The 1,101,449-nt window shown below is 41.3% G+C and overlaps 4 protein-coding genes, 1 long non-coding RNA gene and 1 pseudogene across 38 annotated transcripts; 4 read left to right on the top strand and 2 right to left on the bottom strand.

Moving 5' to 3' along the window:
• Positions 1-67,385: 67,385 nt before the first annotated feature.
• Positions 67,386-333,549, top strand: CAMK2D (calcium/calmodulin dependent protein kinase II delta; the record flags this gene model as incomplete). 22 transcript variants are annotated; one of them, XM_084626080.1, is made up of 21 exons in its annotated part: positions 67,389-68,260; positions 69,583-69,677; positions 180,940-180,999; positions 227,754-227,808; positions 251,952-252,017; positions 255,782-255,854; positions 261,869-261,971; positions 267,258-267,341; positions 268,359-268,453; positions 270,494-270,616; positions 271,966-272,049; positions 272,851-272,893; positions 277,954-277,988; positions 279,446-279,478; positions 283,938-283,997; positions 285,592-285,633; positions 288,337-288,385; positions 316,275-316,350; positions 322,590-322,684; positions 326,960-327,188; positions 331,544-333,549. In XM_084626080.1, exons 1-21 carry the CDS (start codon positions 68,193-68,195, stop codon positions 331,545-331,547), a joined length of 1,572 nt encoding a protein of 523 aa, XP_084482206.1. In that variant the 5' UTR covers positions 67,389-68,192. The 22 variants fall into 22 exon arrangements, with proteins under 22 accessions (XP_084482210.1, XP_084482206.1, XP_084482201.1 ...); XM_084626075.1 differs by having other exon boundaries at positions 277,951-277,988; XM_084626079.1 differs by lacking the exon at positions 255,782-255,854 and adding an exon at positions 254,721-254,793 and having other exon boundaries at positions 67,391-68,260.
• Positions 333,550-339,055: 5,506 nt separating this feature from the next.
• LOC311520210 lies at positions 339,056-350,202 on the top strand. Its single transcript, XR_014711518.1, has 4 exons — positions 339,056-339,125; positions 344,349-344,483; positions 348,167-348,275; positions 349,837-350,202. It is a non-coding gene; the product is annotated as an uncharacterized lncRNA (long non-coding RNA).
• Positions 350,203-390,704: 40,502 nt separating this feature from the next.
• ANK2 (ankyrin 2) lies at positions 390,705-980,480 on the bottom strand. Of its 9 annotated transcripts, XM_084626829.1 has the most exons (50): positions 925,727-925,803; positions 893,864-893,924; positions 631,207-631,308; positions 607,606-607,704; positions 605,024-605,122; positions 570,344-570,442; positions 563,027-563,212; positions 562,526-562,549; positions 560,216-560,314; positions 558,892-558,990; positions 543,533-543,631; positions 540,089-540,286; positions 537,339-537,437; positions 537,086-537,184; positions 534,107-534,205; positions 530,118-530,315; positions 511,536-511,634; positions 510,757-510,855; positions 506,606-506,803; positions 505,011-505,109; positions 504,805-504,903; positions 502,212-502,310; positions 499,453-499,551; positions 490,939-491,011; positions 472,577-472,721; positions 466,557-466,659; positions 465,769-465,872; positions 461,177-461,218; positions 446,081-446,305; positions 444,251-444,349; positions 442,972-443,126; positions 441,068-441,279; positions 440,404-440,608; positions 438,034-438,130; positions 433,011-433,239; positions 429,690-429,815; positions 427,108-427,230; positions 423,792-423,824; positions 421,440-421,461; positions 412,278-418,100; positions 410,765-410,839; positions 407,359-407,490; positions 406,564-406,710; positions 405,115-405,391; positions 402,893-403,187; positions 397,540-397,632; positions 396,948-397,031; positions 395,842-396,006; positions 395,029-395,211; positions 390,705-390,864 (listed from the first exon to the last, which is right to left on the bottom strand). In XM_084626829.1, the coding sequence occupies exons 2-50, from the start codon at positions 893,882-893,884 to the stop codon at positions 390,850-390,852; spliced, it is 11,694 nt and encodes a 3,897-aa protein (XP_084482955.1). In that variant the 5' UTR covers positions 893,885-893,924; positions 925,727-925,803; the 3' UTR covers positions 390,705-390,849. The 9 variants fall into 9 exon arrangements, with proteins under 9 accessions (XP_084482955.1, XP_084482953.1, XP_084482952.1 ...); XM_084626827.1 differs by lacking the exons at positions 893,864-893,924; positions 925,727-925,803 and adding an exon at positions 980,054-980,480; XM_084626826.1 differs by lacking the exons at positions 893,864-893,924; positions 925,727-925,803 and adding an exon at positions 777,376-777,549.
• A 30,096-nt stretch (positions 980,481-1,010,576) lies between these two features.
• Positions 1,010,577-1,011,689, top strand: LOC311519194 (NADH dehydrogenase [ubiquinone] iron-sulfur protein 3, mitochondrial pseudogene; annotated as a pseudogene). The gene has a single exon. The product of its transcript is annotated as an NADH dehydrogenase [ubiquinone] iron-sulfur protein 3, mitochondrial pseudogene (transcript).
• A 1,263-nt stretch (positions 1,011,690-1,012,952) lies between these two features.
• LARP7 (La ribonucleoprotein 7, transcriptional regulator) lies at positions 1,012,953-1,049,140 on the bottom strand. Of its 4 annotated transcripts, none has more exons than XM_084626673.1 (14): positions 1,048,870-1,049,140; positions 1,046,829-1,046,932; positions 1,044,748-1,044,963; positions 1,043,205-1,043,305; positions 1,043,018-1,043,101; positions 1,038,211-1,038,375; positions 1,036,879-1,036,987; positions 1,034,703-1,035,077; positions 1,032,421-1,032,556; positions 1,026,931-1,027,088; positions 1,025,714-1,025,832; positions 1,022,567-1,022,726; positions 1,020,164-1,020,255; positions 1,012,953-1,013,362 (listed from the first exon to the last, which is right to left on the bottom strand). In XM_084626673.1, the coding sequence occupies exons 3-14, from the start codon at positions 1,044,953-1,044,955 to the stop codon at positions 1,013,282-1,013,284; spliced, it is 1,788 nt and encodes a 595-aa protein (XP_084482799.1). In that variant the 5' UTR covers positions 1,044,956-1,044,963; positions 1,046,829-1,046,932; positions 1,048,870-1,049,140; the 3' UTR covers positions 1,012,953-1,013,281. The 4 variants fall into 4 exon arrangements, with proteins under 4 accessions (XP_084482799.1, XP_084482800.1, XP_084482798.1 ...); XM_084626674.1 differs by having other exon boundaries at positions 1,048,895-1,049,140; XM_084626672.1 differs by lacking the exon at positions 1,046,829-1,046,932.
• A 174-nt stretch (positions 1,049,141-1,049,314) lies between these two features.
• Positions 1,049,315-1,100,968, top strand: ZGRF1 (zinc finger GRF-type containing 1; the record flags this gene model as incomplete). The annotated part of the gene is made up of 30 exons (XM_084627481.1): positions 1,049,315-1,049,620; positions 1,051,416-1,051,526; positions 1,052,253-1,052,329; positions 1,052,424-1,052,504; positions 1,052,644-1,052,700; positions 1,053,615-1,053,800; positions 1,054,864-1,057,231; positions 1,059,788-1,059,867; positions 1,063,558-1,063,647; positions 1,065,031-1,065,136; positions 1,065,225-1,065,304; positions 1,065,525-1,065,678; positions 1,066,581-1,067,257; positions 1,069,274-1,069,412; positions 1,070,173-1,070,357; positions 1,070,758-1,070,945; positions 1,072,735-1,072,874; positions 1,074,954-1,075,100; positions 1,078,460-1,078,574; positions 1,079,871-1,080,124; positions 1,081,389-1,081,548; positions 1,083,051-1,083,128; positions 1,083,798-1,083,945; positions 1,084,457-1,084,584; positions 1,085,481-1,085,604; positions 1,086,373-1,086,549; positions 1,086,701-1,086,835; positions 1,090,038-1,090,299; positions 1,093,859-1,093,990; positions 1,100,913-1,100,968. The coding sequence occupies exons 3-30, from the start codon at positions 1,052,309-1,052,311 to the stop codon at positions 1,100,966-1,100,968; spliced, it is 6,468 nt and encodes a 2,155-aa protein (XP_084483607.1). The 5' UTR covers positions 1,049,315-1,049,620; positions 1,051,416-1,051,526; positions 1,052,253-1,052,308.
• Positions 1,100,969-1,101,449: the final 481 nt, after the last annotated feature.

Below are 1,101,449 nucleotides of genomic sequence, written 5' to 3'. Positions count from 1 at the left end.
GCCTTTTAGCAAAGCATGTTGCCCTCGTGCATCGGAAACCTTAGCCAATAGACAAACCCTTCCCTTATCTACCACCTATCCCTGCTAGGTACAAAGGGTCTGTGTGTAAGGAGCTTGTGCACATCACAGACTGGTTCCCCACTTTGATCACATTGGCAGAAGGGCAGATTGATGAGGACATCCAGTTGGATGGCTATGATATATGGGAGACTATAAGTGAAGGCAGACGTTCCCCAAGGGTGGACATTTCCGTGTTAAACCATTACTTCAACTACACAACATGGTCCTAAAGCAATGCACCAGTAGCCTTTTTTATTAGGATGGGAGGCTCACATCAAGGCCAGGAGACAGGGAGTTAGGAACAGACAAAGAACAGAAACCCGGAGTTGAGAGGCTGGAAACAAGGGGGAGGGTTTTCACAGGAATGCAGTATCTAAGGAACACTCCTCCTGGTGCATGATGTGCTTGCTTTTAGACAATGGTGGGCCCCAAACCAAAATGGAGTCACATATGCTAACTTTTCCTTAACAGTCTTAATATAACATATAGCAAATTAAATTAATGCCAGCTGATTAACATACTAGATAGCCATCACCTAACTTATGGTAAAAATTTAAATGAGAATACCATTTCAACAATTAGAAACAGAGGGCCTGACATCTGTGTAAAGCCATGGCAGTCGATGGAGTTACACCAGTTTAAAATCAGTGTAAACTGAAATCAGACACAGGTCCAGCATACTGATAAAAGTACAATCTATTTTTTGAAATTGTATCTCTGTAGATAATATAACTGCTAATATCGTCTAACAAAAATCATTAGAGTGCAAATTTATAAAATTTCATCAAAATCAAACCATCATCAATACAGCATTGGAAGCAAGTGTAGTTTGTTTTCTGCCTTCAGGGATAGATCTGAAATATTTTTAAGGCAAACCTGAGAAGTTCTCATAACATATGTCCAATATGTAAACTTGAATGACGATGTGGACATTTAAAAAATAAAGAGAGTAAAATATTGGCCAATGAAGTGAGCTGTAGCTCACGAAAGCTTATGCTCAAAGAAATTTGTTAGTCTCTAAGGTGCCACAAGTATTCCTTTTCTTTTTACATGTACTGAGAGAATCTGGATTTGGGTAATCAAAATTATAAGGTAAATCAGGAAAGAAGATGATTTTGAAACACTGTCATGCCAGGGAGATTTCTTAACACACACAAATCACTCTTTGGTTTCATATGGAATACCCCTGCATTGTGACCTGAGCCCAGCATTAGAGAAAACAGGTTTCTCAGTGTTCCTGTAGAAAGGACCACAAATATGTAATCTATAGGGACAGTTTGTATATTTGGCAGGACTGAGATGAGCTTATCTCTGAATGGCTAAAGCACATAAGTTATTCTCTCAATTGCTTAGAACACAGCTCTTCAATAATAGTGCAGCGGCTAATTCATTTTATCACACCAACTTCTAGCAGACAGAAAGGACGGCTCCATCAATTTCCTTGGCTAATATAAATAAAGTCCATGGTAGTAAAATGCCATCATCATACAATCAATGACTTCCCCTTTGAAAATAAGTTTTGTGGTTGCCTTGACATTTACTGGTCAGAAGAAACCAGAGACCATTATTATATGACAATGTTTTATTCCATTATTATTTCTTTTTGTTCAATTACAGAGCAAAGAAAGAAATCCTTGAATGTAATCAGCATAAAGTATAATGGTGGATCAGAAGTCTCTATATTCCTATATATATTCTACATATGCCACAGGAGAAAACATTTATAAAACCAGAGGATGCATACTTTCTAAAGATTGCATTAGATTTTAGTTCTGCTGTCCTATTAAAGTCAAGAGGTGAGGTACAGTTAAACTAGTGGGCAAAGCTCAGCAGGATTGGAAGTTAGGTTTTAAAAAGCCTTGAAAATTTTGGAAGCATATCTGAATGTTTTATCGAACATTTCAAAACCTTTACAATCCTATCACTTCTAGATTTTACTGTCTTTACTCACAGTCCAGCTTGGTTCTTCTCATTTTCCCAAGCATAGAGCTTATTTTCCAACCTGCAATAGACTCTTTCAGCCACAGCTCCCTCTCAATGTTCTTCAACCACACGTGTGTTCAATAGGACATTCTCTTTACTGAGCTGTTGTGTGATCGTGAGTGAATGAGCATTGAATACACTAAGTCGTATGTGCCTCAGAATGTATTGCTGATACTTTCGGAAGTCATTAGAGTTGAACACAGCAGCCAGCTCAGCAGAGGTAACCACAGTTGCTTAGACAACAATGCCATATTCCAAAGCAAAATTGGAAGGCTGGTTGGATATTGTACAAGAATAAGGAGAAAGGGCATTACTTTTTTGAAGCTGAAAAATGTGTGCAAAGAAAGGCCTGCATTAACATTTTCAGGAAAGAAAGTCTTGCACCCTCTCACCCTTCAAAACAGTTTCATTACCCATTTTTGAAGTGTTTAAAGGAACAATAGGGGTTTTTTTTAATATAGGCTGCTGTGCACCATATCCTATCATGGGCACATGGAGAAAATAGGGCTGGCATCATCTATGTGGGCTGGTCCTGATGTCCTCACATGGCATCAGCACTGTCTGCAGGAGCCTTGGAAACACCATACTGAACACAGGTGCTTCTTTTCTTCCTCTTCCCATATACTGTTGGTGACTGTTTTTGTGAGAGATGAAAGCTACTCTCCTTCCTTAGCCCCAACTCCGCAGTTCAGTACTTCCTCACTGCAACACTGCAGAAGGAAAAGCAGAACCGGCGAGTAGGAGAAAAGAGAGGAATCTAAGGGAAGGAAAATAACTGGAGGGAAAACACCCCCTGCCTCCTGACACATCACCTTTAGACACCCTCATTTTCACTGGAAAAGCTGGCAGATATGAAGAAGCTTAATCCTGTCCTTTTCTGTATTTTGTTTCTCAACCTTCATCAATCCTTACCTAAAACCCCATTCAATGCTTTTAAAATTGCTAAATGGTTTTATTATCCACTATTGAGAGTTAGTTTTTTTGGATTTAGCATGACTAAATTTAGCATGGAACTGGAGGCATAAGTTTCCTTGCTGCAGATAAAACAAAAGTAAGTGGAAGTGCATGTTATGAATGGTAAATGATTCTAAAATGACAGTCTCTGTATGTGACTCATTCTGTGGGATGAGGGGAAAAGACCATCGTGTACGGAAGCTCAGGATCTGAAGATTATTTGTCATCACTAATGGATGCATTAACAGCCAAAGCAATTCAACAGATCTCTTTGGGACATGAGCCTTTTTCAAAAGGGGACTATGCCAGTAAAGCAAGCAACTTTTCCCTTTCATATTGAGAGAGTAGATTTGAGATCAAGTTGGTAAAGAACACTCATGTTTCTATCTGTACAGAACTAAACTTCATGAGGAATTTGAGGCATTGTCTAAACAACACCAAGCATTGAAACTTAATTATTTTGTGGTTTTGCTGCATGTTTCTAACTTCCCCCTTCTTTTTCTCTCCCTCACACACTCCATATACAAACACCCTCAGGAACCCCATGTATATTTGGATAGTTGCCCTTTAAAGCCAAAATTTAAAAAAGCCTGGCTGTTGTTCAATTTTAAAAAGAGCTAGAAACAACCACGTTACATTTTTGCAATAAAATTTTCATGCATGGAGATCTTGTTATGAGCCAGGGGACCACACTTTGATTTAACATTATTGTCCTTTATATTGAATTCTTGAAAACACTCCCTGCACCTGCTTTGTAATTTTCATAGTTTGTTACATTCACAGAACAATACAGGCTCCAAAAAATAAAGGGGTAACAATTGTTTTATAGCAATTGATAATTTGTCTAAAAACTTTTTAACAAATGTTTTGATTTGTTTTCCCATTTTCTTTTGTTAATTTTAATGTTTATAGTTTGTAAATGGTAATAACGTCAAAGTTTTAATGTAAAGAATTTTAAAAAAAAGCAAAAGTAGCAAAAAAGATATGTTTTAAATTGTTGAAGATTAAGGTGCTAAAGCAAACTTTTATTGAAAGAACATCTTGGGTAATTCCCCATGTGAGCAAAATGCCAGCTTAATTCAGGGCTGCTACTGAAGTGACTCTGAATTGAATTTCAAGGCACCTGAACCAAGAGCTGTTGCAGTACCAAACATTTTGTGATTATTATTTTTTGGGGGGTATCTTTTAATAAAAGGTTAAAAAGTGTGTTTGCCATGGTATTACACAGGCTGATATCTCTGTATACCAAACCCAAATCTTGTTTAAAACTGTTTAATATTGGAAAGTTAGGATCTTCTTACCACTTTTGATTTTTTGGGTCCATTTAAACCATCTGAAATAATACAACAGGCTATATGATTCCCTTTTTTTTAATTAAGATTTGCTTCTGCAGGGGAAAAGTAGCTAATACTTAACTGCACCCTGAAGAAATTCAGTCTTTAAATATATGAATATTTTTCTAGTACAAGTATGTGAAGCGCCATTTTAAAAGAATATAAATAGAAGCACAGTTCAGTGCATTCACTGAGAATTGCCAGAGTCCTCTGTAGTGTAATTTATTCTATTATCTAATTGCAAAAAAAAAAAAGTCATCCTCTTTGATGTGTTTGATTTGAAGACCACTTGAGGACTTTAAACCTATTCTTATAAACTGTTTGATAAAGGGCCAAAAGCAGAGCTTTTATTTACTGAAGGCCCTCTCTAACATTAAGTGAGCTATTAGGTATATACTGGGGGACCTCTTTACAAATGTTAAATTTTATGGATAGACAGAAGTGAGCCACCTTTGAGTTGATACTTCATTCAAAGGAGGGTTTTGCACTTAATTTTCAGGAGAGGGAGGTACCAGAGATGAAAGAATGATCCAGGTGGCCACAAAGCCAACATCTATCTGTTCTTACTAATGTGTGTCTACTTATGGAGAGTTGGTGAAACCTTGTTGAAGTTGTATGTGACAGCTGCCCTTCATTCAGGATAAAGGTAAGAAGCAGTTAAACTCCTTTTTGGAGTAAAATTAGCTGAGATAATAGGAGCCAACTTTGCTAAACCCAGGAGGGTTTTCACTGGGTATTGTTTGATGGAGATGTGTGTGTGTGTGTGTGAGAGAGAGAGAGAGAGAGAGAGAGAGAGAGAAGAAGAAGAAGAAGAAGCAGCGCTGCCAAAAAAACCAAACCCCAAAACAAGCAGACAGCAAGAGCACTGAGAAAAAGTGAAGAGAGGGAGCTTTGGGGGCAGAGTGTGGGCTGGAAAGAGGCTTGGAACTGTGAGCAAAGAAACTGCCTCCTGTTCTTTGATTCCTGCTGTGTTCAGAGAAATGGAACTTTCCACATTCTTTGTAAATAAACAGGATTGCATCAAAGAAATACCTGACTCCATCATCCATTTCTCCTAACGGAAACACCCCGCAAGACCCCAGATAGCGTCTAATTGGGCTAACAATATGAACCAGTTATCTCTGTGCTCTCACAACCTATTGAAGTCATTCAAACTTTGAATGCCTGTTTCTCTCATATTCATTGCTTTCCTGCATTTGTTTCATTAGAGGATTTTGTCACATTTTACCACATTTCCTTCTAAACTATTAGAGTGAATATAGGCTCTGAGAGAGAGCCTAGTGGCACTTTATTGATTACCTCCACCCATCTCAGACTGCTTATGCCTTCATGCAAACCCTATTAACCAAGCCAGTATTTTATGCACACAAGTAACTAACCTCCTGCACTTTACATGTAAATATCATAGATTTGAAAGTTTTAGATCTCTGTGACCCACACCCACAGTAAAACCTAAAGGACAGAGGGGGAAAGTAATCAAAAATCCCCCTGGCTTGAAAGCCATAATGCAATAAATTCTACCCTCTAGAGGAAGAGTTAGTGGAAGCAGGAAGGGGGGCACAAGGTATGGCTGTGAACTCTATGGGCCTCAAGGATCTGCAAGGAATCGGGTTATGACCCTACAGAGCTCCAATTATTCAGCAGTCTCCTCCTCTTGTCAGCACAGTTTCCATGGGAGTTGACCTGTCGTTAACTATTTACCCTCCTTCTGAAAAGAATCAGTTTTGAAGCCACAGGGTTAATTCTGTTTCCAACATTATTAATAACTGTGGCTTTCTGCTTGAAAATCCTCTTATGTGATAGGTCACTGCTTCCATCTTAGGTTGCCCCAGCAAACACCAGGCTCCCAAGAAAGGAGAACATGCAATGTTGACTCTATTCCCACCTCCTTTTCTGAGAGGTGGGCTTTCTACCACTTCATAAGCCTGGGTGTCAGGTGACTGGTCTGGAAGAAAGAGGTTAATCTATAAAGTTTGTGTTTAGCCACTGAAAATGCCCAATCTGCAAACTCACTGTACAAGCCATAAAGAAATTCAAGAAAGTGCTTTACATTATCTTATCATAAATTCATGCCTAGCATCCATCAATAGGGTGCTGTTCTTGTGTTCCTGTCAGTGTTTATAGTATTTTCACCATTGCTAAAAGACAAGGAGGTTTATCAGGCTGCAATTTCCGGTACCTTTCTTTGATTCCTTTTAAATTATAAGTGCTAGCTTCTCTCAAGTGTGTCCATATCTTCCCCATTTCCAAGGTTTTAAATATGTAGTAGAGAATCTGATCATCAATAGATTATCTGATCTGCACATCATCATCTGCTCTTCACAAATGATAATTAGTGTTCAGGTAACAACAAATATGCCCAGATATTTGGGAATCAGTAGACAGAGAGTCAAGAGATGTGGAAGGTATGAGCAGTGTGTGAAAAAAGGGATATTAAGGACTTGGGTAATCAATTTTATGTTACCTGCTAGAGGTGACACTCTCTTTTGCTACAATGATCTATGCATGTGACCTGAATTTGTGTGCACAAATCAGATGAACATGCATCTAACTACAGTGCCTGATACTTGGTTAGGGTGTCGGGCTGCGACTTGGGACAGTTGGGTTCAAGTCCGTGCTTTGCCAAAAATTTCCTTTGAGACCTTGGGCAAGTCATTTATCCTCTCTGTGCCACAGCTCCCATTTGGAAAAAAAAAATGGGATAACAGTAATTCCCTCTACCTGACAGGATTGTTGTGAAAATAAATGAGGTATCATGAGGTAACTGGGGACCACAGAAGTACCTATGAGAGATATAGAATTAAATACGTTACATATATGTGGGCAAATGCATTTTGTGTGCATGCATATCAAAGCCCTTTGAAAACATGGCCTTTGACATTTCTCTGGCAACGTCATGATGACCATGTTTAAGACTGGTTTTGGGAGGCGGGAGATGACTTTCCTTCCTGTTTCACTTGGCCTCCTGCTTACCCATAGAGAAGCTGTGACATCCAATGCAAGTACATTTTTAAGAATCCATTGGTTTTGATGGAACAAAGCTGACTCTTGCACTGCAGCAGCTTGGGGCTGAGCTTTCAGACACAGGAGAACATGACTGAACACCTGGTGCAAGTGCAGGTCCCTGCTAATATGTGAAAGTGGCCCAGAATAAATTTACTTTTCTTCATAAGAAAATGCACCCAGGGCAGCAACAGGTTGGGGAGAATTTAACAATGGGAAAACTATACAATATTTCTGATACATTTTGAAAACTCAGCTTGTCACAGTTAGGTTGTAACTAACCAGAAAGCAACCTTGTCTGCCCATAACCAGCTTAATGGTGGTATTGATTATCGTCATCAAGCTCACACTTCATTTGAGAGTTGATAGTGAAGTAAAAGCCTGATCCTGTGAGATGAGGGAGCCCTGAGTTGGTGTGCTGAGTCCCCTGCACTCTTATTGGCAAGTGTTCAGTCCCTCATTAAACAAAGACCTTTTCCATCTTGCAGCATGTTGTTAAACCCACTGCGTTATAACCATTCAGAAATGCCAGAGCTCAAAAAAAGTTGTATAATCTCTGAAACAAGACACTTCTTTTCCTAAATATTGTTGTTGGGTCTCTTTTGAAATGTGTACAAGGTCAGTCTCCAAGAGAGCTTCTTTCCTCATCGATTCATAGAACGTAAGACCAGAAGGAACCACTAGATCATCTAGTCTGACTTTCCGTATATCACAGGCCATCATCGCATTTTACCCAGTTTCCTCTGTATCGAGCCCAATAGCTTGTGTTTGATTAAAGCATATCTTCCAGAAAGGCATCCTGTCTTGACGTAAAGACATCAAGAGATGGAGAATCCACCACTTTCCTTGACAGTTTAGTTTGTTTACATTGTTAAAAAATTGTGCCTTATTTCTAATTTGAATTTGTCTGGTTTCCAGCCATCGATTCTTGTTATGCCTTTCTCCCGAGATTAAAAAGCCCTTTAGTACTTGAAATTTTCTCCATGGGAAGGCACACATATACTGTAATCCAGTCACCTGTCAATCTTCTTTGTGATAAACTAAATGGATTGAGCTCTTTAAATCTCTCTCTGTAAGGCATTTTCTCCAGCCATCAGATAATATTTCTGGCTTTCTGCATCCTCTCCAAAAAAGAAAAGGAGTACTAGTGGCACCTTAGAGACTAACCAATTTATTTGAGCATAAGCTTTTGTGAGCTACAGCTCACTTCATCGGATGCATTAAGTGAGCTGTAGCTCACGAAAGCTTATGCTCAAATAAATTGGTTAGTCTCTAAGGTGCCACTAGTACTCCTTTTCTTTTTGCGAATACAGACTAACACGGCTGCTACTCTGAAACCTGCATCCTCTCCTGTTTTTCAACATCCTTTTTTAAAATTGGACACCAGAATTGGATGCAGTATTCCAGTATCAGTCTCACCAATGCTGTATAACTACTCCTATTCACTACTCCCCTGGTTATACATCCAAAGATTGCATTAGTCCTCTTTCCCACAGCATAACACTGGGAACTCATATTCAGTTGCTTGTCTAGTATGACCCTTAAGTCCTTGTCAGAGTCACTGCTTTCCAGGATACAGTTGCCCCCTCCGTCTCCCTCCACTCCTCCCTCCCCCCCCCCCCCCCGCCCACCTTTCTACGGCTATGGCCTGCATTTCTTGTTGCTAGGTGCACAACTTTGCATTTGGGTCTATTAAAACATATATTTTGTTTGAATGGGCCCAGGTTGCAAAGTGATTCAAATCGCTCTCTATGCCTGCCCTGACCTCTTCATTATTTACCACTCTGCTGATCTTTGTCTTAGCTACAGATGTTATCTACATTGATTTTATATTTGCTTTCAGAAATTGAGGAAAAATTTGAATACTGTCAGGTCTAGTATTGATCTCTTTGGATTCCCAGTGGAAACAACCTCATTTGATGGTTCCCTACTGACAGCTACTTTTTGAGATCTGTCAGTTAGCCAGATCTTTATCCATTTAACATGTCCTCTCCTGATATTGCATAGGACTAATTTTCTAATAACTGTCACGTGGTTATACTTCAGCCTGTTGACTGCCTGGTTTAGCAGCAATTCAGTGCCCTGGAGAATGAAGCTGGAGTTCAGCAGAAGACTTGGGAGCCTTAATTGTGGTCTGAATGAATTGAAGAGGCATTGCTCAAATGCTGAGAACTACTGGCAGCATGGAGCTCAGAGCACCCCCTGCTGCTTGAGTCTTGCAATGGCATTGGTGTCACTGACATTAGCTGTGCAGGAGACCTTCCACTCTCCCTTCTAGAGGTAAGGAGCCAATACAATGGGGAAAGTGGGAGGCCTGATCTACTTAGTGTGGTGTGTCCTTTTGCTGCTGCTATGTCAGACAATTTCTTACCTTAGGATCAGGTTTGTGTATATAGATACAATTTGTTTTTATGCGAAAGAATATCAAAATCTTATTTGAAACAGTCCAGTTTCAATGTACTGCAATGAACACTTTGGGCCAAATTCAGAAGACTTTGGGTCAGGAATGAAAAGGAAAGGTATGTCTACACTGCAGTTAGACACCCATGCCTGGCCCGGACCAGCTGACTCGGCCTCCTGGGGCTTGGTTTAAGAGGCTGTTTAACTGTGGTGTAGACAACCAGGCTTGGGCTGGAGCCTGAGCTCTGGGACCCTCCCATCTTGCCCCTTAGCTCAAGCCTCAGGAGCCGGAGTCTGGTAGTATGGGCCAGCCACAGGTGTCTAATTGTAGTGTGGATGTACCCTTCGAGGCTGATCCTGCCACTCTAATTCAGAGTGGCAGAATCAAGCCCTTTGTTATTGTTCCTTACCTAAGGAATCCAAGGATCGCATCCAACATATATTGATCCCATCAGTGAAATGTGCCAGAGCAGATTTAAATAAAGCCCTTGTAGTAGTTTACATAATTGGAGAGTTTTAGTGGTTATCTTTCCCCAGGAGGGTTTGTTCAACATTGTGAGATGGGACACCAAGATCTTAAAATAACAATAAAGAACTACTGGAAATAGAATAGTTAACTCTTTAGACAAATGAGGTGTCCAAATTTTCCATGGTTGTGAAAATGGTTCTAAGTATGAAATAGTGGTTTATAATCAATTACAGATGAAATTCGTCCCACACTAAGCCTCCCCACCCCCCACTCAGAAACTACTGTGATGAACATAGCATATATGGCTAGATATTTAATTATTTATAAGCTTTTCTTAGTGCTTACAAACATTTACTGAATCTATCCTCACAACTCTGTGAGGCAGGATAGCATTCTTATCTCAGTTTTACAGATGGGCAGATGTGGCAGGGCAGACATGATCTCACCTACTTTCTAGCCCACAAATGGCTCAGAGACCTTCTTTGGGTAAAACACCTTGTGTGGTTTATTTACAGGGTTCTTTTCCACCACCTTCACATATTATATAGCCTTATACCAACAGTAACATGGAGCCCTCAGCACTTGAGGCAAGAAAAGGAAAGATCTCTTGTGGCTCTGACTCTACAAGACTAAGACTGACACTGACAATCCCTTCCTGCCTTCCTATGCCTTTTGTACCTTCTGGTAATGAGTTAATTTGTCTTTGAACTCTCTCCAGCCCAGCCCAATCAAACTGTTAGGTGCAGTTCCCATAGTCAGGTGTGCTCTGGGCAACTAATTGGAGTTGCAGGGGTCAGAGTGTTGCTGGTGCCCCGTACTCTGTCATAGCAACTAAGACACAGATTGGTCCAAAGCTACCTGGAAAGTTAGTGGCAGAGATAGGCAAAGAACCCAGGTGTCCTGAATCCTAGCCTCATGCCTTAACCTCAAGATCATCCTTCCTCAAACACTTAATGCCCACTTTTAGGGTGCAAGGAGTACAGAGGGATTTGCAGGGGCTTCTACACTTGAGTAAATTTCACACTGAAAACCTTCTTTTGCACCAAAAATTTAGTTAGTAGTATTTTTTGTCTGAGAATAAAATACTTGTCACTTGTATAGCACAAGCTGTCTTCTACTTTAAAAAAAATCTTTGCAGACATGAATGAGTTCAGTCTCTCAACATCCTCTGAGATTAAAAAAAAATCATTATTCCCATTTTCCACCTGGGGAGACTGAGGTAAGAATTGCCTATGGTCACACAAGAAGACTGTGGAAGAGCTGTGAATAGAATGCCAGAGTCCAGACTCCCATTCAGAAGACCCTCCCTCCTCCTCTTCCTCTTGCAAAAGTGACAGCTACATAAATAAATAAGGAGAGATGTATATATAACAGAAAAGGGGGGGTGTTGTCAATTTTAAAAATTAATTTAGTGTTGGTGAGAGTGGGGCTGATAGTCTGTCTTCCAATACACAGACAAGGTATGAAATATGCTCCAGAGAATCATAGAAATGTAAGGCCAGAAGCGATTTTGAGAGTTCATCTAGTCCAGCTCCTTGCTCTGAGGCAGAACCAAGTATACCTAGACCATCTCTGACAAGTGTTTGTCTAACCTGTTCTTAAAAACCTCCAGTGATGGAGATTCCACAACCGCCCCTGGAAGCATACTCAAACGGTTAAGTTTCAGAGTAGCAGCCATGTTAGTCTGTATTCGCAAAAAGAAAAGGAGGACTTGTGGCACCTTAGAGACTAACCAATTTATTTGAGCATAAGCTTTTGTGAGCTACAGCTCACTTCATTGGATGCAAGTGAGCTGTAGCCCATGAAAGCTAATGCTCAAATAAATTTGTTAGTCTCTAAGGTGCCACAAGTCCTCCTTTTCTTTTTTCAAATGGTTAACTATCCTCATAGTTTAAAAGTTTTCCCTGATATCTAGCCTAAATCTCCCTTGCTGCAGATTAAGCCTGAATTCAACTCATCAGTTTAGGCCTGGCCTACGCCACTGGTTTTTACCAGTATAACTGTCAGTTAGCAGTGTGATCTTATACTGATATAGTTGTACCAATACAACCACAAGTGTCAAAATAGTTATAACGGTATGAAGTGGCCTGATAACTGTCTAGCTTAGGCCAGGTCTACAAATGGACTTTTTCCAGTATAGCTATGTTGGTCAGGGGTGTCTGACTGACAGAGAGGTGCTCACAGAAGCCCTTAGTATAGACGCAGTCATGCTGGCAAAACTTTGTTTTTAAGAATATAACTTGTTCAGTCTGGCAGTCCCTCTGCAGTGAGTGGGCCTGCAGTTTGACGCATAGGATCACAGTACCGCTCGATTTGGGGGCCCATTCAAATGGGGCCCAGGGCAAACTGGCCCTTTGCATCCACTCCCATTGGGACGGCTGTGTGTACTTATGTCCATTAAATCTGCAGTGAGTGGAAGCTGTTCTTGTGGGTTACGCCACAGCCAGCAGTGCATGTGAGACCAGAATGCTGCACTACTCTGTTTCTGGCACTGATCCAGAATGGCTTCTAACACATCCCCTGTTTTTCAGCTGCTGACTAAAAGGTAGATTTTTGGAAAGGTCAGAAGTTGAGCGAAAGCCCTTGGAGAAGCTAAAGATGGAAATACTTCTCAAATGAGACATTTCACACATGCCGAGCTAAGACTGCTCTAGGCAGGTTCCTCAGAAGAACAGCAACCCCTCCTGGTGAGGGGGGGCGCGAGCTGCTTAGCATTTTTTAACTTTGTGTTTTAGGGGCCAAACATGATACAATTGCTTGATGTTGAATGACAAGAACACAATGTAAATAAAAACCCAAGGGGCTGACTTTCCCAGTGTAGGAGAGCATAGTACTTTTAAAATCATGAATATGAAAGCTATGCTAGTGTATCACTCCTAATTGCCTTCCTGAGGAGTTACTGAGCTACAAACACAAATCTAAAGGGCTATTTAAAAGAAATCCAGCTCTACTCTTACACATTTTTTTCAGAGAGATTAAGCTGAGATTGCCAGCAACTGGCAAAGCAGTAATGGTTTACAAATGCTAAGGGAACCCTCACTGTGAGACCAAGCAGAATGCTGGGCGAAAGGAAGGATGTATGGGATACAGAATGATTGGTTGGTAGAGGGAGGAAAAAATAATTCCTTTCCCTTTCTTGAAACTTGCTAATTTCTAGAACTCAACAGAACCTCTCTGAAGGTTCTGATACGTTCTGTTGATCTTTTTTCTCACTCTGCTTTCCCTTTCCATTTGCCTCTGTACTTCTAGACTTCATCTAGAGGTGGTAAGTCCCAAGTTACTCTGAGAAAAGCTGATCTGGAAGTATTTTTGGCACTAGCAGAAGCGGGAAATACATGAAACCTCGTGAGTTCATTCTTGCAAGATTTCCAGCCAAATTTTGCAGCCTCAAGGGTATTCAAGCCAACCATGAACTCTATACCTCCACTTAAATAGAACTGTTCCAAGATGAGAGTGTAGAGAAATGCAAAAATCATGACCCAAAAAGTAAAAGAAAGTCATCCTGTCAGCTTCCTGCACTGATCTCTGATTCTTCATTAGAGAGTCAAGCTTCACAAAACAGGATGAAATGTACAGTCCATAGACTGTGTAAATGTTCAGATTCTTGACTGAATAGCTCCCACATAGTATTGTGAAGGACCTCTTGAGGAGACTGGCTGAAGGGTTATAACATGGCACGTTGCCAGTATTAGACCATTAGGCAAAACAAGAAAACCAATGGAAAGGAACACTATTGGCTATTGCTTTCCGCCTCCTCCCGTACTTTCCAGCCAGATTTTGCAAACATTTTAAAGTGCGGGAGAATAGAGAAGTCGATGAATTGTTGGAGACGAAGGGAAGTTATTAACTTTTAATTTGCCTGGCTTACTAGCTTGGGTCATGTTAGAGGGTATAACTATTGTTCAGTAGTGTTGGAGAAATTTTTTAAAATGTATTTGTAAGAAATAACAAGGCCTCCTAGATCAAAAGGATAAGAACCATTTTGAAGGCATATAAATCTAAAGAAATAAAGGGAATACATTTGTGCTCTTTTTAACCCTTCCACTTCTCAACTGGGGGTGGGGGGGGTGATTTGGCCCTTAAACAATTGCTGTACTTCAACCCAGGGATGTCTGCACTTCATCAGTGGGTGAAATAAGTTCTATATATGTGTGAGAATCTCAACCCCACTTTGACTCCTTAATGCCATGTAAAAGGGTCAGAGTGATGTAAAGGTGCTCTAAAAGCCCCATATCTGGTCCAGGGAGGATTCCCTTGATACAGGCACTATGGGAGATAACAGCCTCCCAAGGAACACTCGCATGCCCGATTCCAGGCAGCGCTGTTCCCCATAGGCAGTCTGGCTCTCATAACTTAGACAGGCCCTCAGGGCTATCTAAGTTGCACTATCTCAGTTATGCTGGGGACGTCTCCAGCCCCTTTAATAGCCCAGGATCAGGAGGGCAAAAGGTGTCTTTAAAGCTGCCTTATCTCCTCCTTTCCCATGACTATGAGGTCTGCACTGCACCTCTTAGGGTTTGTCTACATTGCAGCTGGGAGGGTACTTCCCAGCCCAGGTAGACAGACATGCACTAGCGCTGCTTGAGCAAGTGCACTAAAAATAGCAGTATAGCCAAGGCTAGCATGGGTGGCAGCTCAGGCTAGTGGCCTGAGTCCAAACCTGACTGGGACCCCGCTTACGTACTTGGGCAGCTAGCCCAAGCCCAGGGCCAGGCTACCCCCGGCGACACTGCTATTTTTAGCACAGTCACTTGAGTAGAACTAGCATGTCTGTCTACTCAGGCTAGGAAACACACTCCCAGCTGCAGTGTAGACATACCATTAGAGAGACAGCACAGCATTTCATCCCGGGATTGTTAATCCACAAGTAAAGTTTGTAAAGCTCTTTAGGATGGCTCTGAATGAGAAGGTGCTACATGGCAATAATATTATTGGCAATAATAATGGCACAATTGCTCCTCGGTATGACATTAACCTCAATTGTGTTTTTCTTTAAATTGACCATGTAAACGGTTAACCCTTTTCTAAGTTTACTATTTTTATAACAATTGTGTTCTTATGCAGCTCATATGGCTGTTTATCAGTTGTATTGAATATTTTCAGTAGTATGGAATTGCTGTCTAGTGGAATCAGCAGACCCTCATTTTGTAATTCTGGCTCTGCCACTGTACTGCCATGTAACCATGGACATATCATTTAACCTCTTTGTATCCATTTCCTATCTGTAAAGTTGAGATATCACATGAGAGATGTTGTGAAGTATAATTCATTAATGATTGAATAGCAGTTTGCAGATAATGAACAAAATCATGAAATCCTTAATCAGCATTTCACAGGGAAAACTCCCACTGAAATACCTCCATAAAGGAATCAGTGTGTCAGTCTTTTGAGTAATCAATTGGGACAGGTTTCGTCAATGGGCATTTTCCTTGATTAAGGACTGAGTAAAAAAAAAAAAAAAACTCAGTAAAGACTTCAACACTTGGCCCAGTAAACACAGAATGCTCTATTAGCCCTTTTTTGAGCATTAGTCTAGTATCATTCTGTGGTGTGTTAACAGGAGTGTTGTATGTCAGACATGGGAGGTAATTATTCTGCTCTGCTTGGTACAGGTGAGGTCTGACTTGGAGTACTGATGCAGCGTTAGCTGCTACAATAAGAAGGATGTGGCAAAACTGGAGACAGTCTAGAGGAGATCTATAACACTGATAAAAGGTTTAGAAAATCTGACCTTTAAGGAAAAATTAAAGAAACGGGTGTGTTTATTCTTGAGAAAAGAAGACTGAGGGAGGATTGATAACAGTCTTCAAATATGTTAAGGGCTGTTATAAAGAGGACATTGATTAATTGTTCCCCATGTCCACTAACAGTAGGTCAATAAGTAATCCGCTTAATATGCAGCAAGGAAGATATTATGAAAACTTTCTATAAGGATAGTTAAATACTGGAATAAGTTACCAATGGAGGTAGTGGAATCCCTGTCATGGGAGGTTTTTAAGAACAGGTTAGTTAGACAAACACCTGTCAGGGATATGCTAGGTATCCTTGGTCCAGCCTCAGTGCAGGAGGCTGAACTAGATGACTTTTTTCAGGCCTACATTTCTATGATTCCTTGTCAAAAAGGAAAAATACATGGCTTGCAAATGCAGACATTTGGGTAGGTGCATTTCATATAAGTGGGCTGGAGGGCTCTGAGATTCAGAGTGTTTCTGATTGACTGGAGTTTAATGGGGGTGGGGTTCAGGAGCTATGAAGCCTGCCCCAGTATTACAATAGTGAGCCTAGTCTGGGAACTTGACTCAGCTACAGGTCCGCTCTAGCTTTGGGAGACTTAGTCAGCCTGGCTTAGGCAGATGCTCTGCCCAGTTTGAAAGATTTGCTCCAGCTAGAAAGACTTTAAACTAACTTCCCAATCTAGATAGACTCCAGCTTTGGAAGACTTAGTTAGCTGAGGTTAGGTAGAAGCTTGTTCCAGGCTTGAAAGACTGAGTTTAGCCCTGAAGCCTGACAGAGAGCTGTATCAGATTTTTGTTCAGCCTAGACAAAGGCTTTATCTAGTTCTAGAAGTTTTTACCTTAGCTGAGAGCTATATTGTTATGAATTTGCTCTGGCAATTTTTGTAACTGGATTTATTTAATTTCCTATGGGGCCTAAATGTAAAGATGTCTATATTTTTTGCTATATGTTTGCTATATGCTCCAAAGTCATTTTCTTCCTCTTTCCTCTTCACAGTCCCTAAGTCTATGACTCACAGCTCACATGTCTCAGAATTCTGTGATAACAAGTCAAAGAAGGGGAAAAATGAATTAATGCCATTCTAGTATCAAATTTCTAAATATATACGCCTCACCAGAAGTAATGAATACTTTCTCAGAGTATAAGATATTTATTAACAACAAATTTTGCAGGAATATCATACTTTTCGTTCAAAGAATGATTTTCAAACAGAAATGTTAATTGTACAGCATGTAAAGGGAAGTCATTAACAAATGAGAATTGTGCTTGATTACACTAAATAATCATCTCAAATAAATTCTCTGATTGTCTTAACCTTTCCTTTCTTCGCACTTAGCTCATCTGCATGTGATAAGTGTTAGTAGTTGAACTGTTCATATAAAAATGATGAGAGTCAATTCATCCACAGTGACATAAATAAAAACAGATAATAGATGAAATCTACTGGAAACCAACCATATCTGTATTACAACAACAGCATTCTATAACAGGCTATACAGGACACTGGGTGATATGTTGGCATGAGGCGTAAGAACTTTTTACTTGTTATATTATCCACCAGAGGGGACCAGGCAGTCACATTAATATTTGAATATTATTTAAATAATAAATATTTTAAATAATAAAATCTTTGAATAAAGATTCAAAGAAACTTGCAAAGAAAAAAACATTAAAGGTTTTCTGTAAGGGCTACAATACTCAAAGAAAATGTATTTCCTCATTCATGACAACCTCTGCATGCATACAGAATCTCATTTAAAAATCACACTTTTTACTGGCTGCAGTAATTTTCTTTTCTCATAAGGTTCTTACTATAACAACAACGACAATAATAAATTAATTATGAAATCTTTGATCTGTATAATAGTGTTTTAATAGCTATTCAATTCATACTGACAGGTTTCAGAGTAACAGCCATGTTAGTCTGTATTCGCAAAAAGAAAAGGAGTACTTGTGGCACCTTAGAGACTAACCAATTTATTTGAGCATAAGCTTTCGTGAGCTACAGCTCACTTCATCGGATGCATACTGTGGAAAATACAGAAGATGTTCTTATACATACAAACCATGAAAAAATGGGTGTTTATCACTACAAAAGGTTTTCTCTCCCCCCACCCCACTCTCCTGCTGGTAATAGCTTATGTAAAGTGATCACTCTCCTTACAATGTGTATGATAATCAAGGTGGGCCATTTCCAGCACAAATCCAGGTTTTCTCCCCATCCCCCCCACAAACCCAGGCATGTAGTCCGTCAAGAACACTATCCCCGATAATGTCACGGCTAACCTGGTGGCTGAATTTTGTGACTTTGTCCTTACCCATAACTATTTTACATTTGGGGACAATGTATACCTTCACAAATAAATTGCAATGATTTGGACATATATATGTGCATATTTATTTTGTTTTTCCTAAAGATAATTAGGTATTTTAGGAAAAATTGTCAGCGTGGCCACCAGCAAGAGTTGGTGGCTGAACTCTGAGGCCACCCAAAAAATTTGTTGTGAGAATCCCTGCTTTAGACCATTCATTACTGTATATACTTTTATGAGGTATTTGCCTCCTTTCTGAGGTAAACAATCCCAACCTCTTCAATCTCCCTTTTTATAAGAGTTTTTCTAGGCCCTTAATCATTCTTGCTGTTCTGTGAACTTCTGCTAGTCCTACAGTATATTTTTTGGGATAGCGTGACCAGTACTGCACACACACTTGTTCCAGCTGAGGCTGTACCATTAATTTAGGTAAATTTAGGTATACTGTTCTCTGTATGATTCACTATCCAGTTTCTATCCAGCCTAGTATCTTGTTAGCTTTGTTGACTGCAGCTGCACATTGTACAAAGGTCTTTATTGAGCTGTCTACAGTGACACAGTGAGCTGACAGTAGGCAAGTGCAACAACAGTGATTTGCAGAGAAGGGGATATCATTTACAAAAGACTTTCAAGATAAATTGAAAACACAGCATTTTTGACTGTCTTCCAGAAATAGTGGAAACCAGGAAATCCATATATTTATATGGAGCTTTCAATTAAACAGGTAAATTTCTAGCATTTCTTTACGGGCCAGTAGGTGACTGAAAAGAGCTGGTAGAATCCACACAAGAGATAGTCAATATCAACTTTATCAAAATAACAACTTTATTTGGTGAATTTAACCACTTTACTTTTTGCGAATTGTTTGTGAATAAACTGAATTTAAGGAATGTGCTAGCTATTAAATTGTTCATGTGTTTTTATGTATCAGCCTACAGATTGCTCACAAACTGTTTGCTGCAAGAATTCCCTTGAGAGAAAATACATAATGCTTTTGATCTTAGAGTTGAACTGTGCGATTGGTCACACAGATCATATGGTACAGTTTCTGTTTTCTGATTGGATGACTTAAGCTTTATAAATTATTTCTGCCAGGAAAAAAATATAGTATTCACTGAGGAAACTTCACATAGGGCCTGAAATAACTCCATATCATGAACCAAACTGATCACAAGCATGTTCATGAAAAATGAATGAAAAGGGATGCAAAAGAACCCAAAGTGAATTTTTATATAGAAATCACCAGAATATTCATGATTTTTTTCTCACTATTTGCCAAGTGATAGTCAGCACTTTCCTGTTGATGAAATCAGAAGAGCAAGAAAATAGGGGGAAAGGAAAAATTGAAGGAGAGAGAAAATATAGGAAGACATGGAAGAGGAAAGGGTGCAGGGGAACAAACACAGCAGAAAAGAAATAGGCAGTGCTACTGTGGGATCCCCCCATTAAACAAAAGGAAGTCTGCAAAGAGCACAGAGATAAAAAATAAGATAGACATTGAATTGCAGTGTACGTAGCTATGGAAATGTGATGCCCTTATTTATTGAGTGCTACATTTTTTACATGTCTAAGAACCCTAAAAACTAGGAGCAGAAACGGCAGTCATTTTGTTTGCAGAATATGTAGAAGAAAACACACAGTTTGCGCTCTCACATGGAGACTTTTACTTTTGCACTTGTTGTTGTTTTGTTTTCCTGTATCTAAAATAAGTCAGACTGAAAGTACATGGTTGCTCTGAGAGTATAGAAAAACATACTGTATAGTAGACAAAATGCGGTAAAAAAGATAGTGGTTATTATCCTCAGCTATCACATATATCCAGATTATTTACTTTTTCTTTTAAGATGTTTTTAGAAAACTGTTTCTGTATCAGTTTAAGAGTCTTATATCAATGTAATTGTCATGCCTAATAAATGCTTGGATACCAAAGTGATCAACATAGTGTAAAACCTTAGAGAGATTAAATAGATGCCTGATACTTATCCCGGCAGCCTATATCACTATGATTTTGAGAGGTAGAAAAAGTGTGCATGGCAAATGGGGAACTTGGGCATGGCATATCAAACTGCTGGAGGGAATACTATTCATTACCCACAGCTGGCTATTTCAGTTCAAAATTGGGCAGTTGGTAAGCACATAGGAAGGCAGAGCCCAACTGCAAAGTGCCTTAGAGCAGCAGGAATTGGACACAATGAGGGGAGATTTGATATACATAAATGAAATGTTCCAGGCAGAGGAAATAAACAGCACATGTAAGAGAAAAAAGGGAAAAGAGGAAATAACCAAGCGTCCACAACCATCACATAAGGCAAGTTTATTCTCATCTTGTCTCCTTAATACTGCCCTAATATTATATTTTAATGTAATCAAGTCCTGTGGCTGCCATAGGGAAGGTGTGGCGTCAGGACTGGCACTATGTAGGAAGGAGAGATGGCCTGTGAAAGGGGTGAGGTGATTCACAGTATGAAATAATTTGAAATAGGACTGGCATATCCAATTGAAACTACCAGGGAACTGTTAGGTAGTGGTGTGTAATTACCCGTATAGGAATGTGGTCAGGATTTCAAGCTTAGAACCCCCTAGCTTTTCAAAGAGTGTTATGGAATCTTCTGTTACAGGGCTACAGGTATGGGCAGAACCTCAGTATTCATCTTATCTGAAAGAGCACATAGTGCTCCCACTAGCAATATGGTGACTCCTAACACGAGGCTGCGGCATGGGTTTGGTACTGACTCAAAAAGTTGTTGCATACTCAGGCCAAGATTCAAAGCCAGCTGAAATAAGCAGAACATCTCCCATTGACTTCTACAGGCTTTGGAGCAAGCTCCAAAACACTACTTTGCTACCAAGACATTTTCAGGAAAGATTGCATGAACTCCACTTCCTTTTCATTGGGAAACTGGTAAGTATCTACCAAAACATGCAAGTCCTTCATTATTTTTTAACAGGCATTGCTATGCTCGCTGTACTAGTGCTTTTTTTTTTTTCTGTCTTGACTGGAGGCATCATAATGACTTTCAGTATGTAATAACATTTTCCCCTCAGAGTTTAGACATTATGAGTTAAGAGAGCTCAAATCCTTTATTATTCTGGGCAGTTGTAAAGGAAAGTATTTTGTACTTTTTTTAAGGGAAATTACTTGAGCATGTGTTTTGAACTGAAAGTGTTCACAGAACAGAGGAGCCTAAATTGACAATACAGTGATTACTTGCTGGCTTAAATGTTTGTTTTAGTTATTTAGGATAGTTATATTATTTAAAGAAATATACAGGTGATCATAGTCCTATATTTTTTGTAAGGAAGCTACTTTGTTTATTGCATATTTTTGGTTATGAAACGGAAACTTTATTTATAGAAAAAAGAAAAGGAGTACTTGTGGCACCTTAGAGACTAACCAATTTATTTAAGTACTCCTTTTCTTTTTGCGAATACAGACTAACACGGCTGTTACTCTGAAACCTTTATTTATAGAAAGTGAATTAAACTGCTATTAATTTTAAGCATTCAGGTAAATGATCTGAATACTGTGACTGCAACAATCACTACAGGATTTCAGTGGAACAACTATTGAATTTATGTAAACTGACAAGGAACATTAGGCTTTCTGTTTGTGGGTAGTTGAATTGTTGAAGCCTAAAGCTAAAGAGGAGTTATGCATGTAGCTTGGGAGACAATGTTCGGAAACATTTATTGCAAAAGGTAACGCTATAAGGAATCAAACAATAAAGGAGAGTAAATAAATAAAACAAATGTTGGGTTTAACACATTTGTGGCAAGATCATGTTCCTGTTAAAGTCAATGGCCAAATTTTAATTGACTAAAAGGGATCAAAATTGGGCCATTTTATTTATGTATTTCACAGGCACAGTAAATGAAATCATCAAGCCATAGTGCAAATTTAAGTGTAAAACTCATGTTTTTAAATTCTAAGAAAACACAAAGAAGAAACTGTCATAAATTGGTAAAAACAAATAATTATATAAACAGTAAAAATGGTGATGCATGCTCTAATTCAACAATCACCTAGACACATGCTTAAACCCAAGTACATACCCAAGAGCTCTGCTGAATTGGGGCCTTGAACCACATGAGTAACTTTAATCATGTAAATAGTTCTACCAAAGTCACTTTTTTTTATTTTGGGTTGTAATTTTTTTCTTTGTGGTTTGTGTTGAGAGCAACACTTTTGCAAAATGATTGCTATTATAGCAGTTGTGATACCACATCTTTTGTTCTGGACGCCTTTGTGCTGTGATTGCTTCCACACTTATTGCAAAAAAATAAATCTGGTCTCTGCCATTTGTTCACTCTCGAAATTTTGTCTTTATGCTTTGGTAGGAAATCTTAATTAGATGTACTTCTGTTCTTTCACTGCTTGTTAACTCTTTCAAATGGAAGCATTGTTTTCACTATCCTGCAAATACCCAAGGTTCTTTGTAAAGTCAAGTCCATTTCTTGCAATAACCTTGCTCTCTGATCTGTTTATTTGTTATACCAGAATTAGTTACAAATAACAGTTAACTATTGAATATAACATTGTTATATAGGTCTGTAACACAGCAGTCAATGGTCTTGTCAGGCAGCTAGTTTCTTGTAAAGAAAACATGCCTTACTGTGACATTCTAGAGTGGATCACAGTATTCCTGAGACTGCTGAATAACTGTGGCAGTTTCCAGTCATCTTTATGATTGTACTGGAACACATTGTAGCTCTCCAATGCCTTTGGGCCAGCCACACACAGCATTTGGAGAATTTTACTCCAATTGCTCTGCAATACCCCTTGCTTCCAGAACTGAGACATCTAAGTGGCTTCATTTATTTCATTTTTGCCAACACTTAAGTTTTCTTCTGACACTATGTCATAAGAGTGTGACACACAGGAGTACTTATGTTTATTTTCTGGCCCAATCATAGGATGTGGACCAGGGTCACTTGTCAAATCACAGAGGTCAGCATCAGTCTCTCTAGTGATTACAAAACCACAATCATAACTGAAAACTTTGTAATTTCAGCACAGTGGCTCAGCACACTTACCCTCATCACAGACAGACAGGCTCTGTTTACCATCTGTCCTACAGTGTGACACACACTGATTAAATTTTCAGTTTTGCCTTTATGTAACCTACTCAACAGAAAAAATATCTAGTGCAATGCAACACAATCTGCAATAAATTTATGCGTAAAAGAATTTTTGAGGTGGGGAAGGAGGAGAAAAAACAAAAGAAAAGCTACTTTGAAGCTGCTGAGGAAAAGTCACACTTATCTGATATATACTAAAGTGAGTTTGTTTATCAAAGTCTTTTCTTTTCTTTTTTCTTTCATAGATTAATAAATAAAAGGCACAATGGCTTAAATATACCCTAACCAGGAACAAATAAAAATAAATTGGAGAAAAGCTTTGTTTAGGTATCTACTTATCTTTGTATAGCTTTTATAGTTTTATATTCATCTGGGCTGAGCAGGGAAGGACTCCATGTTTCATGATTCTCATTAGTGGCAGCTGCCATGTGTTTGTTAGTTTAGCCAATGCTACCTGATGCCCAAGGAAATTAAATAAACAAGCCTGCTCACCCACTGACACACCAGATATTACTAGTTCCATTACATACTTTCTGTTATGATCACATTTGCCCATTTTCCAACTTTCCCATTCTCCCTGCTTATTAGGTTCAAGTGCTAAATAAGGAAAATCAGAAATAATGATACATGAATATTTAAAGGTAATAAAATATTGATGAATATACCTACAACAATGTTCTGACTTCAATAGTGTGTAAATGTGCACACCCTTAAATGTCACAGCTATTCAAATACTGCAGTCTTTGTTATATTTCCGATTGAAGCATGCTCTGTCAGGGAAAGGAGGTAAGGGAATAAGTACAAAAACATTATCTATGTCCATTCTGTCTGCCTATATTAGATGCCCATCATCAATTTGCCTATTTTGAAAACTAGGGATCATTTAGGGTATGTCTTCCTGGTTTGAGTAGACAGATGCGCTAGCTCAAAGAGAGCTAGCATGCTAAAAATAGCAGGCTAGCCAGAGGTAGCATCAGTGGCAGATTGAGCTGGTTGCCTGTGTAAATACTCAGGGGATCCGGGAAGGTTTGTACTCCGGCAGTGAGTCCAAGCTGCTGCTTATGCTACCTCTGCTACACGGCTATTTTTAGCACACTCCCAGCTGCAATGGATACATACTGTTAAATTGTATTTGTTCTCCTACTGACTCCACATTGTTAGATTTCAATAGACGATCTCCCACCGCTACACAAAAAACCAGACACAAACATAGCAAAGGCAGGATCTCCACAGCAGTATTGATTTATATATTGTCTTTTTTAGGGCTGTCAAGCAATTAAAAACATTAGTCGCGATTAATTGCACTGTTAAACAATAACAGAATACCATTTATTTAAATTTTTTGGCTGTTTTCTACATTTTCAAATATATTGGTTTCAATCATAACACAGAATACAAAGTGTACAGTGCTCATTTTATATTTATTTTTATTACAAATTTTGCACTGTAAAAAACAAAAGAAATTGTATTTTTCAATTTACCTAGTACAAGTACTGTAGTGCAATCTCTTTATCGTGAAAGTTGAACTTACAAATGTAGAATTATGTACAAAAAAACCCCTGCATTCAAAAATAAAACAATGTAAAACTTTAGAGCCTACCAGTCCACTTAGTTCTATTTCTTGTTCAGCCAATCGCTCATACAAACAAGTTTGTTTACATTTGCAGGAGATAATGCTGCCTGCTTCTTGTTCACAATGTCACCTGAAAGAGAGAACAAGTGTTCTCAAGGCACTGTTGAAGCTGGCAATTCTCCCCCAAGGAGTTCAGTCACAAATTTAATTAACACATCATTTTTTTAACAAGTCATCCGCATGGAAGCATGCCCCCTGGAATGGTGACTGAAGCATGAAGGGGCATACAAATGGCACGTAAATACCTTGCAATGTTGGCTACAAAAGTCCCATGCGAACACCTGTTCTAACTTTCTGGTGACACTGTAAATAAGAAGTGGGCAGTATTATCTCCTGTAAATATAAACAAACTTGTTTGTCTTAGCGATTGGCTGAACAAGAAGTCTGACTGAGTGGACTTGTAGGCTCTAAAGTTTTGCATTGTTTTGTTTTTGAGTACAGTTATCTAACAAAAAAAATTTACATTTGTAAGTTGCACGATAAAGAGATTGCACTATAGTACTTGTATGAGGTGAATTGAAAAATACTGTTTCTTTTGTTTATCATTTTACAGAGCAAATATTTGTAATAAAAATAATATAGAGTGAGCAGTGTACACTTTGTATTCTGTGTTGTAATTGAAATCACAATATTTTTAAAATATAGAAAAACATCCAAAAATATTTAATAAATTGCAATTGGTATTCTATTGTTTAACAGTGCGATTAAAACTGCGATTAACTGTGATTTTTAATTTTGTTTAATTTTTTTGAGTTAATCGTGTGAGTTAACTGCGATTAACTGACCGTCCTAGTCATTTTTAATAATCAGATTTTTGTTGCATATTTATTTAGTACACAGTCTATGTATCTTTGTGTATATGTCTGTACAGATATTGAAGTTGTTTTCATAATATTTTTCTAACCAGAACTTTGATAAGTTTGTCTTTGTGTTTTGTGAATTATTTGTTAATCATTCCTGCTTTCTGCCAGTTAGTCATAAAATATTGGTTAGTCGTAAGTATTAACTGAATAATTTTCAGATTAAAGGTGGTTCAAAAACCGTTCACTGCAAATGTTCACTATTCCACATTTGCAGTTTGTGATGCCTGGCTGTTCATATTGTATTATTTTGGCTCCCTGATCAGATGGCTGACCCTTTCTAATGGAAGAAGATGAACAACAACAAATAATAATGCACTTCCAGGACAAACTGGTGAAATTTTGTGATTCACATATAACTTCAAAAATACTGGCAGTTGTACAAATATCTGCAATTCACAAATAATGTCACTCCATGACATCAGCAAACCAGATTCAAATAATGTATTCATTATCAGTCTAACAAATTTGTTATTATTCAACCACCACCACCACAAAGAATCTGTTTGAATCAAAACTCGGTTTTTTATCTCATGTTTTTAAAATTCAGAAAGTCCGTGCATTTATTTCCTCCATGTTTCTAATACCTTACAGCAAAAACCAATTAAGTACTTACTACTATGTTGTTCAACATTTTAGTCAGTGAAGAGAAAATGGTATTTCAAGCTAATAATTTTCTCTGAGGACAAAGACTGCTAGAAAATAAATACTGAGGTGGTAGCTTTCAGCTATTTACCAAGAACCATATTCTCATTTGGAAAGTTAACAAACATTAAACTTGTTAGAATCAAGGAGGGACACAGGGGCTGTCAAAAGTAATTGTATTGTAGTAAAAACTGTTGAAAAATAAAATTTCTTCAGGCAAGGATTTGTGAAACTGTGAAATTCTTCAGGAAGTCATGGAAATCTGCATTGCAATACCCTGTTTCCTAAGGTTTCCAGAGGGATCTCACAGAATGTATAGTAAAGCTGCATTTTTTTCTTTTTGTAATTACTCTGTTCATACTATCTGTGCAATATTCCCTCTTGTATGGATACATTCCATACAAATAATTGTAGAAAATGATGTTTTCATTTCCTTTGGTGATGATAGGCCCTGTTGCACACAGTTATTAAAACAAATAACCAGTGAATAAGCATGCATTGACAGCGAATTTTATATAATATGCCTATTTCATACATTGATGGAATTTGAATAATTTTAATACATACACGCACCATGTTATGTTAAAAATTGCAGTAGCAAGCACAATCCCTATTGGGAATACTGAAAACAGAATCATTAGAACGATGCTATTGTAGGTCTATGTTTTGTGTGTGACACCTAGGATGAAATCCTGCAGCCCTTTGGTACAATTATAGAAGCCCCCACCCACTGTGAAGGGATCAGGAAACAGAACTCTACAGCCTGTGTGCTACAGATTCATTTTCTACTGCTGCCTTTTCCAGTAGGGCCACTTGGGAGTATGACATTGTTATCCATGCAGAGGGAAACCTTTTCTTACTAGGCAACAGCTCAGTTAAAAAGATCTGGATAGCAGTTGGAGGAATTAACATGTGAAGCTGTGGTAGCAATGTATGCTCTGTAGTGTTGATCTAATCCTCCAACTCTATGACAGTCTGCTGAAATTTTACCACTTTGTTTTCCCCAGTGCAGGATTATAGTCCCTCTAAGGTTAGCAAGGAGAAATGTCCCCTTCCCCTGAAGGGAACAAACTAACAATACAAATAAATGAATTTATGCTAACAAACAGAGACAGGGCTGGTGATCAATTGGCCAAACTAATTTGTAAGTTTCAAGTTAACATTAACATAAACATAGATATTAATACAATCATCAAAATTCCACTCATTCCAGTGAGTTTCTTTGTGTATAGGCTGCACTCTATGTGGAAAAAGATCCAAATAAGTAATATAAAATCAAGGCTATGTGCCCAACATTCCTCACACATGGAGTCAATGTTGGAGCAATACATTGTCCACCAATTACCTCTGAAGTAGATCAGTCTATCTGCCTGGAGGCGCTGTATTGCTGATCTCTGCCTAATGAGACTCCTGGCCCCAATGGCTATAGGAGTATGAAATATACCCTTTGTTGGTGCTTCTCCTCTGTTGTTTTTTCCCCCTCCCTGTATGTGTTTTAAAAACACAAAGCAAGCCAGCCCCAGACATCAATGACCATAAGTGTTCAGAATGTCAATAAATCAAATTCAAAAATGGTTAGGACCAGACCCCTAGTTGGGGTAAACTGGTATTAGCTCCATTTAGGTCAATTTAAGGTCCATTTAAATCAATGAAGCTAGGCTGATTTACATCAGATAAGGATCTGAAATTTATAATCTATTAGAACAATATATTTATACCAATTACTCCAATCCAGCACAACTCTCTTTTCTCTTTATTGTTGATTTCCAAATCAACCTGCATCACTGAAAAAATAATGCATAGTGTGTAAATTCTTAACATTTTCCCCCAGGTCCACTTCCCTTAATATGATTTCAATCACTTCTTCAAAAATAGTAAATTCCCATCATACTTGTTTAAAATAACAAAATAATCTAACTCATACAAAATCACTCCACTAAATACTCTATCTGCATATTCTTATAAAAGCACAATTCACCTGAATTACCACATAAAACAATATGTACAACACTCAGATATTTTTGACTGCTAGTCAGCACTCAGTATTGCCAAACCCAAGTACTCAAGAGTCATGAGGCAGGCCCCTCAAAAAACATGAGATTGGCTCAGAAATTGAGATTTTTATAATATAATAAATTTGGCTTTTTACTTGCCTTCTGGTTTTTGAGTCTTTAGATTCGCATTTGCAATCTTTTCTCCAAAGCCATGAGAACTAATAAAAACTTACTTAAAAAAATAAAGTAAAAGCCAATATTTTCATGTAATCACATGACTCCAGGAGCTAAGGCTTTAAGAAAAATGACAAATATTGTGAGACTGAAAAAAATCTCAAGCACTGCAACACTTAAATCTCTCGCTTCAGCAAGAAATAACATTTACTCACAAGACACAATCCATTTAGATTTCTTTGCATTCATATCTCTTGGTTTCCCTTTTCCTCCAACTTTATGGAAAGTTATTTTCTTCTTTGCTCACATATCCTCTTAGTGGCACCGGATCAAATAAAATAGCTGTTTTACATATGTTCTTAGAATCATAGAATATCAGGGTTGGAAGGGACCCCAGAAGGTCATCTAGTCCTAGTCTTCTCCTGTCCCTCCCCACTGTCCCCCTCCCACCTACCCACACCTAATTTAATGGTATAGGCATTGTCCATGAAGTTCAAAAAGTCCACTTAGGAATCACTTTTAAAGAGTGAAACTCTTTTAAGGGTTACACAAACCTATGAATTCACACAAGGATAAAAAAAAGTAACCTCTAACTTAAATTCATTTTTGTTAGCAGCCTCATTTGTTTTGGTTTTTATTCCTCTATGAATTCATTACATTTTGCTCTGAGGGCAATGGTATTAGATGCAGTTTCAAGGAAGACATTTATGGCTACATCCCTGGAGGGCTGACACAAGCTAAGCATCTGCTAGCATCAGCAAAATATGCAGGGGAGAATAAAGTGTTTGGAGAAACATTAGGGAAGTTTGTATCAGAGAAAGCTGAGAAAGCTAATATTTTGCTACTTTTATTTAGGAAAGTTACTTTACTATCTTAATTCTTTTCATGTTTCTTCCCATCACCAGGATAACAAAGAATAGACTCAGATTCTGCTAGATAGATCTTGCCACAGATTTTAAGAGGAAAGATTTTTAATTGCTCCTATGGAATGTCTATGAAGAACCAGCAACAGGTGGGTACATTAGAAGTGATGAGATGGTTCTGCTTTGGAAATGGCAGTGCACACAAATTTCCAATATTAACTATCAAAATAGTGGTATGTCATCATTTAAACAAAGGAACCACAGAAATAGTCTCTGAACCAAAGAAATATTGAGGCGTCATATACTCTTCCTTATATATAGATCTCACGCAGAGTGGACATTGGAGGAATACAAATAGTGTTAGATCTTAAACAGTTGAGGAAATTCACCATAATTAGCAAATCCTACATTCAATCCTATCTCCAATCACTGGGGAAAGTCATTCGTCATTGGGTCATCCGTTACAGTATGTGTCTTTTAGAAAGGGAAAAGAAAATCCTAACTTTTTTCATTGTATTATGTGAAAGCTGTAATATGATTTTCCAAAATTACTACATGTTCTTTTACATATATAAATTTCTTTGCAAGGACAAAAGTCACATGCATCAAGGCACTGCTACTTTCTACATCAAGAAAGGGAATCACTAATTACTGAAAAAGAAAAGGAGTACTTGTGGCACCTTAGAGACTAACCAATTTATTTGAGCATGAGCTTTCGTGAGCTACAGCTCACTTCATCGGATGCATACCGTGGAAACTGCAGCAGACTTTATGTACACACAGAGAATATGAAACAATACCTCCTCCCACCCCACTGTCCTGCTGGTAATAGCTTATCTAAAGTGATCATCAGGTTGGGCCATTTCCAGCACAAATCCAGGTTTTCTCACCCTCCACCCCCCCACACAAATTCACTCTCCTGCTGGTGATAGCCCATCCAAAGTGACAACTCTTTACACAATGTGCATGATAATCAAGTTGGGCCATTTCCTGCACAAATCCAGGTTCTCTCACCCCCTCACCCCCCTCCCAAAAACCACACACACAAACTCACTATCCTGCTGGTAATAGCTCATCCAAAGTGACCACTCTCCCTACAATGTGCATGATAATCAAGGTGGGCCATTTCCAGCACAAATCCAGGTTTTCTCACCACCCCCCCCCCCATACACACACAAACTCACTCTCCTGCTGGTAATAGCTCATCCAAACTGACCACTCTCCAAGTTTAAATCCAAGTTAAACCAGAACATCTGGGGGGGAGGGTAGGAAAAAACAAGGGGAAATAGGCTACCTTGCATAATGACTTAGCCACTCCCAGTCTCTATTTAAGCCTAAATTAATAGTATCCAAATGCAGGTAGGAGACTTCCTACATGCATGCCTCCAGCTTTCACCCTGACCACACCACACGATCCATCGTCTACAGCCAAGCTCTGCGATACAACCGCATTTGCTCCAACCCCTCAGACAAGAGACAAACACCTACAAGATCTCTGTCAAGCTTTCTTACAACTACAATACCCACCTGCGGAAGTAAAGAAACAGATTGATAGAGCCAGAAGAGTTCCCAGAAGTTACCTACTACAGGACAGGCCTAACAAAGAAAATAACAGAACGCCACTAGCCGTCACCTTCAGCCCCCAACTAAAACCCCTCCAACGCATTATTAAGGATCTACAACCTATTCTAAAGGATGACCCAACACTCTCACAAATCTTGGGAGACAGGCCAGTCCTTGCCTACAGACAGCCCCCCAACCTGAAGCAAATACTCACCAACAACCACATACCACACAACAGAACCACTAACCCAGGAACTTATCCTTGCAACAAAGCCCGTTGCCAGTTGTGCCCACATATCTATTCAGGGGACACCATCACAGGGCCTAATAACATCAGCCACACTATCAGAGGCTCGTTCACCTGCACATCCACCAATGTGATATATGCCATCATGTGCCAGCAATGCCCCTCTGCCATTTACATTGGTCAAACTGGACAGTCTCTACGTAAAAGAATAAATGGACACAAATCAGATGTCAAGAATTATAACATTCATAAACCAGTCGGAGAACACTTCAATCTCTCTGGTCACGCAATCACAGACATGAAGGTCGCTATCTTAAAACAAAAAAACTTCAAATCCAGACGCCAGCAAGAAACTGCTGAATTGGAATTCATTTGCAAATTGGATACTATTAATTTAGGCTTAAATAGAGACTGGGAGTGGCTAAGTCATTATGCAAGGTAGCCTATTTCCCCTTGTTTTTTCCTACCCTCCCCCCCAGATGTTCTGGTTTAACTTGGATTTAAACTTGGAGAGTGGTCAGTTTGGATGAGCTATTACCAGCAGGAGAGTGAGTTTGTGTGTGTATGGGGGGGGAGGGTGAGAAAACCTGGATTTGTGCTGGAAATGGCCCACCTTGATTATCATGCACATTGTAGGGAGAGTGGTCACTTTGGATGAGCTATTACCAGCAGGATAGTGAGTTTGTGTGTGTGGTTTTTGGGAGGGGGGTGAGGGGGTGAGAGAACCTGGATTTGTGCAGGAAATGGCCCAACTTGATTATCATGCACATTGTGTAAAGAGTTGTCACTTTGGATGGGCTATCACCAGCAGGAGAGTGAATTTGTGTGGGGGGGTGGAGGGTGAGAAAACCTGGATTTGTGCTGGAAATGGCCCAACCTGATGATCACTTTAGATAAGCTATTACCAGCAGGACAGTGGGGTGGGAGGAGGTATTGTTTCATATTCTCTGTGTGTATATAAAGTCTGCTGCAGTTTCCACGGTATGCATCCGATGAAGTGAGCTGTAGCTCACGAAAGCTCATGCTCAAATAAATTGGTTAGTCTCTAAGGTGCCACAATTACTCCTTTTCTTTCTGTGAATACAGACTAACACGGCTGTTACTCTGAAACTAATTACTGAAATCTCCATATAGAAAGCAACATTCTCAATACAAAATGCCTACACTTTGGCCAATGCCAAGACAATTCTTAAAGATCTAATCCTTATTCAGTCCTTACTAGAGTAAAATTCCCAAAAACTTCAAGAAGAGTTTTGTCAAGGAAAGAATTCAAGACTGCAGGATTTGGCCTAACTATTTCAGTAATAGTTTCACTGAGATTTCAGGAAGCTCACATTTATCCACACCTAAATGATCTGATAGTTAAAGAAAGCTGAAAGGAATTCACAATATGGTCACTGAACAGATAATAATGTCAGTCACTCTGCATTCCCTGTGGTCAACAGATGTCTACATCCTGTGAAAGACTGTTTCATTTTCACAGAAAGTACTACGAAATCATCAAAATTGTGGCTAAGAGGAAGGATGTTTGGGGAGAAAGTATCTCTTCAAAGTTCAGCCTCTCAAAGGAAATGGTATTTGTTAGTCAATTCTTAAATCAAATTCCCTGCATCATCCTTTAATCTTGATTAGAAAGTGTACACTTTCTAGAACACTGTAAGGTGGGGGAAAATTGTTTGAACAGCAACATAATGTTATGGAGAGTTTAATTTATACACATCTTCTATGAAGTTAATGTTTTAATCGTTAGATCGTGTTTCCAGAATTATATATAAAAACCAAGAGTTATGAGAGGCAACTTTGACTGACAAGTTTCCTGCTGTCCCCAATATTTTAAGAGAATAGTTCAACCCTGTCTGGTGGATTAGTGGGAATAATAATCCTAAGAAAAGAAAATGAGGTAAGCAAAATTTTCCTTTTTGCAGCATACAGTCTAATAATCAGTTTTATGATTTAACACTGATTATGTCAGTAAATTATAGTAATACAATATAATGATGACTTTGAGAAATGAGAGGAAATGCAATATGTAAAACTAAATTTTTCTAATTTCAAAATTTTAGTGAAGTTAGAAATTTTGATGAACAGAGGTGGGAAATGCTGTAAACATTTTTATGAAAAAATGCTCACTTTTCATCTAACTATAAAGCTAATCTAAATGTTAAATTTCAAATTTTGATTTGAAAAAACATATGGGGAAATATTTTAATTTTTTTTTTTTGCAATATTTCCTCTCCTCTTCTATTTTTCTACTAACTCTAAGGCTAAATCTTCACTAAAGGGAAACAAAATAATTTGTTTGACTTCGCCAGCTGTGATATAATACAGAAAAAATCACTGCACAACCCCAGTAATTTAAACAGTCAGCAGCACTTGGGCTGTAAATGGAATAGGGCTAGAGCCTGTGACCCGGCCCTATGTGGTACCAGTTTCAAAGTGTTGCAACACTGTTATATTTTCAAAGACAAAACAGATAATGTCTTATATTAAAATGGCGGCATAGTCCAAAATATTGTGCCTCGCCCAGAAATTGAGGCCATCTTTACACTTACTGGGGATTGACGCTGCTGTGATCGATGCAGCAGGGATCAATTTAGTGGGTCTAGTGAAGACCTGCTAAATTGACTGCAGAGAACTCTCCGGTGGACTCTGGTACTCTACCAGAATGAGAGAAGTAAGGTAAGTCAACAGGAGAGCGTCTTCCGTCAGTGCAGCGCACTGTAGACACCGCAGTAAGTCAACCTAAGCTACATCATAGAATCATAGAATATCAGGGTTGGAAGGGACCTCAGGAGGTCATCTAGTCCACCCCCCTGCTCAAAGCAGGACCAATCCCCAATTAAATCATCCCAGCCAGGGCTTTGTCAAGCCTGACCTTAAAAATTTCTAAGGAAGGAGATTCCACCACCTCCCTAGGTAACGCATTCCAGTGTTTCACCACCCTCCTAGTGAAAAAGTTTTTCCAAATATCCAACCTAAATCTCCCACACTGCAACTTGAGACCATTACTCCTTGTTCTGTCATCTGCTACCACTGAGAACAGTCTAGATCCATCCTCTTTGGAACCCCCTTTCAGGTAGTTGGAAGCAGCTATCAAATCCCTCCTCATTCTTCTCTTCCGTAGACTAAACATCCCCAGTTCCCTCAGCCTCTCCTCATAACTCATATGTTCCAGTCCCCTAATCATTTTTGTTGCCCTCCGCTGGACTCTTTCCGATTTTTCCACATCCTTCTTGTAGTGTGGGGCCCAAAACTGGACACAGTACTCCAGATGAGGCCTCACCAATGTCGAATAGAGGGGAACGATCACGTCCGTTGATCTGCTGGCAATGCCCCTACTTATACATCCCAAAATGCCATTGGCCTTCTTGGCAATAAGGGCACACTGTTGACTCCTATCCAGCTTCTCATCCACTGTAACCCCTAGGTCCTTTTCTGCAGAACTGCTGCCTAGCCATTCGGTCCCTAGTCTGTAGCGGTGCATTGGATTCTTCTGTCCTAAGTGCAGGACTCTGCACTTGTCCTTGTTGAACCTCATCAGATTTCTTTTGGCCCAATCCTCCAATTTGTCTAGGTCCCTCTGTATCCTATCTCTACCCTCCAGCGTATCTACCTCTCCTCCCAGTTTAGTGTCATCCGCAAACTTGCTGAGGGTGCATTCCACACCATCCTCCAGGCCATTTATGAAGATATTGAACAAAACCGGCCCCAGGACCGACCCTTGGGGCAACCGGCTGCCAACTAGACATGGCGCCATTGATCACTACCAGTTGAGCCCGACAATCTAGCCAGCTTTCTATCCACTTTATAGTCCATTCATCCAGCCCATACTTCTTTAACTTGCTGGCAAGAATACTGTGGGAGACAGTGTCAAAAACATCGACCCCAGCTACATTGTTCATGTGGCTGGAGTAGCTTAACTTAGATCAACTTACCCCAATAGTGTAGACAAGGCTGAAGACAAACTCAAAACATATTGATGAAACATTTCCAGGAAACACACATAAAAATATTCATTATGAAATATAAGTAAAGAAATATCTGCAAGCTCCACAGGCCCATAGAATGGCCAAAAGATTATTTTTGCCTAAACTCAACAAAAGATACAGCTATGAAGAAAAAGGATCTCCTAACACAACAACTAATCAGGAAATAACATATACTAGCACAGGATTATCCTAGAGAAATGAAAATTGAAAGGATTTGCCTGGAAAACTCCAACTTTCTACCTAAGACGTGGTTGAGCAAAATAACTCAAAATATCTCTGACAACTTTACAAAATCATTGCAAACAAACTACATGTATCCTGTGGGAGACAGACTTCATGGGAAAATGTACATTCAACCTGCCAAATTTTTAGATATCCTTTGTTTAGATATCCTGTGTTACTCATCTCTGACCTCAGCACTATAAGGCTGAGTTCTGGGGTTATAAGAGCTTTGACTCCATTTTGTTGCAAGAAATGAATCCATTGAGGGTTCAGTCATTGCAAAAGAAATTCAGATTTAATTGGGTGTAAATCAAATTGCTAACATGATTTTTATTTCAGTTTCAGTATTCAGTTTCCCTTGCTAGTGTTTTTTATTTGTTGGTTTGTTTTTTAAGACATTATAATTTGTCATGACATTTTCTGAATGTGTGAACTACATAGACATAGATTCTGAAGGCTGTGCAGTTGAGTTTTAAGTCCACAGCTTCAAGAGAATTAATCCATCCATTGTGGCCTCTCTTCCCCAAAAAGATGCTCTAAGGCAGATGTATAATATAACTCCCAAGTGTTGGTAATTAGGACTCTATAGTATATAATTCACTGCTGGTACTTTATGAACAAAGTTCAATGGTGGAGAATTATATGCCTGCTTATTTAGATGATAACACATTTTAAATACAGATATTTTTCCTTCAGTGACTGTACTTGCTAAAATGACCACTGCAGTATCATAACAGCAAAGAGAATGCACAGGTTAGAATCATAGAATATCAGGGTTGGGAGGGAGGTCATCTAGTCCAACCCCCTGCTCAAAGCAGTACCAATCCCCAATTTTTGCCCCAGATCCCCTAAATGGTGCCCTCAAGGATTGAACTCACAACCCTGAGTTTATTAGCAGGCTGATGCTCAAACCACTGAGCTATCCCTCCCACAAGGTTCTAGTAGCTTTATTTTTCATTTGTATTTTAAGTATTGTTTTTCCTAAAGGAGCTACTTATTTCAGTTACTTTATTTGCTCCCTCTGCCTAGACTCCAGCATCTCTCATGCAACTTACAAACCTTGCTTCCTTCCTCATTCTCATGCTACCAGGAAGGCTCCACAGCTAGTCTCATTATGGTTCTTGTGTGTGAAAGGGGTTTATTTATCATGAAAAATATGTCCATTTGGAGAGCCACAACTAGGAGCTACTGTAAAGAAAATACTGAAATTGGAGCCTCTGAGCTGGGAGGAAATGCAAAGGTTTGAAAGAAGGGGATCTAGCAGAATCACTGAAGTAAAACATCAAGTTCAGATCAAATTTATGGCCTTGTGATCCTGCTCTGACTGTGATTTCTTTCTTGGTGGAGAAGAAGTAAGCCCAAAGTGAGAGAGAACTAGCACAGACAGACATCAGTGAGTGAGACAGGAACAGAGGGGGGTAGATGGCAAGGAAAGTATTTCAAACCATTGTTTAAAGAAAGGTGACAGAGGAGCAAAAAGGAAAGAGAAGCTTAAGTCACAGAAGAACACTCGAAGTTTTTTTCATTATTGTATTTATTTAAAAAGCTGAAAGACAAGTGTGGAGCAAGCGCTGTATGCAACACTTTTCAGCTCACCCTGCACTTGAGAACGTGGTAAACAGTCTTTTACAGCTCATGTTGAAGCTCATCCCATGGCTCTCATTTCATAGACTCGTAGAAATATAGGACAGGAAGGCATTTTCCCCTCAGACGCAAATCAATCCACCATTTCCTCCCCTCCCCTCCCCAAAAAAGGAGGGGGATTCACAGTCATGCGGTTTGCAGGTCACATATACCAGTCCTAGGTGGCTGTTGTGATGACATAAATATGCCATTTTATTGTAGGATTGATCACTGTGACAAGCATTTAGCCCCAGCAATCAGTTTCTATTACGAAGGCTCCTGAAATCATGAAACCAGCCAGACACTTCCTCTTTTTTTAAATTATAAATTGAGATTACACTTGAACTTGACATTTGTAGGATCCCAAACATCTAGAAGCTTGTGGCTGGAGGGCCTCTATAGGCCTCCAAGGCCAACCCTGATAAAGGTTTGGAAAGGTTCCAAACTAGCAAGAATCTAATGCTTTCATTATGCATGGCTAATTGTCTTCTTTGCAAGAAAATCTAACAAGTGTTGGCAGCTAACCCTGTAGCAAGGAGATAGTGTGGACCATAAATCCCGGCATCGCTAATATTTCATTATCAGTTTTTGTAATTCATATATATTGCCTCCATAAATCCATGAATATAGGGTTGAAGTGAGAAGAACCGGACTTGGGCCAAACTGATATTTTGTTACAAACCAGCTTTTGTCACAAGCTTTCAGGCCCTATTTTTTTTTTTTTTTTTAAGAACTATTGGTTGTGAATCTCTCTCTGACTGTTGATCATGAACTCCTTAAAGGAAGACCCAACATCCTGTTCCATTCAGCCAAGCAATCTCAAAGTGCATAGGGTAAGAAGTAATTATCTCCATGAATAAACAGTGAAATAGAATGTTTAATTAAAATTTACATTGCTGGAACCAGGCATCTTAGAGAAAAGTATTTCTTCATGTCACTAGCCGTGCATGAGTCCAGTGGAAGGAAAATGTAGATGGATGGGTAGCTGGAAGGAAAGGAAATTCTTGATGGGTAGAAAGCTTGTCTGGTTTTGCTCCATTTGTTCCACACAGCTGGCTTCACCTGGCTTCTGGGATTCCCCTGTGTGAGGGAAGTCTCCAGGATCCCCCAAGTGGGAAGGACTACACAGCTATTTTAGCCCTGTGAGCCTGAATCAGTTGACCTGGGCTCTGAGATTTGCTGCTGTGGTTTGCTTGTTTGATTTACAGTGTATATGTACCCACAGTCACCCTCTGCTGACTAGGGGCTGGAAACATCCCCACACCCTGACTGCTTTTCTGTCTTCACAGTTCACTTCTGGGATGACAAAGATGTATTCCTTTTTACTACAGGTTGTTATATTAACAGCTTTGGACACTGAAAATATATCATTACCACAATTCACACATCTGCTGGAATGCTATCCAGTATCCTAACATTTAAAGTGCCGTTTAAACCTCCCCATTCCAACTGTACTGCACTAAAGGCACAATGGTTTCAAATTGTCCCAATGCAAGGAGTTGTACATTTTCCCCAGTGAGCATATCAGATTCCCTAACCATGCCTTTTCGGACCAGAGAAATCTGGGTGCCACTGTGGTGTAACTTGCTGTTCAACATGGGAACTTTAATAAACTCTTTATCAACCTCCAGTGAGTGGGTCCTTGCAAAATTCACCAGGGTCTTCTCAGGAAGCCCCTTGGGTCCTGAGTCTGAGGTAGTTGTATTAACCTGGGCCAGCCTGGGTTTGTATTTGGATTCTCCTCGCTTAGGATCATCTTTTCTCATGTGCTCAGTGGGACCATATGAGGAACCCTGCCTTGGGCCATTCTCCTGTGATAGAGGCCTGTAATTATGATTACATGGAGGGAATTGGTTCTGTGGTTGTAGGTGCCTAGACTCTGCGCCATTCTCCCTTTTTCCAGGGATAAAATGTGCCCTCCCATTACCCCAGCCTTCTGCCCTTCTTTCTGGGGTTAGAGCTCACTAGACACTCTAACATCCTAGTTTGTATGTAGGAATCAGCAAAATCGTCTTCCTCTTGAATATTGCCAAGGGATTTAGCCCAAATGGCCACTCTGATCTCCTCAAGCATATACTCAGGAAATGTTCCTGTGCAAAGAGGTCAAATAAAGGCTCATAATTCTCTACCTCTTTTCCATTTGTCCATTTTTCATTAAATCACGCATCGTATGCACGCATTCTCCGTGACTCATCTTATGCTTTATGAGACTTCTGAATCTTAACCTATACACCTCAGGGGTGAGTTGAAAGTTTCACAACACAGCTTTTTAAAATTCATCATATTTCAAAGCCTCCTTCATGTCCATTTCATTAAATACTTACTCTGCTCTTCCTGAGAGTTTGGAGATAAGCATGGGAGCTCTCTTGTCTTCTGTAATCTTATACAGTTTGCAAATTCTTTCAAAAGTGGTGAGAGAAATCCATTTCTCTGTATGCAGGGCACAGTTTTTCCCAGCTGGACGACTTTTGGAGGGGACTGATTGCTGCTTGAGAGTTTTGTGTCTGCATCACCAGCATCTTGTGTTTGTGTTCACTAGCCTCATGCTTCCACTATTCTGGTTCCATGGCTCACTGGGGGCAGCCTTTCTGCTGCTTCTTTCTGCTGCTCAGTTTCCAGAGCTCTTTGGTGTGCTTACTTTCTGCCTTCCAGATCCATTTCTTTTTCCTTCTCTGCTATTTCCAGCTTTTGTAACTCTAACTCAGTCAGTCTGAGTTGTGTGACTGTCTCACACTGTGGGCTGTGTCTTTGCCCTCAAGTCCTCTTGGTGGATCAGGTTGTTCTTTTTTGCTGTTTATGATGCTTGCTGCTTTTATTTTACTTCCTTTCTCTGAAATACAGAAAATAAAAAATGTAACCTTTCTTTGTCTGTTCCCAACCATCTCTCTTGTGAATCTCTCTGAACCCAATTTGCTTGGAGTGTGAACCTTAGTTAACCAGCAAACTGTATGTAAAACCTGCCGGCTCTGCCATTCTGACACTTTCTTGGTATATCCAGGACTGTGGGTCATCCTATTACCACCTGCCTCTGTGAGAAAGAGAGACTTGCCTATGTTTAACTGGTCATCAGCTCCCTAATGTCCCCAGTTTGTTAGCCACCCAAACAATCTACTCAGGGCTCTGCCAGTCCTTATTTTGCCTTGCAGGTTAACACTTGGTGTACCCTGGCACCTGAGTTCCCCTGAAGTGTCCAGCCCCTGTCACTGGACACTCACAGTAATTACCAGCTTTGCTGTTCCCAGAGGAACAGTACACTTACACTGTGACTGGTACACCACAAGATCACGTTCTTTATAGCATTACAGCACTGAAATATATTTATAGTGAATCAAACATGATTTTATGATCAAAGTTAAGTTTTAAGAGATAGATAGTAAAGATAACCAATGGAAACAAAAATGGCTACACATATAAAACAAAGCATAAAATGCATTCCTAGGTCTATAATAATTCATGGCTACCTTTCCTATTTAATAAAGTACATTTTCTATTGAAGATTCAGTCTGACAGAGCTTCAGGTTTCAGTCAAAACCAGGATCCAAGTTTTCATGAACACTCCATGCTCTTCAAGGGGTTTCCTCAGTAAATGGATACTAAAATGGCTTTCTCATCCTTCAGTTATAGTCAGTAAATGTTTGAAGTGCTCTCCACTGAGTGTTCTCTGGTGTGCTCATCCCCATGTTGACTTTACATCCTCGTGCTGATTTGGAATGCAAATATAGTTCCCATTGTGTTGGGCTTACAATGCTTACTTTTGGGGATAAGTGAAAGTCATTCTTTGTCTGGGAGAAAACTTATTTGTCAGTTCTGCCTTTTTACATAGATAAAACACCTTTTTAGTAGGTACATATAATTCTTTAAATATCAACAGTGCATACATTTCACAATGATATTAATGACCAGCATGACACCAGCTTTTATTTGACACTACTGATGGATAAATACCATGAAATTGGTGTGTTAGGCCTATTAGGAGTTGCTGACACTGAGTAGTGAACCCTTTGCCAGTTGGCATTGGAGGGGTTCTTAGGTTCACAGCCTCCAGTCTTGACCTGAATATGTCAAGAGATAGAGAATCCACCACTTCCCTGGAGAGTCTGTTCCAGTGGTTAATCATCCTCACTGTGAAAAATGTATGCCTTATTTCTCATTTAAATTTGTCTGGCTTTAGCCTCCAGCTATTGGTTCTTGTTATGCTTTCTCAGCTAGATTAAAGAGCTGTTTAGTACTTGGTATTTTTTTCCTGTGAGGGTTCATATACAGCTGCCCCAGGAATGGCCCCAGGATCAAGGAGTCCAAACCAGCTTTCTGATGTCCCACCCTCTCTGCTGTGTTTAGTCTCTGGGACAACATGTCATCTTTACATATTAGAGGGCTTTCTATCATTAAATCAGGCTGGAAACTGCTTTACAGTTTCTTCCCTAGGGATCTCACACTGCTAGTATCACAAAAGATATAATTTTTCAACCAGATGGCTGTCTCTATCTCTAAGCTTACATATACCACTAATAATTAAAATGTCACAGTTATTTATGGTGACAAATACTTCCTATCCTGTGAACTCTTATACTACTGTACTGAGCAATATGTGTGCAGTTTTCCTTTAAGTAATGAAGCAGTTACATTTCTTTAACATCAAATATCATTTCCTTCAGATCCTGGTTTTGAGGTCTCACATACAAGCCAGGAATCTTCAGAGGAACAGGATTTAAAGATTGGCTGCAAAAAAGGCATAACACAGTTAGGACATCTGCCTCAAGAAGGCACATAGGAGGCGATTCACAGTGGGACTCAGGCTGAGCATTGCAGTGGCAACTTTTAGGTGCCCTGCTGCCAAATGGAATCCTCTGCCTTGAGTTAGGTGCCTGGGTTCCCTAAACAATGCATTGGGAGAATTAGGTGCCTCAAAAGGGATTAGGTGCCTCAAATGGTCTCAAGTTGCAGTGGGGGAGGTTTAGGTTGGATATTAGGAAGAACGTTTTCACTAGGAGGGTGGTGAAACACTGGAATGCGTTACCTAGGGAGGTGGTGGAATCTCCTTCCTTAGAAGTTTTTAAGGTCAGGCTTGACGAAGCCCTGGCTGGGATGATTTAGTTGGGGGTTGGTCCTGCTTTGAGCAGGGGGTTGGACTCCTGAGGTGACCTTTCAACCCTGATATTCTATGATTTGATGATTCTATGATTTATTGAAGCCAGCATACTGAGCAAGAAGCCACCTAAGTTAGCCAGTAGGAAATGCTGAGGCAAGCAGGGTGAACAAAGCCCCACCCCTCAAAGCGAGTTGGGTACCTTGTCATAAATATAAAGGGAAGGGTAAACACCTTTAAATCCCTCCTGGCCAGAGGAAAAACCCTTTCACCTGTAAAGGGTTAAGAAGCTAAGATAACCTCGCTGGCACCTGACCAAAATGACCAATGAGGAGACAAGATACTTTCAAAGATGGAGGGGGGTGGAAACAAAGGGTTCTCTCTGTCTGTGTGATGCTTTTGCCAGAACCAGAGCAGGAATGCAGGTCAGAACTCCTGAAAAGAGTTAATAAGCAATCTAGTTAGATATGTGTTAGATTCTGTTTTGTTTAAATGGCTGATAAAATAAGTTGTGCTGAATGGAATGTATATTCCTGTTTTTGTGTCTTTTTGTAACTTAAGGTTTTGCCTAGGGGGATTCTCTATGTTTTGAATCTGATTACCCTGTAAGGTATTTACCATCCTGATTTTACAGAGGTGATTCTTTTACTTTAATTAAAATTCTCTTTTAAGAACCTGATTGCTTTTTCATTGTTCTTAAGATCCAAGGGTTTGGGTCTGTGTTCACCTATGCAAATTGGTGAGGATTTTTATTAAGTCTTCCCCAGGAAAGGGGGTGTAGGACTTGGGGGGATATTTTGGGGGGGGGAGACGTTTCCAAGTGGGCACTTCCCCTGTTCTTTGTGTAACACTTTGGTGGTGGCAGCATTTAACCTAAGCTGGTAAGAATAAGCAAAGGGGGTCTTTCATGCAGGTCCCCACATCTGTACCCTAGAGTTCAGAGAGGGGAAGGAACCTTAACATACCTAAATCCAGGTTGGAGGGAAGTACCTTCCTGCACTCAGGATTCACAGCCGTGAACCCTCTCCTGGAGTTGGGCATCTAAGCCAGCTCAGCTCTTTTTAAAGAAAAAAAAAAACAAGGAGAGGAGGTGGAGGAGCAGGAACTTGCATCCATGCTTCCTAAATCCCAGGTGAGTGCCCTAACCACTGAGATAAGGAGTATACGCGGTGGTATCACCACTACCACCACCACCACCACTGCTTCTGGCTGTGCAGAGCGCGCCCTGGTAAACATGCTGTCATAAATATAAAGGGAAGGGTAAAGCCCTTTGAAATCCCTCCTGGCCAGGGGAAAGCTCCTCTCACCTGTAAAGGGTTAAGAAGCTAAAGGTAACCTCGCTGGCACCTGACCAAAATGACCAATGAGGAGACAAGATACTTTCAAAAGCTGGGAGGAGGGAGAGAAACAAGGGGTCTGTGTCTGTCTGTAGTCGTCTTGGCCGGGGACAGAACAGGAATGGAGTCTTAGAACTTTTAGTAAGTAATCTAGCTAGGTATGTGTTAGATTATGATTTCTTTAAATGGCTGAGAAAAGAATTGTGCTGAATAGAATAACTATTTCTGTCTGTGTATCTTTTTTGTAACTTAAGGTTTTGCCTAGAGGGGTTCTCTATGTTTTTGAATCTAATTACCCTGTAAGATATATACCATCCTGATTTTACAGGGGGGATTTCTTTATTTCTATTTACTTCTATTTTTTATTAAAAGTCTTCTTGTAAAACACTGAATGCTTTTTCATTGTTCTCAGATCCAAGGGTTTGGGTTTGTGGTCACCTATGCAAATTGGTGAGGCTTTTTATCCAACATTTCCCAGGAAAGGGGGAGTGCAAGCGTTGGGAGGATTGTTCATTGTTCTTAAGATCCAAGGGTCTGGGTCTGTAGTCACCTAGGCAAATTGGTGAGACTTTTTACCAAATCTTGTCCAGGAAGTGGGGTGCAAGGTTTTGGGAAGTATTTTGGGGGGAAGGACGCGTCCAAACAGCTCTTCCCCAGTAACCAGTATTAGTTTGGTGGTGGTAGCGGCCTGTCCAAGGTGTAATATTTTGTACCTTGGGGAAGTTTTGACCTAAGCTGGTAAAGATAAGCTTAGGAGGTTTTTCATGCAGGTCCCCACATCTGTACCCTAGAGTTCAGAGTGGGGGAGGAACCTTGACACATGCTCTCAGGTGGCCCCTGCTCATGCCTACCAGACTGGGAACCTCAGATGACAGAGAGGAGAACACCTAGTTCTTGCATCCTGCTGAGGCTTAGGCATGAGTTATGTGCTAGTGTCAGGAATGAGGCAGTTGTGCACACGCCTATCCACAGGAATTTAGGTACCTGTGGAAAGTTAGGCATTAGGGACTTTTGGTGCCTACAGGGTTGGGCAGCAGCTGAGCAGGGGTTTTGGGGAGCTACATTTAGGACTTTAGGTGCCTCAATTGGCAATTAGGCACCTATGTCCCCCTTGTGTGTCCTACCCTTAAGACTTGATTCTCATTTCACTTACACCAGTGTAGCACTACTGAAATCAATGGAGTCATACCAGTGTAAACACAGTGAAAGAAGAAGGAGGTTCAACAAAAACATGCCTACCCAGGGCCAGATTCTGATAGCTTTACTCATATTTAGCAATCATTTCGATGGGACTACTCCCAGAGTAATCCAGCCCTCAGTGATTTAAGCTGATTTTCAACTACCAGACTAACATGACTGCTAATTTGCTATAGCTCCATCTATGACACTTGTTTACAAATACTTTCCATAAAGGTTACCCTCACCCTCTACACACACCTCTTAGAGAATTACCATTGTATCCGATGAAGTGAGCTGTAGCTCACCAAAGCTTATGCTCAAATAAATTGGTTAGTCTCTAAGGTGCCACAAGTACTCCTTTCCTTCCAAACAGAATTTCACCCATTAAATGTATCCATCCCTCTAGCATACCAAACTATACAAATGATAGTTTGAAAGCACGCAGACCAAACCTAAACATACTGGGAGATCTAGCCAGTGATTGAAATACTACCCAGGTTGTTAAGACGCAATACACTGCCAGATAGAAAACATCCACATTGCATTAAATATTGCCTTTCTCAATACTATCTTGCATTTATTTCACAACAGTTTCATACAACATTTTTGAGCTTGCAGAATCACTTATCTGGGTCTATAGTCATCACTGCAACTGACTACATACCTGCGGTACACTTGCCTTGATTCATCATTTTAATTCAAGAAGAAATAGATTAACCTTGAGGGTGGGGGAAGGAAAGGGAACTCCATAGAACTATTTTGTTTTAATACTCTGAAAAATGTTTTCCCTCAGACTCATAGGCATGGGAACTAATGGGGTGTGGGGTGCTGCAGCACCCCCAGGTTTTATGCGGGGCTGCTGGCCCTGCATCCAAGCTTCCACTCCCCAGAACAGGGCTTGGGTCCTGGCTGTTGGCCCCGCTTCCCAGCTGCTGGCCCTGTGCCTGGGGCTCCACACTTGGGGGCCCCCCCTCAGTCCTGCACCCGTGGCTCTGCTCTTGGGGCGCTGGCCTCGCTCCCTGGCCACTGGCCCCGTGCTTGGGGCCCTGCAGCTGGCCTCCCTGCTCACAAGGTTTTGCTCCCAGGGTCCCAGCCACTGACCCTGCAGCTGGGGCTCCGCTCCCAGCCCCGTTTCTGCTCCCAGCCTTTGCCTCCTTACCTCTGTGTGGGTTCCGCCCCCCTGGAGACACAGCACTATCCACTGCTCCCAGCGACGCACGGGGTGGGGTGTGCGAACAAGGGTTAGGGGGTTGGCTTTCAGCACCCCCACTATTAAAAGGGTTCCATTGCCACTGCTCAGACTGGAGATTTCAAGGCCAGATAAGTCTCTGATTATTTTTCAGCTGAGATCAGGAAGGTAAATGAAAGAAGCAGAGCAGAGCACAGTGTACCAATATCCCCTCCTTCCATTCTGAAGTAATGAAAATGCTCTTTTCATCATGAGTGAACTGAGACTGATAGTTTTATTCTGTAGTACATGAGAGGTAACTTTACTGGTAGGGTATTGCAATTCATCCTTCCTACTGATCTTAAATCATAAATGCAGAAAGTTGCCTTTCCAAGTGGTTTTGCAACGATGAATGTCTCTTGAAACAAATACAAAGCTTTTATTTCTCAGGATTTCCTGGGGTATACTAATTCCTCACCTTCTGGTTTGTCAGATGAAAAAGAGCTTAAACTATTTTTGTAATTGCCCCTCGAATACTATCAGTGTTTTACAGCAATGATCAGCATCAAAGGCACCGAACTGCAAACACTATGCCTGCTTCATTTGCAAAATACCCAGCTGAGCTACTGCTGCTCAGGAAACTGCTGTTTGAGAATGAGAAACAGCCCATCATTTGTACTTTGCACTAACAAGCCCATAGTCATACTTGACAAAAAAGGCCACTGTGAAATAACAAATTGGATTGTCTGAAACCACAGGTAGGAGAATTAGATGCACATACATGTTGGCTAGTGTGGTATATATAAACTAGTGTTTTACTAAATTGGCAGACATAACAATGGCTAAAGTTATCTTGTTGTAAAAAGACTTCGGTAAAATTACCTAATGGGCTATTTGTGAATGATTTGGAGATTTTTTCCTTTCGAAGTCATCTTCTAGGGCCCAATCCTGCTATCACTGAAGTGAATGGAAAACCCTCATAGGCTCATTCCCTCACTAACCTTGTATATTTGAAACATAAATTTCTTCTTGTTGGGTTGGTTTTTTTAAAAAAATATTTCAAGGGCCTGATTTGCACTGCTTACTCTGTCACAATTCAGATTGTAGTATCAGGTTCCTATGGTTATAAGATCTGATTCTGCAAATCCTTACTTACAACAGCAATCTTTACTCATGTAAGTAGCCCCATATACTCATGTAAGAAAGGACTCTCAATTTCACTAAGGGTTTGTAGGATCAGATCCACAGTTTGCCAAAACAAAAAGGATCAAATTCACCCCTGTTGTAACTCCATTTAAAGTTAAGAAAGTTACACTAGGGGTGAATCTGGCCCAGTGGATTAGAACAGGAAGCTTGCATGTATGATCCCAAGTACTTTGCCAGTAATCTTTGAAGCTTAACATACGAAGGCATTCTGGATACAAATTACAGGCATTCATTTAGGCAAAATGGAAGAATAATAGAATGATTTGATGTAATCGCTGTAATATCCCTTTCAAAACTCAAATGGGATTGAGAATTGCAGAGATTGCTTTAGTTCACTTAGAAAACTGAATGACAAATTCTTGAGTTTTGCTTTTGGAAATATGTTATTCAAACTGTATTTTAGAACATTTCCATTTGGTATTTATTTAGTTTAGTTTGTCTCTTGTTATTTCATTGCCATCCAAAGGCCCTTAGGCCCACATGAAACTGACTGCAAAATTGGCATCTAAATTATTACAAGTAGAATTCTCTGGTCTCTCACATTTTCACTTTACAGAATTGGGATTGACAAGTAGTTTCAGTCCTACAGGGTTGAGGTAAAAGCATACATGTGCTTGGTTTTTAGCTTAGCCTCCAAGAAGCTTGCAGCATTCAGCCTTCCAATGTAGCTCTTTTTCAGTGTAAGCTTTTTCAGTGTAATCAATAGGAATGTTGTCTGAGGAGGAATGCAGATTGGATTATCCTTGCAGAATCTGGGGTACTGCTTTGCAATACCAACCACTGAAATTATTCTTTCGTTTGAAGTTTTTACACCTCCCCTCTCTTCCCGCATCCTCAACTATGGGTCCAGGCAGATTGGTAACGAAAATCTGTCACACTGGATCAGATTGTGTGGGCCTACACCAGATTATTTTAAATCAAGCAGAACTTCAAGGGAGCTTTGCCATAATACAGAGCTCAGGTTCAGGCTGTGTGAGTGCAAGTGTGTATAGAAGTAAAGCAAGGAAAATGTCAACACAAAAGGAATTAGTGTAATAAAGTTTGGAGAAGCTGAAATACAAGACAGTAAAATTCTACTTTATACTATGAGCTAGATGTTAAGCTGGTCAATATAACAGATCACCAGCTGAAGTTGTGACCTTTTCAGTTAGTCAATGGAGCTTACACCATCTGAGGAGTTGGCTTGCAAAATGATTTATGTTTTGTTGTATTTATATCTCTCTATACAGATGAAACATAATATTAGAAGATATAAGGAGACCCCATTTTAAAGCATATGCAGAAGGAGGGAAGAATTCGTTTGAGAGTTTAACCTTAACTTTCAGAATTTCCTGACTTCTGAGAGTTTATCTCAACCGTAGTCCTATCTTTTGTGTGGAATGTTTACAAAATTAGGCAGACTCATATGCATTTAAGATACTGGTTAAGGTGTTGGCAAATGTGAACATTAGTCAGACCTTGGCCCAGGATATAATCAAGGTTTCAGTGTTCATAGTGCAAGGTCATACTCTGTTTACAAAAACTGCATGCCTTCCAGCCCCAGCTGTCCTGCCACTTCTCTAAAGGACCCTGAGACAATGTTTTCAGTCTGTCACATGTAACTGTTACTGGGTAGCTTGTCAGCATATATGTGTACACTGACAAATAAACGGCAACAAATAAAATCTCCTGAGAGTCTGGAAAGGTAAAAGAGCAACACAACCCCCTGGCAACCAATAAATAATACATCACTCAGCATCTCATAAATCTGGTACTCTTTTCTGAGGTGGAATAACTAATATACTGCCTATTATTGCCATTCATTGTTGTACTACACAGTAACAATTTAAATGTGGAAGCTGCAGACCAGGACCTGCTATTAATAGCTTTGTATAGCGCTACTAATAGGGCAGTGAGGCAGTGGCATTGCTATGAAACCTAATTTGGGTTGGACACCTTCTCTTTTCCAAAAATAACACAAAAAAGCCCAAAATAAATCCATGGCTAACAGTATACAATATTAAACAAAGATTAAAGGCTAAAGAAGTACTGATTTTTTAAAACACAAATAGGATAATGAAAGGAATATTCTTGGGGGGGGGGGAACTAACCAATTCAGTCATTATAATTCTAGTTAGAAATAGGCTAGAAGTGAGTCACTCAATTGATCAGTTGTTCCAAAGATAACTTAATGTAACTTCTTACAACCCAGTCCCAAGTGTATTGTACCAGAGCTCAGAATGGGCTTGATTCAAACCCTAGTGAAGTCAATGGAAAGTCAGTGACTTCTATGGGCTTTGGATCAGAGCCAGTATCTCCCAGTCATGCTTTGGGGTGAAAGGACTACCAAAAAAAGGTACTCTGTTAAAAATCAAACATTAAAATCAGGCATGAAGTTGAACAGTTAGAGGCTTCTTTATTGGTGTGCACATATTTCATTACATTTTAAAGAGTGTCATATAGAAAAGACAAAGAAATAGAGGTTGAAATTCTCTCTGGTGCCTCTAAGAGGCATGGCTCAGAAGGGTGCAGCCTAGGGGAAGGGTAACTTTAAGATACTCTTGCACCTCCCCTGCCCTCCACTATTCTGTGCTGCTCCAGAGGTTGGTAGCATAATTTACAGCAGCCTCTAGCATAATTTACAGAAGCATAACAGCCCCTAGACAGACAGAATGTGGGTAGGGATGGGAGTGGGCACCATAACTTAGAGCAGCTCCCACTTGCTTTAAAGTATTCTAGGAGCTCCCATCCCTACCCACATATTCCTAGCTCTGGGCCCTACCCTGGGGCGTGCAAAGGTGTCTATGTACAGCTCTCCTAGAACTCTCCCCTAGATGGCTAAAGGGCTTTTTTTGGCTTCTATGTACCACTGCAGTAGCATACAGAAGCCATAACCGGAGAGAGAATTCCTCCAAGAGTGTGTAGTTATATGGACATAATAATTTATTAAGAGTTGAAAATTCCCAGTATACACAGCATAACTCAAGTGTCTCCTGGTTTAATTGTTAACTAGTCTCTCAACTTATGCTGCCAAGCATTTTAGTTAGATCACTGTTATCTATAATTTTTTTGTTGCAGAAGTAAATCAAGATCGTGGCATTAATTTTTTAACTTGGAATGCCCCAAACGAGAAACTAGATGAATGCCCGGTTGCTTTGCCCTGAAATAAAGTAACTAGATCTCCAATTCATTCAGCTCTTAAATTTGAGGAATGCATAGCAACATCTTCAAGCCAAGTACTTATACATTATAATGTACACTAAATTCTGATCAAACTATTCCTTTCACACAGTCTTCATTCCATTTACACAAAATTAAAGGACCCTATAAAATAGAGTGTTTTTTAAAATGAATTCCATTCCATTCTGGATATGCACATTCACCCTTCCAAAGAGATGTATGCAGTAGGAAGATCTGATCAGGTCATTTTCAGTTCTGATGCTGGCAAAATGCGCCTTATTTGCAACGGGAGTTTTCCCTCGGCTGGAAATGCAAGATTGACAATATTTTATATTCAGGAAGTCTATAAAATCTAAAAGTAGTTCCTCCTTTCTCTGAGTTCTTTGGCCAATTTTTTGATAGTGCAGAATCCAGTTTTTATATTCTTAGCATGTTTTTCTTTTGGTGCACAAAAGCAACAGGGGAAACTAACTGTTTAGACACAGATCAATGTCCAATGCACAATGCAAAAGAACCTCAGGATTTTATTATTTTTTACCTATGATTTGACAATCCAAAGCTGCTTCATCATTGTGGCAAATCCCTAAGTGATATGGTCTCCTTGCAGACTGAGCGCCACCTGGATCCATTGCTCGCTACATCCTTAAGGTAATCTGGCTGGATATTCAGTTTCTTACCATCACTGGCAATCTTACTGTGCCACCAAAGCTTTAGCACCATGCGATCGCCAGCCATGCAGAAGCATCATTGGTACACATGCTTCAGAATCCGTTGGTCCTCCAGGCATACGACCATATCAAGAAAGCTGCCAAAACCAGACCAATGCAGATGGAGGTGATTGCCTGATGCAGCTTTGAACATCATCTGCTTTTCGAGGAAAATGGGTTTAGCTATTTCAGTTAATGTTTGAATGTTCCATTCACCAATTCTACACTTGACACGAATGCACAGGATACTGGAAATGCCCTTTTGCAAGGCTTCATTGGTCATTTTTTGCCTCAGCAGCAGAGAAACTCGTGGCCATTCAAACTACAAGAACAATTGACCAGATTGTTGCAGATGGTCAGCTTCAGCATAAACACCTTCATGACGTGAAAATACCGATCTTTGAGGGACAAAGTTCTTGGTGAACAATATATACAATTTCCCTAAAGTATTGGTGTCTATCACTGTTTTCTCCAGAGTTTATGTTCTTCAGTCTATGTGCTCAAGTCAGTGTTTAAATCCATTAACACCCCACCTACAGACTTCTGAGATCTGACATCAGGGTTCAAAATTTCCAAGGGATTGGAAGGATCCCAACTATAATCTGTAGTCCAGTTTTTCAAAAATAAAGCATTTGCACATGTAACTGTGTAATCTGAATGCACAATTATCTGTTTATGACATCACATTTATATTTTGTTAGCACAGTTTAAGGAATTTAATTTGGCCCTATGAATCCTGGGATTTCATAAATGAAGAAGGAGACATTTGGCAAAGCGATGACTTCAGGGCTGACTGAAGCTGTGATGGATGAGTCCTTAAGGGAGTTTTATTTTGTTAATCTTTTCTCCTTTTGGGGTATGTAGGCTGGAAAGGAGTAATCATAAATGCAAAAAGCAGTCAGGTATAGATTAGTTCAATGAAAACACTGCAAAGCATCTTTTTCATTAGGATCTCACTGAGGAAAGATCTTTTCCACTTGCATTCTAGCTTTACCTGTGTCATTTTGAAAATTGAAAGCAAATTCCCCACTCGTCTGAACTACCATGATTTACCGGGTTGAAGTCAGCAGACTGGATTGTCTTTCTCGGTACTCATATCAGCTTGAAAATGGAATCCTCAGTATTAGGCAGCATATTTCCAGATCCTAGCATACTGGGAGAGTGGGCTGCTCCACACTGGGATTGATGCCAAGTGAAGGTAAAAGCAGGATGAATCAAAGCAAGTCTTGCTGATCTTAAACTGGCATATGCTGATGGAAAGCAAAGAAAAGGCTTTGCTGAAGTGAAGCCTGTAGCTGGCATCATACTCTTTGGTACATATATATGCCAACATTTAGTTCTGTGAAGAGTAGCCAGATGCAACTGAGGAAAAAAATCCTAACAAAACCATAAACTAGCAAGAATTTATGGTTGGTTAACTTTATCTGTCATTGTAATGTTTCTATAATTATAGATAAAATGCATAATTGCTGTCACATGCATAATGTACAATAGGTATGAAATATTCAATATATCTGTCCTTTCTTTGAGTATGAATTACTTTGTATTTCATCATGATAGAAAATTGCTCACTTTAACCAAAGCTTGCACACTATTAAGGAGCTGATAGTTTACTTCAACAGGCTTCTTCTGTCTTTCTTTACTTTGGCAATCACTGCCAGTGAAAGTTAAAAGTATGCAAACCCAGCAGTCAGATCTTGAAAGTTCCAAGAAAGAGAGAAGATCAGTGTCCAAAGGGGAGAAGGGCCTTTAATTTTGTATATTCTCTTTTGGAGCAAACAGGTTCAAAGTAGAATGGTGCCACTTTTTTCATAAATAACAGTCTGATTTAAAGATTTTTCCTCTTGTAAATTGTAGTACTGTATTTTCAAAAGGTGTTTGCAACACTTTCCTTTCCTAGAACCTGAAAAGCCAGGAATGTCAAACTCAGCCAACATAGAAAGGAAAAGCAGGCCCAAATTAGTATGAAGTGGATGCATCATCTCTGAAATGGGGTAACTAATCCTGGCAGCCGTGACACCTTTTGAGACAAAAATATACTCTCACTGGCTGTGGGCGCTCTCACCTGATCCCTCAAAACTCTACTCATTGGATAGCTTTTGAGCTAGGAATCAAGAAAGCATTTAGCAAGTCTTAAGAAAGCATTTAGCAAGTCTTTTTTTCCAAGTAGTTTCATTTGAAATTGGGATGAATAATTTCCATTATTCTTCTCACAGATTTTTGTCCCAGTGAACTGATTCAGATACTTTTTATTAAATTCAAAGTATCAGTATTTTACCTGACGATTTTTGGACAGTGAATAAAAAATGTTTTTCTATTGCTTTGAGTATGGTGGCGAAGACATAAGTAATTTATAAGCCCTGAAGGTATTTGCATTCTGAAAATGTTAAGCTTGTCAGAAGGTAAGCCCTCTGGAAAACTGTGCTTTGCAAATGAGATGAAAATTGAGCTTATCATCATTCTTCCCTTCTCTCACTGTTCTCTCTCACTGTCAGTACACCATCTGCCATGCTCCCTGATTTCATTATTGCATTCCTTCTCCATTTTCATCCAGGTGCTCACCACGTGTTACTGCTGCTTCTTCCATAATAATACGTGCAAAAGTCAGCCCCCATCTCCATCTCCACTGTCAAAACACTAGCCCATGATCTAGTTATTTCTAGAACCTCCTGCTTTCTGGCTTATCCTTCTCTTCTATCTCCTGTTCCTTCTATCAACAATACTGACATCAAGAATAATCCCTTTCCTATCATTCTGATCATGTCCCCCAACTTCTTGACTCTCAGTACAGTACCCTGTACTTCCCCATACAAGTTCAAACTTTTTCTCATTCAAAACTTTAAATAACCTCACTATCATTTACTTTGACCTCATCTCCTCTTATCAACACCACCTGATTCCCAATGTTTCTTTCCTGACTGCATCCTTAGTCTTCTTCATTCATGCTCCCCTATATGCCTATAATAGCTTTCCAGTACATGTACTTCAAGTCCCTTCTCTCTTCTGTATCAGAAAGTGCATGAAAACCTATGAGTTCCACAGAGCATTCAGAGTCAAGATTCTGAGGTAGTTTATTTGCTGTGCTTAGTCTCCTCTGAGTGCAACCAAGCTGTAAGGGATCCCACTATAGTTCTTTGATTTTCTAACCCACAGAAATTTTTCTGAGCACAGGTTAGACCAGTCTGGGCACTGCTCTAAATTGCACCCATTGGCAATGGTCTCCAAGGGATTGTCTGCAAGCTGTGAGTTAACTGGAGCACATCACACTCTAACCACTCCTCTTCTCTATCTCTTCATGGTCCTGGTATCATTGGGAGCTGCAGTGAGCAGGTTATAGGAGCCAGCTGTAATGTCTCTTTTTGTGCAATGCTTCCCCTGCATTAGACTTACGTGCAATCACTGATCCATTTTCATGGCCTGATTAGCACAAAGGAAGTGGAAAAGGCCAGAGAATCTGGATCACTATTCTTTGGTACCTTCTATTTAGTTTGAAGCACTGTGAACATTTGTGGAACTTTGTCAGTAGTGCATATGGTTAATACATAACGCTTGATGATGTTGAGAGTCTCAGCCAACTTTTCCAAATTTGTGTATTTTCCATAGGATTGCTAAAATACAATAAAATAAAATCTTCTGCTTTACTGGGAAAATATATTTATTTCTCATCCAGCATTAGCATTTAACATCCAGCATGTAGCTTTAGCTCCTCCCTTACACGTGCCAACCCAGCCATAGCTGCTAGACATGTGCTCAGGAGAAGAATTAATGAGCTCTGGATCTAGCTCTTCTTCTTATGAGATTCAGATTGGAGCGAATGAAAGAAATTTCAAGGTGGATTTGGATGATCAACTAGTAAAAATAAAAACAGAGAAACAACAGCAAAACATAGCTGCAGAAATAAGTCAGATGTACACTCTTTTGGAAACTCTTCAGATAAACACTGAAGATATAAAGTGGCTGTAATACATAAAATGAGAAGATATAGGCACCATCCATGAAGAAACATAATGATCCTGTTTTGTTTTTTTTTACCACTAGATGACATAACAGGATGGGAAGTGTCCAAATACTAACATATTCCTTTAGGTATTTCTCATTGACTTCGAAGTTCAGTCTCACCTTGCTTTCAGATAATCTGAATTTATTCACCATGCCCAATATTGGTAATTATAGAATCTATAATGGTCCTTTTAACATATTGTCATTTCTCTTGTAGGAAGAAATTCCACATCTCCTCAAAGCCTGCCAATTATTAATTATTATTATTTATTTATATTACCTTTTTACCTAAAAATAATTTCCACTTCAAAATATTAGAGCTAGATCCTCAGCTAGTGTATTGAAGTCAATCAGTTTATACTACCAAGGATCTGGCCCAGTATTATTAAATAACTCCTATTTTATTTAAAAGCAAAAGAGCTACAAACCTAGGGCCAGATCCTCAGCTAGAGCTACACTGATTTACACTAGTTGAGGGTCTGATTTTATATAATGTCAGTTTCATTTGCTTATTGGCATGCCTAGGTATATACGTACTGCCAAAGTTAGTATCAAGTATCTCTATAGGGTGGGTTTTCAAAGTGGTTTTGGGATTAGATTCATTCTTAGATCTGTGTACCTAAGGATTCTACTTTCATTGGGATTTCTAGGCCTTTGTGTGTTTCTGTATGACCTCTGCCTCTCTCTACATTCTTCTTTTACATCCCCATTCACACTAAACTCTCCAGTCCCTCATCTCCACCTGCAGTGAAATGAGATAAATTAGGTTGAAATGCTGGTCAAACCTCTTCTAAATGTATAGTTTAGGAGGCATATGGTATGAAGGCCAGGATGACTCAACATGGGACCTAATGTTTTTGTGTAAACACTTAACCCTTTAGTCCTGATGTGTTTCACTGAGAACTGCTCAGAGATCAGAGGGTTATAATGCACTTCAACCTTTTCTTCCACAGAGTGAGCTCTGCATCTCTTCCCTTCCAACCCTGTTGCTTCTTTTAGTGCCCACACTCAAGGTTCTAGTGTTCCTTTCTTCCACTCTGCCAGCCAGCATGCTGTATCTCCACTGTGCATGGCCAGCTAGTTTTAGCTCTTTCCTTAGACCTGCCAACCCAGCCACAGCTGCTAGACATGTGCTAATCAGGATACCCTTTCCAGCCGAGCAGCTTCAGGCCATTGGCCTACGTCTCTGAAACAGCACCTCCAAAACTGCTATGCTATCGGCTCAAGTCTCGGAGACCTGCTGTTTAGCACAACCCTACACATTAGTGAGAGATTACCCTAAAACCTTGTCTCACCTAAGAAACTAACACATGAATAATTATCACCATTGGCTCCCCTGAATGCTGGCTGATGTGGTTTAATGGATATTGCTCATGAAATAACAGGCATTGTCAGCAACAGGTCAATTTCACTGTGTGGACAGGGTCGCATAGCCAGTTTTACATAGGTGTTTTGGCTCACAGGGATTTTTATGTCTGTGTAGGTGAGACATGCTGTTTATTCTTCTTTCTCTTTACTTGGAGTCACTTTGTCCATCTGGTAAATCTTCTTATTTTATCTAGATTTGATTTTTCTGTGCAGTGGAGTTCTCCTTTATTCCTCCTTAAGGGAGAGTGGGGAGGAATTTGATGAAGTCTGGGAGTGTCTGATTTTCAGAGACATTTGTAACAGATATGCCTATATTTGTCACCATACATATTTCATACCAGAGCATTTTTGTGTTGATGCTGGAAATACTGAATAAAGAAAGTCTGAAAGTTATTAAATGAAAACGATAACATTAGCCAGATGATTAGTCCTGAAATTCAGCTTTTAGTGGCATCTTGGAACCATTTAATGTTAATTTCATGACTAAAAATTAAAGGTATGATTGAAAGATGTAATATTTTTCTCATTTTATTCCTCCCTCCTACTTGTACCTTCTCTCCACTGTACCTCTTAAATGTAAAATATATATTCCAATACATAGTTACTGAGATTACTGCTATCTGGGTGTGATTAGATTAGCTCTTGGATATTATACATAATAAACATATATAAGCAACTTATGATGTAGCCAGGTTGTTCAATCTCAGAATGTCTGTTTAGGTGAAATTTCTGGCTTTACTGCCTGAAACCTATTTGCAGTTCAGGAGAAATCCCACTCACAATAGATTCCAACTTCAGGAGGTCTGTTGCCAGCACTGATATCAGTGAAATGACCCCAGTGATCCACAAGCGCCTACAATACCACAGAAAAGTAGCCCACTGTATTGATGTACTCTGACTGGGGCCAAAATTGGAATATGCATGCCATCTATCATCCCACAGTGGTAAGGGAACCCCCCTGCTGCAAAGCCACTCACTATTTCACACACATTTCCCAGAGTCACAGTCCTTCATAGCAGGATACAATTAATGGCCCTGCAGTCTGGCTAGTTAAGAAAATTCGCAGCTGGGAATATCCAAACTGTTGTCCTCACCAGGTTTAGGACCTGATCCATTATCCACCAAAACTGATATAAAGATTCCCATTGATTTCAGTAGGCACATTCTTACTCACTTAAGAGGAGTGATTCAGCTGTAGTTAATGGTGGGTGATGATGGCTCAACCTACAGGGATCCAGCCCTTTGCTGGATTAAGCTGCAAACAGAGGACAGGCAAACAGAGGAAGTTTGCCGGGGAGTTCCCACAGAGTGTTTTTGCTTTTCAGGCGTCTGTGAGCAATAAATACAACATCTGAAGAGGCTCTTAGAAGGAAGACATTATGGACAGTTAGCGATCAGCTGTTGTGACCTGCAGAGAATGTGCCATGTTTGCCTTTCTCCCAGAGGATAGAAGCAATTCGTCTGTATGAAGTGCAAGCTGGTCCCCATATTGGAAGAGAAGGTTAAAGGACTAGAGACCCAAGTATCAACCCTGCGTTGCATCAGAAAACATGAAGACTTTCTGGATAGAAGTCAGCATTTGGTACTGCAGTCACAGCATGCTGAAGAATCAGAGAGAACACTGCAGAACGGGGAAGAAAATTGGCAGCATGTGACCTCCAGGAGAAGAAAGAGGAGAACCGAGGTACCCCCAGTACAGATAAAGGTAAGAAACCATTTTCAGGCTCTCTGCACAGGTACTACAATGGAGAATGGTTTGTAGAGTCATCTGAGGGAAGGGATCAGAAGGAGACCCCATCGACTGCAAGGCATGGGACGCATTGTCCTAGGGATTGGGGTTCCACGACCACCACTCCCAAGAGGAGGAGATGGGTGGTGGTGGTTGGGAACTCCCTCCTAAGAGGGATGGAGTCATCCATCTGCTGTCCAGACCCAGAAACTTGAGAAGTGTGCTGCTTGCCTGGAGCTAGAATTCAGGATGTGACAGAGTGTCTGCTGAGACTGATCAAGCCCTTGGACCGCTACCCCTTCCTACTTCTCCACGTGGGCACTAATGATACTGCCAAGAATGACCTTGAGCGGGTCAGTGCAGACTACATGGCTCTGGGAAGAAGGATAAAGGAGTTTGAGGTGCAAGTCGTGTTCTCGTCCATCCTCCCTGTTTAAGGAAAAGGCCCAGGTAGGAACCATCGAATTGTGGAGGTAAATGTGTGGTTCTGCAGGTAGTGTCGGAGAGAGGGCTTTGGATTCTTCGACCATGGGACACTGTTCAGGAAGAAGGATTGCTAGGAAGAGATGGGATCCATCTAACGAAGAGAGGGAAGAACATTTTCGCACGCAGGCTTGCTAACCTAGTGAGGAGGGCTTTAAACTAGGTTTGCCAGGGGATGGTGACCTAAGCCCAGAGGTAGGTGGGGAAGTAGGATACCGGGAGGAAACATAAGGAGGAGGGTGCAACAGGGGAGGCCTCCTGATTCATAATGAGAAAGTAGGGCAGTCGACTAGTTATCTTAGGTGCTTGTACATGAACGCAAGAAGCCTGGGAAACAAGGAAGAATTGGAAGTCCTGGCACAGTCAAGGAACTATGATGTGATTAGAATAACAGAAACTTGGTGGGACACATGACTTACGAGGCAAGGCTGAGGGAACTGGCCTTATTTAGTCTGCAGAAAAGAACAGTGAGGGGGGATTTGATAGCAGCCTTCAACTACCTAAAGAGGGGTTCCAAAGAAGATGGAGTTAGGCTATTCTCAGTGGTGGCAGATGACAGAACAAGAAGCAATGGTCTGAAGTTGCAGTGGGGGAAGAGATCTAGATATAGGAAAAACTATTTCATTAGGAGGGTGGTGAAGCACTGGAATGGGTTACCTAGAGAGGTGGTGGAATCTCCATCCTTAGAGGTTTTTAAGGCCTGGCTTGACAAAGCCCTGGCTGGGATGATTTAGTTGGGGTTGGTCCTGCTTTGAGCAGGGGGTTGGACTAGATGACCTCTTGAGGTCTCTTCCAACCCTAATATTCTATGATTCTAAGGGAAAAAAGAAAATGGCTTTTCTTATGAAAGTTATGCTACATTAATGTTCTAACACGTAACAGTTTACAATAGTGTTTTGGATCCCTTTTTAAATAAAGATCTCTGTGTTCAAAAGGTAGCATGGCCTAGAGCAGTGGTATTCGCTAACTTTACTGCTGGAGTCCAAATTCCTGTATTTGGGGCATTGCTTTGAGCTGCATCACTTATCCTCAGGATTTAAAATGTAAGACTAAACCACCTACATTCTTTCCCTCTTTCCATTCTTCCCTTTCACCTTTCACTCCCCATTGCAGAATTGAGGAATTTACACAGGAACCAGGGGTATCCTCTCTGAGAATTATTTTTAAAAAATGTCTGTCATTTAGTACAATCCCAAGCACTTCAGTCATCTCGGGCTATAATCCAGAGTGATGCTGGCTCTTACAGTTCACATGTAGCACCCCCTGGGGATGGAGGGCACAGCTAGCAAAGACCCCAAAGTGGGCAGCACTGATATGAGAGAGAGAGAGAGAGAGAGAGAGAGAGAGAGAGAGAGAGTAGCCAAGACAATCTCTTCTTAAGGGGCTGTTATGGAACTCCAATCACAGCTTCAAGCTGCACTCCACCAGCAGAACTCCTGAGGAAGGGCAAAGAGTGTTAGGGCATCGACTGCCTGCTTTCCCTTAAGGAGGAATTGTACCTCTCTGCTCCTGTGGAAGTGAATCAAGTTCCAAAATATTGCTCCTCAGAAGTGTCTTCAATGAGCCAATGATAAAAGGCATCTCAAGCAGGGATGGCTTGGTATTTAAGATTGAGGGTGAAAGGGCAGAACCCCCACTTCCTCCTGCACACGTACAGCCTCCTCACAGGCAGTGGAAATGCTGTCTATAATAGAAAACAGAATGCCAAAATGTTGCAATAAAATGCATATCAATATATCTTTATAAGCATACATATGTCTTTATAGTTGTGTTCTGTGTATCCAGGATATAGGGTTTATATAGCAATGCAATGCATCACTACTGAAATTGATTTTATTGCAATATTTTGGTATTCAGCTTTCTATGATATAAATGTCTAAAAATGCAACTTATTGCCATGTGCCTCCCTGGCTTTTGTTCTTCCTTCTTTTTCCTGCCCTCCACTTCACTTCTTCATTCCTTTTGTTGTATATTTTTGTCTGTATTTTCAACAATGATTTTTGCTGTGTTCTCTCCTTCCTTTCCCCAGGTTTGTTCCATCTCTTCTTCCTCCTTTTTTCTTACACCCAATCCTCTCTTCCTCCATCCTTCATTTATACTTCTTCCTATATGCCATCATTTTCAAGCTTTTTAATCTTACAGTAACTCCTTGCTTAACGTTGTAGTTATGTTCCTGAAAAATGCTACTTTAAGCAAAACAATGTTAAGTGAATCCAATTTCCACATAAGAATTAATGTAAATGGGCGGCGAGGGGTGTTAGGTTCCAGGTAAAAAAATTACACCAGACAAAAAATTATATTTTTGTATATACACACACACATATACACACTATAAGTTTTAAACAAACAATTTAATACTGTACACAGCAATGATGATTGTGAAGCTTGGTTGAGGTGGTGAAGTCAGAGGGTGGAAGAGGATGGGATATTTCCCAGGGAATGCCTTACTGCTAAATGATGAACTAGCACTCGGCTAAGCCCTCAAGGGTTAAAACATTTTTGTTAATGTAGCCTCACGCTCCACAAGGCAGCACGGAATGGAGGGAGGGGAGACAATATGGCAGAGAGAGACAAAGACATACATGGTGTGTGAGAGAGAGACGCGCATTGCCCCTTTAAGTATGCTGACTGCACTCTAAGTACACTGCCCTTTTAAGTAGATCAGCAAGTTGAGACAGCAGCTGCTGCCAGCAAGCTTCCTCCGTCCTGAGCCCTGTCATGTCCTGTCCCCTCCTGCTCTATGGAGATGGGGTAAGTGGGGGGCAGGAGTGGAGGGGGGCACCCTGACATTAGCACCCCTCTTCCCCTGCCCCTTGCACAGGAAGCAGGAGGCTCCCGGGAACAGTTTCAAGGCAGAGGGCAGGAGCAGCACATGGCAATGGGGGGAGGGACAGCTGAACTGGCCGGCAATTAATAGCCTGCTGGACAGCTGCCGCACAGCACAGGGAACTTAGGAGAGCGGGAAGCTGATAGGGGGCTGCCAGCCCCCACTGGTTCCAAGCCCCCACCAGCTAGCTGCACCGGGCTGCTCTTTCTGCAAGCAGTGGACAAAGCAGGCGGCTGCCAAACAACATTATAAGGGAGCACTGCGCAACTTTAAACAAGCATGTTCTCTAATTGATCAGTGACATAACAAAACAACGTTAACCGGGATGTCATTAAGTGAGGAGTTACTGTACTTCTCACCCTCAATCTTTCTCTCTCTCCCCGCTCTTCAGTATCACAACTTTCCCTTTTCTAAACAAATTCTATTCTTCTATCTCCTGTCCTCTTCATTCATCACATCTCTCTCTAATTCTCCACCAGTTAGCAAAAAAGTCATTCATTCTCTCTATATGTACACCAGGTACATGTCCTTGCTCAGATTCCCTCCAGTCTAATCTCTCCTTTCCCTGCAGCATCCAGTCTGTCTCCTCTTTCCCTTTTCCATCTAAAATCAAATTAGTCTCCTCTTCCCCCCTACCTTTTACACAATGTGCTCGCTTTCTCTATTCTTTCCTTTCCATCCACTGTCTTCCCTTTCCTCCTTTTCATTTCCAGTCGCCTCTCTCTCCTCTAAACTTTACATTCAGCCTCTTGTTTCCTCATAGAACATAGGGCTTCCACGAGAACTTTCCAAACACGACCATATATAAACCAGTCAGTGATGTCTTTCTTCATCATTCTAACAGAGAAACAAACTGCCCTCATTCAGTCAAACAAACTGTTAACTCTAAAACCTAATGGTAGCTCTTTAAATGACAATGTTGCTAACCATTTCACAGATGATCATTTTAGTAGAAATGTTCAGCTAATGTTTTTATCTCACAAGGTCAAACTACCTCCTACACTTTGATAGTTAACCAAATGCCCCTGCTGCCAATATCTCCAGCTACTCTCTTGACAATTTCTGTAACATAGTCATGCACTGTCAGTACTAACATCTGAGGAACCATTAGGAGGACACTACAATAAACTGAATCTAACAGTAAAAGGACTAAAGCCTGTTAAGTCAATGGGAATCTTTTAATTCAATGGGCTTTGGATCAAACCCCAAATGAATAACACAAGGAATATTTTATTGATTAACTTATTCATTTTCATATTTAATTCAATAACACACCTCAAGCTCCTTCAGAATTTCCAGTCTGCTGCCCTAGGGTGCTCGGGAATTTTGCCACAAGAGAACATGACGCCTTGGAGATGACTAAGTATTGCAGTTCAAGACCATCTGGTCATACAAATAAATATATCTAACACCAAATAAAACTGCTCCATTGTCCAGGCCATTTTGTGTCTAGACCTTTGTTCTAAATTGGTTGCTGAATTTGTTCATGATATATATATATATATATATCTCCTTAGCAGTGCTCATAATGAGAAGTCTACACAAATAACCTTTTAAAAGCTCAGTAACTCTTTCACATGCATCACTGGCAAATTGAAAGCCTGTGTTTGCAAGTATCACAAATAACAAGAGAACCTCACTCTCACTATCTAAAAATAAAACTATATAGCTAAAGAGCTCACTGAATAGTAAAACCTTTAAAATAAATGCCACTTCTTTTTCCACAGTGAATGGCTTTATCACAGTTTACAGTTAAATTCATTCCACTGAATTGCAAGATTTTGTTAAATTACAGACTCTTTAGAGGAACTAGCTATCTGGTTTTTCATATATTTTATCTATATACAATCCTCTCTTGAATTTTTCTGTTTCAGGGTTTTTTAAAGAGACTTTTTGTTCTCCATTTATATCTGACTTTCTTCATCCAATATAAGATCCACAAATTAAAGATCTGTTTCCTTAGCCTTAGTAGCATACTGAACAATTTTTTTCAAAAGTGAATTTAGTGGGTCAGATCCTTGGTTGCCTTTTTTTGCTGCTTTGACTCTCATCCAATTTTGAGGGCTTATGTGGGACTTAAATGTCAGGAATTATGCTCCTCCCTGCCATCTGCAGAGGGATGAATTTTATCCAGAGTGAATGGTGTGTTTTAAGAAATATCCCAGCCTTTAAGACGTTTCAGAGTTGTGTTTGATTTCTTTCATAATGTAAATTTTCTGAATCCAGATTTCCCAGCTTTTCTCACTATAAAGAAGTGTAAGTAAATATTTCCCTTTTTCAAATGCCCAATTTTCTCATGTTTTGCCAATTCCAGTTTAAGATTTCCTATGAAAACTCCTTGGACCTATTTTGGATTTTATTCAGATTGCTCCATGAGGGAGGAAAAGGGTGAGAGGAATGATTTTTTTTGGATTCTTGTCTTTCCAGTGTGCAGCTACATGATGTCATAACCATAAGAGCACTATACAGAGCTGATGAAAATGACTTGACTTTCTTCATTTCCTTTTGACATTTTGTGTTAATTAAATGAGAAGCATGGGGTACTACTACTAATTTCTCCTGCGGGAATTCTGTGTCACTGCGCAAGTGTAGTTTAAATGAATTATTACTCAAAGTTTTATATTAATATGCCTAGTAAGGAATCTATTTGTCAAAAAACATTTTTTGTTGTCTTATTGTTACAGACATACTTGCTGACAGGTATTTTGAAGTAAATTACCAAAATAAGTGAAACTGGCATGATTATATTGTTATTTTGATAAATAAAATATACAGAATTTTAAAATATTGTACACAGAATTTTTAATTTTTTGGAACATAATTTTTAACTTTTTGATGCAGAATTCCCCCAGGAGTATACTAATAGGTGCTTCCCCCAAATACTTGTTATTAGGACATATCACCATGAAAATGAGATAAGAACAGTGTTGGAAACATAACATGGGAATATGTTTATTTTTAGAATATATATACATAACACCTACCAAACATGTCCCTAAAGTGCATGCAGTTATCAAGATGCACTGGGGTTTTAAAACTACTGATTTATTGTGCCTTATTTATGGAAATGTATGTACATTTATGCACAACTTGCATCCTATTTTACAGCTCTAAGATGTTGGAAGGCACGCTGACAAGCTGGCTGCTTGCTTTTTATTTGCACCATGTCCTCCCCATCTGCCTGTAATTTCTTTCCTCCCTCTGTGGTGCATGCTGTTGCCTGTGTTAATGCATCCTCCAGTTGTTTACACTCTTTGCTGAATATGCAATGTTGGGGTGGAACATATGGTGTAAATGTTTTGTACCTGGTCATGACTTTGTTTACAAAACCCACACCCTCTTTCTTTCCGGTATGCACACAATGAGCCTGGGATGTCTGCATCCATGCCGCACATGTGTTTCATCCAGTGGGAACTTATCTTTAAAGAGGGTTATGTGCTTTTTGCCTCACTGGAGACAAAAGTTACTACATTCTTAACTCTCTCCTGTGGTGAATAGTCAAGATCAGGCTTGTAGGCCCTGATTTTGTAACTTGGCTGCCTAAAGTCAGTGGGAGTTGTGGGTACCTATTACATATGTAAACTCTTATTTAGGTGCCAAAATGTAGATTTAAGTGGTTAACTTTTAGACACCGTACTTGAAACATTTTGGCCTCAATGTGCAAATTGAATTTTACAGTAAACATCTAATGTGAATTTATGAGAATTTAAATTGTGCTGTTTTAAGTACTGTGTAGATATTAATTTCACTGATTAATTATTACACCATTGCTTTTAGGCATATGGGAAAGAACTGAGAAAGAAAGGTGAAATGACCTCTGATAATGTGAGAGTTTGTCATCCCATTTCAAAAGTACTTCTATGTTAATGTACATTAGGGAACTTGTAGCGCACACCAGCAGGGCCACAAGAGCCAGCTAGTGCAGACTAAAACTTACACACTTCTGTTGTGCACTACTACTCTGTGTAGGCAAGCCCTACATTTACAGGGATCCCAGCAATGAGACATAATTGTCGCTGGGATGGGGACATATCAGCGAATGAATTAACAGAAATACTGCAAAGTCTGAGACAAGATAATGAAAAAAAATATCTGCATCTGATTAAAGGAACCCCTCTCATCCCAGTCTCAGTAAGACAGAGAAGAATTGCCCTGCTTGATATTTGGCCAGGATACTCAGGTTAACATTTTGGTATTTTTAATGACCCTGAGTGGGCAGGGAGATTCATAGATTCACAGGTTTTAGGGCCAGAAGGAACCATGAGAACATTTATTTTAACCTCCTGTATAGCACATGCCATTATATTTCACCTTGTTACCCCAGTAACTATGTCTCTATTAATACCTATCATTAACTAGATCTCTATTCTATTATTATTTGTACTGAAGTAATACTTAAGACCTTTGATTGTAAATAAGGATGTTAGTCATAGACCAGTACCTCATTCTTCTGTGCCCTGTATAAACACATAACAAAACCAACTTTAATTGTGACATATCCTAACTTTGAGTACTTAACTTTGTAACCTGAATAATGTTCCTTAAATGTACACACGTGCAGTCCTGCTACACGTAGAAGTTGAGAGCATATAGCACATGCTCAGTCACTCTGTGGAGCTAAACGGGCCGCATAGTCTGGTTAGCACAAGCAGCTAGGAGGGGGTGGAACATGCTGAATGAGGATAGAATCTTCAGTGATTTTTGCTACTAAAATTAAAGAAGTCTCTACTGACCATGCACAAACTGCAATTGGGGCAGATTGTCATGGGGATGGCAAAAGGGATATCCTTGACACAAAGGCCACCTTCCTGCCAAATATCAAGTCCCTTTTCCAAAGCACAAGGGCACTACAGCTGTTAGAAGAAAAGGTCAGCAGAATTTTTAAACATTGGCAAAGAACATATTTTCCCTTAGCCTCCTGCTTGGAAAGTGGCTGAACTATTTTTTTGCTGAAATTTTAAAAGAAATAGAATAAAAATTAAATGCCTAAATTAATCGGCCCGAGGTAGAAACCTATCATGTAAAATTTAAGATTAAAAGATGAAAGGCTGGCAAAGTGATAAGCCACTGAAAACAGGGTGTTGTGCAAATGTAACCATACTGCTACCAGCCCTGTCGACAAGACACCAGATGATAAACCAGATTCCCAGTGTCGGGGGAGTCGCTGGGAAAACTACAAAGAAGCGTCCAGGGGACTGTGTAGGCGACAGCAGTGGGGAAAGGTACTGTGTCTATATGCACAGACCTCTCCCTGCACGTAGACACTCCGCCACCAGCTTTCCCGCTGCGCTAAACCCGCAGCTTCGGCGACACTGGGGAGCAGCTCCTAACCTCGTGAGGCAGCTCACTCGCTCCTGCCCCGCCCCAACCAGAAGAGAAATCTCGCGAGAAGCTGCACGCCTCTCTTGGCTGCAAGGAGGCTGCCTGGAACGTAACGCAGAGAGTGCGTCGCTGATGACGCTACAGAACGGAACTCAGCGAAGGGCGGATGCAGTGATGGGCGGGGGGGAGGCAGCGTTCGCTGCTCCGAAGGGGCGCTGCAGCCGCGCGCGCGGGCGTTGGGGCGGGAGGGGAACCGTGCGCTGGCAGCGCGCAGCTGTCACCCCGTAGGCGGGGGCCAGGCAGATAGTCCCTCGGCTCTTGAGTGGACCCACGTGCCTCTTCGCTGGCTGGCTGAGGCTGAGCAGCCGGCGTAGCGTGCAGCTGTGCAGCTTGCAGCGGGCTTTACTCCAGTCCTGGCACACAAAGCAGAACTGCACCCGCCCTCCCCGATTCTCGGCCTTCTGGGTTAGGCTGATGCCCAGCCTCTGCCGCGGGGAGGGGAGGGTTGCTGTTTGAATGAGAAATTCACCCGTCTCCCCGCTGCTTGTGCACAAAACGGGCCCGGCTCCCACGGTGGGAGCCCTGAAAAGCAAAACAAACAAAAAACAAAAGAGAGAGCGAGAGGGGCGGGAAGGGGAGGGGGGTGCCGCGGCCGCCCGCTGGTTTGAGCAAGCAGGCGGCCGCAGAGACCGTCTTCCGTGGGAGGCCGCGCGAGCGCCGCTTTCCGCCGCGTGTGCGCGGCCGCCGCTAGAGGGAGCTGCGCTACAGAGAGCGGGAGGGGGAAGGCAGAGGCGCCGCCGCAGGAGGCGAAAGACCCCTCCCCAGCTCTTTCTTCAACTCAGGCTGCCCCCTTCCCCCTCAGCTCTGCGCTGCCGCTGTCAGCAGCAGCGGCGGCCGGACGAGCCGCGGAGCCCCCCCTACCGCCCGGCTGCCGCCCGGGCTAGCGCACAGCCCCGCCGCGGAGCCCCCCCTACCGCCCGGCTGCCGCCCGGGCTAGCGCACAGCCCCGCCGCGGAGCAGAGGCGGCGGGGACCGGGCTGCTGCTGGGTTCCAGTGCTGCTCCTCCTCCTCCTCCTCCGTCCACCCACCCACCCAGCTGTGTTAGTCGTCTTCACGGCTGGCTTTGCTGCCGCTCGCCTCCCCGCGGGTTTTGGTTTCCCTCTTGCCGTCAGTTTCCCCTTGGGCACTGACCGGTGGGGTGCCACTCTGAACGAACCCACGAGCGGAGGGGGGGAGCAGCTGCGCGCGGCGGAAGAGCGGCAAGGTAGCTCGCGGGGAGGCGTGGAGATCCCCTCCCGACCAGCCCCATCAAACCATCCGGTGAGAAAGTAAAGAAGCCAGCGAGGGTGACAGCGACTCGCCGGGAGGCGGCGGAGGAGGAGAAGCAGCGCGTCTTCTCTCCCGTCTCGCCTCCTTTCCGTCCCCGCTCTTCCCAGCCCCTCTCTTCCTCCGAGGTACCGGCAGGAGCAGCCTGGACTCATGATGGCTTCAACCCCTACCTGCACCAGGTTCACCGACGAGTACCAGCTCTTCGAGGAGCTTGGAAAGTAAGAGACCTGGCGGCCGCTGCACATTGTGCCGGGAAAGGGTCTTTCGGCTGGGGGCAGGGGAGGTGGTTTGACAGATCAAGGCTGGGCAAAGAGGGGGCTATTGTTTGGGTGTAAAATGAAGGGGGAGGGGGGGTGTCAGGCCGGCTGTTGTCTCAGATCCTTTGCAAAGGAGACTTAGTGCATTGCTGATCTCTGCAGTTGGAGCTGTCATGGGGGAGGGAGGATTCAGCTCTATGCACGTATCTAGATAATAAATTCATATTTTTTCCAACACAGCTGCTTCTCTGTTTTGCATGGGTGACTGTTTTATACTTGATACAATTCGGTGCCACGTTTATTGATGGGGAAAGTTCAGCTGGGTATACAGTATAGTTTGCAACCAGCACTTTTAATCGGGAGGGAGGGCGACCCTGCGTGAATGTAGCTTGCCCCCTCCCCTGCCCTCCTCTTATTATTTATGAAAGATTGTTGTTTTCGATCTTAATGTCAGAGAAAGCTCTGCCCAGAGCAGAGTGTGCTTTTGTGTTTTTCATGTCCACGATCAGAAAAGCTGTGCGGTTTATTTAGACACTCGAAAATACACCCAGACGTTCATAGATCCATTGTTTACAAAGAAGCTGGCTGGCTGTGTATTGTTCAGACCTGAAATTAATTATTGCTCAGTCTCCAGTTTCTCTCTGATTTTTTTTTTAATTTGTGAATTCATTGCTGTGTCATTTCTTTATGTAAATGACTTGAAAAGGCTTGTGGGGATGCCATTTGGTATTAAAAACATGGAGAATATGTCGTGAACAGCTATCTAATTCAAATGCTCCTTTTCTGCAAGGAGTAGGAATGTCCCCGTGTAGCGCTGTATTCATTAAGATGTACTTCCTAGTCACACAAATGGGCTCAGTGTTTAAATTTAATTAAATACAATCGCCATGTTGACAGAGCTGGAGGTGAAATTTTTACACAGAGTTTGTTTCGTTTTTCACACTTTTTTGCTGCCTGTAAGGTAGTCACAGAGCATTTGAGGCTTTTGAGGCAGGGAACTGTAAAAATGTTCACGTTTCCGGTGTGTAAATACCATTTGCTTATAATTTGCTGTGTACATATATTTAAACTGTTTAATGATATGACTTGTGCTCACTTGTATTTTAAATCCAGTGTACTGTTATCATCTATAAAATGAGTAATGATTGCCATTTTGTACTCATTTTCCTGTCTCCTGTATTGACGTTATGCGTTTCAATCAAATCAGTTAAACTCAAATTATTAGAACCATTATCCAGTATTACAACCCTTGTATTGATGTTTGTCTGGTTATTGGTTTTCAGGGGGGCGTTCTCAGTGGTGAGAAGATGTGTGAAAATTCCTACAGGACAGGAGTATGCTGCCAAAATTATCAACACCAAAAAGCTGTCTGCTAGAGGTGGGTATTTTCAACCCAATATTTTCAGTGTCTCTCTCTCGATTCCTCTACCCTCTTCTTTTTTCTTGTTTAAAATAGTACTATATCTAAGCTTTTGTACACTGAGTAGATATTTTATTTTTTCTCCGTATATTTTCCATTTTCCTAAAATACTGGTTAGATTTTCCATGTTGTAAAGTAATCTTTCACTGACCGACAGTGCTTAGATATGAGATTACTGCTCTACCATGCTAAAAGGAAAGATGTACAAATTCTAGAGCATTTTTTTAAAGATGCAAATCTGCTTTTCAGCTTTGTGTGTGAGAGAGTTAGAATAACAGCCTGGAATGTCATTTTCTTTTATTATTTTTTGAGAAAATGCTCTCTCACTCTAATTTTTATGAAGAAAAATTTGCTCAAATCTTAATTGAATAACATTCTTCCATTATATTTAAATATCAACATAATTAATCAAGCCATATTTAACAGTGAACACCTTTAGAAAAAAATCTGATCTGCTGCACATACAGTTTTTCAAATGAAAATGTAGTGTAATAGGGTAGACATTTTATAAAGTAACTATTTGTGTACCAAGTAGTGATGTTTAAGTGAAGCATTTGTACTGTTATTTCTATCATGCACACATTTTCTTTTCCTTTTATTTATATTTTCCTTATGTGGTATATATCTGAGTATGTATTTTACAGCTGTTTGTATCTATATCTAGATATTCACTGGTTGTGTGTTTACACTACATTAAAGAAACTATATATTTACTGTGTGTTAGGACTGCTGAAAATAGGCCTTATACTTATTGTTTGGTAAATCCACACTAACATGCTTGTACGAGGATGTTAGGGATTAAGGATTATTCTCTGTTGACATTATCTTTACTTTCATGTGAATTTATGGTATTGTGATGAGCATGGAAATGAGTAAACAGTGTCAGTGTGTAAACCTGCCTTTGTGGCTTGGTTTATGTTTTATACAAGGGGAGCATTGTATATAAACAGCACTCTGATTTCATTAATTCATTTAATAAATATATAAAAGAATACTTCTAATATATGGTGGCATAGCTGTAACTTTTCATGCTGCTCTAACAGCTGGGGATCATTCAACATTTTGCGTTATATAACCTTATTTTCAGCTCAGTAACAGGATTGTAAAAGTTTACTTTTCACTACCTCTTGTCTTCAGGCTCTTAATGTATGAGAGAGTTATTTTTTTCCTTTTTAGTTTTATAAAACCATATTTCTAATGAGTCTGTTCATTTTTAGGATTTGGCTTTTTTTTTTTTAATGGAGGGGTGAGGAAAGTAAATAAAATGGAAGTTTGTGATTTGAGAACTTTTTCTTACTTAAAAATACATTTTGATTTTCAGTTATTTTTTCTATATCAGTTGAAAATGTTGATCTGTTAGTTTGGATATTTAAAAGAAAATTAGCCAAAATATTGACATTTAAAACAGATAAATATTTAAAAAATTAAGTCCCTCTTGACACGAGAGACTGTAATGGAATCAACACTGGATTGTTAATGAATTATGGTTTGAATGTATCACATATATATTACAATTTTAAATATATGTGTTACAGTGAAGAAACTATAACATTTATTAAAGTAAATTTTAAGAGTCTGCCTTAAACTCCTAAAAGCAGCACAGGACACAGTAAATGCTTCTACTTTGCACTTTTCTTACACAGTTTTATCTAGACATTGCAGCACATACATGACCAAATTCATCTTTGGTGTAGTCTTTTAATTTGTGGAATTTCACCAAAGAAATTGAGAACGCAGTATGCAGTATAAAATCATGCACAGATCTCGGATTTCTGCATTCATGGTACCCAAGAATTCAACTCGGAGTTCCCTTACTTTTGTGGATTTAAACTTTAAACCTGAATAATAGATTGTGGGCGTGTCATTTTCCTTACATACACATGTGTGTATACATGATATGTTGTCAGTGGATTTAAGTGAGTATTATAGGGGTAGGGAATACTAACTGTCCAGCTCTGCCTGTACAAATTTGCACAAATAGTTTGGTCATGATCAGGCAACTTTCACAGAGCTAGTTTTTACAGAACTCTTCAAAAATTGCTAGTAGGAAGTTTTGCTTTCTTTTCTATTGCAGTTATATGGTCCATATAGTGAGGGTATTAACATACATAAGAAATTGTTTTGTATTGAGTGTGTATGTATGTGTATATCTACACATACACACAGTATACATATAATTACATAGACTCAGTGTACTGAGGTATTTTGTCAGGTAAATAGCTCCAGATATGAAACAGTAATCAATAAGCATGCATCAAGTTAGAAAAAATGTACTTATGACCCTAACCATTTGTAGTTTATTTAAAAGCATGCTTCCAATTTCTCTGTCTTCAGATATTTCTTACGATATAGGAGCTATATGTTATATAGCATCAAACTGTGATACATTTTCATTTGGATAACTGATAATGGGTTTACAGATTGTAGGTTAGATAGTATTTGAAATCACACCATTATTTTAATTCTTTCACATCTTGACATGTTTTTCATTGTGAGATGGAGCCATTGACTTTCATGGGTTCATACGATAATTCACCGGTGTATTAAATCATACAGAATATGCTATTGTTGTAATTCTAATGGACAGTTCATAAAGTGAACTTCATCCCAGTGCACGGGGTACATACAAGGTACTCTGTGCTGAGGTGAATTTCATGTATGGTGACTGGCTCTCTTTGGTGTAGTTCACTAAATTCACATAGTGTTCAGTAAGACTTTTGCTTGAAATATTGAAGAGGTATTTTAACAAATGATATGGAATAATCAAAACTTTGATTATATTTTACTAAGTTTATTTCAAACAGTATTAATATTCTTAGTTCTGGGTTTCAGTTAGTGTTGCCTAGTCAAACAGCTCTTTCCCATGTATGTTTTCTTTGAGTATATTTGAACACTTAGGTTCATAGTCCTCCCAATGTGAAATATTGATCTGGTCATACAAAGCTGTCTGGATTTGCACTTTCTTCCCTGCATGATTAAATCTTTACAAAGGAGTTTCAAAACACTGTTGTGTTTAAAGTGCTGCATGTTCTTTTTCATTTGTTTGTTTGTTTTTGGGGGTCTTCTGCACAACACTTTGCATTTCTACTGCTCTCATTTTCAAAACTAAGTTTGTGTTTTAAATTGATGACAAATTTCATATATTTGGAATGTGGTCACATACCTAACTAATCCAAATTACAATAGGAAAAAGTACTATTGTTTAAAGTTAGATTTTTTTTTAAATAAAGAAGTTGATTTTAAATGCATGGTTTTCTATAATATTGGTAACAGGTAGGTAGAAATGTCATCAGTTCCATGGTTGATTTGTTGTTCTTAAACAATAATAGAAGTATAGCCTTTCATTGTAGAGATGCCTTTTATGAACAATTTTTGTGTTAGTTAACTAACATTTCTGTAGGAACATATAGAAGTTCCTCTTTTCATTTAAAAATAATGTCACGCTTCATATACAAATTGTGGTTTTTGTAAGTTCTTAAACTTTAATGAAGAATGAAGAGATAATTAATTCAGATTGGTATTGTTAGAAAATAAACAGTTGGTCATTTGTATCAGAAGAACACGTTCGTAATAAACTAGGAGCATGAACATACTGCAGGAAAGTAGAGCCCTGAAAGAAAGTGGAAGAGTTGGCAAGTGTATGGAAAAGTAATAGCATAAAGCAATATATCTGTGCTGCTTTTACATTGTACTAGGCTTAATCTTATATATATTCTGTTACTTTTTATTAAGCCTTGGTTTTGTTATTTGCAGAGGCTGTCCTATTTATGGGTATATAGTTAGGAAGAATAAAGTTTGCTATTCTAAAATATTATTTTATTCAGCCTTGACCTATTATGCATCAAACTTTAAAAAAAAAAGAAGACAAAACTTAATAGCGTTTATTTTTATCTTTCAACCTCTTCTTTTTTTCTTTTTTGAAAGAATTGTGGCTTTAACCCTACCATGAGCTCTGTGTGGATGGATCCTCTGCCTATGCAGATCCCATTGCAGGATCGAGGTCTTAATCTTCAGTTACAGTGTATGTGTTTCACGGACAATAAGAAAATATGAAAGATTTTTGCAACCATTGTACTTTTGACATATTCTCTCTAATTAGATTGAAAAGGAACAGAAATCGGTGTGCTCAGCAGATTGTTCATTATATGCAGTCATTTAACTCATCTGAACTTGCACCAGATCTGTAGTGACCAAAAGTACTTGCCTTCTGATGATCACTCGATGGTACTGTCCAGTTCCTAGTGTGTCTTTGTCCATGTTGCCAAAAAATACCCCAGCCAACCCTTTGGTCATTGCAGCAGAAAGGTGAGCAACTATCTGTGGCAAGTATACATATTTGTAGGGCAGATACAGGAACCCATAGGAGTTATCCATTCCAATCTTTCCATACCCGTCACCTGATCCAAAGTCCACTGACATCAGTGAGAGACTTGCAATTAGTTTCACAGGGCTTTGGGTCAGATCCTTGGAGGTTTCTGCTGGTTACTTATTGTCTTCTCATTTGGCTTCCTCTCCACTCTTAGTATCTTGCTATTTTATGAAAGAGAGAAGTGCTTCACTGATATTTCCTGTACTGTATTCACTGAAGGGTCCCCATGTGCAAGGAAATGTCACAGGTGACCACACCAATTGCAGATTCTTTCAGCTACCTGTGATTTGCACGGAGACTGAAGAGGCACTCTCACCCTTTTGGAACAATATTTTGTTCGGAGACTCTGAGGAATTTTGCTGTGTGGCTAGGGTATTTCCATCTATAAATCTATCCATGTGGAACATTTCATGAACCATAAAGTTGTTTAAAATACTGTAGGGAGATAAATGGAAATGTGAACCATATAAGATGGTATTTTTCAGCATATTTTTTTATGGCAAAGAGAGAAAAATTACCATGCCACTACAGACTAGTGGTCCGTTTAGTCATGGTGCCATAGGACTCTTTGCCGCTTTTACAGATCTAGACTAACACGGCTACCCCTCTGATATCTTGTCTCTATTAATGCTGTATGCTTTGCAGGAATCCAGAAAACTGCAGTAATGCACCCAACAGTGCAATACTATGTACCTTAGGGAAAATTTCGTTCTGACCCTAGCAGGTGATGAGCGTAACCCTGAAGCACAAGAATTAATAAAATTTAGACTTCTATCTTTGTAATTTTAGGATAACTGGATGCTATTCTTATTCATAATGTTGTCTATAATTAAACAAACAGAAAACCCCTCTGGGCCTGCTCTTGTGAAGCAAATGTCAGTTTTGTATGTGCAGGGTCCATAGAATTGAGCTCTAAGCCATTTGCTTCAGTAAAGTCTTGTGGAGGTCTGTTTCTCACCTTAATTATATGTTGATTGGTAACATGTTTTCTCTTATGTATTAAATGTGTTTCCCTTTAAGTGTTTTCTTTAAGATGACAGGAAATGATAATCAGTTACACCTTGTTGCTTGAAGAACTTTTGGGGAGAGAAGGAACATTGTCTGGGATCTCCCTGTTTTTTCATTCTGTTCCATTACTTCCTGGGGCTTGAACTGGGCCTCTGACCCATCTTCTCATGAGTAGGTTCCTTCCACTAATGAGTCAGCCAGAGGGAGTTATTCAAGGGTGACTTGTTCTTTCTTTCCTTCCTCTCCACTGTAGACTTTGCTGGTTTTATGTCAAATTAACTCCAGTTACTTCACTGGAGTTACTTCAGATTCACTCAACATAAGAGGGAAGAGAGCTAGGCACTGAGGTCTTCATCTTGAATTCCCCATACTGTACAGTTTCTAAATCTCCATGTTGATTTTGTAACATAAATATATTTTTTCTGTCTTCTGTTTTTGTCGAGAATTTGTTCACTGAATGTATTTTGCTTAAATTCAAATCAAATTTCAAAGCAAAAGCTATTCTTAAAACAAAACAAAACACTTTTTTAAGAGGAAAAAAAATTAAGTGCCCAATCCTGTTCACAGTTGCTCCTGCACATATATGTACTCCCATGCATAATCCCCAATGACTTCAGTAGGGCTACAAGCAGGAATAAAGAAATATAGTCAATAGTAACTATTTTCACAATGGGGCCATTAGTTAGTAATCTTTTAATAGTATTCTGAAAACCAGGAATCAAAGCAACCATGTTACTTGCTCTTCCACAGTCTCTTGGTGTTCTCCCCGTTACTTTTTTTTAAACCTTTTTTCCTTGTTTTTTTATTTTTTATATCAAGTCTGCAAACCTCTCTAATATGTTCTGCGTATCTGAAGTATTACTTGTGTGTGTTTACAATATGTTCATATGAATATGATGTACTGTAATATGTTAATTATTGTCTTAAAATGTGAAAATAAGGGCACAAGAACAATATTAAACATTTTCAATTTTATTGTATGTTTATTTTATTTGCTTCTTTAGTATACAAAATAATGTACAGTATTTTATGCCTATTGTGATTTGAGGTCCCAGTTCAGTAAGGTACTTAAATACATTGCCTATCTTTAACATGTTAATTCTCCTATTGATTTAAAATTAGGCAGACGCTTATGTGATCGTTATCCATCTGATTAGGTTTTAAAATGAACAAGTTGATTGAAAATGAAAAATAAAAGCAATCGTCTAATGAGACAAGAAGAGGTATTAGGTGTGCAGATAAGAGGTAGTGATACATTACTCTTTCCCAGTCATGATTGGCATGTAGTAGCCATTCTTACTACTCTTATTTCATGCTTATTATTCCAAGTCCTTCCACGTTAGCTGCTTTTCTGATGCACTGTGGCTTGAAGGGCAGGGTAAAAACATATCCTCTTCCTGTAACCTAAAAACACCTGCTTTGACAGCCTGGTGATTCTGACAGATTAAAAAAATGTAAACCAAATTATGTTATTTGCACAGGCAAACATAAGCAAAATGATGTAATCATTTACCTACCTTTATTTGAGCACCCTCAGATATATAGGATAGGTATCTTGAGTGGATCTTACTGGTACCTCTGGGTTTTATTTCGTCAGGGTCCTATATCCTTCTTCATATGCAGTTACTTATCAGTTGTGGGATACTTTGTAAGGACAATTTGTGGATTGTAAAGTATTATAGAAAAGCATAACCACTTCCTAACTTTATTGGATGAAGGACACGTACAATACATACTCATGTTGAAGGTGATAGCTCTTTTGTTTAAATGTTTATTTTAAATTAATCATGCTTTGAAGGTGAATGGAACATCTGCTTCCTATTGGAGAGCTACATAAACCCAATCCGTCTGTTTATTCGTGTAAATGTTTTAGTTTGTGTGTGTGTGAGAATATATATAATATCTGTTCCTCTCACTCTAATCTGAGTATTACTAGAAATGTTTTGTGCACCAGAACCTTTATTTATGTAATACCAGCCTGAGCAGATGTTGCCTTTTGTGAGAGGGTTTTTTTACAGTAGTCCCACCCACTCTGCAACTTGTTTTTTTTCCATTGTAGTGTTACCCGTCCATTCTCCTATGTTTGAGGTTCAGTAGCTTTGTCTACCTCTTCATATGAGACTTGTAACTCTGCTATTTCGTGTTATATTTGATTGGAAGTTACTAAAGAAGTTGTCAGCTCCAGTGCAAGGTATTTAACATCTGAGTGAATTTGGTGCTCATGAAAGTGATACTGGCTGAAAGCACTGGCTCCTGCCAAGTATAGTTAAGACCTGTGCATATTTCCTCCGTGCAGCTTTGCGAATCCACCTCAGCCTTGACTTGTAATGCTTCTGTTATTCCAGTCTTGAGCCTCTCTTGAGTGGAAACTGCCAAACATAGTGAATTGTGCTATGTTCTGTGGTAGTTTTTTATGAGAAAATGAGGTGACAAAGCTTGTTTCCACCTGTTGACTAAGTCTAGCTTAGAACTTGGGTCTCTGGAGCAGAAAAGCTAGTGCCTGCAGAGCTGTGATACTTAGTGTCCTAATTAAAAAAAAATGTTTTCATCTGTTCAGCCTTTTTTGGCTAGTTGCAAACATTTAAAGTAACTTCAAACTCATTTTCTCTTTCATTTAAAGGAAAATTAAAGAATGTGGTTAGAATTACAACTAAAATCAGACTAGGAAAAACAACTCAACATTAGGATTAGAAATTACCTTGTCATTATTTTAAAGTAATAGAAGGCTGTCTAAATGTGAAGGCCTACTCAGCTCATTAGAGATCTGTCCATACAACAGTGCATCTGTTTTGTATTTGGTAGAAATCTCCTTTGCTTTAGCTGGTGGTCTGAGGCAACCTATGAAACTTCTGCTTTCAGTATTACCTTTCTTGAATATTAAGTATTTCACAGAGAACTGTGATGATAACTTAAAGTATTAGGCAAGTTTGGTTAAAAAATTATCAAATTAAAAAGAATTTTAAATAAAATAAAGCTTATTAATAATAGAAAAGTAACAGTATTGATATTTTGATGGCAACCATAAAGGAAATTTCTCTTTGTATGAGGTGTAATTTTATTTTCATAACACTGCACCGAGACGTTATACTGACTCTAACTTCCCAGCAGAAGTATCTTTCATCCATTTGATACGAATTTCTGTATATTTGTGCAGTCACTTTGAAATTGGAGCCAGGCTTGCTCTTGAAGTTGATGAGGTCCAGTCTGCCATGTATCTTTTGCTGATCAGTTCTAGACAAATCAACAATAATTTGGCTTGAGGTTTGACCAAAAACCAAGTGTTTGGTTTGACCAAAAACCAAGTGTACCAAGATAGGAAGCTGATAATTCTTTTCCTTTTTGTAACACTGTTTTTTGTCTGTTTTGTTTCCATGTTCAGATCCATCATCTATCTGCCTTGTTACATCTGTAGGCAGAAGTCAGGTTAAAATTATCAGCTAGCATTACTGTGCTATCTATCTAGCTTTGATGCAAAACCAAAAATTTTAGGGTGCATTGGAAATTCATTTTCAGACAGATATTAACTATGACCAAGATGTAGACTGTATTGAAATTAGCTCTCAAAATCACTCCATTTAATGTAATTGATAAGCACAGCACATGCACACTGTAAAATTATTCCATCCCAAAGCTTAAAGGATGGAAAATGTGAACTGTCAATGTATGGAGTTCATAAGCAAACAATTTGTAGCAAGGAGTCTGTTTTAGATGCTTTCAAAACTTTTTTCCTGATTTAATTATAATTAGAAACAGCTTACTCGTAATATTCCGCAACGTGAATGCAGGTGCTGCAGTGTCAGTCACGTTGCATAGTCATATAGCTGCAGGAACAAATGGAGTACCTACATAATATCCATATTTGACAATCCGATGGGATTTGCCAAGCCTAAGCTTTCATTTACATTTTAACCTCTTCAGGAGATGGGTTTGTGATTTAATTAGGCAAGGGAGGCCTATGAGTTATTTGTATTGCATGTAAAACCTCACACCAGTGCTTAGCTATCTTGTGGTTTGGGAGATTTCTTGCAGGAATGTTTTTTTTTTTTTACTGGATGTCACTCTTTTGAGTTTGGTGTCTTTAATTGGTCTGTTTCTCTTATAGTTTTGTTCTTTTGACTGATTTTATTCAAATCCTTCAATGTAAGAAGCAGTCTTATTTTTATCAGTACTCTAAACCAAAATGTAATGTATCACTGAGAAGTTCTTGGTTACTGTGGTACTGCATTGCAGTGAAGATTTTGTACTGTAGTGTAGATTATCTTGATTTGCTGCAAGGCAGCTAAGTTAGCACTGAACTTTTGTGATTATGATACCCAGCTTTGACAGCAGCATATGATGATTCGCTTTCTGCCTTTTCTAGAAAGGTTCTCAAGATATTACATACCTTAAGGCTTGAGTAAATTTCAGTGGAGAAAACACCTTTCAATAAATGTTTTGACTGTTTGTAGGACACCTTATCCATGAAAAGACAAAGAATCATTTCATCATGGAAACATAATGATTGCCCTTTGGATGTGAGGATATTACAACCACACTGTCTTTTTGCATTTTTTTAATTAAAGTTTACCTGTTCAGCTGCTTATGTTCAAAAGTTTATTGAAACAGGCTAAGCTAAGTCAAGATATTTTTCTTTTGCTGTTTATCTTTTCTAAAGTGGAATGTTATTAGCCTACAGTACTTTTTTTTGCCTGTTAAATATCTTTTTTAAAAAAAACTTTTCCTTAAAAGAATGTCAAATATTTTTAGACCCCCCCCACACACACACATAAAGAAAATGAAAAGAAATAAATAATTATAATACCTAACAAATGATTGAGAAATATTTTTTAAAAATCTAATTACCTTTAAAAAACCTTCAATGAAAAGCTTTTAATTAAATTTAAATGTTCTTCTGTAATATTTTGATACCATGAAAGCAGAACTGAGTGACTATAATATGTGACATTGACAAGACTGTTTCTTTGGTCCAAAATGTGTGAAATGGAAATAAGTAAATGACATAAATGGTGAAAAACACAATAATTAGTATTGAGTAAAATAAAAATCTTAAATGAATCCCCATCTATCCATAGAATCTCTATGGATAGTAATTCCATGCTCTAATAAGAATATAACAGTAGGGATCTATTATCGACCACCTGACCAGAACAGTGATAGTGACGATGAAATGCTAAGGGAGATTAGAGAGCCTATCAAAATAAAGAATTCAATAATAGTGGGGGATTTCAATTATCCCCATATTGACTGGGTACATGTCACCTCAGGACGAAATGCAGAGACAAAATTTCTTGATACTTTAAATGACTGCTTCTTGGAGCAGCTGGTACAGGAACCCACAAGGGGAGAAGCAACTTATCTGGCCCAAGAGGTAACTATAACAGGACCGCTTGGAAATAGTGACCATAATATAATAACGTTTAACATTCCTGTGGGGGGAAGAACACCTCAACAGCTCAACAATGTGGCATTTAATTTCAGAAAGGGGAACTATGCAAAAATGAGGAGGTTAGTTAAACAGAATTTAAAGGGTACAGTGACTAGAGTGAAATCCCTGCAAGCTGCATGGACATTTTTCAGAGACGCCATAATAGAGGCTCAACTTAAATGTATACCCCAAATTAAAGAACACAGTAAAAGAATAAAAAAAGAGCCACTGTGGCTTAACAACTATGTAAAAGAAGCAGTGAGAGATTAAAAGATGCCTTTTTAAAAGTGGAAGTCAAATCCTAGTGAGGTAAATAGAAAGGAGCATAAACACTGCCAAATTAAATATAAAAATGTAATAAGAAAAGCCAAACAGGAATTTGAAGAACAGCTAGCCAAAAACTCAAAAGGTAGTAAGAAACATTTTATTAAGTACATCACAAGCAGGAAGCCTGCTAAACAACCAGTGAGGCCCCTGGATGATCGAGACACAAAAGGATAAAGTCATCACAGAAAAACTAAATGAATTCTTTGCTTCAGTCTTCACGGTTGAGGATGTTAGGGAGATTCCCAAACCTGAGCTGTCTTTTGTAGGTGACAAATCTGAGGAATTGTCACAGGTTGAAGTGTCACCAGAGGAGGTTTTGGAATTAATTGAGAAACTTAACAGTAACAAGTCACTGGGACCAGATTGCATTCACCCAAGAGTTCTGAAAGAACTCAGATGTGAAATTGCAGAACTATTAACTATGGTTTGTAACCTGTCCTTTAAATCAGCTACTGTACCCAATAACTGGAAGATAGCTAATGTAATGCCAGTATTTAAGAAGGACACAAGAGGTGAGCCTGACAGTTACAGACTGGTAAGTCTGACGTCCGTACCGGGAAAATTAGTTGAAACAACAGTAAAGAATAAAATTGTCAGACACATAGAAGAACATAAATTGTTGGGCAAAAGTCAACATGGTTTCTGTAAAGGGCGATGATGTCTTACTAATCTATTAGAGTTCTTTGAGGGGGGTCAACAAACATGTGGACAAGGGGGATCCAGTGGGCATAGTGTACTTAGATTTCCAGAAAGCCTTTGATAAGGTCCCTCACCAAAGGCTCTTACGTAAATTAAGTTGTCATGGGATAAGAGGGAAGATCCTTTCATGGATTGAGAACTGGTTAAAAGACAGGGAACAAAGGGTGGAATAAATGGTAAATTTTCAGAATGGAGATGGGTTACTAGTGGTGTTCCCCAAGGGTCAGTCCTAGGACCAATCCTATTCAACTTATTCATAAATGATCTGGAGAAAGGGGTAAACAGTGAGGTGGCAAAGTTTGCAGATGATACTAAACTGCTCAAGATAGTTAAGACCAAAGCAGACTGTGAAGAACTTCAAAAAGATCTCACAAAACTAAGTGATTGGGCAACAAAATGGCAAATGAAATTTAACGTGGATAAATGTAAAGTAATGCACATTGGAAAAAAATAACCCCACTATACATACAATATGATGGGGGCTAATTTAGCTCCAACTAATCAGGAGAAAGATCTTGGAGTCATCGTGGATAGTTCTCTGAAGACATCCACAAAGTGTGCAGCGGCAGTCAAAAAAGCAAACAGGATGTTAGGAATCATTAAAAAAGGGATAGGGAATAAGGCGGAGAATATCTTATTGCCCTTATATAAATCCATGGGATGCCTACATCTTGAATACTGCGTACAGATGTGGTCCCCTCATCTAAAAAAGATATACTAACATTAGAAAAGGTTCAGAAAAGGGCAACTAAAATGATTAGGAGTTTGGAATGGGTCCCATATGGGGAGAGATTAAAGAGGCTAGGACTTTTCAGTTTGGAAAAGAGGAGACTAAGGGGGGATATGATAGAGATATGTAAAATCATGAGTGTTGTGGAGAAAGTGAATAAAGAAAAGTTATTTACTTGTTCCCATAATATAAGAACTAGGGGCCACCAAATGAAATTGATGTGTAGCAGGTTTAAAACAAATAAAAGGAAGTTCTTCTTCACACAGCGCACAGTCAACCTGTGGAACTCCTTGCCTGAGGAGGTTGTGAAGGCTAGGACTATAACAGGGTTTAAAAGAGAACTGGATACATTCATGGAGGTTAAGTCCATTAATGGCTATTAGCCAGGATGGGTAAGGAATGGTGTCCCTAGCCTCTGTTTGTCAGAGGGTGGAGATGGATGGCAGGAGAGAGATCACTTTGTCATTACCTGTTAGGTTCACTCCCCCTGGAGCACCTGGCATTGGCAACTGTTGGTAGAGAGGGTACGGGGCTGGATGGACCTTTGGTCTGATGCAGTATGGCTGTTCTTATGAGTATGGCTGCTATTTGCTTTGTTCAGACAGTACAGACATCTGTATAGTTAAGCATAGAGACTGAATCTAGATTTGTACCTGGGGAAGATTTTCCTTCCAGAGTATAGCAACAGTAAGCACCTGATCCATTGCCTATTGAAGTCATTTGGGTGTTTTTCAAGTGACTTAACTAAAATCCATGGAGTTAGACCAGTATAAAAGTCTACTGAGAGGAGAATCAGGCCCAGAATCATCTTCTCCTTCTCCTCCCCATCCTGCTCTTGGGCTGGGGGGAATAACAATGAGTAGGGCCCTACCAAATTCACGGCCATGAAAAAAGCGTCACAGACCGTGAAATCTGGTCTTTTGTGTGCTTTTACCCTGTACCATACAGATTTCATGGGAGAGACCAGCATTTCTCAGATTGGGGGTCCTGACCCAAAAGGGTGTTGCAGGGGGTCACAAGGTTATTTGGGGGGGGGGCGTGGTATTGCCACTCTTATTTCTGCGCTGCCTTCAGAGCTAGGTGGCTGGAGAGCGGTGGCTGTTGGCCGGGCACTCAGCTCTGAAGGCAGCGCCACCGCCATGCCAGCAGCAGTGCTGAAGTAAGGGTGGCAACACCATACTGTGCCACTCTGACTCCTGCGCTCATGCCTTCAAAGCTGGACGGCCAGAGAATGGCGGCAGCTGACTGAGGGCCCAGCTCTGCAGGCAGCAGCGCAGAAGTGAGGATGGCATGGTATGGTATTGCCACCCTTACTTCTGGGCTGCTGCTGGCAGTGGTTTTGCCTTCAGAGCTGGTCTCCTGGCCAGCAGCCACCACTCTCCAGCTGCCCAGCTCTGAAAACGGCACCACCGCCAGCAACAGCCCAGAAGTAAGGATAACAGTACTGCAACCCCCGCTACAATGTGGGCCTTGTGACCCTCCCACAACTCCTTTCTGGGTCAGGACCCCTACAATGACATGAAATTTCAGATTTAAATAGCTGAAATCATGAAATTTACGATTTTAAAAATCCTGCAGCCATGAAATGGACCAAAATGGACCGTGGGTTTGATAGGGCCCTAACAGTGAGCCATTGACCATCAGCACCCCTGTAAGAGCTTGCCTGTGTTTGGCTGTAACCCAGCTCCTTCACTACTGAGTGCCACTACTGAGCATTGGGGCACGCAGCCCTCACGAATCAGAACTCTACCAGATGGAAAGATGGCAGACTCCGTGTGTTGGAACCCTAATCTTTCTTCCATTCACTTGAATGTAAGGTTGCTGCCACTTCTTGCTCTGTCACATTAAGGCTGAAAAAGAGTAGAAGGGAGTGGGCAACGGGGTTGGGTTACTGGAGACAGATTAGTGTGGGATAGAAATTCTGTGGGGAAGAATGGAGGCAGCAGAAAGGGCCTAGGCTTTCTGCCTTTATTGAACGTAGAGGGAAGGAAGAAAGGTGGAACTTTTGTGCTATGGAGATTGTAGGAAGGAGCTGGAGTCTGTTTTAGTCTTAACTTTCACTTAGAGCTTTCACTGGATATGCAGCTTGGAATCAGTTGTGCTCTCTCCACCCTGTCGGGCCATCATTCCTGTTTGTTTATACTATGGTAATGTGCAGAGGCCTCAGTCACTTCAGAACCCATTATCCCAGGTGCTATAGAACAACATAGGAAGACTTAGTCCCTGCCACACAGAATTATTCAGAATAATTATTTGAAAGGCTTGATCTACACAACCAGTAACTGATGTGTGTAAGTGCTTTTTTCCCCTATACTGCATCTAAAGCTCCTGAGCATATGTTTGAGGAGAGGTGAGACGTAAGCATTTGCTTCCATTGCAAAAATGTAATTCAAGATTTGATATGATAGCTTCCTGTAGCCTGCTGCCACTGTCAGCTCTACCATGCAAGGCCAAGTTGGAATGTGCTCTGAAATAAAGCTAAATGATGAATAGTTTCTGTTGAATATTAGGGTTCAGTTCTGCAAGGGTCGCATACTTTTGTGTGTAAGAAAATTGATAAAGAAAGTGACAACAAAAGCACACATGCTTACAGTAGACTAATTCACTGTTCATTTAAAGGAAAGCTGAATCCATTTGAGACTCTCTTCACTTTGAATAAATTGAAGCATAATTAAAAGTGAAGTATTTAATTTGCAGTTGTTACTTCTGAGCCTTCTAATGGTTGGTGGCTGGTTTGGTAAATAAAATGACACGTACAAATGCACAACAAAGCTTGTGTTGATTTTGTTTTGTATTCTCAGGCTAAATTTTTCAAAGATGGTGCCTAACGTAAGGCTCCCACAGGTGCTTTAAGATGTGACCTGATTTTCAAAAGTGCTGAGCATCTAGAAGCTCCTATTTGAGGTGTGAAGTATTCCAAAGCACAAATTGCGGTTGAGTGCCTAACTCCCATTGACTTCAACTGCGGGGTGCTCAGCACTTTTGAAAATCAGATAATTTATTTAAGTGCTTCAGTGTGGACATGGGAACCTTATTTTCTGTCTCTGTGTTTGAAAAACTTGGCCTCACTGAATGTGTCTTGCTGGTGTTGGAAGGTTAATTATAAGCAATATTAATTCTTTAGGTTTTGATCTGAAAGACATGGTATAGGTCAACAACTCAGCATGTGAAAAGTTCAGTGGGATTACAGTACTAATGTGCATAAAGCTACACATGCGTAAGTGTTTGTGAGATCAGGCCTTGGTTTGCATTGGATAGTGAGTAGAACAGATTCAGAAAATAAATAAATGTACACTGAAGCCTGGGATCGTGTATCTATCTGGGATCATGTTTTAGAATACAGCTTACATGGATAAGTATTTTAAATGTTAAATGATTAAATGTTCAACAGAAAACCAATTACTGTACAACTTAACATTTTGCAATTTATTTAATTTCGAAGTTGTCAGGGGAGAAACTTACATATGGGAGGTATGCATTTATAGATGTAATTTCATGCTGTCTTGTTTTCATATAGGACATTTCGATTGATTGGATTCAGTTTTCTGATAATACTTAGAAGCTTCTCTTCTGCTGGTGGGGAAAATAATGTAAAACTTTTTGCTCTTTTAATATTGTGAATATTAATACAATACACGAAAAAAATACCACCCCCCACCGCACATACCAGATTTTAGAAAATAGGCTGCCATTCTCTCCAATAAATTCTTAAGACATCAGTTGTCGTAGAGAGAATTCCTCTTCACAGAGCAATTCAGATATATAGATAATTTGTGCAGGGATGGCAGAGAACATTATACTAACTATTGTATAGCAGAAAGAAAACATCTGAAAATAGCTTGTTCCCAGTATTGAAATAGAAAAGGAAGATATAAAGTAAGTCAACACTTTAATACAAAAATAGCATGGCTCCCTTAGTTTTAAATATAATTATACAATAAAGCCACGCTATATTCTGTTACTATCAGACTTAAAAATCAAAACTGGATTCACCAGTTGTAACACATATATGGTAAAGTGACAGAATATTGCCTACTAACACTACTTTCTGCATCTTCAGCTATTAGACCTAAATATAAAGAATAAACTTCAATATATTACTCCAGTTACCTAGTTGCTTGGTCGGGAATATGTGACCATACAATTTATATAAACAAGATTATGGAGCCATGGTTTAGCTCCGACTTATAAAACTCAGACTTATAAAACTTTACTAAAATTTTCAACTTTAGATGCCTAAAGTTAAGCATAAAAATGTGTGGCCTATTTTTTAGAGTTGATGAACATCTAAAGTTCCCACTGATTTTGTATTTCTTTTATTTCTTTATAGAAATATTTTTATCGTGCACATTCATTGACGCCTCCTTCTACCCATCCAGTGCTAACCAATAGCCAAAAAAGTAATTAATTAAAGTTAGAAACCCTATCTCAAGCAGAGCTTTTACCCTCAAAAAGTAGGCATACTAGAGAATCTGTGACCTCCATTAGTGATTTCACTATTGATTTTATGTAGAAGGTACTCAGATACTTCTGTAATGGGCTGCAGTATAAAACTCAGGTAAATGCTGAACACTTCTGATCTGCTTCCAAAATCCCACTCTACATTGATAAAAACACAGTGTATTCATTTGTATTTCATGCCTTTTCTTTTGGTTGTTATGTTAATAGTTTTCATGTTCCTAATTGGCCAGTTATAATTTTTTTTTTCTTGATGTAAAAGCCACAAAGGGAGAATTAAGGTTGAAGTTATTGTAAGAAACTACACAACAGCTTGAGTCTTACTCTTTCTATTTATCCCCAAATCCCCTTCTAATAGAGATGACATAGACACTAGAGTCCAAAAATTTTAAAGGTATTTAGGCATTGATGCACTCAGTGTTGCAATGCCTTACTTGTTTAGGAGGACAAATTTCATTTTTAAAAGTGATTTAGGCACTTTGGAGCCTAAATCCCATTGATTGTGTGCCTAAATCACTTATGAAAATGAGATTGTATGCTCCTAAATCAGTTAAATGTTACAGCAATGACTAAATATATTTTAAAATCTGGGCCTTGGGCCCTGATTTAGCAAGGTTTTTAGCTACATGCCTCACTTTAAGCATGAGTCACTGAAATAATTAGAATTACTTAGATGCTTAAAATTAGTTAGTTGGTCTAATTTAGTGTTTCTGTGTGCACAGCTGGTCTGAACCTTCAGATTTAGTGATCTTTGATGATGATACAGGAGAATATGGACAACCTTAGCTCCATACCCCCTTTCCTAGAGACTTATTTGGAAGTCCAAGTTGTTCCCACTCAGAATCCTTCCATGACTCATGGTGAGCTAGAACTCACCCTCTTCAGTTTGGGGCCAGTCTCCATCTTAACTGTGTCACTTAGGTACATTTGTAAAAGATGCATTTGGAATTGACAATCCTGGTTTCTGTGTTGAGACTGGTGCCACCATTCCCTGTTCCCCAACGCACCTTTAAAACTCCGTCACAAGAGAAAAATGATTGCATATGGTCTGAGTAAGCCTTTTCTGATACATCAGAATTTTGGCTCTATCTAAGTTATCTTCTCACATAAATTGCCATGATATCTACGTTCTTGAAATTCTCTTTATTAGATACATTAACACAAGTTGTACAGTTTTCTTGTCTGAATCCACAAATGCTTAACTGAATTTGAAATTGCTACATTTTTTATTCTATCCAGATTTTTGGCTATCTCAGATTCAGCTCAGCTTCAGTATTAACACACACATTTTCAACATGTGACAGTGTTTTCCAAACTGGTTACTTTTCATTCATGTTACACACATCCATCCCCTGTTATGTATTGGTCATATTCCTACACAGAGTCCAGACTCTTGTGAATTAAATCTGAAATGTGACAGGTTTAATTTTAATTTGTCATTCATTCATACTTGATATAATATAGAATGTAGTTCTCAACCTGAGGATGGGGTCTTGACCACCCAGTCCCTCCCATGGTGATAAATGGAAATTGAGGTACTTGTTAGATCCCAGGATGATTGAAAGGGTATGGCTGGGGTCCCATTATGGAAAAGAGGTTCCCAGTATGGATATAGGTTACCATGAAGGAATGTTCCATGGCAGTTGGGAAGGAGGTTAAAAATCTAGATAGTTCTCTGTAAACTTTAGAGTAAAAGGTTTTCTTTTATGTAACACCCCATATCCTGCAGTTCTAACACAGTAACCAGTGGAAAGTTTATTAAAAAAATTGATAAAACTATTGAGTATGGGTTTGTAGTAATAAGGAGTTAAGTCAATCTTGAAACCAAATGAATACAAATCAAATTAAAAGACAGAATCAAGTCTGTCTTTCTGTCTTCTAATCTTGAAAGTTATCTATTGCTAATCGTGTATTTATAAAGGGCTTTTGTTGTTGTAACTTATCAATGTAGGAAGGTTTTTCATGTTCTGATGAGACTTTCTATGGAAATCTGAACAAAATGCTCCATCACTTACTCCAGCATGACTTTAATTAGGTAAATCAGTGTCGTGTGATGAATTGCTGAGTGATGAGCATTGCTGGCCCACTTTAAGCTTTCATAAGTGACTATGCTTTACTTATTTAAAAGTGAAAGGCTGCTCAGGAAAGAGGGATGTGTCAAAGCTGTCATCAAATTCTCAGAATTGCTTTGAGTGGTTGTAATGTTCTCCCTTTAGTGCTGACTTTGGAGACTTGAAAAAGGTTACCACAGAAGGGCGAAAAAGTATTTCAGAGGTGAAAAAAAGTTAGTTTCTTTTTGACTATGCAAAGAAGGCTTAAAAGTAGGTGTGTTTGTTTGTTTGTTTCATTCCTTACTTGTTTTTTGTTTTACTCGGTGTAACTGGAGTATTAAGCCTTGTCATCTCTATTTTATTGGGATGGCTCCTTGGAGAACTGTATAATTGGGATGAGAAATTTTATAGCCAATGAGGGTGTGTTGGGATGAATCTTTCACAAAAAAAGTAGTTCTCCCAAGTCAGCAGTTTGAATTAAATAGATGTCAACAAAAACAAATATGAGAGGCAGATTCTCAGGTGACATATATAGTCAATGGGACAGTGCCAGTTTATACAAGCTGAAGATCTGGCCCACGCTTTTAAATAGTTTAACTAAAAATCTTTCCCCTCTTATTTGCTCTGGTTTCAGTCTCTTGTGATACCCTAATCTCACTGGATTGCTAATTTTCCAAAGAGCCCTCTAACAACAATGAAAGTCAAGATGATATTTTCAGTGCTTAAAAAGAACTAGAAGAAAAGTTCACCTTTATGGGTGAGCTTGGGGAGAAAAAATGTTTACTCTTTGATGTAACACAGAACCAAGACAAATCTGGAAATTCTAGTCCAATAACTCTTGTTTGTTTACTGTAGAGCCGGTAGTTAGAAAGCTAGAGAGTGCTGCCATTTAGTAGGAATCACATATTTTTTTGTACTACCAAGCTTCTCAGTTGATTGGTTACTAATTCAAAGTGGTGGTTGTTCAGCCTGTTTCAAGTACGGTCTCTTCCTGTTGCGCCTTGTCCCATATCTTGCCTCCCATTCATGTACTAGCAAATTATTGTAAATCCAATATCTTTACTGATTTGTCACTGTTTGTTGGTGAGTCTGTTTGGCATACTCCTTAAAATATACTTTATTTAATTGCTTTTAGTATTACACTGGTGTTAGCTGTATTTTCCAGCTTTTAGGGTCTGATTCAAAGATCGCTGAATTCCGTGGAAAGACTCAGTGGTATTTGCATCAGGTTTTTAGCCTAGAAGTCACTTACATTCATTTTTTTCTGTGCAGCTGCTTTTTATGCTAGCTGTCTGCCAAACCCACTATGTAAGGGAGGGAGGGGGCACTTTGGGAGCAAAGTGAGATGTGGGCAGGGAAGGGGCCATGTTGAAGCAGAGTTCCACTGTGTCTTACCCTCCACTGGTCTAAGGCTTTTTCTACACTACGCACCTTTTAGCGACACAGCTGTGCTGCTACAGCCGTGCGGCTAAAAGGCGTAAAGCTGCTGTTTGTCAGCAGGAGACAGCTCTCCTGCTGACAAAAAACTTTCACCCCCAAGGAGCGGCAGCAGCTTTGTTGGCAGGAGAATGCTCCTGCCAACAACGTGCTGTTCATATAGGTGCTTTTTGTTGGTAAAACTTTTGTCGTTCGCGGGTGTCGTTTTTTAACACCCCCGAATGACAAAAGTTTTGCTGATGAAGTTCCAGTGTAGACAAAGCCTCAGTTAGAATAGGCCCCCTGCTGCTTTCTCTTCTGACAGGGCCAAGGATTGGGGAGCCCCAGTTGTCTCCCCGCAGTTGCAGTTTTTCACCACATCCGTCCACAGTTTGGACGCAGTGGAGAATCAGGGTCATAGCTTTTAACCTATAAGATAACTCCTATAGTGCTACTTCTGTACTTCACAGTTTTTGGAAGTATTCTTGAAGGCAAGTAATTTTGCCTCTGAATTCTTCTGATTCACATTCATTCTCTGGCAGAATGAACTATGGAGAAGAGAGAACAGTAACTGCTGGGCTCTGTAATGTACCACAGTGCCAAGGACAGATGGAGGAAGCAATGATATTGCAGTGGCAAATGGCTGTCTTGTACGCCCTCTGACAAGGAAATTGTAATCTGAGGCCAAGTGTTTCATTTAATTATTGATTCTGATGTTTCATCAGAAATAGGAAGTTATTTCCCTAGAGTAATTCATTTTAGTTTCCTGATATTTAAATGGGAGGGTGAAGAGAAGGTAGTTGCAGTGCAGAAAAAGAGAGCTTGTGATTTAAAAAGTATAAATTTTCAAGGTGAATTGAAAAACATTGCTCCCACCGAGGACTGATATCAGAGTTCTGTGTTTTACCTTTAGTAACAGAGGACAGAATCAATTCAAGCTGTATCAGAAATTTCACTCCACCTGTTTTAGGTGTTTGTGACATTCCCTTGTATGGTGAGGGAAACACATAGGGCCTTGTATTACAGGGTCCAGCACTTCCCCCCAACTTTGAGCCCAGAATCCTGATCTCAAGTTTTTGCAGCTAAGGAAGTATGAAATTGATATTTCCATTTTGTTTTAAAATTACTGTAATTTTAAAATATATATGCTTTTTACAGATTTGGCATCTGAAGCAAAGCATTGTATTGACATTAAAAGTGACACTGTTCAAACAGTGTTAGCAACAGAGCTGGTGGAAAACCAAGGAAAAGTAATCAGCAACCCCTGAGTGGATCATCATCATCATCACAAATTGAACTTGGGATCTCTAGATCTTAATATATGAGCCTCTGCTGCCTGAGCTAGAAGACCCTGGTGCGTTAGCCATGGCTGCAGTAGGCTCATCAGTCTCTAGATGGCCTACCCACCCCTAGAGGAGGATAGCGTGCCACACCAAGTAGGCATAGCTTACATACTTCCCCTGGCCAGGGAAGCATGTCTTGAGCTTCAGAAGTTCCCTAGTTCCCCAAAAGGGCCACTGCTTGTAATGCTGGTGCCCCTCAGTGGGTCGTTGGCCTTGGGGATTGATCATGAGATCTCTGGATCTCAATACATGAGCTGCAATAGTGTGAACTAAAAGACCCAGCTCTCTTAACCAAGCCTGTTGTAGGCTCATCCATCTCTAGTTGGCCTAGCCACCACAGAATGCCGCACCAAGTAGGGGTAGCTACATATAATAGACAAGTGCCTTGAGGAGAGAGTGTTGCTTGTTCACTAAAACCGTGAACTGTGTATGAACCAGTCATCTAGAGACGAAAGAATTACTGTTTCCAATTTCTTAAATCATTGTGTTTCCCACAGGGTTTATCATCTTTAAATATCTGCTACCAGTCTATTTGATGAATAATTTACTCAAAGCTTTCTGATGCGAAGTTTGACTTTCTCTGTGAAGAACTAGGACAAAGTCTCTCTCCATCTTTAGAGAAGTTATAAAATAGCAAACCTGCCTATCACAAAGAACATCTTTCTTTCATAGTATTAGTTTTGAACTGGGAAGTGCAAGCCCCTCATCCTGAAAAGGCTTATGCACAATCTGAATTTAGCATTGATTTAGTTGGGGCTACTTACAATAAATTAAGTTTAGCACAGGCCTTTGTAGGATCAGGGTTCAAATTACTAAAAACCCGTTTTAAAAAGTTTAGGCCCTGATTCAACAAGATATGTAAAGTACATATCTGTACCGTATAGAAAGTGAGTAATCCATGGGAATACTTGCATGCCTTAAGTTATGTATGTGCTTCGGTACCTTGCTGAATTTTAATGTTTTCATCCATATTTAATTAGACTAATGGTACCTTGTTTGAATTACAGAAAATAACTGTGCCTATGGTGTTAGTACATGTTCAGTTAGTGCAAATGTAACCCCCACACCACCTGGGTGTGGTGTTCTGTTCCCTCTAGTGGCCCTGAGACCACTTAAAGAGAGAGCTAAGATGAGTCTTCTCTACAGCCTTAGCTAATAGCCACTTGGCTTCCAGTTCATGCAGTAGAGCTCATGTACTAAGTTCCAAAGGTCTCCAGTTCAATCCTGCCTGCTGACAGCCGGGGTCTGTGGGCATTACACAAGTAAACACAAAGATGTACTGACAACATAGGCAATTACAGTGTATGAATGAGATATAACAGATAATGTCAGATCAGTTTTTCTTTAATTTGTAATTGACATTTTATATATTAAATTAATGTCATTTAATTTTACATGTGGAACAAGAGTAATTTCAAGGGTGATTAACTCTCAATAGATATTCACTTATGTATTATGTTTACTACAAGATGCAGAGGCAAAAAATATAAGGATATATTGATTGCTGGTACTGCTGCTAAAACCTTATTAGCCTTAATCTTATTAAAAACTGCAGGAAAAGACAAAACATGGAACACAGGAAATTAATAAGGCTGAATTTATGGGGGTAGGGAGGAATGAAAACAAAAGTTTGACTATTCATAGTTAAGATCCCATGAACAACTTTCTTTGTGACTGTACCATGGGTTTGGTGTACATTACCCACACGGTAGATTAATACCTACCTTCACTATTTCAGATTCTTTTCAAACTTTTGTAAACTCTGTTTTTCCTTTGGTGTTGAATCACTCACCATGTAATGGGCTGAAGTGAAAGAAGGATGTGTTTAGGCTGTACTGATAGAGCAGACTGGCTAGAGATTCTGGACATATGGGAAAGAAATTATTAAATAAACAAAATTAATGTAAGTAACAAGATGTTCACTTTTTTTTATCATTTTGCTTCTCTGTTGTGTGCCTATTACTGTTTGTGTTCTCTAAGGTCTTCAGTACATAGACAGGTTTCAGAGTAGTAGCCGTGTTAGTCTGTATTCGCAAAAAGAAAAGGAGTACTTGTGGCACCTTAGAGACTAACCAATTTATTTGAGCATAAGCTTTCGTGAGCTACAGCTCACTTCAGTAGCTCACGAAAGCTTATGCTCAAATAAATTGGTTAGTCTCTAAGGTGCCACAAGTACTCCTTTTCTTAGTACGTAGACTGTCTCTATGTATTTATACAGAACTGAGCGCAGTGTTGCCCTACTCTCAACTGGGCCCTTTGCGTACTGTTGGGATACAAACAATAAATACTCCTCTTTGTCCTTGATGTGGCACTAATAAGGTCACGTTTTGGTATTTTTGGGAATTATCGTCTCTGAGCACCAGTGCAGCAGGGAAAGGGAGGGGCTAGTGTAACCCGCATGCCTCCTGGGTGTGGTGTTCTGTCCCATCTAGAGAAATACATAAAGAATTCTGCTTTACTGCTATTGTTTGTAGACTACATTGGGTCATGGTGGGAATCTTCTGTGGCTAGCTGGGTCTTTGGTTGTTAGTGTTTGTACTCTTATGGAGAGCAGAGCGGAGCAGCAATTATGGGTTTTTAAAGATATTGTATTGATGAAAAGTGAAAATACTGTAATTTCTGGACTATAGGGAGAATATGCAAGAGACAGTTCTTTGATCTGTCTTGTATACAAGAAGGAACTCGTTGTAGTGGTCGTCTTTGGAAGGGAGAGTTTTAAGGAGGATCTGTGGCTGAGTAGAAGGTTCCTGTAAAGTTAGAATGTAATTTGTACATTTTTAGGTAGAATATAGGCTACTATCAAGGGAATATGTAGCTCATGTTGGAAGTGTATCAAAAAGTGTGGTACATAAGATTTAGTATGCTTCTGTAAGACTGAAGTAGTTGTTCAGGATAACGGGCAGTGTGCTAGTGTAATGCCAAGAGACTCTGGTCATCAGCAGACGGGATTGAACCTGGGACCTCTGGAGTTTAGTGCATGAGCCTTTACCGCATGAGCTAAAAGCCAATTGGCTATTAGCTAAGGCTGTAGCGCAAACTCATTTTATCTCTCTCTCTTTATGTGGTCTTGGTGCCACTAGATGGGACAGAACACCACACCCAGGAGGTGGTGGGTTACACTAGCCTCTCCCTTTCCCTGCTGCATTGGTGCTCAGAGATGTTAATTCCCATAAATTCCACCTGCAGACATTGTATTACATCAGAGTCCGTGAAAATTAAAAGGTCCTAAGGCTTCCATGTGTAATTGATAATGTTTATTGATGATGATTGGGGAAATAGGATAACTAAAGATTTATAGGGAAAATTAGACCTACTGATTAGGGTAAAATTTTCACAACAATTTAAGTGACTTTGGAGCTTAAGTCCCAGTTTTAAAAGTGACTTGGGCATGGGTTGCCTATGTCAGAATGAGAATTAGGCTCCTAAGTGCCCAAGTCACTTTTAAAACTGGGACTTAAGTTCCAAAGTACTTAGGTGGTTTTGAAAATTTATCTTATATATTTAACTGGTACTAATGTGTAAAAGATTTCTAGAGTCTTTAGGTGGAGCCATTTTGAGGTATTAGTGGAGCAAAACATTTTAGAACAATTTTTAAAATGTAAAAATATTTGTTCTAAGGCCCGTAACTTGAAAATACTTTGTCTGAACAGTATCAGAATTTCACCCAAAACTAAGACTAAGCATACACATTTTTCAGTCCGAAAGGATGGATGTTTTTGTGAGAAAGTTAGGGTGTCAAATTTGGGCTTAGAAAGGAAACGGTCTCCAAACCATAACTGTGGAATGGCAACTGCAACTCTCTAATGTTTTACAAACAACGTTCTGACAAAACATTTTAAACTGTCATGGTAAAATATTCTGTAACTTTATTGGCATTTTAAATAATTGTCAAAGAAATTCACGAAAGTGTTCTTCCCTGACCAGAAGTTCCTCCATTACACTGTGATCTGTAAATGCCAAAATGTTATGTTAATGAAAAATTTCTATAAATCATGTACAGAAGTTTAGAATATGGAAGGATGTCTTAATCTGAAAACCTTAAATATACTACTCTAGAAACTTCCTGGCCTTACACACCCCTTGATACTGGTTTGTACTGTACCTTCCGGCTGAAGTTTAGCTATTGTATTACTTGTTCACCTTTCTCAACATCTTTGCATGTTGTTGTAAAGGGTTATCTCTGACTGATAAGCTCCTTAGTTACTCTGCACAGGGCTTTTCTTTCATAATTATTCCCGGAAGATATTTATAGATACAGCCTTTACTTGTATGCTTTCTTGTTGGACTAAAATGACTGTATATGAATGTTTGGGTTTTTTTGCATCTTCATGTGGCTGCTGAAGAAGAAATACATTGCAAGATATCTATGTAGAGTCCTGTGAGGTATATTCCATTGTTCATATATAACATAATAGCCTTGCCAGCTCCTCCTCTCTTTCTGGCACCCTGTAATCTTTTTTTGGGGGGCGTTGGGGTGGGGGTGGTGGCTATCAGGGAGGTAAAGGAAAGAGTGCAACATTAGACGAGAGTGAATGATGGTTGGAAGTGGCAGGATGAAACAAGAATGTACAGTCACTTGTGCTGTTAAAAAGCTGTGGAAGTGTTGTATTAGCCATTTTGCTTTCTTTATGATGTTTTAGCACTAATTCTTCTTACCAGCCCATGATCAAAAATTCCTCTTTGCAGCATGCAATCTCCTACAAGCACATACTTTGTTTCCTAGCTGGCAGCATTGAAATGATTTTTTTTTCCTATTTTACCTACCTCATAAACATATTTGTAGAAATTTTGTTGGCTGAAATCTGATAAATCATAGAATATCAGGGTTGGAAGGGACCTTAGGAGGTCATCTAGTCCAATCGCCTGCTCAAAGCAGGACCAATCTCCAATTTTTGCCCCAGATCCCTAAATGGCCCCCTCAAGGATTGAGCTGACAACCCTGGGTTTAGCAGGCCAATGCTCAAACCACTGAGCTATACCTCTCCCCATGAAAGGAGGAACTCATGACCTCAGATTTTAATTTCTTCATTTCATATCCAGCACCATTTGTTCAGGGAAGACGATGATGTATTTTTCCATAAACATTTCTTTATTTGCAAATAATAACACTTGAACTGATGACCTTTTGGTGACCTTTAATGGAAAGGAAAATTTCAGTGTAAAATTTCAGTATTTCAGTATGTGTGAGCCCTGGCCCCATCCCGGAGCCCTCACCCCCTTCTGCAATCCAGCCCACTGCCTTAGCCCGGTGAAAATGAGCAAGTGAGCAAGGGTGGGGGAAGAGCGAGAGACGGGGTGGGGCCTTGGAGAAGGGGCCGGGCAGGGGCAGGACCTAGGGGAGGGGTAGAGGTTGGGGTAAGGGTGTTCAGTTTTCTGCAATCAGAAAGTTGGCAACCCTACATTATAGACAAGAGGAGGGAGTCCCCTTTTTAAAACCAGATCAATTCCTCCAAAGGAAAAATGGTCAACTACAACTACCCCAAGAAACTTTGAATAAAGTCTTCTGCACACATTATGCACGCAAGTCCTGCTGAACTGTGTTCTATTGGGGAAGCTGGCTTGGCACCTAATTCTGTCCTCCAGATTATATGGTGGAAACGAATGTATTTTTAAAGGGGAACATTCCTCTGCTCTGTTTTGTATTAATAAGTTTTAGATAAACAGAGTTCCTCTTTCCATGCTTTCCTTTATATATTATAGAACAACTTTAAGCTTAGCTAAAAACAGTAGAATAATGTGAGTCTGCCTAGTCAGCCCACCTTTTCTTTTATCTTTTGTTAAATAAATGCTTAAGGTAGTGAAGACTGTAGTGAAATATTTGAGTTTTAGAAGTTTTGGTTTTCTTTCATCAGGATGTCTATCTAGCTTTGACATCCCTGTAAAGAAACATCATCCAAATCTAAAATAGATGTGTCAAGCTGAAGAGTAGTCCGACAGCTATACAATATTAATGTTTAATTGAGAAAAGTACCTCTGTGTTATGAACTTAAGTCCCATCTCAATGCTGTTTAATTTGCATGTACAACAATGATATTTAGTGTTTTATGAGCCAGTTGTCTATGTTTTCACTGGAGCTGAGCAAATAATTTAGTGATTAACTTACTTAATGAACTAATGAATTCCACTTCCGTTTCTGCTTATGGATTATCAACCAGAAGATTGTCTTTCATAAATGTATTTGTAAATATTTTGAATATACCCAAACGTTTTTGAGATTTTTTTTAAACAATAGTGATTGATCACATACTATTTGCTGTCAGTATTTGATATCCAGTATTCAACAATGATGGTAAACAATATATGATCAATTAATATTTTAAAAAAGAAACCCCACAAAGAAAAGTTTGGGTACAATCAAATAATGAATTAAAATAAAAAAAATGATAGTGCTCAAGATACAATAGATCAGAAATGTACTCTACGCCATCTTTTGAAGCGGTTTTCTCATGGACATGACTGTAGTAGCATAACTTTCACTGTGACAGTTTTCTTTGCTGGCACATAAACAATATTTTGGAGATTTGGGAAAGCATCCTGGAAGCTGTCTTCAGTTATTGTACTGTGTTTGATGTGCTAATCTGTATCTAGTGTCGTTTAGAGCTCGGCAGAATTTGAGCTCTCTGAGCTTATACCAGATGATTTGGGTCAGCAGATCAAAGGTTAACTCAGTTTCTGTTAAACATTTCTGTAACATGGCCTCATTCATGTATTTGTTTTTCAGCCTAGAAGACCAATTTGCGTACTGTTGGTCTAAGGTCTTGGCTGAGCTCCTGACCCCACTGAAGTCCATAGTAAAACTCCCATAGCCTTTAATGGGGCCAGGATTTTAACCCCTTGTTTTTAGTAATACTTGAATGCTCTTGAATTCCTTTGTCTTAGTATTCTCTTCTCCAGTTGGGCACTACACCTTAGGCCACGTATACACTACCCGCCGGATTGGCGTGTAGTGATCGATCTATCGGGGATCAATTTATCGCGTCTAGTGTAGATCCCCGATTGCTCTGTTGTTGACTCCGGAACTCTACCACGGCGAGAGGCAGAAGCAGAGTCAACAGGGGAGCGACGGCCATTGATCCCACACCGCGAGGACGCGAAGTAAGTGATTCCAAGTCGATCTAAGATACGTCGACTTCAGCTACGCTATTCTCGTAGCTGAAGTTGCATATCTTAGATCGATTTCCCTCCCCCCTCCCAGTGTAGACCAGGCCTTATTCTTTTTCTTAGATTCAGTAGATTTTTTTTTTCTTTCAGTTCAGTTTTTTACCAGGTAATATTATCTCTCTTTGTTTCCTGACTTCATCTCCCTTTCAGGCTTTTCCCTATTTACTTATGTCTTTTCTCTCTTTCATGAAGTTTGTCATTCACTCTGTCCACTGAACTGTTATGTGCAAGTTCCTTAGATATTATACCAGTTGGGAAAATTTGGTGACAGCATTTACAGATTTCACTTTTCACATAAAAGAGCGAGTCTGGGTAGCTGCTACTGCACCAATAGTCTGATTTGTTTTTTCTTTTATGTTGGAGCCACTGACACTGCAGTTTTCCTCCTTAATTTATTAGAATATTTCTAAACATTATGCATCCCAGATTACTGAATTTGGAAGTTCGGGCTGCTCATTTTCTTATCTGAAAATTTTGGTTCTTGTTGTTTGGATCTGTCAGGCAAAGAGTCCTCCACACTTTAGTCTCTGGAATGTCTTGCACTTTGAAAAAGAGAATTGTTGTCCATTTTATTCCTAACTTGTCAAAGAAATTATGAGTTAAACTGTTCATGTTAGGCTATGTAACTGGCAATCTTCCCCTTTAATAGCCCTGGAAGAGGGAAAGGGGAGGGAGAAGCTGACCCTACCCCAGAGAGAAGCCCAGCAGAGTTGCTGGGAATCAGCTATCAGTACCTTATGATTGGCCCACACTTCCCGCTGGAATATAAAGGAGAGCTCAGTAAATGGTGAGAATAATTGATCATTGGAGCAGTTTACCAAGGTTCATGGTGGATTCTCCATCACTGACAATTTTTAAATCAACACTGGATGTTTTTCGAGAAGATCTGCTCTAGGAACTCTTTCGGGGAAGTTCTGTGTCCTGTGTTATACAGGAAGTCAGATTAGATGATCACAGTGGTCCCTTCTGGCCTTGGAATCTATAAGTCTATGGTGATGGGTGAGGATGCTTTCTGGGAAACAGAGCAGGAGGCTGCAGGCTGGTCTTGTGGAACCCTTTCCCCTGGGGTTAAAAAGAACCCTATTCTGTAGCTACCAGAAGCCAGAGGACCCCAGTCTTCATGTCTAACCAGAATGTTGTTAGTGTTGCTTTTTGTATAATTTTCTTCCTTTGGGAAAACAATGAACAGACCCTTGAAGAAAGGGACAGAAACCTAATCTGGGTGTGGATGTCTGTCTATCTCCAGTGTCCCCAGCTGGTGACTAAGGGTACAGGACTACAGACTATTTATAGGAAGTTTATTTTAATGTTTTCTACCTTTGCTGCAACGCCAGACACTGTTTTATTTTAAACTGTCTTTTTGCAAGTGAAAGTTGATCAATCTATATTCCCTAATTGCAGAGGAATATTTGATATGACACCAAAATTCTAAGCACTGTTGGTTTACATTCTTAATCGCTCCTTGCCTGTCACAGTAGGGTTGGAAACCCATCAATGTGGATTGATGGAACCAACACATCTCCTCCCTAGCTCACCAATTATCAAATAAGAAAAGAACTCTTTGTATAGCTTTTTCACTTCACATGTGTATAGTTTCAAAACTTCCAATGTAATGATTAAAACAATACTCCTTTCTCTTTTGTAATATATTTAGATTAGATTTGGAATGGTGGGAGTCCAGGCTGTTTTTTCAAAGCATTAAAAGAGGGAAGAAATATAGGAAGTGAAGCCTGTTTGTACTGAAAAATGGCAAGAACTGAAATACTTTATTCTGAGTCCCCTGCCTGAGTCCCCTCTACTGTGGCCTCTTAAACCTTTGAACTATCTAGTCTGATTTCTAAGCAGATGATTAATGCATGACTGATAACTCTATCTAACATATCTACAGTTATTAGTGAGCCATTTAAAAAAGCATCTTTAAATAGAAGTGCTGTCTGTACAGCATCCAGCCTATTAAACTGTCACAATGTAGACTAGAATCTTTTTGCTTAGTGGTATCAGAAATTAAAGAAAAATTCTTTAAACTGTTTAACATCTCGACTTGCAAAGTAAAATGGAGCAGGAAAAATGGGAGGTACAATTTTGAAAAACCTAAGGGTGTTCAAATTTAATTGTGATTTTGAGGGTACATCAGTTACAGTCATTTAGAGTAGGAGGCTGAGGAAGCTAATTTTAGACATTACTCTGATGAGAGATGGTGGACACATCACTACAAATAAATATTTAAAGCATAATGCTCCAAAGTGGGGAGGGAAATGATTTCTCTTTAATTGGACACCAGTTAAACCAAAGAACAGTGGCTTTATATTAACCCCTTCTCTGCTGGTCTCAATCACATCATTCATTGATGTTTTGACATTCCATGGCACTGTTTGCACGTCAGAGATGGTTCAGCAATCAAAGTGTAGTTTTGTCACACATACCTCATATTAGGCAGCATTTATGTGGTTAGTAAAAAGAAACAAAATCATAACTTGGAAATTAGTAAAAACTATGTTAGTGAAGTCAGTTTGTCAGTGGAAGAGTTTACCCTGTGAGGTGGGATGACAAACCTGGAGTCATTCAAGATGAGATTACATTTGTGACGCAGTGAAGTGGGTTTACCCAAGATGTCATCTTTGATTATCTGAAGCCTAACTTGTTCTAACATGTTATCAAACTAAAACCATAGAGTTTACATTGTACAGATGTTTTGCCTTCATTTGTTTGCAAAAGACTTGTTTTTAGTCACCCCAATTCAGGGCCATGCTTTTTCTTTGTTTGGACAACATGGGAGAAGTGAAATGTGATACTTGGATCTTCATGAGAAATGAATGTGTGAGGATTTGTACAGCTTTATTAACTTATCTATATTGATGCAACCAATTCCTGTGAAAAGTATCTAGTTCTTGCTTAGTTGACCTATCTTTAAGTTAAAGTAATGCACTGCTCATCTCTCCACTTTTAAAAAATATAAAGCTAATAAAGTCAGGACTCCTTACTGGAGAGCAAATTAATGCACATGGATATAGAGCTGTTACAGGTATGATGTTTGTGGGAGGAAAAAACTGTTTCTTTCATACGTCCTCTGTTCCATCTTTTGCACAGCATGATATGTTGAATTACAATAAGTTGTCACTGTTTCTTTTTAGATGTGATGACAGATTCTTACTAGGAGTGCCTAGATTGCTTTCATCTGTAGAATGTTTCTTCTAAAGTGAAAGAAATGAAGTACAAATGCAGAAAGAATTCTTAACCTAGACTTGCTTTGTGGGAACTATCTAATTGAGCCCTATCTCTTGATAGTAGCATGCAAAGCCCCTTTGCGCAAGGTTTAAAGCTATTTGAGGATTTGACTCATTGATCATGCTTTCTGCTAAGGCAGGTTGGGCAATTAATTGGCTGAAGAAACCTGATAAACTTCCAGTTGCTTAACAACGTCAAAGCAAACAATAACTACCATGCGTCTTCTCTAAGCTCATTTGTATTTAAAATCGCCATGAATTGTCATTTGGGGACATGACTAAAACACTGTCCAGATAAACTATTTAGATAATTAAAATTTGATTCATCCTTCATCCTGATGTTATTAAATTACAAACATATATTGATAATTTCTTTTGGTAGCGTTAATTTGTTAGTGATAATAGAATTTCATTTCTAGAGTGTTGAGCAATGTTTACATTGCTACTGTGGAATGTGTTTTCTTTGTACAGTAAATATGTAATGAGAACTGATAATCAGTTAAAGGAACAAGCTGGGGCAATAGTGACTAATGGCTGTAAAGATGTTTGGGAGATGCAGAATATTCTAATCGTGTATTTCTGTGGTTTTGTGGGTCACTCAAACGGAAATAATAAGAATGGCAGTTGATCAATCTAGTCAAGTAAAGTTTGCATTAGTAGTTCACAGGAAAGAATGTTGGAGAATCAGTTCAAAGATCTTTCTTTTAGCTACATGAATTAAAGTAGTTAGGACAAATATTGGCCTACCTGTTGGGAATGAGTGATAAATAATGTCTTTAGGTGGGTATAGCATAATATGTAAAAAAAACAAAACAAAAAACAAGCTTTGAGTTTCTGGTTAAATAAATAAATAAGCTTAACCCATACTGTGTGTATATGTGAGTAACAATGTTTTAGTTAAATAGATGTGAGTTTGCATGCAGGATTGTAGCTATCAGATTGAAATTTGTGGGTGGGTGGGGATGATGTTGAGCTTCACCTGGTTATCACACAAAATTAATCGTTTCTTGTATTTTGGGAATAGTTTTCAGCTAGACCCCAAGCTAACTATAATTTTGTGCCCAATTTTATACTCAGAATGAATTTTTGGCACATTAACACCAATTTCCTGTTTTGTGCAAACAGGTAGTTTAATGTCCAATTGCTACCATTTTTGTTTCCAAATTTTTGCTTAAGGAAGTATTTTCAGGATGAAAATTGCACCTACAGAATTATAGGTCTAAATTTACTGAAGTGGCCTCTTCTTGAAAGATCTGTAAAAGGGTAGATTAATCTTTGCGACAAACTTAGGCAGGATTAGGATAAAAAAAACCCTCCATTATATAGATTGGGCAACTGTGATATGGAGGGCCAAATGTAGAAAAAGGAGGCCTTGGGTCTATGTATAAAAATGAGTGCACAGTTACAGCTTTGTACGTACAAACAAATGAGTGTTTAGATGAATAAACATCATAATAAGAAAATAAGACCATAAGAACTGTCATACTTTATCAGACTAAATGCCCATCTAGTTCAGTATCCTGTCTCTTATAATGGCCTGCTTCAGGGAGAGTGCACAGAACAGGGAAATTTTGGAGTGAGCCATCTCTGTCTTCCACTCCCAGCTTCTGGCAGTCAGATGTTTAGGGTTTAATCCATGACCATCTTGGCTAACAGCCATTGATGGATCTATGCTCTGTGAACTTACCTAGTTCTTTTTTTGAACCCAGTTATACTTTTGGCCATCACAACAACTCCCAATGAGTTCCACAGGTTAATTGTGCTTTGTGTGGAAAAAGTGCTTACTCTTGTTTGTGTTAAACATGCTGCCTATTAATTTCATCTGATGACCCCCTGTTTTTTGTATTGTGTGAGAGAGTAAATAACACTTCTCTATTCACTGTGTTCATGCCTTTCGTGATTTTGTAGACCTCTGTCATACCCCCCATTAGTCTTCTCTTTTTCCAAGCTGAATAGCCCTAATCTTTTTAGTCTCTCCTTGTACAATGTACAGCTCACATCCAATGAAGTGAGCTGTAGCTCACGAAAGCTTATGCTCAAATAAATTGGTTAGTCTCTAAGGTGCCACAAGTACTCCTTTTCTTTTTGCCTTGTACAAAAGCTATTCAATATCGTTGATTATCTTTGTTGCCCTTCTCTGAACCTTTTCCAGTTCCACTGTATCCTTTCTGAGTTGGGGTGACCAGAACTTGACACAGTGTTCAAGGTGTGGGTGCACCCTGGATTTATATAGTGGCATTACGATATTTTCTGTCTAATTTTCTCTGTCTTTCCTAATAGTTTCTGACATTCCCTTAGCCTTTTTGACTGCTGCTGTGGATTGAGCAGAGGTTTTCAGAGAACAATCTGTGGTGACTCCAAGATCTCTTTCTTGAGTGAGAACAGCCAATTTAGACTCTATCATTTTGTATGTATAGTTGGAATTACATTTTCCAATGTGCATTACTTTGCACTTATCAATGTTGAATTTCATCTGCCATTTTGCTGCCCAAACACCCGGTTTTGAGACTTGCTGTAACTCTTCGCAGTCAGCTTTGGACTTTAATTATCTTGAATAATTTTGTATGATCTGCAGACTTTGCCACTTCACTGTTCACTCCCTTTTTGAGATCTTTAGTGAATGTGTTGGACAGCACAGGTCCCAGTACAGATCCTTGGGGGATCCTGCTGTTTACCTCTCTCCATTGTGAAAACTGACAATTTATTCATACCCTTTCCTTCCTAGCTTTTAATCAGTTACTCATCCGTGAGAGGACCGTCCCCTGACGTTTGTCAGTTTTTGCATGACTGCTTAGTTTTCTGAAGAGCCTTTTGGTGAGAGTTGACTAGGTCACCCTTGTCCACAACACTTGTTGACCCCCTCAAAGAGTTCTAATTGGCTGGTGAGGCATGACTTCTCTTTACAAAAGCCATGTTGACTCTTCCCCAACATATTGTGTTTAACTGTGTGCCTGATAATTCTGTTCTTTTCTATAATTTCAACCCATTTGTCTGGTACTGAAGTTTGGCTTGCAAACATGTAGTTGCCAGTATCACCTCTGGAGCCCTTTTTAAAAATCAGTGTTACGTTAGCTACCCTCATTAAGTATTATCTCTGCACAAATGCTTAATTTGCATGTGCAATTGCAATCACTATGTGTAAATGTGGGCACAAAATTACATAGGAAACTTTGTGCTCCTAAACCATGTGTCCTTTTTCTAAAAAATGGCAGAGGAAATTGAAATTAATTGCCCAATACCATGCAGTTAGTTTTAATTAATATGGGGTCTTGTTACAAAGGCAAACATTTATCCAAGTTCTGTATTAGATTGGGCAGGTGATTTTGGTATCAGTCTAGACCTGTGGATCTTTGACTATAGATTCTTATTTACTTCCTATGAAGATAATACGAATTTATGGGACTATTTGTGTCAGTTCAACCAAACGATTTTAAGTAGTATTTAGAAATTTAGACAGGCTACTTAATTATCAAAGAATGTCAGTTCAGTTCAGATGATACTCACAGCCAAGCTTGGACACTTGTACATTAATATTAAACCCAAATATAGTATGCCGGTAAGTATTTTGAAGCTATTCTAATTTATTTGGAGTTTCAGCAATACTGTGAGCTCTTATGTCAATTTAACCAAAGGTTCGGATAGAGACAAAAGCTATAGTTTACATCATAATTCAAAGCTTCTTCCTCTTTTTATTTGAGAAACTATCAATTCTCTTGACCACAAAAATCTCTGTGATTTCTCGATAAACTCTTTGAAACCACCAGGATGTCTCACAGCTAACTTCTGCTATGGGAAAGCACAGTTTCCTGCTATAGATGTACAGTATTAAACTTAATTAGCGTAATGAATTTCTCCAGTCTCTCAATACTCTAAACTGAGTTAGCGATTCGGTGTATTTTTTTGATAACTAAAACGAAACTTGTTAGTGAAATGCTAGTGTACATTGTCCATTGAAATCATTCAGAGGGTTTTAACTCGGGTTCCTACTTCTTATAAACATTTAGTTTTATGTAATCAAATGATCACTTGGGTAAATACATGTATACAATTCATTTTGCTTATCAGTAGGAACTGGCATGAAGGTGAGTTCTCTGCAGCTCAGCTTCGAAATTTCAATTACTGGTTTCTCAAGACAAGTGACAACCATATTCCTGTTCTCTTTCTGAATTTCACAGCAGTCTCCCTAGATAGGTGTTAGAAAGACAAGAGTTTAGTGTTTCCAACCATGGGGTGGTCTCCTGGCCAGGCAGAGACCGTCAGTCTTCCTTGTCCAGATGTTTCAGTTTCAGGGAACAATGTGTTGATAGATATAGTGCACTTTCTGCTGGGTGGTGTGGCCTTGTTCTCTTCTTTGCAAAGTTGCCCTGGGCCAATCAGAAAGTGACCCATGCTTCTGGCAAATATTTGAAATAACCATCCAGGATATGATTTGTGTCCGTTCTCACGATCTAATGAAAAAAAGAGGCATCTCCTTTATGGATTCTTGCAACTGTGTCTGGAAAATTCTAGTAGCGTCATGCAAAACATCTTGTGCCCCATTCCATTTTGTGTAAGTCTGGCCATACGTTGAACTCTCTCTGGTTTAGCTCTGGTCAGCAACCTACTTTGGCAAGTTACTTTCTATGTTGTGTGGTCCTCTGGCCAACTTTGCACAATTCCATGTTCTTTCCATCAGCACTTTTAGCTGTTTTTCAGAAATGACCATTTTGAAGTTAGAAGAAAGTTTTTATGTCAAATCTCTTCATACTAGTTGATGGTTCTGACCTTGTGTAGGAGTTCATCATGCAGCAGTTAAAATCATTTGATTTATTTGCTTGATCAGTCACCAATGGGAGATCACAATTTAATTTAACCATGCAAAAAAGCTCTACACACCTTTGGACCAGTACTTAGTTGTTCTCTACAACTCAGTGATAGAGTTAGCAGAAACGCTTCATATGCAAAATTCTCTCTGTGCAACTGCCAATCATACAATTGATCAGGCTGTATAGCATTATAACATGTTGGTTGGTTCACCTTAAAGATTTGCACTTCATGTTGCCTTTTCAACATGCCATTTGAATGCACTGGCTTCTTGAATACAAATACTTGATTTGCTTACATCTTTATTAAAGATCAGTTATATATATATCGTATTGATCACATTTCAATTTAAAATAGACAACATGGTGTGAACTATTTGCAATATTTTGTGATAAGGTTGACTAGGTCATAAAACTTCCTCAAACTGAAAGGGCCTGTTACAGAATGCCTTGAGACAGCTTTAACGTACTGATATGGTTTCTTAAATCATAAATGACACCTGTTTAGATTTCTTTATCTAGTAATAACATTTTACCTTACCAGACTACATCAAATAATATAGCTTGATCTGCTGGCTCTCTCTCACAACTTTATAGGCATAACATATAGAAGAAAAAAGGTAAAAGAGAAAGTTACTTCAGAGCTCTAGCAAGAGTTTGTGGTTAAATCTAGCAAGTTAGCAACTCAGTCTGTCTGCTCTGTGTGAAACACAGAAGCAGCATCTGGTGTTGGACATGTTTTAAAGGCTTAGGCTTAAGTTATGCCAAGATATGCAGATGTCTGCCATGTTAATAAGCTCCATATTTTGTGTCATCATTGCATTGGGTTTACTAGACTGTCGCCTTTCTGAGAAAGATATCATTTAGTTGCACTCTTAAATCTCTGAGTATTCATCTAAGAGGTAAAGAAGGACAAAGACCCTACCAGTCTGGTATGAGAAATGCCACCCACCTACATCAGTGGGTAGTGCAACTTGATGGGGCCAGTGGTGAAAGGGGGACAGTCCCAGTAGCAAGGGAGGGAGACACTTGCCAAGGGACAATACATAGCTCCTCCTGGAAGTCTCTAGCACCCATTGACCAGCTAGGGAAGAGGGGGACTGATTACTCAGGATTCCCCAGCTCCCAGGATTTAGCCCAGCACACGGGCCATGTGGAGACTCTTTTGGCTCTGTTCCAGCAGCCCAGCCTGAACTAGGAATGGGAACCCGGCCTGACAGATGCTGCGGGTGTTTACGCCAGCCTGTTTACGGCATCAGGAAGGAATTTTTTGCATCAAGGAGTTTTTTCCTTCTTTGCAGCATCTTCAAGTCACAGAGGGTTGAGTAGGATCATGCTTAGTACCTAACGGAGGTACTGAGGTGGAGATGTTTATTCGTTGCAACATGTGGCCAGTTTCCAGTGTAGATAAGGAATAAAATTAACAGCTCCCAGTGGTAAAAGGCCTCAAATTTTGGTGTTGGGCCTTGACTTCATGTGATAGAGTGAAACTTTGTGGCCCTCGCGGGCAGAGGTTCCCACCTGCTACACCCTCTGTCCTGTGGGAGAAGGATTCTAGGACTCAGAGAGAGAGAGAGAGCTGAGTCCTGGGAGGGGGAGGGGCGTAGGTTGGTGAGAGCCTAACCCGCATTATGGGCTATATGATCAGGAGCCCTCTAACCCTGGTGCCAGTAATGGGTTATATGGTAAGGAGCCCTGTAACACTCAAAATGGAATCAATTCATAGAATCATCGAATCATAGAACATCAGGGTTGGAAGGGACCTCAGGAGATCATCTAGTCCAACCCCCTGCTCAAAGCAGGACCAATCCCCAATTAAATCATCCCAGCCAGGGCTTTGTTAAGCCTGACCTTAAAAATTTCTAAGGAAGGAGATTCCACCACCTCCCTAGGTAACACATTCCAGTGTTTCACCACCCTCCTAGTGAAAACATTTTTCCAAATATCCAACCTAAAACTCCCCCACTGCAACTTAAGACCATTACGCCTCGTTCTATCATCTCGTACCACTGAGAACAGTCTAGATCCATCCTCTTTGGAACTCCCTTTCAGGTAGTTGAAAGCAGCTATCAAATACCCCCTCATTCTTCTCTTCCGCAATCTAAACAATCCCAGTTCCCTCAGCCTCTCCTCAGAAGTCATGGGTTCCAGTCCTCTAATCATTTTTGTTGCTCTCCGCTGGACGTTTTCCAATTTTTCCACATCCTTCTTGTAGTGTGGGGCCCAAAACTGGACACAGTACTCCAGATGAGGCCTCACCAATGTCAAACAGAGGGGAACAATCACGTCCGTCGATCTGCTGGCAATGCCCCTACTTATACATCCCCAAATGCCATTGGCCTTCTTGGCAATCAGGGGCACACTGTTGACTCATATCTTGTCCACTGTAACCCCAGGTCCTTTTCTGCAGAACTGCTGCCTAGCCATTCGGTCCCTAGTCTGTAGCGGTGCATGGGATTCTTCCATCCTAAGTGCAGGACTCTGCACTTGTCCTTGTTGAACCTCATCAGATTTCTTTTGGTCCAATTCTCTAATTTGTCTAAGGCCTTCTGTATCCTATCGCTACCCTCCAGCGTATTTAACGCTCCTCCCAGTTGAGAGTCACCTGCAAACTTGCTGAGGGTGCAATCCACACCGTCCTCCAGATCATTAATGAAGATATTGAACAAAACCGACCCCAGGACCGACCCTTGGGGCACTCCACTTGATACCTGCTGCCAACTAGACATGGAGCCATTGGTCACTACCCGTTGAGCCCAATGATCTAGCCAGCTTTCTATCCACCATAACGTCCATTCATCCAACCCATACTTCTTTAACTTACTGGTAAGAATACTGTGGGAGACCATGTCAAAAGCTTTGCTAAAGTCAAGGAACAACACGTCCACTGCTTTCCCCTCATTCACAGAGCCAGTTATCTCGTCATAGAAGGCAATTAGATTAGTCAGGCATGACTTGCCCTTGGTGAATCCATGCTGACTGTTCCTGATCACTTTCCTCTAAGTGCTTCAGAATTGATTCCTTGAGGACCTGCTCCATGATTTTTCCAGGGACTGAGGTGAGGCTGACTGGCCTGTAATTCCCCGGATCCTCCTCCTTCCTTTTTTTAAAGATGGGCACTACATTAGCCCTTTTCCAGTCATCCGGGACCTCCCCTGATCGCCATGAGTTTTCAAAGATAATGGCCAATGGCTCTGCAATCATATCCGCCAACTCTTTTAGCACTCTCGGATGCAGCGCATCCAGCCCCATGGAATTGTGCTTGTCCAGCTTTTCTTAATAGTCCTGAACCACTTCTTTCTTCACAGAAGGCTGGTCACCTCGTCCTCATGCTGTGCTGCCCAGTGCAGTAGTCTGGGAGCTGAGGTTGTTGGTGAAGACAGAGGCAAAAAAAGCCTTGAGTACATTAGCTTTTTCCACATCCTCTGTCACTAGGTTGCCTCCCCCATTCAGAACAGGGCCCACACTTTCCTTGACTTTCTTCTTGTTGCTAACATACCTGAAGAAACCCTTCTTGTTACTCTTAACATCTCTTGCTAGCTGCACCTCCAGGTGTGATTTGGCCTTCCTGATTTCACTCCTGCATGCCCGAGCAATATTTTTATATTCTTCCCTGGTCATTTGTCCAATCTTCCACTTCTTGTAAGCTTCTTTTTTGTGTTTAAGATCAGCAAGGATTTCACTGTTAAGCCAAGCTGGTCACCTGCCATATTTACGATTCTTTCTACACATCAGGATGCTTTGTCCATGTAACCTCAATAAGGATTCTTTAAAATACAGCCAGCTCTCCTGGACTCCTTTCCCCCTCAAGTTATTCTCCTAGGGGATCTTGCCCATCACTTCCCTGAGGTTGTCAAAGTCTGCTTTTCTGAAGTCCAGGGTCTGTATTCTGCTGCTCTCCTTTCTTCCCTGTGTCAGGATCCTGAACTCTACCATCTCATGGTCACTGCCTCCCAGGTTCCCATCCACTTTTGCCTCCCTTACTAATTCTTCCCAGTTTGGTCAAGAAGAGCTCTGCCCCTACTTGGTTCCTCCAGCACTTGCACCAGGATATTGTCCCCTACACTTTTCAAAACTTCCTGGATTGTCTATGCCCCGCTGTATTGATCTCCCAGCAGATATCAGGCTGATTGAAGTCTCCCGTGAGAACCGGGGCCTGCAATCTCGTAACTTCCATTAGTTCCCAGAAGAAAGCCTCGTCCACCTCATCCCCCTGATCCGGTGGTCTATAGCAGACTCCCACCATGACATCACCCTTCTTGCTCACGCTTCTAAACTTAATCCAGAGACACTCAGGTTTTTCTGCAGTTTCATACCGGAGCTCTGAGCAGTCATACTGCTCTCTTACATACAGTGCAACTCCCCAACCTTTTCTGCCCTGCCTGTCCTTCCTGAACAGTTTATATCCATCCATGACAGTACTCCAGTCATGTGAGTTATCCCACCAAGTCTCTTTTATTCCAATCACATCATAATTCCTTGACTGTGCCAGGACTTCCAGTTCTCCTTGCTTGTTTCCCAGGCTTCTTGCATTTGTGTATAGGTACTTGAGATAACTTGCTGTTTGTCCTGCTCTCTTAGTATGAGGCAGGAGCCGTCCCCTTTCGCGTTCTCCTGCTCATGCTTCCTCCTGGTATCCCACTTCCCCACTTACCTCAGGGCTTTGGTCTCCTTCCCCCGGGGAACCTAGTTTAAAGCCTTCCTCACTAGGTTAGTCAGCCTGCTTGCGAAGATGTTCTTCCCTCTCTTCGTTAGGTGGAGCCCGTCTCTGCCTAGCACTCCTCCTTCTTGGAACACCATCCCATGATTAAAGAATCCAAAGCCTTCTCTCTGACACTACCTTCGTAGCCATTTGTTGACTTCCACGATTTGATGGTCTCTACCCAGGCCTTTTCCTTCCACGGGGAGGATGGATGAGAACACCACTTGCGCCTCAAACTCCTTTATCCTTCTTCCCAGAGCCATGTAGTCTGCAGTGATCCGCTCAAGGTCATTCTTGGCGGTATCATTGGTGCCCACGTAGAGAAGTGTAAGTGATCTGAGGGCTTGATGAGTCTTGGCAGTCTCTCCGTCACATCGTGAATCCTAGCTCCTGGCAAGCAGCAGACTTCTCGGTTTTCCCGGTCGCGGCAGCAGATAGATGACTCAGTCCCCCTGAGGAGGGAGTCCCCGACCACCACCACCCGCCGCCTCCTCTTCGGAGCGGTGGTCGTGGAACCCCCATCCCAAGGACAGTACATCTCATGCCTTCCAATCGGCGGAGTCTCCTTCTGCTCCCTTCCCTCAGATGTATCATCTAGTCCACTCTCCGCATTAGTACCTGTGGAGAGAATATGAAAACGGTTGCCTACCTTTATCTGCGCTGCTGGTACGTGGACTCTCCCCTTTCTTCTTCTGGAGGTCACATGCCGCCAAATTTCTTTACCGTCCTCCTGTCCCCGCTGCGCAACCTGCTCTGAATCTTCAGAACATTGTGCCCGTAGAAGCGTATCCTGACGTCTGTCCAGGAAATCTTCAGTTTCTCTTATGCAATGCAGGGTTGATACTTGTTTCTCCAGATCTTGAACCGTCTCTTCCAGTATGGAGACCAGCTTGCACTTTGTACAGACCAAGTCGCTTCTGTCCTGTGGAAGAAAGACAAACATGGCACATCCAGTGCAGGTCACAACAGCTGAACACTCCCCATCCATACTACCTTCCTTCTACGAGCTTCCTCAGCAGTTGTAGTAACTACTCAGAGAAGCTGGCAAGATGTAAGCCTCAGTGGGCTCTCCCCAGGTGAACTTCCTGGCAAACTCCCTCTGTTAGCCTCTCTGCAGTTCGCCACTCAGCTGGTTCACAGCTGACTGGCTTTTTATAACAGTCAGGCCCACTCAAGGTTCACCTGGAACAAAGCACTCCCAATTCACACTTTTCAAACAACCAGTCAAGCACACTGTCAAACTGTCCCCACAACAGACACTCAGATACTCACCAACATAGCCTCCCTAAAGCAGCCCTTAGTGTACCTCCTCTCAGACGGATCCCAGGCAAACTCCCTCTGTTAGCCTCTGTGTTGTTCGCCGCTCAGCTGGTTTGCAATTAATTAAATGCCTGGTGTAGGAGAGTATGGGTGATGGGCAGGTAGTGCCCCTCCCCTGTGTTTAATAAAAATTGTGGCCTGCTGCTTAATACCATTCATGTGTCTGTCCTCATTTGGCCACTATGTCCGCATCAAATAACATCAAGAAATTAAAATTGTAAACCATGGCATATTGCTTCCTAATCTCTTGCTTACATTTGTCTGTTGATCCACACCTGACTTGCAGCATTTTTTACAGATTAGTTAGGAAGGTCATTAGAATGGCTTTTAAAATCTATGGCATACTGTAAATTGAATGGAATGCTTAGAGAGAATTCAAGCAATCTAATTACAGTATACCAGAAGGTCATGAATTATTGAAACTGTATCACCTGTTAAACAAATCTGAAAACTGTTTTATTTTTCATTTTCAGCTTTTATAATGGTAATAAGAGTCAAGGGGGCCATCTTCGACTGTGATCTTGTGGGATTTCATTTGGAGTTGTGCTTAATACTTGCAGGGGAGACCTCTAAGGAAAACCTAGGTTCTTTCAGGAAGGATGAGACTGATTTAGCTGTTCCTTCCCCACTCTGAACTCTAGGGTACAGATGTGGGGACCTGCATGAAAGACCCCTTAAGCTTTTTCTTACCTGCTTAGGTTAAAAACTTCCCCAAGGTACAAACTTTGCCTTGTCCTTGGAACCTATGCTGCCACCACCAAGCGTGTTAAACAAAGAACAGAGAAAGAGCCCACTTGGAGACGTCTTCCCCCCAAGCCCTACACCCCCTTTCCTGGGGAAGGCTTGATAAAAATCCTCACCAATTTGCATAGGTGAACACAGACCCAAATCCTTGGATTTTAAGAACAATGAAAAAGCAATCAGGATCTTAAAAGAAGAGTTTTAATGAAAGAAAAAGTAAAAGAATAACCTCTGTAAAACCAGGATGGTAAATACCTTACAGGGTAATCAGATTCAAAACACAGAGAATCCCTCTAGCTGTGAGACTATTCCAACCACTGCCTTAGCATAATGTCAGGGGGCACCTCTGGTCATCAAGTATCCAGTGAAATATTTTGTAAGGGTACCAGTGTTAGCCCAAATAGTCTGTTTAAATTTCAATTTGGGAGACTATATTCTGCCTACCTAAGTACCTCCATCAATTCCAGTTAGATCATGTTTTCTTCTGCATGTCCCATTCTAAGGGCTTGTCTACACTACCGCCTAAGTCAATGTAAGTTATGTCGCTTAGGGGTGTGAAAAAAACTTCCCCCTTGAGCAACATGACTTACATCAACTTAAAGCGGTGTCTACACCACACTGTGTCGGTGGGAGACGTTCTCTTGCCAGCATAGCGTCTGCCTCTCGTTAGGGGGGAGTAATTACATCGACGGGAGAATGCTCTCCCCTTGACTTAATGAGTCTTCACCAGACACACTAAATCGGCACCTCTGCATCGATACTACCACGCTAAATCAGCACTGCTGAAAAGACAAGCCCTAAGTGATTGAGTATGCTGTGAGCTGTTAAACAGTTGCAGCATTCCACCCAGAGAGGTAGGTGCATTTCAGTGGTAGGTGAAAGGATTCCTCTGTGTGGCACGCGTACACACCTCCCGCACCAACCCGCCTTCCTGGCAAAATCCAAGCCATATCCCAGTAGCAGAAAGCCCTCCTGAAGGGTAAGAGTACAAGCTGCTCATCCCATGTCACAGGTATGGTCTGATCCCAGCAGAGCCCACAACGTTGTTTGGGCCAGAAACAAGGGTGATGTGATGATTCAGTTAATCTCACAGATAACCTCTGCTGGGAGGGCTTTTAAAGCGTTTAAAACTTTCCCCTTCTTGCATTTTCCCTGGGGGAAGGTGGCACCCTTTGTATGAATCAGGTTAGCTGCCTCCAGTAGCACACAGGGATTTTGCAAATTTTGTCTGCTCTGCATTTGTGGGGGTTGACTGAAGCTCATAATATTTAAAAAGCACTTTGAAATGAAGGGCCCTACATTAGAGACTATTATCAGTAATAATTGGTTGTGATTATCTGCTCATTAATCTCCAGGAGAGACTCCTTAACTCATTCATTATTGCCTAAATATCTTCTGTCTTTACAATTCTGACCGTTTAAAGCTTGGAACAGTCTCTAGTCAATCATTTTTATAAGCAAAAGGTTATTTTCTCTTTATAGTGACAAACAGAATCTGTAACCTAGAGAACGTTGTCATTTGGGAAGGTTGCAAGAGGAAATCAATGACACTCTGCCTGTCCCATTTCATCAAATTCATGTCCCTGTATTTTTACATGGGCTCCTTTCCAACCAAATCCACAGTATCCTTAATAACCCAGGCAGGACCCTTACTTCTTTCACTGTGGTCTTCAACTACTGTCTTTGGGTGCTTTGTGTTTTTAACATCTCCAGTTACTCTTCTTAAAAACCTATTTCTCTCTTGCTGTTTTAACATGGCTTTAGAAAATTTCAAAATTAATCACAAGCTCTGTCCCTCATGCACATACATCTCCTTGAACTGAGATGTGCAGGAGGAACATCCTTGGGAGCTGGATGAGAAAGAAATTCTCCCCTTAGACTCTAGCATGAAGAAGCAACAGAGCTGCCTTGTAGCTATTGTATTTCCTTCTCAAAGCTGGGGGAGTAGATAGTGGTTCCATATAGTTTTGAGCCCCAGTGCAAAATCATATTGATTTTGTGCAGTGAGAGCCCTCCATGAATGCAAGAGTCTGATGGGAGACAGGGTTTGCTGTTGTGTCTCGTGTATTTGATATATGTATCCTCTGGGAAATGTTTGCAGTCTTTGAAACCTTTGTCTAATAATGGTGGTTTGAAAGCAAATCACTTTCTAAAAGAAAATACAAAACACAAACCAACCAACCCAAACAACTCCCTGGTTATGGAAAATATCCCCTTTTAAGAAACCAGTCAGATTACCAAATCACTTAGTGTTTGCTGTGTTGTTGTAGCTTGTTGGTCTCAGTACATTAGAGAGACAAGGTGGGTGAGAAGAAGAGTTCTGCGAAAGCTCAAAAATTTGTCTTTCACTAGCACCAAAACAAGTTGGTCCAGTAAAAGCTATTATCTCACCCACCTTGTCTTTCAAATCATTTAGATCAGTTAACATTTTCCAGGCTTTAGCTATTTATCCTTAATCAGATAATCTCCTTGATACTGCTTTTGTTCTGAAAGTAAATCTCTCTGGTGAAAGAGCAGTCCTCCTGTGCTAACGCTGTTAAAACTTAGTTTGATCTGTTTTTTCTAATACTGTAACAATACATGTCTTTATTTTTCTTGGTGGTACGTTTAGAAGCCTCAGTGACAGGCACCACTCTAACACATGCTGTATGTATAGGGAAAAACTACTCATCTTAATTTTAACCGTTTAAAAAGCCTATGGGCATAGATAATACATATGTCCGAGTAACTGTCATATGACTTTATATACATGCACATTTGTATTTTCTCCCTTGAAGATTAAGGTTGGCCCATTTAAATGGTCCTTGGATGAGGAACATATCTCAACATTAATAGCGTCCTGTCACCAAAGGAATCTGATCAGAGGGAATAGCCATGATCCTACAGCTACTGGGAAACAGTGGTAACTTTTTCTGAATGAAAGGTGAACACAAGACAAATAATCTCAAACCTGCTGTACCCTTAAAAGGACAGATTCAGAAATCAGTTCAGAGTCTGTCAATACAACTTTTTTTTTTTAAAGGAAGAGGCCCATTTTTTGCAGTTGAAATCCTTTTTGTAGTTTAAAATAAATTTGCACAAAATACAACAAACTTACATACAGTAAAATGCAAATATTGCAGTTTAAGTATATTTATCCTCTATGATAGACAAGAACAAGTGATCTGCATTTTCACTTGTATTGTGTTTGGGGCTAATACAGTTCAGTGGTATCGCCTAGGCTTGTGATGTTAGCTCTGAGATGTGGTATTGAATTATTTGTACCTAATTTGAATTCTAGATGCTCAAAATACAGGAAAAAAGTTCTGTGAACGTCGGACCAACTATCTTCCTGCAGTATCTTGTCACTGTCTTTAAGCTGTTAATGATAAATTCTGCAGCAATTAATAATGCAGAGATTTCAGGCATTGAAACAACTCTGTAGAGTAAGTACAGTTATTGATTTAATTTCTTTTAATTGGTTGTGGTTGAGTGAGGAAGAAGAGGGTCATCATATTTTTGCTCTGCGCAAATGCAACTGTAGGACTAAAGAGGAAATGTTAGTAAATTGCACTGAAAGTAATGGAGGGATATGGGGTTTATTGTTTTTGTATTTTGTGAGGTCATATGTCTTCACAGCATTGTAAGGTTTAGATCAGGGGTCGGCAACCTATGGCAAGCAAGCCAGTTTTTAATGGCACGCTGCTGTTTGCCGGACCTGGGCAGACAGCAGCATACACTAAAAATCCTGCCCGGTCCAGCCCGCTCTTTTCTGCCCACTGCTCTGTCCTTGCAGGGCAGGCAAGCTTCCCTCTTCCCCCCGCCTCTTCCCCCAGCGTGCTGGGTTCCTACCCCTCCTCCCCTCCCTCCCTGCGGCCAATCTGCTGACGGCTCTTGTTACGCGAAACCTTAAATTAAAGTGAAGAACAAATGAAGACTCAGCAACCACTTCTAAAAGGTTGCCGACCCCTGGTTTAGATCAAGCTGTTCAAACAAAAATATAAACCTCTAGTGCATAAATGAGAAAAACTTTATATGCTTATAACTGAAAAACTGCTAAAACAAATTATTTCAAACAAGTCTTGGTCACGAACAGATCTGCAAGACTAGGTATATCTGCATCAGGTCAATTCAGTGGTTGAGTTCTGTGTGTGCAAAATTCTTGGCAGGGGACTTTCAGTCTTCTGTGTGGGGTTTTTTCAGTCTAAAAAAGGATTTTGCTAGGCAAGGTATCTGAGGAACTGAAAAAGGATATTATAAAAGAAGTGGAAACTTGACCTTAACTACTGCAGTTGCTACCATTTCTGCTTTGGAAAAAAAGTGTGTATATAATATATATTTTAATGTACACTACACCTCGAGTGGAAGTGAATTGCAGAGGAATGTTCTACAAAGAACTAAATTAAAATGGTCACTGACCAATCTCCAGTGTTACACTAGTTACATGAAGTCATGCTGAGAATAGATATGAATGCTTTAAAAAACTGAAGAATGATGAAACCTCTGACTGGCTGGTGGGAAGGGTGAAAAACAATATGGGTCTGTTTTTGTTTCTGTTTTCAGATTTTCAGAATGGTTTAATTGCTTTTCATTTTCACTGTTCTTAAACATTCAGAAAAGTAGATCTTTATGAGAAAGCAACACATGAACTGATGATTTTGTGTACAGAATTCTGCCTGCAGTAAGTTTAACTCAGTAATGTAGTTAAATGCCTGTGGCTGTGGACTCTGATTAGGCACAGCAAAATTTAATGTATAATTTGCATCACCTTAACTGACTGCCTCCTGGAGTTTCAAATATTGACATAAGCACTGTGCATAGATTATCAAAGTTAAATAAAACCCAGGGGCTGAACTGAAGAAGGAGATTCTGATGTGGAACTGCAGTAATTATTGTATAAAACAGTGATTCTCAAACTTTTTTACTGGTAATCCCTTTCACATAGAAAGCCTCTGAGTGCGACACCCCCCACCCCCCAATTAAAATGCTTTTGTATATATTTAACACCATTATAAATGCTGGAGGCAAACCAGGTTTGGGGTGGAGGCTGACCACTCACGACCTCCCATGTATGAGCCTTGCGACCCCCTGAAGGGTCACAACCTCCAGTTTGAGAACCCCTGGTATAAAATGGCTTTTCTTAGTTTAACATTTAAAAAAATGTTCCTTCTTCTACCTCCCCAACACTCATTCTGCCTTTCTCAAATCACATTTTCTGGAGTCTTGTAACTTTCATAAACTTCACGTGGAGCCTGACATTTGTAACCTTTGGGCAGGCTGAATCATCAAACACATCAAAGTGTGATGAAATGATGCAGATTCCAGTTTGCCAATTCCTTGAGTTGTGTCATGTCATTATTTTGATCTGTTGCCGAGTTGTGATTCACTGTTGTGATGTAGCATCTCAAAACTCAACGTATTTACTGTATTTGTATATGCAAATCAGTAAGTTGTTCAGTAAATGTGTGTAGTAAGGGCCTGACTTCCAAAGTTAGGCATGTGCAAACAGATGCATGCAATTGTATGTACCTCACTTGGAAAATCTGGTTCTGGTATATAATTCACATTTTAAAATGATTCCTCTGTAGAATTCCATGGTAGAGAACACTGCTTGAGCTTCTGCATTTAGCACTTCTCCAGTAGTACTGGCAATAGCAGAATTAGACATTCTGTGATAGAGTGCAAAAAGAAAAGGAGTACTTGTGGCACCTTGGAGACTAACCAATTTATTTGAGCATAAGCTTTCGTGAGCTACAGCTCACTTCATTGGATGCATACAAGGAAGTGAGCTGTAGCTCACGAAAGCTTATGCTCAGGTAAATTGGTTAGTCTCTAAGGTGCCACAAGTACTCCTTTCCTTTTTGCGAATACAGACTAACATGGCCGTTACTCTGAAACCTGTGATAGAGTGACCAACTCTAGTGTATTTCACTCTTCTCTGCCAGCACATCTGGAGAAAATCTCTGTGTTGGAGTTCAAGCATGAATTGTGATCAGTTGCTGGTACTATACCATGTATGTGGTGGGATTGCAAGAAAGGGAAGGATGATTAAAAAGAAGGGGCTGGTGGGGTGGAACGGGGACACACATCCACACACACACGGAATGGGAAGGGAAGAGATGACTCAGTTTTGCAGGCGTGTTTTCCTAATGCATCAGCATTCAGAACCAATCTCAATACATCACTGCAGTGTCAACAAGGGCATCGAGTGCTTAGCCTCAGACTGGGAAGTTTCACATCACTGACTAGTGACTTCATATGGCCAACCGGAAGAGAAACATACAATTTGGTGAAAGCTATGTCCATCCCTTCTTAGCTGGAGGACACAAAAATGGAGACCTGGATCAGGCTTGATTAAAAGCTTGGCTCTGCATGTCAGTGCTCATCTTAACTTTCAATCTTTAAAGAAAATGTAAATTTCCACCCCTTTTAATGGGTAACATTGGCTTCAAACTTTTAAGCGATATTCTTTGTTCAAGTTCATTATGATGATTCTTCCTAAAAGTGACTTCTTATTAACAGTCCCTACTATTCTCATCCAAAACTTGCAGGTTAACATTTTCTAAATTGACTAAGTTCCATTTTCAAAAGTGACTGAAATGTGTAGCAGCCAAAGTCCCATTGACTCAGTCCCATTTGGCTCTGCCCCACAGGGAGCAGAATCATTGAGTAAGGAAGTGCCAGGATTTTTTTACCTAATTACTTTTCAGACACAAACTGCAGTTCCATGGTTGGGAACTTCCAGGGCCTTGAAGGCTGTCGGCAAAATTTTCAAAATTGTCTAAGTAACAGAGGACCCTAAGTCCCATTTCCAAAAGTGACTTAACCGTATAGGGTATGTCTACACTGCAGATTGACACCCGTGGCTGGCCTGTGCCAGCTGACTTGGGTTTGTAGAGCTCAGGCTTCAGGGCTGTTTAGTAGCAGTGTAGACATTCGGGCTCAGGCTGCAGAGCAGACTCTGGGACCTTCCCACCTCGCACTTTCCCACCTAGCTGGAGTCCCATGAACCTGTGTCAGCTGTCACAGGGCAGCTGTGGGTTTTCAGTTGCAGTGTAGACATACGCTCTATGGATAAGTCAAATGTGGGTGCCTAAAGTTAGGCTCCTAAAAACTATATTTAGGTTCCTAAATATAAGTAGCCTGATGTTGCAAAGATGCAGCGCTTCTGCAAGTCTCATTTTTATTGGCAGTAGTCAAATCAAAGTACACATGCTTGTGTGTATGTTCACCACAGTTGCATGCATAAATCAGAATAAATATGTGCACAGTTAAGCTCCTGATTACTTTGTGAACAACTTACTGATTTGCATATACAAATACAGTAAATACTTATGCAGCTACCCTTCTGTGTACGAACCTGGGTTTCTACTTTCCAAAAAATTGGTTCTGAATATCTATGAACATAACCTAATCTTGGTCTCTCACAAGTTCTGGAATGAATTATGTACTGTATAGACTACTACTTCTTTGTAAATGAAACTTACAATGAAAACTGTGTTGTGTGTGTGTGTGTAGCTATATAGATAGTTGGTTATTGTGAAGGTTTAGTACATGTCTGTATGTATCTCTCTCAAATTAAACTCCAATTTGTTTTGTAATTGGTTTTGTCAGATTGTCTTGCGCCCTTCCTGTTGTCTTTTTATCTCCCGTGTTGGACTGAAGTTCCGAGGGGTGGTTGACACAGGGGACATAATGCTGAGCAATGAAGGGTTGTTACCATTGAATGACTTTGACCTGGCAATGCTGTAGGTATACTAAAGAGCGTAGCCAAATCTGCAAATACGTTTTTCATTCTGGAATCCAAATGGGCAGTAACCAAGCAACTTATCACCTGGTGGGAACTTGATCACCTGATGGGGGCTTTGAGGCTGACTAGGAGGGTCACATGATGGAGGAGAAAGAGAAGGTCTGTTTTAAGTGCCTTTGCCAACCAGGACAAGAAGGTGAGAGTGGGCAGGAGGAAGGAAGGAAGAGAGGACGGTTCTGGGAACTAGAAAGGACACGTACCAAATCCCCAAGGATACTGGTGGTGGTGAGGAAACTGAGGCAGAGTTTTGTGTGCCTTTGTGTGTTGTTTTGCCTAGATTGGTGTATCTTTTGTAATTTATCTATGAGTAAAGCATATTTAGTTTAGAAATCCCTCTGCAAAATCTCTGTGTTACTTGCTTCAACTATCACATGTCCCTGAAGGGTTAAACTATAAATTGGATTATCCATGTAGATGGAGCTCCAGGAAGGGGGTGCATAAGTTAATGAGGAGACTTGGGGAGTTCAGCATTAGGTCCGGGGATCCAGGGCAGTTGGATTATAGGATCGTATTTCTTACAAGTGATGCCAAAGAAGGGAGTCTGTGTTTGAGAAATGTGTCCAAGAGGCCAGAACCTGTCCAGACCTGGGCACAGAAGCACACAGATCCAGTGTGTGGGTTCAAACTGCTGTCTGGTGAGAATCCATTAGGGAATTTCAGCCTGCAGTGTAACAGATAGATAGATTTAACCCTTGTACCTAGTATAACAGTCCAAAACACAAGTGATCAGGCTCCAACCACAAGGGACAGTAAGAACACTCTAAGTATTGGGAAAGGATTTCTACCAGGGTATTACCATTGGGCTCTGCTCATGCTGGTATGGCAGATGTCTTAAAACCTGCAGCTGCCTGAAGGGAGAGTTTTCTGTAACTCTGTCCTTCTTCCAGGACCCTCTGAGTTTAAGGACATAGGGTACAGAGTACACTGTTATGCTACCTCTCCTCTGTTTTTTGGGGGTCCTCCACCCTGGTAATAACTCATGTAACCTCCTCTCTTGGCTGCTGTTCATAGCTTTCCCAAACATGCAGTTGTATGAAATTGACATGCTTATTTTCAGTATAACTTGCTGCCCCTGGGGTTTAGCATAGCAGTGTTGAAACTGTTCTGAGTCATGTTAATTTCATTCTTAGAATTCTTACTGCCTTCTTGGAGCTAGTCAACTATAGGTACAGAAAACGACTCTAAATTAGTTTATATTTGATTCACCTTTGGAAGGTTCTCTGTGCCTGATTTTGAAATTAGAAATCTGATGAGGTTCAATAAGGATAAGTGCAGGGTCCTGCACTTAGGATGGAAGAATCCATTACACCGCTACAGACTAGGGACCGAATGGCTAGGCAGCAGTTCTGCGGAAAAGGACCTAGGGGTGACAGTGGACGAGAAGCTGGATATGAGTCAGCAGTGTGCCCTTGTTGCCAAGAAGGCCAATGGCATTTTGGGATGTATAAGTAGGGGCATAGCGAGCAGACCGAGGGACGTGATCGTTCCCCTCTATTCGACATTGGTGAGGCCTCATCTGGAGTACTGTATCCAGTTTTGGGCCCCACACTACAAGAAGGATGTGGATAAATTGAAGAGAGTTCAGCGAAGGGCAACAAAAATGATTAGGGGTCTAGAACACATGACTTATGAGGAGAGGCTGAGGGAGCTGGGATTGTTTAGCCTGCAGAAGAGAAGAATGAGGGGGGATTTGATAGCTGCTTTCAACTACCTGAAAGGGGGTTCCAAAGAGGATGGCTCTAGACTGTTCTCAATGGTAGCAGATGACAGAACGAGGAGTAATGGTCTCAAGTTGCAGTGGGGGAGGTTTAGATTGGATATTAGGAAAAACTTTTTCACTAAGAGGGTGGTGAAACACTGGAATGCGTTACCTAGGGAGGTGGTAGAATCTCCTTCCTTAGAAGTTTTTAAGGTCAGGCTTGACAAAGCCCTGGCTGGGATGATTTAACTGGGAATTGGTCCTGCTTCGAGCAGGGGGTTGGACTAGATGACCTTCTGGGTTCCCTTCCAACCCTGATATTCTATGATTCTATGATTGTGTGTGTGTGTGAGAGAGAGCGATGGGGCATGCCTCCCTGTAGTGCCCCCTGATGGCCAAGTCTGGCACTGCTGGTCTCAGTGCCCCATCCCTCAGCCCAAGATTTGCTGTCCCTTCCAAGGATTCACATGGCTCTGCCCTCCAGCTTGGTCACTCTCCACACCTAACCCCCTTTGGAGTAGCGAAAGTTCAAACTTAAAAGTCCCAAGAAACAAAAAAGTTTCTTGGAGTGATTGCACATATGCATTCCAAACCTAGTGTCTGTGCACCCAGTGCACGGCTGTCGGAAATTTTTCCCTCAGCAGTACCTGTGCTGTTGGCTCGAGTGCTCTCTGGTGTCACATGCCTGAAAGTGCCTGAAACTGGAAGCGGCGCGGGCCAGAGGACGTACTGTCCGCCGCTTCCAGCAGCTCCCATTGGCCTGGAGCAGCGAACTGCGGCCACTGGGAGCCACGATCAGCCAAACCTATGGATGCAGCAGGTAAACGAACTGGCCCGGCCCGCCAGGGGCTTTGCCCGCACAAGTGGCAGAACAAGTTTGGGAACCATTGATCTAGACTGTTCTCAGTGGTACCAGATGACAGAACAAGGAGTAATGGTCTCAAGTTGCAGTGGGGGGGGGGGGTTAGGTTGGATATTAGGAAAAACTTTTTCACTAAGAGGGTGGTGAAACACTGGAATGCGTTACCTAGGGAGGTGGTGGAATCTCCTTCCATCGAGGTTTTTAAGGTCAGGGTTGACAAAGCCCTGGCTGGGATGATTTAGTTGGGGATTGGTCCTGGTTTGAGTAGGAGGTTGGACTAGATGACCTCCTGAGGTCCCTTCCAACCCTGATATTCTATGATTCTATTCTATGCCAGTGAGTGCTGGTTTAAAGGGTAGAGCCACCCCATCCCCCCTCAGTTTCTTCCTACTGCTTCTGAGGGTACACAATAGAATTGCTTTTTATTGCATTAGCAATATCTCTCAGCCTTTTGTATAGGTAGTTCTGTATTTAGATGTAAATAGTTTTAGAAATTTTAATGAGTTATTTAGTAGCTGTTACTTAAAAGAACCCCAAACCTGCCCCTTCAAGACCTGTGCTTCTAGAAGAAAAAACCCACATCCATGCCCATGAGCAACCTGCAGTACTCTTATCTCAAGTGCTTGGGCAAGACTCGCGCAAGGGACCGCTGCCAAATTTGTCAGGATTTTAAGCCAAAGACAAAGAAAGACAGGGAGCCTAGGCTGAAGTTCCAGCTATGGCGGTGGCACTGAGATCACCATTGGAACCATCCCAGTCTGAGTAGGTGCTGAGTGCTGCAGTTTCAGTCAGAAGTTCACTTCTGAGATTGTCTCATTCCCAGCACTGATTTCTTTCTCCAGTGCCTAGGAAGAGGCTTCAAAGCCTTCCAAAGGGGCTTCAAGAAGAGGAAGATTATCACCCTCCAAGCCAATTAAGCGGGAGGAAAGGAGTCAAGTACATGCTGATTCAAAGCACTCCTCCTCTAGGTCTGTGGCAGCACTGGAACCATTGACTCGGGCGACGTACAGGCTCCATCAAGACATATATGCCAGAAATGGGACTCTTGACTTCAGTGGCACTAAAGCCATCAAAGACAATCTCAGTGCCGACTACATCTGAGGCGTTTGCAGCAAGACACCTTCTAAGCCTGCCGGTGCTGGTATAGTTCTCCCAATGCCATCAGACCACTCGGCACCAACTCCTGCGCTGCAGTGTTCAATGTTGCACCACTCTTTGGGTTCTGTGTCTGTCTACCCATCGGTACCAGCAAGGGGGAAGCCTGCTATGGTGGTGAATCTTCAGAAGACTTAACGATCCCAGCACAGATCCATGGCTTTGATGGGGTCAGTCCTTCCATGGTCAGTGGAAGGGAAAGTACTCCAAGTAGTCGTCTCCAAACTCTGATTTGAGACCATACATCTCCCAGCCACCGAACAAGACTTGCCGTTCTCCCCCAGTTCTTACCTGTTCTGGGGTCACTGGTGGTTGAAGCAGCTAATGAACATATCTGGCCTCCTACAGACTTCCACACCCATGCACTCAGTCCTTTTATAAGGCCCAGGAATCCATTAAATTGTTACTTGACCCCTCACCACCCTTATTCCTGCCCCCTTGGGCTTGGAAGCACATATTAATTATTGGCCCACATGGAGCTGGCCCCATCTTTCCTTAAAGGGAGCAGTTACTCCGAAACAGTCTGATTTTTCAAGCTGTGTGTGTGTGTAAATATAAATTTTAATCTTAAATTTATTCAGCTGCCTATGATGTGTTTTCTGTGTGTGTGCATTGTGTGTGCGCATAGTATTCCTGTTCTAGCTTTTTAATGATTTAAAGCAACAAGGCTGTATGCATGAAATCCAAGCGTATTCATTGTTTTATATTTTGTTTTTCTTTTACTGAAGTTAGTGCAGTTGCAGCTTTCAGTAGCACATTACCCACAGCTATCCTACTTATTTTCATAATGTATTGAAAATGCTAACTGGGGAGGATGAAACATTTCTATTAATAAAATGTTAAAGGACGAGTTGTTAAAATTATATGCAAAATTATATTACCAGTTGTTTTAAAAATGTGTTTTATATAAGCCGGTATTTGTGAATTTGTGACATTGCTCTTGTCATTAATGACCTATTTTGGCATCACACCTGTGAATCACAGCTTTTTTACAAAAAGAAAAGGAGTACTTGTGGCACCTTAGAGACTAACCAATTTATTTGAGCATAAGCTTTCGTGAGCTACAGCTCACTTCATCGGATGCATACCTTGGAAACTGCAGCAGACTTTATATATACACAGAGAATATGAAACAATACCTCCTCCCACCCCACTGTCCTGCTGGTAATAGCTTAGAGTGGTCAGTTTGGATGAGCTATTACCAGCAGGAGAGTGAGTTTGTGTGTGTATGGGGGTTGGGGGGATGTGAGAAAACCTGGATTTGTGCAGGAAATAGCCCAACTTGATTGTCATGCACATTGTGTAAAGAGTTGTCACTTTGGATGGGCTATCACCAGCAGGAGAGTGAATTTGTGTGGGGGGGTGGAGGGTGAGAAAACCTGGATTTGTGCTGGAAATGGCCCACCTGATGATCACTTTAGATAAGCTATTACCAGCAGGACAGTGGGGTGGGAGGAGGTATTGTTTCATATTCTCTGTGTATATATAAAGTCTGCTGCAGTTTCCACGGTATGCATCCGATGAAGTGAGCTGTAGCTCACGAAAGCTCATGCTCAAATAAATTGGTTATACATCTATAGTATCTATAGTAGCGATCTTACTATATGAGACTGTAGCTATAACCATTAGTAAAGCTCTTAACAAAAGATGTTCTCTAAGGAAAGCTATTCACATCAGTGAAGAGCAGTAGGGGAAAAAATACAACCAATCCTGAAAACTTCATTTATAACAGGATTGGCCTTAGATTCAGTGTATTGGTACCTGTCTCTTTTCTTAGAGAACAAACTCTCTCAGTGCCACAGCCAGCCCTAGTTGACTCTAGGAGTGAAGTAATTTAATTTTGCACTTGGCACATTTCTCTTCATTCTTTCTCTACATTGTTTTTGTCCTTTTTGTAGAACAATTCCATGAAAAAGTAACTTCGTATGAGAGAGAGTTTCAGATGACCAGGTGTTTTTGTGTTAATCAGGTGGTAGCAGTACACAGTTGCATACAATACAGTGGCAGGTCTGGATTTAGGGGCAGGGGACCCAGGGAACCACTTGGGATATCGGGCTTGGGGGGGTGCCGGGCTTGGAGTAATTTTTGTTAGCAGCAAAAGAGAAAAGAGCATATTTGAAGTATCATACTGCAGGTATTCCGTATGTGGTTTCATTTTTCACTAATTAGTTAAAAACTCTTAAAATTTAAAAAGTTTCTGTAAGTTTAGAGGAAACTACCATATATACTCATCCATAAGCTGAATATTTTTGGTAAAAAAGTGACGCATCAAACAGCGGGGGTCTGCACCAAAATTTGATGATTTTAAACTCTATGAAATCATTGAATTGGTTATCTAATACATTGTCATTTTGTTTACCTGGAGCGTCTGCAGTCATGGAGCCCCTCAGTTCCCTGTGGCCGCGGTTCACCGTTCCCAGCCAATGGGAGATGCGCGAAGTGCTGGGAACGGCAAACTGTGGCCACAGGGAGCTGAGGGGCTCCATGCCTGCAGACGCTCCAGGTAAACAAAATGTTCCAACCCGCCAGCGGCTTACTCTGACGGGCCGGGAACCAAAGTTTGCCAATCCCTGATATATAGGGTTGGCTTATGAAAGGATCATACAGTTTTTACCTATCCATCTTGGGGAGGTTGGTTTATAAACGAATGGGCTAATGAACGAGTATATACGGTAATCTTTTTATTTGCTTATATATGCATGAATAAATACAGATTCACAGATCCTAGCGTGCAAATTTATCATCTTGTATGATGGGTAGATCATGCATCCAAATCGTGCATCAAAGTTGTGAAATGGGTTACAAATGCAATAAAAATAAGGTGTTCAAAAGTTTAACAAATTGGGACGGGGGAGCAGTGCTGAAGACGCTCCTTGCCTGGGGAGTCATTTGATCTAGGGCTCACCCTGTACAGTAGGCACAGCATGTTGATATATTTAGAGCTGTGGCTCTTTTTATTTTTCTCTTGAACTTCACTGAACAATTTGCATACTCTCTTGACACTCTGCCAGTGAAGTGAGTCAAAAGTCGGTGCAGTCATTTAAAAATCACAGAATCGTAAGACTGGAAGAGACCTTGAGAGGTCATCTTGTCCAGTCCCCTGCACTCATAGTAGGACAAAAAATTATCTAAACCATCCCTGACAGATTTTTGTCTAACCTGCTCTTAAAAGTCTCCAATAATGGAGGCTCCACAACCTCCCTAGGCAATTTATTCCAGTGCTTAACTACCCTGGCAGGAAGCTTTTCCTAATGTCCAACCTAAACCACTATGCTGCAATTTAAGCCCATTGCTTGTCGTCTTATCCTCACAGGTTGAGGAGAACAATTTTCTCCCTCTTCATTGTAACAACCTTTTATGTACTTGAAAACTCTTATCATGTCCCCTCTCAGTCTTCTCTTCAGACAAAGATACATAATTGCAAGAATGTGTCAGTACATGCTATCTACCTGAAGAAACAGATACTTTCTACTAATTTTTTAGCTTAGTGAAGCTTTCCTTTGAAAGATTCAAAGAATGGAAGGGTAGTTTAGGTAGAACTTTTTAAAAATATAAAAATGGTTAATAAAATCATCTTGAACTAATATTCTGGAACTTTCCTGTTGGAAACTTATTGTTTAATTGTGTGTGTTTTGCTGTAGCGTGTTGCTTAGACAAATTCTCTGGTTTTATCTCCTTTGGGACTCATTTAGCAGTGCAGACTAAGTTGGAAAAGATTGTTCAGCACTTCACTGTGGACTGGCACACCAAGACAACCAGCTTTGCTAAAACTGGAAAGCTTTCTCTACTAGCTGATGAAAACTGAATGATATTGGTTTGCTCAGTCCAACTAAGCTGATTTATTGAATTTCCTAAATGTAGGCTCTAAGTTGTAATTTCATTTGACTAGTCCTCAAAGTCTAACACTATATAATGCAACAGATCTTCTCCGTTAGAAGTCGTGAGAGTTTTTAACCTTTCATGGCAAATGGTCTTCACATGAACTCTTATGACGGTGAAAATAGGTGTTTTTACAGCAAAGTGTAAATATGTAGCACTACCTTCTAATGTCTAGGAGTGCCTTATTGACCAAGGCCTTGCAAGTGGGTGAGGTGTGTTTTTTAAGTCAGTGGAGGTGAAATGGAAACTAAATATGAAGTGCCACTGTAGCACCACAATAAGACATCATTCATACTCCCTCTGCTCTTACCAATTTTTTTGATGTTTGTCCTCTTCAATTTGCTCCCCCTGCCCCTCCCCCCCATGCAATCCTCCTTTTGCGCTTTACTTTTAGGACAGTACGTATCTCTTTACAAAGTATCTCTTTGACTTATGCCACTTTACAAGTCACATGGAGTAATGATAAGCAATGAGCACAGCAGCCTTTCCTGAGATGCAGTAGGCCTTGAATTTTCTAGTATACTGCATTAACACAGGGATCGGCAACCTTTGGCATGCAGCCAGCCAGGGAAAGCCCCCTGGCGGACTGGGACGGTTTGTTCTGCCGCGTCTACAGGTTCGGCCGATCGCAGCTCCCACTGGCTGTGGTTCACCGCTCCGGGCCAATGGGGGCTGCGGGAAGCAGCAGCCAGCATATCCCTTGGCCCATGCTGCTTCCTGCAGCCCTGGAGCGGCGAACTGCAGCCAGTGGGAGCTGCGATCAGCCAAACCTGCAGATGTGGTAGGTAAACAAGCCAGCCCAGCCCACCAGGGGGCTTACACTGGTGGGCCGTGTGCCAAAGGTTGCTGATCCCTGCATTAACATGCTAGCACTCTGGGTATTTAAATCTTTAAAGTTGCCTGTGTTTTGGTGCCTGCAGCAGAGCCATTGACTTCATGGTACACGTCTACCACTGTCATTGTTCTGTTTTAAAATGCATTTAAATAGGAAGGTGTTTTCTAGAGTCAAACCCATGTTCCCTTTCCTTTTACTGGAATAGTTATCTGTAATACCTGCAGGTCTGCTTGACAGGTGGTCATAAATGTGCTTAATTTTGCAGATGATAATTTTATGAGCACATCTAATTAATAATAATAATAAATAATAATAATAGTTTGGGTGTGGGAATGGGTTAGAGGCCATGTGGTTTATGCAGCATTAGTTTTCTGTGTAGTTATAATCAGAAAGGGAGAGAGAACTCTGATTTAGGAAGATTTGCTCTATCTGTGTAGTGAATGTTTTGTTGTCTTGTTCCTCTGCTGGAAAAAAATTGACGACTGTCAGCACTGCAGATCCAAAAACATCTATGGAGCTATTCTCTGTCTTGATAGATTAGCTAGCCAAGTTTTAGTAGTAGATTCTTTATTACTCGCAGTGAAGAGCAAGACAGAAAGGGTACTACTTGACATGTAGATGTTAGACTCCCCCACAAACTCAACCTATTAGATAAAACGTATTTTTACTTGTAAACTGAACAAATTTGATATAGAAATCAGAGTCACAGTCAGCTGGAAACCTATAATGCCACTTGTATCTTGGTACAAGGTCACCTTTTTGGTATAAATTCACTTCAAGTAGATATGTGGTATCTGCAATATGGTCTAATGGTTAGAACATTGGACTGGAACTCAGGAGACCTGGGTTGTTTTCTCCACTCTGCCACTGCCTTGCTAAGTGAGTTGGGCAAATCACTTGACCTCTCTGCTGCAGTTTCCCCATTTGTAAAATGGGGATAAGATACTGACCTTTTTTATAAAGCACTTAGAAATCTACTTATAAAAAGAGCAATATAAGAGCTAGGCATTATTTATTATTATTATTAACAAAGGAAATCTGTACTCATCTGTTTTTGTTGTTTTGTTTTTTGGAGCAGAGGAGGCGGTAGTTACTCTTGAAAGCATGCATACTGATTTTTATGGTAGTTTAACCGATAACTAAAGTGGCATAAAATTTAGGCTACTTAACCCTCCACCCCTTCCACTCTTCCTCCCAGAGCTGTAGTTTAATTCATACCACCAGTATTTTCAATGATCATGCAGCATATTAGGTACAGGAATTCCAAAGTGTTATCTATAAGGATGTGCTCCTGTAATGTTGTAATCTGAAAACTTCTGGTAATTAGTATGGAATAAAAGCTGTTTGAAGGCACAGCACAGCAGCTCTGCTAATAAATCTTAAAGCTGTATGTGTACCTGGATTTATCTTCTACAAGACAGTGCAGTACAGTGTTCAAGTGTCTCTTCTCTGGATATACGTTGTTCATCCTGCGGCAGTGAAATGGACTGAATCCAGGTCATTCGTATTTAATGTTTAGTTTTCCATATGGTAGTCACATGCGGGACCCATTTACAAATATAGAGGGGAGATTTTTAGTGGCACAAGTGGGCTGCAAGCCCACATTGTGTTTCAGTGCTAGTCAGGTACCCGACTGCTCTTTGTGACTTTGAAATCTCACTCACAATCCCTAACCTGTGAGAGATCTCTGAATGCAAAATCTCCCACTGTAATCGAGAATTCTCTTATCTGTCTAGTCAGAGATTCTGAGAATCCTGGTAGTATTTTCATACTTTATTTTGAGAGACTGAAGTTGTCTAAACAACAACTTTTTTTCAGGAGCTATAGAAATAGCTCTTCTCTTTTCCTGAATATTTTTTGTAACTAAATTATGTATGGCCCATGTGTCACAATAATATTCAGCTTCTCTTAAGAAAAATATAGACTGTGCACACAAAGAGAATAAAGTCAGTTTGGTTACCAATAAATAATATGGTAATGTTGTCACAATGGAAATGTGTGAACTTCCTGTTTTGGTAGTGAAAATCAACTGACTGTAGTATGTAGATGTATGTGTTTAGAACTGGTTTCACTATGAAACTGCACAGTGAGTTTTAGTGGTTGTCTCAAAGGGCTTTGTATAGTTTCTCTTCTGTATGTGGCAGCACGCTTTGCAACAGGCACAGAAAACCATTTCACTGGACAGTGATATAAATAGAACAGTGCTGCTGAAAGTCCCTTTGAAAACTTTTAATGTGCCTCTTTTTCTGTGATGAAAAAGCTCTAAGGTCTTGCTCATACAGTGAAAATACTTAGACATTTTGCATGCTGGGATAGTTTCACTGCAGTTCTGTCAAGTGGTCACAGTGTGATGGGAAATCTGGTTGCTAGACAACAGGTGGCATGGTGGATGACTGACTGATGCGATTGCTACTTTTCCCTTAGCTTTAACATAGTGTCCATGGGAGACCTCCACAGTGCTGCAATCCTATTTACTTAGAATCCATTAGCTTACGATACTTAAAATTAAGTAGATTCACAACCTGATTCACCTCTGTGTCTTACCCGTCATAGACTTGAATTAATCCTTGTTGCTTATATGGAAATGTGACTAGACTACTCCCTATTGCCTTTTCTACACCAGAAACTTTTCCAGTAGCTGCAAATGGGTATCACCAATGGGTGCAGATGAACTGGTGCTGAACATGATTTAACTGCAAGTCTAAATTAGGACAAATCATGATTAGCACTCTTCCAGAAAATATGATTTTCCTGCTCCATGACTTCTGAATTGGAGCTGAACATGTTAATCCTGGTCTACACTTGGAGTTAAACCATGTTCAACGCTAGGTAAGCCGCACCCTTGTCACATCAGATAATTTTCCTAGTTAGACAAGGCTTATGTTAGACTTCCGAGCAGGTCCAGTCCAGTTTCCACAAACCAGCGAAGAGTCAGTTGTAGTAAGCACTCGGTCAGCCTTTCTTTAACCAGCCTGCCTGTTGGGTGCTTGCTAAAGATAATGAGCATCGTGGACTTAAGTGAGGCACCCAAAACTTGTATGTAATTTACCAGTGACCACATCCTATAGAGTTGAATCAGATGCATAATTTGAGTATCATAAAGTGTCCTGACAATCACAGAATGATAGAACTTTGTCTCAGTAAGTAGATACATAGTATGCAGTCTATGACTTGCCTAGGTATTTCTCACACCCTATGTCTAATTGTTTGTATGTGAAACATAGCCTTCTTTTGTTTCACGCCAACGCATTTTGATCCCATTTCTGGAGGGTACTTAAGCATATGGGTAATTTTAAACATATGATAGTCCTGTTGACTTCAAAACCTTGTATGTCCTTAAGTACCTTCTTGAATTGGGGCCTTTAAAAGGAGAAACTGAAAAATAACACTGCAGAAAGAGCGAAACATTTTACCCAAAGCTGAAATTATCACAGTACATCACCGCAAATATCCCCCTCCCCCTGCATAGGCAGGCCTGACTCCTCCTCCCCTTCCACACTCCAGTTTTAAAGTCTTAGAGAAGATAGACAGACTCTTACTACTTCATGGAAAAAGAGATTCTGTGCGTATTCCTTGTTGACTAGTGAAACATCCCCACTGTAACATGTATTTAAGGCTGGCAATCCTCTGCTGGAGTCACTTGTTCCTGTCTTGTTATCCTGGGATAGCTGCCACTGGTGGCTACTCATTGCAAAGATTTCACAAACAAGACTCAGCTCAGATGAATGTTCATCAAATGTGTTTACCAAAGGATTTCTAATAAGGAAGAATTTGTAAACAGTGATCTGTTTACAGACAACTTGAGACCAGATTGTAGGGTTAAATTCCTCAAATAAATTGTCTGCAAAGACTAGCTCATCCAGCTCTAATGCACTGGATATATCAGTGTTTTGGTATCAGACTGGCAGCCTGCGAATAGGCCTGTAATAATTATGCAGGATAATATAAGGTTAAAATATAGCCATTTGTTCTATTCGTTTATGCTCCAGAATTAGAGATTTAATTAATTAGTGTTGTCAAATTCCAGCCAGAGGCTTTAGTGGATTTTCATAGTGCTGGTGAAAGTGTACAGGTGGAGGAGGAGATTTGGATTTTTCTCTCTTCTTTAGGTTTCAGAGTAACAGCCATGTTAGTCTGTCTTTGCAAAAAGAAAAGGAGTACTTGTGGCACCTTAGAGACTAACCAATTTATTTGAGCATGAGCTTTCATGAGCTACAGCTCACTTCATCGGATGCATACCGTGGAAACTGCAGTAGACATTATATACACACACAGACCATGAAACAATACCCCCTCCCACCCCACTGTCCTGCTGGTAATAGCTTATCTAAAGTGATAAGCTATTACCAGCAGGAGATTGAGTTTGTGTGTGTGGTTTTTGGAGGGGGGTGAGGGGGTGAGGGAACCTGGATTTGTGCAGGAAATGGCCCACCTTGATTATCATACACATTGTGAAGAGTGGTCACTTTGGATGGGCTATTACCAGCAGGAGAGTGAGTTTGTGTGGTGGGGGGGGGCAGAGGGTGAGAAAACCTGGATTTGTGCTGGAAGTGGCTCAACTTGATGATCACTTTAGATAAGCTATTACCAGCAGGACAGTGGGGTGGGAGGGGGTATTGTTTCATGGTCTCTGTGTGTATATAATGTCTACTGCAGTTTCCATGGTATGCATCCGATGAAGTGAGCTGTAGCTCACGAAAGCTCATGCTCAAATAAATTGGTTAGTCTCTAAGGTGCCACAAGTACTCCTTTTCTCTCTTCTTTAGTATCCTATCCTTTTGTCCCCTTTGTTTTGTCTCTTCGTTGCCCTCCCTTCTCTTCTGGTAATGTGGGTGTGGTGCATGTCTGTAAACTGTCAGCCCACTCCTCCCTTCCAGTCAGTCCAGTCACCTGCATTCTTTGCTGTGCAGCGCATATGTCTGTGTCAAGGAGGTGAGATCTAAGTGAGAGGTTTTGGTGTATTAGAGAAGTTTCCCTTGCTGACTGTCAGTGCTTATCCCCCATACTCAGGCCATGTGTTTCAGAAGTAAGGGAGGGAAAGGAACAGACTAGCAGACTGGTCTGAACCAGTAATGAGGGCAGGAAGCTGCAAAGAGGCTGGTAATGAAGCGGGTCCATAGTCCTAAATCTTTTGTTTCAGGCAGTCTTGGCGGACATTAGCACTACACTTGTATGTGGGAGGACTGGAGGCCATGGCCAGGCACCGAAGGGAAACCAATGTCAATCTATTATGTTCTGTAAAATGCTTTGTTCCTCATTTAAAACAGCAAATACCCTTGTTAGACACGCATAGCAGCTACTGGCTGTTGTTTTTCAACTATATTAAGCAGTGAGCCTGAATGGATAGTGAATTTAATTAGTATTTGTCAGTAACTCTTGCTCTGATAGCATGGAAAATTGATTTAAAGTAACAGAAGACATGAATGTGGTCCGAGTCTGTCATCTGAGTAAGGTTTATGAAGGTATCAACTCTGCCACATGAAAAACATGGTCCTGAAAAGCTACATACAGGAGTTGGCAGCACCTGCGGTTTAGAGTGAAGAGAGTTTTTCAATTTTTTTTCTCAATTTTGCTTTACATTTTGCAGTAATTATATTAGAGGCAAATATAATGCGTTTTTCTCCATGGGAATGTTCCATTTCATTTTTTTTTTTTTTTAGTTTATTCATTTGTACTAATGGCATTTGGATGTTTATCTTCAGTTAGCAAAGCAGGAATATTGTATATTTATAACTCTCTCTGGAGATTTACATCTATGGAAAAATTACATGTGTCTAAAAATAAGACTTTGAGGCTTAGCTAAATGCTCCTTCTGTCATAATGGTGACCCACCTGACAATCTTCAAATAATGTCTCTTTCTGTTGATTACAGGCGACTCTGTAGCCCCCCATCCTGCAAAGAGAACCACATAGGTGCAGGCTCTGCCCACAGATTTCTCACTGCAGAATTGGCTTTTTTGTATACTCCTCAGGGCAGGGACCGTATCTTTTTACATTTCTCCACTGCAACTGTTAAAGATACTTAGTAAGAAAAAAACATATTGCTTGTAACCATCCAATTAAAAATAAAGAGTAAGGAAGGGATATTACATGGGATTTTACCATGTAAGAAAAGTAAAGGCAAAGTGTGTTTTAATGTGTTCTGTAAGCATTAGGTTAGGCTATAAAAGATGGGGATGTTTGACAGTGTTGCTGCTGTTTAATTGACTTTTAGAAGCAGCTCAATTTCTGGCTCTCTTTAACTAGATCCTGTGAAAGAAAAGGCAGCAAAAGAGCTAATTTTTAATGGCCCTTTCAGTATAAGGTGTACATACTATCCCAGGAGACACTTTGTGGTACTGAACTGTCTTTTGGCTGTAGATATAGATACTGTTATGGTAAAAGCCAGAATGTAGGATGTCAGAGTAAATTTGAATTAGACTTGAAAATAACAGTATAGCCAAGTTTCTGTAGCGTGACTCATAATTTACTAGATGTGGACCAGATACTTCAGTGACAGTTCTCCCGGAGTAATGACTGAAGTCACTAGCAGTTTTTTTTGCCCGAATAATAGCTGCAGAGTTTGTCTTAGTGTTTTTATGATTGAGTCTCCCATTAGGTTTACTCTGAGTATGAGTTGGTCTGCAGTCTGTGTGTAAAGATCTTGTTTTGAAGGATGGCTGTTTTTTCTCCATGTTATCAAAATGCAAATTCAGGCAGATGCATACTTTAGTGGCTAGTGTGGTAGAAGAGAGAATTGCTTTATTAAATATTTACTGTAGCAAACAAGACTCTGCAAATGTAACGTTTCCAGGTCATGTCAGATACTCTTGACTTACCTTTTCATTACTTTCAGTTTTATTTAAATAAATACATATCTAAAATGTGCTCTATGACATAGTATTTATAGATTGGGGGGAAGGGGCACTGTTATTAATATGTATAAACTTAACATCCATACAACTTATTAATAAAGATTTTAAGCACATAGAATTCAGGAAATTCACAGTAATACTTTCCACAGACAGTAACTAAACCCCATTGTCAAGTAGATTCTCTCCTGCTTTATGTGGTGCTGGAACGGGAGCGTTGTGTGAAGGAGCGGATTACTGCTCCCTACTCTTGAGAGCTGCTTCAACCCTGACATGCATTAGAGCTGCTGCCAGTTAGCTGCCAGTAACGCAGGTTTGTTGTCGCGTGTTGGAGATCTGTTTTGCTATTTCCCCACCCCTTGATACCACTCACTATACTTTTATGCTAGGATTAGACCTGGATCTGGGACAGTTGGAACAGCACTGAATTCCCTTCCAGCAGGAGAAATCTCTGCTGGTAATTTGCTGCCAGAATCCATCTCCTTTATGCCACAGAAGTGGCTAGTAGGGGGTGGATTCCAGAAGAGAATCTAGCTCATTCTGCAGGACTGTTTGATATTACTGTATGTGGTATTCACTCTACTGCCTTAATATGTTCTGATCCATCTTCAAAGTTGGGAAGTTATGTGCTGACTTTACCAATCTTCAGGAATAATCTAGTTTACTTGGCTGACCCCTGGTTGGGACCAACAAAGACCCAAGAGAAAGCAGGTGGCTCATGCAGATAAGTTCACGGTTCCATGCACCTGATCTCTGTGGATTCAATCCGATGTGCTGACCATGAGGGGTTACTATTTTCCTGCAGTTGTCTAGTGCAGTTGTCTAAAGACCAGCCTCTGTGGCAGAGAGAGGAGGCTTGGTGACTGGAAGCTCAGGCAGAGTCCGTAGCCTAGAGCATTATGTAGTGGTGAGTTGGGAGAGTACAGGCTCTCTTGCCCTTACCCCCGATTCTGAATGCCTTGGCAATGAAACTCTTTAAACTGTCTTGCTAGTTGACAGCAAGGTTTCCTTTTATTTATAGTTTATCTAAGTTTGTAGAAAGTAGCATGATGCATGACTATAAGTTGTTATACATTTGTTTGGAAAGCTGATGGTACTAGTTCTCATTAAAAGATTCAAAATACATTTAAACACCTCAAATAATTTTTTTGTTATCAGAGTACAAAAAAGGTACATAAAAAACATTTCCTAAGGTGTCAGGTTTCAGAGTGGTAGCCGTGTTAGTCTATATGAGCAAAAACAACAAGGAGTCCTTGTGGCACCTTAGAGACTAACAAATTTATTTGGCCATAAGCTTTCGTAGGCTAAAACCCGCTTCATCAGATGCATGGAGTAAAAAATAGAAAGCAGTGTATATATATTACAGCACATGAAAAGATGCATGGAGCGAAAAATAGTAAGCAGTGTATATATATTACAGCACATGAAAAGATCGGAGTTGCCTTACCGAGTGGGGGGGTAGCTTGGCCCTTTATAGAGCAGGATATAAGCGGTATTGTGCCCTTTTAGATAAATGGGTAGGTTACATTGATTCTGCTGTGCTTTGAGGTGGCAGATGAAGAATTTGGTTCACTGTCAATTCAGAGACTTTTAGCTGTTTTTGTCTTAGCGAAGGGTTTTCCACTCACTATTTATTTATTATTTTGCTGAAATGTAAGTTACAAAGGTTTGGGCTAGAAGAATTCAGTTTTCTATGCTGATCTCAGAATTTTCACTGTTCTGACTTGCAAAGTCACAACTGTGGACGTGTTTGGTTGGTACATCCTTTTGACAATCAACCACAGCAATGTTTGGAACATCAGCCATGGGAGATGCAGATCGTTGACAGAGTGCAAACAACATTTATGCTTCTTCCCAGCAGCATGCTGGAGGAGGAATTTCTGGTCAGGAAGAAATATCACCATACATTTTCTACTCCTGAGGGCATTCTGTGCCAAAAAATTAAAAATTCTGCACACAATATTTTAAAATTCTGAAAATTTTATTTTTCAAATAAATGTGGAGACTCCAGCATGACATTGGGAAGCACAGGCCACTGACTGCACAAAGGTTGGAGATCACTGTGCAGTTTCCTCTGGGACACGGACTCATCAGTGGGGCTGCACCCAACCCTGACACAGTGCAAGGACCAGGCCTACCTCAGAAATACCCCAGGGCCCTGCCCCAATGTGCCAGGTGCACCAGGGGTGGGCAGGCAGGCTCAGCAATACAGGATCCAAGTGTGGAGGGGCTCTGCGTTGGGCAATCTGGGTGCGGGCAGCTCAGTGGGGGATTTGGATGCAATGGTAATGGCACTTTGCGTGGGTGGGGGGTCCAGGTGAAGGTGGTTGGAGCTCAGCACAGGGAGAGGGGTCTGGGTGTGGGAGGGCTAGAGCTTGTCAGGGGGGGTCTGGTAGGTTCAGTGAGGGGGTTCCAGATGCTGGGGGAGTGGTTCTCAGTGGGGTGGAGATCTGGGTGCAGATGGCTTGTCGGGGTGGTCCAGGTGCATAGGGAGTGGGAGGGGCTAGGTATGAGAGGGTCTGAATGCATGGGGGATTGGGTGGATGGGGGAGCAGCTCCCTGTACAGGGATCCCTCCCCCTCCAGTTGAGAAGCAATGGGTGCAAGAAGCACAGCGGACATGGAGGAGAGAGTTTGCAAAGCTTCCTACAGCCAGGGGAGAAATCTGGGGGTGGGTCTGACAGTGTCCTGGATGCCGTGCAGGGGAAGAGGAAGTCCTGTCCTCTCCAGCCCAGCCAGGACTAGCAGCTGAGCGCAGGGTAGGAGCCACCAGATGGGTCTTCTCCAGTCCCACCCCCTGCCCCACAGTGATTTACCTCTCTGCCAGCTGTCCTGGGCACCCAAAACGTACTGCTGGGGAGAGTCGTAGGATCGTTCTTGTGGCTTCCCTTTGCTTCCCTATCAGTACATCATTTTTCTGTGGGGAAGCAAAGACATCTGTGAGGGACATACACTCTGCACATGTACAGTGGCACAGAATTCCTCCCCGAAGTAATTTTATGCCTATTGATTGAGAACAGAGCAGCATTTAGCTGAAAGAAGATTTAACATTAATATCAAAAGACCAATTGTTTTTCAGTTCCTATAAGAGCATCATAAACAATAGAGAAAACAAACCACAGAGTAATTTGACAATGTCCATTTTTCATTTTCCTTCAGTGGCTGATCTTTTCAGCACCCTGAGAAACACTTAGTTTTAATACTACTATTAAATATAGAGACATGAGATGCTTAGTAACTGTCTAATCCATCTGTATCAGGAGTTCTCATTCTGAGGGTCACAACCAACTGCGTTTCCCAATTGCTTATTATAAGTGCGGGGTCTTGGCCAGAAAAGAGGAGAGGTTCCGAGATAGATAGTGATATGCAAAAAGAGGTTTCAGTGTGGTAAAGTGTTAGAACCCCTGATCTATGTCAACCATAGAGTGTGAATCATCAGTCTCTCGTCTTTATGTAGCTATATAGTGTGTAACTGTGGTCAAGTAACATTTTACATTGAATTTTAACTAATAAATTCAGTTCAGAGTTAAAGGTGAACTGTTCTTAACGGAATGAGCCCATTTAAGCCTCCAGTATTGCCAGGGAATTTTTCAAACGGTAGGTGATTTGTACATACTGTAGGCATGCTGAGGTGTACCTTCTAACTCTTACATATTAGTTTAAAGTCTGTCTCTGTTTCCATCCTTGTGGGGTTTTTTTGTTTTGTTTTTTCCTCTTGAGATAGGCTTGAATAATGTTGTGTTTAAGATTATGGTCAGGATCACTGTTTCCATCTTCATCTCCAAGAATGACTCCACACATTTGGCTTTTACCAACATTCCTCTGTGGCAATCATCAGATCTATTGGGTGGGATAAATCTGCTACAGACACTGAAAAACAACTGGTTATCTTATAAGCTACTTTCCTTTCACAGTATGCTTTAATGACAGTTATGCTCTTCTGAACAACACAGGCAGCTGAAATAGGCTGCAGTGTGCCTCTCAAAGCTGAAAAATTAAAAACATTCCAGCAGTGTGATAGATAATGAATGACATTGAAATATAGTTTTATATTTTCTTTTCTTTCAAATCTTGAAGAGCCATGCTGAGGTAAAGCAGAAATAGTCATACTCTGCTCTGTTATTTTATAAAACTCTTTGCAGACCTGGCTATAGAAATTTAAGGGCAAAGCAAGAATGTTGCTATGTGCTTTTCCATACATGTACCTAGAATCCTTTTCCAGCTCACACAGCTGTGTTATGTGTACTACTGGATGTGAGTTCCTGGAATTAACAGAAAATTTTGTGGTCATGTACAGTATATGAGCAATGAATCTTTACTCTGTGAACTTAGAGTTACATTGCTACTTTCTCCATGGTTTTGTGCCAGAGATTTAATTAAATCTGGAGGTTAAATTCTCTACCCCTCCACCCTCCTGAGGTTCAAGAGAAGACTTTTTTCTCTATAATAGATTCAGCCAATATGAATGAGGATTTGGTGGATAGAATATTGAAAAAAATTAAACTGCTGTGTGGGGAAACAAAACAGATTTCTTTTGGTTGCCTAATACAGTGGTTCTCAGCCTTTCCAGACTACTGTACCCCTTTCAGGAGTCTGATTTTGTCCTGAGTATCCCAAGTTTCTCCTCATTTAAAAACTACTTGCTTACAAAATCAAACATAACAATAAAAAAGTGTCATAGCACACTGTTTCTGAAAAATTGCTTACTTTCTCATTTTGACCATATAATTATAAAATAAATCATATTTACATTTCAGTGTGATACTTGAGCCTGTTTTTCACTTGTGAGCCTTGTCATTCTAAATTGGTTAGTCTCTAAGGTGCCACAAGTACTCCTTTTCTTTTTGTCATTCTGGGAGGCAGTTAATTTTTTCTCCCCATCCTACTCTTAGGGCTGGCTTTATGGGGTGATAAGCAGGGCAATTGCTGGGGGCTCCACAAAGCTAAGTTGCTCAGGCTTGGGCTTTAGTCCCATATGACAAGACTCCGGCTTCAGCTTTCTCCCATGGGCCCCAGCAAGTCTAACATCTACCACCTGCGGCTGAAGCCGAAGCTTGAGCCCCAGTGCCTGGGGCTGAAGCCCTTGGGCTTTTGCTTCAGCGGAGGCAGCAGGTCTTGGGCTTTGGCATTCTGCCATGGACCCCAGCGAATCTAACACTGCCCCTATCAAAACCAAAACCAAACTCGTAATCCACAGTTTGAGAACTGCTGATATACTATAGAGAGCTGCATAAACAAGTCATTGTCTGTATGAAATCTTAGTTTGTAATGATTTTGCTAGTGATTTCTATATAGCCTGTTGTAAAACTAGGCAGATACCTAGGAGACCTCTGGTTGAGAACCACTGGCCTAATAAATATCTTTATAGTAGCACAAAACTATTCAGAAGCGACAGTATTTCTGTGAAATACCCTTTTTTATTTATGCAGCAGGTCCTGAGGAAAAAACATTATTGGGCAATTAGGACCTGATATTCAGTGGAGAAGGATTGGGCCCTAAAACCATTTTTCTTTCATAAGTGTATCTGCATGTTTAATGTAGGGACTTTTTTTCAGTATAATAATTCAGAGTGGAGAAACTCTTTCCCTTGATTCAGAGTTCATCTTCTTTCTTTCCACCTTCATGATGCAAGATTCTGGAACAGAATTGAACTCCGTGAGGTCTAGTGGCTGAATCCCAACTTTCTTCAATAAATAGGATTTGGTAGTATAAAAATACCTTACATTTATAATCTTTAACCAGAGCATTAAATATTCATTTCTTAAAATAGTGTCTTTGATCTTCTGAACCATTCATATTAGAATATACTTTTAGCAACATAGGTAAGAAAGTCTGTAAATATAATCAGTGTTCAGAGTTGCATAAGTTGTAGTATGAGCCCTGAATTTTCATCTGTTAGGCCAGTTAACTGCCTGTTTTCAATTTGAAATGTTGTTTTTTAAGATTTTGAAATAGTGTATAGTGGTTGTCTTTTAAATCTTGTGGTTTTACCTTTTCAGCTAGATAACATTATAATGGTTTTCAGTGTTCCATACATTTCCCTATACGTAGTATAGAGACTATTGCCTAGATGCTAAACATCTTATTACATACATATTATTGGAAAGGTAACTGAAATTTAGTTTTTCATATAATACTGCATATCAGTGTGTACTTCAGCTTTATTCCTGAATGCCGCAGGACCAGAGAGCTGCATGTTGTTTTAAAAGACTGAATATATATTTAATCATAGATAAGAATTAGGGCCTGTCTATCTGGTGGGGTAGCGCACTCCACTGGGGTGTGATTAGGCACTAGTGTTTTATGAATTAATTGGTATATGTAGACCCTGCTGGTGAGCTTGAGGGCAATACAGGCACTCACCCATTAAGGAGAGAGATGAAATGGGAGACTCATAGATTCACAAATTCCAAGGCCAGAAGGGACCAGCATGACCATCTAATCCAACCCTCCCCCGCAGGTGATAGAATTTCTCCCCGAAGCTGGATTAAAGAATTGGGCTTTTCCATTGTCTTAATGAACAGAGAGACTAAGTGTCATTCTTCAATACATCTTTTCATTTTTTTGGCATTTTAGATTTTGTAATCTACTTCTACAAGCACATGTGCAGAATTAATACATGCTAATTTAAATGACAAAATATTGATTGACCAATTCACTCAATCCACTGACTTCAGACAGAACCTCTACAACTCAATGAAAAGTGCAATAATGGGTACCCTCTCTTAAAAAACTACAACAGTATTGGTCAGCATGACACGTTGTGGTCTCAGCACAGCAAGCAGCCTGACCATTGTCAACTTTTTAGTGGGCTTCTCAAGAGAGAAGAATTTGAAGGGGAGATTTGAAGGAGGACAGTCAGTTAGTTTTGACACTGTTTTACTGGGGAGCTGTTACCTCAAGTGTCTCAGCTCATATCTACCGTTAGGATAGTGCATGAGGAAAGATAAGCGCCGGGTGGGGGGAGGGTGTCCCTGAAGTAGACAGGACCAACCCATTAAGGGCTTATATGTTAAAAACTAATAACTAGATATGTTTTCAGAAGTGAAATGGAAGCCAGTACAGGCTCTGAAGCGTGTGTTTCAAAAAAACACCACTAAGCAGCAGTTGTATTCTGCAATAGTAGAAGCTCTCAAGCATCGAATTAAAGAGCATTTCAGTAATTTAACCTAGAAGTTCACTGTGCATGAATAACTGTGACCTTTCTTCTCAGGTGAGGGCCTCACTGCTATCTCCTTGACAAACAGTCTTGGTAAAATGGACAAAGTATCCTAAAAAATTACCAATTTAGATGAGCAAATTGAACTGCCTGAGAAACATGGACTAGGATTTGGGCACCACGTAGGAAAAATGGCAGAGGATTTTAAACTATTTGAAAACTTAATCATGTATCAAGCTGCTTCTTATGACTAAGTCAATAAGCAGTATATCTCCTCCCCACCCCCCAGTTGCTGCCACACATAAGAGGTTAATGAGCCTGCTACAGCTGCCAGCTAAGGGACTTATTCTTTTTGTTTAAATGGTGGAGGCTCATGCTTTTAGATCACGAGGTTCAATTCCTTAAGGTGAACTGACTGTTAAAATAGAAAATCAGATGAAGAATACAGGAAGATTTATCCAAATCCTAGGCATCTCTGCAGATAAAGACAAATCTGGCCATGAGTTTTTGAATAAGCTTGCACCATTTTAACTGAGAGTATTATCTAAAGACTTTGGAGTTGCCTTGGTAGCACAATGATGACATGATTTAGCCAACAGTTTCTTTACTACTGATCATGATTTTAGAAGGTGAAACAAACCAGCTTGAGTTTCTGATCCTACACCAAGTTTGCAAAGCTGGCTATTAACAAAATTTCTTTTTAAAAAAATTGTAAATTCAGCAATCTAATGTGGGATTAATGAGATACAATCAATATGGATCATCATAATGTTATTTTTAGAGTTACTTTTCGTAATAGGAGTATCCTTAGGTAGCTCGGGAGGTTATGACTCCAGAATCCTTATATCAAAGACTGCTGTAATGTAAAGCCCATAATCCTTGTGAAGTAATTGTTTAAGTACCATCTCTTAGGAATAGAATAAAGCCTTAGGTAGTTGAACTGCAGTTTGTGTTCATGAATAGATTTTTGGAGATTTTTCTATATTTAAGAGCAAAGATTTAGCATCCTGGCAATGTAGCAAAAATATGATAAAGCGAGTTAGCCATAATATACTTCATTTTAAAAGGAAAGATCATAGAATTATTATTCAATATGGAAGTCTGTTTGATCTGATTGTCATGATTGCTGAAGAACAGTTTTATGTGGAAATCAATACCTGTTCCTGTGTGGGTTTTTTTAATCTGCTATTCAGTAAATATTGAGATTAAGTCAAATGATCTTTTAGTAATTCATTTTCATAGTGCATGAATATCTCTGTTCCTGTAGCACTATCAACATATTAAAAGGAAACACCTTATGTATTTAAGTACTTAGACAGTTTTTAAAAAAAACAAACGCTTGGTTGACACACACTTTAATATTCCCAGTTTTTGGCCTTTGTATGAAAATTCAGACTTTGATAGTGTCAACAAATTTCCTTTTAAAGCCAGAATAAAATCACCAAACCTATGTTTTTGTTCTTATCAGACCTGTTCCTTGTTCTGTTATTTTCCCCCCATAAAGGTTAAAGTCTACTGTTCTGTCTGAGATAATCATCACTGAGTTGAGAGAGGTTTGCATAAGGAAACAAAAGTCTCTTAGTTTCTGCATGTTTTATCTCTGGCCTCTGCTGGAATAATATTTGTCATTGTGCATTTTATTTTTAAAGTAACAGTGACTACAGAAAAGGTGGTGGAGTTGGCTTATTTCTTGGAGCAATCCCAGGGAAGTAGTTGTACTAGGTTCTCTGGGCTTTATTCTCATTTATACTAAGACCACACTTTACACTGCTGTAGTCAAGTGGAGAAGCCTAAAAGTTGGGTGTAAAATATACTTTATTCCCTTTAATGCCTCTTTATAATGCCAGAGGAGTATAAAGTGACTTTGAGGACATTAAGATTCATTTTGTTGATTTACAGGTTGGGTAATCTAGCTCTTTTGAGAATGAAAGAACACCATCTATGAACAGATTTGGGTCAGATAGATAATGTAGATTTCCTTTGCTGCTTCCCAGAGGGCAGGAATCAGATGACTTTTGTTTCTTTAAGACTTTGGCTTTCACATCTGGAAACAGATTTCAAGAAAAGCAATTTATTGCCAATATAGCTAAGACTTCCTCAGGCTTTTGTTTTCAGTGGTTACAATCAAAGAAGAAATAAAGGGTACTGTCCTGACATGTCTTTCTGGGACCCACCCAAAAGAGAGCCGTTAAACCTAGAAGAAAACATTTGGCATTTTGGTAATACTCTGTCCATTCTCCACTTGCCTGGACAATGAGATTACTGAGATCATCTTTTGACTCAGCTCTATCGGGTCTCTCTTTTCTTTTGTTACATTTGTGCACTCAAAGCTACCAGTGCTGCTACCAGTAGGCTGCCAGTGAATTGAATAAAAACTCACACATCATAAAGAAAGTGCACAAATATTAAATAATGTATGGCAGACCAAATGTATCACTATTAATTCAGTGAATTAATTTAGCCACAAATGACAAAAATGTGTTTTTAGAGTGCTAATCTAAAGCATGAAAATCTTTCCTATCCCAATGACCTTTAACAGGAATATCTGCAGGTGAACATTTTTCAACTGTTTCCAAAACCAATTCCCTGTAAAGGTGATAATGCATTGAGAAATATGAAGGAGAGTTGGCCATCGCGGTAGAAGAGTTTAGAACACATACTTGCACCAACTCAAAATAGCTTCATTATTTCAGTTCTTTGTATCCTCTTTTAACTGTGTTCTCCTTTTGCTTCTATGGTGACTTCTTAGGATGGTCCCTAATGATGATTCCTCATTCCCCAAAGTAAGATCCAAGTTCCCCCTCACAAATGACTAATACAATTCCTAGTTCTGGAAATAACATCTGCTCAAAAGATGCAGCTTAGTGACACACTGATATTTATTTTTAGAACCAGAAATGAAAAACTTGAGGTCAGATTTCCAGATTATTTCCTGAAGCAGGTTCAAAACCAGAGATTTTGCTCATGTTCTATTTTAGTAAAGTGATTCTTGGTGACTGTTTTAAATATAATGATGATTCACTTCAGTCATCACTGGCTAACAGTCAGTGGGTCATGACTCATTTCAAGGTATAAAATAACCTGCTACTGTAAATCATGTACAAATGTGGCTACTGGTATTCTTGACTGATATGGTGAGCTGCAGGTTTTTTTGTTGATGAATTATTGCTTCATCAGGATTTGGAAGGAAAACACACAGTTCCTTTTAACTGTAGACATACTGGGGAATATTCATACCTAAGTATCAGTGTGTGTTTATTAGCCAGCCATGTACTGGAGTCACATATCAGACGAAGGGAAGTATAATTTTGGAGCAGGGAACAACTGGGTCCTATTGAGCCCAGCAACAGTTTCCATAAGAGTGGTCAGGATCTACTTCCGGAGCCCAGAAAGCAGGATGAGCAAGGCTGTCTTTTTCCCTCCAAGATCAGAAAGGAATTGGTTGCGTTCCATGCTGAAACATCACCCTTTCCCTTTCCTAACAGACTTCTTGTGGGTAGGTGAGGTGATTTTGGAAGAGGCTACTTTGTTTAGAGTCTTTGGAACAGAGCTGTTGACATGCTGTTGGGTAGGAACTCCTCTTATCTCTTCCTGATCACCAGAACATGACCCTTGCCACGTGCCAAACTAAGCCAGAGTGAAGCTCTTGGTGCCGGGGGGAGCTATCTGGGAATGAAGTGAGTTCTTTCAGAATGAGACATGGCATTTATCAATTCAGTAAAATTCAAATGCTAATCTAGGCTTTGACAATGAATTCCAACATGGCCTTGGGAAAACCACTAAGGGTAAATATGGCATGCAGTGTGCAGTAACTGGATTGTGCACCTGGGAGGGCTGCAAGGGTCTAAATGAAGAAGGTGGGGAGAATCTTCCCCTCTTCATCACAGAGTAAAAGCTGATAGTAAATCCATGTAGCTCTAGAGAGGTGCTAACCCTTACCACACCTACTGTGCAAGTTCTGTAGTCCTGGATCCACCACTCCATTTCTTTTCCAGTCTGCCCAAAACTCTTCTGTGTGCCAGATATGCCAGAGCTCCTATGGAACTCAGCTCTGTGAGACAGAGGGGATGTAAACGCCTCTAAGTCACAGAATCCTGTCCTCCAATTCCTGTGCAAGCAGAATCTGCCCTGTTCACCTGCAGTTGTGGGCCCCCTATGGATATAGAGAAGGAGGGAGAGTTACACTCTACAAGGGTGTGGGTTGTGGGTGGGTAGCGGAAGAGGCCACAGAGAGGAGTGTCCTCACTGGGGAGGCCTGTACTCCTTGTACACTTCAGAGCTGTACTCTCTGGAAGCTTCATCTCTGTGGAGGTGGTTGCACAGAGTACAGATGGGATGGGAGAAGTTGCAGGGGATAGCCCTTTGATCTGCAGCTGAGCAGATCCACTGGCCAGACTCTTCTGTGTGAGGAGGATTGGGTGGCTGTGGAGGTTATTGAAGCAGCTGCAGAGTGCTTCTTGAGTGCTCTGCAACCTGTGGAGGATGATTCCTCCTGTGCCCCTGTTGGAGAAGCCCTGTTTACTAGGATGGATGATTTGGGCATTAATCTCTAACTCCTCTTCCCCCACCTGTTAAATTGATACTCATGCTTCCTTATATCACAGGGGTGTTGGGAGGATTAATTAGTTAATGTTTGTTCCAGGCTTTGAAGATGAGATGTGCTGAATATTACTGCTGTTCATCTTCTCTGGTATGACTGTAATGATTGTCCTTTTGCCATATTCTCCCACTGTTTGGAAATTGCTGTTAATGTATCTTGATTTATACAGCTCCTACACATGGCCATAAATGCATAGGACATATGTTTAAGACTTATTCATATAAAAAAGAATAACATTAACACCTCTCGTCCTTCCTAAAATAACCAACCCCAAATGGCAAATCAAGACCACCCATTTTACCCTCCCCTCGAAGGCCTGGGGAAATATGTGGCTTTGTACTGTGATCTAAAGATTCATCAGCTTCAGTTTCCATTCACATCCAAACAGGCAAGGAAAGGGTTGCAGTTCCATCACAAATTGCAGTGTTGGCCTGTGCTGTGCTTGTAATGTTTCAGTTGCTCAACATATATTTTATACTTCTATATTTTTGAAATAAAACAGTCATTAAAAGCTTGAATGTCGAGAAATGGCTATACTTGCCCTATATAAAGCAATGAGTATATGAAAGTATAAGCAGGTAGGTGCATTTGGTAGTAAATAAAGCATTCGGCTTTTGTGCTGTATAGCACTTTTGAAGTAGGTGCATTATCTATAAGGGTATGTGTACACTACGAAATTAGGTGGAATTTATAGAAGTCGGTTTTTTTGAAATCGGTTTTATATATTCGAGTGTGTGTGTCCCCACAGAAAATGCTCTAAGTGCATTAAGTGCATTAACTCGGCGGAGCGCTTCCACAGTACCGAGGCAAGCGTCGACTTCCGGAGCGTTGCACTGTGGGTAGCTATCCCACAGTTCCCGCAGTCTCCGCTGCCCATTGGAATTCTGGGTTGATATCCCAATGCCTGATGGGGCTAAAACATTGTCGCGGGTGGTTCTGGGTACATATCGTCAGGACCCCGTTCCCACCCTCCCTCCCCCCGTGAAAGCAAGGGCAGACAATCATTTCGCGCCTTTTTTGTCTGCTGCCAGCCAAAGATGTAAAGGATAGATGGAGTGGGTCAGAACAAGAAATAGACCAGATTTGTTTTGTACTCATTTTCCTCCTCCCCTGTCTAGATCACACTGCAGTCAGTCACAGAGAAGGCGCAGCGAGGTTAATCTAGCCATGTATCAATCAGAGGCCAGGCTAACCTCCTTGTTCCAATAACAACGATAACTTTGGTGCACCATTTCTTATTGGAACCCTCCGTGCAGTCCTGCCTGAAATACTCCTTGATGTACAGGCACACCCTTTGTTGATTTTAGATCCCTGAAGCCAACCCTGTAAGCCGTGTCGTCAGTCGCCCCTCCCTCCGTCAGAGCAATGGCAGACAATCGTTCTGCGCCTTTTTTCTGTGCGGACGCCATACCAAGGCAAGCATGGAGGCCGCTGAGCTCATTTTGGCAATTAGGAGCACATCAACCACCACACGCATTATCCAGCAGTATATGCAGCACCAGAACATGGCAACGCGATACCGGGCGAGGAGGCGACGTCAGCGCGGTCCCGTGAGTGATCAGGACATGGACACAGATTTCTCTGAAAGCATGGGCCCTGCCAATGCATGCATCATGGTGCTAATGGGGCAGGTTCATGCTGTGGAACGCCGATTCTGGGCTCGGGAAACAAGCACAGACTGGTGGGACCGCATAGTGTTGCAGGTCTGGGACGATTCCCAGTGGCTGCGAAACTTTCGCATGCGTAAGGGCACTTTCATGGAACTTTGTGACTTGCTTTCCCCTGCCCTGAAGCGCATGAATACCAGGATGAGAGCAGCCCTCACAGTTGAGAAGCGAGTGGCGATAGCCCTGTGGAAGCTTGCAACGCCAGACAGCTACCGGTCAGTTGGGAATCAATTTGGAGTGGGCAAATCTACTGTGGGGGCTGCTGTGATGCAAGTAGCTCACGCAATCAAAGATCTGCTGATATCAAGGGTAGTGACCCTGGGAAATGTGCAGGTCATAGTGGATGGCTTTGCTGCAATGGGATTCCCTAACTGTGGTGGGGCTATAGACGGAACCCATATCCCTATCTTGGCACCAGAGCACCAAGCCGGCGAGTACATAAACCGCAAGGGGTACTTTTCGATAGTGCTGCAAGCTCTGGTGGATCACAAGGGACGTTTCACCAACATCAACGTGGGATGGCCGGGAAAGGTGCATGACGCTCGCATCTTCAGGAACTCTGGTCTGTTTCAAAAGCTGCAGGAAGGGACTTTCTTCCCAGACCAGAAAATAACTGTTGGGGATGTTGAAATGCCTATATGTATCCTTGGGGACCCAGCCTACCCCTTAATGCCATGGCTCATGAAGCCGTACACAGGCAGCCTGGACAGTGGTCAGGAGCTGTTCAACTACAGGCTGAGCAAGTGCAGAATGGTGGTAGAATGTGCATTTGGACGTTTAAAGGCGCGCTGGCGCAGTTTACTGACTCGCTTAGACCTCAGCGAAACCAATATTCCCACTGTTATTACTGCTTGCTGTGTGCTCCACAATATCTGTGAGAGTAAGGGGGAGACGTTTATGGCGGGGTGGGAGGTTGAGGCAAATCGCCTAGCTGCTGGTTACGCGCAGCCAGACACCAGGGCGGTTAGAAGAGCTCAGGAGGGTGCGGTACGCATCAGAGAAGCTTTGAAAACCAGTTTCATGACTGGCCAGGCTACAGTGTGAAAGTTCTGTTTGTTTCTCCTTGATGAAACCCCCCGCCCCTTGGTTCACTCTACTTCCCTGTAAGCTAACCACCCTCCCCTCCTCCCTTTAATCACCGCTTGCAGAGGCAATAAAGTCATTGCTGCTTCACAGTCATGCATTCGTTATTCATTCATCACACAAATAGGGAGATGACTACCAAGGTATCCCAGGAGGGGTGGTGGAGGAGGGAAGGAAAATGCCACACAGCACTTTAAGCACAGCACTTTAAAAGTTTACAACTTTAAAATTTATTGAATGACAGCCTTCTTTTTTTTGGGCAATCCTCTGTTGTGGAGTGGCTGGTTGGCCGGAGGCCCCCCCACCGCGTTCTTGGGCGTCTGGGTGTGGAGGCTATGGAACTTGGGGAGGAGATCGGTTGGTTACAGAGGGGCAGCAGTGGCAGTCTGTGCTCCAGCTGCCTTTGCTGCAGCTCAACCATACACTGGAGCATTCTGGTTTGGTCCTGCAGCAGCCTCAGCATTGAATCCTGCCTCCTCTCATCACGCTGCCGCCACATTTGAGCTTCAGCCCTGTCTTCAGCCCGCCACTTACTCTCTTCAGCCCGCCACTTACTCTCTTCAGCCCTCCACCTCTCCTCCCGGTCATTTTGTGCTTTCCTGCACTCTGACATTATTTGCCTCCACGCATTCGTCTGTGCTCTGTCAGTGTGGGAGGACAGCATGAGCTCAGAGAACATTTCATCGCGAGTGCGTTTTTTTTTCTTTCTAAGCTTCACTAGCCTCTGGGAAGGAGAAGATCCTGTGATCATTGAAACACATGCAGCTGGTGGAGAAAAAAAAAAGGGACAGCGGTATTTAAAAAGACACATTTTATAAAACAGTCGCTACACTCTTTCAGGGTAAACCTTGCTGTTAACATTACATACATAGCACATGTGCTTTCGTTACAAGGTCGCATTTTGCCTCCTCCCACCGCGTGACTACCCCCTCAACCTTCCCCCCTCCCTGTGGCTAACAGCGGGGAACATTTCTGTTCAGCCACAGGCAAACAGCCCAGCAGGAATGGGCTATACTGAGTGTCCCTGAAGAAAAGCACCCTATTTCAACCAGGTGACCATGAATTATATCTCTCTCTCTTGAGGATAACACAGAGAGAGAAAGAACGGATTTTGGTTGAATGCCAGCAAACATACACTGCAATGCTTTGTTCTACAGTGATTCCCGAGTATGTGTTACTGGCCTGGAGTGATAAAAGTGTCCTACCATGAAGGACGAAATAAGGCTGCCCTCCCCAGAAACCTTTTGCAAAGGCTTTAGGACTACATCTAGGAGAACCGCAAATGCCAGGGCAAAGTAATCCTTTCACATGCTTGCTTTTAAACCATGTATAGCATTTTAAAAGGTACACTCACCAGAGGTCCCTTCTCCGCCTGCTGGGTCCAGGAGGCAGCCTTGGGTGGGTTCGGGGGGTACTGGCTCCAGGTCTAGGGTGAGAAACAGTTCCTGGCTGTCGGGAAAACCGGTTTCTCCGCTTGCTTGCTGTGAGCTATCTACAACCTCCTCCTCCTCCTCATCATCTTCGTCCCCAAAACCTGCTTCCGTATTGCCTTCATCTCCATTGAAGGAGTCAAACAACACGGCTGGGGTAGTGGTGGCTGAACCCCCTAAAATGGCATGCAGCTCATCATAGAAGCGGCATGTTTGGGGCTCTGACCCAGAGCGGCTGTTCGCCTCTCTGGTTTTCTGGTAGGCTTGCCTCAGCTCCTTCAGTTTCACGCGGCACTGCTTCGGGTCCCTGTTATGGCCTCTGTCCTTCATGCCCTGGGAGATTTTCACAAAGGTTTTGGCATTTCGAAAACTGGAACGGAGTTCTGATAGCACGGATTCCTCTCCCCAAACAGCGATCAGATCCCGTACCTCCCGTTCGGTCCATGCTGGAGCTCTTTTGCGATTCTGGGACTCCATCATGGTCACCTGTGCTGATGAGCTCTGCATGGTCACCTGCAGCTTGCCACGCTGGCCAAACAGGAAATGAGATTCAAAAGTTCGCGGTTCTTTTCCTGTCTACCTGGCCAGTGCATCTGAGTTGAGAGTGCTGTCCAGAGCGGTCAGAATGGAGCACTCTGGGATAGCTCCCGGAGGCCAATACCATCGAATTGTGTCCACAGTACCCCAAATTCGAGCTGGGAACGTCGATTTAAGCACTAATCCACTTGTCAGGGGTGGAGTAAGGAAATCGATTTTAAAAGCCCTTTAAGTCGAAATAAAGGGCTTCACTGTGTGGACGGATGCAGGTTTAAATCTATTTAACGTTGCTAAATTCGACCTAAAGTCCTAGTGTAGACCAGGGCTAAGATTTATGGATCGATGGAGTTCTTTCTAATTTATCACACATTCTCACAGCATCCATTTTAATTACACAATGGTTAATTTGCTAATTCAGTGTGCCCTCATGAGCATACAAGTGCTAGCTCGGATTTTTGCTCAGTGACTCAGTGAAAAAAATGGTGAGGACAGCACCTGCTCCAAATGCCTCTAGAGAATAATAAAACATTACTGTTTCTTTAAGATGGTATAACTAGTGTTCACTTCTTGGGCGCATGTTCTCACTTCAGATTTGTTATTGTTCCAATCATTTATCTAAAATATAATACAAATGACGTCAGTACCAGTGCCCTAAAATACTACAATATATAGCATTACCCTTCTCGTATTAGCATTTAAAATATTTATTATTTTAGTGAGAGTTGATTGTAAATCAATTCCACTATGTGTGGGTGGGATGCTGTATGCAGGCATTTGGGTTGTAGTGAGAGGATTTTTTTTTTTTTCAAACAAGGAAACTGGTACCTTTTTGTCTGAAAATATACATTCCAATAAATGAAATTCTCTAGTTTAGCCTTGTGCGTATTGGTTTTAGCACCTCATCTTTATTTCTATGTAACACACCTCAACAATTTATTGAGTAAGTCAAGTGGTTGCTCAGTAGCAGGATTCCGCAAACACATACTATTTTGCAGACTAGACTAGAGGAAACAAAAGTGAGTCTCAAGGGTTTTGGTTTTCATTTAATTTCCTCTTATCCCACAAGAAAACCTTAACAAAAACAACAACAACCACGCCCAACCCCCAAATGGATAAAATAACTACAATAGAACCTCAGAGTTACAAACTGACGGGTCAACCACACACCTCATTTGGAACCAGAAGTACACAATCAGGCAGCAACAGAGACCCCCCCCCCAAAAGCAAATCCAGTACATCACAGCACATAATTTTTGCACTCATTATTCCTATATGGGGACACGTAAAAAGGCTCAGAGTCAGAATCTTGTTAAGAAATGAAGTACAGTTTCAGCAGAAAATACTAACTGCAATTACAGACTATATAGAGAATCATAGAATATCAGGTTTGGAAGGGACCTCAGGAGGTCATCTAGTCCAATCCCCTGCTCAAAGCAGGACCAATTCCCAGTTTTTGGCTCAGATCCCTAAATGGCCGCCTCTAGGATTGAGCTCACAACCCTGGGTTTAGCAGGCCAATGCTCAAACCACTGAGCTATCCCTCCTCCCTGTACTAGGATGGCTTCAAAAATTAAATCTGGGAGACATGATTTTGGACTTTCCTTCATATTATCCAAAGGGCCTTTTTCAATCTTAGGTCTTTTCTTAATCCTTCTTCCAAAATCTTAAATCTGCTCAAACCAGGTATGCAAACTGAAACCTGAATTATTGACCTTTCCATATTCCTTCGTAAAACTTGAACAATGAAATCCACTAATCTGTCTCCCCACCATGCATCATTGATGTTGTAGGAGTCAATTATCCAATCTTCGTCCCCCCGCCCACCTCCCATTCCAATATAATCACTTATAAGAGCACTGAAAACACTAGCACAGATTTCATATGGTTACAGTATCTAGTGCAGTAAATACTGAGCCCTGGTGTAAGTGAAAACAACTCTCATTGATAATCTCCAGAGAATTCCAAATAGATATGTTACAATTGTTTCACCCACTTCTGAGTCTGAATCTTTACTGGATTATACTAGTCATATATCAGTGTAACCCCACTAAAGTGGAGTAACACTGGTTCAAAAGTGATGTAGCGCCGTGGAGACTCAGGCTCATTGAATGCCAAATGCAAGTGAAAGTATTTAGTCAGTTACACTTGTTTTCTGATGAAATTACACCAAATACTTAACTTTGTGTATAATGGTCTCTCTCATCACCTCAACGTACATCTCCATTTCTGACTTCTTACTCTCTGTACAGGCCTGCATCTCTTCCTATTTTTCCAATATTTCCTCATGGAAGACCTAGCCCTTCCTTAGTCTAAACATGGCAAAAACTGAGCCCATTTTTCCTCCTAAACCTTTTCCCTTAGTTCCTTTCTCATCTCACCTTTGCCAATTTTATCATTCTGCCTGTCACTCAAGCTTGCAGCCTTGGAGTTATCTTTGACTTCTCCTGAGCCTTTTCTCCTCACAACTATGCTTTTGCCAAATATTGCCACTGCTGCTTCTTTTTAGACTATGAGCTTTTCTATGAGTTGGTGTTTTTGCATGTGTTTGTACAACAATGGCTTTAACATAGCCATTTCTAAAACACACCCCATGTCCTTTCTACTGCCAAAACTCTGGCTCCTCATTGTTCTTTCTTGCTTGGATTACTGTAACCTCCTTCCATAAAGCATCCCTGAGTCTCTCCTCTATTCCTTCTTCAGGCAACATTCAGCAGCTAAAACAGTCATTTTGTCCTAACACTTAAACCATGTCATCTCTCCTCAAGTCCCTTCACTGGGTCCATCTTTTTTTCATTTTGAAAGCAGAGCACAAGGAGTTCTTTTCTTTTGTTTGTTTGTTTGTTTTTAAATATTCCTCTCAGTTCTGCATCACTGGTTCAAATCCAGCCCAAGTCAGTATTTAGATAATAGGCTCTTTGGTGATCCTAATTAGAGGCCTGTTAAAAACCTAACACAATTTTGGGCACTGCCAAAGAAAATGTAAATATAATAATAGGAATCACTTTTGGTTACTATTTTCTCTTTGCTCAGTGCTCTGTGTCAAATGTGCTTGTTGTCTCTATCCAATTTTTAGAGGACATATATATTTAAAAAGAAATAAATATATATATATATATATATATATATATATTTCTCAGCAGAAATGCCAAAAACTGAACAGAGACTGAACTACCCTTTTGCCCCTTCGAATTAGTGAGTTGAAATCAGGGTTGAAGTCAGGTTGCTTTGTAGGGTGGTTTGGATAAGCCTCTGCCTGTGTCACACCTGCTTTGTAGATAAATAGAGGTTCAGTCTCCAAGTCTATTAATGTGGCACCTTTTGTGAAAGCTAAATATTAAAATAGAAGATGGGAATAAAGCCCTAAAGAAGCACTAGCTATCTGAGAATGTGTTTTCTTGTCTGTTCCTATTGTTGGAAGCTTCTACAGCTGAGCACAAATTTGCTTTTTTTGTCTTTATGCCTTAAAGGTGAATATTGAAAGTCAACGGGTGTTTGTTATCTACTCAGTGATTACAAAGCTTCTTGAATTAATATTGTACATTTTGTTTGCCCTTCTTATTCAAAAGTCTGACTGAATCAACGCTCGTATGCAGAACATACCTACAGATATAACTGAGGGCAAACTGCATACTCTAATTTCTTGTCTGATGCTTTAGACCAATGGCCCAGTAACGAGATTAGACTCTGCTGTTTCCCATTATTGCAGACTGGCATCCATTATGGTTTGGAGTACCCATGGAAAAGCTGTTTTTACAATAATGGCCACTTGGCAAGTGCTTACAGTCAGGAAGTATTAGGAAATTTGGGTTCAGTTAAATGCCTTTTTCTTAATGTCTGTAGTAGTTTATTTAGTATATATAGTTATATTTTATTATATATTCTATTGTGTCCCACTTTTGAGTGTAAACACCAGTGAGAGAAGAGAAAATAAAGATGGAATTTCAAACGTTTTTCCAGGAATAGGGAGTCAATGCTAAATAATTTGATTTGAAAAGAGCACTATTTATGAGAATTCTAAGAACCAATATTCTGCTGCATTTGCTGCCGTTTTAATGATAGATTGGGTGAGGGTTGTGGGTCTGTCTGTTTTTAATCATTTGGGTATTTGAAATCCACTAATGGAAAACTCAGAGGTTTGCGAGCTGTTATGTAAATTACTGTGTTGTTTTTGAATTCTCATATAGTCTACAAATGACTGTACTGCAACATGTAAAAGGTACTTTAAATTATTGTCTCTTCCAAATTAACAAGCTCAGGCAGTGGCTTGGTAGCATAGATGCTCTATTAGTGAGTTCAGCTCATGTAAATTATTGGTCCTAATTTTAGAAGTGGAATTAGACCATTTTTCAGAGAGTACTGTGGCTGAGAAGAGCCTTCAAAATATATTTAATTGATGCTCTTAAATTACATATAAACCACATTCCTTGGTTTTGTTCAGGGGCAAAGCAGATGAAGGTGATAGCAATTTCAGTCTTACACAATAGACCCGCAGGCCATAAGTATTTACATTTAACGCTGCCCACAGTGATTCTCTCTGGGTTAACTCCTAGTTAACTCCTTCTGTGCCATTGCTGTAGAGTATCTTTTGTAGGCAGATCTCTTATTCTATATTGTTTAGTGAGAAGACGGGATATTGGCGTGCTCCCTCGCATAAGTGCTAGATGTCACAGACTGATGCTGAACTATTCTACTATAAGGTGTTTTTCTCATTTCTTACAATATGGCTGTGGGGGGGGGGGAAGGTTCTCTTCACCCACCATAACATTAGTAAAGTCTTATTCAATTGATGTTTCAAGTGATGGACAGCTAAATTAATAATTTACCTCTACAATGAGCAACAGCTTTGTGACTGCATGGTTAGAATATTGCAGTGTACCCTAAAAGGGACTATTCCATAAATCAACCAAGAAAATAAAGCTTATTTAGAAATAGCTGCCAAATTATTAAGTGGTGTTACTTGCTTTGAGTGCATGACACTGGTACTCTGGGATCTGCACTGTCTGGATGATGGATTGTGGATGGAATTTAAGGTGTTGGTTCCGACCTATAAAATCCTAAGAGCCCTGGGACTTGCCTGTTGAGCCATCCCATTTTTTCCAGTGCAATATTGCAGAAGTTGTGGCAGGGTGAATTTGATTTAAATCATGATGTCGTCAGGAAGACTCGATGTAATCATGGATTTCTACATAAAAGTGCATTCTTGTTGGTTGTTATAACCTTAATGCATATTCTTCACAACTCAGAGATAGATGTAGGTTTCATTTTTAGAAGGTAATTTTAAAGTGATTAATCTGAAAAGTTTTCAAAATAAGTTTTACAGCTATATCAGAAAATGAATGATTGTTTGGTTATTTCATTTACCAAAGGTAATTAAAACAGATATTTATGAAGTCATTGGGAGGTAAACTGTCTCCAATTCAATATTCATTAATATTTGGAGGATTTTCTTGCCATGCTGTATTAGGAGGAGAACATCACCAGACAGATGTTTAAAATTGTTTTATTTAACTAAAAAAGCAACGTGTTATTTTCTGGATTTTTTTCTTCAACAGCAAACATACAATATTTTAACAAAACAAGCATATGAATTTTTGAATGTAAACATTCATGTTTTTTTTAAAATCAGGTTTGTTTTTGTAAAATTGTTTTTAACTAAAATAGTTAAATGAAATATTTAAAAAAATAAAAAACAAAAATTAAATCGACAATGTCAGCCAGGTCAACATGAGAAATTTAAAATATTGGCTTCTGCAGCTAACTCGGTCGTCTTCACCTTCATTTTCATTTGTTCATAATCTGGAAAAGGAAAAATAAGCTTTCCTTCTTTTTCAGGTCCCAAACGATTTCTCAGTTTGGAATTAATAAGTCCAAAGGAAGAAAATATTCTTTCTACACAGGCAGAAGAAGCTACTGCTGTTAAAAAATGAGATTCACTTCAACAGTCTCTGAATCCAAGTGCTTAAGTGACTTCCACCAGTTCACTGGTGTGACTTTCTTTAAAACATAATCAGCAAACCTATATTTCTTGAATGGTTCACACTTAGCTCTGAAGTTTATTATAGTTGGCATTATAGAGGGATGATTGCACTGCAACTGTATGTTGTTAGCTTGGGACTCTCTTCTAAATTTCTTCTCATCTTGGATACATTTGCAGCATTGTCTGTGACCAAGCTGCGTACTAGACATTTGAATTTCTTTTCCCAGTTTGTTGTAGCTTTTACTGCTCCTTCTTGTAAGTATTCTGTTGTGTGTGCATTTCCCGATGTATCAATTGTTTCTCTAAGGAAGACATTCCCTTCTTCTGTTGTCACACAAGCACATACAACACAATCGTTGTGGACATCGCTCCACCCATCAAGACTCAAGTTAACAATTTTAGTCTCTAGACCTTTTGAACACTGCTCAATTCCTCTTTCATACGCTTTATCCAGCAATTTGCTTGCGACATCTGCTCTGTTGGGTGGACTGTATCCTGGTCTTAATGACTGAACCATGTTAATGAAGTGTGGGTTCTCAATCATGCGGAAAGAAGTTTATTGCATAAACAAACTGGGCAGTTTTTTCATCAATTACCTCTTTTTTGTAATCTGCTAGTTCTTATCACAAAGTTATCTATGGTTGTTTCTGGATGATAAAGATTTTTTTTTCTTTTTGCTATGGGTGATATACTGTGGCTATGTGACATACATGATGTGACTGAAATACTATCATTGGTAGATAACTCTGAAGCCATAGAAAATTATGGTGATCTTGAAGATGGATAGTCTTCAGAATCCTGTATGTTGAGGATGGATTCTGCCAAACAAAAATAAGTCAATGCAGTTATTTAATTATTATTACCATACTGCTCATTTAGTATTACTCATTGAATTCACGGACACTCAGTACTACTTTAAAGGTGAAATTGTAAAAGGAAGATCTGCCTATTTCAGCTATTTATTTTTTATCACAACTGCATCTAAAATGATAGTACCATAGAGTAACATCTATATTTTTTGCTGAAACATGAGCATTCAAGAATAGTCCAGAAGGAAGACAGGCAGACCTTAGGAAAGAGGTATGAAATAAAAAAGTTTACCAACCTGAAGATCCTGCATGTTCAGACATGTTCTGTTCATCATCTTCAACGCAGCTTCATCCTGAGAAGGAACACTTCTCATGATGTTGTTTCATTTGGGCAACCAGGCTTTGTTCCATTTTTTTGTTGCACCGTTTGCATTTTGCACACATGCCTCTCTTACCCACAGGTAGAGGAACTTCATTAACATATTCCCAACCTGGGTCTCTCTTACGGTCTGCTGCCACTATAGGTTTTCCCTTCTAGTGAGACAATGGTGTGGCAGATCTCAAATCAGTGAAGGCTGCACTCAGAAAGACCTCAAGACTTACAGAATATGCTGCTCAAAAAGTTTCACTTTTGTTTCTACTGCCTGTCCCTCCCTTCTTACATTTATCTCCAGACTTCTTCTCCTTGTCCAGATCTATTTCGCCCCCAACACTCTTCTATTCATTGAACTCTTTGAAACTTTGCACTTTTAGAGAGAGGTAAGGGGTTGACTCCGTGTACCCAAATTTGCAGAGGGACAGTAGGGTTGAGGTCTGTTATTTCTCACCTCTGTATATTTACTTATTTATTTGTTTATTTAAAAACATTTTGCTGTTAACAAGCATGTTGTCTCTGGAGACACAAATGCACAGTTGGAGAACTGCAAAAACATCTCTGATGGTATCTTCTAGACTGAGCTCTGAGTCCCATCGTGTAGATAGAAAGATTAACCTAAATAATCTATACAGAAGCCCCTGGAACCCTGTATGATTGGGTCCCTAATCCATGAACTATTGGAACTCATTTACAAAACTTTTCTTAAATATTATATATTGTCTCATTCTATAGAATTAGAATTTATAATCGCTATTCCATGATGAGATATGTTTGAGCTATAAAGTTTCTTAATTAAAACTATCTTTAGATAGGTTTTGTCCTCAAAAAGCATTTTATCCAAAATAATCCGATTTTAAATAAAAAATATCTTTGATTTTTATCCACCCTGAGTTGTGGTCATTGGAGGTGCTTATGTTGGAGTTCCCTCAACATAAAAGAGAAGGAACAGTTGGTATGGTGTTCCACATTAGGGTCCTTAACATTGGAATTTACAAGTCCCTCTGGCTTAAAAATAACCTAAATTAGTTGACCTCTGAATGGAACTAAGCTGATTTATACTAGCTGAGTATCTGGCTCTGGTTTTCCCAAGAGTATATTATTCAGCAGATCTCAAAACTATTAAAAACTAATAAATAGAAAGTCATTTTCCTGTTTCTGGATACTACATAGGTCCTTTTTTACTCTTTACATGCTCTGAGACACATACTGTTAAAGAAACAACCTTTTTTTCTTCAAAGGAACTTGTGAATATAGTTTAAAAATTAGAATTTTAAACATTTATGAATTTGTATAAGCATTGAAAATATTATGGCAAAGCTTTGTCTCATTTGAAGAAACATTAGTAAGGTAAAAAGTTTTGTGTAACATTTTTGAAAAAATAGGTGTTCTGTTTAATAGAATCGGAATCTTATTTCTAGAAAGGAAAAAAATATATGCTGAGTGACATGTAGCTAATGCTAATCAAAAGAACCTAAAATTAGAACTAGAACAGTATAATTATATTCTAGCACTTCTGCTTTCAAATTTTAGTGACTGCATCCTCTGATTTCAGTAGAAGAACCCAGTATCCTATATTACAAAGTAAGACATAAGCTCTGTTGTGTCCTTTAAGATGCTCATATACTTCAGTTCTGTACAATGAATGTAGGAGGCATAGGTTATGTAAACCTAGTCTGCCATTAGAGGTGTGGGGGCCTTAAAGTGAACTACAAGGAAACTGAGCACCAAGTGTTTTGTTAATCCTGAGAGAAGCGTTGATATCAGGGAATCAAGTCTGTATGACAACCTCATGCTGCTTCTGTGCAGTTGGCCAAACCTATATGGCAAGGAATAAGGAGCAGTCCAAAGGTTTAGAGCAGAAACTGTGAAATAACTTCAGGAGAGACCGTATAGTGCTTTTGTGTTTTTACTGTCCAAGGAGTTGAAGATTAAGGGACAGTGAAGTTAGTGGATTTACTATAGTGTTGTTTGTTAATCTAAGATAAAATAAGTTCATGAGCTTTCAGCTGTGTTTTGTTTTTAGCTATCAATGACATGTATAAACAACTCACCCCTAACTGTTGTACCTAGATGGTTGGAACAATAAAGGTATTCTATATAGGCAGATGTTGGAAGAGTACTGAGCATGTGTGAAAGAGTGGCTTCAGTGAGAAGCATACTGGTCTTCAGTGGGAAATTGATAAGCTTGAGGGTTTTCCTCTTGGCTGCCCCATGGACTCTGCCGCCTTCCTTCCCTCCACCCGAATCTGGTTTCTCTCATGCTCAAAAGACCTGACTTCAAGGTTGACTTTCAAAAGTTACTTTTAGTGGGACTTGTGCTAATATATTAGTTAGTTTTGAAAATCCCAACCTAATGGTTTTTGTTTGTTTTTACTTTGTTTTAGTTTTAAGTCAGGAAAATAAATTTATCTCAAACTTAGATCGGTTTTGAAAACAATGATGCTCAAAGATTCAAGATCCGCTTTCTCCGTAGCTTGTCTTGGAAAGGCATATCTCATTCTTTCTTCTCTCCCTGATGCAGCTGTGTCACTGGTAACAATGGCTGTATCCAAAGTCCTGAGATTTTGGAAGCAGTCCTGGGTGTTACAACTCCCAATCACTGGGTATGGTGAGATACAGCAGAGTGAATGGTGTAGAAGCTTTTTCTGGTTGCAGATGTATTACCTACCAAAAATAGCTTGCACTCTTAAAACTGTCATAGAAAAGAAGATGATCTCTCATTCAGGTGGGATAACTCACATGACTGGAGTACTGTCGTGGATGATTATAAACTGTTCAGGAAGGACAGGCAGAGCAGAAAAGGTGGGGGAGTAGCACTGTATGTAAGGGAGCAGTATGACTGCTCAGAGCTCCAGTACGAAACTGCAGAAAAACCTGAGTGTCTCTGGACTAAGTTTAGAAGTGTGAGCAACAAGAGTGATGTAATGGTGGGAGTCTGCTATAGACCACTGGACCAGGGGGATGAGGTGGATGAGGCTTTCTTCCGGCAGCTCGCAGAAGCTACTAGATCACACGCCCTGGTTCTCATGGGTGACTTTAATTTTCCTGATATCTGCTGGAAGAGCAATACAGCGGTGCATAGACAATCCAGGAAGGTTTTTGGAAAGCGTAGGGGACAATTTCCTGGTGCAAGTGCTAGAGGAGCCAACTGGGGGAGAGCTTTTCTTGACCTGCTGCTCACAAACCGGGACGAATTAATGGGGGAAGCAAAAGTGGATGGGAATCTGGGAGGCAGTGACCATGAGTTGGTTGAGTTCAGGATCCTGACACAGGGAAGAAAGGTAAGCAGCAGGATACGGACCCTGGACTTCAGGAAAGCAGACTTCAACTCCCTCAGGGAACAGATGGGTAAGATCCCCTGGGGGACTAACATGAAAGGGAAAGGAGTCCAGGAGAGCTGGCTGTATTTCAAGGAATCCCTGTTGAGGTTACAGGGACAAACCACCCCGATGTGTCGAAAGAATAGTAAATATGGCAGGCAACCAGCTTGGCTTAACGGTGAAATCCTAGCGGATCTTAAACATAAAAAAGAAGCTTACAAGAAGTGGAAGGTTGGACATATGACCAGGGAAGAGTATAAAAATATTGCTCGGGCATGTAGGAATGAAATCAAGAGGGCCAAATCGCACCTGGAGCTGCAGCTAGCAAGAGATGTCAAGAGTAACAAGAAGGGTTTCTTCAGGTATGTTGACAACAAGAAGAAAGCCAAGGAAAGTGTGGGCCCCTTAATGAATGAGGGAGGCAACCTAGTGACAGAGGATGTGGAAAAAGCTAATGTACTCAATGCTTTTTTGCCTCTGTCTTCACTAACAAGGTCAGCTCCCAGACTGCTGCACTGGGCATCACAACATGGGGAATAGATGACCAGCCCTCTGTGGAGAAAGACGTGGTTAGGGACTATTTGGAAAAGCTGGACGTGCACAAGTCCATGGGGCCGGACGAGTTGCATCCGAGAGTGCTAAAGGAATTGGCGGCTGTGATTGCAGAGCCATTGGCCATTATCTTTGAAAACTCGTGGCGAACAGGGGAAGTCCCGGATGACTGGAAAAAGGCTAATGTACTGCCAATCTTTAAAAAAGGGAAGAAGGAGGATCCTGGGAACTACAGGCCAGTCAGCCTCACCTCAGTCCCCGGAAAAATCATGGAGCAGGTCCTCAAAGAATCAATCATGAAGCACTTACATGAGATGAAAGTGATCAGGAACAGTCAGCATGGATTCACCAAGGGAAGGTCATGCCTGACTAATCTAATTGCCTTCTATGATGAGATTACTGGTTCTGTGGATGAAGGGAAAGCAGTGGATGTATTGTTTCTTGACTTTAGCAAAGCTTTTGGCACGGTCTCCCCCAGTATTCTTGTCAGCAAGTTAAAGAAGTATGGGCTGGATGAATGCACTATAAGGTGGGTAGAAAGTTGGCTAGATTGTCAGGCTCAACGGGTAGTGATTAATGGCTCCATGTCTAGTTGGCAGCCGGTGTCAAGTGGAGTGCCCCAGGGGTCGGTCCTGGGGCTGGTTTTGTTCAATATCTTCATAAATGATCTGGAGGATGGTGTGGATTGCACTCTCAGCAAATTTGCAGATGATACTAAACTAGGAGGAGTGGTAGATACGCTGGAGGGCAGGGATAGGATACAGAGGGACCTAGACAAATTGGAGGATTGGGCCAAAAGAAATCTGAGGAGGTTCAATAAGGATAAGTGCAGGGTCCTGCACTTAGGACGGAAGAATCCAATGCACCGCTACAGACTAGGGACTGAATGGCTAGGCAGCAGTTCTGCGGAAAAGGACCTAGGGGTGACAGTGGACGAGAAGCTGGATATGAGTCAGCAGTGTGCCCTTGTTGCCAAGAAGGCCAGTGGCATTTTGGGATGTATAAGTAGGGGCATAGCGAGCAGATCGAGGGACGTGATCGTCCCCCTCTATTCGACATTGGTGAGGCATCATCTGGAGTACTGTGTCCAGTTTTGGGCCCCACACTACAAGAAGGATGTGGATAAATTGGAGAATGTCCAGCGAAGGGCAACAAAAATGATTAGGGGTCTGGAACACATGACTTATGAGGAGAGGCTGAGGGAACTGGGATTGTTTAGTCTGCAGAAGAGAAGAGTGAGGTGGGATTTGATAGCTGCTTTCAACTACCTGAGAGGTGGTTCCAGAGAGGATGGTTCTAGACTATTCTCAGTGGTAGAAGAGGACAGGACAAGGAGTAAAGGTCTCACATTGCAGTGGGGGAGGTTTAGGTTGGATATTAGGAAAAACGTTTTCACTAGGGAGGGTGGTGAAACACTGGAATGTGTTACCTAGGGAGGTGGTAGAATCTCCTTCCTTAGAAGTTTTTAAGGTCAGGCTTGACAAAGCCCTGGCTGGGATGATTTAATTGGGGATTGGTCCTGCTTTGAGCAGTGGGTTGGACTAGATGACCTCCTGAGGTCCCTTCCAACCCTGATATTCTATGATTCAACCCACATGGTATGAAGAAAGCCAAACCAGGATCAAACGGTTGGGTTTCTTAGTCCAGTTGATCTAAAAGTTTTTGGAGTCTTTCAGTCCTGCAGTTGGTTACAGTTAAAAGAAAGTGTCAAATACAGATTATCTTTAGAAAGATGAGTGGTCTGTGAACTGCCTGGTTGATTTTAACTTGAGCAAATATAAATTTTTCTCAATAAGTGGCGTGCCTACTGTTGGCTAGGGCTCTGGAATGTAATAACCATGAAAAGTGGGAGGGAATTATAGTTGAGAGCCTCATGATGATGGAAACGTATTGTTCAGTTGCCTCAAAGAATACCAGTAAGATCAAGTCATTTTATTTAATAAATAAAAAAAAATAAAAATAAAAAAAAGGGCAAGGGAAGAATAGTGCTATTTGCGTAATGCAAGGTGAAGCTACATTTGTAGTACTTTATTCAGTTTTGGGCACACTGGTTGCACTGGGGTGTAGGTGCATTCCAGGATGAACCACTAAATTTATCAAAGATCCAGAGGTCTTAGCAATGTTGAGGATGAAGAATTTAGGTTCTCAGACTGTGTCCACTGACCATGATGTTGGTGTTCTGCATAGCTGCTTGGTACAATGGGGACACATCCACACCTGAAATAAGAGGAGTTCTTATCATTCTGGAAAGTTTTATTTTGTGCATTCGTATTATGATGGCAGTTTGGGATTTGAAGTGTAGGATACCATATTAAAAGGAAATTTGGGCTAGGACAGCAGTTCTAATAGCTCTTACAAAATGTGATATGGCTTCATCCAAGGAACTCATATATTCAGTATAAATAAGTTAAATACTTCCAAAACATTAACCTCTCCCCTCAAATTTCTCCATTTATTTGCCCATTTATTACCAAACATATATGGAGATTCTTTAAACCGTTTGCCACAGAAATCATATATCAAGTTCAAGATATTTCCTATCTGGAGGAAATAACTACTGGAAAAATCTACTGTCAAGGATACATGGTAATGGTACAACCTTCAGTTCCTAGTAATCCACGATGAGTTCAAGTCTGACCATTCATACAATCAGTTTCTCAAATTCAGTGTTTCATATTGTATATTTTTCCAGGTTTCAGTGAGCTTCATTAGTCGTTGAAGAATCTGAACTTGTTGTCATATACTTCAATATGTTCTTTAGCTACATGTTCCATTAAAATTATCTACATCGAGCCTCAGGAAATAGTATTTTCAAAGAAAACCTTTTCCATTTATAAAATCTTATTATTCCCATTGCTTCTTTCCTCTAAATCGTTTCAGACCCCATGCCCTTTCTCCCATCATGTATACAATAACAGAAGGAAGAGATTTGCTTTAATAAAATAGTTTAGAACACAGGAAAGAGGGCTGGATTTACCTTACTGATGTTTAAGCTCCTTGCTTGCATTTTGAGGGTTTTTTTTTTAAAATGAAACTCAAAACAAATAACCGTCCTGACTGTTTTCTTGAGTTTGAGTTTCTCTTATCTCTGTGTATGTGTTAAGTTTTGCCATTCTATCTGTTTTTTAGCTTCTCACGTGGAAAAAATATAAAGGTGGTAGACAATTATTTTATAATTGGCATATAGACAGCTAAATAAGAGAGAGAGAGATAAATAAGTATGTAACTCTTTCTTGACATGCTACATTTTTGATTATATGTTTGGCATTAAAGCCTGATTTTTCTCTTGCTGCTCAGCTCCCCTTCTTCCTCATTTTGGGATGTGTACACTGTCTTAGCACTAATGCTTTATATACTGTCAACATGAGATTAATTCCTTTTTTAGTTTGCAGTAATTTGGGCCTTCAACTAAATTTCATTCTTTTGATATATTTTATGCAAAGATTTTCTTCTCAGTATGGATTAAGCTTAAACATTTTATAGCCACTTTATATTTGAAATCTAACATTCTGCTCCACTCTTAATAGGAGTTTGGCATTCTTGTTGTTCTTGTTGGCATTCTTCTATTCTAGGTTCCTTTTGTAAATCCAGCAGGTTTATTTGTCTTTAGCTTAATGTCTGGCCAGAAAAGAGCATTTCAGGCTGTTTCTTACACTTCTCACTATCCATATGTGCCTTGTGGATTATGCTTAGCATTCCAACCTCATGCTGTGTGGCATTATGACACTTGTCCAATGTCTATAATCCCATCATATTCAGTAATCCACTGGGTTTTTAAGAACTTTTTTTTATCAGCACAAACAAATGATGTATAAGAGGTTCAATATTTCTCTCACAGGGTTTGTCCAAGCTTTTCCATTATTGTGGTAATTCTAAGGAGCCCCCATGCATGTCTCATTTTCATTTACATTCTCTGTTTCTAATTACCTTTTTGAAATTGCAGCCATAAACTGGTTTCTGATACAGTAAAACCTGTCCAGAGTGACCACTCGTGGGAGTTAGCAAAAGTGGTTGCTTGTAAGAGGTGGTCTCTCTTCAAAGGTTTGCATCCCAGAGAGTGGTAGTGTTCTGTGTGACCTGTGCAAGTAGGTTGTCACATTTACAAAAGCATGTTGTTCTGGGAAGTGTTGTACACAGGTCATTGATGGATGTGTAAGCCTGTGATGTCCCTTCCTCTTTCATAGAATCTATATAAAATCACCCCTCCTTGGGGTCTGGCTTGTAACAAATTGCTAGTTCCAAAACTACATCCATGAAACCGCAGGCAAAGTCGTCTTCTCAGGTTTCAATCCCCCTATTTCTCCCAGTCAAAGGCATCTTCCCTGATTTGCCTGCACTTGGGGTTTCTTCTGTCAGGAGCCATCTTCTCCAGCCCTAAATTTGTCTCTGCCTGAGGGCCACGCCCACCTTCTTTATAGCTGAACCAATGAGTCAGCAAAACCCTATTAACACTTTACAGCAAGATGATGACCTGCTTATATGTTGTGGTTCTTCTTCAAGTGCGGATCCCTATGTGTATTCCACTGTGGGGCACTGTCAACACATCTGGGTGTGGCCTATGTAGGAGTCTCAGCTTCTCTTAAGTGGCCCTCCACACTTTGTTTCCAATCTTATCAGTTCCTGAACACACACCTTAAACTGAGTCCATCAGCCCTTGAATTCCAGAGTTGCAATCTCCGTTAGCCTCCTGGTTGCTTTCTCAGAGGCAGCCTGGTGCAGGGTTGTAGTGCCTTTGGTGTGTCATTCCTCCCTGCCTCCCTCTCCCACTTTGTTCTCTCCCCTTTATAGCAGGTCTTGTTTTCTCTGTTGACCACAGCTGTAGGTGCCTGTCTCAAGGATTGGCAGTTCTGGCAGCTGTGTGGGGGTGTGATCAAGCTGCTTGCTTGTGTAACCCTTCTGCCCATCAGAGTTGGCAGCAACAAGGGCCGGGTTCAATATCTAGGGGATCCATTCCAATAACACAATGCAAACCGGCTCGAGCCCCCACCCAGTGACCTGGGACAAATGTATACCACCCCCGCTGGGCGCCTCCAAGAGACAATACTTCCCCTCTCGCAAGCACATAGTCTGAGTGTAGCAAAAAGCCTTTTAATAACAGAGAGAAACAATGTGGCATTATGTTGGGGAAACACCACCAACAGGATTCATAACACAACCCATGAGAAAAAAACCCACCCCAAGCAAATTGGGGCATGCCCTTTCCCTTTGGTTCTTGAGTCCAGCAACCCCAAATCACCCAAAGTCCCAAAAGTCCAGTGACCCAAAAGTCTCTGTCCCTGGTCAGGGCAGTCCCAGAGTTTGAAAGTTTATCTGCAGAGCTTTACCTCCCAACCTGGGTGGAGATGGCGGGGGGGAGAGAGAGAGGTAAGGGGCACCTTACATGATCTGAAGCTGACCGCCCCACAGCTCCATAGGCCCTCGCTCCACTCCGCCAGCCGCCCCACGAACTGCTTTGCTCGGCTCTGCTCTGCGGCCCACAAGCAGCTCCCGCCATCCTATGAACTGCTCCACCAGCCTGTCCACAAGGCACTCCAGCCGTCCCGCAAACTGCTCCACAATATATCTTCACGCTCCCCCACTACTTAACACAACACACTGTGATTTCAGCTCTTAGTCAGTTCAGCTCTTTGGTGAATTCAGCTTGTAGTAGGGGAGCCTCAGTGCTGGTGCACCATTAGCCCAAAGTGAGCTCAGCAGCCTGTAACTAGACTCCTAATGGAATCAAAATTAGCTCTGATATTCCACAGTGGAGAGAGGAGGAAGTGCAATTAGCACGTAAGGCCCTCACCAAGGGGCCCATGCCACCAAGTATTAATACTTGTCCCCAGCCTCTCTCAGTTCACAGAGTTTTAGAATCCATGACCCTTGCCTAGCAAGTGCTACTTAGTTGATGGTGAGTCCCTCCATCATAACAAAAGGCCAAGTACAGTTCCCAGCACAGTTCCCATAATCAGGGTAATAACAATTTATTCTTCCTGCCCCAATAACAGAGACACTGGGGATCCCACAGCAGCCAAAGTGACCATTTGGGCAGCTATGGCCTCATTCTAGGTGGGGTGGGTGTGCCTATGCAAATGAGATCGGCCCCTGAAGTTCTTTTCCACAACTTGCCACACCTCACCACCAGACGTCAGGGTGGAGCTCATCTTGACACTGCTTACGCTTGTAAACAGGAAAAGACTCTCCTCTCCCTTCTGCCTATGCTCAGTATGGGGTTTGTAAACCCCTTTACAGGTACACACGTGCTCCATAGGTCTGGGACCAGAAGGATCTTGCAAGCAGTGTCAGTTGGTCCACACCTATGCCCTTTCTCTCCTCATGTGTCATACCTAGGACATAAAGGATAGTGCAGAACACCCCCCTCTCCAGTTCCTATTTACCGCTACATGGTTTGAGAGAAAACCCTCCAGTGTCTGGAGCTGATTCTTTCTCCTCATTTATTTTTTAAAATGTTTAAAGTTTGTATATAGTTTATAGAGTTTTATCAGGATAGTTAGTTGTCGGTAATCTTCATTGCAGGTAATTCTCCCTGCCTCCCTGGTGCAGGGTTTAGATTTATGCCCCAGTTATCAAGGTTTGAAAACTGCGTCTTCTGTCCTTGCTCCTTCCAATCAGTGGTGACCACAAATGCTGCCTTTGCTGTCGCGGAGATTCCTGAATCTCTTCTATGTGCAGTATCTACTGCTCTTTTCCCAGCTGAACCCAGCAGGCATGAGAACCCTGTTTAGAAACACCAATCCTCATTAGGAAGACTCTGCGACCATCAGGTGTCAGGGACTCTGAAAGAAGTCCGCCCCATCCCATGTGCTAGCAACAGTATGGACTGCACCGCGGATGAAAATGGACCCAACTTTTTCATTGTCGGGGGAATTGGCTGTACTGGAAGATGGGTCCATCGATGGTATTAGCTGGGATGGTGTCCCTAGCATCTGTTTGCCAGAAGCTGGGAATGGACAACAGGGGATGGATCACTTGATGATTGTCTGTTCCGTTAATTCCCTCTGAAGCTCCAGGCATTGTATCATGTTGGAAGACAGGATACCGGGCTAGGTGGACCTTTGCTCTGACTCAGTATGGCTGTTTTTATATTCTAAGTCTCCTGCAAATGTTAACCCATCTGCTTAAATCAGACAATACACTTTCCTTTGTTTCCTTTGTTTTTCTCAAAGCCTCACATCTCTGATGAACGAAATCTTTTCTGCTCCTTCTGTGTGAGATGTGCATTAGCTTTTTACCTGCAAAAAATGAAAATAAGAAAGTCACCAACATTATTAATTGCTATAGCAGAACAAATGAGAGGACAACCTTCGTCCTTTCAGAAGACCTCTCAGTGCTGTATCCTACTTTATCAGTTGGTGCATCGCCACCACACAGGGCGAGAGCTCACCCCGCCTGAGCAAAAGAAGCTTCGGTAGCTTCACTTCATGAGTGGCCTTACTTGACATTTGCAGAGCAGAAATGTGGAGCTCTATCCATATGTTCATGAGGTTTTACAGCTGAGTTAAAGCCTCCACAGATGATGCATCCTTTAGGGTGGTGATCCTACATGTATCTATATTGCCTGCACCTTCACACCCTCCTCCTTATCTGAGCACTGCTTGTCAGTCACACACGTACTCAACTACTTGAGTAAGTAAGCTACTCAACTTATTGTAACTGGAGTCTTCGAGATGTGTGGTCTCTATCTGTATTCTATTACACACCCCTCTTTCCCCTCAGTTTCGGATCTTTAAGGCCATGTCTACACTAGGAAAGTACTCGGATTTTACAAAAGTCGATTTTTGGGAACAGATTATATAAAGTCGAGATCATGCATCCACACTAAGCACATTAATTCGGCGGTATGCATCCACAGTACTGTGGCAAGCATCCACATTCCAAGCGGTGCACTGTGGGTAGCTATCCCACAGTGTCCGCAGTCCCCGGACTGAGCTCCCAGTCTGGGCTGAGCTCCCAATGCCTGATGGGGCCAAAAATTTGTCACGGGTGGTTATGGGTAAATGTTGTCAGTCAACCCTCCCTCCCTCCGTGAAAGCAACAGCAGACAATCATTTCACGCCGTTTTCCCTGGATTGCCCGAGCAGACCCATAGCGCAGCATGGAGCCCGTTCAGCTCACCGCAGCAGTTATGACCATTGTAAACACCTCGCGCATTATTATGCAGTTTATGCAGAACCAGCACCTGAAAAACCAGGCAAGGAGGCAACAGCAGCGCGGTGATGAGGATATGAACACAGATTTCTCTAAAACTGCAGTCCCCGGCAATTTGGAGATCATGGTTTACTAGGGCAGACTCATGCTGTGGAACGCCCATTTTGGGCCTGGGAAACAAACACAGAGTGGTGGGACCGCATAGTGTTGAGGGTTTGGGATGATTCTCAGTGGATCCGAAACTTTCGCATTCGTAAGGGCACTTTCATGGAACTTTGTGACTTGCTTTCCCCTACCCTGAAGCGCAAGAATACCAAGATGAGAGCAGCCCTCACAGTTCACAAGCGAGTGGCAATAGCCCTATAGAAGCTTGCAACGCCAGACAGCTACCGGTCAGTCGGTAATCAATTTGGAGTGGGCAAGTCTACTGTGGGGGTTGCTGTGATGTAAGTAGCCAATGCAATCATTGAGCTGCTGCTATCAAAGGTAGTGACTCTGGGAAATGTGCAGGTCATACTAGATGGCTTTGTTGCAATGGGATTCCCTAACTGTGGTGGGACTATAGACGGAACGCTTATCCCTATCTTGGGACCGGACCACCAGGGCAGTCAGTACATAAACCGCAAGGGGTACTTTTCAATGGTGCTGCAAGCATTGGTGGATCACAAGGGACATTTCACCAACATCAATGTGGGATGGCCGGGAAAGGTTCATGACGCTCGCGTCTTCAGGAACTCTGGTCTGTTTAAATGGCTGCAGGAAGGCATTTACTTCCCAGACCAGAAAATAACTGTTGGGGATGTTGAAATGCCTACAGTTATCCTTGGGGACCCAGCCTACCCCTCAATGAAGCCATACACAGGCACCTTGGACAGTAGTCAGGAGCTGTTCAGCTATAGGCTGAGCAAGTGCAGAATGGTGGTAGAATGTGCATTTGGACATTTAAAGGGTCGCTGGCACAGTTTACTGAGTCGCTCAGATCTCAGCGAAACCAATATTCCCACTGTTATTGCTGCTTGCTGTGTGCTCCACAATCTCTGTGAGAGTAAGGGGGAGACGTTTATGGCAGGGTGGGAGATTGAGGCAAATTGCCTGGCCACTGAATACGCACAGCCAGACACCAGGGCAGTTAGAAGAGCACAGCAGGAAGCAGTGCACATCAGAGAAGCTTTGAAAACCAGTTTCATGACTGGCTGGGGTACTGTGTGACACTTCTGTTTGTTTCTCCTTGATGAAAACCCGCCCTCTTGGTTGCTTCTAAATTCCCTGTAAGCCACCCACCCTCCCCCCTTCGATCACAGCTTGCTTGCAAAGGAAATAAAGTTACTATCGTTTAAAAAACGTGTTCTTTATTAATTGATTACAAAAATAGGGAGAGAACTCACAAAGTAGCCCAGGTGGGGTGTGGGAGGAGGTTAGGAGGGAAGGAAAAGGCTACTTTAAAACTTCTTGAATGACAGCCTTCTGTTGCTTGGGCTGTCCACTGGGGTGGAGTGGTTGGGTGCCCAGAGCCTCCCCCGCCCGCATTCTTGGGTATCTGGGTAAGGAGGCTATGGAAATTGGGGAGGAGGGAGAGTGGTTAAAGAGGGGCTGCAGCGACAGTCTGTGATCCTGCTGCCGTTCATAAACCTCCACCAGACGTCGGAGCATGTCCGTTTGATCCCGCAGTAGCCCCAGTGTTGCCTCATACCTCCTCTGATCGTCCAGCCACCACCTCTCCTTACGTTTATCGGTCACTTTCCTGTACTCTGTACTCTGTCCCTCCACACATTCTGCTGAGCTCTGTCAGTGCCGGACAACTGCATGAGCTCAGAGAACATTTCATCGCACATGCTTTTTTTTTTTTTTTTGGCCACCTTATCTGAGATAGCCTTTGGTATGGAGGAGGGAGGCTTGAAACATTTGCAACTGCTGGAGGAAAAAAAGGAGTGAAGTATTTAAAAAGATACATTTTACAGAACAATGGCTATACTCTCTCATGGTGAACTACGCTATTCACCTACATAGCACATGTGATTTTGGTACAAGGTTGCATTTTGTATCTTATATTGAGTGCTTGCGGCTTTGGTGTTAGGTCACACACGCAGTGCCAGGCAACAGAATTCAGCTTGCAGGTGGCCATGGTAAGCCACAGTCTTTCAGCTTCTGCAACCTTCGTAATAGCAGCACTCTCCTCTCCCATACCAGGCAAAGCACGTTGAGTTGGCCATTTAGTGCTGCAGTTTTCCTGTTAACGTGCAGCAGCAGAAACCAAACTAACCCCCACACCATCCAGTTCTCTAGGATGATTGCTTTACCCCTCACCCCACCACGTGGCTGGTATCAGGGAAGATCCCTGCTAGCCAAATGCAAACAGCTCAGCACCAATGCCCCCCCCTCCACCTCCCACTGCGTGGCTAACAGCGGGAAGGATTTCTTTTCAGCCACAAGCAAACAGCCCAGTAGGAACGGCCACCTCTGAATGTCCCCTTAATTAAATTCCCCTATTTCAACCAGGTTACCATGAACAATATCACTCTCCTGAGGATAACACAGAGAGATAAAGAACGGATGTTGCTTGAATGCCAGCAAACACCGGGACCATACGCTGCCAGGCTTTGTCATGCAATGATACCAAATTACTTGCTACTAGCATGGCGTGGTAAAGTGTTCTACCATGGAGGACAGAATAAGGCTGCTCTCCCCAGAAACCTTCTGCAAAGGCTTTTAGAGTACCTCCAGGAGAGCTTCATGGAGATGTCCCTGGAGGATTTCCGCTCCACCTCCAGACATGTTAACAGACTTTTCCAGTAGCAGTACTGGCCACGAATGCATCCCAAGTTCTCAGGGCTACTTAATCATTAAAAAACACTTGTTTTTAGAAACATGTATTATATTTTAAAAGGTACAATCACCAGAGGTCCCTTCTTCAGCTTTGTTGGGTAGGGAGGGTATTTCAGTCAGGATGATAACAAGATCCTGGCTGTCGGGGAGAACGGTGTGCTCTGTGCTCTCGTCAAGCTCCTCCTCCTCCTCATGTTCCCCATCCTCAAAATCCTCAGGCATGGTGGAGAGTACCCCATCATCGGAATCTATGGACAGGGGTGGGATAGTGGTGGCGCCCCCCCCCCAGAATTGCATGCAGCTCAGCGTAGAATCGGCATGTCTGGAGCTCTGTCCCGGAGCGTCCATTTGGTCACTCAATTACAGACCTAAAAGTTGCAATTCTTCAGCAAAAAAACTTCAAAAACAGACTCCAACGAGAGACTGCTGAATTGGGATTAATTTGCAAACTGCATACAATTAACTTAGGGTATGTCTACACTACGAAATTAGGTCGAATTTATAGAAGTCGGTTTTTTAGAAATCGGTTTTATATATTCGAGTGTGTGTGTCCCCACAGAAAATGCATTAAGTGCATTAACTCGGTGGAGTGCTTCCACAGTACCAAGGCTAGAGTCGACTTCCGGAGTGTTGCACTGTGGGTAGCTATCCCACGGTTCCCGCAGTCTCTGCTGCCCATTGGAATTCTGGGTTGAGATACCAATGCCTGATGGGGCTAAAACATTGTCGCGGGTGGTGCTGGGTACATATCGTCAGGCTCCTGTTCCCTCCCTCCCTCCGTGAAAGCAAGGGCAGACAATCGTTTTGCGCCTTTTTTCCTGAGTTACATGGATGGAGCCCGCTCAGCTCACTGTCGCCGTATGTCTCCTGGGTGCTGGCAGACGCGGTACTGCATTGCTACACAGCAGCAGCAACCCATTGCCTTGTGGCAGCAGACGGTGCAATAGGACTGGTAGCTGTCATCGTCATGTCCGAGGTGCTCCTGGTCGCCTGTGTGAGGTCGATCAGGAGCGCCTGGGCAGACATGGGCGCAGGGACTAAATTTGGAGTGACTTGATCAAGTCATTCTCTTTAGTCCTGCAGTCAGGCCTATTGAACCATCTTATGGTGAGCAGGCAGGTGATACGGATTGCTAGCAGTCCTATTGCATCATCTTCTGCCGGGCAGGCAAGAGATGAGGATGGCTAGCAGTCCTATTGTACCATCTTCTGCTGAGCAGCTATGAGATGTGGATGGCATGCAGTCCTTCTGCACCGTCTACTGCCAGCCAAAGATGTAAAAGATAGATGGAGTGTATCAAAACAAGAAATAGACCAGATTTGTTTTGTACTCATTTGCAACCCCCCCCACCCCTGCCCCCTGTCTAGGGGACTCATTCCTCTAGGTCACACTGCAGTCACTCACAGAGAAGGTGCAGCGAGGTAAATCTAACCATGTATCAATCAGAGGCCAGACTAACGTCCTTGTTCCAATAAGAACAATAACTTAGGTGCACCATTTCTTATTGGAACCCTCCGTGAAGTCCTGCCTGAAGTACTCCTTGATGTAAAGCCACCCCCTTTGTTGATTTTAGCTCCCTGTAAGCCAACCCTGTAAGCTGTGTCGTCAGTCGTCCCTCCCTGCGTCAGAGCAATGGCAAACAATCATGCATCTGAGTTGAGAGTGCTGTCCAGAGCAGTCACAATGGAACACTCTGGGATAGCTCCCGGAGCCCAATACCGTCGAATTGTGTCCACAGTACCCCAAATTCGACCCAGCAAGGCCGATTTAAGCACTAATCCACTTGTCAGGGGTGGAGTAAGGAAATCTATTTTAAGAGCCCTTTAAGTCGAAATAAAGGGCTTCATCGTGTGGACAGGTGCAGGTTTATATCAATTTAACGCTGCTAAATTCGACCTAAAGTCCTAGTGTAGACCAGGGTTTAGGCTTGAATAAAGACTGGGAGTGGATGGGTCATTACACAAAGTAAAACTATTTCCCCATGTTTATTCCCCCCGCATCCCCCACTGTTCATAGAATCATAGAATATCAGGGTTGGAAAGGACCTCAGGAGGTCATCTAGTCCAACCCCCTGCTCAAAGCAGGACAAATCCCCAGTTTTTGCCACAGATCCCTAAATGGCCCCCTCAAGGATTGAACTCACAACCCTGGGTTTAGCAGGCCAATGCTCAAAGCACTGAGCTATCCCTCCCCTCTCCTGTTCCTCAGACGTTTTTGTCAGCTGCTGGAAATGGCTCACCTTGATTATCACTACAAAAGGTTTCCCCCCCCCCCGCTCTCCTGCTGGTAATAGCTCACCTTAAGTGATCATTCTCGTTACAGTGTGTATGGTAACACCCATTGTTTCATGTTCTCTATGTATATAAATCTCTCCACTGTATTTTCCACTGAATGCATCCGATGAAGTGAGCTGTAGCTCACGAAAGCTTATGCTCAAATAAATTTGTTAGTCTCTAAGGTGCCACAAGTACTCCTTTTCTTTTTGCGGATACAGACTAACACGGCTGCTACTCTGAAATCTCCTCATACAGCGATCAGATCCAGTACCTCCCATTCAGTCCATGCTGGAGCTCTTTTTCGATTCTGGGACTGCATGGTCACCTGTGCTGATGAGCTCGCCTGGCCAAACAGGAAATGAGAGGAAAAGTTCCTGGGGCTTTTCCTGTACACCTGGCCAGTGCATCAGAGTTCAGAGCGCTGTCCAGAGCAATCACTATGGTGCACTGTGGGATAGCTCCCGGAGGCCAATACCTTTCAAATTGCATCCACACTAACCCTAATTTGAAATGGCAATGTCGATTTCAGCGCTAATCCCCTCGTTGGGGAGGAGTACAGAAATCAGTTTTAAGAGTTCTTTATGTCAAAAAAATGGCTTCGTTGTGTGGACGGGTGCAGGGTTAATTCGATTTAACGCGGCTAAATCCAACATAAACTCGTAGTGTAGACCAGACCTAAATGATTTGTGGTAGAGAAGGAACTAGAGAGGTGGTCAGTCCACACCATCTCTTACATCCTTGTGAAGGAGAAGAGCAAGAGTGCAGGTGCAGACCAATGGACACTTCTTGGAAGAGTCTTCTGGTTCTTGGTGCACATGTGTACTGCACAGTGAAATACAGATAGGGACTACACATTTCGAAGATCTTGTTACAGTAAGGTCAGTAACTTGAGGCCTTACAGGACCTCAGATTGAAAAACACAGAGGACAAAAACCACTGGAAGCAAAGAATAATTAACTAAGTGCCTGCGGAAGGGCCCTGTTCAAATGCTAGGCAGCATCATGTCACAAATAGGAGCATGTCCAACAGGTTCTGGAGCTACGGCTATAGTGGAGACAGCCTGCAGGACTGTCGGGATTTTCCCAAAGCTACAAGAAGAATCAACCAAAGCTATGGCCACAGAGAGGGTCGATAGATATCTGCCAGCTACCATTGTTGTGTCTGCCCATAAAGACACTTCTCTGTACTGGAAGGTGAAGAGTGATATGTGGCCAGCCCTGTTTCATGTAGCTATTTAACACTTAAGCTGTCTCCCCGTAAGTGTTTACTTCAGCTGTCTTTTTAGCACATAAGGTGCTTTATTCTGTTACAGGCATACCTCTCTCCCTGCAGACACTGTCTTCGTTAAAATACACACATGCTTGAATCCATGTGATTACTAAAGCTAGGCCATTCAGCTGGTGCTAGTGGTGTTGAAGAACAGGACATGGAGGAGAGGGATAATATGAAGAAACACTTTGAGCACGAATAACAAATATGGTGCATCTTGTTCAGCCCTATACAGAAAACCTTTCAGTGAAAATCTTCATGTACACACAGCAGGCATTGTATTTTTTGGTCACCATTTTAGTTGATTAGTAAGTGGGGGCCAAAGAGAGAGAGAGAGAGCTAGCCTCAGTAGTCGGGAGTTGATTCCACTTGGCAGACAGACAATATCAAAGACAACCTAGAACTAGTGTCAGTCAACAGCTGTTTCTATCTTACTTTTTTCTGGCTCATTTGACTGTACTGCAGTTGATTTTCCTTTTTCTGCATATGAGATCAGCAAAGGGGAGCTTGGAGTGATTCCATTTTCCAGTTTACTGTTTATCTATTATACTCATTATATTTTCCTTTGTATGCATTTTCATATTCCCTTGAACATCTGCACACTGGCTTATGAGGCCAAGCAACAGTGAGACTGCTGCTAAAGTGGACTCTGCTCTGGAAGAAAGAGGAGGCCATAACACTTTGTAAACATGATGATGATGACATTAAAAGATCTATAGTTTAATTTATGGGCCTTAGTTTATATAGCAACATAGTTGCCCTTGAGCAGCAGCATACTGTGTGTAAGATGCTGTTGGTATGACATCCAGTCTTTGTGAGACAGATGTTGATGCTCTTCTGTTACTGATCCTGTTGCTGTTGTCAGAGGTGGATAATTTAATTTGTTGACCTCAAGTTGTGTTCAAAGATGTGGTCATATATCATGTCATCTTGTTACTCCACAGCTATAAAACAATTGTGCTTTACATCATTCTACTACAAAAACACAAACAAGTAGAGGAGGAGGGATTATGACGAGGAATTGGTCCACATCAATTAAAAGGAACAAATGAAGGGAATTTCCTTCCATTTGTCTCTTTGGAAGTTTTTCCCTTCAGGACCCTGAAAGCAAGATTACAAGGTCCATCAGAAAAATATATTTCTCCAGCCATCTGAAATCTATAACTTTTTATGAACCAGTTCTTTGTTTGTTTGTTAGGCTGTGTTGGCCCACAGGGACCACATTAGAGCAGGGATCGGCAACCTTTGGTATGCGGCCCGTCAGGGAAATCCGCAGGCAAGCCGGGACGGTTTGTTTACCTTCAGTGTCTGCAGGTTCGGCTGATCGCAGCTCCCACTGGCCATGGTTCGCTGTTCCAGGCCAATGGGGGCTGCGGGAAGTGGTGGCCAGCACATCCCTTGGCCCGTGCGACTTCCCACAGGCCCCATGGGTCTGGAATGGCGAACCACGCAGCCAGTGGGAGCTGCGATCGGCCGAAACTGCGGACGCTGCAGGTAAACAAACAATCCTGGCCCGCCAGCGGATTTCCCTGATGGGCTGCATGCCAAAGATTTCCAACCCTGCATTAGAGCAACCCATAACAAAGAAACACCTTTTAGCCATTTATTCTTAAGAGGCTAACAGGTAATCAGCTTAATTGAGAAGTAGTGTAATGTAGGCATTGTGGGGGGGATGCTGCTGTTGGTCATTTAGCTACTGAATCCTCCTACGGCATCATTGTGTTAGTAAAAAGAAAAGGAGCTCTTGTGGCACCTTAGAGACTAACCAATTTATTAGAGCTTAAGCTTTCGTGAGCTACAGCTCACTTCATCGGATGCATGCAGTGGAAAATATAGTGGGGAGATTTTATATGCATTTTATATGTTGGTAGAATGCCCTAGCATGTTGAAAAGTGTTCTCTTTACAATGGAATATTAGCACTTCATTGGTGATGTACTGAGTACCTTAGGCAGCACTGAAACACATCATAGTCTAGGATTAGAATCCTCCTAAAGATTCAGGGCTGTCTTCATTCTGATTAATTCTATAATCATAGTTTATTATCTGATAATTATAGGTCATGGTGTGAATACGTCCCATTTCCCACTGAGTAGGCAGCTTGATTTTCTAAAACCACTATAGGTTGAGCAGCTAGGCAAAGCAAGGGGTGGATGTAGTACCTTGATTCAGTGTGACATACAACTTAAATGTACAATCATGGTGATTCTAAGTAGGAGAAGGAGGATACATTTTAACCACCATGTCGCATACTGTACCATATGTGTTTCAACACTCAGTACCATATAGAATGATGTGCCTTTTCATGATTAAACAAAAAAATTATGGTTGTGTTTCTCTTTCTTGCAGATCACCAGAAATTGGAAAGGGAAGCTAGAATCTGTCGCCTTTTGAAGCACCCTAATATTGGTAAGAGAATGTAATCACTTTATATGGTGTGTGTCAGTACAGAAATTAAAAGAGAAAATACAGAATAGCTTCATAGAGGTAGAAAGTTGGGGGAAGTTAAATGAAACAGGTGGCAAAGAAGGTTCCTTTATACAGCGGAGTTCCTTCCAAACTCATAATGCTCCCCTGAGATGTGGTGTCCTATGAGGTGGTCACTCCCAACCATCCATACTGACTTCATCTCCTTGAGCTCGTGTTTGGTGCTTTTATGATTTGTGTCACTGTGTTGAGGATGTATATAGAAGAGTAAACCCCTTCCTCTCCTCACTGTTGTGTCCCTGCATTCAGGCATTCACAGTAGAGGCTGCCAAAGATTTTGATTTGGGTTGCTTGTTGTCTTGAAAGTGTGAACCAATAGGAACTGATGATAACTTTGTAGGCCATGAGGAATCACACTCTGAGGATGACTGAGACCCTGGTTTATCTGCCAGCAGTTTCAGTGCACATCTATGAATCTTCACCTGAGCCAACTTTAGGCTACCTCAGTAGTCCAGCAGCAAAAGTATGATTTTGTGTCATACTCAGTAATGTCTCCTCCCCTTTAATGGCAATGACAAAGTGTAAAAAACAAAACATACAAACAAAAAAACTCAGAAACCACAGCTCAAAATGGAGATTGGAATCACTCAAAAATCCCTATCAAAATTTCAAACAAAAAACAGGAAGCTCAAAGATACGGAGACAGGAGGACTCCCTTGAACTTGCAACTCCTCTGAACAGTTTAAAACTTTTTAAAAAGTTTTGGTTAGATACAGTTTGTTGTTTCTTTACTGTTCCCAAACCAGTTTGCCCATCCCTTGCTATAGTAAAGCAATGTTGAAGCCAAGGAAGATGATTAAGAAGAAAATGTAAACAGTAATTGCTATGAAATAAGAAGAGCTAAAATCCACAAAGGACTGTTGAAATATATGATTGCATGTGATTAAATTATTTTGTTCCATTGAATAGTTTGAACCAATATTATTATTGTATGCTGTCCAGCTGTTCTATTAGAGTTATTACAGCAAGTAAACATACAGCTGGAAAACACAGAAGGGTTGTAGTTGTTGAGGAGACACTGTTGATGTTCAATAAGATGGCACAGAAGAAATTCCATGCTGTGCAACCTACTCTGAAATAGGTAATTCAGTCAATGAATCACATAATAGAGTACACTTTTTCTTCTAATTGGCTGTTCAGTTTGAGAAAGAATATCAGGATTCAGAATCTTATGAGAGAGGCTGTTTGTTTTCATGTTGTAGAATCTCCATGAACACTATCAAGTCACTGAAACGTATCTACTCCCCTTTCCCTATAACAGAATATCCTGCTGAGCATGGAGAGTGTGTGTCTGCCAGAGAACTAGTTTTATATCCATCCTAAAAGCTCTCAAGTATTAAAGTACCTTGTTTGTACAGCTGAATGAAGAAGTTTGCTTTTAGTTCTGGTCTCTATCTTGGAGTAAGATCATAGAGGCAGTTTCAAGAGTAGAAAAAAATTCTGTACATTTACAAAGACTCTGATTTTCAAAAGTGGGAGCCTAAAATTAGGCTTCTAAATCCACATTTAGGCATCTAAACTAGAGGTTTGCAAACTTCATTGCTAAAGCAGGCCAAACTGTAAACCCAGCTGGACCCCATGTCCCCTCCCCATAAGTATTTTGAGTACCTGTTTGGCAAGGGGCCTACTAATGGGAGAGAGAGGCCTGGCTGGGGGGGACTGGCCAAAAATAGGAAGGGACGAGGGATCCTGTGAGGGTCAAGCAGACTGGAGTGGGTTGAGGATTTTCTGGTTTTCCAGTTTTCAACAAAATCAATAGGATTCTGCCCAATGAAGCCTAGAATATTCCCTGAAATTTTGGAATTGATCAGATAGAAAGTTCAAAAGTCATTGTACGACATGCAGACAGAAAGGCCATCAAGCTGAAAGCAAGGCTTGCCTCCCTTGACAAATACACAACCTCATTCTCATATGTGCTCAGCAGCCAGCAGCTCCCATGGACGTCAGTCTCTGGGGAGCTGTTCAAATCTTTTGCAAATCAGGCCACTTATTTGGGTGCCTAAATGGAGAACTAGGAGCCTAACTTTAGGGTCCTACTTTTGAAAACTTCGGTGCAAAGTTTCCAGAAATCATAATATGTGGAAATCCTTTTTCTGCTCCTGCTTTTTTGGTTTAGCAGCTGTTGATTTAAACATTGTTATCCACATTACTTAAAAGTAAATTAAATACTCTGAAAAGTGGGAGTTTCAAAGGCATCTGAAGGACTTGGGCATCCAACTCCCACTGACTTTCAATGTGTGCCTTACTCCTTAGGTACTTTTGAAAATTCCATTCAAAGTTGTAATGTGGATGTGACAAACAAACACTGTAAAATTGGAGAAGTCTCACTTATGTTTATATTGGCAGCCAATCTTATTTTTGGGCCTATTGTTGACTGAGGTGGGATTTCCAAAAATGCTAAATGTTAGCCTTATTCTGATCCAATTGAAGTTAATGGTAAAACTTCAGTGGAAAGCAGAGTTAGATCAATGCTGAGTGCATGATCTTGTAAGTTAGACTAGACTTATGTCCGTAACTGAATATGTCCGACTTATGTAACTGAAGCTGCGTCATGCTTAGAATGTAAAAAGATATGTTAATAACATATAACAAGACATATATTGTATGTATGCTAGACTGAATCTTTTAGTTTAAAAGGAAAAACTGCTGCCCTATGTACTTATAAATATAAAATATAATGGGCAACAGTCCCTTCAGCCTATAGCTTTGGACATTACAGCATGCTACCAGTGAAGTTCTCCTTATAAACAGTATAAAAATTCAGTTTAAACACTTCTACTCCTAAAATTCTCTCTTGATCAGGAAGAATATGTGATAGTATCACAATAAAATTTAATTTCTGAAAATGTTTTCAGAACTTATTTTTAGCAGGCTTTGTCATGACTATGAAATCTGGTAGTAATGTGTTAACATTTACATATGGAAAGGAGTATATTGATGAGTATGAATACATTGTTTTTTTTATGAGCTCTAGCCCATTTAATCTGTGAAGGGCGATGGCTATATTAAATTTTATATTTTCTTCTGCCCTTCATTTTTCTCTGAGTGATGTACAGCTCCTGAATTGATCGGAGCCCAGACAATAATGGGTTCTTCTGAAAAAGAAAAATTGCTGCTACAGCAAATATCTAAATTAAGGTGCTGAAATGATTCTTGAAAATGCAGTCTGCAGAGAAAAGCAGACTTCTATTTTAATATATTATTTCCCTTCTCATAAGACTGCAAACATGGTGGGGGTCTTTTTGTGTTTTTTTTTTTAGTTAGGTTGGTTTTTCATAACTTGCAGTTTTTTTGTGAATTAGTATATGTCCCTGTCTTTCCCTTGTTAGAATTAAATTATCCTTTCTCTTCTCTTTCAGTCCTGGGTAAGCGAGTGGCCTGGTTTTACAGCCTCAAAACTTAAAAACTTCAAGAAACAGTTCAGAACAAAAATCCCTTTTATTATTTTTTTAAGTTGCTTTTGCCTGTTCTTAACTGACAGTAACTGAAGTGCCATTTTTTATTGTTCATAGTTCATTTCATTAAATCTCCCTTCTGAAATTGAGCTTTTTTGTCATAAATGTCAACATTTGATTTGTCTATTTTTCTAAAACAATATCTAGACTATATTAAGGTCTGTACAATTTATTTTCTTTCATATTTGTGAACAGAGCCTTATCGATTTATTTTCTGACCAGACATATGTTAAAAAAAAACAACATGCCCTTCTTAATTCCCTTTCATGATATTTTTCTTTATAATCAGATCAAAATAGCGGGCGTTGATAAAGCAGCTTTTAAAATTCCAGCCTAACTGTAACCTAGAAATACATTCATCATTTTTTTTTTAGTTACAAACAAATGGTATTTCTCTTAAAAGGGAACTGATGCAGGAAACCAAAATGTAGACCACTGGCAACATACGAGAGAACCTTTATTTTTTGCTTATGTCTTTTCACAAAAAATAATTACTGGTGTGGAACCTTTGTAGGAGCATTTAATTGTCCTACATTACACTTCCAAGCAGATGTCCACCAAGAAGCTATCTGGAGAAGTCTATTAATTAGTTTAAATTCTGTGACAATAGAGAAGGGTCTAGAACAGGGTTTCTCAAACTTCACTGCACCGCGACTCCCTTCTGACAACTACAATTACTAGAAGACCCCAGAAGGGAGGACCGAAGCTTGAGCACCCCCACCATGTGGGGTGCCGAAGCTTGAGGGCTTCAGCCCTGGGTGGTGGGGCTTGGACTTTGGCTTTAGGACCGGGCCCCAGTAAGTTTAACGACAGCCTTTGGGGTCCGACCCACAGTTTGAGAACCGCCAGTCTAGATGTGTAGTTTTGATTTCCTGAAAATGTGCGTCTCCCCTGCCTCTACACGAGGCTGTGTTCATATAAGGATTGTCTCTGGCTACCGACAGGAGCTACATCTGAGTGCTGCACTACTGCAGACATCCCGATCTATTCACTGCACAGCTAGCCGTATCTGTTCTTCAAGTGCTGGCCTTTATGTGTATTCGACTGTAGGTAGGCATGCGCTTGATGCATGTGGAGCTGGAGAATTTTGGAAGCAGTGCCTTTTGGTCCACACATTGCCTCAGTCTCCTTGTGCATCTGACTGAGGAGATAAAGGGTAGTTTGGACCAACCACCTCTCCAGTTCCTTCTCGCTGCCACTGAGGAGATAAAGGGTGGGTCGGAACCTTCATTGTCCAAAGCTTCGTCTTTATTCCTTTATCTGTAAATAGTTTTAAAAATATTGTGTTCTGATGCAGTACAGAGCATCTTTTCTGGGAAGGAGTCCACTAGAAAATGCTATTTTGCCAAGTGGAGACATTTTTCTGTATGGGCCATCAAAGACTTGTAGCCCCCCAAGTTTTCTTCTTTTGGACTATATGCTTTCCCGAAGATAGCAGGCTTGTCCATGAGCTCCTTATGGGTCCACTTTGCAGCAATCGGTGCATACCATTCACCTTAAGAGGGTTACTCAATCTTCACCCAGTCACTGACTAACAGATTCTGGAAAGGCCTAATTGGAACCTTTCTGCCAATAGAAAAGCAAGCTCCTCAATGGGACTTAAATTTTCTTATTTCAGTACTCACTATGCCTCCCTTTGTACCATTAGCTTCTTGCTCCATGTCTCTCCTATCCATTAAAGTTGCATTCCTGGTAACAATCATCTCAGCCACGAGGGTTGGTGAGCTTGGAGCGCTGATGGAGGATCTTTCTTCTACTATATTCCATAGGGACAAAGTTTCATTATATGTGCACCCTCAGTTCACCTCCACAGTAGTTTCAGAGTTTCACCTAAACCAGTGAATTCACTTATCTGTGTTTTTCCAAAAATGTCACCCATCCTCATGCTCAGGCTCCATTCCTTTAGCGTTCAGCGAGCTTTTTGGCCTTTTACCTGTAGAGAACAAAACCCATCAGAAAGTCTCCTGGGCTATTTGTCACCATAGTGGAAAGAATTCAGGGTCAAGCTATATCCTCTCAAAGAATCTCAAGATGGATTTTGGGCTGTATTTTGCTCTATCAGATGTTTATTCTTCCTCCCCTTCATGGGGTAAGGGCTCATTCCATGAGGGCACAGGCTATGTGTATGGCATTGCTTCAAGAAGTGCCTCTACTTGATATTGGCAAAGCAGCTGTGAAGATCTATCTACACATTTGTAAGGCATTATGCTTTAGTTCAGGACCATATCACTGATGCATCCTTTGGAATGGTGTTCCTTCATTCAGCTCTGCCACCTGCATCCTCGGACCCTCCTCCTACTTGAGTACTGCGTGTTAGTCACCCACAGTGGAATATACATAGGGACCAGCACTCAAAGAAGAGGAAGTTACTTACCTTATTTATAGTAACTGGAGGTTCTTCAAAATGTAGTCCGTATGTGTATTCTACTACCTGCCCTCCTTCCCCGCTGCTTTGGATCATCTTGTGGTTCACAGCAGAGAAGGAAATGGAGAGGTGGTGTTTCCGCCCCACCCTTTATCTCCTCAGTCAGGGGCACAAGGTGAGCCAAGTTACATGTGCAGACCAGTGGACACTGCTTTTAAAATGCTCAGGCTTCAGGGTCATGGAGCGCATGCATAGCCACAGTGGAATACAGATAGGAATCACTCATCTCCTGTTACTGTACTTTAAGGTAAGTAACTTCCTATTCTTTGGGGCTCTAAGCCCCTTCTCCCGCACCAGTCCACCAAAGATATTCTTTGGTGCTCCCAGTGTCCTCTACTCCCCTCCATAGCTGCTCTTTTAGGGCTCCAGGTTCCTTCTAACCTCTTGTCCCCCACCCCACCACATCATTTTAAGGGCTTCAGGCCTCCCTTACAGTGTCTTGCAGAAGAAAATCAGATAAAGGGTTAATTCTCTTTTATTAGCAGAGCTCCGGCAGTTTGCTTTATACATGAATAGGTTGTACACTAGACTGATCTACAGCAGTGCTGGTTTCTCACCACAATATGATGGCCTGAGTCAACAGATCCTGGTGAATTTAAAGTGACTTTGAGTATCTCAGATCAAGGCCTCAAAACGTTGAGGGTTCTACTAACTAGCGGAACCCATGGAGATCCCACAGCTCCCCAAACAGTTACCTCTCCCCCTGTAGTGTCCTCACTCTTACTGCAGATGTATTATTTGGGGAAAGCCCAGAAGCCAAGAACCAGTAGAGTTTCTGCTCTGCAGCCAGATCTCTTTCTGTGACTGCCCTTTTGTGCAATAACTTAACGAGGACCCCACATTGCCTCAGAACTTTCTAAAAAAATAGTCCAGCTGGCTGGCTGGCTGGCAGGCAGGCAGAAAATCTTGCTAAACCTAGGACTGTCCCAGACAAATCAGGACCACACGCTCCTTCAGAACCCCCCCTAGTTTATGAAACTGGCATATGCTGTTTAATCAGCTAACAGCAAGCCAAACCAAGTTGGACAGGACATTGTTTGAAACATTTGCTTAACAGATTTCTCGTCATTGACCTTTTACTTCGAAATTTCTACTGTAGATCCAGTTTATACCACTAGCCAGACCACATTCTTCAAGTGCTTCATGTACAGTGGAGCCAGGGAAAAAACAGCTTGTGTTGGTGTTCTGCGAAGCAAAAGATTTCCAATTAATATGTCATGAAATTCATTGGTCTTAAGTAGTAGAAATAAATCCTGACTATGAAAAATGTTAATTGGGTGAGAGATAAGCTCTGGATATTCAAAATTCTCATGCACATGTGAACCATGAAACTTTTTAGTTTAAGGTATAAATTGCCAAGGTTGTAAATTTTCAGTGAAGAAAGTCTCAGAGCAGGCAGTTGCACTGTTTTGAAAAAGAAGCAAGTCATAGATGCTGAAAAATTAAATGATCTTCAGATCATTTGGGAATACTGGTTAGTTTTAGCTGGGATTAAAGCTATGTAATAACTAATTTTTTCATATCACTGGCAGTTCTGACAAACTGAAAGAAAATATTGGCGAACCAAAAAGTAAAAAAACCAAACAAACGTGTTTTGGTTTGGTTAACAAACATTTAATTTGACCCAAAACAAAACCCTTTGTTTTGATTTTGATATTTTTTAAAGATTTTTTTTAAATAAATTTGAAGGAAATTTTGGAATTGTCATTTTGAATTAAAAAATTTAAATGTCACTTTGAAAATGTCTAAATAAAACAACTCAGTTTTTTCAGATTCTTTTTCAACTAAGATAACTTGGCAAATTTTAAACAAATTTGAGAAATGTTTTGGTCAACTTGAATCTGCATTTTTCTTCAAAATAAGTTTTGGTGGAAACATTTATCTCAGTGCTAGCTGGGATTAATTTAGTAGGGATGCCTTTTTTTTTTTTAAACCATATTGATAAAATAAAAAAAAAGTCTGTTTTCCAAATCTTTTATTAGGATTCACCTCCAGGTATAAGAACAGAACATTATCCATTGAGCCCACTGGTTATTAGGGATGATTTGTAATATTTATTTATAAAAACCTGGGAATCCACTTAAGTGTTGGTGTCTCATACTGTTCATTTCAGCACCTAGCTGATAAGTGCTGAGAGATGCATTAGGGCTTGTCCACACAGAGACTTAATGCACAGCAAGCTGGAGTGTGTATGAACAGTGCACTAGTCTGACGTGCACTAGCTAGCCATGTACTGAAAGTTCCATAGTGTGTTTTGACTTACTGCTGTTTCAAACTGCACTACAGAACTTACAGTGCATGGTAACAGGGTCCACATGGCAACTTAGTGCAGTACAACAGGCTAATACACTAGATTTACTCCCCGTCTTGATAAGGACTAAGTGCCTGTGTGGACAAGCCCTTAGAAATGCCTAGATAGATTTCTTTGCAATATCAAAATGTTGTGTACGGTGCGATGAAAGTTTAACAGCATTCAACACTATCATTTCATCTGCCTTTATCTGCAGGTTCCAAGCAGCTTTATAATGTCACCTACAGAAAAAATTAAATCATGTTCTTTTTAGTGAGTTAAAAGTAGTATCAATTCCGCCTCCATCCCGCCAACCCCCACCCCCATGTCCCTCAGTCCCATTACCATTTCATGTGGTTTTACAGCCACATTTTCCTATTAAAAAAAGGGCCTGTGTCTTCTGTTGTATGAAGGACCCATAGAAATCAAAGGAGAAATGGACTATGGTGAAAAAAAAAATCACAAACTGTACACAAAATAAATTAGAAGGGAAACTGCAGGAATTAGGAATTTAGGAATTGCATAGCCTACCTCAATATTTTCTCCTTTCTATGGCTCTGTTTTAAGGCAACCTGTCACCTCTGCAGCTATGGGCGGAGTATAAATCTTTCTGCAGTCAAAGAGTATAGCCACTTGGTCAATGTGAAAGGAAAACTCTCATTTCAGAACTCTTTCTCATTCCTCTTTCCTTTCTGTCTCTGATAAAATAAATTAATCTGAGCAGATTATCTCTGTAGCACTCTCAGATGCATTCTCATTTCCCAGTTGAAGTTGGGAAACATAGTCCTGGAAGCATTACGTGACAGCATGAAACACAGATAGACGAGCAGCAAAACCACAGTTTTATTTGTTTTTATTATACTTTCTCAAAAATGCCACCAAGGATATTATTGCATATTCTAATGGTTGAAAATTTATGATATTATCAGTGAAATTCAACAAATCTGGGATCATAAACCAGTGTGTGGCAGCTTTCCATTACAGCAGTTATTATGTACCAGAAATCTTTGAATTGGTTGTAGGACTGGACAGTGCAGGACGAGGTGTTATGTTTATTGTGTTAATCTGTCCCCTCACTTGTATGCTCAATCCTGTGAGGTGCTGAACTCTTCCTACAAAGTGACTTTGGAAGATCATGTTCTGCGTGATCTTGCTAAACTGTCATTGGATATGTTTGAGAGGAGTAAAATGTTTTCTTGAACAGATGTTCAAGAGGACTGAATTGGTCAGGAGGCTTTTAAGAAGATAAAAAACCTTTCACTGCTAGATCACTGGTTCAAATTCAGCCCATACAGGCAAAGAAATGAACATCTGTACACTCAGTAGTCTATGTGAAATTAGAATAGTTGCTCAGGGCTAGGAAGCAACATCCCAAACCCCATGACCCTTATTGATAGTATTGGGGCATCTTTGGTGGGAGTTTCAGGAAAATGAAAGATCAGCAAATAAACAATTGTTAACTATCTTCTTATACCTAAAGTTGGTCCCTCTAGGTCATGGTAACAGATGCTCCAGATCACAGTAACAGACACAGTGGCTTCCATCTGACACATTTCACAATCACTAACATTCTTCTGTAACAGAGTGGTGAGACCCAGCACCTATTGAAGTCAGGGAGGTGGTCGATGGATGGGCGCAAGCCCGCCTATATCTGAAGGCCCTTTCTCCTACTGGACCTGGGATTCAAATAATGATGGAGGACAACTAATGAATAACAGAGTCAGGAGTGAGTGTCACAGGTACTGAATCAGGGATCCAGAGGGGGACACTGAGCAGAGAACCCAGAACAGCGCCCAGTGCTCCTCAAAGGTGTCTAGGAACCAAGTGGACACTGCCCAGAGGAACTCTGCCAGGATGCGTGAAACAAGGGAGGAACGGAAGTAGGCCCCACATTTGTATGAGAAGACAGGAGTCCTGTCACATATTCATACAATAAAAAGGAGGTGTGATTATTCCTCTGTACAAGAAATGTGTCCACAACTCTCAAAAGTACAGCACCCCTACAAACTATTAAAGGAAGTATACTACTGTATACTATAGTATTATTGTTTTCTTCCTACAAACTACTATAGGAATACTATAGTATACAATGTTTTTTATTGTTTGTTACAGCTAGCTAATGTGATTGTAAACTTCCAGAAGAGACTCTATAATATAGATTAAGACAGCTGTTGGGGGGGATGCTATTTTTTAATTTTTATATACAGTTACACTTCATACATTAAAAGCAGACCCATTATTGAGCAGAAAGCCCACAAAGGACGTGTAACAGTTACATTAAATGGCACATTTTTAGCTGTTGCATATACCAATGCTTCCAATTCTGGAGGAGAATAGGACCTGTAGCAGAAATTCGGAAAGGAGAATAATCCGCTCTTAATAATGAAGGCTACATCTTACCTTTCTGTTTTCTGGTCTTTAACCTTTCCGTAAGTTCTGAATACCCAACCCTTGCTTTGCAATCACAGAGAGCTCAAATCATGCTGTGCCTCTGATTGCTAATCTGCATCTCCTGAGACTTTTGCTGGTATAACATTCTGCTGGTACTCAACTCTTTGTTTCTTTTGGTGGTGATTTAGAATCCTGTGGCTCCCTTAATTATTCAGAAGTATCTTCATCCTTGTCTGCTCTTTTTAATTTTGATAAGGCTTAGCTTACACATCACAGTAACTAGTTGCAGCACAGAACCTGTTAAATGCTGCATGAGGGAAGAAGAAAAAATCATTTATTTTTACCTCATTATGTCCCTTCAATTGAGAAAAAACAATATTGTGTTAACAGGGGTTTTTTTTTAGGAGATAGACCTTTACTTTTAAATTCAGAATGTCTGTGGTTACTATTTGTATGAAATTGTGCATATCACTACATTCAAATACACATTGGTAATATAAAATAAATGTAACAGATTTTGTAAGCCCTACAGCAACTGATAGAAAATATCTGACAGAAATTGACTTTTCAAAAAAGAGCCTAATTCTGATTTTACACTAGCATAAATTAGGAGTAGTTTGACTGATCTCATAAAGTCTATGTGTAAAACTGATATGAGATTTAAATCAGGTCGTGTGTGTGTGTGTGTGTTTTGACTTGAAATCTCACATTTCCTTGTTTTCCAATTTGTTACAAATAAAACAAGTACTGACTTTAGGAATCAAATGCATTATCCCCCTTCCCTCTATAAAACAAAATCAAACAAGTTATTTAGATATATACTATATATGCTGGTTTCAGGAATATGTGAGAGCATTTACTGTTTTACAGGGCAGTTTTAAACCATGGGCTTCGGGCATCCATGAGATTCTAGTTTCACCTCCAGTTGCCTCCTATGAGTACCTACAGCAGTTAGATGGGATGGTCATTTTAGTAATTCTAGATCGCCTTAATTCTAATAAATTAACAAAATACTGTAGCTTCCTTGATAAATAAAATGGATAATTTTCTTCTGGTGATTTTTTAAAATAGTGTAATATGTTAAATTTCCTAGTTAATGTAAAAGCCAGTTAAATATATGGTCAGAATAGTGCAGCCGGTGTTTGAGTTGCTGGTTAAGGGGTGGAGAATAGAAGGAGGATTTGACTTCAGATGCTTGAGACAGGAAATTACTTTGGCCAAACATATTAAACAGTAGCTGTGCGCTTTCCCTTCTGTAATAGCAGCCTTGTAAATGTGGCAGAGAGAGCGAGCGAGTAGGAGAAATGTGAGAAGGATCAGGCCTCATCTGAAATGAAAAGATAGTCCATAATAAGAATGTTTTACACTTCTTTTATTTAGTGCCTAGATATTACTGCTTTGAGCAGGGGATTGGACTACATGACCTCCTCAGGTCTCTTCCAACCCTAATCTTCTGTGATTCTATGAAATCAAGAAAATAATAATTAAATAATTATTTTGAACAATTCTGTGCTTATCAGTTTGTCTTTTATTTTTAACACTGTCCCTACCAAGTATGATATGCAGTTGTACAGTGGTAATGCTGTGCTCTGCCTCTCTCTAATTACTTCTGGGGGTAATGTGTAGAGTGCACAATACAGTAATATCTAGGCACTAAATAAAAGAAGTGTAAAACATTCTTATTGTGGACTTTCTTCATTTCAGATAGGGCCTGATCCTTCTCCCATTTACTTAAATAGGAGCAGGATTGGGCCTTTGGATTGCACTACAAAGGGTTATTCCAGGAAAAAAGTATCTAGGAGGAGAGACAAGCCATTTATAGCCTCTTTTATAGTGAGAGAAGATGTGTGCAAAAAGGAGCATCCTGCCTGTAAATCCAAAAAAACCACTGTTATTGTTGTCTTCAATAATATAGAGATTTATGGAGGCCCTTGAAGCCCTCTATAAAAAAGAAAATAGCCTATCCTGAGCTCACAACACTTGTGCCCTTAGCTGTTAGCCGCAAGATCCCTGGAGATCACCACGGTATTCTTTGTGTGGTATAGAAGGTAAGGTGCCCTAAGGTTTGCTACCAGCTGTGTCTTTTTTTTCCCCTGCACAGCACCATGCATACCGTGGTCATATGTATCTGATGATAAAATATAAACCCCCATGAACTAAACTTTGGAGGGTTTACACAGCCTACTTGTAGCTACTTACTGTAGATACTTTTAATTTCAGAAACTGTTTTCATAACATTTTTCTCATTTCTTCTGCAAAGTTGTTTTTTTCTTTCCATAAAGCCAGAATAAAATTGTATTTCTGTAGCCACTGATTTTAAATGTGAAATAGACTAACCCAATGTACATAACTGTCTTAGAGACCCTGCTGCAGTTGTGTAAGATCAGGAGACTATGAAAGCTGTTGCACTTCACTTATAATTTGATTTATTGTTTTGTTTACCTGGTATATTCTCTTTAAAAAAAAAAAAAAAGCAAACCCCTCATATTGCCAATTGCATTGCAAATTTGAGAGTGATAAAAAAATAATTTAGTTCAATATTAATTGCATACTTCTTTAACATGCAAGAAATAAATCTTTACTTTTGAAACTTTGTATGAAGTTTTATTTGAAAACGGTTCATAGTGAATTTGTGACTACATGTTCTACATATACATAGACATCATGGCTCCTAGCTAAACCACAAACATGCAGTTTTCCTCTGGACCTTTTCCTCCCAAAACACGGGTCTCTAATACTCTAACTAAAAGGAGATTTTTCTTTCAACTCATTCGGTGTAACGGGTTATGTTTTGGAGCAGAAGGTTCTGAGTATTATATCAGATTGGTACCCAACTGTTAGAGTGAAATTTTATGTACCCTACATGCTTTCTATTAAGGCGGAGGACAAGCTGTATCCAGCTAGCTAGCATGGATGTGTATGAGTGCTATCGGCTTAAATAAAATTGGGGCACGTCAAATATTTGTGACTAAGTTGCCCTCTAGTAGCCATCCCACAAAAATATAAGCCCCAGTACTACTTTAAAGATAATGAAGAGTCTCTGCTATCTCAAATGGTAGAAACCTCTGCTTTTTGGAGAAGAAAGCTCTGAGTTCTATTCACTATAAAGCTTTAGAGTGGTTTTCTGGGTACTTTGGTGTCTGTATGTATCGTCATTTCATGATTTATGTATGTTTTGTATTAGCTTTCAGTGGCCCTTCTGAAAACAGTGCAGGCCCATAAAATCTAGTGAGAAAGAATTTCAGGTACTGTGTTACCTGCATGGAATCTTTGTTGAGCAAATCTTGCTTTCTGCATGCAGTGGGAACTATAGTTAGATGGTTTATAAAATGTTAAGATTGTAATGAACAGATAATTAATGGCACTCATTATTTTGAATGCAGAAGATACGGGTTATGGCAAGGAGTTGTTTGTGTGCTATGAATTACAAATTTGAAAAATAAATTTCCTACATCAGTCATTTTTCATAATAGATATCTCTGTAAAAGCTTCTGCAGACACAAATTATTTTGAATGCTGTCTTGTTGATAAAATATTCTTTCCTTAAAAGATGCAGAATGGCATTCTTACAATAACTGGACATGAGCAGCTATATCATTTTGAGGTGTTTTATTTAGCACAATCTATTTTTTTGCTAACCAGTGGAAGAGGAGGTGGAAACAGTGAAATAAAGAGTCTTGACTACAGCTGTAGCATCCTGGCATTCTTTTCTTTGTTTGTTTGTCAGTGGTAATTGTAATGATAAAATATTGTGACATTAATTCTTGGTGGAAGTATAATTTAATTAGAATTTGTAAACAGAATGCCTGGCGTCTCTGAATGTACTTTCCAACTGATTCACAAATGGCTTTTTTGTGTGTGTGGAAGTTTACAGCCTATGGAGTAACTTTATTTTGGTTTGTGCCATACACAGAACTCCCTTTTTTCTCTTTTTAAAAAATTAATATTACCCTTTCAATTAGGCTTTCTGTCCCACAGAGTACACATTTCATAAGAGGAATTAATGGGGGACTCTAGTGTATTTGGAAGCCAGCATACTGGGTATAAAAAAGAAATATACACAGAAACTAGTGAATGAAGCACAGTGCTTTTACAATTATGAAAGTGGAAAAAATATTTTGGAAGGGAACATTTCCCCCTGCCTTATTTTCTCTATTTCTCCGACCCTAAACAGGCTAGGAAATCCCATTTCATTATGAAGTGACTTGTATAAAAGCAAGTGTGTTTTGGTTTCTTAAGAGATTTTTGTTTTGCACTGTTGGATTTGTATTAGAATTTAGTATAAGCAAAATAATCTAACTCTTTTATCTTGGTCTTCAGCTCTGCTATACTCTAGGCTTTTGAGCACAAGCCTCCCAATGCAACATAATTGTTGGTTGCAATTTTCTGCATACATAACACATACTTTAGTGGTAATTTTATCTCCATCAAACACAGTAAATTATAATCTACTGCCTTTTTTTCTTATTTTGAAAAGCTAATCTCACTCATTTGAGGATAATCTGTGTTTCCCCAAAGGCCTGCCATTGTGCTCCAGGTCATCTGGATGGACCACCTCTAGGGAGAAAAAGCATAGTACAGTTTCCATGCCCACTCAGCCTGTGACAAATGTGGTGGTGGTTTTTTGTGATGTGGACACCTGTTCACTAGAAACTGCAATACATTTCAAAAAAGTCACCAAGCAGTGGTTGGATTTTGAAGACCACCTTATCCAAATCTACGTTCACACACCAGCAACCATCCTTAGGCTATTATTTTTTTTAACAACTAAATGAAAATCATGAATGAGATCTCATCCCAAACTACTTCTGAAGGAATATCATCTTTCTCATTCTGTTTGGAAGTTGAGCAGTTGTAGTGAGTGTTCCTATTTCTGTACTTTCTGAGATAATATTTTTGTGTAGCTGAGCTTGTTTCATATATCGCATATACGGTAATAAGGAATCCATGCTTGTAAAACTAAACAGGCTCTTTGAGACTGGCTAATGGAACTCTGTTTCAGTAGCTTAACAGGCTGCATGTCTGGGGGGGGGGAAGGGTCTATTTCTAACTTCACCTTGCCCTCTAGTTCCTTGCAGTATGCCCTTATATTCTGGTTAGAATGCTGGACAAGTCTCATAGTGACTGTTCTCCCTCCTTTTTCATGTTAAGGATATTCTGGTGTTCTACTGTGATACCATGGCAGCAGGCTCCACGTTCCAGCTGGAATCAAACTGTTTATCATTCTAAGATCATAGTTACAAATCTGGCAGTTTGTATAGCTGGCAGACTTTTGCAGTGCATGAATACTTTGGGTCTTTGGATCTGCCCAAATCCCATAGCAGATATCCTTCTCCTCATTGGAAGCTTCTGTGTCCTCAGTCCTTAAATGTACCGCTGCATTTTTCTTCCTGGGGAAACTGTTGCATTGGGACATAAAGTGGTTATGTTGCCTACATTTCTTGGATGACAGCTAATTGAATGTACATTTTTCTTTCCGTCTTTCATACTGCACACTGGACCATGTATGCCTACATTTTTGGTCAACCTATCTCTGTCCTATTTCCTGGATTGCTTGAGCTAGTGTACTTATTTTACGCTAATGGCTATCATTGTTTTGATGCATTACCTGGACAGCTGAGCTGTCCTTCATATTTGGAGGCATTTCTTTAGGGTTAGATCTGTTTTCTCTATGATCTCTCCTATAAACTGGAATCACAGGATCCTTTGTGGAATACATATTTAATTTGGGAATCTTTAATGTCTTCAAAATTACATGTGGGTGCCAGAATTCCCAGCTTTGTCACGTAAGTATCTAGTCTTCCTTTTGCTTCTTGGTTTGGGTTATTTAAAAAAAGGCTCATTCTGTCTGGGATCATAGTACTCATCAGAACCTTTCATCTGCTTTTTCAGCGTTTGGGCATTATACTTGGCACCAGTATCACACTCACTTCATATCCCTTTTAACCAATGAGATAATAAAAAACCTTGGCCTTTATTTATCTTATTCCCCATGATCAGCTCCATATACAGACTCAATTCTTCCTTCTACCTTTTTCATGCCCATGCAAAGTTTTTGTCTGTAAATCCAGCTCTCTCAGGAATCTGAGTCCCTCCATGCTGCCTGTTTGCTCTGATTCTGAATGCTACTTTGTTTGCCTGTTAATCTTCCTTGTTGTCTCTCACCACTGACCCACTCACCACTGACCCATGGGTAATAACATGAAAGGACTCCATGTTTCTAAAACTGAACTGGCGTTTAATGAAGAGAACTGTGTACAGAGATTCTGAAGCCGCAACTAGCATTTAGGCCTTGTGCATACAGACTGGCTTCTTGGTGCCTTCTTCATACTCTTCTCAACTGCAGCTTCTTCCCTCCAAGTTCCATATAGGTTGCTACAGAGATAATTAATTACCAGCCCCCACAGTGAACAGAAGTTAAAATACGATAATTTTTCATCACAAGCCTGCAGTTTGTCATCTGTTAGATTAATATGCCTTTCCTGTCCCCATTTTAAAACAAACTTTTTCGGTCACTTGGAATCATCACTCATTTTCACACTGCCATGCCATAAAAATCAAGTCATTTATAGTTGTTTTTGGTTCTGGACACTGGTGGCAGAGAATTGTTATGATAGTTCATTGATACAGAGGGAACTTTAACAGATGGGTCTGAGTCCCAGCCCAATGGGCAGTGCTGGAATGACACCATTATGGAAATATTCCAGCTGACCCACAGTCTTATGCTTTATTAAGTTATTGAATCTGCTTAGATGTCATTTTGATTGATTCTAGAAGCATTTGGTTATCTAGGTTAGGGGAAATTTTCTGTTCACTATTTTTGACATTGTTGTATGGCACTTGGCTGCATAGCACTGATAGCTGGAAGTAGGAGACCAAATATAGAAACTATCCTGTTTTTGGTCTCTTAAACCTTTCAGACAGGCATTCTGCTACCTTCAAAGACATATAGAATATATGCATAACATTCTAAGAAATATCACATTGTAAAGGACTATGAAGTAAACCGTTTTTATTGCAGGTATTGTTTACTGGTTAAAGGGAAAGGAGAGCAGAGATTCTGCCCAGTTCAATCTCTACAAAAGAATTCTTGCTGGGTAAAGCCACTCACCTTGGGAATCATTGTGTGCTAGTCAAAGTGTTAGCTAGAACCACCTCCTTGTGCAGTTCTGGATGCTGTGTAGAGACCTTGCCCTGCTGCTTGCACAGAGGAAAGAGGCTCCCTGTTTCTCCATCACTTTCCCCTCCCGTTGTGCACTAAAGCAACTTTTCTCAAATGTGACCACTAGGGGATTTCCCTGCAGCCACAACAGTTTCCTGAGCGGTGATGGAGGGGAAGCCTTGGCCCCTCCCTCCCTGTTCCTCCTGGATGCGCACCCCTGCATGTCCCCTGGAGACAGGTGGGGCACAATGCTGTAGGACCACTGAGTTCTCTGCTGGTAGAGAATGAGGATCGGGCTTCAGCTCCGGGGTGGTTGGGAGGTGAGCTCCAGCACCGGGACTTAGGGAGTCTGGCTGCGCGGACCAGGACTCCAGCCTTGGGACTTCAGACACCAGCACCCAGCTCTGGCTGCAGGCTTTCGGGTGCTGACCCCCAGCTCTGGCCATGAGACCCTGGCCTTCGGCCATAGGGCTTCAGTTCAGGCTCCAATCCCTATCTCTGGCCATGAGATGCCAGCTACGTGGCACTAACCCCCAACCCCGGCGGCAGCCGCTGGCCTCACACACCAACATCCAGTCATGTGCTCCAACCTTCAATCCTAGCTGCTGGCCCCGGGCGCAGATCCCTGGCCCCAGGCAAGTGGCAGCAGGCGCCAATCCCCGGGTGCACAGCAGCAGGAGCCAATCCCCGGCCCTGTGTCTGTGCCGATTCCCAGGTGTGTAGCAGCGGATGCTGGCTTTGGCCCCATGGCAGCAAGCACTGACCCTCAGATCCGGCCACGCGGTCCCAGGATCCAGCTCCAAGCTCTGCCTGCATGGTGGTGGGCATTAGCCCTGGGCTTCAACTCCCTGCCCTGGCCATGCAGCTCCTGCTCCAGGTGCATGCACTGACCCTCTCCCTGGCCATGCAGCGCCTACCCCTAACTCTGGGCTCTGGCTATGGGCACTGACCACAGTTGCCAACTTTCACGCAGTAAATAAGCACCCTGACTTTCACAATAAGCCAAAAATCAAGCTAATCCCATTTCAAAACAAGGCCTAAACAAGCCAATCCTTAAGAACCCCAACAGTCCATGTGACTAGATCCCCCCGGTGTGCAGTCTGGGACTGTGGTGGGCCCACTGTGCACCCAGATTCTCTCCCACCCTTGCCCCTGCTTTCCAGGAGCCGATCAAAAAAAAAAGAAGAAGCAACAAGCTATAAGCCAAACAAGCTACAAGCCAAAAACTAGACAACAAGCAATTTACAAGCCAGTTAAGCCAAAAACAAGCCACTTTTTCCCCACTCCCCCCAGCGGGTTTGGCATGTCTGGCACTGAGCCCTGGCTGCATGGCAGCAGGCGCCAACCCCTGGTTCCTGCTGCACAGCTGCGGGGCTCACCACTCACCCTCTCTCTCGGCCCTGCATCCACCCCCCCATCGCCCCTGGACTCCACTGCATTCCTGGTTCCGCATCCACCCCTCCATCCCACCATGTCCCCCACTGCTTCTGCCCCCTCTTTAATCAATATTTTAAGTTTATATTATTTCATAGAATCAGAGGATTAGAAGGGACCATATGGGTCATCTTGTCTAACCCTCTGCCAAGATACAGGATTTGTTGTGTCTAAACCATCCAAGACAGATGGCTATCCAGCCTCTCTCTGAAAACCTCCAGTTTACTATTATTTATTAGAACTCTTTGTTAGCGGGTATTGCAGGTTACTGGAGGATTAATGTGGAGTTAATATCTCTGGTCATTTTCCTGTTTTTTTCCCCCTGTTTCTTTAAAATCCTATTACTAAGGGACAGAGTAGGTCAAGTGATTTACTGAAGGTACACAGTAAGATTTGGCTAAGCTGTGAATTGAACCTAGTTGTCCTGAGTCCCTGTGCACAGTCCTCACCTCTAGACTATCCCTCCTATCTCTGGAGGTTGTAAAATGAATACAGCAGAATCCTGCTGAGTGATATCTGAATGCATGATCTATATTGTGAGTTGCTGTGATCTTACAATATGCCAGATTCCTGTTCACTAAATCCATTTTATTACTCTTTTGTAACCTTCCAGCCTGGGCCAGCCAGGGACTTGCCCAGACATGCCTTAGCAATTCTTATGGGGAGTTGTTACATTACAGCAATTAATCCAATTTATCAGCACAGTAAATTTTACTGTAGCGCACTGTGGAAACAGTGAAGTCTCAGGGCTTGTCTGCATAAAAAATTGCATCAGGTTTAACTAAAGGTGTGACTTTATAAGTACAAACAGCACAAAAAGTTGTGTGGATGCTTATTTCTGTTTAAGCCAGGCTTATATTCATTTAGTTTAAGGTGATAGGGAATTTGTTTAAGATAAAGTGAAAAATCACTCTTAAATTGAAATTAGAGTGTACATTCAGGAATTACACTTGTTTAACAGGGGCAACTTTCTTAAGTAGACAAAGATGCAATGGCTTACCTATTGCTTATATAAATGTATTAACACCATGGAGCAGACAGACAAGAAAAATGCAGATCATGGTTTTCATTGCTCATAGCAAACATCACTGTAAAAGACACAGGATAAGAGATTAAAATAGCCCTTTGTACAAGTCAGTTTATTCGTAATATTGTTTTTAGAATTTGGTGGTACTTTTAATCTAGGATCTCTACATACTTTAGAAACCTCATAACACGTAGAGCTTTGGAATCTGGTATGTAATGAATTAAAAGAGTAGCCTGTTTCAAGGCTTAGATGTTCTGTATTAGAGCTGGTAGGAAAAACTTCAAATTTTGAAATGTTTTGACAAACAATTTTTTTCTCTGACATATTTCCCATTTTCTAATGGCTGTATTGTGCACACCCTTCATAGGCCCAAATCCTGCAAGCATGTACTTTAGCTTTAGACGCATACAAGTAGTTCCTCTGAAGCCATTCAGACTATTCCATGATTAGTTACATCTTATTTTTAAGGATGTGTTTAAAGGATGTGTTCAGGGTCACAATCTATGAAAGATATGCCAAAGCAGATCTCCTTGACTGGCTCTGCAGCTTCTCCTGCAGCTCACTTCTACCTTTTCCAAACTTTGCCATAAAAAAGGGCTAGTTTGATGGAGTGCCTTTTAAAAAATTTTGCAAAAATACATACAAAGAGGAAAATACCATATTTTTAAGGTCTTATTCTAAAATGGATGCGTTAAATGAGATTTTATTTGATTTTATAATGTCCCTAGCAAATTGTTCCACACTGGTCTATCTCGTATGGCGGTTTTGTATTCCTAACCATTTAGTCTCTTCGTGTACACTTAACTTTGTTGTTCTGATGACTTAGACATTCATTTACTCTGATTGGAAAATTCATTAAGTTTCATATTGATTTTTGAGGCATACCTTGCTTATAGAATTCCACAGTCCATGAACTATTCCACTCAAGTTTTGATTTTTAAAGTCTGTTTTCCTCAGACTGGATGAATAAAACTCTAGGCTGATTTTTATTTTATTTATTTATTTATTTATTTTTACTGCTTTGTTAAAAATGTATCTGTAATAAATGCAGAAGGTGTATGTGCTGTCTTTTCAAGAAGCAAATCACAAAAACGATAATTTCTGAGCTTTTCTCCCCTCCAGGAGTATGATAGTATGGTAATGAGGTTTCTAGGAGACTGATAGAATGCTGCTGTCTCTGTTCATAATAATTTTTTACCTTAATAGTTACAGTTAACCTACTTCTTGCAAACCCTGTAAATGACAAATATAGGGCCTGATACTGAGAAGTGCTTGCTTACCTCATTTCCCACGAGAATCAGTGGGAGATGAGGGTCCTCAGCACCTCAGAGGCAGTGCTAAGTATCTGCAGGACTGGCAAAAAATCCCCCTCTTCAGTTGAAAGGCTGCAACAAGAAGCTGCTGCTCTGGCACTAATTGCTGTTGAAGTTGCTGCAGCTCTCCTCTCTTTGTCTTGGATAAAAGGTTGTGGAATGGGAGGTCACTGGAGTATTTTCTTCTGCCAGGCTAATTTCTGAGATAGAATTTTCCTGTTCGCTTTAGACTGCAGCCCTCTAAGATTCTACCCCTCCCTTCCCATACATGTCAGAAATGCTGCCCCAGGAAATAGGGCTGAGGCTGTGGAAAACAGAAAATTCAAGGACTTCCATTGACAAAAAGCTGAGGAAGCTAACTTCATTCTGGATTGCATCCTAACTTTGGCTGAGGATGATCACTGGAAGGTGAATGAGGCAATATCAAGGTCTGTCTGTTTTCCTCAGGGATTGGAGAAGAGGGGTACAGTAGGGCCAATTCTCCACTAAAATAGCATCCCTTTGCATTGTTCAGGATATTTAAAGGGGAGAAAAGAGCCCCCGTGATGTAAGTGGACTCCTCCGCCAACATAATGCTGTTGGCATGGGGCTGTATTGCGGGCAAGGTGTGGAAAGAAGAGGGCAGGCATTGGGCAAGGGGCCTGGAGCCATCTTTTCCCTACTCCATTGTTATAGGATAGAATCGGCATCATAGATTGTGCAGAGGTTATCATCATGGGTGGAAAATGGCTTACGAGGGGCAGTCTAGTTTTAAGTAAATTTTGGTAATGTAATATTATGGTGAGAGTTACTAAATGGCGCTGTTACACAGAGTCTTGCAAGTTCTTTTTCTTGGCAGGGGAGCAGTGTAGTCTTTGAAGAAATGCTGTATTGTTGTTAGTTTTGTGAAGCAGTTTCTTGTTAGAAAAAGCTGTTGCAAACAGCGGAATAATTTGTTCTCTACCTTAACATTTCTAACAAGAGCCATTTTGGGGGGCATAATTGCTTCCTGGAAAGCAAGCCGTGGGTGTTAGGGCTGAGATTTCTGAAAGAGGGATTTTCCTGTGTACTTCCTGTGGTCACCTCTGTTCAAGGACTGTGTGTGTGGTAAATAAAATGAGCTACTCTAAGCAAATCGCTGGACTGTGTGCCATGGATTTCTCTTCCAGTGAGAAACTGACTTGCAAGGCCTCAAAGTTGGCTACTATTTGGCAGACAGGCGACACTGATAAATTAAATGTAAATGATGCAAAGGCCCACAGTTAATGAGGTGGCTGGTTCTTGTTTTACAAATCAAACTATATAAATAAATAAGGTTGCTAACCTTAAAAAAAGAAAACAACATAGTTGTCATATATTGTAGATAGCTTCAACATTCTGGTCATCTCTCTCTCTCTCTCTCTTTTTTTTTTTTTTTTTTTTAACCGTCGCTGGAATGAAAACTGCCTGAATTCACTGATCCCAATGTGTTAGGGAATTGTTTCCATAGAAATAATTAGTGATCCTTCTTATTTTTGTTTTTTTAAAAGCTAATTCACATAACAATTGTAACAGCTAGATGGAGAATAGAATAACAGAACGGAGGGACTGGGTAAAAGATGGTACAAAGTCCAGAATTGTGGGCACAGACTCTGGAGTTCCAGCACTTGCTGTGATCAAAGCAGTAATGCAGGTTACTCATAAACACTCTTCCTGTTAGGATTATTACTGTGTGTGCAGGGGTGAACTTTTTTTAACTTGAAATCAAGTTGCTGGCAAGAATCTTAATATTATTCATTTATTTCACTAAATAATTTATAAATTACCTGCCAGAAATGTCAGTAGAGCTTTGTTTTTTAACAAAGGTTCTAACTGTTCGATCTAACTGTTCTTTCCTTGCAGTACTACAGCTTATAGTTGTGTCTATTACAAATCATGGTGTGTTTTTTTTTAAATCTGTCTTTAACTCAGAAATTGAAACGCCTTTCAGTCTTTCCGTGTGCATCTTGAAATGTAAAAAAGTATAAGCATATTTAGCAGGAGCATGTTGAAAGGAACCCCTGTTCAAATACAGACCCATTGCTTTTGCTTGTGATACTTTGAAAAATTAGAAAGTTAATTGTACTTCTTCTGATTTGTGATAAACTAATGAGAAAGAAACTAAATTACGAGGTTGAATGGCTCTAAAAAGGAAATGTCACAGGAAATTTATTTTATCTAATTGCTGATATTGGCTAGAAGTATACTTTGGCCAAGATTTTTCAAACATGACTAGTGATTTAAGGTCTCTCAAATGTTGAGTTACTCATTTTTGAAAATATTGCACTAGATGGTTTAACGCCTGCCATACATCTTTTGAAAAGATCCGGTGGAGTGGGGAACACTTCATTCTGAGTTTCATTTACATTTACACCATAGGGTTAAAATTAGCCTCTCTCTTTTTGTGAGTAATTAAATCCAACTTTTCTTTTTTCATGAGCTTTTAAGATACCCTGAAAACCTATTTACAAGGTAGAACACACTTCTCACTGGCAATGATAAGTAAGTAAAGCTGTTCTGTTTCTCTTTCTAAGATATTTCAGTTGAGAAGAGAAGACAAGAGGAAATCCTAAGCATGCTTGGCTGATTAGTGCCACAGTAAACCAATTTTCTAGACTTAGAAGGTCATACACTTGATTATCAAAAATAGATCTGGATTTAGTGCTGAAACCTTCCACTCGCAAGCTTTAAAGTAGTGTGGGGGCGGTCCCTTCTAGACAGGAAATACTATCTGATTTTGTGTAGTTCTGAGGCCAGGATCTAGTTGAAGTCTGTTTTGGATTACTCCAAGGAGTTCCTGGACAGAGAAAGTTATTAAATATATTTTAAGTATAGTTATACACAAAGTGATATATTTTAAGGGCTGGTGTTTCCAGTCTGTTTCTTTATTTTTGTCGTACAGGTGTGTGACGCTATACCCCATATTCTTCATAGGATATTGTTATGATATTATTATGGCATAACTATGACCTATTTTATACAAAATAGGTCATGTGAGATATCATATGATTATCCTATTTGTATGCATGTATCATTTTGGTATCTGCAATTAGGAATATTGTCTATGCATCTGTTACAAATGTGTTTACACCTGGGAAACGCCCACTAGACAGAATGCAATCAGCCTGGATGGCTGGCTGGGAAGGGCCATTAGGAAGAACAATAGGTCTAAGAAGATGCTAATCTCCCACCAGGAGCACAAACAGCCTCTGACTCATGGCTGCTATGGCCCTACAGAGACATGTGGCCAAGTCACCTGGTACTGGACTCCATCATAGAATACCAGTGTTTTTCCACTGAAAGGTGTGGGAACTAAAAAGTTGGAGACAAAGGGTTCCCACCATATGCAAAAGCTATTTAAGGCAGGGGAGTGACATCATGGTGGTTCTTTACTGACTCCCCGCCCAAGATTACTTCTGGAAACACCTAAGAAACAAGGAATGACCTGGGGGAGATGGGCTGAACCCAGGCTAGAGAGATTTCTAACCTGTGAAATCTATACCTGGGGTTTTAAGCTGCAAATAAATGCAGCTTGCCCTCCAGCAGGCTGGATTTAATTTAAATCAAATTGATTTATTCATGGATTTCTACATAAAAGTGTATACTTGTTGGTTGTTATAACCTTAATACGTATTCTTCACAACTCAGAGATGAATGTAGGTTTCATTTTTAGAAGGTACATACTATACTTTTTTTAAATGATTTATTTTGAAAACTTTTCAGATTAGTTTTACAGTTATATCAGAAAATGAATGATGGTTTGCTTCAATTACCTTTGGTAAATGAAATAACCAGATATTTATGAAGTCATTGGGAGGTGAACTATTTCCAATTTAACAGGTTAATCATTAATATTTGGAGGATTTTCTTGCCATGCTGTATTGGGAGGAGAACATCATCAGACAGACATTTAAATTGTTTTATTTAACTAAAACGACGATGTTCTATATTCTGGATTTTTTTCTTCAGCAGCAAACATATAATATTTTAACAAAACAAGCATATAAATTTTTGAATTTAGTTAAACATTCAGGTTTTTTTTTATAATCAGGTTTGGTGTTTTTTTTTAACTAAAATAGTTAATTAAAAAACAAAAAAACAAAAATTAAATCGACCAGGTCAACATGAGAAACTTAAAATATTGGCTTCTGCAGCTTACTCGGTCATCTTCACCTTCATTTTCATGTTTTTTCATAATCTGGAAAAGAAAAATGAGCTTTCCTGCTTTTTCAGGTCCCAAACGATTTCTCAATTTGGAATGAATTAGTCCAAAGGAAGAAAATATTCTTTCTATACAGGCAGAAGAAAGAAGCTACTGCTGTTAAAAGTGAGATTATAACTTCAACAGTCTCTGAATCCAAGTGCTTAAGTGACTTCCACCAGTTCACTGGTGTGCCTTTCTTTAAAACATGGTCAGCAAACATATATTTCTTGAATGGTTCACCCTTAGCTCTGAAGTTTTATTATAGTTGGCATTATGGAGGGATGATTGCACTGCAACTGTATGTTAAACAAAGAACAGGGAAAGAGCCCACTTGGAGATGTCTTACCCCCAAAATATCCCCCCAAACCCTACACCCCCTTTCCTGGGGAAGGCTTGATAAAAATCCTCACCAATTTGTACAGGTGAACACAGACCCAAACCCTTGGATCTTAAGAACAATGGAAAAGCAATCAGGTTCTTAAAAGAAGACTTTTAATTAAAGAAAAAGTAAAAGAATCACCTCTGTAAAAATCAGGTTGCTAAACACCTTACAGGGTAATCAGATTCAAAACACAGAGAATCCCTCTAGGCAAAACCTTAAGTTACAAAAAGACACAAAAACAGGAATGTACATCCCATTCAGCACAGCTGTTTTACCAGCCATTAAACAAAAAAAACCTAATGCACTTCTAGGTAGATTACTTACTAACTTTTTACAGGAGTTCTGAGCTGCATTCCTGATCTGTTTCCGGCAAAAGCATCACACAGACCGACAGACCCTTTCTTCCCCCCCTCTCCAGCTTTGAAAGTATCTTGTCTCCTCATTGCTCATTTTGGTAAGGTGCCAGCGAGGTTATCTTAGCTTCTTAACCCTTTACAGGTGAAAGAGTTTTGCCTCTGGCCAGGAGGGATTTTATAACACTGTGGAAAAAAAGATGGTTACCCTTCCCTTTATATTTATGATAGTAACGCTATTCGTTGCTCCGGATTTTGCTCTGCCATCTTTCTTTGTACTAGTGCTACCAATCCATTTTTTTGACCAATGATTGCTGGGTCCCTCGTCAGTGGTTAAGCCTGCTAACAAGTGCCATGGCAGACTGCGTTGTTCCAGTGCTTCTGTGAGGCAGTGAAAAATTTCACTGGCTGTTGTTCTACTGCGCATTCTTGACAAGCTGAGCAATTCTTCAATTACTGCAAAGTTTTCATCAACGCCTCTCACAAATATGGCAAGCTATGCATTGTCAACCAAGTTGGTACTCTCATCAATTGCGATTGAATATGCGTGAAAAGCTGTGCTTTTCTTGATGAGCTGCCCATCGATATCTTTAGAGAGCTCAAAAATACGCTCTGCTACTGTATTTGGAGATAGGAGAGATGTTTTCAGCAATATCAGCCTATCTCACTGACTTTAATAATGAATTGTTTAATAAATTCACCATCAGTAAATGGTTTCCCACACTTAGCCATTTTCTCGCTTTCTGAAAAAGCTGCTGCTGCCTCTCTAATTCTTTTTTCAATTCTGAGCCCATCTTCTCTCTCTCTCCTCTCTGATATTTATCATATTGCTGTGCATGTTTTGTCGTGTAAGGTTGTTTGATATTCTAGTCTTTTAAAACAGCAACTTCGTGTTTGCGGATCAAGCATGAGGCAGTCTGTTGGTACTCAGTGACGAAATAATGAACAGTCCGCTTATGTCAGAATTGGCGATGTTGAGACATCTCTCTGTAAGGCTGTTTTTTAGGTTGAGATATCTCTCTGTAAGATGCTTACAAGCAATCTCTGTGTGTGTGTGTGTGAGAGAGAGAGAGAGAGATGGGTTATTATCCCTGTGTGACAGCTGGGGAACAGAGGCCTTGCCGAAGGCCACACTGGATATCACTGGCAAAGGCAGCTCCAAGAATAGAAACCTGGTCTCTTAGGGACCACCAAGATCATCCTACCACGAGGCAGTTCCTGCTTTGCTTTCGCACACTCCATGCTCTGCTGAGAGGAGGACCTTGCTGGGCTGAGCCTCCTTGGGCACAAAAGCGGCTGAAGAGGAAGCACAGTCATGGTCTGCCCACTGGTCAGATGCAGGGGGTGAGGAGCATGGCTACTACCCTAAAGAGATGGGGCAGTGGGTGGTTCTATCCCTTCACGGGATTATGCTCCCATCAGGTTCTGTGCCTCCTGGTACTCCTGCTGAGATGGCCTCTCCTACACAACCTACCAACATTACATGGGACAGTGGGTAAAAAAGTAAATAAAGGGCCACATTTCATTACACAGACTTGCAGTGCCAACAGCTAGAAAGAACCTCTTTCCTTCTTATCTTCACCTTATCTTATCTGTAGGCACCAGGCACATTGCCTCCATGCAGGTGCCATCCCCCAGAGCTCCCATTGGCCACGGAGTTAGCGCTTGGAGAGGGGAGATGGAGGCAGCGTGCCCCCTCACGCTGTCATTGGAGCCTCATGAGTCATGCCACCTCCCAGCCCGTTTCCCACTCTTTTCCCTCGCTCCCTTGTCCTCATGCAGCAGCAGCTGACTCTGCCCGGCAACTAATGATGCTGCCTCCATGGCTGACTCTGCCTGCTGACTAGTGATGGTATCTCTGTCCCTCTCCCCCAGCCAATGGGAGCTGTGGGGGGTGGCGCCTGCAGCAGACAGAGCCAGCAATGTGGCTGCATGGGTCTCTCCTCCGGGGCTCGGCCAGCAACAGCAGGGATAGGGAACCACTTGCAGGGAGCTGGGCTGCCCAAGGTGAATGTCCCACAGGCCACAGACCTCAAAAGTTTTATGAATGACAGGCTGCCGAGTGCAACCTCTGGGAGGGTCCCAGGAGCAGCATGATGGAGTGATGTTGTGGGGAGGGGCATGTGAATCTCTCCTGCCCACTCCCCTCCCAGCCCCCTCAGCCAGCAGCCACAATGGCAAAATGAAAGAACTTTTTTAAAAGTTTCCCCGGGCTGCAGTGGGGAGGTTCTCGGGCTGCAGATGGCCCATGGGCCGGGACTTTGAGACCCCTAGACTGAGCACTAAGTCCCATTGGGTAGATAGAAAGATTAACCTAAATAATCTATACAGAAGCCCCTGTAACACCATAAGATTAGGACCCTAATCCATGAACTATTGGAATTCATTTACAAAACATTTCTTAAACATTACATGAATATATTGTCTCATACTATAGAATTAGAATTTTTAATCCCTGTTCCGTGATGAGATATAATGTATCTTAATTAAAAGTATCTTTAGATAGGATTTTTCCTCAAAAAACATTTTATCAAAAAAATCTGATTTAAATAAAAAAAATCCCAATTTTTTATTTATTTATTTTTTTAAATCATTGATTTTTATCCACCCTGAAACTGAAAAAAAAATTATATAGAAATCAGAGTCGCAGTCAGCCTGGAAACCTATAATGCCACTTGTATCTTTATCCACCCTGCCCTCAAGAATCTCTGCAAACTGCTTGTATCATCACTTAGAGTGAGACTCTGCTATTCTTATCCAATCTATTTCGTATATTAAGCTTAGATAGTGTTTTTGTTTATTTGCTAAGTAAGCTTCTTTGATCTCTTTGCTATCCCTTAAAATCACTTAAAATCTATCTTTTGTAGTTAATAGAATTATTTTTGTTTTTTCTAAAACCAGTGTGTGGAAATCATAACTTGGGGGGAAAGCTGTATGTATTCCTCTCCACCTTGAGGGAGGGGGCAGATTTCATGAGCTTATGCTGTACAGACCTCTGTGCAGCCCAAGATGGTATAATTGTGTACACTTCCTTAGCTGAGCCATCCCATACAGAGCTGATCTCAGCATCTATGTTCTGCTGCAGCTGAGTGTGTCCCTACCTGTATGTGTACTGGAGGGGGCTTGAGAGCCGGTCAAAGCAGTACAGTGTAAAGGGAGCCCAGGCTGGTGGGTTAGGCGGGCTCAGTGATACTCCAGTTCCAGGTGGCACCCTGCGGGGACCCCCTCACAAGGTGTTCCAACTTTTTCACCCCATATGGACATAGTAAAAATGTACAATGGGAGGAGAGAGAATCTTATCTTCCCATTGCAGTATTTAATGGGTAGATTTGGTCTTTCTGAGTATCATATGCAGGAGAACTTGTCTATTGCAGTAGATTTCATCCAGTTTTTCATTCTGTCTTTTGCCCCCTTCTTCAGTGAGCTTTAGTTGTCGGTTCTGTGCTCTCACTCTTCATAATGGGTCTCTGCAGCTGATAAACCCCAGGCCATCATGATGATTCCATACTATCCAACCTGAAAAGCAAGGGTCATAAGGTTCCTTCCAAATCCATATTTTCTATACCCTAGAAAATAGAGCTATCCAGCAGGCCATCAAGACAGACAAAGCAATGCACCTTTAATTAGTGAAGGATATAAAGTCTGTCCTTGCATATGGATTTTTAGTTTTCAATGTGGTGCGAGAAATCAGTGCAAGAAGATATTTGAACATTTTTATCCAAATATAAAGGCCTTTTTATGAGAAGGCATGAGGGGGAGACCAGACATGTTGAATGGAGATGGTAATGTGGTAAGAAGGGGTGATCTAAGCCAGTCTTACTCGAACTTGAAAGCTGAACCCTGCCTTCAGTAAAGTGAAACCAACTGCATTCCCTCTCTTTAGTTTTGCCATGTGGTGTTCAAAATCTGTTAATCTTAATTTATACATTTTCCTTGTCCTGTACTTTCCTTGCCCTTCACTGGTTAACACTTCTAGAAATTCTAGTATAGACCATTATATTATGACACATCCTCACTTTGCTTACATACTTTCATGAGCAATGAAATAGTTTAAAATGTTGATATTTAAAGTATCAATATTGGCATCTGAGTTAGCAGTTTACACCTCAAAGTTATTGTTTCAGGCTCTCTGCAATCTCAGGCAGACATCTTTGATTTCGTTACATTCTATTCAAATTTTGAAGGTTTTCATTGTAATTGTCGCAGCTAGAGACTTTTTATTTTTCTCTGCGAGCATCAATCTTGGAGATCACTGGTCTAAGTAGTCTTCAAGATTCACACAAGGGAAAATCTGGACCCATGGAAGTCAATAACAAAGCTCCCATAATCTTCAGGAAATTATTGGACCATATTAAAACCTCAGATTGAGTATATTTTGGCTTTAATGCAAAAGGTGTACATATCGCTACTTACCGTTTTGTCTGCTAGGCAATCAGATTAATCTTGATTAGAAAAGAGAAATAAATAAATGCAACAGTGAAGGAAGTGAAAAGGTAAGGCATATTTAAGCACATAGAGAGAGACTGATTTTATACATAAAAAGGACAAATTCTGCGTGTTATACTCATGCAACTTTTGATTTCGTTGGGGTTGCAAGGATGTAATTAAGATCACTAGGTGGCTCTCAATGTCTCGTTAATTGTAGGGTAAAATTTTGCCCTCCGTTATACTTGTAAAAGTTCATTGAAGTTGGTGGGTCCCATGGGAATAATGGAAAACAGAATTTGGTCCAATGTTTAGAAATCAATCAAAAATATAGTATATAAGTAATTATTCAAATACTTGTTCAAAAAATAAAATGCTGCCCAAATAGAATACTCTGACTTCCATGCATGTAAAAGTGCAGTTATGAAACACAGTAGGCCAAATTCTGATGTTCTTACAGTGAGTAGTACCTTACTTCTCGAGTATTCCCATTCAGAGTGGATTCATTTAAATCAGCAAGGAAATCTTGTTTTAAATAATCAATTTTAATCTTAGTAGTTTTCCTAAAGAGAGGCTGATTCTCATTGATTGGTAACCATTAAAATACAGTATGTTGATTTGCAACTCAATATAGTAAATTTTATGCTTTTTGCTGATCAGAATACACTATATTTATACATATATTCAGATCTTAATTTTTACAATTTTTATGTTAGAAAATGGTAAATGATGAATTTCTTTTTTATTAAGTGATTTTTTGTTTACTTGTGCTTTGAGTAAAACTCTGTTTGGATTGAAATTGAAATTCAATTAAAAATACCTAAAACCAGCATTTTCAAATTCTTTATTTGTTAAATAAAACTACCTTAAATGTGATGGATGCATAAGAACAATAGCTTATCAAAAAATCTGTAAGAACATGTTTTGCTTTTAAAAGTAACTGATTTATTAAACAGAAAGAGTATCTGTAGTTTATGAATTGAACGGATTGTTTCTGGTCACCAGGTCCTTCAAGATATTAGAACTAGTAGAGCTTGTGCACTCACACCTAGTTATTATACATAGACGGGAAGAAGACAACAAACTTTCCTACTTTTTCAACTCCCATTGGTTTCTTAATGTTGGCTGAACTAGACATTGAGCTGAACCAGTTGAATAAACTTAAGTGAAGAAAATATTCTCTCCACATCTGTATAAAAGGCTACTGCTGTCAAAAGCTGGTTTAGCCTTCAACAAACTCAGGTTCTTAGCCAATGACTTCCGCCAGTTCAGTGGTTTGACTTTCTTTTAAATATGGCACCCAACATATACTGCTTAATTTTTTAAAATGTATTTACTTTAAATGATTTTAATAGATTGTAGTAAATTTAGGCCTGAACTCAGATTATCATTTCAAATTTAATTTTAAATAGTTTTATTTTAAAAAACATGTATTTAATTTAAATGAAAATCTGATTTATATTTTAAAAACTGTATTTTTAATTTGTTTTTAAACAATTGATTTTATGCCCTCTGTTTCCACTGACTTCAGTGGGATTTCTAATGAAATAAGGTACTACTCAACATGAGTAAGGGTTTAAGAATGCAGTTCTCTCAGAAGCTATGTGAGTATCTATATGATGTAGACTGAACGTACTGAACAAAATGAAGAAAAAAATGTCTGGGTAGTCGCAGCTATTCTCCCTGAAAACTTCTCACGTACCATAAGACATCCCACAATGTCTGTCTGTATTTCATAATTTATTTGTTATGTCTTCCCAAATCAAATTAAATTTTAGCAGATCGTTTTGCAGCTTGTGGATCAGGTCAGATGAGGTCCTATGGCCAAGCTCCACTCAGTGCAGACAAGAGTGCCAGGGAGCTGGTCATGGCTCCCTGATCTTAGGAAGAGTAGAGGTGTGGGGCTGCTTTAACTTGCACCATTAATGTAGCATCTCAGAGGGTTCCAGGCCACACAACCGATTTGCTCTTTCCTCTGTTTTCTGATGTGCACCCTACATTTCAGAGGTGGTCTGATGCAGGCTTTCCATTTGTCAGCTTTATGGCAGCAGAGACTTCTCATGCACCTGGGAAATTCCTGGCCAGAATTCAGCAGTGACTCTCAGTTGGGTATCTGGCCCAACATTGTTTTCATGAGTTCAATTCCACTAATTCTATGTGCCGGGATAATTTTGTATTTCCGTCTGCATCACAGGAGTCTCTTGCCCATGTTAATGTAGTGAAAAACTATTTTTGTTTAAAAGTGGTATAATTCTGTTATTGTTGAGTAACAGTTTAAAATTTGAGTGCAGAATTTGCTGGAGACTAAGTAGAAATATTTCTGTCATTTACTCAGGATACAGAAATTTAGCCCTATGTCCCCCAAGACTTGGCTGTTAGTCACAATTGAGTATTTTTAGAATAGGTGGAATTTTGTTCATACAAGTTATCATTTACTGATACAGTACCTCTAGGACAAATGCATTCTGCCCAATTATTAAAATGCCCAATTATTTTTTGCTGCCTTTTCTTAATTATGCTAGTGAATATGCATCTTAAGAGGGTTGTTATCCAATTGTGAACACAAATGACTGTGAACTGGTGCTGTAATAAAAAGTTGTTTATCTTTTGAATGAATTTGAATGCTGTACAATTCTCATACATCAGTGCTGAAGATAGGTTCATTTGCAGCGCTGCAGAATAAATGGCTTTTTGCAAACAATAGTAAATATTTTAGTATACAATATGTGTACCTTTTCAGCATGGTGGAAGATTATTTTAGATACACAAAATATCACCATATTTTACACCATCAACGTGTAAATATCTTCCAAAAATCAGTTGTTCCTGAACGTTTGTACCATAGCTAATCTCTAAATTTAGATTAGCCTCTAAATATCTCAAATCCCTTAGACAAGGGCCCTCATTAACTAATGCTTGTAAAGCGCTATCTACTGTAAATGCTAAGTAGTATTATTAGAAAGCAGCAAACCTTAGTGGACTCAGATGAGTGGAATTACAGGATGTGGCAGTAAAAAAGACATTGTAAAGGGCAAATCCCTATTTTAACAGTATTGCCAAGTTTCTCAACTGTACTCACTGGGTTTCAGAAGCTTGAGCTGAGGAAGGAATCCTCCCCTACACACAGTGGAGTAGTGCCAGTCAGTCGTGCTGGAACAATTTTTATAGTGAGGTTGCTGAGATCCATTGAACCCAACTCTAAACCCTGTATTTGATGGGAACCACTTCAAGCCAGGGAGTGTGGCAGCACCCCCCAGTTTCAGCACCCATAGTGCCAGTCACCAGTGAAACCCAGAGGATACTGATCTGTGATTAATGCACTTCCCCTCCCCTTCCCCCAGTTTTGTGGTGTAAGGAAGTTGCCAGATATCTTACCTCAACTATACAACAGTAACCTGGAGAGCTGCCACCTCTGTTCCACAGCACACATGCTGCTATGTGTTTGCATCTTGGCTGTGTCTGATCCCGACCAAAATTGGGGCCTCCGTATGCTAGGCACTGTATTGCCCTACAGTTGTGTTAGGAGGCTTTAGCTGAGCTGAAAGACAAAGGAAGGAAAAGATGATATTGAAGGAAAAAGTGGAGCACATAGGGCAGGAGTGAGGCTGAAGTGAAGTGACTGTGTCAAAGGGGAGGCAGGAGGTGGCTGGGTGCAGCAAACAGTCAATTAGCACAGAGGCGAGAACTCTAGAGTGAAAACTGTCTAAAGCAGTCTGATGTCATCATCTGTTTCAGAGGTCCTGTCTACACTGCCAAGTTGTTGACAGAACTTTTGTCTTTCACAAGTACTTGAAAAAGCCCCCCCCCACACACGCACACCTGAAATATAAAAGTTTTGCCACAGCAAAGTGGCAGCGTGAACGCAGCTTTGTCAGCAGCGCTTGCGGGGCTGGAAGTATTTTGTCGGCAAAAGTGCCGACAAAGAGCATTTACACATGCTGACATTGTGACAAGGCTGTCACTAAAAGCTTCGTGGTGTAGACAAGCCCTGGCATTGCTGCAACTGCTGCTGTGTTGTTTCATGCTGGCTGTGCTGAGGAGACTTTCTCTTCCCAAATGCATTTGGTAGGGAGAAGAGTCATGCCATGGTGATTCTAGAGAGGAGTCTCCATGGTACAGTTTTGAGTCCTGGGGGCATAGAGACACACCAAAGCTTTCCTTCCCTAGCAAAACCAGATCCACTGAATCTGGATCAATCTTTGTCTGTGGACTAGGGGACCTGAAATTGTTTTTAAGCAACTATTTGAAATGTAACAGACCAAGTGATATAGGCCAGGTAATGCCCCAGAATACTGATCTTAGGTTTTGAAACGATTTCAAAAGCCAAATCTCTGATGAATGAGAGGAGTATTGCACTGGCTTATCTCATAATTCCAAATCCAACAGCTTGTTACTTGCTCGTTGATTGAAAGGTGGTCATTTGTGGAATGATTTGAGCTTATATTAATAGTGACAAGTATCAGGGGGTAGCTGTGTTAATCTGTATCCACAAAAACAACAAGGAGTCCGGTGGCACCTTAAAACTAAAAGATTTATTTGAGCATAAGGTTTCATGAGTAAAACCTCCACTTCTTCAGATGCATGATGCCTGTATCTATAATTTTCACTCCATGCATACTTGTCACCATGCAAGGCACTAAATTTAGCCGTTTGGAGTGGAAGTCCATCAACCTCAACAAAAAACTTGCACAGATACAGACAGACATCATCTTCCTCTCTAAGTGCAAACAGATGGACATCATAGCAAATGGACTGAAGGTAAAAAATCCATTGCAATTGACATACTACACTGACTATGGTGAGAGACACACACTCTCAAAGAAACTGAGGAACCACCTGATCAGCATCATGTACAGCAGAGGAGAAGATCAAGAATGAGCTCTCAAAACAGGAGACTCTCACACAAAACCAACCTTCAAAACAACTTACACGTGGCTGGACTTTACAAAAACGAGACAAGCCATTTACAATGCACACTTCACTTCTCTACAGAGGAAAAAGGACAGTAAACTATGTAAACTCCTACATGCCACAGGGGGCTACAACAGTGGTACCCTCAACTCACCTCACAATATTGTTAATCTATCCAACCACACACTTAGCCCCGTGGAAGTGTCTGTCCTATCTGGGGACTCTTTCTGCCCCACCACCCCCACGAACATGAAACAGTTCTGTGGTGATCTGGAAGCCTACTTTCGTCGTCTCCAACTTAAGGAATATTTTCAACACACCACTGAACAGTGCACTGACCCACAGGAACCCTCCTACCAACACTACAAGAAGAAGAAGAATTCTGCATGGACACCTCCTGATGGTCAAAATGACAGACTGGACTTCTACACAGAGTGCTTCCACAGACGTGCACAGGCTGAAATTGTAAACAAACAGCATCACTTGCCCCATAACCTCAGCCATACAGAATGCAACACCATCCACAGCCTCAGAAACAACTCTGACATTATAATCAAAGGGGCTGACAAAGGAGGTGCTGTAGTCATAATGAACAGGTCAGATTATGAACAGGAGGCTGCCAGGCAACTCTCCAACACCACATTCTACAGGCCACTATCCTCTGACCCCACTGAGGAGTACCAAAAGAAACTACGCCATCTGCTCAAGAAACCCCCTGCTACAGCACGGGAACAAATCTACACAGACACACCCTCAGAGCCCCGACCAGGGGTATTCTATCTGCTACCCAAGATCCATAAACCTGGAAACCCTGGATGCCCCATCATCTCAGGCATCGGCACTCTTACAGCAGGATTATCTGGTTATTTGAACTCTCCTCAGACCCTATGCAACCAGCACTCCTAGCTATCTTCGAGACACCACCGACTTTCTGAGGAAACTACAATGCCCTAAGATACAACCGAATTTGCTCCAATCCCTCAGACAGAGACAAACACCTACAAGATCTTTATCAAGCATTCTTAAAACTGCAATACCCACCTGGGGAAGTGAGGAAACATTGACAGAGCGAGACGGGTACCCAGAAATCACCTACTACAGGACAGGCCCAACAAGGAAAATAACAGAACACCAATGGCCATCACATACAGCCTGCAGCTAAAACCTCTCCAGCACATTATCAACAATCTACAACCTATCCTGAAAAATGATCCCTCACTCTCCCAGATCTTGGGAGGCACACCAGTCCTCGCTTATAGACTGCTCTCCAACCTGAAGCAAATACACACCAGCAACTACACACCACAACACAGAAACACTAACCCAGGAACCAATCCCTGTAGCAAACCTTGTTGCCTACTCTGTCCCCATATCTACTCTAGCGACACCATCAGAGGACCCAACCACATCTGCCAGACCATCAGAGGCCCATTCACCTGCACGTCTACTAATGTTATATATGCCATCATGTGCCAGCAGTGCCCCTCTGCCATGTACATTGGCCAAATCGGACAGTCTGTACTCAAAAGAATAAATGGACACAAATCGGACATCAGGAATGATAACATATAAAAACCAGTAGGAGAAGACTTCAATCTTCCTGGACATTCTATAACAGATTTGAAAGTAGCTATACTTGAACAAAAAAAACTTCAGAAACAGACTTCAAAGAGAAACAGCAAAACTAAAATTCATTTGCAAATTTAACACCATTAATTTTGGCTTGAATAGGAACTGGGAGTGGCTGGCTCATTACAAAAGCAGTTTTGCCTCTCCTGGAATTGACACCTCCTCATCTATTATTGGGAGTGGACTACATCCACCCTGATCAAATTGTCCCTGTCAACACTGGTTCTTCACTTGTGAGGTAACTCCCTTCTCTTCATGTGTTAGTATATTTATGTCTGCATCTGTAATTTTCATTCCATGCATCTGAAGAAGTGGGGTTTTTACCCACGAAAGCTTATGCTCAAATAAATCTGTTAGTCTTTAAGGTGCCGCCGGACTCCTTGTTATTATATTCCTTATATTAAGAGTGCAACCCTGAAAAAAATTAAAAAGAAATTAAGTTATTAGACAGTAGAAATCTCTGGGTTTGGGTTTTTGTATGTTTATTTTCCCTGGCATGCTGTTGGGAATGGTGAAAAAGGAGAGCATTGGTAGCTTTAAAAAAAAAACGTATATCACACTTCCTAGATCGGGGTGGACAAACTTTTTGGCCCAAGGACCACATCTGTGTATGGAAATTGTATGGCGAGCCATGAATGTTCACGAAATTGGGGGTTGGGGTGCGGGAGGGGGTGAGGGCTCCAGCTGGGGATGCAAGCTCTGGGGTGGGGCTGGAGATGAGGAGTTCAGGGTGCAGGAAGGTGCTCCAGGCTGGGACCAAGGGGTTCGGAGGGCGGGAGGGGGATCAGGGCTGGGGTAGCGGGTTGTGGTGCATGAGGAGATCAGGGATACAGGTGCTGGGTGGCGCTTACCTCAAGCAGCTCCTGCAAGCAGTGGCATGTCCCTCTCTGGCTCCTAGGCGGAGGCGCGACCAGGCACCTTTGTATTCTGCCTTGTCCACAGGTGCTGGCCCTGCAGCTCCCATTGGCCGAAGTTCGTAGCCAATTGGAGCTGCGGGGCCGGCGATTGGGGCAGGGGCAGCGTGCAGAACCCCCTGGCTGCCCCTACATGTACGAGCCGGAAGGAGGACATGCCACTGTTTCTGGGAGCCGTGCGGAGCATGGCAAGCCCCCACCCCACTCCCTGGTGGGAGCTCGAGGGCCAGATTAAAACATCTGGAGGGCCGGATGTGGCCCCCAGGCTGTAGTTTGCCCACCCCTGTCCTAGATACAGGAAGGAATGTACAATACTCTTTAAGGAAATGGCTGGGGGTTTCCAACAAACATACTTTGCCTTCTTGGTCTTTTACAGCTCCATGTTCATTACTGATGAATGTGCGTGTGCCTTTCTAGTAATACACTAATTCAAGTTAGAGCTTTAATTTCACTGATCTACGCTCATGGCTGGTAAGCGACACACCCTGGGATGGGCAACAGCGGGGACTCCAGGGATCCTGATTCTTATTTTTTTATCTCCACATTTAAAATAAGGCTGGAAGTATTGCAATGTAATTGAACTACTATTAATTCCCTTCCATGCTGTATTAATAAACAAGGTGACTGGAGAAGTTTTAGAGCATCTTCTTTAGTAGGAGGGGCCTCTGCAGTTTCACTGACACACTTTCATTGTCTATGGCACATAGTATATATTTCATTCAGTCTTAACAAGTGCTGCTCCTCTCTGTGATGTGTTTGGCAAACTGACAATATCCTGAATGAACTTTATTGAATTAAGTTAAAATCTTATTGAATTAGGGTTAATACCTTTGGAGTACATTGAATTATAAATGCAAATGTTTATGTACTATTGTGAGAGTGTATGGAACTTCTTTAGCAGGAAGACAAGATTAATGCAATCTCTGAAAGATATTAAGACCTTCAAAGGTCTTTTTGGAACAATATGTCTGAAGTACCTTGGGGTAAAGGGAATGCAAATTCTCCCCTCCAAAGCCAACCTTTTGAAGATAAGTGCTGGAGAAGGAGAGACCCGTTGTGTACCAATTACCTGCTTCTGGAAACTCCAGATCAGAAACCCCTGGATCTGTATAAAAGGGTCAACTAAACATGTTCTGAGTGTGCTTTTTTTGAGCTGAAGCTGTGATGAACTGGAAATCACAAAGACTCCACTAGGTTGGAGGGTGGAATGACTTGTCCTGCCAGAAACCATGTTAGGGTTAGTGTTCTTCTGGTAAGCTTATGTAGGATACATGTGTAGGATACTTGTGTAGGATATTTAATATTTTTACTGTTTTTTCTCTGTAATGCTTTGTACCTTAATAATAAAGTAGGCTTGCATAGGAAGTCTGTGCACTAACATATCTGTAGCAATTGCACCCGTTATATCCCTCTCTAAAGAGAAAGTAAGCATATATCCTTGAGCAACCTGCCTGTGCGGGGAAATACACAGTGAAGACAAGGTTGGGAACTGTGCAGCCTGGAAATACCCCAGTCAGAAGGCACAGGGACACTAGTCTCCACTCAAGAGAAGCAATAGCTGAGGAACGTAGCGGGTACCCTTGCTGGGCCACTGATAGGGAATGCAGGCACAATTGCCCTGACCTGTGACAGTGTGCATGCATTTTAGTGTTCTGGATGTCTGAAGTCTGTTACAGAGAACTAACTGTAGCACATACTAGGTTTAAAATAAAGTCGTTCAGGTGAAGGTTGAGTTCAAATTTCTTTTATGTGGGGCACTAGTTTCTTATCTTAGTGATTTTTGGCTAACAAAAATGAATTTTGATAAGCAGTTATCAGAAGAGAGGTCTGGCTTGGATATAGGAGACTGGAATATAGGAGATAATTAGCTATCAATTTAAAATACAAGAAGAATGTGACTCACAAAGCACCTTTTTAGTCTCTCAATTTGTGAGGCAAATCAAAGTATTTCTTTCATTGTTATTGGTATTATCAGAAGCTAAAAATGAATGGATTTTTTTTCAAAGTGATTGTCTTTCAGATATGCACTTTATCACTGTTCTCTGTTCCACATACTCTGATAATTTTGTTTAACAGTATGACAAAAATAAATCTAGGCACCACTTTTTAGATGTGATTATTTTTCTTTATAGAAGGGAACTTTTTGGTGAACTAATCTACTGTCTGACTTTATTGTTCCTATCAAATTGTGAATTCTTGAAGGATGTGATTGTCCATTGAAAGAATAAACTCCTCATTTCAGTAACACATTTGTTTGGGGGTAATTTAGGGTAATTTATTAAGAGAAAAAACGAGGAGTCCTTATGGCACCTTAGAGACTAACAAATTTTTTTGGGCTTAACCTTTCATAGGTTAGAACCCACTTCATCAGATGCATGGAGTGAAAATACAGGAGAAGGTATAAATACATGAAAGGATGGGGGTTGCTTTACCAAGTGTGAGGTCAGAAAATAAAGACTCCAAATTCTTCTTTGTGTGCTCCCAGAAAGCCCCTTTTTCTCAGCAGGTTCCCACCAGTTCTCCTTCCGGGGGACTCTGGAAATCTCTCCGAAGAAACCTCCAACTGCTCCTGCTTTCTCCTTCCTTACTGACAGCCCAGTTCTTTAGAGACAATACCTGTCTCCTCTTCAGTTGCTTCAGATAAACAAACAATGATGGCTGGCCCCAGGTCCCTGGCTCTTAAAGAGGCAGAGCATTGGGTCACAGTAAATAACAAACAGAAATAACTATGGGCCATAAAGGTACTTTGAAAAACTCAAGCCGATGTGAGGAGCTGGAAGATGAAAAATAAGCAGACTTTAATATCCAAACTATGTTTCCTCCTGTTTTTTGTACTGTTGGTGTTATAATGGATATTAAAAATATTTAGTTTTATAATTTACGTTCTTTACGTAATTTACGTTTATAATTTTAGTTCTTATGTTCTTGCATTGGCTATGAATGAATAGATGTGTGTTACTGGAGCATCTTCTGTGTATACACCGTTCATGGCAAGCAATGCATCTGGAGCAAGAAACACTTAGTTTGCAGAACCAGCCAAACTATCCATTCATTCTGATTTGGACCTACAGACTTGGCTTTTCTGATTCAGCAGAAGTTCTGGGCAGAGAGTCAGCCAACAACTGGTTTTCTCTTTAGTATTGTATAAACACAAGATGTTTCCTAAAGCAAAATGTTACTAAGGAAAAAGTCATGTTTATTTGATTTCTCTATTTAAAAATTTCTTATATGCATGGAAATATTATTTAATATATTAAGCTATCATCTGGGGAAATCTGAAAATCCTCCTTCTCGTGGTTGCTCAATAAATTTAGGCCTGGGCTACACTGGGGGGGGGGGGTGTTCGAACTAAGATACACAACTTCCACTACACTATTCGCATAGCTGAAGTCGAAGTATCTTGGTTCAAGTTACCTGGCTGTCCTCACGGCGGCGAATCGACTGCGATGGCTCTCCCGTCGACTCCGCTTACCCCTCCTGCTGAGGTGGAGTATAGGTGTCGATTCAGGGATCGATTTATCACGTCTAGACGAGACGCAATAAATTGATCCCCGATAGATCACTACCCGCCGAGCCGGTGGGTAGTGAAGACGTACCCTTAGTCTCTGAATCCAAAGTGGTTTTGGGGTAGCCTGAGTCTATATTTGGTTCTGTGAACAATGTTGTCATTGTTCATTGAACCATTAAAGCCAATACAGTTTATTGTAGAGAAATTAGCTTTGGAAATTGTCACATCATTTTAAGTAATAATAATAATAATTAATAATTAAAAACACGTAATTGTTTCACAGTTCTTCTGCAATGTGATTTAGATGGTAACACAATTTAAAAGATTCTGCAGTTGACTAGCTGTGACATTACCCAGGGTACGATCTGTGTAGCTCACGAAAGCTTATGCTCTAATAAATTGGTTAGTCTCTAAGGTGCCACAAGTCCTCCTTTTCTTTTTGTTGAACAGTTGTGTCCCCTCAGTTCTCCAACATGGGATGCCTTTTACACTGCTTTGCTGTGAGAGCAACCACTCCTGGCCTGCTCTCATACAGCCTCCAGCGTGTAAGTTACTCCCAGCTATACTTCAAGAGTGTTTCAGCCAGCCATCTTTAATTATATTATAGAACGATTCCAGCAAATTCCCAGTCCCATATTTTCCCCCAGAAATGTGCATCTTGTACTGCCCAGCACCTTCCTGGACAACACAAGTGCATATAAAGTCTGTCATTTCATTAATAGAAAATGGTATGCACACACCTTGCTATCTCAAATAGAGTTTCCCAAACACTTGAGTCCAAATACACACTGGTTTAGATAAACTTTACATACAATGTTGCCCCACACATTTTACCAGGACAATAATGTTCAGCAGATTGAGTTTTAAAACGATACCTCACAAGGCATACTTTGTACAAAATTTATCATAGTCTTGTAGAAAGGGTGAACATAAGGGTACAGACTGTCACACTAGTTCATTCTTCTAGAAATCCTTTCTAAGGTATTTTGGCAGAAATTAATGAAAAATAGTATTTGGTGGACCCATGTGTGTCTTCAAATTAATTTGAAGGAAGGTAAATGGTTTTGGAAGGGTTCCTGAACAGAAAAAAAATAATATAAAATTTTACATGCACCTCTTTAACCAGTAGAGTACTGTGGATTAGTGAATAGCATGAAGGAAATTAGAAGTATACTCTCATTCCCAGGCTCCTCATCCCTCCACTCTCCTCTGGTCCTATCTAGTCTTTTAGGAATCTCAAAGTTTTCAGGATTTCACTCCTCAAGGTGATTTTATGGGAGGGTTGTCCTGCTGACCCATCATTTCCCCAGACATTGCTGAAACTAATCCTCTTGGTTGTCCTGGCTGTCTGATCTGTAGATGCCTGGAAATCTGCCTGAGCTCTGGTGGGTACAGTTGGTGTGTACTTCCTTCCCTTTTACTTCCTCTACTGCTACATTCCTCCACTGCTACTATTGAGTCCTGGAATAGATTTGAACTCCATGATCTGCCAGTACTTTGCCTACTCACTTGTAGCCCTTCATCACTTGTGTCTGAGGCGGAAAACAGGTAGGAGGAATAGACAATATGAGAGAGACAGACTGAGAAGTCTAAGTGGGGATATTGGGAGCCAGTGGAGGGATACAGGTTTGTTTATTTTCAGGGGAAGCGGGAAGAAACTGGAACAAAGGACAGTAACTACAGGGGATGTGAGTGATTGCTGGACCAAGGCTAGAAGGAGACTAGTCTGTAAAAGGAAGCTTACTGGGTGAGGATTTTATCTGTATTCAGTTTTATTACTGTACTAGACTTGGACTTGCATGTTTTGTTTTATTTTGCTTTGTAATTCACTTTGTTCTGTCTGTTACTACCTGGAACCACTTTAAATCCTACTTTTTGTATTTAATAAAATCACTTTTTACTTAATACATACTCTGGGTTAATTAATAATACCTGGGGGTGGAGGCAAACAGCTGTGCATATCTCTCTATAGAGGGTGAACAATTTGAGTTTACCCTGTATAAGCTTTATACAGGGTAAAACAGATTTATTTAGGGTTTGGACCGCATTGGGAGTTGGGCATCTGAGTGTCAAGGACAGGAACACTTCTTAAGTTGCTTTCAATCAAGGCTGTAGCTTTCGGGTCCATGGATCAGACCCTGGGTCTGTGCTGGAGCAAACTGGCGTGTCTGGCTCAGCAAGACAGGGTGCTGGAGTCCTAAGCTGGCAGGGAAAGCAGGGGCAGAAGTAGTCTTGGCGCATGAGGTGGCAGCTCCCAGGGGGTGTCTGTGATCCAACCCGTCACAATGTGCATAAGGCTGCACTGCAACTGTATGACTGACCACATTTGTGGTCTTTATGCATTTGCACCCCATCTACTGCCTACTTGTCACCCTTGCTAGTCCCAGCTAAGAATCCTGCAAATACTTTTGCACATAAATAACTTTACTTGTGTGAAGGGTTCCAGTAAGTTCAGTGGGATTCTTCGTGTGTGTGTAAAGTTGTTAATCTGTATAGGTGTTTGTAGAATCCTTCGAATGTAAACACTTTTCTGGCACAGATCACGTCTCTTTTTGTCTGCTGTGAAGCACCTAGCACAATTTTGGGTGCAGTAAAATAAATAAATAATAGTATCATAGAGAAAACATGACAGAATAGGGTAAATATAATATATTGAAGGATGCTCCATATCCAAAATCCTTCCTCTTACTGTAGCAACTTTTCCTCATCCCCTAACCCCTTCCACACACAAAAGGACAGCCTGTCAGCAAAATATAATATTGATTTCTATGAAAACGGAGAGAACACGTTATACTTATATACTCTATAATTATTAGGGGGGATAACATTATAATCAGATCATGTTATAATTCTACCAATTATCTTTCTTTTTTGTATGCTTGTCTTAGTATTATGGCTAAAGAGTCTTTGTAGGGCACGTGAACTAGCTTTGAACCAGATGTATTTCTGAGGAACTACAGCATATCCTCAGCTACCTGATTTGTTGTCACAAGTTTGTTCTTGTTTCCTGTTAACTTACAGGAGGAGAATGCACACATAAAATTATAGCTTAAGAGGATATCAGCTTTTTTGCAGGATAGTTCTTCAAATATAATTTTTCACCCACTTTGCCTAGTAATCACTGCTTTATAAAAAATAATTCATTTGAACCCAACATAAAGTGAAAAATTATTCATAAACCTCATTAGTTAGAATTTGGCTTATACTCTGAAGCATCTGTACCTTCCAAAATTTTATTTTGTTTTGTTTGTTAATCTTTACCAATAAATAACACGTCTGGGTGTTCTGGGATCCATAGATCTAATCCCTTTTTTAATCCAACAAAGCTCTTGTTCTGAATCATACTTGGTAGCAGTGAGTTCTGAAGATTAGCTGTGCTGCTCTATGTTGCAAATATCATTTGGGGGACTTCAGGTTCAGTGTCTTTTGGGTGGCAGTGTCAGCCTGTGAAAAGCTGCGATATGTATCACAGGGTATGCCTGCACTGCAATTAAAAAAAACATGGCGCTGAGTCTTTGAGCCCAGGTCAACCGAGACCCAACCCCCTTGCGGGGTCTCAGAGCCCGGGCTTCATCCCAAGTTCAAAGGTTTACACTGATTTTATAGCCTCACAGCCCAAGCCCCATGAGCCCAAGTCAGCTAACTTGGGCCAACTGTGGCCATGCCTCAGGTCTTTTATTGCATTAAGACGTACCCACCAATGTTGCAGAGTCTTCAGTGGCAGTGGTGATCTCTGTAGTCTCTTCGCTTTTCTGTTTAGAAAGGCAGAGAGAAAATGAGTTCAAACCAAGCCGTACCCTTTTCATTCAGAAGAGTGCTCCATTAGTACCTCAAGAGCAAAAATATTTATACTGAACAAAAATGTGGCTTTGGAAAGGAAAATGTGTTGTATTTCTATTTGGTAGGATTGGTGTGTTGTAGAGTGCAATTACTTATTTCTTAAATCAGATCATTTGTTTGGACATTTTAAATGAGGGTTGGGCTGAAACTGTTGGCAGTTAATTTAGCTAGACTTTGAGAAACTGACAAGAACAACACAATAAATTATCTGCATAGGCAACAGTTTTGTTTTTAACATTGGCTACTTTCTACTTCCATAAAGCCAGTGCTTCAAAATATTAACTGAAGTGTGTGGGTTTGTTTTTTTTTTAAATTCATCTCTCTCTTATGTAGTCAAATGCTGTTGATTTAGTCACAATGAAGCCTGCAAAAGAATGCTTTCTTGTTTCTCAGCCGGTTATAGTCCCCTAGCATATATTTGTGTCTGCTTATTGAACATTTTAATTGTTAAAACAATGTTAGAATAATTTGTTCTTCTGAAATCTAGCATTAGTTGACACTTAACTATTTTTACAGTACATTCCTGGTTAATGGTTTTGAGAAAATAACCCTTATTACTAATACCATGTATCTAACACAGTTGAAGTTCAGCAGTTGGGAACCTTTGTACACTCTTATTTCAAAGACTGGTGGTCAGAGAGTATTTGTCAAGGGAAAGGAACTAGTTGGTTGGCATTAATATTAATGTAATATATTTTCAGATGGTGTTTGCAGAAATTCTATCGCACACTAAGGGCAGAGGCAAAGTGGGGAGGGAGGATAGGAATTGATCACAGAGTGCTTCTCTGCCATAACACGGACACCCCTAGAAATAAGTACAGAATTATATAGATGGTTTTGTTTGTTATCGCCTCAAAAAGAAAAGCCCTAAGCAAAAAAGAACAACTCGAGAAAGGGTTGGGGGGAGAGGGTGGAAGAACAACACAACACTAGCCAACCAAAAAACCTGGGGTAGAGTGGAAAAAACAGAGAGCCATGTGAGATAAATCTGTTTCTTTTTTTTCTTCTTTTAATAGTGCGGCTTCATGACAGCATATCAGAAGAAGGATTCCATTACTTAGTCTTTGATTTGTAAGTATATGCCTTGTGTATGCTTGTATAACAAAAAACACACCGGAGACCTGATGTTCAAAATTTTTAGGGGCAAAAATAAACTCATAAAATGATGTGCATGCACATGGCCAGGATGATGCATAACTGATCAGTTGTGTGTACACATCTGACTTGTATATGTCACTGTGATAACAGCATGTGCAAAGCTTTGCATATCCAAATGTTGAAAAACCCTCCTCAGTGTATTTTGAATATCAGCTTAAACTAACACCAAACTGCTATACGTTTTGAAGTTATTAATCACAGTTGTGATTTTTTTCCCCATAGTGGTAGCTGCTTAAAGTTCTGTTTATTTTAAATTTGACTTTTAGCAAGTTTACTAAAGGATTTACTTCTTGAAATTTAGTAAAGGATTTTCTCATTATCTCAGAGCAAACTAGCCCATCCTGTGATTACTATCTGTGGATTTTACAATTACTATAAATGTATAATGTGTAATATACTAGTCATATAATAAATGTTATTGGTTCTGTACATTGTGTCAAAGTCAGATTCAAGACTCACAAATTTGTCAGACCACTCTGTTTATTAGCAAAGCGCTTTGCCAATGCACCCAGATATGTGCGAGCCTCCTGCCAAAGCTCAAGCTAACTTATTTAGACAGATAAGGGAAAGCCAATTTAACATAAGAGACAAAAGGAAGAAGAAACTGACAAATATACATACATATCTTATTTGCATACTAATCTTTACCAATCTCCTAGCTCAGTAGGAGCTCTAAGTTAATTAGTTTGAGGACCCATTGTCTCACACTCCTTAATGTTTCTCTTCCTGACAACTATATTTCAACAAACCTTTCAAGCAGCATTTCTTTAATGAATTATAATTTCAATATAATTCATTCTACTTTCACAATCCCTCCTTTTGGTCAAGCTACACAATGACCAACAATGACTGGGTTCCACATATCAATCGTTCTTTATCTCTTTGTTCATCAGTGATATTTAAAACCATCAAAGTAGCACTATGGTTTGGGGCAGCTATCTGTGTAGCATGCCTGACACAATTTTGGATACAACAGGAAAGTAACTGAAAACATACAAAAATTATTAAGATTCCAAACAAGAGAGTTAGGGCTCCCTGAAACAACCAGTTTCCTACGCCAGAGAAATTGAAAAGGTTACTTAGCCACTTCCATAAAGAACTTGGCTCTTCGTGGGGAATTTGTTCTAAGTGGCTAGCATGATCCATTGGTGTTGTCTGGTTTATACACACAGCAGTCTTTTCCAGTGAGAGCACAAGTCCCTCCTTTTGCCGCCAGCACTATGTCCAATGCGTGATGGTTTTGGAGGGCCATCTGTCGGATTGCCCCCATTTCTTTGGCCAGGGCTCTTAAACTTTCTCCGGTTTCATTTGCCATTATTTCAACTACTGCTTGTAACCTTAGGAGCCTTTTTGCATGGTGTATTACTCCCCCTAATGGTATTAAGGAACCGCCAATGGCCTCTTCCCAGGTTAAGGGGCTTATGTTATTTACATACCATTGGGCATCTGTTAAGTCCCTTCTTTTTCGCCTGAAATTGCGGAGGCGTTCTCGAGGGAAGGTTCCTAGCACTCGGAATTGTGGGAAGAGTTGGGCGGGATAACAGATTCCTGACCAATTAGCTGGTAGTGTGGTATAAGCTCTGTTCCCACACACCCAATGATGGCCTATTAAGGCCGGGAAGGGTCGGTTGCACCCATTTGTCACATAGGTGTTTGCAAAGGAGGAGTAGTATCCCCCAAAGGGTACAGGGTAATTCTTCTTACAAGGAGTGGTGTTATTTGCATGATATTGAAAGATTGTATTGTTTTCACTAAGGTTACTGTAGGGGGAACATGAGATTGATTTCTCTGTTTGATCCCAGGTTGAGAAAAAATTCACATCTCCATACCCGGCCCGCCACTTTTTAGTTTTGTTTGAATAATCCCATACACCATTAGCCACAATATGCTGAAGGCAACGGCTTTTCCCCAGATCCAGCCCTGTCCCATTACACACCCAACACCAATGACCTTTTCCCTCCACCACACTTATCCATTTAGATGCATTTATTCCCACCGCTTCCCAAGTGTCATTGCTGTTCCATATTTTGTTAAACGGATGAGGCCCTCCAGTGAGTTCTGGAGACTTGAGTGGGATAGCCAGGACAGGAACACCAGTTTGAGAGTGGGCTGGGATGTGGCTGCAGACCCAGCAATTAGAAATATTAAGGGTCTGAGCTATCCACACCTGCTGCTGGATAAAAGAATTGTCATCGTGGTCTCCCCAGACCGTAAGATACCAGCAGCCGAGGAACAGGCAGAGGCGCATGTTGGAGGCAAGGCTCTTCTGGTTCTGACAACCTCAACTGAGGGAACCGCAGTCATGGTTTTATGCCCACCAGGCAGTAGGCACTAGGGTCGCTACTGCTTTTTTGTTGTTGTTGTTGTTCGTCTGCTTCTGGCAACCCTTACGAGAGCGTAGATTGTAAGGTATTGCAGACTGTTCCTCTACGTCTTCTTCGAGTCAAAATTGACTCTGCGTTATCCTGAGGTGATGACTGGTTCTCTGGGGATGGTGCCTTCTTACACCGTGAAGCATGTATCCATGCTGCGATGCCAGATAGTTTAACAGCTGTCTGTGTAGTAAGCAGTACCTGATGAGGACCCTTCCACCGGGGCTCCAAGGCATGCTTTCGATGATGGCGCCGTACATAGACCCAGTCACCTGGCTCGAGGTTGTGGCACGCGTCGGAGGTGGGTTCCGTGGGCCAGGCGGCTCGAACCTGTGAATGGAAGTGACTTACAGCTTGCATTAGTCCCTTGCAATGCTGAAGGAGCACACTGTGAGTCAAGTTCAAATCTGGAACGGGAATAATGGTAGTAGTAGCTCTCATAGGGCGTCCCATAACAATTTCAAAGGGACTTAATTTATGCCTTTGGGATGGAGTGGATCTCATGTCCATAAAGGCTAATGGTAAGGCTACTGGCCAGCTTAATCCTGTAGAGTCACAAATTTTAGCAAGCTTATTCTTAAGTACACCATTTCGTCTTTCAACTGCACCTGCACTCTGTGGGTGGTAGGGACAGTGCAACAGGTGTTTGATATGCAATATAAGGTCCAGGTGTTGAACAAGTTGTCCAGTAAAATGTGTACCCCGATCACTGGACAGAGTAGCAGGAATTCCCTTGGCAGGCATAATATGATTTAACAAACATTTGGCAACAGACAGTGAGTCAGCCTTGCGACAAGGAAAGGCTTCAATCCAACCAGAGAATAAACATACCATAACCAATATAAATTCATATTGTTGACACTTAGGCATTTGTACAAAATCAAGTTGCCAATGCAAGAACGGTGCTTGAGGCAGGCCCCGGAACCCCTGGGCCACTTTTACAGGTTTACCAATATTATGGCTTTGGCAAATGGTACAGGCTGCACAGTGGCGGGCTGCAAAAGAGCTAAAATGGGGGGCCCACCATCCTGTCTTAGTTACAGCAGAGACCATCCCCTCCTTTCCGACATGCGAAATACCGTGTAGCAGGGCGGCCAGAGACGGGTAGAGTGAAAAGGGGGCTATAAAGGCGCCAGTAGGCGAGCGCCAAAGAGAATCGGAATGTAGAAAGCAACCTTGGGCAACCCAGGATTCTTTCTCAGTTACGGGGGCAGAGTCTTGGAGCAGGGTGAGGTCAGTGAGGGACGGCAGTAGTATAGAAACAGAAAGGGAACCTAGAAATGCATCTGGGGAAGGTTCTATGGCAGCAGCATGTTTAGCAGAGGCGTCAGCAAATGCGTTACCCTTAGCAACATCAGTATCCGCCATTGAGTGGCCAGGACACTTAACAATAGCTAGGGCAGACGGAAGTAAAACTGCATACAGGAGGGCAGTGATGTAGGGCCCATTTTTAATAGGGGTACCGGCAGAGGTAAGGAAACCCTGAGTTTGCCAGAGGGTACCAAAGTCATGTACAACCCCAAAAGCATAGCGGAAGTCAGTGTAAATGGTGGCGGAGTGTCCCCCCGCCAAAAAGCAGGCACGGGTGAGTGCAACTAATTCAGCGACTTGTGCTGAGGTTACAGAAGGTAAAGGCGCAGCTTCCAGGGTTTCAGAGACTGAAACTACAGTGTATCCTGCAAGGAGACGACCTTGGTCATCTCGAAAACAGGAACCATCTAGTAAATAAAACGAGGTCAGAGTTAGGGAGAGGGACATCAGAAAGGTCAGAGCGTGGGACGGTGACATCAGAGACAGTTGCAAGGCAGTCGTGGGGATCACCGTCATTAGACAAAGGAAGGAGAGTGGCAGGGTTTAACTGAGAACAACACTTTACGGTGATATATGAAGCTGATAGTAGTAAAAGTTCGTACCTGGTAAGGTGGGCGGAGGAGAGATGGCCTGTGTTACGTTGTAGCAGGAGAGTTTCTACAGAGTGAGGGACCAGGAGGGTAAGAGGAGAGCGGAGAACAAGGGAATCAGATATTTCGACTAGGCGCGCTGCAGCAGCCACAGCACGCAGGCAGGGGGGTAAGCCTTGGGCAACAGGGTCTAAAGTGGCAGAGAAATAAGCCACTGGGCGGTTCTTTTCTCCGTGCATCTGAGTGAGAACTCCAAGTGCACACCCAGATTGTTCGTGGCAGAAAAGGGTAAAAGGCTTAGAATAGTCAGGCAGCCCTAAGGCAGGGGCAGAAGCCAAACCCTGTTTGAGGGAAACAAAGGCAGAATTGGCCTCGGGGGGGCCACGGCATGGGGTCAGGCACAGAGAATCGAGTGAGTTTCTGGAGAGGTTTTGCAAGGGAGGCATATTGGGGAATCCATTGTCTGCAAAATCCAGCCATGCCTAAAATCTTCCGGACCTGGCGTGGGGAGCGGGGTCAGGGAAACCTAAGGATAGCTTGGACGCGGGTGGGAGAAAGTGCACGGGAACCGTGGGAGAGGAGAAAGCCAAGGTATGTGACAGAAGCTTGACAGAGTTTAGAGCGAGAAGCTTTGTGACCCTTATTTGCTAGGGCAGTAAGGAGCACTAAAGAGTCAGTTTCAGAGGCAGACAATGAAGGGGAACAGAGGAGTAGATCATCTACATATTGGACTAGTGTGGACCTGGACGGGAAAACAAGGTCAGCAAGGTCTCGGGCTAAAGCTTGGGAAAAATATGACGGGCTTTCAGTATACCCCTGGGGCAGTGTGGTCCATATGTACTGTTGCCCCTTGTAAGAAAAGGCAAACAGGAACTGGGAGTTAGGGTGAACCGGGACAGAAAAGAAAGCAGAGCACAAATCAACAACAGTAAAATGAGTTGCATCTGGTGGGATAGAAGCCAGAATCGTAGCTGGGTTAGGGACAACGGGAAAGGCGGGTATGACAATGCGGTTAATGGCCCGAAGATCCTGAACAAACCACCACAATTTACCATCAGCTTTTCGAACTGGGAGGATAGGGGTGTTACAGGGGCTTGAGCAGGGGATAATAATGTCTTGTTCCCACAGGGCGGTCATGACTGGAGCAATTTCAGCCTCTGCTTCGGGGTTTAAAGGGTATTGAGACAGGCGAGGCAGAGGTTTGGAGGAATCAACAATAATGCAGACGGGGTCAGTATGTAAACAGCCCACTTCAGACGGGTCGGTTGGCCACAGAGAGGATGGGACCTGTGAAATTAGGTGTTCAAGGGACGGGACCAATGGGCAGCAGGGGACCGGAGCGGAAAGGGGAGTTTCAGACAGCAGGGAGGCTACAGAATCACTCAGAGAGGACTGGGGGATTTGTAAGTAGACACCATCTGGGGAACAGTAGATGGTACAGCCAAGTTTACATAACAGGTCCCGACCCAAAAGGTTCACCAGAGTGGAATCTGAGAGGAGGAATGCATGGTCCGCGGAAAGGGGACCAACCTGGACTGGTAGAGGTTTTGAAAGGGGATAAGGGGTTGGGACTCCCGTAATGCCCACAGCGGATATGGTTTTTTCGGAGCGGGAAACCTCAGGCAGGTCGGCAGTACGAACTGCAGAGAGCGAAGCTCCCGTATCAACAAGGAAAGGGAGAGAAAGATCATTAATAGCCCAAACACATTCACCCGTGGGAGTGAGAGGTAGTAAAGGAACTAAAATTTCCTGAGGTTCCCTGGTGTTCTGTCATTGCTGTGGGACAAAGTAAGTCTGGGGACTGTCGGGCTGTGCCGACAGGGGGGTCTAGCTGGTTGTTTACAGAGCTATTAGGCCAACGCGGACACTTGTTTTTCCAATTTCCGGGTTGTTTACAGTAATTATAAACACCTCCAAAACCTGAAAATCCTGTTCCACGGCCCCTCCCGTGACCACATCCACCTCCCCGGTACTGTTTACCTTTCCCTGAATAATGCTGTATTTGCAGGGCCATTAACTTTTGGGAAGATTGTTCCTCCTTTCCCTTTACAGTGCGATGGCAGTGTTCTGCCACTGATTGTAATTTATCCATGGTTTCAGTTTCCCACCCAACACTTATTCGCTTTAGCATATTGCCAATAGCAGGTAGGAGGCCATTAACATACGCATGAGCCAGGGCGCCCTTCCCATTTTCACCCGGTTGCTGTATACCAGAATGTTGCAGAAAAACATCAGTCAGTCAGGTGCAATAGTCACCCGGACTTTCTCCCTGTCGCTGTTTACAGCAATGTGTGGCTGTCCAGTTTGTTTTTGAAGTCCATACTCGAGGGATGGCCTCATGTAGGTTTTTAGCTCAGTCTTTACACTTTTTCCGGTATTCAGTGTCAGGACCGTGTCTGGTAAAGTTGAATGGCGCTCACTGATGGGCCAGTTGGCTGCTGTGAGCCATTTTTCATGCTCGCTAGGGGTTACAAGTAGCTTGCACAGCTGCAGGAGGTCTGCCTCAGAGGGTTCATAGGTGTCGCACACTAACACAAATTCCTCTGCAAATGTGGTAGGATTTTCCAGGGGCTTTGGAAAGCCTTTTACAATTGAAAGGAGCTCTGTACGAGTCCAGGGTTTATAGCTCCAAGTGGGACCCTCTTGTTGGCCCCCAGTAGGCAGGATTTGGAGGGGAGCCTGGATAGGTTTAGAGCCAGAGCGTAAGCGTTGGGCCCAGTCAGTGTCCAGGCTATCTTCGTATGTATGGGGAAAAACAGAGAGGTCAGGCAGACTGGAGGGTTTCGGGGGAATGGGGGGTTTTTCTTTACGGGTCTGAGTGGTACCGGAGGAATGGGCCTGGGTGGTATTGGACGATCTGGACTGGTCTGAACTGGAGACCCTTGGGAGTTGTTGTGACCGCCTATTGATCCGATACAAAGATGCCAGGCCAATTAATGCATCTTCCTCATCTTCATCCCCGGAATTTAATAAGGGGTTTTCTTCGTCCTTTCCCACAATGAGATGGGAGTATGAAGGGAGATGGGATCAATCCTGGTTTTCTCGGAGAATGGGATAAAGGGGAGCGCTCGGTCTGGCAGCGAGAGAGAAGGCTTCTAATAAAGCTTTTGACTTATCGTTTGAATCTTTGAGAGAGGCAAGTTTTGATTCTGTCCACCTATGATTTGCCTCTTCCCACCACTGCATGAAACAATCGACCTCTCCTTTTGCCAGTTTAGTTTTAGGTTGGCCGAGTTTGTCTTTTAAGACGTCTACTCGGTCTGTGTCCCAAGATCCTAACAGTGGCCACTGAATTTTGGGATTCTCCTGAGTTAGCCTAGACCATTTTTCCAGAAATTTACAGGAGTCCGGACCCTTCCTAAAATACATAAAATGAGCCGGTGTTCCTTTAGGGAACTGTCCCGACTTGGATGTCTGGTTACCCATACAGGAGGACTTCACACACCAATCACACAAGAAGGAAAGTCGGGTTCCTCAGAGTGATGCCCGGTGCAAAACACAAAGGGAGCCCACAGGCTACTGCCTCAATCGCCCTTGCTTTCTCACCAAGGGTTTTACCCAAGGCGCGGTGCAGCTGCGATTGTTCAGATTTCACTCACTCAGACCGTGGGGACAGAAACCCTTTGGTCAGCCGATCCCCGGATGGAGACGGTGCCCAGACTCAAACACACCACAGGGAGGACAGATAGACACAGAGACAAGACAGTCCTCAGTCCGGACAAAACACAGAAATAATTACCTGACCAGATTCCTGATGTCCGATCCCAGGATCCCTACCAGAACAGAGTGGAAACCAACAGGTTCGATGGCATAGACTTCACTGTGGTCATGCACCCTTCCGTTCTGGCGGAGGACTGCTTGGGCCAAATGCCCAGCTGCCGGCTTGCCACGGCATCCTAAGAATGGTCAGGAGTCACACGGCCCCAGTGAAGACGGTTGCCATCTCAGTGGAACCTCCAAATTGTCAAAGTCAGATTCAAGACTCACAAATTTATCAGACCACTCTGTTTATTAGCAAAGTGCTTTGCCAATGCACCCAGATATGTGTGAGCCTCTTGCCAAAGCTCAAGCTAACTTATTTAAACAGATAAGGGAAAGCCAATTTAACATAAGAGACAAAAGGAAGAAGAAACTGACAAATATATATACATATCTTATTTGCAAACTAACATTTACCAATCTCCTAGCTCAGTAGGAGCTCTAAGTTAATTAGTATGAGGACCCATTGTCTCACACTCCTTAATGTTTCTCTTCCTGACAACTATATTTCAACAAACCTTTCAAGCAGCATTTCTTTAATTAATTATAATTTCAATATAATTCATTCTACTTTTACAATTGAATACTGTGTTATAGATGGGACTGGAAGTGTCACCTGTCATTAAGGTTGCCCGACACTTCAAGTTAAAAGATCCTGTTTTCAGTTGCTGATAATTTTGCCAAACTTGAACCATTCAGGCTGAAATTTTCCATGCTGGGAGTCTACCTCAAGATGAATTTTGAGGGAGAATTTTAGACAAAACAGTTCAGATATTTCTGAAAATGAGACTAGGGGAAAATATGTTGTGGTGTTCATGTTTAAAAAATTCTGGCAACCTTTTATTTTTGTTTGAGAAACTCTAGTGCCTCCATGCTTTGAAGCAGATACTTGACATTTTGAAGGAATGAGGGCCTTAGTGGTAGGGATGTGTCTTTTGCCATCCCTGTGGCAATCCAGGCAAGTTTGGCCATAGTATTCGCCTTTGAAAAATTTCAGTTTGCACATGCTCAGTAGACACTTGCTAGAGCTTTTTAATTAATTTCCCTGAATCCATGCTTGTTGGATATGCTCCAGCCAGGGCTGCTGCTGGCCAGGCTGGGACCATGCACCAGAACTGAGTGCAGTGAGACTCTCTCTCCTGTATTTTCACTCTCCTGTATTTTCACTGATGCCCCTGGTGAACCCAGGCAGCGTGGAGGAGGAAGCTGCCTGGCTCAAATGCAGAGGGGACAGACCAACTGGATTTGAGGGTGGGTCTGGAGATCCTGGGACTTAGAGGCTGGCCTGGGGGAGGGAAACTGGGACTTGTCATTGAGAATTGTTGAAACTGAGCTTGGATGGGCAAGGAGACTAGGACAAGGAGTTGGGGGAAGTACACTGAGGTTGGATGAGGAGCCCAGGGATGGATGTTGGAGTGGAAGCCAGTGGGGATGAGATTCATGGGGACAGGCATTGGAGGCAGGTGGGAGAGAGAGAGATCAGATGAGGAGCTGGGAAGTGGGATGGGATCTGAGAATGGCTGGACAAGAAAACTGGAAGTGAGGGAGGTTGGAATCAGAACAGGGAGTTCAGATGGGTGAAAATAGGGCTTCCTCAGCAAGGCGACTGGGGCTGGGATGACAAACCTTACCAGTGGAGACTAGGACTAGTTAAGTTAGGAGAATGGCACTGGGTGAGGAGCCAGGAGCAGGGAAGAAACAGGACTCAGACAGGAACTGGTTGGAGAGGACAGGATAGAAGGAACCAATCTTGAGGGGAATGGGTAGAAGGATCTGTGCCCACTAGAGCACATGCCCCACCAGAATCTGGAATGGAACCCAAGATGCCTGAGTCTCACTATTCCTCTGCTGTTGACAAATGTCTGTGAAACCACTGGCAAAGCGCATGTCTCGTCCCCCTCTAGTGCTGATCCACATAAAGTAATACAGCCTGCTACTGCTATCGGTTACTCTATTACCTTTAAGTGGCACAGCTCTGTGCAGCGGAAGCTACTGATGTCCATATACTATATGATGGAATTTCTGTATTTTCAGTTCGTGTTTTTAAAACGTGGGAAATTATACCCAAAAAACCTGTGTTAATAGAATGTTAACATTGCAAAGTCAAGCACTCAAAAGTTAGGAAATGCCAAAATTAAGGTTGCCTGTGGAACTCTACCTAATTCAGCCACCTTGTGTGTGTACATTATATGAGGTCGTGCTTAATTACATGATCATGTACTATTTTTTTCCACAAGACCACAGCCTCATTCAGTGCACACAATGGACATGCTCTGGAGGCAAATCAGTCTTGTTCAGTGAATGAGGCTGTGGTCTGTGGGACCCCCAGCTTCATCTGTTGCAGAAGTTGGAAGGTTTCTAGTGAGTGAGGCAGGGATTGCAGGAAGAGAAAGAGTGGTCTCATGGTTAAAGCAGTTCAGTGCTGCCCTGGAGAACTGCATTCTATCCTTGCCTCTTCAGAGAGTTCCTGTGTGAATCATAGAATATCAGGGTTGGAAGGGACCTCAGGAGGTCATCTAGTCCAACCCCCTGCTCAAAGCAGGACCAATCACAAATGCAATATCAAGCTAATGTGAATGCCAAGCTGAAGTTCACAGTGTTGTATACTTTGTAACTATCATTACATTTCTATTTTTGTCATACTGATACGCTTTAAAAAAAACCAAAACCTCTCATGACATGAGTTTCTGCTGAGGAATTGACTGAAAAACAGTTATACCCATTTTTTACCCATTAATATTTTGTGTTCGAGAATATTAATCGTTGTGGAAAACAAAAACCATTTAAATAAGGACTTTAACACTGTAGCAAATTACATAGAACAGGACATTTTAATACAGGAAACTTACATTGCCAATAATTTTCTATATCTCCTTTGCAACTGCTGTAGATATTTATATCTAAATAAAGATTTCCACACTATCAACTCTTCCTTCTGCTTAATCTTGGAATGAAATCAATATAATGTATTTATGACCACAATCCAGGTTTAGCCTAAGTTTACCTCCACGTTTTTTGCCTTGGAAAAAGGCTCTGTAAGATTCTTGGGTGCGGTGAATGTCAAGACCAAATTTTATTCTAAAAGGGGTAATTACCTCTCTAGAAACAGGTGTGCAATGCTGGTTTCAGCCTTGAACAGCTTTGCCAACTTCCGCCTTTCCCAAGGGCAGAGTAACTCCACTGAACGTCACTGCCATTAGTGCACATTTTTATTTCCATTATTGTGATTTAATTAACAGACACACAATTTATACAAATGAGATATTTAGGAAGTCAAATGAATATATCATTCTGAAATGTAAATTTGCTGGGAGGAAATTGTCAGCAAAAGGAAACACCAAAGTAAATAGGTAGAGCTTTTGCTATTTACAGGAAAGCTCTCTGTTTGCTAGGCTGAATGATAAACCTGATTTCCTGAAAAAGACGAAGAATTCTCTTTATGTTTTATTCCTAATGTATAGCTTTTACAGACTGGAGAAGCAGCTTCATTTGAACATTGTTCCAGTGGAATTCAGAACGCACAGCATGTATCAAGGAACTCTCTTATTATAGCAACACTAGTCCTCCTTCAGATTGCCATTTCATTTCAGTAATTGCAAAGCTGAAAATCCTGTGCACCCTCTAAAAAGAAAGGTTTCAGAGTAACAGCCGTGTTAGTCTGTATTCGCAAAAAGAAAAGGAGGACTTGTGGCACCTTAGAGACTAACCAATTTATTAGAGCATAAGCTTTCGTGATGCATCTGAGGAAGTGAGCTGTAGCTCACGAAAGCTTATGCTCTAATAAATTGGTTAGTCTCTAAGGTGCCACAAGTCCTCCTTTTCTTTTTTCTAAAAAGAAAGTTTACTCTTTGAGGCCATACACCTCCCTGTTGATATTCTTTTTGCATCTATATATTTATTTCATTATCATGTATTGTACTATTAAGAAATAAAGTAATTCTAACACTAACAAATTGTGTACATTACAACTAGTAGAGACAAAAGCTATTGCCAAAAGGTTGTTGTCACAGAGACTAAGGGTAACATTAGCCAAAAGCAGCTGTTTATATCCTCTGCCCATGCTGAGCCTATATTGTTCTCCTAAATGCTCCTAGATTTCTCTAACTAGTAAAGGGGGAGTGCTTGGTAACTTGATCTATGTGAAAACAAAATGAAGTATACTGATGTCACACATTTTTTCTCTGGGAAGGACAGATTTTTCCACCCATGTGAAATGTTATTTCTGTCAGTTCATGGGTGCAGACAGATATGCTACAGTATAGAGATTTAGTTCCATGGGGTCATCTCTGGCAGAGGGGCTTTTTTGTGTTTAGCCCTTTTATTAATGTATTTTTAGAAGCTATATCTACTGTAGTTGCAGTTGCTGTGTTTGTGCAGTATATTGGGTGTATAACAGGAGTATCTCAGCAAAGTATAGGTACCATGTGGCCAGGACAGTTGATTAGTATACAAATGTCAAATAGCTCTTTGCTCCCCATATCTATAACTTGGTAGGGATAGCACAAAAAGAGAATCAGATTCTGCTGTTACACCACTGCAAATGTATATTAATTCTGTTGACTTCAAAGTCAGAGACACTCTCTTGCAGAGACAGACAAGCCTTCTGCAGTGTGCAGAGCCTGTGTGTGTTATATAGGGGACCAGACAATCAGAATCAGCCTGTGAATAGCCTAAGGGGCTTGCAGCTCACCTCAGGGAAATAGTTGGCAATGTGTGTTTCAGTTTATGTGGTCCTCTTTAAGAAGACTGGATTGCAACATGTCTTTATATGTTTGTGAAATATGCCATCTGAGAGTCAGAGAGAGTAACAAAAGAAAAGAAATCCTGCAAGGTGGGGAGGTAGGTTGATTGTGAGGTCTCTTGGAAGGTGGGAGCAGTATGTGTTGCATTCTTGGTTTTAGTGGGGATGGAGTTATTTTTATTTTTACTTTACAACTAAAAAATAACTATTTCTTTAGAGGTGCTCTAAATCCACTGATGACATGAAACATTACATCATTTGCAGCAGTTATAAATGTCTACTTTTAAATGCATTTTGGTGACTTGTTAGAAAAATTAATGGAGGTAAAAGATTTATAATGTTTTATATCACACAAAAATGTCCTTTCTATGTTTCTATAGTATGGAAACTACGTACTTGGTTTTTTTTAAAGTGATCTCTGATTGTGGCATAACACTGCCATACCCTACCCCAACCCGAATCATTCATTTATCTTAATAGTTGCTTTCAGACTGTGTAGGATTAAATACTACCATATCTTTATAAATTCCCTTAAAATTGCATCCTACCCAAGGAACTGGGGGGGGGTTCTATTAATAGAAAAGGGATAATTTTCACAATCTGATCATTTCTTTACAATGACTGTTCTAGATAAATTTGCTATTTGCAAGGAGAGTTTGCTGGTTCATTTATATACCCTAATTCCGGTCGTGCTTTGATCTGAACCATTTTGGGTGGTATATCTTTGGCATAAGCTTGCATGTGATGTAGTATAATTTAAAAATGAGAAAGAGCCCTTCTGCCTAAAGATTTTATATTAAATCTTCACATTTAAGCATGAAATTGTAAAAAAAAAAAAAAAAAATCACTTTTATTCTATTGTGTTACATGAAACAGTACCCCAATAGATATTTTACTGTAATTCACTGGTTGAGATTTTAATTGCACAGAAATCCAGGAATTCAAAGTGACAGTTCTTCCAAGTGTAACTCCTCCTACTTGCATTTATGCAGAAATGTGAAGGACCCCTTGTAAATCGTGCTGCAGATCCCTGCTAGATGTACTAATGTAACATAATAATGTGCCCTATTTATTTTTGCTATGTTGAGTGTTCAAATCTGAGCACAGGGATTTAAACATTTTGGTGACCATGTGTTTTTGGATATTTTTCTCTACCAGTGCATAGTTGAGTGATTGCCTTGTGCCATGGGTAAGGAATTGAATTTTTATTCTCCTAGGAACATGGGTCCTACATCTATCAAAAAATAATATTGAGTAGGTTGTGGTTGCTGCTGTGATACTTTTCCCAATGGAGATATTGTTCCAGGGCTGCTCCTCCCTAAAAGTATAGCTTTCATGGGGAGGTGTGTCAACAGACCTGGAACTGACAAAAAACACTTAAGAATACATGCTAGCTCTAACTATGCAGGCATTCACTACTGTTCACTGCTAAATTTAAGGTTGGAGGTCTGAGCCTCCTCTTGCTGAAGTCAGTTTTATACCACTGAAACTCCACGGACTTTATTGAAGTCATGATTTATACTGATGTATGTCAGAGGAGGATCACTGTCTTGTGCGGGTAAGTTGAATATTGTTTACAACCCTTGTCCTTCTCTGTCTCCTACATGCCCTTGCACACATGTGCACATGCAGGGTGTCAAGGTTCCTCCCCCACTCTGAACTCTAGGGTACAGATGTGGGGACCTGCATGAAAAACCTCCTAAGCTTATCTTTACCAGCTTAGGTCAAAACTTCCCCAAGGTACAAAATATTTCACCCGTTGTCCTTGGACTGGCCGCTACCACCACCAAACTAATACTGGTTACTGGGGAAGAGCTGTTTGGACGCGTCCTTCCCCCCAAAATACTTCCCAAAACCTTGCACCCCACTTCCTGGACAAGGTTTGGTAAAAAGCCTCACCAATTTGCCTAGGTGACTACAGACCCAAATCCTTGGATCTGAGAACAATGAAAAAGCATTCAGTTTTCTTACAAGAAGACTTTTAATAAAAATAGACGTAAACAGAAATAAAGAAATCCCCCCTGTAAAATCAGGGTGGTAGATATCTTACAGGGTAATTAGATTCAAAAACATAGAGAACCCCTCTAGGCAAAACCTTAAGTTACAAAAAAGATACACAGACAGAAATAGTTATTCTATTCAGCACAATTCTTTTCTCAGCCATTTAAAGAAATCATAATCTAACACATACCTAGCTAGATTACTTACTAAAAGTTCTAAGACTCCATTCCTGGACTATCCCCGGTAAAGACCAGCATATAGACAGACACAGACCCTTTGTTTCTCTCCCTCCTCCCAGCTTTTGAAAGTATCTTGTCTCCTCATTGGTCATTTTGGTCAGGTGCCAGCGAGGTTACCTTTAGCTTCTTAACCCTTTACAGGTGAGAGGAGCTTTCCCCTGGCCAGGAGGGATTTCAAAGGGGTTTACCCTTCCCTTTATATTTATGACACAGGGCATTCTAGATTACGTGATAGTTGCATGAGCCAAGGTGCAAAGTAATACCAGGTCACTGAAATTACTTTTGTTCCCTTCCACCTCACATATACATATGCTTACATGCATACAAATGAACATTTATTTCTGAGTTATTCTATATGTAGGTAGCTCTTTTTCAGCCTCCTAACATTTTTTTGTTGCTCTTCTTTGAATGCACTCAAAGTTTTCAATGTTGTTGAAAGCGTATGCAGAAAACTGAATACAATAGTCACATTATGGTTGAACTGAAGCAGCGTAGAGATCAGAGCTGGTAACAAGTTTTTGAAGGAAAAGTGTTTTCAACAAAAATAGTCCTTTTTCAAAATATTTTTTCACAATATTGTCAACATAGTCAAAAGTGTTTACTCAATGAAAAAAAATTATTTGCAAATTTGATCAAAAACACTATTGTAGACATTATTAAAATAGTTATAAAAATTTGCATTTACAGAAAACAGTTTCTAGTAAACAAAAAAGTTCAGTAACCATTTTGATATTTTTGATAAAAATTTCCAAAAAAGTATTGAAATGTTTAAAAACCAGAAATACGTCAAATCTTTCAAAATTAAAACAATTTCAGTTTTTTTCATGAAACTAGTTTTTTATTTTTTGACCATTTGTAATAGATAAAAAAAAGGAACAGAAAAGTAATTATTTTTATCTCCTTGCTTACACTTGTTATTTACTAAAATAGATTTCATTGACAGATACAAAGGGGGGGATAATAGCCTTCAAATTACCATATGTATGTGAGATGAGAGAGGTGGGTAGATGCAGAGAAACATCACATAGGGCAATCTAATGCAAGGAGAAATGGTGGAAGGGGAACAGACTCATATCTGGCTTTCTTAGAGCTTTTATGTTACCAGTTCCCTTAGTGTATCAGTGATTCCCAGATAAATAAAACCTATGATGTCCCTAGTGGACTTCATGAAGTTTTCTGCTTTTCCACCCATTTTTAGCTAAAGAGGCTCGACTTATGAAATAAAGGTTGTTCAAGATCATTTAGCACCTGCATGCTACAGTGGAAAAAAACATGAACAAGTCACCTTTCCGTATTAGTGAGGCAGATTAGTTCAAATCCTGTTACCAACATGTGCACTGGCAGAGTTATGGTACCTGAATGGAAACAGCTGAACCACTTGAAGGTTCTTTTATATTAGTCAATTAGATCCTTTTTCATAGAGTTCAGTGTGCCCTGTCTTAAAACAGAGAGCACTTGTTGGAATACAATTGTTACATTCAGAATTGGCATTGCTGTAGAATTTCAAGAGAAGGGTGTGTGTAAAAGAAAGACAAATACAAAAAAGACTAATTTGCCTAGGGTAAATGTCTGAACCTTCATGTTGCCACAGAAAGAAAAATGGTCACAAACAAATGTAAAAATATACAGCCATGGTAATTCGAAGGCTATTCCCCCCCCCCCCCCCTTGTATCTGTTTTAGTAAATAACAAGTGTAAGCAAGGAGATTTAAAAAAAAACCTAAATGTTTATTTTGTGGAGATTTTTTATTGGTGTTAACAATTCGAGAGCCTGCCTTTTCCTGTTATAGACTCGTTGATATGCATAAGCTTTTCTAAGCATTTACATTCTATACATGAGGTAAATGTGCTCTCATAAATGATCACAACAAAAGACAATATTGGAAGCTACTTTAACACTAGCAAATGTTAGAAATTGACTTACTGATTATAAAATTCATTGCACTGAATACAAATGCCCTCAAACTGAACAATGAAAAACTGCTAACTGCTGTTGCTCTTTTAAGGTGAAATGGAAGTAACTGAGCTTTATGTGAGAAGTCCTCCCTCTTGTTCCCACATATGCATTCCCACGAAAAGATGCACATGGTGTAGAGAGTCTTGACAATTCTGTATGATACTAATACTCTTGTTTTGTTTTTAAAGTAAACGTTTAATATGTCATCCCTGCGATGCGCTCTTTAGAAAGTTATATACAGAGGACGGGAACAGAAAAGCTATCACTGGCATGTGCAGAATGTATTGGGAACAGAACAATCAAATCAAACCCAGTGTAAAGAAATAACTCATGACACATGCCTGCTTAGAAAGTGTATGCTACCTGGTGCCACAGCAGGATAGTGTAACTTGCAAATCCTTACAAATAAGAATCCAGCAATTTCCATATTGACCATTGTTCCCTTCATTGACACTTCGTTAGGAGGAAACAGACAGAAGTGCCTAACTGGTGAGCAAACATAGCACACCATTTTTCAATCATATCTGTCTGTAAAAGAACATTAAAGCGTTTTCTGGATGAAAGTAATATATAGGTCTTAGCTCTGGTGAATATCTAACCATGAATGAAAACAAGCTCTACCTTACAGAAATCATCCATAAGAAGTGCTTGGTTTGGTTTGGTTCTTTTGTATTTTTTTTTAAATCTAGAAGATAATTTTCAGTTGGTTTGCTGCCACCAACCCCCTACTTTGTAGAGTTACTCAGGAAAAAGTGATGACCTCCATGTTATTGAAGGTTGAACAATGTTAAGGTCATCCTCCTCCCTGGTTACTGATTCCTTATATAGTTGTTATCAAACACACATCAGAAGGTTATGGAAATTATGACAGGTTTATTACTTTTACTAACACCTATGACTATTGTCAAAGTAACAAAGGGGAGGAATAAGATTTATATATGGAATATATACATGTATACACTTAGAGCACTTTTTATAAAGAGCTCAATGTAAATAAATACTGAATGCTCTTTCTCTAAATCAGTGGTTCTCAACCAGGGGTACATCAATTCATCTAGAAATTTGCCTAGTTTTACAATAGGCTACATAAAAAGCACTAGCAAAGTCAGTACAAACTAAAATTTCACAGACAATGATTTGTTTATACTGCTCTGTATACAATACACTGAAATGTAAGTACAATATTTATATTCCAATTGATTTATTTTATGAATGTATTTTAAAAATGAGAAAGTGAGCAATTTTTATGTCTGATTTTGTAAGTTTTTAAGTGAGATGACACTTGGGGGTACACAAGACGAATCAGACTCTTGAAAGGGATACTGTACTCTGGAAAGGTTGAGAGCCACAGCTCTAAATGAACAATAACTATTAACTTAAATATACTCACACAGTCTCTCAGATTACCCAAAAGCCTTCATCCAGTATGTCTACATAGATGATTTGGAAACCCCAATAGTCACCTTACTTTTCCCGATATGGAAGAGGAGATGTTCACCATAAGACCCCAGTACACCCTTCTTGAAAGGTGACCATGTTCTAACCACACAGTATTCATTCACAATATCCAAGGAGCACAACTTCTTGGCTCAAAGCCATGTTAACTGCAGTGGTGCATACCAGCTCAGCTTGTTGCCATGTCTTTCTGAGTCATCTAAATAGAGACCCCTTGATGCCAGGACTGCAATGACTGAATTCCAAGGCGACTCAATGGTATCACCCTTTTAATGTCACCAGCCTGAAGCGAACAATCTAAATCAATCACAACGCCTATCTGTAATTTTCTACAGGTTCCACAAAATATAGGACCTGATGCTGCTCTCACTAAATCACAATAAAACTGACCTCTGTGTGTTCAGGATATGGCTTATAGCTTGTGATATAATATGTGATTACTTCCCTTTTCCTGCATTCACTGCCATTGGAGCAGTTTTTATAGTGGGGGTGCTGAGCGTCATTGTACAAACCTGTAAACCCTGTACATGATGGAAAGCACATCAGCACTTCTAGTTCCAGTGCTCCTGCCACCATTTCAGCCCGCTCCTCTGCAGAAGTTCAGGCCACAGCTCAGTCCTTTCCGTACAAAGATTTAACATTACACAGAGTTACAGTTCTGAGAGAGAAAGTGTGACCCGCAATTTGTCAAGAAGTAACGGTTAATAAGCATGAACAACCTGCAAGCAATATTTGAAATGGTTGTGACTATTGCAGCTCATCAGCAGCAACAGTCTTCAACTCTCACAACCAGTGATAACTACCAGTCTCCTTCTCTGGTTTACAGTGAGATAGGTTGCACACTGTGTGGATCCAAAGGATTTGCCACAGTCTTGAGACAGTGAACAGCTCTTATCCCTGCATCGTTTAGCTGTTGAGTTCTCCCTGGCTCGCTCCAACTTTCCCTATTTTGTAGTCTTCTCACTGAGCTCCAGTTGTTTGAGCCTTCAGATGGTGACTATGGGTATGTCCTGCAATGAAAGCTTTTTATATATCTTTGAAATGGTTACTGAGAATGTTTAGCAATGGCTACACCCATGATTTCTGGCTCCTACAAGGGAGTATCGCACCTGGCTCTGGTAAATCTGTACACACACACAGCCCCCAAAACAAGAAATGGTGTATCCACCCTACTTTGTTTTCCCTTACTTATGCAACTAAATGGAGCAGTGTATGCATGTGGGTTACACTTGTGCTTCCAAAGTGACTGAATAACCATTTATAGATACACTGCGAAAAGAGAAGTTGTTTCCATCCAATTCACTTAAACAAAACTAATTTAGCGGCAATAATAACACCAGAAAATACAGCTGCTTGGGCATGAACAGTGTACCCAGTTTTCAGAAGGAGGGCTTCAATGAAATCCCAGTGGCGTGCTTATTCTTTTCACAGCTCCTTTAACAAAAAGAGAATGTCAATGCGTAGGTTTATGATACAGTAGGATTGTCAGCATAAGGAGGTAGTTTCTTTCCATTAATATTGTGGGTTCAGAATTAGGAACAGAACTGGAACGTAACCCTGGGAGACACTTCACTCCTTTCTCCACATCCTCATGACTGACCACACCCCCTGCACCTAAAGATCCTGCTGACATCCATGCCTGTCTAATTGCTGTGGGAAGTGAAGAGAGAAATCCTCTGTGTCTCCCCTTTCCTGGCCTTCATAGTAATATAAAAGCCTTTGGCCCTTATGTGGGAAAGGTGAAGAAATATAGCTGCCCTTCCCTGCCAGATTCCTTCCCTCTAAAGCTCTCTGCACTGCATTCTCCCCACGACTGTTAACCATAGTCATTTCTCAGGGGGACTGTGGAGGCACATGCAAGATTTCAGGCAGATTGGTTTGATTTTGTGCAATTATGAAGGGAGGAGGAAGTCAAAATATGTTTTGTAGGCCTTGATGCTGCAGTCCTTATGTACCATGCAGTATGAAGTTCAAGGTTATTGTGTTTCAGTGCGAGCGCAGTGCAAATGAAACAGAGGCACAAGTAAGGTCGAGGGCTATGCATAGTCATCCACACTGAAAGGCAATAAATATCAAGCACCCAGCACCAAAAATAAGGATGAAATTAGTAATACAGTAGGTATGTCTGAGGAGAGTGGTTTAAGTGTGAACTCTATTATGAGGCACTGATTTTTATTAGTAGAAGTAATAGTATTTGTATAGTATTGTATTGCTCCTTGGATCAGGGCCTCCTTGTGCTGGGCACTGTCCACACAACAAAAATGCAGACCCTTGCCCCTAGCCATGTGTTTCCCTCCTAGGTCTCAATTGCTGCAGGGAGTGACTTGGCAGCCATTCAGCAGCTTTCTAGCGCAGAGTGAGAATCACGTTTGCTCCCTTTTTACAGTTTGCTTATGCGTGCCACACTCTGCACCTTCACAGAGTGAGGCCTAGTCCGTATCGGGAAGCTAGCTTCAACCTCACGCACATAACCTCATGTCTATACATGATGTATTTCCTTTCTCCACAGTGCTTTGCAGTACTTTCAGTTTTTCTCTATTCAAGCCCTAAGGAATTGTTAAACAGAAGATCCTAATATTAGTAAGTTAATGTTTTAGATATGGGCTGCCTTAATTTTCCTCTGTATAAATTGGTTTTAGAAATCAACCTTAATTATTTCTGCAGTTGATCAGCAGCACTTTGGAGAGCTGATTTCACCCGGTATTCCTGTATAAGACAGTTGGAAGTTTTCTACCGTAACAAAACAATGTCAGTGAAGCAGCCAGATGTATAAACAGTGGATCATGGTTCAAGTTCATGTTATTGCTTTAGAGATGCAACCAGAACCTCAGAACCAAACACTCCCGATCTTTGGGAAAGCTTAATTCCATGCGTGGCAGCTCAGACCCCTCTCAGTTATACATACTTGTTTTGCAACTGAAAATACATGAAATAAGACTTACTTTGCAAAAAAGTTATCCACACATTGGTAGGAATACATTGTGTCCACTTTGGTACTAAATTGCCAGGGTGAGAGGAAGGGAGCGATTAATGTTAATTGTTCTGCTTATTATTGTCCTATCAATGGCCAGTTATACTGCTGATGATGTTGAGGGTTCCCTAAGAGTCTAATTCTTTAAGACGAAGGAATGCAGGAATTTCTGGCTATTTGTTTGCTGTCAGTAAAATTTCACCTGTATTTTTGTTGCTTTTGTTTTTCATCTCATAGCACTAGCTAGGGATGCCATGTAAACATCCAGTGTCAGTAAATATGTTGCCGTTTTCTCCTTTTCTTCAATTTTGATTAGAACAAGCAACATTTTGGTGTACTTTTTAATTAAAAACTGCTTTGATTAAAAGCTTTTTCTTTTCTTTTCTGCTTGGATCTAAAGAGTTTGTTCTAGTGAGGCACAAGATCAAAGGATTTTTTGTTTTTATTCATTTATATTACAGTGAAAATTAAACCTTTTCTTTTTACCAAAGACAAAGCAAACAAAAATATATGTAACAGGAGCTACCAAAGAACATATGCATTTATTAAGTATTTTTGTGCCTTAACAACCAACACAAACACCTGGAGGGTAGAAGACGAAGAGAAATGAGAATTAGGCAACCTGTCTGTGAATGTAATGTAACTCCTACAGTTTTTGGTACAGACTGTGCTATGAAATAATATTCTGTTATATGAAGTAGATTGCTCTCCAGAGTCCCTAATATGTTAGCCTCGAATATGGGGGATTTATTCCAACCAGCAAATGGACTTTGGAAAATAAAAATACAATTGGCAACAAACTGCCCCAACAAAGGGGGCTTTACTCCTTGCTGAGTAGTTCATTCCTGTATCTCAGCTAATTGCTTTTATTGTACTGAATAACTAATGTTTAGCCACAAGCAACTACTACAGCAATAGAGAAATAAATATGCAGTTTTGTAGAATTCAGCCCCCACTACCTGCTTACTTTTTCACATAAAATACAATTAGGTTCTGCAAATAGAAAAATGCAGTTCAGTATACTTAAGTGGCTTGAAAAACCATCATTTTAATACAAGTGTCTTATATTCCACTGCTGCTTAAGAGGGCTTGTTTACACAGTGCGTTAGTTTGCACAAGAGGGATTTAAATTCTAGTGAGCATTGGCGTGTTGCACACTAACTGGCCTGTCTGGACACTGCTGGTGCACACTAAAAGTTCCCTAATGTGCATTAATATAGTACCCAGGACTACATTAATGGTCACTAGGGGAACTTTTAGTGTGCACAAGCAGTGTCCATGCAGGTCAGGTTGTGCACAACATGTTCAAATCAGGTGGTGCACTGGAGTTTACACTGCTCTAGTGCAGTCTAACACAACATGGAGACAAGCCCAGAGCTAAAATTTCTACTTTGACAATTTACTAACACAGTATGCTATAAGAGGCTTCACTTGATTCATATACTATGATGAAATGTGACCTCTTTGAAGACTTGGCATCCTGGAATCACCTTATATGCATAGATCACTGGAGGCAAGACTTTCCAAAAATCCAACAGAAAGGGCATACACTTAACTCAGACTTCTTGCAAGGAGTCCTTTTAGGCTCTATACAGAGATGCAAACTGAGGTGGGATTTTATGGTGGAAAGGGCAGAAGCAAGTAAAAGTAAGTAGGTTTCTTGTAAAATTTAAAATAAATTATTCTAAATACTCCTTTGGATTACAGTAGTGTATTTATAACAGAATAACAATCAATTCAGGATATCTGTTTGTGCTGGCAAAGGACCTTTTACGGATGCAGTGGGGAAGGCAGCACATCTTTGGACTTCTGTGTCATTCAGGACTGCAACTGGAGGGAGAACAGAACTTCTCTCAAGTGTGGTGACTGGGGCAGAACTCACCAAGACTGAGAGAGCCTGCCAATTTAGTAGTTATGGCTTAGTGAGAAGTCAGTAAACTTTTTTTGATAATTAAGGCTCTGATTCTGGAGGGCATTTAACTGCATGTTTAACTTTAAACACCCTGACTCTAATAGGACTATTCATGTGCTTAAAGTTAAACACTATCGTAAGTGTTCTGTTGAACTGGTGGCCATTAAAGTATATTGTGAATGTTTGTTCGTGTTACCTGTTGGTGCATTCCCTGATTTGATAAGTTGGCTCTTTTTCCTAGAACATACTTGACATCATTGTTCATACGTATTTTTGATGAATTTACATGTCCTTACTCTCATGGGTTTTTGGTGAATGGCTGGATTTAAACTTTTTTTTTTTTAAAGAACTCTATGACAAAATTAAGATGATCTTATTTGTGCTTATATATACTTTGTATTAGTTACATTTTATATATTTATCCTATGTCAGTTTCTACCGCAAGATAAATACACAAACATTATTGCAGCCTGTACATGTTCATATTTTATGTGGTTTTTTTCCGGCATGGCATGAGTCATAGATCAAATTCACCCCAATGTAAGCTGTTGTAGCTCCTTGAAATAAATAGGGTTGTATGTGCTTTATACCAGCTGTGAACTTAGCTGGGAAAGTCTGGCATTGTAATAAGGATGACCGCCTGTTCCACACACAGACAAAAAAGAATAATGGCTAGATCCATAATAATAATTTAAGATACTCTTTTTGCCACATTGCTTCTGGCCCTAATGAATCGTTTGTTTTCACAGAGTCACTGGAGGTGAACTGTTTGAGGATATAGTTGCAAGGGAATATTACAGTGAAGCAGATGCCAGGTAAGTGCTTGATTTCTAAAATGTTGTTTATTGCTAGATTTTAACAATTAGCTTTAATTATGCTAGCATATTTACTTATTTTGATGTTTACTTATGGTGTTTGGCATCAGTTAGAACAGAGCAATTCAGCCTTCATCTATAGTTCCCATCAAGGCTTTGTTAGATTTGGAAGATAGACATGGTCTAGTGGCTTGAGCTCAGTTTGGGTGATGGTAAATTTCACATTGCCTTCAATAGAACCATGATTTCACCCCTGTTATCATAACATGATTCTGACACTCACTGTGTCCTTAGTAAAGATACTTTCTGCCTCAATTTTCCCATCTGTAGAATGGAAATAATACTTCAATGTGACATAAAGCTTCTAATACACATTAATTTTGGAAAGCTCTACATATTTAATATTACTAGTGTTCTGAATCCAAAAAACTTTTCATTCCTTTGAGATACATTTTTTCCCCATTAACAAACAGTAGTAGTGACTGCATGTCTCTGTCAGTGCTCAAACTGTGGAGCTGCAGTTATTAGCTGTAACTGCAACTGCTTATTGAAAAAAGAGAAGAAAAGGCTGAATCTTAACATGATTCTTTAGAGATAGGGGCATCCAGGGTACCATAGCCTTTTCCCAATTCAGTGTTCTGCTGACCTCGTGACGTTTCCAAATCTGCAAACACTCTGGTCCATTAGGTTCCCTAATGCACCTCTTCATATTTGTCCCATTGCTAACTTTGTAGGAAAACTCCTTTTAAAATAAATTTAACGAGATATTTTGCTTCTGTATATTTATAATATCCAAATCACATAGAGATGCCATGTAGTAATATAACATTCAATCAGTCCTTTACAATGGTAAGGGTTGTTCTTTTAAACCACAGTCACTTTATGTAAAACACATTTTTGGGAGAGTTTAAAATAACAGCACAAATATTCTGTCCTTTAAATTTCATTTAGCAGATGGAGAGAAAACATTAGCAGTGTCCCAAGTGTGTATAACAAGTAGTAATGGGATGATGGTGAGCAAAGGAAAATCTGGGCAGGATGTTAGGAAACTTCCTGACACTGAAATTGATTAGACTGAAAAATAATCTCCTAAGGAAACCTGATCGCTCAGGACATTTAAAACTAAGCTGGACAAAACATGCTGCAGAGGAGAAAATTGGATTAGCAGTTGTGGAGGGCTGACTGAATAATTTTTGCATACTCTAATTTCTTTAGTTCTGTGGAAACAGTCACATTTTCTAATGCTGATGCCAAATGCCACAAAGTGGTTATGCTTTTTTTTAAAGAAAAGAAAAACTGAGGTGATTATTCTGGTTTAAAAGTTGTTATTATCTGATGCAAAGGGGTGCATACAAATATATACTGTATTAAACAAGTGGAGTGTTTAGGAATATTATACATCTATGTATATGTTTGTGTGTGTCCTTAGAAATAGCTAATGAGCTTTATAGATGCATGATCTATAATAAAAATAGGTCTTGTTCCTGCAAACCCTTACCTAAGTAGTCCTTATTCATGCAAGCAGTTTGTTTAATGTCAATAGGACTACTTAAGTGAGTTAATGACTACTCATGTAAGAAAGGGTTTTCAGAACTGGGCTCTACTTACTGATTTATGACTGTCCCTAACTACTGAATTTCATGGCAAAAACATTTAATATGATCAGCATCAAATCCATGGCCCTTTGACAAGTACAGTACATATAGTCCCAGATTTTCGACCCAATGAGAAGTAAAAATGAGCCCTTCTCATTGGCTATAACAGTGCTAAAAATGTCTGAAAATCATTCCATTGCTGTAGAAAACCAAAGTTTTCCGCTGTGTTTTTTGGCACTATAGATTGGCCAAAAATTTTAAATTGCATGTATAAAAAACCATGCTGCTAATTCCATATTTTAAGCACCTAAATAAAAGTGGCCTGATTTTTCAGTGGTAATTATTTCAATGCAAACTATGGGTTCTCAGCATTTAGTTATACACTTACGCATTTAGAAACCTATATTCATACACCCGTGTTTGAAGATTTTGGTTCAGGACCTTTAATGCTGATTTCCATTTTACACGTGGCTACTAACCAAATTATTGTTGTCACTGCTGTTTTAAATGAAAATGTATACTTCCTTATTGAAACATTTACATTTATTTTCCCATTAATACTTTCTACAAGAAACCATTATATTCAAAATGATAAATGTTTTGTTTTTTCTTGTTTATTTTTTTAAATTCTTTACTCTTGTTTCTTCTGTATCTTTTCATTTTTGTTCATTTCCTTATTTCAACACTTGTGTGTTAATATTGATGTCAGAATATAAACTTTCTCAGAAAGTATATCAGAAACCATTTAAGGATTTCACTGCCCTCCCAAATTTTTTCTGTTTTTTTTAAGATTTGTTATGTTCTTTAAAAATCTCCGTGCTGCTGAATGAAAACACTACACAAATTGTTCTGTCTGATGATATCACACTTTAGATGCTAAATGTTTTTTTTGTTTGTTTGTTTTTTTATTTTTGTTTGTTTTAGATCTGGAAATATTTTTATATTCAGCATTGTTTTGTTCCAATTCCATGTGCAATTAAGATTTGTCAGGAAATGTAACTCTGTTTTTGTTCCTTATATTTTTTTTAATTTTATTTTATTTTGCATTTGATGTGATTATGTGCCTTTAAAATGTTCTCCCTTCCATTCTGCCCTTGTATCTTTGCAGTCATTGTATACAGCAGATTCTAGAAAGTGTTAATCATTGTCACCTAAATGGCATAGTTCACAGAGACCTGAAGGTCAGTATCTGGTGCCCATAAATTGGATAAGAGTTTTTTTTTACTTTGAAAGGGCAGAGGGTGGGTTGGCTGAGATGTTCCCTTGCTTATCCTCCTCACCCTCAAAATGACTAATTGAATAAATAATGCATGAACCTCTTTCCAGTTTGCAAGTCTACAGGCCTAACATACATCATGGCAAAAGGGGAAGTAATTACTTTAAGATTGAAACCTGTAAGCTTCCAAGGTGTTGGATTTATCCCACCTAGTTGAACGTGGTTGGTATGATACTATATTTTGGAAGGAATTTCATTAATCATTCTGTATGCATCTGGAGTTGCACTTTGGCTGTGATGTATGTCAGCCTGCAGATTTAAACACCACTTCTGTTCTGAGACCATGGGTTGCAGTAGCAGAACAACTGGTCACACATTGCTCCATTAGAGTATGACGAACTCTCAGGCAAGAGATGATTGTCAACTAAATTAAAACATGAGAAGTTAATAATTTATCTAAAATACATTACTTATAGTAATTTTACCTTAATGGCTGCTATGATTTTTAATGCAACAGAGAGCTCTCAGGAAGTAAGGGAGGAAAAGGAACAAATGCCACTAAATATTTAACATAACTTTTTAAAAAATGATGTTATCAACACATTTTCAGTATCAGTACTTGTTGCATTTTTAAAATACAGTAATCTCCGAAATAGCATATCCCCATTAACAGGACTTCTCCATTAAATCAAGTGGAGTCCACGTTGACCTTCCTTCTTCCAAATGCCAAGTACAGATCAAAATGGGTTAAAATAAGGTAAAGCCTTCACCTGGCATGGTATTTCTGAGATAGTAGCTGCTCTGTGTGAGTGATGTGTGTACATTTCTGAAGGTTGTGTAAAAACATCTTCAGTTGTTTGCTAGTTTTGCACTTTAACCCAGTCTCGCTGAGGGTATACAGACAGTGAGTGTAAGCTTGGAACTAACACACGCCCCCTGGTGTTTGCATGCAGTCATTGCATTCAGCAGATCCTGGAGGCTGTGCTACACTGTCATCAGATGGGAGTAGTCCATCGGGACTTGAAGGTGAGTAATACAGTTGGAGCAGATCTCACACCACACAGCTCCTACTTACTGTTCAGCTGCAGATGTGCATGTAAAGGCAGAAGAAATGAGCATGTCTTTTTGCATAAACTTGCTTGTAGACTTTACCGAACTGGAATAGCTAACCTAATTGAACAAATTGTTGCTGTTTAATAGAATTTCAATTTAAAAAGCAATTATGGTTACCAAACTTGTCCAGTGAAACTTCTTTTCCCTCCTCAGTGGCAAAAATAGGAGTGAACCTCTAAAATCCTCTCAACCTACTAAGGGATTGTCATTATCTATACATCTGTTAGTAACAGAGAAGAAAAGGAAAAAAGTTATTTTTCAAGTATTTGAGCACGTAATGTAATTACATAAACAGTATGCCACTCTGTCGTCCCAGAGCTGTCTGGGGTGGTAGGGGGGCAGCAGAGGTAACATGAATATGACTTTCAAACCATTTTTAGAAAGAGCTGCCTGAGAAGCATATTAATACATGCAGGCCACATGGCCTAGTGGTAAATGGCCATCCTGAGATCGCTGCTACCAAGGCCTACCCTTTTCTATTTCCTGTTGTGGCTGATGACTGTGCTACAGGCCACCTTTGTTTAAAGCTGGAATTGCTGCAGTTTTCTGACCAGAAAGTTCTTTAAGGTTAGAGTTCTTCCCAGAGTGGTGGTACTATTTAGAATAGAATTTTGGAAAAGAAGTTCCCTTTGCTAAGAGGAATATTACCCGTCTTAACTACATATATTTCCAAATGACTGGAGATAACTGCTACATCAAATTCCTCTCACATCTGGTGCAAGTTTGAGATGGAACTAAAGAGGTTGAAGTTTCTGCTCCTGGATGGCTCATAGATATGTCTACACTGCAGTTAAAAACCCATGGCTGGCTTATGCCATCTAACTCAGATTGACGGGGCTCGGGCTAAGAGGCTGTTTAATTGCAGTGTAGACACTTGGCTGGAGTCCAGGTTCTAGGACCCTACACGATGGGATGGTCCCAGAGCTCAGGCTATAGCCCAAGCCAAAATGTCTACCCTGCAATTAAACAGCCACACAGCCCAAGCCCTGCGAGCCTCAGTCAGTTCGTACAGGCCAGCCGCAAGTGTCTAGTTGCAATGTAGACATACTCTTAGAGACAAGCTAGATTGTCTGTCTATAAAAACACAGGTACTAACTTCTCATTCTTCATACAAAAGAAGAGAAAAACTAAACTCAGACAACACTCAGTCTCCAAGATCCTAGATGCAGTTAGTCTGTTTATATAGAAGGCTAATGGAAACTATCTGAATAATGGGTTCCCCTTGAAAAGGAAATAAAAAGGTGGCATCCTTATAGCCGAAGGCAGTTGTAGGTCTCACCCAATCCTTCATTTGAGTACACTCACTCTCTGTCTCTGTTTTCCCCGTACTGCCAACTGCCTTTCTCTTTGATCAAGGAATTTTATTATAAGGAGGTGGAATTTCCTTTCCAGATTGAGATTTTTCATCACCAATGATAGAACCAGGATCAAAATGTTGTCTTCCCTCTCCTCGTCTCTGACCCCCAGCAAAGAGCTGTATAGTTACTTTATTTTATTTATAGATTTCCTTAATGTTACACTAGATAAATCTAAGGAGTTGTAATGCAGGAAAACACGAATCAGAAAACCTAGGGGACGTGGTGGATTCCGAAAGCATAGTCAGCATCCTCCATTTTGCTCTTATGGAGCTCCATATTTCATATTTTGGACAACATTACAATGCCAAGTCTCTGTCCAGTCTACAAATCCTTCTCAGCAGCTGGATAACACATGTCTCAGTCAGCACCAGCTTTAAATGAAAGGATATGAAATTTGACCAGCTGCTTTAAAGATGCCTGTTCACACTGTATATACTGTACAATCCACTGTTAAAGAAACTGGTGTGTAGCTATATATACTGAGAGGATAAGGAATGGTTTGGTGTACCGTTCATATAAAGTGACATTTTCTTAGAGATGCATGAAAAAAGAATAATCCCTTATGTAACCCAACTGTGCTCTCTCCACCCCAGCCCACTTGTGGATTTTTTTTTATTTTGGCAAATCCTGAATGAATTGGAAGCAGTAGAGAGACTTTGTTCCTATCACCCATTAGTGCTTAATTTTGAAATAATTTCATTTTCAAGATGAAAACTTGAGGAAACTGAAAATCAGCCCCCTACTGCCCTCATGGAAGTGACACAGAGAAGGGAATATGTTCCAGGGCCATATTGAGTTTTCTACAACTCTCTCCACACAAGGATCTCGTGAAACTCCAGCAAGGAAGCCTGGAGAGGCTACTTAGAACTGTAGGAGGCCAGGCAACTAGGGGGGATGGTCTTGGCCTTGTGAGGGTTTGGAAGTATCTTTTCCTCAAACCCTATCCATATCCTAACAGCATACTTGCAAAATGTCCTTTCCCATTTGGTGTGAGAGGGATGATCTAGCTTCATTTTAGGGAAGTATATATATATATTTCTAGCTCTTTTTTAATGCAGTTGAGCAGCTAGAAATGAAGACGTGATCTGGCACTATATGACCACCAGGAAGTGCTCCATGGAACACTGTTTGGGAACCTTGGTGTATTGGAATGGATCTAGAACCCAATCCAGAAAAAACTGTCTCATAGGATTTTTAAAATTGCTGGTAAAAACACTTACTAATGGCTGTCTTCTTTCACATAGTTCACAGAACTCTTGCATGTAGAAATTTCAAGATCTAAGTTACATTGGCTCTGGCAATCAGCGGCCATGTTTCTTTTGAGAATCTAAGGTGATTAACAACCCCCACAGACTCCCATTGTGAAAAAAATATTCGAGATCAGGCTCCAGATATATTAAACCCCACACAAAACCTTTATGAATAAAGACATTTCCACACACAAGCCATAAACTCAGCTCTGTGTTAATTTATTTACAAGTAACTTTTAAAATCATCACTGCTTTTCTACATGCATGACTGCAGCCAGACTTTCTTCGTGCAGAGTGCAACTTTTTGATCCAGACTGATTTGTTAGTTTCATGGATGATACACAAGATTATGCTGTAAAATCTCCCAGTTCCTCTCCAGTTATGCATATATGACTTAGTCATTTGAAGTTCATGCATGATAAATATCTAGTGTGTTTCTTGTTATTCTGAACTGGCAGGTGCATGTTCTTTAAGGACATAGTCCCACACTATACTGCCTGGAAGGCTGTTGCTCTTATCATAGGAGTAAATGTGCTCCTTCTTTTTTTATTGAAACATACTTATTATCTTATGACAATGGTATTTGCTTACCGTACTTTAATCCCATTTAATAGGGAGATTACAGATTTCTAATTGTATAAAAAGGGGGGGGGAAGAGTTATGCCATTTCACAATGTGATCCCATTCAAAATAGGGTATGTGCTTCATGAATTAGGACTTGTGTGTCAACTGGTAGTGCATGAAATTTCACTGTGTTGGATTGTTGAAGATCACAAACAAATAGGACCATCAATTGCCTTAAGTTGTTTACTGCAAATTTCTCTCTGTTTGATTGAAAATCTCTAAGAATGTTAGCTATACATTGAAATAGGTATGAGGAAATAACAGACAATGTGACATTGTTTATATTAATATTTATAAAACATGTCAAAGTTAAAGAAACATTTAACATTATTTTTTAAATATTGGGGGTACTGTGATTTAAATAGATGGAAATAATTCAAGTGAAAAATAGATTACATTTTATTCTGGGAAACCTTAATCTTTATTTTAAATAAATGTATTGACTGAATCTCGTGTATGTCACAGTTTTTAACATAATAATTGGTAAGATTTAGCATATATGGGGCGAACGTTTAGATGACTTTCTCATATTTCTTTTGGAAGTTAACTGTTTCCATAACAAATGCCAGAGGGTGGGTGGTAACTCTGCTGAAGAGCTCCAGTTATATTATAGTTTTCATTATTACTAGACCAGTTTTCATATAATCCCCATCCCTTGTTTTCAGTGCTTAGTAATTGCTTAAAAATGACTAATTCCTTTAGGACTGAATTTCCATGTTTGGTCTCAACCCAATGTTGATTTTTTGCCGGGGATAGAGAGAAGATGAGAAGTCAAGGAAGTTTCATTCAACCATTTTTAAATTCAGTGAGGGTGAAAAAATACTTTTTGATTAAACCTTTTTAGATACAGCTACCGCAAAAATAGCAAGAAGGAAAAAGAAAAATACCTGTTGGTGTAAATAACATTCAATGAATAGGTAGTTCTTTGCTAGGTTTTTGGTTCATAAAAGTTGTGTGTGACAGGAAAATAATAAACTTCTGAACAAGATTTTAGAAGAACCTTGTTAGAAGCCATTGTTATTTATCATCATAATAATCACTGCAATGCCTAAAGGCCCTATTCACATTATGGTCCTTTTGTGCTAGGCACTGTACAGCCATATACTAAAAGACAGCCTCTCCCAAAAAGCTTACAGCCTTAGGCCCTGATCTCGCAAACATTATTAACCTTGAGCATGTGTATAGTCCAGCTGAAGCCAATGAAGGTGCTCACATGCTTAAAATAAAGCTCACATTGAAGACTTGGCAGCATTGGGGCCTCACTTTAAGACAAGATGTAATGATTTGGTGTACTGTTTTTAACATCCCTACACAAGAAATGCTTCAGGTAATTAGTGGGATACATTTGTAGGAGGGAGATAGTAATTAAAGCCAACATAGGGCATGTCCTCTCTTTTTTTTAAAGAAAATGTATTAATGTCAGGGCGAAAAAGAAAATGTCAGGGGAAGAATATTGGGTCCTACAGTTAGTGTCTCTGCTATATTTTTTCTGAATTCTACAATATTCTGCAAATTCTAACAAAACTTAACTTTGCTCTAGCAGCCTTATCTTTGCAAAGATTGATGTCCTGTATATTCTAAGGGGTGTGTTTAACAGCATACACAGACGCATTTTAAACTAAACACACTATTTGGAATGCTAACTTTTGCATTTCCTTAGCGTCTGTTTTAAATATGTAAAGTTAATGTTGCATTTGAATTCATATTAGAAACAAATCCAAGTACCTTACTTACAAAATACCTCATCAAAATACTTCAGCCATTCTTTTCCGGTTTCTTCTGAAACTCATAAGCATGCATTAATAGTGTTCTGTCTAAATGAATGATCATTTCCAATAGTAGTAGATATACCCATACAAAAAGACTCTCATATTCAGTGTACAGCAATTGTTCAAAACCATTTATTTGGTTAAAAATAGTCATTTCTTGCTGTTTCCTAGAATCTAACTTGTAATTGAAAAGTGATGACAAATAGCAACAACAATAACAGTAGCTATTATTACTATCCTTGCCGTTGCTATTTTTGGTAACACAGACCATGCGAGGCACTGTGCAAACACAGAAGGTACAGTTCCCATGCTGAAGAGATTGCACTATATAATCTATTTAATATCCATTCTCTATATATATATATATATATATATATATATATATATATATATATATATATATATATATATATATAAAAAAATCATGACTCTTACTGTTATTGCTGTATGACGCAAAGCACATTTATGATGTTGCAGCGAGTAATATACTGATCCTGCAAAAATTCTGCATGCAGATCAGACGCAACCTATATTTTCCCCAGCAACATTTTTGTAGGTAAATTGTGATTGCCAGCTTTGTGTCACAAAGGCAGATGCCAAACACAAAGTTTGATCACACAGATCCCCATAATCTCTTCAGTAGGTCTACACATCTCTTTTCGTCTTGCTATCATGCAGGATTGGGAAGGCCATTTGCAGGCCAGGTGGTCCTTTAGAATGAATGAAAGACATAGGTTTCTGTAATATTCAAGGGGAAATGCATGGTTTGTTTTCTTCACTCTATAAATAGTTTTGTACTTTTCAGTATTGCCAATCATTGAATACTGGACTGGAAAATGTAACTGTTGAAAAAAGTTACTTACGATGTGTTCTCATCTCATTTCCCCTCTCTCCCCCTTTCCTCTTTGCTCTCTCTCTGAATAAAGCCTGAGAATTTACTTTTAGCTAGCAAATCCAAGGGAGCAGCTGTAAAATTGGCAGACTTCGGATTGGCTATAGAAGTTCAAGGAGAACAACAGGCTTGGTTTGGTAAGTGAACCTTCTTCTATTTTTTGTTTCTTTAACCTCACATTTCTGCCCATCCTCCCAACCCTTCCTGTTCCCACCCTCATAATAATAATGGACAATCATACATAGTAGAGTTGAATATGTGGTGGTTGGCTGTTTTGTTTGTACTGTAATTCAGTTTCTACATCTTACTTCACTTTGGGCTTCTTCCTGCACAGTGTTGAGCATCCTGAATTCTTATTACCTCGGCAGAGTCTGGGGAGCTCAGCATCTTGCTAAAAACTCAGTAGGTAAAATTTTTAAAAGCACTTATGTGACATAGGAGCCTAAGTCCCATTTGCAGACATCACTTAGGGACTAAGAAACCTAAGTCCCATTGACTTTCAGTAGGAGGCACAAAGATATATCGAAGGGTGGAGTCAAATGCATCGATTATGACTTCAAAAAGAGAAATTTCTTACTTCAAATCATCTCCTAAATCCTTCCCCCCCCCAACCCCCCCGAAGGAAGATATACACTGTCAAATTGTATCCTCTAGATCATGCAAGAAGGGGTCAGGCAGAGCTCTTTACACACATTCTGAGATCCACGGTAAGGGTAGTAGGTGGACACACAGTGTGCGAGGGGAGTAGGATCACTAGGGATGGGGGACATGCATTGTCCCCTTCATGCTTCAGAAAAGATAATACAGCCCCCAGATAACTAATCAATCAGTTCATCCAGGCCTGATTTAATGTAGAAAACATCTGCAGATTGCAAATTCATTATTGTCATTACCTGAAGGTCAAAATAAATAAAAGCGAGAAAAAGAGTTTATTCTCAGTTTTTAAAAAAATACTAAGGTATGTATGAATAAGGTGTTTTTAACTCAACATATGTCGAGCATAAACCAAAAATAATTAGGACTCCAAAGGAACAATATAGCACAAAATGGTTGTCGCAGATACCATTCACATGTACAGTAGCTGGAAAACTATGTTTAAAAATTAAGTAAAAAACCTGGAGTTTGCTGTCAGAGTAACAGAACAAAAGCAGTAGGTTAGCCATGCTGAGTGTCTGAAGAGTTGGGTACATATGTACACATTTGTGCATAACAGTGTCCTTATTAACTAGTCCAGTGTTTTAAATCCCACTCTGTTTTATAGTGGATTTCCAAAATCCAGAAGACACAGAGTTGCATTGGGGACCTAAATATCACCACTGCATATAACTGGTCAAGCCAGCACAACAGGACTTGATCAAAAATAATACAGAATGAAGTTGTGTATTAATGGCAAAAACAACTGGCAAATCAGGAAAAAAAAATAATCAGGGTGAGTTTTAATCCTGAGATATTTTAAATGGTATTTCAGTAATAGGGTGAATTCAGAAGAGTGCCCAGGATTTTGCTGTTCCTGTGGGTCTCTATAAAAATAAATTCTGCACTTGATCCTATGCAGCTGTGATGCATTTAAAGTAAATGTTTTGGGCTACAAGTAATTCAGCGGGGGCTGACGCAAAAAACTTTTAAGAAGGGTATAATGTAAGAAATTCTGTACATTGCTGCGTAGGTTAGTGAAAAATGAACATTATTATATAATTTAAAAATGGAACCAAAGTGGTAAGTGTCCAAGGCCTCTGGTGCCAAGGCAGTAAGAATAGGATAGGCCCAGTATTACCCTTTAATCAAACAACACTGTGGTGCTGTTGAAATTAGGGAAGGGCAAAGTGGTTCTGAATTACAAAAAGAACCAATTCAAACCTTCATCCAGCTGTTAAAAACTTCCCCATCTTGGTAAAGGAAGTGTGGGGGAGTTGTAGGGAAGATCACAAGGAGAGGGAAGAGAGTGTGAATGGATTTGTTTTCAAATATCTTTGGTATGGATTCAGCTGTTAGCAGTGGAATGAGGAAAGCAGCATGTTGTAACAAAGCAATTTTTATTTGTTTTTCTATTTGGAGATGAAGGGTTCTGTGCCTGTTTTGTAATTTTTTTCCCCCATCCCTTTCTAATAATGTTTTAAATCCCCTCTTTTTCCACCTACAAAGCCCTTGCGTAGTATATAATTTGGGCTTAATTTTCCATTGACTTTCATGGAGTTACTTTTGACTTACACCGCTATGAGTTCAGAGTTAGGCCCTAGTCTGCTACTTTATACTGGTAAAAGTCCAAAGCCCATGATGCAAGGAGTGTTTGTTCAGGTTTTTGCAAGGAACATGCATGGATCATGCCTGATTAAATGCAGTGTTGAATATTTGTGCATGATGTATGAGCCTTTGAAGAAGCAACTCCTTCTGATGCATGTCAAGTGCCATTCTTCCTATAGGGTATGTCTACGCTGCAATCGAAAGTGGGGGGACTGATTACAGCTCAGATAAGCATACCCATGCCAGCTTTAATTTAGTGAACATGACTAAAAATAGCAGTGAAGTTGCAGCAGCATATGTCTCAGTGTGGGCTAGCAATGCAAGTAGGTACCCAAGGTTCTGGGCAGGCTTGTACAGCCCATGCTGAAGCCTGTGCTGTTGTAACGTCACTGCATTTTAGCCATGCTAGGTTGATTAAAGCTAGCACGGGTGCGTCTATCTAAGCTACAGTCACATCTTTGGTTTTACTGTAGATCTACCCATAGCTAGCCCTACAATGAAGAACTTGAACTTGCAGGGCTCTGCATAGTAATAATATGTTGAACTTTCTCTCTCTCCCAATTTCCAGTGGAACTTTTGTTATCTGGTGGATTTTCCAGCACTTAGTGACTCACAAATACTACTTATAGCTCTGAACCCATCAGGATCTTTTTCTGTGTATTGTGAGGGACAAATTCTCTCCTGGCAGAGTTGCACTGAAGTCAGTAGATTTATGCCAGCAGAGAATATGGTCCAGAATATATTATATCCTGTTTGGAGAATGCAAGATATTTTCCTGTTTTGCACATTTGTTAATCAAATAAGCTTCATTTCTGTGTAGCTGTTTGTAAAAAGCTTGGCAACGTTTTCCCAAAACACCCCACCCAGTTAGCAGGTGTTTAATCTACTGGAAACCCATCAAGTGGGCTCTGCTGACTCACTGAAGCAGGTGACTCATTACCCCACATTAAAGTCCATGGAAAGATCCTGTTAACTCATTGGGAGCTGGATTGAGCCCTAGTTGCACCTTGTCTTAAATTTAGGGTTACCATATTTCAGGTTCCCCAAAAGAGGACACTGCTGTGGAGGGAGGGGAAGGGGGCACAGTGGGTGGGGGCGGGGAGGATGCTGGAAAGATTACCAGCTGAGGCTCTAGGCACATAGACACTATTCAGTTAAATGGTCTTAACTGGTCTTTGTAGGCTCAATTGCATCTTTTTTCAATTATAGATAGATTAAAATATTCTAGCCAAGTTTGCATAATACAGTAACAGTCACCAAATCAATATTCTGGTCATTCAGGCAGTCTTATAGGCAATAGTACTTCATGGCCATTGGCGAACAGGACAGTTTCCATTAAAACTGTGTTTTAGAAAAAGTCTGAGATTATTCATCTGTCAGTGTACCAGCATTCATTCATTCTAGTCATCAATTACTTTCATTTTTACATAATGCTTGGCATGTTTTGGTGTCTTCCATGCCTCCATTTTGTGTTTCTCCTAAGAGGAAAACAACATTGTCTAGTATTTAAAGAATGAGGAGGAACTTGTAAATTCCATGAACCAAATTCACTACAGAGTTTGGACCAGCTTTTACCTGGAACATCCACAGGGGACACAGGTGTGGTAGTAGAAAACTCCCACAATGTCACTTATATCAGAGGTGGCCTGTAAAGAGCTGGCACAATCTGAAAAATGAATGGCAGTGTTTGGAAAGAGGCTGCAGCCTGATTTGATTTCTACTATGAGCAACTGGCACTATGATGCTCCGGTGGGAGCAAAAACTTCTACTCCCCTCAGCTCAATTTCCAAAGGAGGGCAGTGAGAGTACCACAACCTGGCATTAACTGGGATGAATCCCCAGTTTGGGAGAAAGGGTTTGGATAACATTTTGTAATATACACTGGTCTACACTAGTTTTCTAATTCTGGCCCTACTTATTGCTTATACATTGAGAAAACTTTCCATGGGATCCAGCTGCATTTTATTCATGGAGTATTTTCACTTTTTTAATATGAACATGAGACTGTAGCTTTACTCTTACTGTATTCTGTTTGGACAATAAGTGCACTTGATACCACCGAAGTATAAAATATGTGATAACATTCGTAACAAATTTACGTGGATGTCAGTCTGACAATCCACAGAATGGATAGATGGCTGAATTAAAGGATCCACAGGAGATGATTTGTGATTCCTAGATGAGCTCTACTGACATAATTTCTATAGTTTAGGGCTTATCTTATGCTAACTCTGATCAGTCTAATAACAAACAACCAGCAAAAATGTTCATATGATCAGGTACACCTTCTTTTTCCTCTCTGTAAGACACTCACGGGCTAAGTACATCACTTAGGGCAGGTCTTCACTACCTGCCGGATTGGCGGGTAGTGATCGATCTGTCGGGGATCGATTTATCAAGTCTTGTCTAGACACGATAAATGGATCCCCGAACACGCTCCCCATCAGCTCCGGAACTCCAGCTCACGAGAGGCGGAAGCAGAGTTGACGGGGGAGCGGCAGCTGTCAACTCGCCGCCATCCTCACGGCCAGGTAAGTCGACCTAAGATACGCCGACTTCAGCTACGCTATTTGTGTAGCTGAAGTTGCGTATCTTAGGTCGACATCTCCCTCCCTCCCCCCCAGCGTAGACCAGGGCTTAGGCGCTGACCTGGATAAAATAGAAAAGATACTGCATTTACTGGGAGATGGACAGGAAGATATAGTAGAATTTTCCCCTCTGTAACTTTTATGACTCTGTGACACCAAATAAATGCACTGCTTGTCATTGCTGGAGGCCTACAATAGATTTACTGTAGTACATAAATCATGAGAGTGTCTGCACTGAATCTTTATGTGAAATCTCCCACTCTTGCTCTTTCATCAGTGTAGCTCCACCAGTAGTAACAACAATTGGATTGCAGATGTAGGCAGATGTCCAACGTTATTTTTACTGTCATACCTCTACACTGGACATGGTGGTGTCCTGTCTACACCAACACTCCCATTGTCACTACTACCTGATGAGCTGAGCTAAAGGTGTCCCAAAGGTAGGAGATTTTAAAACTAAATAGCTAATATAGACACAGTCTGCAGAAGAGGGTGTTATTTAAGAAATTCTTTGTTATACTGTATATTCAGTTATGGAGAACACAACTGTTCTCATGACTGACTGGCTAACTCTCTCATCATGCTTTCTGACAGGTTTTGCTGGTACACCAGGATATCTTTCACCAGAAGTGCTACGAAAAGATCCTTATGGGAAGCCAGTGGACATGTGGGCATGTGGTAAGAAACAATTTTGAAGAATTGTATTTAGCCCACTACATTGTGATCTGTCCGTTAGGAGCCTCTGTTTCATGTATTTCAGAGTTAATTTTAAATGTTTCCTTATCTCATATTTACCTTTTCAGTAGTTGTTTATTTGAATAGTAGTTATTATTTGAATGTTACAGTTAAGCAAATGTGCTGTCAGAGCACTCTTGACCCTGTCTACACTACAGGTGTAACAGTGTCCTAGAACCTAGCAACAACACAATTTTTCCTTAACATGGTTACAAACATGGTTCCAGTTTGTGTTATAGACTGGGCCTTAATTATATTTCATTACCCGGCTAAATACCAATCTCTCTCCATTGCTTTAGCTGCCCAGTTAAAATGTTTGAATTGCCCTGAAATCATATTTGTAACCAGGTTAAGGGACAACCATTTTGTAATCTGGTTCTTTAACAGGTACTATTTGTAGCATAGACAGATTGATTAGGCCATATCTGTGAATGCACTTGCGTCTTGTAGTTATCCCAAAACCACGGCCGAATAAATGACAAATCAGATAGGCTTGTCTATGGTAGACTCTTTTCTTAAAATTTTCCATCATCTTTACCATCAGTACACTAATGAGAGCACTTACATTAGCAGGCTGGTTTTAATCTCTGTGCTGTCTAAGACTGTTCCGAGTAGGACTAGAGGAGATATCCCTGTCTGTCTCTAGAGCTAACTAGACATTTCCAATGTGCCCATCCCCATAGTATCTAGGCACCATTTCCAGGCACGTAGTCTTCACCTGCACTCCCCATAATTTCTTCCAGGATGTCATCATGTGAACTCTACAGCTGCCTCAGAGCATTGTCAGGATGTTTATTTTCCAACATGTGGAAGATTTCTATTCAGCTGTACTACCAAATAAGTCATTTGCCTTATTTGTTTGTTCCTGTTTTGTGCAGCCTTGAGGCATGATTCAGTTCATGTTCACTGTGGCTAGTTTACATGAATGGCTTAATTAGTGCTACTTTGGACTTCCTCCAGGTGTCATTCTCTATATTCTCCTTGTGGGATACCCTCCTTTCTGGGATGAAGACCAGCACAGACTCTATCAGCAGATCAAGGCTGGTGCTTATGACGTATGTATTATGAGCTACTCTTATAATTGTTTTTAATTCGAGCTTTCAGTATGAGTTTGCTAGACTAAGAAGGGAGTGAAAACTAAGGAGGAATTAGTTCCTAAATATTTCTGTTCTTATCAGCATTTTTATGATCCACTCTCTTTATATGAGTAAACATCTCTTTGGCCTGTACAATATATAATATATACCATTATGCAGTATATTTCTATCTGCCTGTTTAAACAGTACCTATATTTCTACTACTGTGTACCTTTGCCCACAATCCTACAACTGTTGCTTTTTAGGGATGGTATTGAGAGAGCACAAGGTTTTTCTTTCTGTTGGTTATTGTTACTGATTTTACATTTCAGTTAGATTAGTTACAGAGTATCACAGCTGTGATCTCAGTTGATTCACTTATAAGTTTGCATATGTGTGTCTGGCTGGGACAAATGTGTGCAAAAGGAGCCTTACAAATACGAATACCTCCTACAGTATGTTTTTTATCAAATTCCTTTACTGCTCAAAGTCTGAGTCTGGTAGTTACATTAGTCTAAAATCCTTTATGAATGATGGTTACTTTTGCTTTGTTCAGATCTTCAGTAGTATTTCTAAATTGACAAAACTTTAAATTCTTCAATGTACCACTGGTACCAACCTAAATAACTTTTTCCTGTGCATTATCTTTCATAAAGTTGTAGCCTGGCTAAATAGGCATAGCAGTAGCGTTATAGAGCCCAGTTCTGCAAACACTTATGTGGGAATAGTCCCATTGACTGTCAGTGCCCAGCAGTGAACGTTGGAAGGATTAGAGTAGTAGTTCAGAAGTGTTATAGATTTTATAGTATAGTACATTTATTTTAGACACAGTGAAATTGGAGTCTATTGGTGCTCAACTGATAAGCAATTTAAAGACTGAATGACTCAAAAAATTGTAAGGCATACAGAGCTTTCTATCTTTTAAGCCATTCATGTAAGCCTTGTAGTGGAAATGAGTTTATGGTCTCAGTCTTGTTCTTAGTGGTCAAGCGCCCATATTGCAAAACATACCATTCCAGTTGGCACTGCAGTCACAGCTGAGAAGGCAGTGATTAAATACATATGGAGACTGGACTGATCTTCCATAGAGGTGGTCCCTGCAGAAGAAGGTAGCACTCTCACTCTCCCTAGGTACCTGTTCTCTGGATCAGCAGTGACTCGAGCGCTATTAGATTCATAGACTTTAAGGCCGGAAGGGACCATCATGATCATCTAGTCTGACCTCCTGCACATTGCAGGCCAAAGAACCTCAACCACCCACTTCTGCAGTAGACCCCTAACCTCTGGTTGAGTTACTGAAGTCCACAAATCATGTTTTAAAGACTTCAAGTTATAGAGAATCCACCATTTATACTAGTTTAAAACTACAAGCAACCCGTGCCCCATTCTCAATTTCCACAAGCTCTAAATTCATTAATTTATAAAGTGAAAAACACAAGTTGCTTATGGCTGTGTTTCAGGAAAGCACTTGAGCACACACTTAAGTCCCATTCCAATGGGACTTAAGCACAAGCTTAAATGTTTTGCTGATCAGGGATGGGCTTAAGTACCTGATAAAGTGGTTTCATAAATCAGAGTTTAAACATTAAGATGTCATATACACTGTTTAACATTCAAGAAGACAAATAAGTCTATATGATAATTTTGTTTATTATTTTTATTGCAGTACTGTATTAGGCCGTGTACAAACACACAGAAAAGCACACTCCCTGATCTGAATTTCTTAGCCAACTGTATTCCCCTTGAATTTGTAATTTCATCCTCTAAGTGTCAGTTTGCATCATGTTGCACCACAAAATAAGTTAATATCTGAAACAAGCCTGTTAGAAGTCATCAAAACAATAAAGAAGAAAAAACATGTTTACATAAAAGGTTGTTTGAAATTATTTTCTTTATAACAGGCTTCTTTAGTCTTCGAATTTTTAAGCTGTGTTATCCATTCATGTGACATACTGTGTGTGTGTGTGTGTGTGTATACACACATACAGAGAGAGAATTACATATATATTTTTCCTTAAGTTTCCCTCACCAGAGTGGGATACAGTGACTCCTGAAGCCAAAGACCTCATCAATAAAATGCTTACCATCAACCCTGCCAAACGAATCACAGCATCAGAGGCACTGAAGCATCCATGGATATGTGTAAGTAGTTTCCACTTGCATGCCTAAAAAATTGTACATGCAAAATAGTTGATAGCATTTTCCAAAATCTAGTGCACAAATTCAGAAGGTTAATGATTATTTTTTTCCTTCCTTAGAGCTGTTTCATTGCAATGTAGTTAAATAGAGGAGATAAAACTGTAATTATCTAGACTCTGTGAATCTAGAAATAATTACCGTAACTGAGGTTCCAGCCTAAGAAACTGCCCTGTGCAGGCAGACCTGTGTGCCCAGAGACTTCACTGGGGCTCTTGAGTGGATACAGACATCCACTTGCACTGAGAATGGAGGATCATGGCCTTTAATGACAGGTTTCAGAGTAGCAGCCATGTTAGTCTGTATTCACAAAAAGAAAAGGAGTACTTGTGGCACCTTAGAGACTAACAAATTTATTTGAGCATAAGCTTTCTTGAGCTTTCATGCGATGAAGTGAGCTGTAGCTCACGAAAGCTTATGCTCAAATAGATTTGTTAGTCTCTAAGGTGCCACAAGTACTCCTTTTCTCATGGTCTTTAAGACATCATTATTATGTGCATGCTCAGGGAATACAGTATGGAGCTGTATCAAGAAAAATTCTCTCATATCGTGCTTTGCATCTTCAGAACAATTAATTCTCAAAACACTGGGAGATAGGTAAATGATACTGCCCCCATTGTGCAGGTAGGGTAAAACACGGAAACAGGAAATTAGGGATTTGCCTAAGGATACTCTGCAAGTCACTAACAGAGCCACAATCAGAACTGATGTGGTCCTGGTGCCCAGCCCTGCACTCATTCTAGTAGGCTGCAGTGTCTTCTCTATCATAGAACAATACAAGTGATAATGAGTTTCAGAAGAAATAAGGAGGATGTTGAATATTTCCTTTTTACACATTTCATGTTCCCATGCATCACACAATACTGGTAATGTTAAATAAAATTCCATTCATTTTTTTAAAAGAGAACTTTACAGGACACCACAATTCAGGATGCTATTACTGATTTTTTATTTTTATAATTATATATGGCCAGAATGGTTTGGTTTTAGTCAGTCTCTACACAGGTGTAAACCCCACTGATTTAAGTTGGAGTTTTTCATAGGTAAGGACTGAGTATAAACTGAGTCTCTAGTTTTGTATCAGGTTCCATTGGCATGCATTCCTGCACCCAGGCAAAATCTTGGAGACTTCACTGGTGCATTGAGGTTTGCTTGAGTAGATACCAGTGAGGGATAGGAGCTTAAGACTTAGGAATTTGGCCCATGCAGGTTATGATATGTTTGTTCTCCAGTAAATACAACATAACTCATATATTTGTGTGTATTGAATATATTGTTCTTTTCTTCTTCCTCAGCAACGTTCTACTGTGGCCTCTATGATGCACAGGCAGGAGACTGTAGATTGCTTGAAGAAATTCAATGCAAGAAGAAAACTAAAGGTAAGAAAGACAATTTCTTCAGGGGCATTTTAGTAGCAGGTAATTTTTGAAGGGTAAAAGGATACAGTGACATATATTCCATGTAGAGGATAACCATTCCTTAAAGGGATTTTATGGAGAATATTAACTATCTTGCGAACACTTAAAAACAAGTTTATATAAACAAACATCAGGCTTGGATCTTTAAATAAGTACAGCCATGTGAACTGTGCTGCAGTGCTTAATAAACAACATACGATTGAGCTCTGCATGCATTTCCAGCAGCATTTGTACTGCTTTTAAGATACAATTAATATAAATATCATCTACATACCTCTTTGGAATCAGGATGATAGTGATGACCCTCCATTTTAAAATCATGGGCATTTCTCCCTTTAGATAAAGGAAAACCTCCCTTAGTTGGTTGTGGTCATGTATGTTACATATAAACCACCAGTTGAACACAACTCATCCCAAGCAACTGAAGTAAGGGTCTGGGTTCTATTTCCAGTGTCATATGTGTGCAATTTAATTGATGACAAATATCCCTGTGTGTGCACATACATTTGTGGCAAGACTTGTTCTGACAGCTCAGTAACTATTCGGGGATTTATGATAGGTAATAGCTTTAAGAATAAGCTACAGTTTCTCCATTCCCAATGTACTCCACCTTATGCCAAATAATTCATAGAAAATCTATCATTCCGGAGTTGACCTCGATAGTCAAATGATTTATGATTAAGCATATTTGCCTTTTTGGTCTATTCATGCTCAGAGCTATGCGTAAATAATGCTAATTTGAGTTAACATATGTGTACACAGGGGGCCATTCTGACAACTATGCTGGCTACCAGAAATTTCTCAGGTATGTTTATTGAGCTCCAAATCCTTATGTTCTTTACATTTTGGTATCTGCTTAATGCAACCAGGCCTAATGAGAATTAGTTTAGTACAGTAAAGCTCTTTGCTACTGTGGAGTATGTAAAGTATAGTGTATTAAAGTTATTTCTTTTTTGGAGTGATCAGAGCAAAAATTACTCGCTGCTGTAGATTAAACTGAAAGGGTCATATTGAGCCTTTTGTAAGGTACAGGTGGTAGTTAGAATAATTTGGTGCACTGTCTGTTTGTTTCCCTTATTGTGAAGGGGGACGTTTTTTTCCTTCTTATTTGTAGAATCCTATCAAAGAGACCAGAAAATATTCCAGGTAGGAAGAGAAAAATAGCAAATGCTAAGGATAAATGTGCAAATTGAAATATGGTCAAAGAATAATATTTTAAAAGTTAAATTACATAGTAGAAGAGCATTTGAATACGCAAATCTAAAATACATTTTTAAACTTTACAGACATAAGTTTTTATGTTCTTACCTTATATAAAAAGCGACCTTATAGTACATATTTTACTACTTTTCTAGTAATATATCAAGTTTACCTCTAATACCATTCCTATGTGTTTGGGTTTCTTAATACTAATAAACACATGAAAGTTCTTCACTCTTTTACTTCTGCCTCATTCTCAAGCATCGTGTTATAGTAACATAAGAGTACATTTCTGCCTATGAAATAACAGCTGTGCTCTTGGTGTTTACAGTAATCAAACTCTAATGCTGAAGACCCAAGGTGTTTATTAGCCCAGGGCACCGTTATAATTATGTCTTAATTAGGAACGCGCTCAAAATATTGTGATGCTTAAATTTATAGTTACATATTTAAAGTTTTTCAATGAAGGAGAAAAGAAAAAATACCAAAATTAAAATAGCTATAAATTTCTGAAAGGGAAATTTGTAAAAGTGTTAAAGCCTTTCTTTCCCTTCATTCCTCCGATTTCCTAAACTTCTCTGCCTTCTCATTTTCTTCCTTCCTCTGACCATCTACTCCCCTCCCTGCTGATTAGCCAAACGCTTGTCCCCCAAATAGCTATGATATATTTTTGTTTACATTGTGTTTCAATTCTTATTTGGAAGGGAGGAGCTGGGAATCTCCCAATGTAAACCTCAATATTTGAGAATTATTCTGACAACCTTTATCCTAACCAGACATTGATAATGCATATAAGACACCCACAAACAAGAATTCAGGCAATTGAATAACGTAGGGTGAATTCTGCAGTGACTTTGCAGCATCCTGTCTTTGTCTGAGATAATTCTGTTGCAATATATTTAATTAACAGGTAAAAATGCTATAGTGCATTGGGCATGTTTTGAAGAATAATAAGTGTCAAAGCATCCGAAATAAACAAGCTACAGCAGGATGCAAGTGAGACCAATTGGTCCAATCTGTTTGGTGCTTGGAATATACCGTGCCCTTCTTTGTTAGGTTCCCCTATTTAATATACAATTGTAACATGTAAAACCATCTTTAGGGATTGTAAATTATATTTGGTTAATGTTTAATGAATTGCCAGTAACTTTCAATTTCCTTTAAGAGTTGAACAGAAATGCTGTAGTCGAAGACTGAGTATCTTGTCAAAAATGGATTATCTTAAAACATGAAGCACGTGTATCATTTGTAATCATTCTCCATAATCATTGTTTCACATACATCATATGTAAGGTCTAACACCTCTGAAGAACAAGAATGTCATCGTCCTTTAAAAATATTATTTCAGAATGTCTCAGCATGGTGATCAAAGGCTTTTTCATCCATCATTTCAGTGGTTAATTTAAGACATACCTGCACTTGAGATGACATTTTAGTTTTTGAGTTATTTATTCATTGAATTTCATTGAAAGCATGCTTTTCAAGGTTATTTGTCCATAACAATGTGTTTATAAAAGTGTTTTATTTTTCCTTTTCTTTCTTCCTTTTATGTGGAATGTGTGTTTCTTGTGAGGTAAGACCCTCAGCAACTGAAAGAAACATCTTTTTTGTATCTCCTAAGCAAAATTGCCATCTGACCTGAACCACACTAATCTCTGCATGTTGTCACAATTCCATTTCTTCTCAGTTTGCTTTCTGGCTTATTAGCAGTGCCTTAGGATTTATTTATAACAATTGCTTTTTAGTTGTGGGAAATCAGCATGGTCAAATTCTTCATTGTTAGCTTACTTTAGAATATGCTTTGCTACTGTAGTTTTTGATTCGCATACAGTGTCCTTGCTTACACAAAATGCTTTTAAATAGTATTAGAATTATATCACAAGCCAACAAAAAAGGCAAAAGATTCATAGCTAAAGATGGTGCTAACACTTCTTTAAATAGTTGTGTGTGGTTATTGCAGTATGCAAAGTACAGGGTATATACTACGCTTGTTCTGGGCACGGAGCTCCTGTTAATGTACAGGACTGAAGTATAGAATATGTCCCATAATATGAGATATCACATACCAGTCTCATGCAAGAAACCGTTCAAGGGACACATCCCCTTACACCCTAGCAATCCTACAGGCACAATGGGAGGAGTAATGGCTGTTACAACCTTCATTATGACTCTTTTGTTGTTTGTTTTATTTAATTTTTATTTTAAAAAATTAATGTTTCAGAAACATGTAAAAGATTTTAAACATAAAACAACATTGGAAGGATGTAGTTCATATTATGACAAGCAACTTATAAGAATTAATATTTTTCAGTAGGTGTTTTTTTTTTAGTTCTAGGAGAATAAAATAACCTGTAAAGCCAATAAACTTCTAATTTTCTTTGCTTTCCTGTAGCTTGAAAACAGCCATTTTCTGCTAAATTAGTTTAAGAATTTGATGCTCCTTCTATCTGATTAATTGTACCGTGGTAGAGCCTCAAACTCAATCAAGACTCAAGGCCGATTGTGCTAGGTGCTGTGCCTACATTTAACAAAAAGGCAGTCTTTAGTCCAAAGAGTTTAAAGTAAAACAGCAGCATAGTTTAAATATAACATATGCTTTTCACATATAAAAATGTTCTGCGTTACTCTTCCTTAGCACAGGTGGAAATATTTTGTGTCAACTTTAGCTTGAAATAAATTTTTATGAATGAAATTTTTCTGCTCCTGAAAAATAGGGGTTTATGATGGGCAGCAGAGACACAGTCTTAACAGAGGTCTGAGTGGATCTGCTATCCTAATTGATAAAGTGCTTTTTGAGGAGTTTTACTAGATTATAGAAGATAACCTTAACTTCAGCTCTAGCTGAAGTTCTAGTATCCTTTTAACAAATGTGAAAGACACTTTAATGAAGATCTGTTCTTTTCTGCACAGTTTCTATGGTTATATAGTCCATCATGTCTACAGTAGAACCATAATAATATGAGCACTTGACGCAGACACAGCAGGTGAATAAGACATGGACACAGAAATGTAGATGAAGCAGAAGCTTTATCTTCATTAACTTAACCCAGGGAAATGGTGGTACCCTAGAAAACAGGCTGAAACTAGACTAATGCAGTTCCCAACAGAATAAGCCCTCCTTCCGCCAGTCAAATAAAGGGGCCTGTGATCCCTGCTATCCTTCTTCATGTTCAGGATAAGGGTCCAGATGAGTAATGCTTCGAGCTGTGTAAGACAGCGAAGCCAACTTCCATGCCCATCAACACCAAGAGTCAGGTCCAAAGTCTTCCAAACCCTCCATTCTTTGCACTTTTGTCCTCAGCAACTGCCTCTCTGTGTAACAAGGAGAAATGGCTGCAAACTGCCCTTTAAATGTTTGTGGACAAATGAAAGCCCAATGGCTTACCCACAGCCATTTAGTCACTTGATGTCACCACCAGCTATAACAGCATGGACAAGACCTAGAGGTTGCGACTCCCAACTCATCTCTGCAGCCTTCAGCTCTTCTTCTGTTCCTCCTCGTCGGTATCCTGCTATGTGAAGAGGGCACTAAGAGTTGATCACCTGGCTCCAGAAGTAGTACTAAATACTCCAAATCAAAGGAACAGGGGAGTCAGTAATGTGTCTTTGTATCCACTGAACTAGGTGAACAGCTACAGGCTGGGGTTCATGGCCAGTTCCAACCCCTATATTCCTCTCCACTCCACCATAACCCTGCATAGGTCACAGGCTAACCCTAGGAGTCAAGGCGGTCTAGGGTCTCTCTCCGCTGGTTTGGCTTGGCCACAGCCCCAACAGCAAAGTGGGCATTTGTATCTATCACAAAAAAGCTAATCTATCCCCATTTCTGAGCAAAAATGTAATAGTAAAATGCTATCATTTTTACAAAATACAGTGGAATCACAATTAGCCGATCTACCTGCGACCAGGGCCAGATTGGATAACCAAAAATCTAGATAAACTGGGGAATGGGTGGCAGGGCTCCAGCTGTGATCCCTGGGCAGCAGGGCTCTGACTGTCAGCACAACAGGCAGGAGCCCCAGCCTCCCAGGGCTCCAGCCCAAGTCCTACCGCTGTCAGCGCTGGGCAACTGGTGGTTCGGTTAATACAGAGAGCCGCATAATGGAGGCTCGGTTAAATGGGGTTCTGCTGTATTCTACAATGTATTTTCTAGGAGTCCATATTCACTTATAAATAAAGCAAAATAGTAAATGACAGTGATTTGTTGTTCTTGATATTTTTGGCTGTGACCCTGCAAGCATTTACCCATGTGAATAATTCACTTGAATTCAGTTCATCTACTCATACAGTTAGAGTTATATGCATACACCTTTGCCAATTCAGGGCTTTTGTGTGTTTGCTTACACGCTAATGCACACATTTGAGAAACTTGTAGTAGGTCTCTCAATGTGAAATAATGAGATTCTACTGGATGTGGCAGTGTTTAGTGCCTAATGCAGCTCAGTATAGATCTTGACAAAATCCAGGTAGCAAATCTAAGAAAAGTGGTACTGCAGCCTTATGTCCAGTAGTTTGGAATTTCTCAAATGCTGTAAATATTCCATTTCCTAAATGTAAAGCAGCAGAGGGAGGAACTAAAAACAGAAAGTGCTTGCTTTGCTTCAAACCTGATGGAGTTTATTGATAACCAGCTGACATTGAATTTATTCTCTCATTTTACAGCAGCAAAAAGTTTACTGAAAAAACCTGATGGAGTCAAGGTAAGTTAAACAAATGCACCAAACGATACATCTTATTCAGCTTTCTTTTCCTTGTACTCTTCTAACGTCTATTGACTTTGCGTTTGGAAATAACTACATCTCTTCTTCATAGGTTGTGTTAAGAAATGGTTCTCACTGTATATTTGAAGAAGTTGAAGTTAGTTTAAGTTCAAAATAATGTGTCAGAAAAGAAATAGCTGAAAAACTGTACCATGTTTTAAATAAGGTTCTGAAAAATGCTGACAAGGGAATATATTCCTTGCTTTTTAATAAAAGCTAGTCCAGTCATTAGTGACTCACTGTATTTTTAGCTGCTTAATATAAATGAGACTTTGGTCGTGGGTATGTAAGCTTGATGGAACGTCAGAAGCTTACTAGAAGCCCCACATGAGGTACATTCCACCAGGTGTACTTGGTGTGTTTGGCAGAAGTCCGGGTGTTTAAGATTTCACTGAATAAGCTCATCCTGACTAATAGACCTTGGTAAGAATGGGAACATTCTGGCAACTTTCATAGATTATTTAGAGTTCCTATTTTCATATCACCAGGTCCCGCAGGAGGAGAGATGCTTCACAAATGAATATTCTAGACAGATACTTTGAAAAATAGCCAGGAAAAAAATCACTGAGCATTGAAAAATGTTGTATTTCTTTTTCTCAGAGATTCCTGAAGACTAAATAAAGCACCCCAGCTTTCCGTAGATAATGCAAAGTTTCTTCTCTTCTCAGTTCTGCCTCTTTCTCAGGAGCGTCTTTGACCTGAATTTTAGTTTTCTGCTTAAACTTTCTTTTCTTTAACAGAGTGCTACTTACTGAAATACTCAGTTCACAGCAGATTTGTTCTTTACTTATTCTCGCACACGTATTCTTTCACACTTAAAAATGTTAAGGCTCTTAAAATGAATTCAGTATACTCTAACCTGAATGTTACCCAAAGTCAAATAATGGACATCTTAAAGAGGATGAAGAAGCACATCATTCTGTATTATTCGGTCATTGCAATACAGATTCCTTAACACGTCTTTGTGGAATGCGGGAATTTTATGTGTTCGGGTCAGGCTAGTATTTTTATAAATACCATTCTTCCTACAGGTTTATAATGGCATCTGCTGTATCTCCATTTTGATAGCAACGTTGCTGAGAATTTTCGTCAATGGTTTGCTAATATTACACTCGTTGGGATCTCATACTTCCGGTTTTCAGGATATTTCAGTTTTTTACCATTTTCCTGCTCAGTTATGTGAAGCAAGGGGGGAAATGTTTACCTGCGTGGGAGTCTTTGTTTTCAGCATTTTTCTCATGTAGAAACTTCCCCGCACAAAAAAAGTATTTCCTTCTCTACCGCAGCTTATGCTGTCTTTTTGAAAACAAAAATATGCTGTACTCCATGCATTGATATTTTCAATCCAACCAGTCACATTTTCTTCTTTTCCTTTTCTCTCTGACTGGTCAATTCAGAAAAGGAAGTCCAGTTCGAGTGTTCAAATGATGGTGAGGATCTTTATCTGCCAGATTTTTCCTCCTGTGAAACATTCACACTTAGAAATCAAATAAATGCATTTAATCTGTTAACATAACTTGAGAAGCTACAAGACCTTTAACATGAAAACTTGTGACTTCTAAACCAAGAAGTGCTACGTGCCATCTGTAATGAATTGTTCCGCAATTCTTTAAAGCAAGATTTTTAGCTATAGAAATATAAATACAAAAAAGTAGATGTAACATTGGCCAATGCAGCTGTCTTTAGTACACTTAAAAAAAAAAAGTATTCGTTTAAACAGTCTTCTATTAATTTCTTAATCTCCTTGTATTAAAAATTAATAACATTAAAATAATAAATGGATAATAATAAGTGTAATGGAGACATTACCCTCTGTGTAGTTACTTACATAGAAACTTAAAAAAAATTAAAAATTTCAATACTTGGGAAATCGCTAGAGCTTTTACCATATAGTATGAATACGGTTCAACATCAGGAATCCATTAAGAGACACCTCTGTACTCCTGCTGCCCCCTCTGTAAAAAATAAATAAATAAATAAATTCACTGCAAGATCCACTTTTATTGATTCCAGCTATAACTGAGCAGATATCCAGTATTTAGGACATTTTAAGGTGATTTTCAAAACCCCGCTTTGTATATTTTTATTATCCCTTGAAATCAAATAACAAATGGAAGGATGGCTGTTTATTTTCTTTTTGGGGATGTTGTACTTTTAGAATCAAATAATAAGGTTTTTCTAAGCGTCTTAGTGTCATTTGACTCACATCAGGATGTCAAGCTACAACCACAGGCCACAGCAGACATGCCGCCTTCCTTCTCTTCTCCAGACCCCCAACCAGTCCCATTCCTAGTCCAAGACCTTCTCAACCTCTAACTCAGATCCCCCATTTGAGAACCAATACATAGACTCCCTTCCCCCAGCACCAGGGTCCTCAGGCAGGCAGTGACCATCCTCCTGTTTAACTGGCATTGATCCTGAATTCTGGGATGATGGTGGTGATCCTGGCAAGGCAGCTTACTCAACGGTGACACTTCACCATGCCTCTGTACTGCTGATCCAGGTAGAGCAGAGCAAATGTTCCACTTTCTCCAACTGGTCACTCTGTCACGGGCAAGCAGACCTCCCCTTGAAAATACCTGTCTGGTAAATGGCCTATATCATCTAGCTGGATTCAGTGTTTCATGCAAGAGAACAGTTCATTTTAATACAAAAGTACAGGCCATTTACCAGATATGTTGGGATATTTTCAGCATCCCAAACACACCACGTGCCAGCTCTTAGTCTGCTGAAACACTACATAGGATGCTTGGAGGATTTAGATCCCGAGAGACAGTTTTGTACAATTTTTATAAAATATATAAAAAACATTAATACTTAGGACAGTGTGGCACTGCCCAACTGTTTGCTCTGAGAGAGAGAGAGAAAGAGATGCTATAAAGTTAAAAGCTGTTTCACAGCAACCACAATTTTAGTAGAAAAAGTTTTCCTTCCTGACAACAAATAGAAGTACACCAATTTAGAATAATTTTCCATTATCACTTAATCATTTGGTATGAAAATGCTGAATTTGTTTTTAATAGTTTCCCCTTTCTGTTAAAATAAACGCAGTAAATGTGATTTAAAACCTACCATTTTTCTTTAAGTTTGGAAGTATTTAGCCAAGCTGTGCTCATACCGACGAAATAACTTGACTATGCAATATATTCTCTTTTTCATTTGTACTAATGTAAATTCTGTATTCTTGATGTACCATTAATAAGTTTGAGTATATATTCTTTAGTTCTTGATGGTAGTGGAATGAATGTTGTTTATTTTTTATAGGATTTTGACGAGGGGAGTGTGGGCTCAATGCTGCTCTCCTTACTCAGGCAAAATTCTCTCTGAAATTTGGTTATCCTTTGTCTGTTACATGTTCCATGACAAGCACTTCTATGGTGTGTTGTTTGATTTCTGATGTTGCTGATTAGGACTGTAAGAAGTCTGTTGAAACTTTCATTCCCTCTCTCATATATGCTTTGTATGTGTTCATTTCTTCTTTCTTTTGCTCTTTGAATACTTCTCTCTTGATGGCCAAACTGTTAATGAATATTCATTTTTAGTTGTAAAACTTGGGAGAGTGATTTTTCTCTTGTTACAAGAGAAAAAGAATATGATTGTCCATGGTTGTCTGTATTGTTGTTGTTCCCATAATCTATGTAGTCTTATTTTAAAAAAATAACATTTCCTTGAATTCAGTGGGTTTTTTTCCCTGAGTAAGGAATGCAGGTAGTACATTTTCTATCATTAATTGTTCCTTACTAAACCCCTGTAAGGTAGTTAAGTGCTGGCCGAGATTGTCCCTAACGTAGATACACTGCCCTGCTTGGCATGTGTCTTTCAATATCTTAGAGGATAAATTGAAATCCAGTGCAAGCCCATTTTGCACCAGAGCAATGTGTCCGTGTTAGGGATTTCCATCATCTTAACTACATGGATGTAGTTACAGTAGAACAGAGTTCCCCAGTCTAGACATGTCCTAACTAAGACATTGGCTATGCTTCAGATTTGCTCTGATTCCAGCAACTGATGGGCAGCCACCAATGCAAACATCTCAGGTGAAATCCTGGCACAATTAAAATCAATGCTACAGCAGCTTCCGTTGATTTCAGTGGGGTCATGATTTCGCCCCTAGGGCACATTTGCCCAGATAAAGCTTACTCAGCAGCTTTATCAGTCTGTACTAGGGATTGCACCAGTGAAGAGGTAGAATTGGGGAAAATCTGAAGTGTAGACATGACCTAAATATCATTATCCCCATCTCACAAAGAGGTTAAGTGATTTACCTAAGGCCATGGAGGAATTGATGAGCTCAAATTAGAACTCGGAAATTCCTGGCTCTCAGTCCAGTGCTTAAACCATTAGGCTAGGGCTAGGCCAATATATGTCATTACACACTCTGGTAAATATTATTCAGGTCTTCAACATTTAGATTTCCTAAAGGCTTTTATATAAAAAATATCAACAGCCTGACTGACACAAAGGGCTTGACTTTTGGTTTTTAAATGTGGTAGTTAATTTTACTTTAATATTGACAAAATGTCCATCAGTGAAAGAAGAGAAGTCTGAATTTGCATTATTGCATTTCTTTCCCATGTAATGTTTACATTTTCAGTACCAGAGTACTAACACAGCAGAGCCGTAGAGATTCTATACCACTGATGGGTAGAAATGATGCCAACCCTGTGTGCAGACAGCCCACCTTACATTTTGCTTCTTTGACCTGCTGCTGTTATAAGTAGAACTGGTCAAAAATATTTTTAAAAAATCCTAGTAATTTTAATTGAAAATAGTTTGACAGCATCAGAGTCCAACAAGCTTTCGTTATAATTGAAACCAGCTTTCCAGTGGGTATGAAATTGGGGCTTGATTTTTAAAATCTTTCCAGTTTTACAACCACAGTGATATTTACCTGGTTTAGTTATGGAAGGTGGGTTTTAAAAATGGGTATAAGAATCAGAGAAATTTAAATTAATTGCTAAAGTCTTACTTAAAGAGAGAATAATATTTTTTAAACAAATAAAAGCCCAGTTCTTCAAAGACTTGCGTTTTTGTAGTCATTGAGACTACTCCCATAGATAACTTTGCAGGATCAGGGCCAAAAGTAGTAATGTTGAGAAGCTACAGTACAGGAAGTTACACTCTTAATTTGGGTTCTGTGGACTGAAAGGCCAATGTACAGTAAACGAAAGGTATTACTGCAGGTTCAGCCAGATTGGAAAGGTTTTTCAAAACAAGCAAATTAGTTTATTTCATTAAATGAAAACGAAACATATACGTTTTTCATTTGAAATACTAAACGCTTGTTTGAAAAAAATCTCAAAGTGAATGTACCTGTACATATTCTGACCTCAATGACACCCATATAAATCTCGAGTTACCAATTACAGATTTATATAGGTGTAAATGACACATAAATTTGAACCACTGAAGCTTCCTTCCGTGAAAAACAAAATGACGTTTAACCTAGTGACACCCTCCTAGAAATAAAGTGAAATGATGGTATATTACTTAACACTGTTGCATGATCTAAACTGGCAAATAAATCACAATGGAAATACAGGCATTTTCTTTCTAAAATCCATATTAATTGTGAATTCCTATTATTTGGTTGTAGCCACTATTAAAAAATTCTTCATTCATTTACGTGTCAGAGCTGAAACTGCCTATGCTCTATATAGGACTTCCTTGAACAAGTCCAAAATACTGTCACTAGCGTCTTTGGGAGAAGCTATAGCCAGTTATCAAATCTGTTGTCAGTGTTTTTTTCAAGTTCATAAGTTGACCTTTCTGTGATTCTTTATTTCCCTATCTATATCTGTATATAGATATTCTATATAGAGAGATATAGATATGCTAGCTACCAAGAATTCTAAGGCTTGTCTATTTCTATTTTCTGCATACCTACAGATAAACAACAAAACCAACGTGGTAACCAGCCCCAAAGAAAATATTCCTACCCCGGCGCTGGTATACCTGGAATCTTCCTTTTCACCCTATCTTTAAGTTCTTTACTGTTTTCTTTGGGTTTTTTTGTTTGTTTTTGCTTTTATTCTTTGTTTGCTTTATAAAAATTTTTCTCTTTCTTGTTGTTTGTACTTTTTGTTTTCTTTTTGTGAGGAAGTCCATTGTGAAGCAACATTTTTATAAATAGAAAACGTGACACAAAAGCTGGATGTGGTGGTGTAGTAGCATTAGTAGCGATAGTTTAATTTTTTGCATGCCGTGTAAGAAAGTGAATAGAATGCGCTTGATGTTGCCCTTAGCTCTTCACCTGATGGTTGTTTCCATGCTTTTAAGTGCTGACTTATTTTTTAAATTGTACCTGTTATCTTTTCTTTTGCCTTAACACAAGTTTTGATATCAAGGAGAGCTAACAGGACTATTGCTAGGCAACAACAATATAGACCTTATTCAGATTTTCATTCCCCCTATTCTCTGACAACCCAGCAGGACTTTGCAAGGCTTCACTTACTGGTATCAAAAGGCACCTTAGTCCTATAAAGCTTTTTGAATAGTGCCACTTTAAATCTACAGTAAGCATTACTCTGTAATAAGTTCTGCTAGGGGAATATTACTAAACAGTAGGACAGCGTACATGAAAATTCTATGTCAGAATCTTCCTTCTGTTATTAAGTCACATTTCTTAAGATGGAGGAAGGCTTACGAACACAAATGCTGCTATTTAATTACCTAAATTTAAGCAGTATTACTTCTCATGTATTTTGGTACATAGCTCTGAAGAAATGCTTCTGCTCTTTAATATAAACATAAGGACAAATTCTGCCATAGATTTGCATGCGCAGCTCCCATGGAAGCCTGCATTAAGTCAAGTCATTTCAGAGCAGTAGTTTAAAGGTTTCATGGTATGTACATGAGTCCTCAACTCCATCAGGTTCCCAGGCCTCTGTGAGTACGTTAAAAAGCTACACTTGCTGCAGCTTGTTCTGGGCCAGCTAACTGACATTTTAAGGGAAGCAAGAGGGGAGTTAACCTTTGAAATGGCATCAAGAACTTCCATCATAATTGGTATCTATGCTGTTCAAATGGGCAACAGACTGGAAATAACCCCTGTACATCCAAACAACGTTTGTGTTTAGAGGTACGCAAATCTTTCAGAATCTGTTCAGCCCATCTTTATTTTGATTTGTGTTCATTTTTGCTTTAGTAATAAGCATACAGTATTTTTTTAATTAAAATAGTTCACCATTTTTGAGCTAAAGCAGGGTCAGACAAAAAGGGACAATGTATCTGATATGAGACATTGTGAAACAGAGTGCCTCTTCAGCTGACCTCCCCAGAGCTTCAAAGCCCTGTGTGTGTGTTGATCATGAATAAGGTCTTTGCATGCCGCTGCAGTAGGTGAGGTAACCTCCCTTGCTGGGTTGCCAGTCGAAGAATCTTTATTAGAGACATTGTTTCATCTTTTGGCAGCAGTTAACATTTGCTTTAGCTCTTGTCACTGTTTAGCATTTGTCTGCTGGCTCTTCTCGCGCTCCCTCACACTAATGTGAATGTATTTACCAATGAGAACTGTTTTTCTCTTTATTTTGTTCTCACTCAGGAGCCCCAAACTACAGTAATCCACAACCCTGATGGAAATAAGGTATTCAGAAAGAATTAGCTCCATCTTGCTTCTCCAAAGTGCACATTTCATCCACTATTCTAAGCCAGAATGTGCCCATTACCCAGAGCTTAGCAAGGAAAATCTCATTCCTGTATCTGTTGCACCTGGTGCCTCTTGGGCCTAATTCATCTGTGGCTTGTTCCCACTGAATGCTTTCTGCCTGGCTGCTGGCTCCCTCAGCTCCTGTGGATGTCTGTAGGCGGTGAGGGCGCTCAGCACCCTGAGGAACCAGGTTTATGGTGTGTTGTACATCTCTTGCTTCAGGCAAGAACTTTCAGTTCTCAGAAAAATAAAGGAACATTGTATTCAGACACAGAGTATAGTAAGGTTATTTTTACGATTCTAGTGAAAGCTTCATACACAAGATGAAGGCATATTTTGAGCTCTTTCCATCAGCTGTTTCTCAGCATGCTTATGCATCATACTGTGACATGTCTTCTGCATGGAACTTTTGACTTATTCCATAACATCATCTTGCAGTTTGAAAAGAAGCTAACACTTGAAGTGGCAAGAAGCTCTTTTGAATTCATAAATCTTGGTTTGATTTTTCTCATTTATTTTCTTCTGTGTGCTGTGATGGTTGTGTTTGATGTCTGGTTTCTATAACGTGTGGTAATTTTTTCTCCCTATGTGGACTTGAAAGGGGCTAGGGAATATTGTTGTTTGTGATTCATGTTCCTAGTTTTCATATGCAGATTTCACTTATTTAAACAGATTTTAATGTGTGTGCTGAGAATTTAAAGTTTCCAAAGGATTGTTACATTTATCTAGTGTAATTACTTGTGGTCGCTCAATACTGTATTTGCAAAGGATAGAGTCTGAGTGGAAAATATCAGATGCAGGCATTTCACAAGCATGGAAAAAGTGTTAATTGTGCATATTGTAGTCATCTCGCTTCTTCGTTTGATTATTTATTTTATAGTTTGTGGGTAAGAATAAGTTGTGATGTTCATTTCACTACTGTACCAACTACTCTCTGCACCCATGGTCCATATTTCATCTCCCATGTTTTATTAATAGGCAGTGTACCGCCAGCATTTTAATTTTAGTCAAATCTTTACTAAAGCCCAGCAAAGGGAAACAAAAAAACAAAACACTGGAGCTCTTTGGCATGACTACATCTACTTGACATTATTATATATTCATAACAATTTAGATATTTTATGTCCCAAAAAGTTATAACATGGACAGGAAAACTACTTATGGGGAAAGTTACTGTTAAATTTCATTATCTAAAAAAACAAATATTTTAGCATGACAACTGGAGTGGATGCTTCCATATTACTGGCCACATCTCTCTTGTGAGCTTGTGCATGACGTTTCCTGCTTGTATGTGTGTGGTTTTTATTTTCTTCTAGGTACTATATATGATAGAGCATGGTATGTCCCTTATGTGGAGTGAATAGTCTAATACCATTCACAATAGGAAAAGCATGATGGTTTATTAAGCTTGGTTTGTATGTGTGGATTGATTAGTGTAGTTGATTTATTGCTGCATATAATTTTGTTCTTTTACATTTGAATAATGCATTAACCATTCTGAAACTTTTCTTTGACTTGTCTTGTGAAATTGTAGTAGACAAAAGGACACTGTCAGGGTATTTTGGAATTTTTATTTAATTAATGTGGATAGTAACCCTTCGGAAGCTTGAAATAAATCTTATGTTTTTCCCTTCTGTCTCAGAGGTAAACTGGCTTGTTATGGATATTTTTACTCTTGAGTATTTTGCTTCTGACTTTTTCTTTTTCTTTTTTTTTTATTTGCAACAAAGCATTTATTTTTAAAAATCATAAAAAGTATATCTTCTGCAAAAAAAAAAATTAGGAGAAAAAGAGTAGGTCAAATTTTTTGCCTACTGCCTTTGACATTGTCCTTTGAAGTGTGCTCCCTAATTTTTCACATTTCTAATATCTTATAAAAATTGTGATAAGAGCCTTGCCTTTTAACATTGCAAAGATTTCAATACAACTGTCTGATGGACAAGTCATTCCTCTGTGTGGCTGGTTGGTTAAAGAATATTTCTTCAAAGATATCTTAGATTATCTAGGAGCATTGTTGTGGGCCTCTCCAGTAACTTGCTCTCTCTTTCAAATTTTTTAGCACAAGGAGAGTATAAAAATGCAATCATGGATTTGATTCAATTCTTATTGAAATCAAGGGGAGCCTTTCAGTTTATTGCATGAGTTCTTATATGAGCAGAAGAAGTGCTTTAAATTGTGAAATACAACATTCTGCTTACTTTATACTTAAAAGCTCAAATGGAATGACTTATTTTACACAGTTGATATTCACGAAGCTTAAAATGGTGAGTTCTAATATTTGGCTGACGTAATTCATATAACAGTTCAGACATACTCTGTCTAGTAGAATGTAAAAAAACCCAACAAGTTAACTCATTTTCATGAAGATATTTATTTCCCCATACATCTGTGTGACATTCAAAAACTGGACAGCCAGAAATACCTTTAATAAAAATGTTCTCTTTTGAAATGGATGAAAATTGACATTTAGTTTCAGGTACAAACATCTCAATCCCTGTGGCCATTTGTTTGTGAATTACATCCACATAGCCTGCTTCAAGGCTTTGCATGATCTGTACAATACCAAGTGTAATTTTCATAGGTGCATGAATAATATGCTGGGTCACTTTATGCATTTCACTTGTATTTACTTCTTAACAGGAGTCAACAGAAAGTTCCAATACGACTATTGAAGACGAAGATGTGAAAGGTATGATTGACAGTTGGAAAGGCAAAACCATGGCTACATGCATATATTTCAGTAGGTTTTATTAACTTTTGTTGATCTGTCAGATGGAGGGAGTTCCTAAGTAATCCAAGGAGAACATACAATTATTTTTGAAAATTATGTTCATTGCTGAAGTTCTATATGTTAAGTTCTGACTTGGATAATCTGACTTCGATAGTCTAAATTTTACATGTACCGTTTCTGTAGTATTTTACAATTAAGGAAGTTTGTCATTTAAAATTATAATTATGGCAGTAGTAGGTGTAGATTTAAAAACTAATGACATTTAATATTATTTTAAATTTCATTTTGTATATGGTACTTTGAATTTTTTTGTTTGCTTGCTTTATTTCATGTGTTTTTAATGCATTTTTTCAGATCAGCATTTATAAAACATTTCTGTTCAGATGCCAGTGTTTTTTTGTGCTTCTGTTGTATTCTGGCCCTATAATTGTCTTAACCTCAGTCACCTTTTTCTTTTCTTTTTGATTTTCTGCACAATAACCTTCTTAACTTTGCAATCTTTTTGATTATTTTTTAAGGTTTTTTTTCTTTTTTAAATTCTATGCTGTGACATTATTCATTCTTATTTTAATAACATTTTGTGGGTTTAAAACCAGTGTATTCAGCTTGTGTATTATATGTTTCATATAAGACATTGGTTTTTAGCTTTAAGTACAAAATTTTAGTTATAGTGGATTCACAAAACAGAAACAGGAATAAGAAGGGACATGTTGAAAAATAAGAGGTGAAGTACTAAGAAAAAGAGAGATTTCTCAGTTAATTAACCATTAGAGTGTTGGGCTGGTTTTGCACTGTATTATTCTAGAAGTGTTATGTCTGTGGGTGTCACTATTAAAGTGCTGGAGTTTTCAATAGCTACAAGACCGTGAGAGAACATTTTAGAATATGAAACTGATTCAGTGGATGCAGTTGCTCAAATCGTGTTTAGTCAACTGTTATTTTATTTCTGGATAATGGAGCAGGCAGTATCCTTGTCTGATAAGGTAATTGATGTTGCCAGAGTAAGGGACTGATAATGTAATGGTTTAGGACTCATGAGTATTTCCAAGTCAGAAATGTAATAAGAAATGCAAGATAAGATAATTCTTTAGTAGGACATTCCATTGTTTATGAGCTGGCATTCAAATGAACATCAGTAACCTGGTGATATCCTATATATTGTCTTTTTTAGACAGTTATTTTGCTTAATGAGGTGTATAGCTTCTGTTTCACTTTTATTTTGTGTGTTATAAAACCTTATCCCAGGATTCAAGTAACAATGTTCTCCTGCTAAGCAGTGTTTGTATGGTTTGGTATATTATCACTTCAACAAGATCATTTATTTCAAACAGACAGATAGAAAAACCTATGTAGTCTCCAGAGAAAAACTTAGTTATAAAAAAAGAGGATGATGACAGGTCCATCTGTACCCAGTGCCCCCACCCCTCCAGGTGCTCCAACCTTTGGGAAAAACTATTTTATCTGGATTCAAAACACACCTTCCTTAAAAATGTAATTGGAACTATCCAGCATTCACAGTTACCTGAATATATTAGGCTGAACTCAGTGAGTTACCACCCGCTGTGCAAAGCAGATGGAACTATCCAAGTTTAAGGATGCTTCTTGTCCTATCCTTTAGAACTCCCTGTTTACTTCTCCTTCCTACCACCAACACTCAGTTCACACATTCCAAAATTTCTAAGTAAATCCCAGAGAATGTGTGTGGTGCTATTATATAACTACTCCTCTACAAGTCCCATGAAATATTTGACACTTACCTGGTGATTCCAAGGTATTTTGGTCCCTGGAAGTTCATGTGACTATGAACTCACCAGCCCAGTTCCTTTCAAACAGGTATTACCGAAAGCCTCATCAGACAGGCCTAATAAACAAATGGGCAATGAAGCAGTCAAACCTTTATTTAATTTTTTCTTTTATTTAAGTAAAAGGCTATCAGAAAAACACCCAGCACAGTGTACCATCACATCTTTTGCAGCATAATCTCATTAATAATAATATTTTTGTTCCCAATTACTAAGCAAAAGAATAATGGGGAAACTATTTTTAAACAGCCAGTTAACCTTGACATTTCAAAATCAGGCACTGGAGATGATCACAATTAAATAGCTCTATGTAACTTTGTGCAAATTCAAAAATAAGCCATTTTGCAAGCTTTCATCCACATATTAATGTAGCTAAATATTTCACATTCTCTGCTTTGAAAGACAGCTAAACAAATTTCTCTGAAAAATACTGGTTAGTTCCAACAAACCATGCATTGCTTTTTCCTCCAAAGCAGCAGAGAGTGGAAAATTGAGATTTAGAATTTCTTCTCAAATTTAATTGAAATTTAATTTAATGAAATGTAATTTTAGAAAGCATTGCTATTTGCAGTAAGATAAGGTTGGGGTGTTTTTGTTTTTTGATGCATGGTGGACTGTTGCTGCAGTTCCTTTGATTCCCCATTACTATAAAAAAATGAATAAATTTGGAAAATATTTAGAACACTGTGGCAATGTAAATGCTTCCATTATTTCCTGCAGGTGCTTTGGATCCATTTATTGTAGTTATTTACAGGTAAATGAGCCATTAGATATGTTTAGGATTGTAAACCTTTAGAGCAGGGATTTTCTCTAGTGTGTTTGTACAGCAGTCAGCACAACAGGACTCCAATCCCAACTGGAGCTTTTGGATGCTACTGTAGTATGGATATTTGCTATTAATATAATGTGGGTGGGGGAAAATAAACTATTCAGAATTAACCACAGATGCTGTAGAAGCTCAAAATCATATTCATAAGTGTTAGTTCCCTGCTGTGTTAGTTCCACTGAACAAGTTGACACTTGAAGAAACCTTTTCAGACTCAAAATGTGTGCATTAAAATGCAGTTCATTTTGCTCTTTGCCTGTGTTCAACACTTCATTGACTTTCATTTTGCTGTGCACTATTCATGGGGATGTCACAAGAAGGCAGTCCCCCAGAAACCTGGATAATACTCACATGAGTTCCTTCTTCACCTAGGCCCAAAAGCTTGCTGTTCAAGTTCCTTAATTGATGATTCCAGGACAACTGCATCCCAAAAATGTGGCACGGGGCAAAGATCATAGGCATTCCAAGACCAGGAAAAACCACTGGAAGATTTTAAGAGCTATCGACACATCTCTTTCTGTTGTGTTACATACAAGCTTATGATTCTGAGAGAGACTGATTCTGATGCACATCAGTGAGGTTATCAGGCCACAACTGCTCTTTGTTCAGGCTGACTTCACGCAAGGAGAATGTCAGGCAAACCTGTAGACAGACCAGGGCTGTTCACTCAGCTACAAAAACTCACCCCTTCAACAGAGCCTTCAGTGACTCATCTTAGGGGCATGCTGGGGCAACTCAGCTACACTGACTTATCCCTCAAAGCCAAGCCTGCAGTGACTCATTGCTCAGGCATGCCTATCCCTGAGCAGGGCCTAGGTCAAATTACCCCCAAGGCACAGGTGTTTCCCTCTCACTGCAAGTTAGGGTATGTCTACACTGCCCACTTTACAGCGCGGCCGCAGCAGTGCTGCCAAGGCAGCACTGTGACCTGGGGAGTGTAGACACACTTTATCACCGGGGGAGAACTCTCCCAGCAATTTAAAAAAAACAAAAAAAACAAAAAAGCACCCTGAACCAACGGTAGTAGCTTTATCGCCAGGAGCCAGGCTCCCGGCAATAAAGCGCTGTCTGTACTGACGCTTTTCAGCACTAAAACTTTTGTCGCTCGGGGGTGTTTTTTCACACCCCTGAACAACTAAAGTTTTAGCGCTGAAAGTGGCAGTGTAGACACAGCCTTAATCTGTGCAACAGCACCGCTCAGCTAGGAATTCTCCTGCTGCCTCACAGTGTTACAGGCGCCCTGAGGTTCAAGCGTGCCTTCAATCCTATCCCTGTTTCTGCCTCAGTCTTGCCCAAGCCTTGTTCCAGCACACTTCAGACTTGTCTGTACCCTATTCCAACCTTGCTCCAGCCCTGTTTCTGACCTGCTCCAGCCATGCATCCGCCTTCTCCCTCCCAGACCGTTGGACTGACTCCAGCCCCGCTTCGACCCGCATCTGGATTCCACTATCATCCTGATTTGGCTTATCTACAGACTCTGACCCCAGTTCTTATCCATGGCCTATCCCCGGATCCTGGTTTAAGCATTGCCCTCAGCCCTATCCTGAATCTGCATCCAGCTTTGACTCTTGGTACCTGTCCTCGACCACCACTCCAACCACCAGGCCTGACTGCCTAAAACCTAAAGCCTGACAAATGGTGCACCTAAGATCAAGTCAGTCACCTAACACATTCTGGCAGACTTGTCAACTGCAAACAACACTGTCTAGCATGTGGGGCTGACCACTAAGGTTCTGCAGACTATTTCCTGTAAGCCTATGGTGTGGTTCAAAATGGAAATGCCTCTCCTTGTCACCATAGATACTTATGACCTACCAACATGGATAGTAATCTACAAAATATTGAAGAGTGATTCAGCAAGGACATGAACTCTCTGGCTACTTAGCTCCATCAGTGGAGACTTGCACTTAGTGAGTCTTAAGAAGGTGGCCGCAACCCTCCATCTGAATAATTTCCTGGCCAATCAGCCCCTTACAGTTTGTGCTGAGGATCATTCACTCCCTTTCCAGCCAGATGTCACTAACTTAGGAGTCAAATTGGACCTCAGCCTAACATACCAGCCCCATTTAGAACATGTAAAGTAAAAGATGACTTTCTGCACTGCCTTGATCCAGAGACTAGCAGGAACCTCCTGGAAGTGAGGCAAATGTTTTACTCACCTCAGTCCTGGGGCTGGTATTCTTGCATCAGTAGAGCAGTACGCAACAGTTTGGGGCAGAAGTTGGCAAATGCATCTCATTGTTTCAGAGATGAACACAACCACTCATATCGTTAGTGGTTGTCTTTGACGTACTTTAACATCTGATTTATATGTGATGGCACATATAGCTTCCATAAAACTGCATGGAGGGTTATGATGGATGAAAACAACCTGCTGAATACAAATCTGACAACAGGTGCAAATAAGCAACCCATACTTCCTATCAGAAGATCTGCCCACTTCCAGAAGAAATCACCTATACCTGCATTTCCTGTTGACTTGCCATGATTGTCTTCACAACATCCTCCTGCCATTCATGCACTTCTGTCTCATGCTGCCAGCCCAGTGCCAATCTCAGATGAACAATGGCACATTAAGGCCAAGTGCTATTTCTTTGTAGAGTGGCAGCTACTCTGGAACAGAAAGGCAGGAGTGCTGGCAAACTTCAGAAGCCCTGATTTACATCTACTTATTTGCGACCTTGGATGTAGATCATGGACTTAACAGACTGCTGAGAGGAAAAGGCAGAGTGGCTGCCACAGTGCAGACATTTGATTTAGCCCAATCTTCACAGTGTGACTGTGGTGTAGTGTCTTAGCGCAATCTTCACCATCTGATTGTGTGGTAGGGATGCAGATGGTCACGAATGTGGTGGAGAAGAGCACAGTTAGAAGATTGGAGGATGGACTGCAACGTCATACTACCCTTGATGCAGTAGTCAGAGTTGGCTGAACAATCTAGTTATTGACATGTAATGCAGAGTAAAGAAGTTCCTTTTGCCCTGTTATTTCAGGAACCAGTATAGCTACAGAAAATTCCCAGTGTAGTTTTGCTTAGTGTGTCACTGTCCACTTGAAAATAAAGAAGTAGTACTGTATTTAAGAACTTTTTTGCTTTGATTTTGCTTTGATACTCTCACTGTTTTCAAAAGAGAGAAATCCCTGAAAAAAGTTGTTGGGCTAATACAGCTAACACAAGTTGGTCATCACATGACATTAAGTGTGAATAAAACACAAAGTCCCATGTTTTTCTGTGTTGGTCTCAGGGTGTTTCAGTTGTCTGTAGCACACACAACAAGTGTCGAGGGCATGGTAGGTATGTAGGAAAGAGCTGGCAGAAGGAAGTGCAGTATGTGAAAGGCCATAAAAATACTTTTGAACTTCAGCAGAAGGCATGATCAAAAAAGGAAAATTCTCACTTCCATGATGTCACTTATCAAATTGTTCTCCCGGCCCATGTAGTTCTATTGTTTTTGCTGCAGTCATGATAAAAATAATACCTGCAGAGAATATGGGAATTATAGTGGATACTCCAATAGAAGAGTTTTTAGAGATTTTAGCCAAAATTAACACTTAATGTGGGAATAGGTTAGATCAATTTTCTTGAAGTGTGGTTTGATTCTGTAAAAAGAATATTATGGCGTCCACATTTTCCATTTCTCATTTACTTCCATGCCAAATATGTCTGCAATGTTGTTATAGCTGTGTTGGTCACAGGATATTAGAGAGACAAAGTGGGTCTCTAATATCCACCTTGCCTCTCTAATACCAAAGATGTTCATTTTACAAATAAAAAAGATGCATTTTTCTAACTCTCAGCCTTGCAAAATGAACCGTAGGCCTGAAAATCAAGGTTGGTTATTTCCTTCTCAAGCAACATCACCAGTAAGAAAATTATCTCATTGATTATGCATGTGGAACATCATTGTCTTCAAGAAGACAAACTTGTTAGTGCTAGAACTGGAACTTAAAAACAATTGTGCTGATAATGTGTGAGAAGGAGTATAATCCAGTCTCTCCTAGCTGAATCAGTAGCTCACTCTTTCTTAGCTGTGTTGACTTTGCAAGTAAAACACAGGAAACAAAGTACTAAGAAGTTGTTAGTCATTGAAGGCAACAGATACGATTCTGCATGCACATGGAGCAGTTGTAGAACCTAACAAGATGTGCCTTTTTCATATAGCGACTTTTCAGACTAAAATGCAGATGACTTGATACTAGCTGTACCAGTAAATGGGATCTTGGGAGATTTGTTACAGTTAACCCCTCACTTGTCAAGGGAGTGATAGTCCTAATCAAAACCAAGGCCAATGTCCTCAGAGTTTCACTGAATATTAGATTGTGACTGTAAAGCCACAACCTGTCAGTAGGAGAGGCAGAGATGTACATTGCCCTACCATGAGGCATTGTGGACTTTGTTGAGTACACATGGGAGGATGGTCCCTGCTACTATCTTGGAAAGGTTTCATCATGTGTACTCCTTATGCCTGTTCAGCTGTGTTAACACTGCCTACTGTTCTCTCCACTCCTTTTCCCATTACATCTGGAGAGACTAGTGGTTCATAGGGCTTACGCTGGCCCTCTGCACTTGGGTAAATTTTTTCACTTGTTGTACGAGGTGTAATGAGGAGATTTCCTGTGCGCTCTTCCCCTCAGTTTCACACTCATGCATAGCTAGTTACAATCTAATAGTAGATTATGCTTTTTAGTAGTATATGATCTAGAACTAACTTTAATTAAGTCACAGATGTTGCCTTCTGTTCTCAAAGTTTCAGTGTATGATTTACCTTGACTTGAGCATGCTTCAGGTATATTAGCAACCAATAATTTCTCAGTTTAAATAACAGCATAATAAAAATAATTTCAGTTAATGGAAAGCAATAGTTTGAAGAACAATTAAGTTTATCTGCAATTGATGTGAAGAAAAATAGTTGCAGTGCAATTTACTTTTATTCGTAATATCCTCCTTCAAACCATTCTGTGTAGTTTAGCAACTACAGTTATATATTATATATATATATTAACTATATAATTTAATTCTAGCTGAGCCTCTGCACTATTAGAGATAATGCTATGTTGATGATTAGAGATAATACCATATTTGTAAGCCCATATTTTCTTGGGTTTATAATTTAGCTAAAAAGTTTGTTTGAAATTTAGCTCATCCAGTAGTGCGCTTATAAGAGAACGTAAATTAAAAAAAATGTTTTTCTTAAGATTGTTTATTTGGTTGTTTAATATCAAAATTAACAAAGGTTTATATACCGTTTATACTCACTGTTTCCTGATAGGAAAGATAATAACAATACATGTCTGAGTTAGAAGAGAGAGTGGTCCTGCTCCTGGTTCTGCTACGGAGCAGTTAACAAATGCAATAGAAACTAAGCAGCAAAACTGTAGGGCAGAGCAGCAAGGGCTTGACAGTTGTTTATTTTCTAAGCTGTCCTGTTATTGGAAAGGTCTCCATTGCTCCTGCTCCCATAGAAATCAAGCCCTAGATGCCTATCTTCTGTGTCCTGGTTAAATTAAAGAGAAAAGTGGAAAATTGGCGGAAGGACATAAGAGAACTCCTGTTAATGACCTTAATTGCAAAACTGTTATCAGGAATCACAAAGCAGTCTTCTCAAGGGAGAACAATAAACATCTGAAACAACTCAATAATGCTGCTGTTTTGTACAGTCTACACAAAGTCCAGTCAGTTCCATTACATGAGGTGGAGAGAGCACAAGATGACTGTGCCTACAGACACTGGCAGGCCCCTTTGCTATTCCTGAGTTCCCCTGCCCAAAGTTTGGAGGCTCCTCCTTCCTTGTGCCCTTGCAGGTGTAACACCACATAGTAGGCAGGAAGGAGGTGAGTGTGTAGGGAGACTGGAAGCTGTACCCATGAAGAGACAAGCCCCTTTGCATGTTGGGGAGCTCCAGGAAGCATTGTGCCTCTCTGAGTCACAATTCTTCCCCAGATTCCCACTTCAGCACCACCCTTTGCTCAGAGTTGTCCCTGTTAGGCACTATTGGTTCCTACATTTTATTGACCCTTTTGTGGACCCACTTATCCCTCTAGCCCCAAAGGATAATGAAGAATATTATTGTCACTGAGGCTGTTGAGATACAAAATATCATTTTAATAATAACTTTGTGGAGAATAAATATGTGGAATAGCTCATCTGGCTGGAGCTGATGAATTGTTGATTGAAAATGAAGAATTGTGAAATGTCCCTGTTTCATTAACATTGCTGCTGGAGGGACTCTCTAACATTTGGCCAGTTAATTACAGTGCAGCAATAAAAGTTTGCTTGTGTGTTCAAGTGGAATACCTGATAAGATACGTATATATTGGGGCAGATTGTGAAGAGTTCCTGAATGGAAGCAATGACTTGAGGAACCCTCTTCTGATGTTGTTTTTCTCATTGTTTAGCATCTCTGTGTTCAGGAATACTGTACAAGTTCCTATTAGACTCAACAAGTACCACTCCCATCCTGCTCCTAACACAGTACACAAACTTAATCCAAAATAGGGAGTAGTATTATTATTTATTATTCATTTAAATAACAAATATAAACTTCCAGCCAGTTTGAGTACATTTATGTGTTTGCCTGTCCCTAGGGTTGCTCCTGGCAGCACCTCTGTCTGTGCCCGTTGTTCCTTCTACCTCAGAGTGATATTCAAACTATTTTATATCATGGATTAAAGCAGATAGGACCCACTTGTTCTGACTGCTAGAATGAGTCAGGGGAATAGCAGCTCTGCATTATGCAAGGTCCCATAACCTGGCATATCTTGCTTATATATTGTGACTTTTGTAGTCACTGCCACTTTAAGAGATTTGTAGAGGCTGACCACAATAGAGGCAAAGGCTGGAAACTTTCTACCTGTGGAGAAGAGAAGAAGTTAGGATGCCTTCAGGGATTCTGGGAAGAGCACTCAGAGAAGTTACACCCAGCTTATTTTTAGAGATGCAGCATATGTACAAATGTTCTGGACCCACTCCTAACCTGGAATGCCCCCTTTAGGGTGTTACAAGTGCTTGAAGGTACTTAACATACCCCCATTCTTTTTACATTGTGCACAAACTGAACAAGCAGCAGGATTGTGGCTTTCTCTTGTGCACATATACATAGGTCTTCCCCTACCACACCCATTTGCACACCTATGGAGCAGCAACCAAAATGCAGTGGGACATACTCAATTTCTGATGTGCACAAATCTTTTTATTTGTCATCAGTTAATTTGTTTATTTCGTAGGTTATTGATTTGAGTGTTTACAGACAGCATTACAGATATGTGGGCACTATGAATCTGTGTGAGACTTAAAATTTTCCTGCCCGATTCTTTTTATGCTGAGCATGTGTGTGCATGTGCGTGTGTGAATGTATATAGGCATTGTGGCTAGTTAAGAGGTTTGAATATTTTAAAAGGCAGCCATGAATTCTGCTTTCACAAATCTGTCTTCAAGCACAGATTCTTACTCCTTGACTTCATCAGAGACCTGCAGGACGTATTCTAACGTTGTGTGTCAGGGCCTTGTGCTATTATTTTGTATTGGAAGGGAGGTATTTCTGTAATTTGGAGGCAGTGAAACCAGAGCAAGAGTTCATTTTTCATACATTTTAATGTAATAGTTTCCATTTAAAAATAATACTGCAAGTAAATGTGGGTCAGCAAATCATATCCATGTACCATTTGTAGGTATGTATTTTTAAAAGTGGAATTTTAATAGAAACTTTCTTTATAAGACAGTGGTACAGCACAAGACTTTTAAAAATATATACCGAGACAAATGTTGTGCATGAAATCCTTTCTACCAGTTTAGGGCACTTGGACACCTAAGAACATGGCTGTAACCATAGACTATGTTGACATCCAAGTGGTAGTAAAGGGACCTGGAAATAATTGCAGCTGTGGAAATGAAGATGAGTCTGAAAATTTAATCCACAGTAAAGGGCATCTGAGAGGAATATCTGTGGGATTTCTCCTCCTTTATGAAGGTAGATTGTGAGGCCCAAACACATCAATAGCATCTCTCCAGTGTAAGAATGGTAGATATGTTTTCTCACTAATGTTGTAGAATACCTTCTTTATTTTTTTGCCAGTAATACACCTAAGCTTTAGAGAGGTGATTTGTTGAATACAAAATGGTCTTGATATCTAGATTTCTCATGGTGGTGTGTCCCTGAAGATGGATCGATGTAAACAATAGTAAGAGTGATGATTTCCCACGGGCAAAAGGGCTGAGCTTTAGGGCATTTTCAAAGCAGATAAACTCCGGTTCATCTGTGCTGCTCAATTTGTCCATATGGTGGGTACCTTTTATATGTAATCCATTCAGGAAACACATGCTTACATATGATTTGTTTATTTGACTTCATTTTATTCTGGGTTAAAATTCTATGAATAAACCAATTTAAATTAAGCAGGTTGAATTATATATTGTTTGTTGCTTGGCTTACTTATTATTTTCCCAAAACTGGTCTTTTAAGACCCAAAGACTATAAGAGTATGGCTCTTTTCAAACCCATCATATCAGAGTATCTGATTAAAGGGCTTGACACTTAGCACTGGCATCTGAACAGAGACATTTGTTGATACCACTGTCTTTTTCCTTGACCTCAGCCCTCATTTTCCTAAAATGCATTGTTAGTGTTATTTTTGTGTTCAGAGATTTTATCCATTTGATTGTGATTAAATTACCATTTTTTTTGGCCTTTTTTTCTTTCCTCACATCTCCATGCCCCACATACAGCTTTCAAAAAGGAGGGTGACATGGAGAGGTTATGTTCTGCTCACCAGTCCTCTTCTTCCATTGCTTCTTCATCTCACTGGTCACCATCTTTGCTGTGCCCCAGCAGCCGCTCCTGCTGTCAGTGTCTACTGAGGATTCTGATCATGCTCTACCTCTTCATCTTTGTTTGTTCATATGTTGTGTTTCTTTCCATCAATTCAGCGGCCAAGTCCTTGGAAAATGTAAACTCACAGAGTCACTGGCATGAGTCTGAGCCTTTCCAATCCATTCCTTCCTTTGTGCTGTGTAAGTTGAGAGAAACCATCAGTTGAGATGGCCCCCCCATCTCACAGTCCGACAAAAGACCTTTGCGATCTGGCCTAGACTAACCATTATTTTTGTTGTTGTTTAAAATACTATGGTTTGGGTGGGTTTGCATTTGATTGTTTTGTTCCTTAGTTAAATCAGCACCATTTTACTATAGTAAATCGCTATTAATATTTCTGGAAAAGAGTAGGTCATCTGTGTGGCAGCTTAATGCTCCAAGGAAGTCATTCCTGAAATCTGTCTTCAAGGCCGGGTAAAATCCAATTCCATTGCGCAAAATGTCTGTGTTGAAGAATAGAATGGAAAAACTTGTGTGATGAGCCTGACATAAGAAAAAAAGAATTATTTCATGTGAATTAGGGTGAATTAGAATTTCTGGTGACATGGATGGAATGATCAGTCTTGAGGTCTTTGCATATACCCTGTATAGCTCCTCTCTTTAAAGCTGTACAAATCAACTTGAACAGCATAGGGCAGGATGGAACAGCATCCGGGCAATAACCCACCAAATTAATTATTTGTTATGTTTATGAATGTCACTAAAGCACCTGCCTTGGCTTCAGTTGTTAGAGATGTTTTGAACTCCTGGACCTAGGCTACAAGGGTGTATGGGGGAAATGAGGTTTTTACATTACAAAACCTAGTTTCCCCCATACTTATTTCGCCCTACTGTTACTCACACCTTCTTGTCAACTGTTTGAAATGGGCCATTCTCATTACCACTACAAACGTGATTTTTTCCTCCCTAAATAGGTTACCTTGCATAATGACTTAGCCACTCCCAGTCTCATTATGCAAGGTAACCTATTTCCCCTTGTTTTTTCCTACCCCCCCCCCCACCAGACGTTCTTGTTAAACCCTGGATTTGTGCTGGAAATGGCCCACCTTGATTATCATACGCATTGTAAGGAGAGTGGTCACTTTAGATAAGCTATTACCAGCAGGAGAGTGGGTTTGTGTGGGGGGGGGGATGAGAAAACCTGGCTTTGTGCTGGAAATGGCCCAACTTGATTATCATACACATTGTAAGGAGAGTGATCACTTTAGAAAAGCTATTACCAGCAGGAGAGTGGGGTGGGAGGAGGTATTTTTTCATGCTTTGTGTGTATATAAAAAGATCTTCTACACTTTCCACAGTATGCATCCGATGAAGTGAGCTGTAGCTCACGAAAGCTTATGCTCAAATAAATTGGTTAATCTCTAAGGTGCCACAAGTACTCCTTTTCTTTTTGCGAATACAGACTAACACGGCTGTTGCTCTGAAACCTGTAGTGTGTAGGGATATAGTATTAACAATCTCAACAAATCTGTACTACTTCGGTCCATTCCTCCTTTCGCCCCAGCAACACAAAACACACAAGCTCCCTAACTCCTTCTCCCCTCACAAAAAAACTTCTCACCGTGCTTATATAAGACAGCAGATATTTTCTTTAAGAAATGGCATAATGCTATTAAACAGCCATCTGCTGTATGCAAAATAATTTCATAATGATAGCCTGCTATAACTGATCTGATTGCTCACAACACAAAATGTATTAGTTTAAATCCCTATGTTGGCAATGATTCTTAAAAACATGGTTAATCATCATGGTAGTATATCAGATTGGTAGTTAGTCTCCAGTCCTGAGCTTTGTGTAAAGTATTGTAAGTCTGTGGAGAACACATGCTGGTTCTACAGAGTTGTGTATTCAAGAGTTCCTGGGGTTTATGTCTTGCATAATTCAAGATACATACATTGATTACCCTTAAGGACTTTCCAGAATTACAGCAGACAAAATAGCTAAGTGTCTGCAATTATCTCAGTATCTGTAGTATTCATTTGTACTTTCTAAATCAGTAGTTCTCAAACTTTTGTACCGGTGACCCCTTTCACATAGCAAACCTCTGAGTGCGACCCTCCTTTTAAATTAAAAACACTTTATTATATATTTAACACAATTATAAATGCTGGATGCAAAGCGGGGTTTGGGGTGGAGGCTGACAGCTTGTGACCCCCCATGTAATAACGTCTTGACCCCCTCAGGGGTCCCAACCCCCAGTTTGAGAATCCCTATTCTATACTTACTGTAGGAAATACCTGGAATACTACAGTTACTGGGGTAAAGTGAAGATATCTAAAGCATTTTCTAAGACAGTTGCAGGTCTTTAAGGGTGACCATTGTGATGGGTTCGGACACAGAGACCCCTTGGGACTGTCACCTGAAGTGATGAAATTACCTCTGAGCCCATTTCCCCTGCCAGCTTGGGACTCCAGAACCCTGCCTTGTTGAGCCAGACATGCTATCCTGCTGCAACACAGACCCAGGTCTGGTCCACAACCCCAAAGCTGCAGATTTTAACTAAAAACTGCTCAGCAGGTAACCTGCCTCCAGCACCTAGCTCCCAATGGGATCCAAAACCAAATAAGTCAATTTTACTCTGTATAAAGCTTATACAGGGTAAACTGATAAATTGTCCACCCTCTGATAGAGAGATATGCACAGCTGTTTTCTCCCCCCGGTATTAAACACTTACTCTGGGTTTTCTAATGAACAAAAGTGATTTTATTAGGTATAAAAAGTAGGATTTAAGTGGTTTCAAGTAATAACAGACAGAACAAAGTAAGTCACAAGCAAAATAAAGCAAAAACACACAAGTCCAAGCCTAATACATTAAGAAACTGAATCAGGTAAAATCTCACCCTCAGAGATGTTCCAATAAGCTTGTTTCACAAACTAGACTCCTTCCTAGTCCAGGCCCAATCCTTTCCCCTGGTACAGTCCTTGTTAGTTCCTGCAGACATCTTAGCTGGAAACTAGGGGTTTTCTTATGATTGGCAGCCCCACCCCTCCTTCTAAATGGAAAAGCACCAGGTTTAAGATGGATTCCAGTGTCAAATGACATGTTCACATGTCCTGTGAGACCCCAGCCTCCAGTCTTCCAGGGCTGGCCCGCACATTCACCGGAAGGTTTGCAAGTAAACAGTCCATTTACAACCAACTGTCCTAGTCAATGGAAGCCATCAAGCTTTCAAACCACCATTAATGGCCGACACTTTGCATAATTACAATAGGACCTCAGAGTTATACTTCATGTTCCTAATTTCAGATAAAAGAATGATACATTCATACAAATAGGATGAACACACTCAGTAGATTATAAACTTTGTAATGATACCTTACAAGAGACCTTTTGTATAAAGCATATTCCAGTTACATTAAATTCACACTCATAAGCATATTTCCGCAAAACATTATGCAGTGCAACATCACAACCATTATACTACATAATCTTCCCTTCTGAAATGTGGCATAAAAAAAGTATGGACATAAAAGAGTATAATGTGGTGGTGATTAGGCTAGTGTTCAGTTTACAGTATATGTCGTATATGGTCATTTCCCAGCATCTAATCTTGAATTAAAATAAGGGCAAATGGAAGCACACGTGTTCCAGTTCAGTGAGTTTCTGCTCTGAACCTTCAGTCTGCACCAGTGAATTCATTTTTATAAATTTAAGGACCTGAGTTCACCTCTGCATTTGTACAGTTGTTTTGCAAATGTAACTCCATTTAAGTTATAGTAGTGTCAAACTGAAGTACTACAGCAGTGAATCAGGCTCTTTCCTTTGTATGGTAGATCATGTCAGTGTTGACGTTTGGGTTGGTGTGGCATATCAGTCATGCTTCAAAATATCTTTTTCTTTTCTTTCAAAACAGTGACAAAAAGGCAGCACTATAAGCAATATGAATTCATACATTTCTACTTGATTGATTTTAAGGTCTATAGTATGGATCATAAGGTTAAGATTAGCTAATATGAAGTGTAAAATGAACTGTGTCTCAGCATGTAAATTAAAACTACCCGTTTTAGTCCCCGTCACTCCCCACAGGAATTGCCACGATACATAGCTTTGTTTATTGACACAGATACAGTCTATCGGAAATTAACCTAAAATTTTCATCTAAGGTTTGAATCAGACATTAAAGAAGACATTGCAGGCCCAACCCCTTTGGTGTGCTTTCTGTTCCATACTTTTAGAGCAGACAGACTTAGCGGAGAAAACCATTCAATCCCAATCCTTCCGTATGTCCCATATCATTATTGTGCCAGCATCATGAACTGGAGATTAAAGGAGGGGACTGGAAATCAAGAGACCTTGATTTATTCCTGATATTGATTCACTCTGTGACCTTGGACAAACCATTTAAACTCTCTGTGCTTCCATTTCCTATCCTTTAAAATGGCAATAGTAATACATACCCATAATTGTTAAACAATTGAGGTTCTCTGAGTAAAGATGCTATATAAATGCAAAGTGTTCTTGTCATTTGGTAGACAGCATTGTTTTATATAAACAAGGACTTATTTTGTTGATTGGTGTGATCAGTTCCTAATTCCATGCATTTTGTTGTGTTGTATGATTCCAAAATAAAAATAATATACAATTTTAAATATCATAATGTAATATAATTATAAAAAGTTTTTGCTGTTTACTCGTATAGGAAATTAAAAGATATTTTTAAAAATCCTCTTTTTCCTTTAAATATCAAGGAGACAGAAGGGAAGAGCAACAAGTTAAAACAATTTATCTTGTTTGGTCCTTTGAATCAATTCTGCAGACATTAATACATCACGTCTAGTCATTTCCATTACAGAAATGAGCAAATAATTCCTTCAGGATTCAGAGTTATTCCTGATTTCCTCCTCCTAACTCCATTTATTAAACTGGAGAATAGCACATCACAAATTGTTACTTTTTAAAAAGAATCTATGCATTACTTGATATGATTTACATAATGTACCACTGATTGCTTTTACTGATGTAATTTTCATATTTGCTTCTCATATCAGTTTGTATTATTCAACTACACTGTAGTTATAAAAAACATTAAACCACGTGGGGGGAAATAGTTGGCATTCTGATGGAATATGCTGATTTTAGAGACAAAGCTGTGATATTCTGTGTTCATCTTCGTCATATATTTTTTCCTGGTTTTACTTTTTGTTAAGCTCTCAATATGACTCCTGCCCTCAGATAACCCGCCAACAAGTGTACATGAAGGGTAAAAGTGGCCAATAGTGCCTCTTAGAGCCATGTTAGTGCACTTCTCAGAATCTCTCACTTACTATGTTTGTGGGACAAACAAGCTCAATCCTGTAGGTGCTCAAAAGAGGCAGTCCTGCCGAGTTAATATGATATTGTTATGCTCTGTTAGCAGTAAAGGCTACTCACAGACACAACAGTAGCTATTCTGAATTAACTGGAGGCTTTTATGGTATGAGAAAATCCTCTCCCCCATCTTATTTAGATGCAGAAAATACTGTGGTATCTAATCCTTTGATGCACCGTGGACCCTGTTGAAAAATTAAAAAGCATGATGACCTTGCACAAGTTGCAGGAATTTGCACCACAGGATTTGCAGGAACATAACAAAAGCTTGCAAGTTATCACAGGATCATATAAATTTCTGGGGCGAAATCATGGCCCCACTGAAGTCAATGGGAGTTTTACCATTGATTTCAGTGTGGCTATGATTTCACCCCAATAAATTGACAGTGATAATACAGTAGCAGGTAGGCTAGAACAGTGTACTCTGTTGTCTGGACCAGCCCATGCATACAGGTAAGGATAATAGTGTGGGTTTCTTTATAACCTACAGTTTCCATCTAATAGATAGGAAGGATGCTAGAGGAGTATGGTATGGTAAAACTTGTTAGGATCTCATCTACCGTTACATACAAGACCAGGGTAGATAGCATTATGAATGGTAGTGGGGTTGGAAAAAAAGAAAATGGAGAGGAAGGATTGACCTGTGGCTAAAGCATAGCTCTGGAAATTAAAAGTTCTGGCTTCTAGTCTTGGCTTTTCTTGCACCACACTTCAGTTTTCCCATCTGTAAAAATGGGGCAAACACCTCATTTCATGGGAATATTGGTTATTTTTATTACAGCATACATTTCATTGTTGTTTTTAAAGCATTTTGAGATATTTAAAAGGAAGGCATAATAGAAGCAAAGAGTATTATCATTTATTCTATTATAAAACTGAGACCAAAGATACAGTTCAGAGTGAACTTAGAGAGTCATAAGATGGGAGTACAATTTATATAAAAAGTGTATACAAATCATATTAATGTCTCAGTTACCATAAGATGCTTTGACATTGTTAATGCATTTAAACATTATTTCTTGAGACAGTAAGCCAGGTCTGTGGTTAATATAACACATTAAGGAATCTCAGTAGAAACTTAGTGTTAACTCGCTATAGCTGCAATTCACCATTATACGTTTCCTTTTGAGACTATAGAGTGGTTGCCATTCAAAAAAAAAAGTTTCCACATAAGAGAGAGATTAACTTAACTGTGTGGTAACTGTTAGCAGATAGACTTTTCAAAAGTGACTACAGTAACGTGTACAAAGTGACATCATATTTGCTGAATTTGACAAAAAGTTTAACATAATGATAGAGGTTAGAGATATGAGATCTGATATGAGATATGAGAGATAAAGATAGATATGAGAGATAAAGCATTCATTGTATTGGATCTTGTATGTCATTATTAAATGGAAAAATGATTAGCTGGCATAACTTTTTCAGATATATGTCTATTATGAAATGATGCATTGGATTTTCATTAGACAAGCAATGAGACTTGTAGATTTTTATTTATTTATTTATTTATTTCCCCTGAAGGGTGATGGGGAAGGCTGAGAAGAATCAGCAATCTCAGAAACCAATCAATTCATAAGATGGTGAATCGGAGTGAATCGTTAGGAACAGCAGGTGCTAGAAAGGAGTATTATTCTTAAGATGACAGCTTAAGTGTTTAGAATGGGCATACAGTAAATCAAAACAACTTTTAGAATGTTTAAGGCTTCATGGTCTCTGTGTGTATATAATGTCTTCTGCAGTTTCCACGGTATGCATCTGATGAAGTGAGCTGTAGCTCACGAAAGCTCATGCTCAAATAAATTGGTTAGTCTCTAAGGTGCCACAAGTACTCCTTTTCTTTTTGCGAATACAGACTAACACGGCTGTTACTCTGAAACCTAAGGCTACAGTGTAAACTTTTAAAATCTTTTTTAAAATAAGTTCCAGAGTTTTAACTACAATATTTTTCACAATTTGTGGTAAAGGACACATTACTGATCAATTTAAGTTGTCACCAGAAAGGTTCTAGAAATAAGGAATTTAATACAAGATTCTTTTAGATCCTGATACAAATACCATTGAAGATAATGGAAGTCTTTCCATTAATTTCTTTGGGCTTTGGATGAGGTCCTTAGGCTCTGATCCAGACAAGCACTTACACACCTACTTACTTATGTGCTTAAGTGCTTTGCTGAATCAGGGCCTTCTTCTTTGAGGGATGGTCCCTATGTGGATTACAAACGTGGGTATGCATGGTCTTTGTACAATATTTTGCAAATATGTTTCTTATACAGCTGAGCAATAATTGATACTGAGTAGATGTTCACCTATCACATCTTTTTTCTTTCTTGTAAATAATTTGCAGAAATTAACCTTAAAAGCAGTATAAAACAGCCAGAGCAACTTAAAATTTGAACGGTTAGCCCCTGAAAATGCTTTGTAGCACTTGACTATTGATCTGTCTCTAGATCTGTGGCAGTAATGCATGCTGCACAACAGAATGACATCTGATGTGTTTTTCTATACCTATTCTTTTCAGTGAATGATACTAGAGTGTTTTCTCTCTTTTGCCTCCAATTTCATTTGTGTTTTCAAAATCGGTAGTATTTTGTTCCAGCAAACTCTGCAGTGTACTGTACAAAAGTACTATTAACTGTACATTTTAACTGTTCAAATTGCTGGTTGTTGCGATCCAGTTTTTATTACAAATTAACCTAGACCACATCATTCCATCTATTTTTAAGCAGAACTCCCCACTGAGCTCAATGAAGAGTGTTCTGCTTTAAAATGGATAGCACAGAGTGTCCCAAGGTCTATTGTAAAGAGCACTGGGATAAGTCATTTTCAAAGTTTTATCTTCATAAGAATATTGGAGGCAAGTGAGTGTGATATACTGCCCCCGATTTTGTTCATAGGGCACAGACTGTTTGCTTGCTAATTTGATAATCTGAAATGGATCCCTCAGGTATTAATGTGAATTAACAAGCTGCCTCTGCATGGCACATAACTGATACGCAGCTATTTTCTATAAGACTAGAAAGTACATGACGATGACCTTTATTTTTGGCTTCATAATAATTACTGCTCTCAGAGGTACTTTACGTTAACAGGAGTATGCCAAGGAACAATAAAACCACAGGACACCCAGTTATGTGAAATCAGGGTAATAACAGTTCCAGCACAGTAATTATATAGTCAGTCATCTGGAGTATTAATAAAAAAATAAGTGTTATTAACCTGTGAGGGAGCATGTTTTAAGAGTTTTTTTGTTTTGTTTTTATTACTGTTGCAGCACAAAGCACATTGTCCACAATTTTAAACCATTGCATCAGCAGTGTTGTGCTCATCCAATTAGCAAGGGTTCTGCATGCATTTCTCATTAATCGGTTTGAACAGGTACCCCATTGTGGGTAAACTAGCAGTCTTCATTTTTACATGTCAACGGGTATTTTTTATGCTTAACTCTTCTTAGATTTTTCTCTCCATTCCTTTTTGTTGTGATTAGCATACTAAAATATTGATTATTTCTATAGAGTGACCTTAATATGTATTCACATTTCCTTAGTTTGATGCAAAAATAGTGTGTTCTTGCGTGGGGCTCTGTAGGCCTGATTTATTTCTGCATTACCTTGTTCCATTAGTACATAAATTTCATTAATCTGAAAGATTCCGGTGCGGTGCTCTCCAAGACCCTCTTTGCATAGCTTGTATACCAGTAGATTGTCAAACATGGAGTAGATGTAAAATACATCCCTGTAAAATGTGGCCAGAGTCTAATAAATCAACAAGAATTGATGCATGTACTGGGATTAATGTTTTTATAATGCTAAATGCTCTAATAATTTCAGCCAAAATTGTAACATATTCCCTTCATTCCGTTGTATTAGATATCCATTTTAGCTTGACTTCAAAATATTTTTGTTAGAAATGTCTTTGTAATCATCATATGCCTGCCCACGCGCTAAAATAAAGGTCACGTTTGTGTGAAATACTGTTACCACAATCCCTTAACTGACTATGCTTTATATTATATACTGTGTAGATTATATATTGAAGTCAGATCACAGGTCTGCAGTCAGCCGACACTCAGCCTTGGCTCGGTCTTAGTCTCTTTTTGAGTCTCTTGCCCTGAGTCTCCTACAGGAGCCCCCACTCTTGGGCAATTTCTCTGTTACTGGTGAGAGTTCAACTTATTCCCATGGTCCTTCTTGAGTCCAATTACTTCTAGTCCCTGGCAGCACTCCCGGTCCCACCACAGATCACTGTCTGGGAGCAGCCCTCCGGGGCCCCTTGCCTATAGTGTCAGTCTGTCCCCACACAAGGTGTGGGGGATGGACAGAAAGGCTAGCCACTGCCTCAGGCTCCTTGTTACTGGACCTCACTAGCAGTCCTTAGTAGCCTCTCCTCCTGGGAAAACTTTCCCTTTCTCTGTGGTAGGTCTCAACTTTTTAAGCCATACCACTGATATATTATACGATTGATCTTTACAAAAAATAAAAGCCTATTACATATGTTAGGCATTGCACGATACAGTGAATATAATTTAAGCACTTTCAAGGTCAGTACACTTATATAACCTCACAGCACCTTATGATCAACACTCTGCATAACACCAAAGAGCTCATCCATTCCAGTTCTGTGCATAAAAGCATTCTTCTACTCCTTCAGCATATTGTACTGAGAGAATTTATAAAACTCCAACATGACTTAATATATCGTGGATTATACTTTTTCTGAAATCTTTACTGCACATTTCCCCAAAAATATACAGATATAAAATCATCAGTGTGCAGCAAATCGTATATTTCGATTAGAAAACAAAACAAAAGAATGAAGTTAAATTAAAGTTTGGTAGGGAGCATAAACTGAGTATGGTGATAGAGTGATGAAGAATTATATGGCAGAGGGGAATTTGTTAGCTGTCTTACTGCCTTATCTGTTCATTTACAGGTTTTTTACTATTTGTTTTTTGAAGTGTATTTGAATGTTAAAAAAAAATTGGAGGGTCATGGAGAGCACATGTTAGGTAGTCTCCACTAAAATGCAACCTTAACTTTTTAATGAAATTTTATTTCAGAATTTCTCTGACTTTTAATGAGTGCCAAAAGTTAAAATCAGGTTGATTCATAAGGTCTGCAAGAGTAAAACCATGCTCCAACCAATATCCACATCAGCTAGTTCTCTGCACTCTCACTGATAACTCATCTCGTCTTCTATGCCACTACATCTCCTTCTCCACATCTATCAAATCTCCTGCCTTCCCCAACTCTGAGGTGAAGCACAGCTCCATGACATGTTTCCTGTACCTCCCCCAAGTCTATATCCCTCCCAGTCTCCTATTTTCCCCTGCTTCCCAAACTGCCTCTGCCCACCCTGGATTCTGGTTATATTATAAACAATTTTAAACATTTATATGTATATACTCTGAACCAGTTCTTATATCTATTATTCCCTTCTTACACACGCATACACACGTAAGATTTGTGATATTTCAAAAATTACTATTGTCTGCTGTTTGTGTAGAATTCCATGAGCTGTGGAGATTTTTTTTTCTTATGTTTCAGTTTAATTACTAAACACTTCATGTTGCTTACATTTGTTCTTAGCTGTAGTTTTTTCATAATGTTTATTCCAGCTTTCAGATAAGTAAGGCATGAGAATCTGAGTTTTTTTCATACAGGAAGAAGCACTGCTGGAACAAATTTTGCTACTCTGAATTGTATTGCACTTTTGTCTTAGGAACATTTGATAGAGAGCCAGTAGATGCTGCATTTCAATAAGCTCACTGAATAGAAATAAATCTAACTTTTTTTTGTACGTGTACAATTGTATGTGTAAAAAGAAAAGGAGTACTTGTGGCACCTTAGAGACGAACACATTTATTTGAGCATAATCTTTCGTGAGCTACAGCTCACTTCATCAGATGCATACAGTGGAAAATATAGTGAGGAGATTTTATATACACAGAGAACATGAAACAGTGGGTGTTACCATACAGACTGTAACAAGAGTGCTCAGGAAAGATGACCTATTTACCAGCAGGAGAGCGGGGAGTATGTCCATTTATTCTTTTACGTAGAGACTGTCCAGTTTGGCCAATGTACATGGCAGAGGGGCATTGCTGACATATATCACATTGGTAGATGCGCAGGTGAACAAGCCTCTGATAGTGTGGCTGATGTGATTAGGCCCTATGATGGTGTCCCCTGAATAGATATGTGGACACAGTTGGCAACGGGCTTTGTTGCAAGGATAGGTTCCTGGGTTAGTGTTTTTGTTGTGTGGACACAAATCAGACGTCAAGAATTATAACGTTCAAAAACCAGTTGGAGAACACTTCAGTCTCTTTGGTCACTCGATTACGGACCTAAAAGTGGCAATTCTTCAACAAAAAAATTTCAAAAACAGACTCCAATGAGAGACTGCTGAATTGAAATTAATTTGCAAACTGGATACAATTAACTTAGGCTTGAATAAAGACTGGGAGTGGATGTGTCATTACACAAATTAAAACTATTTCCCCTCCTACTGTCCTTGTAAACTTCTGGAAATGGCCCACCTTGATTATCACTACAAAAGCACCCACCCCCACCCCCCCACTCTCCTGCTGGTCATAGCTCACCTTTTCTGAACACTCTTGTTACAGTCTGTAAGGTAACACCCACTGTTTCATGTTCTCTGTGTATATAAAATCTCCCACTATATTTTCCACTGAATGCATCCGATGAAGTGAGCTGTAGCTCACGAAAGCTTATGCTCTAATAAATTTGTTAGTCTCTAAGGTGCCACAAGTACTCCTTTTCTTTTTATGGATACAGACTAACACGGCTGCTACTCTGAAACCAATTATATTTGTGTGTAACCAACATATATAGTATAGCAATATAGTATAGAATTGTGAATTTCTTACAGTGAGTTTTATTTGCTGAAAAGTCTTTCCACAAGTGCGAAGAGCACTAGAAGGATTGATACTAGTACTGAAATACATAAAGCAGTTGTGCTGTTTGAGCCAACAATGTTTCCGTAATCTCGTTTGCTGGCCTGTGGAGCTTGCTGGTTGGACATGCTTTGTGCTCAGAGGGCAGATCAGCTGATGCGTAGTTTTGCCAAATGTTCATACTAGAGCGGGACAGAGAAACTTCAACTGAATTATATTCCTTCAGAATGTGCAGTTCCATTGAAATCAAAATGCTTCACAAAATCATTTCAGTTTAAGCAGAATTTTATTTTGGAAAGTTGGGGAGGGGGAAATGTTTTGACATTTTTGGAACAAAATGTTTCAGTTTTTCATTTTGAAAAGTCTCTTTTTTAAACATTTTGTGTTTCTTCACAGAGAATTTTCACATTTTGTGGTTTATTTTTGTAACAGGATGGGCCACCTACCCTGGCCAGCGGTGGATCTGTGGCAATCTGCCTCAATTTTCCCTTCTGCTCAGGGCTTTTTAAATCACTAACTCCACTAGAGGCTCTCTTGTGACCAATAATTATCCCTCTTTGGGGGCTGAGTTTATTACCAAACAATTCAAACTGTCTTCAAAGTCTCAAAAGTTCATCTCTGGCATCTTCTGCCAGTCCCCAAGTTCCTCTTCTGTCCAGCCCACTTTTTATCAAGGAGCCACTCCATCCCTTCCAGCTAGAGTCCTTCTCTGCTTTTCACAGCAGGAAATCCCTGGGCTTCCTACCTGGAGTCCTTTCTTCCCCAGGACAGAGTTCATCACTCTCCCAGTGCTGTCTATTCTCCCTCTTTGAGAGATCAGCAGGCAATCCCGCCCCATTCCTCCCCTGCCCCCAAGGCCCTCTAGCTTCTAAGCCCAAATCTTCCCTCCTGCTAACTGCAATTTCTGCCACAGCTTCATCTTCCTATTTCCAGTTCCTTCTCTGGCTCTTTATGGAAACCAGCTGTCTTCTATTAGGCCCCATTGTGATGCTGTTAATGAGGCAAAGGTGGGACATACCAGTTCCCTTTTAAAGGGCCCGGTCCACCCTGTGACACATTTCTCTGAAGAATGAAGCCAGTTTTCAAAATCTGAAAATCCTTTGTGAAACTGAGCTTCTGTCTTTTGCACAGCTCTAGATTGTGCTATTGAAGCCACAGACAGATGAGAATGAGTTAAGCATTGCGAAAGTGAATTATGCTAAGACATACCATTGACAGTGCTCCCCACTTGAAAAACCATCTCCTGAAGCCCCCTGTGATCACTTAGTAGTATATTATGATGCAGAGTATATTCAGATGTTCACCACTTAATTTGCATGACTTTGTATATACATGACCTTGTATCCAGCTGTGGGCATGTTTTGGTAAAATCAAATGTGATATTAATTAATTGTGAAACAAAGAATAATATCAACATACACAAAATTATCACTAAATTATTACCAACCAGCTGAGTATAAATTATGATCTGTCCTTGGGGTTTACTGTAAATTGCATCTGGGAAATACCATATATCATTAGATCTTGGCCTTATTTACAGTGATCCACCAATTATATTCTATCCAACAACAGAAAACTATATTGTTTTCTATTGCCTAATTTAACAATTTGTAATTATTTACATTTCTTAATGTATTGTTAAATCTCTAGTTCAATTACTTTTACACTAGGCATGGCATACAAGATTTCTGATTCCAGGCATCATCTTCCTTCCTCTCTCAACTCACCATGTTATCCTCCCTCCTCGAGTCCTTCCCCTCACTCCCCTTTCTTCATCACATCAGGTTTAAACTTCTTGGTCCTTCAGTTTCTAGACCCTTCCTCATTCTACTGCTCTTGTTTCTTCTCTCATCACCCCACCATCATCTTTGCTCTGCTGATGATGCCAGCCTCAGTGCCCCATTTTTATGCTTCTCCCGCAGCTGCCTCCACACTTTCTTCTGCATCATTCAGTATACGTGGAGCACCCTGCCAGTGCTGGTCAGCAAAGCCAGGGTTCTCGCCCCATACAAATTCATCCATGCTACCTGCAAGAAATCAGGCAACTGAAACCTCTCTTTATTTTTAAAAATCTTCCGTATCCCACCATGCTACCCACTAGCCCTGCTAGCTGAGTGACCATTTAGTCTTACTGGGGCTTCCATCATTGATCAAAGAAAATACACACGTGCACACACATACACACAACCGTTTTAATACTGGTCTTTTATAAAGCATTTTTATTATTTTAATATTTGTTTATGATAGCATCAAAAGATCTGCTGTAACTCTGCTGTGCTAGATGTTTACAAACATAATAATAGACATACTCACTGTGCCACAGAGCTTACAGCTGAAGGACTCTTTGCTGCAGTTAGATCTGTGTTGAATCCATATAGATCCTACTGTAATCAATGCGACTCTGCAGAGGAAGATCTGGATATGGTATCAGGACTAAATTTCTCTTAAATAGTGGTTTGGGCTTATTTCAGGAGTGGTTGCAGACAATATAAAATTACTCAAGATAGTTCAGTCAAAGCTGGCTGTGAAGAGTTACAAATGGCTCTCACTAAACTGGGCAATAAAATGGCAGATACAATTCAGTGTTGATAAATGCAAAGTAATGCACTCTGAAAAATAATCCCAGCTATACATACAAAATAATGGGGTCTAAATTCGCTGTTACCACTCAAGAAAAAGATCTTGGAGTCCTCACCAACAGTTCTCTGAAAATATCAAGTCAGTGTGCAGTGGCAGTCAAAAAGCTAACAGAATGTTAGGAACCATTAGGAAAGAGAGAGAGAGTAAAACGGCAAATATAATGCCACTATATAAATCCATGGTATGCCCACACCTTGTATACTGTGTGCAGTTCTGGTTGCCCCATCTCAAAAAAGATGTATTAGAATTGAAAAACGTGCAGAAAATGGCAACAAACATGATTAGGGGTATAGAACAGCTTCCTTACAAGGAGAGATTAAAAAGAGTAGGACTGCTCAAGCTTCAAAAAGAGATGACGAAGGGGAGGATATGATGGAGGTCTATTAAATCATGAACGGTATGGAGCAAGTAAATAGGAAAGTTTATTTACCCCTTCACATAACACAAGAACTAGAGGTCAGCTGATGAAATTAATAGGCAGCAGGTTTAAAACAAACAAAAGGAAGTGCTTCTTCACTCAGTGCAGTCAATCTGTGGAACACATTGCTGTGAGATGTCGTGAAGGCCAAAAGTAAAACTGGTTTCAAAAAAGAATTAAATAAGTTCATAGAGGATAGGTTCATCAATGGCTATTAACCAAGATGGTCAGGGACTCAACCCCATGCTCTGGGTGTCTGCAAACCTCCAACTGCCAGAAGCTGGGACTAAACAAGGGATGGATGATTCAGAATTGCCCTGTTCTGTTCATTCCTTCTGAAGCATCTGGCACTGGCCACTGTCAGAGACAGGATACTAGGCAAGATGGATAATTTGTCTGACCTAGTCTGGCTGTTCTTACGTTCTTAATTTCTCATGGTTCAATCTCTACTATTAAAGGCAGTGTGCCATTTAAGGAAGTGCTGGCACCCTGCCTTTTTGTGTTTGGCCAAAACAAAGGCTAAGTGGAGAAAAATTCATTGTAAACATAAAAAGAAAAGGAGTACTTGTGGCACCTTAGAGACTAACCAATTAGTCCTCCTTTTCTTTTTGCGAATACAGACTAACACGGTTGTTACTCTGGAACATTGTAAACATAGATTTCTGAGATCAGGTTGACACACTTACAAGCTCCAGATTCCAGATAGGTGAATCATTACAATATTGCTCATAATATGACAATTGGCTGCTTTTACACATCTATAGATCCTTCAGTGAGAGAAAGTGGATCAGAACCGAGGTCGAAAATGTATCATGTGCTTTATTTCCTTATGAATACAGAAATACACTAAGGCCAATATATTGTAAAGTGAGTAATTTAACACTTCTGGCTATGGTACTAGAAAAGAAAGTGGAATCATGGAATGAATGGCAGTCACACTGATCAGGGAAATATGTAAATGTCCTTGTCTTTGTTATTTAGTCTGACAGTCTTTTGTGCTGTCACTTTCCACTTTTGTTCCCATCTCATGTTTTGTTGTATTTTTGTCTGTTTATCCTTTCTTTAGCTCGTAAGCAGGAGATTATCAAGGTTACTGAGCAGCTGATTGAAGCTATCAACAATGGGGACTTTGAAGCTTACACGTAAGTTGACTCATTTTGCAAGAGACAAGATGAGATAAAAGTATAAAAATGTTCATGCTTGTAGGCCCTGAGGAAACAGAACCTGATTCACGGCTGTAATGCACAAGTCACACACTGGTATAACAGTAGATTTCAGTAGCGTTATATTACGATAAACATGGAATAACACCATAGTGAATCAGACCCATTATCGCTACATAACATATGCAGTGATCTCTTTCATCAGGCAGAGAGGAGAGAATGCTCATGATTTAAAATCTAAGAATCAAGATCAAAATATACTGGAAAGTTGTTTTGTCAGAAAGATTTCAGTATAAGCAGAGGTTCACAATCACCAGAATTCATCTGTTGCACTGTAATACATTAACGCCACTTGGGACTTTTGGCTCATTTACATGGAGAGCTAGTACATAGCAAGCCCGGGTGTGAATTTGCAAGACCCAAGCACTTACTTTGGCCTTCTCCTACCTCTCTCCGGCTGTGTGTTGCACTCTCTCGCTTCCCATTGTGTGTTGCACCAATCTTACTTCAGAAATTCTGTTCAGGACCCCAAAAAATTCTGCTTAAATAACTCATTTTAGGTATTCCGTTTTTCAATTAACCTTATAGCTAGTTCTGTTATTTTTTTACTCCAACCCATTAAAATGTATTTGGAACAAAAACGAATTATATTTTGTTTAAAGTTAAAGGTCTAGAGCTAAAGACACTATTTCAGCTCATGAAAAGCTAAAGGTTCTAGAATAGTTGAAATAGGGAAGTAATACGCCTATGAGACAGTGACAGATTACCAGTAATGTGCCTTTACCTGGTCTGAGCACTTTATATCCTTTGACTGTTACATAAACTGTTGTACAAAAATGTCAAATGGAACTTTGCTCAAAACTTTTCTGTTTTGCAGCATGGCAAAACTCAAGCCTTAGAAACATCTAACCAAAATTAAATTACCATTTAAACATTGGGAGCAACATTGGTTTCAGACTTAACAGATCGTGGGGGAGATTTTCAAAGGCACAAGTAACAGCTGAATATCTAAGTCCTATGACTTCCAGTAGGATTTAGATGCCCTAACTTCCATTTATGACTTTGAAAATTTATCTTCTGGTCAAACACTGAAAGAAAATTTTAGGTGAAATGCTGACCATTGAAATCCCACTGATTTCATTGGGACCAAGATTTCATCCTTCATGCTTATATGTGTTGTGTTTCATTCCAGCATGATGCAGTTTATAATTTATGTTCCCTGTTGGAATGACACATAGGAAAGCAAGGCAGACAGAAATGTTAATGCCCATGTTTATCGATGGATCACAGAATTTCACATACATCATATTTCTGCTTCGCAGGCTGATTTGCATGAGGTCATATGCCTTTGAGGTCAAGCATGCTCTGCAGTAGGGCAAACTGGATGGAGGATAAGGAACCTTTGTTCTGGGTTATCATGAAAGAAATAGAATGCCACCTCATTTAAATCTCAGAGTGGGAGGGCTGTTTTATTGTTTGTGTTAATTGTCAAAACAGTGGACATTAAAATGACAAATAGTAATTTTGTGGGAAAAGTCTCCAATTAGAAGTTTTCCATCATTCATGGAAAACAAGACCCATGGGAATAAATCAGCTTTATGAACTCAGCTCTACTTGCCATAAGAGAGGAAAATCTGGAAAGGAAAAAAAAAGGTTGGCAGGAATGGGTGGTTCTTCTTTGAGTAGTGTCCCCATGGGTGCTCTACTTCAGGTGCATGTGCACCCTATGCACCTTTGATCAGAGATTTTCATTAGCAGTGTCCATTCAGCCCACGCATGCACCGCTGATATCTTCATGCCCTTTATTGAGTATGGGCGAACCGCCCTCAGTTCCTTCTCAATTGCCTCAGCTTGAGATGGAGTTTAGCATCTTTGCATTGTGCATGCCTCACCTGTTCGCTGAGTTTGTTCTACTTAGTTTAGCTAGTTAAGTTGTTAGTAGCAGTATTTAGTTATTGGCTATTGAAACATCATTTTATTTCCTCTGGGGAAATCCTCCTTGTGAGGGGCATGCCCAGTTCATCAGGGTTTAAACGTTGCCTCATGTAGAGAGGCTGTATCACTCAGCGATGGACACTCTAACTGTGTTTGCTCCCTGGAAGCGTCACACATTCCACAGAAGCGTAACTTCGTTTAGCCCTCAAATCCAAGGCTTGGAAGAACTGGGAAATCGAGCTGCAATTGTTAATGATGGATTGCTCTCTTCACTCCCCTTTGAAACTAGGTCAGGAGAACTCCGCTGTACATCAGTTCCTGGGGATCTCTTGTGCCCCTTCAACCTCAGAGCAACACTCTTCTAGAAAGGGAAAGCCTGAATCCTCCTCTGAATATCCTCAGAGGAGCTCTAATTTTCCTCTTAAGGAACCCACCTCAAAGAGACTTCACTTTTTGACAAGGTAAACGGCCTCAGAGACTTAATCCTCAAAGCTTGGTACCATTGAGACGAAGGGCTTCTCCAGTACCAGTGAAGCGGGAAAGTTCCACAGCTCTAAGAGTAAACATGGATCCTCTTCTCTCTATGCCAAAGCAATAAGGTTATGGAACTGGTATATAAAACATTGCATAAGAATTTCAGCAACGTATCTCTTGGGCAGGTAAAATGTCACAGCTGATGCTCTCAGCAGGTTTTTTCCCCCACGATTACAAATGGGAGTTGGATTCCCAGGTTCTTGTTGGCATACTTGAAACTTGGGGATTTCCAGAAGTGGAGCTCTCTATCACAGCTTCGAACAAAAAGTTCCATCTGCTCTTTTCAAGGGGAGGTTTAGGTCCCATTGGGAGATGCCTTTCTCCTCACTTGGATGAAGAAGCTGTTTAATGGTGTTTTCCCCCGATGCCTCTGATTCTCAGAGTGGTGAAGAAAATTAGACAGGACAACACCAGAGTTATTCTAATAGCCCAAATGTGGTCAAGGCAGGCATGGTTTCCTTTAGCCTAGCTCTTTGTCCAGCAACAGATATTCTAATGATTCCTTAGCTTCTCTTCCAGAGTGCGAGTCAACTGCTTCATCCCAATCTGAGCATTCTCTGCCTCAAGGTGTAGCTCCTTGATAGTTTGCGGGGTTAGAATCTGTCTGTTCTGCAGAAGTACAGCAGATATTATTAAATAGTAAGACAGATTCTACAAGATATACCTTCAGAAGTGGAGAAGATTCAGTCACTAGTGTGAACTCCAGAATGCTGCCCTTGCATTGAATATTACTTGGTTCTCTCAAGATTCATTTGGCTGCCTTACTGGGTTTTCCACCACTATTGAGGGGATCTATCTGTTTGCTCACCCTACAACCATAAGGTTCATATGAAGAGTCTGGGCAATCTCTCTTCCCACTGATGGAAAGTCCCCACCCCAATTTGGGAGCTAAGTTTGGTTCCTAAAAGTCTCCTGAAATCTCCTTTTGAACTGATGGTAACTTGCTCCTTACTGTATTTGTTTATGAAAATAGTTTCCTTAGTGGCTATTACATCAACTGCAGAGTCAGAGAGACTGAAGCCTTAATAGCAGACCCTCCTTTTACGGTGTTCTATAAGGAAAAAGTTTCCTTATGACTACACTCCAGGTTTCTTCCTAAAGTGTCTTCTGAGTTTCATTGGAACCAAATCATTCACCTACAAGTTTTCTTTCCAAAAACCATAATTCCAACGTGGAAACTACCTTCCTCACTCAGTGTCAGGAGGGCATTAGCCTTCTATCTACACAGGACTAAATCATTTTCTAAATCTCCTAGACTATTCTTTTTGTTTGCAGACAGATAAAGGTTCTGCTTTTTCTACCCAAAGACCATCAAAATGGATTTCTGGGTGTATTATAGTTTGTTACAGTCCTGCCAGCATTCCAATCCCTGCTTGATGAGGTCACAATCTACATCTTTGGCTCTACTTAAAAATGTCCCAGTATTTGAGATCTGCAGAGTTGCTACATGGTCTTTGGTGTACATACCTTCTCCAGGTACTGCGCTTTACTTGATGCCTCTAGATCTGATGTGGCAGTTGGCAATGCAGTTCTTTCCTCTGTGCTGGACTCAATTCCAAAGCTCCCTCCTCTTTATGGGGATATTGCTCAGGAGTCACCTGAAGTGGAGCACCCACAGGGACACTACTCGAAGAAGAAAGAGAGATTACTCACCCTGAGCGGTAACTGTAGTTCTTTGAGATGTGTCCCCCTATGGATAAGGCTAAGATTTAGTCACGGGTATTTTTGGTAAAAGTCATAGACAGGTCACGGGCAATAAATAAAAATTCACGGCCCGTGACCTGTCCATGACTTTTACCAAAAATACTTCTGAGGCCCTGCTGCTCTGGGAGGACCTTGTGGTGGGGGGGCCTACTCCAGTGCTGGGGGGTTGACTACCCCCCGACCGCTGCTCCCAGGGACCAACATCCAGGCGCCCCTAGGGCCGCTGCTGCTCAGGCAGTCTCCAGGGCACCCCCAGGACCTCTGTGTGGGCACTCTCTGGTGCCACTGTAGCCAGCTGCCTGGGACAGCCTGAGCAGTGGCCAGTGAGGCTGGCTGCGGAGCAGCCCCAAGGACCGCTGCTCGTGCGCTCCCTAGGGCCGTCCCCAGAACCACTGCTCAGGCGGTCTGCAGGACAAGCCACACCAGCTGCTGCTTGGGTGGTCCCCGGAGCCAGCTGCCTGGGGCCTCCTGAGCAGTGGCCAATGCGGCTGGCCCCAGGGACTGCCGGAGCAGCTGGTCCTGGGTCACTCCAGCAGTGGCCAGTGTGGCTAGTCATGGGGCACCTGAACATCTGGCCCTAGGGCCAGTTGCTCAGGCAGCTTGAAGTCAGCCGCACCAGCTGCTGCAGAAGTCACCAAATCCGTGACCTCTATGAAAGAATTGCAGCCTTACCTAGGTGTGCCCCACTACCCGCCCTCCTTCCTCTCCGCTTCAGAGTTTCCTTTTGAGACTCGGCAGTGGAGAAGGAACTGAGGGCAGTTTGCCCACGCAGTCTGACATAACCTCGGTGCAGGGCACAAGTTATTAACAGTGCATGCGAGGGCCAACAGACACTGCCAATGAAAATCTCCCATGAAAGGCGCACACCGAAGTGGAGCACCCATAGGGACACACATCTTGAAGAACTACAGCTACTGCATACAGTGAGTAACCTCTCTGTCTATTCTGGACCTTAATATTCGAGTTGATAGACTGCATTTCTTCAAGCTTTCTTTTCCACATGACTAGGTATAGCACTCATTTTACCATTCCTGCCCCTTCTGAAGTCTTTCCTCAGACATCGTCAGACATAGTCTCTCCTTTCCTGTTAAACTTTCTGCTCCATAGTTGCCTCTGATATAAAGATCCTCCAATTTTCCCTCAACGCCATCAGAATCATCACTTAGAGCAGGGGTTCTCAGGACACATTTTTCCTAAAATACTTAATTAGCTTTAGGAAAACCAAATAAATATGCACATATACATGTCCAAATCATTGTAATTTATTTATTGCTAGCTAGTAAGTCTGTTGTGAAAAGTGATATTTACAAACATACAAGTATCACTTTTCACAACAGACTTACTCAGCCCTGGCAAGCCTGGGGACAAATTAAGCCCTGGATGGAGGGTCACGGTAGGCAGTGGGGGTCAAGAGAAAGGGGGTAGGGGACTGGGGAAGGCAGTGGGGGGACTGGAACCTGAAGCCCTGCTGTCAGAGCCCGAAGCCTCACGGCTGGAGGATGGGACCCAGGGACGGAGCCTGAAGCCTGCCATTGGAGCCTGAGGCCTGCTGACGCGCAACCAGAGCTCAGGGCTGGAGCCCGAAGCCCAGTGTCCAGGGCTGAAGCCCAAAGCCTGAGCCCCACCGCCCCAGGGAAAGTGGGGAACTCAATGGCTGCCTGTTCCTACAGCATTGTGCCCCAGGTGACTCCAGAGAGGAGCAGGGCCTAATCCCTGCTGGTGGCCACAGCACCAGCACTAAGGGGGTGCATTCAGGAGCAACAGGGAGGAGAAGAGAGAGCTACTCCCGTGTGCCACCCCCCCCCAAAATCACAGCCCAGGAGGCTGTGGCCGCAAGAAAAGCCCCTGGTGGCTGCATGTGGCCGCATTTGAGAAACACTGACTTAGCCAGAATTCCCTCATATGGTGAATTGTATATATTAGGGATGGAAAATCCCAATCTGAGGATTCCTTTGGTTTCAAAGACATCAAGAAGAAAGCAGTCCTGTGCTGCATCTGAAACTGACTATACATTTGTCATAACTGTTTCATTTTCTCTTCCACAGAAAGATCTGTGATCCAGGCCTTACATGTTTTGAACCTGAAGCTTTGGGGAATCTAGTGGAAGGGATGGACTTTCACAGGTTCTACTTTGAAAATGGTGTGTTTTCCTATTTGATCACATTTAAAATACTTCCAAGTGTGCTTCTCAAATCCAGCTCTTTTTTGTAGCTGCAAATGATGTTTTTGAAATTTAATTTTGAGTTATGCAGTATGAAATATTTTTTCATGTTTTTGCTAAACTTGCTTAGAAACCATGGGGAACTTTTGATTGTGGAGGAACTGTCAAGTTCGTGTAATATCTTTTGGGGGACGGGGGTGTGGAGGGATGGCTGAAAGGTAGATAGGGTTGGAAGGCAAGTGATTCCCACTCTTTATTTTTCAGAGCTAGAGGGGCTGAACCACAGCATTGGGCACATTTGAAAAGTCTGCAGTGATGGACAAACTGATCACCATTAAAAAGTCAGCATTTCCTAACAGTTGATCATTATTCTTTCTTACTGTAAGTCTAAGGAAAAACTGTAGTCACTACGTTGATTCATACTAGCTGAAGCACTGGACTCATGACTTTTTTAATGGTGATCACAGCACATCAGTTGGTGGATTTAATACAACCATGTCAGCTTCAGAAAATAAAGGCTACACTGCTTACTTGTTCATACCATAGACTATCCGGTACTATAGATGACACAGTTTCAGAACAGATTTGAAACTTAAAGAGAGACTGATCGTGTTATAAATTAACTAATGAAACTGATTTTCTCATCCAGCAATTTCTGAGTGAGAAATATCAGGGCACAAGACTAGCTCCAGGGACTCCTAAATTATAATCTCAATTCTGAGGTAGACTCCCATTCTCTTTTGTGAACCCATCATTGACTTTCAATGCCTCAGTTTCCCCATCTGTATAGATATTAATAAAATGTAACATCTCACAAATGATGTGAGAACTAAAGAATATGATATGAATGGATAGTAAAATGAAAACTACTAAATGCAAAATGTTATTCTTCTACTAACTCAGATGGGAGATGTTGGATGGGCATCTAGAAGCGTAAGAGTTGGCATTGGTGATGGTTGTTTATGTAGTAAAATGTCCTGGGTAAGGATTCAGGTTACTTAGAATCATAGAATATCAGGGTTGGAAGAGACCTCAGGAGGTCATCTAGTCCAACCCCCTGCTCAAAGCAGGACCAATCCCCAACTAAAGGATGGAGATTCTACCACCTCCCTAGGTAACCTATTCAAGTGGGTTACTGTCTAACTTACTTGGAAATGAGAATTGCAAGCATTTAGCATTTTCTCCTTAGTGCTAAGGTCTATAGGCCCTTTACATCAGCCTGCTTGCAGCTTGGGGCAGAATCAGACCTGTCAGTCACTGGTGACAGGGATGAATGTCCTGCCCCTGAAGTTGCCTCTAGTTTCCTCCCTCCACTCCCCCATGGCCAATGGCTCAGCTAGACACGCCCTGTTGTAGGGCTTTTTTTTGGAAGGAAATTCCAAACTTGATTTCAAGTTTATAGACTAACAGTGCAGCTCAATAATGTATCCATCAAATTCCCAGCTGTGTCCCAGGGCTATCTTTGAGTCTGAACTCAGTGTGGATAAGATAGGGAGCCCTCCTGCTTTGTCTTTCCTCCCGCCCTTTTCTTCTGACATGCAGCAGGAGACTAACCCTTTGCTCAGAGTAGCAACTAGCTTTTAATAACCGCCAGGGCCGGATTAACTTTTTGTGGGCCTGGCGTGAAACGTATTTGTGGGGAATGAAGGTGCCAGGGGCAAGGGCAGGGTAGATTTGATTTAAATCATGATTTAAATCACTAGTCAGGAAGACTTGATTTAATCATGATTTTCTACATAAAAGTACATTCTTGTTGTTTGTTATAACCTTAATACATATTCTTCACAACTCAGATAGATGTAGGTTTCATTTTTAGAAGGTTCACACTATACATTTTTAAACAGTGATTTATTTTGAAAACTTTTCAGATGAGTTTTACAGCTATATCAGAAAATGAATAATTATTTGGTTATTTCATTTACCAAAGGTAATTGAAGCAGATATTTATGAAATCATTGGGAGGTGACCTATCTCCAATTCAACAGGTTAATCATTAATATTTGGAGGATTTTCTTTCCATGCTGTATTAGGAGGAGAACATCACCAGACGGACGTTTAAATTGTTTTATTTAACTAAAACAACGTTAAGTATTCTGGATTTGTTTCTTCAACAGCAAACATAATATTTTAACAAAAAAACCTATGTCCCTCGCTTCTCACATTTATCAGATTTCTTCTCCTTGTCCAAATCTATTCTGCCCCCCAACAATCTTCTATTCATTGAACTTTTTGAAACGTTTCACTTTTAGAGAGAGGTAAGGGATTGACTCTGAGTACACAAATTTGCAGAGGGACAATAGAGTTGAGGTCTGTTATTTCTCACCTCTATATATTATTTATTTATTTTAAAACATTCTGGAGACACAAATCCACAGTTTGAGAACTGCAAAACTAAGCATCTCTAATGGTATCTTCTAGACTGAGCACTGAGTCCCATTGGGTAGATAGAAAGATTAACCTAAATAATCTATATAGAAGCCCGTGGATCCCCATAAGATTGGGTCCCTAATCCATGAACTATTAGAACTCATTTACAAAACTTTTCTTAAACATTACACGAATATATTGTCTCCTACTATAGAATTAGAATTTATAAACCCTATTCCATGATAAGATTTAATGTATCTTAATTAAAACTATCTTTAGATAGGTTTTTTCCCTCAAAAAGCATTTTATCAAAAAAAAATCCGATTTAAATACAAAAAATCTGATTTTTTGATTTTTTTAAAAAAAAAATAATTGATTTTTATTCACCCTCACAACTGGGCAACGTGGGGGCGGGGGGAAAGATTGATCCCCAGATGGAGGGAGGCAGGGGCCAGGGGCAAGATCATAGAATATCAGGGTTGGAAGGGCCCTCAGGAGGTCATCTAGTCCAACCCCCTGCTCAAATCAGGGCCAGTCCCCAAAGATGAGCACAGTGTGGCATGGGGGGAGGATTAGTCCCTGCGGACTGGAGCAAGGCAGGGGCCGGGAGCAAAAGCACAGCGGGGCAGGAACTAGGGTTGGTCCCGGCACGCTCCGGGGAAGAGGCGAGGGGAGGGAGCTTGGCTGCCGGCAGGACCAAGCTTCTGCCTGCTGCCCCCACAGGAGAGAACAGGGGGTGGAGAAGAGTGGGCCAGGCCGGGGCCCCTTTGGAGCATGGCACCATGGTAAACCTGGTATTGATAACCACCTCTGTCCCCCTGTGTGCATGTGTCTTTCCACTGAAGAAATTCCATGTTCCACCCCCTACTCTCCCCACATCAACTTCCGTATAGAGAGACCTTCAAAGACAGTGGCCTTACCAGTAGAAAATCCATTGTTCCATAGAGAAAAGTCATTCAACATTGATGGCTGTCGATTGCTTTGTCTCTGCTTCTTAGACATAGTCTTTCTATTAGGAGTCAAGTCCCTATTGCAAAATGGATGTTCTAATCCACAAAGGCTGCTACAGAGCGAAGTAGAGCCCTGAAACAAAACTGGGTCACAAAACAACATGGAGTTCACAGTACAACATGCACAGATCCCAAATCACAGAAAGTAATTCTATTTTTAAATGTCTTTTTACTACATTTTCTAAAGTACAGAGAAGTATAACCACATAAATAAAGCATTTGGTAACCGCTTTTACTACAGCGCTAGAACCATCAAACGATACATACAAAACAATTTAAGATCACTGGATAATAATCATGTTGAAATCTGGCCAAAGACTTCGGTGAGATCATTTCAACAAAGACAGCACATCAGAAATAAGAAATGTCAACTAAAAAAAAATAAAAGGAAATTTATAGCCAACAGGGATCAGAGATAGGAATAATGCAAATATATTACTAAGAGCAGAGCTCAGGTGCTAACTCATGAGATTCATCCTGTGACCTCACTTCTAAGAGTGAACAAAGGAAAGGGAACAACATAATTACACATCCTTCTTTTATGTCTTTATTATGGCAAGAAATCTTGAAACTGATCAGGGTTGAAAAGCAGACAATTATTGTAACTTATTTGGCACATTCATATAGACCACTATTATTTTAGAATGATTTTCTGATAGAAGAGAGGAGTACATGCTTCATCTCTGTCGTCCCACTCCCTTCCCACTGCTCCAACTTTATTTGTGCTAGCTTTGCTTGCTTATCAGTAAAACAGTGTTTAGTATTTAGCATCTGCTAATCTTGATATATTTACACACCATTTTCAGTACTGAGAGACATGGCTAACTCTGTTGGTTTACTTGGGAAAAACTGATTTTGTGTGTGTTCCCTCCCATAGCTTTGTCCAAGAGTAATAAGCCAATCCACACCATTATCCTCAATCCCCATGTCCATCTTGTGGGTGATGATGCTGCCTGCATTGCATACATACGGCTGACGCAGTACATGGATGGAAGTGGAATGCCAAAGACTATGCAGTCCGAGGAGACCCGGGTCTGGCACCGCCGTGATGGCAAATGGCAGAATGTTCATTTTCACCGTTCAGGGTCACCAACAGTACCGATCAAGTAAGAAATCTATCCAAACAGTATTATCTACGGGGGTAAGAGTGTCCTGTGTTATGCAGGAGGTCAGACTAGATGATCTAAACGTCCCTTCTGGCCTTACTCTATAAAACTTTCATTCTCTTGAAAGCAGCATTGCAGTGTAACTTCTGCACTGTCAATTCTACACAGTCCATTTAATAATTCAGTATGCTGCATACAGTATTAGTGCAAATATTTGTAATAATTTTTGTTGTTATTTGTTTACAAGCAGGCCCATTTCAGTTTAGGGCTTCACTGTGCTGGGTGTTGTACGTACACATAGTAAGGACACATACAAGTACATACACACAGACAGTTTCTGCCCTGAAGAGTTTAAATTGTTTTCATTTTAGGCCTCCTCTTCTCTAGGGAAGTTTGCCCCAGTGTAACTCAGCTGATGTGGTTACACTACCATTAACATAGACGCGCTGGCTCAATACAAAGTCGGGCTTCCACCAGTGCAGGTTACTTCAGTAAATCTCTGGGTTGAGTGTCATAGGTGTCAGCAGCACTTTCTACTTGTGCAGCATGTCTACATGAAGGGGTTTACAATGGTGTAATCACACTGATGTGAAGCGGAAGCTTCTTTAATGTAGACAGGCCTGAGACCAGATACAAAAGTGGGCATAATAAATACAGTCCAAGGGGACTGGGAGGAAGTGAAGAGAGAGAAGTGATAGGAAAGATAATTATTTAGATCTGGCTGGAAAATTTCAACAAAAACAAAATTTTGATGAAAAATGAAAATGTTAGCAATTTTCCTGTTTTCCAGCTAGCCCTAGTGCTTACACAGACTAGCCATGTACACAGCTAGATGATTTAGAGTCAGATTATTTACTTTATAAATTATAAGATACAAATAAGTGTCATCAATTCTTCTCTCTCCCTCTCCCCCTTTATACTTTCCCATTGAGTGACCTCCTCAGTTCTCACTGCTTCAGTTACTATGTCTGTGTGGTTGACTCTCAAATCTCTCTCTCTATTCATGGTCTGTCCTACTGTGTTCGGGCATCTCTAAGTACCTTCTGATATTGCATCCTTGGAATCATAGCAGCTTAGACTCAGCATGCAAAATACTGAATTCCTCCGGCTAAATCCTCAGTTGTGTAAATCATGTACTTCCATTGATCCCATAGCTACATCAGGTTGTACCAGCTGAGGTTCTGGCCCCTCATCTTTCCTCTCAACCCTCTGCTTTTCCCCCACTTATTACTGTCAGTTACACCACTGCTCTCCCCATGATGCAGGCTTGCAAACTACAGCCTTATCTACATTAAGAAAATTCGCATTGGTGCAACAGCATCAGTCTGCCAACTCCTCATGTAGACATGCTTTACCATTGCAGCTTACTTTGGTATATTCCCAAATTAAGCTGTACTGTTGCAGTACATCTACATTTGAGGATTGCACATCAACGTACTTACACCAGTGTGAATTTCCTTAGTGGAGGAAGTTCCTGAGATTTCAAACTTGGATGACAAAGCCTTAGCGTTACTTTAGACTGCTCTTTCTTCCTCCAGGATGTCACTTAATCCTCTCTCTCCTCTACCACATCTTGAAAATCCATCCTTTCCATCCTCACACCTAAAAAGTGCTTGTATGCATTTCCTTTGGTGATCTCCTGCCTTGACGACAACAATGTCCTCCCCCCCATAGCCTCCCTCTTTTCCGCATTGCCCCACCTAGTCTATCCAAAATATTGCTCTAGTAATAGTCAATTTTGCCTGCTCCCTTCACAACTTTGATTTCCTCACCTGTCTTCCTGTCATCTCTGGCATCATGTTCCAACTTCTTGTCATCACTCTCAAGGCTCTGAGTCCATTCATGTCTACAGCTCTGCTCTCATTTCTTTATTTTTTACTCTTTCCAATTTTCCTTTCCCATGTAACTTCACTATTATGTTTCTCCCACTTCTGCCTTTGTGCTATTCTTTATACCTGGCATTCCCACCTTGCCTTGTTGCATCAATTATCTTCCCTCCTTACAACATGCTTCTTCCACAAAGCCTTGCAATGTCAATCTGTCAACCAATGAATTATAGTGATTGAACAAAGTGGTGTTAAACTTTAAAAGGAATGAAATGCTGTTTTTAGAGAAACCCATCGCCTGGCTTTATAATATGTTAATCTGTATGTTTGTACCATAGTGTTTGTTTTAAAATGTAAGCCCATTGGCGGCAGGGGCCTTGTCTTCCTCTGTTTTGCACAGCTCCAAGCACACTGCCAATGCTTAACAAAGTACATTTAGTGTAACAGAACAGGAGAGATTGTGATGGTTGTAAGACACAGGTTTTCCATTGGAGGGATATGTGGAACAGGTCTGCCCCATCTCATGGTGGGGGCTGAAAGCATAAATGACAAAATCCAGAAAGGATTAATATCTAAGAATCAATATTTCATCCTGATACTCACTGAAAAACAAGGGTTCATACCAGGATGACAGGAACTAGATTAGGGAAAATTTTAGTTCTTTTCATTTTAATTTTTCTGCTTGCATGTATTTTGTTAAGTACTGAGAGAGAACCAAGTAGTTTCATACATCCACACATTCGTAGAATTAAGGCCAAAAGGAAGAATAATGACCATCTAGTTTGACTACCTGCATAACATATGATATAGAATTTTGCCTAGTAATTCCTGCAACCAGGTTTTGGGAGTAAATTGATCAATGTGGGGTTTAGTATTTTAATGAGGCTCACCATTTTTAACTTATGCAATATGAGTAACACATAGAAGTCACTTTCTACAAACCTTCCTGATTATCTTTTATAATGAATTCACCATCAGCTCTTACAGAGAATATAGCAATGCAAAAATATCTCCATTCTGGAGCTTCACAAAAGTGGAATTCCACAGTACCATATCCTTATTATTTCTTTCTTTCTTGGATTTAGAATACTTGTACTCCATCAGGTATAGATCTGTCATTATAAGAATACTTATTAATGTTATATTTTCCATTCATTAACACACTTTTGTAATACATAGTAAGTCTTATTCACACTGGCTAAAGAAAAAGATTTCAAATACAATAAAATTACAAAAGCAATCATAGCTATTATCTTCCGTCTTTGCGGGAATATGTTTCTCTGGATCGTGTCAAATCAGTTTGGGCAAGCACAGTAGCTGATTTGTCAAGACTGCAGTGATGAATGCACATAAATCTGAGGCCAGAACTGAGCCCCGAGGCTGCTGTATATACACAGAGATATTTCCCTTTCACATGAATTTATTTGGCTCATAAAATGGCCACAAACTTAGATTATTTTTTAACTAAGTCAAGAAAATTATGGAAAAACTTTGGTTTCCATCTGTTACACAGCTTGTATCTACTTAACTGATACGTTTGATGAGCGATTATCTCTGTTAACTTGCTCTTTGTTCAGTATTCTTTTGAATTTGTTCTTTTAGCTTATTTTTGCAAAACTACTGAACACACACGCGCACGCGCACACACATGGAAGAGTTGTCTCCTGGTCTCAGCATGGAATTAGCAGCCATGGAACTACTGGGTCTGAAACTCAATCCCAAGGCCAAATTCAGACATGATGTAATACTTCACTAGATTCCCCTGTACCCACTTATCAGTGTATAAGGGGATCTTAGTTGTTATATGTTACATACTGAGGAGCCAAAAGAAGGCCTAGGTAAGGATTTTGTTTTGTGATTGTACAGCACCTAGCTCAGTGGAACCATGGTGCATGACTAGGGCTCCTAGGCACTATAGTAATACAAATAATAATGATATTAATAGTGAGTGGCCTACTTTAAATATTCTTACACGTTCCTGTTAGGTTCTTTTCCTCTTACCCACCTCTTCTGGTCCCCTCTGCATGCAAATGATGACATCAGCTCAAACTCTCTGATTTTCACAACTTACTTACAAAGGCAGTGTGTAAAGTGGGGATGTAAATGATATATTGTAAGTTGTATGTGAATCTGTCAGTCAGTATAAGTTTGTGTACTATGCGCATGAGGGGACCATAAAGTGGTGTAAAATAAATCAACTTAGATGCCCTTTGGATTGACAGATGCTCAGTTCTGAACTTGGTCCCATCTGTGGACTTAGGCAAATCAGTAAAGCTTTCTGCCTGAGTTGCCCATTCTCTAAAGTAAGGATACTATTAACCAACCTCCTGGCATGCAGTGAAGGTTAATTGGTGTTTATAAAGTGATTTGAAGAGGGAAAGAGCAGCACAAGTGCTTGTTTGCTTTTCGAAGCAGTATCCTGCAAGGTTGTAGACTGGGGAAGACTTTATCGTCCAACACTTGTAGTGTTTATAAAGTGGTGATATTGCTAAGGGAATAACAGCAATATTGGGGTTTTTTCTCCTCCAGCTAAAATTCAACGATGCCACTCTTGCATTCTCCGTACTCAAAGCACCTGATTGGTTACCATGTGGGCCATCCTGTTCTTCTCTTCATGCATGTTTATGAGTGCATGAAGCTGTGACGGTTCTACATGTAATGCATTTGTGATGCATCATTTTGTTGTATATTTCATCTGTATATTTTGTTTACACTTCAGTGAAGAGGATGTTCCAAGAAAATTGAAAATGACAAAACAAACAAAAAAAACAAAAATCAGAGTACAGTAGTGGATACACAATCCACTTGTCATTTTTCTCTATTAATGCGAAATTTTAACAAATAACTTTAAAATTACTATGTTTGTAAAAAATAAAACTTTGGCTTGTTTGTTTTCAAAACCACTGGGTTTTGCTTTGGTCATAGTAGAAATCAATGAGCTTTCCAATTACAGCTTTGCTACTGCAGAATAGTTTTGTTGGAACACAAAAATGAATAAAATCACTGATGAATGTGAAAGCAAAAATATGTTGGATTTGTACCAGCTGAAGCCATTTTAGTTATTAAACTGGAAAAATTGTATCATTTTCTGGCTTGAACACGTTAGAATTAACTTCTGCTGTTCTGGCCAGTCAGTAACATTTTTTGTCTTTCTATTTTGAGTCTTTACCTTTACTTTTTTATGCTAACTGAAAATTTATATTGGGTGATAGAAGAGCAAAATTAAAATTTGTGGGGAACGAAGACTGAGTGGAGATAGTTTTTGATGATTAAAGTGAAAGGGTAAAACAAACTAGATTATCATCACTTTCCGGGTGTACAGTAAATTTATGAAGGAAGCTTTAGAGGATTATTTTATTTTGTTTATGCTCTATTCCAGATATGTGGTTAGTTTAAACGAGTACTATTAGGCCTTACAAGGTTAGTGTAAAGAGTTTGTCTACTTTCCGTTGTAGTGACTCCTACTCTGGAAAACTATCATGAATATACCAATTTTCTAATAATACTGTAACACTTTACAATGGTGTTACCCCTCCCCCCCATTTTCTCTTGGCTTATTAAAATCCTTACACAGTGCATAATATTAGGGACAACAACTATTGCAGCATAACTTAGTAACTGTTTTGAGGGTTTTTTTCTTTTGCTGCATACACCTGTACAGTAAGCAGGGAATGCTCTCAGTGTCAATTTAATACATATACTTTGTGACCTGGACTGTTTTTGCTTCTATTTTATAGCTGTGAAAGTATATTCCTGCAAACATTTAGATTTTGTCTCCCTCCTTTCCCCCCACCCATTTTTAATAGAAGAATAGAGGGGTTGTCTGTTTCTTTTTTGTTTTGTTCATTGTTTTATTATCAGTGGGGCTAACTGTTTTCTGCAGCGCTGTATAGTGCATGATATCTCAATCAGTGTTCTTTTTAGCAATCACAATTTACAGCTCTCAGCAGCCTGAAATTTTTAAAATGGGAAGACTTCCTAATTTGTATAATTTTACTTTCTGTGTTGATTATAAATCAGAAGCGTTCCTTTACACTTTGATGTTGTTGTTAGTGGATGTACAGTAGATGGATTTAAGCTTCTCTGATAATTATTACATGACTTAAAACAATGTATATTTAAAATAAGCATTTACAGTAAATGTGTTGAGCCATATTAACTTGACAATGGGATCTGTGAAAAATAAAAAAGTAATGGCCTAATTTTTTTCTCATTAATTTCTTTACCTTTTTTGTGAAGCAGCTATAAGTAGTATAAATGTATTTAAATTTAACAAAATTAGGTGTAGGGTGGGGGGGGTTACACTTTTAACATAGCATGTGGTGTCGATGTATTACTGTAGATCAAGTTTGTCTTCCACACCAAGACGTGAGGAAATTGTGACTCGTTCTCTCCACCACAATCAAATTATACACTTGTCTTCTGTCATTTTGGAACACTGCAGTTTACCATGGGACACAGTGTACATATTTCTTGCCATAATGGTAAATGACTGACATATATTTAAGGATTAATAAATTTGTGATTTCTGCTGATACTGTGTTTGTGGTTTTATTTCACAATAAGTTGTGTTGTGCAAAGCATGGGGGGGAAAAGCACAATGTAATATAAAATATCTGTTTCTGTTTTTCCAAACTATTAGTTGAAAGGATTGGATGAGTTGGATTACATTTTAACCCTAGTCTTCAACGTAGCCTTTGCTTGTATCTTAGCATTTACACTATGAAGCCAGCATAGGAACTACATAATAATGCAAATAAGAATGTGGAAGAGCGAAGGTCTGTTTATTACAGGAATAGTTATTACTGTGAACTATCTGTATTTTGGTAGAGCTGAAACACCCCAGTCAAAATCAGAGGCCAATTATGCTAGGCTCTGTACATAGACATAGGAAGATAGTCCTTGCCTTCGGACTGATAACAGAAAAGGAGCACAAGCTTCTATGTGAGTATAGCAGCAGCAAACAATATGTCACAAACCCCAACTGGTCTTAAGGGAAAAATGTTTGAGATATGATATGTTTAGGATGAAATACTGGGATTTCAAGATTATCTTCCTGAAATGGTCAGTGTTTTCAGTTTTAACGATATTATTTAGGGTAAGTTCTATCCAACAACTTTAATGTACAAAACTCTTCAAGATAAATTAAGTGCATAGGACTTTGGATCTCTTGTGAAATATAGGAAATACATGGAACTAACTCAATCCCTTCAACAAAATTAAAAAACATGGAGATAAATTTTCAAAAGCCCCTAAGTAATTTAAAAGTGTAAACCACATTTTCAAAAGTGAGTAGGCAAATCGGATTTAAGGGTTTGTCTTCACTGAAGCAGTTGCCTCATTCAAGTTACTCCACTCGAGACAGCCTAACTTGAGTAAGAGTAGCCACACTGTGAAACAGCACTTGAGCTGTAAAGAGAAATTTTACTAGTAGCTGGTGGGTTTGTTACTTAAAGTGCGGCATCACCACTGCATTGCTAGCTCAAGCATCAGTAGCACTCAAACCTCAATCTTCCTTCCCTGCAACTGGCCAACTAGCTCAAGTTTAAAGTACCATTTAACTAAGTTACAGATTTGTATGTGTGGATGGGTGTTGGGTTAGGCACAAAACTCAAGTTATAGCTAGAGCTAACAGTGCAGTAAAAAAATGGTTTCCTGCCAATTCACCTATCCAGGTCCTTGGCAGTCCACCTACGGGGCTACTGGGGAGCCCAGAGTGTGAAAGCCTTGGGAGTCTTAGCTCCCAGGCTCATGACTTCTTGGCTTCCTGTAGAGCAGCTTACATGCTGGGCTGTTACATGATGGGCTGGTGGGGTGCTGCCTTTTGCCATCCCCCCAGCTCTGAAAGCAGCACAGAAGTAAGGGTGGCAATACCTCAACCACCCTAAAATAACTTTGTGACTCCCCTGCAATTCCCTTTGGTGTCAGGACCCCCAATTTGAGAAACACTGGTCTTCCCCATGAAATCTGTATTGTATAGGGTAAAAGCACACAAAAGACCAAATATCACAGGGCGAGACCAGATTTCATGGTGTTTGACACTTTTATCATGGCCGTGAATTTGGTAGGGCTCTACAGATAATGGACTAGATTACAATCTTAACTACCCTGATGTAAATTTGCAGTAGCTCCTTTGAAGCCAGTGGATTTACCATGCATTTACAGTGGGGTAGACAGATTGGAATATAGTCCAGTGTATAAAATTAACTAGTTGATGAGAGAGAAAAAAACAAAAATCAGGTTAGATTTTTGAAAAATGTTTTTAACATCACTTTGAGCATCTCTTTGTGGTACCATACAATAAATATTTTAGTATGCTGCCACCTGGTGGATTTTTATGTTTCCATGTTTTCTATTTGGGTCTGCCCAAACAGATCCAATGTGTTTCACAATGGAAAGTATGGTACTTTTCATGAAACTCTTTCTACTACCAACAAGCAACACAGGTTGTTTCATGGTTGGAAGATCTGTTTTTTTAACAAGAGCTCATAATTACATTACACTGCTGACAAACATGATGGAAACAAATTGAATCCATTATCCAAAGACTGATTTCAAAGAGATTAGTGAAGAAAATAACTCTTTTCCCTTCGAACTTAAAATTGTCTACAGAACTCTGTTCCAGAGACTGTCCTTTACTATTTCCTCAAGTGCTGTAAATCTCTCACAAATATAGTATTTCCATTCTCAGAAAGATGCGGGGGGGTCTTGTTTTGTTTTGTTTCGTCTTTGGAGATCTCCCTGGACCCTGGTTATTGTAAGCTCTCACTTCTTGGATCCTTATGATCATATTTTATATTCAATAACTTTCCAATTTATTCCAGCAAAAGATCTTTAGTCCCCAAAATTAGCTGTATTAACTATCAGGGAAATGGTTCAAATGGCTTCAAGAGGACACTAAGATTTCAGCTTCCCTATTTTTAACAATTATTAGTTGGAAGGAAACATATCAATTAACAGTGAGGACTTAATCTTGCCATTGTCTGCATAGTTCCCACTGAAGTCAAGGGGAGTTTTGCATGTGAAAGGACTGCATGACTGGGACGTTACACCTACATTTTCAGAAGGGCAGCCTTGCCTTTGTGGTTGCAATGAGAGGTGGCAAATTTTACATTTTAAAAAGTACCTAAGTCATTAGGAACTTATATAATGGACTATTTTCTTAGGCACCTAAGTCCCATTTTCAAAAGTTTTTGAATATGGGACTCAGTCTCCTGAGTCCCTTAGGGCTTTTCTAGACTGGTGGTTAATTCACTCTATGGGGGGTGTGATTTCTAAAGTGCACTAACATTTTGCACATTAATTGGTCCACGTAGACCTTGCTGGTGCACTTCAATGTAATGTTGTGTGAAACAATACTCCCTTAAAGTGCACTAGGGAAACTTTAGTGTACACCAGCAAGGTCTACAAGGACCAATTAGTCTGCAACACCTTAGTGTGCTTTAGAAATCACACCCGTTGTAGAGTGGATTACTGCTCCGTGTAGACAAGCCCTTAGGTGCATGTGCAAATTTTATCCAGCTGCCTGTGACGTACCTGTCAACATCTTAATGGGTGCCCAAAATCCAAGTGCATTTTATATTTATATAATTTCACATAAAGCAGTGTCTGCCTGTGTTTTCTTCCAGCTCCCACCTATTGGTGTGAGGGAGTCCCAAAGAAAACCCAACACAAACACCAAATAATTCTGTCTCCTACTACCACCTGACCCACGAATTAATATTGCCCATTAGTGATCCCCAGCACTTGGATTAATAACACGCCCTGCCCACTCAAGTACCTGGAGTAATACTGTGTCCAGCCTCCTAGCACACAAATTAATACAGCCCCTTCCCCCCGTACCTTAGCACACAGTAGTGTCTTCCCAGTATTGATTTGAAGGGCTAATTATGCTGGTGCTGGTCTCTGCTTTTCTAGGCCAGTGACCCCCTTATCAACACTGGGAGAGAGTTGGCAGCTCCAGGTGGGATTTCTTTGTCCCCTTGCCTCCCAGGCTTGGTGGTGGGATAGTAGCAGAGTTTAAAATTTATCAGACTATTCATTGTCAAAAGCATAGGGTTACCATACGTCCAGGTTTTCCCTACCATGTTCTCTTCTTTGAGCTTCCTTTCTCTTTCTGGGCAGATTTTTCAAGTAACAGGAAATGGCCAGGTTTTTGCATCACAGACAATTGCAGCTCAGAAAGAGCCCCAATTGGTCCATTTACTGATTGGTCCTCCCCTTCATGCGCAACTAATTGGTCCATTCCCCTGCAAGCCATAGCTGAAGGATTCTGCTCCCAGCCCTGACTGACGACCATCACTGTATCCTGGGCTTGCGCCTCTCATTGTAATAAGGAGCGACACTGCTAGGGTTGCCAGGTGTCTGGTTTTCGACCGGCATGCCTGGTCAAAAAGGGACCCTGGCAGCTCAGCTCAGCACCACTGACCAGGCTGTGAAAAGTCCAGTCGGCAGCGCAGTGGGGCTAAGGCAGGCCTGCGGCTCCCGGAAGCAGCAGCATGTCCTGTCTCTGGCTCCTATGCTCAGGGGCAGCCAGGGGGCTGCACACGCTGCCCCCCCACCCCAAGGGCTGGCTCCCCCTCCGAACCCCCCTGCCGCAGCCGAGAGCCCCCTCCTGCACCCCAAATCTCTCATTCCTGGCCCCACACCAGAGCCTGCACCCGCAGCTGGAGCCCTCACCCGCGCACTCCAAACCACTGCCTCAGCCCAGAGCCTTCTCCTACACCCTGAACCCCTCATTTCTGGCCCCACCCTGGAACCCACACCCCCAGTCCAGATCCTGTACCCTCCTTCCACACCCCAACCCCCTGCCTCAGCCTGGAGCCCCCTCCCATACTCCAAACCACTAATTCCTGGCCCCACCCCAGAGCCCTAACCCCCCCCATACCCCAACCCCGTGACCCAGCCCAGTGAAAATGAGCGAGTGAGGTGGAGAAAACAAGCAACAGAGGGAAGGGGGATGGAGTGAGTGGGGGTGGGGCCTTGGAGGAGAGGCATGGGGGCGGGGCAAGGGTGTTCAGTTTTGTGCAAGTAGAAAGCTGGCAACCGTAGTTGCTGTGCTCCCACCTCCAGTGAGTACCCCTGCCGCAAGTACACCCCCCCCCCCCCACACACAGCTCCCTCTCATCTCTCCGTGTCTTCTTTTTGGGAACCTAATATATGGTACCCTGAGAAGGGACTGTTGCATTTTGGGATTATTGTTGAAAGACTTCTTGTGCCAGAACAGATACATTTGCTTTCATACTGGCACTGTGCTGATATAACTATATTGGCAAAGAACTACTAGAGGTTTGAGAAAGGGAAGAGCTATGACAGCAAAAATGGAGGCTTTTTGCCAAATTAAGTGTGTTCACATGCCAGGCTGTGCCAGCAGAAGGCAAGTTTTGCTGAACAAACTTTCTAGTATAGAGCAGGCTGAAGGTTGCAGGACCAGGAAGGAGCTGCTGCCTTCCCCCCCACATTCTGACTGCTCAGCGCTGAGTGCTTCAGGAACTCCCCAGCCCTGTGCTCGCAAGGGGAGAGGAAGAAAGCATGGCTTGCTTTATGGACTGGGGCTATTCCTTAGCGCATGCTGCAGCTCTGATTGTCTGTCCTTCCTCCAGCAGCAGGAGAATTGGGAAGGGAAACCAATCAGGCAGATATTTTCCCATAGGCTTTCCACATAGGAGGATTTGAAGACCCAAAAGTTGCAAATATAAGATTCTCCAACAGTATCTAGCCTGCATCCTGCATATACCATATTGTGATGTTTAAGGATGGATACATAATGCAAAAGTGATTATAAGTATTGGTGAGTGCCTTTAATTGTGCAACCTAAACAGAAATAATAACATTCATACGCAATTTTTAATTTTTTTTAAAGGAGCAACAGTACAAAGAGAAACATGGAGTGTTCATGAGTTTACACAATTTTATCAAATCCCTGTATATTTCATGGCTGTTTTTCTGAAGGGCTGTGCTATGTTAATATAGAACAGTGTTCTGATAACATTCAGCAGAGTGTTTTGTAGCCATTGACCCTCTTGTGCAGATAGCTAACATTGCAAAACGTCCACTAACGTCAGTGGGGCCAGAAGTTCACCCTCTGTGCATGGCTGGGATCACCTGAAAAGTATGTGTATAGTATGCACGTGTTGGATTGTCTGTGTGATGTTTATGTCATGGGAATATAAGTATGTGCAAGCAATGGGGAGGAGACTATCTACCTCCTCAATGCATGCGTGGGTGAATATGTATCAACGGTGTGTATGTGCACAGAAATTGAGACAGTGTGTGTATGTGACTCTGTGACAGCAGCCAGGGTATCTGCAAGTAGAAAGTTGGCAATCATGTGGAATGATTTGTATTCAGGCAGTGGGGTTGCCAATTTTGGTTCAGTGCATTCCTGTACATTTCATCACATGATATAGTCTTTAATTAAAGATTAATCTTTAATTTCTGGAGACTTCAGGACACCCCTGGAGGGCTGGCAACCCTGTCAGGTAGGTGTATAAGTTTGAGCAGCACCATGTAAGATGTGGGGAAAGATGGGTTTATATCTAGATTTTTTTTTTTTTACTGAGTTTCTGAGGTTCGATATTCAGCTAAAGCCTGATAGTGGTCACCATTAAAAGTCACTGTTTGTGTGGTAACTGTGGATAATGATGCCAAGCTACTGCAGCCATTTCTTAGCCTAAAACCAGGAAAATATGGTCATAGCTCTGTTACGACATTGTAGTACATGTGGGTAAACAGTGGGCCCCATAAATTGTATATGATTTTTTTATTGCAGCAGAGCATTAGTGATAAATCAGTACCAATATTTGCTCATACTCATAACCTCACACAACTTTTCCAGTAATATTCCACTGAGAACTGCTATCAGTTCTCTTCATGGTGGGGAAAAAATCAGCACTGTTTTAGAACTCAAGTCTGATCAGGTGCACCCAGAAGATCAAATGGAGGGAGACTCTTATAGTGATAGACTCAAGAGGTCAATCTAATCATCTTATTAAAGAGATAGTGAAGGGGTGACTCATTACATTTCTGTTCCCTCTGAGGGTGCTTTGCAGAGGGCTTTTTAATCCAGCAGTCAGAAATTCAAGGGCTAGAAGTTGAAGCTAGACAAATGCAGACTAGAAATAAGGAATACATTTTTAACAGTGAGGGTAATTAACCATTGGAACAACTTAGCAAGAGCTGTGGTGAATTCTCCATCACTGGACATTAGGATTGGATGCTTTTCTAAAAGATCTGCTCAAAAGGGAATCAGTTCAAGACAGTGCTATTGTCTGTGTTATAGAGGGAGTTAGACTAGAGAGAAAATCTTTAAAATCAAGATTGGATGTTTATCAATGAGGAGGAATCTTTGTCCTGAGGGGGAAAGTGCTGATTGTTTCAGGAAGTGGAAGTGCTGTTGGTGTGGGAGCAGAGAGGGGAGAGCTCCAGAGAGAAGGGCTGCAGCAAGCAGGCCCTCACAGAGTGAAGCAGGCAAGAACCTGCCCAAAACCTGGGAGGGAAAGAGTGGCTGATTGGGGACACCCCGGGCAGGAAGCAGGAGGAGCACTGTGCCACGGAGGAATCACCCAAGGACAACCCAGACCTGGATCCAGTATCACTGCTGCCCAGAGCTGTATAGCACCATAAGTACTGGTGCTGGTGACTTTGCTTTGGGAATAAATGGGGGAAGCTGAAGCTCCTTAAGTGAGGAGGTTGTCATTCTGTGTGGTTTGGCAGAGAGCTCCAGAAGAGGACACTGGAGGGGTTTGTTGGGGAACGTTTACTGGCACCGAAGACAACCAGGAGCACCCAAGGCTCACTGGACTGGAACTTTCCCACATCTCTTGAACTCTGAGTGCAGACGCATTGCTCAGTGTCTGTCCTTTCACACTGTGGTACCACTGGGCCTGTGGGCCTTGTGTTGAATGCAATCCTGATTTATTGCTCCCCCTATCTTTTCCCCTGTTTTTTTTTTCTCCTTTCATCCCTATGGAAATAAATATTTCCCTTTCCTATATTCTTCCAGTGTGAAGTGTTCACTCTGGGGGGTTTGGAACAGATGCCCCTGGGCAGTGATGAGCTGCCAAAATCTTAACAACCGGTTCCCTCCTCACACCACGAGAGGGTCATGGCCTGTCCGTCCCCCCCTCGACCCCTGCCCCATCCACCCCCCTCCCCGTCCCCTGACTGCCCCCAGATCTGGGCAGGATGGTCTCGTGGGCCACCGTAGGGGGTGCCCACCCTGCCCTGCCCCTAAGAGCCAGAGGGACCTGCCGGGGGGCAAGGTGGGGAGTCCCAGCAGTGCTTACCTGGGGCGACTCCTGGGAAGCATCAGGCAGGTCCCTCTGGCTCCTAGGGGCAGGGTAGTGTAGCTGCGGGGGAGCAGGGGGAGCGGCTGCTCCACACACTGATCACATCAAAAGTGGCACCTTAAGCGCCTACTCCGTGGGTGCTTCGGGGCTGGAGCACCCCTGGGGAAAATTTGGAGAGTTCAGAGCACCCACTGGCAGCTCCCCGCCCCGTGCCCAGCCCCAGCTCACCGCCGCTCCGCCTCCACCCCTGAACCCACCGTCCCGCTCTGCTTCACCGCCCCCCGTTCCCGCTTCCCACGAATCAGCTGTTCACGCAGGAAGCCTGGGAGGGCTGAGAAGCGAGCGGCGGCTTTGAACACAGGCCCAGGGAGGTGGAGGTGAGCTGGGGCAGGGAGCGGCTCCCCTGCGTGCCCCTGCACCCCAGGGTTACCTGCTGTGGCACCGGAGGCCCTCCTCGCACCCCCGCACCCGAGCTCATCTCTGCTCCACCTCCTTGGGCCTGAGCATGAAGCCGCCACTTGCTTCTCAGCCCTCCCAGACTTCCTGCACAAACAGCTGATTCGCGGGAAGCGGGGGAGTGGGGCGTAACTTGGAGCAGAGGTAAGCTGGGGCGGGGAGGGGAGCACCCACGGAGTCAGCACCTAAGGCAGGACAACTGGTTCTAAAAGGGCTTCTAAATTTAACAACTGGTTCCAGCGAACCGGTGCAAACCGGCTCCAGCTCACCACTGCCCCTGGGGTAGAAGGATCTTTCCCTGCTGCGTTCCTGCGCGTGCCTTTTCTTGGCCAGAGCTGCATGCAGAGCAGACTCCATCTTAGCCATGAGGGCACTAAAGTTGCACACACACATACACGTATGTTCTCTTAAATACTTATTCCCTGCTATCTACTGTGATTATTATTGCTAAAGATTCACACACACCTGAAAACCCTGTATATTATATTTCTTCAGGAGGAATACACAACAGAATATAATTATAAATTACAAGCTCTTCATTTTTGTATACTATAAAACACATCCATATAATTAAATCAAGTTTGAAAGTCCTTTGCCTGATGTGTAGATAGCACCTCAGCACATCTCAGTGAGCAGGTCATTTCCTTTCTGATGTCTGGGCCTGAGCTCTCTCTCTACATTAGAAGCTTTTGCTGTATCTTCTTTACATATTGGCCCAGATCCGCCAAGGTATTTAGCCATTATGGGAGTGAGGGGCCTAAAGACCTTTGAGGATCCTCTCTCACTTGGTTTCTGTTTCCCATCAGTAGAGTCGGGCAGTGCAAATGGGAAGTCGCTACCTAAGGCTGGGAGAGGCCCAACTCCTCCCTGCGCTGGTGGTGGGCTCTGCCAAAGTGCCTGGGATGGCACCACGCTGCTGGGGATGAGGGAAGCCAGGGTGGGCTTGGTGCTAGAGCGTGAGCTGCAGGGATGGGGCCAGGTTTGGCACCGTGGGGAAGCAAGTGGCGGCAGGCTCTGTGCACTGCTGAGGGACAGCAGGGGATGGTTTGGTTCCCCCTACCCCATGGGAGAAGGCCAGGGCAGGCTCAGGGCAGGGACTGCCATGTGAAGTGGCCTGGAAGTGGGCTTTACCCCTCAAACCTCTGGAGGCAGCTCTGTGCATCGCTGCCCTGCTGCCACCATGGCACCAGGACTCCAAAACCTAGCCCCAGCCACAAGGGCTGGATGGAGCCCACAAAGGGCTCCACCAGGGGGCAGGGCTCAGACTGGGCGAGTATTGGTTCAGGAGGGAGGGCGTTTGGTGTGAGAGAGAGGCTGAGTCAGCGTGAGACTTCAGGTTAGAGGACAGCGGGCGCCGACTGTGAGGTGGGCCTGAGTGAACCTCTGAGGCGGCACGAGCGGGGGGCAGGGCTTAGGAGCAGAGGGCCACATGCCCTGGTCTTCGAAATGCTAACGCTCCTCCAGGCCCCAAGGGAAAGGGGGGGCTCAACAGGGAGAAGCAGCAAAGGGGAGTGGGTGGCCGGGTTGTGAGGTGGCAGGAGGGGCAAAGGCGAGGCTGGAGCACCGTGATGAGATGGCGGGAAGCAGCTGGCTCTGGTGGGAAGTCTGAGGTGGTGGTAGACTGGGTGGGAAACTGCAACACAAGGCAGGCAGAAGGCGCAGAGGTTGCTGTGGAGCGGGAAAAGGCGATGCCAAGAGGGTAGGAGGAAGCTGGGGGCAAACCCCCACAGAAGGGGCATGAGCAGAGGGAAGGGTTGGGCTTGAGGCAGGAAGCGCTGAGGGAAGGGTTCAAGTTCAGAAGGGAAATGCTGACGTCGCACAAGGGGGTGAGGAACGCGATTTGAGGCAGCAGGCTGGGCAAAGAGATGAGGTGGCACGAGTTGGTCTATGGGGCTTGGGCTGAGGCAGGAAATGTCTGAGGTAGATCAAATGAGGTAGGGGGAAGTGCTGAAGTGACGCCAGAGGAGTGGGCTAGGCACCTGGGCGGGAAAGCCTGAGGTGACGCCAGAAGAGGAACTCAGCGTCTGGGCGGGAAAGGCTGAGGTGCTACCAGGGGAGGGGCTCAGAAACTGGGCAGGAATAGCTGAGGTGACTCTGAAGGGCGGGGTGGGGATTGGAGACTGGGCGGGAAAAGCTGAGGTGACTCTCAAGGGGCAGTTTCAGAGCCTGGGCGGGAAAGGCTAAGGTGTCTCTGACGCGGGGAGGTCAGAGCCTGGGTAATGCCAGAGGAGGAGCCCGGCCTCTGGGCAGGAAAGTCTGAGGTGGCAGAGGAGGAGGAGTCTGACACGTGTGCGGGAAAAGCTGAGGTGACTCTCAAGGGGGGTGTTGCAGCCTGGGTGGGAAACGCTGAAGTGACTCTGAAGGTGCAGGGTTGGAGCCTGGACGGGAAATTTTGGCTGAGGTGACTCTGAAGGGGGTGGGTCGGAGCCTGGGCGGCAAAGGCTGAGATGATGCAGGAGGAGGAGCTTAGCGCAAAAGATTTGGTACTTTTCTCACTCAGGAGGGGAAAATCCTCATCTGAGGTATGTGGAGTTGTTGTAAGGGCCTCTGACTAACACATGCCTCTTTGCTCCCTCTCTCTGTTTCAGGCAGCTTAAGCACAAGTGAACAAGAAGAAAGGTTCAGGAATGTCAAGCAAAGGGGAAGAAAGAAGACAGTCACTGAAGATGGAAGCAAAGGAAAGGGACTCTGGGCACAGTAACCTGCCTGTAATCAGGCCTCCGGTAATCTAATTACACTATATGGGGATCTCAAGCCTTTTAATCCCTTGAACAGTGTGACTGCCCCGTAAGCAGGGTCCAGGTTTTATGCCTTTTCCCTTTCTTTTTGTAGGGGAGGAAGATTGGTCAAGTTTAACACTGTGGGTCAAGTGACCTATTGCAATGAGCTTTCTTTCTGTTCTGGGAAGTCCCCCTTTGTTTTGTATGTATGTGTATGTGAGAGCACGTGATACAAATGGGTATGAACTTCTTTATTTATTATTTATTTTGAGTTCTTTAAGTTAAATCACTGCAGTGCTTTTTATTTACTCTCCTCAGAATTGGAAAAAGAGCTGAAAATGTATTAATATATTTATCCTCCTCCTCCCCACAAAAGGGAAGAGTAAGAGCTCAGATATCATCTTTTAGTGCAAAGGACAGTCTCTCTCCACTTCTGCTTTCTTCGGGTTTAGTTCCTTTTAGTGGGCTGATGGCAATGATTGGCCTATAATGAGGGTGATTTAGGTCAAAGGAAATAGAGCAGCTCCTAACACTTGGGTAATGTGACCACTCTGTATCGAGGGGTTTGGTCTCTGCCCTTCATTCTTTTGACACCATACCACATCAGCAGGTTGGTGGGAGTCCTGATTTTGTAATTAGGGGAGAGACCAAGTCTCTCTGTCTTCTGGGGGATATTGAGCTCTGTGGAAACCTAAGTAAACTGACCGCCCTATAAGCAGGGTCCTGGTCTCTGCCATTGTGTCCTTTTCACACTATGCTGTGTTAGTTGGCTAGTGTGAGTAACCACCCTGTAATCAGGTCCAAGTCACCTCCCCATGTCTTTGGAGGGGCATTGAGCTCTTTGTTAAACTGAGCAATGTGACTGCCCTGTAACTAGGATCTGGGTCTCTGCCCACTTGCTCATTTGGCATTATGCCGTGCTCTACCCCACGAGTCAGCGTGACAACCCTGTAATTAGGGTACATGTCACAAGTCTCTCTAGAATGGGACATATCGAGCTCTTTTGTACTTTGACAGCTTGTCCTTCCTGTAATTCTGGTTACGATCTTTGCTGCAAGCGACTGCCCTGTAATCAGCGATCGGGTCTTTGCCCTCTAGTCTCTTGGCAGTAGGCCAAATGCAGCCCGCTGGCCTGAATGAGCACCCTGTAAACAGAGTACAGGTCTCATCAGCTACTATTTATGGTGCCCCCATGAGACTGTGTCCAGAGTTCTGGCCCTTTGAGCAGTGGTTCCAACTTCCCTGGAATTCTGCAGCCAAGTCTCCTGCTTTATATTCACTTGCTGTTCTCTTGGAGGCCTTGCACGCTATTGGTGGTAAGTTCCGAAAGGGAGTGTCCTGTGGCGGTTCTGGACTATGTCAATCCAGGCAGTATACCTTGTCACATTCATTTAGGAATACTTGTCAATTAATTCCTTACTTCCCGTAATCATTTAATGCCTTTTGATTTTGTGTGGAGATTGCCTCGTGTAATAGTTGTCAAGGGGAATCTAGACATTGTGGCTTTACAGAAGGATGGGTTCAGTACTTTCCTCACCCAGTGTGGCTTGGAAGGAGGGGGAAATCGTTGTGGAGGTTTCTGAGTACCACCTAGAACTGTCTGGGACCTAAATATCCAGGGTATCTGCAGACCCGGAAAAGAACACTGAATCAATAGTGTACACTGAGTTTGCTTCCGGGACGTAGAGTTGTCAAAAGGGGTTCTCACTTACAAGCGCCTTGTACTCCCTCTCTCTGTTTCAGGCATCTTGAAGCACAAGTAGAGAGGAAGGAAATGTCAGGAATGCCACACACAGATGAGAAAAGAAGATGGAGGAAAAGGAAAGGGACTCTGGGCACAGTAACCTCCCTTTAAATCAGGCCTCAGGTCATGTAATTAGAGTGTATGGGAATCTCGAGCCTTTTAATGCCTTGAGCAGCATGACAGACCTATAAGTTTGGTCCTTGTCTGTGCCGTTGTGTCTTTTTGAAACTATGCTCTGTTAGTTGGCTAATGAGTGTGACTGCCCTGTACTCAGGGTGCAGGTCACCTCCCCCTGTCTTTGGAGGGGCATTGTGTTCTTTGTTAAATAGAGCAATGTGACCGCCCTGTAACTAGGATCCGGGTCTCTGACCACTTGCTCATTTGGCATTACGCCGTGCTCTACCCCACTAGTCAGCATGACAACCCTGTAATTAGGGTACATGTGACAAGTCTCTATGAAATGGGATGTACTGAACTCTTTGTTCAGAGAGTGGTCAGTTTGGATGAGCTATTACCAGCAGGAGAGTGAGTTTGTGTGTGTATGGGGGTGGGGGGGATGTGAGAAAACCTGGATTTGTGCAGGAAATAGCCCAACTTGATTGTCATGCACATTGTGTAAAGAATTGTCACTTTGGATGGGCTATCACCAGCAGGAGAGTGAATTTGTGTGGGGGGGGTGGAGGGTGAGAAAACCTGGATTTGTGCTGGAAATGGCCCACCTGATGATCACTTTAGATAAGCTATTACCAGCAGGACAGTGGGGTGGGAGGAGGTATTGTTTCATATTCTCTGTGTATATATAAAGTCTGCTGCAGTTTCCACGGTATGCATCCGATGAAGTGAGCTGTAGCTCACGAAAGCTTATGCTCAAATAAATTGGTTCGTCTCTAAGGTGCCACAAGTACTCCTTTTCTTTTTGCGAATACAGACTAACACGGCTGTTACTCTGAAACCTGAACTCTTTGTACTGAAACTCAATGTACAGATTGACCTTCCTGTAATTCAGGTTATGGTCTCTGCTATATGCCTAATGCCAGCGAGTACCCTGTAATCAGGGTACAGGTTGCATCTCGCTTTTGAAATCTGGGGGAGTAGCATCATTTCCGTAACATAGGCAGCTTGACCTCCCTGTAACTAGGATTTGTGTCTCCGAGGCCCTTTGGGTCTCCATTAGCTGGCTAGTGAGTGTGAGTGCCCTGTATCAAGGCATAACTGTGAATCTGAAATTCAGAGACCTTAAACACACAAGTTCTATAGAATTATAGCTTACTTTTATTAATAAATCATCATTTCCTACTGGAAGTGCAAAGATGTGACTTAAGGGAAGGCATGCATTTCTATTCTCCACTCACCCTCAATTCCCCCCAAAAAACTCTTTAAATAAAGTTAAGATTCACAAGATTAACATTTACTACTGGTAACACCTACCTTGTATATTTCTCACACATTTCTAAAAACAAGCAAACAAAACTAAATGTTCTTGAAACTGGCAGTTACTCCCCCCATTTCACAAATTTCAAACACCTACTCTACTTAAACAGTCACACCAACCAAAGTGTACCACACATTCAATTTTAACTGCGCACCTATTGTGTCAGAAGTTAGAGTATTTTTAGCAGTTGTGTCTCTTGAAGTAAGTGGCAATAGTGGTGTTTTAATAGTTTTTTATGCTTGTTGAATTCAGAGGATGATGATGTGGATGTTTTAGGTAGGTATTTTTCTGTTAAGTCTTGGTATTTGGGTAGAGGTGCAGTATTTTGTGATTATGACTGTTTTTCAGGTACTGAATTGTTGGCAATTTTAGATGTTTTGTATACGTACGTTAGTAGATGTATTTAGAGGGCAAAGCTGAGGTTGCCTGTTTGGTGCAATTTGATTGGCGTGAAAGTTAATTTAGGGTAGGTGTTTGAAAGCACTGAGGTTTGAATTTTAATTTCAACAGGGTCAGAGGACTCACCTGGCTACCTCAGTTCTTACTGTCATTCCTAATTCCAAAATCTTGGATGAAGATGACCAGGCAGAATAAAGATATCTCCAGAGACTTTCAAGAGGTTAGCATTTCTGAAGCTTTAGGGGATCCCTTAAACCTTATTGAGCTTTTCAACGTGTAATAATTGTGGAAAACTTCTACTTCTGCCACTTAAGTGTTGAACAATGACCTGTATTAAAAGATTTTACACTGGTAGTTAATTCTGTTCTGTATTAAGATGATTTTGCTAAAATCGCCACTTTATGATGTGTGAAATGAATTAACTAGGTCTGATTATACCTACTTGATAAAAGTTGGACTACTCCATGTTAAATGCATGGATTGAACTTTGACTGTCATATCACCTTGTTTTGCTTTCTGTAACTCCTTATTTATGAATGTATTTATTACTATTTATGTAATTCAATTAATAAAATGTATACATTCAAGTATAGTCTCAGTTCTTTCTTTGGCTAAACAAAAAGGAATCTGGTAAATTTGTGAAGAATTTTGGTATTGTTACTTTTAAGTTAATTAACATCTTTTTACCCTTTTCATGTGGTCATTGAAAGTAACTACCCTGTAGTGGTGCAGTTTGATTTTTCTCTTGACTCACACATTTTTGGCAGACTGCAGTGTGACCTTGAGGATGAAAATCTTACTGCCACTTAAGTGCATAAAGTTGCCCTCCTAAAGCATCTAAGGTGCACAAGAATAGGACTTCGTTTGGTTCCTTCAATGTTCACAAGCTTTTAGATTGCTTGAGATCTGCAGGCCCTAGAGCTCACTTCCTGAGCACAATATATGATCGTGGCTATGATAAGATTGGCCTAAAACTAGCAAGGTCCTCTGGTTTCTGCACCTTTCCAGTTCAGAAATTTTTAAAAAAGTAGATTAATGTAATATTTTTACATTTAATTCAATTTCATGTTTCTCAGAAATTTACTTTTACAGTGTACTAAATTTTCAGTATGCTAATATATGTGAGGTAGTGTGGTCTAGCAGTTTAAAGCACTGGCCTGAGATTCAGGAGACCTGGTTTCTATTCCTGGCTCTGCTGCTGGTCCACTGCCTGTCCCTGGGTCACTTGGCTGTCACTTCACCTCCCTGTGCCAGTATCCCCATCCATATAAAAAGAAAGAGGGGAGGGGAGATGATTGTACTGACCTCATTTGTAAAGTGTTTTGAGCTCTACTAAAGAAAAGCATTAAACAGAATTTTTACTAAAAATGAGATTCTATAGGGGTGGGGGAGAACCAGAGATTAACTTTGGTAAGGGTGCATGAACATATAATTCACTATGTAGGTATTAATTTTGCTAATGCTGTGAAGAAAACTGTCTTGTGAATAATTAATTGAAACAGCCTGTCTCTCTTTGCATTTGTTAATTCATTGCTACTATATCAGATACTTTTTGTTCCATTGAAATATGCATGTGGATGAGCTTTTTATTTATTACCCTTGCCCTATGATTTATTATTCAAAAGAGGGCAACTTGGAAAGCAAATATACAATATTAGGTGATTGTTCACCTGCTGTTGAAAAAGCGGATGAACAAAGTCTAAGTGTGCAGCAGCTGCAGTTACACTAGGGGAACTCCATGACTTCAATAGATTCAATAGATGTCTTTTCTCTGTTTACAGGTACTCTGACTTGCCCCTTTCCACCTTCACTTAAACCCAATTCAGAGGCAGCTGATGAGTCGCAGGTGCACTGGCCTCTTCCTTCTTAGAGGATGAATGTCATGCTGTGAGAGACCTGAAACCTGATGGCATGATGATGAGGGCTCTAATTCAGCAAAGTACCATTCTAGAATACCTCAGCCAGTGTCGTCATGCGTACCTGGAAAAAGAAAGGGTTTCTACAGCTAAACAAAAGATCTGCCAGGACTGACTATTCAACAGAATAGGTTGCTGCTAGTTAACCTGGTGTAAAGTTAGCTAAACTTCTCAAAGACTTGTGATAAAACATCTGGGGCCTTGTGATGAATGCAACCCTCTTTTACCACTTCTTTCATCCCTGTGGAAATAAATATTTCCTTTTCCTACATTCTTCCAGTGTGTGCGTGTTCACGATGGGGGGTTTGGAACAGATGCCCCTGGGGTAGAAGGATCTTTCCCTGCTGCGTTCCTGCGCAGCCCTTTTCTTGGCCAGAGCTGCCTGCAGAGTAGACTCCATGTTGGCCACGAGGGTGCCAACATTACATAAACAAATCTACACATGTCCTCTGCAAACACTTCTTCCCAGCTATCTACTGGGATAATCATCACTAAAGATTCAAACACACATACAAACCCTTTATACTCTATTTCTTCAGGGGGAATAAAGAACAGAATTCCCTTGTAACTCTAGTATGGTTTAAAGCAGTGGTTTCCAAACTTGTTCCACCGCTTGTGCAGGGAAAGCTCCTGATGGGCCGGGCTGGTTTGTTTACCTGCTGCATCCACAGGTTCAGACTATCGTGGCTCCCAGTGGCTGCGGTTCACTGCTCCAGGCCAATGGGAGCTGCTGGAAGCAGTGGCCAGTATGTCCCTCGGCCCGTGCATGGAGGAAGTAAATGTGGGAGCAAAGGGTTAGGCATCCCCAAAATATTGGCAAATCTCAACTTTAACCATTTCCTCCAATTTAGAAGGCACATTTAAAATGTAGACAGCAGAAACCATTGGTATCTTCCTTCTGTGAAACCACAGGAGAGAAAGTGCTCTGAGAAAATGAAACCTTAACTCATTGGTTATTTCCATGTCTTTACATACATCCTGGAGATGAGTAATAGATGCCATTGAAAGGTGTGAACATCATGTCCTGTTGATCACTCCAAGTAGCTGACAGTAGTGAAAAATTGAGAATAATTCCTAAAACAGGATGAGCAATTAGTATAGTAACACATGCTAGAGAGGTAGCCACACGGATGACTATGATTTACAATGTGGTCAGATGGAGGTTATGCAGAGAAGTCACATTATGTATTTTTTTACCAAGTGTGTCCTGGGATGAAAGAATTCAAATATTTTTTTTAAATGAAATTCAGCGTTCACCAGTTTTGCTGGTTCCTTCTCTTTTAACATTTGCCTTCCCCTCGGCTGGGCAGGGAAATTCTTCTGGTTTGTTTAATTCTCTTCACTTCCTGTGGTCATGTTTCATTTTCTGGTTCTCAAGCCCTAGCGTAGACGGTTGTGCTGGAGTTTCCATCATGGCAGGGAAATGTGGTTTTAATTCAAAAAGAAAACTATTTTCACTGAAATTAAAAAACAAAAATCACCTGAAGAAACCATGAAAACATTTTGTGCTTATTAATTTGGTTAGAGTCTCCCAAGTCTTCCTGCACTTTTATAAGAAATTTGAGATTTTTGCTTCACATTTTTGAAAGACACTCTGCAAAGCAGAGAAAGCAGACTTACCAGAGCCCCCAGATTGTCATGGGCTACGCTCCCCATTCTCCCATGACTTTCTAGGGATGTTGGGCTTCTGTATTCCACACCAGGGTGAAATCCCAGGGGAAGATGTTGCAGGGTACTGAAAGCAAATGGACAAAACTGCAAATGCAGAATATGAATGAGAGCATGCTTTTGGTCTCTCTTATTACTTGAAGCTTCCAGCACCCATTGTTCCAGCCTGGGGCAGCCCTGGCAGGGTGGCTGTAATGGAACCACGCTGATAGGGACTGGAAGGCAGGTCTGACAAAGCCCTAGAAGTGATGCAGACATTCAGGTGCTCTATGTGGAAAGATTTTGTGTTCTGTGCAGAAGCCATTGGTCATCTATTTCTACGATGAAAGTGGGGCAAACTATTTCCTCCTGCCTGCTACTGGGATGATAATGGTGAGCTTATATGGGGATGTATTAGTGGTCTTTTCCTCCTTTTTTATCCACCTGTGGTTGGCTTTCCCACAGGAAGACCTGAATACATAGATGATGGATAACATCAAATGGCTCTTAAGCAGATTAAAAGATTCTTCCACGTAGCACAGCTTAAAAACAATGCGATGGAATGATTTTCAGGAGGTTCTCCTCTGCACTATAGGGGTAATGAAGAAGTTAGACTTTGAGGAAGAGTTTGTATGGCTCCCAGGTGCAATATGACCAGGTCAAGGCCCCTGTCCAGCCACTCCCAATAACTGAGGTTCCATTTCAGCATGTAGCTGTGGATATTCTGTGTCCTTTCCCTAAGAAGACACCCAGAGGAAAGCTGTACATACTGACTTGCTTGGCTGCAAGGCCAGGGCCGGTGCCGTCTCTGGCCTCAAGTTTCCTAAAGATGTGTTCCGCTATTGAGGATCTAATCATCCCAGAAGAAATGTAACATTTTCATGGACTCTCATTGGGCTGGTGTCGACTGTGGCTGCAAGGCCAGGGCCAGCACCAACTGTGGCCTCGAGTTTCATAAAGATGTGTTCAGCTATTGAGGATCTAATCATCCCAGAAGAAATGTAACATTTTCATGGTGTGACGTTCTGTACCTCCACCATTGAGGCAGTGCAGTTCCCCCTCCCACTCTTAGAGCCGTAACTAAGTACTACAAGTATATATTTGTTATAACATTGCAGTGGCCAGGAAGCATCACTTTATATTGCACATGCTACACTGTACATGGACATTATACATAAGATCATATTTCCTCTTGCAAAGTTGTAACCACCTTATGTAAAAGTGAGCAAAATGCTTAAAACAGTTCAAACCCATTATGTGAGGAAAATATACACACTGAACATGTGTTGTGGTTAGGGAAGTATTTCCCAGGCCTATCTCCTTCAGTTCTGCATCTCAGGATAAAAGACACTCTAGACCGGCTGTAAGCTGTACAAAGGGAGACTGTCTCTACAATGTAAATAGGTGAAGTGGTCTAAGACATACTTGCTTTTCTTGGGCAAGACCTCATAAGATCAGATGACATGTCCTTCAATTTTGCTCACTTTTGCTGTGTAAAAGACTGAAAGCTGGCACCTCCTAGAGTAGAAAACCTCCCAAACGTTTTAGAAACTAATCAGTCGCTATATTAAGTCACACGTGGTGCCCTACCCTCTGTTTATATACCAAACCACAATACAAGCAGAATAGCTGTACTGTGCTGAGAGCAGGATGTGTGCTGGGAAGTCTCTGTGCCCCTTGGACTCTGTCCGGCCTTTCTTTACAACAGAATGGAGGGCTGCGGGTAGCCACTAGACAGGTCTGTGCTGCAGTAGCGACAACCAGTGTATGAGGTGTATAGGAACCCCATTTGTCTCTTCCACTAGAGCACCAGTGCAGCTATTCCATGCCAACCCAGTAGGCTAGGGGGCAAAATAGTCCACCCAAAGCCAGATTTTTGAGCTTTGATGAGAGGTGGCACCATTTGGCCCCACGTGTTCTGTGTTTCTTGCCTCATTTTCTTGCTAACGATATTTGCATACCATAATCTTCCCTTTTCTGTGACCTCCTAACTTCCATAGCAAGTTGTTTCTAATGTCATAAGCAGTGGTAATATGTGGTGGATAAGCAGCAGTAGATAAACTTAAGATGTACAATGTATAGTATAAAGAAAAGGAGTACTTGTGGCACCTTAGAGACTAACCAATTTATTTGAGCATAAGCTTTCGTGAGCTACAGTTAGTCTCTAAGGTGCCACAAGTACTCCTTTTCTTTTTGCGAATACAGACTAACACAGCTGTTACTCTGAAATGTATAGCATGTCCTCAAGCTTAAGGGAAAAAAAGCCAGAGTACTGAATTGTTCTTAATCCTCATTTACAACCTTCTACCAATTTTTTCAAATTTATTTGAACACATTGGATTAGAATGAACAATCCTGGATCCTTAGATAATTAGGTAGTTTAATGACTAATAGTAATGGAAACCAAGTGCTCCACCTAACAAAAAGCAATAACCTGGAAGTTCTCAGGACTAGGCAGATACAGGGCCAGAATAAGGTGTAGTGATCCTTTCCCCAAGTACAGCACTCAAGATAATGTTAAAAGGTGCAGTCCAGGTACCTCACCCTACTATATTGCCCAAGGAAATGTGGTTCACCAACAAGGGGGCAAAGCTATGCACCAGCTAGTGCATTCCAAGTTGCTAATACATAGTTGTCATCTTCTGCACAGAAGCACAATGTATGTTCATGGCTATGAACAAAAGGATGCTTGTTTGACTTACAGCAAAATTGTCAATTCCATATCCAAGTCATCTTATTTTATCCTTTTGTCTAACCACATTTCCTTGCCAAATTCTAAAGCAAAGATCAAGCAGAGTGCACACTAGCTGTTCTGAAGCACCAAGGTAAATCAGTTTGATGTCACAATTGCAAAACAGATATGGAGTGAGGCTAATCCAGATATGATCCCATACTTTATTGCATTCGATTACGTGCCACACAGAATTGAAAATGGTGGTATATTACGCTATAATACAAACAAGTAGCATCATGGTTTTTCTAGATTTCCCAAACTTGGATGACCTGCTGAGGAGGAAAATTGCTCTAATGACAACAGTAGAGATTAGCATATAAAGTGTAGACACTTTACTTTGACAGAATCGGAAGAAAAATATTGGCCCAGCCAAAGGATAGAAGCAACTTGATGTAACCTCTCTTCAAGCAGGCCATTTTAACTCTTCACTTTTACATACTGTCTTCAGAGGCTTTATGTAAACTCCCCATCAGTAATGACTAACCTGGGAAAAGCACAGGATAGAAACAGCAGATGTAGATCATACAAATAGACTGTTGTTGCCAGTTCTGTTGGCATCTACAGGAAACCCAAGAAAGTCAGCAAGACCAGGGCTGACACTGACTCTTTCCATGGGGGGGCAAATCCCATTTTTAGACCCACTCATGAGATTTTGGCTACTTTATAACCAGACCTGGAAGAAGCACACCGACTGATTTTTGGATCTGTTTTCGATTCTTCACTGTGGACCAAATTCATATCCCACCTGTCAAAAACACAGAAAGCGAGATACATATTTTTCCTGTGGTGGTTTCTTTTCACAATTTTTAGTGTCTTTTTTATTCATGTTCATCCCTGTCTATTTATGCAAGACACCCAGTTTACTGTTCCATCATTTTTGTTTTGGGGAGGATGTTTTCTCCATTCTACTAGACACTTTTATGTTTGTTGTCCTGCCACCATTATAAAAACTGTTTCACAAAGCTAGAGGTTTTATAAAATGCCAAACGCTGTTGGGCTGTCCAGTCCGTAAATACCTTTTGGAAAATAACAGATCTTCCAATTAGGTCTAAATAATTTTCTTCTGTATTTCCCTTACTCCTACTGTTCATCTAACAATTACGACACGACAACAAAATTCACGGCTGATTTCCCACATCATTTCTCCTCCTTTTCCTCTCTCTTGGTCTGCGTCAAGCTTGCCTGTACTTTTCCTTTTATGGACAGCTTCATCTCCCTGTTAGACCAAAACGGTGCTAGATAACCAGTAAGGGTCATCAACTAAACCCCTAAACTAAACTAAACCAAGCCACAGGAATGATGTTTTTCATGCTCATAGTCACAGAGTAAAACATACTCTTCAGTCTAGATTTGTTTTCATTTCAGGTCAAGGAAAAACATCAAAGAAAGGTGTCACGGTTCCTCCCCCACTCTGAACTCTAGGGTACAGATGTGGGGACCTGCATGAAAAACCTCCTAAGCTTATCTTTACCAGCTTAGGTCAAAACTTCCCCAAGGTACAAAATATTACACCTTGGACTGGCCGCTACCACCACCAAACTAATACTGGTTACTGGGGAAGAGCTGTTTGGACGCGTCCTTCCCCCCAAAATACTTCCCAAAACCTTGCACCCCACTTCCTGGACAAGGTTTGGTAAAAAGCCTCACCAATTTGCCTAGGTGACTACAGACCCAGACCCTTGGATCTTAAGAATACTGAACAATCCTCCCAACACTTGCACCCCCCCTTTCCTGGGAAATGTTGGATAAAAAGCCTCACCAATTTGCATAGGTGACCACAGACCCAAACCCTTGGATCTGAGAACAATGAAAAAGCATTCAGTGTTTTACAAGAAGACTTTTAATAAAAAATAAAAGTAAATAGAAATAAAGAAATCCCCCCTGTAAAATCAGGATGGTAGATATCTTACAGGGTAATTAGATTCAAAAACATAGAGAACCCCTCTAGGCAAAACCTTAAGTTACAAAAAAGATACACAGACAGAAATAGTTATTCTATTCAGCACAATTCTTTTCTCAGCCATTTAAAGAAATCATAATCTAACACATACCTAGCTAGATTACTTACTAAAAGTTCTAAGACTCCATTCCTGTTCTGTCCCCGGCCAAAACGACTACAGACAGACACAGACCCTTTGTTTCTCTCCCTCCTCCCAGCTTTTGAAAGTATCTTGTCTCCTCATTGGTCATTTTGGTCAGGTGCCAGCGAGGTTACCTTTAGCTTCTTAACCCTTTACAGGTGAGAGGAGCTTTCCCCTGGCCAGGAGGGATTTCAAAGGGGTTTACCCTTCCCTTTATATTTATGACAAAAGGGCTTAACCCTAAGAGGCACTAACCGCTTCCTCCAAGGTACTGAGCACCCTGAACTCCCACTGAACTAGTGGGTGCTCAGCACTTCTCAGAATTGGGCCCAAAGACTGAACAAATAGAAATTTTCCATGACAGAGAAAACACAGTGACTGCAACATGCTGCATCTTAAGGACAAGATGGCAGCTGCATTAGGCAGGAAGAAAATCTACTTTTAAAAGTGTAGTATTTAGAAAACAGCCTTTAATTTACATTAAAGAAAGAATAGTTAGACATAATAGGCAAGATTCTTCCACTCCTACTCACACTGAGTAATACCTCACTCTACGAACACTGATTTCAACGGGGCTTGTTTGTGGGGTATTATGCTAGTGAACATAAGGGTGGCAGAATCTGGCCCAACATGAGAACAATGGGCCAGATCTTCAGCTCATGGAATTCAGCATGGCACCATTGGCTGGCCCAATCTCATTAGAAGAAAACAGATAACCCAGAGTAGAAGTCAGTTACAGGATTGGTGTAAGAGGGTCAGAGCCAGAGCCTGACAATAAAATTGATAAATATATATATATATATATATATATATACAGAGAGAGATCAACACTCAGAGATCATCCAGAGCTCTGAGATAATAATAGAGAGCCCCTGACTAAGCCAGCCCTGATTACAGAATGGGCCCCACCTGAGAGAAATTAGGTGATTTCAGGTTTAACTACTGACTGGGCCCAGCTGAGGAAGGGCTGGAGGAAAGAGAATGCAGGGAGTCAAAAGGTGCCTGCAGGGTCTTGAGTGAGCACCCAGGGAGCAGATTGGGAGATTGAGAAGGCAAGTAAAGAGGTGAGGAAGGAAATGGTGCAGGGAACACTGCACTATGGGTAGAGGATTTGACTTAGCTGTGCTGGGCTAGGCCGGGCCCGGCTGGAACCCAGAATTGAGATTGGGACTGGATTCCCCTACCAGCCTCAAGGAAGTGGTGTACAAGGGTAGGTGAGCCCAGTGTGGGGGCTGCAGGCTGACTGTGACTGTGCTGAAGAAGAGCTGTGGAGAGGGTGGAAGCTTTTGATTTCTGTTAAGATAGTTTTGAACTTTAGTTTGGGTAGCTGACCCTGGAAGGAACAGGCTAAAGACTGTGCCCTGGCTGGAGGGATATGAGTTCTCTGAAAGAAACTGTTGACAAGGGCTGTTACCCCACAAGGACACTGTGATGCTATGCCTGGCCATGAGGAAGTACAGAGTGGTGAGTTAACCCTGTTACAATGCTTTTTCTTACATGACTTTAACTGCAGCATGTCTGAAATGACTACACTTTTGTAGTTTTGCTTGTCCACTCTCTCTTTTCCTACACCTCATGGCAAGCACCGTATCTCAGCCCTAGTCTACATCCAGCTGATAATAGCGCCTTTGGCAAGCAGTACATGACTGACTGTCCTTTGGAAGAAATTTCCTACAAAATGAAATCCAAGATTGCCTAATTGAACCTTCTTTTTTGGATGAGATAAGTATTGCTGGTAAGTTATATAAATAACTGTGCTGCTTAGATTTGAATTTACTTAACTCCTGGCTGAGCCCAAATTTGGTTGTGGGTGGTTTTGTTTTGTTCTAAATAGATTGTGCTGCCTTGGAACAATAACTAAACTCCAAACTAGAAAATGCACATTCTGTGCATTAAGAGCTGGCTTCCTCTCTCCTTTACTTTCACTGAGCAGTACTCTCATTCCATGAGTCATCCCACTGAAATCAGCGGGAACTTTACTTCTGTACTTTTAGTATCTTATTAGTAACTTTTTTTGGTGAGGTGTGGGGTTTTTTGTTTTTTCATGTGCCATACCTGTAATGTTTGATTCTCCAGGGTTCAGTGTTATCCAGCCTTCCCCCCCCCCCCCAACTCCAACAACCAAAACCAATATTTGCATATGTAACCCACACACATTCTGGGTGTGGTGTTCTGTCCCATGTAGTGGCGCTGAGATCACTTAGAGAAAGAGATAAAATGAGTCTGCTCTACAGTGTTAGCAAACAGCCAGTTGGCTTTTAGCTTATGCTGTAGATGCTCATGCAATAAGCTACAGAGGTCTCCAGTTTAATCCCGGCTGGGGTATGTCAGCATTACACATGCAGTTGAGTACTATGGTATTTATGGTACCACAAGAGGTGCTGGCTGTGTCAAGTTTTTCAGACAGGTCAGGGAGCTGGCTTACATTAATACCTTATGCCTGATGTTAATGTGCAACTCTGTGAGACGTAAGAAGACTGGAATCTGTCACTGAATAATTGGCAAGTCACTTAGCTAAAGCTTGACAAACTATTAACAGAAAACAATTTCTCAGATGAATTGAATCCTCTAGTTTCTGATGATAAACTAGTCATGGACAAACCTTGACTTTGATAAATCTGTTCATTATTAAAAATTCTTCAGTGGGCACTTACGTGAATATATTTCAGCGTATGGGTTGTTTGTGAACTACAGTATTAAGAATGTACTCTATTGAGTGTCAAACTTTTCTTTCTTTTTGACACCATGACTGGATGTCTCGGTCAATTTATACTCCAGAGGAGGGCAAAGTGATTTGAAGGTAGCTGCTTGACTATTTCTGGAGATGAAGTTCTGTTCATATAGATGTAGTGCCCCATCTCTACCCGGTTACTGTCTTTAATGCCAATCTGTTTACAGGGTTTGATGGACAGGTCTGGGTTCTTCTGGATCCTGCCACCCACTCAGCAGGATGTATCTCTATTTTTTTCCTACAAATTTATTTGGTGGTGTTTCCACTCCCCCTCGCTCCTTCCTGGCAGGGTCACCAGGGCAGCTTGGGAGGAAAATTCTAACCACAGGGTTAAAAAAAAAAAAAAAGGAAAAAAAACAAACCCCACTTACTTTCCAGATAATTGGAGATTTCCAAGAAATAACACTAACACATTCAATATATTAACACAATTTTATTAAAGAGGAGACAAATATAACATAACAGAGTAAAACACTATCTTTAGGTCCACCGGTGCCCACTCTGCAAATACCTGCAACTTTCCCCAGTCATGTGACTTGATGTAGCAAATGTAAAATTAGTGTCTTGTTGGTACGTGTACTTTGTTGCGGCCCTTGATGACCGATGACCAAAAATTCTTCTCTGCAGTGGTTTAGCAGTGTGGCTAAAAGACTCTCAAGTGCAGCCCAAAGGACTCACAAGTGGAAGAAGGTGGTAAATCCCTCCACAGGTTTAATATGCAGCAGGTTATAAAATCCCCAAACCTTACTCCCTGGCTTGAGGACTCAGTTCAGGGAGTAGGGGTCTCCAAAACAAATTCCCTGACTAATAGATGGTGCACTCACAAACTCCATGAATGATCCTCCAGTTCCGAGATGACTCTGGACTCCTCAGTCACTGCAAAGGGGCTGATCTCTGCTGGCAGGGATCCTCTTCAGGCAGAAGTCAGGCTGCTTCGGTCTCAGGATTTCCCGTCACCACAAAGGGGTGCAGGGCTCAAGGTGCAGATTACACAACATGTACTAAAATCCAAACGGTAGCCTCCAAGCCCAGCATCCCCACACACACACACACCAGGCAGCAGCCCTGAACTAGCAGACAGAGCAGAGCTGAGCATGTGGTGACTGGCCTCGCCTAGGGAGCTGGAGGGTTAACTCAGCCTGGCTGGGAAAAATTCCCCACAAAACTCTACAAACTGGGAATCCTCAGTGGAGAAGGAAAAGCCCAGCTGAGGGATCTTGCTTTCAAGTCCCTATGGGCCAGTTCTCAGGGAGAACCCTGCATGCAGGCCTGGGACACACCAGCTTCTCACACAGCCAGTCCTGCCCTTCTCCTGGCTGGCTCCAGACTGATTAAAAAAATGGCTTCTCCCTTTTCCTGAACTCTGGGGAGGGGCATCTTACTCCCTATTGGTTGCTGGGCAGACTCTGAGTTTGCCTTGGTACCCCTTCCCTACCAGGGACAGTGTGCCAGCAGACAGAGCCCCAGGAATCTAGGTAATCTCCTTGGGGGTTACATACACAATGCCCAGAATGCCTTCTGTGAACAAACTAATTTCTTGGACAGATGTTCATGAAACATTTATTTAAAAGGTTGAGAGTTGCATTGGTGCAAGTTCATGGTTTTTATTTGAACTGATGGCCTAAGCTGCCTTCTCCACTCAGACTCTGCTCTGAGAGGAGTTTGGCCCTATGCCTGGAAGGTAATCCAGCGACAATTGGGAAAACACATGTAGTAATTTTAGGGATCATGTAGAAAAAACATGTATCTACACACTTCATTTTCACCAGATGTATCTTGCCACCCACACAATCAATACACACTTTTTTCTTCTATATTATTAAATGGTTTAACTAATTTGTACTTGTTTGAGATTGTGTTTGTGGATTCAGCCTACATTAAATTATTTTAGATATAATGGTGACCATTTAAAAATCTGAAGTTTACTCAGAGTTGAGATATCACAACTGGACTGAACTCCTTAATCTTGAGTGGGAATGTACTTGTACCTATGGCTGACTACTATTTTGGTTAGATGTTAAGTAGTGTGGAAGTATAACATTGTATAAGGGGACATGCTGGATACTTTGTAACATGTTTTGGCATGCCCTCTCATATACAATGTATCTGAGGGAGCACACGTAGGGACAGTTAGCTTTTGAATGGAAGGTGTGAAGGGCAATTAGCTAACTTAACTGGAAGCTGTTAAAGGTGGCAGGTAATTGAAGATACATGACTGGTCTCGGGGATCTCGAAGGGTGGCGACTAAAATCTTTTTTCTTTTGTCTGTAACTTCTCTGTAACTTGTTCTCCAAAATACTGTATAAATTAAAAGACACAAGCCCCACTCAGGGGGGGGCTCACTCCTAAATGTATTAGGAGAGCAGCTTTGCTAATAAAACAGAGTGGTCTGATAGATTGTGAGTCTGAGTCAAACTTTGACAATTTGGAGGTCCTACCGAGATGGCAAGCGGCTTCACTGTGGCTGTGTGATCCCTGACTGCCTTGCAGGACAATCGTGGCAGCCGGCGCCTGGATGCTTAATCCAAGCGATCCTCCATGAGACAGAAAGGTACACAGCAGCAGCGCAGTCTACACCATTGAACTTGTTGGTTCCCACCCTGTTCGGGTAGGGGTCTTTGGATCCAGCTTCTGGAATCAGACTTCTCAGGTAATTATTATTTTTGTGCTTTAACCAGTTTGAGGACTGTCTTGTCTTTGTGTCTATCTGTCTTCCCTGTGGTGTGTGTCTGAATCTGGGAACCATCTCTGTCCGGAGACTGGCTGACCAAGGGGTCCCCATCCCCATGGTCTGAATAAGTGGAATCTGCACAGCTGCAGCCGCACCACACCTTGGGTATAACCCCTGGCATGAAAGCAAGGGCAGTTGAGGCAGTAGCCTATGGGCTCCTTTCTGTGTGTTGCACCGGGTACCGCTCTGCTGAGCCTGAATTTCCTTCTTGTGTGAGTGCTGTGTGAAGTCCTCCTGGATGGGTAATCAGAAGTCTAAGGTAGAACAGTTCCCTAAGGGAACTCCAGCTTATTTTATGTATTTTAGGAGGGGTCCGGACTCTTGTAGGTTTCTTGAAAAATGGTCCAAATTAGCTCTAGAGAACCCCAAATTACAGTGGCCACTGTTAGGTTCTTGGGACAAGGATCAAGTGGACGCTTTAAAAAGCAAACTCGTCCTCCCAAAAACCAAATTGGAGAGAGGAGAAGTAGACTGCTTCATGCAGTGGTGGGAAGAGGCAAATTGTAGATGGACTGAGTCAAAACTCACCTCTCAAAAATTCTAAAAAAAAAACCCTAACAGTTCAATTGGATGCAGTCTCTCCCACCACTAGTCCGAGCGCTCCCCTTTGCCTAGTCCTGTGCAATGATCCGGATCAAACCCGACCCCCACCATACTCCTGCGCAAATAAGAAATCAGAAAAGAGAAAATCTTCAGTGACTACAGATAATGAAAGTGAAGAAGATACCCTCATTGGCCTCGCAGCTCTGCAAAATATTATGAAGAAGAAATCCAAAGCAGTCTGCAAAGATTCTCTTCTCTTCTCCTCTCAGAAAAGAGAACCTGATGGGAAGTTAATGAGAGACTCTGATCAAATTGTTGTGGCACCCTTACGAGTCCTTATGATGGGAGAAAGTGAGTCCATATGGGATTATAAGCCCTGGACTCGTACGGAACTTTTAACTATAGATAAAAGTTTTCCCAAACCACAGGAAAACTCTGTCAAATTTGCTGAGGAGTTTCTGTTCATCTGTGAAACCTATGAACCCTCTGAGACAGATCTCCTCCAACTGTGTAAATTGTTAGCTCCTGCCAGTTATTATGAAAAATGGTTGGCTGCCACAGACTGGCCAACCTGAGGCATGCCACTCAACCATAAAAAGTACTGGCCCAGATTTGGCATACAGAGACCGGTGTATGGCTCTTTGGAAGCGCCTGCATCAAGCCATTCCCAAAGTGTGGTCTCCTAAAACAAACTGGACAGCAATACGTTGTCATAAGTGTAACCCTTCTGCCCGTCAGAGTTGGCAGCAACAAGGGCCGGGTTCAATATCTAGGGGTTCCATTCCAATAACACAATGCAAACCGGCTCGAGCCCCCACCCAGTGACCTGGGACAAATATATACCACCCCCGCTGGGCGCCTCCAAGAGGCAATACTTCCCCTCTCGCAAGCACATAGTCTGAGTGTAGCAAAAGTCTTTTAATAACAGAGAGAAACAATGTGGCATTATGTTGGGGAAACACCACCAACCGGATTCATAGCACAACCCATGAGCAAAAACAACCCCACCCCAGGCAAATTGGGGCATGCCCTTTTCCCTTTGGTTCTTGAGTCCAGCAACCCCAAAAGTCCCATGCCCCAAAAGTCTCTGTCCCTGGTCAGGGCAGCCCCAGAGTTCGAAAGCTTATCGGCGGAGCTTTACCTCCCAACCTGGGTGGAAATGGGACGGGGGTAAGAGGCACCTTACGTGATCTGAAGCTGACCGCCCCATAGCTCCATAGCGGCGCTCCGCTCCGCCAGCTGCCCCACAAAACTCCTTCGCTCAGCTGCGCTCCGCTCCGCCAGCTGCCCCACGAACTCCTTCGCTCAGCTGCGCTCCGCTCCGCCAGCTGCCCCACGAACTCCTTCGCTCAGCTGCGCTCCGCTCCGCCAGCTGCCCCACGAACTCCTTCGCTCAGCTGCGCTCCGCTCCGCCAGCCGCCCCACGAACTCCTTCACTCAGCTCCACGGCCCACAAGCAGCTCCTGCCATCCACACACTGCGCCGTGTCGAACTGCTTCACCAGCCGTCCCACAAACTGCTCCACAATATATGTTCAGGCTCCCCCACTACTTAACACAACACTCAGTGATTTCAGCTCTTAGGTGAATTCAGCTTGTAGTAGGGGAGCCCCAGTGCTGGTGCACTGTCAGCCCAAAGTGAGCTCAGCAGCCTATAACTAGACTTCTAATGAAATCAAAATTAGCTCTGATATTCCACAGTGGAGAGAGGAGGAAGTGCAATCAGCATGTAAGGCCCTCACCAAGGGGCCCATGCCACCAAGTATTAATACTTGTCCCCAGCCTCTCTCCATTCACACAGTTTTGGAACCCATGACCCTTGCCTAGCGAGTGCTACTTAGATGATGGTGAATCCCTCCCTCGTAACAAAAGGCCATGTGCAGTTCCAAGCACAGTTCCCATAATCAGGGTAATAACAATTTATTCTTCCTGCCCCAATAACAGAGACACTGGGGATCCCACAGCAGCCAAAGTGACCATTTGGGCAGCTATGGTCTCATTCTAGGCGTGGTGGGTGTGCCTATGCAAATGAGATTGGCCCCTGAAGTTCTTTTCCACAACTTGCCACACCTCACCACCAGATGTCAGGGTGGAGCTCATCCTGACACTGCTTACATCCTCCCCCCAGCCGAGACTTTGTCGTCCCGACAAATCACACTCCCTTTATACCAACTCATTGGTTTCCTCCAAAGGGCCTCAGGAAGCCCACTTTAGCTTCCACAAGCCTGTGTGCTAAATGTATTGGCTCCTCACTAGTCACCCCAGGTGCATCATAAGTTAACCGTTTCACTGGTCTTATCACCCTGTCTCGTCTATTGAGAATCTCTGTTGCCGAAGTAAGGGGAACATCCTCTTGAGTGGCGGATGGAGAGGCTTCCCCGGAGGGTCCCTCGGCTACTGGCGTAGGCCCCTGCACTCCTAGTTCTAACGCTGGAGGGTCCAAGGTGCCCAGGACATCCTCTACCTGTCTGTCCCCATTGTCCAATAACCTGTGTGTGTCATCACAGGGGGGTCTCATCAGCAGCACCGGGGTATCAGAAAGGGGCCTAAATAGTTCCGCCATTGGGTTTAGGGCAGAAGAGGGAAAACTCTCGTTTGGTTCAGCTGATCGAGACTGAAATCTTGTCTCCATCCCAGGATACACCAGGGTTGTGTCTTCCTCCTCAGACTCACTCTCAGATGTGCACAATAGGGGTAAGTTAGCTGCAGGGGGCCCACTGTCTGTGTTGGATGGCGGCTTTGGTCTAGCACCTCTGTTCTGCCCGGCGGCCCTGCCGTGGCCCATCTCACAAGGGGTGCTTACCAATTCCCCCACAGGGAGCAAAAGGTTTCTATGCACCGTCTTTATTTGCCCTGGACCGTCTTCAGGTTTGATCTTGTAGACCGGCAGATCTCCCAGCTTTTCCATCACCAGGTAAGGTATTGCCTTCCATCTGTCAGCTATCTTGTGTTTGCCAGCAATACCCAAATTTCGCAGCAGGACTCTGTCCCCCGGCTGGAGCTCCTGTGAACGCACTCTAGCATCATATCGATGTTTGTTGCGGTCTGCGTTCTTCCGAGCCGCAGCGGTAGCTAATCGATAAGCATCCCGCAGCTTTTCTCTTAGTCGGGATACATATTGCTGATGAGTTTCATAGCTATCTCCATCCTCTGATACACCAAAGCACAAGTCTATGGGTAATCTTGGTTCTCGCCCAAACATCAAGAGATATGGGGTGACTCCCGTAGCATCGTTCTTTGTGGCATTGTAGGCATGCACCAGAAATGCGACATGCTGGCTCCAGGTTGCCTTCTGCTCTGGTCGCAAAGTTCCCAACATATCTAATAGGGTTCGATTGAACCTCTCTGGCTGAGGATCACCTTGGGGGTGATAAGGCGTTGTCCTAGACTTTTTAATTCCTGCTATCTTCAGCACCTCCTTCAGAAGGTGACTCTCAAAATCCCGCCCCTGATCAGAGTGTATCCGAGCCGGGAATCCATAGACTGAGAAATATTTGTCCCACAATACTCGAGCAACGGTGGTGGCCCTCTGATCACGTGTGGGATATGCTTGTGCATACCGTGTAAAATGGTCAGTCACTACTAGAATGTTTCCAACATTCCTCTTGTCTACCTCTACAGACAAGAAATCAATGCATACCAACTCCAAAGGTTTGTTGCTGGTGATGTTCTTGAGATATGCAGCCCTCGTGGGCAGAGTTTTCCTTTGAACACATCGAGCGCAAGTCTCACATTTCCTGCGAACATCTTCAGCCATTCGGGGCCAATAGAACCTACTACGAATAAGTTCCAGGGTCCTCTCCATCCCTAAATGCCCAAAGTCATCATGCAGGGCCCTCATGGCCAGGGCTCTGTACTTTTTTGGCAGTACTAGTTGTGCTCGTTGTTTTTGTAAAGGGTCAGTGGTCATTCGGTGTAGCACTCCCTGAATCAGTTTTAGTTTGGTCCATTCTCTCAATAGTAGTTTACCCTCCGGGTTAGGTGGGACAACCGCAGTTGGGCTTCGCCCCTCCCTTTTGGCAAGTAGTGTATCACGAATGTCAATATCTTGCCGCTGGGCTTCTTGCCAGTCAGCTGCATTGAGCATGGGCAAAGGAGATTGGTCTAATGCAATATAGTTCACCGAAGCAGAAGGCATGCATTCAGGGGGCAGGCCCAAAGCTTCTGCAACACATCCCTGAAAGTCTTCACGGGCCTCTGGCTCTCGGCGACTCACACTGCAAATATCTCTCACTCCATCTGTGGGTATCACAGCAACTTCTGGAGCCTGCGGACGCCTGGACAATGCATCTGCATCTACATTGCTTCTCCCTGATCGGTACTGAATGCTGAACTCATAGCTAGCCAAGGCGGCCACCCATCTCTGCCCTGTAGCATCCAGCTTAGCACTTGTTAACACATAAGTCAGTGGATTGTTGTCTGTCCACACCTGGAACTGAGCACCATACAAGTAGTCTCGAAATTTCTCAGTGATGGCCCATTTCAAGGCCAAAAACTCCAGCTTGTGGGTGGGATAGCGAGTTTCACTATCAGACAATCCTCGGCTGGCAAAGGCTACAGGTTTACATTTGCCTTCCACTTCCTGGTACAGGACTGCTCCCAGACCCTCCAAACTGGCATCAGTATGCAGGATAAATGGTTTGCTTGGGTCAGCAAAAACTAGGACTGGAGCATGAGTTAGGCAAGTAATGATTTCTCGAAAAGCCCTTTCACATCTCTCATCCCACCGTGGCCCAAATGGTGCAAAGGGGCCATTGTGTCTCTGCACAGGAGGCTTTGGGGACCTCCCCTTATTCTTGGACTTAGATTTGTTCTTGCTGGACTGATGTCCCCTGGTAAGATCATTCAGAGGCTTTACAATCGTAGCATAGTTTTTCACAAATCTGCGGTAGTAGCCACTAAATCCAAGGAAGGTCTTGAGTTCTCTGTAGTTACTTGGACGTGGCCATGTAGTGAGTGCTTCTATTTTATCAGGATCAGTACTCACACCTTCTTGGGACACAATGTGACCCACATACTTCACTGAGGTTCTGCAGAACTGGCATTTGTCAATTGAAAGCTTCAGACCATAATCCTCCAACCTATCAAGCACTTTAAGAAGTCTTTCTTCATGCTCCTCTAAGGTTCTTCCAAACACAATCAGGTCATCCAAATAAACTAACACTTGCAGTAAATTCATGTCTCCCACAACTTTCTCCATGAGACGTTGAAAGGTGGCAGGTGCTCCAGAAATCCCTTGGGGCATGCGTTCGAACTGATAAAACCCTAATGGGCAGATGAAGGCTGTCTTCTCCTTATCTTCTTCTCCCAGAGGGATCTGGTAGTATCCACTTCGAAGATCCAACACAGAGAACCACTGGCTTCCCAGCAAACAGTCTAAGGCGTCTTGCACTCGAGGCATAGTGTACTGGTCGACCACCGTACGGCTGTTTAGGGTGCGGTAGTCAATACACATCCGGATTTTCCCATTCTTTTTGCGGACTACCACAATGGGTGAGGCGTATGGGCTGCGGGACTCTGTAATGATGCCATTCGCAGCCAGCTCCTGAAGATGATGTCGCACATCTTCCATCTCAGAGAGAGCAATCTTCCTAGATCTCTCCCTGAAAGGTTGAGAGTCATGTAGTCTGATATTGTGCTCTACTCCTTTTGCACATCCCACATCCCACTCATGCAGTGAGAACACCTTGGATCTTTCACAAAGTTTCTTCCTCAGGCGATCTTTCCAGTCCTCGGACACTGGTGAATCTCCAAAGTCAAACTTTGCTGGGTCTATTGCCGGAACTGGAGTTTCATACTGGGGTTTTACAATCGACTCAGGCTCAAAGAGGTCTGCTATCTTTTGTCCTTGCTTCACAAAAATATCACGACTCGTTTCATTAGCAATCAGTATAGTCACCCTTTCCTGGGCTTCAGCAGGTAGGGTTATGACTCCACTGGGGCCCAGCACTCCTTCAGGGAGCTCTCCTCCCATCGGCTGCTCTATCATTGCTAACGTCCCTTTACTGCCTTTCAGACAGGTACTCATGACAAGCACTTCTTGCTCCGTCCTTGCAGGCACTACTAAGGGGGTTGTGCCCACGTACTTCAGTGCCCCAAGCGGTAGCTCAGATGTGTCCCTTTTAGCGCTCTCAATTTTCCTATAGGCTTCAGCACAAAGCGTATGGATCATCAGGGTATTCAGGTACTGGTCCCCAGCCCGCCTTCTGCAGTAATCCGCGAGTACCTTGAAGAGACTGGAGTTGGTCCCTATCAGCACAGACACATCAGAAGTCCCTTTAGGGTCAGGGCATATTAAGGCAGCTGTGTCTACCTCTTCTCTTACCCCAGCAACCTCCTCTGGGAATTCCAGGTGCACTATGACATACCCTTGATAGGGGTATTCATCCATGCTGAGGCCACATAGGCCAAGGCCAGTCAGTGGCTATATAGGCAGGTGCCTAAGCATCTGTTGGTAGAATGACTGAAATATAATAGTCACTTGAGATCCAGTGTCAAGCACTGCTTTACACTCCACCCCTTCAATCCTCACCATGACCTCTGCTCAAGGCCCTATCAGTCCTGCAGGGATCCCAGCTGGACAGTCTTTTCTGGGGGAATCTTCAAATCCTGCAGACCTGGGGGGTCCCCGTCCCCAGACCCTCTGGCAGCTACTGGATCTCTCCCAACTGATCCTCAGCTTTCCATACACTAAGGAGGGGTTTTCTTCATTACGGCACTTGGCAGCACTGTGTCCATCCTGACCACATCGGTAGCAGAAGAATTGACCTTTCCCCCTTCGCCTGGGGGGGATGGTGGCTCTAAGTGCGGGCTTCTCAATCGCCACAGTTTGAGGCTTCTTATTCCTAGAAGTCTTAACTCGGTCAACGGTACTTTGCAGCTCAGCTATCCGTTCCGTCAGGACCTGCATTTGTTGGGCAAGTTCCTCTCTGGTGCTCACCATCAGTACACTGGCCATTTGCAGTGGTGTTGTGCTGGCTGGCTCCGATGTTTGGGCTTCCCAAAACTCACTGGCAGCCTGCCTTTCTTCCTCCTCTCGGACCTCTTTTATCAGCTGGGAGTAACTTGGGGGATGTTCCCGTCGTTCTCTTAGCCGGAGATGAAGTAGAATCGGGTTCTGATACTGAGTTCCTCTTACAATTTGAGCCAGTCTGGTCTGATCCATCTGCTCAGCAGTCACTGCTCCCCTCATGACAGCTCTCTGAAGCAGTCTCTCCAGTCTCTGTATGTAGGCTGAAACCTTCTCGCCCTTTTGTTGTCGGGAATTAAGGAACTTACAGTAGCTGTCTTCAGGGCCCTCTACGCTCCCAAAGTTGTGTTCAAGGGCCTCTAGGCAGTCCTTCACACTGACCCCAGGGTCAATGAGCTTCAGGGTGCGAATCACATCTAATGCTGGGCCGCCAAGGCTCTCTATAAGGCATCTTCGCTTTTCTGCATCTGGTACGGCCCACTCTTGCAGCATTTCAGTGGTATGCTCTAACCAGGGTTCAAACTCCTCCTCCCCAGCAAATAATCTTAACTTATGACAAGAGTCTGACTCAGCATGGGGCAGCACAACCTTTTCCAATATTTGCCCCAGAGCTTTTGTCCAATCATCAGCCGAGGCTGCAGCCTCCGAGCTAGAAGCTGCTGAGCCAGGGCCCAACAAACCTGACATATTAGCCATTATACAAACAGTAATTTCCTCAAAATATAAGCACAAACAAAAAAAAATATAAATTGTTTCCCAATGTAGTGGATCACTCAACAGGTGCTTGCGAGGGGTACTGACCCAGGCGATCCCGGACGAGCCCCCAAAAATGTAACCCTTCTGCCCGTCAGAGTTGGCAGCAACAAGGGCCGGGTTCAATATCTAGGGGTTCCATTCCAATAACACAATGCAAACCGGCTCGAGCCCCCACCCAGTGACCTGGGACAAATATATACCACCCCCGCTGGGCGCCTCCAAGAGGCAATACTTCCCCTCTCGCAAGCACATAGTCTGAGTGTAGCAAAAGTCTTTTAATAACAGAGAGAAACAATGTGGCATTATGTTGGGGAAACACCACCAACCGGATTCATAGCACAACCCATGAGCAAAAACAACCCCACCCCAGGCAAATTGGGGCATGCCCTTTTCCCTTTGGTTCTTGAGTCCAGCAACCCCAAAAGTCCCATGCCCCAAAAGTCTCTGTCCCTGGTCAGGGCAGCCCCAGAGTTCGAAAGCTTATCGGCGGAGCTTTACCTCCCAACCTGGGTGGAAATGGGACGGGGGTAAGAGGCACCTTACGTGATCTGAAGCTGACCGCCCCATAGCTCCATAGCGGTGCTCCGCTCCGCCAGCCGCCCCACAAAACTCCTTCGCGCAGCTGCACTCCGCTCCGCCAGCCGCCCCACGAACTCCTTCGCACAGCTGCACTCCGCTCCGCCAGCTGCCCCATGAACTCCTTCGCTCAGCTGCGCTCCGCTCCGCCAGCTGCCCCACGAACTCCTTCGCTCAGCTGCGCTCCGCTCCGCCAGCCGCCCCACGAACTCCTTCACTCAGCTCCACGGCCCACAAGCAGCTCCTGCCATCCACACACTGCGCCGTGTCAAACTGCTTCACCAGCCGTCCCGCAAACTGCTCCACAATATATGTTCAGGCTCCCCCACTACTTAACACAACACTCAGTGATTTCAGCTCTTAGGTGAATTCAGCTTGTAGTAGGGGAGCCCCAGTGCTGGTGCACTGTCAGCCCAAAGTGAGCTCAGCAGCCTATAACTAGACTTCTAATGAAATCAAAATTAGCTCTGATATTCCACAGTGGAGAGAGGAGGAAGTGCAATCAGCATGTAAGGCCCTCACCAAGGGGCCCATGCCACCAAGTATTAATACTTGTCCCCAGCCTCTCTCCATTCACACAGTTTTGGAACCCATGACCCTTGCCTAGCGAGTGCTACTTAGATGATGGTGAATCCCTCCATCGTAACAAAAGGCCATGTGCAGTTCCAAGCACAGTTCCCATAATCAGGGTAATAACAATTTATTCTTCCTGCCCCAATAACAGAGACACTGGGGATCCCACAGCAGCCAAAGTGACCATTTGGGCAGCTATGGTCTCATTCTAGGCGTGGTGGGTGTGCCTATGCAAATGAGATCGGCCCCTGAAGTTCTTTTCCACAACTTGCCACACCTCACCACCAGATGTCAGGGTGGAGCTCATCCTGACACTGCTTACATCAGCAAGGGCAAGGAGAAAGCCCAGGCGACTATAGGTCCCGGCTAACTGATATTTTCCTACAACATTCAGCAATACAAGAGCCCGATGTAAATGGGCAGGGGGCCTTGGCACATGCATTTGTTGATGGTCTTCTCCCTGCCACAGGCATCATGTTAAAACGAATAAGTGTGGGATGGGAGACTGAAACCATGGACAAATTGCTGGCAGTAGCAGAGCATTGCCACCACACTTTAAAAGGAAAGGAGGAACAGTCCTCCCAAAAGTTAATGGCTCTGCAGATACAGCATTATTCAGGACTAAGCAGACCACACAAGGGACAGGGACGGGGTTGCAGAAAGGAGCGGGGGGGGCTGGATTAACTGGGGTTTGTAACTACTGTAAACAGCCTGGACACTGAAAAAAGAGTGTCCAAGACAACCTAATAATTGTATGGGAAATCAAGTGAACCCCCCCGCTGGTTCCTCCAGCTGATCCCCCCCCCAACCCTATTTGCACCCCAACAATGATGGGATGCTGGGGAACCTCACAAAGTTTTTTAGCTCCCTTATTACCTCTGTCCCCTACTGGAGAATGTGTCCTGACTGTAAATGATCGCGCTCGCTCTCTCTCTCTCCCTTTCCTTGTTGATACTGGGAGCTTCTCTTTCTACAATCCGCACCACTGACTTGCCTGAGGTTCCCCGATCTGGAAAATCTGTGTCTGCTGTTCGCATTACAGGGATCCCTACCTCTCTTCCCCGCTCAAAACCTTTGTCTGTTCAGGTCGGTCCCCTCTCTGAGGAGCATGCATTCCTCCTCTCTGATTCCACCCCTGCAAACCTTCTGGGACTGGACTTGCTATGCAAACTTGGCTGTTCTATTTACTGCTCACCTCTCCTCTGCTCGCCTCACTAGGTATGAACTTTTGCTGCTTTCAGCCTCACATATCACTATTAAGCGCTGCTCCTGGTTAAACCTTGCTACCCTCCTTCCTTTACCTAGTGATGGTGAACCCCATGACTGCCTTGCAACTGTCTCCGCTATCACTGTCCCATGCCCCGACCTTTCAGATGTACCTCTCCCTAACTCTGACCTGGTATTATTCACTGATGGGTCCTGTTATAGAAATGACCAAGGCCACCTTCTTGCAGGGTACACTGTGGTCTCTCTGAGACCATAGAAGCTGCGCCCTTACCCTCTGTGACCTCTGCCCAGGTGGCTGAACTAATTGCTCTAACCCGTGCCTGCTTTCTAGCCGAGGGGCTCTCTGCCACTATTTGTACTGATTCTCGGTATGCCTTTGGGGTTGTGCATAACTTTGGCACCCTCTGGCAGGCTCGACGTTTTCTTACCTCTACTGGTACCCCTATCAAGAATGGCCCCTACATTGCCACCCTCCTGTATGCAGTTTTACTACCGTCTGCCTTGGCAATTGTTAAGTGTACTGGCCACTCAGCAGCAGACACCCAGGTGGCAAAAGGTAATGCACTTGCTGATGCGGCATGTTTTGCAGCAGCCACTATAAAACCTTCACCAGAAGCATTTCTTGGTCCCCTCTCTGTCTCTAATGCCACCATCCCTGTCTCATATCACTCAGCTCCAGGATTCTGCCCCAGAAACGGACTCCTGGAGTGCTTTGGATTGCTCTTTGCATTCTGATTCCCTTTGGTGATCGCCCACCGGTAACTTTGTAGCCCCCCCTCTCACTCTAGCCGCCCTGCTACATGGTATTTTGCATGTCGGCAAGGAGGGGATGGTCTCTGCTATGAGTAAGGCTGGGTGGTGGGCTCCCCATTTCAGCTCCTTTGCAACCTGCCACTGTGCCGCTTCTGTTACTTGTCAAAGCCACAATGTAGGCAAATCTGGAAAAGTAACACACGGGTTCCGGGGTTTGCCTTAAGCACCTTTCCTACACTGGCAACTTGATTTTGTACAAATGCCAAAGTGTCAGAAACATGAATTTATTTTAGTTATGTCTGTTTTCGGGTTGGATTGAAGCCTTTCCCTGTCGCAAAGCTGATTCATTGTCCATTGCAAAATGTCTGTTAAACCACATTATCCCTACCAAGGGAATTCCTGCCACTTTGTCTAGTGACTGGGGAACACGTTTTACTGGAAAAATTGTTCAACATCTAAACCAGGTATTACATGTCCCCCACCTGTTGCACTGCCCTTACCATCCACAGAGTGCAGGAGCAGTTGAAAGGCGAAATGGTGTGCTTAAAAATAAGCTGGCAAAAATCTGTAGTTCCACAGGGTTAAACTGGCTAGCTGCTCTACCACTGGCCCTTATGGAAATTCGGTCATCCCCATCCCAGAGACACAAATTGAGTCCATTTGAAATCATCATGGGACGCCCTGTGCGAACAATGGCTACTATTACCCCAGCCCCAGACCTAAACCTAACTCACAGCACGCTCCTCCAGTACTGCAAAGGGTTAATGCAAGCTGTGAGCTCCTTCCATTCGCAGGTGCGAGCAGCTTGGCCTACGGAACCCACCTCTGCTGCCTGTCACACTCTTGAGCCTGGTGATTGGGTCGACCTGCGGCGCCACCTTCGGAAGCACGTCTTGGAACCCCGGTGGAAGGGTCCATACCAGGTACTGCTCACCACCCAGACAGCAGTGAAATTATCCGGCATCACTGCATGGATCCACGCCTCAGTGTAAGCTAGTGCCACCTCAAGGGGACCAAGCACCTCTGCAAGACCACACAGAACCAGCTTCAACCCCAGAAGACAAAGAGGAACAGCCTGCAATACCTTACAATCGGCACTCTTGTAAGGGTTGCCAGAAGCAGAAGGTAAGCAGACAGCAGGACCCAACAAACAAGAAGCAGTAGTGAGCCTAGCGCCTGCTGCCTGGTGGACGTAAAACCATGACTGCGGTTCCCTCGAAAGGGGTTGTCGGAACCAGAAAGGGTCCTGCTTCCAACATGTGTCCTTTGAGAAGCTTAATCCTCAGCTACTGTGTCCTGAGGGTCTGGGGAATCCAGAGTGACTATCCTATTTGGAATTCTAATAATCTTTGTGTGTTCAATTGACTTCTTGTTGTATCCAAAACTGCACAAGACACACCATCCATCAGGTTACCCCTAACCAGGGTGCTAATCTAATGTTAAATGTCACCAGTGAAAGTAATGAAAAAAAACAATTGATGTATGGAATCCACTAAGTCATTGGTCATGGGCATAGCCTTGACCAAAAGGGGGGATTGTGGAAGTATAACATTGTATAAGGGGACATGCTGGATACATTGTATATGAGAGGGCATGCCAAAACATGTTACAAAGTATCTGAGGGAGCACACCTAGGGGGCCAGTTTCTCAAGGGCTTGGACAGACTTTATCCCCAGGTATGACAGCCTGTTCCCCAGTGGGACCTCCACCTGGTTCTGCCCGTACTCACGGGGCTCCCTTTTGAGCTCTGGTAACCTGCCCTCTGACCTACCTTTCCTGGAACATGGCCTTTCTGGTGGCCATAACCTCAGCCAGAAGGATATCTGAGCTTAGAGCACTGACCTCCTATATGGTCTTTTATAAAGACAAGGTGCAGCTATGCCCTCACCCTGCATTTCTGCCAAAGGTAGTCTCCCAGTTTCATGTGAACCAAGACATATTTTTACCTGTGTTCTTCCCTAAGCCCCATGCCAGTAACAGAGAACACATGTGCCATTCCCTGGATGTTAGGCATGCCCTAGAATTCTACACTGAGTGCACAAAGCCATTTTGTAAATTACCACAGCTCTTTATTGCAATCACAGAAAGGATGAGGGGGCTCCTGATCTCATCCCGTTTTTCATCACGGTTCATGTCCTGTATCAGGACTTGCTACAACCTGGCAAAAATTCCAGCCCCTCCCCTTACAGTACACGCCATGAGAGCATAGGCATCATCTGCAGCATTCCTGGCACAGGTCCCTATCCACTACATATGCAAGACAGCAATGTGGTCTTCCATCCACACCTTCATGTCACACTACATGGCAAGGGACAGTGCAGCCTTTGGCAGGGCAGTCCTGCATTCAGCAACCAGGTGAACTCCATCATCTTCCCCAGGGAAACTTCTTGGAAGGCACCTATTGGAATGCACATGAGCAATCACTCGAGGAAGAAAAAAGTTACCTATCTCTCGTAACCGTTGTTCTTCAGGATGTGGTGTTCATGTCCATTCCAAATCCCACCCCGCCTCCCCGCTGTAGAAGTATTCCGGCAAGAAGGAATTGAGCAGGCAGTGACCTATATACACTGCCATGAAGACGCCACTCCAGGGGTCTCCACAGTCGACCCAACGGGTACCGCTAGGGGGGAAAAAAAATCTTCCGACAATCATGCACATGGCACGCGCTTACACCTATTGCAATGGACATGAGCAACGCATCTCGAACAACAGTTATGAGAGGTAGGTTACTGTTTTTTGTCATGCACTCCTCATGAAGGCGTAGAAATATTTTAGAATATAGTAGAAATATTGACAAATGGATACAACCCCATCTGCAATGACTCTATTACAAAAGTGAAAACAAGCATAGCTTTTAGGGGCAGGTCAAGCCTGGAGGTGAACCGGTCCCAGGTGTAGAAGGGCAGCCCTGTGAACAGAGGAGGTGAGGTAATCTGGCCACAAAGAAAAGGAATTAATCAGGTGTCAATAGTATAGCTGGCTGGAATTTTTTCTGCTGAACCATTTTTCCATTGGAAAATCACAAACTTCCATGGAAACATGTTGACGTGGATGAAATTTTATGGAGTTAGGTTTTTTTTGAGGGGGGGTGGGGTGGAGAGGGCTGCGGGAGAGTATTTCAATAAGGTTGAAACATAACACTTTTTGAATTTTTGCATTAAATGGATTTTCATATTGAAATGTCTTTTTTTGTGAAATGTTCTATTAAGTCTATGGAGCAATTAAGAAAAAAGAATTTCAAAATTGCAGAATTTCTTGTAAAACCTGAATTCTACTTTCCACACAGCTGTAATCATGAAACAAAATGGCCAAGTGAAGTATGACTATGAACTACTTTGTTAGTCATATGAGTAATATCATAGTGCAAATCATGTAGGCAGGGGCATCTCTAAAGGCAGTAGAACAGGTACTTTGCATATCTGCAGTGTGCAGAATAAAATGAAAGGCAAGATATACTGAGCTCATACATCCTACAGCACTGCTCTGTTGTTGGAGTTCAACCCACTATAACATGGAGGTTTGGCAAGAGGGGCAATTGCAGATGTGGCTAGGGGTGCCAGGCATCCAGTTTTTGACCAGAACACCCAGTCAAAAAGGGCACTGAAATCCAGTTGGCTGCAGCAGGACTGGTAGGCTCTGTGCCTGGCTTTGAACGGCCTCAGGAAGCAGCTGGCAGTCCCTCCATCTCCTAGGCGAAGGAGCATCCAGGGAGGCTCCGTGTGCTGCCCCTGCAGCTCCCATTGTCCAGGAACTGCAGCCTAGGAGGTGGAGGGACATAACACCACTTCCCAGGAGCCACCTGAGGTCGGCACCACCCAGAGCCCGCACCCTGAACCCACACCCCAACCCTCTGCCCAGGTTGGGACCCCCCTCCCGCACGCGAACTCTGCATCCCCAGCCAGAGCCCTCGTCCCCTCCTGCGCTCCAAACCCCTCAGCCCCAGCCCAGAGCCCTGTCCTGCACCCCAAATCCCTCATCCCAGGCCCCATCCCAGAGCCCGCACCCCCAGCTGGGAGCCCTCACCCCCTTCCACACCCCAACCCCTCACCCCAGCCCAGTGAAAATGAGCCAGTGAGTGAGGGTGCGGGAGAGCAAGCGATAGAGGGAGGAAGGGTGGAGTGGGTGGGGCAAGGGTGTTCAGTGTTCTGCAATTACAAAGTTGGCAACCCTAAATGTGGCTAATGATCAGTGACCACACATCCAATCCAAAGGTGTAACTTGCTTCCCTCAGCCCATGTGCAGAAAACCTTGGACTGCAATTGTGCTCAACATCTGTGTGAGGGTATAAAGTACCTTCCCACCTTCCATGAATGCACAGGCCTGGGCACAGTCTGCTCCATATGTACCATGTTTAATATTCAGTTCTGTTACATAAATGATATAGGTTTTTCAAGGTCGGTGTCTTTACCTACTGATATATATCCTTCGAGTCAGTGTGAAAAAGAAAAGGCTAGTACTAGTAAATATTATACTGTTTGCAAGTCAATATTTTAACAATTTTGTAGCACTTGTATAGAAAAAAAATTATTTGCAAAGATAATCACAGGACCAGTCATATTCTCTGGTTTAAGTCACAGGATTGGGACTTGGGAGACCTGGCTTAAATTCCTGTTACTGAAACCGACATCGCTCATGCTCCTCAAGAAAGGGAATGTCCCTTTCCAAGTGCATGAACAGCTCCTAGCAAAACAGGTACCCAATTGCAGTTGGTGCACTCTAGGTGATATTGTAAATACCCCTAATACTATACAAATACTATAATATAATATATTAAGGCCACATTGGAGGTAAATTCTGTGACCGTCCACCAAAAAAGCTTACAAAATGTTATAGTAGAGGGACCCTGACACTCTGTACAATGGTTACCAATTAATGACTTTTTGGTTCCGGATTTAAATCTGTCATGTCAACATTAGAACTACTACATAAGTCTCAGGAAATGAAAGTGACTGTAAACTTACACATAACTGCCCAGTCTGTTCTTAGAAAGACAAGGGGAGTGAGGTAATAACTTTTATTGGATCAACTTCTGTTAGCATGAGCGACAAGCTCTCGAGCTTAACTCTTCTTCAGGTCACCTCTGTGTAAGCGTGAAAGCTTGTCTCTCATGCCAGCAAGTCACCCACCTTCTCGCTAACATCCTGGGATGGACACGGCTACACTAACATAATTTGGTCTTATCATTCAACCTGAATACAAGGTAAAGAGCTAGTTGCACGAATGGTGAAAATCAAATAAAGGGTCTGAATCTACTCTGATTCAGTACCCACTGAAGAATATGGAAACCTTTTTAAGCAGTACTGGCTTTACCATGGGACCAGACCCATGCTCCAAAGAGGCCCTGGCCCGGCCCACTCTTCTCTGCCCACCGCCGTCTTCGGGGGTGGGGGTGGGGGGAGGGGCAGAGCTTGGTCCTGCAGGCTCCTGCAACCGTGCTTCCCCTGCTGCTGAACAGCTGTTTGCTGGCGCCAAGGAGGGGAGAAGCGGGGCAGCAGCCTGCTCGGGGGAGGAGGCAGAGATGAAGCAGTGGTGGGGCCTTGGGAAGGGGGTGGAATCGAGGCATACCTCCTCCAGCCTCCTGCCATGAGGTTTATTAGATGACTGGAATACAGTCCAAAACAGAGCTTGTAGGCACAGAAAACAGGACCCCTCAGTCAGTTCCATCTTGGGGGAGGAGGGGTGTTGGGAGTCCAGACCCTGGTGCTGGGCCTCCCTCTGTTTCCCCAGCCAGCGCCAAACTGCAACCCTCTCCAGCCCCTCCTCTCGCCTTTGTCTGAATAAGACTTGGCTGCTGAATGGCTCCTGTGGCAGTGTAGGGAGCCCAAGGTAGCCCCACTGGCATGGCAGGGAAGGAGCATGCCCCAAAGAGCTTGGCTTGTTAAGCCTAACCCAAGGAAGGCTGAGGGGAGATATGAGTGCTCTCTATAAATACCAGGGAGAGAGAGGAGTGCCAATGTGGACACAAGAACAAATTGAAACTAGATGAACCATCGAAGGAGTGGAGTTCTGGAACAGCCTTCCAAGGAGAGCAGTGGGGACAACAAACCTAACTGGTTTTAAAACTGAACATAAGTTTTATGGACAGGATGGTATGGTGAGATTGCTTACAATGGCATGTAGCAGATCTACAACTGCTAGCAGCAAATATTTCCAGTGGTCAGTGATGGGACATTAGATGGGGAGAGCTCCGAGTTACTACAGAGAATTCTTTGCCAGGTATCTGACTGGGGGGTCTTGCCCACATGCTCGGGGTCTGATTGCCACATTTAGGGCCTGGAGGGAATTTTCCCGTGGGGTCAGATTGACAGAGACCCTGGGGATTTTTTCACCTTCCTCTGCAGTATGGGGCACTGGTCACTTGCAGGTTTAAAAGAGTGTAAAAGGTGGATTCTCTGTAACTTGAAGTCCTTAGCCATGATTTGAGGACTTCAGAAACTCAGCCAGAGGTTATGGCTCTATTAGAGGAGTGGGTGGGTGAGGTTCTCTGGCCTGCAATGTGCAGATCAGAATAAATCAGTGGCTCTCAACCAGAGGTCTTCCATCAACTCCTCTAAATATTTGCCTAGTTTTACAACAGGCTACATAAAAAGCAAAGTCAGTACAAACTACAATTTCATGCAGACTTGTTTATACTGCTCTATATAGTATACACTGAAATATAAATACAATATTTATATTCCACATGAGTTATAATTATATGGTAAAAATGAGGACTTAAGCATCTTTCAGTAACAATGGGTTGTGACACTTGTATTTTGGCTGATTTTGTAAGCAAGTAGTTTTTAAATGAGGTGAAACTTGGGGGTATGGAAGACCAATCAGACTGTTGAAAGGGGTATAGTAATCTCGAAAGGTTGAGAGCCACTGCACTAGATGAGCATGACGGTCCCTTCTGGCCTTAAAGTCTATAAGTGGTGCCATGACGGTGGAGCTGAAGAGGGCTCCCTGCAGAAATGAGGTGCAGGGAAGGCTGCAGTCTTGGTGGGACAGAGCAGACTCATGGTCTGGGTTCTCTGCTCTGCCCCACCTGGAATGCAGCTTCCCCTTCTCTCCCTCCTTCACCATTCCTTGTACATGCAGGGATTGGGTGTCATTGGGCTTGTGGACCTGAGGAGAAGGAAGAAGCACTTGGCCAGGGTGAGGAGGACACCCTGCTGCTGAATGACTCCTGCCCTGCCAATTAGCTGAATAACCTCTGTGTCCCCTCTGCTATTTGGATAATCAGATGTATACTGTACTTACAAGGGTTGTGGAACCCCTGTCATTGGGGCATTTTAGAAGAGGTTAGAAAAGCATCTGTCAGGGATGACCTAGGTATACTTGTCCTTCCTGCTGCACTGAGGCAGAACTTCGATAACCTCTTGAGGTCCTTTCCAGACCTATATTTCTATGCTTAATCTCTTACAAACCAAATATCAAATATGAATTGATAATACTGAAACATTTAGCTCCTAGAGAACAGTAATCTGATCTATTCAGCTGTTCTGTTTAAAGTTTGTGAACTGCTCCCCTCTAGTGGCTGACAAGTAAAACTGAAGTTTTCACAGAATCCTGGCCAGTCTCCAATTAAGGCTGACTTTTTGTCCCCAGAATGGCATAATTTGTGGGTGTGGGTTTTTGTTTTGGTTTGGTTTTTTATTTTGTAAAATAACATTACTTAGTTTTCAGTTGTGTAGATCTGTTTCCTATGGTACAATCAGTGATCTGTAAGAGTAACAACTTTAGCTCTTTTCCCTTAATAATGGTGGTCACAATAGGTTAGATGCTAGTAGTCTGGGTGCAACCGCAATCTGCCTATGTTTGTGTTTGGTATTTTTCAAGTGACTTTGGAGCTTCTGAAAGTTGTTGCATTGACAGAAGTGTAGACCATAATCTAGCATTGGTACAGCCTCAGCCCTGTATAGAAGGAATCACAGTAATTCTTCCTGCCTCTTCAAGTCCTTAGGCTATGCATTTTTGTTTTTCATGAGACTTCCAGCAGGGTTGAGACTATTACCAGTCGAGATGTTGGTTTTGTATGACGCAAGCAGTTGGCCAATAGGAAGTGGGGTGGTACTGACTACTTTCTGGAATGAGGAAACATCAAAAATTCTACAATGAGAAGGTGAAGGCTCTCCCACGTCCCTCAAAGAGTCCTCTGGTTGCATTTCTTGTGTGTGTTTCACTGCCTCTCCTCCATCTAATGTCCCGCCTCAAGGCTCTACGTTTTGTCCTCTCTAGACTGAAATATGTGGTCAGCTTTCCCAGTGATCTGGGGCTTCTTGTGTCCCTGCTGGTCAGGAAATTTACAGTAGTAGATCCTGTTTCCTGGAAAGATTCAGGGAGAAATTAACTGAAATCCTGGCCTCACTGAAGTCAATATCATTCCAGGGTTGATCTCAATAGAATCAAGATGTCACCTTGGATGTTTTCTTTTTCCCATCTTAGCAAGCTGGGAGGAGAATTGGATTCCCCTTTGGTTCTTCACACCAATGGAGGGGAGTGTTCAGCAAGGTTCTTAGTATGCTCTGTGCTGCATCCTCCTCCAGACTCTTTCACTGTCCCAAGATGATCCCCTGGCAGCCTGAAATAGCAGTGGGAGGAGGAGAATTTTCAGTTCAGTTTGATACCACTGGTGTTGCCAAAGTGGAACAAAAATGATAGACACCCCCCCCCCTCAGCTGCATCAGAAGAAGGTATGATCTGGTCAGGTGAAGGATGTTGGACTAGGGGGTTGATCCCTGCATCCACTTGTCATCATGACTGCCCATTCCTGATCTGGTGGCAGGCTCTTATGCAGCACAGAGCTGTCTCTGTGGCTTTCTAGTTTCTTCTGGGCACAGTTTTTCCTCATTGCTTTGAATGAGAAATCTTTTAGGATTCCTGATAATTTGAGGAAGTACCTCCCTTGTATTCCCTCATGTTCCTGGGCAGTGAAGCAGAAAAAGGCACTTTCTGGAGTTGCTACTGGTAGTTGGGTTCAAGCACCTTTTCTTTTCTTTTTTTTTAAAAGTACTCCAGCCTGGCAATTTTGGGTCTCCTTGCTAAGCCATGACCAAGGAAAGGACAATATTAGCCATTAGGCCCAGTGGTGAGCTGGAGCTGGTTCACACGAACCAGTCATTAACCCGCTTCCCTGCAGGGGGCGCTGAGGCTTTGATGGGCTCCGGCAGAGAAATGATGTAATTCCTCCTCCGGCCGCTGGGGGCGCTGCGCTGAGGAGCCATGTGGGCTGCCGCCTGGCCCTAGGCACAAGCCCTGGTGTTGCTGCTCCTCCCCTGGCCTTGTGGGTCCCCAGCTGCTCTGCTGGGTTGCGTCCTTCTGTTCGGGCTGCTCCGAGCCGCTCTCCCCATGAGCACCCACCACCCTGCCCACAGCCAACCACCCCCCCACCCCCTGTCTCCAGCCAGCCCCTGCCGCACGTACCCCCCTGCCCGAAGCTAGCCAGCCCCACACACCCCCGTCTCCAACCAATGCCTGCCTCACTCCCCCACCCCCGCAGCACTGCCTTGCCTCCAGTCAGCCCCATCCTGCCTCCAGCCAGCCCCGCACCCCCCTACCCTGCCTCCAGCTAGCCTTGCCCCACTCCCCTATATGGCCCCACGTGCACTGGTGCCCTGCAGTTGCTAGGGCAGTAACCCTGCACACCTGATTCAATGAGGGGGGCAGGGAGCAGCTGGGACCCACACATGTGCACACCCCAGGGTGACCAGACAGCAAGTGTGAAAAATCAGGACGGGGGTGGGGGTAATAGGCGCCTATATAAGAAAAAGACCCCCCATAATCAGAACTGTTCCTAATAAAATCAGGCCATCTGGTCACCCTAGCACACCCCCAGGGAGTGGCGGGGACCCCAACATGTGAAACGGAGGTCATTTCTAGTTTTAAAAAAGAACTTTAGGTAGAGTTAACATACATCCTTATTTTCCCGGACAGGTCATACTTTTTGGTTCTTAAGTCGCTGTCTGTGAGGAAAATACAGATGTATGGTAACCCTACTGGTACGAAAAATACATACTGTGGCACATCCCTTAAACCAGAACTTTTTATCAGGAACCGGTTAAGATTTTGGCAGCTCATCACTGATTAGGCCCACCCTCCAGCCCTACTAACGCTATGTGAGACCATGGTTCTACGTAGTCCACTGTTCACTAGTAATCTGCAAATGCTTTCCCAGAGGTCGACAGTGTAAAATATTTTTGGAGAAGCAAGGAATGGACGGAGGGAGTAAGGTATTGGAGGGGCCTGATTCTCTTTTATACAAGGGCCACATACCACCTTTTTAAGGCCCACTGTGCTTCCAGAGTGACGATGGTTAGGGGCCTTAGTACAAATGTGAATCAAGTTGTCTCTGTGAGGAATGCCAGCCAGATAATTCAGTCTGATAACATACAAGGATGGCAGGAAGGGAGTGCATGCTAATAGGTTTCACTTTGCCGTTCCCTTATTTAACTCAGTTTGTTTAAATTGTTGCTGAAACAGACCAAGGGGTTTGTGTTGTATCTTTCAGGTGCCATCTTTGTATGCCTTGTCTAATCTGCTTGATGCCCTTAAGGCCAGATTTGTCAGAAATGCAGATTGGGTTTGACTCCAGCTGAGATCAGTGGGACCTGTGGGTGCTCAATGGTCTGCCCTTCACTGTGCAGTAGCTGTCCAGTGTGTGTTTTAATTTCAACACTATCAAGTACTGTCTCCTGGGTCCATATTTATATGCAGAACACAGCTATCTGAGGAACCCAGCCTATGCATGACTCTCATTCCTGACCATGTAAAATTATAAAGAGAAAATTAAGGTTTTGATCAGGAACTCACTGGAAAATTAGAAAAAAGGAGGGGGCGGGGAACACGCTTCTTTTCATTTTTAAAATCACTTCTCATTTCCTGATCTCTTTGCAGTGATGTCTGCCCTCCTACTCCTTGACAGTATGGGCATGGTGCTGATTAACCAGACTACGGGCTTCTACACACTACCTCTTATATTGGTATAATTTATGCTGCTCGGGGGGCGGGAGGGAGGGTGAATAAGCCATTCCCCCTCCCCCGAGTGACATAAGTTTCTCTGACCTAACTGCTGATGTGGACACTGTTACGTCAGGGGGAAAGCTTCTCCCACAAATATAACTGCCACATGTGTGAGGGGCGGTAGCTTTTATTATGCCATCTGGAGCGCTTGCTCAGCATTGAGCATCTTTGCTAAATGCTCTAAAATTAAGCAGCTGCAGCACTTTCAGTGTCGACTAGCCCTGACAGGTTTTCCTCCAGGGGAGCCATATACTCAAATCAGCTGTGTAAAATGCCTTTAAGTACAGACACCTTCCATTCTGGCAGGCTGGTCAGGGCCCTTATGAAAGGCAGCCTCTTACATCTTGGGAGTTCAGCCAGTTATTTACAGTTTATATGTTGTCTTTTTTTAGCTGTGTAACCCATCTCTCCTCACTTAGAGGTAGATGGCGGAATGCATGAACTAGCAGCCTGATAACAGCAAAGTTTGTGCTCTAGTAGTGGGGAGGAGGAGTGGGTTGGGCTGATTTAGTAGGAACTGAAAGTGGCATCAAAGAAAGTTTTATCAACCAGTGCGTAAACTGCCCCAGGAAAGACAGACTTGAATTCCTCATCCATCCTAGAATGTCTTCCTTAAATCTTGGACAGCAAATCAGTGATAGTGTTGCTTATCCACTTGCTAAAATGTTTCTCAAATATACCCCATTACAGCAATGACTAGAAAATAACTCTGCTGGAGGGAGGGGCCTTGGAGCAGAGCAATTTGAGAACCATAAGTCATGTTTCCTTGCTCTTCAGAGCCCAGAAAGGCCTGGATAAATAATTATATTAAGAGTCATGTCACAGCTAAGATCATGTAGGTCTCTGCAGTGAATTTTATTACTGTTGCTGATTTCTAGGTCTCCCTGATCAATTGGGAATGAATAATTTATTCAGTGGATTTAGTCCCCTTATGTTATGAATGAACAGCTCATTAATTTGTTTTCTGTAAACGTTCAATAGATTGTGAGTAAACTTTCTGCTATGAGTATTCATTATTTAGAATTTACACTATGATTGAAGTCAGAATCTCTGCTCTCTGATTGGATGACCTATGTTTTATAAAACATACTGAGCACCTGAAGAAATGAGTGGGTGGTGATCCTCATGAGGAGATGAATGGTAAGCCATTTAAGGAGGAGAGAAAACAAGGCTTGGGGAAACATTTCCTTTCCTTATTTGACACACACAAGAGAACATTATATATGTTATTGGAGCCCAAACTTTTATATAGCTGGGTTCCTTCCTGACTGAGAGAAGCATAAAACAGATTATGTAGCTACAGTGTAAAATTGAGCTTTTAGTCAATTTTCTCTAATGCTAAGCACATGTGTAGTGGTCATAGGATATGCCTACACTGCAATGGAAGCCCAGGCTTTGAACTGCTTCTGTTCTCATACAAATTGTGCTAACCCAAGGGGATGGAGGATCGGACCTTGAGTTGAACTGGGACACAGGGTTCAAGCGCTATTGCTTTGCAGTGTGGACACAACCCCACTGAACTCATGTTCTAAGAGTCTACCAAAAGTATCCTGTGGGCTGACTGTTTTTTGGAGTGTAAAGTTAGGTGGTCATTCAAGTTTTTCCACATAGTACTGCGAACAAAGGGCTAGAGCAGCCACATTTTGGGAGCATGCTAGGAAGTCTTGGATATGAGTGGTTGGACTCAGGCCCACAAAATGCAGTGTAGACGCTCAAGTCCTAGGTTAACAAACCCAAGGTCTGCTAACTTGAGTTCTGCTAACTGTGGACTGCAGTGTGTATACACCCACATCCTTTTCCATTTAATTGCTTAAAATTAACCAGGGAGCTTGGAAAGATGCTAGATGTCCAGCAATACACACTCTACTTCGTGAATCGGTGAAGGTCTGGGGAACTGGTGTGTTTTGTTAAATGTTTGCTCACTGGCTGAATGCATGAAGTAAACTTACAAGTCTACGCTTTTAGTAAGAAGTACAAGCTGATGAATGTGAGGGGCAAGGATTCACAGTCGCAAGTACTGTTGATCTGGGTCAATTGTTGTCTACTAGTTCTTGTATAACCAGTTGCTGATGTCAGAACTCCTTCTCTAGTGGCAATGTACTGTATATACTCGATCATAAGCCGGTTCATTTATAAGCTGACCCCCCCAAGATGGATAAGTAAAAATGGAAAATTTTTATGACTTATTCATAAGCTGACCCTATAATTCAGGGGTCAGCAAACTTTGGCTCCTGGGCCATCAGAATAAGTTTTGGAGGGCCGAGATGGTTTGTTTACCTCAAGCGTCCACAGGCACGGAGGTAAACCTACGTAAACAAAGTGTCCTGGCGCACCAGCTGCTTACCCTGACTGGCCAGGACAGCAACTGGTGGGGAAACTTTTTTTGGGATCCCCACACTCTCCCCATCCCATCCCATCCCTTCCCACCTTATCTGGGGAGGGCCAGGGGAGGATGTCTCTGGCCTGGCTGGAGCTGCTTCCAGGAACAATTTCAGGATATAGCATAACCTACAATCTGCTTTCACTAGTCTATAAACCAGTCAGGTTGCATACATCAGTGGTATTTAGACTTTAGAGCAAGGCATGGGGAGGTGAAAAGGAGAATTTAGGAGTCTGTCCGCACTCTGTTCCTTCCAAAACACTTCTGCTGTGTTCTTGCTCGCTCTGTCTCTGACTACTTAAAGGGTACAAGCAACAGGTTGCTTGAGCAAATGTTTCCTCTTCCAATGAACATTTTGTGCTTGTTCAGAGTTAGTTATAAAAGGATTGTGAACACCTGAAAGCTTTAGTCACCATGGACATATTTTTTTCCTGTATTTGATGAGATCTAGTAAGGTCAGGATTTTATATTCTGTAAAACATAACAGCATGCTAATGTTATTTCTAGCACCCAGGTTAGACCTCCCCCAATAGCCTCCTTATAACCAAATGATGCCACAACAATATAAAGTACTCACACCAATAAGAATCTGCATTTTGCTTAACTATGGGCTGCTTCATGGACTTCTAGGTAACTTACACTGACTTCTTGTTTTGGAATTGTACTGAAGATAGAGGACACCTTGTAAACAAGTGGCTCTAAATACAGGTGAGTAAAAGGGTACATTAATCTCATTCACAGTCTTTTTAAAATAAACAGTGGCATAAAAAAAGGATAAGAGTACAAAGCCTACATTTAATCACTTGACAATGAAAGCATGTAACATGAATGGGGAAGGAATAAGACTGTTTAACAAGTATATTTAATCCTTTAAATGAATCTTCTGTGAGAAACTTTTCTGTTTAAAATTGACAGATATAAACTAAGAAGTCAGTACATTCAAGGGCTAAATTTCTGGTTGGTTGTAATAGGTGACCAGAGGGGCACGAGTAGTAGCTCCATAGTGAAGACTTTTTATTTTTTTTTAAGCACTTACAGCATGGATTCCACTTCTTCGTGTATGTGTTTTTGTTTTTTTTTTAAAAAACCTTATCCTCCCTAAAATTACAGCACATATTCTCTTCTCTCAAAGAACATTGAGCAGATTTGCTTGTAGTTCACTAATTTAGGAGTTAAATTATTTAAACTGGATCCTTTAAGAAACTTAGACCCTGGTGGCAGACTTTTTCTCTTATCTCAGCAAAGGAATTTACAGAAATCGTGCACAAGCTGCGCTCACAGAATTTGTTTTGAGATCACTAGTCACTTTTCCCCAGAACAAAACTCCTTTGCATGCATCAGAAAATTGTGTGTTTAACCAAGTAGTTAGCACTGTAATTACCTGAGCTGCATTGGCCAGTCCTGCATTCTTTATGTAAACTAATTCTCTATGGCATCAGTCAGGCGTGAGGGCTGAAGTTTCAGGCTCGGGTCTGGTCTGTTACACTGGTCTAACATCAATACAGTTACTCCAGATATAGTCCTTAGCAGACTTGGACTCTGTGTCCATGTTGTTATGGGCCAAATTCTGCACCAACTCAGCCACACCCTATATTTTCAATGGGTGGCAGGGGAATAAGATGGGACAGAATCTTTTAAGGGTAAGTCACTTGGGCCAATACTTGCTACAATTCCATATGTAATGTCAGTGGGACTCAAGGGCATACTTTGGCCCACATCTGTACATATTAAAGATAAATGTTGCACAGTTTAAGGGCAAATTGTGCCCTCAGATGCTCAGTGAAGTTAATACGGTAAAATGGTCACTCTTAAAGCCAACATTTACCATCGTTTCCTGTACTTATTTTAGGAAATAGTGATAATTGCATTGCATATTATGGTAACAGGCTCACCACTAAGGGCTGCAACCATACAGTTTTATAAAATAAATGAACTTAAAAGGGGAAAAATACTCCTCATGTGACTTTTGTGGTGGTCAAACCAGAAAATCAAGATAGAGAATGTCAAATCAGTAGTAAAAAAACCCAAGCCATTATTGCTACATTTAACACTTGTACATTTTATTTAATTAAATCAGCCATTGTACACATTGCAGCTATGTATTGTTAGTGCTGTAGGTTTATTTAACTAATACATGCCCTCATAGATATATTCAATTAGTGTTATCACCATGGGAACAAGATGCTGATTCATCAACTTAAAAATCACTTCTTCTCACAGTATTCAAGTTCTTTGATAACACAGCAAAAAACCAAAAGGTGAATAACCATTATGTTGTTACACTGAACATCATCTGCACCGCAAATAACACAACAGAAATGCATTTCTTTACAGCCCTGTTCCTGAATGTCATTCAGTGCTGTCCTTGACAATTAGAAAGCCATGGTGTGTCTTGAAATGTTGCATCATGGGTTTCTTTTATTTTGGCTGCCAGCAATGCTTGTTTCCCATCTGACTGCCAAAAAACTATTAGCACGGTGCCCTGGGTTGCTTTGCTTGCAGGAAGCCAAATCTCCCAAGATGTTTTCTCTCTAATGAGGAAGTACCATTGTTTGATGGGTGGGGGTTTTTTTTTTTTTTTTGGACGTTCTGAGCACTGAGTGAGTCATTTTTCTACAAGAGTAAAAGGTCAGATACGTTTGGAAAAATATCAATCCGAGGAGGACTTGACTCATTTTCATCTTCTGTGAATATACTTTTTCTTTATCAAATAACAGATTCAAAATGTACATTTATGTGTGTGTGTATATATTATATATGTTAAAATGCTATAGCAATCCAACCACTAGTAGAATAAAGAATAGGGCACACAATATTTCGGATTTTTATATTCCCTTCTTTCAAAATAAAAGTGCAGGGATGCTGTTAATCTCAGATGGTTAGTTTAGAAATATAAATCAAATAACAAAATTTAATGTTTCAAGCATTTTTAGGCCCTAGTCAGTGACTTTTTTTTGAAAAAAAGAAAAGTTAATTGGAAGATAAAAATTGCTCGCTCAGTGCTAAGAGGGTTAACAAGTCTCTGACATGATTACAAGAGGATTTGATTTTTAAATGCCACATGCATGTATCAGATAAGAGGCAATTTTGATAAAATGTGGTGCATTAGTCTAAGCTTTTTTTCTTTTGTATAGTGGGTAAGTCTTTTCTCCAGAATTATCTACAGTGCAGTGGCCAGCAGGAAGTACCACCAGTAAGACAATGTGGTTTGCTAAAGCAGTGATGAAAACAGGAAACTATTGTAGTTGTAGCTGTTTAATACACCCTGCCACATGTCCAGATCTAAAAGATTCTAATACCATATGCAAATTAGCCATAGATATAGCTGCTAGCAAGTTGATTACCTAATTGGGTATTTTTTCCTTCTTTAAGTGGCTGTCCAAGAATCTTAGAAGTATTGATAGCCACAGTCAGCTGTAATCAGACTGACTTTTAGAGTCTTTTCCAAAGAGCTCACTAAACTGGAAGTCCTATGGATGCAGAAGGTCTGCAGTGCTTCCTCCCCAGAGTATCTTTAGTCGATTGTGTTAGCAATATTTGTTGTTACTTGCTGTTCAGCAGTTTCAAATAGACCTTGTAATCCACGATGCTAAAAGTAGTCCTAATGGGCAGTGGGGTTTTTTGAGGTCTTTAAGTCCAAGCACTTTAGCTATGTACAGTTTACATGTTAATAGCCTTTTTTTTATGATGCATGTACATAGTCACTTGAAGAGGCCTGTGGATGAAATTGGAGCTAGTGCAGAAGCAAAGGAACAGCAACGTGGCAAAGTTCACAAGTTCCCAGTACAGCACAAAGGTGATGAATTAGTGGATAAACCATCCTGAACGAAGGATGCTATCTTTGGTCACAAATTAGCTTACAGGTACAAAAAGAAAAGAAAGGAAAATTGAATTCATTGTAGGTGCTTGAAGAAGAAATGTCAGTGACTTCCAGAGATTATGTAAGTCTATATCGATGAGAGTGAATGCCGCATATTGGATAGGTGGTGGGGGTAGTGAGATGTGGCAGCTTCTCATTTGGCCTCTTGCTTCTGGTTCTCTTTGCAGAAATGTCTAAGAAGTTGCTGGAGGTCATGCTGGAGGTCATCCTGTGCTTCTGGTCTATTCTCCAGCTGTTCTACAAGAACATGTTTTCCATACTGGTCCTTCACCACGGTCCTCTTCTGTGAGCTGCATTTATTCATTGTTGTCCTAAAGATGAGAGTAAGTAAATGAATGTGGCATTTCTGCCCCCCTCCCCCCCAAAGCATTAGAAACTCCTCCTGAAGTGCTAAAATTCCCCCTTTCCTGCAGAATTAATTATTACATAGCATGGAATTTCTGTAAAAGGCATTCTGCCTTTTGAGTAGGACTGGTGGAATTTTAAGGCAGCAAGACGGTAAAGAACTGTAACTGACGACCCCAAATACTGAGCTCAGAGTTTCTAAACAAACAGTGACTGGAAACTTAAATAGTTGAGAAACAAAACCAGATTGCTTTTTAAATTTAATCTTGTATAGTTGTGAAAAAACAGCTCAAAACAGTTGTTGGATTTTTTTTCACAAGGATTACATCATACAGTTTTATAACAAATGCCTGAAAAAATATATGCTCTAATGCACCAACATGCAACAGCTTTTGAAATCCATGCAGGACTCTCCTACTTAGCTCTGTATGCTGAAGTTAAGCCCACTATAAGTTTTGTTTATCCTTCTTACAACTGTTCCATCTTTCACTGACTACTTCAGACAGGCACTCACTACTAAATGAATGACCTGCTACAAAAAGATTATAAAACATTATAATGGTATTTTACAATCTCAGTTGTTGGGCTCAGCGAGCGGGTGCTGTTGTAGACCTGGGAGTCCCTCTGGCCTTAAATTAATTTTCCTTCTCAAACAGAACAAATAAACTTAGCTCTCAATGCTTGCATCTTCTAGCATCAACTTAGCTGCTTGTGAGATATATGTGTATTTATCAGCAGTCTCCAAAAGGACAGTGATTTGCCCTAGGCTATAAATCATGTTCACTGATGTCCCCACCCATTCAAAAGTAAGCAAACATTTGGGAGACACTTTATGCATAAACTGCATTTATACTTTGGAAATATTATGTGGCCACTCTTAACAGAAGCAGGGACAGTGTGCTTTGCAAAGAGGAGAGAGAAATTTACAGTAAAAGTAAATCAGCCTACACGAGCCTGCCAGACTTATTAAGCTGGCATTTGAAGTTCATGGTCTTGTGGTTCTCCTTCCCTCCCCACACCCTCTCTTCAGTATCCATCTGCTTTTGTGGTTATCTGGTAAATATTTCAGACTTAGTGTCACTTGTTTGGGCCAGACCCGTTAGTACTATCATCTATTCCTCTAAGCCCAGTCAACCTACTTGCTCCCTCTCATACACATGTTCTGTGTAATTTTAAATAACTCCAAACCTTTTTGTCAAACCCCAGGTGGAGCCAAATTCACTGCTAGCATCAGTAAGCATCTAGTGAAATTGGACCTCTGGATGTAACAGTGGGCATAATGTCTCTTAGGGGATAGGGGAAGTGTCACAAAGCAAGACAATTCATTATGACTTTTCTCTAAAATTTTGAATATGCTGTATAAAATGCTTTTAAAAACACATTTTGCTCTCAATATACTTGTCAAAAATATATAATAGGATTACTTTCTAGAACTGAAGATTCTATTTCTTTTATGGGAATATCACAATATTAACCTATTCCAAAAAATAGTCACAAGGAGACTGGTGTATATACAAAGACTGCCTTATGCAGTAAAAACCTCCATATGATACTTTCTAGAGATGACATCTACCTGGAACTTCAGAACAAGGTACTATAACCCCTCAGTTAAAAAATCAGATCCAGGTTTGGATTCCAAATACTTCTGAACAGCTCATCTCTGCACCTGATTTACATAGTAGAGTAACAACTCTAATCATGCTCAGAAACCAGCTCATTCTTGCGCACACACAATCAAATGTTTGAAAATACTCATCAAACTAAATGGTTAAAAAGGAAGGAATATGGAATCTGAGTTTTCAGCTGCTGTGTAAATTAATTTCAAAATGACTAATTACAATCCATTATTCCTCATCTCCTGTAAAATCAGCTATACATTGTCTTAGAGGGGAGCTTTTCAATGCCTGATTATTTTTTTTCTTCACTGTACTCCGTATATTAGCTTACATCATTTAGTATGTCAGTTCTACTTTTGGCCAGGGGTCTGTTCAAAAGTGTCTGGATTTGGTCTGTGGTCAACCTATTGACTACCCTTGCTTTAGACACTGCCAGCCAAGGGTCTTGCTCAAGACATTTTAATCTCCCGTCCACTTTTTTCAGTGTTAGTTTGTTAAAAGTTCACTGCCATGCCAACTCAAACCTTTTAATAACTGATCCATCCTCTTTCATGATCTCTTTCTCTACTAAAGTGGGGAGTTGGACTTTCATTTGGTTACCTGTAAAACTCAAAGCCTAAAGTGAAACACATAACACAACCTTAGGTAATTAATTGTACTGCACACTTTAATACTTCTGCATTAGGTTGTTTTTGTAAGGGGTATCAGAGGCAAGGCATGACAAGCATTGAACTGCCACATGCCTGTTGACTTTGAGTGGGAGTGAGGGGCCCTTTGTGCCCTTAAAAATCTCTCTAGTTAATCATTACAGATGTATGGCAGTGTACCCTTTTAACTTTGAAATGGCATTGGTTGATTCTCAGGTGAGAGTCCTAACTACAAGGCTAAGGAATATTCTGGGGCGGGGGACTCCCACCATTTCTCCTCCTGCAGTTGTTCCACTCTGAATAAAGAACAGAATAATTAAGTAGGCCAGTGAAAGACTTACTCATTAGGTGTAGCATCACTCTAAAACACTCACCTAATGCAGGGAGACCACTGTTAAACTCCCCCCTCAGGAAAAGGGGGAACTTGCACTAGGGGTCGCCCATACTGTGGCTGGTTATAAGGGAGGTAGTATGCCCTCATTTTATTTCAGGCCCTGCAGAGAGTGCCACTGCTTTGTAGCCTGGACTGAAGCACCCATCCCCACAAGAGGGGGCAGGGCTTAGGACACACTGATGGGCAGCTTCCTGCCTAATGTGCTGGCTTTGTGGATTGCAGTTGAAGGTGCGTAACTCTCCTTGTCCATGCTCAGCATTACAGAGCCTACGTCTCTGTGTGGATCCCACCCTTGGCCTTATAGAATATTAGGAGACAACCATACGGGAAACAATTTTCTAAATGGCTGCATGGAATTTTCCTGTTTTTCTAATGTCCCCAAGGGCTTTCAACATATTAATTTGTTCCGTAGTTTTTTTTTTTTTAATAGGATCACTTCTGTGGTTGTCCTGGATTTTGGTAGAAGACACCAGCTTTCCATTTTTAATTTATTTTTTTTTTTTGGTAGGTATAGATTGCTATAGCGATGTGGCTGTCTAGCAGTCTTCATTCCTAACTAGCCAGAGCTAATGTTTCCTGTTCCTATAAACAATGACCTATCCCTAGGAATAGCCACATGTGACTATGGATAACTCTCCATAGCTGTAGCTACAGGTAGAAGCTAGCTACAGATACCTATTTGTACCCTATGCTGTAGCGGTTGGTAGCTGTCTCTTGCTATTCATCAATATGCATAGTAACTGGGAGCTATCAGCAAGGAACAATATCTACCTGTAGCTTAGGATGCTATCCATAGAGTTACCTAGCTGTAGATCAGGGGAGGGCAAACTATGACCTGTCAGGGCTTTCAATCCAGCCCACGGGGCTAAGGCAGGCCCCCTGCCTGCCGCGGGTTGGCAAAGGGCTGTGTGTACTGCCCTTGCCTGGAGGCACCGCTCCCCCACAGCTGCCATTGCCTGGGAATGGGGAACCCGGGCTGTGGTGCTGTCCCCTTCTGGGAGCAGCGCAGGGCCAGGGCAGGCAGGGGAGCCTGCCTTCACACCGCTGGCACCCTGAACCCCCTCCCACACCCTGCGCTGCCTTCTGCCCCCCAGCCCTACATTCATGACCCTGCATACAATTTCCGTATCCAGATGTGGCCCTTGGGCCAAAAAGTTTGCTCACCCCTGCTGTAGATGGATATCGATAGCTATACTTACCTAGCTGTAGCAACTGGTGGTGGTAGGCAGGTATAGCTTGATATCCACGGTTAGCTACAGCTCATTAGGAAACGGTAACTATAGCCCACTAGCTATCCCTAGCGGTTGGTAGCTATTTTCAAGCATTTAGCAGCAAATTCCCTAACAGTGGGGGCTTGATACTGCCAGGTGTTAGTTTGTTGACTGCAATGGGGGTAGATTTTGTCCGTATATGCTCTGCCACAGTGCCAGATTTAAATTTCTTTTCTGTGAATTCCAAATGAAGGCACTTTACCTCTTCAAAGTCCTCTTTGGCTGATGGAAGATCAGTGGCTAAACTAGCATCACCCAGGTGCTTCTCCATTCTCTCTCCTTGTACCACTGTGGTCTTTACAACTTTACTGACCTTCCGGCCTTCCACTGGTTCAGCCTGAAATTCTGAGGCACCCGTCAGAACACTGGGTTCAGAGAATGTCACCTGGTAAGAAGATATGGATTGCAGATCATCATTTCAGCCTAGGGAAATCCTTAACACAATCTACATACTCTTATTTAATCACTTTCTACTTAGATAGATCGCTCAGGGCATCCATAAAAGGAGACTGAAAATCAATATAATTCATAGGTGAATTGAATAGGTCTTTGACAGACATCTTTGTTAGAAATCAAGGATTGCAGGGGAATGGAAATGTATTTGTCACTACCCACAGTGTGTTTGGACTATGGATAAACACAAGAATTCCTTCTCCAGGAAAGCGCTGCATTTACTTTATTTAAAAACAAAACATAGAGCATGGATTGATAAGAGATTATTTTACAGAAGCTCCACCTATAAAAAGTTGCTTTATTGAATTCATTTTGGGGCTCAAGCCAGAAAAATGTAATCTTCATTTGTATCACAAGGTTGAAAGTCTGCCTCTGGTTTTTACTGATGCCCTTTAAAGTACTTTTTTTTTAAAAACAGTACACCGAAAGCCAAGATAAACACCTAGTCAAGCACTTTCAGTCATAGACTGTGGTGACACAGAATAGGTTGCGGGGGGAGGGATAAGAGAACTGTTCTTCTAGCTCTCTTCCTTCCATGAAAAGAAATCTTAGAAAGTATCACCTCAGACTGTTCAATGTCACTTTTCAGCACAACCCGCTTTACGACTTTGGAATACCCATCTCCTTCTTCAATCATAACAGGTTCTTGTGGTGCTCCGTGCATTAGGACTTCCTCTTTTTCTGTGCCATCTGGTGAAATATATCGCCTGATAATCTTTCTGGTGACCTAAGGGGATAAACTTACTTCTGTCTTTGGTTCACTTCAACATTTAGGTACAGAATTATCTTAACAATAAAAAACAGACCTTAAACTTCTATACTATGTGTAGTACCTTCCCATTCAAGGATCTCAAAGCACTTCGCAAACATTAATAAGCTGAGGGTGAAATCCTGGCCTCATTGAACTCAATAGCAGTTTTGCTATTAGCACATACACTCTTATCATCTATTTCTAAAGTGCCTATCTCAGTAGTATCTAAGTGCTGAAAAATGATAAAGCAGATGCAAAACCAAATCTGTCACCTCAAGCATTTTGATTGCCCAGTTCCCATGGGGACAGATTCTGACATCCATATTGACACCTGAATAGTATCATGCTCCCATTGGTGCTACTCATTGTGAATAAAAGGTATCAATATCTAGCCCACAGTGATTAATGACCCTTAGGTGATGAAAGTGCTGTACAAAAATAACCACACGATGGTGCTTTCTCCACTAAGACAAGTAAAATATTTCAAAAGCACCTTAAAGTGATTTAAGAGCCTAAGTCCCATTTTGAAAAATCTTAGATACTTAGGAGCCTACGTCTCACGGAAACTGAATTGGCATTATGCTCCTCCATAGAGCATTTTCCAACAGAACATTCTTCTGTTGGAAAATGAAGATTCCTGAAAATTGTTGATTGCAATAAAATGTCAGTGAAATTACAAAAAAAAAAACCCGCCAACCCCAAACATAAAATAAAGATATAACAAATAAATATAGCTGTGCTTTTGGAATGACAACAAACTTTGAATTAGTGGAATTTTCTGCAAAACAGACATTCCAGTTCCTTCACAGCTGAAATTACTTTTGAAAATAGAACTTCAGCTCCTAAGTACCTTAGGCAGTTTTGAACATTTTACCTAAGGACAGTAAGAATGCACCAGAGTGTATGACTGACAATACCTTCTTCACCACAATGTGGCCATGTTCATCTGTGTACTGCTCCTCTGTCACCGTTTCCGGTGGTATTTCTGGCATATCATTGGCCTGCATGACAAGAAAACAGAACTTTATTAAGCAATGCCTTAATATAAGTGGATGCTTTAAATAAACAGTATAAAAATTATTAGTTAGTTAAAGTAAGAATTTGAAAAGCAGTCAAGATGCATCAATGCTGAGGAGTTAAACTCCATACAATATTCAGCAAATTAATATTTAAAGACATGCACAGGAAAGTTATACCACAACCAACAGGCAAATAAATATTAGTTCACCTGGCCATGTGTGGGCCTAAAAAAAAAGCAAAACAAAGTCCTTGTTCCCTTACTGAGGCATCTCCACAATATAGGCTATAGCTGACAGTCTTACTGTAATTCTCCTCCGCCCTAAAACGTATTAGAATAATATTATTGAAGTTATTTAATGGCCATGCATTATTCAGGAGCTTGGCAACTTCATAGGTGGTTGCCTTAGCAGCAGACCTTATGAAGGTTTTCTACAGATGTAACCAGGACATAATTGCCAGTGGCACGTGCAGTAGTTCAACACTCAGTACCTGAATAATCACCCGGCGGCGAATGACCCTGGTAGTTACCATCTCTTCTTCATCTGAGCTGGTCTCTAGCTCACCTAATTCCTCTGCTAGCTCCTAGTAGAAGCATGGAAGCATTGCTCTATTTATCAAACTGATGTATTTATGACTTTTCCACCATAGTTATAATCTATTCTGAAAGTTTTGATTCAAGGTTTTTGACTACTATATTTCCTTTTTGAGAAACATATATGTGGACAATGAACAGCATATCACCACTTTCCTTTCGCCGTCTCTCTTTTATCTTAATAAAATTCACTGTTTGGTTAGAGTGGATGACAAATCTTAGGTGAACATATTTAACCTACTCTAACTTACTGGAGGTTGCGATAACCTGGCTAGCAGCAGTGTTGCTGTATAAAACTGCTGAATCTAGGACATAAGGTACCATTCATATCAGTGCTGAATACAGATCTCTTTTGTATGACACATTACAAAACCAATAATATAAGAATAAGTTTCCTATCCTCTGACAGCTGCACAGCACAGCACGGCACGGCATATATATTCTGGGCCTAACTCATTTAGCTAGGGGGAAAACAACCATCTATTTAATTCCTAGCACTGCCACCTGGATTTGGGAATGTCAAAAACAACATTTAGTGGCCTGTCTTGAAGTTTTCTCTCCTGCATAAGACAGCACTTCTAAATGCAGAGAGAGTACATGTGCATGGTGTGCTGGGAGTTCTACTGGGAAATTGTTGCAGTCTCCCATAGTCCTACCAATCATCAACTATATCAGTGCATATGGAAACAATTAATATGATGGTAAAAAAGAAAAGATTAAAGAACAATAGGAATGATGGAAAGCAGGTTTTAATTTCCTTTAGTGCTTAGCAAGTATGTTAAATATTTTAATGATTTCTAGGTGAAGACATCCATTTATTAAAAAATCCTTATTTAATCTTGAATAAACCAAGCATAAAGAGAACAAAAGCCTTTTCATGAAGTCAGAAATGTCTCTTATGACACATGGATCAGTTAAAATTAGATATGGAACTGAAATGCCAAGCTCAGCCCTCTATCTAGTGGCATCCGCAATAAACCCAGGAACAACTAGGTAGTCAAACTGATAGATGATACACAACATATGACACCAGAAATTAATGCTCACTAAAAATTCCCACAGAAATGTGTGGTGCTATTAATTCCAAAGACGCCCTCACTTTGGAAATGCTCCCGCCCATTTATGTACATTGTTCAGCATTGCTCTTACTCATGGCCCCCACGTGTGACTTCCTCACTGTGTAACCTACCAGGCATGGCATTCTTTTCTTCTCCTCCACCGTCTTCAGTGGGGGAAGGGGTGTAGTCGGCAAGACTATGCCATCACTTACACCTCCACTCAACACCCCAGAAGTTCACACAGTTGCAGAAGCTGAAAACGAGGGCAGACTTTGGCTCAGTGAGCCAGATGCTGGTGTAGCTCCACTGAGATAACTGACATCAAGCACATTTATATTAGCTGATCTGGCCCTGTGTGTTCAGTTTTTTCAAACTGAAAAAATGGCATTCAGGCCAAGGTACGCCAAATTAATTCTGCACTGCAATAATTCTGCACTAATTAATTCTGCACTGCAAGTTAGCTATACACCCATCCAAGTGTGCTCTAACTTGCTTTTAGGTTGCCTTTTGACACATTGGTAATGCATTTAGTAGTGCTGGATGTATTACTCCAAGCCAAATAAGCATAGTGCCAAACCTTTGAATCGTTGATGACTCATACCTTTTTAGGCTGTTCAGAAAAGGTTTGGTAAATCTGATCTTATGAACACTCACTAATTATTTTCCAGTGCAAGACTGTCTTTGAGGAGAGCCAGGAAGGCTATTCCTCCTCCTCTTGGTATAGTGGCAGGCGAGAGGCGGGGCCTACTTTCCCTTATGCTGAGCCCTCTCACTGCTACCCTACTTAATGTCTGTTATCTTGAGTCTGAGACTTCCCAGCCCTAGCTGGATGTGAAAATGCAAAATACATTATTAGCTTAAGACAACAAATCCAGAGCTGTATTTCCCTCCTTCAACTATACTGATGAGATCTGTCCTCTGCCCCATTATCATTCTTTTCTCCTCCTCCTCTGACTTTGATGGCTTTCTCACCTGTTCTCCCCTAACCCTCTGGTCTCAATGCCTCCAGACCCTACTGACAGCTCTCCTCCCACCCTTACCATGTCCCTCAACCTGTCTCACTCTCATTCTTCCTCATGCTCCTGGCAACACATGTTGGGTTTGGGGGGGGGGGCGCTCCCTATATTAACAAATGAACAAAAACACACCAATGAGCCATCTGCCTCTCAGACTCCCACCAACCTTCACTTCTCCCCCATACCTCTAACCTTATTGAACACACCACCTACCATCACTGCCCTGAGATTCTCTCCAACCCATCCTAAACCTACTCTCATCTGCCCTCCATGGCCTCGTCTCCACTCATAGATTCATAGATATTTAGGTCAGAAGGGACCATTATGATCATCTAGTCTGACCTCCCGCACAATGCAGGCCACAGAATTTCATCCACCACTCCTACAAAAAAAACCTCACACCTATATCTGTGCTATTGAAGTCCTCAAATCATAGTTTAAAGACTTCAAGGAGCAGAGAATCCTCCAGCAAGTGACCCGTGCCCCATGCTACAGAGGAAGGCAAAAAACCTCCAGGCCCTCTTCCAATCTGCCCTGGAGGAAAATTCCTTCCTGACCCCAAATATGGCGATCAGCTAAACCCTGAGCATACGGGCAAGATTCATCAGCCAGATACTACAGAAAATTCTTTCCTGGGTAACTCGGATCTCACCCCATCTAATAGCCCATCACAGGCCATTGGGCCCATTTACCATGAATATTTAATTACCAAAACCATGTTATTCCATCATACCATCTCCTCCATAAACTTATTGAGTTTAATCTTAAAGCCAGATAGATCTTTTGCCCCCCACTGCTTCCCTTGGAAGGCTATTCCAAAACTTCACTCCTCTGATGGTTAAAAACCTTTATCTAATTTCTATTCTAAATTTCCTAGTGGCCAGTTTATATCCATTTGTTCTTGTGTCCACATTGGTACTGAGCTTAAATAATTCCTCTCCCTCTCCAGTATTTATCCCTCTGATATATTTATAGAGAGCAATCATATCTCCCCTCAACCTTCTTTTAGTTAGGCTAAACAAGCCAAGCTCCCTGAGTCTCCTTTCATAAGGAGAAAAGGAGTACTTGTGGCACCTTAGAGACTAACCAATTTATTTGAGCATAAGCTTTAGTGAGCTACAGCTCACTTCATCGGATGCATACCATGGAAACTGCAGCAGACTTTATGTATACACAGAGAATATGAAACAATACCTCCTCCCACCCCACTGTCCTGCTGGTAACTTGGAGAGTGGTCAGTTTGGATGAGCTATTACCAGCAGGAGAGTGAGTTTGTGTGTGTATGGGGGTGGGGGGATGTGAGAAAACCTGGATTTGTGCAGGAAATAGCCCAACTTGATTGTCATGCACATTGTGTAAAGAGTTGTCACTTTGGATGGGCTATCACCAGCAGGAGAGTGAATTTGTGTGGGGGGGTGGAGGGTGAGAAAACCTGGATTTGTGCTGGAAATGGCCCACCTGATGATCACTTTAGATAAGCTATTACCAGCAGGACAGTGGGGTGGGAGGAGGTATTGTTTCATATTCTCTGTGTATACATAAAGTCTGCTGCAGTTTCCACGGTATGCATCCGATGAAGTGAGCTGTAGCTCACGAAAGCTTATGCTCAAATAAATTGGTTAGTCTCTAAGGTGCCACAAGTACTCCTTTTCTTTTTGTGAATACAGACTAACATGGCTGTTACTCTGAATCCTTTCATAAGGCAAGTTTTCCATTCTTCGGATCATCCTAGTAGCCCTTCTCTGTACCTGTTCCAGTTTGACTTCATCCTTCTTTAAACATGGGAGACCAGAACTGCACACAGTATTCCAGGTGAGGTCTCACCAGTGCCTTGTATAATGTACTAACACCTCCTTATCTCTACTGAAAATACCTCGCCTGATGCATCCCAAGACCGCATTAGCTTTTTTCACAGCCATATCACATTGGCGGCTCATAGTCATCCTATGATCAACCAATACTCCAAGGTCCTTTTCCTCCTCCGTTACTTCTAATTGATGCGTCCCTAGCTTATAACTAAAATTCTTGTTATTAATCCCTAAATGCATGACCTTACACTTCTCACTATTAAATTTCATCCTATTACTATTACTCCAGTTTACAAGGTCATCCAGATCCTCATGTAGGGTATCCCGGTCTCTCTCTAAATTGGCAATACCTTCCAGCTTTGTATCATCCACAAACTTTATTAACACACTCCCACTTGTTGTGCCAAGGTCAGTAATAAAAAGATTAAATAAGATTGGTCCCAAAACCGATCCTTGAGGAACTGGTAACCTCCCTCCAGCCTGACAGTTCACCTTTCAGTAGGACCCGTTGTAGTCTCCCCTTTAACCAATTCCTTATCCACCTTTCAATTTTCCTATTGATCCCCATCTTTTCCAATTTAACTAATAATTCCCCATGTGGCACGGTATCAAACGCCTTACTGAAATCTAGGTAAATTAGATCCACTGCGTTTCCTTTGTCTAATCACCTAACAACCTTTTCTTGGTCAAATTTCAGAGTCACTACGGCCCTTTTACCTCTTTACTGCTTTTGACACTGTCAGTGACACTTTCCTTTGGATTTCATGACTGTCTTCTCTTTTTCAGCTCCCCCCTGTGCAGGGCCTATTTCTGCAACCCTTATTGAGGTAGAGCAGTTCTCACTCAAATGAGCAGTCCGATTGACTTTAGTGGCACCACTTGCATAAGTGCTGAACAAGAATAAGCACTGCATAATCAGATCAGTGCTTCTCATCTTCAAAATATCCATATAGATTAATCCTTGTAACAACCATGTGAAAGGATCATTTAACTCATGGGGAAACTGAGTCAAAACAATTAAGTGACTTTCCCAAGGCTACAGAGTGAGTCACCGCAGAGCTGGAGTTAGAACACAGGAGTTCCTATCTCACAGGCCTGCACTCAGACAATGCGTCTTATTCTAAAGATCATATTGAATTCTGATGTAAGTGGGCACAGCTCCCATTGTCATCAATGCAAGTTGTTGATGCTTACATCTGCGCTAAATTTGTCACATCATGCTGAAAGATACCCATGAGAGCTGATTGTGTCAGCATCTGCTTAAGACAAAATAAAACAAACATAAAATAATCCAAAGACTCCAGACAAAGGAATTTTGCTCTTCCTAACAAATATTTTATGATGTGGGGGGCGGAGGTTGGTATTTACCTTTTCAAAAGATTCATCATCATAATGTCTTTCAAACTTTGCTGGCTGTTCATCAGTTGACTCCACTATAACCAGACTAGTTCTCCTTGGGGAAAGTTCTTCTTGGGAGAGCTGGAGGTCTTCAAGTTCTTGTGCAATGGGAGAGTCACCTCGCTCACTGGATGATGGCGTCTGAAGATATGGCCTCTCGTGCTCTTCAGATCCTGTGGTGGAGCCTTTAGATTTTTCCTTTGCAAAGCCTGCTGCTTTTTCAGCCTTTGGTGCTATGGATTCTTCTGTTCCTGGAGTTGTGACACTGTGGATTACAGATTCAAGGGAGCTAACTGCAAAGCATTTTATGAGGTTACATGCTCCGTGAACTAATTTCTCTGCTGTTGTTTAGTTGCTAGTATAAACCATTTAAAACAAAGAACTAAAAAGAGTTAACAATAAAACTGAAACCTACACATATGCAAATTGTGCTGTCGTATACTTGGGAATAATGGTGACTTCGGAGGTTTAGTTCTGCTTGTCATCTAGTGAATATTTATCATGAAACATTATGGAAACAGTTCAAGTCTGAGTCTCCTCCCATTCCCCCCAATTTTACTCCACACACATCTATGGGACTCACTCACTTGGAAAGCAGGATCAGGCACTTTATTTTCTAGAATGTTACTCTGGGGCTGACTCTCCTCATTTGCATCCATATAAATCAAGAGCAACTCCATCAGTGTCAGTGAAGTTACACAGGGGAGAAAAGGTCAGAGCAGAATCCAATCCTTTGCTACTAAGATGTTCGGGAGCGAACACCCATAGACTACTTTTATTTGTGAGTTTTCTCCTTAAAACTTAATCATTTCTGGGTTTGGAAAAATAAGATTATGAAAAATTACAAATCAAGTCCCAGAGTTTAAGCTCCCTACTCACCATTGTGAGTAGTTACATATGAACAGTCCGAGTGAAGTCAATGGGACTATTTGTATGAGTAAACATTTATGAGTATTGGTAAAGGTTACACAATTTGGCTCCAAATGGCTATGCTTTAACAAAATACTGTCCCAATATAACTTACAGATGAGTGTGGTTAATTCAAAGTATTTTTTTTCCCTTTCAGTACCATTTGTACCGTTACATGATTCCTATACCCCTGGTTCTCTTATTTTTTTTCATACTCTATTTAGGTCAAGTCTGGTCAATCTTTCTTCCACATTCATGCATCAAAGGCTGGAATAATTTCTCCCTGGCCATTGCTACATCTATTCAATCTCAATACTATCCTCTCCAAAATATGATGACTGGCACTGAACACAATATTTAAAATCATCTTAGGCAGCACCAAAATAACTTCAACAAATCTACGCTTCATACTCCGTATGTACAGAAAATGTAAGATCTTACTGACATTTTGTATACTGTAAGTATTTGTACTTGAGCATTTTGTCTTCTGCAAATGTTTCCAGTCTACTATCTCTAAGCAAATCCAAGTCCTTTTTTTTTGGTCCTTCTCAGCATAAGTTAGAGCAGCCCTCCTAGCACAGAGCCAGACCAAGATCGAAGGAGTGTGAATGTGAGTCAAAGCTACCTTTACACACTACCAACCGGTGCTGTGCACTCCCTCTGGGCCTATAATTTTAAAGTGTATTGTTACTTTAAGTAGTCCTGAAACATCTTTTTCTCTTTAACTATTTGAAGTATACCTTTCACATACAGTTCCTGTTACTCATATATAGTTCTGAGTTTAGCGAATAAAGATTTTGGAAGAGCGGTTAGCGTTCTGAATTAAAATTCCTGTCTGAAAGTAAAAGATACAATGTGCAAATAACCAATGTCACCCCTCTGTCACTGACTCTTTCCATTAAGGAAATTATTACTATTAGTTTTAACATCAAAAATATAACTCAACTGTATTAAGTGTTGCAAAATTGTCATTTAAAAATTGCTGGCACCCCAATCAATAAAACAGCCCTCCAAAATAATTCCACCCATTCATGCCTACATCTTCTTTTCTTTTGTAATTACTGAGACAAAATTATTCCTTATTACTAATAATGAGCCAATCCGTCACTGAGTTTTCTCTCCTGTATAAGAACCCCACATAGATTTCATCCTGTTCTCAAATAATGAGAGATTAACGTTAAGCCCTGAAACATATTCTTAAAGATATACAAAATAAATAAAAGTGCATTTCTGTTCAACATGCTATCGGTTATGGATTTGACCAGCCATCTTTTGATGCTTACAAGTACTCCTGTTGTGCAGCTGATGAATCTTCTGGCAGATCCTGTAGTTTCCCTGAGAACTCAGCTTGCACTCGCTCTTTGTGTGCTTGTCGCAGGAGCTCTGCAACTGATATGTCTGTCTCAGTCCTGGGAGTGCCCTCCTGAAAGGAAGAGTAACTGACAGAAGTGTCTTCTTCGGAGACAATGGGAGGGTGATCAGATGGCTCACTCTCTTTATAATGCTCCTCTTCCTTCTTGTGTCTTGGACTGTACAGTTCCTCCTGCAGTGCAGAAAATCCTAGGAATGAGTTAAAAAAACACAATTAGAATGCTCCCTGGGAAACAAGATGATCTTGCCACTCTAAGTCAGAGGTTCAATAGGCAGAAGAAACACATTTTCTCAAAGCCTCAATGTATTGTAGGCTGTGGATGGTTTATCGTGCACAATTTGGGTGGAAGATGAAGAAATTGATGAACGTAGTTGGTGAAATGTTAGACTTATCTCTAGGATTGCCACACAGCTGGCTTTACAGTAACCTGCAAAACAAATGAGCTCCCTATCTAAAATATCAGCCATTGAACGAGCTGAAAGCACTTCAGAAATTTTAATTCAGACCCACAATAGCCCTTTGCAGTACATCAGGGATATATAGATTATTGCTTCACTCACCAAGTCCTATAGTGCTCAGTATCAATGTTTTGAAGACTGAAGAATACTCTAGCCAACTAAAACTGCAGGAGGAATTTAGGTGAGAAGAATGTAATTACCTGAATTGGAATTTTATCAAGACATTGTAGTTAACATCTTGAATTGGAATTTGATCAAGACATTGTAGTTAACATCCTTACTCTAATGAAAAGTGGAATAGTGGAATAATATAAGGACCTTATATTCATATTTTACCCAAAGAATGGTCAGAGAAAACCACTTTGTGTAACATCTTGGTGTTTCTTAAATGTCTTTCCATCTAATGACTGCAACTCTTTATGAAATCCAACAGAATCACAGTACCAAATGCAGTTTTTACCATGGCCACTTGTATTCAGAGGCCTTCCAAGCTATGGGACAAATATAGTTTTAATATTCTACATAAAGTATTTTTTTAAATGTGAGATAAACTTTTCTCTCATTTAAATGGGCACAACCTCATTGATTTCATGGAATCACCTATATAACTGTGAGCAGATTGGCCCACAGTGTACAATAATTTCTGCAAAGGTTAATTTACTTACATTATAAGAACTGGCTATGGCAGGTGTTTGATAAAACATATTATTTCATCTACGTTCTTCATTATTAAATTGTCCTGTTTTTAAAGTTAGATGCCACTACTACACAAGTACAATGATAGAGTTAGGTGAGTCTCCTAACTACCCATTTGAGAATGGAATCTGGTGCACAGATGAGATCACTCTGTCAGTAAGTAACTTGCTGGAAAAGGTAAAGGGTTAACATCAGGAAGCATCTACCTTCACTATGATCCAGTCCAATTGTCTGTTCAATTTCTGCATAGGTGCGAGTGCCATGGCCCTGCACAGAGTCCATATGGCTGGTCTCCATTAGATGAACAATATCCATTCGGTTGATTTTTGTTAGACACTGGGTAAGACTTGTATCTGTGATGTTAGAAAGAGACCATTTAGTTGAGCTGAGAGCTCTGTCTTGAATACACTCCTGGGCCACCGATGCCCCAAATCACAGAAATGCATAAGATATTCAAACAGCATTATCATACATACAATGCAAATACCTCATATGTGAAAAGAACCAAGGGACAGAATGAAAAAATCGTTATTATAGACAACCTGATATTTTGGAAAGGTTTCATGCATGAATTATTCTAACCTCATCGGCTGGAAAGCTGCCTCAGCTAATGCACATTTTTCTGCTTGGCTGGGTAATGTAGGATTTAAGGCCTAGATGCTCAGAGATATTTAGGTGCCTAACTCCCAATGAAATCAATGGCAGGTGCATAAATACCTTTGCAAATCTAGGCCAAGGTACTTACAAAGTGGGATTTCTGCCTTCTGTGAGATGTTATGCTTTTGCCTTCCAAATGCGCTGTGATAAATAACTTAAACACAAAATCCTGTGCTATTCCTCATTATGCAGATTCTATTGCTTAAAAGAAAGTACATTCTTTGGTCAGTTGCCTTCGTACTCTTCTAAACTCTATCTATATTTCCTTTGTGTGACTGTGGGTGAGCACGTGTCTAGCCTACTAGTCTGGGAAAGTACAGTTCATGCAATAACAGAAAATTTACCTGTAGCATGTTTCCCATCCCTTTCAAGCCAGTATTTCAGAAGTGCATGGCTCTGGTCCTGCAGTGAATTTGGATTTTCAATTCGGATCTGGTGAATTTGCTCTTCCGTGAAATCCAGTTCTCTTGCTAATTCTGTGAACAAGAAGCCATTTTTTGTAAAGACTTTCACATTTGTCGTTAGTGGGCCCCTTTTCAGGCTGGCAGCTGCAACCACAGAGATTACTTTCCCTGACACCAAACTTCTCTTCAGTTTATGTGCCATACCTACAGACATTAGGGTGAGACATTTTTATTTAGAGACCACCAAATCCTCCAGAATCCATCGTTCCCAATTTCCATTTAGTATCTGAAGCTTTTTGAATCTAGTTGAAGAACTGGTTAATTTTAAATAATGGCACATTTTGCAGGCACTGAATCCAGGGCTGGATTAAGGTGTAAGTGCTAGAGGCCTCTACGGACATGTGATGGTCAGAATCTTAGCATTCCGATTTTTTTAAAAAAAAGTTTCTAGGGCTTACAGTTTGGAAGCAAAGTTTGAACATGTGAACTGAGAGTAATCAGTGTAGCCAGGACTGCTTGTGTTGACAGATAGCCTCAAATAATAGTTCTGAGAGAGGGAACTACTCCTTTCTTCTCAATGAAACATGAACTACACCCAGAATTAGTGGGAGGCTCCTGTCAATACCACTTCAACATAAGACAGTGTGTAGCAGAAGAAGGCATGGGTTTCAGCCAACTCATCCAAGCTGATATAACTCAGCTGTTGGAGTAAATACTGGGGAACCTCTACTGCCATTCCTGGCAGGAAAACTGGGGCCTTTATCAATGCCCCTGTCTCTTTGGGAGGACCTCCTGCCACTGCAATTCTGAATGGCAGGGCTATAGGGGGTCCCATGAAGTGATGTGCCAAAGGCCCCAGATTGGGTAATCTAGCCCTGAATGAATCCATTTTGAAAATTCAGGCCTTCTTGGAATTTTGAAACAAAATGTAAGCAGCTAGAATACATATTGAAAAACAAATTTTACAAATGCAGTTTAGCTACAAATTAGACTTAGAGCTGTGAGTCATGCAGAACTTTTTTCTAAAAACAATTTCCTTGTACCCCCAAAGTAAAATAGGGAAGAAGAACCTTTGCCACTATCTGTGTGTGTACCTCCAGGTTTCAGGCAGGCATTCTGCTCTGCTGCCATCATTAGAATATTCTAACCACTCAGGATTCAGGTTTGTCACTGCTGTGTATAGCTAAAACAAAGTTTGTGATGAGAAAAAGACCAAATTAAAGGCAAGATGGTGAGCTGCCCTTACAATACCAAGCTGGGATACGAAGTGTCCCTTTTCCTCTCTGTGCAGCAGGAGGGCAAGGATTGTGCAGAACACTGGGTCTGGTCTACACTATAAAGTTGCATGCGCCTATACTCAGATTTGTCTCTGGCCTATGTAAGATCCCTATTATGACAATGCAGTAAAACCACCTCCCTAAATGGCACTGAGCCATGATCGACCCATTGAAGTCGATGCAGTGTGAGTGTAGACACTGCTAGACTTCTGTTGACCCTAGCTGTCCCACAATGCCCCAGTCCCTCTGACAGTGACTGCTCTGGTCACAATTGTAAACTCTACTGCCCAGAGGTCGTATAGACTGGAAGCCACCTACCCTTTAAACTGTTTTTGAAATGCCTTTTTCTGATTGTCCAGCTTGGTGAGCACGCACCTAGGAAATGCGTCTGCATATTCACAAGCCCAGGGAGGCCAACAATAGATCTGGTGCAGAGTCACAGGCCTCCTGCTTTTACAATAAGCTACATGCTGTACTCGGCAGAGGCCCCACCAGCACCCCAGAGACCACCGTGGATACAACAGAGGGCCTGAGACAGAAACTTAGCCATGAACAGTGAGGAGGAAGAGGAAGGGGAAAGCCATGGCAGTAGCTCTAGCAATGTGTAGGCGGGGGCATGGAGGGTCCAGTGCCCCGCCCCAGATTGGCCTGCTGGGACAGGGAGGGAGAGAGGCTGCTCTCCCTGGCAGCCTGGCACGGAGGGGGGCAACGCTGCCTCCCAGCCAGGCTCTCTCAAGCAGAAGTGACTCCATCCCACTCCCCACCCAGATGCCAGGGAGAGCGGCCCAATGTGCAGGGGGGGGGAGGCACAGGGAGAGAAGGACAGAGTCCCGTCCGTCCCCCCACAAGTAACATGGGACGGGGAGAGGTCTCTGGGCAGAGGACACACATGGGGCGGTCACATGTCCTCCCCTTTAGATTGTTCTCCCTCAGTATGGGGAGGCACGAGTCATCTACTTACCTGCAGGTTCAAAGTAGAGGGATAGGGGATATTTGTTGAAACAAAAGCATCTCTGATGTTTTGCAAATATGGTGAGGAAAATTATGAAACACCCACTACAGAAGATTAACTTCATTTTGTTTGTATGATGGATTTTAAAATTTTCTCCAGTTTGTAACTCCCTTTTCAACCCTATTGTCAGGGATTTCATACTGCCCTAGGGGGTTACAGCAAAATGGGACTTCTTTGGAATTCCTCCATCAAGGACCATGGTAAATTTGCCTACCCTCTGGAAGTGATTGAGGATTCTATTCTCTAAATTCATGGGGAAATGACTAGAGGTATGACAAGAGGGGAGTGGGGTTGCATGGCATAGGGCCAGGGAGGATGGTCCACGTACAGTGGACTGAGTGAGAAAAGGTGCAGAGTTCATTGCAAACATAGATATCAAGGGAAGCTGAGTTTGAAGTTTTTGTTGGACAATGTGCAACCAAATGCAGGACAGAGAACTATGCACAGCTCATTCTCTTTAAATTCCTCTTGTTGTCAGCTGATTTCCAGCAGTAGAATTACTAATTTCACTCAGTTCCAATTTGGCCTCTCCACCAATGATGTATCTGTCTCACCCTGGTGTGGGTTTCTGCAGATAAAATCACTGTTGCAAATATGGTCCCTTTCATCCCCTCCAACTCTGCCATCAGTTCTGAAAAAAAAAAAGGGGTTGCTCTCATTTATGGAAGACTTACTCAGCTGCCTGTGGCTGCTTTGCAGCCCAGAATTGCCAGCGTACAGGCAGCTCTGGCCACACACCCACCTTCCTGATATGGCCTCTAACCAGAGTCCTCGGGGGCTGCAAGGAGGAGAGATATTGTTTTATGTATGTTGGTTCTGTGTCATTCTTATGCTGGCCATAGAGTGAGGGGCCATAGAGTCTAGTATCTGGCCCATACTCTTCCTTTTCTTTACTGCAAGGTCGTAAGTTCATCAATATCCTGAGAAAACTAGTTTCTATAAGCTATTGGAGAATTGTCTTTCATTAATAAAGACATCTGGCAGAAGCATAGAAATGGAAGAAAAACCCAATTCTGAATAAACATACTTTATCTGAAAGAGATTACATGCAGTTTACCTGTCCAGCTGAATCCAAGATGATCAGCAATGTGTGCCAGTCTTTCCTCTGTTCTTCCTTGATCATCCTGTTGATCTAAATAAGGTCAAACAGAACAGCCACAAGTTGTCTACGAACAAGTCAAGGAGAAGCTACAAAACTGATGTATCTCAAGAAAGGAAAGCATTCTTCTTCTAACTGCTCTGGAGCTCCATAAACTGTGGGTGTTTAAAAATAGATACCTAACATTAGGCTTTTACAGCCCTATTTAGGTGCCCCAAAAGGCCTGATTTTCAAATTGGAGCTTTTGGCTGGTCAGCATTTTTGAAAATCAGACTACTTATGTACATGCCAAAATAGGATATAAATGTCTACTGTACCCATTTCATCCAAAAAAGTTATTCTTAGGCTTCTATTTAACAATAAGCCCCCTTATATCTAGAACTAAAGAGGAGAGGGCAAACTGTTACTGGGATAAAAACTGTGTTTTCCAAGCTCTCTTTAGTCAATGCCAAAGAGAAGTCAAAAATGTACTGCAATTTGTTCTTTTTGATATATTATTATTTTAAAGAAATGTTATTCAATCACAAGGAATTTCAAATTACAGTTTGTATTTGTTATTTAGCAATATATTTTATTTGATTATTTCATAAAAGATTACTACAACTGAATTCAAAGAATAACCCAGGATATTTACAAAGAAAGCCTGGGAAAGACAAGATTCCACTTGTCAGTGTTTATATATTTCAGTGATAAAAGTATAAAGACCCATCCCCACATCCAATTTGAGACCAGCAGAGTTTAAGTTTTGGTTTTCCCATGGATTTCATGAAGTTACCATCTGAATATTTAGTTACAGGAATACAGATGTATGTATATGTTCATAAGTTTTAACTATTGGATTTTCTTTGAGGCTACTCAATGATATTATATAAACGTTAACATTTCTTGGGGGAAAACAACACCACCAATCACTATGCACTATATTAAGTTACTGGTGATATGTGGAGCATTCTTGAGAAATTTGCTGTCAAAAAACAAAAGGAGTTTAATGATTTTTAAGATGTGAAACAGTATTGAGGCCTCAAACTGCAAAAGAAAAAAAATACACCTATCCCAGTTTCAACAACAGTGCGTGTTTATTTGCAAAATAGTTTACTAATTTTATTTTATTAGTAAAAATAGGAGGTCAAGGAAAGCAAAAGGAAAACCAAAAGTCAAAACTCACATGGCCTGAAGAATCAGTTGTGTTAAAGCAAAATATCATGTTTTTAGCAAAGGATTTTCTGCTTATTGTGTTAACACTTTCCATAAGCATTCGCAGTGTGCAATCTTGAGACTGTTTCCAAGATAAGAAAATATAGACACAATACAATAACAAACACAGCTTACACAAACACATTAACAATCACAGAAAGCTCAAAGAAAATGATGCACAAATCACACACACACACACACGCGCGCGCACACACACAAAAGAATTATAAAATTCATGACATGCGTAGCACTAGGAATCCCAGTGGCTGGCAAATACCTTCAGCACGGTCATGGACATTTTCATCAGGAATACGCTCAATCTGAGTCTCAATGGACTCATCCCAAATGGGCCTGGTGTCAAAGATGTCTTCGGAAATTGAATGCTGGGTCTCAATGGATGGCACATTTTCAATAACAGAAACTTCTAGGGCGCTACTACTTTCATCATCTGAAATTAATTCTTGCTCTCTTTCTGACTGGGTAAGTCTATCCACTAACTTGGAAGCTTCATCACTAATCTCTTCAAAGAACTCTATGGAGTTTTTGTAAAGGTCAAAAAAATGGTCCTTATGTTCTTTTGTGGGACTACCAGTACTGTGGGAAGCTGGAGTGCTTCTGCCTTTAACTGGCAGTCTTGATGAAAATATCTTTGATCTTGCTGTTGTCACATCATCTGATTCTAGCTCAAGCTTCATCTCATCCACCCTCTCTCTGGTCTCTGCTTCCACCTCAGCATAACTCCTAGCTTTTATTGAACGCCTAGTCTTTGGATCTATGGGAACACTTGCATCAGATTCAGATTTGCTTCGACTATCTTGTTTCATAGATAGTTTGCATGTCATATCAAGAGCTTTGGGTGACTGTGGCTTCTTGATAGATGTTTCTGTGTATGCACACTGTTGCTCGGCTCTTTGGAAAGCTGCCTTGACAGGAATTTTAGACTTTGGTTTTGTTTGGTCATCCTTTATTTCATCTTGCAAGCTGTCCAGAAAGCCATCTGAGGGCAGGATCTCATATTCTGATTGTTGCAATGACTGCGGTGCAGCAGGAGTTGTTCTGACAGGAATTTTGGATTTGCTTTCAGAAGAAGGCACGCTGCTCTCCAGGACAGCAGTAGGGATTTCAATCACGGATCTCTGTTCCTCTGGTGAAGAGTCTGGGGACTCATCATCCTGTTCAGAATACACAGACCTAGTGACTGTGGAAAAATCTAACTGCACATCTATCACAGACTTCTCTGGAGAGATAGGGCAAGGCACCTGACTGCTGTCAAATGTATCATCAGTTTCCACTTTGGAGAAGGGATCTACTTCAGAAACTTCAGAGGCAGCAATCTCTTTCTTTGGTGATTTTGAAGAAACTGAAATACCCATTTTAATGGGAATTCTAGATTTAAGTTCAGCTTTTGTAGTACCCACACTCACACCTGTGCTCCTCATTTCCTCTGATTTATCAGAAAGCTCAGATACTGGTGATGCTAGTGTAAGTGCATCTTTTTCCTCTATATCAGTTTCATCTGATTCTGAAGGTGCAAATGGATCCGGTGATCTCTCTAGTTTAGCAGATTCCATCTCTGTGGCCTCTTTCATTTCTTCAGATAAAGAAACTTCTTCTTGAGACTGCTGCCCCACTTGGAAAAAGTGAAAGCTTTCATCTGCATAGTTCCTTTTGGTCATGTCAATGGCTCCACTTCGAGTCATTTCAAACAACTTTCCTTCCTGGAAGAGAAAAGGGTTTTGTTCACTAGTTGGTGTCCCTTCTTCTGTGGGTGTCCTGGCTGGTGTGGTATCAGGTGTTGTACCCTGTGACCGCCTGTCCACCATTAAACCAAAAATCTTTTGCTCCTCCTCTTTTACTCGAGCCTCAAAAGCTTCATCGTCTTCACGTATTTCACTCCACCTGTCAGAATCCACATCTGTTTTGGTGATGACCACTTGGCTGATCAGTTTTTCAGCTTCATCTTTTATATACTGAAGGGAAGTTTGATCTAATGCTATGGGGTCTGCTGCTGAAGGCACTGAAGTTGATATTTTCTGTTTTGACTCTATTTCCATATATACCTCTTCTGAAGTTTGATCTTCACCTGGAGGAGCATGTCTGTTAAGGGAACCTGCCACTAATGTGTCCTCAATCATTGTTTTTACTTCAACAGAATGAGCATCTCTGGGTGATGGACTGGTCATCTGCCTTGTATCAGTTTCTATCCTACTTTCACAGCTAGTGAAAAATTGTTCAGAAGGGACATTTTCATATGGGCTTGTTATATGTGGAGCACCACTTTCATCAGTATCTGCTGCATAGCCTTCAAATTCATCCTTTTTAGTGGTAAGGGATGAATATTCTTTGGAAGGTGTCTCACTATAAGAAACACTTTGGCATGTCTCAAAATCTTTGTCTGATTTTGTCAAAGCACTTCCCAAAGCAGAGCTTGCAGGGGAAACATCTTCAGCCAATGCATCATCTTGTGATGCAGGACTCTGAGAAGTATCATGTCCAAAGGGACCAAATACTTTCCCAGACACATCCCCTGAAGCACTGAGGTCTTCATGTGTTAACTTTCCAGCTGCATCAGTCTGTTTCTGAGAAGCATAGTGTTGCTGTTGTGCTGGGGATGGCTGATGAACCCAAACTTCTTTTTGAGCATCATCACCAACTGCATGATAGAAAGCACCATCAAGTCGTGTCATTGGGCCATTAGGGCTAATTGTCTCACTTTCATCTGTACTATAACAACACTTTGATTCATCTGTTTCTGCTATGATACCAGTATCAGAGTGAAAAATGTTTGATTCTTCAGTGTAAGCTTTACAGCTATCACCAAACGCAGGTGGTTCCTCCTTGTCTCCTTTTGTGGGCTTATCGGATTCTCCTTTGTACTCCTCCATCCTGAAAACATGTTGTTTGGGGTCAATAGGTTGAAATCCTGCTTCTTCAGGGCTGGAACTGGAGTCTACCCCAGATAGATGTGGTGAAGGAGGTTGCACTCTAATTACAGGTTCCATTAAGAGGCCTGAGTCAGCTTCTTTTTTCAGCTGAGTCAATTCTGGCTCACTTTCAGAAGAGGAAGAACTTTTCCTAATGTCTGCAGAAGACATCACTACTGTAGGTATATGTTTTTCTTCAATGGCTGTTGGCTCTGTTGCTTCATTTTCATATGCAGCACCTGAATCAGGAATTGAAGAAGATTCCTCTTGCTTTTTATCCTTTATGTATTCTCTTTTCTGTTTTGCTTCTTGTTCCAATTCATCAAACATTTTGACTTTGGTCACCATTTTAAACATCTCCTCTTCCGGAGTGAACCTCTTCTTTGGTTCACTTTCTGAATCATCCTCTGGCTCTTCACTGACTTCAGTGATTGTGGCTGACTTAGATATATTTGACAGTGCCTGCGAGTCTGCAGTTTTGGGTGTAATTTCATAGCTAATTTCTTCAGAGCTAGGAGTGTCAGGTGAAAGAGGACTTTTCCCAGAACTTTCCATGAGGGATGTTTGTTCTAAACTGTCATCTTCAGCACTTCCATCAGGGTCGCGGAGAATTCTGGAACGCATAGATGCCAGCTCTGGAAACATTTCTGCTCTGGTAGGGAAAGACTGAAGGGGAACCTGTCCTGCAAGAATGCCAGCCTTTGCTTTTTGTTCTACAGGGCTGCTTTCAAGTGAATCACGGCATGGCGACTCTTTCATAGGGCTAGGCTCCAGGGAATCAGGTGTTTTGTGTGATGAGTTATCTTCCAGCACTGGGCTTGCTTCCAATGAGTCTTTATGACTTATAGCCAGGGATTCATCTGCCACTGGGCTAAAGCTTTCACTGTGATGACTAGGAAGGGAAAGTTCCAACCCTTGGGGACTTCTAACAACAACATGATGTTCACAGGTCATCTCTTTCTCTAAACAGCTGTCATACATTTCAGAAGATTTAGTTACGTGTGTGTGTTCAGTGCTTTTGGATTCTTTTGCACTGCTAACATCTTTCATGATGGAAGCTGAGCTACTATCCGTAAGTTTGCCTGCCCCTTTCTCAGGGGCTGAAGGTACCTGTTCTGATAAATGATCGGGATGAGATTTGATAGCTTCAATATCTGCAGTTAGCTGTTCTGCAGCAATACCTCTTTCACCTTTCATTGGAGAGAGTTCCTTTGGAGAACATGTCTCTGCTGCTCTATGCACTGTAGTGGATTCTTTTGTTTCTCCAATTTCCTCATCAGTTTTCTTTGGTGAGAAAGACAGACTTTCAGGGCTTGTTTCTGGAGTCTCTGCCAGACCCTCATGCTTATAACTTTCCTCAGAGCTGATCTGAGGGGTTCCATCAAGCAGGCTACCAGGAGAATCTGCTACACCTTCATGTTTAAGGCTTTCTGAGCTTCCATCAAAAGCACCACTTTGCAAAGAGAGAGCAGGTAGGAAGCCATCTTTCACATATTCTGAGGGGATGGTAACACTGAAAGGACTGGTCAGTACTTGCTCTAAGTGAAGCTCTCCCTCCTCAGTGACTGAAAGGTGTCGGAACTGCTGGTACTTGTCATTACTCTCAAGCTCTTCTTTAATGACATCGGAAAAGTCGGTTGAAGTTTTTCTGTCCGGGCTGATCTGGAAGTCAGTATCTCCTTGGTCATCCTCAGCTGTACTTTCCTTCACAACTGCTGGCTCCTTGGAACTTTCTTCATCAAATACTGGAGAGAAAGGTTCAGTTCTTTTATAGCTTTGTTCTTGTACCTGGCCTCTATCTACAGGTTCCTCTTTAGCGTAATCAGAAGAAGCTTTTGGTCCTTTTTTTGATGGGGAATCTTTATCTATCTTAAGGACTTTGGTTTGTTTGACTGTCAGCCTCTCTTTTTTGTTTGTTTTCCTAGGTGGTGGTACCTGTCCTGTTTCACTTTCTAAATAAACTGCTTCTCTCTTAGTTGGTTCTTTGTCAGAGAGCTGCTGCTTTTGTTTGATAGCTTTGTGCTCAAACAGTCCAGATTTATTCTTGGATGGATCTTGCCCTGACTGGAAGGCTTTCATCAGCTCCCGGACTGACATAGTCTCTTCAAGTCTTTCTGTTTTAGCTGAGGGTGAAACAGGTGGCTGTGCTTTGTGCACTATTTTTTTAGCTTGCACTGGCCTTGTAACAGGCCTCTCAGTAGTGATTTCTTTTGGTTGGATTCTGACAGGCAGTTTTGAACGTACTTTCTGTTCATCTTCCACTCGCTTCTGAAGAGCTTTTACTTTGTCTTTTATAGAGCCAATAGGCGTTTCTTCTATTACAGGGGATACAGCGCTAACATCAGGAACAGCTGCAGGTGTTAAACCTGGCTCATCATCTAATGACTCCTCAGAACTGAACTTTGTTAGTCCTGATTGTTCTTCACTGCTTTGTGTCTCTCCCTCTCCTTCCTTTTGCCTTTGTTTATCTTTTAGTTTCCTCCTAACTGGTTTTTTAATTTCCAAGGCTGGTTTGCGTTGTTCCTGTGTACCTTGAGTTTCAGCTGTTGGAGAGCCCTGTTCTCCTTTTTCAGAACCCCTGCTTATAACAACAGCTTCAAATCTCTCTCCTACTAAATCTTCTTGGAATGTTTGTGGCTCCACCTCATGAAGAGACACATACGTTTTTAAGTCCTCGATAAGATAGTCTACCATTCCTGTCATGTCTGTCTTTCTTATCTCTGTTGTTCCTTTTCCTATCCTAAGTTCTATACAGGCAGGTTCAATGACTTCTAAAGGAACATTTTGTCTGGCCTCTTCAATTTCTTCATCACTGACAATAACCCATTCCTCTTCCACTAGCTCTCGTCCAGAATGGGACCTCGGCAGTATGTGGTCTTCTCTTGTGTAGGTTCCACATCTGAGAATTTCATTTACTTTCTCTAAGTCCTCTTTCACTCTTTCCACAATTTCAAAAGGCTCCCCTGGCTCTTCTTCAGGGGCTTTCCCAAGATCTTTCACCTTAATGGAACCTGACTGATCAGAAGGGTCAGTTGTCAAGATGGCAGTCATTTTGATCAAATCTTGTTTCATCTCAGAAACTTCAGATAGCAAGTCTGGACTGGCTAGTACTGGGACTTCATTAACCAGGTGGCTTTTCAGGATAGATGTTTCTGTAGATTCTGTCTCGTCATCATCTTTGATGTGAATGAAAAACATTGAAAGTAAAATGGAAATCAAAAATAGAGATTGAAAAATGTAATCAGGACTGAAAATGACAGTCTTTGGTTGCATTGGTAGGAAGGTCAACAAAATGGGCTGGGCATGGTGGATCCACAAGATCTGAGGATACAAGAGCAAAGCAAAGCTAACAGGAAAAAAAAACTGAAAAGGAAAATGGGCAGGAAATAACTTGCTTAATTTTCCCACTATTGCACATCCACACATACAACACCACCAAAGCTTAACAAACCAAATTATCAGGACAACATAAAAATTACAACAACAAAAATTAAAAATAAAAAACAATGCGGGAACACAGTGAAATTACACAGATAGACATCTCAAGATTGTTTGATGTTATAGATCAATGTAAAAAAAAAACCAAGAAAAAGGAAAAAAAAAAAGGGGGGGGGGGCAAGCAAACAAACAAAAAACCCATTAAAATTCGATTTCCTCTAAGTGAAAGCCAGTGGTAGCAAACTGTCAGAGTAACATTTGGGTAGAAGTAGGCATTTGTTTTTCTTAATGATCAAAATAAAAAATATTTATGTGTATTTAATTCTGCAGTAATCTAAAGTATGATCAAATATAGAGAGATCTGAATCAGCTGCAAACCGGCATTTCATCTAAGGGGATCTCACACCTAAACAATGAAACAAACATTCTTCTGCTTCAAGAGGTATGGTCCTTTCCTTGGAACATCCTCATTGACAAATAACATATAGATAGAGGATAAAAAAAGAGAAGGAAAAAAAAGAAGGGGAAATAAAAATAACCTTGAATCAACTTAAATGTGAATTTAAAGGTTCAAAAAATGTAATGTATGGCAACCAAAAATCAGACATTCACACTGGACACACATACAGTTTATGTAAGCCAAGTTATTTCCATGCAAAGCAAAGGTGTTGGGTATGTAGCCTTACTTAAAAGCAATAGGTGGAGAATGGTTATAAATTAAAATAATACATGAAAATAAAACACAACATACTGTGGTGAAGTATTGAAGTATTAGCTATTCTCCACAACCAATATACAAAGTATAGGATTGTAGGCAGCTCAGGATATGGCACAGTTGCTTGTGGAGAATATTTTGTGACAGGGCCCAATTCGAACAAGGATTATTAAGAAATCTGCATCTGATTGAATAAAATAGTACAGGATTAATGTCAGTTATGTCCAGAGCACCACTGTTATTTGTAATGTAATGAATTTTTCTTGCTTTTAAAAATATTACAGTATACTAAGAGTGATATGTTTCGGTATCATAAGGTATTAATTGAAGATGGAGTAAACCAAAATGAAAGATTCTGTGCAACCAAATATCTGCATTTGTTTAAAAAAATATTCACCCTGTTGCAATACTTTTTTTGTATTTCATGAATTCAGAGTATTCCTCCACTGGGGAAGTAGGCACAGTAAAACTGGACTTTTTTGTTTCCCAGACTAACAGGTCATTTCTGTGTTGTTTTATAGTATTACCAAACGCCCATTATGGTAAACGAGAGGGCTAACAGAGCAACTAAGGTTTGATGGGAAATAAAGGAAAGCTTGTGAAATCTCCAGAACTGCTGGGAGACATTTGAGACAAATTCAACATTGTGCACGCTTCATAATACTTGACAAATTGTCAGTTCATGGGAAATACTGGCATTAAGCCCACTACCAATGTGAATAGGTAGTGTGGACCCCTTTATCTATGTAGAGCAGCCACAATTCTTATGGATTTCCACATAGGTCCAGGGATCCAGGTTAGTGGGTACTGATACAGGTTGGGAGGTCTAGTTAGCTGCTTCTGACTGGTATGGAATTTTATTGGGATTTTAAGAATCCAGGCTCTTTGAAAAGCCTATTTGTTCTAATGAAAATCACTCCGTTTCAGCAACAAAAGAAGAGGGTTGGTACATCAGGGATGGGTTTTTTCTTGTTTTTTGTTTTCAAAATCCTTTAAGTTAGGATTTCCAAATGCTTCATTTCTTTCTAGTAACCTTTTAATCTAGTAAATAAAAACAAAATTTGCGATGCACTGTGTCTGCATGGAACCCCACTAACTTCAGTGTAACTCCGCATGGGCACAGGAGCCTGACCTTTTGGCAGGGTCAGGGCCTCGGCTATGAACCCCAAAAGAGAAAAGATCGGTTTGCCATTGTGCAAATAATTACCATTAAATCCTGTAAAACCCTCACACTAGAAAGGAGTTTATTACACAGTGGCACCATGCGCTAAATAAATAATTTTTTAAAAAATGGGGAAATGGGGAAGATTAATGTCTCAGGAATTTGGTGCTAAAAATAACTAATTCTAATTTGGTGTGTAGTGCCACATGGATCAATAGCAAAACTTCCAAAGACAGTATGCAGAAATGAACTTTTTCCTCTGTATTAAATTGTATTCACTTTTAAAGATGGCTGCAACCCCGAAACAAGTCAAAAGTCATTTTTTCCCCCAAAATGCAGTTAGTAAGAAAAATTGCTGCATACAAAAGCTCTCAGCTCTCCTCACAGGATTGTTCAAATTGAGCAGATAAATTTGTCTGGGTTTGCATCTTCATTAAAGGGAGACATTTAGCAGAGCACTTGTTTGTTATAGTGCAGCTGAAGAAACATCTGAAGAAGTGGTGTTTTACCCACAAAAGCTTATGCCCAAATAAATGTTAGTCTTTAAGGTGCCACCAGACTCCGTGTTGTTTTTGTTTGTTATGGGTTAGGACCAAGCCAGTCCACTCTCACTAGTCCACCATTAATCCCTATCACTCCAACTAATAACTGTCAGGCTCCAGTAATAATGGCGGAGGGGGGGGACCTAATTAAAGCCATATAGCCAATCATATTTCACCACAGTAATGGGGATTACACAGCCTGATTACTTTGGACAGTATCACTTTTACATATGCCTGTGTTTCTTGTAATCAAGGTAATGAAGTATATTGGGGAGTTTAGTGATGCTTTTATTAAAAAGTGATACTGTCATTTCTCTGATAAAAATGAGGTGACAATACTATGCCAACAAACATACAAAAACATAAAAATGGAGGGATGGATATTTATACAAGCATAACAGCAATAGCAGGATTTCTAGGGATGTTGAAGGAAAGTGAATGCTTAGATGAATTGTCTTAATATGGTATTATTTATAAATTTATAAGTTAAAAATGTATTTAATTGAATAGCTGCATTCCTATTATATTGCTTACTATTACATTTTTAAACTATTATAATTATTAGTAATGTCAATTAGAGCTTGCGGTCTCTTTCATGCTTTTCTTTATTCTTAATCAGCTTTCACACAAACAGTTGTTATAATTTTTTTAATCTTACTTTTTTCTGAGGTCATGTCAACCTGAAAGAGAACACACAAAGTGAAATGGTTACAATATCACACTTGTGCATGTATATATATGTATATATAAGGTCTTATGGGGTAAATTTTCAAAGTTCGCCTTTGGTTTTGTCTTCACAGTTTTGTCTGTGGAATTCTGACAGCACTATTATTTGTGCACAAATAAAAGAATCTCACATGTAAATGGAATTTACACATCCAAAATGGTGTGAACAAAATTAGGGGTTACATTCTGAACATTTAACCCTGAGAGTCAACTCTACTGGTAGAATGAATGGAAAGAAAGGAATTGGGTAATGCTAAAACTATATTGCATATAACCCTGGGGCCCACCGTTTGTCTTCAGTAAGTGTGAAGAATTCCCATATCCGCCAATAAGAATTCTATATGTGGATAAATGCAAGATGTTGCCCCAAACTATTATCTTTATCTTCTATCTCTTGCTTTTCAAGGGAGTGATCAGAACAGAAATACATTATTACGAATTGTGACACACACCTGCCTTATGATCACTTGTAGGTTACATTACTATTGGTAAACCTTAGGTGAACAACTACAGATTAATGTAAGCAACTATTTTAATGTCAATGTCCTTGTGTAATTACTGCACTGCTAGTGGAAATCCCACAGATGAACAAAGGGAAATACAGACTCCCTAAAATTGGTCTAATTTTTGGACAATTCACCTCACAATAGTTCCCCAAGTGTTCTTCTATGTCTGTATAATAATGAATTTTAGTAATACAAAATCAGTAAAAACTACTATTTTAATTCTATGTTGGGATATTGACCCAGGCAGGTCATTTTTAAAACTGAAACAATTAGCCTCATGGTTCAGGGTCTAACACTGTTGGGTGTTGGGAAGGGAGTTGTAACTCCTATGTGTATCAGCAATTGACAGAAGCAGGATATCAGATTAGATAGATAAATGGAAACAGATTTTCAGAAATGTTCCACACCCATAACTGGGCCAGATTTCCAAAAGAGCTCAGCCGCTATTAGGCTCTTCAAAAATATGGCCATACTTTTACTTGCCACCTGCCAAGTGCTGAGCACTTCTGAAAATACGGCCCAATTATTTAAATGTCTATGGCCTAAGGTGTGTTCTATTATAATCATTCCAATCCCTAATATTTAGTTTTTTAAATGGCAACCTGAATAATTGTGTTATCTAAAATTCTTGCAATAGTAGTTTCCAAACTCCGTTCTGTGATTCGTGGAGAATATGTTAATAGTTCATAGGGTGCTGGCTGGTCATATGATTCTAGCTCTCTCTTTCTGTTTCCAGCTGGTAACCGTCAATACAACACAACTAAAAATACATAAATATTTTTCTGATGTTACTTCACCATGTAAGGCTCAGAGCCTAAGAAATATCTGTAATTGCCAGAAGAATATAATGTGATTGCAAATATAAGAGGAGCTGACCCATCAGACAAATACATGGACTTTGTCATAAAAGGTACAGATTCTCAAGTGGGTTACAGCCCCTTTGTGCAATTCAGGTGGCACAAAGGGCCATAATCTGGCTTCAATTCCTCACCAAGAATTTCCCTGGTGTAGTGGAACTGTCTGCTGGATGTAACTATGCTGGATCTGGGTTTGTGCCTGTGTTGTAGAGCATGTCAGGGTTGTTCCAAAGGGGTCAGAGCACAGCTCTGCTATGCCATGCTCCATTGGCACTTGGGGTCTTGTAGAATTGCCTAGTAGCAATTCTAAACTGTATGAGAATCAGGAAGGTGTAACTAGCACCTAGACACCATCCTTTATCTTCTGCACTGAGTAGCTCTGAGACAAGAGAGAATCAGGCCACATGTTTTTGAGACATAGGTGCTGGAACTAGAAGTGCTGGGGGTGCAGCAGCACCCCGTGGCTTGAAGTGGTTTCCATCATATGCAGAGTGTACAGTTTGGTTCAATGGCTCTCAGCACCCCCACTATACAAATTGTTCCAGCACCACTGCTTTGAGACTACAAAAAACTATTGAAATCTTTTCAATACCGAAAAAAAAAAGGTCCTTTGTATTTATTGTTGGATAAAACACCATTTTTTCCCTAGGTAAAAACAACAAACCTTTGCACCCTTCTACCCATCAATTTTGCAAGCAACCATGAATCTCACTGAACTTCATAAAATGGAACTTAAACAGGACTAACCTATAAGGAATGGTGCTCCTAACTGAACCATCTCATTAGCACTAGGTCAGTGGACAATATAATATGCCCCAAAGGACAAAACATTCAGTCTTCTAAGACCTATGCTAGTGCTCACTTGTTAGTAGAAATAACCAATAGCAGAGCCATGATGAAGTGGCATTATAACACAATTACCTCTTCTTCCTGCTCTTGGTCTGATTCCGATTCCTTTCAGCCCCAAAATGCCATGCAACAAGAGAGGGGAAAAAGAGAGGAGAAAAAATACGGACTATTGAGAAGAAAAGGATAGGAAAAGTATTGTTTCTGACAAAATTCAACAGGCAAAGAGTAGGTAAAAAGCACAGTTTTTGCAAGTCAGTTGTCACGAATCAAAAATGGCAGAGGGTCAGTTTAAATATAAAAGGTGGCAGTGTCAAGCAAATTATAAACAGAAAAGCTGCTTGTGGGATATTAGGCTTCTAATGTGTCCTAAATCCTGTGATGGAATGTAGGTATACACCATAGAACTCGTACATACTGTGTATATTAAGGGAGCATGGGTAAATACTTAAAAATACTTAATAATTACTTAATAATTAATAACCCTTTCAAAACTAAAGTGTTACGAGCAGTGTTAAGGCATATGATAGAGACATGCAGCATATACATAAAAGTATGGTGCTCTAGTTGACTATTACAAGGCACCTTCTACAGCAGGTTACAACACATCTCACAATAACGTAATGTATTTCTTCTAATCATGTTTAATCAAGGGTGAAATTCACCCCTGGGCAGGGGGCTGCCCATCTGGTAAGAAAGAATGGCAACAAGACAGACGTTAGTCTCGCTTAATGCACTCTTGGAAGGCACTCAAGTACTGTGGTTATTAGAGAGGTACAAGGAGGATAGAATAGAATTGTGCTGGCCCTCTGCACAGGTGAATTCCTCTTAGTGCCTGAACCAGCTCTCATTGAAATGAATGAAAAGACTTATGGACTTCAGTGGAACCCCAATTGGGCTCAAATATACTATTTATAAATATTAGCAAATACTGACTTGTTCCTACTTGCCTTTGCTATTAGCTGCTTTCCTTCACCAGGTATATCAATATGCCCTTTGAGAAGGTTCTGATTAGAGAGCAGTTGCAAAGTATGATGTTGTTAAGCACACTGTGGCAGATTTTTGACAGCTTTGAACAGATGGCAAAAAATGTTCCTGCTGTATTAGAATCCTATTTAGGATTTGATTCTGTTAGCTTTGATGCTGTTATAACTACTGTAACTTGTAGAGCACATTAACTATTGCAACTTCACTTCTGTCCAACGATATGAATGAACAATGAAATTGTTCTGTCAGTGACATGGAAATGCCATTGCAAGATACTTTGATTTTCAAGCCTCTTATGGCCAGGTAATAAATAATAAAAATATATTTGGAACTTCTTTGGCACTTTATATATGAGGAATGTGCATTATAGATATTAACAAATTTATTCTTATATAACCCTGTGAGAGGTGGGCTTGAATGGGAACTCCATTTCTATAGAGAAGGCATTAGGGCACAAAGTGGTCAAGCAATTTACTCGAGATCACATAGGAAGTCTTTGGCAAAGATGAGAATGGAACCTAAGTCTACTCACTGATTTCCAGTTCTGTGTTTTAACACTGTACAGAATTGTCATTAGCTTCAATATAATTTTGGCATGGAGATCAAGCTTAGCCTAGGCCCATTCCAAAATCAACTGAAGTCCATGGTAGTCTTTCCACTAACTTCAATGGGCTTCACATCACACTTTGCATATCCCTTGTGACCCAGATTTTGTTTTTTGGACTATTCCATCTCCAGAATGAAGGGTATGTTTAAAAACTTAAAGAATGGAAATAATGTCATTTGAAATTCAGTCAGAAAGATATATTGCCTCAAATCTGATATATTCCCCCCATGCAAAGTGATATGTCAAATATGCATTGTGTGTTCTCAAAAGAATGGTTGTGCCAATATTCAAATAAACTGATAGATTCTGAATACTATTTATTTTTCCCTTGCTAATACTAAAACCCTTAGGCCTGGTTGACACTACAGCATTAAGTCAACTAAGGCAGCATATGTCGACCTAATTATGTCAGTGTACACACTATCGCCTTGCTCCCACCAATGTAAGGGCAGGTCTACACTATAGCTGAGATCGATTCACCAGCGGTCCATTTAGCAGGTTTAGTGAAGACCCACCAATTTCACAGCAGATTGCTCTCCAGTCGACTCCTGTACTCTACCCCGGATGAGAAGAGTAAGGTAAGTCGACGGGAGAGTTTCTCCCGTTGACTCACCGCGGTGTATACCTGTGATAACTCGACCTAAGGTATGTTGACTCCAGCTACGTTATTCACGTAGCTGGAGTTGCGTAGCATAGGTCGACTTACCGCAGTAGTGTAGACATAGCTTAATTGTCCTACTGCTCCAACATAGAAACTCCACCTCCACGAGAGACAAAGGGCTTATGGCAGTATAGTTAGGGTGATGCAGTGTCCCTGTAGACACTGCGTTACTTATATCTACTGGCTATCATTCTGTCCACTGGAGCCATGAAATTGACAAGAAGCCAGCTCCTGGCTCCCCAGCCAGGCTGCTACCCGATCTCCGCTACAAGCTGGGCTGCCACCCAGGCTCCTGGCTCAGGCTGCTGCCCAGTCTCCCCATTCCCCATGGGCAGCCGTGCTGCCCCCTCAGGGTCCCGGCTCCCCACTCCAAGTCAGGCTGCTGCCCAGGCTCCCAGCTCCATGCTCTGATCTGGGCTGCTGCCTGGGCTCTCAGCTTCCTGCTCCCTGCTGAGAGCATGGCAGATGACCGGACTCCGGGTGCAGATCACCCCGCTGGAAGCACGGATGCCCCCCTGGGTTTCTAATTTCCCCACCAGGAAGAGAGCAGCCACACCGGGCTTCTTGGCTCCCCACTCCCTGCCAGGAATGGGGCAGTCGACTGGACACCAAGCATAGATCTCCCCACGAGGAGCCTGGCTGCCTTCCCTGGTCTCTTGGCTCCGTACTCCCCACGGGGAGTATGGCTGTGCCCGGCAGGAAGCTCCGCGCCTGGAGTCTGGTCAGCTGCCGTGCTACTGGTGTGGAGCGGGGAATCGAGAAACCCAGTGCGGCTGTCCCATTCCTGATGGGGAGAAGGGAGCCAGGAGGCGGGCAGCCAGGCTCCCAGTGAGGAGCAGGGAGCCGCATATCGAGCTGAAAGCCCTGGCTTTCAGTCCCCCACGCTGCCCCTCTTAAATCAGTGAAAGCGCTCCTGGTGAGGATGCGCACTAACGACAGAAGGGCAGTGTGGACATGAACCACTGCAGCTGTATGTCAGCCTAACATAGATTGACTTGAGTTTATAGAAAACATGCCCTAAATTATAAGTCTTTAACAATCTTTTGCCCTCCTGCCTATTTCCTGGTTGTGCTGTGATACTGATGATCCTAAACAAAAACTTCTATAAAGCTCTGATATAGTACAGTTAACATTACCTTTGTGTAAAGTGGCAATGTGATATTTAAGTTGCAGATGGCTTGATGGACTAGCCCTCTTGTAGATTTTGGCTCCTTCATAAATGATAGTCGCCCACAAGGTTCTTGTGTGGAGTCTCGTACCTAATGCAGCAAAGATATAAAAGTTTAATCTGTACTTTAGCTGCACTCTGTATTCCATATGCAGTGTCAAAACTAGTTACAGGAAGAGATTAGCTTTGGAAAAAAGCTTCTTCATGTATGTGGATGTATGTTTATGGTCTTGTTGTTTCTGTTTGTTATATATTTGAGTATGTGTATATATGTGAAAAACAGGAGAGATCAGCTAAACAATTTAGACACTTTGAAGTCAGTAATAACGATTTATTCACACAATGCAGTTTGAGACAGTAATTGCACTGTGACTATGCTCTCATGGTAACCGGCACTAACTCTGTTTTTCATTGACATATTGATGCTAGGTCATTTTAAAATTAATCTATAAAATAAAAACTTTCAAAATTCACACATACTACCACCATAATCTATACATGCCTTTGTATCTTCCTAGGTAGATTATCATCAATTGCTGCTTCTTTGACTTCATTAGTAACAAGAGACAGTAATTGATCATTTAGCCTCTGCTATAGGCAGAGAGTGACAAAGGTCACACTTAAAAGTTTTCTTCCATTTCAAAATACCTTATCAATTAAAGCCATAATCAGTGCACTTAACATTGAGAATACTGCTGGAATATCTCTGAAAAACTGCAAGTTATTTAAGTGTGACCATGTATAACCCCTGAAACAAAACAAAATGATTATGAGATCATGAGATGTTCTGAGACTTCGAAGTAAACCTTGGAAGATCCCCATGTATCACATCTGTAAGGCAGAACTGGACATGCAACATTTAGGACTTCAAATATGAAGTGTTTTTAGGTTCTGTAAATAGTCTTGGGAAGTACATACAAATAAAAGAATTATACCTAATTACGGGTTTCCTCACCAAGGCCAAATGATAAAAATTCATCTTAAATATAGCCATGTGGTTACACGCGTCTATTAACCTGAATCTACAGGACGGAGAGCCACACGACATACTTTCAGGACTGTATTAGAAAATTCAGGATGGGTCACAACCATGTGAAGCCAGCAGTATGTGACAAACACAGCTGAATCGGTTCTATAGAAAGAAGTCACATTCCTCCAATAGTGGGCTGGGTTGGAGGGCGGGGGGAGGTGACACACGAGGGCGTTCCTTGGTTATGACTAACCTATCTAGAATTGTAGGTGCTTTCTCAAAATTCACTTCTCAAGTAATCCCCTTTTGTATCGCTGACTAGCTAAATTAATTTTACATCACAGAGATCATTAAACGTTTTTAAGTTAAACAAGGACGTGAAATGACTGGTTTAGCAATCTCAGCCCCAGTAGGCCCTGGCACCACTGTTGGTGATACAGAATTACCCCAATACTCCGAGGCACAGTCACTTAGGGATGGCTTTGAAACCCATTGTCAGAGAATTGGGGGAAAATCTGCTCTGCACTGCCTATGAAAGTGCTTTTCTATGGGCTGTTTCTAGTGCCACTGATATGACAATTTTCAAAAGTAATTGAGTCACCTTATAACTGCACCTGAAGCCCTCTGAACCTCTCCCTCTAAAAGGAGAGAAGTGCATTTGTCAGAGGTAGGTGTAAGCACAGCAGATCCATGCCAGTAGGTCTACAGCTGTTATCACAATCAGCTTGCTCCTCCACTTGAGACCCTATGAAGGCAGTGGATGAGCAGCATAATTTGAAATACACATAAAGGACTCATTCCTGCTCACATTAAAGTCAAAGGACGTTTTGCATTGCCTTCAGTCGGAGTAAGTTTGGGCCCAGAGATGAAGAATACCTATGGCACAATTGAAGAACTACACCTGTATTTATATGATTTTGGTGTGATAAGTAGTAAGGCCAGCACAGTACAATTCAGCCAACCTGTCTGTGATGCAGACCAGTACTTGTAGCTTTCTCGTGAACCACAGTCAAACCACTTAGTATCAGCGCTCCGGAGGCTTATCTGCTACTATAAATAGCAGAGTTCGAATACAGGAGTATTAAGAGGATTTTCCCAATTATGTAAATCCACTTGCTGCCTTGCACAAGTGTTTCCTTCTGTCACAATGTATTTCTGTAAAACAGAGGACTGCACTTGCAAATGGACCAATCAAAGGATGAAAAATAAAACATAAGGACTAAAGGAGCTGTTCCTTCATCTCATTAGATAGAGAGCAGTCTTCCAAAAGAGACAACATTAACGACTGAAATGCATCACTGTAAGTATGCCATGCACTGATGAGAGTGATATAGCCACAGATTAGTACGCATACCGTGCATTTTTACCCAGATTTGGGACCATTCAATAAAGTCTGGTTTGCCCTACCAGACAACAGGAGGCAGTGGTTGCTCATATCAACAAAATACTTATTTCAGAATTTCTTACATGTGAAGGTGGGGAATCTGTGGGATGGACATTTTCCAGACTGACAAGTGTATTGAAAACCCAGAGCCAGCCCTGAATAAAACCACAGTCCATAACTGAAGTTATTCCATTACCTTGACGAACAGTGGAAGTCTATTTTCTTTGAAGGCATAAAAACTGAATATATGATGTTGCCCACTTTTTGTTAGTGGCACCAGATTGCCAAAGCAGTCAACGTAGATAGGCTTTCCTTCTAATACCTATGTGGAGTTAAAAAAAGAAACCCCCCCAAATCATATGAATGGCCATATTCAATATTCATTTCTACCACATTTTGATTTATCCTTACGAAAGCACAATTCTGCATTGATTTGAACCAATCTTAAAATTTTCAGAATACAATGATCTCAACGCTCAGCATTAGTGTTGCCATCTATAATTTTCCAGAATGTGTGAAGACACATTTCAGATGATTAACTTCAATTCTAATTTTGAATATCATACTAGTTTCATCTACTAAGAGTAGTGAGAAGTGCTTATTAATGAGAACGATGCCTTGTGTTCCGTAAATCTGTGCAGATTTTCCATTTACAAGAACGTGTGCATTTTTCAGCATACTGCACTAAACTGGTTACCATACAGTGGCCCTCACCCAGGGCACCCGCTAGCATCATGCCACAGCACGACAAGTGCACCTACCCCAGTTTTCTTTTCAGCTCTCACCTGCCCTTTTCTGACTAACTCTGTTCCCTCTTCAAGCAGTCAGTCACTCTGTGTTCACCACTACAGTTGAAGGAAAGATCTTAGTACATGAGCAAACTCAGGATCCCAATTTTGAGCTAGCATGTAGCAAATTTGGCTGAGAGTATCGTGAGGTTACACGTTTTACCTTCTTGGTCAATTCAAATAATTCCATAGTTTGTGTATTCTGCAGCAGGGTGACCGTAACGGTCCAATCTACTTGGAATAGTCTTAGAGCTGAGGCTTTTGCCTTGGGCTCCATAGGCCCAGTTTTCAGAGGGGTTGTGCACTTGCAGATCCCACTGGCTCCCACTAAAGTTATGAGCCTTCAGTACCTCTGAAAACCAGGCCTCAAGTGAATGTCTAGGATGCCTCTAGGATACTGCTTCTATCTCCTGGTAGTTATTTATATGACCCTTCCTCAGTCCCAGGGAACTCATCTCATCACAGTTTTTGGAGTCACCCCACACAAACTATCAGCACATTCAAAGAGCACTTCTTACCTCTACCTCCCCAGAATTTAGCCTTGCCAATGTAATGAGTATCTATTTTATCTGTCTTCTCTGCAAAAGATTGCCTATCACCGCCTTTAGCACCAGATGCTGAACCTGAGAAATCATTTATGGATGTTGGGATTTAGAGTAGAAAAATGTGTTTGTAAGGAGGCAGAATGCACTGTGCTTTATCCATTTCCCGCTTGTCATCAAATTTGAAGGAATTGACTCAGCCAGTAAAAGAGCATTTAACAAACAGCGCTAATATCCACACAGAAAGGCTTTTCTGTGTTCAATACGAAACATGAATATTTATCAAACCTGCTAATTTAACTTCTTGGTGTTGGTGGATGAACACGGCTTTTCTCACTGATGTCAACAGTAAACATGCTGACAAAATCCAACTACTGCTGTCAAGGTGTTGACGATCTTTGTGATTATTAATAGGTATTCGGTGGAAAGTGGCAGGTGGGCACCTAACTGCTCTTAGAGCCTTTGAAAATCCAGAGCGCCATCCTCTATAAAATTTGATGTGCCTTACAAAGCTTAAATCATTTAAACATCAAAAACATGACTAATAAGTGCAAAAGAATGAATCCTGAGGTGGTTACTTGGCTTTTTCGAGTTCCTTCCTCAGGCAAACTTCTAAAGGAGTCAGTGGGAGATTATCTGAATAACAAGGAATTTAAGATTTTGTCTTGACAGGTTACATCGCAAAGCTAATTAAAATTAAATCGCTCTCCTGTGACCACCACAGAAAGGGTCACTGTGCGCTTTTCCTAGTGTTGAACAAAGCTTGCAGCTCCCATGTCTACTGGCAGTGCACAGCTGCCTTCATCCCGCCATTCCACTGAAGGTCTTGGAGTCAGAAAGCACAGGCTACAAAGTGAGCAGCCCTGGGTTGGAAGGAAGTGGGTGAGGCAGGCTGGTAGATGCATTGATTTATAACATCTTCCAGGTAGATTCCACAGACAGGGTTCCTACAGAGTGCGCAGGTGGGTTTAAAACTGCTTCTTCCTCTGAGAAAATTGTAAGGTGTGTGCATCGGTGTGCAATACTGCTACACCTGCCCTTGGGGTGATCTCCCTCCATTGTAGCTGCCCAGTGACCTAATTTCTCTGTTTTTGTGTACCAAATTCTGCGGTCCTTCATAGCCAACGTTCCTACCAACTTCAGTGACAGTTTTGCCTGTCTAAGGGCCACAGGAAATAGCCCACTGTAATCTTTCCTCCTCCCCCCAAAACTAGCATTACTCTTGCTTGACAAGAAACAAAGCGAGCCTTTCAGCAGGAGTATTCCTGTCTCCCTCAGCATTGTTTGTACACCACAGCAGAGTTCGTTTGATGAAGGCAGGACCCATTACCTTTCTGTATTGCTGTTTTGCATAGGAGTGATCATCACAGTATCCTGAGGACTCCCCTCCCCTGGATTCAATAGAGAGTGCCACCTATATAATACTCTCTAACCCTATTGGCATGAGGAGTAAAGGAATGAGTTTAGAGATTATTTTTTTCAAAAATGCCTCAAAAGAGACTTAGGAGCCTGAGTCTCATTGAATGTCAATAATATTTAGGTTTCTAGGTGCCTAAGTCAATTTTAAAAATGGAATCTAGGCTCCCAAAGCCACTTAGATGTTTTTTTAAAATTTTACTCGAGGGCTTGGAACTCTGAGCCTCCAGAATGAAGCATCTACAGGCCACTCATTCCAGCACCGTCCCAATGCTTTCTTTTAATCTAAAGATTACAACTGGGATTTTCCAAAGAACTCAGTGATGGCCTACCTTAGCTCCCATTGATATGACATGAGAGTTTCATATCAATTCAGAGCTGGCCTGAAACTTGGTGCTTGTTTTGAATTATCTTACACCTTGGTCTGAGATCAGAGTATTCTGCTTACAAAACATAACCAACTCGGTATGTAAACTATGCATACAACTTGAAAGTATAAAAAGAGTTTTCTGCAATTGCTGTTCATTTTTATGAACAGAAAAGCAGACTCAAAAGGCCAGTATACATTTCCACACACAAAAATATACCATCACATTCTTTGGTTTGGAGGATGTAAGCTTGATTTTGAATCCAATTACAAAACATTTCTTAAATACTAATGTCTGCCTCCTATATCAGATAGCATGCAGAATTTGTGATTTTAGAAATAGATGTGGCAAGACACTGTGAATGAAGACAAAAAAAATGATACTCTATAGTCTTGTATTGTACCTCTACATCCCTGCTTCTGGCAACTTCTGCAAAGTTTTCCTGTTGTTCTAGCGTTTTATCCACCTTGTCATCTGTCATGCAGAAGCACCTTAATCGAGCTTCAATGGGATCATGTGATTTGGCAAACACAACAAATTTGGCCATGTAGGGCACACAGATAATCTCTCTGTACACTTGGGAGGCAAAAGTAACAGATTCCTGTATCTGTCGACAGTCTACCAACCAAAACCTGTGAAGGAACATGAAGAGCAGTTATTGAAACTGGCCATCTAGCAAGATGTAAGCAATGCAAATCTCCATGCTGGTAGTGTAGACACTGTCCTGGAACCATTCCCCTCTGACATCAAGTAACACAGCCACAGTTATTCATGAAAAAACCAGAAAAAAATAGAAAATTAAAACTCATCAATTTTGGGAGATGAGGGTCAGGCTACCCACAATGCATTTTTTCTTGGTGAAAGGAAATTTTAACAAATGATATAGATCCTAATCCAGCAAAGATTTCAAGTTTGGGTGAAGTATATGTGGAAGTCTTTGCAGGTTCAGGACAATAAACAGTAACTTGCTGAATTAAAGCCCTGCTCACCTAACCTGTTGTCATTAAGGCTTAGCTGTAAACCAAAATATGCCCTACTAATCTCCATGTCAACTAGACAAGAAACTGCATTTTACAGCAGTGAACAGAACATACGATCTGCTGATAGGACATGAAAGGAAACTCTTTTCCTAGAGAACATCCCCCAGTACTAACCAGCTCCTGCACTATGGCCAGGCAGATTTACCCGAGCAAGAAATGAAAGCCTGGAACCTCAGGTATTATCTGGATTTTACAAACGATACAGCCCATACTGCCTGACATAGTTTCTTAGATAATATGCCTGCCTATAAACTGATTAAATCAATGAGAGGCCATCGTTTATCTGGCTTCACTTATTCAACAACCACTTACTTTAAACTGCTTACAAGAGAATACCAACTTCTAGCACTTTCCTCCAGCAGAGTTCATTGAAAACATTCCTCACTATTTCTCACTAAGCAACTTTCATTCATGTGATGTTGCAACAGACCCATGTATCGCAGACAGTAGACACAGATCACTATATAAATTGCATGCAAACCTCAGAAACCAGGACTAGTACTACAGCTCCAAAAACAGGCCTCTACCAGTTGAGCAGAAGGAAAACTTCCCTTACTTCCCAACTACCTTACCTTCCACCTGCTCTTTTGGCTAGTCAGTAGACAGCAACATTACCCCTTCTCAAAATGCAAGAACATAAATATTACCATTTTTGATTACAACTGCCATACACTTTGTTGAGACAAATAGACTGCTCTTTGTGTAATAAAGGCAGTGAAAAAAAAATCCTATCTTGTACAGTTCTGAGCTGAAGCAGCATAAATGCCCTGTTATATATTTTAAAATGAAAGGAATAAAAGCTGTTATTTTCATTTAGTTTATCTCTGGAGCTGATGGAATTTCATTTAAATAAAATTTGATGAGTGGGTGGAAAACGTGGTTGAGTTTGACACCCGTAGGAAGGAGGAGGAATTCACGAGGGGTCAAAGACTCCTCAGAGTTGATACAATCTACAGGGGGCTTATTACTTACTGTAGATCACATGGTACAGCGTCCCACAAACCATGCACTTTGAAACGTGATTACTCTGGTCTTACTCAACTGAAGATGAACAATAATGGATATTCATTCTGTGCCTTTCTTTACAACATTGAATGTGTTCATTGATTAAACAGTGGAAACTGATGACATCTGAACATGGGGAAGCAAATCTGATACTCAAAGGTCCTTAATTTACAGAAGTGGGGAAAGACTGTACTGTATCTGACTCAAACCAGGGAGGCAAACCTACCTTGAGAAGCCTCCACAGTGCTCAAACAGAGGAACATTTAAAAATTTGATTGCATGTACAGCAGACAAAAAGTACATCTGAGACTAAATTTGTGTCTGATGGAATGGAAATTGGCCAAGACTCCAATCAACTTCTTCAGTATTCTAGAGAAATGTAGTGATTTCCCAAACATTGCCTGGAAGGACTTAATCCTGTGAATGGGAGTGTGATTCTTGTAAAACCATTTTAAGACCTCAATTCAGAAAGGTACATATGCCTGTGGCTAACTTTAAAGCACATGCAGTACTGCTCACTGACTTCATGGATTTTACTTTAGGCACAGGTTTAAATATCTTGCTGAGTGAAAAGAGAGCAGGTGGAGCTTATAGAACAGTGGATTTCAAACTGCGGGTCATGACCCAGTACTGGGTCATGGAATGTAAGGCCCTGAGTCGCGGTGGCTGTGGTCAGCACCGCTGACCGGGCCGTTAAAAGTCCCGTCGGCAGTGCTGCCCGGCTAAGGCAGGTTCCTGCCTGTTCTGACACCGCGCTGCACCCCGAAAGTGGCCAGGAGCAGGTCCGTCTCCTAGGCGGGGGAGCTACGGGGGTCTGCGCGCTGCGCCCACCTGAACACTGGCTCTGCACTACCATAGGCTGGTTCCCGGTCAATGGGACCTTAGGGGAGTGGTGCTTGCGCGCCTCCACCTCGGAGCCAGACCTCCTGCTGGCCGCTTCCGGGGCACAGCACGGTTTGCGGTGCCGGGACATGGAGGAAGCCTGCCTTAGCACCCCTGCTGTGCAGCTGACTGGGAGCTGTCTGAGGTAAGCCTGCGCCACAATCCTCTACCCAGCCCTGAGCCCCCCCAAACCTGGAGCCCCTTCCTGCACCCCAAACCCCTCATCCCCAGCCCCACCCCAGAGCCTGCACCCCCCCAGCCTAGAGCCCTGACCCCCTCCTGCATCCCTACCCCAGCCCTGAGCCGCACACACACACACCAAACCCCTAATCCCCAGCTCTGTTGGGTCACGGGCATCAACAATTTTCTTCAACTGGGTCACCAGAAAAAAAGTTTGAAAACCCCTGTTTAAGAAGGCCTATACGTCAAACAATTGTGACTCATTGTTCACACACTAACAGCTTCCACATCTGGGCTTGCTGTTGATGCCATAACCCTAGTGCAGCTCTAGACCTGGATCTCTCAAATACAGTGTCTAATCTGCAATGCTGACTATTGAATGAAGTCTTTAATGTATGGCCTTTAACATAACTAATGCTGCATACAGCTGTTGAGACACAAAATACAGCTGAAGAGGTCTCTCTTTTGGTCTCTAGTGAAAAGTGTTTATTCCCCATCCATTTGAGACTGAGCATTTTGGGTACTTACCTTTTTAAAGCTTTACTGCTGGGCTTTCATTGCAAGTGGGGCTGTCTACACTGGGGAAATGTCTCACCAGTTCTACCAACAGAGCCCTTGTCTAGACAAGGTTCCAGAAGCTTGACTCAATTTTACCATTGTTTTGCTTAGACTTGCTTGTCAGTAGATTCATTTAATTAAAATAGTAGTAGTACCTGGTCTGGCTACCAAATGTTTGTCTATATCATCCACCAATTTTAACACTGGTTCAGTAGAAAGGGTGTTAGATCCTGAGAGCTCTGTACGGCCCTCTGCTGGTGAAAAGCAGACATTTTGTTTTGCTCCCTTGTCATCCCCCCTTTCCCTAGCCATGTGCTATATATATATATGCCTTTATACTGCGGGATGGAAGCAAGGATGGCTCTATTAGCTCTATTCATACAAATGTTTCTATTGAACCTGATGGGACAAGTTGCATGAGTGAAGTTACTCACAAGAATTTGAAGGACCGGGCTCATAGATTAAAAAGTCTTTAGGGAAGGAACTGTATCTTCCTAGATGTGTGTCTGGGCCTCAAAGGCGTGGGAACTAGGGATGCAGGGGGATGCTGCTGGCCCCGGGCCTGTGTCCCGGCTGCCAGCCTCAACTCTGGGCGGGGGGGACGGGGGAGGCGGTGGTGGACAAAGGTAAGGGGGCTGGCTTTCAACACCCTCACTATTAAAAATGTTCCACTGCTGGGCCTACCAGATTTTGATTCAGTGCCACTGTAATATAAATATCAGATAATAATAAACACCATATGTTAATAAAAAATATAGATTCTTTTGAAGATTCTGTTTATAGTTATTCAGAAGGATGAATCTGATCAGGAAAGTATTTCATCTCGGTGACACTGAACAGCTGCTAAAATCATGTCTCTGTTGTATCTGCAATGCAGCAAAATCTGCAGATAGGCAGATACTCTAGCTGAATTAATTTAGAATGAGTTAATGTGCAATTGCTTTGTTTGCAAATGGAAGGATGTGTTACTGCGGTTCGTTTTCATGTAAGCTTCACTCAGTTTGTTGACTGTGTCTCATGTTGTGATTTACATACAGGACCACTTCCAGGTCATTATACAAGTTCTCCCTCTCCGATTTCTGATTCTTTGGAGCTTGCTGGAAGTAACATATTATTTTATAAATTATAAACCAAGTACAGAAGCAACCTCTTTCCCCTGGTGGGTTTTCCCTGGATGAATCTTCAATTAACTGTTTAAACAAAAGACTTTTGGCTGCCCAGTCGAGGAGCACCTATCAGGCAAAACCATGGTGAGGTTTTCAAAGGGGTTCATTGATACTGCAACTCTGCACCCACTGAAATCTACAATAAAATTCCCATTTAATTCAGCAAGTACAACATTGAAAATCCCACATATGTCTGTAAAAAAAACATCTTCAGGCATAAAAGATCATATGAATGCAGTTGGGCCAATTATAAAATCTCCTCTCACATCCCAGTTGGATGGATGCACTCTGGGTCTAATCATTCATGCTATAGCAATGTTCTTAAGAGCGTCCATACTTTTAAACATTTGAGTAGTCTCATTGACTTCAATGGGTAAAATTACACATATGCTTAAGTACCTTGCTGAACTGTGGCTATCTTTTGCCACTAAACAGTTTAAAATAATCAGTTTATTCTGCTATATAGAAGATAATGGTTAAACTAAACTAAACCCCTTCCAAAAGAGATGTTAGATATAAGTGAGAAATGCATGGAAGAAAAAAGGACCAGATTTAAAGGGTTCAGTTTAACAGAGATGTTTTGCTGTGTGTGTACCTGGCAGACACATTTGTTGTGAAGGAAACACATTCATTGACAAACGTTAATGGTGTTGTTCCTGTAATATCTTCCCATTGAGCAGGGGTAGTTCCACCTGAAAGAATAAATAAATAAATAAATAAATAAAAATAATAGTTTAAAAACAAGCAAAATCCCAGCCCTCTTTTTTGTAGGAAATTTGTAGCATGTTTCAAATTGTTGTAAACAATAGGCCCAGTTTTTCCTTCAGTTACACCTGATGTTACGCCACTAATGTTAACAGGATTGCATGGATTTAGCCAAGGAGAGAGTTTGCCCAAATAAACCAATATTCATTTTCTCAAACGATGAGTGCTGAAGCACAGCTCTGGAAACAATCTTTTCAAACTGCATCTGAAACTGTATGGGACTTACAGCTAAATGCAAACCTCTGACATAGTAAAGCAAAAAGATGAGGCTAAAATTTTCTGTACAGTAACTCCTCGCTTAACGTTGTAGTTATGTTCCTGAAAAATGCGACCTTAAGTGAAACGGTGTTAAGCGAATCCAATTTCCCCATAAGAATTAATGTAAATAGGGGGGGTTAGGTTCCAGAGAATTTTTTTTCACCAAACAAAAAACTAGATTATATATATGCGTATATATATATATATATACACACACACACACACACAGAGTATAAGTTTTAAACAAACAATTTAATACTGTACACAGCAATGATGACTGTGAAGCTTGGTTGAGGTGGTGAAGTTAGAGGGCGTAAGATATTTCCCAGGGAATGCCTTATGGCTAAATGATGAACTAGCATTCGGCTGAGCCCTCAAGGGTTAACACATTGTTGTTAATGTAGCCTCACACTCTACAAGGCAGCATGAATGGAGGGAGGAGAGACAGCATGGCAGACAGAGACACACACCCTTTGTGTGGGAGAGAGAGAGAGACGTGCATTGCCCCTTTAAGTATGTTGACATCACTCTAAGTACATTGCCTTTTGAAGTATATCAGGAAGTTGAGACAGCAGCTGCGGCCAGCAAGCTCTCTCCCTCCTGAGCCCTGTCATGTCCCCATCCTGCTCTATATGGAGAAGGGGTAAGCGGGGGACAGGAGCGGGAGGAGATGGGACACCGTAACATTAGTTCCCCTCTGTCCCCCCATCCTGCACAGCAAGCAGGAGTCTCCCGGGAGCAGCTCCAAGGCACAGGGCAGGAGCAGCACATGGCAGTGGGCTGAGGGACAGCTGAACTGCCGACAATTGATAGCATGATGGGCAGCTGCCGCACAGGGAACTTAGGGGAGCAGGAAGCTGATAGGGCAGCTGCTCGCCCCCCCTGGTTCCAAGCCCCCACCAGCTAGCTCCAGTGGGCTGCTCCTCCTGCAAGCAGTGGACAAAGCAGGCGGCTGCCAAACAATGTTATAAGGGAGCATTGTGCAACTTTAAACGAGCATGTTCCCTAATTGATCAGCAACATACCAACGAAACGTTAACCAGGGCAACTTTAAGTGAGGAGTTACTCTATGTCATAACTAAACATAACGGGGGCATGGATCAGCATTCATGTCACACTTCCTGTCAGTACCCAGCCCAAGCCAGGAAAGCTAATGATCTAACCAGCAGACCAAATTCAGTAATGAATCCTGATCACGTGCCACCTGAGGCATGTTGTGCAAATGCTAAGAAGGAGAAAAACGTAACTTCTGCTCATTCCAGATTCTTTACCCATATAGTGGGAAATTATCCCAGTAACAACTCTGCTGAAGTTGTACTTGGGAGGAAGAAATTATCATAATAAATTTGTGATTTCTAGTGTATAGAACTTCCTTTTCCAATTATTCTGATTAGACTCAAGTTAAAGTTTTGCTATTTATTTCAGCAGAATTAATTCTGCAGAAGAATATTTTGCACATATAGAAAAATCTGTCGTATTATATTTTATATGCCAGTTGGGGAACCCCTCACTCATATTAATGAGCAGTTACTCATAACTGATTTCAATAGGACGAGCTGACCAAAGAAAATCAGGGGTTCCAAATTTGGCCCTAAACTCTCTGGGACATTGATTGTGTTTCCTTATGTGTCATGAACGTTTGGACATCATTGACCAGAATATGGTGCTCCATAAACAGAACCAATGAAGAAAATGCTAAGAAGTGAAAAGCATGGGGCTATACAGCATGGAGAAAAATATACAATACTGCTGCTGTTCTCCCAAGTGGTGAAATATCAGTTCCACTCCAGTGGAATGAATGCAGTTTATTTTCATATCACAGCCCCCAGTAAAGATTTTACAGAGATTTATGTCAATGTAATCTTTTAATACATTTGACCAACAACACTTTGTGATCTCAAGAGTCTGCATCACATACAAAACTCTAGTGCACTAAGCCTACCTGTTATGCTGCACAGTAATCTTAAAGTGGGTGTTTCTCCCCCATAACCATTCATCATCCCATCACTCGAGGCTTTGGGGACAGGAATAGTCATTGTGATTGGCTTGTGGAATTTCCTCCTTCTTGGCTCCAGGGTGACTATAGGACTGAAGGTTGCCTTGTTCCCTAAAATCTTCCTTACAAGTTCATTGTGCATAGGTTGGGCCTTTCCAAAGTAACAAGACAAAAATGAATAAACAATATGGAAATGTAGCTTAATGAAGATGTAAATGAATGTATCTGACCCCTGCCAGTGTTATATAGCAAGTCGTAATTAAATCCCACAACTCCTTTGTGAACTACGTTAGCATTACCATTGTAGCACAGAGAGATTAAGTGACTTGCCCAATATCCGACAGTCAGTCAGTTACAGAGTCATGAATAAAACTCAAGAAATCTGACTCTCACTATCTTGCTCTAGCTTCTAGACCTGACTCTCTCTCCCACAATTTTTATTTTGCTGTAGTGGCATTTTAGATAGCAGTGGGCAAATGGTGAGCTGATGTAATTGTTCAGCTGTCTGCTGACTATGCAATATAGAAAATGTATTGTTTTACCAGGGTCATGGCTCAAATGAAAAGCCAATGAGGAAGGTGTAATAAGCCTTGTCACTGCTTCTCTGTACCTGGAGGCCAACACGAATTCGCTTGGTTAGTGCGCCCTCTGGAAAGACTGCCTGCACTTGTGGTACTACAGTGCTGCTAAGCACACCTCCCTCAGGTCCAATGAGGTTGCTGTCCTGTTTGATCCGGGACACCACTGCAAAGTACTGTGGGAAATCCCTGGTGATGATACGGCAGATACGCTTCTTCTCAAGCTCCTCTGGAGTGTCAAGTACTAAGTGAAAAATGAGTCAGGTTCACACAACGAGAATTTCATAGAGCCAACACAGCAATTTCCAGACAAGAAAAGCTATACATACATAGCAAATAAAGGTGAAAAGCTTTAAAGACCTTTGAAATTTAAAGCAAAAACAGTAAAAGTCAGAATTCTGAAGGGAGTGGGGAATTAGAGATAGCCCAAAACACCTAATTCAGAACAAGATCTTTACTTTCCTGTAATGTGGGGGACATATAAATCAAGAACTTTGATTTGAGCTGATCTTTACACTATGTACCTACTTGAAGGCCAAGGATAACATCAACAGCACAAAGCTCCAAACAGTGAGTTACTTAAGTATGTGATTTAAGCACATAGGCAGTCCCATTCAGTTCAATAGTATTACTCACAAGCTTAATGTTAGGCACATGCTCAAGTACCACACTGAATGAAGATCTAAGTATAGCCTTTCTAAAAACTAAAATGCATCCTTAAGGTACATCCTCAACTACAGCACAAAGCCCATCTCCCTGCCGTAGATCATGGTCAGTGCCACTATGGAGTTATTACTATCCCCTCAAGTTGCAATAGTATCTGTGATTACTCAGCCCCTCCAAACAAGCAGCCTTCCATAAAGGTAATAAAATACAGCATGGTGAGATATTTGCGAAGGAAGCTCTTAGTTTAGTATTGTGAAAAGGGCATGGGAATTCATGTACCAAAAGGGAGTTAAACACTAAGAAGTTTTATATATGGAGGTTACTTACTGTCACTGGAAGTTTTTCGAGATGTGTGGTCCCTATGTGTATTCCACATGTGGGTATGCATGCACCCGAATCCAGAAATTCTTACAAGTAGTGTCCATTGGCCACCACATATGCAGTAGGTGTCTCCTCATGCTTGTGACTGAAGATATAAGAGCCAGCGCAGGCTGAAATCTCTCCAGTCCCTCTTCTTACCACAAATCCAACAGGTTTCGAAGCAGCGGGACAGAGGGTGGGAAGTGGAATCCAGAGATAGAGACCACACATCTCAAAGAACCTCCAGTTACAGGAAGTAACCTCCATTTCTTCTTCAAGTGCTGATTCTTATGTCCATTCCACATTGGGGTTATTGGCAAGCAGCGCTCAGACTGGAGGTGGGAGTGAGCCAGGAAGCCGGAGGCAAAGATGCTTGTGGTACTGCAGATACCATTGCTGCATCCACAGCAGAAGCGTGAACTGAGAAAGAGGGTCTGAAGAGGCATCGGCCCACACTGGCTCTTATTCCATCGGTTGGGAGCATGAGGAGACCTACTGCGCATATGTGGTGGCCAACCTCTGGACTCAGGCGCATGGCACACATGTATTCACGTGCACACATGTAGAATACACTTAAGGACCAGCACCCAAAGAAGAACTGCTCTTTACCAGATAATACCAGACATATTTTGCCTCTTTGATGCTTGTAAATGTGCTAGGATGTCAGCACACATATACCCCCAGCACTGCCATGTATACTAAGCATGTTATGATGTTCCACTGTGACTCCTGTGAAACATCAGCAGAATGTGGCAACATGGCCTCTGGAGAGAAGGTCAGTAGTGAGGCAGTCAATCAGAGAGGAGATAAACTAGGTCTTCCCCAGATACAGAAATAATACAAAGGATCATTTTAATTCCTCTGTTTTCTTCTTCAACCCCCACCTCACCCTTGTCCCAGCACTGAGTACCTTCATCCATTCCATTGAGGATTTCATTCAGTTCATCCTCGGTATATTCACAGAAATGCTCCTTCCAGCTGTCCCCATTCTCACTGCGCAGGATTACCAGCTCTCTCTCTTTCCCACGCAGAGCTGCAAAATGGGGGATCTCCACGATCACAGGCCTGACACAGCAACACAGCACATTAAATGTATATGGGTGAGAAAGGAAGAAACAGAAGTAACAGCAATCCATTCAGTCTGTTACAAAGTAACCTGGAATTCTACCCACTTCTCCAGCATAGTTGGGTGCAATCCTGAACAGCATATCAGTGGGTCACTAGAGCATCTTCGCTTTTTATAAGGACTCAGTATGTACGGTAGGACAGTTTAGATGTGCATACATCTCTTTACACACTGAAGGTACACACTGACAGCACTCAGTAAGGAAGCAGTAGTTTGAACAGAGATTTTAGAGTGTTGTTACAAACTGATAAAATTACTAAAACTCGTGCTCATTTTAGCTGTCGCCACCACGTGTGTTAACCTGTCCAATCTCATTTCAAAGAGAATCCACTGCAGTATATACAGACAGTGGGACAAATTCTAATCTGGTATACTAGTGAAAATCAGAATAATGTCACTGAAGTCAATGGGCTTGATTAATCTCTCACTTATGCTGATTTTATACCAACATTAATCTGGATTTCTACTAGTGTAGAGGAGATAAGAATTTGTTTCATTATGAACACACGTAAATATATATGTGTGTGTACACACACTCATAACTCTGGTATTTTCTACACTCTGTAAGAAAATATAAATATGCACTATACATATACCTCACGAGTGCATAATGATATAGGCCATCATGTACTTGATAAGTGTCATGCTTATTCATACTATGTTATATTATATCCAACATATAACATATTATTATTGGTTTGGTAGCAATGGGTGCAAAATAGACACACGCACAGAAGATTCTTTTTAGTTCCAATCCAGGTTGCTTTGCTACAGACATCAAGCACAAAACAGCTGGCACATTTTACAGCTAGGAAGATCTCATGCTAAAACAAAAATGAAGGTCACAGAACTTTACAAAAAAGATATAAACATACCACCAAAACAAAAACCACATACCACAAGGATTGGAAAATGGTCCACTAAAGGTTAGATATACAAAATTTCAAATCATAGAAAGGGACAATGTCATGGGCACAATGACATAAAAAAATAAATCATATTGCAGGAGAAGGAGAAGAAAGGGGAGGCCAGCATCCATCAATTTGTTTTAAGTCTCTCCTACCCAAGGAATTTGGTCCCAGGAGGCCCCAGCTGAAGGATTCGGCTGACCAAGCTTTCTCCCTCATTAAGTGGGGGAGGAGCCGTAGGCAGATGAAGTTTACTGAGTACATCCAAAGCAGCAGTGAAAGAAAGAACATAAATAAGCTTTATGTATGTTTTTTTCAGAACCCCAGTGCCACTGTCTGGTCAACAGAGTAGAATTAGGTGAAACACTGAATAAGGTTCTGCCCTAGTTGTGTCCCACTGCTGATAGAAATTAATGAAATGCTTCCATTAATGTTAATGGAATTTTTGTCATTGAACTTAATGGGAGCAGAATCCGGCTCTTAGAATGGATGTGTCAGTGTAGTACAGTAATATTTGTGTTGGCAGGTACAGTACACAATACCTGATTTCACTGCCAGGACGCCACCCAGAAAAATGCCCATTAGTAGGGGATAAACCTATCAGGAGCGACACAAAAACTCTGACTAACGTATGCATGTGTGTTATTCAGATGAATTTTTATTGAGATTCCTCATTGGATGGAGGGACCATTTAAAAAAATAAAAGGTACTGCATGTTAGTGTGAATGTGGGGAAGGAGAGAAGATTAGAGAAATAATGATTGTGACAGCAGAGGTATTCTGCTGGTATTTTAAATTTGGTTTTTGATAAGAACTGACCTAGATTAGAAGAGAATATCAAATTAGTATTTTGTTTGGCAGCTTTTCTGCTGATGCATCTGAAACCTAGGAGCACCCTATTTGTCACAGAAGAGGACTGGCCTCTAGCTTTATGTTCCCAGTGTTTCATAACCCTTCCTGATCCATTATTAAAGAACAGCATCAATAAAATATTGGGAACAAGCATGGATACTTTCCCCTCTCATACTTGATTCAATGTATTTTTAAAAAACATCAAACCACCTCTCACTCTTCCTCAAGCTCATTCCTCCAGATATAATTTCAGAAGGTGGCTCTGCTGATTACCTTTACATGACAGGACTTAACTACAATTGAATTGTCTCAAAATGGATTTAAACTGTTGCCTTTCATAACTTCATTCGTCAGTTTCCAACTGAAGCCATTCACTCTATTGGAGGGGTTCCTTCAATCATCCATTTTTGGATGCTACAGTTGATAAGGAGAGTAGCTGGTAAAACAAACAAAAGTGTGGAGAACGGCTGGTTTCAGCAGAAAATTGCTAAAACAAGCACAGCAGTAGTTGCAGTTCTGATCTTTCTATTGGGTATTGCAACATAGGACAAAATAAACTGCTAAAGAATTCCTGAGTTGTCCTATTGTTTGAACTTGCAATTTTAACCCCAGAAAAATCAAAAGCTTGTGCTTCCCAGATAGTCCAAATTATTGACAGCAGGCCTATAGACAAAACACAAGTTTCTACTATAAGTAGCTTTAACTTGTGCTGTATCTGTAGCAGGCTTTAAATTTGGTTTTAGATCAGTGCTGTGCTATTTGTTATTCATGCCTTAACTGTGGATGATATAAATAGAGTATGAATTGCCTAACACTGACAGCAATGCGATTTCCATTTTACTAGCACGGCACTGATTAATAAACTTATTCGAGGAAGCACACTAAACCTTAGTGTTAGTGGTTAAAAAAATCAGTGTTTTCAAATGAAAAGGCATACAAGCTAAGTGAATTGCTGACAAACTAATAGCTGATTTGCACTAGGGGCCCTATAATGTTATGATCAATATGTAACAGTATACTAAACAGACATTTTCCATTTAAATCTTGAAGCAGGGGCTACGCTACCCCAGTGCAATCTGCAAACAGATGGAGCTATACCTATCATTTTCATTTCGGTCAAACAGAAAGTCTTACCCAAGAAACTGAGCACCAGAAGGTCCAACTTCAATCAGGCGGCTGGCCAGACCTTCTCCTTCCACCATCGGCGGCATGGTGGCCAGTCTATGGCGTTTGACCAATCTGCAGGTTACTCGTGTTGGGGCAGTGCATTTCCGAGGAGGAATAATGATCCTTAACCCGTTGTGTCTGCAACCTCGCATGGCACCACCACGGGCATCCACCATGAAGCTAACCAGGAAGCTGAAAATAAATTTATATTAGATATGACTGGAAAGTGTATTAGCCAAAGCAAAATCACTTCAGTTCTGTTCCAAAAGGTTTTCTTCCAAAATGTAACAAACTATATATCTAGGGCACTTTCTTAATCCGTACAGTTAAAAAAACCAACTCCCCTTTTGTATATGTAGCACTAATTCATGCTAACATCCCTGATGGCTTGCACTAAAAATATTTATCTTAAGAGCTTTTCATAGCAACACTCTTATTTTGCAATGCAACTGCTGGAAGAAATATACCATATATAAAATATAGCGTCATGACCAAGTGTCTTTATTTTATACATATATATATCGATATACACATTTTCATATTATATATTTTTCCGCAATGCTATCTGGCATATTTCTACCACTAGTGTCATTGCAATGTAAGATGGGCATGATACACACACATGTATAGTATACAATTTTAATATATATTATTAAAGGAAAATGGCTTACTAATGCAATAATATAAAGGCAATTCTGATTTTTTGAAAGATCAGTATAATTTTTTTAGTAGTCTGATGTAACTAAAACTCCTAAAATTATGTAATTCACAGATTATGAGCCAAATTTTGTTCTGGAGTAAGCAGTTACAACTCCTATTAAAACCAGTGGGAGTTGTAGCTCTTTATATCAAGTATGAATGTCTCCCTATCTCTTTAACATTTAGCATTTCTTAAAAACTTTTCACTATATGATATCATGACAAACTGACTAGAGAGAAGAAAAATAATCTTCAAGATTTCAATTCACTTTTTTTTAAAAAGTGACTATATTGACTTTTAACAAGATAAACACTACTTCTTACTACATTTCAGATGCCCACTTTTCTCCTTACCCTTTCCAAAGACAAAACAGGACAGGAGAAAATAAGGATGGGATTCTTCTACTAAAATCATTTCCTTATACAGAGAGAATGGCATATAATCGAATGTGAGATGGGCTTGTTGTCAATTAGGATACTGTCCCAGTGTGCCTCTGTTATATAAGGATAAGACAACTACAGAAAGATGTGGAGATGTGAGCAGGTGGTAACCATTCTGTAATGGGTTTATTTATAAATTTCTGCTTTTTCTCTCTTACTATATATACACGATGTTAATACGTCTCTGTAGGACACCCTACAGTGGCAGGAAGACATCTGTGGCAAGGAGGTCCCTCATGGCTTGAGATAAATTGCCTTTATTTTTTTCCTTTCTCCTACCTATAGCCCACTTTGTTCAGTCATGACTAGACAATGTGCTGATTTTGATAGTTGTGCTGCGATCTGGGACACAGCTTAATTAAAGCCATTTCTGTGAAACATACAAAACCCTAGAAAAAATGGCTACTTTAAATTTTATATTGTTTAGTTTCATGACTTATCATCATCACTGCCCTGGGGGTGGAGAGGCCGGCTTGCTGCAGCGAGAGTAGGGAAAGTACATGAGGCAGGATAATACCAGACCTACTTTTAGGACTACACTAGTCATCAGACGGGGATTCACACAAATACTAACATCTGCACGGAGAGACCTGCAATAAAAAAATCTTACCACATGAGAGACAAATACAGATATTTTTCACTCTCTGGGGTCACTCGGTATTACAAATATTTGAATCCATTCATTATCAAAACATTTACAATTCATTCCACATGCTGTTAAAACAGAACACCCAACACTCCGTGCAAGTCACGTCATAAAAATGAATGAGAGGAAGGAGCCACAACCTGCCAATCTAAAGCACGCCATGCACCATGGATGCCATATGAAGAGACTTCCCACTCCTTCCCACACATGCAGTCTCCTAGTCTACCACCATTCATATACCTCTAGATTTTGTTTAGTGTAATACCCTATGGAGTACAACTATTATCTCATTCCTCAGGGGACTGATGGTTTCTGTGGTTTTAACAAAAAACAAACAAAAATGAACAAGTATTTACAGCTTTAATTCCTTAGGGTTCATTTTTGAAGAAAGGACTCTACCTATCTTAATCCATTCTAGATATAGTTTAGTGTTATATATATATATATATATATATATATTTATGAATAGGGATGAAAGAGGAAATCAAGGATGCTAGTTGCTCAACTTTTACAATAATGCTATGTGATTGTCTTTCCAAGATAAAACAAAGTCATTATCTAGATGCAGTTTTTGTGTCACCTTTATAATAAATGAATGAAAATGTTTGTGACTTTTGTCTCTGAGAATCAGCCTAAAATTCAATGATGAAGAATGCTTTAGAAATGTATTTAACAACAGCCTAAGTTCTGGGACGGCATAAGGAGTTCACAATCTGGTGTTAATATTGTGAACAACTACAGAAACTGCTACCACTGTTATTAGAGCTGGCTGAATTATTTGGTGCAAATAATTTACTGAATTAATTTTGGCATTTTTTTTCAAGTGAACTAATCATTAATACAATTTTTTTCATTATTCAACAAGTGCTCAAGATGGTCAACTAATAGTAAATGATAATGGAGTCAACAATTTTTTTCCTTTCATTCAGGGAATACTTTATTCCCAATGAAAATCTTTTTCTTAGAAATTAAGCAATTCATCGCACATTGTGTGTCAACATCACTGTGCACACTGGGGCTGCTACTGAAATACAAATAAATAGATAATAATATCCATAAATAATAATTCAACATCCCTAATAATGCATATGGCATAGTACCCAATCAAGGAATCCCTGCTACAATAGCAATACTGGCCTCTGCTATTTTCACAGGTGGTACTTTCTTTTTAAGTGAAGCTTTCTAAGGAGTGAAAGTTTTCAGATAAGCTAAAAAATGAGAAATGAACTGAAATTATGGTGCTTTCCCATGAAACAGACAGCCTGTATACCTGTGAAGTAGCCCTGGAAGAGGATATTTGTTTAGACAACAAATCAGTGGTGTAAAAGTGAAGTTAGAAATAGGACAAATATCTCTTTTTTCAACATTCTTATTTATACTGGAATTTTGCAGCATGTTCACAAGTAATATAGTAGCAGCCCCTGTGTTCCATCCACTGGAACATCCAAGATCTACTGAAGGTCAACTTACAATTCTAGTATGGTCTGTGTCTCTAATGAGCGTCACAGGTGCAAAATACTAGCTATTTAACTTCAACCCTTCTCAGCCAAAGACATAAAAGCATGAAGCAAACTAACTTGTCAGTCTTCCGTTTATTTAGGGTATCTAGCAGCTGGAATAAGCAAGAGAAAGATCCCAAATATTTATTAGTAAGGCCAGCTACTATCCTCAAAAACAGAAATAGGCCAAGAAAGGCACATTTGAGAGAGGATATAAAGATAACGAGATTAAAAAAGCATCAGCGGACTAGGGACATTGACAATTCAGAAGTAATAGCTGATTTTGTTAATACAGCCATTAATAAAATGCTTAATCCTGCTTTCACTGACAGGGCCGGCCCACAACATTTTGGCACCTGAGGCGGGGAGCTCAAATGATGCCCCCATGCTCCCTCGCTTGGGCCAAAACTTTGAAAGGACTCAATTCTGCCTTCTTCCTGTTCTGCTTCTCTCATGGTACTGCTCTGCTACCTACCCCAATAAAGGAAAACGAACAACTTAAAACGCCTTGTTCAAAAACATTAAGTAACACTTAACTTTCAAACACCTGAACAGCAAATGTAACTTTTCTTGTCTGCGTAGTAAACACTGGCATTTTTATCTGTTTGAATGATCAAAGTGGTGCTTTCCGTGCCTTCTTGGTTGCAAAGATTTGAACTGCTTCCTGAAAGTCCACAGTCTGGTCCAGCTCATGCTCTACTGAGATGGTTGCAAGGCCGAACAGCCTCTCCTGTGTCACTGTGGAGCGTAGATGTGTTTTTATTAACTTCAGCTTGGAGAAGCTGCGTTCTCCACTGGCAACTGTTACAGGAACGTTAGAAGTATGTGCAGAGCAACAAAAGCATTTGGAAAGAGGGTGGTCACCTTATTTGTGCACATATATTCCAGAACAGCCTTTGGAGTTGATCCTGCTGAAATGTATCTTGAAAGGGCTTTCAGTTCATCACCTAAATCACTCGCATCAATATCGCGCATGTCATCATGTGTCAACACTGTCTCTAGTGCCCTGCATTGCTGGTGTAGGTCTTCTTCAGGTATAGCGAGGAGTTTTGGAATATCATACAACTTCCCAAATATACTGCTGTGTTCCTTGAGCTGCATGAAAAGTTCTTCAACTGACTGTATTGCACAACCTAGCACCTGGTTAAAGAATTCAACTTTGAATTGTTGTTTGGGGTCTCTTATGGGATTATCCCGTGCCTCGTAATCAAAATGTCTTCTTCTTCGGTGACTCTTGTATTCTTGAATGGGTGGGAAAACAGCCTCAGTGTGAAGTTCTTCTGCCAACTTCTGTGCACTCTTCAGAATGTTTTGAAATCCTTCGTCTGACCGGTAAGACTGTAGGTATGACTTTGCTTTGTCCAGTTGTTCCATTGCTCCAGACATATCAAGGTCAACACCTTGGAGTCTTTTGCTTACAACATTTATTTCAAACAGTATGTCATGCCACAACACTAAACCACACAGAAATTCGAAGTTATGTATGTTTCTGGTGATTCCATTTCCCTCTACCACTGTTCTCTCATGAACAGTTCCTGTCATAGCATTATCCTCCATAATGGCAACTCTGGCATCATCCATTCTTCCCAATTTGGTGTTGGATAGGCTTTTTCGCCTCCACTCGACTTTCCCATCGTGTGGCACTCAGTGGTTTCAGTGTCAGAGAGGATGTTCCCAAATGTTGCTTCAAAATTTGCCATCGATGAGTTGATGCAGAGAAAAATACATAGATGCTTTGAATTACATTAAAATATTTAGCAGCCTCACTAGATGCTGATGCTGCATCACTGACCACCAAGTTTAATGAATGAGAACTGCATGGGACAAAAAAAGCTCGAGGGTTTAACTCTCGGATCCGTGTCGGCACTCCTCTGTTCTTTCCTCCCATGTTGGCACCATTATCATAGCCCTGACCTGTCATGTCAGCTATCGCAATTCCCGTATCTTCCAGCTTTTTAAGAAGCACATTTGTCATACCAGCTCCTGTAGTATCATCAACATCTAGAAAATGCTCTCTGACAGTCACCATTGCAGGGACATTTTCACTAGGTTCTGTTGTTACAAAACGCACCATTGAAGTCATTTGATCCGTATGGCTGATGTCAGGTGTGCAGTCCAGAATAACAGAACATAAGAAAGGTCATACTGGGTCAGACCAAACGTTCATCCCGCCCAGTATCCTGTCTACCAACAGTGGCCAATACCAGGTGCCCCAGAGGGAGTGAATCTAACAGGTAATGATTTTGTGATCTCTCTCCTGCCATCCATCGCCACCCTCTGACAAACAGAGGCTAGGCACAACATTCCTTAGCTAATAGCGATTAATGGACTTAACCTCCATGAATTTATCCAGTTCTCTTTTAAACCCTGTTATAGTCCTAGCCTTCACAACCTCCTCAGGCAAGGAGTTCCACAGGTTGACTGTGCGCTGAGTGAAGAAGGACTTCCTTTTATTTGTTTTAAACCTGCTACCCATTAATTTCATTTGGTGGTCTCGAGGTCTTATATTATGGGAAAAAGTAAATAGCTTTTCCTTATTCATTTTCTCCACACCACTCATGATTTTATATACTGTTACCCGGGGTTCTTTCAACCCAAAGCTCTTGGTAACGTTTACTCTGTGCGAGGTGGTGTCAGGAAATAAATCAGGGGAGACATGGCCGTCCGACCAATAGCCGGCTGGTACAAACAGGACAATGCAAAAGTGCTTTCACTTAAAGCTAAACTTTACTTAGTCTCAAGCACTTACACACTTCCGCAAAAGGTTAGTAAAACACCCCCAACCTTTGATAATTACCAAAGCTGAGTGTGGCTCTCGAGTGGCACAGCGGCCAGCTTCCAGTGGCCAAATCTTTCGTCTGCCAATGGGGACTGCAAGATGTATCCAGAGGGAGAGTCCAAAAAGAGTCCAACTACCTCAAACTTTTTCCCCTTATTTATACATTAGACATGCCCCTTAAAGAAAACTTGTTACAAGCAGTTTCAGTGGTCCAACAAAAGGTTCCTTCTGATTATTGATTAACCAGGTGTGGGTTTTTCCAGAGTTTGCAGCCTTGAGGCCCCCAATAGATATTCCTGGGGCACATCCTGCTCCTCTATGCATGTATCAGCCACTTCAACACAATTCTTATCAGGAAGGACACGGGGTCAAGCTGCCCTCTCTGTGGCACCTAAAGACCCCCCTCCCCTCCTGCCTTGGTTAAGCTAAGCCTGCTGACTTGGTCAATTTACAGCCTGCTGACTTGGCTGCTTTTAGCAATAAGCCATAGTGGTTTCAGGCACTTTACTGGTTTGTCAAAGTCTTCCCGTACAATACCTCTATCATATCCCCCCCTAGTCTCCTCTTTTCCAAGCTGAAAGGTCCTAGCCTCTTTAATCTCTCCTCATATGGGACCCATTCCAAACCCCTAATCATTTTAGTTGCCCTTTTCTGAACCTTTTCTAATACCAGTATATATCTCTTTTTTGAGATGAGGGGACCACATCTGTATGCAGTATTCAAGATGTGGGCATACCATGGATTTATATAAGGGCAATAAGATATTCTCCATCTTATTCTCTATCCCTTTTTTAATGATTCCAAAAATCTCATTTGCTTTTTTGACTGCTGCTGCATACTGCGTGGACGTCTTCAGAGAACTATCCACGATGACTCCAAGATCTTTTTCCTGATTAGTTGGAGCTAAATTAGCCCCCATCATATTGTATGTATAGTGGGGTTATTTTTTCCAGTGTGCATTACTTTACATTTATCCACATTAAATTTCATTTGCCATTTTGTTGCGCAATCACTTAGTTTTGTGAGATCTTTTTGAAGTTCTTCACAGTCTGCTTTGGTTTGAACTATCTTGAGCAGTTTAGTAACATCTGCAAACTTCACCACCTCCCTGTTTACTCCTTTCTCCAGATCACTTATGAATAAGTTGAACAGGATTGGGTCCTAGGACTGACCCTTGGGGAACACAACTAGTTACCTCTCTCCATTCTGAAAATTTACCATTTATTCCTACCCTTTGTTCCCTGTCTTTTAACCAGTTCTCAATATGAAAGGATCTTCCCTCTTATTCCATGACAACTTAATTTACGTAAGAGCCTTTGGTGAGGGACCTTATCAAAGGCTTTCTGGAAATCTAAGTACGCTATGTCCACTGGATCCTCCTTGTCCACATGTTTGTTGATCCCCTCAAAGAACTCTAATAGATTAGTAAGACATGATCTCCCTTTACAGAAACCATGTTGACTTTTGCACAACAATTTATGTTCTTCTATGTGTCTGACAATTTTATTCTTTACTATTGTTTCAACAGAGTAATATCTTGCTGACTTCAGATCTGCCACAATCTTCTGTTTGACTTTTATTGCCAGCAACTGTATGATCTCATTTTGAATTGTTTTTCCAAGGTAGTGGTGTGTGTACATTTCTTGGGTGGTGACTCTTCTTAGATGCTCCTGGAGTACAGCATCAAAATCAGCCATCAGCTCCACAATTTTAAGGAAGTTTCCATTGTTTGGCACATACAGCTGATCTGAAGTGCCACGAAGTGCTAGGTTTCGGGTAGCAAGTATTCTTACCATGGCAATAAGCCTTTTCAGAACACTTTGCCAGTCAAGAGCAATCTTCTCTTGATGCTGATCATCTATGGTGGCCTTTAACCTTAGTCTCATCTCAAGCTCTTTCCATCTATGGAATGCTTTCTGGTGATTTGCTGCCTTCTCATGGCATGCCAGGTTTCTAGCCAGATTTTTCCAGTCCTTTGTTCCTGTAGAACCCAATGTGGCTGGAGCATTAGACTGGAAGAGTTTGCAACACAAACAGTATGCAGCATTCTGGGTTTTTGAGTACATAGGCCATGGCCTCTCCACTTTGTCACCATTGTGGTTTTCACGCCAGTAATGTGTTGGATGGAAACTTCTATTTTCATTGTTTTTGGGGAACATGAAGTTTTTCACTTGCTGTGGCCCATGCAGTACATGGAAGTCCCTCAGGCTACTGCTCAAGTGGGTCCACAGTCCTGGATCATCTAGACTTAAGGAACTAAACTCAGCAGCAGCTGTTTCTTGCGCCTCCACCACACTCTTCTCTGATCTACACTTTTCTTCAGGAATGTGCATGGCTACATCCATTTGAGATGGAGATATGGATGCTGCAGTAGCTGCCAGGTCACCTGCACTCTTGACTAACTGGAAGATCAGGCATCTCCTCACCACTTACTTACTCACTGGGGCTGGAAGGCTCACCGTGAACATTTGTGTCTACGTAGCCCAGGACCTCCTTCCTGCTTAGATAGGAGATAGCTCATTCCTGCTTTGATAGAAAAGCTTCCTTTGCTTTCTTTCTTTTTCTGAACACCAGAGGGGCGTTTTCTTCTTTCACTCATGACTGCTGTTCTGTGCCAGCTATAGTGGCTCTCAACACTCAATTGAAGGGGACAAATAAGCAGGCTGGTAGCAGGGTCTGAGTGAGGGAAGATATCCGCGTCTTAAGGGCCTAACTGGCTCCTACTACTTCAGTTGACTGCCTGTTCTCCTCAAGTGGGTTCAGGGAAGCAGCAGGAAACAGGAAGCTCCCTGAGAAGCTGGTGTTAATCAGTCCAGGCTCCTTGTGGTGCTAGAAAGGTACATAAAAGGCTCCTCCTCCTCCTCTCTCCCTGCAGCTCCTGCTGCTTTTTGTTATTCCCTCTCACCTTTTCTCCTGCCTGCCTGTTATGTCTCTTGTGCCCTCCTTCCTCCAGCACAGCACTCCACCATCCCTAAGAGCAGAGAGAATACACATGCACCAGCAGCAGACACAATTTTCTACACTCTGGGTCCTAGTGGCGCCCCTCCCCCCTTCCAGTCTGGCACCTGGCGGCTGCCTCAGTTCACCTCATGGTAAGGCCAGCCCTGTTCACTGAAGTCGATGAGAAACATTTCACTTATTTCAATGGTGAAGGATCAGGCCTAAAATGGTCCAAGAATACATGGTAAGTGGAATATATGCAAATCAGCAAGTGTGGATGATATTTCTATTGATTTCAATAGGGCCAGGATTTCACCCTACATGGCTTAAGAGTTTTAAAGTAATGAAACAATGAATTTATTAAATCACTGGTAAATAATTTTGAAAAAAAAAATCCTGGAGAACGAAGGAGGCAGCAGATGTATATCAAAAATCAAATGTCATACCAGTCTTCTAAAAATGGGAATAAAATAAGCAACCCTGACAATTACATCCAATAAGGCTAACCTCTATCCAGAGTATAATCATGGAAAAAATATTAAGAGGAAGAAAACCCAGTAACCTTCTAGATTATAATAGTCATAAGCAATTATGGGTTTGGTAAAAACAAAGGCATGGGGGTTGAATAAAAACAAATCATGATGGAAAATTAATTGCTTTTCAAAATCTAATTACTTTACAGCTTCACCCACTAGTTTGTAACAGATTTTAATAATGTGTTCAATGTTCTGATTCAGAAACTTTTACATAAAAAGTCAAACGGTGTCATACTGAGTAAACATTTTCTGAGGGACTGTGAACAAAAGTTAATGATCAACAGCAATGTATTGAGTTGGAGGAAGATGCTGCAGGGACGGTGCTTAATTTGATATTTTATTAGTGATCTAGAGGATGAGAAAACGGCATATTATTTACATTCATAGATGATTCTAGATTGGAAGGTGATTCAAACACCAGTGAAGACATAAGAATAAAATAAGGGTTAAGACTGTGAGCAAGAAATAACAAAATTAGATAAATGCAAGCTAATGATCAGTGTATCTATGGAAGAGTAATCTGAAACTGATATTGAGTAGGAAGGAAGAAACTGGAATACTGTACACCAAAGGAGAATTATGAGTAATAGAGAACAGCTAATTATGTATGACTTTGCTATTTGTTATCGCAGCAAAATAAAAAGCCTTTGCAAATTTAGACATATGCATGCATTATTTCACAGACTAGAGAGTTAATAGTACCTTTCTGTATGATTCTGGTGAGATCATACCTAAAATATTATGCACAGTTCTGGACACTTAGTACTAGAGATGGGCTAGAGTCCTAAGTTTTGAAGTGGGCAGAGCTATCAAAATCTGGATCAAACTTAAGATCCACATTTAGTAATCTCTCTCTCTCTCTCTGCACAATGGTACCCCAATTCCAAGCTTACAGAACTTGAAAGGAGTTGGGTCAAAATTCATACCCAAACCTGAATTTCATGGCTGGGGTCCATGCCTATTCAGTACCATAGATATGTTGTAAAAGGGAAGTCAGAGAATATCTGGAGAGATTGATTTATGGGGAAAGGTCAAAAGAACTAAACTAATTTACAGAAACTGATGAATATGGGAGATATAATATCTATAGTCATTTTAAGGGTGTAAAAACAGTAAAGAAGAGGTATTAGGATGGTATTGGGGGTATAGCCGGGGCAATGGGATGAAATTGAATGGCGTCAAGTTAATACAAATATAAGAGAAACTTCTAACCATGAAGACTCTTTCAGAAAGATCTCTCTCAAGTGAGTGATGGGAATGCCTTCTTTTGAGCCCTAGAGTACACAAAACACTGAAAGAAACATACCTGTATCAACACAGCAATGGGCTAGATGAATCTTTTCTAGTTTTACATCTCTATATATAGCTGAAGAAATCTGTCACACACCATGTTTTAAAGGTCCCTCCTGTAATAAATACATCTCATGGAACTGTATTTCTTAAGTGCGGGTAGATGTATTTGTTTTATTAGAATTATGTTCTATTTAAACTTTAATTGAGTCCTGATCCAAGATGGCAGCAATTCAGGAGTTAAAGCAATGAAGTCAAAATATACATGTGTCAAGAGTGACTGCACTAACAAGAAGGTAAACTTTCCTGGAGGTAGGGATGGACAATTTTTGAATATGTTTCATTTTCTGGCAAAGTTTTAAAGAAAAAAGCTGGAAATGAAGCTTAGCAAACGTAGGCTATGACCCTAACGTCTATATAGTCTTGCAGGACTGGATCAACCAGCACAGTTACTAAGCTGTGCTTCCTAGAGTTTAGGATTAATCATGCTTGCAAACAAATGTCAAGTGCTTGTTATGGCCCAAATCAGAGCGAAAAGGAAGTTTCAGGGCAAGATAGTGAAATTCTCCTTATTAGGGGGAGTTGTAGTAGATGAAAAGATGAAGAGAAGATGAAAAGCAATTAAAGGGACGAAAAGCAAATACTCTTCAGGAAATATGATATAAGTTGGGTATTCCATGGGAGGAGGCTAAGACATACTGTTCTGGCAAGAACAGTTACAGGTGAGACCAACCAATGTCCACTCTACTTAATGTATCAAATTCAGCCCATTGACATCAGTGAAGTTGCCCTCACTTATACAGGGGTTTAACTGCTAAATTTTGTCCACTATGTAGGTCCTAATTGACTGGAACTATATTTGGGAGGAGTTGATATGTGAGATGCATGAAAGCCATAAAGGTAATTTTATATACTTCATGGAGGTAGGTCATAGTATTGTGTAAATATAATATTCAAGCTTTATGGTCCAGATCATTAAAGCTGCCTCAATGAAGCTTCCATCTTTGTGCTTGCAACTCTGCACACACCATTTTCAAACACTATCACTCAGGCAAATGTGACAGAATTTACATACAAAACTCTTTGGGACTAATGGGATTTCTGTATGTAAATTCTGTCCCCTACCTATAAACCGTGCTTTAAAAAGGCACAAATAATGGTCTATGTAAACAAAATTATGCAAATACAAATGTAGGCCAAAATTTTATAATCAAATGTTAACGTGGTGTAAGGAAGAGATAGTAGTTACCAGTTACATAAGGCCTTTTATTCCAAAGGATCCTATAGCAATTCACAAATATATACATATTACCCCACTGAGGAAGAGCAGTCATTTTGGCTAAGCCCATGAGAGCAAGCCCATTACTCTTACAAGATGTCTGCAAAGCTTTCCACACAAAACAGACCAAACCTTTGTCAGCTTGTTGGTTTTTTTTATAGTCTCATTTGCAAGAAACATACAAAATGCATGGTGTTCAATGTATCTACCTTGCGAACATGAAGAGCTGAGATGCGGTTCCAAGGAATCTTTGTATTGCGCACCTTCTGCTGTGACACTAAGGGCTTGTCTACAGGAACATTTAGTTTGGAGCAAGCTCAGGGGTAAATCTACCCTGCACTAGCCTCCTACACAAGAACTACCCACGTGGACCCTACTGACATGCACTAACAATTTCAAAGCAGGGTAGGTCAAAACACACTAAGGAACTGTTAGTGTCCATCAGCATGGTCTGCATGGCAGACTAGTGTGGGGTAAGATTCACAGCCTGGCTTGCTGCAAATTAAATGTTCACGTAAACAACCCCTAAGTTATTTCCTGGTCTGATTTTCTTGGTATGACAATAACATGTAAACAAACTATTTCTGTGCCCACTTAAAAATACAGCAGAGAAATAAACAACGAAATAAAGAATGGCTAGACCTTTATTTGGGGGAAGAGAAGACATTATTTTGGGGCTTTGCTAAGTGTCATTGTTTTGTAAACTGTTTGCTAAGAGTTAGTCTCTTCAGATAGCAATGAATACCAGATTGCTGGGGCTCAGCCGCACATCTCTGTCTGCAGAACCATTTGAACAGCCATGCAAACACAGCTCCCTGAAGAGTCTTTCTAAAACAGGCTGTGGTTAATGTTAAAACGAACATAAAAACTGAAAATGCAAAAGCAATACACCCTCATTATACAGTCAGTTCAGAAATGATTCTTCAATTGAGTTAGTAAGGCACATGCTTCTCATCATATAGCATGAAACAATAACAGTCATCACTGAACTATATCCACCATAGGTACATTTAAGAAATTTTCTAAGGCATCTTAACTAATATAAGAAACAGGGAAACAAGGAGATAGCAGCATTCAGAGTTAGTCAGAGCATGAAAAAAGTAGAAACAAATAGTTTTATCAGGCTGCTTCAGCAATTCTCAAGTTTAAAACTGGACAAGAAAACTGATCCAAAGGTCACATTCAAAGATACTAAGAATCAAGGCCTTGATCCCCAATGCCTGCTGAAGTTAACGGGAGACTTTTCAATTTCTTCAGTGAGTGCTGAATCAGGTCAAAACTGAGCTATATATAGTATGGGGGGAAAATACATTCTGGGAGGACAAAAAACATGGCTCTAGCTGCAAGGCATCTGGAAACAATTGGAATTTGCATACAGTAATGTACCCTTCACTGATGATAATACTTTTATTATGCTAAACAAAGAGCAGGACTGTTGGTGTGCATCCTTTAAAAATGATTTTGTGATTCATTACTTTCCTAATAATTTTATTCATCTGAGAATTTAGAAGTATCTTTCAACTGCCATTACAGTGATGTTTTAAAAAAAATGAAGGGAATATATCTCCAATGAATATACCAGACCTCAGTTTATTAATAGATTACAATCTCCTTCAGGTAGAGATTGCATCATTTGCTATTCTCTGTGCAGCACCAAACACATCAGTGGCTCAGCAAAATTTAATCAGTCACCTAGTGCAGCACTTGGCACCAACATGAAGGATTCAATTTAAATCAATAAAATCAAACAAGAATTAAGAATATAGGACCAATTTTACCCTTTTTGTATCAAGCATTTTTCTTATGAAGGGGAGTAACGCCGTTGGGAGAAAAGGGACACATTGTAGGTGGGGAAAATAGGGCTCTGTTTAACTGCCATTCCGAGGGTGAGTGGACAAACATACTAAAGCATCCTGAAGTGAGGTAAATAAGGAGAAGGATGAAAAAGGTGGGGGGGAGCCACATATTAACAGAATTATGCAGACATTCACCTGCTGTTGTCATGATCAAGACATGGAGAGGAGCGGCTGCAACAGAATAGATCATTTAGCATAAAAAAAAGAATGGATTAAGTGAAATATAAGAAGAAAACAGAAGAGGTTTTTGACTTAAATATATAACTTTGTATATATATCTATATATAGTATATATGAGGAGAGGATAAAGTAAGTTTGGGATATAAGCATAAACAAACACCACGGGTTACTACAACAGCAAAATTAGAATGATTTAGGATGTCATCAGATCCTCTGTACATGTGTGCCTTAATCCCAGTTTTGAATTGGAGTGTTCAGGTTGGCACTCACGTGCCTAAATTGGGCATTTGGAGTCCTGAATACTTATCTGAAACCCAGATAAGGGACTGTGCTCCCTAGTTCAGGTGTTCAAATTTGAAAATTGGGCCCACATCATAACATGAGTAACTCTGTATCTACATGTCTCAAATATAATTTCATCAAGAGATTCTGGTGACATCAATTCCATAGGAGCTAAGATTCCATCGCAACCCTCTCTTCTCAAGTCTCCTATCATGAACCTTCTGTCCTCCAGCTTACCCCAACTTAGCATGTTTCTGGTCCTCCTTTCATTCCCCCTCCAGAGTGATACATTTTAAACTTATTCTTCTAACCATTTATGTTCCCGATAATACATTATATGGTCAATTATGTACTTTTCTGACATCACTTTCTTATTATGGATGTCTCCAGTGTCATTTACTTCTTTTGACATCAGCAAAACTTTGCCTATAATGAAACACACCTGAGTTTTGTTTTAAATAACCTGTTAAAGGCATCAGTGTATTCTGATATCATTTAATTTTGTACATTTGAAAAAGACTCTCAGCTGCTACCTGCCATGTCCTGTTTTCACAACTATTTCCAGGAAGTGAATGTCACACTAGGGAAACAATTTAAGGGATTCAAAATACAACACTTTAAATTTATTTAGTTTACCTTGTTAGCAATGATCCAATCTCCTTTTTTGCAGACAGGCAGCTAAGAATGATAACGCTAATTATTTGTCAATTTCAGCTGGTGATTCTCTATTGTTTTTTAGTCCCACTGATGGAAGTAATGTTTCCAGGAGGGTAAACTCACCAACACAACCCCACACATGCATTTGGATTGTCTATTAACCAATCAGACTTCTATTTCCAGAATATCTATTTAATAAATGTATGTGTATATGTAATAATAAAAATAATACATTGCACTTACTTATGCAGTGCATTTCATCTGAGGATCTGCTTTTTTATATATAAAATGTAAGCGTTATCATCTCAATTTTACAGAGAGGAAACTGAAGCACAAAGGGGTTATGGGCTTGTCTACACAGTGATTCAATGTGTGGCAAGTCTGGGTGTGAATCTAGTGTGCACTAGCTTGCCATGAACTAACTGGCCATGTAGAGCTTGCTACCATGTCCTAAAAGTTCTATAATGTGCTTTACCGTACTACTATTTGAAATGGGAGTAGACCAAAGTGCACTAGGGAATTTTTAGTGCACTGTAACAGGGTCCACATGGTCAGTTTGTGCACCGTAGATTCGCACCCTGGCTTGCAGTGCACTAAATTGCTGGGTAGAAAAACCCTAAGTGGAAATTTGCCATAGATCACAGGGGCAAGTTAATAACAAAGTAGGTAATAGAATCCAGGTTTCTTGGATCTAACCACATGCTCTAACCACTTGATCACATTGCCTCTTTGTTTGTTTGTAATATAAATTTAACTAAATTTAACAGACAACTGTTAAATACACATTTGTCTTGAAGATTTTTGGTAATCACTTAATTCAGAAGAGTAAAGCTGGAGTTGCTTGCATGTCACCAAAACCCAACAAAACAAGTACAATGTAACAATTTTGCATATGTACCATGCCTTAAAACTGTACCAGTTGCATTCACTGCTACAAACCACATTGATAGATGAAAAAGATACAAAAATGTGCTATTGACAAGCAATATCTAAAAACTGCAAATGGAAAGAGATCTTCAAATTCAGTGTTTCACTTTCCAACCTAATGAAAACATTATGCCCCTTTCACAATGAGATTACAAACTCACTGTAAACTGTGTGACTAAAACTCTTTAAAGAGACCTGCATAAACCTGTCCAAAACCTTTATCTCTCCTAACACAGAGACAGGAAGTTAAAAAAAATAAAGACTATATTTTCTGGCATTTCCAGAAAAGTGATAGGTCTTTGCCTTCTCATTGGTTACAGCATCCAAGAGTCTCTAACATATTGAAACAATCTTAACTTTGCTGAGCATGTCATCTCATGCATGTCTCCTAATGAGAAGGACACTCTGATTGTCTCCAATGGAGGTTAGATGTCCTTCTGCCGTAAAATTATAATGTGGCAATATTTTTCCCTTTTAAGCCGGTTTATTAAGATATAAAGAGAATACTAACTCTGCAAAATAATTGGGAAATGTTCTACACTAAATTATTGCACACTATTGGGGTGTCAGCTCCCAGAGGAGGAGGAGGTTTTCTTGTTTCCAAGGTGGCTATCAGAATCTCTGACCTTTGTTTTGTTGTTCTTCACTCATATGATTGATGAGCCTATAAAAGGACAGAGTTGGGTAAATGTACCCCAAATGTATGGTTAAAATACATACACACACCCTCCACAGCCTAAGTTGTGAGATACATTATCAGGGCCAGGAGGGAAAAAACCTTTTGCTATTTAAGGAATGCCCCACACCCCCTTTTCCTCTCCTTGCTGTGAGCATTCAGCCTCTCATCTTGAGGAGGGGGGCTTCTTGGCTGACTGGCTAGACAGAAGGGCCCAATATAAACCTATTGTCTCGTATGCACCCAAAGTAGGGCTTATAAGCCCTTCCTCTTGCTAAAGAGTACCATTCTGCACCCTCAGGACAGCTCTCCCTCCTTTGGGTTGTGGATTTTGAGGCTTGTGTGGGCAGCATACCAGTCATCTTTTTGGTGTTCAGAAGGAATCTTTCCCTCACTTCCATATTGGGCTGGGCAATGTGATGGGCTTTTTGCCTTCCCCACTGCAGCCCAGGGATCTGGTGGGTAGGGTAAGTTTTAAAATTCACATTGTCACAATTTGACAGATAGCCAGTACAGGTGCTTGTTAATAGGAGTTCGGTTTTCACGATTACAAGCAGAATAGGAGAATGTGGGAATGAGATTGGGGCTCCTAATGTCCCGGACAGCAAGGACAGAACAACTCTTCACACCCCCTTAATCCTCATATGAAAGGAGGGTGGAATCCCATCACCTGAGTCTACGTTCACTGTGTGTGTGTGTGTGTGTGTGTGTGTGTGTCGGGGGGGAGGGGAGTAGAAGGCTGACCGCAGTCCTCCCTCACATACAAAGCAGGAAGAACCTGCACTGGACAAGTTATTGACAGATAATTCCCAGTGTGTTATTTAATAAAGTTATAGCCTAATTAAATCACACTCCTGGTGTCTTGTCTTTCTTTCTGTGGTGTCTTGGGACAAAGCCCCATGCTTTAAACAACCTAAAATCAATGCTTCCATAACACTTGTTTTCCAATTGCAAACAAAAAGTTTTTTTGAGTGATTTACACATTTCCCTGTAGTGTTCGCAAGCCATATATTGCAGCAATCAGCCAGTGTATGATAGCCTAATAATGACTTCAGGTAGTGGGAAAATCATGTAAATGCCAAATTTGTTTTCATTGTTCCAACTAAGTGAAATGCAATAATTAAACAAACAGCATTAAGAGAGAAAAGCAGAGTTTTAAATTTGCTTCAGTTTTAAAATAAGATGTTAATCCTAGAACTCAGTTAAGCACACATGGTTCTTAAACGCTATGATTTAATCCAATGTGTCCCTTTAACATACAAAAGATAAGTTAATTCTTTCGATAAGTCAGTGGAAGGTAAGAATATACTTTCATGGGACATTTTTCAAGGGTTGGATTTTGGTTCTTGAAGGCTCCTTTAGTATTATATTTTATTGGTATATTAACAGTATAAATCAAAAACAGAATAGTAATACCAAATATTACCTCTGTCTTTTGTTAAATACAATTATTTTCCCCATGGCTTTACAGAGGCAGTTGCTTCTATTACATTTAATTGCCTGACCCTGGAACTCAGACTTGGTCATACAAAAGATCTAAGGAATCACTGATTAATCTTTGAACAAAAGTGTGAAATGATCAAGCCCCAGAGAATGTGAAAACACTGTAAAAAAGATAAGATAAAAGATAAAAAGTAAATAACTTATCACCTGCAATCACTGGACAGTCCAATTGTAGTGTAGCGAAAAGTAATATACATCATCTGGAAAAAAGACCTTTACTTATCTGGCACCAATTCCTAGAATTATCTACCAAAATAATTTTCAAATCTAAATCTTGACACACTCTCTTTCTAGATATAAGTGTTCAGAGTTACTCATTTTTGATTCCAAAATGCAAATAAGCAAACAAGCCCCCAATTTTTTGCCCACACAGGATAACATTTATAAACCCTGATTTGGTCAGGTCTGGTTTATTTAGTTTCTGTCTTGTTCATGTTTCACCAAACTGGTGCCAATAAAAATGCTAACAAAAAATACTCAGTTGTGGGGATAGCTGAAGGCAACTGGTCAGGAACGTATAAACCAAAACGTTCATAAGGCTGCTTGAATATTACTTGGAGGACATTAATTGATTAGCAATAAACATAACTTACTGTGCTGGATTTTTGCATCACACAAACAACCACTATTCACTTTATTTATTAGAAAGATAATCTTCATTAGAAGAGACAGTCTCTCAAGATTCTGGTTGTAGCACTGGTGATTTCTAGAATTTTTTCACAGCTTTCATTACATATTGCTGTTCTGGGGCATAGTTTACTATATTTGTAAAAAGCACTTGCACAGTTCACTCAGCCTCCCTTCTCTCACTTTGCAATTTCATTCTGTCAAGGCCTGACACAGTGAAGTGCTGAGGGCTCAAAGTTGCTCAAACTCTGATGTCAAATGACCTCACAAGAGGTGCTCATCATGTGGCAGGATCAGGCCCTTGCTCTCCATTATTAGTGAAAACAAAAAAGGCATGATATGTTTTTCTCTCCAAAAACCCCAAGCATTTTTTGGGGTGAGGGTGGGGATGGGGTATTAATAGTTTGTCAAAAGCTAGGAATGGGCGACAGGGGATGATCAGTTGATGATTACCTGCTCTGTTCATTCCCTCTGAAGCATCTGGCATTGGCCACTGTCAGAAGACAGGATACTGGGCTAGATGGACCTTTGGTCTGACCATGTATGGCCGTTCTTATGTAGTAATCGGTCAAAATCCCTCATGTAAAGCCTGATTCAATGCTTGCTGAAGTCAATGGAAAGATTCTCAGTGACTTCAGTGGTCAATGGATCGGACCCATATTCATATTCTTCTGACTGGCTGAATTTGAATGGTTATAACAATTTTTTTAAATACTAGACTGTAATGAAGTATTATTCAACTCCAAGTTAAGCATTAGCTCAAGCAGCTGGGACCTCAGTTATTCTCTCTCTGTTTTTCTGACCCTCATAGTACATATCAATGGATTAGGTTACTCACCCTGAATGAATAGGGCTTGAAGAAAGCGCCACATTGTCCAAATTTTCAGTGCCCCAGCTTAAGCGATACGAATTCCTTTCAGCTTCCTTGGCCAGAGTTGATACCTGGGAATGCGAAAGAACTCTTATTTAATTTGTATTTTCATATTTAAAAGCAATGAGCCAAACGAACCATAAGTAAGAGTTATTTTTGTATAGCAGGGCTGCAAATGATTAACACTTTAAAAAAGGCAACAAATAAAAATGAGCAATAATGACATCAAAGTATTACAAGCATCTTATTGTAACATCTTGTGCTTTTTCTAAACAACCACAAATATTACTGGCCCCAGTGAACAGGAATACTGGGAGAGACCAGATTTACCCCTCTTTCAATGACTTGATTGTCTCTTCAAAAATCTTCCCTCTGAATAGTGGACCAGATCCTCAGCTGGTGTAAATCAGCAAAGCTCCTTCGATTTCATTTACAGCAATTCAACATTTGACCCCATGCCTATTAACATTGCTAAAAAATCAGATACAATGGAAAGCCCTATAAAGATGTACTGTAGATGCATTCACACATTTCTGGTTCATACAGAATATACTTTAGTATTATACAATAAGCTAGTTCATTTAATAGCAGTTTGAAATTAGACAAGTTTATGGTACAGTTAATACTGCAGCACACATTACGTCGTACAGTTAACAGAATCCACACAGGGATTCTTTTTCATATTTCCAAAATTGAATGTTTAAAATAAATGCATATTGTGCAACTGATCAGTAACATAAAGAGAAAGGTCTTACCTGGTGGCTGGGTATTATGACTGTATCATCAATCATGGCACTGTCCCTCAGGTAGGAGGCATGGCTCAACGTGTGGGACCTGTCTGAACTGAAGGACCGCAGGCTGGTAGGTTGGCAGGATGCCATGGCAATATATCAGCAGTAGAGAAGGTATTGTGAAAATGGGATGAAGGACCAAGCGGAAGAGTGAAAAAAGCATGCTATTAGCAAATATAATGCAACTTCCAGGGGGAGTATAAAATAGAGTCTTGTGGGTCTCTGATTGAGCACTGAACCAAAGTCTTTTGACTGACTCCTCTCATTTAATTAAAAGGAGAACGCAAGAGACTAAACTATATCACAATCTACTTTATTTTCTATCCACCAATGCTTTAAATTAGCTATGTTACTTAATTGCTTCCTTTATACTAAACAGTTACTCCTGCTGAGGCTCTTTGAACAAGTTCTCTCTTCTGCTCCATAATACAAGTGAATTGTCTAGGAAAAAATAGATGCAAATATCTGACAAGAAGCAAAATGAGTCCCTCTGAAGTTTCATTCTGATCCATTCTTTCTGACTCAAATTATAAATGAGTAAGGTTCAGTTTTGTCCCCTGGAAGGTACACAGCAAGGTGAACTGTGGCCAGCCACATGCTTCCTGTGTAAAACAAAGTGCCTCCTGCATGCCTGCAGCATCTCTAAAACAACAATTCAAAATGTGAGCACAGGTTCCTTTGTACGTACACACAGCAATATAGAAAACTGGTTGCTGTAGCAATGAGAGATGCAAGGCAATAATAAGCTGCTTCCAAGCGCCCAGCTCAGAACTTAATTGCAATATCTGCTAGCTCAAAACAAAATCCAAAAAAGCAAAACAAAACAAAGATACCCTAGCACACAAAGACATATCGAGCTAATATGGAGTTTCTGCCTCACAGTACTATTAATTTTGCCCTTTACATATTAAAAACCCTGTGATGGGTTTTTAGATGGGGTAAGATCCAAGTTACCCGGGAAAGAATTTTCTGTAGTATCTGGCTGATGAATCTTGCCCATATGCTCAGGGTTTAGCTGATCGCCATATTTGGGGTCAGGAAGGAATTTTCCTCCAGGGAAGATTGGAAGGCCCTGGAGGTTTTTCGCCTTCCTCTGTAGCATGGGGCACGGGTCACTTGCTGGAGGATTCTCTGCTCCTTGAGGTCTTCAAACTACAATTTGAGGACTTCAATAGCACAGATATAGGTGTGAGGTCTTTTTTAGGAGTGGTGGGTGAAATTCTGTGGCCTGCATTGTGCAGGAGGTCAGACTAGATGATCATAATGGTCCCTTCTGCCCTAAATATCTATGAATCTATGAATCTATGAAAAACAACAGTAAATACAGGATTTTTGGGGGGATTATTTTTTTTCCAAAAAATCAACAGCTCACACCCCTTCGGATTTTACAGGTATCACTGTACATTCATGTAGGTGTACTTCTTGTTATTATTCTATGTAGCTAAGGACACATTACATGTAAGTTTAGGAACTAGCTATGTTCTCATGGATTGCACTTGCGTGGGTACTGTCCATGATAATGTAGAAACATTAGAACACTGGAACTGCCGAACTGGATTAGACCAGTGGGCCACTTAGCCCAATAAACTTTCTGACAATGGTTAGTACCAGATGCTTCAGAGGAAGATGGAAGAAACCCCATAACAGATAGTTTTGAAATAACATGCCCGTACGGGAAGCTTCCTTCTACTCCTGGTTGGTTAGTGGTTAATTTACATCTGTCTCTATTAATCAGAGCTCTACTCTAATTAATTGTGGATGTACCATAAGAATTCAATATATTTGTAGGTTTAAAATGGGATAATTTATTTTCAAGTATTTTAAATATTAAGTGTGCATTATATACATCAGATTGAAGTAAGTACTATTAAATGTAAACGTATTGGAAGTCAGACAAAAATAGTGCAGCAACAGCTCCTGTTCAATGACACTGTATATAATTACATTCATCCAATCGGTTCTTGCAGTATCTGTATTTTACAAATAAATGGCCTGGCGCATTTACATTAGAGATACATAAAATTAAAAGAGCTACCAATGCCCTTCCTTTGCATGCCTGCCATATTGAATGGATTGTACAAAATTGATCATAACAAAGATGATGAAAATATTACATGAATATCAGCCTTGGAAAACTGCCATGAAAATTAGTGCAGAATACCTTCTCACCCACTCTGACCAGGATAATGATGGTGAAAAAACGAATGATATTTCATTTGCACGTCATCAAATATTACTCACCCCGATGAGTGGGCAAACAGAATTGAGCAAGGATGATATATGGCATTTTGTGGATATTATATGTTCCCTGGATGAAATTCTGACTCCACCAAAGGCAGTGGCAATGGCAAAACATCCATTGACTCCAATGGGGTTAGGATTTCATGCATTTTAGTCCATGTATAACTTGTTTTAAATAAAATGTACTGTATAAAGCCTTGGTTGTAGGTCATTTTGAATAGACAAAGTATGTTACTTTGGCAGATATTTTGTAGTGCTACACCTTGTTTTCCATAATAACATTACTTCAGTAAATATTCATTCTTATATCAGAAATTAAACATCAGTAGCAGACCCCATTTTTTACCACTATCCTTTACTTGCTTTAATGCTTGAAACATTCACAGCTTTTTTACAGTGCCATCCAGATCATAGGTCCTGCTGTTCAGCTAACGTGAGGTTTCACCAGACCACTACTGAGTGAAAAGAAACATGTACTAGGCTCTACTGCTAGTCTCTAAGGTTATGTCTACACTGTGGCTTGGATTTAGCCTCCCAGCCTGGGTAGATCGACTTCCGCTAGTGGGGCTCGAAGTAGCATACAAAAATAACAACATAGATGTTGCCGCTCAGCTGGCAGCTTGAGCTCTCAAGCCCTGCCAACCCCTGAGTCTGAGCTTGGTTGACTAGCCCGAGTCTCCACTGGAGCTGCAATGTCCACACTTTTATTTTTAGAGCATTTGCCCAAGCCCCACTAGTGTGAGTCTGTCTACCTGGGTTGGGAGGCTCCTAGCTGCAGCAGAGACATATCCTGCAGTGATTTGGTCCTCTTTCTCCTGTGGTTAGGAGACATTACTATTACAAGCACTACCATTTGCCCACAACATGCCCAGTGAATGGTACATGTTCATAAATACATGCCCAGTACATTGAAGGTATGGACATTATTAAGAGACATGATAGTTACAAAAATGTGACTGAGGTCTGTGATGAATTAGGAGTATAACATTTCCATTAAAATTTTGTTTAAGACAAACACTGAAATGGCATTCCTCATTTTCTCTGGATTATATCAGTTGCATACATAAGGAACAACCTGATTGCTAAAGCATCTGGTGCTGAAGTACACTAAGTGGTGTAAACCTAGAACCAAGGGTGCTTTTGGGAACCAAGACCTCATTATTAATGGGAAGCGGTGTTGAACAGAACTGATTAAGAGACACGTACACTAATTATTATTTTTGCTAGGCTTTTAGGAATATTGTCACATAAAGTTACACTAAGTAAGAGGCAAGATACTCTAGGAAATCTACTAAAACATAGATTCTCTGCATGGGTTGTTCAGATAATGTTGCCAAATTCACAATTGCAGGATGCACTGGATCACTGGGACTCCATTCACCCCGCTAGTGACCAATTGAGAGGATAAACGTAGCACTTACCACTGGTGACACCTGGTGTGGGAAATACAAAATGTTTTCTGTTGCCTGAGCACTCTGTGAAAATTACTGGAGCCCCCTGCAACTTTATATAAACCAGTTTTGGAAACATTCCCTAATAGATCCCCACTTATGGATAGAAATCTTTCCCATCTGACATGGCAGATACGTTTGAGTTAAGTTGAGGAGTGGAGGTCATACACCAAATCTCAAACCTGAGCCTTTCCTGAACCTAGGTTAGCTGACAGATCATTATATGCTACTATATACCAGGTCATCTCTCTTGTCTGAGAATATACCTAACTCCAATAGCAATGCCATTCATTTGGCCCTGTGAAAAACAACAACTCCAGTACATATGTCATCAGCAGGCCTGCAAAATGGATGGATAGTGATCGGTGTTGCACGAGTGTACTGGGGATGACACTGTTTACAGGCTGTGTAATACCTACCTGGGCATAGTGCTAATGAAAGCATATTAAAAAGAATGATGGGGAGAGAGAAATAATAAACAGGGAATAAGGTTACAAAAGAAAAGTATAAGCTTTTTAAATATAATTTTAAATGCATAATAATACATGAAAATGGGCAGCTTAAATGATTTGCTGTGCTGCATTTGTTAGAGCAGAAAAAAAATGAAATCTCTATTGCATTGCATCGTCTCTGATTCAGGTACTGCAGCAAAGCAACTTTATTTGGGCAGTGTTAGTGGTAATTCCCATGAATATGACCTTACTGTATTCGTGAAAGAGCAGCATAAAGATGGACATGGGAAAATGCACATTTTTGTTTGATTCTTCTTCCTGGATGTCCTTTTGCTGCATTTCAGTTTAAACAGATCTGCTACAGGACCAGGAAATAATTTTCATATTGCAAACAGTGGGCCAGATTTTTGTCTCAACTATGCTAGTGTAAATCCCCTGAGATCTATGCATGTACTCAAGATTAACACTGACATAAATGAGAACTGAATCTAGCCCAGCATCAATCTATGTGAGCCTTCTTATACAACTCATTGAAAATCAAAAAGAAAAAAAATCATCACCACCAGCAGATTATTATTAACGCTTTTTGATTTTTTTAACCACTGTGTTGTAGGATTCATTGGATTTACTGGAGCAGCAAAGGTTCCAAGTTTGGAAGGCCTAAATGCTTAGGGGTTTAGATATCTTATGACACAATCTGAGTCATTTCCTGGCTTCTTTTGTTCCAAGAGTGATCCTAAGACCATTTAAGTCAACTGAAACAACTCTACTGATTTTCCTGGGCTTTGGATCAGAACCTGTTTGGTGCTGGAATAACATACTACATTGGACAGTGGCATGGGTTGCAATTTGTGTGGCCAAATTCTTGACGCAGACAGTATTGAAGGAAATACCACCTCTGAATGCACTAGATTTGGAAATGACATGAACAATTTATACTAGACACTGTAATTTTCAAACCTAAATGCCTAATCTTGGACACCCATTTCCCTCTTTGGGCACTTAACTCTGAATTAGAAATGTGGATGTCTGTCTGTCAGTTTGGGGACCTGATTATGCATTGATGCTCACTAGTTAAATACCGAAGTTTGAAAACTGGGCCCTGTATTGTAATGTAGACTACACTGACTTGATGTGAATTACAATAAACCCTTTCAAAGTGTAAAGGGCTATTGCTCTTTTTGATTTTGGTTTTACAATATAATGCTACACTTCCCTAAGCACTAGTACACCCCAGGTACAACACCCGTTTGTGCAAGATAGCCCCAGTGAGGTTTCTCCTTCTGTGCTGTGGCTGGTAACACAGGCTAGAGCATCCTACTGAGGCACTAAAATATCTCAGCCGACTATCCCCTAACGCTGAGCCATCTGTTCTGTGCCAACTGGAGGTTAGGATAACTCTATGACCCTGCCACATAGCCAATATCACTTCTCCTTTCCGTGGGTAAAACAAGGAAGGATGGTACATTGCTTTTATTCTCAAACCATGCCTTTGGTTAACATCCTACCATGAATCATGGACAGACTTTTCCTTAAGCCCTCTGGGCTTTTAGGACCATGTACAGTATTAGCGTACAAGAAAATTAGGTCACTGCCAGTTGTAAACTTTTTTCCCCAGTACCAAATATATTTGGTTCCTGGTAGTTTTCTTCTCATGACTTCCTTTTGACTACTCCTTTCTTCTAAGAAGTAACAATAATTATAGAAATGAGAGAGAATAGGCGTATCACATAGCTATTTTGAATTAAAGACATTGAGAAGGTCTGTGCAGAGAGCTTAACTATTCAAGAAACTTATGCTCTAACTCATCATACAAGCATATAATCTTCAGGTAAAATACCTGTCAGATCGGCCTCCCTCCAAGCTGTACCTCAGATAGTTCATACCATCTAGGAACTGGCTGCTGGGCAAAGAGTCATCACCTAGTTCTTTCAAGTCCTCTGGCCTAAGGTATTCTCCTCCATCTCCAGTCATTGTGTCATCACCTTGAAACAAAACACAAACACAATCCACACAGATCAGTAAACTCACAAGTCCCACATTATTTACAGATTGGGGTAGCATGTCAGCGGGATGGCACAAATAACTGGAAGGTAATTCCCACACGCACCACACTGCAAATTACGAGCAATTAATATACACTGACAAAACCGGCACATCAAGCAGGATAAAGCCCACATCAAAATCAAGATGAGTAAGCAATCAGTTTTTGTCGTCCATCTTTTGCCATTTTACAGATTTTCTGAAGGACTAATTTCTGTATCATTCTGTAGATTATCTTTTAGTTTGGTTCCTGTAACGCTGATGCCAGCCAGCTACCAAGGTGGTAGGTGTCAGCTACAAACTGACACGCTCACAGCTGGAAGCCAGGCCAATTCACTTGTGTATTGGTATAGGTCAGAGGTGGGCAAACTACGGACTGCAAGCCACATCCAGCCTGCGGGACTATCCTGCCCGGCCCCTGAGCTCCCGGCTGGGGAGGCTAGCCCCTGGTCCCTCCCCTGCAGAGATGCTGCCATGCCGCGCTGCCAGCACTCTGGCCCGCCGCTCCTCCCGGTCAGTGCGGGCGGTGTGGCTGGCTCCAGCGGGGCTGCGAGCTCCTGCTGCTCTGAGCAGCTTGGTAAGGGGGTGGGGGGAGGGGTTTGGATAAGGGGTAGGGAGTCCCAGGGGGCAGTCAGGGGACAGGGGATGGTCGGATGGGGTAGAGGTTCTGGGGGGGGCAGTCAGGGGACAGGGAGGGTTGGATAGGCATGGGAGTCCCGGAGCGGGGCTGGTGGGGGTGTGGATGGGGTCAGGGTACTCAGGGAGCAGGGCAGGTTGGATATGGGGTGGGGTTCTGGGGGGGCCTGTCAGGGAACGGGGGTGTGGATAGGGGTCAGGGCACTCAGGGAACAGGGCAGGCTGGATACTGGGTGGGGTTCCGGGGGGCCTGTCAGGGGGCGGGGATGTGGATAGGGGTCGGGGCAGTGAGGGAATGGGGAACAGGGGGGTTGGACAGGGAGTGGGGTCCCGGGGGGGGCAGTTAGGGGCGGGAGGTCCCAGGAGGGGGCAGTCAGGGGACAAGGAGCAGGGGGGTTGGATGGGTTGGAGGTTCTGAGGGGGCAGTCAGGGGGCAGATAGGGGGCGGGGTCCAGGCTGTTTGGGGAGGCTCAGCCTTCCTCACCCGGCCCTCCATACAGTTTTGCAAACCCAGTGTGGCCCTCGGGCCAAAAAGTTTGCCCACCCCTGGTATAGATCAAAGTGGTTGTTAAATAGATTCAAATGTGTTTGGTGTTTAAACCTCATGAAAACTAATGGGATGTTGCATGCGTAGTTATCACTTATCTGAATACTGTTAGAATGTAGTATCACACATTGACGTTGTATATCCCTATATCTAAGTGACTCACCAAACAGAAAGAAGCCGTGTAATGCAAATGAAGGACAGTAACAGGAAGGTGCTAATTATTGCGCTTTGCAAAGCAAATGGTCATTATGTATCATGATCAGAGATCAAAGACCCTAAATGCATTCCCTTCTCTCCATCATCGAAGAAAGAGAACACTTGGTTAGAACTGTCAAGTTGTTTTTCTATGAGACACAGGAAAAAATTAGAAAAGGAGTATTTGTGGCACCTTAGAGACGAACCAATTTATTTGAGCATAAGCTCATCCAATGAAGTGAGCTACAGCTACATTGGATGAGCTTATGCTCAAATAAATTGGTTCGTCTCTAAGGTGCCACAAGTCCTCCTTTTCTTTTTGCGAATACAGACTAACACGGCTGCTACTCTGAAACCTGTCAGGAAAAAATTATTCATCTCTGAACTGTTTGGATTCTAACAGGGCAGAATAACTGAACAAGACGACAGATATTCCAGAATTCCTTGATGTAGTCCTAATAGACTTTTGGGAAACTGGGAGACTACTACATCTCCGAGACCTTTTGAAATTATAGACCAATGGCGCTCAAACTTTTGCACCCTCCCTTACCAGTAATGGAATCCATCCATGCCCACCTCCCCCATGACTGAACAGCCAAGGCTTCCTCAGCAGCTGAAGGCAGAGCTGGGGGTGGAACTGGAGATGGGGGAGGAGCTGGGATGAGAGGCAGAACAGGACTGGGACTGACCAGGGTTAGCGGAGGAGCGAGGCTAGGGGCATAGCTGATCTGAGGGCAGAGAAGAGCTGGAACCGAGGTGCTTCTTTCCTGCCCTCCCCCACCGTGGGGGCTGGCCCTGACCCTCTTGTGTGCCCCCCATGGGGGTGCCCCACAGTTTGGGGACTACTGTTACAGACTATGACTCACCTGTACATATATTTTTACCTGCTTTAACCTCTCAGTAACTCTCATTCCTTTTTCTTATCTAACTTTTAGTTAGTTTACTATATAATGTGTTACCAGCATTGTCTTTGGAGTGAGGTCTAGGATGCAAATCTACCCAGGTGAGTGATTTGTCTCTTGGGACTGGATGAAACCAAAATATTTTGTGATTTTTGGTGTAAGTGACCATTTATCACATAGTCCAGGTTCCCTGGGTGGCCAGATAGACTGGCGTGTTTAAGGGGACTGTCTGTGACTCCATTATAAGACTACTGCAGTACTCTGGGAGTTCACATTGGTTACTGGCTTGGTGAAGTCTAATCATAGAACATACCACTAGTTTGGGTTGTCGGCCCTGCTTCTGACAGTCTGGTCTGAAATAGGCACTCAGGGTCGTAAGCCACTCCAGACAGCGTGACAGTTCCTTTATCCACAGCTACATTAGATGCTTGGACTGACAGTGGATGCTGAGACAATTTCTCTTTTGATTGCAAACTGTTGGTTTCAACTCAGAAAGGTACATTTTTTGGCCCTGTGCCTGACAGGTACAAGTCAGTCCTCATTTGAATTCTCAGACATTCAAACTGCACTCCAAAGGACATTGTGTCAGTCCTGACAACAAGCATCCTTGCATGGTCACCCGTAAGATTCAAATTTTTAAAACACGGTAACTGATACTCAGAAGCTCCATGCCCATTTGCCATAAATTGGAAATACAATCACACAGGCGGTGGAAAAATGAACCAGGAGCGACTACTCATCATAAAAAATAGTTCACCGAAGGTGAAATCAAAACCTAAATTAGCCCCCATTAACACAAGTATTGGCCATTACCATGCCCATTTCTCTCCCAAAGGCTGGGTAAACAGATGGACCTTACAACATGTCCTGAAGGTGAACACATTTGTGCTTTTGGGACCAAATGAGATGTAGAAAGTAGGGTCCCTCACACAGAATGCATGCATGAAGGAATAACTTCTTTTTCTCAGGAGAATCACCATAACTGAACTTACAGTGCTATGTGACACATGGAAGTTTCCCCCCCATTTTTTTATAAATTTCCAGTGTGATCCATCTCCATACTGGAGAGAATGGTTTCTGCCAGCCTCAGTGAAGATACTCATTTAACCTGACATCTTTCCATCCTCTTTCCCAACTCCTTAGTGCGGTATTCCATGACTACATTGTGTCTCTGTGTGTTAAATGCAGGCCACAGAGATCCACCATGTTGCCCTCACCAGTAATACCAGTCTACAAATTGCAGAAGTTTCCAAGTTTTCTCATTTCAGAGCTGCACTGGCATCAAATGAAGCAGACGGCAACTCTAATGCCGAGAAAGGACCTGCAAAAATTGCCAGTCCTAGCTGTGATACTCCACCTTAATTTGCTCAGCTCGAGAAGCAGCACTGCAACATTCCAGAGACTACAACTTAATACCAAAGGAGACAGCACTCTTATGCGCTCTGTATTCTGCACATTTTCTTTGAGCTCAGTGAAGTTGCCATGTGGCCTTAGTTTGGATGCCTCTATGATATGCAGTCCAAATATGCAAATCTGATTAGTTTAACAAAGGCAAAGAAGAGAGGAAAATATAGTGACAATGTATTATTGTTAACATCTATACTTGAGATAATGTGTCATCTTTTCTGCTCAATTTAACTAGGACAGCAGGCTAAATGAACACTGCTTAATCATAAATACAGAAATGCTGGTATTTGTTTTCATAAAGAGCTTAACGTTTGATTTCAGTTGAACTTTTCTAGCTTGGTCAAGCATTATTTCCAGCTGTTAAATAAAAACATTTGAAAATTTGACATCCAAAAACAAATAAAATCAGCTTTTTTATAATCTGTCTGTCTCCATCTAATCTATATGCACACCTAAATCTTTAAAGGGTAACTACAAAGTCTTTTAAAACGCCATCTGTAATACTGAAAGAAAAAGAGTCTGGGCATTGTTTCACAGAAAACAAGAGAATGCATTTAATTGTTGCATATTTCCGGTCTTTTGTCAAACAATGCTTCCTGAGAATGTGACAATATAAACCACAAGACTTATTTAAACCTTGGAAGATATCAAGGGAAAGCTGTTTAAAAGGAATTTCAAATGATTTTTCAAATAAACTAAAAACTTACAATCATGCCAAGCATTCCATCCATAATGGAAACAAAGGCAAAACCTTACCAGCTTTCATCCCCCTAGCATCCTTTCCAAAATATGACCCATCTCCGTACTCATTCAAACTTTGGTGTCTGAGCTGCAACTGCCAATAGTGGTACCAATTAGTTCTAATTGTTTAGGGTGGACATTTGTACACTGTGAACTGTAATGAGACCATTAACACATTTCACAATCGCCAATGAACAGTCATAACACAGCTGACCTAGCCTATCCTTGAAGCAGTGACCTTGAGGGGCAAGGCACCATGATCAATCCCTTGAGTCATCCCATCTCTTTTATCACAACACCAAGGGCATGTCTACTGTGTTCCAGTGTTCCAACAGCCAGACTATGGGTGTGTGAATAGCAATAGAAACCAAAGTTCTGTGCTGTAATTCCCCTGTGTGGATGTTGCGGGTATGAAAGAAAAGGTTCTTAATTCGCATTAAAGTAGTTCTCTTCAAACAGGACTACATTAATGAGAAGTAGGAACCTTTTTGTTTATGCCCACAGCACCATATGGGGGAGCTACTGCACAGTATTTTAGTGCGTATTGCTATTCACACACCCCATAGTCTGGCTGTTGGAACTGTGGGACAGTGTAGACATGCCCTTAATAACAATGAAAGAATACTGTGGCCTAGAGTATAAGCAAATAAAAATTATTTAATTTATCATATCTAACTACAGTCTACAGATTAACTTAAAGCAACTTCTCATACAGTTGAGATTACCTGAATGTGTTAATTCATGGCAGAAGGATTACAGGTATGCAAAGAGAGTTACTTAATTGTATGTAATAAACAGACATTCCATCTTACACATCAGTATTATTAATATATATAACACCACCCGTGGGCCATGATAGGACTGATGTCTAATTGTGATACACAAAAACATACAAAAAGACAGACTCAGGAGAGCTTGATGTTCAGGTGACCATGAGTGCATTTCCACAGAAAAATCACCTCAGATGGTAGTTTTGTAGTCATATAAAAACTGCCCTCTTTTATCATGTTAGAAGTGATTAATCTGACCTACCAGCATTTTCTATTAAGTTGTGCCATCATATTACCTGTCAAATTAACGACATTTAATTTATACCACTTATTAAGCAAATCATGATGCACTGACCAGTTGACACAGGTGCTTCATGATCTCTGCTGGCTCCCTATTAACTTGTAGGAGGAGTTCAGTGGGTCAGCTTTCACAGCTGAAGCCCTAAACTGTGGCCCTGATTACTTGAGAGATTCTCTCTCCGCACATGAGATCAATACTGTTACAATCAGCAGATGCACTTGATCATGACTAATCCAGTAAGACCCCATTCTGACTGAGGCCTCTGAACACTATTTAATTACATATTAATAAAATAATACATAATTATAATAATACTAGTGGTCTGATGAACTCCCCCCAGGACTTGCAGAGAGACACCCTACCACAGTGGAGGAGTAGGAGGGTAGCTGGCTTAGCCTATGAAGAGAAGCCAGCAGTAGATACTTCTGCTGGTGTGCTTAGTGTTATTAAAAGTGGTGAAGAGTTGACATCATGGTGATAAAGGGGCATGTCACATTAGGTGCAAAGGTCAGCTCTGAAAATGCAGTTCCTAGGAGATTTCTGTCTGTCCAGAGCCTGATGGTGGTGGAGGAATGAGGGGAAATCCCATTGCCAACCATTGTTATAGCCCAGGGGAGAGCAAACTACCGCCCAGCCCCTCACCGCTTCCTGCCTGCCCTGGCCCCTCACCGCTCCCAGAAGCAGCCGGCACCATGTCCCTGGGGCCCGTGGGGAGGCGGGGCACAGGGCTCCATGCATGGCCTTTGCCTGCAGGCACCACCCCCCACAGCTCCCATTGGCCGGGAATAGGGAACCACGGCCAATGGGAGCTTCAGGGGTGGTACCCATAGGTGAGGGCAGCGCACAGCGGAGCCGCCTGCCCTACCACACCACAAGGAGCCACTGTCGGACATGCTGGCCACTTCCGAACCCCTCCTGCACCCCACCCTCTGCACTGAGCCCCCTTCTACACTCCAAACCGCTCCAGCCCCTTGCCCTGAGCCTCTTCCTGCACACTGGACCCTCTCCCACACCTCGCACTCCCTCCCACACACCAACCCCCTGCCCCAGCCCTAGATTCATAACTGCATACAATTTTGCTACCCAGATGTGTCTCTCGGGCCAGAAAGTTTGCCCACCCCTGTTACAGCCACATGAAACTGCTTTCAAACAGGAGTTAAGTAAAAAAGTAATCTCTTTGCCTAAGCCAATAATACTCTGTCATAATCATTCTGATAGTTCTGTGTTTTGTGAACATATATTCAATTTCCTATTTTCAACATTTTTGAATAACCCTATAACAACAGGAGTGTAAACCCGCAATATCACAATTCTTTTTAAAAAATAAGGCAACAGATTTCAATTTCAAATTGCTAAGGCAGTTTCTATAAACAGTAGGGGAAACATCTTGACAGTGCTTTGGGACTAGATTTGGTGCTTGGTTGCAAAGAGAGAGAATAAAAAGTAAAATGTTTGCTAATAACTTGTGGGTCTTATTAAAACAAAAATAATTTTTATTCTGGTGATTTCACATGTTCAGACACCATTATAATGTGGTTATCAGTGAACAGACTGAAAAAGAGGCTGGCCATGTGTAGAGACCATAGTTCTCTGTCCTTCTCTGGCAAGCCCGGCTGAACATGGAGGCAATACTGCCTAACTGTTAGAGTAGGAGACTGGGAATGGGCTCCTATATTCTAATTCCTAATTCTTCTAATGACTTACTGAGTGATAGGGCAAATTACCTAATTACACTGACCCTCCTTATATGTAACTCTAAAATGGGGGTGGATACTTTCCTACCTCGAAGTGTGGCTTAAATCAGTTAACCAACAAAAAAGCACTTTGAGATCCTCAAATGAAAGACACTAAGTACAACATATCATTATACAGAGAGCAGAATTTGGGAAGCCACATACAGTTCTTAGTTTGGGAATTATGGCTCTGGGAGAAGCATTTAATTATGGCTTTTAAAACAAGCCGGATCAGCTTGGAATGCATTTTCATTATGGTACTCTGGTCATTATGCCCACATCTTCAGCCAGGATTGGGGCTCTGTGAAATTTTCTCCATGCTACCCTGGAAATTCACTCTATAAATCAGCTGATTTGGGGGATATGGTATTACTTTTAATGCAATAGGAAAGCTCTAACTCATCACAGTCCCCTTCCAGCAACATAACTGTACTGTGGAAAACAACTGCAGAAGAACTGTTCTTCCAGTCTTTTTCCCATAATATTTTCGTCAAAGAAGGCCAAAGGGATAAATTAAAAAAGAGAAAGGGGGCTGTGCAAAAAGCTGCCAAAAACTGTTTTTAATGTAAGCTCTTAAAGCTGAATACACTTATGTTAGTTTGCCAAAAACATTGTCTTCCCTTGCTATATGTTGGTAAGGTCCACAGGATGCTGTACAGTTCCCTATGTGGGCTGTGCATCTTAGAAGTAACAGGTGGAGACGAGGCACCTAAGGCAAGTATGAATTTTTTATTCAACTCTGAAGTATCTTTAATGGCAAATATATTAAAGATCACCCCCTGAGAATCTGTTTGGAAACCTTTGATTCCCCAGAGTCAATGCTCCACTCAGTGTATTACACCCATTAAACAATTATCTGCACTACAATGGGTTTAGCTAATGAATATAACTGCCATAACACAGCTGTAGATTTTTGCATCTTCAGCCAGTTGAAACCCCAAATATTCTATAGCTACTTGATTGTGGATGCACATCACATCATGTCAGCTATATGTCACTCAGAAAAGCACTTACAAAAAGATAGGAAATGGAGCAAATGGAAGTCTGCACATGCCCCTACTGTCTGGTGAGAAGAGGGTAATCAAGTGCACTAGCCCTAATCTGCCCTCCCGGGATTCTGGGACGAGGAGGATGACTGAAATGTGTCTTCTCCTGAATTAGACCACTGTAAAGTGAATTCTAGTATTTGGCAGGTGGCCAAGCAGTCACCTGACAGAGAATAAACATTGCCTCTTTAGGATGTGAACCAGAATAAAATATTCACAACCCTCCATGCCACAGAAGCTTTGATAAGTAATGGATGCTGACTGAATGGCAGGCTGACAAATCCAAAGTAGGTCTACTGTACAATGCCAAAAAAGGGAATAAAGTGCTACAGCAGGGGGCTGCCAACAGAAGAAAGCTCATGTAAGTTGCTCCCAAGCACCAAAAGTTTCTGTTCTACAAGTTTGATCCCACGCCTGTTCCATGCCTCTCCTCCCCTTGGGCCATTCAGTCAGTAGAAGCCTCAGGTGTTAGTAACTCCTTTGCGTGACTCCCAGCAGAGAGATAGAACAGATCCTAAACATAGATTTTTGGGCAGGGAATGTCTTAAAAAGAAACTCACCTGGGGAAAAGGGTCACTGCGAGAAGATACGTCCCACCAGAATGTTGCTCTGCCCATATAGATGTAAACAGCTCACTCCAAATCTCATTGATTTTATCCACAAAACAAGAAATTTTATCATAACATGAGGAACTCATGCCAGCCACTGAGTGGAGACAGCTTGGATTAACCAGGCCATCTATAACCCAAATACTTTCACTGACAGAGATTTTGTGGGTACTAGGGTGGAAGGAAAGAAATGGTTCTTTGCCTTGAGCTCAGTGGTACAAAGTATTGCATCATTTGTCCTTCTAAGTTCAAGAGGATAGATAAATGCATGTCTGTCTTTCACTCAACCCCTTTCTTTAAGTACTACACAAGAGAAGCACCAAAAAAGGAATAGGTATTTAGAAATGTGGTCACCCTTTTTAGTGTATTCAAAGGAAGAGAGCTCCCCAGCCAGCAAGCCAATATTTTTAGCCAGCTTCTTTGAATATGAACCTGATCCTGAATAAGTAATGTGTGATGTAGTATGTTAATGTCTTATTGTAACTTTGCCTTAATAAAAAAAAAATGTTACATGCTAATATGTGATCTAAAAGCTTCATTCACAGGAGAGTTTAAAGGAAAAACATCCATGACACTCTATTTCAACACAGGGACCATGTTCTAATGACTTGTGGGATTTACATTAACTGTTAATGACTTATGGCACTGTTAGCATCCAGAGAACCTGCCATTAATTAAGATGATTAATGTCAATGAAAAAACAACATGTGAATAGCCATGCAGGAAAGATAAGAAAGTACACTCTAAAGCTTGTGGAGAGTGGAAATAATTTCGGACAGCTACTGTTCTTTAAAGATGGGTTTCAAACATGTTGTTCAGATGGGTAAGACTCAACAGAAATCATGCCCCTTCCTGTAATGTTCTGATCTTGGTTTAGAAAGAAAAAGAACTAGGCCAACTATAAGCAGTTGCTTCAATAAACAGTTATGTTAATATATAATCAGGTCCTGCTAGATCCTGTGAAAAAAAGAATTCCATTTCCAGAATTGCTGGTAAGGTCATCTGTTACAATGATTTTAAATGTATATGTCATAAGTGCCTCTTAATCATTCTCCAGCCTTTTCTTATTGCTACCTTTTCCACTGAGAGAAGATGCAGTGAGACCATTTGCGAAAGAGTAGAGTAATCATTCTTGGCTTGAAAGTGAGTTTTTGCTCTGCAAAACAGCTATGGAAAACAGACACTTTCTTATGCAATCAATGTGTTTCTTGTGTTTTGAGTCATGCCTGCTGATTTTACTGGCCAACATATATGGTTATTACTAAAGACGGTCAGGGAAGGTTTCTATTTTCCTGAGAAATGTCATTTTCTGTCAGAAAAAAAAGTTTCAATTGAAATTTTTCAACCAGATCTAGTTGTTATTTTTGGCTTGTCTTAGCAATGCAGAGCCAATGCAACTATGGAAGAGAGAGAGATCATCTGCTTCACATGTCAAAAAAAATTCTGACGGCAGAATCTTTATCGCTGACAGTGCGTCATCCAGAAAGAATCCATCCTGACTTTCAAATTTACAACTGAGTTTGTTCTGGCACTTAGAAAAAAATATCATTTTACTTGGAAGTCATTAAGAGACTACAAACATGGAACCCAACAACGCCATTTATACAGAGTACTGCACTTTAACACAAATAGCTCTGTCTCAATAGGCCCAAGCAAGAGATCATTTAATAGCTAACCATTTTTTCTTTCACAGCTAGAGTGTGAAATCTAGAGTATGGAGATCATTTTGAAATGAGGGGGAGATATTGGCTAAATTTCTCTGCTGGTTTCCAATGCCTATCACAGCATGCACAGAAGAAAGGTATTATTGTATTATTGTTCCCTTTCTGTCAATAAGATTTTAGGAATTAGCTTTGGTATACTTACCAAATACTTCCTATGAATGTACATTTCTCTCTCTCTTTCTCATTGAGGCTTTTGACCTGCTTCTGTAAGTCATCCATACTTGGCTACATACAGAAAGCCAAATCTTGTTTTCAGTTATAAAATAGTAAATCCAGGGTAAGTGCATTCATTTCAGTGCAGGTTTTCTGGATTTACACTGGTGTAATGCGACAGCAGAATTTGGCCATGTGGCTTTAAAGTATAATAAAGTATTTATAAATTGTGTTTCTTCATTCTAACCAAGATTTTACATCCTCCACCTCCTGCTATTAGATAATTTTGGAAGGCCCTATGTTTTCCACTACGTAATACACAACGGCTCTTATGTCAGCAGTGAATTTAGCCCTGACTAGTCTGCTCAACCTTTTTCTCACACACATTAACTAGGCTTGGAAAGATTAGATTTTTATTAGTACATGTCATTTCTCCACACACACAAAAATGGTTGAAAAAATATTTCCAGTACTGATAATCAACATTTACAGACAGGCAAACTAAGAAAAATACTGCTTGAGAACTCATCAGAGTTTAAAGATATGTATTCTGTATATTTTGATGTGAGATGTTGAGAAGTTGTGTTTTAAAGCTTTAATTATTTGAATCTCAGTATCTACGGTCTTTAAGCAATTTTTGTCTGACCCTCCCCAATGTCTGACCCATTCCACAATTTCTCACAACTGTGAAAATTTAAATCAGTAATAGAAAAAACTGCTTAAAATAAATACTATGATAAAAAAGTAAAAATCTAATTCTGCCAAGCCTACACATAATCAAATAATACTCCCATTACTTTAATGCTGCTATAGAAGGCACTTGAATATCTGATGTGATTCAGTGAGGAACATTCTTGAGAAGAAGCTACAAAGCAGCATTTTAGCATTGTTTACAGAAAAGGTCATAGAAGGTACTAGGCAACCTTTCAATATGTTTATCACAACGCAATTCCAGGCAGGTGCAGCCATAATGTATTTTGAACAAAGAATATACCTACAGCATTATATAATTACAATAATCATGTCATAATCAAACTAACATTTGATTATTTCAATTTCTGATGTGAATATAAGTTTGATATATAAAGGTAATTGTGTTGATGAAATATACTTAGATTTCTGCAAGGCATTTGACTTGGATACCACAGACATTTTGATAAAAAAACTAAAACACAAAATTAACATGGCATACATTAATTGGATTAAAAATTGGCTAACTAATAGGTCTCAAAACGTAATTGTACAGGGAATCATCACTGAGCTTTGAGTGGGTTCCCACAGGGATTAGTTCTTGATCCTCGGACATTTAACATTTTTATCAATGACCTGCAAGAGTACATAAAATCATCATTGATAAAGTTTGCAGATGACACAAAGATTGGAGGACTGGTAAATAATGAAAAGTATACATCATTGATACAGAGCTATCTGGATCACTTGGTAAATTGGGCTAAAGTAAACAATGTGTTTTACTATGGTTAACTGTAAATGTATACATCTGGGAACAGAGAGTGTAGGCTATACTTGCAGGATGAGGGACTCTATCCTGGGAAGTAGTGACTCAGAAAAAGATTTGGATGTCATGGTGGATAATCAGCTCAATATGAGTTCCCAGTGCAACACTGTAGACAAATTGGCTAATGCAATCCTTGAATGGGATTGCCTTAAATAGGGCAATCTTGAGTAAGGGAAGAGAAGTTATTTCACCTCCATATTTGGCACTGGTGTGACTACTGCTGGAATACTGCATCCAGTTCTGGTGTTCACAATTCAAGAACGATGTTGATAAATTGGAGAGAGCTCAGAGAAGGGCTACAAGAATGATTACAGGACTAGAAAATATGTCTTATAGTAATAGACTCAAGGAGCTCAATCTATTTAGTTTAACAAAGAGAAAGTTTAGGGGTGACCAGATCACAGTTTATAAATGGGGGACAAATATTTGGTAATGGTCTCTTCAGTCTAGCAGACCAAGATATAACAAAATCCAATGGCTGGACGTTGAAGCTAGACAAATTCAGAGTGGAAATACAATGAAAATTTTTAACATTGAGAGTAATCAACCATTTGAACAATCTACCAAGGGTTGTGGTGGATTCTCTATCACTAGCAATTTTTAAATCAAGATTTTTTTTTAATAATATGCTTCGTTTGAAAAGGAATTATTTTGGGGAAGTTCTATGGCCTGTATTATAGAGGAGGTCAGACTAGAAACTAGAGGATCATAATGGTCCCTTCTGTCCTTGAAATATATGAATCTATGAATAATAATATTGCTCTTACATAGAACTTTCAATCCATAGATCTATAAGTGCCATACAAAGGAATATATCACTATTCCCAATTTACAGATGGGGAAACCGAGGCACAAGAAAGTGAAGTGACTTCCCTAAGGTCACACAAATAGGTCAGTGGCAGATCCTGTAATAGAACCCAGGGTTGTTGATTCCCACTTCAGTGCCTAAACAAAACAGTAATACCTCATTAGCTCTTGTCAACTCTTCTTGCATATGGCAATATTATGGCCACGTTCATTAAATGGTTTCAATATTTCGCATACTCAAGTTTAGTGTATGCTACAAAAACGAATGAAGAAACCTTTTTATTGGTGCATTTCTCTTATGAGAAATAGGATTTTCAGTTTATAAATTCCTAGTAAGCCACTTTTCTTTTAATCAGGAATCTGGCGGAATAGGTTATGGATTAACTCTGAGCTTTTATGAAATCTAAAGTCACATTTTTCTTGTGCTTCAATGATGAGTTACTTCTACAGATTACATGAAATCACTTTATCACTAATCCATGTTCATGAAGGGATATGAAACCCCACTCTCCCATGGTTATTATTACTTTGAGTAAGTATGAAATCCATAGGACTCCTTGAGAGTAAGGGACTACTCTGTGTGCGTACAGATGGAACAATTTGGCCTTTAGTGATTAAAACATGTAGCGATTTAATGCATATTACGGTACTTATAGATGTAGAGGACATATGTTACTTTCAGCCTATATGATTAAGCTATTTCTGTTTTTAGCAATGCTTTAGCAAATTCATTATTCTAATGATCCTCTTCTTTAGATGACTAGTATTTGTTGATGTTTAAAAGAATGACACAATGACAACACAAATTTATTTCTAAAGCAAAGATGGGATAGAATCTTTTGTAATTTGTTAGACAGTAAACACTAGGGGTTTATTTTATAATGGTTATTCCTCTTTGAGTGCTGTTATTCTAAGGCTGATTTCTGGGACTATTTCTTCTACACATAAAAAATCATACCCTGGCATTTTATATTTTCTTATCCCCTTTCCTCAAACAAAAATGAACTTTATTTAATCAATGTCAAAATACAAAATGATGCCATGATCTAGTCCAATGGAAACAGAATTGAGAATTAGGAGTTGCTTTCTCTGACATAAACTCACTGCAGTTCCTTGGTTTAAGTTCTTTTACTTTTCCGCCTCAGTTCCCCTATCTATACAATAGGGATGACAACAGTTAAAATCTCTGTCTTGAGGGAGTTTTGAGCAAAAATTAATTACTGTCCGTAGAAACATTTAAACATGTATAGCATTAAAATAAGTGCTAAGTATTTTATTATAATTATTATTACTTTAAGTGGGGCAAAAATAACATATAAGTAATGGCTGCATAGTAATAATGACATTACTCATCAATTATCTGAAGGGAAAAAAAGTTCTCTCTTCTCAGTTGTCTAGAATGTCTTGCCTCATCAACATTCATCTTCAAGGACCCAGTCCTGCAAAAGCTTATGCACATGGTTCACTTTACAGCTATGAGTAGCCCCATTGATTACACATAACATTAAGCACATGTGTAAGTCTTTCCAGGATCAGGGCCTTGATCTGTCTGAACTTCTAGAAAGTCTCTCTCTATTTCTGTAGTATGTACAGCACTGATCATATTGCTGGTGCTAAACAAATAGTAATGATAATAAATATGGAGCAACTAATATTAGTCTTTAAGAAGCATTCCTTATTTTAGATTACAATTCAATTATGCAACATACTTGATTTCAACCTGGGTTGTAACAAAAAGTCTTAGGTCCTGATATCAAGCTTGTGAGGCAGGTAAACACTCACTGATGCCAATGGATATTTTGCCTGTGTAGGTCTATGTAACGGGGCCCTTTGTGGTAATGTAGTGGGATTTGTTCTTTGATGTAATAGTGTTATCAACTGCAAAAGTTTCCATCTGTCACTCCCTTTGCTCCTTCAGTGCCTCCCTCTCACTGCTCCCTTTCTATCCATTCCACTTTCTATCTTCCACTCATGACTTCACTTTCTGCCATGCTAGCCTGACTTTGGAACTCCCTGGCCTTCTGATGCAAAAGATGACTACCTTTCTTCATTCAAATCTTGCCTAACATTCACTCTTTCTGCCAAACCTATTGATGGCGACCCATCTGAGAGTCATCACACCACACGTGTCTGCATTTCCATCTTTCGCTCTGTTTTATACAACACCAACCACATATTTCCGGTGCTTAAAAATACATGATACAAACCATGATGTTTATTTAAAAATAAACAGAAACCAATTTAACATACAAACACAAAATACCTAGCCTACTGCCTCTATGTGAATAACAATGCTGCCCTCAGCACTAAACTCTTGCAGATATTCTCAAGAGCAAAAGATCCCCAGTAGACTCTTGCTGCTAAACGTACAAACTACTGGGTGAAAATTACCAAAGACCAAGTGGGAGCCCAATGGACCCACATACAGTGGAAGCCTCGCCCCATCACTGAGACATTTAAAACCTGAACAATAGCAAACATCCTCCAGGAAACAATCCAGGGAGATGAATGGACTAGATGGCTTTTTTGATTTTACATCATTGACATTGGATATTGCATCTGAATTATTATTCATAAATGAATATTATATTGTTAATATAGTATTACAGTCATAAACAAAACCACTGCTTCACAGGAAAAATACCGAATAACAAACTCCTCCCATAAATAGGCTCCACAGTGGGGCTCTGAAATATTAACTTGCTCAAGTATTCCTGTCATGTTCAACTTTTTAACTATATGATTAAAGTTAGAAGGTTTAGTGTGTCACATTTATTTATTCAGAAATATATCTTGTCAGTGTAATACAACTAAGGGTAAGATCTGCAAGAACCTTACTGCTAGTCTCTTACAGACAATCCACAATTATGAAAAGCCTGAGTCTCTGTAATAAAAGGTCTCTGTCTTTTGGCCTCCAGCGACTTTAATTTCCTCTTATAGTCACCACCCACAACAACAAGTTTGCATACCCCCAAAATGCTTTTGCCCCCAAGAATGGATTTTATAAGCAGGGTGACATGAAGTGCAATCATTGTGATCATTCTGCTCAGTGATCAGCAGTATGATCACAGAGGCAGCATTGGCATAAATGCTTAGTATAGCGCCTATGCCCTGAGAGGATATGTAGAAGAGGGCTGATTTCCAGTCTGCTAGCTTTTTGATAAACTCTGTTTGTTGGCTGGTGACAAGAAAACCCAGAATGTTAAGATAATAATCTGGAGGGAATTAGTCATGCCAAAAGGCCACAATAAGTGCTGTCAAATAATGAATGGTACAGTTAAAATTGCCTTCGGATTTTCTGGCTTCTCCATACAGAAAAATACACACAGACATGCTCTCAAAAGTAACAACATGCATCCGATGAAGTGAGCTGTAGCTCATGAAAGCTTATGCTCAGATAAATTGGTTAGTCTCTAAGGGCCACAAGAACTCCTTTTCTTTTAACATGGATCAGTATTAGGCACCCAGATTATGCAGATGCAGATCGTCTCAGCACAAAAATAAATACATAAAACCAAATTAAACAGAAACAGAAAAGTTTTTGTGTCTTACTCCAAGAACTCCTTCTAACAGCACCTGTGCCACTATATGCTTCCCCATCACTGAGGCGTTCATCATCAGAGTGTTTAAAGGCTGCACAACATACAAGTTAGCTTGAGAAAAGGGGATAGCCAGTAACTAGCTCCTCCAGATACAGCAGTGGAAAGCCATGCTGTGCTTTGCAGATTAAAAGAGGACTGAATGGTAGCTTACATGAACAAAGGGGATAGAAAAATATAAACATAATGCTGTAATTGTTAAAGGCCTTATTTTGTCACTCATGAGTAGTCCCATTCGGATTGTTCAAGGAGTAAAGTGCTGCTCAAAGGGAATAGAGGTGGCAGAGTCAGGCCTTAGAGATATAATTGCATTGATTACATTGCAGAGAAGCCTAACATATTCTTGACTGCATATAGATTTGAATGCTTGTTGATTTATGGCCTGCTGTCTTGTTAAGCATGGGCAAATTGACAAAAGAAATCAAATATCTGTAGTTCAACACACAAATTAGACACAGGATAAATTTTAAAAATTGCCTAAGTAATTTAGCAGCCTAACAGCCATCTCAAAAGGGTATCTAGGCACTTAGGAACCCAAATCCTATTGACTTTCTATGAGACTTAATCTTTCAAGTCACTTTTAAAATTGTAATTTAGGTTCCTAAATCTCTTAGGCACTCACAATCAGGACAATTCCCATCAGACAATAAGAATCAGCAGATATGCCATGCATAAAATATCATTACTATAGAATTATTCAGCATTTCAGATAGAAAAAGAATCTATAAGTATCATCTGTAAGTATATCCACCATTAGTCCAGAAGTCACAGTATTTTAAATTTGTCAACTATTCTTTCATAAACTATTAAAAATGTATCCCCCAAAGCTAGCTTGCTTATTTCTATTCAGTATAAACTGCCCAAAGGTAATAATCCCAGATCAATTTCACAGATGTTTTCTTGGGACTAAGCTAAGTGATATAACATACACCTTCAGTCAGCAGATGGGGTTAAATCTGAAAGGGTGCCAATGGCCTCAGTGTGTTGTTACTTTATGTCATGCTCTATGAATCTGTGGTCAGCAAGTGCCAAAAGGCCTTCAAGGTAACAGTTTAGTCTCCTTCAGACATATGCATCTTTACCTAATGTTTCCAATTAAACAAAGATCCCTGTCTATTTCTCTGATATGCATATCTGATACAGGTGGACCTGATCCAAAATGTTCAGCGCCTCAAACCTCTCTTTATAGTGGGTAAGTGCACCTTTGGAAAAGCTTTATATATGAATTTTAAACTCCCATGTTTGAAAGTGTTTAGACTTCAGAATTTGGTTCTGACCATTACAAACATACAAGACATTTGGATCTAGAGTTTTTGGATTGGGGTCATCTTTAATGCCTCTATTCAAATCTTGTAGCCAAAAAGGCATTAAATCAAGGACTTTAAACAGCACACGATTTCAAGAATTGAAGCAGCTTAATTCTATACTGTAGGTGGCGTAAAAGACACTAAACAAGGAAATTTAAGTTGCTCACCTTCCTCATCTGAAACATCCAGGACCTCGGTCATCGTCTCAGGTACATTCAGCTTGTGTTTCTCAGTCACAGTCTGCAGAAACAGAATAATCATCTCTCAAGTTAAGCATCAAGAAAAATAGCAGGCATTTATCAGGGTATTTTCAACAACAGCTGCAGTTCAATCTGTTCAGACATTTTACAATGCTGTCTCTTCCCTCTGATTTTATTTTTCAGGGTGTAATCTTTACCATTGTTGCTCTTGCTTTCTATTTGTGCTACAGCAAATGATAATTTATTCTGAAAAAAAATACAAAAAGCACATATATAAATAGATGATGTATGTAGAGTAACTCAGATCAGTGCTTCCAGGATGGTTCTAAATTGAATTAGGTAACGTCTAGAATTAGGTAACGTCTACAGAAGAACCATAGAAAGTTGTATGGGACATATGGAAATTATTGTAAAGCATTTGGAAATTAAGCTATGAATGATGTGAAATATTTAAACTGAAAAAGATGAAGAGTATTTAGAAAGAGCATATGATGCATTTCTTACTTGAAATAGCAATGTGTATTAATGTTACTCTTTTCATAATTATTACAAATCACCCTATATCTTGGAGTGAATGTACATGGTGATTTACACACACACAAATTCAGACATATCACCTGCACCAAATAGCTTACAAGATTAGTTATACAAGGCAAAACCACCAGAGACAATACATGATAGCAACAGTTCCGGTAAGGGTGAGCATGGGGGTTATTAGAAAACAGATTTTTAGAATCAGTGACTTTGCATGAAGGACTCAAAGAGGAAGATAGAAGGTACTTGGCCATGCAGTGAGACTGGGAGAGTGAGGGAGACTGATTCAACAAAGGGAGCATCACCTTAGCATAAGGTCATGTGTGGGTCAAGGACATGAAGAAAGCAATAAGAAGAGAGCGTTGTGAGGAGAGTGGGGCATGAAAGGGTTCTGTGGAGAAATGACAGCAGGTATGTTCTATGAGACAAGACGACAAGTCAATGAATTCAAGAGGAATTCCATGGTCAGAACAGCACTAGCTAATATACAACCACTCCATGGCCACAATCCACTCTGCAACCAGCCTGTAGAACTGGATATCTGTGAAGGAGGGTTTACACTTCATGTCTTAAGGTGTGTAACAGTGGATGTAACCCAGAGGTGGGCAAACTATGGCCTGTGGGCCACATCCGGCCCATGGAACCGTCCTGCCTAGCCCCTGAGCTCCTGGCTGGGGAGGCTAGCCCTCGGCCCCTCCCCTGCTGTCCTCCTTCCCCGCAGCCTCACCTTGCTGCCAGTGCTCTGGCCCGCTGCTCCTCCCGGGCAGCGCATTGGCGTGGCTGCGAGCTCCTGCTGATCTGAGCAGCATAGTAAGGGGGGTTGGTTACGGTGAAGGAGGTCTCGGGGGGCAGTCAGCAGGGAACAGGGGGCAGAGGTTCTGGGGGGGGGCCGTCACGGGACGGGGAACAGGGCTGGGTTGGATAAGTGTGGGAGTCCCGCGGGGCCTGTCAGGGGGCAGGGGTGTGATGATAGGGGTTGGGAGAGTCGGGGACAGGGAGCCTGGGGCGGCTGGATGGGGATGAGGTCCCAGGGGGATGTTAGGGGCGGGCGTGTGGATAGGGGTCAGGGCAGTCAGGGGACAGGGAGCAGCAGGGTTGGATAAGGGGTGGGGTCAGAGGTGAAAGTAAGCCGGTACGCCCCAGTATGGCGTACCGGCAAGAGCTGGTGCACCGTAGTGGGGCAGCCTGGCTTCCCCAGGGGGAAATTTAAAGGGCCTGGGGCACCCAGCAGTGGCTGGAGCCCCAGGCCCTTTAAGTTGCCTCCAGAGCCCTGCTGCTGGAGCCCTGGGGTAGCGGCTGTGGGGCTCCGGTGGCTATTTAAAGGGCTCGGGGCTCCCCTGCTTCTACCACCCGGCCCTTTAAATAGCCACTGGAGCCCCGCTGCCACTACTCCAGAGCTCCGGGGACTATTTAAAGGACCAGGACAGTAGAAGCAGGGGAGCCGCAGGCCCTTTAAATAGCCCCCAGAGCCCTAGGGTAGCGGGGGCTCCGGGGGCTATTTAAAGGGTTGGGGCTCCAGCTGCCTCTGCCGCCCTGGTCCTCTAAATAGCCCCCGGAGCCCTGCACTGCTGCTGCTACCCTGGTGGGGGGGAGGATGAGAAAGAGGGGGTGCATTTACCTTACAGGGTGGGCTAGGGCTGGCTCTGACCCCCTCAGACCTGCCCCTTCCAGGGGCGAGCTGGCCCCAGTGTACCGGTAAGTCACTTGACTTACTTTCACCCCGGGTGGGGTCCTGGGAGGGGGTGGTCAGGGGACAAGGAGCGGGGGGGTTGGATGGGTAGGGGGTTCTGAGGTGGGCAGTCAGGGGGTGGGAAGTGGGAAGGGTGGATAGGGGGCAGGAGTCAGGCTCTTTGGGGAGGCACAGCCTTCCCTACCCGGCCCTCCAGACAATATCATAACCCTAATGTGGCCCTGGGACCAAAAAGTTTGCCCACCCCAATGTAACCCCTTTGTACACAGGGGAGTGTCAGGAGACAGTATGTCTGTTGAAGCTCTCACAGGAATAGTTCACCACTGCTCCACTCTCAGTTCTGGCCAGTACCCTAAAAAGCATAAATGAACCCCAGACGTGGAAGTAGCAAAACAACATATAACTCTTGTAATATTTATTGAGGGATGAACCTTGAAGCCCCTACTCAATTCATGCTCAGGCAAAACTCCCACTGAGGTCAATGGCGATTTTGCCTGAGTAAAAACTGAGTGAGGACTTCCAGATCTGGTGCTGTATTTCCATACTTCTAGCAAGCCAGTGAAGAAGACAGCACTATTCATTATTATGATGCTTTTCTATACATATCAACACGTCTCATCATTGCTGAATCTGTGAATACTGGTAATTTGTCTAAGTTTAAGTGTCTAAAATGCATTAACTGCAGACAATCCGTTTCAATTTACCTTCCTACAGTTTGTACGTGGGCAGGACAGAGAGTGGGCAAAACTGGTTGCCTGCAATCTCAGTTATTCATCTTTAATTACATCTTAACCATGATTCAAGGAATTAACAAGTATGGTTTTCAATGCATGTGTTACGTGTTCCAAGCTCTTTTGTACTCATTACATTCCTCAGCCAATTCTTCGACTCTTTTTATCACTCCCCTAGAAAGGTCAGACAGCAGTAGGGAATCTGAGCCAGCTGAAGCAGACTGAACTCAAACAGCAGTGCAGGTGACCTCAACCTCCTTCTTTGTAGCAATAAAAGCAATGAATTAAGAACTAAGTGCTAAATAAACAAAAAGACTGACACTCTACAAATGGAATAAGGTGAGAAGGAGGACAGTATATTCTTCAAGTGATGGGCAAAGCACTGTGTGTGTACCTCAGTTGTTAAAAAGACGAGAAAGTAACCCAAATGCTGTACTGCTGCTGTGTATGAGCACTGAATAAAATAGCCAAGAACTCAACAAACAAACAGAGAGGGAGAGCTCTGAGGAAAAGAGAAAAAATGGAATTGCCTAGAAAAAAATTAAGTAAGAGTCAGATATGAAAACTCTTAAGAAGTTTATCTCTGTCTACAATAAATGCAACAGACCATTCATTCATTGGGCCCAAATCCCAGTTCTCATACTGAACTCAGGAATAAGAGACAAGCACAGGAGAACAACACAGAGGTGAGAGTTAGAATTCTCTGGCCAACAGCTTCTGGATCTCAGCACTTCAGTAGTGTCAACATTAATTGGAGAAGGAATCATAATTCAAGATGGGATTTAATCTATTTAAACAAAATGCCCCCCATTTGGGGTAGGGCCAGTGGTGTTTGTAGGACGACAACTAATTAAAATACCAAAATAGAATCAGTATGTTAATATACAGTATAAGAGTAATAGCATACTGTATACATGGTACCCCTGCCAATATCTAGTTATATCAGATAAGTGGACACAAAATATGGTGACAGCCTATTGGGGCTCTAAAATTTGTTTTACTTAGGAAAAAATCCCATCAGATCAATGTTAAGTTTATCAATATATAGTCTGAGACATAGGCCATGGTGCATAAACATGATCAATACCTATATATTTGTCTGTTTATTACTCTTACACAACACCAGCATTAGCACTCACAACCACATTTATACTTAGTAGGTTTGCCAGGCGTCTGGTTTTCGACTGGAAAGCCCAGTCAAAAGGGGACCCTGGTGACTTTGGTCAGTTCTGCTGATCGGGCCGTTACAAGTCCAGTAGGCGGTGCAGCATGGCTAAGACAGGCTCTGCCTGTCCTGGCTCTGCAAAGCTCTGCGAAAGCGGCCGGCTTGTCCAGCCCCTAGGTGCTGGGGTGATCAGGGAAGCTCCGTGTGCTTTCCCTGCCCCCACTGGCCAGGAACTGCGGCGAATGGGAGCCTGTGGGTGCGGGTAGCGCTCACCATGCAGAGTCACCTGGCCGCGTCTCCACCTAGGGGCTAGACATGGAAGCTGCTTCCAGGAGCAGTGCTGAGCCAGGGCAGGCAAGGATCCTGCCTTAGCCACGCTGTACCGCCGACCGTGAGCCGCCTGAGGTAAGTGCTGCCCAGCCAGAGCCTGCAACCCGAGCCTCCTGCCCCATGTCAGAACCCGCTCCCACACCCTAACTCTCTCCCAGAACCCACACCCCAACCCCCTCCCCCAGCCTGGAACCCCCTCCTGCAGCCTGAACTGCACATTTCTGGCCCCACCCCGGAACCCAGCTACAGCCCTCACCCCCTCCCACACCCCAACCCCCTGTCCCAGCCCAGTGAAAACGCTTGAGGGTGGGGGAGAGCAAGCGACAGTGGGAGGGGGGCTGGAGTGAGTGAGTGGGGGCGAGGCCTCAGGGCAGGGTGTTCGGTTTTGTGCCATTAGAAAGTTGGCAGCCCTAATGCTTAGTGAGACATATAAGCTCAAAGAACCTATAGCTAGGCACCCAAATCCATATTTAGCATCCTCAGTGACCTGATATTTTAGAGTTGTTGAACACATTCCACTCCCTCTAAAACTCATTGGGTGCTTAGTACCTGTGAAAATCTGGCCACTTGTGTATGCACTTAACATTAGACATCTGCATTTGAAAATCTGGCTGTAAGACCAGATTTTCAGAAGCTTCACCACAGACATACATGTATATATTTGTGCGCCTGCTTTGCATATTCAACAGGAATACAGATCAAATGTTCTAGATACTGTGTGTAAATGATCATTTGTCCATACACAGACTGTACTTACCGGTACATGTGCCTCCAAACTTCACTGTAGAGTTAAACATCTGAAAATCAGGTTTATTTTTTTATACACTGCATGTCGCAATTGGTTATTTTAAATGTAAACCCCTAAGTTTGAGCATTGCACAATATCTCAAATATTGAGCCAAATCCTGCCTTTGATGTGTAGACGGAGTATCAGTATTGCACAGCAATGCCCCCTTTGAGTTTCTGGGTCTCCTTGGCACAAACATATTAGTTAATTCTGACATCCTACAACGTATCAATTATAGCTCCCCTGACTCTAACTCTTCTACCTGGAGTTGCCACTATATTTAACAATGGAATGAAGAACCATTAATTACCACCCAGTTTTAAAAAGGATGAGGATCTGTGGACAGTTTAATGGCCCCAGTAAAACATGGAGTTTAAAATGCTGAGGCATATGTGGTCTCTGCGGTAGTTGCACTGATATGGTATTGCTCTGGTAAATCATACACTACCTAAAGCTAATTTATGTATCACAAAATATTTGTTTCTACCAACTACATTGAAATGTGTACACAAATTAACTGTTGCTCTGAAGCAGCTTAACAATTTAAATTTGTCACTTTGGGACCTGCAAAGTATAAATCAGAAGGCAGGACAAACATTTTTTTTAAAAGAAATCACAAGTGTTCTGTAGCATAAGAACCAACCGTGCTTCCATGCTACCTGCTTTCCATTATATATGTCAATCCTTCTCTACACAGGGGACTTGACTCTCTTCTCGGTATCATTGCTTTATATTCTGGGAGCCCCACTCACGTCAGTAGTGTTATTCTGATGTAAACGAGAGGGAAATGAGACTCTGCACATTTACAGTAGGCCAAGGGCCTTTGGAAGCAATTGTTCCATATATAAACCAGGATTGGAGATTCCTCTTCTTTGGGAATGTCAGTGACTTGCATATTAATAGAGCATTGGATTGTCTAACATTCTCCGTGCAGCACTCAGTTGTATCACTGATCTTAGTCAGGGCCTTGAAGAATAAAATACCTATTGTGACTGTAATGGCAATGTATCTTTTTCAGTGTTGAATGTTATATTGTATTAGCAATATCAACCTCACCACCTGGAAAACTCAATTGCAGGGGGCAACCACAATTTATCCTTCCTTTTTGGCAATAGTTCCAAAAGCTCTTTAACCAACCAAATAATCTCTTTAAGACGATGCAGAGACCACATTACCTGCATACACCAAAGCGGCATTTGAGGGCCGAGTCAAATTCATCTCTGGCAAACTCTATCTATGTCAGGCGTAGTTCACCAGGGATGAATTTGCCCACAAGACTTTTTAAACACTGTTTCTCTCTTGTTTGAATTTGCATATTGCGTATGCAGATACACTAAAAGAAATAGGATTTCTTGTACAGAAACCTTTAGGTTCAACAAATGTTTGATTCAGCCCAAAGATAAATGCCTCAAGCATCTGCCACGTCTGGAGGAAAAGTCCACTGCTCACATATATATTATACGGTTTTTTAAAAATCTTTTATCCAAAATAACTAAATCAAAGTTATGTATTTCAAAAGTGTTTATAAATTTCCTTTTTCATACTGCAATTCATATTATTTAATATTTACTTTGTTGTGGTACCTGGACAGCCACTGATAGCAGGGTGTTGCTGGGTGTTATATAAATACAATGGAAGATTCAACAAGTGGATGTAAAAGACATGAAAGGGAAATGAGAAAAGGAAGATGAGGAAAACAGAAGGGGGGGGTTACACAGGCTACATAAGTCAGTTTTGAAAATGGACTTAATTACTTTTGACAAATGTTACCCAGAGAGAGGGAGAATAAACTCACACACCATACAAATATGTACTTGTATGTCTGTTACAAGAGTAAATAAATAAATATCAGCAAAAGCAAATACTCCATATTTATTAAGATTCTTCTGGAAATTGACTCAAATTTGGAGAAGAAAACTAAGCCTGTTTCTCATAGTTCATTAATAAACCATAGCTCACTCTATTTATAACATCATGTCAAGCCAATTTTGTTCCATCTTACTCTGTTTATTTCAACAGGGACTTGCTGTCAGCATGTGATGTAAAAGCAAAATTGTTTTCCTCGCTCTTGTTCATTGCCCGCCCTCCCCCCCCCCCGCCCAATCCCCATTGTGGTGCGTGTTCTTGGCTTATAACATATGGTAGCATCTTTTCACTAATTTTTGGATTTATCATTATGGGGCCTGTATGGGGTGCCTAATGCTTATAGCCTTTCTATTTTTATAATGTTTTATGCTTTAAAAAATAAACATTGTCCTTATAAGTTTTCACGGTAAAAGACAGTAAAGCAAATTCATGCATAAAATGGTACCATTACTGCGTTCAGTGATACACAGCTTTTTGAAGGCCTCTTTTCTGACTTACTAAAACAGTGGCAGGCTGTAGCAATATGTGACCAGTGAGAGAGACCACCCCTCCCCCTTGTGTCTTGGCATCAGAATATAGCTGTCTTTCTGGTTAAAAACAACAGTTTGCATCTATTCTGACCAGGTAACTAAGTGGCTGGTTACCACTGTCCTCCCGAAAATTAAATTATTTTTTTAAAAAAAGAGTAAACAGAGTTTTGAAAAATGAAACTATTCCACAGGCATCAACTTGGCTCAACTCATGAGCCCCGAGAATCAAAATCCTGATTCCAGACAGTTTGAGGGCTGAGGAAGTGAGCTGGGATTTTTTTACACTACAATAAAACTGGATCTATTTGTTCTGGAAGTGATTTGAGCAACCTGAGGATTTATGTGCTTCAGAGCTGCTAGTGAGCACCACTAAGTCTGGCACCCATTCATGGACTGCCATAGCCTGATTGCTAAGAAGCCTGCTGTGGTGGTTCTGCATCAGCAGGTGTCACAGAGGAAAGCGTATAAGTATAAGGAGAGACAGAAAAGAAGGAACTAGGATAATGGAAAAGAAAAATAGAGAAATGGGCCAGAACCTATACAAAGACTCCCAAACTTCAGGAAAGTTTAGATTTGCCGCTCAGGCCCTTCTCTAAAAAGTATATTCTGGTTTGAATACCTGTTATTTCAACAGTGTAAACTCAGATTTATAGAGCTATTTATATTAATTCTGTGTACTGTATGCACATCTATATGCACATCAATATATTTGCAACAACCAAGCAAAGGAGGGCCTTAAAAACTTAAACTAAAAAGAGGAAGAGAGAGGCAGAGGGAGTCTGAAGCAGTACAGCAGAGACAACATTATGAATAGAGAATGGAAGCATTAAAACACATCTAGTACTCACAGTTGTGGTGGTGGTGACCTCCTCTGTTACCACCTTCAGAGTATCGACCACTGAGATGTATCCCAAACGCCTTGCAATCGCTAAAGCAGTGTTACCATTCTGGAGAGAGGGAGAGAGAAATGAGAGGGAGGACTGTGATTTGAATCAGTGAGATCACTCTCAGCACTGCATGAGCCAGCATTTCCATCCAAAACAAGGCACAGCTTAGGAAAATCACTGAGTTTTACCATTACATCTGAATCTGTCTTTGTAACTTCTTTAAGACTATAGCCCTGATTACCATGGTAACACAACACACTTACATCTGCCTGCAATTCCTCATAAAAAATGTGTTGCATGCTTTAACCCTAAAGTTGTCAAATTTCACTACACATTATGTGCCTTGACTGCATTTTTTCCAAAAGCTCTATTATTTGGGAGGTTATTCAAAAACCATTAAAAAGTTTTAGGGTCTAACATCTGACAGACACAGTTCACATCTGCAGCAGGTACAATGCTCTCTCTGGGAATATATAACTTATGCAAAACCTCATGATGCAACAGGAAACAAAACAAAACAAGCTTCAAGTTTAGGACCTGGGGAGAATTCTTTTAATTTCAATGCCTATCTAAGCCATAAAAATAATTAGTATTTAGATAGCCCTTTTAATCTTCAAATAAAGAATTAATTAGCTAGTTAAACCCCAGAACACCCTTGTGATGTGGATAGGTATTATTTATTTATATAGGGCTAGACTGTTATATTCTCATTCACACTGAACCATATCTTACATCAGGAGCTGCGCCACTGAAGTTAATGAAGCTACTCAATAGGAGTATCAAAATCTGATCTGTGTTTATTTATTTCAAAAGTGCTCAGCAGCACAGCATAAATCCATCCACAACGTGTAGCCAAAAATCAGTGCTTTTTGTCAGGAGAAGCAGAAAAAAAAATCAGACACAAGCTACATCAGGTAAGAATGTCTGAGGGTATGTCTTCACTGCAGAGTTAACCTGGGTGATCAGCCCCAGGTATCAGCCCACACTGCAAAGCATTATCCAAGTTACTGTGTCCTTATTGCTGCTGTATGCACCTGTGTGTATCACTAGGACTTCTGAGGACATATCCCATGGTTCTTTGTACAGCAGTAATAATGGGAGTACTTGTCTGTCCTTCTGGGGACTTGGTGAAAATTGTGGGAAGACATGGACGGACTATAAGCACTCAAGTGTTTTAGCGACTGCAAAGTGGGTGACTTTCCAGCCCAAAGCCTTGGCTTCACTTGAGTGTTAACTCCTCTTGAGTTAGGCTCTCTTGACTGAGAGCAGCCATACTGCAAAATGACACTCTGAGCTGCACTGTGTTTGGATTAGCAGCACAGAATACCTTTATTGCATTATTTACTCAACCGTCAGATGCACTTGAGCTTCAACCTACATCCCCTGATGGTCCAGCTAGCTCAAGTTTAAAGCATCACTTACTCCAAGTGAGAGATTTTTGTGTGTAGACAGGAATCAGGCTCGGGTAACTCTTGAATTACATATACCTCTAGCTAACACTGCAACTCAGGCAAGTCCCAAATGAAAGCTGAACTGGGGCTCTAACCCAGACCAAACTCCCAACCTCCCCAAACTGTGCCAGATAGTCCCACTTGAATGCACCACTCAACCTGGATGAGATGTTTTTGTGTGGATGGTAACGCCAGAGTAAGAGCCCAGGCTACCTCTGGAGTGACTGTGCTTTGAGGTATGATGGACCCAGGCTGTGACGGCTCTACAAGGTGATTGAAATCAAATGAACATACCCTCAAACTAAGTAAGCCCTGAGGGGGTGTTTAGCCCCAGGAACTGACCATAAAAGCCTCCCAGCTGATGATGTAGGATATAAACTAAGACATGGATTCTTGGATAACTCAATCCCAGAGTATTGTTCCAGGGACTGAGTGAGAAGCCAGTGCAGATTTAAGCAGTTGTATTATGCACTCATGGCAAGTCTGACCCACTCAGGAGCTAGGCTGAGGCCTGTTTTTTTCTTTTTTTTTTTTAACCAGCTGGAACCTCTGGGTACACAGAGCTCACTGGAGTTGTCAGTGGTATAGATGGCTATTACAACAATGGCATTAAAGAAAAACAGTTGCAGACTCCTGGCTGTCTGTAGAGGTTAGAAGCTACAGGCTATAACTGCTACCTAAGAATCCAGGAGTGGCAGTGAACTCAATCCAGGAGGTGGCAAACAAATGGGTAGAAGGATAGTGTAAATTGGGTCTGGACTAAGTGCTTCATCCTGGGCAGTAAGCCTCCCTTTCATTTTATACACAATAGGGTTGCAGTCCGTTTGCCTTCGTCCAGATCCTCATCTTGGCCAGGCACCGGGAGAATAATAAGACTTCCATGTTTATTGCCACCCTTGTTTTACACATGGAGAAACTGAGATGCAGAGTGCCTGTGACACAACCAGTCAGTGGCCAACCCGGAATTATAATTCAGGAATTACTGTTTCCAAATCCCATGCTCAACTCACTATTCAAACGAACTCTCCATCTGGAAAGAGCTTTGCAACTAAACAGAGCTACCTTAAGGGGCTAGAAAGGAGGCAGGAAGTCACACACACAAACATCTGATGACCAGCTGTATGAGAAGCACATTCACCACGGCAAAAGGCTAGAGAGGAGAGGAATCAAATGAGTCAATCAGACTCAGGAAAGAAAGGAGCCATCCGGGGAACAAGCTGCATGCAGGTGGCAGATTGCAGTAGTACTACAGACAGTTTCCAGACTTACAGCAGTGATGGCATTGGGCTTGGCCCCATGCTGGAGTAGAACATTGATGATATGAGTGTGACCCTGTTGAGCAGCTTGGTGCAGAGGGGTGTAGCCATTCTGTTATTAGTGGTAATTACCGTATTTTTAAGGAGAGAAAAATACAGTGATTAGAAAATACATTTCAATTTACTTCCTCTAATCAAGACATTTAATTTATTTAAAACCACATTTATGCCAGCTTTTCACCCACATACAATAATTCTTAGCAACCTTCTCTAAACCCTCTAGGGATTAATGAAATAATAAATCATGATAATATTTTGACTTGCGGAGCATTTTTCATAGGACAATATTAATAGTCTTTATAAAGGTGGGCAAACATTACCGTCCCCATTTCACAGATGGAAATAATGAAGCACAGAAAACATAATGCTCATGCCCAAGGTCACAGAGCAATTGTGGGAGGGGGACAGAGCCAGGTCTTCTGACTCCCAGCCCTCTGTTTTTAATGGGTACCTGAAGAGTTTGTCTTTAAAACACTTGGGCTAATTTCTAAAGCCATGTAAATTCTAACAGCACTGATTGAGTCCATTCTAAATGAAACAGCTGTTTGACTTCGAGTCTCACTGATTATGAATGTCAGTGCAGTTCATCTTCTGTTGGTCTACAAAAGGTCCCAACTGTGTCACAGATACAGTGAGAAATGTCTGCATGTTCTGCGTACCAATAAATATATTTTAATTCTGTATATTTATCTACTCCAATGATCCATTCATGATATGCTACAATACAAAAGCAGAGCCAGACTGCACTTCAGCAAGCTGATCTGAGGGGGAATTGTATGGATCTAGTCAGGCAACTAATTTACAAAATTATCTGCACTTGACTTTGAAAGCAGGCAGAGAATAAACTGGGGGAAAATAGCAATTTGATTTCACTGTACCATTTATGTATGTATAAGAGAGCCTAAGGGACTCTTACTGATCTCTTGGAATTGTGTGTGCCTTAAACTATGACTATGACGTATCTTTCATATGGACAGATGGGTGAGAATGAGCTTGGTATGCTAGTTGCCCTTGTGACATTTAGGCTACGCATTCATCTATCTGGTAGGATACAGAGCAGGGGTTTATTATAGGTTGTGGTGTTTTATACTGACAATCACATTATTTCCATTACTTTAATATCAGTGCTGTCCCTTGGGATTGAGTCCAGACACAGCACCTTTCTGCTGGACATGGCATACAATATCCTGAAGGTTCAGGATATTGCATGTTGTTCAGCTTCTAACATGTTCTGTCAGCTATAAATCTGTCCAGGAGGGACTTGCTCTTTAAACTGAGTGAATCCACAATGCTGGTTATCTGTTAGGCTGCCAAGATTTATGATGTTTTCAAAAAGCCAATGAGCCAGATACTGATTTCAGGTACTCTGGTGTTACTCTAAACTAACTTTAAATGGAATTATTTCAGATAACTAGAATAACCAGGGAAACTGAAGTCAGAACCTGACCCAATGAGTTCAACACACATTTAGATACAGAGTGACACCTAACAGATATGGGGCAATTAGGACATTCCTTTCAATTCCATCTTGGTAACACACAGTTTCTAGCTGTCTGCTTTTATTATGGGTTTCAACTTTTTTCTTGTGTTATACCTACCAGCTCTTTGAACAATCCTATCTATGGTTTTAACCTACTGAGTCTGGGCTACGTCTTCTCTGGAAATGTCCTGACACTACCCCTGCCTCTGTGTTTTTTTGTGCATTGGAGTTCACGCTATTTAGTTGGGCTCATTTTCATGATGCTGTCCCACTTTGAGGAGTGGATTGACCAAATAAGTAAGCAGCTGGAGACAGAGGAGTCAGCAGGAATGATCAGTGAATTACAAATTTGTGTGATTCTGATCAGTTGTCAAGGACACCAGAGGTGTTGTTGGAGCCATCAACGGAGCTTAGCTGTTTGCACTGACACCAAAACACCAGGGAAACTGTGTGAGTCTGAAGGTGAACAGTAGTGCTATGACTACAGGCCACCAACAAGAAGCCAGTTTGAATTGGAGCCAGGGAGTGCTGGGCCCTTGTGGGCTGGCCTTCTCCTGGTGCAGGTGATGTGAAGGCATCTGTGATGCAACAAGGCTTTGTGGTCACAGATCCCTCAGTGTAAGCATATACTCTGAAGATTCAGAAACCACTGGTTGAGAGAGGCAGAGTTGTCTCCACATAGCACACCTTGGAGGGCTTTATTCTGGTATAATTCAGAAGTAACTTTGCTGAAGTCAATGGAATTACACTAATGTGATCAAAATCAGGCTCAGATGTGTTACCAGTACAAATAAAATAAAGGATAAACTCAAGAGAACAGATCTCCCTTCTCACACACAGAGTTAATATACCAGACTTCAGTTTAGTGAGTAAGGCATCCTGAAGCAGAACAGAGGGAACTCATTCCACCACAGCCACAAATCAGCAGATATTGACACCTAGCGTGCATGCGTAATTTGTAAAAAGATCTACTTGGAAAACAATCCTATAGCTGTCCATATGGAGTATGAATTAGTGTCATTTGGTCACTGAAGAAAAAAACCAGAAGTGATGAAAAATTCTTTACCTTTGTTTTAGCATTGACATTGGCTCCCTGTTTCAGGAGGAAATTCACCATCTTGATGTTTCCATAGTGACAAGCTACAATTAAAGGAGTGTAGCCCAGCTACAATAAAATAACACAAAAAAGTAAACCTATGCAGTCAATGGGATGTTCCATTATAACAATAACATCCTTGTTCACATGGAAAGCAGTAGCATTATGTGGTTTACCTTTGTCTGAGCATCTTGGTTTGCACCATGCTTTGTCAGTATATCAGCTACGTTCACTTTATCTTCCTGAGCTGCAAGGTGCAAGGATGTCAATCCACTCTACAAATGAAATGGAAAGAGAACTATAATGTTACCAAAAACAAAGAAATGGGACTTGCAAGTTTATCATTTTTTAAATATAGCAAGATCCTGTCTGTAATTTCAAAAATAGAGATTTTTAAGCAAAGATGGGAATTGGTCTCTATCCATGTAAAACTAGCAAATAGCTCATCACAGCAAACTGTAATCGTAACTATAGATTGGTGCTTTCAGCTAGTGATTACCACACCTGGACTTTACACAGTAATGTCACTGGAGAAATTGAAGTGCCAGCTAATGAAGTAGGATGACCCCTGGAAGCCATATGTAGCCTTCCTCAACTGGGAGGAATGGGCCTTAACAATTATGGGTGGGAGTCAAAATAAAGGAAACTGTAGACGAGAATTGAGGCCCAAAAAGAGAATTTAAGCAAACCTTTAAAAAAGCATACATGGATAGCGCATGGATAGGAAATAGGTAACAGCTTATATAAATAAATTATATAAATATATACATTGAGTATGAGAATGGAAAAGCAGTTTGTTTCCCATTTCTTAGAATGGCGCATTACACTATTCTCATACATCAAGAGCCTCATCATGCAGCTTTTACTCCTGAGCAAAGGCTGCAGAACCAGGGCCTGTGAGAGTAAATTTTGTTCAGCATCTTTTGGCTGGATAAAACTGCATCACAGAAAGTCTTATGCAATGTTTTTGGGAGGGAATCAAGGTACTTCTAGGAAAGATTTGGCACACTTCCAATAGAAAACCTGATGGATCAGAATGGTTTTCATTAGGATTATTTTATTATTTTCGCAACTAGTAAAGCTGCATTATTCTCTGCCAAACATTACTAGTTTCTTCCATCCCAGCAAGGAAGCTGGATGGCACAATATATTGGGATAAGTGCCATAAGCACTCCACTAGTTCATCTCTCAAGCTATTGTTCTCTGACATGTGTCACACAGGGCTGGATCAACCTAATGACCCACAGAACCTAGAGCTTTGTGCAACCTCCCTTCTATTATTTCTTAATCCTTTAGACAGGATGTACAACTTTCGTATTATGTTGGAAACAGCTCAGAGATTACAAGACTGCAGGACTGTGGAAACACTACAACCCTTTCTCCACGGCTGGTTCTGCAGCAACTTCCCCTGGCTTGCCTGCTTCTCCAAGCCCACCTTTCAGTCAGAGCTTGCACACATCGTTTTCCACTGAACATGGCACACCACTGAAGATCCTCCTTAGATTACCCAACACAGCTGTTAATGATATGCTTTTAAGACAGCCTCTGATCAGGGTCACTCTCTCTGCCAGCCCCAGCTACCTTCACTACTGCTGTTCACCCACCTGCCTTTGCTTCCTAACACTTCTCATATCTTGAGCTTTTGCATGTGTATAGGGATGTATAGTTTGGACTCTATTTCTGAGCAGCTGGCTCTCTTCTTGTATTGCACCTTGCAAGTCATTGGATGTCCTCCCCGTGATGCCCTTCACCACTGGGGATAAACTATTACCTTAGTTGCCACATGGATATTGGATCCTTTGTCCAGGAGCAAGGTAACCATGTCAGCATGACCTTCTTGAGAGGCCAGGTGCAGCGGGGTCACTCCCTGTTTGGTCAGAATGTTGGTCTCGGCTCCGTAGCTCAGCAGCGTGGTAGCTATCTGCATCTGATTCTTCTTGGCAGCAATGTGCAGAGGGGTATATCCATTCTAAAACCAGGCTCCACATGTTAATAGCCTTTTCTGATGTTTACAAATCCATCACACAGTAAATAGTGCTCCATTTTATTTCATAGAAATATTTGGAACAATCTGTCTCTAGACCCTGTGTCGTTATTTTTCCCATTCTTAACAATCCTACAGTCAGTTTCCAGTGGAAATAATTATGGAGGAATAGAAAATGTCCACTTTTCAGATTATGGTGGCAAAGAGAAATATGAAGGAATGTTGAAAAGAAAAACCATTAAAAACTAACTATTGCGACATTTCTTTATCTTAAGAATTATTTTACATAGGAATTCTTATATCAGATGAGATCAACTGTCCACTTAGATTGGTATTCTGCCTCCAACAGCGGACAATGCCAGATACTTCAAAGGAAGGTGGAAAATTATGAAATAGCCTATGCATTTGGAAATCTCTTCCTAAGTCCTGCCATTTAGTAGTTACTTTATGCCCCAAACTAGCATAAAGAGGATATAGACCCTCATGCTATCTGGTGTATTGTGGCTGTTTTCAATATCCACATACATATCTAGTCCTTTTTCTAAACCTCTGGGCTCCTTGCCTCAATGCTATCTGGTGGGAATGAGTGCCATTTTAATTTTTCCAATTGCAAACTGCACATTATAAAGTAATATGTTAAAATCTATGTTTAGTAGAGCTTGTCAAAAATGTTCAGACAGACATTTTTCTGTCAGAAAATGCTGAACTAACAGAAACTAAAGATTCAGCTGGATCTGTCAACTCCATGGACACTTTCGACAGAAACCAGGAAAGCAGGACAAAGTGCTTTCCTGCCAGGTTTCCTGAGAGCCTGAGTTTCCCTGGCTGCCCAGCATCCTGGGTAGCTGCCTCCTGGGGAAGCCAGCTCCCTGGGGAGCTGAACAACATGAAGAGGCTCCCTGGGCAGCTATCTCCCTATAGTGCCTGATTCCCCAAGGGAGTTGGCTGCCTGAGAAGTTGGGCACCCCTTGGAGGCAGCTGGAAAGTTAACTGTTTTGGTTATTCCAAAATGGAATTTTTCAGATATTTTCCTCCTGTGAAAAAGTTTGAAATTTTGGATGAAAAGTCATTCCAAAAAAATCAAAATTTTCTCATGAGGGAAATTCCATTTTCCATCAGTTCTAATGTTTAACTCAAAGGCATATCCTACAATGAGTTTGGTTTTAGTTCTCTAAATCCAATTTTTCTTTTCAGTGTGTGAAACTGTAATCATGCAAAAAAAGTGCATCTTGTCCTCCACATACCAAAGTGGTAGTTGATTAATAAATGAAGACTGAGAGACTGCAACAAACTCTAAATTTTGGAAATTTTGAGTATTGTAATATATAGAAGAACATATTCTACAAGAATAAGATGTCCCAAGGAATATAGAGACAGAAATGCAATGATTTGGAAATGCATGCATGTAGCGGCTGACCCATATGGATGCTGACAAGAATACTGTAGTCAGCAGATGTCAATAGAACTTAGATCCAGATCCCCAGCTAATACAAATTGACACTGAACTATTCAGATTTACACAAGCTGAGGATCTAGTCCTAGAGCGTGGGTGGAGAGAGAAAAGAGAGGGAAGTTACACAAAAATGAGGAAAAGCCAGTACACTGTAAAATAAGGTGCCTGGAAACAGTATTATTTTCTACTCTCACAGATTAGAGTTAATTGTATTTTGGAGCTTACTAGGACCTGCTCTGCAACTGCTTTGTCTTATCCACCTTCTCCTCCACCCAAGCTGGAATTTAACTATGCCTTAGCCTTCACACATTAGAATTTTCCTGTCACTGGCTCCAGTTCATGCAATTTCCCCCCGCTAAATGAGTAAATACCCTGCTTCTGACTGATGAGCTATAACTTTTTGGTGCTTGATGGGTGCATGGTCTGCACTGCACTCTGCTCTTTGGATGTAAAAGTATAGAGGTGGATGTATGTTTGCACTTGTGACTTTGATAGCTGTGTCAGTTATGCAACTGGCTGCAAATACAGTCAGAGGGAGGAGTTCTTTCATGAGCAAATAACCATAATGTACAGTCTCAGTGCACTGACATACTGTCTTATTTGGAAAGAAGAGGATGGTGTTCCACTTAATTCCCTGTATTTCATTTCCAAAGACATAATTAGGGGTAGGGCAAACAGAATCCTTGTTAAGTTTGTAGTATTTGTGTTTGGGGGGAGGGTTGGTAAAATTTCTTACTGCAGCAATGCTTCTGCTTCCACACCAGCAAAAGCAGCGCCTCCTGTACATCAATGAAAAGAAGGGCCACTTCTTGAAGGAAAGTTTGAGCAGAGTGTAGGAGCCAGAAAATTTTAAATCAATAAAAACGTGTGTGGGTGTTTTCATAGAATATCAGGGTTGGAAGGGATCTCAGGAGGTCATCTAGTCCAACCCCCTGCTCAAAGCAGGACCAATCCCCAATTTTTGCCTCAGATCCCTAAATGGCCCCCTCAAGGATTGAACTCACAACCCTGGGTTTAGCAGGCCAATACTCAAACCACTGAGATATCCCTCCCCCCTTTTCCTTTTTCAGTCTCCTGTAACATATCAGAGAATGATACAAGCCCTAATCCTGCCACACAGGCAAACCTCTTTACACGCACAGTTTCAAATACAGGTTTCTTGCTATGCAGTACTAAAGTAAGCTCTAAATTATGCTTCTTTTTCATTAAAATTGAGTTGGACTCAGACAGTCATATATGCAATATATTTAAAGAATGACTGAGAGAAGCTTAGCACAGCTCCTTCTACTCAGTCACAAGGAATGTCACCATGGGTTTACCTGGTAGAGCCAAAGCATTTAGACTGTATGGGGTCTACTCTGAGTCTGTAATAATATATTGGACACACACTGAGCCTAGCTATCAGATGGAGATGCCACTCTAATTGGCTGTGTACTCTTTGGCCAGATTTTTCTTGCATGTTGATTTTACACTGGTGTAATTTCACTGACTTTAATGGAGTTACTCTTGACTGATATCTGTAAAAGGAAAATCAGTCTTTTTGCATCTGGTCACTAACTGGAACAGGCAACAGGGCAGCTTCAGTAAGATCAGAATAGGGTCTCTTTTAGGACAATAGACAAGTGAGTGATCCATAAAGTTTACTCAGGAACTCAATCACACAAGGACATCCTGATCTGGTGTCCTCATGGACTGAAGTTCCTCATATTTCTCAATACATTGGATAATCAGCAGTCCTTACATTTCAGTAACAAGGTTTGACTATAAGTGGCTATGCTATAAAGCAAATATGCACCTAAAACGCTCTACAGTGACTTTAAAAAACAACTCTTACAGTCTCTATTGAAAAAAACAGCACTATTTTTAAGAATGAGCAGGGAGAGGAGACAGAGTATCAAAAAGACAAAAACCCTGAGCATAGAAGATACAATTCATAGGCTTGAGCATAGTCTCAGAAGTGCTATTCAGAATTCGTGCATAGCTTCAAAAATCCTGAAAACTACAGATACAAAACTAGCTATGAGGTTGTAAAATATATCTAAGAGAATTCTAATGATGGGGACAATTATAAGCAAAAGGAGAGGCATCTCTCCTCCAGCTTTTATCTGGGGAGGAGAACTCCTTTCCCTCCAAACTGTGGCTGGCTGTGAAGGGCAAGAAGAGGAGGCAGCAGAGGAGGCAGAAGAAAAAGTATGAGGCTTCTTTGTGCATCAACTCCCAAGCATTCTTTCTCCCTTTCCCCTGCTGGTCACCCACCAACTCTTTATCTGAGAGGCTCAAGAACAAGCAGGAGTCAGCTACAATTGTAGCCTCCTACCAGCAGAGGCCTCTATATCCACCTTCTGGGGTGCCAGGAATTCGCAACTGTGGCTCCAGCCTTCAGCTGACTCAGCTCCTTCATTGCTTTGTTTCTTGTTGTGGTTTTAAAATTATTCCCCTGGTTCTCAGAGCGGAACGTTGCCAGTGCTTGGCTGTGAAATCTCACCTTGGCAGTAGCATGGGGAGAGGCACCTTTCTCCAGCAACAGCAGAGCCACCTTCTGGTTGTCATAGTGAGCAGCTACATGGAGTGGGGTGAGGCCATTCTGTAAAGGGCGTGTTACCGAATTAAGTTGTTAGCTGGGCATAAGCAACCATTAAGTCACAAATCAATATATATTAAATGTATTAATTGATTAGCCAATAAATACATAAACAAAATGACATTTAACTCAGTCTGGATTATTTTCATTTTAGAAACTTTACTGAAACTGAAAATAATAGTAAGCCAACAGTTAGTATGATGTACTTTGCTTAAAACAGGGCAAGCAACTGAGGATGAATTTTATTTGGTCAGTATTTATTATTTATCATGAACCAAGTTCTGAAATCGCCAAGTCAGAGAAACATCAGTATGAGCAACCTTTGCAACATGGGAAAAAGTAATAGTTCTGGTCTTGCCCCATTATTTCTGCATAGTTTTATGACCTGAATAATTTAACAGAATGGGCACTTCTTGTTCCACAGTAACGTATCAGTCTTTATAATTGTGCACCAACATGTCCTGCTGCAATAAAAGTAAAAAATTAAACACACTGCAAGGTAACCTCAATTACATGTATATGTAAAAATCATTCCAGAGAGACGTTTTTTTTTTTAATATAGTTAAGTTGGACAGTGAATGCAACTTCTTCCTTCTTTTACATTATTTTTTCACCAAATTACCAAGCATAATTGCTTTTTGCTATTCAATCACCCAGTGATTCCCTGTAGTGGAGGACTGTACCTTGCCAGCTGAATCAGGAGAAGCACGACGCTGCAAGAGGAGTTTTGCCACATCCAATCTTCCATACTTGGCTGCCACATGCAGTGGTGTGAATCCCTTCTGAAAAATTTTTAGGAAACAAACATTTTAGTGTAAGTCTCTGGGATCTTTCACGTAATGATCTTTTTTTCTCTACCAACCTTTGAATGTTTTAGCAGGTTACAATTCAAATTACAGCCACCTGCCATTTTTATTCATTAATAACTAATAAGACTTAACAAGTAGTAATGGCACTACTCACTCTGAAATATTTTGATAGGAGTGTGTCATATAAGAAAATATCCTCTCTTTCAGTCTTCCATATGTCCACAGTATGACATTTTACCACATAAAAAGTTTACTAAGCAATATCCATTGCATGGGTGGTGAGGCTCCAATTCAAATTTTATCCAAAACTTAGCTTTTCACTAGCTCAATTTTTTATTTCGTTTTATGGTGTGTGACAGGGTCGGGTCAGATGGCTACAGGAGAGTGATAGAAGGCAGATATATTAGCCCCAGGTTAAGTAGGTCCCTTTTCCCTGGGTAAGGTAACAGGGAAGGTTTTTTTTTTGTTTTTTTTTTTAAACAGAAAGAAAGTTTATTGGTAACGCTTACAGAATTACCAAAGGAAACAAAACAACTATGCAACAAAACAACGCAATCAGAAGGTATAACACAGCAGCTTTCAGAAGGGAGAAGTGTTCAGGTTAGCCTGGGCCCAGAGCGGGGGGGCTCTCTCGACACTCATGGTCTTCCACCCCCTCGAGTTACCTAGTGCCGCGCCCAGTGTCACCGATCCTCCCTCTCCTGAGAGTGCCCGGTAAGATGGGCAAGGCTGCGGGGTGGGCGGTTTAGGGGTGGGGGGGGTAGACACCCATGTATTATAGGACCCCTCCTAGATGACAGGAATGATGGTATCCACAGCGGCAACGGCTGGGGCTGGCGACTCTCGCTCTTCCCCTCAATCAAAGGGTCAGACGGAGGGAACCGGATGGGGTCACCGAGCAGAGAACCCCAGACAGCGCCCACCGCTCCTCGAAGGCGTCAAGGGAGTCAGTGGACGCCGCCCAGAGGAACTCCGCCCGGATACGTGAATGTACTGAGGACGGAAAAAGGCCCCACAATCGCAGGACGTTTCATGGGCCAACCTCCTCTCTCTGGTTTTATAAATGGCTGTTTTAGCCAAGGCTAGGAGGAGGTTGACCAGAAGATCCCGCGACTTTGTGGGGCCACGGATGGGAAGTGTATAGATAAAAAGGTGAGGGGAGAAATGAAGCCAGAAGCGTAATAGAATATTTGTGAGGAGCCGGAAAAGGGGCTGCAATCTGGCACACTCTAAGTATACATGCGCCAGGGTTTCCCTCACATTACAGAAAGGACAAGTGTCTGGGATGGGGGTAAACCATGTCAGAAACATGCCCGTGCTCACAGCTCCGTGAAGGAGCCGCCAACTGATGTCCCCGATGGGCCTTGGGGTCAAGGTGGAATACAGGCTGGCCCACCGAGGTTGCTCACCCTCCAAAGGTGGCAGGAGGTCCCGCCACTTTGTATCGGGGTGGGACACCAGGGTGTGGGCGTGAAGGGTGTGAAGCATAAGTGTATATAAATATTTCCGTGGTGCAATTTGAAAGCTAACTGGCTGCAGTTCGTGCAGCCGGCTTGCAGTGAAAGGGTGAGGGGTTTGTTGGGATCTACGGGGTAGGGGCCTGATGGAAAGGTCCGGCGGGCCTGGGGTAAGGGATGGGCAGGGTGCGCCCTCGCACAAGGCTCGGCTAACATAAGCCCGAGCTGCGGGGGTCAAGGCGGCCTTCACCTCCTGAAGTACGCGCCGGGGGGTACGGAGGCTGGAGAGCCCCATGCGCCGAGCGAGCGTCAGGGGATCCAGCCAGTCTCTCCGGTCGTAGTCCAGGAGGTCTCCGACCCTCGTGACTTCCGCCAGGACCAACCTCTGGCGCACCGAGCGAGACTCCGCCACCTGCACACGGAGCTGGGGGTTGTGTAGCAGTGGCTCCGTGAGGAGATCTGCTCCCACGGTGGCCGCCACGGACCTGGTTGTTAGAAACAGTTACCAGGTCCGGAGGAGGTCCTGGTAGAAGACCGGAAGCCCGGAGAGGTCTCGCGGAAAACCCCTCGGAGAAAGATAAAAGAGCTGCCGGTTGTATCGAAACCCTTGGAAGCGGCGCAGGAAGGCGTGCGCCAGTATGCTCCACGCCGAACTACGTGCACTATAAAAGAGCCTCTGCAGGGCCTGGAGGCGGAAAACGCGGACCTGAGTGTACAGACACTTCAGGCCCTGCCCTCCTTCCTTCAGGGGTAGATGAAGAACTCCAACAGGGGCCCAGTGCATTCCTGACCAGAAGAACTCTAGAATCAATCTCCGGAGGTGAGTCAGGAAACCCGGGGCCGGGGCCAGGGTGTTGAGCCGGTACCAGAACGTGGACAGGACTAGTTGATTAAGCACCAGTGCTCTCCCTCGGAGGGAGAGACATCGGAGTAGCCTCATCCATCTCCTGATCCGCTCTATCACCCCGCCCTCTAAGTTTTGCCAGTTCTCCAGCGGGGAAGGATGCGTGGCGGAAAGGTAAACGCCGAGATAGAGCAGTGGACCCGCACTCCACCGTATGGTCTGAAGTGCGGATGGGAGGGAGCTCACCTGCCGCCAGTCCCCCACCGCCAAGCCAGAGCTCTTGACCCAGTTGACTCGGGTGGAGGAGGCTGCCGAATAGATGGCTTGGCATGCCTCCACTCGCGCCAAGTCGCCCGGGTCCTGGACCACGAGGAGTATGTCATCGGCGTATGCCGACAGGACCAGCCGCAGCTCCGGCTCCCGCAGCACCAACCCTGTCATCCTCCTGCGGAGGAGACAGAGGAAAGGCTCGATCGCCAGAGTGTACAACTGGCCCGAGAGGGGGCACCCCTGCCGCACTTCTTGCCCGAAGCTGACCGGTTCAGTCAGGGTCCAGTTGAACCTAACCAAACACTCCGCGAAGGCATACAGCACCCGGAGAAAACTCACAAACTGAGGTCCGAATCCAAACGCCTGCAGAGTGCTCAGGAGGTACCCATGGTCTACTCTATCGAACGCCTTCTCCTGATCAAGAGACAGGAGGGCGAACGATAGGCCATCTCTCCGCCCGAGTTCCAAAAGGTCTCGGACTAGAAAGAGGTTATCAAAAATGCTGCGACCCGGGACAGTATAGGTCTGGTCTGGGTGGATCACGTCCGCCATCACGGACCCTAGCCGCAGCGAAATTGCTTTCGCTACAATTTTGTAATCCGTGCTAAGGAGTGAGACGGGACGCCAGTTTCGTAGATCGTGGAGGTCCCCCTTCTTCGGCAGCAAAGTGAGCACCACTCGCCTGCATGACAGAGGGAGGACCCCGCTCTGCAAGGACTCAGCCCAGACAGTGACTAAGTCTGGGCCGAGAATGTCCCAGAACGCACGGTAAAACTCCACGGTCAGCCCGTCCATGCCCGGAGATTTATTGGTGGGCATGCGACGGAGGGCTTCCGAGAACTCGGCCAGGGTGAGAGGCAGCCCTAGTTGGTCTCGGTCGCCCACGCTGACCGTGGGGAGTTCCTCCCAGAGCACCTCGCAAGCGTCAGGATCGGTCGGGTCTGGGGAGAAAAGGCTTGTGTAGAAGTCACGGGCCCTCCCACACATCTCCTCCGGATCCGTGAGGGGGGTGCCGTCTTCCGCAAGAAGGCAGGTGACGTGTTTCTTGGCCCCCCTCGTTTTCTCCAGGGCATAGAAGAAGCGGGAGCCGCGGTCCATCTCCCGAAGGAGGCAGATGCGGGACCGAACGAAGGCACCTCGGGCCCGGTGGTCCTCAAGGGCCCGGAGCTCCTCCCGCTTCTCCCGGCACGCTCCGCAGAGGGACGGGTCCTTGGGATCGGCGGCCAGGCGCCTCTCCATCTCTAAGACCTCCCGTTCCAACTGCTCAATCGCCGCATTTCGCCGTCGGCTGGTGCCCCGAGTGTAGTCACAGCAGAAGAGCTTGGCGCGCACCTTCCCGAGATCCCACCATCGCCGCACAGAGGGAAAGGCACGCCACTGCTCTCGCCAGGCCAGCCAAAACTCCCGGAAGGACATCACAAAGCTCTCGTCCTCCAACAGGCTGTTATTAAAGTGCCAATAGGCCGGCCCCGGTCTCTCTGCACGGAGGGAGACCTTTACGGTGACTAAATGATGATCGGAGAATGGGGCCGGCCAAATGGCGGAGGAGTGGGCCTGTGAAAGATGGAAACGGGATAAGTAAATACGGTCCAACCGAGAGTGGTGTGACCGATGGGCCTCCACCTGGACAAAGGTGAACGTGGAGGTGTCATCTGGGTGATGGTCACGCCAGACGTCCACTAGGGAGTGATGGTCAACTATCCCTTGGAGAATATTCGCAGCGGCCGGACTCGGTTCGGCCCCTGAGCGGTCCCGTTCCTCGAGGGTGGTGTTAAAGTCCCCTCCCAGGACCAGGCACTCGTGCGAATCCAGGGTGCCGAGAAAGTCGGACACCTGCTGATAAAATTGTGGCCGCCTGGAGCTCAGTTGCGGGGCATAGATGTTAAAAAGATTAACCACGAGCCCTTCCATATGGGCTCGAAGGTGCAGCAGGTGGCCCGGCACGGCCTCGTTGACCCCTAGCACCTCAGGCCGTAGGTTGGGGGAGAACAGGGTCGCCACTCCAGCTTGCCAGGTCGCAAAGTGGCTAAAGTATACCCTGTCCCCCCACTCCAGCCACCACCTGTCCTCCGCGGCCGGGTCCGTATGGGTCTCCTGCAGGAAAACTACAGAGTACCTCTCTTCCCGAAGGTCAGAGAGCACCTGGGACCTGCGGAGAGCCATCCTACAGCCCCTGGTATTCAGGGTCTCAATAATAAGAGGCGTCATGCGGAGGGCTGGGGAGGTGGGGGCCTCGTATTGGTGGGGGTGTTCAGGGCTCCCAGCGGGTTGCACAGCAACCTGTGACCCATCCCGTAGGTGAGTACATCGCGTCGGAAGCTGCGGGCTTGCTCGTAGGCTGCAGCACCGCGCCTTCCTTGCCCCCTGCCCTCCTTTATAAGGGCCCTTGTGGCCTGGAGGATTTGATCAAAGTCCCCCCATAGCTGAAGAGCCAGCTGTGCCCTATCGCGGGTGCCACGGGTGTGCTCTAGGAACTTCCGTAGCGCATGCCGCAGCTCATGGGGGGGTGGGATTACAATTCCCGAGGTGTTCCCTGATGGGCCTCTTAATACAGCCTCGTGGTCCGCTAAGGCGGGTAGACAGGGTGCGGACCACCGACGGGGCGTCTGACAGGCTGGGGTTATTAAATTCATTTCACGCCTTGGGGTGGAGGGGGATGGCAGTGGAAAAATTGCCACTCCTAATGGGTCGCGGCTAGAAAGTGCAAAGACTGCTCCCTGGGGGGAATCTGCGAAAGGCGGAAAGGAAATAACCCCGGGGCGGCATTAACATTGCAGGAGGAGGGAACTTGGGCAGGGGCAGGGGTGGGGGCAGGGGTAAGGCTCTGGGGTGCAGGAGGCAAGCAGCTAAAGGAAAGTGCCTCCTGAGCAGAGTCAAGGGTTAAGGGGTAAGGGAGGGGGCTCCCAATAATGCTAGGTGCTGGCTCCATGGTGGTCTTAGCGGCCATGGCATCAGGTGGTGGACCACCTTCTGCAGGGTGCTCACCCGGGAAGGCAATTAGGGGGAGGGAGCATGGGGAAAGGGAGGCTGGGGTAAGGCTGCCCAGCTCTAGGCCAGCCGGCAACAGATCATCCCCTCCCTGGGTGACCGGGGTCAAATCTAGGGCCTCAATCTCCGCGTACACGGGGGAGAGGCCAACTCCTGCCACCCCGGGGGCCTCTCCTCTAGGGCCCGCCTCAACGGTCGCCTCGGGGTCATGGGGGGTTTGGGTAGTGTCCAGGCAGAAGGGGCGTCCTCAGAAGTCTCGGAGGGGAGGGTCTCCCGTGGAGGGAGGATTCTGCCCTCCAATGCCAGTCCGTCTTCCCCTCCCGACACCAGCGGATGGATCTCGCTCATGGCCGTGGCGGGAGGCTCGATAGCAGTGCCTCCTTTCCTGGTCTTCTGGGGGGGCTTCCGTGTCGGGTGGATGCAGCGGAGCTCGAGCCTTCCGCTTGCCTCGCTTCCCCTGGACTAGGGTCCAGCCCTCCATAGCGTCATCTGGGGGCTGGTTAGCAGGGGTCGTGTCGGGGGGCGGAGGCGATGGTTTAGGGGTTCGGGGAGGTAGCGGTGAGGCAACATGAGGGGAGGGGGTTTCTCCTTGGGGAGGGCCCTCTCCTATACCCGATAATATCCTTGCCACACCCTCCTCCATAGGCTCTGTTGGATTGGTACTAGCAAGGGTGGAACTCCCTTGCTCGTCCGGGCGTTGTAGGGAAGGTATCTCTTGGGACCGGACGGGAGCAGCGACGGGTCGAGTAGGAGGAGGGTTGGTTTCAGGTGCTGGGCAGCCAGGGGCGTCGGCAGCGACGGGACCGATGTCCTGCTGGGTCTCGGGGGTTTCGGGTGCCCCTCCCCCCTGGGCCAAAGGGCAGTCTCTGCGGACATGCCCCGCTGAACGGCAGAGGTAGCACTGGGCCTCTCCGGTAGAATAAAAGACCCGATAGCGGGCTCCCTCGTAGGGGACTAGAAAGGACCCCTCGAGCGCCTCTTCGTCATGCGCCCCTGCCGGTGGTAAAAGCTGCACTTGCTGGCGGAACGAAAAAATGTGACGGAGGGTGGGGTCCTTGCAGCCCAACGGGAGAGGGCTGATGACAGAGACAAGTTTCCCCAGGGTGGAAAGAGCGGGTAACAGGGCAGCATTGGGTAAGAAGGGAGGAACGGAGGTAAGGACGAGGCGAACGCCCAGGTCTTCTAACGGTTCTAGGGGGACAAACACCCCCCCCCACCGTCAGGCCCCTCTCTACCGCCTCCTGGGCGGCATCCTCCAAGGCTAAGAAGAAAACGACCTTCCCATACATCTTGGAGGCCGCCACAATAGCCGTGGGTCCTACCACCTTTGCCAACGCCTGCACGTATGTCTCCACGTGGGGCGAGGCGGGCACCAGGAGGCAACAGACGCCGTGCCTCCTGGTCAAGGCGGGGAAAGGGCCTCGGCCGCTGGTGATGATGGCGGAGGCGGGGGGGGCGAGATGACGAGGCGGCAGGCAGGGGGGAGCCCGCTGCCGCCCAGGCATACGTCCTGGGGGCCGGGGGAGGGACAATCGCAGAGCTGGTGGAGGGAAACGCAGGGAGGGGCGCCACTGTTGATGACGAGGCTGCAGCGGTGGGGGCAGCCCCTGCCATGGAGGGCTCAGTGGTTTTAGCGGGGCCCTTTCCTTTCCACCCGCCCTGGCCCTTCCGGCGAACCGGGGGGGTTCCTAGAATCTGGGGGGGCGGTGGGTGCAGCAGCAGCAGCAATCACCCTGGTGCCTCCTGCTACCGGTGCCCCAGCAGGGGGGGTGGCAAGTATCTTAACAATAGTGGTGGGGGGGGACCTTGGGGGTCGGGCAGGGGTGGTGGGGGGGAGGGACAACTAATTTTATTGAAGCAGTCTCGCCCCTCTCGTTCCCCGCCATTGTGAGCAGGGAGAGACAGGGAGACACCGGAAGGAGGAGGGGAGAAGCAGAGTAGCCCCTCCTTCCGCTAGGCTGCGGGCGGGGAGGGGAGGAATGCCGAGGGGATTAGACTGGGGGAGGGGGGGAAGAAACAAAATCGGGGTCCGGTAATAGGGGCAAGTTGTGGGATAAGCAATCCGGGGGGCGGGGGGTGCAGACCCACACACGTTTGTCCAAAGAGTCTCGGTTGGTCGGCTGTTATGTCCAGTCCGGAAGGCAAAGTTCAAAGCAAACAGCTGGATCCGAAGGGAGACAGCAGGTTGCCAGCAGGGACAGACGGCGGGGGGGCCGTGACAGCTGTAATAACGATGGGGGGGTAGGGGCACCAATGGATCGGGGGTGGGGGTCTCCATGCCACACCCCCTGTGCCGCCACAAACGCAAGTAATCACAGTCAAACTCCCCCCCACGAGAGTATAATTCAGAAAATGACTCAGTCTTACGGCCCCCTTCACGATGATTTATAGCTCTCCTGAATTATTTCTTCTGTCTGCTGAAATCTTCTTCTCCGGCTGCGTTGGCTGTGTTCCAAGGCTTCCGGCATGTTAAGAATGTTGTAAAGTCCGAGCTGCTGGCAAAACGGCTGGGTCTGGGGGTTTCCACTCCCCCCTCCGGACAGCAAATCGGCAATCTTCCCCCCCCTCCTCCGGGGGCTCAGCTGAGGCAAGTAGCTGCGCCCGAAAGCAGGTGTGGGGGGGCGGGTGCTGGCAAGCTAAGGGCCGAAGTATGTAGATGGGAAAAAAAACACGAAAAATGAAAAGAAAACAAAAAAAGCGTCTGGCCCGGTCGGGGGGGGGAATAAGACAGGTGCAAAAAGTAAGAAAAATCCGGGCCAGGGGGCTTTAGGAAAGAATAGAAAGCAGATAGCTGAGGAGCAAGCAAAAGACGTTCCGTTTCCCAACAGGGAAGGTTTTTTTTTTTTTTTTTTTTTTTTTTTTAAAACAGAAAGGAAATTTATTTGTAACAATTACAGAGAATACAAAGGGATAAAGAAAAACTTAGCAACAAAACAACGCAATCAAAAGGTATAACACAACAGCTTTCAGGAGGGAGAGGTGTTCAGGTTAGCCCGGGCCCAGAGCGGGGGGGCTTCCTCGACACTCGTGGTCTTCCACCCTCCTGAGTTACCTGGTGGCCTAGAGCGGGGGGGCTTCCTCGACACTCGTGGTCTTCCACCCTCTCGAGTTACCTAGTGCCGCGCCCAGGGTCACCGACCCTCCCTCTCCTGAGAGTGCCCGACAAGATGGGCACGGCTGCGGGGTGGGTGGTTGGGAGGGAGGGGGGTACACCCATGTATTATAGGACCCCTCCTAGAAGACAATAATGATGGTATTCACAGCAACTAACGGCTGTGACTGGCGGCTCTCGCTCTTTCCCTCAATCAGAGGGTCAGACGGAGGGAACCGGACGGGGTCACCGAGCAGAGAACCCTGGACAGCGCCCACCGCTCCTCGAAGGTGTCAAGGGAGTCGGTGGACGCTGCCCAGAGGAACTCCGCCCGGATACGTGAATGTACTGAGAGTCGGAAAACGGCCTCGCAAGCGCAGGACGCCTCATGAGCCAACCTCCGCTCTCTGGTCTTATAAATGGCTGTTTTAGCCAAGGCTAGGAGGAGGCTAACCAGGAGATCCCGCGACTTGGTGGGGCCACGGACGGGGAGTGTATAGATAAAGAGGTGGGGGGAGAAATGAAGCCAAAAGCGCAAAAGAATATTTGTGAGGAGCCGAAAAAGAGGCTGCAATCTGGCACACTCTAAATAGACGTGCGCCAGGGTTTCCCTCACATTGCAAAAAGGGCAAGTCTCCGGAAGGGAGGTAAAACGTGTCAAAAACACGCCCGTGCTCACAGCCCCGTGAAGGAGCCGCCAACTGATGTCCCCGACGGGCCTCGGGACCAAGGTGGAGTACAGGCTGGCCCACCGAGGTTGCTCGCCCTCCAAAGGTGGTAAGAGATCTCGCCACTTTGTATCGGGGCGGGACACCAGGGTGCGGGCATGAAGGGTATGGAGCGTGAGTGTATATAAATATTTCCGTGATGCAACTTGAAAACCGACCGGTTGCAGTTCATGCAGCCGGCTCGCAGTGAAAGGATGAGGGGTGTGTTGGGATCGGCAGGGTAGGGGCCCGATGGAAAGGTCCGGCGGGCCTGGGGTAAGGGATGGGCGGGGCGCGCCCTCGCACAAGGCTCGGCTAACATAAGCCCGAGCGGCGGGGGTCAAAGCGGCCTCCACCTCCTGAAGCACGCGCCGGGGGGTGCGAAGGCTGGAGAGCCCCATGCGTCGAGCGAGCGTCAGGGGATCCAGCCAGTCCCCCCGGTCGTAGTCCAGGAGGTCCCCGACCCTCGTAACTCCCGCCAGGACCAACCTCTGGCGCACCGTGCGGGACTCCGCCGCCTGCACACAAAGTTGGGGGTTGTGTAGCAGGGGCTCCGTGAGGAGATCTGCCCCCACGATGGCCGCCACGGACCTGGTCGTTGAGAACAGTTTCCAGGCCCGGAGGAGGTCCTGGTAGAAATCCGGTAGCCCAGAGAGGTCTCGCGGAAAACCTCTCGGACAAAGATAAAAGAGCTGTCGGTCATATCGGAGCCCATGGAAGCGGCGTAAAAAGGCATGCGCCAATATGCTCCACGGCGAACTACCTGCACTATAAAGGAGCCTCTGCAGGGCCTGGAGGCGGAAAACGCGGACCTGAGTGTACAGACACTTCAGGCCCTGCCCTCCTTCCTTCAGGGGCAAGTGGAGAACCCCGACAGGGGCCCAGTGCAATCCTGACCAAAAGAACTCCAGAATCAATCTCCGGAGGTGGGACAGGAAACCCGGGGCCGGGGCTAGGGTGTTGAGCCGGTACCAGAGCGTGGACAGGACTAGTTGGTTAAGCACCAGTGCTCTCCCCCGAAGGGAGAGACATCGGAGTAGCCTCGTCCATTTCCTGATCCGCTCAATCACGCCGCCTTCCAAATTTTGCCAGTTCTCCGGCGGAGAAGGGTGCGTGGCAGAAAGGTAAACGCCGAGATAGAGCAGAGGGCCGGCACTCCACCGGATGGTCTGAAGCGCGGGTGGGAGGGGGCTTACCTGCCGCCAGCCCCCCACCGCCAAGCCAGAGCTCTTGACCCAGTTGACTCGGGCGGAGGAGGCTGCCGAAAAGATGGCTTGGCATGCCTCCACTCGCGCCAAGTCGCCCGGGTCCTGGACCACGAGGAGGACGTCATCGGCGTACGCCGACAGGACCAGCCGCAGCTCCGGCTCCCGCAGCACCAACCCCGTCAACCTCCTGCGGAGGAGACATAGGAAAGGCTCGATCGCCAGAGCGTACAGCTGGCCTGAGAGGGGACACCCCTGCCGCACCCCTCGCCCGAAGCTGACCGGTTCGGTCAGGGTCCAGTTGAGCCTAACCAGACACTCCGCGGAGGCGTACAGCACCCGGAGAAAACTCACAAACTGAGGTCCGAATCCAAACGCTCGCAGGGTGCTCAGGAGGTACCCATGATCTACCCTATCGAACGCCTTCTCCTGATCGAGAGACAGGAGGGCGAACGACAGACCGTCTCTCCGCCCGAGTTCCAAAAGGTCTCGGACTAAAAAGAGGTTGTCAAAAATGCTGCGACCCGGGACAGTATAGGTCTGGTCTGGGTGAATCACATCCGCCATCACGGACCCTAGCCGCAGCGAGATTGCTTTCGCTACGATTTTATAATCCGTGCTAAGGAGTGAGAGGGGACGCCAGTTTCGTAAGTCGCGGAGGTCCCCCTTCTTCGGCAGCAAGGCGAGCACCGCTCGTCTGCACGAGAGAGGGAGGACCCCGCCCTGCAAGGACTCAGCCCAGACAGTGACTAGGTCTGGGCCAAGGATGTCCCAGAACGCGCGGTAAAACTCCACGGTCAGCCCGTCCATGCCCGGAGATTTATTGGTGGGCATGCGACGGAGGGCTTCCGAGAACTCGGCCAGGGTGAGAGGCAGCTCTAGCCGGTCTCGGTCGCCCACGCTGACCGTGGGGAGTTCCTCCCAGAGCACCCCGCAAGCGCCAGGATCGGTCGGATCCGGGGAGAAAAGGTTTGCGTAGAAGTCACGGGCCCTCCCACACATCTCCTCCGGATCCGTGAGGGGGGTGCCGTCTTCCGCTAGAAGGCAGGTGACGTGTTTTTTGGCCCCCCTCGTTTTCTCCAGGGCGTAGAAGAAGCGGGAGCCGCGGTCCATCTGCTGAAGGAGGCGGATGCGGGACCGGACAAAGGCACCTCGGGCCCGGTGGTCCTCGAGGGCTCGAAGTTCCTCCCGCTTCTCCCGGCACGCTCCGCAGAGGGACGGGTCCCCGGGGCTGGCGGCCAGGCGCCTCTCCAGCTCTAAGACCTCCCGTTCCAACTGCTCTATCGCCGCATTTCTCCGTCGGCTGGTGCCCCGAGTGTAGTTGCGGCAGAAGAGCTTGGCGCGCACCTTCCCTAAATCCCACCATCGCCGCACCGAGGGAAAGGCACGCCACTGCTCCCGCCAGGCCAGCCAAAACTCCCGGAAGGACATCACAAAGCTCTCGTCCTCCAACAGGCTGTTATTAAAGTGCCAGTAAGCCGGCCCCGGTCCCTCTGCACGGAGGGAGACCGTGACGGCAACCAAATGATGGTCGGAAAAAGGGGCCGGCCGAATGGTGGAGGAGTGGGCCTGTGAAAGATGGAGACGGGATAGATAAATACGGTCTAACCGAGAGCGGTGCGACCGACGGGCCTCCACCCGAACGAAGGTAAACGTGGAAGTATCATCTGGGTGATGGTCACGCCAGACGTCCACTAGGGAGTGATAGTCGACTATGTCTCGAAGAATGGTCGCGGCGGCCGGGCTCGGCTCGGCCCCCGAGCGGTCCCGTTCCTCGAGGGTGGTGTTAAAGTCCCCTCCCAGGATCAGGCACTCGTGTGAATCCAGGGTGTCGAGAAATTCGGACACCTGCTGGTAAAATTGCGGCCGCTGTGAGCTCACTTGCGGGGCATAGATATTAACAAAATTGACCACGAGCCCCTCCAAACGAACTCGGAGGTGCAACAAGTGGCCCGGCACAGCCTCAGTGACTCCGAGCACCTCGGGCCGCAGGGTGGGGGAGAACAGGGTCGCCACTCCAGCTTGCCAAGCCGTGCAGTGGCTAAAGTATACCCCGTCCCCCCATTCCAGCCGCCACCTATCCTCGGCGGTTGGGTCCGTGTGGGTCTCCTGCAGGAAAACCACAGAGTACCTCCCCTCCCGAAGGTAGGAGAGCACCTGGGACCTGCGGAGAGCCATCCTACAGCCCCTGGTGTTCAGGGTTACAATGATGAGAGGTGTCATGCGGAGGGCTGGGGGGGTGGGGAGTTCTCAGGGGTGGGGGTACTCATGGCCCCCGGCGGGTCGCGTAGCAACCCGTGTCCCATCCCGTGAGTAAGTAACTCTTTCCGGAAGCTGCGGGCCCGCTCGTAGGCCGCGGCACCGCCCTTCCCTTGCCCTCTACCCTCCCTCATAAGGGCTCTCGCGGCCCGAAGGAGTCGATCAAAGTCCCCCCATTGCTGGAGAGCCAGCTGTGCCCTATCGCGGGTACCACGGCACTGTTTCAAGAACTCCCGTAATGCATGCTGCAGCTCATGGGGGGGTAGGGTTACAACTCCCAGAGCAGTCCCTGGTGGGGCTTTTGATGCAGCTTCGTGGTCCGCTAAGGCGGGTAGGCAGGGTGCGGACCGCCGACGGGGTGTCTGACAGGCTGGGGTTATTAACTCCATCTCGTGCCTTGGGGCGGACGGGGATGGCAGGGGGAAAGGTGCAACTCCTGGGGAGTCGCAACTAGAAAACATAAAGACTGCTCCCTGGGGGGAATCTGCAAAAGGCGGAAAAGAAATAACCCCAGGGGCGGCGGTAGCCTTGCAGGAGGAGGGAGACTGAACCGGAATAGGGGTGGGGGCAGGGGCAGAGGTAAGGCCCTGGGCTTCAGGAGGCGCACAGCGAAAAGAAGGCGCCTCCCGAGCAGGGTCGGGGGTGAAGGGGCAAGGGAGGGGGCTCCGAGGAATGCTAGGTACTGGCTCCGGGGTGGTCGTGGCAGCCATGGCCCCAGGCGGTAAACCACTTTCCGTGGGGTGCTCACCCGGAAAGGCAGTCAGGGGGAAAGGGCATGGGGAGAGGGGGCCTGGGGTGAGATTGCCCAAATCGAGGCCGGCCGGCAGTAAATCATCCCCTCCCTGGGTGACCGGGGTCAAATCCAGGGCTTCAATCTCTGCGTACACAGAGGAGAGGCCAACTCCCACCACCCCAGGGGCCTCTCCGCTAGGGCCCGCCTCGGCGGTCACGTCGGGGTTCGTTGGGAGTTCAGGTGGTATCTGGTTAGAAGGGGCTTCCCCCGGGGCTTCGGAGGGGAGGGTCCCCCGCGGAGGGGGGATTCCACCCTCCAATGCTGGTCTATCTTCACCTCCCGACACCAGCGAATGGATCTCACTCGTGGCCGAGGCGGGAGGCTCAGGGTCGGTACCTCCCTTCCTGGTCTTCCGGGGGGCTTCCGCGTCAGATGAATGCAGCGGAGCTCGAGCCCTCCGCTTGCCTCGCTTCCCCTGGACTACAGTCCAGCCCTCCATGGCGTCGTCCGGGGGTTGAGTAGCAGGGGACGGAGCGGGGCGCGGAGGCAGAGATTCAGGGGTTTGGGGGGGTAGCGGTAAGGCAGCATTAGGGGCGGGGGGTTCTCCTTGGGGCGAGCCCTCTCCTGCACCCGGTAAAAGCTTTGCCACACACCCCTCCATAGGCTCTGCCGAGGTGGTTACGGCAAGAGTGGGACTCCCGTGGTCGCCCGGGCGTTGTTGGAGGGGTGCCTCTTGGGCCCGGACGGGGGCAGCGGTGGATCGGGTGGGAGGGGGGGTGGTGTCGGGTGCCGGGTGGCCAGGGGTGTCGGCAACAACAGGGCCGATATCCCGCCGGGTCTCGGGGGTCTCAGGTGCCCCTCTCCCCCGGGCCAAAGGGCAGTCCCTGCGGACATGCCCTGCCGAGCGGCAGAGGTAGCACCGGGCCTCTCCGGTGGAATAAAAGACCCTATAGCGGGCTCCCTGGTAGGGAACTAGGAAGGACCCCTCGAGCGCCTCTCCGTCACGCACCCCCGCCGGCAGTAAAATCTGCACTTGCCGGCGGAACGATAGGACGTGACGGAGGGCGGGGTCCTTGCAGCCTAACGGGAGAGGGCTAATAACAGAAACAAGCTTCCCCAGGGCAGAAAGAGCAGGTAACAGGGCAACATTAGGTAAAAAGGGAGGAACGGAGGTGAGGACGAAGCGAACGCCCAGATCTTCTAGCGGTTCTAGGGGGAGAAACACCCCCCCCACCACTAGGCCCTTCTCCACCGCCTCCTGGGCGGCAGTCTCCGAGGCCAGAAAGAGAACGACCTTCCCATACATCTTGGAGGCCGCCACAATGGCCATGGGTCCTACCACTTTCGCCAACGCCTGCACGTATGCCTCCACGTGGGGCGAGGCGGGTACTAGGAGGCAACGGACACCGTGCTTCCTGGTCAGGGCGGGAAGAGGGCCCCGACTACTAGTAATGGCAGCGGAGGCAGTGGGAGGGCGAGATGAGGAGGCGGCAGGTGAGGGGGGGCCTGTCGCCACCCGGGCATACGTCCTGGGGGCCGGGGGAGGGATGGTCGCAGAGCTGGTGGAGGGAACAGCTGGGAGGGGTGCCGCGATCGATGACGAGGCCACTGTGGTGGGGGCGGCCTCTGCCACGGAGGGTCCAGCGGCATTAGCAGGGCCCTTCCCTTTTGGCCCGCTTCGATGTTTCCGTCTAACTGGGGGGGGGTTCCTAGAATCTAGTGGGGCAGGAACCAGAGCAGCAGTAGTAATCGCCCCGGTGCCTCCCACTGCCGATGCCCCAGCGGGGGCGGTGGCAGGGGTTCTAACAATGGAGGCGGTGGGGAAATCTTGAGGGGTGGGCAGGAGGGTAGATGGGGAAGGGGCAACCAATTTCGGTGGAGGGGCCTTGCGTCCCTCCTTCTCTGCCATTGTGAGCAGGGAGAGACAGGGAGACACTGGGAGGGGGGGGGGCAAAAATCGGGGTCCGGTAGTAGGGGTAGGCTATGGGGTAAACAATCCGGGGGGGGGGTGGGGGGAGGACAACCCACCACAAGTGTCCAAAGAGTCTCGCTTGGTTGGTTATTATGCCTGGGCCAAAAGGCGAAGTCCAAAGCAAACAGCTGGATCCGAAGGCAGATGGCAGATTGCCAGCAGGGACGAAGCAGCGGGGGCCGTGATAGTTGTAATAGTGGTGGGGGGGTTGGGGGCACCGATGGATCTGGGGGTAGCTCCCTGCTACACCCCTGTGCCGCCGCAGGCGCAGCTGAAATGCAGTCAACTCCCCCCCCCGAGGGTAGAAATTCAAAAGAAATCCCTCAGTCTTACGGCCTCTCTCCACGATGATTCATAGCTGCCCGGGAGTACTCCGGCCTCTGGCGTCTGCTACAGCTGTTGGCTCTGTCCCAAGGCTCTCGGAAAAGGTCCAGGCAAAAAACAAAACAGCTGGGTCTGGGGGGGTCCACTCCCCTCCCCGGACAGCAGGTTGGCAGTCCTCCCCCCCTCCTCCGGGGGTTTCAAGTAAGCAAGGAGCAAAGTCCAAAAGCAGGCATCGGGGGGGGGGTGGGTGCTGGCGACCGGCCAGCACACTGACGCAGCTCGAAAAAACGAAACCAAAAAAACAAAGCGTCCGGCCCAAACGCGGGGGGGGAAACTAAGCAAAAGGAAAAGTGTGAAAAATCCGGGCCGGGGGGCTTTAGGAAAGAAAGGAAAGCAAATAGCTCAGGAGCGAGTGAAGAACGATTCCGGCTCCTTAACAGGGAAGGGTCCAGAACAATCAGGAACCTTCAGGACACAATTAAGACAGACAGGCTGATTAGAACACCTGCAGCCATTCAAGAAGCTGCTAGAATCAATTAAGGAAGGCTAATCAGGGCACGTGGGTTTAAAAAGGAGCTCACTTCAGTTTGTGGTGCACGTGTGAGGAGCTGGGAGCAAGAGGCGCTAGGAGCTGAGAGTGAGAACGTGGACTGTTGGAGGACTGAGGTGTACAAGCATTATCAGACACCAAGAGGAAGGTCCTACGGTGAGGATAAAGAAGGTGTTGGGAAGAGGCCATGGGGAAGTAGCCCAGGGAGTTGTAGCTGTCGCACAGCTGTTCCAGGAGCCACTCTAGACAGCTGCATTCCACAGGGCCCTGGGCTGGAACCCAGAGTAGAGGGCGGGCCCAGGTTCCCCCAAACCTCCCAACTCCTGGTCAGACACAGGAGAAGTTGACCTGGACTGTGGGTTCACGAAAACAGCCAAACTGAGGGCTGCCGTGAATCTCTGAGGTGAGCAAATCTGCCAATAAGTGCAAGACCCACCAAGGTAGTGGAGGAACTTTGTCACAGGTGACAGAGTTTTTAATTATTTATCCACTACATTGATTTGTCCCTGGAAGCAAATGAAAGGCCAAACAATCTGCAAGAAACTAAATCCAATGAGAACAGCTCTGAACTTGGTGTTACCATTGCAGCAGCTCCCCAGAAGCATGATACTATGTTAAGACACACGTTCCTATATAGCCACTACATTCAGATACAGCTTCTGCAGCTCTACTGAAATAGATATTGTCTAACCGGAGGACTGTATCAAGTTAATTTTTGTAAACACATACATTTGTGGAGGTAGGGGTGAAAAGTTGTCTTATTAAAAACACCTTTTCTATTAAGTGTTAATATGGATTCACTAGATCTTTGACAAAATGTCTATCTTAAAAAGAAACTACTGAGGAAATAATTTGTTAAAGTCAGGTTGATAAGAAAATCTTAAGGGTTAAGGACAGCAGGTGGCAGATGATCTGCAACTGTTGTCCTGGAAACATCACCAAGGAGCCACCATCACATATTTGCCTGACATTTTGACAATGTGTGGTGTTTATTCTAGTTGCCATCAAGTTATGTTACGCTACCTGCATAGAGTTTGGACCAGGGGTTCCCCAAGTTTTCCATAGCATGGATCACATGTTAACAAAGAAAGATTACTTTCCAGATTGCCTCTTCTCTTAGCGATGATTACACAACATCCCTGCAGCAATTGCTTACATGGAAAATTAGGAAAGTATTTAGTATAGTTTTAGCTTTGTTTTAATTGATTTAGCATCTGGAAACAGCCAGCACCACCAGTAATCCAGGTCTTCTCATTTGAGAACCACTGGTTTAGAATTTTCTAAACCCTGGAAGATATAAGGTTTAAGCTCCAACTATAAAATAAGGAGCTCTTCTTTCCACCTGATACCATATTTGCAATCGTATAATCACAGATGATGGGTTTGGAAAAGACCTCTTGATTCATCGCTCTATCCCCCATATCCCTTTTCCTTTATATTACTTCTGTTAGGAATCTGTTAACACTTTAATAGGCAGGCAAACAAAATTAGTACTGTAGAACATTTTAGGACAATCTTTGACATAATCAACTATGCCATGACGTGATATAAGACCTTACTAATTTACTAAGACGCTGAATGTCAATCTGGTTGTAGAATACTCTGATTTGTACGCAATGTCTATTTTGAGAATTTCATTTCAGCTGTTAGATACCAGAGTTCTTTCATTAATTTAAACAATTAAAAGAAATACGGCCTTTAAGGAGGCTTGTTTGTTTAAAGAATGCTAGGGATGATGATTTTACGTGTTTATCTGGATACACAGAGGGCACCTTGTAGGCAAGAGAGGTTCCTTTGTCATAGGAACCTAGTACTTTCTAAATTTGTTAAGATCATTTGTTGATCAAGTCCAGTATTTTGTCTCCAGTTTAAACCAAAACCTGAGGCTTCAGAGAAAGACAAAAGCTTTAATCTGTTTTACTATTATTTATAATAAAACCAGGTCAGTTTCTCAGTGAAAATGCTTCCCTCACTATACAGCTGCCTCCCTGCTTGGTAACCACATCACAGTCTTCTCTCTCCTATTGGGAGACTAGCACAATGCATCTCATCTTACCTTGGTGGCCAAAGAGTGTGCAGCACCTGCCTCCAAGAGAACCGACGCTACGTCAACTTGCCCCTCTCTGGCAGAGATGTGCAGTGGAGTGTACCCATTAGTGGTTGCAGCATCAGGGTGAGCCATGTGTTGTAGCAGCAGTTGGACAATCTCTGTTTTACCCAACCGAGAGGCAATGTGCAGTGGAGTCTGTTCCTCCTACAACTCAAATCAGGTGAACAGTTAATGCCGGTAGAAGCAACCTGAATACCCCATCCTAATGGATTCCAGTGGAAGACTCTACACATTCACCATATATAAAAGAATAAGGGACACAGTGGAATGCTCAGTACCAATGCAGCGATTAAACAATCTGCTATTAGATCAAATGGAGGGGAAATGTAGGGAGGAACATTGTTTTTCTTTTCTTCTTTAAATATGACTGTAGATCATTTGCACCATAGTCTACTTGTCTGTCTTTGTATTACTACTTTATGAAACCCTTACTCACCTTCAGTAGCACCTTACTCCACAAGTAGTTTCAGAGTCTGGCCCTATGGAAGCAATTTCTAGATACTTGCTATTCCTGCTCTTCTTGCTGCTTTCCAGGTGTATTTTAAAATGTAAACTAACTACATGCAACTCTTCAATCATTTGTCATCATAAAATGAAGTCCTTGGATATTTAATAATCCCAGAAGCACTGCAGTGATACACTCACATGCTGTCCATCCATAGATCTGGGTCCAACATTTGAGCAGAGGAAACATAAAAAGTCCTCAATCTGGTAACTGAAGCCTTCCCTATAACAGCCAAATTCTTCAGAGGAGCTGTGCCAAATTTGAGGATTCTGCTGTACAGAACAGTTTCCAATGAAACATCTCAGAAACATTTGCTGTTGTTTTTACCTCAATTTTCTGACTGTATTTTTCTAAAGCCCACAAACTTATAGCGAAAAATTCTATTCTTGGTGCAAAATTTGCCTTTTACTGGCATGAAAAATATGCACAAAACTGCCCTGGTGAAAAGCAAATGTTTCACATTTGTATGAGTTTGGCTCTCAGAGACATTATATTTTGCTTTTATTGTATAATATTCTTTCAGTTTGATTTCCAAAAGATATATTTTGTATAGACTGAGGTTAAATGTGCACTAATGATACACCCAAAAAAAATCACAATATTTGAGTGCCCTAAACCATCCAAAGATATTTCTGCTTTTGCATGAAGGGTTTAATGTCAGAGTAGGAATCTTAACCCCAGGAATCCTCTGCTCCCATCATTTAAAGCACAACCCAGTCTTAATATTTTCACCTGATATATACCAAGCATTTTGCATGTGGCCAACTACAGTTGATTTTTCAATATTGTCAAAAATATGCATCATCTAATATAGAAATCAAACAAAAAGATGTCCCTGGGACTTGTTGAATTGATTGTGGCCACAGAAACTGCTTTAATGTGTTTCTGTGGTAGGAATTTTAATTTTTGTAGGAACATCTAGGCTAAAAATAGATGCTCTTTTAAACACGGAGGGACAGATTTTCCAAGTGTTCAGTACTGATAATTGGGGCTAGATTTTTACAAAGATCAGCTTCCATTTTGGCACCTAAATGAAGTGGCCAGATTTTCAAAATATTAAGCACAGAGAGAACTGTTGGGTGCTGAGCTCTTTTGAAAGACCTGCCTGTGAAAGAATATATAACTAATGTTGGTAGCGGTAATGAATAACCAGTAAAAGTACAGTATTGTTGTTGTCTGCTTGCAGTTTTCCAAATAATGGCAACAGAACACAATTCCCCAATAACCAAAGACAAAGTTCTTAAGGCGTGATCACATATATTCAGATATATTGCATGTTCAGATATATTTTCCACTGCCTTGCACATCTCTCTACCTACATCAGGTACTTATATGGCCCTCATCCCTATAGTATCTAAGTGCCTCACAATCTTTAATGTATTTATCTTTACAACACCGCTTTGAGGAAAAGCAGCACTATTAGTCCCATTTTACTGATGGGGAACTGAGGCACAGAAAGGTTAAGTAACTTGCCCAAGGTCACACAGGAAGAGCAGGGAATGGAACTTAGGTCTCTCAAGTCCTAGGCCAGTGCCCTAACCATTGGACCATTCTTTCTCTCAGTATAGTCATTTATACTGTGCAAAGTGGGTGTAAAATTCTACTAAACCAGAATTTTCCACTCATCCTGGTTGCAAATGGTTTACACTCATTTTGCATGCATCTTACACACCTATGCAACTTCCATTAAAGCCAATGAAAAAATATTCACAAAACCTTGTAAGTGATTACATAAGGAGCATCTGGCTCATAATTCTTTTAAGTGCCAGTGGTTAGACAGCTTGGTCTTTTGTGTGTTAACTGGTTCCATCTAGATCTTATAATGCATTGTCAGGATTAAATGTTTAAAACCACATTACACATATACAAATCAGGACTATGTGATTGATTTTAGTGTACAGTGGGAGAATTGCACTTGATATATAACAATGGTGGAAGTTCAGCTGTTAGATTAGACAGAATCCTCTGATGTTTTGTTTCAGCATTTACATTATTGTACTTTTTTAAACTCAAGAGTTTAAATGTCTTTTAGAACTGGAGCCCTGAAGGGAGCTGGGGAGAAAGCACAGTGTGAGGTTACAGAGCTAAACAAACAGACAGTACAGAAATTCTGCCTGATGTGCTAGAATCATTCCCTTGACAACCTGCATTTTTTTCTATCTATTCTTTCTGTAAACTTCAGATAATACAAGCTATCTCCAATAATTATCTTGCACATTTACTATTCAAAAGTAAATATTGCGACATGGAATTACAGGTATTCCCTTTACTAGGTAAACTGAAAACTAACTATCATTCCACAACAGAATGTAGTGTTGCAGAATCCAATAATGGTGCAGAAATAGGTCCCGGGGCATGCTGTAGGGTGTGTGCGCACTGGAGTTGGAGGTGTAATTTCCATCTTGGGCAGACACACCCATCCTAGCTCTGATTAAACAAAAATGATTAGGGGGCTGGAGCACATGACTTATGAGGAGAGGCTGAGTGAACTGGAATTGTTTACTCTGTGGAAGAGAAGAATGAGGAGGGATTGATAGCTGCTTTCAACTATCTGAAGGGGGTTCCAAAGAGGATGGATCTAGACTGTTCTCAGTGGTAGCAGATGAAGGAACAAGGAGTAATGGTCTCAAGTTGCAGTGGGGGAGGTTTAGATTGGATATTAGGAAAAACTTCTTCACTAGGAGGGTGGTGAAACACTGGAATGCGTTACCTAGGGAGGTGATGGAATCTCCTTCCTTAGAGGTTTTTAAGGTCAGGCTTGACAAAGCCCTGGCTGGGATGATTTAGTTGGGGATTGGTCGTGCTTTGAGCAGGGGGTTGGACTAGATGACCTCCTGAGGTCCCTTCCAACCCTGATAGTCTATGAGTCTATGCTAAACATAGAAGTGTATCCAGTGAGAGCAGCAAGACAGACTAGCCGCCCTGAGTACATACCCAGGGTTTCAGATGGGATTGTACTTGGGGTAGCTAGCCCATCCTGCCACTCACGTCGCCATGGCTACACTGATATTTTTAGTACACTAGCTCGATCAGAGTTAGAGCAGGTATGTCTACCCGAGCTAGAAATTACACCTTCAGCTCCAGTGCAAACAGAGCTAAAGACCCTGCCTGTAATAGAATTGCCTCACAGCAGCAGGCTATAAATCTACAGCATGGGGCTCTGGAATCTGTTATTGAGTTAGAACCTGGGCGCTCCAATTCTAAGTCAGACCTGCTCTATTTAGACGAGAGTAATAATACAACTAAACAAGTGACATTACAGGACTGTATTAAGAACTGGTTAGGGTGGAGCCCCAAAAACAGATAAATACGCAACATGTGGCCTTTTATTGTCTATTGAAGAAAAAACATCCTTCCTTAGTAAACCCATTGTTTTGATTGTGGTTTACATGTAAAAGAGAAGGTATGGAAGTTGCAATGAAACACTTACCCTGGCTCGGGCATCGACCAGGGCACCGTTTCTCAAGAGGCAGCGGACCACTTCCACCTGCCCAGCACGTGCCGCCATGTGTAGGGCAGTCTCCCCACGCTGCAGAAAAGCAGAGATTTTAGAGTCCCAAGTCATGAGAAATAAGCCATTTCCAGTTCGTGTAAATGCCTATGACGTCAGTAGAGTGAAGATCACTTAGACTAGCTGAGGCTCTGACTATAATAACAAATTCAGAAGAGTGTGTATATACATGTCTTTTTTTGGGGGTGGCGGAGGGACTGGAGACTGTATTTCACTTGGCACCCCAGTGACCACAGACAACGGTAACCGCATCATTGAGGGTCAGAGTGAAATCCTAGCCCCATTGTCGTCAATGGGAGTTTTGCCATTGACTTGAATGGAATCAAGAGTTGACACTTAGAGTCTTACAACATGTTAAATAAATCTCAACCCACCAGTGCTGCCTGGGAATATTCACCAAACAATTATTTTATATGGCATTCCACATGAAATTCCCTCCTGATCATAGGTATTCCCTGGTTTTCTACATAATGGTGCTTTAGCTTGAACTTCAAAATAGCCAGGGGATAAGAACATACTGAGCCTAGGATTCTCAAGGGATTGCTGAGCACCTGAGCTTCAAAATGGAAGGGGACATTTTTCCAGATGGTCTCTTCCTATGCATTGTGTGGAGCTGACAGCTTTAGAGGGCATTGTAAAGGCAATATATCAATCCCTGGATATTGTTCTAAAAACTGTGGTCCCTGGCACTGGGTGTGCAATGAATGCTAGCTAGTCCCTCTCAATCCTTTTATAGCCCACACAATTTGAGATGGATACATGAATTTCAGGAAGTCCAAGTGTTTTAGAGTATAAAGAGCTGGGTAAGAAAGTGAATATGAAAAGCTCTGGATGTTACTTTTCTTTCCCTGTGTTTGCAAAGCAACATTAGAAATTAATAAATAATCCCTGCTGTTGGAGATGTTGGCTTAATCTTGCACTGTACCATCTTCTTTATGGACAGTACTGTAAAATATACCAAGAGAGTCTCTATGTGGCTAGTCTGGGACATACCAGGTATTGGCATAGTGCAGCAATAGACAGACCTATTTTGTCTTCTCTGTTATGACAGCACAGCAGGATAAATCGCAGTCTAACATTTTTCGTCCTACATACACATGAACTCTTGCTGATGACAGAGTATCATTTGATTTGCCACCTACTTGTATAATCTTGTATAAAGAGAAGAGCCTCATCTTTTTACCATGGATGGACCATACCTACCAGCTGAAGGCTCTTATTGTTGACACTCTGTCAGATTAAACTGTAATTACTATACCACTGGCTTTCTCTCCTCTCACCTAGGAGCTGAGTCTATGTATCAAGCCCAGAAAAGGACCAATTTTTGTTGTTGTTTACTGAGATAGTTAAAAAGTAACCCAAATCCACTCACAGTGATGATCGTATATGGTAATTAAACCCTCCTTATTGGGAGTTAATTTATTTATATAAACCCATCAGTTTATATAAATTTTGAAATCTACATAAGGTCAACAGTTATGTTTAGTAAAGAGATAATGGGCAAATTCTTGCAGTCCTAATGGATTTGATTGCAGGATTTGATCATATAAAAATCTTATCATCATTTGAAGAATGTACGGTTAAAAAGTTTTAATTCTGTTTGTGAATAAGCCTTTCATTTTGCAAATTATCAGGTTTAGATTTCTATAAAGACCATTCTATACTTGTATTAGTGAAGCAATTTAACTTTTGAAAACAATTAGTGAGATTTGCTAAGTAAAAGCGAAGACACCTGCCAAGCACAAACAATTGTAAAATGTTAAACTTTGTATCCAAATATTTATTAATATCTGTTATCAGTTCAGATCCTTTCTTGACTTAGTTTCTTTTCCAAAATTTCTTGTTAGCTTTTTTACAGTTAATAAAATAGTTATATAAATATTGCTTCCATATAAAAAGTATAAAAGCAGAGACCATTTGTGTCATGAATAATTTGTCTTATTAAACAAATAAAAAAAGAAATATCGTACAGTATGTATACTTAATGGAACCTCCTGGTAGATTTGTTTACCTTTCTAGTAGAGAAAAGGTGGTGAGTCCAGAGTACATGGATTACTAACTAATTTAGCTCAGAACCTCTATTTAGCATTTTAAAATATTATTTACTGGTAAAATTCTGCTTTAAAAAGCAGACACTTGCAAGTAACTATTGTTTGAGTTTGTTATATTAACAAACTCAAACAATAAGAAACACATGTAATATAACCCCAGGAAATGTCCCTGGTCTCATTTATTCTAGAATAGCTGGATGTTTGGTACACAAAACACTCATTTCCATGGCAAATCAGGTCCTGCATTTGGTGTTACCTCTCAAAGGTCGTATTTTAAGGACTTTAAAAATAAAAGTGATGTTCTCTAGAATTGTAAATCCATTACTTCCAAATGGGAAATACATCCGTGGTCTGGTAAAGGAAAAGTTTTAGTTTAAAACTTCTAGGTTTTAGTTTCAACTGCTATGTTTACATTTTTAAAAATTCCCTGCCAGTTTATATGGCGCTGCTCTGTTGAAGTCAATGTAGCTGTGCCCATTGACACCAGCAAAATGTTTACCCTTTTGGATTTAACCTGCAGTATTCAAAATGGAAACACAAACTCTTCCCTGCAGCGTGCCCCTGATAAACCTTGGTAAGGGTCATTTTCAGAGGAAACTATTCAGAGTCCCAGAGCTGCTGAGAAACCCACTAAATCTATTGTTACCACAAAAGGGTTAAAGTGCCTGTTATATAGCCAACTTCCGCCTTTTATGGGTGTTTGAGAAATATGTGAGGTTATTTTTCAGAGAAGTTCAGTTAGTAATAAATAACCATGAAAATGTGACCTTTGGCTGGGCTACATGGCAGCTCAGTCCTGTGGTGTATGAGCTGATGCAGTGATTATTCTAATCCAAGCCATACTCACAATGTTAGTGACATCTGGAGAGGCTCCATTCTGCAGCAGGAGGAGGACTATATTCAAGTGGCCCATAAATGCAGCCACATGTATTGGTGTGAGGCCAGACTGTGAAACAAAGCAATAGCAGTTTTACTCCTCTGCACAGGGGCTGACGGGCTTCTTCATTTAAATAAAACATGAATAAGAAGACACGGAGAGAGGAAGAAGAAGAAAAGGGAGAACAGAAGGAAATTTTTTTGTAGTTGAAACACTGTTCTACCTCTGTTATAGCCTGGATTGAAGCCCCATATTTCACCAGGAGTTCCATGACTTTGATGCGGTTTTTCTTGCAGGCAATGTGCAGTGGAGTAAAACCATTCTGTGCAAAAAACAATTCTGTTAGCTAAAAGCATGCAGCTACCGTTCCCACACAGCTCCAGGCTGGCACACTGCAAGCAGTAGTGTTAGAATATCAGATGCCATTGTTCCTCATTCATAGTAGGGTATGAGACATAGATAAAAAACCCAAGTTATCTTAATGGGCTGCTATTTCCTTAATATACGACAGCGTGCTAGGCTTTCTGCCCATATATCAGAGACAAACATATAACTAACAAAACATAGACTTTCTCCTTTTGACAGTCAAGAACATACTAGAAAGCAAATATAAAACCATCCATTTGGGAACAGCTTACATATATTGTGGAGCCTGCCTCACGTGAAAAAAAAAAACATACATTAAAAAATGATGGTGATAAAAACCAACAGATGCTTTCAAAATTATCTGCAGTAATTTAAAAAATATGGGGCAAGATATTTAACTGTTCACCTTTCTCCTAGATCACATCTGATTTTTCTATTCTTCTTCAAAAAAAGACACTCTGACCTATGTGTCTATATCTATGTATGTCCATATTTATGCAGTATATCTACCGTATATTTTATATGCGGTTTCCTACGTGCATTCACTAAGAGGCAGCTTGGACTAACACTTTCTACTAAGCATAGTCCTTACTACCATTAAGAGATCTATTCACTTCCATGGAACTACTCCTGGTAATAGGATCTAGGACCCCAGGTTTAACAAAGCATTTCTGCATGTGCTTGAGTACATCCCTATTTGACTTAAGCATATCCTTAACTTCAAGCCTGTGTTTAAGCCCCTTTAAAGTCTATGGGGCATAAGCATGTGCCTAACATTAAGCAAATGCTTACGGTCTTTGCTGAGTAGTGATAGATGCTGTATTGGGACCTAGGCTGGACGACAAAGCCTTGAAAAATCAGGACTACAGTGTTTACATTTTTAAGTAGACACTTGCTGAAAAATACAAATACGAATTTTTTTTAATGCAAAGCAAGAACTTGTTAGATAATTATTGTTTTTTTCTAATGAAAATGGTCAGAATTGCGAGTGCTCAACTAGAAGTATAGCTGGTTAAACACAGAGAGAGAAGGAGAGCAGCTGCTAGAGTGGCATCTTACTCCATGGCTAGTCTCTGTTAAAATAAATGTTACTTATAGGTTGACATTAATATGTTTTACAACACAATAATTAAAACAACTGAGAATATATGTGGGGCTTTATATTTTCAAAGTGTTGCACAAACATTAATTAAGTGCTTCAAGAATATATATTTCAAAATGAATTATTCATAAAGCTTATTCCATCACTTTACTTGCTAGAGATACTGTGTAGAATAGTAAATTAACTAGTCCAGATAGCTTTAAATGTTAGCCTGCAATAGCTAGGCTTAGATATAGCTCAACACAAGCTTTGTCGGTGCTTCTAGCAGGCATTGCTCAGATATCCTGAAGTTGCCCTCTAGTCTGGTGGTTGACAAATTTGAGTTATAAAATTATGTCTCCCTGTTAAATGTACACCTTGCCTACAACATCCCAATGGTTATTTCTGTCAACATCACCACCCCTGCAAATGGGCATCTCTAACTGTTAGAATTCTATAGTATGTCATTTAACCAGGCTCCGATCAGTTGCTTTTCTGCTGTTCTTCTTAAAGGACGGGGAAGCTTTATAAATGAAATTAATTATGATGACCAATGTTTATTGTGATGAATATTATGGAGGAACAATCGTCACTCCATAGTTAAGGGTGATAGTAGCTTCCCATTGTAAAGCCCAACAATTAAGCCTCCCAACTTCCCCAAAAAGAAATCTATACCCTTCAAATTTCACATACTGTATCAAATTACTGGATACATTTTCCAGGAAGCTGTAGTGTTTCAGAAATTTCCATTGTTAATTTTATTGTATTTAGTTCATTTTACTTCATCTTGTTGACCTTGCTGCAGTGAGGTGCCTTTTAGTGGAGGGATTATTAAAATATAAAGTGTTCTTGACAGGCTCTTTGTAAAGTCTTAAAGACCTTAGAAATTCATAAAGTCAAAGATGCATTTTTTTCTTCCTGTTTAAGGGATAATGGTCAGGTTCTGAGCACAAGGAATTATTTATAATATTTTTATTTATGCTTCAGAAAAATTAAAAAATGGATATGCTATGATTAATGATATTTGATAAATGGAAGTTCAATAAGTGTAAAAGACTAATTTTCTGCCATCTAGCAAAAATGTTGGACAATTTATTTTAAAAAGCCTACCACACCAATCGGCCTTTTACAGTGGTAACAAATACGAACTGCACCACCATGCAGTAAATGGTGAAAGGCCAAATGGAAAATGCATTAAAACACTGGAACGTGTAATAGTGTCAGCTAGCAATGACTGTGATTCCGAGAACGGTTGCATAGCCTCAGGAACTGAACATGCAAACACTTGCTAGTGAACACAGTGCTTACTACCACAAGTAGACCCATTGAAGTGGAAGTCCTACATCCAACAGTAACTGCCATTTACAACAGTAAGCACTACATCCTACTGACATATGACTACTCAAAGAAGTAAGCACTATGCTCAGTAGTATTTGCAGGATGGGGTTTTCAGTCAGTTTTATTACACAGTGACACACATCTACCGTCTGCAGCAGTGTTGCATTAGAGGGGTGAGGCAAGTTTACCAGCGCTCGAGCGTTGGGATTTGCTCTCTTGTCCAGCAGAAGCTTGGTGACACGATAATGGCCACAGTGTGCAGCAACATGTAGGGCAGTCAGGTAATCCAGTGTGACATCATCAACGGGAGCTTTGTGCTGCAGTAGATGTTTGACACATTCCACGTGGTCACCTTGAGCAGCCATGTGAAGCGGAGAGAGTCCATTCTGTGCCAGCAGAAAATAAAAGTGTATCAAACTTCCAGTAAAAATAACTCATGATTATATAGTGCCATTTATTCAGAAGAATCCCAATGTGCTTTACAAAACGTATAGGACTAACTTCATCAAGCACTGAAAAGCAGCCACCTATGGGACACAACACTAACAGTTCACAGCAACATCACAGATTGTAAAAGGGAGTGAAAAAGAATGCCATAAACTCATGGCAAACCCGTGGAAAATGTAGGCAGGCAGAATACAGTTATCCAAATATGGAATTTAGCTATAGTGCGTTGTCTTGAGAAAAGTCTCATGGTATCTTTAACATCAGGACTGTGCTTTCCTAGGCTATGGCAAACCTATGCTAGGCAATGTATTCATTCAGAGGGAAAAGCATCTACTTAATCACCAACACACATACTGTAGAACATGTTATTTTTCCTCAAGGTCCCCAACAACAAATACTGACTAAACCAAACTCTTTTTAGTTTATGAGACCTGATACTCTCACAGCCCAACGTGGCAAGATGTCATGGACCCTGTGTTACAACTGTCAACAAGGAGTTATACAATACAGTTGTAATCATATTTAGGTTCTTGGTTAAAAGAAATACATAAAGTACACTATTATACATTAATAGTATGGAACTCAACTACAAACCTTCTATAGGCCTTTTAGGAATTAAACACAAATGATTTATGCTTTCCCGCATAGTTTACAGAAAAAAGGCTTGTTGAGTATTATTAATAAACTCTGCCCTAACATTGTAAATGGTACTGTACACACAAGTTACAGTACACACAAAAGACATGTGGGCTGATTTTCAGAGGTGCTGACCACCCACAGTTCCCAGTAAAGTCAATACAGCTGAGTGTACCTCGTACCTCTGAAAATAAGGGCAAGGGTACTTAAGAAAGAGTTTACAAATGTAGGGCTGATCCTGAAAACATTTACTAGCAAGTGTAGTGCTCACAACCAGGAAAAATCCTGCTGCATTTCCTAGTGTTTACTTAATCAGGCTCTAGTATCTGAATATGGTAACACTTTGATGTGCTTAGTTTTTAGGAAATTATTATCAAGTGGCTTGGATGAAAGCTCCAGCCTGATCAGCTGCTGGGGATTTTGACCCATCTCTTGACAAATGTATACAGTGGGGTCTCGGTGGAGCTTCGCCAGGCAGGCTGCTGTACCACTCTCAGCATTATATATGTCATTTTAAAATAAGAGAAAATGTTATAAAATACTGACGTTCCTGGGAAGGAACTGAAGCAATATGACTTATTTCTATTTTTCATTCTGTCTCCACTCTGGAACAGCTCCACTGGGGCTGGGGGACTAGAAGGGAAGCTGTCTAACACAGATTTCAATTTACAGGTGAGGTATGATTTTGGCAGTGGGGAAGAAGAGTGTCTCTCAGTTCAGATGGTTGAAAGTTACTTTTAATTAAAATATAATTAAAAGGCTACAAAATATCTTCTTGAATTGGTTGCTTCTTTGTCCTTTACTTTTCCTGAAGAGAGTCCCAAAAGGGAGGAAGGAATTGTTTATTGATGATAGGAGAATGGAGCCCTCTGATTATCACCAAAATATTTAACATGTAGGATCCATTCGCTGTGCAGATCTTCCCTGCCACACCTGTGGCTATGCTTCAGACCAATTGCCCAAGTGATCTCTGGAAGACCCTGAACCAGCTCCTGCCATAATGGAGGGCTCTGACTCAGTGGAACATATATGTTCAAAATTTGGGAATCCAGCAATCGAAGTGTGGACTTCTTTTGTACCACAGACATTGGCTCCATTGGGGGCCCCCTGCTCCTCAGTGCAAGAGAGTTTTTGGGAGAGGGGCAGTGGAGTCACAAAGATGTTTATTATTTAATATTTATTTATATTTACTATTTTATTAGCACTGCATGTATCTTCCAGCCATTCTTTCCAGCAGACGAAGAGCACACCAGCCAAAGGAACCAGTGCAGCCATAAGGATTCCTTTGCACACCCCCTCCCAGCTTCTATACAGACACCCTTTGTATAACCTGCCCACACAGGATGCTCACAGGGATCCAAAGTTACACAGTGCAAATATGTCCATGGCACAGCCCACAGACCGAGAGCAGTGAAGGAAGGAAGCTATTTTTAATGTAAAATAGCCAAGACTCGTATTGATTTAAAATAGATCACAAGACTGATATCTTCAAACTTAGGTGTCTACAATTAGTCTCCTAAATCCACGTGTAGGAACCTAAAAAAAAGTGACCTGCTTTTCAAAGGTGCTGATTAGAGCTGGTCAAAATTTTTCGAACAGTAACTGTTAGTATTAGTTACTAGTTAACTGAACTTTAACTAAGGAACATTAATAGTAATTAATTTTAATACATTAATTTTAGACTTAACTCTTTGGTGCTCTGTTTAGCTCTGTCAGCAAAGTGCTTAGCATATTTAGGATGCAATATGTTATGACCATATCAATCTCTTAAGAACACAAAGGCAAAGTGACATTCTCCATTTCTATTCAGATACTGGATAGGCCGGAGCGCCACATCATTTAATAAGTATGCTTGTCCAGCACCTGTTTCCATCTGCCTTTGATGCAGTATGTAGGATGAGAAATATATCCTCTGATTGGCAGAGAGAATTTTACTGAAGGGAAGAGGGAATACCCAAAATAAAGAAAGATTTTATATTAAATGGCTTTACCTTAATTACACAAATTTAAAAAACAATCTGGTGGTTGTATAGTTATGCATTAATGGGAATACTCCGGAATTGTTTAGTCTACTAAAGGAAGTGAAAAAAGCTTCATGAGATATAACAAGAGTAGATAAAAGATCAGAAAATATAAAGGGAATGATCTTACCCTGACTGAAGGAATGGGATACATGACCCATCTTTCCCATCTCTAACTTCTATGATTCCATGAAACCACAATAGTAAATTCCTGTGGTATGGGATGAGAACAGGTCACTTGTCCTGAAAAAGTACTGTCTATATCACACATGTAACCTGTCTCCTAAGAGAAAATGGAATGCTTTTGTTCATGTATGCCAATTCTCCTTATGTGGTAGGTTCAGTCCCTACTTTCAAGAGAAAAACCTTACTTTTGGATCACTCTATCCAAAATATTTATTCAGTCTAAAGCGTTTCCAGGGGGTTACTGACATGTCCCTATATCCCTCCTCACCCTTCCAGCGTACCTAGTAATTGCTTTGAAGCATTGTCATGGATATTAATTTGTTCTGTGAATGAGATACTCACCTTGGTCCTTGCAAGTAGTGGGGCACCCCGTTCCAGGAGGAGCTCTACAACCTGGTCATGGCCACTTCGTGCGGCACAGTGGAGTGGAGTCAGTCCATCCTTTAAGCAAAAGAAAAGTGTTAAGCATATATCCAGACTGTCCATCTTACTGCTTTCTATGGAACAAACATTCAGAAATCTAGCCCACACGTTCCTGATACTGAGTGGGTGCTGAGCACCTGCAAATCTTGCAAACCTCCAGCAAAAGCTGTCCCTTTTATTAATGTCTAGATGAAACTGACTTAGTAGAATGAAGCTTTAACCCCAGCTCACGCTTGCATCAGTGAAGAACATTCTGAGGTTACACTCTGAGAATGGTGGAACGGAAACATATTGTGTGTGCAAAACCATTATCAAAGAAGAGATTGTATGCATGCATCTCCTGCCCTCTCTCACTCCCTGCATGGCTTTGAAACTGTGCTGCCTCTCCCTGAATACTGTGTGATGGCCGAAGGATGCTCAGCTATCCACAGAGCTTCAATTGCTTTTGATACAGGGATGAAATAGGAGATGTCCATGCCAGGAAACGTATTCCAAAAAATTTCTAACAAGCAGGAGGAGAGGAAAGACTTTGAGCGGAAGAGAGAAACTAACAGAGAAAAGACTCTTCTTTCTGAGGCTCAATGACAAGTAAGATCTAATAATCTTTTGCTAAACTTGCACTGACTCTGAAATTCTCTCTCCATTGCAGAAGAACATTCTGTCCCAAAACACTTGCTCAGGCTGCTCAGTCACTGAACAAAGCAGTGTTAGAGAAAGATGTGTCAATGAAATACTTAGAAAGGGAAGTGCATTCTAGATAACGCTGCAACAGTCTGGTCCTTCCCTTAGAGAGAAAGAGATAGCAAATGCAAGAGAGGGGGAAAAAATGATGAAAAAGAATAAAATATCAGTGCTGAATGACAGAAGAAAGGAAAACACATAAGATATACAAAGAATCATAGACTATCAGGGTTGGAAGGGACCTCAGGAGGTCATCTAGTCCAACTCCCTGCTCAAAGCAGGACCAATCCCCAATTAAATCATCCCAGCCAGGGCTTTGTCAAGCCTGACCTTAAAAACTTCTAAGGAAGGAGATTCTACCACCTCCCTAGGTAACGCAGTCCAGTGTTTCACCACCCTCCTAGTAAAAAAATTTTTCCTAATATCCAACCTAAACCTCCCCCACTGCAACTTGAGACCATTACTCCTTGTCCTGTCCTCTTCTACCACTGAGAATAGTCTAGAATCATCCTCTCTGGAACCACATCTCAGGTAGTTGAAAGCAGCTATCAAATCCCCCCTCATTCTTCTCTTCTGCAGACTAAACAATCCCAGTTCCCTCAGCCTCTCCTCATAAGTCATGTGTTCCAGACCCCTAATCATTTTTGTTGCCCTTCGCTGGACTCTCTCCAATTTATCCACATCCTTCTTGTAGTGTGGGGCCCAAAACTGGACACAGTACTCCAGATGAGGCCTCACCAATGTCGAATAGAGGGGGACGATCACGTCCCTCGCTCTGCTCGCTATGCCCCTACTTATACATCCCAAAATGCCATTGGCCTTCTTGGCAACAAGGGCACACTGCTGACTCATATCCAGCTTCTCATCCACTGTCACCCCTAGGTCCTTTTCCGCAGAACTGCTGCCTAGCCATTCGCGCCCTAGTCTGTAGCGGTGCATTGGGTTCTTCCGTCCTAAGTGCAGGACCCTGCACTTATCCTTACTGAACCTCATCAGATTTCTTTTGGCCCAATCCTCCAATTTGTCTAGGTCCCTCTCTATCATAATCCCTGCCCTCCAGCGTATCTACCACTCCTCCTAGTTTAGTATCATCCGCAAATTTGCTGAGAGTGCAATCCACACCATCCTCCAGATCATTTATGAAGATATTGAACAAAACTGTCCCCAGGACCGGCCCCACTTGACACCGGCTGCCAGCTAGACGTGGAGCCATTGATCAGTACCCGTTGAGCCCGACAATCTAGCCATCTTTCTACCCACCTTATAGTGCATTCATCCAGCCCATACTTCTTTAACTTGCTGACAAGAATACTGTGGGAGACCGTGTCAAAAGCTTTGCTAAAGTCAAGAAACAATACATCCACTGCTTTCCCTTCATCCACAGAACCAGTAATCTCATCATAGAAGGCGATTACATTAGTCAGGCATGACCTTCCCTTGGTGAATCCATGCTGACTGTTCCTGATCACTTTCCTCCCATGTAAGTGCTTCAGGATTGATTCCTTGAGGACCTGCTCCATGATTTTTCTGGGGACTGAGGTGAGGCTGACTGGCCTGTAGTTCCCAGGATCCTCCTTCTTTCCTTTTTTAAAGATTGGCACTACATTAGCCTTTTTCCAGTCATCTGGGACTTCCCCCATTCGCCACGAGTTTTCAAAGATAATGGCCAATGGCTCTGCAATCACAGCCGCCAATTCCTTTAGCACTCTCGGATGCAATGTGTCCGGCCCCATGGACTTGTGCACGTCCAGCTTTTCTAAATAGTCCCTAACCACCTCTTTCTCCACAGAGGGCTGGCCATCTACTCCCCATGCTGTGATGCCCAGTGCAGCAGTCTGGGAGCTGACCTTATTCGTGAAGACAGAGGCAAAAAAAGCATTGATTACATTAGTTTTTTCCACATCCTCTGTCACTAGGTTGCCTCCCTCATTCAGTAAGGGGCCCACACTTTCCTTGTAAACCCAAATATAGAGAATTTTAACCTTAACAGACCACAATGCTGTATTACCATACATGTACTCAGAAGAGCACTGAATGCCTGCTCAATATAGATGTGTAATTGAGATTGAGATGTTATCTTTGACTTTAAAGTAACAGAAAACGCCATTGTGACACCAATTGACTTGTTCGATATATTCACTTCTGAGGGAATTCTGCACCAAAAATTAAAAATTCTGCACACAATATTTTAAATTCCGCAAAATTCTGCAAATACTATTTGTCAAATAAATGTGCCTCCAGCATGGCAGGCCATTGGCTGCACTGAGGTGGGAGATCACCCTGAAGCCCACACCTCCCCCAATATAGAAACTCGGCAGTGAGGTTGCACCCAACCCTGACACGGTGTAAGGGCTGGGCCTGCCCCAGAAACACCCGGGGCCCTGCCCCTCTTTGCCAGGTGCACCAGGTTTGGGTGGGCAGGCAGCCCAGCAGGATCCAAGTATAGAGGGGCTTAGTGTGGGGGATCAAGGTGTGGGGTGAGAGGTTTCTGTGTGGGAGGCTCAGTGGGAGATCTGGATGCACACGGGCTTTTTGCGGGGTTCGGGTGCAGGGGCAATGGGACTCTCCAGGGAATCCAGGTGAAGGTGGTTGGGACTCAGCAGAGGGGGTCGAGGTGTGAGGAGATGAGACTCAGCGGGAGGGGTTGGATGTGGGGGGCTCAGTTATGGGGTCCACATGCTGCAGGAGTGGGGCTTGATAGGGTGGGGTTCCAGGTGCAGTTGGTTGGGGCTCAGTGCGGTGGGGGCTTGGGTGTGGGGAACTCATCAGGGGGGTCTAGGTGTAGGGCTTGTCAGTGTGAGGGTTCAATGGGCCTGCTTAATGGGAGAGCCCCAGCTGCTGCTGAGGGGACACCGCATGCCGGACTCCCACTTCCCCTCGCACCTTTTCTTCCACATTCCATCCGCCACCCCCTCCCCTCACTCCCATATTCCTCTCCCACCCCCTTCCTTCCCCACTGCCTCTTCCCCCCACTCTCCCTTCCCTCATTTCCCACGCCCCCTCTTACCCAGCCCCACTGCAGGCACTCACTGTTGCACAGAAAACAGGAAAGCTCCCATTACACTAAAGGGAAGCCCAACTGGCACTAGGACCCAGGAGGCAGTGTTCAACTGCAGAGTCAGTAGAGCTGAGCCTCCTTCAGCTGGGCAGCTCTGTGCTTGCAGAAATGGGGGGGGGGGCGCGCTGTGGTACATAACCCTGTGTGTCTCACCTCTGTTGGGGGCAATCCCCCTAAAAACTGCAGCCAATGTCAGCCCCCCCACCCGTACCCCCACATAGCTTCCTTTTGCTTCCCTGCCATTTTCTGCAGGGAAACATAGGAATTCTGTGGGGAGAGGGTGTTTTCTGCAAGCGTGCAGTCCCGCAGAATTCCCCCAGGAATAAATATATGGTAAACCACTGCACCTTATTATTCCAGTTATAACCTGATGGGGGCAGTGGTGGATTCTGGAATATACTTTAAAATTATTTTGTTTCTCCCAGCCCTCAATTTTAAATATCACAAAATACAGAACAGTTCAGCTGGAGTCAGGAGCTGAAATATGCATGGTAGAATTCTTGCTCTAGTATTCAGCTGCTAGCTTCCAGAGATTTTTCCAGATCCCATGAAATGCTAAGTGTACCTCAACTCCCACCAATTAAGGTACTGATCCTGCACCATTAAAGTCAATGGAAGCTTTGCCATTAATTTCAAAAGGTGCAGGATCAATTCTTTAAATGGATTTTGTGGGTGCTCAGCATCTCACAAAATTGTATCCTTACAAATTTCAGAGTAACAGCCGTGTTAGTCTGTATTCGCAAAAAGAAAAGGAGTACTTGTGGCACCTTAGAGACTAACCAATTTATTTGAGCATAAGCTTTCGTGAGCTACAGCTCACTTCATCGGATGCATTCTGTGGAAAATACAGAAGATATTTTTATACACACAGACCATGAAAAAAAATGGGTGTTTATCACTACAAAAGGTTTTCTCTCCCCGTACCCCACTCTCCTGTTGGTAATAGCTTATCTAAAGTGATCACTCTCCTTACAACGTGTATGATAATCAAGGTGGGCCATTTCCAGCACAAATCCAGGGTTTAACAAGAACGTCTGAGGAACAGTGGGGGGTGGGGGGGAAGAAATAAACAAGGGGAAATAGGTTACTTTTTATAATGAATCAACCATTCCCAGTCTCTATTCAAGCCTAAGTTAATTGTATCCAATTTGCAAATTAATTCCAATTCAGCAGTCTCGCGTTGGAGTCTGTTTTGAAAGTTTTTTTGTTGAAGGATAGTCACTTTGAGATATCACTCTGAGATCAGAAATCGAGTGACCAGAGAGATTGAAGCGTTCTCCGACTGGTTTATGAATGTTATAATTCTTGACATCTGATTTGTGTCCATTTATTCTTTTACGTAGAGACTGTCCAGTTTGCCCAATGTACATGGCAGAGGGGCATTGCTGGCACATGATGGCATATATCACATTGGTAGATGTGCAGGTGAATGAGCCTCTGATAGTGTGGCTGATGTTATTAGGCCCTGTGATGGTGTCCCCTGAATAGATATGTGGGCACAGTTGGCAACGGGCTTTGTTGCAAGGATAGGTTCCTGGGTTAGTGGTTCTGTTGTGTGGTATGTGGTTGCTGGTGAGTATTCGCTTCAGGTTGGGGGGCTGTCTGTAGGCAAGGACTGGCCTGTCTCCCAAGATTTGTGAGAGTGTTGGGTCGTCCTTCAGGATACAACCTACAGCCTATCCTGAAGGACGACCCTATACTGGATTTGTGCTCGAAATGGCCCACCTTGATTATCATACACATTGTAAGGACAGTGATCACTTTAGATAAGCTATTACCAGCAGGAGAGTGGGGTGGAGGGAGAGAAAACCTTTTGTAGTGATAAACACCCATTTTTTTCATGGTCTGTGTGTATAAAAACATCTTCTGTATTTTCCACAGAATGCATCCGATGAAGTGAGCTGTAGCTCACGAAAGCTTATGCTCAAATAAATTGGTTAGTCTCTAAGGTGCCACTAGTACTCCTTTTCCTTATCCTTACAAAGGAATGCAGCGTAACTGGGTTAGCTGGGTTTTTATTGCTCCGAAGTTCCAGTGTATCCTACTGCAGCTGCATATATGGAGATATATTCTTATCTCAGTGCCAGAGGGATTTACACACCTAACGCCCATTAGCAGTACTGAAGTGAAAATACATCCCTGAGGGATTCAGGAGAAAGGTGTGTATTTGGTACTGCTCTCCCATGTCTGGATTTTTGTGCTCTATTTTTTAATCAGAATGGGTGGTTCACATTTGTTGCTTGCCTACCAACTTCAATATTGTTCTAGTTTGTAAAATAGCAAAACAAAGGTAATGATTGGTGTGAAGCATTCAAGAAAGCAAGACAAATCCCCAGAGGGAAGAAAAGGAGAGCAACTCAAACCAAAGAGATGAATAATTTGTAGATATGTTCACAAAACGATGCTCAATTCCATAGCTAAAAAGGTTCAATTTTAGTGAAAAGAAAAATAGGAACAAATCTGAGCCTTTAAAAAAATCCTTTTTTGTCTTTTATCCAGGATCTAACCTCTTGGGAAAAATAATTACAAATAAAAGATTGGTATCTCTATCCTACCCTGTTTCTTATACTGCTCTCATTACTGTAGTATCTGAGCGCCTTCCATATGCATTAAGATTAAGCAATGTAACTAGAATCCATTTCTATGTTGCTTTTTCCTCAATTCTTTCTTCCTCTTGCAGAGGGAAAACTGCATGTGGATTTTTTAAATTGATATTTTATTATTTTAAAAAATTAACTATATTTTTATTTATGTTTTGTTGAAAAGTGAGGAGAACTGAACCGGGAAAAGCACACTGCACTAGAGAAACTAGTATATAGTGCAATTAGGACTACCACAGTCAATTGAACTGTCCTGTTTATTTCAGGAACTTCTAACCAAGAAGTGGATTGTAATTAAAATAGACACAATAGCCTATAATATATATGTATGCCATAGCACCATGTAGCAAGCTACGGTGGTTCTGAACACTCTACAGTGTAGCGTGGGAGTTCACCTGTTATATCTTTCTTAATCATTCTACCACTATATAGTGTACCTGGTACATTGGGAAAACACATGAAGGTGCTGCCCAAAATACTAAGCATGTCATTTTGACACACCATGTCTTGGCTGAAACATCATGGCTTTGAAATAAAGCCAGCGGGTTCTCCAGCAGCACAAAAGCTCCCATAAAACGGTTAATAGAAGTGAAGAAATACAATGCATCTGTCTCTATTAAAGGATTGATACTCATCTCATCACCCAATAATGTATGTTATGATGAATTTAAGGCCTATTGTATATATTGTTCTCATGAGAGTAACGGAGTAACGTGCATAAATATATTAACATCCATGAACTATTTGTTCTATCAGTCCCATATTCTATTTGTGGATTTTTTGTAACCAAGCAAACAGGACAGGTTCACTTTCAGAAATGACATCAAGATTGATCACATCAGTCTAACAGCCACAAAATTCCAGAACTTCTCCATTCCCTTTTAATTGGCTGTCTAAACTGAAAATGAACTTCAGAGAGCCTCTCTCTCCCTCGCTGATATTGCTGCCCATTATTTAACCCGTAAATGAATTATGGATCGTTTGCATTAGCTTTTCACTGCAGGCTCACTATGACAAATTATTCTGTCATTTCATAGTTATTTAAATGCTTTACTCCCACGCAACAGCAAGACTGGAAATAAGAAATTGTGACTACAAAGCATTTACATAGGGAATCGGGGGGGAGAGGGATCGTATTGGGGGAAAAGAAGCACCATTTTGTTAAAAGAAGTAGAGCACATTTCATCCCATACATATGAAGTGTTGATGATATTGTATGAATATTATAGGCCAAATTATCACAGAAGTCTTCTAAATTGCACCTGCAAAACTCTCATTAGCACATGAGTGAACTCATATTTGCATGTTGCATATGGCATTTTTTATTCAATGTCAATTTTTTGCCTGAAATAAAACGTTTGCATATGGAAATTTGGAAAAATTTAGAAGATCCCTTTGAAAATTCAGTTCTGTGACTTGAAGGGCACAATCTTGCTAGGTTTTGAATGCCTTCAGCTTCTAAGATCTCAGCATTCTAGGAGCCACTCAGCATCTTGCCGATCATACTCCAAATGAGAAAGAAGCAAGAAGAATAGATGAACTCCTCCAAACAGAAAGATCAGGCTCTCACACAGATGTCTACAATAGTAAAAAAAGAGAGAAGGAAAACACCAAAAACCTGTGGTGGATGAATAGGCTTATATGGCAACAAAGGGTCATGCTTTCTGCAGCTGTAAGTCAAGTTGGTTCAATGACCTACATTGATTTACACTAGCTAAAGATCTAACCCAGATTTCTTAATTGTATGTGAAGCATCAGGAACTCTTTATGCATTTTCCTTGACAGATAAGGGAAAGCAATACATCTGAACACATTAATTTTTAAAAAAAATCATATTATAGGTATTCCAAAACATCTTACCAATTTAAATAATTTTGGAAATCAACAAAACTATTAGCATTTATGAAGATGCATACTAAGCTCAATACTGCAAATTGCTGAGCACTCTTTTTCTTTTTAATTCAATGGGAGTTCAGCACACTTCACATCTCACAAGATTAGGCCCATTATACAGATTCTATGCTAAAATACAATCTAACAAACAATAGCAAAAATGTGCTATGCATTAAGAGCATGGAGTCTTAAGATATCCACTGGAATACATTTGTATAGGTCCTCTTTTATTTATCAGTCAATCTCTTTCAGTATTAAAATTAAGTGCTAATCCAGATTTGTGGAGTAAATATTAGGTGCAGCTATTTATAAGGCATCAGTCACCATATTTTCATGTATTATTAATTCTGCAACAGATTTAACTCAGCACTGTGGAATAAATAATTCAAATTTCTTCTAAATTTACTTTGCATTAAACAGATTACTCTGTTCTTTGAAAGTGGTATTAATATTTTTAATTGTCATTTATTATGCTTTGTGTGGGACATCTTAATTTGCTTAAACTTTATCTTTTCTGGCTGTAAACCAGTTATTTTATTTATTACTGCCAATTTTCATCTCATTAAAAACAGTCAATGTAACTTCAGCCTCTAGCTTTAAGCCTTCATTCTCTTGTTGTAATTAAATACACTCTAATGTAATCGACAGTGTATGCTCTTCAAAACACAGATCTAAAAGATAAAGAAAAAAACCTTATCTGGGGTTGCCCAACCAATATGACACAATATATTATACTTAAATAATTGTAGAATTATATCAAAGTATTATTTATGTTGTATGCAGTACTAGCTATGTCACCCTACATATATTTTTTCTTTTCCTTTTTCAAAAAATTATTTAAATATCCTAAGAAGGTCTTTGGATGGATGGATGGATGGATGGATGGATGGATGGATGGATGGATAAATAAATGTCAGGTATTCATAGTTTGTCACTGTTTTCAAAATGGTAACAGCCACTCAATGAGTTAGTGCTGTTACTCTGTTCTGAGATTATATTGGGAGAATGTGTCATGGTACCATTATTGCAGAAAATCCACCATACTCCTAGTATAGTGGAGAGAAATTGTGTGGAGATCCCATCACAATGGTTTTATGATAGGAAACCCATATAATCCTGCTATGTTGGAAACCCTTTTCTTATCTATCAAGATGCTCTATGCTTATGAAAGGAAATGTTATTATGAATGATGGAATCTAAACAGGTTCTAAGGACAGGAACCAAGGAAAGTGTGAATGACAGTCTGAAGCTTATTCACTCTAAATTCAAACTGTACAAGTTCCTTTCACTATGTTTTCTTCAGCGTGTGGATTCTTCCTTGCTCCTCCTCTCCTCACAGTCTCATAGCTCTCTGTGACCAGCCTGTCAATTTTCCCAGTTCCATCTCAGTCTCTTTTCCCTTCCACAATCTCCCTCCACTTCAAATGAGTCGCAGCAATTTTCCCCTCTCATTTAAACTGCTCTCAGTCTATTACGGTCGGTCGTCACTTCTACCTCCCGCCCCCATATCTAGATATGGAGTCCCATGGTATCATTCGTATTCTCCATTATAACAGGCTTCCAATCCCTGCTATCTTTCAGTTGCAAGTCCCAGAACCTGCGGTTGCCTTTCTGTTACACAAAGGTGACTCTAAAAAAGTGTTTTCCTGTTTGAAATTACTTCATTTAGACATTTAAGCTAATTAGATTTTTTTTAAAGTTTTTTAAAAGGTCAAAATCAAAATGAACCATTTCAAAATTATCAAAGCAAAATGTTTTAGTGCCTAAATTGAAAACAATTGTTTTTTAGGTTCATGAAAATTTTTAAGATTTTGACTTTTCATCACAATTTGGGATATGAAAAAATGTTGAACTCTTGAAACTATTCAGTATGAGGCAACCATTTCCCACTCAGATCCAACCAGTCTTACCAAACTCTTTACTAACAATACAGTGACATTTCACTGTAGTAAATATATCATTTGCATATCTCCAATGTCACTATTCTTTTATATAAGAGAAATGCATTTTAATAGAAATATCCTTTCTGATATGCCAAATATTGCCTCCTTTTTAATGCTAGGATTATTTCCTCTGTAAACAGTCATTGAGGGAAAGGTTACAAAGTCTTTTTATAACAAAATTGGAATTAAGTGTTGCCACCTGATTCTTCCCTTACCCTCCCAGATCACATGACCCCCCTGTAATCATAAATTTGAATTGCCATGGACTTTTAGATAATCATCATGTGCCCATCAGATCCAAGAATAACCCACTATCTGTCCAATCATTTCTGAAACCAATATACTCATATATCATTAGATCTTTTCATTATATGATATTTTAGAAGTCCTAAGTTTTGTTATCTAAAACTTTGTCATCTAAAATGTTAGGTGACAATCTGATGTCATTGCAACCATTATTTATGTAAGGTTTAGAGACAATCCATTCTGTCATGTAATGTTCTAGTCATACAATTTTTACGATATGAAGTTTTATCATCTAGATAACAGATCTTTAGATAACAGATCTCATGACAAACATCATGATCTAAAGAGAACTGCTTATGACTAATTATATTAATTAACAAAAATATTCCTGTTAGTAAGCTTTGCAAGTAGGCTATATTTTAGATTTTGGAATTATCTGTAGGTGGGTTAAGTATCCAAATCACATTTTTTAAAGAATTTATTTTCTAGAGAGGTCTGGAAAATGGTAAGATTCACTATAAAATTCAAAAAGGGATTGTTTTTAAATGAGTATAACTAAGGATACAATTTGGTCATGGAGGGTACAGATTCCGTGACTTTAACAGACCTCTGTAACTTCTGCTTCAGTTTCAGCCCCGGCCGGTGGGGCTCCAGCTGCCAGCCCACACCGCAGGGCTCCGGCTTCCGTGATTTAACGTTCATTACCCAAGTCCTGTGAATTTTAATACCCCCCCACCCCAGTGCCAAAATCTTAACCTTAATTATAACTCATACTTGTAACCAGCAGATTTACTTGCAAATTCTCAGATGGTTCTAAACTCTAGGAATAAATGCTTTAAGCTTGGATAGGACACCTTATATTAGCCATATATAGGGTGACCAGATGTTCCAATTTTATAGGGACAGTCACGATATTTGGGGCTTTGTCTTATATAGGCACCTAATACGCCCCCCCCCCATCCTAATTTTTCACCTTGCTGTCTGGTCACCCTAGCCATACAAAACTAAGAGGTTTAATCCCTGCTTTAAATAGAAATGCCAGTGCAACTTTAACTATAGAGCTGTGAGTGCGCACCCATAATTTACTATTTTTTTGAGAACTGGGGTTTGTCCATTTATTTAAGACAGAAGGTGAAAAAACTCCCAGAGGGATCAATCCTAGAGAACATTTCCAAACATATAAAGCTCTAATGAGATGATTATAATGTGTCTATTGCACAGCGTATAGAGTTCTTAAGACTCATTCAAAATACATTAAACTATTATTTAAAATACATTAAAGTACATTGTCCTGATGTATGCATCATCAAATGCCACATAGTGAAGAGGGTTAAAAATAAAAAGAATGACATCAATGAATACTTCCTTGGCCCAAGTGCTGATTCTAATGTGACAAAGAAATAAAGTATAAAGGTCAGAGCTGCCAGAATACAGAACAAACATCCTAATGTATTTCATTCTGTTGCTTCCCATTTTTACCCTGCATTGCTGGAGAAAGATAAGCTTTCCCCAGGAGAAACAGAAAGGAAAGTATGGACAGAGAAGTGTGTTAGTATCAAGTAGGAGACAGAAGTCTTTCCTTTAAAATGCAAAACACATGTATGCATGGCATGCGACACACAACCTACCTCTTCATTACCCTACACACTCACAGCCACAGCAAAACACAAGGCATGCAGACAAAGTAAAGGAAAAATAAAAAGACACCAAGACTATATAAAATGCTGGCATGAAGACATCATCACAGCGAGACATCAACAGATAAAATCAAAGCTCTGGAATCTCCCACACTGTCAAGTGCACACAGCTGCCCTCAACAGTGTGTCTTTTAGCAGAGAGAATGTAGAATATTAAAGCAAGAAGAAGCTGTTGAGTCTGTGCAAATCAGAATGTGCATACTTTTTGTGATACTTTGCAGGTTCCATCTTTGTCTCTGATAGCTTTGAGCTAATCTACCACCTGATGAGGGGTGATAAACAGAGACAATGGGTGGTCTCCTAAAATTAGATCTTTTGATACAAACAGTATGTGGTCCTGTTCCTCTAGTTTGGTTTAGAACTATGCTTTGATCTGGCTTGCAGAACTGTACTTTGAGTCCACAAAATATGAGATATAACTCTCAAAGAGATCATAAGTTTCTTTTTACATCTATTTTGGGCCAACTTTTCTAAAACAGATGCCTGAATTTTTAACACAAAATGTCCAGGGGTCTGTACCTTTAATGCAAAACTATAATTGCATGCACAAAACGGGCCACCTACGCACAACTTCCCAACTTGTGCATGTACATGAATATCTTGTGTACGGTGCACAATTAGCTGTTTGTGCCTTCATTTGCATATTGTACGCATGTATTTTAGCCACTACTTTTGGAGAATTTGGCCTTTGGTGACTTAGTGCTCGCTTCATGAAAGGCAGCATTTTCCCATATAAGGTGTAGTAAAAAAACAGATTTCAGAGTAGCAGCCATGTTCGTCTGTATTCGCAAAAAGAAAAGGAGTACTTGTGGCACCTTAGAGACTAACAGAGATGATTGTATTTCTCTTCCCTGCACAATCAGAAATCAAATGCTAATCATACAATCATATGATTGATTCAATTAAGGGATCATCTCTACAGCCTTTGTAGCATATGAAGCAATAGAAAGCTGATTTAGTTAATTAATAGCCAAACTGAAGCAGAAGGGTTGAGTCAATCTCAAGAGCTGTTTACTGTGTGTACTACATGCTAAAAAGCAAGAGAGATGATTAGGACTATACAGGTTTTGAAATGTACTGTCACGGCCACTTTCTCAGACTTTCCAGTGCTATCACACTATTGATGAGATAGACCCAAATCAAATACCAGTATCCAAACACCCTCTAAACTTTCAGATGGTGTTGGAAATACAACCCTGGAACTGAATGCAAATATCCCCTATCTCTGCAACAGGTCAAACCAAAACCTCAAATTCAAACACTCTAACTGCTGTCATTTCAAAACCTAGAGCCATGTATGAACATTGCAGTTTGAACCAGTTTTTAATTGTGGGCATGGCTAAGATTAATAACTAAGTGGATCAAGGCTTAAAAATGAACAGCTCTTTAAGAACAGGTCAATTGTCTCAAGGAGCAACTTGTGTGAGAAAGGAGTGATCAGTTAGCACAAGGAGGCACATCTTCAGAGGTCATTCCAAAAATGCAACTTAAAAAAAAAATCCCATCATACACACATAAGCTGGTTCATATGTATTTTAGATCTCATATAGGTAACTCCAATCAACTAAGGGGCAGAGGTAAGCCATGTGAGTGGATCAGGAAAGAAATTGTGATTTAGAGTCACATTTACCTCTGTGATTCCTCCATACTCTGTTGGGAAGCAACCTGTTGCTGGTACAGACCAACAATAAATTATTTGCTTCTCCAATGCTGACTCACCTTTGCTGGCTAGCATTTTGGGAGCTGAGCCAATACTTCAAACCATTCCTCACCCTTTCCCACCTACCCCTTGCCCACCTGCACAGAAAGAGAAGTGTAGTGGTCCCACAGCATCTGTTTTCTCCTTCCCCTGGGGTGACACACAATGTGGGTAGACTGCAAAATGGAATAAGTGGTCGTCTTGTGCCCCCAGTCCCTTTTATGGCATCATAACTAAGGGCTGCGTACAATCCTAGCCCTAGGGTGAATAATTTTCTATAAACACAGAAGTGTTGTTATAACTATGTCAGTCTCAGGATATTAGAGAGACAAGGCGGATTCGATAATATCTTTTATATAACCAACTTCTGTTGGTGAGAGAGACAAGCTTTTGAGCTTACACAGAGCTCTTCTTCAGGTCTGGTAAATGTCCTGAGTGTAAAGCTAAATACAAGGTGGAACAGATTATTTAGCATTATTTACCATAAGTAGTTAACACATATTTCAAGGGACCATTCAAGGTGAAGTGGCCTGTTAACAGCCCTCCAATCAGAGGGGGAAAGGCAGCTGAGGGCAGGGGTTGTTAATGAGTTATAAATTGTTGTAATAATCCATAAATCCAGTGTCTCTGTTCAATTCTCTGTGATTTTTAGTGTACACCTCTATGAATTTAAGCTCCCAGGCTCTTCTTTTGAAAGTGTTGTGCAGGTTTCCTTTGAGGATGAGGACTGACAGGTCAGATATAAAGTGACTGCTTTGTGAAAAGTGTTTACCCACGTCTTTTATCATTTTCCTATGTGAACTCATTCATGAGGGTAGTGATTGTCTAGTTTCACCCACATAATTGCTATTGGGGCATTTAGTACACTGGATGAGGTACACCACACTTTGTGATAGGCATGTGTAGGACCTCTGGATCTTGAAAGGGGTGTTGTGGGGGTGCTGATCATTGTAGCAGTGGAGATATGTCTGCAGGTTTTACATCTGTTGTTTTGGCAGGGTCTGGTGCACTGAGTTGGTGTGTCGTGGTCTGTGGGGAGCTTGCTTCTGATAAGCTTGGAGAGTTATTTGAAGGCTTGAACCCACTCACCAACAGAAACTGGTCCAATAAAAATATGACCTCATCTATCTTGTCTCCCTATAAACATAGAAGATTCTACATGTGCAAATAGCTGCGTGGAATAGTTTTATGGAATTGCGTTTGAAAAATTGACCCACAGTATCAAAAATGGCTTTAGTGTTATTTGTGAGGGGAGAATGCTCAATGTTTTGGGATCGTGTTCAGCTGAGCATTTTCTCTCCTGTGATATGCAGTAGCTGCACTCACTTTCAGAAGGGAAGACAGGAAAGAGACAATCTCTGAAGCTGAGTTTTCCCGTCTATGAACATTGACATTCCAAGCCTCCAGCTAAAAAAAAAACCAAGAAGTGATAACACAATATTCAGGGATAGAAACACTCACCCTGGTTTTGGCATCGATCTGCCCTCCACGATCCAACAAAAGCTTCACCATGTTTGTGTTTCCCCTTTTGGAAGCCACATGCAGTGGGGTGATTCCATTCTACACCATGAAAAGAACAAACAAAGAGCATGATGGACTTGAAAGTGTATAATGGTGATGCCTTTGCGTTTGGATCACAAAAAGAGGAACATCAATACAGTATAGAAGATAAACAAGCATGTTTTTGAGCATCAGAGCTAGGTGCACTTGTCATTTGAGATACAGAACTTCTGGTGTTTTGGTTTTCTTATAGACATGTATCTTGATTTACTCTTAAGTAACAAAGAAGCACATTCGCCAAAACACCAAACATCACGATCACATAGTAAGACAAAACATATATCAGAGCCCAAGTTAGTCAATATTCACAGCAAACTTATGTATTTAAATCACTGCAACATACACACAACATACACAGCATGGTGGTTCGGACACAAAGGAAGCTCATTAGCATAACAGAAGTCAGTGTCAAAAACCAGGCCCTAATTAGGCTGGAAGATGGTGTTTAAAATTTCATTTTCAGCAAGGATGCCCTTGTCGGCACATCAGGTGGAAAACTCTCAAGGAAAATCAGTATACATTAGTGAGGATAATAGTGTCAGCATGAACATGAAATCCTCTGAAAGGCAGTTCCTCATAAAGCAATTCAGCAAGGCTCTGGCAATGAAAAAATGAAACAAAAAAATTCCTAATCCAGTGGAGATAGCTATAGCAATGCACACAATCAGTTGTTAAGTGACAAAAAATAGTAAATGGACTGTATTAGCTAGCCCTGTGGTTGCGGTTTTTCATGCAAAGATGGCTTTCAGGTAATCAGAACCCCTATTCTGTTTTATATATTCACAACATATGTTAATATATTGATATTTTCACATATAATAATATTCTGGAAAGATAAATAAACTTATTTGGGTAAATCTTAAAAACTAAGGAGAAAGAGCAAAGCCAAATAATAATAATACTTGTTTTTATAGTATGCCTGACTGTGGCAAGGACTCTTAAATGACTTGGCACATGAGAGTGTTTGCATTCTGGACATCTTCAAAGGGGCCTGTTACTTTCTAATTGGGAATAATAATTATTTGCTTCTAAGCTCACAAGGAATGTTCTGAGTTGCCTTGAAGCATGCTTTAGAGATTTGTGCAAAAAGATATCTTTGGGCAAATGCTGAAATTTCCTCAGGACTTTGCTTTCCACTCTGCTTTTGATTAGGAATTTTAAGCAAAGATACACTCCCACATCCACTGACTATCCCATCTAAGAAGAAAAAAGGATTCATCCATACCCTGGCTGTGAAGTCCACCGCAGCTCCTCGGTTGAGCAGAAGTGTCGCCACGTTGACATTTCCGTAGTGTGCAGCTATGTGCAAAGGCGTGAAGCCACTCTACAAAAGGAAACAGTCCTAGTTAAGGAATGAATTTCTTCAATGCTATATGATCAGTCTCCTCAGAGAGCTTCTGATTTTAACAGCTTTTGGCAAACAAATGTCTTACGTTACTCTAACCTCGCACACCTACAATATAGCATAGGGTCTTGAACAGAGAATGAATGCAGTTTTTCCCTACTGTGGATTACAAAAAGCTCTTTTTTCCCATTCAGTTCTTGGTCATTTGTGTTATTTGCTATTCCTCATGAATCTATGTCACTAACGTGAAAGAGCTGGCCAGACACTGTCAGAGAAAACATTCAAACAAACGGTGTTCTCCTCCTTTCCACAACACTGAAACAGGGCGTTCAACCTATCATGTTTTGTTGTTGGGCTCTTACTTGCTGATCTTTTCTAAGAATGGCAAATTTCAGCATGAGAATTCCATTTTTTTTTTTTTTTTTGGTTTGGGAAAGCAACAAATGTTCATATTGTATTGCAAGTATCTTCAAGGTTCATCAAAATACTTTAGTTATTAGACAGAGTTTAATGACCACAACATTCTATATTTATATTAAACCCTGTATCCTGATGGATCCCAAAGCACTTCCCAAACCGTATACTGACCGAAAAACAAAAACAAAAAAACCCCACTAAAATGTAGTCACAATGCTGTGGCCTAGAGTGTGACACCTGCTTCTGCCACAGGGTACAGAAAGCTGCACAACAGTGTAAGACAAGGTAATTTATTTGAAATACTGATAATGAACAAACTTCTAGCCTTATAAAAAGTTCCATGGAATCTTTAATGTTCACGAGAAGCCGATCAAATCTTGGTGTTTTAAGCTCTCCTCTGAAAGGCCTTAATGTTGTATATATTATGTCCTTACAACACTGCATCAATTATGGAAGGAACAGTGAAATATTTTCTGTTTCTGAACATACTGTATTCTAAACCTGATTCCATTTTTTTTGCATTGGGATCAGCACAGTAAACTGTTCATCCATTAGCAAATCATACTCAGATGTTACATATTGGAAACAACTTTTTTCCCAAAAGACTGTTCCCCAAAGCACTCAGCCTGTTATTTGAATCTCATTCCATTTACGTCAATGTCAGCCCCAAGATGAAAAAGGTCTAAGTAGAATCAAACACTCATTAAATTCGTGGCCTTGTTGCTAGACTTAGGCTACCAAGAAAATACCTAACAACGGCAGACACTCTTGCACACATATGCATCCAAAATCCATCTGCTCCACCTTGTAAAATCCCCAACTGACTAAACAAAGGCATTTGATAACACTACTTAATGATTTGATTCTTCGAAACAATCTCTTCCCTCAAGGATGGTGATACTTTTAGGGTTGATATCTGAGTTATAGCCAGTTGCATGCCCTACAGTACTGTTTTCAGGGTTGGTACTTCCAGAATTAACATGAAAAACATGATGGGGCCCCACCATGGGTACGTTTTGATTATGCAAGAATATACCCACACACTGCCCTGCATGGATTTCTGAACATTCTGTTAAAACAAACTGTCCCATTCTACTGGTTACTCCAAATAAAAATATGATTTGAACAAATATTCATCTTGGAGGATGCTATTTTATGTATTAAATGTTTGGCTTTGATAAGCTGAAAATGCATACATGTGACAGATTAATTATCTATTGTATTTTACTTTTTGGTGCATGAGGAATTTATCCCCTTAATGGGTTTAGATTTTTTAAACAGATTCAAAACACTTTGGGCCAAGTTACACCTATGCAATCTCACTACAGCTAATGGGGTGGCATGGATATAACTGAAGACAGAATCTTTATGGTCTTATCATTTGACTTTTGCCAGGATTTTGGATTAGCCTGTCACCCTAGTAGTTTTCATTTAGTTTTGACTAATGAGTGCTTTTGCATAATTAATTTTACTGAGTTCAAAAATATATCCATCCACCTACCCCCATCTCTAGTCCTTAACTCTTTTTGACCACATGGGAAGTCTCTAGTTTACCTCAGTACAATGACACTCACAAGCTGGAGGAAATTACAAGACAAAGGGAGAACAAAAAAAGGGTTGCAGCTTTACTGTCACTGGCAGGTATTTAAAAAAGTTCCTTAAGTTTCACTTCTACTGCTAAATAATACAGAAAGTAAATACAGTAGCATACGGAAGAGCAGTAACCACTAATTAGCAGAAAAAGTTAATTAAAAAAAATGTTGCTCTCGGTACCTCAGTTGTTCTATTCACCATCATCTGATGCAGCGTGGTTTGGAAAAAAGAGGAAAAATATTACAGATCACCCAAGAAAAGGAAAACTACGTTGCTTGTTGAAATGAGTTATGTCGCTATTATGGGAAAAGCCACTCAAGCATACATTAAACATTAAATACAACCCATGCACGCATGGGCCACACCAGTATCCTATTTAATTGAGAGAACTCAGTAACTCTGCTTCCATTCTTGTTTCTTTGTGATCATAAATAATGAAAGAGAACAGATTTTAAAAGGGTTTACAAGATGTGTCAAAAAGTACACAGCCCGTATTTATTGTGTCCTGCAGCTATACACTGCAAAAGCAGATGTTTTATTGGTGATACTGGTTTTAGTAACTTATCATACACCACAGAAGTTACTTTCAATTATTATTTTTAAATTATGGAATTAATGTCCATTTCCCAGAGGCACCCAGTCACATGACTACCCCAGGCCTCCAAAACAAAGCCTTTTTACCTTGGACTGAACATCAGCATTGTGGTCATTTTGGAGCAGGAGTGCTGCTGATTTTGTATCATCTTTCCTGGCAGCGATGTGCAAAGCTGGCAGTCTCACTTTCCCCTTGGTGTCATTCTCCAAGAGGATGGCCACTGCCTGATTGTGTCCCTGCTGTAGTGCAACAGCTAGTGGGGTGAAACCATCCTGATAAAGTGGAAAACAAAATACACTTCATAAGGAGAAGGGCACATATCATCAATCCCATAAGTACTGTACACACATAAGCATATGTTAAATGTATATAGCAGTCAACTTCAGCCTGTGGGTTGTGACCACCAACCTAATGGCCAGCAATTGTCAATGGCACAGGAGTCACAAACTTTATCTCAGACATGTCTTCAAATATCTGTGACATGCACTTACTTAGTCACTTCAAACTGGTCCTTTTCCAATGTCAAGTACATTTCATATAGGTCATTGCACTGACTCCTATGGTATCTCCTTTAATGCTTACCATATTTAAAAGCATTGTGCATCATATGATTCTGGAGATATACTTGCAAGAACTGGTAACAAATGGTCAGTTGTTGGTATTGGCATGAATAAGATGGAGAGCCCCTGTTGGGGTGCATCTCACAATATACCATTTTTAGAGAGAGTGTCTCAAATTTTTTCATCTCCAGATACATTTACTATTGTTCCTTCTAATTCTCCCAAGTTACTTGCTGCCTGTGTGATTCTGTCAGGTAGCTGGGTGTCATTTATTGACTCTGATCCTAGGTAGCAAAGCATCACAATAGCTGTTCTTTCTGGAAACAAAATTTCAGAAATAAATCTTTTTTTTTCTTTCAAGTACATTTCTAGTTTTACTTTACATTCAGTTAAAGATGGAAATGTTCAGGCACTAAAAGGTGTCCTGTTCTGCTAATGCTGAAATGTAATCAAGTCTGACTATTACAAATATTGGTGCTGCAGGCATTCCTCCAAGTGGAAATAATTTAACTTCATTACATAAGCAAGCAGAGAGAGGGGAAGGGGTATCCAGCAAGTGTGGAACTTTATGTTTTTTTTTCTAACCTGGTCATATATATAATTTTCAAAAGCGTCCAGCCTTGGCCAAACTTTGCTCCCATTGACGTCAGTGGTGAAATGTCATTGTCCTCAATGAGGAAACTTCCATTAACATCAGTGGGTACAGACTTAGGCTAATGCTGAGTAATTTTGAAAATCCCACTCTTAGGAAGGCACTAACGGACAAAAGAGACCGTGATTTGGGTCATGGATGGATGGATGAGGGGATAGGAAGGAAGATAGACAAGGATTAACTGAAAACAAAAGCACTGGGAAAGGCATGGAGAACAGGACGTTACCATGCCCAGGCGAGAAGGTTCAACTAGAGAGTTATTTCTGATAGTGTGGAAAACAAACTACGCTTCATAAGGAGTGAGGGAGGGAAGCAGACTGATAGATTTGAGAGAAACAGAGTAATGGGGTCAGGAAAGTGAAGAATTTGGTTGGGTTGGGAGCAGGGAAAGAGAAAGATGGAATAGTGAGAAAGGGGAACATCAGAGACGGTAAAGACCTGAACCTGTTCAGATATTGGAGGTGTTGCCCAGACTCACCAAACCAAGCTTGCACCTCACTAAACTAATACCTTTCAATCCCTTTTGTGTAAAATTATGAGTAGACTTTGCAATAGCTACACTATTATAGCAGCTTACTCTCAAGAGACTACATTCTGTACTGGTAAGTAAAATGGGAGACCAGCTGAAGAAACAGCTGAACCAGAAAGATAAGTCTAATACTGGGGCTACATCTGGTAGTGAGATGGCTTAGCGCAGGAACCTTTCCCCTCTGGAAACTTGAGAGCAAATCCTGGATTGGGGGACACATCTGAAACTGAGTTTGGTGGTCACATCCTTGTTCCTAAATATCACAAAAACACTGCATATTTCATGTATACATATTGCTGTATCTACTCAAGTGAGCCTCTGGACTGGAAGAACAGAAATTTCAGAATAGTGGATTTTTTTTATTTTAACCCGAGTTTAACATCAAATAGATAGAAAGCGAACAACTACTGAAAAAAAAAAAGAGAAAAATTAATGTCTAAATGAAGGGTTGAAAACTGACAAGAACTAGAAATTCCTGAAAGTTTGGATGAAGGGGTGATCATCCTTAATTATAAAATGAGCATGTGTCCAGTTCTATCATATAAAGCCAGATTTTTTAGCCAGACACCTGATTTTTTAAAAAACTGAAGTTTCATGCAGGTCATCACAGAAAGAGATTTGTTTGTATTTTTCTATAGTAGCGAAGTACTAATCCCATCTCTTATTTAACTGTTCAAAACCCATGTGGACAAAAAATACAGTCAATCACAAATATATTTTCTTATCCATCAACCAGAGCCAACCCTCTGATAGAGCTCCTTCGGTACAGTCGAATCCCCAAGTGACATAGAGCCAACTTAGGGGATGCGTTGGAGGGATGGAGGGCTCTGACTAAGACGTCGCTCTGCTCTGGCAGTTTCCAGCTAAAAGAAAGCCCTTTAGGGGCTGTTACCATAAATTGGAGCAATTCGGAGGTTGGTCTAAATAAAGCCCGGGGCCAAACCAGCCTTAGGTCACCATTAGGATTGGGGAAGAGCAAGGTGATATAACAGCTACCTCACTCCTCCTTCGGGTCCTGATCTGAGGAGAGTTTGACTGGTCCTGTGGACTGGATCCCGTATCTTTAAAAATACTTATTTGTGAGTTGTGTGTCTCCCTCCCTGAAACATTTAAAGCTATAGGGACAAATTTGGTCCTGGGTTGACTACACGCAATGTTACTGAATCATTAGGCTTTTAAGTAATTGAAGGCAATGGGCAACATGGTTATAACCAACAACAGAATTTGGCACTTTAAATATGTATACACCTCACTTGCTGATCTAGATCTGGATGGCATCGTGTCAAAGTTAGTATCCAGGATTACAGTGTTTAATTAAACCTCATTGTGGCCTGGATTCAAATTTGAATCCTGAACCTGAAACAAAACTATGGCAATCCACCCTTCTGCCTCTGCCTCTTCCCTAGCACTTCCCCTCTGTGTTGCTTCTTCTTACAACATCCTCCCAGTCTTGGGGTTCTCATTCTGTCTCAGAAGAGAGCATTACTAAGCACCACAGTGCTCTACTTAATACCAGTTGCTGATTGCTTCCAAGTGCTATTTCAATGGGACTACCAGGACAGACTACCATCTCTCTTCCCTCCTCCCCCGCCCCCCCCCCCCCGCATTAATTGCGCTATTAGACAATACTAGAATACCATTTATTTAAATAGTTTTGGATGTTTTCTACATTTTCAAATATATTGATTTCAATTACAACACGGAATACAAAGTGTACAGTGCTCACTTTATACTTATTTTTATTACAAATATTTGCAATGACAAAAACAAAAAAAATAGTATTTTTCAATTCACCTAGTACAAGTACTGTAGTGCAATCTCTTTATCATGAAAGTTGAACTTACAAATGTAGAATTATGTACCAAAAAAACCTGCATCCAAAAATAAAACAATATAAAACTTTAAAGCCTACAAGTCCACTCAGTCCTACTTCAGCCAATCGCTCAGATAAACAAGTTTGGTTACAATTTTCAGGAGATACTGCTGCCTGCTTTCTTGTTTACAATGGCACCTGAAAGTGAGAACAGGCGTTCACATGGCACTGTTGTAGTTGGCATCGCAAGTTATTTATGTGCCAGATGCGCTAAAGATTCATATGTCCCTTCATGCTTCAACCACCATTCCAGAGGACATGCATCTATGGTGATGATGGGTTCTGCTCAATAACGATCCAAAGCAGAGCGGACCGATGCATGTTTATTTTCATCGTCTGAGTCAGATGCCATCAGCAGAAGGTTGATTTTCTTTTTTGGTGGTGCAGTTTCTGTAGTTTCCACATCTGAGTGTTGCTCTTTTAAGACTTCTGCAAACATGCGCCACACCTCATCCCTCTCAGATTCTTGACGGCACTTCAGATTCTTAAACCTGTAGCTATCTTTAGAAATTTCACACTGGTAACTTCTTTGTGTTTTGTCAAATCTGCAGTGAAAGTGTTCTTAAAATGAACAACATGTGTTGGGTCATCATCTGAGACTGCTATAACATGAAATATATGGCAGAATGCAGGTAAAACAGAGCAGGAGACATACAATTCTCCCCCAAGGAGTTCAGTCACAAATTTAATTCATGCATTATTTTTTTAATGAGCATCATCAATATGGAAGCATGTCCTCTGGAATGGTGGCTGAAGCATAAAGAGGCATACAAAATGTTTAGCATATCTGGCACGTAAATACCTTGCTACGGTGGCTACAAAAGTGCCATGCGAATGCCTGTTCTCACTTTCAGGTGACATTGTAAATACGAAGCAGGCAGCACTATCTTCTGTAAATGTAAACAAACTTGTTTGTCTTAGCTGAACAAGAAGTAGGACTGAGTGGACTTGTAGGCTCTAAAGTTTTACATTGTTTTGTTTTTGAGTGCAGTTATGTAATAAAATACATCTACATTTGTAAATCTACATTTCTCACAATAAAGAGATTACACTACGGTACTTGTATGAGGTGAACTGAAAAATACTATTTTATCATTTTAAAAGTGCTAATATTTGTAATAAAAAATAATTATATAAAGTGAGCACTGTACACTTTGTATTCTGTGTTGTAATAGAAATCAATATATTTGAAAGTGTAGAAAAACATCCAAAAATATTTTATAAAATTCAATTGGTATTCTATTGTTTAACAGTGCAATTCATCGCAATTAATTTTTTAAATATGATTACTTTTTTTTAGTTAATCGGGTGAGTTAACTGTGATTAATCGACAGCCCTAGTTTTTTTCCATTGGTGGTCACCAGCCAGAATCAACACACATGAGGGAGCAGGCGGGAACTCAGTCCACTCCCTGGGTGAACTAGCCTTCTCTGCTGGAACTAAATATCTTGGGAACCTTTCCACGGGATTGAACTGAGCATGACTTCACCTTCCAAACTCCAGAAGATGAAATTGGCATTTACCAGGTTTAGAATGCAAAAGCCAGAAGAGAGTCAGATATGAAACCCTGGATAAAAACCTATCTATGATTTCCAAGGATATTTTGATCCACAGCTTGAGTTCAGGCCCATCTGTAGATTAATTGTAACGGTACTGGCCTCCAGATTCCCTAAGGTAATGAATTTACAACAAACCTGATCACAGAAAATACAAAGCAGTTCTGTGGAGGACTGAAAGCAGGTCATTAGGAACTTTTAGCTAGGCTTAGATCTTGAGAGTCCCAAAACTCTGTTGTGATTTGGAAACACTGTTTCTGCCAAGTTGCCTGGCAATCGCACAGGATTTCATATTTCAGAAAAGCTGCAATGGTAACATGATCTCAATCAATGCAGGTCACAGAAAAGATAATTTTAGGAGCCATCGTCAAGTGATACAGTATCCGTTGAATGAAGGGATAGTAAGGCAGCTGTTTGGCTATAGCGCAAAGTAAGCAAGCATAAATGCAACACTATTTCAAATCAGTTCATTGGCCAAGGTAACCCAGAGTGGGTGAGTTTCCATACTGATTGGAAGAAAGGTAACAAGTGCAAGCAAAAGAAGGAATGGGTGAGAAAAGCAATGAAAATGGGGGAAGGGAAGGTTTCCTTTTACTGTTTCACACTGCACAATAGTTATATATGAAAGAGCAGTAATAAAGTTGACAGGCTTTACAGAACAGCTGTCCACTTAGTTTTCTGAGACAGAGGAAAGTGGTATTTGGTATCAAGAGAACAATGGGAAATAGAGTGAACACAAAGTGTGTTATATATGAGTTTTGCTCATTGCCTAAAACTTCTCTGATTTACAGATCTTGGGGAAAGAAGTGAAGGGTCCCATGGTTCAATTTCTATATTCTTAGGGCCAGATTCTGATCTCAGTTGCACTGGTGTCAATCTGCAGTAACTGTACGGAAATCAGTGGAGTTTATCCAGATTTACACCCCTTTAACTGAGCTCAGAACCAGGGCTCGAGTATCAGACTTTTGTGTACTTATACTTGTGATCTGTAGGCAAATATGTATTATCTGAAGATGAAGCAGCATGCTGCTTGGTGAGTCTGTATCCTCATTAGAGTTGTGTATCTGGTTTCCCAGTTATATTAAATCACACCTAGAAACACTGACTACTTCAACAAGCCAGGCACAAACCTCAGAATCAGAGAACCCTGATCGGCTCAGTGAGGCCCATTCTGCACTATCCTTCCCCGAGCAGAGCTAACTCACAGGAGATAATCTGTCTCATAATGTTATTTTTCTGTATATTTGTTTGTTTTTCTCGGTTTCATTTTGTGAGACCCCATTAGAACCCAAGATGAGCACATGCTGAACTCAGGAGACTCCTAACACAAGGAGAACTAGCTCTGAGAGGCAGGATCTGACAGCCTAGGTGCAATGCTATTCTTTGTCAACACAAGACTTGCTATATATATTTCAAGACATGTTTCTCATAGTCCTAGTTATGGAACACACAAAACATTCACACATTTTGCTCTAGCTCAGAAAGGGACTGAATCAAGGTTCCAGACCACTCCATCCCAATGAAAACCCACTACATGGTATAGTGGAAGGAAAACTTTGCAAAGTTCCCCTTGCTGATTCTTCCCCAGATCACACCATGTGGTCATTAGGGTAGAAAAGCATGCATGGCATTTTTGCCTTGGTGAAGAGGGTGGGCATGTCACAGAATCTGCTGGAGGCACAAAGTTTCACCAAAAACCTTGTACTTCTGCATTATGTACTCTTCAGACCAGCCCTCTTGCTGTGCAGCTCCAGTGAAGCCAAGCTGCCACATCTTCCTCTCCTAGATGCTGCTGTAGGAACATCCCCAAAATGGCTAATTAACTTTTCTGTATTTTCCCTCTGGGGCTGGTGGGTGGACAGTACACTGCATGACCAATATATAGATTCTAGGGTGAAATCCTGGCCCCATGGAAGTCAGAGGGAATTTTTCTATTGACTTCAATTGGGCCATAATTTCACACCTAGATTCAAAGAGGGTTTTTCATGACTCCAAGCATGGGGAAGAAGGAACTGCACTGTGAAGACAACTGATTCTCCTCCACCACCACCACCCCCCCCTCGCCCTTCCCCACACACGGAAAGAGAAAAAATCACATACAGATCACAATGGCACAATCTGGTCCAAAGTTTGGAAATATTTGGTTTGAAAATCATGCTCATTCTAAAACCATCTGGGTCATGAGGGAAAGAAAAATAACAGAAAGTCTCTAGAAAAGAAGTATGTGCTTTACCTCGGTAGCAGTGCTCTGGTTGGCTCCATTTTCCAGCAGATATTTTACCACATCAATGTGGTTCTCTTGAGCTGCCATGTATAAAGGAGTGAAGCCATTCTAGGAAAAAGCACAACAGGAAACATTGTAGTGAGCTTTGTACATAAAACAAGTTAAAGACCCCACACAGCAAAAGTATCTTTTGAGAACAGCACTTTTTTCTACTGATAAAAAGAAACAAGGTTGCATTTTCTGCACTAATGGCATATACAGAGGGCACAGAATGCATTGTCTAGGTCACTTAAAAAGTCAAAAGGCTTCACTGTCAGGACTGCAAAAAACAAGTATTTAGAAAGAATTTTAAAACATCAAAGTATCTGCTGCTTTGCAATGATTTTGAAAATCTATACATCCTTTTACAGCTGGCATACTTTGGAATATTTTCCCATACTCTTAAATCAACTCAGTACACATTGGGAATCTTCATTATTACCACAACTATTTCGCCCCTCTTACGGAACAGGAATGTAACATTAGCAATAAAGTTCTATGAAAGCTGACAAGGAAGCAAGAATATTCCTTTATTTACTACTTTTTTTTTAACAAAAGGCTTCCCACCAGAGACCATAAAACCCCTCCCTCAAAAGAAGACAAGCAGAGATGGCAGAGCTTTAAAATAATACATATAATTTCACAGTATATAAAATAATGCAAACCACCAAACATAAATAACCCAACACTGCAGAGCCCCGATTGACTACACAGTAAGACTGCCCAGGTATAAAGTCATCTAGAAATGCCCTAATGTACTCAGAAGAAACCACGATGGCTAATAGCATGTCTTTTTGATGGCTTTTTCCAGTTGGTAGCTAAGGCGGCCACATAATTGTAGGCTGATATACCAGAAATATATGCTTTGTCTCCACTTTAAAATATCTCAGGGCTTGTCTAAACTTAAAACGCTACAGTGTACACACTCCCATTAGCATAGAACCACCTCCTGAGAGGCAGTAGCTACTTTGACAGATGAATTCTTCTGACAGGGACTTAGGTCAGCTTAATTATGCCATTCAGGGGTGTGGATTTTTCATACCCCGACCGATATAGTTAAACTGACCTAATTTTCTAGTTAGACCAGGCCTCCATATAAACAAAATACATTGAATGTTAATATTCAGCATAGTTTCAAAATTCATATGAGTGAAAAGTGCATTTATATTATTGTTTGAGGATCATTAAATAGGCCAAACGCTCGTTTCAAGTTCTGTAAATTACAGTGTAATTTAAGAGGACCTGATCACCTACTTTTCATAAATCATTCCATCATCCTTCTATAACACTTTTAACTAGAATATAAAACATAAATCAGATTTCAGCCACAAGACTTTTGCTGTGATATTCATTACCTTAGATTATAGACTTATGCATGTGTACAATGAATTAGAAGTACCACAAATATTGTGATATTCAGAATCCTGTATCAGAACCTATCATTATTCTTTCCAGTAAACCTCATATGGAAATATTCCAAAAAAATCTCTGCAAAATACATGCCCATCCCACTGAGCAGGCAATAGTACAGTTGATTCTGGAATTGATGGCTTTCAATCTCCCCCTATGCTTTTTCTATTGGAGAAGAACAAGGATTCTTATCTGCTTGATCCGTTACCAGATCCCCAAAAGAGCTACTTTTTTCTGCTCAGTATGAGGTATAAAAAAGGGAATGGAAAACCTTGTAAAAAGTCATGTCTCTACAGGAAAGTTTTCGCCATCTAACTAAAGTTGTGAATTTAAACCAATACAACTATACACATATAAACACTATGTGAACATTTTTATTCCATTAGAAGGGTGTTTTCCCAATTTATTTTATGTTGCTTGGGAAGAGGGTTAAAAAACAAACAAATTAAATCTGTACAACTATATCAGTACCACTGGTAAAACCTTCCCATGTAGACAAAGCAAAGAGATTCAAGATGGCATAATTCACTAGAAATGTGATAGAGTTAAGAGCAGACAACTATGACTCAGGGTCTTCTCAGTTGGCCATCCTCTCTTTTATATTTCTACTTTTCTATTGTTTTCTCTCCTAGTTATACTCTGGGTCCGTTAACATGGCCACTGTGAAACAGATCCCTATTTCAGCTGATATCCTGGAAGATTTTTTTAGTGAAATGCTACTTGCCTTTCAGTTGCTTCATTTAAAGTTTGTATCTTTGTGACCTACACGGTAAAAGCATTCAGCCAAGGATACCACAATCCAATCTGCTGATTTGCAATCAAGTTAAATGTAGTTATGGCTAGTGCCTTAAAGAAGTGCACGGTAGCAAATGATGTTGTCACTGCTACCTGAAATTTCTGTGAACATTGCTCTGCAAAGCACACTGACTGCCTGAAAGCAGCTCAGGATAATTTAGGTGCTGAACATTATATGATCTAAGATGTGATTACATAGTGGAATTTGCTCTTTCATAAAATGAAACATTTAGCTCTAAAATACAGGATCTCTAGGAACTGTCCAACAATGATGATGTCTTAGAGACATATAAGCTTTGTCTGGACTAGGAAAATTACCTATTGCTGGCAATGGTTTCAGTGATGGTATAGCTAAACTGATACTGATCAGAGTATAAATGAGAAGTTTTTCAGCACTTCCAAAACCATGATGAAAACATCCTCCATCCGGGTAAGCTTCCTACTGCAGACAAGACTCAAGATTTACATAGCTGCTGGGGAAAACCATGGTGACAGTGGTTTCAATTTTTTGAGCTAAGCATTAAAAATCTGGATGTCAGATCAGTATTAGTACTAAGTACTGACCACCATTGGAAAAGAATACCATAATCGGTGTGCTCTTGGTTTGATCAGTTATGGCAAATCCTGTGACCAGTCCATATTCTGAAAATGGTCATATAGCAGTTTATATCTTTGGATGCCATATGGTTAGGTGAGTCAAAGGATAAAAAACGCTTGCAAAGGGAAGCATGATTTGAGAGCTCTTCTAAAAAATCTGTGTTAGATTGTGAGCCACATTTCACCCTTATTACAGCCCTATATTTCCTATTGTTTTTAGGAAAGTTTCTTGGGGCTAACCACAGGTATACTTGGTTTAACTGTCTTGCAGCTATGCTGCACCTTTCTCCATGGTTAGTGATTTAACAGAAACTCATTCAAAAAATAAAGGACACCTCTCTTGATACTGAACATAGTGTTCTTCTTTGAAGTCCCACCTGGCATCAGAAGCTCCGGATCAAGCAACCAACAGTGACAGCGCTTCTAGGTCAAATTCTCCACTCACTTACATCCATGTATCATCATTCACTTAACTGATGTTTCCAGGGGGTAATGAAGGGGAGAATTCAGCCCAGTAACAAGAAACAAGTCTACAGCTCTCTATTTTCTGAACAAAGGCAGAGGCTAAAGATAAATAATTTTGAGTGAACAGTTTACAACATACTTTGAAGAGACCCTAGGGTATTTCCTGGCTGACCTTTTCATCTCCTATTTTGCAAGTGTCCATCCTGACCTCTGCACCATAACAAACATGTATACTTTTTGTCCACCAACTAGCAAAGCTGGGGATATGGTCATTCTTCATTAGGTCAAGCCAAACTATGAAGATATGCAATCCCTTATGCTTATAAATCACAGCTGGATTTCAAACAATAATCTATAGAAGATGCCCTGCAACTCAGCAGCCTCTTCTGCTCCTGGCTTCTATTGTTTGACAATCCTATTCCACCATACAGAGCCTGCTCTGAACCTCACAGAGTAAAATGAAGTCATTCCTATTGGTGCATTCATTTAGTATGACACAATGGGCCTTGATTAGAGTTGGAGTGAGCAGGCAACGGGGACTAAAACAGTTTTTAAAAACTTATATTTGGCAAAACAGCAAAAGAAAGCAGCAGGGGATTATACTGTGTAAGCATTTTGGTTGTCCCCACAGACCTGGATAAACGCACAGCATCAACTTATTAGGTGTAACTAATGGAAATTTACCACACCCTAGGATCAGTGTCTAATATTTATTAAAGCCCCACACAGTACAATTATACTCTTGCCTTTTTATTTTCATGGATTTTATGCCATTTGTAAAATCCTACTGTTACGGAATACTAATAAATATGTACACCAGCATCATGCACATTCCTAGAAATGTGTGGAGATAGAGGATTTTAAAGTGAGAGTGAAACGATTTGCCCAAAAGCTCAGCAGAAGGGTTTTGCCAACTAAGTTTCCAAGCTCTGGACTAGAACCAGGATAATAAAACTCTGGATTAGAGGAGGCTATAGTCATCCCATACACGACCCGGTCATTTAGCACCAGGAGGTATATAATACATCTCCACATACTGCTGCTGATGACCTACAGAGTTTCCATCACACTGAGGAAACCCATCATTCATAGCAGTAAGTTTGCTATAATCATAGCTAAAACCACAGGGATTGTGGGGAAGGAAATACTTACACATTAAATTATGTTTATTAGTTTTTTCCTTAAGCTTCCATTGAATAAGATGAATCGACAGTCCTAGTGTCATTCACCCTCAATACCTTAAATATGATTAAAGTTCAGAGCTTCTTAGAGAAACATTTAGTGCTAACTTCTGTGGTCATTATTTCTAGCCACTTCTCTGTGCATATAGACATGGCAGTGGACTACAATGGTGCCTTAATATGATATAAAATATTTCATTTTACAGTTTTATAAATTCACTTGGAAAAAACACTGGCCAGTAAAGAGTTTATGAAAAATGTTTCACAGCTCCAATATGTAAAAGGGAGTACTTGCTTTGAAAGCTATTATCTGAGCTTGCAGAGATAATATGCAGTAAGTAAAATACAAGACAGAGTTATATACATTATATATGGGTATCCCCTTGTGCAAATTTTGCCTTACTCTGGTTCTGCTGGTAGGGGGCCCTTAGCTCACTTAAGGTCAGGATTTGCACTTCAGGGCTTGATCATCAGAGGTGCTGAGTACCTATAACTCCCATTGAGTTTTGAAAACTGGTTTGTCACATTTAAACATTCAAAATTTTAGAACTATTGCACTGATTTTCTTCTAAACCTGGCTTGTTTAGAGATCACACAGAGGCTAGGTGTGATTTGCCATCTCACAGAAGAAATTGAGGGATCTCACCCTAAACCCTGTGGATCTTGAGGTTCCGCTGGGTGGCTATATTCCTCTATATTATCTGAGTCTCTTGCATCTCTGCCCTAAATCCCTAGCACCACAGTTCTGTTGTATCCCTGCAAGGGGTTCCCCTGTAAGGAAGTTCCACAGCAAGAATGGACCTCTATAGGAAAGTTGGTATAGTCCCTTGATAGATTCATTTTCCTCTGCAGTTTCAGATAGGTGCAAGGGTAATGAAATAGGTCTGCCCCAACCTCCAATCCACAGAGCCACCAGGGAGAGTTATACATGGAGGTTGGGGGGTGGGGAGGAGGATGGTGTTGTGGACCTCATTTTTTGTATGTGGTATGGGAGATCTGTGTGTGGATTCTAAAAGACCAATGTCTTATTAAGCCTTAGAAATAAAGCCATATTTTAAGAAACTTGTCTCTGGTTTATGAGGCCCTTAATCTGGCATAATCTATATCAAGATTTAGCCCCCAAACTGGATAACCATTTAAAAATGACCCAGAAAGGGGGAAAATGCACTTCATTTTGTGTCTTTGTGAAGGCCTGAAATGTGGTCTTGTGTTTTGTAAATTTAGTTTTGGTATTTGAAAAAACAGCCTGTGATCTTGAAATGAAATACTGAATCATAATGCCTACGCATAAGGTGACAGAGCTAAGGTTTCACTTTAACTCTGGTATATCTGGATGTTTTACTCTTTATCCATGAAGCTTTAAATCTTAATGTAGGGGTTTTCCCATTTAAAGTCAGGACATGCCACAGTAAAAGTAGCATGCACAAACTTATCTACTTCCCTTTGTCATATATCACAAGGTCACACACTATTTCTCAAACAGTACAATAAAACATCATACTACATTTTCTACAATATTAATAGATGCATATGTAGCAAAACTACAACAGTCAACAGGGACAGATCCCTGACCTCCTGCAGCAAAAGCACAAGGCAGTACCACTTGAACAAAGGACTCTCTCCCCTAGGTTTGAATTGTATTCTCTGATGGCTTGATCCTGCACCAATGAAGTCAATGGGAGTTTTGCCATTGATTTCAATGATACCAGGATTCAGGCTACCATTTCTATGTGGGCCAGCCATTTGGCAATGTGTTACATGCAATAACAGGTGGGGATGTGGTGTCTAGACCCTGTGGTAATGAGATAATTAGAAAGGTCTGTGACAGACACGCACACAAACGTAACAGAATCCTGCTAATCTGCATACCCTATAATTCCAGTTCAAAAATTAATGGTATCCCTGAACTTCTTAGAATACAGGTAATGTGGTCTCATATTGCGTTGACATTATCATTACAAAGACAGTAAAGATAGGACATTTACTAGTATAACATGAAGTTATGATGAAGAATTAAAACTATATAAATGAAGTACATTTTGTTATACATTATGCTTGGATGATTCCCTCCCTCTCCCCCTAATATTTGCTTGCTTGCTCATTTGAGAAAATCAGTAGTTCCCTACAGCTCTCTAAGTCACTCATGGAAATTACTGAGGCTTTATATTTATGTCTCTAAATTTGCACCATTAAACCTGCCCCATGCCTTTGATGAAGAACACCAATGTTCAAGCAATCTGAGTAAACATGGATTTTAGAGCACTTAGGAAAACTGGCTGTTAACCAGAAAGCTTGTCTCAATTGTAATTATAGAGGAGTTACCACCTCATTATAACTATATACGTGATAATATGAGAGAGAGAGAGAGAGAGGGAAAGTCTATTTCTTCTGTGCTAATTCTGATGTTTCCTTTAAGATGAGATATTATATTAGAGTTAATAACATTTCTCATAATAAAATATCCAATGCTGTCAGCACTAATGAATGTATCTGATGTACTTTAAAAGCCTACAGACTCTGTATGAGATGGTAACAGCAGATCAATGGCATCACTGGGGGAGTGGGAGATGACTGTTGTCTAATGCAGTTGTTTGCCTACAATGAACGCTCTTCTCCTCAATTAATGCTCAAAAAGTAATTACCCATTTGCAGGTCAATGTGATCATCGGATTGCCCTTTACAGACTAGCTGCAATTCAAACAAATAAAACAGAATTCCTGCTGTGTAATATGTTTCGGCTTAGTCTTATTCTCTGCCTCTCCAGTTTACTGCATATTTTTTCCAGTTCTTTGCTCAATATCAAACTAATGACAGGTCTTTGAGACAAACTCTCAAATGAAAATGAATGATATCCTTTCCGTAGAAAAACCTTTACCACATCTGTTTAACTCTATTTTAAAACAATTTTCAAAGAAGGATGCAATCCACATAATACTGCCTATGGAAAAGGCATGTCTGATGTATTCTGATGGTCTGCACTAGGAGTCAGGAGACTGGAGTTTTACTCCTGGCTTTTCCACAGACCTGATGTGTGAAGTTGGGCACTTCACCTCTGTGTGCCTATTTCCCTTCCTATACTTGTCGTATCTATATGAGAGCTTGTCTACACTACCGCACAAGGTCAATCTAAGATATGCAATTTCAACTATGTGAATAGCATAGCTGAAGTCGACGTACTTAGATCTACTTACCATGGTGTCTTCACTGCTGACTGTCTCCCATCGACTCCGCTTGCGCGTCTTGTTCTGGTGGAGTATCGGAGAAGATGGGAGAGTGCTCAGCGGTCGACTTATCATGTCTATACTAGATGCGATAAATTGATTCACAATGGATCCATTGGTGCCCGCCGATCCGGCGGGTAGTGTAGACAAGCCCTAAATTACAATGTTGTCCAGGTAGAGACTCTCAGTATGGGTTTCGGATGGTATCTAGCCTGACAGGGCCCTGATCTTGTTTGGGGCCTGTAACTGCTACTGTGACAATTTTGTTAGGGTTTTGCTGCACCTCACAATGTAAGTTACTTTCCTGACTGGCACCGTTCTTCAATATATCACAATTTTCTCCCTGGCACCTCACTGGTACACTGTGATAGGTAGGGCCATACCAAATTCACGGCTGTGAAAAACGTGTCATGGACTGTGAAATCTGCTCTCCCCCATGAAATCTGGCTGGGAGGGGGGAGGGGTCGCAGTATTGCCACCCTTACTTTTGCATTGCCTTCTGAGCTGGGTAGCCAGAGAGCAGTGGCTGCTGGCCAGGCACCCAGCTCTGAAGGCAATGCCACCGCCAGCAGCAGCACAGAAGTGACTGTGGCACGGGGGGTTGTCACTTTTCAGGGGGTCACAGCTGGACTTACTGGTGTGTGATGTGGGCGACTGTCCAGGGCACTGTGGTCAGGGGGGTGCTGTGATTACACACACACACACACACACACCAGCCCAAGGCCCCTTTAACTCCCAAGCACTAGGGAGAGGCAGGACTGGGGGCGCCCCAGGGCTGGGTCAGATCCCCACCTCCGCTGGTGGCGCAGAAGAAAGAATGGCAATACCACACAATGCCACCCTCACGTCTGCAGTGCTGATGGCAGTGGTGCTACATTCAGAGCTTGGTGCCCACCTGGCAGCTGCCACTCCTGATGTCCATCTCGGAAGGCGCAGAGCCGCCACCAGCATCAGTGCAGAAAGAAGACTGGCAGTATCGTGACCCCCCTACAATAGCCTCGTGTCCCGTCCCCCCACACCACCGCGATCTCCTTTTGGGTCAGGAGCCCCACGGTTATCACACTGTGAAATTTCAGATTTAAATATCTGAAGCTGTGAAATTTAAGGTTTTAAAAATCCTATGACCATGAAATTTACTAAAATGGACCATGAATTTGGTAGGGCCCTAGTTACAGGATGAAGAAATCTGCTCTGGTCGTATACTAGTGGCAGCTACTCCCACACCGTGTGTTGGCTCAACTGTGCTGGCTGGCGGGTGTGTATGTGTGTGTAGGGAGAGGGCAGAACCAAGGCTTAGCCATTTCCCAATGCCTTCCTGCCCATTTCCTGTCCACCTGCATGGGAGGGAGTGTAGCATCCCAATGAAGGGATTATATGCTAATGACGTAGGGCCAAACCCTGCATCCATTCAACTCCATGGCATCACTGATAGAAAAACTGAGTGCACGATTTGACCTATAAACACAAGTCCTACAGATGTTATGTCACCATAAGCCAAATGAAGAGTCCGTTCTTTAATAGACTCAGGGGATTGGTGGTGGATGGCTCCATGAAAGAATCAAAATGCTCAGAATTCTGATAACTTTTGTTTTGCATTATACTTAGGGCATTATTCTCAGCCAATCTAAAAATAAATTCCTCATAAGAAGATTTTATCTCAACAGGACAGATTCTCTTTCTCTTAAAGGATGAATTAAGGACAGATAACCCACTTTATCTTTCAATTTCCTGGGTTTTATTAGTTTATGTCAAAATCTGGATATCTGATACACCAGGGGTTTTACTGTTCTATTTCCTTGCTTTTTCCATAATTAAAAAGGCATTTTTTTCATAAAATGTTATATTACCTACATTATTTTTCAAGAGAATGATCTCCCAGGCAAATATTCATTTTGACTAGTGGATATGTATTTAGATTCAAACCAATATATAATTGGTGAATTTGTGAATACACATTATCTCTATGGATAAATATGCATTTAAGATCACCAGTCATATTTACTGTCAGAGTTCTGCACACAGATTAACACTACAGTAAATTATATAAATTAAGGAAATATTTTTCAGTCCCTGAAATTAGGCAGCTAAATCCACACTTAGCTATTTAGATAAGTGGACAGATTTTCAAGAGTTCTGAGCACCAGCAACTCCCATTAACCTACAAATACAGGAGGAGAGAAACAATGTGTTGGGAGGGACAGAGCGTGTCAGCATGCTATCATGTAAGTTCAGACAGCAGCAGGAAGCAACCAATCCTGAGGTAGGGGGAGGGGAAACACCGACATCAGCCCCCGCCTCCCTCCCTGGGCTCTCTGCACAGCAATCTCTCTTTCTCACACACACATTCAGACTCACACACACACACACACCCCTGCCTCTGTGTTCAACAGCATAAGCATTCCACATTAATGGTTTGCTTTGCATCCCAGAGCAGATCAGCACAGCATGCAATGGCTGTCAGAAAGGGAGCTTTGACAGTAGAGGGGTGCATGTCTTCAATGAGCAGAGAGGTCACTTGAGGCATTATGGGACGGCTCCAGAGGCCAATTACAGTGCAGAAAGCAATCAAGTGTCTACACTGGCAAAGGAGCGATGGAGCTTCTGTGCAAATAGCCTTATGACTCTCATTGAGGTGGGTTTTTTTTTTTGCAGTACTGCAACTGAGGAGTTTCTGTGCACAAAGTGGCGTGGCAGTGTGTACAATCTGAGTGCAAAAAAGCTGCTTTACTGTGCAGAAACTTGCCCATATAGACAAGCCGTTAGTCAGCTTCTCTCAACCTCAAGGAATGCAAATCATTTGCTATGATAAAGCAAGAGATGAGATGTGGAAAAGATGTTTTCCTATACATTCTGTTACCATGCCAGGTAAAAAGAATGAAGGACATGCAAATAAAAAACACATTTAGATCATAACATCTTACATTTATAGGGTGACCACATTTCCCTATGCTGAATACAGGACACCTGGTAAAATTACTCATATTCAAGTGAGTTCAACGGCAATCAATCAGAACTATGCAATACAAAACTATGCAGTTCAAATTAACATCAAGTTGACTGAGCCCCCGTTAAAAAGAAATACTGCATAGTTGGATTTTTGATTTACCTTCTGATCTTTAAAGCTTTAGGGTTCACACAGGGAGGGGTGATACCCGCCCATACCCCCACACACACCTGGGGAGAGGTGACACATACAATCGTACATCTCTCTCACATGGGGAGGGGTGACCGACCAATCCCACCCTCCCTGCCGGCGTTCTCCACCCACCATACCTGGCTGCGCCCTCGGGACAACTGACCCGTCTGTCCCGGTACCTGGCACCACATCTTCCTGAGGCAACATAGGGTGGGGCACACAGGGTCACATACCCTCCCTCCCCAGATTTCTGCCAGGGTTCACACCAGAACGTGGCCAGCAGCCTTTTGGCACTATGCGGGAGGGAAGGGACAGGAGCTGCTTCCACCTGTGGGAGTATGGAGGAAGGGATGACATGGCCCGTGTCTTCGCAGAGCTCATCTCTTCCCCCCGCCCCTCTGTGGCTGGAAGCAGCTTGCTCCTTCGTGCCCTCCCAGTGTCAAAAGGCAGCTAACACCTCCAGGCTGCTGCTGGCCACTGGCACTGACATAACCCAGCTGCCTCCTCTCCCTTCCTTCCCCCAACCCCGGCTACAGCGCAGGCAGGAAGGGGTTAAGCCCTAAGGATGCATGTGCACCAGGGCCCAGGGAACTTGACTACAGGGGCTTCAGCAAACCTGGCCAGAGAGATGGCTCAGCAGAGGAGGGTGTCATGGGGACAGAGCAGCCCCATGCTCTGTGCGGGTAGGAGTCACGGCCTAGCTGAGGAGCAGAAGTGGCTGCGCGGGGCTTTGGCACATGCAGGGCTCAGCTCCTCCTGGCCAGTGCCCCGGGCTGGAGAGGAAGGAACCTGCCGGCCAGGCTGTTGGTGAGCTGAGCACTCTGACCAGCTGCTGGTGTCTGCACAGCATTGGGAGCAGGATGCATCCCGCCGGTGGGGATATGGAGAAGCAGCCGGTCTGTGGGGCGTCGGGGGGAGGGGGTGCGAAGGGGCAAAGCAGGGAGAGGTCAGCAAGAGTGGGAGCAGGTAACGGGCTGATGTGTGGCAGAAGAGGTGACATGTAACTGGCAGCCGCCTGGTGCCTGCCCACACTCACCAGCCACAGCAGCACGCAGCCAGTGCTGGCTGGAAATGGGACAGGGCCCTGCTGGCCGAGAGCTGGCATGCAGTGGGGGTTGCATTGACGGACCAGCGGGGGGCAGTGGCCTGCCCCTCATGCTGCATCTTCACCCTGCCACCAGCCTTGCACACCCATCCCCATCGTCGGCGTCTGGACCCACCCCTCCACTCAGCACTGCTGGGTGGGCAGCAGGGGAGCAGGGATCTGGCTAGCAGCAAGACCAGCCAGTACTCTGAGGGGAGGGGGAGAAAGACACAAAATATGGCACAATTTGCCTGTTTTTAAGAAGAAGTTAGGACACCTACAGGAGGGCTTAAATACGGGACTGTCCCTTTAAAAACAGGACAGCTGGTCACCCTATACATTTATATAGCTAACGCCTTCCACCACGAGGGCCACAAAGCATTCCACAGACTTATATGTCATTGTGTACAATGTAACAGATGGTTAACAGAGTACCCTAACACAGTTTTTTTTAAGACACGATTGAAGCAAACCAGAATTCCTTATCTGACTGAAACAACAGAAAGGTGTTTCAGATAAGGAGAATGTAATTGTTTAAATTGAAATTCAGGCATAACACTTGGGCTAGCATGACCATGCCTGTGAAATGCACTGGGGGTTCTCTGATGATGAGAAAAGGTCTGGACCTCAGTATTAAAACTCATCTGAAAGACCCTCTTTTTAGCAGCATTAAACTCACTAAACAGCATATTGGGTCACTGCTTCAGTACTAAGCCAGAAAAAAGAATGTACATATTGAATCACCTATGCCACCATTTCCTGCAGCATACTGGGTTTTATTTCAGAAGTCCCCCAAATCAAGTACTGACCAGGTCTTATCCTGTTTAGTTTACAAGACATGATTAAATCACAGTCCGAGTATGACAGGAGGGCATACTGACACTGTAATAACCAGCACTTCTCATTCTTCCTGGAGTTTCTCTGCTCTAAACATGTATAATTTTATTTCCTTAGGCTACCATATTCCACAAGTTAAATTAACATTTGATAAGCTATAGGCTGGCATTTGGGAAATAAAAAGTGAGAACTCAAATACGTATTTTGAATTTTAGAGGGGATGTGAGGAGAGCTAAATACAAGAATCAGTGCATGCACTCTCAGCAACTAATTAAAAATTAGTGACAGTCGTGGATTTAAAAAAATTAGAGAGTGTGTGGAAGATTCACAAAAATTTCAAAGTTGATCAAATTTGGAGAAAAAATATTTCACACATTCACTTATATTGTTGTTGTTTAAAAGCATCATATAGAAACATACAATTGTGTTTTCTTTTAAGTTCATTTCAACATCTATTAATTACAAACGAACTATGACCAAAATTGACTATAGAGACGGCCTTCTGGTCTTACACACCAAAACTAATGGAATAATTTGCTCCTTGGAATAAGTACTCACATTGTCTGATTTTAACTTTTAATCCTTTATTTTAAGACCCTGTTGGGGTTCAATGACCTGAAATTGCAGCTGCTGGAAGTTCTGTGTGATTTTTGATCCAGTGACCTACTTTATCTTGTGGGCGTTAAGTCTGTATGGATTTCTCACTGCCGCAAGAGCAGAGTAATGGGATGTGTGTAGCTAAGCGGCCCCAGCACAGACCAGGAACCAGACTGCGTCTTTGAGAGGCACAATCTGATTCCTGGCTCTATCCTTGCTCCAGGTGAAGTAATATGCATCAGCCTATTTTTGGCCTTTACCCTTCTCACATATCTGTACAGGAGTGGAACTAGCAGATGCATAAAGGCTCTCCCCTCTCTCTCCTTTGCACTTCCATTGTGGTATGGATAGGACAGATAGGGAAGTAAGTGGGCTTGCTACACGTTTTTCTCCCCCCATGTGGGAGCACACCTGAAGTCATGATCCGTCCCTAAGAATGGTGCAGTTTTGGCCTCTCTACTGAACAGTCAGAAGATTTTAAATGAGCTCTGAATTTTAAACACATCACCTGATGCAACACTTCAGATAAAGGACAAATTATACTTAAAAATTAGGTAACAAATTCTCATATCCTTATTCATGTTGAGCAATACCTAAAACCTCAGGGAGTCCCACTAATTTCAAACAATTACTTGAGGACTAAGAAGGTACCACTCAGTGTAAGACTATGGGAATCTATTCCATAGCTTCCAACCTAAGAAGCTAGTGCTGAAGTATTGCTTATCGTTATTCTGTGATTTATGTTCTGAGTGGTGAGTCTTCATAAATTCAAGACTAGATTTTCATAACCAAACTCACAAAGAGTAATACCCTACTCATTCGCATTGTACTGCTGACAGAATTCATATGATCCACATATTTTGTGCCCCCTCCCCCCACAGAAAAATGCGAAAGAAATCTACGGGGCGGAGGGGACATGCCTCTTCCCCGGCAGCAAGTCTGTTCCAGTGTGCCTGGAGCAGACTCAGAGATGCAAATCACTGCAGAGGGAGAGGGGCTGGGCATGTGTGCCTGCATGGGAGATGTTGATCACCGTCAGGGGGTGGAGGAGCTGGGCGTGTGCGAGTTCCAGCAAGCGAGAGAGAGACTGTCCCTCTGACTTACTATTCTGGCTCGGTGGAGGGGGTAGGGCTTTTTATTATTTTATTATGCAAGAGGCAGGCTCTGTCAGTGAGGCAGAAATGTAGCAGCCTGCCTAGTAACATTGTTAATGTTCCTATTGTTAGTTAACTGTTTCCATTCTCAATCAATTCCCCCAGGAACATAAAACCTGTAAAAGTTTTAAGGCCCCTACAGTGCCAGAGTGATGTAAAGCCTTATAAATTACAGTAAGGGATTCAGCTAGGAAGATCTATGTGCTCTCTCACTTTTTTCCCAGTGGTTAGATTACAGCTCAGGATTTATTTTACTTAGCCATTAAAAAAAAATTAAGGGTAAATAAAACATTTACCAAGCAGTCAATAAAATGTCAGGACAATCTGAACCAAGCACGTCCCAAAGTACCCAGCCAGGTCCAGAACAATGATTAGCGAAACTGTCTGACTGTCATGTGTGCAAGTCTGAGCAATTTAAAATGACTTTTTTTGTGGGTGTGGCTATTTGGTGTTCTGTAATGTAATTTAAATGAAAATTCAGGATAATAACTGGAATGCGGGTATTGGTTACCAAGTGTTTGTAACTTAACTTTCATGTGTTTAGGAAATGCTGAATAGTTACTGTGACTTTTTTTCTGTTTTGTAGTTTAAATAAATTACCAAAACAGTTGAAACCAGTGTGATTATATTGCATTATCTGACAAATAAAATATGCAGAATTTTTAATTTTTTGGTGTAGAATCCCCCCCGTAATAGCAGGTTTCAGAATAGCAGCCGTGTTAGTCTGTATTCGCAAAAAGAAAAGGAGTACTTGTGGCACCTTAGAGACTAACAAATTTATTTGAGCATAAGCTTTCGTGAGCTACAGTCCAACAGAAGGTGAAGTATGGTATCATATGGTATCATACTGGTCATCAGTTAATTAGAGGAAAATTGGATTGTTGGATAGCCAATTGTGGAAGTTGGAAGACACTGACATTATATAAAAAAAAAAGGAATACTTGTGGCACCTTAGAGACTAACAAATTTATATGAGCATAAGCTTTCGTGAGCTACAGCTCACTTCATCGGATGCATGCAGTGGAAAATACAGTAGGGGGATTTTATATACACAGAGGACTTGAAACAGTGGCTGTTACCATTCACACTGTAATGAGAGCGATCAGGTAAGGTGAGCTATTACTAGTAGGAGAGAAAAAAACCTTTTGTAGTGATAATCAAGGTGGACCATTTCCAGCAGTTGACAAAAAATGTGTGAGGAACAGTAGGGGGGAAAAATAAACATGGGGAAATAGTTTTACTTTGTGTAATGACCCATCCACTCCCAGTCTTTATTCAAGCCTAAGTTAATGGTGTCCAGTTTGCAAATTAATTCCAATTCAGCAGTCTCTCGTTGGAGTCTGTTTTTGAAGTTTTTTTCTTGTAATATTGCCACGTTTAGGTCTGTAATTGAGTGACCAGAGAGATTGAAGTGTTCGACTGGTTTTTGAATGTTATAATTCCTGACGTCTGATTTGTGTCCACTTATTCTTTTATGTAGAGACTGTCTGGTTTGGCCAATGTACATGGCAGAGGGGCATTGCTGGCACATAATGACATATATCACATTGGTAGATGTGCTGGTGAACGAGCTTCTGATAGTGTGACTAATGTGATTAGGCCCTGTATTTTCCACTGCATGCATCCAATGAAGTGAGCTGTAGCTCACAAAAGCTTATGCTCATATAAATTTGTTAGTCTCTAAGGTGCCACGAGTACTCCTTTTCTTCTTCTTATGTTGGATACAGATCAACATGGGTGCTACTCTGAAACCTGACATTATACACAGATTCAGTTCCAACGGTTAGAAGCACGTGTGCAATACTTGCAATTGCAGGAATTTAAATAGACAGTGGAATAGAAAACATTTACATAACTATGCACTGGCAGTTTATTTTTTTGTGCAGTGTAATTCCCTAAAATGAGGCATCACTGTACTGACACACCAAGGACTCGGCCTTGGTTATTCTGAATGCACAATCCAGTATTCCAAATGCATTTATTGGGTAATATTGTCTATCAAGTTGCTTATCCTTACAACACATGGAAGACCTGGCACTATCCACCTGATAAAATGATATAAGTGGAAGCTTCTACTTAAATGTTCTTACAGAGGCAATTTTTGTTCAATCTTTGATCAAAAATTATTTCTCAAAAATGTACTTGCAGAATGATCTCTTTTCTCCATCAACCTTCAGTTTCTTTAAATACTATGAATGAAAGGATTCTTAAATCCTGGAGTGCTACTGGATACTGCTACTCATTAAGAATTTAGCCTCCAATCCTCTAATTCATTGCACCCAGATGCACTACCCATATGGAGCTCCATTGATTCAGGATTCGGTCTTACAGGTCAGGAAAATGTATTGCATGTAGGAAAAGTTGCAGAGGATTTAGTAAGGGAAGAGTTTCTAAATCACTAGAGCTTAATGTTGTTGGGTTATTAAAAGAAAAAAATAAAAGGAATATTGCTCTTTTTAAGATGACAGATCATGTAAATAACGTTATACTGTAATAAATTAAATAAGCCATGACAGAGAAAGTTATATAGAAAATACCATTCTTCAATGGTCTCACAAATTTACTGATAAAATGAGCATCCTGTGCACTTACGCTCCATTTTTATACCATATTAATAAATATAAAAGTCTACACAAACTAGATTTAGTGTATGATATATTCACTGACCTCACTCCTCACGGCTTATAGGGAACCTTAAAAGTGGTACAAGCAGCACTACTTAGAAGACAGCTGCTACTCTTTGGTTATAAGAACCCTTCTCCAGGAAACTGATCACTTTTTAAAAAGTGTTCAACAGTATCAGAGCTTTCTGGCTTATAAAGAACAGTTTGAAATGTGCAAGCATCAATTTTAGCAGCTTCAAATATCACAACTGCATCCCCCTCCTACTTCCCCCAGAACAGCCGATTAAAGAGAGACACTAAAATAGAGCCAACCAGAAATCAAGATATTCCACTCCTTGAAAACATGTTGTTTTTACTAGATTGAACCTTTTAGCAGAAATTCAGTTGATGGGGGTGGGCACTAGGAAGAGAATGGATTAGTCATGCACAAAGAAGCAGGCCCTGGGTACTGGCTTTTCCCCTCTGCAACTCAGAGGCCCAAAGAAGTTGGCAGGAACAGGATTTTCAGGCTGGACAGCATCCAGAATTAATATCACTAAGTATTTGTTCTTTATCCTTGGTTTTAATTCAGATCCGCAGTGAAAGCACTTTAGAAGCATCAATTTTAGATTTAGGTTATGGCGGTTGGAGGCAACAAAGATAAGATTAAAAAGTAAACACACAGACTTTTATACTATTTGGTTCTGATTTATTTCACTACTGTTCGGCAAGTTCTTTGCTGACAGGATTAGTTTGCTTTAACTCATCCACTTGCATATTATCGTAAACTTATGCGAACACACAGTATTTTGATTTTAGATTTTTTATACCTTTGATTTACAGACATTACCCCAGGATGAAGCACACCATTTTGGTCTGTGAAAAACCCTACTGGGTTCATATGCTTTATCCAGGTGCTTGAAATCTGTGCAATGGAAGAGCAGCGACAGCAAAGTAATGAAGTGGAAGAAAAATAAACAACAAAAACTGCAATGTGCTATCTATCTCTTTGCCACATGATCACTGAAGAGATCTACAAACTACTAAATCTATGTATAAGATGTGCCTACTTTGAAATTAACGTAATTCTGGACCTATCCAAAACCCATTGAAGTTAATGGAAGACTTTCCAAAGACTCTCCATCCTCTTACAAAAAGAAGAGGAGGACTTGTGGCACCTTAGAGACTAACCAATTTATCTGAGCATAAGCTTTCGTGAGCTACAGCTCACTGCATCGGATGCATTCAACCGATGAAGTGAACTGTAGCTCACGAAAGCTTATTCTCAAATAAAATTGGTTAGTCTCTAAGGGGCCACAAGTACTCCTTTTCTTTTTGTGAATATAGACTAACACGGCTGCTCCTCTGAAACCCATCCTCTTACAATAATTAAGTCATCAGAGGTGATTATAAGGTACCAAAACAGGGTCAGATATATAACTTAACTTTTTGCTTGCCATAGACCATTCAGCCAATTAATTATGGCTATACTGAGGGACAGATGGCACTCATTTTTAGTTATAACAACCCCCTCCAAATTGCAGATGTATAACATGTATATAAAAAGTTGCAAGTGTATAACATGTTTATATTTGGTGGTGGAAAAGGGAGACAGTCATAAGACACTTGTCCTCTTTAGTCAGGGACGGTGTCTTTGTGTGGATGTGTGCTGAGAGTGACCAGTACAATAGAATCCTAATCCCGATTTGGATCGCTGGGTGCTTCAGTAATATAAATACTACATAGTCATATACATGCTAAATAATAAATATAATAATAATAATTTGAGCCTGATAAACATTTTATCATTATACTACAATACATTGTTTACAAACAGTAAAAAATATTATTGAAAAAGACAACTTAGGTAGCTACGTTCCTCTTGCAAAATAAATTAATGAACATATAACTGTACATTTACATCTGCAAACTAATACATATGTTCACTTGTAGTAGAGAATTAAACCTGAAACTTTATTCAAGCATGGTCTGAGTGGGCCTTTATTTTAGGATGGTCAGAGCATGTGCGTATTTTGCAGGCACAATGCCAGGATATACGTCTCAGGTATTTCCATAGATGTTTTGAGCACAATTCAGAATCTGGGCAGATTAAGATGTAAGCACTCTAGGCCTATGTCTGGGACCTCAGCTCTGGGAGTCACATGATTACATAAAAATCTAAGCTTTCATTAAAACAAAAAGCAACCAAAATTACTAGTCCTTTTGACTGACATAGTAACATCTACCTGAGTATGCAGGTGGCCTGAAATGATTGCTCTAAGAGTAGAGAATTGTATCATGCGTCTGATTGGTGTGTTATTAGGGCTGGCCAAAAGGACAAAAATTCCATTTGGTGAAAAATTTTAAGGTTTCATAATTTGTTTCTGTTTCGATGAGGAGTGAAACTTAGGCAATTTTGATCATTAGAAATTTTTCACAATGAAACAGAGAGACACATCCCAGAATAGCCATTAGCCCAATCATTAGGCATACACCTGGGATGTGGGAAACCTATGTTCAAACCTCTGCTATGCCTTATTTGGAGTAGCAAATTGAACCTGGGTCTTCAGTGAGTCTGTCTCTCCTGTTGGAGCTGCTCCACTTTGTATAAATAGTTAAATACTCATTGGGTAAAAGAGATTGACTGTATAGCTTAGTCGCAAGGGCACTCATCAGAGATATGAAAGAGCCAAGTCCTGCCTGATATGGAGGAAGGACTTGAACCTGATTCTTCCACATCCCTGATGAGTACCCGGCCACTGGTCTGTTTGCTATTCTGGAGTCTCTCACAAACACACAACCAGAAATTCCATTCTGAACCTGAAAAACCTTCCTGAAAAAAGTTTAATCAAAACAAATATGTTTTTGTGGAAAGTTTTAGTTTCAATAAATTGACATTTTCAACACCAACTCTAGGTGTTATATCTTAGACCAACGGTTCTCAACCCATGGCCTGCATGCAGCCCAATTAGCACATAGCTGTGGCCCAGCTCAGCTGTATGCTAAAGGCTGGCCTGCATAGTGAGGTCCGGGGCTCCCGGCCGGCCCTGTGAGGTCGGGGGACTGGGTTTGGGCTGCCACTGCCCCATCACCCAACCCCTGTGGCCCAAGTAACACATTGTGGGCCGCATGATAAATAAGTTGAGAACCACTGTCTTAGACCCTCTGCTGCAACCCCAGATGTTTCTGGGAAGCGGTGAGCCCTGTTACTCCAGGGTTGAAGAAAGGGGCCTCATATCATTCTCCTTGCCTCCAGCGGAAGGGACAGAAGCCCTTGCCATTCCCAGCCCAAGAGCAGTGCCGGGCCACAGGGGATCTATAATATGGTGTTAAGGGCCCCAAACTGCCTCAACCTGTCCCTGTAAAAAATGAATCTTGTAACTAATAATATATAGGTAAAGGTGTAACTATAAACCAGCATCTTTTCACAGGCATTTTTTCACGAAGCAGGCTAAATACTATGCTACTGTATATCTGAAGACTCGCTGAAGAATTCAGTTTTAAAAAAAATTTCACAGGCTGAATGAGGAAGCCTCAGGGATGGTTACACGATGCTTCTCTATGGATTTCTATTGATCCTGGATGCAATAACTTGGGACTTGCCCATGGTTTATTTTAAACTGTAAATCCAGCCTAGCAGCAGTTTTAATCCTGCTGAGGCTGCAGTGGAGACCCCATGGAGACACACTAAAACTGGCTGAGTGCCCTCAGTTATCCTTAAGATCTTCGTGTCCAATTGAGATACAGCCAACCAATCCCACAGTTCAGATCAGCATGGTAGTTATGTGGATGAAACCATAAGCTGGCATTTTAGCTGCTTTCTGAATATCTTAGCTATTTGCAGAATTGCATTAGGCTCACAGTCTCCCTGTGTAAATACTCTAACACTACGTGACAGTCACTATCTTACCACCACTATGTACTGTTGTAGCCAGCAGCATCTGCACTTTCTCCATCATTTCCTATATTCATGGTATCTCTTACTCACAGGCATTCTAATGAATCCCTCCTCCTTACTTGCTGAGATCATACCTTCATGATCATTGTTCTGTATAAACCAATAAGTGCTGCAAGGAAGAAAAGGAAGTTGGAACCTGGACGAGATTGAAAAAAGGATGAATGAGGAAATCTCTCCTTTTGTCACTGTTAATGTATTGTCTTTGTTTAAATCTCTTAAAATAGAAACCTTTTGGTGGTAAATTGGGTTTCTAGTCAGCAGGTACAATAACTTGCATAAATGTACCCATCTTCTACACATGCCAGACAAGCAAATGAAACAGTAAGATGCTTGAACTTTTACCTACTGTAAAAAGCATCCTCAGGTTTGTCAGTGGGACTTTCCCAGTTTCTCCTTTAGCTGGAAAAATAAACTGAAAGACAATGGGCCAGGTCCTCAGCTGGTGTCAATTGGCTTTGCTAAACTGAAATCAAAGTATCTATCTGGATTTACACTATTTGAGAAGTGGACCCACTGAGTTTACTGATAGTAAAGCACATTGTTCAACTTGTGCAATCAGAAAAGGGGGAGAAGGGTTAACACCTTGTGGAGTGACCAGGATTTGCCAACACATGGTGCAATCTGGTCCATTCCAAAGATAAAAAAGATAAGATAATTGCTTCAAGAGCTTGTTTATAAACTCAGGGGCGAAGTAACCTCTCAAAGAGAAGATTCAGGAGTATCCTGAGAGAAGTGACTCCATCACAGGCAGGAGAATCATCTAAACCATGTCTTCAATTTGATGACAGAATTTAATATGGGCCTCCAGCAAGCCCCTTAAATTTATCTCTGGGATATCACCTTGGGTTGGACATTTTGTCCTAAGGATTCCCTTGTCCTTATAAAGAAAAGGGGATTCAGAGACTAGGGCAGCTATTCCTCCAATGCTTTTAACTGGAAAGATCACCATAAGGGCAGCAAACTTAGATGAGAATATGTCTAGAGCAGGGGTCAGCAACCTTTTAGAAGTGGTGTGCAGAGTCTTCATTTATTCACTTTAATTTACAGTTTCGCGTGCCAATAATACATTTTAATGTTTTTTAGAAGGTCTCTCTCCATAAGTCTATATATTATATAACTAAACTATTGTCATATGTAAACAAGGTTTTCAAAATGTTTAAGAAGCTTCATTTAAAATTTAAAGAAAATGCTGATCTTACGCCGTCGGCCCACTCAGCCCGTTGCCAGCCTGGGGTTCTGTTCACCTAGCCCGGCAGCAGGCTGAGCGGGGCCTGTGGCTAGGACCCCGGCTGGCAAGGGGCAGGCAGCCAGAACCCCAGACCAGCAGTGGGCTGAGCGGGGCCAGCGGCCGGGACCCCAGACTGGCAGTGGGCTGAGAGGGTTCTGGCCACCGGCTCCTGTCAGACAGGGTCCCAGCTGCTGGCCCCACTCAGCCCGCTGCCGGTCTGGAGTCCCGGCCCTGTCCACATAGAGTAGGTATGTACCTTCTCCCTGGTTCTAGCCATTCTATTCCTCTCTCTGCACTGAGATGAGGGTGGGAGTGCGCTTAGAACAGGGCTGGGGGTGAAGGAGCAGGCTGGGGTTTGGGGTGCATGGTCTGGCCAGGAGCTAGAATGAGGGAGGGGGCTCAGGGTTGGGGCAGAAGGTTTGGATGTGGAGTGCTTACCTGGGCAGCCCTCATTTGGTGGGAGGGGTGCAGGTGGCAATGTCGGGGGAGGGGTGTGTGCAGGAGCTCCCGTTTGGTGCTCAGGGTGGGAGTGGGGATGTGGGGGGTGCAAGAGTCAGAGCATGGGGTGTGGGGGTGCTGGGTATGTGTGAGAAGGGTGCCGGAGTCAGGGCAGGGGGCTGGGTATGTGTGAGGAGGGTTCAGGGGTGAGGGCAGAGGGCTGGGGTCGTGGGGGTGCTCCCAGCCCCCTGCCCTGAGCGGTTCACGACAAAGGGCTGGAGGGGATATGCCCTGATTCCACTCCCCTTCCCCAAGGTCCCCGAGCAGATCACACACTGCAGCTCCGCTTTTACCTCTTCCTCGTAGTGAGGGCCATCAGCTGATCGGCTGCAGGGAGGGAGAGAAGGAGGGGCAGGAACCCAGCACGCTAAGGGAAGAGGCGGGGGGAAGCTTGCCTGCCCTACAAGGAGAGAGCGGTGGGCGGAAAAGAGCGGGCCAGGCCGGATTTTTAGTGGCATGCTGCTGTCTGCCCGGGTCCGGCAGACAGCAGCGTGCCATTAAAAATTGGCTTGCATGCCATGTTTGGCACGCGTGCCATAGGTTGCCGACCCCTGGTCTAGAGTAATAATTGATGTGAGTTCAAAGGAGACCGGGGAAGGGCAGAGATTGGAGGGCTTTCAACATGATCAGGCTCTGGAGAGGAACAATTTGCTTAATCCTCAATTTCAGTATCTGGGTCACTCTAAATAATCTAGTGATTAGACGACCAATTGGAGAAAGTCCAGGGGAGAGCAACAAAAATTATAAAAGGTTTAGAAAACCTGGCCTATGAGGAAAGGTTAAAAAAACCTGGGCATGTTTAGTCTTGAGAAAAGAATACTGGGCTGGGGGGTCCTGATAACGGTCTTCAGACACGTTACAGGTTGCGATCAGTTGGACTTCCATGTCCACTGAAGGTTGTGCAAGAAGTAATGGGCTCACACTGCAACAAGGGAGATTTAGGTTAGATATTAGGAAAAACTTTCTAACTATAAAGGTAGTTAAGATCTGAAATAGGGTCCCAAGGGATCCCCATCATGGGAGATTTTTAGGATCAGGTTAGACAAACACCTATCAGGGATGGTATAGGTTTACTTGGTCCTGCCTCAGTGAAGGGGACCAGACTCAATGAGTTCTTGAGGACCCTTTCAACCCTACATTTTTAAGATTCTATAAATTTAAAGCAAACTACTTGTCTGCTTTTTTCTCTACACTCTGCTACAGAAATTTTAAAATTTGAGGTGATGCTTTTACTTACCAGATGAAGGGCTCTGAAATATGACAATTCCTTTGTAGCTACTACACACTATTTCCATTCCTGGCTTTTCCTTACCTATTCATACCAGACACAAGTCTAAGCTCTTCATTTTGATTCTGTATAATGATGTGGAATTTCATCGTTCTGAGACAAACTATTTTTCCCTTTGGCATATGTGATGATCAAGATGAGCTCCTCAGTCCAGGAGATTGACATCCGTGGTTGTTGCTCCAGGGGAGTTCTTTCCAGAAAAAAATCAATCAATCTATCAGGACTACTGCAGTACGGATATTGTCACAGTTAGTGGACTACTGGCCCCGTGCAACAGACTCTGAATAAAATATGAGCACCCTGACAGGAGCTATGCCTGAAGGCTTCTCACGTAGATGTGAGCTCACAGGACTCTCTTTCTGCACGATACCAAGAGACCTAGAAGATATGAGGCCCAGAAATGCAATGGTCACCTTCAAAAACTTGTTTCCTTCCTAAAAAGAAAGCATTTTGCTAATATCAGATTAAAAGAGAAACAGTAGGTGCACTGTGAATTCTGCTGTAGTCAGAACTCTGGTCTTGATAGACCAATAGGACCAGATGCTGGAATATTGCAGTAGCAAGTTAATCATTCCACTGACCTGCCAGGCTCTTTGGTGTGGTGAGGTTCTACTTAATCCAAAATGGCTGCTAACGTGGGTGATTGTCAAGCATACTTTGTATCACACTGGAGCCAGAAATCATCCACAAATGAAGAAAGGAGAGATACGTTTCCCTTTACATATTTGTGACTCCATTCGGCAGAACAGAGCTTGGGGTAGTCCCTCTGTCAAGCCTAGAGGGCACTGTTTTGTCAAGAAAAGAGTCCATTGTTGGATAGGTCCATCTGCCTTTTTGTCACATGTAGAAGAAATGCCCATTAGTTCAAATTGGTACTATTACAAAGGTGACAATCAGAAATTTGCATATATACAAGTAATATCTGCTGAAAGTTTGTTCCTTGAAGTTTAAAAGACTGGACACCTAAAATTCAAACCTCTCTAACTCAGCCCATGTGGGGAACAATACGTGCCAAGAACTGTAGCCATTTTAGAATCAGCTGCACTTTTCCGCATGACTAAAATATACTTTCCAAATGCACAACATTATCCCCAATAAAAGCCCTTTGCCTGGCAGTTCATATTTTAAAAAAATGTTTCCATCAGAGTAAACTTCAGATGTAGAAATTTAAAGCCAGTTCCCCAGTGCACTGGCATCCAGGACCTGCCCCTGAGGAGGCCTCTTCTACTGAGCAGGGTGTATATGGAGGAGGGTGAGGACTAACTCAGGACAGGCAGAAGTGGATGCGTATCCGCTATCTCTGACCCTCTGAGGTCACGTGACATGACATGACCTACGGGAAGGTAGTGGGAGGCTTACAATAGCTTACCGATTAGAAGCACAACTGACTCAGACAACTGGCACTTTTCATGGGTTATCTTCTGTGCCACCTGAACAAAGACCAAGAAATGGTGCTAACACTTCTCATAGGTAGGGCCCTACCAATTTCATGGCTGTGAAAAATGTGTCACGGTCCATGAAATAGGCCCTTCCCTATGAAAACTGATCTTGCTGTGCTGCTGGGAGCGCCCTACCTGGGGGAACTCCTAGCTGCATGTCTCGGCAGGAACAGGACTTGTCCACCCCCTGCACAGCCTCTCTTGGGGAGAGATCAGACCCATCTCCAAGTGCATCCCCCTGCTGCAGGAAGCTCTGATGCTGGGCAGCAGCCCTGGAGGTTCATGTAGTTGGAGGTGGCTTGTGGAGGTGGGTCCAATCTCCCCCTGCTGCCAGGAGGCACCAGCCAGGGGACTCCTAGCTGCAAGTCACTGCTGGGCTGGGAAGAGACAGGACTTGTCCATCCCCTGCACGGCTACTCTGGGGGAGGAGAGGGAGTGATCAGACCCACCTCCAGGCACCTTTTGGGTTAGGACCCCCAAGGTAGCAACACTGAAATTTCAGATGCAAACATCTGAAAACGTGAAATTGACTAATTTTAAAATCCTCTGGCCATGAAATTGATCAAAATGGAAAGTGATATTGGAAGGGCCCTACTCATAGGTCTGAAAATCAGACACTCGCTGATAGAAGGAGAGAGACAAACAATTACTGTGTTCAGCAATGCCCAAAGCACAAGAACAACTGAAGATGAGGAAGCAGAGTGAGGAAGTGCTCCAGCTGTGGAAGAAGCAAATTGGTGGGCAGTATCGACGATTCTGTGCAATGGATGGCCCATGCTGTTTACATGGCTCTGAATCAAGAATGCTCCTGATTCAGCCATAACCCAGGGCACTTTTTCTAAATTTAGGAGGAAATTCAGTTTGATAAACCTTGAACTAGAGATTGGCTTTGCAGCTCTTCAAACTGGCACTTGTGTGCTGGCGAATGAAAAGTGCACTTATCTTTGTCTGCAATTATTGTATTGCTATATACAATTTTCTGGTATAAACTCTTCCATCCCCTACCTTATGCAACCTCTCTTTTTAATTCAAATGAATTCAGTTACATTATCTGATCTCAGAGTTTCATTCTTTACTGGCACTGGATACAAATTATTCATGACAATAAAACAGGAAAATGTACCTTGTTATAACCATGAAGCAACCACTGCCTCCAACACCAGTCTGAGAATCAATGCAAAGTCAAAGTATATTATTAAGTTTTAGAATGCAATCAAAGGACCTGATCCAAGTCAATGGAAATCTTTCTACTGGATTGACTAGACTCTGGATCAGAAGTCATTCATTTCCCTCCCTGTGCAGTTACCTCATGAACTGACGGGAAGTTGGAAGGATGGTTACTAAGTAACGTCTGTGCTATTAAGTGATGAACCATTGTCTATCTTTATGCTTACAAGAAGAGCTGTAGGCAAGTATCACTGAGCTCACCAAGAGAAAGGAATGTGCATTACTAAAGATCACACCATCCCATAGCATATCAAGGAGAGAGTAGGTCTGACACATGTGAACGTCAGCAGGATGACTTCATCCTGACTGCGGGGGGAATATGGTTACAAATCAAGGGAGGAAGCCGGGGGGAAAAGTACATTTGTATGATTAAGAGCAAATTTATCACTCCATTGCACACTATATTGACAGGATGGCACAAATTGGGCATAGTTTGGATTAGTAATTTTTATATCCTAAACGATTGCATTTTAGAGCCACTCATTTTAGTATTTACAGGACAGTATCTATTACTCCTCAAGTAATATGCATGGGTCAGAGTATAAGCATTCCATTAATAATTACTTCACAATTAGGCTTATCAGAATAGAGGAGCACTTCTCTAAAATTAACAGCCATGGTTATTAACTTTAAAGTAGCAGATTTTAAAAATTGGAAGTTCTGCATAAAAATTCATGGGGAAAAAAAATGGGTCCTGTAAGGCTGAAGGGCAAAACAGAACAAAAACTTTAGAATCACAGACTCAGTCACTACCAGATAGGGGGACAATAGATTGTGTGCGCGCCTTTTGTGGTCACTATTTAAACAAAAATCCGCATTTTCCTGAGATACTCTCGTTATTGCCTTATTCTAAGTTTAAGGAAATAACTACAGTATTTCAGATACCAATTTTGGCAAGTGTAAACATTTTTGATGGCAGCCACTCTATAAACCAAAAGAAAAAAAGGACAAAAGAGAATTGAAAAGTTCCTCTCTTTCTCCATCAGTCTATATAGAAACCAGTGGGAAATTTCCATCGCTAAGGCAATTTTTATGGTATAGGAGTGTGACCTTGTCAGATACTGATGTCTCTAAAGAGGAAGTTATGGAGCAACTTGAGAAACTCAATGGCAAGAAGTCACTACCACTGGATCATATTCACCAGAGGTTTGAAAGACATAAAGTGTGAAATAGCAGAGATGCTAAGGATGAATTACACACCCTCCTCAATAACAGTAACTTAGTAAGACTTAGATGTTACTAATGTGGCGCCTATTTTTAAAAAGGAAGTACAGGGTAAGTCTAAGAACCAGAGCCCCAGAATTTCAGCCACTACAGAGGCCTCATAACCTGGCTCTCTTTACTCACTGTATTCATCCCGTTTATTTCTTGATTTGTCTTTTTCTGAATACGTCTATTAAAAACACTTTTCTAGAGATAATTGTTCCATTGTCCTTTTAGCCCCTTCCTTTTTCTGTCTGTATTTCCTATTGGGAAGTTTAGATACAAATCATTCAGTATACTCTTGGTACTATTCTCTCCAATCACCTTCTTTTCCATTCTCTAGATAAGAATCTTATTTTTTTCCACAAAACGTACACTTTTAGCCAGAGATTTAGGTCTTTCATTAAATGTTTAGCTTCTTCTGTTTTATTTATGTGTAGGTATGCTTCTGAGAACCTCACAGCAATTTTATTAACGGGGAACTGAAGCACAGGGCAATTAAGTGATTTGCCCAAGGTCTCACAGGAAGTCTATGGCAAACCTAGGAAGAGAACCCGAAGCTTTTGAGTCCTAGTTCAATGCTTAACCAAAAGACCATCCATCCCTTTTACCCACTTTCCAGGTGATCCTTAAGTCTATTTTACACTAACTGCTTGAGGTATATACACACAGATATAATAAGAATTTGCTAGCAATGGGAAAAATCTATTACGTCATCTACCCCATTTCTTTCTTACTTCTTACTTTCCTATTGTGTAATTCTCAGTATTTTGTCTAGTCTATTTGTAGATAATCAAGGAAATGATGTGCACATCTGAGACAGTCAACCTCTAATTCAAACCAAGTGGGATGTCTGTTAATGTAAGGAGAGATGGCAGGGATAGAGGGTGATGCACTAAAATGGTTTGAGTTCTTCTTGGAGGGGATCCACCCAATAAATAGTGATGGGAAACTCTTTCACTAGATCCCTTACTCGTGCTTCTCTCCAGTCCTTTTCAACATCTCCATGAAGACACTAGGTGAACTGGTGGGATGACATGGCTTCAAGTGCCAGCAACAAGCAGATAAGCAGCTGTACCTATCCTTCACCACATATGACCACCACCAAGATGGCCCTGTGCTTGGATGAGATATGCTCATGCATAAGAAACAGGTGGCTGAAACTGGACCTGAGGAAGAAAGAGGTGATACTAATGGGCAGAGCTTGCCGTCATGGTGTAATCTCCTTTGGTTGAAGGTGTACACCCAGAATTGGTTGATTTAGTTCATAGTTTAGGAATACTCTTGGATTCCTTGCTGATGCTGACCTCTCAGAAAGCAGCATCAATGAGTAATATTTTCTATCATCTCTGGTTGGCTAGGAGACACCATTTCATCTTGGCCAACAATGACCTGGCCTGAGTTATTCATGCTTTCACAGAACCACAGAAAAGTAGAACTGGAAGGGACCTCAAGATATCATCTATTCCATCTCCCCATTCTCAGCAGCATTAAATACAACTTGGACATCCTGTTCTTAAAAACATTCAATGATGGGGATTCCACAATCTCCCTTGGTAACTATCCCAATAGTTAACAAAGTTTTCCCTAATATTTCAACTAAATCTCCCTTGCTGCAAAATAAGCTTATTACTTCTTGTTGTACTCTTGGTAGCCATAGGTCAACAACTGCTCACTATCCTCTTTGTAACAACCTATTACATATTTAAAGACTTATAGGGTCCTTCTTCTCTTCTCTTGACTAAACATGCCCAATACTTTCATCCTGTTCTCATAGGTCATGTTGTCTCATACGTCCAAATCTCTAATTTTTGTTTCTCTCCTCTGGACCCTCTCCAGTTTGTCCCTATCTTTTTTAAAGTGTGGTGCCCAAAACTCAACACAGTACTCCCTCTCAGGCCTCACCAGTGCCAAATATTGACTCTGGAAGGCACTCAGATAATGCAGTGATCAGTGTAATATAAGAACCTACAGAGAAGAGAAGAGAAAGGTTTGGCCCTTAATCTTTTAGTGCCATTAACTTTCTTTCTATGAAGATTTGATTGGTTCATGATAACTAGCCTCCAAATTAGTTCATGATTAAGGCTGTGTGTCTGTCACAGGTCACGGATTCCGTGACTTTACATGATCTCCATGACTTTTGCAGTAGCCGGTGCGGCTGGGTGAGGGACTGCCTGAACAATCGGGCAGTCTCTGGGCTAGCAGCGGTTTGGGTATGGGAGTAGGCTCAAGGCTGGGGCAGGGGGTTGGGGTGTATGGCGGTGCTTACCTGGAGGGAGAGGGCGGGCTTACCAGAAGCAGCTGGCATGACCCTGCAACTCCTGACGTAGGCGGAGGAGCCAGGGGGCTCTGGGTGCAGTCCCTGCTTGCAGGCACCATCCCTGCAGCTCCCATTGGCTCTGGTTCCTGGCCAATGGGAGCTGCAGAACTAGAGCTCAGTGGAGGCAGCGCACATAGCCCCCTTGGCCTTCCGTCCCCCAAGGAGCTGCAGACCCATGCGAAGCCAGGTAGGGAGTCTACCAGCCCTATCAACCCACCCCCTCTGCACCAGCAGGGGTACTGGACCAGCCCCCCTAGCACCCGTGGTGCCCCCAGACCACCCCCCTCAGAGCACCGAGGGCCCCGGCCCAAGTTTTAGTCACGGGTAAATAGTACAAGTCATGGACAGGTCATGGGCCGTGATTTTTTGCTTATGGCCCATGACCTGTTCATGAATTTTACCTGTGACCATAAAAATACCTGTGTCTAAAATGTAACCTTATTTATGATCACTAGTTTGTGAATTCCTCCTCTGCTTATTACCTTTTCCTCTTTCTTAGTTTTGTCTGGTCTCAGGTCTGCATTATCCCTTTGGTGCTGCTCTCACTTTTACTCTAAGAGCTATCCTCCACAAAGTTGAAAATGACTTCAGTGGTAAATGTCTTGTTGGATAGATTTTCTAGCAGATATCTTGGTAAAACAGTCCCTCTCACCATTATTATGAATGTTGAAACTACTGTCATATACATAAGGGTTTCAGTGGGCAGGAGATGAAAGCATGTCAGATTGCCTGTCCTAATCCTCTGAGTCAATTCCATTTGAATAAGAATTCAAGGAGCAAATTCTTGTTGGCATGATTGGATACATTCATGTGCTAACAATAATCTGGAACATAAAACTGCAATGGCTGTTATAAGCTCACTGTGAAAATGTTTACCTGATTTGGCAGAAAACATTTTTTTTTCATATTAAAAAGTGTTCCTGATTTTTAAAACAATTATATTTCCAAGCTGATCTCTCCTAGCATTGCTGAAATCCTAATTTTAGAACCAACAGTTTATGAAAGTTTATGAAAGTGTGTAATAATTATCCAATTACGATTCTGTGAAAGCAACTTGTTCATTTCTTGAATTAGAGAAACATAGCATTCCTCAGCATTCAATTACATGAAATTGAAGTATGGGGTGTAGCTGATAATCAGTTGTCCTTAGAGCTCCTTAGCAAAGAAGCTTTTAGGAAGAAAACAACAGAAACAAATACCTAATCTTTTTGCGAGTGTTGTGAAGGTAGGGACAGAGCTATTCATTTTATAAATACATTGGTTAGTCTACTGCCTTCTGCTTGCATCACTGGTCATTGCATGCTTACAATCTCCTGCAACAGACAGGATATTACACACAATGAAATGCCAGATCTCCAGGTCTGATTAAGCTGTGTTCAGTGTGCGAGTCGGGCAGTCAGGGGAAGATCCTGGAGCCGATCAAGGACTGGTTGGACCCTAGCATAGTTTAGAGCTTCTCTAATTAACACTAGCTATAACATTTACATGGCCACATCCACTGACACCTCTGACTCTACCTATGCACCTCCCTGCCCACAAACATATTCTGTGCTGGAGTGAGGGGAAGCATGTGGCATAAAGGCAACTGTGCCAGCTTTACACTTCCTGGGGCACTCACCTGGTAATCCCCAGCTGCTTTGTTAAGGCAGCTCTCTGTCTTCTTTGTCCCCATCCCCCTCACCTTGTGCAGCACAAAAGGAATGGAGGTGAGGGCCATTATCTAGTCCAGTGGTCCCCAACCTTTCTGTGGGAAGAGCATATTCCTATTCCTAGAAGACTGTGGCGGGTGCCAGACACCACGCCTCTGAAATGCTGTTGAGAAGCAGCAGTGGCAAGAAGTGCCACCGCCAAAATACTGCAGACAAATGGCAATGCTTCTCATGGCGGTCATGCTTGACAGCGGCCTTTCGGCGGCGCAGTGTCCTGTGGGTGCACACAACTGTCCCCACGGGCGCAATGGCCGCGTTGCGGACCCCTGATCTAGCCCATGTTCACTAAGAGCGAGGCAGAATTTAACATGGCTTTAATTTAACCCTCTGAAGTATGACTCATTTTTCTCATGGTCTTCGCTTGTAAAGCTACTGTGCAAACATTACCAGCCATATTTTAAATTCAGCAGTAGTATTTAGCTTGATGACCTACTTCAGAGAATGCCACTGGCTCACTATACACTGCATAATGATCTTATGCATAAGGATGCCAGATTCTTTAACATATAGAATATCACTTTCCAACCCACCCACCCCACCACTTCAATTATACATGTTTATGTACAATGGTCTTCGTTAAAGAGTAGCATTTACCAACAATGCTGTCTGAGATATTCATTATTTCCCTCTGTTTAGGATTCCAAACAATTGCAGTATTTGAAATACTGTTTTGTGATAACTTTGCAAATTGCTGCAAAAAAAATAACGATAACCACTAGGTGAATCTGTTTGTGGGGGTGGAGGTGATTAGCTCTGAAAACAAACCATCTATATGGCTTGCAGTCTGTTCTTTTCTACTGAGAACCTAAGACATGTTGTTTATAAGTCTGAAATAGCAGTAATGAGACAGCCATTGCTACTACAGCCTTGCACAAATGTGGAGAGAAGTTTACCTTCAAGCATTTCACCATTGGTCAGATTCTGTAAGGACATCATTATGATCTTTGGTACATTTTGGAAGAGTAGTCAATCTTCATGCCAGAGATTAATAGATCTTTTTATTACAGTTGGATTGCATTACAAAATAAGGTGCATTTTCCCAGATCAAATGTGCATGCCAAATCTTTGATTTAATGCCTTCTATGTGAAGAATGAATACCGAGACCTATCATAATGGAAACTAATCCATCTACAAACTTTTTTAACCAATAGTTAACAATGAAAAACAATGCTTTTAGTCCTTGTGTCCGAAAAGTAAGTATTGGAGTTGTCATGCTGGCAGACCGGATGACACCTCATGCCAAGGCCCTTAGGCCTCAAAAAACACTGACAAATGCATAGCTGGAAACCAGGCTGGCTCACCTGTGTGTTAGTATTGTTAAAATGTATATTAGAGTTATAGGACTGTGTTCAGACTTTATGAAATGCTTGTGACTTGCTGCATGCTTGTGAGTTGCTGCTTGTGAGTTGCCAGGCATTAATTTCACTTATAATATCTATATCCTATGTTACAAGGTAATATTTAAGTGTTTGCTCTGAAACCCACAATCATGAGAGAAGTGAAATACTAATAATGAAATAATAATAATGAAATAATGAGAAGAAATACTAGTTTTCCACAAGAGATGTCATCTCCTGCCCAACAAAAGAAGGCCCACAGACACCAGATAAGCCACTGTGGAACACCAGAGGACAAAAGCCTTTGTTGATTGTGCACCCCATACCCACGAATAGGAGATATGCAAATGGTCTCATCTCATCAGCTTTAACTCTGGGGAAAGAGAATAAAAATTCTGGACAAGAAGGAACTAGGTTTCTTTATTCTACCTGGACTCTGAGGGGCAAATATTTCTAAGCATAAGCAAAGGATGCCTGGCTGCTTAGTCTGCTTTAGCTCTAGAAGACATACAGAGCTTTCATATTACAGCAGCTTCTATTACCTTTTGGAACTTGAGACTGTAACCCGTGTGTGTGTATGTTTACCTGCTTTAACCTTGTACATAATACATTTACTCTTCTTAGTTAATAAATCTCTATTTAGTTTATTATCGGATTGGCTAAAAGCATTGTCTTTAGTGTAGGTGCAATTTATCTGGGGTAAGTGACTAGTCTTTTGGGACTGGGACTAACTTGAACACTGTTGTGATTTTTGGAGTAAGGGACCATTTATCACAAAGGCAAGCTAACCTGGGTGGCAAGATAGATCAGAGTACCCCAGGGCACTGTCTGTGAGCCCATGTTAAGGCTGTTATAGTGCTTGAGGAGTTTACACTTGATTCTTGGTTGGTGAAATCGAAGTATAGAACTCACAACCAGTTTGGAGTTTGTGCCCTGCTTCTTCACCGTCTGCCCTGAGCTGGGTACTCTTGCTTGTGAACCATTCCAGGCAGCTTGACAGGGTCAGAATTTAAGACAAAAACATTATTTTAAAACATCTTAGCATAGTGGTATTATTTGAGGCTCCTGGTTTGCTAGAACACATAGGAAAAATTCTCTTTGGTGATCTCAGTCAACAACAATCCTAATTTATGCATCACATAAACAACAGACGTATATATGTATATATTCTTTCTATACAGTTGGGTACTTATACTCACAGTCACATACTAAGGAATACCATCCATGACACAGGTCAAGGCTGGGTTGATTTGTCAGGATTAGGTTCAGGGGAAACATGTATTGTGCCTGCCTATTGCCTTAAGTTTGTTTTACAAAACTTCACCAAATTATACTTACAATAGAGGGAAAACATCACCATACCTGAGATTGTGCATTAATATTGGCTCCTTCCTTAACCAGAACTTTGACAACTTCAGCCTGTCCAGCCAAGGATGCAATGTGCAGGGCTGTATTCCCTTTCTGTTATGTAAAAGAAATGATCCTTCATTAACAATCATTATGATATTCAGAACACAATACTACTTCCATGCATTACTTCATAGGCCACTGTTCTACCTTATAGTGTACACAGCATTGTGGACATTGCATGGGGCAGAGCTGGGATATGCCACCAAAGGGCATTCCAAAGGGGTTTTGTCATGTTAACTCTCCTGGATATATTCTTATAACCTTTTGGGTGGAGTTCTGGAATAGGAGTTGGCTGGTGCATGGAACAAATTGTTGGTTTATTTCATGTTTAACAAAGAACTGGAGTAGCTAGGTTTTTCCTTCAGCTCAGTGGCTGTGCTCTCCAAAAGAGAGCAGAGATCTAGGAGCCTTCTAAATCATCCTATATGACCCAATAAATGAGATCTCCTTGTACACAGCTGAAAGAACAGTCTGAATACCGAGTACTTTGCTGAAAGAACCAGGTTACCAGAGACAAAAAAAACCTAAATGTGAAAGTAATGAGAAGAGAATTTACTCTGTTTTCTACTTGTTGGCACTTAGTAAAGTGTGCATAGGAAAGAACACGATGACTCGACTGTAACCAGGGCTGGAAGAATGGTGGAGGCAGCAGGCAAAGCAGGGAGGAAGCACCTTGTATTGTCCTCAAGGGACTCCCACTGGCATTAATGGCACTGGAGACAGCCCTTCTCAGCTGAAGGCAGGGTTGCTGTTACGGGGGGGAAAGTGCAATGGAGGCTTCCTGGAGAACCCATTTCTCTCTAATCAAACAAATAGCTAGAGCAGTAGAGCCTTGCTGGAGATTTGCATTTCATTCCCAGCCCCACTGTGAGCCAAGGTGTTCCTGGGGGAGGCAGTATCCCACATCTAACATCGTTTCACTGAAGAATTACATGCTAATGTACTCTTAAAAGAGTCCCATCTAGGCTAGAAAAAAACATGGTTCAATGTAAGGCTCAGGGTCAGAGGGGTGGATTAAAGAAAGGTAAAATGAGGGAATCTTTAGGTCTCCATCAATGAGGTGTCCACAGGGGTGGGGAGAAGCAGCGTGGAGTGAGGGCCTAGACTTATTTTAACGAAGATTCTAGAAACATTACCCTATATGTCACAACTCATCAGCCAAAATAAGTGAATAACCATGTTACACTATATCTCCATAATTTGCAGTGCCAGAGAATTCACTTTTTGCTACAGAATAGTGCTCCAGAATTTCAGCTTTTGGTTTTTCTTAAATTAAATTTCTAGCTCTAATAGTTGCAAAGATAACCATGGAAATATGAACCGAGCATAATTAATGTGCATCTGAGTCTGCGAAGAGCCAGAAACAATAGCTCTGAGAGGAGGGATCTTCCCCATTCATCTGACTCACAGCGCCATCAACCCTGTTATTGTACAGTTGTAGAAATGGGCATTTTCCCAAGAATCCACAAAATTCAGCATTATTACTGCAGAATGGATTATTGTGCTCAGCATGGTTTACCTTCTCTTTGCCCCGCTAGGACGTGCTTGCAGGGGAGTTACTGGGATTACAGCGTATGCTCCTTTCACTGTTCTACAGAACCAGATAGGAAAGGGGTCAGGGAGAAAGGGCTAGAGTCCAGCTTGCAGAAAAGGAGCAGGTGTAATCAGACGTACAGACTGGTCAGCTGGGATGCTTAGAGAATAGAGCAGCTCCGGAGAACTGAGAAAATGAACTGCTGAAGCTGACTACAATGTTCCCCATTCTGTGGCACGCACTGGATAGGGAAAAGAGATTCTGTTCCAGACCACCTAGACAACAACAACGTATGCTGAAGGCCATACAGCTCAGGTAACTACAGAGCACAGCTGAAAACCCTTCCTTAGAATTAGTCATTACTGAGAATAACATTGATGAATTATACTATAGAAGTTATGGCTGCAGAACTTGGTCCCATTGTATTGCAGCGTACATAGGGACCTGCAGATGTTACTCTTATACATTTTCACTATTCTGAAATAGTCTACTGTTGGTCAGCTATATTTCTGGTCTCTCTAATGAGAAACGCCACTAAAAAAGGGTAAATTTTTTCATGATAGTGAAACTTTAAGGGCTCCCACCGTACACATACTTTTCAGTCCTCATCTTCATTTATAGTCTAGGAGCCTCAGCTGATTCATAGATTCACAGATTTTAAGGCCAGAGGAGACCATTGCGATCACCTAGCCTGACCTCCTATATTACACAGGCCACATAATTTCAACCCTTTAATTTCTGTATCAAACTCGTAAGTTGAAGTCAATGAAGGTAAACTGATTTGCATCAGTGGAAGATCTGGTCCTTTGGTTTAGGAAGAAATTAACACCTTATACTTTATCAAAGAGGTATTTATCTTAATATTATATTCTTATATTGCAGTTTTTTGAAAATTTCCTGACTATTTGCACTGTCCATCGGATAACAAGGGGAAATATCAACTTCTAGTTCTTTCAACTCTTTGCTTTGTAAATGAACTATACAAACATGCACAGATTACCTTAGTAGCTGAATCCACTGCTGACCCTCTTTCCAGTAACTCCTGTACCAGTCCCACATGGCCTTCTTTGGCAGCCAGGTGTAGGGCATTGAGTCCATTCTGTAAGCAAAAGGGCCATACCAGTCAAAAACACCACATTTGTAAAGATACACACGCACACTTTCTCCAAGTAAAAAATGAAGATTAATGTCCAGAATATTGGTTCACCTTCTAGTTATTTGTCGGCATAAGCCCCAATATTTCTTACTACAATAGTTGAGCTCAAGTACTCTGTGACAAAGCTCCTCCAGTAACAACACTTCTCTTATGGCAACAAGGACATAATTACAAACCATATTTTGCAGCAGGCAAATATCCCCCTCTTTGATAACTCTGTATTCGCTAACAGGACTACCTTGGATACTTCTTTGGCCCCCATTACCATATTATCTGAGCTCATCTCATTCTTTCATGCCCTAGTGTGGCAGCGAGTCCATCCCTCTCCAGTGCCAATGAGCAGAGCCGGGGCTGGTGCCTGCAAGGGCGGGAGGGAGCAAGCAAGACTGATGGAGGAGAGCAGATGGGGAAAGCTACTGAGGAGGATGGAGCCAAAACAGAACCACAGCCAGCTGTGGCCACCCACATTGCCACATAGCAACCTGCACTCACATACACACACATACCGCCCCTTTTCCCCAGATACCTTTCCTCCCACAGCTCCCCACTCAATCTGCCCCTGCCATAGCGCTCCAACCCGTTTCTCCCACAGTGCCCATCCAACCCCCAACCCTCCCAGCTCCTGCTTAAAACCCGCCAACTCCCTGCAACCCTGTCCCCAAATAAACACACCATAGCCCCCTACCCCATAAGTAAAACCAAACCCCATAAAACCTCCTCCTGCCACAGTCCCCCACTCATCTCCCCACCATCCCAACCCCCATCTCCCCAAATAAACCCACCCCGCGGCTCAAGTCCCAAATAAATGCCCCCCATAAAACATCGCCCTTCCAAAACCCCACCTCACCCCCAAACCTTCCCCTTAAATTGCATATCCTATTTTTCACAGTCCTATGATGATCTTCACAGTACATCAGCCAGGTGACAGATATAAATACTGCCACTGCCCTCAAGCACTCTGCTGTTTTGCCATATTGCAAGCATCATAAACGACACTCAGTCTACAGTCAGTTGAGAGTTATATAATATTCGTCACACCTCTTGTTTCTAAGCTGGTTGGAGGCGCTAAAGGCTTGGAATAAACGAACAAGCAGCCTTCTGGTCTTTATTCGTTCATCAATCACAGACAGCTCAGGTCTGCAATTCCTGCTGGAATTTGACAGCACTCAGCTCCTGAGAGGAGACACTTAATGGCACTAGGCCTAGTGGCTGTAAACAGAAAGAGCTAGATTCATTTCTGAAGTAACACCACTGGATCCTGTGTTCAGGTGAGGATGGTGAGCAGATTTTGAGGTTATATTCAGTGGAGTTACAGCAGGAATGAATCTGGCCCACTGTACTGATTTTAAGCTTTGGAAATGTACATTTGTGATGTTTGCTGGCATTGAACAAGTTTCATTAATTCTTTTAGCACATTGAAATATACTGTCCTGCACTGAAAGTCAGAAGGAGCTACACTAAATTGATCTGCAGACTTGATAGATGTGTTTACTCACATTCAGCAGCAGGTACTATGCCTTCTTATTAAACTGTGACTTTTGTCACAAAGTTGATTTTACATATACACCAGTTTCTTTCTAACACTACTGGGTATCATGGGACCATATTATTACCTACAGTAATGTAAAGTTTTAAAAAACATATTCTGTAAGTAGACAGTATAGTGTTCTTCTAATTATTTTAGGTCAGATAATTATACTTGGGTATGATCCCACAGACTCAGAATCAATAGGACTCTATGTGCAGGAATGGAAATTGAGATTTTGTCCCTTACGGTTGTATACAACTGTTTTATCACAACGAAAGGTCTTAGTATATGGACAATGGCTAACACTCTACAATCCTCACACAATGAAAAAAGAGTGAAGTAGTAGCGTAGGCAAAAAGAATGTGATGTGAGTGCTTGTGACATATGTCCATACGTTCCTGTGACTGCAAATAGCCAGGAACAAGATATCCTATATTTTAATACTCTACAGAGTGGAAGGACAGCAGCTTCACCACACAAAAAGCTACAACACTCTAGGTTAAAATATTTTAATGTATACCTTATGATACATGCCTAATCATATCATATTAGGTCCTTCAGCCCCAATACAATGAATAGATTATGTGAAATCTCATTGAAAGGTATGGAATTTCGCATAACATTCATTTAAAATGTTTGCAACATAAAATGCTTTATTAAGGGGCAGTGAAAAGATTAGAGAAAGACTATGCAGTATCTGCTGTACAAATGTAAATAGCTCAGTTGTTTCTGTTCTCTTTTTAACTAAAATATCAGAAGAAAGCACTGCATCTTTTGCAGTAGTACCTGTACAACTGTACACTTTTAAATTGAGCTTTGTTCCGCCCCATCCAGAGTCAATGTTGTAATTATTCTTCTCCCCACAGGACTGATCCCTGCTATTTCTTACGATGGAAGGTCTGTAAATCAAAGTGGCTCCCCTGCTCCTGTCAGCTGAATTCCAGCATGCTGGAGCAACAGCGCTTTCTGAAACTTCTCGTTTCTAAGCTGGTTGGAGGTGCTAAAGGCTTGGAATGAACGAAAAAGCAGCCTTCTGGTCAAAAAAAAAAAAAGTGGGTGGGATTTTGTTTAAACTAGTCATATGCTAAACAACATTTGAAAGCAGAAGGAGTTCTGTCTTAATCCTGACAAAGTACGTACACAGCATAATTACCTCTTTCCTGGGGTTTGGCTTCATTGCTAACTCTCACAATAATTAAAGAATATAACCCTAAACCTTCTCCTCAAACTTGGCTGTACAAGGGTTTTCCTGCAGCAACCCCTTCTCTCCTAGATTCTAATTCCCTCTATCTATAAGAAAGAGGTTTCAACCCCTTATCTCCTGCTGAGTTTGCAAGAGTACTATTCAGCAGTGATTACTTAAATAATTTCCCTACATCCACAAAGGAACCCATGCGTTTCTATGAAAGCCTTAGAAATTGCCACCCTGTTCCAACACTTAGCCGAACGTCGTCCTTTTTAAAAAAAGGAGATTGGCTCTGAAGTCTCAGCTTTTGGCTGGAAATGGTTCCCACCAAAGTCAATGGGAGTAGAATCGGTCCCTTGTAGAATATGCTTTACCCTTCAAATGAAAGGATTGTTGATACAAGCTTTCTTCACAGCCGGTCTTAGGCTTCCTCTGAACTAGCACTTCATGCAGCGATGGCCTAGTACCAGTACAACTCCAACGGCATTAGCAAACTAGAAGCACTGGTGTAGACGGGGCACAGGTAGTTTAACTACCGCTGTATCACGGTCAGTGGGACTGGAGTCAGAGGGTTTGTGTTGCCTGGAGGGATTATTATGGACTTGGGAATGGATGGTTAGGTTGGAAGCAATTTAGCCACATGGGCAGAGCAGTGCACAGGATTTAAAAAAGTTCCCTGTTCGACAACCTGTATTCAGCATCATTCTTTACTAATGAAACAATCATGTCTCTGAGCAACTGTGAAGGGCAGAGGGTTGCTTGGTAACTCTAGAAAGTCCCACTCTTCTGATGTTTACTGACAGGTGTCACCAAAATCAAAACATACATTCTGTGGGAAAAAAAAGTTTGAATGAAGTGTAGAAAACATCCTTGCATTTGTGAATATTTGCCTATGTGGTTTAAGTAAATATTTACTTCTACCGTAAGGAACAACAACTTTTTTGTGCTCATTTCAGATTGAAAGTACACATTTTGCTTTAGGTCTTTCATGACATTAGAAAACAGAAATGTAATTCAATAGACTTACCCCTTTCACTTCCTGACATGCTACAAAATGATGAACACTTGCAACTCCCATTAACTTTAGTGGAAGCAGTGGGTGTTTGGCACTTTGTCGGTGATGTTCAGGATCTTTCGGGCCCCTATTACTGCCCACTGCTGTCTCAGGACACTCAGTGCTTGTCTGCATGGAAACTTAGCGTGTGGACAGCCAGGGTGTAGATCTACAGCACACTTACTTGCTAAGCACTACGTTGCTGTGTGGCCCTGCTACTGTGCACTAAAAGTTCTGTAATGCACTTTGGCATACTCCTGTCTCAAAAAGCAACTATGGAATGTTTAGTGTGCAGGGTCCATGTAGCCACTTAGTACTTAACAAGCTAATGTGCCACACACTAAGTCTCTTGGTAGACAAATCCTCAAAGTCAGAATCAGTCAAAGGCTGAAAGGATTTGTGGAAAAAGCCTCAGTGAAGTCAGTGAAAGAGAGAGAGAGAAGTTGGGCCAATAAAAAAAAATATTACCTCACCCACCTGGTCTCTCTAATACCACTCTCGGACCAACACAGCTAAAAAAACACTGCAAACAACAATGAAACTAAAATTTTGATCATTTAAGATGTTCTCATTTAACTTTTAATGTATTGCAGTTCATTCTGGTTGTCTCTGCTGGGTATGATATTAACAGGGTTTTAGTACTACTGCAGTTCTGTTGGTTCCAATAGAACAGGACAGGATGAATCACCTGGTGAACTTAGTCCACATGAAAATTGCTTTATAATTTTCCAAAGAGAAAGAAACTTTGTAAGATTTCCAGCAGAGGCAGAAATAAATGTCTAGTTGTCAGAGCACACAACTGGGAGTTCTTTTGTTGGATTTCAATATCCAACCACTGATATTCTGTGACCTGTGACAAGTCTCTTAATTTTTCTGTACCTCAGTTACCCCATCTGTAAAATATAGAGAATAATATGCCATAAGGTGTTTGGGAATCTTGCTTATTTAATTTATACAGTACTTTGAGATCCTTGGAATAAAATTGTTAAAGAAAGTCAAGGTATTATTATTTATGTGCTCAAAAGACACTGATAATGGTTGTTTTGGTTTGGTCACTTATGAACCAGAGGGAATTTGGCTGGCTGGATATTGGTCCCACCACAGACAAATTCTCCTTTTGTGAAAAAAAAAAAAAAAAAGTGTGAAAATTAAAAGTCTATGTCCTGCTCTGTTGCAATTCAAGTTTCAGCCTGGGATGGCAAAAGAGAATGCAAGACTTATGCCTGATTCAGCACTGTATGTTACTCCTGTTTATTTCTTGCAATTCTATTTCAATCTATGGAGTTATGATAGTGTTAAACCAGAATGACAAAGTGAAGAATCAGGCCCAATTTGTCAATGACTTCCCTCCTGTAGTTAGTTAGGTTCAATGGGGTGTAAGTCAGTGGAGAATGTGACCCATGCACTGAAGCTTGAAGCCATGTGCATATGAGATTGTGTACTACCAGGGCAATTCTGAAGAAGTTGTAAACACAGTGGAAAATAAGACCCTGTTGTGGCTCATCCCACATGCAGATGCTGCACTCCGTTCAATGCTGTGGCTGCGTGAAGAGTGCCACAGCATAATTCTTATGGAATTTAATGAGTTTTGTCTCTGTCCACGATATATATAAACACCATCTTGCTCACAAACACGTCTTCCTACATTCTGGGTCAAAACTGAAAAGACTACACATGCATTCCCACCCATGGAGAAAGCCATGAGGAGTTAGGAACAGCACAAAGTGTGCAGAAGTTCTCCCTCTAGAGGGAAAGGTTCAAGGAGAGGCACAGAGTAGACAGGAGCACATGGCTTCCCAACCACCTGGATATTCCCCCAAAAATACCTCAAAGAAATAAAGGAGAAAAATCTAAAAAAAAAGGGGGGGGAATTGTATGAAGCTGTGAAAGTGCAGACATCTCCCTTCTAATCCTTTTGCAGCCAGTGAATTCATGAAGCTATGTGAACCTACTGACTTACCACTCATACCCAACACTACCATTATCACCACTATTGTTATGCTGGAGGGTGGGTGGCTCTCAGTGAGTGTGTGTTTGATCTATGGGCTGTGCTGGTGGGTTTGAAAGTTCCCTTCAATTCAGGCTAAATGATGAAGCAGTTAAATGCCGCTTTGCTTAGTAATAGCTGAAACAACACAAGCCACCACATAAATCACTGGCCTGCATGCCAAGGCAGGTGTAGGAGTTGAGCCATATGGTATGAAAGGGTTTTCTCTGAGTCTGAATGCAAAGCAAGGGCAGGAGGCTGTTTTGTGAGGCTGTGAGAGTCACAAGCAGCCAGAGATGGCAGCAGGCCAAACAGACAACAAGACCAGCACTGGTAACATGGCCTTGAGAGAAAAAGCTTTTTGGACTGAGTACTGGCCAGGAAAAGACTTAGAACTGTGAGCAAAGAAACTGCCTCCTGTTTCATTCCAATTATGTTCAGGAAATCAGGACCTTGTGTGCATTCTTTGAAAATAAACAGGATTGCATGAAAGAAATATCCGACTATCATCCATTTCTTCTAATGGCATCAACCTGTAAGGTCTCAAATATTGGCTAACTGCTCAGGCCAAAACCAGGTATTATTCTTATATATTCCATTTTGAATTATCATCTCTTTTAAAGACTGTCAGGCAACTGATACACCCCAAGTGCTTGCAGATTTTACAGTTTTTGTCTTTTGATAGAATTGTCCTATGTCAAGATAGCTGATGTGCCATTCAAAGCTATGTTGTAAAATTACAGTCCCAACTATAAATAATGTTTTGATATTCAGTATTTTTAACATTCATTCATATATCTCAAATGCAAGGCACCTGTGTAAATCCAGAGTGACTCCAGTTAAGACTGAGGTGGCCTCGGAATCCTATTGAGTTCATTGTTGAAAGAGTTTATAAAAATGTTTTAAAATGTATTATTAATGTATATGGGGCAATAGTTATCTATAAACTGAACCATACAAACATTCAAAACAGTAACAATTTAAAGTTGCCAGTGAGAGGAAGTGACATCATTTTGTGCCAGGATGCTGGAAAGAGAACAAAAGTTCTTCTTTTGACTCACCATCATGGCCAGATCAAGTTAGTCATATTAACTTCAACTCAGAATTATGGAAGTTTTCTGAGCCTGTGTGTGAACCAGCAGGAGCTAGAAGAAAAGAGCAGGGACAGAGAGTTCCTGCAGAGAACAGTAAAACTTAGGAGAAAGCTTAGGCTGAGGTCTACATCTGTGGACCTTAAATTAAGAGTAAAGAAAACCCTCTGAAGGGGGACTGAGTTTTGGACACTAACTCAATGCTATGTGTGCTATTCCTGTGTGCTATTCTCAAAGTAGGGACTCAGGCTCTTCATGTGGCTGTGTAACTAAAGCAGGGTGAAACTTTTTAGACAAATAGTTTATTTGCTGAAAAACAGAGTTTTGGGTTGACTGAAATTATTCAATAATTCAACATACATTCACCAAACAGTTTAATCCAAAACCATTTTTGGGAACTAGATTCACAAGGAGACTTAGGGGCCATTCACAAACCCAGTGGTGGTTGCCCCTGTAATTTATAAAATTAAATATTCATAGACCAGAGAGAGAGGGTGAGAATAACTATAGCTTTGCAGTTAGGGCACCCACCTGAGAAGAAGGACAGCTAGGTTCAATTCCCTGCTCAAAAAATATTTAAGAATATATACAAAGTAGAACATCTTCAGCAAGAGCAAGAAAGAGACCACACCAGAATACACTATAGACCAGTGTGAAGGGCCCATCACCTGCAGTATGAGACACCCAAGTTCAAATCCCTGTTCCCAATCTGGCAAAATGGGGACATGAATCCAGGTCTCACATATCCCAGGTGAGTGCTTTAACCCTGTTGGGCTATAGGATATAAGAGGACACCACCTCCTCCATGAATGGCATTTCCAAATTTGCTTTTAATCAAACAGCAGTTAGGAATTCCCCCAAATCAAAACTATTTATTCTTTATTTTATTTTGTTTAGTTGAGAAAACTGAAAAAGTTTAGTATTGGGTAGATCCAAAATGAACTTATTTTTTTGAGGGGGGGCAGTGAACTGAAAAATGTATTAATTCTTTTCGCTGTTCCATATGGAACTTCACTCTATCACAACAGTGATGACCACTAGTCTATGGATGCAGTCACATTATTAAGGACACTAACACATCACCATTCATCCCCCATGCTTTGCCGTTCACCCATACAATTTTCAGATAAATGTCAATGCTGGATATTTATAAATCAAAACATTTATTTTCTAACTTCACACAGTAGCTACAAAAACGGGATGCCAAAATCATAACTGGCAATCCTTCTGTCATGAATCTGACCCCCCAAAATTATGAGAATGGCCAAAAAGAGTCATGAGGTTAATTTTTTTTCCCCTGAGACTATCTTGTGTTTTTGGTCCGTCTTTCAGTCTTTAACGTCTGCTGCCCACTCCCAATACGTGTGATAATTAAACTGTTGCCAGTTCTCCCAAACGCATATAGTATTGATTTTGGCCTCTCTGCAAGAGCTCTCACTGACTGCACTATGGTATGGAGTTGCCAGCTTCTCTCCAAGCTCTAACATTCTAATTGAATTAATTAATTGTGTCACTCCATTCCCACATTTGCCCATCTCCCAGCCCAGTAATTATTTATGCACATCAGCTCTGTCCCTCCAGTTCCCCCCTGTCACGAGCATTAGTGCATCTCTGCCCCTTCTGCAGCTCCAGGGCTCCTCACCCACCATCCCAGCCCTGGTGTTTGAAGCTGTGATGGGGTCCCCTTCCCAGGCCTGGAGGGGGCAGATCCAGGGGTTATTCACCCCCCTCTTTCCCTTCCTAGGCTAGAAAGGGGTGAAGAGCAGAGGGGGGAAGTAGACAACAGACTGACCCATTGTTTATAGGACGGGTCGGAGGTGGGGACAAGCCAAATTTAGTAGCTGTACTGTTTCTTAAACAGGGGAGGTGAGAGAGAGGAGCAGAATGACGTCAGTTCCTCCCATCTCCCCTACCCAAAATTTTATCTTGTATCCTGAGGTGAGGGTGAGAGAGCTCTGTTCACCTCCTGGAGCAGTTCTGATTGGTTGCTCTTCCCCAGGAGGAGGAGGAGAAGGCGGCCAATCAGAGAGGATTTTCCCCTGGACCCAGATGGACATCACAAGGGCTAGCGCTTGTTGTCTCATTGCAAAATTGGCTACAGCACTGGCCAAAAATCACATAAATGGAGTTAAAACAGAGAGTTGACCATGCTGGGTATGTTTCCCATGTTTCAGCTTACCCAACCTCTCCCTGCACAGCGGACCTTATAGTTACAAGAGATCTGCTCAACTCTGAGATCCACACTCAGAAAACCCCCAAACAAGCCACCCCACCTTTTCTGCATTTCCTCCTGGGGTAGGCATGCTCATGGATGATCTGAAGAGATATAGACACCTCTTGCTCTCCATCAGAGTCGTCCCTATATAAACAGTGCCAGCATTCCCCAAGCAGTACAAGACACCCCAGACACAGAAAGAATTTCCTCCAGGCTCCATTAGAGTAATAGGACACTTTGAAGTTATCAAAGCGACTATTATGCTCCAGTTTACTGCATATAACTGAGCAAAGCTTAGGCTACCTAATTGTGCTTAAAATACACTCAAATAGCAGATAATATTTAGTAGGAATCCATCCTATTGAAAACATAATTTTACTTTTAATAATGGGCACAACAGAAAAATTTATAGTCTGTGAAAATATAACATTTGTAAAGAAAACTGAAGACTATATCTAAACTAAACATAATGAATGTGAACAAAAAAGTGTATGTAGCTTATTAGGAGGTTATGGATATACTGTAGACCACTACTTTTTTCATATAGAATAGAAAATGAATGGTTCATCTTTAAAAGCCATCATCCTAAACATGTGGTATATAAGGGGTTGTTGGCAGTTCAAAAAGACAGTCAATCAGCTCATAGGGATAGAATGCAACATGACAACTTTGTCTGCACAATTTAGCAAAGAACCGGAATCTTGTCCATTGACATTTCCAAATTTCTGTTCAGAAACCAAGAAATAATCAGTAATTTATGATTTTCACAACATATTGGGGCACTCCTGTTCACATTAAAGGAAGCAATGACAATTCTATAATAATTTAAGCATGCAATAAAGCACCATAAAGACGCTAAATAAATGCTACTGTCAATATATTCTGAAACAGTAGCGGTTATCAAACTTTGGAAATACTAAAAACCAATGAAATACATTTGATTCTCTAGCTAGTCATTTCCCTAATTCAAATCACAGTACTTGAGAAATAACGGCTCCAATTCAAGAAAACACTTTACCAGGGGTTAGTCTATTCTATTCAGAAAAGCACATTTAACCTTAAGCATAGACCCACAAGAATTATTTCTCTATCCAACAACAAAGCATACCATTTTAAAGAAAGGAAAAGGCAAATTTGGAGCACCAGTGCATTTAACATGTGACACTAAATTTTCAAAGCAGTACACAGGCTTTTCTCCCTAAAGTCAAATGTATACCTTCTTGTCCAATGTGCATGGGGGCACACCTTTTCCCAAGCAGGTTGAGGTGGGGCTTGCATATGGCTCATAGATCCATGACTGTATAAATACACCATCCAAATTGCATGCAGAATGAAAGCTAAATAGCTGCTGAACCATCAAGGCTGAAGTAGCAGCTGCAGCATGACTCCTGTACTATTCCCTAGTCTGAAAGAGCAGGATTCTATCCCTTCTGATCCTACAGAACTCCACTAAGCACATTTTTCATTTTAGCTGTGTGCAAGACCCAGGAATTAGCCCCTCGTAGGATTTTTTCATTAGCTAGGAATGACTTCCGTCATTTAAGAGACCCACAGGAAGTGTTTTATTCTTGGTATGACTGAAGAGAGCAAATAGATATTTAAGGAAAGCGCCTGAGAGTACGACGACAGATGAGAGCATGGTGATGCTAGGAAATGACAGCATTAAATAACAGTGAGTTGATTGAAAGCAGCAGTGGTCCTATCCATGCCCATTATGCAGCAAATATGGTAAACAGTGTATTGTCTCCCTCAACATTACAAGTCTGTCACATGTTAGGCCACAGCTGCTTGTTCACTTTGAGTCCAGTTCTGTCAAATTTAGGATTACTTGCCTCATAAGCTACTACTCAATATAGGGCAAGGATGGCAGAATCTGACAGTTTATAGTCAAATGGCTTCAATTAGAAATCAAACAGAATAATTAAAAGATACAAATTTAGAACTTGTGGTCTACCAGAACTTTCTTTGTAACCTTGGCAATAGTATAATTCTAGCTTTTATTCATTGTCTGTCTTAACCTCAAGAATCTAGTTAATGGCTATAACCCCAGCCCATCACCATGTTGCAAATGGTAAGCTTTTCAGAGTCTTAAGAACAGAGAGACAATGAGGGTATGTCTACAGAGAGACTTGGTGAGCAAGCCAGGGAGTAAATGTACAATGCTCTAACCTGTTGTTTTAATCAGCAGTAGATCAAGGGGACTACTGTAAATGGGTAAGTATCAGAGCTCAAATCAGAACAAAGAAGTGGGTGGATCAATTCCGTGCTTAGACCAGTTGACCATGTCTCTTCCCACTGCACTCTGCCGATTTAATTTAAGTGTTGGTTTACTTTACGTATGACTGCATACTGTGCAAGTCAGTATAAAATGAATGAGCATAACCCAAAAATACATAGATGGCATTAGAGCCTCTATTCAGTCTTAATGATCAGTGGAAACAGCAAAAGGTCAGCTGGGTAAAGTCCAACATATTCAGAAGAGAGGCTGGCTGGCATCCAAAAAGCACTTTATCTAATTAAGTGGACCAGGACAGCAGAGATCCACAGAGGGAAAGATTCATGTGAAGAGTTCTCCTTTCAAGACTATTCTGGAGGCCCTGATACAATGAAAGAAGCTTATGTCAAAAATTCAAGCTCCAGTCCTACATGAGACTTAAAATGAGAGAGCTCTTCAGAGAGATTCAATATTTGCCTGAGTACAAATAGGGCAACAGAGGATGAGGGAGAACGATGAAACTATCTCACGGCAAGGGGATTTCACTGGGAATGAGTCTGCTGCACAGTGTTCACAGCTTCTGTAATTTTATTGCTAGTCTCATAATATTTGGTGTTTTTCTTGAAGCCCTGCTTCTCAAAAGTCATGCAATTACTCAGGAATCTCAAATCTCATTTTAAAAAGAAAAGTGATTTTCTAGCCCTCCTGGTTATAGAGAAATACTAAAAAACAAGACTCCTAAAGGCTCAAAACACCTCAAAGCAAATAAAAAGGTTTTTTTTAATGTCACGATTTTTAAGCCAATCTTATGGAGTTTGGGGCCGAATTCATAACATTTGAATGCTTGGGGTTGGCACACTGCCAAATGCCACTTTCAAACTTATGAGAGGGACAGGAAGAAATTGCTTGGGAGCATCAGAGAAGACCCAGGCCATGCCCCTTATTCAGACACTTGTGGATTTTTCTTCTTCAAGTCCTTCAATCAGGGTGAGGCTGAGGGTGGTACTGGCCACTGACTTCAACAGAGCCAGAATTTCAAATGAATGTTTTTCTGTGAGAGCAAAGTAGGGTGCAAGGACAACGTGAGGTGAATAAGAGCTGTAAAGAGTTTGATTTTTCACTGGACTGAGAGGTGGGGTAGGATATGTGGTTGTTGAGAGAGTGGACCATGGGGAGAAATTGTATGCCAACATTAGGCAATTTGCCTCTTCATTATTTGTCTATATCCATCTGTCTTGTCTAGTAAGATGGTAAGCTCTTCATGTCAGAAATGTCTTCTGTTTGTACAGTGCCTCACACAATGGAGTGCCATTCTGGAGTGCTACTACCAGAAGTACTAATAAATTTATTTGAACCAACTTCCAAATATTAATATTTGTCTAGGCATAGTCCATTCAGAAAGATGGATGTGATTCAAGCTAGTTCTTCTGTCCCTAGTAAACGATGGGAATAGGCAACCTGGAGGAAATGTCATAAAACCTTTCTATCCCTGAACCAAACCCAACCTGAACCTTGAAGGCACAACTAGATTTCATTAAGGAATACCTAGTAAGGTTCCTTGATTCTCCTTCCCTTCTTACCACACCTCCCACCTCTCTTGAAGGCAATGGAGGGGAGGAACTACAGGAACTATAGTGAGCACCTGGAGGGTTTGTGGTGATGAAGCTGGGAGACTGGACATTTGATGAATGAGGATGGGAAAGATTGCATTAAACTAGAATGGGATGTAGTCACATCTACAAAACACATTAGGAAAGTGAACACTCTACCTTCATTATAAACACATGCATTGTGAGTCTCAAACCCTACTCTCCAAGTTCAGTGTGCATGAAAGGTGTCTAAATATTCCTCCCTTTGTACACTTCTGTGACACCAACCACCACCCTCTATTGGCTGGAGATCCAAACACACACCATCCTCAAGTTCACCCACCTGTTATGAAATGGACCAGAGACTTGACCCTTTTGGGAGCTGAGATGAGGCAAAGTCAAAAGGTGCATGTTATTCTCCATACACAGTCTAGCCACAACAAGGGTTATCTCTTATACAGGGCAGAACTATAAATTGAGCATGATTAAAATATTGCACCTATGTACTAAAACATAACTTCAAGATTCTAATAATGTTGGTTTCTGGGGTTCCCCCCACCATTAACAGGTATGTATTTACCTTTTCAGCTCTATCTTAATGCTTCTTTATTTACAAATCCATTCCAGGGGGAAATTAGGATGGAAACAAGCAATTTTGTTTCAAAATCAGAACTAATAGAACATAGACCAGATGACTGGTTCAAAGAAGATAAACTACCACTCATTCTCACAGTGAGAATCTCTGCAGGCAAAAGAGTGAACACACATTGTCAGATGACCATGGCCAAGAAACTAAAAGTAGAAAATGGTACTCTTTACTCCTGACCATGAAGGAGGCCTGTCACAGTTAATTCTTTGTAGTTGAAAGTCCCAAAGCCAGATGACAGACTGTCTTGAGGACACAAATTACCCAATGCATGGGGAAACAGTTCCATGGTGTATGGGAACTATGAGAATCCAAACAATATGCTAATCAAATACATTCATTTTAATAGGCCTATAAGGACTGCTGTCTTTACTAATTGCCTTCCAAGCACTTAAGATACTTTGCATTTTATAGAAAATTCCTATACTATTTCCTGCCAATATAAGAAAAATGACTTCACAGAATCCTAGAACTGGAAGGGACCTCGAGAGGGCATCCAGTCCAGTCCCTTGCACTTAAGGCAGGACTAAGTATTATTTATACCATCCCTGACAGGTGGCGTGGGGGATGTCGACCTAAGATATGCAACTTCAGCTACGCTAATAGTGTAGCTGAAGTCGGCGTATCTTAGGTCGACTTACCTGGCCACGAGGACGGCAGCAAGTTGACCACTGCCCCATCGACTCCACTTCCGCCTCTCGTGAGCTGGAGTTCTGGAGTCGACGGGGAGTGGTTTTGGGGATCGATTTATCACGTCTAGATGAGACACGATAAATCAATCCCCAATAAATCGATCACTACCCGCCGATCCAGCGGGTAGTGAAGACCTGCCCTTACAATACTCCTGCTAATACATCCCAGAATGTTTGCTTTTTTTTGCAACAGTGTTACACTGTTTACTCATATTTAGCTTGTGACCCATTATGATCCCCAGATCCCTTTCCACAGTACTCCTTCCTAGGCAGTCATTTCTCATTTTGTACGTGTGCAACTGATTGTTCCTTGCTAAGTGGAGTACTTTGCATTTGTCCTTATTGAATTTCATCCTATTTATCTCAGACCATTTCTCCAGTTTGTCCAGATCATTTTGAATTTTAATCCTATCCTCCAAAGCACTTGCAACCCCTCCCAGCTTGGTATCATCCACATTGCCATAATCTAAATCATTGATGAAGATAGGGAACAGAACCAGACCCAGAACCAATCCCTGCTGGACCCCACTTGTTATACCCTTCCAGCATGACTGTGAACCACTGATAACTACTCTCTGAATCATTTTCCAACTGACTTACTGAATCAGACCATGTTAATACACATAAAACACAGTACTTTGCACAATAATTGACCATTGATGTTGTATAGCATGTGTGGGTATAAACCTAGTTTAGACCTTCACACCAGTCCTAAGCCACTGATGCTGAAAGTTGGTGTCACCACAGTGTATTGCACAGGAGTCAAATCTCTTTCAAGCAACTGCAAAATTATGCAGTGTTTATTTTGACCTCTCTATTTTACATGTACAGGTCACACTGTACCTGCTTTTTTCATTGTCAGTGGTTAATGGATCCAGTGCTTCACCCAATATCGTTAACATACTTTTAGAAAAGAGGAGTTTTGTCTAACCAGTTCCAGAAAGGAAGCACTTCATGGAATGGATAAAACAGTACCAGCAGTAGTCATGGTTGGTAGTAGAATAGGAACCGTTAACTAATAGAAATGCCCCAGCATTTAGACATTGTCAAAAGTAATAAAATATTGCACTCTCATCTTGATGTAATTGCAGTGCTACTATCATGGTCTTTAGAAAAGTGTTTCCATCTTTCCCAAATGATCTATTAGACTGTGACTAGCAACTATTCCACTTCTTAATGTCTGTGGTACTTTATGTCCTCTCATGAGGAACCACAGGCCTAGGCAGTACAGTCTATTTGTTGTCACTGCACAGAATCTCAGCTCCTTAGTTATAATTCATGACAAAACAGACACATGGCTCCTCTTAAAATGTGAAAGAACAAAAGTTCCCCAACTGGATGAATGTAAATCTTAGAAGCAGGTTTCTGATGCACATATTTAAATTTAGAATTTGCTTCTCATAAATCCTCTCAAAAGTAACTAATGGGGTGGAACATAGCCAAAATGTTTTTGAAGTATCTGCAGATTTTTTTTCAGCATTCACCCAGTTCTACCTATTATACTGACAATTCTTTGGAACAAGCCATTTCTTTAAAAAAAATAGAAACTCCTCGAATAATACTTTTAAAAAGAACCCAGTAATTCTCTTTATGCTCTCAATAACACAGAGTGTACAACATTAGATTCTGAAGTGCAGAAGGATCTCCCTCCCCCCCCCCGCAACTCTTTTTTATTCAAATTTTGATGTGACACTTGACTACTTAATCATCTCCTATTTTACTTTGGCAGACAAGATACTTTTCTGAAGTAGTTAGGAAGAGCTATGTGATTATTTTGGTTCTCATTCTTAAAACCACTCTTTAACAAAATAATGGCCTCATCTGTGAAATTTTAGTTAGAGTTTTGACAATTTTTTCCTTCTAAACCTTCATTATCTGAGCTTTCTACAATGACCATGGTATATCACAAAGACTTTTTTTCTGGGCTGAATGTTGGCATATGGACAGCTAGGGAACAAGAGATTTTAGTGAGGCTGTTTAGGAGATATTAGAAGGTTACTGGGAGATGAGAGGATCACAATAACTCAGCAGTGACCTGGCCCTGGCCCTGACCCTTTCCTAGCCTGCCCCATCAATATGCAAGACTGCACTCCGGCTTCGTGCGGATTCACCGACACTGGGAACTCACCACAGTGTGAGTTCTGCCAGCAGTAAGCTGAGCCCAGTCCTATGGCCAATACATTGCAGCTGTTTTTGATCATTCTAAAAGTAGGGGTTTTGGTTTTTTTAGCCTCTGTTGGAGTCTGTGCACCGAATTTTAGTTCACCTTGCAGGGTTTTAGTCCCGAAACAGAACTGGATGAAATTTCTGTTGAAGTATTTGCTACATTTGTGTTTGGTTATTTTTCCTTTACCTATTTTTTAAAAATCTAAAACATCAGCTTTTATGCAAATTTTACTTCCTTCCTGCAAACTCTCAGCCATTGTACAAATTCAGGGGTCATTTTTCCCAAATTTCATTAGATGTTCTCAGCAAATTAGACATACATGACTTGATTTCGCAAGTTCTTAGTACATGGAATTGTCACGGACTTCAGTGGGAGAACCACGGGTGCTAGACTTGCAGTATTGGTCCCAAAAGAGCACAACTCCTACAGATAATTATATGCATGCTTAACCATATGCATGAGTGGTCGTCCCATTAAATTAAACTGCACTACTCAACTGCAAAAAGTTAAGCATGTGTCTAAGTGTTTGCAAGATTAGGTCTTCTGTCACTATTTGATGCAAACTGGGCTCATGGAACAGGCTTATTGATGAAAAACCCAACCCAAAGTCTAAGGCAGCGGTCACCAACTGTTGATCGCGATCAACTGGTCGATCCTAGAGGATCTCCCAGTCGATCGCAATTTCCAGCAAGGTAGACTCCACACCTCAGCCCCATGCCACTCCCAGAAGCAGCTAGTGCAGCCCCGCAGCCCTGAGAGTAGGAGGGGGTGGCAGGGTCTCCCTCTGCGCACTGCTCCTGCTTGCAAGCACCGCCTCTGCTTGCAGAGAGGAGCAGTATGCAGAGCCACATGCTCCCTGCCCACCCCCCCCAGGGGCCACAGGGGCGCGTTGGCCCCTTCTGGGAGCAGTGTGGGGCCAGAGTAGGCAGGGAGACTGCCTCAGCCTTGCTGAGCCTGCTACCAACTGGGAGCCGCCGGAGGTAAGTGCTGCCCAGTGGGAGGCCGCACCCCAACCCCCAGCCCCCTCCTGGAGCCAGCACCCCATACCTCCTCCTGCACCCTGAACCCCTTCCTGCACCCTGAGGCCCTGCCCAGAGCCAGCACCCCAAACGCCCTCCTGCATCCCAAGCTCCAGCCCTGATCCTCCTCTCAGAGCCAGCACCCCATACCCCCTCCTGCACCCCAACACTCTGCCCCAGCCCAGCGCCCCCTCCTGCACCCACACTCCATCCTAGAGCTTGCACCCCTCACCCCCTCCTGAACCCCAACCCCCTACCCCAGCCTGGTGAAAGTGAACAAGGGTGGGAGAAGAGTGAGCGGCAGGGGGAGGGACATGGAATGAGTGGGGGGGAGGCTTTGGGGAAGGGAGGGCCTCGGGCTGGATGCTGTGCATAACAGTGGCACCCTTTGTAGCAGTAACAGCATTTCCAAAGGTGAGTAGTAATCCAAGGAGAAAAACTAGATCTCAACATTCTTTATGCTAATTTTATTGTACAACTATTTTGTAAAAACAACCAACCACTGATGGGAAAACAAACTAAAACGTGATAAATGGGCCTCTCTCATATACTCCATATTTACAAGTCTTTTTGCAACTCTTTGTAGATATAGTTAAAAAAAATCCAAAAAATTTGGCCCGTTTCCAGTCATTTGAGTCTCTAATAACAGCACTAATTGGCATTCGGCACTAGGGACGTTGTTTACTGTAGGTGATTGTGAGCAACTAGATTTTAATCTGCTTGGACACACTTAAGCCTTTCAGCTAAAAATAATCCACTGAGTGTTTGCTTACAGCCAGATACCACACAGAAATAGCCAGGGAAACCTCAGACTTCTGCACTCTGGGTCAATAGCAATCAGATGCTTTGTGGGGGATGATACTTTAGATGGCCAGGAAGAAGGGGGTGGCTGATCCTACTGCTTTCCACAGTAAAAAGGGATGTCTACATATTGCATGGAACCTCTAGAATGTTTCCCACTGTGTTCATGTACATTTTCTAACTGGAGTTTTATCTTTCTTGTAGTGGGACAATCATGTCCACGTTTCCAGCAATTGTTCCCAAGGGAGGAGTGGCACCAATAGTTGTAAAACCTCCCATTACTTCATTTGAATCCATTTAAAACTGCCCTGGAATTATGAAGTGCTTCGGGACCCACATAAAACTACCTGAGGGTCAAGCACTGACTATAAAATTACAAAAAAGATGCTTTCTGAATTTTTAGATGCTAGGTTAGAGTTTGAGAATTAAATGATCAAAGGAGCCTCCTTCTCTCTAGCAAACAAGGAGGTCATCACTAGCACATGACAACCACTGAAGTTGGAGATGCATTAGAAACCCAGTGCAGATAAGAAGAACCAACCTTCTAGAAGCACCTCTGTATTCACACCCTACAAACTATTGTAATAATCTTTATAAAATATGCCTTGTGAAGTCTCATTTGAAAACTAAAGTCACCACTGATCATTAATATTCTTGGGTGAGGTAAGTACACAATGTGTGTTAAGAGTTATGGACATAGTGGAATTATGACTAAATCAGCCACCTCAGGAGGAGCTGGTAAACAGGTCTGCTATTGACAACAGAATGTATATTTCATTCTCTGATCAGCCCTGTCTTCAGGCAAAGACAATGAAGGTCCATTTCTACACATTAGGTAAACAAAGCTATTAATCTAACAAGTGGGGGAAGAAAGAGCATGAAGTGTCCTTCACCACCAGACTCCATGTCACCTTCCTCAAAGCCTGAATAAACTTTACTTTGAGGGATAACCCTCAGAAGAATCCATTTCAAACATTTAATGGTTTATAAAGGAAGAGGGGTTGAACCTCAAATGATAAGCAATTGTGTCAACTGATTGTATACAATATAACTGTATTATAAAACTGTACAGAGTGAGGTCTTTTCTGAAAGCTAATGACACACTGGTGATTGATACCATGATGAAATGTATGTACTAACACTATATGAGGAAATAAGGATACTTAATATTAGGTTTTAAAGTCTGTGGCCAAAGAGTGGGAAACAGGTTCCCTCTCAGACAAGAGAGGAGGCAGCTATCTACCTGTCTCCTATGTAAATTCAGCACAGTGGAATCAAAACAATGTAAGCCCCATTTACACAGAAATCAGAAAGGGGTGATGGGAAGTCCACCGGAAAGGAAAAACAGCATGAGGTCATCCTGCCTCTTAAAACAAAGTCTTTGAACGATATAAGAAAAGGTAGAAGCCATCTTTGGCATCCATCACTAGACCGACACAAGGCAACAGAGCTCTTGAAAGTTGAGAAAGATGGGTCCTTCAACCACAGGGGATGGGGGGGAAGTCATCTCTGGAAACTGAATATAGGTGAGAAACCATCTTGAACAAAGCGTGTACCTTGCTAGATTCAGTTTTAAATTTTTAGATGCATATTTTCACTTTTACATGTAACGCTTTCTAACTTTATTCATTTTATTTGGCATCACTTAACCTATGTCCTGTTAAAATATTTGTTTTATTTTTTTTTACCATAAACCATACAGAGAAGGGTTATTTACCATGGTTAAGTTAAAAAGCTGTCATGTGCTTTTCTGTCTTTAGAGGAAAAAAACTACTCTGTTATTTCTCTGAACTGTCCAGAAGAGGGCTTCACATTACACAGCACATGATTTGGTGAAAATTCAGGATTGGAAGTGTGCTGGGGTCACCTTGATGTAACCAAGGCTGGTGGAAGCCTGAGTGGATTGTGGGGCCATAGACATACTACTAGGGTCAGAGCTGCTGAACCTGGATTGGCTACACAGCACACAAACACTCAGAGCATGACCTACATGTTTGTAGGTTGGCTCAGTGTCTCAGGCTGTGAGCTACAGCAGCAAAGCACTAAGTCACACAGGGTTGCTGGGCAAGTAGTGACACAATCCCTCACTGGTCTGGATTGCACCCTACGTTGTGATAGTATACATCTTCTGTTATAATTGAGAAATAAAGATTCAATATCCATCTTTCACCTATGTGGCCTGGTGAGAGATGGGCTAATTTTGTAGCTGTCCCAACCTACTTATAAATTGCCTTTCTTTTGCCTGAGTGGATTCTCAATGCCCTGCTTATGGAAAACATCCACAGATCCTCCACCTGACTCTCTAGGACAGGGGTGGGCAAACTTTTTGGCCTGAGGGCCACATCAGGGTTCCAAAACTGTATGGAGGGCCAGGTAGGGAAGGCTGTGCCTCCCCAAACCCTAACCCTATCTGCCCCCTCCCACTTCCTGCCCTCTGACTGCCCCCCTCAGAACCCCCGACCCATCCAACCTCCCACACTCCTTGTTCCCTGACTGCCCCCTCCTGGGACCCCCTGCCCCTAACTGCCCACGGGACCCCACCCCCTATCCAATCCCCCCTGCTCCCTGACCCCTATCCACACCCCCGCCCCCTGACTGGCCCCCCGGGACCCCGCCCCCTATCCAAGCCCCCCTCTAAAGCCCCTTTCAGAATGTGGCCCTGCAAACATGGGCAGAGGACTCAGGAGGAGCAGAGGCAGCCGCGCAGCTGGAGAGAAGCAGCAGTTTCCCCTTCAAAGCGTCGCTTCTCTCCAGCCAGCTGCACGGCCACCCAGTGCTCCTCCTGAACCCTCCACCCACGTTTGCCGTGCTCCCGCCACCCAGCTGCTCCCCTGAGGCTGCAGGTGAGCCTCCCTCCCTGCTCTCCCCTGCCCCCGCAGTGCAGCCCCCTCCTGCACAGGTGGGCGCAGCGCACTGAGGCTATGGGGGAGGGGAAATAGCAGGGGGGGGCAGGGGCTAGCCCCCCCGGCCGGGAGCTCAGGGGCCAGGCAGGATAGTCCCACGAGCCGGATGTGGCCCGTGGTTTGCCCACCTCTGCTCTAGGAGTTAAATGCCTTATAGGGAAAATTTACTTCACGGCAATTCAAAGCAAGATGTGCACGGGGGGGTTTAGGGACGTAGCAGAATCACCATAAAAGTAAAGAGGTCCCCTGCCAACTTCACAATTTGGTACCAACATGCTTAACAGCAGAATTATATAGCTTTATTTTTTAGTTATTGTATCTATTTAGTTTAGGCATTTATACAACAGCTGTGAATTGTACAAACACATTGTTTCTATCTTCTTTCATGTTTACTTGCCACACCTCCTGAGCAATCAAATTGCAGTAATGTAATCAGATCATCCTAGGGAAACATCATGGGAAACTAGATATAAAAAAAAACTTGATATAAAAAAGAAAATGCGGACTCAAATTGGGGTGCTTATTAGTAAATTAGATTCATGTAGATCTTTATGTTTATTTCTGTGTACTTAACAAACAAACACAATATATTGCAATTTGGCAAGGTTCATTTCTCCTGGAATGTGTGTCAAAATACCAAATTTGCTAAAAATCTTGACCAATAATAATAATTACATTAATTATTATTTATTTGAATTACTGTCACACCTAGGAGGCTAGTCATAGGTTCGGTACAAACACAGACCAAAACGACAGTTCCTGCCCCAAAGAGTTATTAATTATGGTATTAATGCATGTAAAACAAACATTCACTTTCTCAGATCTCCTCCTGTATCTTATTTATTTAGCTCACAAAAATAGTTTTATAGCCCACAGTCCTTAAATCTATTCAAAACTCTGCTGCAGAAATCATCTTCCTGGCTTGTTGCTTCAACTGAATTGCATTCCTCTACTGGTTCCTCATTCTCCACTGCATCATGGACAAATTACTTCTTTTCACTTTTAAAACCATATTACGGCCTCTCTCTTATATGGCCTAGAGCCATCAACCTCCTCATTGGCTCTGCTAGTGTTACCAGCCTTTATTGCTCTTTAATCAAAGTTTCACACAAGCACCTTCACACTTTCTTCTCTTCTGCATGTGAGGAGCTCTCTGTAAAGATGCCCACACAACACTTAACAATGGCTAGGCACTTGGTGTGCTGTGAATGTTGCTTTTTACATTCATTATAGTCGTCTCATTATTACTTTGTGCCGCTATCCCAAATTGTGTCTTATCACATACTAAAACTGCAAGCTCTTTGGGGCAGAAACTATCTTTGCATTTTAAGTGTGTACAATCCCTAGTGCAATGGAGTCATGATCCCCAGTTGGGTCATGAGGATGCTACTGCAGTACAAATAAATAACAATAAATAAATACTGGCTGCATGTTTGCATGACCTGCATGTTTGTAGGTTGGCTAAGTGTCTCATGCTGTGAGCTACAGTAGCAAAACACTGTAAGTCACACAGGGTTGCTGGAACGAGAATATGAAAAATGAGAGACAAGGTGGGAGAGAGGTAAATCTCAGCTTTGGCTGATGAGAGATACAAGCTTTTGAGCTTACACAGAATTCTTCAGGTCCTGAAGACCTCTCCCACCTTGTGTCTCTAATATCCTAGGACAGACATGCCTTAAACACCACTGCATATAATATGAAAAATATCAGTTCCTCTTATTTGTTTGAAAAAGAGTGAGTGCATGAGTAGCAGTGTGAAGAGGAGGATTGGGATAACTAGTGGACAGATATCGGTGGGGTGGTAGCTTGCATAGGTGACTGTTAAAGCTGGGAAGCTGAACCTCACTACACTCTGCTACCACAATAGATAGGACACGAGAGGAGGAGCTGGAAGAAAAAAGTAGTAAGCCAGCTGCAGAGCACTCATCCATGAGAAAGAACTGCCCAGGAACAAACTCTTCCCAGCTAGTATGATTGGGAATCCAAGGTTTACATTAAATTATAACATTTTTTTCACACCCAAAGCCAATTTATTTAGCTAGAAAGTACTTTTTCAGTGTGGTTTGAATTGTGGTACTGCCAGGAATAAGGGGCTCAGAAAGGCTTGTTTGCTTACAATACAGATGTTCTGTTAAATATGTGCTGTGGGCGTAGTCATCTGTGCCAAAGTGGATGCTCCAAGTAAAAGGCCAGGGCTGAAAATGTAGCCCAAACTGACTCAGAACTTGACTGTGAAGGTCTTAAATTGATCTAAACCATAAAGCCATGTAAGGTTTTCCTATTTGCAGGGTCTTTATCTGTTACATACAATACTTGTGTACAGCAAACAGATGCCCATGCAGTCTCTCTTACCTGATTACATGTGTTGATGTCTATTCCACCCTTCAGATATTCCACTACTTTGTCCAGATTGCCAGCTCTGGCAGCTCGAAGGAAGCTTGCATTGCTGTCAGACTGTGACAAGAGGAGGAAAAAAACAAAATTCAGATTACTGCTTTAAAGAGAATACAGCACTGATACAATAATAGGTATCCACATTGTATGCTGCAGCTGTAACAATATGGTGCAAAGAAAACTGTCCATACATTTTACCTTCATTGATTCCTATACACCCCAAACAATACAAAATTGGTACAAAGGACCTATCGAGTCTCAGACTGAGCAAAATATTGCAACAATTGCCAAAGGTAAAAAATTAGTTAGCCTGAAGGAAGAGAGTAAAAATCCTGCTAGTTAGCATTAACAATAGTACTGAAAGGAACAGAGTCTAGCTAAGTACAACCAACTTGCCAGTCACAGAATCCCTCTATCTATATATATGTCCATATAGGATAGTTTACTAACATTTCAGCAGGAACCTCTGATGACTCTAAGGTAGTTTACTAACATTTCGCCTGGTCATAAGCAAACAATCATCTCTTCTGCTGTTGTTTCCATTATTGAGAGATAAATCTCACTAGAGTTTGGGCTCTTATTTGACTGTGCCTGGCTAACACTCACTCACTCAAAACACCCAGTAAAAATATTTGAATGAGAGAAGGCCCCAGCAGACATCCGTAATCAGCGGAGATGAGCATGACTAAAACAGCTTGAACACATGAACAATTATTAACAGAGTGTGTAAATGTGGCACGGCAGACAGCCCTAACAAGTTTCCCAAGAAAACAGTGCTGCAGGTAGGTTTAACCTTGGGCCACAGACCCAAAGGGGATGAAGTATCCCAGGTGAAGTATCTATATCCAGGTGAAGTATCTATATCCAAGATAATGTTGAAACCATCATCATTCCCCTCCTATGCTGTTTTTGCTCATATATTCACATTTAAAGTCCAACAGGTTTATTGCCAGTAACCCAAGGGAGTATCAAATGCTTTTAGCCCAGCTCCCTTTGTCTTTAATTAGAGCACAGAATTCAGATTGGCCAACAGACACAAACACAATGATGCACATATGTGAGCCTGCAGTTAAGTCAATTGCCAATTAATACAGCTGTCAGCAGAGAGAGAAGAAAGGAGTGCTATAGCAGCAGGGTTAAATCAGTATGATTATGGTCATGTATGAAGATTTGGGGACCTAATGAAAGAGAGAGTAATTCTTGCTATTTTATACTTTCTGCAGGCAGAACAGAAAATGCAATTTGAAGGGAAAGGCTAAATAAAAAAAAAAATCTACTAGTATGTTTTTGACTGGTAACATTCTTTCTAGCACAGGAGGAAATTATTGAGATCATAGTGATGCAGAAGAATAGGCATAAGAATGGTCTGCTACTTAAAGTTTTGCTGAAATATCTCACACTTACATTAAACACATTTTCCATCTACTCCCATCTCCCTGCTAGGAGCAAGACTGCGAAGCCCATTCTCCTGAAGGCCCCACAATACTCAAAGCCAGCTTTTGTGCAGCTTAATAATACTAATCACATTGATCCATTTATTTCAACCACCACTGTTCTTCATCCCTCCATAGGAGATCAATTTACATCACTGGTTCCTACCTATTTTAATCTACAGCAGATGGAGATCATTAGAACTATTCTTTTTGCAACTGTATTTCATGCCAAGACAAAAAATTTCCTTCCAAATTCCTTTCAGCAAATTTCAGTACATTTTCCACGTCTTTTATGGTGTTAAGAAAACAGACGATCTTTCTTACACACAGCAGGGTGGAGAAGAAAGGTAGCATAGGAATTTGGATTTACAGAGCCTGAGGCGTGAGCCAATCAGGCATTGGATGAAGCATGACACAGCAGCAGTCTCTGCCACATGCTTGAAACTGTATCAGTGGTTTTCAACCTATTATCAGTGGAACACTGGGGATCGGCAGACTATGTGAAAGGGGTCCACAAAAGGTTGTTGTTACCAAAAACAGTGCTTTTCAACCTGTGGTCCGTGGACCTCTGGAGGTCTGCAGACTATGTCTAAGATTTCCAAATGGATCCACACCTGCATTTGAAATTTTTTAGGGGTCCAGAAATGAAAAAAGTTTGACAACCGTTGGTCCATATCAAAGGAGATCTTGAGCAGTGCAGCATCTTCTGTATTACACGTGTGTGCACACAGCAAAATTATACTGTAATTTTTACTTGACCTTGAAAAAAATCAACTGTCTTGAAGTAGAAGCATTGACAAAGGGTTTTAAACACATAAAACCCTAACTGGTGTGGTACCTGCCTCCTTGAATGACTGCATCTCTTCATGTGATACTGCTGGAGTTAAAAGCAGGAGAGGTGCTCATGCTGAAGCCTCTTTTAGAAGAGTTTAAAAGATGGCCATTGAGAATGTCCTGCCAGCATCACTTGGCTTCAGAATTTGCTCCCCACCCACTTGGTCTCAAATATCCTAGATGTGTTGACCTTCAGGTCATACTACAGGGTTGAGCTTTGTAGGAGAGATTCTGAAGAGTAGGAGGTTGGTTGAGGAGCAATTTCTTAGAAAGGGTGAGGTGTTTGGTGGGTTTTTTTTCCTATTTTTTCTTTTTAATGAAAAGTTTGCTTGCTTGCTGTTGGTTTGTGCTTAGTTGTGATTTTAAACAATTGTCAAAGCTGCCCAGATGTTGGAATAGGGGTGTTGGGTTTGTATGTTACAAATCTAAATTAAAGTTTTAGAAGTGCTAACATTTAGGTTTATATTTGTGTCAGAACTTTAAGAAAAAAAATATATGTATCGATTCAAGCATAGAGAGAAAGGCTACAGATCCTTACAAAGGTCTCCACCATGAGGCAAAACTTCAAGAGCTGAACATATTTAGCCTTTAAAAAAAAAAGAATAGGAAAGATTTGATTGCAGTGCATAAATATTTTAAAGGGTGACACCTGCACTTTGGGACAGACCTGCTCTTATTACAGAGAGATGGTAAAAGAAGAGGTTGTGATGGGACATGTTTGGAATTTATTATATCAAGGGGATTTATATCAAAACCTCAGCAGAGAGAAAAGGAGCAGGTACTACCGCTGAATTTGGATTGAAGGACGAACCAGTGCTTAATGTATTCTCTGTACCAGTTGAAAAGCTGGGCTGGCCAGTCAAGTGGGAGATCAAGCAGACCAAAAGTTTCTACACCTTGTAGGACATACTTGTGAAAGCACACTGTGAAATCATTAGTCAAAGGGTAGTGAACATATTTTAGTTTGAAAGTTAAAAGGATCAACTGCAGTTTGTTTTCTTTGCTCGCACAATAGCAAGCCAGATAAAATCTCCATCCACCAACTGTTTGCCACTATAGTTTTTGGTCCTGAGTGACATGGAAAGAACCACAAAAACTTCTCTCTCTGGAAAATATGTACTTCAGCTATAAATACTAGGGCTGAAATTTTTAAAGGAACCTAATAGAAGCAGTTGCTCAAATTCCACTGTAATTCAATGAGAGTTTGAGACATAAATCTCTCAGGCCCTTTGAAAGCCCCAGCCTAATCTTAATTTCCCCCCTCTCACCTCTTCCTCACTGCCACACGCACTGCACGTACATTATTTCCCCTTCTCTTTATGGTACTCCCTCTCATGTTATTAAACATCTTCTCTATCACTGGCTCTGCCAAGTATGGAACAGCACGATAGTACAGGTTGTGAGTGCAGATGCATGTGACTGCTGCCTATAGTGTCAACGCACAAACACAAACAGATGAAATAGCATTTGCCACGGAACCGTATCGTACATTGATTACAATCCATTCAGCGCTTTACAAGTCACTGATGTGAAAGCCCATTGAGCTCAAATGAAATCCCTGATATTCTCTCCTTTTCAAACCCTCCTCCCTTTTTTAAAAAAACAGGTAGAGCAGAGTATCTGCTCAGAAGGAAATTGATATGGCTTCACAGTAACTTTACAGAGTGAGAACACATTTCTCCTAAATAGGGGAAAGAATCACTTTTAATCACTTATAATGGAGGAAATGATGAAATTCTGGCTAGTTTCATCAACAAAGTATGGTCACTAGATTTTCTAGAATCCCATTAGAATCAAAATTAGTTTCTTCTTTTAATAAGAGTTTTCCAGAGTATCAATAAAAATATAATTCCAACCAAAACTTTGAAATAATGGGCCAACTTCATCTTGTGGACTTCAGTGGAGTTACATCGTAGGAATTTGGTCCAGAATACCCAAAGGCAAGTTAATTACCGGAAGCAGACCTGGTTTAATCTACACAAGACAAATTAGTTAATTATTTGTGTTACCGTAGCACCCAAAAACCTCAAATAGGATCAGGCTTCATGCTCTCTCAGGACAACAAACACATTCCTTGGTTCAAAGAGCTTACAATATAAAAAGGAAAAAACAGATGTGGGGGGGAAACAGATACAACATACAGACATAGGCCGGGGTCCTGCAAGTGGATCCACACTGGCAGACCCTTTTGCCACGGAGGTCTGACTGCAGGGCCAGGGACAAACTGCTCAGGTCACTGAAAGACACATGTCTACAGTCACAGGCAGTTTGTTATCTTCTTTTATTTGTTTTGTCTTTTACGTTTTTCTGTTTTCAATTTTCTTACATAAAACAGAATTTCCTTTCCCTATTCTATATAGAAAATCATTGACTATTTTTTTAACTTTTTTTATTAATTTCTTTTTAAAAAACACCTGTTTTTCTTTGTAAAATTAGCAAATATCCCTGCTGCCTACCCTGAAATAGGTTTTTTCCTCAAAAAAATCCGATTTAAATAAAAAAAATTCATCTAAAGATAGTTTTAATTAAGATACATTGTAGCTCAAAGAGACAATATATTCATGTAATATTTAAGAAAAGTTTTATAAATGAGTTCCAATAGTTTGTGGATTAGGGACCCAATCTTATGGGATTCCAGGGGCTTCTGTATAGATTATTTAGGTTAATCTTTCTCTCTAACCAATGGGACTCAGTGCTCAGTCTAGAAGACACCATCAGAGATGCTTAGTTTTGCAGTTCCCAAATGTGGATTTGTGTCTCCAGAGATAACATGATTGTTAACAGCAAAATGTGTTTTTAAATAAAAATAAATAATTATTATATAGAGGTGAGAAATAACAGACCTCAACCCTATTTTCTCTCTGCACATTTGTGAACACAGAGTCAATCCCTTACCTCTTTCTAAAAATGAAAAGTTTCAAAAAGTTCAATGAATAGAAGATTGTTAGGGGCGGAATAGATCTGGACAAGGAGAAGTCTGGAGATAATGTGAGAAGGGAGGGACAGGCAGTAGAAACAAAAGTGAAACTGTTTGAGCAGCATATTCCAGAAGTCTTGAGGTCTTTCTGAGTGTAGCCTTCACTGATTTGAGATCTACCATACCATTCTCTCACTAGAAGGGAAATCCTATAATAGCAGCAGGCCATAAAAGAGACCCACTTTGGGTCTCATCTATCTCTGAGTTGTGAAGAATATGTATTAAGGTTATAACAACCAACAAGAATGCACTTTTATGTAGAAATCCATGATTAAATCAAGTCTTCCTGACTAGTGATTTAAATCATGATTTAAATCAAATCCACCCTGATCTCCCTACAGCAATAAAAGCTAGACGACGTCATCAGTCTACTGTTTTCATGAAAGCAACTCTGCTGCTGCCAGGTTTCCTCCTTCCAGAGAATGGGAGGAGACTCAAGTCCCCAACCCATGGCTCCTGCATCACTTGCCTCATTGGGAAGTAGGGCCTGAGAGTGCTTACGGAATCTGGTTCTCCGGTATTGGGGAAAGCAACTGAAGAGCATGAGCAGAATCTCAAAGTCAAATAAAGTTTCAGTAGCTTTGTAAATTAATGACTTATCCATCACGGACATCTTTGGCATTTATTGCATTGATAAGAACCATAATGATGCTTTAAGAGCTCCCCTGTGTTCTGAAGTGTAATTCTAAATTAATTGGTTGGACTTTTTTTCCCCCAATACATTACCAAGTTTATTTTTCCGTTCTTCTCTTTGTGGATCTTTGAACATGGTCAGAAACAAACACACACACACACACCCTTGTAGCGTTCAGGTGCATTATACTCAGTACACTCAGAAAAGAGAACAGAACATATTGTTGGTGTAGGCCAGAGATGGGCAAACTATGGCCCACGGGACCGTCCTGCCTGGCCCCTGAGCTCCCGGCTGGGGAGGCTAGCCCCCAGCCCCTCCCCCACTATCCTCCCTCCCCCACAGCCTCAGCACGCCGCGCCGCCAGCACAGGAGGGGGCTGCACTGTAGGGGCAGGGGAGAGCAGGGATGGAGGCTCACCTGCAGCCTCGGGGAGCAGGCGGGCGGTGCAGGTGGCGGGAGCACGACCGGAGGACTCAGCAGGAGCACCAGTGGCCACACAGACGGCTGGAGAGAAGTGGTGCTTTGAAGGGGAAACTGCTGCTTCTCTCCGGCTGCACAGTTGCCCCGGCTCCTCCTGAGTCCTCTGCCCATGTTTGCAGGGCCACATTCTGAAAAGGCCTTTAGAGGGGGGCCTGTCAGGGGACGGGGAGGGTTGGATAGGGGGTAGGATCCCGGGGGGCGGTTAGCAGCAAGGGGTCCCAGGAGGGGGTGGTCAGGGGACAAGGAGTAGGGGGGTTGGGAAGTGGGAGGGGGAGGTTAGGGTTTGGGGAGGCACAGCCTTCCCTACCCAGCCCTCCATACAGTTTCAGAACCCCGATATGGCTCTCAGGCCAAAAAGTTTGCCCACCCCTTGTGTAGGCCAATATATTTTTCATTATAGAAAAGGAGGAGAAGCAAGCAATGATGTTCTTCATTTAAATCCATTTGAAACATATATCTCACAACAACATCCAAGGGACAAAGATCCAAAGCAGCAATTCAGCGAAAGCTGCTTATAGAGGTCCAGCCACCTCCCATGTGGCTTAGGGTCATGCTACAGGCAGCCTAACTCACTTTCCTCTCTTGAGCTGTTCAAGAAACTCAAAACTCTTTGGTCCATTCCCATCACTTTTTGGGTTGTACTTAATTAAATAAAGTTTTCAAGTCCATCCAAAAGTCCACACAAACAAAAGTTTCTCATCCTCCTCCCAGGCCTTGCTGCATGGGGCCCTTCCTGCTTTAGTGGGCCCTATCTGGCTGTCCTAACTCCCAGGACTCTCTACTGGAGCCTGCTCAGTCCTAGCTGTCTCCATTGCCCAAGAGCAGTAGGAGCCTGCAGTCACCTGGTCTCTCCCAGGTATGGCTCATTCTGTAATCAGGCTTGCCTAACCCTCCAGCCCTTAAGCGGTGAGCCACCCTGTTACACTGATATTAGACATGATAGTAATACAGAACATGGAGTATATTGTTATGTATTTCTTAATTATAAACTCACAAATACCAACGAAATATTCCACTTTCATGAGCTTTTCAAAGATGCAGTACTACATTTCAAAGCCTGGACAACCTAACAGGTCGCACTTAAGTCAGAATACTAATGTGTGTAATTTACTGTGCCAGCTTGCTCTGCCAACTCTGCAGTTTTTTAAGACAAGATCTTTTTTCCTTCCTTGTAACTGTCAAGGTCTAAAGAAGCAAGTTTTTACCAATACTACTGTCTGTATAATTTACCAACTGGTATTCTCATAAATTCAGATCTACTCTCTGAAAATGTTATTACTACTCATCAATCTCAGGGTTTTCTGTAGTTTGAGGTTCTGTGAAACCATGGTTTCTGGTTATTGCAGGCTTTCTCCATCGCTTGAATAATCCTTGGGGAAGTATTTTGTTTCCCTATGGGCAGATATTCATTAGAACTCATGACACCTCTCAATGGCACAGCAGTTGAGAATATTAGTCCAGCTGATTCTTCAACTTTTGGTTGACTACATGATGTTACCACCTGTCACTGTGACTTTTTTGGGCAGGGGGAAAAATGATAAAAAACCCAGAGAATTTATTGTACTGTTTGTTACCAAATGCACTTTCCATTCCTATGCACAGCCTTCTGAGCTCTCTAATAGATGGTAGAAATTCACAGACCACAGTCAAGTTTCCACTCTCTCTATAAAAGAAAATGTACCACCAACAAAAATCAAGGCCATCTCTAGAAAAGAAGAAAACTAGGTGCCTTAAGCATTTACCAGCAAAGTCTAGGGTTGCCAATATTAGAAGCTTGTATTTATGGACACCCAACTTTAGGTGCCCCCAAACTTTCATTTGCACACACTCAAACTGTATTTGCACATGCAAATCAGAGATTTTGGCCATTAAGAATTAGGCACAGTTATAGCCATTAAAAGGAAACGTAAGACCATGGGAGCTATAGGTCATCCCATGTTATGAAAATGAATGATGCTATGCTGCATTTCTTGTGTAGAACTTAACCATTAAAGAATATTCAACTGATATTTTACAGTAGAAAGTAAACTGACAAGCTTGGTGCATCAACATGTTTTTCTTCTAACACGTATTATTTTGAGAGGTCTCTGCTGAGGTAAAAATACAGTGGTAGTGTGTTGGGGTTCCCTTACCGCTCATAGCACCTCCTCCTGGCTGTTCTGGGAATTAGCTCCGCCAGGTGCTGCACCCTTCTCAGCAGTCTCTCTACCCATCATCTTCTCTCAGCGTATAGCCTCTCTTGCTCTCCGAGCTGCAGCTTCTGGTCTGCGGTGTGGCCCTCTGGCCAGGTCACTAAATTCTACCCCTTCAGGGGAAACTGCAGTCCTCCCAGACCAGCTGTCCGGCTGACATCTCCAATGCCCTGTGTCACTTGTGTAACTATCCAGTGGCTAGTAGGAGAACCCAGGACCACCCTCTGCGCTGGATTCCAGCCCAGGGATCCTATAACATGCAGCCAAGGCCTGTACTGTCTTAGCCCTTGCTGCTGTTTCCCTCTGCTTCTTCCTACATAACTGGCTTCCCTCCCTCTTTGGGTTTGCCAACCTACTCTCCCTCCTCTCAGGAAGTGACTACAGACTCCTTCTCATTTGCTCTCCGCTCCTGGGCTTTATACAGGCCCCTCCCGTTCCTGTCCAGCTGAGCCTGCTTCTAATTAGTGGCCTCCTTGCAGCCTACATCTCTCCCCTACTTGCTGCTTAATTGGTTAATTAGGCCTGCCTGTCCTAATTTACCCTTTTAGGGCCAGTGCGGGGAAATACACTCTATCACAGGTAGTTACTGTAATGTTTCATCGGCCCCTGGAAGAAACGTGCATTTTTTACAGCAACTGTGATAGAACCAGTATTGTTTACCATACAGTCCTGCGGTACATTTCCCAAGTGCTGATCCCAAACCAGGTCTTCACTACAAAAGGCCTTCCAGTAAAATTGTGGTGCTAGAAAACTGGGAAATTGGGATAGTTTTGTTTAATTCTCCTCTTTATTTGCAATGTAATAGTAATACTAACAGATATTTTAGTTTTGTGCATTATGCTTTGGTATCGTGTATTCTGTAAATAGAAACACTCCTTGTACTACTTTTGAATAAATCTGCTTCCTATATTTTGGTGACTTCCACGTTATTATTTCATTAAAATACAAAAAAAAAATTCTTTAACATAACAATAAGGTTAATCATTTAACAATTATGCCAGTTTTGAAGATCTCGTTTCTTCTATGTCAACCCTCTTCCATACCAATTTGCCAAGACACCTTTCAACCCTCAAGCAAGTCTCTACTAAAGACACATTTCTTTCCTGTTTTCCCCTTTGTATTCCAACTTCTATTTCTCTTTTTAGACTGCAAGCTCTTTGGAGCACAAACTGTCTCATTTTGTGCCCTGTGTGCTTCAGAAATAGTCCTGTTCAGAAGTCTAGAAATGTAAAATATAACTTTACCTCTGCCCCATATATATGAACGACAGTATATATATATGTAGTAAATGTTCATGAACACATACTATTTCTCAAACAATACCCAATAATATTTCATGATGTTTTTTCTGCTCTTATAGAAAAAAGATTCATTCTTGGAAAATTTATAAGCTATGCAGGATCATAAAGATTTCCGTTCAGAATCTTTTTCTGTATTGAAAACTGTCTGCAGAGGAAGCTTGTTATGTTGAAAACTCTCTCCATAGTCCCAATTAACATAACATGTAACTGATGATGTTAGCTCTGATGTTAACAAGTTACTGCCACAATGTGCAAAACCAACTTTTAAAATCTCATAGTTTTGTTTTTGTTATTTACTCATACAAAAAAAGGGTCATAGTGCAATGTTGAGTTGGTTTTGAGTTATGTATGAGTTAAAAAAGATCTTAAAATTTACTTTAAGTGGGAAAAGTGTTTTTCACCCAGTGTCAAATAGTGCAAAAACAATTGATGTGATCTTGCTCCAATCTTTCTATATAAAAAAAGTTAGATTTTTTTTAAATTTACTTTTTGCTTGTGACTGAACTTGAAGAATTTCAGCCAGAATGAAGACATGTTCCAAAAGCAATGAACATGTATAAATATATTATGAAACTCCTGACATAACATTAACTACAGTAGTGGCAACCAGTTTGACTGGCTAAATACAAATTTACTTTTATCAGTATCTACTGTAATTCTTAAGATATTAGACACAGGAAGGCGAAGAGGAAAACATTTTAGAGAAATAATATTTGCTAAAGAATGGCTGACACTGGTTGTGATTTCAACCTCTTGCTTGAGGACTAGTACCAATGCCAGAATTTTTGCCTGCATGTAACACTTGTTAAACCACATATAATTTAGGGACTCCTAGTAATTAAGCTATACACTATTGTTGAAAGTAATCCCGTATTTGAATAGTTAGCAGTCTTCCTTTTGGGTCTCATATGCTCTGTTCAGATTCCTATTTTCTTACTTAGCTTTCTATTAATGCTTCTTCTTATCAAAATGACATTCTAAAAATGTTACAGCCAGGGAAGTCATAGTTAAAAGTGAAACTCTCTACTCAATCCACCTTCCTGTATTTATCAACTGCAGCACGTATGGTGAGGGACTACCCTGTCTTAGAACCCGGTGGAATGCTGGGCATGATCAAGTGAGTTTAGAATAAAAATTCAGTTTTATGTCTGAATCCTATAGATTTTGTGGATTCACTTTTCAGTTACAGGGTGACAGGCTTCCTATTAAATTACCAAAGCCATCGAGTCTACCATGTTAAGTCATTTTTATTGCAAAACAAAATGTATTATTATAGGGACCAAGTTGGAATTTTATGACTGGGAAAGAGGTTCAAAATTCCCTTTCTATATACAAAATATTTATAAAAGTTAACAGCTTTTTACCTGCTATAACTACAGCATAGAGCAACAGTTAATGGCATCACTAACAGATAAAATAGCACAGGGAACTGCATTCCATGCACGACTTTAAAGGTAATATTTACAATCTTTTACAGTAAATATGGTATCCTCAAGACCACTTTGCAAACATTAAGGAATTTAATCTCACCATTTCCCTGCAAGTTAGGTCCTGTGTTTCAAACAAGGAAAATGAGAAATAACAAGGGAGAATAACTATCTTGTCCAAAATCACAAAGGAAATGGATGAAGGAATGGCAACTAGAAGCCAGGCCTGTTGACCTATTACTGTGCCTTAAACACAGTGTGTTAACTGAAGGGGGAAAGCATGAAATTCAAAACTGAAGTACTGTGCAGTTAAGCAAATAATGTATTTTATATATTAACTTTTATGTCTAAATATGTATTCTACTGATGATCTTAGATCTCAAAGAACTTTTCTTTTTTTCCTTTTTAAGTTCACCTTTAAAATGTTGACTATAAAACACAGATCCGATCTTATGGAATCCACTTAGTTGGATATGACCTTGGAGGATAAAGAACTCTGATCCTGATGGACAGGTGAGCAACAAAATATGCTTATTAACTTGTCTCTGTTATATGCCAGCACATTCAATCAATTACCAATCCCTAAAAATGTTCAGATGAAATTGGCCTTGTATTATCATCAAATATACACCATTTCTGTCCAGGAACACAGAAACTGTCATTGTGAAGAGCTTCTGGTTTTATTTGACAGTGTTACAACCACTCACAATGTTTAGAATGGCAAAGAAGTGTTTGTAAACCAGCTGCTTTCATAGTGCAATGCCGATGGCTTGTTAACTCTGTTAATGTGGAATTTAGTCCATTAAAAATCCCTTCATTCTTTGCTTGTTCATCACATTAAAATATAGAAGTTATGTCTGGAAAACACAATATATGTGGTTCAGCCATCCACAATAGTAAAGCCACATGGTATAAGATCCAGTTTCTGTCTTTTTTGATGTTTCCAAGCTACAAGATGCAGAAATATATATATTATATAGAATATATATATATCACACACACACACTTTATAACATGAAAACATTTCTCATTAGTTTTTTATTATGCCAGACTTCCTATAGTGTTAAATTTACCATCATATCCTTGGGGCAACCACTAAATTTTTGTCCCAATTGATGTGATTAATCTCTGGTTTCAGAGACCATCTGTTTAAAACCAGACAGCATGCAATTGGGTGTAACTCTATAAAACTGCACAGAAGCTGCACCCTTACACTGCATATTTTATATGCAGATTTTTTGCCACCATATTCAAATGAATGAGACTCAAAAAGAAAATATTTGTATGTAGAACCTTTGCTGCAAAACCTTGAGAGCTACAAATTTCTTAGCCACTTGCATCTTATCTTCTATGTTCAGAACAATCTTCTATACTGATCTCAAAGTGCTGGTGCTCTCCAGAGGGCATCACCATTGAACAGTGACATGGCTTTGTGAATAGCAAGCCTAAAATGGAGCTGTGAGCCAGAATGCCAAGGCATTTTTTGAGAAGAGTATCACAACACATTATCAAACTTTCTGATAAGCTGGCTACTGGCAAAGCTATGTCTTTCACTTGTAGTAGATTAGGCTCAGTGATCTGACACTGGTAGGTCTGTAAACAGCTGAGTAAAGAGAAGTAATGATATCAGAGATGAAGAGTTATTTCCCAAGCTTTATTAAGAGTAGGCAGATTTCATACACAAACTAACTATATATACTATATATATGCACTATATATATAGTAGCATTTTTCATTTCCAGCGCACTTTCCTTTGAGATAGGTTTTACAGAGTAGTTAAGTGACTTGCCCAATTTTATTTTATTAATTTTAGTAATTTTATTACTATTTCTGTGCTCAAACCAATTGTGCAAATTTCTCTGTACACGCAAGTTGCACAGGTATCTTCTTATTACTTATCCTGGCATATGCCTTTTCCTTATAAAAGGTACAGAATTAGTTAATTCAGAGCTAAAAAAATTTAAAATTAAAACAGCAATCTGAATAAACAAATAGGTACATTATTAAAGATTCTTTGAATGGGATTCATGTATAAGGAAAGGGCACAACAAAACTTTGCAATTATCTCATCTTCTCAAACCTAATTACCAGCACGCGAACTTAACCATATGAATTACTGAAAAGATGGCCAAAATGGAATGGCAACTTTTCCTGTATGGGAGTCCTTGCACAAGCCAAGGCCTCTTTAACAACATGCAGCTGATTGAGTCTCTCTTTGGAGAACAATTTAACTATTGCTTTAATCTCAGTGGCTTTGACCCATTAATACTTACTACCCCTCTATAGAGGCTGGAGGTGACAGCTGTCAGAAAAGGTTTTGGTAAAAACAACAAGGAATCCTCGTGGCACTTTAGAGACTAACAAATTTATTTGGGCATAAGCTTTTGTGGGCTAGAACCCACTTCATCAGATGCATGGAGTGGAAAAATACAGGTGCAGGTATAAATACTTGAAAAGATGTGAGTTGCCTTACCAAGTGTGAAGTCAGTCTAACGAGACAATTCAATTAACAGCAGGATACCAAGGGAGGAAAAATAACTTTTGAAGTGGTAATGAGAGTGGCCTATTTCAGACAGTTGACAAGAAGGTCTGAGTAACAGTAGGGGGAAATTAGTATTGGGGAAATTAGGTTTAGGTTTTGTAATGACCCAACCACTCCCAGTCTTTATTCAGGCCTAATCTGATGATGTCCAATTTGCAAATTAATTCCAGTTCTGCAGTTTCAAGTTGGGGTCTGTTTTTGAAGTTTTTTTGTTGAAGAATTGCTACTTTTAGGTCTGTTATTGAGTAACCAGGGAGACTGAAGTGTTCTCCTACTGGTTTTTGAATGTTATGATTCCTGATGTCAGATTTGTGTCCATTTATTCTTTTGCGTAGAGGCTGTCCAGTTTGGCCAATGTACATGGCAGAGGGGCATTGCTGGCACATGATGGCATATATCACATTGGTAGATGTGCAGGTGAACGAATCCCTGATGGTGTAGCTGATATGGTTAGGTCTTATGATGGTGTCTCTTGAATATATATGTGGACAGAGTTGGTACTGGGGTTTGTTGCAGGGTTTGGTTCCTGGGTTGGTGTTTTTGTTCTGTGTTGTGTAGTTGCTGGTGAGTATTTGCTTCAGGTTGGGGAGCTGTCTGTAAGTGAGGCCTGGCCTGTTCCCCAGGGTCTGTGAGAGTGAGGGATCGTCCTGCAGGATAGGTTGTAGATACTTGATGATGCGCTGGAGAGGCATTTGCAGCCATTAGATCAGTTCATCTTGGAATGTTGTGAAGTAGACTAAAAAGTTGACAAAACTTTCAGTGGAGCTAGTTTTGCAATACAGCAACTGATCTGGGTCTAAATCACAATCCTGCATCTGAACACCCTGGCCATCACAGAGATTGGCATATGGGTCCAAACTCTGGTACCAGGCCTATTGCTACTTATTACAAAAACATTGTTTGTTATAATAAAAGCATGCAGGGAAAATAGATACAAGAAAAAATATTTGCATTTGTGTTGTGTACTATATTAGATGCAGTTTCTTGATGGACCTATGTAGTCATTAAAATTACATTCATTTGTATCAAATTAATATTGGCTTGCATACATTTAAATAAAAATCTGAATACCATAGGAAGTACTATTAAGGAATAGCTAGGAGCCAAAAGTTATGCATCGCCTAAGGAGATGGGAAGAATGAATATAATTTGCCTTTATTTGGTATATGAGGCGATTACAGCTCTCTTCTACTAGAGGAAGAAGTTGCAGCCACGAAGAAATAAAGCGTGTAATTATATTTAAGATTTAGTGTGTCACTAAGAAAAAAAATATTACCATAGATTCATAGATATTTAGGTCAGAAGGGACCATTATGATCATCTAGTCTGACCTCCTGCACAATGCAGGCCACAGAATTTCCCCCACCACTCCTACAAAAAAAACCTCACACCTATATCTGTGCTGTTGAAGTCTTCAAATCGTAGTTTAAAGACTTCAAGGAGCAGAGAATCCTCCAGCAAGTGACCCGGGTCCCATGCTACAAGGAAGGCAAAAAACCTCCACGGCCTCTTCCAATCTGCCCTGGAGGAAAATTCCTTCCAGATCGCAAATATCACGATCAGCTAAACCCTGAGCATATGGGCAAGATTCATCAGCCAGATTCTACAGAAAATTCTTTCCTGGGTAACTCGGATCTCACCCCATCTAATAGCCCATCACAGGCCATTGGGCCTATTTATGAACATTTAATTACCAAAACCATGTTATCCCATCATACCATCCCCTCCATAAACTTATCGAGTTTAATCTTAAAGCCAGATAGATCTTTTGCCCCCACTGCTTCCCTTGGAAGGCTATTCCAAAACTTCACTCCTCTGATGGTTAAAAACCTTCGTCTAATTTTTAGCTATGAAAGAGAATAGGCTTAGCAAGGTATTGCAGAAAAGGAGCTGAGAAAATAGAACAAGGTACAACTTTCATGTATGCTGTTATCTCAAGCATCTTTTGGGGGATAAATTAATTAATGCTGGTTTTAAAGCTTTTTCAAAGTAGTTTTAATATGTGTAAGTGACACTTTCATAACAGGTCATACGAGGTCTCATCATAGATTTGTGTTTTTAAAAGATAAAGGGGTCCACAGCAAGTTGTATTCGACACACTGAGCTTCCTCTAACTTCCAGCACATATATTTTTCTTTCAACAAACGTAACTAATGGGGAAATTTAAGTCTTGCTAATAATTCCTGGGGTGTTACAAGGTTATACAAGGTAGAGATAATGCATTCAGCATGGAGATTTTTTCAGGTTTCTGGAGCTCTGAATAGCTTTCCATCGGGATATTTTAGGGGAAATCTAGGTTTCAATTGCTATGGTTTGTGGTTCTAACATGAAAAATCCCATTTGTTCACTATTAATGTTTGAGTTTCCTTGTACCCTGTTATTGTCTCTCAAAGTAATAATGATATATGGCATTGTTCCACACCTTTGACTTTTTTGCTCCTTCACGACTCCAGAACCATACGATTATATTTTTCTTATGTTTCTTTACATTTTTCTTAGCCATCAGTAGTTCCTCTTTCCAGAAGACTTGAGATTGCCTTCCTATTGATATGTATAGATGCTAACCCAATCGTGTTTCCAAAACCAATTAAGTCCATCTCTATTCAGCAAAGCTCTTAAGTGTGTGCTTAATTTTCAGCATCTGCTTAAGTCTTATTGACTTCAACTGAAACATGTTCATTATACTAAGTGTTTAAATTCTTTGCTGAATAGAGATGGACTTAAACACATGCCTAATTACTTTGCTGAATCTGGGCCAATATCATCATCAGTACCAGCAGGCAACACTGATGCAAAAACTTGTTAAGTATCAGAATCAACCTTGGTTTGAATCCAAGTTGCAAAAGTCTTCTATAAAACCTTTGTGGTACTTAGCTCTCTAGCTGCCACAGACATTTGTAGGAGTCCTCCCACCATATTCATTAGTCTGGCATAGTGGACTCACTGCCAGCTGCCTTTCCCTAAGTCAATGAAGGACTTGTGAGAGCAAAGAAAAATCTGGATATAGCACTTGTTCCAGGGAGGCTGACCGCTGTAAGTGAAGCAGATCCAGCTCCCACATGCCAGAGTAGATGCTCCTTCCCACTTGGCTAATTAAGAGGGCCGGGCAGCACCTAGAGGCTAAAAAAAAAAATTATTAGGGAGAGTCCCAGTGAGTCTGAGCAAACTGGTTCAGTCAGGAATGCCAGGAGATGAAAGTTGCCAGAAATTGATTATGGTTCCTGGGAGAAGGCTGAAGGCAAGAGAGCAGTAAGAGTGGGTTTGTTGGCTGGCCTCCCCAAGCTGAGGGCTGACGGCAGGAGCAGCAGCAGCAGCGGAGGGAGTTTCCTGGAGATCTGGAGCCAGAGAGGACTGATGGCAGGGAAAGATGGAGAAGCTTACCTGCTGACATCCCCAGGAATGGAGAGTAGGACTCAAGGGAACTATGAGAGGGCCGGGGAAATGAAGTATGCTCCCTAGCCAGGATGCATCCCCAGAGAGCAATTCCCATCAAAAAGAGCAGGGTTGCACTCCTGTTGGAAGGGCTGGGGTAGCTGTCCTGCTACAAGGACAGGAGAGGACTGATAGAGAGCCCATGCATGGTGGAAGGTGCTGGTGTGTGATATGTGGGGTGTCGTGGGATGACGCATCAGGTGATCTTTAATGACTGTTTGCACCGGAGTGAAAAATGAACTCCATATCTGAAACTTTTATTGTAGACTTTTATAAACTATGTTCTGGTAATAAATACTGTTGATGGACTAGAGGATAAGTGTGCATGGAGTTACTGGGGACTCAGAGGGGAAACTGAGGCAGGCTTGCCAGTCATGCCATAGCCTGCAGCAGGAAGGTGCGCCAATCAGTGTCACCCTATGACAGCCCTGTGAAATTTTTGAATCAGTATTTTGACTTGCTGCTTGACCCAAGCTGAGGCTGCTACATTGTGCCATGTCAGATTTCCAAATACGGTTTTAAAATATAAAGTTAGGTTTCATCATCTTATCCAAGCACATAATGGTACCCAAATCTCAAGTACCATACCCAGGCCTGAATAACATTTTCCTTCAGCTACATACAATATTCAGATTCACAGATTCATAGAGCTACATACAATATTCAGATTCATAGATTCATAGATATTTAGGTCAACAGGGATCATTATGATCATCTAGTCTGACCTCCTGCACAACGCAGGCCACAGAATCTCACCAACCAATCCTACAAAAAAAACCTCACACCTATGTCTGAGCTATTGAAGTCTTCAAATTGTGGTTTAAACACTTCAAGGAGCAGAGAATCCTCCAGCAAGTGAGCCATGCCCCATGCTACAGAGGAAGGCGAAAAACCTCCAGGGCCTCTTCCAGTCTGCTCTGGAAGAAAATTCCTTCCCGACCCCAAAATTGGCAATCAGCTAAACCCTGAGCATATGGGCAAGATTCACCAGCCAGATACTACAGAAAATTCTTTCCTGGGTAACTCAGATCCCAGCCCATCTAACATCCCATCACAGGCCATTGGGCCTATTTACCATGAATATTTAAGATAAGCTGGATGACCACAAGCCAAAAAGTCAGATCCAAATCATCAAGTCTCTCTATAATGGACAAAATCTGAATAGTCCAAAATGTGAGCTGGTTCTGATTTGGACCTTTATTTTTAACCCCGCATTTTGGGAATGCTTTTATCTATGGCTTTGTATTTGCCTATTAAAGTGTCATGAAGGGTGGGTTTCACTTTCACTTGCATTGGATTTAGTTGTCACACAGGGTTTCTGTCACGTGTTTCAGTATAAGTCTACCCAGGGGCATTTTCTGTCCTCACAGCAAGATCTAAGGGAAATGGCTGTGTTGCACCAAGTCCAATACACCGACCACAGGAAGGAGACATTCCTCCTTAGAATGACGCAGTGAAAGCCATGCCCCAAAAAGGTCAGAAAGCAGTCTGTTCTCCTTAGTCTCAAACACTCACATGTTTGATCAGACCACACTGCCAAGTAGCAGCATGATTAGGCCAGGAGGGTATGAAAGGAAGAAAGAAAAATTATTGTGAGTCCATCAAACTCCTGTTTTCTGCCATTTGAGACCAATCTCTTCGTAATAAAAATAAAAATCACTCTAGAGTAGTTTACTTTCTTAAAATCTTTAACAGACTTATTTGATTTTTTTTTAAATAGCCTTTTAAAAAATGAGCCCTGCTTGCTTAAAAAGAATAACCAAACAAAAAAACACCATATCCAGCAGTTTGACATCTCACCTGAAAAAGTTATTTTGCACAATACAGACAATTCTGGAAAGCTGAGTGAAAGTACAGTTTCCAACACACTGAATGATTTCTTTAGTGAGTGGGGCCTGAAGTAGCAGAGAAAGCTGTTTTTAATTTCAATTTAGAAGGGATCAGATTAATCAAAACAATTTAGCTGTTCAAGATGGTTGTACACCAACTGAATTAAACTTTGGATGTTGCATCTGCTGCAAGTTTTCACTGAGCCACCAACCCCAGCCTGATGCTAGTCTTTTCCATTGGTCACAAAGACCCACATTCCATCTTGCTGAAAGTAGGACAGTAAACAAGGTCCTGGTTAAGTAGCAAATAATACCATAAAAAGACAACAAGGTACTGTGCCAGATACCATACCTGTATTTCAGAAGAGATGATATATTCACTGTATTTCCCACATCACCACAAAACTTGGTTGACACTTTCTTTTACAGAGCTGTCTTTTTATCTTGTATGAAGAACTGACAACAGTGATTGCAATGAGACTCCACAAGCCAATCCAAGAAAGGCAATTGCCCTTTGTAATTTTCTGGGTCCTTTACAAGTGGAATGAGAAACCTGCCCTAAAGTGACTCCCTCCATCCCTGCCAGTGCCACACAGAAATCAAAAGAACCTCATGATTAATAGTATTACAGACAGTGTCACCCTGGAGGTCTGATCTCTGTCCACTGCCCTGAAGAGCCAATGAAGGTAGTGCTGCCTCCATGCCACAGGCAGCTCTGAAACCTAATTGATAAGGATCCAAAACAATTTTGCTGCTTTTGGCCTGCTACCACCTTCTCAATGACCTCACCTTATGTAGGAAAAGTTCAGAATCCGCAAAAAAGGATTTTTTTAAAATCGCCGGCTAAAGGTTTTTAAAGGTTTCAGGCAGCTTCCTCTCTCTGAAGGAGGAATCTACCAATCTCTCTCTATAAAGGGTTAGGCATTCCTCAGTAATTTTCATCGATCACAAGTGGCATGAATCCATCACAAAGATGGCTGGCTGGACACTCCTAGTGAAGCCAGAACCTCTGATCTTGAAAATGGCTGTAAATTAGGGAAGGTGAGTTTGCTCCTTGCTCTTTGCCACTGCTTCCATTATGCCAAATACATTGATTTATACTGACAGCTCCCTGCACTAAGAAACATTTGTCTGAAATCTCATGAAGACAGTACAGCTGAATGATAGCCCAAACCCTAGAACAGTTCTGCTGTAGGAGATTGTGCAGATGACAAGATTGGAACTGTCAAGGTTCCTTCCCCGCTTTAAACTCTAGGGTACAGATGTGGAGACCTGCATGAAAAGTCCCCCAGCTTACTTTTACCAGCTTAGGTTAAAACTTCCCCAAGGTACAAACCATTTTACCCTTTGCCCTTGGACTTCCACTGCCACTACCAAACGTTTCTTGGGGTTACTGGGAAAGCATTGTTTGGAAACGTCTTTCCCCCCAAAATCCTCACCAAAACGTTGCACCCCACTTCCTGGGGAAAGTTTGGTAAAAAAAAAAACCTCACCAGTTTGCATAGGTGACCACAGACCCAAACCCTTGGATCTTAAGAACAATGAAAAAACATTCAGTTTTCTTACAAGAAGACTTTTAATAGAAGCAAAAGGTACAAAAGAATCACCTCTGTAAAATCAGGATGGTAAATACCTTACAGGGTAATTAGATTCAAAACACAGAGAATCCCTCTAGGCGAAACCTTAAGTTACAAAAAAGGCACACAGACAGGAATATTTATTCTATTCAGCTCAGCTTAATTTTCTCAGCCATTTAAAGAAATCATAATCTAATGCATATCTAGCTAGATTACTTACTAAGTTCTAAGACTCCATTCCTGTTCTGTCCCTGGCAAAAGCATCACACAGACAGACACAGACCCTTTGATGTTCTCCCTCTTCCCAGCTTTTGAAAGTATCTTGTCTCCTCATTGGTCATTTTGGTCAGGTGCCAGTGAGGTTATACGAGCTTCTTAACCCTTTACAGGTGAAAGGGTTTTTTCCTCTGGCCAGGAGGGATTTAAAGGTGGTTAGCCTTCCCTTTATATTTATGACAGGAACTGAGAGTTCTATCACATCCATGGAATAGGAGAGCTAAACCTCTCTATGATTCATATGGTCAGAGACAGTGATCTTCTGACAAGGATGCTCTCTCCCCTCTCCTACTTCATCCGTTGTAGGTCATTTGTTCACCATGAAAACCTGAGCAGACAATGACAGAGGTATATTCACACTAAGGAACTTATCCGGAGTATGTATTCGTGAATGAGTCGACCCAAAAGACATTTGAGATAATCCCATAGTTGTCATGAAGGCCATGACACAAATCAGTGAAACAGAGTCAATATCTAAAAATATTAAATCCCTCAAGGCAATTTAGCTTTGGTGACCACAGCACTAGCTGCAAAAGTAACTCAGTCAGCTCAGGTGTTAAGCCTGCATGACACTCAGTGAGTAGTACACTTTTGCTCTCATTGTTTCAGTGGGATTACTTGTATAGTAAAAGACTAGTTAGAGCAAGGGTGGCAGGATCTGGCCCTGATTGTAGTTTTCTATTCACACTGAGCATGGGGAATAAGAGCAACAGAGGAAAAGGGCACTTCACTTGCTGCTTAAGTAACACAGAAATTCAATTCACATTACTTTTTTCCTCTTAGATACAGGAAAGTTACTCGTATGTTTTAATCTGATAGTCATAATTTGCAAGAAATAAGTATACCTAAGTCTAGCTCCTGCAAACACTCATCTGTATAGTCCTTACGTGCCTGAGTAGTCCCATTGACTTCAATGGGACTACTTATGGGATTAAGGATTTGCAGGCAAAGGTCCCTACTGTAGAACCACAAACCCAGAAATAATGTTGCTAGATTTCTAGTGAACAGTGAAACCAGTGACTAATCTATCAATGCAGGATGATTATGGCAGTAAGGTAGGCTAAAATACTATAGTATATCCATGCTTTCATAGCACTTAAGATCACATGAAGTTCTCTGCTGCCTACATTCCTAGACTACTTGGTACCTGAAAATATATTCAAGCTACTGCTCAGCATAGTGCCGTCTTTTTCATTACTCTTAGTGCCACAATAGCAAATGCAACAGCACCAGCTTAAAAACACACTCTCTCTCTCTCACACACACACACACACACACACTCTTCTACCACACTGCTTAACTGGGCAGGCTACTATCCAGCAGCCTCAAAAGAGTTGAGCAAAGAGGTCCCTTTCAAGTCTAAGATATATAGTTCTACATGCATTCTTAACTTTTTCCCCTGTCTTTCGTCTGTTTTCACCAGTTAAGACTTACCTGAGCCTCGGGATCTTTGCTTTCTTCATTGTTGTATCCATAGTAATCAGGAATTTTATCCAAATCCTGTATGTTCCCTTGTGCTCTTATACTCTTGCCTGTGTGACAAGACTGGCAAACGGGTGCATTGCCCATATCAGTTCTTCTATCAATTCCTACAAGTGGGTTTATCCTTCACTATGGACTGTGCCCAGTGTTCCCGAAGGGCAGCTGACTTAGACAATGCAGAAAGATGATCACTCACTCCTATGCTGTGCTCCCTTGAATATCTTCCCTCCCTCCCTTCCTAGCTGGCCTGTGTCAAAGAGAACTCGAAACCCCAGCAACTGCAGACAGCATTCACTGACCATTTCCAATTCAGGCGCTGCCTGTCTATTTTTACACCTACTAGGCCAGCTATGCATGTAAATGGAGTTGAGGGGGGAGCTGCTTTCCAGCATACAGTCAGCCTGCCTAGCACAGAGTTGAAGTCCTACTGTGTGAAATGCCTCTACATGTGAGGGTTATTGAATTACCCAGTTGCATGCCTTTGACTGTTTTGATTCTTTTCCTACTGCTCTCCGTCTAACTGTGTTTATACAAAGCACTAAATTTCAGAATGTTGCTAATGTCTTGCAAGTTTCCAACACAAGAAAACCCTGATTAATTCAAATGGCATCTATTTGGTATTTAACAAAACAAAAGACAATCAAAATGTATAAGCACATTTTTCATGACCATTTATATTAATCATTCTTTTGTTGTTTAAAGTTCACTCATATATTAATCAGGATGAGCTCATTTTGGATTGATTTGTATGTTGTATATGGTTTTATAGATATTCAGTTGTAATTTAAGCAATAGTTTCTGACCCTTTTGTTTATGTTAAATCTTGTCTAGACCATATTTTCATTTTTTTTTAAAATCAGAATACAAAGGCTTTCCCTCTGCCTTTGTATTGACCTTCAGGGTCGTATCAGGTAGAATAACAGCTGTATGGAGCATCCCCTTTTGGAACTAGCCCACTATTCCTTAACTTTAAGAAACTCCCTGCAGAGCTTGAAACCGGCAAAACTAACAAGGAAATATAGCAGATAGCAAATGCATCTGTAAAGCCAGTATATCAGTAAATATTGGCTTGTAGTAGAGCATGCTGTATCTTTGCTAAAACATCATCTTGAGATATATGCATTCAGTCCACGAGTGGAAATGTGTATATGCCACATGAACTTGGTCTGAAATTCCTCAGAAACTGAATGATGTTCCTCAAAAGCCAGAAGCATTAACCCAACATTTTTCTCTTTCAAGTTTCAAACTATTGCAGTATTAAAATACACAGCAGTCCCCATGGTGTCCTCTTGATTTATACCCAGTTATCCTTCGTATCTGTGAGAGTTATAAACAGATAGTGATATTTTCCCCTTTAGGATATTGACCCATATAGGATTTATTATGTCAGGTTGATTTATGACTCTACTTTTCCCTTGATTGATAAGCCTTTCCATATGGGATTGGTTCAGTTCCCTTACCAAACTTTGGGCAGTATTATTTATACACTAGTGCCCTTGTGCGATAACCTCTGTACAAAAGAGCTAACAGTATATTACTACATACAGATACTGGTAGCATAAAATCCCTCCTTTACCTGTAAAGTGTTAAGAAGCTCAGATAACCTGGTTGGCACCTGACCAAAAGGACCAATAAGGGGAGAAGATATTTTCAGATCTGTGGGGGAAGGTTTTTGTTGTGGGCTTGTGTATGTTCTCTCCGGAGACAAAGAGAGAGACCAAGCAAGTAATCTAGCTCCTACTGAATGATACATTTAAACTTACAGAAATAGTAAGTAATAGCGTGGAAATGCATTAGCATATCTTTTCTTTTTAGCTTGTGAATTTTCCCTGTGCTAAGAGGGAGATTTATCCCTGTTTTTGTAACTTTGAAGTTTTGCCTAAAGGGGAATCCTCCATGTTTTGAATCTGATTACCCTGTAAATTATCTTCCATCCTGATTTTACAGAGGTGCTTCTTTTATTTTGTTTTTTATAATAAAGTTCTGTTTTTAAGAACCTGATTGTTTTTTAGTGTCCTAAAAACCCAAGGGGCTGGTCTGTGCTCACCTTGTTAACCTATTTGGTTGGTATATTATTCTCAAGCCTCCACAGGAAACGGGGTGAAGGAGCTTGGGGGGATATTTTAGGGAAACAGGAACTCCAAGTGGTCCTTTTCCTGAATCTTTGTCTTACTCACCTGGTGGTTGCAGCAGTACTTATCCAAGGACAAGGAAGGATTTGTGCCTTGGGGAAGTTTTTAACCTAAGCTGGTAGAAATAAGCTTAGGGGGTCTTTCATGCGGGTCCCCACATCTGTACCCCAGAGTTCAGAGTGGGGAGGGAACCCTGACAACTTACCTAGCTATATTTATACCTATACAGCGTAGATAAAATCTGATTCACAAAATGTCCCCAATAACAACATTTCTGCCAGCCATTTAAGCCCAGTAGGAAAATAGTTTAAATGATTAAATTCTTAACTCCATATCCAAACAACCTGAATTTAAAGTATAAAAATGTATTAATAAAAAAGCTTTCAGCATATTTAGCTTGTAATAATATAATGTAATATATATATATATATACATACACACACACACACACACACATCACACTAAGAGCAGTTTCTTGGTAGTTCAAGCTCCAGTAAGTATTAGAGTGACCTCTGACACCTCAGTAACTGCATGATGTACAGCCCAGGTATAAAATTGCATAATTTATTTCCCACAACACTATGGTAATTGTCATCCATGGTGTTTAAGGACTTTTAATAAATGTGCAAGGGTAATCTGTTCCTCATCGTCTCGGGTTCATTCTCTTCATGTTCGCCTTGGTTTTCTCATAGTCCTGTCCTTCTTAAGATTTATAAACTGTTGTGGTTCAGACAATAACTCCCACCTTCTGTTACATCTATTATGACAAAAATAGCAAAACCAGAAAATGCCAAATCCTTGACTCAGACAAAGTTCATATAACCAAGGCTTGTACACGTAAAAAGAAACACACCCACACACTGACACCCACATATCTGGGGTGGTTTTTTTTTAAAAGGACACTGTCAACTTGAAATCAGGCCAATCCAAAAACAAAAACTGAGTTAAATCTCAGGTACAATACGTAGCTCACAACACAACACATAGCTGTGACGTGACAGTTACAGGGTTTATTTTAGTCTAACTTTCAGATACTTAAAAGCTGCCCCACAATTAGGGGCAGAAAGAGGAACTACTGTTATGTCATGTAGGTTTAAAGCAGAACTTGCCGTTAGTTGAAATTGTCCAGGGGAAGTTCGCTGAAGTCCCTGGCTGGCAGAGGTATTATAGGTAGAGGGCAGGTGGAACAATTAAGCTGGATGCCAAATTCATTTCCCCCATAGAGATCTCCGGCCCCTCACTTGGATATCATCACCACCTGTGCGGCGCGTAGTCTGGTATCTACATAACTAGTGTACAAAAGAGCTCTTTTACTACAATGACCTGCCTCCTCCTATCCAGTCATACCAAATCAATAGATTCAGAGATACTAAGGTCAGAAGGGACCATTATGATCATCCAGTCCGACCTCCCGCACAACGCAGGCCACAGAATCTCCCCCACCCACCCCTGCGATAAACCTATGTCTGAGCGATTGAAGTCCTCAAATCGTGGTTTAAAGACTTCAAGGAGCAGAGAATCCTCCAGCAAGTGACCCGGGCCCCATGCTACAGAGGAAGGCGAAAAACCTCCAGGGCCTCTTCCAATCTGCCCTGGAGAAAAATTCCTTCCCAAACCCAAATATGGCGATCAGCTAAACCCTGAGCATATGGGCAAGATTCACCAGCCAGATACTACAGAAAATTCTTTCCTGGGTAACTCAGATCCCACCCCATCTAATAGCCCATCGCAGGCCATTGTTTGTGCCAATCCTCCAGCCTCTTTCCCAGTCCAGAAAATAATGTCTCAGTCTATTCCAACAGCCCCCCAGATAGACCCCAGCCCTCCTGTGCTCCTCAATCACATCCCCTTGCTCACCTCTTATAGGTCATGCTCCCTCATTTGTGGCACCGAACCATTTCTTTAAACAAAGATCATGTCCTCAGGAATTGAGGTTAGACCTCTTATGGTTACATTATCTGCTCTATATTGGGATATTTTAAGTACTCCAGTTGTTGGTAAATAAATTCATTTTCTCCTTCACTGAGTTACCTCTACAGATTCTCATTCATAAATATGTGCAACAAATCCATGTGCATGGAGGTCTTGATCCAGTAAAACACAAACACATGCTTATTTAAAGGTAAGCAGCTATTTATGTGTTTTGCTAGACTGAGACCTAAACTGAGAAAATACAGCATCTCTTCATCTTAAAGGGACACTGTCAAATTGAAATTTATTCATTTTTTAAAAAGGAGTTACAGGTAGGTTTCCGGGATTACACCTTCTCATGGGTCGCCTTGTGTTAGCTGCACAAACATACCTCTCTTTTTATAAATAACTTTTCTCTCCCTCCTGCTGTGTGGAAGGCCTATACAAACAGGGGAAGCCTGTGAAGCTCTGCCAAATGCAGAAATAGAGCAACATTTAAAAAAAAAATCAGAAAAACATGTTATTGTCTCTTTAATGCCTTTCAGATCACCCTTAGCTGTTAATTATAATATTGAGTAAAACATTCTCAGGCAATAACACAACTTGCTGACATACTAACAAGCCATTTGCCTCAATCAGCTCAGCTCCACATTTTAAACCCCGGTATCAGGGTCAATGAGAACAGCATACAGAGGCAATGGCATCTTGTTTTAAAATCTTGACTGTGCTATGTACTGTCCCAAGTCCCCAGTTTTATTCAGACCTTTAGTTTCTTCAGGCCTTCTTCCATCAGCTGGCCTCCTCAGCTGGTGCAGACCATTGTTCCTTCTTTTTCATAGGTCTCATTTCCTAACTGCATGGATGTGGTAATGCTAAGAAAAACAGTCATTAATGTCTGAAAGACAATTACGTTTACAGAGAAAGGAAATGGTTCTAAAATGAGCACAAAAATTGTTCCTCTATAGTTTCGTGCACACACTGGGACTTTGCTGTGTGAGGAGGTGACCCATTTGCATGGGCAGATCATTTCACTGAGTAAAGAACATCTGCAAAACCAAGGGATCCCAAGAGGATGTAGGCATTAAGTATTGATTTAAAAGATCTACTTGTGATGAGAAGTTATAGCACATCACAGATTTTTGTAGAGGGCTGGAAATGGGGAAGTGTGAAGGCTTAAATCCATTATGCTTTACTGCTGATGGTGATTTCTGCCCAAACAGATTTGAATAAACAACCTCAGAAATCAATTTTACAGCTGTAAAAATAATGGATTTCCAAGGAGCAGCTTCACATAAATGACCAATCCATTCACTGGACAGCTGGTTAGACATTTTTTCAAGATTAAATTGCCTCATTTCCCATATGAAAAGCCCAAACACGAAAGAGCCTATTTGACCAACTAGCACCTTTCCTGTCACACATCCTTGTGAGTGCTTAATGCAGCCCCTGGCCATGGTAGCTTTTCTGTTCCACTAGTTCCTGACATAAAGTGGTCAATTAATAGAAGACGAGAAAAAAGAAAAAGAAAGACCAGTGTATCAGCTGGAGGGGAAACGATGGTGAATACTGAGCAGCATGCATTCCTTAGAAATAACGCATGTAGACAGTTACAATCTGTGTAGACATCTGACAGAGCAAGGGATAAGCTTTCTGCCAGAGTCCTTTTAACAATATTACTGTTGTTTGTCAAAATGGTTCAAAGTCATTAGGGCAAATTACTCAGAAAGCAAACATTTTCATGTTTTGCCAAACTTAGTTAGGGCATGATAGTCAAACAAAGTATGTATCTTGGGATGTAGGATTCAAAGTCCTCATGGAGGGACATATTTGCAATATCTTTGTAAGTTCCCATACTCTTTTTGCGATTGTTGTTATGGACTGTACTATTGTTTTTCAAAACTATCATCTAAGGCGGCAGCTAGCAAACCAAAAACAAAGGCCAGGTTTTCAGTTATGAAGCTCTAGAGTAGACATTAAAGTATCTTAGTCCCTGTTTCTGAATAATAAACCAGACTCGGTTCTGAATTACACCAGTGTAAATCCAGAGTAACTTGTCTGAAGCCAGTGAAGCTACTCCAGATTTATACCTTGTTAGATGAAAACAGAACCTGATTCAATATCTCTGTAGCTAGCATAACAGATGCATAACCAGTTTAAATAATTCACACTACAGCCTCTGTAAATATTAGTTTTCTTTGTTTTTTTTTTAATGAAATCACAAAGGTTGAAAACGTGTTAGGTCATTCATAGAGCCTTGTTATTCCAATCTTTGTGTATGTGGCCACATATAAGTATATTAGTTCAGAACATGGGGAAAAAAGGACTCATGGTCTTCTGCTGAAAAAGAGAGACCTCTACCACTCAGTAAGCTAAGGAAGCAGTGGAATGTGTTTGACATTCCCACCGGGAGGACACCAGACCACATATAAATATAAGCCATTATATTATATTCTGCTGTTTAGGGCTGAGATGGAAAGCTGTTGGCTAAGATCTGACCTAAGATGATGATGATAAAATGGGAGAAGCAACCAGAAGAATTAGCAAAGATTATGTCACCATCATTCATAAAAGTACAGAATTTGTGACTAAGGTGTGCAGTATAAGGGATTTTCTGGACATGAAACTGCTGTTGGATGTTAAAGTTGTAGCTGTGCTTAAGAGCACTTTTTTCCATCTGTTCTTGGTACAAAGAGTGTTTTACATACAGACTTTGCTACACCTATCCATGGCTTACACCCAGGGGTTCTCAGACTTTTGAACTAGTGACTCCTTTCACACAGCAAGCCTCTGAGTGCGACCTCCCCTTATACATTAAAAACACTTTTTAATATATTTAACACCATTATAAATGCTGGAGGCAAAGCGGGGTTTGGGCTGGAGGCTGACAGCTCGCGACCCCCCATATAATAATCTCATGACACCCTGAGGGGTCCCAACCCCCAGTTTGAGAACCCCTGCACCACAGACTACTTGGAAACTGAAACAGGTGCAGCCTTAGAGGCCAACATATTAAAGGGGATATAATATTGAGGACATACATTGTTTATACACCATGAGCAGCACTGGCAGCCGGTGGATGGAATTCAAGGTGTTGGTCCTGACCTTCAAAACTCTATATGGTTCTGAAATAGGTTACCAAAGAGGCCACCTCTCTTCCAATGTGATAGCTCCAGTTGAGAGCCAGTTGAGTTGCTCAAACAGGAGCTCCCTCAATGTAATTGGCTGACAGTCACTTCTCCCTTTGGCATTGGAAGATCTATTCTGTCCATTTGGAGAGGAGTCAGGATGAATTGCCAAGGGGCTTATGAATGTGTTGCTCTGAAAAAGCAGGTAGTTATTTAGAACAGGAATCTTATTTTAGTGTATGTTGCACACTTCCTCCTCACTCCATGCCCCTCATGTGAACTTGTCCATGAGCTCAGACCGTATGATCGTGAGAGAGCAGTGCTACTCTCGGAAAAAGACTCATGGAGACTCAGTTTTCCCACATGTCTGAATTCTGCTTAGTTCAGGACAAAGGTGGGAGGAATCAGGGAACTGGTACCTCCCTGATTTAAAACCAGTCCAGCATTATTTAAAACAGCCCTGGGGCTACTCTAAGTATGCCAATGAACAATTAGCATAGTGAAGCTCCACTCCACTCCAAAGTTTAGCACATTCCTCCCACCTGTGGCATGCCTCCTACACAGGGATGGTGCAGGAGGTGGCGCTAATGCTTTCAACAGCTGTATGCCAGCAGGGAATTCCCTTCCATCCCATTGGCACCCCCACTGAGTAGTGTAAAGAACAAATCATACCAGAGAATCTGGGCCAGAGAGTTCAAAAAGCCAGGGTAGAGTCTTGCTAATGTAAGTGCCTCTCAGGTAAAAGAGAAGAATATGAAAATGCACCGAGACTAGTATCAATCAAATATATTCGTTCTATTTTAAATCATGCTATAGGATTTGCTAACCAGACTATTTCTGTCTCTAATTCACAGTAAGCCTTGGGCAATTATATTAATATTGCTTTTAAACACAAAACCAGAAGGTAAACCATGGGCAAAATCCTGAGCAGTGCCTATTTGGGAATTTCATCTCACAGTTTTTAGTGGATCAAGAACAGCAATGTGTCAATTCACATTCCATGCAGCCAGCCAGGAAATTCACAAAAATCACAATACATAAAGACAATTTTTCCGAATCATGGTGTTCATGTGAGAAACAGCTATGGCAAAAATGAACCTGACTTAGTCCTGTTAGAAATTTCATCTACCATTCTTGTTTACCTCGGTTGTTCATGTTAGACAGCTTCTGGAAAAGCAGCAGCTACGCAAGTTAGCCAACAGCATTCAACAGAATCTATGATTTTATTATGGTTTGGTTTATTTCAATCTCCTACTATATCATTACATTTTATATTACTAAATGCATCCAGCATCAGAACATGTGCAGTGCTGTACAGGTCAGTACAAAAATATCAAACATGAACATTATCTTTTCCTTGTACATATTAATCATGATGGGTCTTGTATAATAAAACTGTAGTAACTTAATATATGCTTTGTATACATTAGGGATAAGAGAACAGGTTTGGATTATAAAAATTTAAAGAAGAAATCTGAAAAGACTGAACCCAAATCAAAAATTTGAGATTTCAGAGTAGACTGGTAAATATTTTGTATTTTTAATTCCTTGTATACCTCAAACTTTAACATTGATGGAAATATTGGCAATCCAAGGCAGGCAGGGCAGTCTTGTTTGCTTTCTGCCAAATTAGCTACATTAAATTCCTCTGCAAACATTTTTCTGCAAATATTTCATTTAAAAAAAACTCAGTTTTTTGTTTCAGTAATGGTTTTAATTTATAAAGTGTATTTTACAGAATATGCATAGTGAATCTAACTTATATAGCTGATCCTACTCCCATTAAAATCAAAGATAGAGCAGAATCACATTGCCTACATTTGAAAATAGTTAACTTTTTTTAAGGCAACTAGAACACTAAGGAGACTGAGGGCCAACATTCTTTACATTTATTATGAATATTTATTAATAGTGATTATTAACCAGCTACTTTCCATTGACAAATGACCCACTAGTTAATATGCTAAAGTCAGAATATTTATAACCCATTGAACATGCAATCTTCTTCTATGTATGAAATGAACTCATTACATACCCTGCTCTAAGAAATTCAGTCACAAATATTTTCTAATATTTACAAAGAATCTTGCCTGACTAAAACCATCATAACAATTTTTATTGCGTTCCTTATATTACCAAGATCATTTTTACACTAATTGCATAATTTGAAACATTAGTCCTCAGTCACTTCATGTAATATAATCCAGATATAAACAGCATATAACATGAAAGGGTTTATGTTTATTGTTCCAAGAATGAGAATAAAAAGCAACATCAATAAAGATAGAAGATATTTCCTATGAGTCTCTAAAGCAATTGTAAAAGATGAAAAAAAATAGAATGTCTTTGTGCTTGAGCAGATCTCTCTTCAGGTTAAAAAACTGACGAGGCAAAGGAAATTTTCTTTTACATACATGTATATTACTGTACTGCATCATGTTAGACTCATGTTTATTCTTCATTATACAATGTGAACAAGAAAAAATGTATATAAAATGTATTATTGCCAATAACAAACACTTACTCTTTTAATTCCAGTATTTCTACTGACACAGATTTCTGTCTTCACTTTTCCAAAGACCTTCTTAGTGAACAGTGGCATCTCCGTTCACACTGGCTCTCCAGTCCCCGAACAGCGTATGAGACCACTGATTTGAGGCTACTTTTAGAGCTCTACACTTGCAACTCAAAGACTTATAAGCGAGAAACAGTGAAATCAAACCCATAATCTAATCTCCAGACTGAGATTTACTTTCCCAGAATACTGCTAGTCAGCCCCAGAAGGGCAAAGCTCCCTGTCTGCTAAACTCAAACAGCATTTGAGACCATCACACTTATCTGTACACCTCCAGAATAATCAAGCTGCCCTGTACTGCTATGAAGAAATCTTCCCTACTATACTTGTTACAGGTTAATTGCCCGTACTACTGAGGATATTTCAAGACATGTTCAAGACATGTTTGACACAGAAGGCTAATTTAACAGGAGTGTATGTATATGAATATATGTTGCTGATTTACATAAAGATAGACAGAGAAAGGGAGATAAATAAAGATACAGAGAGAGAAAGAAAGTTAGCAGCAGAGTACGGTCAATACTAAACTTATCAATAAAATTCCTTAGCATTTATTTTTGAAGTATCTTCCTTGTGTGGCAAATTCCTGTTAATCTTCTTATAGCCAAGAAAGCCAGTCAAAAATGAGGTAAGTGACAGTGTGAAGAGCTCTGTTTCACTGGTGTTTTGCTTCCTCATGAATTTCTAGGATCCATGGAAAGGCCACATATCCTTTGCCTACTGCATAGCCACCCAAGTCAACAATAAGAGGAGGATTTGCTGGAATCTACGGAAGATGAACACGCAGAGTTTACTGGACCCAAAGTCCTCCACGCCTCTGGATTCTTCTGTAGAAAGATCCAGTACACTATGGCTCATGGGCTTTTGGGGAGCAAACTGGGTCAGATCTTCTGTTAAAAGAGATAATCATGAAGCTATGGAGATTTATATTTTATAATCGTGATTCTGATGTGATCGTTGTCCTCCCAAAGATGCAGCTGCATATTTCTTCTGGTGCCTATTAATAATTAGTCACACATATAGAAACAACAAATCCCCTGAAGATTCAATTACTTTTATAAACAGATAATCATCAAATGATCACAACCACAATCCTTTCAAGTTCACTAGCCAATGAATTGCAAAGGTCTATTCTGAGCCATTTGGAAAAGGAAGGATCATTCCACTCTTTTCCATACACTGAATCACTCAATATATTAAGCATAATAATCCTCTCTAGACCTTGACAGATCTTTTAATCCAGAAGGCACCATATGTTTCTAAACCCTTAATAAGAATATGAAAACAGATAACTTGCTCCTTTACTCACTGCATCTACAGAGACTGTAGTACTGAAGGAGAGTAGGTGAGAGAAAGATAATTTTCCATTCAGTAACATAACTTTTTTCAAAACTAAACCCAATACAAATGTACAATCTCAAAGGTCTAGCATGAGTTTCAAGGAGCCCCTTTCCAAATATGACGGCAACTGAGCGTCCCTGGGGAAGAGGCGTGGAGTGTCCACTGTTTCACAGAACAGAGCAGAGACAAAGGAGAGAATCCAAGTGAGGATGATTACATTTGAACTCTATCAAGTCAAAAGGTATAGTTTACTGGCCTGCTGCATCTTTTGATATCTAATAAATATTGTTGCATCAAATGATTCTGTGGCTAGTGATGTATAGCACGTGGACATACAATCTACAAATATACAATATTAACTAAAAGAGATGTATTATTTTTCTCATGAAGTTTAAAAATATGTATGTTGCTCCACATTTGTGCTTCTGTATGTGTCCACTCACAAAGAGCAAATTACCATCTTAAAAATATATATATTGCTATTTGAAGAATTCCAAGAAACTATAGAGTAAATTTACTAAAAATCTACCCAAAAATCATTCAGTATGAGCTAATTTTATAATGGAAGTTTGAACTGCTAATGACATGTTTCAGAGTAGCAGCCGTGTTAGTCTGTATTCGCAAAAAGAAAAGGAGGACTTGTGGCACCTTAGAGACTAACCAATTTATTTGAGCATAAGCTTTCGTGAGCTACAGCTCACTTCATCGGATGCTAATGTTATTTACCCAGCTCTGCTTTTGCCTCCCTTCACCCATGTTTAAAATGGATGTAATGCATACATACTTTGCAGGACAGGTGTGAGGCTTAGCTAGTATTTGTAAAAAATGGTGAGCTTTTGGAGTGAAAGGCGTTACAGGAGTGCAAATATTTTCCTAGACTGCCTGTCATATACACTATTATGATTAGTTTGGTAAGACATTCCACACATTGCAACCATATTGTAAGTTTTATTTGATATAGTTTATCATAATACTGACAATACATTATTTTTCCTCTTCTTTCCTCCCTGGCTCACTGAATCTTTAAACATTCTTGTTAACTCCAGACTCAGACAGTGATTAAACCGTAAGAGAAACTGCAATCATAAACAGTCTGACTTATAAACCACAAAACAAGCAAAAATCAGTTAAGACAAACTCCAGGCTGAATCTTTGGGAAAAAACAGACTTTGATGTAACTTAATTGACTGACCTTAATTTTCTTTAATTCACTGTGCAATGTTCACATATTGTAGAAATCTTAAGCAAATGCATTGAAATATGTTACACTGTAAGAACAATGCCACAATCCTAAGCAAAACAATCTGAGCTAAGGATGGAGTATGTGGCTAAAATGTCAGCCTTCATTCTGAACTTCCGTGTCTTTATGGGCTCGAGTCTTCATCAAGTTTGTTTCCTAGCGTGAAAGGTATTCACCTAAAAGCATGTAACAATATTTCTGTTTGCTGTGTATACAGAGAATGGGTTGTGGTTGGACTGAAGTACAGCTGATCACTAAATAAATAATTAGAAAATGTATGTACATTCTTATCATACATAAGCTATTCATAAGCAGTGATGGAAGCTAGCAGTATCAAATAGATTTACTGTACTTATGTAACACATACAAGTGTTTAGCTCTGTTTAACTGTGCCCTACTTCACTTTGATTAACACTGCTGGATCTTATTAGGAGCAGTAATCTAAGAACATGGCTGCAGCAAAGGCTTTACTGCACTGAAATTCAGGGAAATTTCGATGGGAAAGCCAGGAATCAAATTCAGACCCATCATGCCAACAGAGTTATAAATGTAACATCACTTCCCATCCCCTATACACACAATAAATTGTTCATCAAATACTATAATTTTATTGGAAACTTGTTGCTTTTATTGCTTTCGGTGGCAATTCACTTCATATATAGCAATCAGCTGCTCACTATTAAATGCAATTCCATGCAATATTATGCAATATTAAAAACATTCCTCAAAACCCTAGCCCTTCATTAGCTCCAATTTTTGCTCCATGATATAACTGTGATACTGTCTTAAAAGTTTTGTATCATTTCTTCAAACTACTTCCTCCAGAATTTGGCATACCTTGGTAAGGAACCTTCAAATCCTCTTCTCCAAAGATAGTCACCCTAGCCTTTCTTCTGAATAAAACGGGTTCCTATATTATGCACAAATAAGACTACTTCATGATTCACTCCTAGGTTCTCCTCTGCCTCATATTTCTCTGCAATGAACTGCTTAAGGAAGGAATTTTCAAAGGGGAATACGGAAGTTAGGCATCCAACTTGCATGACAAGTCAGTAGGAGCTGGGTGCTGGACTCCCTTTGAAAATCCCAGGCTAAACCATTATACTTTATTTCTTCCAGGCTCTTGAAGTAAAATGAAGAAAATGGTCCCAGTACTGACTGCTGTAGTCCTCCATCACCACCTTCTCTCTCTGTATGGTTGCTAACACTATTTTAGAAAAAAAAATTAACCAGGCTCCCTGTAGGGTAGTTTTTTCTATTACATTTATGTCATATGGATATGGATGATTTTCCTGAATAACTTATTCTTGTTTGAGATATAGGAAGGGTGAATTTGACTTCTTGTAAATTTTATATGCTTTTCACAGATACTGTTTTCGTATTTTCCTGCAAAACCTGTGTCTACCTCAAAACAGACTGTATCTAGGAGACTGTGTAAGCACATTGCCTTTCAGTGTGCAAAAAGGTTTCAAACACTACTGATTTCAATTCGTTAGGTCTTCCTAAGCACAGCAGAAAAATAAATAATATCCTTAGTCCCAACTAAGTCTACTTAGTCACTAAGCAGTATTTTTACAATAAAATGTTATTCATCCATATTCACTGAGTATTACAGAATTGCCAAGGCTCTTTGTAACCGTCAAAAGATTTTAGCAAGCAATATTTTACTCGCAATCCTCCTAGATGCAGAAATAAATTTCAAGATGACAAAATCTGCACCTTTTCTCTGAATACTTACAATAGTATTACTATTTATGTTAACAGGCAGTAGCTGTTCAAATAAAATCATTGTTGCCTTTTCCCCGTGGTTAGAACCATACTGTGCATTTGTGGTGCATCTTGGTTTTTAATATAGTTTGAATGAAATACCCTCATATACTGCTCTATGATTTGATCTATGTGAACTACATATTCTGCCTTCCCCAAAAGACCTTGCCATCCAGTGACAATAACTTCTTTGAAATCTTAGTGACATGAGAGTGACATTCTGATTACTGGTCATGGATAAGGAGAGATATTAAGGACTTCCGCTTTTAAGAATTGCTCCTAAGGATGTTTTTATTTATATTTATTTTTTCCCAAAATAAGGAGAACACAAAAACAAAACAAACAAAAAGCAAGAAAGAACAAAAAAGTAAAGGAAAGAAAAGAAGGGAGACAGGGAGACTAATGGAGAGTGATGTCTCAGTTTCCATCTACTAGAAATTTATCAAAGATTTCTAAAAAGTCAGAACAAATCTTTTCTAATCTATTCTGAGGTCCCTCCTCTCCAAAATGTTACCTGCTCTTTAGCTGCCAGATCAGCAAAGTCGCAGTGCCAAGCTTCTATGCCTGGAGGCAGCCTGCTCTTCCATCTAAGCAACAAGAATCATTTGGATACAAGCACTGCCCTAGAGAACCTAGCTTTCCTTGCTTTGGATGGTTTCCCAGATAATGGGATGTATCCAAAAACACAGTTCTGGGAAGTAATTTTTAAGGAGGCAGCTATTATCATGTTGTCATAAATATAAAGGGAAGGGTAAACCCCTTTGAAATCCCTCCTGGCCAGGGGAAAGCTCCTCTCACCTGTAAAGGGTTAAGAAGCTAAAGGTAACCTCGCTGGCACCTGACCAAAATGACCAATGAGGAGACAAGATACTTTCAAAAGCTGGGAGGAGAGAGAGAAACAAAGGGTCTGTGTCTGTCTGTAGTCGTCTTGGCCAGGGACAGAACAGGAATGGAGTCTTAGAACTTTTAGTAAGTAATCTAGCTAGGTATGTGTTAGATTATGATTTCTTTAAATGGCTGAGAAAAGAATTGTGCTGAATAGAATAACTATTTCTGTCTGTGTATCTTTTTTGTAACTTAAGGTTTTGCCTAGAGGGGTTCTCTATGTTTTGAATCTAATTACCCTGTAAGATATCTACCATCCTGATTTTACAGGGGGGATTTCTTTATTTCTATTTACTTCTATTTTTTATTAAAAGTCTTCTTGTAAAACACTGAATGCTTTTTCATTGTTCTCAGATCCAAGGGTTTGGGTCTGTGGTCACCTATGCAAATTGGTGAGGCTTTTTATCCAACATTTCCCAGGAAAGGGGGGGTGCAAGTGTTGGGAGGATTGTTCATTGTTCTTAAGATCCAAGGGTCTGGGTCTGTAGTCACCTAGGCAAATTGGTGAGGCTTTTTACCAAACCTTGTCCAGGAAGTGGGGTGCAAGGTTTTGGGAAGTATTTTGGGGGGAAGGACGCGTCCAAACAGCTCTTCCCCAGTAACCAGTATTAGTTTGGTGGTGGTAGCGGCCAGTCCAAGGACAACGGGGGTAATATTTTGTACCTTGGGGAAGTTTTGACCTAAGCTGGTAAAGATAAGCTTAGGAGGTTTTTCATGCAGGTCCCCACATCTGTACCCTAGAGTTCAGAGTGGGGGAGGAACCGTGACACATGTTAATCCTCCTACCTACTTCTAGCCAAAAGGGTTGAATCCTGGGATGCTCCCAAAACACGTAAGCCAGCGTGGCTCTGTGAGACCCACACCTCCAGGAGGAGTCCGTTTTAGCAAGGCCCCTGCAACCGACATGGGGACAAGTGTTAACAAAATATAATTTTCTGCTTAATCTGCCTTCATCATAGATCAATAGTACAGTTTTTAATGTTTTGAAAGCCCCTTTCCCATTAACTAGGCTTCAAGGATATACTCAAATCTTTATTTGATGGCCTGATGCAGTCAATCTAAACTAGGGAGGGTCTTTTGGGCCAGGAAGTCATAACAGGCTACATCTGGTCAGGTGAACCTATGGAGTTCTCTCCACATCAACAGCAATTCTGGAGTCTCTGGCACTCGTCACATCAGGACCAAATATGTCCTGCTAATAAGAAATTTGGGGATACAAGTTGATACGCAAACACAAGTACTATCAGAGTCACATTTTAAGCAGTGGAAGGGGAAAAAAGGACCAGACAGATTATATGTTCACTATCCTCTTCATCTCAGTACTCAATCAAAAATGTCAGAAGAGCACTCTTCAGGAGTCAATACAGAACAACGTATTTTTCTGCAAGTATTGCAGCCAATAATGTAAGCTTTTACTCTTTTGTTGTCATTAACGTTTGCTGATAAGGAGCAGTATTTCATCTGTATGATTTCTAGTTTGTTTTGCTTCATGTGCCTATCCATTATTTCATGGTCCATTAAATATGTCTAGCGTAAGCAGGGTTTCCATTAATATCCAAAACTAAGAAATTTTCTATTGTGTTTAGTAATCTGTTTTAGGGAGCTGTTCTTCCCCTGGTTAAGCTCGAGTCTCTAAAACTGGATATCTCCTGTATGAGGATGCATACACATTCACAGAACAAGAATTAATGAACAAATGCATATAAAATGAATACATATATCAGAGCACAAATTGAACCTATGTGCAATTCATGAATGATCTGTATACCAAGAAGTAGTCACTGACAAAATTCACTAGTAATTCTGAATACATTTGAGAATTTCAAGGTCTGTTCATGGACAACTTACAAACAGAAAATAAAATGTATTTGCTATGAATTATTCTCTCAACTCTATTTAAATCAATGATATTTGTAAAGTAGACAGGACGGAGAAGACACTTGAATAGGATTACCAAACTATTAATCAGTGTCACGTTGGGTCAAGTACTGCATGACTTGGAACATAACTTATTCTTGCTAATTACTTTCTGTTCAGAGTCAATGGTGCTGCTTCTAAATGGAAGCAGACATTCCAGGCAATGTAGATGTGTAATGTAATCTGTTAACTCAGGTGCTGGAGGAAAATATAAACTTTCAGTCTTGTTTCTCGCCTGAGGTTTCACACCTTTGATCTTTCAAAAAGTTTATCTTGACTGATGCTGAATCCCATCCATGACCAGGACCCTAGTAATGACATGGCAAAATGTTACTTTCCTATCAAGCCTAATTCATAGGCTTTACAGATACAATGATGCTACTACAACTTTTTACAATTGCCATTTACGAGTTATTAATGATGAAGTGATATGCACTGTATTAATATGGTATGCACCATTATTATTAAGCAAAAGGTAAAGGAATAAATATTTTAATATTGACTTCTGCACTCCCAGGAGGAACTGATGAAACCCAAAAGGCAGAGGCAAACAAAGAAATATTAGTTTTAAGATCATTTCAATTAACACAGTTATTAGCATAATTGAGTATCAAACAAATTTTAGGAGGCGCTGCTCAACTGAACTGGGTCTTTCCTCCTCTATCCTTTGAATGAAAGTTAAAAAAATATACAGTCTACTTTGTCTCAATGAATTTACAGTACGAGACATTTAAAAAAACATCCTCAATCAACATATTATGTAGCTCAGCAGTAGCATCTAGTGGTGTGGGATTTACAGCAAAAAATGCCCATTCAGAGCACAGAAAATCCAAATGTCAAATCTATATTTTAAAAATATTTAGGAGGATGAAGACTTAAACTGTGAATTAAATGCTTACTAAACTGACCATGACAAAGTATAGCAAGCCCAGGACTAAGCACAGAAGCAGCACGGTCGTCCTTCAAGATGGGGTGGAATCAGAAAGGCAGTTTATACACCCTGTATTGCCCTGTGGCAACAGTCATTCACTGAGGCTACGATTCTAACAAGAGGGTGTTCATTGGGCAGTACAAGCTCCTGGGCTGGCCGACTGGGGCACAGGACATTAGTCAAGGAGAAGAATGCCTTTTCCTGCTTTGCCCACTGCCACAAAACAGCGGAGGTGTTTTGTGTTATATATGAAATTATACTATAATTTCAAAGTTCATTCATTGCTATGGTAAGCCTCTTGCTATGCAAGGCAGACTCTGAGATTTCAACGTATAGGTTTGTAACTGAAATGTTTCAGCCCTATGAGAAACACTTTCAGGTTTAGGAGAAAATTCTGACTTGGGATGTATGGCGGCACAAGACAACGTAGAGGAAATATGGAGCCTCTTCCCCTTTAATGCACCTGCATAGCTCCAGAACAGGATTCTGACCAACTTCCCAAGAGAGCACTTTTAGGAGGACCACATCCACCAACGCGTCATCCCTCCAAGAGTTTTGTCAGGCCCTCAGTCCCACTTTTTGGATCCTTGACTACGCATCCTCTTCTGCTTACTCACCTTAACCCATCCTGCCCTGAGGCAGTGCTGCAAAATGACCAACACCACTTCTTTACTCTCCCTACGTAACTCCCTACATCATTTAAGAGCCAGTTTGTTGTTTTGGGGTCCTACAGCATCTGCAGACATTCTGTAGCAATAACCCCATTCTTTTCCAAAGACTGATATCATCAGAACAGTCTCAGTCTATATCAAAGTGTTTCTGTGCTTAGGGACAGTTGACCTAGTAAAACTCTTGTTCTTAATATCTTTTATACCTTCAACCAAAGAGACCCCTGTGTCTATGTAGTATCCAGTATTGTAGTGATCTGGTATGCACCGGTACAATCCCGAACCAATGTTTTCTAATCTCTGCTCCAATCCCTGTTTCAGAGGAAATCTTGCAAGTTTCACTTTGTGTAATCTACACACTGGATTGAGTACTGTGTCTAAAATAGAGGAGCAAGATAAATGCTAAGGTTATGAACATAGCAAATTAGGAATTCTAGGATGATCCCTCTTTTTTACACTTTCTTCAAACAGAAAAAATACTTTTGATGATGAATGCACATTTTCACACACCTAAATTGTATCATTTTAAATAAATGTAAGTCATTCCCAAAGCAATGTGTGAAATATATAAATAAATACATAAATAAACAGTTCGTGACAGTAAAGAAAAGAAGGACCACAGATAAACTTCCAGCATAATAAAGCAGGAACAATTTGAGTGTGGCCAGCCAATTGTTGCAGGAAAGATATACCCTAAGCTACCAAACCATTTGTAGACAAATGTTAATAACTATAATTTCCTAGGTAAATTTATTAAATGAAATTAATTATGATTGTGCTGTATGAATTTAAGAGTAAGTCAAGCATCTACATGTAATCAAGCTTTAAAGACACCAAATAACATTTTCCAGATCTGCCAGCAATACTATGATGATTAATTAAATGGAACATTCCATGCCTTGCAACCACATTGTGTCTTTCTTGTTTGATAGTTCCTCATGACAACAGATTTTTTTTTTCCTGTGGCCTGGTTCACTCTCAGAACAAGACTAATCATTGCAACTGAAATGATCCATGATAACTCCACACACAGAAAACAGAGTTTAAATGAGCCAAAGTCAAATTCTGTCCTCTGAATCTATAAGAGATACTCATTCACTTCAGTGGGAGTGCATCTATAAGAGGCAAAACAGGACCCTTAGTTTCCAGTCAATTTTTTTTGAGCTTTACTAACATTTTTCTTTCATTAGTTTGGTCTGCATACTTTGAAAGAAGTTTAACACATAGCTCCACTATCTCACAAAGCAGACAAAAAAACCCAAATTTAGTCGCAAATCTCTCTCTCCATTAATGAAAGGTCAAAATAAATAAATAAAACTGAATGGGACCCAATTATGTTAAGAGTCATTTGCTAAGGAAAGTTAGGGCCTTGCTGTATATACAGCAGGAAGCCTTTCATAAATGACCTTCAAGCCATATGTTTTACCCTTTCCAATTTTAAATGTTAACTTCCTATGGAAAGGACAGAGATAGTAATATTTTAAACTCTAAGCTCTAGGATATGCACAATAATGGATCATTACTAAATATGACACTAAATTTTTACTCCATTAATCCTGAGGTTTTCCAGAAATGAAGAAAGCTTAAATACAATCCTGAAATCCTTAGCACTGACATTTCTTTCCTCCATCCCGCAAAGGTTATTGAATATATTTCTTTCCAAAGGGGCATGACCCTGATGTGCAGGTGGGTAGAGGTGGGGGTTGGGTAGGATAACTTGCTTAAGATGATGATGTTCATAGTTCATAATTTATAGCAGTGTTCCATTTTGGAGAGTTAAGGGTTTATCTGGATCTGTAAGGGCGCAAATTTACCAACCTTACAACTGATTTAGTCAGACTTTATGGCAGGGGACCAAAATTTGGCCCATGGGAATTGCAATGTGAAAACAGGCCGCAGAGTTCCACAAGCCATTCCTCTTTACCACTGCACCATTCTTCTTTACCTCTTTAACACTGCACTTGTGACTTCTCCCCATCAGTACGTTTATAGTGGCATCCAGTGAGATGTGAACTTCTGCCCAGTGGGAGTCACAAAATTTCCATTTCAGATAATGGAAAATGGGTAAGTTTCCAGTTAGATGATTGTCATTATTAGTGGGCAGAATTAGAGCTATGTTTAATTTCTTTTGGGGACTGAGTCTACGATCCTCACTCTCAAAGTACATCTACAGTACACATTGCTGGCATCGACACTGCAGTGAAAATCAAGCTGCGTCTACGCTGCAATGTGTAGCTACATGTGTGTAGCTGCATCAGTGAAAGGTTCTGGCAAGGGGGAGGCGGTGGAGGAAATGCTCCAGCAGCAGGACACAATAGCCGTGTAGATGTGGGAGGCACTGCTTGGGCATGTAGAGAGCCATGTAGGGTATATACCGTAGGGGTCACACGTCTTTACTGTACTTGCCTAAGTAATGCCTTACTATATCTACACTGCTATTTACACCCATGTATGTACTCTACACACTGCCATAAGGAGTGTGCAATGTAGACGTACCTTCAGTGAGTAGCACTTACTAAGGTGCGTAGCATATTTGAAGTGGTCAATGGGATTACCTGATTAAGTGTTAATCAGACTGAACAGGACTGAAGAATTGGGTCCTTAACAGACAACTATTTGAGTTAAAACTTCAAATTAGCATGTTGGTCCATACTGAATGTTTGCTACTAGCTGTGATACATAATAAATTAAAAACAACTACCTAGACTCCCACCTCAGCTAAAGGAAATCTAAGATTTATGGAATGCACAATCTCCCTGAGACGAGTACCTAGAGAACCTCAAATCTACCAGTCTTTTAAAGTGACAGCACTGCATTTGCCAATTTTCTACAAATAAATTTTAAAAAAAACAGTAATTATCAGTGTAATAGTTTATGGCAACAGAGATTAATGAATGAGAATGCTCTTCATCCTACACATTCTGAAAAAAATCAGCATGCCAGACTTCAAAAAATTTAAAACTGGTTTATCTCAACAAACTACACTGTGAAAAATAATAATAGTGATAAATACTAATAATAGTTTATAAATGTTAACATATTACTATACTACTTGGCTTTTGTATGGATAGTACTTTTGGTCCATGGATTTTAAAGCACATTACAAAGGAAGGTAATTATAATTATTCCCATTTTACAGTGGAGGAAACTGGCGTATGTACAGGAAAAGTTAATGTAATGCAACTGCTCAGAGGCAGAGGCTAGAATCTTGACTCCTGGTCCAATGCTCTGTCCATTGGACCCCAGTTCCTGTATAAACTTCTCCATTTTATATTACAGATATAGTAGAAGTGCCAGTAAATTAACATTTATACAACCCTATAAACTGTAGCTAAAAAAGCAGACAAGTAGAATGAAGGACAATGCATATTATGTAATGGAAGTTACTCTAAAAAAGGAACATTATATAATAAATAGTTTAATGAGTTGAAGTTAGGTAAATGAAATGAAATGTTAAATACAAGAAAATAGATCATGTGTGAAACTTTTATAAAGCCCTATTGCCTTATTGCAATTAAGGTGACAAAAGAACTTTTTTTTTTATATTACTGCAGAGGAATGACTCATTAAAAGGAGGATAGCAGCCACTGTATATCTGGAAAGTAGCTGCCTGCTTAGGTGAATATTTGATTGTTCATATATGTTCTCTATGAGCCTACTACTGCTCCCGCTGAAGACAAACAGGATTTTTGCAACTGGACTTCAGTTGGAACAGGCTGGGCCCTAGAAGAGATAAGACTCCCTTGACCGCTCAGGTCAGGACCACACAGTGAAGAAAAACCCGCGGCTGGCCTGTGCCAGCTGGCTAGGGCTCATGGAACTGTTTCATTGCAGGACAGACTTCTGGGCTCAGGCTGGAGCCTGAGCTCTGGGAACCTCCCACCCCCCAAGGTCCTTGAGCCCAGGCTCCAAAATATACACAGCAATGAAACAGCCCTGCAGACCAAGCCCCACAAGCCAGAGTTGGCCGGCACGGGCCAGCTACAGGACTTTCTTTGCTGTGTAGACATAACTTCAGAGTTAATTAGCATAATTCAGTCACATTCTATAGGAGTAGGAAGAGCAGAAAAAAAAGTGGCAGAACCCAGTATAAATTCTGTTATCCACCTCCTACGCAGAGATTTGCTAGCTTAGGGCCTTATTCTAATGTGTTGGCAAGTGTCCTCTATTGCAAAGGGAAGCCAAGGACAATCAGCATCTGAGAAGAAATGCTCAGCACCTTGGTGAACTGGAACCAAAATGAAATGATATGAGTGGATTTTCTAAAGGACAGAAGTGCACTCAATTTAGAGCATATGTTTAATCTCTTCTCTTCTCACATTCCTTCCATGAGTTATACTGCACAATATGGCTTCACACTTGTACTACACGAGCTAATTATAAGAAAACTACCTTTATGTAGTGAAAAAAATCTTTCACTCTTATACTCCCATAATATTTTATTGTGAAAAAGAATGACAAGATAAGAAAAAAGAAAACAGTGGCAGAAGGGATGTGGACAAATTGGAGAGAGTCCAGAGGAGGGCAATGAAAATGATTAGGGGGCTGGGGCACGTGACTTACAAGGAGAGGCTGAGGGAACTGGGGTTATTTAGTCTGCAAAAGAGAAGAGTGTGGGGGGGGATTTGATAGCAGCCTTCAACTACCTAAAGGGGGGTTCCAAAGAGGATGGAGCTAGACTGTTCTCAGTGGTAGTAGATGACAGAACAAGAAGCAATGGTATCAAGTTGCAGTGGGGCAGGTCTAGGTTGGGTATTAGGAAAAACTAGTTCACTAGGAGGGTGGTGAAACACTGGAATGGGTTACCTAGGGAGTGCTGGAATCTCCATCCTCAGAGATTTTTAAGGCCCAGCTTTACAAAGTCCTGGCTGGGATGATTTAGTTGGTGGTGGTCCTGCTTTGAGCAGGGGATTGAACTAGATGACCTCCTGAGGTCTCTTCCAACCCTAATATTCTATGATTCTTTGAAATAAACTATCAGACAAAAACCCAAAGAACAAGCTGTGTTGCTTTGTGGGTTCACCAAGACCAGTAGGAGGATCTGTCACCACCTACCCTGTAACCCTCTGCTTCTGTACTGTGCAGCTTTGGCTCAGAGCCCTAATACCAGCAGCACGCTCACAGAACAATGGCCTCACAGTGGTTTCCACTAGCATGGTTACTTCTTTCAGGGTGACACAAACAGCCCTTCCAGTCCCAAGTCTCCCCAAAACCATCTCCCCTGTAGTGTCCAGCCCCTGAAGTTAAGTAAACTGCCTCCAAAGAGACAGAATACACACCAGATGAGGACTTCACCCTTCATTTTTAATACTCAGCACTGAGATGTTTTGTAATAAAACAAGATTAAGTTTAACAACAAAGAATAGCTATTTAAGTGATAATAAGTACAAACAGAAGAGACAGATATGGTTACAAGTAAAACAAAACAAAACACGCTAATGTCGAAAACTTAATTTCAACAAGGTACAATATTTGTCGAAGCAGGTTTCTCAAAAAATACCCCTTTCTTTACCATTTATAATGGACAGTCCAACAGGACAGCTCACATATATAACATGTTAGCAGAACACAAGGCCTCATATCAGAATTGAGGAGGCAGAAACAACTCAGCACAGAAATGTAGAGTTCTGACTATATATACTACTAAACGACTATGTATATCAATGCAGACCACCCATAACTTGCTCATAGTATACTGAGTAAACCCTGTTAGGAGGTGGACTCTTCACTACAAAGCACTAGTGCCATTATAACTTACATACATATTACTGGTGAAATCCTGGTCCCATTGAAGTCAAGGGGCCAGGATTTCACACCCCACATTTTAAAAATTACTGCACATCTCACTTTACTATTTCTTCTGCAATCAACCTTCCCTTAACAGGGTTCAAAAAAGAACTAGATAAGTTCATGGAAGATATCCATCAATGGTGTCCCTAGCCTCTGTTTGCCAGAAGCTGGGAATGGGCAACAGGGAATGGATCACTTGATGTTTACCTGTTCTGGTCATTCCTTCTGAAGCACCTGGCATTGGCCACTGTCGGAAGACAGGATACTGGTCTAGATATGGACCTTTGGTCTGACCCAGTATCGCCATTCTTATGGTCCAGTGCCTGTAAACATGCACTACCTGTTGAACCTCTTATAATGTGCCTTTCAAACTGAATCTTTCTTTTCATCAGATCTCCGACTAGTGTTTGCTGAGTTCCAGTTATCTCCAATACTTTTTCATTGGTTACTCAGTCTATCCATGATATTTTCAGAATTCTTCTCTAAATCCATAATTAGAAAGATTGTAATTTCTTTATTATTAATTGTTTTAATGTCCATATTTCACAGATATAATTTAACACAGACCAAATGTACGTTTTTAAGAGTCAGTATTTAGTCTTCAGATTCATGTCCTGTCTTATCAGATGTTTATTCTTCCAAAACATCCCTTTTGTTCTTGCTATTCTAGTGCTGACTTCTGTATCCTATATACCTGAACAAATTTAAGAATGAGAGAACATGGTACGGGGGAAGCTTAACCCGTGGAACTTTACTTTTTAAACTATCACCACTACCGACAAAGGCAGAATATTTGAAACGTATCTTCAAAGGAGTTCAAAATACATACGGCTTCTTTGTAAATGCTGAGACAAGCAATCACATTCTTAAATGGCATTAAATTCATAGTATACGAATATCTGCAGCTCCCGATGTTGGAAATAGCCATCCTGTGTTTCTTTGCCTCAAGGACACCATCTCATTTGCACACATCTCTCTCCTTAAAACTTTTAATCTCTTTCTCCCCCTGCTAACCATTTTAGTTCTGTAACTATACAAAGTCTGTAAATGATTTTGGAATACAGTAAGGATAAATGGGACTATACAAAACGTTATTCTGGTCCTGCAAAATCATTACTCATGCCAGTACCAATGACTTCAGAGGCACTTCTACTTGTATTTGGTTGGCTGAATAAGGTTTTGCCTGAAAATAGTTTTGCCGGACCTGGCACTAAAGTTACATTTATTGTCTCATATTTCTCACCATATAACTTGTTATGCTATTATCATCCGATGTAGCACTATAGTTCCTATAAATCTGCATGCAGTAATTCAAAAGATCAGTTTCTCACACCGATTCCCTTTTGCAGCCTTGGGCAAGTTTTTTTTAGCCTCTCTGCATCTCAATTTTGTTTTCCATAAAGTGGGTTAATAATACTTACCTACCTACTGCACAAAGGTGTTCTGAGGCGTGAGCTAATATTGTCAAGCAGTTTAAAGATGTAAAGTGCAAAGTGTTATTATACTGTGAAGTTCTTACAAAACTTGAGGTTAATTATCTACAGCTTTTTAATCACTCTGGATAAAATCCTGGCCCTTTTGAAATCACTGACAAAAAACTCCTATGGGGACAGCATTTCACCCTTATGTTTCTATTTATCTAATTAAGTGTGTCCTATCTTGACAGTTGTTTAAATCACAAATTTTTCTTGCCATAATCTTATGTTATTATCTCCAAGATCAATTCTAAAAATAAAATTGCTTCTCAACTGTTTTGATCTTGTAGCATCATGCTTGCATATTACAATTACGGTAGTTTAATCAGAGATGGTTCAAAGTGAGTGATCAATGATCTCCTCCTATATTCTGGATTGATGAAGATTGCTAGAAAACACCAGTGATTTAGACTGCACCAGGGCTCATTGCTGAAAATATCAAGTATTGCTAGAACAAAAAGAACATTTTACTGCTTAGTACACCACAAATAACTTTCAAATATGGTTAAATTAAGCCTAAATAGAGAATTGAGGCTACTTTATCCTTCTTACTATGTACAAATTTAAAAACAAGCAATACATTGCTTCTCTTAGATTACCTCAAAGCTTTTCTCTTCCATTTCAATGCAGTTATTCCACATATCCAGGGCCAAGAACAAGCATCAAATTCTTCTCTAGAACTCTGCACCCATGGTTAAAAACAAAATTTACTGGGACAGACCCTCTGCTGGTGTAAACTGGTGTAACTCTACAGAACTCAATGGAATTACAGCAGTTGATACCAGCTATGAGAATCTGGCAGATAGTTTTTTGTTTTGGTAGAGTAGATCCTCAGATGTTCAAAGTTTTTTTTTCCCCCTCCACAGAGATGCTCCATTTTGGAAAACTTTCATGTACAAAAATTGGCAAAAAAAATAGAATGTGCCCAACTGTGCCCTTCATGGAAAGGGTTTTGTCCAACTAGATGGAGGAACAAGAGCATTGCCCTTTAAGGGCTGTCTTGCAACAAAAAGAAGAGGGGAATTTTGTAGGGATGGACACTGCACTGCCCTTGGTGCTGACTAGAAGAGGTATTTATACCCCATGTAGCCTTAGTGAGGCCCTCTTTTACTGGGATGAGGCAAGAGAAGGGAGCGTGGAGTTTATGTGAAATGATTCAGGAAAGGATGACAACCGACACTGTACCATTTGATGCCAGATACTCCCAGGTATTTTAAGTGAATGAAGTTGCAGCCTAATTAAATCACATCCACCAGCATGGCTGAACAATAATAAAATATGTAATTCTCCACTAGGCGGGAGACAGGCACTAACTGATTCCCAGAAAGATTATGGTAACCATTCAGGTTTCAAAATTAATCCTGGAAAGACAGTTATGGATGAGGATTCTTTGAGGCTATTCTCCATTGCTACCATGTAGTGTTCAGTTCTGTGCATTGGAATAAAACAGAGGTGGGCAAACTATGGCCCGCAGGACCGTCCTGCCCGGACCTTGAGCTCCTGGCCGGGGAGGCTAGCCCCCGGCCCCTCCCCTGCAGCCTCAGCTCACTGTGTCGCCAGCGCTCTAGGCAGCGGGCTGCAAGCTTCTGGTACTCTGAGTGGCACAGTAAGGGGGCGGGGAGGGGTTGGATAAGGGACAGGGGCCGCCAGGGGGCAGGGAGCAGTGGGTGGTTGGATGGGGTGGAGGTTCTGGGGGGGCGGTCAGGGGACGGGGAACAGGGGGGGTTGGATAGGCGTGGGAGTCCCAGGGGGCCTGTCAGGGGGCAAGGGTGTGGATAGGGAGCAGTCAGGGGACAGGGAGCAGGGTGGGTTGGCTAGGGGGTGGGGTCTGTGGGGGGGATTAGGGACAGGGGGTCCCGGGAGGGGGCAGTCACAGGACAAGGAGCAGGGGGGCTTGGATGGGTCAGGGGTTCTGAGGGGGGCAGTCAGGGGGCAGGAAGTGTGAGGGGGTGGATAGTGGGTGGGGGCCAGGCTGTTTGGGGACGCACAGCCTTCCCTACCTGGCCCTCCATACAGTTTCAGAACCCCGATGTGGCCCTCAGGCCAAAAAGTTTGCCCACTCCTGGAATAAAGTGTTTCAGACTCCGTTTGTTTGAGGATTCTTTGTTGGTACCATTTCAGGGGAGTAAGTCCTACCTAGACTCGACTTTATTAGTGTCTCTCAGGTAAAAAGAGCTAGGTAGGAAATTACTACAAGGAAATAAATGTACACATGGGTTTCTGCACCTTTTGGACCATGCTACAGACCGTTTTCCATTGCTTGTCATCTGTGACAATCAAAGGTAAGTCTTTCAAAGTTTTTTATTCCTTTTTGTGTTCTTAAAAACAATTCTAGCATAGTGATCACCATTTAAAGTGATCATTTACCAAGAGTTACCACACTAAGGTATCTGGAGTGCTTTAGTATACTTAGAATAGGTGTCATGGTGTGATAACAGCTGGTAAATGCTGGCTTTTCAAGAGAGATCACTGTAGCTATAATAAAAGGAATACTTGTGGCACCTTAGAGACTAACAAATTTATTTGAGCATAAGCTTTCGTGTGCTACAGTTCACTTCATCGGATGCATACAGTCCACAGTATGCATCCGATGAAGTGAGCTGTAGCTCACGAAAGCTTATGCTCAAATAAATTTGTTAGTCTCTAAGGTGCCACAAGTATTCCTTTTCTTTTTGCGAATACAGACTAACACGGCTGCTACTCTGAAACCTGTAGCTATAATGAGGCTGTATCATTCATTTCATCGAGTTGCTATGGAGCCTGCACGCATTATTCAGGCAAAACTCTAAGTCATTTACATACCATATGCCATTGCTAGTGAAAACATTGGGTAAGCTGATTGTTTTGCAAATATAATTCACTTTTAGTCTCAAACAATCCATTTACAAATGTTTCTGCATCCATTGTGAGGTTTAGGAGATCACCACCTGCCTGATAACTGTGGGTGCCTTAACGTTATGGCTCAGAGCTCTGATACCAGCAGCCAGCCTACAGGCACAATGTTTCACCTAGGCTTTCTCCAGCCTAGGTATTCCTTCCAGGGTTGCTGCAATAGCCCTTCCGGTCCCAAATCTCCCAAAATCTGTCCCCCAAGTTCTTAACTACCTGACACTCAGACTTTTCTCATCTGGTTCATCACTCCTGAAGGAGTGAAACCTGCCCCCAATTAACAGTTCACTTTGACACACACAATTCATATAACTATTACTGCTAAGGATCTGTGAACAGTTACTCATGGAAGCAGGCCTATTCAAGTGAAATGGGACCTCTCAGGTGAGTAAGGGTTTGCACTATATATTATACTTCATACACTAATATTTTATAAGAGAGACAAGGTGGGTGACGTAACATCTTTTATTGGACCAGCTTCTGGAGGTGAAAGAGACAAGCTTTCGAGCTACACAGAGCTCTTCTTCCAGTCTGGGAAAAGTACTTAAGAGTGTGACAGCTAAATACAAGGTTGTACAAATGTTTACCATAGATAGTTAACGCATATGCTATGGGACCATTCAAGGTGAAGTAGCCTGTTGACACCCTTAAAGTCACAGGGCAAATTTAAAAAAAAAAAAAAGGTGGGGGGCTAGTGTGTTACAGATTGTTGTGATAAGCCACAAATCCAGTGTTTTTCTTAAGAAAATGATTTTTAGTGTGTAGCAACATTATGAATTTAAGCTCCTAGGCTCAACTTTTGAAGGTGTTATCCGTGTTTCCTTTGAAGATGAGGACTGAAAGATTAGATGTGGAGTGAACATTTTGTGAAAAGTTTTTGTCTTTTATCATTTTTCATTGGAGAGCATAGTCAATTACATGGGTGAAACCAGAAAATCGCTACACTCACAAATGAACTCACTGGGACCAACATGGCTACAACAACACTGCAAACAAACATATATTATAACATTTGCATCATCTGACAGGGAAACATTCTTTGTATCAATAACAATACTTAGCTCAGGTACACCACTGTAAATTCAAAATAAATTCATTTGCTTCTGTGAATTTGCCACTATGTAACTAAGCTCAGAAGCTGGTCCCATACCCGTAGTGTGTCCTGACTCCTGACCTTAACTGTATCATCCCATCTTCATAGATCTATTTCTTGATTTCTCAATCTCTGAAATAGAAGTGCACTGACAACTTGTATATTATGTCGCAAAGGAAGTGTCTGGTTGTTATTCTTGTTCCTTTCCACTTATATCTGTGTGATCTCCATTTCTATATTGGACACACATTGGCAAATTTTGTTCTCATTTGCACATGCAAAATCCCATTGAATTCGGTAAATGAGAGCAAAATTTGGCCTTCCATGTTTGTAGGGTTTAGTTTCCACTCTTTCTGGATAGTACAGAGATGGACAAGCACCTTAGAAAGGCGTGTGCAAATATTTACTCAAACAAAAAAATAATTTGCTTTATCTGTGTCTGATTCCATTTTGTAAATAGTCTAGAGAATGAGTTTACTGACAGGAATGTTCACAGAGGGTCCAATCCAGCTTCCATTTAAGTTGAATCTTTCCATTGATGACAATGAGAGTTGGGTTAGGCCCTAAGCCTTTAAGTGCATATTAAAATATATTTTCAGAAAGGGATATTTGAACTTGTAAATGGTACATATCCTCATAAGACTAGATTCCACGATTACGTTTATCCAGTCATATCACACATTCAACAAAACTAACCAACACAGACTGAATTTAGAATGACACTTGCTCAAAAGGGAACTTCTCATGAACCACGTACAGACCAAGAACTATCGAAAATAGCTTCAAGCAACAAAAAAATTATTTAATAAATTGTAAGCTGCTCAGATAATTTGTGAGCAAAGAGGCTAAATGAATCAAGTAAGTAATTCACTTTAAATCAGTCATTTAGCTCTAGAGTTGTATTAAAATAAAATTGTAAAAATCTAACCTGAAAAAATCAGTTTGGATGTGGTTGGCCATAAGCATATAACAAAGGCAGAATATCTGATAAAATATTAAAAAATTATTTCAGGAATTAGAAAATGTTAGTTGTTAGGTAGGAGAAAAAAGTAAGGTAAAATAAAATATCTTCACAATCAATAAAAAAAGAAAAACAAAATCACTTAATTCATGAAGTTAGTGGTAACAAATTTATGGGGATGATCTTCCAGTCCCCATCATAGACAACTCCCACTGGTGTCACAGAAACTTCCCTAAGCAAAGACTGAAGTTGAGGTGTCTATTTAGAAGCAAGTCCTAAATGATCATTGGAAAGGAGTAAAGAAATATATTTCAAGGTAAAAGGTTTCAGTTACGTTAGAAAGCAGAACATTTAATTATTGATAGCAGATTTATCCCCAGTGCAGTCCTATTCTCTAAGCTATTTTTAGTGTTATTTTGTATGCACTAATGGACATTTGTATCTAAATTTGCATTTGGGTATTGGAATATGACTGGAAGCTGGTGGGGATGACCATGTAGATCTCATTGACCTACGCTATGCAGAATAACGCATTCAGTTATTGCATTTACGCTAAAATGGTTTTATTCCGATGTACAATAGTAATAAAATATTGCCAGACTGTTTTAAAAAGTTACTGTGAACAATTTAGCTATGGGACAACTCCTCACTTTGTATACAAATAGTACTGTTTTCAATACACCTGTATTCATTGAGTAATAGAGAAGACACGTTCAAGTATTTACTTAGTGAGGGTGCTATTAAAATATGTATTAAAAAACAGCCACGTTTTATGAACAAAATGGCTTTCCTACATGTTTTGTTCAAACACACAACTGATAGATTCCAAGCTCTGGATGCCCTCTTTATTGTCAGTTGTATACCAGGGCCTTGTAATCTCTCAAGGTCCATAGAACATTATTAACTATATGGATTCATATTATTCAATTAACACTGCAGAACAGTATTTACTATTTGATTGGTTAACTATTAGGTGGAGACACTTCATTCCTAATATGGTTTCAAAATGTTTCTTTTTAATTGTGGAACACAAAATGTCATATCAAAAATTGCATGAAATAAACCTTCTTGCAATGATGCTTTTCTCTGGCAACGTAGAGTCTGGCTTACAATGCTACCACTACAAGACTTCTGCTAAGGTCATTTAAAAACAAAACAAAAAAGGTTACAAGGAATGCCTCTTGTATAGGTTTAAAATTTCCTCTCTTCAATTCTTGACCACCTTGTAGCTATTGAAGTGGAATCCATATCTGTAAAAGTATTGCAAAGAGGCCCCAGAATGGATTGGGATAACGGGTGCAAGAAACGCATTGCTGGTTTTCCCTCTTTTGATGGCTCTTTTTTTTATAAAACAACATTATAGCAAAAGTTCCCTTTACTGAAAAGAAATTAACATGAGTGGAAAATTTGGACTCCATTACTCAACTCTTTCCTAATATTTCTCTATGGAAACAATTAACACTATGGAACAATCTTGCAACAAAATGTGAAGGCATATTATTCGATTGGATATCATCACTGCAAAAACCTATAGATTCAGCTCCTCAGGGAATGGACTGTTTTTCCTCTGTACAGTGCCTAGCACAATGAAGCCATGAGCCTGACTGAGTGCCTCTGGGTGTTACTGAAGTAAAATAATGAAATATGGAGCCATTGCTAGATATTTGTACCATTTTACACCTTAATGGCTAGAGTATGACTTTAGGCCAAGCTATAAGAAAGGAGCAGTGCTTGAGCTGCACCAGGAGCTCTAGGAGACTTTATGACGCACCCCTCTGAGGCACAATTCCTCCCTTGCTCCCCTCTTGCTTTGAGGGTAGTGGTGGGGGGAGTCATTGCAACCCCTGTGAAAGGGTGCAGCTTACTTCTCCTCCAAGCCTTCCCACAGAAGTAGGAAGGGAGTGGGGGTTTGTGTTGGGGAGTTGGGACGGAAGACAAGGATCTGCCTACTCCTGGCGCTTCCCCACCACCCATTATCGCACAAAGTATCAGAGAGCAGAGGTTGTACTCCACACCTTACCTGGACCCAAAGCCCAAGTATGTCTTACTCAGCCAAGAAGAGATGTGGGCTGAGGCCTCACTCCCATACTCAGCCAAGTAAGCATGCTAGGAGAGAAAAAACACACACACACGCCCCAAAAAGACAGCCAATCAAGAGTGGAGAGGGGGAAAAAAGCTGAGCTGCACAGCAGTTCACCATCCCTTGGAAGTTCATGCCCAGGACAATCACCCTACTTGCGTAAGTAAGGCAAAGGTACAATCTAGCCATTTGTAATAACTGGTGACCAAGGCAGGCTAGCGGACAAGCGAGAGCAGTAGTCTCGTGTGTGCAGGTAGCCAGCAGGTCTGTACATATTGGAGGTAGTCCAGTCTAGTCTAACTAGTCAGAGTTATTCCAAGGTTTCAATAGCCAAAAGATCCAATCCAATGGGCTGGGTCAGTGAGTTGGGGAGGCAAGGTCAGATGAGGTGCAAGGCAGGGTCAGGCGAGGCAGCAAGGCGACAAGGAAGAGTCATAAGTGGCCTCAAAAGGAAGGCATAGCCATCTGAGGAGCAATCAGCAGTACTGGACTGTTGCTCAGACAGCTTCCTCTTCCTGCTGGGGTCTTTATATAGTTCAGGTACCAATGACAGTGCTGCCCGTCCCTCCAATCAGGAGCTGGGACACGGCTGCTGTGGGCACGTAGGCCTTTAGCTCTAAGGCTGTTGGTCAGGAGCTCCAGTTCAGTGCAGTTCCCTGGCATAGCAGCTAAGGTTTTTGCCTAAGAACCTGGAAGGCCTGGGGTCAATAGCAGGGCCCATTATAGCAGAGTCCAATAGTAGGGCTTAATATCATTAGTGAATAGACTGTCCAGTCTACTGCAAACTTTCACACTGCCACAATACCTTCTGAAAGAGCCTGAATATGTAATAATTTAATTTTAAAAGATGCATAAATGCATATTTATCCAAGAGATCAGTAGTTCACTTGGATAGATATGTATCTTGAAAAAGCTGACCACATATGTTTATGTTCCTGTCACAATAAAATGAACCTTATCTTTAAAAATAGCCAAGGAAATTAAATTTTAAAACTACATTTAAATACCGTTATGGTTGGACTATAAACCAATAAAAAAGGTCATAAAAAGGCCAGGAAATTTCAAGTGGAAGTGGAAATTACTTCCTTTTCCTTCATAGTCAAGGGAATTAGTAATCGTCAGTCTTAACTACATTCCTTGGCTTTTATTATTTCTTGCTGTTGTGTGCGTTGTTCCTAGTTTAACTGCTAAAGACAACATGAAACTCTCCTGGAAAAAACCAGTATAAGCAATAATACTACTTGACTTTATTGTACATTTAAACACAGGTAGTCACTGTGTGTTCCTTAATTGTCCATTATATACACACAGCATCCTCTCAGACAAAGCCTAATAATTTATTGTTTCCTTTTTTATTTTATACAGTTTGGGAGGATACAGAAAAGGTCAATCTCATTCTCCCGTCCTGGTTTTATGCCATTTCCATATTGTATTGGGCCTTGTTTCTTTTTTCAGGATGATGCTGATGGCGGTGTTATGTTTTTCACTTAGTTCTTCAACTTAGATTTCCTGTCTGACACGGTCTCCTCCCTTTCTCTTTCCTGAAACTTAGCTGTTTATGTTTGGTCTGCCTAATTTAGGTTTATTCATACATTGTTGGAAAGGATATGCAGTAATATGCCGTATACATTGCAGGTACTAAGTCAATTACAAGTAGTATATAATAACAAGTAATATATAATAAATAGTTATGAGCTCGAAGGCCTTAAGGGATGGTGCCATCTAAATAAAAAGATACACCGGACCGTCACTAGAACGCACGTCTATATAGCGTGAGTTCGCATAGAACACGGTCGCGGCCATGGATCCCAAATTTAATTACTTTAATTGCGATTCATTTTAACGCGGTCCCCATGTTAACGTGGTACCACGCATGGATCCCAAATCCCGCATTCTAACGAGGGTCCGGTGTATTACTATTTTTTTTTACCAAGTATTAAACACCAAAAGCTTTTTCCTTCTGACGAAAAAGCAGATGAACCCCCTGGAATCCTATGGAATAGAAAGGAAGTTTGTTGTGGTCATCAACTGAACATTGACACAAAGAAGATACAGCCACTGAGCTGGAGAAAAAACACATAGTAAATGCCACAACAGACCAGCCCAAACAGGATTAGTCCAAAGACTCTGGTGCCTGAGAAAGGTTCAGACATATGGGAAGTGTGTTTTGCTGCAAATGATGAAAAGTCACTTCCCTTTTCAGAGCTAAACACAAGTCCTAAACACACCAACCAGGCAGCTTACTGCACCTGCGTGAGAGGCAATAAGCATCCTGTCATGAGCTAAGACTCTGAGGAACAAGGAGGAAAGCCCTACTCCCGGATCTCTCCCTGAAGTATACATCTTCCCCAGGCTGCCATATCATTCTGAATCTCTCTTCCCTTTCTGAGAATGCTGGGGAATTCATTAATTGGGCACTATCCCACTACCATGCACACCCTTACAGGAAAGGCATGGAAATGCAGGCCCTTTCCAGAGAGACTGAACTATTCCCTGACCATTCCCAGGATGAAGCCTATACATCACATGACAAGTTACCATTTTCCTGGCCCAGCAAGTTCCTAAACCTCAAAAAACTAACAAGGGCAGGCAGGGCAGACCTTGAATCCTGGCATCTTCGGCATAATCCAGACCCAGAAGGCGGGGAGGGGATAATAGATTGGCGAAAAACCACCAAAAGTGGTGTTGCAAAATCCTTAACCCTATAAAATTTACTACGAACACTAAAACTACTACAAAATCAGTGAAATCCCAAAATATGTATGAATATGTAGGAAAATAAAAAGGTTTTCTGGGAAGTTTGGAAAGTGTGTCACCTCAGACGAAAACAACCAGCAGCTCTGACTCAGACCATGAAGCAGTGAGAAGGAACTGAATACATGGTCGGTCCGCCCCACCCTTTATCATCTCAGGCGAAACCACAAGGCAATGCAAAGGACCAACGGATAGTACTATTTTGAAAAGCTCTGGCTCCAGGAGTATGCGCATATCCCTCAGTGAAATTCAATAGGGACCATCTCTCAAAGAAGAACCATGATTTTCTAAGCATAGCGTTATATAAGTGCATTACCTTCCAAACCTTCCAGTGACATGCTTTTCATGAAACATGATTTCTCTCTGCAGTTTCGAAAACTGCACCATGCCAGGAGTTTAATGGAGGGAAAGCATGTTCTTTACTCCTTGATATTGAGGGAAAGCAGAGAATGCTTGGAAATTCAAGGCCACTGTCTTCAGCAAATATTCAGGGGACTATGACTACCTACGTGGTGCTAAATTCTGCTGCAAGCACACATCTTCTGAAGTTTGCTGACAGCAGCAGACTTTTGATTCTACCTCTGTCTTTGTCCTTCTGTGTGTATTGTCTAGCAGCAGTAGAATGCGAGTTTTTACATCCCTTAGGGTATTGAAGGTGGTAGCAGACAGGACCATTGAGATACTTCTGTTTCATTTCCCTTTCTTTGACTAAAAAGTGGTGGATGTTCCAGCTGCCTTAGAAGATGTTAGGACAGGTTGTCAAAGTCAAACAGGTCAACAGAACCACTATAGGTGGCCTTTTGGAGGTATATTTTTGAATCAGATCAACTATTATATTTGTACAGTATAAAGTGTTTTTCCCCCTTCAACAGTTTGGCATAAGGAAAGCTGCTTCAGACAACACCTACGGAAAAATAGAACTGCTTGGAATGTGAAAAAGCAGGAGGTTCTGAATGAGACAGATGGCTGAGTATTGCATAGTGGTTAATGCCAGGGACAGATTGCCTTCTATAAAATGGGGATCATATTCACCTATCTTGCAAAAGCACTGTGAAGCTTAGGGCTTGTCTACACATACAGCTGTGCAATTCAAACTATGGGAGTGTGAGCAGCAGTCAGTACCAAAGTGCTACACTGTAACTCCCCAGGATGGAGACTGCAGGTGCAAAGTAAAAGGTTCCTAGTGCACATGACTGTAATCCTTTTCGAACAGAACTACATTAATGCAAAGCAGGAACCTTTTAGTTCACGTCCGCAGTGCCCACACAGTGGAGATGCAGCACAGCACTTTGGTGCACACTGCTATTCACACCCTTGTAGTCCAAATGGGGGAGCAGTGTAGAGACAGCCTTAATGATTGCAGATTCTTTGAGAACTTTGGATGAAAGGGACAATACTGTAAACACTTCAAAATAAGGACTCGTGCCTAAGGGCTTGTCTACACGGGCAGTTTACAGCTCTGCAACTTTCTCACTAAGGCGTGTAAAAAAACACCTCCCCCCTCCCCCCCGCCCAAGCACAGCAAGTTTCAGTGCTGTAAAGCGCTAGTGTAGACAGTGCACCAGCGCTGGGAGCTACGCCTCTCATGGAGGTGGGTTTTTTAGGGCACTGGGAGAGCTCTCTCCCAGCACTCTGCTGTGACTACACAAGCCATGTTAAAGTGCGGCTGCGGCTGTGGCTTTAGCATTGCCAGTGTAGACTAGTCCTCAGTCTTACTGAAAGTGAATGGGACTTCGGCCCTTAACACCCTAAGACACCTCTGAAAATAGGATTTAGACACTGTAGCTGTGTCGAAAGCTTGCCTCTCTCACCAACAGAAGTTGGTCCAATAATAGATATTACCTGTAATGGCTTTGAGCTTTTAATGCACCTGAGACATTTAGGTATCCAATATAACCATGTGTTGGTTTTTTCATGTTTGCCTATGTATATTTCATACAGTATTTGCATATACCAATATCTGTGATTATATTATACATAAGCACCGTATATAGAAAACTGAAAAGCTTCCATTTGACTACAAGGAGAGCAGAATTAGGCTCTACTTATCTACTTCTTTTTATATACAGAAGACCCTGAGAAATCTGATTCAGTTACATTACTGTGAAGCAAGAGTAAATCTTAGCGTCATTGCAGCTAAACCAGGGTAAAATTGGTACAACTGAGAGGAGAATCAGGCCCAGAACTGATGAGCAGAATGCACAAAAGTAGATTCTGGCGGGAGGAGGGGTAAATGTTTTCATTTGTCTGAGAGCGCTAAATTGAGGTTTCTTCCAGTGAGGGGAGATGTTGGCTAACCCATCAATTTCTAAAGAATTAAAAGCTTCAATTTCTTCAAAATTAACATTCTAGCTCAATGATTGTGAAGAAAGCCTTCGAACAAGAACTGCACTACAGGAAGTGTGAACACTGATGCAATATCATCTTCCTTACTCTGCAGGCAGATAGTTCCAGAGCCTCTGTTATTGTTCACAGCTATGTCAAGCTACAGCAACAGTGAAGTTAAGAAGATTCTGGTTGGTTTCACTTTTGCTATTCAGAACCCTGTAAACATGGTGAAACTGAGAAGATTGAATCATTTTACTCAGCTGCTACTAGGGAAACTTATGAGCAGTAGCAGACACTACCACTATTCATGAGGATGCAACAACACCTCCCTTCCTCTCCGCCCCCGCCAAAAAAAAAAAAAAAGGCTATGGATGGAGCAAAGCAGCAAACAACACATACCTGGCAGTATCCTGGAAGACAGGGGAAGTACAGTACTTTACAGTAAAGTAGTAAAGACCCCATGTCCTGGTAGCAGGGGAGAGCTAAATTAGTCAACCTTATCCTGCTCCTCTGGCAAAATGAGGACGCTTCAGGGCCAGTGAGAAAGTAAGAGAAATTCCCTTCTGGGCTAATGGAGCACTGCCCCACATATCCAGTATACAATAATCTTTAAAGGAGATATTTCAGAGAGAGTTTCCAACACCTTATTATCATCATATTCTCTCTCCCTCTACTGATCCCACAAACAAAATGGACCCCTGTTGTACTTAAAATCCAGCCAACCCGACAAAATGGAATTTAAATAGATAGTGAAGCTAAAACAGTATCCTCACCATTACCAAAGCACCAGATGCTAGAGAGTAATCAAGCACCACTCGTTTATTTGAAGCCATTATTGGCCTGACCTGCAATATGCTGATGGCTTTCATCTCCCAGCGAAGGGAACTGAGGGGGCTCATCACATGGCAGGACATGCTCATCACTTTGCGGTAGAGGGATTTGTATTCCTTCGTCAATTTAAATGCATAAATATCTATTATATACCGTACATCATATACACGCGGCATAGCAATCATGCTTCTGCCATTACGTATCTCACACAAAAAGAACAAGAAAAAGATATTTGTTAATCTAAGCCACACCCACTCCATTTGAACACAAGTTTGTTTCGCAACCTAAGCAGCTATTTATGTAACAGCGAGTGTGCAGCTGCAGTAAAAGGAAAATAGAAGTGAGGTCGGTGGCCGAATATTAACAAGGAACAAAAGCAAACAGCAGCTTGGTATTTCCCAAGCAGTGACCTATTGCTGCTTCTGAGATATGAAAATCTGATCAACCAACTCTATTACCATATTACAAACATGCGGACAGCCCTGAGTCTGCCTGGTTCCAATCAGGGTTATGCAGCACTCTGGGAAAGGATATGCCAGGAAGGTCAGCTTTAATTCTGTCCAGCTTTAATTAAGGTCAGAGTATCCATGTTTGAAACAAACAAATGTACAGACCAGGGAAGGCTTTTTGAAAGGCAAGTCAGTGAAAATAACGGATGTTCTGGCCATGTACGTGCATGAGTGAGTGTGAGGAATGGATATACGTGGAAAGGCCCTCCAGCAAGGACAAACACCCCCCACCAAGCAGAGAAAGGACGCTATTTTTCGGGAATTGCCACAATCAAAAATGTAATCATAAAAACTAGCTTATGCTGTAGTGTCCCATTTAGGGGATTAGTAAAATAATCACAATCTGCCCCAAGCAGCTCTGTTCCAGGCATTCAAACACTACGTATATTAGAAATGACATTCCTGCTCTGATAAAAAGAATTCTAATGCAACTTAATGAACTCTGTAAACAAAGCCTTTTAAAATCTAGGAGACTATATCAGTGTGTCCCATAAGGTGTCAACAGCCTAGTAATTTTATTTATTTATTTATTTATTTTAATACAGGCCGTTGAAAAAAATAATCCCACTACTTAATGATATGGAAATAAGATGAATTCCAAAGTTCTCAGCTTGGCCATTGGAATAGATGGGCTTGGAACCCCAAAGGGTTGCTAAAAGGAGCTGTAAATCAAAATGTACTACTGTGAGATCCTATTTCTTTGCTGTTTACTGACAAACCTGTGGGTCTCAAGAGAATATACATGAAATGCAATACAAAAAGAAAGGGAGAAAATTATCCATCTTAGGTACGATGCAGTAAGCAATTTATTTAGGAATGGATCAAAAGGCAATGTCAGAAATATGTTAAAATGCACACAACAATAAGCTTGAGATTTCTGATATGGCAGGAAAAGAATAATGGTCAAGAAAAGACTGACAGCAGGTGCATCCTCAGTACAATTTAGTCCTAAAGGCATCTTTAACAACAGCTTGTTAAGGTACTTAAATCTCAATTCTTATTATTTTTTCTCACAATTTTTTCTCTAAAATGTTGCAAACTATACAAAGATCTGGCAAATAAATCATGTACCTGTATCTTTTATTCTGGGTGTTGTTGTTTGGATTGGGGGGGAAGGGGAGGGTGTTAAATGCAACCAATTAAGACTAGCTCCTCATTTCTAATACAGTTTTTAAGAATAACAGTATCTAACTATGAATTGATAGAAACCTTCCAAAATCAGAAATAAGAGTAGCCAAAGCCATTTCCCACAGAGACTCAAGAATGTTCATCAGCAGCGGAAGAGAAAATGACAGACTGCAGACTTGTGTTTTAAACCAAAGCTAAAAAAATACACCTGCAGTGTACAGTGTAAATACATTGAATTACAGCTTGAAACACAGTACCAGTTACTGATGCCTGACTGAATAACAACCCATCCTATAGCTCCAGCACTGGAACAGAGTCTGTATGTAGCATCCAGCTTTGATTGAAAGGCTGTATGCTAATAATTTAGGAGGCACGGAGCGAAAATAGGAAGAAAAAGGGGGGAAGGGATATCACAAAGCACAAAATGCACCTTAATACTGCAAAGCACAAAATCAGCACCCACTCCCTCCCTGACAACTGCTTCAGATCAGCTGGAGACATGAAACACCTGGTCCCTGAATGATGAAACAGAGCTCCAGATCTTTGGGGGATTGAGGAAGGAAGGCAATATTAGCGCCCCTGGCCATCTTTACTTGCACATATCTATGTGGCTATGGGCTGCCATGTCTGGTAGCACTTTCATCTCATTGCAGCTAGCCTAGGTGCAGTCTGAGTGCAGAAATGATGGGAAGGAGGCAAATGGGAAATATGATCCCAAAAAAGGAGAAAAGCAAAGGAGAGAGTATTACAAGTGCTGCTGGTAGACACCTGTGTCCCTGCCCTGCGTAGAGAGGGAAGGGCATGGGTGGGAATTATTCCTCATACCTTGCGTTTTCGATCTACCCGCTCCCTAGGGATTTTCCGCTGCTTTTTCCTCTCCTTCTCGAGATTTCTCTCCCTCTCATCGAGTTCGGCCTCCCGAACTTTTTTAATAGACGCAGCAGCATGAGCCATTTTGGAACGGGAAACACCAGCTCCAAAGCATCAATATCCACCAGAAGGCTATCCAGAGAATTTGTGGGGGGTTTTCCGCAGGGACCCTGCTGGTGAGCCAAAACTTCACAGTATAATCAGCTCTTCCTCCTTCAGCATCTTGTGATAGGTCACAGCTCTGCTCCAGCCTCTGCAGCACTCATAAGTCAGCACAACATAAACATGTTCTAAATCAAAGCCACACACACATATGTAGATAGCAGTCAGATGAACGCCTAATACCAGCCTGAAACCACTTCACATTTGCAGTGATTGTCAGTGAAGACAAGCTTCAGATCAGCTGAAAAAATCCATCCTTTAAACACACATCACCAAATTAGGAAGGTGTTTTGGGACTCCTCCAGACAGACGGTCTCTTCTGACTAGAGCCAGGTAGAAGCCACCTCTGTGTAACCATCAAGTGGAGAGAAGGGTGGACAGCTTCTTCCAGTTTCCAGCATCACCTCTACGCAGGGTGAGAATAAAATGGTGCAGTCTGACTTAATGACTTGCTGCTCTTGCTGCTGCTGCTGCGACTGCCTGTGCTAGAGCACACGATATGTCTTTCCCCCCTTCTCTTCCTTTCCTTCTTCCCTTGCTTTAAATTGAAATTAAAATAAAACCCGAAGCAAAAGCTGCTGGGTTCAGAGGAGACCAGCTGCAGCCTGCTCACCTGCAGGTAACGACTTCTGTACTAAACTCCGGGTGCCTGAGCCTGAAAAAGGCTAGGAATATTCAAGTCCCCTCATTGTGCCGTTTATGGATCCACGTGAGACTGCATTAGGAGAGCAGCATTAAGCAGCGAACCAAACCCTGCTCTGAGGGGGACATTAGCGAGGTGCGCACACAGCTCAGCCTGCCCCAGCCAGCTGAACTCTACAGAGGGAAAAAAAATAATAATAATAGAGCGTATACTGGTCATTATTATTCACTGCCAGAGGCTATTTTCAGCCAGTTGCTAAGATGACTTACAAAGCACTGTGCTGGGGATAAAAAGGGATGATTACTGTTGTGGACTAAAAGAGAGAGACAAGAAGAAACAAATAGAAAGAACATCCTGTTAATTCCAAAAAAAAAAAAAAAATCATCTCCTCCCCAAACATCACAGACAGTAATGTATAGCTTTAATATCAAGGACAGATGGGGCTGTCATCCCCTGGCTGCTTATCACCCAGTTAAAGCACCATCTCACAATACTAGTCCCATCTTCTGGTGTGTAGTTTGCTGCTATAAATACATTAAGCACAGGAGATGCTAAAACTTCCAGACGTCTAGTGAAAAAGAGCAGGCAACCTCTTGTGGACATCTGACCACATTCCAAACCCACCACAGAACTGGTAGCGCCAGATAGGCCCCAGGGCTGGGTTGGAAGAACAGGGATGCTGCATTGAGGTGCAGTAGAGATCTTTGCATAGCATTTGCTCAGACCATGCCAGCTATGTAAAGAACATTGCAACTCACTCACATCAGCACTAAAACTCACCAAATTAAAGACGGAAAAGGAAATAATCTACCAAATATTCTTTACAAGATGGCCCAAATCAATCCCTGGTCTATATCCTCTAACTTGAGTGGGCTTTCACCAAGGATGAAATTGGCCCAACTACTACTAAAACTAGACACTATAAATTAATGATAAAACGGCATAACCAAAACATTAACAGATGTCTTGTGATCTGTTACATATGACAGTGGCTCAAATCTTGGGCCTAATCCTAATCTTACACTAAATTTACACCCCTCTAACTCAATTGTGTTTATTGAGTATTATTACAACAGAACTAATATGCCACATTTAACTTTGATGATCCCACAAATATTAAGGGTCAAATTTTCAAAAAGTTGTTTTATAGTTTCCATATATAATTATCATGCATGCCTATATAAAACAGGCATCAATTTGTGTGTGCCAGTCATATAGCTGGATGCCTAAATATGCAATGTGTGTATGCAAATATGATCACTGCATCCAAAACTTGTGAATACAAATTAGATGCAGAGCTGAAGCCAACTAAGTATTTGGCCCATAAGATACAAAGGTTTGGGTTTCCATCCCTAAAATCAGCAGTGTGCTGTCAACATTTCTGGAAGTTGTTCCCCACAAGAGTATCTAAGGTCCACTGACACCTGACATTTCTCGGAGGGTGGGGGGGAACATTCTTACACCTCCTCCCAAAAAAATATTCACACACTACTCTCAGAGCACCATGTTTCCCTATCTCATGAAGGTCCTGCAGGGCAACTCTAGCTGTTCTTACAGCAAGAGCGATGCTGGGTAATCCTTCATCCTCTGCTGGCAAAAGTGTGGCCAGGAGGGTGATCAGGTGCCTTCTGGCTATGTGGAGTGGATGGTCTCTTGGGATACCCTTGGCTCTTGAGGTAGACAGGTCTCTCCTAACTGTTGTGCAGGTAGATGGATTAGGGAGTGGCTCTCCCCTGTCTATCATAGGAGGTTGGGAAGGAAATGAGGATCTATGCTCCCTCACAATGCCAACTCTTCAAACTTCAGGCTGTGCCTGGACAGCCAGGTGGGGATAAAGGCACGCTGCAGCTGCTGTAAAACTTCCCCTTCTGGTATTGGAGGTTGTGCCTTTAAAAAAGCTGAACTTCCCAGAGGAAGTTTCTGGGCAGGGCACTGTGATGCTCTTATTGCTGTGTACAGCCAGTTGAAACTGGACTGAGATTAAAGCAGAGTTCTTACAAGCACTTGTAAGATTCCTGAAACCACACACAATTCAGGGCAGCTGCAGCTTGGCCCCACTGCATCTCCTTCTCCTTGCGCGCAGCAAGAGTTTCCAGCAGGCGGTGGGGACTTGCGTGCGGCTAATCCCTCTCTCTGGCAGTGTAACAGAGCAGGCTTTCCTGGAGCACCCTCTCGTGGCTTAAGGTGACCTCACAAGCATCCCATCCCCAGTTTCCCCATCGTTAGGTTCCTCAAACTCCATCTTTGCACTTTAGTTCAATTATGTCCTTACTGGGGGCTAATTTATTAACATAAATGTTTCCAAAATAACCCCAAGTCACAAAATATATTCCATCACCATAACACAAAACCCAGGTTCTTCTTCAGCCTCCCTCTTCTATAGTGAATTCCCAGTTTCTCTTTTAAAACCCAGACAAAAAGTGCAAAATAAACATGTGTCCACTTACCCTGTGTTTAATGAAAATGCAACGTAACCAAGGCCCACCCACCCTGGGCTTATTTTCTGACTCCCTCCTGGGTTCTTCCCACTACCCTGTTCCTTGTCCATAACACTGGCCCATAGGAAGTGCTTTTTGTAGCTTCACAACTGGAACATAAGAGGTAGCAACGGCAGCCGCCAACAGGGTGAGAAACATTGAGGCAGTTAACGAGGCAAAAGAAAGGAGAGAATAGGTTGCAAAGAATCTAGACTTCCTTTTTGACATTTATAAACCACAGATATCACCAACAGTGCATTGCTTATAAATAAAGCTAAGATTTTATCACAGTTATTTTTAGTAAAAGTCACGAACAGGCAATAAACAAAAATTCACAGAGCCCGTGACCTGTCTGGTACTTTAATAAAAATAACCGTGGATGGGGAGCAGGGCTAGGTAGCGGGGAGGAATGGAGTCCCATGGGGGCGGGGACCGACAAGCAGAGCACAGCCCCAGCTCCAGTAGCCACAGTGGACAGGCACAGCCACAGAGGGGCACATGGCCCTGGTGCAGCTGTCGGGCAGGGGCACACGGCCCCAGCTGCAGCCCCTGGTGAAAGCTGCGAGGCTGGGGCACGCATCCCTGGCTGCAGCACCCACCAAGCCCATGACACCGTGGGGCTGGGATGCGCAGCCCCAGGGCTGAGGTGTGGTCCTGGCTCCAGCCTCACCAAGCCTTACATGCTGCAGGGTGAGGGTGTACAGCCCCAGCTGTAGGCCCCAGTGGAAGTCACGGGGCTGGGGTGCACAAGGTCCTGCCTGCAGCACCCAGCGCAAGGCCTGGGGCTGGGGCTGCAGGGTCCTGGTTCCAGACAGCCCCAGTTGCAAGTCAGAGCCCACAGTTCCACCTCCTCCTCCTGAAGCCCTAGAAGTCACGGAATCAGTGACTGCCGTGACCTCCATGACTAAATCATAGCCTTACTTATAAAGCAAGACAGGAGCTGTTGCAAGGAGAGAACAATCCCCTTACTACAATTTGAGCTATTGGAATAATAAATTTGAAGCCATCAACCCTTCAGACATAATAAACATTGCAAATTAAGTGGCATTCAAGGGGAATGGGTAAAACAATAAACAGATCAGGAGAAAGCATAAATGAGAAAGCATATAGAAACCAGTCAGCACATATCCTGGCCAAGACTGGTAACACCAGCTAGTGATTTTGGCTGCTTTATTTTCTGGGTGCTCAACTGACAACACCTAAAAGGGGGTCTGGCTTTCAGAAAGTGTTGAGCACCCATCCTCCGAAAATCAGGCCTTCCAAGGTGTCTCAAATAGGAAACCTGAAATCAGAGGCACTAGCCACTTTTGAAAATCTTGGCAAACGGTTTAAGCTCTGGGCATACCAAGTGACATTGCTCTATGCATGGACATGTTTAGAGGCTTAAAGTTTACAAAGGACCTTGGGCTCCTTTGGATGAAAGATGCTATGGATTGTATAAATACTAATCAATCCAGTCACCAGACTTTTTTCCCCGAAAAAACCTTCAATATGCTTTCATTCTGGTGATAACCCTCTCTTGCCTGTTTGCAGGAAGCTGGAAAAACAGACACTAATTAATACAGAAAAATCTATAAGACTGTGGAAATAATCTCTGAAGGGAAGTGGATGAAGCCCTATCTCCACCTTCTCAGAAATGGCCTATAAAAAGGAAACTGCTCTACTGGGAAGGTGGCTGGAGAGTGATAGGAAGCAGTGAGGGCAGAGAGACATCCTAAGCAGGTTCCCTTAACTCCCCCCAGCCTCAAGATTATGAGACTCCAGACAATACTAGACAAGAGATTCCACACCCAGAGATGGCCTACAACAAGGTGAAGGCAGAGGCAGCACAGAGCAGATGGGGCACACTTTGCAGAACAAGACTGCTGACAACCTGCAGTTCACCAGGAACAACTCTCAGGACCGGCCTTTTGCAAATGAGTGCTGGAGATAGCTCCATAACCTTCCTCACAGTAGTTAACTAAAGGTTTTGGGGTGTGTGTGGCAGGGGGCACAAAATAAATAAGGGTCAATTTACCTATCTTAATAAAAGGTGGGATTGGTAATAAATGAACAAAGATAGTAAAGGCAACGATTACATTGATAAAAACAATTAAGTAGAGAAAAAGCAGTGAGGGTTAAATTAAAAGAAAAATGATAAAACTCCCAAATATGTATGTTGTAGCCTTTCCCACCCCGACCCTTTGTTTATTTTTGACATTTTAGATTGTAAACTCTTCAGGGCAGGGACTGTCTCTTCCTATGTATTTTTAGAGCACATAGCACTGATTATGACATGATATTACAGTACCAGGCTGTCAAGAGGTTGTGAATGGGAGGGAGATGGGCTGTGATCCAATCTATGCAAGAGAATGTGCTGCACACTCCAAAAGTTTTCAGCACTCGGGTAGAGGATTTAGGTCTTTTCCTGCTCTAATGTTTAGAATTTTTGATGCCAGGAGAGAGACAATAGGGTAGTGCACATTCTCCAGCTCACCTTTGAGCAAGCAAGGCTTAAGACTAACCCTGTGAGTTCATTGCCATTTAAATTATTTACACACCCCATAAAAACAGTTTTCCTAATTCAAGCAAAGGTCAGAGTTTGTATTTGTCTCATGCCAAAAACATGTCCTTCAACAGAGTATCGTGACTGCAACCAACGAATGCTGGTATCCAATTCTGAAGGAAGGAACACAAAGTACATGACCTGGCTCCCCTAAAGAGAGGAAACATTTTGTTTTACAGTAGGGAGAGTTCCCTAACTATAGCAGAAAAATGATCAGCCACTGCCTTCTGTATGGAGCATTCATAGATCTTAAAAGAAAAAACCCCTCTGCAGACATCAATCAAAAGATTGGATATTACAGATCCTTTTCAATAAAACTTTGGTTACCTCCTACATAGGGTGATCTTCCTCCACATATTTCTTCATAGGAGGCATGCACTGTGAGGCTTCTGCACAAGGACAACAGCATATACCACAACTCTGCCACAAATGGTTTGTAGGAGGGGAGTGGGAGAGTAGGCAGATGCACAATAAGACAAAAAGAACAGAACGCCAGAGAAAAATATATCTTTTCTGAAACACATTTCTCATCATTAACTCCGTAACTTAGGAGCCAGATACATCTCTGGGATAATTTAATTGGCTTCAATAGGTTTTCACCTAGCGTGATTTGGCTCCAAGAGTTCACATTGCTGTATGTTTTTTGCATGCACTGTGCATTTCAGAGATCCTAGATGTTTCATGGGATACACTGGTTGTCTGAGTACTTAATTATAGCTAGAGTTTCCCCTTGCATGGTTTAGAACCAAGGACCAATAATTAGCCTCCTGGCTTGATCCCCTGATTATCAACATGGGCATAGCACCAAACATATTAGTGGGGGGAAGAATTTGGACCCATCAAAGATTCCTCTGCCTCCCCAATAATCATGGAGATGAGTGTGAGGAGGAAGGGTCTAGAGGCCAAGTAGACTGGTGGGGTAGACGAAGAGGGGCTGAAAAATGTTCTAATGGTTGTGTGAGGGACAAGGGGGGGGGATGATGGAGTCAGAAGCTGTTCCACCAACTGCCAACTAGGATGGGGATAGTGCCCCCCACCCACTGGCCTCCTAGCACCCAGGAAGAGAGAGAGAGACAAAAAGCAGGTTTGGGTGAAAACAATGAATAACTGACAGGAGTGTGGCTTAAAAAAGGACTGGCAACTTTTTAGAAAAACGGTAAAATGTAATTCTCCATGAAATTTAGACTTGCTCTCAAATACAGTGCAGTAATACATCTTACACATACCGCTAACTAGGGGCTTGTCTACACTTACCGGAGGATGAACCCTGCGGCAATCGATGCATTGGTGGTCGATTTAGCGGGTCTAGTGAAGACCCACTAAATCAACCACCGATCGCTCTCCCATTGACTCCTGTACTCCACCTTATCGAGAAGAGTAAGGGAAGTCAGCAGAAGAGCATCTCCCATCGACGTCATGTAGTGAGGACCCCGCAGTAAGTAGTTCTAAGCTACGTCCACTTGAGTTATGCTATTCACGTAACTCAAATTGCGTAGCTTAGATCGAATTTTCCCTTTAGTGTAGACATGGCCTAACTGCTATTATTCTACCAGATAGACATTCTTACCCCTTTTGATCAAGAAACACTGGTATGATACTTCTGTGGACTCTCCTTTTTGGAGACGAATGTGCATAGGCACAATCAAGAGAGAACCAAACACATTTGATTGTGGGGGTGGGGAGGAGAAGCATTAAATAAGAAATCCAGCATAACCAGTGCACAGCACTTTAATGAAACCGAAGGCTCCTAGATACTAACAGTGTATTTAATTCAGCTATTCAAAGCAATTCTGATTAACTATATACATCAATACATTGAGTAACTCAAATGGCCACTAGCTTTCACAGACAAATTCAAACTAATTCTAATGAAAAGTATAAAAATGTGTCTAAATTTGGACTCTGAAGCCCACCATGGTATATTTGTTTACTGCCTCCTTTCCATCTTCCCCTCCCACTGTTTAACCCAAACTCTTACAAAACTAATAAATAAATGTACTTGTTAGTTACACAACAGTTGTGCCATCTTTTAAAAGTACAGTAACTCTGTGAGAGAATTAGCAAGCATATTGTCCTGCAGACACTTCATTTTATTGTTTGATGTTTTATGGAAGAGCAAAATTTAAAAGTAGAAAACAAGGCTCACTCTCTCACTGTCACATTACTGAACATGTGAAGACATAAAATGTTCCTGAAGGCTCTGGGCTGTGAATCACAATCACTGAACATGTACTGAAAAGCGTAAATGTGAAACTATATTCCAGAATTTTTTCAGTATTTTAATCAAATCCATGTTATTAATTGAACAGAAACAATAGAGAACATGAAATGGAAAAACTCATTGCCTAATGGAAAACTATATGTCACAATCTTTAACAGAAATTAGGTTGTCTTACCTTCTCTTCCTCCTTCTCTGAGATACAAACAGGGCTACAATTAATGGTACTAACCTACAGTAGTGAGCACTAAAAGGTCATAATTGGCCACAGTGGTATCTGAAACTCCACAGGTTCCCTTTGTACAGTGCTGTAAGTGAGCCGTGCCTTGGTGAATGTTCACTTTAATACCAGTCACAGATATATCTCTTGTACACCAGAGCACAGTCATTTTAATAGTAATAATTACCAAATAAATAAATAAATACATACATACTTAGCGATCATCATCTCACAAACAAACATTAACTAATTAGTCCTCCCAATTACTTCTATTTTCATAGATGGCACAACTAAGATAGTGATTTCATGACTTTCCCCCAGCCAATGATAGCATGAGTGTCACAGGCACAGTTATATAATTGAGAAATAGAGAGCGGGATGAGATGGCAATTGTTAGACTCGAACCACAAACGTGCTCAAAAATCAACCTTGCTTAGCATTCAAACTGTGTCCCTGACAGAGAAATTATTTCCATACCTGTCCTACAATCTAAGCACCATGGGTGAGATTTAGGGTATATCTACACTACAGGGACTATACTGGTATACCTACAGCACTGTAATTATGGCAGTATAACCCCATAGCATAGATGCAGCCTACACCAGCAAAAAGGGTTTTTCCACTGGTGTAGGAACATCACCTCCCTGAGCGACAGTAGCTAGGCTGATGGAAACATTCTTCTGACAACACAGCTGCATCTGCATTGAGGATTAGGTTGGCCTAGCTATGTCGGTCATGGATGTGGATTTTTTATATCCCTAACCAACATAGCTATGTCAACTTAATATTTAAGTGTATACTAGGCCTTACAAAAGCATTTCAGTGACTTAGAAGCACAAGTTCAGAACTTGCATTTGTAAGTCACTTAAGTGCATTTGAAAATCCTACCCCAAATGTGGAGTAAAGACCTTTGAATGCATAGCAAAGGGACAATACAGTAATCATTTTTCTCCAGGTACACATCTAATTGTAGGTTTATACCACTGACAATAGTACACATTTTGCAATTTTCTTACCGCAATAAAATTGCATTGCCTATAAATGTAGCTTTAACTAGGCTTTTTCTTTGTTTTCATATCAATGAAAATGTTGAATTATATTTTAACTTAATCAACTAAGACCTCATCCAAATTCAATGGGAGTCTTTCTATTGCTTTCAATGGGCTTTGGATCAGGACCACTGCCATAAATGTACCTTCTCATCCCCTTCATGGATGCCTGTTTTCCGCAGGTCCTTTCAACCACACTCACTGCTACTGCTTTTAGGTCATAGGAAGCAGGAGCCAGTCACACTGGTTACCTCCCAGGGACCAGCTAGACAGCAAATCAAGAGCATGAGCCTAGCAGGGAGGAGTGTTTTCAATTTTCCTACCCAAATAATGAGACGTATTTGAGGGTTCAGGTGGCTACGTAAATGCTATCTATGTCTATAAACTATCTGCAGAAGTTGGTGTATTCTGCGTGGTTGTAGCCATGTTAGTCCCAGGATATTAGAGAGACAAGGTTGGTGAGGTAATATCTTCTACTGATGAGAGAGACAAGCTTTTGAGCTATACTGAGCTCCTGAAGAAGAGCTCTGTGACAGTTGAAAGCTTCTCTTTCTCACCAACAGACATTGGTCCAATAAAAGATATTACCTCACCCACCTTGTCTCTGCAAAAATTGGTTGTGAATTTTTGCATCCTAGCTGGATGCCCATTAACTTTGTCAGGCCTGCTGAAACATAGTGTATTTCAATTTCAAGTACAACTGGTTGGAGAAGATCATGAGAGGCAAGTGAAACTGAAAGTCGTTTCTATGTATTTCACCTGTTTCCCTGACTGACTCAACCAATCTCTTGTGATTAAAAAGAAACCATTTTATTTGATTTCCCAGAGAAAGGAGGCTGCATTTCAACTGAACTGTCTGATCAAGCTGGAAAAGTCAGAATAAATATTTTTCCTAACCCCTGTGTTTGTCTGACTAACCTGGATTTGTGTGGCTCAGTACTCAATTATCTTCAGAAATTCCTCCAGGTATAGTACTTTGGCTCAGACTATAGTTAGTACAGCATAACCCAATTTAGCAGGAAATATTTATCGTTCTGAAGCCAGAGCTCTGTTACCTCATAGCTGAGTCCTGCAGGGTCAGACAAACCAGGAAATTCACACAAATGGTCACAAACCTGAAACTGACCTATGCCTTCACAGCAAGATCACATCAGGGGAAAACTGGATTCATTCAAATGGGAACCAAGTCAAATTTCAGGAGGTGGGAATCCATTTGACCCAGATCTCATAAAAAGATTATTGAAACCCTTTCAGTTTGAACTTGGAAGAATTCACATAGGCAGCATTACTCAAGAATCCCTGGCTGTACATGTAAAAATGTGCATGCATTTTTGCACATGACCTACTCACGTCATTCAGATGAGTCCATTCAAACCCTGAAATAAGTATTTATCGGTACATATGTATGCAAATCAGGATTTGTGTGCACACAACTCAGGCAGACACTTTTTAAAATCTGGCCCTAAATTCACACCAATGTGATTATTCCCCAAATAAGGAAATGACGACACAAAATAACTAGTAATTTTCTATAGTTTACGATGTGTAAAAATGCAGAGTGCAAATATATGAGGCATCTTTTATTTAGTCTGTGATCTCTATACATATGTTAACTGTAACAGTCACAGTAATCTGGATAACACTGGAGATTATGATGGGGTGGATTTTACCTTCCCAACTGCTCCACAGTCCACTCGTATAGAGTCTGAGTATTTGAGCTTTCTGTAGTTAGTTTGGATGTCACCCTCAGAGAGTATACACAATTGTCCACCAGTTCTCACTAACTCTTATCTTGTAGGTATGACTCAAAATACTGAAAGCAGTTCCAAACACACCAGCAACTCCATGCCCTCAGCAGCCAAAGCCACAATTTACAGTCTGCTGTACCAGAAGCTACTTATAAATCCAGGATGGCTAGAACAGCCTGATCTAAAGCCAGCAGTACATCTAAATCTTTCTTCCTGTTTAGTGCAAGCAAAGCTGTATGAAACAGAGATTAAATGCTGTACTGCAATACTTTGCAGGATATCTATAGCCAAAGCCTGCCTTAGCATTTTTGGGATTGCTTTCAAAGCAAGTTTTTGCCATTGCTCACCACAACCCCAGCTATGTCACATTCCTGAGAATCCTTAGCACAGCCTTTCTACTAATACCCATATGAACAGGAGAGTTATCAAGGTGATTCTCTGAGACACACCCCAAACTTAACTACATTGTTACACATACAGACTATGTGGGTTGATGGGTGAGTAGGTAGGTAGAAGTGTCCAGCTTCTTGTTTCATCCGAACGGAGGTATTCACATGTATCAGCTTAAGTTTTCATAATGAAATGGGAGGAGAAACTTACTTTAAAAAAGACAAAAACTCGGACTGCTTAACATTTTTATTTCCCCCAAAGCACAAGGGCCTGTGGTCATGGGCTTCATAGGGCCCAAAGACTGAATCTGCCTACAGAAAGACTAGATTTACTATATAGAATTCATTTGCTTTCCCTTACACTAAAGGTAGATAGCTGGACTGCGCCTTCAATGCACATCATTTTATTGGGAAAAACAGTAGTTGGATGGAATGGCCTTGTTACAGGGAATCCCAGGTTGTCCTATGTCTGACTCAGCAGAACTGTGCTCCTGAGGTTCTCAGGTAGTTCACACTAGAGCTGCAGCTCCGCCACCTTTCGAAATGGTGCAGCACATGCTGCCCTTCGTAATAATCAAGCTCTGCTGGGTAGGCTTGGCCTCATCCTGACCTATCCGGTAGGGAGGCTAGCACCATGGACAGGGCTAGTATGGTGTAGTGGCTCCTGCGTGGGGTGGACAGAAAGAGAGAGAAGGTCCTGGGAAACCTTTCCCTACGCTCTGTGCAACCTCAATGGGACAACCACAATCGAGCCCACAAAACACAATCCCATCAAATAAAAATGTATTAAAGTTGTTGATGTGCTGAGACTACTGCATATCATGCTGACCATTATCATCTCACCGTTTCCTTGTACTCCCTGTCTCTCCATGTCCCTCTGTTGTTTCTTGTCTTAGGTTGTAAATGCTTTGGGATAGAGACTGTCTTTTTGTTCTGTGTTTGTACAGCATCTACCACAATGGGGTCCTGGTCCATGATTGGGGCCCCTAAGCTCTACAGTAATATTATATATAATGAGTTAAACATCACAAACAGAAAACTGAAAAATGCTTCAGAAAGTTGAACTGCAGCATAACTGACCCTTTAGGGGGATAAAATTCTGACCGTAGTTGACTTTGTGTGAATTCAGCAGACTGCATTTACAGTGAAGAATTTGGCCCTGTTATACCAGAACCTGCATTAATAAGGGATGGCACACAATGCTATTCTACCCAAAGAACACTGGATATCTGACCATCCATATCGTTCACTGCTCAAACACTGTGTGAACGGCAAGGACCAAGGAGAATAAGAATAGTCTTTGGAATTTTATCAATAGAAATTAATATTGGAACATGGACATTAAAGATGAACTTGAACTGAAATCCCAAATCCAAACCTCCTGAAAATTTAATTGTTTAGAATCCATATCTGAATATTGTGGCATGAACCCATCTCCATTGGAAATGTGATTTCACATAAACTGTACAAACACAGTGTATTTCCTCTGGTATGTGTCCATGGAAATGAATGGAGAATGACAGCCCCCTACTGGGCAAGTCCTGTTAAGTCAGTAAATAAAGAGAATACTACATTGGTGGCAGTAAAGGCTTTTTCAGTTACAGGTTATGCAGGTACTTCTGTTTGCAGTATTACTGCACTTTAAATATGACCTTTAGGGGCAGATTATAACAAGGCTAACGTATGGTGTAATTTTTGATGGAAGTGCTGTCATCAGTAGCTCAACTGTGTGAAAGGGTTTGTTCCAACCAGGATCCCATTGGTAAATTTACATACCTAGTCACAACCCACATGAAAAACTTTAAGAGAGAGATCTCATCAGCAGTATGGTTTGTTAATTAATATGATAGTAACTTCTAGTGAGGACAATGCACAAATGTTTGTGTACTGTCTACACTAGATTTTACACCTTTGTTACCTAAAACACAACTAAAAATACAAGTGCTGACATAATCCTAGGTAGAAGAACTGCCTGAACACAAGATAAAGTTACTCTCACTTAAATGATTGTGGTATGCACAAAGTTTCAAACACATTCATTATGTTGTTGTTGTTAAAGAAATATGGCTTTGGATAAATGCAATTGCATATGTTGACTTGATTGTACAGTTATTTCATGGAACACTTGCAAATACAAATACAATCTGAGTGCTCCCCTGTCCACATGAAGAATTATATTTAAATGACCTACATCATCAAGACTAAAATTGTATGCACTGGTGTTTTGGCTGTTACCCGTTTGAAAACAGGAGAGAATATACTGGAGCTATTCACTAGTAGGGGCAGGTGGAGATTATTCTAACCCAGCATCCATTTCATGAGTTATCTAGTTCTGACAGAGACCACCTCTGCTAGCAATCAGGAGGCTTGTGATGAGGTTGAGAATGGGAATACCACCACCATCCTGCCACAAGCCAGAAGGTTTAGAGTGGCATGAATGACTGGAGGTACATCCTGTAACACCCAGAGGTACCTGGGGTGGTGGAAATAGAGAAAATTCCTTCCCCCTTCCAGCACCCAGAGGTAGACAGGTGTGGGAAGGAGCTTTCAAATTGATCAGAAACCTACCGGGCAGAAATAACTCCCCCTAAGCTGGATTAAGGACAGCTCCCTACTGTCCCCAGCAACTGAACAGGGGTGTCTAAGGGTAGGCCTTGGGCAGTGTTGTTCTTGGACTTTGCTAGAGGGGATTCACTTCATTTTTTTTTTAAACAGTCTTTGTAGTAGGCTGGGTCCTCTGGTTAGTAGATGCCTGGTCATATTTTCAAGCCTTCAGTAATCTTTATAAACTAGTCTGTGAAATATTGGTTTTAAAGACAAAGTCATTTTTGAGTCACATAAAGGCACAAATACATCAGAAACCACAGAAGGTCTGATTTATTGCATTCCTATATATATATAAGTGCATTGAGATTCTATTTTTAAAAATTTGTCTTTGGCCTAGTGTTTGCTAAATTCCAGACTACAGCAATTTTTAAAAACAGCTGAGTTCCAATTCCGTGTATATTGGATTTTATAATAAAAGATTGCTCATAGACAATTAAAAGGCAAATGGGAACAGTGCTGGTATGCACACTAATGAATTTCCAATACTTGTGTGGATTTCAAAGACTTTGGAATATTACTTTTATCTGGATTCTGCTGCCCACTGATGAGTAGAATTCTTAATTATCTCAGCAGTTTTACAACATTCAGTGATTTAAGAGACCACTTTGGGTTTTAAGAACTTAATTTTAGATTATTTTGAATGATCTTTGTCAAGAAATAGCTTGGTTTCTTGTCAAAGGGACTTTTTTGATCAATTCCAGAGCACTACATCTGAAGCAGGACTGCAGCCCTGAGTACATTATTTTCTTATAGAGTCAGATCAAAATGACTTGGGCAATGACAACAGGCTCCTGCATCAGCATGCTGGTCATATACTGTGTTTACATCAGATTGGAGCAATTGGTCTTATTTTGGGTCTGTATTTAAGACAAAAATATTGTAAACAGCCTTCTAGAACAGAGGTTACTGCATTTGATCTAATAAGCAAGATAAAGAGGCGTTAGGGAAAGGGAAGTGTAATGGGGAGGGCGCAGTATTCTCTGTTAAGATGGAACCTGTCCTGCTCACTTTGGCTCTGGCTATAGGAAGCAAAATAACATGCATGCGTATACACTACACCAGCAGTTCTCAAACTGTGGGTCAGGACCCCAAAGTGGGTCACAACTCCATTTTAATGGGGTCACCAGGGCTAGCATTAGACTTGCTGGGGCCCGGAGCTGAAGCTGACGGGCTTTAGCCCTGGGCAATGGGGCTCAGGCTTCGGCTTCAGCCCTGGGCAGCAGGGCTCAGGTTATAGGCCCCCTGCCCGGGGCTGAATTCCTTGGGCTTCTGCTTTCCCACCCCCTCACCTGGGGCTCAGGCAGGCTTAGGCTTCAGTTCCCCACCTTGGGGTCATGTAGTAATTTTTGTTGTTAGAAAGGGGTTGCGGTGCAACGAAGTTTGAGAACTGCTGCACTAAACATTCAAATCGCCATCACCAGCAAAGTGCACTCCCCAGCACTAAGAGGAGTGCCTGACATATCCAAATATATATAAATCACCGTGGTCCTGATCCTGAAAAGGAGAGGCGCACCCTAGATTTCATTAACTCCAGTGGGAGCTGAGGGTACTCAATAGGTCCTGTCAGACATCTAGCAGGGCTGGGCCCTAATTCATTGGTAAAATGAAAATACTAACTACCATTAACTACCATCTTTAGTTAAAGAACAGGGATTTATTGAGAGGAATAATTTGAGAAAGACACTACACAACTTCTTGGGAGCCTGGGAAATAACAAATCTTGCAACAACAAAAAGTGGCACCATCTGAACCACTCTCCAAAGAAACCTCTTGTTATTATGGAGATTTGAAAGTGCACTGCCGAGATTACAAAAGAAGTGTAGCTTTTCGAAAGGATACTCCATTTGACAAGTCTGAAAAAATTGGAAACCTTATTGCAATTCAGCTGAGCTCTCCAAATGTTCCCCTTTGACTGTGACTATATGTTCAGAGATTTCATATTTCATCAAGTCATTAGTGTTAAAAATGATCAACCAAGAGTACACTAACACTCTCCCTCCTCCTCACCTCTCTTCTGAATGCCAGAACAGGCTTCTGCTTCTTTTCCAGAAGCCCTAAACACATGCACCCATGGAACTGAATCACATGAACCAAGGAAGTCTACAAGTCAGTAAAATCTGTTATCCCCTAACTGTGGGAACGGAACTCCCTTTAACTCTAAACAAATGCAGATCAGCAGACACATGATTTTATGTTTATAGCTGAACCATATCACTTACAAGTGACCCAAGACTACAAAAGGACTTGAAATAACTCAATGGCAGATTTAAGTAAATCTGCCCTCCTTCCCCCACTCCCCACCTGCCAGGCTCAATGTGATTTTATTCTCTCCCCCCCCCCCCGCCCATTGTGTTTCCTCAGCCTGTGCTAGCTATGCCAGAATGGGGGTGGGTGGAGACAGGCAGATTTACTCCCATGGGTTGAAGTGACTTTAGGGAATGTCTCAAACTTCAGTGTGTGTTTGTGGAGAGAAATGGTGAATGGAAGTATCCTGTTAAAGAGGAGGAGATGATTAAATTGTAAAGTACCCAAGGGCCATGATAAGGGATACAGTTCCTGGTTTCTCAGAGAACTCAAATTATCATCACACCAGAGCTCTCAGTCAGAACAAAGTGAGTTCATACTCCACAACATGTGGCACTGGAGAGGAGCCGCATCTCAACTAGGGCGGGGCACCCATGACTCAGGGACCCCTGCAATAGCACCACTGGCTGGACAGCTGAGTGGAAACTATTATCCTTCCTTTCCACAGAGACACCAGATTGAAAACACATGGTCTCTTTCTTCTTTTGATGATATAAATAGTGGAGCATATGTATCAAGGGGAGAACTGGCCCCTTGGAATGGAAAAGTCAGCAGCCATTTTGACTTCCGCTTATACCAGAAAGCCTAATCTATAATTCTGGAGTTGTATATTCATTTGCACTGTCTTCCATCATGCTGGATCAATTATGTTTCAATCACTGATATGGCTCAAACTCATGGTGAATTAAGAGGTATCAGAATTGTTTAGTTAAAATAAGGGTTATTTTAAAACACTAATATTATAGATATGACGTATATTTCACAACACATTACAAATACAGACTAGGATACATACACCCTTGCCTAAAATGATCACAGCTCATAGCTGTGATCCTACAAAGGGCTCACAGGTCCACTTTTATGCTGACATGAAGTTCCACTGAAATCACTAGGCTCCTCTTGTCCTCTTGTACATTTACTTCATTTTTTATTGTGATAGTTACCATGCCATGATCAAAATACAATTATCTTGGAAAAATATCACACATATATATGGCAATCACCTATGTATAGTCCTCAGTGCTCCTCAGCAGACAAAGAAAGTTGTGTGTGATCAAAACTTGCTCCAGTTGAAGTCATGCTAGTCAACTCCATTCCAGGCAACCACTGGAACCATCCAGGTGATAAACGTGGAAGGACTGAACACAAACAAGTTAGGAAAGTAAAAGGGATGAAAAAGACACAAGCCCTTACTACTAGAATACAAGGCAACTGAGGGGATTTATGGCATAAAACCTAGAGTGTGGGATTTTTCAGGCCCTTTATGGCAGTCTTAGCACTAAAATATATTCTCCAAAAGCATATGTCCTAGTAGGCCAAGGCCTTGCATAGTTCTGAGTTATATATACATTTTCATCTGAATTTTTACCCTAAATAAGGGTATTAGCAACAGCCTTAGTCACTGGCTTCCTACTCCTAGAGATGTACTTGTATCTATATCATGGCCTGGAGCTTAATGATGTTACACATCTCTTCCACGGATGAGTACCCAAGAAAGCTCTTCAGGTCAGGGCAGTTGTCTTCCTGTGTATTTGTCCAGTGCTTAGCACAACAGAGTACCAATTCTATTTTTTGAACAAATAATAATTCTAAATTTGGTCAATTTTGATTGAAGTAGCCTGATCGTCACATCATTTGGATAATAGAACATACTTACACTGGGTATATTTTCAAGTGTCATATCACCCCTGCCACCTGCCAATATCCTATGTATTTGCTTTGAAGCTGAATGTAGTTGGATTGCTTTTTATATTAAGATCCCATTTCCTCTCAGCTGTAGCTGGCTAGACTTGGCCTACAGTGGTCAGGTACTTCTGACATGCAACAGGTATTTTCAAGAGAGCCTAGAAAGTCAAGTAACCACACCTAGTTGAATTTCAATAAGCATTGGGCTTCTAGCTCCCTTATGATCCTTTGAAAATCTCAGCCCATGCACAGAGCATGTACATGTGCCATGCAACAATAGACCAAGGAGCATGGTAGATTACATGGGGATGTGGTGGATTCGCCAGCACTTGTAGTCTTTAAATTAAGACTAGCTATCTTTCTAGAAGATATGTTGTAACTCAAAGAAGTTATGGGTTTGATCCACAAGTTAATGAATGAGGTTCTCTGACCAGTGTTATGCAGGAAGTCAGACTAGATTATAACAACGGCCCCTACTGGTCTTAAAATCTATGACTCAATATTCACTCCTGAATTCTTCAGAAACCCAAAAATAAAAATAGCCAGTTTATTATTCAGAAATCAGGAGAAGGATGTTACATTTTCAGAATCAGACTGAATTTCCACCTCTGTTTTGCTCTTTATTAAGGTGGTATTGCAATCACACTCTATTCCAACATAAACTGCGTAAAACACAGGTCCCCTCTCCCACTCCCCACACACACCATTTTAGAAATGTGCTTGGAAAAGGGTATGTTTCACTATGTTCATTTTAGGAAGAGGTCCAAACTGCTTATGATTTTAAATCTGTACTGTCAAATCTATCCTTATTGTTTTTATTCTCAGTGAAATGGCGCCATATGTGAGGACAGGGGAGTTAATCCTATAACTCCTGTTAGTAATAATGGTTTTGAGCTTCATTCCAAAGGATTGACAGAACAAGGAGCAATGATCTCAAGTTGCAATGGGGGAGATCTAGGTTGGATATGAGGAAAAAAAAATTTCACTAGGAGAGTGGTGAAGCACTGGAATGGGTTACCTAGGGAGGTGGTGGAATCTTCATCCATAGAGGTTTTTAAGGCTCGGCTTGACAAAGCCCTGGGCTGGGATGATTTAGTTGGGGTTGGTCCTGCTTTGAGCAGGGGGTTGGACTAGATGACCTCCTGAGGTCTCTTCCAATGCTAAACTTCTATGATTCATGCTGAAGTTTGACCTGAAGATTATACATATAATATTGTATTTTCTTTTCAGATTATTGGTATTTTATTCCTATGGGATTTATTGCAACAGAAAAGGGCACAAATCTACTTCTTGGCAGTAAACACTTAAAATCAAATCTTCTCATCCTTATCAGAGGCCTTACTCCAAAACAGGCAACATAGTTTATTCACTGCCTCCCTCAGTAGGGGCTCACAATTTCAGTTGCCTGAAAGTTGATTTTTATGTTGATTGGGGGTAAGGTTTTAAAGGCAACAGAAGTCACAGTAAACTCTATTTTGCTAGGAATTGGAGAACCATTAGGTGTTTAAGCAAAACTATTTGCACTTTTCAAAATGATCAAGTAAAATAAGAAAATACTTTAGAATTTAGTTCCACCTCTTCCCTGAAAGGATTTGCTAATCCTTTCTCTCTCCCCTTCAGACTCCCAGATGATAGACTGCAAGTACTCTTCTTGCAAGAGTCAGTCTTTATCTCACCAACTGAGAGTGAGCCTCATTTCTGGATAAAATTCAATTAAATTCAAACTAATAATATTCACTGGATAACATTTATGTTGCCATTTCAATTTTACGATTTAATGCTACGTTTGTGTAATGTTAATAGAAACAGATCCTTGGAGCTTCAAAAAGTATCACACCATAAAAGCAGCACTGCTAAGAACTTAACAAAGGCTCTGTTGTGATGTGGCTTGACAGATCCAATACATGCATGTTCTGAGCTAGATGAAAAAACAAGTCCAGCTTTGACTCTTGATGTTAGTACATTTACATCAACACAAAAGGCCAAGTGAGTAAGAGCATGACTTTTCACCATGCAAAACAAGGAACAATTAGCAGTGTGAACTTTTCAGGATAAGCAAAGTTCTAGTCTCAGACCCAGCCTGGATCTCTACTGGCTTTAACACTGACTTCCTCAGTGCTCCTTGACAAAGCACTTAACTTGGCTGCATCAGTTTCTCCATCTGTAAAATGAAGGCAATACTACTTTTACTACCCCACGGGGTTGGCTTGTGAGGAATAATTTATGTGTATAACGTGTGTCTATTATTACTTGAATGGTAGTAGTATGCATAGGTCTCAGTCAGGGATCGGGGCCCCATTGTGATAAGCCCTGTATACATATTGTGACAGGGTCAGGCCAGATGGCTACAGGAGAGTGATTTTTTTCTCTTCACTAAAATACCTCAGTTACATTTTTGGCCTTCCAGGTTTGACACACAGATTTGCTGATTATTTTGTTTGTTCTTTTAATGGCAAGCAGCATAATCAGGTCCAAGCTGGTAGCAAATAAATAAGAAATCCTAGATTGGTAGTGGAGGGAGATGGCAAAGCTTCAAACTACAGAGTCTCTATAAAAGCCTTTACTTTCCTCATGAGCTCTTCTTGTTCAGCTGAGTCATCCTCAAAATCATTATTGACATCAAGCACAAGGACTGGAGCATTCCTCAGGTTTTCAAAGTGGACCTCGGTGGTTTTCTTTACTAGCCAGTTTTCATGTTGAGTGTGAAACTGCTTCAGATACTAGAAAGCAGATATATTAGCCCCAGGTTAAGTAGGTCCCTTTTCCCTGGGTAAGGTAACAGGGAAGGTTCCAGAACAATCAGGAACTTTCTGGAAACAATTAAGGTAGACAGGCTGATTAGAACACCTGCAGCCAATCAAGAAGCTGCCAGAATCAATTAAGATGGGCAGGCTAATCAGGGCGCCTGGGTTTAAAAAGGAGCTCACTTCAGTTTGTGGTGTGCATGCGAGGAGCTGGGAGCAAAAGGCGCAAGAAGCTGAGCGTGAGAAGGCATACTACTGGAAGACTGAGAAGTACAAGCATTATTAAACAATAGGAGGAAGGTCCTATGGTGAGGATAAAGGTGTTGGGAGGAGGCCATGGGGAAATAGCCCAGGGAGTTGTAGCTGTCACGCAGCTGTTACAGGAGCCACTGTAGACAGCTGAAATCCACAGGGCCCTGGGCTGGAACCTGGAGTAGAGGGCAGTCCAGGGTTCCCCCCATCCCTCCATTCCCCCAACTACCTACCTGATACTGGAGGAGCTGACCTGGACTGTGGGTTCCACCGGGGGGGAAGGTCTCTGGCCTGTTCCCCGATCCACTAGGTGGATCAGCAGAGACTGCGGGGATTGTTGTTCTTCCTTTTCCCCATGCTGGCCAGTGATGAGGATAACTGAGTAAACAGCAGATTTGAGCCACGCAAGTGGCCAAACTGTGGGCTGCTGTGAACCTCTGAGACGAGCAAATCTGCCAATAAGTGCAGGACCCACCAAGGCAGAGGAGGAGCTTTGTCACAATATGTAATAAAAAAAGTGGTTCCTGCCCCACCAAGTTTACAATCTAAGTAGGGTTTAAAAACAAAAGGAGCTATAAATATCAGTTGCACACACATCACTGTGTCCCTGGGCAAAACTATCATTACTGTCAACAGGAGCCATGCATGGGGATTTTGGGGTACAACAGAGAACAGCACTGTGTGTAATAATCATAGAATCCTAGAACTGGAAGGAACCTTGAGAGGTCATATAGTCCAGTCCCCTGCACTCATGGAAGGACTAAGTATTATCTAGACCAGTGCTTCTCAAGCCATCTGATGCGGGGGACCGGCAATTTTTTTTTCCAATGTGCACGCAGACCAGCAGCCGATAGCTTGCGGACGTGCCGGTCCGCGGCCCACCACTTTGAGTAGCACTGATCTAGACCATCCCTGACAGCTGTTTGTCTAACTTGCTCTTAAAAATCTCCAGTGATGGAGATTCCACAATATTCCAGGGCAATTTATTCCAGTGCTTAACCACCTTGCTGGTTAGGAAGTTTTTCCTAATGTCCAACCGAACCTCCCCTTGCTGCAATTTAAGCCCATTGCTTCTTGTCCTAGCCTCAAAAGTTAAGGAGAACATTTTTTCCCCTCCTCCTTATAACAACCTTTTATGTACTTGAAAACTGTTATATCCCCTCTCAGTCTTCTCTTCTCCAGACTAAACAAACCCATTTTTTTCCAATCTTCCCTCATAGGTCATGTTTTCTAGATGTTTAATCATTTTTGTTGCTCTTCTCTTGACTTTCTGCAATTTGACTACATCTTTCCTGAAATGAGATGCCCAGAACTGGACACACTACTCCAGTTGAGGCTTACTCAGTGCAGAGTAGAGCAGAAGAATTACTTCTTATGTCTTGCTTACAACACTCCTGCTAATACATAGAACAAGGTTTGCTTTTTTTGCAACAGTGTTACACTGTTGACTCATATTTAGCTTGTGATCCACTATAACCCCTCTGCGCCCCCTCCCCCACCCCGATCCCTTTCTGCAGTACTCCTTCCTAGGCAGTCATTTCCCATTTTGTATGTGTGCAACTGATTGCTCCTTCCTAAGTGGAGTACTTTGCATTTGTCCTTAATGACTACAATAGCTACTGCGTTGTACCCATGAACAGATTTAGATCAGATATTTGAGACTTTAAAGTGAGAAAAGATTCTTATCAGAAAGGTAACAAAGGGTTGAGCTGGTTATCTTTTAGTGCAAATTAATACACACGCACACACACAATGAAACCGCCAGATACAAACAGGCAGTAACTATTGTAGTCTCTGGGAGCTGTGCACGCATGTCTTTATCCCATATGTCCACAGGAAGAGCTGTCCATGAAATATTTATTGTGATACATCAAGCTTCTCCCTACCTCAGTTTTGATGCCAGAATGTCAATCCTCCACCTGCATGGCACTGGTTTGAAAGATGTATCTGCCTTCTGTAAGATCACAGTGCCACCCGGTGATTCAGCAGTCACTGGTACACAGTCAGCGTCTCATCCTCCATGAACAATGAATTTTTCTGGCACAAATCTCTTGAATGTTCATGTAAAACCACATTCCGGAGGGGCACAGCACAGTAAATGAATTCAAGTGAATATTCACAATGCGTTTTTGCAGCACTGAAACAGTTCTACTTTTTATCCATTTTAAACTAATCTACGTAAGGCAGTTTTAGGGTGTACATATCCATAGTGCCTAGTTGCCACTTATACTAATTAAAATGTATCTACTGCTGTGTGCATTCATCCTGAAAGGGCAATTATGGGGAATTTCTTACTAGAGCTGATCAGGAATTTTTGGGGAAACGCTTTTTCATTGAAAAATACTGATATGGTGAAACTTTTCCTGGGAATATAACAGTTTCAACAAATTTTTCATCTGGAATTTTTCATTGGGTTCAAGATAAAATTTCTCGTCAACATGAGAAAGAAACCCAATTCCAGAATAGCCCAGTGATTAGGGCATTCACCTGTGACGTGGAAGACCGAGGTACAAGTGCCCAGGGACTTGAACCTGGTTCTCTCACATCCCCAGTAAGCCTTCTAATCACCAGGCTATTGGTTATTCTTCAATGTCGGAAATTTTGGTAGTGAACATTCTGTGGTCCTTGACTACTACAAGTAACAAGCTAACTTCAGGACTGCACTGTAGAGTTTCAGAATATTTCTCTCTTATTCTATTTAAAATGTGAATTTCTTTAGTGTTTTATTCAGTGCACATTTTTTAACTTGCCCAATAATTGTCAGACTATATTTTCCAAACTAAACTTGCCAGCCCCATCCTGTAGTGTCTAGTAATGCTGTTCTTCCCAGCCACCACCAGAGGGCACTCCTGCTACAGATATGACTACTAACCACACCTCAACTAAAAAACTTGCAGGATAAAGTGTATCTTGTAATCATTCAGAAAACCAACCAATTGTTACATGAACATATTATGGAAAACTAATGTAATGGCCTCAGCTAGAACTGAGCTTTTTAAGAGGCATTTTTTCCAAACGTTCAACCTCTGTATAAGTCAACAGTAGTATTGTTGTTGCTGTAGCCGTGTTGGTCCCGGGATATTGGAGAGAAAAGGTGACTGAGGTCAGAGCTTTTTTTGGACCAACCAATGTGAGCTCATTTGAGAAAATTATGAGACACAAAAGCTCCATATCACCCATGGGCAAACACTTTTCACAAAAGGATCACTCCATGCCTGACCTCTCTGTCCTCATCCTCAAAAGGAAACCTGCATAACACCTTCAAAAGATGAGCCTCGGTGCTTAATTTAACAACTTTGCTAAACACTAAAAATTGTGGTCTCAATAAAAATATTGGATTTGTGGCTTACTACAACAATCTGTAACCCACTAACCCCCACCCCTTTTTTTGTCCTATGACTGCAGAGGAGTTAACGAGCTACTTCACCTCAAATGGTCTCTTGGAACTATTTATGCTGAACAATCTGTTCCACCTTGTATTTACCTGTGACAGTGTGTGTGTGTTTTCCAGACCAAATGAAGAACTCTGTGTAGCATAAAAGTTTGTCTCTGTCACCAACAGAAGTTTGTCCAATAAAAGATATCACATCACCCACCATGTCTCAACAGTAATTGGATATTTCAAATAAGTGTAAATAAAATGGGACCACGTTGCACCAGTGATCATAGGGGCGGGCTTCTTCTCCAAATTTTCTCTCTCCAGCTCAGAAGAAGGTTTAAACAATTTGAGGGCAGAAAGCATTGTTTGTTTTGAACAACAACCAATGTGGCTCCACAGCATTTTTAGATTCTCATCTATTTTGGTCCAATGGGCTGTAAATTGGACCTATAATGTAACATGACTTGCTCTGAATACGGCGAAACCTGAACTACAGACCACCTTTATTAGGCAGCCTGTCATAAGAGAACACCTCAGTCCCAGAAGTTAGAATTACAATTTTGTTCCAACTACATTAGAAGACTGTCTCTATCGAGCAACTGATTTTTGTTAACCTAAGTAGGTTTCACTGTCTATAATGGGATAAAAATTAACTGTGTTTAATTCGTTTTAAACTTTCTCTGGGGAAGCCTTCCCCTGAAGTATCTGGTATTGGCCATAGCCAGAGATACAATTCTGGACTAGATGGGCCACTAATATGATCGGAAATGGCAGTTCCTGTGTTCCCATAATTTTCCAAATACAGCTTATCATAGGCACGCACACACACCAATCAGTCTCCATCTTTCTCCCATGCAAAAGTGTGCAGAATGAAAAACCTCTGAGTTTCGAAACACAGAGAAGCTGACATATTACCCCCTTGGCAGAGGGATTAGTGTTGGCAGGAGGGGCACAGCCTTTTAAACACAGAGACTGTGTGGAATCCTGTCATCAATTCTGCAGATCTCCAGGCACCTAGATGCCTCACTGCATGGTGTTTTGGCCTCCCACAGACATAGGGCCCTGGCAGCACAGCAGGTGGTAGGTCTGTCATTGGTCTGTCTCCCCAGAGGAAGGTAGAAGCTGTGAATCAGAAAGCAGCTGCATTAAATTTCTAAGGAGTTTTCACTAGAGCTGGTAGGAGATTTTTCAACCAAATGGGTTTTTGTGGGGAAATGCCAATTGGTTGAAACCAAAAATCTTTTCATGATTAAGGGTCGGTTTCCATTAAACTTTTGTCACAAAAGGTTTCTCAGGTCCAGGAAGGAATTTCCGGTGAAAACCAGAGTCACATCGCAAAAGTCACCCCACAGAGCCATGTGGTCAGGCCACTCCCCTAGAACACAGTTCAATTTCCTGCTCTTCCTGATTCAGAGCAAGGATTAGAATCTGAGCCTCCCACATCCCAGGTGAGTGCCTTGTGCATTACAAATTGAGGAGAAAGCTCCCAGATTAACAAGAACCACCAGGTGCTTGCCTTTCATTCTCGGGGATCATGTGTTTTGTGTTCAGTGTCACTATTACCACGCAAGGAGAACAGGACTTTTATTCAAAACACCAAATACTATTATTGTTATAAACCATAAGCACAGGTGCCTAAACAAATTCTTCTACAGACAAGGAAAACATCGTTTGCCCATTAGAGAGAAGAAACCACAAGCTTGATCCAACAGCCACTGAAGTCTCTGGAAAGATTCCCACTGACTTCAACAGGCATTGGATCAGAGCCATTCTGACCAGTTTTGGTGCTACTGTGCATTTATGTAATAAAGGTATAATTTTCAATTCCTCGGGTACACAACTGCACAGGCAAAATACCACACAACTGCACTGCTAACATGTGCGTGTTTAACATACTAAGATTACATGCACAGATTGAGTTCTTACAAAGTTTATGCAACTAACTAGATGTAAGAGTCCAAGCGATCTTCTTAATGTTACTTTGTCCTTCAACTCTGTTTTTTGTCTTTGTTTGTTTGTTTTTATTTTTAACCGGTTAGCGTATTGGGAAAAGCAGAAGAGTGTGACAGAAGCATAATGATCAGTTAGCAGTACTCTCTACATATTCCTGCCTCCTACTAGAAAATTTAACTGTAGAATCTGTATTTTACAGATTACCACAGTTGCACCAAAGGCAAGAAAATGAGTATTTGGAGGGTGAGGGGTGTCACAGTAGAGCAGGAAAGGAGTAAAACTGTGATAAAAAGGTTGTGTGGGGAACTGTATAAAAATCTCTTTGTTGTAAGGGGTATAAAAGAGGTGGGTCTTGACCTATTTTTCTTTTGTGATCTCAGACAACTTTGCATCAATACAATTTCCTCTTGGATAATACCCCCGACTGGCTGGGAGCAAAATAGTGGAATGCTCTAAGTGAAAAATTAGAGCAATGAAGCATCATGACAAGGCTTCAACAGATGTTCTTGGCAGCTTTCTTAAAAGCATTTTTGCAAACGCAAAGAGACAATAGCAGAACAAAACTGATGATTTATTGCAAGCCCAAATTCCATTTGTGCCTTGCTAGTGTGAAGAGTATGGTCAGAAGTGCCAGTCATTAATAGTAATTTTTTCTGCTCTTTATTCCTCTTGTATGAGCTTATGAAATCCAAACTACTACTAATGCCACAGCATATGAAATTCTGTATTGAATTTGTGAATTTATTAAAGGCAATTCCTGTGGCATTCTGCTCACTCTCTCTCCATGTACACACACAAACTACATTAAAGAACATTAAAGTTGCAAAGTCAGTCAAAAGGCATTGCCTGTGCAACCTTTATTTGGCCCCCTTGTGTGTATGAATTACTATAGTCTTCAGTTCATGATCACATATTATTTTTTCCTAGCACACCTAGCTCGTTTAATGCACAGAATGTGCAGTACTCACTTAATGACCAGCTATTCAATCATTTGATTTCACCTCATTATTCAATGTGTGGTACCCATGTCTTATTAACTTCACACTGTTCAAGCCCTGCTCTGAAGACACAGCCAGGGTCTGTGCTCAAACTGACTGGGTCAAACTTCCCGTTCCAAGCCAGAATCTCTGAATTCCGATATCATGTGGTCTGATGCTTTCCCTGGTAGCAATGCATCACAGAGCATTGTGTATGAGAACATACAAGATTTCTCATCAAAGCACCTTGGGACCAGCACAGAAGCTGCTACAGCTGCTAGGCTTTGCAAATGTATCAACCAAGGGAGAGAGCAGAAGTCAGTGACAGAAAAGCTAACTAAAGCTCCAGTCCAGCACAGCAATTTAAGCACATACTTAATACACATTGGCATTGATGGAACTACTCAGATGTTCAATTTAAGCTATTGCTCAGAGACAAATTAGGGGTTTGTGGGGCCCTAGGCCAAAGCAATCAGGGCCCCTCCCCATGTGCAGTCCCCTCCACACACCCCCAGTGCTCCTGCTGGGGAGCAGGGTCAGGGTGCGGGGGCTTGCCCTGCTCCCTGGCAGGAGCACCGGGCAGGCATTTGGAAGGGACTGCAAGTGGGGCGGGACCCTGATTGGAAGGGGTGGGGGCATTTTTCCGGGGGCCCCCCAGTTGGTGGTGATCCCTTGGGCACAGGCCTTGTGGCCCAGTGGCTAATCCGCCACTGCTATTGCTTAAGTGCTTTACTGTATCAGAGTCCCTGAACCTAAGAAAAATAAAACTACAAGTCTGCTTTAATCAAAGCCTGATTTTTTTTTTTTAAGTACTTACTGTAAACCAGTTCACTTCGGTGTGTTCAGGATGAAACACTGAACTGGAGATAACATATTTCATACACAGTCTAAATAGGAGTGTGCATGCAAAGAAACCTTTTTTAACTAAATGTAAATTCACTAGGGACCACTGCAATATCTTTTATTGCTTATTGAATATTGACAATATGTTTGATACTATCCAAACACAGAAGCCACAGTCCCCGTCCCAACAAGATTATAATCTAAATTAAAATCTTGAATTAAGATCTGAGGTGCTCACATACCGTGGTGATGAATATAGGATAGGTAAAATAAGATAGCTGCGAAAGTTAGGTGCGAGAAATACAAAAAGGAAGGCATTGTCAGTGAAGATTTGTGCACGGAAAAAATAAAGGCCACCAAAAGATGAGTTATCAATTAATGTCAGCCAAAACTAAGATCTAGAACAGTTTGAGGAGGAAGAGAGAGGGGATACAAATGTATCAGGGGAAAAGGAGGATTGGAGAAAGGTCCAGCAGCGTGCCAAACCAGTGCTGGCATGGCCACCTGGAGCTATGAGGATCACCTTTGCCCCATCCTGCTTGATTTTCACGAGGACTTTGTGAATCAATGGCACTGAAAGGCATACAACAGAGCCTCAGACCATGGGAGCAGAAAAGCGTCCAACCCCCGAATCGAGCATCTTTCAAGTCGAGGGCAGCATATCAGTCTCCTGGACCCAGGGAGAGGATGATGGAGGCCAGGGAGTCCATGCAGAACTTCAACTTTTTGAGACTTGTTGAGACGATGCAGGTCCAAAATGAGTCTGAGGACCCCTTTTGCTTTCAGGATTAGGAAGCAGTGGAAGTAGAACCCCTTTCCTTTCATGTCTCAAGGGACCTCCTCACCCACCACCCCACAGGCGCTGGATGTTCTCGACCTCCTGGATGAGGAGTTGTTCATGAGAAGGGTCCCTGAAGAGGGATGGAGAAGAGGGATAGGAAGGAGGGTCGGCCATGAACTGCACGGCATAACCTGAGGATATTACTTTGCGCACCCAACGGTCCAAAGTCAGCTGAAACCAGGCTGACCAGAAAGGGCAGAGGCAGTCAAGGAAAGAGCAGGAGGGTGGATCCTGGGAAATGACTGGGGCATCGTCCTCAAACGCACACTCAGAATGACTGTTTCTGGCTTCCTTGGTTCCTGGAAGGGCCAGGCTGAGCAGACAAATGGGAAGACAACAGGTGTCACCGCTTAGACCCCTTGTCTCTATCTTTTCTCCTGTAGGTGCCCAGCCGGAGAGTCCCCCAGGACCTGCACTGTGGAGATGGAGGGCGGAACAGCTTCCTGGCCTGCTGAGGAGTGTGGAGGCCCAAGGAGCAGAAGGTGGCACGGGATGTGTTTAAGGCCATGGAGTCTCAAGCCCGTGAGCTCGTAGAAGAACAACACCCCCTCAAATGGGAGATCTTGTATAGTGGCCTTCATCACCTGGGATAACCTGGACGACTGCAACCAGGAGCTGCGCCTCATGGCCACTATGGAGCTGACCACTCTAGCTGTTGAATCAGTAGCGTCCCAGGCCATTTGAAGGGCTCCCCTTGCCACTGCTGTGCCCTTGTCCACTGAAGTGGCAAACTCCTGGGCTCGGGTCTGTGGGAGGGCCTCCTGAATTTGTTCAGGGAATCCCACAGGTTAAAACTGTACCTACCTAACAGGGCCAGGTGTTTAGACACCCGAAATTGCAGGCTTGCCATCTAATAAATCTTTCTGCCACATAAGTCCAGTCTCTTGGTGTCTTTGTTTTCTGGCATACCACTGACTTGGCCCTGCCTTACCCCTTTCATTAACAGCAGACACGACCAGTGACCCTGCTGGAGGATGTGTGTATACAGATATTCAAACCCTTTTGCAGGGATGAAATACTTATTTTCCACCTTCTTGGAAGCAGGTGAATTGAAGAGGGGGGTCTGCCACCGCGATTTTGCAATCTTAAGGAACCCTGGGAGGATGGGTAGCACAACTCAGGCCACGGTGGAGGGGATATAATGATAAAGAGGTTGTCGGATTCCTCTGCAACAGCCTCAATTCTTAAGTTCAGGTTAGTTGCCACCCTTTTAAGGAGGGCCTGATGTTCCTTGAAGTCATAGGGAGGGCGGGGGGCAGCTGCCGGTTTGGGAGGGACCTGCCACCACTTCGTCCAGAGACAATGACAACGACTGCACTGTCTGAGGAGGGACCGTTTCCCCTTCCTTCTCCGGGGATGGGTCCTTAAGTGCTGGAGTCCGATGTGCTGCTCCCGCATCGGATTCGGTACCATATTCCAACTCCGGTGCCAATGGCGGTTTGTCCGAAGCGGCCAAGGAGGACAGGTGGGAATATGGGGCTGACATTATGGGCATACCCCCGGGTTCCAGTACAGCCATTGAGCGGGCCACTGTCCCTTCTGGCATGCCATCGCTGAAGGTGCTGCCCTAGTTTCATGGGTCAGTGGCGAATCACTCCTCCTTGGCGAGGGGCTGAACTCCCACTCCAACTCCAAACATTTCCCTTCCGGCAACCATGGTGGAGCTGTTCAGACCTGAGTCTGCTGACTGGCTCTGGTCGGTTACCGGTGAGGTGAGGATCAGTGTCTGCCTGACGAGCAGTACTGGGAGCATGGAGACTTGTGTCACGACAGGGAGGGACCCTGCCCCAGTGGGGACTGATGTGTGGGAGACTGTCTGGGCAAGCGTGTCCTGTACAGTGGTGATCTTTGGCAGGAAGACCAGTGTCCAGACTCCAGTGTCCCATGCCTCAGAGTGAGAGCGCGGTGTCGGGGACCTGGATCTTCTGACTGGAGATGCAGTGCTGGGGTACTAGGCTGCGGAGATGGGGAGCTGCACCTGGGGTCCAGAAACCGAGGGTGTTCCACTGCCCTACGGGGCAGTTCCATGACCAGATTGCCCTTAGGTGCTAGGGCCTTAGCCGAGCCTGGAGAAGTGTCTGCAGTGCCAGTCAACCTCCTTGTTCTTTAGCCACCGGGGCCGCTTCAGGCAATGAGGGCCCTGGAAGAAGCCAGGGCCCCCTGCCACTCTTGGGAGTCAGAGGTGGATCCCTGGGTGGGCCGGGAGGTCCAACCTCAGCAGTACCCCTGTGAAGCCCCAGGGATGGCACATGGCCTGACATAGGTCCTTTGTTATAAATTTAATAAGAAGTCACCATGAACAAATGTTATTCACCCAAGAGTTCAGAATGAATTCAAACTGCAGATCTTCTAACTGCAGTATGTAACCAAATGCTGAAACAAGCCTCTGTACCTGCGGCAATCCTGACAATTGCAGCCGGAAAGCCTAACTTCAGATATACAAGTTAAGTCACAAGCTGACTATGAAGAGTTACATGTGGATCTTACAAAACTGGATGACTGGGCAACAAATTTTCACACAAAATTCAACACTGATAAGCGCGAAGTCTTGCACAATGGAAAAAATAGTCCAACTACACATATATAATGATGGGTTCTGAATTAGCTGTTACCACTCAACATAGAGATCAAAAGAGGTCAAAAAGGCTAACAGAGTATTAGTAACTATTCAGAAAGGGATTAAAAATGAGACAGAAAATATAATGCTACTACAAAAATCCATGGTGCACCCACACCTTAAATATTGTGTCAAGTTCTCGTTGCCACATCTCAAAAAGATACAATGAAACTGGAAAATGTTCAGAGAAAGGCAACAAAGATGATCAAGGGTATGGAATTACTTCCATAAGAGGAGAGACTAAAAAGATTAGGGCTTTTCTAAAAAAGAGACAACTAAGTGGGGAAATTATAGAGGTCTATTAAATCATGAATGGTGTGGAAGAGTTTACCCTTTCCCATACTACAAAAGCAAGGGGTCACCCAATGCAATTAATAGGCAGCAGGTTTAATACAAACCAAAAAAAGTATTTTTTTCACACAACACACAATTAACCTGTGAAGTCCATTGCCAAGGGATGTTGTGAAGGCCAAAAGTATAACTGGGTTAAAAAAGAACTAGATAAATTTACAGAGCTTAGGTCCATCAATGCTATTAGCCGAGATGGTCAGGGATGCAACTCCATGCTCAGGGCAACCCTAAACCTCTGACTGCCAGAAGCCAGGAGTGGAAGACAACAGTGGAGCACTTCCAACTGCCCTGTTCTGTACACTGCTCTAAAGCTCTACTGGCCCCTGTTGGCTCTAAAGCTCTACTGGCCCCCATTGGAGACAGGATACTGGGCTAGATAGACCATTGGTCTAGGGTTGCCAACAGTCCCTTGTTACAAGGGATGTCCCTTATTTTTCATCTCTGTACAACAACACTGAGAGTTGCTAAGTGCTGCAAAAAGCAGCAAGAAATACCTGTGGCAAATGTAGGTGAGTACTCATTATTATTATGAATAAATAATAATAACAACAACATTAATACTGGGAGAAAGGGTAGGTTGGGGGTGCTGGGAAAACAGTCCCTTATTTTTGAAATATGTTGGCAACCCTACATTGGTCTGACCCAGTATGGCAGTTCTTATGAAGGGTATTCATGAAAGGTAGAATATCAAGATTACAAAGAAAGAGAAGTAAGCAGTGGTGAGCTGGAGCCGGTTCATGCGAACCGGTTGTTAAATTTTGAAGCCGGTTTAGAACCGGTTGTTAAAGGCGTGGGCAACTCCAGCCCGCGGGCCACATCCGGCCCACAGGACCATCCTGTCCAGCCCGCCTGAGCTCTCGGCTGGGGAGGCTCCACTGAGAATCCCTTTTTAATTTTTACTCACCCGGCAGCACTTCAGCGGTGGGCCCTTCACTCACTCTGGGTCTTCGGCGGCACTTTGGCAGCGGGTCCTTCAGTGCCGCTGAAGACCCGGAGCAAATGAAGGGCCTGCCGCCGAAGTCCTGGAGCGAGTGAAGGAACCGGTTCTTCAGCTTCTGGCAGCTCATCACTGGAAGTAAGCACTTGAATCTGGTGTAAACAGGCATATCTCCTGAGACTTCATTGTTCTGTGGGTTATATGTGGGAAGAGTACATGTACTGTAGCTGAGCTATATGAAACTACTTCACCCATTTTCAGGGGGAAAAATCATAACACCAGATTAAAGAATGCTCCTTTGCTTTAGCAAAAAATCTCTTTCATGCATTGGGTAATATGGACTCCAATCAAACTGAGCCAGATTGTTGCAATCAAGCTTATGCTGATCATGTCAAAAGGCAGTGGAATTTGGGAAAAAAAAGTATGGTTTGTGAGTGAAATGTAGTTCATGATTTTTCCTATCTGTCTCCTAGATCTTAACATTCCACTAACTTCATTGACTATATATTAAAAAATCAAATGTCACACTGAGTAGCAGCTCTTTATAACAGCTGCTCAGGGAACTATTATTATGACAAATTGAAAATCTACATCCAAATTCTTGACTTGGTGTTTTAATTAAATCAGTTTAATACATAAAGTATGAAGTTGTAGGAAAAACCAGAAGCATGAGCTCTTAAATCAAACCCAGAAGCCAAAATAAAACCAACCATTCTGAAAAATTTTCCTCCAACATTGCTTGTCTAAGTTGTCTTTTTCCATTATGAATCTCCTCCCTTCTTAACCTGTCTCCTCTCTCTTGCAAATTGTTTGTTACATTATAAGTGTTAAGAGAACCAACACCACCCTGTGACACAAAAAAAGAATTCCACATATCTTCACTAAATATAATTTAAGGGTCACACTTTCCACTGAGCCTTCAAAAGCCCAAGGGATTCTTCACTTCAGGGGGCTTTTTAATGTGGGTAAGGATTAATATAAGTAATGATTTAACAAAATCAGAGATTTTGACATCTGTGTAACCTAAACTAGGGTGCAGATAAAAATGTGCAACTAATCTGGCAAGTGCAGTTTGCAATCATTAAAACAGTCTGGCATGGTTATAAAATTAAATAACCATATGCTATAACTCAGGGGTGGCCAACCTGTAGGTCCGGAGCCACATGCGGCTCTTCAGAGGTTAATATGCGGCTCCTTGTCTAGGCGCCGACTCCGGGGCTGGAGCTACAGGCTCCAACTTCCAATGAGCCAGGGGGTGCTCACTGCTCAACCCCTGGCTCTGCCTCAGGCCCTGCCCCCACTCCACCCCTTCCTGTCCCATCCCCTGAGCCTGCCATGACCTCGCTCCTCCCCCCTTCCCCCCAGACCCTCCTGCATGCCGCGAAACAGCTGATCAGGAGGTGCAGGGAGGGAAGGAGGGGGTGGGGCTGCTGGTGGGTCGGAGGCACTGGCAGCAGGAGGGCGGAGCTGATGCTGCTGACATATTACTGTGGCTCTTTGGCAATGTACATTGGTAAATTCTGGCTCCTTCGCAGGCTCAGGTTGGCCACCCCTGATACAATTCATCACCAGCCCAACAGATTGAAACATGCTAAATCACCTAGAACTGAGATGGGGAAGGAGAGAGACAATGTACGTGGAGGTTACTGAATGCAGTGGTGGTGATGTCAGGAGGGATAAGGAAAGTCCTGTGAGTGGCTTTCCCATCCTGGTCCAAGTTGTAGTGGGTCAAAACCATCTGTCTGAAGTCTGCTTTCACTCACAAAGGAAATCAAGATGAAACACATAATCCAGCTGAAGCCTTCTCTACAGGGTTAGTTGCCCTCTAGGACCATTGATCTCCCAAATCCTAGTTCTCTCTCTTTAGCGAGTCACTCCCAAATCTCTGATCTTCAGGTGGAATAAGAGCCGTGTGCAACAGTCAGTCAGCAAAACATACCATTTTCCAGCAGGATTAAAACATTGCTAACAGGTTTTTAAGAAAACATTGCCAGGCAGCTGCAGGCCTCATTGAAGTGCATGTTGCCAGTATCACCAACCTCCTGCCCAATAAGGCTCTTATTAAAACAAACAGAGAATTCTACTATAATGTCCCAAAATACTATAATATTATACCATTACTGTACAGTGCTGTAATACTTATTTATTAATTGTATAAAGGAGAATCCAGGAGCTTGATCCAAAGGCCACTGTAGTCAGTGGAGAGCAGAGAGATTTAATGGGCTTTGGATCTGGCCCTAAGGTCTAGAGCCAGCAAAACACTTAAACCTATGCTTATCTGCAATGGAACTGTTCACATGCTTAAACATAAGCATGTACAAAGAAGACATGCATTTTTAAACAAACTCAGTTTGAATGTTAGACGGTGGAATACTAAATGAGGAATATTAAATATTTAATAGAATTAAAAATTAAATGCTTGCCAACTGCCAGGGAAATGAACTACTTCCCCTATCTCCCACTGGAGTATATGGCACTTATTGATATTTTCTTGAGTTTTACACAAATGACCCCGACACAAAGCCATCCACTTCTTCATTCCAAAATTAAAGTGGGAACATGAATGTACAGTTCATTTTCTGATACCTCCCAGAACAACCCCAGTAGCCCCACAAAATTTCTGCTAAACAGTCACCAACAATAAGGCAGAGGCAGCCGGACACTGCAAAGGTCAGGAGGCAAACTTTGCTTGTTTTAATCAATTCAGTTTCTCTTGAACAGCTGTTTGCATTGGGAAGCTAAGACATACACTATTTTAATCTGATACAGTGGGCTCAGCAGAAGACCAAGGTTCCCACTTCTGCAAAAACTCACTTCCTGGCCCATTAAAATGTATTTAGTATTTAAATTGATCTTATGATCAGCAGACTTCAACTGAAGAAATCAGTTACATCAAGCCAGCAAGGCATTATTTGTCAACTGCAAATTGACTCAATGCTCAAAATGGAGAATAGGAATCTTTATAGTTTAGGTAGCACTATCAATCTGTACCTATAGAAAGACACTGTATTGAGATTCATAAAGGTATTTGTAAAAGATCATTTAAGCTTCGAATCAGGCCTACAATTCTCAATTATGCTAGTAGAGATTGTGTGTGTGTGTGTCTCTCTCTGGGGGAGAATATGAATTTGATTGCTCTCAGAGAACTTCCAATGACCGGAATGAAAGCAAAAATGGTCCTTTTTAAAGGCCTCTACAGTGATGCTATAGATCAAATTTTCAGTGGCACTATATAAATACATCATAGATTTTTAAAGTTATGATTATTCTAGTTTTATATCGACTTCTGCCCTGCAACATTGTATGTAAACCCTTTTACATATTTAGATTCTGTTTTTAAGTCAATGTTCATTACAAAGAAATCGTCTTAGATACACATGTGAGATTTTGAGGTATATAAAATATTTAATTGAATTAAAAATTAAATGCATACATCCACACACTAAATGAGCTCCTCTCCCTCTCGCCCTCAGGAGTATGTGGACCTTAAACTGTATATTATTTGGGGATTAGAACATTCTTGGAAATGTTCTAGCCTTTTCTAAGGCTCTACATAAAACACAAAAGTAATAGTTTGAGAAACGTGTGCAATTTTTGTGAAATGGCTATTACAGCAATGTTAATAGACAGAAATTCTATTAATCCATAAAATCACATTAGTTTATAAGGATATTTTAATTAGAGTTCTGACTGAAGTGGATTTTGAGATTCAGGCTTCCCTTTATAATTGGCAGCATTAGAACCTCAAATAGGAATACCCTACACACTTTGGAAGGGGGGAGGTATTGTAACTCAAACCCAGATCAAAATTTTGCATCGTGGACCATTTGATTTTTACTATGAGGAATTATTCTCAAAACATTTTCCACTTTTAGCAAATACAGACACACTGTACAAATAAATTCCTGATAACGGGGATCTGAATAAATAACATAATTTATAATAAATAATCTGCCGCTTTTTAATGGAACTTTTGGTCAGTTCACCCATGCCGTAAGGTTTTGTGTACTGTTTATTTACATCTGCAAGAGGAAGCCAAGGAGGAGCTGGGGAAGAATCTATGCAGAAATTCTACAGCAAAGTGGAAAGAGTACTTGATTTCTTATTGTAAGAGAGTTCCTAGTTCAACTTTCAATGTTAAAGAAAGTGACTTTCTGGCATTCTTTATGATTGGCACATGACATCTGACATTCATTTGCTGTTAAAGAGACTATGTTTTTAGAGTGCATGCTGGCTGTCAAACATCCTGTAAATATTCCACTTCCTGATGGGAAAATACAGTCAATAGTCCAAATTCCGAAGGAACAATCTCTTTCTTCACCAGAAATCCATTCACAACTATGTAAGCTACAATCATGTATACAAAATTGCATAAAATGTATGTGCTTGGGAAATGTCTTGGATACTGCAATTGGAAAAGATGAAAACGATAGATGTTTTCAGTGGTGTAAATTAGTTGTGACTATCAGAGAGCTCAATGAACACTATGATCCAGTTTATTGTGATCATTTATCTTACAACAACATTTAGGATTGCACTGTAACACAGATTTTGTGTCACAGTCACACTTGTAATGTAAAGAAGGTATGCAAAATTAATATATTTTTAAATTGAGAATTTTTCATTGCTTGTGAACCAGACTGACAGCCCTATAAACCAAAGCCAAAGTATAGTTACAACCAGGGAGGCAGAAATGAAAACCTTTCCTATTCTACTTTGCCAACATGCCTCAGTTCTGACTTGGAAAGCTCATGTTGAGGAGTTTGGGGAGAGTAAAGAAAGGAGTAAGATGGCAGCTCTGGTAAGATGGCAGTTCATTGTGATGGCAGAGGCTTATCTATGAGAAGGTGGTCTGAGACCACCAGCTCATTTCACACATACTGTTAAATCACAATGGTCTTTTGTCATCACTAGAGCTAGCCAAAACTATTCCACTGAAACATATTTTGTTGAAAAAAATGGTTTGTTTGCCAAAACAGAATTTATGAGAAATGTCCATTTTTGTCAAAAAAGGGAAAGAAGTTAGGGTTTCACTGAAAAAAAAAACGCCAAAGGATATTTGGTATATAGATAAAAACCGCCAAAAATGTGAAGAACAATGTTGACTATTATTACCAAAACTTATGCATAGAAAAACCCATTTCCCAATGAGCGCTAGTCATTACTGATCCAGACTGAAACTGAGCAAGTGGCATAGAGGTGAAAAGCTCTATATTCCATTACTGATCTCCTATGCCATTCAGTTCTCCAATGAAGAGAGTGTGCTTTCAAAGCTTGGTTTTAATTAGTGCATTCTGACTCACCCTTTCGAAGACTCGAGTGTGAAGAGATTAAAACTGAAAAGAATTAAAGAATGAATGTGGCAACCAAGTGATTGAACAATGTACTTTGTCCCACTGACAAAAATAAAGCTTACGTTTAACAACATTTCCTTAACACTGGGGAAGAGAAGCTTACGTGCCTTTTTCCAAACCCATTGTACTCCAATACAGAGAAGGATCAAAAGAATTGTGAAAGGTGATTATAGAGATAAAGCAAAAAGGTATGATCTCTAGAATGTTTCCAGACTAAACCAGCTTTACTGATAATGACCATTGCCCAGATCATCCTCTCCCCCCCGTCCCATGAAGAAAACCCTGGAGGGAGGAGCAATCTCCACAAGAGTCCCCAACTCAAGTCCTCCCTAATTGTTCCACTAGGAAGTGGGGGTGGGGTTTGCTGGAGTTAGCTGTTGAGAAGATACTCAAATGATCGGATTCCTGGAAATCCAGGCAGATCCCTGAAGTTCCACAGAAGGGCTCAGGTCTAGAACCAGCTTTTTTTACTCTCTAGTAAACTCTCTGCCCCTGGAAGTAATACAACTGCAATGGATTACTAGAGGAAAAGGATAACTTCATAAACTGGTATCACAGCACTAAGATCCCTGGCTAGAGTCGGTTGGAACATGTACACATTTTAATGGAATCCTTCTCAAAATCTTACATGTAGCTCACAAGGAAGTCATCCCTGAACAATTTCTATCCAAAGGTAAAACTTCAAGCTCCAGACAGCTCCCTGCATGTATTTTATAAATAAACCAAAACCATGCATTGAAGGCAAGACACATTCACTTGGTAATCAGATTTCTATGCTCATCTTGCACCTGCATCACTTTATTAAAAACTCTCCTCAGTGTTCTATTATTTTCCACATTACTAAAGTCCCCATTGCAAGAAGTCGCAATCTGGGAGATCAGTCATTAGAATTAATTGTGAAATGATACATTATGTAAGCAATAAAACCACCTACAAGTGTGATAAAGGCCAGATGACTTCTGGATGCATATTTTCTTCCTGGGGAGAAGAAAAGAAGTAGGTTTGTTGGTTCATTCCATGTTAGAATGATTAAGGAATCAGCTAGCATGAGTAGAAGAAAGTAGTTAAGGATATTGAGGTCAATGGTAATTGGAACAAAATACAACATGGCTTTACAAAAGGTAGATCATGTCAAACCAACCTGATCTCCTTCTTTGAGAAGGTAACAGATTTTTTAGACAAAGGGAATGCAGTACATCTAATTTACCTCAATTTCAGTAAGGCATTTGATATGGTTCCACATGGAGAATTATTAGCTAAATTGGAAAAGATGGGGGTCAATATGAAAATTGAAAGGCGGATAAGGAACTGGTTAAAGGGGAGACTACAGCAGGTCACACTGAAAGGTGAACTGTCAGACTGGAAGGAGGTTACTGGTGGAGTTCCTCAGGGATCAGTTTTGGGACCAATCTTATTTAATCTTTTTATTACTGACCTTGGCACAAAAAGTGGGAATATGCCAATAAAGTTTGCGGATGACACAAAGCTGGGAGGTATTGCCAATTTAGAGAGAGACCGGGATATCATACAGGAAGATCTGGATGACCTTGTAAACTGGAGTAATAGTAATAGGATGAAATTTAATAGTGAGAAGTGCAAGGTCATGCATTTAGGGATTAATAACAAAAATTTCTGTTATAAACTGAAAACGCATCACTTGGAAGTAACAGAGGAGGAGAAGGACCTCGGAGTACTGGTTGATCACAGGATGACTATGAGCCGCCAATGTGATATGGCCGTCAAAAAAGCTAATGCAGTCTTGGGATGAATCAGTCGAGCTATTTCCAGTAGAGATAAGGAGGTGTTAGTACCGTTATACACAGCACTGGTGAGACCTCATCTGGAATATTGTGTGCAGTTCTGGTCTCCCATGTTTAAGAAGGATGAATTCAAACTGGAACAGGTACAGAGAAGGGCTAGGATGATCCGAGGAATGGAAAACCTGTTTTATGAAAGGAGACTCAATGAGCTAGGCTTGTTTAGCCTAACTAAAAGAAGGCTAAGAGGAGATATGATTGCTCTCTATAAATATATCAGAGGGATAAATACCATGGAGAGAGAAGAATTATTTAAGCTCAGTACCAATGCGGACAAAGAACAAATGGATATAAACTGGCCATCAGGAAGTTTAGACTTGAAATTAGAGGAAGGTTTCTAACCATCAGAGGAGTGAAGTTCTGGAACAGCCTTCCAAGGGAAGCAGTGGGGGCAAACCACATATCTGGCTTCAAGACAACGCTTGATAAGTTTATGGAGATGATATGATGGGATAGCCTAATTTTGGCTAGGAATCAATGGTGCAGTGCTGCTCTGCTGGCCTCCCTGTTCACTAGGTGTCATAAATATAAAGGGAAGGGTAAACCCCTTTGAAATCCCTCCTGGCCAGGGGAAAGCTCCTCTCACCTGTAAAGGGTTAAGAAGCTAAAGGTAACCTCGCTGGCACCTGACCAAAATGACCAATGAGGAGACAAGATACTTTCAAAAGCTGGGAGGAGGGAGAGAAACAAAGGGTCTGTGTCTGTCTGTAGTCGTCTTGGCCGGGGATAGACCAGGAATGGAGTCTTAGAACTTTTAGTAAGTAATCTAGCTAGGTATGTGTTAGATTATGATTTCTTTAAATGGCTGAGAAAAGAATTGTGCTGAATAGAATAACTACTTCTGTCTGTGTATCTTTTTTGTAACTTAAGGTTTTGCCTAGAGGGGTTCTCTATGTTTTTGAATCTAATTACCCTGTAAGATATCTACCATCCTGATTTTACAGGGGGGATTTCTTTATTTCTATTTACTTCTATTTTTTATTAAAAGTCTTCTTGTAAAACACTGAATGCTTTTTCATTGTTCTCAGATCCAAGGGTTTGGGTCTGTGGTCACCTATGCAAATTGGTGAGGCTTTTTATCCAACATTTCCCAGGAAAGGGGGGGTGCAAGTGTTGGGAGGATTGTTCATTATTCTTAAGATCCAAGGGTCTGGGTCTGTAGTCACCTAGGCAAATTGGTGAGGCTTTTTACCAAACCTTGTCCAGGAAGTGGGGTGCAAGGTTTTGGGAAGTATTTTGGGGGGAAGGACGCGTCCAAACAGCTCTTCCACAGTAACCAGTATTAGTTTGGTGGTGGTAGTGGCCAGTCCAAGGTGTAATATTTTGTACCTTGGGGAAGTTTTGACCTAAGCTGGTAAAGATAAGCTTAGGAGGTTTTTCATGCAGGTCCCCACATCTGTACCCTAGAGTTCAGAGTGGGGGAGGAACCGTGACACTAGGAATAATTGAAAACCTGTCTCCTTTGGATGTATGCAGCCAGACAGGCTCCTGAGAAACCAATAAACATGCCAAGGCCTTCTGAGATATAAGGTCCATTGTGTTTATGCTTTTACATTCATTTTTGAGCGACAGTCTTGATTATGTAGATATCATGAACATCTTGTATATATAACAACTATCAACATATTATTTATCTGAGTGGCACATTAAAGTTTCTGTTTTGTTTTAAGAAAAGTGTTCGAATTTCTCTTTCAAGATGTATTTTTGTAGCTTCATATGCTTACTTTTATCATTGAATTTAGAAGCGCAAAGTTCCTGCTTAAGTCATCCTGTCCATACTCCGCCAATACAGGATTTTTCCCTACACTGTATTTTCAAGGATCGTGTATAGTTAACTTTTATTAACTCAAGGGACATAATATGGCTGCACCACAAAGCAACAAAAAGTAAAAGAATACCTTCACCAGCTGAAACTGCAGGTGAATTTCAGATCCACAGAATGTAATTATTCGTTTGGAACCTTGCCAGCACAGTCCTACTCTTGTGAAAGTGCCTTAAGAATTTCAAATGATTATGAGCATTCGGGACCTCTTTTGTACATCTCAACTGTATGATTTTACTGCCAGTATCAGTGTTCCTTAGCACCATGTTTATGAATAGTGTGAGCACAACCTACTGAGGGCCTAATACTACTTCTTGAATAATCTAAGCCCTGGTCTACACTAGGACTTTAGGTCGAATTTAGCAACGTTAAATCGATTTAAACCTGCACCCGTCCACACAGTGAAGCCCTTTATTTCGACTTAAAGGGCTCTTAAAATCGATTTCCTTACTCCACCCCTGACAAGTGGATTAGCGCTTAAATCAATGTTCCCAGCTCGAATTTGGGGTACTGTGGACACAATTCGATGGTATTGGCCTCCGGGAGCTATCCCAGAGTGCTCCATTCTGACCGCTCTGGACAGCACTCTCAACTCAGATGCACTGGCCAGGTAGACAGGAAAAGAACCGCAAACTTTTGAATCTCATTTCCTGTTTGGCCAGCGTGGCAAGCTGCAGGTGACCATGCAGAGCTCATCAGCACAGGTGACCATGATGGAGTCCCAGAATCGCAAAAGAGCTCCAGCATGGACCGAACGGGAGGTACGGGATCTGATCGCTGTTTGGGGAGAGGAATCCGTGCTATCAGAACTCCGTTCCAGTTTTCGAAATGCCAAAACCTTTGTGAAAATCTCCCAGGGCATGAAGGACAGAGGCCATAACAGGGACCCGAAGCAGTGCCGCGTGAAACTGAAGGAGCTGAGGCAAGCCTACCAGAAAACCAGAGAGGCGAACAGCCGCTCTGGGTCAGAGCCCCAAACATGCCGCTTCTATGATGAGCTGCATGCCATTTTAGGGGGTTCAGCCACCACTACCCCAGCCGTGTTGTTTGACTCCTTCAATGGAGATGGAGGCAATACGGAAGCAGGTTTTGGGGACGAAGAAGATGATGAGGAGGAGGAGGTTGTAGATAGCTCACAGCAAGCAAGCGGAGAAACCGGTTTTCCCGACAGCCAGGAACTGTTTCTCACCCTAGACCTGGAGCCAGTACCCCCCAAACCCACCCAAGGCTGCCTCCTGGACCCAGCAGGCGGAGAAGGGACCTCTGGTGAGTGTACCTTTTAAAATGCTATACATGGTTTAAAAGCAAGCATGTGAAAGGATTACTTTGCCCTGGCATTTGCGGTTCTCCTAGATGTAGTCCTAAAGCCTTTGCAAAAGGTTTCTGGGGAGGGCAGCCTTATTTCGTCCTTCATGGTAGGACACTTTATCACTCCAGGCCAGTAACACATACTCGGGAATCACTGTAGAACAAAGCATTGCAGTGTATGTTTGCTGGCATTCAACCAAAATCCGTTCTTTATCTCTCTGTGTTATCCTCAGGAGAGTGAGATATAATTCATGGTCACCTGGTTGAAATAGAGTGCTTTTCTTCAGGGACACTCAGTATAGCCCATTCCTGCTGGGCTGTTTGCCTGTGGCTGAACAGAAATGTTCGCCGCTGTTAGCCACAGGGAGGGGGGAAGGTTGAGGGGGTAGTCACGCGGTGGGAGGAGGCAAAATGCGACCTTGTAACGAAAGCACATGTGCTATGTATGTAATGTTAACAGCAAGGTTTACCCTGAAAGAGTGTAGCGACTGTTTTATAAAATGTGTCTTTTTAAATACTGCTGTCCCTTTTTTTTTCTCCACCAGCTGCATGTGTTTCAATGATCACAGGATCTTCTCCTTCCCAGAGGCTAGTGAAGCTTAGAAAGAAAAAAAAACGCACTCGCGATGAAATGTTCTCCGAGCTCATGCTGTCCTCCCACACTGACAGAGCACAGACGAATGCGTGGAGGCAAATAATGTCAGAGTGCAGGAAAGCACAAAATGACCGGGAGGAGAGGTGGAGGACTGAAGAGAGTAAGTGGCGGGCTGAAGAGAGTAAGTGGCGGGCTGAAGACAGGGCTGAAGCTCAAATGTGGCGGCAGCGTGATGAGAGGAGGCAGGATTCAATGCTGAGGCTGCTGCAGGACCAAACCAGAATGCTCCAGTGTATGGTTGAGCTGCAGCAAAGGCAGCTGGAGCACAGACTGCCACTGCTGCCCCTCTGTAACCAACCGCCCTCCTCCCCAAGTTCCATAGCCTCCACACCCAGACGCCCAAGAACGCGGTGGGGGGGTCTCCGGCCAACCAGCCACTCCACCACAGAGGATTGCCCAAAAAAAAGAAGGCTGTCATTCAATAAATTTTAAAGTTGTAAACTTTTAAAGTGCTGTGCTTAAAGTGCTGTGTGGCATTTTCCTTCCCTCCTCCACCACCCCTCCTGGGATACCTTGGTAGTCATCTCCCTATTTGTGTGATGAATGAATAACGAATGCATGACTGTGAAGCAGCAATGACTTTATTGCCTCTGCAAGCGGTGATTAAAGGGAGGAGGGGAGGGTGGTTAGCTTACAGGGAAGTAGAGTGAACCAAGGGGCGGGGGGTTTCATCAAGGAGAAACAAACAGAACTTCCACAGCGTAGCCTGGCCAGTCATGCAACTGGTTTTCAAAGCTTCTCTGATGCGTACCGCGCCCTCCTGTGCTCTTCTAACCGCCCTGGTGTCTGGCTGCGCGTAACCAGCAGCTAGGCGATTTGCCTCAGCCTCCCACCCCGCCATAAACATCTCCCCCTTACTCTCACAGATATTGTGGAGCACACAGCTAGCAGTAATAACAGTGGGAATATTGGTTTCGCTGAGGTCTAAGCGAGTCAGTAAACTGCGCCAGCGTGCCTTTAAACGTCCAAATGCACATTCTACCACCATTCTGCACTTGCTCAGCCTGTAGTTGAACAGCTCCTGACCACTGTCCAGGCTGCCTGTGTACGGCTTCATGAGCCATGGCATTAAGGGGTAGGCTGGGTCCCCAAGGATACATATAGGCATTTCAACATCCCCAACAGTTATTTTCTGGTCTGAGAATAAAGTCCCTTCCTGCAGCTTTTGAAACAGACCAGAGTTCCTGAAGATGCGAGCGTCATGCACCTTTCCCGGCCATCCCACGTTGATGTTGGTGAAACGTCCCTTGTGATCCACCAGAGCTTGCAGCACTATCGAAAAGTACCCCTTGCGGTTTATGTACTCGGCGGCTTGGTGCTCCAGTGCCAAGATAGGGATATGGGTTCCGTCTATAGCCCCACCACAGTTAGGGAATCCCATTGCAGCAAAGCCATCCACTATGACCTGCACGTTTCCCAGGGTCACTACCCTTGATATCAGCAGATCTTTGATTGCGTGAGCTACTTGCATAACAGCAGCCCCCACAGTAGATTTGCCCACTCCAAATTGATTCCCAACTGACCGGTAGCTGTCTGGCGTTGCAAGCTTCCACAGGGCTATCGCCACTCGCTTCTCAACTGTGAGGGCTGCTCTCATCCTGGTATTCATGCGCTTCAGGGCAGGGGAAAGCAAGTCACAAAGTTCCATGAAAGTGCCCTTACGCATGCGAAAGTTTCGCAGCCACTGGGAATCGTCCCAGACCTGCAACACTATGCGGTCCCACCAGTCTGTGCTTGTTTCCCGAGCCCAGAATCGGCGTTCCACAGCATGAACCTGCCCCATTAGCACCATGATGCATGCATTGGCAGGGCCCATGCTTTCAGAGAAATCTGTGTCCATGTCCTGATCACTCACGGGACCGCGCTGACGTCGCCTCCTCGCCCGGTATCGCGTTGCCATGTTCTGGTGCTGCATATACTGCTGGATAATGCGTGTGGTGTTTAATGTGCTCCTAATTGCCAAAATGAGCTCAGCGACCTCCATGCTTGCCTTGGTATGGCGTCCGCACAGAAAAAAGGCGCGGAACGATTGTCTGCCGTTGCTCTGACGGAGGGAGGGGCGACTGACGACACGGCTTACAGGGTTGGCTTCAGGGAGCTAAAATCAACAAAGGGTGTGCCTGTACATCAAGGAGTATTTCAGGCAGGACTGCACGGAGGGTTCCAATAAGAAATGGTGCACCAAAGTTATCGTTGTTATTGGAACAAGGAGGTTAGCCTGGCCTCTGATTGATACATGGCTAGATTAACCTCGCTGCGCCTTCTCTGAGACTGACTGCAGTGTGATCTAGACAGGGGAGGAGGAAAATGAGTACAAAACAAATCTGGTCTATTTCTTGTTCTGACCCACTCCATCTATCCTTTACATCTTTGGCTGGCAGCAGACGGTGCAGAAGGACTGCATGCCATCCACATCTCATGGCTGCTTGGCAGAAGATGGTACAGTACGACTGCTAGCCATCTTCATCTCTTGCCTGCCTGGCATAAGATGGTACAATACGACTGCTAGCAATCCTCACCTCTTGCCTGCCTGGCAGAAGATGGTACAGTACGACTGCTAGCAGTCCGTATCGCCTGCCCGCTCACCATAAGACGGTTCAATAGGACTGCAGGACTAAAGAGAATGACCTGGTCAAGTCACTCCAAATTTAGTCCCTGCGCCCATGTCTGCCCAGGCGCTCCCAGCCGACGTGGCCAGGAGCACCTCGGACACGACGAGGACGACTACCAGTCGTATTGCACCGTCTGCTGCCAGAAGGCAATGGGTTGCTGCTACTGTGCAGCAAAGCCGTACCGCGTCTGCCAGCACCCAGGAGACATAGGGTGACGGTTACCTGAGCGGGCTCCATGCTTGCCGTGGTATGGCGTCTGCACAGGTAACTCAGGAAAAAAGGCGCGAAATGATTGTCTGCCCTTGCTTTCACGGGGGGAGGGAGGGTGGGAACGGGGTCCTGACGATATGTACCCAGAACCACCCGCGACAATGTTTTAGCCCCATCAGGCATTGGGATATCAACCCAGAATTCCAATGGGCAGCGGAGACTGCGGGAACTGTGGGATAGCTACCCACAGTGCAACGCTCCGGAAGTCGACGCTTGCCTCGGTACTGTGGAAGTGCTCCGCCGAGTTAATGCACTTAATGCACTTAGAGCATTTTCTGTGGGGACACACATACTCGAATATATAAAACCGATTTCAAAAAAACCGACTTCTATAAATTCGACCTAATTTCGTAGTGTAGACATACCCTAAGTGTTCCTTCACATCCCCATACTAATCAGGACAAACCCTGATTAGCTTATGAGATTTAATAAGATCACACCTCAAGGTGGTACAACTGCAGACCATTGTTGATTCTGTATATATTATAAATCTCTGATGGCACCATGTTTAGCTGCATGTGTCACAATAAATGTCTGGGGTTGAAAAACAGTACAGAACACACAATATCCTGTGGTTTAAACTCCTTTGAATTAGTCTATTTTTCATTTTCTCTTTCCCTTATCTGTAGTCTATACCCACTGCAGTTTCACCTTTATTTCTCATTTCTTTAGCACGGGTGGCTTATTACACTTATCACCACCCTCTTCCTGATCAAAGGATAACACTGATTTTGTAACTACTGTTCACGTACAGTAGATAGCCACTCCACTTCCTCTTCTCTTTCTTGCAGTCTGCATGTTATTGCAGAGGTCAAAATAAAAGGCTGCAGGGAAAATGGAGCTCTACCGTCACCACTAAGACCAGAGGAAGAGCTCTCTGCTCCCTTACCTTTGGGGAGCAGTGTTTCTCAGAGCACTGTGGTGAGGTGAGAGCTCCTCTTCCTATTTCAATTTACTTTAATTGCCTTAACATTCCAATTGTGGTAAGTGCCTTTCAGCTAAGGCTACAATGTTAAAGTGCCATCATTTAGCATAACTGCTGGTAATTCATCTGCTCTTTCCAAATCTCTTATCATTTGAATATCGATTCAGAAAAATAACTTTGAAACAGAATTAACAGAACAGCAATATAGATTGAATATGCTCACTAACCAAGTTTAAAAGGATTTATCAAATTATTAGTAAATAAAAATCACCTCTTTCCATCCTTCTTCTTAGGGCTTATCTACATGGGGGAAGTTTTAGTGGACTATTGGGTATTTTTTTCCCAATTAAAATGCCCTGTACAACCTGGTAACAGTAGCCACAGCCATTCATACAGTAGTCCAGGACCTGGTATCTTTTTCTAAACAAGTACGCACCCACAGGGCCAAGCCACCCCAAAAAGTGGCACAGAAGCAAAATGACAAAACACATTCCCTACTAGGGCCAGATCCAAAGCCCACTGATGTCAGTCTTTCCACTGATTTCAGTGGTTTTTGGACGAGGCCCCTGAAGAAATGAAGTGAAAAGGAAGAGTACAAGGAGGAGTGTGGTTTTTGGCCATATAAAAGAGGTGCCAGTCAAAAGCCAAGGGCATTTCATAGAGGTGAGAAAGCAGCAAGAAGTCATTAACACATAATTGGCAACTCTAATACATGAGCTTTTTTGCCTTGGAGATGTAAGATAGAGCACACTCAAGCCTGTGCTGATCCCTGTGAGAGAGAACGTAGTAAACCTAGTCCCCATGTTTGTGCATTTGCACCCATGTATTATGCGTGAGCAATTATTCTGGGACAGCTGTAGTCACCCCACAGCTAAAGCTGAAGCTAGCTCCTCATTAGAAGCTCAGTCTTCGAACTTTCCACCTAACTTTGCCACACACGAAAAAAGGATCTTCCTGAAATTATGCATGCCATCCCATGAATCTAAAGCTTTTGGGGTGCTCACATTATTTCCAAAAGGCCCATCAGATGGAAACTTTTGGTAGTGTGTTACAGCTAAACCACTTTCATTTCCTTTTTACTTTTCACTCATCAGATAAGAATATTAAACTTTTCAAGCCTAACTTGGCCCACGCTGGGGTGCTTTATTTAACCACAGCACATAGGTTGTCTTTTATTACAATTATAAAGATGATTAAAATTCAGTGATTAAAAATCACTGCTAGCCGTTCTGAAATATTCAGTAATACGAAGAAAAAGTTCTTTGCTGATTTTCCTTTTAGCAGTAATTTGTTGGGGAGCCACTCCAGTCCACAGTTCCTTTAGGTAGACAAGTGAAGTGTTCACAGATGAAGATGCAGCTCCAAGATACCAAAGCATTTGTAGCATTACAATCTGAGCTGAGACATATGGAGTTGCACATGTATTCTTAAATCATATTGCACCAGAAACTCACCTAGGGCCAGATCCTCACTTAGTGTAAATTGGCATAGCTTCATTGAAATCACTGGAGTTATGCCGACTTATACCAGATGAAGATCTGTCGCTTAGATGTGATTCTATGAAGTAAGAATGGCAGAATTACTAAAACAGCACCTTTCTACAAAATATACAATTCTACTTCTGCTTTAGTTATATTTGGTTACTTATAAACTTAATGGAGATACACTGTCTTCATGGTTTACCTCTATGTCAGAGTGGCAGAATCATTAATCCTACAACTTGCTCAAGTTGTTGTACTAGGTTGAATAGTTTTATCTGGAAATTGGGCTAACTACTATCATCTCCTGCAGTGTTGGTGATGTGTCAGAGTTTCTAGAGATGGGAACTAGTGATGGACTGACAGCAAGGTTCAGGGTACAGTCTCTCTGCACTGCTAAGTCAGGCCTGCCCATGCAGAGCAACTACTGCATGATATTTGTTTCTTTTGGCTTATTTTTCATACTGCAGCTAGATACTTCCAATTACAGTTTGGGTGTAGTAAAAAGCGGAAGGTTGACTTTTATCTTAAATTTGCATTTTAATAAGAACACAGAATATGTTTCATCGTCTTCGTGGGAAATCCAACATACAATTTAGTGACAGAGATGCATAAGGATAATTATATTTCAAAAGCCACAAAAAAACTTCTGGGGTTGATTTTTGCATTAACAAAACATATGAGGCTCTAATCTGTGAGTTTTAACCTGTACACATCTACATCCAGTATCAGGCGTGCTGGAACTAACAAAGCACTTCCAGAATCAGCACCAGCCGAATGCAGAAAATCTTCTCTGCAGCAGCTATCAGATCTTTAAAAAGAACCACAAGCCTGACAGTTCAGATTTTAGCCCTGCACTTTCTAAAGGAACCAAATATTTTATTTAACTTTGAGTATCTACACATTTGAATTTAGTGCTGGTGAAAGATACCACCCTGATAGCCCTGCAGAGTTAAGCTCTCTGTTTGAAAATACACTAGGTACAGTATAGGCAGTGACAGCTTCCTTCTGCCATCTTATCAACGTGCCTCAATCCTGACCTCTAGGGAACTAGTTATGGACAAAGCTGTGAAGTCTGGTTCTGACCTTAAACGTCCACAACGATTGGAGGTGTTTGAAATTTTCAGTTATACTTCAATAGAGGGGGATGAAAGAGTAGTTCAGTCAACATGGCTCATCGGTCCCTGCCTTCTAGCTTGTGTGTTTAATAGGATAAGAGGAATGCAAACAGTAGCCCACTGGGCTAGATTTAGGACAGAGTAGTTTCTTCAAATGACAGCATAGCAGATTTATGTTAAATCTTAGGAAAAACTTCCTATCTGTAAGAACAGTAGGACAATGGAACAGACTGCCTCGAGAGGTCATGGTCACTCCTTCACTGGAGATTTTCAAAAGGAGGCTGGATAACCATCTGTCTTGGATGGGTTAGACACAATAAATCCTGCATCTTAGCAGGGGGTTAGACTAGATGACCTTTGCAGTGCCTTGATTCTTGATTCCTTCTTTTGGAAAAGATACAAAAAAAAAATCATAGTTGTTACTACGTTTCTTCATTTATCACATACAGATAGTTCTGCAGCTTCTCATACAGAAAGCACAACCGCATTGGTTGTAGGTTTCTTTTAAATAAATATCTACTGATTTACAAAAATTGCTACAAAATGATACACAAAAAAAAACTATGGACAATGAGCAACAAATATAATCAACAAACAAAATAGGGGTGTCCCCAGAATGCTACCGCACTTCACTCTTCCCACATCTCATGAAATACTTCAATTTTGTCCTTAACTTTATAAAGTATATAAAGATAATATGTAGGGCTGTCAAAAGATTTTAAAAAATCACAATTAATCATGAGATTAAAAAATGTGATTAATTGCCGTTTTAATCACACTGAAACAATAAAAGAATACCAATTTAAATTTATAATAAATATTTTTGGATGTTTTCCTACATTTTAAAATATATTGATTTCAATTATAACATAGAATACAAAATGTACAGTGATCACTTTGTATTATTTTATTACAAATATTTGCACTGTAAAAAAGAAAAAAGAAATCATATTTTTCAATTCACCCCATACAAGTATTGTAGTGCAATCTCTTAAGAACATAAGAATGGCCCTATTGGGTCAGACCAAAGGTCCATCTAGCCCAGTATCCTGTCTTCCGACAGTGGCCAGGTGCCCCAGAGGGAATGAACAGAACAGGGAATCATCAGGTGATCCATCTCCTGTCGCTCATTCCCAGCTTCTGGCAAACAGAGGCTAAGGACACCATTCCTGCCCATCCTAGCTAATAGCCACTGATGGACCTATCCTTCATGAATTTATTTAGTTCCTTTTTTAACCCTGTTATGGTCTTGGCCTTCACAATATCCTCTGGCAAGGAGTTCCCAGGTTGACTGTGCATTGTGTGAAGAAATACTTCCTTTTATTTGTTTTAAACCTGCTGCCTATTAAATCTCCTTATCATAAAAGTGCAAATTACAAATGTAGAATTTTTTTATATATAACTGCACTCAAAAACAAAATAATGTAAAACTTTAGAGCCTACAGGTTTAAGCGTGAAGGGGCATATGAATATTTAGCATATCTGGCATGTAAATACCTTGCAACCCTGGCTACACAGTGCCATGCAAATGCCTGGTCTCACTTTCAGGTGAAATAAATAAGAAGCAAGCAGCATTATCTCCCATATATAGATGTAAACAAATTTGTTTGTTTTATGATTGGCTGAACAAGAAGTAGAAATGAGAAAACTTATTTTCTATTTACAACTAGAACTGAACCTTAGCTTTTATGATCCAATGTATAATGCACTGGGAATAGGATTAGTGGTACATTTAGTTTGCCAAAGGTGTGAATATTGATGATGAATGAGGTCCTTGAAGGTCTGAGAGCTTTCTGCTGCTTACCTAACAGATTTCACAGCAATGTGAATAACTGAATTACAGCCATGGAAGATAATGTTCAGAAAGGACCTAGTGTGCCATACATTCATTTGGAATATGATCTGGTAATTCTGGATACTGATTCCCTCTGAGGAGTGAGAATAAGTAAGAAGGCTGGACTGGATCAGTGAAAAAGACTAAAGAGAAAACCTCAGTAAAGGAGAGGAGCGTGAGTTTACACAAAGCACAAAAGTTCTGAAACTAAGATGTAGGTGGAATGCTTTGCACTTTAAAAAAAGGAGAGGGAGGGGAAAATCATCTGATGTTCACCCCATAAATCACTCTTCCGTGAATTTGAGTGTCAAATTATGAAATAATGTTTTACTCAAGAACTTTTAAGTGCATTTTATTTACTTCTCTATTGGCAGTTAAGGCATCAGGCTTATAACGCTGGCAAGACTAGAGAGCAATTGTTTCTCTAAGACACCACCACCACCCACCCACCCACCCAGATTTTCATCTCACTTTGGATAAATCAACAATAATTCTATTGACCACAGTTGAGCTACGTTGGTTTTACACCCGTATAAGTGAAATCAGAGCATGTCCCAAAATTAGCACTCACCCATACAACAGTTTTTTGTATATTCTTCTAACTCTAATAGATAGTAATTGTGCATTAATCTAAGGTGTTGTTCAACTTTATATTATTAATGAAAAAGCATAACAAAACCAGTTCCCTTTCACCATATTAGCAAAGGTTTCAGAGTAACAGCCGTGTTAGTCTGTATTCGCAAAAAGAAAAGGAGTATTTGTGGCACCTTAGAGACTAACCCATTTATTTGAGCATAAGCTTTCGTGAGCTACAGCTCACTTCATCGGATGCATACTGTGGAAACTGCAGAAGACATTATATACACAGAGACCATGAAACAATACCTCCTCCCACCCCACTCTCCTGCTGGTAATAGCTTATCTAAAGTGATCACTCTCCTTACAATGTGTATGATAATCAAGTTAGGCCATTTCCAGCACAAATCCAGGTTTTCTCACCCTCTGCCCCACCACACACAAACTCACTCTTCTGCTGGTAATAGCCCATCCAAAGTGACCACTCTCTTTACAATGTGTATGATAATCAAAGTGGGCCATTTCCAGCATAAATCCAAGTTTAACCAGAACGTCTTGGGGGGGGGGTAGGAAAAAACAAGGGGAAATAGGCTACCTTGCATAATGACTTAGCCACTCCCAGTCTCTATTTAAGCCTAAATCAATAGTATCCAATTTGCAAATGAATTCCAATTCAGCAGTTTCTCGCTGGAGTCTGGATTTGAAGTTTTTTTGTTTTAAGATAGCGACCTTCATGTCTGTGATTGCGTGACCAGAGAGATTGAAGTGTTCTCCGACTGGTTTATGAATGTTATAATTCTTGACATCTGATTTGTGTCCATTTATTCTTTTACGTAGAGACTGTCCAGTTTGACCAATGTATATGGCAGAGGGGCATTGCTGGCACATGATGGCATATATCACATTGGTGGATGTGCAGGTGAACAAGCCTCTGATAGTGTGGCTGATGTTATTAGGCCCTGTGATGGTGTCCCCTGAATAGATATGTGGGCACAGTTGGCAACGGGCTTTGTTGCAAGGATAGGTTCCTGGGTTAGTGGTTCTGTTGTGTGGTATGTGGTTGTTGGTGAGTATTTGCTTCAGGTTGGGGGGCTGTCTGTAGGCAAGGACTGGCCTGTCTCCCAAGATTTGTGAGAGTGTTGGGTCATCCTTCAGGATAGGTTGTAGATCCTTAATAATGCGTTGGAGCGGTTTTAGTTGGGGGCTGAAGGTGACGGCTAGTGGCGTTCTGTTATTTTCTTTGTTAGGCCTGTCCTGTAGTAGGTGACTTCTGGGAACTCTTCTGGCTCTATCAATCTGTTTCTTCACTTCCGCAGGTGGGTATTGTAGTTGTAAGCATGCTTGATAGAGATCTTGTAGGTGTTTGTCTCTGTCTGAGGGGTTGGAGCAAATGCGGTTGTATCGCAGAGCTTGGCTGTAGACGATGGATCGTGTGGTGTGGTCAGGGTGAAAGCTGGAGGCATGTAGGTAGGAATAGCGGTCAGTAGGTTTCCGGTATAGGGTGGTGTTTATGTGACCATCGTTTATTAGCACTGTAGTGTCCAGGAAGTGGATATCTTGTGTGGACTGGACCAGGCTGAGGTTGATGGTGGGATGGAAATTGTTGAAATCATGGTGGAATTCCTCAAGGGCTTCTTTTCCATGGGTCCAGATGATGAAGATGTCATCAATATAGCCAAGTAGAGTAGGAGCGTTAGGGGACGAGAGCTGAGAAAGCGTTGTTCTAAATCAGCCATAAAAATGTTGGCATACTGTGGGGCCATGCGGGTACCCATAGCAGTGCCACTGATCTGAAGGTATACATTGTCCCCAAATGTAAAATAGTTATGGGTAAGGAGAAAGTCACAAAGTTCAGCCACCAGGTTAGCCATGACATTATCGGGGATAGTGTTCTTGACAGCTTGTAGAGTGGTCACTTTGGATAAGCTATTACCAGCAGGAGAGTGAGTTTGTGTGTGTGTTTGGGTGGGGGGGGGGGTGTGAGAAAACCTGGATTTGTGCTGGAAATGGCCCACCTTGATTTTCATACACATTGTAAAGAGAGTGGTCACTTTGGATGGGCTATTACCAGCAGGAGAGTGAGTTTGTGTGTGGCGGGGCGGAGGGTGAGAAAACCTGGATTTGTGCTGGAAATGGCCCAACTTGATTATCATACACATTGTAAGGAGAGTGATCACTTTAGATAAGCTATTACCAGCAGGAGAGTGGGGTGGGAGGAGGTATTGTTTCATGGTCTCTGTGTATATAATGTCTTCTGCAGTTTCCACAGTATGCATCCGATGAAGTGAGCTGTAGCTCACAAAAGCTCATGCTCAAATAAATTGGTTAGTCTCTAAGGTACCACAAGTACTCCTTTTCTTTTTGCATATTAGCAAAATTCATCTTTAATCTATCAAACAGCTTAATCTATCAAATTTCCTAGTCCAGCCACCTTTTCACAAGTGCCTCACTCTTCTAAAGATGAAGAGACAAAAACTAAAATTCCCATGCTGCAGTCATTAGTTTTCTAGTTCCAGTTTTCTAGTGCTGTGATTGGTATGAAGAGGATTTGTTTTTGCTTTGGGTTTTTATTTATGTCTCTTTATTTGGCACAATAAGTCATATTCTGTTATTGATTTTAATGCAAAAACGTCCTACTGACTTCAGCAGGAGTTGTATGAATGGGACAATAGCAGTATACAGCTTACAGTTATGTCATCCGTATGCAGGACTGAAACTGTCAGAGTGCAGTGATTTTACAAAATTATGTACATACACAGTACTTAGCCATATCATGCCTGTTTCCAATCAGTGCTATTCATCAGTTACTTCTTGGAACACCAGGAAAGTAACCTTATTAGAGTTGCTTTGCCAATTTTCCTTGAACATCATACTAAATATTTACTACTCAAAATGAAAAGCTGATCCGCTATTAAAAATGCGCCGCAACAATACAAATCCTTCTACAACTGATGTTTAAAAAACAAAATTCTCTATAAGAAAGAAAACATTACAGCAAACAAAAGTGTGTTGAACTCAGAGTAAGACCCGCTGCTCCACTACAGAAGCAGTGTTAAGAAAAGAGGTACCTTAAAAATGTTTGTTACTGTAGCAGAAAGTAGTAACTTGTGACCCAGTCCTGATCATCTCAACAGAAAAAAATCTCCCTTCGACTTCAGTGATATAGGATTGGGTCATTAATCAGTCCAATTCCACAAACCTTACTCGTGTTGAACAGTAACTTATACAAAAATAGTCTCCATGAGTTCAGTTTTATCCTCCTATATTCACTGGGACAACTTACATAACTACTGCTCTAATACTAGTACTGGTTGCAGAATCAGGGCTATAATGTACCAGACTTAATGCAGTAGATGGCCGTATGTTGTAGTATTGTTTGTATATTTTTGTATATGTGCCTTTTGTATAGTATTTTAATCTTTTATGTATCTTTATATAAAACGCAATAAAATGTTAATTTAAATTTTAAAAAAATTTAGACAGCTGATCCAACTGTCTTTCCCTGATTAAGTGTGTCCATTTTAAATGAGAACGATGGAATTTTTTTTTGTTCATCCAAATTGTTTAGGAAAACTCACTTTTCAACAATAAAATCTCTTCAAAAACATTCATGAAAGTCTTTGAAAATAAATTCATGTCTTGTATTTATTTATACAGCCAGCTTTGGATACATGGTTAAAACAGACAACTCACTGAATGTGCTAAATTTCAACATATGGCATGTTTTATTAAAATAAAATAAAGCACTGATAATGTGCCATATTTAATTTTAGCTTGGTACTAGAAAGCATACCACAGTATTAATATGGGACTTACTTTGGAGGGGTAGTAGATGGTACATGGGCACTAGATGCTGCTAGAGTGATATGAATGTTTGTAATAAAAAATTGGCCGGTAGGACAAACCTGAAATAAGGAAGCTGTTCGTGTAGTGTTTTTTCTAATGTTACAAAAGAGGACTTCCTTATTTTTCTTTTTACACCGTATGATTAGAGGAAGGGAAATGGAGACTATAGGCCAAATTGAGAAATGGTGTACAAGTTGACCCCTTTAGCCCACTTATACCCATTTACCAATGCATAAGAGAGTCTCAGTTGGTCCAGCTTACATACTGTGAACTGGAAGAAGGTGTAAGAAGCTGCAAGGTAAAACGTGAAGCAGCCTACATAGTATATGTTCTTATAAACTCCTGTTCATTAGGATTGTTGCTAGTTTCTTCTCTGAACCCCAACTGGGACTCAACCGCAACTGGGACTTAGAAGGGATGTGTATTGAGACGAGGGGGTAGAGGGAGTCTAAGCAAATCTAGAGGAATCTACTGTGCATCTTTGGCCTTGTCTACACTACCAGGGTAAATTGACCTAAATTACACTACTCCAGCTACATAAATAACATAACTGGAGTCGACTTAGCTTACGTTGACTTACTGCGGTGTTTACATTGTGCTGCATCAATGGGAGATGTTCTCCCGTCGACTTACCTTACTCCTCTCATTCCAGTAGAGTACCGGAGTCTTTAAGACTCTTTGTTGTTTTTGTGGATGCAGACTAACACAGCTACCCCTCTGATACTGACATCAATAGGATCTGATAATCTTGCTCTGAATCTTCACAACTGGCATAATAAATATTCAGAGAATAATAGTATTCTACATAATTTTAGTGAAATATTTACTAGCTTGCAGAGGTAACATTTTAAAATGCTTTTTTAGAAATTTTGCCCTTTTTTTCTCCACATTTCTGAGTTCTTTGGTTAAACAAGCACAGACACTCCCCACAAACACCTCAGGAAGTTTAGGTTTCTAATCATATGACAGATGAAACTAGAGGTGGAGAAGGAAGCACATTCTGCCATATAGCAGCTCTTCAAGGCTCACTCTTCCATAATTTATTACTTTACAAAAATCTCAGCATCTGTTTTGAAATGTATATTTCAGTCTAATGCACAGACACCAAGAGCCTGATCCTCTATTCTTTTTTCAGGCAAAACTCCTGCTAAGTTCAATGGAAGTTTTGCTTGAGTAAGACTGTAGGAGTGGGCCCTAAAAAACTTGATGTAATGTACTGCCATTCTCATGAGTGGGCAGTCACAGAGATGTTTATGCTTTATGTGGGGGCAGAAAGGTGGGGGGAAGGGCTGGGCTGAGCGGGCGGGTTGAGGGTCCACAAAAAAAATTTTAAATCCTCAGGTTGCTAAAGTTTGAGAACTGCTGCTATAAGGCATGTGTTCTAATCCTTCAGTCATTCTTGTGTGTCTTCTCTGAACCCTCTCCAGTTTACCAATATGCTTCTTGAATTGTGGGCACCAGAATGGGACACAGTTTTCCACAGCGACTGCATCGGTGCCAAATATAGAAGTAAAATAACCTCTCCACTCCTACTTGATATTCCTGCTTATGCATCCTGGGATCGCATTTGTTCTTTTGGCCACAGTGTCATGCTGAGCTCATGTTCAGCTGCTTATCCACCACAACCTCCAAATCTTTTTCAGAGTCACTGCCTCCCAAGATAGAGTTCACCATACTGCAAGGATGACCTACATTCTTTGTTCCTACATGTATGCATTTACATTTAGCGAAATTAAAAACTAATATTGTTTGCTTGCATCCAGTTTACCAAATGATCTAGATCGCTCTGAATCAGTGGCCTGTCCTTTTCATTATTTACCAGTCCCCAAATTTTTGCATCATCTGCAAGTTTTATGAGTGGTGATTTTATGTTTTCTCCCAGGTACTGATAAAGATGTTAAATAGCATAGTGCCAAGAACTGATCCCTGCAGGACCCCGCTGGAAGCAAACCCATCCAACAACAATTCCCTGTTTACAACTACATTGAGAGCTATTAGTTAGGATGTTTTTAATCCACTTAATGTGTGCCATGTTAATTTTATATTGCTCTAGTTTTTTAATTAAAATATCATGTGGTACCAAGTTAAAAGTCTTACAGAAGTCTAAATATATCACATCAACACTATTAATTTATCAACCAACTACACTTGTATTCTCATCAAAAAAAGATATTGAGTTAGTCTGACAGGATTTATTTCCCATAAACCCATGTTGATTTGCATTAATTTCCCCCCGCCCCTTAAATTCTTTATTAATTGAGTCCCATATCAGCTCAGGATCAATGTCAAGCTAACCGGCCTATAATTACCCAGGCCACCCCATTTATCCTTTTGAAATACTGGTACAATATTAGCGTTCTTCCAATCTCTGGAACTTTCCCCATGCTCCAAGACTTATTGAAAATCAACATTAACAGTTCAGCAAGCTCTTGAGCCAGTGCTTTTAAAACTCCTAGATGCAAGTTATCTGACCCTGTGGATTTAAAAATGTCTATCTTGTCCCTGTGTCACAAGGAATGGAGGAGAACAGAGGTGCAGGGCTCAGAGCCAGGCATTCTTATACTAGCAGGGAAGTCCCCTCCATGGGATGAATTCTCTGTTGGCTATCTGCAGACAGTTATTAGCCTCTTTGTGCCTCCTGAGTGGTGCAGAGGTGCTGTATCTCAATAGAGCATTTGGGCTCTGTCTGGTTTACATTGGACACTGTGTCTCTGTAGTGTTTTTCGACTATACACACAAGTAATCAGCATCTGTAACCATTTTCTATCACAAGTATGGGTTATAGATACTGGAGAAAGAATTTTCCTTCCTTCCAGATTATGTAGGGTGAACTGGTTGGCTATGAGAGAGGAAGAGCAAAGAAAAAAACCAGTACAATAAGCTACCAGTATCCATGAACAGCCTCTAACTATAAGGAATTACATTAATCTTAGATCCAAATATAGGGCTTGGCAAAACTCATTGTTCCTTGGTTTAATTTCCTTTTTCTGTTTTGACCTGCCTGGGTTTGCATCTCCTAAATGTTAATTTTAATATTTCAAATCCAAAACCAAACATTCAAAAGAAAAACTCTGATTATCACCTAGGTTTGCATCAGTTTAGAAACATTTCAATGGTGTTTTCCACAACTACAGTGACTAAAAGTTACATTTTTTGCTCAAAAAAGTTTGAATACTGCAAAATCTGTCATGGATACCCAAGAAGTACCTCAACGGGCCACATCAGCCCTGTGAGACAGTGTTGTTGTTTTCAGGGGGTGGGGAGATGGAGGCCCACAGTTGGTATAACTATTTTATTTAGAGCTTTTGGATAACTCTTGTGATGAAAAGAGAAGGAATAATACTTCAGGGCATCAATGGCAGTTGGGAATGAGCATTTGGGAAATGACTGGTGTGAAAGGAACCCACTTCAAGCACTCCATTCTATTCCATTCCATCTCAAAATGGAAAATTCCTGGAAAAATATAAAAGGAACCTTGCTTTCCAAAGCAAAATTATGCCTTACAAAAGCCTCTCTCTCACAAACTGGAGAAGAGACTGTTCTTCACCTGAGCAGCTCAGGCGGGCATGGCTAAGTCAGCAAAAATGCCAGCAGCAGGATATTTTCATTTCTATCTAACTAAGAAAAAAGGATTTTACCTCCACTCTGCTGAATTAGACAGAAATAGGCATGAATTATTACTTTTGTCCACAGCAGTGGATCCAACGTACAAAAAAGATCGTCCCATTTGAGGATATAAGAGTTTTACAAATATTAATGAGTTAGGCCTCCCAATCAGCCTGTGTAAGTAAACATTACCTTGTACAACTGCTCACAGATTGTTATAAGAATAATGAAGAGTGGCATTACCGGCCTGCAGGTCTTCTCCTCCATAAGTGTAAACCTTAATAGCGTGCTTCACTCTGCTAAGTCTGTGTGTTCCCAGAGGACTTATGACCTTTCACTTTATAAAATAAATATTTATCACCAAATAAGAGTATCAGCCCTCAAATCACAAGGACTTAAAACCTGTGTTTAGTGTTCCTTCCCCCGCTAAAAACCATAAAACTCCTTCTGACTCTCCAACATATTTGAGGCAAAATGATCCAACAATCAGGACACTGGACTGCAAGTCAGGGGAACTAGTTTCTATTCCTGCCACACATTTGCTGTGTATCCTTGAGCAGGTCATTTAATTTCTCTGAGGTTCAATTCCTCCATCTGCAAGATGGGGATAATGACACATACCCAGCTGTGCAGACAAATCCTAGCTAGCTCTGTATTTACAAATACATAATATATTGGGCTTCAAGGAGTGCTGCAGACTAAAAGAGTATCCTGGGCTCTCCCTGAGACAAGAGAAGTGTCTTAATGGTAAAGATGGGTACATTTGGCATTGACAGCTCCCATATTTCTTCCAACTGCACAGAGTGGTTAGAATAATAAAGGACTTTTCTTTAAAATATATGTATCTGAAAGCATTGCCCTGACAATCGTAAGAGTTCCACGATTTGTCATTGCTGACAAATTGACCCTGAAACTTTTACAACAACATGTTTCTGATACTGTATTCAGTCTTGTGCCTGGGATTCAAAAACTTTTTCACACTTTACTGGAAACTCACTCCATTGCAGAAACAGCTCATGTACACTACCAGTAATGACTTGGATAATTAGGTCCCACTCCTGAGAAATGATGAGCATTGCCCACTACCACTGAAGTCAATGGGAGTGGCAGGTGCTCACCATGGTACAAGATCATCCCTTATTTTATAGATTGAGAGGAATACAACTCTTAAGCAGTAGGGTGACCAGACAGCAAGTCTGAAAAATCAGGACAAGAGGGTGGGGGATAATAGGAGCCTATATAAGAAAAAGCCCCAAATATCGGGACTGTCCCTATAAAATCAGGACATCTGGTCACCCTCTTAAGTAGCAATACTTCTCATGCTCCTATACCTCTTCGTAGTAATACGGGTGAAGTGCTAATCATTAAAGTATAAAACAAAGGGATTTAAATCCTGCTTTAAGTAGACATCTCAGCACAGCCTTAACTATGGAGTTGCAACAGGCATTATCATAATACAAATGGAATGGCTTACTGCTGCTAATGTTTATTGCTGTATCGCTTTTTAAACTACCATAAACGTTAAACAAGAAGAGCAACAATAAGCAATCTGTGAACATTATGCCAAGTTCTATTATACCAGTGATTAAGCCTACACTATTACACCCAATATATTTCATATAAATGGTATGTAATGAGCTAATTAACATATAAATAGGTGTGCATAAATATATATACATATATATAATACATAGATTGTCACACAGATCTTTACGTCTATAAAGATCTCAGCATAAAAGAGTTGATGTAAGACTGGGGCAGGGGAAGCTGTGTCACAGAAAAAACAAAAGGTTGCTGGGTCGCTATTGTCAGATGGTTGAGCCATTACTCATTAATCCTGAGAGCAGGGGTTATCAGAGTCCTGCCCGCCACCACCTGCTGTTGTGTGCATCTGAGGATGCACTGCACCTGCACAAGGGGAAGGTGATTGATGGAAGAGTGAAAGCCCATAATAAAATCTGCACAAAACACTTTGATCTGTCGGGATGGAGATTTTAGGCAGATTTCTTAAGATGAGTCAGGGGAAGAGATGAAGTAAAGGGAATCTCATTTTCAAAATCACATGTAATGAACAAAGAGGAAACAACAGTGTTGCTGATAACTAAATTATTGTTTGTAAATAAAATGTAACTCTGTGCCAAGATTTGTTTTTTCCCTTCTTGATTTCATGTTATTTACCCTAAGAAGCTATTCTAACATATACAGAAACAAGGTATGATGGCCCAGATTTTTGCAAGGTATTTTAGGTGGGGCTCCACTCAGCGTCGCAACACCTAACAGACTTAGGAGCCTAGGTTTTATTTTCAAAAGTGACTTAGGCACTTGGGCCTAGATCCTTAATCCAAATCCTTGATTTCAATAGGAATTAGGCACCTAAATATTTTTGAGGATCTGGGCTCTAGCAGCCAAAGTACTATTGACTTGCAACGAGACTCTGGAGGCTAAGTGCCTAAGTCACTTTTGAAAGTTAGACTTAGGCTGCTAAGTCTGTTAAGTGTTGCAATACTCACAACATTTAAATATCTTTAAAAATCTGGGCCAAAGGGCCCAATTCTGACGCTTTACAACTACTGATCTCCCAGTGGCTTCTGTGACATTTCTGCACACAGGGCAGCTAAACAATGGTTTCTTTATTCAGCCAGTTTGTTACACTGGACACATTTAACAATGTATAGAAACAACTTACTGAGTATTGAGAGGACTTATACACAGTTTTGTATGCACTGGACAAAGGTATCAAGCAATAGTTAGTATCCATTTGGGACTGGGATCCAAATGGAATCTTTACACAGACTGCAACAAACACTTATTCAGACCCTAAATGAATCAAGGAAAATTCCTCTCTCTTCCTTTGTTCTTCCAAAGATTTGTAGGAGGAAATTTTTAATATAAATAATAGGGCTGCCAAGCGATTAAAAAAATTAATTGCAATTAATCGCACTGTTAATCAATAATAGAATACCATTTAAATATTTTTGGATATTTTCTACATTTTCAAATATATTGATTTCAGTTACAACACAGACTACAAAGTGTACAGTGCTTACTTTATATTTATTTTTATTACAAATAGTTGCACTGTAAAAAATAAAATAGTATTTTTCAATTCACCTAATACAAGTACTGTAGTGCAATCTCTTTATCATGAAAGTTGAACTTACAAATGTAGACTTCTGTACAAAAAAACTGCCTTCAAAACCAAAACAATGTAAAACTTTAGAGCCTACAAAAGTCCTACTTCTTGTTCAGCCAATCGCTCAAACAAGTTTGTTTACATTTGCAGAGAATACTGCCCACTTCTTGTTTACAATGTCACCTGAGAGTGAGAACAGACATTCACATGGCACTGCTACTGCCGGCAGCACAAGATATTTATGTGCCAGATGCTCTAAACATTCATATGTCCCTTCATGCTTCAACCATCATTCCAGAGGACATGCATCCATGCTGATGATGGGTTCTGCCTGATAACGATCCAAAGCACTGCGGATTGATGCATGTTCATTTTCATCATCTGAGTCAGATGCCACCTGCAGAAGGTTGATTTTCTTTTTTGGTGGTTCGGGTTCTGTAGTTTCCGCATCAGAGTGTTGCTCTTTTAAGACTTTTGAAAGCATGGTCCACACCTCATCCCTCTCAGATTTTAGAAAGCACTTCAGATTCTTAAACCTTGATTTGAGTGCTGTAGCTATCTTTAGAAATCTCACACTGGTACCTTCTTTGCGTTTGTCAAATCTGCAGTGAAAGTGGTCTTAAAATGAACAACATGTGCTGGGTCATCATCCGAGACTGCTATATCATAAAATATATGGCAGAATGTGGGTGAAACAGAGCCGGAGACATACAGTTCTCCCCCAAGGAGTTCAGTCACTAAGTACTTATCGCGTTATTTTTTTAACGAGCATCATCAGGATGGAAGCAAGTCCTCTGGAATGGAGGCCAAAGCATGAAGGGGCATACGAATGTTTAGCATATCTGGAACGTAAATACCATGCAATGCCAGCTACAAAAGTGCCATGCAAATGCCTGTTCTCACTTTCAGGTGACATTGTAAAGAAGAAGTGGGCAGCATTTATCTCCTGTAAATGTAAACAAACTTGTTTCTCTTAGCGATTGGCTGAACAAGAAGTAGGACTAAGTGGACTGGTAGGCGCTAAAGTTTTACAATGTTGGGTTTTTTTAATTCAGTTATGTAACAATCTACATTTGTAAGTTGCACTTTCACAATAAAGAGATTGCACTACAGTAATTGTATGAGGAGAACTGAAAAATACTATTATTTTATCACTTTTACAGTGCAAATATTTGTAATCAAAAATAATATATAGTGAGCAGTGTACACTTTGTATTCTGTGTTGTAATTTAAATCAATATATTTTAAAATGTGGAAAAATATCCAAAATCATTTAGTAAATTTCAATTGATATTCTACTGTTTAACAGTGCAACTAAAACAGCAATTAATCAATTAATTTTTAATCGTGATTAATTTTTTTAGTTAATTGCATAAATTAACTGCAAATAATCGACAGTCCTAATAAATAATATTGAGCAATTCTGTTCAGGGAATTTTTGGGTTCAGAGAACAAATAAGCACATTAGCAGGATCAAAGACAAAGGGCATTTTTTTGTTATTTGTAAATTAAATAGGAGGCAGAGTGCAGGTGGGTAGGAGTTTGGCTTTTCAGCCTCCCTTTGAATCATGGTGAAAGTCAGGACAGTGAATGTGGTGATGAGTTTACTTCAAGAGGAAGTTTATCACCAAATTTTTCTGCAAAAATGGCTAACAGAGTCATCTGTCTAAAAGTGCTATTCATTTTGCAAAATATATTGGACAAGAATTAAAATATTTGTTTTTTCAACATGCCCTCCCCCCCACACACACATAGCCTCCCTCCTCAGACACACCCCAAAAAAACCTATTTTACCATTAATGAGCTTTTGAATATTTCCCCACCATTCCTCTGGGTCCAGGCCCTGCTTTATAGATGCCAACCTTCTGAATAAAGAAGACAAGACTAGATGACTCCTGGAGCCTGAGTGTCCTGCTCCACTCAGCACACTCTGCTCGTAGGGGATTTTTGAGGTTTGTCTTCACCCAACATTAGTATGTGCTGCCTTCCCACTACTCCCTGACCCTGGCAAATGATCATTGTAATTTTTATGATGTACAATAAAATACAGGCTACATTTCAATTAGCACAAGCACCAGAAAACTAGACACATCGCTTGAAATTACTCATGCACTAAATGGAATGCACTATCTGCTTTTTGAAAGAGAATCATTATGATAAATGAAGCTGTTTCAAACACTTCTTGCAGTTATTGTGCCCTCCAAATGTCCTTGAAACATCAAATCTAAGTTTTTATACCATGCTCATCTCCATGATATTTGTCTACCAAAAATCTCTAATGAAGATTTTCAGCAGTACAAAATGGAATCTACATTCAGCTTAATTTAGGTTCAGTTTGATTGTCTGGTAAAACAGCTACTGTAGCTCAATAATGCTAAACCACTCACAGGTTGAGGTCCTGTTTAAGCTACTGTCATAATTTTCAAATGTGGGTGAACAAAATTAGACACCTAAATCCACATTTAGACACCTAATTAAATTACCTGATTGTAAGTATCAGAGGGGTAGTGTGTTAGTCTGGATCTGTAAAAGCGGCAAAGAGTCCTGTGGCAATTTATAGACTAACAGATACATTGGAGCATAAGCTTTCGTGGGTGAATACCCACTTTGTCGGATGCATGTAGTGGAAGTTTCCAGAGGCAGGTATAAATATGCACGCAAGAATCAGGCTAGGGATAACAAGATTAGTTAAATCAGGGAGGATGAGGCCCTCTTCTAGCAGGTGAGGCGTGAACACCAAGGGAGGAGACACTGCTTTTGTAGTTGGCTAGCCATTCAGAGTCTTTGTTTAATCCTGAGCTGATGGTATCAAATTTGCAAATGAACTGAAGCTCAGCAGTTTCTCTTTGAAGTCTGGTCCTGAAGTTTTTTTGCTGCAGGATGGCTACCTTTAAATCTGCTATTGTATGTCCAGGGAGGTTGAAGTGTTCTCCTACAGGTTTTTGTATATTGCCATTTCTAATATCTGATTTGTGTCCATTTATCCTTTTATGTAGGGACTGTCCAGTTTGGCCGATGTACATAGCAGAGGGGCATTGCTGGCACATGATGGCGTATATTAAATTGGTGGACGTGCCAGTGAATGAACCAGTGATGGTGTGGCTGAGCTGGTTAGGTCCTGTGATGGTGTCGCTCGTGTAGATATGAGAGCAGAGTTGGCATTGAGGTTTGTTGCATGGATTGGTTCCTGAATTAGAGTTACTATGGTGCGGTGTGTAGTTGCTGGTGAGAATATGCTTCACGTTGTCTGTGAGCGAGGACTGACCTGCCTCCCAAGGCCTGTAAAAGTGAGGGATCGTTGTCCAGGATGGGTTGTAGATCACTGATGATGCGTTGGAGAGGTTTTAGCTGATTGTAAGTGGTTCTACATAGTCACAGCTCTCCCTGACTTCAGTAATGGAGGTCAGGAGGTGCACCTCACCCCTGAAAATCAGGCCACATATTTAGGTGTCTAAGTATTATTGCCTTGGGCCATAAAAGAACCATTTCTGGCAAGCCGATTTCTCTGTTGACCAACAAACTCGCCCATACCTAATCCCAGCTTTCTTCTAACTGTTTACATTCAAACAACATTCGCAATGTGCAATTTAAAATTGTGTTTCTGCCAAGTCGCACAGATTAGTAATGCCTTCAAAGAGGCAAGTGCTGTTTCTCCCTCACACATGAGAGTACTGCAGGCATGCTTTAATATGGACCATAGAGGGGGAACAGATCCCCAAGTCTTGACAATGGCATAAAATCAAATACAAAATAAATCTTCGATACTAGCTAGGCAGCTAAAAGTGAAGAGAGCTGTTTGAAATGATTTATTGGTCTACAGAAATCAATGAAAAAAAATCAGCCCTTCCCAGAAGATCTTTTCTTACTGCTATTTAGCATAAATAATTCACCAGTATGTTGCGCCTCCAGCCTTCACAAGGTGGACTAACTCTACCCTTCAGACTGGGATATGTTTTCATTTGTGGTACTGCTTAATGCTGCAATCATACTATTCTAAAGGTTAACTGACATGCTTCAATAATATGTACCAGTATGTTTCTGCAGGTATCTGTGGTTTTGATGACAGCTGTTTTATGGCCCCCGTTCATTGGGAACTGGACTAACATCATTAGCCAAATTCACCAATGACCATGAATAGCCAATCAAGTGGTAATTACTGTTGCGGTAAAGGTGTTAATGAAATACCTGATATCAATTACCAATATAAGTTTTCCACATGAAAGTTGCCTGTTGAGGGGTTAAACAGACGGCCTGGCCCAAGAGACGGATCGCTAAAGCCCTCAAACCGAGGCCTTAGCCTTATCTATACTGATGTTTAGCCCCAGTTCAGCCATCAATGTAGCTGCAGTCGTGCAAACCTTAACAGTAGGACAAGAAAAGATGCCATTTGCACAGGTTGAGCTTACCCTTGAACTGAATCCCAAAGCCATGCAAGGCAAGATCCAAAAACCACTGAAGTCAATGAGGGCCTTCCATTTGCTTCCGTGCTTTTTGGCTCATGCCATAAGGGGAATTTGTGGGTTAAGTACTCAGCTCCAGTGGACACCGGATATAGTTTCTTTGTGCAGACCAGCCACAGAAATGTTGGGCTAATGCCCCCAGTCTACCTCAACTATCCCTGGGAGCCACGTTGCCAAAGGTTAGTGACTTTGGGTTAAGAGGTTTTCCAAGGGAAAAGTACAGGGCACAAGCAAGAGAGAACAAGCAGGGTACTGAAAGCAAAAGGGACAAAGGCCAAGGGAGCTGTTTCTTGGCAACAGAAATGACTCAGCAGTGCATTACCTGGGGTTTCTGCATGTGGAATTGCCATGCGCACTTCTGACCACTTCTGTTCAGAGTTAACAGAATTTGTGAAAATTTTGAAAATAAATGACACTAAAAATACCCTGAATCTATGTCATGAATTCCTGTCCTAGTGGGAGGCAAGCCCAGTTCAGCACCCCAAAACCTGCTACACTTGGCAAAGCAGTAACACCATTAAACTCAGCCATATTTGAACTGGTGACCTGGAGGTAAACAGCTCCATATCCCATGATCAGTCTCAACTATCCAGTCCCCTCATTTTCTGCTTTTATATGTGCACACATATGAGAAACAGCACAAATTCATAGTGCTGTGAACACACTATCTTTCAAGAATCTGCAAGGCGCCTGGGACTAACATAGATGAACTCTGTGAGGATGATCATCAGGAAGGAAGACCTACTTTGCATTTACCTGTAAAGGTGGAAGAGGGTAAGCTATATTTCCTTTAATAACAGAATTGTATTCTGCTGTAATAAACATTAATAATCCTTCCTTTCTCAGACCTTACATCTGTGGTCTATTTAGAGTGTTAAATCTTTGGGACAGACTGTCTCTTACTATATGGGGAGGCAGTGTTGCCTAATGGACAGACGACAGGACTGAGACCTATTCCCAGCTCTACTAATGGTTTGCTAAGTGACCTTTCACAAGTCACTTAATCTCTGTGCCTCAGTTTCCCTGTCTGTAAAATGGGGAGAATGATACAGACATCCTTTGAAAAGTGCTTTAAAATCTACTGCTATTTAAGAGTATTTTATACATTGGTACAGCATCTAGCACAATGAAATTCCAATCTCAGTTGGGACTACTATGCACTTCTGTAGTATGTATGTATGTATGTATGTATGTATGTATGTATGTATGTATAAATAAATAGTTACGGATCATATTCTTAGAAGGAAAAAAACAATTACATATATATTTTCAAATTATTGTAATATTAAATGGGTTTTATATGTTCTTCCTGATAGATAACATAAAGTAGAATTTCACTTTTAAATCCTGGACGCCAAAAAAATCCAGCACTGAACCTGATCTCTTTCATTCTCATTCAAAAGTTAATTTCAAAACTCTTGCATCATGAAACTAGATGTTATCTCCTTATCGGCATACAGAGTAGAAGTTATCTCAATCTGCAGTGTTTCATTTCCTCATGCTCCTTCATTAAATGGTACATAAGTTTTGTCTGGGAGGTAAAAAAAATTTTTTTTGTAAAAACATCAGCAGAACATGTCACGTGTTTTCCTCCTTCTATAAAGAAACATTTTTTTAAATTTTATTTATTCATGTATTGCACCATTTCATTAATACCCAGAAAAGAACTGATGGAAGAATCTAAGCAAAGTTCCCAGTCCTAGAACTCTTACCCACGTGCGTAGTCCATTCACCTTTTGCTATATAGGATCAAACCCAAACAGATGACGCTTCATTGACTTTTAAGTATGTTGACTTGTTTATACTGTTGTACACATTGTGTATCTCAGTCACTTTAATTACAAGAAAAGGTCAGCTTTCACTAATTACTTTTACTACTTTCATTTAATGACTTTTTAAATTGGCCTTGTCTGGTGTTCATTTGGATACAGTCACATTATTCAGAAGAGGTTTTCAGCAATAGTTTTGTGGGGGGTTTTTCCCCCGACCACATTACAATCCAAACTTAGTAATTTCTCCTCAGAGCTGTGTTTGGTTTGACACAGAGCATCCACTCCCCCCAGCAATGAGCTCTGGGAGGAGCTGCATCTCAAGAACTCCAGGGAGTGCACCTGCCATACTACCCAGGAGGATGCAGCATGCTCTCCTAGCTGCAGCGAGGGCTTTCACCTCTTGGGGCACTTCCAGGAAATAGTCCCTGTCTTACTGGAGCATAGGGACTGCTACTGAGAGCTCCTTAGCACTGAAACCTCTTTGGAAAGTGCCTAGTGCATTGTGGGAGCTACCAGATGCAATTAATACATATAAAAATAATAACAGTACCGGCTCTTTGTGCAGGGAGTCCAAGGCCGGGGGGGAATCTTGTGCCAGCCCTCCCCACACTCAGCACTGTACCCAAGCAAAGGCCAAGCACCATTCAGACCTACACTGTATGAATGGAAGTTACATTTTCCATACAGAAACCTGTTGCTTGATATTCCCAGCAACTGAATGGGAGGCCTCTGTTCTTTATCTGGAGCATTAAGCCTTTTGATAAAGCACTGACCTTTAGAGTAGGAACAGAATGTATTTCCAATCTTTGCTTACACTCTTGCTTATTTTGAGAAGGCTGTAGTCATGGAGTGTCATCAATATGAGTAAAACAGTTAAAGCTCTGATGGAAAAGCCAGCTCATAAAGCTTCTTTCATCAGTGTTTCAAAGCTAATGAGTATGAATCACATCTGGATTAGACATGCTCTATGCATTCCAGTGCTTCTGTTTCCCAATGTTTAACATGTTTCATTTTAATATTTTATAATATATACATATGTATCAACATGGGACCAGATCCTCTGTTGGTGTAAATTGGCAGTGTCCCCATTGCAATGATTTACACCAGCTGAGGATCTAGTCCTTTGTGGTTGGTTAGTTGCCTAGCCAAAAAAAATACATGGACAGATATGCAGATAGAAATATATTATAATTACAACATATACCTACACAGAGAGAGCACGCTTGATGTTCCTCTCATTTATATTATTTTTACATCAATGTAACTCCTTTGACCCAGATCAGTATAAGTAACAGGGCAATCAGTCAAATCTTAATAATTGTTTCCATGATAAATAACTATACTACTATACTATAAACCAGGCGTGGCCAAACTGCGCCTCGCAGAACTTCAGGCTTCACTCTGCAGTGGGGGCGGGGTGAGAGAAGGGAAGAGCCAGCACTTGCGGCTCCAGCCCCACGGTAGGGCAGCAAGGCTCGGGGTTTCACCCCGCAGCAGGGTGAGCCGGCGCTTGCAGCTTCACCTCTGGTGGGGGCCATGGCTCAGGGCTTCTTCCCAGCTGGTGGGTAAGCCGAAGCTTGGGCTTCAGCCCCATTGGGGCTGGTGCTCTTGGCTTCAACCCTGCAGTGGGGTGGCAAGGCTAGGCTTCAGCCCCACAGGAGGTAGAGAGCCGATGCTCGGGGCTTCAGCCCTGCAGGAGGTGGCAACCCAATGCTTGGGGCTTCAGCCCTGCATGCTGAGAGGCGCTGCTGCTGGGGGCTTCAGCCCCCACAGGAAGAGGCAAGCTGGTGCTGGGGCTTCAGCCCTGCAGGTGGTGCCTAGGCTCCAGCTTCAGCAGCACATGCTTATTATAACAGGAAATTGTAACATTGCAGTGCTGTGCAGACCTCGTGCACTGTGATCTCCTTGCATGCTGCACACTACGGGCTGTGTTTACTGTTTATAAGTCGCAGCGGAATGGTTTTAGATTTAAGTGTTAACCCTACGTTAATTTTATGGATGACAATGACATCTTCATACTGTAAAAGCACAAGTACGAAGAAGAAAATCAAAGTTTTCAGCCAGAATGGGAGGAAGATTTTGCACGCACTAGTAAAGATGGCAAACCCCAGTGCCTTGCATCGCTCATAAATGCAATGCATCGCTCTCTCACTACAAAGCGAGCAACTTAAAACGTCACTACAAAACGAATCACAACAACAACTTTTCCTCTAAATACTCTCCTGGATCAGAATTAAGGAAAAACAAGCTAACCCCATTCAAATTACACCTCAACAGTCAACAGACACTACTTTTGACATTCAGTAAGGAACCTGACAGGATTGAAACTAGTTTTCTTATGGTATGGAATATCGCTCATGCAACACATCCGTATATCCACAGATATACAAGATAAACCACAACTAGCGACATTTGTTCACTATGTTTCTGCAGATTAATTGTGAAAGAAGAAATGTTGCCCTTAGTGGCACTAAAAGAAAACCTGTGGTGTTGACATAAAGAACACACTTGACAAAGCACTGACAAATGCCGATGTACCGTGGTGCAATGGATGGAGCACCTGCAACAGTCAGGGGGAAAGTAGGCTTTATCGGACTTTTGAAAAGCAATCCCAAATTTCCAGAGTTTCTCCCTGTTCATTGCATCATCCATCATGAACATCTCACAGGCAGATACTTCAAGTATGAAAATGTTATGAAAACTGTCTTGGAAATTGTCAATTTCATCCGCTCCAATGGGAAGACTCATTGACAGTTCAAAAATTTAATTGAAGAGCTGAATCTTGAAGACAAACCTAACGACATCTCTTCCTACTGTATTGGGAGCTGGTTATCAACTATTGATGTCTTAAATAGGTTTGTGGAACAGTTGGAGCCTATCAGTGCTTTCCTTGAAGAAAAGGAAAAGGAAAAAAGTCCTATCCACAACTGAAAGATGAGCAATGAATGCGGGATTTGATGTTTTTCACTGATATTATGCAGCATCCAGGGGTGAAAGTAAGGCGGTTGTGTACCGGTAAAAAGTGGCCGCCAGTACTGGCCCCTACTGACTTTATTTAGAGCCCCCCAACCCCCGCCCCTTTTGCCCAAGGCCCCGTCCCTTCTGGCAGAGCCGGAGTTGGCCCCTGTACCAGTAAGTTTTCAATTTTACTTTCACCCTTGGCAACATCTGCAAACTCTCAACATGGCGCTCCAAGCGAAGGATAAGATTATTTCTGGCCTTACTCAGACAATCTTCAGCTTCCAGAACAAGTTAAAGCTTCTGCAAAGAGACAGTGTCAAGAGACTTCAACCATTTCCCCCATCTCAAGAGTAGGGTAAACACATTCCCTGGAACATCAAAGTAGAGACAAACTCGAGGAATACAGAGGTAAATTACAATGACTGCTTGATGACTTTCAGAGCATGTTTGAAGACTTCGCCTTTCTTGTAATCCCCATTCATAGTTAATGTGATCAACGACAGTTGTCTGATTCCCAAACTGTGGTTACAGAAACATTTACTGTAGAAATGGAACTACTGGAACTCCACAAAGACCAGGCTTTAAAGATGTTGCATAAATCACAGTTTACAATCCAGTTCTGGAAGCAAGGCCTGGAATGAAGTATTCTCAACTCAAAAAGACGTGTGCGCGACTCATTTCAATTTTTGGCCCAATATACTGCTGTGAATTGCCATACTCCATGACACTGTGAGTAAAATCAAAACATCATGCAGTCCTTACAAATCAACATCTGACCAAGCTCCTCTGTACCGCCTTGACAACATATCAACCAGATTTCCAAAGACTTATGACCAGGACGGAGACCCACAAGGCCTCTAGCTCTTGCAGTAATTAGCCGTGATACAGTAAGTAGGATGTTAATATTTTTTTAAAATGGATGTGTAAAGGTTGTTTGTATCTTGCAGCTCTCAGACTTCTGAAGATTATCGTATGTGGCTCAGAGGGTCAGTTAATTTGGCCACCCCTGCTATAAACTCATGATACTTTAATCCATATTCTGGTGTCTGTTCTTCCTTTGATATAGACACGGAGTAGTTGCAGCATGTAACTGTAATACCGGAATAACAGACCCTTTTGACTACAAGTTAACTACATGAGAGCAATTTTTTTAACATAACAGTGAATCACCAAAAAGACCAGAATCGTTTCTGTAGAAAAGAATACGAATTCACAACATTTTTCTAACCTTCTCTTATACTTACGTATTTTTGAACTATTTGAGACACTAATGTGCAGTGATTATATGGTCTAACTATATTTTGAACATTATTCTGCCACATCTTTCAGGTTATCACAGTGAACAGACTGTATTTAACATAAAAAACACAATTTTACATGATTCTGTAGATTCAGAGCAATACACAAGTTCACACAGGCAGTTTATTCAGATCCAACAATTACAGCACTGTATATAAGAATATGTCATGCAAGGCTATTTATACTATTCATTGCTCAAAGGAGTAAATAAAAGCTACAGTTATGCTTTGAGCAACTTAGCATATGGTAGAAACCTGTAAGGTGTTTAACCTAGACAATCATTTCAAACCACAATTACGGCAATTTATTTAGCTGTTTCCTCCGGAGCCTAAATTGCCAACATAGACCCTCTCTCTAGAGAGCACTTCATATGGAGACTGAATGTTTAAATGTTTGTGTATGCTCACATGTGCACATCAGCTAAATTGTAGAGCAAAGGTAACTTGCACACAGCTTACTTACCTGTATGTAAGCATAGGGGCTAGCCAGCGGGATGCAGCAATACAAAAGGTGAGAGAATTCAAGCAGGCATCCATTAGGGTTTAAATCAGCCCTGCCCAAAGTACTTTATCTTTGTTCTGAAGGACTGTTTTTGTATTTCCAGAAGTCTATGAGGGGCATCTTTTATTTTCTGGACAATGTTCAGGCAACTGGCTTAAAATACCTACAAGTCAGCAATGCCATAATCTTAAATAAATACACACACAGGGCCTCATTTCCACAATTTCTACTGAATGCGCAAAGGGGAAAATGGACATGCGAACTGGGTATTTGCATTTCTAACTCTTAGATTTGTATGTGACCATGTGGGCTATGTCAATGAATTTAAGTCTTGTCCATGCAGTTCAGGAGCTGGTATACACCTGAAAAATTGGTCTATCATGTAGAGGTCATTTCTGGCTGCATTCTGATGTTTGTGAACAGTGACTGAGTGTCGTATGATCTATGACATGCATCCATGCAGTATATAGTGGGACGTTTCCATTGCACTTGAAATAACAAACAACTCAGTTCAGAAGCAGTCACAATGACTTCAAATGTAGATCTAAAACACCTCTGTTCACCGAGACCAGAAACTTGTTTAGTTTGCAAAGACTGGAAAATATCTAATTGCAGCAGTTTAACCAGAAGGTAAAAGCTCTCATTCCCAAGCTTCCCTCTGCTCCTCTCACCCTGTAAGGTCCAGGGTTCCTTATTTTTACCTTAAACATTTGCCTGCTATACATGTGCCAATTCATGCACTGGCAAGTTTGCATAGAGCCACAAACTTCACCTTATGGTCAGCACACCCTCCCTAAGTAGCGATTGTGGGGGCGGCAGGGTATGTCACAGAGCTGCACAAAACTTGGCAGCTTGATGGGGATACTGTAGGGTATGTAGAGGTTGCTAGGCTGAGACTGGGACCTGTGCGTGTGGGTAACTGGATGCTGAATGGGGGCTGTCTGGGGAGCAAAATGGGTGCACATATTTGGGGATATCTAGGTGGATGGATTGTCTAAGGCTTAAGTCTACACTTATGATGGCATGTAGAGTACAAGCGCTAGCCACATTGCTATATGCCGCAGTGAAAGGCATGCTACAGCCACATGTGTCACTGTGGTGACTAATTAATAATACTAATTAGTTAGCACAAGGATAAAAGCAGGGAGTAAAAAGTGAAAAGTGTTGCATAGAACTACTACAAAATATTTTAAAATCCTGAGCGTACAAATGGCAGATACAACATGGAGACTGGAAACATACAAAGACAGATATACAGTACTAAATTTACTACTTTTTTCTACTATTTGTAAAAAGTATTGCTCATCAGAAGAGCTTTGTGTTTATTAAAGACAAGATTACAACAGTGCTCATGGGGCAATGGGGGAAAGTATCCAGGTTAAACAATCTGAGGCTGCTAGCAGCAAGAGTAGCATGGTTGAAATATTCACTCTCTAGGAGGACGTGTTGAATAGTGTAATGCTAACTCTAAAAGAGTTGTTTTCCATTAGATATGGAATATTATGCATTTCATATCACATTGCTAAGCACTGAAAGAAATTTTCATGTAATCCTAAATATTTTACTAGATTGGGTCCCAGCCATACATCTAAAGAAGTCAATAATGAAACTCCAATAGGTTCAGTGGAAGCAGGTTAAGACTTTTGGAATGCTTTACTAAGATCTGGTCTGTCACTAAACAAAAAAATTTTGATTTAAATCATTATCCTTTGGTAGTCCCTAGATGGTGGCAGGTTCTACCATTAGGCTCTCTTTGGTAGCAGGTGTTGCATTCCCACACAACCGAGTTAAGTCAGAACATCAGCTGTGCTGTCCATTGTCATTTCCCCTTTTCATTAGTGCTAACAATGATCATTACATGCTAATGCTCTCATTCCTAAAGTGTAATATCACACCCATTGCCTGACTGCAGTAGCAGAAGCATCTTGTACAACTCCGCTATAACCATTTTCATTGCTGTCAATGATTTATACAGTGCCCAGAACTGCATTGTACAAGGTCTTGTTCTTCATATGTCCTCATTGTTTATCTTCTGCATGCGTTCCTGTCCTTGGTGCCAGAGACTCTGTACACTGGTATAAGTATATCAATATGCTGCCAAGAGTACCAATTCCTAATGTAGATGTGTGGCTCTGACAAAGTGGGGCTTATACCTGTGAAACTTGCCCACTGATGTAGTTACACCAATGCCAATTTCTCTAATGTGTATTAAGCTACACATAATTCAACTTCAATAGTCACTACAGGTCTGATACACATTTACTCTCAGGCCACATTTACATCTATTTTAAGGCCACTTCACAATGCTGCATTGGTCTTCATTGGCCTTGGTATAAATGAGAACCAAGCCCACTGCATACAGAGATTTGTATTTTTATACAAAGTTTTGCAATAGGTACCTCAAATGAGGTGTACTATAACTAGAGGTGAGCCTGATGTGCAAAGTCCAAATCTTGATCAAACAGTCCAGGAGTATTGTGGTTTTGTTTTCAGTTCATCTCTAGCAATAACTGTATAAGGGGTGGGTTTGTAATTAACGTAAGATGTTCTTAATAAAGTCACAGAAGGGAAAGTGTCCCCTGTCATATGCTCTTCATCAGCAGTGAAATCAAGAGACTGGAGATCAGGACACCGCAGTGGTATTACCAGCTCTGCTAGAACCTCACACATGACCTGTGGAAAAATCATTTAACTAAATGTGCCTCAGCTTCTCCTTCTTTAAAATGGGGTTAACAGAGGGTTGGAGGATTGACTGGAAAGAACTTGGAGATCACGGAATGCAAAGCACCATTTACGCTTAAGTAAACATTAGTTGAACTCTGTCACTTTGATTTTACTTAAACAATTTTCTCCTCTCAGGTTCACCTGGCAGATGATCTCAGCCAATATTCTGCTCTCCTTTCATGCACAGAATTCAAACTGGATCCAGTAGTGAGAATAGGATATCATAGTTGAGCTGAACTGCTCTGTGGAACAGAGAGGAGAATTTTACTCTGTCTTAAGCATAACATCCCTAGACAGAAAATCAAAAGCTAATAATAGTTTTCAAATAGTACATTAAAATTAAAATATAGTTCTCTTTTAACCCCCTCATGTACATACCTACCTCCAAGGATATACCAAACTTGACTACAGTTTCTCTTTTTGTTGACTTCCGTTATTAAACTATCCACAGTACGTAGTAATTAATAGGGAACTTTATGATCATCAATGTCATTGTTGCAATGGGTGAATGTCCTTAGTGCCTACTGAGACAAACACAACACTCTCTTCATTTTATGTTTCTATCTGCTACAAACAGCAATCAAACCTGAAGAAAAAATATGACCGAAATGAAATTGTGACCATGCAGTTAATTTCATACCAAGAATCTAATATACTGTAAAGCTTGTCAGAGAACAGGAGATGGGGGCCAGATTCTGATCTCAGTAACACCACTGTAAACACTGAACCCAATTCTCCTCTTGCTTACACCTATGAAAAGTGGGAGCCACCGAAGCCAATGGAAGTACAGATCTGAAAAACTGGTGAGAGAGGATAATTCGAACCACTGAGTATAAGAACGTACTTTTATTTCCAGAATTGTTCATCAGCACACTAGACTGGTGAGTGGTCTTAAAATCAGAGCTGCTAAATTTGGTTTAGTTTTAGTACAAGCGATTTTAGCCACTCAAATGTGGATGAGAAAAAGAAATAATTTATTTAACATAATTGTTCTTCACCAGCTCCTTCTGCCCTTTAAATTTGCAGTAAAATCCAGCATTCCACTGAGATTAGCAGAGGTTACCCTCTCCTAGGATGGTGGGATGGGGGAAGGGTTAAACTAACCAGGCAAGAGCCTATCTGTTGGTTCAAAGAGTAGTGTAGACCCTGTCCGTTTCCAGGAACAATGGCAGAGATTGGGAGATAGAATCAACTGATGAAGACCGGATGGGGCAGAGCTAAAGGAAAATAAAGGCAACAAACAGAGCAAACAAACGCAGCAGATGGGAACTATTATTTTAGAAATCTCCATATTGATTTTACAGGAAGACTGACCACTGGTTAAAAATTTACTTCTGATGGCACTCACAACAGCTTTGACTAATAAATATTTATGACACCTCACTAGCTTGTATTCCACAAATATAGAGATCAATCGATACAGAATTTTCCTCTGAATTTGGCGGAGGGAAAAATGAAGTAATTTACAAAACTAATACAGTAAGTGTTTAAATAGCTACATTTATAGTCATTAAAACTGAACAGCCTGTAAGTATAATTCAACCTCTGCAAGCCAGTCTACAATGTTTGCAAGCACAAACCTGCAGGAGATATTTAATATGAAAAATGGCAAATGTGAAACTATTGGCTAAGCTTAAAATAGGGTGAAAGATTCAGGTTTAGAAAAATAAACACACTAATCACACCAGGCTAGCTTCAGATAAACAAATAACCATTTTTTGATAAAAAGAGAAGGAGTACTTGTGGCACCTTAGAGACTAACAAATTTATTAGAGCATAAGCTTTCGTGAGCTACAGCTCACTTCATTGGATGCATACAGTGGAAAATATAGTGGGGAGATTTAGCTTATGCTCCAATACATTTGTTAGTCTCTAAGGTGCCACACGTACTTTTTTCTTTTCTTTTCACAGATACAGATTAACACGGCTGCTACTCTGAAACCAATTTTTGATGTAACAAACTGCAAAAGCCATTCTCTCAGAACTCCCAGAGCCTTGCATGTAGGTCTGCAATGCAAACACCAGACTTCGTGTCTTCGTTATTGATTTGTCCTCTTAAGTAATATAAGGCCAATCTGCAAAATAATTATTCCCTATTCTACACTACACCTAGGTTGTTTAAATAAAACAAACAACAACAAGCAAAACTAACAATTACATTTTTTTCTTATTATTTATACTATAGTGGAGCCTAGATGCCGCAGCTGAGACTGGGTCTTCATTGTGCCTGACACGACAAGCATAGAGTGAGAGGCAGTCCCTAAAGTTAATCACTCTTGAAGAGCAACTAATGCATCTGTTCAGAGTGGGAGTCTTTATTAAAGTGAGACAGACCATTTCTGCATCCATCAATGATACATTTTGTGTGTTTTATGATCACCAGTTTAATAAAAATCCGTGGGTTTTAGAAACCCTCTTGCCATCTGTGTTTGTATTACTGGAAACAGAAACAAGTTAACTTGCCACAAAGAAGCCCACAGGCTTTTCCTAACAGAGAGGTGTTACAATTTTAAAAAAAAACCAAAAGACTCATTTCCCAGGACAATAATGTACTATAATAAGAAATTAACTTTATAGAATCCTACAACTCATGGCCCAAGCCAAGCATACTCCAATGAAGCCAGCGGTAGTTTGAGACCTTCCGGTAAGTACTCACCATTGCCCTTAGCACCTTCCAGAACGTGCTCACGATGCCACAGGATGACACCCCAGGAGCTATCAGGGTAATTTTAGGAATTAATCAGCACTATGGCACTGTACAGGTTGGGTGTTACAACAGGCACCAGGTGCACAGGCCCAGTGACAACAGGTGCTGCTCCACGTATGACGCATGTTACTGCTAAAGTGCTGACTTTACATTAAGAATCATCCCCCTGCGCTGAATACAGGAGCTAAACTGTTCATGCTGCCCCTACACCACCATTCTAATATATCCCATCTTTCTCTGATATAAGCTTTTGACTTCAGTTAACTCTTAGTATTAATATTTTCTTCTAGGCAGAGTAAAAAAAATTCTAAAATCTATTTAGCCACATTGAATGTGTAAAAAAAAAATTTTTTTTAAAATTCACCTAGAAATTTAGGCCCTAATCCTGCACACTAAGCCATACAGTCAGATTCCTGAGCTTATGAGGCGGCCCAGGGACTTTAGCAGGACTCCAGGCAGCCATGAAGATCCACCTGCATGGATCTGACTGAATCGAAGTCCGAGCAATGTATCCCCAGAGTCAACAAAGGAATCTTCATGTGCTGAGCCATACTGCCACATGGAGACTTCACATGGAAGCAAGGGTCCAGGATGCAGGCAGGACCCTTTGCAGGCTTGAAGCCTCAATGTCTAATGCATGCAAGTCATTGTTATAATATGTGTAAGGAAAGTTACCAAGAAGATAAGGCTTAAAGATTATTTTGTTGTACTTGAATTGAAATAGCTCAAATTATTTTTTTTTAAATTATCAAAAGATTATTTTAAAGAGCTGTGTGGCCACTTATTATATTTCTGAAAGATGTAGATATATTAGCCCTTGGGAGACACTGGACCTTTTTTTTTTTTTTAAATACACACATTTTGATGCATTCATTTGGCTAGCAGCAGACTGGAATATATTAGCATTTTAGGGACAAGAAGTGTCTGACACACTTAGGTTTTAAAACAACCTAACAGATGTAATTCATAAAAGTTAGAGATGGAAAAGACCTACCTATATTATTAGATCTTCTAGCCCATCTCTCTACCAATGCAGGACTGCTCCAAGTTCCCCTAGTAATAATGTCTAATATAATTGCACTTGATTACCTCGTTTCTGCATGTACATACTCACAGGTGCACACACAAATGAGTTTTACATACATACACACAGATAAAGGCCCTTTGAAAATTTGGCCCTAAAATTTAGAGTTAAGATGAGGCAGAAATGCTAACACCTGACGTGCTATATAAAATTCCCCACTGTGTGGAGACTCAGGCAATATTCCAGGCACAGTGGAGTGGGGTGGGGATGTTTCAGCCTTCTCTCCATTTTCTTGCTTTGGCTGGCTTATGTCACATACTTGTAGTTATTCAAACACAGGCTTTGTGAAATATAAACGTACATATTATATTTATTATTCATCAGGAGACTTCCTTTACCGGTTCAAACTTCTTTTTCTAAAGGCCTGTGTTAATTAGTCTCCATTATACCCAACATATACGATCCAATTTCTAAAAATATAGTGGTTTTTTTTTCCTGGAACACAATGTTATAACAATATAAAGTCTATACAGGTTTAAAAAAGGCAACTGCAAAATATATTAGTGAATATTCACTGCAAGCTGTTTTTAAGGGCCAGATTCTGCCTCACTTTGAGCAATACCTTACTAGACGGGTTGTCCAATTTAAATCAGACTACTTGGAGGATAAGATGTTACTCAATGAGAGGCAGAATCTAGCCCTTAATAAATAAAACATGGGTGAGTGGCTGAGATAAGTTTTTGCCTTACCTGCCATTTTACAATTTTGCAGGATCATCTGCACTCTTTCACATTAAAAGAAAGAGAAAAGAAAAATAGTCAAGAGCAATTTGTTGATTTAATCAGTGGTCTTAATTGTACAAGGACACTACTTCAAGTCAGGGGATCAACTGTTTGGTACTGGAAGCTGTAAAAATTAAATCAGTCACTCAGCCTGGCTGTAGAGAAAGAGTGTCTTGGAAACTGGGTGTGGCTGTATAGTTTTACCTTATTGGTTTTCACCACTGAAGTGCTACAGGGATCTATACAAAATGCTGAACTGTATTTTTTAAATTAATTTTATACCTTCTGTTTAGCCATTTTCTTAAACAAACATAAGAAATACAGAACTTTCTTGGCAAATTAAATGAAAGGTGGGTAAATTCATTTGCAGGTAAATTTGCAGTCATTCAAAAAAAAAAAAAAAAACCATAAAAGTTAAGTCAGAGACATCATGTCCAGGTGTAAAAATCTCTTCTGTCACAACTAATTGCCTCTATCCGAAAAGGGACATACTGAATCCAGTGCTGAAAGGCATTTGCGGTCTAATGAAGTCAAGACTAATGCAACAAAACAGGCTGCTGCTTGTCAAAAAAGCCTTTCACTTCACTGCCCAGATTGGTTAACATAACATTATTAGTTCACTTTCAAGACACACCAAAAACCCTAGGATTTTCTTTCTCACCAGGTTAGCTATGGAGCCATCCATCAGTGGCAGCAACAAAATCCCTCTCTAAGCTTCATGTACACCACACACCTTAGCTGTATACACATCACAGAATCTCAGCCAGCTCACCCATTATGAGCTCTACATTAAACTACAACGTTATCAACAAACAGTACTGCTTGCCTTTCCCTCATCTACAGAGGAAGAGAAAGTGGAAAGCTATAGACATATCGCTGCACTTCAACCAAAGCTCGATGCTCCAGCATCCCTAGTCTCCAAACCACTCCTACAGTCTCGCTCTGTTTCTTCACACAACATTTTTGCTGTCTCTGTTCTCATTACCTTCTTGGGTCTTTTCCTCCTCTGATTACTGCCGTTGTACTTCTCCCCACCATCACTTTTCTGGGCTGCTTCTCCATTCATCATTTTGAACAGTTTCGGAAGCAAAGAGCTCTGCCATTAAACCCTCCCAACTGTACAGACCATTTAGTGAGTGTGTCACTTGCTGGAGAAGAGGAGGGGTGTATGTGTGCACGTCTGTGTGTGTGTGTGTTGGTGGGGGAGGGAAGAGGGCGCACTGGGAGGGTGAGCATGATGATGTTGCCATGGCAGCAGCTGCCACAACTGTTTATCTGACTGCATTGTTAAATCTGATTCAACCAATTAACAACAGAATCTGGATGCTTTACAATGAAGAAAGCCTTGAACTGAGAATGCCAGGGTCTAGCACAGGGTGCAGGGATCAGCATGATGACTAGCTGTTGCTTGATACAATCTCCTTTTTTATGAGATGTGGGGAAAAGGCTGCACAAGAATCCCTGTATGTGAGAGCACTTCAACGCAGAGCGGATACAAGGCACATAAGATCACTATAGCAAATTTGCAGTGCTTCCTAAACCCAAGGGGGTACATTACATTTTATGCAAAGGAAGGATGCATTTGGCAAAATTCTGCTTTCAGTTATATACTGGTGTAAACCCACATCTAATTCTTACTCCAGATTTGCAGCATGGTTACTGAGAGCATTCTAATTTTGGAACATTAAATTCTGATTACAGTTATTCCGTTCCACTTGAAAAGAAACCCACAAAGATGGAAGTCATATTTAACTAGTACTTTCAGTGGAAAGAAAAGTTGATAGTGTGAAAGGAAGAAATGAATGTTAGAAGCTAGACCTTCTCTTACCTGGTATGCCTGCTGGGCACAGACTCCTGATTTGTTTTATTCTAATCAAAGAATCTAAATCAAATTTATGAATATATTTTGTTGGATCCAATTCTTAAGTGGGCAAAATTCTCATTCCCAGGTGCCATAATACTTCAATAACAGTTTTCTGCCTGTGTTAGGACTGGAGCCCTGCATAGCCTTCCAGTATTCTATCCAACCTCTCTAATTCATGAATTAAGATTTATTATTTCAATTACAGTAGCAGACAGAGGCCCCAGTCAAGATAGGTTCCATGTTGTACTAGGCGCAGTAGAAACACACATACCCTTGTCCTGAATCCCATGCACATTAGTGAAGTCACTGCTGTAACATCAATAGACGAAGAAAACTACATGTGGAATTGTTGAGATTAAGTCCAAATCATACTAAAATGGTTTCCACAGTGTGAACAAATAGTTCAGAGTCTAAACTAAATCACCCCCACCTTGTTTTGAAAGGACTGATGTAAATGCTTGTAGGAATAGCAAAGAAAGTTCTTTATTTCTTCCAGTGAATATGCTAACAAAAATACTCTTCCACTTACTACTGAACAAAGAAACAGAGAAACTTGCCCTCCTTCCTTAACAGTAGCTAGGGTGAGGGAAACAAAAGGAAGAAGTCACTTTAACTGCTTACTCAGTGGAGGAGGAGGAGGAGGAGGAGGGGTGAGAAAGTGGAAAGGAACCAATAAGGCATGAATGTGCAGTTCCATGACTAAATCAGCTGCTAACACAACAAACATCTGCATCATAACAACAATATGTTCAATATGCAACAGCAGTCTGCAACTCTTTATTTAGAGCTACTTAGAGGTGACTTTTTTCTTAGTAGAAGTAGGAATCTTCATATTGAAGTAAGGAGAGGGATAACTCAAAGAAGGCAGACACAATATTACTTTGCATCTGTTATGCCATAATTAGAGCTGTAATTTGTCATGGTAAATGTTTGGGGAAATCATGGAGAAGTCATTTGTTATTAGTGTCAGGAATCATTTGTGAAACCTAGAAAGACATGGGCGTGCTTTTAACTCATAAGCAAAATACCCGTGTGCTAGAGTAATTTTTAAATGCTCTATCTTAAATGCTCAGCTGTTTTCCCTTTCGGTCCCTTTCCCTTGTAGGCCTAAACTTTTAAAACTTTCTGTTTACATCTATATCCCAACTACAAAACTGCTCCTTGATGTGCCTTGGGATGAAGTACTTAGTGTTTGTTTTGTTACTGTATGAATTTCTCTTGCAAACGTCACAAAAACTGGATAAATTTAAAAACATGGATTTTTAAACTATGAGAATCCCAGACAGAAAAAAATATTGACACTGGAAAAAACAGCACACTGCATCACTGAAGAATCATTGACTATATTGTATTGCAGTGATGCAGCTTGACTTAGAAAGACCGCTCTCTTCAACTCTGAGGCTTGCCTCAGGCCCCCGAGAATATGGAAGCTGCTATCCCAAATTTCACTCTACATTCTACATCTATTGTGATCTTCCAGCTGGAAAAGGAAAACGAAAACATGGCTGCCAGAGAACTCTGACAGCCAGGGAAACAGGCAGGAAGTCCCAAGAGTTATTCATGGTGGAAGGCTAAAGCCAGATAAAAGAGAAAGACTAGGGAAAAAACAAGGCTACTGTCACTGCAATGTGGCCAGGCATCGGTGAGAGCTTGTGAGATCAGGGGTGCATGAAGCAGGTTTCTGAGATTTTCACTTTGATTAGGTAGGCTTTCAAAAGTTCTCACAGCTCCGCCCTCACATAAGCTTTTGAGAACACAAAAATATTGGGGGAAGCAGCCACTTCTGGCCAGAAGAACAGACTGCAAACAAAGGAGGATTATTAGATATTAAGAATAGGTGTTTTGCTAGTGACAGTGTGCATTTCTTCTCAGATGTTTTCCCTGTTCTGTTAGCTTATAATGGCAGCAGTGCAGCATCACCCTTATGGGAAATCACGGGTATACTGTGACAATATTCCAAAAGGAATAAATTGAAAAGCTTGTTGTGACAAGCATATCAAATACCTACTAATGGGACAGACAATGCTAGAATGGTACAAACTCGCTGAAGGACGACATCCTCATTAACCTTAACTCCTGTTTCCCTGTTTTCTCTAAGTCTGGGAATTAATTTTTGGCGACAGGATCTTACATGCAGTCATGGAAAATAATGTTCACACTCTGACATGTTACAATTTCTTATATCCTGTTACCACAGAATATGAAACTTAGTAAATAGGGAGTCAAACTGTTTATCACTGAACATATTTTATGTGAACTAATAATGCCTCACTTGGCTCAGATAACTTAAAGTCAAAGAGAAAGGATGTTGGATGTCCCACTTATTCCTCAGTATTCTTCAAACTGCCAGCCTGCTTAATATACTCCTAGATAACAGATGGCTGGAAGAAGCCCCAGGTGGGAGAGATTTGCTGGTGCCATGTTTATATCTTATGGGGTCCACTTCCCAGTGCACAATGCATTAGCTGGCAAAACGCTATACAAGCTGTCAGTCTTTTAACATTGGAGGCCCTTAAAATTATATGGTGCAGGGATTGAAAAGTTAACTCACTAACAGTGGAATGGTTCAATCACATACATGATAAACAACCATCAGCTTCCAACAGGAAGTCTGACCACAAAACAATTATGAGATCAGTGGTTGGTAATACATGATCACCAAGATCCCATGAATGAGAGTTTAGGTGTTCAGATGGAACAGTGAAAGGAAACTCTCCTGTCCGTATCTCCTTGTAACTAGTCTTTTGATCTATTTAATTTGAGATGGACCCAAACCAGTAATTATGACAATGGAGAACTTAGCTAGTTGGCTTCTTATAGCTAACTTTAGTCCCTATGCATTCTGGAATTATCTATGAAAAACTAAAGGAAATAGTACTCCACAGAGACGGAGCAGTATAAAATCATCTCCCTTCGAACAACTTTAATGGGGCTGAATAAATCCTGGTTTCAATTTTGTTCACAAAGCTGCCAAAGGATTACACATCCAGAAGTCCCTAAAAACACACAACAGCAAGCAAATTATGGAACAGTTCTTTGAAAGTTCCTTAACAACATGCCAGCTAGTCCCCATGAAAGTGTTCAAGAATCCTCTTGCAGCAGAATTAAATCAATCCCTTTAATCTGATAAGTGCTCTCTTAGTTTGTGAGAAATGCTTCCTTACTGAATTGCTTGTTTTGTTTTCAATGCTACGAACTTCATGCCCAAAAACATTTGCTTTGCTACTTGAGCTGAGGGAGAATTTCCAACAGCTGTCAGGAACAGTAGTCCTGATACAGCGAAAATGGCTATTGCTAAATATTACAGTGTCCAACATATCAACACATCCTAAGAGGCATAGTACACTTCACCAACACTCTCAGAACTGTGATTGTGGGCAAATTTTCATAGTTTGGTGCCTAAAATGAGGTGCCTAAATATGAAGAGGCCTAATCTTCAGACGCACCAAGCAACCCCACCTCCAAGTGAAGTCAACATGAGCTGCAGATGGTTCAGCACCTTTGAAAATCAGGCCACTGCTATTTAGTTGTCTATGTATGATTTTAGTAACCTAACTTCAGACACGCAGGTTTGAATATATTAGCCACACATTTCAGAAGCAATTTACTAACCCAACTATATGCCCAAGGAAACCCAATTGCTACAAAAGGAGTTCTGAAGTTTCGACTTAGAAGTCCTTTCTATCATGGAATTTGAAGGCAAAAATGCTTAGTTTGGGAAAATAAGGTCAGGGAGAGTAAAAGCTTAAAGTATACTTTAATTTCTTTGCAGTAAGGAAGGGAACTTACTTCAACTGAGGCATCGATGACAACAGTAGCACCCAAAGGAAAAGAAACCACTACCATTGAACAGGGCAAGAGAAAAGTCTACCTTCTCAAGCTTCTGTTATCAAACTGGATTAAACAAAAGACTTCATATCAACAGATGAGATTCACCATTGATGGAGACATAGGAGGTGAAAAAAGGGACTGGATGACTCATGGGACTGGCACAAGAATATGTAAACTTTCACCTCTGGATCAAGTCACTGGCATCTGATCAGTGTTTGCTAACCTTTTTAAATGGGTGGTCTCAGTCAGGTTTTTAGTGAACAGAAGGCCACCAAGAACCAGCTACTGGGCCCATCTGAAACATGTCAGAATGGAAGAATGATAAATCATTCAGCCAGCAAACAGTTTCCAGAGGCAGTTAAAATAAGTAGTCAAGAATAAGTAAACAAGGAGTCTGTTTGACGTCAAGGAAGCTGCAGTGACTTACACCAGCAGAAGATTTGGCCCAAGATACAACAGGAATGTCTACTGCTGGGCATGACTTTAGCCTCTTCTGAATCTACTAGCAAATTGGATGCTTTCCATTAGCCAACTTTGCATCCTCCTTGTTTACTGTGAAATCAGGTTTCTCAGATATATCCTGTTTTTCCATTTTAATCCATCCCAATTTGGGAGCCAGTCATCTGACGATTTGCCTAAGATTATAGACAAATGTGATGCATGAGAGGAATTTATGAAAATAGTAATAACGGTTGAAAAGCATTTTGATAGTTCTTGAAGGTGAGAGAGTTAGTACTTGTCAGAAAGCTCTTTTCACGTGTTGTTCTACTCACCTGCTAAAGAATCTTTTCTTTCATACCAATAATCTTTAGCATGCAGCTGACAACCTTATCCATGACAGTCTGCTACGTAGAGTACTAGGTCAGCCACCCAAACAGGAGAAAGTTGGCATGTTTTCTTTGAATCAGGAATCTAAGAAGGGAGGACCACTGTACTCTTCTGATTCCTGAATCTCCTTTTAATTTGGATTATAGGCTGCTCTCAAAGTACACTGAAAACAGGAATTGCTTCAGAATGTACCTCAATGTGTTTTAAAGTATAATACAATTTAGGAACCGATATTATAATGAGATTGTGTAGGCAAACAGGATAATCATTAATGCACTAAGCAATAGCTCTCACAGCCCTGGAAATCATGGGCAAACACCAAAAACTTCTTTGGGATCGGAATAGATAAGGTAAATAATATCCCTAGTCTTAGTTATTACAGAATTTAGGAAAAAATCAGATTCTACAGCAGATTCTACAACAAGCAGCAGAGATCATAGTGTGATCAAGCTAGAAACAATCCCAAACTATTTTCTCTGGTTTTCCCTCAAGCTTTTTTCACTCCCCCCTGCCCATCCCCCACCTACACTTCTCTTTTGCAATAAAGAAAAGAATAAACAATCTGTTACATATATCACCAAACTAGAAAAACTTCGAAGAGGAGACATTTTACCATTGTTTTCTTTAATGGATCAAGCTGCCTTCCCCACACTTACTCTGACCATGGGAAAACATAGGAAGTGACATCACATTTTACATGAGCAAGAACAACAGGAATGGGCCCCATGTGTATGAAGTTAAGAAAGATCAAACAATTGAGTTAACTGACATTTCCCATTTGGCTTTTAATTTGCTTTCCACTCCACCTTTCAATATCAAATAAATGTTGATTTCATTTACAGTGAAGATCATTGATGCAGAGGATGTGAAAAAGAAGTGGGTTTTGTAGTTTTGATAAAGACCCACAATAATTTGCTGAGCTTTCATTAGCTAAGTTATTCAGACAAAGGATTAATCAACTAATTGATGCTCCCCTTTTCCAAAGCAAATTAGATTAAAGAGATTTATTTGCATCCATATTATTGGTTTTATTGCTTAAACTACAACACCAACAGCTTTTTCACCTAGCCTTTCCTGACCCACCATGCAGATCTTACTTAGATTTAAGATCCTCAAGGCAGGGACTCTCTTTATCTGTCATGTGTTTATACTGCACATAAGCATGGTGGGTTACTCATCTGCAATTGGGCACTAATACAATACAAATAATCATTCTGTAAAGCCAAATCCACTCCCACTGAAGTCAACAGCAACACACCCATTTAATCCCACATGACAGGCATTCAGCCATTACAAAGAAAAATAGTGAAATGGAGAAACATTAGAAAGATATATCATATTCAAATTAGGACTTTCCTCTGCAACACTGGGCTATTTCATCCACATTTATGCCACTTCTTGGAGCGGGGTGGGGCAGGGGGGAGTAATTCCTAACACACTGAACATATCAGCCCACTGATCAATCTTTCACTGAATTCAGAATCCAACCTGTCATTTAAAGTATAAAAATACATTTAATTGTTGCTATCACTAAAGCACTTGTGTGTTCCACTTGAATAAATGCAAATGTTTTGCTTTCTCAAAAGGCAGATAGTTGTATTTTGTTAATAGTGTCTGTATTTAATATTCATTAATTGTTCTGCACTTATTAAATGGTCTGTACAGGATGATCTTCTGGGGTTTCTTGAGTCTCCCTTGAGAGGTTTCTGGTTTCTACTGGTTACCTTGATCTCAACCCTGAGGGCTGCATCTGTCCCACAATGATAAGGAAAGAACAATAGAGTAAATCACAGGGGGAGGGAGGGAGGGAGCGAGGGAGGAAGGATTAGGGGGTATAGGAGACCAGACCAACTATGGTTTATCATTAAAATCATCAAACCAGGCCAAAATGGGAGGTAGGAGAGAAGGGGAAAGGGTAAGGCATTTATTTTTATTTTTAATTATATCTTCAATACTGGACAAATGGCATTTTACATTATTTCTATCCCTCAAGAGGAATGCTGAAGTTAAACTATACATAATACCTAATAAACCAGCACTTCTGCACTGTTATGTAAGAGTCTCCTAAGCGATAATCATTCTCTCCACAATAAGTGAAGCACAGACAGAACCAATAGCAGACCCACAAAAAGACAGAAAGAAAAGGAGATCAAGTAGGTGGCTTTGGAGTGGATTTCTTTTAGTCAGAAAGAAAAACTATAGAATAAAAAGGAGACAGAAAACAGAAAGAACTAAAGTAGATTATAGGTAAAGAAGAGATGCAGGAGTAGGTATGCAAAATAGCCATTAAAACAGTAATTAAATAGGCTTTATTATAAAGCAATCAAAAGGTACAAGTCAATCACCATATACAGACACAAAGGGCAGATTCCATGTTGCTCCTTTCTATGCCCAGCACAGGAAAGGATGGGTGAAGTGGGAAAATTCAGGCCCCTTTGGACCTTGCAAATTCTGGGGCCAGCCATCAGCACAACTTAAAGCAACCTAAGGACTGGATTTCATACCTAACTAACTTGCACTTGGAAAGGTTTGGTATGAAATGATTTTCCTTCTGGATTTATACCATATTGATATGAATAACCTTCTGGTGCATCCAACTCAAGATAATAAATCATACCCCATTTTACAGCAATCCTCACTCTCTAAAGAGATACAAGTAAAGTTGTCTAGATATACTTTTCACTTATTTTTAAAGTAAGTAGGTTAAATAATGCTGGTCAGGTCTGCATTTTTTTCTTTATGTCAGCACCAAAAGTAATGGACAGCAGCACAGAATAAAACTGTCTCCCTGTACATTTTTAAATGTAACCTGTTCACCCTTTGTTTCCTTCAGAATCACAAAAAATTTACATGATGATGTGTCATGCAGCAGAGGAGTCAAACACTTCATTTATCAACATGCTAGAAAGCCAGAAAACATCTTCAGTGACAAATTCACCTGGTTTCAGAGTAGCAGCCATGTTAGTCTGTATCCGCAAAAAGAAAAGGAGTACTTGTGGCATCTTAGAGACTAACAAATTTATTTGAGCATAAGCTTTTGTGAGCTACAGCTCACTTCATCACCTGGGTGACTCATCTCCCCAGCTGTGTATCTGCTATTGTCAGGAGACCTCAACACAAAGGTATCTAACCCTTTGTTCTTTGTGTATGTTAATACTTTACCGTGTGCTTGTTTTCTGTTTCCATTAGCCAAATAGAACAGAGATTGAATTACACAAAACAAAAATCAGAGGGAGAAAGAGTTGTTCCAAAGCTATTATGCAAACACAGGCATTTAACAAGCAACAGTTGTGAGAAACCCACAGGTTTGGTCTCCATCTTGGAGAAACACAGAGTGACAAACCCAGTGAGTAATTGGCAAGGGCTAGGAGCAGAATCCAGGAGTCCTCTCTCCGAGCCCACTGTTCTTACCACTAGCCCACACCCTCTCTTTCACACTGATCTTTATTACAATTATGCTTGCACTATTTGCAGGGGCAGGAGAGGAGGTCACTAACTAAGACAAAGCAAAAACATATCTGTATCAGAATTTCACTTGTGAGTTTGTTACTGGCATTTAACTTTTATTTTGGAATTGCTAAGGATTGATGCATGTAGGTTTTAATTCTACAGTAAATATCACTCTACAGAAATATCAAGGAACATTTCTAAAGAAACATTTTCCATCAAGGACTATGATTTTATATAAGATTCTTCTCAGCATGTATAAATAATTTAATGAATGCCCAATTCAACAAAGCTATAAATTGAAATAATTGTAACAACATTCATAAAAGAGTTTATCCATCTTCAGATAATGCAGACAAATATTGTGGAACCTGGGTCCCTTCTGTGCTAGAGATGGGTGTAATTTAGAGTACCCAAGTCACCTGATTCACTAGACCAACTCGAATAATTCTGATATTGACTGTAAAATGTGATCTGTTTGGTTTTTTTACAAAGGCCCCAGTCACTCTGCAGTAGAATATTAATTACTCATTTGTTTTACACATATCAGATCTTGGTTTAGAGTTAGCTGCATCTGACTGCTGCCAAGTTGTTCAGAAGAACATTTGTTTGTGAATATATTGCAGATCCTCCAAACACATATACACAACAGATTCCCACACAATTAAATTGCCGGGCAAAATCCAGACAAAAACAATAAGCATGTTGCAATGCATAAAAGTGCAAAGGAAATTCTTTCAGGGCTTGTAATATTCTGTCCTTCAAATAAATTAAAGCCTATTAATTGAATGCACCATTTTCTTCACAGGGAGAGCTGCAAATCAACCATTTGCATCAAGCATCCATCCATAAACTCTTTTCAGTAGACCCAAAGCTAGGAGTAAGCAGACTAAGCAATTGCTTAGGACCCGGAGCAGCTCAAGAGGGTCCCCTTATGTGCTTTTTGTGTGTTGTGTGGGGGCCTCCCAAAATATTCCTGTTTAGAGCCCCCAGTGGGCTAGCACCACCTCTGTCACTTGTTGTAGTTGAATTTACATGATGTCACATGACACCACTGTTTAGCTGACAAACTTACAGGCCACTCTTTTTAGAGAGGCAAAAGACTGGGCTCTCAAGCACCTTAAAATTATCATGTTGGTCACATGCCATCTGGCGATTGCTATAGTAACCAGACACCTGGTGTGGATAATTTCGGACTAGAAACATTCCCTCAAGTGCTTTGGATTTTTGGTTTTGGTTTTTCAGTTAGTTAATTTGTTTATGTTTTATTTCAGGGTGAACAAGAACTGACTGTGTTTGTCTGGGGAGGCAACGATTACCAGAAGTGAATTCAGAAACCAGTTTTAATGCAAAAGAATGAGGCAAAAACATCATTTATGTCACAGGATCTCAATTCATTGGATTTACATTATCTATGAGAAAAGCGTGTCTTGTCTTATAACAATGTCTCAGAAGGACCACAACAAAATAATGAACAATGTTTATATTAAGCTCTGTCTCTGTGCCATGAATTATAATAAGCCTATCAGAATGAAAATATAAATATTACAGGAAGGGCTGGTAACAGCCCATATTATTGATTGCCAGATTGTTTTCAGTTGCTTATAATTTTGTCAAACTTTAACCATTTGGGATTAAATTTGTCATACCAAGTGTTTGTCTCAGGCTAATTTTGGGAGGGAAATTTCTGCTGAAACAGTTCAGCTGTTACTAAGAACAATGCTAAGAAAAATATGCTGTTTTTCCTGTGTTAAAAAATTATTTTCTTTTCTTTGAAAAGCTCTATCTCACCCACTGCTTTTGAGCAGGGATTTGAAATGTGCTATAAAGTGCCTTTTGCTTCCTTATGAAAATTGACAAATGTATCCAAATTTTTTTGCCTTTGAAAAAATTGCCATTGGCTAATGCTCAGTAGATGTCTTAGATTTTAGCAGCTAAATTCCCAGAAGGTTCCATCCACGCTGCTCCAGTCTGGCGCTGAACAGGACTTTTCATGCAACTGCAATTCTGGACTGCTGTGGACCATGCCAGGTCTGGGTCTGATCACCTGAACTGAGAATGGAGAGCTTGTCTCTCCTGTGCACTCAGTGACTCACATGTTAGGCAGCTTAAAGGAAGAAGCTGAATGGTTTGAATACAGAGGGGATAAGAGCTGGACCTCCAGGGGAAGGGGGAAATAGACTGAAACAAGAAGCTTGGGGGAAGAGGTGGCAAGTGGCACTAGAGGCTGATAGGGGAGAGAGTGTAAATCTGGGATTGGGAGCAGCTGGACTGAGGGGAGACTGGGACTAGCTGGGCAGGGAGACTGGGAGTCAAAACCAGTAAGATGGAAGGGAAAGAGGAGAGAGAGGGTGTGACACTAGCAGACCAGGTGCCAGCTCTTGCCAAGGCTTAGGCTTCAGCTGAGCACTGACAAATTCATTGCGGAAAACCAGTCTCTTTCACCTGTGTGTTAGTGTGGTTAAGATGGGTACTGGATTTATAACAATGTGTTTAGACTTTATGAAATGCTTGTAAAGTTGCTGCATGCATTAATCTCAGTTACAATATCTTAAATATTAGCTTATAGCACTTGATATAGTTTTTGCTTCACTTTTGCTTTGTAACTGTAAAAAATGTTTGCTGAAATTGTGAACACAGTCAGGAGGGATCATCTCTTTCCCTATCAAAACTAAACAGGCCATTGCGAGACAAGCTGACAAGAAAATTTTTCATCTGTTGTTGTTTGGACTCTCTCAGGGCCAGAGCTATGAAACAGAAGCAGAGATCCACAGGGTCGCCCTAAAAGACATTCAAAGCTGACAAATTACTACAGTTCTGTCACCTTTTGAAACCACAGACTAACTCATTTGTGTAGATATATTTGCCTGCTTTAACCTTGTACTAACGCTCATTTATTTTCTTAGTTAATAAATCCTTAGATAGTTTACTATATGGGATTGGCAACAAAGCATTGTCTTTGGTGTAAATCTAAGGTACAAATCAACCTGAGGTAAGTGACTGGTCATTTGAAACTGGGAGTAACCTGAATATTTTGTGAGCTTTAGGGTATAGCATCCATCTATTACTAAGTCCAGCTTACCTGAGTGGCAAGATGGACTGAAATGACCAAGGGGACTGTCTGTGACTCCGTGGTAAGACTGGTATACTGTTCTAGGAGTTCACACTTGTTACTGGGTTGGTGAAATCTAATTATAGAACATATCACCAGTTTGGGGTGTCTACCCTGCATCTTGACAGTCTGCCCAGAGGTTGGCACTCACGTGAGCCACTCCAAACTGTGTGATGGAGCAGAGGAGAAAAACTGACAAGAAGCTGAGGTTTTGAGGGAAAACTGGGACTAGTTTGACAGAGACTGGGAAACTTAAGAGGGGACAAAGGACACAGATTTGGAAGAGGAGTCTGGGAGGGAGGATGGTGAGGTTGGGACTGGGTGCCAGTGGGGATGGGGAACATGAGTGAGGGGAGGTAAGGACTGGGAATGAGGAGCCAGAAAGGGGCTGGGCAGGGCTGGGAATGGCTGTGCAAAGAGACTGACACTGTCTGGAGGGGTAAGACAAGGACATGCTGGACAGGGAGAGACTGGGAATGGATCAAGCAGTGGAAACTGGCTAGATGAAGAGAATAGTACTGGGATGAGGAGCCTGGGTAGGGAAGAGAGAGAACTGGGACAAGGACAGGTTGAAGGAGATAGGCAAGTTGTAGAGGAATTCTTGGGGGAAAATAGAGTCTATGCCCATTAGAGGACACTCCTTTCCAGAGCCTGGAATGGAATCCTAAATTCCAGAGTCTCACCATTCCTCTGCTGTCAGCAAATATCTGTGAAACCCTGGCAATGTGTCCCATCTCCTTCTAGTGCTGAGCCACAAAGAAGATGGCAGCAAGAAGATTGCTATCACTTGCTCCATTCACTCAAATGGCAGAGATCTGCGTGAAGGACGTACATATTCCAACCCTGCTGATGGCCCATATAGGCGTCAGTATAATGCCACATGTTTAGAATTTCTGTTTTTTCAGTTTGTTTGTTTTTTGTAAAGCTAAGATATTACACACAAGCAAGTATGTTAGAAGAACACTATTAAGACTGCAACGCCAAGCACCCAAAAGTTAGAAAGTAATTTGTACAACCTTAATTTGGCCTCTTTGTGAATATGTATTATTAGTCTTTCACTACATGATCACATACTATTTTTTCCATAAAACCATTGCCTCATTCAGTGCACAAAATGGATGGTGCTTACTATTCAATACTTTGTTTTCTCCTCAGCTTTCAATGTGTGGTCCCATGTCTTATTTATTGCCTATTATCAAAAACCTTGCTCTGAACAGACAATTTATTTCCTCACAGGCTTTTCTCTGGTGCTCATCACTACAGTTTCCGAGTGCTTCATAAACATTAATTAATTTTCACAATGCCCCTGTGAGGTGAGGGCATGGTATTACCTCCATTTTATATAGAGAGATACAAAAAGATTAAGGGTCAAATATTCACTAATTCTGGGTGCCCAATTTGAAATACCAGCATCTGATTTTTCAGTGTATGCAGCATTACATAGCACTCTATATATTCAAGCACAATTCCCACTGACTTCAGTTGCAGCTCTGAACGCTCAACACTTCTGCTAATCAAATGCCAGGATCTCAAGTCAGACACCCAGAAAAAGAGGAACATACAATTAGTGACCACCTGTGAAAAGTTTGGTTTAAGTGACTTGCCCAGAATCACACAGAAGCTCTGTAGTAGAGGCAGGGATAGAATCCAAATTGCAGGGTACCATTCAACTGCCTTTGCCTTCCTGCAGTCTCCTGCCTCATTCACTACACTCTTTCCAATTCCTGCAACAAATGAAGCAAGTGTCTGATTTTTCCCCAGAGCATGTCCATTATGCTGTCTCTTGCGCACTTATACCCTTGTCCCAGTCCTATTCTCCTCACCTAGCTAGTCCCGTTCTCCACTGATCAGGTTTACCGAAGTCTGAACGGATTAATATCTTCACCCCTTTAATGTGTTATTGCTCTGTTTTCAAACTCTTTACTCAAATCTCTGGGCCAATTTCTGACCTCTAGACAGACATATACAACTCCTCCGTATTTCAATGGAAGCTGAACATGCACTTCCAGGAGAAGCCTTATATATATGCAAACAATTGATTGTACAGTCACAGGATATCAATCATTTCAGAAAATGATGTGTCCTTTAAAATTGTATCAAAATACACATTTGAAGCAATAAATGAACATAAATAATGTTTCCAGTTTTCACCTTGGCTGTTGCCAAGTAAGTAACACGTTCTAATTTTGATGAGAACTGCCTTTACAGTACACAATTACACAACTACATTAGCAAAATACAGTGCATAAATTGTAGACATACACACAGATTAGTTTCTGTGCATAAACAGGCCTTTTTATGTGCAAGTCCTGAATCATACTCAGATATGTGAGTTTAGGACCAATCCTTGCCCATGCTAAGCTCTCTTTGTGCTACTCCAAGAAGAGATTGTTCTAGCAAGTGGATTCAGCCAGAGCACACTGTGCTCTATGGATCACTGGACACGATAACAGACCGTATGGTCCCTGAGGCTGCTCTAAACTATGATGGGGAGGGGGATGGAAGAAAACCAGCATCAGACTCTGGAGCAGCAAGTAGCTGCTTTGCATCTTCCTCCTCAGCAGAGTCTGGTCTTTACTTTGGTGCTGCTGAGGATTCAGTCCCTAGCCTCCAATTCAGTGAAGCATTTAAGCACATGCTTAAGTGTTTTGCCTAATAGGGATGGTCTTAAACTCGTGCTGAAGTGGGGCCTTCATGTACAGTATTACTGGTGGGCTCACCTATGCTGCATATCAAACTTTAGTAGAGTGTGGAAAAACCTGACCCAGACACTGATTTGCCCCTACATCATTTTTTTAAAATTAGAAATCAAAACTCACTAGGATTAGGCATACTGGTGCCATTCATTCCCAGTATTCTAGCAAATTTCTAATGCTTTAGCAGGGCTCCTTGGACCTGCCTTTCAGTGTTCTGTAGAGTTGAGTGTGTTTTACTGGCCAAACCTGTCTGCAAGCAGCCTATAGTTCAACAAAGTCAACATCAATAACAGTTTTTAAAGTCTTCCAAATTACCATTGGGAAAACTCAGGCCTGTGATTAAATGTGATTTGACAGAATGAAGACAATGGGTAGGAAAGCCCAAAGAGGATGTATGTTGGTGTGTGATTATTTGTTGCCATTTATAACATATAAATGGATCTAACCTTTTGTGACAGAGTCGGGCCAGATGGCTATAGGAGAGTAATAGAAGGCAGATACATTAGCCCCAGGCTAAGTAGGTCCCTTTTCCCTGGGTAAGGTAACAGGGAAGGATTTTTTTTTTTTTTTTTTTGAAACAGAAGGAAAGTTTATTGGTAACGCTTACAAAATTACCAAAGGAAACAAAACAACTATGCAACAAAACAACGCAATCAGAAGGTATAACACAGCAGCTTTCAGGAGGGAGAAGTGTTCAGGCTAGCCTGGGCCCAGAGCGGGGGGGCTTCCTCGACACTCGTGGTCTTCCACCCTCCTGAGTTACCTGGTGGCCTAGAGCGGGGGGGCTTCCTCGACACTCGTGGTCTTCCACCCCCTCGAGTTACCCAGTGCCGTGCCCAGTGTCACCGATCCTCCCTCTCCTGAGAGTGCCCGGTAAGATGGGCACGGCTGCGGGGTGGGCGGTTTAGGGAGGGGGGGTAGACACCCATGTATTATAGGACCCCTCCTAGATGACAGGAATGATGGTATCCACAGCGGCAATGGCTGGGGCTGGCGTCTCTCGCTCTTCCCCTCAATCAAAGGGTCAGACGGAGGGAACCGGACGGGGTCACCGAGCAGAGAACCCCAGACAGCGCCCACCGCTCCTCGAAGGCTTCAAGGGAGTCGGTGGACGCCGCCCAGAGGAACTCCGCTCGGATACGTGAGTGTACTGAGGATCGGAAAACGGCCCCACAATCGCAGGACGTTTCATGGGCCAACCTCCTCTCTCTGGTTTTATAAATGGCTGTTTTAGCCAAAGCTAGGAGGAGGTTGACCAGAAGATCCCGCGACTTTGTGGGGCCGTGGATGGGAAGTGTATAGATAAAGAGGTGGGGGGAAAAATGAAGCCAGAAGCGTAATAAAATATTTGTGAGGAGCCGGAAAAGGGGCTGCAATCTGGCACACTCTAAATACACGTGCGCCAGGGTTTCCCTCACATTACAAAAAGGACAAGTGTCCGGAATGGGGGTAAACCGTGTCAAAAACACGCCCGTGCTCACAGCTCCGTGAAGGAGCCGCCAACTGATGTCCCCGACGGGCCTTGGGACCAGGGTGGAATACAGGCTGGCCCACCGAGGTTGCTCACCCTCCAAAGGTGGCAGGAGATCCCGCCACTTTGTATCGGGGCGGGACACCAGGGTGTGGGCGTGAAGGGTGTGAAGCGTAAGTGTATATAAGTATTTCCGTGGAGCAATTTGAAAGCTAACCGGCTGCAGTTCGTGCAGCCGGCTTGCAGTGAAAGGGTGAGGGGTTTGTTGGGATCTACGGGGTGGGGGCCCGATGGAAAGGTCCGGCGGGCCCGGGGTAAGGGATGGGCGGGGTGCGCCCTCGCACAAGGCTCGGCTAACATAAGCCCGAGCAGCGGGGGTCAAGGCGGCCTTCACCTCCTGAAGTACGCGCCGGGGGGTACGAAGGCTGGAGAGCCCCATGCGCCGAGCGAGCATCAGGGGATCCAGCCAGTCTCTCCGGTCGTAGTCCAGGAGGTCTCCGACCCTCGTGACTTCCGCCAGGACCAACCTCTGGCGCACCGAGCGGGACTCCGCCACCTGCACACGGAGCTGGGGGTTGTGTAGCAGGGGCTCCGTGAGGAGATCTGCCCCCACGGTGGCCGCCACGGACCTGGTTGTTAGAAACAATTTCCAGGTCCGGAGGAGGTCCTGGTAGAAGACCGACAGCCCGGAGAGGTCTCGCGGAAAACCCCTCGGAGAAAGATAAAAGAGCTGCCGGTCATATCGAAACCCTTGGAAACGGCGCAGGAAGGCGTGCGCCAGTATGCTCCACGCCGAACTACTTGCACTATAAAAGAGCCTCTGCAGGGCCTGGAGGCGGAAGACGCGGACCTGAGTGTACAGACACTTTAGGCCCTGCCCTCCTTCCTTCAGGGGTAGATGAAGAACTCCAACAGGGGCCCAGTGCATTCCTGACCAAAAGAACTCTAGAATCAATCTCCGGAGATGGGTCAGGAAACCCGGGGCCGGGGCCAGGGTGTTGAGCCGGTACCAGAGCGTGGACAGGACTAGTTGGTTAAGCACCAGTGCTCTCCCTCGGAGGGAAAGACATCGAAGAAGCCTCGTCCATCTCCGGATCCGCTCTATCACCCCGCCCTCTAAATTTTGCCAGTTCTCCGGCGGGGAAGGATGCGTGGCGGAAAGGTAAACGCCGAGATAGAGCAGTGGACCCGCACTCCACCGGATGGTCTGAAGTGCGGGTGGGAGGGAGCTCACCTGTCGCCAGTCCCCCACCGCCAAGCCAGAGCTCTTGACCCAGTTGACTCGGGCGGAGGAGGCTGCCAAATAAATGGCTTGGCATGCCTCCACTCGCGCCAAGTCACCCGGGTCCTGGACCACGAGGAGTACGTCATCGGCGTACGCCGACAGGACCAGCCGCAGCTCCGGCTCCCGCAGCACCAACCCCGTCATCCTCCTGCGGAGGAGACAGAGGAAAGGCTCGATCGCCAGAGCATACAACTGGCCCGAGAGGGGACACCCCTGCCGCACTCCTCGCCCGAAGCTGACCGGTTCAGTCAGGGTCCAGTTGAGCCTAACCAAACACTCCGCGGAGGCATACAGCACCCGGAGAAAACTCACAAACTGAGGTCCAAATCCAAACGCCTGCAGAGTGCTCAGGAGGTACCCATGGTCTACTCTATCAAACGCCTTCTCCTGATCAAGAGACAGGAGGGCGAACGATAGACCATCTCTCCGCCCGAGTTCCAAAAGGTCTCGGACGAGAAAGAGGTTGTCAAAAATGCTGCGACCCGGGACAGTATAGGTCTGGTCTGGGTGGACCACGTCCGCCATCACGGACCCTAGCCGCAGCGAGATTGCTTTCGCTACGATTTTGTAATCCGTGCTAAGGAGTGAGACGGGACGCCAGTTTCGTAAATCGCGGAGGTCCCCCTTCTTCGGCAGCAAAGCGAGCACCGCTCGCCTGCATGACAGAGGGAGGACCCCGCTCTGCAAGGACTCAGCCCAGACGGTGACTAGGTCTGGGCCGAGAATGTCCCAGAACACGCGGTAAAACTCCACGGTCAGCCCGTCCATGCCCGGAGATTTATTGGTGGGCATGCGACGGAGGGCTTCCGAGAACTCGGCCAGGGTGAGAGGCAGCTCTAGTCGGTCTCGGTCGCCCACGCTGACCGTGGGGAGTTCCTCCCAGAGCACCCCGCAAGCGTCAGGATCGGTCGGGTCCGGGGAGAAAAGGCTTGTGTAGAAGTCACGGGCCCTCCCACACATCTCCTCCGGACCCGTGAGGGGGGTGCCGTCTTCCGCAAGAAGGCAGGTGACGTGTTTCTTGGCCCCCCTCGTTTTCTCCAGGGCATAGAAGAAGCGGGAGCCGCGGTCCATCTCCCGAAGGAGGCGGATGCGGGATCGAACGAAGGCACCTCGGGCCCGGTGGTCCTCAAGGGCCCGGAGCTCCTCCCGCTTCTCCCGGCACGCTCCGCAGAGGGACGGGTCCTCGGGATCAGCGGCCAGGCGCCTCTCCATCTCTAAGACCTCCCGTTCCAGCTGCTCTATCGCCGCATTTCGCCGTCGGCTGGTGCCCCGAGTGTAGTCACGGCAGAAGAGCTTGGCGCGCACCTTCCCGAGATCCCACCATCGCCGCACCGAGGGAAAGGCACGCCACTGCTCTCGCCAGGCCAACCAAAACTCCCGGAAGGACATCACAAAGCTCTCGTCCTCCAACAGGCTGTTATTAAAGTGCCAATAGGCCGGCCCCGGTCTCTCTGCACGGAGGGAAACCGTTACAGCGACTAAATGATGATCGGAGAATGGGGCTGGCCGAATGGCGGAGGAGTGGGCCTGTGAAAGATGGAAACGGGATAAATAAATACGGTCCAACCGAGAGTGGTGTGACCGATGGGCCTCCACCCGAACAAAGGTAAACGTGGAGGTGTCATCTGGGTGATGGTCACGCCAGACGTCCACTAGGGAATGATGGTCAACTATCCCTTGGAGAATATTCGCAGCGGCCGGACTCGGTTCGGCCCCTGAGCGGTCCTGTTCCTCGAGGGTGGTGTTAAAGTCCCCTTCCAGGACCAGGCACTCGTGCGAATCCAGGGTGCCGAGAAAGTCGGACACCTGCTGATAAAATTGTGGCCGCCTGGAGCTCATTTGCGGGGCATAGATGTTAACAAAATTAACCACGAGCCCCTCCATACGGACTCGAAGGTGCAGCACGTGGCCCGGCACAGCCTCATTGACCCCTAGCACCTCAGGCCGTAGGTTGGGGGAGAATAGGGTTGCCACTCCAGCCTGCCAGGTCGCAAAGTGGCTAAAGTATACCCTGTCCCCCCACTCCAGCCACCACCTGTCCTCGGCGGCCGGGTCTGTATGGGTCTCCTGCAGGAAAACTACGGAGTACCTCCCCTCCCGAAGGTAAGAGAGCACCTGGGACCTGCGGAGAGCCATCCTACAGCCCCTGGTATTCAGGGTCGCAATAATAAGAGGCGTCATACGGGGGGCTGGGGGGGTGGGGGTCTCGTATTGGCGGGGGGGTTCAGGGCCCCCGGCGGGTTGCACAGCAACCCATGACCCATCCCGTAGGTGAGTAGATCGCTGCGGAAGCTGCGGGCTCGCTCGTAGGCCGCAGCACCGCGCTTTCCTTGCCCCCTGCCCTCCTTTATAAGGGCCTTTGTGGCCTGGAGGAGTTGATCAAAGTCCCCCCATAGCCGAAGAGCCAGCTGTGCCCTATCGCGGGCGCCACGGGAGTGCTCTAGGAACTTCCGTAGCGCATGCCGCAGCTCATGGGAGGGTGGGGTTACAATTCCCAAGGTATTCCCTGATGGGCCTCTTAATACAGCCTCGTGGTCCGCTAAGGCAGGTAGACAGGGTGCGGACCACCGACGGGGCGTCTGACAGGCTGGGGTTATTAAATTCACTTCACGCCTTGGGGTGGAGGGGGATGGCAGGGGAAAAATTGCCACTCCTAACGGGTTGCGACTAGAAAGTGCAAAGACTGCTCCCTGGGGGGAGTCTGCAAAAGGCGGAAAGGAAATAACCCCAGGGGCGGCATTAACATTGCAGGAGGAGGGACCTTGGGCAGGGGCAGGGGTGGGGGCAGGGGCAGGGGTAAGGCTCTGGGGTGCAGGAGGCGAGCAGCTAAAGGAAAGTGCCTCCTGAGCAGAGTCAAGGGTTAAGGGGGAAGGGGAGGGGCTCCCAAGAATGCTAGGTGCTGACTCCATGGTGGTTTTAGCGGTCACGGCATCAGGTGGTGGACCGCCTTCTGCAGGGTGCTCACCCGGAAAGGCAAAAAGGGGGAGGGAGCATGGGGAAAGGGAGGCTGGGGTAAGGCTGCCCAGCTCGAGGCCAGCCGGCAGCAAATCATCCCCTCCCTGGGTGACCGGGGTCAAATCTAGGGCCTCAATCTCCGCATACACGGAGGAGAGGCCAACTCCTGCCACCCCGGGGGCCTCTCCTCTAGGGCCCGCCTCAACGGCGGCCTCGGGGTCTGCGGGGGGTTCGGGTAGCGTCCAGGCAGAAGGGGTGTCCTCAGAAGTCTCGGAGGGGAGGGTTTCCCGTGGAGGGGGGATTCTGCCCTCCAATGCCAGTCCGTCTTCCCTTCCCGACGCCGGCGGATGGATCTCGCTCGCGGCCGTGGCGGGAGGCTCGATAGCAGTGCCTCCTTTCCTGGTCTTCTGGGGGGCTTCCGCGTCGGGTGGATGCAGCGGAGCTCGAGCCTTCCGCTTGCCTCGCTTCCCCTGGACTAGGGTCCAGCCCTCCATAGCATCATCTGGGGGTTGGTTAGCAGGGGTCGTGTCGGGGGGCGGAGGCGATGGTTTAGGGGTTCGGGGAGGTAGCGGTGGGGCAACATGAGGGGCGGGGGCTTCTCCTTGGGGAGGGCCCTCTCTTATACCCAATAACATCCTTGCCACACCCTCCTCCATGGGCTCTATTGGGGTGGTACTAGCAAGGGTGGAAACCCCTTGCTCGCCCGGGCATTGTAGGGAAGGTATCTCTTGGGCCCGGACGGGAGCAGCGATGGGTCGAGTAGGAGGAGGGTTGGTTTCAGGTACTGGGCAGCCAGGGGCATTGGCAGCGACGGGGCCAATGTCCTGCCGGGTCTCGGGGGTTTCGGGTGCCCCTCCCCCCCGAGCCAAAGGGCAGTCTCTGCGGACATGCCCCGCTGAGCGGCAGAGGTAGCACCGGGCCTCTCCGGTAGAATAAAAGACCCGATAGCGGGCTCCCTCGTAGGGGACTAGAAAGGACCCCTCAAGCGCCTCTCCGTCACGCGCCCCTGCCGGTGGTAGAAGCTGCACTTGCCGGCGGAACGAAAAAATGTGACGGAGGGTGGGGTCCTTGCAGCCCAACGGGAGAGGGCTGATGACAGAAACAAGTTTCCCCAGGGTGGAAAGAGCGGGTAACAGGGCAGCATTGGGTAAGAAGGGAGGAACGGAGGTAAGGACAAGGCGAACGCCCAGGTCTTCTAACGGTTCTAGGGGGACAAACACCCCCCCTACCGTCAGGCCCCTCTCCACCGCCTCCTGGGCGGCATCCTCCGAGGCTAAGAAGAAAACGATCTTCCCATACATCTTGGAGGCCGCCACAATAGCCGTGGGTCCCACCACCTTCGCCAACGCCTGCACGTATGTCTCCACGTGGGGCGAGGCGGGCACCAGGAGGCAACGGACGCCGTGCTTCCTGGTCAAGGCGGGGAAAGGGCCTCGGCCGCTGGTGATGGTGGCAGAGGCAGGGGGGGGGCGAGATGACGAGGCATCAGGCAGGGGGGAGCCCGCTGCCGCCCGAGCATACGTCCTGGGGGCCGGGGGAGGGACAATCGCAGAGCTGGTGGAGGGAAACGCTGGGAGGGGCGCCACGGTTGATGACGAGGCCGCAGCGGTGGGGGCAGCTCCCGCCATGGAGGGCTCAGTGGTTTTAGCGGGGCCCTTTCCCTTCCACCCGCCCTGGCCCTTCTTGCGAACCGGGGGGGGGTTTCCTAGAATCTGGGGGGGGGTGGGTGCAGCAGCAGCAGCAGCAATCACCCTGGTGCCTCCTGCTACCGGTGCCCCAGCAGGGGGGGTGGCAAGTACCTTAACAATAGTAGTAGGGGGGGGACCTTGGGGGTTGGGCTGGGGTGGTGGTGGGGAAGGGACAACTAATTTTATTGAAGCAGTCTCACCCCCTCGTTCCCCGCCATTGTGAGCAGGGAGAGACAGGGAGACACCGGAAGGAGGGGGGGGGGAGGCAGAATAGCCCCTCCCTCCGCTGGCTGCGGACGGGAAGGGAAAAAATGCCGAGGGAGGGGGGCTGGGAGGAGGGGGGGAACAAAATCGGGGTCCAGTAAAAGGGGCAAGTTGTGGGATAAGCAATCGGGGGGGGGGGTGCAGACCCACACACGTTTGTCCAAAGAGTCTCGGTTGGTCGGTTGTTAGGTCCGGTCCGGAAGGCAAAGTTCAAAGCAAACAGCTGGATCCGAAGGGAGATGGCAGATTGCCAGCAGGGACAGACTGCGGGGGGGCCGTGACAGTTGTAATAACAATGGGGGGGGTAGGGGCACCGATGGATCGGGGGTGGGGGTCTCCACGCCACACCCCCTGTGCCGCCACAAACGCAAGTAATCACAGTCAAACTCCCCCCCACGAGAGTATAATTCAGAAAGTTACTCAATCTTACGGCCTCCGTCACGATGATTTATATTATTTCTTCTGTCCGATGAAATCTCCGTCTCCGGCCGTGTTGGCTGTGTTCCAAGTCCTCCGGTATGTTAAGAATGTTAGAAGGTCCGAGCCGCTGGCAAAACGGCTGGGTCTGGGGGTTTCCACTCCCCCCTCCGGACAGCAAAATCGGCAATCTTCCCCCCCCTCCTCCGGGGGCTCAGCTGAGGCAAATAGCTGCGCCCGAAAGCAGGCGTGGGGGGGATGGCCGGCAAAGGACGTAGATGGGAAAAAACACAAAAAATGGAAAGAAAAATCAAAAAAGCGTCTGGCCCGGTCGGGGGGGGACTAAGGCAGGTGCAAAAAGTAAGAAAAATCAGGCCAGGGGGCTTTAGGAAAGAATAGAAAGCAGATAGCTGAGGAGCAAGCAAAAGACGTTCCGTTTCCTAACAGGGAAGGATCCAGAACAATCAGGAACCTTCTGGACACAATTAAGACAGGCTGAATAGAACACTTGCAGCCATTCAAGAAGCTGCTAGAATCAATTAAGGAAGGCTAATCAGGGCACCTGGGTTTTAAAAAGGAGCTCACTTCAGTTTGTGGTGTGCGTGTGAGGAGCTGGGAGCAAGAAGCACTAGGAACTGAGATTGAGAACGCAGACTGTTGGAGGACTGAGGTGTACAAGCATTATCAGACACCAGGAGGAAGGTCCTGTGGTGAGGATAAAGATGATGTTGGGAGGAGGCCATGGGGAAGCAGCCCAGTGAGCTGTAGCTGTCGCACAGCTGTTCCAGGAGGCACTCTAGACAGCTGCATTCCACAGGGCCCTGGGCTGGAACCCGGAATAGAGGGCGGGCCCAAATCCTCCCAACTCCTGGTCAGACACAGGAGGAGTCGACCTGGACTGTGGGTTCAGAAAAACGGCCACGCTGAGGGCTGCCGTGAAGCTCCAAGGCAAGCAAATCCGCCAATAAGCGCAAGACCCACCAAGGTAGAGCAGGAACTTTGTCACACTTTCTACTCTGTGTTGGATGTATAGGATTTGCCAGTAACATCAGTATATATGACAGATGATTTCTAATTTTTAAGTAATAAGCATAAACAGTATTTTAAGCAGTAAAATGCATTTCTCAGTATATAGCTCTGTTTCAAAAACCAAAGCAGCAATCAATATTTATAACTGACACCTCTTCCAAGTTATTCCTGGTGTACAGTTTATCACAGTCACATATTCCCTAAGTTACCTTTTGCAGAGGTAGCACCTCTGATAGAACATGGAGATTAACACTCCCACTGCGTGTAAAATGGTGAATCATTCTAGCAACAGCAACAAATGTTCAGGGAAAATTGCTATACAGTACATTCTCCCTGCTTAAAATAGGGCCTCCTTTCATATGCTGTATTGTGAATAATCCAAATACACCAGCGACATAAATAAATTCTGTTTACAGTATATCAGCCTAAAGCATATAGAGAAATGAATGAAGCCTTTTAAAAAGCCCGTCCACATCTCTGTGGAGTGGGGAAGAGAGTTTGGTTGGACCAGTAGGGGGATCTAACTCCTGAGAGCTTGTGCCAACCCATACTACTGGATGCCAGCCCCTCAGTGTGTCTTAAGGTGCAAATGGGTATGTGTCTTGGGTACAAAAAAAGGCTTCTCTGCCTCCCATAGGCCAATGAGGGGAGGATTAGGGAGGCTGACTGGCTCTCTCACACACCCCGGTGTCTGCCCTGCCTTATACTGAGCTGCGTTCCCTGTGATTATCGCCTGCTTTTGACCAGGAAAGATTTTTTTCTCCCTGTTGTGTTAAACTGGCAGGAGTGCAGCGTGTTTTTCACCTTCCTTTCAGCATTGTGGAGGCCCAGTTTAGGTTAAAAATAGTCAGAATAGGAAGATAGTGCTTGAAGGATTATAAGACTGCAGTGTCCAGTGTGGAGAAAGACTAAAAGAGGCAGCTCCCAGAGGTAAGTGAGACCCAGAATAAGTTTGTTGGACATTTGGCCTGTAAGACAAAAGAGAGACCCAAAGTCTTCACAGACTGAGGTTCCCATTGGTACCTTCTACCCCACTTCACAAGGAGAGGGCAGCAAGCGGCGCAGTGAGAGGATTCAGAAGTAACCTAAATCCTACAGGTTAGACTGAAGAGAGTCTTCCCTGAGTTATATGATGGGTGCCCTGTAACCCCTCAGTGGACCAATTAAATGCTTGGTATTTGAGAGGGGATAGACAGATTACAATGGGGAGAAGCACTAAGTAGTTGAAGCCAGGTGCTTAAATCCATTTCTGTTTCCAGAACTTTCATTCACCTACATGTTTAGATCAAACAGAGCACTTCCATCTGCACATAGGATTAGAGCCAAACAAAACCAAAACTTTTTCTAAAATTAAAATTAGATTGTTAAAATTAGGGCAGAGACTGTGTATTCATATTCACTGTGTTTGCACAGTGCCCAGTGCAATGAGACCCTGATCCTGACTACACTGAAATATCAATGTTTAATAACAGTTAGCGCTATGAAAAAATCATTCTCCCCAATAGTGAACTGTTTGACACCTTTCAGCAAAGAATTTTTCCTGGTTTCTGCAAAGCCAAAGCAAGCAGTTTCAGCAGGTAACATTCTGCCATTTGGTTCATGTAAAAGCACTCTTGCTATGAGGTGATTCATGACAAAATAAACATTTCTTGGAGAAACTATACAGTTTTCCTAATGTTTCAGCAATCCTCTGTATTTACTGGTCAAAGAAGGAATATTTTACCTGGTTCAAATGGACAAATTCTCACAATTATTTGGCAACAGTTTATGTTCTCACTGGAATGGCTTTGCACTTTCATAGCCTTCCACCCAGCCTCTACATCATACAAGGATCTGAACGAACTTTACAGGCATTAATTGACATCCCTTCAGCAAATCTCCAATAAAGGAATGTACCTGATCAGGAGAGAGGTGGCCCAGAGCTTGAATGCAGATCGGAATTTAGTGTCTGAGGGGACTGAGATGCGGAGTTCCATTTTGAGTTTGTCTAGTATCACAGACAATTGCTGGTGTCTCAAAGTTACAGGTTTCACATGTATTAACCAATATGACTGGATACATCTACTATATGACCACACTGGGAGTTAGCCAGAATTGGTTGCTTAGCAATGAAGTGGCCTTTAACAGAATGTTGAAAAAAAGTCATGAAAGGTACTTTAAACCATTTGTTAAAGTTCACCTACTGGAGGTGCTCATTAGTGCGGGTGTCACTGTATTTCAACTAATACACAGAATCATCAAAACATAGGGCTAGAAGGGACCTTAAGAAGTCACTGAGTCCAGCCCCATGTGCTATGGGAGGACCAAGTAAACCCCTAGACCACCCTGACAGGTGTTTGTCCAACTTATTTTTTAAAACCTTCAGTGATGGGGACTCCACAGCCTCCCTTGGAAGCCTGTTCCAGAGCTTGACTACCCTTAGAGTTGGCAAATTTTTCCTAATATCTAACCTAAATCTCCCTTTTTGAAGATTAAGCCTATTACTTTTTGTCCTACCTCCAGTGGATATGGAGAACAATTGATCATCATCCTCTTTATAACAGCCCTTAACATAGCAGAAGACTGTTGTCAGGTCCTCCCTCAGGCTTCTTTTCTCAAGATTAACCATGCCCAGTTTTTTCAACCTTTCTTCATAGGTCAGGTTTCTAAGTGTTTTATCATTTTCTTGCTCTCCTCTGGACTCTTTCCAATTTGTCCACATCCTTCCTAAATTGTGGTGCCCAGAACTGGACACAGTATGCAAACTGGGTCATCACAGTCACTGAGTAGAGCAGGACAATTACCTCCAGTGCCTTACATACAATACTTCTGTTAACACCCCAGAATCAAATTAGCCTTTTTTGCAGCTGCATCACATTGACAACTCATATTCAGTTTGTGGTCCACTATAACCCCTAGATCTTTTTCAGCAGTACTACCTCTAGACAGTTATTCCCCATTTTGTAGCTGTGCATTAGATTTTTACTTCCTCAGTAAAATACTTTGCATTTGTCTTTACTGAATTTCATCCTGTTCATCACCAATTCTCCAATTTGTCAAGGTCATTTTGAATTTTCAACCTGTCCTCCAAAGTGCTTGTAACCCCCCACCCCAGTTGGTGTCATCTGCCAATTTTATAAGCATACTCTCTACTCCATTATCCAAGTCAGTAATGAAAATATTGACTAGTACAAGACTCTGGACTGCCCCTGCAGGACCGCACTAGATATGCCCTCCCAGTTTTACAGCAAACCACTGATAACTACTGTTTGAGTATGGTCTTTCAACCAGCTGTGCACCAGGTAGAGGGATAGCTCAGTGGTTTGAGCATTGGCCTGCTAAACCCAGGGTTGTGAGTTCAATCCTTGAGGGGGCCATTTAGGGATCTGGGGCAAAAATTGGGGATTAGCCCTGCTTTGAGCGGGGGGTTGGATTAGATGACCTTCTGAGGTCCCTTCTAACCCTGATAGTCTACGACTCTATGACCTTATAGTAATTTCATCTAGATAACATTTCCCTAGTTTACTTATGAGAATGTCATGCAGCACTGTGTCAAAAGCCTTACTAAAATCAAGGTATATCATGTCTACTGCTCCCCCCTTCCCATCCACTAAATCAGTAATCCTATCGAAGAAGAAAATTAAGTTGGCTTTCCATGATTTGTTCTTGACAAATCAATGCTGACTATTCTTATAACCCTATTATCCTCCAGGTGCTTTCAACTTGATTGTTTAATAATTTGCTCCAGTATCTTTCCAGGCATTTAAGTTAGGTTGACTGTCTACAAGTACTTGGGTGTTTCTTGTTCCCTTTTTTTTTTTTAAAGATAGGTACATATTGGTGCATAATTCTAATCAGCATTGCCCATGAGGTCATCATACTCCATATATCTAGGTTTCAGAGTAACAGCCGTGTTAGTCTGTATTCGCAAAAAGAAAAGGAGTACTTTTGGCACCTTAGAGACTAACCAATTTATTAGAGCATAAGCTTTCGTGAGCTACAGCTCACTTCATCAGATGCATATCGTGGAAACTGCAGCAGACTTTATATATACAGAGAGAATATGAACCAATACCTCCTCCCACCCCACTGTCCTGCTGGTAATAGCTTATCTAAAGTGATCATCAGGTGGGCCATTTCCAGCACAAATCCAGGTTTTCTCACCCTCCACCCGCCCCCACACAAATTCACTCTCCTGCTGGTGATAACCTGGATTTGTGCAGGAAATAGCCCAACTTGATTGTCATGCACATTGTGTAAAGAGTTGTCACTTTGGATGGGCTATCACCAGCAGGAGAGTGAATTTGTGTGGGGGGGGGTGGAGGGTGAGAAAACCTGGATTTGTGCTGGAAATGGCCCACCTGATGATCACTTTAGATAAGCTATTACCAGCAGGACAGTGGGGTGGGAGGAGGTATTGGTTCATATTCTCTCTGTATATATAAAGTCTGCTGCAGTTTCCACGATATGCATCTGATGAAGTGAGCTGTAGCTCACGAAAGCTTATGCTCTAATAAATTGGTTAGTCTCTAAGGTGCCACAAGTACTCCTTTTCTTTTTGCATATATCTAGGTAATTTTATAGGCCTCATAACCAGTGTTTGAGTACCATAACCTGCTTAAATCTCATTTTTAGAAAAGTAAGCATCCAAAAAATAGGGCTGAACTGATCCAGTGATATTAATAGCACCCACAACACTTCTTTTACCACCTCCATAATTCTTAATCTCACCATGACAATTGTTACTGTCCACCACAGCTAGTATGTTCTGTAGATCAAAACCCCTACATCTAATAAGATGCTGATTTAAAGTAATTTTGGAACGTTAACTGATTTGTTTTCTTTCAGTGCAAACTTGGTGGTACTTCATTATTAAAAGCCCCATTTGGGGAACTGGGAAGACTAGAGTTAATGCTGTGAAGTCTAAGCTCTGGGCCAGGGCAAGGCAATCTGATGAGACAGTCACTCTGCCCCTACTATATATAGGTATGGTTCTGATGCAACCACTTGAGTTTCTGATACAATTAACCTTGAGGGAAGAGTGTCAAATATATTGGTGCCAGGATCACCAGTGTCAGGAATCAGCCACTAATGCTCAGAGAGCAAGCTAAGTAGGAAAAAAAGGAAACCAAAACAAATCTAACACCAGAAGCACAAGTCTACCCTCACATATGCCCCAAAAAACACTCTGAAATCAACAGGATGGGGTGATGGAAAAGGAAACTATAAGAGATTACTTTATTTTTAAACCATGGGATTTAAATATGATAATCATTTTCAAATCAGTAGTTAGCACAGTTTTAGCTGAGAAAATATAAGGTCTGCTACATTTGGGGATCGCTAAAAGATGCCACAATTGCTACGTGCCTGATGAAAAGTTACATCCATCAATAATCATATGCAACAGAGGATTAGTATTTGTTTTACAGCAGTTCTGTGACATGCAAACGTTTATTAATAAGGAAATCTTCCTATACTGGAAATAAACTCAGAGTTTTCAACGACAATACTGAGCATTTAAAATATCAGGGTTTTTTTTATTATTATTCCTGGAAGATCAGCTACAATAGGTTTGTTTGCAAAACTGCTTTTTCCCCAATTTGAAACATCAGAATTTGTGTAAGTATTGGGAGAATAGTATTTGTCATTTTTAAATGCATATAATTTCACTGTTAAAACATACACAAACTAGAATTTGTCTAGGTTCCTAATTTTAAAATAGATAAGTTCTTAAATCAGAATCCCTCTACAGAAAATTTTTTTGGTAAGAAAACTATAAACTGAGGCCAGCATCTCACAAAGACTTGTGCAGGTGAGTAATTTCACTTATGAAAGCAGTTACTCATAAGTGCACGTGTTTGTAGATCGGACTCCATGTCAACTAAAAACAGTATAGCCTTCAGAGAGCTCTATGAATTGGTCTGCTAATTGTCATTACACTGCCAACATAATCAAGGCTTGTATCTCTATATGGTATATTTATATATATCCAGTGGTGTTGCAGCTGTGTTGGTCCCAGGATATTAGAGACATAAGGTGTGTGAGATAATATTTTTTAATGAACCAATTTCCGGTGGTGAAACAAGCTTTGTCTTTTAAATTACATCAATTGTTATTCACATTAGTTAGGTGTATTATATTATGCTTATATTCCCCAGTGGAAGTCAGGGCCTCATTGTGCTAGATCCTGTACATACTTATAGTAAGAGACGGTCCCTGCCCCAACTCTAGTTTATAATATAAGGGTTGTCTACACTGCAAAACAAAGCTGTCTCTTCACTCAGATTAGCTATCCCAGGTTAAAATAGCAGTGGAGACAGGGCATTTTATCTTTTAACTTGGGTTAGCGTCCTGAGCTAAAGCCTGTAGGGAAGCCTGAGGTGGAACAGCTACCTCGAGTTAAACCAGCGCTAAGCACTTTTGAATAGCCCACCCTAAATAGACAATACAGACAAAAAGAAAAGGAGTACTTGTGGCACCTTAGAGACTAACCAATTTATTAAATAATAATAATAATAATAATAAATAATTTAATAAATTGGTTAGTCTCTAAGGTGCCACAAGTACTCCTTTTCTTTTTGTGAATACAGACTAACACGGCTGTTACTCTGAATATAGACAAAGGAAGCATTATCTCCATTTTAAAGATGAGCAACAGAGAGCATAAAGATTTTTGAAGTGCTCAGCACCCAGTAATTCCCACTAATGCTTTTGAAAATCTGGCCATAAGTGATTAACATCAGAAAGGAAGTCTGTGATTCCAATTCAGTGGCTTTATTACTAGGCCATTTTCCTCATCTGATCACCAAACACACACACACACACACAGAAAGGAGAACACATTCTGAAGTGATACGAAATCTCAGAGGCAATTTCCCACTTGAAACACTGGTCAACAATTCCAGGGGGAAGATTCAAAGAGCTTTAAACAAATTTAATTCCCCTACCAGAAATATCTTACTGAGCACCATCTGGACTCTGATTGTAACTAACTTCTATTTAGACTAATTACCCTTTCTTTATAGTGAAATAGTGTTTCCTAATATCCAACCTAGACGTCCCCCACAGCAACTTGAGACCATTGCTTCTTGTTCTGTCATCTGCCACCACTGAGAACAGCTTAGCACCATCCTCTTTGGAACCCCCCTTCGGGTAGTTGAAGGCTGCTATTACATCCTCCCTCATTCTTCTCTTCTGCAGACTAAATAACACCAGTTCCAGGGGTGAAAGTAAGTTGAGTGACTTACTGGTACACTGGGGCCAGCTCTGGCCCCCGGAAGGGGCGGGGCCTAGGGTGGAAGGGGCAGGGATGAGGGGGTCAGAGCCAGCCCCAGCCCACCGTGTAAGGTAAGTCCCCCCCCCCACCTCTTCCTCCACCGGGGTAGCAGCAGCAGCCCAAGGTTCCGGGGGCTATTTAAAGGACAGGGGCGGCAGAGATAGCAGGAGCCCCAGCCCTTTAAATAGCCCCTGGAGCCCCCGCTACCCCAGGGCTCCGGGGGCTATTTAAAGGGCCTGTTGCTCCCCTGCTTCTACTGCCCCGATCCTTTAAATAGCCCCCGGAGCCCTGGAGTAGCAGCGGCGGGGCTCCGGCAGCTATTTAAAGGGCCAGGGCAATAGAAGCTGGGGAGCCCCAGGCCCTTTAAATAGCCGCTGGAGCCCCACAGCCGCCTCCCCAGGGCTCCAGCAGTGGGACTCTGGAGGCAATTTAAAGGGCCTGGGGCTCCAGCCATTGCTGGGAGCCCCAGTCCCTTTAAATTGCCCCCTGGGGAAGCCGGGCTGCCCCAGTACAGTGCACCAGCTCTTGCCGGTACGCCATACTGGGGCAAACCAGCTTACTTTTACCTCTGCCCAGTTCCCTCAGCTTCTCCTTGTAAGTCATGTGCCCCAGCCCCCAATCATTTTCATTGCCTTCCGCTGGACTCTCTCCAATTTGTCCATATCCCTTCTGTAGCAGGGGGACAAAAACTGGACTCGATACTCCAGGTGTGGCCTCACCAGTGCCAAATAAAGGGGAATAATCACTTCCCTCGATCTGCTGGCAATGCTCCTACTGATACTGCCCAGTATGCTGTTGGCCCTCTTGGCAACAAGGGCACGCTGCTGACTCATATCCAGCTTCTCGTCCACTGTAATCCCCAGGTCCTTTTCTGTAGAACTGCTGCTCAGCCAGTCAGTCCCCAGCCTGTGAGGTGCATGGGATTCTTCCATCCTAAGTGCAGAACTCTGCACTTGTCCTTGCTGAACCTCATCAGATTTCTTTTGGCTCAATCCTCCAATTTGTTTAAGTCACTCTGGACCCTATCCCTAACCTCCATTGTATCTACGTCTCCCCTCAGCTTAGTGTCATCAACAGCAGGGATGAATTAGAGAAAACTGTCTGTGATTAAGGCACTAGATTGGACTCAGAAAACACATGTTCAATTCTCAGGTTAGCCACCTACTTCCCTGGGTAAAATACTTAACCCAGGTTAGCCTCAGCTCCCCATCTGTAAAATGGGGATGATAATACTTCTCTTCTGTCTTGTCTACTTATATGGTAAACTCTTCAGGTCTCCCACTAACTGTAACACAGCACTTAATAAGATGGGGCCAGGATCTCACTTGAGGCTTCAAGGTACTACTGTAGTAAGCAAGAGAGGTTACTGCTAATCATATTAAATTTGGTTTTCAAAAAGTTTTCACTATGATGTAATGTAAAAGATTTTAGATGCAAAACAAACAAGATCAATAAACAAATATATTGACTGGAAACTGGTGGAAGAGGAGAAATATTCAGGTTTACAGTTATCTGGCATATTAATTTGGGTAGTAGCAGCCATACTTTTTACATTTCCATTCTGATAAGCCTTTCATAATGAGAAAGCATTAGTGTCTCTCTTCTTGGAACAGTCTCAAATGCTAATAAATATTTCAGAAATTCACCTTATTTGAAAAGCCTAAAATGTACTTTAATGCACAATATGACATCAAACTATGAAACAACACCACAGCATAGACAAAAAGATCTATCATGCAGCAGCCTCACGTTGCCTCAAAGCGGTACTAACTTTACCCACCAGTTGCTATGCCCAATAAAAACATGATTCCTTTCATTTGTTGGAGGGTTTATTTTCTGGTTTTTGCCTCCCACAGGATGTCAGTTTCAACATCTGCAGAATTGGGGGTTTAATTCCAACAGAAGAAATTCTAACCTTACACTCATTTTACACCATTGACTTCAGCAGATTTCCTGCTGGTTTATGTGAGATCAGAATCAGATCTCAATATAGTTAAATAGCTTTTCCAGGTGCCTAGGATTCTGGAATCCTTGGTATTAACCAGATGGGTCCTTTATTCCAAATAAGAGAAGGGGAGCCAGATTTATTAAGTGTAAAGCTACTAATTAACATTATTTTAAGATTCTATATACATACTAAATTTTACAAGGAAAACTAAAAAGAGGTATTATCAAGTTAAGCTTAGTCCCAAAGTGTACCTTTTGCATTTTAAAGCTATCTTTGTTAACACATTCTGTGTCAGCAGAAATGCTTTCAGTAATTTTTAATTCAATTATTGAGTTTGTTGTTTTTTTTATTTAAACATTTCCCAGCAGTGTTGCAACAGAAAACTTCACAGTGTTATGATAATGTCTGAGATCCAGAAAGTGTTATGTGACTACTCAATTTCGTATTATGCAAGCTGAATAAAATGGCTGAAAGAAACAAAGAGCATAAACAGTAAAAAACAAATTAGGGGCCTGTTACTATGGCACTCCAGTTTTTTTTGCCAGTCTCACTCTATTGATTTCAGTGTAAAATTGGAGTAACACAGTGGTGTACTTGTGTAACTGAGTGGAAAATCAAGTCCAAAGTCCTTCCGGATAGTTTCCCAAATACACATGATGCCCCAGGGACTAGACTTTGCAGTCCCTTCTCTAACATAATTGCAAGACACAAAAACTTTTAATACTCACGATGTAATAGAGGTGCCATACCAGTGTTCCCCCACCTGGAGCGGCATAGCCACGCAGAACCTCTGCCTCAGTTTCCCCACCTGGTTTTCAGCCCACTTTGCTATAGATGTAGCTTAACCCTCCTGCCAAGTTGCTTCAGGGAGTTCAGCTCCTTTCAGGGTAATGGAGTCCTTTCGTTCAAATCCAACATGCACAGAACAAAAAAATCTTAAACCCTTTTCCTTGCAGGCATGGCTCCAGCTGCAATGGCCTGCCTCAACACTCAATAACTAGTTTCGGGGCTTCAGTCAAACCAACAAGCTGGTCCAGACCCCTGCTACTACCAACAGGTTTGGGCAGGCTGCAGTCTTCAGACAACTCCTGGCCCTGACTCACTATCTGAGCCTGGCTGCTCTCCTTCCTCATCAGGCCCCCAACAGCAGGGCTTTCCTCTCATTAAGCCCACTCACCAGTGCAGGTGTAACAAGGTGGGGATAATTGAGCCTATGTCTTGTTCTTTAACCCCTTCCTGTCTGCAGCAGGGTTCACATACTGTCACACACCACATCTCCCTTTTGCCTGCACAATTAATCATCCTTTTATACCTCAGAGGCTTGAATATTACACTCATGATGTGATATTATTTATTAGTATTAGGGAGGCACTTGCAACCAAGATCAGAGATTTAGTGACTTTCCCAAGTTTACAGAGGAAGTCTGTGGCAGATCTGGCAAATGGTCCCAGATCTCCTGAGTTCAGTCCAGTGCTTTCTCCACAAAACCATCCTTTGCCTTTTTCAGACACTATTATGCTAAAAGCTTTGGGACACAAACCAGCCATCAGGGGTTTTGTGAGGATCCCTGTACCCACAGATGCAGTGGCCCTGCAGATCTGATAGGCAGACATTTATGGGAAGAGAGAGAAACAGCAACAGATTGAGGGTTTAATAGGCTACTTCACTCTGCTCCTGAAGAGTTTTATTAGACTGAGATGTGGACACAGGAAGTGACCCTTTGAAAGCATGGATAGTCTCAAACAATATTAGGGTGAAGGGTGGGGCCATGTCTCCCTCCAGACCTATCACTATGTATGGGTGAATCCCTGCCCTCCAGCAACACTAGGACCTGTGTGGCACCCCTTTTCCTCGAGTCATGTTGGCTGTGGAAAGAAAAAAATCCAGGGATGAATAGCCAGAGAAACTCTAGCCAGCATCAGAAGTATCCCCAGCAGAAATCAGTGGATATGGATGATGTTCTCAGTCAAAAGTGCAGAACGCAGTCTAGACATTCTCTTGTGCGGATTGGCTTTTTACTTCAGCCTTCCCCACCCCCATGTTCCACTTCACAGTCTCTTCACCTTACCCTCACTCTTGCTGCCCTATATTCTCCCCTCCTTCCTTTTCTCTCTCTCTTCTTCCCTGTTCTAGTCCCCCTTCTCCCTCCTTTCCTCTGTCTTTCCATTTAACTAATCCCTTTCTAGCTAAATCCCACACAAAGAATTTAAAAATATTGTGGCACTAACAAGCTGTTTGCCAGCCATCACTCTGCTTATATGTCCTATCCCTTTCCCATGAATTATCTATTTAGATTGTAAATTCTTTGGGGCAAGGACTGTCTATTATTCTGTGCTGGTATAGTGCCGAGCACAGTGAGGTCCCAATCTCAGTTACTCCTTAGGCACTTTAAATGTTTGCATTTTTAACCATTTTTTTAACCTCTTCAATAAATTCTTAAGATAAAAATTAGGGTTGTCAATTAATTGCAGTTAACTCACATGATTAACTCAAAAAAATTAATTGTGCTTTAAAAAAATTAATCTCAATTAATCACAGTTTTAATCGCATTGTTAAGCAATAGAATACCAATTGAAATTTATTAAATATTTTTTGAAGTTTTTCTACATTTTTAAATATATTGATTCCAATTACAACACCGAATACGAAGTATATAGTGCTAACTTTATCATTTTTACAGTAAAAATATTTGTAATAAAATATAAACAAAAGAAATAGTATTTTTCAATTCACCTCATACAAGTACCATAGTGCAATCTCTTTATCCTGAAAGTGCAACTTACAAATGTAGAATTTTTTTTTGTTACGTAACTCCACTGAAAAACAAAACAATGTAAAACTTTAGAGCCTACAAATCTACTTTGTCCTACTTTTTGTTCAGCCAATCACTAAGTCAAACAAGCATGTTTACATTTACAGGAGACAATGCTGCCTGCTTCTTATTTACAATGTCACCAGAAAGTGAGAACAGGTGTTCGCATGGCACTTTTGTAGTTGGTATTGCAAGGTACTCACATGCCAAATACAGTAAACATTCGTATGCCCCTTCTTGCTTCGGCCACCATTCCAGAGGACATGTTTCCATCCTGATGATGCTGGTTAAAAAAATGTGTTAATTAAATTTTTGACTGAACTCCTTGGGGGAGAATGGTATGTCTCCAGCTCTGTTTTACCCACATTCTGCCATTTATTTAATGTTATAGCAGTCTTGGATGATGACTACCCAGCACATTGTTTGTTTTAAGAACACTTTCACTGCAGATTTGACAAAATGCAAATAAGATACCAATGTGAGATTTCTAAAGATAGCTACAGCACTAGACCCCAGATTTAAGAATCAGAAGTGCCTTCCAAAATCTGAGAGAGACGAGGTGTGGAGCATGCTTTCAGAAGTCTAGAAAGAGCAAGACTCTGATGTGGAAACCACTAAAAAAAAACAAAATCAACCTTCCGCAGATGGCATCAGACTCAGATGATGAAAGTGAACAAGCGTCAGGCTGCAGTGCTTTGGATAGTTATCGAGCAGAAGCATGGACGCACGTCTGGAATGGTGGTTGAAGCATGAAGGGACATATGAATCTTTAGTGCATTTTTCATGTAAATATCATGCGACGCCAGCTACAGCAGTGCCATACAAACACCTGTTCTCACTTTCAGGTGACATTGTAAACAAGAAATGGGCAGCATTATCTCCTGCAAATGTAAACAAACTTGTTTGTGTGAGCGATTGGCTAAACAAGAAATAGGACTGAGTGGACTTGTAGGCTCTAAAGTTTTACATTTTATATTTTGATTAAAGCAGTCTTCAGTGATGAGATACCTAAAGATGTCCGTTGAATGGATATTTGTGTGAAGCCTTCAAAACCCAAAGAATTATCATGAGCTCCAATAAAGAAAAACAGACTACAGTTGTGCTTGAATGCAAAGAAGAAAGTCAGAGTGAAGGTGGCAGGAACTATTACAGAGCTAACCGCAGACAGGTCTTTTGAATGCAGTTATTTTTTGTACATAATTCTACATGTGTAAATTCAACTTCCATGATAAAGATATTGTATTACAGCACTTGTATGAGGTGAATTGAAAAATACTATTTGTTTTGTTTTTTACAGTGCAAATATTTGTAATAAAAAATAAATATAAAGTGATCACTGTACACTTTGTATTCTGTGTTGTAACTGAAATCAATATATTTGAAAATGCAGAAAACATCCAAAATATTTAAATAAATGGTATTCTATTATTAACAGTGCGATTAGTTAGAGATCAAAGGAAACTTACCAGAACCTTCTAATATTATTTTTATTCTACATAATGAACAACTACTAGAACTTCCAGTTGTATAGAGAAAATAAAAATAGTTTCAGACTAAAATGTTGTCACAAGTTCAAGATCAAGGAGTTCTGATCAAGTGAAAAGCCAGGAGTTGTCCTGAGTGAAGTAGGCTTTAGCTAAAATTGATTCTGGCTATCCCACTACCACAGTCAACCATCCAAAACATTGACAAGAAAAACATTTAACTCGAACTTATTTAGTGACCATATGAGCATCTTTTCTCAGAGACCGTGCAAAGAACCTATTAACATTATTGACAATTATACATGCAGATGTGGAAGGAGAACTGAACCTTTGCAGCAAATTGATAAAAATTGAAATCCGAGTACTGGTGTAATGAAGACAATAACAGTAAGTGGAAAGAATGATATGTTCTTGGACACTAAAACATTCTGAATTCTCTCTTCACTAACAAAAGCTTCTTTTCATTAGGAGATGGGAAAAAATCTCCTCTCATTCTCTAGTCTTTGAAGGGTTTACATCATTGCTCCTTCAATTTCAGGACCTCACTGAAAACAAGCATTCTGTTAGTCTGGGTAAATGGATCTGAAGTAGGAATTCCTAGGAGTATTTTATGTGAGCGCAACTCTTCATTAATTGATGTTATGGTACGTTCTCATAATGGGTCATTTGATGAAAATATAAAAACCTTTTCTCCTTTTTCAGTTTTAATGTTACAATGATCTTGGGCAACCCTCCACCAAATGAAGTTACTATATTTCTCTCTTCTCCCCCCCCCCCCCGCCACCCATTTTTTTTTTAATTAATGCCAAGGAGCTTCCAAAGGGAAGCCCATTAATAGTGCCTCTGTATATTATGGCAAATTTATATTATGGCAAAACTGCATCATGAGAAAAGCTACTGGAAACATGTTTTAAAAATCAAACTAAAATGCAGAGACAAGACTAGTAAGCACAATATAAACCTCAGAATCTCTCATAAATCCAAGGAAACACAATCTGTAAGTTCAAAGACTTGTCCATTCAAGAGACATAACAACTGTATGAAAAACTGACCCAATTACCTGGAACTTCTAATTTTTAAGAAGCTCAACATGTCCTCTATGCACTAAACTGCATCCAAGCTGTATAGCTTATTCTTGCCACCACTGCTCATTCCACAAATTAAACCATCAAGAAATTTCAACCTCTCATTTCAGGACTAAGTTGGGCCTGACATTGTGTAGGTGTTACTACTGTTATTTTCAGCTAGCTCCTCTTTTCTAACAGTTACTAATGCAGGCTAATGACGCTGACATAAAGTTAATGATTCGGTACATTTGCACAGTTCTAAAATTGGGGGTGGATTGTGATTCAGGAGATCAGTGTGCTAGCCTCCCCCATGTAAACATGGGTTCAAATCCTTCTTCTTTACAAGGAGCAATAAATTTAGTGGTCTCTTTCTTTCCCCCATGGAGGTTTGTTCATATCACAGAATCCCAGCATGATATGAAGCTCGTGCTCAGTAGAGGCCCAGCATTTGAACAGGAGGAAGATTTTGCAAGTCAGGATGGAGGTGCATTGGCAGAGCTGATAGTGGAAATTTGCTTTGTACAGTGCCTGCCTGCCCCAAGCCTGCCTCTTTTCACAACCATGTTTCTTGCTTTCTTATGCAATACACACACACACTTGCACCAAAAAAAATGGAAACAAGCACAATAAATCAGGCTTTTTCCTAAACTGTTTCAATCCTAACTTCTGGAAGATGCTGAGCACTCAGACATCAACCCAGCAAAGCAATTAACTACGTGTTTAACTTTAAGCACATGAGTAATACTACTGAAGTTTCAGAGTAACAGCCGTGTTAGTCTGTATTCGCAAAAAGAAAAGGAGTACTTGTGGCACCTTAGAGACTAACCAATTTATTTGAGCATGAGCTTTCGTGAGTTACAGCTCACTTCATCGGATGCATACCGTGGAAACTGCAGCAGACTTTATATATACACAGAGAATATGAAACAATACCTCCTCCCACCCCACTGTCCTGCTGGTAATAGCTTATCTAAAGTGATCATCAGGTTGGGCCATTTCCAGCACAAATCCAGGTTTTCTCACCCTCCACCCCCCCACACAAATTCACTCTCCTGCTGGTGATAGCCCATCCAAAGTGACAACTCTTTACACAATGTGCATGATAATCAAGTTGGGCTATTTCCTGCACAAATCCAGGTTCTCTCACATCCCCCCCACCCCCATACACACACAAACTCACTCTCCTGCTGGTAATAGCTTATCCAAACTGACCACTCTCCAAGTTTAAATCCAAGTTAAACCAGAACATCTGGGGGGGGGTAGGAAAAAACAAGAGGAAATAGGCTACCTTGCATAATGACTTAGCCACTCCCAGTCTCTATTTAAGCCTAAATTAATAGTATCCAATTTGCAAATGTATTCCAATTCAGCAGTTTCTCGCTGGAGTCTGGATTTGAAGTTTTTTTGTTTTAAGATAGCGACCTTCATGTCTGTGATTGCGTGACCAGAGAGATTGAAGTGTTCTCCAACTGGTTGATGAATGTTATAATTCTTGACATCTGATTTGTGTCCATTTATTCTTTTACGTAGAGACTGTCCAGTTTGACCAATGTACATGGCAGAGGGGCATTGCTGGCACATGATGGCATATATCACATTGGTGGATGTGCAGGTGAACGAGCCTCTGATAGTGTGGCTGATGTTATTAGGCCCTGTGATGGTGTCCCCTGAATAGATATGTGGGCACAATTGGCAACGGGCTTTGTTGCAAGGATAAGTTCCTGGGTTAGTGGTTCTGTTGTGTGGTATGTGGTTGTTGGTGAGTATTTGCTTCAGGTTGCGGGGCTGTCTGTAGGCAAGGACTGGCCTGTCTCCCAAGATTTGTGAGAGTGTTGGGTCATCCTTTAGGATAGGTTGTAGATCCTTAATAATGCGTTGGAGGGGTTTTAGTTGGGGGCTGAAGGTGACAGCTAGTGGCGTTCTGTTATTTTCTTTGTTAGGCCTGTCCTGTAGTAGGTAACTTCTGGGAACTCTTCTGGCTCTATCAATCTGTTTCTTTACTTCTGCAGGTGGGTATTGTAGTTGTAAGAATGCTTGATAGAGATCTTGTAGATGTTTGTCTCTGTCTGAGGGGTTGGAGCAAATGCGGTTGTATCGCAGAGCTTGGCTGTAGACGATGGATCGTGTGGTGTGGTCAGGGTGAAAGCTGGAGGCATGCAGGTAGGAATAGCGGTCAGTAGGTTTCCGGTATAGGGTGGTGTTTATGTGACCATTGTTTATTAGCACTGTAGCGTCCACTGGGAGTGGCTAAGTCATTATGCAAGGTAGCCTATTTCCTCTTGTTTTTACCTACCCCCCCCCCCCGATGTTCTGGTTTAACTTGGATTTAAACTTGGAGAGTGGTCAGTTTGGATAAGCTATTACCAGCAGGAGAGTGAGTTTGTGTGTGTATGGGGGTGGGGGGTGTGTGAGAAAACCTGGATTTGTGCAGGAAATAGCCCAACTTGATTATCATGCACATTGTGTAAAGAGTTGTCACTTTGGATGGACTATCACCAGCAGGAGAGTGAATTTGTGGGGGGGGGTGGAGGGTGAGAAAACCTGGATTTGTGCTGGAAATGGCCCAACCTGATGATCACTTTAGATAAGCTATTACCAGCAGGACAGTGGGGTGGGAGGAGGTATTGTTTCATATTCTCTGTGTATATATAAAGTCTGCTGCAGTTTCCACGGTATGCATCCGATGAAGTGAGCTGTAGCTCACGAAAGCTCATGCTCAAATAAATTGGTTAGTCTCTAAGGTGTCACAAGTACTCCTTTTCTTTTTACCACTGAAGTTAAGTCCCTATGCAATTTAAGACCAATTTAAGTGCTCTCTACAGGATTGGTGGCAGAGTGCTCAGCACCTTTCAGGATTGAGCCCATTATGAACAAAGATCAAGAAAGTAAATGTTAGTAGGAAAACAATATTTAATTGAATCAACCTGTAGATCAGTGGTGTCCCACTTGTGGTCACTTTTGGTCATTGAATAAGACATATGCATTAAGAATATTTGTATTTTGTTATGAACTGAAACATTGCCCCTGAGGCTATGTCTACACTACCACCACCCCCAAGTGACATAAGGTACATAGACTTAAAGCAGTGTCCACACCGTGCTACGTCAGAGGGAGAGTGTCTCCCGCTGACATAGCTTCTGCCTCTCGTTGAGGTACAGTAATTATGTCGACAGGAGAGCGCTCTCCCGTCAGCATAACATGGCTTCACCAGATACACTACAGCAGTTGGGATCATCACCCTCTCCCCAGCCACTTCTCACTCTCTCTCTTGCCGCCCCCTCCACAAATGTCTGCCGAGAGCCAGGAGTGCTCTGAACAAATGCTGTTTCTTCCTTACTGCCAATGCTCAGCAGCTCAACTTCTGGCCAGCTGCTGCACATCCCAGGTGAGGGAGGAGAGAGTAGCTCTGATTGCTCCATTGTCTGCTGGGCTGTGGAAGCCTGGCAGGGGAAAAGGGGGAAGAAACAGAAGGAGGATAGCAGTTCAGCTGGCTTTGCCTGAACCTAGGGTCTCTGCTTGAACTTGCAAAAGCTGCCAGTGATTCCCAGAGGACTATATGCCAGCTAGAGGTAGCTGAAGTGTAAAACTTCCTGGCCACTACCCACCTCACATTCAACTCAACAATTTGCATGATTGCAGTGACTCTCCACCCATCGGGGACTCCCGCTATTGAGGTGGAACCTCCAACAGGAGATATCAGTGAAGCAAAACAGGATGGAATATTTGCCACAAAGCATTGATGGCGACCCCTCTTAGCCTTTCTGAAATTATATGTTTGCCTCATGGGCTGTTGTAGTTGGACACCACTGCTTCAGATGTGCACTACTTTTTTTATTTGAACAAACCGATAATAAGAAATGAAATCTGTACACAGCCAAATCCTGATTGACTTAGTAGAACTACCTGCTTGAGTGAGGAGAGCTGCATGGGAGCTGCGGCAGACCATGCCTGTGGATGGCCAACGTATGTCTTGGGGCCCGCAATCAGCTTACCCTGATGGGCTGCATGCAGCCCGCAGGTTGCTCCCCGCTGCTTTAAAGAGACAAGAGAGATAAGGTAATATCTTTTACTGGACCACTTTCTGTTGGTGAAAGAGACAAGCATTCAAGGTTGGTCCAATAAAATATATTACCTCGCCCACCTTGTGTGTTTACCATCCTGGGAGCACCCTGACTACAACATTGCAAACAGTACCTCTTCAATGACAGGTTCTGCTGGAAATGGCCCACCTTGATTATCACTACAAAAGGTTCCCCCTCCCTCCACCCCACTCTCCTACCGGTAATAGCTCACCTTACCTGATCACTCTCGTTACAGTGTGTATGGTAACACCCATTGTTTCATGTTCTCTGTGTATATAAATTTCCCCACTGTATTTTCCACTGAATGCATCAGATGAAGTGAGCTGTAGCTCACGAAAGCTTATACTCAAATAAAATTGTTAGTCTCTAAGGTGCCACAAGTCCTCCTTTTCTTTTTGAGTATCCCTTTAAATCACTTCCTTAATGTAGGCATTCTCTTTCTCACAGGCACTGCAGTATTCAACAAGTACCCAATATGGATCACTGAGAAATTAGCACATGGTTTGTTTTCCAAATCCTAGGATTTTTGCCTAAGTATATCTATCTATGTTCCTTTTGAAATGCTACTGAGATAAACAATGTCTTTCACTTTGAATTCCAACTGATTGCAGTGAAACTTTTCAGTCTTGGCAACACTGTTGCTATAGTAATGCAATCTGATGAGATATTCTTAGCGACCAGCCACAACTCTCCACCCCCAGAGTTCCGTCGTTTCTTCCAAAAAGTCTAAACCAGATAATCTGGTTTCCAAAATATAGAGATCTTGATAAGAATGATTAGAATGTGATGGGCTATGCTCATAGCATTAACACGTGCTTACAAGGCAAGGACTCACTGAACAAGTGGAAAATAAACAGGAAATGAGGCAAACTGCAGTAGCTGACAATACAAAAGCATCACTGACAATATCTACTTTACTCCAGTTACCTCTCTCGTTTACTTTAATTCCAAAAGCTTATTTAGGGCCAGATTCTGCCACTCTTACTTTTGTCGGGGGCTCTTTGTGGCGTAAGGGGCTACTCATTACAAGTAGAGTGGCAAATATCAGCACTGGATGCCCAATCCCAAAGCAATATTCTGTCGTGTCATGTTGATTCAGCACTCCTTACTCAGGTAGAATAAAGACTGAAGTTTCACTAAATTCAATTGGAATTTTGCTTGTGAAAGGAGTAGTGTGCAGAATAAGGCCCAGAATTGTACGAAAGGGTGGGTAAACCAGTTAAGATAAGACAAGCACTGGTTGAAAACATTTGGAATCCCTGCTCAGAAGCAAAACCCGGAGTCAGATTCTGCCACCCTCATTCACATAACGTTATTCTGCAAGTAGTCCCACTGGCACCACTGACAGACCACCTCTATCACTGAATCTGAGACTGATCTTGTCTGGAGAAGGAATCATTAACTAGCAATCACAGGAACCACTCAGATTAAATCTACATCTGCTGTGACATCAGAGAGACAACTCAAAGTGAGTACATTGCTGCTCTGTAATGGTTGTGAAATGAGGCCCCCAAAGAGAACCTTCTGTGAGGTGCACAAAAAGCTTGCAATATATAAACAAAATATTAATTCCTTACCGCTCTGGAATAAAGGAATGGAACTGGGAGGAAATACCAGTAAGGGAGTTCTTATGCCAATATTTCTAATAGCAGAAGCAGTGCAACTCTGACAAAAGCATGTTTCCTTTCTGGCATTACTGTTTTTTATACTGCTAGAGGCCTCAACTCAAGACCAAGGCACCATGTGTATGTGTTGCACAAAAAATGTAATAAAAGACAATCCCTGCGCCCAAGGAGCAATTCTGACTGTATCCCAACAAGAAAGGTTCAGATATGTTTTTAGTTGTTTTTCCAAACCAAAACTTTCAAAGGGTTCCCCCATCACTAATAATAAACTCCTCCCATCTAACATGATGAAATGAGCCATGACCTGAAAGTAATGAAACAGAGTAGACACACACACAAAGGCAATACATCTGATTCTGACCTCATGCCCTTACAAATCAAGAGTAATTCCATGGAGGTCTGTCAAGGTTCCTCCCCCACTCTGAACTCTAGGGTACAGATGTGGGGACCTGCATGAAAAACCTCCTAAGCTTATCTTTACCAGCTTAGGTCAAAACTTCCCCAAGGTACAAAATATTACCCCCGTTATCCTTGGAATGGCCGCTACCACCACCAAACTAATACTGGTTACTGGGGAAGAGCTGTTTGGACGCGTCCTTCCCCCCAAAATACTTTCCAAAACCTTGCACCCCACTTCCTGGACAAGGTTTGGTAAAAAGCCTCACCAATTTGCCTAGGTGACTACAGACCCAGACCCTTGGATCTTAAGAACAATGAACAATCCTCCCAACACTTGCACCCCCCCTTTCCTGGGAAATGTTGGATAAAAAGCCTCACCAATTTGCATAGGTGACCACAAACCCAAACCCTTGGATCTGAGAACAATGAAAAAGCATTCAGTGTTTTACAAGAAGACTTTTAATAAAAAATAGAAGTAAATAGAAATAAAGAAATCCCCCCTGTAAAATCAGGATGGTATATATCTTACAGGGTAATTAGATTCAAAAACATAGAGAACCCCTCTAGGCAAAACCTTAAGTTACAAAAAAGATACACAGACAGAAATAGTTATTCTATTCAGCACAATTCTTTTCTCAGCCATTTAAAGAAATCATAATCTAACACATACCTAGCTAGATTACTTACTAAAAGTTCTAAGACTCCATTCCTGTTCTGTCCCTGGCAAGCGCAGCATACAGACAGACACACAAAACCTTTGTTTCTCTCCCTCCTCCCAGCTTTTGAAAGTATCTTGTCTCCTCATTGGTCATTTTGGTCAGGTGCCAGCGAGGTTACCTTTAGCTTCTTAACCCTTTACAGGTGAGAGGAGCTTTCCCCTGGCCAGGAGGGATTTCAAAGGGGTTTACCCTTCCCTTTATATTTATGACAAGGTCTCTAGAGAAACACCAAGGTAAATTTAGAGAGAGTGAAATGAGAATTAGGCCCAATATCTCTGCTTAGCTAGCCTCTATCAAGTGCTATAGGCATCAAGATCTCAAGTAAAATTCTCCTAGATACTTAGCTACTGACACGGATGACTCAATGAGTGCAAGCTAGTACAGTACTTTGGTAAATGCAGGTGTCTATTACAAAGGTGGATACTGGGAGGATACAAGGCATGATGCTGTGAAAAATCTAGCTGTATTTATGCTTATTTGGATAGAATTTGTGATTTCTTTAAAGTGGGTTAAATATAACTGATTATTTTTCTCTGCAGCCTATAAAGAGAAAATCACAGCAGATACCGATTTCTTCCCAGCAGCTGCCTATAAGCACTTGATCTCATCCCTTCCCACAGAAAAGAAAAAAAACAGTCTGGTCCTGTAGTACAGGTGGTCTGACTGCACATATTTGTGCAGTGTTTACCAACACAGAAACTAAAAAATATGGTTGATAAAGGGTGTAGTGCTAGGAATGTGAGTGCTTCAGGTTATTATTTTTAATGTAAATCAGAAATCAAATCAGTAGGAATCCCAATCATGTCATTTTAAAAAAAAAGTATTTCAAACCTAGAATCAAAGACAACTCTGTATGTGTTGCCATATCAGGTTGATGAACATGAAGGCCCTCATTTAGATTTTGCACCAAAGACATGCCAATCAGTGGAGGCTTTAACAGCCGATATCTCTTTGATGCTGCTGTTGTGCCAGAAGTGTCATCATGAGAGTTCTGATCTAATTTATTCAGGTCATTTATGTCTCTGGGTAAGTAAAATCAGTCATTCTTTAGACTTCCTATTTACTAAGTAATTAAAATTCTGACTGAACATAGATAATTTTCCTAATTGAGTAAACCCTGTTACTATATAAAAAAAATTAATCCTTCTTACCAAAAAATGGAAAATGTCTTCATTGCAAGAATCAGCTTATGAACCAATAGACCTGTTCAAAGGAAAGGTTGCCAGAATATTTTTTAACATTGAAAAACAATGTATTTTTCCTTAGCCTCATTCTCAGAAACAGCTGAACCATTTTGGCTGAAACTTACCAAAAAAAAAAAAAGAAGTCAGCCTGAGGCAGACAACCGGCACGAAGTAATTGGAAACAGGGTGTTGTAATGGGAAGGTACCAGCCTCACCTATAATAAGCTTTAAAAAAAATTCAGTCATTCTTTCTGCAGACTTCTTATTATATCCAGTTCTCTCTCTCTCTCTCTCTCTCTCTCTCTGTGCTTGTGTATACATACACAAACACACACACACACACCCCACCTTTAAACATCTAGTTCAAGTGAGAGACATCTGATCTGGCCAATACACTGGGGTGGGCGATACCAAGGCCCCTCCCATTTCCCACTACTGCCCAACCACTTCCATGCACTTGCATGAGTGGGGGAGAAAGAGCAGCTGCTCGCCTACTCCCGTACAGGGTCTGGAGATGTGGGTACTGTATGCAGAGATTTAAAGGGACTCTTTATGCCTCCCCTTACTTTTTCTGTGTGGGCACCCAGCCATGTCATAATTGAGCCCTTACATAATACACTTTTTGAGGCAGAAACTGTCTGTATTTTTTGTCTTGCACAGTGCTGAGCACACAGTATTATTGTTTAAATGCAGACAAAGTCCGAAGTCTGGACTCATTCACACATATGCACTGTCACCAACAATAGTAAGGGTACACCATTTTGAAGAAGGGCAGAACTTGGCCTATAAGACAATATGATATTTGTCAATTAAATCCGAGTGCTTATTTTCAGAAGAAACAACCACAGAGATCTCATACATGAGGTTCCAGAGATTTAATTCAAGCAACCCAAATTTGGACCTCAATAGCATATTTCCCACTGCTGTTTGCACACAAGCAGCTATAAAGTGCTCTCTCAAAAAAGCACGATTGATTCCACACATCATTAACACAGAAAGGGAAAATTATCTCTGTGTCAAGCTCATATGTAGCCTGTGTGCAGTGACTCTAAGCTAGAACACCTGCAAACATTTGAATACCAGAGGCCACTTAAAATAAATTCTGTTAAAAGGAAAACACCTGTTAAAATTATATAGTTTGTACACCAGGCCAAATGTACAATATACTACAATGAATTATCTCAATGGCTCAGATTTTGCTCTCAATTCCACTAGTGTAAATCTGGAGTAATTCCAAATTTAGGGCCAGGTTCTACATCATTAAAATCAATTGCCAACTCCCATTTACTTCAATACTCCAGGATAAAACATTTAACCCTTGTAAAATGCAACAGAAACTGGCCCTAACTCAATAATTAGCATACAAAATGGAGCTGTTAAAATAATAAAAATTACAATGTAAACTGATAAACAAATTTGTCCTGGTTTAAAAACAGAGATTTGGAAACAAATGCATATTCAGTTTTCCCCTATTATTCTGAGAGACATTTTTTAAAAATCCATCTCAAAAAAAATTAGCCTTCTTACTTTTTTTTCCCTTTTTTCTGAAATTAACTTAAATGTTTGAAAAATTTCTACCGTACAAGTGGCAAAAAAACCCCAACATGAAACAGATGGCAAAATACCAAAAATAGAGAGAGAAGCCTGAACAGCTAATTAGTGTGCATTCCCTCCTGATAGAAATGAATCATAAGGAGAGATGTAAGGGAGGCAAGCTGCACTGAAGTGCAGTTTGCCACTGACAGTAAGTGCAGAGAAGAGTTTTTTAAAATCACAGTTAGATATACTTGCTAACAGGTGGCCAAATCATGCTAATTGACTTTAAATAGAACTCCTCACTGATTTAAATGGGGAATTATGCTTAAAAAAAAAACAGTGGCATAATATTATTTCTGGGGGAATTCTGCAGCACTGTGCATGCGCAGAATTTATGTCTCCTGCAGATTTCTTTGCTTCCCCACAGAAAAATGGCTTTCTGACAGGGAAGCAAAGGGAAGCCACAAGACCCTCTCCAGCAGTATTTTTCAGGTGCCCAGGGCAGGAGACAGAGAAGGAAATAACTGTGGGGTAAGGGGCAGGACTTGGGATGACGCGGCTGGTGGCTTCCTAACATTTGCCAAACTCAGCTGCCAGTGCCGGCTAGGCTGGAGAGGACAGGACTTCCTCTTCCCCTGCAGGGCATCTGGAGCTGTGTCAGACCCACCCCCAGATGTCTCCACAAGTTGTAGGAAGCTCTGCAAACTCACCCACACACACTTCCTGCACCCATTGCTCCTCAGCTGCAGGGGGAGGGATCACTCTGCAGGAGCTGCTCCCACTCTGCCCAACCCCCGTGCATTCAGACCGCCTCATATCCAGACCCTCCTGACCAGCCTCACCACCCCACAAGCCTCACCCGCCACACACACACCCAGAAGCCTCCCCCCCCCAATAAGCCCCACTCTCCCTGCACCTGGACCACCCCAACGAGCCACCCGCCCCCAGATCCCTACCCTACAAGGTCCAACCAGCTGCACCTGGAGCCCCACCCCACTGAGTCCCACTCCACCAGCAAGCCCCCCGCACCCAGATTCCCCTGCTGAGCTCTATTACCCCCCACACACCAAACCCCCCACTAAGCCCCAACCACTTTCACCTGGACCCCCCCCAGCAGAGTCCCATTACCATTGCACCCAGAACCCCCCAACAAGCCCCTGTGCATCCATAGCCCCTGAGCCACCCACATCCAGATTACCCCACACAAAACCCTCTCAACCCTGGATTCCCCCCTGCCCCCCATACACACACACACACTAACTCCTCCATACTTGGATCCTGCCTTTGCACACTTGGTGCACCTAGCATGGAGGAGCAGGGCCCTGGGTGTTTCTGGGGCAGGCCTGGTCCTTGCACTGTGTCACGGTTGGGTCCAGCCTCACCACGAGTCCATGTCCCAGGGGAAGCTGCACAGTGATCTCCCTCCTCTGTACAGCCAGTGGCCTGTACTCCCCAATTCCATGCTGGAGCCTCCACATTTATTTGACAAATAAAATGCACAGAATTTTTCAGAATTTTGAAATAGTGCAAAGAATTTTTATTTTGGCACAGAATTTTTAATTTTTTGACACAGAATGCTCTCAGGAGTAACAATATGGGCTGGAAAGACTGCAATAATTCTACAACAGCATTTTGATCCCAATTGAGGTTTTTTTCTTGAAGAAAAGATCGTGTAATAAGTCATTTTCTAGCATTTAATATTTATTAGTATTTAAAAGATAAACGGCCAGATACACCACTGCACGATTCCAATTTTAAGCCACTATAATGCTATCAACTACCATTTAACAGCCATAAAACTGAAGTAATGTATTGGTGAATCAAGCCCAATGCCAAACACTTTAAACAGGCATTTAAAGTACAAGCAACTTTCAAATGTTTCAACATTTTGAATTTTAAAAGGATAAATTAAGAGACCAAAGGCATAAAGTCCAATCCTGGAAAGCCTTATTCGGGTGATAAAGAACTACTCCCCTGAGTGAGGTTTGCAAAATTAACCCCTTACACAGGCAATGCTTCCATTGACTTCCCAGGGACTATTGCCTGAGTAAAGTCATAAAGCTCTGCTTTTTGAAAGCAATCTTTATGATAAATATAATAGGACTCCCATGAATAAGTACACTACACCAACATCACAGATCACCCACTCAGAAGATATGGAATATAAGGTGGGGAAGAATTAACAGAAAGAACCCCCAAAATTATAATATAAAAACATAAAATGATACAGAGAAATAAGTTGATTATAGAGAAAAATGAATATTATAAAACATGCTGAAGAGAACAGAGTTTAGTCACCACATCTTGTTATGCAATAAGAGCAACAGATTCTATTTTGTGGGTATCTGTGGCACTCTCTATTAGGAATAATACAAAAGCAAGCATAAATTATCTCTTAAGCAACCCCTCCTCCTGTCTTCTCAGTATTAATAATCCTCTCCCCTCCCTTCCTAAGTGGGTGTCCTAAGTCTTGCCTTTAGCCTTCTTCAGACTGTAAATTTTCAGAGCAGGCAATATGTGTAATTCACCAAGTAAATGTAAAAAGAAAAGGAGTACTTGTGGCACCTTAGAGACTAACCAATTTATTTGAGTATAAGCTTTCATAAGCTACAGCTCACTTCATCGGATGCATCCGATGAAGTGAGCTGTAGCTCACGAAAGCTTACGCTCAAATAAATTGGTTAGTCTCTAAGGTGCCACAAGTACTCCTTTTTTTTTGCGAATACAGACTTACATGGCTGTTACTCTGAAACAAGTAAATGTACAGTGCTATATAAATATTTTGTAATAAAATTAATAATATGATTTCCAATAAATGTCATACAGGAATATTATTCTACCAAAGGGCTCTGATAAACTAAAATGCAATGAGAAAAGGAGGACTTGTGGCACCTTAGAGACTAACAAATTTATTTGAGCATAAGCTTTCGTGAGCTACAGCTCATTTCATCGGATGCATTCAGTATTTTCCACTGAATGCACCCAATGAAGTGAGCTGTAGCTCACGAAAGCTTATGCTCAAGTAAATTGGTTAGTCTCTAAGGTGCCACAAGTCCTCCTTTTCTTTTTGCGGATACAGACTAACACAGCTGCTACTCTGAAACCTGTTAAAATGCAATGGTACAGAGAACCTCATGATGGGATTTCTTAAATTATATCACGGTGATTCTTTATGTTAGAACAATGGTTTTCAACCTGTGGACCTGCAAACTATGTCTAAGGTTTCCAAAGGGGTCCGCACCTTCATTTGAAATTTTTTAGGGGTCTGCAAATGAGAATGTTGAAAACCATTGCGCTAGAATGTTGTTTGCTTTTGTTATTTATTGGTTAGTATTTGAAACACATTTTCTTTGCATTTGATATCGTAAACAAGTTATATGTATAAGGATGTGAACACTGGATATAACAGTGATACGATGTTCCCTTGCTGTTCTACGGAAATACAAGAAGCATAAATCTGTCTTGAAGTCAATTAATGTTGATGTTGTTTTAACATCTGCAATTCTTTTAGCTTGATGCCCTGCAGGCACATCCTGCTGTGCTGCCACTGCTCTGCAATATCACACAGAGACGGACGCAAGAGCAAAACAGCAAAATGCGTCTGAGGGATTGAATTGCTGCACCAGAGTAGCACATTCCTCCAACTCACAAGGGGATAGAGATAGAGGAAGATGCTTAGATCAGTGGAGTTGGCTTCTCCTTGAGCATACTTCAAACTACTTTCACCACTGGACTAATCTGGAGATACTGAGCCAGATCCTCGGCTGATGTACCTTGTCGTAGCTCCAATGACCTAAGTGAAGCTATGCCAATAGATACCAGTTGAGGATCTGGTCCACTAACTGTATCCATTGAACAGGCTGTAATATCCTTACATTGAGAATTATCTTACCCCACAGTGAGATTATTCATGGTGTAAGTACTAGTGCAAGTAAGGATGTCAATCTGACTCCATATCAACAAACCCATTTTGTCTGGAGTAACACCCAAAGACTTTCTTACAAGGGAACAGCTATGAAAAAAGAAACGACATGATATTAAAGGGCAATAATTTTCTAAACTGAATGTTTACTGAAACTTTTCCAAAGACATCCTTTGTTCTTTAAATGTAATCCATGCTTCCTCACTCCCAACATTTAGCTCTCTCATTGAAATATCACAAAACACTCAAAAGGCTTGCAGTTGATGTGGTTAAATGGCAAGACTATTTGGTTTTGGGTCAGACGTTTCTGCTGTAGATTAAACTACTCTTCATTTCCCTGAAGGTCTACCTCTGCATACTAATGGGTATTTTCTGATGTTTCTAAAGGGACAGAGACTCACATCAAGGTAGTTCTTTTCACTTTCTGAGTCTTCTTGCCAGTCAATGGCTGTAAGAAAAGGTGCTGCAGAAAACATAATTAGTAACCAGCATGAGGGTCAAATTCTGCTCTCATAATCCAGTAAAGATGGCGTAATTGCACTGAAGTAAGCAGAGTTATTCTGATTTACACTGGTGTTACAGCATTTGAGAATTTAAGTTGTTATAAGCAGATGGCCAAGTTCTTTTGTTATTTGTTACAAAAGTGAAATTGAACTCCAGCAGTAGTTGTCCTAATTAAGAAATGTAATGGATTCATAGACTGGTGCATAAAACTTGGATACAGTAAAAGTTAAAAGTATTCTTTATCTCCAGGTATTATATATGTAAGAAGCAAGCTAAGTTTTAATTTGGATCGGCCAAGGTTGTAATTCACGTACCTGCACACTATAGTATTAGCTGACAAGAATACTGTAAATAATCATTCTGTAAAACTCTCTACAGAAAATGTTACTCCCATAATCACTCACATTGTTTAAATCATACCAGTCTTTTAAAGGTGTATTAAAGTACCTTCACATTTTCTAACGCAAGATGCTCCACTCCGGCCAGAGGCACGCAGAATAGGTCCCTATGTCAGCTGCATTCTAGGATGGGACCCCTATGTAATTTACAACATCCCTCATACTCTAACTTATGCCATCTGCAACTGGCCCCATGGATCTAAAAGCATACAGAACTGAGAGTCAGAAACTGATTTCTTATCCCACTGCTATCACTTGTTTCGATCACGATCCTGCCTCACTGAAGTCAACAGCAAAATTCCTACTGATTTCAACTGGGTAGGGTCAGACCCTGTGAGAGATTCTACCACTGTTACTTATGTTAGTAGCACTGTACAATTCAAGTAACCTCATTTAAATCAATGGGGCTATTGATGGAGTATGGTACAAGCTTTCTCTCAGCTTCTTTTGGGAGGGAAGAACTTGCTGCATGTAAGCTGACAAGATGACAGTGTTCATACATACCAGAATCTGACAGCCAATTAGAAGCATAGACTTTCCCATACCAGATCAACTCACTGGTCCATCAGTTTTAACAGAACTGCTGCTGCTGTCCCTTTTGACCATAAGAAATCAGAGTGGCAGGCTGTTTATCAATACCATAACTAAAGTGAACAGGTAGGAGATGTTGGCTGAAGTTATTAGCTATTCATGAATGGAAATAGTTAAATTTAAAGGCACTAATCCTGCAGTTATATCCATGCAGGTGGACTTGCACCCACTGAAGCCAGTATGCCTTTATGCAGGTGCAAGGCTTTGCCCATGTGGACTTGGTTCCAGGACCAGGCCCTTCAGCAGTGGTTCTCAGACTATGGTATTTGTACCTCCAGTGGTTTGTAGAGCTCTTGGTGGTGGTCTGCAGAATGAAGAATTTTGTGAACTAAGCAAATAGTAAGAAATAAATGTACTACTGAGGAGAAGACGGTCTGATGAAGTCCGCAGAAAGAAAACAATTTATGAATCCACAAAATCAGAATAATTAAAAATGGAGAAGGCCATTTAGCTCATCTACTCCATCTCCCAGTCAGCTGGCAGGATTGTTCCCAATGGCACATGTAGTTCTGTACTGCAGTGTTTCCCAAACTTGGGATGCCACTTGTTCAGGGAAAGCCCCTGGTGGGCCAGGCCGGTTTGTTTACCTGCCGTGTCCGCAGGTTCGGCCTATCGCAGCTCCCACTGGCCACGGTTCACCGCTGCAGGCCAATGGGGGCTGTGGGAAGCAGCGCTGGCTGAACCATGAGCTGGTGCTGTTCATTTAATTGGCTCACCCACAAAGAGTGATTACCGGCATGGATCATAAAATAAAAAAATGGAGAAGAGAAGAAAAACAGGCTCTGGCTTACGGCATAGATAAATCCATAAAAATAGGAATAAATAATAGAAAGACAAGTAATAAAGAATAAAGTGATGATCAATAAATAAGCAAAATGACAATATTTCATCTCCCAATAAGCAAGTATTAACCTAACAACTGGGTATAATTTATCATTTAATGCCAGAAGCTACCACACATCATCCAGTATTAATCATCGTTACTGTAAGCTTTAATATATCATTGAAATCATTGCAAATTTCTCTGCTTCAGCCCTTCAAAAGGGCAGTGTCTCCTGTTTACAAAACCAGATCTTCAAGGTTGGAAGCAAAAGACCCTACATATACAAAGAACAATGTGGTTTGCACATAATATTGACATCTTGTTTGCTTGCTTACATTCTGCTTGTGTGTGTGTGTGTGTTTTAAATGTTCAACGAGCTCACTCCTCAAAAAGAGGCAGATACCGCCCCCATTTCTGTGTCTGTTGACATGAGCCTTCCCTCAGTTAATGCACATGTATTTTTTGTTTGTTTGTTTTTTGACTGTATACATTCGTGCTCAGTGGAGACAAAGGGTAACATTAGGCTGCCTATGTTCCCTATAGCTTTGCCAGAAGGTTATTCTCCATCATGGTTCTACACTGGTCGAGTATTATATCATTACATTAATGCTGTAGTGATTGAACATTAAACGTTCTTAAAACCCAAGACAAAACATCTCGTCTCCTCCAGTACCAATACAGACTAAGTAGTAGTAGCTCACAGAATGTTGCATTGTCTCTTGCATTCCTGCTAAGAGAATGAGAGTTAATATCAGAGAGTGAAAGAATGTAAAAAAGATAGCTAACTTCAGCGCTATAAGACAATGGTAGAGAAAGATAATGGTTGAAATTCTCACTGGTGTGACCTGGCATAACTCCAACTGACTCCATGTAAGTAAGGTCAAAGATACTGATGTGAGCAACCACACCATAGTGAACTGAGGCTGAGAGCTGTTAATGTATAGATGGCAAATATTTTTAGCAAGAGACAGGCAACAGGTCTAGGACCTAGAAAGACTACAAAAGACACCCTACATCTGTACCACTGACCAGAACTAGGGGGAAAAAAACCAGGTGCTGGTACAGTACGTTAATCGTTGTATAAAGAAAATGGGAGTACCTAAATATCAATAGTATTTTTCTTTTCCTTTCACCCACCCCTCATTTACAATCCCCTGAACAATCTATTCTTCCCACCACCACCCCTGTCATCACCTTCTTATACTCCTGCTACAGCAGCACCATTGTGCACATAGTATGTGAAAGAGACCAGATAACCAACATCAAAGCTCAAGACAGTTTTAAAACAAAACATTTTAAAAAATCAGTTTGGAGTTAAATGATTTATCCCACTAGCCCTTCAGAGTGGGAGCCACAGGGATCAGTGAGGTGGCCAATGAAAAGAGGGAAAGGGGGATTTCTCCTTCATTCCCTTGAAGCAGCAGTCAGGAGAGGTACAATAGACTAGAGCAGCACAGGAGGAGATCTTCGAAGCACAGCAAGAGGGAGCTGTAGTTAAAGGCTACAATCAGGATTTCGAGGATCTGGGACAAAATGAGAAGGCCTCATCCCCCATTCCAAAATTTCCAACAACTCTCTCCTTCCTCTTTTTTTTTTGCCCACCCAGGTGGTTGGTCCATTGCCTTTTGGTTTTTTTAAAGCTATTTATATGAATTTGTTGTTTCCTCTTTTTTAATTCTAGGTTTGTAAAATAGTTCTCTAACCAATGCAATCTGTTGGGGGATTGTATTCCAATTAATCTCACCATCTGATCCAAAGTGAGGTGACTCAGTGCGGGGCAGCACTGAAGTCAAGCCTTTAGGAAACTGAAACAGGACCAGCACCCAACACCAAGGCTCAGATCTGTCCATTTGGGTGTAGACTTTTCCATCCACTGCACCACAGCTGTTCATGCCTCACTCTCCACATCCCTGCCATCTTATTCACTCCTCTCACTTTGTCAAGCTGTCCAACACACACCAACCCCTTTCCACCTAACTTACACACCCTTTACCCTGTAGGAAGCTGGGGATCTTTCTCCCCACAGCCCAGAAGAAAAGGAGCTGAATGTCAGATACCTGGTTCCCTCCTGACGGTTCACCACCTTTTTCTGGCAGACTGTGATTTTCTCCTCACCATTCATCCTGCTCATGATGAAGAGGGACTGTGCAATTCATCTAATCTCCACATAGAGCATTCACGTGTTGGGACAGGGAGAAAAACACATGAGGTACCTAGAACTGGAGTTAATCTGGTACCCCTGCTGCTCCCTACCATGAACTACATACAGCAGCTTTAGCTGAAAAAATGTCATGTTTCCAAGATGTTTCCATTTCACAGGATTTGGAATGGACCCATTTTCCACAACATTTTCAATTTGTATTTTTAATCAAAAATTTATTCAAATTTTTATCAAAATTGTTTTCAAAACTGTTATTTACATTTACTGTTTACAAAAAAATACATATTCTGATTGCAAACCGAGGGCTTGGGGCACATGAAAAATTTCAGTAAACATTTTAATTAAAATATCAAGGCAACAATGTCAAGGAAAATCTTGCAAAATGTACACAATTTAATAATGCTGACAATTTTTCATGCAGCATCATTTTGTGAAAAGACCATTTTTTTAAACTACATCATGTTGTGCAAAAAATGTCAACCAGCTCTGCTCAGCAACTGCCCCCATTAGCCAGGAGTTAAACCGGAGCCAGGACAGTGTTCTGATATGTACCCACCTCAGAAGGCTCTGCCACTGTGCTGGGCTCCCACTGAGAATGAGCCTATGTAAATGACAGGTTTCAGAGTAGCACCCGTGTTAGTCTGTATTCACAAAAAGAAAAGAAGGACTTGTGGCACCTTAGAGACTAACCAATTTATTTGAGCATAAGCTTTCGTGAGCTACAGCTCACTTCATCGGATGCACTGAAATGGGCTGAAGCTCACGAAAGCTCATGCTCAAATAAATTGGTTAGTCTCTAAGGTGCCACTACTACTCCTTTTCTTTATGTAAATGACAGTGGAGCACGGGCACTAGGCTGTCCCTCTCACTGCCTAAAAGAGGTCGAAGCAAAGCTTTCACATTCAACGCACACAGACAAGGAGGGAGCACAAGAGCTCTCTCCATGGTCTAGTCTCCAAAGTAACAATAACACTGACTACACCTTCACTTGCAGGCCTGCTGTTGCTCTCTTCCAGTCACCTCTGGCTAGCTCAGATAGCAGGTGGTCAGAAGGGAGTTGGGGGAGTGCAGCAAAACACTATCTGTAGGAAGGTTTGCAAGCTGTAGGTGAGCTGATAGGGCCAAAGGCAAGACTATTCATCTCAACAGATATGAGACCAGAATCAAATTTCATGTTCTAGTTTTTAATCAGTCAAGGTCTGAAATCTGATCTGGCATTTGAACCAAAATGATGGAAGTCTCTTGAGAACGGCTGTTCTATCTCCTCTACATCCCATTTCCCCACTATCCCAGATTTTCATTCGCCATTTCTATCTTCTGGAAAGAGAGTCTGCAGGTTTCCACCATCATTCTGGCCTCTTCAGAGTTGCAAGCGGCCTGATTTGCCAGCCACCATAAAGGGGCAGTAGGAGAAGAGACAAGCTGGTATCCCTAAAAGAGTATGGCGAGGAGGCTGCCCAATTTCTGCTTTGAAACATAGATGTAGAAATTAGCCTTTTGTGGATTGGATCCATTCTGGATCTGAATATCCCCGAAGTTTAGTATGGTCTGGATCAGAAGTCCTGATTTGAATCCATTTCTACTAGAAACATTCTCTCTAATGTTTCCACACAGAATTCACATGCCCAGTTGAAAAAAGACTGAGTTAAGAAATAAGACCCTTATCTGTGGGAGTGGTACAGTTATTTGTCTTTGTAGCAGTAGTTCAGTATATTTAATTCTGATTTCTTATCCTGATAAACTTTCAGCTTGGGCTATTTGTATCATGTCCAGCTGTGTGATATAAGGCACTATGATTTACACCAAGGCTGTGCTCATTTTCTGCTCAGGGTTTGTCTAGAATTGCATTTCCTTCTAGGGAACTTCTGCTGCACTTTCAGTTGGGTTTAAGAGTAGAGTCAGGAGATTTTCAGTGCTGTAAAGTATCATATTTTTAATTGCTGAAATTGAGTTCTGACACAGCCACCAGACTCCGTAAATAGCTGACACCTTGTTGCTGCTGTTTGACCTATGCACAGCTTGACCAGTGACTTCCCTAAATTAGAGAAACCTCAAGGTCACCTTGTCTGCCCTGTTATATTGGACCCAATAGAAAAAGGAGCTGCTAGAGGGAAGATTAAACTTTGAATCTGGTCTGATTCTTTCCAAGTCAGACCCAGGACAGCAACTGCCATCTGGGTGCCCAAACAACCAATGTATTTTTTACATGCCAGCAAAGTCCACTCTAAAAAACAGACCAATGCCCTTTTTGCCAGTATAACTTCCAACTAGGGCTTATGCTGATAAAATAAATGTAAAAAAAACCAAAACCCAAAAACAAAATCACACCGCTAATCACCATTACTATACTGGTGAAATTTTCTAGTGCAGACCTGGACAGAGACTAGAAACAAAACACTAGAAACTTCACTAGAAGCTTGATAACAGGTCATAAAAGCTCTGTATTTCTCCTTTTAACATCCATCTGCAATTTCTCACAATTTTCCAAGAAATCCCCTGATCCTTTACACATGCCTCACAATAGTAGTGCATCCCCATTACATTGAAAGGTAAAGTGAAACCTTGTAGAGTAAATGAAAGATGTTGTATACCAATGGTACTAATCAATGAACTCTTCATAACTACACCAGATTCTCGTAAGATAATAAGGGGAAAACTCAACTGTTTTTCTTTTCGCTTCAAGGAACAAATCATAACATGTTCACTTTCTAAGAAGAATTCATTATTCAGCAACCGATGCAAGAAGCCATCCTGGCCTTGAATTTCTCATTCACTGCATGACAAATTAATCTATTTGAGGCTGTGATACAGTGCAGGATATCTGCACATTGTGTTTTTTCTGTTTGGACATTTCTCACTGGTAGGTTGGGGCAAGCTGTTCACAAAGACTTTCCTAGCTAATGTATGCAGACATACGCTCCCCCGCGACCCATTGGGAATGCTCCGTAGGGACACAAAAATGTTACTGAAAAGTCATTAAGAATAATGGCTATGCATGGAGGATTGTGAAGTGGCAATCAGCAAGATAGTGTTTATTGTCTGTAACTGTTGGGGGCTGGGATAAAGGTTTAGGCTGACCTGAACTGATTTGAGAAGATGACAAAATGTGTAAATGGGCTTCTTAGATACCAGATTGAAAAAAGGGACTTTCTGGATAACAAAGGAACCTGCTTTCCTATAAAGAAGAGAGACCCATGCTGGGATGCAGAGTCTTCCTGAGTATCGAGATGCCATCTCAAAATTAATTGAGACAAGCTTTGACATGTAAGACAAAGCACTTTCATACTTACAGCTTTAAGCTTATTGGCTACCAAGCAATATTTTAATTAATATTCATTAAACAATTTTAATTATATTATACAATTTGAATTCAAAATTATTAAATTCTATTATTTTTGGATAATCTTGGTTTCATATAATCAGTTAGCAATGTCTAAGGCTGTGCATCATTTTGAGTCACATAAGAGCTGCTGCATTAATCTACAAAGTCATTCCTCTACTTGTTAGGGCCAGATTTTCATATGTATTTAGGCACCATAGATGCCCTAACTACCTTTGAAAAGCTGGCCCTAATGCCAATGTGAGGTGCTTTAAAATATTGTGGGATTAAAAAGCCAGTATAAATCAATATTGATTATATTTTAAAAAAAATGTATTAGTCTAATCAGTTAAGGGTAGAATACTAATTTGTTCTGTTTTCCTCTGCCTGCCTTATATATTAATATTTTATCACCTTCCAAACCCTTATGTTCTACATTAACTTCAAAAATGTTCAGCCCTCGACATGCTATGTTCTGGGATGTTCAAAGTTTAATACATCCACATAGGCCATCTTACTTTTTCAAAGTCTTTTCTTTTGGCTGTCAAATTTGGACTTGTGTGACTTTTCTAAATTAGAACAAAATGCCAAAGCCCTCTGACCTATTATTGCATTTCTTCCAGTTCCCTCATGACAGGGCTAAATGCACAGTGGAAAGAAATGTCCCATTAAAATCTCACAAAAGTATGCCAGGCCTCTTTCCCCTGACTGAATTTTTGTCATTACACAAGGTTGAGAGATTCCCTAACAGAGCTGCAAGACTTCTGCTAGCATTGTTCATTTAAAAGTGTTGTACTACTGTTTTTCTTGTTGTTGTTGTTTTCTTTTTAAACACTTGAAAAGCTACAGTGGTGTGCTTTATAACAGGAACCATAAAAGTCCATGTTTGTAGCCTCTTCTAGACAGACAATTGCTCATTCTTTCTATTTCCATAAGCAAGTTTACTTATGTGTACAAAACTAAAAAGAGAGGAAATTTGAGAGGCTTGTGCAGCTCAGTGCCATCTTCTTGGTAGCTCATATATTTTAGGTCATTATTTCATAAGCATGTGCCTGTAGAATTTCTTTTCTTCAGATTTGCAACTGCCGTTTTTCTTTTAAGTAATTGACATGCACTCCACTTTACTGCCTGATTACAGAAATTGCTGCACTGATTCCTTCAGAAATTCACCAGCCTATGGAAGTCCCTTAAGAAAAAAAAAATAAAGGAAGACTGACCAAGCTTCACAAACTTGTGGAGCCAATGGGTTTGCTGACAATGGGGTCCTTCTCAGGGGTGATGAGTTGATAGGTTAAAATTCTTAATTTTCCCCTCCCCCTCACAACCCCACACCCACACATTAAGCTTTACAGACCCTGGAGTTAATCTAACCCGTGGTCAGAGTCACGTCCTTTCATGGCTGTTGATGGGAGCTCAAGCTTCGCAACCAGTCCTCAAAATGCCCTATTTAGAACCCAATACAGTAGAACCTCATTAATCTGCATTTTCTATTTGTTATCACTATCATTTGTTAATAAAAAAGCTATCTCCCCACTTCCCAGCAAGCAGATAATGTATTGAAAGTTCAGTTTTACTTATACACAATAGACTTCAGTACATTGACTAGTCCAGCGGTGGCCAAGCTGTAGCTTATGAGCTGCATGCAACTCTTTTACAATTAAAATGAGCTCCCAGAGCCCCACACATTCCCCCATTCTCCATCTATCAGACTGAGGTAGGGGGAAGCTCAGAGCTTCTGTCTCTTCATATTGATAATCAAAAGGTTTAATTATTATTATTCTAGTTTTTTCCCTGATTCATGTTTTTTAAAATGTTGCCCAATTAAGTAGAGCATCATTGAGACATGAAGTTCATCTGAACAAAAAGATGTGTACAAATATCAAACCTGTTCTCTATAACAAGGACTGAGTGCATGTTTACAGTCTGTTTCACCTTGTTCATTAACCCGGAAAGAACTAATTAGCCCCCTACTACCACCTTAAAAAAGAGAGAGAGAAACCCTGAAAAGAACTGTCACATCCAAGTCACTGCACTTGCATCCACACCTCCTTCTCCCCATCAGGTAGCAGAACCTTTCAGTCTAGGAAACATGGTGCTTTACTTTAACATTTGTAGATTTTCTGCGGTTGAATGTTTATTTACGTTTAAAATACTAAAAAAGTTAGCTATTCTTTCCAGTTTGTTGTAACTTCTTGCAATACAAGACAAGCGTGTTTTTGAAGGGTTAAGGAGTCATTCAAAAACTCCTAAAACCAGGCTTTTTGAAGAGTAGGGCAGGTGTGCATGATTGTTCTTTGCTACAGGGGAAGGTGTCATCTGGTGGGACACAGAGGCATGGGCCAGTGGTTTAAACACAAAACTGGGATGCCGGAATTTTTGTGTTTTACTCCTGGCTCTGACAATCATTCCTGCTGGGGCATCAGGCAAGAGTTTTCCAAGCAGTTAAAACTATGGGGGTAATATTTACCTACCTCGCAGAAGGGCTGTATGATTCTTCATTAAAGTGTAGGTGCGGTGCTACATAAAGCTAATTTTTATGAACATAAAATCCCTTTAAAACTGCAAAATATTATTTTGAGCACTGAGATACTGTAATAAACAGACACTCTAGAAACTCTAGGTCAGGTATGCCACTGCTGTAAATTGGCATTACTGTATACTGAATAGTGTTGCTACGTTTCAGATGGTTTTCTGTGAAATACTAGAGAGACTGACGCACCAGTTACCATGGTGCACACTCATACTTCTGAAATATTTCTGCATCAGAGACAGTGCTCAAAAGAAAGGGTTCGGATGCCCAGGATTCTAAATTTCCTTTTCTCAGCAAGCTGTCCATAAAGCAGAATTAAGTATGGAGTAGCATCACCATCTTTGGCAGGTGTGCTCAAACTTCCTTATCCAGTGGCTATATCAGCAACTTTACAGGCACTCAAGACTGCAGTTGATTTGTGGAAAATGGAGATGACTGTCCTCAAAAAGTCTTCTAGACTTAGCATAGGATGTGACTGATGAGAGGAAAATGAAAAAAACAGATGATAGACTAAAGAAGGGTAAACAGATTCACTTACCATAGGCCCAATCCTGCTGCTGGCTCTGCATGGAAATAGGGGTCCATATGGATAGCTAGCTGCAGAATCAGGGCCTAGGAGCTCAATGCTGCAACCTTACATATGCTGCATGTTACTTACTGAAGAAAGCAGCCCTAGTGAAGACAATGGGACTAGTTGCTTAAGTACTATTCAGCGTGAGTAAGCTGTGCAGTATCAGACCCTCAGTAATAGGGACATTATAATACAACAGAGCTGGTCAGAACATTTTTGTCAAACTATGCTGTTTCATCAAGCCCGTATCAGTTTTGATGAAACTTTTCTTGGGCAAGTTTCAGAAAGAAAGAGACACTACTGCTGGGTGGTTAAGGTACTGTCCTGGGATGTGGAATCCCAAATGCTGGCCCTACACTAGGGAAATCTGTTTATACTACTCTAAACTATTGTCTGTTTTCTTCATTTTACTTTCATCAGTCAAATAGCTCATTTTTTCAATTAGAATTGTGTTAACTATGTAGAACAATGATGCTTTTAAGTAAAACTATGGAATTTCCATGTATTCTACTTACCCTTTTTTATCTGTCCTCAAGATGCAAATGATTTATAAATAACTTTAAAACAATAAAAAAACCTTCCCTTTCTGCTACACAGACCTGAATGTCTGCTGAATTTTAAGTGACCAGGAAATAAAAACAGAAGGAAAATATGTGGAAAGGTATAAAACTCTTATAGAAAATATGTTTATATTTTAAATTTTATTCCAAAGGCAAACATTTATAATAAGATTAGCAGGAACTTGCAGAATTAGATTTCACAGAAGACCAAAAGATGAATAAAATATTAGAGTCTGTCAAGGTTCCTCCCCCACTCTGAACTCTAGGGTACAGATGTGGGGACCTGCATGAAAAACCTCCTAAGCTTATCTTTACCAGCTTAGGTCAAAACTTCCCCAAGGTACAAAATATTACACCTTGGACTGGCCGCTACCACCACCAAACTAATACTGGTTACTGGGGAAGAGCTGTTTGGACGCGTCCTTCCCCCCAAAATACTTCCCAAAACCTTGCACCCCACTTCCTGGACAAGGTTTGGTAAAAAGCCTCACCAATTTGCCTAGGTGACTACAGACCCAGACCCTTGGATCTTAAGAACAATGAACAATCCTCCCAACACTTGCACTCCCCCTTTCCTGGGAAATGTTGGATAAAAAGCCTCACCAATTTGCATAGGTGACCACAGACCCAAACCCTTGGATCTGAGAACAATGAAAAAGCATTCAGTGTTTTACAAGAAGACTTTTAATAAAAAATAGAAGTAAATAGAAATAAAGAAATTCCCCCTGTAAAATCAGGATGGTATATATCTTACAGGGTAATTAGATTCAAAAACATAGAGAACCCCTCTAGGCAAAACCTTAAGTTACAAAAAAGATACACAGACAGAAATAGTTATTCTATTCAGCACAATTCTTTTCTCAGCCATTTAAAGAAATCATAATCTAACACATACCTAGCTAGATTACTTACTAAAAGTTCTAAGACTCCATTCCTGTTCTGTCCCCGGCCAAGACGACTACAGACAGACCCTTTGTTCCTCTCCCTCCTCCCAGCTTTTGAAAGTATCTTGTCTCCTCATTGGTCATTTTGGTCAGGTGCCAGCGAGGTTACCTTTAGCTTCTTAACCCTTTACAGGTGAGAGGAGCTTTCCCCTGGCCAGGAGGGATTTCAAAGGGGTTTACCCTTCCCTTTATATTTATGACAGAGTCATACAACCAATACAGCTAAAATGGAAACAGACTAAACTCCTTTCACCGTCAATCACAACTCAGCTGGTAAAAAGATCAGGACAGATTTTCAATGGGCATTCCTAATCACTCCCTTTTAATCAGTATTATAAAGGCATCTACAAAATACAAAGTGTGTTCCTCTCGTGCGCAACAAGAAAATCTTAACACTTAGAATCTGGGTGGAGAGGAAACGAGTGAAAATCCTCCAAAGTGCTGCTTTGGGAGTATTCTTGCAGGAGCAGACATGAGCAGAAGGATGCCAGAAACAGAGCAAGAATCAAGAGCACACAAACTGGGATGACAGATTAGCTATTCTGATCATATGATCTAAGTATTTGATCCATTAACACAAGAAGATTGGAAACTGCTTTATTGCAGCTGTGACTCTTTTTAAGCAACACTGGGATAAGCTAAAACCATACCCCAACTGATCAGCACCAAGTGCAACTGCATCCTAGGAGGAAGCATTGATGTCAATAATAGTTAGCTTCCAGGGCTCTTTAATTGACCCACTCACTAATCCTGTTACAAAATAAGGTAACTGACTGCTTCAATCAAAAGATAATGCTTCATGGCTACTTTATTTTGTTTTTATCATTAGAAGAAACGTTATACATTCATGATGCTCCGCCTGTAGTAGAATATTTATGAGTTGTGGGAATTACTACAAACGAAGAGGTCAAAATGCACTCCAAATCCCTTTCTTGTTTTTGTTTTAGTCATTATCAGTATTGAACTGTTAGATTACACTGCTCAAATGCAGGTGTCCTGCAATTGCAAATTTGCTTGAAGCTAGAATTAAAACAGCATTAGATGTAGATAGTACTGAGTTGGATGAATTAGAAATGGATAGACAGAGAGAAATATGTAGTAATGGCCATTTTAGTGAGAATTTTTAATACCTTAATAAGACATTTTAAAATAACTGTGTCTGCACTAAATGAACTAATAAGATGAGGCTTAAGCAAGAAAGCTCCTTTATTTAAAAAAACCCTCCCATTCTCCAGTCCCATTCGCTCTATACTACATTAAAATACAAACAAGTACAAAAAAAGCAAAGTACAGAGGGTCTTTTGCTCTAGTATTTATTTTAATCATGAGTGAAGAAGGTCCCTTTTCTTCTACAATAATTTGTTTGAAGGTAATACTGTACCATACACCCCATCTTGCGTCCTTTCCTTTGTATACACACAAATGACCCCATTTAGCAGAGCACTGCAGGAGTCTCCAGAGACAGGCAAAGATCATGAAAATATTCACTTGGAAGAAAGGTGTGTCATTATCCCCAGGCTCTGCTCACTAGACTGTAATTAGAAACAGATAACTCTTTTTAGCAGATGGGTCTCCTGGCCTTTTTTCAGTCCATAGTTTTGGTTGTCTATCAAGACAACCCAAATTGAGAATCTAACAAGATTCAGGGAGTATAACAAAACATACCCTTCCTAATATAATTTTAGTCATTCCTGACTCGCTGACACCTCATACAGGAGAACAGTGATTAAAAAAAGAAAATCTATGAGAGACTGGATACTTCAGCAAATTAATAATTAGATGTAGAGCCTTCCACTTCCAGGTGACTGGGTCAAAGCTGCTCCCACGAACATAGTGACACTCGTTACCCTCTGATGAGTTGGTGATCTCAGTCCAATTACTACTAGCAGAGTAACCATATCATAAAAACTCCATTACAATTAGTGCCCTAGTGGCAGGCTTAGCAGGGAGATCACATAAAAAGTGAACTACCCTCTAACCTCTGCGGTAGTCCTGCCAAGTCAAGACTTTGTGAGCTGTTTGTTCTGCAGATAAATAGTGGAATCATCTGAGTCTTCAAGTCTGTCAATCTAGCACCGATCACAAGCATTAAAAAGTCATTGCAATGCAGTTTTATCTAGAGAATACTGCAAGTATGATCCCTATGTTGAAAACAGAATTCTTGTGCGCGCGCGCAAGTTGAACTGATCGTGAAAAGTTTCATACTGATATCCCCAAAGACTGTTGCACGAGCACATACCTAGTTTAGCAGGAAGTATAGTAGTACAAGCTTTCCCATACTGAACCCCCACTGTGCCCCATCTTAGTCCTGAAGGAAATCACATCCAAAACTGATCAGATTTTCCATGCCCTTTCATTACTTACCCTCTCTTCAGCAAGTGACAAGGTTGTCAATTACCATACACTGGGGTGATGATTTTGGCGATGGGTACCTGTCAACTGGGAAATCACCTGAGACCACCAGATTCATTTTATACAGGCCACTGAACAGCTATCAGATAGTGTCAACTTTCACTCACTGTCACAGCATGGCATATGGTGTGGAAAATTATACGCAAACATTTTGGTGACTTCTAAACATAATTTTGCTTCAGCTATGTTTCCACCCCTTTTTTATTTGTTTTTCATACATGGCTTGCAGAGAGCGAATTTCAGTAATGCATCTGAGATTTATTTAACAACAAAACCAAATTAATTTTCAGCATCAGATAAGGGTGGTAGGAAACAGTGGGTGAATTGCATCAAAGAAGATGGCAAGCAGGTGTACCTCAGAGCTGCCTCAGATGAAGACGGCAGATGCCTGCATGACGAATTGACCTCAGATGATGGGTTAAGACTAAGTAGTAGCAGTAGTAGTAAATTAATTTAAATTTTTGTAGGAAGTGATTTTCATGCAACCACTAACCAATAAGCAGTCTGTAGAATGAAATTAGTATGCAAAAAATGATTACAAATGGCAAACAAGTTTGTTTACGTTGCAATGTGTTTGCAGACAATTTGAAATCAAGAAGAACTAATTCACCAAGTAAATTGTTCGTTGAAAATGGTTTCCCCAGCTCTAATAATTACTAACCAGGGTTATGGTAAAGGTAACCTAGTGGGAAAAGGCTCTATTGTTTAGCTCAACAGAAATTCTCTAAATTATCCATTTCCCCCAGAATGTAAATTTAATGTAGGAACATTATCCATGGAATCAATAATAGAACACATAGATTCTGGGATGATTTAGTTGGGAATTGGTCCTGCTTTGAGCAGGGGGTTGGACTAGATGACCTCCTGAGGTCCCTTCCAACCCTGATATTCTGTGATTCTCTTTAACAAATGAAGTTCAGTATTAGAAAGAAAGCAATTAACACCTGGAATATGCAGTTCCTCTGACTGAACTCAGTATCTGTTTGTCACTGTATGGTATAAACTAGCGGTTCTCAACCGGGGGTCTGCGGCCCCATGGTGGTCCGAAAGCACATTCAGGGGGGCTGCAGAGCTACGCAGCTGAAACCCAGTGCCCCAAGCCCCAGCGCTGAAACTGGGAGTGGCACAGGGCTAAAGTGGGCGCCCCCCCCACGCCTCCAAAGCCGGGAACGATGTGGGGCTGAAGCCGGGAGCCCCAGCACCACCACGCCTCTGCTGAAGTTGGGAGCCGCACTGGGAGCCCCTCCCCACCCATACACAGCCCCCTAGCTACCCCCCCTGCCCTCACAGAGACCCTAGCTACGCCCTGCCTGTACCCTGAGCTACCTCCCTGCCCACACACAGCCCCTAGCTACCCTCTGCCTGCACCCTGAGCCATTTTTAAACTTTTTGAACTGAGTAACCACTTTGAGTTATATTTTTTGGTTGCGTCTCCCCACAGTCCAGACAGTCTGGGTAGCCTCCTGAGTGAATTGGGGGTGGAGGTTGCGCTCCCTCCCTGGACCCCACTGTGTAAAACTGGCTCGAGCCCCACCAGCCCTTGCCCCGCCCCCAAATAGAAGTAAAACTATGCCTATGCCCAAGGGTCCCACTCCAAGGCCTAGAGCCCTGCACATCCCTCCCTCCCCGCCAGGCCCTGGTGTTTTTATAGCATGTTGAGAGGGGCCTCGGCAAGAAAAAGGTTGAGAACCCCCTGGTATAGGCGTCGACTCCGTGGGTGATCCATGGCTGGACCACCCACAGGAAAAAAAAACAGTGGGTGCTCAGCACCCACTGGCAGCCCCCCACGGGTCAGTGCCTCCCATTCTCCCTAGCGCCTCCCCATCCACCGGTGGCCCCACTGATCAGTGCCTCCCGCTCCCCACTCCTGAGCACCTCCTGCCCGCGCTGATCAGCTGATCCATGGCACTGGTGGAGAAGAAACGGAGGCCGGGGGATGGGATGGAAAGAGGCGGGGGCCCGGGGAGGCATAGCTACTGATGGGCCGCAGCCCACCCACTTAGAATCCAACGAGGCCCACCCAATTTGGGGCTGGAGCCCCCTGAATCCACAGGCTAGGACTCCTGACCCTGGCTTTGTGTCTGTCTGCCCGCCTGCATCCCTCTCCTGCCGGCGCCGAATGCTGCTGCCCCAGTCTCCAGCCCCATGCCTGGAGTGTGCCTCGTGGGGGCGGGTCTGGGCGGAGCTAGAGCTGAGGCTGGAGACTAGGGCAGTAGTGTGCGGCACCAGCAGGAGAGGGACACGGCCAGACACCAAGCTGGGGGTCGCGAGGGGTGGACGGAACTCAAGCCCCAGGGGGCTCCCCCAGGCCCCATGGGCACACTCCACAGCCTGTGTGCCCTGGGCAGCCTCATCTTTGCGTGCCAGCTGAGCCGTAAGTGCTAGCTGGAGGGGGTGGGGGCTTAGAGGAAGGGGTGAAGTGAGGGCGGGGCCTGGGGGCAGAGTGTGGGTCGAGCACCCCACAGCAACTTGGTAAGTCGGCACTTACGACCCCGGTATAAACTATGCAGATTAAAGGCTCGGTTCTAACACCCTTGCTCACACTAAGTCACATCTTATTTCAGTGACACTACTCAGAGAGTAAGGCTCTATTCGGCAGTACAGCTGAGAAGGATCAGGGAGTTTTGGCGGATCACAACCTCAACATGAGTCAACAATGCTGTTGCAAAAAAGCAAACACAATTTTAGGTTGCATTAACAGAGGCATAGCATGCAAGTCATGGGAGACAATAGTACCGCTCTACTCAGCGCTCGTTAGGTCTCAACTAGAGTCCTGTGCCCAGTTTTGGTCGTCAATGTATAGAAAGGATGTAGAGGAACTGGAAAGAATCGAGAGGCAAGTGACAAAGATGATCAAAGCGACGGAATTCAAGCCATATGAGCAAAGGCTGAAGGAACTGGGTATGTTTAGTTTGGAAAAGAGGAGATTAAGAGGGGATATGATACTGATCTTCAGATACTTAAAAGGCTGCCACAGAAAAGATGGAGAAAAATTGTTCTCTGTTGCCAAAGAGGGCAGGAAAGAGGCAATGCATTCAAACTTCAGCATAGCACATTTAGATTAAATCTCAGGAAAAATTTCCTAACTGTAAGAACAGTAAGACAATGGAACAGACTAAGGAGGCTGGATAGCCATCTGTCTTGGATGGCTTAGACACAACAGATCCTGCATCTTGGCAGGGGGTTAGATTAGATGACCCTTGCAGTCTTATCTAACCCTATGATTCTGTGAGAAGAAATATACAGTGTGGATCCAAACACAAATGTCCACATTAGAATGATGGATTTATGTATTCCAACCAGACAAGTTTTCTTGGTGAAGAACACTCGTTCCCTAACCGTCCACAAGCTTTGCTGTCTGCATAGTGCATCCTAGGAGAGAAGATAGCTAGAGGTTAAAATTAGCAACAAATATACATGCCACCATGTCCTCCTGTTACCACCTTCCATAGTAGGTTTCTTGCATTCAAAACCGTTTGAAATGTTTTGAAAGAAACAAGAATAAAGCTCTTAATTATTAAACAAAAATAAATCTTCCACAATACCATGAATATGCTGGACTTTTCTGAACCGTAATTCTTTTACATGACTATTCATTTAGCATTTTTACAACAATATTTTTTTCCTGTCAAGTATAAACTTTACATTATAGATATCTGAAAAAACTGGAGAATTTGACAATTAAGACTTCATCAAATATCCCCCTTTCTGGATAGCCCATTTATCAAATGTCATGCCTATAAAACAAGAGCTCCAGCAGTGACTTCAGCCCAGATGCTACAGAAACAAGTATCTGTTTTTCTCCCAACCCCTGGTGTATATTGAATATAACAGAAGCAAACTGATATACATGGATGGTTTATGCTGACAGCCTCTGAAAATTTTAAGCCACTCCTTCTGTGCAGCCCTCATCCTCAAACAACTCTCAAAGCAGCTAAATGTATCCTGAAAATGATGAATGGGCCCAATGAAATCCAGCATTTTGTCTAATGCTTCCTTTCAGAAGATCCTCTGAAATGTATCCTGCCATTACTGGTGCTGTTCATCCAAGTTGAAAATAATATCTGGAATTGGGACCTTTCTTTGTTTATTTTCATTTTGTTCTCAGAGGCCCAGGTTCTGATCTCAGTTATACCACGTAAATCCAGGGTAACTTCACTGAATATCTCAGTGGAATAGTTCTGAGTTTACACAGGTGTCAACAGGATGAGATTCTGGTCCAGCATCTGTACCTGCATTTTACACATGACATTTACTATTTATTTGTGGAATCTAAACATTTTTACCATTGTCACAAAATTAAGAGGGTGGTGCATGGCCTTGTGGTAAAGACACAAGACCAGAGGTAGGTCTTTAGTTATTTTAACTAAAATAAACTTTACAAGGGCATCGATATTAGTTTTTTTTAACAGAAGCATTTCAGAATCTTAAATCTTGATAACAAATTAACAATTCATTAACAAATTAACTATTTTTGTAATGCACTGGCAAAAAAAAAATCAAATACCTTCAGCCAAAATTAAATGTAACCACCGAGGAATACTGTTCAGATCCAACAGCGTTGTCTGTCTAGGGTCTGATTTTAATAAAAAAAATCACAAGTGGAAGATTAAGTGTCCTTTGATGACATTAGATGTTTTTCCACTCGAAAAGATACTCTCATATGAAAATAGATACATAAAATTATCAGTTTTGCAAAAATACAATGGCCAATCTTGGGGGACAGCAAACAGCTGCACTGGTCCAGGAGCAGAGCAGGAAATGAATTGTTCCCTGGAGAGATTAAGCTGTGCCAACATTTTTCCTGGTGCAGTTTACTGCTCCTTCCACACCAGCTCAGTTGCACCCAGTCCCCATTGTCCGACACAAGTGGGGAACTAATGGTCCAGTGACAGCTGTTCTTCTCAAAACACTGTGACCTGCAATGCAGGTTGCCAGTGCTGGGGAATAAGAGCTGATCCTGCACCACTAAAGTAAATAAAAGCTTTACTACAGACTTTCATGGCCACAGGATCAAGCTCTTAGAAGGTATTTTATACCCACTAACTCCGTCGTGCAGGCATGTACACTGGTGCATGATTAAGCTCATTAGGAATAAATATTCTTTCTAAATATAGCTACCGAATAAGGCAACGCAACTAGCATATCTTAGTGTTCCATATCAGTGTTATGACAATTGAATGTTACCCAGTAGTAAGGGAAAAAATATTTTTAAGTAACCCTGAAAAGTTAGATCATGAGAACACAAAAAAGATATCCAAGTACAAGAGGCAGGAAACATAAAATATTAGGAATGCATATTTGTAGATCTCAGTTTGGACACAGTACAAATATTTGTATAAAAACATTTTGCTTACACAAAAACTAGTTTAAGTAATTTTTATGAATCAAGGCAGAAAAAACTAAATGGCAGCATAGTCTTGTTTCTATTGAAGTCAATAGGAGTTTTGCTATTAACTTAAACATGGGGCTTAGACCCCATGTTGTTTGCTAAAATTATTCCACCTGACACTAAACCTACAATCTCACTTACAATAATCTGACTGCTGGCAGCTGTAAAGGGCTAAAAGGAATACGGAGCCAACTGACTTCCCAGAAAAGAATGTTCTTGGCTTACAAAACACAAGCTGTAATGTGAGAAACAATCCCAGAATCATTAAAAATTCAGCTTGTGGAATGAGGAATCAAGTATTTTTCAAACACTTAAGATTGTGAATAAGGAAATGGGTTCAGCTTTGAAGAAGAAAAAACGCTGTCAACCATACAATCAGGGACAAAAATGGTCTATTCAGTTAAAGTGGAGGTTTGTGCTGAAATTGCAAAGAAGGAATAGTTTGGGATTGTGCTGCACTGGAACTGTGTTCAACTGTATGCCAGCTTCTAACTGGTGCTAACCACGCCCCTCAGGGACATTATCAGTTGATGCGATCAGTTGATCAGTGGAAAGTGGAGGTTATAAAGCATTTGGTCTCTGTCACTCCCAAGTATAATGAAATAATGCCACTCCTTTCTTCTCCTGCTTTCTGCAGCTCCTCTAAACTGCAGACTCATTACTGTAGCTAGCTGTAGACAGCTGCAGTGCAATATGTAAATCCACCTACAGATTAAAACATTGAACCAAAAAATCCCATCCATGTTGCTGAAAAAATATTTTAAATCTCAATAGTATCAAACAACACAGATTAAGAACAGATGTCAGAGTTTATTACTAACTACATGCACTGTTTGACTCTTAATGGATAAAAAAACAAGCTTCACTGGTAAAAATGTAGGATGACTGTTTGCCCATATTGCTTTCAAAAACGGGAGAACTCACCAGCAGCACATGGTTTCAGCAAATACGACAACACATAGAGCCTCTTAAGGCAAATGGTTGTAATTGCCCAGGAGAGTATACAGTTTGATTTCCAATCTTGACAGTCAAGTTGGGAATCACATCTATGGAAACGGAGTGATTTGCTTGACCTGAACTCACACAGAGGACAAAGGAAGGACTTGTTCATAGCCATAAAAGAATATATTTGCACTGTAACAGCTGACAGCAGATGTATTTTGCTGCAGTCAGTTTTCCAGGGATCTCATTTTATTCATTCTGCTTGGTACAAATTTCTCTAAGGCTTACATCAGATTGCCAGCACAGTATCTATCACTGTAATGATGATTCACTTTAAGTTGGGACTCTTTGCCCAAAACCCAATAAAACATCACATTGATAAAGTGTAGAAAAATACTTTAATTTATGTAGGTTTATAAATTGCATCTAAAAACTGTTATACTAAGATACAAGTTAAAACAGTGGTTCTCAAACTTCTTTTTTCGCAGACCACTTGAAAATTGCTGAGGGTCTCAGCAGACCACTTAATGATCTTTCCAAATGTTGTTTGGAATGTTAGCTAACTACTGTAAAGCGCTTTGGATAAAAGCACTATATAAAAAAAAACCACACATAATTGACCTTTTTTTGGATCTACAAATAAAAGCACACAACTCATATTTTAATATTGGTTACCTTTCTAATGCGATGGATGGTGGCCTCTCTCCCATGCCACGGCAGCCCCCTAGGTAGGGCTGGGAAGGAGGGCGGTCTCTCCCCGGCTTCACTAATTAGGTGGGTAGCTCTTCATTCTCTTGTGTGCGGCCGCCCAGGCTCACACCTCAGAGGGAACTATCCATGGACCACCTGAATGGAGCTCTCGGACCACTGGTGGTCTACGGACCACAGTTTGACAACCTCTGAGTTAAAATATTTTCTTTTTGCTCTCAAGCCTTGACATAAATCTAATCCAATGGCTCCCCATTTTATTTCTGTTGGAGGCCTATCCTGTGATGCACTGGTGTGGGGGCTCCCACCCCGCACTGTATCCTCTTGCATGATGCCACGGCACAACTGTCCTTTATCTACTTTTTTCTCTCCTCTTCCTTTTGTTTCTGCTCTTTCCCCCCTTCTTGTTTTTTCTTTCCATATCTACTGATTTCTGCTATTTCCTTCCCCCTCACTCATCCACAGCTACATACAGCTCAGGGGCAGGCGTCCACTGTACTGTTGCAGCAGAGCTGGGTGGTGAGAGCAGAGACAAAAGCTTTGGCTGGAGTACCACTGAGCTGCTCCTGTTAGTTGCTATAATAGGGATGGCCCTGGAGCGATTGTCAAAGAAGTGGCAGTTTACTCCTTGGCCCGGCAATTGCCTCTATCAGTAGGGCCCGACCAAATTCACGGTCCATTTTGGTCAATTTCATGGTCATAGCATGGTCACTTCATTGGAGTGAGCTATATAGCTCACAAAAGCTTATGCTCAAATAAATTTGTTAGTCTCTAAGGTGCCACAAGTACTCCTGTTCTTTTTGCGAATACAGACTAACACGGCTACTACTCTGAAACCTGCCATATTTTAAACTGACTCTGGATTGAATGCGGGTGCTCTCTTTCTCATCTTCTCTTTTATATTTGAATCAAGTCATGTCAGCAACAAGATACATCTTTAAAGGCCAGTTTAATCTTTCTGTACCAACTCCCATAAATTAATGCAAATTTTAGATAAAACACTTACAGCAATTTTGGCTGACAATCTTTCCAATAATTATTGGCACAGTCACTTTTCAAAACGTAAAATGTAACAATTGTATGGTGCTTACCATGCACCTTCTCTACAAGAAATTCTTTGCTCTTAAGAGAGTTTATTCATCAGCTGCTTTTGATCTCCACAGCATCCATGCTCAGATGTGGCCTGCTCTGCTAGAACTTGGCTGCAACTTGGTATATTTGCTGATACAGCCAGTGTGAGTTTCCAGTGTTTATCAGTTACAACTGATAATACTGTAGGGCGCGTTGGTTTTGTGTTTTGTTTTTCTGTTACAACTGAATGGTGAAAACTCTAGCCTTAGCACATATGTGCAATGTAGATAAATTACATTTGGGGAGATTGAATTCTTAACTCTGACATTACATTAACATAGTATTTAGAGTTTAAATTTTCTTTATTTTTTTTAACTGAAATAAAAAAAACCCAAAACCAACCCTGATTTCCAAGCACTTAAAGATTAAGCCTCACAACCCTCCTTTACAACAGGAAAAAATAGTTATCCCGAGTTTGTTGTGATGGTGGCTTTTGTAATATAGACACCTGGCTACTAGGAACTGAACTGAGACCAGCAAACTCAGCCATTAAACAGTCATGAGATATTAACTAATTTAATTTATTACTGAAGTTTACAGGTTCAAAGCAGTAATATAGAAGCATATCACATTACCAATCCCAGGCTATTTAGGGAGTCTTTATTTAAATTATATTTTATTTAACATCCCTTATTGTATGTGTATTCTTCAACTCGCTGAAATAATCTTATTTTTAAATCACTCACACAATGGTTATGTAAGAAGAGAAACAGCTGTAAACTCACCTCTCCATTTCTGTCATCTCTTTTGAGTGCTATGGAAATGCACTAAGAGCCAGCACAAGCTACTAGTACTTCATTTAATGAAGATCTGCCTAAATTCTAGCTATGACCATCAGATCCCTGCTATTGTGCCCCAAAATAATGTTTTCATATAGCCATTGGTGCATTCTGCATTATAATAAACTCATAGGGACCATGCCCACAGTAGTTACCTACAGTATGTTACTCCTGGGGGAATTCTGCACCTTATTCTCTGCAGAATTGATTCTGCAGAGGTGCTGGCCACCACTAGGAGTCACTGGACCCAGCAGAGCCCAACTCCCCAACTGCAAAATATAGGACACTGTGGGGGTTGTGGGAGATGGAGGGTTCCATGCGGCTGAAGTTCCCTGCATGCCCTGAAGGAAGGAGGTGGCGTGCAGAAAACTCTGTATAAGCCCAACACCCAGCATCAGACTGTTTCTCCCTCTAGCTCCCTAGCCTCTAGGGGGAAGAGGTACGAGTTTCTGGGCTGAGAGGCTGCCCAATGGCTGGGCTCTGGTGGTGGGGAGGGCTGGGCTTGGCGGTGGGGGGAGGATATAGAGAAACAGGAACTGGGTTTTCATAGGGATCTCTTTAACTTTACTCCTGGGGGAATTTTTGTTGTTGTCTGTATTGTTACAGACATAGTTGCTGACAGGTATTTTGAAATAAATTACCAAAATAATTGAAACTGCCATGATTATATAGTGTTATTTTGACAAATAATATATGCAGAATTATGCATAATTTTAAAATATTGTGCGCAGAATTTTCAATTATTTGGCGTAGAATTCCCCCAGGAGTAAGCATATTCTTGGAGTTCTTTATTTTCCCTCTTTAATTCATTAGAATAATACATACCCTGACCATTGCATACAAGGGAAAAGCTTCAGTACCGTATCACCTTTGTGAACATTTTGGTTTCACTTCCTCCAGCTCAAGTTGTTTACATAAATTATTTTTATTGAGGTGTTTGATAGCGTTACTATAGTTAAAATCTCATGTTTCCATTACAGAGGCCATTTCAAATGACACCACACTATAATTTGGTGCACCGTCTGTTAGTACTATTCAGCCAGGGAACAGAAAGAACCCCACTGGACTGAAGATTCACACACTACACAAACAGTGTGGTAAAGTTAGTGATAAAGAGGGAGGGTTTCCCTTGAATGATTACAGATAGCCCTCACTATCGCAGAGATAAGCCCCTTATCCTTGTTTGAGAATTGCACTCACCAGCCTTCCTTGGAAGTTGAGGGGCTTGCACGAGTTTCTCTGTTTTGTTATTTAATTAGAAAAGGCTTTTTCTTTCTTTCTTTTTTTTTTTAAATAAAGATGACATTCAAAGTTGTGGACTGTTCTCTGTCTTGGGACGGCATGTAGCCCAAGGAGATGAATATGTCCATACTATGTACATGTGAGATGCAGGACGTGAGGAACAAACTTTCATAAATTCTCTCAACAAGCTAATCCACAACTCCATCACGCACTGGGTTATGATGGTTTTGGGAGTCCTCCAGAGCCAAACTCCATCAGTCCATGAAATTGCATATATTTTCTGATAGATTGGGCCTTTTAGATCACAACACTATTTGGGTTTTAAATAAAGAAAAAAAGAGACATGCCAAATAATTTAAAAGCCAGACAATGCTCTTTGTATTTTTACAGCACTGATTGGAACATTAGGTATATGTCATGACAAAAATGCTTCCTCTTTTTTGTTAGAGGAGGATCAATAAGGACTCTTGCACAGAGTTCTACTTTGGTGATAAAAGATTTAAAGTGTGAAAATTAAAAGCAAAATGCCATTTTGGGGTATCAAAATGCTTGGGATATCTTTCATCCCCATGCTGAGATCAGTTCGACCCTGATGTAATTATACTGACAAAGTCAATCAGTTCCACTGGAAATGAAACTGACCCTCTAACAGACTCTGTGATACAAAGAAATGCACCTTCACAAATTATGGTTTAACTTCTACTGGTGGAAAAATGTCAAACCGTGACTAAATGTCACCCCTCCATTAAACTGTGACAGGTTAAGTTCAAGGGCAGAATAACCTGCAAAAACCAAGGAAGTGACGGCTAACTATTGAAATATATTTGGTGATGCTACATTTCAAAATTAGAAGAGAGAAAAAAAATACCATCATCCATTATGTGAATGAAACCCACATCCCTTGATAGTCCTCTGAGACCTCAGATATTGCCAAAGGGGGTGTATGTACCAACATTTCTCTCTGTGATCCCCATTCATTTTACAGTTTGTGACAAACTCAAGTTGAATTAAATTGTGAGGTTTAAATGCCAAGAATAGTGATTCAACATAAAATTTACCTGGAAACATTCAATGATAGGCAGATTAAGAGGGTACTGTCTAGTGGACTACGGAGGCAGACAAAATCAATTATTTGTCTCTCGAAAGAGCACCAAAAGTTTAATTTCGCTAGCAGGAAATTAATAGCCAAAAAAGGAGTCCCATATGAGAAACACTAGTGACATAGCTCCATAATTAATATAAACAAAACATCTGTAATCCCTTCCCACCAAACAAATAACTAAGGCGCTCACAATTCACACATGAGTGAGTAATGGAAGATAATCTCCAAACCTTTTGAGGGTTTAAGTATTATTTGTTTAATAATGATGTTTCATTAACCTCTTCACCCAAGAAAGGATTATTTGCTGAGAAGATACAATAGGAAGAGAAGGGAAATCAGAAAAGGAAGAAGAAAATGTCAAGCAACAATGTTCTTCGTGTTACCATTTGACAGGCTGTTCTGTGGCCTACATTTTTAATGGTTCATTCTAGGTCCCAGTGAACAGGTGTGAATATCACATAACATTCCACAGTTGGTACCCTTGTTGGTGGTCTGAGTAGGGAAGCAGGGAAATAGAGTTATCCTCTCAGGCCTGGAGATGCTCCACTCAGGTTTGGTGGATTCTAATGAGGTTGTTTGCAGAAGCTCAGACTGTCACCGCTCAAGAGGCAAGTTATGTAGATTTTACACACACACTCTAGCATCTTCCTTAACTATTGCATTTCTGGAGCCATAAAATCCCACCTATCCCATAGGAAGGAAGGATCTTTTTTTATGAGAATCTGATTAAGTGGGTTTTAGCCCACAAAAGCTTATGCCCAAATACATTTGTTAGTCTCTAAGGTGCCAAAAGGACTCATCAATGTTATTCAAGGAATTCACATTTTAGGGAAAGAACTACCCTGTGAATCTAATGGAATTTTAAAGACACTGGGACTTCAAAGTAATACATACACAAATAAGCCCCTTCTGTCAAAGGATTCTTTGACCAGCAAAGCTTCATGTTGAATACTACACAATGTGTGTAACTTTGAACTGTACTTGAGTATGTCTGGCTGATCATTTAATTTTATAAAAACAGTGTTCTGGAACGGTGCAAAAGCAGTACACTCAGGATATACATCTCTTAGAGGAGAAAAGCAATATTCTGCTCTGGGTCTCTGGTGGATCTGTACAGGACAGGAGACAAATATGATTCAACTGTTGTGGCTTGGAGAAATTTAAAATCCCCCACATGGATGTCATCCTAGCTTCCAAATAGCCCACCTTTGCACAATCCTCTGGAGCCAACTTAATTTCTGTAGCCCTACTTCCAATTACTGCATGCTCTCTCTTTTCCACCATTATTAGGGCTGGTCCCACACCCCATTCTTCTTTTGTCTCTCTGTTCCTCCTCATTCATTATTTTACTCCAGCACCCACACTGACTGGCAGTCACCACTGGTCCTTCTCCTCCTCTTTTCCTAGAAAATGTGATTGAAGCCTTAGCCATATTTGGAAGGCTGTCAACACCGGAAGCTGTTGCATAGGCAGAAGTTTTCTGCAGAGAAAGGAGACTCCACATCACCTCTCACAAGATGGTTTCCACTTCCCTGGTGCAAGTTCATCCATGGTTCCTGCACAGCTGTAACTACAGCATTGTAGCACGTGGGGTGAGCAAGCGTATTTGCAGCCCCCACTGTTTTTTTCCATTTCTCCACCCCATTTTTCCACCCCCGCAGCTTTGTGCCCTGGGTGGCTTGGTGGATTCCCCAAAAAAGAGGAGACATGAAGACCTACAAACTTCACAGATAAGCTTAATGTATAAACAAACATAGTGGTCACTAGAAGAGAGAAGTTATTTACATTTTAAAACTGCAGCACCATCAGGTGGTGGTATCTCAGTAAACAAACAACCTAAGGATCTGATCCAATTCCCATTCAAATAGTCTTATTGACTTCATTTGGCGTTAGCTCAGGCTTTAGGTGGACAGTGTACCCTGAAATATAATATCATAAGAAAAATAAGTTGCATTTGAAATGCTGTCCATTTGAAATGCTGCACGTCTTAATAATAATAAATACTTTTCCTAATTAATGAGTGATTAAAGAAAGTAGCAGAATTCCAAGCATAACATTGTGCAGGATGCAAAAGAAAGACTGTGGTTTTCCCCTTCTTATGGGACAATGATTCAAGTCTCTGGGCTGTTGCAAATACAAGGCTGTATGTGAAAGGATGGGAGGTGAAACTGACAAGGACAAAGTGCAACAGATTCTGATGAGTAATATATTTCTTTGTTTGAGCATATTTATAAAAATACTTCTCTCAGTTTCACTGCACATTATAATAAACCAAATAATAATTCAAGTAAACTCAAAAAGCCACCAAGTTTCTTTATAAAAGCCTTGAGTCTCTCAGAAACCAAATAAGAAACATGCACAAATACCTAAAACTCACATGTATTTTTAGGAGTCCAGTTTCCCCACTTAACAGCCTGTCTTGGACGCTGACCTATTTTCCGGTTCTTCTGTGTAATATCTTGTAAACCTCTTAGAATCCTAAACAGCTTCAAAAGTGAAGCATTGGTAACATTATACAACTAATTATTTTAACAGCATTTGACAACACAACACCTAATACTTATAATATATGCTGTTTCAGTCTGGCTGCTTTCATACTACATACCTGCTAGTTACGGAAAACATGAATGAATTAACCTGTTCACTGCCCTTTGCATGTTCAAGGGAATGGGGCAGAGATTAGGCTGTGGAGCTCCTAAAGTGGGATTCAGGCAGGACGAAGATGAAGGGAATTGAAAAACCAAAGTGAAAGGGAGAGGTAGATAGGAGAAGCACTAGAAGAGGTTTGAAGGGCCTTTGGGAGGTAGGATGAGGGAAGTCAATGATAGATTGGACAGGAATGGAGACAGGGAGCAGGAGGTGGATGGTGGAAGTCAGGTAATGGCAGAAGAGATACATGATTGGGAGTTGAAAAATAGGAGAGACAAGTTGGCTGGCACTGGGCTAGGGTAAACAAAAGCACTGGAGACCACAGCAGGCTGAGGACAAGATGGAACCGGGCTAACAAGAGCAGGAACTGTCACCAACGGTCACAAAGAGGATCTCATGCTGAGTGCTGACTGGCTGGGTAGAAGTTGCATACCAGTTACTGGGGTGTGTGGATAAGGAGAGGCACATTACAAGGAGGTAATATAAACACCTGGACGGATTAACCATCAGACTTTGTGAAATCAAAGAAGTGCAGCATGAGGAGAGCTCTGCATATCCCAAACAGATATTAGCATCCATGTATGAGCATAGATACACAAGGCCTGATCTATTCCTTACAAACATTACTATTGAATTTTTAAAAAAAACTTTTCAAAAGCAGAGTATTGCCCCGGAAAGAAATTCTCTCACAGAGAAACTGTCCCTCTGAATGGACGCAAACCTGATTGATGGCAATTTTTAATCAAGATTGGACATTTTTCTAAAAGATATAATCTAGTTCACACAATAATTATTTTGGGAAGTTCTATGTCAATTTAAATCAGTTGGTAACAGAATTAAACTAACTTAATAAGAATAGGAGGACTTGTGGCACCTTAGAGACTAACAAATTTTTTTGAGCATAAGCTTTCGTGGGCTACAGCTCACTTCATCGGATGCATGCAGTGGAACTTAATATAAACCATATTTAAATCTGTTTGCACCAATTTAATTAGGTCAGTTTAAAAACTCATTTTTAGTTAAACTGGTGCAAGTTTGTGTAAAACCTGGATTAGACAGAAGTGATTGAGATCCTAACCCAGCAAAGCACTTAAGTATGTGAGAAATGTCATCGACTTCATGTTTAAGTGATAAAAGAAGAGGTGAGTCCCACTGATGTCAATACTTAGTCCAGCTTCTGTCCTGATAGAAACTCAAATATATACTTCAGTTATGCCTCAGCTTTTGTATTAGTATCCCTTTGTCTTCCTAGGTTATTTGTCAGAGGACAGAATTTAAAAAGCAGATGTCAGATTTAAATTAAAAAACACCAGATGATCTTGACTGTGAGAGAGAAGTGTCCCTTTGAAAGGATGCAAATTCAATGAGTTGAGGGCACTAAACCCCTCATATAATCAGGCTCCAAGTTTTCAGTAAAAATATTTTAATACAAACAACTGAGTTTGCTTTAGTCCAAATTCTTTTATCACTCTTTAATTATAAGAAGGTACTGCCTTTCATCTTTTGTCTGTAGTTTTAAAACTTGATGATCTTTTAACATGGCAATCATTATGAGGGACTATGTGGAAAACTATCTGCAAATATTTGGTGACATGGACAAAGCCCATGTGCTTCCACCACATTTCTTCTGAGTTACTGTAGAAACTCATTAATATATCTGAGCTCAGCAGCTGGCTGGCTTAATTAAGTATGCAGAACACTTCTTACTATATAATAGCAGCCAAGAAAGAAATCCTCTTTCCCCTGCCCCCTAAGTTGTTCTTGCCCCTTCTTTTCTAGACTTTTAATATAGATGTTACCATGGCTTTTTTTTTTAAACTACACCAGTACTTATCCCTCCCACAAAAACATGTGCAAGCCAATTAATTAATACCAATAATTATAGGTTTTATTTCAACTCTGAGGCAACAGCTATTTCTAACTCTATTTCAGAAACAAAGTGTTTCAGATTAAACCGTCTCTGCAATTTGGTGAATCAAGTTCAATTATATGTTACACGTCACACTACTCACTTCACAAAATATATGGAGTTATCGCTATTCAGCAAAGCACTCAAGCACATGCTTAAACTTAAACATGTGTTTAAAAGCTTTGCTGAACAAGGGCCATGAGGAATCATATATGCTTCTACCATTTTAAATGTCAAGGAGATCCATTTTAGTGTTTTAATCAACCTAAATAAGGTTCCTACCCAGCAAAGTACTGAAGTCATTGAGTAACTTTAAACACATAGGTTTCAGAGTAACAGCCGTGTTAGTCTGTATTCGCAAAAAGAAAAGGAGTACTTGTGGCACCTTAGAGACTAACCAATTTATTTGAGCATAAGCTTTCGTGAGTTACAGCTCACTTATCAGATGAGCTGTAGCTCACGAAAGCTTATGCTCAAATAAATTGGTTAGTCTCTAAGGTGCCACAAGTACTCCTTTCCTTTAAAGCACAGATAGCCTCATTAACTTCAGTGGGACTATTCACATGCTTATCATTGCATGCATGCATGTTTTGCTTTGAATCAATGAGCCTCTTTCCCTATGTAGAGGGAGATGGCACATGCACAGCTGGAAATGCATGGGGAGCAACGCCTGTAGCCTGTTTCTCCCTACGCGGAGTTTACAGAAGCCCTTTTGACCCCACTTTGCGCTATCTGTATCTCAGGGTAGAACATGGCTGGGGAGCAGCCGCTCTCTGTGGCATGCTTCCCTCTGAACCAGCCATATATCCAAGACATTGCTCTTGCAGTATTAATTTTTTCTCTGCATCTGGTTCCACACACTCTTCTCTCCCATAGAGAGGGAACTGTGCATGTCTAGGGATTAGAACTTAATACGGAAGGCCTAAGGAAGCCACACTGAAAGAGGGAGGAGGTAGAAGAGGAGACTGTCACACAAGGGGACAGAAGATCCCTTTTCTTGCGGATCTCTGGATCTGTGAAGTTCGGAAGCCCCTCTCCTTCCTACACTATAGCCACCTTGAGACCTGTCCCACTGATGAGCACATTTGTCAGGAACACTACAACGATTCTTTCTGTTCCTATTCCCACACAAGTTTTACTACAGGGCTGTATAATATGCCCCTTAATTCTTTTAGTACAATTTCGTTGTGCAATATAAAATTCTAGTCTTTTTAAAAGCAAGATTTTTCCCTGTGCTCTTGCGAAGTAGTTTAAAGTATCTCTTCCACTCTACTGCCAATAGATATTGAGTTCCTAATGGAGCTGCAAGCATTAAAGGCAGTGTCCTGGGTAATAAATAAATAATGAATGCTGGCATACTAAATCTTTATTGGCATGCTTTCCCAGAGACGACCACCTGGAAACCTTCAGGACAAGTCAATACACTTTAACTAGTCAGAATTGAAATTGCTGCTATTCCCTATAAAAATGTTCAAAGGTTTAGAGTAGAGTAGTCACATAAACCCTATGTTTCTTGATGTGGTTCACAAATACTAAGCATTTAGTTGCATTTGTAATTTACTGATTCAGGGACTTTTAAGCTAACTGAAGTCACACCAAGGTCACTCCACATAGGAGAGCGAGCTTAAATCTCAGTTTTAAAAAAAATGTGCCATGGATCTTCCTTATATTTCAAGTTCTCTGTGTATTTTTCAAACAGGACTTTTATATTCAAGAACTCATAAGAGGAGTCGACACTGTTTTCTCTTCATCTGACACGGAGATTTTAATCACTGCATAAACAACTGGTACCATTACTAGAATTTCTATGGTAAAATGTAATATTAAAATGTGTCATGGACCCATGGAATTCCCAATCAAAATATGTATCAGATTCTATTGGAAATTCAGTATTAGCCATCACCAAAAAAAAGCAGGGAAGCATGAGAACGCAGGTGTCAAGATACGTACAAGCAAAATACAATATACTTTGGTCTAACAGTTTTATTGGGATGAATTTGGTGTGACCACATTGCTCATGACAGTCAAGTGAAAAAGACAAGTATGCAAGTCATCCACCATGCAAATGACAATCAGACATTTTTTGAATTCTCTGTATACCAGGGAATGTCAGTACTTTCTATGTCAGTATTTTACAGAAAAACTGTTGTAAAGGAGTTTTAAAGAGTTTACCAATAAACAACAATTACAATTTCTGTATCCCTTTACTTGTAAAGCTAGACTGCCTGAGTAGCATAAATCCAACTCCAGAGGTCTTGCAGGGAAAGGAGAATTGTAATTAATATATTTTATCTAAGACCAACCTATTCTCAGTCAAGTCCCTTCTGAAAAGCCCACTTCCTCCCCCAATGCCTGTAAGAAGTGAGTCTGTTATAGTTTGGAAAACAACATTTTAATTTTGCCGTGCCTCTAGATTTCTTGGTGTGTCTCACCTTCTGTTTGTCTACCTACCTTACAGTCTGTCTTTATTTTTATGTATTGTACCAAGTGCACTGTTTGTAAATATCTAAAAATAATTTTAAATACCTCTTTTATTAAAATAATATTGTGATTCAGTACCTCTGACCAGGGCTTGGGGAAAGTATTTTATACCCACCAGAAAGGATGAATTCTCAACTCTCCAATAGCTAAAGCTGCTATAACTAATCCTGGTGAGTTATGAAATATCAGACTTTAAACCTATCATTATTCCAAGACTAAATATGCTGTCCTTTCTGCAACTCAGATCAATGGTGGGAAGGACTCCACATTTGTGTGAAATAATTGTTTGTTTTAAATGTTAGCTCTTTAAAGGTGTTCAGAGGTGTGATATTTAAAAAATAGTCCCAGCTGAGGTGGATTAGTAGGCTGAATACAGGTGAGGTGGTCAAAGTTGCATGGTAAATACAATTTACTACAAGAATATCACCACCACATAAGTTGTATAAATATATATGCAAAGAGAGCTCATGCATGCACCATATATAAACATACGCACAAACAATTTTCAGTCAGGGGTATCTAACTTTAGTTTTAAGTCCATAATTAAGCACATAAGCAAGTGGCCTGATTTTCAAAAGTTGCTCAACACTTCTGAGAATCAGGCCACTTTTTTAGGTGTGTAAATACTGACAGAGTGGAATTTTCAGACATGCCTAATTGAATTAGGTGCTTAAACTCCCACTGTCAACAGGAGGTAGACACCAAACTATAAGGCACTTTTGAAAATCTGACCCTTAAGAGCCCAGCCTTAGGCACTCAGTTTTGAAAAGCCTGGCTCTTCAGTCTGAACTGAACTGAACTTTCTCCAGAGAGCATGTCCTAAAGGGACACTATTAACTTAGGTTAGGCCCAAAATAAAGAGAAAAGCTTTCATTAAATGTTTTTAAATGTCAAAGAAAACAGGGGGGTTTTTTGTTTGTTTTTTTAATTATTCAAACATCCCTCTGTAGAGTTGGAAACTGAAACACCACAGTATTATGGCAATACAATAAGAACCTGAATTGTCTATGAATAAAAAACAACCTGACCATCTGTTTACAGTTCTGATATGGTGTCACCGGGTGCTCTACTCACCACTGAAAGGCACCTGCCTCCTGGTTTCTCTGGGGATTAGCTCTTCCAGGCCGACATTCCTCCTGTGGTGGCTCACTCCACCATTCTTCCTGTCTTGCTCGCTTGGGACTTGACTGTTCCCCTTCATGGCTTGGCCCTCCAGCCAGATCACTACAGTGCACCCATACCAGGGTATCAGTCTCTCGGGACCCATTGACCCAGACATGCTTCCTCTCACTGCTCCTTAACAGCACCACTGCCCAGTGGATGGTAGGGTAGGGGAACTCAGGCCCAACCACTACACTGCGTTCCAGCCCAAGGGCCCTACAACAAGCAGTCAAGGTCTGCATAGTCCTGAATCTTACCGCTGTATTCCTGAGCTACTTCCTACCATACCTTCTCTCCACCTCAGAGTGAATGCAATCTCTTTGCCAATCCCTTCTACTCTCAGCTACCGGCCATTATACAGGGCCCTCCTGTTCTTGTCCAGCTGAGCTTCCTCTTTAATTAACCCTCATTACGCCCTGGTTCTTTCTCAAGTGCAGCCTAGGCTGTTACTTGGCCCACCTAGCCACTTTCAAGCCTTCTGTGGGGTGAACACCCCATCTCACACGGGGAAAATGCACAACAGTAAAACAACCAGAATAAAAGTAAATTGGGTTTTTAAAGATTCTTTCAGTTGTAATGTTTTCACCATCTGCAAGAAAGGTAAGGATTTTAACAAACTTTTTAGCATTGTAATTTAACATTTAGAAAATATAATTTAAAAAGTTAATCACAAACATTTTGAAAGCTGGAGCATTGTATAAACTTATTGGGCTGAAGTAAACCTCAGAAATACATAATTCGCCATTAATATAACACAAAAGGGCAAGTAAACAAAACTTCCCTTAATGTGGTGAACCTCAAAACCGTGATTATACCAGCTCTGATTTCATTTACTTTATGTCCATAGGGTGGCACTGTGTGCTTGTTAATAGCAAACTGATTATTAGCTAGGTTGCAGATGCTAGGGATTTCTTTAAATGTTTGTTTGTTGTTTAAAGTTTTTCTTCCAGCCAAAAAATCCCCAATTCAAATAAATTTAAAATTAAAAATGTATAATGTACTCAAACACACATTAACAGCTGAGATTAAACAATAACACAGCATGGCATCCGATGAAGTGAGCTGTAGCTCACGAAAGCTTATGCTCAAATAATATTTGTTAGTTTCTAAGGTGCCACAAGTACTCCTTTTCTTTTTGGGAATACAGACTAACACGGCTGCTACTCTGAAAACAGCATGATATATACCAGAAAGCAACCAAGAAAGCTCTTACAATTAAGTGTATTTGTGAAAGCTGATTCTCCTTTGTATAGCTATGATACATATTACATTTCAAACACAAACATATGGACTGATTATGGTTATTAAACTGGGCATTCATAAAAAAGAGTCATTTGATTAACTGATAAACGTATTAAATATGCAGTTATTCTATATAAAAATAAAATACAGGTACATGCTCATAAAACAATTGTTGGAAGAAAATGTAATATATCTAAACATTTCAAATAGGTATTCTTATGTAATATGCTCATGGGGTTTTTTTTAAATGTAAGATATTTCTGTTAGTAATTGCACTTTAGAACAAAACTTTTAAACTAATGTAACAAAATGTATATATAAGCTTAAATGAAACACAGTAAGAAGTGCAGTTGTTATGTTAGATATCTGATGGGTGAAGGCATTCAGATCCTGATTTTCATAGGTACTGACTGAGCATAGGGTTGCTCCTTTGAGGCACAAAAAAAAAAAAAGGAAAGAAAAAGGACACCTGGGATGATCCTGAGCCTATAAACCTGGACAGCTGGCAGAGCGTACTGACCACTCTTACAGATTTCCCAGGAGAGCTACCTCAAACAAGGGGCAATCCCAGGAAAACCTGGACAGGTGGCCACCCTAACTGAGCACCTACAGCTTCCACTGACTTCAGCTGAAATGATGGGTGCTGTGCACTTCTGAAAATGAAAATTCATTTGTGCAGGGCCCTATTCTTCCACCACAGCAACTCCCACTGACTTCAATCAGAGTCACTTGTATCAGATTGCAAATAACTCAAGCTTCTTCTTTCATAAACCTGTTACACATTCTCATTGCATTAGTGTACATGTATTCTGGAATTAAAAGGCCAAATCCTCAGCTGCTATAAATCTGCATAGTTTCATGGATTTAGTCCAAAGCATATATATTGGATTATTTTCCACTAAGTTTGTGCTGCTCTCTCAGTTTCACATCCTTTAATGTTTTACTTTAAATCTAAGGCTTTCAAATCTATAAAATATTTTAAACTTTTTTTTTTGGTCTTCAGATAAATCAGAACAACATGCATCAGGAAAAAATGACAAAATCATTCAGACCAATATCTTTATTAATGCTGGGAAAAGATATTTCAAGATCACACTGTTATCATTCACCTTAAAATTCCTTCCCAGACCAGAGAGATTTCTTTTTCCATTGGCCTGGTGAGCTAAAAACTACATACAAAGAAACCATCTAAAAACCCCAAGGGCTATGAAGAAAAAAATATTAACAGATACTTTCAGAACAAAGCATACTCTGACTCATTTCGAATGTCGGTTATTTTCTATCATTATCCGGCAATACACAGCAATGACGACAAGATTTTAAAAGTAAGAAGGAGAAACTGTTCACTCGAGAACATGTTTTAATATTACACCTAAAGGTCAGCTACACAGATTGGAGGGATGTACTTTCCGCAGCCAACACTTGCTGATCTAATTAACACTCGTTTTTAAATAACTTTACCTCACTGGTATCATGGCTGCAGTTTGCCAACTGGTTCACAGATGAGAGACTATTCAGAAACTATTCTTTGCCCTTGCTTGTTGCCTGGATTAGTGACAGAGTTCTAGAGACCTGTTTCCATGACAGGCGGATTGGCAGGGGATAGTCAATTCCTGTTCAACCTTCATCCCAGGATATGGGCTTTTGTCAGAGAGAAGAGTTGGTCTTGAATCTACATAAGTATCCTTGGTCATCCTTGAGGCAATGCCTTTAAAGGCATATGTTCAGATGATCTGATCATTTTAAGATCAGAGTCAAATTAAAGGGACACTCAAGACTTTTTTTTTTTTTAAACTACATTCTGTTCAGGCACCCTCTAAATAGTAGGACCACCATTTTTTAAAGAAATTTCCTTTAAAAAACACACACAAAATTTATCTAGGATTTTTCTGCTTCCCCGCTGTGTATTTATAAGTTTCTTCTTAGCTAGGGTAAAAGTGACTGACAAGACCGTGGAAGCAGTGAAATGGATTATACACAAAGTGCTGTCAAATATTTAAAAAAAATCCAAATTTTTCACATAGAAGTGTGATGTTAAGCCTATTTTAATTTTTTCTATGACACAATGTATACAGTGTATGCTTATTCCTCACATTTGAAGGCAGCAATTACATCCAATCTGCGGGGGGAGGTTCATTGACAGCCAAAGGTCATCTTTGAAAGTGGGACTTAGACACCTATGTCACTGAGAGTATGTCTACCCTGCACTTAAAAACCTGCAGCTGCTCTTTGCCTGCTGACTTGAGCTGCCAGCAATCAGGCTAATGGGCTGTTTAACTTCAACGTAGATGTTCAGGCTCAGGCTACAGCCTGGGCTCTAGGACCCTGCAAGGTCTGAGTCCGAACAACACCACTGCAATTACACAGTGCCTTAGCCCAAACCCTGTGAGCCCCAGTTGGGCCAGCTGCAGGTGTATAATTGCAGCGTAGACATACTCTGAGGGTATGTCTTCATTGCAGAGTTAACTCTGGCTCTTACTTGGGTATTGCTCTAGCCCTCTCACCTGAGTTTGATGGGGCTTTCAAGCCAGGCTATCTGAATCATCTGTGGATACAGGCTCTCTCTCATTTTTGTTCCATTTTCAGTGAGAACACAGGCTAGACCATTTGAGTGCTGATAGTCCTTCAGTGCCTTCCCACCATTCCCCCTGCATGCCAGAGGACAGGTGTTTACCCAAAATTCTCTGGGAAAGAATCAAAAAGTGTCTCAGCTTACTGGAGCACAAAGAACCATGGGATATGCCCCCAGAAATCCTAGCAACATACACAGGTGAGTGCAGCACCAGTAAGGACAGCAATTCAGATATAGCTTTGAGGTGTAGCGGCTCATACTCAAGCTATGCTAATCTGGGTGCCAATCACCTGAGTTAACTCTGCAGCGAAGACATCTTTTGTGGCACTTTTGGAAGTTTTACCCCATATGACTATCAATGGGCCTTTGTCAATTTGAAGGATCTAGAGGACAAGAGGACTCTGTCATTAAGGGAATTTCTGCATTTTTCTGACACTTTGCAAATTCAATTATTCCCCTTCCTTCTTTACAAAAGCCCATTAGAGACTCTGTTCTTCCATCCAGCTGGTGAAACTGTTTTCTGGAGTTGTAAATTTAAAATGTTTCCTTTAGCTTCCAAACTGTTACATGCTAAATAGCTCAAAGAACTAACTTAAAAACTTGCAAGGGGAAGTCATAACACATCACGTTATTTTAGTAGTGAAGATAATCTTTAGTCAATGAGTAAGAGCTCTTCCTTTGTCTATTCTCAAACCTCTGGACAATCTTTTGTCCAGGCTTGTGGTAATAATACTAATATAGAAATGACAAACAAACAAAATGACTTAAGTGTCTCAGACAAACTGTAAAATGAGCTTTCATTTTAAGTTGTTACTTACAAAATCATTAATTTACAAACTCAGTGGAAGCCAACTTTCTTGGCAGATGTGTCAAAGCTTAATTCATGGTCAACAGCATTTATGATACTGGCAGCCAACTTGAGAGGGGAAATTTATGTTGCTGGAAAAGAGGCTGCATGCAAATAGACTGTGCAGCTCTTACACAGAAGGTTGATATGAGGCAGAAACATATTGAGTACTAGAGAAGTACAGAAGATAAAGTTTTCCCGATAACGTATACAGACTGTGCCATATTCTGCTCTCAGTTACACAGGTACCACCTCATTAACTTCAAGTAAGGTTGAAGCTATTTAACTGAAAGCAAAATTTGACCCTTTGTGTATACTGTACTGAGTCCTTGTACTTCCTTTGTTTACCAGAGTTAAAAAGAACCCAGTGGATAAAAGAGTGATTATAAAATTAGGCTCTGTTTTATTGCATTATTTTGTTAATAAAATTGTTGGTTTCACATCCTACTTAGTGCTGACAAAGCACCAGATTTGTTTCTAAAACACTATTCAGCTAAAGGAGAGCTGTCTCATGATGACTGAAAGAGTTCCAAAACGTCTTTAAAGGGATGGGGGAGGTGGAGATGCACAGAGGGCATTAGCTTTTAAACTTATCTGCTTACTGCACATCAAGGGATCCTTCCCTCTGTGTTGCCAGCTTTCCTCAAAGACATTAAAGCACAGGTGCTGTTAAATGATTTACAGCTGAGTACAGATGAGATATGGAATTCAACAGATGTTCACTAAGCTTCTCTCTACATTGCTTATGTTTAGATGACTGTCCTTTTCTCTTAGGGCTGTGCCCTTGATTCGTAAGTGGAGGTTTTTGTGGGCATAGTTTTATTTATTTATTTTTTAAAAAAAGACAACACTGACAATAGCTTAGGTTTCAGAGTAGCAGCCGTGTTAGTCTGTATTCGCAAAAAAAGAAAAGGAGTACTTGTGGCACCTTAGAGACTAACCAATTTATTTGAGCATAAGCCGAAGTGAGCTGTAGTTCACGAAAGCTTATGCTCAAATAAATTGGTTAGTCTCTAAGGTGCCACAAGTACTCCTTTTCTTTTGACAATATCTTAGTGAAGGATTCATATTTTATATCAGAAACACAACTAGTGGCTCAGGAGAAGTTTTCTGGATACTGACTTTTTTGCTTAGTACACTGATTGTGAAACATTTTAATTTCAGCAACCTTTTATTCTCTGGGGTGCCTTCAACAGGCTCAATTTAGGACTAACCCTTTTCTATAGCAAGATCTAACTGTTAGGCCCTAATTCAGCAAGATACGTAAGCATGTTCCTAATTTTGAGCTTGGTTAGTCGTATTGGCACATGCTTAAGTATCTTACTGAATCAGGTGTGACTTAGACAGGTCATCCGTATGGATTTGTATACCAAGGTATCCCAACGCCTCAGTGTGGTATCTGAAGTCATGAACTGTGCTGCACGAGATTACATTTGTATTAAGCAAAAAACCATGCTTCTTTTATTTTGAGCTTTGATTTAGTCCCCCTTAATTGACCTAACTGTCCATTCATTTATATCAGTTTTGTACCACTGTAACTCCTATGATTTCAGTGATATTTCTCCTGATTTATACCAGCATACATGAGACCAGGACAGGCTAAAAGTTTGGTACAACCTGTTTATTTTATTTGTTATATGCTATGCCGAAAATGTAAGTCCACTTCCAGGATGACCATCATTCTTTATCTATGTTATTATTGTTTATCCATGTTTATAACCAGCACATACCTTAGATCACCTTTTTAGATAACACTAGCATATTAAAATTGATTCTGCATTGTACTATTACATAGTCATCAAACAGCGTCATTGCACAAACTGGAGCAATAGCTGTACAGTTATGAATTTAAAATAGTAACAAACAATCTATCCAATTTGGGCAATGGAATGATGCTGAATATGTCCCTCAGCAAAATATCAGCCACAGCATGCAGTCTTTTCATGCATACTTCATTCACGTGGTAACTAAATAGGTATGTGATTAATTTTATGTAGCATTCTACTGCGGATCTGGAAATAGTTATTATGAAGGTCTGGAAATCCCAAAATTTTTGAGTAACCTGACATAGGTAAAATCTTTAGTGACACTGGAGAGTCTTCTATGGAAAATAGATTTGATACAGCTGATACTATTTATAAACATGTTCTGTGGAGCACTGTACCCATCTTCCCCACTGGAAATAACAATCCTCTATCAAAGGAAAACTGTTTTTACAATATTTTTTTAAAAGCCACTGAAAGAGTAACCTCACTATTAGTGGCAACCCTGTTGGCATAGATATGTTGCTCTCTATCAGGTCTTCTCCCTTGAAAAGCTAGCTACTTTACATCTCAGATAGGACCAGAAATCAGATCATGTGACCTCAAATAGTATCTCCACTTTGCATAAGAGTCATTGTGAGTAGCTTGATGGTACCAAAACTCACTTTTCCTAGTCAGGTGAGTTATTGGGGGTATGTGGACTTTTTCTTACAACTGGAGAGAATAGAAGAGTTAAAGAGAGTCAAATAAGATCTACATTTTAAAAAAACAAAAACCAAAACTAGATCTGAATTCATTGCAGCCCTCACTTGTTTTCATGCAATTGCCTGATAATCACACATTTCAAAGCCATGTTGCATCTACCATCATCACCCCCGCTGGATTCTCATGCAAGCAGGAAGACAATGGATATTCCCATGAAGTTTGCTCCTTCCATCCACAGGGCCTGCCATGGTTACTCCTGGGTGAATTCTGCAGGACTGTACGCCTCCACAGAATTCCTGTGCTTCCCTGCAGAAAATGGCAGCGAAGCAAAAGGAAGCGCGTGGCGGGGGGCCAACCATGGGCGCAGTTCTTGCGGGGGACTGTCCCCACAACAGAGGCAAGGCATGGGGGGCACATGAGGTTACATGTCCCTGCTCCCCCCTCATTTCTGCAAGTGCAGAGCTGCCCAGCTGAAAGAGGCGGCTTCAGGGCTCCACTGACTCTGCAGCTGAACACCGCCTCCTGGGTCCTAGTGCCAGCCATGCTCCCCTTCTGTGTGCTGGAAGCCTTCCTGTTTTCTGTGCAACAGTGAGTCCTTGCGGTAGGGCTGGGTAAGCAGGGGCATGGGAAATGAGGGAAGAGGGATGTGGAAGGAAGGGGTGGAATAAAGTAGGGGGAAAGAAATATGGAAGTGAAGGGAGGGGGCAGGAGGATGAGATGGAGGAAAAAAAGGAGATAGGGGATGAGATGGGAAGAAAGGGGGATAGGGGAATCACGGAGGGAAGTGGGAGCCCGGCATGCAGCGCCCCCTAGGCAGCAGCTGTGGCTCCCCTGTTAAGCGGGCCCATCAAACCTTCACCCTGACAAGCTCTAACCCCCTATACCTCAACTTCCAAGACGAGCCCCCCACATCCAGACTGCCACCCCACTGAGCCCCAACCAGCTGCGCCTGGACTCCCACCCCATTAAGTCCCACTCCCCCAGCACCCAGACCACCCCCGCTGCCAAGCCCCATCTCCCCACACCCAGACCCCCCTGCGGAGCTCCAATCAGAGTCACCTGGATCCCCTGCACAGTCCCCTTGCACTGCACCCACAACCCCAAATGAGACCCTGTGCATCCAGATCTCCCACTGAGCTACCCACACCCATTGTGCCCCACACCTGGATCACCCAACACTAAGCCTCTCCACACTTGGATCCTGCTGGGCTGAGCCTGCCCACCACACCTGGTGCACTTGGCGCAGAGAGGCAGGGCCCCAGGATGTTTGTGGGGCAGGCCCTACCCTTGCACTGTGTTAGGGTTGGGTGCAGCCTCACTGCAAAGTCCCTGTACTAGGGTAGGTGCAGGCTTCAGGGTGATCTCCCACCTCAGTACAGCCAGTGGTGGCCTGTGCTCCCCAATGCCATGCTGGAGCCATATTTATTGACAAATAAAAAATTGCAGAATTTTAAAATATTGTGTGTATAATTTTCATTTTTTGGCACAGGATTCCCGCAGGAGTACATGGTGCAGAAATTGCAGGGAGGAACGCTGCCTTTTTTCTTCCACTCTCACTGCTTCCCTGGCTGTATGTTGATGGGATGGGGCAGAGAGGGTGAGCTATCCCCCAACCAGGCTATTCCAGGCTCTCCTAACCCCTCCCAACCTACCCACATAGGTTCCTACCCCATCTCCAACAAACCCAACCTTTGTCTGTCCTAGGCTTCCTGATCAACCCTATCCCCTACCACTCCCCTCAACACCTTGGCTCTTTACAGCTGCCATTCTCTTCCAAACCTTCTCTATCAATGAGGGGTTCAGGCAGGCATGAAAGTAAAATGCAGCTCTAACCGGTACGGGGCTGCTCACCCCCCATTCCCCCTCGGAAGGGGCAGGGCCTCGGGTGGAAGGGGCGAGGCTGAGGGGTCAGTGTCCCCGAGCCAGTCCATCTGCACTCCCTGGCCCATGCCACCCAGGTCTCCAGCTGCAATTTAAAGGGCCCAGGGCTCCGGCCGCTGCGGAGCCCCGGGCCCTTTTAAATCTCAGCCCCGGGGCAGCTACTTCTTTCCCCCCCAGCCTGTCGGCAGCAGGGGGACAAAAGGGGCAGCAACACTAAAGGGCTGCCCCTTTTGCACCCCCCATCGGCAGCACTGCTGGATCGTCGCTGCCCCTTTTGTGCCTCTCCATTGGTGGCCCTGCTGGTGGGGGGTCAAAAGGGGCAGTGACATTAAAACAGCAGAGTTCTTAAAGCATTGCCAAGGCAGTGCTTTAAAGTCAGCAGTACGGGCTGGTACTGGCGGCTACCTTTTACCGGTATGCCGTACCAGCCCGTACACACTTACTTTCACCCCTGGGTGCAGGAGACAGGCTTCTGACTGGGCCATCCACATGCACACCTGCTTCCACTGCTCAAGGAACTCTGAGGAGGAAATCATCAACTTGTTCTTACTAGTTAGAAATGCCACACATTATATTACATGAACCTTGGCAGCTATGCTTGAGCTGAAAGAATGACCTCTAATAGAAATTAATTCCGTGTTGTCCTTTTCACACTTCAGTGAGCAACATTAACTATAAACTCCAGTCAACTTAGATACACATAAGAGAGGGGCAGAGAAAATGAATGTACATAAACATACTTGTCACCCATCTATCTAGAAAGCTATGTGTGAAAGTTATTACTCTACTTAAAAAGAACAGGAGTACTTGTGGCACCTTAGAGACGAACCAATTTATTTGAGCATAAGCTTTTGTGAGCTACAGCTCACTTCATCGGATGCATCTGTAGCTCACGAAAGCTCATGCTCAAATAAATTGGTTAGTCTCTAAGGTGCCACAAGTCCTCCTTTTCTTTTTGCGAATACAGACTAACACGGCTGCTACTCTGAAACCTTACTCTATTTAAATCTCCCATCTCTCATGAGTGTCAATTCATTTCATTCAGCCATAAGTCTACATTGAAGTGATCCTGCCATACAGGCTATAGGCAAGTGCAAGATTTTGGATGCTTCTGTTTTTTTGGATGCCCAGCTTGAGTTATCATGAAATGGCCTGATTTTCAATAAGTGCTAAGCATACAGCCTTGGAAAATAAGACCCCTTCATGGTGATTCAAGTTGGGAACCCAATAATTGGATCATGCAAAATCACTAGTCACTTCTTACAACCCTGGGTCATGGCCCACATTTTCTATTCTATATAGGACAATAGCTCTTCACTGTGCCCTCCAACACACTCCTAAATCAGTACAATATTCCTCAGATTGATCATTTTTTAATCAAATTTAAGAGATTTTATACTGCCCAGATATTCTATTTCAAACGAATGTGTGTGCATTGCAGAAGTTGCTGGGGAAAAGAAACGAGAAGTTGGAGGTTTGACGGCAGGACAGGGGACTGTTAGGGATTTTGGCATTAGGGGAGGCATGGTAGGAGAATTTGGTTACCAAGCAATGAAGACTCTCATACCAGAGAGAGAATAAATCTCCTCTTCCTTTTCCCCTTATGTGCAAGGGTGAAGGTAACTTTACATTTGTGGGAAGAGAGGACTGAATTCCATCTTCTCCAACAACCTGACCTGCTGCATTTCACTGCAAAATCTACTACTAAATCCCAGGGGCACCATTTCAGACTTTGGTAAAGTGGAGGGAAGAGATGGACTTTAACTGTGATTCCAGAGGCCATTTAGGCTCCTGAAAACTCCAGGTTTTTTGCAGATAATAACTTAGAAATTAGTTGACAGGAACACTGTATCCAAATCCAGTATAAAGAAAGACAAATAAATATTAGACCCACTCAGTTCTAAAACTAGCATGTTCTGACATCTTGTGTCAAGTCATTTAAGGGACACTGGTTAGGTTTAAAATTTTAATGTATATTCTTTGTTATTGACTCTTGAACACAACAATTGAAACAACTGTAGAAAAAAAATCTAGATTACTTTCCATCATTTAGGCTACTTACTTTTTACAGTTCACCAAGGAATAGATCATTTAGCTTTTGGAAACATCCTACTTGGGCAAGGCCCTGTGAATTTATACTGCACCTACTTGGGGCTCTATGGGTGTTACCATACTATAAATAATGGACTAGAAACTGACTTTAAACAGGAATGAAACTTTCAAGTCACTTTCACAGTATTGCCAACCCCAAATGTTCAAAAATCATGAGTCAGGCTCACCAAACATTATAAGATTGGCTTAAAAATCATGAGATTATGTAAAAATAATAGATTTGGTGTTCTTTTTGAGACTTTAGGGTGCACTGAGGTCATATTTTGAAGCTTTCTCCACAGCCACAAGGGCTAGAAACTTACTTTTTCTTTAAGAATGAAAGCTGAAATCATCACATATCCACTTGATTCCAGGAGCTGGGGCTTTAAGGAAAACAACAATTATCACAAGACTCATCACAAAATCATGGGAGTTGGCGACACTGCTTTCACTTCTGTTTAAAGGCTAGTTACTTTCCAAAAGGCTCGTAAACACAGTGATTGAGTTGCAGTTCTCACAAGAGAATATTTAAAACTAAATACCTAGAAAATTACACATTTTAAAGTTGAGGGAAAAAATGAGCTTTCTGAGATATATCAGGGCCACAGCAGGTGGGAAAGGAAAACAAAACAGGCACAGGAGCTCTGGGCAGCTCAGAAAAAAGTTGGGAGGGTCAAATCTTCCAGTCCTTAATCAGGCAAAACTTCTATTGTCATCACCACTTCCACTCATAGATATTAACATGTGCTCTATAACTATACACTTCATACTTAAATATCTGAGCAGTCTTATCCAGGGCTACACATTGTATATGCCTTGGCTCAGGGACTATATTTTCTGGCATATTCTGAAGAGTGCTGAGCACACAGATGGTGCCCAGAGAATAATACAAATCATGACAATAATTGTCAACTTTAAGGATGCTGTGGATGCAATTTCTGATCTTTGTTCTGGAATTGGCCTGAATACAGCTGAAACCCTAAGAATTTGAGGCATAAACACATCTGATACTCATACAACACTTTCTCATTCCTTCCTATTCTCAAACTCAGAAAAAAAAATGACAAAACAAAATGGTTCTCAGTTAAAATGTAAAATTTCACAGCTTCCACCCAGCATTGGGCAGAACCTGCCAACCCTTGGGGGTTAAGTGATTTCCTCTCATCTGACGCTTGTTCTCTCGTTCTTCATCCTTCCTGCCCCCGTGCTGCTTTTCATGCTTCTCAACCATGACTTCCTTCCCAGTCGCCTGGGACCATTTTCTGGAGTCTCAGAGAACTGGCCTTCTTGGTTTTGCTCCCATCTGTCAGAGTCCTCTTTTTTCTCCATCATGCAGCAGAGAGATAGGCTGATCCAGTGGATAGGGAGCTAGCCCCGAGAGACCTGGGTTCTGCTCTGCCCATGGACTTCCTGTATCACCTCAGGCTAGTGCCTTAGGGACAGAGTTTCAGAGTTTCAAAGCCTTTTAGGCACCCAAAGATGCAACCAGGCATCTAGTGGTGTTTACAAAACATCTAACCTTCTAGGTGCTTTTGAAAATCCCACTATGTGCCTAAATACCTTTTAGCTAAATACCTTTTGGCTGTTAGTCTCTCTGTTCCTCAGTGCCCCATCTGTACAATGGGGATAACAGCACTGCTCTACCTCACGAGGGGCTCTGAGGAGAAATAGGTTAGACATTGTGCGGCTTTCAGATACTATGGTGATGGGGCCACATAAATACCACAGGTAGAGTAGGAACTTCTCTATACCACTGTTATCCCTTCCCTTAGTTTTGGCCCCTTCTTTTCACCTATCCCCCTCGTATCTTCTTTTCTGAATGTAACCTTGGCAAAGATGGACTGGCTGTATTTTTACTGAGTCCCCTGTGTGCCCTCCACAGAGGGATTCCTATTTTACAGGCTAATCTAATGATTTCCAGATCCTTACTTTAATTACCAGGCCTGTTTTATTTTGATCAACCTGCCTCAGGCTAGGATGTGTGCCACCTGCCCCTTCCCGCTAATTCCAACAATGAGGGGCAAAGCACAGTGGCCTGATGTTTCTACTAAAGTGATTATCAATGCAATAGTTAATGTGGAGATTTGACTTGTCAGAGGTGGGATTCAGAATTAACACCCCATTGAGAGGAATCGCAGCAATTAACACTTCTCTTAAAGCTATTGTTCCAGGCTATTTGCAAACTGTTTGTGCTAAGTTCTTGCACAAAACTATGCCCTTAGAGGAAAAGGAAGGAGACAAATAATGGCATCACCTGTCATTACAGTTTCTTGGCAACAAGCAATGCTATTTATATGAAAATAACAAATCCCACAGAAAACTCAGTAATTCTTCGGAATGTCTCTCAGGTGTCACTCGCTGGGGATTAAAACACCACCATGTTTTCCCTGCTGTCCGAACTCCCTTGATGGTTACCTCCAAATTTCCCCTCTCCTGTTATCATGGACTGGAATTACATACAAAGCTAGCAGTTTCCACAAGTTCATAATATTTTTCATGTATTTTTGGGAAGAGGCTTCTTTAGAATTTTATTTTCTATAGGTATGTCATATGAGATCACTGCAACCTTGTAATAGCCTCTGAATTTTGTGCCAAACACATACTGTGTTATATAAATATCTGTGTAGCAGAAATTAGTTGAGCCTCTTGAACAGCATTAGAATGCATGAAGTCTGCTATAAATCTATAAACACAATGTCCTTTAAAGGTCACACACATTAGGTGGCACAAGTAGCAACACAAAGTTAAGGTTGTCCAAAATCTTATATTATAAGATGCTAGATAGAAGAGTCGACCCACTGGTGCTGCACCGCCTTGTGGCTGCATGTAGGATAGCAGCTCTTTCCAAATAGGTCCAACATCCTTTCAACAGAGTTTTGGCACTAACTCTGGGCCCTGTAGTCCTCACATTCTTCTCTCAGGATCTTCATTCATCTTTATTCCCTCTCAGAAACCTCTAATTACCACCTTCCTCAGTGGCTGGTAGAGGAGCCCAGGCCTGCCCTACTACACTGGGTTCCAGTCCAGGGACCCTAGGAAAAGCAACCACGTTCTGCTCCATCAGACATCTTGCCACTGGCTCCTTGGATGCCTTCCCACCACTAGTCTTTCATCTGGCCTTTTCCACAGCCCCTTCCTGGGCCTTTTGCAATGAGCAACACCCCTCCACCCCCATGCTTCTGCCCAGAGTCTGGTTCCAGCCCTTGTTCAGAGTCAGCCACAGTTGCTTCCTCCAACCCTGTGTCTTCCTTTCTTCCGCCCCTACCCTGTACAAGCTTCCTCCTAGCTCTGCAGGAGCCTTCCCTGTTCCCCGCCAGTCTCTACTACCCTAGTATCAAGAGAGTCACTGTAGCGCCTCAAACTTCAGTCCAAATGCCCCTACTGTCACTGACTCTTGGGCTTCACTGATTCCAGCTTCTTCCTGGCTCAGAACAACCTGCCTCTGACCCCGGGCTTCACTGCCCCCAGCCTCCCAGACTTCCTCCTGACTTAGAACCCTGTGGTTCTGCCTCCAGGCTCCTCTCTGCTTTTAGACAGAGAGAGGAAATGCAGAATGCTCTCTCTAATAGGACTCTTGCTGACCCTTTTTCCCATGGCCCTGAGCTCCTTCCTTTATGAAGACCAAGCTCCTTCACAGCTGGGTTTCATCACTAATTATGCCTAAAATAATTAAGTACCACCCAGGGTCTAATTGGGCTCAGGGGCTTGCTAACCTATTGGTAGCCAGTGTGGGGCTTAAACACCCCATCACATCCTGTTTTCAGTGGCTTATAATATTGCCTAATTTAAATGTTCATGCTGAAATTTTCCATGCTGGGTATCTGCCTGAGGCCGATTTTTTTTGGGGGGGGGGGGGGAAGAGATTTTTATTTTCAAGAACAAGATTAGGGGAAAATACATTATTGCCCATGTTAAATAATATTCTTACATCCATTTAATTAAGAAGCTCTAGCACAGGGGTGGGCAAAGTACGGCCCGTGAGCCAGATCCGGGCTGCCAGCCATTTTAATCTGGCCCTCGAGCTCCCACTTAGCAGTGTGGTCTGGGGCTTGCCCCGCTCCAGCACTCCAGCCCAGGAGCAGGGTCAGCGGCTGCACGGCTCCCAGAAGCAGCAGCATAGCCCTCCTCCGGCCCCTATGCAAAGAGGCAGCCAGGGGGCTCTGCTCTGCAAGCTACCCCTGCCCCAAGCACCACCCCCACAGCTCCCATTGGCAGGGAAGTGCAGCCAGTGGGAGATGTGAGGGCGGTGCCTGCGGAGGGGGCATCGCACAGCAGAGACGCCTGGCCATGCCTCCGCGTACGACCTGGAGAAGGGACATGCCACTGCTTCTGGGAGCTGCTTGAGGTAAATGTTGCCCGGAGCCTGCACCCTTGAGTCTCCTCCTGTGCCCCAACCCCAATCCCACTCCCATGCTCCGAACCCCTTGGTCCCAGTCCGGAGCACCTTCCTACACCCCAAACTCCTCATCCCCAGCCCCACCCCAGAGTCCACACCCCCAGCCAGAGCCCTCCCCCCTCCCTCCCGGAGCCTCCTCCCACTCCCCAAACGCCTCATTGCTGGACCCACCTAGCCCTCACCCCCAGCCAGAGCCCTCACCCCAACCCCAATTTTGTGAGCACTCATGGCCCGCTATACAATTTCTACACCCAAATGTGGCCCTCAGGCCAAAAAGTTTGCCTACCCCTGCTCCAGCACCTCTATGCTTTGGAACAGAGACTTGAAATTTGGCACAAGAGGTCACCCACCCTAGTCTCAGGGATGTACTTTTTGCCTTCCCTATGCAAATTTGACTAAGACACAAGCCTCCAAAAAAAATCACAGCTTGCATATACTCAGTGGAGAACAAGGCAACACCAAGGTTTAAGAACCCCTATTTTACAATTATTGTTTCAGGCTGTCTGCAGATTCAGGCAGGCAGCACTGCATTGATTTATCCTTAGTTCACATTTTAGAAGTTACCACCACAATCATAGGGGCCAGAAGCACTTTTTTTTAATGAAAAGATATGAAAGGGTGACTGGAATACTTTGAAATCTGTTTGTGACCATCCTGATGGAGAAACCCCTGTTCTACAAGTATGAGAAATAGCAATTTCTGGTTGACCTTCTTTACACTATTCATTACCTTACTTACCTCGAGCACTTCCCCTCATGTTCCTCTTTAAACTGTATGGTTGAATCCCTTTAATCTCTCCTCCTGAGGAAGACTTTTTATGCCTCTAATCAGTTTTGTTGCCCTTCTTGGACCATTTCTATTTCTATTCTATATATTTTTTGTTTAAAATGGGTGTCCAGAATTAAAACACATGATTCATGTTCAGGATGTACCATCCATTTATATAATTTTATAATATGTTGAGTCTTAGCTGTCCCATTCTTAATACACCCAAACATCCTGTTTGCTTGTTTTCACTGAGCTGTGCACAGTGACATGGACATCTTTTTTTCCTTAACAGTTACCCAATTTACACCCATCAACATGTGTAAGTAGCTCAAACCTTTCCTTTCATCATGGATCACCTTACACTCACTTACAGTTCCTTTCTTCTGCCACAGTACTCAGATATACCAATCAACAGGTCTTCTGTAGCTCCTCACAGCATTCACTAACATGAAGAGTTTTGTATCATCTAGAATCATAGAATATCAGAGTTGGAAGGGACCTCAGGAGATCATCTAGTCCAACCCCCTGCTCAAAGCAGGACCAATCCCCAATTATTTTTGCCCCAGATCCCTAAATAGCCCCCTCAAGGATTGAACTCACAACCCTGGGTTTAGCAGACCAATGCTCAAACCACTGAGCTATCCCTCTCCCTGTGACTGTTACTACTTCACTGTTTACCTCCTTATTCAAATCATTAAGTTAAATACCAGATCTAGGTTGGATTGGGAATGGATCCTTCCATTTGGATCCTTAAAAAAAAAAAAAAGACCATTTATTCTTTCTTTTTGTTTACTCTCTCTTGGCCCTAACCAACGACAGACATTTTAACACTTGCATACAGAGACTACTTAGTTTCCTTAACATCCTCTTGTGAAAGTCTGTCAAAGATTTTTTGAAGTCCACATTAACAATATCAACCATCTTTGTTCTTTCCACTATTTTGTTGACTCCCTGAAAGAATTCTCCTGGAATAGCAGAGTCACAGCTTTCCTTTACGAAAGCCATGCTGGTTTGTACCAAAGTCCAATTCTTTATTTGGAATGGGAATTCATTAATTTCAAACAACATATCCTTCATTCTCCTTTAAATTAACTAGACATCCTTTGATTATTTTTTACTAACTCTTTTGTGAAAATACGCTCATTATAGTACTCAGATATCAGGGAAAAAACAAGAACTTCCTCCACTATTATCTTTTACGACCTTTTGAGTGAATAAAGTAATTGTCTGATTCAACAGATTATAGTTCATTCTCATGGCGACATTTGTTCATAGACAAATTACAGTGACATTCTGGTCTAAGCAAAAAAGTGAAGATGAGGAGGAGGCCCAGCTTTTAGCTAGGCAAAATGGCTCTGGGCATGGAAAACAACACGAGGAATTTCCTAAGGAAATTGGCCTCAAACAACTATGCATGCATATTATGTGAGTTGCATAATATTCTTTGCAAAGTCTTCCTTAAGAAGAAATGCTGAATTATTGTTTGTGACACAGGAAGTCTGCACCCTTGTCTCTCCATTGCAGTGCAGGGTGTTTCTGAGAGAGGACTGACTAGAATATCTGCAGCGATGCGCACTCACCAGCCCACACCCCCCACAAGAGGCGTGTGAAAGGACTCCCATCTGACTATAGATGTGGGCTACACTACTAACCCCATAGCAGCTCTGCAGCCACTACAGTGTGCCAATGGGTTTGATGCCGGAGGTGTGGAGAGGGTTTCCCCACATCCCCTCCAAACTCAGTGAGTTCCCTGTGCAAAGACCATTTACTTGGCCACTGGAAGCATTGCAGGTAAAGGACTGGGCCACAGATGACAGCATTCGCCTCTCAGGAATTTAGAAACAATTGCTGTGATTACAACAAAGACTATACAATTGTTCTTGACTGCACTTTTTTCTTTGGAAACAGGAAATTGCCATGTTTTACAACCTTACACTAAATCGCAACATGATAAATTAACCAATAGAAAAGACAAAAATTAAATCAATACCAACTAAATGACTATGTTTAAACATGTAAAAAGAGTTTTTATCTAAATTCAAAAGAAGCCTGGGAGTTTGCAGAATAGATCCCATAATGGAGAGCACAGATCCTTTACGTGGCAGTTCATGAAAACTCCGCATGCCTAATTTGAAAAGAAAACAGGATAGTCTTCTACAGCTTTCACTGATGTTGTTTCTACAGGAGAAAAGTGATTTGGTATAATATGGGGGAATTTAACAAATCATTTGATTTCACAACTGGTGGTTGCCCAAAGCAGTAGCCTAGAGAACCCAGTGGTTTATGTCAAGATAACTGATTACAACCGGTATTTTGAAAAAAAGCCATTAGCATTTATGTCCAATGCAAACTGCTCAGCCTACTAGCTAGAACACAAATCTCCCTTCAAATTGATTCCACATTGGTTCTTGAAATACTGCCAGTGAAACCACTATCTCTTGAGATAAAGAGTACACTGGTGAAGCACTTAAAGGCATTGGCAAAACAGAGATGTACATTTATGAGTAGGACTCAAAGAGTAATGAGCACCAGTAGGATGCAGTTCAAATAAAACATGCTGATTCTGAACATCCCAAACTCTCCGGTGGTGTTTGAAATCCAGATCCCAATTTCACAGCTTTAGACCGTCTTGAATTTGCACCTGTACCATAAACAGAGCAGTCAGTGCAACCTTAGACTTTTGATATGTTAGAATAGTCGTTCCCAACCACTGGCATATATACCAGCAAGCGGAGGGACTGCAATGCATAATGGGAGATGTAATCGAGCTAGGGAGAATGGCACATAGGGGAGAATGGGGGTGCTAAGGACCCAGACCTGCAACTCCCATGAGGCACTGGGGCAGCTAAGGCAGAGGCAGTGCTTAATGTCAACTTGAAATCTTTTCCTGCAGATAATTTCAATTTTGACAAAACCCCATTTTTTGAGAGGAAAATGTTCAAAAATACTTCCACCTGCTCTACTAATCATGATTATTTTCAGCTGTTACTAATCTTATTGTCCACAAATACAGCACAAAGCAAAAGGAGATAAAAATGAATCCTCTCATTATAAAATTTTTGGTGAGGGTCCTGGATAGTGTTGCCAGGAGTCCAGTATTGGACTGGAAAGACTGGTCAAAAAAGGGGACCTGATAGCATCGGTCAGTGCTACTGACCTGACACCAAAAGTCCAGTTACCTGAGTAACCATCTGTTCTGTTGCTGGGAGGGCAGGAAGAGCTGCTGCTGCTGGAGCTGGAGGAGCACTCAGGAACTGCCTGGCTCCAGCAGAAAGAGGTACCAGAAGCTGGCACCTGGGGGAGGGATCCTGAAGCGCATGGCATTTGAGGAGTGGGGCCGGTGGCTGGGCCCCCTGCCTGGGCCCCCTTCTCAGCCTCCTTTATGCCTAGCCCCCTATGTGCTGCCTCCTGTCCTGCCCCAGTCACCCCACCCCCACTCCTTGAAAGTGGCTCTTTCTCAAACATCCTGCCCTAGTCACCCCCTCCATACCTAGAGCCCTGCTCAGCTGGTTGGGGACCGAGGTGGAGAAAGCAGCAAATGATGGGGGAGGGGGAAAAGAGGAGTGGGGATGGGGCCTTGAGGGACAAGGTGAAGCAGGTGTGGGGCCTTAGGGGGAAGAGGTGGAGCAGGGGGTGGGAGAGCTTCTGACGCTTAGTTTTTGGTTTTCACAAATTAGAAAATTGGCCTCTGGAACTCTGAAAACTGTTCCATCTCTTAATCTAAAATAGCCCAAACATCATGACCTTCCAGCAGCCATTCTACAAAAGCCATTTATTTGACAGGAATTTCGAGAATTCCTGAAGGTAATGGGAGTGGTGGAAAGAAGATTTCACTCATGTTTTGATTTACTGCCTGTCTGAGTTGATTAGTTAACAATTCTGATAGCTTCATGCCCCTGGTCTTCTTGTCATGTCCTTATACTGCTTCTCACTGCAACCGTGCACGCATGCCTGATCACTGCACTCCTCCAGGTAACTGGAAAAGCATTCACACCCAATGCCCCTAGTGGGGTGAGTTTGTGTGTTATCCATGTAAGATTTTTTTAGTGCTGTTGGGTGGTTATTATTATGTTGTTGAGAGACTGACAGGCTACTTTTTAGTGCTTAAACTTAAAGAAATAAAGAATACCAGAAATCTACTATTATCTAGGTAGCTTATCGGTGCACTTGAAAAGAACATTCTTTTCCTGTCCCTATTTAGTTCCCAAGTCAGTACAAAGCCTATTACAAAAGTGCTCTTTTGCTTTGGGAAGGGTCCTTTATTGGTGCAGCCATATGTGGGAAGCTTCAGAAATCAAGTGTGGAAAAAGATGAAAGACTGTAATTAAGAGAAATATCAATGCAAGGAGAACATCTTTAAAAGTGGCTTTGAAGACAGGGTCAGAACAGTTTTTTCATCCCCTCTGATGTTATAAAGAAAAATTGTAAAAACTGCTTTAAGGAAAATGGTTCACTCTCAGACATAAATTTCCTTACAAGTACCTTATAAAATGTATTTGGCTGGCAAGAACTACCCATTCTCAAGCTCGAGACAAATAACGATAATGCCCTTTGGACTGCCATACTTGCAATAAAAGAAAAATAGGGGTTTGGGCAGCAAGGTTAATGCAGAAAACAACAACAAAACCCCACATTGTTGGCAGTAAGGTTAAGACAGACAAAAAAAAAAAAAAAGAGGGAAAATTTGGCAGCTAGCACGTTGCTCATTGCAGCCAACAGTTCACATGTGGAATTTCACTTGGAGACTGAAAAGAGAGCCATGGACAGTTTTAAGACCCTATCAGCTTTTCCCTTTAGATTTATAGACCTCTTTATATAGGAGAAAGGAAGTAATTTTGGTAGCTTTCAGCCCATCAGTAATGGCTTCTTCTGCCTTTTGATTCTTATTACTGAAAAAATAATTATAATTCCCTTAACTTTTTCAAATGAAAATTGGTGTTTTTCCACTACTGTGAAGCTTCAAAGGCAAACTTTGCAAAATCTAGCTATTGTATCTAGTTAAAACTATCTCAGTCCTTTCCTTCATTTCTCCCCCTCGCATTTACACTTCCACATTCGTTTAATGCCCATAACCAATGGGACTGACAACACATAGCAATGGAGATACTGACATGCTCTCTGATGTAAAGCAAGTATAATGCATGTTGACATGTTTTACTCGGATTGTCTCTCTGACGTTTGCCTAAAGCTGAAAGGTATTTTTTTGTATACCAGTTATATAGTCTATATATCAGCATGGAACTCCTGCACAATGGGTTAATTCAGTCAGTGCACTATAATACATGTGTGAGATGGAGATCCTACTCACAATCCCTTTTGTCCACTGGGAGAAATGGTGTTAAAGACAAGACAGATTGATAGTCTAGAAGAGATGTTCTCTGGGTAATTTGATATTGGGAAGGATTGATATATGTATATATTTTAATGGCTGGCAGTAATGGAAAATTACAGCAGAGCATCCAGACAACAGGATTAAAAGGCTAAGTGCTTATACTAGTTTCTAAAAGTCATTTAAAAGTTACAACTGTGTTCGTTTTGTGTTTTGGTTTTTGAAATGTTCAATTCACACACACATGCTGTAGAGTTTGACAGGACATCTTTCAAAATCATGTACATTTCATTTTTTAAAAGGGTAAAGCACTTATTACAGGCATGTGTGTGGTGGAGACAACTTGCGATTGTTTCCTGTTCAAATTGAAGGAGTCTAAAGACTTAGTTTTAATAAAGCAGCTCTGGTATAGTGGGCTTTGCTCCATGTGATGCCAGACAAAAAGGAAATGGGCCTGACTGATTCAGCTCCTGTGGAGCCAGCAAAGTGGCTTTGCATGCCAAGACGACGACAGCTCTGGAACCTGTTGCACTTGAGTAAGCTTGAGCCAAGGGGAAAAATAATCAGTTCATTTCCCATTCTGTTACAGACAGTCAATCCCCTAAGCAATTTCTCCTTTGAAGAAAGGGACGGGGGAGCAAGGAGTCTTAGTACACGTAGCTAGCCCCCAAGACTGGATCATTGTCTGGTGTGGGTAATGAGGACTGAGAGCCCTGCAGGATCTCGTTCAGAGACCCAGAACGAGACTGAATCCTTCAGTTTGATTCAGAGGATTTAGAACTGACCCAGTCTCTGCAGATTCACTTGGAGTTCATGTTTGATGAATGATAATCTCCACGAAGAGCCCTCCACAAACTACTGTGCCTACCATATCTATCCTAGGTTTTGATGTACTCACCTGTTAGTGTGCTGTAGCTTAGCACTTTTCTCTCTCTAACCCAACAAGCTCCGGACAGTCTCTCCCTACTCCCAACCCAGCTGCTTAGCTTCAGGGGTGAGATTGATGGGAATGGTGAGGTAAGGAACTGGCTGGTTGACTAGGGATAAGAATGGGGAAACATGCTGGTTTCTCAACTGCATGAACAAGCTTAATCTATTTGCCAAACATTTTTGAGTCAGGGTTGAACACTAATTCAGGTTGATGCGAAATATTTTTACAGTTTGTTTTGAAATATCACACCACTCTGCAGGTAGTGTTCTGCTGTAGATAAACAAGCTCTCGCACTAGTAACAAAGATTAGAAGTAGAAGGCCTGTATGTTTGTGTTAGAAATGATTTAGTACAGTCAGCAACTAAACTTCCTGAGTTGACAGAATGATCTCATGTCTGCACTTTTTATCTTTATCGTTCTATAATTAGATTTCTCTCCTTCTTGAAATGTGCAAATAACACTTCTGGTTTTCTTTTCCCTTTTGTTTACATTAAAACTTAATATAACTTCAATTGGCAGTCATGAGGATTGTACTTTGAGATCATTGTTGTCTTCTCTTACTCTTTTTCATTGTAACGGGTGGTGGCTTGTTGTTGTATTACTCCTATCTTGTCAATTTCCATTTATTGTATTGCCATAGTTTGTTTTTTCTGGGTTACTTGCATTGGATCTTAAGAAGATGATGATGATCACAAAAACGTTTTTTAACATGACGAAACGACCACAAACTAGAATAATAAAATGAAGAAAGCGTGTGTGTTTGGTTTTTTTCTGGCCTGGAGATTTTTCTTGGGTAGGGAGTTGGTAGCTTATCGTCACCAAGAATTTGATTACAAGTACTAGGTACCTCATCACATGAAGTTCTTACCATATGCTGGCTGTTGCAATCATTTTATTTCATTTTCCAATGGAGGGGTGTCCAAATCTGAATAACCACCATAGCATTTTATATTAATTGGCACTTTGCTTGGCAATTTCAGAAGACAGGAAGGTCTGACTGGGCATGGAGAATAAATTACCCTTTGAACCATAAAGATAGTCAGGGTTGAAACAGGATGGGGAAATTTGATCATGTTGGCATTTATTTACTGGCTATATAAAGGACTTCATTCTGCAGGGCTCTAGCATGATCATTGCATTTGCATTAAAAATTCTAAAGAAAATGTAAGAAAATATATATATTCACTTTAACTAAAATGAGCAAGTGGAAAAACCATAGGGTGGTATACTGCCTTTGACCCCCAAGCATTGTTTTGACCCCAGAAAAAGAGATGTGCCACTGGCTCCATGAGGTCTATTAAGGACTTAACTATTGCTATTGATTTATGTGGAAGACTGCCAGAAACTGTGGTGATGGGAAGCAGTAAAAAGCCCTAAAATAAATATGCACACAACAGGTCTGATTCTTTGAGGGTGCTGAAGCCAGTGGAACTTGAAGGCACCTTTCAGAAATGATCACCACCTTGTCGGGTTAGACCCACAATGCCCTTGCTATGAGTGGGAGTTGTGTATTACTTGCCCAGTGAGTGGATATTTAGGCCCTTTAAGATACTTATGTAGCTATGGTTGAAATAGCTTTCAGCTTAGAGAATGAATGAGGAACAAATTGGGTGTGGTGACCATTCTGCTCAAAGTAGTGGCTGTAGAAAGAACACACCGTGCATGGTTTTCCAGACAGTTCTTCTCTGAGAAATGTGCTCTTAGGCAGTAAATCTCCTGCATTGTTCTACTGTTAGTACTCAGATATGTGACTTTAAGTACACCTGTCAAGTCTGCCAGTTATAGTGCAGTGCTCTTCAAGGACTAGGTCAGTGCCAAAAGGCAAACCACATGGTTAAATACAAACGTATATCTTCTTTCCACACTGTTTCAGAGTTTCTGCCCATTAGCACACCCACAACTTCTTTCATGATGTTAGTCTCAGTAGTCTCTGTCCCTTGAAGAACTCATTCTCTCTGGACTCAACAAGTACCTCTTTTGGAATCCTTGGCATCTGGAGAATAAGCCAAGTTGCTTACTCTAGTAAGATTTGCTATCCTTTCAAGTATTTTTAAAATTGTATATTTTTTCTTAGAACCGTCAGCATTTCCTAATATGTCTATTAAATTATGATGTAACAATAGCAGTTTACTAGTTGGCTACCCATATTATAAACAAGACATAATTCTTCATCTAGACAGCTTTAATATCCATTTAGATTTGTAAAGATGTCACAAAGAATATGCCAAAGAGAATTTCTATTAACACTAAACATTTTAAGTCAATGAAGCAACTGCATCACTGGAGACAACAATTGCTTTGAGTTGACTTGCTACATCAGAGCCCAATTTAACTATAATGAGACCTAAGGTATAAGGCACAATCAATGTTTCCCAGTTAAAAGGCTTAGCAAATTTTACTATTCGCAGTGACATCAACTGTGGTACTTGGGAATGTTTTTGTGTTTACAGCACGGCCAGTCAATAAAACATTTCTGAAAAACTACGAACTTTGCTTCAATAATTCAGTAGGTTTTTTGTAAAGATGGATGCTTGGCCTTCAACTGGCTCCTGCTCTAATGGCTCTATGCAGAATCCTAATGCAACATGTTGAAGTACTGCAGTAGTTAAACATTTTCATTCGTGTTTTGGTCAGAGTCCACCAGAGAGGAAAGTCAGGCCGCAAGGCAGCAGATAGACTGAGGAGAAGAGGAGGGTGGTCAGGACTGCTTTGCTGCTTGGCTCCTTGAAACAGTGCAGGGAGCATGCACTATAAAATCTAATTATCTTCCCTTTGAGGGGGAAGCTGGAGAGCAAGAGGCAGCTGCAGACAGGTCCCAGCAGGGCAAGGAGTCAACTGAAAATGTTAGTTGGCTGACGGAAGCAAAATGCCAAATAATTACCATGTTCCATTCTATGAAATAATAGAAGCTGCCAGATTCCATGGCTGCAGAATTGCAGCCTCTCTGGGATGTTGACTATGATAAATGGGGCAAGATACACCTCTTAAGTTTGTTGTTTTAGGCTGTATGAAGATTCAGGCAGGTGTCACAAGATCAGTTTACACCTGGGTCATTTTTGGGTAGTTCTCTCTGCAATTATAAGGGCTAGAAACATTTTTTTTTTAAATGGAAGTGTAAGAAAGGGAGAAGATAAGAGCATCTCAACTGCCCTGAAACCTGTTCATGACTTCCCAGTGGGTTGTAACCCACAGGCTGACAACCCCTGAGCTACAGTATGTCCTTTGAAGTTTCACAACCGGAATGTAGCATATATCCTTGGTATGTTGTTTAAAATGTAACCTTTCTAGTCTAGTGTATATGGCTTGATGGACAGAATTGAGTGTCACAGAACAACTATGGAAGGAAACAATGCTTTTAAAATATCAAGTATTAATATCCTAGGTTGCATGAGACTATGACACAGTCCACCATTGGAACAGCAAGGAGTGTACTGAGCCCTAGTTCTAAAGATACAATAATAAAACGTTGGCTAGTTTGTTTCACAAATATTAAAGGAATTTTGTTTTCTTCATCAGCAGACAGTCTGCACTGGCTTCTAGTAGAATGTACACAGCTGCAGTGAGGTAGTGATAATTCACTGCAGAGTATCATTGTGGAGCAGAGAGAGACAGGACAAGATACATTTCCAACAGGAAGCTTGTAGTTACATTTCAGAGCTCTGATAACATGTCAGATGTAATAGATTAAATTGTCTGACATGAATCACTGTAATTTCATCTTTTTATATCATTACATTTGTTTCCCTGCAGTTGATCCTAATTTAACCCATGAGAGACAAACCTTATCCAGGATAAACTTTTATTAATTTTACACTTATCAACTGCAAGGGATATTCAACATGCAAACACTGTACCAGTTGTCCTAATATTTTTCTTCTGTTTATAAAACTAAAGAATAAATTAATAGTATCACTGACATTGCACAGATGATATAATTCCCAAATACACACTTAAGACAGGCACAGTAATGTGAGGTTTTATACTGTGGTCCTCCCATAGTCATTTCCTTTGTATTGGGCCACCAAGTGTTCTACTAAATTTAGGGTTCAAAGGCAAATCACCATTTTTAGTCAAACAGGATTTTATTTCAGCCCTTTGAAAAGGTCAACTCACAACAATGTTGCCAGTGTCCCACCCTCCCCAGGCAGAGCCCCCAAGTCTGAGTTCATGCAGAGTGTGTTTCTCTCTGAGTCTAGCAAGGGACAAGATTTCCAAAAGTGGGCAGTGGATTTTGGATGCTCACCTTAGACATCTTAAAGAGGTCTGATTTTCAGAAAGTGCTGATGTAACCCGCATGCCTAACAGGGAGAGATATAACTTTAAGAGATCTAGAGAGAAGGGATAGAGGAGGAATGAGTGGTGTCTGTTGCTCTGTTCCATATCCAAAAGTTTCTGGAACTGCTTGTGGTAGTTTTTGGCATGCTCAGTAGGCTCCTTATAGATGGATTAATAAGAATTAATTGAGGAAAAGTAGCCAGGGCAGCTGCTTTACAAAGACACGTAATCTGTGTGATGGGTCGGGAGAAGCTCAGCCACAGGAACAGAAAGAGGCTGTTTTCCTCTAACTCTGAAGCATTTTGCAGCAGAATTATTCACTTACACAATTAATACCAATACGCTGGTTATTAGTTAGCTGACTAGCTAATTAAGTGATTCCACACTCCAGCAGAGGAGGAGAAAGTCCGTGTGGGGGTTCCATTTGGATATTTCTGCAAGCAAGAGAAGGAAAGATACCACTGCAGTACCTTTTGACTCAGGTGATGAACAGAGACTCTAACGAACTCAGCCTAAAGCTAATGGAACTCTTTTACTTCTCACTGTATTTCTGTGGGAACTGACCTGTTTAGATTTAATCTGTGTCTTTTGTTTATATTTACGCTTCACTTTGAAGATAATGTATGTGGATTATGAAGTCGCCTTGTTATTTAGTAGCAATTAAGCTATTATTTTGGTTTTTATTATAAAATTTTACAAAGTTGGTACTTAAGTTAATTCCTCTTGTTCTTTTTAGACTTGATTGTGGGGAGGTTGACCCTGTGCAATCATTGCTGAAAATCCTCAATGGCTGATTTCTGGGTCTCCACGTACCTTTCTATACGAGTTGTGTTGAGGCACTGGGAGAGCAGTAGTAAAGTAAATACTAGCCCATTCAAAGGTTACTCTGAGAACCCACCATTTAAAATGAAGGGTGAAATCCTCCTCCACTGAAGTCAATCAAGTTTTGCCATTTACTTCAGTGGGGCCAAAATATCATCCCCAACTCTTCTTAAAGTTTCTCAAACTGAGGATCCCTGAACCACTGGTCACTTTTGAAAATCTTGGCCAAAGAGCTCTTGCATGGCCAAAACCCTTCCTTTTAGAGGCCCAATTGTCAGCTTTACCCCCTCTAGCAAAGATATCTTATACCCGGAAGGGATGATACGATACATACTTTCCTTCCCTACCAAGCCAGTTCATTAACCTCTTCCTCTTCTTGCTGGAGGAGGAGTACACACATTTTGTCAGAACTGTTATATTTCCTTTCTTCTAACATCCTCTGATGCGCATAAATATAATCAATGCTCCAGTCAGTACAGTGTTATTTAGGGGGATGCACTTATAAATCATTTAGGCACTTTTGAACATTTTAACCCACATCCTGGATTCGTACTCCATGCACAAACCAGAAGAAATTACCGTATGTTGTCTGTATATAGCAGAAGGAATTACTTTGTCTGAATACAGATTTAATTTCATGAAAAGGTCTAGCTGTGTCTCTCATCTCTACTTTCTCCAATTTATTTTCTACCATTACTGAAATATACATTAATCAGAAAATATTACACACTTCAATACAGAGCAAAACTGAACAACTGAGTCTTATCTGCAGACTTTATCAATGGGAGGAAAGCATGTACCTTCAATTCATACTCCATTTTCATATGTTAGTATACAACAGTGGAGTTGAACACCAGTTCATACAGAAGGGGAAGCTGAGCATTTGTTCACTGGGAACTAGGTAGTGTCACCCTACCACTTTTGCACATATACACATTTGTTCTAAAGGTTCTTGGTGTTCCTAAGAAAGAGCAAGTCTCGGGGGAACAAATTTGACTCATCTTCTTTCTCAGCTCATGTTGTAGAAATCTAATTGTATGTCCTAGTTTTCAGAGGTGCTGTGCACCTATCACACCCATTGGAATAATCAGGAACTGGGGTTCTTCAGCACTTTGGAAAATAAGGCAATTAATTTCCAGATAAGGAAAAGCTGTGGTAAAAAGCAAGCTGAACTACTCCTCTTAAAGCAACTCCAGGTAGCCATGACATCAGTTTCAGAAGAGGCCACACAGGGTACCACATCTGTATAAGATGAACATCCCAATGAAGGCCCAATAGGGTAAAACAGAAAAAGAAAAATGGGGCTTAATGGAAACGTGCGGCTAAGTAAAGAGGTTAATTGCAGCCAGCATTTAATGCCTAAAAAGTCTGCCAATTAATTAAACATTAGCATTCATAAAAGGATAACAACTTGATTTATTTTGAGTGACAGTTGTTTCCTCAGCATCCAGGCTCTCATTTCTGGAGGATTCCACAGACTGTCACTTTTGACAACAAACATTCTATGCAAGTAAAGTCAGTTGCTTTGAATTATTTCAAAGATAACCAGCAGGACAAATGCTGCAAACAAAATATAGCAGAGTAGGCTTCCAAACCTGTGGAGGGGAGTTATATGAACAAATCTCATCATTTTGTTAACAGCATCTCTCCAGATACCTCCTTCCATCGCTTGGTAAGCACTTACACACTTTAATAACCATCTGGCTGGCACAGAACTGTCTAGAGAACAAGGAGCCATTTGGCTTTTTCAAGACTACTCAGTGATGTCATCTCTTAGAGAGTCAGACATGACATGTCTATCAATTTTACAATCAGCATAAGACAGATTTTCAAATGAGTACCAGCAAAGGAGCAATACAGCATGACCTCATTCAAAATGAAAGAAAATCTTGAAAGATAGAAAAGAAGTCAAACAAAAGCTTAAACAGTCCACTTTTCATGTCACCACTCCCGTCTTCCTATTAGTCTTTCAACTATCACAAATTAACCCATTTCAACATACTGGCTAAAGAATAAAGAAAAATACTGAAAAAGTGTATTCTCTTCTCCATAGTGTGACAACCCAAAGCAGGACCTCCTGCCCTATTAAAAGTCAGTTTGGAGCTCAGTTTAGAGTCAGAAAGGGTAAGCACATTGAAGCTTACAGAGGTCCATAAGTAGGGGCAGGGAACTGAGTGCACTAAAGGGCTTCCCACCCACAACTGATTCTCATTAATTAAACAGTCCATTCTTCCTTAAAACCATCTGACTCCTTCTAGTGATACACCATTGCAGTAATCGCACAGCTTTCTATAGTGGGCCAAATTCTACTTGTGCACTGACCTCAGTGTTTACTAATATACTGAAATCAACAGGTCTGGAAAGCACTAACAAAGGATAAAATTTGGTCCATTAATATGAGTTATATACATGCATTAAGAAGAGAGTAGACTCCCTTAAATATTAAAATTAATTTAAGAATAGCATTTAAACTAAGAAAACCATAAAATGGCTTTTTGATCTGTGCTTAATTCATTTCCTCAGAGCAAACTAGTGTCTAAAAAATAAAAATTTAACCATAATACGCATACAACTGAATTCTTCAGACACTGCCCTTTCTACTAAAGCAAATTACCAAAGTACCTTTTGCAACATGGTGGTCATTTGAAATGCCAATTCTTCATGTCCCTGTTCAGTTACTTACCTAGAAAAGAAAAGGAAAAAAATCAGAATTTTCCAATACCCTTAAATATGCCTCTCATCATCAATACATTTAACATGAACACAAATCTGGATTCCCCTTCAGTAAGTCTTCCTTAATAATAGGTACACTACAAAACACTATCTCTGTGTCTGTTCAAGTTTTTAATAGATACTTCAGAAAAATCTATTAGAGTCAATATGTTCCAGTGGATAGGACACTAAACCAGGAATCAGGAGACTTGAGGTGAAATCCCAGCCCTTTGGAAGTCCATGGAAGTTTTGCCATTGACTTCAATAGTGCCAAGGTTTCAAACCATTGGTTCCCTGCTCTGAACCCAGCCTCCAGTGTGACCTTGGGCAAGTCACTTCCCTCATCTGTTTCCTTATCTTAAAATTGGGATAATAATATCCAACTTCCCTTAGGTGCTTGGAGCTCTGGGGATAAAACATGCTAAATGAGAGCTAAGTATTATTATGCAGACTAGAATTTGTGGTTGAGGAATAGGTTGTTGATGAGGAATTGGGAGAAGAAAATATTTTCTGTTGCTGACCATTATATTATTTAGCAAGAAACATATGAAGAGGTGAACTATCTTTTTCTCTCCCCTCTCTGCTATGTTGCTCCTACCCCTTTATTTCCCAACCCAACAAGAGAGTTTCTAATATGGCTACTACACTCCAACATCTGAGTTAAACTAATTTAGTTTAGTGCTTAAAAGAATGTACTGTTTAATGATGAATTACCTGTACTCAAACTTCACATTCATTATTGGTAATTTTGACAACATTTAGCTTTGGCCAAACTTACAGAGGGACAAAAACAGTTCAGATGAACTTTTCAAAAATCATAATTATACACCATTTTTGTTTAGATGATAAAACAAAATAACCCATTGCTCAATCCTGTTACCATCCCCTATACATGTATGTACACAAACCTCTCATAGATTATCAGGGAAAGATGAATCCAAAAGAACCTTATACACTATTTTGGGGAATTATATCAAAACTGAAGTGTAACTACTTTCGTGGTGGAATATTGACACTGTTTAAAAGTACTTAGCAACAGTACAAAACCATTTAGATCAAAAAGTGAAGAATATCACAACCTATGCAATTAAAATGATAGGTTGGAAGTAACTAATTTCCCAAACTGGAATATTGCAAGGACCCCAATCCAAGCACTCACAAATCTATACTGCAAAAATCAGAGTTTTTTTAAAAAAATAAGCTTTGGATTGTTTGTATTTTCCTTCTGAGCCTTTAAGGTTAACATTTTCAAGTTCTTCTCTGTAGCCATAATAGCTAGAAACTTACTTTTCATTTTTAATTGAAACCTGAGAGTCTTACATAACCACATGACTCCAGGAGCTGGAGCTTTCAGAAAGTCACCAAATATCGGAAGAGTCATGATAAAATCATGAGAGTTGGCAAGACTGACCTTTTGGTCTCATCTTGAGGATGTGCTTTCAGTAGCACAGAGTTCGTAGGCCCTCCAACACTGATAATGGAGAAAAAAAAACACCCAGCCAGTAACAGCCACAGGCAACAAGTGCCAGGGGCTGCTTGGTGCATCACCAACTACTTCTAAGGCATGTAGCCAGACTGCAGGAGCAGCACCATGGGGAACAACTCTATGCCCCAGAAACAATTACATTAGCAGCATCACAAGTTATGCCCTTGCTCATGGAAGCCTCTCTAAACCAGCTAGCCACCCAACAATACCATGAGGAATCATAGAATATCAGGATTGGAAGGGACCTCAGGAGGTCATCTAGTCCAACCCCCTGCTCAAAGCAGGACCAATCCCCAATTTTTGCCCAAATCCCTAAATGGCCCCCTCAAGGATTGAACTCACAACCCTGGGTTTAGCAGGCCAATGCTCAAACCACTGAGCTATCCCTCCCCCCAACAAAGGGTGAGTACAGAATCTCTCAACACTTCTCCTCCTCCCCCATCAGACCCAAGAGCAGTGGCAGTTGGGCCCCAGATGCCAATGGCTGACTATCTATATAGAGCAAGACCCAGACCAGAAGGGCAGCCTATAATGGACTTCCAACCAACCGGTACCTGCAGCTTCAGAACCAGGACAATGAACATTTTTGGTCTACATATTTTGGATAAAAGCCTTCATTCCAGTTACTACATGACACCTCTCCTTGCCTTACCCCTCCTTCTTAGCCATGCCCTTCATCCATTACTCCCTCTCCTTTTCCTTGCTGCCTCCGTTCTCCTCTTCATTTCCCCTTTTCTTTTCCTCCTACCGACTCACCACTTTCCCAAACATCTCACGTCTCCCACCCTACACATTCACCACATATAAAAAACAAAAAAAACACACAAACAAAAACAATCTTAGATAGCATAATCCCAGAACATTAACAACAAAAATAGACAATCTTGTGGATATAATCCTGGTCCTCTCATTCACCTGCTCTTTTACAGTCTGTCTGCTATTTCTTGCCTATACTTAGATCATAAACTCCTTAGAGTAGGGGCTATATCTTCAAAACATTTTATAACATGTCTCTGTCATTTTAGCCACTGTATGAACACACAATAATAGAAGTAGTAGGCGCACAGGTTCCAAGAGAAAAATGCTATGCACTGAATCAGCAGCACCACTTTCTGCAACATGCTGGGTTTTTCTGGGAGCTCTCCCCATCCACCTGACCTAGGAAGATGGAACATCACAAATTCAGAATGAAAGAAATGCAGGCCAAAAAAAGCCTGCTCAACGGCTTCTTCGTTCAACACAAAAATGCATTTGAATTTCTTAGAGAAGGGTTGTTCCCAGGACCAATGCGTTGTGTTTTCCAGATTTACCTTTTCCTAAGCTTTCTGCAAAGTTGGAAATGGATTTGAACAACTCACACAATGTGGTGTAAGAAACACAAAAATCAAATGTTCTTCACTGCATTCTGAGAAGAGTTTAGAAGCTGAATTGTAAAACTGCCTGCATTCATCTGATTTTATGTTAGTACAGATTTCACATCACTGCCAAAATCACACATCTATTGCACAAATTCCGTTGCTTCCATCTCCCGTTGGGCTGCTCTGTTCTGCCTCTGAATAAGCTCAGATCCGCCAGCAGAACTTGTATTATCCACTTTTGAAAAAGAAAACTTTAGTCCTCTGGTCCTCATGCCCATGTTTAGTCTTCTCCAAGAGAACCGTAACTGTCAGCTACAGTTCACGGACCTCTCCAGTGCCTGGATCAGTTTCAAATTTATAACGCTATTGTGTCTTAACTGTGCAATGTACTTAGCTGGATTTAAAGTGTACTTCTTTGTACTCAGTCTTCAGACTGACAATTCAATGTTCTCCTGGCATCTGACTGAGAACAACTGTCTGGTGATGAAAGGCACCACTTTTTAATTTTCTGCCCCCTCCTCTCCCCTTCCCCGCTTTTCAAGGAGAGTGTGCCTCAAGCTTAGCAGAGAGGCAACACTAAACTCCTTTCTGTCTACCACATGAAAATGTATGGCACAGATGCCCCTCGGAGCAAACTCCTCTACAACTTCTTTCCCTGACCTTAATAAATAGCTACTCAGTGTAGAGATGATGAGAACAGCAATGCAATGATCTGCACCCATGTGGTTTTTCTCTCCATTGTTTTCAACACCTTATGGGAAGCTGGAAAAATTAGAGATCACCTAAAACCAAAAAGCACTGGTACAAAGGCCTTCTATCCTCAAGAAAGCTTCAGAAAATACAATTCAGTTCCTCAAGAATTTTGTCCTTTGCCATTTGGCAAACAGTATGCTGATTCTTCACCCCGATCGTCTTCTAATGAAGCTGCAACCAACAGAGATGTCTTTCATTGTCCACGAACAGAAATCATTGTGTCAGCAGGAATGCATATCTCTCTCATCCATACCTCATTTTGAGTGGTATAACTTACTTTAGTCCCAAAGTTCAAATGTTCTATACAAATTTGGTCTGTTTACACATTTTATCACGGACATTGATGTACATGGGAAACAAAGAATTGTGAACTTGAGGATGCAGACAAGGTGATTCACACTAATGGAATGAATCCTACAGCATTTCCTACATATAGAATTTTGTGGGGTCCTTCATTTTGGGTCTTTGTCACACAACACTTTCCACATTGGGTGTAGGCAATTTGAGATGTATGGCTTTGCACATGACTCAAACTGGTTAGGGCTGCAGAAGATGTAATCTCCTCCCCCCATCAGGCTGTATTCAGTGAGACAATTTCCTCTGGCCTCTCCCTCTCGTACAGCACGAAGCCAAAAACATCCTAAAGCACTGTTTCTACCAGCACACCTGTACAGAAGGCAGACCCCCATCTTACATTATTGCTCCTCAGACCCTTATGCATATGTCAGGTATTGTCAGTGTCAAGGCCTCTATTAGCAAGGACAATGACATCGTTTTAAAGGCCTCAATTGAGGAAAGCATCCTTATTCAGGAAAAAACATTTAAGCACATGCTTATATAGGACTTAAGCATGTTAAATTCTTCTTTGTTGAGGAAAGCACTGAAGCAAGTGCTTGAATTGGGGGCCAAAATTCTGGAAAGCTGTCGAGTGCACCACCCTGCCCAAGCACTGCCATGTAGGAACACAGCCAGCACTAAGGTCTGCAGTTCCCTGCACAATTCTGAGGACGTGGGTATTAATTCACCTGCACTTGACCACCATATTGCAGGGTAGCTGAAGGAGCTAACATAACATATTTGAGTGTTCTCGCTTATGTTCCATTCCAACTCCCATTGACTTCAATGAAAGGTGGGATAGGCCTATAAAAGACTAGCTTTTTTTTTTTCCAGCAAAGAACAATAAGTTAAAAGGAGAAGGAAGGGACATCTTTCCAAAAGTTTATAACGATTAAGTTGGTCACAGTTTGCAGTTTGAACTTGAATTCACTGTCTCTTTATAGTATAAGAGAAAAGCAATTTGTTTTAATAATAATAATCAGCTACATTCAGACCTGGTCTAAGCACACTAAGCCAATTGAGTTCCACCAGGGATAAATCGGGCCAACTGTTTATAAAGCTCATTTTATCAGAACCAATTTCAGATCACTATGAAGGTGAAAAGGTATAAAATGGAACTAAGGCACATCAGCAGAAACATTAACAGCAACATACATTGTGTGATTAACCTGCTAACTTCCAAAGAATTGGACCCACAATAAGAAAAGCCACCCAAAATTAGGGTCTAAAGAAAATTAATTTTATATTACAGCTGCACCGAGAGGCCCCAAATCAGAATAGGGCCCCATTGTGTGAGGCTCTGTGCACACATGTACAATACAAAGAATAGACCCTGCCCCCAAAGGTTTTAACATAAAACAAGTCACAAAGCACCAGAAAATGTGGGATTAATTTCTTTATCATAAACCCTATCAAATCTTAGATACCACTGTGATATGGCCAGTTTATAGAACATATTATATAACATCAGTTTCATGCATTTGCATTTCTCATGTGAACTATTTACAAGAGCAGCAACAAAAGGATACTAAATTTTTATGGACCATAAGCAAATTTGAGTCCAAAATTCTGTTTCTCACTAAACCAACAAGCCAACTGGTTTAGAAAAGGTCATAGAAAAGTTAAAAGGCATTTTTTCCCATTTCAGCATTCCAAAAGAAACAGACAAACACTGACACAGATTACCAGTTCTGAATTCCAAGCTTTTGGGATAAAGTGAGATTTCAAGCATCTAATTTCTAGCTCTCACCATCCATGAGGGAATGTACTGGCAAAGATAGTAGTGCAGATGGCTAAGATAATTCTACAACAAAAAGACCCAACTATCAGCTCTGCTGTACTACAGAGCAACCCAGAAATAAGCCTGCAAGCTATAGGGCAAGTCACCACAGAAGCCCACCTCAGCTTCTTATAAGTCAACAGATCAGAATGCTACCAATCTTACAGGTAAAATAAAAACTTGGTGCTAAGTGGCCCTGCTTAAGGTTGGGAAGCTGAGAGTAGAACCTGTTCTAGAGGCAGGTGGGAGATTGAGTGGTTGTGGGTTGGGGGAGGTGGGCAGGGTTGTCTCAGCAGCTGCGGGAAGGAAGGGGGGATGTAGTATCAAAAACGTTTTCTGGCCAAATGGCTAGGGCCATTCCTAGCTGAGAGATGCCATGCCTAAGATGTCTTGGCTATCTTTCATTCATGGTCAGAATGCAACCTCAAGCTTCACCAAATTTAAATCAGGAGACCCAGTCTTGGTAAAATTGGATGAGGGGAAATATTGGAAACACCAGCTATTGTCTATATTCTGAGATCCTATATGATTGAGATGGATCAAGGTTTTCAGTACAGGAGGTATAGGTGGCATCTTCAGCTACTTCCAAACCTGGCTGAATTGCTATGTGACCCTACTCAGACCACAGACTCAGTGAAGGAAGACACCCCACTGAAAAGAGTCCTAAACCTATTGAGCAGGGGGCTACCCCTCTGGGATTTGATAATCAAAGTGAATCATTTGGAAAAGTATCTCTTGGATGCCCAGATCCGGATAAGCAACAAAGCCAGTGACTTGTCCGGATTTACAATTTGTTGATAAACGTTGTTAGCAACAATTCTTATACAGGAGCAAAATTATAAAAAAATCAAAACAGAATTCTGCCATGCCTATTTATAGGCCTCCCTCTGGGGGTAAATGGGAGCACACAACTTCTTTACCTCTACTGATCTTGGGTATATCCCTGTAGTGGGCACAGGAGTAGTGGGGCTTGCTCAGACAGGTTGCTTTAAAACCTGAAGGGTTCTCACTCTGAACTCCAAAGGGCTCGTACATCTGTAGCAAGGTCAGTAGCCACCAACCTGAGTGATAAACTTACAAGGAGAAACACACAGGTTACATGTAGGGTTCTGGGATTGGTTGGCTGACTCCTGGCGAGACTCTCTGGTGTTTGGGCCTGTGCTCAAACAAAGTATTGCCCATATTTGTACATGAGAGACAGGGTAGATTGGCCATCAAAACATTTTGCTTTGACTTCACAACACTTTTTTTTTTTTTTTAAAGACAAGTGAGATTCTATCTACCCTAGTGTTGCTCAGCTCTCTCCACAAGCTCGCTGCACTCAGCATTCTCACCTGCTGCCCATTTCAAATATATGGGATAAAATATTGGTACAGCACTAACACCACCCGGAGCAACAACCACTGAATATAAATTGCAGCTTTTAGCTATAACACAATAATGCAGTACCCAACTGCAGTCTTTATGGAATTAGGATCCTAAATTAAAGGGAGAGCCTTTATATACCTATTTCTTTGCTTAAAGTTTGCAGGCCAGCTGGCACTGGATATTCCCCTTCTAAAGCTAGCTCCTTTTTTCTGTCAGATAGTTGCAGCATACTGGCCTGGAACGGAATCAGCAAAGGTCAGAAAGAAGGAGAACAAATGCTGCCTTTGTACAGGTTTTCTGGAACACAGTGAGAGTTTGACTCATAAGTATAATACAATTAGAGACAGTGTACATTACACAATATGTCCAATATTAAAGCACTGACAGCATGAACTCTTTCACTTTGACACATGTTCTTGGAGTCAAAAAGTCTTCTGAAAGGTTTTCATTACAGAAGTACCACACAAAAAATCACTCTTGATCTGCTAGTTAGTAGGAGCTTAATAAATGCTTAAACTGACATCTCATAGGGCCTGATCCTGTAAAGCCTTTGAAATCATTGGTACTCATCATGTAAGGATTTGCAGGATTGGGCCCAGGGTCTCTTCTCTCTTCCTCTCACCCTCATCACCCAAAAAAGATACGCAAAATACCTTCCTATGGGGTCAGTTTTGCAATGTGTTACGGGTGCATACTACCATGCAGGATCAGACTCTAAATCTTTTTAACAGTGAATAAGAAATCCTGATTTTTCTGAGTTTCAAATCAGAATTTCCAAGTGGCAATCTGATGCAGCCTTATACAACCTGATTGTTTATAAGTTATAATGCAATATTTTCATTTGCTGTGATTACATCAGTGTTCTTAAAAGCACTGAAGTGCCAAAGTCTATATCATCTGTCTCCAAGGTGCCTGTAAAAGTAAATCCGAGCATTAATGGTGCAGTAATCTATTTAATTCCCTGTAGGAACAAAGAGAGAATATTTCTGCTTCTCTGATAAAAAGAGAAACCCGCTGCATCCTTCTTTAAAAAACAGCTCTCTGTGAAATTACCAGCCAAGATAATCATAAATATATACTAAATATATATAAATATATATTTACTAAATATATGAAAAATCCAGGTGAGAGTTCTGCCTCTGCTTAGAATCATTATTTTAATTAAATGTAAGTTTGTGCAATGAAAACCACAGACTAAGTGGAAATAACCTTATGGCAAAGGATATCAGGGTTTCTCTAAATACTGTACTTATGTCATCCACTGACTGTGGCCTTATGAGAATATGCCTTTTCAATGTTGCTTGTGTTTTGACACAAATATCATAGAATCATAGAATATCATCTAGTCCAACCCCCTGCTCAAAAGCAGGACCCATCCCCAATTAAATCATGTGATAGCAGTTATGCATACTCACCTCAGTACAAGTTTCCATTATGAAAGGGATGTAGAGGTTTGAGCTAGCTAAAAGATCCCCAGCTAGCCCCTCTTGCTGCTCACACAGTTACTCGTCTGCTTTTAGCACACTAGCTCAATCAGAATCACACTCAAAGTGTAGACATACCCTTACACTCCAAGAGAGTGCTCAGCACGCAACACATCCCATTGTTCTCAGTGGGAGCTGTTGAACAGTTTTGAAAACCTGACCGCTTCATTCAGAAAGCTAAACTGGAGGTGAGCATTTTTGAAAATTGTGGATGTTGAGCACTTTGGAAAATCTGGCTCAACAGTTTCTGCTTAACCTCCTTCCAACAAGTTTTACTACCTGTTTATGAAATCATTTTCCCCCTCCTTCTCTCTCACAAATTTTAAAATTTTGATCCAATTAAAAACAAAGAAAAAGAAAAAAAGAATCCAAATATGAATGCGGTCTGGAAAACACTGTCCCCCTACAGAGCCCTGCCAGCAAATATTTTGAGATAGCCTCCAAAAATATTGGCTGTGCAGAGAAGGGGAGAAATTATGTCAGTTACATAATTCCCAAAACTTTTGTAGCTGCAGCAGTTCCCTGACAGCTGAGATGCAGAATGGAAAGTCACATAGCCATTTCTAGCTTAGGAAAGGACATTCGTAATTAAAGCATGCAGTGATTGTGGTGTGCTATGTTAAGGACCATTTCAGTGCTCTCCTGTCTGAGATGCATTAAATTTCTCATCCATTCACTGACCAGCGGAGTAGAATCCGACAGCCATTAACATATTATGAAATTAAAATCACAAGGACAGCTCTAGAAAACGCAATTTGAGGGCTCAAGCCACCTGTGACCTTTCTTCTGCTCATTTACTTGTTCAATATGATATGCTTAAAGAAGCTTTTATTTGTCTGGGGAGGTTTCTTATGAGGCAGAGCAGTCCAGCTGGCCAGAGCCATTACTGCACTTTTAAAGCATTACCTCATTTGTTTGGCATCCAACATTTTATTTTCACAGTTTTTGTTATATTTGAAAAGAGAAAGAACACACATACCTGGTGCACATCTCCTCAAAAGGACACAAGTGAGAGTTACTTGTATGTTGTGGTACAGAGAATCAGACCCACAAAATATACAGATTCTCTGCCCCCTCCTCTGTTTCCTTTGTGAGACTCCTGTAGCACAAAGAGGGTGGAACCTGTTCCTAACTACACTGCTGAGGATTTCACTGGCATAGAGGAGTTCCCAGCAGGCAAAGAACCAATGTAGCCAGCTTCGTGCTACTCTCCCTATATCCTCAGTATAGGGACCATGTTATGGGTTCTAGAGTTGGTCAGAATATCGTTTAAAGGAGACTGTTTCAACACAGTTTTCAGCAGGAAGATTTGAGAGAGCGTGCACTAGCTTTCTCTCACTCTACAGCAGGGGTCTCAAACACGCGGCCCACGGGGTTATTTCCTGCAGCCCACCAAGCGCCTGCACCCCTCCCCCACCCAGAGTTATTTCCTGCGGGCCACCAAGCTCTCTTTCCCCCCTCCCCTGCAGCATGCCGCGTCCCCGCTCCTCTGCCTACCTCCAGGTGCTTCCCGCTGCCAAACACCTGTTTGGTGGCGCTTAGAGCTTTCCAGGAGGGAGGGGGGAGGAGTGGGGTGCCACTCACTCAGGGGAGGAGGTGGAGAAGAGGTGGGCAGGGGTGAGGATTTGGGGAAGGGGTTGGAATAGAGGCAGGGAGGGGGCGGAGCTGGGGTGGGGAAGAGGTTGGAATGGGGGCAGGGAAGGGGTGGGAAGAGGTAGGGCAGGGGCGGAGCCTCATGGAAGGGGTGGAGTGGGGGCGGGGGCAGCGGAGTGGGGGGTGTCAGTGATGCTGCCCTCAGGCCAAGGTACTAGTCCTCATGTGGCCCTCCTGGTGATTCGAGTTTGAGATCCCTGCTCTACAGCCTAGTGGTTAGGGCACTCATTTATTTCCAGAAGACAAAGGAAATGTGCACCTGTGTCCATGTCCATTTGGTTAGGTCATGAGCCTGGGATGTGAGAGATCCAGGCTCAAGTCCCGCATCTGCCTAGATCAGAATGATGTGGGATGAAAAATTCTGTTCCGAATCAGGCATAGCAGTGACTAGAGCCTGGGTCTCTCACATCCCAGACTAGTGCCCTAACCAAATGGATATGGACACAGGTACAAATCTCCTCTTCCCTCCAGAATTAAAAAGCTGAGGTTTTGATCTGCAAATACATATTTTGACATAATTCTGTTTTTACAAAAATATTCAAAAAAGAGTTTGTTTTATTCCAGTGCAGAATTAAAACAATTCTGAAACCTATGAAGTTGACAAAATGAAACTGTCATCCTTCGGTCAGCTCAGTAGATTCATGGGGTGAATTCCTGGCCCTGCAAAAGTCAATGTCAAAATTCCCATTAACTTCAATAGGGCCAGGATTTCACCCCTAGACTTTAAGGCCAGCACAGACCATTATGATCATCCAGTTTGACTCTCTGCACAAGGGACACCATAGAATTTCACCCAGTGATTTCGGCATCAAGCCCAACAACTTGTGATTCAACTAGACCATCTGCTTTACAAAGACATGTCAGGGGAGGGGAGGAGGCTGCACTCTGGCTATGCTCGGCAGTTGTTTGGTCTCTTGGGGGCCACTGCGGGCTTCTCAGCTGTTCTACCTTGCACCAGGGCCAGCTATAACCAGCTCCCTAATTGCCACCTCTCTGTGTTGAGCATAAATTTGGCAGAGTACTGAATCTGGCCCACAATATTCTCCTTTTTCAAAAAGATAGGAAAAAAGACGACGATAAGGACGAAATCACCTGCCTTTTTTTTTTAAGCTCAGTTATCTAAGGAAAAAACAACCAAATTTGCTTCTTGATTTCTTTTCCCAATCATCTTTTAATAAATAACACAGCTGACTGAGAATCTGCAGAAAAGATGAAGGCCTAAACAATGAAAAACTTTGACACCAATACAGGGTTGTGAATCCAACTCTAAAACAAACCTTCTCAAACTCCCCTCCTCTCTCTCTTCTCTCAGGGGAAGAGCGGCATAAAAGATTCCCACCTTCCCCTCCAGATTCTGGCCCAAGTTTTTAGAATAACCAAAGAAGAATTTGCTTCTAAAGATCCTGAATTTAACAGTGATCCCAGTGCATGCTGGGACAGGATTTTAGGAATCTGAGTTAGTAATGTGTGAGGTGCTGGCCTCACTGAGAGCTGAGCATGCTTAGCACATTGCAAGAAGACACAAATATTGCACAACTGGACCCTATGTATTGCCAGGTGAGATGCACATGCTCAGTTAATGTACATGATCTCAAAGTAAATGAGTGCACTGAAAACACCCCCAGTAACCTGAAATGCTGTGACTCTCAAAGATCCCCATCTATCCCATTTCACCCCCACTCTCATCATAGTCACAGTCTTTCTTGCTGAGAGGAACAGAGGGGGTCTTTCCTCAAAGCTCATCAATGCAGTCACTTCACCTGTTCTCAAGAAATTTAAGTATCCTTCCTCTTAACACAGTGGAAGTCACACCTGTGTTTAATCAAAGTCACTAAAAATTAGATCTGGTTGCAAATCTTACACCATCATAAAATCATACATCATCAGAGTAATTTTGCAGTTTACAGGCTTCTCCATAAACCAAGAGATCATATTCTCCCCATTAAGAAGAGATGACAGATTCTCTCCCTTCTTATGTTGGCCACCGTTTGTTGAACAAGTCATCATAAAAATGCACTCAAGTCTTAATGGATCTGGATGTACCTAAAGTTAGCTCTCTGTTTTATGTGCTATATGCCTCAGGACTTCTTTGTCTGATTGTCCTGACATGATACCTGTTAGTTGCCAGCTATCGTTGTTGTGGCACCAGTTTTTCCTGTTTGCAAAAGATTCACCATTTAACTTGACCCATAAAGCATTTGTTATGGTGCATGGCACTGGATCAGACTTAATCCATCCGGGCCACTGGTGTTGTCAGTGCCACACTGAAAGAATCTGGTAGCACAAAAGCTGGGTCTGTCCCTCTGGGAGCTTGGCAGGAGTAGAGACAGTATATCTCTGTGAGCACTCAAGAGAAGGAATCAGGAGAGGGGAGGGATGGGAAAGTATTTAGATGCTAGGTGGGTTAATTGCACATTTCTTAAATAAGAAAAATACTCTGTGCTAGTGATTGGCCAGGTGCATGCTCCAGCTCAGAATGCAGGTGTCTGAATTTTGAAAACATGAAGTGCTGAAGTAATAAGAAACCTTCATTTTCTTAACAAATTTTTACTAAGATCCTTGGGAGGAAATATTCTCCTTGCTCCCGCCACAACCCACATAGAATGGGTCCTCTCTATATAAGGATCTTCGACCTCCTGCTCAGGATGGGAAGGTCAGTTACCTCTGTTGCGCTCTCTCCCATCCCATCCCATGATTTGCAGATGTTGCCCCCACCATCAGCAAAAGAAAGGTGTAAACCGTTCTAAGTAGAGGTAAGATGAGCAATTGAGGAGTATGCATGTTAAATTAAAACTGTTACCTAATTTACAGATTTCAAGGCCAGAAGGGGACATTGTGATCATCTACTCTGACTTCCTGTATAACACAGGCCATACAACTTCCTCACAATAATTCCTTGAGCATATCATTTAAAGAAACATCCAATCTTAATTTAAAAATGGTCAGTGATGGAAAATCCACCATGGTAAATTGTTCCAATGGTCAATTACTCTCACCATTAACAATTTATGCTTTATTTCCAGTCTGCACGTGCCTAGCTTCAACTTCCATCATGTTATACCTTTCTCTGCTAGACTGAAGAGACCACTAAATATTTGTTCCCCATGTACATACTTACAGATGGTAATTAACTTTCTCTTTTGTTAAGCTAAATAGATTGAGCTCTTTGAGTCTAATTAAACTTCTAGAATAATCATCTTCTAATGCATGATCACGTGCAGGAACAAAGCTGCAGCAGAACACTGGTCTCAGTAGACAAGAGACCTCAAACTATGGGACATGTTTTATGGCTCCAAATTCCTTGGAAATCCATCAATGCCAGCTGAGCTCTTCAGTGATAATTTTTCACTGAACAGCTATCAGGGGCTAGTGAGGAGAAGTGCCAAGAGAGGTGTAACATGTCAAAGAGTTTAAGCAAAGACCGAAAAGCAAGATGCTTTCACCCTTTTACCTGGACTGGTCATGAAAAATGTGGGGCCTTTCATTCTCCCATGCCTTCCTTTCCTCCTTCTGGATACTGTCAGTTCAGTGGAAAAGTTCTTTAGGACATATTTAATTTCAGTGAAAGAAAATGAGTTCACCTGTGCAAACTGAATTAGTAATTCAAAGTTCATATACAGACCTAGGGGCAGATCATCCCCTGGTGAAAATCAGTACAGATCTATTGAAGTCACACTGATTTACAACAGCTGGAGATTTGGCTAAATAGTCATATTTAAGGCTATGTTTTAGTCACGGGTGTTTTTAGTAAAAGTCACAGACAGGTCACGGGCAGTAAACAAACATTCACAGCCCGTGACCTGTCCATGAATTTTACTAAAAATACCTGTGACTAAAACTTGGGAGGGGGCTTCCCGTGACCTCATAGGTGCTGACTCCGCCCCTACCTGGTTCTGTGCTTCCCCTCCCCAAACAGCCAATGGGAGCTGCAGGGGCAGTGCCCTGGACAGAGGCAGCACACAGAGCTGCCTGGCCATGCCTCCGCCTAGCAGCTGAGTGAGAGGGATGTTGCCACTTCCGGGGAGCCCCCCAGGTAAGCACCGCCCAGAGTCCGCCTCACCCTTCCCATGCCCCAATCCGCTGCCCCCTCCCACACCCAAACTCTGCAGCTGCTGCGGGGGGAAGGGTACCGGGGGGGAGGGAGAGGGGAAATGGCATGAGACTGCCGCAACAGCGGCTGGTGTGCCTGGCGCATGGAGCTGCCTGAGCTGCCTCTGAGCCAGGCACACCGGCCATTACAGAAGTCACAGAGGTCACAGAATCCATGACTTCCATGACAAACTCACAGCCCTAGTCATATTGTACTAAAAAATGCAAGTCAGAAAAACAGGGACCAGAGTAAACCAGTCTCTATGAATCTTTAAAGTCACCAATGTAAAGTGACTATAAAAAATTACTTCATGAACATAATAAGTAGAGGTTAGGTACTAGAGCAACTGAGATAGTTTATACAGCCAAACAAAAAACTGTGGGTCTAACTAGGTGTATACCAGTCATTGTCTGTTTCTCCCTTTCCCCAGCCTTTGGTCAGTTTTTTGCCTTTTTAGATTGAAAGCAATTCAGGGCAGTGACTCTGTCTTCCACTGTGTTTCCACAGCACCTAGTACATTTTGGGAGCTACTGTAATATTAATAATAATGTTTGTATCTAAAGTTAGACTAATTTGGAATAGAAATAAGGTTCAAATTTTAATAGAGGGTAACTACCCATGGGAACAACTTCTCTAGGGTTGTGGCCGATTCTCTTTTTAATCAATGAGCGGGAAGAAAACACAGTATCATCACTGTTAAAGTATTCAGATTATACAAAAATTGGGGGACTGGTAAATAATGGAGAGGACAGATCACTGACTGAGTAATCAGGATCACCTGGTAAGCTGGGCACAAGCAAACAATATGCACTGTAACATGGCTAAATGTAAATGTATACATCTAGGAACAAAGATGGAGGTCATACTTACAGGACGAGAGACACTATTCTGGGAAGCAGTGACTCTGAAAAAGACTTGGGAGTAGTAGTGGATCATCAGCTGAACATGTGCTCACAGTGCGATGCTGTGGCCAAAATGGCGAATACGATTCTGGGATGCATAAACAGAGGACTCTTGAGTAGGGGTAGAGAGGCTATTTTATCGCTTTATTTGGTACTGCTGCTGGAATCCTGCATCAAGTTCAGGTGCCCACATTTCAAGAAAGATGTTAATAAATTGGAAAGTGTTCAGAGAAGAGCCATGAGAATGATTAAGGATTAGAAAACATGCCTTATAGTGATAGACTCAAAGAGCTCAAACTGTTTAGTTTAACAAAGAGAAGATGGGGTGATTTGGTTACAGTGTATAAGCACCTATGTGGGGAACAAATATTTGACAATAGTTTCTTCAGTCTATCAGAGAAAGGTATAACACAATCCAATGGCTGGAAGCTGATACTAGACAAATTCAGGCTGGAGATAAGGCATACATTTTTAATAGTGAGGGTACTTAACCATTGGAGTAATTTACCAAGAGTTGTGGTAGATTCTCCATCACTTGATTTTTAAATCAAGACTGGATGTTTTTCCTAAAGATATGCTCTGGGAATTATTTTGGAGAAGTTGTATGGCCTATTACACAGGAGGTCTGACCAGATAATCACTATGGTCCCTTTTGTCGCCAGAACAATGAATCATCACTTGAAGACTTTAAATCAAAGTTGAAGGTCTTTCTAAAATATATGCTTTGACTCAAATACGTGATGGACTTGATGCAGAGTTTACTGAGTAAGGTTTATTAACTGAGAAGAGATCACACTAGATCATCATTATGGTCCATTTTTATCCTTAAAACATGAATCTCAATGACTTCTACAGCAAAAGTGTTCGTTCTACACATAAAAAGATGCCTTTAAGGACTGCCAGTCCTATGACCTCTCTCTGGATCTGAAAATAAGCTGGATTCTATTTTGCTCTATTGTTTGCTCTTGTATCTACAGAGTCTGTAGCCAATTTTTTTCCTTAGTTTCACCTTGCAACCCCACTGTCTTCAAATTTTGCCCTCTGTTATATCTTGGCAGTGCCATTTTCTTCATAATTCTCACTATATACTAGGAAACTTCCCAACAAGTAATGAAGTGAGTATAAAAGCCTGAGACAATCCCACTGAAATTACAGGTAAGAATTAGTCCCATTGAAATGTTTTCCTAAAATTAGTGCCAAAAACAGGCTGAATTAAGTAAAACCAACATTTACTAATGTAACGTGAAGAACCTTTAATTTGCCAGTGGAGAATATAAAACATTAAGAGTTCAGATTCATTCCTTGCATATAACTCCAATGGCCTAAATTTTCAAAAGGGTCCAATAATTTGGGGTAACCTGTTAGACATAAAGAGACTGAAACACTGGAATGCGTTACCTAGGGAGGTGGTAGAATCTCCTTCCTTAGAGGTTTTTAAGGTCAGGCTTGACAAAGCCCTGGCTGGGATGATTTAACTGGGAATTGGTCCTGCTTCGAGCAGGGGGTTGGACTAGATGACCTTCTGGGGTCCCTTCCAACCCTGATATTCCATGATTCTATGATTTTCAGAGGTGCTGGGTATTCAGACCCCCTAGTGAAGTCAACTGGAGTTCTGGGCACTCAGTACCTCTGAAAATTAAGTCCTGGGTACAGGGAACCCTGAAATCAAGACACCCAAAATTTGCAGACACTTCTGAAAATGGAGGCAAATGAATTAATACATGAAATCAAAAGGAGAATAGAAACCTAAATGTCTTTAGTAAGTGATAGAGTGACCGGTGTGGCTGCATTAGTGACATTCATGTTCATTTTCATCACTCTGATGTGTAAGTTTCAATATATATAAGGTCTGACTCATTAATTATTTATCACTGGCCAAATGGGAGGGGCCTAGCTTGTGTAACACAGAGAATGTGCCTGAATAGCAGGTTATTTGGCACACACAGCAGCCAATTTCTAGCATGGCTGTATTAAGAGCTGCCTGCAGTGCACTAATGAATTAGGAGTTCAGCACAGTGTGAAATGTTTCGACATTCTTTCCAACTTTGCTAAAGGAATTTCTGATGTGTTTATTTCTGCCAATTATGGGCCTGATAGCACAAAAAGCAGCCTCTAGAAATGTGCTGAGTGCCCTCAGCTTCAATTGAAGTCAGTGAGAATTGAGGGCTATTTAGAACCCCTCAGGAGGCACTCAGCATCTCTCAGGATTGGACCGTATGTAAAAACTTTAATAAAGTTATATACAAATCGCCAACATTTTCCAATTTGAGTGCCCAAGTTAAACACCTACATCCAGACTAGAGTTACGGGAATTAGAGAAGCTGGTGGGTGTTCTGTACATCTGCAAGTTTGACCACTTATTTAGGTACCTAAACATGGGCTTAAGTCCTTAACATAAGCAACTACGTTTGAAAAAATTGGCATACATTTTACACACAAGGAAATCCAATTTAAGTGTACTCTGACAGTACAGAACACAGTTAAATACCTGAGATTTTTAAAACAATAGCTCTTTGAAGGAGAGTTGTAAAATTCAGTCCCTGAACCACAAACACCAATTTTTAGGGTTCAAACCTCAGATGCACTGAAGCTTTGCCTGGCACACACTTGCATACATCCATAATTCTGGGGCCAACTGGGGACTATTTTGGCACCAGACATACCTTAGAGCAGACACAGGGATGTCACTGGAGTTACTCCTGATTTACATCTGTGTAAATGAAGGGAGAATAAGGCCCTAGGAGAAATGGCAAAACTGCTTCATAACTGCTGAAGGACTCATTTATCCAAAAATACATCTGGCCTGAACATCCAGGAAGACACCTAAAAATTAACTTTTACAATTGACTTACACAATGTGGAAACCAGATGTATTTTTTCCTGGATTAGATCTTAACTGCATAAAGCCAAATGTTTTATATACATCCAGGACCCGTACACCTGCTGTGCTTCTGAATGTACAGTACCAGGTGGTTCTTTGATCTGAGTTGCATGACGACAGCATAACAGATAAACCCAAAGGATCAGCAGTATAGGAGTGAGAGCTTGATCTAATCACCACTTAAGTTAACAAAGCTCTTTCCATTGACTTTGTTGGGATCTAGAATAACTCTTAAACTTTTACCATCATTTAGTAAATTTACTGCTCTCTATAAATATACAAAATCCCCATCAGATTTCATGGTCATATTGTTTTATTTAAGAATTGCCTAGTTATAGGTATCAAAGTGCTCTACCCAGTGTTTTTACATCATTCACTAGGTTATGTTAATTGTGCTATTTATTTAGATGCCTCTAGAGCAATATTCCAGTCACATTTCTTATGTAAATAAGCTAATATGATATCACTAATACAGTAGCAATTTTATGCCCAAAAGTTACAATTTATGTTGATATTTGAAAGGAAACTTTAAAAAAATGTAGTGTAGAGGGTTTTGCATGTTCTATAGATAAGCAGCAGTGTCATTTTATATAAAAGAGCAAAAATTTAAAGAGTTACCAAGCTACAATGTGAAACAGTCCCTAGAATGAGCATAACCAGTATATAAAAATAAATGATGAAATACTAAAATTCACAATTTGAACTGGTCAGGCATCTGGGTTTATAGTTTGGCATATTACTTATACTGGAGAGTCACTATTTGATACATTCTAAATAGACGTTCAGATGCCAGCTTCCAAGGATTCTCTTTTCAATTAGATAAAAATCTGTAAAGTTCTTAATCGAATGATTATCAGTCTCTGTGCTTTGAAAAAAAGTCGCTTTTTACAAAGAGACAATGGAGCAAAGAAGTCCATAATAAATCCCTATTCCGTTGTTCTGTACAAACAAAAATGTGAATTACAGTGAGAGACCTGATACTTTTACTCATGATGTGTAGAACCCAGCAAGAAGCCTCTGACACCAATGGAGCTTAGCATGGAGTAAGGTACTACTCATTGTAAGTATTGGAATCTGACCTGCTGTGAAGAAAAACAAAGAAAATGATGACTGAAAGCTGAACCTCTTCTCCATGCTTTACTCCACCACTAAAAATGTATGATTTGTCATCACAACAATTTTACAAAGCACATCTCTAAACATAATAAAGGACATGTTCCCTCCCGCAAACACCTTACAAGCCAACATTAAACATGACATGAGACAGTAGGGAAGTGGTTGGGTTAGGAAGAGCGGAAGTAACATCAGTAAGATAATGTGATAACTCAGTGAGTGTTACTGCACAGCATGGAGAAATTTTTGTTTTCCTTGTATTAGCGGAATAAAACACATCAAGGGCTGCATTGGCTAATTTCTTGTAGGTGTCACAGAAGAAATAGGTTTAGAAAAAGAATTTCAAAGAGTACAGACCAGCTCAGGAAGGGTATCCCAAGCATAAGGGGCAATGTGGAAGAAAACCCAGAGGAAGGCTGTGCAGGAAGGAGACAGAGATCTAGAATGGCATTATTGGTGGAGCAGAGAAGGCAGGAGGGAGAATATGAAAAGAAACAAGCTCAAAAAAGTAGCCTAGGAAGGGGAAGAGTTGGCAAAATTTTATCTTTAACTACAATGGGCCAGTTCTGATCTCATTTCTAGTGATATAAGCCAGGAGTATCTCCGCTCAAGTCCATATAGTTTTACCAAACTGGTGTGAGAAGAGAATCTGGACTTTATTTATAGGCAAGACTGGGAACACTCCACACTTTCTTGTGTAAATATTTTAATCACCATTTTTATCTAGAAGAGAAACATTTATTTCATGCTTTAAAAATGTTTGGATTCAATATGCAGAATAAATTTAAGATATACCTTCTCACTTTAGCATTAGCACTATGCACAAAATCTAATCGTATGTACAGATATAGTTTCAAAATAGATTCTTTTCTAAAATTTGAAAGGGAGGGTTTTCATCAGTGTGCCTCAAAAACATGTTCACAATTTTAGCTTATATATTTTTTGACAACTGGAAAACAACTGGGACTTTGGAGTACAGCTGTTTTTGTTAATGTTCCAGAAACTGAAGCTCTAATCTGTACTGGCAAGGAAAACTATACAAATAATCAAATCCTGCCTTCACTCAGAGAGTATAACACAAATGACTGTTCAGGTCTCTTCTCAGACAGTTCTTTTACATTCTTCAATTAAATCTCAAGAAAGAATTACAGTAGATTCTCCCAATAATATTAATGTCGACTGAAGATAAAGATACTAATACACTTTTGCTTTTATGCCGGGGGGGGGGGGGGGAGAGAAACCTCATGGGGATTTTCAAAAGCAGGGGGAAATAGTTTTACTTTGTGCAAGTCTACAACCGGCATGACCTACATCAACCTTAACAGTCCTCCAACAGCTGTTCCGCACTCCTCAATAGTGACCGCTCTGGTCACAATTGTGAACTCCCCTGCCCAAGGGTCATGGAGACTGGAAGCCATCCCTCCCTTTAAAACCACCACATATTTTTGAAATGCCTTTTCCTGATTTCCCAGCTTGGTGAGCACACCTTGCACAACAATGGACAGTTGCTACCGCTCAACCAACCGTTCCAGCTCAGTGAACTAGACATGCTCCTGCCTGAAGTAGATAGGAGATATTGGACCTCCTGAGCCTGTGGGGGAAAGAGGCCGTGCAGGCACAGCTACAAACCAGTCATAGAAATGTGGACACCTTTGAAAAGATTGCATAGGGGATGCAGTCAAAGTGGTATGACAGCAATCAGCAGCAGTGCTGTATGAAAGCCAAGGAACTGCTGCAGGCATATTGCAAAGCCAGGGAGGTGAACAGTCAGTCAATCAATCTGGTGCTGAGCCATAGAATTACCATTTTTACAATGAACTGCATGCCACACTTGGTGGAGATTCCACCAGCACTCCACAGACCACCACGGATAGCTCAGCAAAGCCTGAAAGAGAGCCCCCTGTTGAGAACAGCAAGGAGGAAGAGAGACATGAGACAGTGGGGTGGGGAGAGGTCCAGCTATGCCACAAACCAGGATCTGTATGAGATTCCACCACACTCTAGTCCATGCCAACAGCCAAGTCCGGATGAGCCCGATCCAAGGGAAGGAACCTTGGGCAAGTGTGTGCTGAACCCTTTTGCATCACAGATTATGCAAGACATAACAGTTCTAACTACTGGGATATTTTTCTCACTGAAATCTAATCTAGTGAGTAAGCACTGCCAGTTTCCCTTTCAACTGCTCAAAGCAGATTGAACTGCCTTTCTGCACCTGCTGAGCTGAAAGCTGAATCCTTTCTTGGGGCTGTCAAGGTAGCCAGTGTATGGCTTCATAAGCCAGGAAAGCAAAAGGTAGGTTGGGTCCCCAAAAGTCACTATTGGCATCCACCAGTAAGGACAAAATCTCCTTGCTTGCAGCTTTCTGAACAGCCCTGTGTTCTTAAAGATGCGAGCCTCATGCACCTTCTCTGACTGGCCCTCATTGATATCGGTGAAACATCTCCAGTGATCCACCTACTCTTGCATAACTATAGAAAAGTAACCCTTCCTGTTGATATACTCTGCGGCAAAGTGGGCTGGGACCAAAATGGGAATGTGTGTGCCATCTATCGCTCCACTGAAGTTCAGGCACCCCAGAACTGCAAATCCATCCATGATGTCCTGCACGTTGCCGAGAGTCACAGTCCTCAGTAGCAGGATACAATGAATAGCCCTACACACTTGCATGACAACAGCCCACACTGTGGATTTTCCAATTCCTAAAAGATTTCCTAAAAGATTGCCTGTAGCAATCCAGAATTGCAAGCATTTACCGTGCGATCATCACTCACTTCTCACCCATCAGTTCAGAATTAGATACATTCATGGAGAATAGGTCCATCAATGGCTATTAGCCAAGATCATAAGGGATCCATGATCTGAATGTCCTTAAGCCTCTGACTGCCAGATGCAGGGACTGGATGACTTAATCATTGCCCTTTTATTTTTCTTCCCTCTGAAACATCTGGCGCTGTTGGAAGACAGGATACTGGGCTAGATGGACCACTGGTCTGACCCAGTATGGCCACTCTTCTGCTCTTGTCCTGATGTCCATACCTTGGAGGGCTGGTGTGAGCTCTGCACACAAATCCAGGAATGTGGTCTTTCACATCCAAATGTTCTGCAGCCACTGCTTGTCATCCCAAACCTGCATTACAATGTGATCCGACCATTCTGCATGCCTAGAAGTGGTTCTCCACCAGATGCTGCTGCTCCATGAATGCCACCAACCTCAAATTGCTTTTCACTATGTCCCTTAGCAATCTGTCCTCAAAGAAACTGTCATTTCCCTCGTTGCAGTACTGCCTTTGGCTCTGCAAAAAACAGAGGATCATTCGTCCTGGTTGTGCCCAACTATATTCAGTTGATTTCAGTGGTGTTGCAGACATCCTCCCCAGTTCAATCTTGTAAAAATGTGTAGTTGCCAGTTAACACCAACTAGCAGCCTTCTCTCCAAGGCTTCAAAACAGTAGAGGAGACAATATCTGACCTGGAAACCTCCTGCCACTGCCTTGCAAAAAACAAATGGCTGCAAACGCAGTGGATGAGCTCAATAACTACCATAGGACTATCAGAAGATGCTACATCTGGAAACCAGGGAATAGCTATGCAAGGTTATTAAAACCACAAATGAGTGAGAGAGGACTGAACAACAAATGAACTCCTGTAGTATCTTTGACAGCTTGAGCTGAAGCAGTGCTCACTAGGGTCAAGATTTTTTTTAAATCACAGTTTTCATTTTTCAAATGAAAAATGGCTTTGCAATCAGCCCCACCAAAACAAAAAATGAAAACCAGTTTTTTTTAATTAAAATAAAAACGATGCTTCTTTTCTATTTTTTCCATCAAAACCATGAAAAGATTCCTGAAAAAAACTGAAGAAAAAAAATCCCATTTCTTTCAAAATATTGTGAAAACTGAAGTCTAATTTTTGTCTAGCCCTACAGATGCTTGAGATCCCTGGCCTGTGCTTCCAGATGGAGGACCTATGGAAAAAATACAGGAAGACAGGCAGACAAAAATTTTCAATTTCTGCTTTCATGGCGACAAGTGAAAATGGGCAGTGGGGTGGGAGGAGGGAATAGAAGAGAACAAAACATGCTGCAGCAAAAGTGAAGGCAGATGCTCCAGTGAAGTCTTATGGCCAGGTTTAATAACTAGACTCACACACTGTACAATGAATATTTAAAAATGTTAGGCTATAAATTTCTCATCACAAAATTTGTCAGTATTTTCTCAAATACCCTGGTAGAAAATTGACTTTGCTCTGTTCAGTCATAAACTTAATTCTAAAAGATAAAATAATCTTCATATTTCCGGTGATTTTCTATGTTTGCATAGTGTGCAATATAGTGAAGAGACAGTACAGTTATGTAAAAGGCTGGAAAGATCCCACATACCCCCCTTTAGCACACTGTTGCATTCATTTGAATTGAATCATACTTCAATAGCATATGACAGCCACTCAAAAAAAAATCCCCCAAAACAGTAGTGGTATTCATTTCACCTGCTATTCAAAATGCCTAGCACGCGTTAACATTAACTCAAGCTGAGAGAAAACATCTCTACAGAGTAACCAAGCACTTGGTCGCATTTCTGACCCTCATTACAAAAATGGGAATACAGTGCAACAGAATCATTTTCGTAGGAGCAGGGTATATTTTGTGGCTTCAGAAAACCACCTCCTTTGTTCCCATCCCCAGTTCTGACTCAGGCAAAGTTCTCATTGCTTTCAGGCCTACTGATCAGCTATAATCTTAAGGAGGAGTAATATAAGCCATGTACACTCCATTATTAACAATTAGCACAACCGGATGAATAGTATTAAATATGTTATAACAAAAGCTACGCTGGATGAGATATTATTTATTATTTGTATTCAAGTAGTGCCTAGGAACCCCAGTTACAGGTGCTGTACCACTGTGCTAGGTGCTGTACAAACATAGAACAAAAAGACAATCCCTGCTCCAAAGAGCTAACAATCTAAGTATAAAAAAGACAGACAGTACAAGGAAATAATGAGACAATGTTAGTCAGCACGTTAAGCAGTGGTCTCAGCACACCAGCAGCCTAACTGTTAGGTTTTTTGTAGGTATCATAGAAAGGAGAGTTTTAAGGAGGATTTTGAAGGAGCATAATGTATTCATTTTGCAGTTATTTACATGGAGCTCCTCTCAAATGACAGGCAGCACTGGAAAAAGTATGAAGGTGCTTGTTGGAAAATTTAACAATGAGAGATGATAGGCAGGGTAGGGATAGGCCTTGGAAGGCCTTGAAAGTGAAGAACAAGTAGCTTATGTTCAATGCAATACAGAAGGGGGAGGCAGTAGAGGGATGCAAAAAGAGGAATGACATGGTCAAAGAGACGGGCTAGGAACATGATCTTTGCAGCATCATTCTGAAATTATATGAATCGCGTAAGATTGCATTTGTCAAGGCCAGAGCAGCAGTGAAGCTAATAGGGGGTGGGATGGGGAGGATGATCATCACCCCACCCTCAGCGGCCTTTAGGTGTATGCTTAGCACCTTTTCAAATATATTATGCAATTGACAAAAGGAGGTGCATGACACAAACGTTCACACGGGTACGAAGAATGAGCCTGCCTTGTGCTCACTCAGCAATGGTGGCTCCTGTTCCATAGGGCTGTGCACAGCTCCCAGATCCAGGTGTTGAACCAGGGTGCACAGAGTCACGTGGCCCTGCACACCCTATTGCAACACAACTCACTCAAATTTGACTCAGTGACCCCTCTATCCTGATGGAGAGGCAGCCGAGCCAAACTTGAACGGCACTGCAACCACATATGCCAGGTTGCAACATCCAGAGTGGGGAGCTGGGCCCATCCTTGTGAGACAGAAGTCACTACTACTGGGTGAGTGCAGGCCAGGCTCCCTCTCCAGCTCCCGCACCCCACCCTGGCTGGGGCCTCCCCTCCACACCAGGCCAGGATTAGGGTTGCAGTGCCGGGCAGATAATGCAGCAGGCATGGTAACGTGTAATTAGAAAGCCAATAGGTATAAACGCAGGTGGCACCATCAGTGACCCATTGCCTCTTCCTCTGTTGCAAATCTTGGCTCCACCACTGAGCCAGAGAGAAGAATATTATAGTAATCAAGATTTGAGATTATGACACCTGGACATAGATTTAACTGTGGGGATGGATAGGAAAGTCTGTGTTTTACAGATTTTATGCAGAATAAATTGATAAGATTTAGACATAGCCTGGATGCGAGGACCTAGCCAGAGGTCCAAGTTGAAGAGGACATCCAGATTATCAGTCCAAGTGACAGGCAGGATGGCGGTGTTGTCCACAGTGATAGAGGAAGGAGATAGTGAAGAGGACTCGGGGTGGGCGGGGGGGGTGGAGGGAATTAAAAGCTCTGTTTTAGTCATGTTGAGTTTGAGTTGATGACTGCACATCTATGTCAGAGAGACAGGACAAAATTTTAGTTTGGACAAAGGGAAACATCAACATAGAGATGACAGCTAAGTTTGCGTTTGCTGATGAGATGTGGTGTAGAGGGAAAAAAGAACCAAGGACAGAGCCCTGTGGATGCCCCACAGAAAGCTAGAACAGGAATGAGAAGGATCCTCAGAAGGACACACTGAAGGAGCAATTAAAGAGGCAGAAAGAGAACTAAGAGAGGACAGAGTCACAAAAGCCAAGGGAGGGCAAGATTTCAAGGAGAGCGCAGTTGACTGTGTCAAAGGCAGCTTTCAGACTATGAGGATGGAGTACTGGTTCTGAACTTTGTCTGAGAAGTTATTTTTATTGCGAATATTAAGTACCAGATGATTTGGAACTTCAATTTCTTGTTCAGTTTCTAATTACACCAGACCCTCGCTAGAACGCGCGTCTATATAGTGCGAATTCGCATATAAAGGGGTCGCGGCCATGGATCCCAAATTTAATTACTTTAATTGCCATTCATTTTAACACGGTCCCCGCTATAACGCGGTCCCTGCATTAATGCGGTACCTGCATGGATCCCAAATCCCGCGTTCTAGCGAGGGTCCGGTGTACTGCAGTTCTCTTCAGACTTAGTCAATAGAATAGAAGACGTGTTTATTTGTTTTTGTAAATCCCTATGTGGGTGGGCAAGCATATAAAAAGATATATGGATTTCATAGGAAATATCATTTTATTACCACCAGAATTGTTTCTGGAGGTTTTACTACTAACGATTGGCCATTTTGTCTTTTGCAATGTGTATCACATTCAGCGTACCCTTTAAGAAACTGATATCTGGCTGAATAATTTCTAAATAATATTTTTATAATTGTCTGAACATTTTGAAAAATACAATTAAGAGTACAGACAAAAATAGAATGTAAAGAGAGCCTGATTTGCCATTGCTCTGCATCATGTGTAGTTATTTTCATGACTACGAGGTGAGACTAAAAGACTATCATTCTGATTTGGTAGCACTTCATACCCATTTGGTTCTTGCATAAATAAATACATGAAGTGCAGGGTAACGGAGACGGGGGCCTAAAGTCTGTAACTTTGCAAACATACATTATGAATGCTCACAGTATTCAACATCCAATTAAAAGTAAATTTTAGGCGGTGTGCAAAGTAATTTAAAATATATTTCAATATTTCTGTGTATGTTTTCTACCACAGAAACTGAACTATGTTCTCCCCAATGAAGCTCAACACATAGTTGATTTATTATTAACGTATTTTACTCACATAATAGAACCTAGAGATGTTGCTGTATGAAGAATTGCTATAGATTTGCAAGCAGATGTTGCAGAACTGATAGAATACAGACCTGCTCTGCTTTGATTTCCTGAAAACTGTAACATTAGCACCATGGTGATGTTACTACTGTATCACATTAATGCAGACATCCATATTTCAAGAACCGAGTCTTTAAAACTAAAAGGAAAAAAAACCTTCTTGAAGAGTTTATTTTAAAAGTTATGTCTAATTGCTGTGCATAATAAGCATATCCATGTCTACTTTCATTTAAACGCTGAATACTGTTTTCAAGAAAGATTTTAGTTTTTGTTAAATTTTTAACAAATTATTGATTATCTCATTAAGGTAGTCCTAGGAAAACAGAGCCATATATTTACAAGTAGCTTCTGAGCAGACAGATGTCACTTTAACTTCTTACATTGTAATAACTTCCATACTGATTGTACTTAGCAGCCTAAACATGAAACCAAATACCAGATTATTATTTGTTCTAGTTCATGATAAACTGATATGTACCAATGACCCCAACTCGAGCAGTCCCATTCAAGTGGGACCACTGGCATTCAGGGGCCACTCTGCAAACATGTATGCACCTGAACAATGGTGGATTAAAATGGGACTTCTCACATTAATATGTATTTGCAGGGTTAGGGATTGCAGGATTGTGACGCAAGAGCATAGAGGCTGATGGCTCAAGACCATACTTTTTAAAATGTCTGTTGCTCCTTGATCTGGTTAAGAAACAGATAAAATTCAACCACAGCCATGGCAATAAATATTCAATGTCATGTTCAGTAACTGGAATTCTGCATCAACACAAGTTAGGCAATCAGTTTAATACAACAAGTGGTTTCAAAGTCTATGCTAACTAATTGGCCAAATCTATATTTAAGAATTATTGACAGAAATTGGACATAACACATTACCAGTAAAATACATCTAAAACCAACCTCCAAATATCAATTTCATATTCTATTACAGTACTTATTTGGTCCCCATTAACATAGTCTCTGAAAACTGCACATTCTTTCATATATTTATGTTCACCAAAACCCCGTGAGGTCAGGAAATACTATTATCCTCATTTTACAGAGAAACAGAGGGTGTCTACACTGCAAAAAGGTGTGCTCTTAACTTGGATTAGCTAATCTGCACTGGCTATTTTGGGTTAAAATAGCGGTGAAGACATGGCAATGAACTCAGGTTAGTAGTTCAAGTTCAACCCCATGCTCCCCCATAGGCAAGGCACTATAGGCACTTACAGGGATCAGTTTCCCCCACACCTACCTAGGGTTGCCAGGGGTTCAGTTTTCAATCGCAATGCCTGATTGAAAAGGGACCCTGGCGGCTCCGGTCAGCACCATTGACTGGGCTGTTAAAAATCCAGTCGGTGGCACAGCAGGCTCCTTGCCTGCCATGGCTTCATGCAGCTCCTGGAAGCAGCGGCATGTCCCCACTCCAGCTCCTAGGTATAGAGGCAGCCAGGAGGCTCCATGTGCTACCCCTGCCTCAAATGCCAGGTCCGCAGCTCCCATTGGCCGGGAACTGTGACCAATGGGAGCTGTGGGGGTGGCACCTGCAGACAGGGCAGCGTGCAGAGCCTCCTGGCCGCGCCTCCGCGTAGGAGCCGGAGAGGGGACATGCCACCGCTTCCGGGAGCTCCTTGAGGTAAGCGCTGCCCACAGCCTGCACCCCTGCTCTCAATCTCTCCTATTGAATCTGTTCCACTGTGCTTAAACAACTAAATAGTAGTGGTGCCAAAGAGAGAGCAAGGCAGAGGAGGGGGATTGAACGCAGGTCTTTTACATCCCAGGTGAGTGCCCTACTAATCTAAAGCTCATAAGGAAGTCACCCACTTCCTCGTCCTCCATTCAATTCAACCCAAACCAGTTTTTTTAAACAATTTTTTTGAATGGCCAGCAAACCAAAAATATCAATTATCCATTCTGTCCTACTCCCGAGTCCCAGGCTACACCCTAACCACAGGATCATCCTTCCACTCCCAGACTCACTCAGCTAACTTATTGACAGTAATAAACAGTAGCATCTGGCTCTCATGTGAGCTGATTTGTACAACAGGGCAATCTATATCTTTAGTCTCCTTCAGACATTTAGATGGATGGAATGTGCGCCTAGTGTGTTACAACAACCCTGAAATGCTTTTGGCTCTGACTGGGAACACATTAGCATTAACTTAAATCTGCTGCTTTGTTTACTACATGAGATATCTGCTTGTGTTTTATGACTAAATGGTATCAGTTAAAGAGACTCAAACATTGTACACAGCAATATACAGTATGTGACAAAAGCTATCCACTGTAGACAAAACCAAATGGGCATCAATTTACATTTACACTTCAAAATCATGTATTTGTTTTCAGAACCATGAGAGAGTCATTATGCACAACAACAGTGACCTTAAAAAATTTCAGGTTTCAAAGTAACAGCCGTGTTAGTCTGTATTCGCAAAAAGAAAAGGAGTACTTGTGGCACCTTAGAGACTAACCAATTTATTTGAGCATAAGCTTTCATGAGCTACAGCTCACTTCATCGGATGCATACTATGGAAAATACAGAAGATGTTTTTATACACACAAACTATGAAAAAATGGGTGTTTATCACTACAAAAGGTTTTCTCTCCCCCCACTCCACTCTCCTGCTGGTAACAGCTTATCTAAAGTGATCACTCTCCTTACAATGTGTATGATAATCAAAGTGGGCCATTTCCAGCACTTGGATTTGTGCTGGAAATGGCCCACCTTGATTATCATACACATTGTAAGGAGAGGTTTCAGAGTAACAGCCGTGTTAGTCTGTATTCGCAAAAAGAAAAGGAGTACTTGTGGCACCTTAGAGACTAACCAATTTATTTGAGCATAAGCAGGAGAGTAGGGTGTGGGGGGGGGGGGGAGAGCTTAAGAGGCTTTTGATCAGGCCCTCTATCACCATCACTGAACAGACTACTAATACCAGGTTATCTTTTGAAATCACATTACATTTACTAGAGGGCACTGCAATTCTGTTCACTCATCTGAATGGTTAAGAAAATATGGGGGATGAAGAGAAGTAAACATGACCGAACATAAGTGATTAAAAAAATGTAACACAAAAGCTACCTGAACATAGCTTAGCAAAAGAAATGCAGTTTAGCAAAGAACTTTTTAAAATATCTGTTTTTCTGCACGCATACAATACTGTATCAACCTGCTCTTTCAACATGTGCTAACAGTAAAAGTGAATCATCCCACAAAAACAATACAATAGAACATGACTGTAAACATCTTCTAAGCAGCCATTATTTGTAACCGAAGCGGGATCCAAGTATTAAGGCCTCCTCCATACCTCAGCTATAAAGATCAAACACATGCATCTGCCCTAGGAAAACAAAATCGGAAACAGCTAAAATATTTTTGCCCAGTTTCCCATAATAAAATTACTTGTAATAATTTGAGTTTAATATGTACTTTGGTGTGGTTTATTTCTCTGAAACATTTCCCCCCACAGAATAAGCAACTAAAAATACATCAGATACCTTAGCACAACTGAGACTGTTTCAGGGAAGATAAAGAAGTAATATTGGTGATTTCCGTTTTCCTGTGAAAAGCATAAAACCAGAGCCAAAGCAAGGTAACTACAATCTGGATTTGTAAACAGCTGAAACACCCAAGAACCCTATTTAATACTCCTTACTCATACTTCACTCAGATAAAATTCAGCAGTGCCCTACACCTGTGATTCTCTGACTAATCATTTCTAGCAAAAAGTATGGTTACCTTAATTCAATAGCTCACCACTAAAAAAGGTCAGTTACTAACTGATCTTCATTATCTTGATAAGAAAGTGGAATCAGGGGTGGAGTCACCTCATAATAGTCTATTGTTCTGCACTGCTCGAAAACAATCTTATGGAGAGCAGCCGCTTTCTACCCCAAAACACATGTTTATATGGGGAGGAAGAAATAAAACTCCCTACTAACCTGTACACAAGAATCTTTTGGGTTGGGGGCCTTTTAGAAATCATGCAGGATTTTATTAATAAACCTCCCAATGTGTCTTTTCAAAAGCTCATTCTTCTTATCCTTTTAAAAACACTTCCGTAGAAAGGCAGTTGCAGCTTGGGGCAAAACTCACTTTCAAACCATTGCCTTCAAATAAAAATGGAAATTTACTTTCTGATGCCCCCAAGCAATAGGGGAAATCTTTTATTTTAGATATCTTTTCCCAAAAGGCAGATTTCCTGTTCTCTTTGAAGAACACTGGTTACAGTCCTCCTACCCTTCTCTGCAGCTCTGCATTTCAATAGTTTTCACAGAATATAACACAGACTCTAGGGTTTCTACTAACAACCCTACAACTGTTCTGGACAGAGGAAGGGTCTGGGCAACACATACACATACATTTTTCTTTCTCAGTAACACATTTTAGAGACTCTTACCTCCCCACCCCCCAACTCTCTCCCCTCCACCCCACAAGAAAACTACCAGTCATTTCGCCACGACCTCTAAGACACAAATCCAAATATCCTATCACTGTTTCTTGCAAGAGACAACACTGCTTTTTTGCAAGGAAACCTCCAAAGAGAAGAGAATCATTAAGTCCATTCAAGACTAGTTTGGAAATCTGAAATAAATCAAGAACAGTCATAATTCTGCATCCAACTACAACAGCAAGTACAGAGCAAAGCAGCCGTGAGCCTGTGGTACATGGATGTTACAAACATTAGTGATAAGGATGAGGATCTGTCTGCATCAATTCCTGCAGTTTGCAAATCCACTGGTAACACACAGCACTTCCCTGCTGCAAGTCACAAAAGGAATTCAGCTAAGGAGCCTCAACCCCCTACAGCATCCCTGTCGTAGAACGATACAATACAGCCACTCACAGCCAACACCAGGCTCTCTCCCTCCCTGCACAGGGGACAAGTCAGCGAGCCTCCAAGCTTTGCTGCAAACTGATGTCTCTTCTAGCTCGAACAGACTTTCCGATTACAGCCTTTTGACTGTAATCCATGTGCTTGCTGCTGGCCAGTGCCTATAGCCCACACAGCACCACATGATCACTACGACAATATTAGAGCCTCCTGGTAGGGTTGCCAACCTCCAGGACTCCCCTGGAGTCTCCAGGAATTAAAGATTAATCTTTAATTAAAGATATCATGTGATGAAAACTCCAGGAATACATCCAACCAAAACTGACAACCCCACCTCCTGAATGCTCCAAGCCATCTGCCCACAAGAACTTGCTCTGCTCAGTTGCATTTAGATTCCTGGGCATCACAGCTGGTAGGTAACACGGGCTCTGAATGAGTTTGTACAGATTCTTCCAGGGATTGCTGATCCCCCTTGGGAGTGTAACAAACAGCATGACTCTACAGTTCCTTTGATGTCAGGAATTTACCATTCTGGTGGGAGATAGACGCCCCTGGCTAGCAGGAGCCCAGGGGACCAACAGCAGTGGCAGGGAATATGTGAAGCCCTTCACACAGCACTGGACCTGGACCCAACGGGTGGCAATCCCCAGATGAAGCACTACCCTTCCCCCAGCCAGATGAGCTGAGGGAGGCAGACGTTCTTGACCTGAAGCCTCCCCAGGGAGCACAGTTATTTCACAGCCGCTGTAACTATCATGTGACAAGCATCACTCTACTTGCATGTTACTCCCCTTCCCTGTGCCAGCCTTGGCAGCCTTCTCTATGTACAGTATAAGCTCCTTGAGACAGGGACCACCTCTTACTGTCAACCACTTAGCACACTGGGGCCTCTGGACGCCAGGGTCATACGAATAATCACCACCACTATGTGAACAGGAGCACCTGGAGCTTCTCTTTCCTGACTGACGTGTGAAGTAGACACAAGGCGATGATTTCAGGAATGTACATGTAGTTTCATATGCAAACAACCTCCAACACAAAATCACCATCCTTAAAGAAAAACTGAAACAAAATTACAGTGGTAATGTTTTTGCTGCAAAAAGGAGCCTCTGGAGGAAAGCAGCTGCTTCAGAATTACGAGGAAAACTGCTAGTCCAGGTGGCCAGCTGAGAAGGGAGACTTTTAGTTTTGTTAAAACGATTGAGAACCCAATGCACTACTTCATTTTATGGCAGTGCAACTCCACCGAAATCAGTGGAGTTGCACTTGTGTAAAACTGGAATAACGAAGGTCCATTATCTATAAACTTGCTTCTGGTGGGCACTATTGGAGGAGAATGAGGGGTTTTTTTGAATGAGAGAAGAAAGAGTGTGGTGGCTTGACAACATGGCCAGAGGGGTGGGAAGGGGCAGAATGGAAAAATCCACAGCAACAGCAGTTGAAGGAAATAAATGGAAGGGTCAAAGCTGGCATAGCTGATAAAACAAAATATGTGAGTAGATTATGCTTCTTAGACCGCATTGCCTTGCCAGATCCCCTTGGGCCTATTTGATTTCTTTCGGGTACAAGATGTAAAGTTGACTTGAGACTTACTGAACAATAACATCAAGGATTTTTACACACACACAGAGTAGTAAGCTCTAAGATCTGAATGGTGTCCCAGCATAGTCTCAGAGTATGGGCATGTTTGCTGGGATCCATCTGTGACTGGACACTCTTGCTGTAAGATAAGAGAGGATGTATGCACAACACAGCACAGTCTGGCAAACAGTAAGAGATTCATTTGACAGCTGTGGTCATGGAAACTGTACACAAGAATATCATAGTAACCAAAGCACCTCAGGTAAATTGAAAGTTCTTTTTCTGTTGACTTTTTTTGTCCTAAATTAAATGGGTAAAAACTAATGAAAAAGCAGGAGAGTGTTTGGTACTTCATTCCTATGGATGGAGCAATATGTTAAAGACAAAAACAAATAAACCCACACACTTTAAAGGGGAAAGCTAGGTTCTGTTACCCTTAAAATCATCCTGCTAAAAGGCCAATGGGAGTTTTGCCATTGATTTCAGAGGGAGCTGGTTCAGAATCTTTGAGTAATATGTATATATGTTCCAGATGATTTTATTGCCCCAAGGCTTTAGCATGCGCATCGACAGGGGTTAGGATAGCATTAATTCCAAGTAGAAAATACAAATTATGAATAACGTTGTATGAACAGTAAAAATATGTACAAGGTGATGACTTGCTACTTTTTGAAATACTTTAACCAAATTCTAAGGTATACACTCGATTGCATGGTGAAATTCAAATACTGCAGGCTGGGTCTGGCCAAACTAGAAAATATTATTGAAGTAGGAATTCTGACGTAAATCTGGATAGCATTTCTGATGAGATCCCCTACAAAATCCTTGATACCATTAAAAAGTACCTTTGGAACTATTTATTAAATATCTATGTTAAAATGTAATTGCAATCTGTGGTTTAATATATTTTTTAAATATATATGGACTGTGAAAATACATACTGTAATTTGCCTAGATTATCACAAAGCAAGCATAATAGATACTTAAGAATAAACTAGTTTAAACCCTCCTCTCACATTTTTAGCATAGCAAGTTCAGATGCCATCTGCAGTCTACAAGGAAGGTTAATCTTATAAAGAGGCTTTGAATGGAGTCCTTTCAATGTTGGTAACTCTTTGCAATGGAAATTTTGTAATGCCTTGCTGCAAGTTCACATTTGTCCAATAAGCTTTAGTGAGAACTGAGTTTATAAAGGATTAGAGGACCAAGTTTAATAAAAGGCAGAAACTAATTTGAGTGTCTGCATGGATTATTTGGAGACCACATTCTGGCCCAGTTCTGTCTCGGGGCCTTATTCAAAGTAAGAGTGTCTTTCCATTGATTTCAATAGGTGTTGAGGCCAGGACCTTAAATCCACACGTGGTACACCTACTGAAATCAGTGCCTGTCTCAGGTAGACCTACTAAGCTATTTGACCCTTCACAGTACATGTGCAGATTGCTCCTTTCCTTCCTCATTTCTCAGAAATAAGGGAACACCAAAGAATAAACCAACGCAAACCGTTGTAGGATATTGGCTAAGGAATAAGAAAAGGAGTACTTGTGGCACCTTGCATCCGAAGAAGTGAGCTGTAGCTCACGAAAGCTCATGCTCAAATAAATTGGTTAGTCTAAGGTGCCACAAGTACTCCTTTTCTTTTTGCGAATACAGACTAACACGGCTGTTACTCTGAAACCGGCTAAGGAATAAAAACTTGTAAATAAAAAAATGTAAGTCAGCAAAACACAGACAGTATTCTCTATAGATGCCTAGGAACACAGCACTGTGTTGTGATTCAGAGAAAATGCCAATAGCACTTCTACGTAGTAATAGACAATTCAATGCGGCCTTAACATTAGAGTAGTAAGACTCTCGTCATTATAGTGTTCTTCACTGTAACAACATCTAAGAGTGAAATGAATTTGATGTTTTCTTCAAGTGAAAATTTACAGGAAGACTAGAAAAGCAACTCTACATAAAGGAACCAATCCTGTAGTCCTTGCACGTTGCATACTGGGCCCTTAATTGTTATAACCATACTGAATTTGGAGGTTTTAGTGGGGAAGTATTACCCCAAAAATTGAGAAACTGACAGAAGGTGGGATATTATAACGTATTATTAAAAGGAAAAGGACAATAATTAGTATGCAGAAATATATAAAAGGATATAAGGAGATTATACTGGGACACTGCACATCAGAGCATGCTTTCACTTGCCAGTCAAGGGGTATTTGGATCTAGGGGGTTTTCATTTTGACATAGTTCTAATGATCATGCTAAATATCAACCCAATTAAATAAAAAACAACAAAAATAAATACAGTTATGGCTGCTGGAGTTTGTGCATAGTTGTTATACAGACCCCTTCTTGAATGAAACCTTGAGGTTCTGTGGGAGAAGATAGATAAGTGAACATGGTTTGCCCCAACTTAACAACATGACTGATATTTCCCGTCGTGGATTTAAAATCACTTAGTTTGACTTCAGAATATATTATAGACTCCAGTACTGTTTATGCAGCTTGGGAAAGCATGAGTATTTGGGAGCTTGCTATGCAAAACATGCACAAGCAAGACAAGTGAGGAAACCTAGAAAATGTCTATAATGGAACCTCTTATTTGTTTCTCCCCATTCCTGCTCCCATTTTTTCTGATGCATTTAAAAATCACTTTTTTCAATCATTGCGAATGAAATCAATAATGCTTTTAGCTGTATAGAGTAAAAACAAAGTTGATCCTGATTCAACTTCCTTGCACAGCCAAAGTTCCCACTGAGTTCAGTGAGTGCCAAAGGAATGCTGGATCATGCTCAAAATGGCAATATCATAATCCAGTCGTACCACAATGGAGGTAGGTGTAGGTGGTGATATTGTAACAGTTCCCAAGGAACCTGCAGGCTGTCAAAGTGTATTTTATGTGAGAGTGTTGGGCAAGCAGCTATCTTCTCTCTTTTTTTTTTTTTTTTTTTTGCTTAAAGAGAAAGCAAGCCATTATGCTTATCTTACTATTAGAGTTGTTCCTCCAGACTTGGTTGAGTGATAGTTGCAGACTCATCATCAGATTAATCCAGTTTGACTATGGGTGTGTCGTTTCATTGAAATTAGTGGAGCTACGCAAGTATGAAACTACAGTAATGGAGCAGTGAGTTGGGTCCTATGTATTTTCAAAAGTGATACAGTAAGATTCAGGTCAGCATCAGAGATGAAAAATCAGAATGTTATCTAAACATAACTGGTTTCAAAGGGGATATTTGTATTAGCTGAACTTTAAACAGACGTAACAATGAAAAACTATTCTAAGATTTCTTAATGAGTGAAAAAGGCAAAAAAGGGGGAAAAAATCAATATTAAGAATAGACAGAAGAGACACAATCTGCTTCTTCAGACAAGAATAGTACTATGGGGATTTCGCCATAAAACTAGAGGTTTGTTTTTCTAAGCAGCAAACAAAACGTCAGGTCAGAATGCCTTTTCCCACAACAACACCTGCTGAGGGAGCTCAAGGAGAGGACAACTCTACCAGAGTCCCTCGTGGAGTGACTCCCATATTGTCACATAAGGGAAGGTTTGTCCCTACTCTGCAGAATGAGCCACGGCAGGATGCCAAACATTAATTTGGCCAGGTGCCTCCATAATGGCTCTGTGCCCTTGATGGCCCTCATGCCTCTGTTCCTTAGAGCATGTTACCCAATAGAAACAAATTCCTCTACCAGTGACTTCCCCTATGCACAGCTGCCTCCAAGGTCCCTCTTAAAGGGGTATTCCCACCCATGGAGGAGGACTTCCTTTTGAAAGATAATAGATTCCCAGGCTGCATTATGTTCCTGAAGGAGCTTCCATGGGATTGGAAGGAGAATGATATATGTTTATCCATTCATTCAATGTGTGCCTGTCCATTGTGACCCACCGAATAAAATGCTACCAACTCCCCCAAACCAAGCCTGTACCCTTTCTTCCCTCAATAGATACAAACGCCATGCACAATGTCTTGGGAAGGAGGGCGGAAATGGTGCAACCAAGTTGAACCTCTTCCTTTCTACATGGGATTCTACGGTAAGTCTCACAGGACAATGATCTGGACCACTATAAAGAGAGAGAGTTACCAAGCACTGCCTTTGCTGGTTAAAGTGATAACTAAATGATCACTAAGTGATCCTGTATTTCTGAACAGTCTCGTTGCCACGTCTCTTTTTACAAAATTTATTAAAGAATGTAACCTTATTTTCAGCACAGAGAGAATGAAGTTCTCTGGTATTTGTTAATTTCTGGCACTATGATTTTTTTTATTATTATTACAGTTCTGTGCAGCTCTACTTTGTATTTTGGACATAATTAGGAAATGTGCTCCATAGTGTTCAGGCACCAGCATGAGGCAAGGACATTCCAGCCGAGGGTTTTCCAAGAATCAAGACAGTAACCAGGAGCCTTCTAAGGAATCCAGTGATCCAGTGAGGAACTCCAAACACAGCAAGTAGCTTTAATCAATCTCAGAAAAGCAGCAGACCAATAAAATTCTGATTGCAACATACACAGCTCCACACAGGATAGACTGATGCAGTGTATGGTTTCTTTGCCTTACTGAATCAAGCAAAAGTTAAAGAGATTAACAAATTTTGACCAAAGATCAGTCATTCTATTTTAATTATTGTTAAGATGTTCTGATGCAATTTGGAAGTGGGAGCTATCATGTTCTGTTACCCTAGAAAATGATAGGAAACAGAAAAAGGAAAATGAAATTTTATACCAGTTCATTGCAGTCCTGCTTTTTCCCCAGAACTCCAGTTACCAAAAGTTGATTAATATCACTTAGGATTACACTGAATCTTCACTCCTACACACAGATCTCCTTGGAGGGAAGTTCTGGATTTTAAGAACTCCATATTTTCTGAAGGTTTCAAATGCCACTGCCCGTAAAGATCTTCATAAAAACTAGAATTTTACTGAATACCTCTTCCTCTTGGGCTGGTGGGGACTGGAGGGGGAGTTTTCTGGGGCAGGAATCTGCAGATGCTGAAGCCATGCAGTAAAGATGGAGGGAAAGGTTATAGCATCTACAGCTTGTGTTTGTTTTCCATTTCCTACAGTTTTTAAAGCACTCTGCTCAGCTTATTTAAGAGCTAAACTGTATTTTGTAATATGAGCTTCTTATTAGTGTACCAATAATAAAAAAAGCAAATATCACTATCCAGAACATTGTGTGTTCTGGATCCTTTAATGAGATTGTCCTTGATGGGAGATATGAAGACATTTATTTCCTGTCAGCCTGACTCACACTAATGGACTATCAAACTGCAGTTTTTCCACTCGCTCTTAATGACTTGTTGCAATGGAGATGGGTGCTTAGTGCACAGCAATGCCATCTTCTGGCATGGTTCCTGTGAGAAAGGGAACATGCTGAATGCAATTAAAAGAAAGCTCCTTTTCTGTGAAAACAGAAACTTGAGCTACACAATAAATCTCAGATTTTTCCCTTTCCACTACACACACTACTGGACTGTGATTGTTCAAGGGACTGAACTAAAAGAGAGAGGGAGCACAGACAGTGAACTGGAACAGCAAACTCACTCACGCGTCTCTTACTGATGTATTTAGTGTGTCTCTAAGTGTGGAGACTGCGGATGATTCATACATAAACACTCACAAATAAATCACTGGGGTGAAATTCTTGCTGGCATGGATGCCCTCCACACCATGTACGGTTCACATTGAGGGCAGAGCATGAACTTAGGGGTGGAGGACAGGGCAGCTGAGTGGAACTATCACGGCACACGTCTGTGCACTGTGCATCAGCAAACATGCTAGACATGTCTAGTTTTTAAATTTAATACACACTTATTTAATATGAAGAATGTGTGTTCCCAGGGGGAAAAAAAAGAGAAAAAGCAATGTGGGAGAACATATCACGTTCACATGATTTAAATAAAGCACTAGAAGCTTGCAGTTAATTCCAACAATTCTGTCCCCATATTCCCGGCCCATCTTATTAAGGGGTACACTGAACAGGGCCTCCAGAGTTGACAGTGATGTTCTGCCCAGGTTGCATCCAGAATTTGCAAGGCCCACCTGCACTACACCTTGGAGTGCTCAAGCGTACAGACCAGTAAGAATGAATATGGAACTGGTCAGTTCTTAAAGTGCAGTTCTACACTGAAAAGTAACTCCAGAAAACATGGCATCATGGGATTCCATGTTTATTTTATTTCAGTGATTTTTGTATTGAATGACAATCTGATGTTTTACAAAGATGCCAACCCTGCATACTCAGCCTGAGCTCAGAGTGTCTTGGTTCTTTTCTATTCACACCTCATCACCAGTAATAATGATTCCACAGGCCAAATAGCGCTATGGCTACACTAGAGAGCTTACAGCGGTGCTGCTGTAAATCTCTAGTGTAACCACTCTAAGCCAACGGGAGAGAGCTCTCCTGTCGACTTAATTAATCCATCCCCAACGAGTGACAGCAACTATGACATAGTGCTTAGGTCGGTGTAACTTATGTCACTCAGGAGAGTGGCTTATTCATATCCCTGAGTGGCATAAGTTATACCAACATAAGTGGTAGTCTAGATATAGGCATAGTTAAAACTAAACTTAGCGGGGAAGGAGAGATGATAATGGATGACATCAAGAAGGCTGAGGTGCTTAATGTCAATTTTGCTTCAGTCTTTACTAAAAAGGTTAATGGTGATCAGATACTCAAAACAAAACAAGGGGAAAGGAACCCAAGATAAAATAGGGAAATAACAGTTTAAAGAATATTTAGATAAGTTAGATATATTCAAGTTGGCAGGGCTTGATGAAATGCATCCTTGGGTACTTAAGGAATCAGCTGAAGCAATCTCAGAATGGTTAGCAATTATCTTTGAGAATTCATGGAACATGCAGTATTTGGTAACGTATACAAACTGTAAATCATTTACCTTTCTGAAATTTTTGTTTGTTCTTTATGAAAATTAACAAAACATCAACTCACAAAAAACACTTAGCTTTTATATGGTGCTAGTCAGCCTTAGACTGTAAAGCACTTCACAAAGAAGCTCTAATACCAAAACGAAACTTTTATGGTCCTTCGGCGCTATCAGGGATAAAAACCAGTGGAAGTGTATGTTTGTCAATGAAGTCAGCTAATCTGCTTCTCAACACACCAAGTGAACGTATATGTTCTGTGTCACTTCCACACAGTTACTCTTCAGAGCAAAGTTGCACTTTAAGAACCTAAATAGGCATCTAGGATTTTTTTAAAAAAAAGTCACAGGACCTACCAGGTTAATAAATAATGTTTTGCTTCCATTTTATTTTCCAGCATACCTTTCCCCATCCCCATTCTTTTTTCCAATTTATCTTCTGCTTTTCTCTTCTCTCCCTACCCATGTTTCTTTTGTTTAATACAGAAAAATCCCTAGGCTTTTTCGTAAGCACTCTGTAGAAGATATCGAGGAAACTTTCCTCGCCTCTTGCTTCTGGGCTTGAATACTGGATATGTTCAAACTGCAACCCACATCACCCATGCCTGCCTCTACTCCCCACCCCAGTTCTTGTAGACTGCAGCAATCAGTTTTGTACTGTCCATGCTGCTGGCTGGCTGTGCAGCTACAGGCTTGTAACAGAGAGAGAGAGCTATTCAATGTCACCAGCTCCTGTGATTTTATCATGAATATCATGAGTGCCTGTCTCAAAGCCTGAGCTGCTGGAATCATATTACCTGAGAATCTCAGCTTTCATTAAAAAGGTAAGTTTCTAGCCTGCATGGCTGAGGAGAAAAGCATGAAAACAAGAAGCTATAAAAGTCAGAAAAGAGAAGACAAATAATTACAATAAAAATATTTTCAAAATATAATGATTTTTGAATGCACGGGGTTAGCAATACTGTTCACGCTAGTGCTGGAAGTCCTAGGTCCCACTAAGGCCAACAATTACACCTATCCATCCGAAATTGTGTGTAATGCTGAGCAATGACAGTCAGATGTCTGCTGCTGGTGCAATATGCAGGTCCAAGATTGAGTACGGAGAGCAAGAAGAGATGTACTTGTTCCGTCATAATGCACAAGTCAGGCCTCGTGAAAGCATTCCAAAACCATCTCCCTTCACTCTAAAGATTTGGGCTCCAGTAATGCTCCTTTGCAAATGGCTAGTGTTTCCCTCCCAAAGAACTGTGGCATGCTGGCCCCTTCTGAATCCCAAATCTTCCTGTTTGGGCTCCCGTGATGGGTGCTCACAGAGGTTAAGAGGTTTTGTTTAATTCTTTTAATTTACATGCACCTCTCAGATCAAAAAAGTTCCATTTCCACAGGCGAGATGGTGCCCTGTCTCAGACAGTTGTGTCCCATGAGGCTGTAACCTGGGAGAAACTCACTTGCCATTTTAAGCACTTAAAGGGTTATCAGAAACAGGAAGAAGTTACAAAAACAGTTTCCCCTCAAACAAATCATTTAAAGTAGAATTGCTTCCGTAATTTGAATGACAACACGATTCACATCTGGAGGCACCCTCTCTGTGTTCCTGTCTAACTGAAATCCATTGCTTAGTTGTCTGCTGCATGAACACTGAGATAAACCAGTTTATATTTTCTGAATGAAAGTTCTTCAGACCTCAGTTTTTTGGGGAGTAGTGAAGGGCAAGGGTGAACAAACAACCTGTTTAAATGAAAGTAATGAAAAAACACAAAGCAAGTGCAGGTCCAAAACTATACTAGACTCAATCCTGCAGCCCTTATACATATAAAACTCCAACTGACTTCAGTGTAGTTAGACACGCATAAGGGCTGCAGGATAGGGCCCATAATATGGAACCTTTCCCAGCATTCCAGTGGGAGTTCTTTATTTATTGTTGAAAGGTTCATAGTAGCTCTTACTATATAACGCGTCTCATCCCATTTTATTAAGTGCTAACTGAACTAAAAAGTTAGGGTGTGATTATGGCAATTGAGTACATTATCTGGGGTACAGCTAGGTGTATCATTAATTAACAATTTTTTCAATGAATTACAACTCATTTTCTGTTCACAGATTGTCTGCCAGTGATCACAATTACTATTTGATCATTAGTTCCTCAAATAATTCTAGGTCTGAAGTCTTTTATGAATAGTTTATCATCAATATTCTGGACTGGAAGTCTGAAGTCTGGGGGAGCGGTTATTAGACCCCACAGGTCACGTGCCATATTTCTGTCTTCTGATTAGATTAGATAGTTCTTAGAGTCAGGTTTCCTGTAGGAAAACTAGGCAGTGGAGAGAGAGGACGCTGCTTCCAGGAAGCCGCCTGAGGTCAGCGCTGCCCAGAGCCCGCACCTCTCATCCCCTCCTGAACCCCACCCCTTGCCCTGACCCCCCTCCTGAACTCTGAACCCCTTGGCCCCAGCCTGGAACCCCCTCCTGCACCCCAAACCCTTCATCCCCAACCAGACCCCTCACCCCAAACCCCTACCCCAGTCCGGAGTCCCCTCCTTCACCCTGAACCCTTCATTTCTGGCCCCACCCCAGAGCCCACACCCCCAGCCCATAGCCCATACCCCCTCCCACATCTCAGCCCACAGCTCATACCCTTTCGCACTCCCCAACCCCCTGCCTCAGCCTGGAGCCCCCTCTCAGACTCTGAACCCCTTGGCCCCAGCCCCCACCCTGGAACCTTTTCCTGCATCCCAAACCCCTCACCCCCTCCCACACCCGAACCCCCTGCCCCAGCCCGGTGAAAATGAGTGAGTGAGCAACAGAGGGAGGGGGAATGGAATGAGCGGGCAGGGCCTTGGAGAAGGGGTGGGGCTTCGGGGAAGAGGTGTTCGGTTTTCTGCAATTAGAAAGTTGGCAACCCAGCTAATAGCTGTGACACTATTTTAATATCTCAGGATCATTTTCAGAGTGCTCTGCTTATAACAGATTTTGATGGTTTCAAATGGACTCCCATATCAGTGCACTATATACGAAAGTGTGTAGTAATTGTAAGTAAATGAGATTTAAAAGCATTTAGGGCCAGATGCACAATTTCCGCAGCTCAGAAGCAGAATGTATTTTTTCCTACTGGAAAGCTAAGCTCTTCAGAGACTCCCTGACTGCATGAACAAACCTAATCTTATCCATATGCCAGAGGGTTCCTCATGCAGTAGAGCTGCCTATCTAACAATAGATCATTCCTTTGTATACGAAAAGATTTGGAGATGTCATGGAACATAGAATCGATTATGTATTAGTACATGTGTACACTGCATAGCTGAAATTTAGGTTAAAAGCTGTGCCTTATAAGTACGTACATTGCTAGGTTTGACCGAGCTGAATTATATGACTTCTTGATGTTCATGCGTCTGATAGAAGCACTTGATCAGACCTCTGCTGCGGTGTTCAAATGACTCAGGAGGCAGCCAATAATTCAAATGAGGTAATCTTGGGATGACAATCCAAGAGTTACCGTCTCACACCACATGCACAGATTGTCATCATGCCCTTTACAGTGTTCTGACAATGTAATCAAGCAGTGTCTATGAGAAGTGACTTTCTAAAACCATTTTTGATCACTAAAAAAAAATCAATCATCCATTAACCTTCAATGTTTTTCTGTACTCAAAGCTTTAAAGAATCAGGCTTCCCTGTTGCATCCTTAATTAGAAATGTCCTATCTGGAGCTTGCATTTCAGTTAGCAGCTGACAGACCTGCTGCTCTTTCTTCACTTACCAGAGGTAGTTTTGACACTCAATATGCTCAAACTTCTGTTTGGCACAGAGGATCAAGAGCAGCTGAGCAGAGTGGCTGTCAGGAACAACAGAGCATTACTGTACATCCCTTGTTTCACAGGTTAGTCCTTCTGCCTGACAGAAAATCAGGACTGATGACACTTCATCTCAAATATAGAAGCAAACTGTTATTTGTTTTTTTCTTATTAAAACAGCTACTACTCCACCAACTATCTTTACAAATAAATTCTACTTTTTGCATTTTCTATTATTTGTAGTACACTTCAAGCTTCAAAGCAAAAATGGTTTTCTCACCAGTTTTACCTTGCATTATTTTTTACAGTTGGAAAATTCTAAGGATTAAACTGAGGCAAAGCTAACTTCATCTGTGACCTAAAGTGGCAGGTTCCTCTCTGCTAATGGCCCTGCACCTGCAGGCTCTATTCACTGCAGTTGTTGGTACTGATCCCATCACTTTGGGTCAGATTCCTTTTAATATATTTTAAGAGGAAGATTTTCAAAAGCTCCTAAGAAATGTAGGAGAACAAGCTCTACTGACATTCCAATAGTATTTGTGCATCTGTGTCTCTTAGGTGCTTTTGAAAAACTCCCTCTAAAGTCCTGGCTCCTTCACTAGTGAGCCAATCTTAATCTGAACACACATCTCCCAGACTCAAAGCCTTGCACAGCAACACTCTGCCCCCTATTCCTGGGAATTGTGGATTTCCAAAAGCAAAGCCAACAACCAATAAGTATTTCAAATCCAGAAAACATTCACTCCATTTTAAAGTACATCAGATTGTACTTAACAGCTTCCCCTTTAGATCGTTTTTTCTTTGTTCTTGGTGGCTCTGTACTTTCAACTCATGTCTTTTCAGGACTCACCATTTACCTATTCACAAAATATTCCACCTCTTCCCTCAAAACAACGGAAAGGAACCATAAGGATATGAATCATTCAAGAACCATTTATCATCATTATTCCACTACTCCTCACTTTGGTCATCTGTGGTTTTTCAAGAACCATTTATCATCATTATTCCACTACTCCTCACTTTGGTCATCTGTGGTTTTTCAAACCAGTATCTTAAGTGCTAAAGAGCATGAACCACTATTGCTTGAGCTAAAGAGGTGTAACTCCCTTAGCTGGGATCTGTAAGTAGACTGATAGCCTCATATTCACCAGTATATGGGCAAATCAAGACCCACATTTTGCTAGTGGGGATTACAATTACTACGTCCAGTCTGTCTCTCCTGTCCTCAACAAAACTGATTTTATTTTTTCTCCAGCTAATTAGTGTGCAAGTTTATATAGCCTTGGTCCCAGTTTTAATAATTTACAAATTGGTTGTGACTCTTCTAATACATTCAACAGGTGCCAACAAGCCTTTCCACTTAATCTGAAGTTGGGGTGTGATCTTGATTGTTTCTACAGATTTTGTTCTAAATAAACCCACATGTTTAGAATTAAACTCCCCATTTACTGTTTGCTGGAACGGTCTCTCAACACTACTTTAATTACACCACCACTGGTTTATTATTTTATTGTGGAAACAATGAAGATAGCTAGGAAAAGGGCTGTCTGGGGTAGTCAAAGGCCAAAAATAAAGGCACTTAATGAAAAGTTAATCCTCACTATCGGACAGCAAAGGGGCTGCTACAGAGTTCCTGACTGCCATTCTGATCTGAAATAATTTGTGAGCGGGAGATTTACAAAAAGCTCTTAAGGATTTTTTTTCAACCTCACTTTGATCCTTCCCCTATTGGCCAGTATGCATTTAACAATACTCTTTCCTAAAATAAGGACTATGGGGCCACACAAGGCTACCACTGGCAATCATTAACAGGAGCGGAGTGGGGATAAAAATCATGTTCAATATTTAAATATGTATTGTCCAAGGAAGGCCTCGATATGGTTCTAGTGAGTAATTTTGGAAATCATAGATCATAATACGCCAAATTTAGTCTCAATGATAAAATACACTGAAAGCCTCAATTAATAATCCTAAAAGCTATAACAGAAGGGAGAACAACAGTGAAGTTTTTATCTTGTTTTAAGTGATTTGTGAACCTCAACAAGTTTCAGAGGTTTGATTCAGATAACCATACAAAACTTCAAAAATGTATTCAAAAAGGGTATCTGGACTCCTCTGGGATGATGAGGCAAAGAAAATGTATAGAAAACTGTGGTTTCCCAAGATAAAAAAAAAACCCACAAAAACTGCCTTTCTGAGCAATTTAATACATAAAATTTTGACCTCATCTGAAACCTGGAAGTGCAGAGTTGCTTGATAACGGATGAGTGAGTAGAAAAGTTAACCAAATTCAAAGATTAATTCATACGTTGGGAAAGGGCTCATTTCCTTTCTGCAGCATAAGGCCCATTTGTGAAGTCATTGCTCAGGCTAAACACCTAGGACCAGATTGTGACCTCCTTGCCTGTGCTGAAGAGGACTACCTGAGGAGTAAAGTGGTACTAAGTGTGAGGAACGGTATTATAATCTGGCCTCTAATGAAGAAGATAGTTTGGCCTGAGGATGGACTTTAGAAATGGATCTATATTTAGAGCTGATTGAAAATTTACTTACAATTTTTTCCTGCTATAGAAAATGCTTTTTGATCCAAATGAAAATGTCTATCAAAAATTTCAATAGAAAATTTTAATTTTTAGGTGAAAAATTTTGGAATGAAACATTTTGAATTTTTTTTTCAGTAAACGGGGGGGGGGGGTAATACTTCTTTCACATTTTTATTCTCTCCACCCCCACTTGCTTGCTTTTCCAGAGGAAAAAAGTAAAACTGTGATAGAAAGTGTTTGTTTTCCCATTTCAACAAAACTTTTAATCAACCCCTGCCAAAATCACGCAAAATTTCAAACCAAATGATAAAAGTTCATTTATTTCAAATAAAAATGTTTAATAAATAATACTGATTCTTCCCCATCAGCTCTGTCTGTATTCCTTACCATTTTGCTCCTGAATCCATTCTAACAAAGCTATCAAAAAAAATCAGATCACATTTATTTTTAACTTAATAAGTAACACATTGTAGAGAAATTCCTTTTTCTCTAATTCCAAATACACTTGTGGAGGAATATAAAAATAAAACTAAGTAGTGTGTTTTAACGAAGTGAAAACCATTCTCAATATCATGCTTTTTTTCTTTGCTCACAATCTGAAATATTTCCAAGTCAGAATCTTTGATTTGTCAAGCTAGAAATCAAATATGCATCAGGAACTAAAGATCCCTTTCTCTATATAAAAATGTTTAATGTATTGTTTAATCTGATCATCATTTCTTTGGGCCCTACCATCCTCTAGTCTTGCTGACAAGAACCGAAATCAGAAAACCTAAACAGATCAGAAAATCTGCTCCTTTAGCCAAATTTCTGTGGTTTTGGGGGCAGTAAAGTGTTAGCTGAGACAATATAACATTATTCTTCCTCCAATTCAACAGAAGTCCCTACACACATTGTGGGACAGAGTATGTAGCTGAGCTAGTAAGAGCTGGTGAACCCAGGAAGCTGTGCTATTTTCAGTCACGTCTTTAATATGCAGCATTAAATTTACACAAATATAATAACATTATCACCACTAGAAGGAGCTCTTATACTAAGCTAAGGCACCAGAGTTCTCACGCCTATGGTCAGTGGACCTTTAGTGGACTGGACAGCTGGCTGGTAACATCAAAAGGAGACTGTGTAAATACCTTAAAAAGAACAAAGCACTAAAGACAGTTAAACACAAATACTTTCCTAATATTACCATGCCATGGAAGCAATTGCTGACACTGTCACTAGTGTTATGGGAGCGGAGGTGGTGCACGGGGTCATCAATAGGCAAGAATATGCCCATGCGTAGGGCCCTACCAAATTCACGGGCATGAAAAAAGCGTCACAGACCGTGAAATCTCTTTTCCACTCCTGAAATTTTCATCTTTTGTGTGCTTTTACCCTATACAATACAGATTTCACAGGGAGACCAGCATTTCTCAAACGGGGGTCCTAACCCAAAAGGGAGTTGCAGGGGGATTGCAAGGTTTTTTTTCTGGGGGTTGCGGTATTACCACCCTTACTTCTGCACTGCCTTCAGAACGTGGCAGCCACAGAGTGGTGGCTGTTGGCCAGGTGCCTAGCTCTGAAGGCAGCACCCCTCCAGCAGCAGCACAGAAGTAAGGGTGACAATACCATACCATACCACCCTTACTTCTGTTCTGCTGCCTTCAGAGCTGGGCCAGAGAGTGGTGGCTGCTGACCTAGGGCCCAGCTCTGAAGGCAGCGGCACAGAAGTAAGGGTGGCAATATCATACCATGCCATCCTTATGTCTGCACCGCTGCTGGTGGTGGCTCTGCCTTCAGAGCTGGGTTCCCGGCCAGCAGCCGTCCCTCTCCAGCTGCCCAGATCTGAAGGCAGCGCCGCCGCCAGCAGCAGTGCAGAAGTAAGGGTAGCGGTAACACACACACCCCCTACAATAACCTTGTGACCCCACCACAACTCTTTTTGGGTCAGGACCCCTACAATTACACCACCATGAAAATTCAGATTTAAATAGCTGAAATCATGAAACTTACTATTTTTAAAATCCTGTGACCATGAAATTGACCAAAATGGACTGTGAATTTGGTAGGACCCTATCCAGGAGACAATTTATGTATGAAATTTGTAGTCTGCACTGTAAAAGTATCTGAGAGTCCCAGTAACAAAACATTACTTTACACTACTTTTTATTACAAGCAGAACCAGAGAAGAACCTATCTCCACAGAGGCATCCCTGTGCAAACCTCTGTAGATTCTCTCATATTCCTGAGAGAACTGCTTTGCCAAGAGGGACAGGGGAAGGGGGTTGGAGATGATTTACACAAGTTGCATAAATGGCTCATCCCTCCTCAGCTACCCTGAGATCTGTGGAATTTCCTCAGCGTTCTTAAGACATGTGCAGGATTGGAGAGCTACACCCGATGCCCACTACATGGAGGAGTAACCTCCTCCCTCTCCTCTCCCCCATACTACAGGATGATTTGCAAGTAAGTCCTTGACCTCAAGGCCATGGAGTTTCTGCCTAACTTCTGCCCCCCAACCCCACGATTTTGTTTGAGAGAGCACATGATGTAGCCCTTACAATTTATGAACGTACCTCACCTAGAAATACAAATAATACAGCATCCCACCGCCTCCTCTCTCTCTGTCTTTTTTTTTTTTTAATATAGCTCTTTTTCAAGCAGTAGGAAACAGAATCTCTGAGGGTACTAAAGAAAATTCCCATTTTGGAGTACTCAGAACATGTAAATTCTGACAATCAACTGTTGGCAATTCAGCCCTGTTTGTACAGCACCTAGCACAATGGAGGCACAACTCCAACTGTGTCCTCAGGTATTACTGCAATAAAGAATACATTCCAGTTTTGGCAGACAATGCAAAGGTTTACATTAGCTTATTTTTTGTGCAATCCAGACAATTTGTGTTTACTTTGAATCTGATAGACTGCAAGGAAAAGCATAGAGCTTCAATTGTCCATTCTAAGTACAATGCGATGCCACTCCTTCAGTAGCAGCCATAATCAGATGCCCCTGTTCTGTCATTTCCAGCTGCTACTGATAGCAGGTATTAATGCCACTGTGTAGGAGTGTTTATATGTAATGGTGACGATTGGTATGTGTGCAAGTTGCAGGGAAGGAAATGTGGAAGAGAGAAAAAATTGTAAACAAAATACAGGCTGTTCTTCCCAGACAGTGGACAACTATGTGGAAAAATAAAGGTGCACATAAGTATCTTGAGAACAGCATTTAACACAAGATGTAGACTGCTTTACCTGCTAGTGTAAGTGTTTATATATCAATTTGTACTTCTGTAGAGCCTTTCACCAGACAATTTGCACACAATTAAACCATAAGAGCCAAATTCTCAGCAAGGGTAGATCTGTGTACATTGACTTCAATGGAGCTATGCCAAATTCAGCCGGCTGAGGCTCTGGACCCAAATTTTACAATAGTCCTGTGAGGCAGGGCAGTATTATGATGCCAGTTTTGCAGATAACTAAAATGAGGCAGCGTGGCCATGGCCAATGTTTTTTAAAGTGGCCACTGGTTTTGGGTGCCTGGGTTTTTCAGTGCCCAACTTCAGATACTTGGGGCCTGGTTTTGAGATGCAGATCACAAATACTCCCATTGATTTCAGTGAAGTTGCACCAGGAATATTTTTTAAAAGCATATTTGGACTAATAAGCTGTCTTATCTGTATTATCAAATACATCCTAAGGTACTTTAATTAAACTGAAAGAAGCTTAAAAATTCTATCTACTTTTCACTATTTATGGTCTGTGTTTATATTTTGCTCAGTTTGGGCAAAGATTAGACCAGGGATCGGCAACGTTTGGCACGCAGCCTGCCAGGGTAAGCCCCTGGGTGGGCCGGGACGGTTTGTTTACCAGCCGTATCTGCAGGTTCGGCGAATTGCGGCTCCCACTGGCTGTGGTTCGCCACTCCAGGCCAATAGGGGCTGCAGGAAGTGGCATGGGCCGAGGGTAAACAAACAGGCCCAGCCCGCCAGGGGACTTACCCTGGCGGGCCGTGGGCCAAATGTTGCTGATCCCTGGATTAGACTATGTCACTTTCTGTTTCTCATGCATTAGCACAATGGTGTCCCCACATGATGTCCCTAGCATCCTGGCCCAGCCACTCACCACCACCAGAAGCACATCTTCATAGACATTCCTGTCCTCATGTCACCAAAACCTGACCCACTCAGTGACTCCTCCCACCGGTTCTAGACATCAAGCAGAAATGCACGGAAGGAACTGGCTGCTGTCTCCCCACTACCTGACCAGCCAATAGAGGCTCAAAACAGTGGGTCACAGTCAGGGCCAATCAGAGGGGGGCCAGGAGGGCCATTTGGCCTGGGCCTCAAGCTCAAAGGGGGCCTCAAATTTAGATACTTATTAACTTTTTGGCATTTGATAAGTTTCACGACTTGTTTTTATGCGCACCCCTATCGGACCAAAATGTGACACACACACTCAGCTTAGAGCTCCAAATTTAAGCAAATAAGAGATGTGATTTGGTAAAAGACATAATATTTCTGTTAACTGGTATAGATTTTGTCATATTAAAGAGTTAAAATGTTCATAAATATTAAAAATATATCATTTTTGATGGCAAAGAGCCTTTGAATGGGCTCACCATGCTTAATATCAACTGTGACACTGCACAAAAGCTCGATTTTTCCTCAATAATTAGTGCATTGTACAGAAAAAGGCTAGAAAAGCATTTGTTAAATAAAAAATATTCAAATTATGTCTCACTCTTTTTTTGGTGTCTTATTTTGTTTTCACAGAATCACACATTTTAAGGTCAGAAGGGACCATTATGATCAGCTGGTCTGACCTCCTGCACAACGCAGGCCACAGAATCTCACCCACCAACTGCTGTAACAAACCCCTAACCTATGTCTGAGCTACTGAAGTCCTCAACTCATGGTTTAAAGACTTCAAGATGCAGAGAATCCAACAGCAAGTGACCCGTGCCCCACGCTGCAGAGGAAGGCGAAAAACCCCCATGGCCTCTGCCAATCTGCCCTGAAGGAAGATTCCTTCCTGACCCCAAATATGGCGATCAGCTAAACCCTGAGCATGTGGGCAAGACTCACCAGCCAGACACCCAGGAAAGAATTCTCTGTAGTAACTCAGATCCCACCCCATCTAACATCCCATCACAGGCCACTGGGCATATCTACTGCTAATAGTTAAAGATCAATTAATTCCCAAAAGTAGGCTATCCCATCATATCATCTCCTCCATAAACTTATCAAGCTTTGTCTTGAAGCCAGATATGTTGTTTGCTCCCACTGCTTCCCTTGGAAGGCTGTTCCAGAACTTCACTCCTCTGATGGTTAGAAACCTTCCTCTAATTTCAAATCTAAACTTCCTGATGGGCAGTTTATATCCGTTTGGTCTTGTGTCCACATTGGTACTGAGCTTAAATAATTCCTCTCCCTCTGTGGTATTTATCCCTCTGATATATTTATAGATAGCAACCATGTCTCCTCTCAGGCTTCTTTTGGTTAGGTTAAACAAGCCAAGCTCTTTGAGTCTCCTTTCATAAGACAGGTTTTCCATTCCTCAGATCATCCTAGTAGCCCTTCTCTGTACCTGTTCCAGTCTGAATTCATCCTTCTTAAACATGGGAGACCAGAACTGCACACAGTATTCCAGGTGAGGTCTCGCCAGTGCCTTGTATAACGGTACTAACACCTCCTTATCTCTACTGGAAATACCTCGCCTGCTGCATCCCAAGACCACATTAGCTTTTTTCACAGCCATATCACATTGGCGGCTCACAGTCATACTGTGATCAACCAGTACTCCAAGGTCCTTCTCCTCCTCTGTTACTTCCAAGTGATGCGTTCCCAGTTTATAACAGAAATTTTTGTTATTAATCCCTAAATGCATGACCTTGCACTTTTCACTATTAAATTTCATCCTATTACTATTACTCCAGTTTACAAGGTCATCCAGCTTTGTGTCATCCACAAACTTTATTGGCACATTCCTGCTTTTTGTGCCAAGGTCAGTAATAAAAAGATTAAATAAGATTGGTCCCAAAACCAGTCCCTAAGGAACTCCACTAGTAACCTCCTTCCAGCTGACAGTTCACCTTTCAGTGTGACCCACTGTAGTCTCCCCTTTAAGCAGTTCCTTATCCACCTTTCAATTTTCATATTGATCCCCATCTTTTCCAATTTAGCTAATAATTCTCCATGTGGAACTGTATCAAATACAATACTGAAATCGAGGTAAATTAGATCCACTGCATTCCCTTTGTCTAAAAAAATCTGTTACCTTCTCAAAGAAGGAGATCAGGTTGGTTTGACACGATCTACCTTTTGTAAAGCCATGTTGTATTTTGTCCCAATTCCTTAACTACTTTCTCCTTCAAAATTTTTTCCAAGACCTTGGATAGTACAGATGTCAAACTAACAGGCCTGTAGTTACCCGGATCGCTTTTTTTACCTTTCTTAAAAATAGGAATTATGTTATCAATTCTCCAGTCATACGGTATAACCCCTGAGTTTACAGATTGATTAAAAATTCTTGCTAATGGGCTTGCAATTTCATGTGCCAGTTCCTTTAATATTCTTGGATGAAGATTATCCGGGCCCCCCGATTTAGTCCCATTAAGCTGTTCAAGTTTGGCTTCTACTTCGGATGTGGCAATATCTACCGCCATATCCTTATTCCCATTTGTCATCCTACCATTATCCCTAAGCTCCTCATTAAAGACTGAGGCAAAGTATTTGTTTCGATATTGGGCCATGCCTAGATTATCCTTAACCTGCACTCCATCCTCAGTGTTAAGCGGTCCCACTTCTTCTTTCTTTGTTTTCTTCTTATTTATATGGCAATAGAACCTTTTACTATTGCTTTTAATTCCCTTTGCAAGGTCCAACTCTACATGGCTTTTGGCCTTTCTCACTTTATCCCTACATGTTCTGACCTCAGTAAGGTAGCTTTCCTTGCTAATCCCTCCCATCTTCCACTCCTTGTTGGCTTTCTGCTTTTTCTTGATCACCTCTCTGAGATGCTTGCTCACCCAGCTTAATTTAGTCTACAACTCCTGCCTATGAATTTTTTCCCCTTTCTTGGGATGCAGGCTTCTGATCGTTTCTGCAACTTTGACTTAAAGTAATTCCAGGTCTCCTCTGCCTTTAGATCCACAAATTTTTCAGTCCAATCCACTTCCCTAACTAATTTCCCTAATTTTTTAAAGTTAGCCTTTTTGAAATCAAAAACCCTAGTCACAGATCTATTTTTGTTTATCCTTCCATTTAGTTTGAACTGAATTAGCTCATGATCGCTCAAACCAAGGTTGTCCCCTACAACCATTTCTTCTATGAGGTTCTCACTGCTCACCAAAACCAAATCTAAAATGGCATCCCCTCTTTATGGTTCAGCAACTACTTGGCAAGGAATCCAACAGCTATCGTATCCAGGAAAATCTGAGCCCTATTATTATTACTAGCACTTGTCCTCCAGTCTATATCTGGGAAGTTAAAGTCTCCCATGATCACACAATTCCCATTAGTATTTACTTCATTAAAAACATTAAAGAGGTCTCTAGCCATATCCAGATCGGATCCTGGTGGTCTATAGCACACCCCAAGCACTATCCCAGGGGAGGCTCTAGTAGCTTTCTTCCCCAATGTGATTTTTGCCCAGACAGACTCTGTCTTATCCATTCCATCACTTCTTATTTCTTTACAGTCTACCTCATCATTGATCTTCAATGCTACTCCACCACCTTTGCCTTTATTTCTGTCTTTCCTAAACAGCACATACCCTTCAGTACCTGTAGTCCAGTCATGTCTACTATTCCACCATGTTTCTGTTATCCCTATGATATCTGGTTTCACTTCCTGCACCAGTAGCTCTAGTTCCTCCATTTTGTTACTAGGCTCCTCACATTAGTGTACAAACATCTTAATTTTTGCTGCTTGGCCTCACTCACATTCTTTACCCGATTGGGCACAGACGTTCTACCGCCAGTATCACCTATTAGATTGGTATGTACACTGCCCTTCTGCCTTATGTCCATTTTCCTACCCACGGCTATATCCTTTCTTACTTCATTTTCTTCCCTCTCACAGAGAAAACCTGGCATGGAGATTATCTGGACATCTCCCAACCATCTCCCCCGAATTCCTAGTTTAATGCTCTCTTGATCAGTTGTGCCATCCTCCATCCTAGAAGTCTATTTCCTCCTTACTCAGGCAAAGTCCATCCCGAGAGAACAGTTTTCTGTCCATGAATGCTTCCCAGTGGCCATACATCCCAAAGCCCTCCTTATAGCACCAGTGCCTGAACCATCTGCTAAGCATCATAATCTTGTCACACCTTTGTTGCCGTTCTCTAGGAACAGGCAGAATCCCACCGAAGATCACCTTCATGTGTCATCATTTTTTATTTTTATTATGACTAGGGGCCTCAAAAGCTGGAAGTGGCCTGGGCCTCTCTGGACCTCTGAGAGGGCCTGATCACAGTTGCTTCTCACACACACACACACCCCCACTACCTCTGACATGGACAGAGCAGAATCGGTCCTTTGCAGACTCAAAGGCAGCCACAGAAGATGGCTGACTCCCAGAGATCTCTCCCAACAGCTACTGACCCAACAGCACCCAAAAGAGTCTTCTCAACCTCAGCTTCCTCACACCACTACAAGTAGTTTCTAATTTCTATCCATCTCACTGCATGATCCCTTCCTCATCTTTCCCTGCCCTCCATTGCTCTCACCCACTTCTGTTCCTTCCTCCCTCCTAATCTCCCTTTACTTTATATCATTCTCTCACTTCCTCCGAGCCGCCATTTACCTTCCTACACTTCCTCCCATACACCCACCCACATCTAAACATGTACATTCAGCAAACTTTAGCATCACTTTAGTTCTTTCACATATCTGTTATCTACATACAATGAAAATTGCAATCACCATGAAACATGCAAGATAAACCTAACTTGTAATCACATCATATCACTGTGACCTTCATCTTCCCCATCCTTCTTGCCCTTCACTTCCCCCATGGTCCATCCTATCTATTCTTGTACCCTGATCTTACATAGGTATTGACTAACAAGAAGCTTTACCCCGGGGACTCCACATGAACCTAGGGAACCATGCCAGTAACCAGGACTGGGGCCTGCAAACATTGACATGTGCTTAACATGAAGTGCATGTGACTTTGTTTACAGGATTGGAATCTTACATTGTAAGTTCTTTGGGCAGGGACTTTTTTAAAATTTGTTTCTAAGGGGCCTTTTGAATAATTGATAATTATGTTGAGAATATTGCAAAGGAATATTTAAATTCAAACAAAAAGCCTATTTTCATTCCAATTAATACAATGATGAAAACATCAATAGTTTTGTTTATTAACTTTGTCTTTTAAAGGGAAATTCAGAGCCTAAACCACCTGCCAGCATCCTTTTAAAATATTTCTCCTGTGGGTAAGAAGTTCTTTTTGGACAAGGTGCATTATATCACTGCTTCACCTTCTGAAATGTCAGGAAAATAAATGTTATTCATGCTGCAGAAAAGGTGCTCTATGCAAACTGCCTCAACTTGTGGTACCTCCATGGTATCATTCTTCATACATAAGTGATGATTGCCTCTTAGGGATGTGAAACTTTTAAAGTGGCTAAAACGCTACAGAAAAATACAAAGTTTTCCTCCCTCCAGTCTATCCAGTCTTCTCTCCCTTACCATTCATCCCCTCTTCCTCCTCCAATCCCAACTCCACCTCCCTCCCCACTCCCAAAATAATAACTACCTCGGAGGACAGTTTATTAGGGAGTCTATATAAATAGTCTGTGGAACCCTCTGAAGCCCACACAACCCACATTTGCTTACTGTTTGACTCTCGACCTCCAACACTTTGTCCAAATTTAGACTGTAAATTCTTTGGAGCAGGAATCATGTCTTCCTTGAGGTTTAGAAAACGCCTAGCACATTTTGGGTGCTACTGCAATATAAACAATGTAGTAGGGATGGGATATTCAAAATGCTCAGCTTTAGCCTAATTCTGCTCCCACAGAAGTCAATGATAAAACTCCCATTTTGTTTCAGTGGGAGCACAGTTAAGCCAAAGCTCAAGGCTGTTTTGAAAATGAGGTACTATTTAATATGACAGGTTTCAGAGTAGCAGCCATGTTAGTCTGTATCTGCAAAAAGAACAGGAGTACTTGTGGCACCTTAGAGACTAAAAGAAAAGGAGTACTTGTGGCACCTTAGAGACTAACCAATTTATTTGAGCATGAGCTTTCGTGAGCTACAGCTCACTTCATCGGATGCATACCGTGGAAACTGCAGCAGACATTATATACACACAGAGAACATGAAACAATACCTCCTCCCACCCCACTGTCCTGCTGGTAATAGCTTATCTAAAGTGATCATCAAGTTGGGCCATTTCCTGCACAAATCCAGGTTCTCTCACCCCCTCACCCCCCTCCAAAAAACACACACACAAACTCACTCTCCTGCTGGTAATAGCTCATCCAAAGTGACCACTCTCCCTACAATGTGCATGGTAATCAAGGTGGGCCATGTCCAGCACAAATCCAGGTTTTCTCACCCCCCCCCACCCCCATACACACACAAACTCACTCTCCTGCTGGCAATAGCTCATCCAAACTGACCACTCTCCAAGTTTAAATCCAAGTTTAACCAGAACGTCTGGGGGGCCGGGGCGTAGGAAAAAACAAGGGGAAATAGGCTACCTTGCATAATGACTTAGCCACCCCCAGTCTCTATTTAAGCCTAAATTAATAGTATCCAATTTGCAAATGAATTCCAATTCAGCAGTTTCTCGCTGGAGTCTGGATTTGAAGTTTTTTTGTTTTAAGATAGCGACCTTCATCAGCCACACTATCAGAGGCTCGTTCACCTGCACATCCACCAATGTGATATATGCCATCATGTGCCAGCAATGCCCCTCTGCCATTTACATTGGTCAAACTGGACAGTCTCTACGTAAAAGAATAAATGGACACAAATCAGATGTCAAGAATTATAACATTCATAAACCAGTCGGAGAACACTTCAATCTCTCTGGTCACGCAATCACAGACATGAAGGTCGCTATCTTAAAACAAAAAAACTTCAAATCCAGACTCCAGCGAGAAACTGCTGAATTGGAATTCATTTGCAAATTGGATACTATTAATTTAGGCTTAAATAGAGACTGGGAGTGGCTAAGTCATTATGCAACGTAGCCTATTGAGGTAGCCTGGGTAGCCCCCCAGACGTTCTGGTTAAACTTGGATTTAAACTTGGAGAGTGGTCAGTTTGGATGAGCTATTGCCAGCAGGAGAGTGAGTTTGTGTGTGTGTGTGTCCCGGAAAAAAAAAAAGAGCGGGGGGGGGTGAGAAAGCCTGGATTTGTGCTGGACATGGCCCACCTTGATTACCATGCACATTGTAGGGAGAGTGGTCACTTTGGATGAGCTATTACCAGCAGGAGAGTGAGTTTGTGTGTGTATGGGGGTGGGGGGGTGAGAAAACCTGGATTTGTGCTGGAAATGGCCCACCTTGATTATCATGCACATTGTAGGGAGAGTGGTCACTTTGGATGAGCTATTACCAGCAGGATAGTGAGTTTGTGTGTGTGTTTTTTGGAGGGGGGTGAGAGAACCTGGATTTGTGCAGGAAATGGCCCAACTTGATTATCATGCACATTATGTAGAGAGTTGTCACTTTGGATGGGCTATTACCAGCAGGAGAGTGAGTTTGTGGGGGGGGGGGAGGGCGGAGGGTGAGAAAACCTGGATTTGTGCTGGAAATGGCCCAACTTGATGATCACTTTAGATAAGCTATTACCAGCAGGACAGTGGGGTGGGAGGAGGTATTGTTTCATGTTCTCTGTGTGTATATAATGTCTGCTGCAGTTTCCACGGTATGCATCCAATGAAGTGAGCTGTAGCTCACGAAAGCTCATGCTCAAATAAATTGGTTAGTCTCTAAGGTGCCACAAAAGGTCCTTTTCTTTTTGCGAATACAGACTAATACGGCTGTTACTCTGAAACCTTAGAGACTAACAAATTTATTAGAGCATAAGCTTTCGTGGGCTACAGCCCACTTCATCAGATGCATAGAATGGAACATATAGTAAGAAGATATATATATATATATACACACACACACACACATACAGAGAAGGTGGAAGTTGCCATACAAACTGTAAGAGGCTTATTAGTTAAGATGAGCTATTATCAGCAAGAGAAAAAACTTTTGTAGTGATAATCAAGATGGCCCATTCAGACAGTTGTGAGGATACTTAACACGGGGGAAATAGACTCAATATGTATAATGACCCAGCCACTTCCAGTCTCTAATCAAACCCAAGTTAATGGTATCTAGTTTGCATATTAATTCAAGCTCAGCAGTTTCTCCTTGGAGTCAGTTTCTTGAACTTTTCTGTTGCAAAATTGCCACCCTTAAGTCTTTTACTGAGTGGCCAGAGAGGTTGAAGTGTTCTCCTCCCGGTTTTTGAATGTTATGATTCCTGATGTCAGATTTGTGTCCATTTATTCTTTTGCGTAGAGACTGTCCGGTTTGGCCAACGTACATGGCAGAGGGGCAATGCTGACACATGATGGCATATATCACATTGGTAGATGTGCAGGTGAACATGGCTGCATGTTGATGGCGTGGCTAATGTGATTAGGTCCTACGATGGTGTCACTTGAATAAATATGTGGACAGAGTTGGCACCGGGCTTTGTCGCAAGGACAGGTTCCTGGGTTAATATGAGAAGGGGGTGGCAGAATCAAGCCCGTTGTCATTATTTTGCACAGGAACATTCCCATACATATGCCAGGATAATGCCACAGCTGTCTCTTAGGCTTTGTCTACACTGGCAAGTGAAAGACAAAACTTTTGTTATTCAGAGGTGTTAAAAAATTCCCCCCGCCCATGCCTCGAAAGACAAAAGTTTTGTCGATGACAGGCGCTGGTGTGAAAGCAGCTTGGGTAGGGAGGGCAAGGAGCAAGGGTGCAGCACGCTGGTGAAGGTGGCAGAATGGGGTGGGACAGGGATAGAGGTGGGAAGAGGTGGGGAGGGGCCTTGGAGGACGGAGTGGAGTGTGGGTGGGGCCTAGGTCAGAGCACCCCCTCCAGCACATTAGAAAATTGGGGCCTGTGGGCATGGTTAGTGGTGAGCTGGAGCCAGTTCGCACAAACCGGTTGTTAAATTTTGAAGCCGGTTTAGAACTGGTTGTTAAAGGGGTGGGCAAACTCCATCCTTTCCGGCCCGCCTGACCTCTTAGCTGGGGAGGCTCCCCTGAGAATCCCTTTTTAATTTCTACTCATCCGGCAGCGCTCCGGGTCTTCGGCGGCGGGTCCTTCACTCGCTCCGGGTCTTTGGTGCCATCTCGGCGGCAAGTCCTTCACTCGCTCTGGGTCTTCAGCGGCATTTCGGCAGTGGGTCTTTCAGTGCCGCTCAAGACCCGGAGCGACTGAAGGACCTGCCGCCGAAGTGCCGCCAAAGACCAGGAGCGAGTGAAGGAACCGGTTCTTCAGCTTTTGGCAGCTCATCACTGGGCTTGGCTGTAATGGCACAGCCTTGTCACTAAAAGCTACGTAGCATAGACATAGCCTGACTCATGCCCCGTCCATCTGGCCATCTCCTCCTAAACCTTTGGAGACCTGGCCATGTGATCACTCAAAAGGGAGGAAACGGATGCCCCTTTTCCATTGTCCCTTCTCTCAACAGTTCTGAAATCACTGAAATTGAATTTTCATTATTATTTTTCTCCTCTCACAATTTATCTGTTCTTTCCCCTTATTTCAAATATGTAGAATATGTAGAGCTAAGTGAATGACTGCTTTTTCAGGTCAGTGGCCAAACCAAAAAATACAGAGATAAAAATTGTTTGGGATCGACTCAAAACAGTAGTTATTTGGTTTTTCACACCAAAAAACAAAACAAACAAACAAACAAACAAACCCACACCCCTTGGGCCAGGTCAAATGAAACATTTTGTTCAACCTGAAACAAGATTTTTTTTGTTTTTTTCATTTTGTTTTGTTTTTGGGTGTTTATCCTTCATGTTGTTAAATAAATCTTAATTTGTAAACAAACTCATTTTGAAATGAAAAGTCAAAACATTTTATTTAGAAAATGTTAAAACATAACATTTTGACTTTAATTGTTTTTCCCCCAGCCAAAAGTATTCTCTGAATTAGACTCAAATTTGTGAATAGTTTCAGTCAATCCAGAACTGCTTTTTTGGGCAAATACACTATTTGTCAAAAAAAAAATCGGCCAGCTCTAATAATACGCATATAAGTATGACCTTATGTGATCGCTGCTCATTTCTGCTCGCGGGAGGATACAGTTCAATAGTTGCTTCATGGATATCACCCAAGGGCCACATTTTTTTCTCAGCTGCATTTGTGCGGGATTTCCGCTGACTTCAATACGAGATGTGCACATATCTGAGGGTCGAATTTGACCCTTAAGGACCTAAACCTTATTTTTCAGTACTTGTATGTTTAAAGACAGAAGCATTTCTCTTTACACTTGTGGATTTCTATATGCATATTTACGCTCTTCTAAATATGACTTTTAAATTGCATAAAACTGATTATCTTAATTACACATAAAATGGGCACCCTTGAGTGGTGCATGTTGTTATGACAGAACATGGCTTGAGTGCCTAATAGCTTCTCTAGTTCACAATTATACCCTGGCTACCTTTGGACCCTGAAAAAAAATAATCAGACAAAAGGTATCAAATGTTTCTGCCACAATAAACTACCCTATGGTATTGTGGTGTTTGATGGCATAGGCCATACACATTTTCATCTTTCTGCATAAGTCCAAAAACATAAATTTTTATTTCTTCTCTAAAGAGGAAATAATGCCCTGAATGCATGACTGAATGCATGTCTACCTTTGTAATTTTATTTAGGCATGGATTATATTATTGTTTTCATCATCAGTTGATTAAATTTGGCATTTCAAAAAAGGCAACAGTTTGGTGTCAGATATTAAAAAACCTAGTCACAACTCTTACTCTAATCATCCCTGTTACAAAGCAGTGTGAACACTAAAATACTGTTCAATGAACTAGCCACTCCATTGACTGTGTTTTGCATTTTACCCTTTTATCTTTTATAGTTACATAATAATTTACAGAAGTATGCTTGGTTTGTTTGTTTGGGGGGTTTTGAGCATCTTCTCCAATCCCTACATTCCGGTCTTTTACAGTCTGGAATTCTATGGAAGTGTTTCATTTAAGATGTACTTTTATCCAAACGTTTTTCAACTTTCACGTAAATATGTCATTACTTGTCACCAATCCATTTCTTCTCAAAAAAAAGATCAGAAGCCTATAGGGATTATTGTAATCGCTCCATTGACCAGGAAGACTTTAATAGGTAAATTTCATATTAGATTTGGGGCTTTGCTCATTTTTGTTTAAGAGGAACTAGACACCATGTCATGTGTGAATTGTTCATCTTGCAACTAAAAAACAAAAATACTGTGTTGAAGATGACTGAGATATCCCTTTTTAACAGAATATAAAAAGGGTTCAGCTTGAGAGTAAATTCTCACCTCCAGAATGTTACTTGTGTGCATACATATAGACATTTCTCCAGGGAGGTTTATTAACCCAAGCACCAGGTGTTTGGAGACAGTAATAAGGGATACACAGAGTAAAGCAGTGAATCTCCCCCCACATATTGAGATAAATTAATGAGTTCTTCTGGTTACGTTGAAAGAATTACCAGTACAGAAAAACTGCATTAGCAATTCCATTTGAAATGCTGTTGTATTCAGAAGAGAGTTTTGTGATAGCATTTTAACTCTCTCAACAACTATGTTTGCACCATACACAGCTCAAGTACTTTTCTACCTGTCACTGCTGCAACGTAAACTCAGCCTGGGGTCTGCATATTTCTAAATAACCACTACCGGTGATGATTCTGCTATTAGAACCTAGCTGATCATTTTTACCAATGAGTTCATGAGGCAAAGTAGAATCCTGCTGCCTTAAGAATCAAACTGTTTTTCTCTAGCTGTATTGACTGTGCCAGGAATCGTAACATTTGTTTAGGGCAATTTAGTAAGCAAATGTGTCTCAGAGACACAGGGTGAAATCCTAGCCCTACTGAAGTCAATGGGAGTTTTCATGCCAGATTTCACTACAGAGATGAGTAAGAAGCTATCCTTATTTAATGGCAATAGAGCCACTACAATCTGCAGGGTATGTCTACGCTGTGGAGACTTTATGGGGGTATACCCATGCCAGTAATGTAGATGCAGCCTACACCGAGAGGACGTTTTTTATTTTGGTGCAGGAATACCACCTCCCCAAATAAAGTTAGCTAGGTCAATGGAAGCCCTCTTCTTTGACATTGCAGCATGTACAGTGAGGGTTATGTTGGCCTAGCTAGGTTGGTCAGGATAATATGGTTTTTTTCATACCCCTGATTTCCATAACTTCCAAATGACTTACTGACTTAAATAGAACTATGACAATTTCCATCATCTGAAGATCAGCCCTTTGTGTGTTAATGGTTGACTCAAGAAGACAAAGGTCCATATCGGCACACACACTTTTCAGAAATGGGCACAATAACAAAAAGTCTCAAATACCTATGGTGAGAACTACAAAAAAACCCTGTGGTTAATGACAACTAAGGTTGCAGCAGGAAAACATTCCATGCACCCTAACCTGAAAAGCATGGAAATAAGAAGTTAAGGGGAATGACTAGTGCATTTCTTCCCCCCTCTGTGTTAAGATCATAAGAATGGCTAGTCTGGGTCAGAACCAATGTATCCTATTTTCTGACAGTGGCCGGTGCCAGATGTTTCAGAGAGAATGAACAGAACACAGCAATTTATCAAGTGATCCATCCCAGGTCTCACCTTCTGGCAGTCAGAGGTTTAGGCACACCCAGAGCATGGGGTTGGGTTCCTGACAGTTTTTGCTAATAGCCACTGATTAACCTATCCTCCAGAAACTTATCTAATTCTTTTTTGAACCCAGTTATATATCTGGCCTTCACAACAGCCCTGGCAACAAGTTCCATAGGTTGGCTGTACATTGTGTGAAGAAGTACTTCCTTACGTTTATTTTAAACCTGCTGACTATTAATTTTATTGGGTGACCCCTGGTTCTTGTGTTATGTGAAAGGATAAACAACACTTTCTTATTCATGGTCTCCACACCCCTCACGATTTCATAGCCCTCTATCATATGCTCCCTTAGTCATCTCTTTTATAAGACAAACAGTCCCAGTATGTCTCCTCATTTGGAAGCTGTTCCATACCCTTCATTATTTTTTGCCCATCTCTGTACTTCTTCCAATTCCGATATATCTTTTTTGAGATAGGGTGACCAGAACTGCATGCAATATTCGAGGTATGGTCGTTATCATAGATTTATATAGTGGCATTATGATTTTTTCTATTTTCTATCTCTTTCCTAATAGTTCCTAACATTCTGTTCTCTTTTTTGACTGCTGCTGCACACTGAACCGATGTTTTCAGAGCACTATCCACAATGACTCCAAGATCTCTTTCTTGAGTGGTAACAGCTAATTTAGACCCTGTCATCTTGTACGTATAGCTGGGATTATGTTTTCCAATGTGCATTACTTTGCATTTATCAACACTGAATTTCATCTGCCATTTTGCTGCCCAGTCACCCAGTTTTGTGAGATCCCTTTGTGACTCTTCATAGTCAACTTTGGACTTAACTATTTTGAGTAATTTTGTATCATCTGCAAACTTTCCCACATTTTTGTTTACACCTTTTTCCAAATTATTTATAAATATGTTGAACAGCACTGGTTCCAGTACAGATCACTGGGGGACCCCACTATCTACCTCTTTCCACTTATTCCTGCCCTTTATTTCTTATCTTTTAACCAGTTACAGATCCATGACAGGACCTCCCCTCTTATCCCATGATTGCCTACTTTGCTTAGGAATCTTTGGCGAGGGACCTTGTCTGTCAAAGGCTTTCTGAAAGCCCAAGTACTCTATATCCACTGAGATTCACTGGCATTGTTTGATTCAGTTAAGATTTTTACTATATTTGACTCTATGCTTTCTTTCATCAGTGCCACGCCCCCTCTAGTATGACCTACTCTGTCATTCCTATATATCTTGTACCCTGGTGTTATCATGTCCCATTGATTATCATTCCACCAAGTTTCTTTGATGCCTGTTATATCAGTATCCTCATTTAATACCAGGCACTCAAGTTCGCCCATCTTAGTATTTAGACTTCTTGCATCTGTTTACAAACTCTTATAAAATTTGTCAATATTTCGTTGTCTGCCTTCAAATGATGTAATTGAATGGGACTCTTTCACCTGACTGTACTTTAGTACTAAAGTTCCTATCTGTACTTTATCATCATCTATCTTCTCCCTCTTTATTAGGGAACCATGGCCAACAGGAGCTGCGGGGGCAGCTGAGTCCCTTGCCCCCTCCGCCTAGAGGCCAGACATGCCAGCCACTTCTGAGAGCAGCACGGAGCCTGGGCAAGCAGGGAGCCTGCCTTAGCCCTGCTGTGCTACTGACTGGGAGCTGCCTGAGGTAAGCACCACCCAGCTGGAGCCCGCACCCCAAACCCTTGCTCCAGGCTAAACCCCCTCCCGCACCCTAACTTCCTCCCAGAGCCTGCACCCCAACCCCGTGCCCCATCCCGGAGCCCCCTCCCATACCCAAACTCCCTCCTGGAGCCTGCACCCCAAACCTCCTCCTGCATCCCAACGCCCTGAGCCCCCTCCCACACTCCAAACCCCTCATCCACAGCCCCACCCCAGATCCTGCACTTCCAGCTGGAGCCCTCACCCCCTCCCACACCCCAATACCCTGAACCCCTCATTTCTGGCCCCAACCCCTCTGCACCTTCTCCCACCCTGTGGGGCTGTATGTGGCCAGCAACTGATTTTTTCTGTGGGTCAATGACCCCTGATAGAAAAAAGGTTCCCCACCCCGCCTTATGTCATTGGTACCTATATGTACCATAACCACTGGCTCCTCCCCAGCACTACACATAAGTCTAGGTTTAGTCTTGTGAGATCTGCAACCGTTGCACTTGGCAGACAATTCTCCAAGTCATCACAAACCCAACTATCTATATTTCTAATAATCAAATCCCCCATTACTATTATCTGTCTCTTCATAATAACAGGGGTCCCCTCCCTATAGAGGTATCTTTCGTGAGAGAGGATACTATGGCATTATCTGGAAGGTGGGTCCCAACTATGGGATCACTTCCCTCCACTCCAGCTTAATGTTCTCCTTCCTTGAGACTTTCATCCTCCTTAACAGCACAGAGGCTGTCAGACTGGATGAGAGACTGCTCTACTGTCTAGAAAGTCTCCTGTATGTACCTCTCTGTCTCCCTTGGTGCCCCCAGTTTAGCCACTCTGGTCTCAAGAGCTCATATTCAGTTTCTAAGGGCCATGAGCTGCTTGCCCGGAAAGCACACACACCACCTGGATAGCCCACACTGTGCTGATGGACTTCTGCCTGAATTGTTTATACTCATGCGTGGGTTGGTTTGTTCACTCATTCCTTGTGGGGGAGGAGATTTGCAGGGGAGGTGGTTATTAGCCTAAGTTTAGAGAATGTTTATTAGGTGTATTTGTCTTTCATGGTCCCCCTCTAAACTCCGTCACAAAACTTCCCTCTTCACTGCTTCTTTGCTAGCTCCTCTGGTCGCTTACAAGCTGGCCTTTTCAATCTCTGTTCTCCCTGAATTAACTGCACCCCTTTGCCAAGGGATCCTAAATGGGCTAGTGGTCAAAAGATAGCAGGCTAGAGCCTCATTAGGAGGCTCTCAGTCTTGCCTAGTAGGGTACTCAACTTAGCACACAGCCCCCAAAATGACCACACTATAAACGTCAATCAAGCTGGCACATGGCAAGCAAGCACTACAGATAAACTAAACCAGGCAAGGGTGCCATACTGCTTCTCTACTGAAGACCTCCCTTGCAAAATTCCATTTGCTGCTCCACTCACTCTAGCTTACAATGCTATTGATAACACGCTCCAGTACTCCACAAGATTTCCACTTCCATCTTCAGCAGACACCAAAAAAGCAATACATACCCCTTCTTCATCAAACTCCTACTCTATCACTAAACCTTAGCAGTGATCTCATATGTTTTTATATCATCAAATCAACACATTTGACTGTCACACAATCCTTGCATTTGGCAAGTTATTCTGCCTTAAGACTACAGGGTTAGGGGCTCAAACTTTCACTCCTCCAACCTCTGGCCTCCGCTTCTGCCTTTCCTCTCTGTTCTACAGTGTGTCCCCTCCTGACTACTCCCTTCCTCCTGCTGCTACTTTCTCTCTCTTTCTTTACTCCAAGAATTTCCACTGGCTTCCCTCTGTCAGCCCCAACCATTTCCTTCCTACTGATGTAAACCCTCTTCAGTGTAGCTCCCAATATGACCAGCAGGAAATCAGTTAAATCAGCTCCCTGTACCCTGCTAACTAATCATCATCATTAGCCTTGGGCTAAGTTGCCATTACCCACTGGCAAAAGCTGAATATGCAACTTCATATTACAAAAATAGAGCATTTATTGATTTCCAATGGTCCCTGTATGTAAACTTCTAAACCTCTCAGTGAAGCATTTCTTCTCAGACAAAAAACTTCAGTGAGGAAAATTTACACAAAATAAGTTCCAATATGTTCACTTCAAACTGAATATATTGAGGATGAGCCTGTTTCCACTGGAGCCAAAGGGATTTTTGCAGGAGAGGTCTGGTAGGAGCACTTTGCTTTGGAGGTTTTACACTCACTATCTTCTATTTACTCTGACTGTTTCACTGTCATTGTTAAAGAAATGCTGCAACATTTGTTTATTTTTAATTTTCCTTTTTGTTTTTAAAGTCTGCTTAGAAACTCAAACATTCTTCCCTCTGCTGTTCTTGCTCTTTTCCACGAATAAACACTGATTTCCTCTAAACCTCTTGTTTACCACTTTGTTTTCAATAACATCAGTGCTATCAACAGCTCTAGGAATACGATTTTAGCTCATTTACCACCCTTCTGCTGGATAGTTATCAGCTTCCGAGAGTAATGCAAAAAAGTGTATAGTTATGCATAAATCAGTGGCTGTTTGGACATTTTGTCCCTTAATTTCTTTAAATCCCTTGCGCCAAATTTCCGAGCTGGCCAACAAAATTTTGGCAATAATTTTCAAATTATTTATATAGCACCATAAATGTACACAGTAAGCTATGATCCTGGTTCAGGAAACTTACAACCAAAGAGACTGATTCATTGTGCTGAATGCTTTGAAATCCCTTGAATACAACCGATCAGGCCCCTTTGATGGTTTTATCTGTATGCACAAATGTCAATTTAGCTTATGTATATGTCATACACTTGCAAAGTGTTCATTGTGCTCCACTTTAACTGCTATTCCACACAGAAGATAGCTTACTGCTAATGGTGCTACTTTAGCTCAAGGGGTAGAGATCTGTGCTTCAGGGCTAAACGTCTTGGGTTCACATTGTGCATAGTAGGGAGTTTTTACAGATACATATACAAATGTGATTGGCCACTAAATCTGAGCTTGGGGGGGGGTCGGGGGAGGCGAATTTGGCCCTCCATTTCTGCCTTGCTGGATTCAAGTCTCTGACCTTCTTGCAAAGATAGAATGTGGAAAAGCCCTTAGTAAGGGCCCAATCCTTCTTCCACTGAAATCAGTGGGAGTTTTGCTATTCCATGGAAACAGAGTAGGTCCTAACCTCTCGTGTTCCCTAAGCCTACCTCTGACATCAGACAAGCTTATTTTCCCCACACTCTAAAACTGATGAGGAACTTCTGCCAAATAAATCCCAGTCTACCAAACGGCTTAATTGAGAAAGTGCACCAGCACACAACAATATCCCAGGAATAAGCCGAGAAAAAGTTAGAGTTTACAGAGTTTCAATGTTATTGCCACTAAAAAAAAGTTTTCAGAGATGGTCCTGATAACTAGCAGCACCACAATGACAAGAGAGTACCCCCGGAGATTCAGAAGATATCACATGATCATGAATAAAATAATAAAAGAAGGTTAAGGCTGGCATACATCTAAGCAGCTGATGGGCTGGTGTGATATCCCAAGTGAACGGACTGGCTTCTTGCTTCTGTGCACTGATCATCTGTTCCCCGAGAGAGTTACAGTACCTTGAACCAAAGATATGAATGTTCCAAAGATATAGATGCAAGTTTATAGATCTCTCTTGCACTGTCATGAGACCTTTCCTATTCATAACACACAAAACATTTCTCTCCCCGAAACCCCCACCCCCCCAACACACACACACACACAGGGAATTACAATCTCAGCCTTACCCTGCTACTAAAGCTAAGCATGCCTTCCTGAACAGAGCAGCAGCCAGACTACCACGTTAGCAGGCTTTCTATACTCTTTCTATCCCAGAGTGGGGAGGGAAAGCTAGATTTTAGAGTGTTAAGAAGCAAAGGTAAACAAAAAATAGCCTCAGAGGATTCATGTAGCTACACTCAGTATATAAAAGGGTGGCTCAGACGTATCCTAGTCATGAGATCAAACAACAAACAATGAGATGCATTTTGTGAACTAATCCCCAACATGCAAAAATCAGAACTTAGCTGAAAGGGATTTCTTGGTCAGAGCTAACAGTTTGTCCTTGAAGTGAAGCAATGAAGTGAACTGTAACTCATGAAAGCTTATGCTCAAATAAATTTGTTAGTCTCTAAGGTGGCACAAGTACTCCTTTTCAGTTTGTCCTTGAACAACATTACACATACTCAACCTACTCCTACACTATAGGGGCAGTTTTGCCATGGATATCATTCAGAGTTGGATCAGGCCTTTGTTGCTTTCTTGAGAGGTAGAGGGGGTTGTATTTAACTGAGATAATGTTACTTAATTTAGGGGGGAAACAGACTACTTAATGTCCAAAAAATGTATGCAATTTTTAAAACATACGTAAAATTTGCAGGAAAGGAAGAGCCAAATCCTTACAGGTAGATTCCCATAAATTAAACTAAATCAGTACATATATTAATGAAAAAAACAGATGTAAAGAGAGGTTTCAGAGTAGCAGCTGAGCTCTCTCATTGCTTTATAGAGAATATGAGAACCTCTGCCCCTTAGGCCATCAGTTTGAATCCTGCATAATTTGGAAGAGATTGAAAGTTGTTCCCATCTAATGGATGTTTGTAGTACCTCGATGCGAAGAGTTAGGTGAGTCACAATTCTAGTTCCCATAACAAACTCTCAGCCATGCTTTGCACTACACATTGCAAGTTATTAGGGGCAGGGACTGTCTCTTTACCATGTGTTTGTGCCCAGCTCAATGGGGCCCCGATCTTAGTTGGGTCCTCTAGCAAACATTCCTGTAGCAGAGGTCAAAATTGCATTACTCGTGATATGTTTGGCAGAACATTTCCACATGCAAATTTCTGTTGGATGCTGGGGGAGTTAAAACAAGAAATAATCACAAGGCAGAGCAAAGAGACAAACCCACATGATTCAATCTTTTATTAAAATCTCTGGGGTTGGCAGTACTGATGAATATATTGCTTGAGGGGAGAACTGTATGAGGATGATAACGATGGATTCCTACAGAAGATACAGTATTAAGACAATGAAGAATAATGACACAACTGAGTTATTCCAACAGGATCCTGGACTCAGGCTTTCTGCACACTTAGGGCAACCACCCCATAACCTTAAACGAAGAGAGGTGGTGGGCAAAGGAGGGTACAGATCTCTCAGAAAGCCAGAGGCTCATTCCGGCTATACCCCTCCACATACCCAGGCACCTCTCCTGTGACTAAAGCTATTGCCTGAATGGGAAAGTAATACATTAGGAAAGGAAGGCATTTTTAACATATCATAATGGCTTTTAGCAGCCAGAAATGAGGAGACACCACCATGTGACTAGCCAGCTTTCCACAGACTAGAGTGGGCCACAAATCCCTGACTGGGAACCCTTGCCATATAGGAAGGTCAGCAGCCTGATCTGCTGTAGGCCACACTTCAGACACAGAAGCAAAACTGGATCCAATGGATTAACAAAGCAAACACTCTTCCAAAATGTTTTGAAGGAATTTTTGATGAATGAATCTTTGTTGCATAAACAAAGATTCCTTTACTATAGGAAGTTTCAAGTCACTGCCCCATTATATACTGTACTCTTGATACTCTATGGGAGTAATTAAGTCCCACAGATAATTTCAAATACTTGACAACCACATCGACTTTTAAAAATGAGCTGCACAATTGGAGGCAGTGAAAGATACTTTTTAAAGCTCTGTTACTGTCCAGTATCAGCGGTCGGGTTTTTCTTCATATTGGCAATCACAGCTATGATGTATGACTTGACTAAGACTTTGATTTAATTACATCCAAAAATGTAGAGCAGTTGCACATAACCGGGACCAGCAGTGTGTGTCACAGATGAAGGAAAAAGAGATATAAATATTATCCACTGCATTATCAGACAATTTACTAGAAGAACATTTTTAAACATTACTCCCCAGAGCGACTTTGACAAACCCTTCAGATCTGAGAGTTGTATTTTGAGGCTGGCAGGGGAAGTGCAATTCTGACATTAGCATAGCTATCACACTGATTGTCCATCAAGGGTTATTAACCACTCATCATATATTGCATATGAGTTGGTAACTAGCAATATTTTTTATCAGTTGACATAACCTTCAGATATAGCTGGTCATTCATTCACAATACTTCAATTTCTTTGGATAGTGTCTCATTTAAAATTATGATTCAAAAAGGAGACTATCATTACAATTTAAATTTAAGGGGAGCTTCCCTTAACAATGAGTTTTTAGTTCTGAAAAACAGCTAATTTGCAACATTCGTTTTAATTAGCTCTTTTTCACTCAGTAATTCTTCTCTTGTCTCATCTCTAATTGCCCCTCTGCCTTTCAATATTATTCCTAATACTTTGAAAGAGGGTAAAATTTACTTAAACTAGTGGTGAGCTCTCAGACAGGTTTTTTTCATATGATTTAATCCACACATTCATTGACTTTGTTTCAGGATTCTTTTGGTGTAACAATGGATTATGAAAATACCTTGCATCTTTCCTGGGCTTACAAGATTCTGCAGGAAAATGAACAAAGGCTGCTGATTTTTCCCTTCCTTTTTCTTTAAATATTTATCATTTACTGAAGCATTATACAGACATCTCCTACATCACACAGAATTTCTGCTTTAAAATCATGGGATTTAATCCTGTATTCCTTACTCACTCAAAATGCCCACTAAGGACAAGGGGAGATTTTCATGAGCAAGGAAAGCAGGATGTGGCTGAAAGCAAGTACAACATAAGGAAGAGTCTATTTCATAGCATTGTACATAACTATGGGTTCCACATTTTGTGAAAGCCTTTTTGTTTCTCAGTTTAAGTCAATTCTCAGTCTAAATTACCAGCTTATTGGCAACTTCTGAAGTCCATTTACAAGTTGCTATTTTTAAAAAGTTTTTAAAAAAATTCCACTGGGAGACAAAACATCCAGTTTAATAGATCAGCACAGTTTACTTACTTTAATAACCCAGGGGTTTATTCTCCATTCATTGCATACACATACTTAAAAAGGATACCATCAGGTCAGTTGAGACCGCAAAATTATGTTTCAGAAAATTAAGCACCTACAAAGTTTATCAAAATAAGTGTTTCCATAAATTTTATATTATTGTAAGGGAAACAATTTATCTTTATAGGAGTTGTCCTATGGGATTTAAAACCCAATCATTGCAGCATCCTGCTAATGTATGCAAACCAGCAAGTGAAACAATCTACACTAAGCAATCATATCCACCTCCAACAGCATTTGCAGGTTATAGCCCTGCGGTCTAGCCATCAACATGGTATAGCCTCTTCAATGCACGTATATAAATTCTTTGTAAGTTAATGGAATGCTATGGAAAAATAGGCCTATCCCAAAGTCTCTGACTTTCCTGACAAGGAACATTATAATGACTAAGGAATATCAAGAGCAGAATCAAAACTCACCAAATCCAGATCTCCTCACTTGCATTTGTCTTCAGGCTTTTGTATCAAAGGATAAGGACAGTTGAGGGGGAGGGATAGCTCAGTGGTTTGAGCATTGGCGCGCTAAACCCAGGGTTGCAAGTTCAATCCTTGAGGGGGCCATTTAGGGATCTGGGGCAAAAATTGGGGATTGGTCCTGCTTTGAGCAGGGGGTTGGACTAGATGACCTCCTGAGGTCCCTTCCAACTCGGATATTCTATGTACACACCTATTTTTAGCAACTGTCACAGCAGTATTGCCAGCTATAGTAATGTTTCCATGCAATTAAGAATTGTCTCTTTTCCACTTCAAGTGCTTCACATGTTGGTTTGTCTATAACTACATCTTAAGCTAGAGATGATTATAGCATCAGGTTGTTAGCTAACTGAAGGATTATGAGTCCTGCAGATAATTACCAGTCTTCAATTAGCATCAGAGGGAGATACACATTAAGTCTGACACCATTTATAAACTGGTGTCATGGTATGTTTCACCTATTGTTTTACATAGGGTTTGTGTGGTAACTATATTAACCCTATTTTACAAACATCCTCTCACTTCTGGTTGTGTCCTATATCTACTACATCATTGTGGAAGACCAGGGAACTATTCAGCTAGAAAGAAATTTCACAGAAAACTTAGAGCAAAAACCCTTTCTCTAGGATTTCAGGTTTATTTTGACAGGGTTCCTCTCTCATTCAGTTCTCTCTTTCCTATCTCTAGCTACATTGCCTCCATGTGGGTTAAACACCAAAACCAGCTCTAAACAGTCCCAACGGGGGGGCGGGGGGGGATCTTTCTCTTGAGCTCTGTATTCTGGTTTTTACACACAAAGCTCTTTTTAAGACTCTGCACCTAATTAGGCTCAGCTGTACCTGATTGCTTCAGCTCAGGCAGGCATTCCCAGCTGAGACTCTGAAAACCTCAGCTGCAATTTAACTCAAAGAGCCCCATCCCAGAGTCTGGCTTGGTATGGCTAATCTCCCTCCAGAGATATCACTAGGATTGTGAATGCCTCTCCAGAAGACACTGTTGTTGTATTAGTGTGGAGTGTAATTTACAGTCCTATTGTATTTTAATTGGTTTGATTTTTCAGGATAAAATTATAATGCAATTTAGCAATGGATGTTCCCATCTTCCTACTCAGGCTTTTATTTATTATTACTTGTACTACACTATGGCCTACAGGCCCAAAGTGACTGAGCCCCATTACGCTGGCTACTATCTATACATATAGTACGAGACCTAAGCAACTTCAATCAGAAGTTTATGTTTACAAACAGTTTTTATTTATTAATACTGCTTATCACTTCGTCCATTTTTAAGTGATATAAATTCTAATACTAATATCACAACATCATAATGCCCATTTTCTTTTTTTTATCAATGGGAGTCAAGCATCTAAATCCCTTTGAAGATCTGGGCCTTCCTCCAAGAAAAAATTGTTTTCTGCTAGCATATAGTGTACACATTTGTGTCTATACAATACACCCTGTATTTTTATATACAATATAAGGAGAGCTGATAGTGCCCTCCATAGCTAGCTTGCCTATCACCTTCCATTATAAAGAATCTTTGCAACCTTTTTCTTTAGAAGCTTTAACATCTCATTTGCTGCAAGACTTTGAAGCTTGGCAGAGACAAAGCCCTTGGGCTAGGGGCATGCCTTTTATTTGTCCTATGAAATTCTGTTTAGGTCTGGTTGAATTATAAACTTTTGAAAATCACCATTGCCTTAAAAATATTAGCAGCATGCCAAAACAGTAACACTGAACATGAACATTCTAAAGAGTGTTACTGTATATTATGATAGTCATTAATTACATGATCAAATGCTATTTTTCCATAGGAGTGCTGCCTCATTAAGTGCATGGAAGAGACACAGAAAGGGTTAGAATTAAGATTGCATGGGCAACCTTAAATATAATATCTCCGAATTTTTGAGTGTTTAACTTTGCAACTTGAATAATATTTTTAATGTAGTTATTTACACTGATTTATTTATGCATTAACTATAATTACCTTTTCCTATTATACCTTCCTTACACTTATTATACAAACAGTTTCACTACCCATTATGTTTGATTATTTTAAAATGCTGAATAGAGACTCTGTATTGGCATGCATTTTTCCCAATAAATCACACGTGGTTTACTGAAATCACGAATTCATATTTGTTCATTTCTGCAGACGTTCTCTTTGTTTAATGTTGTGCTGCCTAAGCTCATATGTCACCACTTTTACTTTTTTAATAGCTTTAAAAGGTCAAAATTAAAGATAAGATTGAACCAAAACTCTGGATGCTGATAAAGTGTTTAGAACTGGAAACTTTGTTTGGGTCCATCTCTGTTCATGATTAAATGAAACGGGTTTATTTATAAAGATCACATGGTAAATCACATAATATATCAGTTAATGTAAATATTCTGGTGATTGTCTTTGCATCTTTCCCTGACTTTTCTAAAGAGGCTTCATTCAACTGGATTATTTATTTATCATCTTCCACTTTTCAGTATTATTCTCAATATGAATATATTCAAGTATGTCTGTGGATAGTGTTTTATCATATACAAACAACAACAGTTAACATATAATTAAAGTGGCGATTATAGAATATAATATAATATAGAATTATATTAATTCTGTCCCCTTTGGCCAAAATTCATGTGAACTGGAACAAGCAGGCGCAATTTACAACTCCCTTCACCAGCTGATCCCCCATGCACCTGACAGGGTTCACCCCTGGGAGGCCACAGGTGTTGCTGCTGCCTTCCCTCAGGATATTCCACCTGAAGTAGGCTGCTTTAATCTGTGACTGGAGCCAAACAAACACCCAGAGTGCTAGGGGATGAATTGCTTCTGCACATAATAGGGTTTCCTGGGATGTCTTATGCAACTACACTGGCAACCTGTGGAGTCTTTAGCAAAGAAGAGGTTGTGACCACTTTATACCAGTGCAACCTCCTCTCAGTGGATCTTTGGCTACAGCAGGCCATGGTAAAGGTCTATGCTAGTAGTAGCCAGCACAGGTCTAGGTTGAGTTTGATCCCTTGCATGTACATAATAATAGGGCTCTGCACAATTTTTTTTTAACTAGTCCAAAATTCCACATTCTGCATCTAAAGATAGAGCAAAGGCTGAGATTGGCCTCAGTTGAATCCCTAAAAAAAAAATAACATTCTCAGACTCTGGGTGGAGGGGGGGAAGCTAGACCTATATCCAAATTTTGCAACTAGGCTAATTTCTAATAAATAGATGCAGTTCTTTTCCTTAATACAGTAAAATACTTGCATCAAAAATGTAGATAAGAGGGAAATTAGGACACTGTTAATGGATTAAAGAATCTTCCACCTCTGGATCACAGGTTTAAATCCAGCCCAGTTCAGTAGTGAACAAGCACTGTTACCATATGATTGCTGTTTGTTCCCTATGGGAAATGTGTCTAGTAATTTCAGACCAGTTAACACATCACAAAAGCCACTAATACTCTTTGGCACCCTTGCTGGCTGTCCCAGAAGAGTTACCATGAACTCTCATCTATTCTCACTCTCAGAACTGAAGCCCTCCAGGGATGAAGCAAAGTGGCAAAGCAGTGTAAGGAAGTTTTCTCAGTTACTGCCTGGCTGTACCTGTTCTGTAGAGAGAGAATGCCATCCTGCAGGGCCGTCAATCTGGCATCCACCAAGAGCAGTAAATTTAAAAATATGTATGTTAAAAAACCCTACAGATACCAAAATGAAGACAGTTGAAAAAGAAGGAAAAACATAGAGAGGTTTTCAGAAGGATTTCAGATTACTCAGTCACTGCTGCTAACCTGATTTTCCTACTGATGATTGGCTCCCACATTCCTAGGTGGTATATTTACTCTGTGTGCGTACTCACTAGAGCTAGTTGCAATTTTTTTTTACCAAAACCCTTTTTTGTCAAAACCAAAACTTTTCATAGGAACCGATGACACTTTTGTCAGAAAGGTTTCTCTTGTCCAGTATAGAATTTCTGGTCAAAATGAGGCACAGAGACCCACCCCAGAAGTTAGGGCATTCACCTGAGATGTACAAACCCCTGCTCTCCCTCATTTGGAGCAGCAACTTGATCCTAGTTCTCTCATATCCCAGGTGAGTACTCTGGGGACTCTTTCTCTCTGTTTTTATGAAATATTTTGAAAGGTCTTGGGTTAATCCTGATATAGACTGGAAAAATCTTTATAATCGCGAACATTTTCATTGAATGGGAAAACTACTTCCTCACCACCTCTAATACCGACTTCACTGCTATTGCTGATCATGTTATCATCTCTCTCTCACCTGCATGTTGAACTTCTCACACTATATAATGACAGGTTTCAGAGTAACGGCCATGTTAGTCTGTATCCGCAAAAAGAAAAGGAGTACTTGTGGCACCTTAGAGACTAACCAATTTATTTGAGCATAAGCTTTCGTGAGCTACAGTTCACTTCATCAGACGCATTCAGTGAATGAAGTGAGCTGTAGCTCACGAAAGCTTATGCTCAAATAAACTGGTTAGTCTCTAAGGTGCCACAAGTACTCCTTTTCTTTTCACACTATATAATACATTCTGACACCTGTGCTTCTTGCTTCAGTTTTGTTTTCACTTTCACCTCTGGAATGCAGCAAAAGTCACTAGCTACAATTTCAGTGCTTCAGAGAATCAGCAACACTGATAAGAGGATGTTCCACCAATTTTACCCAAGATTATTCTTTGGTCTCTTGAATAAAAGTTAAACAGTGCCATTTAAAGGGATGTCTGATCGTATTTTCATGCTCTGGTATCGATAGTAGTTTCTCTTTAAATTTATAGACAGCTCAAATCTGAACACTCCATTTTTCTCCCTTACATTTAAATTGCACTACAAATCATATTCTTTTCCTGCTAACGTATTAGGCAGTCTTCACTTCTTATGGATGATGAACAGATCCTGGAAGATAGTAAGGAAGAGCTGTTTCCTATTTTTTTCTCTTCATTCAAAATATTTTAATCCAAATATCACAAAGGACTCTCCTCCTCAATCTTCCCAGGGCTGTCAATCTGGCATCCTCCATACCAACTTGCAGAATCCGAAGTATGGGCGACAATATTCGTGAGCTACAGCTTACTTCATCTGATACATGAAAGCTTATGCTCAAATAAATTGGTTACTCTCTAAGGTGCCACTAGTACTCCTTTTCTTTTTGTGATAACATAAGTACATCAAAATGTAATCAGCATAATGGCTTCTTGTTAACGTACCCATTTGGTCTGTAACAGCCTGAGTTTATTGCCATGCTGCAAGACCTCTCTTCTCCCTTCCTCATAAAAAGCTGTGAGAGATGTGGTGGTGTGGGACTCTGGTAGTGGTTGCATAAGGAGAGTCAATAATTTTAGCTGTATTTGGGTTATTTGATTTCATCGTGGGGCTTATATCTTTGTATATGTACTATTAAATGTTTGTGAAGGGCATCCACTGCATTGTATAGATGCTGTTTCATTGCAGCCTAGTAAAAGTCCAAATAAGAAATACCAAACTCATATCCAAAGATCAGAAACATGACTGCTGAGTGGCTCCTTTCTAAGTGTAATTAAAAATAATTCTAAACATACAGTAGACAAAATGCATATTAAGCATATAAGAAAAGGAGTACTTGTGGCACCTTAGAGACTAACCAATTTATTAGAGCATAAGCTTTCGTGAGCTACAGCTCACTTCATCAGATGCATCTGATGAAGTGAGCTGTAGCTCACGAAAGCTTATGCTCTAATAAATTGGTTAGTCTCTAAGGTGCCACAAGTACTCCTTTTCTTTTTCGAATACAGACTAACACGGCTGTTACTCTGAAACCTGTAATTAAGCATATAAGGCATTTGTAGCCATGAAACACTTCTTTCATTATTCATCCCTACATATTAATTCAGAATGTTGTGTCGCTGTCTCATGTTCATTGCAGAATAAATACCTGAATTAAAAACTAATTCAGAATGCTGAAAAACTAATTCAGAATGCTAAAAAGTACTTGATTTGAAAGTAAAAATAATCCATCAGACCCCTAATGGAGATACATGTAACTGTGGCAGCTAACAAACTGACTGCTAGGTAACATTGTAAATCATTGCAATAACTCTTTCTAAAATAGTGAAATAAAGATATGCACAGAAAAATAAGGTTTTCAATTTGTCATTAAATTTATATCTGACTAGTTAGTAGTTAATTTCGCTACAGTCTGAAGACTGCTTTCCTTTCCCTTTGGTTGCTTCTGACCCCCAGGAGCCATTTTGGTAACCAAGGACAGCCAGGGTGTAGAGATGCCCCAACCATATACTCCTTTTACCCTAGACATGCCCCTTTGACAATGGTCAGGAAGGGGGTATGGTACTGGAATTTACATTAGAAGATCCTCCTACACACATGGAATACTCCACTAGCCATGGCCAGCCCACAACATTTTGACACCTGAGGCGGGAAGCTCAAATGACGCCCCCATGCTCCCTCACTTGGGCCAAAACTTTGAAAGGTCTCAATTCTGCCTTCTTCCTGTTCTGCTCCTCTCATGGTACTGCTCTGCTCCCTACCCCAATAAAGGAAAACTAACAACTTAAAATGCCTTGTTCAAAAATTTTAAGTAACACTTAACTTTCAAACGCCTGAACAGTAAATGTAACTTTTCTTGTCTGCGTAGTAAACCCTAGCATTTTTATCTGTTTGAATAATCAAAGTGGTGCTTTCCTTGCCTTCTTGGTTGCGAAGATTTGAACTGCTTCCTGAAGGTCCACAGTCTGGGCCAGCTCATGCTCTACTGAGATGGCTGCAAGGCCAAACAGCCTCTCCTGTGTCACTGTGGAGCGTAGATGTGTTTTTATTAACTTCAGTTTGGAGAAGCTGCGTTCTCCACTGGCAACTGTTACAGGAAGTGTTAGAAGTATGTGCGGAGCAACAAAAGCATTTGGAAAGAGGGTGGTCACCTTATTTGTGCACACATATTCCAGAACAGCCTTTGGAGTTGATCCTGATGAAATGTGTCTTGAAAGGGCTTTCAGTTCATCACCTAAATCACTTGCATCAATATCATGCATGTCATCATGTGTCAACACTGTCTCTAGTGCCCTGCATTGCTGGTGTAGGTCTTCTTCAGGTATAGCGAGGAGTTTGGGAGTATCATACAACTTCCCAAATATACTGCTGTGTTCCTTGAGCTGCATGAAACGTTCTTCAACTGAGTATATTGCACAACCTAACACCTGGTTAAAGAATTCAACTTTGAATTGTTGTTTGGGGTCTCTTATGGAATTATCCCGTGCCTCGTAATCAAAATGTCTTCTTCTTCAGTGACTCTTGTATTCTTGAATGGGTGGGAAAATAGCCTCAGTGTGAAGTTCTTCTGCCAACTTCTGTGCACTCTTCAGAACATTTTGAAATCCCTCATTTGACCGGTAAGACTGTAGGTATGACTTTGCTTTGTCCAGTTGTTCCATTGCTCCAGATATATCAAGGTCAACACCTTGAAGTCTCTTGCTCACCTGACCTCTCATGTCAGCTATCGCAATTCCCGTATCTTCCAGCTTTTTAAGAAGCACATTTGTCATACCAGCTCCTGTAGTATCATCAATGTCAATAAATTCTAGAAAATGCTCTCTGACTGTCACCATTGCAGGAACATTTTCACTAGGTTCTGTTGTTGTTGCAAAACGCAACATTAAAGTAATTTGTTCCGTATGGCTGATGTCAGGTGTGCAGTCCAGAATAACAGAGTAATATCTTGCTGACTTCAGATCTGCCACAATCTTCTGTTTGACTTTTGTTGCCAGTAACTGTATGATCTCATTTTGAATTGTTTTTCCATGGTAGTGGAGTGTGTACATTTCTTGGGTGGTGACTCTTCTTAGATGCTCCTGGAGTACAGCATCAAACTCACCCATCAGCTCCACAATTTTAAGGAAGTTTCCACTGTTTGGCACATACAGCTGATCTGAAGTGCCACGCAGTGCTAGGTTTTGGGTAGCAAGCATTCTCACAATGGCAATGAGCCTTTTCAGAACATTTTGCCAGTAAAGAGACTCTGATGCAATCTTCTCTTGATGCTGATCATCTATGGTGGCCTTTAACCATAGTCTCATCTCAAGCTCTTTCCATCTGTGGAATGCTTTCTGGTGATTTGCTTCTCTTGGCATGCCAGATTTCTTGCCAGATTTTTCCAGTCCTTTGTTCCTGTAGAACCCAATGTGGCTGGAACATTAGACTGGAAGAGTTTGCAACACAAACAGTATGCAGCATTCTGGGGTTTTGAGTACATAAGCCATGGCCTCTCCACTTTGTCACCATTGGGGATTTCACGCCAGTAATGTGTTGGATGGAAACTTCTATTTTCATTGTCTTCGGGGAACATGACATTTTTCATTTGCTGTGGCCCATGCAATACGAGGAAGTCCCTCAGGCTACCGCTCAAGTGGGTCTACAGTCCTAGACTTAAGGAACTAAACTCAGCAGCAGCTGTTTCTTGTGCTTCCACCACACTCTTCTCTGATCTACACTTTTCTTCAAGAATGTGCATGGTTACATCCATTTGAGATGGAGATATGAATGCTGCAGTAGCTGCTAGGTCACCTGCATTCTGACTAACTGGAAGATCAGGCATCTCCTCACCACTCACATCCTCACTGGGGCCGGAAGGCTCACCATGAACATTTGTGTCTGTGTAGCTCAGGAGAGCTCCTTCCTGCTCAGATAGAAAAGCTTCCTTTGCTTTCTTTCTTTTTCTGAATGCTGCCCCAGAAGGGTGTTTTCTTCTCTCACTCATGACTGCTGTTCTGTGCCAGCTATAGTGGCTCTCTACACTCAGTTGAAGGGGACAAATAAGCAGGTTACGAGCAGGGCCTGAGTGAGAGAAGATATCAGCGTCTTAAGGGCCTAATTGGCTCCTACTGCTTCAGCTGACTGCCTGTTCGCCTCAAGGGAGTTCAGGGAAGGAGCAGGAAACAGGAAGCTCCCTGAGAAGCTGGTGTTAATCAGTCCAGGCTCCTGGGGGTGCTAGGGAGGTATATAAGAGGATCCTCCTCCTCTCTCTCCCTGGAGTTCCTGCTGCTTTCTGTTATTCCCTTTCACCTTTTTTCCTCTCTGACTGTTATGTCTCTTGTGCCCTCCTTCCTCCAGCACAGCACTCCACCATCACTGCGTATCTAGAGCAGAGAGAATACATATGCACCAGCAGCAGACACAATTTTTACACTCTGGGTCCTAGTGGCACCCCGCCAAGGTCTGGCACCTGAGGCAGCCGCATCAGTTCATCTCATGGTAAGGCCACCCCTGCCACTAGCCACTTGAGCACACGTAACAGCCCAGTGAAGCCTATGGTATTTGTCTCACTTCCCCGGTATGTAACATCTCACTTTTCTTTTGGATGGAATGCAATATTGTCTCTGTGTCTTTAATATTACCATGTAGAGAACAACTCACTGGTTCTAGAATGGCTTCTCTTTTTCCCTTCCCTCTGTGGACCGTGGCAACAGCAACCCCCAACTGTTTGCTATTAAAAATAAATAACTGGAAACGTAATATTCAAGTCATATTCATGACTTAGATTCTGACCATAGATCTAAGAAATGCACCAAAGGGTTGAAATGTGCAGGAGGATCAAATCAAATTTCTATTGAGGTGAGTCGCCATAGCAGCTCTCAGTCACTACAAGGGATGATTCTGCATATCTGGTTCAAATAAACATACTGAATAAATTATAAGCAAACAAGCTACAAGTTTCTCTATGGCCTGATTTCTCCAAGATTCCTAGTGTTTAGGTTTGGGACCTGATTTCTTCAAGGTCTGATTTCGTCAGGTCCTTGCTAGCTCTTTACTGTAACTTCTTTTTGTCCCAATACTCCAAGTCTTTGCTGATTTCACTGTGTAGAAAGGGTCAAATGAATTCAGGAAAGTCCCCTATTCACTTTGCTCACTTCTAGAATCAAACTCAGACTGAACTATTAAAGCCCGGATACTTTCTTCCTCATGTTCCGTTTCCAGCTGGGAAGGAACAGGAAGTGCCAAAATACTTGAAAAAAAGACTGTTCTTGTGGTATTTCCAGCTGGGGCCAGAAGCAAATGTGTCTTGAAATCTCACACAAAAGCCTTGTTACCCAAGATTTCCAGCCTGACCTTTCAATACATAATAGATTTGGCTAGTTCAGATAATCATCCAAACTTCTGAAGGGTTATCTGAACTCCAAAAGCTGAGATTTCCCCATAAACACTATCACTACTTTGTCAACAGAAGATACAAAGAAGACTACATATGTGGCACACTAATCTGATTACTTACCAAGAATCCTTTTTTGAACAGTTTTTAATTTACTAATTTTATCATCTTAATCATGCTACTTTTGAAGTCCTAATATAAAAAGCAAACTCAACGTTTCAGACCTTAGCAGGACACGCCCATTATTATCTATTCTATTTCTAGTATGTTCAAAAACACTTGCAGAACAGAATCACTGTAATTCCCTGCAGTCAGAAGTTGGCAGTATTTCTGTTCTACTTGAGTGGATGAAGACCAGGCCAGGTGGAGAATGGCAAAATAACTCTAAAAAACAATTTCAAAATTCAAAAAATGCACCAGTCACTACAATTTACAGCTCTTTTTTGCAAATTGCTGCATTATATTAATTAGGAATTGTATTCATGTGCTTCAATAAACATGTCTCACCCACAATAGTAACACACCCTAAAATATTGGTGAATGTATAGCTACTGTTATTCAAATTGTTTTAATGTAACTTTGTATTAATCTCTTGGCATCCTGATATAATTCAATATATATACATATGAGTATTATATTTAACATACATGCATGTATTACACATGCACACCTACATAGTATTTGAAATAGTCTTGTTTGTATATTTATATTAGAATGTTAAGAGGTAAGGAGAGACGTGTCAACAGATTAATAATTAACTGTTTGCTTTCAGTGCTTTACCTTTCAGTCCTTCTGCCTGTTAAAATTCAGTGATACTTTGGTTTTTGGATCCCTCACCATCAATGTTCATAAAATGACATCATCTAGCTCACTGAGTTGGGAGGGGTTCTATATGATTGGTACACACTGATGGGAAAGGCCCATGTGTTTTTTGTCATAATTTTAATGTAATTCAGTAGCAACTAGGGTCCTACTTTCTATATATTTATTTAGGAAGTATTAACAGGTTTACAAATCCTTGCCATGTAAATATCAAAAATACACAATGATTGCAACAGTGAATTTTATTTAGAGACATTATATAGGAATATTGCTATCAGATCTCTCTCTTTTTTTTTTAACAGGGTGGTACCACATTACAAAGTGAGCGTCATCACAACATAGGGTCTTGCTTTCTACAACTGAATTCATTTTAGAAAATTTAGTGCATGTCACTGAAGAACATATTTATTAGATTTCAACAGTATAGATATCTTATCTTTGCCCTTGACACAGCATGTCAAAATCAACAGAAGCAACAGACAGAGGCAGCAAGATGGCAGTCAAAAGAAAGATCCAGTACAGCATAGTCACCAGAACTTAATTAGATTACAAACAGGTAGATCTACAACCCCTTAATTTTTCACTGAGTTGCCAAACAAGTGGAATGAAGGGAAAAGAAACTGAGAGTCCTTATAATACTACAACTTACATGAATCAGACCATGAACCCCTGGAGATCCTGATGTGGAAAGCGATGTAAACCGAAGGTGAGCATAACACTTGAGAGCATTTCTAGATGTTATCATAACTTTTCCATGTTTACATTGAATTTCCCCTCCACCCGCCCCCACCCCTTCCCAACAACTGCAGCTCTGATCATTTACAGAGAAAAAAACCTGCCATCTGCTATCCTCACATATCCCCACTTCATTTCCTGAAGCCCAATCCTAGCTGAGCCAGTAACCAAGGAAAACTCCAAACTTCATCCTCAGCCTGCCTCCTCCTGTATCAGAGCCACCCTTGCTATCTCCGTGTCTCATCAGAGCATGACAATAATAACACAGCCAAGAAAGATCACACTCACGCCTACACACATTGACATACCGCCTCTGTGCTACCCTTCCTGTCATCAGTGCATCTGCAGATCACAAGCATACACCACACAGCTCTTAGACACCCAGATGGCTTCAGCCCCTCTTATATGACACAGTGCAAATAGAAACCCACATTCCTCTAGAATACAATGATAAACTCTGTGTCTGTGAGAGAGAGAAAAAGAGACAAGTGGTGTTTGTCAGTCATACAATGTCCTGCTATTTGACTCTTCCAGGTTATGTGGTGTTTCTCATGTGCAGTGTTTTGTGTGTGAGATGAATGAGTCAGGCTTTGTGTGGGTCTGAGATGTTTTAACACACGTGGTGGTTAGTGTCATCTGTGGTATTTGGTTCAGTGCTCTCTATGTCAGACGTGTGTCTGCTGTGTGTGACACATGGTGTCAGTGTGAAGTGAGCGTGTGTTTGTTTTGTACAGGGAGCATACATTACTCTGTGTTATGCATTCCACGCAGACTGTGTTGTGTGCCAGTGCCTTGCAGTGTGTGTATTGTGCAGCATCACATCAGTGTGCGCCAGGCTGTTATTACAATGTGTGGTTGTACCAATGCCGTGCAGGGCGTGTTGTTGCGCCAATGCCATGCAGTGTGTTCAGAGGCACTGTGTAGCAGTGCCATGCAGTGAGTGGAGGGAGGCACTGTGTGGCAGTGCCATGCAGTAAGTGTTGTGTGGCTGCGTGGCAGTGCCGCGCAGTGTACTGTGAGACAGTGGAGGCTAGTGCCATGCAGTGTATCGTGCGGCAGTGCGTAGCAGTGCCATGCAGTGAGTGGAGGGAGGCACTGTGTGGCAGTGCCATGCAGTGTACTGTGAGACAGTGGAGACTAGTGCCATGCAGTGTATCGTGCGGCAGTGCGTAGCAGTGCCATGCAGTGAGTGTAGGGAAGCACTGTGTGGCAGTGCCGTGTAGTGTATTGTGAGACAGTGGAGGCTAGTGCCACGCAGTGTATCGTGCGGCAGTGCATAGCAGTGCCATGCAGTGAGTGGAGGGAGGCACTGTGTGGCAGTGCCGTGCAGTGTACTGTGAGACAGTGGAGGCTAGTGCCATGCAGTGTGTCGTGCGGCAGTGTGTAGCAGTGCCATGCAGTGTATTGTGTGGCAGTGTGTAGCAGTGCCATGCAGTGTGTCGTGCGGCAGTGCGTAGCAGTGCCATGCAGTGAGTGGAGGGAGGCACTGTGTGGCAGTGCCGTGCAGTGTACTGTGAGACAGTGGAGGCTAGTGCCATGCAGTGTATCATGTGGCACTGTGTGGCAGTGCCATGCAGTGAGTGTAGGGAGGCACTGTGTGGCAGTGCCATGCAGTGAGTGTTGTGTGGCTGCGTGGCAGTGCTGCACAGTGTACTGTGAGACAGTGGAGGCTAGTGCCATGCAGTGTGTCGTGCGGCAGTGCGTAGCAGTGCCATGCAGTGAGTGGAGGGAGGCACTGTGTGGCAGTGCCATGCAGTGGGTCCTGTGAAGCGGTGTGCGTCAGTCCCAAGCTATGTGCCCTCTCCAGGGTGCACCCACCTGGCGAATGCGTGCCTGGCTGGCGGGGGGAGAGGACCCGCCTCCCGGGCCGGGGGAGGTGGGGGAAGCCATCTTCCTGCTCCTGGGCTCCTTCTCGTTGTCACTGTGCTCTCCCCAGCCCTGCCGCCCGGCCTCCGCCTGCGACCGCCGCAGCCGCCTCCCGGCCTCTCCTCTGACAGCGCCAAGGGCAGGAGGAGGGAGCTCTGATCATCCCAGAGCCCCGCGCCTCGCCGCGGCCGAGCGCAGCGCCGTCCCAGCCAACCCGGGCCCCCGGCGCGCCCTGCAGCGGTCGGTGGGTGGGAAGGGCTGGAAGCCGGTCACCGCATGACCTTGCCCGTGGAAGTCCGCGCCAGTGCGGCTGTGCCTCCCCTCGGGCTCCGCGGCGGGGCGGCTTCTGCGGCAGCCGCGCACACCAGCCTCCAGCCTCCTCCAGCCCGTGTGCGTGTGTGTGTGTGTGTGCGCGAGCGAGCGAGGGGGTGGGGAGCGGCGCGAGCGCTGGGATTATTCTAGCGGCCCTCACAGAGAGCGGCGAGCCAGCCAGCCAGCCAGCCAGCAGGCTGGGCCGCTGATTGAGCTCATGGACAGCTCCTGGAAATAACGTCTCGCTGCAGCACTGCTGGCTGGAGCCGAGGGTGGGGAAGTGGGAAGAGGGAGTCGTCGTCCGTCCCCCCCCTTACTTACACACGCGCACCCCACCTAACCACCCCATTACCAGCCCGCAGCCCCGCACCAGGAATTAACCCAGGCAGTGCGGAGCTGATACGTGACTTGCTTCCCTTTTAGCCCTTTGGCAGACTGGCCTAGGAAGCAGGTCTCCTGCTGGTGGGCAATGGGAAAAGTGCCTGGGGGCCTTCTCGTGCTTCGGGGAGGGGAGTGTGAGCCTTGGGGGAGACAAAAACGTTGTTGATCTTTCTTTCGAGTGAAGGTGCCGTGAGTCCACTAGCGGGCCAGCTGGATGCTGGGAGCTTCATCACGGCAAGGGTACTTCAGTGCAAAGCTACAGAAATCCGGGTTCGTGAAGTTTCTGGTGACCGGACTGAAAGAAAAGTGCGTTTGGGTGGGGTAGCGGGTGTTTGTATAGATTTACTCTGCTTTCTGTCTCTGAGCCCTGGGGAAATGATGCTAGGAAATTAACATAATCGGCACAAATGCATTCATGATAAGGCTGGGTCTACCCAGAGCATGTTTGTAATTAAAGACCGGGGGACGGCGGAGCGTCCTGCACAGGGACACATTTATACAATTCTGTGCCTAGAGGACCTTTCAGGAACTGTGTCGTTTAAATGTGTGATGCTGTACTATGCATTGCAGGGAGCAGGCCAGCCCCCTGAGAACTTTACATTGATCAAGACAATATGAAATATAATAATGATACTTAGGACTTTGCAAACATAAATATTTTTGTGTTTATAATATTTGTTTGTAAAGCCCTAAGTATCCTTATAATAGACCAAAACTTTACATTCTGACATGTCACCTCACTGAGGGATTAACAGAATTTCATTAATTAGGTAAAAGTAATAAAGAATGAATGAATGCATATCTTCCTTGGCAGGCTTGTCTTTTCAGTCCCTGCTAGAGCACTCATTAAAGGGTGACCATTTTTGTACCTTCAAAAGATTCTGCATTAGAATTCTGAATGCTCTAGAGGCTAATATATTTCAGCCAGAGACAGGTCACTTAAGCTTTTATTACTTTGAAAGTAGAATTTATCAGCCAGTCATACTGCAAAGCTACTGTATGTCTCTTTCCCTATAATAGGCACAAGAACGCACTGTATGCTACAGTCCATGAATTCTGATTATTTTACATGTACCTTGTCTATGTACCATATCAATCACACAGATAAAAAAGGAAGTGGGGGAGGGAGAGATGGAAAAAGTGGAGATGGAAGAGAAGAAGCTAAGGCGAGAGAATAAAGTAAAGTGTAAAATAAAATAAATAGAGAGTGAGGGGGGGAGAGAGAAAGAAAGAAGGGCAGGCAACTGGGGATGTGGCATCAGATGGTGCTTGGGTCAGCAAAGAAAAGGAGATTCCCAGAACCACTTGAATCAAGATAATTTTAAATATCCCTTATTCTGTTCCTGGAGATCAATAGCCATTACTGTAGTGTTGAGTATATTGGGATATAAATGTTTTCCACTCCACTTATAACTGCCTTGATGTCAATGAGAGTGATCTTCAAGCTTTATTTTTCTCTGCTATTTTCCTTCTCTGGTTTCTTCCAAAAAAAAAATTCTGGAGGCCACAGGACTCTAAAGCTTGTGATACGCAGGTCGTATACCAGATGTTTTATTTCAACTGTGTGTTCACTGAGTCTTTGTAACTGATGCAGCTTCATCTCAAGCTGGATATCAAGAAGAAACCAAAGATGACAGGGAAGAAATTGTATTTCCTATTTTAAATATATTATTTTTAAATACTAAAGGATAAATTTTACCTTCCAAGTAGGCTCTAAATAAAAATGTAAATAAAATTATTTACTTTAAGATGCAAAAAAAGTTCATATTTTCATATGGGTTTACTATATTCACAAACACAGTCTGATTGCTGAGGAATGCCTATATTTCTCATTTGCTGAACACCAGTGGTTTTGGCCTTTATCCTTATTGTACATCCAAGTCTTTTAGGTATATCTTTATCATAGAACATGTGTATGCATATTACAACCTGGTTTCACTATTTATTTGTATTGTCAGGAGCCCTCACTGTACAAACATAAAATAAAATAAAAGACATACCCTGCCCCAAAGATTCATAGATGTTCAGGCTAGAGAGGATCATTATAATCATCTAGCCTGACTTCTTGCATAAAACAGGAATTGTTATGGAATAGAATTTCACTTAGTGATTCCTGCATCAAGCACATAACTCCTGGTTCAGCTAGAACATAAATTTTAGAAAGAGAATCAATCTTGATTTAAAGACCTCAAGTGATAGAGATCCATTACATCCCTAGATAAGTTGTTTCAATGGTTAATTATCCTCACATTTTTAAAACTGTTATTTTTAGTCTGAATTTGTCCAGCTTCAGCTTCCAGCCATTGGATCTTGTTATACCTATGTCTGCTGGATTAAAGAGCTTTCTACTATCAGAAGTCTTTCCCCCACACTATTTTGTTATACTGCTGTCAAAAACATTATGTACATAATTGTAGTGCAGCCTCTCAATTCTTTTCCTAAGTACTATTCTTTAGCTGGGTTAGGTTATACTCTCTCTGTGCATGAGCTCAGACTTGTGCATTTTTGGTGCTACATACTGACCATGTTTTTACCAATGGGAGAAAGTATGCTTTTTAATGTGTTGGCTAATATGCATTAACTAACATTAAAATTATCTCTAGCAGCTAACATGTTAAAATAACTTTGCTACACTAGGATTTTAACATGTTTTAGCATTTCAGCTGTTCCTTGTGTCAACATGGCCACTGTGTCTAATTTTGAGAGGCCTCCACTCAACTCTTGCTGTTTCAGGATGCTGTATTAGGACAGACTGAAAATTAGAGTTGGAGAAGACTTTTGCTAGTACAGATTCAGAGACGTCTGGTTCAGGAACAAAATTAACAGCTCTCATGGGAATGAAGGGAGTGGTCTTGCAGGCTCTGAATTTCCCAACACCTCTACCTCACTACATACTGTGTGAATTATTAATGGACCTATTGGAGAGATTACTAGAAGCACAGGAAATGGGCCACATCCAGCTAAGACCACTTGACTGAAGTTGGGGAAGTGGGATAAACCAGAGAAGATTTAGGGGACACCTAGTCACACCCTAATTAGGAAAACATAATACTACAAATAGGATAGCATGCCCCAGTCCTCTTCTTGAGGTGGAAGGAGATCCACAAAGGGTGTAAACGGGCTGCTGAACCTCACCACAAGTAGATAATACAGCTGGTTGGAGAATCAGGAACTTTTAGAGGGAAGCATATAGTTGTGTAAAAAGAAAAGGAGTACTTGTGGCACCTTAGAGACTAACCAATTTATTAGAGCATAAGCTTTCGTGAGCTACAGCTCACTTCCTCAGATGCATATCGTGGAAACTGCAGCAGGCTTTATATATACACAGAGAATATGAAACAATACCTACTCCCACCTCACTGTCCTGCTGGTAATAGCTTATCTAAAGTGATCATCAGGTGGGCCATTTCCAGCACAAATCCAGGTTTTCTCACCCTCCACCCCCACACACAAATTCACTCTCCTGCTGGTGATAGCCCATCCAAAGTGACAACTCTTTACACAATGTGCATGACAATCAAGTTGGGCTATTTCCTGCACAAATCCAGGTTTTCTCACATCCCGCCCACCCCCATACACACACAAACTCACTCTCCTGCTGGTAATAGCTCATCCAAACTGACCGCTCTTCAAGTTTAAATCCAAGTTAAACCAGAACATCTGGGGGGGGGGGTAGGAAAAAACAAGAGGAAACAGGCTACCTTGCATAATGACTTAGCCACTCCCAGTCTCTATTTAAGCCTAAATTAATAGTATCCAATTTGCAAATGAATTCCAATTCAGCAGTTTCTCGCTGGAGTCTGGATTTGAAGTTTTTTTGTTTTAAGATAGCGACCTTCATGTCTGTGATTGCGTGACCAGAGAGATTGAAGTGTTCTCCGACTGGTTTATGAATGTTATAATTCTTGACATCTGATTTGTGTCCATTTATTCTTTTACGTAGAGACTGTCCAGTTTGACCAATGTATATGGCAGAGGGGCATTGCTGGCACATGATGGCATATATCACATTGGTGGATGTGCAGGTGAACGAGCCTCTGATAGTGTGGCTGATGTTATTAGGCCCTGTGATGGTGTCCCCTGAATAGATATGTGGGCACAATTGGCAACGGGCTTTGTTGCAAGGATAAGTTCCTGGGTTAGTGGTTCTGTTGTGTGGTATGTGGTTGTTGGTGAGTATTTGCTTCAGGTTGCGGGGCTGTCTGTAGGCAAGGACTGGCCTGTCTCCCAAGATTTGTGAGAGTGTTGGGTCATCCTTTAGGATAGCTTGTAGATCCTTAATAATGCGTTGGAGGGGTTTTAGTTGGGGGCTGAAGGTGACGGCTAGTGGCGTTCTGTTATTTTCTTTGTTAGGCCTGTCCTGTAGTAGGTAACTTCTGGGAACTCTTCTGGCTCTATCAATCTGTTTCTTTACTTCTGCAGGTTGGTATTGTAGTTGTAAGAAAGCTTGACAGAGATCTTGTAGGTGTTTGTCTCTGTCTGAGGGGTTGGAGCAAATGCGGTTGTATCGCAGAGCTTGGCTGTAGACGATGGATCGTGTGGTGTGGTCAGGGTGAAAGCTGGAGGCATGCAGGTAGGAATAGCGGTCAGTAGGTTTCCGGTATAGGGTGGTGTTTATGTGACCATTGTTTAGTTGTGTGTAAAGGATGGGCTAAGATAGCGATTCAGAAAGTGGGTGCATGGAGAAGGAAGTCCCTGGGACCTGCTGCGGTCCTCACAGGTTTAGAAATTTTGGGAAAAATCCTGAGCAAACCACCTTTTTAGGGATTTTCCTATCACTAATTTATTGACATTGGGACATTCTAACCTTACACACCTGTTCTTCACATTCTCGTGCCTGAAACTAACAACAAAGCAAATTTCCTCAGTGTAATATATTGAAAGTGGCTAGTGAGGAAAAATGTCCAGGAATGCCTGTAGAGCAAGGAACTCTCTGAACTACATGTCGCTGTACACATCTTTCAGCTAAATCAGAGATCCAACCCTCAGGAATGTAGATTTGTGACATGCTTGGAGATACTAGCTCTGTTAATCAATGAATGAATTACACTCATTCATATGCATTCTTGTTAACTGACAGAGTATGGTCTTGGTAATAGACCTCATTTAATTCACTCAAAAACAATTCAATACACATTATTACTAAATAGAAGATTGAAATATTCTTCATTATATTTCAGAACAGCACATGTGAGAGCACAGAATGGAAATTGCTCATATCATCTATGAGAGGGGACAAAAGGATTTTGTGAATGTCTCTCAGCAAAGAAGGGAAAGCCATGTAACACATTGGTATGTTGACTGAGATGAGTTATTATTTACGGAGCACCGCAAATGTACATCATATTTTACAGACACCTACAAAAGAAGATTCCTGCTCAGAGGAGTCTGCAATCTAATCCAGACAAATGTAGGCTAATAACTCAAAAGGAAGAGGAAGAATGGCTATCCTTGGCATGGTGATCAAAGTTGGAAGGCTTCATTAAAGACTTGGGTTTTCAGGGCAGATTTGAAAGAAGATTAAAGGTTGTTTGGCATGAAAGAAGGCAGCTTCTCTAAGTGTAGGAGTGACATGAAAGAAGGTGTGAAGTGAAAAGTGAGAGAAGGCAACAAATGTAATCTGAGTCTGGTGTAAATTAGGAGTAACTCCATTGAATTCCATGCAGTTTGATGAGTGTAAAACAGTGGGAGATCTGAATAAGCCCCCATGCCACAGTCTATATCACATATCACAACCAATAAGACAGCTCATGGTAGACTTTCCCTTCGTTACAAGGCATGAAGTCGGTGGGGCCATTGCTGCCACCTTGCACCAATGCAAATTTTAACTGAACAAAATTATGTCTCTTTTCATCCTACTTACCTGTATTTATATTCCATTAGCATCCTCTCAGCCTCCAACATCATTAACATCCCTAGAACTGCTGAACCCATACACCACCTGCCCTCATGGATCGGCACTTCTCTGTCTCAGGTTTTTTTATAATGCCCATCACCAAAGTATGGAATGCACATCAGATGGCTTTGTTCCTAATAATTACAGTTGGTGAAGTCACAGACTTGAAGGGTCTATCAGGGTTGTTGCAAGCAGGCAAAGAACTAAGAGGCTCAGGAACTCTAAGGCTATGGATAGGATTTTGGGACAGAAGGAGACTAAGACTGGGAAGCAAGTATAGAGAAGGTTGGCTGAGGGGCGCGGTTGGGATTCAGGTGGAAAGGTAGAGGCAATGCTAAAGTGGGAGAGATGGGTATCTCAGAGAAAGGTAATTATTCGAAGCAGCAACTCAGTTTTGGGAGATGATAACATCTGAGTAATTTTCCCCTTTGTTTCTCCAGTGTTTAATGGTGTTATTGGAGGGTGATTCCAAGAGTTAATGGTCTGGTGTTCCAATGAATCTGATCATATTCAGAAAATGTTTTCATTCCCCTCCTGTTTTCTCTTCTACTGTGTTTTAGAATTTTAATTTTGAACTTTTTCCCCCCAGATATTTTCCAGGTAGAAGATCCTCTTAATCTGCTTAGTTTAGGAAAAAATATCCCAATGTGTTAAAGAAAGAAAGATGTCAAGGAATGCCATATATGGTAGAAATATACAAAGTGTAATGGGGGAGGTTGGATTTCTTCTCAACATCAGCCCCAGATTTTTTTTCCTGCAATGTTCCTGATGTAATAATGCCATGGGTTTGATTTTCCAATCTGTTCACATTCCACATGGATGGAGTGGAAGGGGAAGGATGTGGGGGGAGTGTCACATTGAGCTGGTTGCAGTTCCCTGATTGAGAGCTGCCCAGCCTCAGCGCAATTGAAAGGTACACAAGGGCAATTAATTTATGCCACTGCCATATGGTTCCTGAGGGATCTTACATCAATGGAGGAACAGGCATAATTGAGCTTCACTTCACCACACCTCTTCCCCGTTACCTAGATGCCCTGCCCAACAGAATGCCTCAATATGCCCTTACACTGGGGACAATGAGATGGCTAGCACATGCCACACTTCCGCCAGCAGAGAGTTCCCCTGCAAAGGAGGAGTACAGCGCTGGTTATCTCCAGCCATTTTAAGGCCATTTTGCCCTGCTTACATGGCACAAAGTGGCCTTAGTGGACTTGAGAGCCCTGTAACCTGAAGGTTGCAACATGCATTGGTCAGATGCATACATTGCAGGGTTATATGTAATTTGTGATTTTAACAGTAGCCTTGAAAATGGTATCAGAAATGGAGGTAAATATTATAGGTCAAATCCTCAACTGGTATGAATGGGAGCAGTGCATTGCCTTCAGTGGAGCTTGGTACAGTTTCACCAGCTGATGATCTGACATTTCCCATTCATATATATTTGCTAATGTTGGAACTCTGCAGATACTACTTAACATTGCTTATCCAGGGATGGATAAACTCTTTTTGCCTCCATTCGAGACCACTTGAACATCATGGGTTTGACAGGTGAGCCTGAACTCTTAACATTTATTGGGACCATATTCCACCTAGGAGAGCCTGTGGAAAAAGCAGCTATGGATGGTAGGTAGAGAGAAAAAGTTTAAGAACAAATTAGCTATAGTGTAGAGAATGGCTGAGATTTTCAGAGAAGTCTAAAGGATTTGGATACCCAGTTCACATTAATTTTAATTGGGCATTCAAATCCCCTAGGCAGCTTTGAAAATCTCTGTCATCCTCTACAAGTCACTTGTGTGGCTAGCTTTGGGGAGGGGGTTATTCCATCCATAATATACACAATTCAGATTTCCCTTTAATTAGGAAAACTTTAATAAAACCTAAGGAGCTTTGTAATGATATCTCATATTTTCCCCCTACCTTTCTGTCCTCAATTATATCTTGTCTATCTTTTCATGCCAACTCCAATATTGTCCCACTTCTCGTTAGTTGCACATTTTGAATTAAATTGCACTTCTGTACTCTCACCACTAACATACCTCCAGCCTTATTTCCTCCATTTAATGTACGCTCCTCTCTGTGCCTGGGAGTTAAAATCTCCCACTAATACAACTCTGCCCTTTTGCCTGCTTTTTTATTTGAGCAGTGATTTCACACTCCAGTTGTTCTTTTTGGATAAGTGGCCAATAACATTCATATAGCTAGTTTACTCTCTGAAACATTTCAATTATCAGGCCATAATAACTCTACATCATTACCAGTTACTTCCACATTTCTTCTTGCATGGAACAACAGATTTATAAAAGCAAAATAATGTTCCCTCTCTCATTCTGCATGTTCCTCTGTGTGACCTCAACACTCAAGGGTTCTTTCATTCAGAGTTATTATCTGGGCTTCCCATGTACAAAAGTGGGCTGCACTGATTTCTTCACCCTTTTGACCTTGTTCAGAAGCTCAGGACAGTCATATCACCAAGAATCCTGTCCTCAACAAGCACCTTTTGATGGCAATGCAGGCTCTGAGTGCTCAGATACCTCTGATAATCAGATAATAAATACTTTAGCTAGATAAATGAGACAGATGTCTTCTCTGCATGCTTTCATGTGAAGAGGATGATACTGTGCTCACTAAGGTATGCTAGTTTCACCTCACTAAAGATGCCAAACGAAGATGGGATTAGTAGGGTGGACTGCCTCATTCAACATGAGACATCACTTCTGTTATCTCTCCTATTCTCTTTACAACAAAGCTACATTGCCATCATAAATCCCCTTAGATATGAGCACACCTGTTGTTACTTTAATATGCCAAAGTCAATGAGCTAAAGGCTGGAGTAAATCCTCATCTGGTGTAAATCTACAAAACTCCATTAACTTAAATGCAACAAGAGCAATTTACCCCAGCTGAGGATCTTGGTCCTATTAGAAAAAATAACAAGATGTTCACAGGAACTCTTGACTGTTGTACTGTAGCTTCACAACTTAGTAATGTAATATAATGGGTTTACAAGACAACACTGTAAAATCCTGCTGTATATTGTGTTGCATGAGAGTACAGCCTGCAGAGACTCTTTGCAGGCAAGGCAATGGCCCCAAGGAAATTGCTCAAGAACAAAGGACTCACAGTAAGACAGGATAAGGCACAAGTGGTGTAACTAACCTGAGAAATGGGCAATATACCGCAAGAAAATAACTTTGACTGAGTCCATTCACATAAGGTGAAATCCTGGCCTGACTTGAAATTATGCCAAACTCCCACTGACTTCAAGAGGACCAAGATTTTAGCCCTAGTCTTTGTTGCTCTTTGATATGATGCAACGTAAGAATCAGACTTTGCAAATATTGATTCTGCAAAAGATTGATTTCATCATCCCTGATGGTGTGATGATAGGTCCAGCATATAGTGGAGAGCAAGAATATGCTTTCTTCTGTAAATATTATATTATCATCAAAAGAGAATTTATTGGAGGTGATAATGAAGTAGGAGACAGAAGAGAAAATTCATTTGTTCTCTCTCTTATTATGCATGGTGGACCAGATCCTTAGCTGGTGTAATCTTGCATAGCTTTCTGGAGCTACATCAGTTTACACCAGCTGAGAATCTGGCTCCTTATCTTTTTAGCTAATACTGAGAAGGATTATAATGGTTATAAAGGTGGCCTACAGAATCAGCTTGCATGTACTGGGAGCTGATATGCAATATCTCTTTCTGTTAGGAAACTGTAGTTGGCAAACCTGGTTATTTTCACTCAAAATATATTGCAGCCGTGTGTGCAATTTTAGCTGTCTTTATGCTTCTAAATTTAATTTTAACATGATGCTTCAAATTGGCTACACTTATTTTTCTTTTAAATAAACTGAACAACAACATCGCTTTTATTTATTCCCTACCCCAAGTTACATATGGCAATTCAGTGCTTATTGTTTGCACAGAACATATCAGAACACTAGCATGAGCAATTCCCTAGCAATGAGTCTTACTTATTCTCACTCAGAAGAGCTTTTAGGCCTTTATTGAAAAGCAAGTAGGTAAAAGACTAACAGCTGATGCAACTGTCTGCCTTTACCAGATTTTTATTGTGCATGCTTTAGATTTTGCTATTAATGTGTATGGTCTATTTATAACTATGTGTTAATTGCTTTAGAAATGTAGACCTATATTTAATCATAGCAGCATACCCAAACTTTCCATTGGGTTGGGGACCTCTACTGAGCTACTCTCAGAGCATCTAGAGGGAAGGAGAGAGCCACTTCAAATGAATGCCCTTTCTTCCTGGAAAAAATATTCTTTGCGTTTTCCTCAATAGACATGGGATGTTTCCAAAGATACTGTAGTCTCACAAATGAGTCAGCCTTCTGTGGCCAAGAATATTATTCAGTTTCTGCATGACCTGTTACAGCACATTCAGTCATTCACAAAGGACGCAATCCTGTCTTGCGTTGGGAGTTTGAGGCACTCAACACCTCCAGCAGTTGCTCAGCACTCTGCAGGATTGAGCCCCAAGTCACCTTACTCTCACTCTGTAATAGTAACAAAATGCATTTATGTTGCCTTTGCGACAAGTATATAGCAAAGAGATACAGTACACAGAACTGGAGGTACCTCGACAACATGAAAATGCTAGCTAGATATTAAGTAGTAGATTTTTTTACAGGTGCCCATCACCACAGTATCTGAGCACAGAGAGGGAGGATGTGATGCTAGGAAACTTTTTCACTTTGTTTTGAATTAAACCTTCACCTTAAAAAAATAAATTAAGAAACAAACAAAGAGATTTCAAGATCATTATTCTTGCTTTAAAAAACAAACAAACCATAACCATTCTCAAAAATTGTTTAGTTTTTATCATTAAACCTTCTAAATTCCAATCCCTAATCAAACTGTCTCCTACATATAATTCCCACCCTCCCTGCCAACCCCTTTTCCTGACCTGACATGGTTCTTCCATCATCTTCTCCATCTACGGTGCAAATGGGCCTTTTCCGCACTAATATGTCGCTCCCGCAGGAAGTCTCTGTTGATGTCAGAAGTCGGGAGTGAGGCTGCTGGGGCAGGACTGGCGTGCTGCTGCCTGGTCCTCTGCTGCTGCTGGTTTCCTGTTTTTACTCCCGCTGAGCTGGGCTGTTCCTAGGAGGTGGATGAAGTTGGGAGGCTTAAAACAGCCCCAGGTTTATCTGGGGATGGGCCCTTTCTGACCAGCTCTTCCACCATCCATTCTCTCCAGCCTGCTAAATGGCTGTAGGCATTTGCAATAAATAAGGATACATGAACCTCAACAGGCTTGGAAATGTCCTTCAGATAAGCTTCCAAATGTTGGGGTGCTTATCTGAACTGAGTTACCAACACTTCTTAGTATCTGCAAAATAGATTCATAGATTCATAGATACTAAGGTCAGAAGGGACCATCATGATCATCTAGTCTGACCTCCTGCACAACGCAGGCCACAGAATTTCACCCACCCACTCCTGTGAAAAACCTCTCACCTATGTCTGAGCTACTGAAGTCCTCAAATCATGGTTTAAAGACTTCAAGGAGTAGAGAATCCTCCAGCAAGTGACTCGTGCCCCATGCGACAGAGGAAGGCGAAAAACCTCCAGGGCCTCTTCCAATCTGCCCTGGAGGAAAATTCCTTCCCAACCCCAAATATGGCAATCAGCTAAACCCTGAGCATACGGGCAAGATTCACCAGCCAGATACTACAGAAAATTCTTTCCTGAGTAACTCAGATCCCACCCCATCTAATATCCCATCGGACAATTAGCTTATTTACAGGAAATGAAATTAAAATGTAATGTTTGCTCTATCTGTTAGACACCACCACCAACAACTGAACTGTTTCCTCCTTGTCTAGGTTCAAGTAGTTTACAAAAACAGCTTTTCTCATGAGGTTTCTGGTACTCCCAACTTCTGGTCATGCTATAAATGCCACAAGAACAGCCTTCCCTGCGAGATTTTGTCACTTCCAATTCCCATCATGGCTAAAGCCAGAATGCGCGGAGACATCATGCAAAAACCTGTTTTCAAAATTAACTGTTTTGAAACAGGGTTCGGCCATAGTTTTGGAGGGTGCATTGGGTAGGTTCTTATCTTATTTAAATTGCCTCCACCTTTCCTAATTTGCAGTAACCCACAAGTTTCCTCCCTTGCCTGTTCCCACTAATGCCTGTGAACTTCACAGCACATCCCCTGATGCTTTCCAGGAGAGACAGGGTCCATACACACATGGCACCACTGTACGCATACATCTGTGCTTTGAAATCTTAATACAAGTTGGCAATTTCAGGAGTCAGCTACAATGTGTTATAATCTTAACACAAAGCAATCATGTATATATCTACAGGGCTGCCCCAGGGTAGCGGTGGCAAAAGGGGTAGTTTGCTCTGGATCCCTCCTTTGAGAGAGCCCCCAAACCAATGAAATTTGAGTGAGTGGTGTTGTGTGCTAGTGCACAGGATTACAACCCCTCTCTGGTTTGGCCCAGTTGCTGAAAGTGCTGAGTGACACTGCAACCCTATGAACAGGTCACAATGCCACTCACTCAAATTTGGCCCAGTGCCACCCCGTCATGACAGAGGAACAGCTGGGCCAAGCTTGAGTGGTGATGCAACCCCATGTACCAGGCCGCAACACCTGGAGAGGGAAACTAGCTCCATCCTCATGGGACAGAAGCTGCCGCTGTGGGGTGAGTGCAGGGAGTGCTCACTCTCCCTCCCCCTCCCTGGCACCTCAGTTTCACTGCAAAGAGGGAGGGGGCTCAGGTTCAAGTCCTTCTCTATCTGACTTCTGAAGCTGACAACTTGTGATGGGTAGCCAGGGCTGTGTGCTGATAGCTCAGTGCTAACTGTTTTGGGAGCTATAGTGGAAAAGCACTCCAAAAGAGCTAGTATTATTGTTGTTGTGTGCTCTGCAGCTGCAGACTCTCATTCTAGTCTTGATTCTTCAACAGAGATACACGTTTGTGAGGACTGGAGGGATTTCCTCTGTTTGCTAGTGGTCATCCCTATCATTGGAAATGCTCAAGATCTGACTCGTTTGGTAGCTCTGTCCTCAGAAGAAAAAGGAGGCTGGCAAAACCAGAAATAGCAATGTCATATGTAGGGGATCCTGGATTTTAAACCAAATAAAGATGCAAATGACAGGCTCCTATGCATTCATATGTATTAACAAAATTCTTGCTGAAGGTGACCTTTAACTTGCAGAATCTGAAAAATCATTGCTGGGGTTGCAAAAACGCCGCAAGGCTGTGATTTAATAAGGGGGAAGCAGCCTTTAATTTAGACTTGCCTGGCTTTCGTTCTGTCACAGTTGTAACAGTGGTAGAAGTTCTACACCCTGTTGAAGCCAATGAAGAAATACAAAAAAAATGAGAGCAGGACTGGGCCTATTGTTTTGTCTCTTAAGAAAATAAATATTTAAAGGGAAAGTATACATTATTTTACTGTAGGGCAGAGAATCTCATCACTCTGAAGCCATAGTAAAAGCATATTTATTTCTGAGGTGACTGACGATGTATTAGGGTAATAATTTACCAAGTAATTCCAGTCTGATATAAATATATATTTGCTTATCTATTTTGCTAAATTCATATTTAACTTTCAAAATACACAGCTGCTTTGGAGGCCATCACTGAGGTTTTTATTTATATAACTCTTATTGTATGTGTATTTATTAATTTGGAGCAACATTTTGAATTTTACATGACGAGCTAAATTCATCAGTGGTGTAACTTTACTGGAGAGAACAGAATTATACCACTGTTACTTACCATAGTATCTATTAATATGCAAAACAAGGAGACAAGTGCACCTGGACTCAGGATACCTGGGTTCTATTCCCAGCTCTCACCCAGACTCCAGCTCTTAGGGGCAGGGACTCGTAGACTTTAAGGTCAGAAGGGACTACAATGTTTGTTCAGTGCCTAGCACAATGGGAGTCCCCAGTCGGTTGTAACCACTACATGCTCCTATAATAAAATAATAAATAATGATGCTAACAAAATCTTGTATTTACACACCTACTGTATTATAAAATGTTGTTTAACACAAACAAGATATATTCTGTACAAAATACAAACCTACAAATCTATTATGGGGAACAACAGGACATGTTGTATACATATACATACACGCATCCATGTCTACATCCCCCCTCCTCTGCTACATACACTCACCTACAAGAAACAAAACGTTAAGAGAAGATATATAAGAAATCTTTTTGTCAGACAATAGAATCCTAAGTGTGCTGGCCAGATGCTCAAGATTCATGTGTCTTTCTGAGTCAGCAAAAAAATAAATTCCATCAGAATGATTCTTCAAAATGGAATCTCTGCACCAATCAACTCCCCAACACCACCCCTTGACCTGCCCCTTACTGTGGATTCTCCAGCCATGTGTCTGGGGTCATGTCGATCTTCCTGTCAGCATTATTGTCATTTACAGGCTCTGGAACATGAGGCTTATATACAGCAGGTATAATTTTTCGACCATACAACTTAAGGTTGTACCAGAGAGAGAAGATCCCTCCTGCGCCATATGGTCAGAAATCATCAGGTATCACTAACATTTCTTCCTGTTTCACCCTTGAGGTCAGAAGAGTTTCAAAGAATCTGTAGAGTCCCTCTTGGCATTCACTCTTGTATCATCAGTGTCATTTGGAATCTTGTGGTGAAATGCAATACATGGACATTTAGGTCTTGATTCAGCAACATGCTCAAGTATGGGCCTAACTTTAAGCATTTGCTGCAGTTGGATGCCTCACACGCGTAAAGAGTTAGTAATGTGCTTAAGTACCTTGCTGAACTGGGATCTTAAAGACTAAGGCCTGATTCTCATTAATACGAAGGCTCTTTACATCACTACAGCAACTTAAAGGGGTATTAAAGTGGATGTATAAACAGAATTTACTCCCACTTTCAGACCGTCTTTACGAAGTGCACTATACTTTTTTTTGTTACACTGTATTTCTTTCCAGCTTTTCCAAGAATACTTGCCATACAACATGAGCCTTCCAGCAAAGATGGCAGAGAGAATAATGAAGGGCTGAAATCCCTCATCTCCTGCAACTGAAGAAGGAATAACTATTGTATTGGTCTGAGCAGACAATGAAGGAGGAGGCTGCAGTGTGCCAGTGGAGAAAAAGTGCAAAAATCTGGGAGTTTCACCTTCAGATTCTGGCTATCCTCACAGATCACTGAGAAGACAAGTATAACCTTCTGTCTAGGGAATTCATTCCTGAGAAACTGGGGCTCAGCTGAAAGGAGCAGGCATCTCTAAAGAAGTCCTTGAGATCATGGCACTTATCCGCCTGTTTCAAGAACTCTCTTCGGTGATGCCTTTTGTATCTTTCTAAGAGAGCCAGGATTGAAGATACCATGGCGGTGAGCGTGGAGTAAAAATCTAGATAGTTAGGTCGATAAGACTGGAGTGTTTTCATCTACTTTTCAGCACGCAGCACTGAATGTACGTGTGTCTTGGAACCTATCAGTGTTTCTTTAACAAATGTGAAAGGTGAGTGATGGAAAAGCAATTGTTATCTTGGGAAGATTCCCATTAGCAGAATAAGTGAAGTAAGATTGCTTAGACAGAATCGGTGTTAGGCTTGTTCTTGCATCTCCATTATATCTGAACAAATGTGCTCTATCATAAAGAGGGCTGTGTGTCACCGGTGCTGGCAGAGAGGAATAATTGGTACCAGAAGAGATGTCTTTTACCAAAGTATAGCAGGATGCCTGTATTATGCCCTCATTGCTTGGCATCAATTTGTCAGCTGTCACGCTGGTTTCATACTATGGAGAGTGAATGTAGGAAGACAGAAACAAAACATTTTTTCCAGCATTAACATTGTTCTAGAAATCTACTACCAGCTTCTATACCAGTTAATCCACTTCCCAAAAATACTGTTGCCTTTCTTCTGACGGCCAAATCATCATCTAAATGTGTTTTATCTGTCTGCTTCCAGCATCAGCTAATGTGGAAATATTTACGGAAGTTGTATGTGTACATTTCAGACATCAAGTCCCCAGTGAGAATTTTCAGTAAGCCTACTATGGACTGGTTAGCTATCCTGCATTCATTTTTGAGCAAGTATGAATTATTAGTCATTCTTACATGGGATCCTTTAACACCCATTGATGAGGTCATAAATAGCTCAAAGTGTTCTGAGCTCAAAGTGTCACAGATTAAAAAGGTGAATATCATAATTAAGAAGAAAATGAAATAGATGAAGGGTCTCTTCAACAACCAAAATATTGGTTAAAAACTTGGTAAAAATATTGGTAAAAAAGCCACATTCTGAGGCTTGACTCCAAACCAGACTAATGATGTCTGGTTTTGGGCCTTGCCTTAAGTAAAACGCTGTCCACGTGCAGTCAGACCTTACCAAATGCAGCACTGGCCCACCTCATATAAAAAGTGGGACTGTGACAAACACCTACTTCATAGTTGTAAAATTGCTGAATATATTTTCCTCCACTAGAAGTTGTGTATGTAAATTAATCGCCATTTCCATCCTGCCACAGCAGTCGCATCCTCTCCCACCGGTGATTCGGGGGCAAAGGGGGGTCTAAAGATTATGATGGATACCTACTGGGATTGCCTCTCTGCAGCTTTAGATGCCTACATAACTTTAAAAATCAGAATCAGGGACCAAGAGCCAAACTATATTACCCTAGTTTCATACCACAGTAAAATCGGTGTAATGGAGTAAAGAATCAAGCCCTAGGACTTCAAGCATAAGGAAGTAACAGCAGGAGTTTTTTGGGGAAAGGAACCTTAATATGCAGGGGGAAAAGAGAATTAATCAAAACTAGAAGTGGTAGATTAGAAGGGAAGGGTAGAAGAAAAATGCTAAGAGATAAGGACACAGGAAAGACAAGGAGGGGAAAACAACTATTGGGAAGCAGAAAGGAAGAGAACAGTAACCAAAGCAAGGAAAGAAAAAAGGGGAAAGGAGAATTGAAGAATGGAAAGGGAAAATAAGCAAAAGAAAATATGTTCTAGCAGGAAACTATTTTATTTTCCCCTTTCTCCATATCTGCTACTTCCACTTGCATTATAACAGCAGGTCTCCCCTTTAACTTCAACCATGGATGTTTCCTGCATCTGTGACAAAACCCCCACAAGTCATCAGCAGAATTTAGACCTGGAAACTGTAGCACAGACCTCTGCCACTTGAGCTAAAGGAGTAACTCCATTACTTGGTAGTAGTAAAAAGAAAAGGAGTACTTGTGGCACCTTAGAGACTAACCAATTTATTTGAGCATAAGCTTTCATGAGCTACAGCTCACTTCATCGGATGCATACTGTGGAAAATACAGAAGATGTTTTTATACACACAGATCATTAAAAAAATGGGTGTTTATCACTACAAAAGGTTTTCTCTCCCCTCACACCAATCTCCTGCTGGTAATAGCTTATCTAAAGTGATCACTCTCCTTACAATGTGTATGATAATCAAGGTGGGCCATTTCCAGCACAAATCCAGGTTTTCTCTCCCCCGCCCCACAAAACCCACTCTCCTGTTGGTAATTCAGGGGACACCATCACAGGGCCTAATAACATCAGCCACACTATCAGAGGCTCGTTCACCTGCACATCTATCAATGTGATATATGCCATCATGTGCCAGCAATGCCCCTCTGCCATGTACATTGGGCAAACTGGACAGTCTCTACGTAAAAGAATAAATGGACACAAATCAGATGTCAAGAATTATAACATTCATAAACCAGTCAGAGAACACTTCAATCTCTCTGGTCACTCGATTTCTGATCTCAAAGTGACTATCCTTCAACAAAAAAAACTTTGAAAACAGACTTCAATGAGAGACTGCTGAATTGGAATTAATTTCCAAATTGGATACAATTAACTTAGGCTTGAATAGAGGCTGGGAATGGTTGATTCATTATAAAAAGTAACCTATTTCCCCTTGTTTATTCCTTTCCCCCCCACTGTTCCTCAGACGTTCTTTTTAAACCCTGGATTTGTGCTGGAAATGGCCCACCTTGATTATCATACACATTGTAAGGAGAGTGATCACTTTAGATAAGCTATTACCAGCAGGAGAGTGGGGTGGGGGGAGAGAAAACCTTTTGTAGTAATAAACACCCATTTTTTTCATGGTCTGTGCGTATAAAAACATCTTCTGTATTTTCCACAGTATGCATCCGATGAAGTGAGCTGTAGCTCATGAAAGCTTATGCTCAAATAAATTGGTTAGTCTCTAAAGTGCCACAAGTACTCCTTTTCTTTTTGCGAATACAGACTAACATGGCTGTTACTCTGAAACTTGGTTGTAGTAGGAGACGGTTATCCTCTAATGGATCAGCCACTAGAGGGGGATGTAAAACACACTTTGCCTATAAATTACGTGCTTTCCATGTGATTACAAGCCCCTATAGGATCAAAACGCTCGATAATCAATTGGAAAATCCATAAAATTTGACTAGTTTGTACACAGTGTTCACTGTCCCAGGCCCTAGAGATGATTTACTTCTTCTGTGTCTGACATTACCAGCTAGAGAGGTGAAATCCCTCTATAAGAGAAGAAATTTCAGAAGTGTTGCTTAGATGTATAGATATTGGAGGATAAATGGGAATAAATTATCGAACATCCCATTTAGTGTTTCAGTTGAGGGCATCCTGCTTGAACAACAGTAGAGGATTTGAGGATTAAAAGGGAAGCTTTTAAAAACAATTTCAAAAGTAAAGTATGCATTTTGCATTGCCAGTCATAATTTTAAGAACATTCAATCCTGATTTGTAATATTAATATTTTGACATATTATACAGATTGGAGATAATTGGATTTAAGCCTTAGCCACTATGCTAGATGAATCAAGTTAGCTTAACAGGAATGAAAAGCCTCAAGATGTAGGCTGGCACATTTGAAGCCATATTAACTGACCATATTCTAGCCTAGATTAAGGGTATGTCTACACTGCATATGCCTCATGGTGGCATGTAAAGTACATACACTGCACACACCCCAGCCTAGGTACAAATAGCAGTGAAGACAGGCACTGCTGAGGCAAGTAAAAACACACTTAGGGTATGATCCTACACAGCTCTCTACACACCCAAGCCGTGCCTTCCCATCTACACGGCTAGTTGGAGCAGTGTAGTGTCTCACTACCTCCCTGCTACCAGAGTCTTTTTCCACCACAGGGAAAGGTTCTAGCAGCAGGGAAAGGCTCTGACAGCTGCCTGCTGCTCGAGCCTTTCCTTGACACAGGTAAAGACTCTGATAGGGGGAAAAGTTGGGCAGGGAGGAGCTGCCGGAGCCTTTCCCCTCTGCCTTCCCCCTGCCAGAGCCTTTCACTGCAGCACGTAGCTACACGTACCTTACATACTGACACCAGTGGTATGCAGTGTAGACATAGCTTATAACACGGCCAACTAATATGGTTTCCAATTTGTTAGTTTGCATCTGGATAGAGATTTCCAGCTGTGTTAAGCTAGCTCAGTTAACGTGATTGAAATACACACCCGTTTTGCCTGTCAGGACTGAGCCTATGAGTCCAACCCTTCAAGGAGTTTAGAGTCCTTAGCACTTCATAGGATCAGACCTTAAATTATACTGAGATAAAAACACCTGCTATAAGCCTTATTTCATACAATCTCCACTTGAGATGACATCCAAAAGGAAATTTCCCACTAGGGAAATACTGGAACACTTGGCCTGGACCAGTCAACCTGGAAAAAAATACAATTGGGGATCTGATGAAAAAGCCTTAGTAACAAATTAAATGATTCTTTGGTAGCAACATAACTGCTATTTTCTTGATGGTACATAAAGAGGAATAAAATCAAGTTTATTCTTCCAGAGCTGTACCACCTCAGTGCTTCCAACAATAGTAAAGTCTTATTTTAGGGCAAACCCGTGCAAGACATCCATTGGAGTTACTAACTTGTTTTGTAAGGCAAGCAGGCTCTCAGAGAAGTAACCAGATATATCTGCTCCTTCTGTGTCCTTGAGACATACTTAGTAAGAGAGTGATGTTTTACACCAGGGGTCTCAAAGTTCCGGCCTGTGGGCCATCTGTGGCCCAAGAACCTCCCAACTGCGGCCCACAGAAGAGACACACATGCAGCCATGCTGCCAGCAATGTCTGTTGCAGGCACTGCCCCCCCTCCCCTGCAGCTCCCATTGGCTGGGGGAGAGGGACAGAGATACCATCACTAGTCGCTGGGCAGAGTCAGCCATGGAGGCAGCATCACTTTTTTCCACAATGAATATAAACAAGTCAAAATACCGAACACACCTGTCTGAGGTGCACCTTGTTGCAATCCTGAAGGTTTCAACTGCTCAGTCACTGAGGCCAAACATCAACAAACTGACAGAGCTGAAGCACTCCCAGGTGTCTGGCAAACACTAAAAACTCTCTGGCAGGCGAAGAATTGTATAAAGTCATATGACAATTTTATTATTTCTAAGAAATTCAAAATAAAAATACAATATAAATGTTTTCTTTTCTGAACACCATCTTCAGTGAGATTATTAGCCTGCTGGGAGGATTTGAGGACTGGTGCTGGCCCTAAGGTAAATTGAGTTTGAGACCCCTGTTTTACACAATCACTCTTCCTACTGTAACCACATAAGAGTGCAGCAGGAAAGGAGAAGAGAAACAAACGGGAAGGTCTGCCAAGGTGAACAAACAGCAAAACGTAGCAACTAGTTAGGCAAATGGGTATGCACCCTGTTGATCTTATGTATTATATAGAGGAAAGACACATACTACCGATGGAAAGAGGGGAACAACAATACACTCTCCCAGCAGAGGTAAGGATTCAGAGAATTCCATGCTTTTGTAATAGCTTTGCCCTCTCATAGTAGGAGAGTAAAAGTGAAGAATGTACATAATATACATCCTATATATCACTGTAGTTGTTACTAGTGCCCTTCGTCTTTTTCCCCCCAAATGGTAGACCTGCTGCTTTGAGATAGGATGACGCTCAGTTTAAAGTTTCAATAGGATGAAACTCCCAGAACCGGTGTCCGGTTTGTGTAGAGAAGCATCCTTTAGCGTTGACCATGCTGCAGCTTTGTATACGTCCAGTAGCTTACACCAAGTATGTACAGCTGCTTATGTGTTTGGGTGTTCAGAGTTGAATGAAGGTGAACTGCAGTGAAAAAATCAGTGTTGAGTTAAGCCCAGATTTCTCTTCTGATAGTCCAGGGGGAATCATGGGGGCATTCAGCACAAACATGAGTTTTGATTAATGTTTATACAATGTATTTTTTCTCCTTGTAAAAATCTGTTCTCCTGTATTCACTACAGAAGCCCCAGAATACATCATTCTGACAGATCACAGACACCAGATGAGTCAGCAAATGTAGCAGACTTCTGGTATCTAGGATTCCTGACAATGATGTACTTGGGGGATCTCTAAAACTACTAGACTGGCAGTGGATTTTCACAGATTTTTTTGCTCTAAGTTACATATAGAATGGCCTGCCTAGTCAGGTTAGTTAGGGCATTAAACACAGAAACCGGTGCCTACCTCAAAATATAACTTTGCATGTCACCTTTTCAGGAGGAGAATTATATAGCGGTTTTGCCCTCTACTGGCTAAAGACATCTATTGGAGATCCTTCTTTGTCTGCTCCACAGCCATTACACAGACTCAAAGTTTTAGCAGAAGTTTTTGCACCTCTGCAAAGCTAAGTGGATCTGTATAGCAGTTGATCCCTGCCCATGGCCTTTCTCCTTTCTGAATCATCTCTGCCCCACTCCCAAACCCTACAGCATGTGGAAGTGCACAAAGCCCCTATAGAACTGAGCTCCATAGTGTGCATGTGTTACGGACACTCTGAACAGACTCCCTCCCACCTCCTAACTCCTGTGTTGCATGGAACCAAACTTGTTCCATTGCATAGGGGCTCTCTATGGCCATGGAAGTGGGAGTCAGGTTTTGCCCCTATTTATTACTTTAGATTAACATTGGAAATGCTGAGTCATTAATGAGAGGTTGTAGATAATTTTATGCAAGCAATGTATTTATACATTATGGCCAATGTTTCCAAAATGACCAGTGATTTGGGATGCCTCAATTCTGAGTGTTCAACTTCAGACACCTTTAAAGGGGCCCAATTTTCAGAAAATTCTGCCCTCTGAAAATCAGACCCCTTTTAGATGTCTCTAGTTGGTAATCTGAAATTATTAGTTACTTTGGAAGATCCTGGCCCATATAAATAAACGTGATGTGCCCATCACCAAATGGATGCTGTATATAAAACTCTACCAATGCTTAAAAGTCAGAAATAGGGCCCAGTGAACCAGCCACAGACCCACCCCAGCACTAATGTCTGGCCCATCTCTGCAGAAGGGTAGGTGGAAATAAAGGAAGTTAAATGGGCATGAATAAAATCACCCCAAGCTGGATGGACTCAACAGATGCCAGACAAATGTAACCTCATCATTCCAACTCTCGTCCTTTGCACAAAATCAACATCACCAAGCATGAGAAAATTATCCACTTAAAAATCTTTTCTAACAATTCAATTGCATTTCTGGCAGCCCTCTACAACTGACCAGCACACACATCAGAGCACTGTCACCCAAATCCCAAACAAGAACTCCATTTAATTGGTAAGCAAGCCACTATTGCTCACAGAATGGTCATTCATTTTCAAGTGTTTGGGTTGTTTTCCTCCCTCTTTCCTTTACCTTTCTCCCACCCCCTTTGCACTTTGCTTCTCAAAAAGCCACAGCTGCAGTAAAACTGTAGATGTGACTGAACACGTGTATACCTGGGAACTGGTTACCTTAGTAACAGCAAGCAAAGTGCTCTAATATTATGCTGCCTTCATTTTCTCTTGTGTTCTTAGTTGTTTGGATAATAGATATGCATACTAAGTACTCAAATCAATATTGATTCCAGCAGATTAGAAGCTGAGTGAATAAGAAAGTAGGGTTGGTTCTGCTTGTAAACTAACAAAAAAAATCTATGAGTTGCCAAATACTCCCCAAAGAACAGACAGGCACTTTGACAACATACCTTTGTTAAATTCAAAGTGTCCATGTACCATGGCACCATCTACAATACAGTACTGTAGCCCTACTAATAATAGCAATCACTGCATTTTGAGATGGTCAGACATCTGCAACTTTGTACTTCTGTTCCACTTACAGCTTCATTAAACAGAGACCCTTTGAGGACTGGGATTCACTTAAAAGATTTATATTATTAGTTTTCTGATATGTTCAAGCAGTATCTGATATACATCAACAATTTGTGCTGCGCAATTGGCCATGATTAGTTATGGCTACTTTATGCAAAACCAAAGTAATAAATAATGTAGTGTGTTTGTAGTTTCCTGGTGAATGAATGATAATACAGATAATTTACATGTACATCATTCAGTTACTCAGAATGTAACACAAAGGATGTAGTGACATGATTAGTTTCACAGAGCACAGGGAGAACTTAATAGTTCTAACCATTTGTCCTCCATGCATTCCTAAAGTATATGCCAATATATTTATAATATAGAAATAAAAACTGTGTGTGTGCTTGCATTTAAGACATCCTCCAACACATGCCAAAAACAAATGTCCAAAAAAGGAGTATCTGGATGTAACAGGATTGTTAGGAACATAGTACAAATCCAGAACAATCCTAGAGAGAGGTAACAAAGCAGCACTCTTATATAATAAATTGGCAATTGTTACAAATCAAATGGCTTTGCTGGCTTGTACAATGGACTGTTGCTTATAGAGAACTTTAGATACAATCAATAGGACCTTTAAAAAAATCACTTTCTGTGCTGATCTTACTTGCAGATTTTTAACTCCCTTATTTGATTAGTGATCCTTTTTCCAAGCGAACACCATCTGACTGATCCTCACAAATTCCTCTGCAATATCACCCCTATTTTACAGATGGAGAAATCAAGAGCTTAAGGGTTTGATCCTGCTCCTATTGAAATCAAGAGGCGTAGCAGCCAGATTAAGCCCTAAATGACTTGCTCAAAGTCACAAAGGGGCATTTTTTCCTCAGACCTGAGATTAAAGCTCTGGAGTTCCTGATTCCAGGTCTGTAGTAGGGTGTAGAATCCCTGCACTGTGCCAGGCAAATGAGGCATTAAAAGGAATTCAGGCTCACAAAGGTGCTCCAGGAAGCGGCCACAGAAGCAGCTGCATGAAGAAGAGGAAGTCAGCAACTGTTTGGCCTTCTGAACCCAGAGCCACAGGTCTGAGTTAAGATCCCTCAAATTGGGGAATATTGTGTTACATTTTGAGATTTTTAACTTATTTCTGTGACTAAAATACGACTCTGAGAAAAGGAGTTTGTGATATTTGACTGACTAACCCCACTGCATTTTTGCTGAATTGCTTTACCACTATATATCACCAGTTTTACAGATATTTAAATATTGTGCCTCTAGCTACATTATATTGGCAAATTGGGGACATATCAAAGCATTCATAAAAATTCAGGTAATTTACCAAAGTATTCAAAGTTCTGTAGAACGGTATTAAAATTAAATATACAATTTTATTATGGGGCATAGTCTAACTGCTTTGTGCAGATGATCAATAGTCTGACTATATGTGATTAATGGGTTCTTTATTTATTGCATTTTATCACAGAGAATGAGCAGATTATACATGGCTGAAAGAAAATCCCTGTCTTTATTCAATTGCTTGTCATTTTACATTCTATATGTGGATATGTATTAATACAGAGGAAGGATGGTCTTGTGGTGGATGCACTGGATTGGGACTCAGAAGATCTGGTGCTCTTTCTGGTATTGCCACAGCTGTTCACTTAAATTCTCTGTGCCCCAATATCCTATGTGTAAATGGGATATTACTACTTCCCTATCTCACAGGGGTACTGCAAGGATAAACAAACATCTGTGAAACATTCAGCTACAGCAATGATGGAGATCAACATAGTTGGGTAGCACCTCCAGATGACAAACAGTGGGATAGAGAACAAGTAGGGCCAACTGAACACTTAGCTATAACAGACCTAGGAATCGAATCCCTAGATACAATACATGACTTAGACCCCAATCCTGCCTTCTCTACAGACACAGAATTATAATAGTTTTAGAGCACCGTTAATACATTGCATCATTTATATTAATGTTTAAAGATATGATGTGTGGCCTGACAGATTGGAATTTTGATTAATTTCTGAGGGCTGTCAAGTGAATCGATTAATAAGCTCCCCCCCTCTGAAAAAATGTTACTAGTGTTATTGACCTTGATCAGTTTAAATAAAGTCAGATTTTGTTATGCTGGACATCACCGTTTGTAGCAAGAAGAGATGCTCATAGAACTTTAGCAACATTTTTAATATTAGAAAAAATAACGTTATTTATGTGTTGTATGGAGAAGTGAGGGTGTGGGGAACATTCACAGGAAAGTTAAATTAAACTCATTGTCAGTTCTTTGGGAAAGGGACTTAACTATGTGTTTGTACTGGGTGCATCACAATGGGCTCCAATCCTGGTTGGGGCCACTGGGCACTAGTGATACAAATAACTGATCAGAATATAGACCTAAATCCTCCAGTTCCTATGTGGGCAAACTCCCCTGGACTTCAGTCATAGTGATAATATTTTAATTTGCTTTAGGAGACAGCCTGTGAGAATGTGATTAGTTTATTTAGCAACCTTCAAGAACCAGTTTAAATTCCAATTTAAGCTGGCTACATAGTGTGTTCTTAAAAATTAGTGTAACTGATGCAATTTGTAACCACAACTCATAAACACTGATGTTAGCTCTGCAAGATAAAACACTGTGGCAATAGGTGGCATTCATGGGAAAAACAACATTAAGATAGTAAAAGCAAAAGAACTAAGTAGAGATAATAAAGACAGTGAAATAGTCCTTGGGGATGCTGAATACACACTCAGGAAACAACTAATGATTTAGAGTGTTCTTTCACTGCAAAGTACACATTTTCCACACAAGGAAGTCTTTTTACAGAAACTCAGTGTTATTCAATGGAAATCCCATACGGAAGAGGTGGAATTTTAAGATTCCATGATTGCTCCAGAAGGTACATACAGTAATAAAGAACAAGATAAAAACAGAAACTATAAAATGAACATTCGTGAGGTAGAAAAAATTGAAGATAAAAAACCTTTGATACACCATTAAGAGTAGGAACAATGTGAGAGAGAAAATCCGACAAAAGACATGAAGTGTGCACATGAAGAGCCTCTGCTGCCTACTAGAGAACATGCAGGCCCCACTGCTTCAGCTCTGCCTCATCAGGGCTCTTTGCTTACAAATTAAAAATAACAAATGAGCCAATACCATATGAATTCATATTTAGGAACAAAATCTGTTCAATGATTGCTTGAAACCACTACATAAAAGTTAAATATGAGCATTTGTTAAACTCACTTAAAATAGAGGTTGGAAACTGTCACACGTTTCTGTCTGATAAGGACCAGACTGTGAAACATTCACTGTGAAGGTATACGTATGCAGTCTGTTCAAGAACAGCAGGCATGAATAAGTGAATGGCAGTTAATAACTATGAAGTACAGGAGAGATCCACTGATGTTTTGGAGCTCTGTTTTTGGAAACAATGTTGGGCAAACTCAAAAAGCTGTAGCTGAGTAGCTTACTTGTGCAATATGGAATTCTTCTGGAAAACCACTGCTTTGTCATGAACTCAAGAGGATAATGAATTAAAATATCAGTGTAAGAGAAGTTTCAGAGTAACAGCCGTGTTAGTCTGTATTCGCAAAAAGAAAAGGAGTACTTGTGGCACCTTAGAGACTAACCAATTTATTTGAGCATAAGCTAGCTCATGAAAGCTTATGCTCAAATAAATTGGTTAGTCTCTCAAGTGTAAGAGAAGGAATTTAAACAAATCAATAGGTGTCTGAAGGACTAAATATGACAAGACTGCCTCCCTTCAGAGCCCTGACCTTAATCCACAAGAGCAAATATTAGGTTTACTTAGCATAAGTCAGGAGTGCGTTTTTGAAAAACTTATTCAGCTCATAGGGTTTTTCAAATCTGAACCTTAACGGCAGATTTGACAAAGAAGCTGTGGTTCCTCTCCTAAATTTCCTGCCTCAGATAGGCTTGAGTGCACCCCACCTCTAGGACCACTAGCACCCACGTGGTGCCTCCTGTCCCCCTGCCATGTGACCAGAGGGGAAAGAAACTGCTCAAAGGCCCCAACCAGAGACTGAGGCCAGCAGAGCAGCTGCAGAAGCAGTTTATGCAGAGACCAACAGACATGGATAGTATTTTCTAGTTTTGACTGGAATTTCCCCTCTGCTGATTAGCTGTTTGCTCTAACAACCCCTTCCAGTCTCTTAACCTCAGCCTTACTCCACATACCTCCCCATCCCACCAAGAAACTGCAAAACGAACATGCTGTTTGTTGCCATCACACTGGGTGCTCTGCTTTGCCTGTTCTACCCCTTTTCCTATATTTTGACTATATTGTCTATTTAGAATGTGAACTCTTTGAGGAAGGGACCACCTATTGCTCTGTTTGTGCAGCGTCCAGCACAATGGGGCCCTAATCTTGGTTATTCTCCAGGCACTACTTTAATAAACATGATTAACCATCTTTGTTAGGGAGAAGGCTACTCAAAGAATTGCTTTGCGTGCAGGACCTTTTCCACTATGCCCCCAAAGCATTTCCAGACAGTGCCTAGGAGTCCTGACGTGGGAGGTCTGAACAGCTCCGGACACAGGGAAGCCTTCCGAAAAAGGATGCTCCCCAGCCGCAAATGGTGTAGCTGGAAAACCCACCTCCATGCTGAAGTCTGTTGAATCTGAACTGTCTGAAAGGGATTGGTACCTAGAGAAGATGGCTTGTAAGAAATCCTCCATAAGGCATCAGAGACTCCAAGATCCAAGCTCTTAATTCAAGACTATCCACTTGTTTCATAGTTGAATAACTTGTATTTTTACCATCCTTTAATTCTTTCTGAGTAAAGAACCAAGTGATTAACAACATTTGTATTTTGATAGTGCTTAGTGGCCTCAGTTAACTCATACGTAGGCCTGGTCTACACTGGGGGGGTTGTTGATCTAAGTTACGCAACTTCAGCTATGTGAATAACGTAGCTGAAGTTGACATACTTAGATCTACTTACCGCAGAGTTTTCACTCTGCTAGGTCGACTGCTGACACTCCCCCATCGACTCCGCCTATGCTTCTCGCTCCGGTGGAGTACTGGAGTCAACGGGAGAGCGCTTGGTGGATGATTTAGTGTAGACATGCCCTTACTGTCCTATTTCTGCCTTGTAAAGATCACGTAAAAGGAAAGAGGTTCCTAAGCCTACTGAGGTCATGAACTAAGAAGAGCTGTTTCCATTAAAGATTTTGCTCCAGGCACAACACGGAATAACTATGTTCTTCTAAAAAGCAGATACTCTAGGAGATGGGGGACTCAACAAAATGTTAAATAACCAAAGATCAAGGATTACTTTGCAGCATGAAGCATCAGGGACTTCTCTTTTTCTGAGTCAAGTTGTATTATTTTTGAAAAATGGACTGGCAGTGTTTTTTAGCTCCAAAAAACCCAAACGAAAACACCCAACCCCACAATTTAGAGTTGCCCCATGTGTGGCTGAACCATGAACAAATTATTCTAAATAATAAAAGGCATTGTGTGAGAACACGGAAGTTCTATCTAGATGGTATTAGTCTCCACCAAAAAAAACAAAACAACCTTGGGTAGGATAGGAGTTAGACAGTACACTCCCTGGTAAGACAAAAAGGTGAAAGGAGGGCTACATCTTTGTTTTGGGATAGTCTTGCTAAATATATCTCTGACAGAATCCTCTTATTGAAATGGCAAGGCACAAGAACAAATGGAGCAACTATTATAAAATTTAATCTTAAAAAAATATGTAAGCCATTCTGACAAACTTACATCCACTCTTCCCATGGAAGAGCAGGTGGCTCACACTTGGTCTGTGCATATGAGCCCTGGTCCATTTGTAGTCAGTGGCAAAATTCCTGTTGATTTCTTCAGAAAAAGAGCATGTGATGGAATCCTGACACCACCCCCACCCCTCACTGAAGTCAATGTCAATGGGAGTCTTGACATTGATTTCAATGGGGCTAGGAGCTCAACAAAGGCATATGATATACATAAGCAGGACTCTAAATAAAGAAAATGAAAAAACACTACTCCTTGTTTAAGCACTTGGTCTAATGTAAAAATGTAGAGGAACTAAGGGGTAGGGAAGGTTCCACTTGTAAAAAAAAATAAAAAAATCAGTGGCACTAAAGATGGGTACATGATTTATTTTACAGACCATCGCCATTTCAGCCTTGTGCAAAACATGGAACAGGGGTAGGCAACCTATGGCACGTGTGCCAAAGGCGGCACGTGAACTGATTTTCAGTGGCACTCACACTGCCCGGGTCCTGGCCACCGGTCCGGGGGCTCTGCATTTTAATTTAATTTTAAATGAGGCTTCTTAACATTTTAAAAACCTTATTTACTTTACATACAACAATAGTTTAGTTACATATTATAGACGTAAAGAAAGAGACCTTCTAAAAACATTAAAATGTATTACTGGCATACGAAACCTTAAATTAGAGTGAATAAATGAAGACGGCACACTACTTCTGAAAGGTTGCTGATCCCCGACATGGAAGGTTGTGTGAAAGGAAAGAATATCCCTGCTTTAGAATGAAATGTGTTACCAGGCAGAAAATTAAACATTTTATATGTTTGTTAGGATTTTTAATAGTCTGAAAGCTGCAAATAAGAGAACTTCTGAATATTGGTGAAACTCAGAGGCTGATCTGATTTTGTGTGAGGAGGATTTAAAACACAGTGGTTCTTAGCACATCTCCTTATATTCCCCTGTGCAATAGCTTCGAACCACTAGTAATGTTCTCTTCTCTCTGTCCCTTTTCTCTCTCTAGTCTCAATTTTTCACTTATCTTGTATTTTTCCTGCATATTTTTGGTAACTAATTTAAATCTTTTTTGATCTCCTAATTTTTGCTCCCTCTCCACTCTCCCCACTTATTCCCCAGATAGCTATCTCTAAATACTGCTTGGGGTGTGGCCACATCCACGCTGGCTCTGAGGCATGTACTCACTCTTGTGGCTGAGCTGAATGGTGTGGGAGCAAAGGACAGAAGCTTGTGCCAATGACTTGTCTGTCTGTGTCCCCGGCTCGCTGCCCGGGGGGCAGGATGTTGGCAGCAGTGCTGGGGCTGGCCTTAGAACTGCTGCATGCCCTGCAGTGCTGTTGCAAGCTCGTTTTGAAAGGAGCTCCACAACAGAGACCCATCCCACTGTTCGACCAAAGGATGAAATGGCCCAGAACCAGCTATGTGCTTTTGGAGTATGTGGCTGAAATTCTGCCCAAGTATATCCAGCAAGACCAGGTGACCTGTTCCAATGAATTGGAGATATTTATCCCTCCTGATGGGGTTGTTCCAATTCTGACTTTTCTTCACGATCACACCAATGCCCAATTTAAATCCCTGGCTGATTTGACTGCTATTGATGTCCCAATCTGACAATATTGTTTTAAGATTGTTTATAATCTCCTGTCTCTGCGCTTCAATTCTCAGATCAGTGTGAAGACGTACACAGATGAGCCGACTCCTGCTGATTCAGCAGTGTCAGTGCACCAGGCAGCAAACTGGTATGAAAGAAAGTGAGGTTTGGGACATGTATGGAGTCTTCTTTGCCAACCACCCTGACCTGAGGCGAATCCTAACAGACTACAGGTTTCAGGGCCACCCATTTCAGAAGGACTTTCCACTCTCCTGATATGTAGAGGTATGGTACGATGATGAGGTGAAACGGGTGGTGGCAGAGCCTGTGGAGCTGGTTCAGGAGTTCTGCAAATTCGATCTGAATAGTCCCTGGGAGACATTTCCTGCCTATCGCACAGCTCCAGAGACCCTGAAACTAGAAGCAGGAGACAAGAAAGGAGATGCAAAATAGCAGCAGGACCGAGAGGATACTGGGAACTTCCTCTGTGGCACTGACCCTCCTGTTCTACCTTAATATTTATATGAATAAAACCTGACTTGAGGGAAAAAAACCAAACAAACAAAAACACAGTTGCCTGAGCCTACCAGGCCAGCACTGCTCCTGGAGCAAGTATGCCACATTAGAGGATGCCACAGGAAGCATGCAATGAAAAAGCAAATTGTGGCGTTCTATGTTCAGGAAACTTTCCTTGCTTCTATTGCTCTGCTTCATTCCTCTCTGAAACCCCGCGATTGGTAAATTCTGTATTATCTAATGTCACCTCCTTTTCCACTGTTTTCCCCATGCTCTTCTCTTATTGGGTTCCTTCTTATCCATGGCTGTGTAACACTGGCTGTCAATAATGGCAGAATTGGGTGGCTTGGTGTTGCACCGTGAACTATCATTGCTACATACAGTAGAAATATACTGATATCACCAGCACAGTGTGTGTGGCTAGTACAAACACTTACACTGCTCCTGTAATTTGCCAACAACACAATCTATGGGCACAGAAAATCAATGCGTTTCACTGGCTTAGTTTATTTAAATAGATTATGCTGATATTTTAGGAATATCTATTTTTAAAACAAGTTGTTCACCCTTCTGATTGCAACTAGCAGTGTTCACACTTTATAGATCAACGAGTTAGTGTCTTATTTGCTCTGCAATCAGACAACAATAAAGCACAAACAAAGGTGTGAACTTCTCTTTACATTAATGGAGAGATAATTTCAAAAGGAGTAGGGCTGATCATTCATACGTTTAACCATTATTCTGTCCAAAACCAAAACCCACAGCTCAAGCTGCAGAAATAAAATTATGCTATAAAATATTTCATACTGTCAACCTACAATGCAATGTGAAATATTTAAGTGCACTAGATTGCATCTTTAACTCATAAATTGGACAATATATAAATTTTTAGCTGTAAATAGGAATTACTTATGGAACTAGAATTCTCAAATAACAAATGTAAATGTTTTCTTATTTACCTTCCTCACAGATATGCTTGCAAAACTTGTTCCAAAGAAGATCTTTATAAGGAAGGAGGTGTTAAGTTAATTTTTGGCATATTCAGTACGTTTCCTTTCAGCCTGCCCACCATCTCTGTGACAATCCAATATTCTGACAGCCTTAAAGTATTTAAATATGATTTTAGATGATATAATTATCCAGTTTTTACTATAATTTCAATCTTTCTACTTTGCTTCCTCCATCAAACTCTGGAGGAAAAAGAGACCTCAATTTATTTAACATAAATTAGCTTTATTATTCACATTACTCTTTGCTGACCTTTTTAAAACAAAAGTCAAATTAATATGGTCAATTTCTAAAACGTTTTATTTGGTCTTTTCTGTAATTCAGTTTATAAAACTGCAATATACAAAAATTCATCAGAAGTAAAAACTAAATGTAAAACAAAGCAAGACCTTGTTCGATACATTTTCCCAGAAAGCTTTACCTACAGGCTCAGGAGCAGCAAACACTCAGCATATTTAAAAATGGGATTTGGAATAAAATTGCACACTGAAGAATTATGAAGCAAATGGACTGTTTTTGACTTCTTCATAAGAACAGTTTATGGTTTAGTTAAAATATCCAGTGACTATTTTAAATATCCTTTTATAGAATAAAATCAATTTTGGGTCAGTCATCTTCAGAGAAGCGGATGTGTTTACTTGTCTCTTGTGTCTTTGCAAGTCTCATTCTTTCAGCTTTGGCAATCAGCTACAAAAAAACAAAAACAAAAACCATAACATTTAAGTAAAGGTGAAAGAAAAATTGCATTCAGATTACAGGTTTATATCAAAGTCATAATCATGCTAGCAGGTCTCACAGAAGATAACTAATCTTTGAACAGTTGAACCAACATGCACAGAGCATAGTTCTCTGATAGTTGCATCCGATGAAATGAGCTGTAGCTCATGAAAGCTTATGCTCAAATAAATTTGTTAGTCTCTAAGGTGCCACAAGTACTCCCTTTCTTTTTGCAAAAATGAAGAGGCTCCTGATATTATTTTGCTCAGTAGCATCACAAAGTACACAAATAGCACAAAGTTTTCCCTTAATCTCTGGACAGATTAGTGTCTAACATTCCTTCAACATTCCATCCCAGTGTCCCATCAAAAGTGGGGGAAGGGAGAGAGGGAGGAAAGACCGCAAACACGACCTTCATAGCCATTTTTAAATGGACTAGTTCTTTGAGGCTTCAAACTCTTACTTACTTAACTATAGCAGGATCAAACCTTAAAGAAATAAATTTGTCAGGAATGCTATGTCATTTTCTAGAGTCAATTTCTGGAGAGACAAAAGACTGAAATGCAGAAGGAGGCCCATCCTCTAGACTGAGATAACTACTCATCTGAATGTAAACAGTACTGGCCACAGGAATGAGCTTGGGCAGAAGAATCCTGAGTTCAAATGCCAGCTCTATCAATGACCTCTCTGTGTTTCAGTTTCCTTATCTGTAAAATGGAGATAGTACCCTGATAAGATAGGGGCTGAGGATTAGTTAATATTTGTAAGGTGTATGAAATTATAAATGAAAAAGAGCACTTGTGGCACCTTAGATGCTAACAAATTTATTTGAGCATAAGCTTTCGTGAGCATCCGATGAAGTGAGCTGTAGCTCACGAAAGCTTATGCTCAAATAAATTTGTTAGTCTCCAAGGTGCCACAAGTAATCCTTTTCTTTTGCAAATACAGACTAACACAGCTGCTATTCTGAAACCTGAAATTATAAATGTTAAATTGTGGTATTACTGACAATTTCTCTCAACCCTTGAATGTGACATGATTGTACATTTTAGAAATAAAGCATTTATAGCTTTTAAAAACAGTGAATCAAACAAACCTCAAAATCCAAGGCTGCCTGTATAATTTTAAAAAGGATATTACATTATATATAGTATAACAAAAACAAAAAACAAACAAAAACAAAAAAAAACCACCCCAAACATTCCCAGGGAAGGAGTCCCATTTTAACTGGCATTAACAGAACCTGCCTAACAACTATTTGCATCATTGACCAAAGGGCCTTGCACCTTTCCCCTAACCTTGAGACTCTCTGTCATGGTAACTTATCTTACCACCTTTGCAGAGGGAGGATAGACAGCGCCATTGTTGGAGCTCTACCCTCATTGGTAGCTGAGCCACAAGAGTTGGTGCAGAGTAATGAATGTGAGGCAGTGGCTCCCCTACAGATTGAGCATGCTATATCCTCCGCACTCCCAGCCCTCGATAGCCTAGCCAGGAAATCAACACCAAGTCTCTTGCACAGCAGCACACAGACCTCACCATGAAGACACTGGGACAACTTGGAATCTTAAAAATAAAATAAATAATAATAATAAATATTGGATATTGTTTTGCCACAGGGAACTCTCCCACTACAAAAGCAATTCTATCACCCACTGTCCAGCTGCTGACCAGAGGGCCCTCTTTCTTCTTCAACACAGGCTCAAAATATTATGCCAGTCCAAGAGAGGTCTTCAGTTTTTCAAACCACAATTAACATGTGAGCTGCAAATTTTCTTCCATTTCTACTCATATACTTTCAACCCCTCTCCCTTTATTCTTATCACAGCACACACTACATAACTCAACAGCAAACTTCACCTCACTCCTTGGAGATTAAGAACAATAGCTGGGAAAAGCTCTCAGTCCAAGGTAGTATGAAATGCAAAAATATTCATGTGTTACCCTTGTGGGAAGCAAACTGCACTACTAGTTAAGTTAACAACTTGCAGATTCAGATTTTTTTGTCCCCATTCTGAAGAAATTAAATGGGACACCTAAAAGTCTGTTTATTTTAAACAAAAGTGAGGATTTCAGGAAATTTCTGCCATCACTGGATCCATGGTGACTCACATCTATGAAACTTTTTTTTTTCCCCTCAAGAAATGTACTTTTTTTTTAAAAAAAAAGTAATTTTACATATATACACTGTACACATTTAGGGCCTTAATAAATCTGCAAAAGACAGATGACAAGTTCTGCTGAGATTCACCCCAAGACACAGAATCTTATCAATTATCTCAAATCACCAACTTTAAAAAACTGCAGTCTTGTCCACACAAACATGACATCTTGCTTGTGTTCTGGAGGATATTGAGTCAAAATTGATATATGCCATTTAGTATCCATACTCGGGCATGCACTGATTTAACTAAATCTGTGCAAGTCTGTATGTAGATAGGCCCTGTGTACTGCAACAGCAGAAGTATAAACTCACTCCATGGCACCCTCACTATCCTCCAGAACACAATCCAGATGTCATGTCATAGCAGATACGTGGGATGAACTATAGTAAAGGAAGCAGAGAAAATGCAAAGAAACAAGGAACAGACAAAAGTACCTCAATTTCTTTCAAGTCTAGGTAGCAAGTGTGTAAGAAGACAGAGGTTCTTGTGAATAAAACCCAGCCTATACTAGGGAAACTTGCACCACTTTAACGACACTGATGCAGTTATCCTAGCCTAACTCCCTAATGTAGATACACTGCACATATGTAGAGCAGGGCTTACACCAATGCAGATAACTTTGGGGCACCACTGTAAAGCCTTTACCTATATTTAAAGTTGCACCTATATTGCTTATATGAATATAAAATTGTTAAACTAAACAATTGTGCATGTTCACACTGTTGTGCTTGCACCAAATGCTTGTACTGCAGTAGAAACCACATGAGCACACAGCCCTGTTCTGAATTGATGGTAGTGCTTTGTAAGCCCCACTTTACATCAGTGCTCAAACATTACACTGGGGCAAATTTATGTAATGTAGGCAGAGCCTAAGCTGGAGCGTAGAGCGAACAAGAACACTGCATAATTCTTTAGAGAAGAGCCAAGTACCAGGTAAGTCTGACAAATACTCTTGTTAATATATCCTGACCTTCAGTATTCAATGTAAAAAGAAAAGGAGTACTTGTGGCACCTTGGAGACTAACCAATTTATTTGAGCATAAGCTTTCGTGAGCTACAGCTCACTTCATCGGAAGTACTCCTTTTCTTTTTGCAAATACAGACTAACACGGCTGTTACTCTAAGTATTCAACCTGTCACCCTCAGATTCATTCATATAATTGGAAGATAATTTTGATTTTATGATAGATGAGTTTCCAACTAGAATTATGATCCTATGCAGACTATATAAAGTGCATGTATTTGTATATAAGATTCACGATTAACACTTATCTTTAAAGTGCTTTAGAAACATCTTCAAAGAGTAATTTTGTATGTGTAAATTACAAAAGAAATAGGATTTTAAATCCCTTTAATGCTAAGAACATAAGAACGGCCATCTAGCCCAGTATCCTGTCTTCCAACAAGAAAAGGAGTACTTGTGGCACCTTAGAGACTAACAATTTATTTGAGCATAAGCTTTTGTGAGCTACAAGCTTATGCTCAAATAAACTGGTTAGTCTCTAAGGTGCCACAAGTACTCCTTTTCTTTTTGCAAATACAGACTAACACGGCTGCTACTCTGAAACCTGTCTTCCAACAGTGGCCACTGCCAGGTGCCCCAGAAGGAATAAACAGAGCAGGTAATCGAGTGATCCATCCCCTGTTGCCCATTCCCAATATTAGTTAACTGTAATGTCTTGAACTGTACAGCCTTAATTATGAAAGTTTTTACTACCATAATTTTCTTGCTTTCCTAAATTGTGACTTTAAAGAAAAAAAACATAACTAATTCTGAAGGATCTTTAACAAAGGTTTGACAGTTATAAATGAACAATGATGAGCATGGCAAAAAACAGATATTAGAGTTGTTGAAAATTGCAGTTGGAACACAGACTATCAAAGAGCAGTGAAAGAGTTAAAGTTATTTGACTTCCGTTAATCATTCCTCTCAAAAAGCCTTGCTTACTAATGTTAGCATTTAAATAGACCTGACTAGGCTTTGAAGCTAACACCTCTCCAGGTTGAAAGGTGATGGGAGAGGGGGAGGAGTGAGAGTTTGCACCTTTTGCTGCTGTTATTGTTAGGCAGAACTGAGAGTTTATTTTTGCAATCCTAGATGAGTTACACATTACAGGCTACCTTACATCAATTTGCACAGCAAATACTGTACTATCTTCGCAACAAGAAGTGCTAGAAACTTGGGTGCTGAGTTTCCACAACCCCAGCTGAAGTCAAATCAAACCCTTGATTTAAAAAATAAAAATAAAAATCTATCATTTAATCAAAAATGGCAACAACAAATCCCTGCATGGTGGTTTTATCTATGTGAGAGCTCAGAGAACATCAGTAATTAATTTATATGTAAAAAATACTGCTTCTAATAGCATTTTTACCTGAAGAAGGAAGCAGCAATACAGCCACATGAAATTTTTCCTTTTCATCTATATATGCAACTGGGAAACTAAGACTGGTAAAGAAAACCAGATGATTTTCCAGTTTTACAAGTGAAAACAAAAGGGTTGTTTTAAAATTCAAACACAAGACTTTACTTGCAGTGGATATATGGGGATCAAGACAAAGAGAGAAGTAAGGGGAGATTTTCACCCCTTCTCCACCAGATAAAGGGGACAGAGTGGTGTAAAGGGGCTCTAAAAGCCCCAGATCTAGGCAAAGGAGAAATTCCCCAGGGCAGGAACTGAAGATGACAGCTACAAGCAGTCTTCCAAGAACCCCTTAACAAACAGGGGTTTAAGGGGTACAACAGGGTGGGAGGAGAGTTTTAGGTGGAGCACCAGTGCACAGTTCTACAAAGATTCTGGGCAGCAACTTATCCCAGGTGTACACTTGGAGTGCTTTTCCAGTATAGTTATACTATTACACTATAGCAGCAAAGCACTCCTCGTATGGATTCAACTTTTGCCAGTACAACTTATACCGGCTTCTGCAAACGAAAAACTATACCAGCAAAAGTGTAATTTTGCCAATATAACTGTGTCTACACTAAGGGCTTTTGTCAGCACAGCTATATCACTCAGGGAACACAGTTCTTCCCACCTCTGCCAGATCACAGTGTTGCCAACTCTCATGATAATCATTGTTTTTCTTAAAACCCCAGCTCCTGGAGTCAAGTGGATATGTGATGATTTCATCTTTCATTCTTAAAGAAAAAGTAAGTTTCTAGACCTTGTGGCTGTGGAAAAAGCTTCAAAATGTGACCCCAGTGCATCCTAAAGACTCAAAAAGCAGAAGACAAATAAAAAAGACCAAATCTATTCTTTTTACATAATCTCATGATTTTTGGTGAGCTTGACTCATGACCTTTTCATCATTTGGGGTTGGCAATACTGGACTGTGGCAGATGCTTGTAAAGTAGACCTGGCCTTAGGGCTGGGCTATCTAGCTGTGCCGTGCCCTGGGCTATATACCTGCGCTGGCAAAACCCCCAACATAGACACAGCTATGCAGACAGAAGAGGGCTTCTGTACGCATAGCTAATATTGTTCAGGAAGATGGTACTGATGGTACTGTATTACTATGCTGACAGAAGTCCTCCTGTCGGCATATGCTGTGTCTGCACTAGGGGGCTATGCAAGAATAGCTATTATGGGCAGAGCCTAGGTTCCACTGGGACCACTCTGGCCCTCAGAGCAGCATAGAATTGTGAGGGTTCCGAACACGCCCCCTCCATGCCCTGTTGCTGTAAGTTCTGATGTAGCACAGAATCTCATCCATAGACAGCAAATGTGCGAGTTTGTGCACATACAAGAGCACAGATGTAGCAGGGAGTATTCCTCATGCGCTGGTCTCCAACACGGTGTATGCAATCCAAACTGTTCAATCTTAAAAATGGAGTCAAGCTCCAAATTATAATAACAATTTAAAAAAAAATAAAGTTTTTGATTTTTTTTTTTTTACCATCTGGTTTTTGAGACTTTAAGGGTTCATGTTTTCTCAACAACCATGAGGGCTGTGAGCTTACTTATAAATAAAAGCCGAGATTCTCATGCAATTGCCTGACACCATGAGCTAGGGGTTTAAGGAAAACACCAAATATTGAAAGACTCCTGATAAAAACCATGGGAGTTGGCAATGCTAGTATAATCAGACCCCTTAACTTTATCATGGAAGAGCACATAAATCCTTTTAAATTCCATTTGAAATGCATTGTTTTGCAGCTTTAAAATACTATTCGGACCAATCAGTTTATTCCATTAAATGTAAAGCTGTCTTACCTCTTAGAACCATAAATCAGAATTCTTTAACTACATGCAAACACAACACTCATTAGCAGTGACTGCTTCAGAACACCTGTGTCTAGGTGGGCAAATCATTCATTTTTATTTTTTATGTGTAGCAACTGGACCGGACTCTGCAGTAACCAGACTCCCGGACTGCAGTAACCGGACTCTGCTCCCTACTTTGCTGCTGCATTTGACTGTAAAATCTACTCCCAAGTCACCAGGATTAGATAAGAGATTAAAGTGGAGTGGAAGATCACAAAGTTTAGGAAAAATACAGATATTTCCCTTCCACCCAGGCTTTTGATCACAGAAATCATATTTCAATCACTGTTGCACAAAAATAAACATAAATTCAGACAATCCACTATTCAAACTTATTTTACCTTCTCTGTGCCTCGCTTCTTTTCTCTAGGTTGGTTAAGTTTAGCTTGTCTGTCCACCAAAATTTTCTGCCAGTACCGCTGTTCATGATCACCTTGACATACACATGAAGCGATAGTGTATTAATAAGGTTATCCAATATAAAGAATGCAGCATTTCATCTGTCATGGCCAGGTCAACTTATTTGAATATGTATAACCATGTGAACAATATCTGTGGATGAAACCTGGCACTTCAGTTCTCAGTACGGAAGGAACTTCTGTGTAAGAACAGGTTAATCGCTTTTCATTAGGAGAGGGGGAAAACCTTATTTTAAATTGGAAGCTTGCTTACTGCAATAAAGGTAGTTTTAAATACACAATTAGGCATACATATAAATCTTCAACCACTGACTTTGTGTTAATCTAAAAGAATATTTTTATGTGGGGGAAGAAGGCCCAGGGAAAAAAAAACAGAAAATTTGCTTCCCAAAAATCACCTTTGTTTTGAGGTCAAGTCTGGGAAATTTTTTGATGGTTAAAAGTTACTTATTTTCATTTCAATTAGCTGATTTTTAAAAAAAATCCTAAGCCAGGACTTGGAGAGCACTACAAACCCAGAAAGGGATCTATGGTAAAGTAAGAGTCTCCCCCGCAAAGCCAAGGTCCATCAACCCCAACTGTAATACTCTAGTCTTACTTGACAATGCTAAAATACTGAAGGCAAAAAACAGAGTAAAAATAAAGAATAGTAAAATTATAACTTGAAAACTAAATGCTGTATTTCTTCAGATTGTCTTTGGATCTCAGAACTGGAACAGTTTAAATGCAAGGCTTCATCGCAAAATGAAATATTGCTGCCTTCAGGAGATCACAAACTTCCAACTGAACTCTACTTAAGAATTAACATAACAAATAAACACTTACATTATGGATCTTGGGCCAAAAAGTTTTCCCACCCCTGCCTAAGGGCCACATCGGGGTTGCGCAACTGTAACGCTGTGCCTTCCCACACAGCCTGGCCCCCCTGCCCCCTATCCGCCTCCTCCCGCTTCCCGCCCCCCTCAGAACTCCTGACCCATCCAACCCCCCCTGGCTCCTTGTCCCCTGACTGCCCCCTCCTGGGACCGCCAACCCCCCCCCACTTCCTGTCCCCTGACCTCTATCCACACCCCGCACCCTGACAGGCCCCCTGGGACTCCCATGCCTATCCAACCTCCCCTGCTGTTCTCTGTCCCCTGACCGCCCCCAAACCTCCGCCCCATCCAACCTCCCCCGCCCCCTGACTGTCCCCCGAAACTCCTTGCCCCGTATGAAACCCCCTCGCCCCCAGAACCTCTGCCCCATCCAACCACCCCCTGCTCCCTGTCCTCTGACTGCCCCCCAGAACCTCCTGCCCCTTATCCAACCCCCTCACTCTCCGTCCCTTACCATGATGCTCAGAGCAGCAGGAGCCAGCCACGCTGCCCACATGGCAGGGAAGAAAGGGGGACAGCAGGGGAGGGGAGGGGCCGGGGGCTAGCCTCCCCGGCCGGGAGCTCAAGGACCGGGCAGGAAGGTCCCTTGGGCCAGATGTGGTCCATGGGCCGTAATTTGCCCACCTCTGCTCTTAGGTCTGGTCTACTCCGGGAACTTACATCAGCATAGCTACGCCTGCCTTATAGTGATAGATCAAGGAGCTCAATCTGTTTGTCTTTAATGAAGAGATGGTTAAGGGGTGACTTGATTACAGTCTGTAAGTATCTACATGCGGGAACAAATCTTTAGTAATGGGCTCTTCTGTCTAGCAGAGAGAAGTATAGAACATACATACGTCTGCTCCACTTCCCTAACTGCAATATGCTACAGTACATCTTTATACCAGTATAACTGCATCCAAACTAAGACAGTTTTATTACTTTAACTATACCTGTATAGTCATCAGCAAGTCTAGTAAAAAATTTCCATAAAATTCATTATTCCAAATGTCCTAGGGACACACTCTTGCATTTCACCATCACGTTGTAATTATGAGGCTGAAGAGTGGAATAGGAATATGGTTCACCAGTGACAAATTGTCCATTGTCACTGAAACCAAAAAGTGATCTGCCAGTTGAAGTTATGTAAAGTCAAATGACCACTCTTTTAAGAATAAAGTTAAGTGGCCTGGTTAAGGCAACCAATTTAAAATACCAACACATTTTACTCAGACTAAAGAAAAAGTGACATACTATGTTTGAGGTTTCGATGCTTTAGTTTTTGTAGAAAAGGGAGAATAGCAACAAAAAGAAATAATGATATAAAACCAAAATATTGATTCTGTAATTTATACACAACGCAGAAAAGTATCTTAACTGAATATCAGCAATACAGTTAAAATGCAGCAACAGTCCTGCTCTTGGCTCCTAGGAGCTGTCTCTTATGCATATATTTTAATAAACCTCTTACCAGTTAGAACCTCGAGTTTCCAGTTGTTTTTAATCTGAATTTCTTTATGTGCTTTCACTACAACCTGTGCATCTTCAGGAGTTTTAAACCGAACATGACACTCTGTATCTCCTTCCAGCATGTCAACATAAGCAACATTAGCTATCATTGCCAGAGCATCCTGTGGCACAAAAGAGAACTCAGACAGGTTAGCCAGAACAAAAATAAACTGCAGTATTTTCAAATACTGTCCTTTGAAAATCCAAGATGTACACAAAGGAGAAATGGCTTGGGAAATATTCTCTAAAGTCAGTTACAAGGAAGTGAAAGTGGAACTTTATTACCTTAATAAACGAATCTGACGTCAAATAATTTCTGGCTAACATTTATTGAGTTTTCAGAAGAAAATCTATGAACAGTCAATTTTTACTAGATCGAGAACTATATAATTTACCTCAGAGTTGTATGTTTCCCAAGAACCCAAGCTCAGGCTACATCTGTTATGAATCCACACAACAGCTAACCCTTGTTGATGTTCTTTACAGTCATTAGGAGGGATGACAGCAGAAGAATTATGTAATGCAATAGTATTTCCATTTCATATGTTAGTCCAACAAAAATATATTTATTTCCACACCTAAATATTTTATTTAAGGTTAGGACTGTGGAAAATGAAAAGAAAAAGCTCAAGAATGGTGAACAGGTTAGGAAATCAGTACATGGAACACTACGGTGGATACTGGAGTTCCTTTTCTCCTATATCAAATGATCTCCGCCTGAAAACTGACACCAGCAGCCGAAGAAGGAAGAGAGTCACACACACTCTTTCAATCAAATACCTTACCTGTGAAACTTGCTGTGAGGGAAATTAACTGGTATCACTCATTCCTAGTCAATTTCATTCACAGCAGGTACTTACTTCAAGTAAAAATGTTTCTATGCAAGAATTAGGCACTACTTTTAACCCTCCAGCTGCAAGGCTGAATCTTAAACTCCCCCAGCACCTAGGTTGATAAGACCATGTGTGATCCAAACAAAACCTTTTCACCCCTAAGTTTGGTATTCCCACTTAACATTTCCACAGAAAATTATTCAGACTACCAAAATTAAATTTTACAAGAATATTTGCTTATTGGTTGATCTCTGAAAAGTGCCTCCACTCAGTAGCATGAAACAACATTTTGGTAACAAGAATTGAAATGTTTAAGCAATAATGTTACATTAAAAATAATGCAATAAGCCAGCAAAAGATATTTTGCACATCTGTCAAGAATGTACTTTGAAACCTAGACTTACAACATAGAGGTGACCAGACCAGCAACAGAATATTTCCATAATTTCCTAAAATAAGCCAAAACATAGTAATATTTTTGTGTAACATTTTGTAAAATGTTATGTCTACCCTGTTTATTCTCTAGTCATGGTGTGACTCCACAGTTAAGATGGGAGTGACTTGCTATTATAATTCATATTTTCACAGTTCTTTATTTTCCCCTGAGAATTTTCATGCTTAGTCACAGGTCAGATCATTTATTTTTTAAGACTGACGCAAATCAGGCAAGTAATTTAATTTACATATCTGAAAATACCAGAGTCTAATACAGTTTGATTTCATCTACATAAACAAGACCAAAACTTTGTTATCCCCATGACTATATATATCATGTTGTAACACAAACCCTGACATAATAAAACATGTAAGAGCAGACAAACGTTGAATAGCGCTTAGCTATTACAAGTGATGAGTGAGCGAGGAGGTCAGACATTCTCTCATTAATGTCTCTTGGATCTTAGATAGCTGCTTATAAATACCTAAATAGATAAGACTGATTCAGTTGAAAGCATATCACCAATTTGTTTTCAGAGAGAGAGATACGGCCCAGATCTTGCAAAAATTTACGCACATGCTGAAGTTTAGACACTTATGATTAGCCACCCTGACTTCAATTGTATTATTCACAGGATTGTAAAATTAAGCAATTGCATAAGTCTTTGCAAGACCAGGGCTGAAATAGTTCTCTCATTGCCTTAAATGATCTACAGAGTATTCATTCCAATATAACATAATGAATGCTTTTCAAACAGTAAACAAGTGTTAAACCTTCTGATTTAAGTGTCATAAAAGAACTGATTCAGTCCATATAATAATTCAGAGCCCTAACTACACAAAAAGAACCAGCATACACTAATACTTCATATAGTACTGTGCCGGGGCTTCTGAAATGGAGGTTCCCTATTTAAATTAGGGGCAAGTGATAAAAATGACCATCAGTTTCTGTGTTTCCCCAAACAGGCACAAGTTCATGTCTCTATTTATTCTTTCTTATCTCAACCAAAAATACATACGAAGCTGCAAGTTGCAAATAATAAAAAAAGAATGCTGGTCCTCTATCACGTCACAGCGCTGCAAATTTATAACAAGTTTTGTGTAAACTAAGGCCAAAATACCAATTTGATAAGCACAAAAATAAGTAACACTTACATGTTATTTCATTTATCAAATTACATACAGCCACATGCAACATAAATGGCATTTTTAGAATAATTGTGAGTCACCTAGGGAAATATTTTATGACTCTCATTCAGGCAGCACTTTATTGGCCTCAAGTTCCTCTTAGATGAGCAAACCTTATTAAGTAAAAAAAAAGTTCAGTAAAAAATTACTGGCACAGTATATTATTTTTAATAGAGATTATTCTATATTAAGCAACTATCATCCATTTTGCCTTTATATGAAGTAACAACAGCTTACCAGTAACTTAAATAGTTATTTTGTTTGCTTTCTTAACAATACAGAATTCAACTGATGTCTGTCATACCTATATTGCAAGGGTGGAGCAGTCAGGGCTGGTGATGGAGGGAGAAAACAACTCACCCCCAGTAAAAAGTAAATCTGTATTATAAAACTTATTTTCATGGTAAACTTGACTTCTCTGGGAGAGCGCTTTCCTCTGCCTAAAGCTTTTATTACTTTTGGTTTTGATATAGGTTCTCTCAAACTGGTTCTGCTTTAATGAAATCTTCCATTAATGGGCACTATTCAGAAATATGTATACAGCTAGTTGCCAGATAGAAATTCAATATGACTTGTTTAAATGGCAATCAATCATTTTCAGGATGGTATAAGGGGAAAAGATAACAGCTGCCCTGAGGTTACAAAGGCATTACCTTGATGTGTTTCCTGCCTGGTAGGGGTTCGGTGCTAATGATCTTCACAATTACTCCATTCACAAACTGTGGTCCCATTGTGTTAGCTTTCTCAGGGGGACCAGAATCTTCACTGGTGGCTGTTAATTTGAAGAGGAAAAGAGCATAATGAAAGTTCACATGTATTAACTTGACAAACACAAGATAACCACAAAAATCACACAAACAATGCAATAAATCTTGTGGTGGTGTTCAGACATTGAATGAAACAACAGATACCAAACACTGCTGCAATGGATATATACTTAGTTTGGATCAGTTTATATATATATGGCTATTGATGGCAGTGACTAGTATTTCAAAGGATAAAAACCAAAGTGACAATACCAGGCATAATGAATGAATCAATTAGAAATCCCTCCTAAAAAGGGCCATATACAAGTCCTTTTGCAGTTTTAAACACAACCTATGGTAAGGATCTTTGCACCCCAAATCCTGAAGAGTGCTGAAAAAGGTTTAACACTCCTAGGCTAGAAGTTTGTGGACAGACGTTCAAGGGATTCAGTGCAACCCAGTAACAGCGTAAGGCACTTTTATTATTGTTGGAAAAATGTTTTAGTGTAGTTCTTGTGAGTTAGTAGGTACAAACAGTGTACAGTACCTTGGTCACTAAACAGGGTGAATCATAACCTGATCTGTTTCTACCATATAGTTTTGTAAACCTGTCTGGAACACCGTTTATCCCATCTACACTCACCACACAAACCTTGCCAGCATTGTACTGTCAAGAACTGAGTTGAAACATGGTTCTGACTACCATGGAGGCACTGCTTATATAGACAGTCCTTAAATGGAAACTACCGCAATACACGTGTTAGTTTACTATGAACTATTATCATTAAATTAAACTAAACGTCTCAAAACCAAACATCATTTTGTAATCTTGGATTATTTTCTAAATAATTTGATTATTCATTAATTCAGATAATGCAATAAATCATAATCAATATTAATACAATTTATTTTATATAAGATAGCTCCTTTAATATGAAGTGTTGTAAAAACTTTATTTCACTCTGCCTTTTCCATTCAGAGAAGTCAGTACACTGTGGAACTATTTTGATATAGATCTAGTCTCCAGTTCTATTAGAATATCAAACTCTAATGACCACCAACTGCATTAAAAAAAACAACCCCATCATAAAAACACACACTATAAAGATCAGAAAAACCTTTACATTTGACATTTTTTGTTTGAGGACGCTTTTGTACACCACTATCTGTTTCCATCTTCTCCACACACTCAGATTTGATTTGGGACATTGTTTTCTTTAAGGAAGCCATGCTGGCTTTTTGAAGGGCCAAATATTCTTGCTTCAGATCCATCCATTCACTCCTACGTAAAACAAAGATTTAGGAATAAACATGTCAATACTTGTGCAAAAATAATTAGACTTAAAAAAGCCATTGCAAACATGAAGACAAAATTATGATATTATTTGTATTACTGCAGAGTCTGGGAGCCCTTGTCATGGACCAGAACCCCAGCTAGGTGCTGTACAAACACAGAACAAAAGGACAGTTCCTGCCCCCAAAAACGTAATCTAAGTATAAGACAAGAGACAACAGATAGAGACAGATGGGGTAGCACAAGAGAACAAGACAATATTCGCAAAAAGAAAAGGAGTACTTGTGGCACCTTAGAGACTAATAAATTTATTTGAGCATAAGCTTTTGTGAGCTACAGCTCACTTCATCGGATGCATTCAGTGGAAAATACAAGTGGGGAGATTTATATACATAGAGAACATGAAACAATGGTCAGCATGATAGGCATGGTCTCAGTATAGCAACAGTCTAACTTAGCAAATTTTTGTAGGCATGATGAAAAAGACAAGTATTGAGGAGGGTTTTGAAGGAGGATAATGAGGTAGCTTTGAAGATGTTTATGGGGAGTGCCCCCCAAGCGCAAAGCACAGTATGGAAAAGGCACAAGGGTGCTTGTTTGAAAAATTAACAACTGGGCAATGAAGGCAATGGAGCATCATGGACTGATTGGAGGTGACAGTCAACATCTTGATAGCGAATGAGAGTGGGGATAGGCTGACATGGTCAAAATGACTTGCAAATAAAATACACAAACTATAGCTGACATCAGGGGGCAGATGCTCAGTTGGTGTAAATTGGAGCTATGGCAATATATACCAGCTGAGACTCTCCCCTGTTGCGCTTAATGGCCTCCCCATCTTTTTATATAGCTGTCTAGGGTCTGATGGTTATCTGACTAAATTACCACTTCGTTTTATCTTCTAAATGGCCTCAATAAATACTAACAGGAGAACAAAATTACTGAAAAATTGCCATATGTATTGCATCTTCTTCAGAAAGCATTCTGAATGCTTTGGTAAATCAGACATATTATTTGGAACTGGAATTACACAGAGCACAGACACTAATGCAGTACTGGTTAGTTCACTGAGCCCTCTTTAGTTTTACTACATTAAAAATTAGTCACTTTTCTCTAGAAAATTCACTGATTAAAAAAACTGGTTAAACTCACCCTCCCCCCAAATCTATAGAGATAAGAACATTCCTTACTATTCAAATGCATTAGAGTTTTTAAAAAAATCCACACTGCATGGAAGCAATTTATATATTTACATACATTTAACATGGAGATGTTTCTGCAAACAGCTAGAGCTTTGCTCCAAAGAAACACAATGCCTATAGTGCCACTGTGAGAACGACTCATTGTTACCCTAATCTGTGCTATCAAACAAGCTGATAGGGGATTTTTAAAGAGGAGGATATCTTGTGGTAATGGTTTTAGCTGTTAACATTGACAACTGTATACTTCAAAAAAGCATCTAGCTCACCCAGGATCATACTGTTCTCACAGAGCAAAGACATTAAAATAACAAAAGAGCCATGTAATGATTCTTTGAGATAAAAAGGCAACAGCCACTCTGTAGTAAGGTATGGTATAAATAAGAGCCTGAGGAGGCACTCCCTGTTAACTAGACTGAAAAGGAAGAGAAGATCATGGGGAATGAGCCAGGCAAGTAATTCAATGTTTATAATGTTCTTCTGAAGCATTTCTACTATGCAATAATGAACAGAAATGTAATATTCTTGTGTTATATTTCATGCAGCAGGTGTACTGAACTGGTGGAAAAGGAGAGCAGACACTGCAAAGTACTGGTTTACATGGACCCCTTCTACTTTAACATGGAGGTGCTTTCTGTGACTATAAAAAGTAAGTGCTTCCATGTTTTAGTAGAGGTGAATCCTGATCTCAGTCCTGGAATATGCATGTGGAAAAAACAGGAACCTTGCCTCTGCTCTTGTGTCACAGGATTTGTTAACCCATAAAAGGAAATAAACACAACAAGAGGAAAAATAATAAATCATGTTTACCTATTGTGTAAAATCTCTTATTATACAATAGTTGGTGTTCAGACAAGACCAGTATATGGGTCAGGTAACAATTATATTTATATTTTAAAAAATTAGTATGATTTTGCTGGTCAACTTATTTAAGTGAGAGTATGTTGTAATTAATATTAATGATTATTACAAGTGAGGTATTTACTGACAACTTTTAAAGGACCCTCTTTGCTTTAACATCTGCTGCCTAGAAAAAGTGCTTCTATGTTTCAGTGGTGGTGGATCTGAGTGTCTTGAATTTATGACACTTCTAGAAAATAGACTGATCACAACTCAGAAAGAAAACTAAAATGTGCAAAAAGTTGCAAAAAGTAACAAATGCTACCAAGTCTGTCCTTTAAAATATCAACCCTTATTGTTTGTACTTCAAACTTCAGATTTTTCACAACAATAATGCTGCCTAAAGATTACATTTTATATTATATATATTACTCTACTATTAGAAAATACCAGTCTGAATGTGCATGCTATATATATATTTTAACAAATTCATATATGTAGTTATATTTTACAGAAAAAAGAGGCATAACAGAAGTCTGCAGTCTCAGCTTAAAGGACCTCCACTACTTTAATGTGGAAGTACTTGCTTTGCTCCTGAAAAAGTAAGTGCTTCCATGTTTTAGTGATGGTGAATCCTGATTTTTCAACTGCAGAACATCTACACTGAAAAAAATGCCCATTTCCACAGAAAACATTTGATGTGGAAACCTAAGAGGACTACAGATTTACAGTATTGTAATTAATCTGTAGCAAAAACATTCCATGCATTGTAGATTTCAACTATACAAAAATACCCTACCATAGTAATTTAAAACATACTCTAAGGGAGAAATCCTGCCCATATGAGGTAAGTAGCACTTAGACAGAATCCATGGCTTAGACTGGCATCATGACATAAATTTGAAATTCTCTGGGGGGCAGGGGGAAGTCAATGCTCTGTTTTTCTCCACAGCACTAATGCATCTCTATATAGAAGGTTAGTTTCTCTTTTCATAACAGCTATGCACTCCCTCCTGCAAAAATAGTTAAGTCTTTGTTTTAAAGGACCCCCTCTACTTTAACATGGAAGTACTTGCTGGATGGTTGAAAAAGTAAGTGCTTCCATGTTTTAGTTGTGGTGAATCCTAATTGCTTATTTACAGATCAATGCTGTTTTAAGTACACTGGTTAAAAGTACACTGATTATCTGGAGGCCCCCCAAGTTGGAATGTTGTTTGTGTTTGATAGTTTGTTGTTTGTATTTGATAGTACTGTATTTTGGGGCTTTTCTACCTATTTTTTGTATTTTCCAGGTAGCATACAACACACAGAGCAACAGATGGCTGTTTTTTAAATCCAATGAGATGTTGGTATTAAGAGTATTAGAAGGAATATAAATAAACAAAACTACTCAATTTACATTTTCATCTGAAGTTCGCTGTAAATATCTCTTGTAAAATATCTTAACTGCAGGCCACTACTGTTGCTAATATGCAACTCTGTTGTGTAAAAGCTGGAATTGCACTTTAGCAATGGTGATGGACTGTAAGACATACAAATAGATATTACAGGAAATAGCAATGTAATACTGGACAAATTAGTGAAAGAAACAAGATATTCTCAGATAAATATCAAAAGATGCATTGTATATTGTATATATTGTATATTGAATATTTAATAAAGTATGTAAAACTTTAGAAACTTGTGATATTTTATTGGACAGTTATTTTTATTTGAAAATGTCACACAAAGTTAACAGTGGCATGTTGGTGTAAAAGTAGTATGCACATTCACATATACCATTATGACAAAACATGAAGGCATTTAAATTTGGGTAACTATATAACAGTTTAAACATGTAAAAGATCCTGCTTATAAATTTGTTTCTGGGGATTAATTTGGTCTGTTCACTTGTAGAATATACTAATCAACAATCATGAACAGTTCAAATTTTGATCTTGGAAGGATCTAAGAAAGTACAACATAGTTATCCACAACTCTTTAAAAGTATCCTTTTTGAAAGAATCCCATTAAATTTAAAGGACCTGGCAACACAGCTTGGCTAAAAAGCAGCATTTAAAATGGAAACTTAATGCTAGTTACAAGATAAGCTACATAGCTTGTTCTGCCTGTTAAAATTTATAAAAGAGTATCATAATATGGTTTCCAAACAAACATGTAAAATATATGAAACATTACCTACACACATCATGGGACTACATAGGAGAAAAGTGACTTTCTAATAGCAGATTTGGTGCCATGACTGACCCAACAGTCTGCATGGATAGTAAAATCATAACTGAAGCTAAGTTTTCATTAATTGGAAAACAAGTGCAAAAAACAATATTTAACTTGTTGGAAGAATTAACTGAAAGCCTGAAGTTCAATCCTGAACATTTACTATCTCAGGTTTCAGAGTAACAGCCGCGTTAGTCTGTATTCGCAAAAAGAAAAGGAGTACTTGTGGCACCTTAGAGACTAACCAATTTATTTGAGCATAAGCTTTTGTGAGCTACAGCTCACTTATGCTCAGATAAATTGGTTAGTCTCTAAGGTGCCACAAGTACTCCTTTTCTTTTTACTATCTCAGGCACTTTATTTCCTTTAATAGGAAGGAAAAAAGCATGGTCCATAAACTGAAAGGGTGCAACGCTGGTGTAATTTAGTCCTCTCAGTTTACATGAAGAAAAAGTAGACCTGTCTGCCTCATGCAAACTGCATAATGCCATCAAAGTACAGACCAGAGTTTCATTTAGTTCAGTATCCAACAGTGGTCAATGAGAGATTCTTAATTAGGTTTAAGAAGCTTCCATAATGAACCTAATTGCAGGGAAGAGAAGGAGGGTTAATCTTGATCCCAGCTAGTGATCAACATATGCTGTGAGAACTGTAGCCCTTAAAATTTTACTGAAAGTTACTTGCCACAAAGACAGCAGGGTTCTGTGTATTTTTCATGGTCTGAATATAGCTAACATCCCACCATATGGTGGAAATAATATTTTCCCCAATACTACTCCTAAAACAGCAGTCTTAAAACAAATTTTGACAAGTTCTCAAATAAATAAATTCATCTGATATATTAATGCAGTGACATTAACTTGAACTAATGTTGACTGAGAGCTTATAGCAGCTAACTGATTAGGAGGGGAAAAAATTTTACTGCCCTACAGTTCAAGCAGGTTAATACCATTGACTATATACCATACCATTCAAAAAGATAGCAATCAGCACAAAAATTGGACTACTAACTTCAGAAACCTACTCTGAATGTTATAAACATATTAGTTTATATCATAACGTACTTTGAGAGTACTCTCAATGGAATGACCTCCTCTCCCATCTTGTGCCTTTCTTTGTGCTTTTTCTTATGCTTCCTTTTTGATTTTGAAAGGGATGTATCTTTCTTATCACCATCTTTCTCCTCTTCTGTAGTAACTTCTAAATGAAAAACCCCAAAAGAAAGATAATTGGACATATCATATTTAAAGCGACAAACATAACTGAAATGGCATGTTCCTTCATTTACATTGCTCTAAGAAGCACTGCTAAGACACAACATTTATGATCAACTTTTTCCGTTTGAATTTTTCCTGCTAATATCACAGTGAAATGTAGGGAGGTCTCTTCTAATTTATTTCCACAGTATATTTAAAAAAGTACAGACAAGTACAAACTGTCTCTGTCAGCCAACATGAAAAACAATGCAGAATGCAATGGTGCTTGTTTTAGAGTATTATTATTCTCTACTTTGTTTCATCCCCAACCCCTCACTCCTTACTACACTGAGCACTGAGTTTTCAGTTTATCCTTTACAAAATTGAAAAGATATTGTACTCCATTGCTTCCTTCATTTTAGATTCTTAATTCTCCCTTAATCCACCTATAATCCATCATTCTTTTCCTCTCCACACCCCTTCCAGTTCACATCAAAACCATCGCCAGCTCTGTGAATACGAGAAACTAATTAACGGATTTCCAACAATAGTTGCTGTCTCCCTACCTTTTCCCCCTCATCAGTAGCATGAGCCACTAGCCTAGGGATTCTCAAACGTCTCTGCACCACGAGTCGCTTCTGACAACAAAAATTACTACACAACCTCAGGAGGGTGGGGGACTGAAGTCTGAACCAAAGCCCGACCCCAATCGTACCGGGTTGGGAGCCAAAGACAAAGCCTGAGCCCCACCACCCCAGGTGGGGAGGCCAAAGCTGAAACCCAAGGGCTTCCGCCCCAGCAGGAACCCTGTAACTTAAGCCCCGCTGACCTGAAGCCCTCGGGCTTCGGCCCCAGACGGGGAGGGGCTTGGGCTTGAGCTTTGGCCCCAGGGAGGTGGGCCTCAGACTTTGGCTCTGGCCTTGGGCCCCAGCAAGTCTAAGCCAGCCCTGGTGACCCCATTAAAACGGGGTCGCAACCCACTCTGCCACAGTGTGTGGACTCGACCTCAAAAGGTCCCTGCCAGGATTTTATGACTTTTGTTCTGAAGTTGTTTTCTCAACACAAACTTTTTGACCTGCGGATGTCAACCTTTTCCCCAAACTAAGATTGCTGTAGTCTAAGTGATTAGCTATTTACTTTTAGCTTTAACCATGGATCCTTATCTTCACATGTAATTTTGACATAGCTTTTGATATCTTGTGTCACTAGATCTTTCCTATTTCTAGTTAAAAAAAGAAAAAGAAAAAAGCGTCTCAAACACATTCCTTTTCTGATTTTAAACCTACCCATCTAGGTTTTTATATGGGGCCTTTCAACATAGTCTGAGTTTTTAAATCTACACCTAATTTCAATGGCATTCCAGCTGCCCACACCAGGTCTGAGCCTTCCCTGTAAACCGTATTAATTTCTGAGAAGAGCCTCAAATCTGATCTAGTCGCTCTGCTATTCTCCATCAAGCTCATCTCTCTGGAATGTCTCTGTGCTAGCTTTAAACTTGACAGAACTTCTATGAGCAATGACATCCAACTCTACATATTCCTCAACTCATTCTCTGAACCCTTATGTATCTGCCAGCTATTGGCCCAAATACCACTAATAAATGCTTCAAAAGACTAAAGTCCTTTTGATAAAAAGTAATTGGTGTCCAATGTCTGAATCCATTGCCACTCTCCTTAGCACATAAATTTACCCAATACACACTAGTCCAAGTACTAGGGCTAGTAACCCCTGAAGCCATCCCTCCCAAAGCCATGAGCATGTATCCCCCACCTCCCTCTATGCACAGCTCCTTCACTCCCTCCTCCTTTCATGGAACCCTGCTCTTCTCTAGCCTAGACTCCTACTGGGCTCCCCACTCCTTCACTTGTCTGCCACAAGGTACTAACTCGTCCAAAATTCCACCTTTCCATAAGGAAGTGGGTTTTCAGGAACTGATTTGCCTTTACTTACACCCTAACAATAAGATTTCTAACACTGAGAAGGAAATTCTTTTTTGGCTCCCAATCTCTTCCCCAATTCCCACTTCTTCCTCTTCTGCAAACCCACCTTTCACTATCTCTGGAAGATTGCCAAAATCCATCTCTCTTTAATTTTGCTTTTCTGCAGCTAAAAGGAAATACAAAAGTTACAAAATTCAATAATATTTTTACCTTTGGAATCCTTTTGAGCTTCTGTCGTTTCTTCTTTTGCAGAATGAACATCATCTTTTTGAGCAGTTTTCTTGACTTTTGCACCTAATGCCTCTACATCTCCAGAGTTGCTTCTTTTTCTCTTCCCTAGCCTACTTTCCTCAGTTAATTCTGGGCTTTCTGTTCTATCCCATTTTTTTCTCTCTTTCTTAGAAGATTGCCTATGGACTCCAGATACTTCCATTTCCAAGCACTCAGATGTTGTTCTGTGTCTCTTTGACTTGCTTATTTGATCTGCAGTAGTGTCCATGTTTGATTCTTTCATTTCTGCAGCTGACTGTACACTGCTCTCTTTCTTCATTTTGGATTTTTTCTTTTTCTTCTTCTTCTTCTCTTCTGTATAAAGCAAAACACCACATTTAAAACTTTGTCAATTAGCATTCCTGATGAAAGTTTAGATTAGATCAGAGAGCCTAACTACATAGAGGTAGCACAACATGCCCTCATATGAAGAGATCAAAGTTCAATTTTCAGTTCCTGGGAAAGTTGGGATGGGGATCATCCTGTAAGACTTCTTTGCAATTACTGGAAAGAGGCAAGAGATAGTCCCAGAAGGCTTTACTGATTATTTTAGGGAGATGAGATAAAACTAGAGGGATTTTTGCTGGAATCTCCCAATATAGAGGGGGGGGCATGGTCTTGCAAGTGAAGGTTGAGAAGAGGTTTCCTAGAATGCTTCCTGTTGAGTTAGCAGAGAGAATCAAGAGTGCCTGAAAGGGTTGGAGGTAAAGTCCTGCTCTTCCTCACGATTTGTATGTGATTACAACATTCCCTGGAACTGGCTGCTTTTGGAGGTTGGCAGGAAAGAGAAGGGTCCTTACTGAGTCAAGATGGACAAGTAAATAGGAAAGCTGGCTGACAAATTATGAGTTCTATTGGGGAGACCCAACCTTTGGTAGATATTGGGAAAATGTCATAACTGCTTTTATGAACCCACTGAATCTATCACAATTTGTATATAGCAAGAATTACATGCCTGCCAAATTACCTAATAGGGAGGTTATCTGTACTGTAATGAGGGAAAATTAGGTCTGATACCCAGTACTGTTTATTTGCTTCCAGACTGGCACGGGCTGGGAACACTACTGAGAAGCAGCACAGTCAGGCCCTGACATAGAAGCAGCACCTCCACCTTTTGATTCGCACCAATCACTACTACAAATGATTAAGGAGCAAAGCCTTGTTGTTAATAAAAGAGTAGTCAGTCATTGGCCAGAAAAATGATGGATGTGATGGGGAAACTCACTGTATGAATGGAGGGAGCCTCAAGACCCTTTATGAGACAAAGTGAGCTCCTCCGTCAAAAACAAGGTAAGAATGAGCTGGGCAAATCAACTGAAACTATAATCATGCTCCTTGAAAGATTATGCTATCAAAATTAATCTACAGATCATTTACAGAACCACTGCTCAAGCATATTGAAGGGCTTTCCCTTGGCAATTTTCCCATGTTTCTGTGAGCAAACATTCTACTGACATTTAGAAGTCTCTGCTCAGAGGCAATGGAGTTATGAAGACTGTGAAGGATCCTCAGTGAGATGTTCAGACCGTAAAATTCTGGCAAATTTCTCTGGTTCTACTAGTGAAAGAACTGGTAAAGGAATACAGCTAACAAGTTCAACAGAAAGAAAAATGCCAGATGATTGCCATCCAAGACCTGTTAGGTGGTCACATTTTGGTTTTAGTGGCCTTAACAATCTTTAAATGTAATTTTGCTATTGTAATTTATAGCCTTCTCTTCAATACTAAATGTTTTTATGCTAGTGTGAAAAATTTGACTGGGACTCATGGTGATTGTTTAAATGATGATTAATAAATAGTACAGCTTAGTCTGCCAGTATGAAAGCAAACAATGTTGCTTCTTGGTTAGCATGAAAGGACATTTTCATCCTTATTCAAGGAAGAAAAGAGAGGCAGAAATTTACTACTGAAAACAGAGATGCTTCATCTCTGTATTCCAGTTTTGCTTCCTAAACCCATATTTGCCAAGGAAAACAAAAAAAAAATTACAAATTTCCGTTTCAATAAAGTTTTAAATTAATAGATTAATTAAGGAGTTTACGCAAAAGGAGTTTAAGATGTCTGAATTAAAAATTACTATGCCCAAAATATTCCCCTCCCCCTCCCAAAATACTTACCCACTACACTGCAGTCACTTGTATTCAGCGCAGGAACAGGCTTATTTTTTACTGTTCTGGGGAACATCCCAGGTTTTCTTGGTGCTTCTTCTGGTGGATTATTCAAAAACTTAAATTAAAAAAAAAATAGAAAGTATTTAAGATCAACAAAATATTATTTAAAAACTAAATTTATTCACAGCGGAATACCCTTCCCCCCAAAAAGAAATAATTACTAAAAATATATACTGCCCCTACACTCATTCTAGAAAGATGTGGTCTCTGAAGAATCCAACCGAGGGGGAACCACCTTCTTTTGGATAATTGGTCCACAAGCACTGCTTAAAAGTTTATTAGTCCTCAAGTCATTAGTTTACTGGCTCCTTTGGCCAATACAACAGTTTTACTTTTGTTTTTGTTGTGCTACGGAATGATAATTTCTAAAACCTTAAGACCACACCACAAAGCTATGATAAAAGTTAGTATTAATACCTTCACTATCCTCTTCCAGTGAGCTGTGCAAGGCCATTTCATTCCCATTTTGCTGCTGTCATAAACAGACACTTTTATTCTGGGTTCAAAAGGAGCTAAAAAATAGCCCAATTAAATTAAGGGAGAAAATATCAGTTTGCGTTTCTCTTATTTGCTTCACTTAATTTAATTGAATTTGAAAACTTTACAGTTTGTAAAGCTATTTGCAGGTTTTGGGGGGAAAAAATGACAAAAAAAATCAAGGTAATATCCAGGCTTTGAAATTATATTATTTCTGAGAATTCCTGTATTTAAGTTTCCCTTCCACTTCCCTTTACAGCACTAGAGACTATTCACGTTTGCCACTCTATTATGCCTAAGGCTGTGAGTCTTTCACTGAGGTCACAGAAATCATGGATTCCTTTACTTTCCAGGACCTCCGTGACTTCTGCAGCTTCAGCTGCTGACCCCAGGGCTGCCCAAGCAGCCGTGCCCGGCCCGGAACCAGCCACACCGGCTGCTACTTGGGCAGCCCCAGGCAGCTGGTCCCAGACGCCACCCCGTGGCTCGGAGGAGTGGTGGCGGCGGGACCCCCTGGGCTGCCCCCATCCTTAGAGAAGCAGTGGTGGGGACCCACCCCCCTGGAGCAGCAGCGGCCACCAGAGCACCCTCCCCCAGATCAGCAGCGTCTGCTGGAGAACCCCCTCTCCTCCAGCACCTAAGATTTAGTCATGGGTGTTTTTAGTAAAAATCATGGACAGGTCACTGGCTCTGACTTTTTGTTTATTGCCTGTGACCTGTCGGTGACTTTTACTAAAAATACCCATGACTAAATCGTAGTCTTAATTATGACCTGGAAAGAAGTGTTAAAGATGGGCCTACCTCAATAGCTTTGTCTGCTTGCTCTCTTGTTTCAAATTCAACAAATGCAAATCCCTTTGGGTCTCCAGTGGACTTATAACGTGGGATACTGACATAAACTACATTACCACATTTCCCAAATACCCGCTCAATCCAACTGTGGTTGACATTTTTGGGAAGCAGCTCCTAAAAAAAAAAAAAAAAAAGACGAAACATATCTCTTTTAGCAATATAATATACACGTTCCCATATAGTCAATTACCACAGTATCAGAGGCTCAATGTAGCCTAGTACTGCTAGCTATTTAAGAGTTTTCAATGAAATACCTAAGAAAAATTTAGGAAATATTTTCACATTTCTAGACAAGTTTGCTTACTGAATGAAATAGGTAGATAAATAATAGTAAATTAATCAGTATAGGGAACAGCAGGTTTTAGCATTCATCTGGAAATGTCACTTTAAACCAGTGGTGGGCAACCTGCGGCCCATCAGGGTAATCCACTGGCGGGCTGCGAGACAGTTTGTTTACACTGACTGTCCGCAGGCACGGCCGCCCGCAGTTTGCCATTCCTGGCCACTGGGAGCTGCAGGCGGCCGTGCCTGCGGACGGTCAGTGTAAACAAACGGTCTCACGGCCCGCCAGTGGATTACCCTGACGGGCCGCAGGTTGCCCACCACAACTTTAAACTGTACCCTTGGTAAAAACAACAATGTACATTTGATATATGTTATTTTCTCGTTTCCTGTACCAGAAACTCAATTCTGCAATCACATCCATGCATAAGGAACCTTGAGCCAGTGCAGTCTCATTGGCTTGAAACAATCAGTTCACAGCACAATGGTTTTTTGACTTTGGGTAACTCACAGTTCAGAGAAATAGGTGTTCATTTGCAACAACAAACAAGCACTAGTGAAAGAACTGGTAAATTAAACCTGGTAGCTCTTTAGTTTTTAAACTTTATGATGAGCACTAGTATGCTAATTGCCCATCTGTAGTGATGACCAGTGCGGGGTTTTCAGCCAGCCAGTCACCTGGGCAATAGGCACATATGAATTGGCAATTTTATGCCACACATTTTGGCAACTTGCAGACAGCCTGCCTCAGTTCCTACTAGCTTCCCCTTATTGCTGACAGTGGAAGCTTGTCCAAACTATTAGCTCTTTCTAGTTCAGGAATAGCTTCCTATACCTTTCTAAAGATGCCCTTATGGGTGGCCCCTTTGACAAGATACATCTTCGAACACTTATAGAAACAAAAATTGCAATGTCAGCATTATTTAGTCTCCCAACGGGTTTATCTTTCTAAAAAGGTTTTAACTGAAGAACTTAGTGACAAGACACTACACTGTTCCAAAAGAGAGAGAAACTTCTTGTTAAATGATTGGTTTAGTATGGGCTCTGCCTGCCTGAGCAGCACATTCCATTATAGTTTTGATACAATCTAAATGTCAGTGAATTTAAAACTACATAAAATATTTAATGGGATATGTACAGCACCAGAAACAATTACGCACTGCTAGGGAGTCGAAAGTAGAGCAGAGAAAGTTTATTAACCGTAAGATTATCTTTGTAAAACTTGTTTTGAAATTTAAACTTCAATTAAGCCTTAAGGGAAGTTTCTTTTTATAGGTAAGATAATGAAGCGACTCCTTAAAGGAATACATTACATGGACTTTATTCTTGTTTCAAAAATGGAGCTGTGCATTGCTGCATACGCTGAAAAATACGCTATTGTCCCCGTGAGCCCAAGTGCAGTAGCAGATTTTTTTGTGATATGCAAAGGATGTGTTCCTATTCATCTGAAACTACAAAAGCGGCCTTTGTGTTGATCCTGCACAAAAACCTCTCTCCCCCCTTCTCTAGTATGGAAGCAGAACTTATCAAGGACTCTAAGGGTGTGTCTACATTGCAGTTAAAAATCCTTCAGCTGGCCTGTGTCAGTTGGCTCAGGCTAAGGGGCTGTTTAATTGTGATGTAGACATTTGGGCTCAGGTTGCAGCCTGGGCTCTAGGACTCTGCAAGGTGGGAGAGTTCCAGAGCTCTGGCCCTAGCCCAAATGTCTACATTGCAATTAAACATCTCCTTAGCCCAAAACTCTAGTCACAGGCCAGTCGAAGGTGTCTCACTGCAGTATAGACATAGCCCTAGGGAATACCTACACAGCATTTAAACACCTGCAGCTGGCTGGGGTGAGGTGAGTTGGGCTTGGGATGCAGGACTGTAAAACTGTGGTGCAGATGTTCAGGCTTGGACTGGAGCCCAAGCTCAGGGCCCAGTCTGAGCTCAAACATCTACACCACAGATTTTACAGCCCTGAAGCCTGAGTCCCTCCAGCCTGAGCCCCGCAAACCAAGCCAGTCGCAGGATGTTTTATTGTTGTGTAGACCAGCAATTCTCAACCAGGTGTCCGGGGCCCCCTGGGGGCTGCGAGCAAGTTTCAGGGGGGGTTCACTGACATAAATCAGAGACCAGGGCCACCGTCAGACTCCCTAGGGCCCAGGGCAGAAAACTGAAGCCCGAATCCCGCTGCCCAGGGCTGAAGTCAAAGCCCAAGCAACTTAGCTTTGTGGGGTCCCGGGCAAGTGCCCTGCTTGTTGTTCCCTAACCCTGGCTCTGGCTTTTAATCTACTGCATTTGCAGAAGAACAGTTGTTGTGGCACAGGTGGGCTGTGGAATTTTTATAGTATGTTGGGTGGGGGGTGCCTCAGAAATAAAAAGGTTGATAACCCCTGGTGCAGACATACCCTAATAGAACTATACCGCCCCATGGTTGCGCTTCAAAAGAAGTGATTTAGCAGGGTTTGAAATTTACTTAATCTCTGTATAAAAAAAACCAAACCATTGGTCTCTCTCTCTCTTTTTAAAAAAATCTGTAGGTGGTAAGAAGGATCAGATATATATTGCAAATTACTTTCCATATAAGACCTTTGGAAATTTGGTGGTCTACAAAATATACACTAATGATTCTTTTTACAACAATTTCAAATCAAAGCCTAACTAACTAGCTTATTAAAATAGGCTTACTTCAAATAATATTGACAGAAAAGTTTCAAAATATTTGAAGAGCTTTGGAATAAGGAGAGCTTACAACTGCGTTCGGGAATTCTATTAGCACTATCACACCACACTTAACAAAAGCCCAGCCATCACTATTTGTTGTTAAAGAAAGGAGCTGCTGTATAATTACTTTATTCTCTAGAATCATCAGAGCAACCCACGTTATTTACTGATCTGGAGAGCTGTGGTACTTTGCACATGTATATACCGACATGGTGGTTACCGAATACATGCCATCACAAAAAGTTGGTACTACAAATAAAAAACATGCTGGTTCAATGAAAACTCAATTCCCCTAATGGCTCCTGCTACATACCTACTTTGATAGGAGCCATAAAAGCTCTCTGAAGTCCAAGGGACTCCTAGGTAATGCCCCAGTGAAATGGGAACTGGCTACACAGAGCTCCTTCTGAAAATCTTCCAAGAATACAGCTCCTCAGAGGGAGCACTAGCTTACATCAGCCAGCAGCATTTTTTACTGCCATTGCTAGCACTGTTGGTATGCTGGTGCTGTAGCAATATAGCGATTTTCAGAAAAATCTCAGTATAGACACAGTGCATAGATACTGGAAGGGTTTTCCAGAAATAAAACACTGAAACCAACCAATTTAGGAGCTTTCTGCTATCAAAAGACTGATGATACTATAGGGCAAACCAGATTTGCAACAAACATGATGGTACTTCTAAAACTAATAACTACTATTGTATTGTACGCTCTATAAATGATCTATAAAATAGGTCTAGATTATCTGTCAGACTCATCCAGCTCATCTTTATCATCATCCTAAAGCCTTGTTTACTCTCAGAGAATATATATAAGCACTTGTCTGTATCAGCACAGCTCCTCTTATGTTACAAACTGTGGAAGCAATAGTGCAGGAAAATACATGAAAATTTCTCCAATATAACACAACCCCTTGTGTGTTAAAATAGATCTTGCTTATCTTGCTAACAGTTAATTTGAGTTCAATCATTCACTCTATATGCTGCATCTTGATTTAACAGCAAAAGAAAAGCAGTAGTAAAAGGGACATTAGAATATTTATGTTATGAAGAAGATCATTTCCTTTCACCAAAGCTGCATTGTTCTCCAGTCTTCTAATTCCATTAACAACCTGCCTCAAGTACCAGCTAGTATTCATTATTTATTGTTCATTATCCTAACTGGTTCACTGATTCATAATTCCAAGGCCAGAAAGGACCACTGTGATCATCTAGTCTGACCTCCTGTATAACACAGGCCATAGAATGTCTCCAAAATAATACTTAGAGCATATCTTTTAGAATAAAATTCAATCTTGATTTTAAAATTATCAGTGACAAAGAATCCATGCATCCCTTAGTAATTATTCCAGCGGTTAGTTACTCTCACTATGAAAAATGTATGCCTTATGTCCAGTCTGAATTTTTTCTAGCTTCAACTTCCAGCCATTGGATCATGTTATACCTTTTTCACTGTTAGATTGAAGAGCCCATTATTAAAGATTTGTTCCCCCATGTAGATACTTGTAGACTGTAATCAAGTCAGCTCTTAACCTTCTCTTTGTTAAGATAAACAGATTGAGCTCCTTGAGTCTATATTTATAAGGCATGCTTTCTAATCCTTTATTCATTCTCATGGCGTGGCACTTTACAAGACAGAAACAGACCAGGTGCTGTGGAATTTACAGTCTACAATTCAGTAAGAAATAAGTTTAAAATTAACCTTCATAAAAAACAAAATAGTCCATTAACCTTCTACACATGAGACATGTAACGGATGCAACCTTACCACATATACAGTACGACTATCCACATCTTTTGGTTGCTCACCCAGTGGCTGACGTCTTCTGATTCTAGTTCCCTCTAAATCCAGCTAAGAGCAACAAAGACAAATTAGGGCAGCATTTTCTACAGTCTTATCTGCCACCTCAACTACAGTAATAGCAGCTAAAAAAGAATGAAAAAACAATACACACTTCAACAACAGATGAGCTTTTAACTGCTCGGGCTATCAATTTCCCATCAGTCGTCAATTTTTTCATTTTGTTGAATGATACAAGAAGTGATATGTCAACATCTGGAGGAGGGAAAAAAAACAAGTTCAAAAGGAAAGCATATTTAGGTCTCATTCACATGAGCAGCAGATCAGTATTATCTAGGTGTTCTAAAGTACCATAGAAGCCACTGGGACCATTTCTATGCATAAGAACTGCAAGAGCATACCTCTGGTTTGAGTATTGACAAGAACTTACATAAAAGTAGATTTTTACCATCTGTAATTTAGGGTTTCAGTAAGCTTAGATTTTATTTCTCTTCCCCATTAACTTTCTTCCCAAAGGAATTTTGATCTATTCTTTCAGCTCCCACTGGTAACTATTCTCTTTGGAAATAAATGAAGAAAACCCCCTTTCTATTGTGGTTTTATAATGTAAAAATCTTTTGCACTGAAGAGGTGCCTTTCCTCCAAGCACTCACTTAGTGTTCAGATTCAACCCAATGCTTCCATTACAAAAGATCCCTTCACTCCCTCTATTTAGTAGCAATGAGTTATGTTGCTAAAAGTTTGACAGAAACTGTTGCAATACATGTACTGGTAAATTTTTTTACCAAGTTTATTTAACATTAACATGCAGAAAAAAGGTTAAAATATAGCCATTTGGAAGAGGGCTTTAACATCATTTTTAGATTGCATAGCATTTGATATAAAGTAACTCTAGTACATTCATTTAGCATACAATCCCACCTAGGAGGATGTCCACAATACCTTACCAAAAAAATCAAAGGACCTTTGAGCCTGTACTAGCATCATACAATCACATCACATAGCACAATACAGCGGAAAGAACCTTTTCCATCTTAAATGACAGGTATTCTGTGGTTCTTTAAGAAGCCTAACCAAAAAATCTGACACACCTGTAGCTTTTTGCTTTGTAAGGTAAAAGTCAAATAAACCACACAAACAAAAATCAAAGGACAGACTACAGAACTCTCACTAGTCTTCCTTGCCATGCAAAGAAACAACCATTCGCTCATCCAAACATATCTAAAACACAAAATAAAAAAGCTGGAACAAAACCAAATGCAAAATTAAAGTGGGAGCTTCCATGATTCCATACCAGCTACATTATAAACCAAATATTAATAGTGAGATTGTATGCTTTCCTATCATTTTCACTGATGTAAAACAAAAACAACCAAAACAAAAACAAAATCAAAAGAACCACAAATTTTCACCCATGAAGTTTCTCCAAAAGCACCATCATAATTGGCTGTAAGGGAAGGAAAAGAATAAGAATAAATAAGATTCCTCATATGAGCAGTACCCATATCTCTCTTATGAATGGACTGTCATTGCTCCAGTTGCTTGAATGGGCTTTTTTCCTCCACAGCAGCTACACATACAGAATGCCTCTATAATTTATATATGCAATAATTCAGACCACCACCACTGCAGATGAAATTACAATTCAAAACGGAAATTTGTTTACCACTTTTTCTATTATTTAAGAGCAAACTTACATCCATCTCTAGATTTCTCTATTTGTTCTCGGAGAAATTTGTCTTTGTGAAGGTTGACATCTCCAAACCAGAAATCTACTTGTTTTGCAATATCTGACAGCACCTGCTTAACCCTGGACCTTTTCTTTTTCTCTCGTTCCTTTTTCTGTTCAGTGCTTTCCTCTTCCATGGCTTTGCCTCTTACAGTTTCATTCTCTATGCCAGTCATTCTGTCATCTGAAAATTAAACATAACTTTGTAAAAATAGTAGGCAATACTGCTTTGCTCTTCTATTGCACCTCCCATCCAATAATTTCCAAGAGCTTTATGTTTGCAGTGTTGCTGTAGTCATGTTGGTCCTAGGAAGAAGAGCTGCATAAGCACAAAAACCTCATCTTTTTCACCAAAAGAAGTTGGTTCAATAAAAGTTATTACCTTACCCTCCTTGTCTTTCCAGAAGTTTATGCTGCTTATCACCAGCTAAGGATCTGGCTGCATGAGTTTCTGGTTTGAACCCCAAGTTTAAAAACAGTCTCTTTGTAGAGGAATCCCACACCAAAATGAATTTTAACACTTGACGGTAGTATTCAGCACAATTGGACTTGTGGTGGAAATGGGATGCACATAAGAAAATGGTCCTTGCCAGATCATCAAAAAGCTAAAACACACCTCTGCGAGTACTTATACCAGGAAAGGATGTGGCGAGCCAACATTTTTCGAACGACATCTTCTGAGTACAGTAAAATGCATTTTCACTACATTGTTAATATTCTGTCAAAGATTTAGAGCACCATATTTTTGGGCTCATTGATGAATACTGTTTTTTGCAAGTCTACATTATAATCTGGATGTGCTGTATTTAAAAATAATGTTTTCCTTTTTCTCAGTTATTTGGGGCCTGATCTTATGAGGTGCTGTGCATCCTCAACTCCCACTGACCTAACCGGCAAATTGAGGGCTCTTGGCAACTAATAAAATAAAGCTCTTAGAAAACAGAATGTAACTTGAGCAAAGATAACAAGTTACACGGGTTTATATAATTAGAGAGAAAATATCAAACTTGGTCTTGGGCATCTATAAACTCTAATTCATTTTGAGCCTGCTCACTTTTCAACCTTAAGAATGACCAGTCTTTCAGACTACTTTATTCTGTATGTGTAAAATAAAAACAGATACAACTTGGAAAAAGTGGGAAGCTGTCTAAAAATGAAGTTATCACAACGGTTGAAATATTTTATGCATGATAGCTACATAAGTCTTCCCATTGCTTGGCCAATGGTTAGTACTGCAATACAATATACCAGGAAGTGGTGCTTGTAAGAAGAAACATCAGAGAGGAAGCTCATCTTTATAACAAGATGGCATAAAAATGGAAATGGTTTTCAGATTATTGTGTAAATCAGGCTCCTCTTAGCAAGATTCCAGTTTATCTCCCTGCTGTGAGCTGACCATTCAAGATGATTTAAGGTCAACAAGTTGTCAATTAGTTTGAAAGGATAAGTGAGGTCATACTCTGACCACTGAGCCAGAAGTTCAACGTGAGTTCACGTCACACAGCAAGACAAATGTCAGCAATGCAATACAGTACTTGGAAGGAGGCTAAAGGAAAAATTGTACTATTAATTAGAGGTACTTTTTCCCACCCGATAGAGGATGCCTCTGATGAATGTCCAGTTAGAAGTTACAGACTGCAAGCCAATTCTCTAAATAAAATATTCAGGCATTATAGACGTATTCCAGACAACATCCTCTCTCTGAAAAACAAACACCCACCCCCCTTAATATCCCAAGTCTCTGAAAGCTACAGCTCATCACATAATGACAGCTGTGCTTGTCTTGTCTACACCAGCACTTAACTATCAGTATCCAACCAATCTGTAAACTATTTAGGAAGCTTCAAGTATTAAGGACATTAGAAAACCAACTTTTAGTTTAGGCAAATTCTAGATTGTGCTGGGAGCATTAACCAGGTCCCAAGTTGTGACTTTGCCAGAAGTCCTGAGCAAGGCTAGCTTGAAGATGCACTGCCCCAGGACTCAGAGTCACAATAAGATGCTCAAGGGAAGAAAGGGGATGAGAAGTGAAGATGAATGCTCTATTACCTTGCAAAGAAACCTTTCTTCAACATGCCAGCTTAGCTGCACTGGCTGATGTACTTGTGGGGAGACAAGGGAAAGCCACAGCTCTGGTAGGAGGAGGAGTGATCCTGCAGAACAGGGGTAAGTCAATAGGTGGACCCTGGGCCAAATCCGAACCACCAGACGCTTTTGAATAGACCCAGAAATTTTTATTTACTTATTATAATCATTATTATTATTATTTTCTCTGGAATCTGGACCGTGACTATATCTTGACCAAGAAATTTAGACTGTGACAAAAAATAACTGACACCCCTGCAACAGAGGAAATCCTCCCTCTTTCATTGCTAGTCATGACTCTGGTAGCCAGCACAAGAAAATGCTTTGAATTAGCTGGGTCACAACCTGACACTGTATTGTAAAACTGGTGGAAACCAACACTATTATTTGTGGAAGAAGAAACTCATATTATTCCCTTTGAGTCATTCACCACTGAGGTTTAGGTTACTTGGCCTCAGCATTAAATCAAACAATTGACATTCATTGGATTTGTATTTTAAAAACAAAGGATTGTACAAAAAAGTCTCTTGGGTTTCAACCATAGTGAAGTCATAGAAAATGCTCAAAGATCAAAAAAGCTAGCACTCTCAATCATTGTCTTATGAATAGAGCACTCACCAAAGTACTTTCCAATTTTTTCTATTTTCTTACTCAAAGTAGCTATAGCAATATCCTGCTCTAGCACAATATCAACGGTCAGAACTACTTGATTTTACATAACTATATTAAAATCAGCATTAATACATTTTCACAGTTAACATCTATTACCTAGAGAGTATTTTCTAATTATTGTTCAATTTCCAACTGCATGCACACCAGCTGCTCAGGTAATTTAAATAGAAAAGATTTTAAATGGAGCAGCACATTATGTACAAAGAGTCAAAGAACAGAAAGAACAAACAATAACAAAACTTATCAGTAAAAGCTATGGGCCAAACAATGCTATACTTCCTCAGATAAGCTTTTGTTAACTTCAGTGAAAGTTAGACATTTACAAGAATTACAGGATGTAAGCGACTGTCAAGCAACTGTGGTTTTGTCAGGAAAAAAAGCCCTCTTTTAACCAACAGAAATGGGTCAGAGGTTCACGAGTCACAGTGGTACTGAGAGATATGTTTAACGCTTACAATGCCAGATTCTATTCTACTCTCACATGTGCAAGGTGCTGCATGTAAAAAGAACTGGCAGCTTTGTTATAATGTTGAGCAGGTGTAAATGCAGTATGGTAGGGTTATCAAACTGAATTGGGGGCTGCAGAGCTGAACTTAGATTGCAGTCATTTAGAGTATGTTCTATACTGTACTGCACTGGAAACTTGGGCTCAGACTCAGGTTTGAGCCCACCCCCTTATCATCCACTCACAACACTGATCAGCAAGGGGCCCATCCAAGGAGTGCGGGGGGGGGGGGGAGGGAGAGGGAAGAGCCTGATACTGTGTGAGACTTAGGTCCAAGCCCTATCATTTTGTAGGGTGAATGCAGCTCAAGCAACAGACCCAAGTCAGAAGATCGGTGTATCACATCCTGGACAAGTGGGCCCAACTCCAGCAACTGTAAGCCCAGGTTTACAATACAGCCTGGATACTCAACCCAATGCACAAGCGTGGGTCGGGTTTACAATGCAGTGTAGACATGGCCAGAGAGGCGAGTGCAGACCACAGTAGGGCAGAAGTCAACTCCCTCGCTACACCACTGCACTGATCGCAAAGGAACTGCCCCTCCCCGTGCCAATGGCCTCACTCCGGAGTGCTAGGAGGAGGTGACACAGGGGGCAGCAACAGCACTTCGGAGTCACCCCCTCAAGCCCTGACGGACAAGAGGGAGGATCCAGTGATGAGCTGCGCCCCCCGCCCCAGCGCGCCCAACGCCACTAACGCCTCTTGCCCATCGCACGAGCCGCGCGGAAGCGCCTTGACGCATGCGCGGAGAAAGCACCCGGCAGCGCCCCCTGCCCGCGGGGCGGAAGGGGTTACACGTTGCCCTAAATCCCCATGTCTCTCCCTCACCCCGTCCGGAGAGCCGGGCTTTCACCTGCCGCCGCGAACTCCTGCGGGCTTCTGGCGGCGTGACGCACAAGCCCGCGGCCAGAGAACCCACGCCCGCCTCCTCCCCGGGCTCCTGCCCTCCCTGGCGCAGCAGCAGTCACAGCATGGACACCAGCGCGCGACGCTCGGCCGCAGGAGAAGGCCCCCGCCTGCCCTTCCGCCGGATCCCAGCGTCAGTTCTCTGCGAAGGGCGCTCGTGAGCGCGTGCCGCCGGCACGCCACCTCTTGGCTACCGGCTCTCGCGCCGCCCGCCAGGCGGGGCGGGGCTTCCCATGCTGTCGCGCTGGAAAACAACGTCATCGACAGCGGGCGGCGCGGGAAACCTTTGAACATGGGAGAAAGGCGGAGACCGCGAGAGGTGCGGGAAGAGAGGGGGAGGGCCGGCTCTTGGCGCTCTGACACCCCCGGCCCCGCGTCTCTCGGACGTAGCCCAGGCGCCACCCGGCCCCATCGGGGTCAGCACAGCGATCGCCCCTTAGCGCAACCGCGTCCGGTCTCACGTCGCCAGCCCTCCCTCCCTCGCCGCTTTTAAGGGTGACCGGAGAGGCTCAGCGCTGCTGGGCTCGCGATCCGTGCCGGGGGGGGTTGGGAAAGACCGGGGCGGGGGAGGCCGGCTCGGGCTGCTTGCTGTTTATTACACCAGGACTAGCAGGAGTGCAGCGCCCGCTCGCCCTGTGGGCTCGGGAGGGGCTCGTCCGCCTCCATAGAAACGGTCAGTCAGTGACATGACGCGTCTGGTGACGAAAACAAGAGCCCCCGGATGTCGGGGCGTACCCCTCTGTCCGCTCCGTGGCAGCATGTCTACCCTCGCCTCCTGTCTTTGTCTAGTCCTTCCGGCACCCGCGTCCTCCAGCCTAGCTAGCGTGTGACTTGCTGATGGGTGGATTGCTCCATGCATGCTCTCCAGAGCAGGGACTACTGCCTCTGGTCGATGTTTGTACAGTACTCTGGCCTCTAGAGGCAAAGAGCAGAAGCCCAACTTCTTTCCATTGCAGGTCACCTTAGTGCTTCCCATCAGCTTGCCCCAGAGACAGGATTTGCTATAAGTCAGTCCTGGTTCACTTTTTTTTTCTTAAAGCTCTGCTATACCAAAGAAACCACTAAAAAGTGTAGCACCTAATGTCTTGCTATCAGGCGGAAAAAAAATAAAAATAATATATAACTTTGAAATGTTAAGAGCTTCAGTTACACTAATAACCCAACTTTCAAGGGTAAAAAGTATTAGTCTTTAACATTGGGATTTTTAAAAGCACTCAGTATTGCCTGAACTCTGCTGTCATTGAAGTCAGTGGTAAAAGTCCCATTGACTTCAGTAAGATCAGTGTTTAGCTAACATGGAATACTTTTGAAAATTCCCTTGTAAATGGTTTGAGATGGTGGCTGTTAATCACCTTTAATATGAAGGGAGTGATATGAGAGCAAAATAATAATGTTTCATGCCCTGCCAGAAATATGAGTACAGTTTGTTCTGGTACAAATCCTTTCAGAACCATAATACTTTCTAGGAATTAGTGCTGGATCAGAAAGAAAAGTTGATTATTTTTCATTCTTTTAATTTCTCTCTTCCTCTGCTGCTGTTAAATTTGTAACTATGAAAACATTATAAGATACTGTCTTTCATAGAAACTATGCAGTACGGTCTTATTTTTAACATTAGGCATTATCAATATTGCTGATTTATTCTAGGTCGTTAAGGCTTTCACCAACAGATTCTATAATTTCCATTCTTATTCTTGTTCCATTTTGTTACTTGGGATGAGATGAAGACTATCTGAAAATTCCTATTCTGCTCTTAAGTAACCATCTTTGTGTAAAATGGCTTGATTTAGCATTGTTATTAGCTCAAGTAAGGGGAAAGTGCAGACTTCTAGTATTGTTACAAGAATGGTGATGGGCCACAGAATCTGAATTGCACAGTTGGGAACATGATTTTCCATATATCTCTCTAAACAGTACAAAGACTGAGAAGAATAAATTTATAGGTAAAGGTTCGGAGCCACCTTGTGGTGAGTGTGTAGAATTTAAGAAGTTGAAAGACAAGACACTTTAAAACTGGAATTCATAATGAAAAAGGTAGCACAGCTTGAGAGACATTGTCATGAGAAAAAGCATGAATATATTTTATCTTCTAATACATGTTTTTGATTCAGTTGTAAATACATTTATATAGAAAGAAAATATATTCTAATTTAATATCTGTTTATCTGCTAACAGCATAATCAGCATATTATGATTTTTCAAAAATACCTTTTGGGGACCAACTAGAAAAGTATTCTATGAGATATTTCAACTTGTCTCTACTGCTCTGACTGTTAAAATATAACAACCCTAACCCGAATGTTAAAATATACTAAGTATTCTCATTATCCCTTCATCTATGTTTTAATAGCTAGTCTAATCATATTTTTTTCTGTAATCTCTACAGCTTTCCCATGTTTTATGTCTTGCCATGTGCCTTTTCTTATGTTTGATTACTTTTAAACACTTACTTATATTGCTGTCTACAGAGCCAGCCAGTGATTTCAAGAAGTTAGAGCAATTGCCAGTGTTAGCTGTGTTCCTTTGGTTGTGTTTTAATTGAAGTCTCAGCAACTGATAATGATGATTAAGATCCCAATGTAAGTGCAAGTCTTTACATATAAATACAAGTTATTATGTTTAACATTTACTTTTCTACTCTATTGGTGTGTCAGTGTTTGAAGATGAGGAAATGTTTTATAAAGTTTTGATTACTATTGACTGCCTTAGGCCAAGATTTTCATGGGAGACTAGTGATTTTAGGTGCCCAACTTGAGACACCTAAAAGAGGCTTGATTTTGCAGTATGTGTACTCAGCACTTTCAGAAGATCAGGTCCCTTTGTAGTGTTCAAAATTAGGTACCAAAAATGAAGCCCCACCAAATCACTAGGGACTTGAAAGTCTTTCTTAATTTGTTAGTAGTGGATATGTTGTTTTCTGTTTGAAAATTATTAGCCTAATAATTTTCAAAGTGTGCATAAACATTAATTAAACTGATTTTTCAGAGATGTGCTAATATTATCAGCTAGAGCTTCCATTAAAATGAATATGAGTTAAAGATGCTCAACACCTCTGAAAATTAGACCTCTTCTTGATATGTACTAAAAATGCTGTTTTTGCTAATATTTTTTATTTTTGTTAGCTTATTTTCACCATATGAGTATTTAGAACTCCAAAATTCCTTCACTAGAACCACCACCCAGTTTTTACCCTGTCTTACTTCCCACTCCCTTATAGGGAAAGTACTGGATGTGTGTCTTTTTTGTCTGACACTTGCATTGTAGCGGAGTTGAATTCCAAATCTGCCCTTCTCTCTTTTGGGTAGGGTGAAGATCTGAATATCTGCAGTAAGCCTTTGGATTGCTTTGTTTCACCAAAGCAATGGCTTGTCAGGAGTTTACTGTGAGTCTTATTTTTATAATTGTATATAAAATTCAAATATGCATGTAGGACCACTGTAAATAATTTGTATTTACATTTTTTTTTTAAAAATAAGATCTTGTACACTCATCAGAAGACAAAGAAATCAAAAGTATGGCAAGATGGAGTTTTGAAGACCAGTATTGGAGGAAATAAGGTGAAGAATTCAGGTTTAATACAGTATGATACTCTAATACTGTATCATATATAGTACTACTCTTGCATCTTCTATTTGTGTCACTCTGTTTGCTTTTTGAAACACAATTGTTGTTTAAAATTATCCTATTTTGATACAGGCAACCTTATTTGATGACAGAGGACAATGTTTGGAGAGTGTATTTGTTAAATCTCAGGTATTTCTTTATTATTTTTATAATAATTTAAAAGCTTTTATCCTTGTTTGGATAGTAAGTTGAGGCAGCATCTTTTATCTTCACATGATCCAAAATTCCATACACTACAGTTTTGTCTAGCTTATCGTTGCTAATGTTCTGATCCTTGCAGCTGTTAAATTTTTGCATTAGAAAACAATCATCTGGACAGGTTGTTTGTATGTCACTGTATGTCACTATATGTAAAGCAGTACAAAGCAGTACATAGCAGATGTATTCAGTGGATAACTGACAAATGTGCTTATGGTGGATAATGAATAGTAACGTACAGTAAGTTTTCACTGCATGTGGTTGTGCAACCCACTATGCTTGGAATATCCTCCTACTAAAGTATGTAATTCTTTCACACCATTTCTTTAAAAACAAAAAGAAAAAAAAATCCTTCATAGACCTACCTATTCTAGAAAGCATTACAACTACAATGTACTCTCACCATTACATGTTTGATTTTGATCTGTATAGTACCTTTTCATGTTGCAAGCTCCTGAGGTGGAGAGCTGTTTGTTTGGTATTACTGAGTTATTGTACAGCCAAACACTGATGGACCTATATAAATAATTAGGATTTAAGGAGCTAGATGTTTAAAAACTTCTTTTTTTTAAAGCTACAGTATTCAGTAGTCTGAGTAAATTGGAGTTTTTACATTAAAACCTATACAAACATAATTTGAAACTAAGGGCTAATGTTTGCTTTCATATCTAGTCTGCTCCAGTTGTCTAGGATAGAGTGAATATTGTGTGTTATGCTTTCATTTATGACAATATTGTAAACAAAAATTCTTTCAGTATGCATACGTTTTGCAACATTTAGGATAAACTGTCATTTTTTCACTGGCCGTTACACACACTATCCCTTTTGTTCTTTGTCTCGACTAGGTGAAACCTGGAGATGACTTAGAAAGTGACCGATATTTGATCACAATTGAAGCAGCAAAAGTTACTGAAAACTGTGGTAGTGAGCAGCCAAAGAAAACAGAAGCTCCTATATTGAACAGAAATAGTTTGAAGCCCACTGGTCTATCTCTGCCACATCTACCTGTTGGCTTGAAAAGGAAACATACTGTATGTTTTTGTTTCTTATGTATATTTGACATTCATATACAATTTAAAACATTAATGGAACTTCTTAATTTGCACTAGTGTCAGGGAAAACCAATTTCAGAGTACTCAGTTTCCCTCCTCCTGGTTGTGTATTCCCTGTACCTGCATCCAACTTCATGTCTTTCCTAGTGCTTTCTGCTTATCCAAGGAATAAGGCTGTGTTTTGGGCATGTAAGGGAGGAATTCCAGTGGAGTGAAATCAAGTGAGGTGTGTGTAGACAAGAAAATAAAAATAAAATGTTTGAGTATAATTCTCAGCTGCAAACTACATTAATATAAGTATATTATTTAGAACCGTGACTTGTTAAATTCACACTAAATATGTCATCCTAGCCAGCTTTATTTTACAGCATGTTAGGTTCGATTTAGTTACAGGTCGTTAACATTAATGTAGTAATGAAGAGTATTAAACTTCCAGTGGATGCATTAGTACATATTTGGGTAGTACAAATGAAATAAGTAAGATGTATTGGAAAGAAAATATGTAATTAAAATTTGTGCTGCCGGAGATGAACAAAACTACCTTGCTCAGCATATGTAAGCAAGTCTATTGTTTTGATACATATCATTCTGTGAATTCTTATGCATGTATATTTCAGCAGTCTCTGTTCATACCATTTTCCTTAAACGTCTATCAATTTTTCTCTTACCACCTTTTTTCAGAGGGGCTCAAAACATTACATGGTTTGCACAATAATGTATATGTTGCAGTGCCTGGGAACAGAGTGGCTTAATGCCAGAGTTTCAGTATTAAATGTACTGATACATTTTTGTGCTTTGGGGGGACTGTAATATTATCAAGAGTTATTTTTTCCTGGTTTAATAGATTTGTTATGTTTAGCAGCATTGCCGCTCTTAAGGGTGCAATACAAAAGAAGCATAATTTGGGATTGTTCAATGAATGTGTCAAATTGTTTGATAAGAACATGCAGCATAAAAGGTGTACTGTTGCTTTTTACTGTTTAGGTTTCAAATTTAAAAGCTGATTTATGAATAAGATTAAAATTAAAAACTTTTCTCTTAGGGCTTCCAGGGGCCACGTCAAGTTGAAAAGAAAATGGTGCCAATGGAAGATGATGCAGCAATAATATCCCCTTCATCTAAGTGGTCTCAGTCTTCCTTTCCGTCTCAGTTGCATATCACCTCTCCTTTATTTTCTACTACTTGCAAGAAGGATGCAAAAACTAATTTACCGTCTCACTCTAATAATGATGCTTGCGCAAGTAACGATAGAGACGGTATGTCTGTCTCCTCACTGGTTTCCACTTCTTATATTTGCATTCCCAAAGAAGTGATACACAATAGAAACCACAGCATCTCCATTTCTGAACAGATGGAATCAAATTGTCAGATAATCAATGGTGAGGCAGTCTCACAGAACATCAGGAGCAAAGCACAGATTATAGCACTTCTGAAATCCAAGCCAACACAACTGTGCAAAGAGCAAAAACCTTCTGAAATCACAGAGTGTTTTTCTGGATATCAGCCATCAGAAAGCACAGGCATTTTATTTAAACGAAAGAGCGAAACTCTATCTGGACATATGGATAACTCTGACAGAGAAAGCACCAAGAATATACAGCACCAGTATACAACAGAGAAAATTATAACTAATAATTGTTGGGATGTTTATATGCTGCCAAATTCAACGGAACTATCTTGTGATGAAGAAGTCATAGAAAGGAGACATGACAAAACAAGTAATGTAGGTTTGGATTTACAAGACCCTTACAACGCAAAGGTTTCACAGTTCGAAACAGCTTTTGTGCAGCCTGTTGAAAAAGAGCTAAATTACAGTTGCATGAAATTATCAGATCATGAGAGGCAATACAGCTGGGATTGTAAAATAGCTTCTCAAGCTTCTGCATCCAGCAGAAGTGACTGGGCAATTCAACTGTCAACTATTAATGAAAGTTCTGGTGAAGACCAACCAAATACTTGTGTATTATCTGAACCAAACATAAATAAAGAGAGTAACATTCAATTTGTCTCATCTTCAGAAGAGGTTTATTCTAGAAGCACAAATGAGTCTATTACCTTTGAAATAAATCTCCCCAAATCCAATGAACATGCAGTAACTGAGAGTCTTAAAGATTCAGCAGTTTCTTCTGCTCAGTCACAAAGTCAACCTCTGCCAAGAATAAATTCAGGAAGTGTAGTTAATGAGTCTAAGATTTCTGGGGACGTAACATGGGCTGGTCCTGGAGCTATAAATGAGGAATTAACTGTATGTGGAGATGTTAGTGATCAAGCTGGACAGTTCATGGAAATTAACTTCAATCTGTTGGATGGTTTTGATTTTAGTGACACAGAAGATAAAGTAGTATGTGAAAGTAATATGTTTTCACAGGGTTCAGCATGCTTGACAAAGGGAGCTATGGCACAAAATGGTGAGAGGAGGGTTCACAGGAACTGTGAAGTAATGCTACATAGTAATGAGGAAAGAGTTGTCAAATATTCAGCAATGCTGGGAGAGAGAGATGATAATCAGATCAGAGAGTCTCTGCCATTAAAACTTTGTGATGAAACCTATGAAGGTTTTGACAAGAGTGTGAAAGATGCTCTAACTCCTTCTTTGATTGAACTGGGACATTCAGAGGCTGAAAACATTGTAAAAGGGATGAGTGCAAGTACATTAAATATTGAAACCACTGGCAGTGAGAGAGGCTTTGATTTCTCACCAGTGTGTACTGTTAGTGACTTACTAGTGAATAAAAAGTGCTCTGATGATTTTGTGCACAGTGGAGTCAGTAATTATGAATGTGATACTAAGAACAACAAGTTTGAGAAAACTGAAATTATTTCATATATTCCTGCTACTTTACAAACTTCTGTCATGGACAAAAATCCTGAAAGAGATGTTCTACATCTTGGAGGCACAAACTCCCAGGATAATTCTTTAGAAAATTACTTGGGTGCTAGTGGTGATGACATTAAACCAGTTAGTTCTTTACTAGCCTTACCACTAAGGGCTTGCAATTCCAATGACCCATGCCAGTATATTACAAGTAAATATTGTATTGCATTTGATACATTAGATAAAGAACATACTCAGGTTTCCAGAACTGCCACTTATCCTTTAACAAAAGGGCATTCATCTTCAAAGGGAGCCGGAATAGGTGAAACGGAGTTTGAAAATGGATCAAGCATCATGCCTTCTATCCATGAAGCCAGGGAAGGTGAAAGAATGGGAACTGATTGCTTGAAACATTTGGCTCAAATTGATAATTCCTCAGGGCTTCCTGAGTTGGCAAATGGCATTATTCTTTTAAGATCTTTGACAGAACATAAGACAGCATTAGAAAGCTTACAAATGATGGAGGAAAATAATAGTTTGCTGTATCAACGAGAGACTACTAAAGAGAAAAGTGAACAAGCTGAAGAATTGGAAGGTTAGGTCAAATTCCATTTGACACTGGATTATGGAATTACATTTTTAAATATTTGATTTCTACATTAGTGTTTGACCTGGCTGCTTTATTTTCCCGTAAAGATTTAATTCTATTGAAAAAAAGTATTTCCAATCAGAAAATTGAATTTTGGTATGAGTTTTATATGTTCTACAGATGATATCTTATACTTTCCATGAGTATCTTGGCACAGATAAACAAACAAACTTATTTTTATCTAGTCTCAACAGAGGAGACAAGGATTGAATGGGCATGGAGACTGAACTGCCTTTCAACCCTAGAAGTCATCATTTTAGGTCATGTTGAAACATATTGCAGGGGAAGCTTTCACTATCACTTTGTACTGTACCTGTGCTGTAGTTAAATAAAATGCTTCCGTTTCCAGAACTGCTAGTCATAACTTTTCACTAATATTAAAATTCACAATTTAATTTTTTTTACAGTTAATTTCATGTAGGATCTGGTCCTGCATCACTGAACACAATGGGATTTCGCCATTGACTCCTGTGGATATAGGATTGGGCCCTTTAACAGAGTCTGTAGGAAAAATGATGACCATAATAGTGACTAAGCAGAATGTTATGCTTCATTATTGCCTGAAAGTTGGAGGTCGACTCCCCCACCCCAAGCCAGAGAATGTGGGAACAGCTAGAAAATACAAGGATTGAAGATGGATGATTTGTTACACAAAACTACAAAAGACAAATAGAGTAACATTTTGTACTGATAATTAGTTAACATCACAGTTATTGGCTACAGTGAGTAGGCTTTTAGGCCTGACCTAAAGCTCATTGAAGTCTTTACATGGACTTCAGTGGATTTGAGAGCAGGGCCTACTAACATTTGAGTCTGTGGTAAGGATTTAACTTATCAACATGGTAATTTGTAAGCATTGAAATTTGACAATTTTTATCAAAGTATACCATTAAAATTATTGAAAGAAAATTGAAAATCTGATTATGGGTCAAATTCTGTCTGCAGTTATTTGTGCATTGCCATTTAAACTAATTGGACAGTATTTAGCCCTAATATGTTTTTAAAGTGAGCAGCACAACATGTGAAGGGACAGCAATCTCCAGAAGTAAGATTTTTTTTGAAGATGGCTTCCTTTCATTTTGAGATTTAAAATAAACAGTGTTTTCCTCAAGCCATTGTCATTTGTATATTAAACAAAGATTTAAAATGATAAAAATCAGACCCCGCATATGTAATAGAAAACACATAAGGGGGATCAATTCTGAACTTAGTGGTAGTTGAGGAAACAAAGCAACTCTTACAACTGGGTGAACAGATGTAATTCCTGGAAAATGTATAATCAGGTAGGAGAATGTATACTTGAGCCATCTGAAAGCAATATCTGTTGTATATTGCAATTTTATTTCAGATTTTCCATTCTAGCAGTGGGCCCTGATAACATGATTACTCAGTGGTGAATTAGAGATGCTAATTTGAAAAGTGTGGTACAACAATCTGAAAATAATTTAAAAAAGCAGACATAAAGGTATAACCAGCCAAAAAAAAAATTTATGCTAACTACTTTAGCAAATATCAAGCCTCAAGTGCCAACAACTGTAATTGCTGGCCTCGATTAATTTAAATTTTGTTTTCAGTTATTTAAAAAGGATATTGCTAAATATCGTTTAAGTAGTCTTTAAGCTTTTCAAATATCTAAGGAGGTATTACAAAAAAAGAAAAATACAAATTCGGTCCTTAGCGGAAACATTTTTACTTTGGCAGTTTTCAGTTAATGTAGCTGTCCTTTTTCAGTTCCTTTTGAAGAGTTCCACCCCACCCTCCTACCCCCCCATCAAAAAATGGTTACATTAAAAGCACTGGGTTTGGCTTTTTTTTTTTTTTTTTTTTAAAGGAAGCTGCGTGTTTTGACACTGGATTAGTTCCAAAGATGTTAGGATCTTTTGTCAATCAATTTTTTTTGTCTCTTCCCATGTGAAACTTTCATATACTTGCTTTTATATCAAAACTACATGAAGAAAAATATTAATTAGTAAGGTCCTCATCCTTCAAAGACTTAGACATAGGCTTAACTTTACTTATATGAGCAGTTGCCAGTGTCTTCAGGGATAGGGTATTAAGCTGTAATGTTGGGGTTTTTTTTTCTATATGACCATTGAATAGCCCAGGAAATGGCTTTAAAAAAAATTTGACATTCTTGGAATGAAGTAGTAACAGCTCCAGAGGACCTCTTACAGTAATTTGCAGATTTAAATGTGTATCGACAGTGTATCCGCCTCTTTTGGAGTGGTATTGTCAGACTATTTTATATACACCACTGACATAAGCATGTACAAGAAGTATGTGTGCTAAAATACCTTCTGCAGTTTTTGGTACTTGGTAGCAACTTTCTTAAACATGTGCCCCAAACCTGAATATCTTATTTCCGTGAATAGTGCCATTGACTTCAAGGGGATAACTACTTACATGAGTAAGGGTTGCAGGATCAGAAACGTATAAACGTTCAGATTTTTTCTGATTGAATTGAAATTGTAACTAAGACTTATGTTTTTCCTTCTTTTGTAGCTAGGCAACAGTTAGCTGAAGTCTCTTATTCAGAAGATATGCAGACATCTTATTTCTACTTTGACTCTCCTGAATTGATGGTAATAAAGTTCATGTACATGTTCCTATACAAAATAAAATCAGCTCCCATGCTGCTCATTAAATCCACTTGATACTTTGAGAAACCACAGTGGTTGAGCTGCGCGATGGAATATAAACAAATAATGTAATATACCTACATACTTTTAATTCAACACATTATTAACCTGTGATCCTCATTGCCAAAATATATTGCTCATAAGGTTTAAGGCCATAAGGGACCACCAGACCATCTAGTCCTACCAACTGTATATCAGGCCACCAATACCACACACACGCGAAACCCAACAACCAAAATTAAACCATAGTATTACAGCCACAGAAGATTAGACTCTTATGTGTCACAAGCAGAGAATAGGAGGGACCGAGGTCTACCAGTGACCAGGACACTCACAATGGCAGGAAAATGATTGAGAGATAACCCTGATAATCCTAGCAAGTGACCCACCCCCACTCACTGCAGAGAAAGGTGAAATCACCCCAGAGTCACTGCCAGTTGGACCTGGAGGAAGATTCCTTCTTGAACCCATGTATAGCAATCACTTAGACCCTGGGCACATGAAGAAACAGCCAGCCCAAGTATCAGAGAGAGAGAGAGAGAATGCTTGGTGCCACTTCAGAGCCCTGAGACTCACTGTCCAATATCCTATTTCCAGTCATGGCAACCCCTGATGCTTCTAGGGAAAGAGACCAAAACAAAAAAACCCACACACCTCCCAGAATACACAGGAGGGAAAAAAGCCTTTCCTGACACCTTCTGCTAGCTGAAGCCATGAAGCATGAGCTTTAAGGAACATAAGACAAACCGGAAGTGAGCCACAGGGATTCTGACCTCTGTCTTGTACCGTCACAAGCAACCCTGTTTGTCCAGCTCTCTCTCACAACTAATGAAGTTGTTTGCCCCCACAATTCCTATTATGCATCTGTTCCAGAAGTTCAAGCATCTGATGGTTAGAAACCTTCTAATTTCCAGCCTGAATTTGTTCATGGCCAGTTTATATCCATCTGTTCTTCTGCCAACATTACCCTTTAGCTTAAATAGCTCTTCACCTCCCTGGTACTTACTCCTCTGATGTATTTATAAAGAGTAATCATATCCCCTTTGTCTTCTTTTTGCTAGACTATATAAGCTAAACTCTTCCAGTCTCTCATATGTCTTCCATTTTCCTGATCATCCTAGAGCTATTGTTTGCACCTGTTTGTTTAAATTCATCTTTCTAGAATAGCAGTTTTCAACCTGTGGTCCGTGGACACCTGGGGTTCCACAGACTATGTCTAAGATTTCCAAAGGGGTCTGTACCTCCATTCGAAATTTATCAATCCACAAATGAAAAAGTTGAAAACTACTGTTCTAGAATATGGATCAACAGAATTATGCACAGTATTTCAAATGAGGTCTTAACAGTGTCTTGTTCAATGGCATTAAGACTGCTCTCTGTGTGTGTGTGCTGGAAATGCCTCACTTAATACATCCTGAGACTGCATTTGCCTTTTTCACAGCTGCATGGGTGGTTTGTAGTCCTCTTGGGATCAACCTACAGACCCAGGTTTCTCCTCTGTTGCTTCCAACTGATAAGAATTTCTGATATAAACTGTGCTCATGATTAGACCCTAAATACATGATCTTGCATTTTGTACTATATTATTTAGGTTAAGAGCTTATCAGGACATTTATATAAAATATTCAGAATTATATTCGATACCATAAAAGTGCTACATCTTCAAGGGAAAAGCCAACCGCAGTATGCCTAGGATTAGAAAGAAACTTCTCTTTTGTGTAGGTTATTCTCTGTTTCTTACATGGTTTCTTAACACCTTCTTCTAGAGCATCTGTCCACTTTTAAAGGAAGGACACAGGTCTAGATAGATCACTTGTCCCATCTAGTATGGTGATTCTTATGTTCCTACCGAGTTTAATTTTTAAATGGGGAACTAATAACGCCAAGTTTTCTTGTAAATGTACTGAGAACGTCTGCCCTTCCTACCACAGTTAATCTAAGGAAAACTTAAACTGCTTCAATTTTTTTTTTTTTAATTTTTTGAAGGGTGAGAAGGTAAGCGGGAGAGGATATTGTTATTAATTTACCAGTTTGGCCCTACAGGGTGAAAGAACACACTTCTTGTTTCAGCCTCAAACAGTGAAATATTCTACACACAAATTCCAGAATTTTCAATATTTTAAAAATGTCATTGCATTTATATTATCATCTTTAATATGATGTACCAAATGGTTCTGCTCTGAAATGACATGTATACACACATGTATCTCATGCTCTTACAGCTCCAATTCTTAATATATAAAGGATCTAAGGACTATTTAAAAGAACAATTGTTTCATCATTCTGCTTACATGCCTTTGATGGCTAACCATGGGATCTTGTTCATTTAATCCTCCTCCTTCACACCATACTATTCTGGGGCCTGCTTTGTTCTGTCTTGCCTGAAACTAGATTGTAAGGCATTAAGCACAGCAGCACATTTATTTTGTCGATCTAGTGGGAGGTGCCTGGCACCCTTTTCAGTGCTGTAAAACAAACAATAGTTACAGTCCCACACTCCCCTGATAAAGTTCGCATCCACCTTAGTAAGAGATTAATGGGATTGGGCATACAAGTGAATATTTTCAGTTTGGTTTGGAAATTAGAATGGGGAAGCTGAAAAGCAAAATGTTATAGAATGCTATTAAATTTTGAAAATAATGGCAGTCATAACATTGCTTGCTGCAATCATTCTGATAAATATTTCTTTAAGGTTCTTCATACACTGCCCTATTTCCTACATTCCTATCCATCAGCCATTCTCTTGCATTGACCCTTCCCAGCCTGGGCAAAGCGGTCTCAATGACTGATTTTTTTGTTTCTAACAATTCCATATCCAGAATCTTTAATGGGATACTACAGTGTGATGAAATAGGGCCTGCCCAAAAAGATGGGTAACGGTTGCCCCCAGTGGTCCCACTGCAGTTTGAAGAAAAGAAGTGTCATATCTTCTTAAATGGTTAAAGGATCTCTAGTGGAGCTGAATCTGGGATTAAGTATCTCCTATTCCAAAATACTTACTGCCTACTCCCATTGCTATAGTATGCTGATATCTCCCCCCAACTCCCCAAGCTCTTGGTATTATTACTGGCATTTCGTTGTTGTTGCTATTTTCCCACTTTTTTTTTTAATTTTCACGATTTAAGAGTTCTCTTACTGCTTTCTAGCATACTTTACTAAGAGCTGCAGTGCTTGATTGAATTGAGGTTCGTGGTTAGACTGTGTGATGACATTTGCGCAGTGCCTGCCTGCATTATGTTGATTTTATCTAGTACTGTTCTTAGCCCTTTGTTTTAACCCTCAAGAATTAAAATTTATCATGTTCTTCCATCTGACAGAAATAGGCATCTTTCTAAGCACATTCTTCTGTTTCTCCCCATACAAGTTGCGTATTAAAGTTAGTCAACAGTGGGGCCACGAGTTTTCTGGCTTCCAAACAGTGGGCATGAGTTACAGTATTCTCCAGTGTATAGACATATTAGCTGCCAGAAAACTCTTGAGATCTATATCCGGGTTAAATGTTAAATACAGAACTTTTTCCATGAAACAAATTTTGACTTCAAGCCAGAATAGGTCCTCCTTTGCAAAAGTGACTATGTACAGAATAACCAATCGCACTGTCTGACCAATTTGCTCTTGTTGCTTTGTATCCAGCAATCTTCCATGAACAACAAAGGAGAGAAATCTGTTGCTGCTCTCCTAGCTGTAGTACCAGGCCAGGAAACCTTTGTCCACCAACCAAAGGTACAGTCTAAGGAGTTCAAGTGCTAACAATGCCATATGTCTTTAAAATTTAAGATAATGGTTCACCATTTTCAATAGAATGCTGGGTAAAGTTCCAATCGAAAATATTTAACAAACATTCATCGTAGGCCTCCCAATTTGTTCGCATTTTAATATAACTTTCTGTATGCAGTTTATTATGGATTGCAAATTCGTAGTTCACTAAATGAAAGAAGAATGTCACAATTTTCTGTTGAATTAAAGATGTGGAAAATAGTTTGTGCTGAGTTGCAGAGACATGCGTGAATGCTTGCCCTATACAGTATTGTAAGAGCAAACAAATTGTGTTTTCCTTTCTATAATCGGAAACAGATTATCTGTAAATATATTGTTGCTAAACAGTTTTTGCTTTCATTTAATAATATCACAATATGTTGTATAGCCAGTTGAATTTCCAGGGCACCAGGTACAAGGATCAGTGGCTAGTGAGTTAGTGAGGAGACCTCCCTACTCACAGCTAAAATGGAATCAATACCCAGATACTGTTGAGCACGAAAGCCTCACAACAGACAATTATTTATTGTCACCCCACTTACCAAGCAGTTCTATCGTGACTGGCCTAATACAGGTAAAATGAGGTTTGTTCTAGTTGTCTTTCTTTAGTCTAATCCAAGAAAACATCATGTGAAGATAGCTAATTCTCCTCCTAAATGTTTATTAAAACCACCATAAATATATCAAAATCACTAAGAACTAAAAAAGTTAGTTTGTGTTCACAACGTTTGCTTAAGAGTAATAATGAGGATTGATCCTACAAATCTTTACTTTGCTGGAGGCCTTGTTCATATGAGTAAGAGTTTATAAGACTGAATTTCTAATTTTATTCTAATCAAGGTCTCCGATCAGTGAAACACACACATTTGTAACATGGGGTATTAAATTGAATACATTCCTCCTAGAGGAAAACAACCAAGGCCTTTTACAATTCACTCATTTGGGGGGGATCAGGAGTGTAACATTCTATTCTGATCTGTTCTTGACAGTGGCACCTGTAACTGCCCAGTCCTGTTACAATATATGATGTACTTTAGAGTCCTGAATCAAGGAGAAGGAAAAAAAAATCTGTCTGGATCATATTGTCCTGACTTAAATATCTGGTCTCAGATTCCTGGAATATTGTGCCATCCTTTTCTCCAGAACAGTGTCCCTTACAGTACTGAAGAAACTGGAGGAAAGTCATTTATATGTCTTATTTCCAGAACTGCAACATTGCTAATGCAAATTTTTTTGCTTTTGATTGAAAGTTTTTGATTGGAAATGAGTTCTTCCCATTTAAAATGAAAATGATTATTTTGAAAGATGAATAATATTTTATCAGCTTTATAAAGTTAGTTTTTTCGGAAGTCCCCAGGCTCAAGAAGTCTTACAGAAGATGATCTGAACTTTATTACAGAAGATAATTTTCAAAAGAAATTTGACTTTATTGAAAACGCAATCCCCAGTGCATCTCGTAAGTAAATATGAAGTAATAGTGACTGACCTCCAGAATGATTATTCTGTCTGAATGTTGTCTTTCCCTCTTTTTTCCCCCCCAGCAGCGATGTTGAATTTTACATCATCTTCTCATTCCGATTTTAATTTGGGACTGACACAGTGGACTTCCTGGGAGCCCAACAAGGTGTGAATAGGTTGTTTATTTTAGGTCTCTTTTCCTATAATGGAAATAACAGTAGTATCTAATATGCATGTTATATTTTGTTAGATGCCTTTCCTCAAAGTTTTGGAGGAAGTGTTTCATGTAGTTGTAAACAATGTTTTGAGTATTACTGGTTTTTTTTACTATCTCCCGTTTGTTTCTCTTCCTAACTTAGCTTTACAAATTGCTTCCTTGCATGTAGGTGTTCTCATCAGTGCAGCAGGTTCCTTCGTTGAATTCTGATTCTATGTCCCCAACTCCAAGGAGTGAAGAAAATAGGATAGACATACAAGAACAGAAGTCCCTCACATCCAGATGTTTATCAAGTGACAAAGAAAATTCAGCATACATTTTCAGTGAGAAAAATATTCTTTATAATTACAGGTTATGCTACTTTTGCCTGCAGAGCTTTGAAGTTCTGTGACACAGAATAAATTCCATTGCATAAACCTGCTACTATATGCTTGGGTCTAGATCCTGAAATGTTCTGAGTGCTTCCTGGCAAATGCCAAGCTCCTTCAACTGTCATTTGTTTCAGGTCTCATGTATGTTTTTGTAAAGTTGTAAATAGCAATTATCTAAAATATCTCGCTGGCCTGGGTAAGTTAATTAGAGCAATGATGTACTCTGTTTTTTCCCTGGAGTATTTCCTCCAGTAAGAAACTGCAACAAATCAAATGCCTTTTATAATAAGGCATTTAAAAAAAAAAAAAAGCTGAAAGCCAAGCTTTCACTCTTAGTAATTTTTTTATTTGCTGGCTTTTAAATTTTCTTCCACTGAACCTACTTTTAGTGACTATATTAATACCTGGACTATTTCTTCTCATATTGAATTTGGGCAAAAGGATTCTTGTAATTCCAGAACCTTATTTTTCACATGGGACAATAGTAACTTTGTGGTATTGTTTTATTTCTTGCAAATGTTAAAGCTGCAATCTATAATGTTTTTTGAAAGCATGCTGCTGACCCAGCCATTAGTTCCAAATATTTATTAGTAACTGCAGTAGTAGAGGCTATCCTGCTTGAGTACTGAAACAATTTTTAGGGAATATAGTTCTTAAGTGCAACTCCTCTAAATTTTTATTTGAAAATAGGAATTTAAATGATGTAAGAATCACATTTGAAATGACGACAGACATGATAAAGTCAAGATGCATGAGGAAATTGGAATACTTTGCTTATTCTGTGTGTCTTTAAAATTAATATGGTGTCTGAAGGATTGGTGCAGCAGGTTGCTAAAGACATATTTGCTTTATAGGAATAGAGGAGTCTTTCTGTTCAGGAGATGGCAACCTCTCAAGACTCCCGTCCACACTTAGAACAAGAATGCCACTTATCACTGTTCCTGCCACTGAGGAGATTCCTGACTCAGAAGTTTATTATTCAGGTGTAATTGACTGTGAGGAAGTCCAGCAATCCTTTGGTTCTCCAACAGTCAACTTTTATGACAAGTCAGCATCATTTCCTGTCTGTGCTTTTGGGCCTGAGGACAAGAAGTATGAAACTTCTGTGCCTGTAGAGTGCTTGGAAGAAAGACAAGGGGAGTTTATACAGCCAGTGTTTTCTAATGCAACTTCACAAAACAGACAAAGCAAGTGGCTGAAATATCAAAACACGGCTCAATGTGATTTGATAACTCAAAACAGAGAAGATGTGAAAGTGACTGATTACTTCTGTGCTGACAATGTCTTTGGAATGCCACTTGCTGACACTAGAGAGAGTCAGAGTGATGCCATGAATAAAAGCCTTCCAGACTCTATGCATCTGCAAATGATAAAAGGCATACTTGGTAAACACGGCCGAAATTTTAGCAGCCAAGATTCTGTTTCAGAAGGGAAGATACTTTCTCTGCACTTAAACCAGATTCCTATTGCTGAAGAAGCACAAAAGGTGTTAGGTCAGCTGACTCACCGTGGTGTAATAGGAGGCACCCAGGTGTGTAACTATTCAAGCAGACTGTGTACACTTACTACATGTTTGATCCACTGGCGATGCATGTCTGGCTGTACTATCTGGAGCAGGTCTTATCAAAAACATCCTTGCAAAATAGTCATGAAAGTTCACCATTCTAAGCACAAAAAACACACCTACTTATCCACACTTTTGATGAAGAAAAGATCAAGGACATGTTACTTATGTTTAAAAAAAGTCCTGGCATGTAAAAACTTGCAAGGCTGAATGGTGTGATATGTTTATTGTTGATAGAAAAACATTTTACTGAGCATTCTAACTGCATTTGTCTGATCTCCTTTGGGATATTAGAGCTAAATATTGAACTATTTTCTATATCTTTAGCTGCTGCACAAAGACAGTTTATGGTACAAACATTTTTATTCTGATAACTGTTTTATGACGAACTCCTGGCTAATCCACTGCCAGATATAGACTTGTACGCTCTGAATTTTGATGCCGGGGGATGACAAGAAGCCATTTGTGGTGTTATGGTCTTGTCCAGAATTGGCAAGGCCACTTTCAAAAATTGGCTATTCTGAGTGAAAACATGTTTGTAGCAAGCACACACATACCAGGTGGAAATACATAATTCTATAGGCAAATGATATTTAGCTGTACCTGTATTTCCTTGTGCATGAACATATGACTTTTGCACAGAGAAGACTTATAGGTACATTTCAGGTGGTTTTTATGAAAATTGTCTCCAATTTTTCTAGGTTTTGTTCCCCTTCAAATTTATTTTTAAATTCATGTTTTCTTCAGAGAAAAGAGCCATTTTTAGTTTGTTTGTTAAAGAAGTTAATGTTTTGAGGGGGGAAATTAACTTGATAGACTATAATGGCTGATTTCATGCTTTTGCAATCTTTAGTGACAGTCAACTTAAAAAAAAGTCACACTTTACCTACTACTGTAGTAAGTGACAGCTAAGGTTACTACAAATGTAAGATTCCATCTGTTTAAAACAAGGTTTGGGTACTTTATCTACATAATACAGTCAAATGCATAGTAAGTTTCATCGTTCCCCCGTATAATTAGTCATTTTCTTCCTGCCTTTGACACAGCAGTGGCAGAAGGAGGGAGGAACATTGGGGAAAATAGGAAAATGTGAAAGATAAAAATAATTTTTTTTTGTGATTTAAAGTTAATATTTCATAGTTATAGCTTGGGGGTTATGGTTATTAATATAGACTGCTCACAGAAGTGAGAATATTAAGGCTTGAAAAGTATTATTTCAAAATGCAGTAGTTAATTTTCATGAGTTCTCATCCATTTTAGCATTAAAAGCAAACCAATTAGGAGTCATGTATAATAAACTAAGAACTTCTTGAGAAATACAAATAGAGATGTTTGAGTTCGGAACAAAAAGCAGTGTCTAAAACAAGTGAAAAGTGGATTGAATTGGGGAGGAGGGGGACCAAAAACAAAAGTCTTACAGTTTACAGATCAAGAAAATAGATGTTTGAGAACTGGTGAAAATATTTGTTTCCAAGTACAAACCTGGCAGGCCATATTTCAGCCCCCAGATAATAAGGTATATGCACAATGAAATGCCGAAAAGTCTTCTGAACTGTAGAAGTGAAACTAGTTTTGCTGTAGTGCAGAAATTGTACTTGTCATGGATTGAGTGGAATTCATCTCTGTGCTAAGAACTGTACCATGCCTATGCCTCACTTCCACTAAAGCTCTCAAAATAGCACTTAGATTGTGCATAGACTTTGTACAGGCCCTCAGTACAGGGGTGAACTTCACTTTGTTTAGCATACTGGAAGTGAACATGGTAGTACTGTGTAAAGTGCTGTCCAAAGCCCCAGTACTGCAAACTTGTATGTGCTTATCTTTACACACATGGGTAGTCCCACGGAAGGTGAATCGGACCACTTTTGCATATCAGTTAGGAATCAAAATTCCTCCCATTCGGGATTACTTATTTTATAAAAAGAATAAGGGAGAATCAGGGTTTGGGAAGGCTTTTTAATGCCTCATTTTGTTACTTTGCAGGATATATCTATCTCTGAGCTGTCTTTTCCGAGTGGGGATAAAGTAAAATGTACTAATCTTCCTAAAAGGCAGACATATATACCTACTGTGTTTCAGTCTTATGTTCATTACAAACAGATCTTTACAGCTGCTTTGACAGGTACGGCTGACATCTGTTGGAAACTATAATAAATAAAAAAAAATTACAACCTATTAATTTATTTCTAAAATTTCACAAAGTGAAGAAGTGATATCCATGTTATGTTAATATTAGATTTCTATCTGTTTGGGCACCCGACTGCCTCTCCTGGCCACACACCTTAATTCTGACATATACTTAGTTATTGTTGTGACTATTAGGCTCCTCTGCCTCTTCACTCCTTGACCATTTATTTAAAGAACGTCATATGCCATGTCGTGATATATGTAGCTTTGCTCAAAGTAGTGCGTTTTCATGGTGGGGAACAGTAACTTCTATCTGATTTGACTGTGTCTTAGTTACTCTGACAACAGTGGGTTCAAACTGATTGCTGTTTTTATCCAATTTTTCAAAAAAAAACAGACTAAGGGCGAAATTCACCTCTGTGCTGTTGTCTAGCCCAAGGCCCACATACCACTTAAGTCCCACATCAAAATTTGTACTTAACTTTTTTCAAGTGCAATCATTTTAATATGTAAATCCTTCAATTTACACACCTAAATGGGACTTGTGGAAATAAGGTAGTTGGAACTAAATTTCTAATTGTTCACACTCAGAAGATGGTATCATATTTAGACGTCAGGTTTACACCTTTGAAAAAATTGGCCTTCTAGATTTGAGGTTGATAGTAACAAATTTAGATGCATTTGTTTACTTAATTTATGTACACAAGTATTATTTAACGGTAATCTTAATCCCCCCTTCTCTTTTTTATGTAAAGAGCAATTAAACATATTGCTTTTTGAGCTGTCACAAAGGCTACACAAGGCTCTTTCCAAAGTGAACACATCATTTTGCACTTCAGTGAAAGATGGTCAAGAGGAAAGGAAGGAAAACTGTGTTCCACTTTGCAATCACAAGCATCCAGCAAAGCTTGTTATGGTTAAAAAAGAAGGTCAAAATAAGGTGCTGTTTCTTTTTTATGGTACTTAGATTATATTCTGTTAACACTTACAAATTAAAATGGATTACAATATTGTGAAGATCAGTGTTAGTATCAATTTAATTATTAATACATCTTTTTCTATAAACATTTTATTTACACACATATGTAGTTAAGTTGAGACTTGAGTTTCTAAATCTATAAATTTGCTAAATATCAGATTCTGTGGATAGTGGTGAAACACAGTTAGTACACAATTACAGAAATGAGTATTCTGCGAAGCTGCTTGGTTTTCCAGCAGGTTTATGGAGCATACTGAAAAAGCAGATTTGTTCTCTTATATGAATAGCATGCAATATGGGCTAGCAAATTTACAGATTTTCATTTTCAAAATAAAATTTGGATGACTTATCTTTGTTCTAGGGTCGCCTTTTTTATACCTGTGATGCCCCAAAAGCTGACCAGTGTAAGTTTTTCAAGTGGATAGAAGAAGTGAACCCGGGACAGCTAAAATCCAGACCCAGTCTAGTGCTTCATGATATAAAGAGTATTGGAGCTTACCTCAGATGTCAAAAGATTTCTATCTATGAGCAATGCCAGCTTTTGGTGAGGTATAGTGGAGTACAAAATATACTTCATATGGCACTATAAGAGTTAACATTTGTAAATACCCAGGTATAAATGTTCTGCTGCTGTAATCCCATTAACCTCAGTGGAATTATACCAGCAGAGAATCTAGCCCGCGTTCACCGTCTTTTCTAATGAGATAATGATTCTGTGGGGAAATTTTCAGAAGTTCAGACTGAGAAAGATACTGTCAGTATCAGGACTTTGCTTTCTTCATCAGTCTTGTGAAAATGTTATTGCGTACCTGCTATCTGATAAATCATTTAAGCCCCTTCTGATTGTTGTTTGTTACCATTTGTGTAACTTTTCCCATAAATACATTCTGTTGAGCAGGATTTGACAAAAATCCACTCAATAAAGCCAAATTGGAAATGTTCTTTGGTAAGCATGCTTACCATTCAGTTTCTCCAGAATTTAAGCTTCCATCTTTGGGGGCTGTGGTGGATAATCAGCTGAACAGAGCTCTCAGTGGTATGCTATGGCCAGAAGAGCTGCATCAGGGATGCATAAACAGGGCAGCTTGAGTAGGAGTAGAGAGGTAGCAAAGAAAAACTTCTGAATGTTAACATGAATCTACAACAAAGTGTAGCAATAAAGGTGTGAATTGCCTGAATCCCAGATCTTTGCCCTAGCAGTGTGACTATGGTGGGACAAGTAAAATTCCACCTCAGTTTATTGCATTTTCTATTTAACAGCTCCTCTACAAGTGCTCTCTCCATTAAAGTGATTAAAATGGGATAATTCACTAGCCAGCAACTTGCTGCAGCCTCTTCACCAGATAAGAATTCCCAGTGTTGACTGGGTGACTAATAGTGGTATATTGAGCTTTTCGTTTTCAGAACAGTAAGTTCATTGTGGCCCAGCTTGGTAGTAACTAAAAGTCATTACCATTTGAAACTCCACCTGGCCATTTGCCAGTGGTGAATGTGAAACTTTCCCTAAGAAGTTGTGGGGGTCTAAGCCATACGTTTTTGCAGACCTCACACTGTCAATTTAAAAACAAACAAACAAAAAAAACAACCGAAAACTAGTCCTCCTGGCTTTGGAGATAAACTTCCTGATGTTAACTGAAGGTAAAAAATGACTCTATGGTGTTTTCTGAATTAGCAGACAGCCAACTCTAGTGCTTTCACAGCAATCCATTTAAAATCCTGCAGGCAATTGTCAAAGTTTCATGCTGCTGCTGCTGCTGCTGCAATTTATGGGCAGCAGCAGAGGCAGCTGCTCAGGAAGTTCATGGTTACTCTACAGGTAAAATGTATAGGTTTGATAATGAATAGAAAATTAGTAAGGCTAGTCTTGAAACAAACCATTTTAAGTGAAAAATATTTTCCATTTTTGTAGAAATTGCAAAATGTTTAAAGTTTTCCAAACAGCTCTAAAAATTAGGCTTAATATGTCATGCGTTCCTTGCTACTGAAGTAGTATAGCAGAGGAAAACAAATTTAAACACTAAATGTTTGTGTTCTCGAAGTTAATGCTTTCATATTCAGCTACACAACTAATAGCAAAGGGGAAAAATGTTTTACATTCCCATTTCTTGCCTGGTTAAGTAGGTGGGAAGGTAAGAAAGTATTTCTTAGTAGGTATAAATGTTTCATAAACTCTTCAAAGGAGAGAAAAGACTGAAAAAATCATTAAAATCTTTTCATATTTTTGCTGTTATTTGACAAGACTGATTTGTTTCTTATTGTGAATCAGAAATCTGCCAGGTTTTTGCTTAGATTACATGCTGACTCTCGAAGTAATATGATTTTTTTAAAAAAAAAACAGAAGAGCCTTTGATGTACGAAGAAAACATTGTAGTAAGCTAAAGAAATCAATTATTGCAAATGACAGATTTGATGGGGATTCTAAAAGCAAGTTATATCTTAAATTGAGCAGAAAGGAATACTCCTCTGTGTACAGCAAAGGTAAGTGAATCTGAGTATCTCAGTGTCAGGTCTAATACAGGTTCCTGTTTTGTCTCTAAAGTGATCTTCTAAAGCATTTATCACAGAAGAGAAAAACCTCAGATCCATCAATCCTGGCAAGCAATGATGCTTAGTTCTGATTTTAGAAAGGTAGCTAGATGTATTGTCAGCTTTTGCTTTTGTAATCATGAACATTGAAAACCATGTTCAGAAAAATAGAAAGTGAATGTTGTACAAAGTAAAAATATTTAATATAAGCTTATGTGATTTTATAGTATTTATGGTCTACAGACATGCCACCTTGGCCTGTGATTTTGTTAGATTTAGCAAGCTATGTAGAGTCAGGAATGGTCAGTATTTGAATGGAGAGCCTTTAAGAAAAGCTCAGGTCATAGAAATTAGTGTAGGTTATTCAATAGGTATCACTCTTCTCTCTGAACTGGTTCTGACCTAGTGACCCATTGCCGTGTTAGGGATTAGTGTTCTGCTAGAGGAACTGTCAATGTAGACGTTTAATTTAAAAAAAAAACACAAAAAACCCCAAGGTTCTTGACCACTGTGGTCATTAAAGAACTTTTCACAAGATCAAGGAAGTTGTCTGCCCTAGTGCTACAATCATATTCCATTTTTGATAATTACATCCTGCCTACCTAAAGTTCTCTGCAGTTTCATTTGGAAAAGGTATTTTTCACTTCTTGATTTAAATTTAGTGTTGTATTCCCCTGTTTGACAGCTACTGCATTCCACTCAAGTGGCTGCACTTCAGTGGTAGATGAGGTGATTCTCATATCTACATAATTTATGCACTTTGAGATTTTTCTAATTGAAAGGTAGAATATAACTATAGGACAATTCAGAAGCGTACATGCACATTTGCCTCTGCGCACACTAGGTACATCAGTACTCTGAAGTGTAGGTTTGCATTTACAGAGAGATACTGAAACTCTGTGTGGACAAACCTCTGACTTGCACACCTTGAAGTACTTTGTGCCAGAACTGAGTGTGGGCAACTATGTGCCTATTCCTGCACAGTTCAGAAAACTTGACTTTTAACACAATTCATAATCCCCCTTTCTATGTTCTCCATTATATGGCAAATTGAGAATGTAATTACATTTTACTCTCATAATGTATGGCAAAGAATTTATAGAGCTTTTGCCGGCTTCATCCTGCATCACTCTTTTCTGCCAGCACAGTACCCTTTAAGGGAGCAGAGGAAAATGTTGGTCTACCATACAAAACTAAGGACCAGATTTTGACAACCTAAACCATGATGAGTAGCACCTTACTTACGAAGTTATACCTCATTGGGATTACATGTGGACTAAAGTATTATCCAACATTACCGAGGCTATGTCTACACTGACACTTTCGTTGTTAAAACTTTTGTCGCTCAGGGGTGTGACAAAAGTTTTAATGATGAAAAGCACCAGTGTGGACAGCACTTCGTTGGCGGGAGTGCCTGTCCCTCGCTGGAGGTGGTTTTATTGTGTCACTGGGAGAGCTCTTTCCTGTGGATAAGAAGTGGCTACACAGCGCACCTTACAGCAGTGTAGCTGCAGTGACACAGCTGCACCATTGTAAGGTGCACAGCATAGACATAGCCTAAAGGTATCAGAATCTAGTGTGAAGAGGATTTTTTGTGTTTAGCGTTTTACTGTTCTTTAGCAAAATAGCTGCTAAGTATAATTGTAATCTGGTTTAGTGGCTGGCAATGATTACTGTTCTTTTAAACAATTTGTCTGAAATCCAAATAGCGTGAAAAGCATTAAAAAATGTTTTAGATTAGTCGGAAGTCACTTGATACTAGTTACCATAGGGAAAAACCTTTAGTACATTAGTTGTATGCTTACTGTAATTCATGGTAAGTAAAGAAGGTATTAAGAAGCTTATGAATTATCTGATGACTCCCTTTCAAATGAGTGTACCAACAAATCTTTTAAATTTTGTACTACCTTCCCCCTCTTTATTTTAAAGAGTATTAATGGCTTAATTTGCAAAATAATGAATGTTAAGTTTTTTTAAAAGCCTGCAATAGCAGAAACTTGAGTGAAATAAATTGATCTATTGTTTTGACAGATGACCTTTGGGTTGTTTCAAAGACTCTATACTTTGAATCCCTGGACACTTTCATTGCATGTAGTGCTTTCTTTGGACCATCATCTAGCAATGAAGTTGAATTATTGCCTCTTAAAGGCTATTATCCCTCAAATTGGTGCTCAAATAGTAAGTTTTATCCCAAAGAATTGTTTAATACATTAATAGACCAATACTTATGAGAAGTATCTGAGTAGGAATGAGGAATAGGGTGACTATTTCTCAAACGTTATTATGAATTATTTTTTGATTATCCAACTGTGCAAAGTATTATTTTCAGGTCAATCATTTAAACAATTCCTTACTGGTTGAGCAATGAGCAGCTGAAGAAGTTAAGGGCCCATAAGGCAAAGTGGTAGACAGTGATTATCTCACCAGTTACAACTGAGGAAGTATGTCATTAGTGTTTTAAGAACTTGCTAGGTAAAATGTATTTTTACATAATAAAGTTTGGAATTATTTAATCTATTCTGACAGGTTTCAGAGTAGCAGCCGTGTTAGTCTGTGTCCGCAAAAAGAAAAGGAGGACTTGTGGCACCTTAGAGACTAACAAATTTATTTGAGCATAAGCTTTCGTGAGCTACAGCTCACTTCATCGATGAAGTGAGCTGTAGCTCACGAAAGCTTATGCTCAAATAAATTTGTTAGTCTCTAAGGTGCCACAAGTCCTCCTTTTCTTGTAATCTATTCTGTGGCTCAGCTGATCTTCCTTCCTGTGTTGTTATATTCCCACACCCTGGTACACCTTAAAAATCAAAGTGTTTGGAATGTTCAGAAAAATAAAGTTGGATAAATTTTTAAAGGACTTTCAGTTTTGAGTTATTTTTGTAAATGTTTCGGAAAGTGAACACTGCCAGTAGAGAGAGAGTTGGAGTTGTTTTGTGACACAGTGACATTTATTATTTGCCAAATATTTCAAAAGTAAATTAGTGCCATCTTCCTTCTTTTAGTTTTGTTCTTCTCCCCTCCACCCCAGCCTCATTTAGACCCACTCATTATCAGTTTGTTATATTTTGTGGTGGTATTTTGGAAAGTAGTACTTGTGGCACCTTAGAGACTAACCAATTTATTTGAGCATAAGCTTTCGTGACCTACAGCTCACTTCATCGGATGCATTTCCACTGAATGCATCCGATGAAGTGAGCTGTAGCTCATGAAAGCTTATGCTCAAATAAATTGGTTAGTCTCTAAGGTGCCGCAAGTACTCCTTTTCTTTTTGCGAATACAGACTAACACGGCTGTTACTCTGAAACCTGTCATTTTGGAAAGTGATACTAGAGGGTTTGGAGCATTCCTTGACCAGAGGGAAGTGGGTGCTAGAGCAGAGGCGGTCCTACAGAGAAACGCAAGGAACAGCCAAACACGGGGGAAAGCTTATATTGAGGATTATGGTTTTTGGTTGCTGGAGTTACAAATAAGCCAAGGAGGAAGTAAGTAGGAACTCTTTGTAGTGCAGCGTATGTTCTTTATGGAGCAGGATAGAGGCCTACACCTGTTGACGCTATTTTGATACAACTTTAAGAGTTTACACAAATACAAAGAATTCAAGAGTTATGTTTTCAATAGCTTTGTTAACACAGGTACACTGCACATGCTTTATATACCAAGTTACTCATTTAATAGACTGAAGATTAAGAAGAAATATCACTGTACATATGTGCAATGTGGCCAAGCAAACATTTCTATCATAGCCAGGCACCCAGAATTCAATGGGAGTTTTGCCTGGAGTGAGAACCACAGGATCGGGCCCTTAACTCTTCCATTCCCTGACTATTGTGTCTAGCTTTGCAATTTTAATGTCTTGGTATAAGGTTTCACATTTATTTTCCTTTTAGATTTTAAAACGAGAAAAAACCCTATCTGTGGCATTGAAATAGGGCTATTTCATACTACTTTGGTCAATTACAAAGCTGAAAACCCTAATGGAGATGTTAAATTAAGCACAGGGCCGGCTCTAGGATTTTTGCTGCCCCAAGGAAAAGATTTGCCTCCCCAAGCTCTAAGAGCGCAACTGCCCAAGAAAAAGAAAAGAAAAAAAAAAGTGTGGCCGGAATGCTGCCCCTGGAATTGTGCCGCCCCAAGCATGTGCTTGCTTTGCTGGTGCCTAGAGCCGGTCCTGATTAAGCATGTCTAAAGAGACTTTTAAATAGCCCATAATGTTATTGTAAGACACTAGATTTAAAAAACAAATTTTTCTTCATGGAGGTCTAGCTACATAAACTTGAAATGTTAAGGTTTAGCTATTTTTATATTATCCATATGCAACAACGTTTACATTTTCCTATAATAAAAAGTAGTTCTTCCTTCCCATTTGGCTAATTCAGAAAAGCTTAATGAATTTTCTAGTTCTTAAACACTTTTGAGCTGAAACCAAACACAAAATGTTTTTCCATCATTTAAGACTGCAGAAAGACTAAAGTAAAAATAGGTGTTGTGACTTTAATTGCAGCATTCATTACTGCAGAAAAATAGAACAACTTTCAGGTCTTGTGTGGGCTACTGTCAGAAGACATTGGAAGATGCTTAAATATGAACTTTTGTTTCTGTTATCTTCCCATCATTTTATTGTAGTTTTCGTTGGGTAAAGTTTTTCATTGCATAGTTTGTAAAATACACCTCAGATTGAGTCTATAGTAGTAAGGTAGGCACTAAAAATAATCTGCAAACTAAGGATATGTCTACACTGCAATTAGACACCATGGCTGGCCCGTGCCAGTTGACTTGAGCTAAGGGGCTGTTTAATTGCAGTTTAGGCTTGGCTGGGACCCTCACACCTCGCAGGGGCCTAGAGCCTGAGTTCCAGCCGTAGCCCAAACATCAACACTGCAGTTGGACAGCCACTTAGTCCGAGCCCCATGAGCATGAGTCACCTGGCACAGGCCAGCTGCAGGTGTCTAATTGTGGTAGAGATATACCCTGAGTTTAATTGTTCTGCACAAACACTGCCACCACATTCTAAAAAGAACGAGCTATTTAGCTGACCAAAGATTGCAGGCTATGTATGATAAATTTTAATTCTTGAGGGGTAAAACAAAGGGCTAAGAACAGTACTAGATAAAATCAACATAAGGCAGGCAGGCTATGTATTGTAATTCATGCTTTGAAAGAAAACTCCACCTGTAAGAGATTTACAAAATGGAAATGAAGCTGGTTTATTGATGAACAAATAATACTTTAAAAGTTCATCTCCTAAACTCCATAGACAATGAAATAATTTCCTTAAAATATTAGAGGAAATGCTGAGATTTTGTATCCAGGTTTCCATCCCTGAAGGATTTTCATGCCAGAACTAGAAATCCCTCAAAATAATGGGCTTAAAGGACATTCTCATTGATCTTTTGCTCTAGAATCATAGGTTAGACATTGTAAAGTCCTCAGTTTGGCTTCCATTACAACAGGGAAAGTTATTTACTCAACATTAGAAATAAATTACTAGACTGTTTTCTGTGGCTGATTACACTTTGTAACCTGCTTTGTAATCTTTCCAGTGATTGTTTATGCCTTGCTGGTTTGTAATGCTGGTACTGAGCTCACAACTTTGAGAAATATGCTGGAGTACTTCAATCCAGCTACTCTACCACTAATGAAGTACCTACTAGAAATGTAAGTATAAGTAACCTCTGTGCTTGCACACAGTCTCATGTGTGTTATATAGATGTGACAGGAACAAGCAAGCTTTCATTTGTGTTTTCTGGACAAAAAGTAAGTGTGAAAAAAAAAGCTGGAAAATGTGGCACTATAAATCAAGTATAGTTAGCACCTAATGACACACTTCAGTTTTCATTAATTTATGATGCAAGTAATTCCTTGCTTAAATCTCATTCAAGGGTTTGAAGTATTTGTTTAGATTTACATACACCTGTGCCCCACCTCTTGTAACTTGGAGATTAATATTAGACTTCTTAATGATTTCTGGATTGTGAAACTTTATAATACAAGTTTAATGTCAAAGTCAGTAACCATACTAATTTAATGGGAACAACCTTTATATTCCGTTAATTAATCTTCCAGTATTTCCTCCCTACATTTGTAACATAGGAACAAATTCATGCCAAGGGTAAAAAATATTCTTGAGTAGTCACAAAGTAATTGTTAAGTGTATAAGATAATTGCAATGATGTCATTAAAGTTATCATTCACATGTATAATGACTTGTTTAACCATATAGAAATATAGACCTTTAATAATAAACTTATAAACCACATGTACAGTACAAATGCATAGATATGCAAACTTGTTTGCCACAAATTTCAAATAACTATCCTTCACTCGAGAGAAGTGTCAGAAAAAACATGCAGGACTAAGAAATCACAGGAAGATTAGATTTAAAATATATATTCCCTGGTGGGAAAGAAGAGGTGGAGGGGCGGGGAGGAAAGAGAGCCAATCTAACAGCCATAACACTAGACTCAGGAGGTGGCTTGTATTGATAAGCATACCAGTAACTTTTAAAACTTGGTGAGATTATGTTTAGCAAACAGAAATCTTTGACCCAGATAAGCAGTGAGGGTATGGTTTATTTAAAAAAAACAAATAGGACAGTGGGTTTTTTAAACCAAATTGGTATTTAGATTATTTGTAACAGAATATGAAAATATTTGGCAGCCATATACAGATTTACTATATTTCAAAATAGAAGGAAGTTCAGAAAAATAATGTATGAATTTGGGATTATATTTAAATATACAGAGATGAAAGTGAAAATATTTTCTCCATTTTTACTTGAAAATCTGGTGAAAGTAAGTCAAAACTACAGTACACTTTGATTCCCTCCCCTTAGAGCAGCAATTTTACATGTATGCACGCACACCTAAAATCATGTGTTTATAAGTTACGTATAGATGCATTGCGTTGCAAATGGTCTGAATTTACTGATCTGTCAACTCTTGTGTTTCTTAGGCCTTTCAGAGTTGAACATGCTAACAGAGTCAACAAAAGAAAATTTATTCCGCCAGCTTTAAATACCAAGAGCACAATGATGTGTGGACTTCTCAGTCCAGAAGTAACACTGGGATTGGCCAGAAAGATGATCCAGATATTCCAGCTGAACCCAGATCAAGCTTCAGCACTGATTCAGATAGCTCAGATGATGGCATCACCTGAAAATGATGCAGAAATGGAAAAACAGGCCTTCCCTATCACAATCATACATGGTAGAAAGCAAATAAAATCATGAAATTACAGCCCTTATTTTTGCCTGATCCTTTGAGCCCCTTTATTGTACACACAAGCACCCAAAGAGATGCTAGATGACTTGATCTGTGTAAGAATACAAGTTGACGTGATGCTATTGTTAGTGGAATATTCATGTCTAAATTCTTTAAATGCTAACATAATAGACTGTACAGTTATCATAGGCTCCACTCCATTTGCAATACTCCATAGTGCAGGATATCCTTATGCCCAGTTTAATGCTGGTTAATCTCAAAGTGAACCAAGTGGAAGTTACTGGAAGCCCATATACATGGAATGTCTTTCTTCAGCTGGTTTACAAAACTACTGCCCTCTCCTCTTGCAAATCTTTCTTGAAGATCCACTTCTTCCATGAGGCCTACAGGAAACATGCTGATTAAGGCTTTGATTCCATTTCAGGATTATCAGCACAGTCACCTGTGCCCTTGGAGGATCCCACTAAATTCTGTAGGACTTTGCATGAACTCTGGGTTCCATTCTAGCAGATCCAATTGCAGAGTCGGGATTTGTTTCTTTCGCTTAATCATTCAATCAATCTAATATAAAAAGTGATTTTTGCTCCATCGTGCTGTATACTGGCCTTGCTAAATAACCACAGAACCTGCTTGCTGCTGTCTTTGTCCTTGATCATCTCCTTTTCCCTACAGTCTTTTTGCCCTCTCATTGTATTGTATCCAAACAGTTTGTAAACTCCTTAGTTCAGAGATCTTATTTTTAATCTGTATTGGGAGGCACATCTCTTAGTGTTGGGTCCTATTAAAATAAATACATTTATAATAATGTTTGGATCAAGCTGCCTATTTTTAAAAAAATTGTGTTATGCTGTCAGCACATGCATCTGTTTTATAATTTATTATTCCAGTTGTAGAGTAACCCATGTCACCGTTCTCTTCTCCTTTCTAAACATCTGCATGCTGTCCCTCGGGGCATAATACACACCTTGTGGACAGTCACTTTGCATTTGCTTCTGAGGGGATTCCTGCCTTAGCAACTTTCAAGCCTTTTCTTTTTCTAAACATTCCAGATAATTAATGCAAATTGTAGGTCCACAAGATTCCCCACAACTATTGGTTGTTCAGGTAGCTGTCTGCTTCCAAAGGAAGTACTGAGAAAAATCAAGCCATAATACTTGAAGAACTAATTTCAATAAATATAAAATTATGTTTCCTTGAAATTATTCATTTGTAACCTTGGGTTTTCTCCCAAAATTTCTCCCAAAACTAGGTGTTTTTGGAGCTGGAAAGAGCTATTTGCTGTCTGTTGTGGTCTTGTTTCTGGTACAGTTATTTGAAAACAGTGAAGCAGCTGAAGGCTCAAGACCAACCCCATGGAAACTTCTGATTGCTTCTTCCACTAACGTTGCTGTTGACAGGGTACTTCTTGGGTAAGGAACATTGAATTAAAAAGATTATAGACTCTTTGCTACATAGGTAGCAAATGACATTTCTTTTTGTCTGTGTGTATGTTTGTATGTCTGTATGTATTATAGTGGCACATCTGCCCTGTTAGACTTAATTGTGTTACTTTTTCCAGTATAGACCCTTTGGGCTAGACTGTGTCCTTCTCTTCTCTTGTAATGGCTCTTGCTCCTCCCCAGAGCAGCTCACCTGAGCTCAAGGACTGTGTAAGTCCAGCAGTGTTAACTGTGCAAGGCTAAGTTTAAACTAACTTCCAGCAGATGGTCAGTCATGGAGGAGAGGCACATTGCACCCTCCTGGGGTGTGGCACAGCAGCCATACCTGAAGCTCCCCTGTGCTCTGGGAGCTTCAGGAAGCACTATGCCTTTATTATTGGCCCAGAGTGGCTAATGGATTGGGAGTCTCAAGAGGCAGAGGGAGTGATGCTGAAAGATGAGTTGATGGTCAGAGAGAGGTGATTTGGAGATGAGAAGAGGTAGAGTGTAAACAATTCATGGTGAACACCAGGTCAAATGAGTGACCAAATCAGCAGGAAGTGGGAGCAGCAAGAGGCTTTCGGATAAGTGGGGAAGTCAGTATGAGTATTGAAGTCACGAAGAATAAGACAAGGGGACTGAGGAAAAGGGAAAACCATCCAGAGTCAAAGAATGATTCACTGCAACCTAAAGTCAGGTGGGGAAGTTACACAACAGACTTCAAAAGGAAGTGACCCTGTGAGAGCGTGGGGCTGGAAACAATAGAAAGGAGAGAGCAGCAGCATCTAGCACACAAAGCGTGTGAGAAGGCAAGGTCACTGCAGGAGAGGGCAGATATGGATGCAGGAAAACAGCCAGGTTGTGTGATGTCAAACATAAATAGGTAGCAGAATATTAAGAGTTGTGTACCAAGTCCGTGTTGTTGCTAAGTGGAGCAAGTGCTCCTAAAAGGGGAGTAAAAGAGTTGGGAGGAAGAGGGAGAAGAGAATGAATGAAGTTAGGTGGTAGGTGTGAAGACAAGAGGAGAACAAGTCAGAAATAAAAGGGGACAGGGTTAAAAAGAGACATCATCAGCAATGATGAGTATTAGAAGGAAGTGAGCATGAATGTGGGATTGAGAGGATCAACAAGAGGAGCCAGCATGGGAAGGAAGTTGGAGAGGTTAAGGTTTAGTGCAGCTTGTGGAAGCAAGTGATGGGGATGAAAGGAGGGATAAGGAGTAAGGAACAAAATGCAGGTGAGGAGTGCTTTTGGGAGGACTATTACAAAAGTATCAAGTATCACTGAGAGAAATTTAATCAACATTAATCTACTCTTGTCAAAATAAATGACCAGTGCATGTTTTGTAGTACATGGCTTTACTTCACATGATAAATTGGCTGTAAAAAAGTTTGTGTTTTGATTATCTGTCACTGTTAAGAGTAGTCATTTTCCATGCAAGTTTTGCATTTTGTTCCATTTCTACAATAAGTGTCTTGCATCTTTTTTCAAAGTCTACTGGATCTTGGATTTGAGGACTTTATCAGAGTTGGAAGTGTTAGAAAAATTGCCAAGCCAGTTCTTCCTTACAGGTAAGGCTTAAGATCTTCAGAGGACTGAATAGATCACATGATTGATAGTAGTAAGTGGTACTGTAAGGTGATGGCTGTGAAGGCTATGGAAATATGATTTTAATGTGTCTTTCAACATCTCTTGCAGAGCAGTTGATTTTACAGAAAATGTAATAGTGGTAATGGCTTATAGTTTGTAATCAAACAGTCTTATATGGCTGTGTTGATCTAAAATGGTTTGGGTTTTAGACATCTGTTTAAAAGTTGGTATGATTTAAGCAGAAGTGATCTAGATAGCATTTTCTGTGCAATTTAAGTTAACAAAGCATAGTATGAACTTAAAGAGCTTGGAAAAGTGTTCAATTACTCAGAATCGCCAGCTGAGTGTTACACTCAGATATCATATATAAACATGCCTGCATAAGAATGAAAAACAAGCTCCTCAGTTCTAATCCAGACTGCAGCTAACTTGCTACGTGGCTTTGGGCACTCATGACTTAGGTAAGATTCTCTCCATTGTATAATGGAAGAAACAAACATATCTCACATGGGTATTGTGAAGATTTACAAACATTAACTAAATCAATCATACTGAAGTAGTGACTATAACTATTTTATATACTTCCTGTATTTGAGTGCTAAAAGCAGTTATATTCAATATTCATAACTCATTTCAAAATATTTTTAAAGCTTACATGCAGGCTCTGGAAGTGAAAATGAACAATTAAAAGAACTGCTTGCCTTGATGAAAAAAGATTTAACTCCAGCAGAAAAAATATATGTGAGGAAGAGTATTGATCATCATAAGCTGGGAACCAATAAAGCTATTCTGCAACAGGTACTTAAACACACTGATTGAAAGAAGAGAGAATAAACAGTTTAGAAGTCTTTACTTGAGAGGCCAAGCATGTATAAACTGGCAGTCCCCTCTGATGTCTGATGCTGCCAAAGCCTTATACTCGTATAGAATGAGATATATTCTAGACCCTGACAAGTTTTTTTCCAAAATACTTTAGTAAATGAAGGTTGTATGATTGAGTTCTACTTTAAATGTATTAAAGAAAGGGAATCACAAGATAAGAGGTGTCCGCTGGAACCTTAAATGTAATATAAAATATTTAATTGTGGGGGAGGGGGCAAAACTGTTAATGCAGCTTTGAAGAAGCATGTGTACCAGATGTTATAGAAGTTGAACTTCAGTCTTTGGTGTCTGTATACCACAGTGATGGGTATACTAGAAATGCCTAGAGAGATGGAAATTTAATTATGTAACTTATGCTATCATGGAATCAGTAGCAATGTATTTGTGTAGGTTATTAAATCTCTTCCCCACACACCCCATCACAAAGGTGAGAGTGGTTGGAGCAACCTGTGCTGCCTGCCCATTCCCTTCCATGAATGACCTTAAGTTTCCTGTGGTGGTACTGGATGAGTGCAGTCAGATGACAGAACCTGTTTCTCTCCTTCCCATTGCAAGGTACAAATCAACTGTTTAGATTTCGGTTTAGCAATGACTTTTAGCTAATACTGACAACTTTAAATAACGATCACACTTTGGTATTTTAAGAACATAATTAATTTGCACTCATCAAGAAAACAAAGTCTGGACTAGTATGCATTAAGTGGACACCCATTTAATTCAGTTGACAAAGGAGGTGTGTGAATTGGTGGATTCTTAAAAGCTCCAGGAATTTAATCATGAATATGACTTGGCCAGCTAAGCCCCGAATTCCACATGTCACTAAGCCATTGCCTGGGGGGCCAGGATGATCTCACCATCACAGAAGAGGTGGGGGGAGAAAAAAGATACTAGAGAGAATGTGGGAGTACTTTTAAAAGAGGTGTATCACTATTGAGTTTACCGTCATCTACACCCAAAGTCTTTAGCCCCATTTCCCATGAATTATCTTCTCTCAGGCAAGTCCAAGGTTTCCTAGGGAGGCAAGCCCCAGCCTGTGCCCAACTGTTCCTAAACTGGGAACATTTTCGCCCAGGTGATTTTGTTTTCTTCCCCTTCCCCTTTCTGACACTGTTTTGCCTCCTTCAGCATCTCAGTCTTCTTGGATATTACCTCTCCTTCTCACTTCCCTTGGAATGAGCTATGTCTGATTTATATTGGCCCAGACCCCTCCCACTCTTAGCAGCCCCTAAGAGGTTAATTGGAGTCACCTGCTTGTGGGGTTGGGGTTTTTTTTGTTTTTGTTTTTTCTCCCATGTGACAGTTCACTCTGTCACAAGGGGTTAATAGAAGAGGAGCCCAGTACAAAGCAAACTGCTAATTATAAAGTGAACCACATTGTAAAATGAATTAATTACAGTACTAACAACAATTAGAGTTTGTGTTTTGGATTTTCATTGGAATACTGATTGCAGGTTTGAGTGTGAAAAGCTGATTCTAGTTGGAGACCCTAAGCAGCTTCCACCAATTATTCCAGGGTCTGAAGGTGCTCATGATAATGGATTGGAGCAGACTCTCTTTGACCGGCTTTGCTTGATGGTATGTGCTGCTAAACACATCTTTTAAAAGATATGGGATGAAATCCAGGCCCTGTTGAATTTAGTGGTGCCAGGATTTCACTCCCGTGTTCTCTGAGGCAGTTAATCTAAATGCATCTTAGTAGGAGAGTGATTTTTTGTCGTTTTATCCAGATTTTTTTTTCTGTAAGTATTACTTATCAATAATTGAACCCCTCATAGAAGCTTGAAAACATCATGTGCGTGAATAAAATGGGAGTGAATTACAGTATACTTGCCAGCTTCTGTCCTCAGTTATGCAGGTACAGTTTCCATAAACATCAGTGAGAGCTTCAGGAATGTATCCAGGGACACAACTGGATCTTAATAGTTTAATCTCTATTTGTTTTTTACTATAGAGTAAGTCAGTGATCCCCAAACTGTGGGGCATGTCCCCTAGGGGGGTGTGGAGGAACATTTGGGGATGGTGCATGGGGAGGCCCGGGTCAGCCCCCACGCGGGAGTGGTAAGGGAGCGCCACCCAGCTCCACGCTGCCCCCAGCTCTGCTCCTGGCCCTAGCCCCAGCTCCCACCACGGCTCTGGTCCTGCTCCAGGCCCCCAACTCTGGCTTCTGGGGGGACACAGACCAGATAAATGTGGGGGGGGCGCACGAGCAAAAAAGGTTGGGGACCACTGATCTAAATAACTCTTTTCTATTAGTTGCTTGATTGATATAAATTATTAAGCAATTTCCCAGTGATTAGCAACTATTTACATTTTCTTCATATTTTTTGTGTTGCATTTCTTTAGGGACATGATGCAGTCTTTCTTAGGACACAGTATCGCTGTCACCCTGCTATTAGTGCTGTAGTCAATGATCTGTTCTATGAAGGAAATCTGTTGGATGGCATTTCAGAGATGGACAGAAGTCCACTATTGGATTGGCTTCCAACACTATGTTTCTTTAATGTTAATGGGACAGAGCAGGTAGGTTTTTAAATAACTTCAAAAGTAGTCAATAGATATCTTGGTTTGGGATTTTACTTGTTAGGGTTTTTGCATTATCCTTGGATGGCTAAATGTTTTTTTAAATAGCCTTTCAGCAGAGCATAATTTGAAATCTCTTTCCCATCTCCAGATTGAAAGAGATAATAGCTTTTATAATATGGCAGAAGTTTGTTTTATAATCAAGCTTATCCAGTCTCTGATTGCAAGTGGAATAGACGGATCCATAATTGGGGTGATTACACTATATAAGTCACAGATGTATAAGGTATGTACAAGAAGTGATGAACAGTCAACCGTAAATGAGTCCCATTTAAATGTAATACATGAGGGCAAGCAACTGAATATTGATAAAATGTACAAGTGCTTATATACAACTGCTAGAAGTTTAAATACTAGGATCGGTGACCTAAAGTGCCTGGCAGTAAATGAGAATATTGATATAATAGGCGTCACAGAAACATGGTGGAATGAGGATAATCACTGGCACACAGTAATAGCACGAGATAAAAATATATGGAATGACAGAGTAAGTTGCGCACGTAGGGGAGTGGCACTATAAGTGAAAGAAAGCATTAACGCAAATATAATAAAACTTCTCAATGAATCAGACTACACCAGAGAATCTCTCTGGATAGGAATTCCATGTTTGAACAATAAGAGTATAACAGTAGGAATATACTAGCGACCACCTGACCAGGATGGTGACAGTGATTGTGAAATGCTAAGGGAGATTAGAGAAGCTACAAAGGCAGAAAACTCAGAAATAATTAGGGTTTTCAACTATCCTCATATTGACTGGATATGTTATCTCAGGAATAGATGCAGAGATAAAATTTCAGACAACATAAATGACTGTTTCTTGGAATAGTTTGTCCTGAAGCCCACAAGGGAAGAGGCAATTTCTGATTTAGTCCTAAAGTACATCAGAAGCCTACTAAACAGTCAGTGGGGGCCCCTGGATGATTGAGATGCTGAAGGAGCACTCAAGGAAGACTTATGGAGAAGCTAATTGAATTCTTTGCATGAGTCTTCACTGCAGAGGGTGTGGGGGAGATCCACACACCAGAGCCATTCTTTTTAGGTGACAAATCTGAGGAACTGTCCCAGATTGAGGAGGTTTTGGAACAAATTTATAAATTCAGCAGTAATAAATCACCAGAACCAGATGGTATTCACCCAAGAGTTCTGAAGGAACTCAAATATGAAATTGCGGAATGACTAATATAATGGCGATTTTTAAAACCGGCTCCAGAGGTAAGCATGACAGGCTGTTAAGCCTAATTTCAGTACCAGGCAAATGGGGTTAAAACTATAGTAAAGAACAGAATTATCAGACACACAGATGACCACAATGTGTTGGGAAAAAGTCAACACTGCTTTTCTAAAGGGAAATTATGCCCCAGTCTATTAGAATTATTTTAGTGTGTCAACAAGCATGTGGACAATGGTGATCCAGTGGATATAATACACAGAAAACCTTTGGCAAGGCCCTCACCAAAGGCTCTTAAGTAAACTAAGCAATCATGGGATAAGAGGGAAGGTCCTGTCATAGATCAGTTACTGGTTAAAAGATAGGAAACAAAGGGTAGGAATAAATGGTCAGTTTTCACAGTGGAGAGAGGTAAATAGCAGGGTTCCCCCAACGATCTGTACTGGGACCTGTGCTATTCAACATATCAATAAATGAAAGGAGAAAAGGGGATGAACAGTGAGGTGGCAAAATTTGCAGACAATACAAAACTACTCAAAACAGTTAAGTCCAAAAACACTGAAGCGTTACAAAGGGATCTCATAACACTGAGTGACTGGGCCACAAAATGGCAGATGGAATTCAATGTTGATAAGTGCAAAGTAATTTACATTGGAAAAAATAATCCAACGACGCATACAAAATGATGGGGTCTAAATTAGCTGTTGGCACTCAAGAAAGATCTTGGAGTCATTGTGGATAGTTCTCTGAAAACATCTATTCAGTGTGCAGCAGCAGTCAAAAAAGCTAACAATGCTAGAAACCATTAGGAAAGGGATAAGTAATAAAACAGAAACGATCATGATACCAATATCTAAATCCATTGTATGCCCACACCTTGAATACAGTGTGCAGTTCTGGGCACCCTGTCTCATTAAAAAGAATTGGAAAAAGTACAGAGAAGGGTAACAAAAGTGATCGGGGTATGGAACAGCTTTCCTATGAGGAGAGATTAAAGAGACTGTCACTGTTCATCTTAGAAAAGAGATGACTAAAGCAGGAAGTGATAGAGGTCTATAAAATCATGAGTGGTGTGGAGAAAGTTACAGGAAAAGTGTTATTTACCCCTTCACATAACACAACAACTAGGGATCACTTGATTCAAATAATAAACAGTAAGTGTAAAACAAAAGGAAATACTTCTTCACACCGTCAGCCTGTGGAACTTTATTGCCAGGGGATGTTGTGATGGCCATAAGTATAACTGGGTTCAAAAAAGAATTAGAAAAGTTCATGGAGGATAGGTCCATCAGTGGCTATTAGCTGAGATGGTCAGGGACCCAACCCCATTCTTTGAGTGTTCCAAACCTCCACCTGCCAGAAGCTGGGACTGGACAACTGAAATTGCCCAGTTCTGTTCATTCCCTCTAAAGCAGCTCTCAGGGGACAGGATACTGACCCTGTATGGCTGTTCTTAAGAAGTTGCAATAAAGTATTTTTCTTCATAATGTAAGTTTCTATTCTTTATTAAAAATGGTAATGTTTATATAGTTGTTTCTTCCAAAAGAATATATCTTGTTATAAACAGTGTGTCTTTGAACTGAGCAATCTGGATTTTTTTTTCCTGGTGGACTCAATAGTGAGGAAGGAGCGCTAAACAACATTTGATCATAGATAGACCAAAGTTGGCATTTACTTTGCTGTTAAACATATTTACATAAATTTGCATAACTTTGCTAATAAACAACTCAGAAGGATTGTGTTAATTCATACAGCTGAGATTCACTGCCTCAGAAATTTGGTTCATTCCCTCCCCCAAGTGTAATCAGCATTATAGAAAACTGACTGATAATACATCAGAACCTCTCTAATTTTAACTAATGGATGGGAAGCCCATTGTGAATTGATTATGTATGCCAGGAATGGAATCATTGTGTCTAACATGGTGCTCTCTATTTAGCAAATGAGGAGTTGTATGTCATATGTACCTGTCACTCTGTCCTCAAAGTCTTATGTTGGGCTGTCTGGTTGCCAGGAAGGAATGCTGTCCCTCATTAGACATATGGATGTTGTGTCAGGATAGACTCAATGCAAAATTTTGTGTTAGCACTTGATGGAGGTACTCCTGTAATATATAATCAATAGAGTTGCTAGTTCGTTTAATGTGAGTAGACTCAGACTCCTCAGCAGTATTTTTATTGGAGACATGAATGAGTGTGACTATGTAACTAGTATATTTATAAACCAATGACTCTTCATCAACTTCTTTTGTCCACAGATTTATAATTTACTTAGTGCTGTACACTCAGATGCTCTTGAGATTAAAGCCATCCAAGTGTCTACTGTAGATGCATTCCAAGGAGCAGAAAAGGAAATCATTGTTTTGTTGTGTGTGAGAACAAAACAAGTTGGGTTCATAGACTCAGAAAATAGAATGAATGTTGCTCTGACAAGAGGAAAGAGGCATTTGTTGATTGTGGGAAATCTGGCCTGTTTGCGTAAGAACAAACTATGGGGACGCGTAATTCACCACTGTGAAGGTAAAAATTAATATTTTTAATTTTAAAACCACCTCTTAATTGGTATAGTTTTTTTCTGGCTGTAATAAAACTGTATTGCACCTTATTTAAATGTCTGCAGTGTATCTGCAAACAGTTATTTATGCTTAGCAGCCTGTAATCAGTTTGCAGGTATGAGGCTGCTCTTTCTTTTCCTGATATCAGCAGGTAGCCAACAAGTCAAAAAAAAGTATTAACAGCCAGCTCCTCTAATGGAGCAGCTCCCATCTTCTCATTGGTCTTCTCTACCCCTGTAACAATCACATCACTCAGTCAAGTGAGGTGAAAAGAGGAAGTGAAATCCTCAAGAAGTGAGGTCCACCAAACTGCCCAACACCAGGCAACCCCCAGGGCCTGTGGTTGCACAGCTGAAACCCAGCACAAGGTACAATATGGGTAGGGGCCTGAAGTCCTTACAGACTCTGCAGTTCAAACCTCAGCCCTATGCACCTGTTGAATTTGACCTTTTAGCCATCAGTCCCTCCACTTAGCTCTCTCTTATCAATACAGGGACTTCCTCTTGTCCATCTTCCCTCCTCACTCACTGAAATCTCTCCTTTTGGCAACTAAGGCTCTTCTCCCCTCCAACACAACAAGCAGCATAATTAGAGCTAAAACTTGCAGCTTTCCTCTTTGGTTATATTTCCTGTCTTCCCTCTAATTCCCTAGCTGTAGATTTTGAAAAAAAGTTTTAGTGATGAAAAGGGAGCTTCCTACCCCAGAGTCTACTCCAGTTCCTTGGGAAATGACTGCTGTCAGGGTTCCCGCCCCACTCTGAACTCTGGGGTACAGATGTGGGGACCTGCATGAAAGACCCCCTAAGCTTATATTCTACAGCTTAGGTTAAAAACTTCCCCGACACACATTCCTTTCCTTGTCCTTGGACAGTATTGCTGCCACCACCAAGTGATTTTACACAAAAATTCAGGAAAGGGTCACTTGGAGTCCCTGTTCCCCCAAAATATCCCCCCAAGTCCCTTCACCCCCTTTCCTGGAGAGGCTTGAGAATAATATACCAACCAATTGGTTACAATGTAAGCACAGATCAAACCCTCTATCTTTAGGACACTAAAATCAATCAGGTTCTTAAAAGACGAGCTTTATTATAAAGTAAAAAAATCACACCTGCAAAATCAGCATGGAAGGTAACTTTACGGGATAATAAAAAGATTTAAAACACAGAGGACTCCCCTCTGGACTCAGCTTCACAGTTACAAAAAAACAGGAATAAAACTACCTCTTAGCATAGGGAAAATTCACAAGCTAAAAACAAAAGATAACCTAACACATTTCCTTGCCTCACTTACAATTTTTGTAATTCTTAGATGGATTATTCCAGGTATATTTTCAGGAGATGTTGTCCCTGTTGGCTTCTCTCTCCGGCTGGAGAGGGAACAAACAAAAAGAGCACAAACAAACCCCCCTCCGATTTTAAAGTATTTTCTTCCCTTATTGGTCCTTTTGGTCAGGTGCCAACCAGGTTATTTGAGCTTCTTAACCCCTTACAGGTAAAGATTTAGGACAGCTGCCCAGGAGGGATTTTATGCTACCCTTATCTGTATGTTTATGAAGGAAAGAGTACTGTGGAAAGGGATCTGGGTGTCATAGTGTAACGCTGTTACAAAAAAGCAAACATCATTCTGGGATGTATTAGCAGGAGTATTGTGAGCAAGACATGAGAAGTAATTCTTTCACTTTACTCCACGCTGATTAGGCCTCAACTGGAGTATTGTGTCCAGTTCTGGGCGCCACATTTCAGGAAAGATGTGGATAAATTGGAGAACGTCCAGAGAAGAGCAATAAAAATTATTAAAGGTCTAGAAAACATGACTTGTGAGGGAAGATGGAAAGAAATTGGGTTTATTTAGTCTGGAGAAGAGAAGACTGAGAGAAGACATAACGGTTTTCAAGTACATAAAAGGTTATTACAAGGAGGAGGGAGAAAAATTGTTCTTCTTAACCTCTGAGGATAGGCAAGAAGCAATGGGCTTAATTTGCAGCCCATTTAGATTGGACATTAGGAAAAACTTTCTAACTGTCAGAGTGGTTAATCACTGGAATAAGTTGCCTAGGGAGGTTGTGGAATTTCCATTATTGGGGATTTTTAAGAGCAGGTTGGACAAACACCTGTCAGGGATGGTCTAGATTAGTGGTTCCCAAACTTGTTCCACCGCTTGTGCAGGGAAAGCTCCTGGCGGGCCGGGCCGGTTTGTTTACCTGCCACGTCCACAGGTTTGGGCGATGGCAGCTCCCACTGGCCGCAGTTCACTGCTCCAGGCCAATGGGAGCTGCTGGAAGTGGCGGCCAGTATGTCCCTCAGCCTGCGCTGCTTCCAGCAGCTCCCATTGGCCTGGAGCCAGTGGGAGCCGCAATCGGCCGAACCTGCAGACGCGGCAGGTAAACAAACTGGCCCGGCCCACCAGGGGCTTTCCCTGCACAAGCGGTGGAACAAGTCTGGGAACCACTGGTCTAGATAATACTTAGTCCTGCCTTGAGTGCAGGGACTGGACTAGATTGCCTCTCGAGGTCCCTTCCAGTTCTATGATTCTGTGTTGACATCTGAAATATCATTGGCATCTGAGTTAGTCCCAATAAAATAAACGAGGCAGTTCACACCTCAAAGCTATTGTTTCAGGCTCTCTGCAAACTCAGGCAGACATTACTGAATCAATTATAGGCCATGTTTACACTATGGGAACTCTAGTGGCATAACTACAACACGACAGCTATGCCAGTATAACCCCTGTAATGTAGATGCAGTCTATAGCAATGGAAATGCTGTCACTGTAGGAATACCGCCTCCCAGATGACGATAACTAGGTCAACTGAAACAATCTTCCATTGACTTTGCTGTGTGTCCTCCTGGGGTTGGGTTGGCATAGCTACAGCACTTGGATGTGGATTTTTCACACCCCTGAGCACCATAGACCAGGCCATATTCCCATCATCAGATCTTTAAAGTTTTCCTTGAAACAGTGACAGCCAGAGACTTTTAAAAATGAAAACGGAGACTCTAAAATACAACTTGTGGCACCTTAGAGACTAACTAATTTATTTGAGCATAAGCTTTCGTGAGCTACAGCTCACTTCATCGGATGCATCCTTTTCTTTTTGCGAATACAGACTAACACGGCTGCTACTCTGAAAGCTAAAGTACAACTGACACCCTCAGCTACGCTTTTGTACACCCATGTGTGGGGCACACCACACACTTTGAGAAACAGTGAGTTAGCATGTTAGGAGGTGCTACAGCCGTTCTCAGCTGGTGGGGAAAAAAAAAAGAAAAGAGGTAGGATCTGCTGCCAGAGAAGAGTTGGATGCCAAAACTCTACCCACTAAATTAGTTAACTAGCTGTTGACATTAGAAGAAGAGCCCCATTGATTTATAATGGTTAGGCTCCTTGCAGAAATCCAGTTTTCAAGGTTAGGGAAACATTTCCTTTTGGTGTGTTTTGGGAATTAGATATTTTCATCACGACAATATGATTGTATGATAGATGTTGCAACGTAAGGTGTAATTGTCCTGTGTGACTGCTTTTAGGAAGAGAGAATGGATTGCAACATGTAAGCCAGTATGAGGAACAACTGAACAACATTCTTAAATATTACTTGGAGAAAAAAGAAAGAATAAGCAAAAGAAAAAGAAAAAAATCTCTTTCACAGCAGGAAAAAGGTATAAAAATTGTATGCTTTTCTATGTAACGCCAAAGAATATTTTAAATAGATAGTATAATATAATAAATAAGCATTTGTAACATAATTTTTTTATATTCCAGTGCACGCATACCTCTGTATTTACTCCATATATGAACCACTAAAATAATTACATCTAATTGCTTGACAACTGAAGTCCTTAAATTTAAGAGCACTGTAACTTGCATTGTCTCTCTCTGTTAACTCCCTAGTTTAGATGATAGATCTAACTTTAAAAGGCCCTGGGAGTGATCCTGGAAGTTACAGGCCAGTAGTAAGCCTTATATCTATACCTGCAAATTGGTTGAAACAATAATTACAGAGAGAATAACAAAACACCTGGAACATTAGATATGGTCTAACCAGCACAGTTTCTGCAAAGAAAAATGTTCTCAGTAATCTATTAGAATTCTTTAAAGATGTTAGTGAGTAGTGGACAGAAGAGAAAAGTTGACACTTACTTTAGTCTCTCAAAAGGCCTATGACAATCTCTCAGAGATTTTAGAGACTACTCAAAAACTATGTAGTTTTAGAAGCAAAATATTGTCATGTACCAAAAACTAGCTTAGAAGCAGGAAACAAACAGTAGGAATAAATCATTAATCATCGCAAAAGATTAATACAAGGGTGCCTCAAGGTTCTGTACTAGGTCCAGTGTTGTTTAATATGTTTAACAACAATCAAGAGAGAGAGAGTTGAAGCAGCGAGGTAGCAAAATTTGCAGACCACACAAAATTTTATGTGCTAGTCAAGTCTAAGGAAGATAGAGTAACTCCATAGTGACCTACTATAGGTAGGTGAATGGGCAACACAATGGCAGATGAAATTCTATGTTGATAATTGCAAAATGATGCACATTGGAAGGGGAAATTTGAATTACTCATACATCATACAGGTTCTAAATTAACTGTATTAGCTCAGGAAAGGGACATGGGCATAATTGTGGACAACTCAATGAAGACCTTTGCTCAATGTGCAGCTGCAGTCAGAAAAAATAAAAAACAAATAAGATGTTAGGATGCATAAGGAATGGAATGAAGAATAAGATGGAAAATATTATAATGATATTATGTGAAATAGTGGTGCCACTTCCTCTGGAATACTGTGTGCAGTACTAGCCATCCCATCTCCAAAACCATATCACAGAATTATAAGGGGCTCAGAGAAAGTTATGGGAATGATTAAGGCTATGTAGGAAGCCTCTGTGGAAGATAGAAATTCCACCTTATAGTGTCTAATAAAGGCATTAATAGAGGACCATGTTGCTGCACTACAGAACTCAGTGGAAGTATAGGCTCTTTCTGCCCATGAAGTCACCATAGACCTTGTGGAGCGTCCCTTGATTCTATCAGGAACAAGTGCTCTTGATACATTGTACAACTCTACGAAGCATAACTTGATCCGTCTGACCAGAAATGGTTTGGAAATGGCTACCTGGAGCCATTGACACTTCGGATGAAAGGAGATGAACAAGGAGCCCGATCTTATTGTCAATTTGATATGCTTGATAGCTCTTTAGGGATCTACAAACATCCTGATTATGCCACAGTTTTTTGTAGGATGCCCTAATGTGAGGCATGGAAACATGAGCTCACTTTTGGCAAGAAAGATTATGTGAATCTTAATACCACCTTGTCATCAGAGTCTAAAGTCTATGAATCAGTGCTTGGATAACGCTGCCAACTCCGAGACTGATCTAGCAGATGTGATAGTGACCAGAAATAGGTTTTGATGGAATTAATAGAAGGGAGTGACGGATGTCAGTAGTTCAAAAAGGTGGGTGAGGGCTTTCAGCAGCAGTGGTAGGTCCCATTTGGGAGAGATTGGGCTAACTGCAGGTCTAACAAATCTGATAGTCCTGAGAAATCTGGATACTTGAGGATTCCCTGCCAAGTATCTGCATGTCAGATACTACATATGGCTGACACCTGATGCACTGTGGTGGTTGGCTGAAGTAATTGGTCTATACGGTCCTGAAGAAAGTCCAGAATAGCTGAGATGCCAGGGTACTTGAGTTTTTTGTTTTGAGCTATATCTTTTCCTGACAAAGGAGGAAATTATTTACTAATTAATCCTTTCTGGAAGAGAGGAGAGTCCCAATCACTTTGGTAGATAGTCTGAGTAGACGGCCTGGATGGAGGATAGGACCTTGGTGAAGAATAACCAGTCTCACTGGTAGATGCATTGGAGAGTTCTAATGCCAAGAAAGTTCTATCTCCACACTGGTTAAGGAGACCAGGGTTATCGCCTTTTGCTGCTTCTCACCTTATCTTCTGAATTCCCTTCCCTAGAAGTAGAAGAGATGGGACTGTGTAAAACAGGTCCTGTGGCTATCTGTGCAAGCGAGCATCTGTCCCCAGGGACCTGGCATCCGCTCCCCCGATGTGAAGTACTGTACTTTGTCGACATTCTGTTCTTCTGACTGGCAAACAGATTGACAGGAGGCCGTATTTCTGTAAAATCAGGTTAACAATGTCCTGATTTATACACCAATCTGAGCTGTTGACTGCATGTCTGCTTAGCCATCTGCCTTCTGACTCCGTTCTCTCTTTATGTATATTGCTCTTATGGAAAATGCATTCTTCTCTGCCATTTCATTATCTCCATTGCTTCTACATGTAGAAACGAGCTCCCAAATTCCCCCTTGGTTGTTGAGATAAGCCACAGTGGTAGTGTTGTCTGACTGGAACAAAATGTGGTCACCCTAGAGGTGTCTCTGGAAACTTCATAGAAAGTAACCTTTAGGAGCTTCATAGCTGCCCTGTGGAGCTCAAAGTGCCCTGTTCTGTTCTGTGCCCCAAGTTTGCTCCTCACCCCATCAGGCATCTGATATGTGTACCCATGAGTCTGGAAGGAATATTGGAAGACCCCTGCAGATGTTCTCTGGGATTGTCCACCATTTGAGTCTAGTACTTGGCTTGGAACCATGATCCTGTATACATTACAGTGAATGGTTTCCTCCTTTCAAAAGAAATGCCTGGAGACTCCGGATATGGGATTTTGCCTATGGGGTAATTCTTATACACAAAATCAGAAGGCCCAGTAGCTGGGGGCACTGAGTTATGGTTGATCGTATGTGTTCCTTATTAACATAAATATCAAGTTTGGGATTTTCTGGAATCTGTCTAATGGTGGATATGCTTTTGCCACATGTATTGTTGATACTCCTGATCAATTTCAGCCTTTTTAAAAACCTGAAAATAAGAAATAGTTGTACCATAAATCAGACAATTCCTATAGGGATTGGAGGGTGAAGAAGGACTCGTGTTTTCAGAACAAATTGTAACACACATATATTTAGCTTATCAAAGAGAAGGTTATGGGGGTGATTTGATTGCAGTCTGTAACTACCTACACGGGGAACAAATTATTGCTGTGGGATGCTCAAATAGACATGTCAGCAAACTACAACCATTTCCATTTACAAATAGTCACAAGATTATACCCCATCCTATCCAACACAGATCTAGCTTTGGTTATCTGTGTCTGTGTGACCTCCAGGCTTAATTATTGCCACTTATATCTAGGAATGAAACCATGCATCCTGAGAAAGCTCTGGCTGGTTTGGCAACACACAGGCTTTTTAGTTTTCAGTGTGGTAGCCGTGTTAGTCTGTATCAGCAAAAACAACGAGGAGTCCTGGTGGCACCTTGGAGACTAACAAATTTATTTGGGCATAAGCTTTCATGGGCCCATGAAAGCTTATGCCCAAATAAATTTGTTAGTCTCCAAGGTGCCACCAGGATTTTTAGTGTGAAGCAGCAATTCAAATTAGTATGCCAAATTTTGTATATACTGTTATAATGATCATAACAATTAATAGAAAAGGAGTACTTGTGGCACCTTTAGAGACTAACAAATTTATTTGAGCATAAGCTTTCGTGTGAAGTGAGCTGTAGCTCACGAAAGCTTATGCTCAAATAAATTTGTTAGTCGCTAAGGTGCCACAAGTACTCCTTTTCTTTTTGCAGATACAGAAGAACACGGTTGCTATTCTGAAACATAACAATTAATAGAAGTTTTAAAGTTTGTTTTCCTAGTTTTAAATACATTCCTGGTAATTTAATCTAGCACTGAAAGTAATTACAGTGGTAAGAGCAAGAGGGCAAAATGAAATACACACTGAAAATAGGACTCAGGTTATTGGTGACCTGAGCCATTGTTTAGGACTAACTGAGAGGGAAATATACCTAGTGGAGAGAGAATATGCAATATCTCCAGCAATACCACATGGCTATATCATTAATGGAGAAAAAGAAAACATCCATCTCTCTCACACATGGTGTGTTTTATGCTATTTACCACACATATAGGTTGGACTGGGTGCTCAAATAACGTAGTGATGGGTGTAATGCAGAATAGGTTCTGTAGATCCAAGAAGTCCTTTCCGGCCTTATCTGATGCTGTAGTTGAGATATTAAATACTTGCTGAAAACATAATTTTTTAAGTTATGATGGTATATTCGCAGACCATACATTAATGCAGTGTCTTCCCCTCTCCTGTTGCCCTTATATTAATTGCTGATAGTTATATGCATTCTTATGTGACCGTGACTATCAGGAGTTGGTGTGATAAAAGCATTTTTCATGTAGCCGTGCTGGAAAACTTAAGATATTACTGCCATCATCCCAGGCTCTAAATACCAGGAAACAAAGCATAGCCACCACCTGAATCTATTACATGTGCTGGCAGCCCTTTATGAATTTTTACAAAGGATGGAGTAATTCTTTACTTTGGGCCAACTCTTGCTTCCAGTGACTTCAAAGGGATTTTCGCTATGATTTAGTAAGTGGTTGTTTCACAAGCTGATTATCTCATCTTCTTTATGGGCCAGATGATGATACCCTTACTCACATTAAATGGCAGCTTTGTTTCCAGTGGGACCACTTGTGGAGTGAAATGTTAATCATTGTGACTGAGGGTATAAGAATGTAACCTAAATGTGGTTTTGGTGTGTGGATAAACATTTTAGACACAGTATTTCAAACAATAATAAAAACTAAAGTGTTTTCACTCTCTGAGAACATGGGTTCTTTCAGCCAATCCTACAAAATTTGGGTAAGCTTTTTATAAAGAAAAAAATGCATTTTTCCCTTTTTTTAAAAATAACCTTTGAAAAGTATTTAATTGATCTTTAGAATTACATCATCATTTAGCATGGCCTATCTTAGAAGAGTTCTTACTTGGCTTACTTGCAAATCCATTGATAAGACACTGAAGCTTTTTTATTTTTTCCTTCATGAGTAAATGAAACACTCCGTGACTCCCATTAAAAATAAAATCTATGGTGAGAATTGAAAAAGAAGAATGTGTCTTTAGCCACCCACAAATACTTATTCTTTCTCTTCAGTGCTGCTGTCCACCTGAATGATATGAATACAACTTCATAGCATGGTATTCCATGACAGAGCTGGACATAAAAGAGGAAACCTGTACAAGAAGTCTGGAAACTAACCAGAACAGCTTCTTATAAAATGATCAAAAAAAAAAAACACACCAGAGAAGCCTCTTGTAGCTTCTTGAAAATATATTTTAATCAAAGAATAAGTCTAGGCCCCAGGTCTAATAATGTTTTATATTGAAAGTATTAGTTGTTTAGAAAAAAGTCACTTAGTTAAGATATTCAAGCCAATCTTCCTAGTTTCTGAAACAACTTGAAACCAGTAACTGGTATTTCTTGTATATCATATAGAAAGCTTGGTTTTGCAACGTGATTTAATATAATATGCATGTGTTGTTCATTGTACTTGTACGTTCTTCTAGAGCCTAAAAATGATCTTGTGATAAAATAAAGATTGTCCACGAGGTGGTGCCAGTGTACTCTTGCTTTCTGCTAGACCAATCTGAATATCCTCTTGAACTATCAAAGGTTTAAGAAAGAAAGGTAGTGAAGAAAGAACATTTGAATAATCACACGACATCAGTACAGATAATGACTTAAATCTGATGCAAGTCTGCTGCCAGCAGAAGCTGAAGTGCTGTTCTTTGTGAGTGAAAAACAGAACTGCATTACACAGCCTAAACTTTGCAGCTATCCATTTTCTTAAATTTGCGAGAGAGCGCGCGCACTATCATATTTGATAAGTGTTTCGGGCCCAGGGAGTGACTGAAGACATTAATAAGTGAAGTGTGGAAGGAGAAGAAACAGTAGACGACTGAATAGTTCCTTTAAATTACTGCTGACACCTCTGTTACAGCTCCCTAAAATCTCAATCAACAATCCATTAGAACTCAACAGGAGTAAAACTAAATCCTCGTTTAAGTGTATTTATCCGATCTCTTTTCACTCTTTCAAATGCTAAATCCATTTCAGCATATGCCCCTTCTTTCTCTCGCCTTTCTCTAAAGACTGGCAGCCTATACTACTCTTGTAAATATGAAAGATGCTAATCATATGACATATCACGTCTCAGTCGGAGCCTGGAATAAAGCCTTGAGATTTGGGATCATTGCCTCCAGACAACAGCTTCATCAGCCGGAAAGTTGGTTTTTTTCTCCTTTCCTTCAACTCTCAATCCCTTCTTTGTCTGGGGGAAAATGCAGCCAACTCGAGCCACCCTGGCCATATGGTTCACTCTGTATTTTCTTAGTTGAATTCAGGACTTGTTTCTGTGACTTGCGAAGGTGGGTGTTTTTTTTTTTAAGTGTGTATAAAGACATAGAAGGAGCTGCTTGTGCTGGGACTGCTTTGCAGCGCCCCTGCATGTTCTTCACGTGTTTATTTCACACCTTCCCTCCGCAGCCACCGAATAGCTGTTACTTTCTCTTCCGCTCCGCGTAAGCCCCAACATATAAAAGCAAATAGCGCATCCTTGGTTATAACACGAACCGAACTGATTCCACCCATCTTAGCTTTCCCTTTTAAGGGCTGATAATTCCGTCTTAATCATTTTTTCCCCAGGGCTGAGAGTGCACAATGCCAACGTGCTCCTGTTCGAACGTGTGGCAAGAGTGTAAAATAATACACGTTTCCCAGCAGATCGTTTTTTGAAAAAATGGCTTGGCCAAGAGAAGCCCAGAAGTATGTGCAATAAGGAAGGATGGCTTTCAAGATCTGTATATATTAGGAGCTGAATGAGGTGGGTGCGCTCAAGTTTGGATAGCCCCCTGCCCAATTTTCTTTCTCTCTCCCCTTACACAACCCCCCAAAAGGCCCTTTCACCAAATCATTAAATTCTACAGAGGTGGTCAAGCTAGCCCTGCTTTTCATGCATTTGAGAAAGAAAAGGGTCCTTGAAGTTTAGAAGATGCCCAAGGAAAACTCCTTGAATGACATCAAAAGAACGAGTTTCCATAGCTGTTGAAGCACGAGAGCCGTGTAGCGGCACAAAGGCGGGTTGGGGCAGCGGGACTGTCCCACTGCTCTATCCCAGCACAATTGGGTCACTGAAATAGGGAATTAATTACCATTGGAGAGTGGGCAGCCCATTCACCACTG

The sequence above is a fragment of the Lepidochelys olivacea genome, assembly GCF_965140295.1.
Source record: "Lepidochelys olivacea isolate rLepOli2 genome assembly, chromosome: 4".
NCBI classification, from domain to species: domain Eukaryota; kingdom Metazoa; phylum Chordata; order Testudines; family Cheloniidae; genus Lepidochelys; species Lepidochelys olivacea.
This window is presented reverse-complemented; position numbering and strand designations above follow the sequence as displayed.

Coding starts and splice junctions, on each gene's coding strand:
- ANK2 (XM_084626825.1), bottom strand. CDS start 694,948: ATGGCTCATGCTGCTGCGTCTATTAAAAAAGTTCGGGAGGCCGAACTC. Junction 472,722..490,938: donor GGATGTTTCAGATGAGGAAG/GTGAGCAACTTA, acceptor TTTTGTTTCAAG/GTGATGACACAATGACTGGA. Junction 403,188..405,114: donor GCTGCACAACAGGAGTACTT/GTAAGCATCAAA, acceptor TGTAATCCACAG/TGTCACAACTCCAGGAACAG.
- LARP7 (XM_084626673.1), bottom strand. CDS start 1,044,955: ATGACTGGCATAGAGAATGAAACTGTAAGAGGCAAAGCCATGGAAGAG. Junction 1,025,833..1,026,930: donor TCAAACAAAAAATGTCAAAT/GTAAAGGTTTTT, acceptor TCAAATTAACAG/CCACCAGTGAAGATTCTGGT. Junction 1,020,256..1,022,566: donor GAAACTCGAGGTTCTAACTG/GTAAGAGGTTTA, acceptor GTGTATGTCAAG/GTGATCATGAACAGCGGTAC.